Here is a 1,082,016-nt window from a genome sequence, read left to right on the forward strand (position 1 = left end):
GGCCTGCATAAATCAATATATTGAGTACAGAGTTAGGATGTTATGTTGAAATTGTGTAAGACGTCCGTGAGGCCGTCTTTGGAGTACTGTGTCCAGTTTTGATCACCTACCTACAGGAAAGACGTAAATAAGATTGAAAGAGTGCACAGAAAATTTACAAGGATGTTGCTGGGACTTGAGGACCTGAGTTATAGGGAAAGGTGGAATAAATAAGTTAAGACTTTATTACCTCGAACTTAAAAGATTGAGGGAAGACTTGATATAGATATACAAATTATGAGGGGTATAGTTAGAGTAAGTGCAGGCAAGGTTTTTCCACTTAGGTTGGTTGAGACTGCATCGAGAGGTCATGGGTTAAGGGTAAAAGGTGAAATGTTTAAGGGGAACATGAGGAGGAACTTCTTCACTCAGGAGGTGGTAAGAGTGTACCACCTCCTACCACCTACATGGGAGGTGTATGGAGGGGTATGATCCAAGTGCAGGTTGATGGGTCTGGACAGATTAATGGTGCAGCATGGTTTAGATGGGCCAAAGGGACTGGTTATGAGCTGTAATGTTCTATACTTCCATCCATTTCCACATTGCCAGAACCCAGCTTGCCACTGCAACTTCTGTCTCCCCAAACTCTATGCATGGCTCCTGATCACACCTTGGTTACCATCTCAGGCTCCAATTCACAACACTAATCAACTCCCCCAGATTCCACTGACAATCCTATCCCTTTCTCTGTCTGTTGATTTCAATTCTTCCACCTATTGATCCCAGCTTCTCACATCCTATCCCCTCTCCCACCTACCTATCTTCTCTCTCACCTGCTCTCACCTATCACCTGCCAGTTTGTACTCCAACCCCCTCCACCTTCTTTTTCTGGCTTCCACCCCCTTTCTTTCCAATTCTTTTGAAGGATCGCCATCTGAAACATTGACTTTTATCCTCCTTCATAGACGCTGCCTGACATTTTATTCCTCAAGCATCTGGTGTGTGTTGTTCAAAATCTCCATATCCACAGAATTTCTAGAGTCTGAATTTCACACTTCTGCAACCTTGCAGCTGTTAGCAGTGGTGTTTGGGTTTGTTCATTCATCTGCCTTTGGGCTGGGCTGGAAGTAAACCCTCAGCTCTGCATATTTCTACATGGGAAGATGCCTGTGGAGCTTTCTCCTGTCTTTCTCAGGCACAACTTGTCTGGTTTTGCAGCATTCTCTGCTGTTCTATTCAAATGTGGATATGATAATGAATTATCAGGGAATTTCTATTTAGCTGCAAATTTCTGAAACTGCAGTAAGTTTTTGACTCAAGTTTGTCAAACACACATCAGGAATGCTGCAATGGTTAACTTTCAGCTTTTGAATGATACTGATGATTTGATTGAATTAAGGTGTTTGGAAGTTTTGACCTTAGCTGTGAGGAGATTCACTGTTGCCCTTGCTCAATGTCTATGAGGCATCTCATGTTCAACCACTGTCCACTTGCCTCCATTGCATCTCTACAATTCACATCACAACACATTTCTGAAGAAGCTTCCCAGCAAGGAGAGCCATTCATGAGGTCTCTCTTGAAACTGCTGCCTTGACAAGATATAGGGACTGTGAGCTCTAGCATTTCTCCCTTTGGTACCCACACTCCCTCACCTCTGGAAGCAATCCTTCAGAGGTGCTGAAGTCTGCTCGAATGTGGAAGTATGGAGCAAGACTATGTGATGTTTCCTGCTCCATCTCCAGCCATCCCTTCATACCCAATGCATGCAATTATTGTATCATTCAGTCAAGTGATATACCTTACTGCAACTTCTTCATCCATAGCATTGTTGTGGGCAGGTTCGACACTGTATTCACTGGTTTCAATCTGTCTTTCTGTACTAGTGGTACACAGTGCTGTATATATCACTGCCAGGACAATAGACCATTCATATACACAGAATTCATATAGGTTTTTTGGAGGTTTGGAAGAGTTTTTGTCAAAATCACTTCTAGTTACACACATGTTCATGTTCCTCATGTGTATTAGTGGAACCTCAAACTCAGATGTCACAAAGAATAGCCCCTTTGCAAGTTGACCACAATGTCTCTCAGCAAAATCGAGAGAATTGAATTAGATCCTCGGCTTACCAACACCTATCGAGCTTGAAACCCAAGGGTTACCAGGGATTCCATTGCAGTGATGACCTCTCCCTTAAACAGTCCTTCAAACTCAACTCAGTTTCTCTGTCAGAAACTAGAAAGGGTCTTGGAACTTCATGAATTGTTTACTCTTATCCAGCTCTAAATGGTATTTTCCTACCAAGTTTCTAGCTCCTTCAAGAAATAGCGGTTGAGTGAATTTGCAGTCTGCAATCTCATCTGGTCCCTAAAATGTGGTGATCAGTTTGTACTCCATTCCTAGATGCTGCCTGGCCTGCTGAGTTCCTCCAACATTTTGTGTGTGTTACTTGGATTTCCAGCATCTGCAGATTCTCTTTTGTTTCTGATCAGTTCCATGGCTGCCAAGGGTCATCACACTACTCTACTGAAATACAACAGAGGTAACCTTTGTAATTCCTCCCATAAGGCAGATGAGCTTAAAGTATGGATCATTACTCGGAGCTATGATGTGGTAGCCATTACAGAGAATTGGATGGCTCAGGGGCAGGAATGGTTACTTCGAGTGCCATGCTTTAGATGTTTCAAAAAGGACAAGGAGGGAGGCAAAAGAGGTGGGGATGTGGCACTGCTAATCAGAGATAGTGTCACGGCTGCAGAAAAGAAGGAAGTCATGGAGGGATTGTCTATGGAGTCTCTGTGGGTGGAAGTTAGATAGAGGAAGGGGTCAATAACTCTACTGGGTGTTTTTTTTTTATAAATACCCAAGAGTAACAGGGACATCAAGGGAGCAGATAAGGAGACAGATTCTGAAAAAGTGGAATAATAACAGGGTTGTCATAATGGGAGATTTTAATTTCTCAAATATTGATTAGCATCTCCTTAGAGCAAGGGGTTTAATGGGGTGGAGTTTGTTAGGTGTGTTCAGGAAGGTTTCCTGACACAATATGTAGATAAGCCTACAAGAGGAGAGGCTGTACTTGATCTGGTATTGGGAAATGAACCTGGTTAGGTGTCAGGTCTCTCAGTGGGAGAGCATTTTGGAGATAGTGATCACAATTCTATCTCGTTTACCATAGCATTGGAGAGGGATAGGAACAGACAAATTAGGAAAGTGTTTAATTGGAGTAAGGGGAAATATGAAGCTATCAGGCAGGATCTTGGAAGCATAAATTGGGAACAGATGTTCTCAGGAAAATATGACAAATGTTCAGAGGATATTTGTGTTGAGTTCTGCATTGATACATTTCAATGAGACGGGGAAAAGATGGTAGCAGGAAGGAGCTTAAGAATGAAATTAGGAGAGCCAGACAGGGCTATGCGAAGGCCTTGGTGAGCAGAATTAAGGAAAACCCCAAGGAATTCTACAAGTATATGAAGAGCAAGAGTCTAAGGCATGAGAGAATAAGACCAACCAAGTGTGACAGTAGAAAAGTGTGTATGGATCCGGAGGAGTTAGCAGAGGTACTTAACGAATACTTTGCTTCAGTATTCACTACAGAAAAGGATCCTGCGGACTGTAGGGATGTCTTACAGCAGATTGAAAAGCTTAAGCATATAGACATTAAGAAAGAGGATGTGCTGGAGCTTTTGGAAAGCATGAAGTTGGATAAGTCTCCGGGACCAGATGAGATGTACCCCAGGCTACTGTGGGAGACAAGAGAGGAGAGTTCTGAGCCTCTGGCAATGATCTTTGCATCATCAATGAGGATTGAAGGGTTGCAGATGTTGTTCCATTATTCAAGAAATGGAGTAGAGATAGTCCAGGAAATTATATACCAGTGTGTCTTACTTCAGTTGTTTGTAAGTTGATGGGGAAGATCCTGAGAGGCAGGATTTATGAACATTTGGAGAGGTATAATATGATTAGGAATAGTCAGCATGGCTTTGTCAAAGGCAGGTCATGCCTTATGAACCTGATTGAATTTTTAAAGATGTGACTGAACACATTGATGAAGGTAGAGCAGTAGATGTAGTGTATATGGATTTCAGCAAGGCATTTGATAAGGTACCTCATGCAAGGCTTACTGAGAAAGTAAGAAGGCATGGGATCCAAGGGAACCTCTCTTTGTGGATCTAGAATTGGCTTGCTCACAGAAGGCAAAGTGTGGTTGTAGCAGGTCATATTCTGCACCGAGGTCAGTGACCAGTGGTGTGCATCAGGGATCTGTTCTGGGACCCCTTCTCCTCATGATTTTTATAAATGACCTATATGAGGAAGTGAAGGGTTGGGTTAGTAAATTTGTTGATGACACAAAGGTTGGGGGTGTTGTGGATAGTGTGGAGGGCTGTCAGAGGTTGCAGTGGGACATTGATAGGATGCAAAACTGGGCTGAGAAGTGGCAGATGGAGTTCAACCCAGATAAGTGTGAAGTTGTTCATTTTGGTAGGTCAAATATGATGGCAGAATATAGTATTAATGGTAAGACACTTGGCAGTGTGGAGGATCAGAGGGATCTTGAGGTCCGAGTCCATAGGACACTCAAAGCTGCTGCACAGGTTGACTGTGTGGTTAAGAAGGCATATGGTGTATTGGCTTTCATCAACTGTGGGACTGAGTTTAAGAGCCGAGAGGTAATGTTATAGCTATATAGGACCCTGCTCAGACCCCACTTGGAGTACTGTGCTCAGTTCTGGTCACCTCACTACAGGAAGGATGTGGAAGCCATAGAAAGGGTGCAGAGGAGATTTACAAGGATGTTGGCTGGATTGGGGAGCATGCCTTATGAGAATACATTGAATGAACTTGGCCTTTTCTCCTTGGAGTGACAGAGGATGAGAGGTAACCTGATAGAGATGTATAAGATGATGAGAGGCATTGATTGTGTGGATAGTCAAAAGATTTTACCCAGGGCTGAAATGGCTAACACGAGAGGGCACAGTTTTAACATGCTTGGAAGTAGGTACAAAGGAGATGTCAGCAACAGTGATGAAGGCAGACACAATAGGGTCTTTTAAGAGACTCCCAGATAGGTACATGGAGCTTAGAAAAATAGAGGGCTATGGGTAACCCTAGGTAATTTCTAAAGTAAGTACATGTTTGGCACAGCATTATGGGCCGAAGGGGCTGTATTGTGCTGTAGGTTTTCTATGTTTCTATTCTTTTGATTTTAATTTTCAACCACATTTCTCAGTCGAATACATGTACAGTCTCAGTACCTTCTTTGCCTCTCCAAGCTTCCTTGTAAACTTTTCAGGAATTATATTACTCCAGACATCATGGTAACATTCTTCTTTCTATTATAGAAAAGACCCGTGTTAGATATTTGGCCTCTTGACTCTAATAACTTCTTTCATTTCCTATTTGCACGGATTCAATATCATGAATTTGTCCTCTGACAGCTCATCAGCTTCTTTGAAATTGTGAACTAGTCTTCCTCCTTCAGTTACTCACTAGACTTCCACCCTCCACACTGTGTTGAAGATCAAATTATCTCCTTGTATTTGTAGCATTTCTTCCTCATTAATTGATTATTTCCCTTTCTTCCATTCACCTTGTTTGACACAATATTTGCATACTTTAAACTGTTGCTTCCTTCTGTGCTTCTGTCTGACAACGTGTGTGGAATTTTACTCTGCTATTTATCCTGAACTCTAGGTTTAGACAGCTGCAAGGCCCCAAAAGATCTCACATACCTTGCCAGCTCTAAATTTATCCCTCTTAAGAGACACTCCCTCAATCTGACATCTCAAATGTTGTGTATAATTTTGTTACTGATCAACAAATCTCTCAGAGCACAGCTACTATTTGCAACCAGCAACTTCCATTCAGTAAAGTGCATATCAAATGTTTCCTCATTTGCCTAATATCCCTTAGAAAATGTGAATTTATCCATTGTCTTATTGTGAATAACTGATGCAGACATACACTCAGTGGCCATTTTTTTTTTAACCTTCTAATACCTCCTGTACCTATTAAATTGGCCACTGTGTGCATGTTCACGGTCTGCTGCTACTGTAGCCAGTCCACTTCAACGTTCAAAGTGTCGTGTGTTCAGAGATGCTCTTCTGCACACCACTGTTGCCTTTCTGTCAGCTTGAATCAGTCTGGCCACGTTTCTCTGACATCGATCATTTACAGGATTTTTATCGCCCACAGAACTGCCGCTCGCTAGATTTTTTTTTGTTTTTCGCACCATTCTCTGTAAACTCTATAGACTGGTGGGTGTGAAAATCCCAGGAGATCAGCTGTTTATGAGATACTCAAACCATCTGTGGTTAAGAAGACATATGGTGCATTGGCCTTCATCAACCGTGGGATTGAATTTAGGAGCCGAGAGGTAATGTTGCAGCTATATAGGACCCTGGTCAGACCCCACTTGGAGTACTGTGCTCAGTTCTGGTCGCCTCACTACAGGAAGGATATGAAAACCATAGAAAGGGTGCAGAGGAGATTTACAAGGATGTTGCCTGGATTGAGGAGCATGCCTTATGAGAATAGGTTGAGTGAACTCGGCCTTTTCTCCTTGGAGCGGCAGAGGATGAGAGGTGACCTGAAAGAGGTGTACAAGATGATGAGAGGCATTGATCATGTGGATAGTCAGAGGCTTTTTCCCACAACTGAAATGGCTAATATGAGAAGGCACAGTTTTAAGGTGCTTGGAAGAAGGTACAGAGGAGATGTTGGGGGTAAGATTTATTTATTTTTTTTAAAAAACGCAGAGTGGTGAGTGTGTGTAATGGGCTGCTGGCGATGGTGGTGGAGGTGGATATGATAAGGTATTTTATGAGACTCCTGGATAGGTACATGGAGCTTAGAAAAACAGAGGGCTATGAGTAACTTACTCATTATTCAGTTCATCCGTCATTTCATTCTCCCCCATTACTATCTTTCCAGCATTGTTTTCCAGTGGTCCAAAATCCACTCTCCTCTCTCTTTTACACTTTATGCATCTGAAGAAACTCTGTATCCTCTTTAATATTATTGGCTAGCTTACTTTCGTATTCCATCTTTACCTTCTTAATTACTTTTTTAGTTGCCTTCTCTTGGTTCTTAAAAGCTTCCCAATCCTCTAACTTTCCACTAATTTTTGCTCTATTATTTGCCCTCTCTGACTTTTATGTTGGCTTTGTTTTCTTTTGTTAGTCATGGTTGTGTCATATTTCCTTTAGAATACTTCTTCCTCTTTGGGATGTATATATCCTGTGCTTTCCAAATTGCTTCCAGAAATTCCAGCCTTTGTTGCTCTGTCGTCATCCCTGCCAGTGTTCTTTTCCAATCAGCTCTGGCCAGCTCCTCTCTCGTGCCTCTGTAACTCCCTTGACTTCACTGTAATACTGATACATCTGACTTTAGCTTCTCCTTCTCAAATCTCAGGATGAACTTGATCATATTATAATCATTTTCCCCAAAAGATCCTTTTACCTTAAGATCTCTAATCAATTCTGGTTCATTGCATAACTAATCCAGAATAGTTGATCCCTTAGTAGGCTCAACCACAAGCTGTTCTAAAAAAAACCATCTCGTAGGCATTCTAGAAATTCCCCTTCTTGGAATCGAGCACCAACCTAATTTTCCCAGTCTACAGTACCTGCATATTGAAATCCCCCATGACTGTTGTAACATTGCCCTTTTGGTACGCATTTTCTATCTCCCATTGTAATTTGTAGACCACATCCTTACTACTGTTTGGAAGTCTGCATATAACTCCCATCAGGGTCTTTTTACTCTTGCAGTTCCTTAGCTCTATCCACAATGATTCAACACCATTTGACCCTATGTCACCTCTTTCTAATGATTTGATTTCATTTTTTTTAACCAACAGAACACCACCCACTCTGCTTTCCTGTCTATCCTTTCAATACAGTGGACATTAAGCTCCCAGCTATAATTTTCTTTCAGCCGTGATTCAGTGATGCCTACAACATCATACATGCCAAACTGTAACTGTGCTACAAGTTCATCTACCTTATTCCGTATACTGTCCGCATTCAAATGTAACACCTTCAGTCCTGTATTCACCCTTTTCAATTTCGTCCGCCTTTTACATTGCAACTAATCCTGCTGACTCTAATTTTGCTTCATCAGCCTCTCCTTGCTAGGAGTCTCTGTTTGTAAACCAATTACCTCATCTTCAGCACTATCACTCCGGTTCCCATCCCCTCTGTAAAAGCTATCTCAAGCCCCCAATTTGCCACTCTGATTTTCTTCTTGAGTACACTCCCACGTAGTCTATACTTTTCCAAGGATTTGCTTGATCCTATTTATACCTGACCCATGCCTCTTCTTTTACCTGCACAGGACTCCTGCTGGCTTTGCCCTTCACTCTAACAAGAAGATGTAGGCCTGGAACTCTTCCATCTCAGCTTTAAAGGTCTCGCATTTGCCTGTGATCCCTTTGGAGTTTAAGAGGCTTTTAGATAAATACATAAATATGAAAGGAATGGAGAGATAAGGATGATACCCAGAAGACATTTAGTATAAACTGACATGAAGATCAGTACAACATTGTGGCCGAGTAGCTTGTCCAATGTTGTACTGTTTGATGCTCTATATTCCCCAATAGTAGGTTGATCTTTGTTCTCTCCCTAGTAAGGCCCTATATATACTGTTTGAGGATATTTTTCTGAATACACTTCATAAATTCCACATCATCTTAGTCTCAATTGGTATAGCATTCCCAGTCTATGTTAGGGAAGTTAAAATCCCCAACTATGATGACCCCATTATTCTTGCAACTCTCCACAATTACTTTGCAGATTTGTTTCTCCAATTCCCATTGAGTGTTTGAGGGTTTATAGTACTCCCCGACAATGCGATTACCCCCATCATATCTCTCAGCTCCACTCCTAAAATTTTGCTGCTGAATCTTTCAGTAGTTTCATTTCTGTCTACTGACGTGAAGCTCCCCTAAATCAAAAATGCAAATACCTCTCTCATGTGTATCTAGTCAATCAGCTATGCATCTACCAGTTGCTATCTCATTGAGGTTTTATCAGTCTAGTTTTGGTCACGCAATTATTAGCAAATCCATTCTAGAAGATGAACCTAAACTCAAGCCTCACCACATAAACTCTTTCTCAAATAATAATGTGTTGTAATGATCTCAACGGTAAGTCAGTATTCAAAACAAAACTACAACTGAAACTTAACATCCCCAGCAGTTACTCTTTGTTGAAGTAATGTCACAGTCTTTGGGTTCACAAGTTGTACATTTATTTCAGACCATCCTACAATTCTGAATGTGGTCCCTGCATCTTAGCAACTCCCTATGATCCGGAAATGTTTGATGTCTGCAATTACAAGGATGTAGCATGTAATTGTGTGGCATTCTGGACTTACTCCATTAAGGCCATGTGTGATGCCAGGCATTTGGTGCTAATCTGTACTCTGATGTGACGTAGCGAGAGGTCTGGACCATGGGTTCAGGGACAAGTGTTCAAATCCCAGGAAACTATTCTCAGCGACAATGACAATGTGATTGCCACATATAAAGTACCCATTGTGTTCGCTACTGTCCTTTCGGGAAGCAAATCTATAGTTGGGTAGAAAAGTGACTCCAGGCCAACTACCTTGTCTGTCAGGATCTAGCAACAATAAATGCTAGCATTTTCAGTGACATCAATATCCTGTGAAGGAATAAATAGAAGAGAACATCATGCAGCCACCCCTGTCATTTCTCTTCTACTACCCTCTATTATAAAGCTCTTCAGTGGATCTCTCATATGCTGAATGGTGAACTTTTGAACTCTTAATCTACCATTCTACCTTGTTGTGATTCTTACACTTTATTTTTCTACCTGCACTGCACTTTCTCTATACCTACAACACCATATTCTGCAATACAGTACAAAAGTCTAAGGCATATGTATATAGTTGGGGTGCCCAAGACTTTTGCACAGTACTGTATTTGTCAACGTGGAGCAGACAGTGAGTTTGTAAATCTGCCGGGAGCAAAGGATGTTGGAAATGGCAAGGGTTGAGCTCATGGGAGGGGTGAGGGACAGGTGGCAGAGGAAGAGTGCCAGAAGCAGGGTTGGCAAGAATGCAGACACACCCAGCCCTGAGACGCCAGGCAAGATCATTTGATTCCAAACAATTGTTATATTGATCATTACAGAAAGTCTCTCTGGTGCTTCCCACTCCCTCCCCTCTCCCTTCCCTTTTTCCCAACCATGATTCCCCTCTCCCTGCCCTCTTCCCACTCTCAGTCCACAATAGAGACCCATATCAGAATCAGGTTTATCATCACTCTCGTATGTCATGAAATTTGTTTTTTTGCAACAGCAGTACAGTGCAATACATAAAATTACTACAGTACTGCACAAAAGTCTAAGGCTCTCGACCTATTGATATAGTTTTAGATACTGAATTCTACAGCTTAGGAGCATATGACTTTTGCACAGTTCTGTATATTCTGTTTTCTTTTTATTACCTCAATGTATGGCATATTCTCTTTGGATAGTATATGAACAAAAGCTTTTCACTCTATCTCAGTACATAATAAACCAATACCAATTCCAATGATAGGGAAATTAAGGAAAGATAGTAAATGTATGTGACCCAGTCACATTTCAAGAATGTATTTTAGACCGTGCACTCGGTGAATGAATTCCGGCCCAGAAGCTGAAACCTTCATAATGACTTGATGGTGGTAACTGTTTTGTTCTCTGATTGAAAATACTTTTAACTTACTGAATGTAACCATCTATCTGTTTTGATTTTGGGTTTGGCTTTGATGGACCAGGATTGTTTCTCATCCTTGATTCTGTGAAAAAAACCAATGTGAAGCCAACTGGCTGATACCAACTTTGTCTAACCTCATGGGATAACGCAGGACTGTCAGGCCTGCACAGATAGGCACCTCCCAGTCTCCACCCAGCAAACAGGAGTCACCTGCCACTCATTTCCAGCTCATCGCCTGCAGCCTATTTAAAACCAGCTCTCATTCAATCTTTGTTCACCCATCAAACCAGCCAGCTGCTCCAAGCCTTCAGTTACCTTGTGTAGAGTATCTGTTCTCTCTTGTTTCGTGGCTTGTTAGTTTTTGGTTTATTAGTAAAATTATCACTCACTGCTAAACCTTCTCCACTGCTCTACACTTGGGTCAAACTTCCTCTACATTTCCTGACACAACACAGCAACAGCAGCCTTCAGCCAATGCTGTCTGTACAGCCCGTAATGGCAATTTAAACTAATCTCACTTGTCTGTATGTAGTCCACATCCCTCCATCCCTGTCTATTCATGTACTGCTTTAACATTGCTTCTATCACCTTCCCCGGCAGCACATTCCACGCACCTACAACTCTCTAAATTAAAATAAAACAAACTTGCCTCGCGGTTCTGCAATAAATTTTCCCAGTCTCACATTAAAACCATGCCCTCTAGTATTTGACATTTTTTATCCTAGGGAAAATATTCTTATCTATCTACTGTATACTTCTCAATTTTCTGCATTGTTATCAGGACTCCCCTCAGTCTCTGATGCCCCTGAGAAAACAATTTCCTTATAGCTAATACTCTCTAATCCAGGTAACCTCTGCACCTATTCCAAGGCCTCCATATACTTCTGGCAACATTTTATATAGCTGCCGCATGAATTCCCAACTTTTACACTCAACATATAGAGCAATGAATATACTTTACCAGCCAGCTATGTGCTACATGCATTGCTCCTTTCAGGAAGTTTTAGACTTGCACCCAAGATTCCTTTGTATATCAATGCTCCAAAGGGTCCTATCATTTACTGTAGACTTTTCCCTTTCATTTGACTTTCTGAACTGCACCACATCACACTTGGTTCAATTAAACTCCACTTGGCTGAATTAAGCCTCACAAACATTGATTCTCCTTCTGGTAATTATTTTCTTTTTTCCCTCTCCCTTCTCTGTTCTATTCTCCACTCTGGCCTCTTATAGCTTCATATCACCTCCCTTGGCGCCCCTCCCCCTTCCCTTTCCCCTATGGTCCACTCTCCTCTCGTATCAGATTCCTCTTTCACCATCCCTTGACCTTTCCTACACACCTGACTTCACCTATCCTCTTCCAGCTAGTTCTCCTTTCCCTCCCTCCACTTTTTTATTTAGGCATCATCCCCCTTCCATCTCTGTCCTGAAGAAGGGTCTCAACCCAAGACATTTACTATTTATTCATTTCCATCGATGCTACCTGAGCTGTTGAGCTCCTCCAGCATTTGGTGTGTACTGCTTTGGATTTCCAACATTTGCAGAACCTCCTGTGTTTAAACTCCACTTGGCATTTTCACACCTATATTTCCAACAGATTTATATCCTGTTGTATCCTTGACAAACCTTTCAACAAGCAGTTAATGAAAGGTATATTACCGTTGTCTGGGTCACTAAATCTATTTGCCAGCTGTGCCAGAATGTTAAGAATTCTTTCTTTTTAAATCTTTTTATTAATTTTTTAAACAAACATAAATGAAACATGAATACAAAGTGTTTGAGAGTACATAATTAATATTTTAAGTAGACATTCAAATATATAATAATCAATATATATAGCCTCCCAAACTCATGGTATTTATGAACAAAAGAGACAAAAAAAACCCAAAAAAAGAGGAAAAAAACACTAACCAACATGGGCCATTGCATAATGTTAAATACATACAGTAGTGCCAATAACTCCAAACCTCCATCCAAATAATTAAGGATAATCAAAGTGAGGTTTAGGAAAAGACAATTTAACTCATATGAAAATGTTGAATAAATGGTCTCCAAGTTTCTTCAAATTTAACTGAAGGATCAAAAACAACACTTCTAATTTTTTCTAAGCTCAAACAAGAGATAGTTTGAGACAACCACTGAAATATAGTTGGAGGATTAATTTCTTTCCAATTCAATAAAATAGATCTTCTAGCCATTAATGTAACAAATGCAATCATTCGTCGAGATGAAGAGGATAAACGACTATTATCCACTATAGGTAAACCAAAAATTGCGTAAAAGGATGCGGTTGGAAATTGATATTCAGAACTCTTGAAATAATACTGAAAATATCTTTCCAGTAATTTTGCAAACAAGGGCAAGACCAAAACATATGGGTCAATGAAGCAACATCAGAATGACATCTGTCACAGGTTGGATTAACACATATATGTCAAACTCAAGGCCCGCGGGCCAAATCCGGCCCGCGGTGGAATTATCTTTGGCCCCCAAGATAATATCTAATTACTATTAAAGCTGGCCCCAGTAATCGAAGCGCCTATGGCGTATGATATGGCTAATGCTGAGTTTATTCAGGTACCAGGTTTTCAGGGTTTTTAGTGTTTATTCGGCAGTCTTGCTCGGCAGTCTTCTTCATAAGAAACAGAATTTGTAAAGTGAAACACTTTGTAGTTATAGCAGAGACTGAGACACATGAGAGCAGGCTGAAAAAACAGAGGCAACGAAAGCTGCGTCCGACTGATCCGGCCCGCATGAAGCTGCATTTTGCTCAATCCGGCCCGTGACCTAAAATGAGTTTGACACCCCTAAACATGAGTGTAAAAGCGAGCAAGTTTATCCTTAGACATATGAGCTCTATGTACAACCTTAAATTGTATTAGGGCATGTTTAGCACAAATAGAGGACGAATTGATTAATAGTAAAATTTTCTCCCACTGCTCAGTGGATATCAGACAATGAAGTTCTTCTTCCCATTCCTTCTTAATTTTTTCTGATACTTCTGGCTGTATTTTCATGATCATATTATAAATAACAGCTACTAAACCCTTTTGACAAGGATTCAGAGCTAAAATTCTTTCCGTAATGTCCAATGGACATAGTTTCAGAAAAGAGTAACTCATTATACGAAAAATTTCTAACTTGCAAATATCTTAAAAAATGGGTTTTAGGTAAATTATATTTATTAGATAGCTGTTCAAAGGACATAACGCTATCATCCAAAAACAAATCATGAAAACATGTTATACCTTTTGTTTTCCATAAAAGAAAAGCTTGATCCATAAGAGAGGGCGGAAAAGAATAGTTAGATCAGAATGTTAAGAATTAAACAAATAAATAGACGATTTGAATTATAGGCAAAAATCCATCTCCAATCAGTAATGTTAAACAGAATGATGCAGTCTACCTCTGAACCTTAGTTCCATTCATGTGCTTTGTGCTACTGATGAATTATTAGCTAATGTTAATCTTTCAGCATTGATTTTATACTTCTCCTGTTCACCAAATGTAATCTGCGGGGAGGGGTGTATGGGGTGTTCAGCAAGGGTGAAAGGGCTTGTAATGTTCATTCTGGGGCAGCTAACTCACCTTTGGTCCCCACCGGACAGTCAGCTCTCACCTGTAGCTCCAAGGAGCTGTTTGTATGCAACAGCAGTCATGCCTGGTACACAGCATCGACAGGTGGGCTAAACCAGGTGAAGGTAGCCAGTGGCCTCATACCCTGGTGAGATCCTAGCTTCTACTTATCCTAGCATGCAAAGTCAGCTCTGGTGGGCTGGGTGGATGAGATCAACAGTGAGATCCAACGGCTAGGAAGGTGGTTCTTCAAAGTTCTGTGGAGAATGAAAGGCGTGACAAGGCATAGAAGACTTAGAAACAGAGAAAATCTACAGCACATTACAGACCCTTTGGCCCACATTGTTGTGGCGACCATATAACCTACTCTAGAAACTGCATAGTCCTCTACTTTTCTAAGCTCCATGTACTTATCTAAGAGTCTCTTAAAAGACCCCATTGTTTCTGCCTCTACCACTGTCGCATTCCACACACCCACCAGTACAACAGGGAATGTCTCCTCACACTATCTTGACTGGTTCCATGAGGCTCTTTACAGTCCCTTTGGAGAGCAAGGAGTTCCCTTGTTTAGATGTCATTTCCAAATAGTGTGTCTGAGCGCCCAGCACTCCCTTGGCCGTGCACTGAATTGTGGGTCAGACTCACATGCTTCTGTCTCATGAGGAGGGGCTGAATTGTTTGACCCATGTGCAAGAATGTTTTGCAATAAGCAAAGGCAGCCAATGAGTATAAAGCTGCTGATACCACATTGCACAATAATCCCATGTTTATATTTTCTTGCAAATTAGACAAAATACATGAAGCACTGAGGCCAGCAACATTGAGCTGAAATGAGGGGCTCAGTGGAAAAACTCCAGCTATACCTGTGCCAAAGTTAAGTGACCTTTTACAATCATATCCAGTCAATTCATTTAGTTATGTCCAAAAAGTGTCCCTATTTATTTATAGGTCCCTAATGCTTCAGGTCTTTGACTGGACCTAGCTCCTAAATGCAGGGAAAAGAATGTTTAATTGGTTCTGTGTAACTGAATTCTAGTCCAGAGTCAATCACTCAAACAAGGTCCGGTAGCTATCAAAGTGTCTGCTTAGAGCAGGGGTTACCAATCTGGAGCCCACTGACCCCTCAGTTAATGGTAGGGGTCCATGGTATAAAAAAAGTGTGGGAATCTCTAGCTTGGAGGAAACTTCTTTCAATCTTCTTTAGATTATTGAATTAAAAACAGAAATTGTGGAGAATGTAATTTGGCTAGTTGTGGGCAGCATGGCAACATAATGGTTAGCACAACACTTTATAGTACAAGTGACCTGGGTTCTATTCCCAGCACTATCTGTAAGGAATTTGCATGTTCTCCCTGTGACCGTGTGGGTTTCCTCTGGGTGCTCCGGTTTCCTCCCAAAGTCCAAAGACGTACCAGTTAGTAGGTTAATTAGTCATTGTAAATTGTCCCATGATTAGGTCAGGGTAGGGTTAAACTGGAGGGTTGCTGGGCGGTGTGGAACAAATGGGCTGGAAGGGCCTATTCTGTGCTGTATCTCAATAAATAAATAGTCACCATCTTTAGAGCTGAATGAGGTTATGGTTGCAGGCCAGTGATAAAAGCCTTGAAAGAATGAGAGGTAAAAGAAAAGAACAAAGTGCAGGTCTGTGATTGTGGAGAAAGAAGGTGATATTAAATCTCTGAGGCAATCAGTATGCAAAGTGAATGACTCCACCTACCCAAAGTTTATGTACTTCTATCGGGTCAACCCTCAGCCTCTGACACTCCAGAGAAAACAATCCAAGTTTGTCCAATCTCTTGTCATACTGATATGCTCCATTCCAGGAAACATCCTGGTGAAGCTCTGCTGCATCTTCTCCAAAACTTTCAGATCGATAATGTAGTAACCAGACCTGCACACAATATTCCAAATGTGATTGAAGCAGCTGGAACGTGACTTGCCAACCTCTATACGCCATGCCCTCACTGATGAAGGCAAGTAGGTCATTGTTGTGATGGAAATAACTGGTTCTTTGAGTCTCAGCAGTAGAGGCATGGACACACACAGTTTTAATAATAAGGAATTTATTATTAAAGGGGAAGTCGGGTCAACACAAGCAACTACAATACACAGGAAGCGGTGTGGGGACAGGGTACGGTTACACAAACAAAGAACAAGGGAAAAGCACTACAACAGCTATCCCCCTTGACCTTGGATAGCTGAGGCTCCCTTACCAGGACAAACGATAGACCTTCCCAAACATAAATCAATGCACTTACCTTCAATGAGGTGGTCTGTAAGAGAGAGTGATCCAGGGCCAAGTCTCACCTTTTATAGCATGGGGCTGGGCACGTTAATCCAATTAAGGTGACCAATAATTTAGGTGTGCATTGATTAGTTGGGAGGCACCAAATGTTGATTGGCATGTGGTGTGTCCTCCGACCAGCCAGGTGGCAGTGCATCTGTCACGTGGCCGGTATCTCTGGATACAGTCATACACCTTCTTTACATTCCTATTTACCTGTGTTGCCACTTTTAGGGAACTGTGGACTTGTACCCCAAGATCCCACTCTGCATCAGGGTTCCTATGGGTACTATCAATTGGTGGTTGTCTATCATGTCCGACAATGACAGGAAACCTGTGTGGGAGAGTTTTTAAAGAGGAAAAGCCGTTGCACTGGGGCAGTTCCACCCTCTCCACCTCAGAAGTCTGAGTCCAGTGGTACGAACAAGCATCACAACTGGGGTCTTCCTTGTGGTGCCAATGGATGACCATGACATCTTCTGTGTTTTCTCATACCCTTCACTCTCCAAAGAACCACCTTCCTGACCATTGGATCTCACTGTGGATCTCATCCGTTCAGTCTGCTGGAAATGACTTTGCATGCTAGGATAGGCATGTCCCCATCTCACCGGGCTATATGGGCTGCTGCCTAACCTTACCTGTTTTATCCCACATGCACTGGGGTATGGCTGCTGTTGCATGTAGACAGCTACTTGGAGCCACAGGTGAGAGCTGAGTGTCTGGTGGTTGCCAAAGGTGAGAGAGCTGCCCTGGAATGGACACAACAAGCCCCTTCACCAGAGGTTCTTGGACTAACAAATGACTGGTGTTATATTACCAGTGGCTTGGTGGGAAAATCAGTAGAGAAATATAGCACTGAAACAGGCCCATTTGCCCACCAATTCCACACCAACCATCAAATGTCTTTGATACTGAGCCTACACTAACCCTGTTTTATTCTCTCCAAATTCCCTCCAGATTCCACATACCAGGGACATTTTACAGTGGTCAGTTAACCTGAAAGCGCACATGTCTTTAGCATCTTGGAAGAAACCGGATGAAACCCATGCGGTCACAAGGAGAATGTGCAAATTCAGTCAATAGCTACAATGAACTAATCTGCTGTTTGTCACCAGCATTACCAACACTTCCTTGGATATGGGGAGTGCAGAAGCAAAAATAAATTAGTGACATGGTTCTCTTGGCTGCAGCATTTTTCCTAAAAATTAATTTTCTGGAAAATTAAGTAACGATGTGGAAATAAACTCATAGAATGAATAAGGAACCCTTGTTATATTTCTAGCCAAATGCATTCTTCTAAAACCAGACATCGTAAATGGACCTTCCCTTCTTTCTGATAGAATTTGATGGAGAGGGGTCCATGAAAACTCATTGATTGCAGCTTTGAATGAGAACCATCAGTGAAATGAGGAACATTGAAAAAGAAAAAACTTTGTGGGTTCGAATGCTGAATGCAAGGTGGCGTCATGGTATCGGTGTGAATCCCAGGCTGAATTTCAATTCATTTGCAAATAATTGCATGAAAGCAACCTGGCAAATGACATGTGAACAGTTTTTATTTCTATTTAAATCTGCCCAGATGCAGAAGAAAATATGCAAAAACAGTTTCTGGGAAAGTCCATCCAGTTCCTTAATTTTGGATTCGATCTGGACTTTGCTGAAGAATGAACTTTGATTTAAAACATGACAGTTTCCTTTGGTAGAAAGAGAGTGGTATTTACATCTTCCTTGCATGTGTACATGTGGTGGGAAAGATGCAAGATTTGTAAGCTGGGAACTGATACCTGTCTACTAAATTAAAAAGCCTGAGAGACGTCATATTTTCTTAGTTGGTAGCAGATATCATTCAGCCAAGTAAAACTTACTGACATTCATTCTCTTACCCCCACCGTCAGTGTTTGATCTCCTGCTCAATCTTATGCTGGAATTATTTTGAAATAGGTTTATGCTCTGAAGCTCAGGTTCATATTTCATCATGGATCTGGTTTTACTAAACAATCATCTGCTATCATTTTGGAGCACAGTTAGGGACAAGGGGGTGTAGAGGAGACAATTATGTCTGAGGCATTTAAGAGACCCTTGGGCACATGAGTGTGCAGAAAATAGAAGGATATAGACATTGTGTAGGTAGAAGGGATTTAATTAGTTTGACACAACATCATGAGCCAAAATGCTCATACTGTTTTATCTTCTTTGTGGTATGTTCTCTGTTCTAAAAGGGACCTGAGGGGCAACTTCTTCACACTGAATGTGGTGCGTATATGGAATGAGCTGCCAGGGAAAAATATAACAGCGACATTAAAGAGATGTTTGGATATGTGTATGGATAGGAAAGGTTTGGGAGGATACAGGCCAAATGTGGGCAAGTGGGATGAGGTGGCACTTCGGTAAGCGTGGATGAGTTTGTGCAATGTGCCTGTTTCCATGTCATATCACTCCATGATGACTCTATAATGACAAGTGTGCATTTAAGTGAAGAATGTAAACAAACATGTTTTGTGTTCTGCTTATTTCCCCCATTGTTCATAAATGTCTTACAACTTTTTGAATTATTTTCTCTGTTGTAATGGTGGAGAGCTGGCTGGCAGACAAGTGACAGAAAGCCCCACCAATGACTGACTTTATAATGGTGTTGACTGAAGGGTAAATCGAGGACATGGCCAGGAGCACCCCCTGAGGAGACCTCAGTTGAATTTCTCACATGACGGCATCTTCAACAGTGTAGCATTTCTCCTTCCTGCCATAGAACCACATAAACATGTTTCTCCTCTGGTCTCTGAGGTGGGACTAATCCTGACTCAGAGATGAGCATATCACATGGAACCAAGAATGGCACTAAAAAAATCAATTAAGAATTGAAAGTGTATTGTAACATAGTATTCCTTTCTATTCATCTAATTTTATTTTATTGAAAGTAAGTTTGAATAAACAGCAAGTTGTCCTCTGATTCTGCAGGAGCTGCTGGGCAGTGAGTCCTTGTCAAGAACTGTAGGGAAGTCTTGACCCAAACACAGAGCAATAGAAATGATTTAGCAGTGATTGATAACTTTAATAATAAACTGCAAAATAAAAGCCACAAGGGGCCACAAAACAAGAGAGAACGGATACTTAACACAACAAGGTAACCGAAGACTAGGAGCAACTGGTTGAGGTTGGCTGGTTCTTTAGGTGAACAAGGACTGTGGATGAGAGCTGGGTTTAAACAGGCTGCAGGTGATGAGTTGGAAACAAGTGGCAGTTAACTCCTGTTAGCTGGGTGGAGACTGGGAGGTGCCTGTCTCTGCACGAGTTGTTCCATGTTATTTTATGCTTGGCATTATCAAAGTACTGTCGCAAGATGACCCACAGAACTTTCAACAAAAAATTGGCCATCCACTGTTGCATTTTAAAGGTTGATAGGATAAAGATTTATCTGGAACTGCTCTGGATGTCAAAATGAAGGCCCAAAGAAGCACTTTCAGCAATAAGCCAATTTAGAGAACTGTTAAAAGTCAGCAATGGGACTGGAATCACTCAGAGGCCTGAGCAGGCAAAGACCCAGAGAACACTGGTGAAGCAGTATGCTTTTTATTAAAGTTTTATGCTGGTCTTATTTTTATTAGGGAAAGCATTTTACTTCCAGATTTTTACACCTGAATTTAAAGTCCCTTTTGGCTAAAGTGAGGCCTAAGCACAAATACTTCAAGATAATCTGTTCAAAACATTGGATTAGTCATCTGGTAACTGAGCATGAAACTACTGTGTCCTTTTTGTACAACCACTTCTAAATAGAATCCACAAGAAGGAAGCAGATAAAATTGCACAGAAACTATTATGTGGAACTGAATTATTGCACACTGTGCATTCACTATAATTATTACTCCTCAACCAAATCTTATTTCATAACCAGTTACATTATGTACATCACAGAAACAAACCAATTAGCACATTGGTCCATGCCAGCATTTATGGTTATCCTTGTTATAAAAACACTTAGCAAGTCAGGCAGCATCACTGGAAAGAGAAACAGATAATAATTCAGGTTTGAAAGTCATTTTCATAATATCCTGTTATGTTTGTCAGTCCTTCCCAAAATATCTATCTGACTGGCAGACTATCCAGGTTGGGTGGACTACAACTAGAGGTCATGGGCAGAGGGTGAAAGGTGAAAAGTTTAAGGACAACATGAGGAGAAACTTCTTCACTCAGAGGGTCGTGAGAGTGTGGAACAACTCCATGACTCTATGACTTTATGACTATCTGTGACTCGCATTCTTATTTTTACCTCTCAATCCATGAAGCCTTTTGTTTGTTTCTCTATGTAAGTGTCCCCAATGCTGGATACTATATATGTAGAGGGGTGTCTCAAACTGGTTAATGAATATTTGGTAGCCTTTACTGATTCCCTTCTAAAGTTGTTCACATGAAAGGCAACAGCAGGATATGAGGTCTGGGCAATTCCCTTGCTGAAAAAACTGCATCGAGAAACCAGGCTAAGCTGGTGCATAAACAGCATCTCCATTGGCCTGAATGAAAATGAATAATTGAGGACAAGGTAAGTATTTACATGCTACATTTTTATGTATTGTTTAAAAGTCTTTCCAGCATATTTTCTTATTTTAATCATCGTTAAGGTGCTTTAACTTTTTGATTTTCACTTGATTTTAAATAGATTTGGTATGTTTCCGAATGCCAGGCACATGATATAAAACTTCTGCGAGGTTTGGCAGCCAGCTAAGTGGGCATTGGAGATGATGGGGCAGGTTTGATCATGATTGGTAACACACATGTCAGGTTTTCTCTGGAGAATCCTCACCGCTTCCAGGTTTGCCTGATGCCACTGTATATTTGCTGTCATGTCTATTAAAATATTCAGGTGACTGAGGCTTAACCTCATGATATCATTTTCCTGATAATTTTCACCTTAAATCAAGGGTTCCCAACCTAGGCTCTGCAGACCCCTCAGTTAATGGTAGGGATTCATGGCATAAAAAATGTTGGGAACCCTTGCCTGAAATAAATCTGTGACCTTTTTAAATTTATGGTAATTAAGCATTCTTGGCATGGCCAACATCCACTTCCTGCCACCTAAGCGATTCTGGGCAGGCAGTAATGTCTTCCTTAACTGCAGGTGTCCCTAGGGTGAAGATTCACTCATAATGCTGTTAGATTTAAAATTCCAGGATTCGGAGGCAGTGATAATGATGGATCAGCAATGTACTTTCAACTCAATTTGTTGTGTGACTTTTTGGGCAGTGGGGTTAAAGTCAAAAAGACAACTGCCCCATTTGGTCATGTGTTCCACATTCTTAGCATTTCACAGGTAAAGAAGTTTCCCTTGAATTTAACATTTTACTAGTCATAGGGTGACAGAGTGAAGATACGTCTCTACCAAAGGAGGTGTAAGGAGCTCCTTCACTCCGCTATCCTTCAGGTCACCCTTGGACAAGGTGTAGTACCTGCTTAGCTTCCCCCACCACACCCCCTGCCCCCCCCCCCATTCAGGGTCATGTGAAGCAATGGGAGCAGGTGGTGGATGGTCGTATGAGTAGCTGGTGCATATCACAAGTCCTGGTTATGTGACCACTGACGCCAGGCAGACAATCTCTGAAGAGTATTGATAATGGCTGGGCTCACCGTCTTGTAAAGACACTGCCCAAAAGAAGGCAATGGTAAACCACTTCTGTAGAAAAATTTGCCAAGAACAATCATGGTCAAAAGGACATTATTGCCCTCAACACAGCACATAATGATGGTAGAGAGTAGCCATCTTATATTGTATGCCTCTGTAACTAATAATGTATCTACATCTATATCAAGTAAGTCTAAATCAAAGTAAGTTTGCAGATGACACAAAAATAGGTAGTGTTGTTGACAGTAAAGATGATTATCAATGATCAACTCTTTAGTTTTGCTGACATTGAGGTAAAGGTTGTTGTCATGACACCACATCACTATCGCCTTCCTGTACTCAGACTCCTGGTCATTTGAGATATGACCCATTACAGTGGTGTCATCTACAAACTTGTAGACCAGAATTTGTCCACGCAGTTGTGACTGGACAGGGAGTAGAGTCAGGGGGTGAGGATGCAGCATCATGAGGTACCAGGGTTGAAAATCGTAGCAGAGCTGTGGCTGCCTGCCCTTACTGATTGCAGTCTGTAGGGCAGGAAGTAAAGCACCCAGTTACAAAGGGAGGTGTTGAGTCCCAGGTTACAGAATTTGGAGATGAGTTTGTTTGGAATTATCATATTGAAAGCACAGTTGTCTTTTTAAAGATTTTAAAGATCTTTCTGAATTATTATTTATTTATCTCATCCCTACTTATTATTTCCTAATTAGTTAACTTAAATTACAGGTATCAACAATATAAATTGTTTTTCACCTTCTCTGGTACCTTTTTACTTCATGTTTTTGTGACACAGAGGTCAGTACAATGTTGCTTCACACATTTACAACACTTAAGCTCCTATGAATGCAGATAGCAGTTCACTTTATATATCTCTACACAGACAGCCACCATAAACATCTGTTATAACTTTAATCATCTTCCTTTGATAACTGAATAGTGTAATAAATGGATCCAAAGAACTTTATACTGCTAAACATAAGCAAATATGATCAATATTCAGAGGAGAGGCAGTTTCGTGCCAAGCACAAATGATAATCCATGAGCTAACCAATATGCAAATATATTATCAGCAGTGTTTGAAGAATAAGGTTTAGATGCACTCCTCTTGTGTCTCCTCAGTGGCAGAAAGGAAGTGCTTTCTCATCACAAGCCAGAGCTGCACTGACTGATATTTCATCAGAAATCTTTCTCCCCATCTATATGACACACCTCCTAATCCCTCAGTCAACCATCCCTCCCAAGGCCTGATCAGCAAACCTGACATCTTCCACCCAATACCTACCAGCCAGCAATACCCCATCCCTCCCACCTTCAAGGACACCCCAGTCCCTAATCATCCTGTGGACACCCTCATACTTGCCATCTTCCCCTCTTCTCAGCTTCTCCTGCCTCCATTCTCTCTGATGTCAATACTCCTATGATCATATTGGTCCTAAGAAGGCTAGCATTCCCTGATTGCCATGGCAGATGGTGCATGTTTGGTGCTGAACATATACATAAAGCTGGTTATTGTAGGGTGAGGTTTGAGGGACTGATGAACATAAGAACATAAGAAAAAGAAGAACATAAAACATACAAAAAAGAAGTTGAATAGGCCATTCAGCTCCTCATGTCTGTTCTGTCAAGTTGCTGAAATTCCAAAGTCTTTAAAACTACAACAATGAGTCATCAGCATAAAGGTTGTAACCCTCTTGCACTATGCACAATGTTAAAATGAATTTTTCCAATATCCTGGCCAATTTGTTTTAGTTAGATCGATTCAGGTATTAAACACTGACTGTAATGAGCAAGTGACCCCTGCCCTTATTCAAATTGTGCCCAGAGTTCCTTTCACGTTGGTTAATAGATAGATTTTCACATCTCAGACAAGGGACCGACCGGTCTGCCAACAGTGCAGCATTCTCCCAAGGTACTGCACAGAAATAGCAGCATTAATCTCTAAAGCTGTTAAATCTTTGCAGTGGGGCTTGAAACCATTGACTAACTGACTACAGAGCCTTTGTCAAAACTCTGAGTACCCTCTCACTAGCTAACCTCCTCCCCATTAGGGAGTGTAAATAAAAAAACAATATATTACAGAAAAAAATGAGGTCATCCAGTTCGTGGAAAAATATAAAGCTTGAGAATTTTTGAAATGATGACAGATTGCTTGGTGTTGGTGTTGGTGTTTAGCAGGATTTGGGTGTCATTAAATCAGAAGAAAAATGTATATTACAGTAAAAGAGTAGAGACATCTTTCTCTAATTATAGAAACCACACCTGAAATTCTGTCTATAGCCCAGTATTCCCATCTATGGAAGGACGTACTTGCGATATAAGTGCAGCAAAGATTCACCAGATTGATTCCTAAGGTGCTAGATTCATTGTGTGGGAACATTAGGTAAATCAGACTTGTACTTGCTTGAATGTAGAACAGTGAAAGGCGATCTCATTAAAATGTACAAAATTATCATGGGACTTGTCAGGGTAGTTGAAGAGTTGAGGTTTTGCACCATCAAGAACCAGGTGCCACTGCCTCAGAATATCTGTTCAGCTATTCAAGGCAGAGAGGAGAAGAAATTTCTTCACACAGAGAGAAGTGAGTCTTTGGAATTCCACACCCAAAAGGTGATGGAGCTCAGTTGATGAATATATTGAAGAGAAAGAGTAATAGACATTTAAGTACAGCCTCAGAATGAAGGGGTGGCCATTTAGACCGGTGATGAGGAGGAATTTCTTTGGCCAGAGGATGGTGAATCTGTGGAATTCATTGCCACAGGCGGCTGTGGAGGCCAAGTCATTGAGTATATTTAAAACAGAGGTTGAATTGTTCTTGGTTAATCAGGGAGTCAAAGCTTACATGGGAGAAGGCAGGAAAATTTGGTTGAGAGGGATGATAAATCAGTCCATAAGACCATAAGACATAGGAGCAGAATTTGGCCATTCAACCCATCAAGTCTGTTCCCATCGTGCTGATCCCGAATTCCACACATGATGGAAATATGGCGCAGACTCAATGGGCCAAGTGACCTAATTCTGCCCCTGTGTCTTATGGTGTTATGGTCTTAGTTATTGAGTGAATCTAGCAACATGGGGTTAGTGCAGGAAATTGTGATGAGGTAAGTGATCAAACATGATGGGAAAATAGGCATGAAGGGCTCAATGGCCTATGCTTGCTTATGTTTCATATGTTTTATGTTCACCTATTTCTTGTGTTCTTCTGTTCATCTGCCTTTCAAACTCTTCCCAACATATCTGTTGTCCAATAGCTGTTGCATCATTCTGTAGGATAAGCCGCCCCATAGGGCAGGGGTTGGGGATACGGGTGGGTGGTTCAGTTGTAAGCCCCCAGATACTGCACAATCTTGCTCTCAGTTGGGCAACACACTCACAATTCTGGAGGAACTCAGCAGGTCAGGCAGCATCCATGGTGAGAAATAAACAGTCAACATTTCATCATGACCTTCCTGGAAACTTGTCTTGTGCCGCCTTCTTAAAAATAAATTATCTTTGCTTGTTCACAGTTGATATCACTGTTAGTTCGCGCAAGAAGAAAACATTTGTAACAGCTGTACTTATTCAATATTCCTGCTGGTACATTGCAGATGAGGAAGGGAGGTGGGTGATATTTTATAATTAAACACTTGGTTTACAGTACTGTGCAAAAGTCTTAGGCACATGTATATAGTAAAGGATCCTAAGACTTTTACACAGAACTGCATTTGTCAATGTGGATCAGAAAGCGAGTTTGTAAGTCTGGTGAGAGCAAAAGATGTTGGGAATGGTGAGGTGGAGCACCGTGGGAGGGGTGTGGAACAGGTGGCAGAGAAGGAGTGCCGGGGGTGGGTACAGACACACCCAACCCTGAGACACCAGGCAAGGTCACTCGATTCTAAACGATTGGTTTATTGATCATTACAGATGTCTCCCAGTTGCTTCCCACACCCTCCCCTCTCCCTCCCCCCCCCTTTCCCAACTGTAATTCCCCTCTCCCTGCCCCCTTCCCACTCTCAATCCACAATAGAGACCTACATCAGAGTCAGGTTTATCATCACTCACATAGGTCATGATATTTGCTTATTTTTGCAGCAGCAGTACAATGCAATACATAAAATTACTACAGTACTGTGCAAAAGCAGCCTAGATATACCTAAGACTTTTGCACAGTACTGTGGGTGCCTTTACTTGTTCATATTAGCAACTGTTGCCAGTGTTTATAGCCCATCCCTAACTGCCCTTGAACTTCGCGGCTTGCCGGGCCAGTCCAGAGAGCAGTTAGCATTGACCGCATTCTTGTGGATCTGGAATGCAAGCTGAGTAAGGACAGTAGGTCTCCCTGAAGGACATCAGTGAATGAGATGGGATTTAATGTCAATTCCCCACTGCTAACACCAGTTATCCTTGTTATCCCCTCTTGATTCACTGCTTTGTTGCATCCAAGACATTACCCAGTAGTATTTCTTTTATTATCCTCTTGAAAATTGGCTACTCTGTATGTACCAGCTTCTTTGGTTTTGGTGGGCTTGATCTGATTTTCAGGGAAATTACAACTGGTAAGGTATATCCCATGTTAATGTCAAGGCCCCAGCAATTGATCTGTCATATTTCATTTTGCAGTAATGTTGCACTCATTATGCAATCTGTCCAGAATCATTAGTATCTCAGTACCATTATAGAGCTGGGCATCACATTGAAGGCCCATTCAATAAATCAAGGAACTTAAAGCTATTTCCAGTTATGCGGATTGCATCCATTGATTGCAAGATCTTCAATAATATTCCAAATAATAATGAAATGAGTATAATCCATTTTGTGGCTATTACTCGATCCTTCATCAATAAAACTGTCTTCTGTGTGGTATGGGGAGGTTGTCACACTTAACCCATCCCTTGCCATGTGGCCTCTGTGGTTGGCAATTTTTTTCTTACAAAAAAGACACACGTCAACAGATTATCAGTGGTTGAATGCAGTAAGTTGCTCGGTTAGATGTGGCCGATTTTAGCTCTGTTGCCTCAAAGCACAACATCAAACTATGGTCATCAGTGACAAGTGGGCAGAAGTCATCGTACCTGTACCCAAACAATCATAACTATATAGCAAATCCATTCAGCCCATCCACATACTTGCAGCCACTACAACCTGGCATTCTTTCTGCTAATAGTTTATTCAATCATTCCAAGTACTGATAACTATTTCTGGGGGCACCCACCTCTTCAATGCAGTCTCAAAGTTACCTTCCGCTAATTTAAACCTTTTTCCCATTTTTTCCCCCAGATTTTAATTAAAAATTAATTCTGCTCATCTCTTGTACCTCTTTAAGATCGCCTCCTTGGAGCTCCATTTTCACAATGGGAGGTTGTGGCCTGGATTCTTATCATAGCTCCTTGGAAGTCCACACAAGTAGATAGAGTAATAAAGAAGGCATATAGCATGTTTGCCTTCAATGGTTGGGCCACAAATTGTAAGATTCAGGAAGTCGTTTGCAGTTGTCTAAGCTTTTGATCGGACTGCATTTAGAGTATTGTGTGCAGTTCTGGAAGGATGTGCAGTCTTTGGAGGCGGTTCAGACAAGGTTCACCAGATTAGAGGGTAATTGCTGTAAGGGGAAGTTGGACAAAATTGGATTATTTTCTCTGGAGCACCAGAAGCTGAGGGGGTGAACTGATAGAAGTATATAAAACTACAAGAGGCATAGATAGCGTGGACAAGCAGAATCTTTATCTCAGGGTAGAATTGTCAAGTACTAGAGGACAGAGCTTTAAGGTGAAAAAGGAAACATTTAAAGGAAAAGTGTGCGGCAAGTTTGTTACAGAGAGTAAACACAAAGTGCACTGCAGATGCTGTGGTTAAATCAACACGTACAAAAGCTGGATGAACTCAGCAGGTCGGGCAGCATCCATTGAAACAAGCAGTCAATGCTTTGGGCCGAGACCCTTCGTCAGGACTGAAGAGGGAGGGGGCAGGGGTCCTATAAAGAAGGTTGGGGGGAGGGTGGAAAGTGCAGGTGAAAAACCAATCAGAGGAAAGATCAAGGGGTGGGGGAGGGGAAGCAGGGAGGGGATAGGCAGGAGAGGTGAAGAAGGAATGTAAGGGGAAAGCACTTTGGGTAGTCGAAGAAGGCAGAATCATGAGAGAGGTGATAGGCAGCTAGAAGAGGAGGCAGAGTGAAAGTGGGATTGTGGAAGGGAGAGGGAGGGAATAGATGGGTCTCGCCGATGTAGAGGAGGCACCGAGAGCGCTGGATGCAATAGATTACCCAAACAGACTCACAAGTGAAGTGTTGCCTCACCTGGAAGGACTGTAATTAAGAGTAAACAGTCAATGTTTCAGGCTGAGGCCCTTCATCAGAACTGAACGTTTACTCTTTTCCATAGATGCTGCCTGGCCTGCTGAGTTCCTCCAGCATTTTGTGTGTGTTCCAGCTTTGGATTTTCCAGCATCGGCAGATTTTCTTGCGTTTGTGATTTACTGAGATTCCTGTTAAGTTGCTCCAATTCTAATGCTACATATTGCTTCTGAAAATCATTTCCAATGGAGGCAGAGTAGGATTGCGGTTTCTCTGCATCCTTGTTATTTTCTTTCAATTGTTTGATGTCGTCCTCCTTGGATAATCTCGTCACCTGGATGAGGAATTCTAAAGGAAATCCCCAAAGGAGAAATCTCACATGTCACAGGGAGAACATACAAGCTCCACACACATAGCACCTGAGATCAGGATCAAACCTGGGTCTCTGGAGTCGCGAAACAGCAGCTGTACTAGCTGTGCCTTAGGGCTGTCCTCTCAGACCTAAAGCTTGTTAACTCAGGGAGTCAATTGTCAGCTTACCAGAATGTTTTCTATCTATTTCTGTCATCAACTTTAAGCGTATTGTACAGTTTAAGTCACTGTGTTGGCTGCACTAAATATATGATAGCTAAACTATTCACAGCCCAAATTTTAAAATGGCCGCTTTGGCAACCTTAGGGAGAAATGTGATCAATAAAATAGATTGCTTCTGAGAAAAAACATTTTTAACAGATTGCTCATGTTGAGTTAGGTCATCAATTACAATGAACACAAACAAAAAAAAAACGTTACTTGCATTTAGCTCCTTTAAGGTTGTGGTTAGAGCAGTACAGCGCAGAAACAGGCCCTTTGGCCCATTTAGTTAAGCTGGCCTAGTCTTCTGCCTAGTTCCATCCACCTGCACCCAGATCATAGCCCTTAATACCCCTCTCCTCCATGTACCTATCCAATTGTCTCTTAAATTCAATCTCCTCCCCAGAGACTTGTTTGCATAATCCTGCCCCAATACTGAAGGAGAGCTGTACTGTAAGATGTTGAGCTGGAAGGACTGTGTGATTAGGTTTAGGTTAGGTTACAACAGTGACTCCACTTCAAAAAGTATCCCATTAGCTGTAACCCAGAAGAAGTGGAAGGCAGGTTCATGCAACTCATGATTATTGGAGCTTACAATTGTTGACATGATATTACCACATGGAAGCAGGCCATGTCCTCATTCTCTAGCACCAGATCCAGTATGGCCTTTCCTCTCGTTGGCCTATTTACATATTGTGTCAGGAGTTCAGACTGGACACTCCTAACAAATTCTGTCCCATCTAAGCCTTTTGCACTAAGGAGGTGCCAATCAATATTGGGGAAGTTGAATTCACGTTCTTGTATTCAGGTTGCTGTTAGCTAACCCATAAACAGAGACTGAAGATGGAACCTCCTGATTCTTTCTTATTAGTTGCGATAGTGTGGGTGCTTTTAACTCCGGAGTCATTCAAAGGGCTTCATTGGGAGAAAAGGGGTGGTTCTGTGCACCACTTCATCGCTCCCCTAATGAGGTAAATGTAGCATCGAGCTTTAGTGTATGTGCAAGGGACCATCAACATGCCAAAATCATATCTTAAGATTTATTAGCCGAGTTTCTGAGTAGTGACAATATTTTAGAGATTAAACTGACTGGCCCTCTACATCGCCATCAATATAGATAAATTCATATTATTAATAACCATTTGTACTTGCGATATAAATTTGGAGAAGGATTATTGCCATTTATCTGCATTTATGTTTAAAAATGCTTCCTTGTGCTGATTTGATTGTTGTTTTGCTGCAGTTTTGGGTTTGCTGTCAAGCTGTTGCTCTTCATACGAACTGTGGGAAAAGGTGGGCCACTGGGTTCTCACATCACTGCATTTTGTTTCTCTCATCAGCCGTCCTGAAGAAATAAAGTCAGCAGAGACACAGGTATTGCTAAGGGAAGCATTTTGAGTCTCAAAAAACCCCACCAGTTCAACAGTTGGGGCTTCAAAGAATCTTTGAAAGGAGAAAGTGAGGAGTGAAAAATCCTTTGGTTTCTTTGTTACCAATCAGATTTCCTCCTTCTCCTGACCTAAGTTGTCGGCGGTGTAGTAGCATCCACACTGGAGTTTGGGACTAGTGATCTCTAGTTCGAGTCCGGCCGGCTCCTTGCCCGCCTTCCATCCATGCTGGGTTGAGAGTTGAGCTAGCAACTTGGCCTCGTAAAACTGTCAAATGCTAAAGAAATGGCAAGGTTGCCACCCGATGCACCAGAAAGGAACTCTACCTTTACCTTTACCTGACCTAAGTTGCAGCACTCTCGTCCCAGAGTAAGAGACCCACTTCAACTCTGCTTCACATTCCCATTCAGATATGTCCATACATGGCCTCCTCTACTGCTGTGATGAGGCCAAACTCAGGTTGGAGGAGCAACACCTCATCTACCGTCTGGGTAGTCTCCAGCCCCTTGGTATGAACATCAAATTCTCCAACTTCTGGTAATTCCCTCCCTCTCCCTTCCCCCATCCCACTTTCACTCTGCCTCCTCTTCCAGCTGCCTATCACCTCTCTCATGACTCTTTCTTCGACTACCCATAGTGCTTTCCAACATTAGCTAGCATAACTGATGTGAATGGAGGCCACAAATGGGGAAGTAAAAGGTTGGAGTTTGCATGAGTCAGTCTCGCAGTCAAATCAGTAAAGACCACAAACTCAGTCCTGGGATATTCCTCTACTGCAGAGCTCAGATTCGCAGCAAAATAGTTTAGTTTGCAGCTCGACAGAAAGGGGAAATCTTTGTGGTTTATTGTTTGTTTGAGATTTCACAGTGTACCCTCAGCCTGCATTGTTTTGATTGCCCTGAAACAGATTTCTTGGGCTAATAGTCATTGATGATGAACCTCTCCTCACCCTCATTTGCAAGCAAAAATCACACCAAGTAAATGCCAGAGCACAGCTAACAATGCTAGACTGCACCTGGCACTGAGAGATTCTGTATTGGATTAAAGAGGCCTGTATTATCCATAGATAAGATAAATTTTGAATCTAATCCTGGTCCTTTCTGATATGATTTAAAACTACACACCTTGCAGGAAGAATTGATTATAAGGGGATTTTATAGCCAGTTTTACAAATCAGCTTTATTATCCATTAATACCTAATTATAGTGATAGGATTCATAGTCAACTGTTCATTGCTGTCAATTTTATTGAACTTGAACAATAGCTTCCCTTTGACAAGCGCAGAACAGATCAAAAGGTTGATCAGATATTGTTCAATCACCAGGCATTATAAAATAAAATAAAGGTGCCTAATATACTTACATCACAGTTGTCAGGGGCAATTACTAAACTGTTTTTGTAGCTGAGCAGTGTCATGGCACAGTGCCATAGAGAAGCACGTACAAAATGCTGGCAGAACTCAGCAGTTCAGGCACCATATGGAGCGACATGTTGGAATGGGAATGGGATGGGAATTTAAATGGTTGGCCACTGGGAAATCAGATTTTTTTTGCAGATGGAGCAGAGCTTGACAAAGCGGTCCCCCAATCTACGTCGGGTCTCACCATGACACAGCCTGAGAGAAGTATGAAGCAGTGAGTAAACTGGATAAACAGCCCTTGGCATGGAAACACCAATGCCCTTGAATGGAAAATCCTACAAAAAGTAGCAGATACAACCCAGTCTATCACAGGTAAAGCCCTCCCCACTACTGAGCACATCTACACAGAGTGCTGTCATAGGAAAGCAGCTTCCATCATTAAAGACTCCCACCACCCAGGACACACTTTGTTCTCACTGCTGCCATCAGGAAGAAGGGACAAGAGCCTCAGGACTCACACCACCAGATTCAGGAACAGTTATTACCCCCACCCCCACCATCAGGCTCTTTAACCAGAGGGGATAACTTCACTCAACTTCACTTGTCTCATCACTGAACTCCTCAACAATGTATGGACTCATTTTCAAGGACTCTATGACTCATCTTCCTGATATTTATTGTTTATTTATTTATTGATTTTTCCTGTTTTGTATTTGTGCAGTTTGTTACCTTTTGCTCCTTGGTTGTAAGTCTATCCTGTTGTGGGTGATCTTTCATTGATTCTATTGTGTCTCTTGTCTTTACTGTGTACGCCTACAAGAAAATATATCTCAGGGTTTTATATAGTTCCATATACGTATGTACTTTGATAATGAACATACTGTGAACTTTGAAATTTGAACAGCCGATGTCTCCTAGTGCCATTGTCAATCAAACTCATAATGAATAAACTTCTACACAGAAAGCTGATTTGGTTAATGGAAACTTCATTCAATACATTTGCTTCTCCATGACACATGAGGTTCTACAGATGCTGGAAATCCAGAGTAAAACACACAAAATGCTGGAGGAACTCAGCAGGTCAGGCAGCATCTACGGAAAGGAATAAACAGTCGACGTTTTGGATTGAGACCTTTCATCAGAGCTGGAAAGGAAGGGTGGAAGAAGTCAGAATAAAAATGTGGGTGAAGGGGAAAGAGGACAAGCTACATGGTGATAGGAGAACCCATGTGGGAGGGGGAGGGGGGCAGATGAAGTGAGAAGCTGGGAAGTGATAGGTGGAAAAGGCAAAGGGCTGCAGAAGAAAAGATCTGATAGGAGAAGAGAGTGGGCCATGGGAGAAAGGGAAGGAAGAGGGGTACCAAAGGGAGGTGATAGGCAGGTGAGGAGAAGAGAAGTAAGATGAGAGCCAGATTGGGGAACGGAAGAAGAGAGAAGGGGGGGAGGAATTACTGGAAGTTAGATAAATCAATGTTCATGTCATCAGGTTGGAGGCTACCCGGACAGAATATGAGGAGTTGCTCCTCCAACCTAAGAGTGCCCTCATTATGGCACATGAGGAGATCACAGACGTCAGAAGGAATGGGGATAGGAATAAAATGGTTGGCCACCGGGAAATCCTACTTGTTGCAGATGGAGTGAAGGTGCTTGACAAAGCAGCTCTCCAAACTAGGTCAAATTCACCTCCATTCAGGGCCCATATAGTCCTTCCAGGTGAGACAATACTTCACCTGCAAGTTTGTTGGGGTCATCTACTGTATCTAGTGTTCCCAATGGGACTTGCTCTACTTCAAAGTAATTTATTATCAAAGTACATTCTGTATATACTGCCATATACAACCCTGAGATTCATTTTCTTGCGGGCATACTCAATAAATCCATAATAATAACCATAACAGAATCAATAAAGGGCCATGCCAACTTGAGCGTTCAACCAGTCTGCAAAAGACAACAAGCTGTGCAAATACAAAAAGAAAGAAATAATAATAATAAATAAATAAGCAATAAATCTTAAGGACGTGGCAATGCTTCGTGTAGATGTGCTCCATGGTGGGGAGGACATTACCTGTGATGGACTGGGCCATACCCACTACTTTTTGTAGACTTTTCCATTCAAGTGCATTGGTGTTTCCATACTAAGCCATGATGCACTAATCATGGACTGGTATGGAACTGTGCATTCATCCACAAGGGTCAGGGAGGATAACTAATTCCGAGCTACTGATCTGAGTATTTTGTATAAGGTCAGAGTGTGAGTAATGTGAGCTGCTGAAAAGGGTAGTTTCTTGTTTCATGGAAAAGAAAGAGATGAGAAGGCCAGAAAGGGAAGAGGAATTGCTTTTGCAAAACTTGGTGACATTTTCATTGGAAGTGAAATCACAATGTGTGATACTGACATTTAATTATTGTTCTGTACCTCACACGTCAAAGCAATTACCATTAGTCCTTTGGATATTTATAATATTGACTCAGCTTTCCTCTCCCCATTAGTACAGCCTGATCTACAGGACATGTACCCCACAACCCTGCTATTGGAAAGACGTTTTTACCCTGACTAACTAACTTGGACCAGATTACATCCACAACTCATCACCACAATAACCCTAGCATCACATAGACATTGAAAGTAGAACTGTAAAGGACGGGAACAGGCCCTTCAGTCCATGATATTTGCGCCAACCATGATGCCCATCCAAACTAACCCCACCTGCCTGCACATGGCCTATATCCCTTCAGTCCCTGTCTGTTCACTGTATGTTTATGCCACTCCTATCAGGAAGGAGGCTACCTAGCATCCACACCAGGGCCATCAGACTCAAAAGCAGTTACATTCTCCAAGCAGTAGAGCTGATCAACACCTCCACCCACAACCCCACCACTGTTTTATCATTTCCTGTCAGTCACCTTATGTACAGCCTAGCATCACTTTATGGGTATACAATGATTATAAGCTATCTTATGTATTTAAATTTATTGTGGGTTTAACATTATTATATTATTATTGTTGTGTTTTTTTTTATCTTTTGTGGGGTTTTTAGTGCTGCAGTGGATCCAGAGTAACAATTATTGCATTCTCCTTGCACTTGTGTACAGGAAATGACATTAAACAGTCTTATTGAGAGTATTGTGTTAGTATGTTCCTGCTAAAATGAAAGGCAAAGCTAACAGGTTTACGGAAACTTAGTTTTCAACGGATATTGAGGCCTAGGTTAAAAAAAAGGAGATGCATAGCAGGTATCGGCAGCAAGGAACAAAATGTGGCCCTTGAGAAGTATAAGAAATGCAAGAGAACAATAAAGAGGGAAATAAGGAACCATGAGATTTCTGTAGCAAACTTGGTGAAGGAAAAGCCCAAAGACCTCCTCAGATATATGAGGGTCAAAAGGATAGCGAAGGGTAAAATTGGTCCTCTTGAACATCAGCATGGTCATCTATGCATGAGCTGAAACAGATTAGATAGATCTTAAAAGGATTTTTTGCACCTATTTACTCAGGAGACAGACACAAAATCTATAGAACTGGGGCAAAATAGTAGAGAGGTCATGGACTATATCTGGATTATAGAAGAGGAGATGTTTGCTGTCTTGAGGCAAGTTGAGGTGGATAAATCCCCAGGGTCTGAAAAGCTGTTTCCACAGACCTTGTGGGAGGCTAGTGCAGAAATTGCAAGGGCCAGAGCAAAGGTATTTAAAATATCCTTAGCCATGTGCTGGATGACAGGAGTTGGCTAATGTTCCACTGAGCAAGAAAGGCTCTAAGAATAAACCAGGAAATCATAGATCAGTGAGTCTGACATTAGTAGTGGGTAAATTATTAGAAGGTATTTACAAACAGAAGCAATGTGTAGTGAGACTCCTAGCAGGGAGAGGCTGATGAGGCAGCAGGATGAGTTGCAATGTAAACGGCGGACAAAATTGAAAAGGGTGAATACAGGACTGAAGGTGTTGCATTTGATTGTGCACAGTATACAGAATAAGGTAGATGGACTTTTAGCACAGTTACAGATTGGCATGATGTTGTATGATGTTGTAGACATCACTGAATCATGGCTGAAAGAAGTTTATAATTTAATGTCCAAGGATGCACATTATATCGAAAGTACAGACAGGAAGGCAGAGGGGGCAGCGTTTCTCTGTTGTAAAAAATGAAACTAAATCTTTAGCAAGGTGTCATGGGGTCGGAAGGTGTTGAATTGTTGTGGATGGAGCTAAGGAACTGCAAGGGTAAAAAGACCCTGATGGGAATTATATACACATCTCCAAACAGTAGCCAGGATGTGGGCTACAAATTACAATGGGAGATAGAAAATGCATGCCAATAGGGCAATGTTACAATAGTCATGGGGGATTTCAATATGCAGGTTGATTGGGAAAATTAGGTTGGTGCTGGATTCTAGGAGAGGGAAACCCATATCAAGGGGCACAACAGGTGTATCCATTTGGGTTACCCAGAAAAGTTGGCAATAGCAGAACACTGCATTTGCACTGACTATAGGATTGACTCCAACACCACAAAACTACTCAATGGCTTTTGGGACCACCTGGTAAAGGAAGCCATTGAAATAAAACCAAAGGTAAAGAATTTTATTAAAGATGAAGGTCTCGCTCTAGGTAAGAACTGAAATTTGATTGTAAACAAGGTGGGAGAGCAGAAACCTGATTCGATGAGGACTAACCAATCAAGAGGGACAGACTACGGGACTATAAATTCTACTGGACTAGACACGCCCAGGCATCATCCCTGATGAAGATAGCAGTTTGTCATCGAAACATTGGTTACAATCGATACCTGTACTCGGCTAGAAGCCCAAGAAGAGTTTATGGGGCACATGAATGTGTAGAAAATGGAAGGATGAGAACATTGTCTAGGGATTAGTTTACTTGGACATTTGATTACCAGCTTAATTAATCTGGCATAACATTTTGGGCTGATGGGCCTGTCCTTGTGCTATACTGGTCTTTGTTCTGTGTTCTAATCAATGAAGAGCTAACTGGCAGTATCAGAGCTAAAGTACATCAGTAAATGCCACAGACATGTTAATGAGGTGATAAGAACTGTTGAAACTAGCCAGTATGCTTCAGTGCCCAAAACTTCATTGTGCTCTAAAATGGATATATTCGATAGCAGTTTGTCAAGGCATTAACCTTAGGCCCTCTGTACAGTTGAACAGTCATTGCACATTTTTATGCACAAAGGTAAGGATGAGGTAGGGATAACAGTTGTATGTTGACCCAGTTGGGGTATGTGGCATGATATGTTGAATGGGGCCACAGAACAATCAGATCCTGGAATGTTATCGAGAAAGGAGGAGTACAAACCCATCAGAGTTTTGCCTCTGGGCCACAAAGTCCTTCTTCTACAGTACAAAGGAGGTTCACCAGGTTGACTCCAGAGATGAGGGGGTTAGACAATGTGGAGAGGTTGAGTCACCTGGGACTATACTCGCTAAGATTCAGAATGAGAGGAGACCTTCCAGAAACACGTAAAATTATGAATGGGCGCTAAATGCTGCTAAAAGATAAGATAGAGGCAGGAAAGTTGTTTCCACTGGTAGGTGAGACTAGAACTAGGGGACATAGCCTCAAAACTCAAAGGGAGTAGATTTAGGACGGAGAAGAGGAGGAACTGCCTTTCCCAGAGAGTGGTGAATCTGTGGAATTGTCTGCTCAACGAAGCAGTGGAGGCTACCTCAGTAAATATACTTAAGACAAAGTTGGATAGATTTTTGCACAGTAGGGGAATTAAGGGTTATGGGGAAAAGGCAGGTAGGTGGAGATGAATCCACAGCCAGATCAGCCATGATCTTATTGAATGGCGGGGCAGGCTCGATGGGCCGGATGGCCGACTCCTGCTCCTATTTCTTATGTTCTAGGTTTGCCTCTCAGCACAGTTGCAGATGACAGAAGAACTTTCAAATCCACCCTTGGATTATGGCTTGACAGTGGTCTTAGAGACAGTGGACAGTAGAACGGAGTTGAGGAAAAACTTTTTCACCCAGAGACTTGTGGATCTATGGAATACTCTGCCTCAGAAGGCAGTGGAGTTCAATTCTCTGGATACTTTCAAGAAAGAGTTAGATAGAGCTCTTATAGATAGCGGAGTCAAGGGATATGGTGAGAAGGCAGGAACAAGGTACTGATTGTGAATGATCAGCCATTATCACAGTGAATGGCGGTGCTGGCTCAAAGGGCCGAATGGCCTACTCCTGCACCTATTATCTATTGTCTATTGGAACACCACTCCCTAATGCAGTAATGGGCATGTGAGAGGGGAACAGCACCAGCTAGGAAGTGGAGAGTGACTCTGACTTTGACCTCCAAAGAAAATCAGTCCAGGAGCATGTATTTGAGATAGTGGAAATCCATAGATCTTAGATCAAAAAAATCACAGCCAGAATGTTGGCAATCTAAATAGCATAATTTAGAAAAATGAAGGGGCGTCTCTTTGAAACCTGTTGACTATTGAAAGGCATAGGCAGAGTAAACATGGGGAGTCTAGGACCAGAGGGTACAGCCTCAGAATACAGGGAGTCCCTTCAGAACAGAGGTGAGGAGTACTTTCTTCAGCAAGAGAGTGGTGAATCTGTGGGGGCCAAGTCATTGGGTATATTTAAAGTAGAGGTTGATAGGTTCCTGATTAGTAAAGGCTTTGAAGGTTATGTAGAAAAGTAGGAGAATGGGGTTCTGAGGGAAAATGAACAAACCATGATCAAATGGAGTGGGCTCGATGGGCTGAATAACCTAATTCTGTTCCTATGTCTTATGATCTTATCTCAGGAGAAAAAGAATTACTGAAATCTGGTTCTTCTGTGACTGACTTGTGGTCAACTTTTAGACTAAAGGGTTTGAAAAACCTCGCTGCAAATAATTGTTGTATATATTAATATTGCTTTCAATTGCAGGAATTTACTAACAGTAAGACAAGAGAAAATCTTGCCAAAATATCAGTGGCAAAATTTACAGATGGATATCAGGACACCCAGGAATGAATGCAATGTTGCTCTGCTTCAGGTTGAGTAGATTGTTGGAGCTGTGTAAAGGAATGTCTAGGCACTTGTGTCCATGGCATTTTTAAATGTAGTAACATTTAAATGCAGTAAATTTGCTGATGACACTGCATTGATTGGCCTAATCTCGAATAATAATGAGGCAGCCTACAGAGAAGAAGTCATCACCTTGACACAGTGGTAGCAAGAAAACAACCTCTCCATCGATGTTGCAAAAACAAAGGAGCTGGTTGTGGATTAGAGGAGGAATGGAGACGGGCTAACCCCTATTGACATCAATGGATCTGGGGTTGAAACGGTAATCAGCTTTAAGTTCCTTGGCATCCACATCACCGAGGATCTCACGTGGTCTGTACATACCGGCAGTGTGGTGAAAAAAGAACAACAGCGCCTTTTTCACCTCAGACGGTTGAGGAAGTTTGGTATGGGCCCCCGAATCCTAAGAACTTTCTACAGGGGCACAATTGAGAGCATCCTGATTGGCTGTATCACTGATCACTGCCTGGTATGGGAACTGTACCTCCCTTAGTCACAGGACTTTGCAGAGAGTGGTGTGAACAGCCCAGCGCATCTGTAGTTGTGAACTTCCCATGATTCAGGGCATTTACAAGGACAAGTGTGTTAAAAGGGCCCATTGGATCACTGGGGACCCAAGTCACCCCAACTACGAACTGTTCCAGCTGCTACCATCCGGGAAACGGTACCACAGCATCAAAGCCAGAACCAACAAGCTCCAGGACAGCTTCTTCCACCAGGCCATCAGACCAGTTAATTCATGCTGATGCAACTGTATCTCTATGTTATATTGACTATCCTGTCATACATAATATTTATTATAAATTACTATAAATTGCACATTGCACGTTTAGACGAAGACGCAACGTAAAGAGTTTTACTCATCATGCATGTGAAGGATGTAAGTCAATTCAAAGTCAATTCAATTCAATCCATGTCTCATGGTGCTTCATGTGAGCAGAAGAATATTCATATTATGCCCATAGATCACAAGCTCATTTTGTGAACCCTAAATCTTCCAAGTTCCTGAAAACAGAGACAAATTGTCACCAATGCTGGAATATTGTCACCTTCTTTTGCTTTCACAAACTGAATTCAGTGTGTGGATTATAATAACTGGATAATTCCTTTTACACTTTCTGATAAACTTGCCAGTGCATGTGTACTTTGTCTAAGATTGAGTAATATGTAATGTACCATGTTCTTGGTTCATCAAACCATTTGAAAAATAAAAATAAATTAGTCATAAGTTCAAAATCAGCAATGAGAAAAGCATCAGATCCATTTTATGTTCAAGCCTTTAATTTTTTTTCAACTTTGCACTGTTAGTTTCAATCATCTTTGGCATTTGTGTAGTAATTTCCAAGAAATCTATCATAAGCATAAACACACCCTGATCTAATCTTATTGGCATTCTAACAGGATGATCAAGTCCCTTGATATTTTGAACAGCCTGACAATGATACGGAGAATATCAGCGCCCTTGTTTTTACTGCACAGAAGATTAATTTATTTGAAATAATTGGTTTCAAGTTCCAATCAGATAATCATGTTAGACTTCAAGCAGAGAAAGCAGGGTAATTGAAATAACTGTACGCATTATGGTGGACTGACACCTACTCTCTAGACTCATGAAGTGGTTAACCTACAATGTTCGTAACAAAGACTGATAGCACCCTACTGTAAAATATTACGAGGGAAGTTAATAATTTGACCTTATACTATGGTTATAAATGCAGTTAGTTTTATTTGATTACTCAGTTAACGCACATTAGTATTAAAATAAGGCTTTGCAAAATGGAATAGATTATGTGTTAGACGTTAGAACAAAAGGTATGCAACCTCTGAGGTTGTAAATCATTTCCACAGATCTATCATTATCAGCACACATTTCATTCCTATTAGACCATAAGACCTAGGAGCAAAAGTAGGCCATTTGGCCCATCATGTCTGCACCGATATTCATTCATGGCCGATCCTCAGCCCCACTCCCTGGCCTTCTCCCTGTAACCTTTGATGTCATGGCCAATCAAGAACCTATCAATCTCTGACTTGAATACACCCAACCTCCTGGCCTCCATAGCTGCCTATGATAAGAAATTCCACAAATTTTCACACCACCATCTAGTGAAAGAAATTTCTCCTCATCTCTGTTTGAAAGGGCACCCTTCTATCCTGAGGCTGTGCCCTCTTGTCCTAGACTCTCCTAACCCGTGGGAAACATCCTTTCCACATCTACTCTGTCTAGGCCTTTCAACATTCAAAAGGTTTCAATGGGATCCCTCTCATCCTTCTGAATTCCAGTGAGTACAGACCCAGAGCCATCAAACGTTCCTCGTATGATAACCCTTTCATTCCTGGAATCATCCTTGTGAACCTCCTCTGGACCCTCTCCAATGCCAGCACATCTTTTCTAAGATGAGGGGCCCAAAACTGTTCACAATACTCAAGATGAGGCCTCACTAGTACCAAAGCATCACATCCCCGCTCTTGTATTCTAGACCTCTTGAAATGAATGCTAACACGGCATTTGCCTTCCTCACCACCAACTCAACCTGCAAGTTAACCTTCAAGGTGTTCTGCACAAGGACTCCCAAGTTCCTCTGCACCTCAGATTTTTGGATTTTCTCCTTGTTTAGAAAATAGTCTGCACATTTATTTCTACTACCAAAGTGCATGACCGTGCATTTTCCAACATTGTATTTCATTTGCCACTTTCTAGCCTATTCTCCTAATCTGTCTAAGTCCTTCTGTATCCTTCCTGTTTCCTCAACACTACCTGCCCCTCCACCAATCTTCATATCAGTTAGACTTCATCTTGCATGGACCCTCCTCAGTGCATAATCTGTCTCCAGTCATTTTGACAATAGAATGTTTCTAAAATTTTCACTGGTACTCTCAACATTTATTTCTCATATTTCCATTTTCCTTTGTGACATCAAAAGAAGCTACTTAGCCCATATAGTATATATCTGCTCACAAAGCAATCCCATTCCCTTACATAATTTCCCTATAACAAGCCAGCTCATCTTTAGAATGTGGGAAGATAATGAAGATTGTGGGAAGATAATGAAGATATCCTGAGGAAACACAATCACAGGGAGAACATGCAAACTCCACACTAACAGCATGGGAGGTTATGATTGAACCTGTGTTACTAGAGCTATGAGCCACCACTTACTGCACCAACCACATCTTCATATCTTGTAATCAATTTTTTTTGTCCCTTTGGTTTTTAAAGGCAGGCCAATAGTTCAGTGAGCGTTCACTGCATTCCCTGCTCTTCTTAACTAATTGCTTTGCATAGAGTTGTTTATTCTCTCTGCATTCAAGCTAAAGCTATGAGCATTTTAAGACAGCATCTTCTTGCATCATGTCTTTCAAAAGTTCAAAGTAAATTTATTTTCAAAGTACATACATGTCACAATGTACAACCCTGAGATTCATTCATTTTCCTGCAGGTTATACAAGAAACACAGTAGAATCAAGGAAAGACCGGAACCAACAAGATGGACAAACAACCAATGTGCAAAAGACAACAAACTGTGCAAATAGAAAAAGAATAATAATAATAATAATAATACTAAATAAGTAAGCAGTAACTATTGAGAACATGAGATGAAGAGTCTTGAAAGAGAGTCTCAGACGTGTCCCCTCCTTCATGGTAGCAACATGACATCCTTACAATAATGTTATAGCTACACTGTTAGCATGTTCTTTCATTATGCTATTTGTTGAAGTAAATCCTTCCTTAAATTTCATGCCTCACTGATACCAAAAGGTAATGAACAAAAAGTTCATGGATACTCTGTATTTTTCATACACGAAGATAAAACAACATTCCCCTGGGAAATTGCAAATCAAGAAAACCATGTTAGATCATCCGTACATTGGGAAAAGGCCTAACCACTTGTGCCCCGAGCACAGACTGATGCATCTGCTTTTGGTGACTTTCCATGAAGACTCGTCTAAAATTCACTGACACCTTCAGAGACACTTTAATCCATTTTTGCCTGCTTCAGGACAGTATTACCTGAGTTTGCCCAACAAGAGTTTGAAACAGGATTCCTCAGGAAATTGTGTCATTGTGGCTGTGTACTAAATGAAACTATGCCATCAGTGCAAGCATGGTCCACAAACACAATAGCTGATTTGAATTCCCCGGAAATTAACAGAATCCACTTCAGAAGAAAAGCAATGTTCATATCCAGGCAGCATAAGATGGAACAGCATAACACCACTCAGGCATGTCATAGTCAGTTTTTCCAAATACTGATCACTCTTAGAATAGAAACATGACTCATGGAGATTGTTAGTTTTAGACAATATTCTCACTCAAGATGGCTGGCTAACTCCTGCATTAATATTCCTATTTGAACTATCTAACATAGTGCACAGTTTAATTAAGGTTTTCTTGGTTGTTTGCTTCTGGGAAATATTTTTATCACTTCCTTTAATGTCAGGTACATAGCTGCGTGAACCATATTTTTTGCCAAAACCAAACCTACGGTTCAACCCCTGATTAAAGTTCTGAACCTTCAAAAGCACAGCATTTTGAACATGGCAATACATCGTAGAAATGTCATCACTCTCTTCATTGCCACCATCATAAGCAAACCACATGTTGTGATGGCTCAACTTACAATGGCCAGAACACATTGATGAGAGTACACCTGCTCTTCTTCAGATCATACTGGGTAATCTGCTCAGTCCACTAGATGGGAAAATGCAGTACCTCTTTGCTATTTCTGGTATGAAGAAAAGAACTCCCTTGACCTTACCGTAAGATGGAATATGGTCAATAATTCATCCATGTGAATTATTCATGCTCCCATTTCTTGTCAGCTAAGATAACAAGTCACCGAACTTGGACTCAGATCCATAACACTTTGATTCAGTGATGATGGTACAATCACAGTACCAAAACTAGCACTGTAAAATTAACTGTAAAATGGAGGTAATATTGCCCAGTTTATAGAGCTACATATTCCTGAAATGTTGAGTGTGGGTCTTCAGCCTCCTGTGCCTCCTCCCTGATGGTAATAATAAGAAGGGGTCCGCACCATGTCCTCTTCGACTCCCTCTTTCTTAACAATATTCAGTTTATAGATTAGTCTCCCTTGCGACCATCTTAGATCTACACCTTTGTCAGTATTGACTAGTTGGACTGAAGGACCTGTTTCCATGCTTTATAACTGTGTATAACTGTAAAATAAAATACAACAGAAAACAATGGACAAAGCAAGGTATTGTTATTGAATATAATTGTATGGTAGTGACTGAGAGTTCAAAAGACTTGCAAATTAATTCTTAACCTCAATAAGTGAGTAGGTGTGAAAAATGTGATTATGAGGAGGTTTACTTATTAAATTTCAGATTTGATAGTATAGGATCACTTTATTTAGTCTAAATTAGCTTTGATAGTTTTTGGAACCCTTCTTACTTCCGTGAACAAGATCCAATATACAGCTCAAATCATCTCCCCATTCACACTTTACCCACCAGGGAACTTCCCTCTGTGTTTCTATTATTCCTACTTTACATTTGCCGAAAGCAATTTCCAAGACTCCCAATCTAAATAGTAAGATCCATATCTCTTTTAAAAACTATCATGAAGTTGCTCCCAGTCCCATCAGAGACATCTAAATAGGGAGAGCTGTACCATGCATAAGTCAACCTGCAGCCTGACATTGTTGTACTTATTGAATCCCCCACTAATGCCCCCCTGTCTCCCCCTGTCTGTGTCTGTGTGTGTGTCTCTCTCTCTCACACACACACACACACACACACACACACACACACACACACACACACACACACACACACACACACACACACACCCCCCCCCCCCCCCCCCCCCCCCACTGAATTCCTCCAGCAGACTGTTGCTCGTTACCTTGATGATAGTTCTAAACTTGGTGGGTGAGGAAGTGATGAAGAGACCACAAAGGAACAAAGAATTTACGAAGGAAAAGAAACAAGATACCTGAATGACAAAGATAGCAGGAAGAGCATAATTTGGACACTAAAGCTGAAGTTTTTTACTTTGATATGACAAACGAGAAATTTTATTTCTGACATGGAAAGCAAACGTTTAATGCTGGTATTCAAAGGTATTCTAGTGGCCTTAAACATGAATATACAGGTTAAGCAAGCATTATGATGGCAAAAGAAATGTTGGCCTTAATTACAAGAGGGTTGCATTATTGGAATAATAAAATCTTGCTATGCTTGTCGAGACACAAGAAGGTGACAAGTCCATCAGTCCCAACCATTCAATATAATCATAACTAATTTATCTCTGACCTCAGTTCTCCTTCTGTACCAGTTCCCCAGAACCCCATAATCAATCTTTCAAACATTTATTCATTTCTTCCTTAAGTATCTCTAATGGTCTGATTTCCACCACTTCAGGGGCACAGAATTCTAGAAATTCACTAGCCTCTGAGAAATGACCAGTTCCTTTATCTTATAACTATGTCCCCTTGTTTGAGGTTCTGTCACTTGTGAAACATCTCAACATCTCCCCTGTCAAATCTTCTTGGATATTTTATGGTTGAATAAGGTCATCTTTCATTCTCAGATCCAAGAAATACAAATCCAGACTGTCCAGCCTCTCTTGACAGGACAACTATCTCATCCCAGGAATTAGTCTGGTGAATCTGCTTTGGCGTGCCTCCAATGTTACTATATGTTTTTTAGGTAAAGAGATCTAAACTGCAACAACACCCTGCACAAATAACAAAACCTTCCTATTCCTATTTTTAAACTCAAAACCCCTTTGCAATAATGGACAACATAGAGGGATCAGAAGTGGAGAGAGTGAGCAATTTCAAGTTCCTGGGTGTCAAGATCTCTGAGGATCTAACCTGGTCCCAGCATATCAATGCAGCTATAAAGAAGGCAAGGCAACAGCTGTATTTCATTAGGAATTCAAGGAAATTTGGTTTGTCACCTAAACACTCGAAAACTCCCACAGATGTACTGTGGAGAGCAAGCATTCCAACTGGCTGCATCATGATCTGGTATGGGGGAAGCGACTGCACAGGATCGAAAGGAGCTATAGAAAGTTGTAAAAATCAGTCAGCATCATCTTGGGTACTAGCATCCATAGTATGCTAGACATCTTCAACAAGCAGTGCCTCCAAAAGGCAGCATCCATCATTAAGGACTCCCACCACCCAGGACGTGGCCTCTTCTCATTGTTAACATCAAGAAGAAGGTACACACTCAGCGATTCAGGACCAGCTTCTTCTCCTCTGCCATTGATTTCTAAATGGACATTGAACCCATGAACACTATCTCATGACATTTTTTTTTATTTCTGTTTTTGCACTACTTATTTTAATTTAATTATTTAATATAGATAGATAGATAGATAGATAGATAGATAGATAGATAGATAGATAGATAGATAGACAGATATACTCCATTAACCCTAAAGGAAATTACAGTGTCACAGTAGTATTACAAGTATATACATATATTTACTGTAATTAATTTTTCTCTATATTATCATCTATTGCATTGTATTGCTGCCACAAAGTTAACAAATTTTACAACATATGCCAGTGATATTAAACCTGATTCTGATTCTGATTCTGAAATGCACTCAGTAGCCACTTTATTAGATACTGGAGGTACCTAATAAAGTGGACACTGAATGTATTTACCCAAACGGAGGTTGTTCAATGGTATGAAAACTTGGCAAATTGAAAACAGAGGATTATTATAAGGTATTAAGTTAAATACTTTAGATAAAAAGGGCAATTAAGTACAGGGTTTGGTTATGGGTGTCACTTAGCTTAATGATTTCCCTGCCCAATGTTGCATTAAAGAAGCCAAAAGCAAAACTGAATTTAACCATTTAATGCAGTGAATGCTGAAACTGTGAGGTATGTGCCAAGAATGGCCGATTATCATTCTGGTTTCTGGAAAGCCATGTCAGAAGATGAAATGTTATTCCTCTGGCAAAGGTTGAGCTACATCGGAACAACAAAGATGATGAAAACCAGAGAGATCTGAATGTGATTGGGTTGAGACCTGAAGCATTGTTGAAGGTATATAACTCTGTTGTTAAGCCAATATATTATTAATGTTAATTGAGAGATAGTTGTGTGCCTTTCATTTTGAAGAGCCATCTAAGAAGACTGTAAATAGTACACTACATTTACAAACCCCATTTCCAGAAAAGTTGGGATATTTTCCAAAATGCAATAAAAACAAAAATCTGTGATATGTTAATTCACGTGAACCTTTATTCAACTGACAAAAGTACAAAGAAAAGATTTTCAATAGTTTTACTGACCAACTTATTTGTATTTTGTAAATATACACAAATTTAGAATTTGATGGCTGCAACACACTCAACAAAAGTTGGGACAGAGGCATGTTTACCATTGTGTTACATCACCTTTCCTTTTAATAACACTTTTTAATCATTTTGGAACTGAGGATACTAATTGTAGTAGATTTGCAATTGGAAATTTTGTCCATTCTTGCTTGATATAAGACTTCAGCTGCTCAACAGTCCGTGGTCTCCATTGTCTGATTCTCCTCTTCATGATGTGCCATACATTTTCAATAGGAGATAGATCTGGACTGGCAGCAGGCCAGTCAAGCACATGCACTCTGTGTCTACAAAGCCACGCTGTTGTAGCCCGTGCAGAATGTGGTCTGGCATTGTCCTGCTGAAATAAGCATGGACGTCCCGGGAAGAGACGTCACCTTGATGGCAACATATGTCTCTCTAAAATCCTAATATACGCCTCAGAGTCAACGGTACCTTCACATACATGCAACTCACCCATGCCGTGGGCACTGATGCACCCCCATACCATCACAGATGCTGGCTTTTGCACCTTTCGCTGATAACAATCAGGATGGTCATTTTCATCTTTGGCACGGAGAACTTGACGCCTGTTTTTTCTGAAAACTAGCTGAAATGTGGACTCATCTGACCACAGCACACGGTTCCAGAGTCTTTTGGTCCATCTGAGATGAGCTCGGGCCCAGAGAACTCGCCGGCGTTTCTGCATAGAGTTGATGTATGGCTTCCTCCTTGCATAATACAGTTTCAAGTTGCATTTCTGGATGCAGCGACGGACTGTGTTAAGTGACAATGGTTTTCCGAAGTACTCCCAAGCCCAGGTGGCTATAATTATCACAGTAGCATGACGGTTTCTTAGGCAGTGCCGCCTGAGGGCAAGAAGATCACGCGCTTTCAACAGTGGTTTCCGACCTTGCCCTTTACACACTGAGATGTCTCTGAATTCTCTGAATCTTTTCACAATATTATGTACTGTAGATGTTGAAAGACCTAAATTCTCTGCAATCTTGCGTTGGGAAATGTTCCTTTTGAACTGACTAACAATTCTCTCACGAATTTTGGCACAATGGGGTGAGCCACGACCCATCCTTGCTTGCAAAGACTGAGCCTTTGATGGACGCTACTTTTATACCCAGTCATGATACTTCACCTGCTACCAACTAGCCTGCTTAATGTGGAGTCTTCCAAACCGGTGTTACTTGAATATTCTGTGCACTTTTCAATCTTATTTTAACTCTGTCCCAACTTTTGTTGAGTGTGTTGCAGCCATCAAATTCTAAATTTGTGTATATTTACAAAATACAATTAAGTTGGTCAGTAAAACCATTGAAAATCTTTTCTTTGTACTTTTGTCAGTTGAATAAAGGTTCACATGAATTAACATATCACAGATTTTTGTTTTTATTGCATTTTGGAAAATATCCCAACTTTTCTGGAAATGGGGTTTGTATATACAATAGTGGAAAACAGCTGAGATTTTTTTTAAAGCTAGCTCATAAAAATGGAGGCAAGTACTAAAGTACTGGAATTAAAAATGTAATTGGCAGTTTGTAAATATTGCAAAAATAACAAGAAAAGGACAACCAGCTAAAAACATAACAAGAGGAAACAATGACCCATTGTAAACTGGAAACCCCCCCAAATAAGAACCAATACCTAGTAGAATTCCCCTGATTCAAATTCGGAGACAATTGGTGGACTTCAAAGGTACCCAACAAAAGTGAAGAAGCCACAATAATATAAGAAACCACAGCACAAGTATTCTCATTAGTAATGGTGAGTCACACTGTCAGTGTGCTTGGAGAGGGCACTTCTCACCAATGGCTCCACCCTGATGAGAGTCTACCCAGATTTGGAATTTGTAGCCGCCAACTTGTTTGGATCATTTGGATGCTTCTAGGATAGAAGCATTGCCTGCTGACATAGGTTTCAAAGTACATTTAATATCAGAGGATGTATTCAGTATACAGCCTAAAATTTATCCTCTTCACAGAAGTCCACGATACAAAGAAAACCCATAGAACGATAGAAACATTGAAGCCCTCCCTTCACAGAAGCATTGACCCCCACCCATGAAGCACCAACCCCCACCCACCATACGAGTAGCAGCAGAAGCACCATAGAGTCCATCGATCGAGTCCATCGAACTACAGTTCACAACCCAGCACAGAAGCAGTGTTCTGTGATCCAAGTGCATTGTGTATTAATTTATTACTTCTTAAGACCTGGATAGACACATACCCCATTCCATTTACTCCCAGACAGCTGCTTATGCTGGCCAACTGCTGTTGAATGTTTGCTGTTACAAATGCATCAGTTACTAAATAGAGACTCTAGATACTGGAATCTGAAGCGAAAACACAATCTGCTGAAGGAACTCAGCAGATCAAGCAGCATCTGTTGGGGGCAAAGGTATTATTGATGTTTCAGGACCTGATGCAGATTCTAACCGAATCTCCTCAAACCCTTGAGTCATTAAGGAGATTCGATGTGTTTAAAGTTCAAAGTACATTTTTTATCAAAGTATGTATACATTATACAGCCTTGAGATTCGTCTCCTTACAGGCAGCCACAAAACAAGAAACCCAAAAAGGATGCATTTAAAAAAAACAATAAACACCCAATGTGCAGAGAGAGAGAGAATAAAAAACAAATCATGCAAACAATAAAAACAAGCAACTGCACTTAGAACAAAAGTGAGTCCATAGACATGAAGCCCAGAACAACCAGAGCAGACCCACACCCTCAGCCTCGGTTCATCACAAAATGTCACAGAGCCTGCAGACTTGATCCCCAGAGAAGGCCCATGGCTTCAGCCTCAGCATTGCAGAAAACAGAGCAAATGTTGTGGAGCGACATCAAAGGCTCTTACAAATTACTATACAGCTGTTTGTTGGAGAGCATTCTGACTGGTTGCATCACCTCTTGGTGAAGCTCCAGGTTAGGGTTAAATCAGGGGGTGTTGGAGGCTGTGGGGCATTGTGCCTCAAAGGGCCAGGAGATCCTATTCCTGTGGGAGGAAACCGGAGCACCTGAGGAAAACCCACACATTCCACAGGGTGGACAGACAGAGACTCCTTAAAGAACAGCATCGGAATTGAGCTCTGACACCCCAAGCTGTAATAATGTTGTGCTAACCATTATGCTACCTTGGCACCCAAACTGATAGGAGCACAGTTTGGAGGAGCAACACCTCAGATTCCATCTGGGTACCCTCCAACCTGATGGCATCAACGTTAATTTCCCTAACATCTGGTCCCCACACCCCTCTATTCCCCCCCCTCACTTTGCTGTCCTTCATTCTGGTGGTCCATTCATCCCTTCTTTTCCTCTCTCCCACCATCCACTGCCACCCCTCTCTTTATTCCATGGTCCACTGTCCTCGCCAATCAGATTACCTCTTCCACCAATCATCTCCTAGGTTCTCACATCATTCCCTTCCATTCCCCTTCCCCCACCCAGCAAACTTCACCCTCACTGAGGCAGACCTATCTACACCTCCTCCTCCCCACCTTTTAATTCTAGCTTCTACCCCCTTTCTTTCCAGTCCCAATGAAGCTTGAAATGTTTATCTGTCTACTCCCTCCATAAATGCTTCCTGACCTGCTGAGTTCCTCCAGCATATTGAGTCTGTTGCTTCAGAATTCCAGCATCTGCAGAATTTCTTGTGTCTACATCGATGCTGTCAAGATCAGAGCACATAATCTCTGCAGTGAAAGGGCTTTTGAATGCAGCCATTCCTCTACAGACAAGTAATTTTTGCAACTGGCAAAGGACAGTTTTTACTTTGGCAAGCTTGATCAAATTTATCCCAGTAATGCTGAATTACAGGGATGTACAGAGACGGATGTGATTAGCACCTCGTCCAGTATTAAAAACACACCAGCCCAGAAATGGGAAGTTCCATTTCACTCTGATCAAACCCAATTTCCACAGCATGGCACTGACAAAAGCCCTGCAATATTATGTCCAAATTGCCTCACACTGGACACAGGGCTCCAAATTCTTTTCATCAGGAGACATTCTGGTTGCTTTTAAATTCTTGAAAGATATGTATTAAAGTGGCTACATTAGAATAATTGGTATAAAATCTTACTTGGTTTAAATATTGAGCAAACCTGCAAATTACACTCAAATGTTAATGAGATGGCCTGATTCCCTATAGTGATAGCTTTTTAATTTGATTTGCTAGAACAACAGCTAAGTCAGAGGAAAAGAGAACACAGCAAGTTCTTGTAAAAATACCATTGAATCTGGACACCTACGTCAATGATAAATCCAAACATGACAGCAGCCTTTTCTTTGACAGTAGAAGTGTGCTCCTGGTTCTCATTATTGTGCTCTTAAAGAACACAAATTCCTTCCATGTCTCTCACAGTTAACAGTAGACCAATATTAAGGGCCGAAAATGGGTGCTGATTCCCGCATCTATAACTGTCAAGAGCTTCGTCTGTACCTGTGTGTGCGTGTACATGTGCGTGTGCTTGTGCCTCTAGACTAACAATGAGTGTCTCAGATCAGGATACCTCTGCTTACACTGTCCTCCAGTGTGTGGTAAGCCATTTCTGGTAGTTACTTCCACGGTCAGTTCCTGTCATTTCGAGTTCCATGGCTATGAGCACTCTCCTCACACGAGGCACGGATGGTATCCCTCTTACTCTCTCTATATCATCTGAAGGTCCACATCATGTAAAGCTGAATAAGGTGGGAATGAGGGCGCCCAGACACATACACTACCTCACATATACAACCTCATGTTCAGTCACTTCAACAGAAAACAAAACTACTTGCAACCATGCTATGGCTTGCTGGACTGTAGGCCTTTGAAAGCCCAAGCCTGAATAAGGAACCAATGAGCTGGTGTGACGTATTGTTGAGAACCATATGCAAAAAGAAGCAGTCCTCAATCAAATTACGCATGAATATTTTCACAGTGATTACAATGATACTCATCTTTCACACTGCATGAGAAACTGTGGGTTGACCCTGCAAATGGTGCAGGTATGTTGGAGGATCCAATACATCTTCAGTTATTCACCTCACTCTCCAGCAGTCTCATTTCCACATCAGATGGTCTTAGATTCATTGCTCATTTCGAAGGCTTTTTTTTTGAGGCAACTTTGAGCCATGAAATGATTCCACTCCCACATAGGTTCCATTACAGTGTACTTAGTTAAAAGTTCTTTAAGAGCAGGAAAATATTATTAAGACCAATTAGCTCAGGTGGTTATTGTCATCAAAGACTTGCAAATTTCTACAGATGTACTGTGGCAGTAGAAAGTTGCAAATTCAGCCAGATCCATCATGGGCACTAACTTCCCCAGCATCGAGGACACCTTCAAAAGGTGATGACTCGAAAAAGGCAGTATCAATCATTAAGGACTCCCATCACCCAGGACATGCCCTGTTCTCATTGCTACCATCAAGGAGGAGGTGCAGGAGTCTGAAGACACACAGTCAATGTTTTAGGAACAGCTTCTTCCCCTCTACCATCAGATTTCTGAATGAACAATGAACCTATGAACACTATTTCACATTTTTTTTGCTTTTGCACTGCTTCTTTAATTTAATTTTTAAAATATATATTTCTTAAGTAATTTATAATAGTTTATTATTATGTTTTGCAATGTACTACTGCCATCAAACAACAAATTTCATGACATATGTCGGTGATATTAAACTTTATTCTGATTTCTGGTTGGACAAATTCCTGCTTTAATCATATGACTTGTTTCCAAAAGTCCTGCTCCATCTGACATCTTCTTTATTTATGACTAGTAAACAAATGCCATCAAAGAACATGACATGGTGTTGACAATTCTCCTGTTGTTGCCTGGAGCATCACCCTGAAATTTGTGCCTTCCAGCACTAATGCATGGGCATATCCAAGCTGCTCCCCAGAGGTCGTGGTTTCTAGCAATTTAGACAGCAACAGCAGAACAGGGCAGCCCAAGATCAGAAGGCAGACAGGTACCTGGAGCACTGGAGTCTGGAGAGGTTGAATTAGACTTTGTCCAATGATGCAAAATAGTGGTAAGGTGGCAACATATCACATCTACATATCCCAATTATGCGTTGAATACAATGAATGTCTGTCTGTCTAGGTACGATATCTTCCATACAGATCTTTGTACTTGTTCTTTGTACTTTGGATGACTTCCATTTCCTTGATGTGTAGCCACCTGGCTAGGCTTTTGATATACATAAGCCAAGGTCTTCAACATTAAATTTATTGAAAAACAGCGTGGAACAGGCCCTTCTGGCTCTGCCCAGCAATCCACCTATTTAGCACTAGCCTAATCACGGGACAAATTACAATGACCGTTTAACGTACTAACCAGTATCTCTTTGGACTGTAGGAGGAAACTGGAGCACCTGGAGAAATCCCACACATTCCATGGGGAAGTCGTGCAGGCTACTTACAGATGACGTCAGAACTGAATTCTGAACGCCGTAATGCCCCAAGCTGTAAATAGCATCACGCTAACTGCTGAGTTACTGTGACAACCAAATCAAATGAAGCCAAAATTTACTCCAAAAGGTGATTAATCTGTAATTGGTCCAGTGATAATGCTATTTGCATGTTTATTAAGAATCTCAGACAAGTGAGGTTAGTGAAAACCTCCTGACACATCTGGAGGGAAAGGGCACATACATGAGGATGTTGTTTGTTGATTATAGCTCTGTTTTTAATACTGTCATCCTCAGTAAGCTCATCTCCAAACTCCACCAGCTAGGCCTCAGCTCATCACTCTGCAGCTGGGTCCTGAATTTCTTGTGAGAGCATTCACAGGCAATGAGACTGGGCCCCCAACTGTCCTCCACCACTATCCTGAACACTGGTACACCACAAGGTTGTGCATTGAGTCCCATACTCTACTCCCTCTTCACTTACAACTGTGTAACTGCATTTAACACCAATACCATCGTCAAATTTGCAGACAACACAACATTGATTGGGTTGATCTCCAACAGAGATGAATCAGCGTACAGAGCGGAGGTACAGAACTTAGTGAGCTGGTGCTCAGAGAACAACCTGTCACTTAATACAGCAAAGACTAAGGAGCTAATTATCAACTTTGGAAAGTCACAGGATGATGAGTACGCTCCAGGCTACATTAACGGAGACACAGTGGAGAGAGTGTCCAGTTTCAGGTTTCTGGGAATACACATCTCAGAAGACCTTACATGGTCCACTAACACCACAACAATAGTTAAGAAAGCACAGCAACGCTTGTTTTTCCTCAGGACGCTGAAGAAAGCTGGTCTACCTGAACAGATGCTGGTGACCTTTTACCGCTGCACCATAGAGAGCATCTAAACATACTGCATCTCTGTGTGGCATCTCAGTTGTACAGCAGCTGATAGGAAAGCACTTCAGCGGGTCGTCTCTAGCGCACAGAAGATCATCGGGACACAGCTCCCAGCCCTGGATGAAACCTACAGCTCACGCTGCCTAAGGAAAGCTACAAGCATCTGTAAGGACAATACAGATCCATGCAATCAACTGTTTGAACTTCTTCCATCTGGCAGACGTTATAAGATTTTCTATGCCCGCACTTCCAGACTGAAAAGTAGCTTTTTCCCCAGAGCTATAATTGCTCTGAACCAATTGATCAAGCATCATCCATAAATTTGTTAAATTGCTACTTTTAATACTGGTTTTATGGCTGTCATGCATCTGAGTTGTGCTTTTGTACTGCTGGGCATTGCTTGTACTGGCTGGTTATTTGATTTTATTTATTGTTTATTGATTTTATTTGTTGTTTTATAGCATTGAGTACGTGAGTTGCAAACTCATTTTCGCTGTATTGGTCCATGACAAATTGTACTATGCAATGACAATAAAGATATTTCAATTTCAATTTCAACCAGTCAAAGAAGGAATTCCACCTATCCCTTGACAACCTCAAGGTCTGGGAGAAATATAAATTGAAATTGTGCAAGATAAATAAAGACAACATTCATCAAGTTTAAGGGGAACATGAGGGGAAATTTCTTCACTCAGAGGGTCGTGACAGTGTGGAATGAGCTGCCAGCACAAGTGGTGCATGCAAGCTTGATTTCCAGTTTTAAGACAGGTTTGGATAGGTACACGGATAGTAGGGATATGGAGGACTATGGTTCCAGTGCAGGTTGATTTGAGTGAGCAGCTTAAATGGTTTTGGCACAGACTAGACTGGCCAAAGGGCCTGTTTCTATGCTGTAATTTTCTGACTTGGAATACCATGCTGAGCCATTCCTGGAGGCTCCACACTGTAATTCATCAGCAACAATATCACCCCAAATATCCCAATCCTAAGGTTGTCATAGCTGGGGTGGTTGTGGGGATGGGGATGGGGATAAGGTCCCACTACCTATAAGGTGCTCCAAATGGCGTGCGTCACTAATAGCCTCTTCTACTAGACCCAGTGGAACTGTTTCTACTGACAAGAGAAGGGGCAAAGGCGGACCATTGGCGCCTCAAAACCAGTTGCTTCAGGCAGGTGGAGCTCATCAGCCTTGGACGGCAGCCCACCTAAGAGACGGAAAACTCTGATTTTAAACGTCTGCTGCCTTGCGGCCATACCCAACCATGAACTAAAACTGCTCACAAAACTCAGCAAGACCATGTACAGCTGCAGCAACACAGCCCGGTTCCTGCACGCAAATCTTCTTGCTACAACAACCAATGTACTAATGACTAATTATTGCACCTGAACACCTCCTCTCAGTGACTGGTGTACAAGGACAGCCAAATCTCATTGTGCTTTCCCTTTTCCCATTCTGACCATAACCTGCCTTTGTACTTTTAGAACAGAAGTGAATAATCTCACATCTCTCCAAGATTCTCATTTGTCTATCCTGCTTGTTATTTCCTCGCATTAGGGTTAGGGTTCCATTAATGCCCCTCCTCCCCTTCTTACCCCATCCCTGACATATTTAGTTGTTTGTTTTTTTCTCTCTCCCTGCCCATCACTCTGCCTGTTCTCCATCTCCTTCTGGTGCTCCCCTCCCCCTTTCTTTCTCCCTAGGCCTCCCGTCCCATGATCCTTTCCCTTCTCCAGCTCTGTATCACTTTTGCCAATCACCTTTCCAGCTCTTAGCTTCATCCCACACCCTCCGGTCTTCTTCTATCATTTTGCATTTCCCCCTCACCCCACTACTTTCAAATCTCTTAGTATCTCTCCTTTCAGTTAGTCCTGACGAAGAGTCTCGGCCCGAAACATCGACAACGCTTCTCCCTATAGATGCTGCCTGGCCTGCTGTGTTCTACCAGCATTTTGTGTGTGTTGTTTGAATTTCCTCACCAGACTTTGTTCGGACATAGATTTGCAGGCCTTTAGATTTGTCATCCTTGAACTCTAGCACATTTCTTCACTAATACTATTTTCCTTTTCTACTTTCCTCTCTCTGGGCTCTTGATTCCTTGAGAAATCTGGGCAAATATTTGCAACCTCCTCTTTGAAGATGAAACCAAAGTCTATTTGACTTTCCGACATACTTTATTTTGGTCCAGTTATATTTTCACTTGTTTCTGACGATAGGAGACCCACATTGGTGTTGAACACTGAGCTGTAGTCAATAAACAGAGCCTGACATAGGTATTGCTATTGTCCAGGTGATCCAAGGTCAGGTGCAGAGACAGTGAGATAGCATTTTCTGTAGACCTATTGTGGCGATTGGCGAATTGTAGTGGGTCCAGGTCCTTATTTTGGCAGGAGTTGATTCTGGTCATGACCAACTTGTCAAAGCACTTCATCACTGTAGATGTGAGTGCCATAGAAAAATAGTCATTGAGTCAGCTCACGCTGCTCTTCTCAGGCATTGCTATGATTGTCACCCTTTTGAAACATGTGGGAACCTCCGACTGTGGCAGTGAGAGATTGAAGATGTCCTCAAACACCCCTGCCACTTGGGTGACACAGGTTTTCAGAGCCTGCCAGGAACACCATCAGGGTCTGGCACCTTGCAAGGGTTAATCCTCTTGAAAGATGCTCTTATGTCGACCTCTGAGACAGAGATCACCGGATGCTGCAAGGATTTCGCACAGGAGTAGTTATATTAAAGACCATGTAAAAGGTATTGAGCTCATCTGGGAGTGAAACATCAGAGTTCAAAGTAAATTTATTATCAAACTACATATATGTCACCATATACAACCCCAAGATTCATCTTCTTGTTGGCGTACTCAATAAATCTATAGAATAGTAACTATAACAGGACCAATGCAAAATCAACCAGAGTGCAGAAGACAACAAACTGTGCAAATGCAAATATAAATAAATAACAATAAAGTAAGATCATTAGTTGTAGGAACATTTCAACGATGGGGAAAATGAGGCTAGTTTTCCCCTTTAACTCAAGTGTTTAAAGTTCAAAGTGAAATGTATTATCAGAGTACATCCATGTCACCACATACAACCCTGAGATTCTTTTTCTGCAGGCATACATAGCAAATCTATAAAACACTAGCTGTAAACTGTAAACATCAGGAACTATTAACTGTAAACAAACTGTGCAAAGGCTGATATAAAATAAATGGCAATAAAAAACAAGCATGAAATAAGAATGTAACAAAGTCCTTAAATGAGTGTAGCTATTCCCTTTTGGTCAAGAGCCTGATGGTTGAGGGATAGTAACTGTTCTTGAACCTGGTGGTGCAAGTCCTGAGACACCTGTACCTTCTACCTGGTGGCAGCAGTGAGAAAAGAGCCTGGCCTGGGTGGTGAGGATTTTTGATGATGGATGCTGCTTTCCTATGACAACATCTCATGTTGATGCTCTCAGTGATTGGGAGGGTTTTACCCATGATTTACTGAGCCGCATCCACTACCTTTTGTAGGATTTTCTGCTCAAAGACATTGGCATTCCCATACCAGGCCATAATGCAGCCGATCAGTACACTTTCCGCCATGCATTTATAGAAATTTGCCAAGGTTTTTGATGACATGCTGAACCCCCACAATCTCCTGAGGAAGTAGAGGCGCTGTTGTACCTTTTTCACAATAATGTTTATATGATGGGTCCAGGACAGGTCCTCTGAGATAGTGACATACAGGAATTTAATGTTACTGACTCTCTCCACCTCTGATCCTCTGATTATTGGCCCATGGACCTCTGGCTTCCCTCTCCTGAAGTCTACAATCAGTTCCTTGGTCTTATTGACATTGCGTGAGAGGTTGTTGCTATTACACCACTCAGCCAAGTTTTCAATCAACCTCCTGTATGTTGATTCATCACCACCTTTGATACAGCCCACAACAATGGTGTCATCAGCAAACTTGTTTATGGTGTTGGAACTGTACTTAGCCACGTGGTCATAGGTGTAAAGCAAGTTGAGCAGGGAGCTAAGCACATGGCCTTGTGGTACTCCTGTGCTGATGAAGATTGCGATGGAGATGTTTTTGCCAATCTGAACTGACTGGTGCCTACAAGTGAAGAAATCCAGGATCCAATTGCACAAGGGGGTATTGAGGCCCAGGTCCTGGAGTTTACTGCTTAGTTTTGAGGGGATGATGGTGGTAAATGCCAAGATGTATCGATAAAGAGCATCCTGATGTATGCATCTTTGCTGTCCAGATATTCCAGGGTTGTTCATAGAGCCAAGAAGATAGCATCTGCTGTAGACCTATTGCCTTGGTAGGAAAATTGGAGCAGATCCAAGTCACCATTCAGACAGGAGCTGATATGCTTTAACACCAGCCACTCAAAACATTGTGGATGTAGGTGCCACTGGATGATAGTCATTTAGACAGGTTACCACAGTCTTCCTGGACACCTGCTTGAATCAAGTCAGTACCACACACTGCTGGGGCAAGAGGTTGAAGATATCCATGAAGACAGCAACCAGTCGGTCAGCACAGGTCTTCAGTACTTGGCCAGTTACTCCGTCCAGACTGGATGTTTTCATTAGATTCACTCTCTTGAAGGCAGCCCGCACGTCATCTTCAGATACTGAGACCAAAGGATCAGCAGAAGACATGGGGGTGTGTGATGGTTACTCCTGGAGGTCAAAGCGAGCACGGAAGGCATTGAGCTCATCTGGAAGTGAAGCTCTGCTGTCCCCTATGTCACATGATTTAGCTTTGTAGGAGATTATGGCATTCAAATCCGGCCACAGCTATCGAACATCCCTCATTGATTCCAGTCTAGTCTGGAATCTCCACTTTGCCCAAGAGATGGCTTTCCGGAGATCATACCTGCACCTCTTGTAGCTTGATGGTTGAGGGGTAGCAACTGTTCTCGAACCTGGTGGTGTGAGCCTTAAGGCTCTTGTACCTTCAATGTGATGGTAGCAGTGAGAAGAGAGCATGGCCTGGGTGGTGGGGATCTCTGATGATGGATGCTGTTCTCCTTCGACAAAGCTTCGTGTAGATGTGCTCAATGGTTGGGAAGGTTTTACCCATGATGTACTGTGACGAATCCACTACTTTTTGTAGGATTTTCCATTCAAAGGCATTGGTGCCATTCATGATGTTAGGTTTTGCTTTGTATCAAGTAATTGCATGCAAACACTGCCAGGATGACAATGAACCCATGCACATTTCCTCAGTATTTCCCCTTCTCTTTTTGCACAACTTATTTAATGTAATTATTATTTATAGATATACACATATTTATTGGAATTAATAGTTTTTCCTATGTATTTCAATATACTACTGCTGCAACATAATAAACTTCATGACATAAGCCAGTGATATTAAACCTGCTTCTGATTCTGGTTTAGTGTTCACTCACCATTTTCTTGTCACATATGTCACAAACTTTCACAATCAGTTTTTACATTCCTACAAGCTAACTCACCTACATCACACTAGACACAGTATCCTATTAATTATGCTCCTCTCTTATTCTGGCAGTCATCTGTCAAGGGCAAAGCTTTTCCAGGAATACTCACCTTGAAGAAATTCTGCTCCTCTCCCTGGCAAGATTTCTGTTAGATTCTTTTACACTGTCCTCAACACTTTCAGTTTCATTTCTTGATTTGATAAAGTGTTAACCAAAACTCTCCTGCAAAGCTTCATCTCCCTCTTCAGCAAGCTGTCTGTGTTAGTACTCTCTTTCATCACTACCCTCCCTTCATTCTCTCCACTTTCCACCTTCTCTGCAAATTCTTTGATTTCTAACTTTGCTCAGTTTCAATGGAAGGTCACTTGACTACCTTTGGAAGGTGGGAGGAAGCTAGAGCAGCTGGGGCAATCAAACTCCACACAGCACACTCTATCCCATCCAGCCTCTTACAGTATGGGAGTCCCAGTCCATATGTGGAGAGCTAAAATCACCTACTATAACAACCTTATGTTTCTTGCAACAGTCTGTGATCTCTCTACAAATTTGCTCCTCTAAATCCCATGGACTGTTGTGTTGTCTATCATATAATCCCTTAATGTGGTCATCCCTTTCTTATTCCTCAGTTCCACCCATCTCCCCTCAGTAGACAAGCTTTCCAGTCTGTACTGACTGAGCACTGCCGTGACATTATCCCCGACTAGTAATGCCACCCCTCACCTTTTAAAACAATGGAAACCTCAAATGCAGAGCTGCCAGTCCTGCCCCTCCTGCAGCCAGATCTCACTACCTCCCTGTATACTATGAACAAAGATGTGTAAAAGTGTCATTAATAAGCAGCAACCTGAACCTGGAGACATATTTTGGTGAGGCCAAAAGAGGTAAAGTGTTAAGGACAAAAAGTAAAGATAGCAATCTTAGTCGATACCTCCCAAGTAGAGCACTGTTATCATAAAATGGTGGTATTACTCAGCAAGTCAGGCAGTGCGTGTCAATGACATTTCAGTAGGCCTAATCAAACAAAGGGAAGATTTGTATTAGGCCAGAGACCAAAGAGGATAAGTGACACAGACAGCTTGTTAACGAGGGAGATGAAGCTATGGAAGTGAGATTTGTTTCACACTTTATCAAAACAAGAAAGGAAACAGAAACCATTGATGGCAAACAAGGTAAAAAATCAAACGGAAATCCTGTCAGAAAGAAGAACAGAGCATCTTCACGTTGGGTATTCCTGGAAAAGAAATGGCAATGAATTTGTTAGTAATCATTAGTCAAAAAGCTGCAGATGCTAGAAAGCCACCATTTATGTCATTTGGCCTCTCTTGATCTCCAGCCAATCATAGACTTCCCTTTCATTCTGTCCACCCCTCCCCCTTCTCTGTAACTTGAAATGCCTTTGATAACTGATGCTTTCTTGTTCTGATGAAAGATAAATGATCTGAAATTACTTTAAGTCTGTTTCTCCCTCTGCAGATGCTGCTGATGTGACATATTGCCGATCGGTCACAGCTTACTCAGATTTTATTTTGGTTGTCCTTCATTGGACTTTCTGCTGTTCCATTCTGAGGTAAAGATTAGGTCAAAGGGTTACCATAGATTGGAAGACTTTCCACAGCATAGTTCATTGATTTGATAACATGCTTTAAGGGCTGTACAGTTCCCATATACATACACATTGTCAAGTTTTAATGTTACTTCGAACAAAGCAAAACCCAACATCATGAATGGCAGTGAGGCTTCACTACCAGACAATCTCAATAACTTTTATGCCCACCTACTGGTGTCACAGCAACAACCTGGCACTCAACATCAATAAGACCAAACAGTTAACTGTGGACTTCAGGAAAGGTAAGTTGAGGGAACACAAACCAATCCTCACAGAGGGATCAGAAGTGGAGAGAGCAAGCAGTTTCAAGTTCCTGGGTGTCAAGATCTCTGAGGATCTACCAGGTCCCAACATATCAACACAGCTATGATGAAGGCAAGACAGCAGCATATTTCATTCGGAGTTTGTCAACTAAAACACTTGAAAACTTCTCCAGGTGTACCACGGAGAGTATTCTGTCAGGCTGCATCACTGTCTGGTATGGTGGGGGGTGGGAGCTACTGCACAGGATTGAAAGCTACAGAAAATTGCTAAATTAGTCAGTTCCATCAGGGGTGCTAGCCTCCATAACATCCAAGACATCTTTGAGGAACTGTGCCTCAGAAAGGTGGTGTCCATTATTAAGGACCCCCATCACCCAGGACATGCCCTCTTCCTATTGTTACCATCAGGTAGGAGGTACAGGAGCCTGAAAGCATACACTCAGTGATTCATCATCAGATTCCTAAATGGACATCGAACCTACGAACACTACTCACTTATTTTTATATTACTTCTCTTTCTTCACTATTTTAAATTTAACTATTTTATATATATGCATATACATACTGCGATTAATTGATTTTGTTTCTCTATATTTATCATGTATTACATTGTACTGCTGCCACTAAGTTACCAAATTTTACAACATATGCCAGTGATACTAAAACATGATTCTGATCCTAAGGGTAAATGGGGGTTCCTCCAGCATTTTGTGTGTTGCTCTGGATTTCTAGCACATGCTGAATTACTAGTGTTTAAGAAAATGGAGAGCAGTTTTGAATTGCACAGCTCTACCAAGCACCTGATGCCACATGACTGACACTGGCAAACACCTTGGTCAATCCTTGCCATAAGGAGCTGGCTTTTGGAAAATCAAGTTTGGATAACAGCAGGCACCAATTAATTATGTATTTCCGTTGTAAGCACTAGAAAGTCTGGAGGTGCTGGGTGTCTGGACCTGCACACACGGAGTGCTGAAGGAGCTTGGTGGGTTAGGCAACATCTGTAAAGATGGGTTGGTGGTCAGCATTTCGGGGCTGGAAGGAAGAAAGGCAGAGACAAGAGTGGGAGGGTGAGGGAGGGGAAAAAGGGTGGGGTTGTGCCCACCTGGACTCACCTATCAACTTCTAATTTGTCCTGCTTCCCCTGTCCTAGTTTTTATTCTGGCGTCTTCCCCCTTCCTTTCCAGTCCTGAAGAAGGGTTTTGGGCTGAAACATCGACTGTTCATTCATTTGCATAGATGCTGCATGTCCTAGACACTGGACACTAGAATACTACGACACAGTACAGGCCCTTCAGCTCTCAATGTTATGCCGACCCATATATTCCTTTTTTAAAAAAGTAATTAAACCCACGCTACCCTATAACCCTCTATTTTTCTTTCATCCATGTGCCTGTCCAAGAGGCTCTTAAATACCCCTAATGTTTCAGCCTCCACCACCATCCCTGGCAAGTCATTCCAGGCACTCACAACCCTCTGTGTAATAAACTTACCCCTGATGTCTCCCCTAAATTTCCCTCCCTTAACTTTCTACATATGCCCTCTGGTGTTTGCTATTGGTGCCCTGGGAAACAGGTACTGACTATCCACCCTATCTATGCCTCTCATAATCTTGTAGTCCTCTATCAAGCCCCCTCTCATCCTTCTATGCTCCAAAGAGAAAAGTCCCAGCTCTGCTAACCTTGCCTCATAAGACTTGTTTTCCATTCCAGGCAACACCCTGGTAAGTCTCTTCTGCATCCTCTCCATAGCTTCCACATCCTTCCTATAATGAGGTGACCTACTGAGTTGCTCCAGCATTTTGTGTGCAGCAGTGTTAACCCTGTTTACTGCAAGCTGTGACTGTATCCAAGCTGCACTGCAAGGAAGAAATCAAGAAAACTCAAACAATAATTTTCATTGGTCAAAATCCAGTGACTGAATGAGTGACACCTATTATTGTGGAGAAGACAAAGTGCAGCAGGAATTCTAAGGTAACCATCAAAGAAGCCACCATTAATGAACAAATCCCTCTGCTATGTCACAGGTCTGTATGTCAAATTGCCAGGGGTAAGGCATTTACTAAAGTGGAACTGTTTATTCATTATTGGTCATTTTAAGGATTTTAATGCATTTTTAGTATGTAGGATTTATTTTTTCGTCTGACACCAGGAAACAGAATAGATCTGAGGCATGAATCTATTCCTGGGCAGCAGACCACCAGCCAGGGTCTAAACAACAACTTCCAGTCTAGATACCAGGAATCATTCCAGGCCTGGACACTCTGGAATGACCCTTTCTCAAGCATTGAATGGCACGGTGGGGAAGGGGAACCATCATAGGTCTAGGCTGGAGAGACCAACTGGAGCACCAGGCATGAGCAGTAGGGACAAAGCTGAGCCGAGAACCCACATACAAGCCTGATTCTGGACACAAGAGGTCAGGGAGTATCCAAAAACCCAGGTAAGGCCCAGCAGACACAACGCTTTGACCAGAACTGCCAGAGACAGAAACTTTCCGAATACCTGAGGAATTATTCAATAAACATCACAAGCATAATGTTCATCTCCAGAAGAATAAATGAATCTCACCCCAACTAATTGTGCAGGAAGAAGTATGCCTGAGCTTGGATGTATAAACATTTTAAATTGTCAGCAAGGGAACAATTGAAGTTATTGTCAAGAGTAGATAACTCAAGAATATCATGATACTTTACTATGTGTAGGCCTCCGTTAGTCTCGATAGACCATGGACTTGCGCCCTGGAAGGTTTCCAGGGCGCAATCCTAGACAAGGATTTTTTATGGAAGACCGGCAGTTGCTCAAGCTGCAAGTCTCCCCTCTCCACGCCACCAATGTTGTCCAAGGGAAGGGCATTAGGACCCATACAGCTTGGCACCGGTGTCATCACAGAGCAATGTGTGGTTAAGTGCCTTGCTCAAGGACACAACATGCTGCCTCAGCTAAGTTTATAGCATAGCATATAGCATAGTGTATAGCATGGTATACACTATACTATACTATCACTACACTATACTATACTACACTGCTCTACATACCGTCCTTACACACCTGGAGAAGAAGGATGCTTATGTGAGAATGCTGTTCTTGGACCACAGTTCAGCATTCAACACCATAGTTCCCTCTAGGCTTGACAAGAAGCTCAGAGACCTCAGCCTTGACCCTGCCTTGTGCAGTTGGATCCTGGACTTCCTGTCAGTTCGTTGGCAGGTGGTAAAAGTGGGGTTCCTCATGACCATTCCTCTGAATACAGGAGTCCCTCAGGACTGCGTACTGAGTCGCTTCCTTTACTTCCTGTATACCCATGACTGTATCATCATCCACAGCTCCAATTTGTTAATTAAATTTGCTGGCGACACCACATTGATTGGCCTTATCTCAAACAATAATGAGGTGGTCTACAGGGAAGAAGTCATCTCTCTGACACAGTGGTGTCAAGAAAACAACCTCTCCCTCAATGTCACAAAAATAAAGAAACTGGTTGTGGATTACAGGAGGAATGGAGACAGGCTAACCCCCATTGACATCAATGGATCTGGGGTTGAGAGGGTGAACAGCTTCAAGTTCCTTGGCATCCACATCACCGAGGACCTTATGTGGTCTGTACACACCAGCTGTGTGGTGAAAAAGGCACAACAGCACCTCTTTCACCTCAGAGGGTTGAGCAAGTTTGGTATGGGCCCCCAAATCCTAAGAACTTTCTACAGGGGCACAATTGAGAGCATCCTGACTGGCTGCATCACTGCCTGGTATGGGAATTGTACCTCCCTTAATCGCAGAATTCTGCAGAGAGTGGTACGGACAGCCCAGCGCATCTGTAGTTGTGAACTTCCCATGATTCAGGACATTTACAAGGATAGGGTGTGTAAAAAGGGCCCATTGGATCATTGGGGACCCAAGTCACCCCAACCACAATCTATTCCAGCTGCTACCATCCGGGAAGCAGTACCGCAGCATAAAAGCCAGGATAACAGGCTCCAGGACAGCTTCTTCCACCAGGCCATCAGACTGATTTGAGTGTACTCTATGTTACATTGACTGTTCTGTTTATTATAAATTACTATGATTGCACGTTGCACATGTAACACGCTGTAAGGTTTCACTGCTAAGGCTAATGTAATGGCTTCTATGTAGTGTTCCACTGTTAAGGTAATGGTTTCTCTGTAGCAGCAATGTTTGGATTATGACCAGAGATAATGGGGCTTCGGAATGTATGTTATCCCATGGGAGAAATGTTGTTCTTTCTTGTGTATTTGGGGGCCGGTTTTTTCATGGTCTTTTATCAGAGAGCGATGGAGAGAGAGGACGCGAATGGAGAGAGTCGGAAGACCACCGGACGGAGTGGACTGAGGAGTGAGGGTCCGAGGGCCGGCTACGCTTGGAGGTCGACGGGAACAAATGAATGAACAGTGAGCTCCAACGATGTGCAATAGACTTTTTCCTTAAAATGGGCCCTTTTACTTTCTATTTTCTTTACTAACCTTCTATCCAGATTAAGATTTATAAAGTTCAATCATTTAATTGCATATGGTGTACTGTCGGATATTTCGCGGTACAGATTTGTAACCAGGCAACACATCACACAGCATCCACACGAACGAGATCTCTCAGTTTGGCGGGGCCAGAAGTTGTTTTCCCCTAGACAAACACGTGCTGGCCAAACCTGAGGGTTACACACATTTAGATGGAGACGTAATGTAAAGATTTTTACTCCTCGTGTATGTGAAGGATGTAAGAAATAAAGTCAATTCAATCCAATTTAATTGTTTGTTGGCATGGTCCAAATCATAATATTCTCCTGTCAGTATTGATATTACTGCACCAACCTTTGAAAAAGGATGAGCCAATCAGTGGGGAAAGGAGAAATACAAGCCATAGGACCTCTGCAGGTCAGCGTATTGCATGTCACATCTTGCTTGTGTTGCCTCCACTTGCAGAGTTGGGACGATTATAAGGTGATTTATAGGCAATGGTCAAAACTAAAGATTAGGTTTATTTGTTACATGTACATTGAAACTTCGAAACCTGCAGTTTTATTTTGGATCAATTGCCACATTCAAGGACAGCCCGCAGGTGTCAAAACGCTGCCAGAGCCAACATAGCATGTCCACAACTCACTGACCCTAACTGTACATCTTTGGAATGTGGGAGGAAACTTACACAGTCACAGGGAAAACAAAACTCCTTACAGGAGTTGGTGATTGCTGGCACTATAAAGCGATTACACTATCTGCTACCCAACAGGAAAGTCCACTGTCAATGTGTTGCATACATTAACAAACAGAAAACAGAACGATGCTCAGATATAAAAGCAGAAAATGTGGAAAATATTCAATGGGACAGGCAGCACATGCGGAGAAAGTGGCATAGTTAAAAACTTGGGTTGAAGACCCTTCATCAGAACTGAGTAGGAGAGAAAACAAGTTAGTATCAAAGTGCAGTTAATGTCAGGGGTGAAACCGATACCAGTGTAGGAGCATCTCTAATTTGGAGAGGCCAAGGTTGCCCCGGGGTAAGTTCAAAAATGAGATCATCTTCCTCAATGTATTAGTGGGGACAGTTAAGAAGATGAAACCTTGTCCCTTGTTCATACAAGCCATAAGTAAGGAGGTAGAGAGTGAGAGCAAAAAAGGATCTAAATTAGATTGGCTGAAAGTGAGATCTCGAAGAGGAGCAAGCCATGGGATAAGGCAATAACTGGTGAGAGTAAATTTAGTAATCAGGATAGCAGGTTGCACTGTAAAGGTTGAGAAAGGAATACTCAGTTAACCTGTATTTATTTCAATGCATGAGGAATATCATCAAGGTGGATGAACTTAGAGCACATATTGGCTCTGAGGACTGAAATGTTATAGCCTTAACAGTAACATGGCTGAGACAAGGGCAGGACTGGCAGCTCAGTATTCCAGGATGCAGATACAACAGATGTGACAGAGATACAGGTAAGTGAGGAGAAGGTTTTGTTTTTTTGATAAGGAAATACATAACAGCAATATTTAGAGATTTCGTTCCTGGCGAATTGTCTAATGAGGCTATATGGGTAGAACTTAGAAACATCAAGGGCAGTATTAGTCTAGAAGGGCTCCCAACAGTCAGTGGGAACTTAAGGAGCAGGTGTGTAGAGAAATTGTTCATAGTTGTAAGATTAATAGGATTTGATTACTGGGTGATTTTTAATTTTCCTGGTATTGGTAGGGCTACCCAGAGTGTTAAGGGCCTGGACAGCATGACATTTGTTAAAAGTGTCCAGGAAAGAGTCCTGTCTCATTATATAGAGGGTCCTGCTTCGGAGGGTGCAATACTGGACCTCCTCTTAGGAACAAGACAGCTAGAAACTGAAGTTGCAGTGAGGGAGCAAGTAGAGTATTCATCTCCCTTGAAAGTTTTCACGTTTTATTGTTTGACAACATTGAATCACAGAGGATTTCATTTGGCTTTTTTGACACTGATCAACAGAAAAAGATTCTTCCGTGTCAAAGTGAAAACAGATCTCTACAAAATGATCTACAAACGTTTGTAAATTAATTGCAAATATAAAACCAAAGATAATTGATTGCAGGAGTATTTACTCCCTTCAAGTCAGTATTTAGTAGATTCACCTTTGGCAGCAATTATAGCCTTGAGTCTGTGTGGAAGGTCTCTATTAGCTTTGCACACTGCAATTTTTCCCCATTCTTCTGAACAAAACTGCTCCAGCTCTGTCAGATTCCATAGGGATCATGAGGGAACAGCCATTTTCAAGTCTAGCCACAAATTCTCAATAGATAGAGGTCTGGACTCTGACTTGGCCACTCCAGGACATTAACTTTGATGTTTTTAAGCCATTCCTGTGCAGCTTTGGTATTATGCTTGGGGTCATTGTCTTGTTGGAAACAAATCTTCTCCCAAGTTGCTGTTCCACTGCAGACTACATCAGGATTTCCTTGTATTTTGCTACATTCATTTTACCCTCTCCCTTCACAAGCCTTCCAGGGCCTGCTGCAGTGAACCATCCCCACAGCATGATGCAGCCACCACCATGCTTCACGGTAGGGATGGTGTGTTTTTGATGATGTGTGGTGCGTGGCTTATACCAAACATAGCGTTTAGTTTGATGGCCAAAAAGTTCAATTTTGGTTTCATCTGACCATAGAGCCTTCTTCCAGCTGACTTCAGAGTCTCCCACATGCCTTCTGGCAAACTCTAGCTGAGATTTGGTGTGAGTTTTTTTTTCAACAGTGGCTTTCTTTTTGCCACTCTCCAATAAAGCTGTGACTGGTGAAGCACCTGAGCAACAGTTGTTGTATGCACAGTCTCTCCCATCTCAGCCACTGAAGCTTGTAACTGTGAATCAATGCTGTAGAACAATAAAACATGGAAGTGTCTGAGGGGTGTGAATACTTTTTATAGGCTCTGTAGCTTTACAGTGGATTGATCCCCAGAGCTGACACTTGGATTTGTGGAAAACTAGAGAACAAATTGCAGAGATGCTTGCTTCATCATTAGCCACTGGTGAAGTTCCCATAGATTGGACGATGCCTAATGTTGTTCCTTTGTTTAGGAAAGGTAGCAAAGACAAGTCGGTCAGCTTGGTATCAGTAGTGAGAAGTTACTGAAGGGAATTTTGGGGGATCTAACAGTATTTTGTTGACAGAGGCTGATTAGGAGCAGTCAGTATGGCCTAGTAAATGGAAAGTCATGCTTGACAAAACTTTTAGAGTCTTTTGAAGAGGTACCCAAAAAAGGTAGATGAGGGTTGGGTAGTAGATGTTGCCTATCTGGACTTCAGTAAGGCCTTCAACAAGGGCCCACATGGTAGGTTGTTCTGGAAGGTTAACTCCCATGGAGCTTGTTAAGTAGATTCAAAATTGTCTCAGAAGTAGGAAGTAGAGGGTGGTAATCAAAAGTTGTTTCTCGGAACAGAAGCCGATGACTAGTGGTGAGCCACAGGGGTCAGCGTATGGACTCTTGTGATTTATTATTTATATAAATGACTTGAATGCAAATACACAAGGCTTGATCATCAAGTTTGTGGATGACATAATTAGGATGGCTGTTGATAATGAAGAAGGTTGCAGGGGGATCTTGATCAGTTAGGGAAATGGGCTAAGGATTAGCAGATAAGTCTGAGGTGATACATTTTGGAAAGACAAACTAGCATAGGACTTACATTATGAGTGGTAGTGTACTCTTGGGATTGGAATATTATGTACAGCTTTGGTCATCCTATTACTGGAAAGAATGCAGCAAAGATTAATGAGAATGTTGCCAGAACCAGAGGGCCAGAGTTAAGGTGAGAGCTTAGCCAAGCTAGGTCTTTATCACTCATAATATAGAAATGTTTAAAATTATGAGAGACATAGCTAAGATGGATGGCAACCAGCTTTTCCCCAGGGGCAGGGGAGACCAAAACTAGGGACCATAGATTAGTCCTGACGAAGGGTCTCGGCCCGAAACGTCGACTATACTTCTTCCTATAGATGCTGCCTGGCCTGCTGCATTCCACCAGCATTTTGTGTGTGTAACATAGATTTAGGGTGAGGGGAAAGATTTAAAAGAGATCTGAGGGGTAACTTTTTCATGCACAGGGTGGCGACTATAAGGAATGAGCTGGCAGATGACATGGCTGAGGTGGATACAATTGTATCATTTAAAAAGCATTTGGATAGGTATATGAAATGATGGGGCTTAGAGAGGTATGAGCTGAATGCTGGAAATTGGGACGAGCTGAATGAGCACTGTAGTTGGCATGAACTTGTAGGGCCAAAGGACTTGCATCCAAGCTGAAATGTTCTATGACTCTATAACATAGAAGAAGGAATGTGAAAGTTGTGACGTATAGAGCTGCAGGATAAATTCAGCATAGAGGAGACAATAAGGATTAAGCACTGGGTGCAGTTCACAGGATTGGAATAAGTTTTCAGATATCCATTAGTTGCTGCTTTCTTGGTTTTCAGATTGAGAAGATGCATGTTTTCCAGAATTACATCATAAGAACAGGTGAGAGATTTAGAAAGGTTCATGTAAAGCACTTCATCTAAGTTCAAGATTACTTACTTACTCTCTGTTATGGCCATTTAGGGCAGCAAAGAAAGTCCTCCATCTCTGTCTGTGCTTGGCCAATTTTGGCCTTGGTCTTGACAGTGTTCAGGGCTTTTTTCATCATGTCAGTAGTTTCATCTCAGCCACACAACTCTCAGGTGGAGACCGAGGAATACCATCACACACAGATATAGAAGGAATCTTCATTGCTGTTTCCATAACGGTTTTGTTTGACTAGTCAAAGTTGTTAGCTCCTAGCTGAATCCATGAACCTGGATTATTCTTGTCTGGCCTCTACTCTTTGGCCTGATTGGCATGGCTGGCCCTACCCAGAGCCAAGCATAAAGCCCTGACTCCAGCCAGCATAACTCTCCGGGTCATTGAGGCATGCCAGCCTCCACAACACAGAAAAGTTATGGTCCTCTTGGAGGATACACAAGAGAAAAAAATAGAAAGGTTTTGTGACTGAATATAGTCCCAAAGGATGTCAAGTAATTGGAGTATCATTGGCAGTCATTAATCAAGAATCCAGAAGTGAATACTATATCAGTAACAGCTATTAAACTTCCAAGACCAAAATAAACAATAGGAATAAACATAGAAAAATAGTGAACCCTTGTTAAATTTATAATTGTTGTTTCACTCATGTCTTTAAAAGGGGAAAATAATATTGCATAACTCCTGTACCTAATAAATTGGCCACTGAGCTTATGTTCGTGGTCTTCTGCTGCTGCAGCCCATCCACTTCAAGGTTTGACGTGTTGTGCATTCAGAGATGCTCTTCTGCGCACCACAGTTGTAATGCCTAGTTACATGAGCTACTGTCACCTTCCTGTCAACTTGAACCAATCTGGCTATTCTCTATCCTCTTTCATTAATAAGGTGTTTTCACCTAGAAATGCCACTCACTGAGTTTTTTTTTGTTTTTCGCACCATTCTCTGTGAACTCTAGAAGCTGTTGTGCGTGAAAATCCCAAGACATCAGCAATTTCTGAGATACTCAAACCACCCTCTCTGGCACCAACAACCATTCCACAGTCAATGTCACTCAGATCACATGTCTTCCCCATTCTGATGTTTAGTCTGAACAACAACTCATCCTATTGAATGTGTCTACATGCTTTTATGCATTGAGTTGCTACCACGTGATTGGCTAATTATATATCTGTATTAATGAGCAAGTGTACAGGAGTCGCTAATAAAGTGACTTTTGAGTGTGTATTGTCAGTATGTCAGAGTCCTGATTGAAGCTGGCAGAGCTTTAGAGCTGTTTAGTTTTCCCATAAGTTACTCCACACATCCTGCATGTTACTTCACCATGGAGCTGGAACACAGGACCATGTGCTTTACAACCAAAGAAAACAATTTTTAATTAATGTTCCCTTTTGTTAAGTGAGATATTAGCTGAGCTGATGACAAACTCTGAACCTGAAAACTCTGAGTGTAAGTTCTGTAAAAGTGAATACTGTATATAATCTGGCCTGAGACTCCAGTACAGCATTAAAGGAGTCTCCAGATGAATTATAGCTTAGGTCGTGCCTTCTTTGTAACTGCATCAATATTTTGGGCACAGGATAGATCGTCAGAGATGCTGACAGCCAGAAACTTGAAACTGCTCACCCTTTCCACTACCGATTTCACGGAGGGCTAGTGTGTGTTCCCTCAACTTCCCCTTCCTGAAGCCCACAATCAATTCCATGATCTTACTGACGATGAGTGGAAGGTTATTGTTGCGACATCATTCAAGCAGCTGATCTACCTCACCCCTGTACGCCTCCACATCATCATACGAAATTCTGCCAACATTAGTTGTGTCATTGGCAAATCTAAAGATGGCATTTGAACTGTGCTTAGCCAAACAGACATGGATGTAGGGAGAATAGAACTGTGGGCTAAGCACACAATCCTGAGTACACCAGTGTTGATTGTCAGGAAGGAGATGTTATTTCTGATCCGCACAGACTCCTGGTGAGGAAGTCAAGGATCCAAGTGCAGAGGGAGGTAGAGTGGCCCAGGTTTTGATGCTGGTTGATTAGAACTGAGGGTATGATTGTGTTGAATGCTGAGCTGTAGCCAATAAACGCCAGCATGACACAGATATTAGTATTGTCCAGGTGATCCAAGGCCAAGTGGATATCCAATGAGATTGTAACCATGATAGACCTATTGTGGTTTAGGTACATTACACTGGGTCCAGATCCTTGCTTAGGCAGGAGTTGATTCTGGCCATGACCAACCTCTCAAAGCACTTCATCACAGTCGGGGAGTTCAAGAAGGCTTGGTCTGTCACCAAAGACTTCCGCGCATTTCTAAGATGTACCGTGAAGCGGATTCCAACTGGTGGCATCACCGTCTGGTATGGAGGGGTCACTGCTCAGGATCAGAAAAAGCTGCAGAGAGTTGTAAACTCTGCCAGCCCCATCATGGGCACCAGCTCCCCATCATCAAGGACACCTTCAGAAGGTGATGCCTCAGAAAGGTGGCATCCATCATCAAGGACCCTCATCACACAGGACATGTCCTCTTCTCAACCCTGCCATCAAAAATGAGGTGCAGGATCTAGAAGACACACACTCAATGTCTGAAGAACAGCTTCATCTCCCCACCCCCATACGCAGCCTTGGTATCACAGCTGCAGGTTGGATCTGGGGAAAAAGTACTTGTGCAATAAACAGTGCTTCGCTAATGAGGTATTCCTCCTGTATCCCTGATGAGGGGTCTTGACCTGAAATGTCAACTGCTAATTTCTCTCCATAGATGCTGCCTTACCTGCTGAGTTCCTCCAGCATTTTGTGTGAGTTTCTCTGGATTTCAAGTATCTGCAGAATTTCTTGTGTTTATGCCTCTTTAACGCTTAGAATGTGGGTGGCAGGATGGAGGTATGTCTCTCCCAAAGGAGGTGTAAGGTGCTCCTTCCATCCGCGAGCCTGCAGGTCATCTTTGGGCAAGGTGTAGCATCTGCTTAGCCACCCCTCCCCCCTCCCCCTGATCTGGTCATGCGAAGCCGTGGAGGCAGATGGTGGATGGTCGCATGAGTAGCTGGTACACATCACAAGTCCTGGTTATGCGACCGCTGACACCAGGCAGACAATCTCTGAAGAGTGTTGATAATGGCTGGGGTCACCGTCTTGTAAAGACACTGTCCAGAAGAAGGCAATGGTAAACCACTTCTGTAGAACAATTTGCCAAGAACAATCATGGTCATGGATAGATCGTGGTTGCCCACGTCATACAAATGAACAAGTGCTTAGACTGAGATACATTTATTGTTGGTCCAACATGTATGAGGGGCTGTGTGTGCCATACTTGGCCTAGGAATGCTTAAGGCTAATACCAGTGAAATACTCCAGAGGTAATCCGTTGTGCATTTTGTACTGCAGAGGTAACAGATGTTACCTCTACAGTACAAAATGCACAACGGAGAGAAAAAAGTGAAATCTCAGAAAACATATAACTGAGAACTCAACAAAAATAAATTGTCCAAAACACATACTGTATGTCTCTTGGGATCATCATTTCAGAGGAGTGATTCAACAACATTTCTCTGAGAAGCCGCAAGAGCATAGTGTGTGGGTGAGAGGAAATTTCAGTGATTAATCATGTTGTGCTGTTGCAGCTGTGAGTTTAAGGTTACACAGTTCCGCATTTTGCTCCACTTAGATCAAAAACTATTTCCTGAATGCTGTCCAGCTATTAAAAACAAACTCTGACCCACAATCTGTTTAGTAGTTGAAATGTAATAATCCTGTGCTGTATACAGGAAAAAAATGAAAATACCAGCTTCTGCCCAGGTGAACCTGACTCTTTGAACTGTTCTGGTGCTTCATGGGCTTTGCAGTCTCTCTGGCAGCAGGTTCCTCTTATGAACAAACTGAGTTTCACTTCCCAGCATAAATGCCAACAAAAACTGGCAACCAGTGAAGGGAAATGTGTCATTCAAAACAACTTATTGGATGCTGTAATAGCTTCTATAGTGACTTCCGCACATTGGTTAGTTTAAATGAAAAGGTATTTTTATTAAAATAAGATGGTATGATTTAATTCCAGTGCTGATTTCTTGAACTTTCTTCTCTTTCAGCAAGTCTCAGTTTATTTTCCAGCCAATAAAATACTTTTGGAAGCACAATAATTAATTAGGAAACAAGACAACATACTTATAAACACAAGAAAATCTGTAAGAACACACGCAAAATGCTGGAGGAACTCAGCAGATCAGGTAGCATCTATGGAAACAAATAAGCAGTCGATGTTTAGGGCCGAGATCTTTCTTCAGGACAACATACTTGCCTGGAGAGGCTATCATAAATAATGATGTAGCAGATAAACACTGTTTTAATGATATTGGTAGCATGTTGTCTGGGTCACTGGGAAGAACTTTCATAGTCTCTTGAGATGTTTTTCTGTCCATCTGAACAGATGTTTCACACATAAGATGGCAACTCCAGCATTGCAACATTCCTAAAATACAACATGATAGTGTAGTCACAAATCCTTAGAAGGCCCTACATATCCACAAATCTCTGATTCAGAGAGGAAGTCTATTTACACTCAAAAATAAGAGTCCTGAAAGATTTTTTTCATGGGCATTAGATATGTGATTTGTATGATATGTATTCAATTTCAATGAGAAATCAATTGTAAACAAAGATCAGGGACTTATTAAAAGAGCTATTCCGTCTGGATTCCAGGCCAAGAAGTCAACCTCTGCGAAACTGCCTTGGGTAGGTTCACCTTAAGTCAATGTCTGTATCTTCCTTGGGCTTCCAAACCCACTTCTGGGCCATGAATCCCACAGACCTCTGCTTGTCATCATTACTTAAAAACTCTCCTTCAAGATAATCTTTTTGCCCTATCTAACCTCTGAACCCAACCGTCATTATAAATCCAGTATCAGTTCCTGAGCTGACCTTTGGCCTGACCACTTTACAGAGCCTGCTACCAATACCCATGAAGCAATCTTTGCCCTAATGCTCAAACTACTAAACCCTCTAACTATCCACAGGCATCCACCTCCATGCCTTGCTCACCTACAACAACTGCCCAAACCCTAGTCGCAAACATCTCCATGACTGAACCTTGAGCAACGAGGTAAATTGATCTGCTTTTACATACAGCTGGTAGAAACTTGTTGGTCTTAATGGCTTCCCTCTGTTCTAGAATCATTTTGTGATACTTGATTAATTGTACTGTAATTCTTGAGTATTTTCATCCATAAATATGTCAATTTGTGCCTTTAGTAAATAAGGCTATATCTTTAAGTGCTTAACATCCACAGCCATAAGATTCATCAGTGAAAATAGTCAATGTGATCAGGGCACAGACACCAGCCATGTACAGTATATGCTACAATTTCAACCTCTGTGGCTCTGTGTCCAACAAAAGGTAGTGGATTCAGCCCAGCACATCACGGGTAAAACCCTCCCATTGATTGATCACATCTACATGAAACGTTGCCATAGAAAAGCAGAATCCATCATCAAAGATCCTCACCACCCAAGCCATGGTCTTTTCTCACAGCTGCCATCAGGTAGAAGGTACAGGTGTCTCAGGACTGCACCAGCAGGTTTAAGAACAGTCACTACCCCTCAACCATCAAGCCCTTGAACAAAAGAGGATAGCTACACTCATTTAAGGACTCTTTATTCTCGTTATTTCATGCTTGTTATTTATTACTATTTATTTGTATCTGCATTTACAGTTTGTTGTCCATTGATCTTGTTTACAGTTACTGTTCTATAGATTTGCTAAGTATGCCCACAGAAAAAAGCATCTCAGGGTTGTATGTGGTGACATGTATGTACTCTGATATTAAATTTTACTTTGAACTTTGGAGAGGGCTGCAGCAACTAACATGGCAGTAACCTCACACACTGAGTTATAACTTTCAACAGTGCTTTTAGCTATACGATTTCAGAGGGTACACTCCAGTGAAAGTAGCATATTGGTGTGGGTCAAAGTAGTAAAAATGCCCCAAAGTCATCAATGAATAAGATGATTCTTTTACAACAATCGAGTGATTTCATGGTGAATTTTCATAGAAATGCGGTTATGTAAATAATCAAGCTTGGGACCTAATTATGACCAATTATTTAATTTTTAGAAGAGGTGGGCAATGTGGAAAAGGAGTAATGATACAAGAGACTAGAGATGCAGGAATTCTGGAGCAACACATAAAGGAGCTGGAATGACTTAACGTGTGAAGGCCGCATCTCTGGAGGGAAATGGACAGTTGACGTTTCAGGTCAAGAACCTATATTCAGTCCAAGTGAAGGGTCTCTCCCTGAAACAGCAAATGACCATTTCCCTCTGTGGATCCTGCCCTTACCCGCTAAGTCCCCCAGCTCCTTTGTGTGTTGCTACAGAAGGAGTGGTGATCCTGATGAAAAAAAGAATAAAGGCAGTAGAGAGAAAGAATGTTATTTCAGAAAATTAGGAAGTAGGTCAATTTGGATGGAGCTGGAAAAAAAACACGGAAAAGAGCAGTGAAATTTGTGTACAAGCCCAACAGTAGCAAAAATGTAAGGCAAGGAATGAATCAGAAAATTAAAGGTGCATGTGACATGGATAACTACTGCCGCCTGTAAGGAGTTTGTACATTCTCCCTGTGACCGCGTGGGTTTCCTCCGGGTACTCCGGTTTCTTCCCACAGTCCAAAGAGGTAGCAGTTGGTAAGTTAAGTGTCCCATGATTAGGCTAATATTAAATAGGGGCATAGCTGGGTGGCGTGCTCGATGGGCTGGAAGGGCCTATTTCATACTGTATCTCAATAAATAAATAAATACTACAGTAGTCATGAGAAACTTCAATTTAAACATAGATTAGGCAAACTAAATTCACAGTAATAGTGCCAACGATGAATTCTAGGTCAGGAAACTGAGCAACTAATGAGGGAACAAGCCAGTAATGAGAAACGGTGAATTAATAAACTGATAACTAAAAGTCCAATAGGGAAAGTAATATGATAGAGTTTTACATGAAGGTTGAAAGTGGCTATTGGGCATGTGGGGCTCGTCAGCCTTCAGACAGCATGCCTCGGAGAAGGAAATCTCTGATTTCAAACCTCTGCTGCCTTGCAGCCAGATTTTCCCATGGCAAAGGCTTTGGGAGTAAACCCCGAGTAAGAAATCCAGAGCCGGGGTCCCTAAGGCAGTTTAATGTTGTTTACAACTTCACTCTGGCAACCTCTGCGCTGACAACCCCTGCGGCAAATAGAGTTCAACCCAGGTAAGTGTGAGGTGGTTCATTTTGGTAGGTCAAATATGATGGCAGAGTATAGTATTAATGGTAAGACTCTTGGCAGTGTGGAGGATCAAAGGGATCTTGGGGTCCGAATCCATAGGACGCTCAAAGCAGCTGCGCAGGTTGACTCTGTGGTTAAGAAAGCATACGGTGTATTGGCTTTCATCAATCATGGGATTGAGTTCAAGAGCCGAGAGGTAATGTTACAGCTGTATAGAACCCTGAGCAGACCCCACTTAGAGTACTGTGCTCATTTCTGGTCGCCTCACTACAGGAAGGATGTGGAAGCCATAGAAAGGGTGCAGAGGAGATTTACAAGGGTGTTTCCTGGATTGGGGAACATGCCTTACGAGAATAGGTTGAGTGAACTCGGCCTTTTCTCCTTGGAGCTACGGAAGATGAGAGCTGACCTGATAGAGGAGTATAAGATGATGAGAGGTATTGATCGTGTGGATAGTCAGACGATTTTCCCAGGGCTGAAATGGCTAACATGAGAGGACACAGTTTTAAGGTGCTTGGAAGTAGGTACAGAGGAGATGTCAGGGGTAAGTTTTTTACGCAGAGAGTGGTGAGTGCATGGAATGGGCTGCCAGTGATGGTGGTGGAGATGGATACAATAGGGTCTTTTAAAAGGCTCCCGGATAGGTACATGGAGCTTAGAAAAATAGAGGGCCATGGGTAACCCTAGGTAATTTCTAAAGTAAGTACATGTTTAGCACAGTTTTGTGGGTTGAAGGGCCTATATTGTGCTGTAAGTTTTCTATATTTCTATGTGTTTCTATGACACTGGTGCCAAGCTGTATCAGTGCTTTCCCTTCCCTTGGACTACATCAGTGATGTGGAGAGGGGGAACCCGCTGCATGGGCAACAGCAGGTTCTTCAAATCTTCCCACCCAGGCTTGCCCCTGGAGAGGACATAGTCCACCAGAGGCGCAAACCCATGATCCCCTGGGATCGACGGCTGCCAACAACTGTAAGTGGCTAGCACTTAATTAAGTAATATGTTGTTAGCAACAAATACAGAAAGAAAATTTCAACTATTAGTCCAGCCATGGCTAATAAGAGATTAAAGATAATAGAAGCTCAATGGAAAAGGTTTATAAAGTTGCCAAAAAAGGGCAGGAAATCTAAAGACTAAGAACACTTTAAAATTCAGCCAAGTGTGGGGTGGGGTGCAGGAAGAGCCATCGTGTGTTTATGAAGTTTTTGTATGCAGGTAGCAGATAAGGATGAAGCATTGGGTGTGGTATATTTTGACTTTCAGAAGGTCCACGCAATTGGTTACAGGCAACACCCACAACATGGCCATTTGGGTTATGGAAAGTTGCCCTTACAGAACTTGCTGAAGTTTGAGATATAGAATATCATTGCCTCTTACAGGGTTATATGAAAAATGTAAATAAAACAACAAAATTTTTCTTTCAACTTGCATTTCTTGATGAATGCACAGATAATGTGGCTTCATGTTGTAGAATATCACCATAACACTGGTGACAACTATATTAAATCAAATTAGATCATGTGGAATAGGAGGTAATGCTCAGGGGTGGATTAAGGAATTGTTAACTGATAGAAAACCAAAAGAAGGAAAAAAATGTGTCGTACTCTGGTTTGACTAATGTGGTACCACAGCCACCAACTGTCCATAACTGTCAACGATGTCAATAAGTGGACCAAAGGTAATGCATCCAAGTTTTCTGATAAATAATTGTGTGTCAGTGTGGTTGTGAAGAAGATGCAGAGAAACCAAGAGGATGAAGAAAAGGTAACTGAATGGGCAAGAACATGGCAGAAGGAATTTAATCTAGGACCACCCCACCAGCCTTCCTGTCCAGCACATAATTCTCTGGAACTTCTGCCATCTCCAGTGGGATCCCACCAACAAGCACAACTTCCAACCACCCCCTTCCACTTTTTGCTTTCTGAAGGGATCGCTATCTACATAACTCCCTTGTCCATTCATTCCTCCCCACTGATCTCCCTCCTGGCACTTATTCTTGCAAGTGGAACAAGTGCTACACCTGTCCCTACACCTCTTCCCTCACTACCATTCAGGGCATCAAGCAGTCCTTCCAGGTGAAGTAACACTTCACTTGTGTGTCTGTTGGGGTCATTTACTGTATTTGGTGCTCCCGATCTGGCCTCCTGTATATTGGTGAGACCCAACAAAGATTGGGAGACCATTTCACCAAGTGCCTACACTCCATCCACCAGAGGAAGTGGGATCTCCCAGTTGACACCCATTTTAATTCCACTTCCCATTCTCATTCCAACACGTCTATCCATGGCCTCCTCTACTGTCATGATGAGGCCACTTTCAGGTTGAAGGAACAACAACTTATATTCCATCTGAATGGCCTCCAACCTGATGGGATCAACATCGATTTCTCATCTCAAACTTCTGGTAATGGCTATTTCCCAACCCCTTCACCATTCCCCATCTCATTTTCTCTCTCTCACCTTATCTTGTTGCCCACCCATCACCTTCCTCTGGTGCTCCTCCACCCTTTTCTTTCTCCCACAGCCTTCATACTATCATGCTCCCCCTTCTTCAGCTGTATCTCTTTCACCAATCAACTTCCCAGCTCTTTACTTCACCCCTCACCCTTCAAGTTTCAGCTATCACCTTGTGTTTCTCTCCTCTCCCCCACTGTTTAAATATACTCCTCATCTTTTTTTCTCCAGTCCTGCCAAAGGGTTTCGGCCCAAAACGCCGACCGTAATTTTTTCCATAGATGCTGCCTGGCCTGCTGAGTTCCTCCAGCATTTTGCATGTGTTGTCAAGAGGTTCAGTTGTTGTTCAGATCAAACATCAAAATGGGGAAGAAGTGTGATCTAAGTGACTTTGACCGTAGAATGATAGTTGGCGCCAGAGAGGGTGGTTTGAGTATTCAGAAACTACTGTTGTCTTGGGATTTTCATGCACATTAACCTCACAAGTTTACAGAGAATGGTGCAAAAAACAAGAAACATCCAGTGAGCGGAAGTTCTGTGGGTGAAAACACCTTGTTAATGAGAGAGGTCAGAGGACAACAGCCAGACTGGTTCAAGCTGACAGGAAGGTGACACTAACTCAAGTAGCCACCTGTTACAACAGTGGTGTGCAGAAGAGCATCTCTGAATGCACAACACATTTAACCTTGAAGTGAACGGGTACAGCAGCAGATGACCATAAACATACACTCAGTGGCCACTTTTTTAGGACCCAATATTGTGGCTCCTGAGTATATAGACTGCTATGTTTAGTAATCTCACTACACACAAAGAAACAAGAATAAAGGATGACAGAGTCAAATATCCAATCTTCAGGTAATTAGAAAGAAGAAGGAAGTTACTTAAATTTGTAAAATTCAAAGTTGTAATGTGCTCAGGAGAAAGATGAGTTTTCTGCTTTGAGCTTGTGTTAAGCCTCTGTGTAAAAGTAGAGAAAACCACTGACAGAGAGGTCAGATTGGGAGTGTGATGGGGAATTACATTGGCAGGGAACCAGAAGCTGAGAGTCACATCTGCAGACTGAGCACAGATGCCCTACAAAACAATCATCCAATCTGAAGTTGGTTTCTCTGGTGTAAAGGAGCCCACATCGTGAACACCAAGTTTAGCACACCAGATTCGAAGAAGTGCAGGCGAATCACCTGAAAAGACTGCTTAGGCCATAGGATGGTGAGAAGGGAAGAGGTGAATGGACGAATGTTGCATCGCGTGTTATATCATGAGAAGGTTCCATGTGATGGGAAATGGTCAGTGTGATAAAATAATGGAACAGGGAGTCATGAAGGGAGCAATTCCTTAGAAATACTGGCAAGGGGAGAAGACTATGTGTCTGGAAGAAGAGAATAAAGAATCCTTGTAATTCTCTTCTCCTGAAAACAGTGATGGCTCCATCTTTGAGTATATGCAAGTCCAAGATAAATAGATTTTTGGATTCCAGGCAAATCATGGGACATAGAGTTTGTGCAGGAGAGTGTTGCTAAGGGAAAAGATCAGCCATGAACACAGTGAATGGTGGCGGAGATTTGAAGGTTCGAGTGATCTGCTACTCCTAGCTCTTATTTCCTTATCTTCTTTGGTGCTGCTTTCATCCTTAATTCAGGGTGGAAAATTCCCCTAATACAATCTCAAACCACACTTCAGCTAATATTGCAAGTTTTTGGTTGGGACCCAATTGGACAGTGGTACTGAATGTTTGGGAGCATCAAAACTGGTTGTAATCCAGTGAATAGGTAAAGATATCAAATAATAAATATTTCTACTGGTAGACCTCACATAGGGAGATTGTAGGTCTGCTTCAGGCAATTGTAAATATCTGGATTGTGAAGTGAAATGTACTCAAAAAAAGTGTTTTATTGCTCTCTACCAACACACCATCTTGAAAAGTGGTTTTAGATGTAAAAGGAAGATTAATGAGATTATAAATGACTAGAATTTCAAAATGCTTACTACTAGTTATTTAACAATGCCATTAGTTTCGGGTCCTGACAAGGTGTTCACTCCCTGTGGGAGGTAAGTGCAGAAATTACCAGGGCCCTAGCAGAGATAATTAAATTATCCTTACAAACAGGAAAGGTACCAGTGGATTGGAGGATAGCCAATGTTATTCAGCTGTTTAAAAAGAGGCTCTAAGCATAAATCAGGAAATTATAGGCTGCTGAGTCTGACATCCACTGTGAGAAAGTTATTGAAGGTATTCTAAGGGACCAGATATATAAGTATATGGATAAATATGGACTGATTAAGGATAGTCAGCATGGCTTTGTGAGTGGTATCTCATGTCTAACCTATCTTATAGAGTTTTTCAAGGAAGTTACCAGGAAAGTGAATGAAGGCAAGGCAGTGGATGTCGTCCACATGGACTTAAGCCAAGGCATGGAAGGTTGGTCAAGAAGGTTCAGTCACTTGGCATTCAAGATGAGACAGCAACATGGATTAGATATTGGCTTTGTAGGAGGAGCAAGAGAGTGGTAGGAAATGGTTGGCTCTCTGACTGGAGGCCTTTGACTCGTGGTGATCTGGTTGTAATGTGGTTAACGCTATCAGCAAATTTGCAGATGACATCAAAATTGGGGGTGTAGTGGACAGTGAGGAAGGCTATCATGGCTTGCAGAGAGATCTGCATCAGGGAGAAAAATAGATTGAAAGATGGCAGATGGAATATAATGCAGACAAGTGCGAGGTTTTGCACTTTGGTCTGACCAACCACGGTGAATAACAGGGCACTGAGGAGTGTGGTAGAACAAAGGGATTTGGGAATACAGGTACATAATTCTTTGAAACTGGCATCACATGTAGATAGGGTTGTAAAGAAATTTTTTGGCTCATTGGCCTTCATAAATCAATGTATTGAGTACAGGAGATGGGATGTTATGTTGAAGTTGTGTGAGATGTTGGTGAGGCCTAATTTGGAATACCGTGTGCAGTTTTGGTCACTTGCCTACAGGGTAGATATAAATAAGGCTGAAAGATTACAGAGAAAATATACAAAGATGTTGCTGGGTCTGGAGGACTGGGGTTATAAGGAAAGATTGAATAGGTTAGAACTGTGTCCTTAGAACATAGAAGACTGAGAGGAGATTTGATAGAGGTATACAAAATTAAGAGGGATATAGAGAGGGTAAATGCAAGCAGGCTTTTTCCCTTGATGTGGTGGGACTACAACAAGAGGTCATGTGTTAAGAGTGAAAGGTGAAAAGTTTAAGGGGAACCTGAGGGGAAGCTTTTTCACTCAGAGGGTCGTGGAAGTGTGGAATGAGTTGCCAGCACAAGTGATGTATGCGAGCTCAATTTTAACATTTGAGAAAAGTTTGGATAGGTACATGGATGGTCCCAGTGCTGGACGATGGGAATAGGCAATTTAAATGTTTTCAGCATGGACTAGCTAGGCCAAAGGGTCTGTTTCTGTGCTGTACTTCTCCATGACCCTATATATCAGCTAATGGTATGCTGATCATGAAACAAAGAAAGATCTATCATGATAAACTGAAAAATGAGGGTAATTGTGAATATTCAGCAGGAAGGTTGCAGAAATTAAAGAAAAGGCATGGCATTTAATTTTTAAATATTTGTGATGATAAGGCATCTGTAGCATGAAGCAGCAGAGAAATTTATTGATGAGTTTGCCGAGATCGTCATTCATGAAAATGTAACACACTGAAAAGCTGCATCAGTACATATGTGTGATGTAAGACAAAGACCGATTACTGGCAGCACATAAATTCCGAGTTGGAAATGATGGCAACTGATCGTCACCTAGGTGGCTGAGCTTACCTTTCTGATGGCTCAATGTACTCAATATTGTTTCATACACAAAATTAATAAAATATCATATAAAGTACCTTCAAGATGTAAATCTGAAAAATCCAAAGTCCAAAACACTTTTGACCTCAAGCATTTCAGAAAAGGGGTACCCAACCTGCAGTAAAGCTTTCAAAGAAGCAAACTACTGCAAATACAATGAAGCTTAATGAATTGAATTTTACTTCAATTTACTCAGTGAAATTTCAACTTTATCTGCGGATAAAACTGCTTGCAAAATTTTTAAAATATATTTCCATGTCTTCATATCACAGCGTGAGGTGAGGTTTTGTATTTTTAAAAACACACTTCATAGATTAGATTCAGCAGATGATTTGCTTTCTTTTTGACAAGACAGTCCTCAGCTATGATTAACAATGGGATGAGTGAGGTTCAACCAACACCATTTTAAACCATCTACTTAGAGTTGAGTGAATGACTTGTTTTTCTTCATAATGGTTAATGCTATATCTTATTCTGTTGCAGACTAAGTTTCTCTCCTTCAGCCTCTCAGATAAGGAGTATACCCAGTTCTCAGGGAAATATGAAGTATCATATGGCATTATTAAAAAAACAGCATATGAATTCTCTCTTGGCCAATTTGTATATCTGAACCAATAGCAAACACTCCAGAGATTATAATATAGATTTTTGAGAGGCATTTGTTAAGTAAAAATTGAACTTCGGAAGTACTTTATTTGTTCTTCTCAAATACCTCCTGAGTTTGTGACTAGTGCTTTATACAAGATAGGTTCTTAATTAGTCAGGGCATGAAGGGAGAAGGCAGGAGATTGAGGTTGAGAGGGAAATGGATCAGCCCTGATGAAATGGTGACACAGACTCGATGGGCTGAATAGCCTAATTCTGCTCCAATGACTTATGATCTTATACAAATTACTAATATACGTAAAGTTATTTCATTCAAGCTCTCTCCTTCTTAACTGCTATTCAGTTTTTGTTCCTGCAACTAGCAGCATAACCACTGGATGATCAAGATGCTGCTTAATTGCACTCAGGATGTAACGGTCGTATTACCTACTCTTGTGCAACAGGACAAGATAATACAAAGTCAGCATGTTTTCCTTCAGGGAAAATCCTGCCTGATGAACCTGTTGGAATTCTTTGAGGAGATTACAAGTAGGATAGATAAAGGGGATGCAGTGGATGTTGTATATTTGGACTTTCAGAAGGCCTTTGACAAGGTGCCACACACGAGGCTGCTTACCAAGTTAAGAGCCCATGGTATTACAGGAAAATTACTAACATGGTTAGAGCACTGGCTGATTGGCAGGAGGCAGCGAGTGGGAATAAAAGAATCTTTTTCTGATTGGCTGATGGTGACTAGTGTTGGTCCACAGATGTCAGTGTTGGGACCACTTCTTTTTAAGTTGTATATCAATGATTTAGATAATGGAATAGATGGCTTTGTTGCTAAGTTTGCAGGTGATACGAAGATTGGTGGAGGGGCAGGTAGTGTTGAGGAAACAGGTAGGATGCAGAAGGACTTAGATTAGGAGAATAGGCAAGGAAGTGGCAAATGAAATATAATGTTGGAAAATGCATGGTGATGCACTTTGGTAGTCGAAATGAATGTGCGGACTATTTTCTAAACAGGGAGAAAATCCAAAAATCTGAGATGCAAAGGGACTTGTGAGTCCTTGTGCAGAACAACCTAAAGGTTAACTTGCAGGTTGAGTCGGTGGTGTGGAAGGCAAATCCCATGTTAGCATTCATTTCAAGTGGTCTAGAATGCAAGAACAAGGATGTGGTGCTGAGACTTTATAAGGCACTGGTGAGACCTCACCCTGAGCATTGTGAACAGTTTTGGGCCCCTTATCTTGGAAAAGATGTGCTGGCATTGAAGATGTTCTCGAGGAGGTTCACAAGGATGATTCCAGGAATTAAAGGGTTATCATACAAGGAATGTTTGATGGCTCTGGGTCTATACTCGCTGGAATTCAGAAGGATGAGGGGGGATCTCATTGAAACCTTTCAAATATTGAAAGGCCTAGACAGAGTAGATGTGGAAAGGATGTTTCCCATGGTGGGAGAGTCTAGGACAAGAGAACACAGCCTCAGGATAGAGGGCCGACCTTTCAAAACAGAGATGCGGAGAAATTTCTTTAGCCAAAGGGTGGTGAATTTGTGGAATTTGTTGACACGTGCAGCTGTGGAGGCCCAGTCATTGGGTGTATTTAAGGCAGAGATTGATAGGTTCTTGATTGGACATGGCATCAAAGGTTATGGAGAGATGGCTGGGAACTGGGGTTGAGGAGGAGAAAATAAAAAGGATCTGCCATGATTGAGTAGCAGAGCAGACTTAATGAGCCAGATGGCCTAATTCTGCTCCTAGGTCTTATGGTCTTATATCGAGAACCTCAGGCTTATAATGTTGTAAGTGCCATTTTGTTTATCATTGTAATGGTAATGTTAAGGATGGGATTTTCATAGAGTCATTGAATTATAGAATTATAATTTCAGAGATCTGTAACTACAGTAGTAAGGGAACAGTGCACTTTGGTTGATCCAGGACCTTGGACCTATAATCCAGAGACAAGTTAAAATTCCAGTACAGTAGCTGAAGAATTTAAACACAATTAATTAAATAATCATGGAATTTTAAAATTAAAAAGTACCAATAATAACCATAAAACAAATCATACATTACTAAATAAAGTACCTCACTGATGGGCTTCAGGAAAAGAAGTCTGCCCTGCCCTTGTTGAGTTTGACTACCTCTGAACAGCCCTCTGAAATGTGCTGAGCAGAATATACCATTATATCAAAGGCAGTTCACCATCAGCTTATAAACAATAATTAGCAATGGTTAACAAAATGCTGATTTTGCTAGTGAGGCACTTCCTGAAATATAAAACAATCTGTGATAACCATTATAATTTGTCAAAATGCCATAAATTGTTGAAGTACAAAAAAGTATAATATAATGGAATCTTGCTGGTTCTAACCATATTCTGTTCACTCAAGTTTATACTTCATTAAAAAAAAGTTGTTTATTTACAGTCAGGCTTGTATCTGCAGTCTGCTCATGAGCACGTCTCCTGAAATGACAGTAGCATTGTGCACTTGTGTACACACCAGAGATCTGCTGTGATATGTGTATCATGTAATTGCTTACAATAACAATTATGTAATGCCCTAGTTAAGAATTTTACTGCTATGCTGTATGCATTTCATTTTAATAGTTAGAAACATAGAAACATAGAAAGCCTACAGCACAATACAGGCCCTTTGGCCCACAAAGTTCAACCCACGAAGGACCTTAGAAATTACTAGGCTTACCCATAGCCCTCTATTTTTCTAAGCTCCATGTACCTATCCAAAAGTCTCTTAAGCAACCCTAGCGTATCCATCTCCACCACCATTGCCGGCAGCCCGTTCCACGCACTCAACCCTCTCTGCGTAAAAAACTTATCCCTGACATCTCCTCTGTACCTACTCCCCAGCACCTTAAATCTGTGTTCTCTTGTGGCAACCATTTCAGCCCTAGGAAAAAGCCTCTGACTATCCACACGATGAATGCCTCTCATCATCTTATACACCTCTATCAGGTCACCTCTCATCCTCCTTCACTCTAAGGAGAAAAGGCCGAGTTCACTCAACCTATTCTCATAAGGCATGCTCCCCAATCCAGGCAACATCCTTGTAAATCTCCTCTGCACCCTTTCTATGGCTTCCACATCCTTCCTGTAGTGAGGTAACCAGAACTGAGCACAGTACTCCAAGTGGGGTCTGACCAGGGTCCTATATTTCTGCAACATTACCTCTCGGCTCCTAAATTCAATTCCACGATTGATGAAGGCCAATACACCATATGCCTTCTTAACCACAGAGTCAACCTGCACAGCTGCTTTGAGCGTCCTATGGACTCGGACCCCAAGATCCCTCTGATCCTCCACACTGCCAAGAGTCTTACCATTAATACTGTATTCTGCCATCATATTTGACCTACCAAAATGAACCACTTCACACTTATCTGGGTTGAACTCCATTTTCCACTTCTCAGCCCAGTTCTGTAAAAGCAGTGTGTTCTGCTTTTAGAATGTTTTGGTTTCAGCTAAAAGATAATGTTTAAAAGAACTATGCTGCTTCATAGGATGTAATGTCTTGACACTACTTTGGTGCCAAATCTTGACATTAAACCACATATTAAGGCAAATTATGCAAAGATTGCCTAAACAGGAATAACAGGAATAGCTCAACAGAAAAGAAAAGTGGCAAGGTTTAAGGAAGAAATTCCAGAGATTATAACCAAGGCTGCCGAATTTTTTGTCACCAGTTGTGGATTAGTTAGCACTGAAATGTAGAAAGGAACTTAAACAGGAGGAACACAAAGATATTGGGGTGATGGGGGAGATAAATTGATATTAGGCAGTAAGGATATTCTTCATTGATTGAGATCCATTTGACTGTTCACAGGATTGAATGAAGATGTTGAACCAGAAAGATTAGGGAGCAATCATTAGAAGCTTTGATTTTAGGATTACTTTCCCACCATTCGTTGTCCGGTACATTCTCCCCGTAACCACGTGGCCTCCCTCCTGGTGCCCTGGTTTCCTCCCACATTCTACAGATGTACGATTAGGGTAGATAAATTGTGGGCATGCTATGTTTGTGCTGGAAGCATGGTGATTCTTGAAGACTGCCCCAGCATATCCTCGGACAATGCTAAGTGTTGACACAACTCATTGTATTCTAAAAATCCTACAAATGGTAGTGGATTCGGCCCAGTACATCAGGGTAAAGCCTTCCCAACTATTGAGTGCATCTACATGAAATGTTGCTGTAGAAACGTAGCATCCATCATCAAAGATCTTCACCACCCAGGCCATGCCTTTTTCTCATTGCTGCCATCAGGTAGAAGGTACAGGTGTCTCAGGACTCACACCACCAGGTTCAAGAACAGTTACTATCTCTCAACCATTAGGCTCTTGAAAAAAAGGGGATACCTACACTAATTTACAGAGTCTTTTACTTTGTTATTTCATGCTCATTATTTATTACTATTTATTTATTATCTGCATTTGCACAGTTTGTTTACACTTTACAGTTCCTGATGATTATAGTTTACAAATCCTGTTTACAGTTACTGTTCTATAGATTTGCTATGTATGCCCACAGAAAGAAGAATCTCATGGTTGTATGTGGTGACATGTATGTACTCTGATAATAAATTTTACTTTGAAATTTGAAATTCATGTTTCGATGTGCAAGTGACAAATAAAGCTAATCTGCAGATGCTGTAAATCCAGAACAACACACACAAAATTCTGAACTCAATAGGTTAGACAACATCTATGGAAAGGAACATTTCGGGCTGAGACCTTTCATCAGGACTGGCTAATCTAATCTAATATTATACTATCTAAGGACATTGCAAATCATGAGGCTAATTTCATTTCCCCAAATGTTGAAGGTCGGAATGAGAATATCATCATACTGAAACTATTCACATTAGGGCATAAGATGTAAGAAAGTATCAACGGACTTTTAAAAAGGAGCTGCAAGAAGTTTGCTTTAACTAATCAAATGACAAACATCTGAAAATTGATATCACTTTCACTATTGCAACAAATAGACGACTCATATTACAATCCTGGAGCATCCAGTCTACACAGGCATGCCTTGGACTATTCAGGGGTTCCAAACCTGGGTCCACAGATCCGTTACTTAATTGTATTAGTCCATGGCATAAAAAAGGTTGGGAGCCCGTGGCTTAGACACATCTCAAGCTCCTCAAATAAAAGAGCAAGGAGTATACAATTATACCTCTCAAAAATATATCAGCATTTTATTTACTTAAAACTGTAAAGACAACTTGTAAAGGATCAATACTTGACTTCTGCATTCTCATTGCATTTGGAAAGTGTTACATTAGGAAGAAAGAACACCATTCTATTGTGTAAAAGAGAAACTTAATTTGTGTTTCAGGGCAAAACATTTAGGATGTTATTTTACATTTAAAATCAGTTTCACTATAAACTTATCAGCTTATAAACTTATTGATGTGTGGATGCATAATGATTCCTTATGAGAGAAATTGAGCCGTTTGTTTTGAACAATTTGATGTCTCGATTTACTCATGGAGGAATTACAAGTTTGTAGAATTAAAAATGTCAATCATTTTTGGGCCAATTCAACAGCAATTCTCGGCTCAAAGATGTCCAAATCACCAAAATTTGCATATTTTTTAAAAAAACATGAATCAACCATTTCTCAATGATTATTGGGTGGCACTGTAGCATAACGCCTTACAGTACAGGTGACCTGGGTTCAATTCCTGCTACTGTCTATAATGGGTTTGTAGGTTCTCCCCATGACCACATGGATTTCCTCTGGATGATCCGATTTCCTGCCACAGTCCAAAGACATACCAGTTGATAGGTTAATTGGTCGTTGTAAATTGTCCTGTCATTAGGCTGGTGGTGTGGCTCGAAGGGCCAGAAGGGCCTACTCCACACTGTTACTCAATAAATAAATTAATTATCGAAGATCTCATGTTCCTATTTCCTCATGTGCACCATGCTAAGGGGAAGACAAAACAGACTTGAACAGTGGGAAGTGCTTGGTAGATGGTGAAATGAAGAGAGAGTTAAACTATTGTGACACAGACCTTACTGCTGTTGTCTCACAGCTCTCAGTGCCTGAGGCAATTCTGATGTTGAGTGCTGTGTGAAATGTACATGTTCTATGTGTGACCATACGGATTTCTCCTCTACTTTCCTGTCATATCCCGAACAGTATACTGTAAGGTAATTGACTGTTGTAAATGTAGTCCCTAGTGCAGACAAGTGGCATAAGAATGAGAAGAGGGCTGAGAAGTGAGAGAGATTAAATTGCAGAGCTGCAGAGAAATGTAGAGAAATAGTGGAACTGATGAGATTGCTCTGTTGGGAGTTGACATGAATTAATGTATTCCTTTTGCATGATGGAGGGAAGGATTTAAAAATGAAGATATTGCTGTACTAGTGTCAAAATAATAACATTTTTAAGTTCAAGTTTAACTGTCATTCAACCATACATGAATACCTATGAATAAAGACAAATGAAACAGCATTACTCCAGGGCCAAGGTGCAAAACACAGTACCGACACTCACACACAGCACAAAGCACATATAGCATGTATAAGACAGCAGTAAAAATATAGTCCCACACCAAAAGCATAGTCCAAGACCCTGAGTCCATGAATGTTGCAGCAGTCTGTAGTCAAACACAATATACCTTCTCTGCTCTTGAGTGTTCTCTGGACAGTAGCTCTGACTCCAGCATGGGCACCACGACACTGCGGTGAGCGCACTGACACCAGCTCCTCTCTCCTGGGCAGCTGCAAACGGGCGACACTGGTTTGAGGCCGAGTCCTCCCTACAACTGAATCCATGCAGCTCCCTTGCCGTTCACACCCGCCATTTACCAATAGATCAGTGAAATGGACACAGCAATCCACATATCTAACAGAGTCTTACGATCACAAGAAATGCAACTAAGACAATCACCCACTGTTCGACTGCACACCACCTTTATGCACCGATGCCCTTCTGTCTCAGGTAGCATCACTGCTCACGCCAAGTCCAGCTTCTCCACCAACAAACAACTCACTGATGTGGTAGACCAGAAGTGCTTTAAGTTCTTAATGTCCAGCAGGGTCAATAGGGTTAAAAAAGTCAATAAGAGCTTTAGTTGGCCCTGTAGAAGCTGCGGTGTCCAAGCATGCCACCGTCTTACTGGAAGATTCCATATTTAGTACAGGTTGCATGAAGATAAAAACAATGAAAAATAGTCTGGGGAATTCCAGTGGTTAATGTGCTTTTGAGGCAACTTGAATGTTTAGCAAGGATTAAACTAAATAAATTGCAAGGACAGATGTAGGCAATTGATATTTTGTTCATTTTTCACTGAGTCTTTTAAAACCACAGAAAATCTTTTCTGGGGAAAGTATGACCTGTACAGAATGGAGGGGTTACACTTGAACCCGAGGAGGACCAATATTGTTGTGGGCAGATTTGCTGGAGCTGTGGGGGATGTTTTAAACTAATTTGGCAGGGGATGGGACACAGAGTGACAGGGCTGAGGATGGAGCAGTCAGTATTCAAGTAGATGTTGTGTATATTGAAGCTGTCATGAAGGACAGGCAGATAATAGGGCAAGCCGTGGAATTAATTCAAGTGTAACAAGGGGCCAAAATTTTAAAAAAAGATGATGAATACAGTTCTGAAGGTGTTATATTTGAATGCACATAGTATACGGAATAAGGTAGATGATTTTCCAGTGTAGTTAGAGGCTGCTGTAGTGTAGTCATGGCTGAAAGAAGATCATAGTTGGGAGCTTAACATCCAGGGATACACATTGTATTGAAAGTTCATGCAGGTAGACAGAGCGGATAGGGTAGCTCTGTTGGTAAGAAAAGAAATCAAAACCTTAGAAAGAGGTGACATAGGAACAGAAGATGTAGAATCCTTGTGAGTAAAGTTAATAAACTACGAGGGTGAAAAGACCCTGATGGGAGTTACATACAGGCCCCTGAACAGTCGCCAGGATGCGGGATATAAATTCCAATGGGAGACAGAATAGGCATGTAATAATGTTTGATAGTCATGGGGGATTTCAATATGCAGATAGATTGGGAAAATCAGATTGATGCTGGATCCCAAGAGAGGGAATTTGTAGAATGCCTATGAGATAGCTTTTTAGAGCAGCTTGTGGTTGAGCCCATTAGGGGAACGATGATTCTGTTATGTTATGAATCAGATTTGACTAGGGAGCTTAAGTTAAAGGACCCATTGGGAGGCAGTGATTGTAATAGAATAGAATTTACCCTGCAATTTGAGAAGAAATTTTGGGGGAAATTCAGAAGATGCAGGATAGATACATCCCAAAGACAAAGTAGTATTCTAAAGAGAGGATAAGGCAACTGTGGATGACAAAGGAAGTCAAAGACAGCCTAAAAGAAAAAACGAGGGCAGATAATAGAGCAAAAATTAGTGGGAGGTTAAGAGGGTTGTGAAGCTTTTAAAAACAAACAGAAGGCAACTAAAAAAAATCTATAAGGAGAGAAAAGGTGAAATAAAGGTAAACTAGCCAAATATATCAGAGAAGATACAAAAGGTTTTCTGAGATATACTGTATGAAGTGTAAAAGAGGCAAAAGTGGATACCAGACCATTGGAAGCAGACCCTGAAGAGGTAGACAAAGAAATGGCAAACGAACATAACAAATATTTTGTGCCAGTCTTCACTATGGAAGACACCAGCAGTGTGCAAGAAACTCAAAAGTGTCAGGAAGCAGACGTCGGTTGTATTGGTATTACTAAGGAGAGGTGAATGGGAAGCTGAAAGATCTGAAGGTAAATGAATCACCTGAAACGATGGACTATGCCACAGGGTTCTGAGGCAGATAGTTGAAGCGATTGTGGAGGCATTAGGAGTGATCCTTCAAGAATCAATAGATTCTGGCATGGAATTGACTGGAAAATTGCAAATATCACTCCAAGAAGGGAAGGAGGCAGAAGTAAAGAAACTATTGGCCAGTTATCCTGACTTCAGAGGTTGGGAAGATGTTGCAGTCCATCATTGGCGCCATGGTAGTGAAGCAGCTAGTGCGACACTATTACAGCTCAGAACGCTCCAGAGTTTGGAGTTCAATTCCATCACTGTTCCGTAAGGAGTCTCTGTATGTCCTCTGTGGAATGCGTGCATTTCCTTTGGGTGTTCCAGTTTCCTCCCACAGTCCACAGACGTACCGATTGGTAGATTAATATAGTTTTTGTAAATTGTCACATTTGATTAGGCTAGGGTTAAATTGGGGTAATTGGGGTCTGCTGAGGCGGAGTGACTTAAAGGTCTGGAAGGGCCTACCCACACTGTATTGCTAAATAAATAAATAATAAATAGACTTCTGGGTACTTCGAGGTGCATGATAAAGTAGGCCAAAGACAACATGGTTTCAAGGGAAAATCTTGCTCGACAAATCTGGTGGAGCTCTTTGAGAACTTAGCAGGCAGGAGAGATAAAGAAGAGTCGTTAGATGTTGTTTACTTGGTGCTGCAAGAGGCTGCTTAACAAGAGCCCATGGTATTACAGGAAAGATTCTACCATAGATAAAAGTTCAGCTAATTGCAGGAGGCAAAGAGTTGGAATAAAGGGAGCCCATTGTTGTTGGCTGCCAGTGACAAGTGGTGTTAAGCAAGGTTTGGTATTGTGACCACTTATTTTCATGTTGTATGTCAATGATCTGGATGATAAATGTGGCGAAACTTGCAGACAATATGAAGATAGGTTGAGGGCCAGGTAGTGCTGAGAAAGCAGGGAGTCTGCAAGACTTGGACAGATAGGAGAATGGGCAAAGACATGGGAGATGACATATAGTGCACAGGGTAGTGTCTGGTCAGGCACTTTGGTAGAAGAAATAAAGGTTTAGACTATTTTCTAAGTAAGGAACAAATTCAAAAAACAGGGGTGCAAAGGGATTCAGGAGTCCTTGTGCAGGATTTCCTGAAGGTATATTCGTAGGTTCAGTTGGTGGCAAGGAAAACAAATGCAATGTTAGCATTCATTCTGAGAGGACTAGAATATAAGAGAAAGGATGCAATGCCAAGGCTTTATAAGGCATTGGTCAGACCACACTTGGAGTATTGTGAGCAGCTTTGGGCCCATAATCTAAGAAAAGATGTGCTAACATTGGACAGGATCTAGAGGAGGCTCATGAGCACAATTGAGGAAATGAAAAGGTTAATGTATGAAGAGCATTTCATGGCTCTGGGCCTATACTCACTGGAGTTTAGAAAAATGGGGAGGCAGCAGGAAATCACATTGAAACCTATCGAATATTGAAAGGCTTAAACAGAGTGGATGTGGAGAGAATGGTTGTCGTTGTGGGGGAGTCTAAGACCAGAGGACACATCCTCCGAAGAGACATTCATTTAGAAAAGAGTTGAGAAGGAATTTCTTTAGCTAGAGGGTGGTTAAGCTGTGGAATTCATTGCCATGGACAGCTGTGGAGGCCAAGTCATTGAGTATATTTAAAACAGAGGTTGAATTGTTCTTGATTAATCAGGGAGTTAAAGTTTACACGGGAGAAGGCAGGAGAATGGGGTTGAGGGATAATAAATCAGCCATGATGGAATGGCAGAGCAAACTTGATGGGTCTAATTCTGCTCCTGAGACTTATGGTCTCACAAAAGATTTCTCAGGAAAGAAGGCAGGTTTTGCTCAATTTGAGAGGACAGAGGGAAGCATTCAATAAAATATAAAGCACAGCAAACCCCTGGAGGGGTTTCATCAACCAGTTGGTTTCTTTCTGTGCCACATTTCCCTTTGTCCAACCTTTTATCATCTTAGAAATAGCAGAGTGTAGTCCATGGTGCTGTGCAGTAATGTGGACCCCAGTCATTAACAGGCATTCAAAACACAAACTCCAAAACAGATGCACACTTAAAGAAATACTTTATTCTTTTCTTGTGTAATACAACTGCAAGGAAACAGTCCAGAAGAAAGAACAGCATGAAATTTAAAAATACATTCATGTTGCAGTATCTTATTTTTATATAAATGAAATAAATATTTCACAAATTTTCACTGGATGCAACTACATCATGCTTCAGAGCTATTGTTCACAAACAGGTACATTCACATCAACAACAATCATTTTAAGATGCATTTTGAAATAACAGCAGCAACAGTACATGTCTAGCAGATTAAATTAAAAATATAGAAAGTTATTCCAAGCAGTATTGCCATAAGTGTTTTACTGAAGACCAATAGGGGGACGATGTCAGACTTAAGTTTATTTATTTATTTTCACATTAAGACACCAGTAAAAAATTGAACTCCCAAATGCATGCCAAGAATTGTTTTCTTTAGCTGCATACAAATGCATGTTTAGTGATTAAAGGTTTGATACCAGCAGTAAGAACAATATTAGGTCATGAATTCATACATCACTTTTTAAAGTACTTAAGTTAAATGGAAGATTTTTAAAAATTAGAAATAATAGGATTTTAACCACATAGGAGGTCATTCATTCACCAGATGTGCTGCATCTCTGAAAGATCCATCCCACATTATGAAGGAAAGATCTTTTTGGGAACAGTCTCATTCAATAATCTTTTGACATATATTGAATATGCTCGCATCATCCTTTCAGGCAGTGCACACCAGATTATAATAATCAACTGAACCCCGCCAAGGATGGTCCCAAGCCTAGCTGTGAAAGGAGGGTTGGGCATGTGATTAGCAACACCATCCCATAAAACCCAGAGCTACAAAAATGCCAATAGAAGCTCCAAAAACCTCTTCCCTGGGAGAGGAAAGGTACACCAAGAAGATGGACTACACCTGGAAAGACTAGCCCAGGGCAGAGGACTCTCGTGTGCTACTGTTGGTGGCCTATGCCCCAGTAGAAGTGATGAGCTTAAGTAATTAAGTGAATTACTAATAGTTTGCATTGTTCATAACCATGTTGACTATTTAAAAAATTTGTGTTAAAGTTTGCAAGGGGTCATAAAATTAACAAAATACATAACTATGCTTTGACATAAATGACACCATCAACTTTAACCATAGATTGTACCAGATGTAGAAAATTGGAGGATTACCTGAATAAATATCCCTCTCTGTGAAAGGTCCAACAGTATGGTAGAGTTTCAAAAGACCAAACGAAGATGAAGACAAAAGAGCATTCAAGACAAGTCAGGGAAACGATAATAGAGAGGCACAAATCTAGGTAAGGGTACGGGAGTATCTCAAAGGCATTGAACATACCTCAGTGCTTAGTACCGTCCATCATGAAAAAAAGTGGAAAAAATATGAAACTATAACCACAGTGCCTAGTTCAGGCTACCCCTCTAAACTTATCCAGCAGAGAAGAATGGCACAAGTATGAGAGGCTATTGTGATGCTAACAATCACTTTGAGTGAGTTGCAGAAGTTAGTGGCTGCAACTGGAGATGACATTCATGGCTCTACGATCTCTAAGGCCTTGCACAAAAAAGATATTTAAGGAAGGGTGGCAAGGAAGAAATCCTGGTTTTAAAAAATAAAGCACATCTTTGCCTGTAAAGAATTTGTAAAGCGTCACTTAGAAGATACTGCAAAGATGTGGAAGAGGGTCTTGTGGTTAGATGAGATTAAAGTGGAACTTTGTGGCCTCAACAATAAGTAGTACATGTGGCGTAAATCTAATGCCATGCATCAGTCAAGTATCACCGTCCCTACTGTAATGTATGCTGGAGGTAGCATCATGCTGTGGGGATGCATTTCAGCAGCAGGACCTGGAAATCTGCTAAATACAGAGAGATCCTGGATAAAAACCTGCTAGCCTCTGCCAGAAAGCTTAAACAGGGGAGGAAGTTGGTCTTTCAGCAGGGTAATGACCTAAAGCACACTGCCAGAGCAACCACTGAGTGGGCCAAAGTCCTGACTTTAACCCAATCGAACATCTCTGGCAAGACCTTAAGACTGCTGTCCATCACCACTCCCTAACAAACCTGGCATAGCTTGAGCAATTTTGCAAGGTGGAATGAGCAAATCTTGCTCCATTGCATTGTGCACACCTAATAGAGGCTTATCCAAAAAAAATAGCTGTAGTAGCTATGAGAATTGGATCAACTAAGTATTGAGAAAAGGGGGATGAATACTTTTGAATGGCTGACATTTCAGGTTTTGAAATTTTAGTTATTCATGTTTAACAATTTTCCCAGTTTTTTGGGGCTCTACTGTGGAAAAAAAAAGAGTATGTGATTTACAAATCCAAATTCTCAGTTAAATTGGTCAAGATCCCTAGTTGTAATACTCATATATGTGAATGAAGGGCTGGGGCTGAGTACTTCTACAAGGCACTGCATATTAAGCAGAGAGAATATGCATGAAAAGCAAACTTGCAATTCACCATGCCCCCTCATGCTACCAAAATTCCAGTTTGATGTTACTTTTGTGCAATCCACGACCATTAGAAAAATGAAATCTTTTAGTTTCCTCTCAGATCATAAATATTAAAAATCAAATTGCCTATTATTTTGTTCCAAATATTTTTTCTTCTCCTTTGTACATGTTAGTCTGACTTCCTAAAGTTCCTAAATGATTTCAAGTTCCATCTTTGGATGGGCAGATAATCAGGACAATCCCACTACGTTGGTCTTGAATTTCTGACAACTTATAACTCAGCTAACTAAAAGGCAAGGCAACATTCTCACAAGAAAAGAGCATATCATTATGATATCACATTACTATGGGATTGAATTCTCAACCTTGCCACTTCCAACAGAATGGTAAAAATCTCGTGTGATAGCCAATAATTCTGCTCTTCAGCTTTCATGAAGACAACAGAACACTATGCATGATTTAGCTGAAGGCACATTAACAGGGTGAGGATGGGAGAGAAAACAGTCAACTACTGCCTGGACCACCAATATCAAGGTTGATGGCACCTTCAGTGGAAAATACATGAACAACTTAAAGTGCCTAAAGACCACTTATGCTCAGATTACTGCAAATGCTTAGGGTAATACCTCTTTTGGTTCTGGACACATTTTGAAATAGTTGTGGATAATCTGTTTCTCTTTGGTGCTAAATCACACACGATGAGAAAAATCATTGTTCAAATGTTACATAAAAAGCTTATTATGGTTAAACATAATCAGGATGTATTAAAAAATACATTAACTCGGTAACAGAAAGATAGTATTGGCTCAAAAATCCTTTGAAAAACTGAAGGTGAAATCATGCTCAAGAATTCATGGGCAAATTGGCTGGTCTTTGTAGCTGAACAGTGACATCTTAACTAAGTGCAGCCGATGCCATCATAAAAGCTCAAATGAACAGCTCAGTGTAAAATTCAGTTCCACAAGCATTTGCTATCTGACTTCACCTTTGTAAATTACTACCAATATATAGTACCAATTCACACTTGTAATGCTTCTGTGTCACCTACGCTTGGTTACATGTCCCCACATTTGAAGAGGCATAAAGTATCAATTTACCTTATGCTTTTTATTGTGTAAATACATTAGGAAAGATCGGGAGGGGGTTGAATTGACTTCATTTCTTTCAATAAAGCTTCTATGATATTCATCTGCATTAACAACAGATATAGAAGGATTTATAAAGGTTGGATTGGAAGCATGCTGTTAACCCCACCATGCCCCTTGCAATTCTCTGAAAGAACATTTAAATTAGTCCCACCACCCATGTTTCTTATAGTCCTGCAAGCCTCTTCAAATAGCTAGTTAATTTGCCTTTGACTGAATCTGCTTTCACCACTTGGTCAAGCAGTGCATTCTAGAACTTTCTGCATTAAATAGTTCTCCTCTTTTCTACTGCACCAACCATCAAAAATCTACATCCCCAGATTCTTGGCCTTCTAACAAAACCCAGCACTTTTCCTGCCATCAGTGCAAATCTTCTCCACATATGGACAATCAGACTCCCAAATCACATGAAGACAGTTATTTTTTAATTCAAACTTTAAGTGATTAATTGAATTTGATTATTTGCATAACAACAACTGCAATGCTACTTTCCCTTCTAATGCAAAAGACATTCCATTCATTTCAGTGAAGTCATTCAATTTGGAAGTTACCATTTCAGGCATATGCAGTTCAAAGTGGCAAGGTAAATGGGCCAATATCATTTAATAGTTTTGTCTCTTCTTTTTATCAACCATTAAGTCAAACTAAGCCATATTACAGGCACACCAAACTGGAAACAATATTTCTACAAAATAATTCAATTAAGTAACATTGAATGGACTTCGAACAGTGAAATCTTTTAATACGAGAAAATCTGCAGATGCCGAAAATCCAAGCAACACACAGAAAATACTGGAGGAGCTCAGCAGGCCAGGCACATCCTGGGTCTTGGCACAAAACTCTGATTGTGAGCCTGAAACATCAACGGTTTACTCTTTTCCATAGATGCTGCCTGGCCTACTGAGTTCCTCCAGCATTTTGTGTGTTGAGTGAAATCTTCTGGTTTTAGAGTCCTTTTTTAAAAAAAAAGTTTTGATGTCCAAATGCGTTGAAGGAAACTGAGCCTTAAGTAATTGAAATTCTAAAAGAATAAATAAATCAGCATCCAGAAAGTTTTAATAAAAAGCTTTTAAGATTTGAAGTTAAGATTTCCATCTTTAATTCTCCAGGTCCAGGAATTGCTGGAATTGGAAGCAGGAGTACATTTCAAGTCAATTCCAGAATCTGGGATTTCAAAGTCTGGAGAAATAGGATGTCCGTTTTGCTGCACCAGAGAGAAACTTGGGACCTGGATCTGCCAATAAAAACAAATCAGATATAAATGTTTTTATTTATAACCCATAGGCAGTTAAGAAATTTTCTTGCATAATGTTTAAGTGACTTTACTGAACCATCAGCACATAGGTTAAGGACAGAGGGTCAAGACTGAACCCTTTGACCCACCGGAGATTGTGCTGCCATTTAATGTGGTCATTGCTTATATGTAATCTTACTCCATATACTTGTAATTGCTCAGTTTTCCTTATTTTATTTGGAAAACAAAATTTATATCTCAAATTTAAAATTATTCACATAACCTTATATCTCTTGAGAGACCTCCCAAATTTTGCTATACTTTACCAGTACAAATGTCTGCTAATTTTCGTCTAACTCTGGATTTCCTTTGTATATTTCCCCTTTTTAACATATTCCCCAACCAGTAGAAGTAATTCACTTTTAACAGTCCTGCATAATATCCTGAAACCTTTAACCTTATCACTCTTTACCATGACAGGTAAAGCCCTCCCCATCGTTGAGCATATCAACACAAAGCATTGCTGCAAGAAAACAGCATCCATTATCAGGGACCCCCACAACATTCTCCTCTTACTCCGGCCATCAGGAAGAAGGTACAGGAACCTCAGGGCTCAGACCACTAGGTTCAGGAACAGTTAATACCCTTCAACCATCAGATTCCTGAACCAAGGGGGATAACTTCACTCAACTTCACTTGCCCATCACTGAACTGTTCCCATAACCAATAGACTCATCTTCTCAACATTTATTGCTTATTTATTTTTTTTTTGTATTTGCACATTTTGCTGTCTTTTCCACAAATTCTTGAACACCCAAGTTGGTGCAGTCTTTCATTAATTCGATTATGGTTATTATTCTATTTTGGATTTATTCAGTATGCCCACAAGAAAATTAATCTCAGGGTTGAATATGGTGACATATGTACTTTGATAGTAAACTTACTTTGAACTTTAATTTCCAAGTAAAATAACCAATAGTTTTTGAACTCTTTCTTTGTAATTCAAACTTTTAAAATTCTGTGATCCAGCATTTGGTGGTCCAAAATGCGTGGAAAGCCTTGTACTAATCCATACTAATTAACTAATTCTAACCAAGATCTAATGAAGATTAGATCCTTCAAATGCTCCTAGGGGGAGCGTTTGCTATTGCTGTTCAGGAGGATTTAAACTAATGTGGCAAGGGGATGGGAACAAGTGCAGAGAGACAGAGGGGTGTAAAATGAGGGTAGAAGCAAAAACTAGTAAGGTGAAAAGTAAAAGTGGCAGGCAGGCAAATCCAGGGCAAAAAGCAAAAAGAGCCACTTTTCAACATAATTGTATAAGGGCTAAGAGTGTTGTAAAAACAAGCCTGAAGGCTTTGTGTGTCAATGCGAGGAGCATTCGTAACAAGGTGGATGAATTGAATGTGCAGATAGTTATTAATGAATATGATATAGTTGGGATCACAGAGACATGGCTCCAGGGTGACCAAGGATGGGAGCTCAACATCCAGGGATATTCAATATTCAAGAAAAGGAGGTGGGGTAGCATTGCTGGTTAGAGAAGAGATTAACGCAATAGAAAGGAAGGACATTAGCCTGGAGGATGTGGAATCGGTATGGGTAGAGCTGCATAACACTAAGGGGCAGAAAACGCTGGTGGGAGTTGTGTTCAGGCCACCTAACAGTAGTAGTGAGGTTGGGGATGGCATTAAACAGGAAATTAGAAATGCGTGCAATAAAGGAACAGTAATTATAATGGGTGACTTCAATCTACATATAGATTGGGTGAACCAAATTGGTAAGGGTGCTGAGGAAGAGGATTTCTTGGAATGTATGCGGGATGGTTTTCTGAACCAACATGTCGAGGAACCAACTAGAGAGCAGGCCATTCTAGATTGGGTACTGAGCAATGAGGAAGGGTCAGTTAGCAATCTTGTCGTGCGAGGCCCCTTGGGAAAGAGTGACCATAATATGGTGAAATTCTTCATTAAGATGGAGAGTGACATAGTTAATTCAGAAACAAAGTTTCTGAACTTAAAGAAGGGTAACTTTGAAGGTATGAGACGTGAATTAGCTAAGATAGACTGGCAAATGATACTTAAAGGGTTGACAGTGGATATGCAATGGCAAGCATTTAAAGATTGCATGGATGAACTACAACAATTGTTCATCCCAGTTTGGCAAAAGAATAAACCAGGGAAGGTAGTGCACCCGTGGCTGACAAGGGAAATTAGGGATAGTATCAAGTCCAAAGAAGAAACATATAAAGTAGCAAAAAAAAAAGTGGTACACCTGAGGACTGGGAGAAATTCAGAGTCCAGCAGAGGAGGACAAAGGGCTTAATTAGGAAAGGGAAAAAAGATTGTGAGAGAAAGCTGGCAGGGAACATAAAAACTGACTGCAAAAGCTTTTATAGATATGTGAAAAGAAAAAGATTGGTCAAGACAAATGTAGGTCCCTTACAGTCAGAAACATGTGAATTGATCATAGGGAACAAAGACATGGCAGACCAATTGAATAACTACTTTGGTTCTGTCTTCACTAAGGAGGACATAAATAATCTTCCGAAAATTGTAAGGGACCGAGGGTCTAGTGAGATGGAGGAACTGAGGGAAATACATGTTAGTAGGGAAGTGGTGTTAGGTAAATTGAAGGGATTAAAGGCAGATAAATCCCCAGGGCCAGATGGTCTGCATCCCAGAGTGCTTAAGGAAGTAGCCCAAGAAATAGTGGATGCATGTGATAATTTTTCAAAACTCCTTAGATTCTGGATTAGTTCCTGAGGATTGGAGGGTGGCTAATGTAACCCCACTTTTTAAAAAAGGAGGGAGAGAGAAACCGGGGAATTATAGACCGGTTAGTCTGACATCTGTGGTGGGGAAAATGCTTGAGTCGGTTATCAAAGATGTGATAACAGCACATTTGGAAAGAGGTGAAATCATCGGACAAAGTCAGCATGGATTTGTGAAAGGAAAATCATGTCTGACGAACCTTATAGAATTTTTTGAAGATGTAACTAGTAGAGTGGATAGGGGAGAGCCAGTGGATGTGGTATATTTAGATTTTCAAAAGGCTTTTGACAAGGTCCTACACGGGAGATTAGTGTGCAAACTTAAAGCACACAGTATTGGGGGTATGGTATTGATGTGGATAGAGAATTGGTTGGCAGACAGGAAGCAAAGAGTGGGAGTAAATGGGACCTTTTCAGAATGGCAGGCAGTGACTACTGGGGTACCGCAAGGCTCAGTGCTGGGACCCCAGTTGTTTAGATAGATAGATAGATAGATACTTTATTCATCCCCATGGGGAAATTCAACTTTTTTCCAATGTCCCATACACTTGTTGTAGCAAAACTAATTACATACAATACTTAACTCAGTAAAAAAATATGATATGCATCTAAATCACTATCTCAAAAAGCATTAATAATAGCTTTTAAAAAGTTCTTAAGTCCTGGCGGTAGAATTGTAAAGCCTAATGGCATTGGGGAGTATTGACCTCTTCATCCTGTCTGAGGAGCATTGCATCGATAGTAACCTGTCGCTGAAACTGCTTCTCTGTCTCTGGATGGTGCTATGTAGAGGATGTTCAGAGTTATCCATAATTGACCGTAGCCTACTCAGCGCCCTTCGCTCAGCTACCGATGTTAAACTCTCCAGTACTTTGCCCACGACAGAGCCCGCCTTCCTTACCAGCTTATTAAGACGTGAGGCGTCCCTCTTCTTAATGCTTCCTCCCCAACATGCCACCACAAAGAAGAGGGCGCTCTCCACAACTGACCTATAGAACATCTTCAGCATCTCACTACAGACATTGAATGACGCCAACCTTCTTAGGAAGTACAGTCGACTCTGTGCCTTCCTGCACAAGGCATCTGTGTTGGCAGTCCAGTCTAGCTTCTCGTCTAACTGTACTCCCAGATACTTGTAGGTCTTAACCTGCTCCACACATTCTCCATTAATGATCACTGGCTCCATATGAGGCCTAGATCTCCTAAAGTCCACCACCATCTCCTTGGTCTTTACAATATATCTCTTTTACAATATATATTAATGATTTAGACGAGGGAATTAAATGCAGCATCTCCAAGTTTGCGGATAACACAAAGCTGGGCGGCGGTGTTAGCTGTGAGGAGGATGCTAAGAGGATGCAGGGTGACTTGGATAGGTTAGGTGAGTGGGCAAATTCATGGCAGATGCAATTTAATGTGGATAAATGTGAGGTTATCCACTTTGGTTGCAAGAACAGGAAAACAGATTATTATCTGAACGGTGGCCAATTAGGAAAACGGGAGATGCAACGAGACCTGGGTGTCATTGTACACCAGTCATTGAAGGTGGGCATGCAGGTACAGCAGGCGGTGAAAAAGGCAAATGGTATATTGGCATTCATAGCAAAAGGATTTGAGTACAGGAGCAGGAAGGTTCTACTGCAGTTGTACAAGGCCTTGGTGAGACCGCACCTAGAAGATTGTGTGCAGTTTTGGTCCCCTAATCTGAGGAAAGACATTCTTGCCATAGAGGGAGTACAGAGAAGGTTCACCAGATTGATTCCTGGGATTACAGGACTTTCATATGAAGAAAGACTGGATCGACTAGGCTTATACTCACTGGAATTTAGAAGATTGAGGGGGGATCTTATTGAAACATATAAAATTCTAAAGGGATTGGACAGGCTAGATGCAGGAAGATTGTTTCCGATGTTGGGGAAGTCCAGAACGAGGGGTCACAGTTTAAGGATAAAGGGGAAGCCTTTTAGGACCGAGATGAGGAAAGACTTCTTCACACAGAGAGTGGTGAATCTGTGGAATTCTCTGCCACAGGAAACAGTTGAGGCCAGTTCATTGGCAATATTTAAGAGGAAGTTAGATATGGCCCTTGTGGCTAAAGGGATCGGGGGTATGGAGAGAAAGCAGGTACAGGGTTCTGAGTTGGATGATCAGCCATGATCATACTGAATGGCGGTGCAGGCTCGAAGGGCCGAATGGCCTACTCTTGCACCTATTTTCTATGTTTCTATGATCTAAAATTAGCTAAGATCTGTACTAATCTGTAGCTAATTACCCTGCCAGTTCAACTTTTACAGTCATAGCCAACAGCAATCTTGGCCGACAGTTTACAAAAACTTTAGATTATAGATAGTTCCTGGAAACCTTATGTTACCCTCTGAGAGTTTATACTTAGAAAGTGACTGTTTTCATGCTCAGAGGAAAATGGTCACAAGCAATTTCCGTGATCCAGATTTTGTGGTCTGGCACCAGTCATATCCCATGAATGCTGGACTATTAGAGGGTTTCAAGCTGTCCAATTCTGGGAAATAATTTTAGTACAGCTTCAAAGGCAAAGTTATCTGGGCAAGGCATCAATGCATTAAATTATTAACAGAAATTTCTGGAGTGGGCCTTGATTGAGCTAGTGTTATCCTTCTTAATCTGTGTCCCTTCCTGCCAAACAGAAACAGCTGAATCTCCAAGGCCTAATCACTATTATTCTAATTTCTGCTTCAAAACCTGCAATTGTGCGTGTTCTTGAGAAAGTTGTGTCTTTCAAATAAGGTCCTATTCCCCTAACATCTAGCATGACTGGTCTTGAACTTACATTTTAACTTTTCACATGAGGAACTGTGAAGAAGTGCCCCTTCAATGAGAGTACCTCTGGTAGAAAGAAAATGGTAGGAAACCTTGTCCCCTTAGATATCTCAAAAATGTAAATATTGCAAAAACATCACCAGAAAGCAGAGTCAAGCCCAGATATTTACTCCATATTGTTACACTAACTACACAACTTGATTACCAATTTGAGGACTGGATACATCAAATATGGAACAAGGCAATACTGTACGTAGTACTGAAGAACTGCACTCCAGAACTAGCTGTGTCTCCAAACAAGCTGTTCCAGTACAGTTACAACACTAGCATTTACAATGCGGAAAACGGTCCAAGGTATAGCCCGGCCATAAAAGGGATTACTCACTGATGAACAGTGTTGATTTCTACAGGAACAGTCAGCTTCAGACTACATTACAGCTTGGTTCAAACATGGAACACAGTGTTGAATTCTATTGTTGAGGTGGGAGGGAGAGACCTCGATGTTACACCATCATTTGACCAAATATGGCATCAAGGTAAACCCAAAGCCAATGGGTATCAGAAAGAAATCACCACAATAGCTGGAATTGTAGATGAATGCAGTTACTGGAAGTCAGTCATCCCAGTCCTAGGACATCACTGCAGGAAGCACCTAAGGCCCAACCATTTTCAATGACTTTCATTCCATCAGATGGTCAAAAGTGGGGATATTCACACTGCACTATGTTCTACTCTATTCCCAATTCCTCAGCAAATGAAGCAGCCTATGCAGCGAGAAATAGACAACACTCGGCATGGGCTAATACATGGCAAATAATTCCATTGCCACAAAAGTACCAAGCAATTCCCATCTCCAACAAGAGTCTAACAAGCTATCCTTAACATTCAGTAGCATTACTGTTGATGGGTCCCCTAGTCAACATACTGGGAAAATCACCATTAACAGAAACTCAACGAGACAGACACATAAATACTCTGGCTCTGAGAGAAGTATGGAAGCAGAATATTCTGCAGTGACTGATTCACATCCAGCACACTCACCCCTTCATCTATCTGGCACAAATTTAGAGTGTGATGAAATGGTCTTCAGTAAATTGTATCAGTGCAGTACCGCCACCATCAAGGAAATGACAGCCCAGTTGTTTGGCATCCATCAATCATCCTAAAAGTTCATACCTTCCATGCTAAACACAGTGACTGCAATGTGCTCCATCTACAAAATGCACTGCAGTTACTCACTCATGTTATTCTGAAAGAACACCCCAAATCCATGATCTCTACTACCAAAAAATGCAAAGGCAATATTTGCATGGAAAAAAAAACTTCCTACAAATTCCCATCTCCCCCATCCCTAACTAAGCTGAAAACCATTTAGAGTTGGAAATAGCTTGCCAGCCCTTTATCACCACAGGATCCAAATCATGGAATTGTCTCTCCTGCAAATGGCAGCTGATGCAAGGTCAATTGCTAAATATTTTTTATATAAGACTGATAAATGTGTCAACAAATGTAAAATGGAAAATTGAGCACAAGAGAAAATCAGCAGATGCTGGAAATTCAGAGCAACACACACAAAATGCTGGAGGAACTCAGCAGGTCAGGCAGCATCTATGGAAATTAATAAACAGTTGATGTTTCAGGCTGAGACCCTTCATCAGAATTGGAAAATTGGTCAATACCCAATAAATGGAGCTGGGTCACAGGTTGCTGCATGTGTCAGTATTATTTACCTGATTACTTATCAGCACTAATATAGTCAACTAAAACAGTGAGACCTACAATAATTTAAGTGATTCTGGGCAATACGTCTACAAGATTTCCCAACCAAATTTATGTAAACAAAGCTCAAATATATGCTTTTCCTTCAACCACTGCATTAAGGAACAAAAGTATTCTGGTGTGAAACGGAAGAATGGAGTCAATTGTTAAAAGGCCACAAATTCATAATCTGCCAACTAATCAACACCTGAATAATGTGCAGTTTCAGTTATAAAATCTCCCTATTGCTGACAAGAATGTTAAGTAGCTCCAGTTGTGATAGAAACAAAGTTTAGAACTGAAGTTTAGTGCAGGTATAATCTATTATGGTTCAACAGCAAAAAAGGCAGTTTGAAAGTAGTGGGGTCCATATGAACCCTCCTTCGGGAGTGAAGAAAACTTACCAGATTACTAATTCCAGTGGCAACTTGACCAACTGTAGCTCTTCGCACATCATGGACAATCAGACACTCCCCACTGAATGTGTGAATCCTGGCCTCAATGCCTAAAATAAGAAAAATAACAGAATATAGTCATAGACTTTCAACCATCCACATGAAGAAACAGCATATGCGACAACAAAGTTTCGTTCCCAGATGAGCTCAATGCCTTATATGCTCAATTGACCAAGAGAACATAGAGGCCCTTTCACAAACTCCCAGAGCCCAGAGTCACCCTGTGATTTCAGTCTCCCTCTAACTTATTTATTTATAAAACAGCTGTGCAGACCACCCATTGCTCTGAGCAGAAAAGTTTTACACAGCCTGAAAACCGTACAGTGCTTTAAGTGTATATTTTTTGTAATATGCATATTATGAATACTTAGAATGAAAATTGAGAAGTTACATACTTTTGATTTTATTAATTGAAGCATATAATCAAATACATTTCCAGCTATGTGGCAACAAAGGCTATTTCAAAGGCAGGAGCATTTCAATGACTGCACATAAGCACACCCGTACAGTTTAGAGGGAACAGTGATAATCTGTCTCAATGACTATTGTCCAGTAGCATTTACATCCACTGTGAAGAGATGCTTTGAGATGTTGGTCATGAAGCACATCAACTCTTTACTGAGGAGTGACTTGGATCCAGTCCAATTTGCCTACCATCACAACAGCTCAATAGCAGATGCCATTTCATTGGTTCTTCACTTAGCCCTGGAACACCTAGACAAAGGCGATGCATACATCAGGATGCTCTTTAATAACTACAGCTCAATATTCAGCACTATCATCCCCACAAAATTAATCAATAAGCTCCAAGTCCTGGGCCTCAGTACCTTCCTGTGCAACTGGATCCTTGATTTACTCACTTGCTGACCCCAGTCAGTTTAGATTGGCAATGACATTTCTCCACAATCTCCATCAGCACAGATAAACCACAAGGCTGTGTGCGTAGCCCCTGCTCTATTTGTTTTACACTTATGACTGAGAGGCTAAGTACAGCTCCAATGCCATACTTTTGATTGATTCCTGATGACAACACTGTCATATACAGAATCGAAGGGTAGTATATATCATGTAGATATTAAGAAAGAGGATGTGCTGGAGCTTTTGGAAAGCATCAAGTTGGATAAGTCGCCGGGACCAGACAAAATGTACCCCAGGCTGCTGTGGGAGGTGAGGGAGAAGATTGCTGATCCTCTGGTGATGATCTTTGCATCATCAATGGGGACGGGAGAGGTTCCCAAGGATTGGAGGGTTGTGGATGTTGTTCAAGAAAGGGAGTAGAGATAGCCCAGGAAATTATAGACCAGTGAGTCTTACGTCAGTGGCTGGTAAGTTGATGGAGAAGATCCTGAGAGGCAGGATTTATGAACATTTGGAGAGGTATAATGACTAGGAGTAATCAGTATGGCTTTGTAAAGGGCAGGTTGTGCCTTACGAGCCTGATTGAATTTTTTGAGGATGTGACTAAACACCTTGATGAAGGAAGAGCAGTAGGTGTGGTGTACATGGGTTTCAGCAAGGCATTTGATAAGGTACCCCATGCAAGGCTTATTGAGAAAGTAAGGAGGCATGGGATCCAAGGGAACATTGCTTTGTGTATCCAGAACTGGCTTGCCCACAGAAGGCAAAAAGTATATAGAAGAGTTCTCCCGGTATATAGAGGAGTTCTCATGGTAACATAGAACATAGAAAATCTACAGCACAATACAGGCCCTTCGGCCCACAAGGCTGTGCCGAGCATGTCCCTACCTTAGAAATTACCTAGGGTTACCCATAGCCCTCTATTTTTCTATGCTCCATGTACCTATCCAGGAGTCTCTTAAAAGACCCTATTGTATTCACCTCCCCCATCACCATTGCTGGCAGCCTATTCCATGCCCTCACCACTCTCTGCATAAAAAGACTTACCCCTGACATCTCCTCTGTACCTACTTCCAAGCACCTTAAAGCTGTGCCCTCATGTGTTAGCCATTTCAGCCCTGGGAAAAAGCCTCTGACTATCCACACGATCAATGCCTCTCATCATCTTCTACACCTCTATCAGGTCACCTCTCATCCTCCATCGCTCCAAGGAGAAAAAGCCGAGTTCACTCAACCTATTCTCATAAGGCATGCTCCCCAATCCAGGCAACATCCTTGTAAATCTCCTCTGCACCCTTTCTTTGGCTTCCACATACTTCCTGTAGTGAGGCGACCAGAACTGAGCAAGGTACTCCAAGTGGGGTCTGTCCAGGGTCCTATATAGCTGTAACCATCTTCTATGGTTTACAGTATCAACTAAGCATTCACTCATGTTAGTGAAACTAAGAAGGCTCCATTGCTTGTGTGCCCAATTTTCAATTAACAACTCCAAATAAACATATTTGCCTCAAATATGAGAAAGTCTGCAGATGCTAGAAATCCAGAGCAACTCACACAAAATGCTGCAGGAACTCAACAGGACAGGCAGCATTTATGGAAGAGTAAACAGTATTACTTTTTTTTTGCTTACCATTGAAGAGACTTGGCATATCTTGCTGGTGATCTAGTCGATGACTGAGGCTAAAGCTGGTGCTAAGTCCATCAGTGTGACTGTTCCATGACATTGAGTGAATTCCAGAACTGTAGTTACCACTTAGACTGGGCATTCCTTTTTGGGAATCCTAATAAAAGACAGTACATTTCAAGTGAAAGGTCAGGTGTAACACAGGGACCTCTTAAACACAGGCTACTCCTTCCTCTACATAGCCATTATAAAATATTTTAGACTATTGCTGTAGATTTCCTAACAAGCAATATTAGGCTCAATAGGTTACCACTTCACTGAGATATACTTACCAATGATGAGCAAAGTGCAGTCATGGTTAGTAGGCAGGATATTCTTACATATTCTTTAATAGTAAACTTACATTCAACTTTATCTCCCAATGATTTATTAAAACAAATCTTCCCTTTGGACACACATTTCTTGTCGTCACACTTTCATTACCGTTTTTCAACATGAATTCCTCTGTCTATTAATTAAGATCACTTGCTTCACCACAGATACTCCCTGATTTGCAGTTGATTATGCTATTTGTTTGCCTTGGTGTAACTGACTACGTAATCTGATCCCATAGGTCTTCTGCTGAAAACAAAATCCTAATTTTAACACTCTCTCTGCAATTTAACACAAGATCCATCAGTATCTTTTGTTAAAGACACACACAGTACTGTCACTATTCTGGCTAGTTGTCCTTGCCAAACAACAGTGAGTGATATTGTGATAGTACCTTGTCGTAATCATCCAATATGCTATAGGCATCACTGCTTAATGCATCCAATATGTGGTCCTCCAACTTTTCTGGGAATACTTGTGAAAGGTTATAAAGTAAAAATTCTGAAACAGAATACCACATAATATAAGCAGTCAATGAATTTGTAAATTTAGCATTCAAAATATACTTAAATGCTTGTTATCATGACAAAGAGGCATTTCCTCATCATTACTGAGAGAAGCGCGGAATGTGTTACCTTTTTGCAGGTTCCCATATTCCTCTGCAAGTTTTTTCTCTGCCTCACTAGTCTGGAATGAAGGCAGTGACATCAGTGGTGAAGGAATAGATGGATCTTTCTCATCACTGAGAGGCTTTGTCACCTCTTCTGGAAAACAAATATCCTCATCTTTCAAATGTAGCTGATCAAAGTTACAGGCTAGTCTGATACAATTTTTTGGCTTCCTTCGGTAGACCTGTTGTGAATTTTTCTCATACAGAGGTGTCACTGCACCCACTGTGTTCGTGTTGAGTGGATCTCTCTTTGGGTAGCAAAGTCGGTGCCTGTTTGAGTCCAGAGCAGTTGGCACCGTTTCTGATCGAAGAGGCCGGCCTTTGGTGGTGTAGCATCTGGCATTCTGATTTACTGGTTGTGGCGTCATTACACCCTTATTGTTTCCATCATCTGATTTAGCAGCATAACTTCCTTTTTGAACATGATTACTCTGAGGAGTGCCCTTAATCCCTGCAACACAAACCAAAGAAATAAAAGAAAATCAAGCCCTGCAAAACAAACCCTAGGTATTATGATCCTGCCTTCATTAAGACAGAACACCTTTCTTTGTACCAGGGTCCACAGACCCCTTGCTGAATGGTATTGGTCCATGGCATAAAAAAGGTTGGGAACCCCTGCATTATACCAATATTAGCAAGTCACATTCTCTGAAATTCACAATGAAAAATTATTTTCCCCCTATTATCAGATGACTAGAGGATAAGCAAAATGAACATGAACTGGGTCATCCTTGGATTTCCCTCTCTTTTTACCAACAGTTTGCATCAGGCAACAGAACCTCAGAACTTGAGCATACAAACCCCGTCATGCTGTAATAATATTAGCATCCATCAAACCAAGTCTTTAGATAGACCTTGATACGATATTTCTTTATTTAGGATTATAGCACATCGGTTTGTCTTTTAAAGAATCATAGAAATGCATGTATCTCAAAAATCTCATCTGATTGACTGTGGGTTCTACATTTTGTTATGTTCTGCCTGCACTACCAAGGACCGGAAGGACACAGATCCCCAGTACTGCAGTTCCCATTTTTGTGTCATGTCAACTGCTAATACAAAATTACAGAAGCACAAAGCCTGAAAAGACATTCAAGCATTCTGGATCAAGGTATTTGAAAACATTATTTGGAGTAACTTTACCCATTTTAAAATTAAACCACTGTATGACTCCAATAATACTTCACTGCCCTGAAAGCTGCAGCATAAAACAGTAACATTGTGTCATCAGTTGCTCAAAGACAAAAAATGTCTTGAAATACCTGCAGAGTTTTTGAATGCTTACAGGGTGAAGGACATTACAACTCAGGAAAGATAAATCTCTCCATAGTTAGCGCAGTCCCTTATCCCCGGCCATAGAGCAACTTTTCCTGCTGGATTTGTGTGACATTGCCCATTATTCATAAGTGTGTTTCTTAGTTAAGCCCATCTAATGTCTTCATGAAATGAAATCACAGATGTAGACTGGGGCCAATAAAGAACAAGGCTTAGATTTTTTGATCTCATTCACTTCAGTCCTTTATAGTCAGCAGAAGGTAGAAGAATTGCAACCTGTCAGTCAGAACGCAGCTCAAGGTTATCCCTGGTAGAACTTTTGACAACTGTTGTCAATTCTACAGTTTCATCTGCCATAACAACACATTATTAGACAAAAACATTCTGCTGCAAATAAAGGAAGCACAACAGAGCCAATGGCTCTACTTACGTTGTCTTAATGACGTCAATGCTCTGTTCACTGCTGTATGAAGTTCAGATGCACTAGCTCTGTACCCTGGGTTCTTCATTAAACCAGCCTTGACCACACTAGCTGTGAGAGGACTACACGTAGGTGGTATTTCATTCACTGGAGGATCCTCTGTCATAATCTGTTAGGAAAGTGAAAAGGTATTGGTAATGTATCTTAACAGTCATGTCTGTACACTGCTAAACTAATTAGTCAAAAAAATTATAGTATATATTTACTTCTCAACAATGGGGTGGAGATACGTCTCTACTAAAGGAGGTGTACAGCACTTTTTCCCTCCACTAGCCTGCAGGTCACCCTTGGGCAAAGTGTATCACCTGTTTATCCCCCCCCCCACCCCCAAATCAGGGTGACGTGAAGCCATGGAGCAGCTGGCACATATCACAAGTCCTGGTTATGCAATCACTGATGCCAGGCAAACTATCTCTGAAGAGTGTTGATAATGGCTGGGGTCACCTACCTCGTAAAGATACTGCTCAGAAGGTGACAATAGCAAACCACTTCCATGGAACAATTTGCCAAGAACAATCATGGTCATGGAAAGACCATGATCACCTACGTCTTACGACACGGCAGATAATGAATGAATGAATATTTACACCATCAAACAAAACTTAGTTTCCTCTAAAGACTGAACGATGTTCATAGGTTCTACTGTGCCTATTTGTTGTGTTGTCATTATTGCTGTGTTGTTCTGCTAAATATAGTGGGCATGCTATGTTGGCACTGGAATGTATGGCTTGTGGGCTGCCCCAGGCACATTCTTAAACTGTGTTGGTTGCTCACACAAACAATGCATTTCCCTGTATCTTTTAATGTACATGTGATAAATAAATGAATCTGAATGAAGGCCTAATTTCAGTAACTGATAAAACTGTAAATATATTTGTAGCATTAATCCCCACTTTCTCTGCTGCATGAGGTGAATCGCACTTTATGTGTTTGATAGACTGGATTTTGAAAATTAACAGCATTATACTGTTCTTTGGCTCCTGCAATACCCAAAACACTCAGACTTTTGTCTTTCTTGTGATGAGAAATCAAACCTCCACTTAGCATTTCCCCACCAATGTTTGGTACCTCAAACCTTTTGGAAGGCCGAGCATTATACAATAGTGTGAACAAATGTTCTAATTACAACAACAGAGTGTTCTCTCAACATTAGTTCATTATGTGTCACGTCATAAGACATGAACGATCATGGTCTTTCCATGACCATGAAGGATCTTGGCAAATTTTTCTACAGAAGTGCTTTGCCATTGCCACCTTCTGCACAGTGTCTTTACAAGATGGATAACTCCAGTCATTATCAATATTCTTCAGAGTATTGGTGGGGGGGGGGGGGGGTGGTACAGGCTAAGCAGGTGCTACACCTTGATCTGTAGGCTAGCGGAGGGAGAAAGCATCTTACACCTCCTTTGGTAGAGACTCATCTCCATTCCGCCACCCACTCAATATTAGAGCTGTTACAATTCTGCAGCTCTCCTTTTGAAGATTTTTAAAGTTAGACTCACCTTTAGCAGCAATTGCTTTGTTGATATAGTCTTCCAGGGATGATGCCCATTTAACATGTGCAGCATCATACAAGCAGCACTCCAGCAGTCTACCTTGACACCAAATTCACTACCTGCAACCACCTCTGGTGCCATATGTGTCACGGTACCTAAGCAGTGACTGCCTGAAAAAGAAGTTTTTATTTTACAATTCTATTTATAACATTCTGGGAAATGAAAAGTTAGGCTGCATAAAAACAGGTTCATCCCTTAAATGGCAATATCCACCTACTATGGAAGGATTTACGGCTGCATATTGGGACAAAAAGAATACAAATGCCCCTTGTTTTGATGGTATATCAGATAGGAAACTGTACAACTAAGATATTTCCCTAGGAATGATTTGGAAAAACATGAGGTTACACACACACCCTAAAACATAAAGGGTGTACGCATTTGCCATATGAAAAGTGGCATATTTTGATTGTGCAGGCCACTGGTATTAACTAAACCTCTGTGGTAATTAACCTCTGCTGAATCAAACCTGAGAGATTTTTGGGAGGAGTTTCCGATTCCTAATCCAACACGAGCACCTATTTCAGATTCGCATTGCCTTCATAACTGCTCTCTTTTAAGACATGCAATTTGTTGCATTAGACAACTACAACCCAGTCATGGAGCCAGTTAACAAATAACCATCTGGTAATCCAGAGGCTACCTCTTAAAATAAGTGATTGCAGTTAATCACAACTCTAATCTCATCATCCTTTAGTTTCACTCCTTTCACTCCACTCAAAGTCCCTTACAAGCCTAAATCAATCAACTCAGCACTCACTTACAACCAAATCATACCTGCATATGTTGTCCTGCTTCCTGTTGGATTTAATTGTCTTGAATGTCCAAAGTCACAGAGGTAAACCTCTCGACCGTCGTGTGATATCAGTACATTATCCGCTGTAAAAAACAAGTAGTTAATGGGATAGATTTTGCTATATCAGATGTGCGGACAAATTCAAAATAAAGTTTCAGCTTTTAAATTGTACAATCATATCAACAGGATTAGAGTAAAATTACAGTTCATTAAGTGGAGAAAGATGAATGTGCACATGGGTGATAGTACAACTAATTCTGTGTCGTGATTGAAACCTGACGCAAAAGTAATAATGGAATTAAATAGTAACTTCTATCCTATTATGATTTTACCTTTAACATCTCCATGTATAATTCCAAGGGAGTGTAGATGTTCCAATGCCTCTAACACATGACTTGTATAATACAGAGCCACAGCTTCAGGAAGAGGTCCTCTATTCTCAATTAGTTGTGCCACCGAACCACCTTAAATAAGAAACCACACATTAGTACTTGATGTCTATTGTTCATCTAATCTATTTTATTAAATGCTGATTACCAGAACTTTCTGAATACTGACCTGTAATTCTATGTTCACTTTTGTCTAGAAACAGTTGGTTTTGTAAAGATTTGACTTTGATGGAACTGAATTCCGGAAGCAGAATATAACATGTTGTCACCATGATATTGCATACCTAGCATTAGCACAGAACAAATCTCTGCCACTTAAATTTTATGCCATTTAGCTATCACTTGAAAGTTTAATTTGGCCTCTTTCTGACCTTGGTTCATTATTAAGTATGGGTTCTCTACAGCAACTTTCATTTATGAAGCTTCTTTAATGAAATCATCCCAAAAAGCATTACCAAAGTTGATATAGAATGCACCCATCAAAAAAAAAACATTATGAATCGTGAGCAAAGTTGGCCAAAGAGACAAAGAGATGGTTCATGAAGTGCTTCCTTGTAGGGAGCTTGTGGGCCAGAAGCTCAAAACAGATCTCACTGATTTCCGTTTCCAGAGCAGAGTGAGATTATAACCACTTCTGGGTCAAATGCACCATCAGAGATATTAAAATTTTGCACAAATTACCCTCGTTCATTTAATATGGAATCACGCAATTTCCCTTGCATTGATTCTTTTGAGACCCCACCAATATAAGTCCTAAACTTATTTTGACCTTTCAGATTCCTCCCCAACAATATTGAATTCACAACCAAGATCCTCCCGCCCGGCCTGATCCAGGCTCTAACTGGTCCCTAGCACTCCAAAACCTGATTTTGGCCCTGAATTCCCATTCAACTGACTCAAGGTCCTAATCTTTACATTCAGTCCATGATTGCAGAATGCCTCCCACACAATGTTTGCATGATGCAGCTTTAACCATCAAGCACTCGTATTTGGCTGCACTAGAATTTCTAGGCTGAAGTATTTTCAAGTAAAACAGGTTTGGAAACAAATGGGACTGTCATGGTACCAGCTAAATTTATTATGACAAATCAAATCCAAACTCTATTCCCTCAGCCATTCAGATTAGAGTATCATTGTGGTTGATTACTTGAATGAACAATGATCCTGCTAAAATTGAATACTAAATATTCCCACAAAATGTAAAATAGGGAGCTCACCTTGAATATACTGCATAAATAGAGTGATCATCTCTCCCTCTCGTACTCCTCCATAAAGAGGAACAACTCGTGGAGAGTCCAACTTGCTCCAATTCAACAACTCCTGTGGCTGGAACTTGCTCACATGAATCTAGGAAAGGAGGTACATGCTGATAGATCCTCAGAAAGAATCATGTTTTTCTTCCAAAACATGATAAGCTTAAAGCAAAGTATGTATTATGTACAGTTTAGAAGCTGGATTAAAACCCTTGTCTTTTTCCAACAAGTGATGCAAAATTGATTTTCCTGAAGTGAAATCATCCCTAGTTGAAATTATGATTTTTACAAATTTTGTTCTGGACATCAGGGATCCATGCCAACACATCTGGATGTTTATTAATTTGAAAGTGATGCAAGTTAAGTGTTTTTCAGCGCTTAACAACTGAAAATTGTACTAACCAGTTCAGAAAATTGTTTTATGGTGAGGACAAAAATAACTTGCTCGGATCACCAGTGAAACAAGAATTAAAGCATGTCCATTCTGATGTTAATGCTTTTGTGCAGGGTTCTTCCCAGCCTTATTTTGCAATTTTCATGATATTTGCAAACTCATTGTTTGAGCCAATAATGTTTACATTAAGGGTTTAATTGCAAGGTTTAAGATTTAAACAAGCAGTCTGAGGTGGGATTAAATTGAGCACCACTGGCAAGTGCCCAGGTCACTTTCAAAATTCTTTCCAAAAGTAGAGGTCAAGTTCAATTTCCCAGACAACTGAACTATACTCAAAACTGGAGAAACTTTAGTCCAACAGCTTAGCAAATACAAATTGTACAATTGCATCAACTTCTACCTAGATACTTCACTGAATACACTTCCAGTCGAACAAACCTACCCGCTTAGCAGCGCAAGTAAAATCAGTGGAGTGATCTTTTGCCATATACACCTCTCCAAATGTTCCAACTCCCAGCCGATTGGAGCAGATTGACCACTGCAAGTTCTCTTTATACTGATGATCCACAGGCTTCAGTTTCTGGACAATGAAAGAGAAGGCTTAACCAGTAATAACATAGTTACAAAACTTAATCCCTGCAAATTAATCTCTGGTTTATAGCATTATGTTATATAGCATTTTATGTTTGTAGTATTGAGATCTAGCTCTTTTGTAGCAATGAAACCTAATTTCAGGAGGTGGGATATTATAGGCAGCCGCTTCGATTTAACTGGTTACCAATTGGGGATGAATTTCAAGGCAAATAAATGTCGACTGTGTTAAAGACCAACAACTTAGAATGCCAATCACACTTGCTGTCCTAAATGTCTGGCACTTCCATATTTCTACAAGATACTTTCATCTCAGAAACAGGAGTTTACCTACTTGGCTGAATTGGTCGGCTTTGTCTGAATCAGAAGCTTATGCGCTGAAACCCACTCCAAGAGTCAAGTGCACAAGTATGCTTATGTTTCAGTGCAGCACTGCATCATCACAAATGTTATGTTCATTATGCAAATTCAGAGCATATATTTAGGTGGGTATAAAGTAATCCTTAAAGCCTTTCTGATTACATGAAAGGTGATCACACTGGCCAAGATTAATTTCTAAATCAATGGAACCAATTTCAATGGTTTGTTGTGGGACCTTGTGCACAAATTGTCTACATATCTGCTTACAAGAAAACAGTAACGACAATGAGACAAGACTCATTATCAAGTTTGTTTGGGGCATAATAAGCACGACAGAATATATGGAATTTCTTTTTGGTCTTCCGGATATAACATTTCATTCATAACTCAAGAAATTGATTTAGGTGCCACAGTAGAGTAGCAGTTAGCACAATGATATTACAGCTCAGAGCATTCCGGAGTTCAATTCCGGTGCCATTCTGTAAGGAATCTCTATATGTCCTCCCCGTGGAATGCCTGAGTTTTCTCTGGGTGATCCAGTTTTCTCCCACAGTCCAAAGACATACTGGGTAGGTTATTTGGTCATTGTAAATTGTCCCATGATCAGGTTAGGGTTAATCAGGTTTGTTGGGGTTTGCTGGGGTGGCATGGCTCAAAGGATCGGAAGGGCCTACTGTATCAGCAAATAAAATGTGTGAAGCTTTCTCGATGTCAAGACTGAAATCACTCAACCAACCATTAAGATAAAAACAGGGACTCATGTTTGCAAATTCATTGAATGCTGCCATAAATTATACAAGTCAGGCTGGAGAATCTGATACATACTGGAGTGTAAAAATGTGCAATTTAACACCTTAAAGTAGTGTATTACACACCTCATGTTGAAGAACGCCCTCATTGGTTTCTGGAAGTCTTTCACTCTGTTTCCACCCTTCTGAGTATTTTGCCCATCGCAGGGCTGGCATTGTCAAGCACCTCAAGTTCTCAGAGATGACATAGCCCTTGCTCGCAATTGATTGGGAGGCAGAGAGCTGTGGTGGAGATGTCTCTTCTGCACTGATTGAATCAGGAATACGTATTCCAGTGTCTCCTCCCACATCATTGATATACAGCATGGCTGCATTATTGTTAAAAGAAATCCCTTGCTTTTTGTGTCCCCCATCCACGTTGACCTGCTTCACTTCAGATAGCGGTGTTAAATTCAAATTTAATTTCCGCTCGAAGTTATGCACGAGACTGTCATTTTTCATGTTCGAAGAAGGAATGGGTCTGACATTGGATTTCTTAACTCCGCCACTGAAGTGCTTGATATTAAAAAATATATTTTCAATTCTTTTATCTTCCCGCAATCGGTTCTGCAGGCCCAATCCGCACAATCCATGGGTATCTCTATGGGCAGAAGTAATGTGCATCTGTTCTGTACTGCTGCCCAAAGTGCTGCTGCAAAAATCAGAGGTGCTGTTTTCAGCATCATCTTCCTACAAATAGAAATAATGAAGTTCATTAAATCATAGGCCTCAAAGTTTATATTGTAAAAGAGGCTATATTTTAAAATAGTTCATTGGCTATATAGTTGGGAAAGGTACTGCTAAAAAGAGAATTTTTTCTCTTGGTCATTCAATCAAGTGATCAAATCTATACACACTTTTATTTTGGATGTCAGCATAGACACAGTGAAGTGCACAAAGGTGAATATATTGGAAGCTAAGTGATCATGTGATAAAATCTCTGGCAAAACATCCACAGCATGGTAATTCACATTAGGTTACATAATCTAAGATTACACATATTAAACTAATTATTGTCAGTATTATTATTTCAGAGTCTCCTGTTCTGAATGAGTGCCATTACAAAGGAAACACAGCAGTGCATCTACATTATTAGAGGTTTGCGAAGATTTAGAGTGTCATCTAGAACATTGACAAACTTCTATAGATGTGCGGTGGAGAGTAGATTGATTGGTTGCATCACAGCCTGGTATAGAAACACCAAAGCCCTTGAATGTGAAATCCTACAAAAAGTAGTGAATCCAGCCCAGTCCATCACAGGTAAAGCCCTCCCCTCCACTGAGCACATCTGCATGGAGCACTGTTGTAGGAAAGCAGCATCCACCACCCAGGTCATGGTGTCTTGTCACTGCTGCCATCAGGAAGAACGTATAAGAGCGTCAGGACTCACAACACCAGGTTCAGGGACATTTACTGCACTTCAACTATCAGGCTCTTGAACCAGAGGGGCTAACTTCACTAGCCTCATTACTGAACTGTTCCCACAACCTATGGATTCACTTTCAAGGACTCTTCATCTCATGTTCTCAATATTTATTGTTTATTTATTTTTTATTATTTCTTTATTTTTGTATTTGCACACTGGTCATCTACCCTGTTGGGTGAGGTATTTCATTGATGCTATTATGGTTATTGGATTTATTGAGTGTGCCCACAAGAAAAGGAATCTTAGGGTTGTATATGGTGACATATATGTACTTTGATATTTGAATGCTTGCACTGCCAAAATGTGGAAGAGGCTAATTTGCTCAGCATCAACTTATGGAAAGTGGCTGTGACTTGTCTGCTATATGCAGTCATCAGGTCAGGTTCGTAATAAGAGTGACGAAGGTAATCTAGTTTAGAAAGTCAGGATGATATGTTATGAGTGACCAGTTTAATAATTTTCCATTTTAACCTACTACTTAAATTTATAATTAAATTCAAACTGTTCCCCTTTCTGTAACTAATGTGGTGTATTGGTTTCTAATTGGACACTTTAATTGATTACTTTGGAATTTAACAGGTCGGGTTAACTAGTGGAAACAAATCAACAGATTCTAATGTCTTGAAGTTAAAGCAGAAAATTTCTTAGGTTCAGAGTCATTGAAAAGTACAGCACAGAAACAGGCCCATCTAGTCAATGCCGAACCATTTAAACTGCCTACTCCCATTGACCATAACCCTCCACACCCCTCCCATCCATGTACCTATCCAAACTTCTCTTAAACATTTAAATCAAGCTTGCGTGTACCACTTGTGCTGGCAGCTCATTCCATCCACACTATCCTGGTTTCTCATTCCTGTAGCTTCTAATGAAATTTGGTTGATTGTGCAATCTGGATCTTGCACAGAGATCCTTCCAATTGAATATGCCACTGACATGGAACAAAACTATTTTTATGATGCCATTAATGTACCAAAAACAACCAGAGACATATGTGATTGAATGCAAATGAGAAAGTAATTAAATGAATAAAACTTCATATGTTTTTAAAATACTTCATTATTGATCAAACAGATTATGATCCAAGTTCATGTTTGCAATCTATAATCAAAAGAAATTAGGAATATGCTTATAATATTACATAATCTAAGATTAGAGAAAATTTGCTACCTACTTGTACTGGTATTGGGGGGCAGCTCTCTTGCTCGGGGGTCTTTGATTGCTTTTGTGATGCTTTGGTCTTGTGTTTGGATTTTCTCCTCCTACGTTTCCTCCTGGGATATTTATTGAGTTGCTGGTCTTTCTGTAGCTGAGGCAGCTTTCCTTCAGCCACTTTTGCCACATTGTTTGGAACATTTTCTAAGTTTGATCTTTCTGCACGATTACTAGAAAAGAAAACTATCTGGTTAAAGAATATACCCTAAATTGTAACATACTTAATTGAATGCTGCAAATAATTTTATACAAAGTTTTTTTTAAAAATTACCCCAAGTTGCACAAGCAGCTTCTAGGCCAGGAATTTAGAAGGATGATGGACAATTCAAATATGATATGTCAGCTGATAAAATGATCCAGTGTTAGTTTTCAAGAAGGCTGTTCTTTTGGGGAAATCAGGATCAAGTGGGTAAAGTTTTACAACTATAACCAAGGAGATGGAGAGTGAAAACAGAAACACTGTTTTACACAATAGGTGTGCAGCTCTGGAACTCTCCTCTTTGCCCAAGTTGTTATAGGATGGAGACTGATGCATTTTTCCCCAAGACATTCACTTGAAGGGATATGGACCAAAAGTACGTGAATGAATAGGAGATTTGAGATTTGAGGAGTACTAGGGACTACTTCTGATGGTTCTTCCAAGCCTCTGCTACTTTCATCAGCCTTCTACACTCCCATCCCAGGCTGTTATTTATTTAATCCATTTTCACTGTCATCAGGTTAATCCCTCAACAACCATGTTTTTCTGAGCTAATGTCCCATTGCAAGATGAGCACTTCTTCCAGCCTCCTCTTCCTTCAGTTCAATTGTTACTGGGTAAGCACAAAACTACTGAAAATTTCTTACCTGTAACTGTTAGGTGTGGCTATGAATTGCGGCTTCTCACAACTGGGTATGAGCTTCTGGTTTCCAATGCCTACAAGGATAAATAGTCTATTAAGTATTGCAAGAAGGAGCCCATGTATGTCCTACAAGGCCAAATTCAAGAGCCTGTCCAAACCAAGTTACATTAATTAAACCAGGGGCAGGCAACCTATGGCCCGCGAGCAAATATTGGGATACTATGCTTATTTGGCCTGCGAGCGATTTTTCCTTATTCTGAGTGTTTCACGCGACCACACTGATGGACATGCATGGCGTCTTGTTACACTGGCCCCAGGTTCCGTTTTGTTCCAAACCAAACACTTATGTACGAATGACGGGAAGGCAGACTACCTTATTAATATGTATTAGATACTCTCCATGCATGCGCAGGTTTTCAGATGGGATCGTTCAAATTTGTAAACAGAAACAGCGTCGCTGTGTTTTAACAAGAAATCCATGTCAAATATCTAGATATTTACATATGCTACGATACTTGTTGAATAACTCGTGTTTTAAAATAAAATCAAAGAAAAAAAATTTCCAATGGCAATGAATGAAAAACGCAGGAAGGTAGACACTGACGGCCGAAATTTCCAAGACAATTGGACACTAGATTACTTCTTGTGGACATTACATCTCATTTAAATAACTTGAATTTACAACTTCAAGGGGAAAAAAAATCAGCTGATACATGAGATGTATGGTCAATATTGTGGCCTTTGAAAGAAAGCTGCAATTGTGGGAGTACCAGCTTCAAAAAGCAAATTATGCACATTTTCCCTCTTTTCAAAAAAGTAAAGCACAAGATCCAGGCATTTTTGTGAATATGGTCCAAGAATTGAGAAAAGAGTTTTCATCTGTTTTTGCTGATTTTCGCATGCATGCAAATGAGTTCAAGCTGTTTGCTACTCCATTTGATGTGGAAGTGGACACTGCATCAGTAATTTTTCAAATGCAATTGATTGAGATGCAATGTGATGATATATTGAGATCGAAATTTCATTCTGAAGATGTGTCAGTGCTTGACTTCTATAGAAAATATATTCATTCAAGTGGGAAGTATCCTAACTTAGTGGACCGTGCAAAAAAAGATGGCATCATTGTTTGGCAGCACTTATCTGTGTGAGCAATTATTTTCAAAAATGAAGCACACCAAGAACCATTTGAGAACAAGATTGACTAATGCCACCAACAAGTCTGACACCCAATATTGAGAAGCTTTCAAGCGACAAACAGTATCAAGTTTCACATTGATTTATCAACTGCTTGCATTAAAATTTTCTTTATACTTAATTTACCACCATTCAATGCATCATGTCCATACGTTTTATGTTTAAAGATCCTTTGTGTCCTTTTAATAGATTCAAAAGATGCCTTGATTGAAATAAATTGCAACTGAGTTCTTTGGTTCCTAATTGGCATCCTTGGTTAAGCACAAATGATTTTCTAGCATGTGTTATTCATTAATTTGAAGCAAAACATAACTAGTTGTATTTAAGTGGATAATCTCCATATTTCAAGTTTTTTTTAAATGGCATTTATCTGGCCCACTGTCTGCTCATTAATATGCGATCTGGCCCACAGAGGCAAAAAAGGTTGCCGACCTCTGAATTAGACTCTGCAGGCCTCGACCCAATTTTGATTTTTTAAAAAAAGCTTTTCCTGAGCTGACAGCAATTAGCAATCTCAAGGAAATTAAGTTCTTAGGCATCAAGTACCTGGTGGTCAAGGGATCTAGCAGTATGTGATCGTCTTATAACATGCTCATGTTTTCAGTTGCACTGTTAAGTTTGTTTCCATAGTCAGGAAGATTTTATTTCAGTTACCATTTTTAAAATATTAAATTGGCATTCAGTTAATTGAAAAAATACAAAAGGGGAATGAATCAAAATCTTCCTCTGCATACCACTGTCTCCGTCATAAGGGGAAACTGTGGGTGATGTTCATTAATGCCAACAACCCACTTATCAGTTGCTACTATTGACACAATGCTTACGATGGGTTGGAGTAATTTCCATTTCTGTTTCAGTGTGGCAGCTAAGCAGTGAACAACTTTTAACAATAAAAGAAAATCTCCAGCGAGAAAAGGCACACCTATTGACAAGTTTTTAATTGGTTTACGCTACTCTTAGGAATGATTACAGCAGTGAAAAAGCCACCTTGGCCTGTTAGTGATTTTAATTGACTGCTGCTAAATTTTAATTAGTGATTTACATAACTTAAGCATAATTTAATACTGCACAAGAACAGATCTTTCTGCTTACCTGTTGCCTGAGCAATATAAGAAAATTTGCTCCCGTTATTATCCATTTCTTGCTTTGCTGTTCCCTCAGTTAAAACTTTCACTGGGAGAGACATCTTCATGCAGCGTTTGTTTTCAGTGATCTCAAACCACTTGCTCTCCATTTGGCTGATCGGGAGCTCTTGCTGGTCCCGGATATCAGATTCAGCGGTGTGCCGTGATGAACACTTGACTGCCATTTTCTATAACGGACCTGGAATGCAGGCAACAAATACACCTGTAAAAGGAAAAGATGGTTCAATCAAGAGTTCACTGTAATGTCGTGGCTCAGAAACTAATTATGTTGTCTAAGAAGGTGTGGTCTGCGGACTCAAAACAATCAACCTCAGCTTGGATTGCAATTTCAATTCGACGGACTTCAGTGGAAGTGAATTTCAGAAGTAGCATGCAACAGACACCACCATCGTTACGTGTTTGGTGTGAGAAACAAAAGAGGAACTTCTATCCCTATTGAAAATTAGAGCTCATTTGACCTTTCAGGCATGTCCTAGCACTTTAATATTCCATCATCAATACACATTTCATTTTCATCATTTCTGGTCAGAAACTTTTAGTGATTTTATTTAGGCTTTTCCAACTTTCTCAGCTGACCAGGGACTAGAAAGCCTGGGGTTAGAATCCTAGTCATTAGTGAGTTTGTTATTATCAGCCAGGTTCTACATTCGCAAGAAAATATATTAGTTAAAAACCTAACCTGATGGTCAAGTTGTGTGGGGCTTTCTTTGCTTTGTGGCTGCCTATAAGGTGGCGAATCTCAATGTTATATACATACTTTGATAATAAATGTACTTTGAACATTGAATTGTGCTGTGTCACTCCATCACCTTCACCACTAACTAGGATCCTATACAGTCATTCCAAGTGAGGCAGCACCTCACATGTGAATCTATCAGTGTCATTTATTGCATTTGGTACTCCCTCCTCTACATTAGTGAGACCCAGTGCCGAATGGGGGAAATTGCTTCGTTGAATACTATCACTCCATCCGTTATATAAGCCAGGATCTCCCTGTGACCAGCCATTTTAATTCCATTTCTCATTCCCAAATGGGAATGTTTGCAGCCTCATCTATTGCCAAGTTGAGGTTAGAAACAGATTAAAGGAAAAACACCTCATATTCCATCTTGGTAGTCTCTAATCTGACAGCATCAACATCAGTTTCTCTGATTTCCAGTAACTACTTCCCCATCTCCCCACCCAAGGTTTCCTCTATCCTCTGGCCCCAGTACCCCTTCTTTCTCTTCCCCTGTATTCAAAACCAATGAATCACCTAAACTATCCACCCCGTGGTTTTCCCCATCTCCTTCCCTTTATTCCACATCCCACTGCCCTCTGCCATCAGATTCCATCTTCTTCTGCCCTTTTCCACCTATCACCTTCCAGCTTCTCACATAATTCCCAATTCCACCCCCCACCTATATATCTTCCCCGTCACCTGGATTCACCCATCACCTGCCAGCCTGTGCTCCTCTCCCTCCCTGCCAATCTTTTACTGTTCCTTTCCTCGAATGGAATTGTAAAGACCTTGATACGTTTTGTGGAAATGGGCCAAATTTAATCACACTAATCCATATAGCTGTCAAATAGCCAATGGCAGTCTCTGTTGCAGCTCACACAAATACTTGGTGCAGGACAGAATAAAACAATTAATTGTAGAATGATCATATTCCAACAAAGCACAGATTTCTCTAGAAAATAAGAGTGGAGAGAAAATGGGCAAGTCTAAATGAATGGAGTACCAATATAATATTCTTTTGTAACACTGAACTGGGTTCTATAACTGAGCAGATAATTGAAATCAGAGTCACTGCACACATAAACAGGTCCATTGGCCATCATATCTGACCATCAAGTACCCATGTAACAATCTCACTTTTCTGTTCACAACTGTGTAATTTCCCTTCCATCGCCCCATTTCTCCTGTTACCCACTGACAGGAGGAGCAATTTGGAGTGGTAAATTAATCTACCAAATAGACACGTAGAGGGCTATGGGTAACACTAGATAATTTCTAAAGTAAGTAAATGTTTGGCACAGCATTATGGGCTGAAGGGCCTGTGTTGTGCTGTAGGTTTTCTATGTAGGAGGAAACCAGAGCACCTGGGGAAAATTATGCATGGTAATTGGTAGTACATGGAAATTCCATACAGGTGGCACTCAAAGTCTGGATCAAACCCAATGTCTCTGGAACTGTGAAGTTGCAATATTAATTGTTGTGGACTATGCTGCCCATCATGCCACCATTTATGCTCCAAGTTATTAGACTATTCAATCCCCATTAACTGCTTCAACTAACACAGCCTTAGTTTCTTTTTAATTTTCATTCTTTTACAAGGAGGTAAATCTTTATGTACAGTAAGTATCATTTATGCTAAGAATGGAATATTTTGACATCCCGTGATGGCTTCAGTCATCTTCCAAGGTACTGTGGCACAGGCTTGATACTAACTGAACTTTCATTTACCTAAACCTGAGAATATAGTCCACTATAAATTATTTAATTTTCCTCATCTTTACCAATCTCTGATTTCTGCACGAAATGCAGTGCCAGTTTATTTCAGGTTATTGTAGGGGGTATGGAGGTGGGGACTGGGTGGGAGCAGTTGTGCCTGAGACTGCTTGCGCACATTCCACTTAGGAGCCTTTGTAGCTTGTCTGGGCTCAGTACAAACCTAGATCTCAGAAGTAACTTACCGGTAAGTTTTAAGGAAGACTGCCTGCAGCCTTTGAACTTAAAACTGTTTTCATTGGATTCAATTCCAAGTTCTTATGTTTTGCTAACTGTAAAGCATTAGGACAGCCACAAGTGCTAGAGCAGTCACCTCTAACAGTGGCTGCATTGAAACAGTGACCACCACTTCAAAGTTTCCCTACCATAAATCTACAATATATGGTGACATTTATGGAGAAAAATAGCTATTCGGAAAAAATGCTTAAAATTGGTATTAGGCACTTCAAGTTACACTGATACAATAGTAATCCCATCACTGTCTGCACTTCTTTGTAAATTGTCTTCTAAAATTATACCTGTCTCTTTCAGGAAAGCAGATGTACAGAGCTACAGAAGTACAACTACTGATCTGAAGCAAGCTTCCTGCCAACCAACAGCACACTTCACTGAAAATCCTCAGTTCTAATACAAATTATAGTAGCAATAGTCAGAAGATTACCAGAAAAACCTAAAGCAAAAAAAAAATTAAAGAGCATTGTGGTCAGTTCCAGCTTTGAATGGGCAATACAGATGAAGACAGAGTTTCTCTGGTCTAAGTAGCACAGACAGATTACATTGTGAAGTAGAACATGGAGGAAAGTGTTCAAGCATTCTGAAAACCTGTTACAACAGATTCATTGCCAAACAACACCCATTCAGTTTTAAAAAGAGAGTAAATAAAAAGTTTTTTAAAAAAACGCTCATGACTTGGAATAAATATTGCAGTTAACTTCAATGAATTGACAAAGATATCCTTCAGAACTATTTCCTGGTTTGTAATAATAACATTAACCATATGTTAAAATATACTAACAGGAAAATTTAAACAGAAAAAAAGTTGTACATCTTTAACGTACATACCCAATGGTTGGAACAGAGAGGATGGAACTACACTAGTCTCATCTCCTAACGCTGAGGAACAATTTCTGCAATTTCTAAGAAAGAACAGCCACAAAGCTGAAAGCTCTCGTGCTCTCTCTCTCTTTCTCTGGCTGGATCCAATAACATGGAAACCGAATGACCTCATCCTCCAAGCTTCCGTCTGTCATTGGCTGCTGTTTCTCCAGATTTACAGGAACAGAAATACCTCATTCCAGGAAGCTTTCTTAAGTGAAAACAGGCCTGGTTGGTTTGAGCATGCCTTATGTGTAAATCTGGTTGTTCTGGTTTAGAATTATACAAATAACATCCACCAGTATGTTTCTAATTTGGATGTAATAGCCTATGATTTTCAGCTGACCATAGTCATAAAGAGGAACATACTTGAAACAAAAACTTAAAAGCTTATAATTTATTGAAGTAGCAATTACCAGGAGATTATCAGAAGAAACTAAAGCAAAAAAAATTCATAGAACATTTTTGATGGTTCAAGCTCTAAATGGGCATTGGGAGAGGGGGAGAGGGCACACGCACACATATACGTGTACATACGTACTGATGTCTAATATTTGGATTCATTGGTACCCTTTTTTAAAAAAGTTTTTTTTGTCTGTGATTTACATCTGTTTCGAAGTGTTTTCCCTATTTTGCAGCTTAAGTCAGGAAATTAGGCTAGGATCTTCAAATTAGTGATCCATTTCTGCACGCGAGGACTTCAACACAAGCACAGCTCATTTTAATTACTTAATGGCAAAAATTGAATCAAGAGCTCATTAAGACCGAGGAGCAGAATTAGGCCATTCAGCCCACTGACTCTGCTAAACCATTCTATCATGGCTGATTCATTATCTCTCTCAACTCTATTTGCATACCTTCTCCCCATAAACTATGATGCCCTAATTAATCAAGAACCTATCAACTTTCCCCTTAAATAAATATAAAGATTTGGCCTACATATCCATTTGCGTCAAAGAATTCTGCAGATCCACCACCCTCTGGTGAAAGAAAGCTTTCCTCATCTGTTTTAAATGGACATTCCTCAATTCTGAGGCTGTGCCCTCTGGTCGCAGGCTTCCCCACTATAGGAAACATCGTCTCCACTCCATCCAGATCTTTCAATATTCAATAGGTTTCAATGAGATCTCACCCCTTCCCCTACCCCCCCCCCCCACCATTCTTCTAAACTCCAGTGAGTACAGGCCCAGAACAATCAAACACTTCTCATATGTTTAACCCTTTCATTCCTCGGACTATTCTCATGAAAATCCTTTAGATTTTTTCTAATGCCAGCATATTCTTTCTTAGAAAAGGGCCCCAAAACTGCTCACAGTACTCCAAGTGCAATCTGACCAATGACTTATCAAACCTCAGCATTACATCCTTGCTCTTATATTTTCAGCAACACACACACACAAAATGCTGGAGAAACTCAGCAGGTTAGGCTGCATCTATGGAAATGTATAAACAGTCAACGTTTCAGGCAAAGACCCTTTTTCAGTACTTTGGTATTCTAGTCTTCTCAAAATGAATGCTAATATTTCATTTGCCTTCCTTACCACCGACTCAACTTGCAAGTTAACCATAAAGGAATCCTGCACAAGGACTTCCAAGTCCCTCTGCACCTCTGATTTATGCATTTTCTTCCTATTTAGAAAACAGTCTATACCGTTATTCCTTCTGCCGAAGTGCACTTCCCCACATTATATTCCACCTGCCACTTCTTTAACCATTCCCCTGATCTGTCCAAGTCCTTTTACAAACACCGCTTCCTCAATACTACCTACTCTTCCATCCATCTTCATATCATTTGCAAACCTGGCCACAACACCACCAATTCCTTCATCCAGATCATTGACACACAACATGAAAAGAAGCGGTTCCAACACTAACCATTGCAGCACACCACTAGTCACTGTCAGCCAACCAGAAAAGGTCCCATTTATTCCCACTCTTTGCATCCTGCCAGTCAGCCAATCTTTGATCCATGCTTGTACCTTTCCTGTACACTATAGGCTCTTATTTTGTTCAGCAGCCTCACATTCGGGACCTTGTCAAAGATCTTCTGAAAATCCAAATAAACAACATCCACTAATTGGATGTTAAACTCCCAACTATGATCTTCTTTCAGCCATAATTTGAAGATGCCTACACCATACCTGCTAATCTCTAACTGAGCTGCAAGATCTACATTATTCCATATACTGTGTGCATTCAAATATAACACCTTCAGTCTTGTATTCATCATCCATTTCTTTTTTAGCTCCGTTACACTTTAACTTATCCCACTGACGGCAATTTTTTTGACTTTTTGTAAATAACTTACAATAAAACACAGAGTGCTAACAGTAGTGAATTAAAGTGACCTCTAGAATATTGATTTTATTTGCTAAATAAATAATGCCTGCAATGTTCTCTAAAAGACCAGGAGATCCAGCAGGAGAGCTTAAAAAATACACTTGATCTGCGACCCAATGCTAATGCTGATTGCTGGAGGTTTGCATTATCTGCATGCATTGGGCACAATTAATGCACTCCATACTGAGGGGTGGGGGTCCTTCAACAGGAAAACCATTGCCTTTGCTCTTATCAATCTTATTTCCTGTTCTCAGCATATTTTCAACAACATCCCCCCCCCGCCCTCCACTAGTTTTCACCGCAGCCTAAGATGGCCCTGGCGATAATTCTTTACATGTGCTAGCCTATGTCTCATGTATTAGCATGCAAATGATGCAGTCGTACCTAGAAAACACCACCAGTGGAAAGCTGACCTGCATGTTTCACAATGGTTTTAAAGAGAAGCAAATCACAACAATTCTTCCACGCAAGTTAACAACATTTACAAAAAGAGAGCTAAAACTGTGAAATAGTTTAATATTTGCATAATCTATACTTTGCAGGGTGGAGATGCATCTCTACCAAAGGAGGTGTAAGGTGCTCCTTCCCTCTGTTAGCCTGCAGGTCACCCTTGAACGAGGTGTAGCACCTGCTTAATCCCCCTATCAGGGTCATGTGAAGCTATGAGAGCAGGTGGTGGATGGTCGTATGAGCAACTACTGCACATCACAAGTCCTGGTAATGCGACCACTGACACCAGGCAGGTGATAATGGCTGGGTTCACCAGACGTGTAAAGACACTGTCCAGAAGGTGACAATGGCAAAGAACTTCTGTAAAAAATTTGTAAGAACGATCATGGTCATGAGACCATGATTGCCTACATCTTACAATACGGCACATAATGATGACGATATCTTGCAGACCATTTTTGGTTGTATGCTCTTTGTGCAACACAGCCTATGTATAAATCTCTAAGACATCTTGGATCCTGCCCACTGACTGCTTAAAGCTTTATTTATGCATGGCAGAAATATTCCAATGGTCTTTTGGTCACTTTTCTGTGTTTTTCACTCTCCATAATCTTAAATTATCTGAAGCTGTGATTCAGAATTTATCTATTCATGACCAAATTGACGAATAGTCAGTTTCTAGGTATAATTGCTCTCCATTGTATTTTTCCTACTGCAGTACATTACTTCCTAAAATCAGGCCAAACAAACTCTCAATTGCCAGAGACAATCACAATGTTTAAAAGGCATGTGGACTTACATAGACCAGGCGTTCCCAACCTGGGGCCCATGGACCCTTTGCTTAATGGTATGGGTCTATGGCATAAATAAGGTTGGGAACCCCTGGAACAGAGGGATACAGGTCTAATGTAGGCAAATGAAAATAGAATAGATGGACACCATGATCAGCATGGACATGATAGGCCAAATGGCCTGTTTTTGAGCTGTAAGATTCTATGAACTTTTGTTCCATCATGTTTTATTACCTCTGCAGCAGGCTCAACCCAATCTGACCACAGCCCCAAATGACGGGAGGAACCGCAGGTGAGCATTAACAATTTCAACTACTTTAAGGGGGGAAAAAAACACAGAATTTCTGCTCCTGACTTGGAATTCTGAGATTTATGGATTGGACAACAGTTGAAACTAACTGTAATTCATGTTGGCCTATTTCAGTTCTGTGCTTTTTTTGTGTTTTCTCGTCACCGATTGGCGGGTTGGGGGTTTGAGTGATCTGTTAGTTTTTGTGTGAGGAAAGGGTTAGGGGTGTCTGGGGTTTGCAAGTTTTTGTTTCTTTTCCTTTTCATACAGGTGGGGATTGATGTCTTTCTTTCAACTACTTATACGGTTTTCTGTATTTTATGGCTATCTGGAGAAGACAAATTTCAGAGATGTATTCTGCATACATACTTTGATAATAAAATGAACCCTTGAGCTGTCACCACTAAAGTTCAAAAGCCTACGAATTCTTGCTAACTAGAATGTGTGCAATGGGCTGCCATTGCAGCAAAAAGACTAGGAGGAGTGGAAGTCTCATTAGAAAATGTGTTGCCCAGACCTGAAGGATAGATTTTGGGGTAGTTGGGGACCACTGAGCTGGAGGATATAGTCCATTTGGCTTGGTATGATCGAAGCATAAGAATTGATTGTGGCCAGTGTGGTAACTGGAGGAAAATTTGGGACCCCAATCTGGTGGTAGAGGGATACCGGAACTGATTAGGGTAGTGAATAGATGTATAGTGTAGATAAGGTTTGGTGGTAGTGGAGATCAGAAGCACTGTCAGACATTTACAATGATCAGATGGAGCAGAACGTGAGGAATTGGATGTTAGGTGGATTGGCAGTGTCAAGAGAGCACTGGACAGGTCTTTGCAAGAGATTGTGTTTGGGTGATTAGAGGATTGGAGGGGCACAGTCCTTGAGATTATAAGAACTAATGAAAGAAGAGAAGAGACATTAGTGCCACACTTAGGTAGGAAAGCAGAGAGTTGGTTCAGAAAGTTAAAAGTGAGAAGGGGATTTAACTTACAGGAATCACAATGCAGAACTTGCTCTCATGGTAATTTTCAACACTGTTCACTCCAGGAGCAATATGGTGCCCCTATGATGCTCCTAAAGAATTAGTGATATCTTCAAAAGATATAAAAAATGAGCAGGCAAGTGGAAACCTTCAGAGAAAGTCAAGACAATCTACAATGCCTGTATTGAATTTCACTTTGGTAAAGGTCAGTTCTCAAATGAGTAATGTTGATAGCCAACAACATCATCCAATGGAATTTCCAAGACATATAATTTCATATCACAGGAAGAGAGTTTAAGCATTTGATTCTGTTACAGGTAGGCTCAAAAGGAATAAAAAATTAAGCTTTATTTTTCCCCACATTAAACTAATTAATAAATTGGCAATGTATTTTTCCCCATGCCTTAAATGGCCTTTACAAAAGGACATTCAAAACAGCCAAAAATAATCTAACAGTTTCATAACCATTGGCTAGTTAGATGCTTCTTATGGAGACTGCCCAAGTCAGTTTTGGAATCTGCTCCTTGACTTCTCAAAGCCTTATTCAAAGATGGCACATCCTCAGACAAACTATTCCACAGGTCTCTTAATTAACCTTCTGCATTTTTACCCTCAATATTTTTTTAATTCATCCGAAGCTATGCTGCTCATATCCTAATTAGTACCAAGTCTTGCACACTAACTTCTCTTCGTCACTTCCCTACTTCTCCATTCCTTTTATTTCTTTGACTACATTTCTGTTCACTTGAGCTAATCAAATAGGATTTAATGTAGCTTGGTGTTAACTTCTATTTAACACAGCCCTTTTGAAATTGGATGATGCTGTTGGCTATTGGCATTACTCAATTGAGCATTGACCTTGGCCAAAATGAAACTCAATACAGCCATCTGTAGATTGTCCTGAGTTTCTTTGAAAGTTTCCATTTGCCTGCTCATATTTTTTTGTATCCTTTGAAGATATCGCTAATTCTTTAGGAACATTATAGGGGAGGTTACACCATGTTGTCCCTGGAGTGTACAATGTTGAAAATTACCTTGAGAGCAAGTTATGTATTGTGATTACTCTAAGTTACTCTCTCCTTTTGCTCTTGATACTCTTCTCTACTTCCATTGGATCTTATGACACCAAGGATTGGGCCCCTCCAATCCTCTAACCCTCATGTTATCCAAATACACTCCCTTGGCTTGGTGTTAACTTCAAATTAACACAGCTCTTTTGAAATGCTAGAAAAAGTAGTTTAGAACTCCTGGATTCCAAAGGCATAGAGTCAGTGGGCCAAAACTTCCAAATGATACAAAGTGAAGCCTCACTCCTGAAAAATATTAAAAGTTTTCACAGCAGCAAAAACAAGACTTACCTCTTCTCACCTATAGCTGGCACCCCTCCTTCCCTTTGTTCTCTGATCAGATCCTATCTTTTCCAGTCCTTTACCTTTCCCATCCTCCTGACTTCACCTATCACCTCCTAGCTATTCTCCTTCTCCTTCCCCCTCCCCCCACCTTTTCATTCTGGCATCTTCCCCTTTCCCTTCCAGTCCTTATGAAGAGTCACAGCCTGAAATGACACTCTTTCTTAATTTCCATAGACGCTGCCTGACTGCTGAGTTCGTCCAGTATTTTGTATGTGCTGTTACTGAGAGGGGTCAGAGGAGGATGACCAGACTGGTTCAAGCTAAAAAGGTGATAGAAACTAGAATAACCACACGCTAGAACAGTGAATAACCACACGTTAGAACAGTGGTGTGCAGAAGAGCATCTCTAAACACACATATCAAACCTTGAAGTGGATGGGCTACAGCAGCAGAAGACAACAAACAATCACTCAGTGGCCACTTTATTAGGTACAGGGGGTTCTTAATAAAGTGGCCACTGAGTGTGTATTTAGCCCCTGGGTTGTTATTATTCTCCACCTTCTTCATCGCCTTTCTAATAATTATATATTACTGTTTCTTGTTTTTTTCTTTACGATATATCAGCCCTCACCTTTTGTCCTTAAGTTGCATAGGTCACCTGCTTGGCAATGCTTTGATGTCTATAGGTTCTCAACAGTTCTCCTACTGTAGCACCCCAAAGCATGCAATAAAGCAAGAACCGTAGAAAACATAACTTTATAGAAGTGATAACAGTTTATAAAAAGATTGCTTTACAATTATTTCATTTATAAACAGCCTGTAACTGTAGTAGTTTTTGTTTAAAAGCTGTTGCTGTATTGTGATGCCCCATTTGAGAGGGAATTACTATGTTCACAATCCACCAAATTAGTAGACAGGTAAATTAGACCAGGATCGATCACACCGATTATTTAATTTTCTCTTATACTAAGGAAGACTTCATGGCAAAGCCCAATGTATAAAAATATAATTTACAAGGGTATGATTCTGGCTGGTCTTTGTCAGGCAAAGTTTTTAAATGCCTTTAATTAACTGATGTTTTTAATTTGACTTTAGAAGATATGAAAATCTCAATGGTCAAATTACCATTTGCAAACAGCATAACATTTGTTTCATTAGAAAACTAAAATCCAACAATGAATTCATGCTTTCTTTTCAAAGAACTGACCAACTCTGATTAGTCATAAGTAACTGACTTGTACATTTTCCCACAGCAGTAAGGGCAATAGTACAGAAGAACTTATAGCTTACACCTGTTAATGCTTTTTTAAAATTGCTTGTCAATTTGAGTTGTAGTTAAAAGACTGGCTATAATATTAATACAAGTGAGTGACATCTTTGGGGATAAATAATTGAATTGAATTACAAACCTAGAAATTTAAAGTGTCATAATAGGTACAATAATGGTGGCTGCATGCTGTCTCATTTACAATTTCAGTCCTTCAACCTAGAGCTGCAAGCTTGAGCTCAACTGAACTACCTCTACACATTTACCTTCTAGCAACATTGACCGTTCAAAGGAAAATACAGCATCCAGGACCAAGGGTTGGGTAGCAGAAGGCTGAGGACAGAGGAGCAGTCACAAGCACAATTGGGACCTAGACTGAGGAAAGAGAGGTGCTGCATCTGTGGTTAGACAATGCCTGAATCTGAGCTGATGGAGAGAGTGCTCTATGCAGAGGCATGCTGCATCAGAGGCACCTGCTGGACTCTCAACTGGCCAGAGACTGGCAGCTTGTTTGAGGATGAGAAGGGGCTTCACTGTGATCTCAGTGGTTTGGGAAGACATGGATTAAGAAATAGGTGGCAAGGTGGAGATGAGTCTACCAAAGGAGATGCAAGGCACTCCTTCCTTTGCTAGCTTCCAGGTCACCTTTGGACAAGGTGTAGCACCTGCTTAGTGCCCCCCCCCCAATCATGGTCATGAGAAACTATGGGAGCAGATGGTGGATGGCTATACGAGCAGCTGATGCATAATCACAAATCACTGATGCCAGGCAGTGAATCTCTGAAGAGTATTGATAATGGCTGGGGTCACCGGTCTTGCAAAGACACTGACCAAAGAAGGCAATGGCCTTAAAGATCATGATCACCCATGTCATATGACATGGCACATAATGATGATGATGATGGATTAAGTTGAGACAAGGGCTACAGATACTGGAACCTGGGGGGGGGGGGGGGGGGGAAACAAACTGCTGGAGGAACTCAATGGGTTAGGCTGCACCTATGGAGGGAAAGGAATGGTCAACATTGTTAGTCAAGACCCTTCTTGTATTTAAGATGGTTGTAGTGGAAGGGAAGGTGTTGAATGTGGATTGGCATCAATGAGTAGAGAGAAGTAGCTTAACAACATTCCAGTCAGCACAACATTAACAAAAATGTAGTTGTACAAAGATTAACCAAAGGCGATTGCTTGCAAGGTAATGTAGACAAATTTCATCAGTTTACATGCAACAACATGCCAAATGCACCTTGTGCCAATAAGACCTAGCTTAAATTTCTGAAGTAACATGAAATCATCCCCAAGACAGTGCTTAATGTATTTCATTCCAGTAACAGTGGATTTTCAGTTGCACAGCAATAAAATAAACAATGCTATATTTCTTGGCAGATTATACGTAAAGCTCAACAGATCATTGCTACAGCAAACTCTGTTTCAGCTGAAACTTTGTTCTTCCTCACACAGTGAACTTACTTTTAAACTTATGTTTTCCATGAAATATTCATGTGATCATAGGGCATATGGTGTACAGGGCCATAGTAAAGTCAATACAGCCATGGTTGAATGAAACTCAGATATTTCAGACAGAGATTGAATCATACAGTACTAAAAAACTTCCCAAGTCTCTGGTGTGAAGCAGTGGGAGTCTGCTTTGCACGCCAGTTTATAATTTATTGCCTACAAATTATCTTGAAGTGACCAAGTTCGGGAAACAATCCTATCACTCAAAGACAGGAAATCAAAATCTAGGTGCTACATAATTTTTTCATTAAATCATCTGAAATTCAGGGTGAATGACCAGGTTTATCTAAACAGAACTAGGAATGTTTACCGGTCCAGTCTACTAATAAAATAAACTGTAAATAAAAATAGCTATTTTGAGAAAAAGAGGCAACTATCATGAATATATTTTAAGCAATTTAGATTTAATTGCAGTAAAATTTGATGTGCCATAAAACGCAACTATTCAGCATCCTCATTTATCATGAACCATTATGTGGTTGGGTGGAGGAGGGGGGAATAAGAAGCTGCGAGGGGATAGGTGGAAGAGGTAAAGGGCTGAGGAGGAAGGAATCCAACAGGAGAGGACAGTGGCCCAGGGAACAAAGGGAAAGAGGGGAACCAGAGAGAGGTAATGGATAGGTAAGAGAAGGGTTGAGAGGGTAACTGGAATGGGAATGGAAAGAGACAAGAGGGAGGGAGGAGAAATTGCCAGAAGCTGGAGAAATCGATGCTTATGCCACCCAGACGGAATACGAGGTGTTGCTCCTCCACCCAAGTTTGACCTCATCATTGTAACTGAGGAGGCCATGGGAATGGGAAGTTAAAATGAAATAGGAAGCCACCAGGAGGTCCAGCATTTTGCAGGAGCAGCAGCCTCAGGGTGACAGGAATTAGAGTGGCCAGATAACACTATGAATATAAGGCTTCAGTTTTGCAATTGAGTGCTGTAAGCAAGTTTCTGTTGCAGTTCTTAACCTAAATGGTGGTGATGCTGCCTTTCCAATGCAGCACATCAGTGGACCAAACATTCTTTACCAGAGACAAAAAGGTAGGAAGGTTGACAAAAATATTAAAATCATTGGGTACTTCACAGGAACTGGCAGAAATTGACTGTTAAACAGGTCACTAACATTTTTAATCAACCTCCTGCACACACCTTAACACCCACCCCCAAGCCCCCTGAAGAAAGCTGGAAGCTGTTTATTGTGACAACTGCTTTTGCAATCTGTAACCAATCAGTTCCACTTCACTCATTGGCACTTTCTGAGTCCACTGTAATGGGATTGGGTATGTGCCAACTACGAGAGCTGTAAATACAGTAACCAGCTGCAAACTTCTCATACAGAGACACAAATTATGGAAGTAACAGTCAGAGAGAAAAACAGTCTCAGCATTTTATACTGATATCCCTTCACCAGAAAGATTTTGCAAACTTCAAATCTCCTCTGCTAAATCCCCTGTTGCCAATTGCAGTAGATGTGTGGTATATTTTATTTCTTGACTTATTATCACTAACCTATTTTTTTCCAGCATTGAGCCTTATGCCTTCAGATATTCCTTTTATCCTTTCCTTGTCCTACTTTCTCCTTTACTTTTTTTTTTACATATTTCCTTATATAGGAGGCCATTCAGACTATCAAATCAATGCCAACTCAGTCCCAGTAACTCATTCTATTAAATGTGCACAGTAACACTTCCTTTATTAGTACACCAGTCATGGTAGCAAATCAATCTAATAACCAGCACATCTTCAGAGCATGGAGGAACCCAGAGCACTTGGTGAAATCCACATAGTCAAACAGAGAATGTACAAACTCTACATGGACAGCACTGGAGATCTGGAACAGAACGTGGGTCACTGGAGCTGTGAAACAGCTGTACTATCACTGTGCTGCCTGAAAAATTAAATCTCCAATATTTTCTAGTTCTAATGAAAGTCATTAATCTGAAATATTAATTCTACATGTCTGCAGATGCTCTCTGTTCTATTTTCTGGTTTGGTCTTGGAGATTACTGCCCACAGTTGAACATCCAGAGAGGCTGTTCATAGCATTAATGGAGAATCACATAGCTTCTGTTTACATTTAAAAATAAAGCTCTTGCTCCATTAACAACCAGTCAAAGCTGTTTCTAGCTCAGCCTACAAGGCTTCATCGCATTTTCCTATCCCACTCACCAACTAGAATCTGAACATACAGTCTTAAGAAGCAACTAAATTGTCAGTGACCTCACTCACATCGCAGGAGTATTTTTCAGTTCCCTTACTGGTAAATCCAGGCCTGTCATTTTAGTTAAATAAAGCTCCTCTGCCTTGTTATATTATGTTCAAATTTTCTACTGTATCAAAGTACAGTTTTCTCAATAAACATGGCTTATCAAACATACTGACAATTCAGCACAAAAAAAAGCCCTTGGTTTGTTAAAATGGGTCGTATTCAGCAATACTTTAGTAAAAGTCCAATGGATAAGAGTTACTAGACGAGGGGTTCCCAACCTTTTTCTGTGCCTACCATTAACCGAGGGGGTCCATGAATCACAGGTTGGAAACCCCATATCTAGATACTCTGTTATCCATTGGACTTCTACTAAAGCATTGCCAAATACAACCCATCTTAACAAACCACAGGCTTCCTAAAATCTATATTTATCAGAATGCTAAATCGTTAGAATTGTTAGTAGCCTTTATGATGGTATTTTGAAAAATACTGATGTCTGAGTTATAACATACAAAACCAGTTGTTTCCCTCATTACAAACCTGCCCATTATCATTATTGAAAAGGAGGGGGTGGGATGGGGTGGAGAAGACCTCTCATTCACCCTTTGTAGTGAACAGGTTGATGATTAGCCTGAGAGTGAACCATGTGGACAAGTTCCATTTCCAAGCAGTATGCTGGTATGCAACAAGGACAAGAAGGAAGTTGGCTCCAACAAATCGGGGAGTGTTCCAACTATACTTGGGCAGTGATAAGCACAGAGATTAAATCTACTCCACAAAAGATTTTTAATGTGCTAGCAACACAAGCTCATGGTATCGCAGGTGAGTTTTTAAAGTGTGTTCATAGTTATAATGTAGAAAATGTGACAACTAATGTTCAAAGCACACTTCCAGTGAAAGTAATGTTATAACAAGAAATAATGATTTTTGTTTATTGACTGAAGGATAAATATTGGTTTGAAAACCAGGAAGAGCTCCCATGTTCTTGTTCCAAATAACAGGATGGCTGTTTTATGGAGCAAACAGCACCTCATTGTGATCTCTCATTCAAAATTCAACACCTCTGGCAGTATCAACCTAGATTTTGTACTCAAGTCCTTAGAGTATGATTTAACCACATAACTTTCTGACTCAGCTTACAGAATGCTAATAAGAGCCGGCTGAGAAAGACTGATGAAGAAATGCCTTTGAACCCTGATTACAAGGTCAATGATACTGCTGTCGACCTGGAGGAACATAAATCAAACTAGGTGAAGGCAGCACATTTCCTTTATTAAATTGGGCCAAGACAATCTCATAGATTCATTACTGGGAGTACTTTTTAAAAAAAAAATATTCATTCCTTTAATCAACTGAATTTTCCAGCTGAGAACTAATATCTTGGCATTGTAATCCCCTAGATCTGCTTCCGTCTGAACTGTAACAGCATTCTGCATGGCCATTGCTGAGGTTTTGGTATTGATTCCAATAACTAGCAAGTTTTTGACGGATCCTTATACAGCTCCAAAATTTTTAGCTTCCTTTCTTAACGCAAGTGTGCCTAATCTGTGACTGGGACCGTAATTATTAAAGCATTCAAATAAAGGAATCATAAAGTCAGCATTGGCCACTGCCCATATATTTAATATTTCAGGGTTACCAGGTTTCAGTGGCTGTTAGCATTCAAAGTAATAAGGGTCATCCACAAGTACTTTCATTACAAAATTCTACAGTAAGTTTACTTTGCTAGGCAGCTGTAACTATCCACCACTAGATATTTGTACCAACAGCTTCACTACTATTTAGAAAGGAAAACAAAGTCACTGAATGCAAATTTTAATGCAGAGCAGGTTTATACAGATGACACTGCCATTAATTGGGTTTCCTGACTTCCAAAGACAGCAGAAAAACTCACTGCTTTTAATTGCCAGGTTTTATCTACTTACCAAGAAAGAATAGAGTTGCTGCAAGTAAAGATAGGAAGCTCATGGTTACTTAGCAACCAATCTATAGTTAGTGAGAGACCATGTTTTGAAGGATCTCAAAGGAAGATCAAGTTGAGATTGGGGAAAAGGCAGGAAAAGCTGAGATTTTCCCAAGGAGCACTGGTGGGTGTCTCTAAGCTTTCTTGGCCCCAGCATTTAAGTGAACAAAAGGGCCTTGCTTGTTTTCAAACCCACTACAGATACTAACTCCCTTGATCAAAGTCCTTTCATCAACCGATTAGTGGCAAGGCTCAACACGATACCTATTAGAGAGTTATGTAGCTTGGCTATAGGCCATTAAGCCTAGACAGTCTGTGGTGATGATTCAACACTCATTTAAGCTCATCAGTTTTTCTTACCCCAAATTCCAATCAGTAATTCTGCCCCCCTCCCCTGTGTCAACCACATGTGCTAGGGTTATTTTACATGGGCCAATACATTTCCTATCCACATGTCTTTGGAATGTGAGGATAAATGGGAGTATCCATTGGAAACTGATTCAAAGGGAGAACAGGCAAATGCCACACCAACTGCATCAGAGGTCTGGATTGAACACGGGACACTGGAGATGTGATATTCTACCAGCTGTACTACTGTGTCGTGCAGCATTCAAATGGTATTTTTATTTTCCATATTCTTCTCTCCTAGTAGGCTTGGGTCTTTTATCTGTTTATTTTGGAGTAAAGAGCACACATCTCTGCTCCTTAGTATCAGTAACACAGGTCATTGTTCCACTGCTGTTTGTGGAATCTTTCAAAGTGCAAATTATCTTGAACCCTACAATATAAAACTTAGTGCATTTCATTAAAGCACAGTTAAACCTGAGATGCCAAAAAGGCACTTTATAAATGTAAAATTTCATTCTGTTTATTAGATATTACTGTCATTGAAGGACAATGCAGAACAACTTTACAGACAGCTGTGAAAAGCAGATGCATTGTTAATTTCAGGGATAGCCAGATGCTTGCAGATGACACCATAGGACAGTTCATTCAGAAAATTAAAATGATAGGATATTTTCAGGAGGTACAGAGAAAATAAACAGTAGTGAATGTCTCAAACAGAAGGATAGTTAACCATTAAGATCTAATAATAATGCCAACACTTCTAGATTTGCAAGACTGATGTAGGGTTTCAACCTGAAACATTAACAATTCCTTTCCTCTTCACCTGCTGAGTTCCTCCAGAAAATTGTTTGTTGCTCTACATTCTAGCATCTGCAGATGCTTATGTCTCAAGAATTTCTCTGTATCAGTTTCTCCTATCTATATTTTCCAGTCACATGTGCTTATAATGCTTTGGTGGACCTTGTGGTGATCTTTTGTAGAGGTTTTAAAATTTTCCTCTTCTTTATACTACTATTTTTCCTGTTTGGGTGTAAGGTTATGTGACAACACAGCTGAGGGAACAGCTCATAACAGCCAGCAGTGGGTGTGTGACATCATAGGGTTACAAATCTACATAAGACAAGCATCAATATAGTTAGAAATTTACAGGAATACAATCTTTATAATCTGATGTGGAACATACAGATTACTGGAAGTAACTGCATTTTCAGAAAAAAACTTATTGTTTTAAAGTATTTTCATAAATTACCATTTTAAGAAGGATTTTGTTTTAAAGAGGTCAGTGAGAATATTGAAAGTATAGTTTTCAACTTGGTGAGTTGAATTTCTAACACGGTCGGATTCTGTAGCTGAAGATTTATATTAACAAAGCAATATGAAATCTCATTAATCCAATGTGGATTAATTTCTAGTACTGTTGCTGAACACAAGAAAGCACAGTATAAGACTTGATGACTGGAGACAACAAGTCCTCTTGGTCTGAAGCCCATCCAGCACACCAATTTAACTTTCCCTTCCACAAAGGGGTTTGTATGAGGAAAGCCATTTAGGCTCATGCCCAGCCTGGCCATCAGCTCACATTAAATCTTAACCAAAAGCAGTGACTGCTTCTCCTACATTTGGCAAACCCAGACAAGAATAATCTTTGACTCCACTTCTAAATGAAACTGCACAATGTCTATTAGAATAGTATGAATAACTACAGCACTGTAATCATTAAAATTGTTCGACTGAGATCTCACATGAACTTACAATTCAGGCTGAACACCTGTGTATATCAGAATAATTGCACTTGCAATAATTTCATCCTGGGCCTCAGGGGACTTTAAAACTGTAATTCAATGACATCAAGAAGTCATTTACAGAAAGGGTGCTTCTTTTTAAATATTGTCCTATATATGGTACACAAGCATACAGAAAATATGTTGTTAATACCATATAACTGTTGTCCCAATGCCCAACCAAGTCACAAAGTCAAGAATTTCAGATGGTATACTGTATACATTCTCTGATATTAAATGGAACCATTGAACCACTGAAATTTTACAGTAATGTTTCTCTAATCTTGTGAAATTAATGGATGTGTTTCTTGACAAAGCCTATTTTTCTGTTTATCTATAAATGCAGCCACCATTTTAGTAATTACTTTATTCATATTTGCCTATATTTTTATGTTTTCACTGTACTCAAACCACTAAGGAAAGCGCAAGACCACACTGTTGCTAATAGCAAGAAGAAATTTCAATATGTACTTGCTTTAATAAATGCAGACTGCCAGTATCCTGTGAAATCACAAAACTCAGATTATTCCAGTCACAGTGAAGCATGCTAAAAATACCCTATTTCTTTACTACATCTCTCTTCAGCTCAGTAGGATAATTCAGTAGATACTTGGGGCTCAGACAATAAATGGCTCAAACTTTGCTCGTGGTCTTGTAGAACACGCATGATGTACTTACTGTAATTACTCCCTATTCTCTGCTATTTTTATACTAGTTATCTTTGAACAGGTTCTGGAGGACCATCAGTCAAGTCACTGTAAGCCTAGAGTTCCAAGAAAGGGAGAATTGCTCAGTTGGTTTCATCCATGAACTAATCCCTTGCATCATATCTCTTCAATTCAACCAGTGTTCAAGACTTGTTCCCCCAAACACTTGATAGGTCACACTGCTCTAAGAGGCCTTGGGAGAGGCACTGGTGCTGTGTACACAGAATGTATCAATTTGATAACATTTCAAATGTATTGACTTGACGACACTATGAATGTATAGACCGTGTGACATTATTAATGTAAAGAAAGCCGTGTACTTTTTAAAATATATTTTTAATAAAAAGTTTATTTTTTAAATAAAATTCCTTCAATACCTTTCAATTCTAAGCTGCAAATGATAGAGTAGACGCTTGAGTATAGTCATCCTTCTGAAGTTTCTCTTGTTTACAAAGAAATGAGCTGAGCATTCAAACCTTACAATACTCAAAAGTGGAGAGCTCACAAGCTCTGCCATGCTTTTCTGATTATGGGAAAGGACCTAATAGAAGTGTTATAATAGTTGCAATCCAAATTCAAACTGTCACAATGGCAACAAAAGCAACAGGTGCTTTTGGAACAAAATGGACAGAAGGAATTCCTTGGATCCCTACAGTAAATGGGCATTTTCTCAGACTTTCTGTACAATGCACTCAAATGGCATGAAGACTTCAATGCAGTGCCAATCCAATTTTTGACTCCAGATTTACACTGCAAATGCTAGCCTTTCGGATGACACTGCAGTTGTAATATACAGCTGAAGTTGTCCAACCACTATCAGTAAATATATAGCCACATTATTTTAATGCCACTAAAATTTTCCTGTCTTCAGTGTCATGAATTTGTGATTAGAATATGATGTTAAGTTACTTCATAAGTAATGTCAAGGCTAAACTAACAAAACTGAAATCACATTCACAGTAGCTGTGAAATGTAAATTCAGATTAATAATCTGGAATTCAAAAAGATAGTCATTTCTAATTATGGCTAGCAAATTAACATATTATTGCAAAAACCCATCTGATTCAGTATTTTGGGGATGTAATCTGACATCTTTAAGTCAGGCCTAGATGTAATTCCAGACCCATCAATGCTGGTGACTTAAATATCCCATGACTTCCTGCTTACAATTGTTCTGCCCAGTTAAATGCTTGATTCATCTTCCATTTTATTAGAACTACAAAGCAAGGGTATTGAAAAAAAGATAGAAAATGCACAATGTACAGTAGCCCTTTCATGCTTCTTGTGCATGTTGGTTACAGCAGTGCCCTGGAGATTAATCTTCCATTCCAGAACAATCCATGAGAATTAGCAGCTATAAATCTCATTTGTTATCTCACTAAATTCAAAATAGAGCTTCTGGTAGGATAAAAGAACTAATTATCCACTTATTGTTCATTTTTAAGAATTTGAGCATCACTGGAAAAGCCTATGCCTTATTGTGACTAAACCATGAGGTTCCATGGGATATTTAAGTCACCAGCATTGATGGGTCTGGAGTTACATCTAGGCCTGACTTACAGATGTCAGACTACAATGGGAACACCACTAGGAATGCAAATTCATTGTGCAGACCTCTTCCTCATCCCCAGACTAACTCATTCCAAAAACTATAGCAGTTACTGTAAATGATATCAATCAGACATGGAAGATTCCTTAATTATTATCCAACATATTGTAAAATATTAGTTTTATTTAATATAATAAAATAACAATAAACTGAAGTTATAAATATTAATGGAAATCTTTTCAATGTTTATCTCTATAAATTTTAAAATGACACCTTCAAAATAGTCAAATGAATTACAGATTATTCATCTCTCTCAAAACAATGCTAAAATCTGTACTGCATACTAAATAAACATGCTAACACAATGTACAATAAAATCACCTGAACACTTGCGTCAGAATGGTTCATTGTCACTTAAAAAGTGCACACATACTTTCACCTAAGCTCTCCACGTGAAGTAGAACAAACCACAAGGATATTTTTTCCATGCAAGGCCTTCAAGACTTTGTGGGCATTAAGGTGACATCAGGTGAGCTGGTTAAGACTAATCCTGCTCACAACAGAAAACAGAACACAGAGGCATACCATCGGGCTTAATGTGAACTGCTTAAGGTTTAAACTTTGAAAAAAATTGATAAAGGCACTTAAGACTTCTTAAACAATTTTTCAAAATTTTAAATTAACAAATCAGTAGAGAGACTTTTGAAGGATGTGAAGGAAAGATTTCAAGATTTTTTTGTGTGTAATTCACCAATCTCTGGCTAAAGAAATTCCTCCTTGTCTTCATTCTAAAAGGTTGCACCTATATTCTGAGGCTGTGTCCTCTGGACCTAGACTCTCCCACTATTGGGAACATCCACTTTATCAAGGCTTTTCACTATCCGATAGGTTTCTATTAGGTCACTCCTCATTCTTCTGAATTCTAGTGAATACAGGCCCAGAGCCATTAAACGCTCTTCATATGACAAGCCGTTCAATCCTGGAACAATTTTGATAAACCACCTTTGCACCGTCTCCAGTTTTAGCACATCCTTTCCAAGATAAGGGGCACAAAACTGCTCACAATACTCCAAGTGAGACCTCACCAGTGCTTTACAAAGCCTCAACATTACATCCTTGTTCTTATATTCCAGTCCTCTTGAAATGAATATTAACGTCGCATTTGCCTTCCTCACCATAGACTCAACCTGAAAATTAACATTTCGGGAATCCTGCACAACTCCCAAGTCCTTTTGCACCACAGATTTTTGAATTTTCTATCCATTCAGAAAATAGTCTACAATTTATTTCTTCTACCAAAGTGCATGGCCATACACTTCCCGACTCTGTTTTCTATCTGCCACTTCTTTGCCCATTCTCCTAATCTGTCTAAGTCTTTCTGCAGTTTCTCTACTTCCTCAAAACTACCTGACCCTCCACCTATTTTCATATCATCCACAAACTTGGCCACAAAATCATCAACGCCACCATCCAAACCACTGACATACAACTTCTTGCACACCTTCAGCAAAATTGTTTTCCAAAATGCTGGCCAATTAGCACAGGCTCTCATTTGCCAAATTTTGATGTCAAACAGAACTGCATTAACAACTGACAGTAACATTGGGATTTCCACATTAGAGCACTGCAGTAATCCCAAATTTTGTGTCAGTTTCACAAAGTAGTGACAGTGAAATCAGATATAGTTTCACTGTTATTACTCCCACAATATCAAAGACAATATATTTTCTTCCATTAACTTAGATTTTGAGTGTGATCCAACTCTGAATTATTGATGTAAAAACATTGTGAACACTGGGTGAATAGTCAAATAGTCTAGAATTTGAACGCAAATATGAACACATATTGATGTTAGCTAAATCACAAAATAAATATACACTATTTTTTCTGATCAATAATGTTTAACTGATGTTTGAATGTTGGTTCATTAGCTGATCAAAATTAAGAAAAACAATCAACTCCAAGCTGTAGTCAATAAGTTGTTGCAAAATTCTTTTCATGCAAAATAAGCAACAAATTAATTTGGTTTGAAAATATTTTGGTTGGTTTTCTCTGGATACCGTGATGAATTTCAAATGAGAAGATCTGCAGATGCTGGAAATCCAAGCAACATACACAAAATGCTGGAGGAACTCAGCAGGCCAAACAGCATCTGTGAAGAAGAGTACAGTCGATGTTTCGGGCCAAGATCTTCATCAGGACTGGAGAAATTTTGTGTGTGTTACCATGATGAGTTTTGTATTTTCATTGTAACTATTAAACATTCTGTAAGATTTCTAATCTTTTATCCAAGTTGTATATTCCTGTCCTGATTTTATATTCCCTTAATCAAGGGATATGGAATTAGTGCATGATAATTCCATTAAGATCCATTACATTATAACTAGGGAATGCCTTCAAAGTTTTATCTAGTAAGTCACTGTGAAGTGTATCCATCAAGTTTTAAGCATTTCTTAGGAAACCATAAACTGTTGAATAGGGAAGCTTTCCGTGGCCCATAAATACCAAGCCAATTTCAAATATTTACAATACAAGGATTGGGTTGCCATACATATTTCCAATGAAAAATGAAGGGAAGTTATTTGAGTACGCAGTTATTTTGGCTATTTTTTTTAAATTTGTACAACTTATTTGCTGGAATCTTGACACAATGGACTTCAAGATAGCCAAGAAGTTAAAACTGCCTTAACTCAGGAAGAGTCCTGCACCTTAAAACATTGGTATTCTCTGGCACTTTGAGTTAGGCAACAATTTTTCAAGAATGTCCATTAAAAAAAAACTCACATTGCATCAAAGCAATAGGACCAGCAAAAAAAATTTGTGAACAATTGTAGTACTGTTCATGCAATACTAAATAAACCAGTTGCTTGTTTGTTTCCTCTCATTATTCCATAATATTAATGCACTTTATTTAACTAAGACTACATTAATGGACTAAGTTAAATAAGTCACATATATTTTGATAACATTTTGATTATTAAATAGGAGCTGAAAGTACAACTATTTATTTAAATCATCTGTTGTGAACCTCAGACAAGTAGGTGCCAGTGATAAACATAATCCAAAAACTAGACTGCAACTATTAAAAAATATACAAAATATATAGTTTGCAAATTAATTCAAGCTTCCATTGGAATTAACTTTTAAATAGTAATCTAGAGTAAATAAACCGTAGTTTAGCCATGCAAGCAATATTTCCAGGCATTTGTAACTAAACAATACAATTTAAAGCAATCGTAATAACAAGACATTTAGTAAGTTTTAATTGAAGAATAAATTCTTCATCGGACAACATACAGCATCGTTACTGTATTAATTGAAGAGTGCAGGAATGCCCCAAACAAGTGGAAGGTATTCTAAACACTGAATGAAGAAACCCCACACCGTTAGAAAATTAATTTCACAAAATGTCCTCGATGCTGCTTGACAAACTTCCGTTTTTTAACACAATTCTGCCATTTTAATCTTTACGTTTTCTTAAACTCAGTAGGAATCTAATCAAAGCCTCTCCAGTTCAATACTAAAGTAAGTATTTCACTAAAGCTTTCATCCCAACTCTCACCTGTGATTCCGGACCTAGTGAGATTCAGAAAAGCTAATAGTCTCGTTGCGAATTCCTCTCTGACCCAAATCGAATGGTGAGAATCAATGGCACTTCCCATTCGCGGGGAGTAGTTTAGAACTGATTAAGCATAAAACTGAAACTGAGCCTTTAATAGGAGCTAAAAATACACGTTACCAAATCAGCCTACAAACTCCAAGAGTGACATAGTCTTGTACCAAGTAAAGGACACTTCAAAATGTAACCCACAAAAAAACCGATTTATCTGATTTCACATTTTTTTCTATGTACTGGCAACATTTTATGACAATAACATTTTAAATTTCCTGTTTACGTTTACGTTCACGAGAGATTTCTTATTTGATCGCTCCCTCTGCTGGGGACCAACAACATTGTAACATGTTGAGTGAAGGGCGTCTCCTGCACTCAACTTCAAAAACTGTTTTTAACATGGCGTTTCTGCAACCTTGGGATATCATAAAGAACTTTGCAGCTAATTAAAAGTAGTCTACAACATGTTACAGTATAAGAAATACCATGATTTGTTCTTACATAGTAAGGTGCAAAAATATAAGTGAGATAATGGCCTGAGATTTCATTTTGGGTTTAGTTTAAGGAGAAATATTGATTAGAATATCTGGGAAAGGTGCTTGACAATCACTTCACTTAGAATCAGAATCAGGTTTAATATCACTGTCATATGTCGTGTGGGGAAAAGGCTGTTCCTAAAATGTTGAGTGTGTGTCTTCAGACTCGTACCTCCTCCTTGATGGTAGCAATGAGAAGATGGCATGTCCTGGATGATGGGGGTCCTTAATTATGGATGGCACCTTTTTGAGGCATCTTCTTTTGAAGATGTCCTTGATGCTGGGGAGGCCAGTGCCCATAATAGAACTGGTTGAGTTTACAATTTTCTGCAGCTTTTTCCAATCCTGTCCAGTAGCTCCTCTATCCCAGACGGTGATGCAACCTACTAGAATGCTCTCCACCCGCAGGACTTTGCAATTGTTTTCATTGATAGTCTCCTCAAACTTCTAATGAAATATAGTCACTGTTATGCCTGCTTTGTAATTGCATCAATATGTTGGGCCCAGGATAGATCTTCAGAGATGTTGACACTCAGGAAGTTGAAACTACTCACTCTTTCCATTGCAGATTCCTCGATGAGGACTGATGCGTGTTCCTTGGTCTAACTGATGTTGAGTGCAAGGTTACTGTTACAACACCACGCAACCAGTTGATCTATCTCACTATTGTATGCCACCTTGTCACCATTTGAAATTCTGTCAACAATAGTTGTGTCACTGGTAAATTTAAAAATGTTTGAGCTATTTCTAGCCACATAATCATGGATGTAGAGAGAGTAGAGAAGAGGGCTAAGCACAAATCCTTAAGGTGCACCAGTGTTGATTGTCGGTGTACCTTTGCTTACTGCTAACATCTTTACTATTCATCTGAGCAAAAATATAGGAGCTCAAGTAAATGCCTTTACCAAGTAATGGCATGGAAAAGCATAAGAAATAGAAACTAGATTCATCGTATCTGATCTAATACTGTAAGTGCATGTTCCTTCCAAAGTCAAAGGTGAGTTCATTGTCATTTGCACAAGTATAAGTAAGCACAGGTGCAATGAAAAACCACTTGCAGCGGTATCACAGACATATAGCATCGTATAAGCAGCATTCACAAGAAAATCATAAATTTAACAAATTAAATTCAATTTTTACAAGAAAGAATACAAAGTTCAATGTAAAATTATCAAAATACATATATGTCACTATATATACCCTGAGATACACTGTTTTCTCCAGGCTGCACGGCCATGTAGTAACTGAATTGTTCCCGAGTACATGGCCTTTATTACCACGCAGCTGGAATTTTCTTTTGTATAATGTTAATATAATTTTCAAATAATGCTAATATAATTTTGAAATCTATGTTAATATAATTAATTACAGGGCATTTCACAATTATGTGTTAATGAATACAAACCATAAATTTTCAAATAAAAAATATACCACAACCTTTACTTTGAAACATTTTAGACTTTCAATGTATTTACATTGTCAATGTTTCAAGTTACCACACTGTTACAAATTGTAACAATAAACACAGAATTGCAGTCAGTAGCTCATTGTTAATAAACTGTTGGCCTGCTAAATGCCAATACCATCTAGTCAAAACATTTTACTTTTGCCATTGTGCCTGTCAGTTGTCTTGACCGCCTGACGTTGTTTACTTATGATTTGTGATTTGTGTTTGTTTGATGTGCATATTACACAACAACAAAAAATTAAAGTGGTGCCTAGTTTTCAGGTCATGTAAAAATTTCCTGCTCAGTGCAATTTAGTCCATACAGCTATAAAACAAATTAGAGGCAATGTTGGTAGTATATACAACAAAAATATCTATTTTAGTGCAAAGTGGCCATAGTATTACACATAGTGATTAAAGTTGTGCTGGTTGGTTCAAGAACCCAAAGGTTGAAGAGAACTAAGTTCCCATTGCCCGTGATTTTCTTGGTATTCAAAATTCCATTCACCACAGTCTAAAATATGGCCAACAACTGAGGTTTCACAGACCTCTTGGTTAGATAATCACAAAGATTCATATTGTTCTGAGTAAATAAAATTCCTTAGGTCATAAAATGCCAAAACATCTCTTCCTGGGTGATTCCACCAACTTCTAAACCCTACAATGAAATGTTATTTTCCTTACTAAAATAACCAAAATAATTTCTCATTATATTCCATCTGTTATCCTTCTCCACATATACTTAATGAGTCAATACTTTTACACACACATTTTTGAAAAAAAATGTTACCCATTTCTGAAGCACCAACCTTGTACACTATAGCCAGGATGCTGAAAAGTTCCATCAACTTTACTGTGCTCTGTGTACTCAGCTGCATCTTGGTACTAAACTAGGTAAGATTGATACTGGGTGGGATTGTGAATATGGCAAAGGATGTAAAGAAGCTTCAAGGGGATATGGACCACCTGAGCATGTGAACGAAAACAAGATGTAAGGCCCTCCACCTTGGTGCAAAATATTTGTTAAATGATGATGGATTGGGTAGTGCTGATATGCAAATAGACTTAAAGGACTTTTACATAATTTATTTATTGAGATACAGTGTGGAGTAAGCCCTTCTGGCTATTCGAGCCACACTGCTCAGCAATTCCCAATTTAACCCCAGCGAAATCACTGGGTAATTTACAATGACCAATTAACTAAGTACATCCTTGGACTGTGGGAGGAGACTGTATCACCCAGAGAAAGCCCATCCATTCCATAGGGAGGATGAACAGACTCCTTACAGATGATGCCAGGATTGAACTATGATGCCTGAGCTCTAATTGTATCGTGCTAACCACAATGCTACCACGAAGCCCTAAAAGCCAACATGCAGATAGATGCAGCAAGCAATCAGAAAAGCATGTGATATAAACATGGACCAGTACAGTCAGGCATGGACCCTTCAGCCTACAATGTTGTGCAGACCTGTATAAACCTATTCCATGGTCAATCTAAACCTTCTCTACTACACAGCCCAAAACCCTCCTACTTCTTATATCCATATGCCTATCTAAGACTGTCTTAAAAGCCCCTGTTGTATCAGCCTCTAACACCACCCCAGCAGTACGGCTCAAGGATCCACCACTTTCTGTGCAAAGAACCTACCTTTGACATCTCCTATAAGCTTTCCAATACTTACCTTACACAGATGTCTCTAGAATTGGACATTATCATACTGGAAAAAAGGCACTGGTTGTCCACTCCATCTACACCTTATACACTTCTATCAAGACACCTTTCTTCCTCTTTCGCACCAAAGAGAAAATCCCTTGCTCACTTAATACTTAATCTGTTCTCTAACCAGGTAGTTAGACTTTGTTTGGCTTTATTATTCATAAGTTTTATTGGAAGGGAAAAGAAGTCTTATTGCAAAAGTTTTGGACCTTTCTGAAATTGCAACTGGAATACTGTGTACAATGTGACAAGTTCTCAGAATAATGGAATAATGTGTACAATGTGACAAGGTCCCGTATGGGAGGCTGGTCAAGGTGGTTCATTCGCTCGGCATTCAGTATGAGGTAGTAAATTGGATTAGACATTTGCTTTGTGGGAGAAGCCAGACAGTGGTAGTAGAGGGTTACCTCTCTGACTGGAGGCTTATAACTCATGGTGTGCTGCAGGGATCGGTGCTGGGTCCTTTGTTGTTTGGTATCTCTATCAATGATCTGGATGATAATGTGGTTAACTAGATCAGCAAATTTACAGGTGACACCAAGGTTGGAGGTATAGTGGAAAGTGAAAAAGGCTATCATGGCTGGCAGAGGCATCTGCATCAGCTGGGAAAATGGGCTGAAAAATGGCAGATGGAATTTAATGCAGACTAGTGCAAGGTTTTGCACTTTGGTAACACCAACCAGGTTAGGTCTCACACAGTGAACAGAAGGGCACTGAGGAGTGTGATAGAACAAAGAGATCTGGGAATACAGGTACACAATTCATTGAAAGTGGCGTCACAGGTAGATAGGATTATAAAGAAAGCTTTTGGCAATTTGGTCTTCATAAATAAATGTATTTAGTACAGAAGATGAGATGTTATGTTGAAGTTGTATAAGGCGTTGGCGAGGCCTAATTTTGAGTATTGTGTGCAGTTTTGGTAACCTACCTACAGGAAAGAAGTAAACATGGTTGAAAGAGTGCAGAGAACATTTACAAGGATGTTATCAGGTCTGGAGGATCTAAGTTATAAGGAAACATTGAATAGGTTAGGACTGTATTCCTTGGAATGTAGAAGATTGAGACGAGATTTGATAGAGGTATACAATATTATGAGGGGTATAGATAGGATAAATACAAATAGGCTTTTTCCACTGAGTTTGGATGGGACTACTGCCAGAGGTCATGGTGTAAGGGTTAAAGTGAAAAGTTTAAGGGGAACATGGGAACATGAGGAGAAACATCTTCACTCAGCGGGCTGCAAGAATGTGGCCAGCACTAGTGGTCCATGTGAGCTCGACTTCTATGTTCAAGCAAAAATTAGATGGTAGGGGTAGGAGGGCTATTGTCGATAGGATTAGGCAGTTTAACTGGTTTTGGCATGGACTCGATGGGTCAAAGGTCTTGTTTCTGTGCTGTACTTCTCTCTGACACTATGACTCTAATTTATGATCTCCTTAAGAAAGAATGCACTTGCCATAGAGGAATACAGCAAAGACTTACTAGACAAATTTCATGAATGGTAGGTTTGCCATAAGAGCCTGAATAGGCTGGCACTGTATTCTTTAGAGATTACAAAGATAAAAATATTTTTCATAGAAACTTACAAAATTTAATAGGCTGGATGCAGTGAGGAGTCAGCCTATAAGGGGACAGCCTGACAATAAAAGGTAGTTCCTTAAAGACAAAGATCAGATTTTTTTTTTAAAATTGTGGTGGTAAAACTTTGGAATTCACTAATATCTGAAAATCAAAAGAAATGCAGGTGATGGAATTCTGAAATAAAAATTGTTGAAAACTTCAAGAGGTCAGGTGGCAAATGTGAAATAAGAATTATGTTTAATGCTCCAAGCCCAGGACCCTTACTCAAAACTGGCAAAGAAAGAAAACAAGTTTGACTTCATTAGCAGAAAAGGTGGAAAATGATATGTGTTGAACAAAGGATATACGGTATATATTGACCAAATAAGACAATACAACAGTTGGATCCAGATGTTGTTTCTTTGTGTTACTCATCGAAAAACTGAACCATATATCAAATAGATGACAGGCAAGACAGAAAAGCTCAGCACTTGATGGAAAAGCATAGTTTGAGGCACTCTTTTTCTTATTCCTTTGTTGGTAACCCAGACTGAATCATCACATGTTCAATGTACAATGTTCACTGAAACATTCAGCATTTTCAAATAACACACACAAAATGCTGGTGGAACACAGCAGGCCAGGCCACCAGCATTTTATGTGTGTTGCTTGAATTTCCAGCATCTGCAGATTTCCTCGTGTTAGCATTTTCAAATTCAAGTTATTGCAACTGTGTCTGGCAGAAGACAAGGTTGTTAGCTTATTAAATAAATAATACATTCATCTAATTCATGTCCTGAGCCAGAGAAGTTTGAAATGGTTAATGGAAGTGAGCGTTGATAGCTTCAAATAGCTAAATTGGTGTCAGTATGTTTGATAACAGGATACCTCGTTGCTAGGCACTAAAGTTCCGAAAGTCATCATCATACTATATTTGGGACAGTACTATGGGTGTGGATGGTTGTATTATTATGCACTGCAGGTTAAATTTCTTCCTCCCACATTTGGGGTTATAGCTGCTGACAGCTGTTGTTACCAAGTACTTTAAAGAGAACAGCTGTGTTTATGTAGCAAAAGCTAACATTAATATAGTACACAATATGAAAAATATTTTAGAATAATGTAGAACTCAAAAAAGGTAATACCACAGAGGAATCGATGAATTTGAAAGTTTAGTGGGAAAGAAGAATGAAAAGCTGCAAGGAAAAGATATTTTTATAAGCTTAAGAAGACTAACACATACAACACTGCTAATCAGAGTGCAAAAATCCACCAACAAGCTATACACTCATTTATTTGTTAATTTATTATTTATGACATAGAGGACGGTTATATAGCTAATTAAGTCTAATGCTGGTTCCATTGCAATCCCATCATTTGTAGTTCACAATTTACATCCTTTTAACTTATCTTCTCTCATCACTTCCATATTGATTCTTCTTCCACCTAACCACGCTAGAGATACAGTACCTATCAAAAGTATTCACCCCCCTTAGAAGTTTTCATGTTTTGTTCTTTTACAACAGTGAATCACAGTGGGCCTAATTTGGCTTTTTGACACCAATCAACAGAAAAAGACTCTTCCGTGTCAAAGTGAAAGCAGATCTCTACAAAGTGATCTAAATTAATTACAAATATAAAACAAAAAATAATTGATTGCATGAATATTCACCCCGTTCAAGTCAGTATTTAGTAGTTGCAACTTTGGCAGCAATTACAGCCTTGAGTCTGTTTGGATAGGTCTCTATCAGTTTTGCATACTGCAATTTTTCCCCATTCTTCTGAACAAAACTGCTCAAGCTCTGTCAGATTGCATGGGAATTGTGAGTGAACAGCCCTTTTCAAGTCCAGCCGCAAATTCTCAATTGGATTGAGGTCTGAACTCTGACTTGGCCACTGCAAGACATTAATTTTATTGTTTTTAAGCCATCCCTGTGTAGCTTTGGCTTTATGCTTGGGGTCATGCCTTGCTGGAAAACAGATCTTCTCCCAAGTTGTTGTTCCCTTGCAGACTGCATCAGGTTTTCCTCCAGGATTTCCCTGTATTTTGCTGCATTCATTTTACCCTCTCCCTTCACAAGCTTTCCAGGGCCTGCTGCAATGAAGCATCCCCCACAGCATGGTACAGCCACGACCATGCTTCACGGTAGAGATGGTGTGTTTTTGATGATGTGTGGTATTTGACTTACACCAAACATAGCATCTGGTGAGATGGCCAAAAAGTTCAATTTTGGTTTCATCTGACCATAGAGCCTTCTTCCAGCTGACTTCAGAGTCTCCCACATGCCTTCTGGCAAACTCTAGCTGAGATTTCATGTTTTTTTTTCAACAGTTGCGTTCTATCTCAATGACAAACTGTTCTAAAAAGCCATTTTGCAGGCATTAAACAAACTAACTCTCTTGAGATCCATTTCCAACCTGATTTTCCCAATTGACATGTATGTTGAAATCTTCCAAACCTGCCCATGAGAATATTGGTTACCCTTGGGTTCAGGTGCAACCTGTCAGTTTTGTATAGGTTATATCTCCCACAGAAGAGATCCCAATGATCCAAGGACCTGAAGAGCTGCCCCCTACACCAGCTATACAGCCACACGTTAATTTGCCAAATCATCCTGTTTCTACCCTCCCTGGCATGTGGCACAGGGAGTAATCCAGGAATTACTACCCAGGAGATCCTGCTTTTCAGCTTTCTACCTAGCTCTCTAAATTCTCTTTTCAGGACCTCTTTGCATTTCCTATGTCATTGGTACCAATATGTATCAAGACATCTGACTGCTCTCCCTCCCTCTTCAAAATGTTGTGGATATGATCCAAGATGTCACTGACCCTGGCACCTGGGAGGCAAAATACCATCTGGGTGTCATGTTCACGTCCACAGAATCTCCTGTCTGTTCCTCTGACTACTGAGTCCCTATCACTACCGCTCCCCTCTTCTCCCTCTTTCGCTTCTGCACCATGGACCTATGCTCAGTGCCAGTAACCCGGTCTCTGTAGCATTCCTCTGGGAGGTCATCCCCCACAACAGTATCCATAATGGTATACTTGTCACAATGTTTGGATATGGCCCAAGTGTGGAGTGAGAAACACTGAAGCGGGTCAATAGTTCACAGACTTTAATGCGAACAGAGTTAAAGGGAAAAGAAAACAATAAATGCTTGACCAAACTGGGCTGTTAAATAAAACTCTAAAATGGAAAACAAAGCCGACACTGTGGCTGAAAGGAACAACTAAATATAAAACAAATACCGCTAATCTTCAGAGTCATTTGACTCAACAGTCCAATTTCTCAGGCAAGGCGGAATGCAAGCAGACAGTGAAGCATTACTGTGCTTTGCTCAAATCTCGACAAGCACTACGACAAAAAGAATGGAGTTAAGTACCATCACAATGAAATAATAATCAGCTGACATATGCATATTCAATAGCACAATTGCCGTATCTGCTGCGCTGCCGAATCCGTGGTTGTGGCAACACCTATTATCGAGGTGAATGGCCACAGGGGTGCTCTGCACTAATTGCCTATTCACATTTCCACTTCTCCTGACAGTCACCCAACTACTCGCTTCCTGCAACTTAGGGATGACTGCTTCCCTGTAACTCTGATTGATTATCTCTTCACTCTCCTGTACAAGCCAAAGGTCATCCAGCTGCTGCTCCAGATCCCTAACACGGTCTTCAAGGAGCTGCAGCTGGATTCTCTTCATGCAGATGTAGTTCCCTGGGAGACTCTGGGTCTCCCAGGACTCCAATATACAACATGAAGAACATACAACAGCCATTTAATACATTAGGTATAATAAGAGGGTAAAAAAGGGAATCTTAACAGAAGCTCACCCAGATCCAATGCCTCTTTCGAGCCAAAGCATCCTTTGAGCCAAAACCTGACACTTTTACCCTCACCACTGGCCTATTCCCAACAATGGCTGTCCCTGCATGTCCCTTCTGAAGAAGTATCAACTTCCTGCAAGAAACCTCATCACTGTGGCCTGCTTCTGTCACTGATTGAGCTGCCAAAATAAGCCTGAATGCCTGCAAAGCTCTCCTTTTAAACAAGCGTTGCCTCAAATGGTTCACATGCGCTGGTTGTGATCAGGAAACTAGTTGTTGTCTTGTATGGCATGACCTAGCAGGGGCAGATGCAAGTCTGTCCATTTGGGTGCTGGGGCTGGAAACTAGTGAAGTGGCATAATGCATCATAGGTGTCATGAAACAAAGTTGGAAGAATGTAGTCAAAGGAAACAAGAATATAGACACAAGAGACTGCAGATACTTGAATCTGGAGCAAAAACAAAACAAACAGGTGGAAGAACGCAGTGGATGAAGCAGCAAAGGAATAGTCAGGGCTTCAGGTGGCAACCCAAAATCAGGACCGAGAGAGTAGAGGGAAGAGAGCTGTTGACCAGAAGAAACTACAGTCTAATCAAGGACAGGTGAAACAGACACACCAGTTCTCTTTGTTTCCCCCCATTTTGTGGACTCTGAGCTGATTCTTGCTCATGGATAATCTAATCAGAGCAACTGAATGTGGACACAGGAAGCTTCAGGTAATGATCTGCTAAACCTGAGACCATTCTCAAACAAATAGTTATTTGTTATATAGAGTGTGGATTCTACCAAAGAAGCAATCTGAAATCTCGTTAGACTCTGTCTGGGTTGCCTCATTTAACTGGTTTGGACCAGTCAGGGTGTAAAGACACAAATTCACAAGGCTGGGGTGGACAGAGCCATGAAACAATGTTGGTTGTAGCCCTGTACAATGACCAGTAAGAAGGTGACCTTGAGCCAATGGGATGAAGATCCAACAGTTCAATTGATGAAGAACAGTAAGACTCAGGAGCTCCAAATACACAGGGGTGATAACTCTCTAGCAGCCAGAGACCAACCAGGGTGGATAAGGAGGACCCCATGGACACATGGAGATCAGAACAGTTCTGTGTACAGTTCTGGTCACCGAATTATAGGAAAGATATCAATAAATTAGAGAGAGTGCAGAGACGATTTACTAGGATGTTACCTGGGTTTCAGCACTTAAGTTACAGAGAAAGGTTGAACAAGTTAGGTCTCTATTCATTGGAGCGTAGAAGGTTGAGGGGGGATTTGATCGAGGTATTTAAAATGTTGAGAGGGATAGATAGAGTTGACGTGAATAGGCTGTTTCCATTGAGAGTAGGGGAGATTCAAACGAGAGGACATGATTTGAGAGTTAGGGGGCAAAAGTTTAAGGGAAACACGAGGGGGTATTTCTTTACTCAGAGAGTGATAGCTGTGTGGAATGAGCTTCCTGTAGAAGTAGTAGAGGCCAGTTCAGTTGTGTCATTTAAGGTAAAATTGGATAGGTATATGGATAGGAAAGGAGTGGAGGGTTATGGGCTGAGTGCGGGTAGGTGGGACTAGGTGAGATTAAGAGTTCGGCACGGACTAGGAGGGCCGGAATGGCCTGTTTCCGTGCTGTGATTGTTATATGGTTATATGTTATATGGTTATAGAACCACAAGGACCACCTGGCCAGTGTAGACTCCTTTCCCGGGTAGTACCTTTTCTCTTCATTGACTGTTCATGGAGTGCCAGGGGTTCTAGTAGGGTGCACATGGGTGATTTTTAGTTGAGACAATAGAAGTTACATGTCGGTAAATACAGATTCTCTGTGCCTCACTGATCATTATTACAAGGGGCGATTCTTGTAACAGACCCCTATACAGAACTAAGAGACAGAGGAGTGAGACAGAAGTTGGTACATGACAGGTGGAACCAGATAAGGAGGGGATGATGGGCAAGTGTAACCATGTGAGCCAAAGGGAATGGAGGAAGGAAGGTTTGGACAGTGGTTTAGAGGGTAGAGAGAAGGCCTCAGAACTGAGAGTATAGAGTCGAGGTGGGAACAACTGAGTTCTATAGGACAAGAACAAGCTTATGGGTCAATTATTATGGTCATGTTTATGGATCTTGGTGGGGGGGAGCAAAGAAACAAAACCAATGGAAGAGTTCAGCATTGTATTGTGCTAAGAATTCATTGAGAGGGAATGTAGGGGAATGAAAGTGCTAAGGACAAGTTGTTTCTGATCAGATCAGAAGGGATAGTGAAAGCATGACAAAGATTATTCAGTACCATTTCATTGGCTCTTCACTCAACACTGGAACATCTGAACAGCATACATCAGGATGCTCTTTATCAATTACAGCTTGATATTCAATACTATCATCCCCTCAAAACTAATCAACAGGCTTCAAGACCTTGGCCTCAATAACTCTGTGCAATTGGATCATCAATTTCCTTGCCTGCAGACCCCAGTCAGTTCGGATTAGAAGCAACATTTCCTGCATGATCTTCCTCAGCACAGGTGCACCACAAGGCTGTGTGCTTAGTCCCCTACTCTACTTGCTTTATACTTATGACTGTGGGGCTAAGCACAGCTCCAGTGCCATACTTAAGTTTGCTGATGACATGACTGTTGTAGACCGAAACAAAGGTGGTGACAAATCAGCATATAGGAGGGAGATTGCAAATCAGGCTGAGTGGTGCCATAACAACAACCTCTCACTCAATGTCAGAAAGATCAAGGAGCTGATTATTGCCTTCAGGAGGAGGAAATTGGAGTTCGTGAGCCACATCTCATCATGCAATTGGAGGTGGAGAGGGTCAGCAACTCTAAATTCTTTGGTGTTATCATTTCAGAAGATCTGTTCTGAGCCCAGTACATAAGTGCAATTACAATGAAAGCATGGCAGTGCTTCTACTTCTTCAGGAGTTTGCAGAAGATTCAGCATGACATCTAAACCATTGACAAACCCGTATGACTTGGCATTTTTGAGGTGTGTACTGAAATCTTGAAGGTACAGGACTTTTGGAGCATGGCATGTGCATGCTGGACTTAGGTGGAGAAGCCCGGGCCCAAGAGTGGGGAATGAGCAAATGTCTGGCTGTTGCTGGAGTGGACTTGGAGCCAACTTGATGCAGCAGATCCGAGTTGAGGGGGTATGGCCTGGGCCCAAGAGCAAGGAATGAGCCAATGTTTGACTGATTTAAACTCCAGGCTAGATTAGAAAGGTTGGGTATACCCTTCTAAACTCTTGCCCAGACCTATCAAATGTTCATCATACATCCTCGTAAATCTCTTCTGGACCCTCTCCAATACCGGCGCATCCTTTCCAAAATTGCTCACAATACTCCAAATGTGGTCTAGCTAATGCCTTATAAATCCTCACCATTGCATCCTTGCTTTTATATTCTAGTCCTCTGGAAGTGAATGCTAACATTGCATTTGCCTTCCTTGCCACCAACTCAACCTTTAAGGTATTCAGTTCTAGGACTCCCATGTCCCTTTACACCTCTGGGTTTTGAATTCACTCCGTGTTTAAAAAATCATCTATGCCTTTATTCCTTCTACCAAATTACATGACCATGCACTTCACTACATATTTCATTTGCCATTTCTTTGCCCATTCTCCTAATCTATCTAAGACCTTCTGCAAACTCCCTGCTTCCTCAACTCTACCTACTCCTCCACCCATCTTCGTATTATCTGTTAACTTGGCCACAAAGTCATCAATTTCATTATTCAGATTATTAACATATAACACGAAAAGTAGCAAAATATATCACGGAAACTTCATGTATTGCAATGGAAATTTGATCACTGGTGTTTAATTGTTAATGGAGTTGGTCACCTACAAGACCAACAGAGGGTGCTGTTACCATGTGTTCTCTGGGAATTGCCACATAGCATTCAGCATTCCTGTTGTGTTGAAAAGCTGCTAAAATTGCATATGTTCTGATGGAAAATATAGAGAATATATTATTTTCTTTTTATTTCTATTTTTTTCCAGATATTTATTGCATCCAAGGGTCATGTTTATTGATTGCTGGCAACCTCACATTGTAAAGTTCTTATTGGGAACCTACTTAATGACATCCATTCAATGGCAGCAAAGAAACTGGGAATTTCATGTTGGCAGCTACACACCAGTAGCCCCAAAACTCACAACATTTCACAGGCAGATATATGAAGAGTTTAGATAAATTGGGTGATCCATTGGCTCTTCACTCAACCCTGGAACAGCTGGACTGTGAAGATGCATATGGCAAGATGTTCTTTATCAATTATGGCTTGGTAATCAATATCATCATCCCCTCAAAACAAATCAGCAAGCTTCAAGACCTTGGTCTCCATACCTCCTTGTGCAACTGGATCCTTGATTTCCTCACTTGCAGATCCCAATCAGTTCATATTGGCAACATCTCCTCCACAATCTCCATCAGCACAGGTACACCACAAGACTGTGTGCTTAGCCCCCTGCTCTACATGTTTACACTTATGACTGTGAGGCTAAGCATAGCTCCAATGCCATATTTAAGTTTGCAGACAACACCACTGTCGTTGACTGAATCAAAAGTGGTGACGAATATAGGAGGGAGACTGAAAATCTGGCTGAGTGGTGCCATAACAACAAACTCTTACTCAATGTCAGCAAAACCAAGGAGCTGATTATTGACTTCAGGAAGAAGAAATCTTGAAGTTGTATATGGTGACATATACGTATGTACTTTGATAATATATTTACTTTTACTTTGAACTTTGAAAATGTTCAAAATGGTACAGATTTTATAAAGTAACTAAGAAGAAACTGATTCCACTGACATTAATTCAGTAAGCCCATGACAAATTTAGTGAAATTAGCAAAAAAACACTTAAGGTGTTTCCCATTCTGGTGTCTTCCCATTTCCCAATAGATTAGATCGATTAGCAAGTTGCTGGTTAATTGATCACTGTAAATTGTGCTTAGTATGCAGTTGAATGCTTGAATGTTGAGCAGGGGGTTGTGGTTTGGGGGGTATGAGTTCATGGGAATGTGCAAAGAATAAAGGTACTTGATGGTTATTGAGAAAAGCCTGTTTCCATGTTGTAGAGCTCTTGTTTATCCAACACTTAATACCCACAATGCACAGTGAACATTATGGAAGAACAAGACCATGAAGATGTGATATCTAACAATCAATAACTTTAGATTCCTGATATACATGTGGAATTGTTTAATGCAATGATGCCACATTACTTACTAACCTTGGCAAAGCTCTCCCTACAAAATAGGCACACAATTAGCAAGGCTTAAAATTCCTTTTAGTGTTAAATGGAACAGTTCTATCAAACACTTAGCTTCATCCTGGCTCTTTTAAATGACATAGTTGACGACAGTAACAATAAAATTGAAAGACCATCTAAATACAGGCCTGTTGGAATGTTGCTCACAGCAGGAATACTCGAGCAACACACACAAAATGCTGGAGGAACTCAGCAGGCCAGGCAGCACCTATGGAAAAGAGTACAGTTGACGTTTCAGGCCGAGACCCTCCAGCTGGAGTGGAGAGAAAAAGATGGTTAGAAGGTGGGGAGAGGGGAGAGAGAAACACAACATGATAGATGAAACTGGGAGGGGGAAGGGTGAGTAAAGAGCTGGGAAGTTGATTGGTGAAAGAAATCAACCATCAGGTTGGAGGAAGTTGTAGCCTCCAACCTGATGGCAAGAACATTGACTTCTCTAACTTCCGTTAATGACCCTCCTCCCCTTCTTACCCCATCCCTGACATATTTAGTTGTTTGTTTTTTTTCTCTCTCTCTGCCCATCACCCTGCCTGTTCTCCATCTCCCTCTGGTGCTCCCCCCTCCCCCTTTCTTTCTCCCGAGGCCTCCCGTCCCATGATCCTTTCCCTTCTCCAGCTCTGTATCACTTTTGCCAATCATCTTTCCAGCTCTTAGCTTCATCCCACCCCTCCGGTCTTCTCCTATCATTTCGCATTTCCCCCTCCCCCCACTACTTTCAAATCTCTTACTATCTTTCCTTTCAGTTAGTCCTGACGAAGGGTCTCGGCCCAAAACGTCGACAGCGCTTCTCCTTATAGATGCTGCTTGGCCTGCTGTGTTCCACCAGCCTTTTGTGTGTGTTGTTTGAATTTCCAGCATCTGCAGATTTCCTCATGTTCGTATTTTAACCATGGAATGATTGATTATTGGTGCCAGACTGGGTGGTTTGAATATCTCAGAACTGCTGATCCCCTGAGATTTTCACGCACATAGTCTCTAGAGTTTACAGAGAATAGTGTTGAAAACAAAATAATACATCCAATGAGCACCTGTTCTGTTGGTGAAGCTGACTTGTTAATCTGAGAGGTTAAAGGAGAATGGCCAGACTGGTTCAAGCTGACAGGAAGGCGACAGTAACTCAAATAACCGTGGGTTACAACAGTGGTATGTAGAATAGCATCTCTAAATACACAACACATTGAACCTAGAAGTGGATGGGCTACAGCAGCAGAAGACTCAGTGGCCACTTCACTAGGTACATGAGGCATAAGGTATTAGGAGGTACCTAATAAAGTGGCCATTGAGCGTAGATGCAATCACTTCAGCAAATATTGGAAATAGTGCGTTTCAAAATTCAAATCCACAAGTTTCTAAATATACAATTCACACTTACTGAAGATAGGAGACTGGTGTCTGCATTTGCCAAGATATAGTGCCTTAAATCAAATACCAGAAAAGCAATCTTAAGTGTTTACATATTCCATAACGCCAGAGTTCCTTCTTACCTCTCTGTCATCCTAGGCATTTACCCTCTGAAGATCATAAACTAGATAGTTTATTTTGGAATAACACTTGAGCAAACTTAAAGATATAAATCACATCATCAACATTAATGAGCTCAGCGTGGAATACCCTTCGTGCTTGATGCAGCTGCTCCATCTGGAATTCCATTTCCTTCATGCTACATCCTTCTGCCCTTCCACTCTGTTAATCCATCGTCCTTTTATGCAAAATACCATAGGATGTGGTGCTAGTGGGGCAGCTATTAAAATGAAATTATTTCCTTCCACTTTTATATGTATTTACTGGTGTTGACAAAAAACACTATTTCCACTAGTGGTGCCACTCCTTCTGCATTAGCACCGTGTAAGCATAGAGAAATTTGTGGTGTTGATTTTTAACATATTCACAGCAAGATCCCTTCCCTAATAATGGCCATGGTCTTAGGTAACCACTGAATTGAGGGAGAAAAGTTATGTGCATTATTCAGAAGCAATCCATTAAAGTTGATAGCCTGGAGAATATAATAACAAAGATATATTAAACTGAGGTAGGTGGAAGCTGAAATTCACAAATTCAGCAATTACAAGATGAACTAGGTAACACAGACTCCAGCTATTCATGGTCTATATCAATGATTTGGCTGTGGGAACCAACGATCATATTTTCAAATTTCTTGATGATACTATAGTAGATGGTATTTTGAATGGGCTGGGAATGCAAAAAAGTTTCAAGGGGTTATTGACAAGCTGAAAGAGTCTGCAAGAACCTAACAGATACAATGTAGAAAAATGAAAAGTTATTCACTTCCATCCACAAAACAGAAAAGCAGAGTATTTTTTTTAAACTTTTTTTATTGTTTTCAAATAGTTACAGAATAAATGTGTATGAAAAAAAAATGTTACCCAGCCCCCCTCCCCTTATCCCCTCCCCCCTAACATCCCTATTAAAAAAAAAAGAAAGAAAAAAAAGGAATGCCTGGATTTTTTTAATGAAGAGTGATCCGACAATGTTGATATTCAAAGGGCCTAAGTATCCTTTTACAACATATTGGATGCAGAGCTAAGTAGCACATTAAAAACCAGGATCTCTAAATTTGTAATCTTTGGATTACTTCTGGTGCCATGTGCTAGTATGGATAAGAATTGGAGGATAGGTCAGAGAAATGTGTGCCCAAAGAAATGGAGTAGGGAAGAAGGATTTGGATTTCAGGATTATTGGGGTCATTTCTGGGATGCTGGAACCTATACAACATGCATCTGAACTGGAATAGTGCAGTAACTTTGCTGGGAGATTTGTTGCTGCCTTTGGGGAGGGTTTAAACAAATTTGGTAGGGGACTGGGGCATAGATTGGAAGTGAATTTGTGAGTCGGTACATTCAAATATGGAAAGAAAACTAAGTCAAAACCAATAGGATTTACATAGATGTGATAATGTATGTGAGAAGAAATGCCAGGCCAAACTGCATCTACTGTATTTTAATAGAAACATAGAATAGTACAGCGCAGTACAGGCCCTTTGGCCCACAATGTTATGCTGACCCTTAATCCCGGTCTCCCATATAACCCCCCCCCCCACCTTAAATTCCTCCATATACCTGTCTAGTAGTCTCTTAAATTTCACTAATGTATCTGCCTCCACCACTGACTCAGGCAGTGCATTCCATGCACCAACCACTCTCTGAGTAAAAAACCTTCCTCTAATATCCCCCTTGAAATTCCCACCCCTTACCTTAAAGCCATGTCCTCTTGTATTGAGCAGTGGTGCCCTGGGGAAGAGGTGCTGGCTGTCCACTCTATCTATTCCTCTTAATATCTTGTATACCTCTATCATGTCTCCTCTCATCCTCCTTCTCTCCAAAGAGTAAAGACCTAGCTCCCTTAATCTCTGATCATAACGCATACTCTCTAAACCAGGCAGCATCCTGGTAAATCTCCTCTGTACCCTTTCCAATGCTTCCACATCTTTCCTATAGTGAGGCGACCAAAACTGGACACAGTACTCCAAGTGTGGCCTAACCAGTGTTTTATAGAGCTGCATCATTACATCGTGACTCTTAAACTCTATCCCTTGACTTATGAAAGCAAACACCCCATAGCTTTCTTAACTACACTGTAAGGCAACTTTCAGGGATCTGTGGATATGTACCCCCAGATCCCTCTGCTCCTCCACAGTACCAAGTATCTTGCCATTTACCTTGTACTCTGTCTTGGAGATTGTCCTTCCAAAGTGTACCACCTCACACTTCTCTGGGTTGAACTCCATCTGCCACTTCTCAGCCCACTTCTGCATCCTATCAATGTCTCTCTGCAATCTTCGACAATCCTCTACACTATCCACAACACCACCAACCTTTTCGTTGTCTGCAAACTTGCCAACCCACCCTTCTACCTGCACATCCAGGTCGTTAATAAAAATCACGAAAAGTAGAGGTCCCAGAACCGATCCTTGCGGGACACCACTAGTCACAACCCTCCAATCCGAATGTACTCCCTCCACCACAACCCCCTGCTTTCTGCAGGCAAGCCAATTCTGAATCCACCTGGCCAAACTTCCCTGGATCCCATGCCTTCTGACTTTCTGAATAAGCCTACCATGTGGAACCTTGTCAAAAGCTTTACTAAAATCCATGAAGGTCACATCCACTGCGCTGCCCTCATCTATATGCCCAGTCACCTCCTCAAAGAACTCTATCAGGCTTGTTAGACATGATCTGCCCTTCACAAAGCCATGTTGACTGTCCCTGATCAGACCATGATTCTCTAAATGCCCATAGATCCTATCTCTAAGAATCTTTTCCAACAGCTTTCCCACCACAGACGTAAGGCTCACTGGTCTATAATTATCTGGACTACCCCTACTACCTTTTTTGAACAAGGAGACAACATTCGCCTCCCTCCAATCCTCTGGTACCATTCCCGTGGACAACGAGGATATAAAGATCCTAGCCAGAGGCTCAGCAATCTCTTCCCTCACCTCGTGGAGCAGCCTGGGGAATATTCCGTCAGGTCCCGGGGACTTATCCATCCTAATGTATTTTAACAACTCCAACACCTCCTTTCCCTTAATATCAGCATGCTCCAGAGCATCAACCTCACTCATATTGTCCTCACTGTCATCAAGTTCCCTCTCATTGGTGAATACCGAAGTACTCATTGAGGACCTCACTCACTTCCACAGCCTTCAGGCACATCTTCCCACCTTTATCTCTAATCGGTCCTACCTTCACTCCTGTTATCCTTTTGTTCTTCACATAATTGAAGAATGCCTTGGGGTTTTCCCTTACCTTACTCACCAAGGCCTTCTCATGTCTCCTTCTTGCTCTCTTCAGCCCCTTCTTAAGATCCTTTCTTGCTGCTCTATATTCCTCAATAGACCCATCTGATCCTTGCTTCCTAAATCTCATGTATGCTGCCTTCTTCCAACTGACTAGATTTTCCACCTCACTTGTCACCCATGGTTCCTTCACCCTACCATCCTTGATCTTCCTCACCGGGACAAATTTATCCCTAACATCCTGCAAGAGATCCTTAAACATCGACCACATGTCCATAGTACATTTCCCTGCAAAAACATCATCCCAATTCACACACGCAAGTTCTAGCCTTATAGCCTCATAATTTGCCCTTCCCCAATTAAAAGTTTTCCTGTCCTCTCTGATTCTATCCTTTTCCATGATAATGCTAAAGGTCAGGGAGCAGTGGTCACTGTCCCCCAGATGCTCACCCACTGAGATATCCGTGACCTGACATGGTTCGTTACCTAATACTCGATCTAGTATTGCATTCCCCCTAGTCAGCCTGTCAACATACTGTGACAGGAATCTGTCCTGGACACACTTAACAAACCCTGCCCCGTCTAAACCATTATGGAACTGATCAGGTGCCAATCAATATTAGGGAAGTTAAAGTCACCCATGATAACAACCCTGTTATTTTTGCACCTTTCCAAAAACTGCCTCCCAATCTGCTCCTTGGTATCTCTGCTGCTATCAGGGGACCTACAGAATACTCCCAGTAGAGTAACTGCTCCCTTCCTGTTCCTGACTTCCACCCATACTGACTCAAAAGAGGATCCTGCTACATAACCCACACTTTCTGTAGTTGTAATAGTATCCCTGACCAGTAATGCCACCCCTCCTCCCCTTCCACCCCCCTCTATCCCTTTCAAAGCACAGAAATCTAGGAATATTGAGAATCCATTCCTGCCCTGGTGCCAGCCAAGTCTCTGTAATGGCCACTACATCATAATTCCATGTATGTATCCAAGCTCTCAGTGTAACACCTTCGTTCCTGATGCTTCTTGCATTGAAGTACACACACTTTAGCCCTTCTACCTTACTACCTTTACATCCTTTATGCTGCTTCTCTTTCCTCAAAGCCTCTCTATATGTTAGATCTGGCTTTACTCCATGCACTTCTTCCTATCCCCCTTGCAAATTATTTTAAACCCTCCCGAACCATGTTAGCAAACCTACCTGCAAGGATATTGCTCCCCCTCGAGTTCAAGGGGTCTGACTATTAAGAGAATTTTTGTGGTGTTGTAGCGGTGTGCTACACGCAGCGCTAAAATAACGACACGGAGTCGGTAAACTGCAGTCAAAGATAAAGTTTATTCCAACTTCACAGTCTTGCTTTAAACTCTCCCACCCCCGCCGGATGCCTCCAGAGGCACGTACTGACACCGCATCAGGCTTTCTCCCTTTGTTCCGGACCTAGCCTTTGTGCCTGCACGCTGGCTAATTGTCAGCCAGTTCGAGTGTGCTAGTAATTGGGTCGCCACAGTGTAATATATATTTGTTGTAAAAAGTTACATTGTACTAATCTTAGTTGAACATTTATTGTATTTGTCATACTGTCAAGACATAATCTTGGCCAACTTGTTTCATCAATTTTAATATTCAAATCATTTCCCATTTTTGTCTTGACTTATGAATTCCTTGTTTAATTGCCTGTTTTTGAATCAAATTATACATACAAGAAATAATTTTTTTAATTTTTCCTTTATGAATTAAAGTTTCTATTTCATTCGGTTTCGGCAATAACATTGTTTGACCCAGTTTATCTCTTAAATAAGCCCTTAATTGGAAATAACAGAAGAGTGTTATTTGATATTTTATATTTATTCTTTAATTGGTCAAATGGCATTAATATACCTCCTTCAAAACAGTCTCCTATATATCTAATCCCTTTGTGAAACCAGTTATATAAAAGTTGATTATCCATTGTAAAAGGGATAAGTTTATTTTGAATTAAAGGTCTCTTTACTAATAAAGATTTCTTTATCTCATCATCAACATTTATCTTATTCCATAAATCAATCAAATGTTTTAGTATAGGAAATTCTTTCTTTTCCCATATCCATTTAGATTCCCATTTATATATAAAATCTATATAAGAGTTGATAATGATATAAAGAATTTATATAAATTAAATTATTTGCCATTATTGAAAAAAATTCAAGAGGATCTTGATAAATGGATGATGTTACCAATAACATTAATAGGTAGAGTCAATGCTGTAAAGATGAATATATTCCTTAGTTTACAATATTTATTCCAAACATTACCAATACAATTACCGCAGAAATTTTTTCAAGAGCTAAATAAATGTGTGAGGAAATTCCTTTGGAAAGGTAAGATATCAAGAATATCGTTGGAAAAATTCACATGGAAATTTGACCTAGGAGGGTTACAATTACCAAACTTTAAGAATTATTACAAAGCAAATCAACTTAGATTTATTGCATCTTTTTTTGATGAAGATAAACCAGCATGGATTAGAATAGAATTAGACAAAATAGGAGAAAATATACCAGAAGATTTTATATATAAATGGGAATCTAAATGGATAAGGGAAAAGAAAGAATCTATTAAGAGAATTTTTAAGGAGGAGATGGTGCTGCAACATTAATTAAAGAATCCAATAATGAGGGAGGAATGTCAAATGAGGCCACATTGGCAGAATTTAGAAATAAAAAGGGGGGGGTGATCCCTTTGCGGAAGGCATACCACAGGCCTCCTGCAGTTAAAAGGAAATAGATAAACAGATTGGTAGGCAAATCGCAGGCAGCTGCAAAACAATAGGTTATAACAGTAGAAGATTTCACCTTCCCTAATATTAACTGTGAGTGCCTTAACATAAAAAGCTTAGAGAAGGTGGAAATTTTTGAAACTTTATGTTGGACAGTCTTTTATGAGCCAGTATATAGATGGTCCTTCTCCAGATGGGACACTAGGAAACCTAATCTTATGGAATATAGCTGCACAAGTGACTGGGGAATTAGTGTAATAGCATTTCGGAGATCATGACTGTAACTCTGTAAATTTCCACATAGTTATAGAAAAAGATAAGGATGGAACAGAAAACAAGGTCCTTAATTGGGACCAGCCAGTTTCAAACATCATAGTGCAGGATCTGGCAAAAACAGACTGGGAGTACTTGCTTGCAAATACATCTATATCCCATGAGTTTGGATTCAGAAATAAAATAGTGAGTTTAAAATAATGACATTAAGGATATGACTTCATCTTGAAACTCCACCTGTTTGACAATTTCCAATGAAATTTTCTGTTGGCCTGCCTGTCAATCTGAGAAAGATCTGTTTCATCTTTGCTCACTGTCTGATAACCAATGAATTTGCATTCTAAAGTAAAATAGAGCAATTTAATCCTTTCTGAATGAAAGACAAGGACAACAAACCCAAGGAACCCTGGATATCAAAGGTAGAGGGGGCTGAATAAAGAGAATTACAAATGTAGAGAATTAGAATAGGGGAGATCCCTTAGAGGTATATAAAATGAAGGGGAATGCTCAAAACTAAATTGAAAAGTAGGGTTACAAAGCCGGGCTTGAGATATCCTGAGCAGTTGCATGTTTGTGGTGAGTTAGTGTGAGATTTAAAAAGCAACTGGGGCCTTTCAGAACTTTTCAGTAAGTTTGAGATATTGCGAAAAATTGCTTGTTCGTGTTGAGTGAACACAAGATTTAACTGTTCCCACTACCACTGGTAGTGGACTGCATTAAGTGAAAATCAGGAGTACCATAAAGGGAAAATAAATTGGTAGGGTAGTGTAGGAAGGGAATTACAGAGCTTAAGGCTTTCATAACTAAAGCAATGATTTAATTCTGCCCGCTTGAGCCAATCTAAATTTAAAAAGTACACGGATCTTGCAAAATTGTGGAAGCTACAGAGAGAAGAGAATGGAAGGTTTGGAAATAAGGTGAGAATTTTCAGATTGAAGTGTTGTTTAACCAGAAGTCAGCTAACAGGGTAATGGTGGTTTTAGAATATGTGCAAAGTAGGACAAAGCAGCAGAGATTTGGTTGATCTCAAGGTCTTTAACGTTGAACAAAAGAGATTTGCCCAGATGCTTCAAGACATAGGTCTTGAAATAACAAAGACTGGATGAAGCTATCAAAAACAGATGAGCTGAGGAAAAAGTGAAACTGGGTCATATTATAAAGTTAGAAAAAGATGTTATTCCTAAAACCAAAATGTAAATTTACTAACTATTTCAGTCTTTCATGGTTGCCAAGGAGAGGGACAGAATCATAGTCTAGGATCTTAGGGTAGAGCATATGTAGTGGGAATCAAAGACAATGGCTCCTACTAAACAGTTGGAGGTCATTCAGCATTTGTTAAACATACAGCCTGACATCTTAGAAACAGAAGCCAAATAGGCTGATGGTAACTGAGCTAGTTTTAATCTGCAGACATGTGAAAACAGACATTGAATTTTCAAATGAATTTGTTAATACTTTACTTCAGTATTCACTATGGAAAAGGATCTTGGTGATTGTAGTGATGACTTGTAACAGACTGAAAAGCTTGAGCATGTAGATATTAAGAAAGAGGATGTGCTGGAGTTTTTGGAAAGCATCAAGTTGGATAAGTCACCGGGACTGGACAAGATGTACCCCAGGCTACTGTGGAAGGCAAGGGAGGAGATTGCTGAGCCTCTGGCGATGATCTTTGCATCATCAATGGGGATGGGAGAGGTTCCGGAGGATTGGAGGGTTGCAGATGTTGTTCCCTTAGTCAAGAAAGGGAGTAGAGATAGCCCAGGAAATTATAGACCAGTAAGTCTTACCTCAGTGGTTGGTAAGTTGATGGAGAAGATCCTGGAGATGCCTACTGGTTGTTGATGGAATAACAGCTTTTTGTAGCTGCTCCTATATTACCTACTTTGCTGTTTCCAACCTGTTTTTAAATTTTGCTTTAAAACTTAATATTGTTTTACTATGAGGGCTGCCAACGGTACTAAGAAAGAAGATGACCCTCTTGTAACGTTGGAATCTATTATGGAGACGCTTCAGAAACATAAACAAGAATTTTCTGAGGAATTCCAGCAGAAGTTCCAGCAACTCAGCTCTGAAATTAAACAAATTGATGTAAAATTTGATTCTATTCAAAAAAGCCTTAAGTGAACATGATAAACGATTAAAGGAGAATGAAGATACTCTGATGATTTTGGATGCGAAAACTGAAGATCTGCAAACACTGCGAAAAATAGTCAAAGTCTAATGAAAAATTAAGACAGAAGATTATCGACTTGGAAAACCGAAGTAGAAGTAGAAATATACATTTCAGTGGTTACTATTCTAACTTTTCTTTTAAATAGTATTAAAAATGGATCATACCATTAATTCACTAAATTTTAATGTTAAAGGATTAAAACACCCTGCGAAATGGAATAAGATATTTACCTATATTAAAAAACTTAAGATCCCAATTATTTTTTTAACAAGAAACTCATGTTCGTAAATGTGATAATTTACACCTCGTTAGTCGTTGGAAAGGACTGCAATTTAATTCCTCCTTTCAGGCGAAGTCTAGGAGTGTTTCGATTTTTATAGATAATACTTTATAGTTCTTTTGTTCAACGTAAAGTACTGTTTGATATCAATGAGTGTTTTGTTATAGTATCAGGAGAATTAGATAATAAATTAATGGTATTTGCTCATTTGTACACCCCAAATATAGATGATCCAGGGTTTTTGGAGCTTTTTTTTCATTTCTACCTGATCTAAGTCTTTACTCATTGGTCTTGGGTGGACATTTTAATTGTTGGCTAGACCCAGTTTTAGATCAATCATCTTCTAAGCCAGCAATACTTAGTAAATCCAGCTTTGTTTATTCAATCTTTTCTAATGAAATGTGATATTGTTGATATCTGGTGTTTGTTACATCCAATAGGTAAGGAGTATTCATTTTCTTCCCCATGTCCATCATACGTATTCCAGGATTGATTATCTTTTTATTGACAGACAATTGATTCCATTAGTTTGATCCTGTGAAGATAAAGAAATTGCTGTTTCAGATCATGCTCCTGTGTTTTTATCTTTAAATCTCCCTGGTTTCCTTCAAATAAACAGATTTTGGCATTTTAATCCAACTTTGCTATCAAATAACAATTTTTTAAAATTTGTGGAGAGACAAATTATTCTTTTTTTTAAGAGAATACACGGGAAGAGACTTCTAGTCTTAGTATATGGGATGCCTTCAAGGCTTATATTAGAGGTCAAATTATTTCTTATACTGCAAGTGTTAAGAAAAAAGTTAACAAAGAGAGAATTGAACTAGCTAATCAGTTGAAACAATTAGATCAAAAATATACCTTTACTCCAGAACCTGCTTTATATAAAAGGTGTGTTGAAATTAAAACTAAATATGATCTTCTTTTAATATATCCAATTGAAACTCAACTCCTAAAAAAAAGTCAATTTTATATTCATGGAGACAAAACAGGTAAATTATTGGCTAACCAGTTAAAAACCTTTATAGATAAATGGCAAATTAAAGAAATCAGAAGTTAGGAAGAACTCTAGTGTCCTTAGATTTACTAGAATGTTACCTGGGTTTCAGCACCTAAGTTACAGAGAAAGATTGAACAAGTTAGGTCTTTATTCTTTGGAGTGTAGAAGGTTGAGGGAGGACTTGATAGAGGTATTTAAAATTATGAGGGGTATAGATAGAGTTGACATGGATAGGCTTTTTCCATTGAGAGTAGGGGAGATTCAAACAAGAGGACATGAGTTGAGAGTTAAGGGGCAAAAGTTTAGGGGTAACACAAGGGGGAACTTCTTTACTCAGAGAGTGGTAGCTGTGTGGAACGAGCTTACAGTAGAAGTGGTAGAGGCAGGTTCAGTATTGTCATTTAAAGTAAAATTGGATAGGTATATGGACAGGAAAGGAATGGAGGGTTATGGGCTGAGTGCAGGTAGGTGGGACTAGGTGAGAGTAAGCATTTCAGCACAGACTAGAAGGGCCAAGATGGCCTGTTTCCGTGCTGTAATTGTTATATGGTTATATGTTCTGGACATGTCTGAGTCTTGAAAAATACTCGAAGGAAGTATTTCAACATTTTTCTGTACTTTTTAAAATAAATTTTAAACCAAACTCTTTGACATCCTTATTCGGTATTGTTGGAGGAAAAGATATTATCTTGGAGACATTTTGGTTTTTATCTCTCTTATAGCTAGGAGGGCATTGTTGCTTAGGTGGAAGGATGTTTCTCCACCTATTCATGCTCAACGGCTGAGCAATGTTATGTCATGCTTAAACTTAGAGAGGATTCATTGTTCAATTTTTGAATCAAGACAAGACTTTCTAACATTGTGGGGATCTTTTTTGAATTATGTTCAAAATCTTTGATTTGTTATCAAGTACAGATGTTGGCTTATAATATGTTTTACTATATGATAACGATTTTTTCCCTTTTTCCTTTCTTTACCAAACAGCTTTTCTTGGTAGTGGGTATAGATTTTTTTGTATAATAAAATTATTACTTTTCAATATTACGTTTCAATTTAATTTACATGAATATAGGGTAATGAGACTACAAGTGTGATTCACATATATTGTAAATGATATATATCCTCCTGTACTCTGTATTCTTTTTTTGTAAGTAATCAATAAAAATATTGAAAAAGAAAGGAAGAGAAGATCCTGAGAGGCAGGATTTATGAACATTTGGAGAGGTATAATATGAGTAGGAATAGTCAGCATGGCTTTGTCAAGGGCAGGTCGTGCCTTACGCACCTGATTGAATTTTTTGAAGATGTGACTAAACACATTGATGAAGGTGGAGCAGTAGATGTTATGTATATGGATTTCAGCAAGGCATTTGATAAGGTAGCCCATGCAAGGCTTATTGAGAAAGTAAGGAGGCATGGAATCCAAGGGAACCTCTCTTTGTGGATCCAGAACTGGCTTGCCCACAAAAGGCAAAGAGTTGTCGTAGACAGGTCATATTCTGCATGGAGGTCGGTGACCAGTGGGGTGCCTCAGGAATCTGTTCTGGGACCCCTACTCTTTGTGATTTTTATAAATGACCTGGATGAGGAAGTTGAGGGATGGGATAGTAAGTTTGCTGATGACATAAAGGTTGGAGGTGCTGTGGATAGTGTGGAGGGCTATCGGAGGTTACAGCGGGACATTGATAGGATGCAAAACTAGGCTGAGAAGTGGCAGATGGAGTTCAACCCAGGTAAGTGTGAGGTGGTTCATTTTGGTATGTCAAATATGATGGCAGAATATAATATTAATGTAAGACTCTTGGCAGTGTGGAGGATCAGAGGGATCATGGGGTCCGAGTCCATAGGACGCTCAAAGCAGCTGTGCAAATTGACTCTGTGGTTAAGAAGGCATACAGTGTATTGACCTTCAGCAATAGTGGAATTGAATTTAGGAGGCGAGAAGTAATGTTGCAGCTATCTAGGACCCTGGTCAGACCCGACATTGAGTACTGGGCTCAGTTCTGGTTGCCTCACTACAGGAAGGATGTGGAAGCCATAGAAAGGGTGCAGAGGAGATTTACAAGGATGTTGCTTGGATTGGGGAACATGCTTTATGAGAATATGTTGAGTGTCCTCGGACTTTTCTCCTTGGAGCGACAGAGGATGAGAGGTGACCTGATAGAGGTGTATAAGATGATGAGAGGCATTGATCAATTGGATAGTCAGAGGCTTTTCCCAGGGCTGAAATGGTTGCCATAAGAGGACACAGGTTTAAGGTGCTGGGGAGTAGGTACAGAGGAGATGTCAGGGATAAGTTTTTTATTCAGAGAGTGGTGAATGAGTGGAATGGGGTATGGGCAGCGGTGGTGGAGGCAGATACGATAGGGTCTTTTAAGAGGCTTTTAGATAGGTACATGGAGCTTAGTAAAATAGAGGGTCATAGGTAAGCCTAGTAATTTCTAAGGTAGGGACATGTTTGGCACAACTTTGTGGGCCGAAGGGCCTGTATTGTGCTGTAGGATTTCTATGTTCTATTATTAAATGTGAATAGAAGGGCTGAAAGGAAAACTCTATGGAGGATCACAGAAATACTGGGACAGTAATGAGAAGTGAAAGCCATTGCAGTTGGCTCTCTGGCTTTTTCTCACTAGAAAAGAATAGATTTACATACTCAGGTACTCATACTACTTTGCAAAACTCAGGCTGGAGGAGCAACACCTCATATACCGTCTGGGTAGTCTCCAGCTCCTTGGAATGAACATCGAATTCTCCAACTTCCAGTAATTCCCTCCCTCTCCCTTCTCCCATCCCACTTTCACTCTGCCTCCTCTTCTAGCTGCCTATCACCTCTCTCATGATTCTGCCTTCTTCTACTACCCATAGTGCTTTCCCCTTACATTCCTTCTTCACCTCTCCTGCCTATCCCTTCCCTGCTTCCCCTCCCCTACCCCTTGATCTTTCCTCTGATTGGTTTTTCACCTGGCACCTTCCACCCTCCCTCCCCACCTTCTTTATAGGGCCCCTGCCCCCTCCTTCTTCAGTCCTGATTAAGGGTCTCAGCCTGAAACATTGACTGCTCATTTGAACGGATGCTGCCCGACCTGCTGAGTTCATCTAGCTTGTTTGTACATGTTGATTTGACCACAGCATCTGCAGTGTACTTTGTGTTTACTTTTGGATTTACATAGGTGTTTGAGTTGCAAGTGACATTGGATTCATAATACAAAAACCTTAGTTGTAAACTTCTGTGCTTGGTACCAGGAATTATTTATCCTGACAGACATTCAGCCTTTACTGAGAAGGATACAACTTCATCTTGAAACTGTCTGTTTGACAACTTCCAATGAAATTTTCTGTTGGCACTGCCTGTCAATCTGAGAAAGATCTTTTTCATCTTAGTTCACTGTCTGATAACCAATTATCAATCTATGTGTGCTCTATCCTTGTTGATCAATCTTCTGTAGGGGCCTTGCTGGAAGTCTGAAAATCTATAAACGCTGTATTCATTGGTTTGCCTTATCTATTTTATTGGTCACATCTTCAATGAATAGGCTCAATCCCACCTTTTTGCTTGAGTTCTTTTATATTCCTTTTCAGTTCATTGAACTGCCTATCCTGGACAGGGACACATACATACACTGCACCTGACAATGAAGTCAAATGGCAGCAACTTCAGCATCAGAATCAGGTTTAATATCACTGGCATATGTCGTGAAATTTGTTAACTTTGCAGCAATGATACAATATGATAATAATAGAGAAAAAACTAAGTTACATTAAGTATGTATATTAAGTATTTCAATTAAAATAAGTAGTGCAAAACAGAAATGAAAAAGTATTGAGGTAGTTTACATGGGTTCAACATCCATTTAGAAATCGTATGGTAGAGGGGAAGAAGCTGTTCCTGAATCGCTGAGTGTGTGCCTTCAGGCTTCTGTAACTCCTTCCTGATGGTAACAATGAGAAAAGGACATATCCTGGGTGGTGGGGGTCCTTAATGATGGATGCCGCCTCTTTGAGGCATCGCTCCTTGAAGATATCTTGATTACTACGGAGGTTAGTACCCATGATGGAGCTGACTAATTTTATAACTCTCTGCAGCTTACTTCAATCCTGCAGTAGAAATGAAGAAATTTCAAATTAGCACAGGTGTACTTACCAAACAATGGTGGCAGTGGAGGTGATGAGGTTGGTGGGAGCAGATCTATGATGGCACTTCAAGGAATATGTCCAAGCTACATTAAGAGACAACTATTTATTTGGAAGTATGGTTCTTTTACTGTTACTGTTCCACTCTCCAAGCAATGTTAATCACTAGTCCTGTTTTACAACAGAATCTTCTTAATAGCACCAGACTGCATTAAAAAAAATCGATTTTGGACTACTGTATTTTTCACGCTACATCCTCCTGCCTGCTATGTTGAGTGCATGCCAGGAGAGGGAGGCATGATGATACCAAGTAGCAATTCAGCCTGCCTTTAAGAAAGCATTAGCTACTTCATAAAAACAAAAGTGAAACAGTTCGGTTAACATGCATCAACATCCAAGAGATACTTTGTGTCATTTCTTTCGGGTGTTTCTAACTGAGATACTTGATACAAAGATGACAAGATGTTGGAATCTGAAGTATAAAACAAACTGCTGAGGGAACTCAGCAGAGCAAGCAGCATCTATGGAGATGCAAGGATATTCAATATTTTGGGTTGAGATGCTGCCTCATGATTGAGAGTTTCGAGGGAGAATAGCCAGCGTAAAGATGGGGAGAAAGAGTGGTGAGACAGGGGTGATGGGTGGAACCAGGTAGTGAGGAATAATGGGTAAGTAGAACCAGAAGATGACAGGAATAAGAAATGGATTGGACTGCAGACTATGAAAATGGAATTTCCCAATTTCAGACAACTCACAAATGCAGCATTCATTTTTCACTCCTACTGCTCTACCTTATTTCCCTTTCCCTATCTTTACCTTTTCCATTCCCTTCCTTCCCCTCTGTCCGCCCACTTACCTAGATTTGATACCCACCCGAATCTAGTTCCATCTGCCGTTCACCCACAAACCTATGCACCTGGATTTCTTCACCCTTCACCAACTTTTCCTATCGTCTCCTCCCTCATCTGGTTCCATTTGCTAATCATCCCTCCCTTTTTTAGTTCCATTTATTACCTTCCAGCCCACTTTCTCTTCCTTCTCTCACCCATCTGGTTTGCTTTGCATTTTTTTATTTCATCTGTTTCTACCCAGCAGCCTCCACCCCAACCATCTGACTCCATCTGCCTATCATCCCCCACCTTACCTGGTTTGACCTATTATCCCAGCCCCTGCCTCAAGCCTCCTCCTCTCCTCTCTACACAGGCTACCCTCCCTTTACACTCTCAGCTCTGATGCAGGGTCCCATCCTGAAACACTGATCATCCTTTTACCACCACAGATGCTGCTTGACTCCCTGAGTTCCTCCAGCAGTTCATACAGCTCTTACGGAGCTGAAATTACTTTAGAAACATAGAAAATCTACAACACAATACAGGCACTTCGGCCCACCATGCTATGCCGAATATGTCCTTACCTTAGAACAAACGCGGCTTACCCATAGCCCTCTATTTTTCTAAGCTCCATGTACCTATGTACCTGTCATGAGTCTCTTAAAAGACCCTATCATTTTAGCCTCCACCACCGCCGCCAACAGCCCATTCCATGCACTCACTACTCTATGCGTAAAAAATGTACCCCTGACATCTACTCTGTACCTACGGCCAAGCACCTTAAAACCTCTCATGCTAGCCACTTCAGCCCTAGGGAAAAGCCTCTGACTATCCACATTATCAATGCCTCTCATTATGCTATACACCTCTATCAGGTCACCTCTCATCCTCTGTCACTCCAGGGAGAAAAGGCCGAGTTCACTCAACCTATTCTCATAAGGTATGCTCCCCAATCCAGGCAACATCCTTATAAATCTCCTCTGCACCCTTTCTATGGTTTTCATATCCTTCCTGTAGTGAGGCGACCAGAACTGAGCACAGTACTCCAAGTTGGATCTGACCAGGGTCCTATATAGCTGCGACATTACCTCTCAGTTCTTAAACTCAATTTCATGATTGACGAAGGCCAATGCACTGCATTCCTTCTTAAGCACAGAGTCAACCTGCGTAGCAGCTTTGAGTGTCCTATGGACTCGGACCCCAAGATCCCTCTGATCCTCCACACTGTCAAGAGTCTTACCACTAATACTACATTCTGCCATCAAATTTGACCTCCCAAAATGAACCACCTCACACTTATCTGGGTTGAACTCGTCTGCCACTTCTCAGCCCAGTTTTGCATCCTATCAATGTTCCGTTGTTACCTCTGACAGCCCTCCACACTATCCACAACACCCCCAACCTTTGTGGCATCAGCAAATTTACTAACCCATCCCTCCACTTCTTCATCCAGGTCATTTATAAAAATCACAAAGAGTAGGGGTTCCAGAACAGATCCCTGAGGCACACCACTGGTCATCGACCTCCATGCAGAATATGACCCGTCTACAACCACTCTTTGCTTCTGTGGGCAAGCCAGTTCTGGATACACAAAGCAATGTTCCCTTGGATCCCATGCCTCCTTACTTTCTCAATAAGCCTTGCATGGGCTACATCATCAAATGCCTTGCTGAAATCCATATACACTACATCTATGGCTCCACCTTCAACAATGTGTTTAGTTACGTCCTCAAAAAATTCAATCAGGCTCGTAAGGCACGACCTGTCTTTGACAAAGCTATGCTGACTATTCCTAATCATATTATGCATTTCCAAATGTTCATAAATCCTGCCTCTCAGGATCTTCTCCATCAACTTACAAACCACTGAAGTCTCACTGGTCTATAATTTCCTGGGCTATCCCTACTTCCTTTCTTGAATAAGGGAACAACATCCGCAACCCTCCAATACTCCGGAACCTCTCCCATCCCGATTGATGATACAAAGAACATCGCCAGGGTCTTAGAAATCTCCTCCCTCACTTCCCACAGTAACCTGGGGTATATCCTGTCCAGTCCCAGTGATTTATCCAATTTGATGCTTTCCAAAAGCTCCAGCACATCCTCTTTCTTAATATCTACAAGCTCAAGCTTTTCAGTCTACTGCAAGTCATCCCTACAATCGCCAAGGTCCTTTTCTGTAGTGAATACTGAAGCAAAATATTCATTCAGTACCTCTGCCATCTCCTCCGGTTCCATACAGACTTTTCCACTGTCACACTTGATTGGCCCTATTCTCTCACGTCTTATCTTCTTGCTTTTCACATACTTGTAGAATGCCTTGGGTTTTCCTTAATTCTGCCCGCCAAGGTCTTCTCATGGCCCCTTCCGGCTCTCCTAATTTCATTCTTAAGCTCCTTCCTGCTAACCTTATAATCTTCTAGATCTCTATCATTACCTAGCTTTTTGAACCTTTTTAGGCTCTTCTTTTCTTCTTGACTAGATTTACAACAGCCTTTGTACACCATGGTTTCTGTACCCTACCATCCTTTCCGTCTTATTGGAATGTACCTATGCAGAACCCCACGCAACATTTGCCACATTTCTTCAGTACGTTTCCCTGAGAACATCTGGTTCCAATTTATGCTTCCAAGTTCCTGCCTGATGGCCTCATATTTCCCCTCACTCCAATTAAACATTTCCCTAACTTGTCTATTCCTATCCCTCTCCAATGCTACGGTAAAGGAGATAGAATTGTGATCATTATCTCCAAGATGCTCTCCCACTGAGAGATCTGACACCTGACCAGGTTCATTTCCCAATACCAGATCAAGTACAGAAGGCTTGTAGGCTTATCTACATATTGTGTCAAGAAACCTTCCTGAACACACCTAACAAACTCCACCCCATCTGAACCCCTCACTCTAAGGAAATGCCAATCAATATTTGGGAAATTAAAATCTCCCACCACAGCAACCCTGTTTTTATTACTCCTTTCTCCTTATCTGCTCCTCGATGTCCCTGTTACTATTGGGTGGTCTATAAAAAACACCCAGTAGAGTTATTGACCCCTTCCTATTTCTAACTTCCACCCACAGAGAATCTGTAGACAAACCCTCCATGACTTCCTCCTTTTCTGTAGCCTTGACACTATCTCTGATTAACAGTGCCACATCCCCACCTCTTTTGCCTCCCTCCCTGTCCTTTCTGAAACATCTAAAGCCTGGCACTTGAAGTAGCCATTCCTGCCCCTGCACCATCCAAGTCTCTGTAACAGCCACAACATCATAACTCTAAGTGCTGATCCACGCTCTAAGCTCATCTGCTTTATTCATGATGCTTCTTGCATTAAAATAGACACATCTCAAACCATCGGTCTGAGTGCATCCCTTCTCTATCCCTGCCTATCCTCCCTTCCGCACCCTCTCCAAGCTTTTTCTATTTAGATAGATAGATAGATAGATACTTTATTCATCCCCATGGGGAAATTCCAACTTTTTTCCAATGTCCCATACACTTGTTGTAGCAAAACTAATTACATACAATACTTAACTCAGTAAAAAATATGATATGCATCTAAATCACTATCTCAAAAGCAATAATAATAGCTTTTAAAAAGTTCTTAAGTCCTGGCGGTAGAATTGTAAAGCCTAATGGCATTGGGGAATATTGACCTCTTCATCCTGTCTGAGGAGCATTGCATCGATAGTAACCTGTCGCTGAAACTGCTTCTCTGTCTCTGGATGGTGCTATGTAGAGGATGTTCAGAGTTATCCATAATTGACCGTAGCCTACTCAGCGCCCTTCGCTCAGCTACCGATGTTAAACTCTCCAGTACTTTGCCCACGACAGAGCCCGCCTTCCTTACCAGCTTATTAAGACGTGAGGCGTCCCTCTTCTTAATGCTTCCTCCCCAACACGCCACCACATGTGAGCCAACCACCTTTTCCTCCATCACTTCAGTTTGGTTCCCACACACCAGCAATTCTAGTTTAAACTCTGCCCAATAGTCTTTTCAAACCTCCCTGCCAGGATGTTGGTCTCCCTCAGATTCAAGTGCAACCCGTCCTTTTTGTACAGGTCACACCTGCCCCAGAAGAGGTCCCAATGATCCAGAAATCTGAATCCCTGTCCCCTGCTCCAATCCCTCAGCCACACATTTGTCTTCCACCTCATTCTATTCCTATACTCACTGTCAAGTGGCACAGGCAGTAACCCCGAGATTACTACCTTTGAGGTCCTGCTTCTCAACTTCCTTCCTAACTCCCTGTAGTCTGCTTTCAGGACCTCCTCCCTTTTCCGACCTATGTCGTTGGTACCAGTATGTACTACAACCTCTGGCTGTTCTCCTTCCCACTTCAAGATATTGTGGACGCGATCAGAAACATCCCTGACCCTGGCACCTGGGAAGTAAACTACCATCCGTGTTTCTTTCCTGCATCTACAGAATCACCTGTCTGACCCCCTCACTATAGAGTCCCCTATCACTACTGCCATCCTCTTCCTTTCCCTACCCTTCTGATCCACAGTGCCAGACTCTGTGCCAGAGGCGTGGCCACTGTTGCTTCCCCCAGGTAGGCCGTCTCCCCCAACAGTACTCAAACAGGAGTACATTGTTAAAAGGGACAGCTACTCGGGTATTCTCTCACACCTGCTTCTTGCCCTTCCCTCTCCTGACTGTTACCCACTTCACTGTCTCCCCAAGCCCCAGAGTGACTGCCTGCTGATAGCTCCTCTCTATCACCTCCTCAACTCTCCCTGACCAGATGAAGGTCATCGTGCTGCATCTCCAGTTCCCTAACCCGGTCCCTAAGGAGCTGCAGCTGGACACACCTGGTGCAGATGTGGCTGTTTGGGAGGCTGGGAATCAACCATGTTAGGAATGTTAGAAACCCTTTTAAATTAATTTTTAATATGATGTAGAAAGGATGATTGAGGAGAAAGCTAAAAAAGTTGATAACGCTAGTTAAACATTCAAAGGAATTGTTTAAGGAGTAAGAAAGAAAGTAACCATATTCCACAAAGAATGAATGCAGAAGAACAAAACTGAAACTTATGTTGGCAATGAAAACTAAATAGTTGAACTACAATCAAGCAGATTTGAAGACAGACATTAATAAAACAATATACTAAGAAGGACAGAGGAGTTAAAATTAAAAATGTAGTAAGATTGCATAGAATACCACACAAAATATTTATGGTTAATCTAAATAAACACCAGTAAAATTTGTATTTAAAGAAGCAGCAAGATCATTGAAGAATCCTGAGTGTCATAGTATTGAATAACTAAAAGATAGCAAAAGCCTGAATAGTTACATAAATGGAAAGTTGCCATAGTCTGTCTTCCAAAAGGAGAGATACATATTAATTTTCTGGGCTCAGCAAAGAAATATCTAGAATAACAGAAATTACAGTTGAAGAAAGATGCCAAACAACTTGGGAACTTGAAAGAAGTAAGAGTACATGAAATGCTGGAGGAACTAATTTGGTCAGACAGCAGCTATGAAAATGAATAAACAGTCAATGTTTCAGGGCAAGACCCTGCTTCAGAGTCCTGATGAAGGGTAGACTGTTTATTCATTTCCATATATGTTGCCTGACCTGCTGAGTTCCCTTCAGCATTTTGTGTGTGCTGGTCTAGATTTCCAGCATCTGCAGAATCTCTCGTTTAAGAGAAGGAAGAATGTTTTTATAACCTATCACAAATTACTTATATTTAATTAAGAACAGTGGAACGCAGTAATCAAGTTAAAGTAGTGAAATACTGTAGCCAAACCATGGACATCTCTGTCTTTGTTACCCTTACTGGCATTTAAGTCCCAATCTCAACCTTCTTTGGATAACACACATAAAATGCTGGAGGAACTCAGTAAGTCAGGCAGCATCTATGGAGGGGAATAAACAGTTGATGCTTCAGGCCGATATCCTTCATCAGGATTGGAAAGGAAGGGGACAGAAGCCATTATTCCCCTCCATAGATGCTGTCTGACCTGCTGACTTCCTCTAACATTGTGTGTGTGTTGCTCTAGACTTCCAGCAGAATCTATTGTGTTTATTGCTTCTTTGGATGAATACATTTTTCCTTAACTTCTTTTTACTGTCCTACCAGATACCATCTCATTATAGACATCTCAGCAAAGGGTAAACAATATTTCCTGTTCACTCTGCCTCAGACTTACATAATTTTATATTGCCAAATTAAATCATTCCTCAGCTTCCTCTGCTACAAAGAAAACAACCCAGAACAGACAACTTCTCCTCCTAAATTAAAATTCTAGGGCTCTGGCAAAGTTCTTGTAAATCTCCACTGAACCCACTTTAATTCCATGACATCCTTTTCGTAAACTGCTGATTAAAACATTAGTCTACTCTGGCTGGGGCCTGGTATGATTTGATTTATACACTTCTGACACAATTTTCCTGCCCCTAGATCTTACATCCTTTGGAATTCATAAGAACAAATACACTAATAATTTATAGACAAGAGATAAGCAAAACAGTAAACTACTCTACACTGTCTATAATAGGCAAAACACTTGAGGATACCCTGAAGGAAGAAGCAGGAGAATAAACATTGACTAATAAGAAGAAATCATGGGGTCAAATCTATTGCAGTTCTTTAAGAATTAAAAGACTTGGTAGAAAAAATGTACTCACATAACATTATATATTCAGATTTTAATGAAATCTCTTGACAGCAACATTAGATGGTATGGTATAACATATGAATGAAATTTCAGAAAAGGGAAGAAAAATCAGTAAATCAATGTAAATGAAAATAGTTCCATTTGTAAAGAAAGGGGTAGACAGTGGCATAAAAGTGGGTCAATGTTCGGGCCGCAAGCTGAGCAAATTTTGCTGATACCATACCGTTAACCAGAACTTTTCAAATAATAAAAATAAATGTGTCATATAGAAGGAAATGGAAAAATTAATAGATGGGATTGAAACAGTAAGAAATCAGTATAGAAAAAAGGAAGGTAATGCAGCTGGGGAAACACAATAAAATAATTGGTTGCATTGCTGAAATCATCAACAATATAGAAAACAACTAACAATAAATGCAGTCCTTCAAGTATGATTTTACTAAGATTGGAACCTCAAATTTACATTTTGATGGTGTGTTTTTGGATTAATTGACCGATCCGGTGCTTTGTTGTCTCGAAGGGAATTAAGTGAGGTTTTGAGTAGAGTGTGCAGCCTGGAGGCCTGGAGGTGGGATATGAGCCTTTGATCAACTGCATTGCTTCTTTCCGATTGAGACATCAAGGGCACAAACCCATGATCTCTCTGACTGATTGAAAGTGCACGAATCTTGGGATCCACATTACAAGGATTGATCAGAGAGGGTGTGGGCCTCAATTTGGGGGACTTTGGGGTTCCTGTTGTATGTATTCCTAGATTACAGTTGCTCTTTTTTATTGCTGTTATTGAGCATTTTGATTGGGGTAATCAATGTGGTCCAGGGTGCTTCAGCGAAGGAGGCTTTGCCCTGCAGCCTGCAGTGGGCTAGCAGCGCGATGTGAACTGAACTAAACTGAATACTTACTGCTGGACTCCTGGCTTGATGTTTGATACTCTATGTGTTGTCCATTTGCTGTTTACCGTTCGTGCAATTTGTTCCTGTTTCACACATTGGGGGTTTGATGTTTTCTTGAATGAGTTCCATGCTGCTTCTTTGTTTCTGTCTGTTGGTGGATGAATCTACAAATTGTATTCAGTATACATACTTAGAATCTGAATCTTATGATGAGTTTTGGAATAAAATAAATGATTATTTAATGCATGTCATGTTTAGAATTCCAAAAATGCAAGCTCCCAAGTGAAGCATTTTCTGTACCCAAATTAAAATGCAAACTGACATACTATTGCAATACTATGGGAATGCTGCATTATTGGACAGGTCACTTTTGAGTTACTGGAGGAGAGAAGGTTCCAAGGAAATCTGATAAAGGAGATGGAGAGAAAATGTCCTCATTGCCAGAGGGTCACGAAATAGAAGATACAGAATGAATGCAATTCTTAAAAGAACCCAAAGTAATATGAGGGGAAAAATTACATGCAAGTGGTCATGGTCAGGAGCACACTGGCTAGGGGTAGTAATGATGATAGTTTCAACTGTAGTATTCAAAAAGAAGATGGAAGGAATGACTAGCTAGACTGAGGAGAGAGACTAGCTGGACTGGTATGACATGGAGCTAGTGTAGCCAGAATGTGTCAAATGACCTCCTTCTGTGCCATAACCATTATGAGAATCTTAGTATTTCCAAAGTTATGGCTAATATTTATACAGAAATGAACTATCTTGTCATCATTACATTTCTTTGGCTGCTGTAATTTCTATATTCTGATGTTGTCACAGTTGCAAAGTACTTCATTGTCTGTAAGTTGATTTGGGATCTTCAGAAAAGGAAGTAAAAGACACTGCATAAATGCAAAGTTGTAAAATCATATGCTAACTGAAAAACAAGGCTATAGGAGCAGACAATATTTGTAGTGAAGTTTTTTTGTTTTTTAAAAAAAAATTTTAATTAGTTTTTCAAAACATTTTACAAATTAAAAAACCCCAAATCCCAATGAGGAGCATTAATACAGTGCAAAATTGAGCATACAATAACAATATGCTACAAAGGAAGAGAATTTAACAAAAAAGCACCTAAATTAAAGACAAGTAAGCTTAGTGTCCTCCCCAAGCCCCACAACACAAGAAAAAAAACAACAACTCCAGACCGACCACAACACAATATAAAGAGTATAGGTCAGGACAGTCAAACTCCCAGACTGTGAATACACTTAGCAACAGAGGATAATAATGCCTACTACCAGAAAAAAAAAGGAGCTGAAAGCAAGGGACCGAAAAGAAGAAAAAAAAAGAAAAAAAAACCCTAGTCAAGAGGAAGGTTATGAAAGTACTCGATAAAAGGTTCCCAGACCTTATGGAACTTTAGATCCGAATTAAGAACTGAATAATGAATTTTTTCGAGGTCCAAGCAGGCCATAATGTCGTTAAGCCATTGCGCATGAGTGGGCGGGGCAACATCTCTCCATCTAAGGAGGATCAAGCGTCTAGCCAGGAGAGAGGCAAAGGATAGTATTCGGCATTTGGTCGGACCCAGACGTAAATCTGTCTCGCCCCAAAAATCGAACAGAGCAATTAAGGGGTGAAGTTTTTAAATTATGCATTCAGAGACTTCAGTTACAAATCCACAACCTTATTGTTCACTCAAGCCCTCCAGTCCAGGCAACATTCCTGGAAATCTTTTCTGCTTTAGCACATCCTTCCTACTGTATGGCAAGAAAAACTGCATGCAATACTCCAAGTGCATCTTAACTAAAGATTTGTACAACTGGAACAGAATGTCCCAACCCCCAATATGCATCAATTCACACTTGTCCAGGTCATTCCCTTGTCCACTTTCCTAGTTGTAACCTTAGACAACTTCCTTCATTGTCCATTATACCATCTACTTTGAAGTTGGTACAATCTTTCTAATCATGTCATGTACATATATTCTCTTCCAAATTATTTATACAGATAACAGACAATAAAGGACCCTGCACCAGTGCCTGCAGCATATCATTGCCTCCAATCTGAAAAGCAATCCTCCATTAGCACCCTTTGCCTCTTACCACCAAGCTAATTTTGCTATCTCATTCAGGATCCCATGTAGCATAATTTTATGGGCCAGCCTACCATACAGGACCTCATTAAAGGCCTTGCTAGAGGCCACACAGATAACGTTTATTGACCTATCCTTGCTAATCCTCTTGATAACCTCCTCAAAAAACTCAATCACATTTGAGAGATATGATCTCCCACAAAACCATGTTGACTATCGCTGACCAGTCCTTGCCTTTCCAAATGCAAATAAATCCTGTCATTCAGAATCCCTTCCAATCACTTTCCCACTCCTGATGTAATGCTGACTGGTCTTTTAGTTCCCCGGCTCTTCTTAAACCACTAACCACCCTACTATCTCTCAGTACCTTGTCCATGGTTAACAAAGCTGCAAAAATCTCCTCCCTTGCTTTCCATTATATCCAAGGAAATACCCAGTCATGCCCTGGGATCTTATCCATCTTTATGAGTTTCAAGACAATCAATATCTCCTCCTTCGACATCTTTGTTCTTTTTCCTGAACCCACGAGCTTTCATGTCCTCTCAAAGGTAAATTCAAAAGTTAAGTAGTTATTTTAGACTTCACCCATCTATAGATTATGACTCTGATCCTAATGGGGATCTCCTCTCTTTCTTCTTACTCTCTTGCTCTTATATACTATTAGAATGTTTTTAGGATTATCTTTATCTAATCTCCCAAGGATTTCACATGACCATCTTTGCCCTCCTAATTTCCTTAAGTGTACTCCCACATGCCTTATACTCCTCAATGGACTCACATGATCTCAGTTGCCTTTCCCAAACATATACCTCTTTCTTTTACCTAAGCAGGGCCTTAAGATCCTTCATCCACCAGGGCTCCTGAAAACTGTCAATCTTGCCCTTCATTCTAACAGGAACACGCAGTTCTGAACTCTTTCATTTTTCAAAAGCTTCTCAAGTGTCAGGTGTACCTTTACCTGTAAACAGCCACTTTCAGTCAGTCTTTGTAAATTTCTATCTAATGGCACCAAAATTTGCCATGCCCCAATTTAGGACTTTAATCTGTGCACCAGTCCTATTCTTCTCTATCACTATTTTGAAAACCAATAGAAAATCATATCATTTGTCCCAAAGTATCCCCAGTGGGTATAGTATTAGCTACTTTCCCACCTTCATTTCCTAAGAGTGGGTGGAACACAGAACACAGCCTCATCTAATCCCTTGGCATTATGGGCATGTAAGATGTAACTCCCTCTCATTCATAACAACCAACATCATCATACTCCAAACCTCTTTTCACTTACACGAGGAGCTTTGGGCGGGCTTTCAAGGCAAGGAAAACCCACCGTATCTGCGTCTGCTGCAGTTGACAGTTCCATGGGTGTGTGCCAAGGTCCCGTTCCCCCTCCCCTTCCTGCGCGTACGCGCGCCTGCCCATCTCAGCTGCCAGGATCGTGAGGGCGCGCGCGCTCCCTTCCAACCGTGAGCGCGCGCGCTGGTCCGCCCAACCGCCAGTGTCGTGCGCGCGTGTGACGTTTCGTCTAGCTCAGGTGAGGTGCGGCTCTGGAGAGTTCGCCCGAGGAAGGAATCTGCCAGAAGAGCGGAACGGAAATCGGTGGGGACGGGATTTTTTTTTTGGCGAACGTTCTAGTTTTGTTATTTTATATTGTGAGGAGAAGGAAGGGGGAAAAAGACTACGTGGAGTTTTGGGAAACCTGTAAGGGGACTTTAAATTAGTCTAAGGAGCAGAGCGGCTGTCCAGGATAAAGAAAGTCTCTTTCACTCTCTCTCTCCTTTGCCCGTCCAGCTGTGTGCCGACAGATAGAAGAACCATGGCGGAGCAAGAGAGCTTGGAGTTCGGCAAAGCAGACTTTGTTCTGATGGATACGATCAACATGTCAGAGTTCATGGCAAACCTGAAACTGAGGTGAGAACTTAATAGAGGTATTAGGAGGTGGAGGGATGCATGTGATAAAGTCCAAGTGACTAAATGAGAATTTCTAACCATTATGAGCGATTTAAGGATGTTTGTGTTTCAAACACGCACTGATAGTAAAAGGATGGGGATGGTCTGAGGACCTGGATAAAGGAGGAAAATACAAGAAAAGATTTACAAGTAAGTGAAGTAAAACTTAATACACTGCAGGTAATTCATGTTGTTGGCGATATCCTTTGGTTAAGATAACAGGGATTAAAATGTTGCTATGTTGCTTTCGATTTCATTCCTAACAAGGGTGTTTTGTGCCCTACAATGATACAATTATCGCTGCAATAAACGTGTCATTAATTCTACGATAGATCGCGCTCTCAATTTTAACAGGAAAAGTTGATCGGTATTGCTACAATTAGCTGAATGTGTTTCAAATTTTCCCAAACTATTCTCTAAAAGATACCTGCATGTGGGATTTATGTTTTATATTCACAAGACCCAAAGCATTTGTGTGATATCTGATCACCCTAAGCTCCTTCCATATATGTTTCAAAGTTCAAAGTACATTTATTATTAAAGTACTTGTGTAATTTTCTCGTGGGCATTCACAGTAAATACAAGAAACACAGCGGAATCAATGATAGACTGCACCCAACAGGATGGGCAAACAACGAATGCACAAAAACAACAATCTGTGCAAATACAAAACGAAAGAAGAAAAAAGAATAACAAGCAATAAATATCAAGAAAATGAGATGAAGAATCCTTGGGTTTGGGAACAGTTCAGTGATGGAGTGAGTGAAGTTATACCATTTGGTTCAAGAACCTGATGGCTGAAGGTTATTAACTGTTCCTGAACCTGGTGGTGTGGGTCTTGAGGCTCCTCTATACCCCTCGTATGTTTTTTTTTTGGGGGGTGGATTGCAAGTTTTTTCTTTATAAAAAAAAAAGCTCTAAGGGTTTAACGATTTTGGAAGTGTGAGGGAGGTGGATTTAAATGGAAACTAAACTTTTTCAGGGCCATAGGGAGTGGGACTAACCAGTGGCTATTTTGGAGAACCAGGACAGTCTTCCTTGCATTGAATGGCAAGTTATATGATTTTATACAAAGTGTTTTGTGCGACAGCCTTGGTTTTTGAAACACAAGATCAAATATTAATACTTAATAATGAGGGTAATGGGGATAAATCAGAATGTATTGTAAGGCTGTGATGATTGAGAAGTGGTTCTGGTTCAAATTTGACTTAGAGTGGTGGCACATATTTTGACTTTTAATTTTCTTTGCAGACATACTGATCATCTTGTTGCCACACAAGTTTGATCATATTTATTCTGGTAGTTACGTGCTTCTGTGTGGTTTTGTGTGAAGTGGCTTGAAAGGAAGAATTTGTCTGAATTTGGTACATTGTATAACAGCTGGTTGTTTGTAAGCTTTTATTAGCATTCCAAATGCATATTTTGAAAAATGCCCCTACCTTAATGGCAGAATGAATCTCAAGTTTATAGCTAAATTGTGGCAAGATGGACAAAATTGCTAAAAGTAATATTTACCTTCCGTTTATCCACTAAAGTCTGCTGCAGAAGTAGATGGGTCTCAGATTGGGAGACGGATCATAATCCACACGGTTGGCTGAGGAGAACTCTCAAAGCATGGGTTTGAGGGGATGAGTAGTCTAGTCCAATACAGTAGAGTCTATTGCTGACATTGCAGATCCAAAACAGAATTAATCCTCCAAGACGTAAGTACAGTCAGCGCCACTACTTCCTTTGGAGTTTGCGAAGATTTGGCATGACATGTAAAACTTTGACAAATTTCTATACGTGTGTAGTGGAGAGTATATTGACTGGCTGCATCACGGCTTGGTATAGAAACACCAAATCCCTTGAACAGAAAATTCTACACAAAGTAGTGGATGGGGCCCAGTCCATCGCAGGTAAAGCCCTCCCCACCATTGAACACATCTATACAAAGTGTTGTCGTGGGAAAGCAACATTCATCATCAGGGGCCCCCACCGCACAAGACATTTTCTTTTGTTGCTGCCATCAGGAAGATGGAACAAAAGCTTCAGGTTCAGGAACAGCTATTACCTCTCGATAATCAGACTTTTGAACTAAAGGGGATAACTTCACTCCATTTCACTTGCCCCATGATTGAAATGTTCCAAGAACCGATGGACTCACTTTCAAGGCTCTTCATCTCATGTTCTTGGTTTTTATTGCTTATTTATTTATCATTATTATTATTATTTCTTTCTTTTTGTATTTGCACATTTTGATTTCTTTTGGTCTCCGGTTGAACACCCAAGTGTTCATTGATTCTGGACCAGATGCACCCCATGGTTAGAAACATAGAAAACCTACAGCACAATACAGAGGGGATGTCAGAGGTAAGATTTTTTTTTATAAACGCAGAGAGTGGTGAGTGCATGGAATGGGCTGCTGGCGACTGTGGTGGAGGCGGATACAATAGGATCTTTTAAGAGGCTCCTGGATATGGAGCTTAGAAAAATAGAAGGCTATGTGTAACCCCCAGGTAATTTCTAAAGTAAGTACAGGTTCAGCAAAGCTATTCACTCACCACTCTCTGCGTTTATAAAAACAAATCTTACCTCTGACATCCCCTCTGTACCTACTTCCAAGCACCTTAAAACTGTGCCCTCTCATGTTAGCCATTTCAGCCCTTGGAAAAAGCCTGTGACTATCCACACGATCAATGCCTCTCATCATCTTCTACACCTATATCAGGTCACCTCTAATCCTCCATCATTCCAAGGAGAAAAGGCCAAGTTCACTCAACCTATTCTCGTAAGGCATGCTCCACAATCCAGGCAACATCCTTGTAAATCTCCTCTGCACCCTTTCTATGGTTTTCATATCCTTCCTGTAGTGAGGTGACCAGAACTGAGCACAGTACTCCAAGTGGTGTCTGACCAGGGTTCCATACAGTTGTAACGTTACTTCTTGGCTCTTGAACTCAAACCCATGGTTGATGAAGGCCAATGCCCCATATGCCTTCTTAACCACAGAGTCAACCTGCCCAGCAGCTTTGAGTGTCCTATGGAGACGGACCCCAAAATCTTTCTGATCCTCCACACTGCTAAGAGCCTTACCATTAATTCTGCCATCATATTTGACCTACCAGAATGAACCACTTCACATTTGTCTGGGTTGAACTCCATCTGCCACTTCTCAGCCCAGTTTTGCATCCTATCAATGTCCCACTGTAACCTCTGACAGCCCTGCACACTATCCACAACACATCCAACCTTTGTGTCATCAGCAAATTTACTAACCAATCCCTCCACTTCCTCATCCAGGTCATTTATAAAAATCATGAAGAGAAGGGGTCCCAGAACAGCTTCCTGAGGCACACTACTGGTCACCAACCTCCATGCAGAATATGACCCATCTACAACCACTCTTTGCCTTCTGTGGGCAAGCCAGTTCTGGATCCACAAAGCAATCTTCCCTTGGTTCCCATGCCTCCTTACTTTCTCAATAAGCCTTGCATGGGGTTCCTCATCAAATGCCTTGCTGAAGTCCATATACATTACATCTACTGCTCTACCTTCATCAATGTGTTTAGTCACACCCTCAAAAAATTCAATCAGGCTCATGGCCTTTGACAAAGCCATGCTGACTATTCCTAATCATATTGTGCTTCTCCAAATGATCATATATCTTGCCTCTCAAGATCTTGTCCATCAACTTACCAACCACTGAAGTAATACTAACTGGTCTGTAAGTTCCTGAGCTATCTCTACTCCGTTACTTGAATAAGGGAACAACATCTGCAACCCTCCACTGAAAATCATCCCTACAATCGCTAAGGTCCTTTTCCATAGTGAATACTGAAGCAAAGTATTCATTAAAAATCTCTGCTATCTCCTCTGGTTCAATACATACTTTTCCACTGTCATACTTGATTGGTCCTATTCTCTCATATCTTATACTCTTGCTCTTCACATACTTGTAGAATGCCTTGGGTTTTCCTTAATCCTGCTCGCCAAGGCCTTCTCATGTCCTTTCTGGCTCTCCAAATTTCATTCTTAAGCGCCTTCCTGCTAGCCTTATAATTTTCTAGATCTCTGTCATTGCCTAGTTTTTTGAAAGTTCTGAAATTTGGAGGGGTATATTAGTAAAGATCTTTCAAAAATCACTAGATTTTGGAATGGTTCTAGAGGACTGGTAAATTGCAAATTTTACTCCACTCTTCAAGAAGTGAGAGGGGCAAAAGAAGGGAAATTATAGGCCAGTTAGCCTGACCAAGTGGTTGGAAAGATGTTGGACTCAGTGTTAAGAATGTGGTTTTGAGGTACTTGGAGGCGCATGATAAAATAGGCCAAAGTTGTCATCATTTCCTCAAGGGAAAATCTTGTCTGACAAATTTGTTGGATTTCTTTGATGAAATAGCAAGCAGGATAGACAAAACAGAATCTGTGGATGTTGTGTATCTGAATTTTCAGAAGGCCTTTGACAATACGCCACACATGAGGTTGCTTAACAAGATAAGAGCCCATGGTATTACAGGAAAGATGCTTACATGGATAGAACATTGGCTGATTGGCAAGAGGCAAAGAGTGGGAATAAAGGGAGACTTTTCTGATTGGCTGTCAGTGACTAGTGGTGTTCTTCAGGGGTCAGTGTTGGGACCGCTTCTTTCTACATTGTATGTCAAGGATTTGGATGACTGAATTGATGGTTTTATGGCCAAGTTTGCAGGCAGTACAAGGATAGGTGGTGAAGAAGCAGGGAGGCTGTAGAAGGACCTAGACAGACTAGGAGAATGGTCGAAGTGGCAGATGGAATGCAGTGTCGAGAAATGTATGGTCGTGCAGTTTGGTAGAAGTAATAAAAGCATGGGACTATTTTCTGAATGGGGGAAAAAATTCAAAAATCTGAGGTGCAAAGGGATTAGGGAATCCTCCTGCAGAATTTCCTAAAGGTTGAGTCGGTGGTAAGGAAGGCAAATTTAATGTTAGCATTCATTTCAAGAGTACAAGAATATAAGAGCAAGGATGTAATGCTGAGGCTTTATAAGGCACGGGTGAGGCCTTACTTGGAGTATTGTGAGCAGTTTCGGGCCCCTTATTTAAGAAAGGATATGCTGGAATTGAGGAGGGCTTAGGGGAGGTTCCGGGAATGAAAAGCTTATCGTGTGGAGTGATTAATGGCTCTGGGACTTATCTCACTGCAATTTAGAAGAGTGGCGGGGAGGGTGGGGAAGATCTCATTGAAACCTATCGAATGTTGAAAGGCCTAGATGGAGCGGATGTGAAGAGGATTGTTCCTGTGGTGGGGGAGTCGAAGACCACAGGGCACAGCCTCAGAATGGAGGGGCATCCATTTAGAATGGAGATGAGGGGGAATTTCTTTTGCCAGAGGGTGGTGTGTCTGTGGAATTCATTGCCACATGCGGCTGTGGAGGCCAGGTCATTGGGTGTATTTAAGATGGAGGTTGAAAGGTTTTTGATCAGTCGGTGTAAAAAGTTACGTGGAATAGGCACGAGCTTGAGGTCGAGAGGGAAATGGATCAGCCATGATGAAATGGCAGAGCAGACTTGATGGGCCGAATGGCCCAATTCTTCTCCTGTGTCTCGTGGTCTTATGTCACTGGTACTTGTTCAAAGACAAGTTATGTTTTCAGTTTTATTGGTTTCGAGAAAAAATGCTTTTGTGAATTGAGAATCGTCCTGTGCTTTTGATGGTTTGCAGACCATTTTAGTGGGGGGGGGGGGGAGAGATCCTAGCTGTGCTTAATTTCATTGCTACCTATTTTTCATATATGTTTATTTAATCAGATGGAGCCACTCGCCAGTAGTGAGTAGGAGTCCTAGTTGGTTTTTCCTCTAGTTCTGGGGCAATTGAGTAATTTTATCATATGCCTTAGATAATGTGTGAAATCAGCAACGATGTTGTATGAAACCAGGAGGCTCACGTTTTTATGGTTCATGATCGATGGGTATTATTGGTCCAGCTACTTCAAAGATTCAGACAGCATAGATACAGGCTATTTGGCTCACATTGACCAGTTGTCACTCATCTGTATTAATGCCATCTTCTAGTACTTTGTCTGTGGCCTTCTATACCTTCTAAGTAATAAAATTCTGAGCTAGAAACTTATTAAATACTAACAGTGCCTTTGCTTCCATCATTTTCTCTGACAGTGTATTCTAGGTATTTGTCATTCTCTGGGTGAGAAAGGTTCCTCTCATATCCTTGTATATCTCTAACACTTACCCTAAATCTGTGACCTGTAGTTTTATCTACTTCTGGGGAAAAGTTTGCTGCTGCCTGCCTTTTCTATTTCCCTCAGAATTTTATATAAAATATGTCCCCTCTGAATCTTCATAATTATGTCCCCTCTTAATCTTGGGTGAAATCATACCAAGAATCTTCTTGTAATTGAAATACTCTATCTCAAGTGACCTTCTGGCGAATCTGTTCTACATCCTTTTTAATGCTATCCCATTCTTCCTATGATATAGTGATCAGAACTGCACAGTACTCTAGCTCAGGTCTGACCATTGTTTCATAAAATTGGAGCACAATCTCTTTGCTCTTGTTTTAATGTCTAATTAAAGAAGGGGCAGTATGTCACCAGCCATTTTAACCATATTATTCCCCCATTGCTGGCACCTTCAATAGTTTTGAGTTTGTACACCAGAAACACTCTGTTCCTTGATATTCCCCATGTTCTTAACATTTATTCATGGTGCATATCCTAAACCCTTATTCCCAAAATGCTTCCCCTCATCTTTATCTGGATTAAACTCCATCTGCCATTCTCACCCATTTCAGCAAGAAATATTACCCCGTAGCCTAAGCCTTGCCTCTGTACTGTTAACATTACCAATCTTCATGTCATTTGTAAACCTATTGTTGATGCCTTCCACATCTACATTCGAGGTCTGATTATTTTGTTCATTTGGCATGAACTACTCTTATTTCCTTCATTGTTCTCTACGGCATCCTCATCTGACATCTGTTCCATGCTAATAGAGATTAATATTGTAGAGCCAAAGTTGTCAAGAGAAATTGACAAAGTTGAAAGAGAAGTGGTTGTGGAAAGAATTCTAGAACTTGCTTTGCATTTGCTTTTGAATTGTGTACTTTAATTTGGGTTGATTACTGTTCTGAATCTCTAAATTGCACAAATTTAGAAAAGACTACATCATCTGAATGCTTGGTCAACATCACTGGTTTGTTTTGATTTGCTTCCAGGAAGCTTGAGCCATCAGTGCTAATCCCATGTGAGAATCTAGTAGACAGTTGTTTAAACTTGAGTAATGTGGGTGAGGTTGTGATTTGTTACTGGTGATAAACTTCAAAACCTTTTGTGTAGGATGTAACATGTAACTGTCAGAAATCTTTGCGCTGTTTTGTTAAGTAACACTTTTGCTGCCTTTTGTAATAATCAAAAGTACTTAGAACTATTTATGGGGCAATAATTGAACTTTATGATAGCATTTTCAACTAGGTAAGAACATTGTGGGTTCAAGTCCCATTCCAAAGATTTGAAACTGTCTAAATAAAATGCAGATCTGAGTAAGTCTTTTACAAATAGAAATGTAAAGTTTACAAGGAACATTAAAGGTCTTTAAAGTGGTGTCTGGCTAATATTTACCCCTTTTTAAAAAAATTAAACCATATTAGTTGGTCATCACATTGCTGTTTACGAAACCTTCCATATTGCCTAATATTTCTCAAATTATTACGCATTTCAAAAATATTTCATTGGCTCAAACACACTGGTAGTCATGCGATTGTTTAAAAAAATGCCTATTCAATGGAAGTTTCTTTTCATGAATCATAAAGTGATATGGAAAATTCAAGGTCTATTCTGAGACCTCTGCTCATTATGACTTCTATAAATTACTTTCAGGAAGAAGTGAAGGGTGGTTAGTAAGTTGTAGATCACATGAAGGTAGGTGGATTTGTGGATAGTGCAGAAGTTTGTCATAGGTAATCGGTCAGGTTTTATTTCTCCATATGTCATGAAATTTGTTTTGCGGCAGCAGTACAATGCAATACATAAACATTATAAATTACAATAAGTATATGTTAAAAAAAATAAATAGTGCAAAAGGAGAGGGGGAACATACGAAGTTAGTCATCATGGGTTCATTGTCCATTCCTAGATCAGGTGGCAGAGGGGAAGAAGCGATTCCTGAAACATTGTGTGTTTTCAGCTCCTTTACCACTTCCTTGATGGTAACAATGAGAAGAGAGCATGTCCTGGGTGATGGAAGTCCTTAATGACGGATGCTGCCATTTTGAGGTACAACCTTTTGAAGGTGTCCTCAACGCTGGGAGACTAGTGCTCATGATGGAGCTGGCAGAGTTTACAATTTTCTGCAGCTTTTTCCGATCCTGTGCACCAGACAGTGATGCAACCTGTTAGAATGCTCTCTATGATACATCTAGAAATTTGTGAGTATCTTTGGTAACATACCAATTCTCCTTAAACTCCTAATGAAATATAACTGCTGTTGTGCCTTCGTTGTAATTGCATTAATATGTTGGGCCCAGGATGAATCCTCAGAGATGTTGACACCCAGGAACTTTAAACTGCTCTTTAAACTTTAACCATCTTTTACAGTTCTGGTTCCCTCGAGGAGAACTGATGTGTGTTCCTCCAACTTTCCCTTCCTGAAGTCCACAATCAATTCCTTGTTCTTACTGGTGTTGAGTGCAAGGTTATTGCTGTGACACCACTCAACCAGCTGATCTATCTCGCTCCTGTATCTGTCCTCATCAGCATCTGGAATTCAGCTAACAATAGTTGTTGGAATAGAGCTATATCAGGAGATTGACAGGGTGCAGAACTGACCTGAGAAATGGCAAATGGAGTTCAATGCAGAGAAGTGCAATTCATTTTGGAAGGTTGAATTTGAAGGCAAAACTTGGAGTTATTGATGTGATTCTTGGCAGTGTGGAAGAACAGAGATCTTGTGGTCCATGTGATCTTGTGGAAGATGTAGGGGAGAAGAAAGAAAAGGATAATAAATTTGAATGCATTGTTAGGGATGAAAAGAGAGGAGGAAGTGGAGAGTATCTTAAATGTATCTATTTTAATGCTAGGAGCATTGTAAGAAAGGTGGATGAGCTTAAAGCGTGGATTGATACCTGGAATTATGATGTTGTAGCTATTAGTGAAACATGGTTGCAGGAAGGGTGTGATTGGCAACTAAATATTCCTGGATTTAGTTGCTTCAGGTGTGATAGAGTGGGAGGGGCCAGAGGAGGAGGTGTTGCATTGCTTGTCCGAGAAAATCTTATGGCGGTGCTTTGGAAGGATAGATTAGAGAGCTCCTCTAGGGAGGCTTTTTGGGTGGAATTGAGGAATGGGAAAGGTGTAGTAACACTGATAGGAGTGTATTGTAGGACACCTAATAGGGAGCGTGAGTTGGAAGAGCAAATGTGTAAGGAGATAGCAGATATTTGTAGTAAACACAAGGTGGTGATTGTGGGAGATTTTAATTTTCCACACATAGATTGGGAAGCTCATTCTGTAAAAGGGCTGGATGGTTTAGAGTTTGTGAAATGTGTGCAGGATAGTTTTTTGCAACAATACATAGAAGTACCGACTAGAGATGGGGCAGTGTTGGATCTCCAGTTAGGGAATGCGATAGGTCAGCTGACAGATGTATGTGTTGGGGAGCACTTCGGGTCCAGTGATCACAATGGCATTAGCTTCAATATAATTATGGAGAAGGACAGGACTGGACCTAGAGTTGAGATTTTTGATTGGAGAAAGACTAACTTTGAGGAGATGCGAAGGGATTTAGAGAGAGTGGATTGGGTCAAGTTGTTTTATGGGAAGGATGTAATAGAGAAATGGAGGTCATTTAAGGGTGAAATTATGAGGGTACAGAATCTTTATGTTCCTGTTAGGTTGAAAGGAAAGGTTAAAGGTTTGAAAGCGCCATGGTTTTCAAGGGATATTAGAAACTTGGTTCGGAAAAAGAGGGATGTCTACAATAGATATAGGCAGCATGGAGTAAAGGAATTGCTCGAGGAATATAAAGAATGTAAAAGGAATCTTAAGAAAGAGATTAGAAAAGCTAAAAGAAGATACGAGTTTGGTTTGGCAAATAAGGTGGAAGTAAATCCGAAAGGTTTCTACAGTTATATTAAAAGCAAGAGGATAGTGAGGGATAAAATTGGTCCCTTAGAGAATCAGGGTGGTCAGCTATGTGTGGAGCCGAGGGAGATGGGAGAGATTTTGAACGATTTCTTCTCTTCGGTATTCACTAAGGAGAAGGATATTGAATTGTGTAAGGTGTGAGAAACAAGTAAAGAAGTTATGGAAACTATGACAATTAAAGAGGTGGAAGTACTGGCGCTTTTAAGAAATTTAAAAGTGGATAAATCTCCGGGTCCTGACAGGATATTCCCCAGGACCTTGAGGGAAGTTTGTGTTGAGATAGCAGGAGCTCTGACGGAGCTCTTTCAGCTGTCATTAGAAACGGGGATTGTGCCGGAGGATTGGCGTATTGCTCATGTGGTTCCATTGTTTAAAAAGGGTTCTAGAAGTAAGCCTAGCAATTATAGACCTGTCAGTTTGACATCAGTGGTGGGTAAATTAATGGAAAGTATTCTTAGAGATAGTATTTATAATTATCTGGATAGACAGGATCTGATTAGGAGTAGCCAGCATGGATTTGTGCGTGGAAGGTCATGTTTGACAAACCTTATTGAATTTTTTGAAGAAGTTACGAGGAATGTTGACGAGGGTAAGGCAGTGGATGTAGTCTATATGGACTTCAGCAAGGCCTTTGACAAAGTTCCACATGGAAGGTTAGTTAAGAAGGTTCAGACGTTAGGTATTAATGCTGGAGTAATAAAATGGATTGAACAGTGGCTAGATGGGAGATGCCAGAGAGTAGTGGTGGATAATTGTTTATCGGGATGGAGACCGGTGACTAGCAGGGTGCCTTGGGGATCTGTTTTGGGCCCAATGTTGTTTGTAATATACATAAATGATCTGGATGATGGGGTGGTAAATTGGATTAATAAGTATGCCGATGATACTAAGGTAGGAGGTGTTGTGGATAATGAGGTGGATTTTCAAAGCTTGCAGGGAGATTTATGCCAGTTAGAAGAATGGGCTGAACGTTGGCAGATGGAGTTTAATGCTGAGAAGTGTGAGGTTCTACATTTTGGCAGGAATAATCCAAATAGAACATACAGGGTAAATGGTAGGGCATTGAGGAATGCAGTGGAACAGAGAGATCTAGGAATAACAGTGCATAGTTCCCTGAAGGTGGAGTCTCATGTAGATAGGGTGGTGAAGAAGGCTTTTGGAACGCTGGCCTTTATAAATCAGAGCATTCAGTACAGAAGTTGGGATGTAATGTTAAAATTGTACAAGGCATTGGTAAGGCCAAATTTGGAATATTGTGTGCAGTTCTGGTCACCGAATTATAGGAAAGATATCAATAAATTAGAGAGAGTGCAGAGACGATTTACTGGGATGTTACCTAGGTTTCAGCACTTAAGTTACAGAGAAAGGTTGAACAAGTTAGGTCTCTATTCATTGGAGCGTAGAAGGTTGAGGGGGAATTTGATCGAGGTATTTAAAATTTTGAGAGGGATAGATAGAATTGACGTGAATAGGCTGTTTCCATTGAGAGTAGGGGAGATTCAAACGAGAGGACATGATTTGAGAGTTAGGGGGCAAAAGTTTAAGGGAAACACGAGGGGGTATTTCTTTACTCAGAGAGTGATAGCTGTGTGGAATGAGCTTCCTGTAGAAGTAGTAGAGGCCAGTTCAATTGTGTCATTTAAGGTAAAATTGGATAGGTATATGGACAGGAAAGGAGTGGAGGGTTATGGGCTAAGTGCGGGTAGGTGGGACTAGGTGAGATTAAGAGTTCGGCACGGACTAGGAGGGCCGAGATGGCCTGTTTCCGTGCTGTGATTGTTATATGGTTATATGTCCCTCAAAGTTTCTGTGCAAGTTGGTAGGGTGATTTAGAAAGCGTATGGTGTGTCGGCTTTCATTAGTCAAGAGATTTGAGTTCAAGAGCCAAGGTGTAATGTTGCAGCTCTATAAATCTCTGGTTAGTCCACACTTGGACTGTTGTGCTCACTCCTGGAAGTATAATCCTCAGAATAGGAAGGATATGGAAGCTTTAGAGAGGGTCCAGAGGATATTTGGTAATTGGTCAGGCAGGATCTATTTGCTGAATTCTCTGCAACTGTTCCTTTAACACACACCAGTGAAGGTGTTACTAGTGTGAAAAGAGAACATCTGTTCCACAAAGATTCTATCACTTCTACCAGCATTGACAGAGTAGTTTGAGAATGTGGGGCGCAAGGTAATGTACATTTGGCTTGCTGTAGTCTGGCAGCTGTGTTCTTTGGGCCATTGCTTGTTCAGTTAATCATGAGGCTGCTGAGCCCTGATGGTAATGGATATCAGAAATAAAGCTGAAGTATATTCAGTGGTCCATCGATGACTTAAATGTGTTTCTTTCAGGTTCCCCTCCCCCCTCTCTCCTTTCCGCAGGGATCGCTCCCTACGCGACTCCCTTGTCTATTCATCCCCCCATCCCTTCCCACCGATCTCCCTCCTGGCACTTATCCTTGTAAGCGGAACAAGTGCTACACCTGCCCTTACACTTCCTCCCTTACCACCATTCAGGGCCCCAGACAGTCCTTCCAGGTGAGGCGACACTTCACCTGTGAGTCAGCTGGTGTGGTATACTGCTTCCGGTGCTCCCAGTGTGGCCTTTTATATATTGGTGAGACCCGACACAGACTGGGAGACTGTTCTGCTGAACGCCTACGTTCTGTTCGCCAGAGAAAGCAGGATCTCCCAGTGGCCACACATTTTAATTCCGCGTCCCATTCCCATTCTAATATGTCTATCCGTGGCCTCCTCTACTGTCAAGATGAAGCCACACTCAGGTTGGAGGAACAACACCTTATATACCAGTTGGGTAGCCTCCAACCTAATGGCATGAACATTGACTTCTCTAACTTCCGTTAATGCCCCTCCTCCCCTTCTTACCCCATCCCTGATATATTTAGTTTTTTCCCCCTCCTTTTTTTTCTTCTCTTTCTGCCCATCACTCTGCCTCTTCTCCATCTCCCTCTGGTGCTCCCCCCCCTCTTTCTTTCTCCTGAGGCCTCCCGTCCCATGATCCTTTCCCTTCTCCAGCTCTGTATCCCTTTTGCCAATCACCTTTCTGGCTCTCAGCTTCACACCACCCCCTCCGGTCTTCTTCTATCATTTTGCATTTTCCCCTCCCCCTCCTACTTTCAAATCTCTTACTATCTTTCAGTTAGTCCTGACGAAGGGTCTCAGCCTCAGCTGCTGCGTTCCACCAGCATTTTGTGTGTGTTGCTTGAATTTCCAGCATCTGCAGATTTCCTTGTGTTTTCTTTCAGGTTCGTCAGGATGGTTTAGGGGAACAGTGTAGATTGTTAGGAGTCAGGTTAGGGTTTACGATGGATGAGTGAGAATAAAGAGTCAGGAGCAGGAACCTGTCTTGGAGTCTAGGTTGGTATGTTCTACAGTCCAAAGTCAGCAATCTGGAAATCGGGTCAGGTCAATAGGCGCTGAGGAGACGATTGATTCTCAGGTCGCCAAATACTGAGTTGGAGATCTGTGCAGACAGGAGTCATGAGAGCTGGTAACCCTCCTACAACCCCCTACCACCAGGATTGGGGGTCTGTGCAAGTGCAGAAGTCAAGGTCTGAGGTGCTCTGTGGTTGAAGGTTGATGATCCTGAAGGTTAGGTTGTTCAGAGTCCAAAGATCAAACCTATCATTGTTAAGTCCTGGGGTCAAGGACATAGTTGAAGTTCAGAGCTTGGCGAATCCGGAGGTAAAGGCTGAGTCCGGACCAGAGACCTGAGGAAGGTTGGAGCCCTGATGTCTGGGAGTACAGAGCTCGAGAACTGGAGGCCCGGAGGCAGCTTGTCCTGGGTTTGGGGGGGTGGGTGGGGTGTGGTGTGTGTGTGTGTGTGTGGTTAGAGAGAGAGAGGGGGTGGTGGGCGGGCAGGTAGGAAACTGGTTTGTTTTCCTGTTGCTGTCTTGTTTTGTTGTATTGGTGTTCTGTGTTGTGTTGTTATTGTGGGGCATGCTACGTTGCCGCTGGAAAGTATTGCGACACTGGAGCTGCCCTCAAGACATCTTTGGATGTGTTGATTGTTAATGCAAACAATGCATTTTACTCTATGTTTCTATGTGCATGTGATGAATTTGAATCACATTTGTTTCTTTCAGGGAGGAATGATTAGCTTTCTTAACTGTGTTTGAGAGATTTGTGATTGGTAGACAATGATTCTGGAGGGTTTTTTGCCCCAGTTTGTTTCAAATGAGACTTTTTGTGATTTGTTGTGAATATTAACAATTTGTAATGCTATCCTTAACTGAATGCTGGTGCAGCAGAAATCGGAATTCTAGAAACTAATGAACAGAGACAATTAAATCCCTTCATTGAATGTCTTCAGCTCTTGACAGCAATGTTTGCATTCTCTGCCATCAATGATATTGCCAGACTCAAGACAAACTAGTCATATAGCACAGAAATGAACCAGTTAACCTACTAAGTACATGCTATCAATCAACAATCTTTCAATGCTAATATTTTCCAGCACTTGACCTATGGATAGAGATCCTCACGCTGTTCCTGGTGTGAATAATTCATTTCCATATTGAGTTTGTTGGGTTAAAGCTTAGCAAATGAAGAGATCAGGAAGCCCAGAAGCTATTTTTAGTTCACAAATACATGTTGATATAGAAATATAAAACTACAAGATCGTATTGATTTTAAGCAAGATGTTGCAAAGCTAGCAATGTGGCATTGCTGTACACTTCCATGGTTGAGATTTTTTTCAAATCAGAGAAGTGAAAATAGAAGTCATATTAAAAAGTCAGATATTGCTTTTGATTATATTAAAGACTTTGGTGGCAGGGTGGATGAGTCCCTACTAAAGGAGGTGTAAGGTATTCCTTCCCTCTGCTAGCTTGCAGGTCACCCTTTGGCAAGGTGTGGATGGTTGTATGAGCAGCTGAGGCATATCCCAAGTCCTTGTAATGTGACCACTGACACCTGGTAAACAGTCTCTGAAGAGTGTTGATAATGGCTGGGGTCACACATCTTGTAAAGACACTGCCCAGAAGAAGGCAATGGTAAACCACTTCTGTAGAAAAATTTACCAAAAACAATCATGATCAAAGACTCTGATCACCCATGTCATATGGCATGGCACATAATGAATGAATATTAAAGACAAAAAAATTTGAATGTTGACTTCTGTTTATGAAAGCTTGAGTATGTGTAGCTTATTTTTCCTTTACACACATGGGGCATTGGAAAGATATGGCAAGCAAAAAATCAATGCACATAGTGCTAGATTAGTGGGTGGAGCAAAGCTACAAATGCAATATGCGACGTGGTTCTTGGTGGATGAGTCGAATTGTTTTATTGGACTATATGGAATTTGACCTGTAGAGTATTGTGACATTACCTTTGTAAATTGATTAGAGTCAATTTACCCATGCTAAAGCATAATGTTTGAGGAGTGCCTTGTGAACAATTTGCAAGTCGTATGGTAAAACATTTAAGAATATTCATGGTCAAACTACTGTTTGTATTAAAATTAAACTGAGGATATTACTAGAAAGAATAATTGAAATGGACATTTAGTCTTGTTTAATAATTTAAGAAACTTTTGAAGAGTGTGTCGTGAATAATGTGCTATATTAGTGGTCAGTCTGTATGGCTTGCATTGAAATCTTTCAAAGTTATTGGAAAAATAGTTGTCATAAGAATTGATCATTGTGGAAATCGTACAACAAAATACTTTTTGTGATAACTCTATTAAAAGAAACTAATTAGAGCACTATGTATCTTTAAGCTGAACTGAAGGAATATGGAAGTTATAATCATTATATACTGAACCTGAACATTTGCAAAATGTAGTTGGACTGTCTTACAATGCATTATAGACTGAGCACCTAAATTGCTCTGTTTATAGAAGTGAATACCCCAAGTTGGTACTTATGGGGACCAAGCATGTTTTGTCAATAATAAGTAACTGCTGCACATCCAGTTTGTTCAGAAAGCTGGAGATTTTACTGAAAATTGTGACAAAGTTTGAATTGTATTTCCACTGAAGTTTTGGAAATAAATCATAATGGCTCTCAGGCTTTAAAGCAAATATCGAATGCATCAGAGAGAAAAAAATATTTTTAGGTTTAAAAACACACCTGCTAGAGCTTTTAAAATAACTGAAATCTAGCATCTGAAATCATTCAACATTGTGTTTCTTGTTGATCCATCCCTCTTGGGCTTGAAGGGCTGTCATTTGTTTTTAAATGACACTTTGTTTCTGTCAATTTTCATCTCTAATTTAGACTAATTGTTATAAGTTTGTTTGAATCACTGGAAGATCGTGAAAGAGACTTGGCCTGCCTAAGAGCAACAACTTATCTCACAAATAGGAAATACTTAAAGACAATTGAAGCTAATATTTGATCTACAGATTTATAAGGTTATAAAATGTTTAAACATGGCCCCTGTTTGTGTTCACTGTTGTACACAATTGTTACTGCTTGTTTCACTAGGTTAAATAAGCATTGAATCCTACCAAGAAAACTTTCAGGTATTTTGAAGCATTTTGCAACTAGTAGGATTCAAAGTTCAAAATAAATTTATTATTAAAGTACCTATGTCACCATTTACCACCTTGAAATTCATTTTATTACAGGCTTATCAGTTGGTACGAAAAAACATATTAGAATCAATGAAAAACTATACACAAAGACAAACAGCCAATGTGTAAAATAAGGCAAACTGTACAAATACAAAAAAAAAATAATTATTGAGAACAAGAGTTATAGACTCCTTGAAAGTGAGTCCATAGGTAGCAGAATTTGTTCAATGTTGAGGTGAGTGAAGTTGTCCACACTGGTTCAGAAGCTTGATGGTTTTAAGGTAATGACTACTCTTGAACCTGGTGACGTGGGACTTGAGGCTCCTATACCCCTTTTCCCATGGCAGCAGTGAGAAGAGAGCCTGGCCTAGATGATGGATACTGCTTTCTTGTGGCAGCGCTCCTTGGAGATGTGCTCAATGGTAGGGAGGGCTTTTCTTGTGCTGGACTGCTGTATTTACTACTTTTGCAGGATTTTCTATTCAAGGGCAATGGTGTTTCCATACTAGGTCATGCTGCAACCAGTCAATATACTCTCCACTGTGTATAGAAGTTTGCCAGAGTTTCAGATGAGATGCCGAATCTTCGCAAACTACGAAGAACGATGAGGGGCTGCACTGTCATCTTTGTAATGACCCTTATGTGCTGGTCCCAGGACAGATCCTCTGAAATGATAACACCAAGGAATTTAAGGTTACTGACCCTCTCTACCTCTGATCCTTGATGAGGACTCTCTCATGAACCTTTGGTTTCCTCTGTATGTAGTCAATGAGCAGTTCATCGGTGCTGCTGGTATTGGGTGAATGGTTGTTGTTGTGGCGCCACTCAGACAGATATTAATCTCCCTCCTGTATGCTGATACATCACCACCTTTGATTTGGCTTACGTGGTGTCATTAGCAAACTTAGATATAGCATTGGAGCTGTACTTGGCCTCTATAACACACAAAATGCTGGAAAAACTCAGCAGGCCAAGCAGCATCTATGGGGAAGAAAAGTACAGTCAAAGTTTTGGGCCAAGACCCTTTGGCAGGACTGGAAAGAAAAAGATGAGTAAATTTAAAAAAGATGGGGGAGGGAAGAGGGAAACATGAGGTGATAGGTGAAACCTGAAGGGGGAGGGATGAAGTAAATAGCTGGGAAGTTGGTGAAAGAGATACAGGACTGGAGAAGGTGGAGACTAATAGGTGAAGAAAGAAGGCAGTGGAAGAAAGAAAGAGGGAGAGGAGCACCAGAGGGAGGTGACAGGCAGGCAAGGAGATGAGGTGAGTGGGAAAAGGGAATAGGGACTGATGAAGGAGAGGATGGGGGGGGGGGGCCATTACTGGAAGTTCGAGAAATCGATGCTCATGACATCAGGTTGAAGGCCACCTAGATAGAAAATAAGGAGTTGTTCCTCCAACCTGAGTATGGCCTTGTTACAACAGTAGAGGAGGCCATGGATTGACATATCAGAATGGGATTGGGAAGTGGAATTAAAATGAGTGGCCACTGGGAGATCCTGCTTCTTCTGACGGACGGAGCGTAGGTGCTCGCCAAAATAGTCTCCCAATCTATGTCAGGTGTCACACCACGAGCACTGGACACAGTACATGACCCCAGCAGACTCACAGGTGAAGTGTTGCCTCACCTGGAAGAACTGTTTGGGGCCCTGAATGGTAGTGAGGGAGGTGGTGTAGGTGCAGGTGTAGCACTTGTTCCACTTGCAAACACATCTTCCCCCCTCCCCCCCCCCACTTTCTGCTCTCTATGCGATTCCCTTGTCCATTCGTCCCTCCCCACTGATCTCCCTCCTGACACTAATCCTTGCAAGCAGAATACCATCTGGTTATCCTCCAATCTGATGGCATGAACATCAATTTCTCAAACTTCCAGTAATGTCGCCACCCCCTTCACCCCCCCCCCACTCCTTTACCATTCCCCATCCCCTTTTACCTCTCACCTTTTCTCCTTGCCTGTCATTGACTCCCTCTGGTGGTGCTCCTCCCTTTTCTTTCCTCCATGGGCTTCTATCCTCACCTATCAGACTCTACCTTCTCTAGCCCTGTACCTCTTTCACCAATCAACTTCCCAGCTACTTTCTTCATCCCACCCCCTCCAGGTTTCACCTATCACCTTGTGTTTCTCTCTTCTCCACCCCCCCCCCCCCACCTTTTTAAATCTACTCCTCAGACAGGATGAAGAGGTCAATACTCCCCAATGCCATTAGGCTTTACAATTCAACCGCCAGGACTTAAGAACCTTTTAAAAGCTATTATTAATGCTTTTTGAGATAGTGATTTAGATGCATATCATATTTTTTACTGAGTTAAGTATTGTATGTAATTAGTTTTGCTACAACAAGTGTATGGGACATTGGAAAAAAAGTTGAATTTCCCCATGGGGATGAATAAAGTATCTATCTATCTATCTTTTCTTTCCTCCATCCTGCCAAAGGGACTCGGCCCAAAATATTGACTGTACTTTTTTCCACAGATGCTGCCTGGTCTGCTGAGTTCCTCCAGCATTTTGTGTGTGTTGCTTGGATTTCCAGCATCTGCAGATTTTCTCTTGTGTGTGACTTTATAAGTATAAAGTGTGTAGAGCAGGGGCCTAAGCACACAGTCTTGTGGTATACCTGTGCTGATGGTGATTGTGGAGGAGATGTTGCAAATCCAAATTAACGGGAGTCTGTAAGTGAGGAAACCAAGGATCCAGATGCACAAGGATTCCCTTTGCAATGCATTATTGAACAGTCAGCTGCCTAACTTTAGTGAGGAGGAATTATTGAAATATCTTTTCAAAAAGAAATTTGTGAACAATTTACTATCTGCCTCAATGAGACTTCGGTTTTGATTCTCTTCCTAGAGGTTAAATAGAAAAGCAGGAACATAAATTCTTTCATTACAAAGTTATAAACTAGCAGTTCTAATTTTCTGTGGAGAATGTCATTATTAATATATAAATTACATAAAATTAATTAAGGTTGAGGAGGAGCAGTTGTTCTCATGGTGCTGACATGATTAGTGAAGATTCAAAATTGATGGGCAAACTCTAAGTTGTTGAATGATATACACAGTATTAACAATTGTCATCAAATTTGCTGTTCAAAGAAATGATGGCTATAGTTTTCATTGGAATAAAGATGTTGGAAGGCAGAGGACCAGGCTGTACATTGGTACCCAGTATCTATACACATAAATTAGGAAAATATGTTCTCTATGTTATTAGAGAGAAACTGAACATTTTGAACTGAACTGAGCATTCTCCTTTGGAAAATTTTATAATAGGAATGGGAAATGGGCAATTTGTAGAGAAACAGACTGGATTGTTTGTTGGAGTAACACTTCCTTTTGCTTAATCTCAAATTTTCTGCCCAGGGTGTGTATTTGTTGTTTAGGGTATATGAAATCTAATTCCCTTTTATAGGATATTGGGTAATGAAATATGCTTTCTGAAATTGCATTAGAGCTCTGAACTTTTCTTTAGTATTTAGTAATCTTAAGGTTCAGTTGAAAATAAAAAGATGACTGAACTCTTAGTGCAATGGTAGGAAACCTATCCCGATGGTTGAACAATGAAATAGATCTGATGTAAAGAAAATACTTAAATAATGGTATTTCAATTCTTTGTTCTTTACCTGTAATTCCCCCCCCCCCCCCAGTATGTCTAATAATGGACCTGTCCTGTCTTTTGGAACAGTAATGAGAACATTGTTTCAGATAATTTCTGCCCTTGAGCAATTGCCCTAATTATCTTCCAAAGCACTCTCAGTTTGGGAGCCATTTATTTTTATTAGGAAAAACTGTACTATTGAAGACCATAAGACATAGGAGGAGAATTAAGGCATTCGGCTCATTGAGTCTGTTCCATCATGGCTGATTTATGATCCCTTTTGACCCCATCCTCATGCCTTCTCTCCATAACCTTTGACATCCAGACTAATCAAAAATTTATCAACCTTCACTTTAAAGACTGATATCCAATGACTTAGCCTCCACAGCAGTTTGTGGAAATGAATTCTATTGATTTACCACCTTCTTGCTAAAGAACTTGCTCCTCATCTCTGTTCTAAAGGGACATCCTTCTCTTCTGAGGTTGTGCTCTATGGTCCTAGACTCTCCCACTATAGTATGAAGCATCTTCTCCATATCCACTATATCTCAGCCTTTCAATATTTGATAGGTTTAATTGAAAATCCCCTCATTCTTCTACACTTCAGTGAGTACACAAGTTAACCCTTTCATTCCCAGGATTATTCTTGTAAACCTCCCTTGGATCCTCTTCTATGCCAGTATGTCCCTCCTGAACTGATCACCATATTCCATTGTGGTCTGACCAATGCTTTATACAGGTTGAGTACTCCTTATCCTAAATTCCAAAATCCAAATTGTTTTTCAGCAGTGACATGACATTACAAATGAAAAATTCCTCAGAGTGCTGGGAAGGTTCCCAGGCAATGTGGAGATTTCTGTGCATCATAGACAGTTCTGAGAAATGCCCTCGCATATGTAATGAACAGAAGTTTAATGAAAAAAAGAAAAAGATGTATTGAAAGCGTGGATTCAGCAGCATCGGAGTGAACATATGCTGCTTAACAGTCTGCTGATCATGAAACAAGCAAAGATCTATCAAGGCAAACTGAAAATTGAAGGTAATTGTGAATATTCAGCAGACCGGTTGCAGAAATTTAAGAAAAGGCACGGAATTAAATTTTTGAAGCATCTGCTAATCACGAAAATCTAGCACCAGAACAAGTCTATGATGCTGATTGTTTTTATACCTTACATAAAACTTATAAAATGTAAAGTAAGTACAAATACAGTGTGCTGTAACCTTTTAATCAAATTACGGTATCATAGGTGGATATAGGTATGCTGTTCTGCTGACTTCTCCAGCGTGATTGTCAAATAGCAGTTATTTAAAGAGCATGTTTGAGAACAATTTTTACTGTGAAATTAGGCATTGTACACTTCAAGCATCCTGAACCATGCTTATTGCTCCACCCTCAAATAGTTAAGGAAATTTAAACAAGTTTCCTCTTACATTTTGTTTCAATACTTTGTGCAGTTTAAAAACATTTTACAACTTTAAACATTTTTATTTTTGTACAGTAAAATGTTTGAGAAGTAAAAATTCTTCTTTGATTTACAGCCTGTGAGGAGAATTTTATTCTTGCACTAGCTTTTCAAAGTCAAGGATGACCTGTTTCTACTCCGGTACTGCAAGTTTTGATTTGCTGATGAGGGCCATGGGACAAATATCCATACGTCATTCATTCCCAAAACCACATTTTGGCAAGTTGGATCATTGCCCTCAAAAGCAAGGCTCCAGAGATCAAGACAACTAAGAGGTGGTTGGGTGGTGGAGGAACAGTTACAGGATTGCCTTGAGTCAGTGGACTGGATGGTGTTCAAGAACTCATTTGAGGTCCTGAATGACTACACCAGGGTCATTACAGACTTTATTAAAACAGCTATGGATGAGTGTGCCCCACGACATTGTTCAGGGTTTGCCTCACTCAGAAGCCCTGGATGAACAATGAAATCCAGAACCTGCTGAGAGTCAGATCAGAGACATTCAGGTCTAGAGATCAGGAATTTTACAAGAGGTGCAGGTCTGATCTTTTGAAAGCCATCTCTTGAGTGGTGGAGATTCCAGACTAGATTGGAATCAATAAGGGATGCATGACAGCTGTGGCTGGGTTTGAATGCCATAACCTCCTACAAAGCTAAATCCTGCAAATAGGGGATAGCAGAGCTTTGCTTCCAGATGAGATCAATGCCTTCTACGCTCACTTTGATCTCCAGGATGGGGAGGAACCATCACACACCCTCATGTCTCCCGATGATTCTTTGGTCTCAATATCTGAAGATGATGTGTGGGCTGCCTTCAAGAGACTAAATCCAAAGAAAGCATCCAGTCCGGACAGAGTACCTGACCAAGTTTTGAAGACCTGTGCTGACCACCTGGCTGGTATATACTCGGGTGACTTCAACCTCTCACTCTGGCAGTGTATGGTACCCACCTTCTTCAAGCAGGCTTCAACTGTACCGGTAACCTGTCGAAATGATTATTGCCCAGTGGCACTTGCATCCATAGTGATGAAGTGTTTTGAGAGGCTGAATGGCAACTTGGATCAGCTCCAACTCACCTACCAGAGTAACAGGTCTACAGCAGATCCTATCTCCATGGTCTTCACACAACCCTGGAATATCTGGACAGCAAAGATGCATACATCAGGATGCTCTTTATCAATTATAGCTTGTCATTTAACACCATCATCCCCTCAAAACTAAGCAATAAACTCCAAGACGTGGGCCTCAATACCCTCTTGTGCAATTGGATCCTGGATTTCCTCACTTGTAGACCTCAGTCAGTTCGGATTTGCAAAAACATCTCCACAGTCTTCATCAGCACAGGTACACTGCAGGGACTGTACTTAACCTGCTACTCAACATGCTTTACACCTATGACTGTGTGGCTAAGTACAGCTCCAAGGCCATATGCAAGTTTGTTGATGACAGCACTGCTTTGGCTATATAAAGATGGTGATGAATCTGTGTACAGGAGGGAGATTTGGGCTGAGTGGTGTAATAACAACAGCCTCTCACTCAATATCAATAAGACCCAGGAACTATTGTAGACTTCAGGAGAGGGAAACCAGAGGTCCAGGAGCCAGTAATCATCAGAGGATCAGAAGTGGAGAGGATCAGTATCTTTAAATTTCTGGGTGTCATTATTTCAGAGGACCTGTCCTGGACACATAAATATAATTGCGAAGAAAGCACAACAGCACCTCAACTTCCTCTGGAGTCTGCAGAGCTTCAGCATGTCATCAAAAACCTTGGCAAAATTCTATAGACATGTGGTGTAAAGTGTGCTGACTGGCTGCATTACAGCCTGGTATGGGAACACCAATGCTTTGAGTGGAAAATCCTACAAAAGGTAATGGATTTGGGCCAGTACATCATGGGTAAAACCCTCCCAACCATTGAACACATCTACATGAAACACTGTCAAAGGAAAGTAGCATCTATTATCAAAGATCCTCACCACCCAAACTATGCTCTTTTCTTACTGCTGCCATCAGGTAGAAGGTACAAGTGCCTCGAGACTCACACCAGCAGGTTTAAGAACAGTTACTGTCCCTCAACCATCAGGCCCTTGAACAAAAGGGGATAGCTACACTCATTTAAGGGCTCTTTTATCTTGTTATTTCATGCTCATTATTTATTGCTATTTATATCTGCATTTGCACAGTGTGTCTGTTGATCCTGTATACAGTTACTGTTCCATAGAATTGCTAAGTATGCACACATACATGATGACATGTATGTATTCTGATAATAAATTTTACTTTGACTTGGAGTCTTGAAATGCCATGAGGTTCTTTTGATAGTCCAGATATACAGGTTGGAGGGCTGCATGCTCTTTCACAATTTACACTTGTCTTTTCTGTGCTTACAGTGAATGAAACTGAAGTTCTTAGGACCAATCCTAAATGCTTCTGACTAAGTGGGGAAGCAATATAAGCAGTCTTGGATCATTTACTCTGCCCACTTGGTTTCCTCTTGGCATGGAGTAACTTGAAGGATGTTGGTTTTGCGTATGTTACTGAGGTAGACTGCCTATGGGAACTGACTGAGTATAATTAAACTTCAAAGCTGGCAGTATCGGCTTTGGAGAGGATGTTGATGTTTGTATGCTTTGCTGCCAGTTGATCTGGAGGATTTTGCAGACACTGTCAGAGAGCTCATTGGTGTCTTAGGTGCTTGGCTCTTGTAAATTCATGACTTAAGCAGATCCCACATTAACTTAATCAGGCACCTCAACCTACAGAACTGAAGTGAAAGCATGTTATTCTCTGGAAGTAGGATCAAAAGTAAGAGTGTTTCCCACATGTAGCAAACCATGAAATTTAAAATAAATGTTTCATTAACTTGTATTCCAGTGCAATAAAAACAAGATCATAGAAGTGTTCCACATTGACTAATGGCTGTTTGCGGACCTTATTAGTGTATTATTATTTTTTTAGCTCAATTACTGAGGTTGGGGTGATTTTGACCCGAATGGAGACATCATGGGTTGAGCAGTTTCATGTTTGTTTTGTACATTGTACTGTGAGGCTTACTTGAAGCGAAGTGCAGCATTGGGGCAATGTTGTAGCTTGTTTTCACCTGTCTGTTTTGAAATTTGGTTTGTTGGCTCACATTGGACGAGATCACAGCTTGTAAGCAATCAAGCAGCGGATTCAAGATGGAGGTGAATTCCTGTGAGTAGTAAATGTGAGAAATATACTCTACATCCAACATCAATAATCATGCTTCCTGTATTTCTGTTAGAGTTGATGCATGGTATGTCCATTGTGCCTTTAGATGAATAAAATTAACAGTAGAATTTGGGAAGTTCTTTGCCCAGTATGTGGAGACAGTTTAGGAGGTCTTTGGAAATGACTTTGTTTTTTAAGGCAGCAAGGATAGCTCTCTGCAGTCAACACAATTAGATTTGTCTCCTTTCATGATGGTGGTCATGATTAAAATGCCTCTGGTGTCCCTTGACATGTGCTGCTCTTTCAAGACATGGAGATGAAGTTGTGAATTTATGACAGAAGTTGTTCTCCAGGTATTTGAACCTCAATGAGGAAAAAGCAGTGAAAGCTAATCCCAGTAGGAGCCTCCCGACAAAATGCTAGCTTGCAGGATCTTGCCATACTCTTTCTTCAGGAAGATGAGCATAGACTTCATGGCAATATCTGCATTAACATCAATGAACTTCTTATTTTAATAACTGGAGTCCTCACAATCTCTATTTCATCTATTCTATGACAGGTCTGTTGCTTGTTTTAGTATTGCATACATTTCATTATGCAAGGATGAGTGGTTCATCATGTTTGGTAGTTAAACAATTTGATTTGAATTTTCTATTATAGAAATCTGCATTTTTTTATTGTTATTTGAAACATAATCACATTGCAATATTCTTCAGTAAGATTTAAAGGTCTTTATCTGTGATCTCCATCTAGTTACAAAAAGAATCTCACAGAAATGGGCATATCTCAGATTTTTTTTCTTGTGCCTTTACATTTCTTAATTGTGGAAATCTTGCTGGAATAACTTGCTTATTTTTCATTGTTTGGAAGATGTTTGAAATGCTCCTTAATTGGCAAGACATAGCAAAATGTTTTTGAGGCTTTTTCTGGTATTATTATGATGCTATATTCTGGAATATATTACCTCATCTTGCGTGTTTACTGCATAGTTTGCCACTGAGAAATAGGTTGTTTTCCCTAGTGGTCTAACAATCCCCCAGTGTTAGTTGAAAACTGTAGTGAAATTATTCCAAATTTCCCACTCTCCTTGCAGTGCATTTTTTGGCCCCACAGTTGACAATTTTGCAGTCATCAAAATGTGTTTGTGAAATTCACTGTTGAAGTTAATTAACCAAAATAAAATATAAAATATTAAGTAGCAACAGGGTGGGTAAGTGATAGATGGAAGCAGACAAAGGGTGGGGGGGTGGTGGGGGTGGTAAAGAGAAGAGGCAGATGGAGCCAGGTGGGAAAGGATGAAAATGGAGATGGAGGCTGGAGGAGCACAAAGACAATGTGTATGAACTTGATAATAAGAGCCAATAAGGAATAGATAAAAAGGTTTAGCTAAGTATTGGAGGGGATACAGTGGGTGAAAATATGTTGGTGTTTGAGTGGATAGAAAGGAGAGGGATCTGAAAATAGGTAATGTGGTGTGGGGGTGCATATGGAAAGAGGGAAAAAATTGTGGGGGTTAATGTGGCAATACAGGAGGTTAGCATGACCTGAAAATGGAAAACTTACTGTTGATATTATTTGGTTATCGGCGACTGTCAGGTGGAATAAGAGGTGGTAGACTTCTAGTTTGTGCTTAACATCAGGGTGAATAGGTCAATTTTTGGACAGGGAGTTGAAATGTCATTCAACCAATAGCTCAGGATGGCCATTATGGGCAGAGTGCAGGTGTTCCACATGTTGCTTGCGTAATCTGCTGTAGAGGAGGCTATGTTGGGGCCACCAGGTGCAGTAGACTAAGTTAGAAGAGGTGCATGTGAATCTTAGGCTATGTCGACACTAGACCGGATAATTTTGAAAACACCGGTTTTGCGTAAAAACGATAGACGTCCACATTAAGCATTTTTTAAAAATATCTCTGTCCATAGTAAAACAGATATTTCAGCAAATTTCCTCCTACTGCGCATGCGCAGGACACATCTACCAGAAACAAGCGACATGTTTGGTGTCGAATCTCGCCGTGAAAGACTTGGTGCATGTTGGTTTAGTTACAGACTAGAAAAACTTAAAACAACGGACAGTGGTTGGGTCTCACGCAGGAGGACTTAAAACTGAAAAAAAAACAAATACTGGAGCGTATGAAGGCAACCATCAGCGAGTTCACAGACAGATTGACCCGGCTGACGACGAACATTGAAAAACTGATGAACTCTGTTGCATTAATAAAGCCCCTTGTTAAATGAATAAAACATGTCTGCATCAGTATTATCTTGTATTTCCATACAATGTTACATTAGGCTGTTACACATCTATTGTCAGGGAAGTACTTGTCTAAATAGGTAAACCACCTTCATATGAGCAAGGACAGAAAACAGGGCAAAGTGAGTATACTTATTTATTCAGTAAGTTATGGGTCAAAGTATTTGGTAAGTACATTTCTAACTCTTCTGGCTTTAGTTTTGTTGCCGTCTGTTCTGAAATTGTTGGGTTGCATTCAAGAAACCAATGAAATGGAGCGCTGCCGTCACCATCTGTTCCGGCACATCATGACAGCATTTTTAGATTTCTCCAGTTACCTCGTCCACACTGCTCCGGCCAATCCGGCGTTTTCAAAATTACACACTCTGGAGAGCGTTTCTCAAAATCTCTGTTTTTGGGGGACGAAAACGCCGTTTTAATGTGGACGGTGGGTCAAAACGAAGAGAAAACGCTTCAGTTACGGATTTATCCGGTGTAGTGTGGATGTAGCCTTAGATTCACCTGGAAGATCTATTTAGGACCCTAGATTGTGGTTGGGGGGTGGGAGGTGCAGGAACAAGTGGTGCACCTCCTATGGTGTGCTGGGAACATACATTAGTTAGTGTCAGAGAAGGATGTTTGGGGATGGATGAGTGGAACAAGGAGTCTTGCAGAGAGTGGTCCCTGTGGAAGGAGGAAAGGTGTGGAGATGGGAACATGTGGTTTGAGGTGGGATCTGTTACAGCTAGTGGAATTGTGTTTTGTTATTTACAAATTAACCTATTAAGTGTTTTGTCCAGAAATATGCAGGCAGTTACCACAAGAATCTTGAATTCTTAGCTATTCCTCAATTCATTTCTAATTTTTCCATCTCCCCAATCTTTCTTGTAACCTTCCTTTCCATTGTTACAGTGTTTCTACTTCATTGTCAATTTCTCTGCCTAACTGAAGATTTTATAATCTGGGATATTTAGCTCAATTGCAACATTTTGGTCAAATTTCTGAAATGGGCACAGCAATGTACTCTTGCTGCTGAGCTATTCTCAATAATCTAATTTTTCCTTATTCCATCCATTTATGTGTATGAAAATTTTACCTGGTAATTGATTCCACCTATCCCAAAGGTTTTTTTTTTACTTATTGTGCTGACTTCTGTAGGTGTTTTTTTTAATATATTACCATGTTTTTTAATCTAGTTTATCACTTTGCCAAATCCCTTGAGCACAATTAGGCCACTTGGCCCATCATTCCATCAATGCTACTTTATTAGCCCTCTCAATCCTATTGTCCTGCTTTCTCCCTTAACCTTCGACGCCCTGACTAAAGAATTTGTCACCCTCCAACTTCCACCCAAGCCTCCCATATATCCATTGTGTTAGGTAGTTGGTTCTCTTGGTTCAGACAGTGTGCTCCAGCAGTGCAGCCCTTTAGTCTCAGTGCTGAAATTCAGTGATAGTTAATCTCTCATTTCCCACACAATACTTCCAGCCATGCATTCAGCCTTCTGAAATAAACTATTCAGATGTTGTTCTCTAGCTTATGTGTGTTGGAGTGTCTTTTACTTGAATTTGCTGCAGTATTACTTTCTTCAGTCCCAATCATGTGGTCATCTATTCTCTATTTAATGATTTATTTTTCTGATATGTAATGCTAAGGGATGCCTTTAATGCACAATTTGTCCTATTTTTAGTTTCACATAGTTCATCCATGTCATCCCTTATTGAAATAAGAAAGTATTCCTTTGTTCAAAAAGAAACATGGGGAACAAATTGAACTATATAAACATTTACATTGAAAGTAAGTTGATAATTCAGTAAGCTGCAATAGCCTTTTAAATCAAGCTTTTGTTCTTCAGTCTCTGTACCCGTTCCATCGGCATTCGCAATGTTACTATCATGTATTTCAAACTCTCAGTGTTCAACTTCTTCTCAATCTTAAACTTGCTCTAAGATTCTTCTCCCCACCCTGGCAAATATTTATTCCTCAAGCTTGGCAGTGTTTAAACATACTCTGGGCTTCACACTTTCTTTTATATGTATTTTATTATACATCTTGCTTCTGTATATTTTATAAGTTTGTAAAATATTGGTACACAATACATTTTACTTAGTTCCCATATTTTAATGTACTGTAATTAGATTTAATTTTGCTGAAGGTAAATTGTATTTAAGAGGGGTCTTGCATGAGAAGTTTGAATCGTAGACTTGTCCAACCATCTGATATACAGTGGCACGCAAAGAGTTTGGGCACCCCGGTCAAAATTTCTGTTACTGTGAATAGCTAAGCAAATAAAAGATGACCTGATTTCCAAAGGCATAAAGTTAAAGATGACACATTTCTTTAACATTTTAAGCAAGATTACTTTTTTATTTCCATCTTTTACAGTTTCAAAATAAAAAAGGAAAAGGGCCCAAAGCAAAAGTTTGGGCACCCTGCATGGTCGGTACTTAGTAACACACCGTTTGGCAAGTATCACAGCTTGTAAATGCTTTCTGTAGCCAGCTAAGAGTCTTTCAATTCTTGTTTGGGGGATTTTTGCCCATTCTTTCTTGGAAAAGGCTTCTAGTTCTGTGAGATTCTTGGGCCATCTTGCATGCACTGCACTTTTGAGGTCTATCCACAGATCTTCGATGAAATTTAGGTCAGAGGACTGTGAGGGCCATGGCAAAAATTTCAGCTTGCGCCTCTTGAGGTAGACTATTGTGGATTTTGAAGTGTGTTTAGGATCATTATCCTGTTGTAGAAGCCATCCTCTTTTCACCTTCAGCTTTTTTACAGATGCAATGATGTTTGCTTCCAGAATTTGCTGGTATTTAATTGAATTAATTCTTCCCTCTACCATTGAAATGTTTCCCGTACCACAGGCTGCAACACAAGCCCAAAGCATGATCGATCCACCCCCGTGCTTAATAATTGGAGTGGTGTTCTTTTCATGAAATTCTGCACCCTTTTTTCTCCAAACATACCTTTGCTCGTTGCGGCCAAAAAGTTCTATTTTAACTTCATCAGTCCACAGGACTTATTTCAATGCATCAGGCTTGTTTAGATGTTCCTTTGCAAACTTCTGACGCTGAATTTTGTGGTGAGGACGCAGGAAAGGTTTTCTTCTGATGACTCTTCCATGAAGGTCATATTTGTGCAGGTGTCGCTGCACGGTAGAACAGTGCACCACCACTCCAGAGTCTGCTAAATCTTCCTGAAGGTCTTTTGCAGTAAAATGGGGGTTTTGATTTGCCTTTCTAGCAATCTTATGAGCAGTTCTCTCGGGAAGTTTTCTTGGTCTTCCAGACTCAACTGGACTTCCACCGTTCCTGTTAACTGCCATTTCTTAATTACATTACGAACTGAGGAAATGATGACCTGAAAACGCTTTGCTATCTTCTTATAGCCTTCTCCTGTGTTGTGGGCATCATTTATTTTAATTTTCAGAGTGCTAGGCAACTGCTTAGAGGAGCCCATGGCTGCTGATTGTTGGGACAAGGTTTGAGGAGTCAGGGTATTTATAAAGCTTTGAAATTTGCATCACCTGGCCTTTCCTAACGATGACTGTGAACAAGCCATAGCCCTAACAAGCTAATTAAGATCTGAGACCTTGGTAAAAGCTCAAATCTCTTGGGGTGCCCAAACTTTTGCATGGTGCTCCTTTCCTTTTTTTCACTCTAAAATTGAACAAAACAAAAAGAATACACTAATCTTGCTTAAAATGTTGAAAAGAATGTTTCATCTTTAACTTTATGACTTTTGGAGATCAGTTCATCTTCTCTTCACTTAGCTATTCACAGTAACAGAAATTTTGACCAGGGGTGCCCAAACTTTTGCATGCCACTGTAAATAAACTCGCAATTCTCCCATCACACAAAAAGCTGATGGAATACATGAATACCAGGGGGAAAAAACCTTCAAGTTCGAGAATTCTGAAATACTCAGCAGGCCAGGGACCACATATGGAAGGAGAAAAAGAATTAATACTTCAGGTCAAAGAGCCTTTTTCTGAACTGGGGAATCAGAATCACTTTTATTATCAATCTTGTGTGACATTAAATATGTTGTTTAGCAGCAGTAGTACAGTGCAAAGCTGAAACTTCTGTAAATTACATAATAGTACAAAAAAAAGAGATAGAGGTAGTATTCATGAACCATTCAGAAATCTGGAGGAGAAGAAACTGTTCCTGAATCATTGAGTACTGGTCTTCAGGCTCCTATACCATCTCATTGATGGCAACAAGAAGAAAAGGGCATGTCCCATATGGTGAGGGTCCTTACTAATGGATGTTGTCTTCATGAAGCAAGAGGAAGATGTTATTACCATTCTGTACTGATTGTAGTCTCCTGATGAGGAAGTCAGGGATCCAATTGCAGAGAGGCACAGAGGCCCAGAATTAGAAGGCTGGTGTTTAATCCCGAGCAGATGATGATACTGAATGCTAAGATGTAATGGATAAATAACAGCCTGATGTACAGTGACTTGAAAAAGTATTCAACCCCCAGCCCTTTGCTCAAATAAATGAGTATTACAACCAGTGATTTTGATTAATTTAAATGAGAATGTTGATTTGCGAATCAGGTGCTTTTATTTCCAGTAGATCCCAAAACACAGGGAAAATTGTAAAACATGGAAAACTAAAATTCAAAAACTGAAATGTCAACAGTTCAAAAGTATTCAATTCCCTTTGCTTAGTACTTAGTTGTAACACCTCTCGCAGCTTACAGCCAGTAGTCTTTTTGGATAAGTATTTATTAGCTTTGTATAATGTGATGGAGCAATATTTCCCTAATCCTCCTTTCAAAATTACTCACTTTTGCCAGGTTATTTGAGGAGCAGCAGTGGACAGCAGTCTTGAGGTCTTGCCAGAGATGTTCAGTTGTGTTAAAGTCAGTACTCTGACTGAGCCATTCAAAGACATCAATTTTCTGCTTTTAAAGCCACTCCATGGTTACTCTGGTAGTGTGCTTTGGGTCATTGTCCAACTGAAGGATGAACTTCCTCCCCAGTATAAGTTTTCTGACAGAGGATAGCTGGTTTTATTCTGGATCTCTCTGTATTTAGCAGCATTCATCTTCCCATCAATCCTGACCAGATTTCCAGCTCCTGCTGCTGAAAAACATCCCCATAACATGATGCTACCTCCACCACACTTGACAGTAGGGATGGTGTTATCTGACTGATGTGCATGTACTGCTTAGTGTTGAGGCCACAAAGTTCCACTGTAGTCCCAGCCGCCCACACGACCTTCTTCCGCATCTTTACAGCATCTTCTAAGTAACGCTTTGCAAATTCTTTACAGGCAAAGATGTGTTTTTTTTTTAAGCTAGGGCTTCTTCCTTGCCACTCTTCCATTAAAAACCCTTTTTGTGTAAGGCCTTGGAGATTGTGGAGCCACGAACTTCATCTCCAGTTATAACCACTGACTTCTGCAGCTCACTTAAAGTGACTGTTGGCGTCACAGTAGCTTCTCTTGGAAGTACAATTCTTCTCCAGCAACTCTGTTTAGAGGGACGGCCTGACCTTGGTAGTGTGGTTGTTGTTTCATATTTTGTTCCACTGTTTCATGATGGACAGTACTAAGCTCTGAGGTATGTTCAGTGCCTTTGAGATGCTCTTGTATCCTTTTCCAGAGGGGAGATAAGTTTTAAATGAGATAGAGTGGAGAAAGGAAGGATGGGTGTTAGAGGTGGAGAGAGCATAAAAAAACAAGTTCAAAGATATGAAATGAAGGCAATTAGAGAAGGAGAATAAATTGGAAAATGCAGAGCTATGGAAGTAGTCAGAAACTTGGGCTATGCTTGCAGAGGGGACTAAAGATGAGCTTGTTTTATAAATGGGTGACTACAGCGGAATTGGATGGTTCTGACACAATTTGAATTTGTTACAACAACACTAAATGCCACAGGACACAGGGAGATTGGGATGGAAAATTGCAGTGGTGTGTATCAGGAAACTCAGGTTTGCCCTTGAGACTGAATGCAGGTACTTCTCTGTGATCATTACATCTGCCTTTGATTTCACCTCTGCAGAGGACACAATATCATAAGACCATAAGATATAGGAGCCGAAGTAGGCCATTCAGCCCATCGAGCCTGCTCTGCCATTCAATCATGGGCTGATCCAATTCTTCGTTATCCCACTCCCCTGCCTTCTCCCCATACTCTTTGATGCCCTTGGCTAATCAAGAGCCGATCCATCTCTGCCTTAAATGCACCCATTGACTTGGCCTCCACAGCTGCTCGTAGTAACAAATTCTACAGATTTGCCATCCTCTGACTAAAGTAATTTCTCCGCATCTCTTTTCTAAATGGCAGTCTTTCAATCCTGAAGTCGTGCCCTCTTGTGCTGGACTCCCCTACCATGGGAAATAACTTTGCCATATCTGATCTGTTCAGGCCTTTTAACATTTGGAATATTTCTATGAGATCCCTCTCATTCTTTTGAACTCCAGGGAATACAGCCCAAGAACTGCCAGATTTTCCTTTATATGGTAACCCTTTCATTTCTGGAATCATTCTTGTGAATCATCTTTGAACCCTCTCCAATGTCAGTATATCCTTTCTAAAATAAAGAGCTCAGAACTGCACACAATACTCCAAGTGTGGTCTTGCACGTGCCTTATAGAGCCTCAACATCACATCCCTGCTCTTATATTCTGTACCTCTAGAAATGAATGCCAACATTGCATTCACCTTCTTCACTACTGACTCAACCTGGAGGTTAACCTTTAGGGTATCCTCCACAAGGACACCCAAATCCCTTTGCATCTCTGCATTTTGAATTCTCTCCCCATCTAAATAATGGTCTGCCCATTTATTTCTTCCATTAAAATGCATGACCATATACTTTCCAACACTGTATTTCATTTGCCTCTTCTTTGCCCAATCCCCTAAACTATCTAAGTCTTTCTGCGGGCTCTCTGTTTCCTCAACACTACCCGCTCCTCCACCTATCTTTGTATCATCAGCAAAGTTAGCCACAAAGCCATTAATCCCATCATCCAAATCATTGACATACATTGTAAAAAGCAACGGTCCCAACACCGACCCCTGTGGACTCCACTGGTAACCGGCAGCCAGCCAGAATAAGATCCCTTTATTCCCACTCTCTGTTTTCTGCCGATCAGCTAATGCTCCACCCATGCTAGTAACTCCCCTGTAATTCCATGGGCTTTTATCTTGCAAGCAGCCTCATGTGCAGCACCTTGTCAAAGGCCTTCTGAAAATCCAAGTACACTACTCTTCCCTTCAGGAAACCATGCTGGCTTTCGCCTATCTTGCCTGTAATCTCATCCCTAACAATCAATTCCAACAACTTCCCAACCACTGATGTCAGGCTAACAGGTCTATAGTTTCCTTTCTGCTGCCTCCCACCCTTCTTAAATAGCGGAGTAACATTTGCAGTTTTACAGTCATCTGGTACAATGCCAGAATCTATCAATTCTTGGAAGATCGTTGTTACTGCCTCTGCAATCTCTCCAGCTACTTCCTTCAGAGCCCAAGGGTGCATTCCATTAGGTCCAGGAGATTTATCCACCCTCAGACCATTAAGCTTCCTGAGCACCTTCTCAGTCATAATTTTCACTGCACATGCTTTACTTCCCTGACACTCTTGAATGTCCGGTATACCTCAGACGTCTTCCACTGTGAAGACGGATGCAAAATATGCATTCAGTTCCTCTGCCATCTCTGCGTCTCTTACAATATATCCAGCATCATTTTTTTATTGGTCCTATATCTACCCTCAGCTCTCTTTTGCCCTTTATATACTTAAAAAAGCTTTTAGTATCTTCTTTGATATTAGTTGCTAGCTTCCTTTCATAATTCAGCTTTTACTTCCTAATGACCTTCTTATTTTCCTTCTGTACGTTTTTATAAGCTTCCCAGTTCTCTATCTTCCCACTAGCTTTGGCTTCCTTATATGCCCTCTATTTTGCTTTTACTTTGGCTCTGACTTCACTTGTCAGCCATGGTAGTGTCCTTCATCCATTTGGCATTTTCTTCTTATCTGGAATATATCTGTCTTGCACTTCCCTCATTTTTCGCAGAAACTCCAGCCATTGCTGCTCTGCTGTCCTTCCTGCTGGTGTCTCTTTTCAGTCAACCTTGGCCAGATCCCCTCTCATGTCATTGTAATTTCCTTTATTCCACTGAAATACCAACACATTGGAATTTAGTTTCTCCTTCTCAAATTTCAATGTGAACTTGATCATATTGTGATCACTGTTCCCTAAGGGTTCCTGAACCTTAAGCTCTCTTATCACCTCTGGATCATTGCACAACACCCAATCCAGCACAGCCGATCCCCTAGTCGACTCAACAACAAGCTGCTCTAAAAAGCCATCCCTTAGACATTCTACAAATTCTCTTTCTTGAGGTCCAGTACAGGCCTGGTTTTCCCCAATCCACTTTCATGTTAAAATCCCCAGCAATTACCCTGACATTGCCTTTCTGACTCACTTTTTCTATCTCCTGCTGTCTTTTGTAATCCACATCCCGGCTGCTGTTTGGAGGCTTGTATATAACTGCCATTCGGTCTTTTTACCCTTGCCATTTCTTAACTCAACCCATAGAGTCTCTACACCTTCCAATCCTATGTCATCCCTTTCCAATGATTTAATATTATTTCTTATACACCACCCCCTCTGCCTACTAACCTGTCTTTCCAATACACCATATATCATTGGATGTTCAGCTCCCAATGGCAGCCATTCTTTAGCTAAGTTTCAGAGATGGCCACAGTGTTATACTTGCCAAACTGTAGCTGAATTTCAAGACCATCCAGTGTATTTCTTATGCTTCTTATTTCATTGGATGAAGTTGAAGTGAATTAATCCTTCATTAGGATGAACAATTTGTGTCTTTGGGATGAGTGGCTTAAAATAAACAGGCATTACACTTCCTGTTATACAAACGTTTGTATTTCCACTCCCATGTAATTTCATGGGAGAGTGCTGAGAGAAGGAGAATGGTAGATAAAAATGGAAGGGTGTACCTGAGAGTTAGGAAGTGAATGCTAAAGGGAGAGGAGAAGAAGATGTGCCTGGCGCTGGAATCTGTACGAAGATAGCCAATGTCCAAGAATGGAAAAGCCAACAAACAGTTGTGGATGTTGTCCAGTCCATCATAGGAAAATCTCTCCCCACCATTGAGCACATCTATGAAGATTGCTGCCACAAGAAAGCACCATTCATCATCAAGGACCCTTGCCTTCCAGGCCATGCTCTCCTTTCATAGCTGCCACTGGAATCGAAGTACAGGAGCCTTATTAGGTCCCACATCACCAAGTTCAGGAACAGCTATTCCTCTTCAATCATCAGGTTCCTAAATCAGCATGTATAACTTCACTGACTTCAACACTGAACTGATTCCACAACCTATGGACTCATTTTCAAGGACTCTACAACTCGTGGTTTAGTTTTATTTATTATTATTTTTGTTGTATTTACACAGTTTGTGTTCTTTTGCATTTTGTTTATCAGTTTTTTCTTGTATTTCAATGTAAAATCTTAAATATAATCTATTTTAAGCAATTGTGTAAGTCAGCTGTTGGAATCTTGAACCTTGGAATAACATTTAGGATAGAAATTAGTAGTTAATGAAAACAATAGAAAATCATTAGCTACTGATAAACATAGAGAAGTACAGCACAAACAGGCCCTTCGACCCATCTAGTCCATGCCAAAATCATTTAGACGGCCTATTCTGAATTACCTGGGCCTAGACCATAGCCCTCCATATCCCTACTATCCATGAACTATCCAAACTTCTCTTAAACTTTGAAATTGAGTCCTTATCGACCATTTGTGCTGGAAGGCTGTTCTACACTCACAGCCCTCTGAGTGAAGGAGTTTCCCCTCATGTTCCCCTTAAACTTTTCACCTAGCACCAATAAATGAGTTGCTATGGCTTTTCTTAAATATAAAACACTTAATGCCATTTTATTTGCAAAAACCTACGTCAGCACAAGTCCCTGAGTGGCGTGACCTGAAGATTGACAGGTTGACATAAATTGAGGTGCATGTTTATGTAAGGCAGTATACTGTTACTGGCACTATTATAATGAAGCAAGCAGTCATATAAATACGTGAAACAGCAGCAATAAAGGATGAAAAGTGACCAGTACAGGATGTGAGTGTGTATGTGAGTTGGGGGAGGCGCGGCAAGAGGGCATTCAGATGGGCTGCATGTGTGCTGGATGGCAGCAAGGTGTTAAGTCTAACAATCTGAGGGAATAAGCTGTTACCCAGCCTGACAGTTCTGGTTCTTATGCTGTGGTATCTTCTGCCTGATGGCAGGAGGTCAAAGAGATTGGGGAAAGGATAGGAGGGGTCTGTGCCAATGCTGGAAGCACTGTGTCTGCATCCCTTCTGATATATGCCCTGAATGGAGGAAGGAGAGACCACAATGTTTTCAGCAGTCCTTACTATCTATTGCAGGGTCTTGTGATCTGATGCATTGTAATTCACACACCAGGAGATGATACAGCTTGTATGGACACTCTCGATGATGCTCCGATAGAATATGGTAGGAATGGTGGTGGGGGTGGAGGTGGAAGTTGAAGAGGAACCTTGCTTGCCTCGGTCTCCTTGGGAAGTGCAGGTGCAGTTGTGCTCTCTTGGCTAAAGATATAGTTGACCAGGTGAGGTAGTCAGTAATGTGCACAGCAATAACTTGGTGCTCCTGACTCTCACCATGGAGGAGTTGTTGGCAATAGTCATGCATTAGCAGTGTGAACAACAGCAAGCTGATCATGTAGACCTGGGGGAGGTGGGGTTGGTGCTAAGCATAATGGAGCCAGATATTGCTGCCAATATAGACTGTCTGTGAACTTCATCAGGAAGTCTAGTTACAGAAGGTGGTGTTGGACAGTTTTCCCACCAGCTTCTGGGGAATGGTTGAATTGAGAGCAGAACTGAAGCCAGTGAACAGCATTCTGACACACCATTGCCCAAGTATGACAGGATTCTATAAAGGGCGGAACGATAGCATCGTTGGACTAATTTGGGTGAGATGCAAACTAATAAGGATTCAATGTGGTTGGAAGGCTGGATTTAATCCAGTTCAGGACCAGTGTTTGAAGCACTTGGTTATTACTGAAGTCAGTGCCAGAGGGCGGTAGTCACTGAGGCAGGGTACAGTTTGCTTCTTGGGCACTGGGATGATGGTGGTGGCCTCAGAGCTTGCAAGAATGATGATCTAATACAGGGAAATGTTGAAGATGTCAGTGAGAACATCTGCTGGTTGGGCTGCACAGTCTCTGAGCACATGGCCAGGTATGTTGTCAGCCAGACAGAGTGCCTGCTCCTAGGGGTAGAGAGATGGGCCTTTCTCACTGGCACATCTTTTAGTGCATCAAAATGTGCATAGAAGACATTTAGCCTGTCAGGAAGGGAGGTGTTTGGTGTATTTCAGCAGTGAGTTTGTATGCAGGGATTGGCATAAAAGATATGCGGTCAGAGTATCCAAGGTGGGGTGGAGGGGGCAGCATTGTATGCCTCATGTATTTTGGTGTAAGCTATGTTCAATGTGTTCTCTCTGGTAGCAACGTCAACATTTTGATTAAAATTTAGGTAAGACTGTACCGGACCCGTATGCAAACTTGGCACGTTTCATAAACAATATACGTCTTGGGTCAATAAGATTTGGGACTCAGCCAAACAGGGACATTGTGATGTTCCGATTAAAGAAACCTCAATTTGAGCTAATGCTGTGTAAATACTGCTCATGCACAATTGCTGGTCAGCACGAATAACAGATTGTACACAGCACAAGTTTTTAAAGAAAGTATATTTACATATTTTGGCTTTGTGGACCAGTTAGTAGGAAAAGGGCCCATCACAGTTAACCCTCTCCAAATATGCAGATAAAGTTGGAGCTCATCTTGAAGTTGTCCTTTTACTCACGCTGGGCCCACGGTCTGTATGAGAGCACACACCACATTCTGAATGATGATAAAAATCCATATCAAACCAACGGGTTCTCTCTCAGGAGTATTGGCCCTTCTTCCTTGGAACCATTCATCTCCACAAATCACTTCATACAACAGGGACGCTCCTTCCCACGGCATTCTCAGCCATCTCTCTCCTGACCTCTCCACAGCTCCTGCCCAAAAAAATACCCACAAACACACTGTCCATCACAAATCTCTCTCCACCCTGCTCTCTCGAACTTTCTCCTGATTCTGCCATCCTGATTGGCTGACACAACATTCCTAATTGGAACTGCATAACCCCTTATTTTTTAACCAAAACATCCTATGTTTTTACAGAACTGCTAAAATGAAATACCTACAGCATAGTAGTAAAAATCTTCACCAGGGCATTACAACTGTTTTTAGGTTTGCGTGGTTGAAGTCTCCAATAAAAAAAATCTTTCAGGTAGTGTGATTTAAAGGTCGCTGCTGGTGCCATGGAACTCATGTAGTGTTTCCCCAGCATTAATGGGGGAGCGGGGTGTGATAGACTGTATGTTGCCACAATTACAGTGGCAATGAGCTCTCTTGTTAAGACATAGGAACAGAATTAGGCCTTATGGCCTCCCGCCAATCCATCATGGCTGACTTATTATCCCTGTCAACCTCATTCTCCAACTTTCTCCCGTAACCTACGTGACTTAATCAAGAACCTATCAACCTCTATTTTATCCATAGTAGGTGACTTGGCTTCTACAGCTATCTGGTACAATGAATTCCACAGATTCACCACCCTCTGGCTAAAGAAATTCCTCCTCATCTCTGTTCTAAATCTATGTTCCTCTATCAGGAGACCATACCTTCTGGTCCTAAATTCCAGCACGATATGAAACATCTTCTCTACATCCACGCCATCTAGGCCTTCAATATTCAATAGGTTTCAATGATATTTCCACCACTCTTCTCCCCCCCCCCCACCATTATTCTAAACTCTAGTGAGTACAAGCTTTGAACCATCTAACATTCCTCATTCTTTAATCCTTACATTCCCAGAATTATTCTCATTATCTCCTGTGGACCCTCTTCAACGCCAGTACATCTCTTCTTGGATAAGTGTCAAAAACTGCTCACTATACTCTTAAGTGCAGTCTGACCAATGCCTGGTAAGGCCTTGGTCTTATATTGTTGACCACTTGAAATGAATGTTAACATTGCATTTGACTTCCTTGCCACCAATTCAGCCTGCAAGTTAACCTTTAGTGATTCCTGCATGAAGAGGTCCCTTTGTACCTCTGACTTTTCACCATTTAGAAAAGAGTTTGCGCCTTATTCCTTGCATTAAAGAGCATGACCGTACACTTGCCTACGGTATATTCCATCTGCCTTTTTGCCCATTGTCCCAGTCTTAAGTCCTCTGCAGGTTTCCAGCTGCCTGCCCCTCCACCTATCTTTGTAACATTCACAAAGTCATCAAGTTCATCATCCAAATCATTGATATATGAAAAGAGGCGACCACTGCTATACACCACTGTAGTTACTGACGGCCAACAAGAAATGGCCCTCTTTATTTTCATTCTTTGCCTCCTGCCAGTCAGTCACTCTTCTATCCATGTTAGTATTGTTTCTGTCATAACATGGGCTCTTACCTTGTTAAGCAACACCTTGTCAAAGGCCTTCTGAAAATCCAAATAAACACCATTCACTGACTCTCCTTTGTATATATCCTGTCTGTTATTTCTTCAAAGAACTCCAACAGATTTGTCAGGTAAGATTCCCTCTTTAAAAAAAAACCATGCTGACTTTGGCAGCTTTCACCATGTGCCTTCAAATACCCCAAAAGCTTAGCCCTAATAATAGACTCCAACATATTCCCAACCACTGAGGTCAGGCTACCTGGCCTATAATTTTCTTCCTTCTGCCTCTCTTCCTTCTTGAAGAGTGGAATGACATTTGCAATTTTCCAGTCCTCAGGAACCATTCCAGGATCTAGTGATCTTAGAATGATCCGATATCCATTTTCGTCTCATTTACCCTTTGTGTCTGAAAAAACTTTTGGTAACCTCTTATATAGAAACATAGAAAACCTACAGCACAATACAGGCCCTTCGGCCCACAAAGTTGTGCCGAACATGTCCCTACCATAGAAATTACTAGGCTTACCTATAGCCCTCTATTTTACTAAGCTCCATGTACCTAGCTAAAAGTCTCTTAAAAGACCCTATCGTATTCGCCTCCACCACCATTGCCAGCAGCCCATTCCACGCACTCACCACTGTCTGAATAAAAAATTAAAAAAACAACTTACCCCTGACATCTCCTCTGTACCTTCTCCCAAGCACCTTAAACCTGTGCCCTCTTCTGGCAGCCATTTCAGCCCTAGGAAAAAGCCTCTGACCAGCAAGACTATCTAAAGCAAATCAAGCTTTTGGCAGCCTCAATGCAGTTTGGAAATCCACACAACTCAAACTTAACACCAAAATCAGAATTTTTAAAAGCAACATCCTAAGCGTGCTACTTTATGGAAGTGAATGTTGGAAGATGATGAAAGACATCTGCAAGAAACTTGACACATGCCACCTAGGCACTAAGCGTTCAGACGTAAACGATGATGTGACATCTCCTCTGTACCTACTCACCAGCACCTTAAACTGTGTTCTCTTGTGGCAACCATTTTGGCCCTGGGAAAAGGCCTCTGACTATCCATGTGATCAATGCCTCTCATCATCTTATACACCTCTATCAAGTCACCTCTCATCCTCCGTCGCTCCAAGGAGAAAAGGCCGAGTTCACTCAACCTATTCTCATAAGGCATGCTCCCCAATCCAGGCAACATCCTTGTAAATCTCCTCTGCACCCTTTCTATGGCTTCCTGTAGTGAGGCGACCAGAACTGAGCACAGTACTCCAAGTGGTGGCTGACCAGGGTCCTATATAGATGGAAAATCACCTCTCGGCTCCTAAATTCAATTCCACGATTGATGAAGGCCAATACGCTCTACACCACCTTAACCACAGAGTCAACCTACGCAGCTGCTTTGAGTGTCCTATGGATTCGGACCCCAAGATCCCTCCGATCCTCCACACTGTCAACAGTCTTACCATTAACGCTATATTCTGCCATCATATTTGACCTACCAAAATGAACCACTTCACACTTATCTGGGTTGAACTCCATCTGCCGCTTCTCAGCCCAGTTTTGCCACCTATCAATGTCCCGCTGTAACCTCTGACAGCCCTCCACACTATCCACAACACCCACAACCTCTGTGTCATCAGAAAACATTAACCCATCCCTCCAATTCCTCATCCAGGTCATTTATAAAAATCACGAAGAGTAAGGGTCCTAGAACAGATCCCTGAGGCACCCCACTGGTCACCAACCTCCATGCAGAAAATGACCTGTCTACAACCACTCTTTGCCTTCTGTGGGCAAGCCAGTTCTAGATCCACAAAGCAAGGTCCCCGTGGATCCCATGCCTCTTTACTTTCTCAATAAGCCTTGCATGGGGTACCTTGCTGAAATCCATATACACTACATCTACTGCTTGACCTTCATCGATGTGTTTAGTCACATCCTCAAAAAATTCAATCAGGCTTGTAAGGCATGACCTGCCCTTGACAAAGCCATGCCAACTACTTCTAATAATATTATACCTCTCCAAATGTTCATAAATCCTGCCTCTCAGGATCTTCTCCATCAACTTACCAACCACTGACATAAGACTCACTGGTCTATAATTTTGTGGGCTATCTCTACTCCCTTTTGTGAATAAAGGAACAATATCCGCAACCCTCCAATCCTCCGGAACCTCTCCCATCCCCATTGATGATGCAAAGATCATCGCCAGAGGCTCAGCAATCTCCTCCCTTGCCTCCCACAGTAGCCTGAGGTACATCTCATCCGGTCTTGATGACTTATCCAACTTGATGTTTCCAAAAGCTCCAGCACCTCCTCTTTTTTAATATCTACATGCTCAAGCTTTTCAGTCTGCTGCAAGTCATCACTACAATCACCAAGATCCTTTTCCAGAGTGAATACTGAAGTAACGTATTCATTAAGTACCTCTGCTATCTCCTCCGGTTCCATACATACTTTCCCACTGTCACACTTGATAGGTCCTATTCTTTCACTTTTTATCCTCTAGCTCTTCACATACTTGTAGAATGCCTTGGGGTTTTCCTTAATTCTGCCTGCCAAGGCCTCATGGCCCCTTCTGGTTCTCCTAATTTCCTTAAGCTCCTTCCTATTAGCCTTATAATTTTCTAGATCTCTAACATTACATAGCTCTCTGAACCTTTTGTAAGCTTTTCTTCTTGACTAGATTTATTACAGTCTTTGTACACCACGGTTCCTGTACCCTACCATAACTTCACTGTCTCATTGGAACGTACCTATACAGAGCTCCACAGAAATAGCCCCTGAATATTTACCACATTTCTTCCATACTTTTCCCTGAGAACATCTATTTCCAATTTAAGTCTCCAATTTCCTGCCTGATAGCCTCATAATTCCCTTTACTCCAATTAAATGCTTTTCTAACTTGTCTGTTCCTATCTCTCTCCAATGCTATTGTAAAGGAGACAGAATTATGATCACTATCTCCAAAATGCTCTCCCACTGAGAGATCTGACACCTGACCAGGTTCATTTCCCAGTACCAAATCAAGTACAGCCTCTCCTCTTGTAGGCTTATCTACGTATTATGTCAAGAAAATTTCCTGAACACACCTAACAAACTCCACCCCATCTAAACCCCTTGCTCGAGGGAGATGCCAATCGATATTTGGGAAATTAAAATCTCCCATCATGCCAACTCTTGTTGTTATTCCACCTTTCCAGGATCTGTTTCCCTATCTGCTCCTCAATATCACTGTTACTATTGGGCAGCCTGTAAAAAACACCCAGTAAAGTTATTGACCCCTTCCTGTTCCTAACCTCCAGCCACAGAGACTCCATAGACAATCCCTTCATGGCATCCACCTTTTCTGCAGCCGTGACACTATCTCTGATCAGTGCCACGTCCCCACCTCTTTTGCCTCCCTCCCTGTCCTTTCTGAAACATCTAAAACCCAGCACTTGAAGTAACCATTCCTGTCCCTGAGCCATCAAGTCTCTGTAATGGCCACCACATCATATCTCCGAGTACTGATCCACGCTCTAAGCTCATCCGCTTTGTTTGCAAGCTCATCTGCTTGCGTTAAAGTAGACACATCTCAAACCTTCGGTCTGAGCGCGTCCCTTCTCTATCACCTGCCTATCCTCCTTCTCGCACTGTCTACAAGCTTTCTCTATTTGTGAGCCGACCTCCTCTTCCCCAGTCTCTTCAGTTTGGTTCCCACCCTCCCAACAATTCTGGTTTAAACTCTCCCCAGTAGCCTTAGCAAACCTCCCCGCCAGAATATTGGTCCTTTTTGTACAGGTCACACCTGCCCCAAAAGAGGTCCTAATGATCCAGAAATCTGAATCCCTGCCCCCTGCTCCAATCCCTCAGTCACACATTTATCCTCCACCTCATTTTATTCCTATTCTCACTGTTGCATGGCACAGGCAGTAATCCCAAGATTATTACCTTTGCGGTCCTGCTTCTTAACTTCCTTCCTAACTCCCTGTAGTCTTTTTTCAGGACCTCTTCCCTTTTCCTACCTGTGTCATTGGTACCAATATGTACCACGACCTCTAACTTTTCTCCCTCCCACCGCAGGATATCTTGGACGCGATCCGAAACATTCCGGACCCTGGCACCTGGGAGGCAAATTACCATCCAAGTTTCTTTCCTGTATCCACAGAATCGCCTGTCTGACCCCCTAACTCTAGAGGCCCCTATCACCACTGCCTTCCTCTTACTTTCCCTTCCCTTCTGAGCCACAGGGCCAGACTCTGTGCCAGAGGCACGGCCACTGCCACTTCCCCCAGGCAGGCTGTTTCTCCCCCCCCCCCCCCCCCCCCCCCCGACAGTACTCAAAGTCAAATAAGAGTACCGTAGATTCCGGACTACAGAGCGCACCTGATTAAAAGCCGCTGGCTCTAATTTTAGAAATAAAATCAATTTTTTAATTGTACAGGCTGCACCGGATTTTAGGCCGCACCGGATTTTCGGCCGCAGGTGTCCCACGTTGTAATATGAGATATTTACACAGAAAGATATTACACGTGAGGATTTTTTAACTTTTAATTAAATCCATATGGTAACAAAAACAAATACATATTGCAAATGCTTTTTTTCGAACCGTGCCCGTAACGCGGCTACTTTTAAATATACGTTGCGTATACTTCTTTACTGAACAACATTCCAATATCTCCTAACGACTGGTAAAAAATATATATACTTCAGCCTACCAGGAAAAGTTATTGATCGCCTTTAACTTAAAAGCAGCGTTCGCTCAGATCCAAAGCCGCTCGCGTAATGCGCTCCCTCCCTCCGTCCCGTTTTATCGCAAACGGCATTTTTCCCACAAGACGCGGCGAAACCGGGTGTGACGTCATAGCATCCCGCGATGTAGTACAGAAAACAAATATAGTTATAACACTTCTAACTTTAACTAGAAAATGAATTACTAAGCGAAAATATTATAAACTAAGTAACTGCCATAAAGGCAGCACAATGCTTTTCTTCGAGTGTTTTCCATGTTGATGAGGATGAGTACAAATGACTGATTTACAATAATTTAATTGTGAAAGTGCGCTTGATTTATCGTACAATTTCATTGGACCTCTGTGAACTACTCATCAATTTTATTGGTCTACTGTTATGAGGCAAAATGTTTACGAGGCGGCATGAAAAAAATCATGTATTAGCCGCTCCGTTTTAAAGGCCGCAAAGTTCAAAGCTGTTCAAAATGTGGGAAAAAAGTAGCGGCTTAAAATCCGGAATCTACGGTACTTATTGTCAAGGGGTACAGCCACAGGGGTACTCTCTAGTACCTGATTCTTCCCCTTTCCCCCTCCTGACTGTGACCCACCTGTATGTCTCCCGTGGCCCTGGTGTGGCCACCTGCCTATAACTCCTTTCTATCACCTCCTTGCTCTCCGTGACCAGGCAAAGGTCATCGAGCTGCATCTCCAGTTCCCTAACTCGGTCCCTTCGGAACTACAGCTCGATACACCTGGTGCAGATATGGCCATCCTGGAGGCTGGGAGACTCCAGGAACCCCCACATCTGACAATGAGCACAGAAAACTGGCCTCACACACATACTACCTCCTTCCCACAATTAACACAGTTAAACCTACCTTGCCTCGTCCCGATACCACCTAAGCCCTTTGAGCCAAAGCCCTACAACTCTGCTGCCTCTCACTCCACTGCCCGCTGGATATGGCGGTCTTCTTTTTAAACCTTCCGCGCTCTACTGGCTGACATCACACACCTGCACAGTCTTGCCTCTCTTTTACCCGAGTAGTAAAAAAACTCCCTTAACTCCGAAAAATCGGCCATTATTATTGGCTAGCTTGCCTTCATACTCTCCTTATGGTCTTTTTAGTTGCCTTCTGTTATTTTTAAAAGCTTCCCAAACCTCTACCTTCCCACTAATTTTTGCTCTATTTTATGCCCTTTTGTTTCCTTTTATGCTGTCCTTGACTTCCCTTGTCAGCCACAGCTCCTCCCTTTGAATGCTTCTTCATCTTTGGGACGTATCTATCCTGTGCCTTCTGAATTGTCTCCAGAAACGAGAGATTGCTCATCTGCCATCATCCCTGGCAATGTACCCTGTCAATCAACTTTGGCCAGCTCCTTACTCATGCCTCTGTAATTCCCTTTATTCCATTGTAATACTGATATATCTGACTTTATCTTCTCCCTCTCAAACTACATGGTGAATTCTATCATATTATGATCACTGTCTCCTTAAGGGTTCCTTTACCTTAAGGGTTCCTTTACCTCTTCAAATCTGGTTCAGTGCACAGCACCCAATCCAGAATTGTCTTTCCCCCAGTAGGTTCAACCACAAGTTGGTCTAAAAAGCCATCTCGTAGGTATTATAGAAATTCTTTCTCTTGGGATCCAGCATCAACCTGATTTTCCCAATCTATCTGCATATTGAAATCCTATTTGTCTTTCCTCACATTCTCAACTTGTATACCAACTGCCCCATTCGCAGTCCTATCACTCTGGTTCCCATTCCCCTGCTAAATTAGTTTAAACCCTTCCTGCTAAATTAACAAACCTATCCACAAGGATATTGGTCCCCCTTGGGTTCAGGTGTAACCCATCCTTTTTGTTCAGGTTATACTTCCTCAGAAGAGATCCAATGAACCATAAATCTGAAACTGTGCACTAGTTCCTCTGCCACTCATTCATCTGTTCTATCATCCTATTCCTGCCCTGACAAGTATGTAGTACTGTGAGTAATCTAGAGATTACTACCTTGGAGGTCCTGCTCTTCAGCCTCTTCTCTAACTTCTTATACTCACTGCGTAGGGCTTGCCTCATTCTGCCTATGTCATTGGTGCCAATGTGCACCAAGACCTCTGGCTGGTCATCCTCCCTCTTGAAAATCTTCAGCCACTCTGAGCCATCTGGACCCTAGCAAGTGGGAGGCAACATACATTCCTATCATCCCTTTTGTGGCCACGGGGTCTCCGACCGTCCCCATAACTACTGAGTCTCCTATCACTGTCGCTCGGGCTGTCTTTACCCTTCCTTGCTGAGGCTCAGAGCTGGCCACAGTGCCACTGGCCTGGCTGCTGCTGCTGTGCCCTGATAGGTCACTCTCTTCTGATATGTCAGTTACTGAGAGGAATGACCACAGGAGAACCTTACTTCTGGTGGTCACCCATCTACTGTCTGAAGGCTGCACAATGGGTGTGACTACCTCAGTAACTGTTCCATCTGTTGAGGTTTTCAGCATAATGATTGGTCCTGAGTACCCACTGCTTCAGCTCCAGTTCTTTGACCTTGTTAGTCAGAAGTTGAAGTTGGGTGTACTTCCTGCAGATGTAGTCATCAAGGAGACGTTTAGGTATGCCAAAATTCCACATCTCACAGGAGGAGCAATCCACCACCCTAACTACCATCCTGCCAACACTTCTTATACTTTTAACTTCTCAAGGTTAATTCTAGCCTGCGTCTGTCTTTGAACAAGCCTGTTGAAAACTCTAGTAGTGGTGATCAGTAGCATTAACACAACCGTTTTAACCCTCCACTGTGGGTCTTATTGGAAGTTGTGGCATTCCTTTCTGCACAAAGAGGTTAAACCCTCCAGCTGAATGGCTGTGTGTGAGATATTGTCCTGAAACCATGTTTCTGCAAGAATAAGCACACATCAGTTCCTCATCTTGTGCTGAGTCAGCTGTAGATGAAGGCAATCCAGCTTGTTTTCCAGGGAGCAAACATTGGTGAGCAGTTTAACGGGAGAGCCACATAATGCCTGTCGTGAAAGTAGCACTATGTTTGCATATCTACCAACCAGTGTTAGACTCTGGAAACTTGTGATAAGCAAGTCTATTCAGGCATCAATTTTTATGGTTTTATTTTTTAATTACTAAAAACAAAAATTGTTTGACTTAGCTCCATGATTAGCTTACATCATGGGATGCTGAATTTGCAAGTCTGAATGATTTCCTTTAAACATTTATCACCAAAATACTTGGCCAGACTATCCTTGGATACAAGTTTTTTCCTGTACTCCTCTGTTCTCTGAGTTTCCTGTATAATATTTCAATGTGCGAAGTGTCTCCTGGAAAGGAAATCAAAGTCATTGGCTTGGCTTCACTGAGCATAAAGAGGGTAGTAATTTAATTCAAATGAAAATATTACAATTAACAGAAACAAAAGCTAAAATCAAATGTCCTAGATTTTGAAATGTTTAATTAACATCAATTTGAATGAAATTACAGAATATGAGCCATTGTTGACCAAAGGAGGATGAGTGATAAGGAGGGATCAATTCAAGGTATAAAAACATACTTTTTGAAGTCCTTATCCTACTAAAGTATTTCATTACATTGGACTAGGCTGTTGCATCCATGGTCTTACTTTGAATTTTGTGAGCAAACTCTTTAATTTAGCAGAAGTTTCATTGTTTTGGTTGCAATATCTGAAAGAATTTCAATGGACATTATTTACAGTGTATTTAGCATCATTCTTTGAAGGTAAACTAAAATAATTCTACTTTGATCCACCTGCCTGATTTTTGTAAATATCCTAGTGACCTAGTCAACCAGTAGGTCCCATTTGTTGAACATTGTATTTACAGAGATGAATGGAAAGAAAAATAAATGTAAACTGATGAGTAAGTGGCAAATATTGCAAAATAATTGATTTAGTCTTGTAGAGTTCTTGTAGCAATAAAGATTTGTTTGAATCACTTAATTTTGCTCTTGTTTCAGTTTGGTGAATACTTTGCCTTATGAAGATTATAAGCTTTGCATATAGGAATAGTTTGTTCCCAGGTTTCTGAGCTAGGATACAAGACAAGTGCTGCAGTTGTGCTCAGTATATGAGCTGGAAGGGGGAGAGACTTGTGTATTCCAGTTTCTGATTGCAACTTAGTGCCAACTACAAAACATTTTGTGCGTAAAGGAAGACAGGATTAGATTTTCCTTCAGTTTGTTTTAAAGTCAAATGGCATGCTGACACCACCTATGCAAGCCAACAATAGCAGCCACGTAGGTAAGGTATTGGAGGACTGCCCCTAAGTTGGGAATCTTGAATTAGCAGAGCTTGATGGTTTCAGGGGAACAGAGAAAAGTGAGAAATAATCCAGAATCCAGTTTTTCATTTTGCTTTGAGCATTGTTTTCAGGATAAAGAAACCTTAGCCAGATTTATAGAAACAGTTCTTTGTGCTGTCTAATCTATTCTAGAGATTGCTGTTGTTGCTTAATATAGCTTTGGGTATATAGTCTAGTCATTGCATTTCTTGGCTGGGTTAGATGATGAAATGAATGAGAACATGGATGGAATTTTAAAATAAGTGATCTGAATCTACAAGATTAATCCAAGCCACATTATCAGATATATGAACACCACATACAGCAGAGATGCCATGCTTAATAACAGGATCCACTTATTTCTGAGAGTAATCTCAAATTCCATCTGCAGCAAGAATATCGCTCTTTTCTGCAAAGTAAGAATATTCCTGGAACAAGAGAAAATCTGCAGATACTGGAAATCCAAGTAACACACAAAATGCGGAACTCAGCAGGTCATGCAGCATCTATTGAAAAGAATACAGTCGACATCTCGGCCCGAAACATTGACTGTACTCTTTTCCGTCAATGCTCCCTGGCCTGCTGAGTTCCTCCAGCATTTTGTGTGTGATATTTTCAAGGAAAGTGCACTTAAGAAATATGCTCTTAATGTAATCCATTTTGTTGTGTGTAATATATCTTGCAGTGACTAAATTTGTTAACTCAATTGTTTTCATATTGTGAAGAGGTGAATAATCAACAGGTTTCTGAGCTAATCTCCAGTAGTTGAACACTTTATTCCATGATGGCAAAAAGTTTGCTCTTTGGAGCAGTATTAATTACTTGAAGATTAATGTAGTGAAAATTGCAGAAATATGTTGCAGTCAACAAATGCCAAGGTGGAATCTGCTTCCTCTATCCCCATTCCAAACTCCATTCTTTAAAGGATTGCACTAGATTTCAGATTGTCCCCTTAAACTCCAGGTAGAATTAGATTCCCTAGCTACCCAATTTATCAGTTCCCCTAAATATCTTGGAAGCAATTTATCCAATAACCCTAAATACCAGGAAATGTGCATGTGCTTAATTCCTAATGCAGGGTCTTGAACAATAATGTTGAGTATCTGTTTGCCTTCGTAGATGCTACCTGACCCATTGAGTTCCTCCGGCTGTTTGTTTTTTGTTCTATATTCTAGCATGTGAATTCTCTTGTCTCTGACGTAATAATTATCAGCTTTTACTGAGTATTTCAGTGAAAATTTTCTGTTAGCATTGTTTCTCTGTGTAACATTTTCCAATTCTGTAATATTTCATTGTGTAGACATGTTACTCATTACGTTATAATTGTGGCATAAATAAATTGATGGGGAGGTCAAAAGCAATCCTGTGAATTGGCCTGGTTCCCTCCATGAAACAGTTCTGCACTCTGGCTAGGAACCTAATTTTTTGCAATACCAATTTCACAGTGAAATTTCTGTGTTGGAAGTTAAACATAAGGATATATAGAATACCATAAGATACTGGAGCAGAATTAGGCCATTGAACCCATCATGTCTGCTCTGCCATTCCATCATGGCTGATCTCGAATCCCACTCAACCTCGTACACCTGCCTTCTCGCCATATCCTTTGATCATCTGACCAATCAGGAAACTATCAACTTCTGCCTTAAATATACCCATGGACTTGGCCTCCACTGCAGTCTGTGGCAGAGCATTCCGCAAATTCACTAATCTCTGGCTAAAAAAATTCTCCTTGCCTCTAAAAGGTTGCCCCTCAATCTTGAGGCTGTGCCCTCTAGTTCTAGATACCCCCACAATAGGAAACATCCTCTCCACATCCACTTTATCTAGTCCTATCAACATTGAATTGGTTTCAATGAGATCCCCTCGCATTCTTCTAAAAGATTGGTGAAAGAATATAAAAGTAATAAATGGGCAATTTTCAGACCGGCATATTTTTACAGATCAGCCCAAGGCCAATAGCAATTTGCAATTTATATTAATGATCTCTTTTAAAAAAATTAATGATTTAAAGGTAGATAGCAAAGTGATCTCAGGGGAAGATGTGTAATCAGTAAAGGAGTATAGCTAAGTAAATGGTTAAAAAAATTGGCAAGGGGAGTACAAATTGTGAAAAATTAAGTTGATCTACTCTTAGTAAGAGGATTAGAAAAGCATTCTGGTTAAGCAACATAGAAACATGCCCTATGGCCCTACTTGTCCATGCCAATAAAGATGCCTTTCTTAACTAATCCTATTTGCTTGCTTTTGTCTCATACCCCTCCAAATCTTTTTTTCTATTCATATACCTATTTAATTATCTTTAAGACATTCACATTTATCACATATATATCAAAACATACAGAGAAATGTGTTATGCAACCTAAAGATGTGTTGGCGGCAGCCTGCAAGTATCACCCCATGTTCTGGTGCCAACATAGCATGCCTAACACGTTCAGAACAACACAAGCAACAGCAACCAAGTCACATTCCTCCAACAACTGCAACTATTTACCTTGTGTTCTGTTATGACTATAATCACTAGGATTTTTATTTGTTCATTTATTTCCATTTTGTTAAGATGTCTTGATGTCACATTAAGTTGCATTAAATCAAATCATACTTTGATTTCAAGGGCAGTTATTCCCATCTGATCTTTAGAATTTTGCTAGACAATGCTGTGATGAGGTCTGGAACTGTGTAGTCATAGTGTAATGAAAATTGGGTATTAGTGAGTAGCTACATGTTGATGGCACTATCGATGTCAATGACCATTATTTTGATCAAGAACAGGCAGGGTGATGGTAAGCTACTTTTTGTGAGGAGGATGGTAGTTGGGTTTTCAATATTGTTGGATAAACACCAGTATTGTAAATTTGCTGAATCAGTTTGGCGAGAGGTGCAGGTCATTCCAGAGCATAGATCTTTCGTACTGCAGTGACAATGTTGCTTGGCCTCACTCTCTGACTTATCCACTGCTTTCAGCTCTTTATTGTGATGTCAGGTTGAGTTAGTCAAATTAATAGAGGTTGGCTTCTGGGATATTAAGTTTATCAGAAGGAAGCTTAAATGGATCATCTATTCATCATTTCCAGCTAAATGTGGTTGGGATTGCTTCTGGACCTGCCTCCTCCAATTAGGCATTTTAGTTCTCCACATTTTCCAATTTGAGCTGTCTGATAGTCATAGAAGACAGCACAAAAACAGACCCTTCAGCCCATCTAGTCCATGCCAAACTATTAATCTGCCTAGTCCTATTGATTTGCAACCAGACCATAGCCTGTCATATCCCTCTCATCCATGTATGTACCTATCCAACTTTCTCTTAAATGTTAAGATCAAACCCAAATCCACCACTTCTGCTAGCAGCTTCTTTCACACTCTCACCACCCTGTGAGTGAAGCAGTTCCCCCTCATTTTCCTCTAACAGTTCACCTTTCACCCTTAACCCATGACCTCTAACTCTAAGGCAACATGAGTGAATCTGCAGATGCTGGAAATAAATACAAAACACAATGCTGGCAGAACTCAGCAGGCCAGACAGCATCTATGGGAGGAGGTAGTGATGACGTTTCGGGCTGAAACCCGCTGAGTTCTGCCAGCATTTTGTGTTTTGTACCTCTAACTCTAATCTCACTCAAACTCAGTGGAAAAAGCCTACTTGTACTTGCCCTATGTATACACCACATAATCTTGTGTGCCTCTTTCAAATTTATCCTTATTCTCTGATGCTTGAAGGAATAAAGTCCTAATCTATTCAACCATTCCCTGTAACTCAGGTTCACAACTCCTGGCAAGATCCTTGTAAATTTCTCTGCACTTTCTCACTCTTATTGACGTTTTTCTGTAGGTAGGTGACCAGAACTGCACACAATACTCCAAATTAGGCCTTGCCAACATCTGACACTACTTCAACAAAACATTCCAACTGCTGCACTCAGTACTTCCATTTATGAAGGCCAGAGTGCCAAAAACTCTTTACAGTCCCATCTACTTGTGACACCACTTTCAAAGAATATGAATGTGTTTTTCCAGATTCCTCTGTTCCACCACACTCCCCTGACGCTCCCCACACACTGTGACCATGTAAGCCCTTCCTTGTATGTTCTTCAAAAGTGTGTCATGTCACTCTTGTCAGCATTAAATTCCATCTGCCAATTACAGCCCATTTTTCAGTTGCAAGCTTTGATGGCCTTCCTCACCATCCACTGTGCCCTCAATCTTGGTGTCATCTGCAAATTTGCTGATCTAGTTTACCATATTATCATCCAGATCATTGATATAGATGAGAAACAACAACAGACCTAGTCCTGATTCCTGCAGCATACCACTAGTCACAGGCCTCCAATCAGAGGCAACCCTCTGCTACCACTCTCTGGCTTCTCCCGTGGAGCTAAAGTCTAATCCAATTTATTAACTCATCCAGAATGCTGAGAGACTGAACCTTCTTGACCAACCTGCCTTGCGGGACCTTGTCACAGGCCTTCTCTCCAGTATGTCCTGTATGAACCAGATTTTCTGAGTCTGTCCAACTTGTAAAACTACTCCATATGGTGTCCTCAGTGTGAAGAACAAATTTTCCAGCTATATGCCTGAATAAGTGTAAATAATTAATGATATTAAGTGAGGAGATAATTTGGGGTGCTTTATTTTTAAAGGGTATCAGTTAAATTAAATGAGGGTGGCAAGAAGAAAAAACTTGATACTGTGGCGACCCAATTACTAGCACACTCAAACCGGCTGACAATTAACCAGAGTGCAGGCACAAAGGAAGAAAGCCTGAGGGGGTTTCAGTACGTGCCTCTCGAGGTATCCGGTGGGGGAGACAGGCTTTAAAGCAAGACTGTGAAGTTGAAATAAACTTAATCTTTGACTGCAGTTTACCGACTCCGTGTCGTTATTTTAGCGCTGCGTGTAGCACACTGCTACAATACATCATTATATCAGACCCGGATGGTCTGATCTTGCTCTTCTTATTTAGCTGGCTTTTTGGGTCTGGTCTCACTCTTTGGAAGTACTTGGATGTTGCAGCCTTCCTTGTGTCCTGCAAGTATCTTTGGTGCCATACCAAATCTCCTCAAACTTCTAATGAAATATAGTTGCTGTCACGCCTTCTGTGTAGCTGCATCAATATATTGGGCCTTGAAGATACTTCAGGAACTTGAAATTGCTCACTCTTTCCACTTCTGATCCCTCTGAGGATTGGTGTTTGTTCCCTTGTCTTATCCTTTCTGAAGTCAACAATCAGTTCTTTGGTCTTACTGACATTGAGTACAAGGATTTTGCTGCGACACCAGTCAACTACCTGATGTAGCTTACTCTTGTGCACCCTTTCGTCACCATCTGAAATTCTGTCAACAATAGTTGTATCATCCTAAAATTAATTGACTGCATTTGAGCTGTGCCTAGCCTCATAGTTATGGATGTAGAGAGTAGAGCAGTAGGCTAAGCATACATCCCTGAGGTGCGCCAGTGTTGAATGTCAGTGAGGGTAGAGGGTTTATTTCCGATCCATACAGATTGTGGTCTCCTAGTTGGGAAGTCAAGGATCCAGTTGTAGAAGGAGGTACAGAGGCCCAGGTTCCGGAGATTTTCGATCAGAACAATAGGATGCTTATTCTATGACATTATGCAAGAAATGATCCTCCAATTTTCATTTTGCTGTCAAAAGTGTAATGATGTTCTGACCTGAACTAATTTATGAATGTTTCACTACTTTTTCACGTGGTCCATTTTGAAATAAGTTCATATCAATACTGAATGCAGACATGCTCAACATTTAAGACCCTACAATAATCAAATAAATCAATGAAAACTGTAGGACAGGAGGACATTGGACTTGGAAGCCTAAGAAAGTTGGAGTTGTTCTAGGTCACTGTAAACAAAATACCAGCAGTGTCATGTTTACTGTGAAATGTTTCCAGCACAAACAGAACTGTGTACATAGAGGTTGATTTTACATGAAACAGTTTAACTGACAGTGTTAATCACAGACATTTCTTTATCTAATGTAAAAACTTGAAGTGCCTCATTTGTTCCTTGCTGCTCATACTTACTATGCACCTCTTTCTTCTTCTTAATCTGGGCCTCAATATCCCTTAAAAACCAAGATTCCCTAAACCTGTTAGTCTTGCCTTTATCCTAGCAGGAACATACAAACTTTACTCTGAGTTTCACTTTTGAAGCCCTCCCACATACCAAGCATGCCATTGCCAGAAAACAATTTATCCCAATCCACACATGCCAGATCCTTTCTGATGCCTTCAAAATTGCTCTTTCTCTGATTTAGAATTCTATCCTGAAGGCCAGACCTGTCCTTCTATTGGAATCATGGTCACTATGTCTAATGTGTTCCTCTACATCATATGTGTCAAACACAAGGCCCGCGGGCCATATCCGGCCCGGCGTACAATTATATCCGGCCCGTGAGATCATTTTAGATAGATCTATTATTTTAATTATTAATAGCCCGGTGATATGAAGCGCTGATAACACACAAACTACAGATCCCATAATGCAGCGCAACAGCTGCTGATAGGCTACCCGGGAACATTCCCGCGTCAAGCATCTGTTGCTGTATACAACGCTATTCTGAAGTCAAAGCTAACCCCTAACAATGGCGAAGAGAAAAGTTGATTCTGAAAAAAGAGTCTTTCAAAACCGATGGGTTGCTGAGTATATGTTTACTGACATTGCCGGTAAACCCGTGTGTCTTATTTGTGGAGCTAATGTGGCTGTAATTAAGGAATTTAATCTCAGACGGCACTACGAGACAAAACATCAGGATAAGCTGAAAAACCTGAACGCAGAGCAGAAGCTACAGAAAGTAGAAGAGTTAAAGAAGAATCTGACATCTCAGCAGACGTTTTAAAACGGCATAAGAGCAAAGAAAACTGTTTTGATTTGTTGTTTTAACTTTTGCTGAAAAGCACAAATTTTATTTATATTTTCAGGGTTTTTTTTGCAGCATGCTCATATTTCTAACTTGTATAATACTGACAGGAGATATTTTTATGGAGAGCAAAATATTTAATTTATTTAAAGTTTTAGTTTATTTTTTCTGGAATAATATTCCTGTCTGTTTTTATTCATATTTATGTCCAAAAAATGTTTGGTTTTAGTGTGTTCAATAAATGTTTATCCTGTTCGGCCCGCGACCTAAAGTGTGCTTTGAGTTTTGGCCCCATGTGCAATTGAGTTCGACACCTCTGCTCTACATAGACTTGAGTGTTCTGTCCTGCCTCATTCCTTAATAAGAGATCCAATATTGTGTTCTCTCTAAATGGAACCTCAATATATTGTTTAAGGAAACTTTCCTGAACACACTTGACAAACTCTATACCATCTAGTCCTTTTACTGTATCTTTGTCCCAGTCAATATACAGTATAGAATGTTAAAATCACCTTCAATCACAACTATTTTTCATGCAACCCTCTGCTAACTCTACAAATTTGCTCCTCTAAATCCTGCTATTAGGAGGTCTATAATATTACCCCATTAACATGGTCATCCCTTTCTTATTCCTCAGTTCCACACAAATAGCCCCAGTGGTTGAGTCTTCCAGTCTGTCCTGTAAACACTGCCGTGACATTTTATAAGTGGGAGGGGTATTATCTTCCTATTTCTGGCCTCATTGACACATGGCAATGTGTCAGTGAGGCAATCCTGAGATGAACATCCCAGTGTTCCTGTCTTTTAACTTGGCACCTAAATCTCTGAACTCACCTTGCAGGACCTCATCACCCTTCCTTCATATGTCTTGCTATTAACATGCACCATGACCTCTGGCTGCTCCCTCTCCCACTCATGAATGCTACGGACTCTAAGATGACCCTGACTCTGGCACCTGGGAGATGACATACCAACCGGGAACCTTCTTCTCGTCCACAGAGCCTCCTGTCTATCCCTTTATCAATAAATCACTTATCATTGCAGCTTACCTCTGATCCCCCATTCTGAGCCAGAGAGTTAGACAGTGCCAGAGACTTGACTGCAGTTGCTTTCCACTGCTAGGTCATTCCTGCCCCCCAACAGTATCAAAAGTGGTACTCCTGTTTTTGAGGGGAAGGGTCACAGAGATGCTCTGCACTGGCTGTTCCTTTCCCTCTACTGATGGTCAAAGAGATACCCATATCTTGCACCTGAGGTCAATTACCTCACTGTATCTCCTGCCAATCAACCCCTTGATCTTCTGAATGATTCGAAGGTCATCCAGCACAGCTCCATTTCCTTAATACCAGCTGTAAGAAACTGTATCTGGATGCACTTCTTACAGGTGTAGTCATCAGGGACACTGGCAATCTCCCTGTTTTCCCATACCCTGCAAGAGGAGCTAGCTCTTCACTGTCCCTGACTGTCATTCCCACTGCTCTATTTGTACAATAAGAAAAAAAGAAAGAAACTTAGATTCTGCCACTCCTCGCTGAAGTCTCAGTTCCACACTAATTTTGGCGCTGCCCACCAATGGCCACTCCCACAATTGCTGTTTCCAGGACTAAAGGAATAAAAAGTCTATCCAATTTCCTGGTCCTGATCACTTGTCAGCTGGGCCTGAATCATCAACGCTGTTTCTCTTAACACAGTTGGTACTGAGCTGCTGAGCATTTGCAGAATTTTGTTTTTTTTTCAAGCTTTCAGCATCTGCAGCTCATTTTTATTGTTGAATCAAATATCTCACAAAATCTAAAACCTGATAACTGTCTTTCAGGTTTTCTTTCCAATGTGAAGTTTAAGTTGGTGTTAATGTGGATAATTTTAAAACAATTCATAAGTTTTCCAACGTTCTTGACTAAATGTGGTATGCAGTTGTTTTCTTGATGACTGGAGGGGAAGAGAAATGAGGCAGCTGTATAGAACTAAGTGGAGGAGGAAATGTTCAAAGGATGCCAAGTCCCTTCACCATTGCTTGTTTTGAAGATGATTGTAAACATTTATTTGAAATATTTTGCTTATAATTTCCAGGAAGTTTGTATTAAATCTTCAGTTTTATGTTTAACAAAGATTTGAGGGATGACTTTTTAAAAAACTATCTGGTTTAGAGGGGAAAAAGTAAAAAAAAACAGCAAATTGTTTATCAGGATATCATTCATTTGGGAACCTTCATTCTCTTGTGCTTCCAGGTGACATGACAAAAGAAATTTACTGTCATAAGTGTGCATGTCACACTCTTCTGTCAGCAGCAACTAATTCCTATACTTAGTCCAATAATATCGAGTCTGAGAAAATTTTCATTGTACTGAATTAACACCGGCATGCTATGTTTGAAGTGCATGTAAATTTAGAAACATGTAGGTATTCTTTCTGCTGAATCCTAGTGTACCGTATATCAGTAAAGAGATTGATCATTTAATGTATCAGATGCAAGCATTTTTGCCATTGTACTGAATTTTGTTGAACCATGAGTTATATTAGTATATCACTTTGAATAGTTGTGAGATAACTTTACTGCCTCATGTAATACATTTCACAGCAATTTCAAAAGTACATTGTATAATTTTTTGCAGTGTAGGCAAAGGTGACTCTTCATTGACTTTACAAGATCGCCCAGGGGTTTCCTGTCCTTGGAAAAGCTAAATAACCACTTCAGTTTTCCAAAATTTAATATCAGATTTCCTGATTCCAATTTCTGAGAGTTCAGGGAAGCAAAGGGTTGAAGGTATGGGGTGAAGGGGGTCAGGGGCTTTAAGGGGGAGGAATAAGTTGTATGCCCAGTTGTTGCCTGGGAACCATTTTGTAAATGTTGGTTACGTCAGAAATTTAACGACTGATGATGTGGCTTTGAGTTTTAAACCATGCTGTCCAGTCCTGCACATTCAACAGAACTACAATTTTGTGTTTTTCCCTTGAAATGGCACAAAAACTGACTTTTAACTTTCTAAATCTTATAAACTATGCAAGTAACTTGAACTTAAAATCCAAGTGATCAATCAAAGGTGCACTCTCCCAAGGTAAATCTATCATTCCTAAAGTGTGGTATCTACAATTGTTCACAGTACTTGTGGTGTAATTTAATCCCTGCCAATAATCCATTTTCTGGTTCCTGCCGCACAACCAGTTTCCTATTCAGGTCAATACTTCGCCTTTTACAGTGAGCTTTGACATTTGTTCTTATGAGCCTTTTTTCCAGAAGTCCTCAATGAAAGAAAGCTGTAGATATTGTCAATCTTGTCATTTTCCCATTTGAGCTTGTTAGATAAATTCTTTTGTATTCTGACTCTCTAACAAACTTGCATTCAGGCATTCAGTCCTTAATTATGGACTTTGGTGACATACTGCAAGCAGATTTATGCTGATTGGTCTGTAATTCTCTGGTTTCTGCCTCTTGCCTTATTTTTAAAGCAAAAATGTGAAGTTCAGTAAAGGGTTGAAAGTATTGGAAATTTATAGTTTGGATGTCTGTGATGTTGGATGCAATTTCTTCAAACAAAATAGATCTGTTTTTGGTTTTGAATGAAAAATCTAGGAACATGAACAAATAGTTGAAATACAGGAAAATTCAAGGTAGCTTCTTTTGGTTGTAATGTTGAGACCTTGCCAATCTTTAGGTTGGGCACTTAAGGGTGAAAAGGCCTCTTTTCAGTAAAAATAGGTGCAATTTGAAGATAGACAGATGTAGTCATAGTTCTACAGCATGGAAACCCGCCTTTTGGTCCCACTTGTTTATGCCAATCAATATACTTAAGGTAGCTCCATTTACCTGCTTTTGGCAATCTCCCTCCAAAACTTTCGTCATCCATGTACCTGCCCAGAAACCTTTTAACTATTGTTAATGTATCTGCCTCAATTATTACTGCTGGTAGCTTGTTCCACATACCCATCACCCTCTCTGGGGGAAAAAGACTTGCCCCTCAGATCCCCTTTAAATCTTTTCCCCCTCACTTTAAACCTTTACCCATTACTTTTAGACTATACTGCCCTGGGGGAAAAAGACATTGGAATGTCCTATCTATCTTATTTATGCTCTTCATGATTTAATATGCATCAAAAATTTCACCTCTCAGCCCCTTTACTTCAGGGAAAGCAGTCCTAGCCTATCTTTTTTTCTTATAATTCAAACTCTTTAGTTCTGGCACCTTCCTTGTGAATCTTCTGCGTATCTTCATTTAATCGTGTATTTCCGACAGTGTAGCAACCAGAATTGCATACAGTATTCCAAGTGCAATCTTGTCAACAGCATGTCAAGATGGCATCGAGCTGTGGTCTCCATTGGGATTGTGCCTCAGACTTCGTTGTATTTTTAAGTTTGTAAGGATGGTTTTGCAGACAGAGGAATTTTAGGGGCCAGGATAGGGCTTAGGGACAGAGATGTGGAGGAGAGAGAGGTCAGGCCTCTACTCCAGCTTCAAAATCCAACTTCAATTCTGTCATCCAGATCACTGATAGATAACGCATAAAGGGTCAGTCTGAACACCAACCTCTACAGAACACCACTAGTCGCCTGCAGCCAATCAGAAAAGGCCTGCTTTATTCCACTCTCTATCTCCTGCCAGTCAATCAATCGTCTGCAATGCTAGTGTCATTCCTAAAATACCATCTGTGGATGTCGGGCAGTCCCAGGTCAGTGGGTCCTGAGATTGGACAGAAACATAGAAATTCTACAGCACAATACAGGCCGTTCGGCCCACAATGCTGTGCTGTACATGTACATTAGAAATTACCTAGGGTTACCCATAGCCCTCTATTTTTATAAGCTCCATGTACCTATCCAGGAGTCTCTTAAAAGACCCTGTTGTATCTGCCTCCACCATCATCGCCGGCAGCCCATTCCATGTACTCACCACTCTCTGCATATTTAAAAAAAAAACACACACCTGACATCTCCTCTGTACTTACTTCCAAGCACTATAAAGCTGTGCCCTCTCGTGTTAGCCATTACAGCCCTAGGAAAAAGCCTCTGACTATCCACATGATCAATACCTCTCATCATATTATATACCTTTATCAGGTCATCTCTGATCCTCCGTTGCTCCAAGGAGAAAAGGCCATTCACTCAACCTATTCTCGTAAGGCATGCTCCACAATCCAGGCTACATCCTCTGCACCCTTTCTATAGTTTTCACATCCTTCCTGTAGTGAGGTGACCAGTACTGAGCACAGTACTCCAAGTGGGGTCTGTCTTGGGTTCTATACAGCTGTAACATTACCTCTCAGCTCCTGAACTCAATCGCACGGTTGATGAAGGTCAATGTACCGTATGCCTTCTTAACCACAGAGTCAACCTGCGCAGCAGCTTTGAGTGTTCTATAGACTTGGACCCCAAGATCCCTCTGATCCTTCACACTTCCAGGAGTCTTACCATTAATACTACGTTCTGCAATCATATTTGACCTATCAAAATGAACCACCTCACACTTATCTGGGTTGAACTCCATCTGCTACTTCTCAGCTCAGTTTTGCATCCTATCAATGTCCCGCTGTAACCTCTGACAGCCCTCCACACTATCCACAACACCCCCAACCTTTGTCATCAGCATATTTACTAACCCATCCCTCCACTTCCTCATCCAGGTCATTTATAAAAATCACAAAGAGAAGGGGTCCTAGCACAGATCCCTGAGGCACACCACTGGTCACCGACCTCCATGCAGAGTATGACCTGTCTACAACCACTCTTTGCCTTCTGTGGGCAAACCAAATCTGGATCCACAAAGCAAGGTCCCCTTGGATCCCATGTCTTTTTACTTTCTCAATAAGCCTTGTGTGGGGTACCTTATCAAATGCCTTGCCCAAATCCATATACACTACATCTACTGCTCTACCTTAATCATTCAAAATTCAATCAGGCTAGTAAGGCACAACCTGCCTTTGACAAAGCCGTGCTAACTATTCCTAATCATGTTACACCTCTCCAAATGTTCATAAATCCTGCCTCTCAGGATCTTCTCCATCAACTTACCAATCACTGAAGTAAGACTCACTGGTCTATAATTTCCTGGGCTATCTCTTCTCCCTTTCTTGAATAAGAGAACAACATCTGCAACCCTCCAATCCTCCTGAACCTCTCCTGTCCTCATTGATGATGTAAAAATCAGTGCCAGAGGCTCGGCAATCTCCTTCCTTGCCTCCCACAGTAGCTTGGGTTATATCTTGTCCAGTCCTGGTGACTTATCCAACTTGATGCTTTCCAAAAGCTCCAGCACATCTTCTTTCTTAATATCTATATGCTCAAGCTTTTCAGTCCACTGTAAGTCATCCCTACAATCATCAAGGTCCTCTTCCGTAATGAATACTGAAGCAAAGTATTCATTAAGTAGCTCTGATGTCCGTGTGAGCAGGAGACATGAGGAGGCGGTGAGCTCGAGCATGGAGTTTGGGGTCCTGTCATCAGCTAGTGTATAGATTGATACCAAAGATGGAAGTCTGAAGGTCGATCAGAAAGTGAAAGCCCGAAGCCTGGAGACTGGGAAGCCTGTCCTGGATTTGGAGGACAGTCCGTGTGGGTGGGAGGGAGGAAAGGTGCTTGTTTTGCTGTTGTTGGTTTGTTGCTGTTGTGTTTTATGTTCTGTTCTATTCTGCTAAGCATTGTGGGCATGCTATGTTGGTATGGGAATATGTGCTAACACTTGTGGGCTCCCCCAGTGCATCCTTGGGTGTGTTGGTTGTTAACACAAATGGCACATTTCACTGTGTGTTTACATGTACATGGGATAAATCTAAATCTTAATATCTCAATTGGATAGCAGTAGAAGGATCAGTCTGAGTCAGCATGGATTTATGAAGGGAAAATCATGCTTGACTAATCTTCTGGAGTTTTTTGAGGATGTAACTATGAAAATGGACAAGGGAGAGCCAGTGGATGTAGTGTACCTGGACTTCCAGAAAGCTTTTGATAAAGTCCCACATAGGAGATTAGTGGGCAAAATTAGGGCACATGGTATTGGGGGCAGAGTACTGACATGGATTGAAAATTGGCTGGCTGACAGGAAACAAAGAGTAGTGATTAACGGGTCCCTTTCAGAATGGCAGGCTGTGACCAGTGGGGTACCACAAGGTTCGGTGCTGGGACCGTAGCTGTTTACAATATACATTAATGATTTAGATGAAGGGATTAAAAGTAACATTAGCAAATTTGCTGATGACACAAAGCTGGGTGGCAGTGTGAAATGTCAGGAGGATGTTATGAGAATGCAGGGTGACTTGGACAGGTTGGGTGAGTGGGCAAATGTATGGCAGATGCAGTTTAATGTGGATAAATGTGAGGTTACCCACTTTGGTGGCAAGAACAGGAAGGCAAATTACTATCTAAATGGAGTCAAGTTAGGAAAAGGGGAAGTACAACGAGATCTAGGTGTTCTTGTACATCAGTCAATGAAAGCAAGCATGCAGGTACAGCAGGCAGTGAAGAAAGCTAATGGCATGCTGGCTTTTATAACAAGAGGAATTGAGTATAGGAGTAAAGAGGTCCTTCTGCAGCTGTACAGGGCCCTGGTGAGACCCTACCTGGAGTATTGTGTGCAGTTTTGGTCTCCAAATTTGAGGAAGGACATTCTTGCTATTGAGGGAGTGCAGCGTAGGTTCACAAGGTTAATTCCCGGAATGGCGGGACTGTCATATGTTGAAAGATTGGAGCGACTGGGCTTGTATACACTGGAATTTAGAAAGATGAGAGGGGATCTGATTGAAACAAATAAGATTATTAAGGGATTGGACACACTGGAGGCAGGAAGCATGTTCCCGCTGATGGGTGAGTCCAGAACTAGAGGCCACAGTTTAAGAATAAGGGGTAGGCCATTTAGAACAGAGATGCGGAAAAACTTTTTCACCCAGAGAGTGATGGATATGTGGAATGCTCTGCCCCAGAAGGCAATGGAGGCCAAGTCTCTGGATGCATTCAAGAGAGAGTTAGATAGAGCTCTTATAGATAGCGGGGTCAAGGGATATGGGGAGAGGGCAGGAATGGGGTACTGATTGTGTATGATCAGCCATGATCACAGTGAATGGCGGTGCTGGCTAGAAGGGCCAAATGGCCTACTCCTGCATCTACTGTCTATTGTCTATTGATCAACCTGCATCATGCTGACCCAGCTCCTGTACTCCATGCACTGATTAAAGGCTTTGAACTCCCTTCTCCTTATCAAAAGATATCACCACTTTCAGGGAGCTATGTATCACTAGGTTTCTCTGTTCAACAACACTTCCCAAAGCTTTGCCAATCACTCTGTATGTTCTGGCCTGGGTTAACTCCCCAAGATCATTCACTTTGTACACCTGTGTTAAATTCCATCTGTTATTCCCTATGCTCACTTATCCAGTTGATGAAGATCCTGCTGTAATCTTGGACAACCTTCTTCACTGTCCAGTACATCACTAATTTTGGTGTTATCCATAAACTTGCTAATATTGCCGCCTTCATTCTGAAGCAAATAATTTATATGACAAACAATAGGGGACCCAGCACCAATCCCTGCGGTATATACCACTGGTCACAAATCTACAATGTCAAAAAAAACCACTCTTTTTAACTCCTACCATCAAGCCAGTTTTGCATCTTGTCTGAATCCTCATACAATTAACCTAGATCACGTGATCTAACCACATGAACCAGTCTATCATACTGGATCTAAAGTACACAAAGTACATCATCCACCATGGTCTTGTGGATTTTGAGCAAGAGTTTGGAAAAAGCAAGCAGGGCCAGTTGGGACATTCAGAGGGTTTGGGATCAGCTGTCTTTAATTATTGTATTATTAGAGCATTGGGAATGCCAGGCAGGTTAGTGGAATGCTCTTCTTGCAGGATGTGGAAAGACAGACCTGCAAGAGTTGCATCTAGCTGCAGCTTCATACAGACTGTGTTAGGGAAATGGAGCTGGATGAACTCCATATCATTTGGGAGGCTGAGAGATTGATTAACAGGGGATACAGGGAGGTAGTTATACCAAGTTGCAGGACACAATTAACTGGATGACCTCTAGGAGAGAGAAAAGGGACAGGCAGCCAGTGCAGAGGACCCCTGTGAATGTTCCCCTCAATAAAAAGTATACTGCTTCAGATACTATTGTGGGGGAGACAACCTGGCATAGTAAAGCCACAGTAGTCAGGTTTCTGTGGCTCAGAAGGGAAGTGGGGAAGAAGAGGCGAGCTGGAGTGATAGGGGATTCATTAGGGGGACAGAAAAGAGGTTTTGTAGACGAGAACAAGATTCCTGGATGGCAAGTTGCCTCCCAGGTGCCAGGGTCAGTGACATCTTGGATTGAGTCCATAGTATTCTTTAGTAAGTAGGTGAACAGCCAAAGATTGTGGTCCAAGCCGATACGAATGACATAGGCAGGAAGAGTGACTAGGTCTGAAATACAGGGAGTTGGTGCTAAATTAAAGGACTGGACCTCCAGGGTTGTGATCTCAGGATTGCTAGTGAGGCCAGAAGTAAGAAGATCATACAGTTTATCCCTGCAAGCGTAAGTGCTACACCTGTCCCTACACCTCCACTCTTACCACCATTCAGGGCCCCAAACAGTCCTTCCAGGTGAGGCAACACTTCACTTGTGAGTTTGTTGGGGTAGCTATTGCATCCGGTGCTCCTGGTGTGGCTTCCTTTACATCGATGACACCTGACACAGATTGGGGGACCGCTTCGTTGAGCACCTCCGCGCCGTCCGCCACAACAGACAGGATCTCCTGGTTGCCACTCAATTCATCTCTGCTTCATATTCCCAATCGGATATGTCCATTCATGGCCTCCTCTACTGCCATGATGAGGCCAAACTCAGGTTGGAGGAGCAACACCTCATATACCGTCTGGGTAGTCTCCTGCCCCTTGGTATAAACATCAAATTCTCCAACTTCCGGTAATTCCCTCCCTCTCCCTTCCCCCATCCCACTTTCATCCTGCCTCCTCTTCCAGCTGCCTGTCACCTCTCTCATGATTCTGCCGCCTTCTACTACCCATAGTGCTTTCCCCTTACATTCCTTCTTCACCTTTCCTGCCTATCCCCCCGCTTCCCCTCCCCCACCCCATGATCTTTCCTCTGATTGGTTTTTCACCTGGCACCTTCCACCCTCCCCCCACCTTCTTTAAAGGGCTTCTGCCCCCTCCTCCTTCAGTCCTGATGAAGGGTCTCAGCCCGAAACATTGACTGCTTGTTTCCACGGATGCTGCCCAACCTGCTGAGTTCCTCCAGCTTGTTTGTACGTGTTGATTTGACCACAGCATCTGCAGTGTACTTTGTGTTTACTATACAGTTTAACACCTGGCTAAGATGATGAAACATGTAGAAAGATGTTGCTTAGCCAACATACAAAGACAAGACTCAAAAGGTTGAGTGTGGTGGGAATAATATTCTGAGTTGCATCTATTTCAATGCAATGAGTATTATAGTTAAAGCAGATGGGTTTAGGGCAATGGATCAGCATAGAATTATGGCATTGTAACCATTAGTAAGACTTGGTTGCAATAGGGCACTACTGGTAGCTCAATATTTTGTGGTTCCAATGTTTCAGACATGATTGAGAGGGAGGGGTGGCATTGTCAGGATGGAACTAGGTGAATAATAGTCTGGCATGGACTAGATGGGCCAAGGAACCTGTTTCTGTGCTGTAGTGCCCTGACTCTACTGCCTGACCTTGCCAATACCCTATCAAAAAAAACCTCTATCAAATTCAGGAAACAAAATTTCCCATGCATAAATTTCCCATGCATAAATTACAATGATAGAAGCACCTCCTGAATCTTAGAATCCTCTTCTGTAACTTTCCTGATCTTTGGCTCACTGACCTGGTTCTCTAGTTTGTCCCTGCAATGCTTCTTAACTAAAAATAATCTGGTACCAGCCTGTGGCTAACAGTTTAAAAACTTCTGTTCTGCTCATAGAAATTCCTTCCCATGCTTTTCATCATCCTAGGATACACCTAGTTAGGCCCTGTATTCATTCAGCTTTGCACTTCAAGACCAGTAATACAACCTTTTTAATAACATTGATGTGTTTCAGGGCATCATTGTTGTCTTCCCTGAATTTACTAGCTTTTCCCAGAGTTAATATGGACAAGTATTTATTTTACACCTTCCTGTCTCCTGTGGACACACTAATCCTTGAGGGCCTACTCTCCTTAGCCCTTTGTTGTGTAATATACAGTACTCATGAGATCTTTTAAGATTCTTTAACTTATCTGCCTCTTATTGCCTTCCTAATTTCCTCTGATGTACTACATCTCTGTATCCTTCTACTTTCCTAGCCACTTATCCAATGCCTGGTTATGCTTTGAGGCTTTAAGTCAGCAGTTTAGCTGTAATATTTCCCAGATTGAAGAAATTAATTGACTAAAGTATCTGAGGAAGTTTGGTTGCTATGAAAGGCGTGGTTTAAATTCATTATTCCCGAGAGATTCTTTTTCTTGGCTGGTGGAAAAACTGCAGTAAAGTGATCATTGGCCATACTGTGGTGTGCAGTGCCATTACTATGGGTTATAATAGTTAGGTTTGTATAGATATAGCTTCCATGAGGATTGTTGAAAGACATGTTCTGGATGAAGGAAATCATTAATTTGCCATAATTTTTACTAATGATGTTTATAAAAGTGTTGAGTTGAGGGAGTGTATTGTGAAGGGTGGAGATGGTATGCCTTCCCCAGAGAGGAAATGGGAAGTATTTTTAACTCGTGCTCATGGGACAGAAATCATCATTTCTGGGAATGTAAATTGTAGACTTGAAGTTTTTGGACTGGGTGGAGGCCCTTTCTAACGAGTCTTTTTGGAAAGTGTGTGGATGTTGATGTTGGTATTTGTGGGCTATTTCCATAGGTTTTGTGGTGTGTACAATATCCTTTTGTACTCCCACTGCTCCACATTCATGGAATTGTTAGGATAATTGTGGGCATAATATCAACTTGAGACATAGGCAATTATGGCAAAGTCTGATCAAATTGTACTTTTAAATTTCAATGGTTAAAATAGTTGTATCTTTATGCCTACCCACTAGGTGCCCTGACAAGTTATCAGTATCTCACAGATCAGGAACCATCAGCTAATTAGAAGGCATCTGCTTCTTGGCACCTATTTCAAAACAGTCTCAAACTCTTGTGTTGCTTCCTTGAACTCCAGTTGCCTAAATAACCACAGTCCAAATATTTTGTATGCCTGCAGAAGCAAAGACAAAATAGCAACCATATGGGCTTCTTTACAGTGCAGTGTTCAACTGTCTTTAGTGCTTGACCTTGGACAGATGTAAACTAACATGTTTTAAAAAAGTGATTTCTTTGACAATGTGGGATGTTGTCTTTTTTGTTGGACTTTTCAAATATAGTCCTGATTTTGCAGCAAAATTGCCTTCTTATATTCTAATTTGTTAAGAATGAGAGGCATCCTTTGTGAAACTGAGGTTTCTCTCCTCGGAGCAGAGCAAACAAGTATTTTGATAATTATTTTATGATGTTTCCAGCAAGTATCCAAAGGTAATAGCTTTAAGAAAATTAATGAGGATCAGTTGTGAAGTTGAGAAATGTCCCACAGTGATCTATTTTGATCTGAAATGTACAGTTGCTCCATGAAGTTTTAATATTATACCTAAAGTGCAAAGGTATTGAAAGGCTATGGGAAAGGAGCAGAGAGGAAGAAACTGATGTAATTTCTTGGTATTAGACCATAAGACAAAGGAGCAGAAGTCAGCCATTCGACCCATCGAGTCTGCTCCGCCATTTTATCATGAGCTGATCCATTCTCCCATTTAGTCCCACTCCCCCACCTTCTCAACATAACCTTTGATGCCTTGGCTACTCAGATACCTATCAATCTTTGCCTTAAATACACCCAATGACTTGGCCTCCATTGCCGCCTGTGGCAACAAATTCCACAGATTCACCACCCTCTGGCTAAAAAAATGTCTTCTCATCTCTGTTCTGAATCGGCGCCCTTCAATCCTTAAGTCATGCCTTCTCGTACTAGATTCCCCCACCATGGGAAACAACTTTGCCACATCCACTCTGTCCATGCCTTTCAACATTCGAAATGTTTCTATGAGGCCCCCCTCATTCTTCTAAGCTCCAAGGGGTAGAGTCAAAGAGCGGTCAAATGTTCCTCATATGTTAACCCTCTCATTCCTGGAATCATTCTAGTGAATCTTCTCTGAACCCTCTCCAACGTCAGCACATCCCTTCTTAAATAAGGAGCTCAAAACTGCACACAGTACTCCAAGTGAGGTCTTAACAGTGCCTTATAGAGCCTCAACATCACATCCCTGCTCCTATACTTCATTTCTCTAGAAATGAATGCCAACATTGCATTCGCTTTCTTCACCACCGACTCAACCTGGAGGTTAACCTTAAGGGTATCCTGCACAAGGACTCCCAAGACCCATTGCATCTCAGAACTATGAATTCTCTCCCTATTTAAATAATACTCTGCCTGTTTATTTCTCCTACCAAAGTGCATGACCATACACTTTCCAACGTTGTATTTCATTTGCCACTTCTTTGCCCATTCTCCCAATCTATCCAAGTCTCTCTGCAGACTCTGTTTCCTCAGCACTACTGGTCCCTCCATTTATCTTTGTATCATCAGCAAACTTAGCCACAAAGCCATCTATTCCATAATCTAAATGGTTGATATACAACGTAAAAATAAGCAGCCCCAACACAGACCCCTGTGGAACACCACTGGTAACCGGCAGCCAACCAGAATGGGATCCCTTTATTCCCACTCTCTGTTTCCTACCAGTCAGCCAATGCTGTATCCACGTATGTAATTTTCCTGTAATTCCATGGACTCTTATCTTGTTTAGCAGCCTCATGTGCGGCACCTTGTCAAAGGCCTTCTGAAAATCCAAATACACAACATCCACTGCATCAGATTTTCCTTTAAGGAAACCATGCTGAGTTCTGCCTATCTTGTCATATGCCTCCAGGTACTCTGTAACCTCATCCTTGACAATCGACTCCAACAACTTCCCAACCACTGGTATCAAGCTAACAGGTCTATAATTTTCTTTTTGCTCCCTCACCCCCTTTTTAAATAGCAGAGTGATATTTGCAATCTTCCAGTCATCTGGAACCATGCCAGAATCTATTGACTTTTGAAAGATCATTGCTAATGCCTCTGCAATCTCCACAGCTACTTCCTTCAGAACACGAGGGTGCATTGCATCTGGTCCGGGAGATTTATCTACCCTTAGACTATTCAGCTTCCTGAGTGCTTTCTATGTCGTAATTGTGACTGTGCATGCTTCTCTTCCCTGACACCCTTGAGTGTCTGGTATACTGTTGATGTCTTCCTTAGTGAAGACTGATGCAAAATACACGTTGAGTTCCTCTGCCATCTCCTTATCTCCCTATCTCCCATTACAATTTCTCCAGCCTCATTTTCTATCGGTCCTATATCTACACTCACCTGTCTTTTACTCTTTATATACTTGAAAAAGCTTTTAGTATTGCTCTACCATCACTTGCCATTCAATTTCCTTAGGTGTATATCATTCTGTGTATGATCACTTTGTCCTCTCTATCCCTTCCCCATCTCTGCAATTTAAAATGTATTTGATTTCCTTTTTTATTAATGTATTTGATTTATTTCTTCCAGATTTTTTTGCTTGGTAATCGTTATAATTAATTTCAACTTTCTAGGAACTGCATGATTTGATTAGCTTGTCATGTGTGTTGTGTGGAAACTCAGTGCCATTAAATGCAGACATATTACCAGTGAAAACAATCAAAAGGAAATGATTGGTGACCTGATGTGAAATCTGCTGTTATGAGTTTCTTAAATAGGCAGAAATTCAAGATTTTTCTGTCATGGCAGACATGCCTAGGGTACTAACGTCATAAAAATAGTTTTTTGCTGTAGCAATGTAGTACATTATAAACATGATAGATGATGTTTCTGAACATATTTACAATATCCTGAAAAGGGAGGGTGAGCAGCCAGAAGCCGTGGTACATAGTGGTACCAACAACATGGGTAGAGAAAGGGAGGAAGTCGTAAAAAAAAACAGAATACAGAGAGTTGAGAAGGAAACTGAGAAGCAGAACCTCAAGGGATTGCTGGCTGAGCCACGTGACAGTAAGGATAGGAATAGAATGAGGTGACAGATAAATGCATGGCTGAAAAATTGGAGCAGGCGGCAGAGGTTCAGATTTCTGGATCATTGGGACCTCTACTGGGACAGGTGCGACCAGTACAAAAGGAACAGGTTGTACTTAAATCCAAGGGGGACCAATATCCTTGCAGACAGTTTTGCTGAAGCTCTTGGGAGTGATTTAAACTAATATGGCAGGGGTGCAGGAACCAGTATAATAGAGCTGAGGATGAGCCAGCAGGCTTACAAGTAGATGATGGATGTATCATGAATGTAAGGAGGACAAGTTAATGAATGATTGGGTACAAATGCAGACAGAGCAAAGAGTTAAATTGTGCCATAGAGGCAAAATTCAAAATGACTAAGTATACAGGACTAAAGGTGCTGTATTTAAATGTGCATAGCATTTGGAATAAGGTGGACAAACTTGTAGCCAAATTAGAGATTGGTTGGTATGACATATGACATAAATGGCCACTGAGCCATGACTGAAAGAAGGCCATAGTTAGGAGCTTAATATCAAAGGATATACTTTGTATCAAAAGGACAGGCAGGAAGGCATGAGCGGTAGTGTGGCTCTGAAGGAGGTGACGTAGGGTCAGAGAATGTTGAATCTTTGTGGGTGGAGTTAAGAAACTGCAAGAGTGGAAATAAAACATTATGGGAATCACGTATAAGCCTCCAAATAGTAGCCAAGATGTGGAGTTGAGATTCCAAAGGGAGCAATGTAATAAAAAGCATGTAATAAGGGTAATGACACAATTATAATGGAGGAACACACACAAAGGCTAGGCAGCATCTATAGGAAGTACAGTCGACATTTTGGGCCAAGACCCTTCGTCAGGACTGAATTTCCAGCATCTGCAGATTTCCTCATGTTTACGATTGTAATTGAGGACTTCAATATGAAAGGGAATTGGGAAAAGCAAGTTGGTATTGGAATGCAAGAGGGGAATTTGTTGAATGCCTACGAGAATTCTTTTTAGAGCAGCTTGTGTTTGAGCCTACTCGGGGAAAGGCTATCTTAGATTGGGTGTTGTGTAATAACCCAGATCTTACTGGGGAGAACAGTATGAATGAACTCATACTGCAGTTTGAGAGGGAGAAGCACAAGTATCACAATGGAATAAAAGGAATTATGGAAACATGAGGGAGGAGCTTAATGGCTTTGTGGCAAAATTTGCAGATGATATGAAGATGGGTGGAGGGGTAGGTAGTGCTGAGGAAGTAATGTGATTGCAGCAGTACTTAGACAAATTGGAAGAATAGGCAAAAAAGCAGCAGATGGAATAAAGTTTTTGGAAATGTATAATAATGCATCTTGGGAAAAAGGAACAATAGTGTGGACTATTATCTAAATGGGGAGAACATTGAATCATCAGAGGTGCAGAGGGACTTGGGAGTCATTCTGCAGAACTCCTAGAGGGTTAATTTACAGATTGTATCTGTGGTAAAGAAGGCAAATGCAATGTTGGCATTTATTTCAAGGGGAATAGAATATAAAAGCAAGGAGATAATGCTGAGGCTTTATAAGACACTAGTTAGGCCACACTGGAGTCTTGTCAACAGTTTTGGGGCCCCATATCTCAGGATGTGTTGGCATTGGAGACAGTCCAGAGGAGATTCACGAGGATGATTCCAGGAATGAGGGGGTTATTTATATTTATATGAGGAGCGTTTGACTGCTTTGGACCTGTACTCCCTGGAATTTAGGAGAATGTGGGGGGATCTCATTGAAACTTCAGCAAAAGCATTGTCAGTGTAGAATGCCAAGAAGCTGATCTTGTTGTCCTCGCTTTTTATTTGATATAATATTAGCTGATTGGCCCTTTGCTCAACCTGGGAACATCTGTACAGCAAAGACACACACATTAGAATGCTCATTATCAACTACAGCTTGACATTCAATACTATCATCCCCTCAAAACTAATCAATAGGCTTCAATACCTCCTTGTGCAATTGGATCCCCTATTTCCATACTTGCAGACCCCAATCAGTTCGGATTGGCAACATCTCCTGCTTAATCTCCCTCAACACAGGTGCACCACGTGGCTGTGTACTTAGTCCCCTCCTCTTCTGGCTTCATCCTTGTGACTGTGAAGCTGAGCACAGTTCCAATGCCATATTTAAGTTTGCTGATGACACCACTGTCGTTGGCTGAATCAAAGATGGTGACAAATCAGCATATTGGAGGGAGAATGAAAATCTGGTTGTCATGCCACGACACCTTTTACTCAAAGTCAGCAAGAGCAAGGAGCTGATTATTGACTTCAGAAGAGGAAACCAGAGATCCGTGAGCCAGTCCTCGGGGGATCAGAGTGCAGAGGGTCAGTAACTTTAAATCCCTTGTTATCATTTCAGAGGATTTGTCCTAGGCCCAACACTTAAGTGCAATTATGAAGGAAGCACAGCAGTGCCTCTACTTCCATCAGAGCATGACATTAATAACTTTGACTAACTTCTATAGACGTGTGGTGGAGAGTGTATTGACTGGCTGTGACACAGCTTTGTATGGAAACATCAATGCCCTTGAATGGGAAATCCTACAAAATGTAGTGGATATGGCCATCATGGGTAAAGTCCTTCCCACCAACCAGCACATCAACATGGATCGTTGTCACAGAAAAACAGCATCCATCATCAGGGGCCCCACCACCACCCAGGCCATGTTTTTTTCTTGCTTTTGCCATCAGGAAGAAGATACAGGAACCTCAGGACTCACATCACTAGGTTCAGTAATAGTTATTACTCTATCTCCCCCCCCCCCCCCCCCACAAAAACTTTACTCGCCCCATAACTCAACTGTTCCCACAACCTATGGACTCACTTTTAAAAACTCTTCAACTTAGGTTCTCAATATTCATTGCTTAATTATTTATTTTTCTCTCTTGTATTTGCACACTATGTCTTTTGTACATTGGTTGTTTGTCCGCCCTATTGGGTCCAGTCTTTTATTGTTTCTATTATGGATTTACTGTGAATGGACAGAAGAAAATGAATCTCAATGAATATGGTGACATATACATTGATAATAAATTTACATTGAACCTTGGTGACTAAACAACCCATTGGAGAGAAAAAATAAATTGCATTAAAGTTATATTTTCATAATACTTTCTCCACCAAGTTGTTATCTTCAGGTCATAAATGTTTCAGAAGTATTTTATCTTGGGAATAAGGGAAAAATTGTACTTTAATTTATGGTTAAAATAATAACTATTATTTGAGCTAAAAATTGGAAAATCAAAGATCAGAATAAAAATAAGCTTGACACTTGTACGAGATCAATTTTAAGTGATGGAGATTGCTTTGCCATTGGTTTCAAATGTGGGGGCAAGCAAAGTCTTGCATACATTTCATAATCATCAAATGCAACAATAACAAACAAATTTACCAATTTAGACCAAATAGCATTATGGACTTGGGCCTTAAAATAATACTGGCAGCTGGCCTGTAAGAATTGAATTTGTATCACTGCAGGCGTTCTTTGTGAATGCAGCTGTTAATATATCATGACAATGGTGGCAAGAAATTGACTGAGTTTTGACTACTAGTTCATCTTGTGCTTTTGTTTCACAGAAGGAGAAAACTTCAGATTTCTAGTTCTTCCTGTTAGTCTTGTACTTGTGTATAATTTGTAATGCTCAATTAAGTGAATGTATCCTGATAGGACAGCACAGTTGAAATATAAAAAGAAAACACTCTGCTGGACCTGACCTCTGTGAGAAAATTAAAGCCAGATTATGCTGTGAAAGTGCGGTAGCATTTGTCAGTGCACTAATGCAGCAGTAAAGGAAATAATGTGTAATATGAGAGCAGCTGTTAAAAAGAATGTTTCCTGAGTATTTTAAAAATAGATTGACTTCCAGTACAAGGATTTTGGTTCTAAACAATTCCATGCTTTGGTGTGAAAATAGCCTCAGTGCCACAGATTTCTCAAAATTTGTCTGGAGGCTGATCCTTGCCTGACCTTAAAAAAGGGCTGCACAACATTTTTTGTTTTTTGCCCTACTCTGTATATCATCTGGTACAAGATCCTTGTAAATAAAAAATCTTGTTTTTAGTGTAGCACAAAATTTAGGAAAGATAAAACAAGGGAACTTGTTGATATGCGGGTGCAACAGGTTATCAAGAACATAAATTGATCGTGTGGGTAGTCAGAGGCTTTTTCCCAGGGCTGAAAGGGCTACCACGAGAGGGCATATTTTGAAGGTGCTTGAAAGTAGATACAGAGGAGATGTCAGGGGTAAGTACTTTTTTAATGTAGAGAGTGGTGAGTGCGTGGAATGGGCTGCCAGTGGCAGTGGTAGAGGCGGAAACAATAGGGTCTTTTAAGAGACTCCAGGATGGATAGATGGAGTTTAGAAAGATAGAGGGCTATGGGTAAGCCTAGGTAGTTCTAAGGTAAGGATATGTTCAGCACAGCTTTGTGGGCCGAAGGGCCTGTATTGCACTGTAGATTTTCTATGTTTCCATGTTTCTAAATGGAATATTGGCTTTCATTGCTAAATTACATTGAGGAGCAGCGAATTTATGCTGAAACTGTACAGGGTACTGGTGAGGCCATACCTGGAGTACTGTGTACGTTTCTGGTCTCCTTGAGGAATGATGGGGAAGTGGTGCAGAAAAGGGTTCCCCAGGTTGATTCTGGAGATTAGGAAGTTTGTCTATGAAGAGAGAATGAGCCATTTGGGACTATATTCAATGGAATTCAGAAGAATTAGAGGGGATCTTATAGAAATATAGAATTATGAAATGGATCGATAAAACAGAAGCAAAAAAGTTATTTCCGTTGAGTGAGACTGAAACGAGGGGATATAGCTGCAAGATTTGGCCCAATAGTTTTAGGACAGATGAGAAAAAACTGCTTTTCCCAGATTACAGTGTATCTGCAGAATTCTCTACCTAGGGAAGTTCATTACATACTTCATTACATACATTTGAGACACAGACAGATTTTTGCATAGAAAATTGAATGAAGAGATTTGGCAGGGGGCGGGGGGGGGGGCAAGAAGATGGAACTGAGTCCATGGCCAAATCGTATACTTGTGGGCATACTCAGTAAATCCAAAAACCATAATAGATTCAATGAAAGACCGTACCCAACAGGGTGGACAAACAACCAATGTGCAAAAGACAACTAACTGCAAATACAAAAGAGAAGAGAATAATATATAAATAAATAAGCAATAAGTACCGAGAACATAAGATGAAGAGTCTTTGAAAGTGAGTCCATAGGTAGTGAGAACAATTCAATGATGGGACAAGTGAAATTATCCCCACTGATTCTAGAGTGTGATGGTGGGGGGGCGGGGGTTGATAATTGTTTCTGATGATTGAGGGGTAGTAACTGCTCGTGAATCTGGTAGTGCGAATCCTCAAGCTCCTGTACTGCCTTTCCTGATGACAGCTATGACAAGACCTGGGTGGTAGGGGTCCCTGATAATGGATGCTGCTATCCTGTGACAGCGCTCATTTGTACTGTGCTCAATGGAGGGCTGAGCTTTACCCGTGAAGGACTGAGTCATCTGCGCTACTTTTAGAAGGCTTTTCCATTCAAGGGCATTGGTGTTTCCATACCAGGCTGTGATACAACCAGTCAGTATACTCTCCACACATCTACAGAAGTTTGACAATGTTTCAGATGTTGTGACAAATATTTGCAAACTTATAAGAAAATAGAAGTGTTGCCATGCTTTCTTCATAATTGTGCTTAGGTGCTGGGCCCTGGGCAGGTTCCTTGAAATAATAACACTGAGGAATTTAAAGTTGCTGGCCCTCTTCACTCTGATCCCCTGATGAGGACTGGCTCATGGACCTCTGTTTCCTTCTCCTGAAGTCAATAATCAAGTCCTGGTCTTGCTGACATTGAGTGAGAGTTTTTTTGTTGTGGCACTACTGAGCAAGATTTTCCATCTCCCTCCTATATCACGATTTGTTACCACCTTTGATTCGTCTTACAACAGTGGTGTCATCATCAAACTTAATCATTAGAGTAGTGCTTAGTCACACAGTCATAAATGTAAAGCGAAAAGAATGGGGGCTAAGCACGTGGCCTTGTGGTGCGCCTGTGCTGATGGAAATAATGGAGGAGATGTTATTATCAATCTGAATTGACTGGGGTCTGCAAGTGAGGAAATGGAGGATCCAATTGCACAAGGGGTATTGAAGCCAAAGTTTTGAAGCTTATTGATTAGTTTTTATTTATTTTATTTAGAGATACAGCGTGGAATAGGCCCTTCTGGCCCTTTGAACCATGCTGCCCAACAACCCACCTGTTTAACCCTAGCTTAATTATAAGACAATTTACAATGGCCAGTTAACCTACCAATCGGTAGGTCTTTGGACTGTGGGAGGAAACTGGAGCACCCAGAGGAAACCCATGCAGTCACGGGGAAAACATACAAACTCCTTGCAGGCAGTGGCAGGAATTGAACCCAGGTCACCTGCACTGTAAAATGTTGTGCCAGCCACTACATAATATTATTGAATGCCAAGCTGTAGTTGATAAAGAGCATCCTGATGTATGCACTCCTAATGGAGTGAAGAGCCAATGAAATAAAATTTGCCGTGGAACTGTTGTGCCAGTTGACAAATTGGAACGGTTCCAAGTCACTTCTGAGGCTGGAGTTGACATGTTTTATCAACAATCTCAAAACACTTCATCACAGTGGATGTATGTGCAACTGAACAGTAGTCATGTTGTTCTTAGGCACTGGTATGGTTGAGGCCTGCTTGAAGTAGGTGGGTACCTCAGATTGCCAAAGCAAGCAGTTAAATATATTGGTGAACAATCCAGCCAGGTGATCAGCACAGGTCTTTAGTACTTAGCCAGGTACCTCATCTGGGCTGAATGCTTGCTGTGGGTTCTTGTGGAGCTAAAATTAAACACCATCTCTTGGGGCAGAATGAAAAATTGCGTGATGATACTTATTGCAGGTTGTTGATTTGCAATTCTCATAATGTCCCTATCGCAAGAGTTGCCCAAGAAACAAGCATGTGGTTAGGAGAACACTTAACCCACAAAGGAACACTTGAGAAGGAAATCAGGAGGGCAAAAAGACAAGAGAACACTTAAGAAGTGAATGAGGAGGGCTAAAAAAGGCATGAGGTTGCCTTAGCAGACCAGGTGAAGGAGGATCCCAAGGGCTTCTCTGATTTTTTAAGAGCAAAACAATGGCAAGGGACAAAATTGGTTCTCTTGAGTGGCAATCTATACATGGAGCTGAAAGAGGTGTGGGAGATTGGGAGATCTTAAATTAGTTTTTGTTTTGCATTTGTATTTACTCAGGAAACAGTCTATAGAAGTGAGGCAAAACTGTAGTGAGGTCATGTACAGATTACAGAGGAGGTGGTTGCTGTCTTGAGACAAATTAGGGTGGAAAGCTTCCCAGGGACTAACAAGGTGTTCCTATGGACCTTGTGGGAGGCTAGTGCAGAATTTGCAGGGGCTCTAGCAGAGATAATTAAAACGTCCTTAGCCACGGGTGAGGTGCTGTGGAATTGGCGGATAGCGAATGTTCTGTTGTTTAAGAACATTTCTAAAAATAAGCCAGTAAATTAAAGCCTGGTGAGTCTGGCATCCGTAGTGGGTAAGTCATTGGAAGGTATTCTAAGGTACTTGGTATGTTAGTAATTGGATAGGCAGGCTGATTGGAGATAGTCCATGTGGCTTTGTGCATGGTCAGTATACTCTCCACACATCTACAGAAGTTTGACAATGTTTCAGATGTTGTGACAAATATTTGCAAACTTATAAGAAAATAGAAGTGTTGCCATGCTTTCTTCATAATTGTGCTTAGGTGCTGGGCCCTGGGCAGGTTCCTTGAAATAATAACACTGAGGAATTTAAAGTTGCTGGCCCTCTTCACTCTGATCCCCTGATGAGGACTGGCTCATGGACCTCTGTTTCCTTCTCCTGAAGTCAATAATCAAGTCCTGGTCTTGCTGACATTGAGTGAGAGTTTTTTTGTTGTGGCACTACTGAGCAAGATTTTCCATCTCCCTCCTATATCACGATTTGTTACCACCTTTGATTCGTCTTACAACAGTGGTGTCATCATCAAACTTAATCATTAGAGTAGTGCTTAGTCACACAGTCATAAATGTAAAGCGAGAAGAATGGGGGCTAAGCACGTGGCCTTGTGGTGCGCCTGTGCTGATGGAAATAATGGAGGAGATGTTATTATCAATCTGAATTGACTGGGGTCTGCAAGTGAGGAAATGGAGGATCCAATTGCACAAGGGGTATTGAAGCCAAAGTTTTGAAGCTTATTGATTAGTTTTTATTTATTTTATTTAGAGATACAGCGTGGAATAGGCCCTTCTGGCCCTTTGAACCATGCTGCCCAACAACCCACCTGTTTAACCCTAGCTTAATTATAAGACAATTTACAATGGCCAGTTAACCTACCAATCGGTAGGTCTTTGGACTGTGGGAGGAAACTGGAGCACCCAGAGGAAACCCATGCAGTCACGGGGAAAACATACAAACTCCTTGCAGGCAGTGGCAGGAATTGAACCCAGGTCACCTGCACTGTAAAATGTTGTGCCAGCCACTACATAATATTATTGAATGCCAAGCTGTAGTTGATAAAGAGCATCCTGATGTATGCACTCCTAATGGAGTGAAGAGCCAATGAAATAAAATTTGCCGTGGAACTGTTGTGCCAGTTGACAAATTGGAACGGTTCCAAGTCACTTCTGAGGCTGGAGTTGACATGTTTTATCAACAATCTCAAAACACTTCATCACAGTGGATGTATGTGCAACTGAACAGTAGTCATGTTGTTCTTAGGCACTGGTATGGTTGAGGCCTGCTTGAAGTAGGTGGGTACCTCAGATTGCCAAAGCAAGCAGTTAAATATATTGGTGAACAATCCAGCCAGGTGATCAGCACAGGTCTTTAGTACTTAGCCAGGTACCTCATCTGGGCTGAATGCTTGCTGTGGGTTCTTGTGGAGCTAAAATTAAACACCATCTCTTGGGGCAGAATGAAAAATTGCGTGATGATACTTATTGCAGGTTGTTGATTTGCAATTCTCATAATGTCCCTATCGCAAGAGTTGCCCAAGAAACAAGCATGTGGTTAGGAGAACACTTAACCCACAAAGGAACACTTGAGAAGGAAATCAGGAGGGCAAAAAGACAAGAGAACACTTAAGAAGTGAATGAGGAGGGCTAAAAAAGGCATGAGGTTGCCTTAGCAGACCAGGTGAAGGAGGATCCCAAGGGCTTCTCTGATTTTTTAAGAGCAAAACAATGGCAAGGGACAAAATTGGTTCTCTTGAGTGGCAATCTATACATGGAGCTGAAAGAGGTGTGGGAGATTGGGAGATCTTAAATTAGTTTTTGTTTTGCATTTGTATTTACTCAGGAAACAGTCTATAGAAGTGAGGCAAAACTGTAGTGAGGTCATGTACAGATTACAGAGGAGGTGGTTGCTGTCTTGAGACAAATTAGGGTGGAAAGCTTCCCAGGGACTAACAAGGTGTTCCTATGGACCTTGTGGGAGGCTAGTGCAGAATTTGCAGGGGCTCTAGCAGAGATAATTAAAACGTCCTTAGCCACGGGTGAGGTGCTGTGGAATTGGCGGATAGCGAATGTTCTGTTGTTTAAGAACATTTCTAAAAATAAGCCAGTAAATTAAAGCCTGGTGAGTCTGGCATCCGTAGTGGGTAAGTCATTGGAAGGTATTCTAAGGTACTTGGTATGTTAGTAATTGGATAGGCAGGCTGATTGGAGATAGTCCATGTGGCTTTGTGCATGGTCGATCTTGCCTAACCAATCTTGTAGAGCATTTTGAGGAATTCACCAGAAAGTTGATGAAGGCAAGGCTGTGTATGTTGTCTACATAGACTTTAGCAAGGTCCCACATGGGAGGTTGGTTGCTTGGCATTCATAATGAGTTGGTAAAGGATTAACCAGTGGTCTGGCTGGAGGCCTGTGACTACTGATATGCTACAGGGATCGGTGTTGGGTCCATTATTGTTTATCATCTATATCAACAATTTGTGGATGACACCAAGATTGGGGTGGGGGGTGGGGTAGCTGACAGTGTGGAATACTATCAAAGCTTGCAGTGGGATCTGGACCAGATAGGATCATTGGCTGATAAATGCCAGATTAAAATTTAATACGGACAAGTGTGAGATGTTGCACTTTGGGAGGACAAACCAGGGTTGGACAGACAGTGAGCAGTAGGGTACTGAGAGGTGCAGTAGAACAGAGGGATCTGGGAATGCAAATCTATAATTCCTCGAAAGTGGCATCACAGGTAGATAGAGTTGTAAAGAGAGCATTGGCCTTTATAAATCAGCATTGAATACAGGAGTTGCGATCTTATGTTGAAGTTGTATAAGATGTTCGTGAGGCCTAATTGGAAGTATTTTGTGTCATTCTGGTCACCTACCTATAGGAAAGATGTAAATAAGATTGAAAGAGTGCAAAGAAAATTTACAAGGATGTTGCTTGTACTTGAGGACCTGAATTAATCAGAAAATTTGAATAGGTTAGGATTTTATTCTCTAGAGCAAAGGAGAGTGAGGGTATATTTAATAGAGGTGTACAAAATTGAGGGGTATCAATAGGGTAAATGCACTGAGGTTGGGTGAGATGGGAAGTAGAGGTCATGGGTTAATAGGGAAAGGTGAAATGTTTAAGGGGGATTATGACGGGAAACTTCACTCAGAGGATGATGAGAGTATGGAATGAGCTGCCAGAGGAAGTGGTGGGTTTGATTCGATTTCAGCATTTGAGAGAAATTTGGATAGGTAAATGGATAGGAGGGGTTTGTGGTGCAGGTCAATGGAATAAGGCAGAATATTCAGCATAGACTAGATGGGCTGAAGGGCCTATTTCTGTGCTGTGATGTTCTATGACTCTAGACATGATTAAGTTATGGATTTTGTTGCTTTTTAATATCTGCTTTCTTGTATATGTGGATTATGACAATGTATATCTTGTACATAATGTATAACAAGTACAATTAGTTGGCTGGGAAAATAGTCATTCCTTCACAAAAGTCAGTAACCTGTGTGTGAAGAAACCGGTTAAGAAAATGCTAGTCATAATGTTGAGTCTTTTCTATTTGTTAATAGATAGACAGTTCCTTTATTGATCCCAAAGCAAATCACAATGTCACAGTAGCATTACAAGTTCTCAGATATACATATTAGAAGAGTAGTAGAAAAAAATTAAAAAAAGTTACCACAAACAGTATAGACAGGAGGGGCTCATCATTTCACTGCCTCGAGGTTAACTCATTATAGAGTCTAATTGCCAAGGGTAAGAATGACCTCATATAGTGCTCTTTCGAGCAGGGCATTTGTCTTAGTCTATTACTTGAAGTGCTCCTCTGTTCAGCCAAGGTGGCATGCAGAGGGTGAGAAGCATTGTCCAAGCTTTTCTGTAGGGTCCTTTGTTCTATCTCAGTCTCCAGTGCATCCAGTTTAACTCCTATAATCAGTTTATTGAACCTGTTGGCATCACCCGTGTTGATGCCATTGCCCCAGCACGCCACCACATAGAAGATTGTACTGGTAACAACAGACTGGTAGAACATGTGAAGGAGAGGCCTGATACTCCAAAAGACCACAGTTTCCACAAGAAGTAGAGGTGACTCTGGCCCTTCTTGTACACAGACTTTGTGTTGGTGCTCCACTCAAGTCTGTTATTCAGATGCACCCCCAGATACTTGTAGGTCCTCACCACATCCACGTCCTCACCATCAATAGTAGCAGAAAGCAGTGCAGACTTAGTCTTCCTAAAGTCGATCACCATCTCCTTTGTCTTATTGATGTTGAGCTGCAGATGATTCAGCTTGCACCATTTGATAAGGCCCTCCACCAGGGTCCAGTATTCATCTTTCCATCCTCCCTTTGTACACTCAACTATTGCTGAGTCATCAGAGAATTTCTGTAGAAGTCATGACGCAGTGTTGCATCTAAAGTCCAAGGTATACAGGGTAAACGGGAAGGGAGTCAATACAGTCCCCTGTCAGGCCCCAGTGCTGCTTATAGCCATGTCTAACATACAGCTCTGAAGCCGCTCATACTGTGGTTTGTCAATCAGGCAGTCCATTATCCAGAATACAATGGAAGTGTCAACCTGCATTGAACGGAGCTTTCCCCTTAGCAATGAGGACCATATGGTACTCAAGGCACTTGAGAAGTCAAAACAGAAATGATCCTCACAGTGCTGCCCTGCTTATCCAAATAGGAGTAGGCTCTGTTCAGCTGGTAGATGACAGTATCATTGACTGTAATGTGCTCCTGGTAGACAAACTACAGGAGATCGAGGGCTGATCTGACCATGGATCGGAGGTGAGCCAGGACCAGGCTCTCTAGGGTCTTCATGATATGTGTGAGGTCAGGGCCACTGGACAGTAGTGATTTAAGAGTTTGGGTTGGCCCTTCTTGGGTGCTGAGACCACACATTATGTTTTCCACGCAGTCGGGACCCTTTCCAGACTGAGACTCAGATTGAGAATGCACTGGAGAACTCCACACAACTGCTCAGCACACTCCTTCAGGACCTTGGGATTCACAGCATCCAGTTCCAATGCTTTGCCATGTCTCAGTTTCCCCAAGCCCTTCTCAGTAGCCCTGTTCAGTAGTGAAGGTGAGTCCATGATGACTGTGGAGTTGATGGAAAGTGGGGGCTGGGGGAAGTGAAGACTGGGACAAGGAGGGGAGGCATTGGTGTTGAGGGAGCATTTGAAGCCTCTGCACCTGGGCTGCTGTGCTGAGGGGGGTGTGAACAGAAGGGCAATTGTCAAACCAATTGAAGAATCGGTTTAACTCAGCCCATTCACAGCTGCATTTGAAGCTCTACAGCTAAGCTGATTGAAGCCAGTGGTGTTCTTCATGCTTCTCCACATCTCTTGTGTGCTACTCTGCCCAAGCTTGTTCTCCAGCTCTCTGCTGTGTTCCTCTTTACCCACCTTGATCTTCTCCTTTAGCTCCTTCTGCACATATTTTAATTCCTCCCTGTCTCCTGATTCAAAGGCTCTCTTTTTGAGGTTGAGAAAGGCCTTTTAGATCACTGGTGACCCATAATTTGTTAGAGAATCAGAACCGGGTTTATTATCACTGGCATGTGTCGTGACATTTGTAATCTTAGCAGCAGTTCAATGCAATACATAATATAGGAGTGAAAAAATAGAATAATAAGTAAATCGATTACGGTACTGTATACATATATTGAATAGATTAAAAATCATGCAAAAAACCCAGAAATAATATATATTTAAAAAGTGAGGTAGTGTTCACAGGTTCAATGTCTATTTAGGAATCGGATGCCAGAGGAGAAGAAACTGTCCTGAAGGTGTCCTGGGTACTTTGTAGGCTAGTACCCAAGATGGAGCCGACTAAATTTACAACCCACTGTAGCTTCTTTTGATTGCCCCCCCCCATACCAGACAGTGATGCAGCCTGTCAGAATGCTCTCCACAGTGCATCTATAGAAGCAGCGAACTATCAGTTGTTAACTATCCCATGCGATTTTCTGTCACACCTGTCAAACATCACATGAGACATGGTATAAAATCAAATGTGAATGGGTTATGGGGTTCTCAGCATTTACTCTACACTCCAAGCAATTTAATCATTTCAGATCATGGATTAGCATGGAAATCTTCTGGAAATTGCTTCCTAATTTTTTCTCTTCTCTCCCCCCCCCCCCCCAAAAAAAAACTGCTGAATCCATCCTACTGTATTGAGTACACAGATTGCACTGATTGAAGATTCTGGAAATTGGAGCAATATATGATCTGCAGGAGGAACTCAGTAGGCAAAGCAGCATCTGTTGGGGGGGGGCAATATTCTTAAATTCACTTTTGTAGTATCCAGTTATTTCTTGAGTGATATTTGCTTTGCATTGAATATTCATTCCAGAAATATATTATTTAAAAAAGTGTTACTATGAAGAAAAGGTTCCTGACTCAGTTTCTTAAATCATTTGCCAATTTGAACCTGTGCAATTTTTTTTTAACTCTCAATCAATATAAGAACAGAATTTATTCTCCAGGGAACTATTTCCACTAATGGGTAAGAATACAATGTCCTGGAAAATGTTCACTATTGATGGACTGAAATGTGTATAGAAATATTGAGAAGTATTTGATCTAAGTTGAAGGACATGCTTGAATATGAAGTCCTTTATGACTTTATTGAATCTCTGGATATCCCAAAGTGGCTTACAGGCAAGTAGTTGCTGTTGTAATTAGAAAATGTGATTGCTTATTTATTTGCACAGGAAACATCTCATAAAGACCATGTATGTTCTATGCAATGTGGATTAAGCATGTCTAATTGTCAAGCACTTGCTATGTTACCTTCTAAACCAATGCACAAAAGAGTAAATAATCAATGTGTCCGGCGGAGACCCTTCATGACTGTTTATTCGTTTTCCTAGATGCTACCTGGCCTGCTGAGTTCCTCCAGCATTTAGTGTATGTTGCTTTGGATTTCCAGCATCTGCAGATTTTTTTTTGTGTTTATGGCATCTTTCCTAGATGAGACATCTCAAAATCTGCAGTAGTTTAATGTTCACACTTCTTTAAATGGAACAAATCAAGTTTGGTGTGATGCAAAAACTGGCTTTTCTTGATCCCCTGTAATACTTGAGAAAAGTTAAATATGTTGTTGAAGAATACTAATATATTTTGCACTACAATGTGATCCATAAAAGTAAAGTTCAGATGGTGAAATGATGGTGGGCAACAATTCAATGTGTGAAATATAAGCAGGTAAAGCTCTGCTGTGAGCAATTATTGCACTGAGTTTTCTCTGTTCTACCCACAGTATTGCTACACCAACTAACAACATTACCACTGTTCCCTCTAAGCTGTGTGCGTGCACAGCTCTGAGGTAACTGAAATGTTTCCACGCACGTAGCCTTTGTAGCCATGTAACTGGAATTTTCTTTTATATAATTTTTTTTATTGAGGTGCCATGAATTTTCAGGCTGTGTAAAAGTAAATAAATTTCCCGCTTAGCGCAATGGTTGGTCCGCACAGCTGTAAAACAATGTAGAGGTCACGTTGCTCATAGTATTTTGTTTTCCAGAAAAATATTTATAAAGGTCAATGCAGAACAGAAATAAAAGTACATTTTCCAATGTGTGGTGCTATGTTGTAAAATAAGCTAAATGTTGGAAGCAAAACATAACTGAATACGTTACTTTAATGTTCAAGCCTCAAAGGATGAACCCAACTTGACTCATGTTGTAGCCATCTTAAATTTCACCTTGGAGAATAATGTTTACGGTTATTTGAAGCTTTTACTGAAAATTGCTGTCTTAAGCCAAAAGGGAGTCGACATTGACTGATGATCTATTCCTTTTCTACTACTCATATTAACGTTTCTTTACATATTACTGAGATATGTAACATGGCTGTTCATAATGCAAGGGGAACGTGAGCCAGTGCTCTGATGCTTCAATAGTTTTGTCATATGCACTTGGCAGTGGGGACTTTAAACTCATGTGCAGTTCTTGTAAAGTAGCACTGCTCTTTTTCAGATATCTGGATAGTGTCTGAACTATTGACAGTTTGTTAATATTTTGACATCCGTATGCTGCTGGCAAGGTCAACATATATTGCTCATCACTAATTGCTCTTGAAAAGTTGAAATGCTGCCTTGAGCAGTTGCAATCCTGCTGAAGATTCTCTCTCAGAGTTGTTGGGAAAGAAGATCCAGGATTGGCATCCTGTGCTAATTGAGGACATTATCATTCTTCTACAGCAAATAATATATTTGCAAATGTCTTAAATTTGATTCTGTGTAAAGATAGCAAATTGTAAGAAAAGCAGCATCATGCATCTCATGTCTTTAATAAATGAAATGATTTGAGATCCCCTGTTGAAAGCTACCAGACAAAATTTGACATTCAGCACGAGGTATGTGGGTAGATGGTTAAAGGGTAGCTTTTTTTTAAAAAAAAATCTCTTTAAATAATGAGGGAAAGAATTAAAAAATGCAGGACTCAAGCTGCAAAGACAAAGGTACCAATTTTGGAACTTCTTGTTGAACAAGCTGTCAGAAGCTCATGTCTGCCAAAAGAGTTTCACATGTTTCCTATAAATGAGAACATTAATCTGCTGATTTTGTTTAATGAAGGGATTAGTTGTTAATGGCACCTTTTGGTTTTATTCCATCTCCAGAAATATTTAGGAATAGGTGGGAGGAAAAGAAAGTGAAAACTGAAGCAAATTGAACCTTAAAGCCCATAAAATAAGTGCAATTAAAACTGTAAGTTGCATGCACACATAGCTTGTTGCATTTAGTGTGAGGTACATTCAGCCACATTACTCTGTCTTTGAGCATTGTATTAAAGAATGAAGAAACAGCTTTGAAAAAAGGACTGTAGTGATATTGGTCTAATTGTCTATGTGATTTGGCAGTTTTAAGCTAATTCAACAGTTTTTAAACTAATTTTCAAGATGTAGATGCAGCATTTTGGTCATTTCCTAAATGCTCTTGTGAAGGGATGATAAGCTGCCTTTTTGAACCACTGCAATATTTCTAGTGCGGTTTAGGAGGGAGTTCCACGAATAAGATTTGATAAGTAATGTGAAACTGACAATAGATTTCCAAATCAAGACAGTGTATAGCTTGGAAGCAAACCTGCAGGTGGTCATGGTGTCAAACAATACAGAAATGGTCAGCCCACTATGTCTATGCCAACATCAAGGTCTGTCTCCGCTAAAATAAAAAGAGAAAATCCTGGTAAAACTCAGTAGGTCAAGGCAGCATTTGTGGAAAGAAACAATTCACGTTTCAAATCTGAGACTCTGGCCTCATTTTATAACTAAAGAGCTGACATTCAGAATTAAGCTGTTTATCTGGACTGAAGATGGTGAGATTGCCTGTATAGAAAGGGTGGATGCAAGTAGGGGAGAGGAGAATGGGAATAGTGCTAGAAACTAGGAGGTTATAGGTGGAAATGATAAAGGACTGATGGTGGGATCTAGATAGGAGTGGAAGATGAAGTATATGGAATCAAGGAGAGGGATTTGGGGACTTTGCAGTTGAGGTTAAGGAGGGGGAACCATTGAGAGGATAGGCACTTGGAGGAGAGGTAATGGGGCTGGATAGATCACGAGAGAAATGGGACAGAGGGGGATGGGGAGATGGAGAATTCAATGTTCATGTTGCTGGGATGTAAACTGCCCAACGGAATATGAAGTGCTTTTCCAATAGTTTGTGTTTAGCTTCCCCTTGGCAGTAGAAGAGGCTGAGAACACTTCCAAATTTCAGAGTAAATTTGTTATCAAAGTACATATATGTCACAGATGAAGAGTCCATGGGTTATGGGAACAGTTCAGTCTTGGGGTGATAGATAGATACTTTATTCATCCCCATGGGGAAATTCAACATTTTTTCCAATGTCCCATACACTTGTTGTAGCAAAACTAATTACATACAATACTTAACTCAGTAAAAATATGATATGCATCTAAATCACTCTCTCAAAAAGCATTAATAATAGCTTTTAAAAAGTTCTTAAGTAGTTTACTTAAATACATTAAATACAATCAACCCCGGCACTTTAACATATCTTACTCCTGGTGGTTGAATTGTAAAGCCTAATGGCATTGGGGAGTATTGACCTCTTCATCCTGTCTGAGGAGCATTGCATCGATAGCAACCTGTCGCTGAAACTGCTTCTCTGTCTCTGGATGGTGCTATGTAGAGGATGTTCAGGGTTTTCCATAATTGACCGTAGCCTACTCAGCTTGAGACCCTTTGGCTCAAGACCCTGATAGTTGAAGGGTAATAACTGTTCCTGAACCTGGTGGTGTAGGTCCTGAAGCTCCTATGCCACCTCCTTGATGGCAGCAACGAGAAGATTGTGTATCCTGGATTTGGGAGGGGGTTGTCCTTGATGGGTGCTGCTTTCCTGTATTCCTGTATCACCGCTCCTTGTATATAGATGTGCTCAGTGGTGAGGATGGTTTTAACCAGGATGTTCTGGACTGTTTTGAAGGCTTTTCTGTTTAAGGGCTTTGGTGTTTCCATACAAAGCTGTGATGCAATTAGTCAGTATACTCTCCACTGCACATCTGTAGCCATTTGTCAAAGTTTTAGATGATATGCCAATCTTCACAAATTTCTAAGAAGGTAGAGGCATTGCCAATGAGGACTGCCTCATGGTCCTCTGGTTTCCTCCTTCTGAAGTCAATAATCAGCTCCTTGGACTTGCTGACATTGAGTGAAAGTTTGTTGTTATGGCACCACTCAGCCATATTTTTCAGTTTCTTTCCTATATTTGTCACCACCTTTGATTCAGCCTACAACAATGGTGTTATCAGCAAACTTAAGTATGGCATCGGGGCTCTTCTTAGCCTCGCAGTCATAAGCATCAAGCGAGTAGTGCAACGGGCTAAACACAGCCCTGTGGTGAGGAGATATTTATAATCTGAACTGACTAGGGTTTGCAGGTGAGGAAATTATGGATCCGGTTGCACAAGGATGTATCTGTAAAGAACTGGAAGCTTTGATGGTGACCTGGTCACACGCACTCAGTGTTGAGCTAGCTGGAGCAGTTCAGAATAAAATGTTCTAGTGTTTACCCACCCCAAGCTTGTCTTTATTTAGAACAAGTTACAGTATTGAGACCTAGGCCCTGGAGCTTATTGATCAGTTTGACATGTTGGTATGGGAATGGGGAAGGGAGTTCAAATAGTTGAACATTTCCCAAAAGTTTATTTTTTAAAAATGGTTGACTGTTAAGAATATGAATAAAATTCACAAAGACAAAATCTGGTGAAAATGCATGGACAGATAAAATGTTCTATTAATATCGTGAAGTTGTTTAATTGGTATTAGGAGTTGCGAGAAATGATACTTCAAACTGTTTATTAAGTTAGGTTTATCTGTAGGTAATTGGGGTACAATTCGGAAAAGATGAAAGGCAAAATTGCTTGTAAAATATGTGATATCAACAGCAGATGGGTATGTCCTTTATGTTGCTGTAAGCATATTGGAAAATGTTATATATAACAGACAAGGCTTCAACCATTTGATTCAGCAAAATAATGATAATGAAGGGATCACTTATTTATAAGAATAATAGTGGAACTATTGCTGTTGGATGAGAAGTTAAAATTTGGTGATTTTTTTTTTCTTCTCTGGCTGAGGAGTGGATCAGGGAGAAATGTGTGTGTATTATCAGAGTGAAGGTTGCCTGACTTTGAAATGAGCTGAGACAGACTGTATGATTTCAGTGATTAATTGATAAGTATTTTATTTAAAAATAGAGCACATAAAGTAATGAGATTAGTTTTTGGTGTGTTACAAGTTTCAGCATCATCACAATTGTGTTGTTAATCTGGAATATCTAATCATTAAACTGAAATAAGAATGTAACAAGTTGCCAGTACACATGAAATGCAGAGCCTGAAAGACCAGAAATCCACTGCTAAATTGAAATAGAAATCTTTCAACTGAGTCATCACAATATATTGGAAGGATTTAACAATGTATATTCAGAATCTTGTCCTCCATTAGTCTCTAAGTTCCTAACAAATTTGAAATTCTCATACTGTGATTAACAATTTTGCTGTAGCAATTTTGAAATATTACTTGGTTCTATTATTGCCAGTTATACTGGTTTTCAGTATTTGTAAATTCCAAATGATGGTATAAATACCTTTTAAGCTTCTAGCCATACTGCATTATATCATATGTACATTTATGTATTTCCTCTCCCATTGCTGCCAATGGTTTTAGTTTCAATGGATGGAGGGGGAGTATTTTTAAAAAAATACTCAACACTAGTGCTAAATATCAATGCATTTGTAAAGCAATCTCGGTGCCTCTTGGCATCTTCAGAATTTTTCAAAGGATTTTTAGCATTTTTTTTCATTTACAAAAGTGCATTGGGATCTTCTCTCATATTATTGATTGCAGGATAGGCACGTACGTGTGTGTGTGTGTACGTGTACGTATGTGTGTACACACCAATGCAGCATCTGTTTTCAGATTGCCATTCCAGCATGATTGTTTCGGAAACTGGGAGGGGAAAGTATATCACTAGACATTTTTTTAAAACATTACTGTACAGCTTATTACTCATAAACTTGTTGAAGATGGGGCAAGAAAGATTATTAGACTGACAGGAATCATCTAACAATGTGACAATAATTGCTAACAATGGATGTGCTCATTTTTTGAATTGACTAATGAACTGAGTGCGCTAATAAATTAGTGTAGAGATTGGGCAGTGCAACACTGCAAAATGGTACAAAACACTGGTGATCTGGATATTGCATCAAAACCATGAAAGGAATCTTTACTGTTGAAGTCGTCTGCCTTGAATAAATGTTATGACTTTTGTGCTAGTGCAAGTTATTATACTTAAGTAACCCTATTGACATCAGGTTATTTCAATATAATGTAATTGAAAATTGAACATTACTGAAAAGAAATGTGCAGTAAAATGTGAATTGACTATCAGCACCACCTTTTCATTGCATTTTAATTGTAGTGTTAAAGGGCATTAAAACAACTGTTGCTTGTTAACAGTTACCCTCAAACTGCAAAATAGAATGATTCATTGTTTGTACTGTAACATTCCATCCACAAACATTGTGGCATTACACAATAAAACGTTGCTGGCTGAGCAAAATCCAACAGACTTGTTCATTCAGGGGATGTGAATGTTGCTGACAATAACAGCATTTATTGCCCTAAATGCCCCTGAACTGAGGCAGTTCAGAGTTATTTTCATTATCTGCAATTGCTCATAGGCTTGACTAGCAATGATAAGAATGGTCTCCTTACCTGAAGACTAGTGGATCAAGATGAACTTTTCTTGGCATCTCATTAGTTGCATTAATATTGTAACTGAGATATACTTTGTTTATATACACAAGCAACACACAAAAAGCTGGAGGAGCACACCAGGCCAGGCAGCATCAAGGAAGGGAAATGGATGATTTGGCTTGAGACCCTTTATCAAGACTCATTCACACTGAGTCTTAATGAAGGGTCTTGACCAGAAATGTTGGCTATCAATTTCTCTCCATCGATGCTGCCTAACCTGAGTTCCACCATCTTGTGGTTGCTCTAGATTTCTAGCACCTACAAGTCTTTTGGGTTTTTTTAATATATTGTCTTCTGTATGATTTATTTTCATTGGTTCAAATTCTCCAAATCAATTTTAAAAATGATTGAATCATAAACATTTGCCCCACTTCAGGGACTTAGTTACGTGATCGAGACTGCAACTTCAGTGTGACACAGGAGGTGCTTCATTGTCCAAGGTACCAACTCTGGATGAACTGTTACACTATTTTTAGCTGTCACTGCTGTGCATTCCATTTAAAATGATTTTGTACACATGATTAGCTCAAGAATTCTTATGCTGTAATGGCACAGTTTTTGAGTACTATTAGTAACCAGATAAAACTTTATTTGCACCTGATTGTGCAAGTCAAAGAGAAAATAATCTGAATTACTCTTTTTGCTTATTTATAAGAATATGTTTCTAGGCAATACCTCTAATCTTCACTAGGTTTAGTTTCCAATCCACTTCCATCCTAGCTTTCAAGTCACTTTTATGGCTATCCTTCTATTTATAAGACCTATTTTTGTGGCCCACATCCCTATATGGATGCAATAAGATTATGGATGTATGCATTTCCTGTTTTCTTCTTACAGATAGGTTACATCGACATAGGTGCTGAAGAAGTGAAAGAGTGGAATATTAATAAAACAATTATGATCATACACCTGAAGCAAAAACATTTAACCATTTTGCTTCAGTTTTTAATATTAACTTTGCAGTTGGTCAATAAAGTACAACTCAAAATTTCTTCCTGGAATTAAGGTGCTGAATGTTGAAATCTGCTTTAATCAAGATTAAACCATGTTTATATAAATTGATGTATCAAACAGAACCAGTTGAAGGCAGATGGATGTAATACTTAAGATGGCATCCTTCACAGTGTAATGCCTTCTTGGCCCTGCATGTGTCATCCAAGATAATGCATTCACATCTAGGTTGTTTCTGGTTTATGCTGAGTTTTGTAAAACTTTTTGTTTGGTTTGTGATTGAGTTTTTGTTTTTTTAAAAAAGAAGTTAGTAGTCCAATTATGAAGGCTTAAAAAATATATTCCAGATCCCTTGTCAGAACGCTGCCACATTTTAATTTGGCCAACTTCAGTTCAGAGATAAACACCAACCAGAGTTGAGCACCTCACTATCTTGGTTGTCTTGGCTCTCAAGTGGATTATTCATCAGAAATGAGGAGTCCTACAGATATGTTGTGATATATATTTTTAATATAAAAATTTTTGTATGCTTTCCAGCTGTCATCTTCACTGAAGTTTATTTCTGTCACACCATCTTGTATTACCATCTTCACTAGGTTTAGTATCCAATCCATTTCTATCCTAGTTTTCAAGTCACTTTTATGGCTATTCTTCTATTTATAAGACCTATTTTACAGCCCACATCCTTTAAAGAATCCTAGCTTCCTTCAGTTGTTTTCATTGCTACAGCCCACTGTTCCTCTCCTGTTCCATTGGTAATTATGGTTTTAAAGTTTGAAGGCAAAGTAATGCTTTAGTATTCACCTAGCTAAAGGACCTTGGCAATTGTGGGGATGATTTGCAGTGGACTGAAATGCTTGAGCATATAGACATTAGGAAAAAGGATGTGCTGGAGCTTTAAAAAGCATTAAGTTAGATAAGTCGCCGGGACCAAATGAGATATACTCCAGGCTATTGTGGGAAACGAGGGTGGGGATTGCTGATCCTTTGGCGATAATCTTTACATCATCAATAGGGTTGGGAAAATTACTGGAAGATTAGAGGGTTGCAAATGCTGTTTCCTTGTTCAAGAAAGGGAGTGGCGATAACCCAGAAAATAATAGACCAGTGAGTCTTGCTTCAATGGTGGGCAAATTGTTAGAGAAGATCCTGATAGCAGGATTTATGAGCATTTGGAGAGACATAATTTGATTAATGATGGTCAGCATAGCTTTTTCAACGGCACGTTGTACTTTATGAGCCTGATTAAATTCTTTTAAGGATGTAACAACACATTGATGAAGGTAGAGCAGTGGAGGTGTTTGATAAAGTTCCTTATGCAAGGCTCATTCCAAAAGTAAGGAGGCATGGGATCAAAGGAGACATTGCTTTGTGGATCCAGAATTGGCTTGCCCACAGGAGGCAAATGGTGATTGCGGATGGTTCATATTTTGCATGGAGGTCGGTGACCAGTGGTGTTCTGCAGGGATCTGTTCTGGGACCCCTCCTCTTCGTGATTTTTATAAATGACCTGGATGAGGAAGCAGAAAGGTGAGTTAGAAAGTTTGCTGATGACACAAAGGTTGTGGGTGTTGTGGATAGTGTGGAGGGTTGTCAGAGATTACAGCGGGACATTGATAGGATACAGAACTGGGCTGAGAAGTGGCAGATGGAGTTCAACCCAGATAAGTGTGAAGTGGTTCATTTTGGTAGGTCAAATTTGAAAGGCAGAATATAATATTAAAGGTAAGACTCTTGGCAGTGTGGAGGATCAGAGAGATCTTGGAGTCCATGTCCATAGGACACTCCAAACTACTGCACAGGTTGACCGTGTGGTTAAGAAGGCATACGGTGTGTTGCCATTCATCAACCATAGGATTGAGTTGAAGAGCAGTGAGCTAATGTTACAGCTATATAAGACTTTGGTCAGACCCTACTTGGAGTACTGTGTTCAGTTCTGGTCACCTCACTATAGGAAGAGTGTGGATACTAAAGAGAGAGTGCAGAGGAGATTTAAGAGATGTTGCCTGGATTTCAGAGCATGCCTTATGAGAATGGGTTGAGTGAACTTGGTCTGTTCTCCTCGGAGCGACAGAGGATGAGAGGTGACTGGATAGAGGTATATAAGATAATGAGAGGTATTGATCATGTGGATAGCCAATGAGGCTTTTTCCCAGAGCTGAAATAGCTAACACGAGGAGTCATAGTTCTAAGGTGCTTCGAACAAGGTACTGAGGGGATGTTAGGGGTAAGTTTTTCACAGAGTGGTGGATGCATGAAATGCAGTGCCAGTGATGTTGGTGAAAGTGGATACAATAGGGTCTTTTAAGAGACTCTTAGATAGGTACATGGAGCTGAGAAAAATAGAGGGCTATGCAGTAGGGTAATTCTAGGTATCTTCTGGAGTAGGTTACATGGCCGGCACAACATTGTGGGCCAAAGGGCCTGTAATGTACTGTAGTTTTCTATGTTCTTTGTTCAAAGCTCAGAAACTTCCTTATTAACTGCTTCCACATCTCCTTTAAGGTCTTTCTTATAACCAGCTGGGTCATCTGCCTTGTGATTTCCTTTAATTCTACTTGTTTGTATTAGGCCTCAGAATACTTTACATTAAAAATGCTATACAAGTGCACAAAATGTGAAACTGGGAAGTTCAATTGGCTGTTTGCTGAGAAATTAACTAATCCTATCTGATGATTCAATATACTTGGCTCATCATAATCCAGAATTCAAAATTCATCTCTTCCACACAACTTCAATTTGTTCTTTTGAAAAAGCATAAGAACAAGAGTAGGCCACATGGTTCTTCAACCTGCTATGTCATTCAATGATCATGTCTGAGCAAGCAAAGTCCTCCACTGTATGTCTATATTAAAAAAATTGCAAGATTCTTGGAGACATAACAAATCTTATCAAGCACCTAACTATATCAAGCTGCTGGTGTGCCATTGATTGGACATAGGATAGATTATCCAGCATCTCCTATGTTGCTACAGATTCCAGACTCTGCCATCTCTTGTATCTGTCATATTTCATCTGCCAACATTTTGTACACCTGCTGAAATTGTTTATAGATTTTAGTGTCTGTGACTGCCAAAAGAACTTAATTTGCCAGACATTTTTGCATCATGACCAAATTTAGCTACAGTATATTCAGTACCTGTATATTGATTGTTAATTCAGATCTGTAAATAATTGAGGCCCGACCACTGGTACATATGGATCAGTCAGCTTAGAAATGACCGTGACTCTTTTCAGTTCATATTATTCCTGTACCATGAGCAGTAAAACTTTCATCTGGCATCATGGCAATTTAGAACATTAGAAAGTTTTTGACAAGAACAGGCCATTTGGCCCAATAAAACTTGCCAAATTCCTATTCACATAGTGTGTTGGAATAACTATCGAGTTTCGATTTGAAGTCCCTAAGGTACTACTTTCAACTGCACTACTAGGTAGTTTATTCCATGTGGCCGTAATTTGCTGTGTAAAGAAATGCCTCCTGATGTCAGAATCAGAATCGGGTTTATTATCACCGGCATGTGACATGAAATTTATTAACTGAGCAGCAGAAGTTCAATGCAATACATAATCTAGCCAAGAGAGAGAAAAAAAACATAATAAATAATTAAACAAGTAAATCAATTACTTGTATTGAATAGATTTTTGAAAATGTGCAAAATCAGAAATACTGTATATTTATAAAAAAGTGAGGTAGTGTCCAAAGCTTCAGTGAGCATTTAGGAATCAGATGCAGAGGGGAAGAAACTGTTCCTGAATCGCTGAGTGTGTGCCTTCAGGCTTCTGTATCTCTTATCTGATGGTAACAGTGAGAAAAGGGCATGCCCTGGGTGCTGGAGGTCCTTAATAATGGGTGCTGTCTTTCTGAGACATCGCTCCCTAAAGATGTAGTCTGAAATCTCCCTTTAACCAGTCTCCACCTATGGCCTTTTGTCCTTGTTGATGGATTAATTTTGAAGTAACAGCTGGCATCCACCTAACTTATTCCCTTAATAATTTTGAATACTTCTATAATGTCTCCCCTTACTGTATGTCTAATTAGGCTAAAAATATTTAATTATTTCAATCTTCCTTCATAGCTCACACCTTGTAGACCTGAAATAAGTCTGGTCACCCTTCTCTGAAGTCTCAACAGTGCCTTCACATCCCTCACTAGACATGGAGACCAAAATTGGACACAGTACTCGAGGTGTGACCTCACAAGTGCTTTGTATTGCTTAAGGAGAATGTCTCTAGACATGAACTCCACTGAGTGTATTATATAGCCCAACATTCTATTAGCCTTCCTAATTGCTTCTATGCATTATCTAGATGTTGATACATTGCACTTTCTAACTCAAGACCCCTCATTTGTATATTTATATCTAATATTTCTACTTCCTGTAGGTAATGTTAAATTTACTGACATTAAATTTCATCTGCCATTCATTTGCCCACATCTGGAGGGGGAGGGGTGAAGTAAAGAGCTGGGAAGTTGGCTAGTGAAAGAATTAAAGGGCTGGAGAAAGGGGACTATGATAGGAGAGGGTGGAAGACCATGAAAGAAAGGGAAGGGAGAGGAGCACCAGAGGGAGATGATGGGCAGGTAAGGAGATAAGGTGAGAGGAGAAAACAGGAATGGGCAATGCTGAAGGAGAGGCGGGGACAATTACCGGAAGTTTGAGAAATTGATGTTGGAGGCTACCCATATGGAATACAAGATGTTGCTCCACCAACCTCAGTGTGGCCTCATTAGGTGTGCTAACTCCTATTGACATCAATGGATCTGGGGTTGAGAAGGTAAACAGCTTTTAAGTTCCTCGGCATCCACATCACCGAAGACCTCACTTGGTCTGTACACGTCAGCTGTGTGGTGAAAAAGGCACAAGCACACCTCTTTCACCTCAAACGGTTGAGGAAGTTTGGTATGGGCCCCCAAATCCCAAGAACTTTCTACAGGGGCACAATTGAGAGCATCCTGACTGGCTGCATCACTGATCGCTGCCTAGTATGGGAACTGTAACTCCCTTAATCGCAGGATTCCGCAGAGCCGTGCGGACAGCCCAGTGCATCTGTAGTTGTAAATTTTCCATGATTCAGGACATTTACAAAGACAGATGTGAAAAAAGGGCCCGAAGGATCATTGGGGATCCGAATCACCCCAACCACAATCTATTCCAGCTGCTACCATCCAGGAAATAGTACCGCAGCATAAAAGCCAGGACCAACAGGCTCTGGGACAGCTTCTTCCACTGGGCCATCAGACTGATTAACTCACGCTGATTTGAGTGTACTCTATATTACATTGACTGTTCTATTTATTACAAATTATTATAAATTATTACAATTGCACATTTAGCTGTAGATGTAACATAAGTTTTAGGATGTAAGAAAGTTTAGGATGAAAGAAGTTGAAGGATGTAAGAAATAAAGTCAAATCAATTCAATTCAATTAATTGTGGCAGTAGAGGAGGGAAGGAACTGACATGTCAGAATGGGAAGCAGAATTGAAACGGGTGGCCATTGGGAGATCCTGCTTTTTTCTGGTGGATGGAGCATAAGTGCTCACTGAAGCAGTCTCCCAATATACATCAGGTCTAACTGATATACTGGAGGCCATACCAGGAGGGCTGGATAAGGTAGATGACTCCAACAGACTTGCAGGTGAAGCATCACCTCACCTGAAAGGACTGTTTGGAACCCTGAATGCAGGTGAGGGAGGAGATGTAGGGGCAGGTGTGGCACTTGTTCTGTTTGCAAGGATAAGTACTAGGAGGGAGATCAGTGGGGAGGGACAAATGATAAGGGAATCATGTCGGGAGTGGTTCCTGTGAAAAGTGGGTGGGCGGGGGGAGATATATTTGGTGGGTTCGTTAAAGACATGAATGATGAAAGTCATCAAATGAGTGAATTTTAAATTGTAAGCAATTGCTCTTAGTTGTAAATGATTAAAATGTTTTTGAGAACATTACACACCAATATTATTTTTCGCAGTTTTAGTTTGGTATTTCAGTATATTTCACCTTGAAGTGAATTGTGGGCCAGCTTGATGTTAGCGAATAATGCCAATAATATTGGGGTTGGAGCTTTTGCAGGGAGCTGACATGTTTTCCTGTTTATGACTGAATCAATGTCAGATCCCACTTGGCGTACTGTGCTCAATTCTGGTCGCCTCACTACAGGAAGGATGTGGAAACCATAGAAAAGGGTGCAGTTTTAAGGTGCTTGGATGTAGGTACAGAGGGGATGACAGGGGTAAGTTTTTTTTATGCAAAGAGTGATGAGTATGTGGAATGGGCTGCCAGCAGCGGTGGTGGAGGCGGAAACGATAGGGTCTTCTAAGAGACTCCTGGCTGGCTACATGGAGCTTAGAAAAATAGAGGGCTATGGGTAAAGCCTAGGTAGTTCTAAGGTAGGGATATGTTCAGCACAGCTTTGTGGGCTGAAGGGCCTGTATTGTGCTGTATGTTTTCTATGTTCTAATGTTCACTTCACTATATTTTTCAGGTAATATCATTTAGGTAAGATCATTAGATACAGGAGTAGGCTCCTTGAGCCTGTTTTGCTATTCAATGTGATCAAAGCTGATCTGCCACAAAGCTCTTCACTCTTGTTTCTACAGTAATGAGGTAACATGTTCCAAGATGCTTTACAGAAGCATTATTTCAAACAAATAATTGGAGCACTTCAGAGAGCTTGACGGAGTTTGGCTAAAGCAATCAACTTTTAAGTGCTTTTTATGGGGAGGGAGATGTAAAATGTCTTAAGCTGAAGTTACCGATAGGAAGGAGATGCAGAAACCTGAAGGCTCATTGTCAGTGATTCAGGAACAGCTTCTTCCCCACTGCCATATGATTCCTAAATGGACATCGAACCTATGAACACTACGCCACATTTTTAAAATGTATTATTTCAGTTTTTTTGTGCAAGAAGAGAGATTTTGGGGGTTGACGTGCCTGATCTGTTTTTGCTCAGTTTTTTGTGGGGAGGTGGGATTTGGGGGAGGTCTTTCTTTCTCGGTTTCATGGCTACCAGGAGAATTGACAAATTTCAGAATTGTATACTTTGATAATAAAATGAACCTTTGAACCTTTGTTTTTGCACTAATTTTAATCTATTTAATATACATGTATAATTAACTGTAATGGATTTATTTATTTTATTTTTTCTTTTATATTTATCATGTATTACATTGTTCTACTGCTGCTGCTAAGTTAACAAATTTCACAACACATGCCAGTAATAATAAACCTGATTCTGAAGTAATGGCTTCCAGTTCTAACTAAAGTAGAGAATGTTGAAAATAACTGAAATAGACAAATCACAGGTTTGAGGAAAAGAGGATCTAAGTATTTCAATTTTCATTTTTAGAATCTTTTTATTGGTACATAATCTTCTACAGCTATAAGATGATACAAAACTTCAACAAATTAATATATATACAATTAATAAAGCTGCAGAAAATAAAAAACTGATCATAATATATAAAAATGAAAAAACATTATATGTAAAGAAAAGAAAGGAAAAAACCCCATCTAACTAAGAAAAAAAAACCAACTGACTACAAAAAAAGGAAAAAAAAACATCCTCATATATATGAGGATGGTAAGACATATTGCTCCGGGGGTTGATTCCTAATGGTTTCATTGAGTCTTTTATTTATATATATATATATAGATAAAATCATCAACCACCAATTCATATTTATATAAAATAAGATTGGAAGGAAACCATATAAAATAATTAAAATTAAATGATAATATTTGGCAAAAGAGCCCCATCTTTTCTCAAAATCGAATCAGGGATCAAAAGATCTACTTCTAATTTTTTCCAAACTGAGACATAACATTACTTGAGAGAACCATTCAATTAATGTAGGGACAGAAGTAGCTTTCCATTTTAATAAAATAGCCCTTCTTGCCAATAATGTAACAAATGCAATTACATGTTGATCCGAAGATGAAATACCCTGAATATGATGCGGAACTATTCCAAATAGAACAGTCAATCTGTTAGATTGTAAATTAATTTTCAGAGCTTTAGAAATTGTAGAAAATAAAGATTTCCAAAACGGTTTTAATAAAGAACATGACCAGAACATATGTGACAAAGTAGCTACTTCAGTTTTACACCTATCGCAGTGGTTATCTATACGTGGAAATATTTTAGATAGTCTTTCCTTTGTTAAATAATAACGGTGAACAATTTAAAACTGAAATAAACAGTGATTGGCACATATAGAAGAAGAATTTACGTTTTTCAAAACTCACAATCAATCTTCATTAACAAAGGTCATATTAAGTTCTCTCTCCCAATCTTGTTTAATCTTTAGTGAGAGGTTCTCTTTTTGTAACAAAAGTAATTTATAAATTCTGCTAATAGAACCTCTCACTAAAGGATTCAACTTTAAAATGGTATCCAACAAATCAGATTCTTGCAAATATGGAAGCTTAGATAAATATTATTGTAAAAAATGTCTAACCTGAAGATATTGTAGAAAATGTGTATGAGCGAGAAAATATTTGTTAATTAACTCTTCAAAAGTCATCAGTCGACCATCACAAAATAAATCTGTAAAAGAACAGATCCCTTTATTTCTCCATAGGAGAAAAATGGGATCGGTTATTGAAGGATTAAATAAAAAGGTTCGATATAAAAAACTAGGCAACTTAAAGTGTTTAAAATTAAAAATATTGCGAAACTGAAACCAAATCAGTAAGGACTGTTTAATAACAGGGTAAAGATTTAAATTTGGAATTTTAGAGAGTTGTAGAGGTAATGGAGCTCCTAATATTGAAGTTATATGAAATTGTTTAACAGCTTTTAGTTCCAAATCAACCCATAGTGGTTTTTGGCTCTTGTCGAGCCAATATAGCCAAAAACATAATTGTCTAATATTAACAGCCCGATAATATAGTCTTAAATTAGGAAGTGCAAGTTCACCATCTTTTTTAGAATTTTGTAATTGATACTTATTAATTCCTGGTCTCTTATTGTTCCAAATAAAGGAAGAAATAAGAGAGTCAGTTTGATCAAAAAAAATTTTTTGTTAAAAAGATAGGTAATTTTGGAAAATGTATAAAAATCTAGGTAAAATCATCACTTTCACAGCATGGATATGACCTATTAAAGAGAGAGTAAGTGGATTCCATCTAGAAAATAATTGTTTCATAGAGTCCATTAAAGGAACTATATTAGCTTTATAAAGTCTTTATATTTTTTAGTAATTATAATACCACAATATTTAAAAGTATTAATAATTCTAAAAGGAATATCATTATATATAAAAACAGGGGCATTTAATGGGAACAATTCACTTTTATTCAAGTTATATCCTGAAAATTTACCAAAGTTTTTTCGTGTTTCCAAAAGATTAGGAATTGATTCCTCAGGATTCGAAATAAACACTGAAAGATCACCTGCAAAGAGAGAAATCTTATGCATGGTTCCATTCATAGAGATACCATGAATACTTTTGGCTTCACGTAGTGTTATAGCCAAAGGCTCCAATACAAGATTAAATAATAAAGGGCTTAATGGACATCCCTGTCTAGTACCACAAGAAAGTGGAAAAAAAAGAGGACCTGAAATTATTAGTAATAACCGTTGCAGTAGGATTCTTATAAATCATTTGAATCCACCTATTAAAATTATTTCCAAAACCAAATTTTTCTAATACTTTAAACAAATATGGCCACTCAACTCTATCAAATGCCTTTTCTGCGTTGAGAGAGATAACACATTGAGGTTGCTTAGATATTGATGAATATATAATATTCATCAATCTCCGAACATTAGAGAAAGAGTAACGGCCTTTAATAAAGCCCGTTTGATCCATAGAGATGATTTTAGTTAATATATTTTCCAAGCGGTTAGCCATTATCTTAGAGAGAATTTTTGCATCCATGTATAATAGTGAAATAGGTCTATATAATGAACATTCGGTAGGATCTTTATCTTTCTTAAGAATTAAGGAAATAGATGTTTCATAGAATGAAGAAGGTAAACTACCCTTCTCAAAGGATTCATGAAATATTTCCAAAAGATACAGAGAAAGTAATCTTTCAAATTTTTTGTAAAATCCTACCGAATAACCATCAAGTCCAGGAGCTTTACCTGATTGCATTAATAAAATAGCTTTCTGAATTTCATGCTTGGTAATTGGAGCATCAAGCATCTGTATCAAAGTATTTCAAAATAAATTACTTTGTAGTATAATCGTTTGCAAGAATCCATTTTAACTTTGACATCTTATAACAATGCAGATGAAGATGAATACTTTTTCAGTGTTTTGATTATATTGAAACCTCCATTGTGGTACTTGAGGAAAACTGGATTGATGGTCATATCATCTTTTGGTTGAGGTAATAAATTGAGGCTATTGGCATTTTCAGGTGGACATAAAAATTGCCTGCCTCTGTTTCTTACAAAAGCAGTTAGATATTGCTACTTGAAAATATTTGTCCTTGCATCACTCTTGCAAATAAACCAAGGTTATTTGTTTATCATCTCACTATTGATTTTTGGGATCTGGATAAGTGTACTTTAGTGTCTGCATTCCTACTTTTTAAAAGATGGGGTCTTCTTGCAATGCAACTTTCCCTAATTCCAACACTGGAATGGTAATCATAGAACATTGTTCCAGGATGCAAATAGGTGTACAGATTTTTGCCAAGGTTTTTGGTGATCTGCAAAGTCGAAAGCAGCATACTATGCCAGCAGTTACCTTTAATATTCATGACACGTGCTGGAAGCACATTGTATTGAAGACCTTGCCAATTCTTTGTGGTTTCCAAATGCCTTTCTTCTGTAAATGTGGTATAGTAGTATATTCATATGTTTTCACTATCCAAATGATTAATATCTTATGTAAATTCACATTATTTTCATTGCTGTAGATTATAGAACAGTAGAGCACAGGAAATAGGCACTTAGGCCCATGATATCTCTGTAGGTGATTATACTGAACTGAAGTAACCCTATTTGCCTGCATATGGTCCATATCCCTATATTCCACACCTGTTTATGTGTCTGTTTAAATGTCTCTTAAATGTGCTTATTGTATCTGGCTCTACCACTTTCCATGGCAGTGTATTCCAGGCACTTACCTGTGTACTTTTTAAGAAGTATAACATAGTGATTATAGAAATATTCATCCCTACCCCCCCCCCCACTGCAAGTTTTCATGTTTTATCGTTTTACAACAGTGAACTGCAATGGATTTAATTTGAATTTTTTGACACTGATCACCAGAAAAAGACTTCCATGTCCAAGTGAAAACATCTCTACAAAGTGATCTAAATTAATTACAAATATAAAACACCAAGTAATTGATTGCATAAGTATTCACCCCCTTCCTTTTAATATGACACCACCAAATCATCACTGTTGCAGCCAATTGGTTTTAGAAGTCACATAATTAGTTAAATGCAGACCTGCTTTTTTGGAGACCTGTGTGCAGTCCAGGTGTTTCAGTTGATTGTAGTAAAAATACACCTGTATCTGGAAGGTTCACCTGCTGGTAGCCAATATCCTGGCAAAAACTACACAATGAAGATGAAGAAACACTCCAAGCAACTATGCAAAAAGGTTATTGAAAAGCACAAGTCGGGAGATTAATACAAAAAAAAATTCCAAGTCACTGAATATCCTTTGGAGTACAGTTAAGTTATTCATCAAGAAATGGAAAGAATACAGCTGTAAATCTGCCTAAAAGCAGGCTGTCCTTAAAAATTGAGTGACCGTGCAAGAAAGGGACTAGTGAGGGAGGCAACCAAGAGTCCTATGACGGCTCTGGAAGAGTTGCAAGCATCAGTGGCTGAGATGCGAGGAAATGTGCATAGAACAACTGTTGCCCGGGTGCTTCACCAGTCACAGCTTTATGGGAGAGTGGCAAAGAGAAGGCCACTGTTGGGGGGGGGGGGGGGGGGGGGAGAAACCTCACATGAAATCTTGGCTAGAGTTTGCCAGAAGGCAAGTGGGAAACTCTGAAGTCAGAAGAGGAATCTATGGTCTGATGAAACCAAATTTGAGCATTTCGGCCATCAGACTAAATGCTATGTTTGGCGTAAGCCAAACACTGCACATCATCAAAAACACAGCATCCCTACTGTGATGCATGGTGGTAGCTGCATCATGCTGTGAGGATGCTTCACGGCAGCAGGCCCTGAAAGGCTTGTGAAGGTAGAGGGTAAAATGAATGCAGCAAAATACAGGGAAATCCTGGAGGAAAACCTGATGCAGCCTGCAAGAGAACTGTGACTTGGAAGAAGATTTGTTTTCCAGCAGACAGTGACCCCAAGCATAAAGCCAAAGCTATACTGGAATGGCTTAAAAACAACAAGAATGAAGTTCATTGTTTAGGAATATATCAAAGTGAACCACTAAAAGAATACTATGTCATTATATCATTTAAAGGTTTACGTCAACCTGAAGGAGAAATGGGCGCACCAGTTTTACATTAAAGAATTACATCTCTAACAATGATGCACTCTTGAAACAGGTCGTACTTTGATGTATTAATGTAGGTTTCTGTGGCACAGTGCAATTTCAGCTAATATGTGACCAAAAGCTCTATCAAATTAATGGACAAGACTTTGTAGACCAGAAAGAAGTTGAGTGGTTTTGCTTGAGAATTGCCTGGTACTTGACAGTTGTAGACTGAACAATGAAGGTAGAGATTCTACAAGAGGCTACACCTGGAGGAATAGAGACCTCAAGAATGTCATGCTGGAAGAAGCTACAGAGATCATTCATCATCGTTATGTGCTGTGTCATCTGAAGTAGGTGGTTATGGTCTTATGACCACAATTGTTCTTGGCAAATTCTTCTACAGAAGTGGTTTACCATTGCTGCCTTCTGGGCAGTGTCTTTACAAGACGGTGACCCCCAATGATTATCAATACTCTTCAGAGATTGTCTGCCTGGTGTCAGTGGTTGCATAGCCAGGACTTGTGATAGACACCAGCTGTTCATACGACCATCCACCTGCTGCTCCTATGACTTCACATCATCCTGATTGGGTGGGTGGAACTAAGCAGGTGCTACACCTTGTCCAAGGGTAACCTGCAGGCTAGCAGAGGGAAGGAGCATCTTACACCTCCTTTGGTAGAGATGTATCTCCACCTGCCACCAAGGGATGAGAAATGGAAGGGATTTCAAAATAAAGTTAACTATCAGTGTTGCTGGATCGAGACTGAGTTAACATGAGTGAGCCGAGGGTTAAAAGGTGAACAAGACTTGTTCGGAATTCAGATTTAGGCAAAACAATTTTGGGTCCACTAAGTTTGTGTTTTGTTGATAATCAAAACTAAAGAAAGTAAGAAAATAATAAATGTCATGAAAATTAAATGGGGGTATGTTTTTTTTTTGCTTCTGGTCTGATTAAAATTTAGTGAAAAAAATGTCAAGCACTTCTGATATGAGAAAAAACTGGTCTAGCTGACATCCTGTGGAGGAAAAATAATTGGACAGCTGTGTTTTGACTGTATTTGACCACACTGATCAGTAATTTCATTCTTTTTCCCTGCATTTTTCAAATTGAATACATTGGAATTGCCATCGCAGAACTGGGCAGACTTTAGTCTCAGATCAACATCAGCCAGAATGTTACCCTAACCATAATATATGATGGCTTTCTCATACATTTGATTATGGTTATGCATTGTTATTATGTATTTCTAGGTGACTTTTGTAGGTCATGAAGGTTCAATCTGTTCTGTAAATACGCTGCAGTGGCTTGAGTCAAAGCTGACTTATTCACATTTTATTGTACTTTATTCTAATTTATACTTATTTGATAAACTAACTTTAAAAAGTATTTTTGGATGGTGGTTTTGGCACAGTTACAGTATGAGTCAGAACTGAAAAGATGCTTTATCTGGAGGAGGAACAATGTTTTAATTGCATTGCAGCTGGTGAAGATGGAGTGAAGGAAGGAAATAGCTGAGGGTGTTGGACTGAATTGTAGCTCTGCTATCATGAATAGACAGGAACCATCTTGGGGTCTGGTTTGGGAAACCAATGCCTTGAAGTAATGTTTACTCCCTTGTCATTGATTTTACTGATATAACAAAAATAACGATGCACTTATTCTTCTGGTTTAACTTTAGTGTAGATTGCTATTAAGCTCCAGATTTTAAAATGTGGATGCTATCTCTTTGTTTTCTTTGTTCCAGACTGAAGGTGATGGAATTAGATTTCAAGCTTTGGACCCCTTTAGTTTCACCCTGTATAGTCTTTTGTGGTATAAAGTGCAAGGAGCTGCAGGGGGTGGGGGGAAGGGCTCCAGCACAAAAGGGGCTGCTTGCTGCTGCAGTGGTATTAGAAAGGGCCATCTGGCATACAATGAGCCTGCCAGAACCAAAGTCGTTGGTATGGACTTTCAAGCAATAGCCGAGCAGAGTCTCAAGAATTTGCTCCTCAATTATAAATGGAAAAGTAGAATATGAGGCAGTTTGCCTCATTTTGGGAGCCCAAATGTTCAACATTTGTTTTCAACCTGCGCTATCACTTTCCTTCAGATTTGATATCATAAAATACTTAAAGCTTTAACATCCATAATAATTGCTTTGTGATGAGGTGAGCAGATTATAACTGTGGACTGTGATAGATCTTTAAGCCTAGGTTATGCCAACTTGTACTTAAGCTCTTGCATTTGAGTCATGGATAGCTGTTCCTAAGTAGAAGAAACATATTGATCAAATACCTGCATCCTCATTTGCTTTGCTAACAGCTAACCCTAACCCTAACAGCTAACAGCATGGTCTTTGTTTCTGCATCCACTAAGCTCTGCAAGCTTCAATTGTCTGTCAGGATCTATTTCAAAGAATCTTAAATGTGTCCTTAGTATAGGGCATGAGCTTACTGGAACTTTTAGGCTAAAATATTTTCTGGGATTCTGGTTTCATTTGCTTTTGTTCTGGGATTCTGGTTTCATTTGCTTTTGTTTTTACCTTTTAAAGAGCCTTTTAATATTTACCTTTTCAAACAAGCTTTTAGACACTTTGCTAGTTATGACTACAAGTTGTTTAATGATTCTTTGTACTTGTGGTATTAATGCAGATATTTACAAATTGATTACTTAGATTGTTCTAATCAAATTTGTATTTCAAACAATATAGAATTTCTCTAATCTTAATTGGTCTTGGAATTTAGATCATTGAGGTTGAGAGACAGAAGCATGACTCAACTGTTGAATTGAATTTCTAGATTTTTTTGCAGGCAATTGTTCTTCCTTCCAATATTTCTTTCTTTTTGTAAATGACATTCATCTCCAAACTCCTTTCAACTTTCTTTTGTTCTTCACCCGCATGAGTAGTCAATGGGCTTCATCATTTTGAACTGCTGTGGGGAAAACTATTACTATTTTCAGATCGTAAAGAAAATATCAAGTGTTAAGGTTTTTGGCTTCAAATATATAATATTCAAATAAAAATATCAGAAAATCTGAGAAGTGGTAACTTCAAATAAATTATTTGTGGTTACTCAGTATAATATGTTGAATGTATGCTGCAGCTCAGTTTCTGAATTGAAAACAATTCTGTGAAAAACATTTGTGGAAAATTAAATTGAACTTAATAATGGATGTCTTCACTGAAGACTGAGTCAGACTAAACATCGTTCTGATGCTCTGAACTAGACAGAATGCTACTGTTGACTGGAAACTAAGAGGTTATACTGCCCTCTAATGGATAAATGTAAGACATACATTTCTTTAGCATTTTGAATCAATCAATTACATTCAGGCTCCCAGAAGTCTATCAAGCCCATTCTCTTTGGGACTCAGATAACTGAGCCACGTTGAAGCTGTAGATGGGAGATGTATTGAAATGCAATTTCTTGTTGGCGTTAACAGGAAAATGAATACAATAGAATTTATGAAAAATTCTACATAAAAACTGACAACTAACATGGAAAAGAAAAATAATGCAAATTAGAAAAAAAATGATACTGAGAAATTGAGTTGTAGAATCTTGGAAAGTGAGGCTGTAGATTCCAGAATGAATTCAGAGTTGTGGTGAGTGAAGTTATTCATGCTGGTTCAGGAGCTTAATGATTGTAGGGTAGTTCCTGTTTCTGAACCTGGTGGTGTGGGACCTAAGGCTTCTAAACCTCCTGCACAAGGTAGTTGTGAGAAGAGAGCATGGCCTGGATTATGGAGATCCTTGATGGATGCTGCTTTCTTGTGGCAGCGGTCATGTAAGTGTGCTCAATAATGGGGATGGCTTTGCCTGTGAGGAACTGGGCTGTATCCACCTTTCTATAGGCTTTCCTATTCCTGGGCATTGGTATACCAGGCTGCGATGCAAACCGTTACAATACATTCCACTGTGTATCTGTAGAAGTTGGTCAAAGTTTTAGGTGACATGTCGAATCTATGCAAACTTATAAGAAGGTAGAGGTGCTGGTAGTTGTGCCTTCTTTTTGATGACACTTGCATGCTGGTCCAAGGACAGATTCTCTGAAATGGTAACACCAAGGAATTTAAAATTACAACTCAGATCCCCTAATGAAGACTGGCTTATGGGCCTCTGACTACTTCCTCTTTTAGTCGATAACCAGCTCTTTGGTTTTGCTGACATTGAGCAAGTGGTGGTTGCTGTGGCACCATTCAACCAGATATTCAATGCCCCTCCTATATGCAGATTCGTCACCACCTTTGATTCAGCCAACAACAGTGATATTGGCAGCAAACTTAATTACGATATCAGAGCTGTACTTAGCCACACAAGCAGAAAATTAAGAATACTGCTTTAGTTATTTTAATCAGAGATTCAGCATGGAACAGGCCCTTCCAGCCCTTTGAGTTGAGCTGCACTGCCCAGCAATCCACCGATTTAACCTGAGCCCAATCATGGGACAATTTACAATGGCCAATTAGTTTACTAACCACTACGTCTTTGGACTGTGGAAGGAACCCAGAGCACCCAGAAGAAACCCATGCGCACATGGGAAGGAGTGTGCAAACTTGCTTACAGAAGACCCTGGAATTGAACTCTGACACCCCAAAGTGTAACAGTGCCCTGTGATGCACTTGCGCTGATGGGTGATTGTGGAGGAAATGTCATTGCCAATCCGAACTGACAGGGGTCTGCAAGTGAGAAAATTAGAAGATCCAGATACACAAAGAAGTATTGAGTCCCAGATCTTGGAGCATATTGATTAATTTTGAGGGGATGATGGTGTTGAATGCTGAGTTGTAGTCGATGAAGAGCATCCTTGTGTATGCATCTTCATTGTCCTGGATTTCCAGAGCTGAGTGAAGGACCAATTAAACAGCATCTGCTGTTGACGTGTTATGATGGTAGGCAAATTAGAGCAAATCCAGGTCACTTCTCATGCAGGAGTAAGTGATTAATTACAGTTCAATGGCTTTAATCACCTACTTTACCAGTTTGGATGTAGGCTGGTAACTTTGCAGAATTGTATATTTACAATGGTAGCAATACACAAAAAGCAGAAGGAACCCAGCAAGTCTGGCAGCATCTATGGAAAAGAGTAAACAGTTGATGTTTTGGGCCGAGACCCTTCTTTGGGACTGGAAATGAAGGGGAGAAGTCAGAGTAAGCTCCAAGTCTGCACAGAGATCTACCTTATTCAGTTAGTGTTAATTGGTTACACAGGTGTAATTGGGTGTCACAGGGAAATACATGTAATATTTCCAAGTACCATGTCTCAAATAAGAATAATTCTATAGCTGAATCAGCTGTAGCTGTCCAAGAGTTTCACTGCGATCTTCTTGGCTCCCCCCTCCTAGTTAGAGTAAGAAAGTGGAGCCCTATGTGACTCCCTTGTCCACTCATCCCTCCCACTGATCTCCCTCCTGGTAGTTAACCTTGCAAGTAGAACAAGTACGGCACCTGCCTCTACACCTCCTCACTCACTACCATTCAGGGCCCCAAGCATTTCTTCCAGATGACACAATCCTTCACCTGTGGGTCTGTTGGGGTCATCTACTGTATCCGGTGCTCCTGGTGTGGCCTCCTGTATGTCATTGAGACCTGACGTAGAGTGGGAGACTGCTTCACCGAGCACCTACACTCTGTGCGCCAGGAAAAGCGGGATATCCCTGTAGCCACCTGTTTCAATTCCACTTCCCATTCCCATTCCAACCTATTATTCCATGGCCTTCTCTACTGCCGTGATAAGGCCACACTCAGGTTGGAGGAGCAACACCTTATATTCCATCTGGGTAGCCTTCAACTTGACTGCATCAATTTCTTGACCTTCTGATAATTGCTCCCCCCCACCCACCCTTTGGGGGGGGGGGGGAAGGAGGAAGTAGTACAAGGTGGTAGGTGATAGGTAAAACCAGGAGAGGGGTAGAGCTGAAGTAAAGAGCAGGGAAATTGGTGAAAGAAATAAAGATCTGGGGGAGGAGAAATTTGAGAGGAGAGGATAGAAGGCCATAGAAGAAAGGGAAGAGGGAGAGCACCAGAGGGAGGTGGTGGGCAGGTAAGGAGATGAGGTTTGAGGGGGGAATGGGGAATGGTGAGGGTGGACAATCTCCTGTTTGTGATTCCACCAATAATCATCTACACTGAAAGGGGATTTACAGTTGACAGTTAATAACCATCTTACCTTTGGGTACGGAAGGAAGCTGAAACATCCAGGGGAAACCCAGTTTATCACAGGGATTCTCACTTCTACTTTAAAGATTAAAAAAAACTTATTACTAGGAGATTAAAACTAATAGAAATGATAGTCAACAAGCTTTGTGTACATTAAGACAAGCCAAGTTTCAGAACTTTGTATTACAATTCAAGCTTATGAATACATGGGGATACAAACACCATGTAAATTAGCTTTTTGCAGCAGCACTGTACATTACAAACATGACAAACCCATAAATTAACAAATTATGCACAACTTAAAGACAAATTCAACTCTAGTAAACTCTAGATGACTCTTGTAAAAGTTAAGAGCGAGGGAAAGAGATGTAGTCTGAGGTAGTGTCTGGGTTTTTCAGGTCATTTTAAGAACCTGATGATGGGGGACAAAATGGTTTTTGAACTTCAGATGCAGCTCGTCAGACTCCTGTACCTCCTGCTTAATTACAACATTGGGATGAGGGCATGGCCTGGATGGGGATAAAAAGAGAAAACACTGGAAACACTTATTAGGCAGCATCCTTAGAAAGAGAAATACATTAATAAATTGCACACTGAATATTTAATCATTAGACTTCAATTATTGAAATAAAGGTGATGATTTTTGGCAGGAAGAATGACACTGAGTAATCATTTGAATTTAGTGTCCAAGTGGGGTAAAGGGATACGAGTAGTCCACACTGAATGCATGGAAACAAAGTAAGGTTCAAGAGTTGATTTGAAGATAAATTCTTGGCAGTGTGGAGGATCAGAGGGATCTTGGGGTCCGAGTCGATAGGACGTTCAAAGCAGCTGTGCAGGTTGACTCTGTGGTTAAGAAGGCATATGGTGTATTGGCCTTCATCAATCGTGGAATTGAACTTAGGAACCGAGAGGTAATGTTGCAGCTATTTCGGACCCTGGTCAGACCCCACTTGGAGTACTGTGCTCAGTTCTGGTCGCCTCACTACAGGAAGGATGTGGAAACTATAGAAAGGGTGCAGAGGAGATTTACAAGGATGTTGCCTGGATTGGGGAACATGCCTTATGAGAATAGGTTGAGTGATCTCAGCCTTTTCTCCTTGGAGTGACGGAGGATGAGAGGTGACCTGATAGAGGTGTATAAGATGATGAATGCATTGATTGTGTGGATCATCAGAGGCTTTTTCCCATGGCTGAAATGGTTGCCACAAGAGGACACAGGTTTAAGGTGTTTGGGACTAGGTACAGAGGGGACGTCAGGGGTAAGTTTTTTACTCAGAGTGGTGAGGGCATGGAATGGGCTACCGGCAATGGTGGTGGTGGCGGATATGATAGGGTCTTTTAAAAGGCTTTTAGATAGGTACATGGAGTTTAGTAAAATAGAGGACTATGGGTAAGCCTAGTAATTTCTAAGGTAGGGACGTGTTCGGCACAACTTTGTGGGCCAAAGGGCCTGTATTGTGCTGTAGCTTTTCTGTTTCTATGTTTTTATAAATAATACTAAAAAGTAGGGAGTTGTCTATCCAAAGTTCAAAATCAGTCCCAGCAATATTATAAACAATTCATTTTTATCTTGAGTTTTATGTAATGTGCTAACTCTTATATTTACATGATATTCTGAAGGTAAAAATAAGTGTGTCAAATCAGAATACTAATTTTAGTATTGTACCAGGTATGCATCTGATTCTATAGAACAAAAATCTTACCTATTTCCTGCACATATAACTTGGCGTTGGTGTCCTTTCAGTTGTTTATATAGCACAGTACAATATTTGTATTATTGATGTCTAGCAATTATTTAAATTTTTTTTTGGCAGGTTTGAGAAAGGCCGAATTTACACGTACATTGGTGAAGTGGTGGTTTCTGTTAATCCGTACCGTTCCATGAATATCTATGGGAAAGACACCATTGAGCAGTATAAAGGACGGGAACTGTATGAGAGACCACCTCACCTCTTTGCCATTGCTGATGCAACTTACAAAGCCATGAAGAGGAGGTCAAAAGACACCTGCATTGTCATATCAGGTAGTAATTGCTTAATTAAAGTAGAAGACTGAAAGTTTGTCTGTTGTTACTTTAAATAACTTGCCATTCATGCTTTGTGCAGCATTTTAGGTATTAATATTGTAATTTAGTCAGGCTTGCAACTTCTGCCTTTTTTTTTGCTTCAATGATCTGACCATGTATATTTCTTCAAATTATGCAAACTGTGGGACAGTGCTTCTCAACCTATTTCATTAGTGTGATCCAATTTAAACACTGGAAACATTTTATGACCCTAGAATAATGCTAATAATTCATTATCTTGCTTAAAAAAAGAAATTAGTCTTGCCATCTGTCCCTTTTCAACCTTTTTTCCATTTATGATTCCAAATCAGATTGCAAACTCAAGGTTGGAAACTGTTGTATTTACAGCCCAGAATACTTGCATTGAACTTTTTTAGATGGTTGAGAGTCCGGTTTGCTGCAAATTGAGCTTCATTGCATTGATTCTTATGATTCGGTATTTTTTGTGTGTTGCTGTGCATGAGAATGGTCCTGTAACATGAGATTGTTCTGAAATGGTTCAATGTAAACTTGCATCTACAGACTCTTAGCACTAACTTAAGATAGCACAAAGCATTTTACAGTAAATGTGCTTTGAAATTTTAATCTATGTTGTTGTGTAGAGAAAAATGTTAGGTAACTTGGAACAATATTGTGTCAAGCTGCTGGTAAAGGTTGTTATGACTATCTAATGCGTAGATAGAAGCCTCAAGGCATGTGTAACACCTGTGTTGTGCTCGTCTTATCTCGTATTACTTGTCACCACACTCTTTATGAGAAATTCAAATTATATACTGACACTAGGTGCTAGTGGGCCATCAGAAACTCTAGGTATAGCAAGGAGGCAGTGAATAGAAATCCCACACTTCTAAAGTTAAGTTTTATTTATAAAAAAAACAAAATATTTACATGAGTAAGAACAATGCAAAATTCCAACATTATATCTTAGGTTCCAAATCTCAGATATCAAAAACCAAATCTCTTTTTAGTTGGAATCAGAGAGATTCATTAGGATGACCTTTATTACTTCAATTTCTCAAGCTAATTAGATCTAGTGTTATTCCCTATTTAAAGGTTTAGAGACTAACAATTGCCTTTCTATTTATACAACAATACACACAAAATGCTGGTAGAACACAGCAGGCTAGGCAACGTCTATAGGGAGAAGCAATGTCGACGTTTCGGGCTGAGACCCTTCGCATTCTGTGTGTGTTGTTGTTTGAATTTCCAGCATCTGCAGATTTCCTCGTGTTTGCCTTTCTATTTATCCCTAGTTCATTAGAAAAGTAATTGAATTTCTATTCTTAAGTATTATGGTTAACTTCAGTTTCAGTTCATGTCAGTATGTCTACATGTTCAAATTCAATACCAAAAAATAAATAAATATACATACAGAGCTTAACTCCTTTCACAATTCTCCAACATCACAACTTTTAAACAAAGTAAAGCTCATTCAGTAACTTATCAAATTCCTTGCAATAATACAGTTCTTCCAGAAAATAAAATTTAGATCCCTTAAATGAGAAGTAAACTTGTACATCCAACTGTATTAAATCCTCTATATCTTGAAACATTTTGTTTCCACGTTGATTATTCTATCTTGAGTAGCTCACCATCTTGTTTTTTGGTTCATAGGTTGAAATAATGGGTCATCCAGAGAAAGTCAATTCACAATACTTGCACAAAAAATTTCACAAAAAATACCAATTTCCTTGGTATAATTTAACAGAACTAATTTCCGGTTACACAGTAGAAATCTTGGAATACTTTAGCAATATTGTCTCGCCATAGCTGCTGTTTGTTATAGCCATAGCTTCAATAAACCTTTTATATCGCCTCTCCTCCAGGAGTTCACCCTGAGGTTTTCAAGTAAGTAGGGTAGAGGTGCTCACTATTAATTACACTTCTAACAGTTTATATCTTTAGTTTCTAATAGTTTGCTGTGTTTCTCTCTCACCTGTCCACACCTGTGACAGCCTCACCTCATTCTCGCATAGCTATTTTCCAAGTTCTCTTTTTTAAAATCTGTAAACCTTGTCTTCATCCCTTCATGGGTGGAGCTTTCTAACATTGCATCTTTGGGTTTAATTAACCTGGGTTAAGCATGTTTGTTTCGTAAAGTCATGTCATCATTTGCTGTGACTTGCACAAAGTTCTATAGTGCAGACAATGTCTCCAAATAATATAGTAGATCTGGACAAGAGCATTGAAGCGATAATTTAAAGGGCTAACTTTGGCATAGCTGCTGAAAATTGGATATGCCTCTTTTCCTGAAATTGGGTGTCTTCAGAATCATTTCCCTTTCAGAAAACACTCCCACTTGTACTACCCCCTGTCCCCCACTCATATACTTGCTACTGGGCTTCCTATCCCCATTTAGAAGTCTTGCCATACCACCCTGCCTGATCATTTCAGCAAACCATCTGCTGAAGGAACTCTGATTGTGGTTGGAATGCACAGTTATGACATGAAGTGTTGACCATTCTTTTCTGTACCTCACAGATGTTACTCGACCCGCAGAGTTCCTCCAGCAAATTTTGTTGTTTCTCATACCAGCGTCTGCAGACTACCGCCTGGTTTTGTTTATGCACTTCCTAATCCCATCTCAGCAACCTAGTCATGACATGAGCTTAAAGCACTAACCACCCCACCAAACTTTCACCTTCCCTATTCCCTAGTGTCACCATTTAATTGCCCTCTTCATTCTTGATTTTCTATACAACAGGTTCTTCATTATCTCCATCTTTGTATTGTTACGAACCCCGTAACTGGGTCACTTACCAGCAAAGATAGAGAGGTCCGTTGAAGTCTGATGGTACTATTTTTAAACGTTTTTATTTATAAAGGGGCACAAAAGTAAGGTTAATACAAACATGCAGATAATATACATCGTCAATACTCAATCTAAAGCGCGGGTATAGCAATAATCATCAATAAGAAGTGGCTCTATCGTTTTGTCTAGGGGTAAAAATATTGTCCGATGGAAATATAAAAGTCTCTCGAGTTCATGCAGGCTTTAGCCTTTTGAGGACCGCTGGGTTTCACTTGTTGGAGAGAGAGAGAGATTTTGGTGAGAAAAGAAACTTGCCCAGTCTTTTAGGACGCAGACCGTTGAATCGGGAACGTCGGTTCCCCATTGTTAGTTCGAAGTCCTTTTCGGTGTTATCAGCCACCCGTTCCCCAGGCCAGGGGAAACGGACCACACGTGGCTTCCGAATAGCTTCCCGTTATCACGGGAGCAATGAGCGATGGTGTCTCCTTCTGGTGCGTCGCTAGGGGACTGCCCCCTACAGCCCCTCTTTTATCTTGACTTGCAGGGTTGTAGATGTCAATCAGGGTGGGGTGATGCAATCCCCAGCCCACATTGCCCGAGGGTGTACACGTAGCCCTGAGAGCTGGCACGTAGTATAGGATCGCAATCCACAAAGGTGTCTCCAAGAAACAATGGCCAAATCCGTTGCTTTGTCCGGCTGAGGATTCTCTCTCATTTCCTGGGTCCAAGACCCAAATTAATAGCGATCTTGCGATTCTCAAGAAGGAGGGGGCTGGGATCATAACAGTATTGACAGGAAATTGCAGAAAAAAATTCTAATGAACCTGATACTTAGGTGCCCCTTCTCCCTTTCCCATCACCAACTTTAATTCACTTACTGCCCTCTGTGATTTGCTAACAGACAGTACTTCATTCTTTGTATTGGTCATATGTTGCAGAGAAGATTCTCGTGTGCATGATACCCCTGGGTGTTCTGTGTAGTAGAATGTTTGAGCCAGTGTAGTCTCCTCTAGTTCAACCAGAAGGATCACAGTTTCAGTCCAACTATACTCCTTGTCAACAAGTGGAAAATTTTCTCTGTTTAACAATGTGAATGTTCAGGTCAGCACGTTTTAAATGAGAGCATTATAGAAACCGAGGAACTTGCCAATGTTGTGATACTTGAATTTTCTCATGTTAACTAATGAATTTTGAACTTCCCTAATATGGAGGATAGTATTGTTTTGGTCATCAGTTGTTGTTTGTTCTGTAAAGATGAGCAGTACAGCAGAAACACTTTTAATTACAATGATGGTCTCCATGCTGAGGAAAACAACACAAAATGCTGGAGGAATTCAGCAGGTCAGGCAACATCTTTGGAGAGAAATAGTCAACGTTTTAGGCTGAGACACTTCATCAGGACAAGAAAGGAAAAGGCAGAGCCAGAGCCAGAATAAGAATATAGGGAAGGCAGGGGGAATACAAGCTGGCAGGTGAGAGGCAGATCAAGTAAGGGGGAAGGTGGTATGCAATACCAATTCCCAGGAACTGGTAAGTCTGCACAGAGTAGTGGATACAACTCAGTCCAACACAGGCAAAGTCTTCCCCACCACTGAGCACATTTACAAAGGGCAGTGTCACAAGAGAGCAGCATCCATCATCAAGGACCCCACCATCCAAGCCAGCTGTCTTCTTGTTACTGCCATTGGGTAGGAGGCAAAGGGACATCAGGTTCAGGATCAGTTATTACCCTACAAACATCAGGCTTCTGAACTACATGGATAACTTCACTTATCACAATTCTGAGTCCATAATCAACAGACACATTTTAAAGGACTCTACAAATCATACTCTCAATATTATTTATATGCAGTATTATACAGTGTGTGTGTGTGTGTGTGTGTGTGTGTATATATATATATATATATATATATTTATTTATTATGTGTATATCTAATATTTTTGCACTATTTGTCATCTTTTGCATATGGGTTGTTTGTCATTGTGTATCATTTTTAAGTTCTATTGTATTTATTTATTTTTCTATAAATACTTGCAAGAAAATGAACTTCAAGGTAGTATATGTTGACATATACATACTTTGATAAGTTTATTTTGACTTTTGACTTTGAGATGGCTGGGTGGGAGATGGAGTATGGAAGAAATTACTGCAAGTTGAAGAAATTGATGTTTCTGCCATCAGATTGGAGGCTGCCCAGATACAATATGAGGTGTTGCTCTTCCAACCGGATTTTGGCATCATCATGGCAGTAAAGGAAGCCATGGACAGACATAAGTATGGGAAATGGAAGTCAAATTGAACTGGGCGGCCTCTGGGAGATGGTGCCTTTTTCAGCTAATGGAGCAAAAGTGGTCAACAAGGTGCTCCCCCAATATGCATCAGGTTTCACTGATGTAGAGGAGACCACACCGAGAGCACAAGATAAAAAAATGACTGACTCTAAGATTCACAGGTGAAGCATTTCCTCACCTGTAAGGACTGTTTGTGGCCATGAATGGTGATGAAGGGAGGTGGTGTGGGGCAGGTGTAGCACTTGACACAATTGTGCAAAGTGATAGTATCCTGTTGGAGGTGGTGGAAGTCACTGAGAATGATGTACTAAATGCAGAGGCTGGTGGAATGGTTTAAAGTCATTCTCTGCAACTGCCGCCATTTCCAACAGCTCCTTACTAATCGCACATCTTTTCCCCACCCCATCGCCCCTCTGCTCTCTGTAGAGATTGCTCTGTGTGTGATTCTCTTGTCCACTCATCCCAGTTCCCTTATCCACCCACCCACTGATTTCCCTCCTGGTACTTAACCCTGTCACCATTAAAAGTGCTACACCTACCCACACATCACCTCCCTCATCACTATTCATGATAGAAGAGTCCTTCCAGGTGAAGCAGTGCCTCATGTATCAGTCTGTTGGATTCATCAATTGTATTTGGTGCTCCTGCAGCCTCCTCTACATCGTTGAGACCTGATGTAGATTTTCCCTGTATGCTGCAAAAGGCAGGATTGCCCAGTGGCCACCCATTTCAATGTAACTTCCCATCCTAGTCTGACATGTCTGCCCATGGCCGCCTCTACTGCTATTGATGCCAAACTCAGGTTGGAGGAGCAACTCCTCATTCCATCTGGATAACCTACAACCATATAGATTTGATTAGCACACACAAAATGCTGAAGGAATGCAGCAAGTCTGCAGCATCTATGGAGGAAGTAAGCAGCCAGATTCATTCTGGATACCTTCTAACCTAATGGCAAGCACATTGATTTCTCCAACTTCTGGTTATCACTCCTCCCTCTCTTTTCTATTATCCATTCTGGCTACCTTTTCACCTCTAATCATCTTCTCCACTGCCTTCATGACCTGTCCATCACCTCCCTCTGGTTCTCCACCACCTCCCCCATCATTCTTTGGTTCACTGTCCACTCAGATTGAATTCCTTCTAGACCTTCTTCCACACTGCCTCCCCCCCCCCCCCCCCCCCCACCACCACCTTATTCTGGCTTCTTCCCCCTTCCTTTCTAGTCCTGATGAAGGGTCTCAGCCAGAAACATTGACTAGCTATTTCTTTGCATAGATGCTGCCTGACTTGCTGAGTCCCTCCGGTATTTTGTGTGTGTTACTCAAGATATCCAGCATCTATAGAATCTCTTGTATCTATGCTGAGGAGCTGGGTTATTCAGCTGTCTAATTAATTGTGAAATGGACAGAAATGAGCCTACCTAATGTTGAAAGAAATGGGAACTGCCAATGTGTTGTGTGTGTGGTGGGGGGGGGGGGGGGGGAGAGGGAGGGTGAGTGGGGGAATGATCTTTTTGTGATTGTGCTTTTCAAACTCCTTCATGATAGCCTTTAAAAGAGAAATGTGTTCTGACTATAAAGAGAGCATGATTTTGAAAAGTATGACTGAAGTACATAACCATTTATATATTTTAGCATCTTTGCTTATTGGCTGGTTGATAATTTTAAATTTTGATGTTTGAAATTGTTAGTTATTACTTTTTCTTTCTGAATTTCAGGGGAAAGTGGTGCTGGTAAAACAGAAGCAAGCAAATATATCATGCAGTACATTGCAGCTATTACAAATCCCAGCCAAAGGCAGGAAGTGGAAAGGTTGTAAATGCTTAATATAGAATTTGAAGAATTGTTTCCTTTCAATATTTTTTTGTTAATCCTGTATGAAGAGAAGCACTCTCAATGCTGGCTTCTGAAGATTTTCATGCATTATGCTACTTGTTGCATTTATTGTGTTGAACTTTATTACAGGCCGTCTGCAGGCAATGAACACCTAGCACCTTAAAGCTAGTTAAAGCCGGCTGGTGATGTAGTGGCATTTACACCAGACTTCAATGCGAGTGGTCTTGGGTTCAAATCTGGTTGATGCCATGCACACTTTCCATCCGTGCTGGTTGAGTATTGACCTAGCAACTTGACACCCTGAAAAAAAACAAACGCTAGAGAAATGGCAAAGGTGCCACCCAATGTACCACATGGTGTGGAGAGGAACAACGAAAATCACGTAATTAAACATGAGATTCTGATGTGTCCATGCTCATTTGCACAAATGGCAGAACAGTTTTCCCTCTCTCTCTCCACTTTTAGTAATTGTTCTTATCAGTCTTAAGTACTTTTGATACCTTTCATTACAATACTGCAGAGGTATTATAAATCTATTTCTGACATGGGATGGACTGTATAATTCCATGACAATCATGTCAAGAATACCCAAGGTTGATGTTAAAAGGTAGTTAAATACAATAAGGTCCAGAAGCTGTTCTTTCACCTTTGGAAATGTGAAACACTTGCAGGCACCACCACTCCCAAAGTTGTTCAAATTGCCATCCCATGAACAAGCAAAACTATGTAATAAATCGCAGCTATTCTGAGTTTGATGAAAAATTCCCCAGCTTCATTGGCATTCTTAACCACCCTGAGGACTCGGTGCATGAGAGTAGCTTAACAAGTCTTACAATTAATATCAAAGCTGTTCCATACAATATATTCCATACAGAACAGTTGATAATTGTAATTTTTACCTAAGCTATTCAATGTAATCCTTCCTGACGGATCTGGACTAAAGTGAATGAATTCCATTTAGATCCCATGAAATTCAGGGGTTTCCCTTGTCTAAAATTATGTATGTAAATGCTGTGAACATAATTATGAGGCATTGCTCAGAGCAGAATTGTGTAACTTTTTTTTTACATAATGCAGAGGTGCCTTTTTCTCAGTGCATTTAATTACTATTTGATAGCACTATTCAGAAAGGGTTTTCCATGGATGAAATATTTGTACCTAATGCTTGCATATTGACAATGTTAGCTGTAGATAAGGTGGTCTAGTGCCTTGACAAGATGCCTCTTAATTTGTCAACCGATTGTACTTAGAAAACATAGAAACACAGTAAATCTACAGTACATTACAGGCCCTTCGGCCCACAATGTTGTGCTGACCATGCAACCTAATCCAGAAACTGCCTAGAATTTCCCTACCACATACCCCTCTATTTTTCTAAGCTTCATGTACAGGTGTCCCCCACTTTACGAATGTTCGCTTTACGCCGCTTCGCTTTTACAAAAGACCTATATTAGTAACCTGTTTTCGCATTACAAAGAGGATTTTCACTTTAATGCAAATTTTTCCCACATAAATAAATGGTTCTTCACTTTATGCCATTTCGGCTTAAGAAAGGTTTCATAGGAACACTTTACCTTTGTAAGGTGGGGGGCACCTGTACCTATCCAAGAGTCTCTTAAAAGACCTATTGTATCCACCTCTACCACTGATGCTGGCAGTGCATTCCAGGCACCCACCACTCTGTGTGGAAAAACTTGCCTCTGACATCCCACTTGTACCTACTTACAAGCACCTTAAAAATATGCCCCCTCATGTTAGCCATTTCAGCCCTTGGAAAACACCTCTGGCTGTCCATATGATCAATGCCTCTCATCATCTTATACACTTCTATCAGGTCACCTCTCATCCTCCGTTGCTTCAAGGAGAAAAGGCCAAATTCACTCAGCCTATTCTCATAAAGTATGCTCTCCAATCCAGGCAACATCCTTGTAAATTTCCTCTGCTCTCTCTCTATAGTATCCACATCCTTCCTGTAGTGAGGTGACCAGAACTGAATACAGTACTCCAAGTGGGTCTAGCATTACCTCATGGCTCTTAAACTCAGTCCCACGGTTGATGCAGACCAACACACCATGCACAGCAGTTATGAGCGTCCTATGAACATGGACCCCATGATCTCACTGATCCTCCACACTGCCAAGAGTCTTACCATTAATATTATATTCTGTCTTCAAATTTGACCTACCAAATTGAACCACTTCACACTTATCTGGGTTGAACTCCATCTGCCATTTCTTAGCCCAGTTCTGTATCCTATCGATGTCATGCTTTAACCTATGACAACCCTCCAGACTATCCACAACACCCCGAACTTTTGTGTCATCAGCAAACTCACCCTTCTATTTCCTCATCTAGGTCATTTATAAAAATCACTAAGAGGAGGGGTCCCAGAACAGATCTCTGCAGAACACCAGTGGTCACCATCCTCCATGCAGAATGCAAATCATTCGCAACCACCCTTTGCCATCTGTAGTCAAGCCAATTCTGGATCCACAAACAAGGTTTCCTTACTTTCTGAATGAGCCTTGCATGAGGAACTTTATCAAATGTCTTACTGAAATCTATATACACTACATCCACTGCTCTACCCTCATCAATGTGTTGTGTTACATCCTCAAAGAATTCATTCAAGAGGGTATAATGTGCCCTTGACAAAGCCATGATGACTATCCCTAATCAGATTATGTCTCTCCAAATGCTTATAAATCCTGCCTCTCAGGATCTTCTCCAAGAACTTGCTCACCACTGAAGTAACACTCAGTGGTCTATAATTTCCTGGGTTATTTCCTCCCTTTCTTGAACAAGGGAACAATGTTTGCAACCTTCCAATCCTTTGGTACTTCTCCCATCCCAATTGATAATGCAAAGATCATTGCCAGAGGCTCAGCAATCTCCTCCCTCACTCCCACAGTAGTCTGGAATATATCTTGTCCAGTCCCGGTGACTTATCTAACTTAATTTCTTTCAAAAGCTCCAGCACACCCTCTTTCTTAAAGTGTATATACTGAAGTGTTTCAGTCCACTGTAAATCATCCCCACACTTGCCAAGGTTCTTTTCACTGGTTAATACTGAAGCAAAGTATTCTTGGAGCCTGTTTTCTTTGTTTTACTCTAATAACTAGAGTTTTTCAGTAGCCCCTTCCAATGCCTAATTTTTAAACTATGACTTCTATTATAAGGTAAGTGAAAAAACATTGGATCAACTTGATCAGTAGTATTAAAGGGTAATTTCTTAATTTAATCCTTAATATCTCAACACTTCAAACTGAATTTAAAAATAATGCTGAGTGTGTGCCTTCAGGCTTCTGTACCTCCTACCTGATGGTAACAGTGAGAAAAGGGCATGTCCTGGGTGCAGGAGGTCCTAATAATGGATGCTGCCTTTCTGAGACACTGCTTCCTAAAGATGTCCTGGGTACTTTGTAGGCTAGTGCCCAAGATGGAGCTGACTAGATTTACAACCCTCTGCAGCTTCTTTCAGTCCTGTGCAGTAGCCCCCACCCCCCATACCAGACAGTGATGCAGTCTGACAGAATGTTCTCCGTGGTACATCTATAGAGGTTTTTGAGTGTTTTTTTGCCATACCAAATCTCTTCAAACTCCTAATGAAGTATAGTTGCTGTTTTGCCTTCCTTGTAGCTGCATCAGGATGTTGGGGCCAGGTTAGATCCTCAGAGATCTTGATACTCAGGAACTTGAAGCTGCTCACTTTCTCTACTTCTGATCCATCTATGAGGATTGGTATGTGTTCCTTCATCTTTCCCTTCCTGAAATCCACAATCAACTCTTTCATCTTACTGACATTGAGTGCAAAGTTGTTGCTGTGACACTACTCCACTAGTTGGCATATCTCACTCCTGTACGTCCTCTCGTTTCCATCTGAAATTCTAACAACAATGGTTGCATCATCAGTAAATTTATAGATGGCATTTGAGTTGTACCTAGCCACACAGTCATGGGTATATCAAGAGTAGAGCAATGGGCCTAGCACACTCCCCCGAGTTGCACCAGTGTTGATTGTCAGTGAGGAGGAGATAGCATCACCAATCCACACAGATTGTGGTCTTTCGGTTAGGAAGTCGAGGATCCAATTGCAGAGGGAGGTACAGAGGCACAGGTTCTGTAACTTCTCAGTCAGAATTGTGGGAATGCTGGTGTTAAATGCTGAGCTAGAGTTGATGAACAGAATCCTGACATAGGTGTTTACCATACCATAACCTATTTCTTTTTCTATTCCTGTTGCAGGGTTAAGAACATGCTTTTAAAATCAAATTGTGTTTTGGAAGCCTTTGGAAATGCTAAGACGAACCGCAATGATAATTCTAGTCGATTTGGAAAGTACATGGATATTAACTTTGATTTTAAAGGTGATCCTATAGGAGGTCACATCAATAACTATCTGCTGGAAAAAGTAAGAATCATTATAAACATTTGATTATGTTTTTAACTGACCTTTAATTTGGAACAACCAGGAAAGAAGAATAAGTAAAGTGAGCCTTGTGCTCTTTGTGTTATCAGGCTGTGTCACATTTTACAAGATCATCCCATTGCTCAAATGGTATTAAGGCAAAATGCAGATATTGTGGAAAGGAAAATGGAATTAATACTTCAGGTCTAAGACCTTTGGGTTGTATTGTTCTAACCTAGTCTTCAGTCTGAAATTTTAACTCATTCCCTTTCTACAGATGTTACCCAATCTGTGTGTTTCCCACATCTTTTGTTTTTATTCCAGAGCTTCATGGCTTCACTTAATACTTAATAATTTAATAATTCTGATTCTGAAAGTCAATATGGATGCATTGGGATCCATCCAGTAAAGAAGAGCATATTGTGGCTCTTATTTTATTATAACTTGTATGAATTTGAATGTGACTTTTTGTGACTGTACAAAAAGTCAATTAAAATGCACTTGGAGTATTGTATACAGCCGTGATCAACATATTACAAGAAGAATGTAGAAGAGATTCATCGGAAGGTTGCCTGGAATGGAGGGTAGTATTTATAAATGGAGATTAGATAGGTTGGGTTTATCCTTACTTGAACATTGAAGGCTAAGTTGTTATTTTAGAGTGGTTTATAACATTTAGAGGCACAGATAGAATAGGTGGTCAAAATACTTCTCTCAAGGCAGGGGAGCCATGTATTGGAAAGCACAGGTGCGAGGGGAGAAATTTAAAGAACTGAGGGGTAAGTTTTCCCTATACAGAACATGGTGAATATTGAGTTCAAGAACCTGGATGCTATGTTTTAGCTGGTTAGGCGGCATCTGGACTATTGCATTCAATTCTGGTTGCATCTTCTCGGAAAGATGTGAGACTTTGGAGAGAGTGCAGAAATAGTTTGCTAGGATGCTGCCTGTATTGGTAGGCATATGCTGAAAGGAGAGATTGTACAAAATTGCTTATTCTGGAGTGGTGGAGGATGTGAGCAGACCTGATAGAAGTTTATAAGATTATAAGAGGCATAGATAGAGTAAGCAGTCAGTGTCTTTTACTGAGGATTGAAAAGTCTAATATTAGAAGGCATGCATTTATGATGAAAAGAGCTAAGTACAAAGGAGACGTGCATCCACAGAGTGGCGGGTGCCTGGAATATTCTGCCAGGGGTGGTTATTGAGGGAAATACAATAAATGTGTTCAAAATGCTCTTAGCTTGACACCTGAATGTGCAGGAAATGAAGGGATTATGGATATTGTGTAAGTCGATGGAATCCGTTTAGTGAGGTGTTTATCTAGTTTGGCACAACATGATGGTCCAAAGAGTCTGTTCCTGTGCTGAATCATGCTATGTTCTAACATCTGGAATGTGCCACTGGAGGAGGAGATGGAAGCAGATACATTCACAACGTTTCAAAGATATTTGTTCAAGAATTTGAATATAGGCATAGAGGGATATGGGCCTTATGTGGGTTAACAGGTTTAGCATAGGTAAGCATGTATATGGTGAGTCAAGCAGGCCTGTTTCTGTGCTATATTTCTATGATTCCAACTTTATAATTCAGCTTCAATTGTTCTCTGTTATGTGGTTGTCTGTAATTTATAAATATTTAACGCAGTTTAAAAAAAAATAAAGCTTTTGATTTTAGGTCAAATAACCTGACAATCTATCACTTGAAACACCGAAGCCTATTTTACATTGACTGTCCATGTACAGTTAGTAATTCTGTCCAAACCTCTTCACCTCCTGACCAACACTGTTTATTGTGTATATTCATTGCTTTCCTGACAGTTCATAACATCCAGTAATCTTTTACCAGTCTTAGTTTGTTTTAATATTTTTGAAGTCAAACGCCCTACTGATCACTTAGCTTTTTGTTGTATTTTATCGTTCAAGGTCATTATTATATTGAACTGTACTGATTGCTTTATAAGTAGAAAAAAATTTTAAACGTTGAATGAACACTATAGAAAGGTTTATAAATTCAATTGCCTGTCTAATATGGGGTACACAAGAAAACTAACATTTTTTACACAGATTCTGTAAGCTGAGTACTTGCATAGTTTCATTGTGAATTTTTACTTATTACTGGCAAATTGAATTAGTGCAAATTGTCATCAGGAATGACATGGCCGAAGTGTGCCATTTTATGTGCTGTTTGTTTCAATGATTCTACGTTCCAAATTCTCTGATTCAAAAGGCAAAAGAAATGGGAAATCAAGGAGATCAATGTTTTGTCTGGTCCTTGGGTACTCAAAATGAACAGGGACTGAAGAAAAAACACTTGTATCACAACTGTAAGGCAAGGCTCACAACTGTAACATTTGTATAGTATTTGTGTAGAAATGCAGGAATGCTTAAAGTGCCTTAAAAGATCACAGCATTGTTGGCATTTGTGACTTGGGACCCCTAAGTAATTCTGATCTTCCATATCTGTTCACTAACTCTACCATCTGTCATAATCTCGACCTAAGAAACTCCTCATGATCTGATTCTCTATTGTTCTCATCCACCATTTAATTGTTTGGAGGGATTATTTTAGTATTGTAATTTAATTTTCAGGCAAAGTTTTTAAATTGCATTTTATTTTTGTGGTTCTTTTTTCAAAATTATACTCAGAGACTTGACTATCGAGTCAAGTCAAGTCACTTTTATTGTCATTTTGACCATAACTGCTGGTACAGTACATAGTAAAAATGAGACGTTTTTCAGGACCATGGTGTTACGTGACCCAGTACAAAAACTAGACTGAACGATGTAAAAAAAACAACACAGAGAAGCTACACTAGACTACAGACCTACACAGGACTGCTTAAAGTGCACAAAAACAGTGCAGGCATTACAATAAATAATAAACAGGACAGTAGGGCAGTAAGGTGTCAGTCCAGGCTTCGGGTATTGAGGAGTCTGATAGCTTGGGGGAAGAAACTGTTACATAGTTTGGTCGTGAGAGCCCGAATGCTTCGGAGCCTTTTCCCAGACGGCAGGAGGGAGAAGAGATTATATGAGGTATTTAATATCAAGTTGTAGTAAATCCTGTTCAACTGCTTTATCTAAATCAGTAATAATTCTTTTTTGACAGTCTAGGGTTATTGTGCAGCAGAGAGGAGAAAGAAGCTTTCACTCATTTTACCAGGTTAGTATGAATAAATAACTTTATAAGTCAGCTGGAATATTCAATGTATTGTGCACCATTGATTTTTGAAGAAGCACTCTAGCCCTTTTGTCCAAAAATGTGTTGTTTTTTTTTCTGTCTTTCTCTCCTCCTCACCACGTACATATGCATACACTACTACAGCAACAGTATTTTATAGACCTGCCAGCCTTTTAATACCATGACAAAAAATCTGTTCCTATGCTAGTACTTGTTTCATTGTAAATGGTATCTTAGCTCAGTCCGATCATCTTTATTTTCTCTTCACATGTGCTTTTTGCACAGAAGACCGCAGCTAAAAAAAATGCAAAGCTTAATTTGCATTTCACCTTTCACAACATTGGGAAATTCCAGGCACTTTACTTTCAATGTAGTGATGGGATATCTGCAATGAAAGAACTAGCAATTGTTTGTTCACAGTGAGAACTCTGTGGCAGAGATGATGGTAACTGGTTCATTTGTTTTTGATAATAGGTGAATAATAAACATCAACCCCATATACTGGTTAAAAACTTGGGTGCTTTTCTCTACTGCCTTTGAGTCTTTCACCCAAGAAGCCAAACAAATGCTTTGTGTAAAGTGTAACTCAGTCCATAGTATCAATTGAAAACATTCAGCATGGACAAATTAATGATCATGAGAAGGAATTGATTGCCAATTATCTCAAAATCCAGACACAACTCTCCACCAATAACACACGCAGCTTATGGCAAGGTCTGCACACCATTGCAGACTTCAAAGCTAAACACAGTGGTGTTTTCAACATCGCTGCCTCTCTCCCAGATGAGCTAAGTCTTTTTTACACTTAGTACGAGATTGCCAACACTGAGCTCCTGAGGAGAGCCGCTGAAGCGACCTGCACCTTGGTCATTTTTGAGACTGAAGTATGCAGATGTTTCCAGTGAGTGGACAGGCGAAAGGCTGTGGGACTGGACAGCATCCCAGAGTAGGTACTCAGGATGTGTGCGGCACAACTGGCAGGTGTGTTTACAGACATTTTTAATCTCACCCTCTTCAAGTGTGGAGTGCCCTCCTGCTTCAAAACATCCACCATTATCCTTGTACCTAAGAAGACGAAGGTAACACATCTGAATGACTGGCATCCTGTCGCACTCACCTCAATAATAAGCAAATGCTTTGAAAGGCTGGTCAAGGATTACATCTGCAGCATGCTACCACCCACACTGGACCCCCTACAATTTGCCTACCGATACACCGATCGACAAATGATGCAATAGCCACTGCTCTACATACTATCCTTACACATCTGGAGAAGAAGGATGCTTATGTGAGAATGCTGTTCTTCGACTAAAGTTAAGCATTCAACACCATAATTCCCTCCAGTCTCAACAAGAAGCTCAGAGACCTTGGCCTTCACCCTGCCTTGTGCAGCTGGATCCTGGATTTCCTGTCAGATCTCCGGCAGGTGGTAAGAGTGGGCTCCCTCACCTCAGCCCCTCTAGCCCTCAAAACAGGCACCCATCAGGGCTGTGTCCTAAGCCCCCTCCTTTACTCTCTGTATACTCATGACTGTGTTGCCACCCACATTGGCCTAATCTCAAATAACAACGAGGCAGCCTACAGAGAAGTCATCACCCTGACACAGTGGTGTCAAGAAAACAACTGTAACGTTCTCGCTCAGGTGTAACGAACCCGAATTAAACATCGAGTTAAACCGTAGTCAATGAAAACAAGGTCGCAGTAAGATTAACCATTTACTGTTCACTCTTCACATTGACGTATGGTGAAAAAGCGTTGCTTTCACTGTGTCTTTGGTGCGTAGAGAGAAAACTGCTCACGCTGTGGCGCCACATGTGAGCGCCCCCCACCCTTGCGTTTATCCCAAACCGGTATTTTCCCACAAGACGCGGCGAAACCGGATGTGACGTCATCGCAGCCGCGATATATTACAGACAAATGAATTTACTTAAACAATCCTAACTTTAACTAGAAAATGCTAACAAACGAATTACTAAGCGAAAATATTATAAACTAAATAACTGCCATAAAGGCAGCACACTCCCCGCTTGACCTTCGTAAGGTCACAATGAACATAATACAAAACTTCAGTCTCTAAATCAGTCATTAGGTAGAAGTAGAATGACTTCTGTAACTGGCCTTTGGTAAATTTTCACATCGCCTTGGTCAGTAGTTTTCAACTCGACTTTCCTGACATGTCCATCTCGACTAGGGAATGTGGCAGTGATTCTGGCCATTGGCCAGCAGTTGCGGGTGATTTGCTTGTCCCTGAGCAGGACTAAATCTCCAACTTGAAGGTTCCTGTGGGGTTCTGTCCACTTTTGTCTGTGTTGCAACAAAGGTAGATATTCCTGTCTCCAACGAGACCAGAATCGATTTGCCAGGGCCTGGACCTGTCTCCATTGCTTTGTGTACAAATCCTTATCAGGGAAGTCCCCTGGTGGAGGGGCAGCTCCTGCCTTCTGCGTAAGGAGCATTGATGGCGAGAGTACGAAGGGGTTTTCCGGGTCGGAAGACACGGGTAGGAGTGGTCATGCATTTATAATGGCTGTGACCTCTGCCATTAGTGTGCACAGTACCTCGTGGGTCGATCGGGTGCATTGCTGCATCTCAGGTTTCCTTTTCAGGGTTTTTTGCAAGGACGTGAACCGCTTGACTGCCTGCTCTTTGTTGTTTGGCAAGCACTGGCGTGGTTCTCTGAAAGGTAGTGGGGCGATCCCACTATTTGCTTTGTCTCTGAAGACCTTGGTGTCCTCTGTTTTTAAGAAGATGGCGTCTTGAGCCGATGGAGCAAGTTTATTATCATGCTCCGTTTGAGCGAAGACTGACTGACCCAGCGTCTCGTCAGTTACTTTGCGCTTGTTAAAGCCTTGCCGTGCTTCCTTGATACGCATGAAACTTGTGCAGGGTTGAAAAATTGAATGGCGGCCACTCTCTAGCACATTGGTCTTGAGTGTGTTAACTGTTGGTTTGTGTACGTTGCCGAGACACACCTCTCCTATCACCACCCAGCCCAGATCCAGGCGTTGCGCAAAGGGGGCGTCGTGTGGTCCATTGACCTGCTGCCTAACCTTGTGTACCCGGAGAACATCTCTCCCTAATAGCAGGAGTATTTCTGCTTCTGGATCCAGCTCTGGGATGTGTTTGGCGATGTGGTGGAGATGTGGCTGGTGTAGCACCGCACTTGGCGTCGGGATCTCAGTGCGGTTGTTCAAGATTTCATTGCACTCTAAGAGTGGAGGGAGACAGATGACGACTTTACCATCCAGCGACTCGATCTGGAAGCCTTCAGCCTTCCTTCTGTAAGTTTCCATGTTGCCTGAGCAAGTTCTAAGGTAGTATGGGAACTGCTCACTCTCAATGTTGAACGAGTTAAAGAACTCTGGACTGACTAGCGAGCGATTGCTCTGATCATCCAGAATTACGTAGGCTTTGATGGCCTTGTCTTTGGCTCCCTTAGGGTACACCTTAGTGAGACAGATCTTTGAACAAGAACGGCTTGCCTGAGCTTGACCGCAAACTTCTGTACAGCTCGAGCTGACAACAGTTGTCCTGGAGTGAGCTTCTTCCTCCCCGCCGTCCTGTTGTGGGGGTGAAGGAGCGTTGTCGGTTCGCGGTAACGGGCCGGGATGCATGGCCCCGTCGTGATTAGTGCTATTACATTCCGGGCACTTCTCGGCGATCGTACACTCTCTAGCACAGTGAGAGGTCGAGGAACAGCATTTAAAACATATTCTTTTCTCCTTGAGAAGGGCCTTCCTCTCTTCAAGGGGTTTTTCCCTAAACGTTCTGCATCTTTTGAGGGGGTGGGGTTTGTTATGCAATGGACAATTCTTGCTAGGGTCGTTGTTAGTTGTAAAGACTTCAGTCTTAAGCGCTGAGACTGGTTTATTAATGTTGAAATTATTCGAAGAGGATTTATCTGGCTTGGTGTAAATTGTACTGCTTCCTGGACCTATGAGGCTAGGATCATTTCGCTTCTTCGCCTCCTTGCACACAAACCTAGTGAAATACTCAAAGGGAGGAAATCGACCTCTGTGATCTTCCTTGTACTCTGAGGCAACAGACAACCACCTGTCCTGCAGCCCAAATGGAAGTTTGTCCACGATTTGTCTAATCCCAGTTGGAGTGTCTAGGTATACTAGACCAGCTGAGTAGCCATCTTCTTTGGCGCCTTGAATCTCCATGAGTAAATCTCCGAATTCTCTTAGCTTAGTGTGGTCCTTGGCTGACACCTTAGGAAAATTTCCCAAATGTTGGCATAGCGCCACTTCAATAATTTCGGGGGCCCCATAGCCCTCCTGAAGTCTCTCCCATGCTTTCTTCAATGCTAGCTCGGGTTTGTTGATGTACACTGAACGTATGCGTCTCACCTGTTCGCATGATTCTTTTCCCAGCCATTTCGCCATAAGATCCAACTTCTGGGTTGCTCTGAGCTGGATTCCGTTGATAGCGTTGGTGAATGTGGAGTGCCATGCACGGTAATTTTCAGGTTTACCGTCGAACTGGTATAGTCCTGAAGTGACAAGATCCCGTTGTGCCAAATACCATGCTACGGGTTCGACTGCAAGTGGCATGCGGGCTGAGGAAACATGTCTGCGGGTATACGACTGGGGGCGTACATCTGTTATGGAATTTGCTGTTCTGGACTCGGTCTTTGCCTCTCTTCTCCCCAAATCTGGTAAGTTTGGTGTCGAGAAGTACTTGTCGTGAGCCCTTCCATTCCTGGATTCATTGCGGGGTTGCGAGGCTAAATTGTCTTCCTTGGATGGATGTGATGCAGTCGGGCCTCTCTGAGACTCCTCGTGAAGTGGGACGTTATCAAATAAGTATGGAGAGGAAGAACAAGTCTTCCATTCTATTTGAGATTGGACATAGTCGCTTGTGCGTTCCAATCTGATCTTTTCTGAAGTAGATTTTCCGTCAACCGGATCATGCATTTCTTCAGCATCTTCTCTTAACTCTGCTTCCACCCTGGCAGCTGCTGCTTCTCGTTCTAGCTTCAGCACTTCTAACTTTGCCTCTACCCTTTTTCTTTCCAACTCGTTTTCGGCTTCTCTGGCAGCCTTTTTCCTCTTGTTTTCGGCTTCTCTGGCAGCCTCTTCCTTCTGGTTTTCGGCTTCTCTGGCAGCCGCTTCCATTTTTATTTCTACTTGTTTGGCAAAGCGCGCTCGCACATTGGCGGCTTCTGCTTTAGCTCTTGCTTGGATGGCCTTACTTGATGCCCTACTGCCCCTGTCGCAGGATGGCAACGACTTTGGCAACGACTTGATGCTGGACCGAGTTGTCATTGCTGCACTTGAAACACCTGATAATGCTGCTTTTTCACTGTAACGTTCTCGCTCGGGTGTAACGAACCTGAATTAAACGTCGAGTTAAACCGTAGTCAGTGAAAACAAGGTCGCAGTAAGATTAACCATTTACTGTTCACTCTTCACATTAACGTATGGTGAAAAAGCGTTGCTTTCACTGTGTCTTTGGTGCGTAGAGAGAAAACTGCTCGCGCTGTGGCGCCACATGTGAGCGCCCCCCACCCTTGCGTTTATCCCAAACCGGTATTTTCCCACAAGATGCGGCAAAACCAGATGTGACGTCATCGCAGCCGCGATATATTACAGACAAATGAATTTACTTAAACAATCCTAACTTTAACTAGAAAATGCTAACAAACGAATTACTAAGCGAAAATATTATAAACTAAATAACTGCCATAAAGGCAGCACAACAACTCTTCTTCAACGTCGCAAAAACAAAGGAGCAGGTTATGGATTACTGGAGGAATGAAGACAGGCTAAACAGTATTGACATCAATGGATCTGAGGTTAAGAGGGTGAACAACTTTAAGTTCCTCAGCATACACATTACTGAGGATCTCACATGGTCTGTACATACTGGCTGTATGGTGAAAAAAACACAGTAGCACCCCTTTTACCTCAGATGGTTGAAGAAGTTTGGTATGGGCCCCCAAATACTAGAACTTCCTATAGGGGCACAATTGAGAGCATCCTGACTGACTGCATCACTGCCTGGTTTTAGAACTGTACTTCCCTCAATCACAGGATACTGAAGAGAATGGTGTGGACAGCCCAGCGTATTTGTAGATGCGAACTCCCCACTATTCAGGACATTTACAAAGACAGATGTGAAAAAAACGATCCGAAGGATCATTGGGGACCCAAGTCACCCAACCACAAACTGTTCCAGCTGTTACCATCCAGGAAACGGTACAGCAGCATAAGAGCCAGGACCAACAGGCTCTGGGACAGCTTCTTCCACCAGGCTATCAGACTGATTAATTCACGCTGATACAGTTGTATTTCTATGTTATATTGACGAACCTGCTGTACATACTATTTATTACAAATTACTATAAATTGCACATTGCACATTTGAGATGTAACATAAAGATTTTTACTCGTGCATGTGAAGGGTATAAGCAATAAGGTCAATTCAATTCAATTCCTCATCCCTCTGCTGGAAAGTGATTTTAACCATTTGGATTACAGTTGTACTGTGAATGAGATTCACCACAGACTCAAGAGCAAATCCTGAGGTCTTCAGTTTCATAGCTCCAGTTACTACTTTGATAGCTTGGTTTGCAAACTGGCCAAGTGGTAAATAGAGCTATGAAACTTAAGATCTCCAGTCAATGGTTAAGGTTCCACAGAAATTAGATCAAAGCTCTTATACTATGTGAGATCCATGCAAATGTTATTAACCTCTGATAATCTTGGTTTGTCAAAAGGCTTTAATGAATTTACCAAGCTTAATTTTGTCATTAACTTTGAGAAATAGCAGAAACCAACACCAGCTTAGTGTTTAACCCAGAATGAAACAATGAAAGCTGAAAAATACAGAAGTTTAAATGGATAGGCTGATTTCCAAATGCAGACTGGAAATTTTAGAGAGCGAATACTGTGGAAAGAGGTCCTTTGCTTCATCAAGTCTGTATTGACCATCAAGCACCAATTTACATTAATTGCATGTTAATCTCATTTTCAGTCTCCACACATTCTGACCAGCACTAATCCCTCCACTCCCTGCCCTGACCCAACCCCAAGATTTTTCTGCTCACCTACACACTGGGGAGGATACAGTGGCCAATTAATCTATCAGTGAATGTCTTTGAGATATGGGAGGAAACCTACACCAATGATGTCCAAGGAAAGGATTGAACTTGGGTCATTGTGCCAGTTGATGCCACTGTGCTACCACGGGATGGATTTTCCCCTAGTTTTAACATATGTACAGTGATTTGAAAGTGATGTATTTATATTTTAGTTACTCTTGGGAGGACCTGAAAAGTTGCTGCAATCTTTGCATATTGAGAAAAACCCTACTGCCTACAATTTCATCAAAGGTGGAGGAGTAGTCAAGGTAAGCTTCCAGCAAGAAAATAAAAATATGCAAACCATTTTGTATGTGTAAAGAAGAATGTAAAAAAGTCTCTATTTGAGTGACAATTGAGGTGAGAATCTCAGACATGGAAACAGTCTGCACTGAACATTGTGAACTTACTCAAATAAATCTCATTTTTCCTCCCAATCCCATCAATTCCCTGCAGATTCCAACACTTTGCTCACCAATTTATGATGGCCAATTAAGCCTTTGTTGTCTACTGAATAATTTACATACTAAACTAATTTTATTTGAAGAAACCAACGATAGTTTATTAATATATAGGCAAGACTATTGGAAGAATTTCCCCAACTTTATCAATATACAGACTACTGTGCCATCTATTAAATGAACTTTACTTTCTATGTAAATAAAATAATTTGTTTAATTTTTGAATTATTTTTACACAGTCTGCCATAAATGATGCTGCTGACTTTAAGGCTGTTGCAGATGCAATGAAAGTGATTGGATTCACAGCAGAAGAGATGCAGACAGTTCACAAAATCCTTGCTACTATTCTGCACCTGGTAGGTCCATTTTGGGTAATTGATATAAACTCAAAAATTTATAATCAATTAGGATAAGTAATGGAATCTCTTTTATTAAGTGCAGCTAACTGAAAAATAGATGAAATCAATATTAAATGCAAACTTTGTTTGGTTGACTGAGTATTTTGCAAAGACAATTAAGAGTAGATGTGGCTAAAAAGATGTTTCTGATCAACCAAGATTTTCTGAAACCTTTTCATGTGCCATTAGTAAATGGTTGGACCAGGATTTGTTGCAGACCAAGAAAACAATCATGGATAACAGACCATTCTAAAATAAGCCAAAAGTGTTAGAAGCACTCAACTGGTCATGTTGCTTCTGTGAGGAAGGATCAGCAGACTGAAGTGTTAACTTTGCTTTTCTGTCCTCACAGTCTGCTTGACCTAAATATTTTCAGCATTTTATTTAAGTGTTAGGGTTAGGGTATTTTGCTTTTGGATAACGGTTTTTTTTCTAAGAAGCAGAATAATTGATGCTGAGGCCATTGCTGTTCATGACTTTTAACTACTTGAGTCTGGAATAAAAAGTAAAATTTGTTGATTACACCTGATTGATGTGTTAGTTAATACTGATGAGAACTGCAACAAATTACAGGAGATTGCAGATCAATTTAGCAGATTGAGAATATCTATGGTAAATGAATTTCAACACAGTAGTGTCAGGTATTAAAAATGTCTCAGAGTAGTCTAGGAAGAGAACTTCAGAATATTGGTGCTAGAAGACTGAAAGCACTGTAACCAGTAGTGGAGCAAGAGACCAGAATTGTTGGAGCAAAGATCTCTCAGCATATTAAAGAGACGGGAGATGCAGATATAAGGATCAAGGCAATGAGGGATTTGAAAGAAAAATAAAGATTGGAGGGTGGCTAATGTAACCCCACTTTTTAAAAAAGGAGGGAGAGAGAAACCGGGGAATTATAGACCGGTTAGTCTGACATCGGTGGTGGGGAAAATGCTAGAGTCGGTTATCAAAGATGTGATAACAGCACATTTGGAAAGGGGTGAAATCATCGGATAAAGTCAGCATGGATTTGTGAAAGGAAAATCATGTCTGACAAATCTTATAGAATTTTTTGAAGATGTAACTAGTAGAGTGGATAGGGGAGAGCCAGTGGATGTGGTATATTTAGATTTTCAAAAGGCTTTTGACAAGGTCCCACACAGGAGATTAGTGTGCAAACTTAAAGCACACAGTATTGGGGGTATGGTATTGATGTGGATAGAGAATTGGTTGGCAGACAGAAAGCAAAGAGTGGGAGTAAACGGGACCTTTTCAGAATGGCAGGCAGTGACTAGTGGGGTACCGCAAGGCTCAGTGCTGGGACCCCAGTTGTTTACAATATATATTAATGATTTAGACGAGGGAATTAAATGCAGCATCTCCAAGTTTGCGGATAACACGAAGCTGGGCGGCGGTGTTAGCTGTGAGGAGGATGCAAAGAGGATGCAGGGTGACTTGGATAGGTTAGGTGAGTGGGCAAATTCATGGCAGATGCAATTTAATGTGGATAAATGTGAGGTTATCCACTTTGATTGCAAGAACAGGAAAACAGATTATTATCTGAACGGTGGCCAATTAGGAAAACGGGAGATGCAACGAGACCTGGGTGTCAATATACACCAGTCATTGAAGGTGGGCATGCAGGTACAGCAGGCGGTGAAAAAGGCAAATGGTATATTGGCATTCATAGCAAAAGGATTTGAGTACAGGAGCAGGGAGGTTCTACTGCAGTTGTACAAGGCCTTGGTGAGACTGCACCTAGAATATTGTGTGCAGTTTTGGTCCCCTAATCTGAGGAAAGACATTCTTGCCATAGAGGGAGTACAGAGAAGGTTCACCAGATTGATCCCTGGGATGGCAGGACTTTCATATGAAGAAAGACTGGATCGACTAGGCTTATACTCACTGGAATTTAGAAGATTGAGGGGGGATCTTATTGAAACGTATAAAATTCTGAAGGGATTGGACAGGTTAGATGCAGGAAGATTGTTTCCGATGTTGGGGAAGTCGAGAACGAGGGGTCACAGTTTAAGGATAAAGGGGAAGCCTTTTAGGACCGAGATGAGGAAAAACTTCTTCACACAGAGAGTGGTGAATCTGTGGAATTCTCTGCCACAGGAAACAGTTGAGGCCAGTTCATTGGCTATTATTTAAGAGGAAGTTAGATATGGCCCTTGTGGCTAAAGGGATGGGGGGTATGGAGAGAAAGCAGGTACTGGGTTCTGAGTTGGATGATCAGCCATGATCATACTGAATGGCGGTGCAGGCTCGAAGGGCCGAATGGCCTACTCCTGTACCTATTTTCTACGTTTCTATTTCAAAACTGAAGTTTTACATCTATCAAGATGACGTGATCAGCTATCATAAGGTGAATGGAGTTTCTTATGATTTAAGACTTAAGCATTAATTAAGGAGGGGAAGGGAATGGAAGAGAGTGGAATAATTGAGGCAAGAAAGTAAGAGCAGATTTGAAAGCAGAATGAACCTGGTATGGACTGATTAGATTAAAATATCTGGCTTCTGTGCTTTGTAATTCTGTGTTGGTATTCTAAAATACAAAAGTACATGCATTTTCAGGAAGAGTATCGAAGAAAAAAACGTGTGAATTTGATAAGTATTTGAATAACATGAAGCTCTAAATTTTTGGTTTTGGGTTGCATTGTTTTTGCAATTGAGGTTCAACTTGCTCATTATCTACCATACACTGCCATCTAATGGCTTTGTGTGTGAATAACCGTTATTCTGATTCCGAATAATGACTCAGAAGAATTACCCCATTCTCTCACCACCCTACCAGGGAAAGTGTTCCTCTTGTCCTCACCTACCACCCCACCAGTCTCCGCGTCCAGCACATAATTCTTCCAAACTTCCACCACCTCCAACAGGGTCCCGCCACCAAGCACATGTTCTTCCCCCCCCCCCCCACCCCACTTTCTGCTTTTCACAGGGATTGCTCCCTGCACAACTCCCTTTTCCATTTGTCCCTCCCTACTGATCTCCCTCCTGGCGCTTATCCTTGCAAGCGGAACAAGTGCTACACCTTCTCCCTCACTACCATTCACGGCCCCAAGCAGTCCTTCCAGGTGAGGCAACACCTAACCTGTGAGTCTGTTGGGGTCATTTACTGTGTTCGGTGCTCCCGGTGTGGCCTTCTGTATATTGGTGAGACCCAACATAGATTGGGGTACCACTTCACTGAGCATCTACACTTCGTCCACCAGAACAAGTGGGATTTCCCAGTGGCCACCCAATTAATTTAATTCCACTTCCCATTCCAGTTCTGATATGTCCATTCATGGCCTCCTCCACTGTCCTCATGAGGCTACACTTAGGCTGGAGGAACAAAACCTTGTATTTGGTTTGGGTAGCCTCGAAACCTGATGGCATGAACATTGATTACTCAAACTTCCCTCAGGATCAATAAAGTATGTCTGTCTGTCTTCCGGTAATGCCCTCCCCCCCCCCCCCCACCCGCCCTTCACCGTTTCCCATCCCCTTTTCCCTTCCTCACTTTATTTCCTTGCCTGCCCATCACCTCCCTCTGATGCTCCTCCCCCCCCCCCCCCACTTTTTCTTTCTTCCATGACCTTCTGTCTCTTTCAACAATCAATTTCCCAGCTCTTTACTTCATCCCTCTCCCTCAGGTTTCATCCATCACCTGGTGTTTCTTTCTCACCCAACCTTTTAAATCCACTCAACTTTTTTTTCCTCCAGTCCTGCCGAACGGTTTCGGCCTGAAACATCGACTGTATTCTTTTCCATGGATGCTGCCTGGCCTGCTGAGTTCCTCCAGCATTTTGTGTGTGCTTTTCTGATTCAGTAATAAGTCTAACAAAAAGTATTTTAGAAATTCTTTTCACTCCATAATTCTGATATTGAATATTTCTAACATTTAAAACTGAAATTTTGTAACCATCCTATATTATTGCATTGAAATGCCCAAAGCAAAACAGTGCCAACGTCAAAAAGCTAAGCACAGTACATCATTCATAAGCTCCATTTTATTATTCTGTCAGGTCCTTTAAATGCAAAGCTGTTGCTTTACTTGATCCCAGTATGTGTTTATTTCTGTGCGTTGATAGTCGACAACTTCTAGGCAGCTCACTGTTCACCTATTCACTAACTGTGCATTTCAATTTGGCACATCTTCCAGTAGCAACTTTCTTGGTGAAGCAGACTTAAAACTTTTTGCATAGTGCAATGACTTCTGGACATAAAACACATCATTTGGCAAGATCAGAACAAGCCTCAGCCACACACTTGCTGAATTAGCTTTTCTTAGGCTTATCCAGCCCAAAATTAACTTAAATTAGCAAAATTATGGTATTAATAATGTAACAAGAGTTCAATTCCATAATTTGTTTCCACTTTATATTTACTGCTTTTGATTCTACGTTTCTTAATGTTTGGTAGGATGAAAATCTATCACAGTCTGCAAGTTGAGCTCAATGATTCTGGTCACTGTGGTAAAGGGCCAGAAACAGAAAGAATGGCAACAGAAAAAGTGACTGAATCATTGCCATTCCCTCTGTTAATTGCCAATATTTGATTCTAGAATGCATTTGATGTTTAATATTTTTGTGGAACTTGAGATGAGCATTATAATACTGAACTACCAGTATTTGCAATCAAGAACGATTTAAATAAAAAAAATCCTTCCAAAAGGTTGCATCTAGACAGACACTCACATTTACTGCAAATTTGATAGAAGTAAAAAGTTGCAGTACATAGCTCAATAAGTGGCCTCAATCTAGTTTTTTCAGCTTGTATCAAGCTGCCGATCAGGTAGTTTTCAATTGCTTCCCCCCCCCGCCCCCCCGGATTTGGCACTTGTATATTGATTGGAATTGACAGAGTGTGCTGAAGAGCCTGTTTTTGTGCTGTCACAGAGATTCTACAACTTTAAGCTTGTAAGACTTGCTCGAAATTTAGTATTTAATAAACCACTACAATAAATAAAATTTTTACCACTTGGCATTTTACTGGTTAAGTTGAACTAATCTTCTACTGAATGTCTTCACTGTAGCTTTTTAAATCTGACAAACCAATTAAAATACATTATTAATTTTTCTTGTTTATGGAAAAGTTCTTCAATTTTAATCAGCTTTATAAAAGTACATAAAGGCAAAATGGAGAGGATCTCTGGGAAGTATAGTGCTGAAGAATGGAACTATGCTTGATAATGAATTGCTCTGTAGCTAAGGAATTATATTTATATATCTGCAGGAAAAGGAAGGCTTGATATAATTTTGACTAAAATTGGTTTCCACCTCTCAGAGATGAAGAATTGTAAAAATAATTATGAAGAATTCTCAGGAAACCATGAGTTACGATCTTAATCTTATCTACTTGAAATACTGGACAAACTTTTTTTTGTAAGTTTGCAAATGCATATGAATAGGCAAGAACTTTATAGAAAAGATAGAACATTTACATGAATGCTACCAGAAAAGAAAAACTAACAGCAGAAAGATAAAACAGAAGAGATTTTTCTTCCAGAAAAAATAAGAGTCTGGATAAAGGTTTGATATGTAAAGAGGTTTAGTAGTGTAAGCACAGATTATAATTCTGGTTTTGGAGGAATCAAATCCTGGGGCAATAATATTAGATAAAAGCACTTGGAAGAAGTCTTTTTATCCAGAGTATATGGACTGCCTTGATACCAAAGCAGCATTTGACCAAATGTGGCAACAAGGAGTCTTGATAAATTTTCTTAAAAAGAAAACGTTGCAATGGTTGGAATCATGCCTTGCACAAAGGAAGATGTTTCTGGGTTTTTAAAAGTTGCTCATCCTGGCCTCGTAACATTACCACAACTTTTCCTCAGGTCATTACCCTAGGCCCAATGATCTTCAGCTATTTCAATAACATGTTGCAAGGTATCTTGTACAATAAATTATATTTGAAATGTAGATTGTTTTAAAATTCTCTTAGTAATATTGATTGAAGAATAAATATTATTTGGAACACCAGTTAGAAACTGTGAATACTTCTGTGTGGTTAAGCCATGGTATCTTTTGTGTTCATCCTCAAGAGTAAACTGAGCTTCAGATTAATATATTATCCATGACAGTGTATTCAAATGTAAACAAGTGTACATTTCAAAAATGCATTTGGAATATTTCATTTCTTAAAGATGCTTTATAAATATTTTCCTTTACTTTGTCTTTCACACAGTTAGGTCCACCTGCAAAAGGTAATGAAGTAGCTGTGGGGGTTATCAGTGAAGTGTTTATATTTTCAATTTAACAGAAATCTATGCACAAGTTATTAGAGGAGGAGGAATAGCTTGTTTTACTTATGTAATTTAGAAGTTATTATACGTAGCTTTGATGTTGGTGCCTTGAAATCGAACACAGAAGCAATGCCACAATTTGGACGTGTTCATTTCTGACACATGGGCTTATTTAAATCATGTTGCACCACACCAACTAATTTTAGAAACAAACCATGGATTGTAAATATATAATGAGTATGCAAATATCAAGGCTTGCTATATAAGATTTTCAGTGAGGTTCAAAATTGAATTCTGTAAGTAAGTTGTTGCTTGTTGGTGGATTTACTTCAGAAAAAAAGCATTAAGGTATTTGGTGTTAAAGCAGTAATAATACAAGGAAGTATCAAATGAATACAATATCCAGAGTTTTGGGGAAGTTGTACTTTGATTCATTATATAGTGAAAATACTGTATGTAATTTATGCATAGTCCAACGGTTTAATGTTACTAGTGTCTTAATAAGGCATGGCATCAGGTTTAAATTTAGACGAGAAAACATACTGTACCCTTCAGCCAATCAATCGATGCCAGTCCACATAGAACGCCACTTGGAAGAAGCACTGAGAATGACCAAGATTGTTGAACATAACCTTGGTTAGGGACTTCAGTATCTCTGAGTCTCTCGGTAGCACCAGTACTGACCAAGGTAGCTGACTGTTTATGGATATTGCTGCTAGACTGGTTCCTTTGCTTCCTGTTGCAGACCCAATGATCTATGTGATGAAAATCTGCATAATCTTGTCTTTACCAGTCTCTGTCACAGATGCATCTGTCCGTGACGGTAGCAGTAGGAGTGACCACCTCACAGTCTGCATCAAATTATCAATTCATAGTTATATAGTATGGAGGCAGCCCAACCCCTCTATGATGATCAAGGTGCCTATATAAGCTAATCTCAGTTTCCTGTGTTTGGCCTATCTCCATCTCACCTCTTTCCTCTCCATGTACCTGTCCAAATGTTTTATTAAATGAAATAATCATTCCTGCCTCTACTACCTCTGGCAGCTCATTCCATGTGCCCAATGCCCCCTGTTTTGGATTTCCCGACAATGGGGATAGTAGTTGGAACTGTGACTATCTTCCCTGTCTGTGCCTCTTCTAATTTAATGAACCTCAAGATGGTTGCTTCAATCTCTTCCAATCTAGAGAAATTAGCCCTAGTCTATCCAATGTCTCCTTAGAATTCAAGCCCTCTAGTACTTTCAACAGCTTGTGAAGCTTATCTGTACCCTCTCTAGCTTATTCACATTCTTTCTGAAGCATGGCAACTCAAACTGTACCCAATGCTTCCAAGTATTGCAGTCAAGCCATGATGTTCAATTATAATATTACATACCACTTCTTGTACTCAGTACCATGGCTAATGAAGGAAAGCATGCCAAATTCTTTCAAGTATGTCAGTTGCTGAGTCAGATAATGAAGCAATTCACAAACAACTGCCGTAGTTTGATGAATATTCTCTCCTGGCGAGTAGGCCTCTTGATTATTTGCTACCCTTGCTTTCTAAACACAGCAACTACCGCTTGTAAGATTGCAAACAATTGTAAGTACAGAAACTAACAGTTGTTTGGCTTCTGGCTGTAAATACAGTTCTTAAAATGTAAATAGCAAGCAGTAATCAGCTTGAAGTTAAAATAATTATCTGTAGAACAGCTTTGCAAGCAAGCTCTAGATAGTAGATGCTCTGTGCAAAGTAAGATTTAGCTCACTGCACATGGTTTATTGCTACTTGAATGCAGCATAAGACAATGGGTTGTTTAATTTAGCTTGCTTCAAGCAAACTAGCTTGACTCTAAGTTGCTTAGATCAAGGAAGCTTGTAGAATCAGATGGATGGTATAACTTGACATCAAATATTTGATATGTTTATAGTTGAAAGAGTTGTGTACTTAAGGAAGTTAGCCTTACATTTTAATCGTGCACTGTGAACATTAAGGTGAGATCTCTTTCTCCAAAATGCTTTTGGACTATTCGTGTTAAAAGAGTATCTGAGGAAATATATACATGTGAAGTCACCCAAGTAGTAGAAAAAGGGTACAAATGTAGAGAGTAGTTCAGGTTTGTTGAGAGTAGTTGAAGAAAATTAAGAATAGTGATAAGAGCATAACAAACTTCAAAGTAAAACATATTATCAAAATACATACATCACCATGTACAACCCTGAGATTTATTTTCCTGTGGGCATACTCAGCAAATCTATAGAAGTGTAACTATAACAGGATCAGTGAAAGATCAACCAGAGTGCAGAAAGCAATAAAATGAGCAATTTCAAATATAAATAAATATTTATATATAAAAAACACCCGGCTTTGGATTCTACATTATTGGTATGTCTTTTTTTTACTTTATAAGAGTAATATTTCTGTTTTGGAAATTCATTGAGTTTTAGAAAATGGTTTGTAATTTGAAAATGTTTAAGATAGAAATCCTCTGAGTTTTAAATCTGTCTTAAGAGCATTGTTTGGATTTAAATGCATCTCACTGAAAATAAATGAATGGTGTTTAAACTACTTTGTTAGCGAGCAGTATCTTCTTGGTAGGGAGGGCAGTGACACACTGCTGAAATAGTGGTGGGAATAAACAGGGAAGTAAATTTGTCTTTGAAGATTGGGCAGCTACAGTATAATTTCCCTTTAGTGAAGGTACTCGTGGCTATTTATATCTAATAGGGCTTATGGTCTTTGTTTCAGTTTAGGATTTCAGTCAGCAAACTCAATACCATCATAGCAGGACCTGGACAACATCCAGGTCTGTACTTATAGTTGGCAAGTAACATTGATGCCACATAAATTCCAGGCAATATCCAGCAAGAGAAAATCCAGCTATTCTCCCCAGGTATTCAGTGACATTATCTCCCACTGTCAATATACTGGGGGTTACCACTGATCAGAAATTGAAATGAAATAGTCAGACAGACAGATATACTTTATTGATCCCGAGGGAAATTGGGTTTTGTTACAGCCACACCAACCAAGAATAGTGAAGAAATATAGCAACATAAAACCATAAGTAATTAAATAAAAATAAGTTAATCATGCCAAGTGGAAATAAGTCCAGGACCAGCCTATTGGCTCAGGGTGTCTGACACTCCGAGGGAGGACTTGTAAAGTTTGATGGCCACAGGTAGGAATGACTTCCTATGATTTTAAGTTCCCTGGCCCCCACCGTCTTATTTTCAGCATGGACGTCCAGTCCCTATATACCTCCATCCCCCACCGAGATGGTCTCAAAGCTCTTCACTTTTTTTTGGATTCCAGACCTAATCAATTCTCCTCTACCACCACTCTCCTCCGTCTAGCGGAATTAGTTCTTACTCTCAATAATTTCTCCTTTGGCTCCTCCCACATCCTCCAAACCAAGGGTGTAGCCATGGGCACCCGTATGGGTCCCAGTTATGCCTGCCTTTTTGTTGGCTTTGTGGAACAGTCCATGTTCCAAGTCTATACCGGTTTTTCCTTCGCTACATCGACGACTGCATTGGCGCTGCCTCTTGCACACATGCTGAGCTCGTCAACTTCATTAACTTTGCCTCCAACTTTCACCCTGCCCTCAAATTTACCTGGTCCATTTCCAACACCTCCCTCCCCTTTCTTTTTTTTTAAAACTTTTTTTTATTGTGTTTTCAAATAGTTACAGAATAAAAATGTGTGAAAAAGAAAATATGTGTTACCCATCCCCCCTCCCCTTAACCCCCCCCCCCCAACATCCCTATAGAAAAAAAGAAGAAAGAAAGAAAGAAAAAAAAAGGAATGCCTGGATATTGGAAGATCCCCACATGCTCCATGGAGTTCGTAATAACTTTAATATATATATTTATTTCCTTCCCCAAGTAACCAATTATTTCATCTTCGGAGCACCTATATATTTAATCCTATCTTTTGTAAATAAGGGCGCCAAATTTTCAAAAATGTTTCATATTTATCTCTTAAATTATAAGTAATTTTTTCAAGTGGAATACAGCCATAAATTTCTTTCTTCCAACGATCTATACTTAAATATGTATCCGATTTCCAAGTAACTGCAATAGCCTTTTTGGCTACTGCCAATGCAATTTTTTATAAATTCTTTCTGATATTTATTCAATTTGGATATCGGTTTTATCCCTTCAGTATCACCTGGTAAAAGTAATATTGGATTATGTGGAAGTTGTATTCCAATAATTTGTTCCAATAAAACTCTTAAATTTGTCCAAAAAGGTTGAATTTTAGAACAAGACCAAGTAGAATGTAAAAAAGTACCAATTTCTTGGTTACATCGGAAACACTGATGAGATAAATTTGGGTTTAATTTATTTATTTTTTGTGGTGTAATATATAATTGATATAAAAAATTGTATTGCACTAATCTTAATCGGACGTTTATTGTATTTGTCATACTCTCAAGACATAGTCTTGACCAATTTTTTCTTCAATTTTAATATTCAAGTCACTTTCCCATTTTTGTCTTGACTTATGGACTCCTTGTTTAATTGCCTGTTTTTGAATCAAATTATACATACAAGAGATAAATTTTTTAAACTTTCCTTTTTGAATTAAAGTTTCTATTTCATTGGATTTCGGTAATAACATTGTTTGACCTAATTTTTCTCTTAAATAAGCCCTTAGTTGAAAGTAACAAAAAAGAGTGTTGTTTGATACTTTATATTTATTCTTTAATTGATCGAATGACATTAATATACCTCCTTCAAAACAATCTCCTATATATCTAATCCCTTTTTGAAACCAGTTATATCAAAGTTGATTATCCATTGTAAAAGGAATAAGTCTATTTTGAATTAAAGATCTCTTTGCTAATAAGGATTTCTTAGTCTCATCGTCAACATTTATCTTATTCCATAAGTCAATCAAATGTTTTAATATAGGAGATTCTTTCTTTTCCCGTATCCATTTAGATTCCCATTTATATATAAAATCTTCTGGTACGTTTTCTCCTATTTTATCTAGTTCTATTCTAATCCATGCCGGTTTATCTTTCTCAAAAAAAGATGCAATAAATCTAAGTTGATTTGCTTTATAATAATTCTTAAAATTTGGAAGTTGTAACCCTCCTAGCTCAAATTTCCATGTCAATTTTTCCAACGATATTCTTGACATCTTACCTTTCCAAAGAAACTTCCTCACATATTTATTTAGCTCTTGAAAAAACTTCTGGGGTAATTGTATTGGTAGTGATTGAAATAAGTATTGTAATCTAGGGAATATATTCATTTTTATGGTATTTACTCTACCTACTAATGTTATTGATAATACCATCCATTTATCAAGATCTTCTTGAATTTTTTTCAATAGTGGTAAATAATTTAATTTGTATAAGTTCTTTATGTCATTATCAACTCTTATACCTAAATATTTTATACCATTTGCTGGCCATCTAAATTGGGTTATTAATCGACATTGATTATAATCTCCTTTAGTAAGAGGTAAAATTTCACTTTTATCCCAATTTATTTTATAACCTGATATTTTCCCATATTCTTCTAATCTATAGGATAATTTATGCAACAAGTGCAATGGGTTTGTTAGATAAAGCAGAACATCATCAGCAAATAAGTTAATCTTATATTCTTCCTGATTAACTCTGAAACCCTTAATATCTGGGTCCATTCTAATCAATTCAGCTAATGGCTCTATCGCCAACACAAATAAAGCAGGTGATAATGGACAACCTTGCCTAGTTGACCTTGTTAACTGAAATGATGTTGAAATTTGACCATTTGTCACTACTTTAGCTTTGGGATTAGTATTTAAGGTTTTAATCCATTTTATAAAAGATACTCCTAATCCATATTTTTCCAATACCTTAAATAAAAAATCCCATTCCAATCTATCAAATGCTTTTTCTGCATCTAAAGCAACTGCCACGCTCATTTCCTCCCTCTTCTGTACTAAATGAATTATACTAAATAACCGAGTTACATTATCTGCCGATTGTCTATTTTTAATAAATCCTGTTTGATCCATATGTACTAATTTTGGTAAGCATTTAGATAATCTATTAGATAAGATTTTTGCTATTATTTTATAATCAGTGTTTAATAAAGAAATAGGTCTATATGATGTTGGCTTTAAAAGATCTCTATCTTTTTTTGGCAATACTATTAAAATAGCTGTCGAAAAAGATTCTGGAAGTTTATGCGTTCTTTCCGCTTGGTGTATTAACTCCATAAAAGGAGGAATTAATAAATCTTTAAACTTTTTATAGAATTCAGGCGGAAAACCATCTTCTCCTGGAGATTTATTACTTTGAAATGATCCTAGGGCTTCTTCGACCTCTTTCAATGTAAAAGGCATATCTAATCCCTTCTGTTCTTCCGTATTTAATTTTGGAAGAGTTATTTGTGATTAAAAACCTTTCTATCTTGACATTGTCATTTTGTGATTCTGATTTATACAACTCAGAATAAAAATTCTTAAAAGCTTCATTAATTTCTAAAGGTTTATAAGTAATTTTATTTACTCTTGTTCGAATTGCATTTATTGTTTTAGAAGTCTGGTCTGTTTTTAACTGCCATGCAAGAACCTTATGTGATCTTTCACCTAGTTCATAATATCTTTGTTTAGTTCTCATAATTGCTTTTTCTGTTCAATATGTTTGGAGTGTATTGTATTGTAACTTCTTGTTAATAAGTTGTCTTCGTTTTTCTTCTGTCATATTTCTTTGGGATTCTTTTTCCAATTTTGTAATCTCTTTTTCCAATTGATCTATTTCTATCATATATTCCTTCTTAATTTTAGAAGTATAACTTATTATCTGACCTCTCAAATATGCCTTCATTGCTTCCCACACTATAAATTTATCATCAACTGAATGTGAATTTATATCTAAAAAGAACTGAATCTGTTTTCTCATAAAATCACAAAAATCTTGACGTTTTAATAATATTGAATTAAATCTCCACCTATAATTTGATTCCTCTTTATCTGTCATTATCATTGTCATTATTAAATGAGAATGATCTGACAATATTCTTGCTTTATATTCCACATTTTTCACTCTATCTTGAATATTCATTGATAATAGAAAAAAATCTATCCTTGAATATGTTTTATGTCTATTTGAATAAAATGAATAATCTCTTTCTTTTGGATTAATTCTTCTCCATATATCAATCAAATTTAAGTCTTTCATCAATGATAGAGTTAATTTTACTGCTTTTGATTTTGTAACAACCTTTGTTGATCTATCTAACACTGGATCTAGACAAAAGTTAAAATCTCCACCTATTAATATTTTATCATGTGCGTTAGCCAAATTCAAAAAGACCTCCTGTATGAATTTTACATCATTTTCACTTGGTGCATAAATGTTCATAAGGGTCCATAGTTCTGAAAAAATTTGACAATGTATAATTACCGTAGATTCCGGACTACAGAGCGCACCTGATTTTAAGCCGCTGGCTCTAATTTTAGAAATAAAATCATTTTTTTAAATGTAAAGGCCGCACCGGATTTTAGGCCGCACCGGATTTTTGGCCGCAGGTGTCCCACGTTGTAATATGAGATATTTACACAGAAAGATATTACACGTGAGGATTTTTTTAACTTTTAATTAAATCCATATGGTAACAAAAACAAATACATATTGCAAATGCTTTTTTTCGAACCGTGCCCGTAACGCGGCTACTTTTAAATATACGTTGCGTATACTTCTTTACTGAACAACATTCCAATATCTCCTAACGACTGGTAAAAAATATATATACTGCAGCCTACCAGGAAAAGTTATTGATACCTTTAACTTAAAAGCAGAGTTCGCTCAGATCCAAAGCCGCTCGCGTAATGCGCTCCCCCCTCCTTTCCGTTTCATCGCAAACGGCATTTAAAAGCAGAGTTCACTCGGATCCAAAGCCGCTCGCGTAATGCGCTCCCCCCTCCTTTCCGTTTTATCGCAAACCGGCATTTTCCCACAAGACACCGCGAAACCGGGTGTGTCGTCATAGCATCCCGCGATGTAGTACAGAAAACAAATATAGTTTAAACTAAGTAGGGTAGGTAGCACAATGCTTCGAGTGTTTTCCATGTTGATGAGGGTGAGTACAAATGACTGATTTACAATAATTTAATTGTGAAAGTGCGCTTGATTTATCGTACAATTTCATTGGACCTCTGTGAACTACTCATCAATTTTATTGGTCTACTGTTACGAGGCAAAATGTTTACGAGGCGGCATGAAAAAAACCTTGCATTAGCCGCTTCGGATTATTGGCCGCAAAGTTCAAAGCTGTTCAAAATGTGGGAAAAAAGTAGCGGCTTAAAATCCGGAATCTACGGTAGATATCTCCCCGCCGAATCAATTAATACGTTTTGTATTTTAATTGGTAAATTTTTGTTAACCAAAATTGCAACTCCTCTCGCCTTTGAATTAAATGAAGCTGCAATAACATTTCCAACCCAGTCTCTTTTTAATTTCTGATGTTCTATGTCTGTTAAATGAGTTTCTTGTAAAAAAGCTATATCTGTTTTCATTTTTTTAATGTATGTTAAAATTCTTTTTCTTTTTACCGGCCCATTAAGCCCATTAACATTAAAACTTTAAAAATTCAGTAGATTAGTCATTTTTTTAAAATTATATTACTCCAATCTATAATAATACCTAATCTTTCAACTTTCGTGGTATCCTGGGAAATCTTTATAAAAATCTCCATGTTGCTATGTGTCCCCACCAATCATCCAGGCAAAAAGATAGAAGAAAAATAGAATATAAAGAAAAAAACAAAATACCCCCCTACTAATGTTGTGAAAAAAAAACACAACATTACCCCCCTCTGTTGTACGGGTCATGGCAATCGCCATGATTACACACGTGAATCCTGTAGTAACCGATCCAAAGCTCCCCAGCCCCCCCCGCAACATAAAAAAGTGTATATATAAGAAGAAAAAAAATACTATTCTCAATTAGTATTTCTAAAATTTTGCTTTTCTCCTCTATAATATCCATAAATGTCCATCACTTCTGTTCGTTGACTCTATCTTCATCTTTAATCCATTATGTTTGGAAGCCTCTATGTGTAATTAGTCAATAGATGAAAGTTTTTGTACAAACTCCTCCGATTTTCGATAATCGGAAAAAAATCTTTTTCCCTCCTCCAAAAAAATTATCAGTGTTGCTGGGTGATGCATTGTAAATTTATAACCCTTTTCCCATAAGGCTTTTTTCGCTGGGTTAAATTCCTTCTTTCTCTTCAAAAGGTTGTAACTTATATCAGGATAAAAAAGAACTGGTTTCCCTTCTATCATCAATGGCCCGTTTCTATTTTTGGCACTTTGGACAGCCACCTTCAGGATCTTTTCTTTATCTTGGTATCTTAAGCATTTTATCAAAATTGATCGTGGATTTTGATCAGCTTGAGGTCTTGACCTTAAGGATCTATGAGCCCTTTCAATCTCAATTGGAATTTCTCTTTCCATTTCCAATTTTTCAGGGATCCATTTTTGAAAAAAATTTATTGGATCTTCTCCTTCTATATCTTCTTTAAATCCAACAATTTTAATATTATTTCGTCTACTAAAATTTTCAAGCTTATCAATTTTTTCCATAAATTGTTTTCTTTCTGATGTCCAAGCAGTATTTTCATTTTCCATTTTGTCCATTCTTTCAACCATGTCTTCCGTTTTAGTTTCCAAGTCCATAATTCGCTTTTCCATTTTTTCCTGTCTCTTTGTCATTTTATCAAGCATAATCTCCATATTTATCTTTTTTTTGAGTACTTTTTGATTACTTTTAATTACTTTTAATGTGTCTAATTTACGCATTATTTGCCTCAAAGTCTTTTCTATATTTCCAGAAGAACTTTTATCTCCCTCTTCGTCTGATCTTTCCGGAGAATCTGACTCTCCCTCAGATTCACTATCACTTTCAGTTGCAGTGGTAACTGGGCTTTGTAGTTCTGGTTGCTCCTGTTTGCGCATGCTCCTTCCTTCGCGTTTGCACAGTTCACGTTGGTCTTTTCCTTTAGAAATGGCCAATGTTGCTGCAGTTTCCTGTTCCGTATCGCCGGTGGTATAATGTACCTGAGATCGCGGTTCTTTGGTAGACGTGGGCCTTGCTCCCGGTATTAGTTTTCTTCATCTTCTGTTTTTGAGGCATAGCTTGAAACAATCCGGAGTAGTTTATAAGTAACTTTTAGAAAGTATTGACTAACTTTTCTTCACTTAAACATTAATTTATTAACTTTTTACGGGAGAGCTGGGTTCCAGCGTCTCGATCCTACGTCATCACGTGACGTCCCCTCCCTCCCCTTTCTTGATCTTTCTGTCTCCATCTCTGGAGACGGCCTATCTACTGATATCTACTATAAGCCTACAGACTCTCACAGCTACCTGGACTATTCCTCTTCCCACCCTGTCTCTTGCAAAAAGGCTATCCCCTTCTCACAATTCCTCCGTCTCCACCGCATCTGCTCTCAGGATGAGGCTTTTCATTCCAGGACGAAGGAGATGTCTTCCTTTTTTAAACAAAGGGGCTTCCCTTCGTCCACCATCAACTCTGCTCTCAAATGCATCTCTCCCATTTCCCGCGCATCTGCCCTCACCCCATCCACCCGCCATCCCATTCGGGATAGTGTTCCCCTTGTCCTTACCTACCACCCCACCAGCCTCCAGGTCCAACGTATAATTCTCTGTAACTTCTGCCACCTCCAACAGGATCCCACTACCAAACACATTTTTCCCTCCCCCCCCCCTTCTGCTTTTCGCAGGGATCGCTCCCTACGCGACTCCCTTGTCCAGTCGTCCCCCCCATCCCTTCCCACCGATCTCCCTCCTGGCACTTATCCTTGTAAGCGGAACAAGTGCGACACCTGCCCTAACACTTCCTCCCTCACCACCATTCAGGGCCCCAGACAGTCCTTCCAGGTGAGGCGACACTTCACCTGTGAGTCGGCTGGTGTGGTATACTGCGTCCAGTGCTCCCGATGTGGCCTTTTATATATTTGTGAGACCTGACACAGACTGGGAGACCGTTTCGCTGAACACCTATGCTTGGTCCACCAGAAAAAGCAGGATCTCCCAGTGGCCACACATTTTAATTCCACGTCCCATTCCCATTCTGATATGTCAATCCATGGCCTCCTTTCTGTTGTCAAAATGAATCCAAACTCAGGTTGGAGGAACAACACCTTATATACCGGCTGGGTAGCCTCCAACCTGATGGCATGAACATTGACTTCTCTAACTTCTGTTAATGCCCCTCCTCCCCTTCTTACCCCATCCCTGACATATTTAGTTGTTTGCCTGTTCTCCATCTCCCTCTGGTCCCCACCCCCCCCCCTTTCTTTCTCCTGAGGCCTCCCGTCCCATGATCCTTTCCCTTCTCCAGCTCTGTATCATTTTCACCAATCACCTTTCCAGCTCTTAGCTTCATCCCACCCCCTCCGGTCTTCTTCTATCATTTCGCATTTCCCCCTCCCCCCACTACTTTCAAATCTCTTACTATCTTTCCTTTCAGTTAGTCCTGACGAAGGGTCTCGCCCCGAAACGTCGACAGTGCTTCTCCCTATTGATGCTGCCTGGCCTGCTGTGTTCCACCAGCATTTTGTGTGTGTTGTTGACTTCCTATGATGCTCAGTGTTACATCTCGGTGGAATGAGTCTCTGGCTGAATGTACTCCTGTGCCTAACCAGTACATTATGGAGTGGATGGGAGACATTGTCCAAGATGGCATGCAACTTGGACAGCATCCTCTTTTCAGACACCACCGTCAGAGAGTCCAGTTCCACCCCCACAACATCACTGGCATTACGAATGAGTTTGTTGATTCTGTTGGTGTCTGCTACCCTCAGCCTGCTGCCCCAGCACACAACAGCAAACATGATAGCACTGGCCACCACAGCCTCATAGAACATCCTCAGCATCGTCCGGCAGATGTTAAAGGACCTCAGTCTCCTCAGGAAATAGAGACAGCTCTGACCCTTCTTGTAGACAGCCTCATTGTTCTTTGACCAGTCCAGTTTATTGGTCATATAAACAACATAGCTAGGAACAGGTCAGCTAGGAATCCTGCGGCAAATAACTTGCTTAACTCCACAGAGCCTGTCTATGGTCTACAGTGCTGAAGATAGGAGTGTGATGGAATGATCTCTACATGTTCTGATTAATGCAGCTTCACTGATGCTATAAAAGCTTGACACCATACAGGATTTAGCAGTCTTCTTGATAGGCACCCAACACAACTGTTTACTCACTCTTCCACTGACACACTACGGCAGCCAGCTGCTTGTCAATAGGATGCACTGCAGTGCAACTCTCCAAGACTCCTTCGATAGCATCTTCCAAGCCCAGCACCTCTAATAGAAAGATGAGGACAGCAACAACATGGGAATACCACCATCTTGAAATTGCCCTCCAAGTCACATACCATCCTGACTTGGACATATATTGTCATCCCTTCACTGTCCTGTGGTCAAAATTCTGGAACACTCTCCCTAACAATATTGTTGGTATACCCACAACTCAAGGACTGTATTGACCCAAGAAGGCTCACCACCACCTCAAGGTCAAACGGAAAGAGCAGCATGCTGGCTCAGCCCACAAAGCCCTTATCCCTTGAATAAATTAAGACAAAAATAGAAGCTAAGTGAAATGTGATGGTTTGCCAAGCACATTTCATAAGTTAAAGAGAAATTTGCAGGGCAAAGGGCACAGCAGTGCTGATGAGGGAATCAGGGAATATGGAGTTAATATACAGTAACTTGCACTATGGTTAAAGATCTCCCATTATATTTTTGAACGATGGAATAGGTATAAAGGGCCAGCTATTCTTCCATTCTTTCACAAGAATTTAACTTTGCATGTCAATGGCTGAACCATCACTAAAATCTCCCAATATCATTCAGTTACGTTGCTCGTATCCTTCCTCAGTCAGTCACAGTAGCTGATACATATTACTAGTTCCAAGTGAACAGAATATGGTTTACAACCAATATGCCCATTCCAATTGTTTGCATCATTTGTGGAAAATAAAACTTCGAGACACAACTTTTAGGCAAAGGTTGAATGTTTCTTCACATGCTGATTGCACAGCCAAAGCATTGTAATTCATTGATTTCTCTAACTTCTGGAAATCTCTTCCCCTCCCCCTTCTCTTTCTTTTCTCCATTCTGGCCTCCCTTTTACCACCTCTCCTTGCCTTACATCATCTCTCTCTAGTGCCCCTCCTCCTTTCATTTCTCCTGTGGTCTGCTGTCCTCTCCTGTTAGATTCCTTCTTCAGCCCTTTACCTCTTCCACGTATCACCTCCCAGATTCTCACTATATCACCCCCATCCCCCACCCACCACTTTCTTCCTCGCATAGCCTCACCTATCACCTTCCAACTTGTATTCCTTCCCTGCCCCCACTTTCTTTTTCTGGCTTCTCTCCCCTTCCCTTCCAGTCTTAGTAAAGGGTCTTGTAATAAAACATCAATTGTTTATTTCTCTCTATAATTGATGCCTGAACTGCTGAGTTTCTCCAGCATTTTGTGTGTGTTCCTCTGGATTTCCAACATCTGCTGAATCTCTTGTGTTTATGTTGTAATTCATCTGTGCTTCAGCTGTTTTTACTGTGTATTTATAGGGTTCATTTTAATTTCAGTTGTTCAGCAGTGTGATTTTTAACTTTTAAAAAGCTACTAATTTTAACTAGTTTAATTTATTGCTGATTCTGTTGTCCATGCAGCAGATTTTCCTCTATCTTGGTCTCTCTGGACTGGGAAAGGTGCATTAACCATGAAAATTGCTTTTTGTTTTGCCCTTCTGCTTAAAGCCAAGTTGTGTATTTTATTTTTGTTTTGTTTTCATTATTCCTTATGGTTTGACCTATTTGCTTTTAAAACTAGGGAAATTTGAAGTTTATGATGGATGGTGACTCTACTCTCATCGAAAGCAGTAAGTTGGTGTCAGTGATTGCAGAACTGCTGTCAACAAAAGCTGATGCAGTAGAAAAGGCTTTGTTGTATCGCACTGTAGCTACAGGACGTGATGTGATTGACAAGCAACACACAGATCAAGAAGCCAGCTATGGACGGGATGCATTTGCCAAGGTAATTAATTAAAAGTAAGCCTTTGTTACAATAAAGATTTGAAGATTGCTCAAAACACGCATCTGATAGACTGATTGCCAGAAGTAGTTACATGTTGCAACCTTTTATTTGTTACTCCAACATGAAGTCGGTTTACTGCAATGTCTATTTCTATATTAATATCCATAAAAGCTTGTATTCACATAACATCATGTACTTGTATGCTTGTAGGGCATTAAAGTCTACCTGAATCAGAAATTAATAAACTAAGCACCACTGTAATAGGAAGAGATTTTGATGCTTAGAATGAAGCATTGATGCCAGGCATGTTGGTTCAAGTTTGTGGTGATGAAGTTATGGAGTTGTACAATGCAGAAACAAGTCCTTTGGTCCACTTTATCAATGCTGCCCATTGTACCTAACAGCACTAATCTAACTTGCCCACATTAAGTATATGTCTTTCTTTGTCTTGGCATTTTAAGTACTTGTCTAGATGCTTCATGAAGGTTGTGAGGGTAACTGACTTCATCACCTCTTCAGACAATGCATTCCAGACTCCAGTCACCCATATGGAAAAACAGATCCCTTTTTCAGAGCCCCTCTAATCCTCATCTTAAACTTGTACATGTTTGTCATGGGTAATAAAAAACATATTGCTATCTACCCTATTTATCACACTCATAATTTTATACAACTCTGAGGGGTGGAACGATACAGAATTTTGTACTTTTGAGATCTCTTCTGGGGCAAGGGTGATCTACACAAGAGGGTCAGGTTGTACCAGGACTGGAGAGGGGTCATTATCCCAGAGGCAGATTTGCTAATGCTACTAAGGCAGGTTTTAAATTAGATTGCCAGTGGGTGTGATCCTAATTAATGGAGGCGAATGAATGGTTAGGAATTAAGAAAAAAGTCTGTGACAGCAAGTTGAATAAAGATGGGCAGGAGCACAACAGGGAGTGGAGTGTGGAAAGTCTACTGGATTAAACTGCACTTCAATGCAAGAGGCCTGACAGATAAGGTGGGTGAACTCAGGCTGTGTAAAGCTCTATGGAAATGGTACATTATAGCCAAAATGGAAACATGGCTAAGGAAGGAACAGAACAGAATGTTCCAGGTACAGACATTTTAGGTGGGATAGAGGTGGTAGAAAGGGATGAAGGGGAGTTGCATTTTTAATTAAGTGGAGCATTATGGCAGAGATGAAATTACTGAAGGATCATCCAGTGAGGTTTCATGGGTAGAACTGGGGAGCAAGAGTATGATCACATTGTTGGGGTTTTACTATCGGTCTCCAAATGTTCGACAGGAATTAGAAGAGGCTGTGGGGAATGCAAGAAAGGGTCATTGTGGTAGGAGAATTTAACTGAACTAGAATAGACTGATACTGTCATACTGCTAAGGGCTTAGGTGGGGTGGAATTTGTTAAAGTCGGGAAAACTTTGTCAGGCAATGTATAGACAGCAAAGATTGACCTGCACTTGGGTAATAGAGTAGTCAAATGACTGAGATGACACTGGGGCAGCACTTTGGAACCAATGACTGTAGTTCTATTAGCTTGAAAATAGCTTGGAAAGGGACAGAACTGGTTTGTAGTTCAGATGTGACTAAGGAGGTCAATGAGGGCAGAGTGATAGACACTGTTAAGGTGGACTTCAGCAAGGCCTTTGATAAGGTTCCACATGATAGGCTGCTCTAAAAGGTTAAATTACATGGAAATCAGGATGTGGATGTGCTGGTCAACTGCATACACGGTTGACTTGATGGTAGGAAGCAAAGTGATGATTGAGGAAGGTTGAGTTTTTTTTTGACTGGAGCCTATGACTGGTGGGTTGCCCTGTATTGGTGCCCTCCTTTGTCATCTATAACAATGATTTGAATGAGAATGTACAAGGCATGATTAGTAAGTCTACCGATGACACTGAAATGGGTGGAGAAGGTTATCAAAAATTACTGGTCCTCTTGATCAGCTGAGTAAATGGGTTAAGAAATAGCAAATGGAGTTTAATTCATTTAAGTGTGAGGTGTGGCATTTTGGAAAGTCACATCAAGGGAACCTGTAGGGTGCTGTCGTTGTTGTAAAACACTGGGATTTTGGTGTTCATAGTTCCCTGAAAGTTGAGTCACAGATTGATAGTGGTGAAGAAAGCTTATGCAATGCTGGCATTCATCAAGGTATTGAGTATAAAAGTTAGAAGGTCATGGTGCATTGTATAAAATACTAGTGAGGCCACACTTGTATTGTTTTTAGTTTTGGTCCCTTGCTATAGGAAAGGCATTATTAAACTGGAAGGAGTGCATTAAAGCATTACAAGGATTACAAAGATGAGGGTAGTGCAGTGGATGTGATCTACATGGATTTTAGTAAGGCATTTGACAAGGTTCCACACGGTAGGCTTATTCAGAAAGTCAGAAGACATGGGATCCAGGGAAGTTTGGCCAGGTGGATTCAGAATGGGCTTGCCTGCTGTTGGGCTTGAAATTCTGCCCTGTGTTCGTTTAGGAAGAGAGACAACCAACACCGGAATATTTCAAAACTTAGGTTTATTGCAGAATTCGTAACTGGTACAGCGAATCGACGGAATCGCTGGAGAAGGCGCATTCCGACCTCCCCTTACAATCTGCTCTTATTTATATCCCTTTTCCCCCCAGCACAACCCCCCGCTACATATTAGGTAATATCGGGCACTTGTGTCCATCTTATTGGCCCGCAGCCATATGCTCACGAGTTACCTGTTTCTTTTGTTTACTGAATCGCGTGACACTGTTAGTTTCGGTGTAGCGGGGTCCCCAGTTTCGCTCCCCCTCGCTCGCATTCCAGCTTCCTAACATGATGTGCGTTACGTGAGCCACTCCTGACCTGTAATGGCGGTCCCGAATTAACCCCAACACGAATTAACCCCAATACTAATTAACCCCAACACTGCAGAAGGCAGAGGGTCATGGTGGAGGGAGTACATTCAGATTGGAGGGTTGTGACTGGTGGTGTCCCACAAGGATCTGAACTGGGACCTCTACTTTTTGTGCTTTTTATTAACGACCTGGATATGGGGTTAGAAGGGTGGGTTGGCAAGTTTGCAGATGAAACAAAGGTTGGTGGTGTTGTAGGTAGTGTAGAGGATTGTCAAAGATTGCAGAGAGACATTGATAGGATGCAGAAGTGGGCTGAGAAGTGGCAGATGGAGTTCAACACGGAGAAGTGTGAGGTGGTACACTTTGGAAGGACAAACTCCAAGGCAGAGTATAAAGTAAATGGCAGGATAACTTGGTAGTGTGGAGGAGCAGAGGGATCTGGGGATACATGTCCACAGATCCCTGAAAGTTGGCTCACAGGTAGATAGGGTAGTTAAGAAAGCTTATGGGGTGTTAGCTTTCATAAGTCGAGGGATAGCGTTTAAGAGACGCGATGTAATGATGCAGCTCTATAAAACTCTAGTTAGGCCACATTTGGAGTATTGTGTCCAGTTCTGGTCGCCTCACTATAGGAAGGATGTGGAAGCATTGGAAAGGGTACAGAGGAGATTTACCAGGATGCTGCCTGCTTTAGAGAGTATGGATTATGATCAGAGATTAAGGGAGCTAGGAGAGGAGGAGGATGAGAGGAGACATGATAGAGGTGTACAAGATATTGAGAGGAACAGACAGAGTGGACAGCCAGCGCCTCTTCCCCAGGGCACCACTGCTCAGTACAAGAGGACATGGCTTTAAGGTAAGGGGAGGGAAGTTCAAGGTGGATGTTAGAGGAAGGTTTTTCACTCAGAGTGGTTGGTTTATGGAATGCACTGCCTGAGTCAGTGGTGGAGGCAGATACACTAGTGAAGTTTAAGAGACTACTAGACAGGAATATGGAGGAATTTAAGGTAGGGGGTTATATGGGAGGCAGGGTTTGAGGGTCGGCACAACATTGTGGGCCGAAGGACCTGTACTGTGCTGTACTGTTCTATGTTCTATATACCTCCAGGAAGGTCTCAAAGATCTCTGCTTCTTTTTGGATTCCAGACCTAACCAGTTCCCCTCTACCACCACTCTCCTCCATCTAGCGGAATTAGTCCTTAGTCTTAATCATTTCTCCTTTGGCTCCTCCCACTTCCTCCAAACTAAAGGTGTAGCAGTGGGCTAACCGTATGGGTCCCAGCTATGCCTGCCTTGCTGTTAGCATGTTCCAAGCCTATACTGGTATCCATCCCCCACTTTTCCTTTGCTACATCGACGACTGCATTGGTGCTGCTTCCTGCACGCATGCTGAGTTCATTGACTTCATTAACTTTGTCTCCAGCTTTCACCCTGCCCTCAAATTTACCTGGTCCATTTCCGACATCTCCCTCCCCTTTCTTGATCTTTCTGTCTCTCTCTCTGGAGACAGCTTATCTACTGATATCTACTATAAGCCTATGGACTCTCACAGCTACCTGGACTATTCCTCTTCCCACCCTGTCTCTTGCAAAAATGCCATCCCCTTCTTGAGATTCCTCCGTCTCTGCTGCATCTGCTCTCAGGGTGAGACTTTTCATTCCAAGACAAAGGAGATGTCTTCCTTTTTTAAAGAAAGGGGCTTCCCTTCCTCCACCATCAAATCTGCTCTCAAACACATCTCTCCCATTTCACGCACATCTACTCTCACTCCATCCTCCCGCCACCCTACTAGGGATAGGGTTCCCCTTGTCCTCGCCTACCCCCTACCAGCCTCTGGGTCCAACATATAATTCTCCGTAACTTCCGCTACCTCCAACGGGATCCCACCACTGAGTATATCTTTCCCTCCCACTCCCTTTCTCCTTTCCGCAGGGATTGTTCCCTACGCGACTCACTTGTCCATTCAACACCCCCCATCCCTTCCCACCAATCTCCCTCCTGGCACTTATCCTTGTAAGCAGACCAAGTGCTACACCTGCCCTTACACTTCCTCCCTCACCACCATTCAGGGCCCCAGACAGTCCTTCCAGGTGAGGCAACACTTCACCTGTGAGTCGGCTGGTGTGATATAATGTGTCTGGTGCTCCCGGTGAGGCCTTCTGTATATTGGTGAGAGCCGACGCAGACTGGGAGACCGTTTCGCTGAACATCTACGTTCTGTTCGCCAGAGAAAGCAAGATCTCCCAGTAGCCACACATTTTAATTCCACGTTCCATTCCCATTCTGATATGTCAATCCATGGCCTCCTCTACTGTCAAGATGAAGCCACACTCAGGTTGGAGGAACAACACCTTATATTCCATCTGGGTAGCCTCCAATCTGATGGTATGAACATTGATTTCTGTAACTTCTGTTAATGCCCCTCCTCCCCTTCTTACCCCATCCCTTATTTATTATTTTTCCCTTTTTTTCTCTCTCTCTCTCTTTTCTCTTTGTCCCTCTCACAATCACTCCTTGCCTGCTCTCCATCTCCCTCTGGTGCTCTCCTCCCCCTTTCTTTCTCCCTAGGCCTTCCGTCCCATGATCCTCTCCCTTCTCCAGCTCTGTATCCCCTTTGCCAATCAACTTTCTAGCTCTTAGCTTCATCCCTCCCCCTCCTGTCTTCTCCTATCATTTCGGATCTCTCCCCCCCCCCCCCCTATTTTCAAATCTCTCACTATCTCTTCTTTCAGTTAGTCCTGACGAAGTGTCTCGGCCCGAAACGTCGACTGTACTTCTTCCTATAGATGTTGCCTGCCCTGCTGTGTTCCACCAGCATTTTGTGTGTGTTACAAGGATCTTGCCAGGATTCCAGAGACTGAATTATCAGGAGAGGTTGGAAGAGCTAGGATTTTATTCTTTGAGACAGCAGCAATAACAATTTGTAAGGTTAAAACAGTTGGGCAGGTACATGGAATAGAAAGATTAGAATCAGATTTAATATCACTGCCATATGTCATGGAAGAAGTGTGTGTATGCGATATAGATTTTTTGCACTACTTATCTAGTTTAACATAAGTAGTTCAAAAAGAGAAAAAAATGTAGTGAGGTAGTGTTCATGGGTTCAATGTCCATTCAAAAATCTGGCAGAGGTCTCTGAACTTTTGGACCGGCCTACCATGTGGGACCTTGTTAAAGATTAAAGACCTCTTGTCAATGTTGGCAACATGCATTAGAGTCCTCTCATTGCTATGCTGAGGTGCAACATCAAAAAATCAATTAAATTTGAGTGTTTCCTGCAAACAAAACAGTGCTAGCTATTCCTAATCAATTCCTGCCTTTCAAAGTGGAGATAAATACTGACCCTGAGAATTTCTTCTAATAGTGTTGTCACTTATGTAAGACAGACTGAGTTGCATTTATTGTCATATGCATAAGTGACCAACCTACTTGTAGCAGTATCACTGGTACACTAGGCATGATATAAGCAGCAATCACAAGTTAGACATAATTACACATGTATAGAATTTTTCAGGAAAGAACACAAGACAAAAATCAATTTTAGTGCAAAGTAAACAAGGTGGTCATTTTGCTGGTTGGCTCAGGAACTGAACAGTTGAAAGAAAGACACACAAAATGCTGGTGGAACACAGCAGGCCAGGCAGCATCTATAAGGAGAAGCACTGTCGATGTTTCAGGCTGAGACCCTTCGTCAGGACTAACTGAAAGGAAAGATAGTAAGAGATTTGAAAGTAGTTTCTTTCTCCCGAGGCCTCCCATCCCATGATTCTTTCCCTTCTCCAGCTCTGTATCACTTTCACCAATCACCTTTCCAGCTCTTAGCTTCATCCCACCCCCTCCGGTCTTCTCCTATCATTTCGCATTTCCCCCTCCCCCCACTACTTTCACAGCTTTATGTATTTTGTTTTTTTTATATTGCGCTGTCTGTGGCTAAGCAACAATGAAAGTGGTTATGAAAATTCCCAGTGGAACTTGAAGCTAATTTTTAGTTCAACCCTGATTTTAAAAGTTAGTAAATGAATATCAGTGAATGTGATGCAATTAACATGAGATTAGCAGACGAGAATACCTAGCAAGGAAAGCCCGCGCTATTTCCATTGTTTTTTTGCATTGGAAATAGTTCCAAGAGGCAGCTGTATTGAGAGTCTAGCACCCATGCAGCTTCCTGCTTACTACCAGGTGTTTATGCAGTGGAACACATTTCACTTGATTTGGCTTGGTGGAAGGTGTGAAAATAGCAAAAACAAAAAGAGGCAAATAAATTATTTTTTCAAGCAGAGGAGATAAACATACTGTATCAACATTTTACATAGGAGAATGAAAAGGCTGCAGATAAGTGGTGAGACAATGGCTAAAACAAAGTGGCCGAAAATGTGTTGAATGGAGTGGGTTGACTCCATTTGCTATGGTCCATGTTGACACTAACAACATGAAAGGGCAGGAAGGAGGTTTTGCCAAGAACTTTGAGTAGTTTTGCAAAATTGAAAAGCAGAATCACAAAGGTGTTAATCTCTGGACTATTACTAAGGTGGAGTGGTCATGTTGTTCAGAAGAAAGACGATCATCTGCCGAAACAAATCTTCTACTCCCAGTTTAAAGAAGGCAAACGTAAGAGGCAGACAACAGAAGAGATTCAAAGATGTCTTAAAAGCCAACATGAAGAAATGTAACATCGACATCAACAATTGGGAAAATAATGCCAAGGACAGGAAACTCTGGCAAGCCATCATCCGAGAAGGAGCAGCAACTTCTGAAGCCAACAGATGTGCAGAATTAGAAGAAAAGAGAAGAAAATGGAAAGAGAGGCAGCAACAACCAAAGCCCAATCTGCCATCTGGAACTACCTGTGCTGAATGCGGAAGAACTTTCAAAGCCGAGATTGGACTCATAAGCCACTTGAGAACCCATAAATAGATCAACAGAACGAAGACCATCATCCTCGACCTCGAGGGATAGCCACGACGACGATTGGAGTTGTGTGAAAACTGGCAGAGAGCAAATCAGGTTAGAGAAGTAACCATAAGACTCAAAGTATTCTGTGAAGTAATACAGGAGTAGGTAGGTCTGCAATGGTGACTCCATCCCCCACCCCACCCCAATGGGAATCCTAACTCAAAGCACATTTTAGATCTTGGACTGAGATTTTATTTCATTTAAAGGATTTTCCAGATGTGTTGATTTTTTTTTATTTGACACTTAAGAGAAAATCAAATAATACTTGCTACTTGGTCCAGACTACACATAGAATTGGGCTTTGCAATCCCTTGTTTGATAAAAGATAGACAGCTTCTGGCAGCTCAAGGCAATTAATGAAACATGCAAAGAAATGTGGCTTTTTCTAAACTATCATTACAGAACCAATTAAATAAAAAGAAATGCCAAGAAAATACTGCTTCCTGACACCATCAGTAGATTGGACAAAGACTACTGTACTTTCTATAAACGGTGGTCTGTTGGAGTGAAATCACTGACTTCACTTATTTTGATTTTCCCCAGCATCCAGGCCAGGTAAAAATAAAGATGACAACTGGCAAGTAGTTGAATGTATTTACCATTTTTGCTTGCTTTTTCATTTCAGGCAATATATGATCGCCTTTTCTGTTGGATTGTCAACCGAATCAATGATATTATTGAAGTTAAGAATTATGATGCCAGAATCCATGGGAAAAATACTGTTATTGGCGTATTGGATATCTATGGTTTTGAGATCTTTGACAACAACAGGTATGCATTTTTGAAGATAGTTTACAAGAAAGGCAATGTACATTCTGGCCTTTGAAAATCTGGACTAGGCTGGAGAAAATTTACTGTAAAATGTAAATTTTACATTTGTATCCATCATAGACATCGGAGCACTGGGAGAATGCAAGTGCTTTTGGTACTACTAGACCATAAGACATAGGAGCAGAAGTAGGCCATTTGGCCCATCAAGTCTGCTCCACCGTTCAATCATGGTTGATGATTTCTTTCCCCTTGGGGCAAAAAAAAACTATTGACTGGATGTACTGAGAACTGCTAAGCAGGAAAACTAGTAAGGAGGCAGAAAATTGTATGAGATTCATTGGGAGAAAAGTACTCTCTGCCATAGGAGATTTGTATGAGCCTGTATTTGGGCCCTGTTCTGTTGTTCTATTGAGAAATGTATTTAAAATCAGTTCTACAGCATGATTAAAAGTTCATCTATTTGTGACTAATGTGAGATAATACGGTGTTCCCAATTGTAAAATGAGAGCCATTGTGTTGTAGATCTGTCACCAACTTGTACTTCATATGAAAAAGAAAGCAAAGGGTTTTCATTTCTGCCACAATATTTGCCGAAGGCTTTGTGTGCAAAATGTAGTAAACTGCAATAATTGCTGGTACTCATAAATATTAAGTAAAAGATTTACGAGCTAAGTGTTTCTGTAACTTGCCAAAAATTGCTTTGGTTTGAATGTTGTCCTCAGCCACGCAATTCAGACAGGTGCAGTAAGCCAAAGAAATCTAGCCATGCTCACTCAAGCATTTGTGAACACACATTGTCATTTACTTGTTGCAAGGAACTTCTGTAGAACCTTAATCCGAAAAGTTGATAAATCCCAACACCAGTATAATATTCCAACTTTGGAGGTACTAGAAGACACACTGGCCTGCAAAGTTTCTCAACCTGTAAGGCTTAATTACTTATATAATTGATACAGTTAATGGATACATCATTGATACAGTCAGGGAACCCAACTGCAAAAGAACTGGCTGCTGGACTCTAGCTATCAACCTGGCATATTTGTCTGTTACTAAGGTAAGTAATGTTTCTATTCGTAATGGATTGTGAAAACCAGGCCAGTACTAGACCTCGAGAGAGAATTTTGTAGAATGTCAAAGGGATGGCTTTTTAGGAGCAGCTTGTTGTTGAGCCCAGTAGGGGATAGCTGTGCTAGTTTGAATGTTGTGCAATGATCCAGAGGTGATAAGAGAGCATAAGGTTAAGGAACCTTTAGGGAACAGTGATCACAATATGATCGAGTTTCTGCAAAAAATGAGTGAAGTACAAGACAGATATATTCCAAATAAGAAGAAATTTTCAAAGGGAAGTAGGACACTACCGTGGCTGACAAGTGAAGTCAGAGCCAAAGTAAAAGCAAAAGAGGAAGCCAAAGCCAGTGGGAAGATAAAGGATTGGGAAGCTTATAAAAACTTGCAGAAGGAAACTAAGAAGGTTATTAGGAAGGAAACGATGAATTATGAAAGGAAGCTGGTGACCAATATCAAAGAAGATACTAAAAGCCTTTTTAAGTATATAAAGGGTAAAAGAGAGTTGAGGGTAGATATAGGACAAATAAGAAAATGACGCTGGAGATATTGTATTTGAGAGACAGAGATAGCAGAGGAACTGAATGTGTATTTTGCATCAGTTTTCACAGTGGAAGACATCTGCAGTATACCAGACGTTCTAGAGTGTCGGGGGAGTCCAGGACAAGAGGGCACGACTTCAGGATTGAAGAGCGTCCATTTAAAACAGATGCGGAGAAATTACTTTAGTCAGTGGGTGGTAAATCTGTGGAATTTGTTGCCACGAGCAGCTGTGGAGACCCAAGTCATGGGTGCATTTAAGGCAGAGATAGATAGGTTCTTGATTAGCCAGGGCATCAAAGGGTATGGGGAGAAGACAGGGGAGTGGGGATGACTGGAAGAATGGCAGAGCAGACTTGATGGGCTGAATGGCCTACTTCTGCTCCTATGTTTTATGGTCTTATAATGCTAAGTAAGAATGTATTTGCATGGTCCATTGAAATCACTGGATTAATTAGGGGATTTCTTCCCACATAAGATTTGTACATTTAGTAGGCTAATATCATAACAATGATCAAAGGCAAAATTCTCTGTATCAGAGTTAAAGTATCTCCGAATCAGGGTAAGACTAGTCAGCTCTTTTATGACTGAAACAAATGGAGTGGGTTGAACGATCACCTTTGTTCTGAGTCTTCTATGATTTAATATATTTGGCGTTCTTTCTGTACATTTTCATAAATTGTCTATATTTTTTGTGGTATTGTGGAATCTTTATCTGTGGGCTTGCTATAGATTGATTGGATAAATATTTTCCGTACTTCATCCTACCTTATAAATTTTATTGTTAAGTTCTTGTCGTCCTGAATTATTTTGTGAGTGAATATTCATAAGGATCCAAATGCAAAATATCATTCCACTCTTTAAGAAAGGAATAGAGCAAAAGATAGGAAATTATAGGCCAGTTAGCCTGACTTCAGTGGTTGCTAAGATGTTAGTGTCCATTCTTAAGGATGAGGTTCCGGGGTACTTGGAGGCATATGATAAAGTACAGTGAAGTCAGCATGGTTTCCTTAAGGGGAAATCTTGCCAAACAAATCTATTGGAGTTCTTTGAGGAAATAACAGGCAGGAAAGACAAAGGAGAGTCAGTGGATGCTGCTTACTTGGATTTTCAGAAGGCCTTTGATAAGGCACCACAGAGTATAGCAGTTAGTGTGAAGCTATTACAGCTCGGGGGTTTTCCGGAGTTGAGAGTTTAATTCCAGTGCTGTTCCTCTGCAACCTCCGGTTTACCAGTTAGGTTAATTGGTCATTGTAAATTGTCCCACGTTTAGGTTAGGGTTAATGTTGTTCCTTTATTCAAGAAAGGGAGTAGAGCTAGCCCAGGAATTTATAGACCAGTGAGTCTTACCTCAGTGGTTGGTAAGTTGATGGAGAAGATCCTGAGAGGCAGGATTTATGAACATTTGGAGAGGTATAATATTATTAGCAATAGTCAGCATGGCTTTGTCAAGGGCAGGTCATGCCTTACGAGCCTGATTGAATTTTTTGAGGATGTGACTAAACACATCGATGATAGTAGAGCAGTAGATGTAGTGTATATGGATTTCAGCAAGGCATTTGATAAGGTACCCTATGCAAGGCTTATTGAGAAAGTAAGGAGGCATGGGATCCAAGGGGACATTGCTTTGTGGATCCAGAACTGGCTTGTCCACAGAAGGCAAAGAGTGGTTGCATAAGTTGAACAAAGGGAACTATGGAGCTCTGAGGGAGGAGCTGGCCAAAGTTCAATGGAACAATACCCTAGCAGGGAAGATAGTGGAACAACAATGGCAAGTATTTCTGGGAATAATGCAGAAGGTGCAGGATTGGTTCATTCCAAAGAGGAAGAAAGATCCTAAGGGGAGTAAGGGGCGGCCGTGGCTGATGAGGGAAGTAAAGGGCAGTATAAAAATAAAAGAGAAGAAGTATAACATTGCAAAGATGAGCGGGAAACCGGAGGACTGGGAAGCTTTTAAAGAGCAACAGATAACAAAAAAGGCAATACGCCAAGAAAAAATGAGGTACGAAGGTAAACTAGCCAAGAATATAAAGGAGGATAGTAAAAGCTTCTTTAGGTATGTGAATAGCAAAAAAATAGTTAAGACCAAAATTGGGCCGTTGAAGACAGAAACGGGTGAATTTATTATGGGGAACAAGGAAATGGCAGACGAGTTGAACAGGTACTTTGGATCTGTCTTCACTACGGAAGACACAAACAATCTCCCAGATGTAATAGTGGCCAAAGGAACTAGGGTAAAGGATGAACTGAAAGAAATTTATATTAGGCAAGAAACGGTATTGGATAGACTGTTGAGTCTGAAGGCTGATAAGTCCCCGGGACCTGATGGTCTGCATCCCAGGGTACTTAAAGAAGTGGCTCTAGAAATCGTGGACACATTGGTAATCATTTTCCAATGTTCTATAGATTCAGGAACAGTTCCTGCTGATTGGAGGGTGGCTAATGTTGTCCCACTTGTCAAGAAAAGAGGGAGAGAGAAAACAGGGAATTATAGACCGGTTAGCCTGATGTCAGTGGTGGGAAAGATGCTGGAGTCAATTATAAAAGAGGAAATTACGACACGTTTGGATAGCAGTAGAAGGATCAGTCCGAGTCAGCATGGATTTATGAAGGGAAAATCATGCTTGACTAATCTTCTGGAGTTTTTTGAGGATGTAACTATGAAAATGGACAATGGAGAGCCAGTGGATGTAGTGTACCTGGACTTCCAGAAAGCTTTTGATAAAGTCCCACATAGGAGATTAGTGGGCAAAATTAGGGCACATGGTATTGGGGGCAGAGTACTGACATGGATTGAAAATTGGCTGGCTGACAGGAAACAAAGAGTAGTGATTAACGGGTCCCTTTCAGAATGGCAGGCTGTGACCAGTGGGGTAGCGCAAGGTTCGGTGCTGGGACCGCAGCTGTTTGCAATATACATTAATGATTTAGAAGAAGGGATTAAAAGTAACATTAGCAACTTTGCCGATGACACAAAGCTGGGTGGCAGTGTGAAATGTCAGGAGGATGTTATGAGAATGCAGGGTGACTTGGACAGGTTGGGTGAGTGGGCAAATATATGGCAGATGCAGTTTAATGTGGATAAATGTGAGGTTATCCACTTTGGTGGCAAGAACAGGAAGGCAGATTACTATCTAAATGGAGTCAAGTTAGGAAAAGGGGAAGTACAACGAGATCTAGGTGTTCTTGTGCATCAGTGAATGAAAGCAAGCATGCAGGTACAGCGGGCAGTGAAGAAAGCTAATAGCATGCTGGCCTTTATAACAAGAGGAATTGAGTATAGGAGTAAAGAGGTCCTTCTGCAGCTGTACAGGGCCCTGGTGAGACCCCACCTGGAGTATTGTGTGCAGTTTTGGTCTCCAAGTTTGAGGAAGGACATTGGGTGAGTCCAGAACTAGAGGCCACAGTTTTAGAATAAGGGGTAGGCCATTTAGAACAGAGATGCAGAAAAACTTTTTCACCCAGAGAGTGGTGGATATGTGGAATGCTCTGCCCCAGAAGGCCGTGGAGGCCAAGTCTCTGGATGCATTCAAAAGAGAGTTAGATAGAGCTCTTATAGATAGCGGGGTCAAGGGATATAGGGAGAGGGCAGGAACGGGGTACTGATTGTGTAGGATCAGCCATGATCACAGTGAATGGCGGTGCTGGCTAGAAGGGCCAAATGGCCTAATCCTGCACCTATTGTCTATTGTCTATAAGGGTCATATTCTACATGGAGGTCAGTCACGAGTGGAGTGCCTCAGGGATCTGTTCTGGGACCCTTACTCTTTGTGATTTTAATAAATGACCTGGATGAGGAAGTGGAGGGATGGGTTAGTAAGTTTGCTGGTAACGCAAAGGTTGGAGATGTTGTGGATATTTTGGAGGACTGTCAGAAGTTGCAGTGGGACATTGATAGGATGCAAAACTGGGCTGAGAAGTGGCAGATGGAGTTCAACCCAGATAAGTGTGAAGTGGTTCAGTTGGTAGGTCAAATATGATGGCAGAATATCGTATTAATGATAAGTCTGTTGGCAGTGTGGAGGACCAGAGAGATCTTGGGGTCCGAGTCCATAGGACACTCAGAGCAGCTGCGCAGGTTGACTCTGTGGTTAAGAAGGCATACGGTGTATTGGCATTCATCAATCGTGGAATTGAATTTAGGAGCCGAGAGGTAATGTTGCAGCTATATAGGACCCTGGTCAGACCCCACTTGGAGTACTGTGCTCAGTTATGTTCATCTCACTACAGGAAGGATGTGGAAGCCATAGAAAGGGTGCAGAGGAGATTTACAAGGATGTTGCCTGGATTGGGGAGCATGCCTTCTGAGAATAAGTTGAGTGAACTCTACCTTTTCTCCTTGGAGTGGCAGAGGATGAGAGGTGACCTGATAGAGGTGTACAAGATGAGGAGAGGCATTGATCATGTGGATAGTCAGAAGCTTTTTCTCGGGGCTGAAATGGTTGCCACAGGAGGACACAGGATTAAGGTGCTGGGGTGTAGGTACAGAGGAGATGTCAGGGGTAAGTTTTTTTTACTCAGAGGGTGGTGAGTTCGTAGAATGGGCTGCTGGCAACAGTGGTAGAGACGGATACGATAGGGTTTTTTAAGAGACTTTTGGATCGCTATGTGGAGCTTAGAAAAATAGAGGGCTATAGGTAAGCCTAGTAATTTCCAAGGTAGGGACATGTTTGGTACAACTTTGTGGGCTGAAGTGCCTGTATTGTGCTGTAGGTTTTCTATGTTTCTATCGTCACAATAGGTCAATGGCAGATGCAATCCCCATGGCTCTTCACATGGCTTTAGACCACCTGGACAAAATAAACATATCAGGATGCTGTTCATCGACTATAGCTCAGCATTTAATACCATCCTTCCCACAATCCTAATTGAGAAGTTGCTGAATCTGGGCCTCGGTACCTCCCTATGTAATTGGACCCTCAACTTCCTAACTGGAAGATCACAGTCTGTGCGGATCGGTGATAACATATCCTCTTTGCTGACGATCAAACCTGGCACAGTGTTGTGTGCTTAGCCCACTGCTCAACTCTGTGTACACATGACTGTGTGGCTGGGCATAACTCAAACACCATCTACAAATTTGCTGACGATATAGCCATTGTTGGCAGAATCTCAGGTGGTGGCAAGAGGGTGTACAGGAGTGAGATATGCCAACTGGTGGAATGGTGCTGTAGCAACAACCTGGCATTCAACGTCAGTAAGACAAAAGAGCTGATTGTGGAATTCAGGAAGGGTAAGACAAAGGAACGCATACCAATCCTTGTAGAAGAATCAGAAGTGGAGAGAGTGAGCAGCTTCAAGTTCCTGGGTGTCAAGATCTGAGGATCTAACCTGGTCCCAACATATTGATGTAGTCATAAAGAAGGCAAGACAGCAGCTATACTTTATTAGGAGTTCGAAGCGATTTGGCATGTCAACAAATATGCTTAAAAACTTACATAGTTGTACCGTGGAGAGAATTCTGAAAGGCTGCATCACTGTCTGGTATGGAGTGTCTACTGCACAGAACTGAAAGAAGCTGCAGAAGTTTGTAAATCTAGTCAGCTCCATCTTGGGTACTAGCCTACAAAGTACCCAGGGTATCTTTAGTGGGTGGTGTCTCAGAAAGGCAGCGTCCATTATTAAAGACCTCCAGCAGTCAGGGCATGCCCTTTTCTCACTGTTACCATCAGGCAGGAGATACAGAAGCCTGAAGGCGCACACTCAGTGATTCAAGAACAGCTTCTTCCCCTCTGCCATCCGATTCCTAAATGGACTTTGAAGCTTTAGACACTACCTCACTTTTTTTAATAGACAGTATTTCTGTTTTTGCACTTTTTAAATCATCTATTCAATGTATGTAATTGATTTACTTGTTTATTTATTATGTTTTATTTTATTTATTTTTTTCTCTCTCTGCTAGGTTATGTATTGCATTGAACTGCTGTTGCTAAGTTAACAAATTTCACGTCACATGCCGGTGATAATAAATCTGATTCTGAAGATCTATATGTTTATATACTCATTCTTTACTAAGCTATGAGGCACAGTAAATAATTTCAGGCACTACTAATCTTAACTGAATTTGTATATCTGCAGTTTGGAACAATTTTGCATCAACTATTGCAATGAGAAGTTACAGCAGCTCTTCATCCAGCTTGTCTTGAAACAGGAGCAGGAAGAGTACCAGCGTGAAGGTATCCCCTGGCGACATGTAAGGACATAACATGTTTGTTTCTGTTCATGCTTGTCTAATTTAATGAGGACTTGGGATAGTGTGAGGCTTTCTCTCTATATTTAACGCCTACCCTTATATGGTCTACTTATGCCAAAATCTTGCCAAGAATTTTGCTCTGTTGCTCTTCAGAAGGGCATTTATCTTAACTTTTTGCGTATCATGTACTTTATATCTATGAATTGTACAGTCTAAAACCATGGTAGTTTTTCCAAACTACTTTGATTTAGATTGAATTAGAGTTTCAATTTAACAGTTCCTTGGAAAATGAATTTAATCCTTTCAATATTGATTGTGATTCTGCAGGTAAATACAAATCCTTACATTAAAAAAATACCCATATTCCAAATCAGTGAAATAGAATCAGACTTTTGGCATTGAACTAAACTGGTGCTGAAGTGATGTTTTGTTCATTTTTCCTAACAGAACAGGATATAAATTGTGCAATGAAATGGAATACTTTGATTCAAAGTGGTGTTGTATCCTTATCTGTTAATCATACAAACAGAAGTGTTGAAAGATTACACAAAGAGCATAGAAAAAGGCTGAACTCTACATCTGCTGAGTCCTAAGTCAGCAATACAAATTTATTATTATAATTAAGGCAGTATATTTTGGACATGAGTTATTTCTCTAAGGTGCTCAAGAGCTCTCATTGAGTATAAATTGAGTGGCGAAGCTATGATGAAGAATAAAGAAAGATGTGAATTGATATTATACCTTGCCTAACATATTAAATGTTATATAACCTTTTGAAATGCTGTAGCTTTTGTGATGCCAGTCTATACACAGTAAAATACCACAAACAAAAACAGGATAACTTATGAGATCAAACACGAGGAAATCTGCAGATGCAGATAATTTGTTTTAATGCCATTAGTTCAGTGATAAATTTTAGCCAGGACATTGCTCATTTTGCTACTTACTCAAATCATTACCCTGATTCAATACTCTCTATTGCAACTCAAGACTCAGTGTGTGCCTCTGCTGATTTGAAGTTTGCAATGTTCCTTAAATTATCTGCTTCAACTTTTCTTTTTGAACACACAAATTTCTGCTAAATGATATTATTGAACAAGATTATATGAATGGAAGATCACTGTTTCCTTCTCCATCTCTACAGATTGATTACTTCAACAATCAGATCATTGTCGATTTAGTAGAGCAACAACACAAAGGGATCATTTCAATTCTTGATGATGCCTGTGTTAATGTGGGAAAAGTGACAGATAAGATGTTCTTGGAAGCCCTGAATAATAAATTGCAGAAACATGTTCATTATTCCAGCCGGAAGGTAAGTGTTCTTTGGTGACAAATCTGAGAAGGTTGGTTATTGTAGTATAGCTGATTCTGAATACATGATTTTAAAATTGTGTGTGTATGTATATGTGTGAGTATATATGTGTGTGTGTGTGTGTGTTAAATGCTTGCAATATTGTCTTGATTAAAATACCGGGAATTCAAAATCTTTAAAAATACTGAAAATCAGCTATGAGTTAATAAAGTATGCATGCAGTATTTACTCAGAGAATATGAGTCAAAATTATTGTTCCGGTTTCTTGAAATAAAGTGATTGTCATTACCAAAAAAGGATAATCATCAGGGTAATGACTTGGCCAAACATCTTAGCTAAATAGTGAGATTAGGGGACTTTTTAAGTGATGATGTTGTTCTGAGCAGAATAATGTCTGGCACTTTTGCTTCTCAGAAGTATTTATTTTCCCTTTTGCTAAACTTCAGCCCTAGGTAAATGCAACAGGATTTTAGTTCAAGTGAAACTTGTAAGATCAAAGTGACTTTTTAAGGATGTGAGTTTTTCCATTTTTAATTTTGGTTCAGCTCAGGTATTTCGTTCTTTTATCATTATTGTTCACCAATACATTCCACATGCAAATGGAATTGGTTGGTAATCTATGTGAATGCATTGAAAGATATTTTGAGTAATAATAAGATAAAATGAGTGAAAGTGTTAATTTCTAATGTGTACTTGAACCAAGATCATTTGATTTGCTTCCCGAATCACATATTTATTGTGATCTGCTTTTTGGATAGCTTACCCTCTTTCTCTTCTGTTACGGCTTTACTCCCACCCATCAAAAAGAAATTCTCTTTTGGTGAAATAGAATTATTTAATGGGAGAATTGATTCACCAGGTAGTTTGAATGGAATCAAAGCTCCAACGGAATATACCAAAACAGAATAACACTTTGGAAGCACCAAAGGGTATGTTAACATTTCAGGTTCAAGAATATTTATTTTGAAAGTTATTTTAATATTATTCTGTGTTTATGTGAAATAAATTCACATTGAGGTGCCATTGCACACGAACACATTGAGATTTTGCAAGCAGTAAATTGGATAAAGAGGGGTTCCACAGTTTTGTGTGCAGCTATTGGGTAATCAGACCAGATGTAGTCCTGTATTCATACTAACATGAACAGACAGATAGACAGACATACTTTATTGATCCCGAGGGAAATTGGGTTTCGTTACAGCCGCGCCAACCAAGAATAGTGTAGAAATATAGCAATATAAAACCATAAATAATTAAATAATAATAAGTTAATCATGCCAAGTGGAAATAAGTCCAGGACCAGCCTATTGGCTCAGGGTGTCTGACACTCCGAGGGAGGAGTTGTAAAGTTTGATGGCCACAGGCAGGAATTACTTCCTATGACGCTCAGTGTTGCATCTCGGTGGAATGAGTCTCTGGCTGAATGTACTCCTGTGCCTAACCAATACATTATGGAGTGGATGGGAGTCATTGTCCAAGATGGCATGCAACTTGGACAGCATCCTCTTTTCAGACACCACCGTCAGAGAGTCCAGTTCCAACCCACAACATCACTGGCTTTACGAATGAATTTGTTGATTCTGTTGGTGTCTGCTACCCTCAGCCTGCTGCCCCAGCACACAACAGCAAACATGATAGCACTGGCCACCACAGCCTCGTAGAACATCCTCAGCATCTTCCGGCAGTTGTTAAAGGACCTCAGTCTCCTCAGGAAATAGAGACGGCTCTGACCCTTCTTGTAGACAGCCTCAGTGTTCTTTGACCAGTCCAGTTTATTGTCCATTCGTATCCCCAGGTATTTGTAATCCTCCACCATGTCCACACTGACCCCTTGGATGGAAACTAACATTGAGCAAAATAGATAAAGCAAAACTAACAGTTGAAAATAACAGATGCAGTCATAAGCTTGTAATATTTTTAAAAATTATTTGGAACAATGTGCTTTGTAATGGCACTTTGTTTCAAATAATGGGGTGGTAAAGGCCCGTAGGTCTCTAATAGTGTGCATCCTATGAACTGACTACAGACATATTGGTTGTTTGATTGGAAAGTTGGAAATGTAACATAACTTTTCAAGAAGGGAGGGAACAGAAAGCACAAGACATCAGGTTAGTTAGCCTAGTATCTTGAGTTGAGAATATGCTGGATTTCATGATCAAAAGGTAAAAGAAGGACATTTAGAATATTGTTGGCCAATCAAGCAGGTTTTATGAAAGGGAAACTGTGTTTAACAAAATTTCTACAGTTCTTTAAGGAGGTAAAAGTGTCGGAGATTAAGGAGAACCCAGTAGATGCGGTATATGACCGTGGTGGGTTTCATCAGCAAAAATGACGAGTCAGCATACAGAGAGGAGATACAGCGGCTAACAGACTGGTGCAGAGCCAACAATCTGTCTCTGACTGTGAACAAAACAAAAGAGATAGGTATTGTCTTCAGGAGGGCATGGAGCGACCACTCTCCATTGAACATCGACAGCTCCTCACTAGAGATCGTTAAGAGCACCAAATTTCTTGGTGTTCACCTGGTGGAGAATCTCACCTGGTCCCTCAACACCAGCTCCATAGCAAAGAAAGCTCAGCAGTGTCTCTACTTTCTGCGAATGCTGAGGAAAGTCCATCTCCCACCCCCCATCCTCATCACATTCTACAGGGGTTGTACTGAGAGCATCCTGAAGCAGCTGCACCACTGCCTGGTTCAGAAATTGCACCATCTCAGATCGCAAGACCCTGCAGTGGATAATGAGGTCAGCTGAGAAGATCATCGGGGTCTCTCTTCCCACCATTACAGACATTTACACCACATGCTGCATCCGCAACGCAAACAGCATTATGAAGGACCCCACGCACCCCTCATACAAATCTTCTCCCTCCTGCCATCTGGGAAAAGGCACCAAAGCATTCGGGCTCTCATGACCAGACTATGTAACAGTTTCTTCCGCCAAGCCATCAGACTCCTCAATACCCAGAGTCTTGACTGACACCAACTTACTACCCTCCACTGTGCCTATTGTCTTGTTTATTATTTATTGTAATGCCTGCACTGTTTTTGTGCACTTTATGCAGTCCTGGGTAGGTCTGTAGTCTAGTGTAGTTTTTTGTGTTGTTTTACGTAGTTCAGTGTCGTTTTTGTACTGTTTCGTGTAGCACCATGGTCCTGAAAAATGTTGTCCCGTCTTTACTGTGTACTGTACCAGCAGTTATGGTCGAAATGACAATAAAAAGTGACGAGACTTGATGTTTGGATTTCCAGAATGCATTTGCAAAAGGTTAACATATAATTGTGATGTTGGCGGTGGGGGGGTGGTGTGGTTAAGTTCAGAATCAGGTCTAATGTCACTGGCATGTGTTGTGAAATTTGTTAACTTAGCAGCAGCATTATAATGCAATACATGATAAATACAGAAAAAATAAATCAGTTACAGTAAGGATATGTATATATAATAGTTAAATTAATAATAGTGCAAAATCAGAAATAATTTTTTTAAAGTGTGGTAGAGTTCAAGGATTCAATGTCCATTTAGTAATCAGATGGCAGAGAGGAAAAAGCTGTTCCTGAATCGGTGGGTGTATGCCCTTAAGCTTTTGTACCTCCTTCCGGACAGTAACAATGAGAAGAGGGCATGTCCTGAGTGATGGGGGTCCTTAATTATGGACACCGCCTTTCAGAGACACCGCTTTTTGAAGACGTCTTAGATACTTTGAGGAATGCAGTGGAACAGAGAGATCTAGGAATAACAGTGCATAGTTCCCTGAAGATGGAGTCTCATGTAGATAGGGTGGTGAAGAAAGCTTTTGGAACGCTGGCCTTTATAAATCAGAGCATTGAGTACAGAAGTTGGGATGTAATGTTAAAATTGTACAAGGCATTGGTAAGGCCAAATTTGGAATATTGTGTACAGTTCTGGTCACCGAATTATTGGAAAGATATCAATAAATTAGAGAGAGTGCAGAGACGATTTACTAGGATGTTACCTGGGTTTCAGCACTTAAGTTACAGTGAAAGGTTGAACAAGTTAGGTCTCCATTCATTGGAGCGTAGAAGGTTGAGGGGGGATTTGATCGAGGTATTTAAAATTTTGAGAGGGATAGATAGAGTTGACGTGAATAGGCTGTTTCCATTGAGAGTAGGGGAGATTCAAACGAGAGGACATGATTTGAGAGTTAGGGGGCAAAAGTTTAAGGGAAACACGAGGGGGTATTTCTTTACTCAGAGAGTGATAGCTGTGTGGAATGAGCTTCCTGTAGAAGTAGTAGAGGCCAGTTCAGTTGTGTCATTTAAGGTAAAATTGGATAGGTATATGGACAGGAAAGGAGTGGAGGGTTATGGGCTGAGTGCGGGTAGGTGGGACTAGGTGAGATTAAGAGTTCGGCACGGACTAGGAGGGCCGAGATGGCCTGTTTCCGTGCTGTGATTGTTATATGGTTATACTTGGTGATAATATTATTGGCAGGGCTGTGGGTAGCAGAAAACAGAGATGGAATAAATTACTCAGTTTTAGATTGGCAATGAGTAACTAGTAGGATGGCACAGGGATCAATGATAGGGTCTCTATTATTTTTACTTTATCTTTTTCTCTGCTCAAGCTGGTAAAACCTGAGTTATGAGCATAGCCAAACACTCTCATTTCTCAATTGCTCGGAACTTTCAAACTATTCTAGTGGTGTTTGATATTGTGGCTTTCTGAAGAATTATGTGTAGCCCTAATTGTTTAATGCTATTGCGTAGTGTCTTTGGAATGACACCAGTTGCTGATATTACTATTGGGACCCTGTTCATTGTCCAAAGTCTTCCAATTTAATCTTTTAATTCAGCGTATTTCTGGTGTTTCTCACTTATTGATCTCTGTATGTTGTATGTGTTTGGAATGGCTATATCTATTAATTAAGTTCCTCTTACTTGCTTATCCTGTATTATTATATCTGGACGGTTATTATGGGTTGTCCTATCTGTAATAACTGATCGGTCATAATATGATTTGTGGTATTCTGACTCTAAAACTGAATCAGGCTTGTATTTATAGTAAGGTCTGATTAGTTTTGAGTTTGTATTTTAAAGGAAGATTTTGATAAATGATGTTTGCCACTTGATTGTGCCTGTGTAAGTAATCAGATTGTGTTAACTACTAGTAGGCAGCTGTCGATCCGTGGGAATCTTGGGTTTCAGCCACTGGTGGACTGTGTCCTCTCTAGGGCACGAGCTTGGGCGGGAAGATTTGAAGAATCGACTGTTGCCCATGCACCGAATTCCCCCTCTCCACGTCACTGATATAGTCCAAGGGAAGGGCAAGTGCGGATACAGCTTGGCATCAGTGTCATCACAGTGGTTGCTAGAGTGAAGTTGTAAACAGCATCAAACTGCCTTAAGGACCCTGGCTCCGGATTTCTTCCTCAGGGTTTACTTCTGAAGCCTTTCCCATGGGTGGATATGGCTGCAAGGCAGCGGAGGTTTAAAATTTAGTGTTTTCCTTCTCCAAGGTGGGCTGCCGTCCAAGGCTGATGAGCTCCACCTGCCCGAGCAACTGTTTTTGAGGCTCATGTGGTCTGTCTTTGCCCCTTCTCTTGTCAGTGGAAACAGTTCCACCGGGTCTAGTAGGCTAAGTCACACATAAAGGCCAGAGTTAGACTTGGTTGTCGGAGGCTGTTAGTGAAACACACCATTTGGAGCACTTTATAGGTTGTGGGAGCTAATCCCCACTACCACTCCCCAGTTATGACAACCTTAGGAAATGATCGTGTTAAATTTTTACAGGATCCTGTAATATATTGGATTGTTTCTGCTTTGTCTCGGCATTTTCTACATTTATCATCTTTTATTTGTTGGTCTTTCGTTACGTATTTTTGATATTTTTTTGTGTTAACCACTTGGTCCTGTATTGCCACAAGGAACCCTTCTGTTTCCAGGAAGTGGTCTCCAACTCTGAGCCAGGTGTTCGATGCTTCCTTGTCAACATATAGTCTGCTCAGATCTTGGGGATGCCTTCCATGGAGGACCAAGTTCTTCCATTGGTTAACTTTGTTTTTCAATAATGATAACGTCTTCATTTATCTGGGTTGTGCTCTCATTTACGTTTAGTGGTGTGTACTTACCCAAATTGCATATGCTTACGTGCAGTGCTGATTCCTGTTTTTGTTGATGAAAGTATATCCTTAGAAGTTTTATCTGACTGCTGTGTAGATGTTTAATGTCTGTTATTCCTCTTTCCCTCTTCTGCCCTTAGTAATGTTAATCTCAGTGCATTTCTGTGTACATAATATTTTCTAAAATTTATCATTTCAGTTCTTGTTTTATTATTATTATTGTCATTAACCCTAAATTTCTCTCCTCTGACAACTTAGCTACTTGCACAACTTTGTTTATGAAAGAGGTCAAGTGCTAGCCCTTGTCTAGTAGTCGACACCTGGCTTGAGAAGAGTTTCCTGGACATATTGTACAAATTCAGCCACATCTAATTCTTCAGCAGTATGGCAGCCGCTCTCAGTATTAGAGAAATTAAGATTGTTTATTACAATTATTATTATTATTATTATTCCTACAGTATACTGAGATCTCACTGTACATCTACTCAGATGTATAAGCAGATAAAATGAAAAAGGAGAAACTGCCCTTATTTATGAGATCATAGAAGCAATACTGAGGAATTATCTTTGCCCAGAATAGCAAAAAGAACCAAAATGGCTGGCGATGGGGGGCTAAGAAAAATGTCTTCAAAGCCTCGTTACAGGCCATCTAACACAAAGGAGGAGAGTATTCATCAAGGGATTAAGAAAAAATAAACTTGTGGCAAAGATAATGCATGATTCATTGGTGACTCAAATACATAGTCTTGGCAATATGTAGTCCTCCCATGCAACTTACAGTTTTTAAAAATGATACATCATGAAACCAGCCAGGGAACCCTACGTGACTCCCTTGTCCATTCATCCCACCCCACTAATCTCCCACTTGGCACTTATCCTTACAAGCAGAACAAGTGCTACACCTGCCCCAACACCACCTCCCTCATTACTATTCAGAGCCCCAAGCATTCCTTCCAGGTGAGGCAACACTTCACCAGTGAATCTGTTGAGATCACATACTGTGTATGGTGCTCCCGGTATGGCCTTCTGTATATCGGTGACACCCAACATAGATTAGGAGACTGTTTCGCCGAGCACCTCCTCTCCGTCCGCCAGAAGAAGCAGGATCACCCAGTGGCCACCCATTTTAATTTCACTTCCCATTCCCATTCTAATTCCACTTTCCATTCCCATTCCAATATGTCTATCCATGGCCTCCTCCACTATTGCGATGAGGCCACATTCAGGTTGGAGGAATAACACTTTATATTCCATCTGGGTAGCCTCCAAACTAATGGTATGAATATTGATTTCTCGAACTTCTGGTAATTTCCCCCCCCCCCCTCCCACCACCACCTCTCCTTCACCAGTCCCCATCCCCTTTTCTCTCTCTCTCACCTTATCTCCTTGCCTGCCCATCACCTTCCTCTGGTGCTCCTCCCTTCTTTCTTCCATGGCCTCCTGTCCTCTCCTATTAGATTCCACTTTCTCCAGCCCTGTATCTCTTTCACCAATCAGCTCCCCAGCTCTTTACTTCACTCCTCCACCTCCCTGTTTCACCTATTACTTGTGTTTCTCCCTCTGCCCCCCAACTTGCTTACTTAGATGTTTTTACCTTTTTTTCTCCAGTCCTGATGAAGCGTCTCAGCCCAAACCGTCGACTGTTTACTCTTTTCCATTGATGCTGCCTGGTCTGCTGATTTCCTCCAGCATTTTGTATGTGTTACTTGAATTTCCAGCATCTGCAGATTTTCTCTTGTTTGTGCTTGGATATTTAATATGCCCTTGTTAATTAAGATGTCAATAGTAGAGTGCTCACTGTGCATTTTCCAGAGGTTCAAATTAGTAGGATCTGTTCTTGATACATGTAAAGCTATTTATGTACGCAAATATGAGGAAATCTGCAGATGCTGGAAAGGGAAGGGGTGGCCACTAGACAGCGTAGCAGTAGGCAGGTAGTGCAGGAGTCCCCTGAGGTCATCTCCCTCCTAAACAGATATACTGTTTTGGATGCTGTTGGGGGAGATGTCTCATCAGGGGAAGGCAGCAGCAGCCGAGTTCATTGCACCATGGGTGGCTCTGTGGCACAGGAGGGAAGGAAAAGGAGTGGGAGAGCTATAGTGATAGGGGATTCAATTGTAAGGGGAATAGATAGGAGTTTCTGCGGCCGCAAACGAGACTCCAGGATGGTATGTTGCCTCCCTGGTGCAAGGGTCAAGGATGTCTCTGAGCGGCTGCAGGACATTCTGGAATGGGAGGGTGAACAGCCAGTGGTCGTGGTGCACATAGGTACCAACGATATAGGTAAAAAACGGAATGAGGTCCTACAAGGTGAATTTAGGGAGTTAGGAGATAAACTAAAAAGTAGGACCACAAAGGTAATAATCTCTGGATTACTACCAGTGCCACGTGCTAGTTAGAGTAGAAATAGGAGGATATTTCAGATGAATACGTGGCTTGAAAAATGTTGTAAGGGGGGAGGGATTCAAATTTCTGGGGCATTGGAACCAGTTCTGGGGGAGGTGGGACCAGTATAAACAGGACGGTCTGCACCTGGGCTGGACTGGAACCAATGTCCTAGGGGGAGCGTTTGCTACTGCTGTTCAAGAGGCTTTAAACTAATGTGGCAGGGGGATGGGAACAAGTGCAGAGAGACAGCGGGGTGTAAAATGAGGGTAGAAGCAAAAAGTAGTAAGGCGAAAAGTAAAAGTGGCAGGCAGGCAAATCCAGGGCAAAAAGCAAAAAGAGCCACTTTTCAACATAATTGTATAAGGGCTAAGAGTGTTGTAAAAACAAACCTGAAGGCTTTGTGTGTCAATGCGAGGAGCATTCATAACAAGGTGGATGAATTGAATGTGCAGATAGTTATTAATGAATATGATATAGTTGGGATCACAGAGACATGGCTCCAGGGTGACCAAGGATGGGAGCTCAACATCCAGGGATGTTCAATATTCAGGAGGGATAGACAGGAAAGAAAAGGAAGTGGGGTAGCATTGCTGGTTAGAGAGGAGATTAACGCAATAGAAAGGAAGGACATTAGCCTGGAGGATGTGGAATCGATATGGGTAGAGCTGCATAACACTAAGGGGCAGAAACTATGGTGGGAGTTGTGTATAGGCCACCTAACAGTAGTAGTGTGATTGGGGATGGCATTAAACAGGAAATTAGAAATGCGTACAATAAAGGAACAGTAGTTATAATGGGTGACTTCAATCTACATATAGATTGGGTGAACCAAATTGGTAAGGGTGCTGAGGAAGAGGATTTTTTGGAATGTATGCGGGATGGTTTTCTGAACCAACATGTCGAGGAACCAACTAGAGAGCAGGCCATTCTAGATTGGGTATTGAGCAATGAGGAAGTGTTAGTTAGCAATCTTGTCATGCGAGGCCCCTTGGGTAAGAGTGACCATAATATGGTGGAATTCTCCATTAAGATGGAGAGTGACATAGTTAATTCAGAACCAAAGGTTCTGAACTTAAGGGTAACATTGAAGGTATGAGACGTGAATTAGCTAAAATAGACTGGCAAATGATACTTAAAGGGTTGACAGTGGATATGCAATGGCAAGCATTTAAAGATCGCATGGATGAACTACAGCAATTGTTCATCCCAGTTTGGCAAAAGAATAAACCAGGGAAGGTAGTGCACCCGTGGCTGACAAGGGAAATTAGGGATAGTATCAAGTCCAAAGAAGAAACATATAAAGTAGCAAAAAAAAAAGCGGCACACCTGAGGACTGGGAGAAATTCAGAGACCAGCAGAGGAGGACAAAGGGCTTAATTAGGAAAAGGAAAAAAGATTGTGAGAGAAAGCTGGCAGGGAACATAAAAACTGACTGTAAAAGCTTTTATAGATATGTGAAAAGAAAAAGATTGGTCAAGACAAATGTAGGTCCTTTACAGTCAAAAACAGGTGAATTGATCATAGGGAACAAAGACATGGCAGACCAATTGAATAACTACTTTGGTTCTGTCTTCACTAAGGAGGACATAAATAATCTTCCGGAAATAGTAAGGGACCGAGGGTCTAGTGAGATGGAGGAACTGAGGGAAATACATGTTAGTAGGGAAGTGGTGTTAGGTAAATTGAAGGGATTAAAGGCAGATAAATCCCCAGGGCCAGATGGTCTGCATCCCAGAGTGCTTAAGGAAGTAGCCCAAGAAATAGTGGATGCATTAGTGATAATTTTTCAAAACTCCTTAGATTCTGGATTAGTTCCTGAGGATTGGAGGGTGGCTAATGTAACCCCACTTTTTAAAAAAGGAGGGAGAGAGAAACTGGGGAATTATAGATCGATTAGTCTGACATCGGTGGTGGTGAAAATGCTAGAGTAGGTTATCAAAGATGTGATATCAGCACATTTGGAAAGAGGTGAAATCATCGGACAAAGTCAGCATGGATTTGTGAAAGGAAAATCATGTCTGACGAATCTTATAGAATTTTTTGAAGATGTAACTAGTAGAGTGGATAGGGGAGAGCCAGTGGATGTGGTATATTTAGATTTTCAAAAGGCTTTTGACAAGGTCCCACACAGGAGATTAGTGTGCAAACTTAAAGCACACGGTATTGGGGGTATGGTATTGATGTGGATAGAGAATTGGTTGGCAGACAGAAAGCAAAGAGTGGGAGTAAACAGGACCTTTTCAGAATGGTAGGCAGTGATTAGTGGGGTACCGCAAGACTCAGTGCTGGGACCCCAGTTGTTTACAATATATATTAATGATTTAGACGAGGGAATTAAATGCAGCATCTCCAAGTTTGCGGATGACACGAAGCTGGGCGGCGGTGTTAGCTGTGAGGAGGATGCTAAGAGGATGCAGAGTGACTTGGATAGTTTAGGTGAGTGGGCAAATTCATGGCAGATGCAATTTAATGTGGATAAATGTGACATTATGCACTTTGGTTGCAAGAACAGGAAAACAGATTATTATCTGAACGGTGGCCAATTAGGAAAAGGGGAGATGCAACGAGACCTGGGTGTCATTGTACACCAGTCATTGAAGGTGGGCATGCAGGTACAGCAGATGGTGAAAAAGGCAAATGGTATGTTGGCATTCATAGCAAAAGGATTTGAGTACAGGAGCAGGGAGGTTCTACTGCAGTTGTACAAGGCCTTGGTGAGACCGCACCTAGAATATTGTGTGCGGTTTTGGTCCCCTAATCTGAGGAAAGACATTCTTGCCATAGAGGGAGTACAGAGAAGGGTCACCAGATTGATTCCTGGGATGGCAGGACTTTCATATGAAGAAAGACTGGATCGACTAGGCTTATACTCACTGGAATTTAGAAGATTGAGGGGGGATTTTATTGAAACGTATAAAATTCTAAAGGGATTGGACAGGCTAGATGCAGGAAGATTGTTTCCGATGTTGGGGAAGTCCAGAACGAGGGGTCACAGTTTAAGGATAAAGGGGAAGCCTTTTAGGACCGAGATGAGGAAAAACTTCTTCACACAGAGAGTGGTGAATCTGTGGAATTCTCTGCCACAGGAAACAGTTGAGGCTGGTTCATTGGCTATTATTTAAGAGGAAGTTAGATATGGCCCTTGTGGCTAAAGGAATCGGGGGTATGGAGAGAAAGCAGGTACAGGGTTCTGAGTTGGATGATCAGCCATGATCATACCGAATGGTGGTGCAGGCTCGAAGGGCTGAATGGCCTACTTCTGCACCTATTTTCTATGTTTCTATGTTTCTATAGCAAACCAAATTATTTTAAACACTGCTTAAAAGACAAAAAACATGTTAATAATCCTTCAGTCTATAACCAATTATGGAAAAGTTGAACTTTGAACTTAACAGCAAAGCATTCTTTTTGATCTTTTGACCTATTGATCTGCTTTTTCACCAATTAATCACAAGTGACCTAAAAGAATCTATGCATATGTTAGTTTCACTGAAATGATTGGGCAGTGAATACAGTCTGTTTAGACACAGTTCACCGTGCACTCTGACCTTATCAACAGAAATAGAAATGTATACTGAAAGTTGATATTTGAAATTGTTGCATATTACAGCATTGCCTTAACTCCTTTGTCATTTATAAGATGGCTAACAAGCTGCTCTGAAGGAAACATTGATCTACATTGTGTCTCATGGTTTCCATCTTTATTTTTAGCTTTGTGCCACTGACAAGACCCTGGAATTTGAGCGAGATTTTCGGATTAAGCATTACGCTGGGCATGTTGTGTAAGTTTAGTGTTGGTATTCGGTACCCACACCTGGCCTCCGTTTCCTACAGCATCTTGGATATTTTGTGCAATATGTCATCTTCGTGAAGTACCTGTTACAAGTAAAGTAATTTTTCCATTTCAAGTGGAAAGGAATTTTACAAATGTGGTGCTCTTCTAATTGACCTTGGATCCTTTTGTCTCCTTACAGTGATAGCATAAGTCCTCATAGTCTTATTCACACTAAAACCTATTTAACCATTGCTTTGTACATACTGACATGCAGTAAGGTCACTTGAAAAAAGACTTCATCGTTGTGTTTAAGTTCTTCCATCTTCTGGCCTTCTCTTTCACTATTCTTTTCCAGTTATACAACTCAGAACCCAATGTTCCAACAACTGACCTCTTACCTTCAAAGCTTCACTAGTGACCGAGTTCTCATCTGGGACCCATTTGATTATTCACCATCATGAGTGGTTTGCTGCTGCCATCACCACTAATTAATCTGATTGCCCTAGAAAATACAACTGCCTGATTGAATCTGCAAATGTTAGTGAATGAACCAAAGAGTACTTAGCCCTTGCCAGCTGCCCGTGTGAACATTGGTAGTAGAGACTGCTGCATATCGCTTTGTAACAATAAGGACCTAATTTAGAGATAAACAACTTGGAGGGTGCTCTACAGTCTGCTAAATTATATAGATTTAGAACTAATCTGGCAGTCTATAATCCACTGCAGGCCATCAGCAAAAGAAACATCTATCATCATAATCTGATAGATAGATAGATAGATACTTTATTCATCCCCATGGGGAAATTCAACTTTTTTCCAATGTCCCATACACTTGTAGCAAAACTAATTACATACAATACTTAACTCAGTAAAAAATATGATATGCATCTAAATCACTATCTCAAAAAGCATTAATAATAGCTTTTAAAAAGTTCTTAAGTCCTGGCGGTAGAATTGTAAAGCCTAATGGCATTGGGGAGTATTGACCTCTTCATCCTGTCTGAGGAGCATTGCATCGACAGTAACCTGTCGCTGAAACTGCTTCTCTGTCTCTGGATGGTGCTATGTAGAGGATGTTCAGAGTTATCCATAATTGACCGTAGCCTACTCAGCACCCTTCGCTCAGCTACCGATGTTAAACTCTCCAGTACTTTGCCCACGACAGAGCCCGCCTTCCTTACCAGCTTATTAAGACGTGAGGCGTCCCTCTTCTTAATGCTTCCTCCCCAACACGCCACCACAAAGAAGAGGGCGCTCTCCACAACTGACCTATAGAACATCTTCAGCATCTCACTACAGACATTGAATGACGCCAACCTTCTAAGGAAGTACAGTCGACTCTGTGCCTTCCTGCACAAGGCATCTGTGTTGGCAGTCCAGTCTAGCTTCTCGTCTAACTGTACTCCCAGATACTTGTAGGTCTTAACCTGCTCCACACATTCTCCATTAATGATCACTGGCTCCATATGAGGCCTAGATCTCCTAAAGTCCACCACCATCTCCTTGGTCTTGGTGATATTGAGACGCAGGTAGTTTGAGTTGCACCATATCACAAAGTCCTGTATCAGTTTCCTATACTCCTCCTCCTGTCCATTCCTGACACACCCCACTATGGCCGTGTCATCAGCCATAAAATCTGCTTCATTTTATTATTCCTGTACAGCTAGGCAATCAACCTAGGTTAAATGAGGAATGTAGAAGAACATCCCAAAGGCAGTACCAAGCATACCTTACAATGAAGTGTCAAATTAGTTGAGCAAAAGCACAGAACCATTGTCATGCTAAACAGCAAAAAGAGCGAGCAATAGACAAAGCTAAGTGATCTTGCAGCTATTGGTTAGAGATCTATTGTTCTCCCATATCTAGTCATGAATGTTGGGCAATGAATCAGACAATGAGCAACAGGGAGCCAAGGTTATTCTCACCCTCATTATCAACAAAGACATGACTCAGCCAGATCTCTAGCCAGATTCAATAGGTAATGATAGAGATCTAGAAGATCTAATCAGATTATGCCTCTCCAAATGTTCATAAATCCTGCCTCTCAGGATCTTCTCCATCATCTTACCAACCACTGAAGTAAGACTCACTGGTCTATAATTTCCTGGGCTATCTCTACTCCCTTTCTTGAATAAGGGAACAACATCTGCAACCCTCCAATCCTCCGGAACCTCTCCAGTCCTGATTGATGATGCAAACATAGAACATAGAATAGTACAGCACAGTACAGGCCCTTCGGCCCACAATGTTGTGCCGACCCTCAAACCCTGCCTCCCATATAACCCCCCACCTTAAATTCCTCCATATACCTGTCAAGAAGTCTCTTAAACTTCACTAGTGCATCTGCCTCCACCACTAACTCAGACAGTGCATTCCATGCACCAACCACTCTCTGAGTGAAAAACCTTCCTCTAATGTCCCCCTTGAACTTTCCTCCCCTTGCCTTAAAGCCATGTCCTCTTGTACTGAGCAGTGGTGCCCTGGGGAAGAGGTGCTGGCTGTCCACTCTGTCTATTCCTCTTAATATCTTGTACACCTCTATCATGTCTCCTCTCATCATCCTCCTCTCCAAAGAGTAAAGCCCTAGCTCCCTTAATCTCTGATCATAATCCATACTCTCTGAAGCAGGCAGCATCCTGGTAAATCTCCTCTGTACCCTTTTCAATGCTTCCACATCCTTCCTATAGTGAGGCGACCAGAACTGGACACAGTACTCCAAGTGTGGCCTAAATAGAGTTTTATAGAGCTGCATCATTACATCACGTCTCTTAAACTCTATCCCTCGATTTATGAAAGCTAACACCCCATAAGCTTTCTTAACTACCCTATCTACCTGTGAGGCAGCTTTCAGGGATCTGTGGACATGTACCCCCAGATCCCTCTGCTCCTCCACACTACCAAGTATCCTGCCATTTACTTTGTACTCTGCCTTGGAGTTTGTCCTTCCAAAGTGTACCACCTCACACTTCTCCGGGTTGAATTCCATCTGCCACTGCTCAGCCCACTTCTGCATCCTATCAATGTCTCTCTGCAATCTTTGACAATCTTCTACACTATCTACAACACCACCAATCTTTGTGTCATCTGCAAACTTGCCAACCCACCCTTCTACCCCCCATCCAGGTCATCAATAAAAATCACGAAAAGTAGAGGTCCCAGGACAGATCCTTGTGGGACACCACTAGTCACAACCCTCCAATCCGAATGTACTCCCTCCACCACAACCCTCTGCCTTCTGCAGGCAAGCCAATTCTGAATCCACCTGGCCAAACTTCCCTGGATCTCATCCCTTCTGACTTTCTGAATAAGCCTACCGTGTAGAACCTTGTCAAATGCCTTACTAAAATCCATGTAAATCACATCCACTGCACTACCCTCATCTATATTCCTGGCCACCTCCTCAATGAACTCCTCAATCAGGCTTGTTAGGCACTATCTGCCCTTCACAAAGCCATGCTGACTGTCCCTGATCAGACCATGATTCTCTAAATGCCCATAGATCCTATCTCTAAGAATCTTTCCAACAGCTTTCCCACCACAGACGTAAGGCTTACTGGTCTATAATTACCTGGACTGTCCCTACTACCTTTTTTTGAACAAGGGGACAACATTCACCTCCCTCCAATCCTCCGGTACCATTCCCGTGGACAACGAGGACATAAAGATCCTAGCCAGAGGCTCAGCAATCTCTTCCCTCACCTCGTGGAGCAGCCTGGGGAATATTCCATCTGGCCCCGGGGACTTATCCGTCCTAATGTATTGTAACAACTCCAACACCTCCTCTCCCTTAATATCAACATGCTCCAGAACATCAACCTCACTTATATTGTCCTCACCGTCATCAAGTTCCCTCTCATTGGTGAATACCGAAGTATTCATTGAGGACCTCACTCACTTCCACAGCCTCCAGGCACATCTTCCCACCTTTATCTCTAATCGGTCCTACCTTCACTCCTGTCATCCTTTTGTTCTTCACATAATTGAAGAATGCCTTGGGGTTTTCCTTTACCCTACTCGCCAAGGCCTTCTCATGCCCCCTTCGTGCTCTTCTCAGCCCCTTCTTAAGCTCCTTTCTTGCTACCCTATATTCCTCAATAGACCCATCTGATCCTTGTTTCCTAAACCTCATGTATGCTGCCTTCTTCCACCTGACTAGATTTTCCACTTCACTTGTCACCCATGGTTCCTTCACCCTACCATTCTTTATCTTCCTCACCCGGACAAATTTATCCCTAACATCCTGCAAGAGATCCTTAAACATCAACCACATGTCCATAGTACATTTCCCTGCAAAAACATCATCCCAATTCACACCCGCAAGTTCTAGCCTTATAGCCTCATAATTTGCCCTTCCCCAATTAAAAGTTTTCTTGTCCTCGCTCATTTTATCCTTTTCCATGTTAGTGCTAAAGGCCAGGGAGCAGTGATCACTGTCCCCCAGATGCTCACCCACTGACAGATCTGTGACCTGACCTGGTTCGTTACCTAATACTAGGTCTAGTATGGCATTCCCCCTAGTCGGCCTGTCAACATACTGTGACAGGAATCCATCCTGGACACACTTAACAAACTCTGCCCCATCTAAACCCATGGAACTAATCAAGTGCCAATCAATATTAAGGAAGTTAAAGTCACCCATGATAACAACCCTGTTATTTTTGCAACTTTCCAAAATCTGCCTCCCAATCTGCTCCTTGGTATCTCTGCTGCTACCAGGGGGCCTATAGAATACCCCCAGTAGAGTAACTGCTCCCTTCCTGTTCCTGACTTCCACCCATACTGACTCAGAAGAGGATCCTGCTACATTACCCACCCTTTCTGCAGCTGTAATAGTATCCCTGACCAGTAATGCCACCCCTCCCTCCCTTCCACCCCACTCTATCCCTTTCAAAGCACCGAAATCCAGGAATATTGAGAATTCATTCCCGCCCTGGTGCCAGCCAAGTCTCCGTAATGGCCACTACATCATAATTCCATGTATGTATCCAAGCTCTCAGTTCATCACCTTTGTTCCTGATGCTTCTTGCATTGAAGTACACATACTTTAACCCTTCTACCTTACTACCTTTACACCCTTTATTCTGCTGCTCTTTCCTCAAAGCCACTCTATATGTTAGATCTGGCTTTACTCCATGCACTTCCTTCACTGCTCTATCGCTCCAGGTCCCATCCCCCTTGCAAATTAGTTTAAACCCTCCCGAACCATGCTAACAAACCTACCTGCAAGGATATTGCTCCCCCTCGAGTTCAGGTGCAACCCATCCAATCTGTACAGGTCCCACCTTCCCCAGAAGAGATCCCAATGGTCCAAAGATCTAAAACCATGCCCCCTGCACCAACTCCTCAGCCACGCATTCAACTGCCATCTCCTCCAATTCTTGCTATCACTATCACGTAGCACTGGCAGCAATCCTGAGAACGCCACCCTTGAGGACCTGTTCTTCAGCCTTCTGCCTAGTTCCCGAAACTCACACTTCAGGACCTCATCCCTCTTCCTGCCTATGTCGTTGGTACCAACATGTATCACGACTTCTGGTTGCTTTCCCTCTCATACCAGGATGTCATGCACCCGGTCAGAGACATCCCGGACCCTGGCACTTGGGAGGCAACAAACCATGCGGGTGTCCTTCTCATGTCCACAAAATCTCCTGTCTGCTCCCCTGACTATAGAGTCTCCATCTCCAATGATGACAGCTCTCCTCTTCTCCGTCCCATCCTTCTGCACCACAGGGTCAGACTCAGTGCCAGAGGCCCTGCCACCGTGGCTCACACCTGGTCGGTCGTCCTCGCCAACAGCATCCAGGACGGTAAACTTATTATTCAGGGGAATGGCTACAGGGGTGCTCTGCACTACCTGTCTACCCTCCTTTGCTTTCCCCCCTCGGACTGTCACCCAGCGACCTGCTTCCGGCAGCCTAGGTGTGACTACCTCCCTGTAGCTCTCATCTATGACTGCCTCATTCTCCATTATGAGTTGAAGGTCATCCAGCTGCTGCTCCAGATTCCTCACACGGTCTTCCAGATCGCCCAGCCGCAAGCACTTCTGGCAGATGTGACTCTGTGGGAGAGGGGAGTTCCCCCAAGACTGCCACATCTGACAGGAGAGGCACATCACTGTCTCAGGAGGCATTGTAAAGACTAACTTGGGAACAAGCTCGTCCTCCGCCTCTTCTCGTCGAAACCTCTCAAGTCAAAGCCTCAAATCTCCACTCCTTCACTGGCCCACTCACTCACTGGCCACTTTCCACTGCCACTGATCATTGCCAGAGCCTCAGCAATTTCCTCCTTTGCCTCCCATAGTAACCTGGGGTACATCTCGTCCGGTCCCGGTGACTTATCCAACTTGATGCTTTCCAAAAACTCCAACACATCCTCTTTCTTAATATCTATATGCTCAAACTTTTCAGTCCACTACCTACAATTGCCAAAATCCTTTTCTGTAGTGAATACTAAAGTGAAGTATTCATTAAGTACCTCTGCTATCTGTTCTGGTTCATTAAGTACCTCTGCTATCTCCTCCGGTTCCATGCACACTTTTCCACAGTCACACTTGATTGGTCCTATTCTCTTATGTCTTATCCTCCTGCTCTTCACATACTTGTAGAATGCCTTGGGATTTTCCTTAATCCTGCCTGCCAAGGCCTTCTCATGGTCCCTTCTGGGTCTCCTAATTTCATTCTTAAGCTCCTTCCTGCTTGCCTTATGATCTCCTAGATCTCTATCATTACCTAGTATTTTGTACCTTTCATGAGCTTTTCTTTTATTCTTGACTAGATTTTCAACAGCCTTTCTACACTATGGTTCCTGTACCCTACCATCTTTTCTGTGTTCCATTAGAACGTACCTATGCAGAACACCATGCAAGTATCCCATGAACATTTGCCACATTTCAGCCGTACATTTCCCGGAGAACATCTGTTCCCAATTTATGCTTCCAAGTTCCTGCCTGATAGCCTCATATTTCCCCTTACTTCAATTAAATGCTTTCCTAACTTGTCTATTCCTATCTCTCTCCAATACTATGGTAAAGTAGATAGAATTGTGATCACTATCTTCAAAATGCTCTCCCACTGAGAGACACAACTCCTGACCCGTTTCATTTCCTAATACCAGATCAAGTACAGCCTCTTCTCTTGTAGGCTCATCTACCTATTGTGTCAGGAAACCTTTCTGAACACACCTAACAAACTCCACCCCATCTAAACCCCTCGCTCTAGGGAGATTCCATTCAATATTGGGGAAATTAAAATCTCCCACCACGACAACCCTGTTATTATTGCATTTTCCAGAATCAGTCTCCCTATCTTCTCCTCGATGTCCCAGTTACTATTGGGTGGTCTATATAAAACAATCACCCAGTAGAATTATTGACCCCTTCCTGGTCCTAACTTCCACCCAGAGACTCAGTAGACAATTCCTCCATGACTTCCTCCTTTTCTGATCAGCAATGCCACACCCCCACCTCTTTGCCTCCCTCCCTGGCCTTTCTGAAATATCTAAAGCCTGGCACTCTAAGTAACCATTCCTGCCCCTGAGTCATCCAAGTCCCTGTAATAGCCACAACATCCTAGCTCCAAGTACTGATCCACGGTCTAAGCTCATCTGCTTTGTTCATGATACTCCTTGAATTAAAATAGAAATCTCAAACCATCAGTCTGAGCGTATTCCTTCACTATCACCTGCCTATCCTTCCTCTCACACTGTCTACGAACTTTCTGGATTTGTGAGCCAACCGCCCCTTCCTCCATCTTTTCAGCAATTCTAGTTTAAACTCTCCCCAAAAGCCTTAGCAAACCTCCCCTCCCCCCCCCCCCCGATTCAATGCAACCTATCCTTTTTTGTACGTCATTCCTGCCCCAGAAGAGGTACCAATGATCCAGAAATCTGAATCCCTGCCTCCTGCTCCAATCCCTCAGCCATGCATTTGTCCTCCACCACACTCTATTCCTATACTCACTGTCGCTTGGCACAGGCAGTGATCTGGAGATTACTGCCCTTTGAGGTCTTGCTTCTCAACTTCCTTCCTAACTCCCTGTAGTCTGTTTTCAGGGCCTCCACCCTTTTCCTATCTATATTGTTGGTACCAATATGTACCATGACCTCTGGCTGTTCACCTTCCCACTTCAGGATATTTTGGACATGATTAGAAACATCCCGGACCCTGGCACCTAGGAGGCAAACTACCATCCGTGTTTCTTTCCTGCAGCCACAGAGTCGCCTGTCTGACCCCCTATCACTGCTGCCATCCTCTTCCTATCCCTACCCTTCTGAGCCACAGGGCCAGACTGTGCCAGAGGCACGGCCACTGTTGCTTCCCCAGGTAAGTCGTTCTGTACCCCCCCCCCCCCCGCTCCAACAGTACTCAAACAAGAGTACTTATTGTTAAGGGGGACAGCCACTGGGGTACTCTTTAGTATCTGACTCTTGCCCTTCCCTCTCCTGACTGTGACCCACTTATCTGTCTCCTGAGGCCCCGGTGTGACTACTTGCCTATAGCTCCTCTGTATTACCTCCTCATTTTACCTGACCAGATGAAGGTCAGCAAGCTGCATCTCCAGTCCCTTAACTCAGTCCCTAAGGATCTGCAGCTCCACACACCTGGCACTGCCTGGGACTGTACTAGCTGGAATTCAGAAGAATGAGAGGAGATCTTATGGAAACAAAATTATGAGAGGGATAGATAAGATGGAGGCAGGAAAGTTGTTGCCACTGGTAGGCAAGAATAGAACTAGGAATCATTGCCACAAGATTCAGGGGAGTAGATCTAGGATGGAGATGAGGAGAAACTGCTTTTCCCAAAGAGTGGTGAACCTGTAGAATTCTTTGCCCATTGAAGCACTGGAGGCTACCTCAGTAGATATATTTAAGACAAGTTTGGATGGATTTTTGCATTGTAGGGAAATTAAGGGTTATGGGGGAAAAGGCTGGTCAGTGGAGACCAGATCAGCCATGATCTAAAAGAATGGCGGAGCAGGCTCGACGGACCAAATAGCCTACTCCTGCTCCTATTTCTTATGTCCTTATGAATATTAAATTTGCTCTTATTGTCTACAGAAACCATTGAATTCTCATTAGCCACTCTACTGCTCAGGACCATAGCCTACTACCACTCAAGTTTAAACTATATTATTGAAGGTCTGTGCTTTTTCAAACTAATTGTGACTTTAACAAGTTGTTCCACTACCATTTACAACTAGGATATGTAGGACACTGTGGAAAATTGTGTAAGTATGTCCCTTTATCAAAAGTGACATCTTATTGGGCCTATTCGCTGCAAATTGATGGAAGATATCATGTAGGGTTCACCTATAACCTGCTTTGTGTGGCTAGCTTGGATTTTATTATGATTACTACTCGGATCCAGACTTCTCCATATTGACCATTGAGGTGTATTTTAGATGGAAAGTAAGAGAAATTTATCCCTGATGTGAAAAGCACCTGTCTGAAAATGGCCTTAAGAAACTTTGGTAAAGATGAGAAAAATTGAAATCAAAGGAAGAAATACTCAACCGGTTGGACTTGCACTTCACACAAAGGAGAAAAACATAAACTGGTCGAGGAAATGGGTCAAGTAACATCAAGTGCGGGCAAAGCGTTAGTTTGTTTCCTGTGGAAACCACGCAATAGTCTTGATGCAGGATCTCAACCCAAAACATAAGCTTTCCCTTTGCTTCCATTGATGTGGCTTGTTCTGCTGACATCCTTTAGCAGTTTGTTTATTTGCTACATATTACAGCAATAATGGTCTTTTGTGTCTCACACAAAGGAAGATGTTTGTGATTGTGAGAGATCAGTTACCTTAGCCCGAGGATGTAACTGCAAGAGCTCCTAGGGCTACTATTCTTCAGCTGCTTCATGAATGTTCATTTTTCCCCATCATAAGGAGAGAAATGGAAATGCTTCCTGTTAATTGCACCATATTTAATTCTGATTGCAATATTTCTGAACATGCACATACAAGACATTGCTAAAATTCAGGCAATGGCTAGAAAGAAGGAAATAATGTATTTACCAGAAGTATCTGGCAGCAACCATCTCTAACAATAGACAGCTGAAGCTTTGACATTCAGTGGGAATATATTGTTGAGTTCTTCACTATCTGATTTCACCAATGAACAGAAATTCCCAAATAAATCTGTCATAAATACCATAACTGCAAGAGTCGGTCAGAAGCTGGTATCACCTGGTGAATAACTAGTTTGAGGCTCAAGTCTTTCCATTGTATATGAGGTACAGGTCATCATTGTTCTCCAATCTCCTGAACAGATAGAGCCCCAAAAACTCAAGAAGATTAGCATATGTTGGGCAAAGCACTTCGCTTGATTGATGCATGTTGATAACCCTGAGCATTCATTCTCTCACCATTGGCAGACAGTGGTTGCATTGTGCACCATCTGCAAGGTAGCATGCTATTACTTGCCTAGGTTACTCCAAGAACAATGCCCAAGCCCACAATCTTCATAACCAGAAAGGAGAAGAATTTCACTGCGTGGAAATGCCACTACCTACACATTTCAAAGGTGCACATTATCAAGTGTTGGAAATATTTTGTTATATCTGGCATCATCATTGGGTCTACATCTGGAGCTGCCTGTCCAACAGTACTGTAGGAATATATTCAAAGGAATTGTAGCATTTGAAGAAGACTTATCACCACCTTGAGAACATTAAGCACTGTCCAAGTCCTGAAAAATGAATAATTAAATATAAATAAGAGTTAAGCTCTGAAATTCTCCTCTTTATCCTGTATCACCAAACCTTTCACATCTATGATATCTCATTGGAAAAACGTGATTAAGCTTTCATCAGTTATATAGAGATATATTTGTTGGTATCTATTAAAATGTTCTACTGTGAATATATAAATTTTGCAACAATAATTAAGATTGACTATTCTAAAGAATTTCTGTTTGCTACTGTGGAAAAATGTTCTTGTTTACATAGAGTACAGAAATGCTGCCTTGTATATTTTAAATTCTTTGCTCGTACAATTATCTAGCTACCTTCCGATTTCTTCATGATTTGAGTGAAAGGTGTGGAGATTGTGGTCTCCTGCATTAATGTATCATGTTATTTTTGACTCAATGTGTGCTTATGATTGTCAATGTTCTCTGAAGTGCCTCAAAATAACTGCGGCTTCCTGCTGCTGATGGGTAAGGATACTGTGGTGCAGTTTTGATGGTCTAAGATGGTCTATTCTGTTTAAATTTTTTCATTTATGTCAAGCCTTTTTTTATTCTCTCCATAAAGATACTCAGTTGTTGGCTTTATTGACAAAAACAAGGACACTCTCTTCCAAGATTTCAAACGGCTAATGTACAACAGGTAATGCAGTGAAAATAATTTGGTGATCTTCAAATGAAATAACGTAGGTTCTGCTCAATGTTGCCTATACACAAACTGAAGTTTGAATTTGATTTGCCATCGATTGTTCAACAGCTTTCTACGTGGATCTCATACTTGTCCAGGCTAATTAATGTAATCTAACATTTACTGAATACAGAGGTTTTCATAAGAAACATTGTTTCTTTTCATCTGTAAATGTAAGCTTGGAATTGATTGTATGTAAAGGTCACATAAATACATTGCATATTACAATAATTTGAAGTTGATTGCCAAATGACCCTATTTCCTATTATAAAGGAATATGGAAATATTTAGTCCACAGAAATTAAATGTCTATTAATGAATGAATACATATATCTGGATTATAATAAGAATATGTGCATGAATTTTTCACCTGTTAACTGAGAAAACCTGAGGGGGTGGTATTGGAACTTTTTTAAAAAAACATTAAAACTGTTCCCAATTTATTGAAAAATCAACATTCAAGCACTTTGCATTAAGACAATGTCTCTCAAAATACATGCTTGAACTACTGACCAGTTGTATTTGCTAGGGCATGTGAAAATAGAATTCTCCAATCCATTTTTGGATGGTACGAGGGGGGAGGTGGGGGGATAAATTAGAGTTGTAGGGGGATGGGAACCAGTGTGCCAGAACATATCGTGGAGTGATGGTAGAGAAGGAAGTTATTAAGTCTACATACAAAGTCAGGAATCAAAAGGTCAAGCATGATGGGACTAAATTTATGAGCTACTATTTCAATGCAAGGAGCATTGTACGAAGGCCAAATGAGCTCAGGGCATTGATCAACACGTGGAATTATGATATTGTAGCTATTAGTGAGACTTGATTGCAGAAAGGGCAGGACTGGCAGCTCAATGTTCTGGGGTTCTGTTGTTTTAGGGATGATAGACCAGGAAGGATTAAATGGTGAGGGGTGGCATTACTAGTCAGGGAAAATATTACGGCAATGTTCAGTCAGTACCGACTGGAGAACTTGACTTGTGAGGTATTATGGGTGGAACTGAGGAATAAGAAAAGTGTGACCATGTTAATAGGGCTATATTACAACAGTATTTAGAGGAGCAAACTTACAGAGAGATCACAGATTGTTGTAAGAAACATAAGGTTGTGATAGGTGACTTTAAATTTCCACATATTGACTGGGACTCCCATAATGTAAGAGGACCGGTTGGCAAAGAGTTTGTCAAATGTATTCAGGAAAGTTTCCTTAATCAGTACATAGAAGCCCCAACTAGACAGAGCGATACAGTTTCTGCTATTAGGGAATGAGTTGGGGCAGGTGACAGAAGTTTGAGTAGGGGAATACTTTGCATCCAGTGATCATAATGCCATTAGTTTCAAAGTAAAAAAAGAAAAGTATAGATCTGGTTCTCGGATTGAGATTTTAAATTGGAGAAGGGGCAGTTTTAATCGTATCAGAACAGATCTGGCAAGTGTGGATTGGAACAGGTTCAGGTAACCTTGATTCTCAAGAGACATAGAGGCCTTAGTTAAGAAAAAGGAGGAGATTCATCGCAGGTATAGGCAGACAGGAGTAAATGAGATACTTGAGTGTAAGAAATGCAATAGAACACTTAAGGGAATCAGAAGGGCTAAAAGAAGACAGAGGTTGCTCTAGTAGACAAGATGAGAAGAATCCTAAGGGCTTCCACAGCAAAAAAGGATAAAATTGGTTCTCTGGGTGGTCAGACTAGAGCTGAAAGAGTTGGGGGAGATCTTAAATGGATTTTTTACATCAGTGTTTACTCAGATGGACACAGTGTCTATAGAAGTGAGGCAAAACAGCAGCGAGGTCATGGACCCTATACAGTTTGCAGAGGAGGAGATGTTTGCTGTCTTGAAGTAAATTTGAGTGGATAAATCCCCAGGGCCTGACAGTGTGTTCTCTCAGACCTTGTGGGAGACTAGTGCAGAAACTGAAGGGGCCTTAACAGATATTTAAAGCATCCTTAGTCACAGGTAAGGTGTCAGAGGATGTGAGGATAGCTAATGTTGTTCCATTGTTTAAGAAAAGCTTTTAAAAATAAGCCAGAAAATCATGGACCAGTGAGCCTGATATCAGTAGTGGGAAAAGTTATGCAAGGGATGGTTAACATGGCTTTTTGCATGTTTTTTGGGGAAAATACCAGGAAAGTGGATGAAGTCAAGACAGTGGGTGTTGTCTACATGGTCTTTAGCAAGGCCTTTGACAAGGTTCTGCATGGGAGGTTGGTCAGTAAGGTTTATTTGCTTGGTATCATGAGGTGGTAAAAAGCATAAGACATTGGTTTCGTGGAAGAAGCCAGCGAGTGATTGTAGATGGTTCCCTCTATGACTGGAGGCCTGTAACTAGTAGTGTGCTACAGCGATCGGGTCTGTTGTTGTTTGTCATCTATATCAATGTCTGGGTGATGATGTAGGAAACTGGATCAGTAAATTTGCAGGTGATATCAAGTTTGGGGGTGTAGTAGACAGTGAGGAAGACTATCAAAGCTTGCAGTGGGATTTGGACCAACTGGTGATATGGGATGAAAAATGGCAGATGGAATTTAATGCAGACAAGTGCTGGGTGTTGCACTGGGAGGACCAATCAGTATAGGTTTTACACAGTGAGCGGAAGGGCACTGAGGAGTGTAGTAGAATGGAGGATTTGGGAATACAGATCCTTAATTCCTTAAAAGTGGTGTCACGGATAGGTAAGGTTGTCAAGAAAGCTTCTGGCACATTGGCCTCCTAAATCTGTATTGAGTACATAAATTGGGATGTTATGTTGAAATTGTACAAGACATTGGTGAGGCCTAATTTTGGAGTATTGTGCCCAATTTTGGTCACCTACCTACAGGAGAAATATAAATAAAAATGAAAGAGTACAGAGAAAATTTACAAGGATGTTGCCAGGCTTTGAGGACCTGAGTTATAGGGAAAGATTGAATAGGTTAGGATTTTATTCCCTTGAATGTAGAAGATTGAGGGAAGTTGTCATGAAGTTATACAAAATTATGTGGGGTATAGATAGGGTAAATGACTATTATGTGCCCAGGTAACCAATGGATATGGAGGTTAAGCTGGGGAGACACAGTTCAGTCAATAGATGGCAATGGATGACTTTAATCATGCAGCTATTATTGTCATCATAATTCAGTTGCAATTTTTTGAAGAAACTAAAAATTGATTACTTGGTTTCTATTAATTACCAAAGTGATCTAGATTTCCAGTGCTCCCAGTGTGGCCTCCTTTATGTTGGTGAGACCTGACATAGATTGGGAGACCATGTTGCCAAGCACCTATCCCTGGCCTGTCATGATGAGGCCACACTTAGATTGGAGGAACAACACCTTGTATTCTTTCTGGGTAGCCTCCAACCTGACGGCATGAACATCGATTTCTTGAAATTACAGTAATGTCCCCCCAAACCCCTCTACTTCACCATTTCCTATCCCCTTTTTCCTCTCTCACCTTATCTCTTTGCCTGCCCATTGCCTCCCTCTGGTGCTTCGCCTCCTTTCTTTCTTCCATGGCCTTCTGTCTCTTTTTTACCAATCTACTTCCCAGCTCTTTACTTTATGCCCTCCCACTTCAGGTTTCACCTATCACTTGTATTTCTCTTCCCCTCCCCCCCCCCACCTTTTAAATATATACACCTCAGCTTTTTTCCTTCAGTCTTGCCGAAGGGTTTTGGCCCGAAACGTCAACAGTTTACTCTTTTCTCTAGATTCTGCCTGGCCTGCAGAGTTCCTCCCGCATTTAGTGTGTATTGCTTGGGTTTCCAGCATCTGCAGATTTTCTCTAGTTTGTGATTAGATTTTATCCAACGGTTTTAATAGTTGATATACACCTGCAATTAAAGCCAAATTAAAATTGAAATTCTGCTGGTACTTTGAGATCTACTTAAAATTATCTTGCCCTTGTGTCTGTCGTGTGCATTTTATTTGCTAAACTATTACTTTGCACATATGGTTTTTCATTTTGGTGCCTCTGGAGCAGGGGTATCTTTGTTTTTCAGAGCTGGATGATTGACTCATTGTTGCTCATTAAGAATGTCTTAGTTTTGTATGAATTAACCATTTTGTTTCCTCTGTATAACAGTACATATTTGTAGTTTGGTTAAAAACCTAAATCTCTCATCTTTTACTTATCTTGGTACTTTAATGGGAGCAAGTCATGGCTCATTTCTCTGTACATTGGTTTCTCTAACATATTCCATGCATGTAATGTTGCAATGAGGTTTGCTTCTACTTTACTACCATTTAAATCATGAATATGACTGCATGCATATTCAACAGAGAATATAGGAATCTGTTTCCATTATATACAGTATGTTTACCAGGAAGATGAGTGAGGGGTGATGTTGTGTGCACAGCTTATTGAAATGATCAGCCAATGCCCACTCCAGGAGAGATGAGATGAAATGATTTTCTCTGAGAGGGTCATGCGTTTTTGGCAAAAGCAGTAGAAATAATTAAATATTTTTAAGACAAAGGTAGAAAGTTTCATGTGCTGAGCTGCGACCTCCATTGAAGTCATGGCTCAGACTTGGGGTCAGGTTAGTGTTGTGGAACGGATGTGGGGGAGTGGGAGGTCAGGCTGGAGTTTAAGTATCTGCTCTGTGTTTGAAGGCCAGTGACATGGACGTGTGACAAAGGACATCTGTAGTTGAATGTTGGGCTGGCAGACCTGCAAGGATGATGGCTGGTGCCACCCCCAACGAGGTCAATGAGTCATCAGTGGGTTCTGGGATTGGAGCTCCGTGTGGACAGGAGGTGTATGGCCCAGTGACCCCCTAGGTATGCAAATTGCCAAGACTGGAGGTTGAGGTCCAGTGTTCGGGATTTTGGTCAATGGAGAGTCTGGAGTTCAGGGCCTGGAGTTTGGAGTCCTCACTAATAGTCCTTATTAGTTGTCATTGATGATTTCTGAGGTCGATTCCAAAAATTGAAACCCAAAGTTCAATCGGATGTTCGGTCATTGATGCCTGATGGCCAGAGCCATGGGTCTGTGAGTCCACGAGGGAAGTTGAAAGCCCAATGTCTGTGAGTGCTGGGGTTAGAGGACTGCCTGTGTGTGCACATGGGTGAGTGGGTGGTAGGGAGGAATGGGATTTGTTTTGCTCTTGTTATTTTGTTGTTACTTATGTGTTCTGCAAATATGGTGGGCATGGTATGTTGGTGCCAGCAAGTGTACAACACTTGCAGGTTGCCTCCAGCATATCCTTAGGTTGTGTAGGTTGCTAAGGCAATTAATGCATTTCATTGTATGCTTCAATATATGATATGATAAATAGATGAATCTGAATTGAAGGTAGAGGTTTACAGTTAACCTTGATCTGAATAAATGGCAGGGCAGATTTGAGGCACTGAGCACTCAAATCTTGCTCTTATTTCTTAAGTTTTTATTAACAATTCAGGCTTCCAAAATGTGTCCCCAAGTATTGTCAGCTTTACTGGCAAGAAATTCGGCTTAACAATTTTGACACCAAGTCACAATATTTAAAGTAAGTCTAGAGATGGGACAAATTTAGAACAAAATTTAATTTCTTTGTTTTATCTTTATTTCTAAAAACTTTCCTATAGTTTGACCATAATGGAAGTGAATTCATTTCAAGATAATGATATGCTTAACCCAAATTTTATTTCCCTCCCCCAAAGGAAATGTATCATGCACTCCAGCATCTGATATTTTAGTCTGCTAAAGGTGGATCAGAATCAAAGTCAGGTTTAATAACACTGGCGTATGTCATGAAATTTGTTATCCAGAGGCAGTACATTACAATAGATAATAAACTGAATTACAGTCAGAAGTATATATTTATTTTTTGAATTTATTTAAAATAAGTACTGCAAAGAGAGGAAAAAAGTAGTGAGTATATTAGGTATTGAAATATTTGTTCATCTGGTTGGTGAAGGGAGGTTGAGAGGTTATTGTGGATATGCAGAGTAGATTCTGATAGTGTTGGTGAAGGGCTGATATTTCGTGCATGGTTAATGTTACATTTGCATGGAGCAAGAACGTCAACTAAATAGTAGGATTAAATGCTTTTAATGAGTCACGTTAGCCACTGTACACATTGGGCAGCTTATAGTGTGGAAGTATTGAACCGGGCCTGCAAAGATGAAGAACATGCACACTTGAAAGCCTGCGCAAAAAAGAGCGTGCTTCCTACGCATAGGAGGCCCAATCAATTCACCATGCAATCAATCTGCTGCACTTGTCATATTCTTGCAAGCAATCTGATACAGTTCACCTCTGCTGGCTATAAATGGGAATTGCAGAAGAAGGAAATAAATGAGGTAAAATGAGAAAAATGATGAAATTTTATCCTGCTTGGTGGCAGTCAATTGGCCAGCACACCCTCGTGCAATGCTGCAGAGGGGCAGCTTCTCTCTCTGTGGCTTCCCAATTAGCTGATGTTGAGGACAGAGGCTTTGAATCTCCTCTTCACTTACTGATGTGTCCATTGATTCATCTGCTGGGATACTGGCTTTATCAACAGAGGACACTTCTGTTGCTTCCCAGGGTCCCCCATCAGTTCAGATTCATTCTGTAGAGATTTGCTCAGAGCATCGAAGTATTTCTGCCCAAATTCTCCCAAGTGCATGCAGAGCAGCTTGAGTTTCATTGCTTCCTCCAGCTTTGCCACTGGTGTTAAAATTGATAGAAGTTCATTCTGGTCCAGGAAGGATGCCTTCCATTGCAGCCAGGTTCCAAGGGTCAGTTTGCCAAAATGGATTGGGTGCTTGGAGTAGAACAACCATTCTTGTTTTGGCCCCACCCTTGTCGCTAACTGTTACGTACACGCAGAGCATGAAGGACAATAGAATAGTAGGATTTAACATTTTTACTAAGTCATGTTAGCCATGGTACATGATGGGCGCAACAAACCAGGCCTGCTGAGATGAGAAGCATGCTCTCTTGAAAGCCCATGCAAAATAAAAAGTGGCTGCTGCAAGTAGGAAGCCCAGTCGATTTACTGCGCAATCAATGGGCTGCTTGTGCACTTGCCATGTTCTCGCAGTTTATTCAATACAGTCCAGTTAATGGTTTAGATCCTAGAGTTTAGATTAGATAAAACGCATGTATTAGATATTCCTTGTATAGATTTTGAAATACATGAACAATTTTTATTGTGTTGTAAATTATTTTAAGTAATCTGAACATTCAAGCCTTTTAAGTGCTTGCTGCACTCTGATTGTGATTATTGTCTCACTTGTGTGTTTCTAACATCTGATTGAATAACTGTAACTATCTATGTAACCAGCTCTAATCCTGTACTGAAGATCATGTGGCCGGAGGGAAAACTCAGTATTACAGAAGTGACAAAACGTCCTTTAACTGCTGCCACCTTGTTTAAGAACTCCATGATTGCTTTAGTAGAAAACTTGGAATCAAAAGTAAGTAAATCATAAATGTCAATATTTCAATTTCATCTCAGTTTTCTGACATCATAAGAATTTAGAAAGCAACATTGAGGTGAAATTTCTTGCCATTAGTCTTTGATTTTATTACCTCTGCTTTCAAATGAATAAAATTTGCTTCCTTTGAATTAAACCTCAATTCACCATAAATGGTATTGGCACCAACTGAAGCTTGGATGATCCTGCACAATGTGAGCACCACGTGTGTTAATTTAAAATCAAATCGAAGTTATGTTGCTGTATCACTCGTGTGTTTGGTTATAATGGATGCCAGTGAATCGAGAGAAAATGTACTGTACTCTGTTCTAATCCAAGGCCTTGATGTACCTGCTTTTTCCGTTGCAGCTGGAGCTCATAACCAATGAGCCCTATCCCCAACACCCAACTGCAATAATAACCATTACCAGAATTCCCCAAAGGTATTGATATTTAACAAATAGGTAGAGAGGAAGAAATATATTCCAGTTGAGAAGGAGCAATGTTTCAAAGTACAAAATGTTCTTCGATCATGTTAGTATTGCACTACTCTGCCAAAAGCAAGGGAGACATGAATCTTTTAAAAATGGAATTGCTCTCAGTAAATAGCATTCTAAAATCTCAGTTATCTTTTAATTGGCTGTGAGATCAACTGAATGGGTTTATCAGTTATGGTATTAACCCTTACATCCAGGTATTATTTACCATGGTCAGAGGTGGAGACCTGCGCAAGGAAGATATTAAAGTGCCACAGGGGGTGCGCCATCCCCAGTAGCACTATCTTCACCACGTTGAGGTAAATCCCGGTGGCAAGGGTGAACCCAGGACAACTGGTCCCACATCTTGGCTGCAGGAGGCGGCCGGGCACCTGGTCTGTTAAGGCCCGCCTATTGCGCGCCGCCAGAGCATTGCTTTTCTGTCAGGGTGTGCTCCCTTAGCCTTGTCTCAGCAGACTTACCACAAGGCAGTGGGGCTATTTACCCATAGCTGGGACAGTGGTTGATGGGCACCAGGGCATATTCACACAATGGTGGGCCTCCACGCCACGTCTCTGGGGCCCACTGCTGCTCCAAGATCTCCTGTAGTTTAGCCTGGGACTGTAAGATACCCAGTTTCCGCATGTGGCCCCGAGGAGGCACTGCAGGAGTCTTGGTAGTGGAGAGGCACTGTACTGGCAGGAGGAGGCTTACACACTCGGCTCCTCTTTTCACTCTCTGTTGAGAAGGCTAGTCAGCAGCAATAGCTGTAAGCAGAGAGCACTATGTGGCATGCAACATGCACTAACTACAAGCACTACTGCACTCAACTCTTCACACACACCCTGTGAGCAGATACTCCACCCACACACAGATCAGACCTGAGGACCTGGAGAATGTTGCTGCTGACCGTAACACTTAGCGACAGCTGTGTAAGGACAGGGTTCGTATTCTGGAGATGGAAAGAACAACCAGAAGACAGTAGAAGAGAACCAGGAGAAATGCAGCCATGGTTGCCATCACTACTATCATTACCACCACCACTACCGCATATGCATGTCCCACCTGCAATAGAGCTTGTGGGTCCAGGATAAGACTGTATAATCATCAAAGATCTCACCGTTAAAGGAGTGGACGTCGTCATCGGATTCCGATGGACACCCGAAGATGAAGAACCCTTACATACTGTTTGGGTCAAATTTGACCCGTTTTGACATTTGACAGCAGTAAAAACACCCTAATTGCCATTTTTTTAAGCCGAAATTTGATGACTTTTCCTAACGTGACCCAAAATACACAAAAATGAAAATATTTAAAGATTTTATACTTCTGTACAGATGCCATTGAGTCTGTTCCGGGTCAAATTTGACCCGTATCTATTGAAATGGATTTTAGATCTCTGAAACATAAATGGGTGATTAATCCTTAATTAATTAATGTCAGATAGGTTATTTATACACTCTAAATAGATCTGTGGTTCAAAATTTGGTATAGACACTTGTTATGAGGGGATTCTTGGATGGGTCAAAATTGACCTGGACCATACTGTGAAGGTATAGAATATAAATAGTATATAAGGGTTAAACTGCAGTTCAATTTACACCTATTTCTCTATATTTAACAACTTTTTAAAAGAAGTCTTTTAGTGTTCACCAATTTATTCACTGGAGTTGGGTGTTTTCTCTAATTACATGATTTTTAAGTGACTTCATTTTAGACTGATTACAAACCAAGGAAAATTTATCATGTACTCCAGCATTTAATGTTTTGATCTGCTTAGATGACATGTCAGGTGCTAAAATATTTGTTATTCTGCCTGATGAAGAGCTTGAAGGGAATTTAAAAGGATCTACTGATTAGATTCCGGTGGTAAATGATTGCTGGATTTATTGTTCATTCTTAATTATCCTTTAGATTGTGGTGTTCATTTTTAAATATTGCTGTCTGTGCAGTGAAGGTAATCCCACAATGCTAGGTGGTACAGAGATACAGGTTCTCCAAGTTTAAGTATAGTGCTAGAGATAGATTGCCCTATGACTGTCTGAAAACTTTTTATGAGATGCTCCCATCTTGCAGGATGAATCTGTCTCCATCTCCGATAGCCCTCCCCCAGATCACAGGGAGATCACAATCTACCAACATCAGGATAACCAGGTGGACAGCCGAATGATCACCTGAGATCTTCTGGAATAAGCTCAGAGATTTTACATGGAACCATAAAACAATACAGCACAGAAAACAGGCCATTCGGCCCTTCCAGCCTGACAGAACTTTATTCCGCTAGTCCCATTGACCTGCACCCAGTCCATAACCCTCCAGACCTCTCCCATACATGTATCTATCCAATTTATTCTTAAAACTTAAGAGTGAGCCTGCATTTACCGTGTCAGATGGCAGATCGTTCCACACTCCTACCCCTCTCTGCATTTAGACTTTGGTGAGAGTGAGCAGTTGGCAGCTGAAATGTTGTAGAATACTTAGAGGAAAATCAGGGGAAATCTTTGGCAAAGGTCAGTGACGTGAGTAAGAGCCCACAAAGAGGTGAATTACTGAATGAAGCCGTGATGGGGCACAGAAAGTGATCCTGAGGGGTGGAGGACTGAGGCACTGAAGCAAGGATGCAATCCGGGTGTGGGTGGAACAAGGAAATATGAGTGCACACAGATCCATGTCTACATATGTGGACTAAATCAGTTCTTAAAAGTCTGAACTGCAAATTACCTTAGATTTCCTTGCTAGTGAATGAAAACCTTGATCTGTAAAGTCTGCATCTTAGCTAGTATACAAATGCCATCCAAGATTAAAATAATTTGTATTCAGTTGTCTTCCATTCCTCAAGTTAGAGTGAAGGCAGATCATCTTCAGTGTCAACAGCCTCCCAAAAAGACAACCCTTAATGATAGTTGAGGGTTTAAAAACTAGACTGGTTTTGAAAGGGTTTTCCATTGAAGTAGCAAGATAAGGTCTTTCACATCTACCTAAGACCTTAGTTAATTGTAAAATTCAATAATGTTGAATTAATAAGCTTAGATGCAGTACACAAAATTATTAATGGAACAGAATTTGTCTAAAAACTCTCCCTGAAGCATTCAAAAATTTAATTGTTGGATATTTCATTTTAACGTCAAAGAAGCGCAACCGTATTTGGTTTAAATTTAAAAAATCAAATTCTTCATTGACAAATAGAAAAGTGCCAGAGAAAATTCTTTGTTAATAATGGGCACAGTTTGGTCAAGAAGAAACATTGTATGCTTAAAATCTGAAATTAAATTGCCATCCTTTTGTTAGAGAGGAAGCTCCATATTAATGATTAATTTCCTGACTTATTGGACCTGAAGGTTCTAAGTGTATTGATTTTAAGGATTATGAATCACTCATGTCTATCGCCCAGACTGATTGAAGGGAAGTGATTGGATTATAAATGTTGGATGCAGTCTACTGTCATCTTGTTCAATTAAACAATTTCTTGGGATCAGGTTGCGATTTATTAGCTATTAAATGACCCATGCCAGTTTAGGATCCGGTGCGATTGAAATTGTTACTCAGCTGCATGAGCTAACCATGTAGTTTAGAGAAGCATAAATGTAATCAACTTCTGAAAATTGGTTCCATTGACTTTAATAGCAAATTTCCAAAATGGTAACAGACAAGCCATACCATATCAATGGTGCTCAAAAAATCTAGAACTATTTTCTACACTGGCATCTTTGAATGCAGTCATCTTTATCTTAAATCTACCATGCTTTGCCTGTTGATGCTTATTTACTACAATACTTTAGTGGCTTGCAAGGATGCAGGTAGAGGCACAGACTAGTCATCCATATATTACTTTTTGAGAAGGAATGCCTCTGACTCTGTCTGCAAGCTAGCACTTCTACAAGAGATTAGAATCTCAACAGCTCCACCCCACTATATCGAAAACAAGTTTGCATTGTTTCTGGGTTAGAACACTTTGATCTCTTGTGTACCACAAGGATTGGTGCAAAGAATTTTCTTGTTTTTTCATATATATATATATATGTTTACAATTTAGTTATGGATACAGAGAAAAATGGTTAAGTTTGCAGGTACAGGTGATTTAGTGATATCTTTGATAGAAAAGAGAGGAATCTTGGGCAGCAGGATAAAGTTGGTGAATTTTAAAATGTGCAAGGCAACAGGTAGAATTTATCTGCCTACCACCATCCCTAACGGCATGTTCCATGCATCCACCACTCTGTATTTAAAAAAACCTATATCAGACATCCTCCTGTACTTTCTGCCGGTGACCTTATGCCCTCTGATATTAGCCATCTCCACCCTACATGGATTCCATGATCTCTCTGTTCCTCTGCACAGTTAAGAAGACAAAAGCCAGGAGATTGGGGCTGAGAGGAAGATTGGATCAGTCATGATGAAATGGCAGAGCAGAGTCAATGGGCCAAATGGCCTAATTCTGCTCCTATATCTTCTAGTTTATGGTCCCAATGCAACTTGTCTACCACAGAAACAGGTCTATGGCGGTTGCCTTTTCTCTGGTTCTGGGGCATCCAGATAGTAAAGACACTGACATTAAACTATTGCTGATTGACTACAGATCTGACTTCAGTACCATAATTCTAGGCAAACTCATCACCAATCTCTGGACCCCGAGAGTCAGCACCTTCCACTGCAACTGCATCTTTGATTTCCTGGCTAACAGACCACAGTCAGTAAGGATAGGTAGCAACACCTCCTGCACAATTATTCTAAACACTGGTACTCCTAAAGGTTGCATCCTCAGTCCCCTACTCTAATCCCTGTTTACTCATGACTGTATTGCCAGATTCTGCTCTACGAGGGGTGATTGATAAGTTCATGGCCTAAGGTAAAAGGAGTCAATTTTAGAAAACCTAGCATATTTATTTTGCAACATAGTCCCCTCCTACATTTACACACTTAGTCCAGCAGTCATGGAGTATACGGATCAAGGACTTCCAGAAAGTGTCCACAGCAGGGGTGATTGATAAGTTCGTGGCCTAAGGTAGACGGAGATGAGTTATTAACTTCAAACTTTCTGCATAATCACTCAGAGTTGAACTGCATGTGCTTGCAACGAGAGCTGTATAACTCATCTCCTTCTACCTTGGGCCACGAGCTTATCAATCACCCATGTTATGGACACTTTCTGGAGGTCCAAGATCCGTATGCTCCACGACCGCTGGACTAAATGTGTAAATGTAGGAGGGACTATGTTGAAAAATAACTCCGCTAGGTTTTCTAAAATTGACTCCTTCTACCTTAGGCCACAAGCTTATCAATCACCCCTTGTAACTCTATTTACAAGTTTACAATTGATACCATTGCAATGGGCCATATCTTAAATAACAATGAGTTGGAGTACAGGATGGTGTTAAAGAGCTCAGTGACATGGTGTCGTGACAACAATCTTTCCCTCAATGTCAGCAAAACAAAAGGGCTGGTTATTGACTTTAGAAAAGAGGGTGGTGTCCATTTTTCCTGTCTACATCAGTAAGGGGTAGAGAGTCGAGGATGTGGCTTTCAAGTTGCCACATAGATGCCATGGCCAAGAAATCTCACCAAAGCCTCTACTTCCTAAGGAGGCTTAAAAAACAGTCAGCAAGCTCTGTCAATCATTGCCAATTTTTATCAATGCACGAAAGAAAGCATCCTATCTGGATGCATAATGGCTTAGTATAGCAACTGCTCTGCCTGTGACTGCAAGAAACTGCAGGGGGTTGTGGGCACAGCTCAGCACTTCACAGAAACCAGCATTCCTTCTATGGACTCTGTACTTTATGCCTCAGTAAAGCAGCCAGTATAATTAAAGACTCCAGCCACCCCGGAAATTCTCTTTTCTCACCTTTTCCATCAGGCAGAAGATGCAAAAACCTGAAAGCACATGCCACCAGGCCACACCTTCAATTCTGCCTTTATTAAATGGTTCCCTTGTACTATAAGTTAGACTCCTCACCCCACAATCTATCTTGTTTTGATCTTGTGCTTTATGTTTGCCTGCACTTCACTTTCTCTGTGACTGTTACACTTTATTAATTCCATAATTGTTTACCTTGTTCTGCCTGTAATGATCTGATATGTATGAACAGTGTGCAAGACAAGTTTTTCCACTGTATCTCAGTACATGCAAAAGTAATAATCCAATTCCGTTTTCAAATTCACTAAAGAAGGCAGGGAGCAGACTTGAGTGGACCATGAACTTGTACACTCTTACAGCTTAATTATGCTAAAAATATCTATAGTGTTTCAGTAGCATATAACAAGTGGTTTTGTAAAATTCTTTTGGTGATTCTAACTGAACTTGTGCAATGTTGTCCAGATAAACACTTATCAACCTACAAACATTTAATGTTTCTGTGGGTCAAACTGAGTGCTGTAGTGCCATGTGAAGGTATCTATTGTAGGGAGAGTGTAAGTAATTTAAGATTACAATATTACCTTTGGAGTACATATTCTTGTTTTACACTCATGTACTGATCAGTACTTAATTGCAAGGCAAACCAAATTTTTGCACAATATTAAGGTATTGCTATGATACATCAAATACAGTTTGCACAGTGCATCTGTTATCCAATGTATGCCAACAGTTGAATCATAATTACATATTAAGGATGTCAATTTATAGATTTCAATTTGTTTTCCAGGAGCCTTACTATGTTCGATGTATAAAGCCCAATGAGCTAAAATCTCCGCTGCTGTTTGATGAGCAACGTTGCCAGCACCAGGTGGAATATTTAGGTTTAATGGAAAATGTACGTGTTCGAAGGGCAGGATTTGCTTACAGACTGACTTATGAAAGATTCTTGCAGAGGTAAAGATTTTTGACTAAGTCGTTACGTTTTGATTAAGGCCAGATAACTAATTATGCATTAGTCATAACATTGCCACATTTCTGTTAAGCCAACAAGCACTGATATATGAAAAATTATGTCCTTGTTTTCTTTCCCTCTATTTTTTTATTGTGTAGTTTAGGACAGTGGACATTCTAGTTTCAAAATGTTAAGACTCAATCTTTGGATCTTGGAAAGTAGTATTTGTTGCATATGCATGATGAAAAAATGAGTGGTATAGTATGATTAAGCATATTTATTGAGTCATGTTAGCCACAGTACACACTGGGCAACTTGCAGTGCAGGGGCTACAAACCAGGCCTGTCCAGACAAAAAGACATGCAATCTCAAAAGCCTGGACCAAAAGCGAGGGCCCTCCGTGCTTAGGAGGCCCGATCAATTCACTGCACAATCAATGTACTGCATGCGCACCTGCCACATTCTCGCAATTGATGTGATGTGTTCACCCCTCCTCTCCCCACCCACCCCAATCGATGGGACCATAGAGGAAGGGAATAAATGAGGTAAACTGAGAAAAATGATTAAATGTCTATCCTGCTTGGTACTGAGCAACTGGCTGACGCATCTTTGTAGACTGCCCCAGGGTAAAGGGGGGGGGCATCTTCCTCTTACTGATTAGAGTCATAGAAGAGTACAACATAGAGACAGGACTTTTGGCCCATCTAGTCTGTACCAGCCAAACCATTTAAACTGCCTGCTCCCATCAACCTCGCCCGTAGCCCTCCATCTTCTATGTTTCAATGAATAAAGTTCAAACCCGTTCAATCTTTCCATCTAACTCAGATCCATCAGACCTGGGAACACCTTTGTATATTTCTGTGCTATTTCAACCTAATAAGGTCCAGATAAGCATCAAATAAGGTGCAAATAAGCACTTTTCCTGTAGGTAGGTGACCAAAATGGCACACAATACTTTAAATTAGGTCTCATCAATGTCTTGCACAACTTCAACATAACATCCCAACTCCTGTACTCAGTACTTTGATGTATGAAGGCCAATGTACCAAACACTTTCTTTCTGACCCTATCTATCTGTGACACCACTTTCAATGAATTAGGGACTTGTATTCCCAGATCCCTTTGTTCTACAGCACTCCTCATTGTCCTACCATTCACTGTGTAAGACCTCCCCTTGTTGGTCCTACTGAAGTGCAAGACCTTGTACTTGTCTGCATTAAATTCCATCTGCCATTTTTCAACCCATTTTTCCAGCAGGTCTAGATCCTGCTGCTAGTTCTGATAGTCTTCCTCACTGTTCACTACACCCCCAATCCTGGTGTCACCAACAAATTTGCTGATCCAGTTAACGACATTAGCATTCAGATCATTGATATAGATGACAAACAATAACAGACCCAGCACACTTCCCTGCAGTACTCCACTAGTCACAGGCCCCCAGTCAGAGCGGCAACCATCTACTACCACTCTCTGGCTTCTCCCAAAAAGCAAATGTCTAATCCAATTTACTGCCTATCTTGAATGCCGATGACTGAACCTTCTTGACCAACCTCCCATCTGGGACCTTGTCAAAGGCTTTGCTAAAGTCCATGTAGACAACATCCACTGCCTTGTCTTCATCAACTTTCTCAAAAATCTGTAAGGCTGGTTATACATGACCCCCCATGCATGAAGCCTCATCTTCTAGAGGAACAATTTTGTTCCTTGCAGTCCTTTTGCTCTTAACATATCTGTAGATTAGCTGATGTGGAGGGCAGAGGCTATAAATCCCCTCTTCTCTTGATGAAGCATCCATTGATTCATCTGCTAGGACACTGTCTTCATCAGCAGGGTAAGCTTTTGTAGCTTCCTGCGTCCCAGATTATTTTCGTCGCTGGCAAAAATAATCCAAATGTAGCCTGACAATTCCTCTGTCAGCCAGCTCATATTCTGCTACGTGACTGGAAGACAGCTGGTAACTAGGTTTCTTCCTGCAAGATGCGCCCTGTAGACTCGGGCTCTGGTAACAAACATTTGTGACCTAGTGTGTATATCGTATTACTGTGTGGCCTCTTGCCTGCTGCAAATTTGTTCCTGGATAAGATGCACTTAAACATTAACACTTTGCTGGCAGTTCTTCTTAAGTTTGAATATCACTGCCAGACCACAGTATTGTCCCAAAGCATCCACTTGGAAAACCTGCTGGTCCTTTTGTAATGGAGAAATCAATGCGGGTTTCTCCTCAATATGGTTGATGCAGGACAGCGTAATGGCATCTTTTGAATCCTATTTTTTGCCCAGCAAATTAGGCCGTTTGCTTCCATTGATCACATGCACGGGTAAGTGAAATAGGTCCCCCGCTGAACCACTTCTACCGTAAAAGCCCCCATGCATGTCCACACTACCTTCAGTGTAGCTGTGAAACACTGAGATCAGTGGTCATGGGGGTAATTTTGGAATCTGGTGTAAGGATAATTCACTTAACAAGGTGATGGCTGACCCCATATCCAGCTCAAATTTCACAGGCTGATTGTCAGCTGTAAGTGAATCCAAGTAAGGAGGCTGGATTCTGTGGCCCAAGTCATAGGTTTGGAAAGTGGTGCCCACTTCTTTGCTCCTGCTGTCTCCTTGCATGGAGTTGATGGTTGAATTCTACTGCATTCTGATGGCATGATGCTTTGTGAAGCACACCCTCTCGAGGTGCCCTACCTACTGACAGAACTGAGAGAGTGTCTTTTGATGTTTGCAATTGTGCCATTGGGTACAACTTTACGCACAGTGCTAACATCTTTGTGGAGTCTTACGTGATGTTGCCTGTGGGTTGTGGGTCGGAATTCCCTGGCAAACATTGACATCTCCAGAAGGAGTTCTTGCTCCAGTACTGCCTGACTCAGTGGAGATGGAGGTAGCTGAATCTGTATAAGGCCTCTCTTGACTGCCTCTCAGTGGCAAGCTGTGGAGTGTGCTTTGTCCCAAGACAAATCATGCTTTTTGGACAGGAGACTCTCCTGGGTGCTTCCATCTTTAGACTCTAACAATCAATGCTTGGATAAGCATCGTTTCTTCAAATTTGCTTTGGGGAATATCTTTGTACTTGCTGTCCTGTGCCACTAAGATCAGTGTTGTGATGAAATCGTCTTTTTTCTCATCGGGGTCTGCCGTAGCTGTGAGAAGCTGAAGCATGACATAAAAGCATTGTCCTGCATCCCCAAACATAGTCCAAAGCCTGAAGCATGTCTGTCAGTTCAGATTCATTCTGTAGGTGCAGAGCATAAATGTACTTCTGCCCAAGTTCTTCCAAGAGCAGCTTGAGGCACATTACTTTCTCTAGCTTTACCACTGGTCTTAATATTGCTAGGAGTTCTTTCTAGTCTAGGAAGAATGCCTTACATTACAGCCAGGTTCCAGGGGTCGATCTTGCCGTGGGTGCACCCCAAAGTGGATTCAGTGCTTGGAGTAGAGTCCCCATTCTTGTTTAATCCTTGTCGCCAACTGTTACATAAACGCAAAGCAAGACCAACAATGGAGTAGTGTGGTTAAATATTATAACTGACATGTTAGTACTGTACATGCTGCACAACTTACAGTGCGGTGGCTACAAAACAAGCCTGTTGAGACTAAAAGACATGCATACTCAAAAGCCTGCGCCAAAAGAGGGCCTTCTGCGTGTAGAAGGCTCCATCAATTCACTGCGCAACTAATCTGCTGCATGTGGACCCACAGCATTCACATAATTGATGCAATGGGGTTCAGTCTTCAAATTGAAATCTAGTTTCTCTGAGCAGTTTTTACATTTGTTAGTGCCATCAATTCTGATGAAGAGTCAGTGGGCATAGGAATACAGGTTAATTGGGACACATTGGGACAAGTACATTTTGGCCCATTTAAGTGTCTATTGTAATTAGCCGAAGTTTCATGGACATAGTTACAAAGGTGTGTGTATATAACAAATTAGAACACTACCAATGCCACTACAGTGCTATAAAACTCTGTGTTAGTTGTTAATAGTTATCGATGGAGGAATTCATCCAATGTGCGTTGGTAGGTTCTTTTGACTGTAAATGAACAAAATCAGCACAGACACCTAGTGCAGATAATAGACTGTGTTCGTACAATGCTTTCAGTGATTGTATCCTCTAAATCTTCATTGTGTGTAACGGCAACACGTGCACGCAACTGAGCTAGTTAGAAATTGTTGGGTAACAGTCTTCTGTCCCAATTAAGCGGCATCATGTCCCAAATAAATGAATGAATGGAATCCTGGCTCTTTTCTCGATATGATTTTGTTATTTAAGAATTGTCCAAAGTAAGTAGCTGCTCTAATTAACCAATGGCGCAATTAACTGGAATCCACTGGAATCCCTTATGCTTCCATTGACATTAGTGGTGATCTATTAAAAAGTCAAGCTCAGTATGCTCTCAGATGGTGAGATTTGACACTTGTAGATGCTCCTGCAATCATGGTCCTGAAATAGCTAGTGCTTCAGTAAATACACTACAGTCGGCTCTCCTTATCCGCGAGGGATTGGTTCTGGGACCCCTCAAGGATACCAAAATTCACAGATGCTCAAGTCCCTTATTCAACCTATCTCTATGCGGTGGATCTTATGACCCAGCAGTAAAGATCTGAATCCAGTGTTTCTGTTTATGAAAATAATCACGATAACGATTGAAAATAAAGTGGATATAATAAAGCGATCGGAAAGAGGTGAAACGCCATCGGTCATTGGAAAAGCTTTAGGCTACGTCGGTCAATGATCGGAACAATTTTAAAGGATAAAGTGAGAAAGGCTGTGCCCCAATGAAAGCTACAATTATTACTAAGCAATGCAGTGGTTTAATTAATGGGTTTTGGGATTTTGGGTTTTTGATCCTCCACGTCAACCCGGCATGGTGGAGTGCACGCTTGGAAGTGGTCTGTCACTGGATCGAACTCGGGAACTTCTGTTCCCGAGCTCAGTGCTGAAACATACATTCTTAAGTGTTTTATATGCATAGAAAGGTAAAAATATATGCTATATAGGAATGTAAACGTTTGACTAACTGACGCTAAATAATACCGGATGTACCTGTTCCAACTTACTTAGTAAGAGAACTTCTGATTTTTTTCGTTCCCGATCCACGATAACCCATGCACATCCTCCTGTATACTTTAAATCATCTCTAGATTACTTATAATACCTAATACAATGTAAATGCTATGTAAAATAGTTGTTATACTGTATTGTTTAGGGAATAATGACAAGGGAAGAAGTCTGTACATGCTCGAACAACAAGTGCTGGAAGAGCACTTCCGGGTTTTTGCGATTCGCGATTGGTTGAATTCGTGGATAAGGAGGGCCAACTGTATTTGAGATTTCTATGTGGGTATCTTTCCAAGTTATCACTTTAACCACAGGAGGGCGCTAGGTGATCATCTGTTCTCTGCTTCTGAGGAGATTGAAAACCAACGAAGGCTGTGTTAGAACTCAATGTTGACCAGAGATGGTAGATTATTTCTGTCTTGCTGCTTCTACTAAAGATGGAAAAATGCCTTTCATTGCCTAAAATGGCTTTGGCAAAGTTGGATTGTGTGCAGTAGCAGATACGTGCACGAAAAATACTGCAGGGTAGAAAGAAAATGTGGGTGCATTACGTGAAGTGACAGTCATTTGAGACAATGTTGTAAACAATATAAAGGAACTTGTGCACATGCTGATCTGCTTCACATTGGGGTTAAAAATAAAAGTAAAAATCTAAAGGCCAAGAATATTTCTTGATATCAATGAGGCATTGGCTTCAAACATTCTGTTACTTAAAATGTATAAAGCTATTAACTATTAGAAGTATAACTTACACCTGATGTGGACTTTTTTTGCATTCAATCTTATCTAATGTGAAGAGCTGAATTTTCAACTTGGCCATACTGCTGAGGCTTAAACTCTAGATTTTTAAAATGCAATCCTGTTCTCTTGTTTTCCTCTCTCTATCATCTCAACCCTCTCCATCTTTAAAATGCTTCTTAACCTTCACTCTTTAGCTAATTTTTTGGTCCTTCAGTGATTCATCTGGATACCTTGCTTAGTGTCAAATTTTACTACTTGCTTATTTCCTGTTAATGTCAAAATGCCATATAAATATATCATTATGAGAGCTTGGGAACTATAGAAGAATCATTCTCATGAATCTGTTCCAACGTCCTCTGTATCTCAGCTCCATTTCCTAATATGCCTCCTCATCCCACAATATGCATACTTAATGAAGGCCTTAGTTTTTCAAGGTCCAATTGTACCCAGATCCATAGCCTTAGGAGGAGAGAATTTCGAGCATCGACTACCCATAATGAGAAATGTCCTTTGTTCTTTTTTAAACCCTGAATACCTCCAGGTTCAAGCTGCTTGGCTCTCCAGTTTTCATGATAAGTCCTATGTAGGACCTTGTATAAAATTCAAACAACCTTGCCATAGTCTGGAGTGCTTCCTAGAACTTTCCTGCTCTGTGAGCCTCACATGGAGTCCTAGAACACTTTGGCACAGAAACGGGCCCTTCAGCTCATCTAGTCTATGCTGAACTATTAATCTGCCTAGTTCCATTGACCTACATTGACCAGCATCACAGCTCTCCATACACCTCCCATCCATGTACCTATCCCTATTTCTCTTAAATGTTTAAATTGAGCTCATATCTACCTCATGTGCTGGCAGCTCATTCCAGACTCGCTGCCCTCTTGAATGAAGAAGTCCCCCCCCTCATGTTCCCCCTAAATGTTTCGCCTTTTACCCTTAACTTATGCTCTCTGGTTCTAGTCTCACCCAACATCAGGAGAAAAAGCCTGCTTGCATTTACCCTGTCTATACTCCTCATAATTTTCTAAACCTCTATCAAATCTCCCCTCATTCTCCTATGCTCTAGTGTTAAAAGTCCTAACCTACTCAACCTATTCCTATAACTCAGGTCCTCAAGTCCCAGCAACATTCTTGTCAATTTTCTCTGCACTCTTAGAGTCTTACTGATATTATGGGACATAATTACTTTTAACAAGGGAGATTAAGTTCAGCATTCAGAAATGAGTGAAAGCTTATAACTATAAATAGGTATAAGATTTAAATAAAACAGCTTTGTCTACTATGGAAGGAAGAGGCAATCTTTTCTGTTGGGTTCTTCAAATTTACAAAGACTTCCATTGGGTGTCATGGTGGAGTAGCAGTTAGTGAGAGACTATTTCACCTTGGGCATTGGAAGTTCAGAGTTCAATCCTGGCATCCTCTGTAAGGAGTTTCTGTATGTCCTCCCTGTAAAATACTTGAGCTTTTTTTAGCTGCTCCAATTTCCTCCCAAAGACATGCTGGGTAGGTTAATTGGTCATTGTAAATTGTCCCCCGATTAGGTTAGGGTTAAATCAGGGTTGTTGGGGGTAGCTGGGTGACATGGCCCAAAAGGCCTATACTGTGCTGTATCTCCTTTTTAAAAAAATTAAAACATATTGAGCTTTTTGTTAAGGACATTACAATAATTTGTTGTGCATTCAGGGTAGTAGGAACTAAATCATTGTTCTAGAGAAACAGCAATCAATCTACATATAGTAACCTCACATAAACTACAATGTAACAATACAATGACTATTTTGTGTGCTTCAGTCATATTATTCAAAGAGAAGCATTTCCAAGAACATCGGAGAGAGCTCCATGTTTTTCACCATAACGATCTTTGGGAACTTTCATGTTAGCTTGTTAAAATGGGTGTCCTTCTAGACAGATCAGTTGTACAACATTTCCTCAGTCTACATTCGATTGTTCCCAACCTGATTATTTTTTCCTTTTGAAGTTTTGTTTGTCTAGATTTGTATGGTTTTAATCTGTCTGTCCAACACAGCTTTGCACATCTCCCTCCAAAGTGAGTCTTCTGTACATTCCCTAAATGTGAAATTCATGTTTTGTAGATTATTTTAAATAATGCCGAGCTCCCTTAAGATCACAAATGCGAGGAAATCTGCGGATGCTGGAAATTCAAGCAACACATACAAAATGCTAGTGGAACGCAACAGGCCAGGCAGCAACTATAGGAATAAGTACAGTCGATGTTTTGGGTTGAGACCCTTCATCAGGACTAATGGAAAAAAGAGATAGTAAGAGATTTGAGAGGGGGAGGGAGAGGCCCGAAATGATAGGAGAGGACAGCTTCATCCCTCCCCCTCCTGTCTTCTATCATTTTGGGTCTCCCCCTCCCCCTCCCACTTTCAAATCTCTTACTATCTCTTTTTTCCATTAGTCCTGATGAAGGGTCTCGACCCGAAACGTCGACTGTACTTCATCCCATAGATGCTGCCTGGCCTGCTGCGTTCCACCAGCATTTTGTCTGTGTTCCCTTAAGATCATTTTTGTTTTTCTCCCTCTTCTTTGCACCACTCTTGTTCTTGGTCAGCTTTCTCTGTAAAATTATGTTTAGCTGTTAACCAAGCTAGATCAAGTCGCTGCATATGGTTTCTCTATGTCTTCTATCTGTTTCAACTGCCATGGGATCATCCAAGTGTACTTACTCTGGTTCATCTGTTGCTGTAACTCTTTTGCCAATTTTCTTTGTAACATTCTTACTGTCCCATCTGAAGTTAACTAATTTGTCAAAAGATTAAGAGCTTGAGGTCTTTTCTGATGTACATAGGAATAAGCAGAATCAGATTTATTATCACTGACATATGTTGTGAAATTTGTTATTGCAGCAATGCAGTGCAATACATTAGAAATACTATTAAGTATCAATCAGAAGTATAAACATAAATAAAGAGAGCAAAAGAGTGAGGTAGTGTTCATAGGTTCATGACTGTTCAGAAAACTGATAGCAGTGGGGAAAAAGCTGTTCCTAAAACATTGGATGTGTGCCTTCTGGCTCCTGTACCACCTGCCCTATGGTAGTAAGAAGAAGAGGGCACGTCCTGAGTAGTGAGGGTCCATTGAGATCAATGCCACCTTTTTGAAATATCGCCTTTTGAAGATGTCCTTGATGGGGAGGATAGTGTCTATGATGGATCTGGTTGAGTTTACAACCCTCTGCAGCTTTTTCCAGTCCTGTGCATTTGTGCCTCTAAAGCAAATGGTGATTATAGACAGCCTCAAAATCAAGTAAATGTTGCACAGTATTTCTCATAACAGCAAAACAGCAAATGGGTTGTTATTTAGTGATTACAACTTATTGTTCAACACCATCATCCACGACTACTAATCACCAAGCTTCAAAACTTGGGCCTCTGTAGCTCCCTCTGCAATTGGGTCCTCAATTTCCTTATCAGAAGACCACAATCAGTGCGGATCAGTAATAACACCTCTTCACTAACAATAAACACGTGTGCACATCATGGATGCATGTTTAGCCTACTGCCCTATTCTTTGCATGTGTACATGTACATGTGACTGTGTGGCTAAGCACAACTCCAACCCCATCTATGCTTCCCCAATGATACCAGTGTGGCTAGCAGAATCTCAGATGATAATGAGAAGGCTGGTTGAGTGGTATTGCAACAACCTCATTCAAGATCAGAAAGATCAAGGAAATGATTGTGGACTTCAGGAAGGGGTCAGCGTAGAAAGGGCGAGCAGCTTCAAGTTTCTGGGTCTCAGTATCTCTGAGGATCTATCCTGGGCCCAACACATGGATGTACTCAGAGTAGTGGCTCTGTTTTAATAGGAGGTTGAGGAAATTTGGTATGTCACCAAAGACTTGGAAATTACTACAGCTGAGAGCATTTTATCTGGTTTTACGATAGACTGGTATGGAGCCTCTAATGAACAGGATTGCAACAGACTGCAGAGGGTGTTTGCTCAGCTAGTTTCATCATGGGCACATCCCTTCCCACTACTAAAAAACATCTTAGGAGGAAGTAACATCCATAATTAAAGAAGCTCTGCATCCAAGACATGCCCTTTCTGCATTACTACCATCAAGTTGAGGGGAATGGTGGTGGGAGGTATAGGTGCCTGAAAACCCATGCTCAATATTTTAAGAACAGCTTCTCCTCTGTCATCAGCTTCCTAAACAGACAATGAACTCTACCTGGTTATTAGACATTTTTCTTATTTATTCATTTTTGGAATTTATAATGATTATTATGTATTGTACTGTACTACTGAGGCAAATCAACAAATTTCACAAGATATGTCAGTGATAATAAACCTGCTTCTGATTCTAGCCATTGGCATCAATCACAATGACATGAAAAATCATTAAGCAGTAGTTGGGGAATTTAGACACATAAGTAAATGTTACAACCAGGGATTTTGATCAATTGAACTGAGATTTTTTTTATTTGTGAATCACGCGCTCCTTTTTTCACAGTGGAGCCCAAAAAACAGAAAAAAATGTAAAACATGAAAAACTAAAAGTTCAGAAACTGAAATGTCAGCAGTTCAAAAGTATTTATCCCCCTTTGCTCAGTACTTAGTTGAACCACTTCTCACAGCTATTACAGCCAATAGTCTTTTTGGATAAATCTTCATTAGCTTTGCACAACGTGATGGAGCAAAATTTGCCCATTCCTCCTTGCAAAATTGCTCAAGCTGTGCTAGATTAGTTGAGGAGCAGTGGTAGACAGCAATCTTGAGATCTTGCCAGAGATTTTGATCAGGTTAAGGTCAGGGCTTTGGGCCACTCAACAAAATTGATTTTCTTCATTTGAAGCCACTTCAGGTCATTGTACTGATTGAAAATGAACTTCCTCCACAGATTAAGCTTTCTTGCAGAGGCTAACAGGTTTTTAATCCAGGATTTGTCTGTACTTATCAGCATTGATTTTCCCATCAACCCTGACAAGATTTCAGTCCCTGCTACTGAAAAGCATCCCCATAGCATGATGGTACCTCCACCATATTTTACAGTAAGGATGGTGTTACCTGGCTGATGCATAGTATTAGATCAACGCCTTGCATGCCGCTTAGTGTCGAGGCCACAAAATTCCACAAGACCTTCTTCCATATCTTTACAGTATCTTCTAAGTGACACTTTACCAAGTTTTTACAGATAAGAAAGGATGTGCTATTTTGTTAGCTCAGATCAGATTTTGTTAGCTGAGAAGATCATCAGGGTCTCTCTTCCCGCCATCACGGACATTTACGCTACACGCTGCATCCGCAAAGGAAACAGCATTATGAAGGACCCCACGCACCCCTGCCTTCCGGGAAAAGGCTCCGAAGCATTCGGGCTCTCATGACCAGACTATGTAACAGTTTCTTCCCCCAAGCTATCAAACTCCTCAATACCTGAAGCCTGGACTGACACCTTGCCCTATTGTCCTGTTTATTTTTTTGTAATGCCTGCACTGTTTTTGTGCACTTTATGCAGTCCAGTGTAGGTCTGTAGTCTAGTATAGCTTTCTGTGTTCTTTTTTATTATTATTACGTAGTTCAATCTAGTTTTTTGTACTGTGTCATGTAAACCATGGTCCTGAAAAAGTCTCATTTTTACTATGCACTGTACCAGCAGTTATGGTCGAAATGACAATAAAAGTTGACTTGACTTGACGTGAGATTACTTCTTTGCCACTCTGTATAAATACCCTTTTTGTGGAAGGCTTTAGAGATTGTGGAACCATGAACTTCATCTCCTGTTACAGCCACTGACTTCTGTAGCTCACTCAGAGTAACTGTTGATGACGCAGTAGCCTCTCTTAAAAGTGCCATTATTCTCGAGTGACTAAGTTTAGAGGGGTGGCCTGACCTAGGCAGTGTGGCTGTGGTTTCAATTTTTTCCACTTTTTCACACTGAGTTCCGAGGTACATTCAGTGCCTTGAGATGGTCTAGTACCCTTCTCCAGACTTGTGTTTCTCTATTATCATTTCCCTGACTTGCCTTGAATGCTATTTTGTCTTCATTTTGGTTTGGTTCATTGAAAATCTACCATACTGTTGGACCTTACTGAGAGAGAGGGTTATTTACTCAGGTAATTCTCCAATTTTCTACACCAACAAATTGGGTGAGTTGGCCAGTTTATATACAGTATTGCACCTGAGGAAAGTTAGCGTAGTAATTACAAAGGAGGTGAATACTTTCTCAGCCTCACAATTTTGGTTTTTAATTTTTAGTAAATTATTGACAGGTTTTGGAATTTTTCTTTTAGTTTGATATGATACACAATGTATTGTAGATTAGCTCAAAATTCTACTTCAGTATATTTTAAATTTAAAAAATGAGACAGTAAAATGTGAAAAATAGTTGTGGGCGAGGAATACTTTTTCAAGGCACTGTACTTAATGATTAAAAACTTGTGCTTATTTTGGAGTATGTCAGATGTGGAACACCTTTAATCAGAAGTTTTATACCCTTTTTCATTTTCAACAACAGGAAACAGTAGATAATTAAAATAAAAATGCAACAAGTTGGTCAGCTGATTTGATTTTCAATTACCATGAAGCAGAAGCTGGCAGAAGTCTCGCTTCCCAACTGGCTTTGTGAGTTAGCAATGCAAATAGTTGATTAGAACTGCCTGTACTGTCAGCTGTTTACAGGGGACATTTGGAGAATGGAAATCTGGCCATTTCCGTTAGTTGTTCAGCTTATCAATAACTACAGGTGTTATTTAATTATCCCAAAACTTTTGTGGCTTTACCATGTATTGCAGGGAAATAGTTTCAGTACAGAAGCTCCTGCTGTACTGAGGTTTGATTTAATTTTTCTGTTTTGCTCGTAACAGTCAAAAGATGGAAGTACTCAGCAAGTCATGCAATGATAAGCTAACACTTAAAGTCCGTGAACATTTATGAGAACTGGAAAATAATAGAGAAGATGCAGAGAAACAGTAAAGTTAGTGAACATAAGTCCATAAGATATAGGAGCAGAAGCAGGCCATTCAGTCATCGAGTCTGCACCACCATTCAATAAGTCATAAATTATAAGTTAAGTTATAACTTATAAGTCATAAGTCTCCCCATACCCTTTGATGCCCTGGCTAATCAAGAACCGATCTATTTCCGCCTTAAGTGCACCCAATGACTTGGCCTCCGCAGCCACTCGTGGCAACAAATTCCACAGATTTACCACCCTCTGACTAAAGTAATTTCTCTGAATCTCTGTTCTAAATGGACGTCCTTCAATCCTGAAGTCATGCCCTCCTGTTCTAGACTCCCCTACCATGGGAAATAACTTCTCCATACCTAATCTATTCAGGCCTTTTAACATTTGGAATGTTTCTATGAGATCCCCCTTCAGTCTCCTGAACTCCAGGGAATACAGCCCAAGAGCTGCCAGACGTTCCTCGTACGGTAACCTTTTCATTCCTGGAATCATTCTCGTGAATCTTCTCTGAACCCTTTCCAATGTCAGTATATCCTTTCTAAAATAAGGAGCCCAAAACTGCACACAATACACCAAGTGTGGTCTCACAAGTGCCTTGTAGAGAAACAACATAACATCCCTGCTCTATATTCTATACCTCTAGAAATGAATGCCAACATTGCATTGCACTGACTCAACTTGGAGATTAACCTTTAGGGTATACTGCACAAGGACTTCCAAGTCCCTTTGCATCTCTGCGTTTTGAATTCTCTATCCATCTAAGTAATAGTCTGCCCGTTTATTTCTTCCACCAAAGTGCATGACTTTCCCACATTGTATTTCATTTGCAACTTCTTTGCCCATTCCCCTAATCTATCTAAGTCTCTCTGCAGGCTCTCTGTTTCCTCAACACTACTTGCTCCTCCACCTATCTTTGTATCATTGGCAAATTTAGCAACAAATCTATTAATACCGTAGTCCAAATCATGGATATATATCGTAGAAAGCAACAGTCCCAACACTGACCCCTGTGGAACTCCACTGGTAACCGGCAGCAGGCCAGAATAGGATCCCTTTATTCCCGCTGTCTGGTTTCTGCAGGCCAGCCAATGCTCCACCCATGTGAGTAACTCCCCTGTAATTCGATGGGCTTTTACCTTGCTAAGCAGCCTCATGTGCATCACCTTGTCAAGGCCTTCTGAAAATCCAAGTACACCACATCTACTGCATCTCCTTTGTCTACCCTGCTTGTAACTTCCTCAAAAAATTGCAGTAGGCTAGTCAGGCAGGATTCTCCTTTCAGCAAACCATGCTGGATTTGGCCTGTCTTGTCATGTGCCTCCAGGTACTCCGTAATCTCATACCTAACAATCGATTCCAACAACTTTCCAACCACTGATGTCAGGTTAACAGGTCTATAGTTTCCTTTGGCTGCTTCCCACCCTTCTTAAATAGTGGAGTAACATTTGCAATTTTCCAGTCATCCAGTACAATGCCAGAATCTATTGATTCTTGAATTAACATTGTTAATGCCTCCGCAATCTCTCCAGCTACTGAGGGTGCATTTCATCAGGTCCTGGAGATTTATCCACCCTCAGACCATTAAGCTTCCTGAGCACCTTCTCAGTCATAATTTTCGCTGTACGTACTTCACTTCTCTGACACTCTTGAATGTCGTGTATACTGCAGAGTAGATTAGATTAGATTCAACTTTATTGTCATTGTGCCGAGTACAGATACAAAGGCAATGAAATGCAATTAGCATCTAACCAGAAGTGCAAAAGAATAGTGTTATTTACAAAATAACTGCGAATAAAAAGTAAGTGCTACAGCATACAAATATAAAAGTACTGAGACAGTACAATATGGGTGTAATACTGCTTAGTGCTGTAATGTGAGGTTCAGCAGGGTCACAGCCTCGAGGAAGAAGCTCTTCCTGAGCCTGCTGGTGCGGGAGCAGAGGCTCCTGTAGCACCTACCGGATGGGAGGGGAGTAAAAAGTCCATGGTTAGGGTGAGATGCATCCTTGATAATGCTTTTCACCCTGCCCAGGCAGCGTTTATGGTAAATGTTCTCAATGGTGGGCAATTGGGTGCCGATAATCCACTGGGCAATATTCACCACACGCTGGAGTGCTTTGCGGTCCAATACGGGACAATTGCCATACCACACTGAGATGCAGTTAGTGAGTATGCTCTCAATGGTACAGCGGTAAAAGTCTGTCAGTATCCTGGGACAGAGGTGAGCTCTCTTGATGCCTTGATGCTCCGCAGGAAATAAAGGCGCTGTTGCACCTTTCTGATCAGGATGGAGGAGTTCAGCGACCAGGTGAGATCATCAGAAATGTGGACACCAAGGAATTTGAAGCTGGATGCACGCTCCACTACAGCTCCATTGATGTAGATGGGCACGTGAGTGTGGCTCCTAGCATGCCTGAAGTCCACAATGATCTCCTTGGTCTTCTGGGTGTTAAGGGCCAGGTTGTTCTCGGCACACCATGCGGCCAGGTGCTGGACCTCTTCCCTGTAGGCTGTCTTGTCATCCCCTCTTATCAGGCCAACTATTGTAGTGTCATCTGCGAACTTGATTATGGAGTTAGAACCATGTACAGGAACGCAGTCAAAGCTGAAAAGGGAGTACAGAAGAGGGCTCAGCACACAGCCTTGAGGCACGCCAGTATTCAGGGTGAGAATGGAGGAGGAGGAGAGGATGTCTTTCACTGTGAAGACTGATGCAAAATACGCATTTAGTTCCTCTGCCATCGCTGTGTCTCTTATTACATTATCTCCAGCATCATTTTCTATTGGTCCTATAGCTACCCTCAACTCTTTTACCCTTTATATACTTAAAAAAAAACTTTTAGTATCTTCTTTGATATTAGTCACCAGCTTCCTTTCATAAACCATCTTTTCCTTCCTAATGATCTTTTTAGTTTCCTTCTATAAGTTTTTAAATGCTTTCCAATCCTCTATCTTGCCACTAGCTTTGGCTTCATTAAATGCCCTCTCTTTTACTTTTACTTTGGCTCTGACTTCACTTGTCATCCATGGTAGTGTCTTTCTTTCATTCAAAAATTTCTTCTTATTTGGAATATATCTGTCTTGCACTTCCCTCATTTTTCACAGAAACTCCATCCCTTTCTGCTCTGCTGTCTATCCTGCTAGTGTCCCTTTCCCGTCAACCTTGGCCAGTTCCCTTCTCATGCCATTGTAATTTCCTTTCTTCCGCTGAAATACCAACACATTGGAATTTTGTTTCTGCTTCTCAAATTTCAAAGTGAGCACTATCATATTGCAATCACTGTTCCCTAAGGGTTCCTTAACCTTAAGCTCTCTTATCACCTCCAGATCATCGCACAGCACCCAATCCAGCACAGGCTACACCCCAGTATGCTCAACAACAAGATGCTCTAAAAAGCCATCCCTTAGACATTCTACAAATTCTTTCTCTTGAGGTCCAGTACAGGCCTGGTTTTCCCAATCCACTTTCATGTTAAAATCCCCAATGATTATCATGACATGGCCCTTCTGACACCTTTTCTATCTCCTGCTGTAATTTGTATTCCACATCCTGGCTTCTGTTTGGAGGCCTGTATACAACTGCCATTAGGGTCCTTTTATCCTTGCCATTTCTTAACTCAACCCATAGAGACTCTACACTTTCCGATCCTATGTCATCCCTTTCTAATGATTTAATATTATTTCTTATACACAGGGCTACACTACCCCCTCTGCCTACTAACCTATCTTTCCAATACACCATATATCCTTGGACATTCAGCTCCCAATGGCAGCCATCCTTTAGCCAAGTTTCAGAGATGGCCACAATTTTATACTTGCCAATCTGTAGCTGAATTTCAAGATTGTCCATTTTATTTCTTATATTGCGTGCATTCAAGTATAACACTGTCAGTCCAATATTTGTTGCTTTCTGTTTTAACTGTACCATGCTTCTCTTGCCATTAACTCATCCCACTGGCTGAGATTATGCCTCATTTTCTGCCTGTCCTTTCTATCATCTACGTTGCACACTATCTTTGATTTATTTGTTTTCCTCCTCTTCAGCCCTATCACTCCGGTTCCCACCCCCCTGCCAAATTAGCTTAAACCCTCCCTAACAGCTCTATTAAACATGCCTGCTAGGATATTGGACCCCTTTGGGTTCAGGTGTAACCCATCCTTTTTGTATAGATCATACCTCCCCCAGAAAAGGCCCCAGTGATCCAGGAACCCCAAGCCCTGCTCCCTACACCAATCTCTCAGCCATGCGTTAATATGCTTGACCATGATATTCTTGTGCTCATTAGCAGTGGCACAGGCAGCAATCCTGAGATTACTACCCTGGAGATTCTGCTTTTCAGCTTCCTACCCAACTCCCTGAATTCTCTCTTCAGGACCTCCTCCCTTTTTCTACCCATGTCATTGGTACCAATGAGTACCAAGACTTCTGGCTCCCTTCAAAATACTCTGCACCAGTTCCGAGACATCCCATACTCTGGCACCTGGGAGGCAACACACCATGCAGGTATCTCTATCAGGCTAACAGAACCTCCTGTCTGTTCCCCTCACTATGGAATCCCCTATGACTACCACATTCCTCACCTTCTTCTCTCCCTTCTGCACCACGGAACCAGGCTCAGTGCCAGAGACCGGATCACCATGGTCATCCTCTGTCAGGTCACCCCCCCCCCCCCTCAATAGCATCCAAAACGAGATAACGATTACTGAGGGGGATGGCCACAGGCATCCTCTCTACTATCTGAGCTCTTCTCTTCCCTTCCCTGACAGTCACCCACTTATCTAACTCCTACAGCCTCAGGGTGACTAACTCCCTGTAGCTCCTATCTATCTCCTGCTCACTTTCCTTAATAAGCTGTAGATCATCAAGCCGCAGCTCCAGATCCCTAACACGGTCTCTCAGAAGCTGCATCTTGGTGCACCCGGTGCAGATGTGGCCATTTGAGAGGCTGGAAGAATCCGAGGGTTCCCTCATCCGACACCCAGTGCAAAGTACTAACCCTACAGAACATGCCCTCTATTTCTCTGGGAAAAAAATGCAAGGGAAAAGACGAAGTCCACCTATCCTGCAGAAGCACGAATGAACCAAAGCCCTACCACTCTGCCTCAGACCACCCCGTCGAAGCTAGAAAAATGTTTTGATAGGGTGCAAGACAGAAGAGATCAAATAACAAAGGGGATCATAATTCAGTGTGAGAGTTGTTGACACAACTCAACACATCACAGAAACCAGCCTTCCCTCTATGGAGAAAAACACAAAATGCTGGCAGAACACAGCAGGCCAGACAGCATCTATGGGAGGAGGTAGTGACAACGTTTCGGGCCGAAACCCTTCATCAGGGTTTCTCCTGATGGTTTCAGCCGGAAACGTCGTCACTACCTCCCATAGATGCTGTCTGGCCTGCTGAGTTCTGCCAGCATTTTGTGTTTTTATTTATTTCCAGCATCTGCAGATTCACTCGTGTTGCCTTCCCTTTATGGATCCTGTTTACACTCCTGACTGCCTTGTAAAGTAGCCAACATAATCAAAGACTCCACGCACCTTAGACATTTTCTTCTACCCCTTCCATCAGCAAAAGGTGCAAAAGCTTGAAAGCACGTACCAGCAGGCTCAAGGACAGCATCTATCCTATTGCTTATAAAACGAGCTAGATTTACAAGACCAGTAACATTATAATGTCTTACATAAACATGCACCTCACACTTTATACCTGTCAATCTATAGGCCATGCCACTCAGGAGCTTGTGCTGATATAATTTTGTGACTGTACAGTATGTGCTGGATCATAACTATATGTGCTGTGTGGGACTATGTGTACTGTGTTTTACACCTTGGCACCAGAGGAACTATGTTTCATTTAGCTGTGTACATGTGTGTGGCAGAATGACAGTAAACTTGAGCTTGAATTATTGAATGATCCCACAAGAAGGATTTTGGACCTCACAATCTACCTTGTGACCTTGCAGCTTATTGTCTGCTTGCATTGCACATTCTCTGTAACACTTCATTCTGCATTCTGTTATTGTCTTGTACTATTTTTCTCTTGTATTCCCTTGTGCTACCTCAATGCACTGTTGCAATAAAATGTACTGTATGGACAGCATGCAAAGCTGAGTTTTTCCAAAGTACATCACTGCATGTGATAATATGAAGTTAGTTTACCATTTTATATTAAAAATAAAGAAACTTAGAAAAAAAATCCTTAAAGAGGTGTAAGCAAAAACAAAATCAAAATACAAAGGAATTTAGACACAAGAAATTCTGCAGATGCTGGAAATCCAAAGCAACGCATTTGAAATGTTGAAAAAACTCAGCAGGTCAGGAAAAGAAAAAACAGTCAATGTTTTGGCCTGACACACTTCATCAGGATAGGAAAGGAAGGGGGAATACACCAAAATAAAAGGGGGGGGCAGGGAAGGAGGATAGCTGAAAGGTGATAAGTGAAGCCAGGTTACTGGGAAAAGCAAAGGGCTGGAGAGGAAGGAATCTGATAGGAGAGGAGAGTGGACCATAGGTGTAAAGAAAGAAGGAGAGGACCCAGGTGATGGCAGGTGAGAAACAATAAGAGGCCAGACTGGGGAATAGAAGAAGAGGGGAAAGAATTTTTTTTTAAACTGGTGGGAGAAATCGATATTCATGCCATCAGATTGGAGGCTAAGATGGAATATAAGGGGTTGCTCCTCCACCCTGAGGGTGGCCTCAGCCTGGCACATGAGGAGGCCATGGACTGACATATGGGAATTAGAATTTAAATGTTTGGCAACCATAAGATCCACTTGGCGGATGGACTGGAGGTGCTCGATGAAGCGGTCCCCCAATTTACGACGGATTTCACTAAAATCTCCATGTTCAGGTCGTGGAGCTGGAACTGAATGAACTCCAGATCATTTGGGGAGCTGAGGGGGTGATATATAGGACATATATAGAGGCAGTTACACACAAGATGCAGGACACGGGAAACTGGGTGACAGTAAGGAAGGGGAAAAGGGTTCAGGAGCCTGGTCAGAGTATCCCTGTAGCCATCCCCCTCAACAGGTATATCACTTTGGATACTGTCGGTGGAATGACCTAACAGAGGAAAGTCATGGTGGTCGGGTCTCAGGCACTGAGTCTACCTCTGTGACTCTGAAGAGAAGGGGGAAGAAGAGCCATAAAGTGGTGATAGGGGAGTTATTAGTTAGGGGAATAGACAGGAGGTTCTGTAGGTGAGAACGAGAGTCTTGGATTGCATGTTGCCTCCTGGGTGCCAAGATCCAGGATATCTCAAATTGAGCCATCAGCATTCTTAAGTGGGAGGGTGAACAACCAGAAGTCATGGTCTGTGTAGGTACCAATGACATAGGTAGGACAGGTGACTGTTCTCCTTAGGGAGTTCAGGGAATTAGGTGCTAAGTTGTGATCTCAGGATTGCTACCTGTGTTGTATGCTGGTGAGGCCAGAGCAAAGAAGATTATATAGTTCAATGAGTATCTAAGGAGTTGGTGTAGGAGCAAGGGCATAAGATTTTGGGATCATTGGGCTCTCTTCCAGAGAAAATGGGATCTGTACAGAAGGGATGATTTGCACCTGAACTGGAAGGGGACTAATATCTTAGTGGGAAGGTTTGTTAATGTTGCACAGTGGGGTTTAAACCAAACTTGTAGGGGGATGGGAACCAGAGTGCCAGATCAGAAAGGTTGGGGAGGCAAATGTTGGTGCAAACTCAAAGTTACGAATTAAAAGATTGAGCATGGTGCGACTATGTCCTGAGTTGCCTATATTTCAATGCAAGAAGAATTGTAGGAAAGGCAGATAATAGTGCTGAAGATGAGGTGGCTTGTTTGCAAATAGAAGCAATGTGTAGTGGGGGGGGTCGATAGGGCAAAATTGTAGTCAGCAGGATGAGTTGCAATGAAAGAGGTGGACAAAGTTGAAAAGAGTGTATTACAGAACTGAAGGTGTTATATTTGAATGTGGGCAGTATACTGAATAAGGTAGATGAACTTGGAGCAAAGTTGCAGATTAGCAGGTATGATGTTGAATGTATCACTGAATCATGGCTGAAAGCAGATTATATCTGGGAGCTTAATGTCAAAGAATACATAATATATCGAAAGGACAGGCAGAAAGGCAGAGGGTGTGGCATTGCTCTGTTGGTAAAAAAAAAGAAATCAAATCATTAGAAATAGGTGACTTGGGGTCAGAAGGTGTTAGATCATTGTAGATAGAGCTGAAGAACTGTAAGGGTAAAAAGGCCCTGACGGGGTTTGCAAATAGACTCCCAAACAGTAGTAAGGATGTGGCCTACAAATTACAATGGAAAATTTTTAAAAAAGCATGCCAAAAGGACAATGTTAGATTAGTCATGGGGACTTCAATAAAGTCAGTTGTGTCAGGATGACAGTGGAGTAAAGGGAATTACAGAGGCATGAGAGAGGAGTTGGCCAGAATTGATTGGAAAAGAACACTGGCAGGGATGACAGCAGAGTAGCAATGGCTGGAATTTCTGGAAGCAATTCGGTATGTGCAGGATGTATACATCCCAAAGAGGAAGAAGTATTCTAAATGAAAGATGACATGACCATGGCTAACAAGAGAAATCAAACCCAGAGAGAAGGCATATAATAGAGTGACAATTAGTGGGAAGGTAGAGGATTGGGAAGATTTTAAAAAAACAGCAGAAAAGAACTAAAAAGTTATTAAGAAGTTAAAGATGGAATGCAAAAATGAATTGGCCAATAATATTAAAGAGGATACTAAAAGTTTCTTCAGATACATAAAGTGTGGAAGAAAGGTGAGAGTGGATATTGGACTGCTGAAAAATGATGCTGGAAAGGTAGTAATGGGGTACAACAAAATGGCGGATGAACTGAATAAATATTTTGCATCCGTCTCCACTGTGAAAGACACTAGCAGTATGGTGGAAGTTCCAGGTATCAGGGATCATGAAATGTGTGAAGTTACCATAACTAGGGAGATGTTCCTTGGGAAACTGAAAGTTCTGAAGGTAGATAAGTCCCCTGGACTGGGTAGAATACACCCCAGAGTTCTGAAAGAGGTGGCTGAAGAGATCATGGAGGCATTAGTCATGATCTTTCAAGAATCACTACAGACTGTAAGGCTGGAAAATTGCAAATGTCACTCCACATTTTAAGAAGGGAGAGAGGCTGAAGAAAGGAAGTTATTGGCCAGTTAGTCTGACCTCAGTGGTTGGGAAGATGTTGGAGTCGATTATTAAGGATGAGGTGTCAGGACACTTGGAGGCCATAGTCGGCATGGTTTCCTCAAGAGAAAATCTGGCCTGACAGATCTGTTGGAATTCTTTGAATAAATAACAAGCAGGATAGACAAAGAAGAATTGGTTGATGTGTGCTTGGATTTTCAGGAGACCTTTGACATGGTGCCACAGATGAGGCTGCTTAACAAGCTACAAGCCCAGAGTATTACAGGAAAGATTCTAGCATGGATAAAGCAGTGACTGATTAGCATGAGGCAAAGAGTGGAACTAAAGCGAGCTTTTTCTGGTTGACTGCTGGTGACAAGTGGGGTTCTACAGGAGCCTCTGTTGGGGCTGATACTTGTTATATTATATGTCCGTGGTTTGGATGATGGAATTGATGGCTTTGTTGCAAAGTTTGCAGACAATATGAAGATAGATGTAGGGGCAGATAGTTTTGAGGAAGCAGAAGGACTTAGACAGATGAGGAGAATGGGTAGAGAAATGACAGATGGAATATAGTGTCAGGTAGTGTACAGTCATGCACTTTGGTAGAAGAAATGAAAAGGTTGACTATTTTCTGAATGGAGAAAAAATACAAATAACTAAGGTGCAAGGTGACTTGGGTGTCCTTGTGCAGGATACCCTAAAGGTTAATTTGCAGGTTGAGTCTGTGGTGAAGAAGGCAAATGCAATGTTAGTGTTAATTTCAAGAGGATTAGTATATAAAAACAAGGATATAATGTCAAAATTTTATAAAGCACTTGGAGTATTGAGAGCGGTTTTTGGCCCCTTTGCTTAGAAGGGATATGCTGAAACTGGCGAGGGTTCAAAGAAGGTTCACGAAAATGATTCCAGGATTGAACGGCTTGTCATATGAAGAGCATTTGATGGCTCTGGGTCTGCATTCACTAGAATTCAGAAAAATGAGAGGTGACCTCATTGAAACCAATTGAATAGTGAAAGGCCTTGATAGAGTGGATGTGGAGAGGATGTTTGTTATGATTTCAGAGACTAAGACTAGAGAACACAGCCTCAGAATAGTGGGGCATCCTTTTAGAATGGAGATGAGGAATTTCTTTAGCCAGAGAGCAGTCAATCTAAGAAATTCTTTGTCATGGGCAGCTGTGGATGCTGAGTCTTTATGAATATTTTGAAGCAGAGGTTGATAGATTCTTGATTGGTCAGGACATGTAGGGATATGGGAAGAAGGCAGGAGATTAGGGCTGAGAGGAAAATTGAATCGGTCGTGATGAAATGGCAGAGCAGACTTGATGGGCCAAATGGCCTAATTCTGTTTCTCTGTCTTATGGTCTAACACCAAGGAGGCCGCATTGGGATCACCAGACACAATAGAGGACCCCAGCAGATTCATGGGGAAGGATGAATGGACAAGTGAATCATGGAATCACAAAGGAATTGATTTCCTTATTTTGCGATTTCTTTTTTCATTTACCCAAATGATAAAAATAATTCAAATGCATATTTTACACCAGATTCACACTGCCCATTGTCTTTACACTGAAATGTTTTTAGCCTTTGCCTTTATGCAGTTGCTTACACTATCAAAAAATAATGAGACAGATGGTGCTCTGTGTCTCCACTAAACAGGTTGCTGAGATTCATTAACAATGTATTCCAATGCAGCATGGAATAATTGTTTGTTTTGGCCAGCATGGGTAATTCTCAAATGTAAGAACTCCTACTCCAATAGTATCTTTTGCTGTGGTTTTGAATTGTACCTATTTTTTTCAATTCCCACCAATTTCAAAGTAATTTTATCTTGTAAATTTATGGTGGATTATTTTTTTCTTTGCTCTTTTTTTACTGCATCCTGAAAATATTTTCGGAGGTTGGAGTTCTTCTTTCCCTTCAATATCTTGCCAAAATTGGCCATGTGTGAGCCAAGACTAAGAGCCCTGCAGTTTATTTAACAGCTTTCACCTTCTTTGTTTCTGCCTAACATGTGATCATTTCCTTATTCATGCCTTCCGGCCCTGAATAGTTTTCAGTCGATTGAAATCTTTGCTTTTTCGTTTCATTGCCAAAAAGGCACTACAGATTTTGGAAACATTCTTTTTGGAGATCTCAGAAAAGTGAGGTTACCCTACCCTAGTATGAACCCGGGACTTGCTGAGCTAAGTGGCTTGGACAATTCAGTCACCTAATCTATACACATCAATAGTGTTATATTTTTGCACTATGAATATTTTGGCAAGGAGCACCAGATGTATGCACTGTGCTTGTAATGCGATAGAGTGCTGTTTTTTCAGAGGTTGCTTAATAAAAATGCTTTATCCAATGACATTTACAGAATAAGAATGAAGGTGACCCTTGTGTTCTGGCTAATATTTAACCATATAACCATATAACCATATAACAATCACAGCACGGAAACAGGCCATTCCGGCCCTCCTAGTCCGTGCCGAACTCTTAATCTCACCTAGTCCCACCTACCCGCACTCAGCCCATAACCCTCCACTCCTTTCCTATCCATATACCTATCCAATTTTACCTTAAATGACATTATTTATATTGTAATCAATGCCCAAAACATCTTATCGTATCATTTATCTCTGATGTTTTTGGGACCTAATGTAAAAACTTATTGCTGAATTTCCCACAGTACAACTGTGGCTCTACACCAAATGTACTTCATTGCCTGAGTGGCATACTTATCCTGTTGTGGAAGGTTATGTATAGTGTCAAGTATTTTTTTCTGTATGTTGAGCTAACATATTGAATTCTCTATCTGTTATCTACATCAGTTACAAAGTCATCAATGCTAATACATATATGCAATGTCTCTCAAAAAATATTCTGCATACTAACATAGCCAGGTTGGGTTACAGTATAGCTTCCACCATTGCATGATTCCGTGAACTTTTCACGATTAGCTCTTCATTTAGCTTTTATAAAAAGTATAATTGGGGAGGGGTAATTGAGAACGTGGACAGAATAATTAGAAGATGAATGTACAATTGGTATAAATGTATGCTTAATCTCATTTACTGCTTAATCTCATGCTTAATGCTTAATCTCATCTCCAGTAAACTGTATTTCATTTACTGGAGAAACTAGAATGTTTAGCTCACGTTTGTCACTAATTGCAAATGGCCATATTCAAATTATCTTCAGGAAAAATAAATACTGGAACCTGTCAGTGCTATTGCACCATTATAAACTGCACCAAAATTCAAATCAGTCAAAATGATTGTGCTTAATAACCTATTCCTCTCTACCAAACTGCTGCTTGACTAGTATTGACAAGGTAATTTGGGGGGGATTGCTAAAGTTTGGTTGCTGAATGTAATGATTTAAAATATAGTATATAGAACGATGCAAAAGTCTTAGGCACATGTAAAAATATTCTGTAAAGCGAGGGGGTTTTTAAAAATACTGTAATGAAATGCTAAGTTTCTAAATCTCAAAAAAATTACTATAAAGAGCAGTAAACAGTTAAAATAACACTAATTCAAATATATAGTTGGTGTGACCACCCTTTCCCTTTAAAACTCTAGGTAACCTGCCATGCAGTTTTATAAGAAAATCAGCTGGTAGGTTGTTCCAAGCATTCTTGGAGAATTTGCCACAGTTCATCTGTAGACTTTGGCTGTCTCGCATGCTTCCATCTCTCCAGGTAATCCCAGACAGCTTTGATGTTGCTATCAAGGCTCTGTAGAGGCTACATTATCTGTTGCAGAACTCCTTATTCTTTTCACTGATGGCAGTTCTTTATGACCTTGGCCATGTGTTTGGGGTCATTATCCAGCTGCAGAATGAAGTTGGGACCAATCAGACACCACCCCAATACTATTGTGTGGTGGATAAAAATTTGCTTGTCTTTCTTAGCATTGAGGATTCCATTAATTCTGACCAGATCATGAACTCCAGTTGCAGAAATGCAGCCGCAAACCTGCAGGCAACCTCCACCATCCTTCACTGTTGGCTGCAGACACTCATCCTTGTAGCATTCTCTTGCTCTTCTACAGACAAACTGAGCTAAAAAAAATTCTAATTTTGACTCATCAATCCAGTGCACTTGCTGCCAATCTTCAAAACCTTAATCCTTGTGTCTTTGTGCCTAAGTGAGTCTCTTGGTTTTGTTTCCACTCAGAGTGTTATGATACGGCAACAATGAATATAGAATTGAGACAGGTTTTTCATAAACAAATAAAACATTTATAAAACACTGCTCAATAAAAATGAAAAGTAAACAAATGACTAACTTAATCGGAAGTTAACGGCTATACGACAACTTGAACGGTTCTCTGAATGAAGCAATAAATGCGAACACAGTTCTTAAAAGTGGTAAATGCAAAAGTCCAAATGATTTACACAGTCAATTAGGAGAGACTTCCCTGAAGTAACGAATTCCTCGACGATGTGACGTTACTGCTGATCCCAGCTGAAATATGCCTTGCCCGAAGGATTTACGACAAAAGAAATAAAAACGGCTTAAAGGAACTGACCTTTCCTTGGTGAATAATGCTGCGTCCAATCCTTTCTGCTTTCACAATGCAAGGGCTATCTCGGATGCAGGTTACTACCTTCTGAATGAGGATTCAATAAGGTCGAACCTGTATTACCGCCGGCGACACCAACTTTACTCAATCCTTCGGGTTCCCGCACTTCCATAAATTCTTCACTCTCCGACTGGACTAAAACTGGCAGCATTGTGGCGAAACTGTCGGCAATAACCTTTGAGACTTAAGATAGAAAGTAAAACTCCACTTTAAAACAAAACTGCGTAATTAGACAAATACGCAACATAACAGAGTAACTGACGAATTAAACAACGAACAGATCTGCGTCACAGCAAGGCTTTCAATGCCTTCAATACCATACAGCCCTCAGTGTTGGGAGGAAAGCTCCATTAGTGCAGATTGGAATTTCCATTGTATCCTGGATAATGGACTACCTGACTGATAGACCACAGTTGTTGCAGCTTCAGAGCTGTGTGTCAGACGTGGCTATTAGCAGCACTGGGGCCCCACAGGAGACTGTATTGGCTCCTTTCCTGTTTACCCAGTATATCATGGACTTTTAGATACAACGCAGAGTCACGTCATCTGCAGAAATTCTCTGACTCAGCAATAGTTGGGTATATAAAGGGAGGACGGGAGGATGAATACAAGACCCTGGTGGAGGACTTTGTCAAATAGTGCAAGCTGAATTATCTGCAGCTCAACATCAGTAAGACAAAGGAGATGGTGATGGACCTTAGGAAGACTAAGCCTGCGCTGCTCCCTGTTACTCTTGATGGTGAGAATGTGGATGTGGTGAGGACCTGCAGGTACCTGGAGGTGCACCTGGATGACAGACTTGAGTGGTGCACCTACGCAGACGCTGTGTACAAGAAGGGCAAGGGTCATGAGACCATAAGATATAGGAGCAGAAGTAGGCCATTTGGCCCATCAAGTCTGCTCTGCCATTCAATCATGGCTAATCCAATTCTTTCAGTTACCCCACTCCCCTGCCTTCTCCCCATACCCTTTGATCCCCTGGCTAATCAAGAACTTATCTATCTCGGCCTTAAATGCACCCAATGATTTAGCCTGCACAGCCGCTCGTGGCAACAAATTCCACAGATTTACCACACTCTGACTAAAGTAATTTCTCCGCATCTCAGTTCTAAATGAGTGTACTTCAATCCTGAAGTCGTCCCTTCTTGTCCTAGAATCCCCTACCATGGGAAATAACTTTGCCATATCTAACCTGTTCAGGCCTTTTAACATTCAGAATGTTTCTATGAGATCCCCCCCTTATTTTCCTGAACTCCAGGGAATACAGCCCAAGAGCTGCCAGACGTTCCTCATACGGTAACCCTTTCATTCCTGGAAACATTCTCGTGAATCTGCTCTGAACCCTCTCCAAGGTCAGTATATCCTTTCTAAAATAAAGAGCTCAAAACTGCATGCAAAACTCCAAGTGTGGTCTCACGAGTGCCTTACAGAGCCTACAACATCATATCCCTGCTCTTATATTCTATATCTCTAGAAATGAATGCCAACATTGCATTTGCCTTCTTCACAACCTACTCAACCTGGAGGTTAACCTTCAGGGTATCCTGCACAAGGACTCCCAAATCCCTTTGCATCTCTGCATTTTGAATTCTCTGCCCATCTAAATAATAGTCTGCCCGTTTATTTCTTCCATCAAAGTGCATGACCATACACTTGCCCACATTGTATTTCATTTGCGACTTCTTTGCGCATTCCCTTAAACTATCTAAGTCTCTCTGCAGGCTCTCTGTTTCCTCAACACTACCTGCTCCTCCACCTATCTTTGCATCATCAGCAAACTTAGCCACAAATCCATTAATCTTGTAGTCCAAATCATTGACATACATCATAAAAAGCAGCAGTCCCAACACTGACCCTTGTGGAACTCCACTGGTAACTGGCAGCCAGCCAGAATAGGATTCCTTTATTCCCGCTCTCTGTTTTCTGCCGACCAGCCAGTGTTCCACCCATGCTAGTAACTTCCCTATAATTCCATGGGCGCTTATCTCGCTAAGCAGCCTCATGTGCAGCACCTTGTCAAAGGCCTTCTGAAAATCCAAGTACACCACATCTACTGCATCTCCTTTGTCTACCCTGCTTGTAATTTCCTCAAAGAATTGCAGTAGGTTTGTCGGGCAGGATTTTCCTTTCAGGAAACCAGTCGTCTCTACTTCCTCAGGAGGCTGAGGTCCTTTGGACTATGCAGGCCTCTCCTTGACATGTTCTACCAGTCTGTTGTTGCTAGTACAATCTTCTATGTGGTGGTGTGCTGGGGCAAAGATATCAACACGGGTGATGCTAACAGGCTCAGTAAACTGATTAGAAAGGTTAGCTCTGTTATAGGAGTCAAACTGGACACACTGGAAACTGTGGTAGTACAAAGGACCCTATGGAAAATCCTGGCCAATCTGGTCAATGTTTCTCACCATTTGCATGCCACATTGGCTGAACAGAGGAGTACTTATATTAATAGACTGCGACAACTGCACTGCTCCAAAGAACGCTATACGAAGGCATACTTACCCTTGACCATTAGGCTCTATAATGAGTCAAGTCTCTAGCTGGGAAGTCATGGCCCTCTCCTGTTAAACTATTTGAGTTAACTTGTTTTTTATTCTTTCTTTCCTCTTTTCTAATATGTGTATATCTGTGCACTTGTAATGCTACTGTGACACTGTAATTTCCTTTGGGATCAATAAGATATCTATCTATCTACAGTATCTATTATTTAATATGTTACTTTAAGAAAATACAAAACTTTTTCTAACATTTAATTTTTTGGAAAAATTTGCTCTTTTCTAAAGATACACCAATGGAGAAGAAAAAATAAACATCTAAAGCAAAATTTATATTAAAAATTTAGGTTGCCTAGGACTTTCGTACAGTTCTCTATCTCTGAAAATATTAGTTGAATTTTGTATCCCTTAAGATGAGCAGGAAGTTAATACAAAATGACAGGATTTTAATAATTCTATGATACATAAATAATTTTTAGATGGTAGTGGAGAACTGACACAGTGAAGTGTCTCCATGCCTTTTGAATTTGGATCTCAAAGGTGAAGAAACCTTGTACTGTTTGAGCTTACGGTCCTGATGACTACAACAGCATTGTGATCTTGTGAATGAATTTTAACTCAGAAAAACAAAATTTATCACCATGCATATGCTGACTTCCATCACACACAAAATGCTGGTGGAACACAGTAGGCCAGGCAGCATCTATAGGGAGAAGTGCTGTCGACATTTCGGGCCGAGACCCTTTGTCAGGACTAACTGAAAGGAAAGATAGTAAGAGATTTGAAAGTAGGAGGGGGAGGGGAAAATGCAAAATGATAGAAGACCAGAGGGGGTGGGGTGAAGCTGAGAGCCAGAAAGGTGATTGGTAAAAGGGATACAGAGCTAGAGAAGGGAAAGGATGCTGACTTGCATGCTTACTTATGCAGTTAAATATTTAAAATGCTCTTTTATCCTCAGTGGTGTTCACTTAAATGGCCAACTAAATCTTGTAATATGCTATGTGATCTCACTGAATCACTTTTAAGTAAAGTTATAATTGCCAACTCTCCTTAGACAGAATTTCAGTATTTCTTGATATTCATACAAATTCTCAGCCTGACCGATCCCTCTACTAACTAATGGACATAAAAATGTATCTGAGCCATAACATTTTAGAGAGTTAAACAGTGTGCCATTCATTCCAGTCATGCCAGAAATGTGTCAGTACTAAAAATACTTTTCAGTTATTCTGAGAGAAAAGTGTGGGAAGGTTCTTTCAAAATGCTAACTGGTGTTCATCTTTTTACCTAGGAAAAATGCAGTGTTCCCTGATTTGTAGAGCACTACAGCACAGAAACGAGCCCTTTGGTCCATGTAGTCTATGCCTAACTATTATTCTGCCCAATCCCATTAGACCACACTTGAATCATAGTCCTCCATACCTCTTTTATCCATGTATTTATCCAACCGTCTTTTAATGCTGCAATCGAACCTGCATCTACCACTTCCAGTGGCAGCTCATTCCACACTCTCACCAACCTCTGAATGAAGAAGGTTCCTCTCAGATTCCCCTTAAATATTTCACTTTTCACCCGTAACCCATGATCTCTAGTTGTAGTCTCAAGCAACCTCAATGGAAAAAACTTCCTTACATTTACCCAATTTATACCCCACATAATTTTGTATACCTCTGTCAAATCTCACCTCATTGTCCTACTCTCCAGGGAATAAAGTCCTAACCTGTTCAACTTGTCCCTATAACTCGGATCCTCAAATCCCAGCAATATTCTTGTAAATTTTCTCTATATTCTTCAATCTTATTGGTGTCTTTTCTCTCGGTAAGTGACAGAATTGCACACAATATACCAAATTAGGCCTCACCAGCATCTTGTACAACTTTAACATAACATCCCAACTCCTCTACTCAACTTTTGATTTGTGAAGGGCAAGTTCTGTGGCCCTATCTACCTGTGATGCCACCTTCAAGGAATTAAGGATCTGTATTCCCAGATCCCTCTATTCTACTACAATCTTTAGTGCCCTTCACTTTGTATGTCCTACTTTGGTTTGTCTTCCCAAAGTGCAACACCTCACATTTGTCTGTGTTGAATTCGATCTGCCATTTTTCAGCCCACTTTTCATGCTGGTCTAAATCCCTTTGCAAACTTTTGATAGTCTTCCTTGCTGTCTGCTACACCCCCAAACTTGCTGATCCAGTTTACCATATTATCATTCAGATTATTGATATAGATGATAAACAACAACACATCCAGCACCAATCCCTGTGACACTCCACTAGTCACAGGCCTCCAAGCAGAGAAGCAACCATCTACTACCAATCTCTGGCTTCTCGCCCTGAGGTCCAAGCAACTGAACCTTCTTGACCAGCTTCCATGCAGGACCTTGTAAAAGGGCTTTCTAAAGTCCATGTGAAAAACATCCTCTGCCTTCATCAACTTTCTCAAAAAACCATTTGAGCAGCATTAGCTATCCTCCAAGTCCTCTGGCTAAGGACATTTTGAATACCTCTGGCAAAACCCCTGCAATTTCTGCACTAGCCTGATACAAGTTCCAAGGACACACCTTGTCAGGCCCTGGGAATTTATCAACCCAAATTTGCTTCAAGACAGCAAGCACCTATTCTTCTGAAATCAGTATATGATCCATGATGTCACTGCTGCTTTGCTTAATTTCTATGGATTCTGTCCATCTCCCATCTGTCCAGATGCAAAAATCCATTTAAAATCTCCCCTATCTCTTTTGGCTGCCACATAAATGACCACGCTGATGTTCAAGGGGACCAGTTTTGTTCCTTGCTATCCTTTTATTCTAAATACATCTGTAGGAATTCCTTGTGATTCTCCTTCACCTTGTCTGCCAGAGCAACTGCATGTCCACCTTTAGCCCTTCTGATTTTGCTCTTAGATTTTTTTTGCGTTTCTTTTATTCCTCAAGTGCCTCTATTTGTTCCATGCTGCCTATACCTGCTATGCACTTCCTTCTCCTTAGCCAGGGCCTCAATATCTCTCAAAAGCTAAGTTTCCTTACACCTGTTATCCTTGTCTTTTTATTCTGACAGGAACATGCAAGCTCTACTCTCAAAATTTTCCTTTTGAAGACCTCCCATCCAATTGCCAGAAAAAAGCCTATCGCAATCCATGCTTGCCAAATCCTTTCCGATGCCATCACAACTGGCCTTTCTCCAGTTTAAAGTTCAAAGTAAAATTTATTATCAGAGTACATGCATTTCACCACATACAGCCCTTAGATTCTTTTTCCTGCAGGCACACTTAGCAAATCTATTGAACAGTAATTCTAAACAGGATCAATGAGCAACAAACTATGCAAATATAAATAAATAACGAGTATGAAATGACAAGATAGAGCAAGATAGAGTCCTCAGAGTAAGGCCATTGGTTGTGGGAACACCAGAAATAGAATGCCTGAGAATCAGTCCCATCCTTCTCAATGATTATCTTGAAACTAATGAAATTATGACACTATATCCAAAGTGTTCACACGTACACACTTTTGTCAATTCCCCTGACTTGTTCCCTCTTAGGAGATCCAGCATTACACACTCTATAGTTATTGACTAAGGGTGCTTTCTTGAATACATTTGACAAACTCTATCCTATCCAATCCTTTTACATTATGGGAGTCCAGTCAATATGTGAAGAGTTAAAATCACCTACTATCACAACCTTGTTCCTCCCCTTCTAAAGTGTTTAAAAGTACAGAACCCTGGAACATTGAGCTGCCAGTCCTGCGGCTCCTACAAACAAGACTCACTAAAGGCTACAATGTTATTATTCCATGTGCAGGTCCATGTTCTAAGCTCATCCACCTACCTACAATACTCCTTGCATTGAAGTAAATGCAACTCAGAACTTTATTCCCATCACACATAACCTTTTGATTCCTGTAGGCTTAACAACAATTTTCTCCACAACCACTCCAGCATCTGCCCTGGCATTCTGGAAACTTTAGTTTAAAACCTTGGTGCAGCATCTGCAAACCTTCCTGCAAGGATGTTGCTCCCCCTTCAGTTCATCTAACCAATTAATCCCCTATCATTATTTGCTTACTGTTTCTTCTTCTCCCTTCCCTTTTGTGTCTCAGAGACAAAATTCCTGCCAGAGATCTGACTGTTGTGGTTTTCCACTGTTAGCCTGTCCCTGTCAATATTATCTAAAATAATATTATTGTTATTGAGGGAAATGGCCACAGGGGTACTCTGCATTGGCTGCCTATCCCCTTTCCCTCTTCTGATGGCCACCCAGTTACCTATTCTTGCAACTTAGGTGTAGCTACCTCTCTGTATATCCTAACAATATCTGGTGTTCATCCAGCTTCAGCTTCAGTTCCCTAACACAGTCTGTAAAAAGCTGCAGCTGGATGCACTTCTTACAGGTGTAGTCATCAGGGATACTAGCGGTCTCTCTGTCTTTCCAACTCCCACAAGAGGAGCATTCACTACCCTACCTGGAATTTCCACCTGTACTCTAATTGTACAATAAGAAAGAAAAAACCTTTCTAGAATCTTGCCTTAACCTCAAGGTCTCCACTCTAACACTGGCCCACTCACACAATGGCTGCTCCTACATGCTGAAGTATAATTAAAGATTAAGAACTTCAATGCATTTAACTAATTTATTTTTCAAAGCCAGCCTAGGTTAACTAAGGAAATTAAAGAAGGCATCGAACCAAAAGCTCATGCATACAAAGTCACTAAGAGTAGTGGGAAACTGGAAGCTTGGGAAAACTTTAAAAAGCAACAAAGAACCACTAAGTGGGCAATAAAGAAAGGGAAGCAGGAATATGAAAATAAACTAGCACAAAATATAAAAATCGATAATAAAAGTTTTTATAATTTTATAAAGCGGAAAAGGGTGGCTAAAGTAAACATAGATCCACTGGAGGACGAGAAGGGGGAATTGATATTGAGTAATGAGGAAATGGTGGAGGTACCAGAGCATAAAAGCAAGGATCAACAGGCTCCAGGACAGCTTCTTCCACCAGGCCATCAGACTGATTAATGTATGCTGACGTAACTGTATTTCTATGTTATATTGACTATCCTGTTGTACATAATACTTATTATAAATTACTGTAAATTGCACATTGCACATTTAGACAGAGATTTTTACTCACGTATATAAAGGATGTAAGTAATAAAGTCAAAAGTCAATTCAATTAAAGGCTTTAAATGACTATTTCATGTTGGTCATCATGGTGGAGGACACGTCTATCATGCCAAAAAGAGATGATATGGATACGATGTGAGTGAGGACCTTGATACATCACTAAATAGCTATCACTAAAGAGGTAGTGCTGAGCAAACTTGTGGGCCTGAAGATAGTTAAGTCCTCTAATCCTGATGGAATGCATCCCAGGGTACTGAAAGAAATGGCAGAGGTTATTGTAAAGGCTTTGGTGATAAGTTACCAAAATTCTCTGGACTCTGGGCAGGTCCAAGTGGATTGGCAGATGGTGAATCTTACCGCAACTGTTCAAAAAAGGTTGTAGGTAAAAGGCAGCTAACTATAGGTCAGTTAGTTTAACATCTGTAGTTGAGAAAATGCTTGAAGCTATCATTAAGAAGAAATAGCGAGGCTTCTGGAAAGAAATGGATCCATCAATCAGACAGGATGGATAAAGCAAAGGTAGGTCCTATTTGATAAACCTACTGGAGTTCTTTGAGGATATAACGAGTGCAGTGGATAGAGGGGGACAGATAGACATTATTTACTTGGATTTCCAGAAGGCATTTGATGAGGTGCTGCATAAAAGACTTATCCATAAGATAAGGATCCATGGAGTTGGGGATGATGTATTAGCAGGGATAGAGGATTTGTTAACTAATAGAAAGCAGAGAGCTGGGATATATGGGTGTTACTCTGGTTGGCAATCAGTGGTGAATGATGTGCCACAACTGTTCACAATATAGGTTAACAATTTGGAAGAGAGGACTGAGTGTAGTGTATCTAAATTTGCTGATGATACTAAATTGAGTGGAAAAACAAATTGTGCAGACGATACGGAGAGTCTGCATATAGATATAGATAGGTTAAATGAATGGGCAAGGGTCTGACAGATGGAGTACAATGTTGGTAAATGCGAGGTCATCCACTTGGGAAGGAAAATAGAAGAGCTGATTATTATTTAAATGGTAAAAGATTGCAGCATGCTGCTGTGCAGAGGGATTTAGGGGTGTTTGTGCATGAATCACAAAAGTTTAGTTTGCAGGTGCAGCAGGCTATCAAGAAGGCAAATGGAATGTTTGCTTTCATTGCTAGAGGGATTGAATTTAAGAGCAGGAAGGTTATGCTGCAACTGTACAGGGTACTGGTGAGGCTGTACCTGGACTACTGCGTGCAGTTCTGGTTTCCTTACTTGTGGAAGGATATACAGTGCAAAGGAGGCTCACCAGGTTGATTCCAGAGATGTGGGGATTAGACTATGAGGAGAGATTGAGTCGCCTGGAACTATACTCGCTGGAATTCAGAAGAATAAGAGGAGATCTTATAGAAACATATAAAATTATGAAAGGGATAGATAAGATAGAGGCAGGAAAGTTGCTTCCACTGGTAGATGAGACTAGAACTTGGGGACGTAGCCTCATGATTTGGGGGAGTAAATTTAGGATGGAGCTGAGAAGGAACTGCTTGTCCCAGAGAGTAGTATATCTGTGGAATTCTCTGCCTAATGAAGCAGTGGAAGCTACCTCAGTAAATATATTTAAGATAAGTTTGGATAGATTTTTGCACAGTAGGGGAATTAAGGGTTATGGAAGAAAAGGCAGGGAGGTGGAGATGAGTCCATGGCCAGATCAGCCATGATCTTATGGATGGTGGAGCAGGTTCTACGAGCCAGATGGCCAACTCCTGCTCCTATTTACTACTAAGTTACTACTAAGTTGTAATAGACACCCTTTCTCATCACCTCCCCAGATATAAGATGATTTCAGAGTTCACATGGCCTAATCATGATATGCGGTCCGACCAAGAAGCTGTTAAGAAGCTGGTGGAGTGCTGTGAGTTTCAGCATGACGTGGCTTATGGGAAGACAAAACTCTTCATTCGGACACCAAAGACCTTGTTTACTCTAGAGGAACGGCGATCACGGATGATTGAACGGATCGTTCTTTTCCTGCAGAAGGTATGTGCTATTAAATGCTACAGTGACAAAAACAGATAAAGAATGTGTAACTCTTTGAAAAATAATAATCATATTATTTTGAAGATGGAGCATACAATCAATTTATGTTTTTATTGGAAATTATTTTGTAAAGCAAATGTTTTGTCATTGGCCTTGGGGAAATAAGTAATATAAATTTTATAATAAACTATTTGCTACCAAAGTTAAGTAATAGAATTTCAACAATTTATATTTCTACAATTTCATTATAAAACAAAAAATATATATAATTCTGTTGTATTGACACCTGTATGTGCAATCCAGAGGTTTGAGTTGGCAATGCAAAGGGAAAGGAATACAGAGGAGCACTGACTATTAAGAACATGAAATACAACTTCTGCTAGAAGGTTTTACCTGATGTAAAGGTCATTAACATAAACCCATTGCTATGAATTTCACTCTAATTCCGATCTAGAAATTTGAGATGAAATTTCCAGGTGATGCAGTTCAATAACCAAATAATTTTAGTATTTCCTTGATTAAGCTTTGTTTTGTTTTGTGTATAATGATTACTTTGTGATTTTATATTAGCTATTTATGTCAAATTTGAACATTTGTTTTGATCCTGCCAAAGGGTTTCGGCCTGAAACTTCGGCTGTACTTTTCATAATATTCCATTTGCTGTGTCCTTGCTCATTCACTTAACCGGTCCTTGTATAACCAAAGTCACACTGCATTTTCATCAAAGTCTGCTCTGCTGCTTGGCTTTGTACCAGAAGCAAACATGGATAAAATAAATTTGATCCCCTCATCCAAATTATTGATGTACTGTATATTTTGAACAGTGGGAACTGCTGGATTACTCCCTGATATACGGTACTCACTGGTCACAGCCTCCTAACCCAAAAATGGCCAGATTATTCCATTTTCTGTAAGTTACCAATCCTCAATTTGCCATAGTATATTACCCTCAAGACTGGCCACTATACTTTTGCTTAATTTTGTATGTGGCACCATATGTGGGAGGCTAGTGCAGAAAATGCAGGGGCCCTAGCAGAAATATTTAAAATATCCTTTGCCACAGGTCTGGTGCCAGAGGATTGCAGAATAGCAAATGTTATTCCGTTGTTTAAGAAAGACTCTAAGAATAAGCCAGTGAGCCTGACATCAGTAGTGGGGAAGTTATTGGAAGGTATTCTAAGGGACCTGATATATACGTACTGTATTTGGATAGACACTGACTGATTAAGGATAGCGAATCTGACTCTGTGCATGGTAAGTTGTGTTTGACCAATCTTATAGAGTTTTTCAAGAAGGTTACTGGGAAATTTGAAGAAAGCAAGGCTGTAGATGATATCTACATGGACTTCAGCAAAGCTTTTGACAAGGTCCTGGATGAAGGCTGATCAAGAAGGTTCAGTCCCTTGGAATTCATGATTGGGTAGAAAATGGGATTAGACCTTAGACAGTACGAGGATTACATGAGGAAGACTGTCAAAGATTGCAGCAGGATTTAGACAACTGGTGAAATGGGCTGAAAAATGACAGATGGAATTTAATGTAGACAAGTGTGAAGTGTTGCACTTTGGGAGGACCATCCAGGGTAGGTCTTACACAGTGAGCGGTAGGTCACTAAGGAGTGAGGTAGAACAAAGGGATCTGGGAATACAGATCTATAATTCATTGCAAGTAATGAGCTGTAGATTGAGCTGTAAAGAAAGCTTTTGACATATTGGCCTTCATAAGTCAATGTATTGAGTACAGGTGTTGGGATGTTATGTTGAAGTTTGAGAGATTTGATAGAGGTATACAAAATTATGAGGGGTATATAAAGAGTAAATGCAATCAGGCTTTCTTCACTGAGGTTGGATGGGACTACAGCTAGAGGTCATAGGTTAAGGGTGAAAGGTAAAATGTTTAAGGGAAACATAAAGGGGAAACCTCTTCACTCAGGGTGGTGAGTGTGGAATTAGCTGCCAGTACAAGTGGTGGACACAGTGTTGATTTCAACATTTGAGAAAAATTTGATTAAGTAGCCGGATTGGAGGGGTATGCAGGGCTTTGGTTGGGGCAGGTTGATGGGACTAGGCAGATTAATCGTTTGGCAAAGACTACATGGGCTGAATGGCCTGTTTCTATGCTGTAGTGTTCTCAACTTTATATGGAAGGCCACCCTGAAGACCAAATACAGTGGCTTCTGGTTAATTGGGACAGAACAGGACCAGTTAATTTTAGCCCAATTAAGCAGCTGTCCACGTCAGCTGAGGTTTCACGCAAATAGTTAAAAAGGTATTTTTTAAAAAAAGAAAAACTACCATTTAAGTGAGTACTTAAATGAAACACAGAACAAATTAGAACACTACCAATAATACTACAGTGCTATCGATGGAGGAATTCATCCAGTGTACGTTGGCGTGTCTGTGAATGAACAAAATCAGTGCAGACACCTAGTGCACATAATTGATTGCCTTCACTAGCTCAGGTTCATCTTCATCACTTTCCTCGTCTACATATTTCCTGCCTTGGTGTTTTGATACAATGCTTTCACCGATGCATTCTCACCATGTGCTTTTTTGAAATGAATGTGATGCTTACATTTCTATCGAGACAGCCAGTCTTCTTTTGCTTTAAAATCTTACTGACCCAGCTTCTTCGCTAGCACCTCTGATTTGTATTTTAAGCATTGGTCCACTGACGTGCACACCTCATCCAATTACAATGGAAAACCATTTATTGAGAGCTTTGTCAACATCTGGATCCTGAGCTTCACTTCTCATTTTTGGGATGTTCCCTGTTGTCCATGTCCATCCTGGTGTATCAAGCACGTAATTGTAGAGTTTGACACTCCAGTAATCTCTACCAGCTGATGATGACAAACTCAAACCCATTTAGACCTTTAACCGTATGGGAGTCCCAATCAATATATGGATAATTAAAATCCCGTACCATCACAACTTTATGTTTCCTGCAGTTGTCTGCTGTCTCTCTGCAGATTTCCTCCTCCAGTTCTCGCTGACTATTGGGTAATCTATAATACAACCCCATTAATGTCATACCTTTCCTGTTTCTCAGCTCCACCCATATGGCCTCAGTAGACAAGCCCTCTAATCTGTCCTGCCTGAGCACTGCTGTAACATTTTCCCTGACTTCATCCCTCTGCCTCTATCACATCTGAAACATCGGAACCCTGGAACATTGAGCTGCCAGTCCTGCCCCTTCTGCAGCCAAGTTTCACTAATGTCTACAATGTCATAATTCCACGTGTCAATCCACGCCCTCAGGTCGTCTGCCTTCCCTACAATACTCCTCGCATTGAAATAGACACACCTCAGAAGATTATTACCACAACACACAACCCTTCTATTTGTAACTTTGCATGAATCTTTAACATCATTTATTTTCACCCCCGCTCCACTATCTGCTCTGGCACTCTGGTTCCCATCCCCCTGCAAATCTAGTTTAACCCCCCCCCCCCCCCCCCCCAATAGCACTAACAAACCTCCTTGCAAGGATATTGGTCTATTGGTCCCCTGGTAGTTCAGGTGTAACCTGTCTCTCTTGGACAGGTCCCACCTGCTCCAGAGGAGGTCCCAATGATCCTGAAATCTGAAACCCTGCCCCCTACACTAGTTCCTCAGCCATGTGTTCATCCTCCAGAGCATCCTACTCTTACCCTCACTGGCACATGGCACAGGTAGCAATCCTGAGATTACCACCCTCGAGGTCCTGCTTCATACCAAGCTCTCTATACTCACTCTTCAGGACCTCCTCACTCATTCTTCCTACATCATTGGTAGCGATGTGTACCATGACATCTGGCTGCTCACCCTCCCATTTCAGAATGCTGTGCATGCAATCAGAGACATCCCTGACCCTGGCACCTGGGAGGCAACAAACCATCCGGGTGTCTCTGTCACGACCACAGAACCTCCTGTCTGTACCTCTAACTATTGAGTCGCCTATCACTACCGCTCTCCTCTTCTTACCCCCTCCCTTCTGCAGTGCAGAACCAGACTCAGTGCCACAGCTTGTCTCAGGTAAGTCATCCCCTTCAAGAGTATCCAAATTGGTATACTTGTTGTTGAGGGGAATGGCCACAGGGGAGCCCTGCTCTGCCTGCACTTTCCCCTTCCCTCGCCTGATGATAACGCAATTACCTGTGCGCTGCTCCTTTGGCATAACTACCTCCCTGAAGCTATTATCTACAAACTTCTCATTCTCCCGAATGATCCGGAGGTCATCCAGCTCCTGGTCCCTAACGTGGTTTGTTAGGAGCTGCAGCTGGATGCACTTTGTGCAGGTGTTGTTGTCAGGGACACCAGAGGTCTCCCTGACTTCCTACATCCTGCAAGAGGAGCATTCCAACATCCTGCCTGGCATTCTCGCTACTCTGAACGAACAAAACAAAACTTACCAGAACCTACCCTCGCCTCTGCCTGTTTACGCCGAAGCCTGTTGAGCCTAAGCTGTCCCACTCTGACTCAGTCTGCTACGGCGATGGCCGCTGTATATGGGGTTTTTTTTAAACCTTTGGCGCTCTACGTCACGCGCCTGCGCAGTCTAGCCTCTTTTCCCTGATCAGTAAAAAAAAAGCTTCTGTCCGAGATGCCTTTACTCCTTCACTCTCCGCCTCTTGCTTCAATTTAAAAATTCACATTTAAAAACAACTTGGGGCGCTTCTGTTTGCATTTTAAACACACTAGTTTGCTTTGATGTTGCTCAACACTGTCATGTCCTAAGCAGTGATAAAGTATGTTTCTAATACAACCCTTCTGAGAATGGTGTTATAGCCTGAATTACCTCTGTTCATCCATCTTTATCAAAGTATCTTGGTGAGAAGTAAAATAAATCAATAAGAAAATACAGCCCCACATAACAATTGAGAAAGGCAGTCACTGAATAAGGAGTTACTTATTTACTTATTAGCATTTAAGTGATCAGAATATACAGTCTTTACTATGGGGGCTATACTTACTTAAATCATTAAGACATATTGAGTATTAAAGACATGCCAAGAGCATGTTGACAAGAGTTAAAGCAGGATCAGTGATTTTTAAACTGCAAATGACCCATTATTTAAAAGGAAATTAAAATACTTTCTAACTAAGAAATTGTTTAAAAACATTCAAGTGAAATGGAATATTAAGTAAGTAACTTTCTTGTCCCTTCCTAAAGTTAAGCTAGGAAATCTCCAATGAAGTGAATGGGAACTTTGATCTTTCACCAGGCCTAGCTGGAATAGATCAGAGAGGCAGTTTCAAAATAATATTGGAGAATCCCAGCAAGACAATGATCCATCAGTACATTCCTTTGGATATGCTAGCATCTGTCAGAGGCCCTAACTCATGATAGGTCTGCATAATGTCTGAAATTAACTTGAGGGAAAGGGTGAAAGCCATTGGTTCTCTTCAGAAGTGCCAGTTAGAGCTGGTAAGATCCTGCCCTTTTAGAGATCATGAGTATTTTTTTGAAATTCTCTTTATGAAATACAGCTAGGATGTTTGTAACTGTATTGTTGCAGGAATATTTAATATTTGAAATCATTACTGTTCAACTAGCTTTACTCTGCCTTTCTTCAAAGTAAAGAAAAAAATCAATGCTGAATTATGGAAAATCAGTAAAATCCTTTCAATTCTTGCAGTCTAGCTCAAAACATTTTGCTTACAATCAATGGCAACATGAGTGAATCTGCAGGTGCTGGAAATAAATAAAAACACAAAATGCTGGCAGAACTCAGCAGGCCAGACAGCATCTATGGGAGGAGGTAGTGACGGCCCGAAACGTCGTCACTACCTCCTCCCATAGATGCTGTCTGGCCTGCTGAGTTCTGCCAGCATTTTGTGTTTTTATTTTTTGCTTACAATCAATGGTTACTTGGCTGCATAATATCAAATTGAATATAAATTAGAAAAATAAAGCCATTGTGTTTTACTGCAGTAGGGATACTATCAGCGTGTATGCGCTTAGGCTACGTCAACCAACAGAATGAGGCCTTGAGGATATTGTATTTAATGCATTATGGCCAAGATTTTACGATATTTTCTGTGGTGTGCTATACACATTACAGTGTATACTGGTAGCACTTCTCAATGCTTCTAGGTTTATGTCATGACATTAGTTTTCTTATTAAGGCTTGGTCATTGATGATTTTGTGATATAGTATGCATTTAGTGTACCAGTTAACATAATGGTTTACAAGAGCCAACTGTAAGATCAGGGCTCGATTGCCATCACTGTCTTTAAGGAGTGTGTACATTCTCCCTGTGACCATGTGGATTTCCTCTGGATGCTACAGTTTCCTCCCTCATTCCAAAGTCTTGTAGTTAGGGTTAATAAATTGTGGGCATGCTATATTGCACAGGAACAGGCGATGCTTGCTGGCTGTCTTGGTGTATGTGCATTAGAGATAAGTTAACTCTTGTTGCAACCTTACCTTGATTTATTGGGTTATATTTCAATGTTGCTCTGTTTCTTTTGTGTTTACATGTCAATCTAAAAGGAGCAGCAATAGTACTAATTTCTATGATCGCAAATGGTGAACAGAAGTGTATACTGGTATCATTTCTCAGCTGAGAGTGATGCGTGCAGTGGAGGTCTTGTGCTTTATCTAAATCACAGTTCTTCATGGGAGATATAAACAAACTATGCTGAAACAAGCAGGTTAAACAAAATCTATGAAGAGAAATAGGGTTAATATTTGAAAACCATGTCCTTTCATTTGGGATTTGGGGCTAGTTACAGATAAAACAATTTTTTTGATGCAGGAAAGGAGAAACCAGACTTGGTGCAATTCAGAATTAATTAAATGACAGAAGATGAGATTTTTCTTAAAACTTTTATGAAGAGTCCTGATGCAGGGTTTCAACCCAGAAATTGACAGTTCCTTTCCTCCCAGAGATGCTGCTTGATCTGTTCAGTTCCTCCTACAGATTGTTACTCCAGATTCCAGCATTTACAGTCTCCCTTCGAAGTGTGAAATGTAACCACTTTGTTTTAAAATTTTAGGAAAAGATTGTTAGGAACAGTAATAATTAAATTGTTTGATTGAAGACATATTTTCAGAAGGAAGTTATAAATTTCAGAAGCACTTTATTGCCTGGATGTGAGACATATTAGAATTGATTGTGGTTCAGTGCCAAGCATAAAACACAGGATAGTATCATTACAGACAACACAATACCAACCTACAATTTGCAAGGCAAACACCCATGAGCAATCAATTATTAGCCGAACAGTCACATGCACAAATTTCAAAATTCAAACTTAAGTGTGAACATATGAACAGAATAAATAATTATCAACAGAATAAGGAGAGCAAGAAAAAACATTTAACGGATGTTGTACAGTGACAGTTTGGGTATTACACCTGAGTGAGTTTTTTTGAGAAGCTGGATAGCTACAGGAAAGAAGCTTCAGATAGCCTCCAACCTGTTTGCATGAACATCACTTTTCCCGAACTTCCAGTAATGGCCCCCCCCTTCACCATTTCCCATCCCCTTTTTCCTCTCTTGCCTTATCTCTTTGCCTGCCTGTTGCCTCCCTCTGGTGCACCCCTTTTTCTTTCTCCCATGGTCTTCTGTCTTCTCCTATCAGACTCCCCCTTCTCTAGTCCTGTATCTCTTTCACCAACCAACTTCCCAGCTATGTACTTCATACCTACCCCTCCTGGTTTGAACTATCACGTTGTGTTTCTGCCTCACACCCCCAACCTTTAACTCTACTCATCATCATTTTTTCTTCAGTCCTGTCGAAGGGACTTGGTCCCAAACGTCAACTGTACTCTTTTCCATAGATGCTGCCTGGCCTGATGAGTTCCTCCAGCATTTTGTGTGTGTTGCTTGGATTTCCAGCATCTGCAGATCTTCTTTTGTTTGTCAGAGATGATGTGTAGTCCTGGTGGTCATAGAGTTGTAGCATCTCCCTGTTGCCAATTTGTGTGGTGCATGACCAAGTGGTTAAGGCGTTGGACGAGCGATCTGAAGGTCATGAGTTCGAACTCCAGCCAAGGCAGCATGTTGTGTCCTTGAGCAAGGCACTTAACCACACACTGCTCCAGTCCACCCAGCTGAAAATGGGTACTGGCAAAATGCTGGGGGTTCACCTCGTGATAGACTGGCGTCCTATCTGGGGTGGGGGGGGGGGGAGTCTCGTACTCTCAGTCGGTTCACGCCACGGAAACCAGCATAAGCACTGGGCTGATGAGCTATAAGGCTCGGGACAGACTTTAACTTTTTAACTTTGCTGTTGACAATATGGTGAATAGGTGACTGCTAGGGTGGGGGGAGTCGGAAGTAGTTTTTTCAGCTTTTTTCTTTGCTCTGGCAATGAACGGGTCTTTTAATGTTGGTAGCTGATGGCCAAAGATCTTCTCTGCTGTGTGGACCACTCACTGTAATCTGGACTTGGAAAGAGAGGAGGCATCAGGAAACCAAACAGTGATAGAGATGGTCACAACACTCTCAATGACGGCTGAGTAAAAATTCATCAGGAGCCGCCCTGAGATGTTAAGTTTCCTAAAATGGCATAGGAAGAATTGAATTGAAGTGACTTTATTTCTTACATCCTTTACATATTGAGAAGTAAAAATCTTTGTTACATCCCAGTCTAATTGTGCAATTTATAGTAATTTGTAATAATTAGTATGTACAACAGTCAATATAGCATGAAATACAATTATCAGTGTGAATTAATCAGTCTGATGGCCTTGTGGAAGAAGCTGTCACGGAGCCTGTTGGTCCTGGCTTTTATGCTGTGGTACTGTGGATCTGGGGACTCATGGTGAAAGAGGCACTGTCGTGCTTTTTCACCACACAGCTGGTATGTACAGACCACGTGAGATCTTCGGTGATGTGGATGCCAAGGAACTTAAAGCTGTTCGCCCTCTCAACCCCAGATCCATTGATGTCAATAGGGGCTAGCCTGTCTCCATTCCTTCTGTAGTCCACAACCAGCTCCTTTGTTTTTGTAACATTGGGGGAGAAGTTGTTTTCTTAACACCACTGTGTCAGGGTGATGACTTCCTCTCTGCAGGCTGCCTCACTGTTATTTGAGATAAGGCCAATCAATGTAGGGTTGCCAGCTAATTTAATTAGCATATTGAAGCTGTGGGTGGCGATACAGTCATGGGTATACAGAGAGTAAAGAAAGGGGTTTAGGACACAGCCCTGGGGGGCACCTGTGTTGAGGGGCAGATTTGAGGGAGCCCACTTTCACCACCTGCCGGCGATCTGACAGGAAGTCCAGGATTCAGCTGCACAAAGCAGGGTGAAGGCCGAGGTCTCTGAGCTTCTTGTCAAACCTAGACGGAATGATGGTGTTGAATGCTGAACTGTGGTCCAAGAACAGCATTCTCACACAAGTATCCTTCTTCTCCAGATATGTAAGGACAGTGTGTAAAGCTGTGGCTATTGCGTCATCTGTCGATCGGTGTATCGGTAGGCAAATTGTAGGGGGTCCATCGTGGGTGGTAGCAAGCTGCAGATGTAATCCTTGACCAGCCTTTCAAAGCATTTGCTTATTATTGAGGTGAGTGCAACAGGATGCCAGTCATTCAGATGTGTTACCTTCGTCTTCTTAGGTACAAGGATAATGGTGGATGTTTTGAAGCAGGAGGGCATTTCTACACTGGAAGAGGGAGAGATTAAAAATGTCTGTAAACACACCTGCCAGTTGTGCTGCGCACATCCTGAATACCCGCACGAGGATGCCATCTGGTTCAAAAGCCTTGCAACTGTCCACTTGTTGGAAAATAACTGCATACTGTTTCTCTAATACCAATCTCTGCTGTGCGTACCTAGTGCTGAGCATAATGTGCTTGTCCCACTTCAATGTCTTGGTAATGGTAGTCCCAGGAACTTCAATGATTCAACTACAGATGCATCCTCCCACTAATTTCCACGGGGGTGGGGGGGGGGGTGGAAGGGTGTTGTCAGTGGAAGTCAATCCTCATTTCCACTGTCTTGATAGCATTTAGCTCCAAGTTGTTACGAGCACATCATGCTGCAAGATAGTCTACCTCTCTTTGGGAGCAGGTTACATCATTGTTAGAGATGAGACCAACTACAGTCATGTCATCCATGAACTTTAGGATTTTAATGGATTTGTCTGAGGAGGTACAGTTATTTGTATAAAGTGAGAACAGGAGGGGTGAAAGAACACAGTCCTGGGGAAAGCCTATGCTTATAGACAATGGATCAGACTTGTAAGAGCCCAGCCTTACTTACTGCTTTCTTCCTGTCAGGAAGTTCATAATCTACTAACAGATACTGTAGGATACAGCTAGCTGGGTAGCTTACTGTGGAACAACTCCAGGACAATAGTGTGGAAGACAGAGCTAAAATCCACAAGCAAGATCCTCATATAGGTAAATGTCAGGACTCAGGGTCTCGGCCTGAAACGTTGACTGCTCCTTTCAACGGATGCTGCCCAACCTGCTGAGTTCATCCAGCTTGTTTGTACGTCCTCATATAGGTGTTGGGGAATAGAAATGTCGAAGAATATAATGAAGACAAGTATTGACTGTATCCTGAACTGAACAATTTGCTCTATAAGCAAACTGTAGTGGGTCTGAGGAGTCACAAATGATGCAGAACATTGTACAGTCATTTGCAAACATCCCCACTTCTGACCTTATGACAAAAGGAAGGTCATTGATGAAGCAGCTGAAGATGATTGGTCCTCAGACACTTCCCTGAGGAACTCCTGCAGGTTGTCCTGAGAATGAGATAATTGATCTCCAACCACCACAACCATATTCCTTTGTGTCAAGTATGATTCCAACCAGTGTAGGGTTTTCCCCCTAATTCCCATTGACTCCATTTTAGCTAGGGCACCTTGATGCCCTACTCAGTCAAATGCTGCCTTGATTTCAGGGCTATCACTCTCACCTCACCTCTGGTATTTAGCTCTTTGTTCCATGTTTGGACCAAGAAGGTGATGAGATCAAAAGCTGAGTGGCCTTGATGGTACCCAGACTTGGCATCCATGAGCAGGTTATTGCTGATTAGGTGCTACATGATAGCACTGTTATGACCCCTTCCATTGCTTTGCTGCTGATTGCAGGGAGGTGTTAAATATTTCAGTGAAGACAGGTGCTAGCTGATCTGCACAATGCCTTAGAGTACCAGGAGAGGTACTATCAGGGGCTGCAGCTTTCCTAATGTTCCGCTTTCCAAATAGTTCACGAATGTCTTCACAGAAAGTACAGGCTGGGATAGAGGGAGAAGACAAGAAGAGGGGAAGAAGTTGAACAAGGTAAATGGGGCTAGGATGAAGGGGGGTGGTCATATTGAAAGAGAGGGGGTAGAGGCTCAGCCGATTAGGATCAGATGAAGCAAGAAAGAGCTTGTACAGATCAAATCGGCAATAAAACCAATTGAGCTGATTGGTGGTGGGGGGGGGGGGGGAGGTGGAGACTTGGGAACACTTCTGTTTCAAGTTTGTAAGACTTTACAGGAAACTCCAAACTGAAACATAGAAAACCTACAGCACAATACAGGTCGCTTGGCCCACAAAGTTGTGCCAAACATGTCGCTACCTTAGAAATTACTAGGCTTACCCATAGCCCTCTATTTTACGAAACTCCATGTACCTATCTAAAACTCTCTTAAAAGACCCGATCGTATCTGTCTCCACCACTGTTGCGGCAGCCCATTCCATGCACTCTCCACTCTCTGAGTAAAAAAACTTACTCCTCTGTACCTACTCCCCAGCACATTAAACCTGTGTCCTTTTGTGGTAACCATTTCAGCCCTGGGAAAAAGCCTCTGACGATCCACACGATCAATGCCTCTCATCATCTTGTACACCTCTATCAGGTCACCTCTCATCCTCCTTCGCTCAAAGGAGAAAATGCTGAGTTCACTCAACCTGTTTTCATAAGGCATGCTCCCCAATCCAGGCAACATCCTTGTAAATCTCCTCTGCACCCTTTCTATGGCTTCCACATCCTTCCTGTAGTGAGGTGACCAGAACTGAGCACAGTACTCCAAGTGGGGTCTGACCAGGGTCCTATATAGCTGCAACATTACCTCTCGGCTCATAAATTCAATTCCACGATTGATGAAGGCCAATGCACCGTATGCCTTCTTAACCACAGAGTCAACCTGTGCAGCTGTTTTGAGCATACTATGGACTCGGACCCCAAGATCCCTCTGATCCTCCACACTGCCAAGAGTCTTACCATTAATACTATATTCTGCCATCATATTTGACCTACCAAAATGAACCACTTCACACTTACCTGGGTTGAACTCCATCTGCCACTTCTCAGCCCAGTTTTGCATCCTATCAATGTCCCGCTGTAACCTCTGACAGCCCTTCACACTATCCACAATACCCCCAACCTTTGTGTCATCAGAAAACTTACTAGCCCATCCTTCCACTTCCTCATCCAGGTCATTTACAAAAATCACACAAAAAAAGGGTCCCAGAACAGATCCCTCAGGCACACCACTGTTCTCTGACCTCCATGCAGAACATGACCTGTATACAACCACTCTTTGCCTTCTGTGGGCAAGCCAGTTCTGGATCCACAAAGCAATGTCCCCTTGGATCCCATGCCTCCTGACTTTCTTAATAAGCCTTGCATGGGGTAACTTATCAAATACCTTGCTGAAATCCATATACACTACATCTACTGCTCTTCCTTCATCAATGTGTTTAGTCACATCCTCAAAAAATTCAATCAGGCTCGTAAGGCATGACCTGCCCTTGACAAAGCCATGCTGACTATTCCTAATCATATTATTATTCAAATATTCCAAATGTTCATAAATCCTGCCTTTCAGGATCTTCTCCATCAACTTACCAACCACTGAAGTAAGACTCACTGGTCTAAAATTTCCTGGGCTATCTCTATTCCCTTTCTTGAATAAAGGAACAACATTGCAACCCTCCAATCCTCTGGAACCTCTCCCGTACTCATTGATAATGCAAAGATCATTGCCAGAAGCTCAGCAATCTCCTCCCCCACCTCCCACAGTAGCCTGGGGTACATCTCATCTGGTCCTGACAACTTATTGCTTTCCGAAAGCTCCAGCACATCCTCTTTCTTAATATCTACATGCTTAAGCTTTTCAGTCTGCTGCAAGTCATCACTACAATCACCAAGATCCTTTTCCAGAGTGAATACTGAAGTAAAATATTCATTAAGTACCTCTGCTATTTCCTCCGGTTCCATACACACTTTCCCACTGTCACACTTGATGGGTCCTATTCTTTTACATCTTATCCTCTAGCTCTTCACATACTTGTAGAATGCCTTGGGGTTTTCCTTAATCCTGCCCGCCAAGGCCTTTTCATGGCCCTTTCTGGCTCTTCTAATTTCCTTCTTCAGCTCCTTCCTGTTAGCCTTATAATCTTCTAGATCTCTAACATTACCTAGCTCTCTGAACTTTTTGTAAGCTTTTCTTTTATTCTTGACTAGGTTTATTACAGCCTTTGTACATCACGGTTCCTGTACCCTACCATAACTTCCCTGTCTCATTGGAATGTACCTATTCAGAGCTCTACGCAAATATCCCCTGAATATATTCCATATTTCTTCCGTACATTTCCCAGAGAACATCTGTTTCCAATTTAAGCTTCCAATTTCCTGCCTGATAGCCTCATATTTCCCCTTACTCCAATTAAACGCTTTTCTAACTTGTTTGTTCCTATCTCTCTCCAATGCTATTGTAAAGGAGATGGACATATGATCACTGGATGGCTATTGTTGAAGTTGAATTGCGTGCTTCATGTTTATCTTGTAATTTTCTGACCGTTTCGTCATCTTTCACACTGGCTGCTAGGTTACATAAAATTTATGAGCAGAAGTAGGCATTGGTCCCTCAAGCATGCTCACTATTCAATAAGATTACTGCTGATCTTGTTCTCAAATTACAATACCCAATAATTCTCGTCATCATTCAGTGGATTTCCTGCTGCATAGAATTACTTTCTTGTGCATAGTTGGTGATCATTAATTAGGGGCATTGAGTGAGTCCTTTGCAAATAAGAAATATTTTATATATAAGCAGAAGAAATTCTTCAGATGCTGGAAATCCAAAGGTGCAACACACAAAATAGTGGAGGAACTCAGTGGGTCAGGCAGCACCTATGGAAATGAATAAACAGTTTTAGGCTAGACCCTTGTTCAGGATTGGAAAGGAAGGGGGAGGATACCAGAATGAAAAAGTGTTGGTGGGGGAGGGGAGAAGGAGGACAGACTAGAAGGTGATAGGTGGGTAGGAAAATTAAAAAGCTGGAGAGGAAGGAATCTGATAGGAGATGAGAGTTGGCCATAGGAGAAAAGGGAAGGAGGAAGAGCATCCAGGGGAAGTGATAGGTAGGTGAGAAGAGGTAAGAGGCCAAAGTGGGGAATGGAAAAAGAGGTGGGGGGGATTTTTTCACTGGAAGGAGAAATTGATATTCATACCCATCAGTTTAGAGGCTACCCAGACAGAATACAAGGTGTTGCTCCTCCACCCTAAGGGTGGCTTCATCGTGGCACAAGAGGAGTCCAAGGACCAACATATTTGGCCACTGGAAAGTTCTGCTTTATCAAATGTTGTGGAAGCTTTCAACGAAGTGGTCCCCCAATTTATGATGGGTATCACCAATGTAGAGGAGACCGCATGGGAAGCACCAGACACAATAGATGACCCTAGCAGATTTGCAGATGAGTTGATGACTCAGCTGGATGGACTGTTTGGAGCCTTGAATGGAAGTGAGGAGGAGGTGAATGGGTGGGTGTAGCACTTTGGCTGCTTGCAGTGATAAGTCTGCACAGGGACAAATGGACAAGGGAATCATGGAGGGAGTGATCCCTGTGGAAAGCGGAAAGGGATGGGGGTGGATGGAGGTAAAGGCATGTTTGGTGGCAGGATCTCTTTGGACATGGCAAAAGTTGCAGAGAATGCTGTATTGGATGTGGAGGTTCATGGGGTAGTAGGTAAGGATAGAAAGAATTCTGTCACTGTTAAGGCAACAGGAAGATGGGTTGAGGGCAGATATTCGAAAAATGGAGGAGATGTGGATGAGGGCAGCATCAATGGTGGAGGAAGAGAAACCCTGTCCTTTAAAGGAAGAGGACATCTCTGATGTCCTAGCTAGGAAAGCCATGACCTGGGAACAGCTGTAACAGAGACAAAGGAACTGAGAAAAAGGAATAGCATTTTGTTTTATGATAAATCTCAGTGCACATAAATATTGAAATTAAAAGCGCAACAAGGCTGTCTTACCACCTCAATTATAAATTATCAATTTCTTCCCAAGGTGTCCATTCCCTCTTACAGGCATACAGCAACGCAGGCAGCATCTACAGAGGTGAATCAGCAGTCAAAGTATCATGCCAAGTCCATTCATTAGGACTCGTGCAGTCCTGATGAAGGGCCTCAGCTTAAAATGTCAACTGTTTATTCCCCTTCATAGATGCTGCCTGATTTGCTGAGTTCCTCCAGCATATTCTGTGTGTTGTGCAAGATTTCCAGCATCTGCAGGATCTCTTGTGTTTACCATTCCCTCTTAACCCCAAATGAACCAAGAAATTCTATTAATACCTTAACAACACACACTTCTTTCTCTGATTGGGATTGATTTGGTTCCTTGTGAAAGATATTGATTGACCTACCTTTTTTTTGCTAGACTATTTCCCAATCAATTGTCCACTAACAGAAGAAAATTTCTGATAATCTGATTTTTGCCTGAGGTTCGAGACTTTTGTAATTGAATCCTGTTCTCCACACAGAAGGAAAGAGCTTCCCAACTATATAAATGATATTGTGATCATTTGCCATAGAGAGCCTATCAGCAATTTTTAATGCTGTTATTTATACAAATGGTGTTTTGATGATTGTATAAGTTGTTAGTTTCAGTATGTTAGTTGAGATCTAATATTGAACCTTAATGGAGAACAGTAATGCTATTCAAAACCGTGTCATAGCAACGCACACAAAATGCTACAGGAATTTAGCAGGTCAGGCAGCATTGTTGGAAGTTAATTAATTGTTGATGTTTTAGGCCAAGACCCATCTTTGGGACAGAGAAAGAAGGAGGAAAACACCAGAGTAAAAAGGTGGAGGAAGGGGAAGAAGGCTAGCTGGAAGGTGATAGGTGAAGCCAGATGGGTGGGAGTACGTGGTTGAAGAGTTGGTGTGTAGCAGAGATCAGAGGGAGTGCTTTGCAAGATGCAGCAAATCTACAGTTTATTTGGAAAGTTACTGAACAAATGTTAAGTTATTGAGGTACGGTATTTATCTGATCTCATCTTCATTTTCTTAGGTTATTCTGTCAAATCTCACCAAAAATCTTGCAGTGATAGGTCAGAATAGTAATAGTTCTACATCAGAAAAATGTAGTGATAGGTCTTAGCTTCTGGTTTCTGCTGAGAATCAGAATCCGGTTTATTATCACCAGCATGTGTTGTGAAATTTGTTAACTTAGCAGCAGCGGTACATTATATAGAAAAAGAAAAAATAATAACAATAAATAAATAAATAGATAGCACTATACCTATATTGAATAGATTAAAAATTGTGCAAAAACAAATAATATATATAAAAATAAGTGAGGCAGTGTCCAAAGATTCAATGTCCATTTAGGAATCAGATGGCAGAAGGGAAGAAGCTCTTTCTGAATCACTGAGTGTGCACCTTCGGGCTTCTGTACCTCCTACCTGATGGTAACAGTGAAAAAAGGGCATGTCCTGGTTGCTGGAGGTCACTGCTGAGACACCTCTCCTTAAAGATGTCCTAGGTACTTTTTAAGCTAGTACCCAAAATGGAGTCAACTAGATTTACAATCTCCCGCAGCTTCTTTCAGTCCTGTGCAGTAGCCACCTCCCCCCCCCCCCCCCCCCCGCAGACCAGACAGTGATGCAGCCTGTCAGAATGCTCTCCATGGTACATCTATAGAAGTTTTTGAGTGTTTTTGTTGACATACCAAATCTCTTCAAACTCCTAATGAAGTATAGTTGCTGTCTTGCCTTCTTTATAGCTACATCAGTATGTTGGGACCAGGTTAGATCCTCAGAGATCTTGACACCCAGGAACTTGAAACTGCTCACTCTCTCCACTTCTGATCCCTTATGAGGATTGGTATGTGTTCCTTCATCTTACCCTTCCTGAAGTCCACAATCAGCTCTTTCATCTAACTGATGTTGACTGCAAGGTTGTTGCTGTGACACCATTCCACTAGTTGGCGTATCTCGCTCCTGTACACCCTCTCGTCTCCATCTGAGATTCCACAACAATGGTTGTATCATCAGCAGTTTTATAGATGATATTTGAGCTATGCCTAGCCATACAGTCATGGGCATAGCGAGAGAGTAGAGCAGTGAGCCTAGCACACACCCCTGAGGTGCACCAGTGTTGATCGTCAGTGAGGAGGAGATATTATCACCAATTCACACAGACTGTAGTCTTCCGGTTAGGAAGTTGTGGATTGGATTGCAGAGGGAGGGTACAGAGGCCCAGGTTCTGTAATTTCTCAATCAGGATTGTGGGAATGATGGTGTTAAATGCTGAGATATAGTTGAACAGCATCCTGACATCGATGTGTGTATTAGGTGGTCTAACGCTGTGTGAAGAGCCATTGAGATTGCATCTGCCGTTGACCTATTGTGGCAATAGGCAAATTGCAGTTGGTCCAGGTCCTTGCTGAGGCATGAGTTCAGTCTAGTCATGACCAACCTCTCAAAGCATTTCATCACTGTAGATGTGAGTGCTGCTGGGCGATAGCCATTATTCTTCTTAGGCACTGGAATATGTGCTCGATTGTACGATCACAGGCAGTATGAGGAATCAAAGTCAGACTAGATGTCATGGTGAGGTGGGTCACCAATGGCCTCTTCAGCATGTATGAGCACAACCAAAATAAACATTAGCTGTTGATTAGTATCTTCCTGAAGTACTTCTGTGAACTGCTCCTTCTCAAACCATGTATTAAAATATTTCATAAGGACCAGAACTGTGAAAATGTATCATACAACTGCAATACGAAGTATTAACAAAGGATGCTGCAGGAAATTAACTCTTAGCTACTCAACTGATTGCATAATATTTAGTTCAGATAAGCTTTTCTGCCATGCTCAATGCCACAGGCCTCTTTCTGAATAACTGTCAGTCTTAAGCCAATTGTAGTGGAGTGATGTTGGCCAGTCAGGATTAAAAGAATCTACTGAAATTCAAGTCATGAAGCAATGATAAGCAGAAAAAAAAACATTTAAACACTTTTAGTGATGGGCGAGCAATTCTTTGATTCAGAATGCCTGACCTCCTAAGCACACTCTAGAGAGAATGGGAATAATAATGACATTTTCACATATTGTGGATTTTTTCATAACTGAAAATGTTTTATCTATTACATTTAAAAAGTCTGGGATTTCTTTTTTTTCTACCAACAAAAAGTTAAAGCAAGGTCTGGCATCTGTTTTATTTCCATTATACAGCAATTTGCAGTCATGTAATGACTTTCACAAACAAGTGCCCCAGGAGGCATTATGGAGAAACGGTAGAAATGGATTAGGTGCTGAAAGAGGTTTGATAATCAAAAAGTACAAAGTATTTCAGAGTGTGGCCGAAATGGTTGCGGACTGCCACAATTGTTAGATTGAACAGTCTGTTATCAGTGACTTAAAATGATAAAAAGTTAAGGCAAGACTAGAGAAAGTTACTGAAGGAATTTGAAGATGAAAATTGTGATCTCGATCTGGAAATGTTGATGAGAAGAGATTCAAGTATAATGGATATGTAACAAATACTACAAATAGGAACAGGTTAAATTTTGGTTGTATTGGGGTTTATGAAGTGCTGGAGTTGGAACCCTTGATGGAAATGTATTGAGCTAGATATGAAAATGGCAAAGATGTGGATAAAGCTTTTGGCAGTGAAAGTGCAAACACAATTGTGTGATCTTGTTAACCATTCATGGAATATGATGTTGCCTGGAATAAAGTACTATATTAAGACAGTGTAGTCTGAAAAATGGCAGGAAGGTGCCATAGAGACAAGAAGTTAAGCACTGAAAATGATAGCATTGTCATGGCTCAATAAAAGGTTGTTACCTTGAAATGCTGAACTCTCTTTCTCTCTCTCTGCAGATGCTATCTTGCCTGAACTTTTCCAATAATTACTGCTTATTTCAGCTTTGCATCTTTAACAGAATTATGCTTTGGTAAGCAACACACACAAAATGCTGGAGGATCACAGCAGGCCAGGCAGCATCTATGGAAAAAAGTACTGTTGACATTTTGGGCCAAGACCTGAGTCGTCGATGTAAAAGGTGGGGCAAAGGGAGAGAGAAACACAAGGTGATAGGTGAAACTTGAAGGGGGAGAGATGAAGTAAATAACTGGGAAGTTGATTGGTGAAAGAGATACAGGGCTGGAGAAGGAGGGAATCTGATAGAAGCATGCAGAAGGCCATGGAAGAAAGAAAAGGGGGAAGGAGCACCAGAGGGAGGCGCTTTGGTAATGTGGGTTTTCCTTACCCAAGGTGGTGTTTCCTGTTTCTTTCATAATGGTTCACCACAGCCAAGAAGGACCAAAAGGCCTGTTTCTGTGCTGTAATGTTCTATGGTTCTAAATACAGAAATAATTTGAATTATCATCCAGCTGCAGCTCCTGATAAACCGTGTTAGGGAACTGGAGCTGGATGAACTTTGGATCATTCGGGAGGCAGAGGCAGACATAAACAGGAGTTACAGGGAGATAGTCACCACTAAGAGTCAGGAGACAGGTAGCTGGGTGACTGTCAGGAGAGGGAAAGGGAATAGACAGGAAGAGCAGAGCACGCCTGTGGCCGTTCCCATCAATAATAAGTATACCGTTTTGGATTCTGTTGGTGGGGATGACCTACCAGGGACAAGTTGCAGTGGTTGCATCTCTGGCACCAAGACTGGACCCTCAGCTCAGAAGGGAAGGAGGGAAAAGAGGAGAGCAGTAGTGATAGGGGATTTGACAGTCAGGGGGACAGATAGGAGTTTCTGTGGAAGAGATCGAGAATCCCGGAAGGCCTGTTGCCTCCCTGGTGCCAGGGTCCGCGATATCTCAAATCGAGTTCTCAGTATTCTCAAGAGGGAGGGTGAGCAGCCAGATATCATAGTCCATGTAGGGACCAGTGGTGTGGGTAGAAAGAGTGAGGAGGTCCTGAAAGGTGAGTTTAGGGAGATAGGCGCCAAGTTAAAGGACAGGACCTCCAGGATAGCAATCTCAGGATTGGTACCAGTGCCACGTGCAGGTGGGTTTAGAAATAGTAAGATAGCGCAGATCAACATGTGGCTGAAGACATGGGGCAGGAGGGAGGGCTTCAGATTTATAGATAATTGGGCAGTTTTCCAGGGAAGATGGGACCTGTTCCGGCGGGACGGTTTACATCTGAACTGGAGGGGGACAAATATTCTTGCAGGTAGGTTTGCTAGAGAGGCTCCAGTGGATTTAAACTACAAATGTGTAGATACAAGGGGGGAGGGGAACCAGAGTGCAGGAATAGATGTATGAGAGAAGGAAGAAAAAGAAGATAGTAAAGTTGTCTGCACCATTGGAGATAAACAGAGAGGAAGAGGTGGAGAATTTCTTAAATGCATTTATTTTAATGCTAGGAGCATTGTAAGAAAGGTGGATGAGCTTAGAGCATGGATTGATACCTGGAAATATGATGTTGCAGCTATTAGTGAAACATGGTTGCAGGAGGGGTGTGATTGGCAACTAAATATTCCTGGATTTTGTTGCTTCAGGTGTGATAGAATCGGAGGGACAAGAGGGGGAGGTGTTGCTTTGTTTGTCCGAGAAAATATTACAGCGGTGCTCTGGCAGGATAGATTAGAGGGCTCATCTAGGGAGGCTATTTGGGTGGAATTGAGGAATGGGAAAGGTGTAGTAACACTTCTCGGGGTGTATTATAGACCACCTAATGGGGAGCGAGAATTGGAGGAGCAAATTTGTAAGAAGATAGCAGATATTTGTAGTAAGCACAGGGTTGTGATTGTGGGAGATTTTAATTTTCCACACATAGACTGGGAAGCTCATACTGTAAAAGGGATGGATGGTTTGGAGTTTGTAAAATGTGTGCAGGATAGTTTTTTGCAGCAATACATAGAGGTACCAACTAGAGAAGGGGCAGTGTTGGATCTCCTGTTAGGGAATGAGATAGGTCAGGTCACGGAGGTATGTGTTGGGGAGCACTTTGGGTGCAGTGATCACAATGCCATTAGTTTCAATATAATTATGGAGAAGGATAGGACTGGACCCAGGGTTGAGATTTTTGATTGGAGAAAGGCTAATTTTGAGGAGATGCGAAAGGATTTAGAAGGAGCGGATTGGGACAATTTGTTTTATGGGAAGGATGTAATAGAGAAATGGAGGTCATTTAAAGGAGAAATTTTGAGGGTACAGAATCTTTATGTTCCTGTTAGGTTGAAAGGAAAGGTTAAAAGTTTGAGAGAGCCATGGTTTTCAAGGGATATTGGAAACTTGGTTCGGAAAAAGAGAGAGATCTACAGTAAATATAGGCAGCATGGAGTAAATGAGGTGCTCGAGGAATATAAAGAATGTAAAAAGAATCTTAAGAAAGAAATTAGAAAAGCTAAAAGAAGATATGAGGTTCCTTTGGCAAGTAAGGTAAAGTAAATCCAAAGGGTTTCCACAGCTATATTAATAGCAAAAGGATAGTGAGGGATAAAATTGGTCCCTTAGAGAATCAGAGTGGACAGCTATGTGTGGAGCCAAAAGAGATGGGGGAGATTTTGAACAATTTATTTTCTTCGGTATTCTCTAAGGAGAAGGATATTGAATTGTGTAAAGTAAGGGAAACAAGTAGGGAAGTTATGGAAACTATGACGATTAAAGAGGAAGAAGTGCTGGCACTTTTAAAGAAATATAAAAGTGGATAAATCTCTGGGTCCTGACAGGATATTCCCTAGGACCTTGAGGGAAGTTAGTGTAGAAATAGCAGGGGCTCTGACAGAAATATTTCAAATGTCATTAGAAACGGGGATGGTGCCAGAGGATTGGCGTATTGCTCATGTTGTTCCATTGTTTAAAAAGGGTTCTAAGAGTAAACCTAGCAATTATAGGCCTGTAAGTTTGACGTCAGTGGTGGGTAAATTAATGTAAAGTATTCTTAGAGATGGTATATATAATTATCTGGATAAACAGGGTCTGATTAGGAACAGTCAGCATGGATTTGTGCATGGAAGGTCATGTTTGATAAATCTTATTGAATTTTTTGAAGAGGTTACAAGGAAAGTTGACGAGGATAAAGCAATGGATGTTGTCTATATGGACTTCAGTAAGGCTTTTGACAAGGTTCCGCACGCAAGGTTAGTTAGGAAGGTTCAATTGTTAGGTATTAATATTGAAGTAGTAAAATGGATTCAACAGTGGCTGGATGGGAGATGCCAGAGAGTAGTGGTGGATAACTGTTTGTCAGGTTGGAAGCCGGTGACTAGTGGTGTGTCTCAGGGATCTGTACTGGGTCCAATGTTGTTTGTCTCACGTACCCCGTGACAGGTTAAAGAACCAGCAGAAATGGAAAACACATTGGAGTCTGGTATTGCTATTAACTAATAGTGTTTATTAGTAACTACGCAATACAGTAATATAAATGCAAATATATTAAACAGGTTAGCGATGATATATATGTACATAAGTGTGGAAATAGGAACAAAACTGGGCTCTTTCAAACCTAGGCGTGAATGGATATAGTCTTACAATGATGAAGAGAGTTCAGTTCAGTTCGAGGTAGTTAGTTGAGTAACGTTGGAGAGAGTGAGAGGAGAGCTGATGCCGTCGATCTTCCCATTGTCTTCTGAAATCCCTGCTGTAGTCGCCGACTATGACCATAATACGTGCAACGGTTCTTCTGTGGTGGAATTATCACCCAGGCAAGGGTGGACACACAAATAATTCTCCACCGGTCACACCTTTTTACACTGCGAGAGCCACCAATCAATTTCCCGGAATCGATCCTCCAAAAACCCTACCTTCCTGTGGGTGCAGCAGAGCTCGTCCAGTGTCCAAAACCATGTGTCCAGGTCCAGCAGCTGACCTGGTATTTATTTCAGCATGCTGAACACCAGCTGTCCATCAAACTGCTCTGCCCTTCTCTCTCTCTGTGTAAGAACTCACAAACAGGCAGTGTCCTTGTGGAAATGTAAACAAACTGCTGAGAAACCATAACATCAATCTTCCGAACATTCTTTGCCCCTCTCTCTCTCTCTCAATAACAAGATCTCTGCATTGGACACCTCCCCCACTCTGTAACAACTCAAACAGTGTCCAAAAGCCAGTCTCATTCTTCCAACATTTTAAAGTAATACTCCACAGAAAATATGAACCCTAGGGGTACATAACATTTGTCATATACATTAATGATCTGGATGATGGGATGGTAAATTGGATTAGTAAGTATGCAGATAATACTAAGATAGGTGGTGTTGTGGATAATGAAGTAGATTTTCAAAGGTTACAGAGAGATTTAGGCCAGTTAGAAGAGTGGGCTGAAAGATGGCAGATGGAGTTTAATGCTGATAAGTGTGAGGTGCTACATTTTGGTAGCAATAATCAAAATAAGACATACATGGTAAATGATAGGGCATTGAGGAATGCAGTAGAACAAAGTGATCTAGGAATAATGGTGCATAGTTCCCTGAAGGTGGAATCTCATGTGGATAGGGTGGTGAAGAAAGCTTTTGGTATGTTGGCCTTTATAAATCAGAGCATTGAGTATAGGAGTTGGGATATAATGTTAAAATTGTACAAGGCATTGGTAAGACCGAATTTGGAGTATTGTGTACAGTTCTGGTCACCGAATTATAGGAAAGGAACGGTGATATGTCTAGGCCTTTCAATGTTCGAAAGGTTTCAATGAGATCCCCCCCCCATCCTTCTAAGTTCCAGCAAGTACAGACCCAGAGACATCAAACGTTCCTCACATGATAATCCTTTCCTTCCCTGGAATCATCCTTGTGAGCCCAATGCCAGCAAATGTCTTCTAAGATGACCATCCTGACTTTGAAACATATCACCGTTCCTTCACTGTCACTGGGTCGAAATAATGGAATTCCCTCCCTAACAGCACTGTGGGTGTACCTACACCTCAGGGGCTGCAGTGGTTCAAGAAGGCAGCTAAAATAGAGAGAGTACATAGGAGATTTACTAGAATGTTACCTGGGTTTCAGCTGCTAAGTTACAGAGAAAGTTTGAACAAGTTAGGTCTTTATTCTTTGGAGCGTAGAAGGTTGAGGGGGGACTTGATAGATGTGTTTAAAATTATGCGGGGGATAGATAGTGTTGACGTTGATAGGCTTTTTCCATTGAGAGTAGGGGAAATTCAAACAAGAGGACATGAGTTGAGAGTTAGGGGGCAAAAGTTTAGGGGTAACACGAGGGGGAATTTCTTTACTCAGAGAGCGTTGGCTGTGTGGAACGAGCTTCCAGTAGAAGTGGTAGAGGCAGGTTCGATATTGTCATTTAAAGTAAAATTGGATAGGTATATGGACAGGAAAGGAATGGAGAGTTATGGGCTGAGTGCAGGTCGGTGGGACTAGGTGAGAGTAAGGTTCGGCACGGACTAGAAGGGCCGAGATGGCCTGTTTCCGTGCTGTAATTGTTATATGGTTATAAGGTGTGACCATATGGAAGTTAAAAAAAAATCATGAGGGGTATAGATAAGGATAGTCTTTTCCCCAGGGAAGGGGAGTTCAAAACATCCCAGGGAAGGGGGATGGGACCCAGAGTGACAGGGCTGAGGATGGAGCAGTCGGCATTCAAGTAGATGCTGTGTATATTGAAGCTGTCAGGAAGGACAGGCAGATAATAGGACAAGCCTGCAGCCAGTGGAATGAATTCAAGTGTAAAAAGGGGCCAAAATTTAAAAGATGATGAATACAGTTCTGAAGGTGTTATATTTGAATGCACATAGTATACGGAATAAGGTAGATGATTTTCTAGTGTAGTTAGAGGCTGCTGTAGTGTAGTCATGGCTGAAAGAAGATCATAGTTGGGAGCTTAACATCCAGGGATACACATTGTATTGAAAGTTCATGCAAGTAGGCAGAGGTGGTTGGGTGGCTCTGTTGGTTTAAAAAAAAAATGAGACCAAATCCTAAAAAAGAGGTGACATAGGATTGGAAGGTGTAGAATCCTCGTGGGTAGAGTTAAGAAACTACAAGGGTAAGAAGACCCTGATGGGAGTTATATACAGGCCTCTGAACAGTAGCCAAGATGCGGGCTACAAATTACAATGGGAGTCAGTAAAAGCATGTCAAAAGGGCAATGGTACGATAATCGTAGGGGATTTCAATATGCAGTTAGATTGGGAAAATCAGATTGATGCTGAATCCCAAGAGAGGGAATTTGTAGAATGCCTATGTGATCGCTTTTTAAACCAGCTTGAGCTTGAACCCACTGGGGAAAGGCAGTTCTGGATTGGATGATATGTAATGATCCAGATATGATTAGGGAGCTTAAGGCAAAGGAACCCTCAGCAGAAAGTGATCACAATATAATAAAATTTGCCCTGAAGTTTGAGAAAGAAAAGGTAAAATGAGATATATTGGTATTACAGTAGAGTAAAGGGAATTACAGAAGCACTAGTGAAGAGCTGGCCAAATTTGCTTAAATGGGAACACTATCAGGGATGAGGGGAGGGCAGCAATGGCTGGAGTTTCTGGGAGCAGTTCGGAAGGCACAGGATAGATACATCGCAAAGATGAAGTAGTATTCTAAAGTGAGGGTGCAGCAGCCATGGCTGACAAGGGAAGTAAATCAAAGACAGTATAAAAGAAAAAGAGAAGGCATTATAATATTGTAAAACTTAGTGGGAAGGTAGAGGATTGGGAAGCTTTTAAAAACCAACAAAAGTCAAATAAAAAAGCCATAAAAAGAGAAAAGGTGGAATATGAAGGTAAGCTAGCCGATAATATCAAAGAGGATACCAAAATTTTTTCAGATATATAAAGATCATGGGGAGAATGAGGAGATAATAATCAGGAGCTACAGGGAGTTAGTCACCCCAAGACTGCAGGAGACAGGTAACTGGGTGACTGTCAGGAGGAGGAGGAGGGGAAGTGCATAGCCAGTGCAGTGTACACTTGTGGCTGTTCCCCTTAGTAATAATTATATAACTTTGAACACTATTGAGGGTGACGACCTAGTGGGGGAGCCACAGTGACCAGGTCTCTGGTACTGAGGCTGGTGCTGTGGCTCAGAAGAGCAAAGAGGTGAAGAGAACTGCAGCATGCTGTGGAGTTCATGCTACTGTTCAGTATTTCCATACAATCTTCAGCATCCACTTGAGAAGACAGAGGGGGCCCTCAGATTAACATTACTTCTCCAGTATGAAACCTCTGAAAGTGCAATTATATTAGATGCCTGATATTAGATACTGAAGCATTAGTTTAGATTTGTGTGTGAGGTCTCTAGAGCAGAACATGAAAACATTATTGCTCAAAACCCTGAAGGTTATTAGTTGAGATATACTGTAGTTGATACTTAAGAATTACATAAGCAAATGCATGCCCTTGATTTTTTACAAAATGTCCATGGATAACATTTATAAGGAAATTTTCTTAGGACACTGGCAAGAAGGTTCAATGAATCAGCATTCTGATAGGAATGATGGCTTGTTGGGAATTTATTTATTTATTGAGATACCGTGCAGAATAGGCCCTTCTGGCCCTTTGAGCCTAAATCCCCCGATCTAATCACAGGACAACTTACAATGACTAACTAACCTACCAACCGGTACGTCTTTGGACTGTGGGAAGAACCCGAGCACCCAGAGGAAACCCACGCTGTCACAGGGAGAATGCACAAACTCCTTGCATGCAGTGGTGGTAATTGAATCCTGGTTGCTGGTACTGTAAAGCGTTGTGCTAACCTCTACACTACTGTGCCATAGTATCTACTATACTTTTGGCTAGCACAAAATAATTAAGAGAAGTAGGGAGAAATACATTGACATTTTAAATGTAAAGCATTGTGCTTGCCAGGTAGTTCTAAAAGCAAACAAACCTCTCATTTCTACAGTTTTTTTGTGTGTTTTAAACTTGGCTTTTGGCTATGGAGCTGAGTTTACAGACAGATCAGCCATGATCTTATTGAATGGTGGGGCAGGCTCGATGGGTCGGATGGCCTACTCCTGCTCCTATTTCTTATGTTTTTATGTTTTGGTATCCATAGCTTTTCAGTCATTGTTAATCAAGATAAAGGATCAAATTCCTTAGCATAATAAAGTTTCAAAATAATAGAGATGGGTTTACCTAACCTTTCTGTTCTGAAAGTACCTGTATACCTGTTCTCTTTTGAGAAATGCTCATGAATTATTTCTTTTTTGCTTTATCTAGTTTTTCAATTTTTTGCAAAGTAAAATTCCATAATACCTTGTTTGTACCAATGACCACTATCTTATTCTGTTTGGTTTATCTGGGTCAATAGGGCTCAATATTACATTTGCTTTTGCAATTGCTGTGTAATATGGTCATAGTGAGTAAGAAGGTTAAGATCCCTGCATCTGATTCTTGCTGTAGGAATATTTATATTTACTTCATTGTCCACTACCTTCGATACTACACCACCAATCTGAATTTGGTACATTTTTTAACTTGCCCAGTTCACAGTGAGTTTAGACTGTGTTAAATGGTGTTAGAATGTGAAGTGTTGATTCTGCATGTTCTTGTATATCAATCACTAAAAACAAAGATACAAGTGTAGAAAATAGCTAAGATAAAATGAATGTTGGCAAGGTGATTTGAATGCAGCAGCATACATGTGTTACTAAAATTATAAATCTGGAGTATTATGTGCAGTTTTGATCTCCTTATCTAAGAAAGGATATACTTGCTGTAGAGGAAATGTGGTAAAGCTTCAGTTGACTAACTTCTGGTATACTGGAACCACCATATGAGGAGAAATTAATTTAATAGCTAGATTTTGGAAGAATGAGAGAAGATCTCATTGAATCTTTTTAAAATTATGTCAGCTAGACAGGCTAAATGTGAGTAATCTCTGGCTAGTTTTCTAGAATGGAGAATCACAGTCTGGTTTTGCAGGGTAGATTCCATATCATATAAAGCAATCCAATGATGTTATGCAGCACTGTTCTTTATGGTACTAATTCACTATTTTGTGAGCTTCGTGTTAGAGACAGAAGTGTGAAGCCAAGGTCAGAGTGTGCTGATTTCTGAGAGCAATTGTACCCACGTGTATGAGGATACTTTTATGTTTTGTAGTATCTGCTGCTTGCTGAGTGTTAAGTGATGTTATGTGAGATCATTCACATGCAGGAGTGTCTATCATTTAGGTGTTTGTTATCCTGTGTAATGATTTGATGTTTCTATGCAAGGCTGCTATTTACACTCTGATAAAGTTGGGCTCTATTTCTCCAGTGACCTGTATTACAGTTCGTACAATGCCAGAATGAAACCAGTTATTTCTCAGAAGGCGAGAACGTCTATTCCTTAGGCCACATTCTTTTCTTGGAGCATGTTCAGGTGAACTTAATTTCTAGATGTTTGATTTTCTCAATTATTTTTCATACCCTTTCATGCCTAATATATTCAAATAAACAATATATTCTACTTTTTTAAATTCTACAATGAAGTGTTTACTTCTGCTGTGCACAGTCTGAGGAACCAAAAGAATATTCATGTAACAGCAAAGCATTGTACAAAGCTTGTACTTTCATAGATTGGATGACATAATGAAGTGCGAATCCAGAAATATGGAGAGGTGTAGAAACTCACTGGTGTCGGATAAAACAAATGAAGAGATGTGATGATTATAGTTTTTCATTATGGTAACTATTCCACCTAATGCCTATTCTGACATTAAAAAACATTGCATACTCAAGGCTACAGAAAAATCTTCTGTTTTCTGAAAGGAATGGCAATTGCAGACTCATCACACTCCTTACGTATCAAATATTCCCTTAGGTTGTATTCTGGCAATCTTACATGATGTTTCCATGGTAACAATTAATTATTTCCCCTATGAAACACAGCTGATGCATTATAATTTCTCATTATTTTCAGTCCTTGTATCTGACATGTTTGATAGTTTAGTTGAGATTTTTCAGTTTAATTACCATGTAAATTTTAATAAAATGTCTGCTGTCCAAATTGCGTTTACAACCTAAGGGTCATTGCATAATATCAACAATGCATTAATTTTACATAGAAAACAGTTCATTGCAAATCATAGAAACAACTCCTGCATGTCACTTATGAGAAGCATTCAAAATACGTTTGAGTATTTTTTTTAAATCTTTTCTTTCCTTATGTCACTACATCTTGTTGGAATAAGGTTCTTGAGCATAGGCATTCCTCTGATATATGTGAACACCATAAATGATAAATGTTAGAACTAAATGCTACCAGATGGGCAGTATCCAGGATTGGTGCTATCTGACAATTTGTGTGTCGTGGACCAATTAAATATATCTTGCACTTGAGGCACTTTTATGTATTTTTGTTTGTGTGGGCAATTGAGGCTTTTCCATGAATTCTCCTTGAGACTTCTCCAAAGCAAGGGAGTAGGGAGTATTGTTCTTCAGGCAGTGAATGATGGCCTATATTTCCAAGCAAGTTGAGCAATGATATGGTCCAGAACTGTGTGAAGGTCATACAATAATATCTATACTTAAAAGACAAAATAACACATTTATAGATGTGAGCAAATGTAATGTTACTTTCTGTAAAGTGCTAGCTGCTCAGAATATTTGTTTGCCCTTTATTTTGTACATGACCTTTTATTCCAGCATTAAATATAAAAGCATTGAATTAGATTTGCTTGTCCTTAATCTCGCCTCACTGAAAAAATGCCTGTACTGTAAAACTGCAGTAATTAGTACCAATGGCACTAAAAGATTTGGTCAGATTTTGTGAACAAAACAAAAAAGCCAAATTATATTCAACTTGCATGACTGAATGTGGCTGGTACAGCTGATGTCAGCATGTAGTGCCTCAGGAGATGGAAAATGGCTGATGGCTCATCACTAGTTTCTACAAGTATAGAGGTTCAGAGTTCACTGGTCTAGACGTACCCAGGCATCATCCCTGAAGAAGATGGCAGAGCTTGTCATCGAAACGTCAGTTATACTCGATACCTGTACTCAACTGGAAGCCTGAGAAAAGATTATTTATCCCCTTTGCTTTAAGAACCTGATAGTTGAGGGTAATCACTGTTCCTGAGCCTGTTGGTGGGAGTCCTGAGGCTTCTGTATCACCTTTCTGAGACAACAGCAAGTAGAGAGCATGGCCTGGCTGATGGGTGTTCTTAATGATGGATGCTACTTTTCTTCAACAGCACTCCATGTAGATGTGCTCAATAGTGGAGAGGGTTTTACCTGTGATGGACTGGGTCATATCCACTACATTTTTTTTAGGACTTTCTGTTCCAGGACATTGGTGTTTCCATACCAGGCTGTGATACAGCCGGTCAGTATACTCTCCACCTCTATAGAAACTTGTCAAAGTTTTAGATGCCATGCCAAATCTTTGCAAATCTCTAAGGAAGTAGAGGTGCTATTGTGCTTTCTTCATAATGGCATTTGCGTGCTGAGCGAGGACAGAGTGAGTTCTAATAGATCCTAGACAGGCATATACTGCCAATACTGTGATCTGCACATTTACAGTGTGCAGCCACCTGCGAGGGTCACTTTGCTTACCACATTATGAAACAATGCTCTGCTTTTTTGAGGAATAAGGAATTAAGTTGATAAAGAACTTCTGTTCAATTAAGCTTCAAACACAATATTTCTTATTAAATGATAGTTGCAATTAGTATTATTTATCTGTAGTTCGATTTGATTTAGTTTTCTGTGTTGCAATTTCAATGAAGGAATCTTGATTGCAGTTGGCCATTAATTGAATTTCTGATTGCAAATCGCATGGAGGTTATTAAACTGCTGTAACATCAAAATCAATTTATCCTCAGTGCTTCCTTTTTATGCTTCAAAGCAGTGCTCATACGGTAAATAAAATTATTAGAAATTTGCTCGGTGCCATCTGACTACCAGAGCTGCACATACAATCATTGCAAAGAAAATCATTCTATTGTTTTAAATAAAAACTAGCCCAAGGCTATCAGCTTCCAAAATTTGACTAAAATAAGATTACAGATAATGTGAACCCATCATTTTCATGATGAATTTTTCTTACCAGCTCCTCTGATCTGCCTTTGGATGTGTCATAGAAACTTATAAAACAAGGGTTCCAATGTCCCATTATTCCTGTGGTGGCTCATTAAAACAGCTCTGTGACAACACTGAACTCTCTGTTTCTACAGTTATGCGTGGTTATGGGGGAATGTGCAAACTTCGGCATCCAGCACCAGAGTCAGCAACTCTACTACCTGTGTCAATTTGTAACTTCCATGAAGTCTTCTCCCAATTAAAATCTCACGCCTAGCTTTGTTTCATCGATACATGTAGACACTCTCTTCACTTTTCCTCATCTTTTATTGAGTTGCAGAGTGGCATCTCTCTGAAAATGTGGGGATGGGAAGGTGGATGTAGTAGAATTGGCTTGGAAAATAGAATATCAAATGTCTAGAAGCTTGAGCATAATTATGGACTGAATGGATGTATTTCCCAAAGTCAGCCAGTTTTGATTTGGTCTTAGTAGGTCAGCCATCATCTATGGAAGGAATAAATAGTTGACATTTTGGGGTCTCAGCCCAAAATGTCAACTGTTTATTCCCCTCCACAGATGCTACCTGATTTGTGAGTTCCTCCAGCATTTTCATCAAAATGTCCATCATCTGAAGAATCTGTCCAGTGTTCAGATTACATTGTGACAGTGAATATTTCTTCTTGAAGGAATTTTTAGACTCTTGGACAAGGGAGGAGGTGGAAGGTGGGGGAAGTAAGACATGGATAGGTGTTGCATCACTTAAATTAGCATGGAAAGAGGTTGGGATCATGGAGGAATGGCCCATACAGTTACAGAAGAAATAAATGCTTCAGAATCCTGAAAGTGGATAGAGGATAGGTGGTGCAAAGATTTCTGTGGTAGAGATGTCATGCTGGAGACAGAGGTGATAGTGGAAAATGATATTCAGACCAATGCTTCAAAAATTAAAACCCAAACTGAGCATTGATCAGTAATTTTTGTTGGATTAATTCCATTTAATAGCATTGTTGAATGCACTAATCATTTTCCTGATAGATTTTAAGAATAGACTAGCAAAAGTGAATAAAGTTAACCAAATGATCATCTGGTTATCTTATGAATTTGGCTCTTTAATTGGTTATTTTTGGATTAGCCTTAATCTGAATTCATATTCTTGGAAATCAAAGTCAAAGTCCTGTCCCGAGCCTTTGTGGCTCATCAGGCCAGTGCTTATGCCGGTTTCTGTGGTGTGATTCTTGGAAATAGATGTAGTTAATTTTCAGAATTTTTCCCCAAGTATTTTCCAAAGATAATGCCAGTTCAAATACCATAGATTTAAATTCTCATTATCTTTCTGCCTTAAAAGAATAATATTTTAAGAAATAATATAACACTGTTTTCTAGGGAATTGCCAAAATACATTGTAACTGATGATATTTGAAGTTTAGTCACTGTTTTAACTTTTAATCAGGGCAGCCAATTTAAAATAAGGAACATTCCACAAAGTGTAATATGACATTGAGTAAACATTCTTACCAGGAAATATTAGTGCACACTTTAGCAAAAGTGGGGTTGCTGGCATTCTTTTCTGAGGTTAAGCCAGGGAGTATAAACTGAGGGTGGTGGGTTAGTTTTGGATCATTCCATATATGGAAACGTGATGGGAGTGAAAACTTTTTGCTATATGTTGGGGTGAGTGTGAGAAGATCAAATGTAAATGTGTTAATGAGAGTAATACATTAACGCACTGAATAGCATACATGCTAAATACTGCTTTATTACTACATTTGATAGTTGTGTTCATATGAAGTGTCAACAGAAGTAACAGAAACATCAAAACAGTTATAAAAACGTGAAATTATGCAGGTTGTTACTATGTGTGGAAAGGTTGAGGTTGGTTAGAGGTCAGGAAGGGGTGGATTTATTAGCAGCAGCAATTACTTGGGAGAAGGACATGTGGTATCTAGGTTATTAGGATAATGGGGTAGTTTTAATGTGGGGAAACTGAAGAAATGCAGGATATAGTTAAGCAAAAATAGAATATGCTGGAAGTAATCAGCATGTCAAAATGTAGGTGTTGAGGAAATATGGAATCTACTTTTCAGGTTGACTTACTGTGAGAAATGTTGTTTCTCTCTCCACATACTGCTGAACCGTCTAAGAATAATTGCAACATTTCTGCTTTTCCTTCAGCTTTCCAGCATCTGCAGTATCTTGCTTTTACATGTAAATAAATATTTTTAAAAGTATTCAGGCAGCCCAAGTAGCTGCTGCACTGGTAAGATCATGTTGTCAAATTATCCTGCAGTCCTCCAAAGCAAGAGAAATAGCATCACTTCTTACATCCTTGAAAGTGAAATTCTAATCAGGGCACAGGGGTAACTTGCAATAACAAATCCACATTTGAAGTTTTCGAGTGATGTGAAACAATCTGGAAACCTTTACACGTGTATAGGTTTTCGATTGCATAACAAAGAAAACACAACGGCATCATGTAATTTAGGGAATCTCAACCTGGGATCTATGGACCCCCTTCTTAATGGTATTGGTCCATGGCATAAAAAATGTTGGGAACTCATTAATGTATTTGAACTTCCAGGCAGCAGTCTCTTAATGCTGTTGATTAACAGATAAATGTCAGCCATCGTACTAGAAAGGACTCCTGAGAAAGAGTACCTAAGGACATGTCACATTTGAAAGACTGACATTGCTTCAGTTTAACATCTCACCCAACAAAACAAACTTCCAACAATAGAATCCATATCCAATATAATCCATAAATTTAGACTCCATAACAGAAATCAAGTGAACATCCAGAAAGATTATTTACCTTGCTTTTATGTGTGTTAGGTTTTTAAGAGGGTAAGATGTGCTGTTAACTTGCAATCATCCTCCCTCTCATTGTTGTGCCTCACCTGGGAATACTGTTTTTCTGGCATGCTCTAAGCATTCTTACTAAAGGGAGCAGCGGCACTTGGTTTCATATCCCAACAGGGACAAACCAGAACATAAATTCATAATTGGTTTTGGTTATTTGTGTAGTCATTCTCAAAGGCACTAAAGTGCTTACTGTAGAAACTGAAAATAATAAATCGATAAACCAAGGAAAGTGATTTAATAGTATCATTTTGCCTGAACGTCGTAGTTTGTGAATTAAAAGGTAATTGTTCAAGTTGCAAAATAATTCAGTCCAGAAATGTACATTGTTGGGAGAGTTGCCATCCGGAATTGAAGTTATTCTTTTCCAAAGGTTCAGGCAGCTGGTAAAATATCCCATTGCAATATTTACAAATATCCAGCAGGGTAAGTTTCAGAGTTAATCAATGGCCCAGTCAACCGATTGTTGAAGAAAAAGCTATGTTCTTTTCTAATGCTGTTGCATCAAAGTAATTTTTTTATAGGTGGGTGGAAAACTGTGGCTTAAAGCTATGTAAATAAATAACTTATGTTGGATTTGGGATGCCCTTTAGTTATCATACTGTTGTTAAAAGTAAACATGCTGCACTGCTTTTTTGCTAGAGAAACATATAACGCATTATTATTCCTTCTACCAGGCACTTCAGATCAAATCATATCTGAGAAAATGTGTCAGCACCCCAATGTATCCACCAAAAGACGTGTAATTTCCTTCAATTTCCTCTCAGCATTTTAAAGCAGTCTTTGTCTTTGTAGCTCCCCGGTCTGCTCTTCTGTTCTCACTTACCATTTCCTGTCATGGCATTTTCTCATGCAAACCTCAGGAGTTGTAACACTTGGCCTTTCACTTCTTCCCTTCCCACTATCCAGGGACCCAAGTAGTTTTTCAGGTGAAGCTGTAATTCACATTTTGTTCCATTCTGCTGTAGTATACTGTATTCAGTATTTACAATGTGACTTTCTCTATATTGGAGAAATCAAATGCAGATTAGATTTTAGTGGAGGACCCGGATTTAGTTTACAGATATGACTCTGAATTTCAAGTTGCGTGCCACTTTAATTCATCATCCCATTTTCACTTTGGCCATTTTTGTCTGTGGCCTCCTTTGCTAATAACATGAGGCACAATGAAAGCTCTAAAAGTAACACCTCATTTGTCTGGGCATAATGCGGTTTCCAGAGCTCAAAGTTGGAGTCTCCAACTTTAGGTAATTTGTGCTTTTTCCATTTCTGTCAGAATTGGTCTTTTCTGTTTGTTTTTATTTTGGCTCAGCTTTTACTTTTATCCATGTTCCATAGTCTTAACATTAGCACCACCTTAACAAAGAAGTATAATCTAATCTTAATCATTATATTTAGTCATCTGGTCTCAATCTTTCAGAGATTTACCTTTTGTTAGAGTCTTAGGGCACTACAGCACTGAAGCAGGCCCTTTGGCTCCATACTAAGCTGTTATTCTGCCTAGTGCCATCTGGACCCACACCTGAACCATAGCTCTCCCATTCATGTACCTACTCAAACTTCTCTGAAATGCATCCACCACATTCATTGGCAGCTGTTCCACACTCACACCACTTTCTGGGTTATTCCCACCCCTCCCTCTACCTCTTCTGCTTAAAAAAACTAATTAATTTTCTCTATTTCCTAGTTTTGATGAAGGTTCTGTCTGTACCTGAAAAGTTAACTGTTTATCTTTCAATGGATGCTGCCTGATCTGCTGGGTTTTTCCAGTGTTTTCTGTTTTTATATTGGGTGGTATGTCCTTATGGTACTCTCTTGGAATCATGAGATTCAGTTTAAACAACTGAGTCAATTAGCCATTCAAAAATGTTTAAGGGGAAACTATTGATGAGATGTCAGTAAAGGAAAAAAGTTTCTTCTTCTCACTAATCATTAGAAAATAGGAACCACAAATTTGCCTACTTGTCAATATGATCATGGTTGACCTGCCCAAGGCCTTGTGACCTTTTCTGTACCAGTTCCCTATAATCTACAATTCCCTGATCTTTCAAAGTATTTTCTACTTTCAATACTCATTAGTAGAGAATTCCAGAGATTTTCCACACTCTGTAAAAACTATAATGTATTCTCATGCTATCCAACTCAAAGATTCTCTTCCAACTAACACAATCACATTTGTTCATGAAGCTTTTAATCCCATGCATAAATTAAAGTTTAAGAAATGAGCTGTTTTGCGATTTCACCATATGACCTAGCTCATGCTTCATCTTCTGGGTGTTCCTCTTTTGAAGGAAATATTTGAGGAAGGGGAGAAAAACAAGAACTAATTAAATTTACATTGTAAACATTAATTGTACAAATTACATGGTATTAATCATATCTAATTGACACACTGCACATATTATGGTCCTTTTTATTTGAAAATTGTCCTCCATCAGTTAGCAGCAATAATGATTGACCATAAAGCAGTTACCTGAAATGCATGATATTAGCAACTTCACTAAGACAGGCCATGAGCAAGTAGGCAGCAATGTCTCCAGCTTCTGGACCTCACTGACTTTTATCTGTACACTGAAAGATATTAGAGTCCTGCCACAAGAATCTATTTAATTGTTACTTACAGTGCTACCTCTGTAGCTGCTGTTGGACAGTGCTCCCTTTTCCATCTATGTATATTCTTGAGAGCTCTTAAACTGCATGCCACCTCTTCAAAGTGGAAGTTATGGTCTCCTGGTTGTTTTCAATCTCCTGCAAAAGAATGGCTATGTATTCCCTTTCTGCATCAGACTTGTCATGAAAGTCTACCTGAAATGCAGTTGACAAGTAGGACGGGTTGCACTTGAATCCCAGGGGGACCAATATCTTGGCGGGGAGGTTTGCTAAGGCTACTGGGGAGAGTTTAAACTAGAATTGTTGGGGGGTGGGAACTGAACTGAAGAGACTGGGGAAGAGGCGGTCGGCTCACAAATAGGAAGCTTGGAGACAGTGTTAGGGAGTATAGGCAGGTGATAGACAAGGGACGCGCTCATATGGACGGTTTGAGATGTGTCTATTTTAATGCAAGGCATATTGTGAACAAAGCAGATGATCTTAGAGCGTGGATCAGTACTTGGAGCTATGATTTGGTGGCCATTACAGAGACTTGGATGGCTCAGGGACAGGAATGGTTACTTCAAGTGCCGGGTTTTAGATGTTTCAGAAAGGACAGGGAGGGAGGCAAAAATGGTGGGGGCGCGGCACTGTTGATCAGAGATAGTGTCACAGCTGCAGAAAAGGTAGACGCCATGGAGGGATTGTCTACAGAGTCTCTGTGGGTGGAGGTTAGGAACAGGAAGGAGGCGATAACTTTACTGGGTGTTTTTTATAGACCACCCAATAGTAACAGTGATATCGAGGAGCAGATAGGGAAACAGATCCTGGAAAAGTGTAGTAATAACAGTTGTCATGATAGGAGATTTTAATTTCCAAAATATCGATTGGCATCTCCCTACAGCAAGGGGATTAGATGGGGTGGAGTTTGTTAGGTGTGTTCAGGAAGGTTTCTTGACACAGTATGTAGATAACCCTACAAGAGGAGAGGCTGTACTTGATTTGGTATTGGGAAATGAACCTGGTCAGGTGTCAGATGTATGTAATTAGTTTTGCTACAACAAGTGTATGGGACATTGGAAAAAAATGTTGAATTTCCCCATGGGGATGAATAAAGTATCTATCTATCTATCTAGATCTCTCAGTGGGAGAGCATTTTGGAGATAGTGATCATAATTCTATCTCCTTTACAATAGCATTGGAGAGAGATAGGAACAGACAAGTAAGAAAAGCATTTAATTGGAGTAAGGGGAATTATGAGGCTATCAGGCAGGAAATTGGAGGCTTAAATTGGAAACAGATGTTCTCAGGGAAAAGTACGGAAGAAATGTGGCAAATGTTCGGGGGATATTTGTGTGGAGTTCTGCATAGGTACATTCCAATGAGACAGAAATATGGTAGGGTGCAGGAACTGTGATGTACAAAAGCTGTAATAAATCTAGTCAAGAAGAAAAGAAAAGCTTACAAAAGGTTCAGAGAGCTAGGTAATGTTAGGCATCCAGAAGATTATAAGGCTTATAGGAAGGAGCTTAAAAAGGAAATTAGGACAGCCAGAAGGAGCCATGAGAAAGCCTTGGCAGGCAGGATTAAGGAAACCCCAAGGCATTCTACAAGTATGTGAAGAGCAAGAGGATAAGACGTGAGAGAATAGGACTTATCAATTGTGACAGTGGAAAGTGTGTATGGAAACGGAGGAAATAGCAGGGGTACTTAATGAATACTTAAGTATTTACTATGGAAAAGGATCTTGTTGATTGTAGGGATGACTTACAGTGGATTGAAAAGCTTGAGCATGTAGATATTAAGAAAAAGGATGTGCTGGAACTTTTGGAAAGCATCAAGTTGGATACGTCACCAGGACCGGATGAGATGTACCCCAGGCTACTGTGGGAGGTGAGGGAGGAGATTGCTGAGCCTCTGGCGATGATCTTTGAATCATCATTGGGGATGGGAGAGGTTCTGGAGGATTTGAGGGTTGCGGATGTTGTTCCTTTATTCAAGAAAGGGATTAGAGGTAGCCCAGGAAATTATAGACCAGTGAGTCTTACGTCTTAAATTGATGGAGAAGATCCTGAGAGGCAGGATTTATGAACTTTTGGTGAGGTATAATATGATTAGGAATAGTCAGGATGGCTTTTTAAAGGGCAGGTCGTGCCTTACGAGCCTGATTGAATTTTTTGAGAATGTGACTAAACACATTGATGAAGGAAGAACAGTAGATGTAGCATATGTGGATTTCAGCAAGGCATTTGATAAGGTACCCATGCAAGGTTTATTGAGTAAGTAAGGAGGCATGGGATCCAAGGGGGCATTGCTTTGTGGATCCAGAACTGGCTTACCCACAGAGGGCAAAGAGTGGTTGTAGACGGGTCATATTCTGCATGGAGGTCGGTGACCAGTGGGATGCCTCAGGAATCTGTTCTGGGACCCTTTCTCTTTGTGATTTTTATAAATGACCTGGATGAGGAAGTGGAGGGATGGGTTAGTAAGTTTGCTGATGACACAAAGGTTGGAGGTGTTATCGATAGTGTGAAGGGCTGTCAGAGGTTACAGTGGGACATTGATAGGATGCAAAACTGGGCTGAGAAGGGGCAGATGGAGTTCAACCCAGATAAGTGTGAAGTGGTTCATTTGGGTAGGTCAAATATGATGGCAGAATATAGTATTAATGGTAAGACTCTTGGCAGTGTGGAGGATCAGAGGGATCTTGGGGTCCAAGTCCATAGGATGCTCAAAGCTGCTGTGCAGGTTGACTCTGTGGTTAAGAAGGCATACGGTGTATTGGCCTTCATTAATCGTGGAATTGGATTTAGGAGCCGAGAGGTAATGTTACAGCTATATAGGGCCCTGGTCAGACCCCACTGGAGTACTGTACTCAGTTCTGGTCGCCTCACTACAGGAAGGATGTGGAAGCCATAGAAAGGGTGCAGAGGAGATTTACAAGGATGTTGCCTGGATTGGGGAGCATGCTTTATGAAAACAGATTGAGTGAACTCAGCCTTTTCTCCTTGGAGATACGAAGGATGGGAGGTGACCTGATAGAGGTGTATAAGATGATGAGAGGCATTGATTGTGTGGACAGTCAGAGGCTTTTTCCCCAGGGCTGAAGTGGTTGCCACAAGAGGACAAAGGTTTAAGGTGCTGGGGAGTAGGCACAGAGGTGATGTCAGGGGGTAAGATTTTTACTCAGAGAGTGGTGAGTGCATGGGATGGGCTGCCGGCAACAGTGGTGGAGGCGGACACAATAGGGTCTTTTAAGAGACTTTTGGATAGGTACATGGAGCTTAGAAAAATAGAGGGCTATGGGGAAGTCTAGTAATTTCTAAGGTAGAGACATGTGTGGCACAACTTTGTGGGCCAAAGGGCCTGTATTGTGCTGTAGGTTTTCTATGTTTCTGTGAAAGCAGAATGGTCTCATCTGAGTCTGGAGAGATGCATGAACTCATCTCCAGTGACATTTACCCTGTCCACACTACTGCATCAGCTTCTCTCTAGTATTAGATTTAATGTCTTCACCAGTGACATTCAAAGTCAAAGTAACTTCATTATCAAATCATGTATATGTCATTATAGACTACCCTGAGATTCATTTTCTGGCAAGCATATTCAGTATCCAAAAAGCATAGTAAAACCAGTGAAAGACTGCACCCAACAGGACAGACAAACAACCAATGTACAAAAGACAAACTGTGGAAATATAAAAGAATAAATAAATAAGCAATAAATATCGGGAAAATGAGATAAACACTCCTTGAAGGCGAGTCCATAAGTTGCGGGAACAATTCAGTGATGAGGCTAATGAAGTTTTCCTCTCTGGTTCAAGAGCCTAATAATTGAGGGGTAATAACTTTCTGAACTTGGTTGTGTGGGCCCTGATGTACCACCTTCCTGCTGGCAGCAGCGAGAAGAGAGTATAGCCTGGATGGTGGTTGTAGTCCTTGATGATGGACATTTCTGTCCTGCACCAGCGCTGTGTAGATGTGCTGAAACGTGGAGAGGCCTTTGCCTGTGATGTACTGGGCCAAAACCACTAACTTTTGTAGGATTTTCCATTCAAGGGCATTGGTGTTTCCATACCAGGATTTGATGCAACCATTCAATATACTGTCCACCATACATCTATAGAAGTTTGTCAAGGTTTTAGATATCATGCAGAATCTTTGCAAACTCCAAAGGAAGTAGTAGCTTTGCCATGTTCTTTCTTCATATTTATACTTGTGGGCTGGGCCCAGGTCAGATCCTCTGAAATGATAACAGAAGAATTTAAAGTTGCTTTGTCTCTCCACCTCTGATCCCAATGTGAACTAGTTCATGAAACTCCAGTTTTCTCCTCCTGAAGAGAATAATCATCTCTTTGGTTTTACTGATGCTAAGTGAGAGGTGGTTGTTCTGGCATCCCTCAGTCAGATTTTCAATCCTATATGCTGAGTCATCACCACCTTTGATTTGGCCAACAACAGTGGTGTCATGAGCAAACTTAATAATGGCATTGGAGCTGTGCTTAGCCACACGGTCATAAGTGTAAAGCAAGTAGAGTGGGGGCTATGCACACAACCTTTAAAAATACATTGCTTAAAGAAAAATTACATGCTGTAGTTTGCAGTTAGAGTAGTTCAAAAGAGGTCTGTTTAGAAGTTTTCTAAGTAGCCTGCAGCATGTCATTGTGGTTCACCAGCACCATCTTGTAGGAATATCCCTCTAACAAAGGGGTTCCTCAGCTTTTTTTTTAATGCCATGGATCAATTCCATTAAGCAAAGGGTCTATGGACCCCAGGTTGGGAACCGCTGGTGTAACCAAACTTCCTCATTCAACAATGTCAGATATTTGAGTTTTTAGATTATCACATGAAATGACATACTGATTCATCTCCTCTAACTTTTTCATTCCTCTACTCTTACTTATTGTCCTTTTTCTCCTTATGCTTCTCCTATACAGTGACATAATGTCATGCTGAGGAGGAAACTAGCCATGTACACTCTTGCACTACACAGGCAAAACAAATTCTGTATATAAATTGTGCCCATAACATCTTCATTAATTTTATCTGATGGTTATAAGAAATCATTGTCAATAAACTTGGTGGATTTTATACAGCTTCTTCTCATCTGGTGATTAGCATATCAATATCTTTTGGACCATAGCTTTCAGCCCGGAGAGATGCTGTATTTTCACAAGATTTCCCCCACCTTTCCATGCACTTCCCTCCCATTTCTTGCTGGTTTAATCTAAGGGAAGGAGATGAAGGCTTTGAACAAGGAGAGTGAAAAATTGGCTGAGTGGTATAATAGCAACAACTTCTCACTCAATGTCAATAAGACCAAAGAACTGATTGTAGACTTCAGGAGAGGGAAACCAGAGATCAATGAGGCAGTTCCTCTTGTCCTCACCAACCACCCCACCAGCCTCTGCACCCAGCACAATTCTCCAGAACTTCCACCATCTCCAACAGGATCTCCCCCCCCCCCCCAATTCTTTTTTCTGCAGGGATCACTGCCTATGGTACTCCCTTGTCCTTGTCCATTCGGCCCTCCCCACTGATCTCCCTTCTAGCTCTTATCTTTGCAAGCGAAACAAATGCTACACCTGCCCATACACCACCTCCCTCACTACCATTCAGGGCCCCAAACAGTCCTTCCAGGTGAGACAACACTTTACCTACAAGTCTGTTGGGGGTCATCTACTGTATTTGGTGAATTGAGAATTGAGAATTTCTTGTATTAAAGGATGTGCTGACATTAGGGTTCAAAGGAGGTTCACAAAAACAACACGGGGAATGAAAGGATTATCACAGAAGGAGTGTTTGATGGCTCTGGACCTGTATTCGCTGGAACTTAGAAGCATGAGCGGGATTTTATTGAAAACTATTGAATGTTGAAAAGCCAAGATAGAGTGGATGTGGAGAGGATGTTTCCTACAAATGGGTGAGTCTAAGATCAGAGGACACAACCTCAGAATAGAGGGACATCCATTCAGAATGGAGAGAAGAAGGAATTACTTTAGCCGGAGGGTGGTGAGTCTGTGGAATTCATTGCCACAGGCAGCTGTGGAGGCCAGGTCAATGAGTGTATTTAAGGTGGAGATTGATAGGATCTTGATTAGTTAGGGCATGTAAAGTTACAGGGAGAAGGCAGGAGAGTGGGGTTGAGAGGGAAAGTGGATCAGCCATGATGAAATGACAGCAGACTCAACAGGCTAATTCTGCTCCTATGTCTTATGGTCTTATTGGCAGCGGTAAGCCATCTTGACATGTCCTGTGGTGTTTGGCTTCGCAATAACTTTATTTAGATGGATTATGTCACACAAGTGACATACCCCACCATCCAGTTCATCCCCAAGAACTCTGTCTGGAAAGTTCCTTGTTACATGCTGTGAAGAATTCCCAGTAATTGAGAAACTATTCCATAAGATGTTTCTCCTACTTTGTGCCTACAAAGACTTACTGTGCATTCTCAAACCAAAAGCCATGGATGAACCAGGAGGGAGGTACATCATCTGCTTAAGGATAGATCTGTGGCATTCAAGTCTGGTGACTCAGGCCTGTACCAGAAAGCCAGGTATGATTTGCAGAGGGCTATTTCAATGGCAAAGAGACAATTTCAAATGAGGTCGAAGATGACAACTCTAGCAGAGTTTACAAGACATTGCTTCCTGCAAAGCGAAACCCAATAGCATGAATGGCAGCAATGCTTCACTACCAGATGAACAGTTGTATATGCTATGAATGCTTTAACTCAGTAGCTGACCTCTGGTAGATCATTTTGTGTATATGTAAAGTTGCTGGATTATGTCACCATAAAGTCAAATACTGATGTCTCATCAATGGATGTGGCCTGTTTCTTTCTAAATGATGGAGGAAGAAAAACCTTCCCAGAATTATTATTGTGCACTTTTAATGTACTGTATATCTACAGTCTACCTGGGGATGAAATTCTCCATACTTAAAATCCTGTCAACAAGGAAATTCTCTCATTGTTCTATTTTAATTTACCGATAATCTACATAATGCTGAGAAATGCCCATTTGTGGCTCATAAAAGAGGATTATTGGATAACAACCAAGGGCAAACATTCCAAGTGGTAATGTCTCTTTCTCTTTATTGTGATGCAATTGTCTCCAAAGCACATGAGATTAATTATTGCTAAAGATCTGAGATTAAACGTGGGATCTTTATGACTCAGCACATCCCATATTACCAGTAGAGACTGAAATAATTTGTTTCTTATTTAACCATTCTGACAGCGATGATTTGGATGAGGGAGATGATGTGCTGGGGTGGAAGGTTTGTTAGTAGTGCATTCACCTCAGATTTAAAATTGGTTTCATTACTTAGTAACAAGAAACACTTTGTTCAAATACCTGCTATATCAAACACAAGGAAATCTGCAGATGCTGGAAATTCAAACAACACACACAAAATGCTGGTGGAACACAGCAGGCCAGGCAGCATCTATAAGGAGAAGCACTGTCGACGTTTTGGGCTGAGACCATTTGTCAGGACCCTGCTATATCAATAGGTTTCCATAGGTAGATTTAATGTCAGAGAAATGTATGCAATATACATCCTGAAATTCTTTTTCTTCGCAAACATCCACGAAACCAGAGGAGTGCCCCAAAGAATGAATGTTAGAACCCCAAAGACCTCCCAAGCTCCCCCTCCCATGCATAAGCAGCAGCAAAGCAATAACCCTCCCCCCACCAGCAAAAAAGCATCAGCACCTCCTGAGCACTCAAGCGTGCAGCAAAGCATCAATAAAGACACACACTTACAGTACCCCAAAGACTACTCGTTCACCTGCTATTTGTCATACCACAGGCGCTCTCTCTCTCTCTCCATATTAAGGGAAAAAGAGGTGTCTCTGTTTCACAGCGAGAGGAGAGACATAACAAAACAACTCATTGATTTATGGTGTTAAAGGTCTGTTGCATCGCATTTTCCGAGCTTTGTGCCCAAAGAGCTTAGGTCCTTGAGCATGCAGCCAGCTCGCTGCTTTCAATCTTCCGTGTACTCCCACGACACATCAGGTAGCAGCACTGGCCTTGAATCAATCCATCTCCAGAGCCACAAAAATCCAGCACCCTGAAGGTGCACGAATCTTTCAGACTGCATCCTTGGCATAGCGAAAAGTGAGTCATGAGGCCCTGAGAGCGGGTTCCATTTCCGCAAATAACTGAAGTCACCGTGTACCTCTAGGTCAGGGTCTTCAAAAGAACCTTGAAAGGGAAAAAAAAAGAGATATCAAAGATAGGAATAAAGCTTTTTCTGAAGACGCAAACAAAGGAGTCGCTGTTAGGCACCATGAGCACCAACATTAGTTCGTTTTAAGTCTATACACACACAACCAAATGAATATATACATTCCTCTAGACCACAGTGCACCCACACAGTACATAAAATAATATTACCATAAGTTAATAAAATTATAATTCAAAATGCATGTAGTGTGCAGCACAGGTAAACAGTACAATAAATGGCTCGCTGTCCTAATGAGAGAATCCCAGTGGTGGCAAGGTATTCTTTGGTCTCAGAGCCTGAGGGAAGAAACTGATACCCAGTCTGGCAATCCTAGTCCTGGTTTTTGTCCCTCATTCCTGACGGTAGTGGGTCAATTAGATTGTGGAATGGGTGGTAGGGATCCTCAACAATGCCTTGAGCCCTTTGTCTGCAACACTTCTGTTAAGTGTCACAAATGGGGGGGGGGGGGGGGGAGGATGACCCCAGTGAACCTCTCAGCAGTTTTTACTGTCTTCTCTAGGGTATTGCAGTCTGATGCCTTTTCTGTAAAACAGCTTAAATGAAGGTACATAAATACTGAAGCTTTCATACTTTGCTGTTGGTTTGATTCACAAGCATAAAGTTCCATGTATATAACCAGCAAGTAGAGTACAAACATGAAATTGCCAATTTCACTAATGTAAAACAGCTTTTGAGGATTAACTCAGCTAATATTTTTGTAAATTCCACCCACTCAAACTATTTACTGTTTTTTTTCCTCTCTAAGTGCAAATCTGTTGAAGTTTCTAATTTAAATTTGAGGATCATTTTTAAATGTTGTTGAATCATAGAGTAATACAGCAAAGATATGGGCCTTTTGCTTAACGAGTCCATGAGACTGTGGTGCCCACCCATCCAGTCCCACTTTCCTGCATCCGGGCTCCCACCCCCAACACACGTGCCTGCATGTACTGTGGCTCTCCAAGTAATTCCATCATACCTACCTCAACTACTTCCTCTGACAGCTCATTCCCTATACTCACCACCCTCTGCCTGTTTCCTTTCTCACCCTAAGTCTATGCCCCTAACCTGAGGAAAAGATTGTTACTATCCACATTATCTCTATTCCTCATGATTTTACAAACTTCCAAGGTCATCCCTCATTCCCCTATGCTCCAAGGAATAAAGAACTAACCTCGCCTACCTCTCCCTATGACTCAAGTCCTCTAATCATGGAAACATTCTTATAAATCTTTTCTGCACTCTTTCCAGTTTAACTACATCTTTCCAGTAACAGGAGGACCAAAATTCTACACAATGATCGAAGTGTGGCCTCATCAATGGTTTGTACAACTACAACACAAAACATAGAATCAAAATTAGGTCATTCAGCCCATCGAATCTGCTCCACCATATCATCATGGCAGATTTATTAGCCCTTCCTCCTGCCTTCTCCCCATAACCTTTGATGGCCTGACTAATCAAAAACATATCAAGCTCTGCTTTAAATATACCCAATAACTTACCCTCCACAACCATCCGTGGTAGTTAATTCTACAGATTCACCACCCTCTGGCTAAAGAAATTCCTCCTCATCTCTGTTCTAAATGGATGTCTCTCCATTTTGAGTCTACACCCTTTGGTCCTAGACTCACCCACTATAGGAACCATCCTCTCCAATCCACTCCATCTAGGCCTTTCAATATTTGATAGAATCTATTTATTTATTTGATTGATCGACTGAGATACAGTGCAGAATAAGTCTTTCCGGCCCTTTGAGCTGTGTTGCCCAGCAATCCTCCAATTTAACCCTAGCCTAATGATGACCCCTTTATTCTGACTTTCCCTCCTGCCGTGTCCATGCTAGTACCTTTCCCATAATACCATAGACTCTCATCTTGTCAAAAGCCTTCTGAAAATCCAAATAAACAACATCCATTGACTCTCCTTTGTCTATCCTGCTTGTTAATTCCTCAAAGTTCCAACAGATTTGTCAGGCAACATTGTCACTTAAGGAATCCATGCTGGCTTTGGCCTATTTTATCATGTGCCTCTAAGTACCTCAAAACCTTAATCATGATAATGGGCTCCAAAATCTTCCCAACTACTGAGGCCAAGCTAACTGGCCTATAATTTCCTTCCTTCTGCCTCCCTTCCTCCTTAAAGAGTGAAGTGATATTTGCAATTTTTCAGTCCTCAGAACCATTCCACAAACTAATGATTCTTGTAAGATCATTAACACCTCAGCTACCTCTTTTGGATATCTGCAGTATAGTTCATCTAGTACAGGTGACTCATCTACCCTTCAGACTTTTCAGCGTCCCTTGCACCTTCTCCTTAGTAATAGGAAAGACACTTCACATTTCTGGCATTTGGCTTGTGCCTTCCACAGTGAAGACTGATACAAAATATTTATTAAGTTTGTCCTTCATTTGTCTGTCCTCCATTACTACCCCTCGAATGTCATTTTCTGGTGGTCCAATATCCATTCTCGCCTCTCTTTTACTTGTTATATGTCTGAAAATCTTTTGGTATTGTTTTTTATATTATTGGCTAGCTTATCTTCATATTTGATCTTTTCTTTCCTGGTGGCTTTTTAAGTTGCCTTCTGTGGTTTTTAAAACCTTCTCAGTTCTCTAACTTATCACTAATTTTTGTTATATGCCTTCTCTTTGGCTTTTATACTGTCTCTGACTTCTTCCTTTTAGAATATTTCTTCATCTTTGGGATGCATCTGTCCTGTGCTTTATGAATTCCTCCCAGAAACTCCAGCCATTGCTGTTCTGCCATCATCACTGCAGGCATCCTCTTCCAATCAGCTTTGGCCAGCTTCTCCCTCTTGCCTCTGTAATTCCCTGTACTCCACTGAAATATTGATACATCTGACTTTAGCTTCTCCTTCTCAAACTGCAGGGTGAATTCTATCATATTATGATTACTGCCTGCTAAGGGTTCCTTTACCTTAATCTCCCTAATCAAATCTGGTTCATTACACAACACCCAGTCAAGAATTGCATTTTCCCTAGTGGGCTCAACCACAAGCTGCTCTAAAAAGCATTCTACAAATTCCCTCTCTTCTGATCCAGCGCCAACCTGATTTTGCCCATCTACCTGGATATTGAATTCCCCCATGACTATCGTAACATAACCCTTTTGACATGGCTTTTCTAACTTCCATTGTAATTTGTAGCCCACATCTTGGCTACTGTTCAGAGGCCTGTATATAACTCCCATAATGGTCTTTTTACCCTTGCAGTTTCTTAACTCTACCTACAACTTTTCTTTCCATTCTATGTCACCTCTTTCTGAGGACGTGATTTCACTTTTTTCCAATAGAGCCACCCCACCTGACTGTTTCCCTGCCTCTTCTTTTGATACATTGTGTATCCTTGGATGTTAAGCTTCCAACTATGATCTTCTTTCAGCCACAACTCAGTGATGCCCACAATGTCATACCTGCCAATCTCTAACTGTGCTGCAAGATCATCTACCTTATTCCATATGCTGTGTGCATTCAAATATAACACCTTCAGTCCTGCGCTCTTCACCCTTTGATTTTGTCCCCATGTTACACTTCAACTCATCCCACTGACAATTTTGTCCTGTCATCTGCCTGTCCTTCCTCTCAGTCGTACTACACACTGTGTCTTCTTGTATACCATCTGCTCCATCCTCATCCCTGTCACTCCAGTTCCTGTCTCTCTATCAAATTAGTTTAAACCCTCCCCAACAGCTCTGGAAAATCTGCCTGCAAGGTCATTGTTCTCCCTCGATTTCAGATGTAACCTGTCCTTTTTGAATAGGTCATACCTTCCCTGGAATAGGCCAATATGGAAAGTGCCTTTCTTATCGCCCTATTTCCCTGTGATGGAGCTTTCACAAACGATGTACTTGTATTCTCGGGTCCTGTTGTTTCATTACACTCCTTAGTGCTCTACCATTCATAGTATGCCCTATACTGGTTTGACTTTCCAAAGTATGTTACCTCAGTTACAGTATGTGTTTAAATTTATTTGCTACTGCTTGGTCCACATTCCTAACCAATCAAGGTCAACACACCTCCTAATTTCATGTCATCTGCAATCTAGCTGATCAAGCCTTGTTCATTTGCATGCAAATCATTTAAATGAGTCATGAATAACAAGGATCCAAACTTCAACCCCTGTGGCATACCACTAGTCACTGGCCTCCATTCTGATAAACAGCCTGCAGCTGCCACCCTTTGCTATCCACCTCCAAGCCAATTTTGAATCTACCTAGCTGGTTCTTCCTTGATTCAGGAACCCAGCCTTTCAGGAGCAACATCTGCTGCCCCACCACTCTACACACACAAAACAATGCTGACTCCTCATAATCAGTCTCTCTATCCAAATTCTTGTTGATCTTGTTGCTTGGAATTCCTGCCAGTAACTTCCCCACTACTGATGTCAGGCTGATTGGTCTGTAGTTCCCTGGATTGTCTTTGCTACCCTTCTTAAACAATGGAACAATGTTAGCCACCTTCCGGTCTTCAGCAATTTCACCAGTAGCTAATGCTGAAGCAAGTATCTCCACAAGGCCCTCTGCATGCTCTCCTCTTGCCTCCCACAAAATCTGAAGATGCACTTGGTCAAGACCTGGGGATTTATCCACCTTAATATGCTCTAAAGCTACAAATACTTCCTCTCTGGTAATATAATTATTCTCCAAAACATCACTTTTTTCCTGTAACTCTTGAACAATCATGAGTTTCTTCCCAGTAAACAACAAGGTGAAATATTTGTTCAAAATGCCACCCAACTCCTGCATCTCAAGATGCTAAGTAGTCCTACTATCTTCCTAGCCAACCTTAAACTCTTAATGTGTTGTAAAACCTTTTGAGATTTTCCTTAACCTGTCTGTCTCTTTGCCCACCCGATTACCCTCTTAAGCGTATTCTTAATCTTGTTATACTCCTGGCCTCAAAAACCCAATGTATGCTTCCTTTTTTCCTTGACCAGATCCTCAATATCTGTCATCAGCGAAGGTTCCCTAAACTTGCCAAGTTTATCCTTCACCTTACAGTAACATGCTGCTCCTGGACTCTTTATATTACACTCTTAAAAGATTCCCACTTACTATTTATTGCTATCCCTTCAAACAGACTCACACAATTGACTCCTGATAGATCTTGCTTTATTCCCCCAAAATTCACTCTGCTTTAGTTTAGGACTGTAACGTGAAGATCTGTCCTATTCTTTTACATCATTAATAGGAATATGATGACTAGAACCAAAGTGCTCCCAGACTGCCACTTCATTTAGCTGTTCTGCCTTATTCCCTAAGAGAAGGAGCAATATTGCACCAACAACTGCGAAATGTGAAGATAAAGCATTTCAGGATGTATATTGTATACATTTCCCTGACATTAAATTGGACCTTTGAACCACTCTCAGACAACTCCTCTTACTTGCCCCTCAAACATGACCTCACTAAGGAGCACCAGGCCATTGTCTCCCACACCATCACTGACCTTATTAGCTCTGGGGATCTCCCATCCACTGCCACCAAACTCATAGTTCCTGTTTATACCTCCTACCCAAGATCTACAAACCTGCCTGTCCAGATAGACCCATTATTTCAGCTTGTTCCTGCCCCACTGAACTCTTATCTGAATACCTCGACTCTGTTTTATCACCCCTGGTTCAGACCCTTCCCACCTACATCTGTGACACTTTATATGCTCTGGATCTTTTCAATGATTTTAAGTTCCCTGGCCCCCATCATCTTATTTTCACTATGGATATCCAGTCCTTATACACATCTATCCTCCACCAGGAAGTCCTCAAAGATCGCTGTTTCTTTCTGGACACCAGACCCAACCAGTTCCCCTTCACCACCACTCTCCACCATCTAGTGGAGTTTGTCCTCACTCTTAATAATTTCTCCTTTGGCTCCTCCCAATTCCTTCAAACAAAAGGTATAACCATTGGCACTTATACAAGTCCCAGCTATGACTGCCTTTTTGTCAGCTACGTGGAATAGTCTATGTTCCAAGGCTACACTGGTACGACACTTTGTCTATGCTACATCAATGACTCCATTGGTGCTGCTTCCTACACCCACGCGGAACTCATCAACTTCATCCACCTTGCCCTCAAATTTACCTGGTCTACTTCCGATACCTTCCTCCCTTTTCTCCATCTCTGGAGACAGCTTATTTATTGATCTCTATTACAAACCCACAGAATCTGACAGCTACCTGGACTACCTCCTCCCACCCTGTTACTTGTAAAAATGCCATCCTCTTCTCTCAATTCCTCCATCTCTGCCACATCTACTTTCAGGATGAGGCTTTTCATTCCAGAATGAAGATGTCCTCCTTCTTCAAAGAAAGGAACTTCCCTTCCTCCATCATCAACACTGCCCTCAACCACATCTCTTCCATTTCATGCACCAAGGATAGGGTTCCTCATCCTCACCAGCCTCTGCATCCATCATGTAATTCTCTAGAACTTCCACCATCTCCAACAGAATCCCACCACCAAGCACATCTTCCCCTCTCCCCCCCCCCCCCCCCTTCTGCTTTCCGCAAGGATTGCTCCCTATGCAACTCCCTTGTCCATTTGTCCTTCCTCACTGATCTCTCTCCTGGCACTTATCCTTGCAAGTGGAACAAGTGGTACAACTATCCCTACACCACCTCCCTCACTACCATTCAGGTCCCTAAACAGTCCTTACAGGTGAGGTGACACTTCATCTGTGAGTCCGTTGAGGTCATATACTGTGTCAGGTTCTCCCGGTGTGGCCTCCTGTATATCAGTGACACTGCAAAGTAGATTGGGAGACCACTTCACTGAGCACCTACACTGCATCCGCCAGAAAAAGCGGGATCTCTCAGTGACCACCCATTTTAATTCCACTTCGCATTCCCATTCCCATTCCAATTTGTCAATCCAAGGCCTCTTCTACTGTCAAGATGAGCCCATACTCAGGTTGGAGGAACAATACCTTTTATTCTATCTGGGTAGCCATCAACCTGATGGCATGAACATCAATTTCTTGAACTTCCGGTAATGCCCACCCCCTCCTTCACCATTCCCTATCCCCTTTTCCCTCTCTCATTTCATCTATCTCCTTGCCTGCCCATCACCTTCCTCTGGTGCTCCTCCCCTCTTGTCTTTCTTCCATGGCCTTCTGTCCTCTCCTATCAGACTCCCCCTTCTCAAGCCCTGTATCTCTTTCACCAATCAACTTCCCAGCTCTTTACTTCTCCCCTCCCCCTCCTGATTTCACCTATCACTTTGTATTTCTCCCTCCCCTCCCCCTATCTTTTAAATCTACTCATCATCTTTTTCTTTCCAGTCTTGCTGAAGGGTCTCAGCCCGAAACATCAAATGTACTCTTTTCCATAGATGCTGTCTGGCCTGCTGAATTTCTCCAGCATCTTGTGTGTGTTACATCCTCAAAGTAAGGCTCCCTATATATTGACTCAGGAAACATTACTGGACACATTTTACAAATTCATAAGTTGCATGATACTCTGGGTGGTGCAGTCAATACCAGTGTAATCTGCATTTCCCACTAATACAATCCTATTATTCTTTAATACTGCCCTATTTTTAGTGACTTTAACCAGATTAATACAGTAGCTTAAGTATTGCTACCAATAAGGACACTAAAGGAGTACTTTATTTGCTCTGCAAAATTTCTCCAAGAGAAAAAAAGAGTGGGACACACTTTGTCTATGATGTGCATATAATATTCAGATGCAAACTTTTACTTAGTGACAATAAATCTGACAGATATGACAACAGAAATTGTCAATATTGTCCTGGACGTTTGGCTCCATAAGACACATACTGTTCATATGGGCATTGAGATCAGTTTTTGTATCAGTTTCACATGGGAATTTTGGTAATAAGACACTGTTTTTCAAAGCAAGTAAATCTTCCAGCTCTCCAGAGTAAATGAATGTTTCTGACTCATTTGGTTTAATTGGTACCTACTCATGTTTATACCGCGCATGAGCCTACTCCCTTCTCTTCACATATTTTCAGAAATAGTTTTTATTTTTCACTTATGTTTATAGAACATAGAATAGTATAGCACATTACAGGCCCTTTGGTCCACAATGTTGTGCCGACTCTCAAACCCTGCCTCCCATATAACCCCCCACCTTAAATTCCTCCATATACCTGTCTAGTAGTCTCTTAAACTTCACTAGTGTATCTGCCTCCACCACTGACTCAGGCAGTGCATTCCACGCACCAACCACTCTCCGAGTGAAAAACCTTCCTCTAATATCTCCCTTGAACTTCCCTCCCCTTACCTTAAAGCCATGTCCTCTTGTACTGAGCAGTGGTGCCCTGGGGTAGAGGCGCTGGCTGTCCACTCTGTCTATTCCTCTTGATATCTTGTACACCTCTATCATGTCTCCTCTCATCCTCCTCCTCTCCAAAGAGTAAGGCCCTAGCTCCCTTATTCTCGGATCATAATCCATACTCTCTGAACCAGGCAGCATCCTGGTTAATCTCCTCTGTACCCTTTCCAATGCTTCCACATCCTTCTTATAGTGAGGCAACCAGAACTGGACACAGTACTCCCAGTGTAGCCTAACCAGAGTTTTATAGAGCTGCATCATTACATCGCGTCTCTTAAACTCAATCCCTCGACTTATGAAAGCTAACGCCCCATAAGCTTGTAGCTTCTCCTTCTAATTACATCTGTATTTTTCTTTGTTTCAGCTGCTTATGGTACCAGCTTCTAAATACTACCCACTTACTTTCAACTAAACCTTCCCAGCTGTTACCGAATGAGGCAGATTAATATTAATCAGCCATATTGTACAGGTGTGTGTGTGTGTGTGTGTGTGTGTGTCTCTCTCTCTCTTCCCCCCCCCCCCCCCACCCCATGTCGGCTACCCCGCAGAGTGTTACACGGCCAGCTACATCATGGTCGACGCTCAGCTGGAGGGCCGAAGAAGCGCTATAAGGATCAGGTGAAGAATGCTTTAAGGAAGTGCAAGATCAGACCCGAGGACCTGGAGGATGTTGCTGCTGACTGTATCCTTGGCAACAGCTGCGTAGGGACAGGGTTCGTATTCTGGAGATGGAAAGAGCAACTAGAAGACAGCAGAAGAGAGCCAGGAGAAATGCAGCCTTGGTTGCTATCACTACCACATATACATGTTCCACCTGCAATAGAGCTTGTGGGTCCAGGATAGGACTGTACAGTCATCAAAGATCTCACTGTTAAAGGAGTGGATGTCATCATCAGATTCTGATGGACAACCAAAGAGATAGAGAGAGAGAGAATAACTGTGTGTGTGTGTGTGTGGATTTTCAGCAGCTGCAGATTTTCTCGTTTGTGATTAGAGATAAGCACACATTTCTTAAAATTAAACTCCTCCATATTGGCAGAAATTTTCGTTCTCATTCACACTTTTATCAGCTCAAAACTCTTCAAGCTATGTCAACTGTAATGCACAACACAAATTTTACTTAGTGAAAATTTCAAAGTTTCTAGTCTGAAAAACATGTTTTATTAACTCACTTCCTCTGGAGCTCCTATTTAAAGCACAGACAAGATTCTTAGTTTTCATTGAAATCTGTAACCTCATTCAGCTTTGTGTACAATCTTGGATGTGCATTTCCTGTTTGCTCATGAGTGTTTGAGTCATGGTCACTCTCACTCTAACCTCATGATTATTGCTACTCACTTCACATTAAGGATGTTACCTAAACTATACCAAGTGGGCAATGATATTTGCCTGTATTGCAGGCTTCAATGTGCAATCATTTGGGTATCGCATTCATGACCTAACAGACATTTCTGGCAAACTACCACAAAGAACACCTGGAATATGCACAATGAACTTGGCTCGTGAGCACTATGCTTCATCAGGCTGTCCCAATCCTCCTGACTCCTTGGGAGCATTCTCCTGTTCAATGCAGCATTAATTCAATCAGTAGCAACACTCCCTATACCTGAATGAATGTTCCATTAAGAGCTGCCTGTAAGGTCACACCTACTGAGTTAATATCTGTGAGAACTTGCAACCCATCAATAGAGATGCTGTACTGAAGCCAGCAATTTCTAGCATGATGTTACATTCGGAAATAAAATGATTGTTTCCTGCTAAGACCACTTGAAGTTCTTGTGTTTATGCAGCTTTTACAAGCAACATTAGTGTGATGCATGGTGATGTTTTAATAACAAAAATTGCCATTAAGCAATAATGAATCATTGTAAATGTGGGATTTCTGCTCATGCTTGTGTGTTAGGATTCATGCTTCACATTTTCAATACCTCTGTAGCAGATTAGGTCAACACTGTGGCACAGTTGTCTGACAGTGCCGAAGATCTGGGTTTGATCGTAACCTCAGACGCTGTCTGTGTGGAGTGTACATATTCTTTTTATGACTATGTGGTTTCCTCCCACATACCCAAGATGTACAGGTGTATGATAATTGACTGCTGTAAATTGCCCTAAGTTTGTAGTTGACTGGTGGATTTAGCCAGTCAAATGGTTGAAGTGTTAGTGAGAGAGCATTTTGGAGGTATTGACTATTACTCTATGCTTCAAGATATTTATAGAAAGGAACAAAGTGTTGGAAATGAAAATTGTGAATTTGGGAAGAGTAAGATAATCTGGTAGCATGAGACTGGAAGCAATTACTTGTAAGTAGGTCTACTGCTCACGTGAAAGTAATTTAAAAATAACATAATACTTTGTGTTCCCTCAAGTGTGAAACATAAGGACATCACGTCCAAGAAATACTGGACGTTAAAGCATATTGAAAGTTGAATAAGAAATAAACATAGCATGTGGCAGATGTAGAAAACTGAAGATGGTGGGTTGGCAATATGCTTCAGAAAAAGAAGTATTGGGAGACCATTGAAAAGTAAATTAACATAGAGAGTGAGTGAAAAGTATCACAGGTGGCTAACAATAAGGAAAATCCCAAAACTTTTTATAAATATATTAAGAACAAGAGAATAATCAGGGAAGTATCTAGTGAGGTCCTAAGTGACCACTTCTCATCTGTATGCACTAAAGCAAAGGCCAATATGGTGGGACAAGTCATGAAGGAGGATGATGAAATTCTACAACATTATTATAAAAAAAGTATTAAATTTCATAGCATGCTTGAGGTGGATAAATATACAGCTGATATACCAGCTGCTAATGGCAGGATGATTGCTGAGGCCCTGACAGATCTTTTTTAATTTTCAGAGCTCACATGTAAGCTGTCAGATGACTGGAGGGCATGACATATGACATTTATGTTCAAGAAAGGTATTGGGAATAAGACAGTTAATTGTACACCAGTAAGTCACAGGCAAGTCTGTGGAAATGGCAGTGGTTAATCAAAGATGGTCAGCATGGCTTTGTTAGGAGGTATAATTGTTTGCCAATTTGTTTGAATTTTTATACAGAGGTAACAAAATGCATTGGTGAGGACAATATGTTTGATGTAGTCTACAGATGTTTTAGTAAGGCCTTTCCAAAAGCCTACATGGAAAGCTGATGCAAAAGATTAGAGCTCATCCAAGCAAGTTAGCAAATCGGATGCACAATTGGCTTAGTATTTGGAGACAGAGAACAGTGGCAGTAGCCTGTGTCTGGTGGCGTGCCACAGAGATTAGTGCTTGGATTCTTCCAATTATAAAGAAATGACTTCGATTTGAATGTGGGAGGTATGTTAGTACTTTCATAGATGACACAAAGAATTGTGGCATTATTGATGGTGAAGAGGATGGTTTTAAGATACAGGATGATATTGATCAGTCAATAAGATGGGAAGAATAATGACGCATGAAATTTAATCCTGATATATGCAAGATGATGCACTTTGGAAAGACTAATAAGAGTAGGACATATGCAATAAATGTTTGGGCCCTAGGGAGTATAAAGAAACATAGGGACCTTGTATGCCAAGTCCATGGATCTCTGAAAGTGGTAACTACTGGTTGGTAAAGTGGTACAGACAGCATGCAGAATGTATAGAATATAAAAGTATTCCATATTGTATTCTTTATAAGTATTCTATATATGATACAATATAAAAAGGTAAATTAAACCACAGCTTGAGTATTCTGTACAGGCCTGCTTGCCATTCTGTGAAATGGTTGTGATTACACTGGAGAAAATTCACTGGGTGCTGCCTAGGATGGTGCATTTCAGTTTGGAGAAGAGACAAGATGGACTGGGTTTAATTTGCTCAGAGTGGAGAAGGCTGAGGGGGAAGCTAATTAAGATATAATTATAAAGGGCATAGATAGGGTAAATGGTAGGAAACCTTTCCCCCAGAGCAAAGGAATCAAACTAGAGAATATAGGGTTAGAGCAAAGGTTTAGATGGGACCTGAGGAAGAAAATTTTCACCCAGAGGTTGTTTAAAATTCAGAGTACACTGTTTGAAGGGGTAATTGAGACAGGAACTCTAAGAGTGGTAAAAAATATCCAAATAAGTATTTGAATGATCAGGGCATAGAAGGCTATAGACCAGTACTTACTGGTAAATCAGAATAGCATACAGTCAGTGGCCACTTTATTAGATACACCTGCTTGTTATGCAAATATCTAATCATCCAATCATTTGGCAGCAACTCAATGCTCAAAAGCATGCAGACATGGTCAAGAGATTCAGTTGTTGTTCAGACCAAATATCAGAATAGTGAAGAAATATGATCTAAGTGACTTTGACCATGCCAGATGTGGTGGTTTGCGTATCGCAGAAATTGCTGATCTCCTGAGATTTTCATGCACAACCAGGCATTACAACAGTGGAGTGTAGAAGTGCATCTCTGAACATTGAACACGTTGAACCTACCTTGAAGTGGCTGAGCTACAGCAGCAAAAGACCACAAACATACACTCAGTGGCCACTTTTCATAATAAAGTGGCCGCTGAGCATAGATGAGTGCTTGATGGTCAGCATTGCCATGGTGGGCTGAATGTTTCAGTTGACTGAGCAGGACCACCTATATAAAGATGAAAATGAGCTAATGCACCATTGTGTTTTATATTTGCAGCCGGGTGTGCCTATCTTTATGCACGTGTACCTGCAAACATGTAGTTAACCGATATAGAACATCGGCTTCACAACAATTCATTATAACTTGTCCTGCTTACAATTATGCCTGCCTTGTAATACCAACTATTCTTTCCTGTTTGGACCAATTATAACTTGAAACTTTGACTTTTGTTTTAAACAGAAGTCTCAATTGCACGAATTAAGTGCTGCTTGCTGATGGTTAACTATGCTGTTCAGTACCATAATATTTTTGCACAACCAGAAAATAATAGAGAACTTGCCACTCAAGTTAAGCGTTAAACACTGCCAGTGTGTAAAAAGTGAAAGTTTGCTGATCTAAAGTCAGATAAATAAATAGGAAATGACAAAAAAGTATTAAGTCAAGACGGACGATTAAAAGAACACAAAATTGGTGAATCAACCTATTGGAGAGCAATTTTCATGATCTTCTAGAGAATGCCTTGTGCTATTTGCCTTCTCTTTCCCAGAATACAAGTGCTGGCAATGGAATAAGTCTATCCATGAATGATACACCTTCAATTAAATTAAAACCATTTTTCTACCAGCCCAGCAACACAGCAATTTTCAAATTTTCGTCCATATCTTTGACTCTTTCTGTTCTGTTCCTTTTTCCTTTCTCTGTCACCGCATCCAAAATCCTGCATTTATTCCCCTTCTCGAATTGGCTTGAATCAGTGATGATAAATCATCATCTTGAACTTCTCCAGTGTTTTTGATGAAGCTACTTCCACTCTGCTGTTGGGCTAGGAGTTTCAAGATTTAGATCAAGCAATGATAAAGGATGTATTCTAACATTTAACTTGTATGTCAGAAACTTATAAAATTAGTCAGCTCTATCATGGGTATCATCCAAGACATCTTTAAGGAGTGGTGCCTTAGGAAGACAGTGTTCATCATTAAGGATCCCCACCACCCAGGACATACCCTCTTCACACTGTTACCGTCAGGACGGAGGTACAGAAGCCTGAAGGCACACACTCAGCAATTCAGGAACAGCTTCTTCCCCTCTACCATCCGATTTCTAAATGGACATTGAACCCATGAACATGACCTCACTACTTTTTTTATTTTTGTTATTTTGCACTACTTATTTTAACTTAACTGTCTAATAGACATGTATATATTTAATGTAACTCATTTTCCTCAGTTTATTTATCATGTACTGCTGTCATTAAGTTAACAAATTTCAAGACCTATGCCAGTGATATTAAATCTGATTCTGTAACTTTCAAAGGAGCCTCAGATAGTATTCCCAAGAAACTGCTAATCTTCTCATTGGCAGGGGATGTGGATTTTCATGTTACCGTCACAGTGCAACTGGAATACATTTTGAACATACCGCAAATGTAGCCACTGTGCACGGGTGGTGCAGAAAATGAACTTTTAGGGTGGCAGATGTGATGTCAGTCAGGCAGGCTGCTTTGTTCTGAGTGGTGTTGGAGCTGCACTCAGTCAAGCAAGTGGAGATTATATTATCCTCCTGACTTGTGCCTTATAGCTGGTGGAAGAGATCTGGGGTGTTAGGAGAGTTACTTACCACAGATAGCCAACTTTGACCTAGTCTTATTGTCATAGATTTTATTTTATTGATCCAGTTGAGTTTCTAGTTAATGGTAAGCCCAAGGATAACAATGTTTATAAACTCTATAGTGGTAAAGCTCAGCAGCTAGACTCTTTCTTTTCTGTGGATGTTGCTTGCTATGACTGTTTCATGTGGACATAAAATACTTCATTTAATTATCAAGCCATGAATGAGTATCCCCACTTCTGATGTAGCAATGGAGCCGCTGAAGATGGTTGGGTAATTGCCACTTACCTGAACAACTTGTACAGCAAAGTCCCGGTGTATGAATGATAGACTCCTACAACCACAGCTGGCTTCCAAAGTGCAAGGCATGGATAGAGCCATTGGAACATCTTTCCTTTGATGTCAATTGAATTCAGTTTTACTAGGAACCCTTAGTAACACACTTGGTCAAATGCTGTTGTATTGCTAAGGAGGAGGGGCTTGGGAAGCTGAAACATCTGAAGGCAAATAAGTTATCTGAATTAGATAGACTACACCCCAAGGTTCTGAAAGGGGTGGCTGAAAAGATTGCGGACACATTAGTAGTGATCTCTCAAGAATTACTAGAAAATTGCAAATGTCACTCCAAGCAACATGCTCAAAATGCTGGAGGAACTCAGCAGGCCAGACAGCATCTATGGAAAAAAGTATAGTTGACGTTTCAGGCTCTTTTCCATAGATGCTGCCTGGTCTGCTGAGTTCCTCCAGCATTTTGTGTGTGTTAATTGTATGTTCATGTATGCTCTACTTTGTTTAATCCACTTTGCCCATCTATTTGCCAATTACTTTATCAGGTTCTGAATTATTTATCAAATGTACATCAAAACATACAGGGAAATGCGTCACTTTCATTAACATCCAACACACCCAAGTTATGCTGGGGACAGTTAGCAAGTGTTACCACATATTCCAGCACCAACATAGCACGTCCACAATGTTTTTGGCAGAACAACACAGAGCACAGCAAAGCAGAACATGCCAAGTAACAAAGGCAAAATAAGCTATTTTCCTGTCTCCCACACATAAAGTCCTCTAACCCCAGGACAGGCCTCCATCCTTCAGCGGTCTCGTGGATTCACAGACATTGGGTCAATTTCCCCTATGGACTCAGACACTGGGCCTTTGACTTCCCCAGTGGACTTATGGATTCACAGACACCAGGCCATCAATTTCCCCAGCCAGCTTGCAGAGATTTGCAGACTCGGGGCTCTGGCTGTCAGGCCTCAGCTTTTGATCGGTCTTCTGTCTTCGATATTGACTTAAGGACTCACCGATGACGACGGATGAGGACCCCGAATACTAGGCCCCAAACACTGACTTTTGCTGACTCATGCACCGTGGGCAAGTGGAGGGTTACCATCCTTATATCTCCTACCCACATGGAACTCTGATCCTGAAACTTGCTGATGACTCACTAACCTGTTGGGGATGGGGGAGCTGGTGTGCCAGCCTGTCACCTGACCATGGATGTCCTTTGTCATACATCCATGTTGATCTTCAATTGGGGCACAGAGGCCTATTCTCTGGCCCAACCCCTAACTCCTCTCTCTGTCCCTAACCTATCCCTATGAAACTAAAAACAACTAAATCTGAGCCGTGACATCGACTGAGACTGCAGTTCAATGCCATCTAGACCAGAATTTTGATCAGTCATTGTAAAAAAAAAAGTTATGCAAGGAAATATTTTCTGGGATGCCTGGCATACGTTTCTCTGCTCCTTTTTTTTTCAGCTGGTGATTGCAGATCACCAGACCTGGAATGCAAAATATACATAGCTGATCATTACAAGTGATCCATTTTTACCTTAATCCTACCCTAACCCACATCCTCTCCACATCCATTCTATCAAGGCCTTTCACCATTTGATAGGTTTCAATGAGGTCACCCCTCATTCTTCTGAATTATGACTTCCTAGTTTCTGTCATGCACCACACGTTAAGGAGAATACAACAAATAAATATATTTAAAATGCTAATATACAATACATTGATGCATGAAGGACATTACAGCCAATTAGCTTTTAAAATCACACTGGATATAAAAAGAAAGTACTATTAAATATTGATAACAATTAATATTGTTATTTGTCTGTTTCTGATCATTGAATACTGCTTGCTCTGAGAGATACAGATGGTAGACCTTCAACCATATTGTTCGTCAATTACACATGTCGAAGTCTTTTTCCATTTTCATGCAGACTTCTGTGGTAGCAAGGGTCATGACCCCATTCCACACCAATCACTCCCCCTAGTCTGTAACCAAAAGAAATTGTTGTGCTCTGGAAATTTTGAAATTTTTTTGTGTAATGTATAACTGTAATCTGACACCGATTCCTGTGGAGCACCACTTCCTACCTTAACATCTACTCTATTTTCCACGTTGTGCCCTGCTTAAAAAACTTGCAACCTCATCACTATAGCAGCTTAAATATGAAGACGCAAGATTTCCCACCTTTAGATTCATTTTGATCAATTAGTCAGAGATATAGACCAAGATTTACATGGTGCAGTAATATGCTGTTTTGCCCTTTGGTTTCTAGCCATCTTTTATCATACACACAGTAAACCATTACCATTTGGTTTTATGGAACTATTTCAATACAAGATTACTGTTCATGCATGCAGATAAATCATGTTGGAATTTACATATATTTCTGACTTTAATGTGCTGCAGCATTATTCAAACTATTAATATTCTCTTTGAAATGCTGGCACTGCTAAAAAATACTGTTATATACTTGAATTGATTTCAAAAGCAGGCTAAACTTCTATTTAGTTTCCTCGAACATATGAACTCTTTAATTCAATAGTAATTATCTGCACGATTGTTAGTTTGGTAGGTTACTTAACTGGCATAGTATAACCAGGGAAGACAGGCAGGCTTCCTTAGTGAAGACCATTAGTGAACTGGGCAAGTTATCAATAGTACAGCAGTTTCTGTGTTTAGCATTTGCACGCAAATCAGCAGTTGTAATTCACGATATTCTGGAATTTTCTATGGTGAGATTTCAACTGATGATTTCTAATTTAGTGCTAGTTACGTCTTTACTAAAAACATTAAAGAAGAAAGCTCTAGTTCAGGGGTTCCCAACCTAGGGTCCACAGACTCCTCAGTTAGTGATAAGGCTCCATGGCATAAAAAAAGATTGGGACCTCCTGCTCTAGTTAGCACCCAAGTCTGACCCTGATTCTCACCACTTTGAAACTCATTAGTTTCTCATACAGGTCTTTTATAAATGCTTTATTGAAGTCCAGTTCAATCTCCTGGATTTTTTTTGCATAATGTTCATGGCATCACATCTTCAAAAAAAAAGCAAGTGATTAATTTCTGTATTCATGTGAGAAGTTACTTACTGGTTTAATGTCACATGGGTATTCTTTAGTTTTACCCTTTTGTCTTATGTCAGAATAAAACAAATGCAATCACCTGCTTCTGCTTTGTAAAACCTTCTTTAAACATCACTAGTTTCAGCCTTAGGAAGGTGGCATCCATCATTAAGGACCCCCATCACATGCCCTCTTTGCATTGTTACCATTGGGAAGGAGGTACAGAAGCCTGAAAGCACACACTCAGTGATTCAGGAACAGCTTCTTCATCTCTGCCCTCTGATTTCTAAATGGACATCGAACCCACGAACACTACCTCATCACTTCTTAACATTTTTACACTACTTATTTTAACGCAACTATTTAATAGCCATATTTTTATGTTATATATACAGTACACACACACTTACTGTAATTGTTTTTCTCTATATTTATCACATATTGCATTGTACTGCTGCCATATAATTAACAAATTTTACAACATATGCCAGTGATATAAAACCTGATCCTGATTCTACACTTACCCATTCCTTCTTCCATCTTCACAATAATAGCCTGTCTATTGCAGTTTGAAGACAAATGCTACAATGCAGTAGAGATGCCTGGGTCATGTCCTTACCATCCAAATTGTATCAAATAGATTTTGGATTTTTATTTTTTTTTAAAAAGAGAGCATGTTTCCTCTTTGCCCCTTTGCTGAATATTTATCATTTAATGTTTTAACTGTAAAATGTATACCTTCACTTTTGGTCTGATGGGTACATTTTATAGAAACATAGAAAACCTACAGCACAATTCAGACCCTTCAGCCCACAAAGCTGTGCCGAACATGTCCTTACCTTAGAGCTACCTAGGCTTACCCATAGCCCTCTATTTCTCTAAGCTCCACGTACCTATCCAGGAGTCTCTTAAAAGACCCTATCGTATCTGCCTCCACCACTGCCGCCAGCAGCCCATTCCACGCACTCACCACTCTGCGTAAAAAAACATACCCCTGACATCTCCTCTGTACCTACTTTCGAGCACTTTAAAATTATGCCCTCTCGTTTAGCCATTTCAGCCCTGGGAAAATGCCTCTGACTATCCACATGATCAATGCCTCTCATCATCTTGTACACCTCTATCAGGTCACCTCTCATCCTCCATCGCTTCCCAATCCAGGCAACATATGTGTAAAGACGTACAAAAAAGCTGGATGAACTCAGCAGGTCAGGCAGCATCTGTTGAAAGGAGAAGTCAACAGATGCTGCCCGACCTGCTGAGTTCATCCAGCTTTTTTTACGTCTTGATTTGACCACAGCATCTGCAGTGTACTTTGTGTTAACATCCTTGTAAATCTCCTCTGAACCCTTCCTTCATTTTCCACATCCTTCCTGTATTGAGGCGGCCAGAATTGAGCGCAGTACTCCAAGTGGGGTCTGACCAAGGTCCTATATAGCTGCAACATTACCTCTCGGCTCTTAAACTCAATCCCATGATTGATGAAGGCCAATGCACCGTATGCCTTCTTAACCACAGAGTCAACCTGCACAGCAGCTTTGAGTGCCTTATGGACTCGGACCCCAAGATCCCTCTGATCTTCCACACTGTCAAGAGTCTTAACATTAATTCTATATTCTGCCATCATATTTGACCTACCAAAATGAACCACCTCATGCTTATCTGGGTTGAATTCCATCTGCCACTTCTCAGCTCAGTTTTGCATCCTATCAATGTCCCGCTGTAACCTCTGACAGCCCTCCACACTATCCACACCACCCACAACCTCTGTGTCATCAGCAAACTTACTAACCCATCCCTCCACTTCCTCATCCAGGTCATTTATAAAAATCACGAAGAGTAAGGGTCCCAGAACAGATCCCTGAGGCACACCACTGGTGACCGACCTCCATGCAGAATATGACCCATCTACAACCACTCTTTGCCTTCTGTGGGCAAGCCAGTTCTGGATCCACAAAGCAATGTCCCCTTGGATCCCATGCCTCCTGACTTTCTTAATAAGCCTTGCATGGGGTATCTTATCAAATGCCTTGCTGAAATCCATATACACTGCATCGACTACTCATCCTTCATCAACGTGTTTAGTCACATCCTCAAAAAATTCAATCAGACTCATAAGGATCGACTTGCCTTTGACAAAGCCATGCTGACTATTCCTAATCATATTATGCCCCTCCAAATGTTCATAAATCCTGCCTCTCAGGAACTTTTCCATCAACTTACCAACCACTGAAGTAAGATCACTGGTTTATAATTTCCTGGGCTATCCCTACTCCCTTTCTTGAATAAGGAAACAACATCCACAACCCTCCAATTATGATTTTTATTTTGTGACTGCCCATGAATATTTATAATACTGAAAGGATTTGTTTCTTTACATTCAGAATTTGCAGCTGTGCTTTTGTCAGGTGTCGCTTGGATGCTTGAGCTGTGCTTGTAGAATACCCTTTGAAGTTTTTGTGTTTATCCTGATTCCTTCCTACCCACCCCCCCAATGTTGTATTTCTGCTATTTTAAAACTAGTAGTTAGCTTGCTTATTCTGGTTTTAGTGCTTACTTACTATATATGCAGCTTTGTGTCTTAAGTAAGTTATTGGTCTGTTTGCAAGTCCTGGAAGTGATCTCAGTTAGCTATGAAAGTAATTAAATTATATTCAAATCAATTAGATATTTATTTCATTGTCGACTACTTGATAAGCTCTCCAGCTTTGCCAAATGCATCCTTATCTTGGGATTTTGAAGTTTTTGTCACATGCATGCCTTTCATTTTCTGATTGTTGTTCCCATATTTTATGCTACTGACTCTGTTACAGAGCCCTGCTAGTCTTTCCACAATGTGAATTATTGTACCTCTAGGTAAATTCTCCATTAGCCTATATATTTGGACAATACGACTCCCCAAACTTATAGCAAAAAAACATTGTTTCATTCATAGTATAAATTATACAGTGGAAATATAACTACTGAGGTACAGTCTTGATTAATACTAGGTTCCCAAGTTCATTAGAGGCAGTGTAGGTTTATGGTAGAATATTATGCATTGTGTTATCCAAAAGCAGCAGTTGGGTGCAAGATGACTGTTTCAGACCTCCGCATTTACACAGCAGGAAACAGCAGCTGGTCTTCCCAATTAAAATTCTATCAGGCAGAATGTTCTCCTTCACAGCATGGTTGTTTGTACTGCTATTTACTGGCAGACATTGTCATCCAATTCTAACAGCTTGCTTTTTGGATAAATAGAGCTTTAATGCATTCAATGCAGTGAACTTGGAGTGAAGACTCCATTTCCAATATATCCCATTGCCCAATTCTTCACTAACAAAAACTACTAAGAAATTCAGTTCGTAGGCAACAAAATTCTGTAGAAGGTACTACTACATATTGAGGGACTAAATCTTATTAAAGCATTGTTGATAGAAAGCCCTCCATGGAAATCACAATACTTTAATATACTTTAGGATTTTGTGAATAAAACATGCAAGAATTGTTTTATGTGCTTAACAAAAGCCTCAGCCCTTTACTGTGGGCAAACCATTGTGGACAAACCATAAGCAGTCGCCTTACACTGATGTCAATGCATCAGATATTGTCTCTTAAAGTGAACACAACAACTCACTGACTGTGTTTGTGAATTATGTAGAACACTTTCTATATCTGTCACCCATAACATTACCCTACATTGGCCCCCTACAGAATTTGCCAAAAGTGGCATCATGAGTCCAGCTGAAGCTCATACAAGCAGCCCCGCTCAGGTCACGTGCCTTGATTTGAGTAACAACAGGTGCCTCTGGCTCATTCATGGTTATGTCATGATGTAGGGGGTACGGTCGTGGAACCATGCAGGTCTTGGTGGGCCGGTGCAATGTGACCTACAGAATACATTTAGGTTTACTCTTCTTATTTACAATACAAGTCTTTTCCCCCAGTTCCAAAACACGCAACGGGCCGTCATAAGGGGGCTTAAGGGCAAATACGACGAGGTTGAACACAGGTCAACTGGAACCCAAGAGTGCTGTACACCATGATGTGAAGTAGGAAAAGGTGTAAAAGAATTGAGTTTACTGAGGAGGGTAGAACGGTGCTCAGACGCTGACTAGACAGTTGTGGCATCAGGAATAAAAATCACCCATTACCCATAGTGGCTGCCTGTACACTCACTCAGCTGTAAAGGACTGCAGGTCTTCCTTTGGAGCCATTCTGAGCCCCAGAAGGACCCACAGAAGACAATTGTGTCAATACATCTGTCAGGAAGGCTCTCAGCGCAACCTTTAAAGAATGGTGATACCGCTCACAAAGGCCATTGGACTGCCAGTGATACGTTGTGGTATGATGCAATTTAACTTCGAGGTTCTGGGTCACTGCGGCTCAGAAGTCTGACATGAATTGGGGACGTGGTCGGAAAAAATATCAGATAGGGTACTGAACCAAGCGACTCGTGGTGATGCCAGCTTGTGGTATGGTCCACCATGGTAAGGAGATGTGGGAAAACGCGGGAGGGGGTGAGACATGGTCAAACCATCACTTGAAAGATGTCGATGGTGCCTGAACATGATGGTTAATTTTCACCCACTGACACACAACACAGGCAGCAGTTCAATCCCGCGCATCCTTCCTAAGGCTGTGCCACACAAACTCTAAAGCAATCATTTTCTGTGAAGCCTTCTGCCCAAGTGCAAGAGGCTGTAAATGGAGTTAAAAAAACAGTACACCTCCAGTTTGCAGGCACTATGGGGAGGGGGCAACTGGTTGAGACATCACACAGGAGAGAAACTCCTGCGTTCCTGAACTTGATATCAGCCAACTGCTGTCCTGAAAGCCGTGACCTCTGAGTTTGGAGCTGGGTCGGCTGCCATCCCGGCATAGTCAACCCCAATGTGTTGACTATCAACAGCTGGCCATAAGAGGCAATCACTACAGTAATTTTTTTGCTTTGATGTGCTGTATTTCAGTCATGAATTCTGAAATTAGGCCAGATGGCATTGCTGCCATGCAGACCAAGGCTCTGACACTTCGGCCATCATGTGCACGAGGGGTTTGTGGTCAACAAATGCTCTGAAATACTTACCGTCCAGTAGAAAACAAGAACGGTGGTGGTGGAGGCATTGGGGTGGAGCTGCCTCCAGCCAACTGTTCATACACAGCACCCACAGCATAGTCTGAAGTGTTAGTAGTGTTGGCTATAGGTGCGTTGGGTAGAGGATGTGCCAGTAGGATCATGTTGGAAAGAGCTTTTTTGGTATCAGCAAATGCCTTGGTCATGTGCGTTGATCAGTCAAGTGTGTCATTAGGGGTATTGCCTTTAAGCGCACAATACAGGGGGAAGCATAACTTTAGCAGCTCAGAGAGAAATGGTGATAGAAATTCACTGTACCTAAAAACTCCTGCAGTGCATTGGTTAGTGTGGGGCAGTGGGAAGTCCATAATAGTGATGACTTCCGAGGACCCAATGAGCAGCAGGAGCAGGCCACAGCAAAGAGGTTTCTCACAGGTCGGTGACGCTTGTTTAAAATGAGAGATTCATGGGCATTCAGGCTCATTCCAATGGCCCAATGAGCAACACGAGCAAGCCACAGTGATGTGGTTTCTTGTGGGTCAGCAATGCATGTTTAAAAGTACAGAAGGGACAAGCAGGACAGCTATTGTTGGGAGTACACCAGTGGTGAGAGTAGGAGTGTCAAGCTTTAGCCCAAAGGAAGCTTCGGCTCGAAAGAGACGTTGGCTCTGGGTAAGCTTCTGTTAAGGTTCCTTTTTCTTCCCGTCTTGCTGTACCTAGTATAGTAAATGGCTGTTATGTGTTCTTCATGCCAGATGTTGGAGTCTCCCCGGGAACAACATCTGTGTGAAGTGCATCCAGCTGCAGCTCCTTGAAGACCATGTTAGGGATCTGGAGCAGCAGTTGAATGACCTTCAACTTGTATGGAAGAGTGAGGAGATAATTGACTGGACTTATAAGGAAGTAATCACCCCGAAGTTGCAGGAAGCAAGTAGCTGGGTGACTGTCAGGAGAAATGGAAATGTAAATACGCAGTTAGCACAGAGCACCCCTGTGGCTATTCCTCTCAAAAATAAGTATACTGTTTTGGATATTGTTGTAAGGGATGGCCTCCCAGAGGAATGCCATGGAACATGGGCTATTGGCACTGAGCATAGCTCTGTGGTGCAGAAGGGAAAGAGGGAGAAGAGGGGAATGGTAGTGATAGGGGACTCCATAGTCAGAGGAACAGACAGGAAATTCTGTGGACCTGAATGGGAAACCCTGATGATATGTTGTCTACCAGATGTCACGGTCAGGGACGTCTCGGATCACATCCACAACATTTTGGAGAGGGTGGGAGAGCAGCCAGGTGTCTTGCTACATTTTGACATAGGAAGGAAAAGCAATGAGGTCCTGAAAAGAGAATTCAGAGAGCTAGGCAGAAAGCTGAAAAGCAGGACCTCCCAGGTAGTCATTTCTGGATTGCTGCCTGTGCCACGCACCAGTGAGGGTAGAAACAGGATGATTTGGCAGATAAATGTGTGGCCGAGAAGCTGGTGCAGGGGGCAGGGCTTCAGGTTCTTGGATTACTGGGATCTCTTCTGGGAAAGGTATGACCTGTTCAAAAGTGATGTGTTGCACCTAAACCCAAGGGGGACCAATATTCTTCCAGGCAGGTTTGTTAGAGCTGTTGGGAAGGGTTTAAAATAGTTTGGCAGGAGGGTGGGAACCAGAGTCAAGGGAGTCAGAATAGGACAGATGGTAAAAAACCAAAGATAGCATGCAGTCAGATTGTCAGGAAGGGCAGGCAGGTGATGGGACAATATTGCATCCAGCAGGGCAAGTATCAGTGCATTAGGGATGCAGAATCAAAAGGGTAGCAAATATAATACTCAAAGTGTTACATCTCAATGCGTGGAGTATAAGAAATAAGGTGGATGACCTTGTTGCAATATTACAGATTGTCGGGTATGATGTTGTGGCCATCACTGAATCTTTGCTGAAGGATGGTTGTAGTTGGGACCTGAATGTCCAAGGTTACATGTTGTATTGGAGGGATAGGAAGAAAGGCAGAGGTGGTGGTGTTGCTCAGCTGGTAAAGAATGGCATCAAATCAGTAGAAGCATGTGACATGGGATTAGAAGATGTTGAATCCTTGTGGGTTGAGTTAAGAAACTTCAAGGGTAAAATGACTCTGATGACAGTTATATACAGGCCTCCCAACAGTAGCTGGGATGTGAACCACATAACGGTGGGAAATAGAGAAGGGGTATCAAAAGGACAATGTCATGATAGTCATGGGAGATTTCAACATGCAGGTCGATTGGGAAAATCAGATTGGAAATGGATCTCAAGAGTGAGTTTGTGGAATACCTCTAAGATGGCTTTTTAGAGCAGTTTATCATTGAGTCTACTGGGGATCAGCTATACTGGATTGGATGTTACGCAATGAACTGGAGGCGATTAGGGAGCTTAAGGTAAAAGAACCCTTAGGAACCAGTGGATCACAATATGATTGAGTTCAACTTGAAATTTGATAGGGAGAAAGTATTTCAGTGGAGTAAAGGAAATTACAGTGGTATGAGAGGGGAGTTGGCCAAAGTAATTAGAAGATGATGCTGGCAGGGGTGACAGCAGAGTAGCAATGGTGTGAGTTTCTGGGAAAAATGAGGAAGGTACAGGATATGCAAACACAAGAAAATCTGCAGATGCTGGAAATTCAAGCAACACACACAAAATACTGGTGGAACACAGCAGGCCAGGCAGCATCTATAGGAAGAAGTACAGTTGACATTTTGGGCTGAAACCCTTCATCAGGACTGCCAGATGTTGAAGGATGTGAGGGAAGAGAAGTGAATGCAGTTACTATTACAAGGGAGAAGGTGCAAGACCCAAGGATACACACGTCACACAGAAGAGATAAACTGTACCCTAGGGTACTGGAAGAGGTAACAGTAGAGATTATGGAGGCATTAGTCATGATCTTTCAAAAGTTATTGTATTGCAGCATAGTGCCAGAAGACTGAAAAATTGCAAATGGTTCTACACTCTAAGAAAGGAGCAAGAAAGCAGAAAGGAAATTATAGACCAATTAGCGTGACCTCAGTGGTTAGATGTTGGAGTTAATTGTTAAGGATAAGGTTATGGAGTACTTGGTGACACAGGACAAGATGGGGGAAAAGTCAGAATGGTTTCCTCAAGGGATAATCTTGCCTGATGAACCTAAATCCTTTGAAGAGGTTACAAGTAGGATAGATAAAGAGGATGCAGTGGATGCTGTATATTTGTATTTTCGGAAGGCTTTGACAAAGTGCCGCACATGAGGCTGCTTACCAAGTTAAGAACCCATGGTATTACAGGAAAGTTACTGACATCATTAGAACATTGACTGATTGATACAAGGCAGCGAGTGGGAATAAAAGTATCCTTTTCTGGTTGGCTGCCAGTGACTAGGGGTATTCCACAGGGGTCAGTGTTGGGACCGCTTCTTTTTACGCTGTATATCAATTATTTAAATGATGGAATAGATGGCTTTGTTACCAAGTTTGCAGATGATACGAAGATTTGTGGAGAGGTAGGTAGTGTTGAAGAAACAGGTGGGCTACAGTAGGACTTAGATTAGGAGAATGGGCAAGAGAGTAGCAAATGAAATACAATACAGTGTATTGGAACTGGATGGTCATGCACTTTGGTAGTAGAAATATATGTGCAGACAAATTTTCTAAAGTGGTAGAAAATCCAAAAACCTAAGATGCAAAGAGACTTGAGAGTCCTTGTGCAGAACACCTTAAAGGTTAACTTGCAGATAAAGTCAGTGGTGAAGAAGGCACATGCAGTGTTAGCATTCATTTCAAGAGGTCTTGAATACAAGAGCAGGAATGTGATCCTGAGGCTTTATAAGGCACTGGTGAGGCCTCACCTTGAGTATTGTGACCTGTTTTGGGCTGCTCATCTAACAAAAGATGTGCTGGCATTGGAGAGGGTTCAGAGGAGGTTCACAATTGTGATTCCAGGAATGAAAGGGTTATCATACAAGGAACATTTGATAGCTCTGATGTTTGTACTCAATGGAATTTTGAAGGAAGGGGAAGGGAAATCTCATTGAAACCTTTTGAATGTTGAAATGCCTAGAGAGAGTAGTTGTGGAAAGGATGTTTCCCATGGTGGGGGAGTCTAGAACAAGAGCGCATGACCTCAGGATAGAAGGGTGTCCATTTGAAACAGATGCGGAGAAATTTCTTTTGCAAGAGGGTGGTGCAATAGAATCAATGAAAGATTGCACCCAACAGGATGGACAACAATCGATATGCAAATACAAGAATGCTTTGGATGTGTAATTACAAATATTTTCACAAATGATTACAAATATTACAAATATTTTTGTCAGTAAAAGGATATTCATTGGGAGTATTCTATAAATAGCATAAATTACTTTCTGAGAGATTATTCTTGCATTAATCACCTTTAGAAACCATTAGGCCTTGGATCACTGTTACCAAACAATCTAACTAACAGTACAACACCAATAATTTTGTTTCCGACTGAGATTCATAAATCTAATCAACTTGCTTTTTATAGAATAAGTGCATCAGTAATTTACAAAATTAAGATTTATGATCAGAATTATGCACCCATCGAATACAGAACCTGGTATTTCAAAAGCATATCCTACCCACAAAAAGCTAGATAAATTAGATCCACTTAATTACCACCCCATCACATCAATCACCATCAAGCAGTACTTCTTGAGGAATAAACTGCTCAGTGATGTTTTATGGTTTTGCTAAAACCACTGGTCTCCAGACATCACATTGATCATGTGGAAAGCCAGGGGCTTTTTCCCAGGGCAGAAATGGCTAAGGCAAGAGGGCATAGTTGGAAGTAGGTACAGAGATAAGTTTTCTTTAAATACACGGAGGGTGGTGGGTACGTGGAATGCACTGCCAGTGATGGTGGGAGAGGCAGATACAATAGGGTCTTTTAAGAGACTTTTAGATAGGTACTTGGAGCTTAGAAAAATAGAGAGCAATGTGGCAGGGAAATTCTAGGCAGTTTCTAGAGTAGGTTACATGATTGGCACAACACTGTGGGACAAAGGGCCTGTAATGTGCTGTAGATTTCTGTGTTTTATGTTCTATCACAGCTTTGATCCAAAATGGCCTGAAGAACTGAATTCTAGAGGTGGGATTCAAGGTTGCATTTGATCAAATGTGGCATCAAAGTGCTCCGGTAAAACTGAAATTCGTGGGCATTAAAGCGAAAATACTCTAGTGATTGTAGTAATTGTTCATGCAAAGAAGATGGTTGTGATTGTTGGAAGTCCATCATTCCAGTTACAGGATATCACTTCAGAAATTCTTAAGCACAACCATCTTTAATTGTTTATTACCGGCCTTCCTTTCATAAGAATATTACTGAAGATATTTGCTGATTAATTAATTCCTATCACAACTCCTCAACAGATGATCCAGCTCTTGCCTGCATGCAGCAAGACTTAGACAACATTTAGACCATAAAAGTGGCAGGCAATGACCATCTCCAACAAGCATGTGCCTAACCACCTACCATTGCTAAGTTCCCCCACCATCAACATCCTGGAGGTCACCATTGACCAGAAATTCAACTGGACCAATTACATAAATACTGTGACTACAAAACCTGGGCACAGGCTGGGTACCCTACCTCAAGTGATAACTGCACGATATCCCAAGGTTTCTTCACATGAGGTGGAGGTGGTTGGAGGGGATAAAATACTTTTCAATTTTCTGGGTGAGTGCAGCACCAGCTATCAAGAAATACTGTCTTATCCAGAACAAATCAGCTTCCTTGAGTAGCATCCCATCAACCTTTCTAAAAGGTATACAGTATTTCCCGTGCCATCAACTCACAGTCGCATCAGTGTGCACTGTAGTTACATGCCCAAGCTACCTGACTGCACCTTCCAATCCTGCCACAACCTCCACCACCAAAAAGTACAAAGGCAGCAAGCATATCAAAACTGTATACCTGCTGGTTCCTCTCCAAACCATATGTCATCTTGACTTGAAAGTACACTCAGTGGCCACTTTATTAGGTACACCTGCATACCTTGTTAATGCAAATATCTAATCAGCCAATCGTGTGGTAGCAACTCAATGGTTAAAAGCATGCAGACGTGGTTAAGGGGTTCAGTAGTTGTTCAAACCTACTGTCGGAATGGGAAGGAAAAGTGATCTAAGTGACTTTGACTGTGGAATGATTCTTGGTACCAGATGGGGTGGTTTGAGTATCTCAGAAACTGACGACCTCTTGAGATTTTTTTTTATGTACAACAGTCTGTAGAACAGGGGATCACAACCTTTTTTATTGCCATGGATCCCTGCCGTTACCTGAGGGGTCCATGGATCCCAAGGTAGGAACCCCTGATCTAGAATTTACAGAGGATGCTGTGAAAAATTTTAAGAAAACACCCAGTGGTCAGCAGTTCTGTGGATGGAAATGCCTTGTTAATGAGAAAGGTCAGAGAAGAATGGCCAGGCTAGTTCAAGCTTACAGGAAGATGACATAACTCAAATAACCACACGTTACAATGGTGGTGTGCAGAAGAGCATCTCTAAATGCACAACACATTGAACCTTGAAATGGATGGACTATAACAGCAGAAAACCACGAACATATACCCAGTGGCCACTTTATTAGGTACAGGAGTGACCTAATAAAGTGACCACTGAGTGTATATTGCTGGTCTTTTATTGTGGTCATGTTTAAATCTTGATCTTACTTCTCCCTCAAAATATTTTCACCAGAAAAATTGCATTAGTTCAGTCAGCCAATTCAGCATCACAATTAGTATAAATGACAATGAAATAACTCTGATTGTGTGTTTATATGTGTGGGCATGCACACATGATACAAATGAAACCAAAACAAATGTCAGGTGTCTTTTAGTAACAATGTCATATATTCCTGGAATATACTGCATCACATCATTTATTTGTTATGTGCCATGTTGTATAATGTAACCAATCATGGTCTTTCATGATCTTGGCAAATTTTTCTACAGAAGTGGTTTGCCATTGCCTTCTGTGCCATGTCTTTACAAGATGGGTAACCTCAGCCATTATCAATACTCTTCAAGATTGTCAGCCTGGCGTCAGTGGTCACATAACCAGGACTTGTGATATGCACCAGCTGCTTATATGACCATCCACCACCTTCTCCCATGGCTTCACATGACCCTGATCCAGGGAGGGGGGCTAAGCAGGCTAATGGAGGGAAGGAGCGCCTTACACCTCCTTTGGTAGAGATGCATCTCCACCCCAGCACCCAAACTGCATCATACAAGGGCAGAATGCTCCTTAGAAACTGATAATAATCGCTTTTATGGAAGGAAAAAACAGACAAGGAATTGACATGGATTTTGGAATGATTATCCAATAAGGATGGACAAGGAGAATTGAATGTGGATAGAAAAGTGGAAGAATTTAGGGAAGATCTTTCCAGACCAAAAAGCTAATGTGTTTAGCGGCTTGGTTAGTACTGGTGAGCCAAGAGAAGGATGATTGTATTGCTAGAGGAGGCCACAGTGGTGTGAAAGGATGGATTGAATGCAAAGAATGGCCATATTAACTCTGGAGCTTTGACAATGATAGAATTAAAAGCGACCTTGAAAGGATGGAACTGTTTGTTATTAATGTACATGTGAAAACTGACTCCAGAATCAGTGGGTGATGCCATCAAAAGACAAACTGAAAGTCAAGGGAAAATATTTAGAAACTTCCCAAAGTGACCATTTACAGAAAGAAAAGCCATTCAAGGTTCCATCAAGAATTACAAAATAAAATTTGGACCTACTTATCACTGGGATGCTGGGAGAATTTTATAAATCATATCAGAGCTTGGAACAAGATAAACTAACTAACACACAAGAGGGGGAAGGTAGGTGAGTGTGGGAGGGATAATGAAAAGGAATGATGCAAGAAGCTGGGAGGCCACAGGGGGGAGAGATAGAGGGCTAAAGAAGGAGCCTGATAGGCAAGAGCACCTCTCTTGGACTCACCTATTTCCTGCACATTGTGCTCCACCCCTTTCATAGAACATAGAACTTTCCCCTTTTTTTCTGGCTCTACCCTATTTCTTTCCATTCCTGATGAAGGGTCTTAGCTCAAAATGTCAACTGTTTATTTCCCTCCTTAGGTGCTGCCTGGCCTGTCAACTTCCTCTAGCATTTTGTGTGTGTTGAACTAATTAAGAAGTTGACAGGAGTAAATTTTGGATCTTTGGAATAAAATGGTTGCTAATTTGGAAGCTGTTGGATTATTCCTCTAATTATAATACTTATGTGATGCTTTACTTATTTAAAAGGTCAGAAGTTTTTTTTATTAGAAATTACAGAATAAAAATATTATCAATATATCTGCCGCTCAGTCAAACACATCTAAAGATGACAAACTATGCAGGACTGCCTTTTGTATTAACTCATTTATCATTTGAGTCAGCATCAATCATTCACTTTCTTCTGCCAGAACATTGATTGTTTTAGTCAATTTATGTTTCATAAAGACCTCCTGGAGTCTCCCTAGCCCAGGTTTCTTGAATCCTAAAACTGACATTGGAAGGAGATGAAGTATGCCGACAACAAATACGATGCAAGCCAACAACTGCTAATTACTAAGGCAAGCCTAACCACTGACCTATTTACAAATCACCAAGTTCATAACTAAATGTATTTCACTGAGTAATTCTAAGCTGTATCTATTTACATACATTGCATTTTGAGATGTCACTGCATTTCAAAGATTATTTCACTAACTATGGATAAAAATTCACTTTTATTTCAAAGCTCTTTGCAGTATTAGTGATTCACCATAGGTTATGTCAAAATGTCTATGTACAAGAAATTGACAGCATTAGACCATTGCTGTTTAGTATGGCTCTTCATAGCTGAGTGGATATGAAAAAGTACAAAGCATGTAAAAAGTGAATGATTCAAGCTCAGCCTGTAGACACAGGTCATTCATCCACCCAATTTCTCTTCTTCACCTTTATATTCTTTGGTGATCATTTCTGCATTTTAGGTATCATCATATGCTCAACACAGTTAAGAACAACTATGGGATATTAATCAGTCTTCCTATTTTCAACTTTGGGTGCAAAAGCTTGGTATGTCTGTACTACTTCCATTAGTTTGTGGCTGCACAAACTACCTCATCCTCCCCTAAATCACTGCACACAGGCAATAGCCACTCAAGAACTCTCAATATCACAGTGCAGAACATTCACCTCCAAAGGTTCAATAGTTTATTCGTTTATTTAAGTCAATAACACTGACTGCTGTGTCCAATCCAATTCATAAACAGAGGGGAATGGGACTGATGGCTAAGTAATTAAATTAGTTGTTAAAATTTAACCAATTTCTGTAGTAATTAATTTATAAATTGGCTTATTGTTGTCATATGCACTGAGCTACAGTGAAAAGCTTGTCTTGCACACCATTTAGAAGATCAATTTATATTTAGTCCAAAGCTGTATCACTTGGGCAGTTGCCACCTGTACTATTCAAACATATCTGCAGTCTATTTTTTTTTTTAAAGTTTCTAACTTACTTCTTTTTTGCTGAGTGAATTTTACAAAGCCTTTGCAAAACAACCATCTGGACAATCCTTCATAATTGCAGAAGACTTCAATCATGTTAACCTGCTGGATATTTTACCCAAATTCCAGCAACGTGTCACTATGGCCACGAGAGGAACAAACAGGCTGGACCATGTTTATATAAATAGACACAGTACTTACAAAGCAATCTCACACTCTCATCTTGGTCTCTCTGACCACATCTCCATAATGTTAATCCCAGCATACTGACTGCTGCTGAAAATGGAGAAACCATTCAAGAGGAACATCACTGTATGGTCTAAATGAAGCCATCTCTAAGCTTCAGGGCTGTGTTGAGTGGACTAACTGGCAGATGTTTAAGGAAGCCACCACAAATGTAGTAGATACAGACCTTGAGAAATATGACTACTCTGTCACTGGCTATATCAACAAGTGTGTAAGTGATCTGACAATATTCTTGCTTTATATTCCATATTTTTCACTCTGTCTTAAATATTCGTTAATAATAGGAAAAAATCTATCCTTGAATAAGTTTTATGTCTATTTGAATAAAATGAGTAATCTCTTTCTTTTGGATTAATTCTTCTCCATATATCAATCAAATTTAAATCTTTCATCAATGATAAAGTTAATTTTGCTACTTTTGATTTTGTAACAACCTTTGTTGATCTATCTAAAACTGGGTCTAGACAAAAGTTAAAATCTCCACCTATTAATATTTTGTCATGTGCATCAGCCAAATTCAAAAAGGCCTCTTGTATAAATTTTACATCATTTTCATTTGGTGCATAAATATTCATAAGTCCATAGTTCTGAAAAAATTTGACAATGTATAATTACATATCTCCCCGCAGAATCAATTAATACATTTTGTATTTTAATTGGTAAAGTTTTATTAACCAAAATTGCAATTCCCCTTGCCTTTGAATTAAATGAAGCTGCATTGACATTTCCAACCCAATCTCTGTTTAATTTCTGATGTTCTACCTCTGTTAAGTGTGTTTCTTGTAAAAAAGCTATATCTATTTTAATTTTCTTAATTTTAGTGTTAAAATTCTTTTTCTTTTCACTGGTCCATTAAGCCCATTAACATTAAAACTTTAAAAACTCAGTAAATTAGTCATTATTTTTAACAGGGTTACTCCAATCTATAGTAATACCTAACCTTTCGACTTTCGTAGTACCTTGGGGAATCTTTTTAAAATTCTCCATGTTGCTATGTGTCTACCCCCCCAATTGTCCAGGCAAAGAAAGAAAGATAAAAGAAAAATAGATTATAAAGAAAAAAATAACAAAATACCCCCCTACTAATGTTGTGAATAAAAAAAAACACAACATTACTCCCCTCCGTTGTACGGGTCATGACAATCACCATGATTACACACGTGAGTCCCGTAGCAATTGATCGGAAGTTCTCCCAGCTCCCCCGTAACATAAAAAAGTATATATAAGAAAGGAAAAAAATATCAGTACTCTTGATTAATATTTCTCAAATTTTTACCTTTCCCCCTGTATCATATAATTAAGAATATATTTAAATATTCTTCTGTCCTTAAACATTTCTGACCCAATCTCTCTTTAATTTCTGATGTTCTATCTCTGTTAAGTGTGTTTCTTGTAAAAAAAAAGCTATATCTATTTTCATTTTCTTAATGCAAGTTAAAATTCTTTTTTTTTCCCTGAACATTTGCCACATTTCTGCCGAACATTTCCCTGAGAACATCTGTTCCCAATTTATGCTTCCGAGATCCTGCCTGATAGCCTCATATTTCCTCTTACTCCAATTAAACGCTTTCCTAACTTGTCTGTTCCTATCCCTCTTCAATGCTATGGTAAAAGAGGTAGAATTGTGATCACTATCTCCAAAATGCTCTCCCACTGAGAGACCCGACCAGGTTAATTTCCCAATACCATATCAAGTACAGCCTCTCCTCTTGTTGGCTTATCTACATATTGTGTCAGGAAATCTTCCTGAACACACCTAACAAACTCCACCCCATCTAAACCCCTCACTCTAGTGAGATGCAAATCAACATTTGAGAAATTAAAATCTCCTACCACAACAACCCTGTTATTATTACTCCTTTCCAGAATCTGTCTCCCTATCTGCTCCTCGATGTCCCTGTTACTATTGGGTGGTCTATAAAAAAAACACCCAGTAGAGTTATTGACCCCTTCCCGTTCCTAACTTCCACCCACAGAGACTCCGTAGACAATCCCTCCATGACCTCCTCTTTTTCTGCAGTCGTGACACTATCTCTGATCAACAGTGCCACACCCCCACCTCTTTTGCCTCCCTCCCTGTCCTTTCTGAAACATCTAAAGCCTGGCACTCTAAGTAACCATTCCTGCCCCTGAGCCATCCAATTCTCTGTAATGGCCACACCATCATAGCTCCAAGTACTGATCCACACTCTAAGCCTATCCGCTTTGTTCATGATGCTTCTTGCATTAAAATAGAAGCATCTCAAACTATCGGTCTGTGGACATCATTTCTGTCACATGCCTATCCTCCCTCTCACACTGTCTCCAAGCTTTCTCTATTTCTGAGCCAACAGCCCCTTCCCTCCATCTCTTCAGTTCGGTTCCCACCCCCCAGCAATTCTAGTTTAAACTCTCCCCAATAGCCTTAGTGAACCTCCCTGCCAGGACGTTGGTCCCCCTGGGATTCAAGTGCAACCCGTCCTTTTTGTACAGGTCACACCTGCCCCAAAAGAGGTCCCAATGATCCAGAAATCTGAATCCCTGCCCCCTGCTCCAATCCCTCAGTCACGTATTTACCCTCCACCTCACTCTATTCCTATCCTCACTGTTGCGTGGCACAGGCAGTAATCCCGAGATTACTACCTTTGAGGTCCTGCTTCTCAACTTCCTTCCTAACTCCCTGTAGTCTGCTTTCAGGACCTCCTCCCTTTTCCTACCTATGTTGTTGTTACCAATATGTACCACAAACTCTGGCTGTTCACCTTCCGACTTCAGGATATCGTGGATGCAATCAGAAACATCCCGGACCCTGGCACCTGGAAGACAAACTACCATCAGAGTTTCTTTCCTGCATCCACAGAATTGCCTGTCTGACCCCCTAACTGTAGAGTCCACTATCACTACTCCCATCCTCTTCCTTTCCCTACCCTTCTGAGCCACAGGACCAGACTCTGTGCCAGAGGTGCAGCCACTGTTGCTTCCCCCAGGTAGGCCGTCTCCCCCAACAGTACTGGAGCAGGAGTAGTTATTGGTAAGGGGGACAGCCACTGGGGTACTCTCCAGTATCTGTCTCTTACCCTTCCCTCTCCTGTCCTGTTACCCACTTGTCTGTCTCCCAAGGCCCCGGTGTGACTACTTGCCTATAACTCGTTTCTATCACCTCCTCACTTTCTCTGACCAGATAAAGGTCATCGAGCTGCATCTCCGGTTCCCTAACCGGGTCCCTAAGGAGCTGCAGCTCAACACACCGGGCGCAGATGTGGCCATCCGGGAGGCTGGGAGTCTCCTGGACTTCAACATCTGATACCCCCCAGTACAGAACACCGGCCTCAGTCATACTTCCTATTTCTATTCCTCACAGGTAACCTACCTCAACTCGACCCTTTATCGCTGAAGCCCCGTTGAGCCAAAGCCCTCCTACTGTCTCCCTCTACTCCAATGCCTGCTCTGTAAAGCTGAGATTTATCTAGGTGCTTTGGCAACAGCAAATGAGATTTTGTAGTGCACAATATAGTCAGGTCAATTTTGATGATGAACAACAAACTCTACACCAATTGTACTCAAAACTATACTCTTTTCACTTATGAGACATCATCAGAGTAGCAACCAGGATGTCAGAGCACAAATTTTATAAGGCATCAAAAGCTGATGAAAAATTAGGGCAATGGACTAAGAAACCAGCAATCTGTAAGTGACTTTGCAGGTGACTTGGGCTAGAATATTTTCCAGGATCGATCGAAGGAGGAGGAGGGAAGGGAAGAAAAGAAAGCAAGGGTGATAACAAACAGCCATAATGATTCGCATGCTACTTTGTTGTTGGTGGTAACTGCAAATGAGGCAGAGTTGTGTGCTACCATTGTTGGTAGAATCAAAACTCAGAAGGAGATGAGAAGGCGTGCAGGAGTGAGATATACCAGCTAGATGAGTGGTGTCACAGCAACAGCCTCGCACTCAACGTCAGTAAGACGAAAGAGCTGATTGTGGACTTCAGGAAGGGCAAGATGAAGGAACACATACTAATCCTCGTAGAGGGATCAGAAGTGGAGGGAGTGAGCAGCTTCAAGTTCCTGGGCGTCAAGATCTCTGAGGATCTAACCTGGTGCCAACATATCAACGTAGTTATAAAGAAGGCAAGACAGCAGCTATATTTCATTAGGGGTTTAAGGCAATTTGGTTTATCAACTAAAACTCTCAAAAACTTCTATAGATGTACCATGGAGAGCATTCTGACAGGCTGCATCACTGTCTGCTGCTATGGGGGGGGGGGGGGGGGGGGGCTACTGCACAGAACTGAAAGAAACTCCAGAAAGTTGCAAATTTAATCAGCTCCATCTTGGGTACTATCCTCTGTAGCATCCAAGGAGCAGTGCTCTTTGATTATCTGTGTTGTAAGAGCTTCTTAGAAACATAGAACAGCGCAATACAGGCTGTTCGGCCCACAATGCTGTGCTGAACATGTCCCTACCTGAGAAATTACCTAGAGTTACCAATAGCCCTCTATTTTTCTAAACTCCATGTACCTATCCAGGAGTCTCTTAAAAGACCCTATCGTATCCTCCTCCACCACCATCACCAGCAGCCCATTCCACGCACTCACCACTCTCTGCGTAAAAAACTTACCCCTGACATCTCCTCTTTAGCTACCTCCAAGCATCTTAAAACAGTGCCCTCTCGTGCTAGCCATTTCAGCCCTAGGAAAAAGCCTCTGACTATCCATACGATCAATGCCTCTTGAAAAAACTTCTGCGGTAATTGTATTGGTAGTGTTTGGAATAAATATTGTAATCTAGGGAATATATTCATTTTTACAGCATTTACTCTGCCTACTAATGTTATTGGTAACGTCATCCATTTATCAAGATCTTCTTGAATTTTTTTCAATAATGGTAAATAATTTAATTTATATAAATTCTTTATATCATTATCAACTCTTATACCTAAATATTTTATACCTGTTTTCGGCCATCTAAATTGAGTTATTAGTCGACATTGACTATAATCTCCTTTAGTAAGGGGTAGAATTTCACTTTTATCCCAATTTATTTTGTAGCTTGATATCTTCCCATATTCTTCCAATCTAGAAGATACCGTAGATTCCGGACTACAGAGCGCACCTGATTAAAAGCCGCTGGCTCTAATTTTAGAAATAAAATCAATTTTTTAATTGTACAGGCCGCACCGGATTTTCGGCCGCAGGTGTCCCACGTTGTAATATGAGATATTTACACAGAAAGATATTACACGTGAGGATTTTTTAACTTTTAATTAAATCCATATGGTAACAAAAACAAATACATATTGCAAATGCTTTTTTTCGAACCGTGCCCGTAACGCGGCTACTTTTAAATATACGTTGCGTGTACTTCTTTACTGAACAACATTCCAATATCTCCTAACGACTGGTAAAAAATATATATACTGCAGCCTACCAGGAAAAGTTATTGATCGCCTTTAACTTAAAAGCAGCGTTCGCTCAGATCCAAAGCCGCTCACGTAATGCGCTCCCTCCCTCCGTCCCGTTTTATCGCAAACTGGCATTTTTCCCACAAGACGCGGCGAAACCGGGTGTGACGTCATAGCATCCCGCGATGTAGTACAGAAAACAAATATAGTTAAAACTCTTCTAACTTTAACTAGAAAATGAATTACTAAGCGAAAATATTATAAACTAAGTAACTGCCATAAAGGCAGCACAATGCTTTTCTTCGAGTGTTTTCCATGTTGATGAGGGTGAGTACAAATGACTGATTTACAATAATTTAATTGTGAAAGTGCGCTTGATTTATCGTACAATTTCATTGGACCTCTGTGAACTACTCATCAATTTTATTGGTCTACTGTTATGAGGCAAAATGTTTACGAGGCGGCATGAAAAAAATCATGTATTAGCCGCTCCGTTTTAAAGGCCGCAAAGTTCAAAGCTGTTCAAAATGTGGGAAAAAAGTAGCGGCTTAAAATCCGGAATCTACGGTAATTTACACAGCAAATACAATGGGTTTGTTAAATAAAGCAAAACATCATCAGCAAATAAATTAATCTTATTTTCTTCCTGGTTAACTCTGAAACCCATAATATCTGGGTTCGTTCTAATTAATTCAGCTAATGGTTCTATCGCCAACACAAATAAAGCAGGTGATAATGGACAACCTTGTCTAGTTGACCTTGTTAACTGAAATGATGCTGAAATTTGACCATTTGTCACTACTTTAGTTTTGGGATTAGTATTTAAGGTTTTAATCCATTTTATAAAAGATACTCCTAATCCATATTTTTCCAATACCTTAAATAAAAAATCCCATTCCAATCTATCAAATGCTTTTTCTGCATCTAAGGCAACTGCCACACTCATTTCCTCCCTCTTTTGTGCCAAATGAATTATGCTAAGTAACCGAGTTACATTATCTGCCGATTGTCTATTTTTGATAAATCCTGTTTGATCCATATGTATTAATTTTGGTAAGCATTTAGATAATCTGTTAGATAAAATTTTTGCTATTATTTTATAGTCAGTATTCAACAAAGAAATAGGTCTATATGATGTTGGTTTTAAAAGATCTCTATCTTTTTTTGGCAATACTATTAAAATAGCTGTCGAAAAAGATTCTGGAAGTTTTTGCGTTCTTTCCGCTTGGTACATTAACTCCATAAAAGGAGGAATTAGTAAATCTTTAAACTTTTTATAAAATTCGGGCGGAAAACCATCTTCTCCTGGGGATTTATTACTCTGAAGTGATCCTAGAGCTTCTTCGACCTCTTTTAATGTAAAAGGCATATCTAATCCCTTCTGTTCTTCCGAATTCAATTTTGGAAGAGTTATTTGTGATAAAAACCTTTCTATCTCGACATTATCATTTTGTGATTCTGATTGATACAGTTCAGAATAAAAATTCTTAAAATTTTCATTAATTTCTAAAGGTTTATAAGTAATTTTATTTACACTTGTTCTAATTGCATTTATCGTTTTGGAAATCTGGTCTGTTTTTAACTGCCAAGCAAGAATCTTGTGTGATCTTTCACCTAGTTCGTAATATCTCTGTTTAGTTCTCATAATTGCTTTTTCTGTTCAATATGTCTGAAGTGTATTATGTTGTAACTTCTTGTTAACAAGTTGTCTTCGTTTTTCTTCTGTCATATATCTTTGAGATTCCTTTTCTAATTTTGTAATCTCTTTTTCCAATTGATCTATTTCTACCATATATTCCTTCTTAATTTTAGAAATATAACTTATTATCTGGCCTCTCAAATATGCCTTCATTGCTTCCCATACTATAAATTTATCATCAACTGAATGTAAATTTGTATCTAAAAAAACTGTATCTGCTTTTTCATGAAATCACAAAAATCTTGACGTTTTAATAATATTGAATTAAATCTCCATCTGTAAATTGATTCCTCTTTATCCATCATTATCATTGTCAAGGGGGAAAAGCTCACCAATGCCTCTACTCTCTGAGGAAGCTGGAGAGAGCTGGACAATGAACATCTATGCTTACATCATTATACAAATGCACAGTAAAGAGCATCCTAACATACTCCATCACTGCATGGTACAGAAACTGCACTGCAGTGGACAAGAAGGTTCTCCAACGTGCACCAGCCTCCCACCATCAAGGACATATATATAGAAAAGTGCTGGAGAAGGGGCAGTAACATAATGAAGGATCCCACCCACCCTGCTCATGGACTGTTTATCTCACTCCCATCAGGGAGAAGGCTGCATAGCATCCACCCCAGGGTCACCAGATACAAAAACAGAATCACGTTTATTATCACTGGCATGTGTCGTGAAATTTGTTAACTTAGCAGCAGCAGTTCAACACAATACATGATATAGAAAAAGAAAAAAAAGAAAATAATAAATAAATTAGTAAATCAATTACAGTATACATATACTGAATAGATTAAAAATCATGCAAAAGCAGAATATATATTTAAAAAGTGAGGTAACATTCACGAGTTCAATGTCCATTTAGGAATCGGATGGCAGAGGGGAAGAAGCTGTTCCTGAATCGCTGAGTGTGTGCCTTCAGGCTTCCTAATCTCCTACCTGATGGTAACAGTGAGAAAAGAGCATGCCCTGGGCGCTGGAGGTCCTTAATAATGAAGCATTACTGGTAGTGAAGCATTACTGCCACTCATGCTATTGGGTTTTGCTTTGTAGGAAGTAATGTCTTGTAAGTCCTGCCAGAGTTGTTGTGCATCCAATTTCGCCTCCAACCTCGTTCAAAATTGTCTCTTCGCCCTTGAAATAGCCTTCCTCAAATCATACCTGGTTTTCTGGTACACACCTGGGTTGCCAAACTTGAACGCCACAGATCTAGCCTTCGGCAGATGATGTACCTCCTGGTTCATCCACGGCTTTTGGTTTGGAAACGTACAGCAAGTCTTTGTAGGCACACACTTATCCACACAGGTTTTAATGAAGTCCTGTAGGCGCTCTTATGCTTCCTTTGTCCATACCTTCTTGGTCCTCACTGCAGGTGTTGCAGTCTTTAGTCTCTGCCTATACTCAGGGAGTAGAAGTACAGCCAGGTGATCAGACTTCCTGAAGTGAGGGCGTGGAATAGCACGGTAGGCATTCTTGATGGTGGTGTAACAATGGCCCAGTATGTTGTTTCTTCTAGTATTGCAAGTGATTTGTTAATGGTAGTTCCTTAGTGATATTTTTCAGACTGGCCTTGTTAAAGTCTCCCAAAACGATGGTGAAGACATTAGGGTGTGCTGTTTTGTGCATGTTGATCCCATTGCTCAGAAGATCCAAAGCCTGGTTGACATTGGCCTGAGGTGGAGTGTAAACTGCTACCAAAATAACCCCAGAGAACTCCTGTGGTAGTTAAAAAGTATGGCACTTTACTGCTAGATATTCCAGGTCTGGTGAGCAGAGTTGGGACAGAACTGATAATGTGTGCACCAAGAAGAGTTGATCATGAGGCATACTCCTCCACCTCTGCTTTTGAGAGACTCTAATGGATCTATCCTGACAGTGTATAATAAACCCATCGATCTGAATCACTGCATCCGGTACGGAAGGGGTTAACCAGGATTCCATTGGGGGGAGAAAAGGACACATGCGGTCCTAATATCCCTCTGATTCAGCACCCTAACTCTGAGATCATCAATTTTATTCACCAGAGTCTGCACATATGCCAGCAAGATAGTTGGTATTGGGGGTTTAAAACCCCGTTTCCTTAAACGCACTTGCAACCCTGACCTGCAACCACGTTTCCCGCATGGAATCCTACGAGGACGAATCTGTCCCAAATCAGCATTGTTTCCATCAGTTTTAAGCAGTGATAGTTCATTTAAACGCTTTAAGACATCTTTGTCGACTGTACTAACCTTGGAAGCAGTTGTGCTTTTTAGCTGTATCAGGCTGAAATGAGAATATTTAATGAGAGTTCTGCTGCTACATGAGTCGCCTTGAGGTGCCTCAGAAGTAGAAACAGTTACTATCCCTGAACAGCAAGGCTGATCAACACCTCCACTTACTAACCAATCCTTCCATACCCCAACCGCCACTACTTTTTCATCTGTCAATCACCTTATGTACAGATATTCCTGTGCCTAGCGTCACTTTATGGCATACCATCAATGTATATAAGAAATCTAATGCATTATATACTTTTTATTGTGTTCTTTATTTTTTGTGGGGTTTTGTACTGAATCGGACCCAGAATGAGAATTATTTTGTTTTCCTTTACACTTGTGTACTAAAAATGACTAAACAATTTTGAATCTTAAATCTAACAGAGTCTGTATACAATATACAACCTGAAATTCATACTCTTCCAGCCACCCATGAAACAAGAAACCCCATAGAATGAATGATAGAAACATTGAAGCCCTCCCCTCCTCACTTTACACAAGCAGCAGCAAAAGCAACTACCTCTGCAATGGCAGAAGTCCCAGAGTCCATCAAAACTACAATCCACAAACCAGCACTTTGTTATCTCAGACAGGCTTTCTCCCAGCGAGGGAGAGTGAGGTAATTCCAGAAACAACAAGAGGAGAGACCAGCACCTCGCTGTTCCAGTGTTACAGTCTTCTGAATTGCCTCACAAACCCCTATCTCTAGGACCGACAGGTGAGACAAGAGATAGAGAGCAGGGGCTTTCCTCTGACAACAGCCGGCAATTAGCAAACACACTACCTGCTGTCTCAGTGCTCCAGTCTTGATGTTTCAGTCTCCCACGATGTTTAAGTTGGCTAAATTGGTGAGGATACGGGTAACCACAGGGCCACTCCCCGACATCTGACCTACCAGCCCCAGTGGTGTAGATCAGTCTGAAAACACACCACTTGCAAAGAACTGTAGTTTGAACTGTAGATCACGGACTCTGACAGAACCACTTGAGTAAAGCAAAATAATTGCACAATATAATAGGGATTACATCAATAAATTAAAGTTAAAATTACATTTATTATTGAAGTTTGTATACCATATACAACCTTGAGATTCATCTCCTTATAGGCAGTCACAAAACAAAGATACCCAATAAAAACCATTCTTTAAAAAAGACCAATGTGCAGAAGAAAATCAAAACATGCAAACAATAAAAATAAGCAAATAACATTCAGAACTGAAGTTCACAAAAGTGAGTCCACAGCCAATCATCGCTACAGCCAGTCCAGGAACCCATTAGCTGCAGGCCACAGACTCAGTTCAGTGCAGAGACAAGTAAACCTCACGGAGCGTCGAACTAAACACCGACCTGCCCCTCACACCCTAATCTTTTCAAGCTGGATTGCGCTCAAATCAGCCAAACCTCTGGGAAATTAGTGAATTCTCAGAGAAATCATGGGAATCCATTCAGCTAGATCAGTGTTTTAATTTATCCCTGCAGTCACTGTCCACAGAACCCCAATATCTGCTCTTACCTTATCCAGGTGATGGCTGACCAGCTACATCTTGGCATTCTTCCATTTGATCCTAATGATGCACTGAGTAACTTTACTCCTAAGCCTCTCAACAGCCTTTGTTAAAATACTGTATCTATTTCAAAAGCCAGTTGTCATATCAATGCCAAGATAGAGAAGCAACTAGTCGTACAGATCTCTTTCACAAGTTCATTTTGTTGATAGTGTTGCATTCTCTCTTTTAGCACTGGAAATGAAACCATGAGCCAAAAATCAGGTATACATCTTTCCAATGTCACAGATGTATCATTTAGTTTATGAAATACTTATAATTAATTTTCCATTTATTTATGCCTTTTTGCATAGAAGGTAGAAAAGTAGCTTTTTTGCTTTCTGTATTTATCAGCACCAGCTCCACTTTCTGACTGATTCCAAAAAGAATAGGATGTGTCCTTCAGCCACGTTGGGTATTTTGTAATTAAAATGCTCTATCAGTGCAACCCACCTCAGCTGTCTACCCCAAAATTGTTAACTTTTCAAAGAATGTGAAACAATAAATAGTGTCAAAAATTGAAACTCAAGCTCTGAGTATATCAGATGCTTTTAGATTACTTTCAGATACCTTATAAAAGTACAAGATGTTCAGTGATCAGTTTAAATGTTAAATGTCATATAAAGCCACATACTTCCTGTTAAATTGCATAAACTCCCTATAATAATTTTGTGGTGTTCCATTTCCTTTCTGTTTGAATTATTCTGTTTATTTCAAATTGGGTGCTATTTTGTCATCCTACATGAACTTCCCATCTCTGATGATGTACTGGCAGTGTTATATTTTTCCCCTCTCTGGAAATAATCACAATTTATGTGCATTTGTAATTATGTAATGTAATTTATGCATTATGCATTTATGCATTATGTAATTTACTTGCATCTATGATAATTTTTGTATCTGTATTAATCCTTAAGGCAATTCCCCCTGTGAATCCTCACATTGATCTTTTTTTAAACCTAGTTCTATCCACATTTTATCTAAGGCCCGTTTTGTCAAACTGTATAGCTGCCTGCAGTCCAGTTTTCCCCTTTAGCTAAATTGCTGCTATTCTGATACCCAAAGTGGATATGTGACCTCGCTATCTAGATACACAAGCCAAGTTAGTACGATATGGAGAGCAAGCTGTTGCCCATGTAGCAGGCTCTCCCTCGCCACACACATAATGAACCCTCAGGAACGGCAGAGACTGATACACTTTGGCACCAGCAACGTCGCAGGAGTTTCCAGTCAGCATTGAACTCAATGTAGGACTGCCTTAGGGACTCCAGCTACGGATTTTCCCCCCTCAAGGTTTACACCTGAAGCTTTCCCCATGAATGGGTATAGCCACAAGGCAGCGGAGGTTTGAGATCAGAACTTTCCCTCCTCCTAGATGAGCTGCCAACCACAGCTGACAAGTCATATCTGCCCAAAGCAATTGGTTTTAAACCACCTTTGCCGCTTGTCAGTACAAATGGTTCCACCAGGCTGAGTAGCTAAGCCTCACGTGAAGGTTAGGAGCTGGACTTGGCTGCCAGAAAGCTATTTGAGGTGCAAGTCATTGGGAGCATTTAAGAGATAGTGACAGCTTATCCCCAATACCACCCTCAGCTATAACAATCTTAAGGAACCAACACATACAGTAACTTGAGTCAAATTAGGTCTTTAAATTCTAGTTAAATTAGGCAGAGAGCCTTGGCTACCATTTGTTTATAAGACCATAAGACGGCTCATGGAGTCTGCCCCGCCATTCAATCATGACTGATCCTTTTTTCTTCCTCCTCAGCCCTAGTTCCCGGCCTTCTCCCTGTAACCTATAAGAATATCCTTGATTCCAAGTGCATATAACTTTACCTGAGCCTACCCAACAATTTTCATCCTACAAATCTCCATTTGCCTCAATAGTCCATTGATGGAGCACATATTATGAATCTAACTGGGACTATTTCATTTGAAATGTGGAGCTGCAATTACCCAATCGCCTTAAAGACATTTTCTTGATTGGGAAAAAATATATATTTAATCTAAGACCTTGAAATATTGAAAGGAATTGCCATAGCCATTAAGGGAATGAAGCCAGCCAGCACTAACCAATTTGATTGGTGTAATCTGATTCCACTTCCATATGATGTGATACACTTCAAATGCTGATTGATATGACTACTAAGTCACTTGGTTACAAGCAGTCATCACAGAATTCAGAAATATAGGATAGACATATGGAACAATGAACTCAGCACTGAATCAGGAAAAATACTAGGCAAGCTCAGTCCACCAAATTCATCCACATTTACCATCTGATAACAAGATGTGGCAATGTGGCATTTTACTTCCTTATGGACTCCACATGCCATACATATTGTTCCTTTAGCATCAAAAAATGTCAAGCAAGCTTCTTGCTGATTGCCAACTATTACACATTTTGATCACAACGTTTTCACATTAAGTGACTCTAGTGAAGGCTCTGTAGGCAGGAACAGAAAAATCATGTGCAGTATAGAACCATAGAACATTACAGCACAGAAGCGGGCCCTTTGGTCCTTCTTAGCTATGCCAAACCATTTTTCTGCCTAGTCCCACTGACCTGCACCTGGACCATATCCCTCCATACCCCTCTCACCCATGTACCTGTCCAAGTTTTTCTTAAATGTTAAAAGTGAGACCACATTTACCACTTCATCTGGCAGCTCATTTTACACTCCCACCACTCTCTGTGTGAAGAAGCCCCCCCCCAATGTTCCCCTTAAACTTTTCCCCCTTCACCCTTAACCCATGACCTCTGTTTTTTTCCCCCTCCTCTAGCCTCAGTGGAAAAAGCCTGCTTGCATTCACTCTATCTATATCCATCATAATTTTATATACCTCTATCAAATCTCCCCTCATTCTTCTAAGCTGCAGGGAATAAAGTCCTAACTTATTCAACCTTTCTCTGTAACTCAGTTTCTAAAGTCCCGGCAACATCCTTGTAAACCTTCTCTGCACTCTTTCAACCTTATTAATATCCTTCCTGTAATGAGGTGACCAAAACTGCACACAATAGTCCAAATTCGGTCCAGCTGGTCCAAATCCCTCTGCAAGCTTTGAAAACCTTCCTCACTGTCCACTACACCTCCAATCTTTGTATCATCAGCAAATTTGCTGATCCAGTTTACCACATTATCATACAGATCATTGATATAGATGACAAATAACAATGGACCCAGCACTGAACCCTGTGGCACACCCCTAGTCACAGGCCTCCAGTCATAGAGGCAACCTTCTACTACCTCTCTCTGACTTCTCCCACAAAACCAATGTTGAATCCAATTTAGTACCTAATCCCGAATGCCAAGTGCCTGAACCTTCTTGACTAACCCCCACCCCCCCCCCCCCCCCCCATGTGGGACCTTGTCAAAGACCTTGCTGAAGTCCATGTAGACAACGTCCACTGCTTTCGTTCATCATCTTTCCTAATGTCTCCTTGAAAAACACTATAAGATTGGTTAGACATAATCTACCACGCACTGATGAGAGCAAACTAATTTGGGCAAATAAAGTCCACATGTTCCCTGTCACAAAATGATCTAGCTACTAAAGTATGTTAGGGGCCATACTAATCCTTATTGCACAACTTAAGTTTTGTTGCAGCATGAAGTATAACATGTTAACTACATGTTAAGTAGAATAGGCCAAGACAATAGCTCATAAATAGGAACCCAAAATACTCCATGAGCCACCAGTTGCAAACTGCTACAATATGTATTTGTATAGGAAATTGAAATATTTCAGTGTTCACTCTCCTTCAGCGTTCTTTCCGTAAGCAGTTGCCACAAAGAAGGCATCAGGTCATCACCGTAGAATGAAGAGAAAAAGATTAGTGTTGAATACATTTAAATGCTGGTATCTCAATTATCTAATTCAGTAAAATAATTGACAAAATGCTTTTGTCATCATTGTTGATGATGAAACCCAATGATTTATCTTCAATTAATGCATATAAAGAGTTCCTTCATGACCTTTAAGCTTGTTTAGGCCAAATGTTTTACTAGGCAGAGGTGATAGGGCATTAAATTAACTCAAAGTTTAATTTTCCTTGATTGTCTTTGAACTTTCTTTCCACCAGTTAATAGAGCTCAGCTTCCTTCAGGGAGTTCTTTAAAAAGTGTAAATGAATCGAGAGAGAAATATGGATAAGCAGATGAGAAGGGAAATGATGATTATGCTAAGAACCTTAAATCAGGAAGGGAGGGAGGAGGTTCAAGTGGAGCACAATGCTATTTGGACTAAGTAGGACAAATAGGAGGATATATTTTATATCATTCTCAGTTCTCTCCTGTGATTTTTTTTGCCTGTCATAACAATTCAATGGTTTTTACAAGGTTGAGCTTAAAAACAATTAGACCATTTGAACTGACCACCACAATAAATGACCTCAATAATATACCTTACTACAGAGGCTGAAAATTCCACATTAGTGCTCATTTTTACAACTCTCCTTTCATTTTCTTTGCTGAAAATTAGAACGTCCATAATTATTTTTAGGAAAGCAACATGAGCATGATAGAAGTCTTTTTTTGCAATGATATCTGAAAGTGGTATAGCTGTCACATAATGAAGAGTCCTCCATCTCTTCCTGTGTCCCAATAGATTTATGATGCCAAGACATACTGGTATGTAGGTTAATTTGTAACTGCAAATTGTCCTGTGATTAGGCTAGGCTAAATCATTGGGTTGCTTGGTGGCGCATCTCAGTGGTCCAGAATGGCCTGCTGCACGCTGAATGTCTAAAATAAATCAGCAAAAATACAAAATAAAGAACAGCTGGTTTGTGTAGCCTGTTCAAGTTAAGATGGCTTATATAATGTCAACTTGATGAAATACAAGTGTACTGAAACATTAGACAGCGATTTTTAAAATACATCAAATTTTTCATCTGTTCAACAAACCAATTTGGTGTATGGTAGACTCACAGGGTTGGTAAATGAGTGGAAAATCTTTTGGATATAAAAGGAATAAGCCAAGACTTAAAAGCAATAAGATGTTAACCTCTGACCTCCAGCATAGCCTCACAATTGAACACTTGCTGAGGCTGCCGTTTTATTATTAACCCAACCAGATCTTTGTTTTCAAAGTTTCATATGTGCCATAACTTGGTTTATCACAGATTTCTGCAAAAGAGCAGAATAATTGACATTTTTTAAGTTGCATTGGTGCTTTTATTCCCTCCAATTTTAGTAAGATATATAGTATAAGGAAATGCTTAAAGTTAGAATAGGCTTCCAGTCGAGCAGTGGGTGCAGATCCATGATGATTCCTTGAGCGGCTGGTAGTATTTCCCAATGTATTAAAATTCAGTTGGAATACAAGCCTATAGACATCCAAATCCAGTATGGGAAACCTCACGTCTCCATATTGTGCCCCTAGCCATCCATTTTGGGCCTTACGTGAAAGATTGCATCTGTTTGCATTTTATCTTAAGTTGCTATGCAGAATATGTTAAGAGTTTTGATAACATGCATGTTATCTCTAGATTTTTAACTGAGTTATTAGCTACTGTTCCCCCCCCCCATTCATAAAACACAAGTTAAAGCATAAAGTATTTAACCAGATTTTGTTAGCAACAAATTTTAAGTAAAAGCTTCATTGTCAAGTTTGCCAATAACATGAGAGTGGTGGGGCTCATCACTAAGACCGATGAGATAGCCTACAGAGAGGAGGTGGAAGAGTGCGAGACCTGGTTCCAAGCAAATAATCTCTTCCTCAATATCAGCAAGACAAAGGAGCTGATTATGGACTTCAGGGGAAATTGCATCACTCTCATCTCCTCTTTACATTAGCAGCACAGCAGTAGAAAGTGTGAGCAGTTTCAAACTCCTGAGAGTGCATATTGTGCACAACCTCTCTTGGTCACAGAACATACTCTACACAATCAGGAAAGCTCACTGATGCCTCTATTTTCTGAAGAGGCTGAGGAGGGCTAGACAATACAATCTATACTCATGTAATTATACAGATGCACAGTAGGGAGCATCCTAACAGCTGCAGCACTGTTTGATATGGAAACTGCACTGCAGCATACAGGAAATCTCTACAATGGGTTGTCAAAGCTTTCCAATGCATCACCAGCACCAGCCTACCCGCCATCAAGGACATACTGTATATACATGGTAGTGCCAGGAAAGAGCCAGTAACATCATGAACAGTAACATCCCACCCACCCACCCACCTTGGTCATGGACTGTTTGTCCCACTCCCCTCAGGGAGGAGGCTACATTGTATCCTTGCTAGGACCACCAGTCTCAAAAACAGTTACTTACCCTAAATAGCAAGGCTGATCAACACCTCCACCCACTAACCCACCCCTTCACACTCCTACCACCACTACTTTATCATTTCCTGTCAGTCACCTTAAGTACAGACATTCCTGTGCCTAGCGTCACTTTATGGGCATATGATCAATGTATATAAGCTATCCTCTGTACTGTATTTATAGTCATTGTATTTTTATTATCATGTTCTTCATCTTTTATGGCTCTATTTTTGTGCTGCGTTGGATCTGGAGTAACAATTATTTCGTTCTCCTCTATGCTTGAATATGGGAAATTTGATTAAACTGTCTTAAATCTTGTAAGGCAGTGCCTTTACTCTGTAAATTTTGTAAAGAATATCCTAACTGGTTGCATCATGGTCTGGTATGAGAACAAAAAGGCTACAAAGAATGGTGAATACAACCCTCCATCAAAGGCAATGCCCTCCCCATCACTGAGCATATTTACATGGAGTGCTACCACAAGAAAGCACCATCTAGGTCATGTCTTTTTGTTATTTTGTTGTTTGTGCAGTTTGACTTATTTTGCACATAGGTTTTTTTTGTAAGATTATGTATAGTGTTCCGTAAATTCTATTTCTTTTTGTTCCTGTAAGAATACCTGCAAGAAAATAACTCTCAAGGTAGTATATGCTTACATATACATCTTTCTTACTGCCTGCTAAATCGCTGGCATTTAGAGCAGCAATGAAGGTCCTCCATCTCTGGCTGTGTTCAGGGCTTCCTTCATCGTGTTAGAAACTTCTCGGTTTTCACTACTGTCCCAGTTGGAGACTCAGGAATACCATAGTACTCAGATGTAGAAGGATTCTTCATTGCTGTTTCCAGAACAATCATGTTTTACCACTCAGGGTTGTTAGCCCTGAGCTGAACCCCCAAACCTGGAGGACTTGTGGACCACCTTTAGATCTGTTTGGTATGAGTGACCCTACCAAGAGCCAAAGGTTCATTTATTATCAGAGTATAAAACTTGAAATTCTTCTTCAAAGCATAAAGCCCTGACAGCACCTTTGAACTTTTCTCTGAAGAGTATTGAAGATATTCAATTATTGCTGCTCGTCTCCACTTTCAGGATTATTATGTTCTGTCTGGTTCCACAATAAGCTTAGTACCAAAGAGCCTACTGTTTAAATACAGAAATATTGTAGATGGAAGCTTCATAAGAGGAATGTGTTTAATATGCATTTGCTTCTTTGTTCTCTGCTACAGTTGTAAATAATTCAGTCCATGAGCAAGGAGAATAGGTGAGATAATAATACATTCTCTCCTTGGTTTGAAGGCAAATAGCATCGCATCAGAAAATCATTTCATAGCAGGGTAAACAACTATTTTGATCTATTTTGTTTAAAATAAAGTTAACCATAGACAGAATATCATTGGTAAAATGTAAAAAGAATGCAACAGTGAAAATGAAGCCCTTGCGTGTATCTTATGCCAAATATCCTGTGTATGGAAAAACATCTTAAAGCAGTGTGAACTCATCCACAAGGAGCTAATCTACTGTTTCATGTCTATTATCTTAATCTATTATTTGTCAGAAAGATTCCTTAATAAATGGAATCCAGTAGTCTGAAACTAGCAGAAGGAGCTTCAATTGACCAGATAGTCAATAACTTACCACATGCCTTTTGTTTGGCTCCTGTAGGGTTCCTTTGGTAACAGTTAACTTTTGCAGTAGCAGGGATCCTCAGCTGCCTGCTGCCACAGCTTTTCCATAAAACAGGGTAGATAATGAGATTATGTTAGACCTCAGGTAGTGCAACCTGATGTCCTATCCCCAGATGATTACTCTGGACTACAGTGTAGCACGGAGGCATAACTCAGAGTTGCTTCCTCGAATGACTGACATTTAGTCTTGACTTCTGGTGCTGACTGTGTGGAGTTTAAACTTCCTCTGGGTGCTCCAGTTTCATATCACTTCCCAAAGATGTGTGGATAAATGGGCTAATTGGCCATTGTAAATTACCCCTAGTGTGTAATGAGTAGTTGAATCTAGAAGAGAGTTGATGGGAATATGAGGTGGTACAAGAGTAATACTAGATGCTTGATGGTCAGTCAGCATAGACTCAGCTTCAGAACCAGTTTTTAAAAAGTGAGGTAGTGTTCACAGGTTCAATGTCCATTTAGGAATCAAATGGCAGAGGGGAAGAAGCTGTTCCTGAATCACTGAGGGTGCCTTCAGGCTTCCGGACCTCCTTCCTGATGGTAACAATGAGAAGAGGGCATGTCCTGGGTAATGGGGGTCATTAATAATATCTGAGGCACCACACCTTGAAGATGTCTTGGATACTACGGAGGCTAGTGCCCATGATGGAGCTGACTAATTTTGCAACTTCCTGTAGCTTCATTCGATCCTGTGCAGTAGCCTCCCCACCTCCCTCACCAGACAGTGATGCAGCCTGTCAGAATGCCCTCCACAGTACATCTGTAGGTGACAAACTCCTCCTGATGAAATATAGCCGCTGTCTGCCCTCCTTTATAGTTGATCAATAAGTTGGGACCAGGTTAGATCCTCAGATCTTGACACTCTCTCCAATTTTGATCCCTGTATGAGGATTGGTTTGTGTTCCTTCATCTTACACTTTCTGAAGTCCACAATCAGCTCTTTGGTCTTACTGACGTTGAGTGCAAGATTATTGCTGTGGCACCACTTAACTAGCTAGTATATCTCACTCCTGTATACCCTCTCACCTCCTTTTGATGTTCTGCCAACAATGGTTGTATCATCAACAGATTTATAGATTGCATTTGAGCCACAAGAAATTTAATTGAACAGTCATGGGTATAGAGGGAGTAGAGCAATGGGCTAAGTACATATCCCTCAGCATGCCAAAGGGCCATGATATGTGATGCAATGATAACTCCTGCTGGTAGTGGGACTTTTGCACTGTTTCTAGGTGTCTCTGATGAGTAACAGTGGAAATACATAATTTGGATTCTGTGGACATGAACTGGACACCCAGATGACACTTTGCCTCCCAGGTGCCAGGGTCAGAGATATCTCAGATCACATCCACAACATTTTGGAGAGGGACAGGCAGCAGCCAAATGTCTTGGTACATATCGGTACCAATGATATATGAAGGAAAAGCAATGAGGTCCTGAAAAGAGAATTCAGAGAGCTAGGTAGAAAGCTAAGAAGCAGGACCTCCCAGGTAGTAATTTCTGGATTGCTACCCATGCCACACACAAGTGAGGGTAGAAACAGGATGATTTGGCAAATAAATGCGTGGCTGAGAAGCTGGTATAGGGGGCAGGGCTTCAGGTTCTTAGATAATAGGGATCGCTTCTGGGGGAGGTATGATCTGTTCAAAAGTGATGGGTTGCACCTGAATCCAAGGGGGACCAATATTCTCACAGGCAGGTTTGTTAGAGCGGTTGGAGAGGGTTTAAACTAACTTGGCGGGGGGGGGGGGGGGGAGAGAACCAGAGTGAAGGGACTCAGGGAAGGACAGATGGCAAAATAGGGGCGCTGAGTCAGAAAGGACAGCAAATACGGTACTCAAGGTGTTGTATCAAAATGCGCGTAGTATAAGAAATAAGGTGGATGATCCTGTTGCAATATTACAGATGGCCAGGTATGATGTTGTGGCCATCACTGAATCGTGGCTGAAGGATGGTTGTAGTTGGGAGCTGAATGTCCAAGGTTACACATTGTATCGGAGGGATAGGAAGGTAGGCAGAGGAGGTGGTGTGGCTCTACTGGTAAAGAGTGGCATCAAATCAGTAGAAAGATGTGACATAGGATCAGAAGATGTTGAATCCTTGTGGGCTGTGTTAAGAAACTGCAAGGGTAAAAGGGCGTTGATGGCAGTTATATACAGGCCTCCCAACAGTGGCTGGGAAGTGGACCACAGGTTACAACAGGAAATAGAAAAAGCAAGTCAAAGGGCAACGTTATGGTAGTCATGGGAGATTTTAATATGCAGGGCAATTGGGAAGATCAGGTTGGTAATGGATCTCAAGAGATTGAGTTTGTTGAATACCTAAGAGATGACTTTTTAGAGCAGTTTGTCATTAAGCCTACTAGGGAATCAGCTATACCGGATTGGGTGTTATGTAATGAACCAGAGGCGATTAGGGAGCTTAAGGTGAAAGAACCCTTAGGAACCAGTGATCACAATTTGATTGTGTTCAACTTGAAATTTGATAGGGAGAAAGTAAAGTCTGACGTAGCAGGGATGTTAGCAGAACATGCGTTTCTGGGGGGAAATGAGGAATATGCAGGACATGTGTATTCCAAAAATGAAGAAATACTCAAAATGATAAAATAGTACAACCGTGGCTGACAAGGGAAGTCAAACCTATTGTAAAAGCAAAAGAAAGGGCATACAACAGAGCAAAAATTAGTGAGAAGATAGAGGATTGGGAAGTTTTTAAAAACCTACAGGGTGCAACTAAGAAAAAAATCATTAGAAGGGAAAAGATGAAATATGGAAGCAAGCTAGCAAATGATATCAAAGTGGATAGTAAAAGCTTTTTCAAGTATGTTAAAAATAAAAGAAATGAGAGTAGGTATAGGACCGCTAGAAAATGAGGCAGAAGAAATAATAACGGGGGACAAAGAGATGGCTGATGAACTAAATGAGTATTTTGCATCAGTTTTCACTGTGGAAGACACTAGCAGTGTGCCTGATGTTGTAGTGTGTGAAGGAAGAGAAGTTGGTACTTTTATTGTAACAAGGGAGAAGGTGCTCAAAAAGCTGAAAGACCTAAAGGTACACAAGTCACCCAGACCAGAGGAACTGCAAAGAGGTTCTGAAAGAGGTAGCTACAGAGATTGTGGTGGCATGAGAAATGATCTTTCAGAAATCATTAGACTCTGGAATGGTGCCAGAGGACTGGAAATTTGCAAGCATTTCTCCACTCTTTAAGAAAGGAGGAAGGCAGCAGAAAGGAAATTATAGACCAGTTAACCTGACCTCAGTGGTTGAGAAGATGTTAGAGTCGATTGTTAAAGATGAGGTTATGGAGTACTTGGTGACACAGGACAAGATAGGACAAAGTCAGCATGGTTTCCTTCAGCGAAAATCCTGCCTGACAAACCTGTTGGAATTCTTTGAGAAGGTTACAAGTAGGATAGATAAAGGGTATGTAGTGGATGTTGTATATTTAGACTTTCAGAAGGCCTTTGACAAGGTGCCACACGAGGCTGCTTACCAAGTTAAGATCCCATAGTATTAGAGGACAGTTACGAACATGGTTAGAGCATTGACTGATTGGTAGGAGGGATGTTGAAAGACTTTGACAGAGTAGATATGGAAAGGATGTTTCCCATGGTGGGAGAGTCTAGGACAAGAGGGCACAGCCTCAGAATAGAGGGGTGCCCTTTCAAAACAGAGATGCAGAGAAATTTCTTCAGCCAAAGGGTGGTGAACTTATGGAATCTGTTGCCACATGCAGCTGTAGAGACTAGGTTGTTGGGTGTATTTAAGGCAGAGATTGACAGGTTTTTAATTGGACATGGCATCAACGATTATGGGGAGAAGGCTGCGAACTGGGGTTGAGGAGGAGATAGAAAAATAGGATCAGCCATGATTGAATTGTGGAGCAGACTCGACGGGACAGATGGCCTAAACCTGCTCCTATGTCTTATGGAAATAAAGTACATAAATATAATACTTTATAACAGTCAAACTTATTAGAAAATATATTTTTTAATGCATTTAAAAGCCTTGGTATGCCCAAGTTGGTGCAATCTTTCATTAATTCTGTTACGGTTATTATTCTTTTTTGGATTTATTGAGAATGCCCACAAGAAAATTAATTGCAGGGTTGTGTATGGTGACATCCATGTACATTGATGATAAATTTACTTTGAACTTTGTACTAATAAAAGCTTAAAAGAAATCCAAGTATTTTGATTTATCATTTTAATCAAGGGCAATAATCCCAGTCCTTGGAATAGGGTCACATTTGTCTGGTAGTTTAATAGTTAGGGCAAGGCTGAGCAGCCGGTTTATGGAATGTTTCCTTCCCTCCAATCAAAGATTAGGAATCAGCTGGAAATTCTGGGGAACCCAGGGATGAATAGTAGTTGTGATGTCCAGTGTGTTCTGCATTTGTGCGCAGAGTACAGGCATGGAATTCCAGAACGTGCTCGGCTATACATTTCAGCTCACTAGCATTTCTCAACAGAATTCCCAGTTGCCATTACCACGATCTCATTCAATAACCACCTGCAGCATACCCATTTGAAAAGTAGAATTAATTGTATTTCTCTTCCAAAGAGTCAGAATTTTAAAAAACTGTAGACAAATAGCCTGTTTATGTGCTGCACAGTTGTGGAAGATCGTTCTATGGTTACAATTTCTTTTGAGCATGCACCGGTACTTGAACCCAAAGATCTCCTGTTTTATATGGCTCAATTCCTGTCAGTCATTCCTGGTCAAATCTGACAAAAGTCAACATGGCTCAGATTTCAAACACCTGAATTTCAATGAAAAGTCAAGCTGTTTTAATTAAAACACCTTCACCTGAACATTTTTCTTGTTAAACAACTTTTTATGTGTGGCTCAGTAAATAGGTACCTACTGGTTTCCATTTACAGAATTCCCAGTATTAAAACCAATTCAAAATTGAAGCCAAGTTATTATTTTGGTTGTGTACAGGAGACACTGCATTACAGGGGGTGTGATTGTGTGCCAAGAAAACAGTCCATGTGTGGGAAAGTATATGGTATATGGTAGCAAAGGAGGTTTCAGTAAGGGCCAAAGTTGTGTTGTAACTGCAATCACCCAGCTAAAGCTTGTTAAAAGCAAGAGTTTTGTTTGCAAATGAACTGATAATCTGAAGAGCTGCAATGTTGATTAGTAATTGTGGATATGCTAGTAGAAAGAAAGCCACAGTGGCTTCTCACCCATTCTGTAGTCTTGGGGTTGTTGATATCAGCCACTGGCAAAAGGTGATAATTTTTAAATATTGAGAATCAGTAGAGCAGCCAACCAAAAAGCTTCATAAAGAATTTTTGCTTGAAGAATTTTATACAGTTTAACCAAGGATCAAATCACCATACTTTGTTAATGATAGAATGGTGCAAAATAGTCTCGTGGAAGGAATTTGGTCAGGAAGAGAAAAAGTACTTTTCCATACCTGAAATAATCTTAAAGCTGATTCAGTCTGAATCAAGAAGTTCCCAACTTCAGTAAGTACGTTAGAGGGCCAAAGTAATGATGTGGAAACGGCAAGTGATAAAAGACCCATTAAGGAACTATTGGGTCTTTGTCAACGTACCCTTATAATTCAATTCGAAACGCAAGGTTTCGGTTGACTCCATCTTGGGTACTAGCCTACAAAGTACCCAGGACATCTTTAGGGAGCGGTGTCTCAGAAAGGCAGCGTCCATTATTAAGGACCTCCAGCACCCAGGACATGCCCTTTTCTCACTGTTACCATCAGATAGGAGGTACAGAAGCCTGAAGGCACATACTCAGTGATTCAGGAACAGATTCTTCCCAACAGCCATCTGATTCCTAAATAGACATTGAAGCTTTGGACACAACCTCACTATTTTTAATATATATTAGCTTTTTTTTTTGCACAATTTTAATCTATTCAATATGTATACTGTAATTGATTTATTTTGGTTGTTTTCCTTCTGTATTATGTATTGCATTGAACTGCTGCTGCCAAGTTAACAAATTTCACGTCACATGCCGGTGATAATATACCTGATTCTGATTCAAAGATACTTAAGCTAATTTGGGCATATCTGCTTGTATTTTATGTAATCGGTAGATTTCTAGTCCATTTTCCTTAATTAAATATCCACTTTCTTTTATAGGTCTGGAGGGGAACCATAGCTCGACTTCGCTATAAACGCACAAAAGCTGTCTACATTATTATAAGCCATTACAGGAAGTACAAGGTGAAATCTTATATCCGGGAAGTAGGCAAGCGTTTTCAGAACGTTGGGACCATGAAGGATTATGGTAAACATGTGAAATGGCCAACTCCACCCAAGATCCTACATAAATTTGATGAAACATTGCAGTCTGTTTACCAAAGGTAAAATGCTGACCAGCATTGTCAATGTGATTTAGTGATTGTGTAGCATACACCCTTAGATCTCAAAAACCGCAAATATCACAGTTGCTCACCAGCTGAGTTATTTTGTGGATGGTCTTTGCAAAACTGAACAAGACTTTTATTTGCTGGGAGATTTTCCATGAATTCTGTCAAGTGATAAGTCACATAGACATGGGTAGAGATGTGAACCTTGGCTGTTAGTGGGACAGCATAAAAAGAGGTAGTGTTTGTTGCTTCTGCAAAGTACTTTACATTCTTAAAAGGTCAAAATTCCCCCCAGTGATTGAATAGAGACTGAAATTAGTTGTTGAAAGATTTTCTCATGAGCAGAAGAACTTGTAGTATGTAATCAATACTGTAGCATTGGGTTTTGACCACAAACTTGTGAAACTGAAAGTTAATGGTTTACTGTACTGACATTTGAAATTCTATTTGTTTTTGCCTTGTAACTTTTGCTGAAGATTTAACTGTGGTTTATTCCAAACTTGAAGTAGATTCCATTATCACAACTTGATCATTCGAGTTAAAATGTGCATCTTCCATTTTCATGTGTCTAATGAGCTATATTGAAATTTGAAATTCTATATTTAGTGATTTACCCCAATATGCAAAATAAATGGTGTGCAACTTCATTTTATCAGTTTAGAACATATTGTTTACCATTGCTTTGACAACTTCATCAGTTCCTGGCTATCAAACTTGACCATTTGGTCAGGCATCTTTAGGATTATATAATAGGCTAACTACAGCACAATACCCAAATTTATAGTACTTTATTGATCCCAAAGGAAATTACTGTATCACAGTAGTATTACAAATGCACAGATATACAGATACTAGAAGAGCATTGAGAATTTTTTAAAGTTACATTAAAAATAAGATGTACAAGATTTACAAGTCAAATATTACAAGATTTCCAAATTCACACTAATAAAATGATAGTGCATTTACAGTATTAGACAGCAATGAGTGCACATTCACACTGTCCAGATAAGAAGTGATGGTAGTATTGCAGTGTGTCCAGGACAGCAGGTTGTGGTAAACAGAGGTTAACAGGAGGGGGTCATCACTTCCCCGGCTATAGGTTGACTCATTATAGAGCCTAATGGCCGAGGGTAAGAGTGACCTCATAGAGCTGCTCTTTGGAGCAGCGCAGTTGTCTTAGTCTTTTACTAAAAGTGCTCCTCTGTTCAGCCAAGGTGGCATTCAGAGGGTGAGAAACATTGTCCAGAATTATCAAGATCTTCCATAGGATCCTTTGTACTACCACAGCCTCTAGTATGTCCAGTTCGACTCCTATAACAGAGCCAGTCTTTCTAATCAGTTTATTGAGCTTGTTGGCATCACCTGTGTTGATACCATTGCCCCCCAAAACACCACTGCATAGAAGAACATGTGAAAGAGAGCCTGCATACTCCAAAGGACCTCAAACCTCCTCAGGAAGTAGAGGTGACTCTGTCCCTTCTTGTACACAGCTTGAGTGAAGGACCAACACAGAAGTCCATCATCCAGGTGCACCCCCAGGTACTTGTACCACATCCGCGTCCTCACCATCAATAGTAACAGGAAGAACAGAATCAAGAATTCTTTATCAAGCTTCAGGATATACTGTACAACAGCTTTAGTTTGCAATGTGTAAACAGTTCATGTAAGAGATACAGATAAGTGCAATATCTTCTAAGTGATTTCAAAAATATTTTACTGTAGACTGAAAAAACTATTTATAAAACTGTAATATATAAACAAACCAAAACTACTCATGTTAGGAATAAGCTTTACTGAAAAATCAAAACTACCCCAAAGGATAAATGGAGAATAAATAGTTAGTAATTTTGCCAATAAAACTCCGTGCCTATAAATGACTAGCAATCATGCAGAATTTACATTTTGCTCTACTTTTATTCATTTTTGGGAACATGGTCACCTCTAATAAGGGCAGTATTCCTTGCCCAACCCCATTCCTAAATGGACTTTGAAGCTTTGGACACTACCTCACTTTTTTTTTTAAAAATCATACAGTATTTCTGTTTTTGCACATTTTTTAATAATCTATTCAATATACGTAATTGATTTACTTGTTTATTTATTATGTTTTATTTATTATTTTGCTCTCTTTGTTAGATTATGTATTACATTGAACTGCTGCTGCTAAGTTAACAAATTTCACATCACATGCCAGTGATAATAAACCTGATTCTGATTCTGATTTGCCCTAGTGAAAGTGGTGGTGAGCCATCTTCTTGAATTGCTGTAGTTATATCCACAGAACAGTTATAAAGGAGTTCTAGGATTTGGATCCAGCAACAAAGGAACATTGATATGTATCTTTATCAGGGCACTGTTGCCTTGTGGGGGAGGGGGGGATCTTTGCCATTTCAATGCACCTGCAACTTTCGACTTTGTAATAGGTTTGAGAGGTGCTGGTGCAGTAAACTTCGGCACTTGCATGTCATTGTTGAAAATGGGGATGTTCTTAGAACTACTTCCTTAAGTATAATTACATGAAAGGAAATGAAGATTTTGCCTAAGTTTTTCAGTCTGAGGATTTCATTTGCAGTTACTCTACTCAATAGCCAAGAAGTTCGGAAAAGAAAAAGATCAACTAACTCTAGTCACTGACAGGATCACTTCTGGTACTAAACCAATTTACTTGCAAATTACAGTGCAAGTTTGCTTTAACTTGTGCCCATGTTTAAAATACCAGCCTGAATGATGAAATTCACCACTCTTTCAAAAGAAAGATTTTTCAGCACCTCCGAAGTAGCAAGGGTTTCTTTTATGTATTCCTCCAAATTCAGGTTCAACATGTTACAAATTACAGAACAGCACCATGTCATTTGCAGAATGAGTACAGAGGAATATCACATCAGTCCATGACTTTGTCATTATCAGAACCATATATTGAAGAACCTTTGTGACTGAGGTTCCAAGTTAAATTAATAATCTTTTATGGAAAGTAAAATGAAATGAAAAATATAAGCCCTGCATATGGAATAATATTTTGGCCTCAATTGGTTGTGCAAAGAAGCATTTAAGGCAAATGTACCAAGATTTTTTTTTATAAAGTGAAATGCCACAATTTCTGCATATGTACATAATGTATTCATGTATCAAACACAAATCTAAGGAGCAGACACAATAAACTGTCCTCCGAAGTTACAACAGATGACAATAATGTTTCTCCTACTGTCAGGCTTCTCAGCCACACTAATAATTTATCCGTATCACTCTGTACAGCAGAATTTAGTATGCTCAAGATAACTTCATAAATACATTGATCAAAAGCAGACTTATAAATTAAAAGAAACATTTACAGGACTCAAGGGGTGTTTATACAGTTCTGAAATTGGTGAATATCAGGAAGAAAGTCAAACCTCCCCAAGTTACAACAGGATTTCATTCCTTGTCAGTTGGAAATGCAGCTTCCCAGCAGTATACTAAAATTAAAACATAGGCTAACCAAGGGTAACATGTGCCATACCAGGTTGTTTAATAAGTTACGAGCCCATGGTATTGCAGGAAAGATTCTAGCATGGATAAAGCAGTGGCTGATTGGCAGGAAGCAAAGACTGGGAATAAAGGGTGCCTTTTCTGGTTGGCTGCCAGTGACCAGTGATGTTCCACAGGGGGTCTGTGTTGGGACTGGTTCATTTTATGTTATATGTCAATGATTTGGATGATGGAATTGATGGATGATGGTTTTGTTGCAAATGATACGAAGATAGGTGGAGGGGCAGGTAGTTCTGAATAAGTAGAGAGGCTACATGACTTAAACAGATTAGGAGAATGGACAAAGAAGTGGCCGATAGAATACAGTGTCGGGAAGTGTATGGTCATGCACTTTGGTAGAAGAAATGAAAGGGTTGACTATTTTCTAAATAGAGAGAAAATACAAAAAACTGAGGTGCAAAGGAACCTGGGTGACTTTATGCAGGATTCCCCCAAAGGTTAATTTGCAGGTCAAGTCTGTGGTGAGGAAGGTAAATGTGATGTTAGCATTCATGTCAAGAGGACTGGAATATAAAAAGGATTTAATGTTTAGACTTTTTAAAAAACACTGGTGAGACCTCACTTGAAGTATTATGTGCAGTTTTCAGTCCCTTATCTTAGGAAGGATGTGCTGAAACTGGAGAGGGTTCAAAGGAGGTTCACAAAAATGATTCCAGGTTAGAATGGCTTGTCATATACAGAGTGTTTGATGGCTCTGGGCCAGTAATCACTAAAATTCAGAAGAATGAGGGGTGACCTAACTGAAACCAATGAAATGGTGAAAGGCCTTGATAGAGTGGATGTGGGGAAAATGCTTCCTATGGTGGAAGACCAAAGGGCACAGCCTCAGAATAAAAGGGTGTCCTTTTAGAATGGAGGTGAGGAGGAATTTCTATAGCCAGAGGGTGGCAAATCTGTAGAATTCATTGCCACAGGCAGCTGTGGAGTCCATATGTTTCTGTACAGTGCCTATAAAAGGCATTCTCCTCCCAAGGTGTTATTATATTTTATTGTTTTACAACATTGAATCAGTGGATTTAATTTATCATTTTTTGTCACTGATCAACAGAAATTTCTACAAGTTAGTCTAAATTTATTACAACTATTAAACAAAATAATTGATTGCATAATTACTTACCCCTTCAAGTCAGTATTTAGTAGATGCATCTTTGGCAGCAGTTACAGCCTTAAGTTTGTGTTGATAGGCCTCTATCAGCTTTTCACATCTGGATACTGTAATTTTTCCCCCATTCTTCTTTTCAAAACTTCTCAAGCTCAGTCAGATTGCATGGGGATCGTGAGTGAACAGCCCTTTTCAAGTCTAGCCACAAATTTTCAATTGGTTTGAGATCTAGACTTTGACTTGGCCACTCCAGGACATTAACTTTGTTCTTTTTAAGCCATTCCTGTGTAGCTTTATGCTTGGAGTCATTGGCTTGCTGGAAAACACATCTTCTCCCAAGTCACATTTGTCTTCAAGACTGCATCAGGCTTTCTCCAGGATTTCCCTTTATTTTGCTGCATTCATTTTACCCTCTACCTTCACAAGCCTCCCAGGGCCTGCTGCAGTGAAGCATCCCCACAACATGATGCAGCCACCACAACACTTGTGTTTTTGATGATGTGCAGTGTTTGGCTTATACCAAACATAACATTTAGTCAAAATGCTCAATTTTGGTTTCATCAGACCATAGAACCTTCATCTAGCTGACATTAGAGCCTCCCACATGCCTCCTAGCAAACTCTAGCCGAGATTTCACATGAGTTATTTTCCCAATAGTGGCTTTCTCTTTGCCACTCTTCCATAAAGCTGAAGCATCCAGGCAACAGTTGTTCCATGTGCAGTCTCTCCCATCTCAGCCACTGAAGCTTGTAACTGCTCCAGAGTTGTCATAAGTCTCTCGGTGGGCTCCCTCACTCATCCCCTTCTTGCACAGCCACTCAATTTTTGAGGACAGCCTGCTCTAGGCAGATTTACTGCTGTGCCATATTCTTTCCAATTCTTGATGATTATCTTAACTGTATTCCAAGGGATATTCAGCAACCTGAAAATGTTCTTATATCCATCTCCCAACATGCTTTTCAATAACTTTTTGCAGAGTTGCTTGGAGTGTTCTTTTTATCTTCATGGTGTAGTTTTTGCCAGGATAGTGACTCCGGTGAACCAATTGAAACACCATGACTGCTCACAAGTGGTCTCCATTTAATTAATTATAATTATGTGACTTCTAAAACCAATTGGCTGCACCAGTGGTGGGGGGGGGGGGGGGAAACTTATGCAATCAACTATTTTGTGTTTTATATTTACAATTAATTTAGATAACTTTGTAGAGATCTGTTTTCACTTTAACACAAAAGATTCTTTTTCTGTTGATCAGTGTAAAAAAAAGCCAAATTAAAATCCACTGCAATTCAATTTTGTAAAACAATAAGGCAGAGGTTGATAGATTCCTGATTGGTCAGGGTATGAAGGGATATGGGGAGAAAAGCAAGAGATTGGGGCTGAGAGACAAAATAGATCAGCCATGAGGAAATGGCAGAGCAGACTCGATGGGCCAAATGGCCTAATTCTGCTCCTTTATCTTATGGTTTTATGTATAAACCATAATTCATAACCCATGGGGATGAATAAAGTATCTATCTATCTATCTATCTATCTATAAGCCGAGGTGTATAACTAATCCATTTTGATATTTTCTGCATGATGCAATGATATTGTTGTGAACTGATTTCTAGAATGACAGAAGATCCTCACAACATTGTAGCAGCTGGAAAATCAAACTAGCCGATCTCCCCAATATCATTCACGTGTATAGGCTGTCCGTAAACCAGGCTTTCATAATCTGGGGAGGACCTGTATTATGAATGCTATTGGAGGCAGACCGAGCAATGTACTGACATTTAATTACGCAAAATTTGTGCTATTTGGTACACAGCAACCGCTTTTATTCATACATTGTGATTTGATTTTTGATATGAGACAGATTACTCAAAATACATAGACAAACATTGGGTGCAGTTGCTTAAAGATAGTTAGAGAATACAGGAATCTGCAAATGCTGGAATCTGGAGCAATAAACAATCTGCTGAAGGAACTTTGTGGGTGGAATTCATCCTGGTACAGGGTTTAGACTTGAAATGTTGACAATTCCTTCTCCCACCCTCCCCCCCCCCCCATTGTCGCTACTTGGCCACCTGACTTTCTCCAGCAGTTTGCTTGTTGCTAGGAAATACGGTGTTTAGTTAGGGCCAATTCAGAGCGGAATGAAGGGTGTAAATAACATCCAAAGAGTACAGAGAAAATTTACAAGGATGTTGCTGGGTCCGGAGGACCTGAGTTATAGGAAAAGCTTGAATAATTAGGACTGTATTCCTTAGAACATAGAAGATTGAGAGGAGGTTTGATAGAGGTATACAAAATTATGAGTGGTATAGATAGGGTAAATGCAAGCAGGCTTTTCACACTGAAGTTGGGTGGGACGAGAACCAGAGGACATGGGTTAAAGGTGAAAAGTGAAAAGTTAAAGGGGAACATGAGGGGAAACTTCTTGACTCAGAGGGTGGTGAGAGTGTGGAATGAACTGCCAGTACAAGTGGTGCATGCGAGCTCAATTTCAATGTTTGAGAGAAGTTTAGGTAGGTACATGGATAGTAGTGGTATAGAGGGCTGTGACCTGGTGCAGGTTGATGGGAACAGGCAGTTTAAATAGTTTTCATATAGACTAGAGGGGTTGAAGGGCCTATTTCTGTGCTGTGCTTTTCTATAACTCTATAATGAAAGAATTCATCTACTCAGATGTGAAATTGTGTCATTTAATGCTGTAAGGACATTTTAACAAAAAATGTTAGTACAGATATCGATCTGCTCAACAAAGATTTTCCATTGAGCAGCTTGGTTTGATTAGATCTTGGGCAAGTAATAGCACATATACCAACTATTAAAAAAAACTGACTTGAGGTGTGTAACTAAGCAAATTACTTAGAAATTTAAATTATAATAGTTTCATAAATTTGACTAAAGTGTACCTGATTCTTTAATCTCCTCTATTATTCATTCTTCCTATTTCCACTTTTGATCATTCTGGTTCCTTGTTAATATTTTGCCACTCTTCATTTGGAATATAAATGTTGAGAAGAATCTGATTCTGACTTGACTATAATGTAATATGAGGGCATTCTTAACTAGACAGAGAAACCATGACCTTCTTTAGCTGCCAATTCTGGGGGCCTGCATCTTGTACAGACTAGGTTGCTCACAAGCCCCAGTAATACTAGGAGTAGGTGCCCCTTCTTGAAGTTCTTCAAATAAGCCAGCTGCAAGCTGATTATTGAGGGCTAGCATGGCATAGGGTTACCCCATCCAAAATGTAGCCATGCTCTTAGGATAATTAGCTATCAATAGTGTGATAGTTTAAACTATTTGTGAGTGCCACTGATATTTGTAAATATTTAAAGTAATAAAATTAACATAAAAAGAAAAATAAAATAAAAATTTAAAATACTTGCACTTCTCCCTTGCAACTGTTCCTTTCCATGAAAATAATTGAACTTGCTCTTCTTCCTGCTATTGGAAAAGTGAGCAGAGTCTACTGGGAATTTGGAGAAGTTTGTATTCTAGATTCCATTCAGAGTGCATTCAGGAAATATCCATTAGTCTGTTGTGCAAACATTTTATACTTCTGCAGTTGCAGTGAACTTCTGTATAGTTATGGAGATAAGTGATGGCAGGTAGGCATGGATCAGCAAGCACCTAATGCAGAAGGTTCATGCTGTTGATTTGAGTGAAGATAAGATTTTCACTGGTATCTATGCTGGCTAGTGGTGTAGTGGCATCAGCACTGGAATTCAGGGTGAGAGGTCCTGAGTTCAAATCTGGCTGGCTCTCTTGCACGCTCTCCATCTGTGCCTGGGTTGAGTGTTGAGCTAGCAACTCGACCTCATAAAAAAAATCCTGAGCAACTTGGTGCAGCTACTCATTTTGGCATTCAGCAGAGCCAGAACAAAAACTTATAATTTATAGCTCTTCAGCAGAATACAGTTGTCATTTCTTTGAAAGCTGGTCATGGATTATAATTAGAGATTTTTTCTGAAAATATAATTGGAAATCAGAGCATTAATAACTAATGTTCCACATCATACGAAACAATAGGGAAGCTGAAAAATGCTGGACTTTTTACTATTCCTTTTACATTTTAGATATTAATAGAAACCTCTAAAACAGTCCATTTATAAGTCAAATGCTGTGATTTGAGTGTTGAATGCAGTTTATATTTTGTAATACAGATTACTATAACAAATTCCCATACAGTGATTACAGTACTGCTTTCAACTCCATGGTTCAAAGATAGTGTTCTCATCTCAAGTAGAATGTATGCTGAAGGCCCACTCCAGTGTCCACTTGCAGCAAAGCATTGAGGGTATTGTACACTGCCTGAAACATCTTTATTCAGATGAGATATTAAACCAAGATGCTATTGGCCTCTCAAAAGCTTTATATGTTTAATCTGTTAATCTTTAACACTTTGAATGGTTGCAAAACTCATTTTGTGAAAAGTGATAATTAAAAGTGAGTCTTTCTTACATGAAATTGTTTTAATTTTATTCCTTTAATTGTTTAATTTACAACTTAATAAATTGACAGCTTTATTTGGTATAATCCCTCAATATATTCATGGTATTTCTCCATCAGACCAACATGTAATTGCATTTGTTACATTATTGGCCAGAAGGGCTATTTTGTTGAAATGGAAAGATGCTTCTGCTCCTACTTTGATACAATGGTTTTCTCAGGTGATGTTATGTCTTAGTTTGGAGAAAATCAGAAGTCGAACTTTTGATCCTCGGTTTGATTTTGAGAAAAGGTGGGGTTCATTCGCCCTCTACTATCATCTGATTTGAGTTAATTAATATGGTTTCCTTCCGATTTTTCTTTAAGTGGATTTGAGTTGGTGGATTGATGTTTTTTTTATGGAAGCTTGTATGATGTATAGCTTCGAAGCTGTGCTCCCAATGTTTTTTTGGGGGTTTTTTCAGTTAGTAGGGGTTCTTTTCCTTCTTTTTCTTTCAAAAAAATATTCTTAACACTTTATTTTCTCTTATTATTGATATATTGCTTAGCTTTGTTAATCAGTTATTTGCTAATTTAATTCCCTATTGTACATAATGACATATTGATTTAATGTATCTTTTTTTGTTGATCTTCAATAATAATTAATAAAAAGGATTTTAAAATGAATTTTATTCCTACCAATAGATGGAGAGCATTTCAGCTGATTAAGAGTATCCCACCTGCCGACCTGCTGCAGGTCAGAGCAAAGGTTGCAGCTTTGGAGAACCTGAAGGGTCAGAGAGGTGACCTGGGCCTCCAGAGAAGTTGGGAGGGCAATTACCTGGCATCCGTGAGTATTAAAGATATTGCATTGTTGAGATCACATGAGATAACTTCCTTTCTTACTCTGTACTGATAGTTTTGTAGTGGTACAAAATTCTTAACTTTACTGTAAATGTTTGGAAATATGTTTTTTTTCCAGATAATTTCAGTCCCAAGGATTTCTTCCTCATGCTTTGTTCTAGATATCATTCTCAATGTCATTAAATTTCAGAAAACAAAAAGGAACAATGGACTTTGATATTGTTTTGTTTTGATTTGATTGCTGAATTTAACTACTGGCTCTTATTCACTTCACAAAATGCCCCGTAGTTTTCTGCCAATAATCTGTGGATTTCATTCAGGAGGGAAAGTAGGTTAACTCATCAAGTGATATATTTCACACTAAATATGATGACTTCTTTCAATGCCATTCAGGAATAAATTTAAAATATTTGTTATATTTTCTTTCAAAAGGTTAAATTTGCCATCATATTTTTCAGCATGTGACATTCGGTTTATATGCATGTACTGAGCAGGAGATTATTTCAAATTTTAGCTTTCAAACTTCTGCCATATGTTGATAATGTCATTGTACACCATTAGCTGCAAGCCCTATTGATCACAGAAACTGTAATTTATAAAAAAAAACACTTTAACAGCATAAAATGAATACAAAATTAGGCATGTTATAACCATGCCCATAGTTTCTCCCAAATGACATGATTAGTTGCAATTTGTATAAGACAGTCAAAATTACTCCTTCTGCATTTCACTTCTTTACATAAGAAGTCAAGTGTAAATAATTAATTCTGCACCAGTTTCAGACCATTCAAAATGGGAAATAGACTTCTTGTTTTGATCCATTTATTCCAAAAAAAATCCAGTTTTTCAGGATCAATTTGATATAACTTTGGCTAGCTCAATGGTTGAAAGAGCAGGTATAGATTACTTAACAAACTCAGTTGAAAAGTTCAAAGTAAATTTATTATATAAGTAAATATACAAAGTATATCACCATATACAACCCTGAGATTCATTTTCTTGTGGGCACTCACAATAAATGCAAGAAACACAATAGAATTAATGAAAGTCCACACCCAAAAGGGTGGACAGACACAAATGTGCAAAAAAAATCAATAAACTGCAAAAACAAAAAGAATGAGGAAAAAAATAATGGTAATAATAATAAATAAATAGCCAATAAATATCAAGAACATGAGGTGAGGGGTTCTTGAACGTGAATCTGTTTCAGTGGGAACAGTTCAGTGATAGGATGAGTGAAATTGAGTGAAGTTATCTCATCTGGTTCAATGGCCTGATAGTTGAGGGGTAGTAACTGTTCCTGCACCTGATGGTGTGGGTTCTGAGGCTCCTGTACCTTCTTCATGATGACAGCAGTGAGAAGAGAGCATATTCTAGATGGAGTGGGGGTCTTTGATAATAGATGCCACTTTCCTGCAACAGCACTTCATATAGATGTGCTCAATGGTGGGGAGGGTTTTTACTGTAATGGACTGAGCCATATACACTACTTTTTGTAGGCTTTTCCTTGCAAGGGCATTGGTGTTCCCATACCAGGCTGATATGCAACCAGTCAATATACTATCCACCACAAATCTATAGAAGTTTGTTACAGATTCAGATGACAAGCGGAATCTTCAGAAACTTCTAAGAAAGTAGAGGCACTGCCGTTCTTTCTTTGTAATGGAACTTACATGCTGGACAGATCCATGAACAGATAACACCAAAGTATTTAAAGTTGCTAATGCTCTCCACCTCTGATCCCCTGATGAAGACTGGCTCATGGACTTCCGGTTTCCTTTTCCTGAAGTCAATAATCATCTCCTTGGTCTACCTAATATTAAGTGAGAGGTTATTGTTTTGGCACCACTCAACCAGATTTTCAGTCTCCCTCTAATATGCTAATTTGTCACCACCCTTGATTCGGCCAGTGACTGTGGTGTCATTGGCAAACTTACATATAGCATTGGAGCTGTGCTTAGCCTCACAGTCATACATATAAAGCAAGTAGCACAGAGGTCTAAGCACACAGCTTTGTGGCATACCTGTGCTGAGGGAGATTGTGGAGGAGATGTTGTTGTGAATTCAAACTGACTAGGGTCTGCAAGTGAGAAAATCGAGTCAAAGAGTCTATTCCAAATGTTGGCATACCAAACACTGAGGATTGGATTAACAAATTCACGTAAGATTCTAGGGTGTACTGGAGTTTGTATAGACCAGTTCAAGAATTTGGTGAAATAAGCAAGAGAGTAGTTTGATGGTTTTGAAATTTTTGCTTAATTAATTAATTGATTTCAACTAATTAGAGGAGATTTCATTCTATCAAGTTGACTATACTTAGATTTCTGAGTGCTGTCAATTAGTAGTAGTTAGCTTGTGAAGTTAATGCTGCCCATTGTCTGCATGTTAATGTTCTTAAACATGTTTTAACTGGCCTGGAAATGTCCTGCTTTTGCTGAATGTAATAGCTACTACTACTACTACGTCGACTCAGGCTTAGGGGGCCAGCGTCAGGCACAATGACGGACTCTCCACCCCTCCCTCTCCCTCATCAGTGTGTTCAGTTCATCTACATTAGCCACGTCGCTATCTTCTAGGAGCATGTTGACCATAGTCTTGGGAGGGCACCCAGGGTTCACCCTCCCATGCTTGGGCTCCCGTGTGATGACTAGGCTGGCAGGTAGCTCAGGGTGGCGTAGACAGTGCCCCGCTAGTTGCAGTTTTCTTGCCTCAATTTTAGTAGTGAGCATCGGTAGGTCGTCATAGAGCTCGACGTTCGTCATGTGCTGTTGCCAACTCAGTCAAGAGCCATCCGGAGCATTCGTGTATAGCAACCATCTAGTGACTTTCTCATGGTATTGGTGAATGTCCACGTCTCGCATCCGTACGTGAGAATGGACTCTGTGACTGCTATGAAGATCCAGTGTAACAGCCCAGGACCATATTTGCCTTGTTTTGAACTAGGTGCCTTCTCTGGTCCCACAGATCATTAACTCCTGTCTCATTCCTTGCATCCCAACCAATTGCAAACAGTTCAGTCTTTTCACCTTAATCAATAGATGGTGCCACACACTTTCAGCTTCTTATCATTTACCATTGACATTGAATTTGGTGTAGTCTATTCTACCTAAAGTTGGTTGTTGAAGACAATCTCCAAAGTTTGCCGCTCATTTGCATCTCTCATCCACTTCTAAGCACTCCTGTTCTTATACCATTGTTGTAGTGAATTGCAACACAAGTCAAGTTTATCCTTGATCTGGCTAGGAGGAAACGAGGTGAGTGCAGAGCTAAGGAAAATAGACAAGACTGAGGTTTTCAATAAAAAAGATGGAGGTTCTAAAACTATCTTCCTGGTTTCTATTGCGCTACAAGACTAAAGTCAATACCATATTCATTTTCACAAAGGTAGAGCTACTTGAGGTAATATCAAAATTTTTGATTTAACCTCTATGATATAGAGCATCTCTGAAACATCTATGAATGAAATGGTTAAATATTTAGATAAATGAAAATAATTAGACACAGCTGTATAATTTTCTCAGAGTTGTTGGAAGTTGGTAATGGTCTCACATTGGGTTCTGTTCCTACACTGTATTTAATGATTTGGATGTATGGCTAGAGAGTGTGGTTTCCAATTTGGATGTTAGTACCAAAAAAGAAGCACAATCACTAAAATGCAAACTAAATAAAGTTAAAAGAAAAGTGATTTTTTTAATGTATCAGATGAACTTCAAATGTATTGGATAATATGACATAAATTATGAGGACCAAAGGTTTAATTCTTGAGTCAGCTGAACTCACCTGAGGTAACAATCTGATGAAAAAGATATATTTACCTGGTTTCCTAACTTTAGTCACTATTTAGTGATTGATGACAGAAAATTACCATCCATGAATGAGATAGTAGGATGGCAGTTGTGATGAACAAGGACTTCCTTGAATAATTAGGAGAAAACTATGTTCAGTAAATCCTCAGTGAGTCTAGTCATATTTTATTTTATAGAAATAGCAGAAACAGTAGCTTTTCTTCAGCAAATGTAATTAGTTCAGCACAACGTTGTGGTCCAAAGGGCCTGTTGCTGTGCAGTACTGTTCTAAGTTCTATTTTTCTTCCAGTATTTGCATTGCATTTATGTATTTGCTTTGTGAATAAAAATAATCAAAGCTGTTTTCCATTCTCTTTTTTTTGTTGGAATCTGCCTTTTACTTCTAATTCTGAAACACGGACTGTCCTCCAGATGACATCCTCAATGCTGTCAGCTGCTACACAGTCAGAAGCATTAATACCATAATTATAGGGATTACAGTCATTCTTCACTAGGCCAGAAAGTCTTCTACCAACACTCGAAACTGCCACATAATGAGTGATAAGATTATTGAAATTACCTCTGTCAGACCCTCTTGACCTGAGACTATTAGTATAATTAAACATTATTAAAACTACTACTAACCCTTTTAAAATCATCAACATCCTTAAAACTAATAATATCACAATTATCAAAATCTAAAAGGTTAGAACAATCTTTAGACTGGTTATCTAAAAAGATGAAAACATCAAATATTTTATTTAAAAGAAAGACAAACTTCTATATTTACTTAATATAAAACTCAATACCCAGAGACTGAGCACAGGAATAGGATTTTTAAAATCTTTTTATGCCTTTATAAATATTTGTAGAACATTGGGGCTTCTTGTAATATTTCAGTCCTGCTGAAATAAATTAGTCTTGTTGCCTTTCTGAGTCAGAAACACAGATTTATTTCAAAATTTGGAAGAACTCAGCAGGCTGGGCAGCATCTATGGACGGAAATGAACAATCATTGTTACAGGCTGAAGGCTCCTCAGGATTGGAAAGGAAGGGGAAAGATGCCAGAATAAAAAAGTGGGATGATGGGAAGGAGGAGGAGTAAAAGCTGAGAGTTCATAGGTGAGTCCAAGTGAGGGTGAATGCATGTGGCTAGAAAAGGGTAGGGGAATGAAAGGGATTGATGTGAGAAGCAAGCAAATGATAGGTGGAAGAGGTAAAGGGCTTAAGAAGGAGGAATTTGATAAGAAAGGACAGTAGAGGAATCAAAGTTTGATATGACTGTCCTATTAATGTCTTTTTACTCTACCTGTTTATGTTTTTTGAGGTCACCGTATGATCCACTAAGTACACTTGCCTTTCACAAGGTAGATATTCAAGTTGAGAAAATATTTTGTGGATTTCAGTTGCATTTTCAACTTGTGTTAATATGTTGTGAAATGTAAGAATGCAACATGAACATTAGAACAATTCTGATTTCATGAGTGTTGCAGAGAAGTGAGATATTCGGACTGCAGAGAACATGAAGAAGACTCCTTCAGAAAGTAAGGAGGCATGGGATCCAAGGAGACCTTGCTTTGTGGATCCAGAATTGGCTTGCAGAAGGCAAAGGGTGGTTATAGGTGGGTTGTATTCTGTATGGAGGTTGGTGACCAGTGGTGTGCCTCAGGGAACTGTTCTGGGACCCTTTCTCTTTGTGATTTTTATAAATGACCTGGATGAAGAAGAGGAGGGATGGGTTAGTGAGTTTGCTGAAGACACAAAGGTTGGGGTGTAGTGGATAGTCTGGAGGATTGTCAGATGTTACAGCAGGACATCGATAGGATGCAGAACTCGGCTGAGAAGTCGCAGAATGGACTTCAAGCCAGATAAGTGTGAAGTGGTTTATTTTGGTAGTCCAATTTGAAGACAGAATATAATACAAATGGTAAGACTCTTGGCAGTGTGGAGGATCTGAGAGATCTTGGGTTCTGTGTTGATAGGACACTCAAAGCTGCTGTGCAGGTTGATAGTGTTGTTAAGAAGGCATATAGTGTGTTAGCATTCATCAACTATGGGACTAAGTTCAAGAGCCATGAGGTAATGTTACAGCTATATAAGACCTTGGTCAGACCCCACTTGGAGTACTGTGTTCATTTCTGGTCACCTCACTACAGGAAGGATGTGGATACTATAGAGAGAGTGCAGAGGAGATTTACAAGAATGTTGCCTGAATTGGAGGGCATACCTTATGAAAATAGGCTGAAGTGGAGGGCATACCCTATGAAAATAAGCTGAATTGGAGGGCATACTTTATGAAAATAGGCTGAATTGGAGGGCATACCTTATGAAAATAGGCTGAGTGTACTTTTCTCCTTGGAGTGACGGAGGATGAGAAGTGACCTGATAGAGGTGTATAAGATGATGAGGGGCATTGATCGTGTGGATAGCCAGAGGCTTTTTTCCCAGGGCTGAAATGGTTAACACGAGGGAGCATAGTTTTAAGGTGCTTGGAAATAGGTTACTAAGGCATGTCAGGGGTAAGTTTTTCACACAGAGAGTGGTGGGTGTATGGAATGCCAGTGGCAGTGGTGGAAACGGATATAGTAGGGTCTTTTAAGAGCTTCTTAGATAGGTATATGGAACGTAGAAATATTGAGCGCTATGCGCTAGGAAAATTCTAGGCAGTTTCTAGAGTAGGTTACATAATTGGCACAGCATTGTGGGCCAAAAGGCCTGTAATGTGCTGTAAATTTCTATGTTATATGTTCATCCGTTTCCTCTAAAGTACTTCGGTCCATGATGAGATGAGAAGAGCTCATTTACCTCAACTACCGTTGTTATTGCGACAAGCACAATAACAGACAGAGTGCAATAGCTCGGTGAGAACTAACTCAGTCACATGCTGGTGGGGAAGGTGATTATTGCACACAAAGAGTAGCACACAAACACACAAGCAAGAAACTGTATAATCTGAGCTAAAATAAATGAACTTGAACACCTCACCATAATTCTACTGAACATGCACGCCATGAATGCATTTTAAAACAAGAACAATAATTAGCGTTGGCCGCGAGGAATGCTGGGGAGTGTTGTCGACCTTGCCCCCAGAGCACCACAGTATAATTCCCAGAATTAACATGGTTCCTGCTAAAGGCTAGCTAGTGATATGTCCTTGTTTTTGTATTCACTTCATAAACTTGTATTCCATTTGTTTTCTTCAATGCTTTCTGAATTAACCTGGTCACCTTCAAAGATTTACATCTTTGTTTTTATTTGTTCCTAACTGGCAGTACTTTTTTTGAAAATTGCGGATCATAAGGTCATCAATTTTGTATCAGGTTGACAACCATCTACCTACCTCATAAATCCAATTAGACCTGCTGGATATCTCCATGCTTGGATTATAGTGCATTTCCTTATTTATCATTTGTTTATCACTGATAATTTTGTATCCAGGTTGTCAGCATTCTGATGTTAACATTCATTTCTATTTCCTCAGTGCACCTATTACGTAGCATTTTGTCATTTGCCTTTTCAAAGACTATAAAGCAACAACTGTGGCATAATTTCAGTTTCTTTGTAAAAGATTAGTTAGGCACAATTTCCTTTTCGCAATTAGGTGCATCATTTATTAAAACATGCTTTTCCATGTGAAATTCAATTTTGTCCTGACATTAGACTGTAGTTGCAAGATATAATCCATACTCTTCTTTTGAAACGGTACGTGAAAATTAGTCCTGTGGTGTCTGATATAACAACACTAAAAAGGAAACTGTATGTGGTAGTACAATGAGAATATTTGTTACAGTAGATATGGAATTAATGGGTTTTTATATTTATAATGCCAGTGTCATGAAAATTTTATTGAATGATGTTTGAATGATCAGTTTTTTTTATAAGTATTGCACCATCACTAGTTAACTAGTTCACATAGGAAATTCTTAACCTTATATGCAGAATAGTTCGTTATTATTAACTTCTATCTATAGTCCTGTATCAACTTTCACAGGCATATCCTTCTGGTTGATTACTTTTACAAGTAGATTGAATGTGAGCAAGGACTGGTTTTTATTGCCTTTATCATTTTTCTAATTAACCTGCAGCAAGCTGCCCTCCGTAATGTAAAAATAATAAAAATATAGCAGGTCAGCCAGAAGTGGGGAAAAAAGCTATTCATATTTTAGGTGAGTTACATGGCATTAGAAAATTTAATAGCACGGAAACCTATTTCAATGTTTTTAAATTACTCGAGCCTCCTCCCACTTTATTTGTTCACTTTAGCCTATCTGTGCAATTTGCACCCACTTTATAGTAACCCGTCCTACCTTCTCACTGTATTTATTTATTTTATTCCAGAAATCAAGAATCATCTGTTCAGATGTAATAATATGTCTTTTAAGTGACTCCAGACCTCAAAAGGTTTAGTTTGTAAGCTGCCAGTGTTAAAAGGAGATGTAGATAGTTACAGGATATGTACTGTATATATATTCAATGCTTTCTAATTTATTTCCTAAAGGAATTTATTATTTTTGGGGGAAAAAAGCATGATTATATTGTCAGATTCTTTTTCCTCTGTAAACTTCTAAATTGTTCTCATATAAACAAGTCAGGTCATCATCATCAGCAGAAGGAGAGACCCAGCATCTACGCTAACCTTCAAATACTCACCTATTCTAATCATATTTTTCCCCTCAAATTGCCATTAAATTATAGCCACCGTTGCTCTATCAACCAGCATCTCTTTGGCACGGGGGAGGAAACCATTGCATTCAGGGAGAGAATGTACAAATTCTACAGAGAGCCCCAAAGTGCAGCATGGTCTCTTCAAAACTCTTACCTGCATTTAAAACATTTTCTTTGCATTTAGAAATTTCTGCCTTCACTTTCCCTGTGGCCAGTCATACCATGCTCCATTAACATGCTAAGAGAAAATTGCTCTTAATCTCTCACGTCTTTCTCCGCATGCTCATTTGAAACTAATGATCATTTGTCATGGGCTCACCCGCCTGAGGAAATAGTCTGTCCCTATTCACTGTATTTAAAAAAGCTCAATTTAAGCAATTCTTTCTGTTCACTCTTGCAGATTTTTGTGAACAAACATTATTTTACTGTATGCTTTTAACTTTTTGTAGCTATTAAATGAGTGGAAACCTGGTACTGTTTTATATTTCAGATTATATTTATTAAAGCTCCTTTAGAATGCCCAGAATATTACTGAAACTGACTATGCTCACTCTCTAGTTGCCTAGAAAATCTTGTACCTCATTAAGCATGCTTCCAGAGAACATGATTCATTGAAGCTGAAAGAGGCTGCCTTTCCTTTCAAACAATGAGTTCCAGACCCTCTCTAAAAACTTCCCCCATCTCCCCCTTTAATCCCTCTCCCTATTAGTTTAAACAAGTACCCTATGGATTTTGGCTTCTCTGGTAAGGGAAATAGATCCTTCCTATTTATTATATCCTGGACCTTAGAACTTTATAAATCAGAAAACTATGCTAGTTTATGCAATCTACTGCCATCTACAATTTTCCCACCCTGGAAACCTTTTACTGATTTATTTTACTGATTTTACTTGACTATAATTTTGCATGCTGTTTCTATATTTCTGCATACTCTTTTCTTATCTCTTCTACAGTTTCTACTCATTCAGGGTTTCTGTTGTACTAAATGCACCTTGCTGACAAGATTTCCTTTAATTTTGCCTCATTCTAACTTCTATGCATTTTAACTTCTAAAGGCTGTAGATTTTGCAGTCCAATCCTTTTTGTTACTGGAAACATGTATACGTTGAACATCCTTGAATGCTTCCATTGATTGGAGACTGATTTACACTTACATTTGTGGAGTTATTTCCAAACTACCCTTGTTTAATCACTTCTCAATGATGTTAGAGTACCATTACTCTAATGTAGATTTCTTATATCTACTTTAACTCTGTCCTTTTCCATAACTATTCTAAATCAAACTGAATAATAATTACCATCAGCGCTGTGCAACATAGTAATGTAGTGTTTAGTGTAATGCTATTACAACATTGGCTACTGGGTTCAATTCCACTGCTGTTTGTAAGGAGTTTGTATGTTCTCCCCTTGACCACTGGTCCAGAAGATGAGATCACATGGGGTCCAGCTAGCCAGCTGGATACAAAATTGGTTTGGTGAAACAATTCAGAGGGTGATAGTGGAGGACAGTTATTCAGATTGAGGGCCTGTGACCAGTCATGTACTACAGGAATCAGTGGGAAAAAACAAAACATCTTCAGCAATTTATTAGAATTCTTAGCCGCAGTCCACTTAGACTAGTGGAGAACCCTCCAGGAAGGCTCAGGCTACTCCAATTCTCTCCAATAATTTACCCATCCATTTCACCATGCAAACTCAACCTATCCTACATTAGGCAAAGTCTACAGGTCCTCATGAGACTCATTGGTCACCTTGGAACCCACAGGACAAGCAAGTTATCCTGTACCTCAAGTGACTGCTTAATTGAGAAAACAATGTTATACTAGAATAGTCACAGACTCATATAGCATGGAAACAGTTCTTTCAGCTCACTAAATCTATGCCAACCGTTAAGCATACATTCACACTAATTTTATTCTCCCCACATTCGTATGAACTGCTCCCCAATTTTACTAGTTACCTACATACTAGGGACAGTATACAGTGGCCAACTAATCTACCATCCACATACTGTATCTTTAGGATATGGGAGGAAACTGGAACACCCTGAGAAAACCCACTTAATCACAAGGAAAACGTGCACCAGAGATCAGCACTGCATGCAGGTCACTGGAACTGTAAGGCAGCAGCCCATACTAAGAAAGAGCATTGTGGCAGGCTCAAATCAAAATCCACACCTATTTTATCAACCATAAGATGTTCTACTTATGTGCTGGATGAGGCGATTTGAGAAAAGATAAATATACCTCCAGAAGAATATTTAAGTTTTTAAATAAATCTATTTAGTATAAGCTTTTATTAAAATCCATAGTATACTATAACTCTGACTCAGTCACAATGCATGATTATTCCAGTCCTATTGATTATTGTTTTGCTTATAGGGAAGCATCTGTGTTACCTTAACAAAGGCCATATTAGGATGTTGGCATAGTGGGATTGAAAAAATTGCAAAAGATTCTCTTATTATAGTAGCACAGTCAATTAAACTGAGTGAATATAGACAACAATGTACTATGATTTTTTTTTTACAAAAATCCACAAACTACATCACTATATAAACATATATTTGCTAGGCATATGTCATTCAGTCATTATTGTATATGGGTTGCTGAGAGATCTTGATATTTTAGATACGAACTTGATTAGTTTTCTGATGCAAGAGAGTTTAATCACTGTTACTTCAGCATTTATTACTAATGTAGTGGTGAAAAAAATGCAGGAAACTACAAAAGCTGAAAATCTAAAACAAAATATAAAATGGCTGGAATATACAGCAGGTTTACTGGCATCTGGTAGAAAGTCGGATCAAAGGTTTAAGTGAACATGAGGTTTATGTATTAAACATTGGTACTTTATTTTAATATTATCTTCTACCTTGCTCTTTGATGGGCTTGTCAAATATTTCTACCATTTTTCATTTATCATTCATAGATTTTATTTGTTTCTCTGCCTGGCCACATAATGAATTTAGCAACATGCAGTATTTGTGTATTTTTTGACTCTCAAGGCTACTTCTTTACCTGAAGACAACAGTCTGTGCATCTAGCCTTGTTTCCTCCAAGAGATATCAACCAACTGATGCACCATTAGGAATGCAATTACAATCTGTATTGTGACTAGGGGACCTTGCCAGCATCTAGTCCCACACCAGTATATCTGCCTTTTTGGCTCTTCCTTTCCTGTTGTTGATCTCAGAGACTGATTTGTTTGTACTGCTCTCATTTGCGATGCAATAGGATATGTTGCTACAGAAATTGTGTGACTGTGTGAAGGGGAAGAGGGGGAGGGAGGGGGAGATAGAAAGATATGCATTGGGGGGAGAGCAGAGAGGGCTCCTCTCAGCTGCAGTGGTTGTGCACTAATGAAATTCAGCATCCCTCTGGCTTGCAACCAACATTCAGCAGCTTTGCTGGGACTTTCATCTTTGCTGGAACCCACTGAGACCAGCAATGACCTAATATAATTGGCAACTCTTATTATTGTATTTTGGGAATTTTCTCCTTAAAAGGAATAGTTCAGCTGCTTGTTCAGTTTGTCAGCAACAAATTTTATTAATGTATTGTGTACATAACATAATTGTAATTGCTACACCTTGATATCAAAGTATACAGAAAGAGAAAATGGAGTTGGTCTTTATAATGTTTTAAAAATATTTGAATGCATTTATTTTAATATAGGTAAAAACAATTCTAATCTATCAGCTAGCTTCGCATTTGACAATGAGGATAATAGCAGTATTGCATATTCAGGAATAGGTGCTGGCCAGCACATCAGGAGAACTCTAGGTTGTTCTTTCAAAGCTCTGGCATCTTTAACAAAAAACTGTTCCTCCAATAGTGAATTAGTTCCTTTGTGTGGTGTAACAGTTAGCTCATCCAAATTCTTTTAATAACACTTGACTGCATTATTTCAGGCAAAAGGTACTGTGGGATGAACTGAGCATATCCTTCAAGCTGAGTTTAAAACATGTATACATTTGTTTTTTGACAAAGGGAATCAGTTCAAATGCAATTCTGTCTAATATTAATGCTTTCTTCTTGAAAATGACACTGTGTGGAATTTGCACATTCTCCCTGGGGATGCATGGATTACCTCTCACTTCCCAAAGACATGCAGGTTGTTAGATTAGTTAACCCCTGTAAAATGGCACTAGTTCATAGCTGAGTAATAGAGTCTAAGATAGTTGATAGAAACATGGGGAGAATAAAAATGGGATTAATGTAGCAATAGAATAAATGGGTGCTTGACGGTTGGCATGGAGTTGGTGGGCTGAAACACCTGCTTTCCTGCTGTATTTTTCTATGCCACTAGTGCACGATTCTATAACAAATACGGTATATAAACTGGTAAGAATCTATGGTGATTTCATCAAAGCGCTCATCAAATTTATCTTGCTGGGCTTGCCCATGCTCTATAGACTTTGAGGGAAAGAGAGGAAGTGATTTAAAAAAACACTCCCCGTGTCTGTCCCTCACCCTCAACCTCCCGTGACCTTGCCAGCTTCATAGTAATGGTATTGGATAGAAAGTAAAAAGAGGTTAGTTTGAAGAGGAAAAATTAGAATGCAAGAATATTATAGGGTGAGTATTTCTAAATAACATAGCTTTGGAAAAAATATGAGAAATATAATCTTGTACAGTGTTACCTCAACATGGGAAGAAATGGAGAAATGTTATTTTGGTTAAAGCTTTGTTAAATATTTTGCACTTGGATCTATTTAGTGAAAAGAATAATTTTTGGCCCCATAATATCAAACATCATTCAATAGCACTGTGAGCCCTTCACCAATGACACACTGGCACCAACATGTTCATATGCTTACCACCAGACAAAAAGACGTCATTTTAAAATAGGTGTTTAACTATATCATGTTGTACATGATAACTTTCAAATATTTCTGGATCAGGTTTGAGTTTGTTCAGATGAAAAATGTTATAAATTTTCTGAATCTGAAAGTCAAAATCTGTGCAAAAATAATAGCTATATTACCTTCTAGAATAAAGTAACTTTTAAAGACCTTTTGTCATAACTGACTTAAATAAGAGATGTTAACTTGTCTCATCTCTTCAGGTGTTGATAATTTATTTCCGCACTGTTGAGTTATTCATTTGAAGTGCAAAAATCACTCATGTTTTATTGGTCTAACAGGCCATCTAACAGTTTAATAGAATAAATAGAATCCACTGTTGTATCACACATAGATTTTTTTTAGGTACATAAAGATTATTATGCCATGGCAGGCAATTGTTGCAGAAGTCTAACGTTGAAAGTGATTAACATGAACCAAGAAAAGAGCAAGGCATCAAACAGTGAAAGGATCATAACAGGTAGACATTGATCTTTGACTGGAGTTAGAAAGCAAATAACAACAAAGTGCTAAAAATCTGGATCCTTTTCTGCTTAGCTCTGAGATCTACAGTTGCAAGAAAAAGTTTGTGAACCCTTTGCAATTACCTGGTTTTCTGCATTAATTACTCATAAAATGTGATCTGATCTTCATCTAAGTCTGATCTTCATCTAAATCACAATAACAGACAAACACAATCTGCCTAAACAAATAACACGCAAACAATTGTACTTCTTCTCATCATTACTGAGTACACTATTTAAACAATCATAGTCTAGGTTCAAAAAAGTATGTGAACCTCTGGGATAATGCCTTCTACAAAAGCTATTTGGAGTTAGGAGTTCCAATCAATGAGGTGAGATTGCATGTGTGGGTTGGAGAGTTGCCCTGCTCTATAAAAAAGAAACACAAAGTCAGGTTACTGACTGACCCTGCTCTTCTCAAGAAAGATCTATTTATGTACACCATGCCTCAATCAAAACTACTTTCAGAGGACCTTAGAAGAATTGTAGAGATGAATAAAGCTGGAAAAGGTTTCTGAGTGTTCATCAGCCCGCAGTAAGAGAAATTGTCTCCAAATGGAGGAAAATCTGTACTGTTGCTACTCTCCCTAGGAGTGGGCAATCCTGCAAAAATCACACCAAGAGCACAATGTGCAATGCTGAAGGAGGTGGAAAAAGAACCCAAGGGTAACAGCAAAAGACCTGCAGAAATCTCTAGAACTTGCTGAAGTCTCTGTTTCATGTGTCCACTATAAGAAAAACACTGAACAAGAATGGTGTTCATGGAAGGACATCACAGAGGAAACCACTGCTTTCCAAAGAAAACATTGCTGCATGTCTCAAGTTTGCAAAGAGCACCTGGGTGTTCCACAATGCTTCTGTGACAATGTTCTGTGGACAGATGAGACAAAAGTTGAACTTTTTGGCAGAAATCCACACTTCTATGTTTGGAGGGAAAAGGGCACTGAAGACCAATACCAAAACCTCATGACAACTGTGAAGCATGGTGGAAGGAGCACCATGGTTTGGGGCTGCATCGCTGCCTCATGGCCTGAACAGCTTACATTCATTGAGGGAACATTGAAATCAAAATTGTATCAAGACATGTAACAGGAGAATGTCAGGGTAGTGATCCGTCACCTGAAGCTAAATAGAAGTGGATGATGCAACAAGCCAATGATCCAAAACACAAGAGTAAATCAACAATTGAATGGTTTAAATGGTTTAAAAAGATGAAAATCTATTGTTTTGGAATGGCCAAGTCAGAGTCCAGATCATAACCCAATTGAAGCATCACACACAAAATGCTGGTGGAATGCAGCAGACCAGGCAGCATCTATAGGAAGCAGAACAGTCGACGTTTCGGGCTGAGACCTTTCGTCAGGACTAACTGAAAGAAAAGCTAGTAAGAGATTTGAAAATAGGAGGGGGAGGGGGAAATGTGAAATGATAGGAGGAGACAGGAGGGGGTGGGGTGAAGCTGAGAGTTAGAAAGGTGATTGGCAAAAGGGATACAGAGCTGGAGAAGGGAAAGGATCATGGGACGGGAGGCCTAGGGAGAAAGAAAGGAGGAGCGGAGCACCAGAAGAAGATGGAGAAGAGGCAAAGAGTGATTGTGAGAGGAGCAGAGAGAGAAAAAAAAGGGGGGAAATAAATAAATAAATAAGGGATGCGGTGAGGAGGGGCATTAACGGAAGTTAGAGAAATCAATGTCGATGCCAACAGGTTGGAGGCTACCCAGACGGAATATAAGGTGTTGTTTCTCCAACCTGAGTGTGGCTTCATCTTGACAGTAGAGGACGCCATGGATAGACATATCAGAATGGGAATGGGATGTGGAATTAAAGTGTGTGGCCACTGGGAGATCCTGCTTTCTCTGGCGGACAGAGCATAGGTGTTCAGTGAAACAGTCTCCCAGTCTGTGTCGGGTCTCACCAATATATAGAAGGCCACACTGGGAGCACCAGACGTAGTATACCACACCAGCTGACTCACAGGTGAAGTGTCGCTTCACCTGGAAGGACTGTCTAGGGCCCTGAACGGTGGTGAGGGAGGAAGTGTAAGGGCAGATGTAGCACTTGTTCTGCTTACAAGGGTAAGTACATAAGTACCAAGCACATCTTTCCCTCCCCCCCCCCTTCTATTTTTTGCAGGGATCGTTCCCTATGTGACTCCCTTGTCCATTCAACACCCCCCATCCCTTCCCACCGATCTCCCTCCTGGCACTTATCCTTATAAGCAGAACAAGTGCTACACCTGCCCTTACACTTCCTCCCTCACCACCATTCAGGGCCCCAGACAGTCCTTCCAGGTGAGGTGACACTTCACCTGTGAGTCAGCTGGTGCAATATACTGAGTCTGGTGCTCCTGGTGCACTACTCCACTAGTTGGCATATTTCGCTCCTGTACACCCTCTCTTCACCGCTTGAGATTCTACCAACAATGGTTGTATCGTCAGCAAATTTGTAGATGGTATTTGAGCTATGCCCAGCCACACAGTCATCTGTATATAGAGAGTAGAGCAGTGGGCTAAGCACACACCCCTGAGGTGCGCCCGTGTTGATCGTCAGCGAGGAGGATATCACCAATCCACACAGACTGTGGTCTTCTGGTTAGAAAGTCTAGGATCCAATTACAGAGGGAGGTACAGAGGCCCAGGTTCTGCAACTTCTCAATCAGGATTGTGGGAATGATGGTATTAAATGCTGAGCTATAGTCGATGAACAGCATCCTGATGTATGTATTTGTGTTGTCTAGGTGGTCTAAAGCCAGGTGAAGAGCCATGGAGATTGCGTCTGCCTTTGACCTATTGTGATGATAGGCAAATTGCAGTGGGTCCAGGTCCTTGCTGAGGCAGGAGTTCAGTCTAGTCATAACCAACCTCTCAAAAGCATTTCATCACTGTCAATGTGAGTGCTACTGGGTAATAGTGGTTAAGGCAGCCCTCATTATTCATCTTAGGCACTGGTATAGTTGTTGCCTTTATAAAGCAAGTGGGAACTTCTGCTACTGTACTTGATCTGGTATTGGGAAATGAACCTGCTCAGGTGTCAAGTCTCTCAGTGGAAGAGCATTTTGGAGATAGTGATCATAACTCTATCTCCTTTACCATAGCACTGGAGAGGGATAGGAACAGACAAATTAGGAAAGCATTTAATTGGAGTAAGAGGAAATATGAAGCTATCAGTCAGGAACTTGGAAGCATAAATTGGGAACGGATGTTCTCAGGGAAATGTATGGCTGAAATGTGGCAAATGTTCAGGGGATATTTGCATGGTGTTCTGCATAGATAAGTTCCAAGGAGACAGGGAAAGGATGGTAGGGTTCAGGAACCGTGGTGTACAAAGGCTGTTGTAAATCTAGTCAAGAAGAGAAGAAGAGCTTACGAAAGGTTCAAAAAAACTAGGTAATGATAGAGATCTGGAAGATTATAAGGCAAGCAGGAAGGAGCTTAAGAGTGAAATTAGGAGAGCCAGAAGGGGCCATGAGAAGGCCTTGGCAAACAGGATTAAGGAAAACCCCAAGGCATTCTACAAGTATGTGAAGAGCAAGAGGATAAGACGTGAGAGAATAGGACCAATCAAGTGTGACAGTGGAGAAGTGTGTATGGAACCAGAGGAGACAGCAGAGAAACTTAATAAATACTTTGCTTCAGTATTCACTGCTATTGTAGGGATGACTTACAGTGGATTGAAAACCTTGAGCATATAGACATTAAGAAAGAGGATGTGCTGGAGCTTTTGGAAATCAACAAGTTGGATAAGTCTCCGCGACTGGTTGAGATGTACCCCAGGCTACTGTGAGAGGTGAGGGAGGAGATTGCTGAGCCTCTGGCAATGATCTTTGCATCATCAATGGGGATGGGAGAGGTTCCGCAGGATTGAAGGGTTGCAGATGTTGTTCCCTTATTCAAGAAAGGGAGTACAGATAACCCAGGAAATTATAGACTAGTGAGTCTTACTTCAGTGGTTGATAAGTTGATGGAAAAGATCCTGAGAGGCAGGATTTATGAACATTTGGAGAGGCATAATCTGATTAGGAATAGTCAACATGGTTTTGTCAAAGGCAGGTCATGCTTTACAAGCCTGATTGAATTTTTTGAGGATGTGACTGAACACATTGATGAAGGTAGAGCAGTAGATGTAGTGTATATGGATTTCAGCAAGACATTTGATAAGGTACCCCATGCAAGGCTTATTGAGAAAGAAAGGAGGCATGGGATCCAAGGTGATTTTGCTTTGTGGATCCAGAATTGGCTTGTAGACGGGTCATATTCTGCATGGAGGTCGGTAACTAGTGGTGTGCCTCAGGGATCTGTTCTGGGACCTCTTCTCTTTGTCATTTTTATAAATGACCTGAATGAGCAAGTAGAGGAATGGGTTAGTAAATTTGCTGATGACACAAAGGTGTCATCAGGTGTTGTGAATAGTGTGAAGGGCTGTCAGAGGTTACAACAGGATATCGATAGGATGCAGAACTGGGCTGAGAATTGGCAGATGGAGTTCAAACTAGATAAGTGTGAAGTTGTTCATTTTGGTAGGTCAAATATCATGGCAGAATATAGTATTAATGGTAAGACTCTTGGCAGTGTGGAGGATCAGAGGGATCTTGAGGTCGGAGTCCATAGGACACTCAAAGCTGCTGCGCAAGTTGACTGTGTGGTTAAGAAGACATACAGTGCATTGGCCTTCATCAAATGTGGGATTGAATTTAGGAGCCGAGAGGTAATGTTACAAGTCTATAGGACCCTGGTCAGACCCCACTTGGAGTACTGCACTCAGTTCTGGTCACCTTACTACAGGAAGGATGTGGAAACCATAGAAAGGGTGTAAAGGAGATTTACAAGGATATTGCCTGGATTGGGGAGCATGCCTTATGAGAATAGGTTGAGTGAACTCGGCCTTTTCTCCTTTGAGCGGCGGACGATGAGAGGTGAACTGATAGAGGTGTATAAGATGATGAGAGGCATTGATCATGTAGATAGGCAGAGAGGCTTTTTCCCAGGGCTGAAATGGCTAACACGACAGGGCACAATTTTAAGGTGCTTGGAAGTAGGTACAGAGGAGATGTCAGGGGTAAGTTTTTTACATGGTGAGTGGTGAGTGCATTGAATGGGCTGCCAGCAATGGTGGTGGAGGCAGATACGACAGGATCTTTTAAGAGACTCCTGGATGGATGCATGGAGCTCAGAAAAATAGAGGGCTATGGGTAACCCTAGGTAATTTCTAAAGTAAGTACATGTTCGGCAAAGCATTTTTGGCTGAAGAGCCTGTACTGTGCTGTAGATTTTCTATAGTTCTATGTGTAGGACTGACCAGCAGTTACCAGAAACATTTGGTTGAAGTTATTGCTATACAAGGGGATCACACCAGTTACTAAAAGCAAGTGTTCATATTTATGCTGAAATAGAAAAAAATTCTAAAGGGTTCACGAACTTTCTAACACTACTGTACATGAGCATTTCCTTTCTCCAACATAACGGATGTAATGAAATTAATTAGTTCCTTCCCTGTGTGAATGTAGGAAGGGGCAAATCAGTCTTAATCACTATCTTACTGACTGTTTTCCCTGGTGGAAAGGTTCAGAAAGAACTATGAAAGCAATCACCTTAAGTCCTGAAAGTCTTAAGGAAATACCAGTTGTGTATGCTGAGGAAGCTTAAGAGCAAAGAAATCACTAAGTTTTTCCACCTAAATTTAGACTGAAGTAATTACAAATTCAAGATTGCCATCTTTCAAAGTTTTGGGTGTGAGTAGGATCAATGTTGAAAAATAGCAAACCCTTCATTTAAATAAGCCAAAGCGTAGCTAGTCAAGTTACAGACTTATTTGTCTTCACTTGAATGTAGAAGTGTTTAAAATTGCTGAATAGTAGCACAATGAATCATTGAAAGGATAGGATTCAACTAGAATGGTACAGTATTAGTATAGAAGGGAATAATTTATTCCGTTCCCCCAGAGAGAAATGAGGTTAATTTACCTATGTGACTTTCAACCAATAGAAGCCACAGAATGTCCACAGTGCTTGGTCTGCCCACATGTTCAGCATAATTGGCATCTACAAAGAAGCTTTTGTTCTGTCCTAAAAAGGCATATGAGAAAAAGGAAATCCAGGAGTTAATCACAAATGCCTAGACTGGAACCTCCATTCGGCCTCTGGCTAAGAAAGATCTATTGGCACCAGAAGGGTAAAGTCTAACAAAAAACTCACAACTAAAAGAAAAATCAGTTGGTCGAGTGTTGGAGATCTAGCAACTAGCTGATAACTACAAGATGCATGAAAACTTCATCACTGTCTAGGCCATCAATGGTGCAAGCGCCCAAGGACTTGCCCCACTAAGAACCAAGAAGGGAGAAAAACTTATCAAGGACAGCAAGACAGCCGGTGCCTGCTGGAGGGAAATTTTGAACGACTCCTTAAATGCAAATTTGTCTTTCATGTGGGTGTCCTTGACTCTATCCCACAAGGTGCAATCTGATCTAGACTTATCATAAATGAACAAGAAGCTGAACTGGCCCATTACCAATCATGATCAACGGTGCCTATGGAGCAGATGGTGACCCTGCTGAAATTCTAAAACTTGGCAGAGAGGGCCTTCTGGCATAAATTCACAGTCTGATCTCACTCACATGAGTTGAGGACCACAGGACCTCAGAAACTCTAATCATGACTAAGAAAGGAGGCAAATCCGATGCAATAGGGTCTCCTGCTGCTTTGCATAGAAAGAGTCCTCTGTAATTCCCTCCTTCTAGCAATCAAAGGGCTTCTAGCTGAATCACTATGTGGATTCTGTTTCTCAATGATAGGAATGGAGAAAAGGTTTAGTATCTTTATTTTGGATTTAAGCACAGAGTTGTTTGCTGTGTTCATAGGGATGTTTTTGGAGACAGCACAGGGCATTAGGGTTCACCCTATGGTTTAGGGACTGGGATGAGGAAGACTTGGAGGTCGGGGTAGTAAGTGAAGAGTGGGCACGAATTCAGGTTGAAGCATCCCCCAGTCAAACATTAACTATCTTGGAAGTTGTGTCGGTGAGGGGACCAGCACCAATCCTCGGTTGGTAGTCTGTACAGGTGGTGAGTTCTAGGTCAATAGTGGTAAGTCCCAGGTCGGAAATGGTGACCCTCCCCAGGTCGCCAGATTCGGAGGCCCATGCAGGTCTGGAAGTAGAGGCCCAAAGGTCAAACCTGTGAAGTCTGGAGGGCAACACCGAAAGTCAAAGTCAAAGGCAGAGGCCCAAAGGAGTTACGAAAGTCCAAAAGAGTCACCAGGGCCCAGTTCACTAGGATCAGAGGTCTGTGTGAGTCTGGCAGTCAAGGTCTGACAGTCAAGCCCATGATCAGCACTTTGGGGTGAAGTCTCAAATTGGAGTGAGTCTGAGGAGCTGGAGACAAAGACCGGAAGCCCAGAGGAAACCTGTCCTGGAGTTGGAGCCCTCTGTGTGTGTGTGTGTGTGTGAGTTGCTGTGAGTGAATTAGTGATGGGAAAGAGGCTTGCTTTGCTGTTATTGTCGTGTCTTTTTTATTGTTATTGTTGCTGCTTGTGTTGTTCTATGGAACATTTTGAGAGTGCCATGTTGTCACCAGAATGTCTGGCAACACTTACAAGTTGCCCCAGCACCCTTGGGTATGCTAGTTATGCTAGTTGGGCAAACAAGGTATTTCACTGTCTGTTTTGATGTACGTGTGATAAATACATCTGAATCTGAACTTGATTCTAAGGTTTAGATTATCTATGGAAAAACATATAAACCACTTAAAAGTAAAGAAATTCAGCTGGAGATGGTCCAATTTCAGTACAGATGTGACCAGAATAAATTAGAATCAAAGCTTGACAGGCAAAACTATACTTGAAAAATGGGACGCGATTAAAGTCAAACTATTTCAGCTTCAGTGTAGCAACATTCTCATGAAAGAGAAAAGTAGTGAAATTAAAACTCGAATTCCATGGATCACCAGAAACAGTGAAAATATAATATAGCAGTAAAAAGAGACCATATGACTGATTAAGGGTTGTTAAAACTGGAATGATTACAGGAAATTCAAAGAGTAAGTGAAAAGGGAAATGAGAGACAATGTAAGACCATCAAAAAAGAGTGGTAGCAAACACAAAAGGGAATCAAATATTCTGCAGGTATTAAACAGGAAGAGGCTGATAAGCAGAGGGACAGGGCAATCAAGTCAAATAAGAAGCCTATTTATGGAGGCAAGAGGCATGGCTGATGTAGTAAATGGCAACTTGACATGATGTTTTTGCATTATGTTGCACAAAGATTCTCAGCAAATGATGATCTAATTAAAATCTGGCTGATCTAATAATTCATAAACAATAGTTAATAGACTGTCAGGCTGAATATAAAATAGATAAACACCCAGGTGATACACACAAGCTGCTGGGAGGAATTCAGCTAGCTAGGCAGCATCTATGGAAAAGAGTAAACAGTAGAGTTTTTGGCCAAGGTCCTTCATCAGCACAGATACAGGCCCTTCAGCCCAACCAGTCCATGCCAACCATGAAGCTCAGCCAGCTAGTCGCAATTTCCTGTGCCTGGCCCATGTCCCTCCATGCCCCACCACTACATATACCCCTATCCAAGTGTTTCTTAAATGATACTTTTGTCCCTGCCTCAATCATTTAATCTGGCAGATCATTCCATATACTCACCACTCTCTGCGTGAGGAAAAATTAGCCCCTCAGATCCCTTCTAAATCTTTTCCCTCTCATCCTAAACCTATACCCCTTAGTTTTGGACTCCCTACTTAGGGTGGGGAGAGGGAGGGACACTGTTACTATTCGCTTTATCTAAACTCAGTGGAAACTTTATTGGGAACAGAAGTGTGCCTAACAACGTTGCCACTGAATGTATTTCTGTATGTTCATGTTCTGCTGCTGCTGTAGCCAATCCACTTCATGGTGCAACATGATACTCTTCTGCACACCACTATTGTGACACGTTGTTATTTGAGTTACTGTTGCCTTCTTGATAGCTTGAACCAGTGTGGCCATTCTCCTCTGACTTTCCTCATTAACAAGGCATTTTCACTCATGGAACTGATGGTCATTGGATGATTTTGTTTTTGTTTTTCACACCATTCTTTGTAATTTCTTGAGACAGTTGCGCATGAAAATCTCAGGAGATCAGCAGTTTCTGAGATACACAAACCACCCTGTCTGGCACCAAAAATCATTCCACGGTCAAAGTCACTTAGATCACATTTTCCCCATTCTGATTTTTGGTCTGAACAACAACTGAACCTCTTGACCATATCTGAATGCTTTTGTGCATTCATTTGCTGCCACATAATTGGCTGATTTGCTATTTGCATTAGCATGCAGATGTACAGGTGTACCTAATAAAGTGTATGCCTCTCATAATTTTAAACACTTCCAAGAGGTCACCATTTCTGTTGTATTCCAAGGAATAAAGACCTGGCCTGGCTAACCAGTCCCAATAACTCAAGCCCTCTAGTTCTTGCCACATTGTTGTAAATCTTCACTGCACTCTTTCCAGTTTAACCATGTCTTTTCTATAATAAGACAACTATAACTGTACACAGTACTCCAATGCAGCCTCACCAATGACTTGTGCATGCCTTCTACTTAGTGTACAGGATACAATTTTTAGATTTTAGATAACGCAAAACTTAGTGAGCTATGAAGAAAGTAATAATAGTACACAGGCTTACTGAATGGGTGGATAAGTGGCACATAAGATTTAATGCTGAAAAATGTGAACTGTTTAATTTTTACAGAAAGAAAGAGGAGAAGCAATGTAAACTAGTGGACTCAGCAAGAAAAGCAGTAGAAAAACTGAGAAACATTTTGACATATAGTTTGGCTGACATGCCAGTATATGTTGAGAATATGATTGAATGGGCATACTTCACTTTTCTGAGCTCTATCACAGAAAGAGGTTACCAGATGACCAGAAGAAAAGATACAAGACATTCTCAAAATCTCTGTAACTTGACTAATTTGTTTCCCAGTTCCGATCAAAGGTCTTGGTTCTGAGACATTAACAAAGTTCCTATCAGGGACTAATACACCCCTTCTACTGACACCAGTAAAAGAATAATAAATTTGATGGGCAAGCCACTTTAAAATTTTATTGAGAAAGAATCAGTAAATCCACAAGACATGCATAAAAGCAATAGAAGTAGTCATTCATTTATTCAGTGCTAGAGGTCAGGCTCGGCAGGTTCAAATGCAGAGTAACAGACAGTTCAATAACCATACTGGTGGTTAAATCAATGAATATATCTTTGTACTCCACATTGTGCCAACTACACCACTGACTCTGAGAACATATCAATGCATCACAGGCCCAATGGTCATCAAAAAAACAATCACTATCACTCTACTAAGAAATTGCTTGCTGCATTTGGTAGCCCAGTGTAAGATTTAAGTTCAATATCAAAAGGCATGGATATGATTGACACAAATATACTGTAGTGGTAGCCAAATCCTTTGGCACACACTGGGATCCAACATTGATCCAGCATCTGAAGGTTATTATCACAGCTTCAAATGGACCACAGGTAGCCTCTCTGCAACAGTGATGCTGAAACTGCTTGTAAATATCATAGTTGAAGAATGGTTGTTGGCATATTGTGTTCTCCAACATGCAGGTCCCAATACTATCTCAGAGGCTGCTTTTGAGATTGTATGAAAATGAATTATAAATTAACACACACTAAATGCTGGAGGAACTCAGCATGGCAGGCAGCATAAACAATGGACATTTCAAGCTGAGAGCCTTCATCAGGACAGGAAAGGAAGGAGGCAAAAGCCAGAATAAGAAGTGGTGGATGGGGAAGGAATACAAGCTAGCAGGTGATAAGTGAGACCATATGAGGGAGATGGTGGTTGGGTGGGGGAGGAGATGAAATAAGAAGCTGGGAGGTGATAGGTGGAAGAGGTAAAAGGCTGAAGAAGAAGGAATCTAAAAAGAGATTACAGTGAACCGTGGAACAAAGGGAAGGAGGAGGAGAACCAGAAGGAGGAGATGGACAGGTGAGGGGTGGGAACCAGAATGGAGAATGGATAAAGAGAGAAAGGGAGGTGGGGAAAAAATTACCTGAAGTTAGAGAAATTGGTTGTTGACACCATCAGATTGGAGGCTGCCCAGGCAGAAAATGAGGTGTTTCTCCTCTCACCTGAGTTTGGCCGCATCGTGGCAACAGAGAGGCCATGGACAGAACTGTTGGAATGGGAATAGGAAGTGGGTGGCTACCAGCAGTACTGCCTTTTACAATGGACAAAGGTGCTTGATGAAGTAATTCCCGATCTTCAGACTCCTCTGTGTTGTTGTTCACTGATATCGAGGAGGCTATACCAGATAACCCCGACTACTCACAGGTGAAGTGTTGTCTCACTTGGAAAGACTGTTTGGGGACCTGAATGGTGGTGAGTGAATCAAGGTGTAGTGGCAGGTGTAGCACCTGTTACACTTGCAGAGATAAGTTCCAGGAGCGAGATTAGTGGGGAGGAACAAGTGGGCAAGGGAGCAATCCTTACGGAAAGTGGAGAGTGCGGGGAGGGAAAAATGTGCTTAGTGGTAGGATCCTGTTGGAGGTGGCAGAAGTTATGGAGAATGATGTGCTGGATATGGAGGCTGGTTGGGTGGTAGATAAGGACAAGTGGAACTCTATCTGTTTTACCACAGTGGGAGGAAGGGATGAGAGCAGATGTGTGGGAAATGGAGGTGATGCAGGTGAGGGCAACGTTGATGGTGGTGGAAGGGAAAAAGTAGAACATCTCAGATGTTTTGGAATGGAAAGCTTAATCCTGAGAACAGATGCAAAGGAGACAAAGGAACTGAGAGAAGAGAATATCATTTTTACAAGAGACAGGATGGGAAGAGGTATAGTCAAGATAATTGTGAGAGCCAGTAGGTTTGTAAAAAATGTGAGTAGATAGTCTGTCTCCAGAGATGGAGGCAGAGAGATCAGGAAAGGGGAGGGAGGAGTCAGAGATGGAACAAATAAATTTGAGGGCATGGTGGAAGTCGGAGGCAAAGTCGATGAAATTGACAAGCTCATCATAGAAGCAGGAAGCAGTACCAATTCAGTCATCAATGTCAAACAAGATCCTATCCCTAAGTATCAGATGGGATACTAAGCACATCTTTTCCTCACCCTCACTCTCTGTTTTCCTTAGGGATTGCCCTCTACATGACTCCCTTATCCACTCATTCCTTCCCACTAAGCTCTTTCTAGCCACTGGTCCTTGCAAGTGTGACAAGTACTACACTTACCCCCAAACCTCCTATCCCATCTGGGTAGCCTTCAACCTTATACCATGAACATCAATTTCGCTAACTTCTAGTAAAATCTCCTAACTCACCCTTCTCTCTTTGTCCATTCCCCATTCTGGTTCCCACTCTCACCCCTTCTCTTCTCCTCACCTGCTCATCTCCTCCCTCTGATGCCACTCCTTCCCTTTCTTTCATGGTTTACTGTTCACTCTTATTAGATTCCTTCTTCTTCAGCCTTTTACCTGTTCCACGTATCACCTCCCAGTTTTGTATGTCATCCCCTTCCTACTCACTCTCATCTTTTTTTTATATAGAGTCAAAGTCATAGAAAATTACAGCACAGAAACAGGCACTTTGGCCAATCTAGTTCATGCCAAACCATTTCAACTGCCTAGTACCATTGACCTGCGCTGGTAGGTCATCCATGTACCTATCCAAATTTCTCTTAAAAGTTGAAATCAAGCTGGCATGTACTACTTGTCTTGGCAGCTCATTCCACACTCTCATAACCCTCTGAGCGTAGAAGTTTCCCCTCAGAAATGGGTCATTTGGCCCTTTCAGTCTGCTCTGCCATTTCATCATGGCTGATCCAATTTTCCTTTAAACCCAAATCTCATGTCTTCTCCCCATATCCCTTCATGCCCTGATCGATCGAGAATCAATCAATCTCTGCCTTAAATATACATAATGACTTGGCTTCCACAGCTGCCTGTGGCAAAGAATTCCACAGATTCACCACACTCTGGCTCAAGAAATTCCTCCCCATCTCCATTCGAAAAGGACGCCTCTCTACTCTGAGGCGATGTCCTCTGGCCTTAGACGCTTCACATCCACTCTATCAAGGCCTTCCACCATTCGATAGGTTTCAATGTGATCACCCCTCATTCTTCTGAATTCCAGTGAATACAGACTCAGAGCCATCAAACGCTCGCTTTCATGCTCCCCCCCCCCCCCCCCCACCAGCCTTCTATTCTGGTTCCTACCTCCTTCCTTTCCAGTCCTATTTAAAGCACTTGGCTGGAAACATCAACTGTTTATTCCCCTCAATTGATGCTGCTTGACTTGCTGAGTTCCTCTAGCATTTTGTGTGTGTTGTTCAAGATTTCCAGCATCTGCAGAATCGCTTGCGTTTATGAGCTATAAATTAAAATAGTTAATTTGCTGATTACAATATGACTAGATGTAATATTTGTACTTCAATTTCTTCTTTCAGATAACATTTAGAAGTTTTGATTAGTGTGTAATTCAGAAGCTGGTATTTTTACACTTAAAATGAAAGTTGTTACCATATATCATTTAATGATGGGAGCTATTCCTTCAGTGTTGCATTATAATTTTATATAAAGAACATATCTGCCATACAATAAGTTTTATAGTTTTGAAAAATATTGTTATAATTGAAAAAATGCAAGGTAGTTCATTTTATTGAAAATAAAAATGGTGTACAAAATTAGAATTCTGAAACAAAATCTGAAAATGCCAGAAATACTCAGTGGATCAAGCAGTGTCAATGGAAGGTAAGAGTTAACACTTCAAGTCTGACAGTTCCTGCCTGACCTGACAAGTGTTTTCTTCAGATGTTTTCTGTTTTCTTTTCAAGTCTTTTCTTGGTTGAAGCAAAATAATAGTTCATCAATAGTGCTTTTGTGGTGAGATTAAAAAGATTGCTCATCAACTCTTCATTACTCTTCAAAAACAGGATAATCCACAGATGACACCTGCCTTCTCTGCAAGAGCTAATGAATTGAAGCGAAAGGACAAATACATGAACGCACTCTTTTCCAGCCATGTACGGAAGGTAAGTATATGATTTGTTGGCACAGCAGGTTGTCATGGATTTTACCATTCAAACTAATCAGTAACTATCGAATTATTACAGCACAGAGACAGCCCACTGAGCCAATGCTGTTTCATTGTAATGCAATCGAGTCAGTCCAAATCCAGCAATTATTTCATTTCCCCCTTGATATTTGAATAAACTATTTGTTTCATTTATTCCACTAACAGTTATATAAAATCACATTTGTGTGTGATTATGGATCTAATTGATCAATGGTACAGTATCTAAAGATATTGGGGATAAGTAACTTTTTGAGAATGTAGGGTTAAAGATGTTTCAGCTTTTGTTTCTATTTCAAAGCCTTTTTATGGATTTCAAAAAACAGCACATCCTTAGCATAGCAACACTATAGTCAATGTAGCCATAGAATTTGTCACTGTTAATTCTCAAAATAGTAGAAATATTCTTTCCTGAGCACTGATATCCTTTTGAACAGAGAAACAATATTCGAAATCCTTGAAGTTACATTTGAAAATGGAAACTAGATTTTTGGATAGTCAGTTACTGTTCAATAATCCCTTGTATACCACAATTAAAAATATTCACATTGATAACAGATGGGCTGCTATGTTTTCCCTTACAAGAAGGAGCAGGGTAATTTTTAAAACCTGTGTACTGTTTAGATCTCAATATGGTATGTCAAATACTGTAGTCTTTTTAAAGATTACATTTTGATCTAACTTCAAAATAACTCAACCTACTGGAATGTCAAATTCTATATTTAAATAGTGCTAATTTGGCTATTTCATTTGGACAAAAATAGGGCATGATTATGCTAAAGAGAGCTGTCCTGAATATTTAAAGTAGCCACCCCAGCTATCCATACTCCTGGGAGTTAGAGCATCTAAACCTCGGAAGGTGGCATGGCTGGGTGCATGTCATAACAGCCTCCCCTCCCCTATGGCTAACTGATGGCCCTGGCTGCCTGGAAAGACGATAATTGTAGTCATGGATGAGAGCCAGATCCAAGATGTCTCTTTCAGGTGCCAATCACTTCTCCTCTAGTGCAAATCCTTCCCAGTCCATGAGATATTGCTGAACATCTCGAACAGTATGCAAGTCCACAATTCTTCTCATGGTGAAAACCTGCTTCCTATCAATAAAACTGGGTGGCGGCAGGGCTGATGGTGGTAGGGCTAATGGGCTGGCATTCACAGGCTTTAACTTAGAAACATGGAAAGTGGGATTGACCTTGAGGGTCTTGGGGAGCTGCAAGATGTGGGCCCCCGGGTTTACTTTCCTGAGAATTTTGAAGGGTCCAGTGAACTTGGGCACCACTTGGAGAGGCAAATCCTGAGTTGGCAGCCAGACCTGTTGCCCAGGCTGCAAAACTGATCCCTGTCTTCTCTTGCATAGAACATAGAAAACCTACAGCACAATACAGGGCTTCGGCCCACAAAGTTGTGCCGAACATGTCCCTACCTTAGATATACTAGGGTTACCCATAGCCCTCGATTTTTCTAAGCTCCATGTACCTAGCTAAAAAGACCCTATCGTATCCGCCTCTACCACCGTTGCCGGCAGCCCATTCCATGTAGTCACCACTCTCTGCATAAAAAACTTACCTCTGACATCTCCTCTGTATCTTCTTCCAAGCACCTTAAACCTGTGCCCTCTTCTGGCAGCCATTTCAGCCCTGGAAAAAAGCCTCTGACTATCCACAAGATCAATGCCTCTCGTCATCTTAAACACCTCTATCAGGTCACCTCTCATCCTCCGTTGCTCCAAGGAGAAAAGGCCAAGTTCATTCAACCTATTCTCATAAGGCACGCTCCCCAATCCAGGCAACATGCTTGTAAATCTCCTCTGCACCCTTTCATTGGTTTCTACATCCTTCCTGTAGTGAGGTGACCAGAACCGAGCACAGTACTCCAAGTGGGGTCTGACCAGGGTCCTATACAGTTGAAGTAACCCTTTACTTCAGCTTTCCTGGTAGAAGCTAACAAAATCTCCCTTGCCCTAGTCCATCTCTCCTTGCGGCATTAGACGAGATCTTCAGCCACAGAAGCCCAACCTCTGCACTATGTTCTCCTCCGCAATTGCAACAATTAAACTTTACCCCTTCACAATGTTCACACTTATGTTCCCCACCACGCTTACTACACCTTAGTTTCCCACGACATATTGCCGCAACATGCCCAGCCCTCTGACATTTGTAACATCTGAGTGGGGGTGGAATATAGGCTCATACATTATAACTAACATAGCCCTAACTAACTTTATCAGGGAGCTTCACTTCATCAAAATACATCAACACAGATAAACTATCTATCCTTTCCCCATTTCTAACTAGTTGCCATCTCTTTCCCTTCTTAAACTTGCATCCCAATAAATGAGGCTTAACCTCTCCTATTGCAATTTCCACTGGAACACCTGTTATAACACACCTAATACCCCTATTTTCATTGGGCAACATACTATCTTTTTGCCAAGTAAAGTCTTCAAAAGTAATGCCTTCTCACATTGTTTCTTATCGTTACAAACGATTTACACTTTACCTCCTCTTAAAGTATGAGCACAATCTATATTCCCTCTAGCAGATTTCAACTGTGCAGTTAATTCAATGGGATTGATAGAAAAAGGCTGTTCCAGGTCAAATTTAAACAATACTTTGATGTCTTCTTTCCTTTTTCCAAAATATCCCGCCCTTCCTCTCCATCACTTGTAATCATTCTAATATTATGTTTCTCTTTCCGTTTTCCAGATCTAGATTCAACTTCATTCCAACATCTTCCCTCCACTTTGCACTCACCCGAACCCTCCATTTGCAGCTCCTTTTCCAGATCCATCCCCCTACCTGAACCTATTCCCACATCCCCACACCATTTACAACCAGAGTCACTGACCGCCACTCCTCCAACCTCCAGCCAAGCAGAAACAGCACCCCATTCACAAGCACTGAACCCCAATTAGCAGGACTGTCTTGAATCTTTAAAGGGCCACGCCAGCTATCCATACTCTGGGAAGTTAGAGCGTCTAAACCTCAAAAGTTGGTGCGGATAGGTGCATGTCATAACAATGTTGTATAAAACAAAAAGAGATATGAGGTTGCCTTTGATTAATGGAGGATTTATACATAGCAGGCTCATACAAACAGCGATCTAAAAACATAAAAGATGAACAAGAGTTTGCCTCTCAGTGCCTCTGATTTACCCCACCATTCAGAATGATCATGGCTGATCTGCCCCAGGCCTCATCTCTTCTTCTCTTTCAGTTCAATATCGCCCTCAATATCCTTTTATTTACTTCCTCTTTAAATATGAAGAATAGTTCTGATGCTCTTCAGTTCTAACTAAATGTCCCAAATCATGAAACTGTGTCATCGAGTTCAAGATTCTCACACTAGTGGAAATATCTCAACATTTACCCTGTCATGCCTGTTGCAGACTCCTCTTTGCAATATATCCTTCCAACACTTTTCATGTCATTGACAAACTTGGGTACTTAACACTTCTCTAGGTCATAAAAATAAATTGTAAATGCTTGGAGGCCACTATCTGACCACTAGGGCACTTCCAGTCTAATTTTTAATGATAATTGAGAGATGATTATTAAATATGACATGAGCAAAAACATCCTTGCTCCTCTCAAGAGTGGTGTTGTGGTATCCTTTCCAACCTTGAGAGAAGATTAGTCAGAGTTTAATGTGCAGGAGGTGCCACTTACCACATTGCAGTATAGTCCAGCTTCAAACTGAAGACTGCTTTTCCTCTGCAATAATATCTGAGCAACAACCTTCTGACCAAAGGGATGCAAGTGCTACTGCTAAGTGGTAATTGAGCTGAAAAAGACCTAAAGTGCTCAAATAATCTTATGTTGCAGAGAAAATGTACAGAGATAAATATTAGCCAGAATGCTAGCTTGAAGTACCTTGCTGTACTTTCAATAATTAATTTAGAAATGTAGGAGAGAAAAGAAGTTAGCCTAAGGAAATTATCCTAGTGGGAGGCATTGTGCTCATGGTAGCTGTGGGAGTCCACAGCTTCTGGTGGATAATGGTTGCCAATTACACCTGAAATGGAGGTGGAAAATTGAGGAAGAGAGTCAGAGATCACATGAGGACTAGAACAGGGTAAAACAAGCAGTGATAAAACTTTTTGGTTTGGTTAAGGATTATGAAGTAGAACTATTACAGTCATTAGTATTCCAGAAGAAGAGAGGAATGGGACATGACAACATTTAAAAAAGAAATATTTCACGTAGCCAACAAAGAGATGGGCTTGGACCTTTATATGCCTTTGTGACTACAGCCCTTAACTGGAATCAAGAAATCAATGTGATAGCATTTTCAAACAAATGAAGGAATTAGACTGATGGATTTAGAATAATTGTGTTTTCTTCAAGCAAAATAGGATTCTGGATATGAGGGATATTGAGGGTTAAAGAAAAAGGGAAAAAAAGACAGGTTCCAGGTCTAGAGAACTAAAGATGTGTGAGGCCCACAAAGAGTATAAAAAAGTCCAGGTAACACTTACAAACTATAATAATAATAATAATAATAATAATAATAATGCAATACAACTGATGAATATGAAACATAAGTATCAGGAATATCAGCAAGCAAAGAAATTAGATCATAGTGCAATAAAGAGAAAATATTCAATGGAATTTACTTCAAGGCTTAAGAAAATCTGCCAAACAGAGCTCAATAGTAAAAATATAATGAAGGCAATAAACACTTTCACTATACCCATATTAACATATTCTTTTGGCATAATATCTTGGTCTGAAGCCGATCTGGAAAATTTACAAAGAAAATAACAACTGAAATAACAAATTTTGGGAAATATATCCTCAGCCATTAAAATCAGTTAGCACCTCTGCCAATCCAGAAAGCCCATAACCTTTGTCAAAGTTGGAGACCAACCACATAGAGGAGATCACCAGCAGGCTTGCTCATCATGCCATCTGACTGGCATTCATTGCATCATCATCATTGACTCCAGACCTGGTCATTCTGTCAGAAACCATGAAGCATGTGATCATGTTAAAACTGACAGTGCCTTGGGAAGACCGGATTGAGGAGCCGTTTGAGCGTAAGAAAGCCGAATACTTGGAGCTGGTACAGCAGTGCCAGAAACAGGTGAAGTGCATGATGGGAGCCTATCGAGGTGGCGTGTAGAGGTTTTGCTGGAAGCACGCTCTGTAGAACCTACTCTCTCTCCTTGGCATTACAGGGCTGTAAAGAAAAGAGCCACCAGGACCGTCACAGAGTCTACTGAGTGAGCCTCCAGATAGTATGGATTAAGAGGTGTGACCCATGAACCAATGCTGGTGGGACTAAAGCCGGGGCCTCATTAACCCTGGCTGGGTCACCTGGGTGAAAGTGGCTGTTGTTGAAAGACTCGAAACACTGATGATGTGTCCCACTGCATCCTAGTATGTATCTCAGCATGTACTCTACATTCAAACACACTTAGATTAACACTACCAAGGACAGAAAGAGGGAGAGGAATAACAGATATTTTTAAAAAATACACAACAATCGGATAAAACTTCTAAGGACATACTTTTGTCATCGAAAACAGGATTCAGCATTCCATACAAGCATAGGCAATTCTGATAAGAAGTATGCACCACTAAACTTAAACAAAAGCACAACCCAGAAAAGTGAAGAAATTATCACTACTGAAGAAAAGGTTAATGAATGGAAGAGCGTGACCCTCCATGGAAGACTCCATCTCCATGGTCTGAGCAGACTAGATGTTAGCAAGGAAGCGTGGAACACCAGGCTCAGAGTTGGAGACCTCTTCCCAAAAACAAAAGGATTTCTTGTGGCAATACAGGACCAGGTGGTTAAAACAAAAAAATATCAAAAATACAGAAAAAAAGACCAACAGATTGAAAATCATAAAAGCAGGAAATGCCAAGAGAAACCAGAAACTATCCAACACATTACGGGATCCTGCAACAGTTCAACTCAATTTGATTATTTACACAAACACAATCAAGGGACAAACATCATTCACCAAAATCTCGCTTTAAAATACAAACTCATAAAAGACACCATACCTTACTATAAATACAATCCTGATCCAGTTTTAGAATCAGAGTCCCACAAATTATATTACATCTGAAAGTCTAGCAATAGCATTCTGAATGAGTTGAAGTTTGTCAATCAATTGCTTTGGAAAATCGGTAAAAAGAGCATTGCAGAAATCTAGTCTATTCACTATAAAGGTGTGAATTAGTTCCTCAGTATTATTATGTGATAAAAATAGTGACAAGTTTATCTCCTTTGGCTTTGGGACCACCCAAAGTATTTCAGTATTATCTTCATTTAGTTTTAGAAAATTATTGTTCATCCATTTGTTTATTGCAGCCATACTGGAAGTCAAAGAAGATGGGGTGTAATCACCATCATGCTCAACTGAGATATACAGTTGTGTGTCATCTGCATAACTGTAGAAATCAGGTTTATGCTCTCTAATTATATCTCCTAAGGGAAGCATGTATGAAGAGAAGAATAGGAGACCAAGACAGCTTCCCTGAGCAATACCAAAAGATGCATCATATCTCTTAGAAAATTGGTCTCCAATACGGACAAAAAAAATTTCACTAAGATATATGAATAAAACCAATTAAAGGCACTGCCAGAAAGGCCAACCCAGTTCTCAAGGCGATCTAGCAGAATGTTATAATCAGTTGTGTCAAAGGCAGCACTTAGATCTAGAATAATTAGAACTGAGGCTCTGTTTGCTTCAGTGCTGAGCCTAAAGTTGCTGATGATTTTGGTCAGGGCTGTCTCCATGCTGTGGTTTGCTCTAAAACCTGACTGAATCTTTTCTATAATATTGTTCTCATTCAGAACAGTCTTCGCAGAGAAGGCAGGGAATAAAATTATTTTGGTTGGGTGCCCACTGAAAGATATGGACATTGTAAGCTGAATGGCCTGTTTCCCTGCTTTATTGATATGATTCTAAACTGTGAAGGACTCTCAAGCTGTTCTGGTGTCATAGAAGTGAGAGAGATCTCTGGTGAATGTGAGTAAGTTGGACCAGGACACTAGAAATTTTTGAAGCAGTGGTGGGTTACAGATATATACACCAAGGTCAATTGCTTTATGCTGAGCGAGACTTGCCTCTAGAGTAAGCAGTAGAATCCAGAAGGGACTGATGTGAGGAAAATAAAATAGGAATTGTGTGAACGAGCATTTGAGTACTAGAACAGATCTGGCAGGCCTAAGAACCTGATTCTGGTATTATACAAATTGTGCCATTTAAAGTTCATAGAGTAAGTTCGAACTACTGGTAAAAGAATGGTTAAAGAATTATAAGCTTTATGTTTCCATACCTCAAAGATTTGCAATTCATTTTTTCTAAAGCTGTTTTGAGGCATGTGACATACCATAGCAAGAGGTGTGCTAATTAACAGCCTAATTTTGTGCTGCACTGCATGTGTGGAGATAAATCACACATGTCCTCCACTGCACTATCCAGAGCTTCACAGTGACATGCAGCTCATCAGCAGAGGAAGTGCATTACTGGCCTTCAGCTAATACCTAGATTGTGGGTAGATGCTAAAGACATATACCACCAAGCTTGGTACCTCTAGCTATTTGGCACTGAGACACCACCAGCAACTGTACAGGGGCACTGCCATCTGACCATTTATGATGCTAATAGAGATGAGTTCAGAAAAAGGAACTTGTGAATAATGCATGTCATCTTTTCCCAAAATATGTATCTAAAATTGTCAAATGTTATTGTAAAAGAACTTCATCTTTTGTGAGCTAATCTAAAATATGTGAATGAATGTTTATGCAGTCTTGAAGCATAACAGCAGATGAGGAAAGGGTATATCCAGTTGTGCAATTTTAGAAACAAAGGTTGTTTAATGTAAATAGTACATCATTCAAAGTTTTAAAGTCTCCCAAGTGAATATTAACTGATATGACAATATGCAGGACTATACTGGATAACAGCTGGAATATTTGTTATATGGAATAATAGAACAAAAATTACTAAATAGATGCATTACTAAGTAAATATGTGAGTCCTCTGCAAATTTTCAAGCTAGGTTTTCACATGTGCATACAATTCAAAGATAAACCAGTTAAAATTTCAAAGTACTTTAGCACTTTATGTCATTACCTAAGAGGACATTGGTAGATTCAAGATACAGATCGATAGCTGTTTGGATACTTAAACAATTAAGGGGTACAAGGTCAGTGCAGGAAAGTGATGCTAAGGCACAATATTGATCATATTGAAAGCTGGAGCAGGCACAAAAGGCCCACATTTGCTTTTGTGTATGCTCCAAGTTTGTGATGTCACTTCTGCATTACACTATAATAATTATTATAAATAATTCATTAAAATACATTAGACCTCTACCTCTACCTGACTTTAAAGGCATAAATGATATTTGTACATATTTTCCAAAACTCCTCTTTTCTATATTTTGTAAATTTTAATTAATTTTTTTAATGGTACATTTTCCAACTGCTTATTTACAGTATAACCCCAGGTTTTAGTCTTGCAGTGTTATTTCTATCACATGAGTTCTGATACTAGACATTTCCACTTTTTAGGTCAATTTTGAACATCAGCACTAGATGCTACTGCCACCTATCATATAAATCCTAAAATATAATTTGTACTCAAAGAAAATTAATATCTAGAATGGATGTTGTGACTTGGGGAATTTCTACCTGTCATTTCTCCTCAGCTAACTGTAGTTTTCTTTTGTTCTGAGAAATCAGTAAGAGAATTGAGGACTTTAATATAGTGTCACAAGGTTCTTCATATCATATGGCATTGTCATTCATTATAGGTATTGCAGAACCTGAACTGAGATCATATCAGAATCAGCTCAGATTTTGTATCATTGACATATGACATGAAATGTTTGTGGCAGCAGTACAGTGCAAAGGCATAAAAATCTACAAATTAGAACAGTACAGGCCTTTTGGCCCTGTTGTACCAACTCTTTAACCTACTCCAAGATCAATCTAACCCTTCCCTCCCACATAGCCCTCCATTGTACTTTCATCCATGTGCCTGTCCAAGAGTTTTTTAAATTCCCCCTAATGCATCTGCCTCCACCACCAGTCCAGGCAGCGCATTCCATGCATCTTCCACTCTCTGTGTAAAAAGCATACCTCTGACATCCCCTTATACTTTCCTTCAAACACATTAAAATTATGCCCCCGATCTTATTTCTCTCCTGGGAAAAAGCCTCTGGGTGTCCACCCTATCGATGCCTCTTTTCATCATGTACACCTCTATCAGGTCACCTCTCCTCATCCTCTCCAAATAGAAAAGGCCTTGCCCACTCACCTATCCTCATAAAACATGTTTTCTAATCCAGGCAGCATCCTCGTAAACCTCCTCTGCACCCTCTCTAACTATTCCACGTTCTTACTATAATGAGAAAGCCAGCACTGAACACAATACTCCAAATCACAAGCAAGAGAAAGTCTGCAGATGCTGGAAATCCAAGCAACACACACAAAATGCAGGAGGAACTCAGCAGGCCAGGCAGTATCAATGGGAAAAATACAGTTGGCCCAAAACATTGACTGTACTTTTTTCCATAGATGCTGCCTGTCCTGCTGAGTTCCTCCAGCATTTTGTGTGTGTTGCTCATAATAATCCAAGTGTGCTCTAACCAGAGCTTTATAGAGCTGTAACTTTACCCGCAGCTCTTGCACTCAGTCCCCTGACTAATGAAGGTCAACACATCACTCGTCTTTTTAACCACTCTATCAACTTGCACTGTAACTTTGCAGTATCAGATGGATGTGAAGCCCAATATCCCTCTGTTCTTCCACACTATTAAGAATCATAGCTCTAACTCTGTATTCTGCTTTCAAGTTTGACCTTCCAAAGTGAATCACTTCACACTTTGACTGATTAAACTCTATCTGCCACTTCTCAGCCCAGCTCTGCATCCTATCAATGAGCCATTGTAACCTACAGCAACCCTCCACACTATCCACAGCACTACCAACCATAGTGTCATCTGCAAATTTACTAACCCACCCTTCCACTTCCACATCTAAATCATTTATAAAAATCACAAACAGATCCCTGAGGATCATTGATCACCAACCTCCAACCAGAATACCTTCCATCTTTAACCACCCTCTACTTTCTGTGGGCAAACCAATTCTGAATCCACGCAACTAAGTTTCATTGGATCCCAACGTTCCTAATGAGCCTACCATGAGGAACCTTGTCAAATGCCTTACTACAATCCATATATACTACATCCACTGTTCTGCTTCTTCAACAAGTTGTTTTATCACTTCCTTGAAAATACAATCAGGCTCACGAGGCATGACCTGCCCTTCATAAAACCATGCTAATTACCCCAAACCAATTATGTTTCTCCAAATGGTCATGAAGCCTGTCTCTAAGAATCCTCTCCAGTAGCTTCCTCACCACTGACGTAATAATGTCTATAATTCCCAGGGTTATCCCTATTACCTTCCTTCCCTCTAGGCATGTTACAACTCTCATAGCTCAACTCTGAATTTAAAAATTTTAGATACTCAACAATTGCAGTTTGTGTTAGAGCTGGCCAATTGTCACATAAGAGCAGGTATGTCTTTGGGGATGGGAACAGGATTGGTGTTTCCAATTGATTAAATTGGTGAATCGGTTTATTATTGTCACATGTACCAAAATACAGTGAAAGTCTTGTCTTCATAATGGTTGTACAGATCAATTCGTCACAGCAGTGCATTGAAGGTAGTACATGGTAAAACAATAATAGTGCAGAATAAAGTGTTACAGTTACAGAAAAAAATGCAGTGTAGGTAGACAGAAAGGCACAGGATCATAATGAGGTAGATTGTGAGGTCAAGAGTCACCTTATTGTACGAGGGAACCTGTCATGCTTTTTTCTCACTCACTGGGCCCCAGGAACTACGTTTCCCTTTCAACTCACCAGGGGTTCAGTTCCCATGTTTCCTTCGGACTCATTGGCCCCCAGTTCCCACACTCCTTGTTGTTCACCAAACCCTCAGTTCCCATTTCCTTTTTTCAACTCACTGAGGCCCTGGTCCCATGCTCCTTTCAGACTCACCAGGGCCCTGTTTCTCATGTTCTTCGTAAACTCAGCTTTTTCCTGCCTCGTGCTTCTTTTAAGCTTGCTTGATTTACTGCAAAATTTATTATAATTCTTTGTGAAATCAAAAATGTGCAAAGATATTAATAAGGAATATTATCCAAAAGTTTGGAAAATCTGCTAGTATAGCAACACCAAACTCCTGAGTATGTCAGATCATTGGAGTTTGACTGCATACAGTGGAGTTATTTACTGTGCCTTACTTGCATCAATAGGTGTAAGCCTGGAGGCTGGAAAATATTCCATTGTCATCAGATGACAAGCCACTGAATACTTATGAGAAGCAGTAAATCACTGTTCTCACTAAGAGGAATATGTTCTTTTTGATACTTTTTACCCAATGAAGATGGACTTGTGTGGCAAATGAAAGGAGTTAATTTGAAACTTATTTTGTTTTCCTTTTTACTGGAGATGAGTGACCCAACATGAACCTTGGTTGTTCTTGATGTTAGTCTCATGAATATATGTCACCCTAAGGTAAAATATTGTATATACCAGCAATTTTTCATTAGTCAATATTTGTTTCCTTTATTACCAGCTGACAGTTACATTATGCTTTAACCTATAGAACTCATTGGATATATCAATGCTTGTAGTCGTCACCCAAGTTGCAGGATTCCATAGAACTCTGATTGATATACATAAATGAGTAAACTGAGGCTTCCTTGTACATGTTTAGTGGGATTCTACAAAAGATCCCTTCACACTCTTTAAAATAAGTCCAGAAAACATAGAAGCAGAATCAGGCCATTTGGCCTATCGAATCTGCTCTGCCATTCAATCCTAGCTAATTTATTTTTCCTTCTCAGCCCATTTTCCTGCTTTCTCCACCTAACTTTATACATCTTTACTAATCAAGAACCTATCAACCTTTGCTTTAAATATACCCAATGACTTGGCCTCCACAGCAGCCTGTGGCAAACAATTCCACAGATTCACCACCCTCTGGCTAAATAAGTTCCTCCTCATCTCTGTTCTAAATGAATATCCTTTCATCACAAGGCTGTGCCCTCTAGTCCTAGACTCTCCCACCAATGGAATCATCCTCTCCACATCCACTCTATCCAGGTCTGTATTATTCAGTAGGGTTCAATGAGATCCTCTCTCATCCTTCTAAACTCCAGAGAGTACAAGCCCAGAACTATCAAACACTCCTCATACATTAATTCTTCCATCCCTAGTATCATTCTCATAAGCCTCCTATGGAACCTCTCCAATGCCATCACATTCTTCCCTTGATATGGAGCCCAAAACTGCTCACAATACTCTGAATGTGGTCTAGCCTCATAAAGCATTAGCATTACTTCTTTGCTTTTATAATCTAGTCCTCTTGAAATGGCAGCTAGCATTGTATTACTGTCAACTCAACTCAACTTGCAAGTTAATCTTTTGGGAATCCTGCACTAGAGCTCCCAAGTCCATTTGCACCTCCAATGTCTGAATTCTCTCCCATTTACAGATGGATTGTGCTCAGGAATATACTAATATAATAGCTATGTTAGGATCTTTTTGAAATTGTTGATCTCTGCTAGGTTGAAAGACACTTTGAGAAGATAACTATACTGTAGGTCTTGGTCCTGGAGTTTTTCAGGGAGAAATTAAACCAAAACTCCTCCTACTCTGAAGTTTGAGCCTAAAAGTTTGAACCATGAGACAATTTGAAAAAAAGCAGGGAAAATTTCTTTACTATTGTGGTGAACTACATATACCTGTCTGGACACGCCCCCTGCTGACTGCTCCTGTGGCTCCTCCCACAGACCCCTGTATAAAGGCGATTGAGGTCTGAGCCCGGCTTCTCTGTCTCCAGGATGTAGTATGGTGGTCAACCACTGCTTGTTCCTTCTTCCAGTCAATAAAAGCCGATATCTCGCCTTTACGTCTCAGAGAGAGTTATTGATGGTGCATCAACTATCCTAGCCATTACCCAACAACCAAATACCTGGTCATTAATGTCATTAGTTTTTCTGATAAATGGCTAAGTGCAATTAGCTGCCACATCCCTCTGTAAAACAAGATTCGCAATTCAAATTTACATAATTGGCTGGAAAATGCTTTTGAAAGTCATGAGACCATGAAGGATTCTATCTAAATCTATTTGTTGTGCTGAAGTCAGAAGGGTAACCCTGGGATTTTCCTGATCTCTGTAGTTCATTGTCGTATTTGGAACCTTTGGTGGTTGAAGTGGAAGTTCGGTGTCATCTTTTCTGAGATCAGTAATTGTTTACAAGCTGGTGCTTGTCTGTTTTGATGATGTCCAAGCTGTGCTGCAACAACATTTTATAAAAGATCACAGTTATTCTGTTGAATTCCCCTGGAGTGGATTGCTCACTGCTGATTTTATTGTGTAAAGCAACCTTGGAGGAAGTATTACCAATGAAACAGGGTTTTTTTTTCAAAAGAGGGAAAAATGAAATAATTACCTTTTGTAGAAAACTTCACAAGATAGGGTATGAGGCTGACACAGGATTGAAGATGTGAGATCAGCCAGGATCTAATTAAAGAGTATAGATTTCTAAAGAGCCTGAATAGCTTATTCCTATTTTATTTTAAGAAAACAAAAACTGCTTTAGTGCCATTTTCTAATGAACATTTTGAAGGAAAATCAGCATTGCCATTCACCTTGCAATGATATTCGATTAAGACTTTACTAATTTTTGCATTTTGTTAATTACCTTGTCTTGGGTTGGCTTTGTTACTCAAGCTACATTTTTTTGTGTCTCTCAACAGATAAACCGATTTAATAAATCTGAAGACCGCGCAATTTTCATCACTGACCGGCACCTATACAAATTGGATCCACTGAACCAATATAAAGTGATGAAGACAATTCCTTTGTATAATGTAGGTCATAGTCAAAAAAAGTCTGACTTGAACAACTTTATTTAAATTCCATGTTATTTTTCTCCTTCCATCATCTGTTTTCTTAGGTGTAAATGAATAGATATCCTGAGGTTGTGGAAGTGATAATGCCTGAGTGTCTTTTACAATGCTTCCATGGCTTGTGATGTCTATGACAGAGCAACCTGCTGTGATGGTTGTGTCATTTCCGTTTTATAACTGTCCACAATTAGATGACAGGAACAGCCTCTGGTGACTTGCTGGTGTATTCACCTTTAGGCCTGTGCAAAAATGGAACTGCAGTTAGTTCAGCTCATTTGCCCAGTTCCTTCTTTACCTAACAAGACAGTAGTTTATCATTGTCATTTGGATATTCAACACAAAAGATGTGATAAGCTGCAGCATGAGTGTCTCGAACTATACTTTTACTAAGCTCCCCTTCTTCAGTCTCCCCACCAAATGAAAAGCTGTCCATACAATTTAGACATAATATTTTCTACTTCACTTGTTAAGACTGACATCAATAAAACATGAGATGAGTCCACTGCCCAAAGCTTTTAAAATTATGTAGTGATGAGTCTATTCCAGATTAACAGCTACATAAACTCCATATATGAATCTTAATTAAAATCCAACAGAATTTTTTTCCAGAATGGATAGGTTTTTTCCCTACAAAAAAAAACCCTTAAACATAAATATATACTGCTCATTGTTCAAAAATCAGGGTTTCTTTTTCCCCAACCACAATTTGTGAAATGGTGCCAAATTTACCAATTGGTTGTATTCAGTTCATTTTGGAGAAGATATACAATGATATTGTACCATTATGTGCCCAGATGTTCACTGGTAAATTCATCTTACTGTTAGAATCGTTCAGTATCAGCATTTCCGTGGTAACCTAGTTTCCATAGCAATCCCCTTGGAGACTACATCAGCTGATGTCTCGCTGTATAGTGGAACATAGTTGCTGTGAACATAAAATAATCAGGTTGCTTAACTAGCAAACCTCAATGTGTCTCTCTAAATTAAAGGAGATTGTCAGGCAAGGTCAACCATTTTGCTACTGTCAAAGTCAGTCGCAATAACAGGGCAAATTCCAAATTTACTGTTTGGGGATCTCAATTGCATTTGTTTATTGAAAATTAATCCAGTTTTTGTTTATCTTAATGACCAAATGAGAATTTTTTTAAAAATTCAGCCTGTGTCTAATGACACACCAGGGAAACCTAGTGGTCAAAAATACCCAATAAATTGTAGAGTTCTTAAGGACGTTAGAAGGAAACAAGTTTTTACAATCCTGCTATCTTCACAGTATAAGTGGTTGTGCTCTGGATGAGGAGTTGAATACTAATAGATCTCTGAATGTTAAAAGTGTACTAACATGCGCTAAAGAATGACAGATTAAAATGGGCTGACTGGGCTGTTGTCTGTGCTTCTTTGTCCCATTGCCTTTTATATTTTTTCTTGAACTGAAGATGCCTGCAGTTAGGACCAAATCTGCTTTAATTAGCAATAAAAATGACATCACTTCTCCCTGTATAGAAAACTGGCAGATGTCCACTTTGCTACTATGCTCTGCAAAGCTGCTGTTAAATCTAAAGAAGAGAGGAAAATAAATAAGATGGAAGTTTGGGAAGGTGACATATGATTGAGATTGCTTCTGTTATGCATTTAATTAAGAAAAAAACTTAGCTAAAAGTATTTAGAAGGACTAATGCTCATTTAAAATGTTTAAATGGACTTTAGTTCATCAATTTCAACTGCAAATTGTGTCAAAAAGCTAATGCAGCACAGATATAAGCCCTGGTGTGTCATCTAGTACATGCCAACCACATTTACCACCTGAATAGTTCCAATTTCCTGTATTTGGCCCTTATCCCACCAAGGCCCACCCCTCCAAGTACCTATCTAAGTGCTTGTTAAATGACACTATTGTACCTTCTCAACCATTTCCTGTGACAGCTCATTCCATATGCTCAGCACCCTCTGCACAAAAAAAGTTGTCCTTCAGCTCCCTTATAAATCTTTCTCCTATCGCTCTAAATCTATGTCCCCTAATTTTGGACTCCTCTGCCCTGGGGAAAGGACTGTTACCATAAAAATGTGAGAGTATAAACAGACTGATGAATGTTCAAAGTTCAGAAGTTCAAAGTAAATTTATTATCAAAGTACATAAATGTCACCATATACAACCCTGAGATTGGTTTTCTTGCAGGCATACACAGTAAATCCATAATAGAAAATGCAAAAAGACTGAAATAATAATAATAATAAATAAATTAGCAATAAATATTGAGAACATGAGATGAAGAGTCCTTGAAAGTAAGTCCATAGGTTGTGGGAACATTTCAATGATGGGCAGGTGAAGCTGAGTGAAGTTATCCCCTTTGGTTCAAGAGCCTGATGGTTGAGGGGTAATAACTGTTCCTGAACCTGGTGATATGAGTCCTGAGGCTCCTGTACCTTCTTTCTGATGGCAGCAGCGAGAAGAGAGCATGTCCTGGATGGTGGGGGACTCCGATGATTGATGATGCTTTCTTGCAATAACACTTCATGTCGATGTGCTCAATGGTGGGGAAGGTTTTACCTGTGATGGACTGGGCTGTATCCATTATTTTTGTAGGATTTTCCATTCAATCTCCAAAGGAGGTAGAGGCACTTAGGTGCTGGGCCCAGGACAGGTCCTCCAAAATGATAACACCAAGGAATTTAATATTGCTGACCCTCTTCACTTCTGACCTTCTGATGAGGACTGGCATATGGACCTCTGGTTTCGTCCTCGTGAAAATAGTATTTAAAGTCAATAATGAATGTTTAATTATTCCAAATAATATTTCAATGTTTAAGTGAAGTTTGGATAGGTACATGGATGGTAGGAGTACAGAGGGCCATGGTCCCAATGCAGGCCAATGGGAGTAGGCAGATTAAATGGTTTTTGAGATGGACTAGATGGGCTGAAGAGCCTGTTTCTGTGCTGTACTTTTCTCTGACTCTAAAGGAAGATGCATGAGTCCTTTTGAAACCAGGGTCTACTTTTCTATTTAACCACAGTTGTAGGGAAGTAGAAGTTGGAAATTTTAAACTGGATCAATATCTGTTTAGCCTCTGATGCATTTTGTGAATTTAGTAAACCCAATATACACTGTAAATATTAACAGCATTTTGTACAATATGTGAGGTTTCAAAAATGATGTGAAGACACTTGTGGGGTACTGCTTTGAACTACAATATAGTGGTGTATGCCGTGTTACGAAGTATCAAGGTACTGCTCTCACTGAGGTGTTTACAAAACTAAAGTAAGTAACAGATTATCCAAAGAATGAGGAAAAAGATGTCAATTTTCCACATGAAATGATTATGCTGATATTATCCATCATCATAGCGTTATTGTTATCTTAATGTACATGTAAGTCATATTTTAAAAAAGGAAATTAATTCTGGAGATGTATTAGTTGTTCCAGTGAAGGGTGGTAAACCTTTTTGAAAATGTGTACAAATTGGTGATAATCTCAAAGCTTCTCTTGAATGCCATGGTAATTTTGAACAGAAGTTATCATTAATTTATGAGTTAGTAACAATAATTATGGACTTTTTTCAGGAAAAAGGATGAGTCCTGTGGCTTATTTACATGTATTCATTGCTTTACTACTAATGTAACTGCAACAGACTGTTAATAACATAAACACAAGAAAGTCTGCAGATGCTGGAAATCCAAAGCAACACACAAAAAATGCTGGAGGAGCTCAGCAGGCCAGGCAGCATCGATGGAAATGAAGAGACAATCAATGTTTCAGGCTGAGACTCTTCTTCAGGACTGGAAAGGAAGGGGAAGATGCCAAAATAAAGAGGTGGGGGAGGGGAAGGAGGCCAGCTGAAAGGAGATAGATGAAGCCAAGTGTGTAGGAAAGGTCAGTTTTACTCAAATAAAGTATGTTTATTGTAAAACAATAAATATTCATGGTGGTGCTACACTATGTTATTATCACTGAATATCCAGTGACAGAAGTTAGAGCTTTATTGTCATTGCTGAGCACAATGAGATTGCAGTGCTACTCCACTCAGTGCAAAACAGCATACTGACAATTCAATTACTAAAAACACAATGAGTACATTTAAAATAATGTCTGAGTTATTTAGAATAATACCTAAGTTACAACTGAATTAAAAACAAACAACTCTAAAACGTGTCATTGTACAGTTGCACGATCGCCCTGGGAAAAAAGCTGTTTTTCAGTCTGGATGTCTGTTCAGAGGTGTTTCTGTATCTCCTGCCGAATGGTCAGAGATTGAGCAGCTGTTTACTGGGATGGGATGAGTCCATCATGTTATTACAAGCATGTCGTAGACACTGTGAGTTGTAGATTGTTTCCTTATCTGGTAGTTGCGTCCCAGTGATGCTCTGTGCGGTCCTGATCACTCGTTGAAGTGCATTTTAGACAATTTTTTTGCAGTTAGTGCACCATACTGTCACACAGTCGGTCAGTATGCTCTCAATTACACTTTGATAAAGGGTTATCAACAGCTTTTGGAGCAGATTTGCTCTCTTTAAACTCCTAAGAAAGTATAGCCACTGCTGAGCATTCTCTCCTACCAAGGGGGTGTTGGTGGTCCAAGAGAGCTTCTCTGCGATGTTCACACCCAAGAACTTAAAGCTGGAGATCCTTTCCACTGCTTCACTATTTATGAGTAGTGGAGCTTGTTCATACTTTCTTAATTTCCTGAAATCAATAATTATTTCTTTTATTTTTTTATGTGGAGTGAAAGGTTATGGCTATTGCTCCATTCAGACAATTTCTGCACCTTTTCTGTGTGCTGTTTTGTTGTTATTGGTAATTAATCCAATCACCGTGGAGTCATCTACAAATTTGACGATGAGTTGGTGGCATGGTATTTTTATTGTTCGTGGCATTGTCTGCACCTTATCTGATATAGCACATGACCATAGTAGTATATTCTTCTAATTCAGGGGTACTTAACCTTTTTATGCCATGGGGCCTTGCCTTTAGCCCTTGGTGGACCCTAGGTCGGAAACTCCCAAATCATGTTTTGCTTGGCATTTTCCAGAAAAAATATAAGCGGAGAGAAGTCAATGCCAACTGGCCCAACCGTTGGTATCCAAATGCTGATGTGTACACCAGGTCTGTGAGGATTTCAAAATATATCATCCAATGTCACATGCTCTTGCAAATGTGCAACTGGCAGCAAGTTGATGTGAGACATATTCTGTGAAAACATCTCACCGTTCTTGAGTTGTAAAATATCATTTTCTGCTTCATTTGGTGGTAAAGATCATCATTAGGTAGCTTTTTTTATGGGTGAGGTTTAAAGAATCAAGGGACTGCACTACATGCTGTACGCCAACAAATGTTTTACACTTGGCATCTTGGGTACACATGCCATAGGTTCACCAATTCTGCCTGAGGTGAAGCTTGAACCATACAATAATTGCCCTGCAATTATGATCCCAGCATCTATCATTAAAGCATATGAATAAAGTATGACTGCAGTGCTGTGTAATGGTCTTCAAATTTTCAAAGAGAAAAAAAATAATTTTTATTATTATTTAAGTATTTTTAAATATATAAAGGATAAAGGAGAGTTGAGGGTAGATATAGAACCAATAGAAAATGATGCTGGAGATATCGTAATGAGAGACGCAGAGATGGCAGAGGAACTGATTGCATATTTTGCATCAGTCTTCACAGTGGAAGATGTCTGCAGTATACTGGACATTCAAGAGTGTCAGAGAAGTGAAGTAGGTGCAGTGAAAATTACGACTGAGAAGGTGCACAGGAAGCTTAATGGTCTGAGGGTGGATGAATCTCCTGGACCTGATGGAATGCACCCTGGGGTTCTGAAGGAAGTAGCTGGAGAGATTGCAGAGGCATTAACAATGATCTTTCACAAATCGATAGATTCTGGCATTGTACTGGATGACTGGAAAATCGCAATGTTACTCCGCTGTTTAAGAAGTGTGGGAAGCAGCAGAAAGGAAACTATAGACCTGTTAGCCTGACATCTGTGGTTGGGAAGTTGTTGGAATCGATTGTTAGGGATGAGATTATGGAGTACCTGGAGGCATATGACAAGATAGGCCAAAGCCAGCATGGCTTCCTGAAAGGAAAATCCTGCCTGACAAACCTACTGCAATACTTTGAGAAAATTACAAGCAGGGTAGACAAAGGAGATGCAGTAGATGTGGTGTACTTGGATTTTCAGAAAGCCTTTGACAAGGTGCCACACATGAGGCTGTTTAACAAGGTAAAACCCATGGAATTACAGGGGAGTTACTAGCGTGGGTGGAGCATTGGCTGATCAGCAGAAAACAGAGAGTGGGAATAAAGGGATCCTATTCTGGCTAGTTAGTGCCAGCTGGTGGCGTAGTGGCATCAGCGCTGTACTTTGAAGGGGAAGGTCCCAAGTTCAAATCAAGCCAGCTCCTGTGCATGCTTTCCATCCGTGCTGGGTTGAGTAACTTGACCTCGTAAAAAAGAAATTGCCTGCTATAGAAACGTCAACAGCAAAAAGTTGATGGCCTATGCTCTCTCGTGAGTTGAAAAGCAAATTCTTCTTCTTCTTTCTCATTCTGGCTGGCTGCCAGTTACCAGTGGAGCCCCATAGGCGTTGGTGTTGGAACCGCTGCTTTTTGCGATGTATATCAATGATTTGGACTATGGGATTAATGGATTTGTGGTTAAATTTGCCAATAATACAAAGATAGGTGGAGGAGCGGGTAGTGTTGAGGAAACAGAGAGCCTGCAGAGAGACTTAGATAGTTTAGGTGAATGGGCAAAGAAGTGGCAAATGAAATACACTGTTGGAAAGTGCATGCTCATGCACTTTGGTGGAAGAAATAAGTAGGCAGACTATTATTTAGATAGGGAGAGAATTCAAAATGCAGAGATGCAAAGGGACTTGGGAGTCCTTGTGCAGGATACCCTAAAGGTTAACCTCCGTGTTGAGGCAGTGGTGAAGAAGGTGAATGCAATGTTGGCATTCATTTCTAGTGGTATAGAATATAAGAGCAGGGATGTGATGTTGAGGCTCTATAAGGCATTCGTAAGATGACACTTGGTGTATTGTGTGCAGTTTTGGGTTCCTTATTTTAGAAAGGATATGCTGACATTGGAGAGGGTTCAGAGAAGATTCACGAGAATGTGATTCCAGGAATGAAAGGGTTACCATATGAGGAATGTCTGGCAGCTCTTGGGCTGTATTCCCTGGAGTTCAGGAGAATGGGGCGGGGGGGGGGGGGGGGGGGATCTCATAGAAACATTCAGAATGTTAAAAGGCCTGAACAGATTAGATATGGCAAAGTTATTTCCCATGGTAGGAGATTCTAGGACAAGAGGGCACGACTTCAGGATTGAAGGACTTCCATTTAGAACAGAGATGCGGAGAAATTACTTTAGTCAGAGGGTGGTAAATCTGTGGAATTTGTTGCCATGAGCTGTGGAAGCCAAGCCATTGGGTGCATTTAAGGCAGAGACAGATAGGTTCTTGATTGGTCAGGGCATCAAAGGGTATGGGGAGAAGACAGGGGAGTGGGGATGACTGGAAGAATTGGATCAGCCCATGATTGAATGCAGAGCAGACTCAATGGACTGAATGGCCTCCTTCTGCTCCTATATCTTAGGATCTTATGGTCTTATGATGTTATTATTTATGAGACAAGGGAATTGCATGATATTGATAGCTCTTTCAAAGCCTAGAGGCAGTGTTTTGTGTGATTTAATTCACATAATGAATTGTCAATTTCTGATACAATGGATCACTACATTTGGATTATGGCAGAAAGGTGAAAGCAGTGTGCAAGATGCATATTATAATTTTTTTTCACTTGTCTTTAGGTTACTGGAGTGAGCGTGTCAACAGGAAAAGATCAACTCATTGTGTTCCACACAAAGGATAACAAAGATCTCATTGTGTGCCTTCATAAAATGCAGCCAGCTAATGAGAACCGCATTGGAGAGCTTGTGGGCGTTGTGGCCAATCACTTCAGAAGGTTAGAGAAATTGCGAGTATCTCGGTACTTTAACATGAGAATGTGTACACTAAACTGTACAAGGAATCATAGGAAGAACTAATGAATCTCCTCTTTTTCATCAAGCTGTTGTAAAATTTTTAAGAGTTTGTTTTTTTTATTTATAGAATTACAAAGACTACAATTACCTACAAAATCATGTGTGTGGTACTTGCTTCTAAGTCCACTAAATATTGTTGACTTTTCTTCAGTTTAAGTAATAACATGACTATGTAAATATATTTTGGGATACTTTTCATAGATATGCTTGCAAATCAAAATTCAGGTATTAATGTTATTGCGCTGTATAATAGGATGCACTGTACAGTTCCACAATCTGCAAAGAAGGTAAGTCAATTGCATCAAAATTTAATCAATCAAATTCTCATTTATCTCATTTAACATTGTGCAACAAAATCTGCTTTGGTACTACATTTTTAACTTGTATAGTGTGCCAAGGCTGTGATAGCACAAAAAAATTGTGAAGATAGTTACCCAAGGAAAATCTACATAGGTAGTCAAAACGGTAGGTTTTAAGGAGACAGAGAACAGAATGAAGTACAAAGCCTTGTTGGCTGTGTACAAATAAATTGGGCAGAATGACAGAAACATAACAAAGAATAAATGTGTACCAAAGTACTAATTAAGAAAATAATATGAACACTCAATCCTTCTACACCTCCACACTCCACAGTATCCTGAATACCTTTCATATTTTCCTTGAACAGAGGTCTAGCAACATCCTTCTTTATCCCATGTTCACATCTTAACTTAATTCTTTTCCTACAATAAAATATATTATGAAATTTGCATTTAAAAATGGGAAATGTAGAGCATTTTCTTCTCAAACTGATTTGACCCACACATCCACACTAGGTTAATATGGGAAGAAAGAAAGAGCAGAAGTTGGGCAAATCTGGGTGTCTGGCTGAATCAAGCACAACTTAGCCAATTATGCCTGGCCTAGATAGATTTTGGCACATGATCTCACATCCTGTTTAGCTAAACATTTTAAGGTGCAAGTTCAGCATTTGAACTAAACATGTGCCAGTAATTTTTTTAATTTGTGAAAATTCCTAAAACACAATGAAAAATGATGTAATTCTCTTGGTTGGACAATCTCCAGAGATTACAAAACACTTCAACTACATATGCTGACTGAAGAATAGCAGGTAAATATCACACAATGTAGGATGTGGTTAATTGTACTCTCTCTATTGTGTGTTTATATTATATAATAAATATTGTAAATCCATTTGAGTGCTTTAGGCTGTATTATACCAAGTGGCAGGAATTAATATTCACACATGTCAACTCAGTCATTGCTAACCATGTTGTTTAGAAAACGTCCATTCATTCATCACAAAGGGTGAGAGGATTAGCTCACATATAGTTGCAAATAAAATCATTCTACTAATGCTTATGTTTGAACCACCTGTCTCTACTAATTCTGTAATGATGTGCTTCATTGCTCGCCTGATACTTTGTGTGCTTTTATAGGGTGGTGCCTGTAATGACCTAATGTTAGCAGACTTGCCATCTGTCATGGCCTTTGGTAAATTGAGTCCTGGAGAATAGTCTGGTTTCCAACGGGGCTAATGAACACTGGTGCCAGTTCTGGATGGAGGAAAGCAACCATTTGCAGTGGAAGGAGCAACAGCTTTTGAGCAGTTACAATTGAGGGGCGTTGCCTTGTCTCGGACCACATTGATTCAGACTTCATTAGAATTCAGAATCAGGTTTATTATCACCGGCATGTGGTGTGAAATTTGTTAACTTAGCAGCAGCAGGTCAATGCAATACATAATGTAGCAGAGAGAGAAAAAAATAATAAATACATCAATTACAATATACGTATATTGAATAGATTAAAAAGTGCAAAAAACAGAAATATTGTATATTTTAAAAAAGTGAGGTAGTGTCCAAGGGTTCAACGTCCATTTAGAAATCAGATGGCAGAGGGGTAGAAGCTGTTCCTGAATCGCTGAGTGTGTACCTTCAGGCTTCTGTACCTCCTACCTGATGGTAACAGTGAGAAAAGGGCATGCCCTGGGTGCTGGAGATTCTGTATAATGGACGCTGCCTTTCTGAGACTCTGCTCCCTGAAAATGTCCTGGGTACTTTGTAGGTCAGTATCCAAGATGGAGCTGACTAGATTTACAACCCTCTGCAGCTTCTTATGGTCCTGTGCAGTAGCCCCCCCCCCCATACCAGACAGTGACGCAGCCTGTCAGAATGCTCTCCACAGTACATCACAACCTAAGTCTTAAGAGACTAAAGAAATGATTTGTGAAAGCGACTGTCTTTTTCATGAAGGTAACCTTCAATGAGTGTGGTCTCAAAAATCCCAGTGAAACTGAAATTATTGAGCATCAAGGGAGAAAAAAAAATACACATTACACATATTAAGAAAGGTGGTTATAATTGTTGCAGGAGGATTATCCAAATTTCAGGACAGTATCAGTAAGGCTCCTTAATACCAATGTCTCGAATCCAGCTATTTTCAACTGCTTTGTCAATGATCTTCTCTTTCCATTGTAATATAAGAAGCAGGAGTGTTTGTTAATGATAACACAATACTCAATTTCATTCACAATTTCTAAGGAAATGAATAGTCCTTCCCTGGATTCATCAAGGCCTGGACAACAGAAGATCTGGGCTGAGAAGTGGCAAGCATCTTCGATAGAATGGTCAGTCATCTGCCCTTAGCTTACATTACAAAGATATTGCCAAGTTATCCATGTTCATTATTGACCAAAATGTTAATTGAACCAGTCACTTAAATATTGTGGCTATCAGAGCAAATCAACGGCAGTGTATCCTATGGCAGAATTCACCATCTGCCATATCAAACCTCTTCTACTCCTCGCAAGGCACAAACCATTGAAGAGAATACTCTCAACTTGCATAGGTGACTGTACTTCCAAAAACACTCAAGAAGTTCAAAATAATCTACCTGACTGGCACCTATTCTTCTTCCAGCCATTAGTGCATCATAGTTGCATTATGATCCATCTACAAAATGCGATTCTGTTTCTTGCCCAGGATAATCCAACAGCACTATTCAATTCTGCATCCTCTATCATCAAGACAAATAAGCAGAACAGGAAAATAAGAATGTTACACCAGCAGGTTCCCCTTTAAGCTGAACACAATTCCTGACTTGGAAGTACAATTTTTCTTCATATTGATTGTTCTGGAGCTCAATTGTCCACTGGCATTGCCTTCTTGAAGAGGAAATAATAATTATAGTAAGTGTGGGAGGCATTCAGCTGTAACAGCCACCTGGAGCACATTTTCCCTGTGTTTATCAAAGCAGTGATGTTCACTCACCCTCAAGTTTTATCATAGAATTGTTTTTTTTTGTTTCTAGGCATGTCATTGAAACATAGGAATTTCATTCATATTTTTACTTACACATTTATGCTTCCTAAATTTACAACTGGTATTGTTTATATGCATTTGTAATGTTAAGTGAACAAGAGTCTCACTGCATAGTATTCTTAGTTATAAAGGGCCACTCCAAAGACAGGATAAGGGTGTAGCCTTTTAATATTGAAGGGCTAGAATACAACGCATAGACTCTTTAATTCACTATTCCACTCCCATCATTACCCTTTACGTTTGACTTGTTTCATTGATGCCCAACAGAAGCTCAGGAAGTAGCATCACATCTTATAACACAACATGTTAAATGCCTTAGGACTTGATATTGAGTGAACAACTTAAGGAAAGCCCCTTCATTTCCGCACATGTAGCTGTACATTTGGTTCAATTTATCTCTATCACTTTGTTCCATCTGAAAGTAAATATAACCTTTATCTTTGCTTTCTACCATATCACAGGTCCCTCTTTTTTGCTGCCGCCCCCTTGGCAACTTGAAACATGGGAAAAAAGATAAGACGAGCAATCTAATGAGGAACCCTTCTTAAAAAATATTGACTGTCTCCTCACTGATGTTGTCTGTCCTACTGAACACTTCCAAAATTCCCTATTTTTGTTTCAGATTTTCAGCATCCTTTTTTTTTGCTGCAAATTCTTAAAGAAGAGGCTAGTCCATTTAAGAAGTAACAGGTTTGATCTGAGCTTCTGCAGATCCTTGGCAGTGTAATTTGCTGGAAGTACTTGGATATTGAAAGGGTGCCTTTTCCTAATTTTTTGTTCCAGAGTTTTCCCCGCTCTTGCACATCTTGCAGGAAATAGTACAGTTAGGTGCTGGGGCAATATTGTTGACATTATGTGATATGTTTGATATGCCTGTCCCTGGCCTTTTTGTTACAGTTGTAACCATGGAAAATTTGTTTTACTTTTGATATATTGGTCACTGGTATTTAATATTACCTCACTAGTAACTTGTTTATTTAGCTGAGTTTCACTGCATTGTCGTTAGGAAGAAGAAAGGCAAAAGTATATATAGTATTCTGTATGTGGTTGCATTATTTCTGGCTCATTTTGACTGCCAGAATCTGCAGAAATTACAGAGATACGGCAGTGGGATCCAAATCAGGTTTATTACTGGCATGCAAACAAAAGCTATTTGCTGTATCTCAGTACATGTGCCAGTAATAAAACAAATGCCAATACCAATTTCTATAGCCAATCTTAACAACCGTCCTAAACATTGCCACAAGATAACTTTGGTGATAAGCAGAGATACTGCAAAGGAATCAGAATACAGTTTATTATCACTGACATATGTCCTCAAATTACAGTGCAAGACACAAAAATTGCTAAATGTTACAAAAATAAATAATACACAGTAAAAACAATAATAATAGCAACTGATGAAGCAAAATGCATTAAAATATAATATGAAAAAATGTAAAACTGCTACTAAGAAAGGAAAATAGAAAAGTAAAGCTTTTTTAAGTTGTGAGAGACAGGAAAATATTGTTATACAAAAGATGTAGAAGCCAAAGAAAGGGTGCAGAGGAGATTTACAAGGATGTTGCCTGGATTGGGGAGCATGCCTTATGAGAATAGGTTGAGTGAACTCGGCCTTTTCTCCTTGGAGTGAAGGAAGATGAGAGGCGACCTGATAGAGGTGTAGAAGATGATGAGAGGCATTGATCGTGTGGATAGTCAGAGGCTTTTTCCCAGGGCTGAAATGGTTGCCACAAGAAGACACAGGTTTAATGTGCTGGGGAGTAGGTACAGAGGAGATGTTAGAGGTAAGTTTTTTACTCAGAGAGTGGTGAGTGCGTGAAATGGGCTGCCAGCAACGGTGGTGGAGGCGGATACGATAGAGTCTTTTAAGAGACTTTTGGATAGGTACATGGAGCTTAGAAAAATAGAGGGCTAGTAATTAGTAATAGAGCCTAGTAATTTCTACGGTAAGGACATGTTCAGCACAACCTTGTGAGCCAAAGGGCCTGTATTGTGCTGTAGGTTTCAATATTTCTGTCATTGGACATGAATTTCAGAATTTTAATACATGTGCAGTAAGTACATAGGAAAGGGAAAAAAGATTATGAGAGAAAGCTGGCAGGGAACATAAAAACTGACTGTAAAAGCTTTTATAGATATGTGAAAACAAAAAGATTGGTCAAGACAAATGTAGGTCCTTTACAGTCAGAAACAGGTGAATTGATCATAGGGAACAAAGACATGGCAGACCAATTGAATAACTACTTTGGTTCTGTCTTCACTAAGGAGGACATAAATAATCTTCCGGAAATAGTAAGGGACCAAGGGTCTAGTGAGATGGAGGAACTGAGGGAAATACATGTTAGTAGGGAAGTGGTGTTAGGTAAATTGAAGGGATTAAAGGCAGATAAATTCCCAGGGCCAGATGGTCTGCATCCCAGAGTGCTTAAGGAAGTAGCCCAAGAAATAGTGGATGCATTAGTGATAATTTTTGAAAACTCCTTAGATTCTGGATTAGTTCCTGAGGATTGGAGGGTGGCTAATGTAACCCCACTTTTTAAAAAAGGAGGGAGAGAGAAACCGGGGAATTATAGACTGGTTAGTCTGACATCGGTGGTGGGGGAAATGATAGAGTCGGTTATCAAAGATGTGATAACAGCACATTTGGAAAGAGGTGAAATCATCGGACAAAGTCAGCATGGATTTGTGAAAGGAAAATCATGTCTGACGAATCTTATAGAATTTTTTGAAGATGTAACTAGTAGAGTGGATAGGGGAGAGCCAGTGGATGTGGTATATTTAGATTTTCAAAAGGCTTTTGACAAGGTCCCACACAGGAGATTAGTGTGCAAACTTAAAGCACACGATATTGGGGTTATGGTATTGATGTGGATAGAGAATTGGTTGGCAGACAGGAAGCAAAGAATGGGAGTAAACAGGACCTTTTCAGAATGGCAGGCAGTGACTAGTGGGGTACCGCAAGGCTCAGTGCTGGGACCCCAGTTGTTTACAATATATATTAATGATTTAGACGAGGGAATTAAATGCAGCATCTCCAAGTTTGCGGATGACACGAAGCTAGGTGGCGGTGTTAGCTGTGAGGAGGATGCTAAGAGGATGCAGGGTGACTTGGATAGGTTAGGTGAGTGGGAAAATTCATGGCAGATGCAATTTAATGTGGATAAATGTGAGGTTATCCACTTTGGTTGCAAGAACAGGAAAACAGATTATTATCTGAACGGTGGCCGATTAGGAAAAGGGGAGATGCAACGAGACCTGGGTGTCATTGTACACCAGTCATTGAAGGTGGGCATGCAGGTACAGCAGGCGGTGAAAAAGGCAAATGGTATGTTGGCATTCATACCAAAAGGATTTGAGTACAGGAGTAGGGAGGTTCTACTGCAGTTGTACAAGGCGTTGGTGAGACCGCACCTAGAATATTGTGTGCAGTCTTGGTCCCCTAATCTGAGGAAAGACATTCTTGCCATAGAGGGAGTACAAAGAAGGTTCACCAGATTGATTCCTGGGATGGCAGGACTTTCATATGAAGAAAGACTGGATTGACTAGGCTTATACTCACTGGAATTTAGAAGATTGAGGGGGGATCTTATTGAAACGCATAAAATTCTAAAGGGATTGGACAGGTTAGATGCAGGAAGATTGTTTCCGATGTTGGGGAAGTCCAGAACGAGGGGTCACAGTTTAACGATAAAGGGGAAACCTTTTAGGACCGAGATGAGGAAAAACTTCTTCACACAGAGAGTGGTGAATCTGTGGAATTCTCTGCCACAGGAAACAGTTGAGGCCAGTTCATTGGCTATATTTAAGAGAAAGTTAGATATGGCCCTTGTGGCTAAAGGGACCAGGGGGTATGGAGAGAAAGCAGGTACTGGGTTCTGAGTTGGATGATCAGCCATGATCATACTGAATGGTGGTGCAGGCTCAAAGGGCTGAATGGCCTACTCTTGCACCTATTTTCTATGTTTCTATGTTTCTAAGTACAGAGCGAAGTATCAGAATGACATTACAATTATATATGACCTCCGCGATACCAGGCCAAGAGTAACATGGAAAGTTTCAGGCTCCTCACTGAGGGATTTATTTGTTGAGAAGGAATGCAACAAAGCTTCATGCTGGAGTGGTGCAGCTCCACAACCCGAGTTTGATTCTGGCCTCAGCAGGTCCGCCTTGTGAGCTCAAGGATTTCTCCCAGGTGCTCCTCTTTCTGCACACATCCAAATTCATGCAAGTCAGTAGGTCAATTGGCCACTGTAAATTCCCCTGGTGTGCAAGTGAGTTGTGCAATCTCAAAACATTGATGGGAATGTAGAGAGAATAAAACAGGATTAATACAAGATTGGCTTGATGGTTGGTATAGTCTCATTAGACCAAAGAGCTTGTTTCATAGTGTATTCTTCTATAACTCCTCCGATTAATTTCTTGGATTGGAGAGAACAGGAATTGCCCTAGGAAAAGATATTTACTTTCTTTGAATTTAGAAGGATGTGAGGTGATCTCAGTGACGCATAAAATTCTATGGATGCTTTACTGGAGGATGTTAAACCTGGCTGAGGAGTCAAGAATTAGGAGGTGTCATAGCCTCAATATAAGGCTTAATCATTTACCGCTGGATGAGGAAACATGTTTTCTAATAGAGTGTTGTGAATTTTGGGAATTCGCCCTTAAGTGTTTATAAGAATACTCCAATCTATTAAAGCAATCAAAATTGTCCAAATTGCACTTGCATATTACAAATGTCTCTAAGCGTCAGAAGACAAAGTAAAATTATATCAGTTTGCAGTTAAGAATGAGTCAAATTAGTAATAGTACAAAGCATGTGAAAAATTTAACATTTTCCCATTTTCAGGTCTCTAAACATGTTTGGCTTGATGTGCATGAATCATAGGGAGACGAATCACATGTAAAAACAAGATAAATGGTTTGACTGGGTACTTTCCTGTTATTGTTCAATCTTATTTGTGGTTATTATAAGGCTGAGCACACTACTGTGAGTTTGACAGGATGTTCTGGTGTAATCCAATCACAAGAGAAAATCTGCCGATGCTGGAAATACAAGCAACACACACAAAATGCTGGAGGAACTCAGCAGGCCAGGAAGCATCTATGGAAAAGAGTACAGTCAACGTTTCAGGCTGAGACCCTTCTGCAGGACTGGGGAAAAAAGCTGAGGAGTAGATTTAAAAGATGGGGGGGGGTCTTCTATCAGACTCCCCCCTTCTCCAGCTCTGTATTTCTTTCACTAATCAACTTCCCAACTCTTTACTTCATCCCTCCCCCTTCAGGCTTCACCTATTACCTTGTATATCTCTCTCCCCTCCCACACCTTTCAAATCTTCTCAGTTTTTTTTCTTTAGTCCTGCCGAATGGTCTCAGCCCAAAACATTGACTGTTTACTCTTTTCCATAGATCCTGCCTGGCCTGCTGAGTTCCTCCAGCATTTTGTGTGCGTTCTGGTGTAACATGTTTTTGGGATCTTGGATATAGGATTGGGAGTAGTTTAAGGTCATACACGAAGGAAATTTCAGACCAATGTAAGTGCACTTTTCCATCAAGTGTTTAGCATTTCTGATACCATATTGTATATTCAGAGAAAGAAATCCATTGCAAAATGTAGCTCAAAGTAAATCTATAGAATAATAACTGTAACAGAATCAGTGCAAAACCACCCAACTTAGGTGTTCAACCAGAGAGCAGAAGGCAACAAACTGTGCAAATACAAAAAGAAGAAATAATAATAATAAATAAGTAAACAATATCAAGAGCATGAAGTGAAGAGACCTTGAAAGTGAGTCCATTGATTGTGGGAACATTTCAATGATGGGGCAGATGAAGTTGAATGAATTTTTCCCATTTAGTTTAAGGGTCTGATGTTTGAGGGGTAATAACTGTTCCAGAACCTGGTGTGGGAGTCCTGAGGCTCCTGTACCACTTCCCTGATGGAAGTAGTGAGAAGAGAGCATGTCCTGCGTCATGGGGATTCCTAATGATGGATGCTGCTTTCCTGCGACAGTGTTTCATGTAGACTTAGGATTTTCCGTTCAAGGTCGTTCATCAGCAGCCTGATGGATACTACTATTGTTCCTACTCACAAGACACCATGGATTTTATAGGATGTAATTTTGATCTCAGTTTTAAATTACTTCAATCAGTTATCAGTTCTGTATGTAAGATAGATCAAATATATATTTTTGATTAGGTATCTTGCCCTAGTCACAGTATAAGAAACCAATATTCCTTCTAAAATCTATATTTGAATTACATTTTTGAACTGTAAATATATACTTATCTGTTCGTTTTTAACAACTAATGCAATGCTTTGTGTCATTTTTTTGTTCCAATCTGTTGAATCTTTACCGTGTGGTAAGGTTTGGCTTAACCCAAGTATAAGCAGAAAATGCTGGAAACACACTGCAGGCCAGGCCTCTGTGTACAGAGACAAACTTCACAATTCAGATCCAAGATCCTTCAAAACGAGAAACAGAGAGAACAAATTAGTTTTCAATAGCAGAGAAGGTAGGTGAGATTTGAGTGGAACATGGTGAATATCTCTGTATGGTGAAGCCAAAAGAGTAAATGTAGCAGTTAAGCAGCATGTAGGATAATATAATACTTCTTTGTCAATATAATGTTTTGCTAATAGTGAGGTGGGAGACATGCCAAGCAGACCAGACTATATAACTAGAGAAAGAAGAACTGAGCCAAAATGATGGCAGACTAGATAGCCTAATCAAATGAAAATGAAAATTAACTTTTACTTATCGTTCTGTGAACAATTGTTTCTTTCCATTGACTTCAATAGACCTGCTGGAGTTATACCAGGTCTGACCTTTTTTTTCATTAAGTGCAATCGTGATCAATAGCCAGATCAGAAATGCTGATCAAGTCAACTAGTTCCTAAAGAGAACTCTCATAGGCCAATCAGATGGTTCACTGCTGCTCAGCGATAGAACACAAAAAAAAATCATATGTACCTGAGTCAGGCCTAGTAAGCAACTTGGCCAGCCTAAGTACTCAAAATTGTGAAGATGTCTGCACTGTCCCATTAGATACCATCAGTCATCTCTGCAGTTGACTCATGAGCCCATTAGTTGTAGGCCACATCCCAGTTCAGTGCAGAGATGAGTAAACCTTGCAGAGCTGTGAGCTGAACACCAGCCCATCCTGGTGCTTAAGTCAGACAAGCAGTGGGTCGTTCCTCACTCTCAGACTTAAATAAATTTGAACATATGAACAGACTCATGAGGAGTCCACCAGGTGTTCCAGGATTGTCAGTTACCCAGATAACCACATTGAGATATCCAGATTAGTGGGGCAAAGCTCGTAAATTAAAGCAGATCTGCAGGCTTTTAACTGACTTTTTAGTTAAAATCCAGAACATCAGCGTGAATTTGACTCAGCATGCTAAGCAACCTTCACCCCAATCCTCACAAGCTCTTAACCATTTAGTAATGTTTCCACTGCCTCATCACCCCCATTTTCATTTTGAATCATTCATCAATGTAGGTACCACAAATTAATTTCTAACCCTCCTTCTGAAAATTTATTGTTTAAAAACTTTATCTCCCAATGTATCCAATTGTATTTTTGAGGATTATATCTTAACAATTTTGTTGTAAAGGCATCAACAAGTTGAAGGCCTTTCATTATCTCAGAGGACTGGAAGATTGCAAATGTCACTCCATTCTTTAAGAAGGGAGAGAGGTAAAAGAAAGGAAATTATATTCCAGTTCGCCTAACAATTCAACAGTTCGGCTTTACAATTCAACCGCCAGGAGTAAGATATGTTAAAGTGCCGGGGTTAGGACTCAATGTATTTAAGTAAACTACTTAAGAACTTTTTAAAAGCTATTATTATTGCATATCATATTTTTACTGAGTTAAGTATTGTATGTAATTAGTTTTGCTACAATAAGTGTATGGGACATTGGAAAAAAATGTTGAATTTCCCCATGGGGATGAATAAAGTATCTATCTATCTATCTATCTAACCTCAGTGGTTGTGAAAATGTTGGAGTCTATTAATAAGCATGAGGTTTCAAGGTATTTGGAGACTAATAATAATATACCGGTAAGTCAAAGTCAGCATGGTTTCTTTGAAGAGAAATCTTGCCTGACAAATCTGTTAGAGTTCTTCGAGGAAGTAACAAGCAGGGTGGACAAAGGAGAGGCAGTGGATATCATTTACTTGGTGCCACACAGGAGGCTGCTTAACAAGATAAAATCCTATGGCTTTACAGGAAAGATCCTGGCATGGATAGCAGAATGGCTGACAGGCAGGAGGCAGCAAGTGGGAATAAAAGGGGCCTTTTCTGGTTGGCTGCCAGTGACTAGTGGTGTTCCTCAGGGGTCAATATTGGGACCACTGCTTTTCACATTTCACAAATTGGAAGAATGGGCAAAGAAGTGGCAGATGGAAGACAGTGTTAGGAAGAGTATGATAGTACATTTTGGTAAAAGGAACAGTAGTGCAGACTATTATCTAAATGGAGAGAAAGTTCAAACATCAGAGGTGATTTATGAGTCCTTGTGCAAGACTCTCAGAAAGTTAATTTACAGTTGAGTCTGTGGTAAAGAAGGTAAATGCAATGTTGGTATTTATTTCAAAGGGAATAGAATATAAAAGCAAAGAGATAATGTTGAGCCTTTATAAGACATTAGTCAGGCCACACTTGGAGTATTATTAACAGTTTTGTGCCCCAGATCTCAGAAAGGATATGCTGTCATTGGAGACAGTCCAGAGGAGGTTCACAAGGATAATTCTGGGAATGAAGGGGTTAACATATGAGGAGCGTTTGGCAGCTTTAGCCCTGTACTTACTGGAATTTAAAAGAATGCATGGGGATCTCATTGAATGTTGAAAGGACTAGATAGGGTGGATGTGGAGAGGATGTTTCTTCCAGTGGGAGTACCCAGAACTAGAGGGCACAGCCTCAAAATTGAGGGGCAACCCTTTAGAACAGAGATACAGAGGATTTTTTTTAGCCAGAAAGTAATAGATCTGTAGAATTCTCTGCCACAGACTGGTGGAGGCCAAGTCCATGGGTATACTTAAGGCGGAAGTTGATAGTTTACTGATCGGTCAGTGAATCAAAGTATATGGCGAGAAGACAGGTGTATGAGGTTGAGTGGGATTCGGGATCAGCCATGATGGAATGGCGGAGCAGACTCGATGGGCTGAATGGCCTAATTCTGCTCCTATGTCTTATGGTCTTATTATCAAAACAACTAGGAACAGCCAACTATGATTTATGTAACTTATCATCATCATAAATTCCACATCCAATATCATATTAATTTTTATTTTTCTCTTGAAATATGCTGGTTTATTTAATCTTCATATGTGTGATAAGTTTGTCTTGTGTATTCATAAAGTGTACTTTAAAGATCATCACTTGCTATAGATTTCTTTTAAAGTATTCAAAAAAATTCTAACTTTTATCCATTTAGTTTGTTTAGCTCTGTAAAATTAAGGATTAGTGAAAATAGTCATTTAAACTGAAAAAAAGGCAGGATTAGAATGGAGGTCTGGTAGGTCATTTAATCAACCAGTTCTAATTTTGATATTGCCAGTTCATGATGGTTTAGACACAATCTGTGCAATATTTAACTGAATGTAAATTACTGTAATTGTAAATATACTATGTGAAGATATCATCATGTCGAATGTTTATGATTTTGAAAATTATAATGCCGTTAGAACGAAAAACATCACCAGCATAGCGATGTTTACTCTCTTAGGTCAGCAGCCAGGCATTTGTAATGTTCTCTTTCTCTCTGGTGTCTTATTCATTATCAAGATAACCTTGGACTGATATTTTCTAGAAATTAACTCTCACCCTTGGTCTGCATTGATAACTTGATTTCTTTTTGTCTCCTCTATCTGGTGGTTTCTTTATCTGGCAGATAATCTCCATTTTAACATTGGGTATATAATCCCCTCCCCTCTTTCTCTGGTCTCTCAAAGGACTTTTGGTACCAAATCACAGCTATTCACTTCTCCATCACTGGTTGATATTCCCAAAGCACTTTCCTTTGTAACTGGAGAAAGTGAAAGGGGGTTTTGCAGTACCTGTAACCTCCTCTCAACTACAACAGCAAGAACTATTTGCATAACATTTTTAACATAATAGAACTTTGAAAACCTCTTCACACAGTTTTCAAAAAATTAACTTTCGGCTATAAAAGGAGGAAGAAAGAGGTTTAAAGGAGAAGGAAAGCAGAAGGATTTTTAGACACAAGGGATTTCAAGATTCAAGATTGTTTAATGTCATTTCCAGTACACAAGTGTAAAAGAGGACAAAATAATTCTTACTCTGGATCCTATGCAGCAGATTTCCCAGATGGTAGCAGCTGGAACAGTTTGTAGTTGGGGTAACTGGGGTCCCCAATGATCCTTCAGGCCCTTTTTACACAACTATCTTTGTAAATGTCCTGAATAGTGTGAAGTTCACATCTACAGATGCGCTGGTCTGTCCGTACCACTCTCTGCAGAGTCCTGCGATTGAGGGAAGTACAGTTCCCATACCAGGCAGCCAGTCACACCTCCTCTCTTCAACCAATATCACTAAAATGCATTATTTGTTATTTTAATCGTAATTTGACGTATATAACATAGGGCAAATTGGTTGCCATATTCCCTACTGTATAATAACAACAACTTGCTTTATATATCAAGGCTATATACTAACACTGTAAAATTATCTCATATCATTACTTTTGAAGTGCAGTCATTGATGTACATAATCAGTTGACAAATGCTTTCATAAAAGCTGTGAAAATCATGATGTAAGTATAATTTAATTTCTTTAGTTATTTTCTTGATTTGCTGCTGGACTTGCCATCCAGTTTTCCTTTCCTCTCGGGAGGCTGCTTCAATGTGCCTGTTTTACATGCCTGACTGAGAGAGTCTTCCCACAGCATAAAACCGTTTATAGCTCTTTTAAGCATCTTGAAATATATTCACCAACATTTAACCCAATAGCTGTACTCATGAATCATTAATATGGATGTTTTCAAACTTTTCTTTGTGTGGGTTTGGAGGATGGGCATTCCCAAAAGCTGTTAACCAGCAGCTGAGGATCCCCTTAAGTATTAATGCCTAACTAGAAATCACAGGAAATTATTGATGATGCTCTGCCTTGTGAGAGATAATATCAGACACACCAACGAAAACTGCTATCATAGCAAAAGGTCAATTTAAAAAAAAATCAGGGAAAATAAGTGCTGTCAGTCAATAACTGCAGATAATTCTATGAACAAAATCTGATAGTTGATGGACAAACATGATTTCAGAGATCTCTTTGAAATACCTTGTGGACTTTGAACTGGGAACGATAGTTTGAAAATACTAATTTAACATAAGTATGTTTTCATCTTTTATTGTCCATTCCTTCTTCCCCTTTTTTATATAAGTGTTTTGTGTACAATCTGGTTTATCAATACAGGAAAAAAGTTATTGAATAAGTTGTTCACAAAGGTGAGAAATGATATCAACTGTGTACTATAGTAACGTTACTTCTTGTTGAAGCTTAATCATCAAGTATTCTGTCAGGCTCATATATTCAGTTCATGTCCCAGAACAATATATGCTCATTATGATGCCGTAGCAGACTGATGGTCTGTAATTTTAAACAGTGTATGACAATTGTCAGTGTATGGCTATTCTGACACTCTGCGTGGAAATGTGAATGTCAAGCATCTCCACTTATATAGAGCAAAGAAAATCGGAAGATCCAATCATTCCAGGTAGCTGTCCTGTCTATCATGACAGATGGTTCTGGAGCAAAGTTGGTGGAAAATGGGCAAATGCCCAACTCCTGAATACATGTTGAGGGAGAAAAAATGTAAATAATTTTACTTAAGCCTGCATATATTCATGACCCACTATGAGTGGCCGGCTAGATTGCTACGACAGACTCAGAGGTAATATTTGTCTCTTGATACAGTGTTAATGAAATGGATTTTTCTGCACTCCGCACAGGGGACAGAATGTTTGCAAAAGTTTGCAGATAATTCATGGAAAGGTACTAGCATTTATGTAAGATTTAATTCCCTTTTACAGATGGTTTAAAGGTAATTTCCTATTGTCTACTAGACTAGAATGGGTGTTGAAAATTATAATTGCAGATATCTTTCCTTAGGCACCACAGTTTACCATCTTTCCAAATACTCATAGAGTCATTAATGCATAGAAGGCCCTTTAGTCCATTTGTCCTAATCTGTTTCTCTCTAACAGTGATCATTTTAGTCAATTTTTCCATGAGTATCTGCTTTTCCCATTTAAGTACACATCCAGATACTTTCAGAAAGCAGGAAGTTAGGCCGATACTTCTTTTGAGATTTTGAGGAAACGTGCATACTGTACCTGGCCTTTGATAATTCTGGAAAATGCACTTAGTTTCTGGAGATGGTGACTACCAGCTTCATTTTGCAGCCGTGTATCCTGAGTCTATGCCAGATAAATTCAACTCAAAATGTTGACTGAAAAACTGATTTACATTTTAATGAAACGCAAGACCCTTTCAAAAAGTGTACATTTGCAAATAATAATTCATTCCTCACCAGCATTATGGTTGCATTCCATTTGATTGGAACATTACTAATTTTTGGAATTACTATTTTACCCATGTTCCTCTCCTTATTTTTTCGGAAGACTAATCCTGTGGACATATTCTTTACATAATTCTATTTTATGTACTTTTCATGCTGTTATCACCTTTTTGTATAGTATTTGCCTCTTTTTTATTTTCTTCCCATCTAGTATTTCCTACTCATTTAAAATTCCTATCAAATATCATTTCCTTCTATCTTTTAGCCAAGCTTTTCTTATTATTTACTGGATCATTTTTTTCGTACCTCCCTCAGGTCAAATTCTGCGGTCAGCTGCATCCTTCAATGCCAATGTATTTTTTTCTTTCATAGCATCATGGTTAGAATTTTATACTTGCACCATCTTGTGCATCATTCTATTCCTTCAGTTGTTCCCTGAGATCTGCTTTCTGTCTCAATTCAAAGCCAACTTCTGCTGACTACTGACACACAATTTCACACATAAAACTGATCCATTTCTCCACATCATTCTGCATTAACAATATTCTACACCTGCAATGGTGTTCTATTACTTCATGTTGATTAGTTCCCTTTTGACCGGACCAATGAGTATCATTACTCTATGGCACCCAAAGCAGAATTCAAATTCCTCAATGTGCAGAAACCATTTTGTCGTAATAATCTTGACACGTACTACTACTCCATTATTTGCCTTTTTAATACATATTACTCATATTTTATTTTTAAAGACTCCTAGCAATTCTTTGTGAAGAGGTCCTTTCTTAAACACAGCTTCAGGGATTCCATACTGTTTCTCAGTTTGCCTTGCCCTCCTTCTCCAACTACATTATTCTCCTGGCCACTCTCAGTCTTCATACAAGTGTTCATACTTGTTTTTTTGCACATTCTCTAATCTATCGGCCATAGAATGTCTGTATTTCCAGCCTTGCTGCAGATGAGGTTATCTCTCTCCTTCCTTGGCCCTCATTCCACCGATATCCCTGTTCACACTAATCTCACCACCTACCCAGTGAAATAAATCTTCAAATTTATGAACTGAACTTTCTCCCATACCCAAATCCTTTTTTCTATGATGGCATCTCTACTACTGATGAGTTATCAGTCACTTCTGAGGAGGGCCAAGGCACCGGTGACTCCTGTTTCCATCCAAGGGGTCAGTGTGGACATGGTGGAGGATTACAAATACCTGGGGATACGAATTGACAATAAACTGGACTGGTCAAAGAACACTGAGGCTGTCTACAAGAAGGGTCAGTGCCGACTCTATTTCCTGAGGAGACTGAGGTCCTTTAACATCTGCCGGACAATGCTGAGGATGTTCTACGAGTCTGTGGTGGCCAGTGCTATCATGTTTGCTGGTGTGTGCTGGGGCAGCAGGCTGAGGGTAGCAGACACCGACAGAATCAACAAACTCATTCGTAAGGCCAGTGATGTTGTGGGGGTGGAACTGGACTCTCTAACAGTAGTGTCTGAAAAGAGGATGCTGTCCAAGTTGCATGCCATCTTGGACAATGTCTCCCATCCACTCCATAATGTACTGGTTAGGCACAGGAGTACATTTAGCCAGAGACTTATTCCACCGAGATGTAACACTGAGCATCACAGGAAGTCATTCCTGTCTGTGGCCATCAAATTTTACAACTCCTCCCTCGGAGTGTCAGACACTCTGAACCAATAGGCTGGTCCTGGACTTATTTCCACTTGGCATAATTTACTTATTATTATTTAATTATTTATGGTTTTATATTGCTATATTTCTACACTATTCTTGGTTGGTGCGACTGTAACAAAACTCAATTTCCCTCGGGATCAATAAAGTATGTCTGTCTATCTGTTTATTAAGTTCCTGGGCACCCAACTCATCCTCTTGATCATTATACTAGTTGACATATTCCTTCACTGTTTATAACATTCAAAGTTATCATTATTACTCTCTCTTCAAATACTTCATTATCCCACTTCATCATCAATTACTCTACTTGTTCATGTCTCAACCTGTTTTCCGATGGAAGACTATTAAATTCTTTTCCAGCCTTTGACCTATACTACCCACCTAGCTTTAACTATCACCTTCTAGCTCACCTACTTCACTCCCACCACCTTTTTCTTCTGGTATCTGCCCCCTTTCTTTCCAGTCCTGATGAAGGGCCTCGGCATGAAACGTCGACTGTTTATTCATTTCCATAGATGCTGCCTGACCTGCTGAGTTCCTCCAGCATTTTGTGTGTGTTGCTATTAAATGTATTATCCAACTGTGTGCTAATCTATTCAGTAATTTCTTCCTCAATTTTTTACCACTCCAGTAGAACCAGTCCCATCCCTGATATTGGTATTGTTACCATCCAGTCCACAGTATCTTTGGAGCCCTCTATATTCTTTCTTATGAATGCATTCCCTTCCTCAACCACAAGCACAGAGTGAAATTCCATTATGTATGTTTAACATGCCCAGCCTGACCCCATGGCTGTCTCTGTGCTGTGAGAGCAAGAAATTCTGTCACAGTTGAATTATAACTTCCATCAGTTCAACAAATCATCTTTAATCTCTTTCCACTATTTGCTCAAGCTGTCTCAGTTCTCTTGAAAGCTTAGCATTCTGTTTGCCGGTGAACTGAGCCTTGTACGATCAGGACCAATTGATCATAGCAGCTGAGTACTTTCACTTCCACGATATTGCTCACCTGTCATTGATGTCCTTGTTCTGGATCCTGTATATTTCCCTCTCAGTGAAAATGCTTTCAACTGCATTGTCATTAATTTCTGGAACAGCTTCCTAAATAATTACTGCAAACCAGTAAACACTTTTCAAAAACTTTAAACAAGTGTTCTGTCAACCCTTATAATCTCCATTTATCTATTTCCCTGGCTTAATACTTGTTTCCTTTACTTAATACTGGATATTTTTAACATTAAGCTTCTTGGTGAATGCAAATTATTTTTTTCTAATGCTATCTTGATTCTTCCTTATTTGATGCCAATTTAATGTGCAACCTGCTGGGGGAGTTTTCACTTTGATTTCCTTTTCCTCATTTCATTTTAAATGTTTATTTGTAAATTAAGATAAGCTATTCAAATTCTCGAGTTGAAAATCTGCTGCAAAAGCAGTTCTGGTTTTATAAAGAAGCTCTGCATGACTTGTTTTAACTGGTTTAAAATCTTGCAATCCCAGTTCCACAGTCAGACAGAGACCAGTGAGAGCAGAGAACTGGCAGAGTCAAGTCAAGTCAAGTCACTTTTTATTGTCATTTCGACCATAGCTGCTGGTACAGTACACAGTAAAAACGAGACAATGTTTTTCAGGACCATGGTGCTACATGTAGGATGTGGTCAACTTTTGGGAGAACTGAGAATTTGAATTTTGAATAAAGAAGCATAATTGGCCAAGACTTGCAACTGTAATCTGATTTTACAAGGTATTTAGTAGATACAGGATAGATCATGGCTCTATTTTATACTTAAGGTACCAACTCTAATATGAAAATGCCTGCAACAATAAAGTGGCTAGGATGAATCCATTATTTTCATTTTGTGTGATCCTGCACTTTGTTGTTGTTCCTTTCTGCACCTTGTGGTGCATCAGGCAGCAACCTTGCCATTTCTTTAGCACTTCGTCTTTTTTCTAACAAGGCTGAGTTGCTAGCTCAATACTCAACACAGTACAAATGGAAAGCATGCAAGAAGCCGACCGGATTCAAACCTGGAACTACTCACCTTGATGCCACTACACCACCGGCTGGCTTCACTTTGGGCTTATGTAGTTGTCTAACTGGTGAATGGTGCTGCCAATCACCAAAATGGCTTCCTTCTGTTCCATTTGATTGTAATTCTCCAATCTTCAAGATACAGATGTATATTGATGGAAAGCTACTGATGATGCTGGGAATACAAACTTGGGACCATACACAGCCACAGTTCATTGCTTGATACACCATACACTGAAGCCTTTGATTTAGAGTCTGACTCAGCTTGCCTTTGCACAAAGACTAGTTCCAGAAGTGCAGTTCACCACAGCTATTTTATTGATTAAGAGGCAGCACCGTGGGTTACTCAAAGACATCCTTGTGGAATCATAGATATGCACAACAGGTAGGATGACATCTAGTTATGATTTAATTTGAAAAACCTTCATCTAAAGGGGTAGATAGAAAATTAAGTACAAATAACAATATAATTTGTTCATCACTGTCTTTGATTTGGAATTAGCTTGTAAGTCCAGATTCAAAACGAGAATTAATGTACTCAGTGAGTAGCCTACTGCACTGTTAATAGTATGATCTCCTTCTTAAAGTAGGAGTGAAAAAAGTAAAATGGTGACATATAAATATGATGGATAAGAGGCAGAAATTGAAAATAAAACGGAATGAGGAGAATGTTCTGGTCAAACATCTATTTACCACAGAGAGCTGTGGGTGCAGAGTCTACATGTGCAGTATATATGTATAATGCTGATCAGCAAGCGAATCAAAAGTTATGAAGAAGGGGCAGAAAAGTGAATGAGGAACATCAGATCACCCATAATTCCGTTGAATAGCGGAGAAGGTCCATGTGGTCTGAATGTTCTACTCCTGTTCCCACTTCTTGTGGTGTTCTGCTTTCGTCAGAACAGAATACACTGCCAAGGTGAGAGTGGCGATAAAGTGAAGAATTAAATTTAGATGGTAGCTTGTATCTTTTTTTGCAGACCAATTGAAATGTTACTGAGTGAGTTCTCTGCTGAATCTCTTCATTATGAAGGAGATGGTGCCATGAGAACCAGATTCAGCTGATTAGGCTGAAAGAAGTATTTTAAATTGCTATTATACTGGAAATTGTTTTTTTGAGACCGAGAACAGCGCAAAGTGAAAAAGTGTAAAGCATATAGGGAAGGCATGGTTTCCTTGGGGAAATATGGAGGGAGAGCAAAATGTGCTTGATGGTATGTACCATCATTCTGTAAGTGGTTGAAATCACAATGAATATTCCATTGAGTATCAAACATAATAGGATAGACGATGAGAAGGGCAATAGCCTTGAACTTCTGGAAATGAGAAGAGGCTAGAGGAAACAGATATTCACATTATGAAGAAACTGGAATCTGGACAGAAGGCACTGCTATGGAAAAATCCAGTGAAAGCTCTGGAACTGAGAAAATGGAGAGCCTGCACAGGATGTGGAGTAGGAGAAAATTGAATTGACTTTATTTCTTACATCCTTCACATACATGAGGAGTAAAAATCTTTACAATACTTTTCCATCTAAATGTGCAATCATAGTAATTCATAATAATTTATAATAAATAGAACAATCAATGTAATATAGAGTACACTCAAATCAGCATGAATTAATCAGTCTGATGGCTTGGTGGAAGAAGCTGTCCCAGAGCCTGTTGGTCCTGGCTTTTATGCTGCAGTACTGTTTCCCAGATGGTAGCAGCTGGAAGGGGTGACTAGTGTCCCCAATGATCCTACGGGCCGTTTTTACACACCTGTCCTTGTAAATGTCCTGAATCATGGGAAGTTTCCAACTACAGATGCGCTGGGCTGTCCGCACCACTCTCTGCCGAGTCCTGCGATTAAGGGAGGTACAGTTCCCATACCAGGCAGTGATGCAGCCAGTCAAGATGCTCTCAATTGTGCCCCTGTAGAAAGTTCTTAGGATTTGGGGGCTCATACCAAACTTCCTCAACTGTCTGAGGTGAAAGAGGCGCTGTCGTGCCTTTTTCTCCACACAGTTGGTGTGTACAGACCACGTGAGGTCTTCGGTGATGTGGATGCCGAGGATCTTAAAGCTATTTACCCTCTCAACCTCAGATCCTTGTTGTCAATAGGGGTTAGCCTGTCTCCATTCCTCCTGTAATCCACAACCAGCTCCTTTGTTTTCGTAGCCATGGGAGCCTGTAAGCTTAGAGTAGATACTGATCTATAGCCTATCCCCACAAAAAAGGAGTTTTAACAAAGGTCAATGAAAGAAGGCTAAGGGGAGAGTTGAAGGTGAACTATGTGAATGCAAGGGGAGGAGGGAAATTGTTCATCCAATTTGCCAGAGAGCAGACAACATTATCATCAATATACCAGAGGAAACAATGAGAAAGAGTGACTAAGACTGGAACAATGAAAAATCCAAATATCCCATTAAAAGACAGCATAATTTAGCATAATTTCCTATTTCTGGATAATTTGTTTGATCTAAGTCAGATGTAAGAAGACCGCTGGTGAACACGGACTGTTTAAGAAAGCACTCTTTGCTGACTTGGTGGGAATGGGGGTGCAGTGAGTTTAAATTATCTGTGGTGAATAGGAAACTATTAGATAGATAGATAGATAGATACTTTATTCATCCCCATGGGGAAATTCAACTTTTTTTCCAATGTCCCATACACTTGTTGTAGCAAAACTAATTACATACAATACTTAACTCAGTAAAAAATATGATATTCATCTAAATCACTATCTCAAAAAGCATTAATAATAGCTTTTAAAAAGTTCTTAAGTCCTGGCGGTAGAATTGTAAAGCCTAATGGCATTGGGGAGTAAGTAAGTCAGTAAGCCTGGAACCATGTCAGAGTGGAGAAAGACATTAGACATTTATATAAGTGGGTGGCAAGGAGGATGTTGTTTGTGTGTTGAGATGAATGTTATTTTCTTATGCTGTACATACCCTGCGAATTGTTTAATTGTTCAAATAATTTTATGTATACATCTGAGTTCATTTTAATAATGGAATCATGCACTTCACTTCAATAACAAAGACACTTGTTAATGTTGGTTTTCATTTCTTAAAGAAGCTCTTAATTTCATCAGGTATTAGTTTATGACGTGCATATTCTACATATGTTCACTTACATCAGTGCTATTCTTAGAGTTTTTGCAACAGGCACTGCCTTCCTGAAAAGGCATACTGTCATACAGCACCAAGGTTACATTTGTTTGACCTGTAATAACTAAGTGACCAGGGCAGCCATTTATGAAAGACATATTGCACTAGCAGTTCTAAGATCCATCTGTTTCAAACAGCTGCTCCAGGGTTCAAATAAGTGACACTTTCAGCCTAAAATACTTCGGTGTGATCAATTAGCAAGTGATATTTACTGTTACTGAAACAACTTAAAATTTAAGAGTCTGGAGATACTGCATACCAAACTTGATTGTAGTGTTAGACCTAATGATTTGAGTTATAATGACTCGTAATATACCCAAAAAGAATATTCATTTGATAATCTGTATTACCATTTTGTTACTCCTCTCTAAGTACGACATCCAATTTGCCCTTTCACAGCAGAACATTAAGGTAAAGACTCATTGCACTGTTGCCTCACATTATAATTCATTCTCAGTGTTGTGGTCTCTTTGCTTCCTTTTCCAACATAATCCAAAGTGTTTAATTTTATGGCCTATTTAACCACAATGTCAGGATTTATCACAGATTCTAATTTCAATTTTTGTATAAATGGTCCTTTAAGCATTGGTCTTCCTCAGTTTCTCATCAGATAAAAGCTACTAGTAACAGGTATTGTCGGCTATGTACAAAGAATGATTTTCACAATCGACCTACTTAGACACCTAACCAAGAAGCAGAAGGTTTTGGTTTTTAAACTTTTTACTTCCAAGGCAAATGCTCAGGGTCCCAATGAAGGATCTCAACTTGAAACATCAACTGTTTATGTGCTCCTCCAACACGGTGTTTTTTGTGTGTTGCACCATACAGTATATTTATAATTGGTTGTTCTGTTGGAATGCTTTCACAAATGGGAGAGTCTCCAACATTAGGTCATAAATACGAAGTCAGGGGAACGTCATTTAAGATGGTGGAACATAGAATTTTATTTTCTCAAATAAGGTGGTAAATCTCTGAAATGTTCTGCCCCAGCAGGTGATGCAAGGTGGATCATTAGAAGTATTTATAGTGGAAGTGAATAAATGTTTGTACATTGGGGAATGTAGGAGTATAGAGCAGTAGCATAGATGAGCTGTTGAAGCCAGTGTAGACCACTGTGATCAAATTAAAGATTAGTTTTATTTATCACATGTACATCCAAACATCAAAACATACAGAGAAATATGTAATTTTGCATCAACAGCCAATACAATCGGAGGATTGTATTGGGGGCAGCCTGCAAGTATCACCATGCTTCTAGTGCCAACATAGCATGCCACAACTCACTAACCCTAACCGTTTGTCTTTGAAATGTGGGAGGAAACCAGAGCACCTGGAGGAAACCCACATGGTCATAGGGAGAACATACAAACTCCTTACAGACAGCAGCTGGAATCGGTGATGATGAGTGCTGTAAAGTGATTGCACTAACCGCTACGCTACCTTGCCACTCTTGGTAGTGTATTAAATGGTGGGGCTGGCTATAAGGCCCAATTACCTGCTGCTACTCCTATTTTCCTCTGTGTGTGTTCTCATGTGACGTTGTTACACAATCCATATTCACTAACTGGCATAAGAATCACAGTCTTAAGCCTTGTCATAGCAACAAAGTAATCCTATTTATCTAGTATCTATTAGAGAATCCAGTTGGCTTCAGGTCCACCCAGAGAATTGAGTGCAGTGTTTTTCTTATTCAATCCTGACTCCAGATTTATGCCATTAATTTTGCTCCTTCCTTCAAACAGTGGGTTGAGAGGCTTATAAACATAATTGAGAGAACAGAATGTAGTGTTTACAAAACAGTGTATTACCTGCATTAATCAAATGATGGAGAAGAGTGGTTGTTTCCCTGTATAAAATAACAGTTAATATAGGCTACAAGTGTTGCAATGCCATATCTGAAATATAGCAGAAAATTTAAGCAGTAGGATCAGGTACCATTTTCAATTTAATTTACTGATTTCCATTTCAGAAAACAGATTTCTGTTCATTGGAAATACCTTCAGCCTTCTCCATATTTTCTTTATGAATGTCCTCTTACCCTACTGCTATGTTTCCAGAATTATCTGATAAAGTTCCTTGGGGTCCCTTATTTATAGGGTCATGAAATGATGTAGATTTTATTAATTTTTAGTTAGATGCAAGTTAATATATGTTTGTGAGTATTAAATGGAGTTCTTGATATTATTGACTACATGAGATGTGTTGTATGTCATGTACTTGAGAGGAACAGATGACTTCAGATCTATAGTTCCAAAATCTACCCACCACTTAGTTTTCCACTTGTAATCTCATAGATTAATTGTTAGCTATTATAAGTAACAACATCCATTATCATCAATCATTCAGCTACCAAAATTACTAGAAAGTACCCTAGATGTGTGTTAGTCTTTTCTTGAGTTTTATTAAAAGATTTGAAGTACTTTAACAACCCAGTTATTTATTTAGTGGGTGTTAGTTTCAGTTGCAGGATTCTACAGTAACAGCAATAATTTCAACACATTTCCTGCCTGTTTAATTTACTTCCAGATTTTAAAAACCCAACTGTTAGGGCATTCTTGCAGGGAAAGGATTTAGCACCTGTCTGAATGCTTTAATTAAAGCAAAACAATCCTGGTAATGTACAGCTGCCTAGTTGGCCTGTGACAAGAGTTGGGGTTTGTGTATCAAAGCATTTTCCTCCATGACAGGTGCTATGTAAGTCCAATAGATCCTTTTTTTATTTCTGGCATTTAGAGTTTCCATTTTATTTTACTTCCCTGTGTAAGCAGAGAATAGAAGAATCTGTTTGCTGGCAATGTGCTACAAGCACAAGGAAGTCTGTGCTCTGTTACCTATAGCCAAAAGCAGAAGTCATTGGACTCTCACAGAGCTAAATGTGAGATACTAAGCATTCAGCCTTCAATTAATATGTCCACCATATTTGGTTAATTTGTTAATTTGGGAAATTTGGTTAATATGTTTTTGATAAAGTAAAGAGAGAGTGAAGCACATCTTACAGAGTCATAGAAAAGTACAGCATGGAACATTACAACTCAACTTTTCTGCACTCCCTCCAGTTTATCCACATCTTTCCTATAACAGGATGACAAAAACTTCATACTGTACTCCAAGTGTGACTTCACCAACAACTTGTATAATGCAACATAATCTCCCAACTCATATACTCATGATCTGATTAATGAAAGCCAGCATGCTAAATTCCTTTTTTACCATCCTGCCTACCTAACACTGTTTTCAACAAATTATCCACTTATATTCCTAGGTCCTTCTATTCCATTACACACCTTAATTCCCTTCCATTCATAGTAAAAGTCTTACACTGGTTTGAATTTCCAAAATGTATCAACTCACTCATATCTGTATTGAAATCCACTTGCCATTCCTTAGCCTACTTCTCTAACTGATCAAGATGCCCCTGTAATCTACTAACCTTCTTTATATCAATAACACTCTTTAATTGCATGCCATCCACAAACTTACTGATCAAGCCTCATGCATTATAATTTAGACTATAAGACATTGAAGCAGAATTAAGTCATTCAGCCCATTGAGTCTGTCCCACCATTCCATCATGGCTGATTTATTATCCCTCTCAACCCCAGTCTCCTGCCTTCTCCCCATAACCTTTCATGCCCTGATTAATTAAGAACCTATCAACCTCCACTTTAAATATACTCAATGACTTGGGCTCCACAGGCATTTAATATTCCCTCATTCTTCTACACTCTAATGAGTAAAGGTCCAGGGCCATCAAACACTCTTCAGATGTTAACCCTTTCATTCCTGGAATTATTCTTACAAGCCTGCTCTGGACCCTCTCTCATGCTGGCACATCTTTTCTTAGATAACAGGCCCAAAACTCTTCACAATTCTCCAAGTGCAATCTGATCAATGCCTTATAAAGCCTCAGCAATATGTCCCTGCTTTTTATATTCTAGTCCTCTTGCAATGAATGCTAACATTTTATTTGCCTTCCTTACTACTTATTCAACCTGCAGGTAAACCTTTAGGGAATCCTACACAAGGACTCCAAAGTCCCTTTGCACCTCTGATTATTGAATTTTCTCCCCATTTAGAAAATAATCTACACCTTTATTCCTAATACCAAAGTGCATGACAATATACTTCCCTACGTGATATTGCACCTGCCCAAACCTGTCTAAGTCCTTCTGCAGTCCTTCTATAAATAACATATAACAAGGGTCCCAACACCGACCCCCTGCAGCACACCAGTCACAAGTCTCCATTTCAAGAAACAACCTTTAGTCACCACTTTCTGCTTCCTACCTCTCAGGCAGTTTAAAATCCAGCTAACATTTTCTTCCTGCTTTCCATGGAACCTAATCTTCCAGTCCAATCTACCATGCAGCAACTTGTTGAAGGCCTTTTTGAAGTCCTAAACAACAATGTCCATTGCCTACCCTCATCTAATTCTTTGGATACTGCTTCAAAAATCTCTAAAGTTGCATCAAGCATGACCTTACATGCACAAAGCCATGCTAACTCCTCCTAATCGGACCCTGTTGATCCAAATGTTGGTAGATCTTGATCTTCAGTATTCCCTGCAGTAACTTCACACTACTGATGTAAAACTGACCAGCCAGTTCCCTGGCTTGTTCTTGCTGCCCTTCTTAAACAGCATAGGCCACCGTCCAGTCTTTTTTTTCCTTATGGTTGAAGTAAATTATCATTTCATGTTTGAAATGAGTTTTTGAGATGTATTTTTGAGATTTCAGCTAGATTTCAGCTTATTTATTAACACTGGGGTTGCACACTGAGACAGCCAAAGCTACTAAATAAAACTTCTCACAACACACACAAAATGCTGAAGGAACTCAGCAGGCCAGGCAGCATCTATGGAAAAAACTACAGTTGATGTTTTGGTCCGAGACCCTTCGGCAGGACTGGAGAAAAAAAGACAAGGAACCTTCCTGCTTTTATTCTCCAGTCGGCCTGAAATCTCGACTGTACTTTTTTCCATAGATGCTGCCTGACCTGCTGAGTTCCTCCAGCATTTTGTGTATGTTGCTTGTATTTCCAGCATCTGTAGATTTTCTCTTTTGTGAAATAAAACTTGCCACCTGGCCTCTTAACTTGTCTCTCCTGCCTGTCATCTCCCTCTGGGCCCCCTCCTCCTTTCCTTTCTCCTATGATCCACTCTTCTCTCCTACCAGATTCCTTCTCCTGCTCATTATCTTTCTTACCCACCTGGCTTCACCTATCACCCTCTATCTATCCGGCTTAAACCCCCACCACATCTTTATTCTGATGTCTTCCCCTTTCCTTTCCAGTGACCTTCCTGATTAAAGGTCTCAAGATGTCGACTGTGTATTCATTTCCATAGATGCTACTTGACCTGCTTAGTTTCTCCAGTGTTTTAATGTTTGTTGCTCGGGATTTCCAGCATCTGAAAATTTTCTTATGTTTAAAATAAAACTTGTGGTGCCTTAAGAACCTACTGTAAGATTTATTGTGCATTGCCACACACCTGACAGTATCTGTCCCTAGTCACTTTTAGGGGCAACAAGGTCAGCACTGCAGCTCAGTGCAGTTCCTCATAGATGAAACCACCTTACCTACAAATATTTTCCAGATGGAATGATATTCCAGGGCTGCTGCTAGATTCATAATAGAACTTAGTCCTTATTAACATTCATTATGGATACCAGATACGGCTAGAGCCTGCAAATCAGAAGACTGATCTGACCTAGATTTCTGATGTGTCTGTTCTATTTCCATATTTAGAAATTCATTCTCTCCCCCTCTCCCTCTCTCCCCCTCTCCCTCTCTCCCCTCCTCCCACACTCTCTCCCTCTCTTCTTCCCCCCAATGACCTGTTCTCCACAGCTGTCTGTGGCAACAAATTTCACAGATTCACCACATTGTGGCTAAAGAAATTACTCCTCACTTCCATTCTAAATGGACGTCCCTCTATTCTGAGGCTGTTCCTCCAGTCCTAGACTCCCCAATCATAGGAAACATCCTCTCCACATCTACCCTATCTGGGCCTTTCAACATATGATAGGGTTCAATAAAATCCCAATTCATTTTTCTAAATTCCAGTGAGTAAAGGCCCAGAGCCATCAATCACTCCTCATTTGATAATACTTTCACTCCAGGAATCATTCTCATGAACCTCCAATGAACCCTCTCCAATATCAGCACATCTTTTCTTAAATAAAGGGCCCAAAATTGCTTACAATACTCTAGGTAAGGCCTCACCAGTGCCATATAAAGCCTCAGTATTACATCCTTGCTTATATATCCTAGTCCTCTTGAAGGGAACACTAACATTGCATTTGCCTTCCTCACCAGTGATCCAACCTGCACGAGGACTCGCAAGTCCCTTTGCACCTCAGAGGATTGAGTTTTATCTCTGTTTAGAAATAGTCTGCACTTTTATTCCTTATATCAAAATGCATGACCATACACGTCCCAAACTGTATTTCATCCACCATTTCTTTGCACATTCTCCTAACCTGTCTGAGTCCTTCTATAGCTTGTCTGCTTCTTCAACACTACCTGCCCCAACACCTATCTTCACATTGTCTGCAAGCTTGGCCACAAAGCCATCAATGCCAAGTCATTGATATATGACAACACCGATCCATGCAGAACACCACAAGGAACTGGCAGCCAATCAGAAAAGGCTCCCTTTACTCCCACTCTTTGCCTCCTACCAATCAGCCAATGCTCTATCCATGCTATTATATTTCCTGTAATACCATGGGCTCTTAGCTTGTTAAGCAGCTTCATGTGTGCCACATTGTCAAGGGCCTTCTGAATATCCAAGTACACAACATCCACCAATTCTCCTTTGTCTCTCCTGCTTGTTATTTCCTTAAATTTTGGCCAGCTCCTCTCTCATGCCTCTGTAATTCCTTTTACTCCACTGTAATATTGGTACATCTGACTTTAGGTGCTCCCTCTCAAATTGCAGGGTCAGTTCTATCATATTATGATCACTGCCTCCAAAGGGTTCCTTTACCTTAATCTTCCTAATCAAATCTGGTTCATTACACAACACCCAATCCACAACAGCTGATCCCCTAAGTGACCAAGTGGCTCTAAAAAGACACCTTATAGGCATTCTACAAATTCTCTCTCTTGGGATCCAGCACCAACCTGATTTTCCCAATCTACTGGCATATTGAAATCCCTCATGCCTATCGTAACATTGCCCTTTTTACCTGACTTTTCTATTTCCCATTGTAATTTGTAGACCAAATCTTTACTACTGTTTGGAGGTCTGTATATAACTCCCATCAGTGTCTTTTTATCCTTTCAGTTTCTTCATTGAATTGAATTGACTTTATTTCTCCACCTCCTCTGCCTACCTGCCCGCTGCGATACAATGTGTAAACCAACAGCCCTATCTTCATCCCTATCACTCCATTTCTCATCCCCTTGCCAAATTAGTTTCAATTCTAACAGCTCTAACAGATAAGCCTGCAAGGACATTGGTCCCCCTCGGTTTAAGGTGTAACTTGTTCCTTCCCCAGGAGATATCCTAATGATCCAGAAATCTGAAACCTTGCCCCCTACATTGGGTTTCTCAGCCACGCATTCAGAATCAGAATCAACCTTTGCTTACCCTCACTGGCACGTGGCACTGGCAGAAATCCAGATATTGCTACCCTGGAGGTTCTGCTTTTCAGCTTTCTGTCTAGCTCCCTAAATTCTCTCTTCAGGACCTCCTCGCTATAACAATCATTCATAACTATAACTCATGGTGGGATGAGTATTGTCACATTTGTATCTCTTCTATTGATACTAAGAATTAAAATTAAAAGCAGACAAGCAATCAACAGTAAGGAACATAGAGAATAAATATGTATTTATATAGTTCTTATGCTGGAAAAGAACTTGATATCACATTATCAAAATCATATTAATTGGGAAACTATGGCCAAGCTATTTGTTAAGTAATCTGTTAGAATCCTGATGAGTGTTCAATATATACACACTAATAAAATACAGAGGGATAACACAAAATTCAAATCTAAAGCTGTACATACCTGCACAATATGAGAAGATAAAATATTTAATTACCTTGCACATATGGCAAACACATTGCAGGATTTTCCTTCTTTAGATACCAAGTACAGTATTTAAAAATTACGGAACAGATGCAGTTAAAAATATCCTTCAACTACTGCTAAATGTGTATGTAGAGATGGAAGTAAAACAAAATTGACAAATAGGGACCATGTCAAAGGCATTTTAAATAGGCCCTTTCACCCACTTCCTCACCACCATCTAGGGACCTGAATAGACCCCTCAGGTGAGGCAGAGATACAAGTGCACCTGATATAATCTGGTATTTTACATTCAGTGTTCACAGCATCACCACCTCTACGTAAGCAAGAGCAAGTGTAACTGAGGTCACCACATTAAAGGGCCCATACTCAGTCCACAGTGAAGTTGTGTTTCTGGATGCTTGTTATTTCAATTCCTATAGTAACCTGTCTGTACTTGGCTCACTCCACTGCCAAAGTGTGACCAAAAAAATCTAGAAGAATGATGCCTCATTTTCTACTTGGGTAGCCTGTAGCCCAATTGTAATAATGTTGAATTTGTCAAATTCTGGTAGTCCACATCCCATATGTTCCTTTTCCACTCCAACCAGTCTACCCAGGTTCTCTGACCCTTTGTTCTCTTTTTCCATTCCTGCTTCCTGTCCCCACGCCCACCAACATCTTATTACCAAGACATCATCCACATACCATCTACCTTAGGTTGTTGCTTCTTTAGCTAACCTTGCATGTCCTTCCTCCATCTGCCCATCATCCCCCCTTATCTGATTCCACGTATCGCCTATCAGTTCCTATTTTTACACTCCTTGTCAATTGTATACGCTAGCTTTCTTCGTGTATGTTCTCAGTCCTAAAGCAGAGTTTCAACTTGAACCATCGGCCAACCCTGCTGAGTTCTTCTATTTTTGCTCTACATTCCAGCATCTGCTGATTCTTATATCTAGCATCGTGTATGATTCAGGGCTTCTCAGTACAATATACAGTCAATGGAATGCTTTTGAAAAGCTGTTATTGTTGTAATTTAGGAAGATTATCTATCAATTTGTGCTTAGTAAAATATACTAGATCTGGGCATTGATGAATTCCCAGATTCAGCATTTAATACCCATCCCTAATTTTTGAGTGAATGGGATGGAGAGGATGCACATTTTTCTGAGTTACATCAGTCCATCTACTGAAAATTCTTTTATAAGATCTCATATATTCACCTGAGAGTTAAGTGAAGCCTTGGCTCAATAATTAATCTGAATAGCAGTGCTACTAATGGTCCACACTTCATCTTCTGCATTGAATTCCAATTTCCACCTTGCAGATCCAGTCTCTTGAATAAGATTTGACCCTACAATGTTCTGAATCTAAAAGAAGATCACTGCTATTGAGCTGCAACTGATAAATAAAAATACAAGAAATCTGAGTAGAACTAAGTTCATTCTGCTTTGTACCCTGCCTTTCAGTGTGATTTAATCTTTGGCCTCGGTTTTCGTATTAGAAATCCATAATAAACACTACCCCTATACTCCAAAAATCTATCTAAATCATCTTTGATCATGTATAAAGACATGGTATCTATGACTCTCTGCAGTAGAGACTAACAAAGATGTAAAATTCTTTCAAAGAAGAAATACTTATCCCGAGGAGATGCCCTCCGATTCTATTCTTCCTGCAGCAAGGGAACTAATCCTAACTTTTTTTTACTGTGTCACTCCACTTCAAACCCTTTTTTGAGGTAAACCTCTCATTTTTAAACTCAACAGTCTTCTCTTCAAATGGGTTCACTGTATCAACTGAAGAAGTAGCAGCACCTCGATTCTTTTTTCTCAAATCCAACAGTCTTCAAGAGACTTGAATAGTCTTTTGTAATTTTTGTATGTACACTTTGTTAAAGCGCAGTGATGGCAGGCTACTGTATAAAGAACTCTCCTTTGCCAGCAGAACATGGGATTTCAGGTAAATGAGCCAGATCGACCAAACAGTGTTCAAAGAATGAAGGTACCACATGAAAAACCTTGAGTGTGTTTTCAGATGATAATCTAACCTTTCTAATTATCCCAAGGAAAGCTGTTCTTGTTTTAAATAGTGATTGGATGCAAAATGTTGGGTTTCTGCAACTTTATAATAATTAGTATGAAAGCAAACAAATTTCTGATTTTGCTATTTGCTGAAGGTCTGTGCACTTGACTTATTTTAACCACCAGCAAGCTGGTTTTCAACTAAACACACCGAACTACGGTGAACCTCAGGACAAAAAATCAGGTGATACTTTCCTGCTACAGCATTTATAATGGTTATTTATTCTAATGTCCTGTAATAATATAGGTGTGTTGCTCCTGGATTTTCTATATTATGAGTTTTATTCAGCAATTTGATTCCTTTTTCCAAAGGAGTCCCGCTGAAAGGTCTCGGCCTGAAACTTCGACTGTATTCGTTTCCATAGATGCTGCCTGACCTGCTGAGTTCCTCCAGTATTTTGTGCGTGTTGCTCAGACTTCTAGCATCTGCAGATTTTCTCTTGTCTCAGAGGTTTCAAAGGTATATTTAATGTCAGAGAAAGGTGTACAATATACATACTGAAATGCTTTTTCTTCACAAACATCCACAAAAACAGAGGAGTGCCCCAAAGAATGAATGACAGTTAAATGTTAGAACCTCAAGGCCCCCCCCATCTCACCCCTCCCATGCATAAACAGCAAAGCAACAATTCCCCCTCCCTCACCAGCAGAAAAAAACCATCGGAACCCTCTATCAAACACTCAAGAGTGCAGCAAAGCATCAATAAGACACAGACTTGCAGTACCCCAAAGACTACTCGTTCACCCGGTAATTCAACATACCACAGGCTCTCTCCTCTCCTTAATAAGGGAAAAAGAGGTGTCTTCGTTTCACAGTGAGAGGGGAGACATAACAAACAACTCACTGATTTATGATGTTAAAAGTCTGTTGCATCGCTTTTTCCGAACTCGGTGCCCAAAGAACTCGGGTCACCGAGTTTGCTGCTTTCGATCTTCCATCTCCCACGACACACCAATTTCCTGCGGAGGCACCAACCTCGAGTCCGCCCGCCTCCAAAGCCATGAAATCCCGGAACCCTTAAGGTACGCTAGTCTTCTAGGCTGCGTCATTGGTATATCAAATAGCGGCCAGTCCTGAGACCCTGAGAGCGGGTCCTATTCCCGCAAAGAACCGATGTCAGCGTGTAACTCCAGGTCAGGGTCTTCAAAAGAACCCTGAAAGGGAAGAAAAAGAGATATTAAAGCTGTTTCTGAAGATGCAAGCAAAAGAGTTGCCATTAGGTGCCATCGTCCTCCTGAGCTCCTATGCTCCTCTGTAAACAATATTCTGAGTTTAACCGGTATTTTGTACCACTACAACATGACGTCCCAAGTGTTATGCTCAGTACCTCAACCGACAAAGGCAAGCATACCAAATAAATTTTCACTACCCTATACAACTGTGTTGCCACTTACAGAGAGCTATGGATGTGCACCCCAATGTTTATCCGTACATCAAGTCCCTGTTATTTACTCTAAATGTTATGGCAGAATTTGACTTCCAAAAGTGAATGACTTCATCCTTGTTTAATTTAAGTTCCATAGGTCACTGTTGCACACATATCTAGAGCTGATCTATGGCCCACTGTATCCTCAGACAACCTTCTTTGCTTTTTACCACCCTACGAATTTTTTGTTATCTGCAAACTTTCTAATAGACCACCTATATTCTTATCCATGGCATATATAACCAATGACAAAGTACCCAGCACTGATTCCGACAGTACACCGTTTGCTACAGACTTCTAGTCAGCAAAACATCTCTCCACCATTATCACCAAACCAATGTTGGATCCACTTTTCCAACATATTTTGCCTTATCCTTCTGGACTAGTCTTATCAAAGCCTCACTGAGATCCATGTAAACCACATCTACCACTCTGCTTGCATCAATTTTCTTAGTTACTTCTTTAAAAATCTCATTTAGATTTATGAGACATGATCTCCCTTGGACGGGACAATGCTAACTCCTCCAAATCAGTCTTTCCAAGTGAACATAGTTTTGTCCTGAAAATATTCTACAACAATTTCCCTACCACTAATGTATGGCTCACCAGCCTTTGGTTTCCAGGCTTATCCCTTCTGTCCTTTTTGAACATTAGCTATCCACTAGTCCTCCAGTTCATTACCTATGGCTAATAAAGATGAAAACATGCCTGTGAGAGTCCCAGCAATCTCTTTCTTTGCTTTCCTTAGCATCTTGGGATTTTTCATGTTAGGCCCTGAGGATTTATACACCCTAATATGCTGCAATATTTCTAACACTTTTTTCCTGAAATAAACATGCTCTAGAATAATGGAAACACCCTCCTTTAACTCTCCAGCCTCTAATTCCTTTCCCTGGTGATTACCAATGAGATGTATTCATTCAGGACCTCACTCATACCTGGTAGCATACATAAATAACCTCTTTGGTAATCTATTACCCCTGAAGAAACAGTCAGTCCTCAGCTAAATTTTGCTACCAATATGCTTATTAATTTTTTTACAATTCTCATTAATCTTCCTTGCCAAAGTCACTTAATGGCCTCCTTTTGCATTCCAAATTTCTTTCTTTAGTTCTCTATTGCATCCCTTATAAAGAACTCCATCAATAATTTCCTGCACCTGGCATATGCTTCTTTCACCTGATCTCACATTCAATATCCTCTGTCAACCAACATTCCCAAAACTTACCATCTTTACCTCTAATCTTTACAACAATGTGCTGATTCTGAACACTTACAATCCCACTTATTAGATAGCTGGCCAGTGCGGTAGTGGCATCCACACCAGGCTTCGAGGCGAGTGGTCCCGGGTACGAATCCGGCTGGCTCCTTGCACGCTTTCAGTCTGTGCTGGGTTGAGTGTCGAGCTAACAGCTCAGCCTTGTAAAAAACAGACAAAATCTAAAAAAAAAAAGCAAGGTTGCCACCACATACTCTGCAAGGAACAGAGAGGAACAACAGCAATTTATTACAAGTTTTTTTTCCTCTCTAGCAGCTGTTACCAATCTACTTCTGCTAGGTCCTGTCTCAGACCATTGAAATTTGCTTTCCTCTAATTTGGTATGCCCGGTATGGAGGGGCTACTGTTCAGGACCGAAAGAAGCTTCAGAAGGTTGTAAATCTAGTCAGCTCCATCTTGGGCACTAGCCTACAAAGTACCCAGGACATCTTCAAGGAGCAGTGTCTCAGGAAGGCAGCGTCCATTATTAAGGACCTCCAGCACCCAGGGCATGCCCTTTTCTCACTGTTACCATCAAGCAGGAGGTACAGAAGCCTGAAGGCACACACTCAGCTTCCCCTGTGCCATCCATTTCCTAAATGGACATTGAAGCTTTGGACACTACCTCACTTTTTTTAATATTCAGTATTTCTGTTTTTAATCTATTCATTATACATAATTGATTTACTTGCTTATTTATTACTATTATTTTTTATTTTTTATTTATTAGTTTTTTTCTCTGCTAGATTAAGTATTGCATTGAACCGCTGCTGCTAAGTTAACAAATTTCATGTCACATGCCGGTGATAATAAACCTGATTCTGATTTGTTGTATCTTGAGAACCAACTTTATCTTTTTCTGTGGCTACCTTGAAGCTTATTGAACTATGTTCACTGTTCCCAAAGGATTCCTCCACAGACACTTCTATCATTTGCCCATTATTATTCCTTAAGATAAGATCAAGTATTGCCCCCTCAGTAGAATTCTGTATAATCTTTTTCAATAAACTCTCTTGGATGCATTTTATGAATTCCAGCACATCTAAGCCCTTAAACCAAGAACGTTGAAACTCTTTAACTTCAGATCTGTAACTATTTGAAGGGTAGTTGTGGAATCCCATTTGGGTTGAAACTACGTGGAATATGTAGAATTACTTTTACTTTAACTTGTCCACTCCCTCATTTGTTTTCCTTTGGTATATTGATAATTGTATCAGTACTGCCATTTGCTTTTGTGCAGGACCTGACAGTTCAAAACTGAATTCTCTTATACTGAGGGAGATTTATTGAATAGGTTATTTGTAAAACAAAAGGCCCCTTTTCTGATATTGTGGTGAAAAGTCTCCTGTAACATGCTCAACAGCAGGTATCTACTGTGAGGAAATGGCTGCACACTCACAAACAGGAAAAAAGAAGTAAGCGGTCCTAAATAAGGGAAGTGCTTACAAAATAAAAACATCCTTTTAAGGAAACCTTTCCTTTGTATTTTTCTTTCCCACAGACTACTGCATTGAACACTGAACTTCCTCTTCAACCTGCAGCTGACAACTATCCTTGCACACTGTACTGTGCAGCTCTTTACCTGTAAATAAACATCTGGTCAGCAAATATTTCAGTTAAATAAATAGAAATTAAAACTGACTCTTATATTTAATAACAGAGTTAGCCCCAGATGAGACTTTCAAGGTGCCTGATCATCCAGAACAATGCAGTTCCATTCATTTGCACCCTATGCATCTCTTCAGCCATCAGCTTCCCCTACTACCATTGCATTGTAGCTGCAGTATGCACTGTAGTACCTTGCTAAGTGTTTTCAGCAGAATGTCATTTATTTATGAACTCTACCACATAAAACAATAAAAGGAGTAGCTATAAAGCAGGGGTTCCCAATCTGGGGTCCATGGATCCCCTGATTAATGGTAAGGGGCCATGACATAAATAAAGGTTGGGAACTCCTGCTGTAAAAGAGCACCTGCATCTGCATTGCTTCAGGTTGCACACTGTCCTAATCTGCAAATACTGATTGTCCCATACTACTGAATCAAAATCCTGAAATTCCCCAACCAATGTGGAAGCACCTTCATTGAATGTGAATCAAGGTGGTGATATCACCAACTTTTTGAGCAATAGTTCGATTATAGTAGCTTACTGGTTAGCACAATGCTTTACAGTACCAGCGACCCAGGTTCAAATCCCACATGATTTCCTCGTAGTGCTCTGGATTCCTCCACAGTCCAAAGACATACTGATTGGTAGCTTAATTGGCCATTGTAAATTGTCCTGTGATTAGGCTCAGATTAAATCAGAGGATTGCTGGGTGGTGTGGCTCAAAGGACTGGAAGGGCCCGTTCCATGCTGTCTCAATCAATCAACAAATTAATAAGTAAAGTGGTTCTACAGTGCTATTCAAAATGAGAAATGTCATGCTAAAACATGTGGCAATATTGACCATTTCAGTATTCAATTTTGATGACAATTTCTGATACCTTTGGTTATCTTTCAGTAACATTCATTGAAAATATTTGATGCCACATTCTGTTGACTACTTATTGTTGTGAAGCAAATTATGTGCCTTGTTAGGAAAATTATTTCATGAGTTGGGATTTTTGAGGAGGACACATTGTATTATTCATCACAAACAAAGCAACATAAAGTTTCACTATTGTTTGAAAGTTTGCAAATGCAGAACACATTAAACTGCCCACAGGAAGATACCTCAAGTTACAGTACCTGATGTATTCCTTCCTTCCTTAAACAGCAAATGAAATTCTCCAGGACATTAATAGTGAATGCTTCCCTGCCACCTCCAGCCTACACTGTGTGATTGGTACAGTCTGACATTGTCCTTGACTTGTCTGGGCGAAGACTGATTGGTAATCGAACACAGCTGGAGCTGTTTATACGCGATAAGCCAAAGACGGCTCCAAATCCTTGATGCATAAATTACAGAGCTCAGGCACCCCAGGCAGAGGATAGATAATGACTTAATTCAAAACAGAATATGACCATAAGATCTTAAGAACTAGGAGCAGAATTGGGCCATTCAGCCCATCGAGTCTTCTCTGCCATTCTATTATGACTGAACCCCAATGAATCCCTCTCAACCCCATTCTCCTGCCTTCCCCCGTATCCTTTTCATTTGCTGACTAATCAAGAACTTGTCAACTTCCACCTTAAATATACCCAATGACTTGGCCTGCACAGTCTGTGGCAATGAATTCCACAGATTCACCACCCTCTGGCTAAAGAAAATTTTCCTCATCTCTGTTCAAAATGGATGTCCCTCAATTCTGAGTCTGTGCCCTCTGGTCCTAGACTCTCCCACAATATGAAGCATCCTCCCCACATCCACTCTATTCAGACCTTTCAATATTCGATAGGTTTCAGTTAGCTCCCCCTCATTCTTCTAAACTCCAGTGGGTACAGGCTTAGAGCCATCAAACGATTCTCATATGTTAACCCTTCCCATTTCTGGGATCATTCTCATGAACCTCCTCTGAACCCTCTCCAATGCCATCACATCCTTTCTTAGATAAGGGCCACAAAACTACTGTCAATACTCCAAGTGCAGTTCAACTAATGCCTTATAAACCCTCAGCTTTACATCCTGGCATTTGTATTTTAGTCTTCTCAAAAAGAATGCTAACATTGTATTTGCCTTCCATACCACTGACTCAACCTGCAAGTTAACCTTTAGAGAACCCTGCATGAGGACTCACAAATCCGTTTGCATTTAATTTTCTCCCCATTTACAAAATAGCCCACGCCTTTGTTGCTTCTGCCATAGTGCATGACCATGCACTTCCCTACACTGTATTCCATCTGTCACTTCTTTGCCCATTCTCCCAATTTCAGTCCTTCTGCAGGTACCCTGCTTCCCCATCACTACCTGTCCTTCTACCTATCTTCATATCATCCACAAACCTGGCCACAAAGTCATCAATTCCTTTATCCAAATCAATGGCATACAACATAAACAGCAGGAGTCCCAATACCAACTCCTGTGGCTCACCACTAGTCACCAGTAGCCTGCCAGAAAAGGACCCCTTTATTCTGATTCTGTTTCCTGCCAGTCAGCCAATGCTCTATCCATTCTAGTACCTTTCCCATAATATCATAGGCTCTTATTTTGTTAAGCAACCTCATGTGCAGCACCTTATCAAAGGCCTTCAGAAAATCCAAATAAACAACATCTACTGACTCTCTTTTGTCTTAAAAGAATTACAACAGATTTGTCAGGCAAGATTTCCTTTTAAGAAAACCATGCTAATTTTGATCTATTTTATTGTGTGTTTCCAAATACCCCGAAACCTCATCCAGAAAATCTGTATGAAGAAGAAAATGCAGTCTACAATGGATATAGAGCCAAACTTACTCTGTGAATCTCTTTGACATTATGATAGTTCTTTTAAAGCAAAGGCATACTTAAAATACATTATCCATGAGCAAGTCAATTTTTCAATTACAAAAGGGGTCTAGCCTTGAGGTCTATACCTAGACTTTTCAGACAATTACGATTAATTGCTGACAGTTTGTACATTACATTAACATGCATATATTACCACCTACCAAAATTTTACTCTCATATGCAATCTCTGTAACAGATGCTATGCTCATTGACACATTGCTGATGTGGAAGTTTGCCATCGCACAAATTAACTGTCATGCTACCTCAATTTAAACAATATTATAGTTCAAAATACTTAATTGGCTGTTTAGCTCTACAGTTCTACCTAAGGTCAAGAAAAACACAGTGTACATTTATTTTTATTAGTTCAGTTACCAGGAAAATTCAGTGAATGGGGTTCAGAGGTTTCGGTAAACCACACAACACTTAGAACATTGTATGTAGTGGCTCTGTACCAGAAAATCATTTTGTCCATATTCAGTTGGATAATCACAGTTGCGGAGAAAATGTGCTGGTTTTGCACAGCAGGTTCCTGTGTTAAATCCAGTGATGCATGTAGGGTTGTAGACAAGTGAAGGTGAACCAAAAAGAAGTGAGCACAAGGAGGATGACTGCGCTAATGAACTGTAGGAAAGGTCCGATTTTCAAACTTGAACACCTTTGAGTAGTTTGCAGTGTTTTGTGTGGAAGAAATGTGTCATTTCACCTTACTGATGGCAATGGCCTTTAAAATATTCAATCCATTGTTTGACTGCTCTTTTTCAATGAATTTATAGCTGCTGAAATAAATGAAGCTTGTACCAAGTCTATTCAAATTTGAATACATATGCTTTTTAGTCAGTAATCTGAACTTTTGTGGAAATTGGAACAGGAAAAATTATTTCAATCTATTAACATACAGTACATATATTGATAGGATCATATTTTTACAACCATTTAAATAATATTTAACACAAGCTAGCTTATCTCTCAAATATAGATTTTCTGTGTGCCCTGTTCAGTGCAATATTTAGTTTGTTATGAACATTCTGTTGAGGCTTCATTTTGACATAATATTGTTTACTCATCCCTCCCTCAGGAAGTAAATATTCAGCTTCATTTGATTGCATTGCCAGCAAGACCTGCAGTGACAAAGCATAGGATTTGTTACAATAGAAACAATGTTAGCATCTGAATGATGCATGTCAGAAAATCAAGCCAATGACATAATGTCTACTGTTTACAATATGCAATCTCTCGATAATTACATATTTTGTCTTCTCAGTTTCTTATTTTTTCCACCACTGTTCATCTAACTTCCTCCTTCATTGATGGCCTATATATCTTACAAAGATTCAGATCCATGAGTACTGAACATGATTTGGTACTTCACCCCAGTGGCCTTTTTTATAATTTATGAGACTAGGCAATAGGTGGTGTAGAGCTATTTCACCATGTGCTCACTGAAGCATGTGATTTTCAAACAGTTGGAAGATATTTGGAAATGCAATCCAATTTTAATAACTCTGGAAATAAAATGCAAATAATAACTAAAATCTACAGCTGTCATTGTTTGGGAGAACCTTGTTATCAGTGATAATTTAAGAAGTGTATGATCATCAAAAAAAGAATTGAATCTGACAGTTCTGCAAGTGAGGATGTTAAATACAAACATAAGGAGATAATACATGAACAGCATAGATTGGACCATTCTTTGAAAAATTCAACATTGGAAGTATCAACTAGGTGCAAATATAAACACGGGAAATTCTACAGATGCTGGAAATCCAAATCAACACACACGCAATGCTGGAGGAGGTCAACAAATCAGGCAACATTCATGGAAATGAATAAACAGTTAATGTTTGGGCTGAGAGCCTTCTTCAGGACTGAGAAAATACCAGAATAAAAAGGGGGAGGGGAAGGAGGCTAGCTAGAAGGTGATAGGTAAAGCCAGGTGGGTGGAAAAGGTAAAAGGCTGGAGAAGAAGGAATCCGATAGGAGAGGAGAGTGGACTATAGAATTTGAAAACCTAAACATTATCAGTGGGAGCAATGAACTCCACTAGTAGGCTAATAACAAGGGGGCATAAAAGCTAAAGTTAGTGCTGAAAATATGAATATAAAAAAAAGTCTGGAGTGTCTTTTGAATTACTTTTTGTACACTTGTACAAAACTCCACTGGTAACTGCCAGCCAGCCAACCAGAATAGGATCCCTTTATTCCCACTCTCTGTTTTCTGCCGATCAGCCAATGCTCCACCCACGCCATTAATTCCCCTGAAATTCCATGGGCTCTTATCTTGCTAAGCAGTTTCATATGCGGCACCTTGTCAAAGGCCATCTGAAAGTACACCACATCCACTGCATCTCCTTTGTCTACCCTGCTTGCAATTTCCTCAAAAATTTGCAGTAGGTTTGTCAGGCAGGATTTTCCTTTCAGGAAACCATGCTGGCTTTGGCCTATCTTGTCATGTGTCTCCAGGTACTCCATAATCTCATCTCTAACAATCGATTCCAACAACTTCCCAACCACTGATGTCAGGCTAACAGGTCTATAGTTTCCTTTCTGCTTCCTCCCACCCTTCTTAAATAGTGGAGTAACATTTCCAGTCATCCAGTACAATGCCAGAACCTGTCGACTCTTGAAAGGTCATTGTTAATGCCTCAGCAATCTCTCCAGCTACTTCCTTCAGAACCTAAGGGTGCATTCCAACAGGTCCAGGAGATTTATCCACCCTCAGACCATTAACCTTCCTGTGCGCCAGTGACCAGGGATTAACCCTGATCTCCACCACTGTCTATGTGGAGTTTGCACATTCCCCCCATAGCCACATGGATTAATTCTCGGTACTCCAGTTTCTTCCTGCATCATTCATGCAGGTTGATTGATTAAACTCGCTGCTGCAATTTGACCTTGATGTGCAGATAAGTAATGGAATATTAGGATCGGCGAATAAAATCTGTTAAAGTTGGATGGATAGAAACCTTGCTGTTTAAAATTAGATAAATTGTATAACAGTGTCATAGCAAAAGTAATAAAAGAGAACTGACAGAAGTAATAAAATAAGCACTCCCAAGATAGACCTACCGGAAAATCAGATCTAGGAACTGAGCATTACAGAGTGTAATGTTTAGGAGAGATAAAGAGGGTAACTGGGGAGATAGGGTTGAAATAACATTATGATAGGTAGAAGAAAAGATGTAGCTAACTGTAAGACAAAAACTTAGAATTGACATGGAAAGCGATGAAAGACAGTCACCATAGTGGGGATCGTCTACAGACTGCCTTTAAATGTGGGAGTAAGGTGAAAAAACGATAGAAAGAAGTGAGGCATAGTTGCCACTGACATTGAGATGATGGGGGTGGGGGGGGCGGATGATAATCCAAACAAAAAGGTGTTTGAGACATCATTGGTCAGCCTCCTGCCTGGAATGAGGCAATGATGTTGGAAATCTCCCTTTTTACCACCTCTCTAAATCAAAACACTGCATCGTACTGCTACATCTATTGCTATATATCATTTTGAGATTGTTATCGTTGAAGGTGGAAATCAATTCTTGAAGTGCAACAGCTCAAAAGCAAACTGCTTTGGTGGTGGTGCCATGTCAATGGTTGCTTTTATTACCATTGTGCTGAAGTTCTAACAGATGCTCATTCGTGAGCTATTCACTGTGCGACATCAATAACTCTTCCATTTCATTCAAATCCAGCTTCATTTGACAATGTCTTCTTTGAGATTTACAAATTCACAGAAGTCATGCACACATACTAGCCATAGACCATTTGTTGTTGTATGGGTTACCTCATCCCAAAAGGCACTGATTATAGTCAGTGTCTAATTGATTTTATGCCTGTTCCACATTCCCTGAACAATTGTCAATATCTCAACTAATAGAGGCAACCATGGCATATGCCTTAAAATATTATTCAATGAAGGAGAGAAATGACAGATGACATGATATAACCTTAGTGTGCATGGACATCATCCAGACATATTTATTAGATTGCAGCGCCCCTGGAAAAATGATCTTCAAATATCTCAATAACTTCTTTACAATTACTGTTGACACTGCTTCTAAGAAGAGTTAGACAATTTACAGCTGTCTTGAAACTTGAAGCAGCTTTCTTTTTCTTTGAGGTGAATATGCATGATAATATCCATTTCAAAAGGACCCAGTCTCATCCATCTTAAACACTTGTTAACAGGGTGACTACTTCCACAATGATTCACTTCAGTTCTTTGGGTAAATTTCCCACAACTACAATGTCTGCTCTTGCTGTGTGACCTAAAACATACAAATAATGTAGCATTGGACTTTTCCTTGAAACACCTAAGTTAGCTATAGCTAACCTTGAACATAATAGTACTTCAAAAAGATCCCATCATCACCTTGTGTTCTCTCAAGTCTTGCATAATGTTTTCCACCTGTATCTGGCAAACAAAAACAAACTACTGGATAAACTCAGCGGGTCAGTTGGCATCTGTGGATGATGAGGGCTGGTCAACATTTTGGGTCCAGCATCAGGACTGAGAGTGTAGAGAGGAGACAGCCAGTATAAAAAGATGAGAGGGAGGGTTGAGATGGGTTGACAATAATAATAAGTACATCTAGGTTAGGCGAGGGTGATGGGCAGATGGAAGCAGATGGGAAAGAGGGTGGGGTTGAATTGGGAGACTGGCTGACAGGTGATAGGTAGAGACAGATAAAGGGAAGCGAAAATAGAAGTATACAAAATTATCATGGGTATAAATAGGATAAAGGCTTGCAGGCATTTTCCCCTGAAGTTGGGTGAGACTAGAACTAGAGATCATATGTTTAGAGTGAAAGGTGAAATATTTAAGGTGAATATAAGGGGGAACCTCTTCACTCAGAGGATGAGGTAAGCGTGGAAAGAGCTGCCAGCGGAAGTGGTAGATGCGAGTTTAATCGCAACATTTAATAGAATGAGAGGGTTAGGGAGGGCTATGGTCTGGGTGCAAGTAGATGGAACTAGACAGAAAAACAGATCAGCATGGACCAAAGGGCCTGTTTCTGTGGTGTGTGACTCTGATTCTATAGATGCAGAATGATGTTTCTCCTTATTGAGGTGTACAAAACCAAGGGTTACCACCTCAAGATAAGGAGTGATTCACTCTGGACTGAGATGAGTTCAACAGCTCTTTTGTAATAAAGTGAATTGTCTATTTAGGGTCCATACTGTTTTATCAGCAAAGCTTATTTACAATGAATTGAATTATTCTCCATCAAATGAATCAATTTGATCAAAATCAACAACACTTGGAATTTCCTAAAAGGCCATTTTGGTTTGATCAAACTGAGTAGTATAATATTCTTTTGCAATAAGGAATGTATGTAGCTCTACCTCTTGGCAGATGCTCTACTTCAGTTAGGTAAGAAAGTCAACAAGACCTATGGCCACTTACATTTATTGGACGACCAAAAATAGTAAATTCATCCTACAATGGGAAGTTTTGAAATTGAATTTGTATATCCTGGTATCTCTTAGTTGGCCATGTAAATTGCTAAATTGCAAAATAATGAAGTGAAACTGTACTCATATTCAATCTCATACTCAGATGTGGCTTCTAGATTCTGAAGCATGTGATTTCTAAGTAAAAGTGTCCTGTAATAGTTTCAAGAAAAAGCCTGACTATCAGCTTTGCGTTGGACAATAAATGTGGCGTCCTGAGCATGAATATTAGAAATCTGCAATAAAACAGAAAATACTGAAAAAGTTCAGCAAGTGAAGCAAGAGAGAGAGAAAAGCAATTAACATTACCGGTTGATGACGTTTCATCAGAACTAAGAATACTTAGAAATCCAACATCTTTAAGTTGTAGAGAAGGGAGAGATAAATATAAAATGAGTGTGTGTAATGCACTGGAGAGAAAGAGATTCAGTGGCATAGGATTTCAAGGAGCCAGCTAGCAAAGGATTGGAAAGGTTTGTTAATTCCTGCTGATCTGTCTGGAGGAGATAGAGTAAACAAAAAGCTGAATAAGAACAGTGGAGAGAAAATGATACAGGAATTAAGAGGTACAAAGTAATCCTTACAGTTGGTCATCAATTCGAAAGTGAATCATTACTCTAGAATCTAGATCCTACTGTATTAGCTAGCCGCTCTGCTATCCATATCATTATATTAGAAACATAGAAAACCTACAGCACAATACAGGCCCTTCGGCCCACAATGCTGTGCTGAACATGTACTTACTTTAGAAATTGCCTAAGGTTACCCATAGCCCTCTATTTTTTTCTAAGCTCCATGTACCTATCCAGGAGTCTCTTAAAAGACCCTATCGTATCCGTCTCCACCACCATTGCCGGCAGCCCATTCCACGCACTCACCACTCTCTGCGTAAAAAAACTTACCCCTGACACCTCTGTACCTGCTTCCAAGCACCTTAAAACTATGCCCTCTCATTTCAGCCCTGGGAAAAAGCCTCTGACTATCAACACAATCAATGCCTCTCATCATCTCATGCACCTCTATCAGGTCACCTCTCATCCTCTGGCGCTCCAAAGAAAAGGCCAAGTTCACTCAACCTATTGTCATAAGGCATGCTCCCCAATCTAGGCAACATCCTTTTAAATCTCCTCTGCACCCCTTCTATAGTTTCCACATTCTTCCTGTAGTGAGATGACCAAAACTGAGCACAGTACTCCAAGTGGGGTCTGACCAGGGTCCTATATAGCTGCAACATTACCTCTCGGCTCTAAAACTCAATCCCATAGTTGATGAAGGCCAATGCACCATATGCCTCCTTAATCACAGAGTCAACCTGCACAGCAGCTTTGAGTGTCCTATGGACTCGGACCCCAAGATCCCTCTGATCCTCCACATTTCCAAGAGTCTTACCATTAATATTATATTCTGCCATCATATTTGACCTACCAAAATGAACCACCTCACACTTATCTGGGTTGAACTCCATCTCCCACTTCTCGGCCCAGTTTTGCATCCTATTGATGTCCTACTGTAACCTCTGAAAGCCCTCCACACTATCCACAACACCTGCAACCTTTGTGTCATCAGCAAATTTACTAACCCATCCCTCCATTTCCTCATCCAGGTCATTTATAAAAGTCATGAAGAGAAGGGGTCCCAGAACAGATCCCTGAGGCACACCACTGGTCACCGACCTCCATGCAGAATGTGACCTGTCTAGAACCACTCTTTGCCTTCTGTGGGCTAGCCAGTTCTGGATCCACAAAGCAGTGTCCCTTTGGATTCCATGCCTCCTTACTTTCACAATAAGTGTTGCATGGGGTACCTTATCAAATGCCTTGCTGAAATCCATATACAGTACATCTACTGCTCTACCTTCATCAACGTGTTTAGTCACATCCTCAAAAAATTCAATCAGGCTCGTAAGGCACGACCTGCCTTCGACAAAGCCATGCTGACTATTCCTAATCATATTATGCCTCTCCAAATGTTCATTAATCCTGCCCTCAGGATCTTCTCCATTTTCTAACCAACCACTGAAGTATGACTCACTGGTCTATAATTTCCTGGGCTATCATTACTCCCTTTCTTGAATAAGGGAACAACATCTGCAACCCTCCAATCCTCTGGAACCTCTCCTGTCCCCATTGATGATGTGAAGATCATCGCCAGAGGCTCAGCAATCTCCACCCTCACCTCCCACAGTAGCCTGGGGTACATCTCATTCGGTCGCGGAGTCTTATCCAACTTGATGATTTTCAAAAGCTCCAGCACATCCTCTTTTTTAATGTCTGTATGCTCAAGCTTTTCAATCTGCTGTAAGTCATCCCTACAATTGCCAAGATCTTTTTCTGTAGTGAATACTGAAGCAAAGTATTCATTAAGTACCTCTGCTGTCTCCTCCGGTTCCATACACACTTTTCTACTGTCACACTTGATTGGTCCTATTTTCTCACATCTTATCCTCTTTCTCTTCACATACTTGTAGAATGCCTTGGGGTTTTCTTTAATCCTGCTTGCCAAGACCTTCTCATGACCCCTTCTGGCTCTCCTAATTTCATTCTTTTTTTTGTAATTTATTTTTTATTGCTAATTTCATTCTTAAACTTCTTCCTGCTAGCCTTATAATCTTCTCGATCTCTATCATTACCTAGTTTTTGAATTGTCCTTAACCTTGGGCATTGTTATGCAGTATCTTTTATTCACTCCTCTCTCCACTGTGCTGAAACTGTGAGACTCCCCGGGCTGCTGTGCTTCGTGTCTACGAGACTGAGGCTTTGGGCCTACTCCAGGCTGCTCTGAGGATTCGGATCTAAGGACTCACTTTGGTTCAGAATGCTTTTGCTCGCTTCTATTGTTTGCATGATTTGTGTTTTTTCTCTTTCTCTGTATTGGGTGTTGGTCTTTATTTTTTTAATTGGGTTCTTTCAGGTTTCTTGCTTTGTGGTTGCCTGTAAGCAGACAACTCTCAAGGTTGTATAATTTATACATTCTTTGATAATAAATGAACTTTGAATCTTTGAATATCTCTCAAAATCTAAATATGCTGCATCTTTTGTTTCCCAATTATTTTGTTTGTTGAAGGATCTCAACCCAAAACGTCAACTGTATTCTTTACCATGGACGCTGCCTGGCCTGCTGAGCCCCTCCAGCATTTTGTGTGTGTTGCTTGGATTTCTAGCTTCTGCAGATTTTCTTCTGTTTGTATTCAGCTTTTAGTCCAGTTAGTTTCCCATCTTTTTTTCTATAGTAATAAATTTCCTTTAAGGTTCCTCCCTCTTTCCCTTTGGCAGCTTAATTATCCATTGATAATGGAATGTTTTAATGTTGTCTTCCATGAAATCCAATCCAAAATAGCTATTTAGAATTTATGCCATTTCTCTATTTTTCAAAGTTAATGCCCTATTCTGATCCTCTAACGTACCAGTGTTCTCTTTCGCTATGCTTTTACTTTTTATATCTTATCTTTTTTATACTATTTGTGAGACACTCTGTCTTCTTTTAAGTTTTTTTTGCTTATCCTTTGCACATAATGGCACATAATCTAATTTTAGAAATATGCCCATCAGGCCTCAACAAATCCAACACCTCTGAAAAATTCTTAAAATATTAGTTCATAGTCTACAAATTATAGCTACTGATTTTGAATCAAACATTTCATCTATAATAGCTACATAGAGAACAAGTATGTCTAATATAGTATTCTATCAAGTAAAATTGCTGATTTTAGAACCTAATTCTTAATCACCAAACTCTAATTTATTCCCTCCAATCCCTATCACCCCAGAAACATTACATATTCCAAATCAATGATCAATAAAGAGCTGCTCCTTTTAAATCCTATGTACTGCTTTACTTTAACAGAATGAGGTCAAAGTCAGCAATCCAGATTAAAATAAGCCACACCCATCCTGCCACAATTAGAACTGAAGTATCTAGATGAATGCCAGCTTCTGCCCTCATTGACCATTAGTTAAATCAGTTCTTCTGGAATTTTAGAGTATTTTCCATTTTAAGGCTCTCAGAAGACTCAATTTGTCATTAATATCATGCTCCTTGTTGAATTTGTCCTTTCATTGCACCTCTGCACTAAAACAAATTATTTGAATATTCTCTTTTCTATAGTCTGTTCTGACTATTAATCAACAAAAGATTAGACAAACTGTTTAGTTATTTTAGACTAATAATTTGATATAAGTAATCACATATTGACTAAAAGTAAATCTTAAATAATGGTTACGTTATTGTACATTGGATTGTCTTAGTTCTACAATATTTTCTTTTTGAATTAGGCAAAAATCAGCATCAACAGATACTAATCAGTTTAATGTTCATGCACTTCCTGAGTGAACAAACTTATTTATGGTATTAAAGAGAGTAAATTATTCTCAAAATTTCTGCAAGGTATGAACAGACAATTGTGCTGTGTGGCATTTGGACTCAATTCGATCAGCTAAGAAAAACAGTGAGGAATTTACCTGAGTACTTTCTACCTCAATGACTCTGATTTTTTTTCTGTATTATATTCCCTCACCTGGGAAATTATGTTGGGGGGGGGAAGGAATGAGGTATGAGTGGGTTTCACAAGTGGATGGCATCAACTTGGAAAAAGGTTGCTGTAGACGATTATGTCATGATAGGGTTTAGTTTTGAACCTCCCATATATATGCAGTAAATGATTAAATGAACAGAATTTTCCTGTTGTTTCTTAATCCTATGAAACTTATGAAATGTCTATGTAACTCAGTTATCTTAAAAATGATTCAAAATCTGTCAGAGCAATACAAAAAAGAATTGTGCCTAATTGCAATTAAGTGAAACCTTTATGAGCAAGCACATAGACTCATATCAAATGTAGAGGAATTACATGTTAACATAGTAATAATGTTACAGGATGCCTCAATCAGAGCTCTGAATTAATGATCAAGAGACTTGAGTTCAAATCCCATCATGGCAGCTGTGGAATTTGAATTTTGTTAATTAAATAATCTGACATAATGTAAGTGTATATCTCGCCCATTTAGCAATCATTCACCTAGGGAATCTTTATTATAACAAAAGATTGTGGAGAGCATTCTGACAGGCTGCATTTCTGTCCGGTATGGGAGGGCTACTGCACAGGACCGAAAGAAACTGCAGAGGATTGTAAATTTAGTCGGCTCCATCTTCAATACTAGCTTACATTTTCAGCGAGTGGTGTTTCAGAAAGGTAGCATCCATTATTAAGGACCTCCAGTACCCAGTGCATGCCCTTTTCTCACTGTTACCATCAGGTAGGAGGTACAGGACCCTGAAAGCACTCACTCAGTGACTCAGGAACAGCTTCTTCCCCTCTGCCATCCGATTTCTAAATGGACATTGAACCCGTGAATACGACCTCACTTTTTTAATATATATGTATACTGTAATTGATTTACTTATTTATTATTATTTTTTTCTTATAGTATATTATGTATTGCATTGAACTGCTGCTGCTGCTAAGTTAACAAATTTCACGACACATGCCAGTTATAAAACCTGATTCTGATTCTGATTGTATTTGATTTGTAATTAAACAAAGGTTTCATTTGCTGTAACAAAGGGTAAGAAACACATTTGGGTATTGCCCTTCAGCCTGTAAAAGCCTAGTAACATTTAATATTCATTTTGGTCAGGTTAGTATGAAAAACTGAGAAAGAAACAAGCTATTTAAAATAGAAATAAAAAATCTCCCATGCACCTGTGATTTCCCACCTGGCAACAATGGCAATCGAATGAAAGGGTTGTAAGCCTCAGCTTGTGAATACAAGCACAGTTTGCTTTTGATTTACTGCATTCTTATTGGGAGAAGATTGACAAGTACCTGACCTCTTTTCTCACAGAAGCCAATTTCTCCCATGAAAGTTAAGGGTTTAACTGTACCTCGCACATTGCAAAGTTTCACAATTTGAAGGGTTCTTTATAAACCCTTGAATGGGAGAGACTTGTATCATCAATGGTGAGTTTGATTCCAACAGATTAGGATTTGACTTTAGACTCTCAGCAGTGTGATTTACTGTTAACTGGTAATATTTCCTATCTGCCTTCTGCCATTCAGATATATATGCCACTGTATAAAAATAAAATCAAATAGATCACTTAGCATCATCCGGCAGTAGATTAAAGCTTGCCCAGACCAGTAAAAATCAGGTTACAATTATCTTCAAACATGAGCTGAAATTGAGAGAATTGCAACACAGTAGTCAAATAAATGTCTCATGTAGCCATTCTCAGACTTTTAAGCTATTATACACCATAATCCAGTGGCTCTTGTATCCTAAAGCTAAACTCAAATTTATTATTTCGCATTTATTTTCCCTTGCTCCATCCTCAGGAAAAGGGACCAAGATGCAGACCACAGTACATTTCATCACTCTGCACACAGAAAACATAAGAGGTCCCTATCAGAACCTTGCTTGTTCTTTGCTGATAAGCATTATAGAAGCTCCATTTTGGTACAGAAATCAATATGACTGTATCTCACAAATATTGCAAAATGCTAACACTGCAAAAAAAATTACAATGAGAAGTATTCTGATCAGCTCTGAGTGTTGTTGATGTAAAGCAGTAAATAATATGGTATGCAACAAACACTGAGATAACTTCAGGGTGGCCTTTATGTGCTCCTGGCTGTAAAAAAGGAGAATTGATTTATCTAAAATGGTTTAAAGCCAGAACATTGTGTTGACATGAAAGCTCAAGTGGATAAAACCTCAAGGTTAAACTTGTAAATTTTGAAGGCTAGCTGTAGAGAACACCTCTTGTTCCAGTTGCATTTATTTTCTTATACATTCCCCAAGGCACATAAAGCAGGAGAGAGTATTTGATTGAATATATATTTCTTGTTCATCTGCAACAAAAGGGCTGGAAAATAATTATTACTACAATTCCTGACCTTCTCTTTTCAGCAGAGATTGCATCAACTGGGATGCCAAATTAATGGGAAAGGAAAAACATTTTCTTGCAGTCAAAACCCACTATCACAATATGTCACCATGTTTAAAAAAGAAGTTTAATGTATAATGTATGAAGGTACATTATCTTGAACACAAAGACAGACCATATTGCTGAGATGCAGCAGTTTTTAAAAGGTTACAAATTTGAAGGCTTCACAACAGTTTATCCCAATCAAACCTTTAAGATTCACCATCAGAAGTATGGTTCATGGAATTCCACTATCATTGACAAACCAACCACATTACCAACCCCTTGAGGTCCACTCCACACCACCCACCACCAAACAACCCTGTCCAATTCGTTGAGTTGTTGGAGATAATGAATAAATGAAAGCACTGGTACCACAGAAATGAAGCTTTGATATTATTTAAGGATCCGTTTACAAGGAATTACAGCATCCCTTCAGTAAATGTCTGACTGGAACTCTGCAAGAATGGGCTGATTCTAAAATTAAATTTACCATGTCAGTGCCTTTTTTGATAATTTTCTTCCAAAGTTCTGGAATAGTCTTTCCTGTTCATTTTAATCCCTGGGATTAAGAATTTGTAATATTAAGCACTCATTTCTAAGATTTTATTTTTGTCCATTTGCACTGCATTTACTGCCACATGAATGCTTGGTAAATCTTGCATAAAATTCCTTCGACATTTTCAGTAAATGTGAACTTCTTGTCTAAATTATGGGTCTAAATGATAGGTTCCTTCAGTTTTTTTTTAAGGCCAATGGAATATACTAACAGGATTAAGTTATTCTTCTCTCAAACTTGTAGGTCATGGCTGTTCTCCATTTTGACACATAATTGGCCATCTTGGTACCATCTCAGTTAATGTTATTACCTACCAAAAATCTATCAATCTCAGCTCTGAAATTTTTAATTATCCCAATTTTATAGGACTTCTGGATTTCCAACATCTTTACATTGAAGAAGTTTCCTGAGATGGTGCTACTTAGCCTAGCTGTGTTTTTATTTATTCCCTCTTGTTCTGGATTCCTTTTTCCAAAAAAAATACAGTCTGTTTTGTCAATTATTCTAATCGTACTTAGAAATTAATTAGTCCATTTCTTAATCTTCTAAACTCAAGAGAGATACTCTAAATCTATACAAACTATCAATCTAATTTAACCCTTTTAACTCAATTTCAAACTGATATATCTGAATTGCACCTGCCAAGAGTTGTATATCCTTCCCACAATCCATTGCCATTGCATAAACACTCTAAAGAACTTCTCAGTGTTTTTTAAAAGGAAGGCAAAGTAATATCAACCCACAGAATAAATATTTGTATGTGACTACTTGCATCATATCTTAGTTTGATCAGAGAAACAATTCATTAAAGATAAATGAAAACTTGAAAAATAAATTCAGACAATAAAATTCGGACCTCAAGGTAGCTACCAGTCAGAGCCAGTAAACTGGAATATAAAGTACAATTTATGTCCACAATTACCACATTGTTTATTTTCAATATCAAATACAATATCTAGGAACAGCATTGTTCATGAAAAAGATGCTTTTCCATTTGCAACTCCGATAATCTGAAGTACAAATCTGCATTACAGACCAATGAATAAATGGTTTTCTGTCCCTTGAAGTTGAGATGAAATTATTGTCAGAGCCTGGTGGTAATGCTATGCCACAGCTTTACCCACTAATAGTTCTAGTACAAAATTGATTGTTTGCTCAATCAATCGTTTGTTTTCTTTTTGGGCTATCAGGCAAGAGCAGAAAAAGCTTGACATCAGTTTTGAAGATTTCTGATTGTCTCTGGTAATGGAGGGTAAAAGAAAAACTTTAATTTGTGTCATAGATAAAAGTATCATTAAGTGAATTATAGTCATTGATGTATTGTTGAAGTATATTAATGAACTGCAGAAGCTAATGCAAAGAATTGTGAGGTAAATGACCAGACAATGTGTTTTATTAATATAGTTGAATGTAGGAGCCATGTATCTGTTCTCTACCTGCATTGTATTCTGTGTTGTGCATTTATTATGTTTATTATGGTAACTAGTCACATGAGTCGGGGTGTGGTCAAACCAAAAGAAATAAGTTACGAATTCTTACTTATTTCATGGCAGTTTGGAGCTTGGGACCAGCCGAGGTTGTATCTTTTGTTGACCGTTGCAATAACGCTGAATAATGTTTAGGTTACACTTAGGTACAGTTAAGTTCATCGCATGTTGGCTAAATGCTAATAAAGGATCAAATCAAGGATTCCACTCTTTGCAACAATTATTTCATTGAAGCTGAGGGCATGCCATGCAAGGATAACAACTCCATAGCGGTTGCAGGCAAACGGATATTGCTTTGTCTGGATTTTGGTTTGGTTTTGCTGCTACAATGAGGCGTTGTGCTGTGGAATCTTTTGCTTCCACCTTAGAGGTGGACTGATGTTGGTTTATTACCTCGTTTAATAAAGAAGCGGAGACAAAAAAACATATTTAAACCAGAGCTTGGTTGACTGACTACTTGATTCAATAACCCAATGTGTGGGACATATAGAGCAAAGAAACAAACTGTTGGAGGAACTCAGAAAGTCAAGCAGCATCATAGAAGACTAGGGGATAGTTAACCTTTGATGTCAAAGCCATGCAAAAGGACTGGCAGTATAGAGGAGAGATAGCCTATATAAACAAGTTAGGGTAAAGGGTAAGAAAGGAAGGTAGATGATTGGTGAAAACAGGATGATGGCAGATAGATCCAGATGGGAGTAGGAAGGGGAGAGCTAAGAGACAGAATCAAGTTGGTAATGGGTGGAAATAAGGAAAAACAAAATCAAGCAGATGGGGCCAGGTGGATGGGTAGGGGAGGAGTGGAGGGAGTCAGAAGGTAGAGGCCGCTAGGACCACTGCCACAGTGAGGCCAATACAAACTAGAACAACATTTTTATCATTTATTTAAGTAGCCTAAAACCTGAACATTGAATTTTCCAACTTCAGATAACCCACTACTACTCACCTTGGTGCATATCCCATTTTCCTTATTTAGTTCCACCTCTCATCCACCAGTCTCTGTATCTGTATGCCCCCTTCGCCACTGTGCTCTTTCTGCTCATCATCCCTCTCTTATCTGGTTCCAGCCTCAGCCTCTACCTTGTCTCTCCCCTAGCCCCACTGACATGTTTTTTGCCTCCCTATCTGTTTCCACCTATCGCCCACCCTCCTCTGGTTGATGGAACGGCAGTGAGTAGTTTATGAGATAGTGCCCTTCTTCACTCACAAGAATTCTGTGTGTTTCTAATGAATGCCCTTGAGGTTCTTAATCCTATCCCAATTTTCCTTCTCCACATTAGTTGGTTGTTGACCACAGATCCTCAAGGATGTTGCATTTCTTAGTTTATTTTCTTATCAGGATTTTGTAAATGCCAATACAATAGCAACACTTCAGGGGCATTTAGACAGACACATGAACAGGCAAGGAATAGAGGGATTAGTTAGTCTGTCATCATGATCGGCACAGACGTGGGGGACCGAAGAGCCTGATCCAGTGCTATACTGTTCTATGTTTTTTAAAGAAGCTCTGAAGACATCCTTGAATCTTTTCCTCTGTCCAACTGTAATGACAACCTAGACTAAAGTGTCTGTATAGGAGCTCTGATGCTGGTCTAGCCAAACATAGGTAATGGAAAGTAACTGGAGCTTCAGCACTGGAAGTATTAGTCTGGAAGAGGATGCTGATGTTGGTTCAATTATTATTTCAGTAAATGTGGAGTGTGTTTGGAAACAGCATTGGTGAGTTTTTTTCCAAATCCTTCAGGTACCTGCTGTAGGTAGTCCAGGTCTCAGAAGCATAAATGGAGTTAAGGGCATTGATCTTGCTGTTGTTAAATATGAGTATTTTCTTCCCATATGGGTTAGTAATGAATCTAGGATGTTTCGGAACTCAGCCTATGAGCATACACAGTATAAACTCAAGCATCATCTGAGTATTGCAGGTCAGCCACTGAGATTCGGGTAGCCTCAATTCTGGAGTATCACCTTTGTAGGTTAAACAGTTTCCCGTGATCTCCAATTTCATGGGAAGTTTGCTGGAGATAAGCTTCAACATTACAACAAGACAGTTCTAGATAAATTTTAGGTGAGTGACACAGTCTTGATATCGATCTTCACTAATGGGTCTTCGCTGTAGACCCATTGGTTAATATCATCGCTTGCAGACATAAGGGGAGCTGGATTTGAAGAGGATGTTCATCGTGCCCCCCCCCCCCCACCCCCTGGAGCTGAGTTTGAAGAAAGCCATGCTTAGTAGTTATCATTGTTTTCCTGGCATTTGTCTTGCATCTGTCATGCAGTGAGGACCATGTGAACTATGACCCCATGTAGATAGAATCATGACTATGATTCAACCACTAGGAGGAAGCAGTTGAAGAGAACTCTGGAGTTACCTTTGTATTATGTAGTAAATAATGGGAAACCTTTGTTGTTGTCTTCCACTAACAATTTGGCTTTGCATAAATGAATAACTACTCATTCTCTTCTACTAATGCAAAGGAGTCAAATCCTTCAGCTACTAAGATTTCCAGGACTATGTGTCTAAGATGTCTGCATTACTAAACCCAATAGTGAATGCTAAATTTCAGGTTTGGGGCACTGAGATTTGGAGCCCAGCATGTGCAGTCCTGGAATGCAGAAACACCATTTAAGACTGTGCAGTTAGGAATTTAACAGGTACAGCAATGACTCTCTTGCATTTTCAGTATGCAGAGAGACATAATTATATGTTTGCAGGAAGTGTGAGTGTCTCTTGGCATTTCTGCCATTATGGTGATATATCTCTTCCTTTTTGTAGACACTGATCTGTGGTCCGTTATTGTCCCATGTGCAGAGACCTATTTAACAAAGTGCTTGCTGTCATTAATGAGTTATGACTACAATTGCTATCAAAACTATTCAATCATAGAAAGCACATATACAAATCAGATCCTGTCCTTACTCCTTGTTCCCCACAGATAACTTTTGCTCCTTGAACGGTTATACTATGTGAAGTATAAAATGTTCTCAGCCAATAAGCAAACCTGAACTTGAACTTGAGACATGAATCTGGATTTCTTTTTCCAAATAAAATACTTTGTCTGTTTTATGAATTAGTTTAATTGTACTAAACAACTAATTAGTCCATTCCTTAATCTTCTAAACTCAAGGGAGACCCTCTAAATCTATACAAACCATCATTCTAATTTAACTCCATCTCCAACTGTTATTTAATAGTGCACCTCAGTTTCAAGATTACCTCAGGAGAGGCAGGGAAACTATGCACTTGTCAGTATGAATTAAAATTGTTCGAACATACACTGGATTTCCCTCACCCAAGGAAATCAAGATGGACCAATTTAATTCCAGTCCACACCTCTCACAAAACGGGCAAATGATCACTGTGTAGCCACTTGTCCCTTGCCATAATCTACCAAGGCCATCTTTGTTTTCAGAGAATTCCAGATGGAATGTAAATCAATTTAAAAGCATCTGTGAGAAAGCTCAGAAAAAAATTACTGCTTGGTTGAAATGGAAAGGGAGTATGGTGTGACCTTGATTCGGGTTGCTTTGAAGCCCTGTTTGAGCTTTGAAATTTCTAACTATTTCCCATTCCCATGTGAGAAGAATTACTGCTGGTTCTATCCACTATTCTCTGCCAGAGTTCTGGTAATAAAATATCTTTCATTTTTCCAGACACACTGAAAGGGCAATAGTCTTTTTGAGCTTGGTCATGGATGCATTAAATAAAAGATCGAAGCTGCTTCTCAGTTGTTAGTCTGATAGGTGCTTGCAGTTTTCAATGATTTACCCATACCCCTGCAGAGATATGTCTATTGTGTGTGATTGATATCTGCAGATAACTTCAGTCAATTAGCCATCCTCTCAGTTGGGCAGTGCAGCTCAGTGGTGAGGTTCCAGTAAGGTGTTTTCATAAATGTAAAGGAATACAAGTGAAAAACAGCACCATATGTTGAAGTGGCACTGGGAATTTAAGTTCTATTTTCCAATGAAGATGAAGCTCCAAGAATCAGTAGTTCATATTAGGGAACCACAATTTCACTTTATGTCAGGAGTTCATACACATGGAAACAGGCCCTTCAATCCACTGGGTCTTCGCCAACCCACAAGCACATTTTACATAAATCTCTGTTTTCTCACTCCCACTCTTCCCATTCCCTCCTCTTGATTCTACAATTCACCAGGGTCATGTGACACTGACCAATTAGCCAACCAAACTGCATGTCTTTAGCATGACAAAGAAAGCCTGCATAGTCACACAAACATCACTGGAAGTTAAAACAGAGGAACTGTGAAACCGTTGGCCTATTAGCTGTACTGTGCCGCCTGTGATCACAGATTCAGAATATGATTCTGGACAAAGTGCCATCGCTGTTCTAATGGTATTATACACACCTCTAAAGTGAGCTTTAAAATTTTTTATAGAGCAACAACAAAAATCCCTTCAGTAGTAAGTTGGCTAAAAGAATGATGAAGAATGAGAATATTGTGGTTTCATTTTGCAAGATAGATCATGGGGAAGTTTCAGCAGTGCATATAGGTCATTATGACTGAGTTGTATAAACTTGCATGTGCTATTTGAAAATATGAAGCACAGTTGTTTTCCCTCAAACCATATGAAGAATATTGTATTGTGCAAAATGTAGTACTTTTACAAAAAGTACCAGGGCCACAGTAGCATAGTGGTTAGCATAACACTATTACAGCTTGGAATGTCGGAGCTCAGAGTTTAATTCCGACATCCTCTGTGTAACCCTCTCGCTGGGGCTCATATACAAACTCGGCTCGTTAGCGAACTTTGCTAACAGCCAAGTGACACAGTAGTGAGAAGGCTGCCTTTCATGTCTGGAGTGGGTATGATTTCACGTTCAACCAAACAGGAACATTGTGATGTTCCAATTAAAGGAACCTCAATTTGAGTGAATGCTGTGTAAGTACTGCCCATATACAACCATCAGTCGGCAAGCCATAACAGATCGCACACCGCATAAAATTATAAAGAAAGTATATTTACCAATTTCAGCTTTATCAAACAATTAATAGGAAAAAGAGAAGTAAAGAGCCCATGACAGTTAAACCACTCCAATATGCACATGACCATTGGAGCTCATACTGGAGTATTCAGGCAGTGTCTTTTAATCATGTGCTGGACCCACTGGCTACGTGAAAGCACCCGCCACTTTCTGAACTTCCCTCAAAGCCCATCTCGAACAAACTGGCTCTCTCTCAGCAGTATTACCCTTCCTCCTTGGAGCCATTCATCTGCACATAGCACTTCTCTCAACAAGGTATCTCCTTCCAATGGCATTCTGCAGCATCTTCCCTTGTGTCCTGCTCCACAGCTCTCTACAACCTTCTCTCATATCCCACAATCCTGATTGGCTGACACAGCATTCCTAAATTGAACAACACGGCATCTAATCTTTAGCCGAAACCAAAACATTCTATCAGCAGAACACACTGCTTTTGCAGAAAACTGCTAAAATGAGGTACCTACAGCAGAGTAGTAGAAATCGTAACCAGGGCATTACATCTGTAAGGACTCTCTGGACCCTGTGGAATGGGTGGGTTTTCTCTGGGTGCTTCAGTTTCCTCCCACAGTCCAAAGATGTACCAGGTAGGTTAATTGGTCATTGTAAATTGTCCTGTGATTATGTTAAGGTTAAATCGGGGGTTGCATGTGGTTGCTGGGCAGTGCAACTCAAAGGGTCTGTATTGTATCTCTAAATAAAAATGTTTTTTTTCATGTATGGTTAATTAAGGGCAGCACGGTAGCATAAAGGTTAGCATGATGTTTTACGTGCCAGCTGTAAAATCAATCTGGGTTTAATTTCCAACACTGCCTATAAAGAGTTGGTGTGTTCTCCCCATGGAGTTCCCTCCCACATTCTGAATATGTATAGGTTAGAGTTAGTAAATTGTGACTATGCTTTGTGATGTCAGAAACATGGCATCAAAAACAGGCTGCCCCTAGCATTTCCTTGGATATGTTGGTTGTTGACACAAACAAAAAATTTCATTGTTTGTTTCAATGTTTCGATGTGTATACGACAAATAAAGCTAATCTTTATCTTTATTGAACAAAGCTTTTAATAAATCTTATTATCAAGCTGACAATCATCTACTTATAAATTTAAAATATTATCCTAGATAATGGATCTCTATTCAGATATATATATATTCAGGTAGTTGAAAGAGTGCAGAGAAAAGTTACAAGGATGTTGCCATGACTTGAGGACCTGAGTTATAAGGAAAGGTTGAATAGGTTAGGACCTAATGAGAGATTTGATAAAGGTGTACATAATTATGAGAGGTATAAATAGGGTAAATGTAAGCAGGCTTTTGATGTTGAGTGAGACTAGAACTAAAGGTTAAGAATAAAAGGTAAAATATTTAAGGGAAACTTGAAGGGGAATTTCTTCACTCAGAGGGTGGCAAGAGTATGGAATGAGTTGCCAGCACAAGTGGTGGATGTGGGTTTGATATCAACATATAAGAGAAATTTGGACAGGTACATGGATGGGAGTGTTATGGCAGGCTATGGCCCAGGTGCAGGTCAATGGGACTAAGCAGACTAATAGTTTGGCATGGACTAGATGGCCCGAAGGGCCTGATTCTTTGCTGTAGAGTACTGAAACATAATGGTTGTGTTACAGAGTTAATTCAGAGAATCAGTTCAGATCTCAGTGTGAATTTCACTTCGCTTTTAAAAACTGATTAAATCTGACTATTAAACCATATATCAATGGTCATGAAGTTCTTGCATGTTTTTAAATGCAACTGATTCATTTATGACCTTCGGGGAAAGAATCCTTAAAGGGTCTTTCCCATCTGGCCAACGAGTCATTTTGCAATGCTAAGCAAGACATTGGAGGTGAGAAATAATACTGACCTTCCCAGTGACATCCATATCTGAGGAAAAGCAGGTCAAGTAACATCCATGTAGGAAGGAACAGAGACAAAAGTGAAAACACCAGTATTCAGCCATCTACATATCAGCTCCCCTTGGAGTTGTGTATATGTTCTGCCAAGCACAGGACAAACCATGGAGAGTAAGGTGTAAAAGGTAGAAATAGCAACCCCTAACACTGACCATCTGGGGAATGATGAGTGTAGCTTGAACGTTTTAAGTTCTTTCCCTATTTTGTTTCATATTAAACACTTGTGGGCATTTAAAAGCATTTTTCATTATGTTTATACTTAATGTTTTTTAAATAATTTTCTTCTTGATTATCTTAAATGTTTGAGAGGTCAATCAATGAATTGAATTGACTTTATTTCTACATCCTTCACATATGTGAGGAGTAAAAATCTTTATGTTATGTCTGCATCTGAATGAGCAATGTGTAATTTGTAGTAATTTGTAATAAATAGTATGTACAGTAAACTGTACAACAGAACAGTCAATATTGCTTTTAATATAGTGTCAATATATGACACTATTGTGTCAGTGCGAATTAATCAGTCTGATGACCTGGTGGAAAAAGCCATCCCAGACCCTGTTGGTCCTGGCTTTAATGCTGTGGTACCATTTCTTGACTGGTAGCAGCTGGAACAATTTGTGTTTGAGGTGACTCGGGTCCCCAATGATCCTTTGTGCCCTTTTTATGCACCTTTCTCTATAAATGTCCTGAATAGTGGGAAGTTCACATCCACAGTGGCGCAGTGCTATCCGCAGCACTCTCTGCAGAGTCCTGTGATCGAGGGAAGTGCAGTTCCCATAACAGGCAGGGATACAGCCAGTCAGGATGCTCTCAATTGGGCCCCTGTAGAAAGTCCTTAGGATTTGGGAACTCGTGCTGAACTTCTTCAACCGTCTGAGGTGAAAGAGGCATTGTTGTGCTTTTTTCACCACACTGCCGGTATGCACAGATCAAGTGAGGTCCTCAGTGATGTGTATACCGAGGATCTTGAAGCTGTTCACCCTTTCAACCCCAAGTCCATTGATGTCATTAGGGGTGAGCCTGTCTCTGTTCCTCCCATAGTCCACAACCAGCTCCTTTGTTCTTGCAACATTGAGGGAGAGGTTGTTTTCTTGACACCACTGTGTCAGGGTGATGGCTTCTTCCCTGTAGGCTGCCTCGTTATTATTTGAGATTAGGTCAATCAATGTAGTATCATCAGCAAATGTAATTAGCAGATTGGAGCTGTGGGTGGCAACACTGTCATGGGTGTACAGCAAGTAAAGGAGGGGGCTTAGGACACAGCCTTGAGGGGCTCCTGTGTTGAGGGTCAGAGGAGCAGAGGTGAGGGAGCCCACCCTTACTACCTCAGCAATCTGACAGGAAGTCCAGGATCCAGCTGCACAAGGCAGGGGGAAGGCCAAAGTGTCTGAGCTTCTTGTCAAAACCAATGTCTTTATCAGAGATATCTAAAATGAATCAAACCTATTCAATGGTGTGAAAATGTCACACTATCGTGGCATTCTGGAAGTCAACTTGCCTCAGAATCTGCTCCACCTCCTGAAACTCCTTTCAGGTGCAGAGGATCAACTCATATAGCTTCCATATTCATAAAAGATCATTTCTGGTGGCCAGCCCAGGTACCCTGGTGTTGTGTACCAAAACAGGTCATATCTAACATCATTGAGCTCAATTTAGAAAAAGTAAAGTAGGAATCCAAAAAAAATGTCCATCCTCAAGCTTCATCCTCATTCTCCTAATGGTTTTTTTGTTTCTTTCCCCAAGGAAGAAATATTGGGAGTGAGCCAACTGTGGTATCCAAATTTTTTAGCTTGTTTCTAGCTTGTTCCAGTACTAGAAGATTGACAGTTTCTCTAGTTAAGTAATTGGAAGACCAATGTTACTGTGCCAGGTCATTGCCAAAAAAATCTATTCCCTCCCTGCTGTTCAGTCCCCTCCCCCCCATTTCACACAAATCTGAGATTTTGACTCCACACATTGGTCATCACAGAGCCAATACATTTTCATCTGTGAAACATATATTTCATCTGAGGAATATTAGAGAAAGGAATTCTATTTAATCATGAATTATAAGACACCCATGATACACTGTAGAATAGTAACAGTTCAGTATTTGTGATGGTTCAAGTGACATGCTATGGAGTTAGCAAAATTTGAGGCTGCTAACTCCAGAGAACTGTCTGTCACAGAGATATAGACTTCCTTTCCCATAGGCAGTCCTGAAAATCCGCAGGAAGCAATTATTACTAATATTATGATTATGTCTCACTCCAGCTGTAAACAAATAGCTCTGGTTCCTCATCAATGACCAGTAGGGCCCTCTGATTCAGGTTTCAAGTTCAAGTATATTGTCATACCATGAAAATTAGCTTTCCACCACAGCAGCATAAATTTTGCATAACTTACATGTCAAATAAACATAATGACTAGTGCAAGTTGAGAAAGAGAAAAGGAAATACAGTCTGAGGTAGCGTTAGGGTTTTTGAAGTCAGTTCAAGAACCTGATGGTAGTAGGGAAGAAACTGTTGTTGAACCTTGAAGTGTCAGTATTCAGGCTGCTATACTTCCTGCCTGAAAAGAGGGCATTACCTGGATAATAGGGGACCCTGATGGTGGATGTTGCCTTCCTGAGACATTGTTTCTTATAGATGCCCACAATGGTGAGGAGAGCTCTACCTATGATGAAACTGGCTGAGTCCACAATTCTCCGTAGCCTTGTGTATTCCTGTGCATTGGATTTCCATACCTGTCCATAATCCAGAATACTTTCCACAGTACATCGGTAGAATCAAATTGTAGTTGTCTCAGCCAATCAAAGCCCACAATGCTGGCTGTCCTGTTTTTACCATATACATGCCCAATGTGACTTGTTGGTTGTTATATTTCACTATTACAAATGTCATTCCCACAGCAGTTATCTTTTCTCCAGTATAAGTTCTTAGTTGGATATCTGCAAGCTTCAGTTTAGTATCTTTGAAATGCTGTTTAAACTCATTTTGTGGAATAACTCAGTCAAGCTCCATTTTATTCAATTTGCCATTAACTTCTAATATTATTATACGCGCTAACCAGAAGCCATGGATGACCAGGGAGGTGTGTGCGCTGCTGAGGACCCGTGACTCCGCCTTCAGAGCAGGCGACAAGGCAGCCCTAACAACAGCGAGGGCCAAACTGTCCCGGGCCATCAGAGGGGCAAAGCGTGCACACACCCAGCGAATCCACAGCCACTTCCAGGACAGCGGCGACATGTGGCACATGTGGAAGGGCATCCGGGACATCACCAATTACAAGGCAACATCACCTGACTGTGCAGGTGGTGCCTCCCTCCCAAATGCACTGAATAACTTCTACACCCAGTTTGAGGCAGAAAATGACGTGGCGGCGAGGAAGTCCACCCCTCCTGCGAATGACCAGGTGCTATGCCTCACAGTGGCCGATGTGAGAAGAACCCTGTGAAGGGTCAACCCATGGAAGGCTGCTGGACCAGACAACATTCCTGGTAGAGTGCTCAGAGGATGTGCAGACCAGCTAGCAGATGTTCTCACTGACATCTTCAACATCTTCCTGAGCAGCGCCACCATTCCAACGTGCTTCAAGGCTGCCACCATTGGCCCCATGCCGAAGAAGTCTTCAGTGTCCTGTCTAACTGACTACCGTCCCGTTGCACTCACATCCATCATCATGAAGTGTTTCGAGAGGCTCATCATGAGGCATATCAAGACCCTGCTGCCCCCTCACTAGACCCCCTGCAGTTTGCATACGTTCCCAACCGCTCAACAGACAACGCCATTGCAATCACCCTCCACCTGGTCCTAACCCACCTGGACAAAAAAGACACATACGTTCGAATGCCATTCATAGACTTCAGTTCAGCATTCAACACAATCATCCCTAAGAAGCTGATTGGAAAGCTGAGCCTACTGGGCCTGAACACCTCCCTCTGCAACTGGATCCTAGACTTCCTGACTGGGAGACCTCAGTCAGTCCGGATCAGGAGCAACATCTCCAACACCATCACACTGAGCACAGGGGCCCCCCAGGGCTGTGTGCTCAGTCCACTGCTGTTCACTCTGCTGACCCACAACTGTGCTGCAACACACAGCTCCAACCACATCATCAAGTTCGCCTATGACACGACCGTGGTGGGTCTCATCAGCAAGAACGACGAGTCGGCTTACAGAGAGGAGGTGCAGCAGCTAACGAACTGGTGCAGAGCCAACAACCTGTCTCTGAATGTGAACAAAAGAGATGGTTGTTGACTTCAGGAGGGCACGGAGCGACCACTCCCCGCTGAACATCAATGGCTCCTCGGTAGAGATCGTTAAGAGCACCAAATGTCTTGGTGTTCACCTGGCGGAGAATCTCACCTGGTCCCTCAACGCCAGCTCCATAGCAAAGAAAGCCCAGCAGCGTCTCTACTTTCTGCAAAGGCTGAGGAAAGTCCATCTCCCACCCCCCATCCTCATCACATTCTATAGGGGTTGTATTGAGAGTATACTGAGCAGCTGCATCACTGCCTGGTTTGGAAATTGCACCATCTCGGATCGCAGGACCCTGCAGCGGATAGTGAGGTCAGCTGAGAAGATCATCGGGGTCCCTCTTCCCGCCATTATGGACATTTACACTACACGCTGCATCCACAAAGCAAACAACATTATGAAGGACCCCACGCACCCCTCATACAAACTCTTCTCCCTCCTGCCGTCTGGGAAAAGGCACTGAAGCATTCGGGCTCTCACGACCAGACTATGTAACAGTTTCTTCCCCCAAGCTATCAGACTCCTCAATACCCAGAGCTTGGACTGACACCTTACTGCCCTATTGTCTTGTTTATTATTTATTGTAATGCCTGCACTGTTTTGTGCACTCTATGCAGTACTGGGTAGGTCTGTAGTCTAGCGTAATTTTTTTTCTGTGTTTTTTACGTAGTTCAGTCTAGTTTTTGTACTGTGTCATGTAACACCATGGTCCTGAAAAAACATTGTCTCATTTTCGCTATGTACCATACCAGCAGTTATGGTCGAAATGACAATAAAAGTGACTTGACTTGACTTGACTTGTATTGTCTATTGTTAGTATAGTAAACCTTAAGGCTTCTCAGTCCTGTGTCCCTCTCAGCATTATCAGATTTTTCAGCCACAGCATCCAGATTAGTGCTCTTTTTGAAACTGTAACATAACTTTTTTTATCTTTCTCTCTTTCCTGTGCAATCTATTTATTTTTGTTTGCCTGACATGCTCTTTGTATGTGTCCTACTTTGTTACATTTTCTGTAAGTTTCACCTTAAAACTTGCATTGTTCTGGTGTGCGTGAGCTCCTGCCACAACAGTAACACAATTTGTTCAGTCAGTCCGGTTTCTGTTTAGACATTGCAATTTTGTTCATTCTCACTTTCATTCCTGACTGCAACTCAATTGCATCTCTGGCTGCTGTTTCCATTGAAACACCAATTTCAACTGTTCTTTTAACTGTGAGTTGTACTTCAGTTAAGAGCCATTTTTGAATGCTCTCTTGTAAGATTCCACAAACTAAATAATATCCATCCGCATTTCCAATCCTGATTGTATTCCTTGCTGGACAAAAGCGTGCTTACGAGATGTCAGGTAAAAACACAAATTTAATAACGTTAAAAAAAACTTTAGCTTATATGATGTGTTTTACATCCTCCAGAGTTCTTGAAGTACCTCCAAACAAATAAGTACAAATATATCCCTCTCATTCAAAATGCTGTTACTCCAAGCTATCCCCTCTGACATAAAGATTGACCATTCAAAAATAAGGGGAGGGTGATTGATTGTGGAGTTGTACATCCGCAAGAATCTAGCTGGTTCTGAGCAGTTTGATTTATGAAGCTGCCAATTCCTAACAGCACAATAGCTGTAAATGCCCATCTGTTTGGATGATCTCAATTCAACAGCCGTGAATACTCTGAAGAAATACTTTCATTTATGGTAAATTCTGCTGTTAAGGGCTAAAATCTTTGACAACAATTCCTCATTAACAGCAATGAAATATAACTCCATTCCTCGTGGAGAACTATTCCAGCAGCTGAATAATTTATGGGAATTTTGCTGCAAGCAAGGCACTGACAAACTTGATTTACTGAATAAAAATATTGAGTAAAGGCCCATCTCTTGTTCAGAGGTTAATCCTGCAAACAGCCTGGATATAACATTTAACAAAGGCGTTCTTGGATGTTCTTCACCTTGGTTACAAGGTTTTGTAAATAGCTTCAATTTTCTTGCAGCTGCGAGATTCTGGAAGCAGGTGTGTTGCTGATAGTTTAATTAAAAATGCACTTTATCCAGAGAAATAGTTTATAACGGATGCTGATTTAACAGAAACACTTATCCACAGCATTTTTAAGACTTGTATGTATAGTTGAGATTTTCATTCTTGTTTGCCAAGTGTTGAGTATCCTTGCTGATTTGCTAGGTACAGGTGGCATAGCAACCACCACTTATTACTCTTGGAGCCTTCCTATCTTAAGGCCAAGGATGGTTGCCAATGATATGAAGAACAGCAAACCTTCATTTTATGTAAGTAGGGATTCCAACAGCCTCCTCAGTATGAAGGATTCCCTTAGTTCAAAGGGAATCTTTTGAACTTTGAACTTAATACTTTGCATTTGAGATAAAAACAACTTAGCACATGACCTACAAAAGAACCATAGTGAATTCCCTACACTGTTAGTTCCCTACTGAGTGACAATCAACTACAGTAGGTAGTGAATCTCTCAGCAGGGAGACTGGAGCGCTTATGGAAACTTCAATGCTTTGCAGCACACAGTGAACTTTTATGTCAGCTGGCTGGGTCATAGTGTGGGCTGTCTGGTGGTTGTGTGTATTACTGAGGGCAGGTGAATTAGTGGGGTAGTACAAAAGAATAGAAAGATAGGGAAAAAGAGGAAGATGGGCGGAATGTCATCTGCCATTATTAACTGAATTTTGTAAAAAAATACCATTAACGTACTTTTGAATGTAAAAAGTGTTCTGACAGATATTCCATATCTACAGATAAGCACCTGCATTCAGGTTAAGAGAATTATCTGTGATAATTCACATTGAATGGAGGGCTGACCAGTCAGGTCAGTGCTGACTGGTTGATCTGCAGGTGAGTCAGGATTCTGTTGTTTAGTTGGGTCAGTAAACTTGAACTTCTAAGAAGGTCCAGCAAGATTGAAGATGAATTGCTTCCTTTTTAGTTCTGCGGGCCCTAAAGTAGTTGATGAGGCCAATATGGGACTCAAAGACTCTACCACAAATAGATAGATAGATAGATAGATAGATGCTTTATTGATCCCAAAGGAAATTACAGTGTCACAGTAGCATTACAAGTTCACAGATATAAATATTAGAAGAGAAGTATAAGGAATAACTAATAAGTCACCACAAGCAGTGTGGTGACACATTTCCTTCAGCCATTTATTTCTTCAGCGGTTTGAACGGGGCACGACGGCGCAAGCGCCTGGAGTGAGAACAGCGGGAAGACAGATTTACAGAGCAGGTGTCAGAGGAGCAGGCAACGGAGTAGTGGGAGACAGAGTAGGAAGGCTTTGACTCAACAGGGCTTCAGTGATAAATGGTTGAGGCCAGGTAGGTTATCTGTTATGTGTGTGAGACTGGTTTTCTGTGCTTGGTGTCAGATGTGGGACGTCCTGGAGACTCCCGGCCTCCCGGATGGCCATATCTGCACCAGATGTGTCAAGCTGCAGCTCCTCAGGGACAGCGTTAGGGAACTTGAACTGCAGCTCAATGACCTTCATCTGGTCAGGGAGAGTGAGGAGGTGATGGAGAGGAGCTATAGGCAAGTAGTCACACCGGGGACTCAGGAGACAGAGAAATGGGTAACAGTCAGGAGAGGGAAGAGAAAGAGTCAGATGCTAGAGAGTACCCCAGTGGCTGTCCCCCTTAACAGTAAGTATTCCTGCTTGAGTAATGTTGGGGGTAATGAACTACCTGGGGGTAGAAACAGTGGTCGCACCTCTGGCACAGAGTCTGACCCTGTGGCTCAGAAGGGTAGGGAAATGAAGAGGATACCACAGCAGTGATAGGGGACTCTATAGTTAGGGGGTCAGACAAGCGATTCAGTGGATGCAGGAAAGAAACACAGATAATAATTTGCCTCCCAGGTGCCAGGGTCCAGGATGTTTCTGATCATGTCCACGATATCCTGCGGTGGGAAGTTGAACAGCCAGAGGTTGTGGTACATATTGGTACCAACGACATAGGTAGGAAAAGGGTGGAGGTCCTGAAAACAGACTACAGGGAGTTAGGAAAGAAGTTGAGAAGCAGGACCTCAAAGGTAGTAACCTCGGGATTACTGCCTGTGCCACATGACAGTGAGTGTAGGAATAGAATGAAGTGGAGGATAAATGCGTGGCTGAGGGATTGGAGCAGGGGGCAAGGATTCAGATTTCTGGATCATTGGGACCTCTTCTGGGGCAGGTGTGACCTGTACAAAAAGGACGGGTTGCACTTGAATCCGAAGGGGACCAATATCCTGGCGGGAAGGTTTGCTAAGGCTATTGGGGAGAGTTTAAACTAGAATTGCTGAGGGGTGGGAATCCAACTGAAGTGACGGAGGAAAGGGAGGTTAGCTCACAAATAGAGAAAGCTTGGAGACAGAGCGAAAGGGAAGATAGGCAGGTGATAGACAAAGGACGTGCTCAGACCGATGGTTTGAGATGTGTCTATTTTAATGCAAGGAGTATTATGAATAAAGCGGATGAGCTTAGAACGTGGATCAGCACTTGGAGCTATGAGGTTGTGGTCATTACAGAGACTTGGATGGTGCAAGGGCAGGAATGATTACTTCAAGTGCCAGGCTTTAGATGTTTCAGAAAGGACAGGGAGGGAGACAAAAGAGGTGGGGGCAAGGTACTGTTGATCAGAGATAGTGACATGGCTGCAGAAAAGGACGAAGTCATGGAGGGGTTGTCTACGGAGTCTCTGTGGGTGGAAGTTAGGAATAGGAAGGGGTCAGTAACTCTACTGGGTGTTTTTTATAGACCACGCAATACTAATAGGGCATCAAGGAGCAGATAGGGAAACAGATTCTGGAAAGGAGTAATAATAACAGGGTTGTTGTGCTGGGACATTTTAATTTCCCAAATATTAATTGGCATCTCCCTAGAGTGGGGAGTTTAGATGGGGTAGAATTTGTTAGGTGTGTTCAGGAAGGTTCCTTGACACAATATGTAGATAAGCCTACAAGAGGAGAGGCTGTACTTGATTTGGTATTGGAAAATGAACCTGGTCAGGTGTCAGGTCTCTCAGTGGGAGAGCATTTTGGAGATAATGATCATAATTCTATCTCCTTTACACTAGCATTGGAAAGGGATAAGAACAGACAAGTTAGGGAAACGGTTAATTGGAGTAAGGGGAAACATGAGGCTATCAGGCAGGAACTTGGAAGCATAAATTGGAAACAGATGTTCTCAAGGAAACGTATGGAGGAAATGTGGCAAATGTAGAGGTGATATTTGCGTGCGGTTCTGGGTAGGTACGTTTCAATGAGACACGGAAAGGATGGTAGGGTACAAGATCCGTGGTGCACAAAGGCTGTTGTAAATCTAGTCAAGAAGAAAACAAGAGCTTACGAAAGGTTCAAAAAATTAGGTAATGATAAGAATCATGAAGATTATAAGGCTAGCAGGAAGGAGTTTAAGAATGAAATTAGAGTCAGAAGGGGCCATGAGAAGGCCTTGGCGGAAAGGATTAAGGATAACCCCATGGCATTCTACAAGTATGTGAAGTGCAAGAGGAGAAGATGTGAGAGAATAGGGCCAATCAAGTGGGACAGTGGAAAAGTGTGTATGGAACTGGAGGAGATGGCAGAGGTACTTAACGAATACTTTGCTTCAGTATTCACTACGGAAAAGGATCTTGGTGATTGTAGGGATGACTTACAGTGGACTGAAAAGCTTGAGCATGTTGATATTAATGAAGAGGATGTACTGGAGCTTTTGGAAAGCATCAAGTTGGATAAGTCACTGGGACCGGACGGGATGTACCCCAGGCTACTGTGGGAGGCGAGGGAGGACATTGCTGAGCCTCTGGCAATGATCTTTGCATCATCAGTGAGGACGGGAGAGGTTCCGGAGGATTGGAGGGTTGCAGATGTTGTTCCCTTATTCAAGAAAGGGAATAGGGATAGCCCAGGAAATTATAGACCAGTGAGTCTTACTTCAGTGGTTGGTTAGAAAATGGAGAAGATCCTGAGGGCAGGATTAATGAACATTTGGAGAGGCATAATATGATTAGGAATAGTCAGCATGGCTTTGTCGAAGGCAGGTCGTGCCTTACGAGCCTGATTGAATTTTTTGAGGATGTGACTAAACACATTGATGAAGGTAGAGCCGTAGATGTAATGTATATGGATTTTAGCAAGGCATTTGATAAGGTACCCCATGCAAGGCTTATTGAGAAAGTAAGGAGGCATGGGATCCAAGAGGACATTGCTTTGTGGATCCAGAACTGGCTTGCCCACAGAAGGCAAAGAGTGGTTGTAGATGGGTCATATTCTGCATGGAGGTCCGTGACCAGTGGTGTGCCTCAGGGATCTGTTCTGGGACCCCTTCTCTTCATGATTTTTATAAATGACCTGGAGGAAGAAGTGGAGGGATGGGTTAGTAAATTTGCTGATGACACAAAGGTTGGGGGTGTTGTGGATAGTGTGGAGGGCTGTCAGAGGCTACAACGGGACAGTGATAGGATGCAAAACTGGGCTGAGAAGTGGCAGGTGGAGTTCAACCCAGATAAGTGTGAGGTGGTTCATTTTGGTAGGTCAAATATGATGGCGGAATATAGTATTAACGGTAAGACTCTTGGCAGTGTGGAGGATCAGAGGGATCTTGGGGTCCGAGTCCATAGGACACTCAAAGCAGCTGCACAGGTTGACTCTGTGGTTAAGAAGGCATACGGTGCATTGGCCTTCATCAATCGTGGGATTTAGTTTAAGAGCCGAGAGGTAAATAAAGCTGAAGTAAAGGGTAACTGCAGCTATATAGGACCCTGGTCAGACCCCACTTGGAGTACTGTGCTCAATTCTGGTCGCCTCACTACAGGAAGGATGTGGAAACCATAGAAAGGGTGCAAAGGAGGTTTACAAGGATGTTGCCTGGATTGGGGAGCATGCCTTATGAGAATAGGTTGAGTGAACTCGGCCTTTTCTCCTTGGAGCGACAGAGGATGAGAGGTGACCTGATGGAGATGTTCAGGATATTGAGAGGCATTGATCGTGTGGATAGTCAGAGGCTTATCCCCAGGGCTGAAATGGCTAGTATGAGGGTGCTTGGAAGATGGTACAGAGGAGATGTCAGGGTAAGTTTTTTTATGCAGAGAATGGTGAGTGTGTGGAATGGACTGCCGGCAACGGTGGTGGAGTTGGAAACAATAGGGTCCTTTAAGAGACTCCTGGATGGCTACATGGAGCTTAGAAAAATAGAGGGCTATGGGTAAAGCCTAGGTAGTTCTAAGATAGGAACATGTTCGGCACAGCTTTGTGGGCCGAAGGGCCTGTATTGTGCTGTAGGGTTTCTATGTTTCTATGTTCTATTTATATTAGATCTCAGTTTGCTCTGAAGGCTCTTAGTGCCACCCTGAATGCCTTTTCACTTTGAGCAACCATGGGCCAGGATGTTGCAAGTTTTTAAGGAAGTTTTGAGATTTCCCCTGAAGCATTTCCTGGGTGGGCTTGGAAATCTCTTCCCTGGACAGAGCTCAAATTAGAGTGCGTGTTTCTGGAGTTTCATGTCAGAGTGAGAGCCATTTCACCTGCCCAACAAAATGGACTGGATGTAATCAGGACTTCAGTTTTGGGAAATTGGGCCTGGGAGAGGATGCTGATTTTAGTTTATTTATCCTGTCAGTGAATTTGTGATATCAGCATTGGTGGTTTTTCTCCAGTCCCCTGAGGTATCATGTTTAGGTATCCAAGTCTCAAAATCATAGGGAAGGGCAAGAGTCATTTATGCGTGGTATACTATGGGCTTTGTCCCACATTTCAAACCTTAATCATCAAATGCCCCCTTCCTCAGATGCCTAAAAGTTGTGCTGGCATACTGAAGGTACTGAATCTCATCATTAGTGTCCATCCTCACTCAGCAGTAGCTTCTGAGATATGGAAAGTAGTTCACTTTATGTAGAGTCTTGCCATGATCCTTTATCAGAGAATGTTGTACAGTGGATGCAGATAGAGGATCTTTATTTTTCAGATGTTGGTTGTAAGATGCTCATATGCTTCATTAAACCAGTTGACAATGAATTGAAGTGTAGCCTCTGAGCAGACGCAAATTGGCTGAGCACCAGAACTCAACAGCTGAGGATGGAATAGTTGTAGAATGAAGCAACATGGGTTGGACAATTCCCCATTAGTTCTGTAGATTAGTTCCACACAAGCAGGCAACATGTTAGAGATGAGATTAAAAGATGGAATGAGAAATATGAGGAAAAGTCTTTGCTTGACGGTGGTCTGAGCTGTGATTGCTCTGTTATTAACCTACTGGTTAAGATCTTGCCATTGTGCATCATGTAAAATAAGAATTTACAAAAGAAAGAGAACTAGTCTGTCCATTGGAAAGAAGATTTCAAGGATATCCTCATTATTGGCTCTGACATGAGTGCCCTTGATTTCATCCCTCAACAACCTATTCATTCCAGCCTGCTGCCACACTTGACTAACAAGAAATTTGAAATACCTTATGCCTGCTCAAGAAATGGACCAAGGGGTCTCCCCACTGAGGCTCTGAAGTTGATAATGAGAACATTGACTTTGACTTTTTGTCAATCAAAAAAAATCATCCACATCAGGAAAAGGGAATATTGCAGAGGATCTCAGAAGCACGACTATCATAAACAAGAGAAAATCTGCAGATGCTGGAAATCCAAGCAACACACACAAAATGTTGGAGGAACTCAGCAGGCCAGGCAGCATCTATGGAACCATATAAATCATATAACAATCACAGCACGGAAACAGGCCATTCCGGCCCTCCTAGTCCATGCAGAACTCTTAATCTCACCTAGTCCCACCTACCCGCACTCAGCCCATAACCCTCCACTCCTTTCCTATCCATATACCTATCCAATTTTACCTTAAATGACACAACTGAACTGGCCTCTACTACTTCTACAGGAAGCTCATTCCACACAGCTATCACTCTCTGAGTAAAGAAATACCCCCTCGTGTTTCCCTTAAACTTTTGCCCCCTAACTCTCAAATCATGTCCTCTCGTTTGAATCTCCCCTACTCTCAATGGAAACAGCCTATTCACGTCAACTCTATCTATCCCTCTCAACATTTTAAATACCTCGATCAAATCCCCCCTCAACCTTCTACGCTCCAATGAATAGAGACCTAACTTGTTCAACCTTTCTCTGTAACTTAAGTGCTGAAACCCAGGTAACATCCTAGTAAATCGTCTCTGCACTCTCTCTAATTTATTGATATCTTTCCTATAATTCGGTGACCAGAACTGTACACAATATTCCAAATTTGGCCTTACCAATGCCTTGTACAATTTTAACATTACATCCCAACTTCTGTACTCAATGCTCTGATTTATAAAGGCCAGCGTTCCAAAAGCCTTCTTCACCACCCTATCTACATGAGACTCCACCTTCAGGGAACTATGCACTGTTATTCCTAGATCTCTCTGTTCCACTGCATTCCTCAATGCCCTACCATTTACCCTGTATGTTCTATTTGGATTATTCCTGCCAAAATGTAGAACCTCACACTTCTCAGCATTAAACTCCATCTGCCAACGTTCAGCCCATTCTTCTAACCGGCATAAATCTCCCTGCAAGCTTTGAAAACCCACCTCATTATCCACAACACCTCCTACCTTAGTATCATCAGCATACTTACTAATCCAATTTACCACCCCATCATCCAGATCATTTATGTATATTACAAACAACATTGGGCCCAAAACAGATCCCTGAGGCACCCCGCTAGTCACCGGCCTCCATCCCGATAAACAATTATCCACCACTACTCTCTGGCATCTCCCATCTAGCCACTGTTGAATCCATTTTATTACTCCAGCATTAATACCTAACGACTGAACCTTCTTAACTAACCTTCCATGTGGAACTTTGTCAAAGGCCTTGCTGAAGTCCATATAGACTACATCCACTGCCTTACCCTCGTCAACATTCCTCGTAACTACTTCAAAAAATTCAATAAGGTTTGTCAAACATGACCTTCCACGCACAAATCCATGCTGGCTACTCCTAATCAGATCCTGTCTATCCAGATAATTATAAATACTATCTCTAAGAATACTTTCCATTAATTTACCCACCACTGATGTCAAACTGACAGGTCTATAATTGCCAGGCTTACTTCTAGAACCCTTTTTAAACAATGGAACCACATGAGCAATACGCCAATCCTCCGGCACAATCCCTGTTTCTAATGACATCTGAAAGATCTCCGTCAGAGCTCCTGCTATCTCTACACAAACTTCCCTCAAGGTCCTGGGGAATATCCGGTCAGGACCCGGAGATTTATCCACTTTTAAATTTCTTAAAAGCGCCAGTACTTCCACCTCTTTAATTGTCATAGGTTCCATAACTTCCTTACTTGTTTCCCACACCTTACACCATTCAATATCCTTCTCCTTAGTGAATACCGAAGAGAAGAAATCGTTCAAAATCTCTCCCATCTCCCTCGGCTCCACACATAGCTGACCACCCTGATTCTCTAAGGGACCAATTTTATCCCTCACTATCCTCTTGCTTTTAATATAACTGTAGAAGCCTTTCGGATTTACTTCCACCTTATTTGCCAAACCAAACTCGTAACTTCTTTTAGCTTTTCTAATCTCTTTCTTAAGTTTCCTTTTACATTCTTTATATTCCTCGAGCAATTCCTTTACTCCATGCTACCTATATCTATTGTAGACATCCCTCTTTTTTCGAACCAAGTTTCTAATATCCCTTGAAAACCATGGCGCTTTCAAACCTTTAACCTTTCCTTTCAACCGAACAGGAACATAAAGATTCTGTACCCTCATAATTTCACCCTTAAATGACCTCCATTTCTCTATTACATCCTTCCCATAAAACAACTTGACCCATTCCACTCTCTCTAAATCCCTGCGCATCTCCTCAAAGTTAGCCTTTCTCCAATCAAAAATCTCAACTCTAGGTCCAGTCCTGTCCTTCTCCATAATTATATTGAAGCTAATGCTATTGTGATCACTGGACCCGAAGTGCTCCCCAACACATACATCTGTCAGCTGACCTATCGCATTCCCTAACAGGAGATCCAACACTGCCCCATCTCTAGTCGGTACTTCTATGTATTGTTGCAAAAAGCTATCCTGCACACATTTCACAAACTCTAAACCATCCAGCCCTTTTAAGAGAGTACAGTCAACATTTCAGGTCGAGACCCTTCATCAGGACTGGAGAAAAAAAAGATGAGAACAAGAAGGTGGGGAGGGGAGGAAGAAACACAGGGTGTTAGGTGAAACTGGGGTGGGGGGGAGGGGTAAAGAACCAGGAAGTTGATTGGTGAACTAGATAAAGGGCTGGAGAAGGGGGAATTTGATAAGAGAGGACAGAAGGCCATGGAAGAATGAAAAGGAGGAGGAACACCAGATGGAGGTGATGGACAGGTAAAGAGATAAGTGAGAGAGGGAAATGGTGAAGGGGGGTCATTACCAGAAGTTCGAGAAATCTATTTACATGCCATCAGGTTGGAGGCTACCCAGATGGAATTTAAGGTGTTGCTCCTCCAACTGGAATGTGGCCTCATCACAACTGTAGAGGAGGCCATGGACTAACTTGTCAGAATGGGAATGGGAAGTTGAATCATGGCTGGATTCAGGAAAAAAGATACATTTTATGGTAAGCACAGTGAGTCTCCCCACTGACTACACAGGGAAATACATTGCAGTGTTCTCCTCAACTGTCTCCTTGCAGTGAATGATGTGCTACTCCCCATGTCACAATGTTGGCTTTGCATGTTCAGAGCTACATTGGCCATGCTGTCCAATCCAACAACTTTCAGAGAAATGCAAAGGACAGCAGCAACCACAGAGCATAGCTTTTCTAGCCTCATGAAACCCTTTTGCTCCCTCAATCATGAGAGACGATGAAACATACTTTTCAACTTCAGCTGTTTGCATTTCTCTTCCGTGTTTTATCTTTAATGAAATTTATTAAAGAATAAATGTTGTTCAGTATGATTGACTGTCATTCTTTGAGATAGTGCTTCTATTGATCATCTATTCAGAAACGCAGATCGTGTAGTGTATTTTGTTACTGCTGACTGAATTATCTCCCTAGATTTTAGTCCATGTTTCCAGGGTAGAAATTGAAGCCACAATTTCCTGACTCAGAGACAGAGGCGTGAATTACTTACAGCAGCTGATGCCTAATCAGGGCTACAATTTAAGGGAAGGTGGTATTGCCAAACCAGTAGGCAGAACAGCTGAATCTTCCCACATAAATAGGAATGGCAAGTTCTTAAAATGGATAATTGATGGGTAATTTTGGTATTCTCCTGATGTGCATTGTACTCCAGAAGATGTGGAATAGTGCCTTGCCACTAGAGTGGATAATTGGGATTCTACTAAATATAGTAAATTGTTTCTGCAGGTGGAAACAGAATGTACTGTTGTTTTATGCTGCAACGCAGGTGGTGCACTGAGGACTTGCAGTCTTAAATATTAGGATGTAGACCAAAATCTTCAGAATCAGAATGAGAATCAGGTTTGATATCAGTAGCATATGTTATGAAATTTGTTGTTTTGCAGCAGTAGTCCATTGCAATACATAATAATAAAGAAGTATAACTTACAGTAATAGGTAAATATATAATGAAAAGAGGGCATGTCTTGGGTGATAGGGGTCCTTAATGATGTATGCCGGCTTTTTGAGGTATTGGCTTTTGAAGATGTTCTGGATGTTGGGGAGGTTAGTGAGTTTAAAACTTTCTGCAGCTCTTTCTGATCCTGTGAAGTCACCCCTCCATACCAAATGGAGATGCAACCAGTTAGAATGCTCTCCACAGTACATTTGTAGAAATTTGTGAGACTCTTTGGTGAAATGTCAAATCTCCTCAAACTCCAAGTGAAATATAGCCACTATTGTGCCTTATTTGTAACTGCATCAATATAAGACCATAAGGCACAGGATAGAATTAGGCCATTTGGCCCATTGTATCTGCTCTGCCATTCAATTATGGCCCATCCTTTTTTTTCCCTCCTCAGCCCCATTCCCTGGCTTTCTCTTTGTAACCTTTGATGCCATGTCCGATCAAGAACCTATCAAGCTTTGCCTTATACACCCAATGACCTGGCTTCCTCAGCTGCCTGTGGTAATAAACTCCACAAATTCACCACCAATATGTTGGGCCCAGGGATAGGTCTCCAGAGATGTTGACACCTAAGAACTCAAAACTGCTCAGCCTTTCTGAACCCTCGATGTGGACTGTTGTGTGTTTCCTTTACTTACCCTTCCTGAAGTCCACAATTAATTCCTTGGTCTTAATGACAATGAGTGGAAGGTTGTTGCTGTGACACCACTCAACCAGCTGATCTATTTCATTCTTGTATGCCTCCTCATCACCATCTGTAATTCTGTCAACAGTAGTTGTGTTGTCGACAGGTTTATAGATGAAGTTCAAGCTGTGCCTAGTCACACTGTTATGGACGTAGAGAGAGTGGAGTAGTGAGCTAAGCATGCATTCTTGAGATGTGCCAGTATTGATTGTTAACGTGGAAGAGATGTTATTTCTGATCTGCACAGACTCCAGGTGAGAAAGTCAAGGATCTAGTTGCCGGGGGAGGTTCAGTGGCCCAAGTTTTGGAGCTTCTTGATTAGAACTGAAGGAATGATTGTGTTGAACACTGAGCTGCAGTCAATAAACAGCAGCCTGACATAGATATTAGTATTGTCCAGGTGATCCAAAGCTGAGTGGAGAGCCAGTGAGATTGCATCTGCTGTAGACCTACTGTGGTGATAGGCAAATTGTAGAGGGTCTAGGTCCTTGCTTAGGCAGGAGTTGGTTCTAGCCATGACCAACCTCTCAAAGTACTTTATCACGGTAGATGTGATTGCTACTGGACGTGCATAAAAGGCATTGAACTCATCTGGGGGATGTTAGGTTTCATTTTGTAGGAAGTGAAGCCCTACAAACCCTACCAGAACTGATGTACATCTGATTCCATCTCTAACCTCAATCAGAATTGTTTCTTGCCTCCTAAGATAGCCTTCCGTAAATCATGCCTGGACTTCTTAACTAAGATATTTATTCATAATTGTGATAATTACACTTAGACATTTTTCTAGAAGAGCCTCATTGCAGATATTGAAATTTATTAAGACATCTTCTTTTGCCTCATGCATCCAAAATGCTGCTGTCAACTTGCTTGCTCCTTTGATTACAGTGGGTGAGATATGTACTCCACAGATGACTTTAATTATGTAATTTGAATGACAAACAATGCATTATGAGAGGATTTAATACGTAATGGATCAGATGAACTGTGACTGAGCCGAAAGAGCCTGTTAACTCGCAAGTCTAAATGGTTAATTTAAATCTATGATGCACATCACCAACTGTGGCAGGCATGTCACTGTGCACACTACAATATTGCTCCCATTGGCTAATTCTGTAATCAAGGCAAGTATAAAGGTTACTAATTCTGTTACCATAGTTACAGAGCACACTTTATTCATTTGGGAGTATGGTTTTTGACAGCAAATGTTTTTTTTTGAGCGCATTATTGTGATTATCACTTACTGCTATTTTTATTCACTGTACTCATACTGAATTAATGATTTGAGGGTACCAGTTGTAGCTGTAGACACACAACCTCTTTTATCACCAGAAAAATGTGGGGTGAAATTAAACTCAAATGATTATTAATTGAGCTTCCACGTTGTCTTTTGGTTGTTATCTGATTTAACAATAGGACTACAAGAATATATTTTTAAATAAATTGTGTGCTCAAATAAATTAAAGGAACATTTTTTTGGATTCTTTTAAGATGGTTGTCAAACATTTTTTATGAAGTTTATGCTCAGCAAGATGAAGCTGTCAGTGTAGGGAATTGAATATTTTTATTTTGGATATCCCCAAACAGTGCTACATCTCACCAAATTACTATTTGTTTAATGTGAACCCAGCTGTGAAATACCACTAGGCTTCTTGTTAACAGGAATTAATAATCAAGTACAGCCTTGTCCTTGCCTTGTAATTAGGCCCTGGATCCTGTTCCTATCTACCACAACGTTCCACCATTCTACTGTGCCAGGAGCATTCAAGCTAATTGAAGTGCTTGGGTAAGACAGTATTAGATTTGGAATATTTCTCATCTATTGCCATTGCTTTCGGACATTGTGGCGCTTGATCAATATTGTTATAAGGGAAGCCAAAACTGTGGGTGGAAGAATGGTGCAGCTAGTAGAGCCATCTCCTTGCAGCAGCAGAGACCTGACCTTGGGTGATGTCTGCATTGAGCTTGCAGATTCTCCCTGTGGCTGCATAGATTTTCTGGATGCTCCAGTTTCCTCCCACTTTCCAAAGGTTTTAGGGCTGGTTGGTTGATTGGTCACTGTAAGTTGCTCCAAATGTGTACGTGAATGGTAGAATCTGAGGGAAGCTATTGAGAAAACATGGAAAATACAAACAAGGATTAACATTATAATGTAAATAAGCTTGGTGGGCTGAATAGCTTACATCCATGCTGCACCTCTTTCGGACTCAATGTAAGCTTTCAACAATTCGTGAAATGTCATTTCCATTATTTGAAATGTTCCTACAATCAATTATCTCACTTTAAGGACTCTTTATCTCAGTATCTCATGTTCTTGTTATTTATTGCTATTTATTTATATTTCCATTTGCACAGTTACTCAACATCATTATGTGCTGTGTTGTATGATGTGGGCAATCATGGTCTTTGACCATGATTGTTCTTGGCAAATTTTTCTACAGAAGTGCCTTCTTCTGGGCAACACACACAAAAGGCTGGTGGAACACAGCAGGCCAGGCAGCATCTATAGGAGAAGCACTGTCGACGTTTCAGGCCGAGACCCTTCGTCAGGACTATTTTACGGACAGGTCCATTGCAAACGGAGAAAAAGGTGTCCCGGAGGCGTGGAAGGGATTGTGGTAGGGATGCCAAGTACCTTCTCATGGCGGAGAGTGTCGCCCTCAGAGCTTGGCGGGAGAAACAACGGGAGGCAGAGTCAATTAAATGTGAGTACCTGGGATCCTCAGAAGGTCCAAATTGAGAAGCTCGAAAACAGATCCTGAAGCCAACTGGAGTCAGTTGGCGGCGGAGACACATTCCAAGGAAGGATATATGGCTGTAATGGCGGGTCTGGGTCAAAGTATGATCGAAAAGTTGAAGGACCGAAGGAATTATAGATGGGGAGCAGCGAGAGAAGGTTTCACTGAACTCCCGTCGAAGAGAAGATTTAAACTTCTTCAGTGTAGGCATCACTGGTAGAGGCTTCGCAGTAGTGAATTTAAAGAGCAAATACGAGGAAATCTGCAGATGCTGGAAATTCAAGCAACACACACAAAATGCTGGTGGAACCTGACGAAGGGTCTCGGCCTGAAACGTCGACAGTGCTTCTCCTATAGATGCTGCCTGGCCTGCTGTGTTCCACCAGCCTTTTGTGTGTGTTGCCCAGAAGAAGGCACTTTTGTAGAAAAATCTGCCAAGAACAATCATGGTCAAAGACCATGATTGCCCACATCATACAACACAGCACATAATGATGTTGAGTAATATTGACAGTGCTTTAATTTGTTCTGTATTTCATTTAAATACATAATTTGTTACTGTTAAATTATAGTTAGTCTTTTTTATACTTTTTTAAACTATTTCCATGAAACTGGCTAATTGGGACAGCTGCTCAATTGAGCCAAAATGTACTGGACCGACGTGTCCCAATTAACTGGAATCCACTGTACTTAAAAACTGGGTAATTTATATGAATCTTCAGTGACTTTGGGGAATTTTAAATGATTCGTAACATAGCAGGTTGTGGAAGAAAACCATGACCTGTCAAACAACATTCTAATTCAGAAAAGGAAGTTAGTCATAGGGTCTTAGAACACTACAACACAGAAACAGGCCCATCAGCTCCTCTAGTTATGCCTAGTCCCATCAACCTGCATCTGGACCATAGCCTTCCATACCCTTCCCATCTATGTACCTATCCAAATATTTCTTAAATGTTGAAATCAACCCCACATCCACCACTTGCACTGGCAACTTATTCCACACTCTCACCACCCTCTGAGTGAAGAAATTACCCCTCCAGTCTGTCCTGACTGAGCACTGACATAGAATTCTCCCGGACTAGTAATACTACTCTCCCCATTTAATCATTCTCATTCTATCACATCTAAAGCAATGGAACACTGGAACATAGAGCTGCGAGCCCTGCCCCTCCTGCAACTGAGTCTCATTAATGACTACAATGCCATAATTCCAGGTGCTGATCCATGCCCAAAGCTCATCTGCCTTTCCCATAATACTCTTTGCATTGAAATATATACATTAGTCCCACCATGCTCAACCTTTTTATTCCCGACTTTGCATGTAGATTTAAGAACATCTTTCCCCACAAGCACTTCACTAACTGCACTGGCACTCTGGTTCCCATCCCCAGGCAAGTCTAGTTTAAAGACCACTTCCCCCCCCCCCCCCCCCCATGCAGACCTTCCCACAAGGATATTAGTCCCCTCTCCAGTTCAGGTGCAAACCATCCCTTCTGTAAGGTCCTACCTTTCCTGGAAGAAAGCCATTAATTTAAAGATCTGAACCCTCCCTCCTGGACCATCTCCTTACCCATGTGTTAAACTGTATGTTCTTCCTACCTCTAGCCTCACTAGCAAGTCTATTACAAATATCACCATTATTAGAAGACAGTCTTCCTCCCCAAAGCCAGAAATTTACTGTGAAAATTTACTGTTTTGGCAATTTATGCCTAATACAAAACAACTGATATGGTACAAGAATTTGTTCTGGAGCTATAGTTGTCCCTTTGTTATCTGTCGTTTGTTCTTGCCGCACATCCCAGAAAATGTTTTGTTCATTGGTTTTAATATATGATTAAAAGTATTAAATTCTGCATAAAAGTCAAGTTCAGAAGTAAAATGATTTTGCTTCAGAGGAAATAAAAGGACTCAATTAGCGCTGAGTCATCTTTCCCTGGAGATTTTGTGAATAGGGGGAATGTGTCAATGATTTGCTTGCAGCTGTATGTCTGAATGGAACAGGCATGTTGGATTAGGCTGGCTTTTCCCATATATTATTGTTAAAACAACTACTAATTTTTTCGCAACAATTGTGAACAGGACAACACAACAACATCTGCACAGCATTTCACATATTCCAGGCAAATTTAAAGCGACATTTCTTTTCTGTGTTTGTACTATTGTTTGGAGGTCTTCAATCCTCGGTTGTATGTGAGCATGCACCACATGGTCATGGGTATGTCTGAGTGGAAGAGGTCTGTCTGAACAATCAGAGAGTAAATTTGTTTCAAGTAGTTGTCTAATAGGATAATGAGGTGGCTGGGCTTACTGGGCACCTTTATTTCTGTTTAGTGAATTTTTTGTGCTTCAAAACAAAGTAAAGCTATAGATAATCCATGTGCCTTGCGAGTTCAATTACTCCTACACAAAGCAGTGAACTGATTCAGATGACAAGATGTATCTGAAGAAGAGACAGCTCTGAACAATCTATGGAAGTATTTCTAGCCATGACTCACAAAGAGACAGCATTTCTGAAAATCTCTGTAACTGAAAGTTACATGGAATTGGAGTCTTCCTAATTAACTTTATTATGCCACAGCTGCTGCCAATGTCCTATGGTTTATGTTCATAAAATTGTGTAAAAAAGAACTGTGCATTCAGAAAACACCCTCTTAACCCATCATACCTACAGTGGTACTTTGAAAACAAAATCAATTAATCAATTTTTGAAATACTTTTGGATCTGCTTCCACCACCTGTTCAGTCAGTCCATCCAACAACATAATCACTTTGATCACAACAACTAAATTTTATCAGAATCCTTTCTAAAAACCAGATATGCTTCCTAGTATGCCTTGACATAAACATAGCACAACTGGGGCCTAAAAGAGATTTATAAAAGTTTATTTATCTTCCTGAAAAGATGAAACTGATTGATTGCCAAACAGTGTCATTCTATGCCATTCCTTTGGCTTCATCAGCTGCATGGAGAGGGGGAGCTTGCAGCATGACCAACAACTTGTTCTCCATATTGTACTGCCCTGGTTTGCATACTGGCTCATGTATTGACTTCGACAGTGAGGATGCAACATTCATGGTTGACCCCGTCCAAAAGAGGCCAAAAAGAAGACTGAGATATTCAGTGGGTCACACAACAATTTTAGCAAGGGGAACAGAATAAACAGAATGTAAAAATATTGCTGTTAATATTCTTCTTCATTTCTAAGAATGAAAGGCTTATCATATGAGGAGTGCTTGATGGCTCTGGGCCTGTACTCACTGGAGTTTAGAAGAATGAGGGGGGATCTCATTGAACCTATCGAATGTTGAAAGGCCTATGTAGTGTGGATGTTGAGAGGGTGTCTCCTATAGTGGGAGAGTTTAGGACCAGAGGATACAACCTCAGAAAAGGACAACCATTTAGGACAGAGATGTGGAGAAATTTCTTTAGCCAGAGGGTGGTGAATCTGTGGAATTCATTGCCCCAGATGGCTGTGGAGGCCAGGCTATCGGGTGTATTTAAGTTGGGGGTTGATAGATCCTTGATTAATCAAGGTGTGAAAGGTTATGGGGTGAAGGCAGAAGAATGGGGTTAAGAGGGAAATGCATCAACCATGATTAAATGGCAAAACAGACTCAATGAGCTGATAGCCTAGTTCTGCTCCTATGTCTTATGGTCTTATTTCCCACCTATTACCTTCAAACCAAAGTAGTCCCCTTTATCATGCAGCCCACTCATAGATGGTAATGTTTTTCTGCTCCAATACCTCAGGCTATGCAGTCATTACAGAACATAGTTTTCAGAGTCTGCTATGTAGGCCAGAAAAAGCAAAAGGCTTCGACTGTTGGAAATCTGAATTAAAAGAGAAAATTGTGAAATCTGTCAGCAAGTCACACAATATCAATTGAGAGAAACAAAGCAAACCTGCAGAGTACGTCCAGTACTTTCTGTTTGAGAATAGATATTTGACATTAGTTTATTGGGTCAGCCAATCCACAGATCAAGACTGAGAACAAAGAAAGCAGCTGATAAAATATCATTGTCACCTCAAACAATACTGTCCAACTATTTGATTTTGTCTATGAGCAAACAGACAAGTGGGATAGACCTGCATTTGTAAATGTTGCTTAGTAAATTCACAAATTTAACGATAACACTCAATTCCAATGTCAGGCAGCACCCCAGCATTCTAACTGAACATATAGGTATGTTCCTGAAGAACGTATACGTATGTAACAGGGATGGAGAACAGCATATAGAAGGGCATATACAGTATATGATATGTTTCTGGAACATTCAGTCATTAGAGTTAAAATAGTTAACTGTCTTTGTGGCTAACATTAATTGGAGTTGACAAAGTTGATTGAAATTGTCACTACAGTGTCACTTGTGAGACATGCTGTGTGCTATAATGGAGGAGAATAAAGGAGCCTTTCAAACATTGCCAGGTGGCAATTTGTATGCACAAATTACCATCAGTTCACATGCAAGAGAAACTGGATTAAAATAGTAGAATTAGGACTCATAATGCTAATATGTTTGAAAGCACAAACGAATTTGGAAACTTTCAGTAATTATTAGTAAAGATATGGATGAACATACATTTATATATTTACACATTTTAAATTTATAGAATTTGCACTTGGAACCACAGCACCGCAATGTGTTCTCATTCAAAAACTAAAAGTTATGTCAATTCCTGAGGAATGAAAGTTAACAAACAGTTTACATTGATATGTAAAAGTCGATGCATTCCTTAGAAAGGATGATTCTGATCAGAAATCACCAGTGAATTTTTGAGATTTAACAGAAAGAATTGTTTGTTGGGTCTCATGGATTTTTCGTTTTTGTAGCACGCCTTGGATTTTAAAATTATTTTGTTATTTTACAGTCCTCTTGTCTTAAAACTTTATTCAGTGCTGTGTTTGTTCATTCTAAATTTCTGTTGGATAGTGAGTTGCTTCCAAGATAGTCAGTAACTCTCGTCATTCTGCATTGCAATTTGTAAAGAGTGCTTGACCTTTAGTGACATAGAATCATAGAACACTACAGCATGCAAACAGGCCCTTTGGCCCATCTAGTCAGTGCCAAATTATTATTCTGCCTAGTCCCATCAACCTGCACCCAGACCATAGCCCTCCATACCCCTCCCATTCATGTGCCTATCCAAGTTTCCCTTAAATGATTAAATTGAACCCATATCCACCACTTCCACTGGCAGCTAGTTCCACACTCTCACCATGCTCTGAGTGAAGAAGTTCCCCCTCATGTTCTCCTTAACCATTTCACCCTTCACCCTTAAACCATGACCTCTAGTCTAGCCTCACCCAACCTCAGTGGGAAAAGCCTGCTTGAATTTACCTTATCTATACCCCTCATAATTTTGTATACCTCTATAATAATTTCCCCTAATTCTCCTGCGCTCTTGGGAATAAAGTCCAAACCTATTCAACCTTTTCCTAGAACTCAGGTCCTCAAGTCTTGGCAACATCCTTGTAAATATCTTCTGCACTCTTTCAGTCTTAATGACATCTTTCCTATAGGTAGGTGACCAAAACTGCACACAATGCTCCAAATTCAGCCCTACCAACGTCTTATACAACTTCAACATTCCAACTCCTGTACTTAATACATTGAATTATGAAGGCCAATGTTCCAAAAGCTTTCTTTACAACCCTGTCTGTCTGTGATTCCACTTTCAATGAATTATGGATCTGTATTGCCAGATCCCTCTGTTCTACTGCACTCCTCAGTGCCCGACCATTCACCGTGTAAGTCTGGTGTTGGACATAGGGATGACATGGACTGACCATAGTGGTGGTGAAGTGTGATCAGTGCCTCAGTTCTGCAGATAATGGTGTGTGAGGGTGCAGTGACCTTGTCAGGATGAGTGATCCAAGAAATTAGGAGACGATGGTTATACTGTTAATGCAGCTTCCTCACAGCTCCAGCAACCAGATTTCGATCCTGACCTTGGGTGCTGTTTGTTGGACTTGCAGGTGTTTCTGTGACCTGGCAGGGTTCCTTTCACATCCCAAAGACAAACTGGATGGTACATGCATTGACTGCCCTAGGTGTTCTCAGGTGTAGGTGGATTGCTGAGTGTTGGAGGGTAGACAATTTAATGGGGACTTGAGAGGACAAAATGGGATGAGTGCAGTGATGGGTGTTTGAGGTTGTATAGCAATGGCGGGTTGAATAGCCTGTTTCCATGCAGGATGAATCTATATAACTCTACTGGTGGCTCTGAGGTGTCCACTTTAAGCTGTCCATGTCTGCTCAGTAGGCAAAGACTGCTTGCACACTGGAGGCAATGGTGAATTACATCATTGGTGTTATGGTTTCTGATGATATGGAAATGATGCACGTTTTTCAGAGTCTTGCCATGGCTATTGAATGTCTAGGCCAGGCTCTAAGCCAGAGTTAAATTGGTAGAGGAGCTTTGACTGGGGAGAGGGGAACATGCCAAGTATTTTGGAGATGATATAGCCATGAATATCAAGAATATGAGACAGATTTGATTACAGTCATTACAGCCATCTCTCCCTACTTAATCATGTGCCTCCAAGTACCCTGAAACCACATCCTTAACAATTGACTCCAACATCTTTGGAACCATTATGGTCAGGCTAACTGGCCTATAATTTCCTTTCTTTGGTCTCTCTCCCTTTTTGAAGAGTAGAGTGACATTTACAATTTTCCAATCCTCCAGAACCATTCCAGGATCTAGTGATTCTCCACAATCATTATGCCTCCACAATCTCTTCAGTCATCATTTCAGAACCCTGAGGTGTAAACCATCTGTTCCAGGTGACCTGTCTACCTTCAGATCTTTCAGTTTCCCAAGCACCTTTTCCCTAGTAATAGCAACTGCACTCACTTCTGCCCTCTGACACTCACGAACTTCCAGTATATTGCTAGTGTAGACTGATGCAAAATACTTATTCAGTTCATCTGCCATTTGCTTGTCCCCGATTACTACTTTTCCAGAGCCATTTTCCAGCTGTCCAATGTCTACTCTTGCCTCTCTTTTACTCTTTATATACTTGAAAAAAAATTTTGGCATCCTCTTTGATATTGTTGGCTAGCTTGCCTTCATATTTTACCTTTTCTCTCCTTATGGTATTTTTAGTTGCCTTCTGTTGCTTATACTGTATTATAGTTTTTACTGTATTATATCCCCTTTTGCTTTTATGTTGGCTTTGACTTTCCTTGTCAACCACAGTTCTGTCATCCTGCCTTTAGAATATTTCTTTTTAGGACATATCTATCCTGCACCTTCTGAATTGCTCCTCTGCCATCATCCCTGCTGGTGTCTCCTTCCAATCAACTTTGGCCAGCACCTCTTTCATGCCTCTGAATTCCCTTTACTCCACTGTAATACTGATACATCGGACTTCAGCTTCTCCCTCTCATTGGTGAAACCATGCTTGGAATATTGGTTGCAGTTCTGGTTGCCTAGCAATAGGAAGGATGTGATTAGGCTAGCAGGGTGCAGAAAAAATTGACAAATTCATTGCCAGCACTGGAGGGCTTGAGTTATAGTTAGAGACAGTATAGGCTAAAACAGTTAAATAGATAGACATCTCGGTCAACATGGACAGTTAGGGCCAAAGGGCCTGCTCATGTGGTATAACTCTATGAATCCAGATGCAATGATGCACCTTGATCAACATCAGTATTATCCATATCATTGTCATTCTTTCCTCAAAGTTTGTAAAGAAAAAAACTGACAAGAGCTGCATATATAATCTCTGTCCTTACTTACCGCATGTAACACTGTTGGCATTTAGGGCAGCAATGAAGGTCCTCTATCTCTGTCCAAAACACATTTATGATTGATGAAGCACCACAAATGATAAATAATGAATAATATTGTGGATCAGGATAGATGTCTGAACAAGTCATTATGGAACATTGCTAGTGAACATGCCTAGCATGTTTCCTTTGGCTTCTATTCATGAAGATATTTATATGTTGGTGATTCACCCCTCACATCTGGATGCTCTCCCTCCTTTTCCTCATGGTGATTGGCCAAATGAAGATGGAGGAGGACTAACCATTATTTATCCTCTATCTGCAGCCTTATCTCTGTATAGGGCCTGAGGGAGTAAAAAGTGGGACTGTATATGCATATGTTGGTGTCTGTCTCTGATTTGATAAGCATATTTTTATGAAATATTTAGTGACTACCATGAAATTTCTTGCAGCTTTGCTCCATTGTTTGGTCATTTGTATTCCTGAGCTAACTCAAACTACTTCCTTCTGGGGCCATCATGTGATGTCTCTGACAGCTCTAACTCTCTACTCACCCACCTACCTCTCCTCACCAATGTGCGCTTTCTAAAATCTTGAAACTTTTCTCTCCCCTTTACAAATTTTCTCTATGGCAGCTGTTGGCGCTGGACTGTCTTTAAGGATTGACTCCCATAGTGTGGTGCTGTTGAAAATTGTGCAGGTTGTTGCATTTTTCTTTATGAGTAGTTCTGTGACTTTCGGAGATTCATTGCTAGTGCTTTACAGCACCCAAAAATGGATGCAGTCCAAATTGCTAGATATTCTAAAGAATATGCAGCCTCTTTTGGTTTTCCTATTAAAATATACCTTCTCAAATTGTCTACATCAAACTATACTTGCCATTTACACACCGTTGCTCCACATTTTCCAATACCTTCCTGTGTCTTGTCACAGCTTTTCCCAATATCTAAGTTCAATTTTATCTCTTTCAGTGTATGACTTTACTGGAATTCTCTTACGTCAAGAGTTCAAGATGAAATCCTCTTTCAATTTGATTCCTGTTCAATTTATCACAATAAAAACAGTCATATATATATTTGAATTACATACTTTCTGTTCATGATTTACATAGATTCAGTTTCAGAATCTCAAGGAAGGGAAAAGAGGAAGAAGTCCAATTCCAGTGAATTTAATGAGGTGACTAACCTATTGCAAGTATCCAGTAACTTCTGCAAATTCTCAACTTTGCCTAAAAACAAAATTATGATCCAGGCCTTCATTTAACAATTCAAGAAATACAAGCACCCACATGCTGAGGAGGAGGGTGGGGAATGAAATAGCAATGTTGCTAAAACAAAGAGAAGCACACAGCTTCATAACTGGAAATGATTAGAGAAAATTGTCCATTAATAGTAAGAACATCTGCTCTGCAAAATTACAAAGGACTAATCGAGTAAGTAACTGAGCTTTAGAGACCTACAGTAGTAGTCCACATTTTCAGACAATAGCTGTTTCAAAGTAATGAACAGTGGCAACAGGGTGGGTAAGGTTGCTGCAGCTGATCTTGGCATCTTTGATTTAGGGAGCAGAGCAGGATCATCGTCTTTCACCCCTACATATTGAACCTTCAGTAGGAATGTGCACATTTGCTGTGATCTCCCTCTCTTTGCCCATTAACAACAACCACTTGAACAGCAAAGCATAAGGATCAATTGATAAGAGAAAAAGCTCCTTAACTTCTGTAAGTTATTATACTCCAATCACAATTTCAGTATAGTAAGAGGGAAAGCGATTGGAAAGGTAGAAGTCTCAGCAAATAATGACCACTTCAGATAAAAATAAAATTGCATTTTTATTTCTTTTTATATAAACAGCTCAAAAGAAGTAAATTATTTTTCAAACATATTCTTTAGTAGAAAAACATATTCTGTTTTTGTCATACTGCATAAGCAGGATTGATATTCGTAACTATTAGTCTGAAATGCACTCAGTGGCCACTTTGTTATGTATATCTGTACATAATAAAGTTAATGCAAATGTCTAATCAGCCAATCATGCAGCAGCAACTCAGTGCATAAAAGCATGCAGACATGCTCAAGAGGTTCAGTTGTTGCCCAGACCAAGCATCGGAATGGGCAAAAAATCTGACTTAAGTGACTTTGAGCATGGGATGATTGTTGGTGCTAGACAGGGTGGTTTGAGTATCTCATCCTGAAGAAGGCCCAGCAGCGGATGTATTTCCTGTGGCTCTTGAGGAAATACAGTCTGCCTCAGGAATTGCTGCTGCAGTTCTACACTGCAGTCATTGAGTCTGTCCTGTGCACCTCCATCATTGTGTGGTTTGGAGCCGCCACCAAGCAGGATAGATCCAGACTACAGCGCACAGTGAGGACTGCCGAGCGCATTATTGGAGCCTCCCTGCCCTCTATTGTGGACCTGTACTCTTCCAGGTTGAAGAAGAGGGCGGGGAACATCATAAAGGACTCCTCCCATCCTGCGCACGGACTGTTTGATCTGCTTCCGTCTGGTAGGCGCTTCAGATCCCTCCAGACTAAGACTAATAGGCATTGGAGAAGTTTTTTCCCTACTGCGGTCACTTTGCTGAACAGTTAACTGCTGGTTAACTGTCAGCTAACTATTACTTGGATTGCACTACCTGTATGTATAATCTATATTTTCATTTATATTTATCATTATTATTGTTATGAGCAGAGAGACAACATCTGCCGGAAGTAAATTCCTTGTATGTGCATAGGTACTTGGCGATTAAAGTCTGATTCTGATTCTGATTCTGATTCATAACTGTGATCTCCTGGGACTTTCACACACAATAGTCTTTAGAGTTTACAGAGAATGGTGCGAAAAAGAAAAGCATTCAGTGAGCGGCAGTTCTGTGGGCGAAAACCGTCTTGTTAATGAGAGGTCGGAGGAAAATGGTCAGACTGGTTCAAGCTGACAAGAAAGAGACATAACGAAATAACTACATGTTACAACAGGAGTGTGCAGAAAAGCATATCTAAATTACAAAATGTCAAACCTTGAAGTGGCTGGGGTACAGCAGCAGAAGACCATACTGAGTTCCACTCCTGTGCCTAACAAACTGGCCACTGAGCGTATATTCCCCGATTTAACCCTACCCTAATTTACAACCAGCCAATTAACCTACTAACTGGTACATCTTTGGACTGTGGGAGGAAGCCAGAGCATCTGGAGAAAACCCACTCGTTCCACCGGGAGGATGTACAAACTCCTTACAGAGGATGCCGGGATTGAACACCGAACACTGATATGCCAAGCCAACTGTAATAATGACGTGCTAACTGCTACGTTACTGTAATGGGTTTAGTAAAGCAGATTATTATTAATAACTCTCTATGAGAACCTGGAACATTCTAGCATTCGGAAGAATATGGGTGACTTTTTATTCAATTCACAGAGTTAACAGGTGACCAGGGATTAGAATATAGCAGTATTAAGTAGTCACATACAAATATTTTGGACAATAAAACAAACTATTGTGTTTGCTTAAGGATAAACAGATGTATTTGCTGAGATAGAGCAAAAGAAAGGTTCACTACGTTTATTCCTGGGAGCAGATATTGTTCCCAGGATTAATAATGAGGAAATAATAAGTAGACAAGAACTATATTCTGTAAACTTAGAAGAGTTGAAAGCATCTAAAACTTCTCAGAAGCTTGACAGAGTAGATTTTAGGATGCTGCCTGCCCTCCCACACACCCCACTTTAGAACTAAATATCACAATCCCAGAATGAGAAGTCTGTCATTTACAGTAGGAGTAAGATAAGGAGAAAATCCATTGCTCAAAAGTTTGTGAATTTCTGTAATTATGTACTCTCAAGTACTGTTGATGACCATTCAATGGATGCATTTGGTGCTGAGATCAATAGATTATTGCTATTGAAGAAATATTGAGGGTAATGGAGATGATCCAAGAAAATGGAGTTGAGGTCAGAGTTCAGCAATGATTTAATTGACATATAGAGCAAGATTGAAGAGCTGAATAGGTTATTGATTTTCCTGTGTTTTGTGTTTCCAGAATAATCCCACCATCATATCTGGCTGTAGATAAACAAAGTGATCATGTATTCATTTTAACAAGCAAGGATACTACAGACCTCTGGGTGATTGTACAAATCTTTACAACACAGCCTCATTTCAATGTCTCCCTGAATGTCATTCCTGTATATCTCTAACATCAATGGGCCCATCTTTTTAACAAGTCAGATTAAGGAGTCATTCACCCACTTGTTTAGTGAACATAAATTTACTTCATTGTGATTTGGGATCTACCGGAATGTGAGAAGTACCATATCAAAACAAGTATTTTTATTTGTGTTTGAAGTAAAGCCACTTGAATGATCTATTGAGAAGATTTCAGTGACTTCAGGATGAGTTTCAGAAAATAAAGGGAACATGAGAAAGCTGGGGGAAAGTATAGATTTTGTCAGCAGGTAATACTAATTTAAATTGAGGTTTATGTAGAGATACTGTACAGCGCAGATTAGGCCCTTCCAGTCCTTTGAGCCGCACCACCCGCAACCCTCCCACAACCCTGATTAACCCTAACCAAATCACAGGACAATTTACAATGACTAATTAACCTACCCGGTACATATTTGGACTGTGGGAGGAAACCAGAGCACCTGGAGGAAACCCACGCATTCAACAGGGAAGATGTACAGAATCCTTACAGATGACACTGGAAAACTCTGAACTCCAACATCCCGAGCTGTAGGCACTAACCACTATGCTACTGTGGCAACCATTAAAACAAAATGAAGCCGTCTTCCTCAAAATATTTGGAACTTTGAACACTGCTAAGTAATCTCAAATCTTGGAGTGTTCCAATCCTCAAAAATTTACTTGAGTCGTCTAGAGGCCTGTCTAAACTGAAGAAGCTACCATATAGTTATTGTCTTCTGACAGAATACTGTGGCACAGAGATACTTATGGGTCTGTAGAGAAGTTTAGTGACGTTTCTCATTCCTAAGCCTGGCCTAGCCTCAGTTGCATCTGATCTTGTACATCTCCGAAAGATAAGGGTTAATTTTCTGCAGCAAGACAAAGGTTTATGCAAATAAGAAGTTGACAATTACTTCCTGAATAAAAATATGCAAATTAAATCAGTTAAGCCTATGCAGATGTTTATGCTACATGGACTAGTTTTTTCTCTGCACATTTGGTTTATATGCTTCCTTCAGATTTTTTTGCTGTGGTACCTATTTCACAAGAAGCCAAGTAATCTATTTGCATACCATATAGTGCCATCCTTACAACATTAAGACATTCATGAAGGTGATTTAAGTGACTCATATTCTGATTGTCTTTCTGCTGCATCTTCTTGTCAGTGCAGCTGCGCTGGAAGGTAGCCAAATATAAATCAGGCCAAAAACTGGTGTGTTGTCTGTTAAAGCAGTGCCATGTCTCTCCTTTCCTCAGCTGATTTTTCTTATCCTCTTTCTTTAATTGGCATTGCTGGCCAGAAAGTAGATTTTACAAGCAGATTTTGGTGGCCATTTAACTAAAGGAGACTTGGTAACTGAGTCCAATTCTACCTTCATCTAGCCTGATATTCGAAGATGATTACAACGGATGACAGGTGCTACTTTACCAACACACGTAAGAGTTGATTAGCATTTAAGTAGGCTCCAGCAATCTCTTAGCATATGAAACAAAATTACAAAAATCTATAGCATAGCAATAGCCAATTTGATTCCACAACTAAAAATCAGCAGATGTTGGGTGTACTCAGCAGGTCAGACAGTAATTGTGAAGAGAGGAACAGAATGACCGTCGGAACTGGGAAAAGATAGAGAACAGGCATGTTTTAATTTGTAGTGTAATTGGGGAGGGGGAGCTGAGGGAGCATTTGTCATGGGATGAAGATCATAACTTTTAGTGCCATAGAAGGAGATGAATACTTGTTAATTAAGGCTGATTTATCAGGAAGAGTGTTAATGGAGGAAGATGATTGAGAGCAGTAGAGAAAAAATATGCTGGAACTTGAGATGCTGTTGGAAAGCTTTAACAAAAACCAGTGCTAGAAATGCTTCGCAGATCAGCTAACACCAGTGGAGAGAAAAATAATTGATCTAATGGAGGAACAAGGATAAGAATTTTGAAGTAGAATAGAACTTTACTGTCATTGCTCAAGACAACAAGATTGTGGTGCTGTTCCAGTCTGTGCAAAACAGGTATTTACAATGCACGTAGTACGGCTTAATTTTTAGAATTAATAATTAATTAACAAAAATTACCATATTTACATGCAACAAGTACCTTCCATAGTCCATAATACTCAAAGGCCATTAGCAAGCTGGGGTGCAGCAATATTCAGCTGCATAACAGCCCTTGGGGAGAAGCTGTTTTTCAGTCTTGCTGTCTTGGCAAGTCTTTCTGTAGCTTCTATCATATAGCAGGAGATTGAACAGGGATGGGTCTTTAATGATATTACGAGTGTGCCGGAGACATCAAGAGTTGCAGATTGTCTTCAGGTCCGATAGTTGAGTCCCAATGATGTGCTGAGCCATCCTAATGACCCGTCGGAGTGCTTTGTAATTAGTCTTCCTGCAGCTAGAGTACCACATTCTCATTCTGTATGTCAGTATGCTCTCCATTGCAAATCGATAAAAGTTGGCCAGCAATTTTTGGGGCAGATTAGCTCTCCTTAAGCACCTCAGGTAGTATAGTCGCTGTTCTGCCTCCCCTACTATTGAGGTTGTTTTGATGGACCAAGAGAGTTCCTCGGTGATGTTCATTCCTAAAGACTTGAAACTGGAGACCCTTTCCGTTACCTCATCACTTATGAATAGTGGGTCTTGTTCGGGACCTCTTGCCTTCCTGGTCAATTATCATTCCTTTTGTCTTCTTGATGTTGCGTGATAAGTTGTGGCTCCTGCGCCAATCAAACAGTTTCAGCGCCTCAAAGGTTCAAAGGTTCATTTATTATCAAAGTACTGTATGTATCCATATACAACTCTGAGATTCTTCTTCTCTAGGTGGCAACAAAACAAAGAACATGAAAGTCATTCAGAGAAAAACATCAGACCCATCTCCCCCCACACTAAAAAGAACGGCATCCCAATGATCATCTCCCAAAACGCCTCCCCACTGCCACCACCTCCTCCTCCTCTACAGATTCTACAGACTTGTTATTGTTTGCGACCTTGAAGCATTGTTGCTCCAAGAACCTATGACTCTCAATGAGCATGGGGTAATGAGTCAATATGACCTGATGTAAATTGTGATACAGCCAACAGGATTTTAATGACATGAGATTTCTGTGGGTGCAAGATGGAAGACTGACCAGGATAGCATGAGAATTATCATACCTGGAAATGACATACAATCAGTATTCCCAAGGAAAGCAGTAGCATTTATCCTAAAGCAAGGATGGAGTTCAGCATTGAATGCAGTTGGAAGTGACAGTCTTAGAAACATAGAAACATAAAAAACTACAGCACAATAAAGGCCCTTCGGCCCACAATGCTGTGCCGAGTATGTACTTACTTGAGAAATTACCTAGGGTTACCCATAGCCCTCTTTTTTTCTAAGCTCATGTACCTATCCAGGAGTCTCTTAAAAGACCTTATTGTATCCGCTTCCACCACTGTTGCCGGCAGCCCATTCAACGCACACACCACTCTCTGCATAAAAGACTTACCCCTGATATCTCCTCTGTACCTACTCCCCAGCACCTTAAAACTGTGCCATCTTGGGCTAGCCATTTCAGCCCTGGGAAAAAGCCTCTGACTATCCACACGATCAATGCCTCTCATCATCTCATTCACCTCTATCAGGTCACCTCTCATCATCTGCTGCTCCAAAGAGAAAAGGCCGAGTTAACTCAAGCTATTCTCATAAGGCATGCTCCCCAATCCAGGCAACATCCTTGTAAATCTCCTCTGCACCCTTTCAATGGTTTCCACATCCTTCCTGTAGTGAGGCGACCAGAACTGAGCATGGTACTCCAAGTGGGGTCTGACCAGGGTCCTATATAGCTGCAACATTACCTCTCGGCTCTTAAACTCAATCCCACGATTGATGAAGGACAATGCACCGTATGTGTTGTTAACCATGCAGTCAACCTGCGCAGCAGCTTTGAGTGTCCTATAGACTCTGACCCCCAAGATCCCTCTGATCCTCAACACTGTGAAGAGTCTTACCATTAATACTATATTCTGCCATCATATTTGACCTACCAAAATGAATCACCTCACACTTACCTGGGTTGAACACCATCTGCCAATTCTCAGCCCAGTTTTGTATCCTATCAATGTCCCGCTGTAACCTCTGACAGTCCTCCACACTATCCACAACACCCCCAACCTTTGTGTCATCAGCAAATTTACTAACTCATCCCTCATCTAGGTCATTTATAAAAATCACAAAGAGAATGGGTCCCAGAACAGATCCCTGAGACACACCACTGGTCACCAACCCCCATGCAGAATATGACCCATCTACAACCACACTTTCCCTTCTGTGGGAAAGCCAGTTCTGGATCCACAAAGCAATGTCCCCTTGGATCCCATGCCTCCTTATTTTCACAATAAGCCTTGCACAGGGTACCTTATCAAATGCCTTGCTGAAATCCATATACACTTCATCTACTGTTCTACCTTCATCAATGTGTTTAGACACATCCTCAAAAAATTCTATCAGGCTCATAATGCATGACCTACCTTTGACAAAGCCATGCTGACTAATCCTAGTCATATTATGCCCCTCCAAATGTTCATAAATCCTGCCTCTCAGGATCTTTTCCATCAACTTACCAACCACTGAAGTAAGACTCATTGGTCTATAATTACCGTTGCTATCTCTACCCCCGTTCTTGAATAAGGGAACAACCCTCCAATTCTCTGGAACCTCTCCTGTCTCCATTGATGATGCAAAGATCATTGTCAGAGGCTCAGCAATCTCCTCCCTCGCCTCCCACAGTAGCTTGGGGTACATCTCGTCTGGTCCTGGAGACTTTCCACCTTGATGCTTTCCAAAACCTCCAGCACATCTTCTTTCTTAATCTCCATATGCTCAAGCTTTTCAATCCGCTGTACGTCATCCCAACAATCGCCAAGATCCTTTTCTGTAGTGAATACTGAAGCAAAGTATTCGTTAAGTACCTCTGCCATCTCCTCCGGTTCCATACACACTTTTCCACTGTCACACTTGATTGGTCCTATTCTCTCACGTCTTATCCTCTTGCTCTTCACTTATTTGTAGAATGCCTTGGGGCTTTGTTTAATCTTGCTCTCCAAGGCCTTCTTATGGCCCGTTCTGGCTCTCCTAATTTCATTCTTAAGCTCCTTCTTGCTAACATTATAATGTTCAAGATCTCTATTATTACCTATTTTTTGAACCTTCCATAAGCTTTTCTTTTCTTCTTGACTAGATTTTCAACAGCCTTTGTACACCAAGGTTCCTGTACCCTACCATCCTTTCCCTGTCTCATTGGAACGTACCTATGCAGAACACCACGCAAATATCCTCTGAACATTTGCCACATTTCTGCCCTACATTTCCCATACATCTGTTGCCAATTTATGGTTCTAATTCCTGTCTGATTGCTTCATATTTCCCCTTACTCCAATTAAACACTTTCCTAACTTGTCTGTTCCTATCTCTCTCCAATGCTGTGGTAAAGGAGATAGAATTGTGATCACCATCTCCAAAATGCTCTCCCACTGAGAGATCTGACACCTGATCAGGTTCATTTCCCAATACCAGATCAAGTACAGCCACTCCTCTTGTTGGCTTATCTACATATTGTGTCAGGAAACCTTCCTGAACACACCTAACAATCTCCACCCCATCTAAACCCCTTGAGCTTGGGAGATGCCAATCAATATATGGGAAATTAAAATCTCCCACCACAACAACCCTGTTATAATTACACCTTTCCAGAATCTGTCTCCCTATCTGCTCCTCAATGTCCCTGTTATATTAATGGGTGGTCTATAAAAAACACCCAGTAGACATATTGACCCCTTCCTGTTTCTAACTTCCACCCACAGAGACTCCATAGACAACCCCTCCATGACTTCCTCCTTTTCTGCAGCCATGTCACTATCTCTGATCAACAGTGCCATGCCCCCACCTCTTTTGCCTCCCTCCCTGTCCTTTCTGAAACATCTAAAGCCTGGCACTCTAAGTAAACATTCCTGCCAGGATATTGGTCCCCCTCAGATTCAAGTGCAACCCGTCCTTTTTGTACAGGTCACACCCACCCCAAAAGAGGTCCCAATGATCCAGAAATCTGAATCCCTGCCCCCTGCTCCAATCCCTCAGCCACACATTTACCCTCCACCTCACTCTATTCCTATACTGTTTTCAGGACCTCCTCCCTTTTCCTACCTATGTCGTTGGTACCAATATGTACCACGACTTCTGGCTGTTCACCTTCCCACTTCAGGATATTGTGGACGTGATCAGAAACATCCCAGACCCTGGCAGCTGTGAGGCAAACTACCATCAGTGTTTCTTTCCTGTGTCCACAGAATTGCCTGACAGATAATCTTAGTGACAGATAATCTTGTTCAGCCCTTCGTAAGGTTCCGATAGAACAATATAGTCTGTATATAATGATAAGGGTTTCCAGTGAGGAAGTAAAGACAATGGTTATAGCCATATTCATAATATTTAGTTTAAAGAAATTTGACTTTGTTGCTTCCACAAACACACCCTCACCCCCACCAACACCTACCTTCCTTTCCTTTCTAATGTCCTTGGATGTGAAATGGTAAATCATCCTGCCTCTTCTTCTGTGAATTTTCTATACCAGCGGTTCTCAACCTGGGGTTCATGGACCCATCAGTTAATGGTAGAGGTTCATGGCATAAAAAAGGTTGGGAACCCCTGGTCTACACTATTTGAGAAAATTGACCATACCATCCTCTTCCTTCCACATCTCTTCACTAAATCCAGCTATTTAAACTGCATTCATCTGTTTCCACTTTCATCCAGCAGTTTATATAATAGTCAACAGACAATAGACAATAGGTGCAGAAGTAGACCATTCGGCCCTTCGAGCCTGCACCGCCATTTTGAGATCATGGCTGATCATCTACTATCAATACCCTGCCTTGTCCCCATATCCCTTGATTCCCCTATCCATAAGATACCTATCTAGCTCCTTCTTGAAAGCATCCAGAGAATTGGCCTCCACTGCCTTCCGAGGCAGTGCATTCCAGACCCCCACAACTCTTTGGGAGAAGAAGTTTTTCCTTAACTCTGTCCTAAATGACCTACCCCTTATTCTCAAACCATGCCCTCTGGTACTGGACTCTCCCAGCATCTGGAACATATTTCCTGCCTCTATCTTGTCCAATCCCTTAATAATCTTATATGTTTCAATCAGATCCCCTCTCAATCTCCTTAATTCCAGCATGTACAAGCCCAGTCTCTCTAACCTCTCTGCATAAGACAGTCTGGACATCCCAGGAATTAACCTCGTGAATCTACACTGCACTTCCTCTACAGCCAGGATGTCCTTCCTTAACCCTGGAGACCAAAACTGTACACATGTTTGTAGTCATGTTTGTCCAAAATACAAGTGGTATATAAATGAAAGATATTTATTACTGTTGTAGGTCACAAGTTTGAAAAGTCATGTTGAAACTTAGCAGATGTACTACATGTGCAGACCACGGTTTCTTAACTTGAATCACAGTGTCTGAATTTACACGTGAAGGACTTATTTGCCAACTCATCATTTTCAATGAATCAGAATCACAATCAGACTCAGGTTTATTATCACTGGCATGTGATGTGAAATTTGTTAACTTAGTAGCAATAGTTCAATGCAATACATAATCTAGAAGGAAAAAAAGAAAATAATAATAAATAAATAAATCTTATTCAGTATACTTTATACAGTACACATATATTGAATAGATTAAAATTGTGCAAAAAAACCCCAGAAATACTATTTTTTTTAAAAAGTGAGGTAGTGTCCAAAGGTTCAATGTCCATTTAGGAATTGAATGGCAGAGGGGAAGAAGCTGTTCCTGAATCGCTGAGTGTGTGCCTTCAGGCTCCTGTACCTCCCACCTGATGGTAACAGTGAGAAAAGGGCATGTCCTGGGTGTTGGAGGTCCTAAATAATGGACACTGCCTTTCTGTGACACCACTCCTTGAAGATGTCCTGGGTACTTTGTAGGCTAGTAGCCAAGATGGAGCTGACTAAATTTAGCTTCTTTCAATCTTGTGCAGTTGCTCCCACACCTCCATACCAAACAGTGATGCAGCCTGTCAGAATGCTCTCCACAGTACATCTATAGAGGTTTTTGAGCCTATTTGTTGACATACCAAATCTCTTCAAACTCCTAATAAAGTATAGCTGCTGTCTTGCCTTCCTTATAACTGCATCAGAGATCTTGACACCCAGGAACTTGAAAATGCTCACTCTCTCCACTTCTGATCATTATATGAGGATTGGTATGTGTTTCTTCATCTTACCCTTCCTGAAGTCCACAATCAGCTCTTTCATCTTACTGGCGTTGAGTGCCAGGTTGTTGCTGTAGCACCATTCCACTAGTTGGCATATCTCATTCCTGTACACCCTCTCGTCACCACCTGAGATTCTACCAACAATGGTTGTATCATCAGCAAATTTATAGACGGTATTTGAGCTATGCCCAGCCACACAGTCATGTTTATATAGAGAGCAGAGCAGTGGGCTGAGCACACACCCCTGAGGTACATCAGTGTTGAACATCAGAGAGGAGGAGATCTTATCACTAATCCACACAGACTGTGGTCTTCCGGTTGGGAAGTCGAGGATTCAATTGCAGAGGGAGGTATAGAGGCCCAGGTTCTGCAACTTCTCAATCAGGATTGTGGGAATGGTGATATTAAATCCTGAGCTATAATCGATGAACAGCATCCTGACGTAGGTGTTTGTGTTGTCTACGTGGTCTAAAGCTGTGTGGAGAGCCATTGAGATTGCATCTGTCATTGACCTATTGTGACAATAGGCAAATTGCAATGGGTCAAGATCCTTGCTGAGGCAGGAGTTCGGTCTAGTCATGACCAACCTCTCAAAGCATTTCATCACTGTCGATGTGAGTGCTACTGGGCAATAGTCATTAAGGTAGCTCTTCTTAGGCACTGGTATAATTGTTGCCTTTTTGAAGCAAGTGAGAACTTGCACCTGTAGCAGTGAGGGGTTGAAAATGTCTTTGACTGCTCCCACCAGTTGGTTGGCACAGGTTTTCAGAGCCTTACCAAGAACTCTATCGGGACCTTCCACCTTGCGAGGGTCCACTCTCTTTAAAGACAGCCTAACATCGGCCTCTGAGACAGAAATCACAGGGTCACCAGGTGTAGCAGGGATCTTCACAGCTCCCTTTCAAAGCAGGCATAGAAGGTGTTGAGTTCATCTGGTAGTGAAGCATTGCTGCCATTCAATGAAAGCAACAGTTCAGGCTTCTTTTGTTCTCCTTTTCATTTGACTGCATATGTGGAGGACTCCTGATACATGTGTGACTAATTTCACCACTAAGAAATTCCTCAACTTATATTAGTTACTGGCAAAAAATCATAAACACAAGAGAGTCTGCAGAAGCTGGAAATCCAAAGCAAAACACCCAAAAAAGCAGGTCAGGCAGCATCTATGGAAAAGAGTAAACTGTTGACATTTCGAAGGCAACGCGAGAGAATCTGCAGGTGCTGGAAATAAATAAAAACACAAAATGCTGGCAGAACTCAGCAGGCCAGACAGGAGTCATGATGAAGGGTTTTGGCCCGAAACGTTGTCACTACCTCCTCCCATAGATGCTGTCTGGCCTGCTGAGTTCTGCCAGCATTTTGTGTTTTTATAAACTGTTGACATTTCTTGCCTAGACTCTTCTTCAGGATACTGGCAGCTTGATTAGTTTAATAGGCAGCTTGATATGTTGTCACTTCAAGCTCTCCACTGATAAGTGCAGAAATCCATAGTATATTAAGAGCCTCATCATGCAGTTAACTTTTGCGCAACCACTTAAAATTTACTAACACAAGAAAATCCACAGATGCTGGAAATTCAGGGAACACATACAAAATACTGGAGGAACTCAGCAGGCCAGGCAGCATCTATGGAAAAGAGTACAATCGACGTTTTGGGCCGAGACCCTTCAACAGGACTGGGGGAAAAAATGAGAAGTCAGAGTAAGAAAGTGGGGGGGAGGAGAGGGAGAACCACAAGGTGATAGGTGAAACCGGGAGGGGTGAAGTAAAGGACTGGGAAGTTGATTAGTGAAAGAACTACAGGGCTGGAGAGAGGGGTATCAGAAGGCCGTGGAAGAAAGAAAAGGGGGAGGAGCATCAGAGAGAGGTGATGGGCAGTTTAGCAGATAAGATGGGAGAGGGAAATGGGAATGGGGAGTGGTGAAAGAGGTGAGGGGCTTTACTGGAAGTTCGAGAAATCAATGTTTATGCTACCCAGACAGAATACAAAGTGTTGCACTTCCAGCCTGAGTGTGGCCTCATCGCAACAGTAGAGAAGGCCATAGACTGACATGTCAGAATGGGAAGTGGAATTTTGGAAGAAGGTGTCAGAAATAGACCAGATAAATCTGATGGCAAAGTGGGAGTTGGAGGCAAAGTTGGTGAAGTTGACGAGCTCCGCATAGGTGCAGAAAGCAGCACCAACACAGTCGTCGATGTAGCGTAGGAAAAGTTGGAGAGTGATATCAATGTTGGCTTGGAACATAGACTGTTCCACATAGCCAAGAAACAGGCAAACATAGCTAGAATCCACGCAAATGCCCATGGTTACACCTTTTGTTTGAAGGAAGAAACAGAGAGCTTTGATGCCTTCCTGGTGGGGGATGGAGGTGTATAGGGACATTCATAGTGAAAGTAAGATGATTGGGGCCAGGGAACTTGAAATTATTGAAAAGATCCAGAGTGTGTGAAGTGTCACAGATGTTCAATAGGTACGTTTAATGTCAGAGAAATGTATATAATATACATCTTGAAATTAATTTTCTTTGCAAACATCCATGAAAACAGAGTGCCCCAAAGAATAAATGACAGTTAAACATTAGAACCCCAAAGTTCCCCCCAGCTCCCCCCTTCCACGTGTAAGCAGTAGCAAGGCAACAACTACCCCCACCAGCAAAAAAGCATCAGCACCCCACCCCCCCCCACCGAGCAGCCATAATAATGACACAGACTTGCAGTACCCCAAAAACTACTCGTTCACCCGGTAATTCAACATACCACAGGTTCTCTCTCTCTCTCCCTCCCTAATAAGGGAGAAAGAGGTGTCCCCATTTCACAGCAAGAGGGGAGACATAACGAACAACTCACTGATTTATGATGTTAAAAGTCTGTTGCGTCACTTTTTCCGACTCTGCGCCCAGAGAGTTGGCTCCAGAAAGGCACAGCTCTCCGGACACACAACCCCCAGCAGCGAACCCGCTGCTCCAATGTTCCATATTCTCCCCCGACGCTTCAGTCAGGGGCACCGGCCTAGAATCAGCACGTCTCCAGAGCCTACGAAAATCCGGAACCCTGAAGGCGCACTGGTCTTCCAGGCCGCCTCCTTGTGATATTAAAAAACAGCCGGTTGTCAGGCCCTGAGAGCGGGTCCATTTCCACAAAGAACCGAAGTCAGAGTGTAATTCCAGGTCAGGGTCTTCAAACGAACCTTGAAAAGGAAAAAAAGAGATCTCAAAAATAGAAATATAGCTGTTTACGAAGATGCAAGCAAAGGAGTCACCGTTTAGCACCATCTTGACTTCACTCCACCCCTCCAATATAGGTAGGAAGGGATTGAACAAAGGAGATAAAACTGAGTCAAGGTATGCAGATATAAGTTCAGGGTGGCAGAAACAAGCTAAAACAATGGGTCTAGCTGGACAGACAGGTTTGTAGATCTTGGGTAGGAGGTAGAAATGGGAGGTGTGGGGTGAGAGAACTGTGAGGTTGGTGGCAGTGGATGGGAATTCTCTAGAGTTAATAAGGTCAGTGAGGGTGTGGGAGACTGTGGGCCTGGTGCTCCTTAGTGGGGTCCTGTTTGCGAGGTAAATAATAGGAGGTGTCTCAGAGTTGCCACTGGGCCTCAACAAGGTAGAGATCAGTCCACCAGACTACTATGGCACACCCCTTATCTGCAGGTTTGATGGTGAGGTTAGAATTAGTGTGTAGAGAGTGGAGAGCATTGCGTTCAGGAGGAGTGAGGAGCTGGAATTGGAGAGAGGAGTGGTGAAGTTGATACGGTTGATGTCCTGTCAGCAATTAGCAATGAAAAGATCCAGAGCAGGCAGAAGACCAGAGTGGGGTGTCCAGGAAGAGGAGGAGGGTTGAAGATGGGAGAAGGGGTCATCGGTGTGGGGTGGAGAGTCCTTGCCAAAGAAATAGGCCCAGAGCGGAGGTAGCAGAGAAGAGCTCAGCTTCATGGCAGATGCAGAACCTGACTGAGGTATGGGCACAGGGGGACAAAGGTGAGGGCAGAACGTTCTGCCTCAAAGAGTGGAAGGTTGGAGGCGATGGTGAAAACCTGGAATGGATGAGAGCTGGGATTGGAGGGGGGAAGGGGGTTGATAGTGTCAGACAAGAGGGGAAGTATGGAGTGTTCAGGGATGGTGCGGTGAGAGGAAGATGAAGTTTTCGAAGACCCAAGAGCTGGTGGTGGGACAAGATTACAGAGTGGTGGTGGGGGAAGCACAGTTGGGGGTTCCAATGGCCCTGCCTGGAGGTGTTGTTGGTCAAGGCTGGAGTTGGAGTTGAAGGTTGCACAATCAGCACTTTGAAGGTATGCTCTCACCTAAACAATAAACAATAGGCACTTTGGCGATATACTATAGCCATAAGACCATAAGATATAGGGGTAGAATTAGGCCATTTGGCCCATCAAATCTGCTCCACCATTTCATCATGGCTGACTCTCCTTTGCTATTCCCCATTCCTATTTCCCTCTCTCTCTCCCCTTATCTCCTTACCTGCCTATCACCTTCTGCTGCTACCCCTCCCCTTTTCTTTCTTCCCTGGACTGCTGTCCTCTCCTATCAGATTCCCTCTCCTCCAGCCCTGTATCTCTTTCACCAATCAACTTCCCAGCTATTTACTTCACCCTCCCCCTCCCGGTTTCAGCTATCACCTTGTGTTTTCCTTCCTCCTCTCCCCTTACCTTCTTACTCTGATTCCTCTTTTTTTTTCCAGTCCTGAAGGGTCTCGGCCCAAAATGTACTCTTTTCCATAGATGCTGCCTGGCCTGCTGAGTTTCTCCAGCATTTTGTATATATTACTTAGAATTTACTATTTATTTGTTTTGCAAATTCTTTGCATTATAAGTAAACACATTTGAATGAGTTATGATGCTAGCTACACAAAACCTGACATAGGAACAAGTATTTCATCCAAAGCCATCTCATTATCTATCCTCAGTCCATTTTTTCCTTCACCTTGAACTCCCTTTGACCACTTCTATCTGAAGATTCAAGCTCTTGCTGAAAGATGTTTCCATAAGTTCACCTCCCCTATTGCCAAAATGTCATTCAGGGTATTGTCCTCTTATCTAAGGAGTTTCTGAAGGGATAAACAAAGTTCTGTGTGAAGTGTTAGTGCTCTTCTCTCTGTCTCATTGTGGGTTTCTAACTTTTCTGCCTGTATATGGCCCAGCATTGCTCTCTACTGCTTTATCACCTTGCATTTCTCTTATTCCTGCACAGTTTTTGGCTGTCTTTCTGTTTCTCATTAGCAACATATGGAGTCAAGTTATCTTCTATGGCAACCAGAGCTTCTTTGCAGCTCTTCTTACAGTTCAAATCTAATTGCTCTGAAAATTCATTTTGCAAGAAGGGGCGGCACAGTTGCATAGTAGTTAACACAACACATTACTGTACCAGTGACCTGGGTTCAACTCCCACTGCTGTCTCTACGTCCTACATGGTTTCCTCCGGGTGCTCTGGTTTCCTCCCACAATCCAAAGATATATCAGTTGGTAGGTTAATTGGTCTTGGTAAATTGTCCCGTGATTATGTTACGTTTAAATCGATGGTTGCTGGCTGGCATGGCTCAAAGGCCAAAAGAACTGTATCATAATATAAAAGGAAAGTAAACATGGAGACCAAGGATTCCTATGCACTAAATATATCTTCACTAAAGATAATATTGTTCTATGTCATTTGCAGGTGTAACGTAGAATCAACATGGATATGACATTAAACTTGTACACAAATTGTACCGTTATGTAGTAACCAAGACTTATAAGCACAAACAAGATTAGAGAGCTTGATATAAAATTATCAAATCGTTAATAAGTAAGAAGGGAACATTTTGTCTCAATAGGTGGAGAAGAGTTGGTCACCATGAAATTAGAAAGTAATAATCTATTTTTCAAAACTTTAGGGAAAAAGGGTTCTGTTGACAGACATTTAACAAATTAGCATTCACGCTGTTTCTCTAAATATTGTAAGAATAATGAGCAGTTGTTAGCTTGTCTCCGCATTGTTATTCCAATCTCATCCATTTTGTGTTGAGAGATCTTCGATCAAAGATGAAAGTGGGATTGTGGGTGAAGTAGGGAGAACTATTCCTTCAGACCATATGGCTTGTTAGTTCACATTTCCATATACGGGTGACAGCAAACCCATTGTTTACTAACCTAAGTGAAACCTTTAATAAAATCTGCACATCGCAGGTTTATTGTAATAAATGCTTTCATAGATAAATTCTATTTAAGATTGTAATACTACAGAATGAAATAACTAGATTAAGAATTTCACCGATGCATTTTTGATAAATGGCAAACGTTAAAACATAATGTGTTCAAAATTCGTTAAAAGGGAAGCTTGTTCCTTCAAGCCTATTAATGGTCTTCATTGTGTTAACTTTTAAATAACAGGAGTGGAAGTATTGTCTGACAGATATTTGTTGATTACTAGAATACCATATCCAAACTAGAACAGCAACATATTTTATTGAGCGGCAAACATTGATTCTGGTGATATTGACTGCAACGTTATCCACCACTGTATATCAGTTCATTACACATTGACTGAGACTTCAGTTACATTCATATTGTTATAGATTCTTTCAACACAATTATATTTTTATTGCATGTCCTATATACATAAGAAGTTGCAAAGTTAGCCAAAGACTCTGCAGCACTCCCTTCTGGATGTAGATCATTTCAAGGTTCTGCACAGGAGTGTTACCAAGTGAAAAAGTTATGCCACGTCGTAAGGGATATTAGGAAAAGTGACAAAAAGCTTGATGAAAGAGCTAAGTTTAAAGGATATGTGGAGATTATGTAGAGGTTGACAAGACTTCCAATGATAGGGTGAAGAAAGATGGATGCACAAGAAGTCTGAAATGAAGGAATGCAGATTTCTCAGAAGGTCGTAAGTACAGGGATAAGGAAAAGCATCGAGAAATTTGAACACAAGGATAAGAATTTAAAGTTTTTGGGATTAGTGGACTGGGTATCAGTGTTGTTCAAAGAGCACAGGCAGATAAGTAAAGATTTCAAAGACCTTCAACAGTAACTTAAGACCTAGTTGTAATTCACTTGCAACAAAGAGTACACGTAGCTCTTCAAAAATTATGGGAGCTAGCTTGTAGAGCAGGGTGGATCACTCCCATACCAATCCAATGTATTTAATTGCAGAAAGCAGTGTTGAAAGAGCCAAACTCAAGTGATGAGTCTCAGATTACGGATGTGCATGAGAACAGTATCAATCAGTAATTGTGGACAGCACCAGTAGTCCACCAACCAATGGGGGTGGGAAGAAAAAACTCAGGATCTGGTCTCACAAACTTGCCTTTTGCCTTATTAATTCTTCAAACACAAACTTGCCTTTTGCCTTATTAAGTCTTCAAACACAAACTCCCTACCATGGGCAGCAGCAACAGGAAGAAAGTGAATGAACAAAATGCTCAAATCAATTGTCCATTCAAAAACATCTGGAAATAGATTATAGAATGTATCTGTCCTCTAGAATATTGAATGTACATTCTGTCAATATAATTGAAACAGGCTGAGGTTATTTACTTTAGGGGAGATAAGACTAATGTGTGGCATGAGTCAACTTTTTCACATTATAGAAAGATTAGATCGAATAGCAAAAAAAGTATGTTTCTACTTTTGGGTGAGAGCAGATTTTGACATTTATTCATAAATCCAGCCAAAATTTTGTGAACATAATGTTTAGATTATGAAACTCTTACCTCAGCAAAGAATAATTAAAATGGAGGACTGAGATTATTTAAGGAAAAAGCATAATGCATAAGAAGGAGAGAGATTACACATGAAAGGGCAAAAACAAAAGGGGTGGGGGGTTGAGTAGCATCGATGGGCGATGGACAGAAGGTGCCAGATGATGGAAGGATGGTGGAGCTGGAGGACAGAAAAGGTAGTTGGTACCATCCTTCACCTTCCATGGTTCACATATCACCTGCCAGCCTCTTTCTTAGCCTTTCCCCTTTCCTCTTTATATCAGCTACCTTTGCAGGATCTCAACTCAAAACATTGACAATCCCCCCCACCCATCTCCCACAGATGTAGCTAGACCTAATGCATTCCTCTAGCACAGGAGTTCTTAACTTGGGGTCCATGGTCCCTGTGGTTAAGGGTACGGGTGCATGGTATAAAAAAGGTTGGGAACCCTTTCTCCAGCTGTTTATTCTTTGCTCCAGATTCCAGCATCTGCAGTCTCTTGTGTCAATATTTGGGTGGGTTCAATAGAGGAGACTCATGTGGAGTATGAATACTTTAATATACCTTTTCAGACCTAAAAACTTTTATCTATGCTGTAAGTACAGTATTTTGCAGAACAGGACTTCTAATATTCTAATTCATTAACAAATCACAGGTTTATATACGCTCCATGGAACACCAACTCAAAGAAACTCTCTTTCACAGAGTTAAACCCTTTTTTTTTTCTCTGCAAAATATTATAGAATGAATGTTTTGCCAAATAAGTTTACATTAAACAAGATAAATATTCATACATGTACTTTAGTTTTTCATGAATTAATCATACAATGTTAATTCATGCATATAGCAATAAACTTGATTTTGACCACAATGGTTGTTAATCTTGGAATATATTATACTTGGGATCCTAATTAACAGAGAATTCACTGTCACATCGTGCTCAAAGGGACTGGTTGCTTAGGACCTGTTATTCAACCATTCTTTTCTTTATACTTTTTATTTCACTATGGCTGTGTGAGAATGGACATGTTTCAAAGAATGATCTCATCCAGTTAGCTAAGCTTCCATTTTTAAGGAAAGATCCACGTGACTTGACATACTGCCTAATTTTCCAATCTGTGACAGGTGTTTTGGCAGGCTCCAGCTAACAAAGTCTGTTGCTTTGCTGAATATCTTGCTAGTAAAGATCCTTATGTCTTTGCAATAATGTGTTATCAACTAAATTGCTGTGACTGGTCTTAATTTAAATTTAAGCTGTTCTTGCTGAAACTTATTGAGCAGGTGAAGGCAAGAGCTGAGACAAGAGATGTTGAAACTGACTATTGATAGCATTTAGATTCCATGCTGTTTTTACGTTGCAAAGCTGGAATCTTGTCATCATTATTGCATGGGTTACATCCATCAAATCTGTGTAAATGAGACTTAAAGATTCAACTTGAAACAAGTATGTCTGTGAGATGAATTCCTACCCAACTTAATCTCATCTGTGATTCACATCCAGAATTCATACTGTCTGGTGGCATTTCAGTGCATTTTTTAAATTTCTAATAACTTTTATTTTGTTAAGTATTGAAATATATTTGAATAGCTGTACCCAAGAGGCACTGAAAAATAGTCAGAATGCCTTTCCCAGACAACAAGCTGTCATCAGGACATTGTTGTTGTGAGGTCTCAGGATATGATGCCAGAGACTAACTCACCATTCAGATCCCACTTCACCTCAGCAGCTGTCTATCCAAGGTGGAAGGTCAGCTTGCTTAACCCTCTGAATCCGACAGAAATCGCAGGCAATGGGTAGGCAGCAGGCTGGATCTGAGTTAATCACTCAGTAAGTTTCTGAAATGTTGTTGGAGGACTTTGAGGAAGTAAGATGAAGTTACATTGTGTGGAACTTATATGAGGACTAGAATCTTGAATTTAGTTCATTAAGCAAATGAAAGACATTGATTCGATTCGAGAAGATGGTAAGCTGGCTTTGTGGGACTTTTCATTGGAACATCGTCTGCAATATCCTGATAGTATAATGACTTGTAAGATTTAGTAATGGCAACTTAACATTCACTACTATATTTCATAACCTCAGAACATCCCAGATCATGTTACAGCTGATAAAATACTTCCCACAGTGCTAATGCAAAAAAAGGTCACGTCCTTTTATTCAAATTTCCACATAATTTGTTTTAGTGGGCTTTATTGAGGGATACTCACCTGCTCCTTTTTGAAACAGTGCCATAGTATAATTTACATCCATCTGAGAGTGGGCTCTCAGTTTCTTAAATGCATTTATTGTAATGCGAGGAGCATTGTAAGAAAGGTGGATGAGCTTAGAGCATGGATTGATACCTGGAAATATGATGTTGTAGCTAATAGTGAAACATGGTTGCAGGAGGGGTGTGACTGGCAACTAAATATTCCTGGATTTTGTTGCTTCAGGTGTGATAGAATCGGAGGGACAAGAGGGGGAGGTGTTGCGTTGCTTGTCAGGGAAAATATTACAGCGGTGCCCTGGCAGGATAGATTAGAGGGCTCATCTAGGGAGACTATTTGGGTGGAATTGAGGAATGGGAAAGGTGTAGTAACACTTCTCAGGGTGTATTATAGACCACCTAATGGGGAGCGAGAATTGGAGGAGCAAATTTGTAAGGAGATAGCAGATATTTGTAGTAAGCACAGGGTTGTGATTGTGGGAGATTTTAATTTTCCACACATAGACTGGGAAGCCCATACTGTAAAAGGGACAGATGGTTTGGAGTTTGTAAAATGTGTGCAGGATAGTTTTTTGCAGCAATACATAGAGGTACCAACTAGAGAAGGGGCAGTGTTGGATCTTCTGTTAGGGAATGAAATAGGTTAGGTGACGGAGGTATGTGTTGGGGAGCACTTCGGGTCCAGTGATCACAATGCCATTAGTTTCAATATAATTATGGAGAAGGATAGGACTGGACCCAGGGTTGAGATTTTTGATTGGAGAAAGGCTAACTTTGAGGAGATGCGAAAGGATTTAGAAGGAGTGGATTGGGACAATTTGTTTTATGGGAAGGATGTAATAGCGAAATGGAGGTCATTTAGAGGTGAAATTTTGAGGGTACAGAATCTTTATGTTCCTGTTAGGTTGAAAGGAAAGGTTAAAAGTTTGAGAGAACCATGGTTTTCAAGGGATATTGGAAACTTGGTTAGGAAAAAGAGAGATATCTACAATAAATATAGGCAGCATGGAGTAAATGAGGTGCTCAAGGAATATAAAGAATGTAAGAAGAATCTTAAGAAAGAAATTAGAAAAGCTAAAAGAAGATATGAGGTTGCTTTGGCAAGTAAGGTGAAAATAAATACGAAGGGTTTCTACAGTTATATTAATAGCAAAAGGATAGTGTGGGATAAAATTGGTCCCTTAGAGAATTAGAGTGGACAGCTATGTGTGGAGCCGAAAGAGATGGGGGAGATTTTGAACAATTACTTTTCTTCGGTATTCACTAAGGAGAAGGATATTGAATTGTGTAAGGTAAGGGAAACAAGTAGGGAAGTTATGGAAACTATGACGATTAAAGAGAAGGAAGTACTGGCGCCTTTAAGGAATATAAAAGTGGATAAATCTCCAGGTCCTGACAGGATATTCCCTAGAACCTTGCGGGAAGTTAGTGTAGAAATAGCAGGGGCTCTGACAGAAATATTTCAAATGTCATTAGAAACAGAGATTGTGCCGGAGGATTGGTGTATTGCTCATGTGGTTCCATTGTTTAAAAAGGGTTCTAAGCGTAAACCTAGCAATTATAGGCCTACACGAGGAAATCTGCAGATGCTGGAAATTCAAACAACACACACAAAATGCTGGTGGAACACAGCAGGTCAGGCAGCATCTATAAGGAGAAGCACTGTCGACGTTTCGGGCCGAGAACCTTCGTCAGAATTATAGGCCTGTCAGTTTGACGTCAGTGGTGGGTAAATTAATGGAAAGTATTCTTAGAGATGGTATATATAATTATCTGGATAGACAGGGTCTGATTAGGAACAGTCAGCATGGATTTGTGCATGGAAGGTCATGTTTGATAAATCTTATTGAATTTTTTGAAGAGGTTACAAGGAAAGTTGACAAGGGTAAAGCAGTGGATGTTGTCTATATGGACTTCAGTAAGGCTTTTGACAAGGTTCTGCAAGGATGGTTAGTTAGGAAGGTTCAATCGTTAGGTATTAATATTGAAGTAGTAAAATGGATTCAACAGTGGCTGGATGGGAGATGCCAGACAGTAGTGGTGAATAACTGCTTGTCAGGTTGGAGGCCGGTGACTAGTGGTGTGCCTCAGGGATCTGTACTGGGTCCAATGTTGGTTGTCATATACATTAATGATCTGGATGATGGGGTGGTAAATTGGATTAGTAAGTATGCAGATGATACTAAGGTAGGTGGCGTTGTGGATAATGAAGTAGATTTTCAAAGCTTGCAGAGAGATTTAGGCCAATTAGGGCTGAATGATGGCAGATGGAGTTTAATGCTGATAAGTGTGAGGTGCTACATTTTGGTAGGAATAATCCAAATAGGACATTCTGGTAAATGGTAGGACATTGAAGAATGCAGTAGAACAGAGTGATCTAGGAATAATGGTGCATAAAAGGTGGAATCTCATGTGGATAGGGTGGTAAAGAAAGCTTTTGGTATGCTGGCCTTTATAAATCAGAGCATTGAGTATAGGAGTTGGGATGTAATGTTAAAATTGTACAAGGCATTGGTAAGGCTGAATTTGGAGAATTGTGTACAGTTCTGGTCACCGAATTATAGGAAAGATGTCAACAAAATAGAGAGTACAGCGAAGATTTACTAGAATGTTACCTGGGTTTCAGCACCTAAGTTACAGGGAAAGATTGAACAAGTTAGGTCTTTATTCGTTGGAGCGTAGAAGGTTGAGGGGGGACTTGATAGAGGTATTTAAAATTATGAGGGGGATAGATAGAGTTGACGTTGATAGGCTTTTTCCATTGAGAGTGGGGAAGATTCAAACGAGAGGACATGAGTTGAGAGTTAGGGGGCAAAAGTTTAAGGGTAACACGAGGGGGAATTTCTTTACTCGGAGAGTGGTAGCTGTGTGGAACTAGCTTCCAGTAGAAGTGGTAGAGGCTGGTTCAGTATTGTCATTTAAAGTAAAGTTGGATAGGTATATGGACAGGAAAGGAATGGAGGGTTATGGACTGAGTGCGGGTCAGTGGGACTAGGTGAAAGTAAGCGTTTGGCATGGACTAGAAGGGCCGAGATGGCCTGTTTCCATGCTGTAATTGTTATATGGTTACATGGTTATATAGTTTAACATTTTAGTTGAAGGAAAGCACCTTTGACAATTAGACAATCTCCAAGTATCACACTTGAATGTCAACTCAGATTATGAAGTAGGAAACTACATCTAAACTGTGAAGTAAGAGTTATATACTCAACATCTGATTGAGAGACAAGTGTGCTACTGATTGGGCTGCAGCTAATCCAATCTTAAGAGTACAAAACCAGTGCTGGAGCATGCTTTAGGATAGTGGCGGTAATGAGGAGAACGTTTACTGCATTGCTAACAAAGAAAAAGAGAATGTGAGAAATGTAGAACTAAAAGTAGAAAATAATGCAGCAGCATAGTACAGCTATTAGCAGTGAAAGACAATTCATCAGGATATTTCCAATTCCAGCTGAGTTAGGGAATTTAATCCGACACATGATTCCACATATGATATCAGTAACAGATATTATCCCGCAACCAGCAGGCTTTTGAACCAGTGGGGATAACTTCACTGAACTGTTCCCACAACCTATGGACTCATTTTCCAGGACTCTTGAACTTATGTTCTCAATATTTATTGTTTGTTTGTTTATTTATTTAATATTATTTCATGTTTTTCTTTTATGTTTGCACAGTTTGGTGTCTTTTGCACAACGGTTGTCTGCTCTGTTGTGTGATTCTATTATGGTTATTGGATTTACTGAGTGTACCCACAAGAAAACAAATCTCAGGGTTGTATATGGTGTATACATGCTTACTTTGATAATAAATTTACTTTGAACTTTGAAGCTAATATATAAGTTTTGTGTAATACATGTAAATTGCCTTAAGTTTTGAATATTTACCTATTTCTGTAAAGTCAACTCTTCTGCATAATTTGAAGAATTATTTCAAATAATGTTGAAGTTTTACTCATGTCTAGGATGAGGTGTCACTGACTAGTTATGGTCTCTTGTTGAAGCTGTTTCCAAATTGTTGTCAGGTACAATTTTGATCTCGTGCAGAAGAATGAGTAGCAATATATTTACATAAAGATGATGTACCTGCTGAACTTGTCACCCCTGCTGATAAGCAGAGAAACTTTGGCAAGTTGTTACAAGATATCCCTTTACAAATATTGCAGCCAACTATTCACTAGAAATGGAGCAGGGTGATTTTTTTTTGACCACTGAATGAAATGCTGAGCAGTGGCTTAATTTATTTTGAATGGTTGACTGTTGTTCCATGTCTATGCCTACAGGCAAGTGGAGAGTAACTTCTCACACTTTTGACTTGTCCCCACAGGTGACTTTGAACAAATGCAGAATGAGCTACATAAAGCAAATACCCTAGCTTTGATCTTGGCTAGAACTTGGACATCTATATAGCTCATCTAATCATGTTTACAGACAGAAATGCATTCAGTATATTAAGAGGGAAGTCAAAAGTGATCAGCTCATGAATGTCAAGAGCAGATAACTAGATGTTTTCTTGCTGCAAATGGTTATTACCTGTCACTTGTGAGGTCCAAAATTTACTTGCCACTTGTCAGGTCAAGCCTGAATGTTTTAAGTTATTTCTGCATTTAAACACAAATATTAGTGAGCTGCCCCATTTCTAAGATCTCCTTCAGCGATGTCCTGAAATTGTCACTGGTGTCCAATCACAACAACCATCTTAGAAAAGTAAACATAGGTGCCTTACCAATAGCACAGCTGAAGTTACAACGGGAAGTGTGGAAACTAGAGACGCATTACACAAGTAGTTTCATTTCTGTAGAAGACATAAAAAAATTTGAAAAGTAACAAGGAACCAGCAGACCAATGAGAGAGTGGAACCCAAGATCAGTATTAATAAAAGCATGTACCAGAAAATTACCAACAATTATCATTCCCAGAACCAAATAATGAACTCCTTAGATTTTGATGTGAAGCCCACAAGGAGAGCAGTTGCATTGGTTTGAAGCTCTTGAAATTTACACAATTTTAGAATGATCTGCGGCAAATGTAACAGAGCACATCTTTTACAATATAAAACAAACACGTGATACAATAAACCATAGAACTATAGAACATTACAGCACAGAAACAGGCCTTTAGGCCCTACTTGGCTGTGCCGAACCATTTTTTTGCCTAGTCCCACTGACCTACACCTGGGCCATATCCCTCCAAACCACTCTCATCCATATACCTGTCCAAGTTTTTCTTAAATGTCAAAAGTGAACCCGCATTCATCACTTCATCTGGCAGCTCATTCCACACTCCCACCACTCTCTGCGTGAAGAAGCCCCCCCCTAATGTTCCCTTTAAACTTTTCCCCCTTCACCCTTAACCCATGACCTCTGTTTTTTTTCTCCCCTGACCTCGGTGGAAAACCTTATATTTAAGAATAGAGGGACAGAACAAAGAATGATGGGAAACTGATGTTACATAGTACATAAAAGAGTACAGCACAGGACAGGTCCTTTGGCCATGATGTCTGCGCCAAACATAATACCAAGCTGAACCAATCCCATCTGCCTCCACATGGTCCATATTCCTCTATTCCATGTACGTTCCTGTGTCTGTCTAAATGCTTTTTAAACATTGCTACTGTATCTGCTTTACCACCTCCCCAGGCACCAGTCACACTCTGTGTTTAAAAAGGTACTTCCCTCATAAATCTCCTTTAACTTTCCTGTGAACATATGAAGTTTTAATGAGACAAAGGAAGATTCTCGAGGTGTAATGATGGTTCATCCAGAGTGATTCTTGGGGTGAAGAGTTTGTTCTCTGAGGTGAAACTGAGTACCCTAACACAATCTTTACTGGAATTCAGGAGAATGAAGTGTAATCTAATAAGCATAAAGGTATTAATGAAATTGGAAAGATTATTGAGGAATTGAGAGAATGTTTCGCCTGGCTAGAGGCTGTAGAATATGGGACCAGAATCTCAGAATGTAGGTCAGCAATTTAGGATTCAGAGACTGCAATATTTCCACCTGAAGCACTAGAGATACTGTTATTGAATGTATTGAGGACAAATGTCAATAGCTTTTTGAATACCAGAGGAGTCAGAGGACACAGGAGTAATGCTACAGCAATAGTAAAAGATGAGCCATGATCTAACTGAATTTCAAACTGAACTCTCAAGAGGCCAAATAGCATACTGTGGCTTTTATGTTATGCCTTTCTTACTGAAACATTAACCCTATTTCCCCCATGATATCTGCTATCAGCATATATATCCAGTAGATATTTTTCAAGATCAAGGACTCAGGGAAAAAAAAACTCATACTTAATTTTTATCTTTGTGTCATAGTTACAGTTAGTGACAGGATGAACTGCAGTATATGTGGTAGTGGGGGTGGAGCCTTGTGGATAGCAAAGAGTTACAGAGAATGCTATGTACAATGAATGATTCACTAGCAGTCTAATGCATGACCTAGAGCATTGGCTTCTAACCACTGACCACTTCACGGAATGAACTCGTGTGAAATGCTGTATTTCTTTCCCTCCATCTGAAAAACAAATGTGAAATAGCCAACTTTGTCACCAGTGTTCTGGCTGAAAATGGAACCACTTATAGAATTGCTTCACATTTGTGAGCTCTTGACATTGTGCTCGGAAGTGGTTCCTTGGTTACAGTGCATCATTGAAAGCCTGCCAACAGGAGACAGCATGATGTGCAGATAACATCCGCAGGAGCAGACGTTTTGCAATGACCGTAGTCACAATTGTGTCAGATGTATCAGTAACCACAACTCCCACGAGAAGCATGTTAACAACAACATTGAGGAAGTCAGCATTAAAACAGAGGAGCATTAAACCTGCTCATGCAAAAATGCTATGAACATCTGAATATAATTTTGTTAAGATTAGATCAGGCTTGAACAAATTCTTATTCAGTGCAGCAGCTTCAGCAGACAGATACAAGAGCACTTTTTTATTCAGGCACATAAATTCCTATCTCAAATCCATGGCTTAGCAACTCTGAATATTTCTACTTCGAGCCATTCCTGGTACAATGATGGTGCAGCAGTTAAGTTACTGAACTAGTAAACCCAGATATCTTGATCAATAATCCAGAAACTAGAGTTCAAATCTCACTCTGCAGCTGTATTAAAATCAGCTAATAATCAGGAAATTAAAATTGAAGAAACTAGTCACTAATTCTGATTGACAGGTGCACCGGCCATAAGCAGATCACTGAGAGTGTTCAGTTCATTGGGGTTGATGTAAAATTGCACCTGATTCACTAATGTTTTGCATGGTAAGATGTTTGCCCTCCTTTACCAACCTGACCTACATATGAGGCCAAACAAATGTAGTTGAAGATAAAGACTAGCTTTATTTGTCACATGTGTATTGAAACAACCAGTGAAGTGCATTGTTTGCATCAACAACTAACACAGTCTGAGGGTGTGCTAGGGACAACCCTCAAGCATTGCCATGCTTCTGGCATGAACATAGCATGCCAACAACTTACTGACTGTTTCCAACCTGCATGCCTTTGGAAAGGAAACACAGAGGAAACTCATGCCGTCATCGTTGTCTTTTATTTGTCCTCTGAAATCGTTTAGCAAACTATACAGTTGTGCCGCAACTGTTATGTGAAACTGGAGGTAGAATATAATGAAGTGATAGGTTTTAAAAGTAGGCATTGAATTTGTATCTGGTAATGTTGTGTTTCCTGAATTCACACACGCATCTGCCTAAATTAGGAGAACACTGACTCAAGACCCTGTGAAGTCTCCTGACAGCAAGCTAAACGTGGACACAAAAGCTTCTTCTGATTACCGCTTTATTTTCTCCCTCAGCTGGTGGATCAGAGCTGTACCATGTTGAACATTACTTGAACAATGAAAATGAATACCAGTCTTGCTGGCTAAATTCTGAAAATTGAGTAACTGAACTTAAAGTGCTTTCTGTACTTTTAGAGATCTGTATATAGAGTATGGAGTTTTAAAATTTTAAGACTTGAACAATGACAAAGCACAACAAATTTCTTATCTTTGTATATTCTAGGAAGGAGAGTACTTGATATTTATATATAACTGAAAAACAACTCTCAAGGGCACTAATGGCCTACACCTGTGGCACTTCCTTTATATAAGTGAACTGAAACTACAGGATATGGTGCAAGACCAGATCTTATGAATAAACTCTTCTTGGGCTACCAGCTGGGTACAAGTATCAATTTTAACTGACATCTCGATGACAAACTCTGCCATCTTCAGCAGGGCTGTTGCCTGGGGCATGCATTTATACCCCCGTTGTCCATCCCTCCTGATTGGTTAGTCGGGAAAGCACTAGATCCTTTCTCAAGACCAGACATTTATTATCAATATAATAATATCCTATTTGTAAAGCAGTCAAACATAAACTTTATCCACACAGATAATAGAACTACCTTTGAAATGAATTGCAGCAGTCCAGAAAGGGTAGTCTTGTTGCTGCTGTCAATGAAACTTCAGTCCTAAAATAACAAACTATTAAGAACCTTTCTGAAAAGAATTAAGATATTTGTTGCTTCAGTTGTTTATTTTAAAGGTTATTAGCTGATTTTCCTGTTTTCCTTGGGTTTAAAATGTGATTGAATGCCAGAAGCTGCATATTCAGGACAGTGGCATGGCTTATCACCAATAACAATGAAACGGCCTACAAAGAGGAGGCCGAAGAGCTCAAGGACTGGTGCCAGGGAAAATAATCTCTTCCTCAATGTCAATCAGACAAGGAGATGGTTATCAACTTCAGAAGAACTCATAACATTCACACCTCTTTACATTAGCAGCACAACAGTGAAAACTGTGAGCAGTTTCAAACTCCTGTGAGTGCACATCTGACTCAACCACTCATGGTCCCAGAATAGATTATACAGAATCAGGAAAACTCACCAACGCCTTTGCTTTCTGAGGAGGCTGAAGAAAGTTGGACTATACTCATCTATACCTCATAGTAGATAGCATCCTAACATGCTGCATCACTGCATAGTATGGAAACTGCAATGTGGCAGACAGGAAGGCTCTACGACGGGTAGGCAAAACTCCCCAATGCATCACTGGCACCAGCCTACCTGCCATCAAGAACACGTTACAGGAAGGTGCTGGAAAAGGGCCAGTAACATTATGAGCAATCCTACCAACCTTGCTCATGAACAGTTTGTTCCACTCCCATCAGGGAGGAGGCTACATAGCATCCACGCCAGGACTACCAGATTTAAAAGCAGTTACTTGCCCCAAGCAGTAAGGCTGATCAAAACCTGCACCCACTAACACACCCCTCCAGACCCCCAACCACCACTACTTTATCATTTCCTGTCAGACACCTTATGTACAGACACTCCTGTGCCTGGCATCACTTCATGGACATACAATCAATCTATGTAATAAACAATCTTATGTATTTATATCTATTGTGTTTTCCTTGGTGCTGCATTACAGCCAGAGGAACAATTATTTCATTTTCTTTTATGCTTGTGTACTGGAAATGACATTAAACAATCTTGAATTTTGAATTTTGTATTAATGGGGTTCTGGCTCCGTATAGTTCAGTTGTATTCAGCAAGCCTCATCAGTATATCATAAACCCATTTGTGAATGAGAATGTTGTCCCAGCGTTCCTAATCTTGACCTTCTGCTTCTGCAGATTCATGTCTCAAAATGTAAATCCATTCTTCTTCTCTCAAATATTTTCTTTCGCTTTCTACATGCTATAACATGCAGAGCAATATAAATGGTTCAACACTGATGCTTGTCGACTCCTCATCATGGATTGCCCTGTACAAGTAGCACCTAGTCACTCATTTTTGGTCCATCAGTAAACTCATTGGGTGTCCTTTGAACTAATCTTGCAATTATGTAGTATTATACCACCTTGATCCAGAGTGAGTCCCATTTCATTCAGTCTATAAGTTGAAGGAAGTTTGTATCCATGTAGTAGGGTGCTGGGGATACTGAATTTCTTATTTGAAGTGCTTGAGATTAGAACTTGTCTTCCCTGCTATGTAATTTTGTTAAGTTCCTGTAGTGGGCAACCAGTACTTACGGCTCATGAGTTCTACACATGTTGGGTCTCTAGTTTATTATCTAGGAAAGGGTTCCTTATTACACATTGTTTTAAACTTCTAGCACTAGGACCTTCACTTTTTCTCAGCTGTTGTGAGCAATTATTCTCCATATTCTTAACTAGCTTAGCAGAAAGTGACAGTTCAAGCTACTCCACACCAGCAGAGTATAACCAGATTACAGTACAACAGCCTGGCCTGTATATATTTTGTCTCTTCCCTGTAGTACGATGTCCTGAGCTGCTTGTGACACTGAATTATAAATATTAGGACTGATGACAAAAACCTTGGTCAGAGTTGTCGTAAAGAAGGAGAGTGAGACGAATCAGAGAAGCTTATGGAAGGAATTTCAGAGCTTAGTGCCGAGACAGCTGAGAGCTCAGTTGCCACTGATGGAGTGATGAAAATTGAGAATGTACATGAGGACTGGAAAATGCATCCTTGAGAGGCAGGCAGACTGCTAACTTGAGCCTATGAACAATATTACTTTAACAGCATACAGTGAGTAGTTGATGGAAGCCAATCATTTCAGCCCCAAGGACACAGTGGTTGAATTTGTAATCCTGAGGAATGGCCTGTCAATTTACATATACCAGTTCAAATTCCACTGTGTCACTTTGAAATTTAAATTCAGTTACCAATCTGCTTTTTAATCTAAAAAGTAGTCTTAGTAATGATGATCATGAGGTTGCTGGATTATTTTAACAATCCATCTGGATCACACATGACTTTTTGGTTCACACATGACTTACCCCATCTGGCCTATTTACAATAGTAATGTGCCTGACTTATAACTTCCTTCCAAAACTGGAGCCCACTCAGTTGTATTATGACCACATTGTGAAAACAAAATATGAATTGAACTAAGATTCGTATTTTAAAGGCACTGACCTAGCTGTCAAATTTGGGTTCAGCTAAGTCAAATTTATAAAATGTCCCCACAAACATCTGCCTCATTTGGGAGAACATACCATAGTCAAGTCAAGCCTAACACAGCCTGACAGGATCACCAGATACAGTAGATGACCCCAACAGACTCACAGGTGAAGTGTCACCTCACCTGGAAGGACTGCTTAGTGCCCTGAATGGTAGTGAGGGAGGAGGTGTAGGAGCAGGTGTAGCACTTGTTCTGCTTGCAAGGATAAGTGCCAGGAGGGAGATCATCGGGGAGGGACCAATGGACAAGGGAGTTGCATAAGGAGTGATCCCTGCGGAAAGTGGGAAGTAGGGGGGGAAGAAAGATGTGCTTGGTGGTGAGATCCCATTGGAGATGGCAGTTCTCCGTAACTTCTGCCATCTCCAACAGGATCCCACCACCAAGCAGTTCCTTCACCCACCTCACCCCACCTTCTTACTCTGACTTCTCATCTTTTTTCTCCAGTCCTGATAAAGTGTCTCAGCCCGAAACATCAACTGTTTACTCTCCTCCATAGACACTGCCTGGCCTGCTGAGTTCCTCCAGTATTTTGTGTGTGCTGCTTGGATTCCCAGCACCTGCAGATTTTTTCTTGTCAGGAATGTGGTGATGATGTATTAGGATGGATCTTCGACCCCTTTGGCTCCTCCATGATGGACGTCATCTGGAAGAAGCACTGAAGTTAGCAAGGGGACAGCACATACTCTGGATAGGAGATCTCATTGTCTCTTGCTGAGGGTGCCTGGAAGCACCAGTACTAACTGAGCTAGATAAACAGTGAAGGTCATGGCTATCAGATTGAGTTTGTGAATAAACATAAAGGATAAACCTACTTAGTCACATCCTCATCAACCTTTCTATAACACTAGTGAGACCTCATTTGGAATACTGTGTGCAGTTTTGGGGCCCCTATCTTAGAAGGGATGTACCGATGTTGAAGAGAGTTCAGAGAGGATTTACAAGGATGATTCCTGGAATGCAGGGGCTAACATATGAGGAGTGTTTGTTGGCTCTTGGACTGTATTCATTAGAGTATAGAAGAATGAGAGGGGATCTCATAGAAAAATTTTGAATGTTGAAAGGGTTGGACAGAGTAGATGTGGAAAGGCTGTTTCCCTTGGTGGGTGAGTCCAGGACAAGAGGCCACAGTCTTAGAATTAGAGGGTACCCATTTAAAACAGAGATGAGGAGAAATTTTTTTAGCCGGAAGGTCCTGGATTTATAGAATTTGTTGCTACATACAGCTGTGGAGCTCAATCATTGAGGGTGTTTAAGGAGGAGATCAATAGGTATCTAATTAGTCAGGGTAACAAGGGATATGGGGAAAAAGCCGAAAATTGGGACTAGGTGGGAGAATAGTTTAGCTCATGGTGGAGTGGTGGAGCAGACTCGATGGGCCAAATGGCCTACTTCTGCTCCTTTGTCTTGTGATCTTGTGAAATACATTTATACATGGCAACATAGGCAGAGGTGATTACTGTACGGTGTTTATGGAAGCAGACTCCAGGCAAGCTGTTCGAGTATAATTATAAATCTACCTGATAAATGTGGAAAACTGTACCGGCAGGTCCCAAAATCAAAGTAGTATCAATATGCTAGTTACCACCATAACTGGTATCCTACTAGTTAACAGCAGAGTAATGGAAGGTGATAATGAAAGTAATTTAAAGTGGTACATACAATATCCTAAAACATAAGAGATTCTACAGATGCTGGAAATCCAGAGCAACATACACAAAATGCTGAAGGAACTCAGCAGGTCAGGCAGCATCTATAGAAATGAATAAACAGTTGACGTTTTGGGCCTGATGTTTCATCAGGACTGGAAAGGAAAGGGAAAGACGCCAGAATGAAAAGGTGGGGGGCTGTGGGAAGAGGATAGCTAAAAGGCGATAGGTGAAGCCAGATGAGTAGGAAAGATAAAGGGCTGGAGAAGAAGGATTCTGAGGGGAGAGGAGAGTGGACCATGGAAGCAAAGGAAGAAGGAGGGGCACCAGGGGGAGGTGATAGGCAGGTGAGGAGAAGAGGCAAGAGGTCAGAATTCCCCAAGAATGGGGAATAGAAGAAGTGGGAAGGGGAGAGGAAAATAAGTTACCTAAAGGAGTAATGCCATCGGGTTGGAGGCTACCAAGATGGAATATTGGGTACTATTCTTCCACCCTGAGAGTGGCCTCATCGTGGCAAAAGAGGAAGCCATGGACCAACATGTTGGAATAGGAATGAAGATAGGAATTAAAATGGTTGGCCACCAGTAAATCCCACTTTTGGCGGATGGAGCAGAGGTGCTTGACAAGATAGTCCCCTGGTTTATGTCGGGTCTCACCAATGTATAGGAGGCTGCAGTAGGGAGCTCCAAATACAATAGATAACCCCAACAGATTTGCAGTTGAAGTGTTGCCTCACCTGGAAGGACTGTTTGGGGCCCTGAATGGAAGTGAGGGAGAAGGTAAATGGGCAGGTGTAGCATTTCTGTTGCTTGCAAGGGATAAGTGTCAGGAGCGAGACTAATGGGGAGAGATGAATGGACAAGGGAATCATCATAACCTGCTTACTGATGTTTTGCCAGGACCATTTAGCTTGAAAACACAGTACAGATTTGCAATAAAAAACTGAATTCTAGAATTGAGGTGAGAATAACTGCCCTTGACATAAAGGCAGCATTTGGCAGAATGTGGCTTTGAAAAGTTCCAGTAGAACTGAAATCAATTATCATCAATGGGGAGGTATTCCGATGGCTGGAGTCATAACTCAGATAAAACAAAATATTTGTGCTGTGGTTATTAAAGACCAATCATCCCAGCCCCAGGACATTAGTGCAGGAGTTCCACACAACCATGTTCTTAGCCCAATTCATGTCATCAGCTCTATCAATTCAATGATCTTCCAACTATCAGAAAAGCGGGTATTTGTTGCTGCACAACATTCAGAATTGGACTGATTAGTGGCAAATAGCATTTTTTCCAGGCAGTAACGTCTCCAACTACCTACCGTTGATATTCAACAACATTGCCATAACTAAATAACCCAAGACTTATCTTTGACAAGGAACTCAGCTAGACCAGCCACATAAACACTATGATTAAAAGACTAAATCCTATTGGACATGTTGCAACAAGTAACACATTTCCTGATGCCCCAAAACATTTCAACCATCTGCAAACCCAAGACAAAAGTGTTTTATGAGCATTTTTCTGTCCCTTGCCAGCTCGAACACATAAAAAGATTGGCACTCTTCAAGCACCCAAGCATTGATTCCCACAGTATCGACACACCATTGTTACAGTGTGTACCATCTATAATGTTTACAGTTGCCCTTGGCTTGCCATATCAGAACCACTTCCTAAGCCCACAATCTCTACCACCTAGGAGGACAAGGACACAGGTAGGACCAGTCAATATCATGCTTGTTGCATCAACAAATAAATTGTGTTGAGAAGAATGTAGGGAAATGCTAATACAAGGAGGGAATTGGCAGAGAAGGTGATTTAAAAAGAGAGCTTGAGAATGGACTGCATTTAGAAAAATATATTTGTTCCTAGTTAACATCAGGAAGTTGTTTCACAATCTATGCACACTGCTGTCAGATTAGCATTTTATATCGTACTGCTGTAAACGTAGTGCAGAATTTGTGGTGTGGGCTTTCTAAATCCCATTTTCGTTCAGTTGCCAAGCTTCAGTAAGATGCCCCTATGACAAAAGCAGATTGCTTGTGGCTGGAATGGTTTTGGACACGCTTCAGTTCAGCAGCTAATGTCCAAAGAATGGTTCTGCAAATAAAGCATTTCATTGCAACTGCCTTGATGCTTTATACTTTGTGTCTGATCACTTGCTTCCACCCAGCCCAATAAGATGCAAATAAAAAATCAAATGAGATTCAGTGATAGATACTTTATTGATCCCAAAGGAAATTACAGTGACAGTGGTTATACACTCCCATACATATAGTAGTGCTTTATTGTTTGAAAAAAGCATAATACCATGCCGTACAAAATACTACCCAATGAAGTGTATAAACCACTTCCCTCCAGTCCTCAGAACTGCAGCAAGGAGTAAGCATCCTGTTGATCACAGTACACTAAAAGGTCCCAGTTCTCATTGTGTCTGATGTTGTTTACCATATGGTGCAGAATCCTTGGGGTTGAGTGTGTAATAAATCCACCTAAGGCAGCTGCTTTGAGATCCTGTGGAATTTTTTTCAGATTCAGAAGCCTGGGCTGATACAATGTAGAATACAGATAGTCACAGCAGCTGAGGAACAGATTCCCTGCAACACAGTGACAGCAGCTAAATGCATTGCCAATCTTGTGCGAAGCACCCGCTGCTTAAACTGACATAGATCTAAGATGAGTTTTAGGATATCACACAGAATGGAAAAAAAACTCCCACTTACTTGAATATGCACCTCAACTGTGTAGGAGCCGTTATATCAATAATATCTAGCTACAGCTTCCGCAGAAAAGATTTTTTTTACTTAAACCAGCTACATTCTAAGGCTTCTATTCCTGCAGAGTAATTGTACTGTGTATAGAAATACTGAAACTAAGAGCAGGCCATTCAGCCCTTCAAACTTGCCTTACCATTCAATATGATCATAGCTAATTCTCCATGTTCAATACACTTTTTCTGTTGGTGCCCCAGATCACCAGATCTCTTCAGCCATTAAGCCATATTTAACAACTTGAGAAATATAGTGAATGATTTGGTCTCAATTTCAATCTCTAGTAGAGAATTCCACTGGTTCACCAGTCTCTGGGTGAAAAGACTTCTCCTCATCTGAGTCATAAATGGCTTACCCCATATCATGTAATAAGTCTATGACCTCTGGTTTTGGTTTTTTACACTGTTGGGAACATCTTTCCTGCATCTAGTCTGCCCAGTCACATCAGAGATTTATAAGCTACAATGAGGGCTCTGGCAAGTTTAACCCTAGTCACCCCAAACTGTTTTCATGTATAATACCTGCCACCCCATTGAATCAATCAATTGAACCTTCACTGAACTTCCTTCTCAGGCAAGAACACCAAAACTGCACATGTACTTACATGGCACTGTACAATTGTATTACAACATCTGTACACACATGTCTGTGTGGCTAGGCATAGCTCAAATACCATCTACAAATTTGCTGACAAGAGGGCACAGTTTTAAGGTGCCTGGGAGTAGGTACAGAGGAGATGTCAAGGGTAAGTTTTTATACGCAGAGAGTGGTGAGTGCGTGGAATGGGCTGCCGGCGACGGTGATGGAGTCAGATACGATAGGGTCTTTTAAGATACTCCTGGATAGGTACATTGGTTTCCACACCCTTCCTGTAGTGAGGTGACCAGAACTGAGCACAGTACTCCAAGTGGGGTCTGACCAGGGTCCTATATAGCTGCAACATTACCTTTTGGCTCTTAAACTCAATCCCACGGTTGATGAAGGCCAATGCACCTATATCTTATGGTTTTATGGTCTTATGGTCTAAGAATCAGAATCAGGTTTATTATCACCGGCATGTGACGTGAAATTTGTTAACTTAGCAGCAGCAGTTTATGCAATACATAATCTAGTTGACAAACTGAAATAATGAACCATCTGAGATTCTACCAACAATGGTTGTATCATCAGCAAGATGTCATAGAGGGATCAGAAGTGGAGAGAGTGAGCAGTTTCAAGTTCCTGGGTGTCAAGGTCTCTGAGGACCTAACCTAGTCCCAACATATCGATGCAGTTATAAAGAAGGCAAGACAGCGACTATACTTCATTAGGTGTTTGAAGAGATTTGGTGTGTCAACAAGTACACTCAAAACCTTCTATGGATCTACCGTGGAGAGCATTCTGACAGACTGCTTCACTGTCTGGTATGGGATGGGGAGGGGGCTACTGCACAGGACCGAAAGAAGCTGCAGATGTTGTAAATTTAGTCGGCTCCATCTTGGATACTAGCCTACAAAGTACCCAGGACATCTTTAAGGAACCGTGTCTCATTAGGGACCTCCAGCACCCAGGGTATGCCCTTTTCTCACTGTTACCATCAGGTAGAAGGTACAGAAGCCTGAAGGCACACACTCAGCGATTCAGGAACAGCTTCTTCCCCTCTTCCATCTGATTCCTAAATGAACATTGAACCCTTGAACACTACCTCACTTTTTAAAATATATATTATTTCTGTTTTTTGCACGATTTTTAATCTATTCAATATACATGTTCTGTAATTCATTTACTTATTTATTACTTTTTTTTACTTTCTTATATATTATGTATTGCATTGAACTGCTGCTGCTAAGTTAACAAATTTCACAACATGCCAGTGATAATAAACCTGATTCTGATCTGCTACTTCTCTGAACCTACTTAGTCATGTCCTCAAAATTCCAGTAAATTTGCCAAGTATAATATAAATCATAATTTCATGATGATTTTGATTGATCCCTGTCACTGCTTTCCAATATTCTGCCATTGGTTTTAGGATCACTTGCTGATGTATTCTGAGATGCAAACCATTGGGCTGTGGGGGTTTATTAACCTGAAATTTTGTTAATTTAACAAACTCCATTTCGTTACTAATATTGACTTCCTTCATTACCTCTCTCTTACTAGACTCTAGATTCCCTAAAATTTATGAGTTTATTTATTTGAGTTCCTCCTTTGTGAAGTTAGACCCAGAGTATGCATTCAACTAGTTTGCAAATTTTGTTCCCTATTATAAATTCTATTTCTGCCTGTAAGAGATCTCAATTTGTCTTTGTCAATCTTTTTCTCCTTGCACATCTAAAGAATTGTATATAATTATTATTGATTACATGATTACTGTAATAGTCTATTTTCCTCTTAATCCCTTGGTCCTCTTTTTTTGCATTCTGAACTGATCACAGAGTCACTTGTTTATTTAGTTTCAGGACTGTAGTTTCAGAATATATCATGACACTCTCCAATTTTATGAAGAATGTTCAAAGTTCAAAGTAAATTTATTTTCCAAGTACATATGTGTCACCATATACACTCCTGAGATTCTCGGCCCAAAATTTTGCCTGGCCTGCTGAGTTCCTCTAGCACTTTGTGTGTGTTGCTTTGGACTTTCAGCATCTGTAGATTTTCTCTTGTCTGAGATTCATTTTGATCGATGCTGTTTTCTTGCAACAGCATGTCATATAGATGTGCTCAGTGGTTGTGAGGGTTTTACCCATGACGGACTGGGCTGTTTTATTTTCCAAGTACATATGTGTCACCATATACACTCCTGAGATTCTCGGCCGAAAATTTTGCCTGGCCTGCTGAGTTCCTCTAGCACTTTGTGTGTGTTGCTTTGGACTTTCAGCATCTGCAGATTTTCTCTTGTCTGAGATTCATTTTGATCGATGCTGTTTTCTTGCAACAGCATTTCATATAGATGTGCTCAGTGGTTGTGAGGGTTTTACCCATGACGGACTGGGCTGTATCCTCTATTTTTTGTAGGATTTTCCATTCAAAGGCATCGGTGTTTCCATAACAGGCTGTGATGCAGCCAGTCAGTATGCTCTCCACTACATATCCATAGAATGTTTGTTTGTTATGGTTGATCATCCTAAAGCGGCCTTGCACAACATTGCTAATTACACAGTTCAGTCTACAGATCTGTTCTGTATTTAGATTCTCAATGTTCCAATTCTCAGGTTGGAGGAGCAACACCTCATATTCTGTCTAGGTGCCCTCCAACCTAATGCCATGAATATCAATTTCTCCAATTTATGGTAATTTTCCCCTTCCCCCTTCCCTCTTCTTCAATTCCCCACCCTGGCCTCATACCTCTTCTCCTCATCTGCCTATCACCTCCCTCCATGTCCCTCCTGCTTCCCTTTCTCCCATGGCCCACAAGCCCTTTGCCTTTTCCACCTCTCACTTCCCAGCTATCTGGCTTCACCAATCACGTTCTAGATTGTCCTCCTTCCCCTCCCCACCTTCTTATTCTGGCATCTTCCCACTTCCTTTCCAGTGCTGATGAAGGTCTTGGCTCAAAAAGTTGACAGTTTATTCATTTCCATAGATGCTGACTGACCTGCTGAGATCCTCCAGCATTTTATGTGTGTTGCACTGCACCCCCAGTGTACTGAGTCAGAAAACCAACTCATAAATGCCCCAGTAATTCCTCCTCTACCTTATTGATATTAATTTGATTAGCCTGATTTATCTGTAGATTTAAGTCACTCAGTTATACTCTTATTTCATTATTCTAATATCTTGTATAAAGCCATCCCTAACAGCACCAATACTTTTTCAGGAGTATACTGTTCATCAGGTGGTGGGTGGAGATATGTCTCTACCAAAGGAAGTGTAAGACGCTCTTTCCCTCTGCTAACCTGCAGGTCACCCTTGGGCAAGGTGTAACACCTACTTAGCCACACCCCTCCCGATCAGGGTATCGTGAAGCCATGGGGGCAGGTGGTGGATGGTCGTATGAGCAGCTGGTGCATATTACAAGTCCTGCTTATGTGATCACTGACACCAGGCAGATAATCTCTGAAACGTATTGATAACGGCTGGGGTCACCCGTCTTGTAAAGGCACTGCCCAGAAGAAGGCAATGGCAATCCACTTCTGCAGAAAAATTTGACAAGAACAATCATGGTCATGGAAAGGGAAAGGAATAAGAACAACAACTTGAATGAAGAAGGTCTTCCACAAATGCAATGATCAGATTAAAGACAGATGGAAGATCAATGATGATGATGACTACTCTTACTCATGTTTTCTGACCCTTGGTATTTCTTATCTGTACCCATTCAGAAGTTGCATCACCTGAGGTAATAACGTTGCTGACCATTTGTTAATCTCCAATTTGACAAGCAACAGTAGCCACCTGTTCCTTTTTGTCTATATGGAATATCCCTAAATGTTCATTTCCCATCCGTATTCTCCCTGTAGCCATGACTCCATAATCCCAATCATATCAAACCCATTTCTATCTATTTGCACAATTAATTCACTTATTGAAAATGCTAGAGTAATACACGCAAAATGCTGGAGGAACTCAGCAGGTCAGGTAGCATCTGTGGAAAGGAATAAAGAGTTGATGTTTTTGACCAAGAGCCCTCATCAGGACTCAAAAGGAAGGGGGAAGAAGCCAGAATAACAAGGTCAGGAAAGAGAAGTACAAGCTGGAAGGTGATAGGTGAAGCCAAATAAGAGGAAAGATAGGTGGGTGGGAGAACGAGGGGGGGATGAATTAAGAAGGTGAGAAATGATAGCTGGAAAAGGAAAAGGGCTGAAGAAGGAGGAATCTGATAGAAGAGAGTGAACCATGGGAGAAAGGGAAGGAGAAGCGGCACTAGGAGAAGGTGATAGGCAGGTGAGGAGAAGAGAACGGGTAAGAGGGGTTGGATTAGGGAAGGGAAAAATGAGAGAAGTGGGAGGGGGAACACACACAAAATACTGGTGGAACTCAACATTGCAAATGCTCCATGCTAGAGATACTTGGCTGATACTCCATGTCAGCCTTGAGGCTTGACTTGTTAATTAATTATACCCGCTTCAAATAATTACTGTAAATTAATTGTACAGGCTTCACTCATACCGGTGCCTAAGATGAAGGTGGTAATCTATCTCAATGACTATCATCCACTGTGATGAAGTGCTTTGAGACACTGGTAATAAAACATATCAACTCCTGCCTCATAAGCGACTTGGATCTATTTCAATTCGCCTACTGTCACAGCAGGTCAACAGCAGATGCCATTTCATTCAAACCTAAAGCACCTGGACAGGGAAGATGCAGACATTATGATAATCTTCATTGCCTACAGCTCAGTATTCAACACTATTATCCCCTCAAAATTAACTAATAAGCTTCAAATCTTAGGCCTCAATACCTCCTTGTGCAAGTGGATCCTCGATTTCCACACTTGACAACCCTAGTCAGTTCGGATTGGCAACAACATCTCCTCCAAAATCTTCCTCAGCACAGGAGTACCACAAGACTGTGTGCTTAGCTCCCTTGTCTACTGGCTTTATACTTATGACTGTGAGGCTAAGCACGGCTCCAATGCCATATTTAAGTTTGCTGATGACACCACTATCATAGGCCGAATCAAAGGTGGTTACAAATCAGCAAATAGCAGAGAGATCGAAAATCTGGCTGAGTAAGGTCACAATAATGTCAGCAAAACCAAGGAGCTGATTATTGACTTCAGGAGGAGGAATCATAAGTTCCACAAACTAGTCCTCACTTGGGGGGGGGGGGGGCGGTGTCAGAGGTGGAGTGGGTCAGCAATTTTAAATTCCTTGGTGTTATCACTTCAAGGGATCTGTCCTGGGTCCAGCATGTAGATGCCATTATGAAGGAAGCACTGTACCGGATCTACTTTCTTAGAAGTTTTCAAAGAAAGCTTTGACAAACTTCTATAGATCTGTGGTAGAGTGTATATTAACTGGTTCCGTCACAGCCTGGTATGAAACGTCAATGGCCTTGTACAGAAAAGCCTACAAAAAATACATAAAGCGTAAGACATAGAAATCTACAGCATATTACAGGCCCTTGGGCCCACAATGTTGTGCCAACCATGTAACCTGCCTAGAAACTGCCTAGAATTTCACAACAGCAGTGGATATGGCCCAGTCCATCACGGGTGAAGCCCTCCCCACCACTGAGCACATCTACACAGAGCACTGTCACAGCAAAGCAGCATCCATCATCAAGGATCATCACCACCCGGGTCAGGCTCTCTTCTGTCTACTGCTATCAGGAAGAAGGTACAAGAACCTCAGGACCTACAACGCCAGGTTCAGGAACAGTTATTACCCCTCAACCATCAGGTTCTTGAACCAGAGGTGATAACCTCACTCAGCTTCACTTGCCCCATCACTGAACAGTTCCCACAACCTATGGACTCACATTCAAGGACTCTTCATCTCATGTTCTCAATATTTATTGCTTATTTATTATTATTATTATTATTATTATTATTATTATTATTATTATTATTATTATTATTATTATTGGGCCAATGGGAATAATATGGCCATAGCAAAACAATGGCCATAGTGTTCAACAGCTCCACATCAGAGTCCTTTAACATCCTCAGCGGAGTAAAACAGGGGCATGTCCTTGCTCCAACGCTGTTCAGCATCTTCTTTGCATTCCTGCTCAAGTCTGTTTTTGGGGAGGCCACTGAGGGCATTTATCTTTGTTCAAGATCAGACAGAAACCTCTTCAGACTGTTAAAACTCAGAGCGAGGACCGAACTGCAGATAAGGTTCCTCAGAGACTTCCTGTTTGCCGATGACGCAGCTGCTGCAACTCACTCACAGCAGGAACTACAAGATCCCATGACGTCCTCTGCGGAAGCCTGCAGAGAGTTCATCCTGACTATCAGCCTGAAGAAGACACAGGTGATGGGGCAAGATGTTGACGACAAGCCATCCATTAACATTGTCAACTATGAGCTGGAAGTCATCAGCGAATTCACATACTTAGGCTCCACAATCTCGAATAACCAGTCACTCGAAAGCAAGATGAAAAGCATATCGGAAAAGCAGCTACAACCTTCTCAAGGTTGACTAAGAGATTCTGAGCCAACAACAGACTCACCAGGAAAACCAAAGTCCAGGTGTACACAGCCTATGTTCTGCACACTTTGGTCTTCACCAGCGAAACTTGGACCCTGCACACAAAACAAGAGCAGCGACTCAATGCTTTCCATATGCTGTGCCTCAGACGCATACTTGGTATCACCTGGGAAGATAAGGTTACCAACAACACAGTGCTCAAGAGAGCAGGCAGCACCTCCATGTTCACCTTCCTCAAACAGAGGCGTATGCACTGGCTAGGCCAAGTCTTGCACATGGCAGATGGGTGCATATCAAAAGACCTTCTCTTTGGGCGCTGGAGTCTGGAAAGAGGCCAACAGGAAGATCCCAGCTGCACTACAAGGACACCTGCAAGCACATCCTCAAGGTCCTTGTTATTAGCACCAACACGTGGCAGTCACTCGCCTCAGACAGGTGTGCCTGGAAGCAGGAGGTGAAGAAGGGTCTCTTGAGGTCCAAGACCACTTTGATGCAGCAAGCAGAGGAAAAGAGAGCCTGCTGAAAGCTCAGTGCTCAAGCTGCCCAAGATGTCAGAGCTGTCTCAGCGTTCTGTTGTACACAGTGTGGGAAGGACTGTCACTCCTACATTGGACTCCACAGTCACAGCAGACACTGCTTAACCCAGTCCACCAGAGGCGCAAACCCGCGATCCCCTGGGGTCAACGGCTGCCTACTATATTATTATTATTATTCCTTTCTTTTTCTCTTTTGTTTTGTACAGTTTGTAATTTTTTGCACATTGGTTGGTTGTCAGTCCTGTTCGGTGCGACCTTTCATTGATTCATGTTTCTTGTATTTACTGTGATTACCTGCAAGAAAATGAATCTCAAGGTTGTATATGCTGTACAACATATATGTACTCTGATAACAAATTTACTTTGAATGTTGAACTTTGAACTTTAATCTCCTGAGTAATGCTATGTTTTTTCCACCCCTGGGTGTCCCTTTCTTCCAATTTTTCATTTCTCCTTCCTGACCCCTGTTTCTATCCTAATTTCCACTTTCACTGTCCCCTGAAATGATAGTGTTCAATCCCAACAACCCCAGCAAACACTTCCACCCTCAGACGCAGTCCTGCATGTACTTGTTCCACCTTCCTCGGAACTGGTTCAGAAGTCCTACTGCTTTACATCCCTTAATGCATTAAATTAATCTTGTAGGACCTCATCCCTTTTCTTACCACAACAGTTCCCCCCCAAGATGATCTGCAGCTGCTCTTAAGCGCAGAACCAGACATCCCACTTGGAGTTAGATTTGAGGCAGCAATAACATCTACATATTCTCCTTACAGTTGAATTCTTGATCATCATAGCTCTGATACTTTTTTTGCAATCTGATCCTCACTAAACATAATATCCACATACATCTCAACATGTAGATGCTCCACAGTGAATCCACTGAGCCCTCCCACTCCAAAATGCAGTTAGCCAGTAGCTGAAGCTGGACATACATCACACATGTGTGATCACCAGGGACATTAGAAGTGAACCTATTGCAGTTTCCCACATTGTGTCGGATAAACATTCCACAGATCTTGAACTGCTCTGCCATGAATTAAGTGCCCTAATTAAGTTCCTCTCTGTATTCTGTCCCAGAGCTTGGCAAAATTATAATACTGCTAAACCAAAGGCCAGTGTTAGCCCCTCCACAGACTCCCATTAATTCTACTGACTGTCACTTCTCTTTCGGTGAAGACAGGTCACTTACTAAAGCTCACACTCTGAAAACCACTGCATTTCATATCGAGTACTGTTCTATATGAAATAAATAATCATGTTTTAACAACATCTATGGAAATGAATAAGTATTCGACAGTTCAGGCCAAAACCCTTCATCAGGATAGGAAAGGAAGGGGAATGATCCTATTGATCATTCAAAGTCACATAGGAGGAAAGCTGGCTGAGAAGTTGGTCTTTAACTAGCCTAACCAAGCTTTGAAGTTAGTCTACACTGACATGCTGAAAAGCTCATCTTTCTGATGTATATAATGAAAAAAATTGAAGTGAACTTGAGTTGTCATGATCCAGGCTTTAGTGAGCATGAATATGTATCATAGAATCTCCATTCTCCACTAATTGCAAATGAATTGCTAATTTCACTTTCTGCATCCTCCCACTACAAATCGTCCTCTCCTGAAATCTCCAATCTTGGGATATTTTTTTCAGTGCTTAAAGCATCTAAAGCACGTTGGGACTTCCTGAGATTGTAAAAGTTGCCAAAGAAAATGAAAATTCTTTGTTTCTTTTAAACCTAAATGTATCATCTAACCCTAGATTCCTAATTTGCAAAATTGTTAGTCTTACAGTCCTCTGACTTGGTCTGACAGGTTGAAGGAAAATTTGTTGCTTTAACTTCATCAAGTATGCGCTTCCAAGAGGGTTTGAAACATAAATTTCAGTAAAAATATACTTTCTAAAACAGCTGGAGTAACTTTCTGAAACATAGGTTGTATTTAAAACTTCGAAGTTAAGAAATTAGTATTATCAACAATTCACATGTTACTCTTTTTTAATCAAACTATGATTCATAGTCATACGGCACAGAAGAAGGCCCTTCAGGCCAAATCATCCATGACAATCAGGATGTCTACTTGAAGTAGCCTCATTTGACCCATATCTCTCTGAACCTTTTCTTTCCGTGTATAGTATAGTGTCTTTCAAGCACCTTAATTGTAGGACATAGAGAACACTATATAATCGCCATTTTCATCATCTTGAAATTTAGTGTTGGAGTGGTGGAAAGAATATTGAATCATACAAAGCAAAATTCTTCAAATGAGTATCAATTTTCATTTTATAGTGCTATGGTAACAAAAGAAAGATTTTTAAGACAGCAAAAACAGAGATAAGAGATAGACTAAAGTGAATAAGGGAGGTGAAAGAGATGGAAAGAAAATGTCACCTAACTGAAAGATCAAAGTATGTAAAGTCCCTTACACAGAACAGTTTTCGATTCAGAGCACAACTATTGCCCATGCTCAAAACTTCACATTCAAAGAAAAATAGATCATTTCTCTTTCAGTTTCATATTGGCAGTTATTAGAAACTCTAAATTTCTTCATAGACAGGGTCATGGGATAAGTCTGGGAATACTGTATATACCAAGTCTGAAATGGTGTAATGGAAACTTCCCAATTCAACTTGCATTGTGTAAGAAAAGAAAGACTTAATGTCTGAGCTAGTGCACCCAACTACTGTATATCAACGTTACTTCAATAAAATACCCAAGATGCTTGATGGAAGCATTAGCAGATAAAATTTCAACATGTAAAAATAGCCAACTGACTGTATTTATTTGCTGTTTCATTAATGTTCTAATTAAATATTGATAGACCCTGACGGGAGGGAACTCTGTGGTCTAGAGTAAGATGACTGAATTAAAATCATTGGGGAATATTAATACCAGAGGCAAAGAAAGCAGGCATGTCATTGTGATTGTTCATTTAGTTTGGACATATTAATTGCTACAGCCAATTCTCCACAATGTTGTCAGCAGGCATTATTTATTTCTGTAACATTATGCAGAAGAAATTATAACTGTTCTAATATTAATGAATGAATTTGCGTTGGTGTCTTTACAGAACAAAGAAAGATAATTTATTGCTTTCATTCCATCCCTGTCCCAGGATCACTGAAATCTCTTCTATTTCTGATACTAGCTCAATAAACTAGTACTTCTTTTGAATGCAATTGCATAACAAAGAAGAAGAAATTAAAAGTGAGTGAGTTAAGAGACAATATTTCATTTGGAAAATTGAAGATCATGATGGAAATTGTAGCAATTTCCAATGCCTACATGCCAATTTTTCATCAACTGTTCCAAAAAAAATGCTGCTTTTAGTATTTTTTTAAAACCTTGAACCAATTGTCCTTTTATGCTGAATATAAAAAAGGCCTTGAACCAGGGCCAATTTTTGAAGCTGAAACAATGACAATGTAATTAGCCAATGTAAGATGTTGTTTATCATTTGAGCCAGGTTGATTTGTACACAGATGTACAAAATACACAAAACAGTTTAGTTCTGGATATATGGAGGGGAAAGGATTGTGAGGTAACTTGATAATTTTGTGGGTTTATTTCTAAGTTGTTGTAACCTTTTAAAGTGATTTCAATAGTTCTTTCTAAACAGAGGAAATGCGTATATAGCTTGAGTATTACATCATTAGGGCAGCACAGCAGCACAACGCCTTACAGTACCAGTGAGCCAGGTTCATTTCCTGCCACTGTCTGTAACGAGTTTATACATTCTCCCCGTGACCGTGTGGGTTTCCTCCAGGTGCTCTGATTTCCTCCCACAGCCCAAAGATGTACCAGTTGGTAGGTTAATTGGTCATTGTGAATTGCCCCATGATTAGGTTAGGGTTAAATTGGGGGTTGCTGGGCATCATGGCTCAAAGGGCCTATTCCATGCGATATCTCAATAAATAAATAAACTTTGTGTCATCGTTGTTGCAATTTGCATATAGAAAGGATATATCAACATGTTGTGCTCATGGCCTGCTGATAATACATATTTAATGGTGAAACAAGCTGGCAATTGCTTTGGACCAAAAAGAAGAAAGCCACTTTGCATAACTTATTGGTTTGATGACTTGAGGCCAGTGGATTCTTTATCACCTGAAATAGAATCAGAATCAGGTTTAATATCACCGGCATATATTGTGAAACTTGTTGTTTTGCAGCAGCAGTAAATTACATTGCAATGCATAGTAATAAAAACTATCAATTGCAATAAGAATATACAGTAACAATTTTAAATTAAATAAGCAGTGCAAAAAAGAGGAAAAAAATTACTGAGGAAGTGTTCATGAGTCCTTTCAGAAATCTGATGGAGCAGGTTCCTGAATCCTGAATTCCTGAATTGTTGAGTGTGTGTCTTCAGGCTCCTGTACCTCCTCCCTAATGGTAGCAATGAGAAGAGGGCATGTCCTGGGTGATGAAGGTCCTTAATGATGGATGCCATCCATAATGAAGTTGGCTGAGTTTCGACTTCATGCAGCTTTTTACAATTTTTGCAATCCTGTGCAGTGGCCCCTCCATACCAGATGGTGATGCAACCAGTTAGAATGCTCTGCACGGTACATCTGTAGAAACTTGCGAGTGTCTTTGGTGACATACCGATTCTCCTCAAACGCCTAATGAAATATAGCCTCTGTCATGCCTTCTTTGTAATTGCATCAATATGTTGGGCTCAGGACACATTATCAGAGATCTTGACACCCAGGAACTTGAAACTGCTTATGCTTTCCAGTTCTGATTCTTGATGAGGACTGGTGTAGGTTCCCTCGATTTACCCTTCCTAAACTCCACAATCAATTCTTTGGTCTTACCAATGTTGTGTGCAAGGTTGTTGTTGCAACACCACTCAACCAGCTGATCTATCTCACCCCTGTACGCCTCCTTGTCACCATCTGAAATTCTGTCAACAATAGCTGTGTCATTGGCAAATCTATAGATGTTGTGTTCAAGGCACCTGAGTGATCATTTGGATTTTTGAAGTTGGTGGGACGAATTATGCAAGTTGGAAAACTTTGAACTTGCCACAGAAAGTAAGCCCTGTTTGACAGCAGTCTTAGTGTAGCACCAATAAGAATCAATCATTCAACACCTGGATGTTACGAAGAGCCAGTAAAATTTGACCTATTAGTCAGCAGTTAGAAGTTTTCTGAATTTTGTGAGTACTTCTGCTTTTGATACCAAACCACATTTAAAAATTCACAAAGGCTCAGAAAATACACGATATTCAAATGAAGTTAATAATTTTTATCTTGTTGGTGCTTTTTTTGTATGTACCCTCACTCTGCTCCAGGATAAATATTAAATGGTATCAGCTTAATAATAGCAAGCGTGTCCTACAAATATCTGATATACCCAAGCATGCTGTCTTAATCCAGTCGCAAACCAGCAGTAGAAATCAATCTTTCTTTTGCTTTGAGATGTTCAAACTCCCACAGTGCCATTGTCAGATACCATTTTATAACAGGATTTCAACCTTTTTAACTTGAAGATGTGCCTAATTAATTAATCCCTGTGGGGCTATCATGTGTTGCTTTGCAAGAATGCAATAATGCAAGCCAATTTCCATTTATTCACTGCTAATTGTAATTTTAAATTAAAATGTGCTTATCTGTTTATCCTAATGCCATTGCAATTAAAATAAAACTGAAAAAGACAATATATTAAAGCTTCACCATCCTTGCAGCTGTTTGTTTTAGAAATGTTGCTGGAAATTTTTCCAATGTTGCTATCCCTTTTAATAAAACCAGAGCAACAGTGATAGGAGACTCAATCACTATCGCTAACAATAGTGATCAATAGTAAGGAGGACAGACGGGAGATTCTGTGGTCACTGAAGAGACATTATGATGGTGTGTTGCCTCCCAAGTGCCAGGGTCACGATGTGTCGGAACGGCTGCAAAAGATTCTCAAGGGGGAGTATGATCAGATAAAGGTTGTTGTACATGTTGATACAAGTGACATAGGTGGAACAAGGGATGATATCATGCAAAATGAGTATAGTGAGTTACAAAAGAACCTTGAGGGTAGTGATCTCAAGATCAGAATCAGAATCAGACTCAGGTTTAATATCACTGGTATATGTTGTGAAATTTGTTGTTTTTTTGCAGTAGTACAGTGCAATGCATAATAAAATCATTAATTGTAATAAATATATATAAATGTTAAATTAAATAAGTAATGCAAAACTGGACAACAAAAAAATTGTGAGGTAGTATACATGTGTTCATTGTCCATTCAGAAATCTAATGGTAGAGGTGAAGAAGCTTTCCAAAAAAGTTGAGTGTATGCCTGTACCTCCTCTTTGATGGTAGCAATGTGAAGGGTGATGGTGTCCTTAATGATGGATGCTGCCTTTGGAAGATGTCCTCAATGCTGGGGAGGTTTGTGCTAATGATGGAGCTGACTGAGTTTACAACGTTCTGCAGCTTTTTCCAATCCTGTGCAGTGGCCCCTCCGTACCAGAGGATGATGCAACCAGTCAGAATGCTTTCCACAGTACATCTGTAGAAATTTGCTGGAGTCTTTGGTGACATACCAATTCTCCTCTAACTCCCCTCCATGTACTCATAGGTACATGGAGGTGAGGGGCTTGGAGGGTTATGAGCTCAAAGCTGAAAACTGTGACCAGCAGAGAGGATGCTATGGTCAGAATGGACCACTTGATCCAAAGGGTCTGTTTCTGTGCTCTGTCCCTCTATGACAAAACTACAGACTTTAAGTAATTGCCAAATTGTTTAGCTGGTTTTGAGAGTGAATACCTGTTCCTATTTTGTTATTATTAAGAACTTATTGCTAAAAAATATCACAGCCAAGAGGATTGAAGAAGTGTTGTTTCTGTCACAGTTTTGGTAATGGTGCTAGTTTTTCTTTTGCATACTCATTATATGTTAAGATAAAATAAATGTTCTATTAATGATAATGTTTATTCAATATCCAAACATATCTTAGAAACATCTAAATCAGGAATTTTGATAAAATATTTTTCTCTCCCATTTCTAGTGAGAAAAGGAACTTTCAGGTGAAGGCATGTGATCCTGTTCAGTGTTTCATGCATGGCAAGAAGTACACCATCATTGTGGAGACCAAAATCAGCCAGTCGCAGCCTGACTTCACCAAGACTCGCTCAGGATTCGTCCTTTCCTGGCCTGGAAATTAAATGCCTTTTTTTTGATTCAGTGCATAATACCCTTCAAATTCACCTGGAGGAATCCAGCATGAATGATGGGAAAAGGGGCGTGTCTGGTTCACATTTAGTAATATAAACATTCATGCTGCAGAAATACTTTCCAGATGATATGCCTCTTCTAACTGATCTGCATTAACGTCTTTGTATTTAATATTCCTTGACCTGCTTCCAGCTGAAATCGGCTTTGTCTCTTTCGTCTATCATGAATTTTGCCTTGATCTCTTTAATTATGATGCAGGCTCTGGTTTAGTTTTTCAGGGTTATAAACTTTTGCACTCGCTATTTATTTTTTTATTTAAACATTTTAATGCAATTTTAATAATGGAAAATGAGAGGGAGCAAATTCTTCCTTATGAAAATGCTTAATTATTTTAAGTCTGTAAACTCACAGACCATTATAAAGTTAACTGTTCTTAGGGTAACTCTTATGCTTCAGATGTTCATCTAATATTCCACATTTAGGTTCAAATTTCTGCTAATCATAACTTCTTTCTTGTGTCAGGCCAAAATTCTGATAAGATCTCTGCAAATCTGTGGGCCACAATACAGTTTGATTACATGCCAAGCAACCTACCTTTTCTTGTGTATTATGTTAAATGAGCAAAAACCTTGAACTTGCAAGGTCCTTTCTTTCCCGTTTTTTAATCTCATTTTAAAGAGGTTTTTGTCATGTCAGTCACACTGTATAACTTTCAATCAGACTTAGAACCAATCTTGGTTTTATGGAATGTCAGGTTTGTGTTTTACCACCCCATGCCAACATTGCAATAGACACAAATATATTCACACATTTTTGAAGTGATGTGCTGACTTACTCAATTCAGATGCTGGCGAATGTGCTGTTTTCACCACAGCATCTGCTAACAATAGCATATCCTGATGAAGTGAGACTTTCAACTACTCATAAATTAACCTATATTCTTAGCCAGAATTCATTTTATCACAAGATTTGACATAATCTTATTTAAATCTTCTTTTGGGGATAGCTTGTTTCTCTGTTTTAATTCCCCTTACATTTAATTCTGATTTTTAAATTTAATTCTAGACTCCATCTAGAGTCCCAACCTGGGATCCACAGACCCCTTGGTTAATGGTAAGGTTCCATGGTATAAAGAGGTTGGGAACCCCTGGATAGACCAATGCCTCTGCTGTTGAAGGGGTGAACACAGAGTTCGGTCTGAGGGTAAATTCAATGCTACCTGTAGCAGGCTGCTAGGTAGTAGTAGGCACTGCCCCCCCCTTTGCCCTTCCCACTTCCCACTAATATACCCGGGTCCCATTATCTTAAGTGCCACTCTAGTTGTTAAAACTGCAATCATATGAATACAGAAGGACTGATATTTCCAGTCATTTATGCCATCGTAATTCAGCGCAGCTACTTAAAATGCAAAGCCAATATGCCTTGTCCAGTAGATGTCCATTTTTTAGAGCTATTTGCTTAGTGACAGAGATAATGCATGACCAGTTTCGATGCTTACCAAATTCTAGTCCTACATATATAAGGGGAGATTTTACATTCTGTAATTTATTTCTTCATTTGACTCCTGCAAAGTGAACAATCTATCTCAAACTTGTCCTCACATGTCAAAAGCCCCCAGTGAAGTAGTGGTGTGTCCCGATTATGGAATAGTGCCTACTACACAGTAAGTAAACATAGATGCTGTACTAGTTATAGAATACAGTCCATGCAGAGCAGATAAAGAGCCAGTGGGTCAAATTTCTGCAGGGTTTCCCTTTCTCTGCCCAGAAGATTAGCAGAAATCTTCAAAAAAGAAATAATTTCTGCTCTTTCGTGATGGCTCGCTGTAAAAGTTGTAAGGGGAGATCAGAAGAAAATCAAAGGACACTTCAGGTGAAAATGTTAAAAGTGTCAGTCAAGGATTGAAAGTAAAGCAAAAGTCTTCTAATTCCAGATCATGTCTGTGGAAGAGTTCCCTTCCATCCCTTCCAAGATTATTTAACTTGACCAGCATTATGGTTGACTGTAAAATTTGCTCATTAATTCCTGTGGTGCCAACTTCATCAGATCAAGTGGCTAATTATGATGATTTTGAATCTTGCTGTGTAAAAATTGGGGTTTGCATTTCCTTGAAAAAGGCTGTATTTCATTAGCTATTAACAGCTTAGGGTTCTCCTGGAATGTGCAGTAATGCAAAGTATACATTCATTCCTTCAGGAATCTTGCAGTCCACAAAACACACAGTCCTTAAAAATCATGGCAGCTGGTGCATAAAGAACCTTCTGCACAGCTGAAGTTCAATCTTACCTGGAAATGCAACCATTGAAATTTCACAAGTGCATTTAAACCACTTCCCTCCTGTGAGTCAAAGGCTTCAGTGATATAATTTCCTCTCATTATTGGTTTATGCTATATTTTTCAATTTATTGTAAAACTGGATAGGTTTAATCTGTGACTGTCCATCTGCAGATCCTTGACCATGCAGTCAATCAACAAATGCTAAATCATGCAATAGGCTCATTGTCCAATCATCCGATTCAAGTTAATGACTGCAACTGACTGGACAGTGTTTCTTATTTTTTAAAAGTAAAGGAAAACTTCACTGTAGTTCGGCTGATTATTAAGAGAACTATATTCCTTTGAGTAAAAAATGTCACTTAAATAGACTCAGCTGGACTAATTTTTTTAATAATAGGTAGCTGAATATGAATTAGACTTCTAGAACTCTGGCCTTTTATTATGTAGTTTATGCATAGCTGACACCAGAGAGTCATAGAAAAGTACAGCACAGAAACAGGCCCTTTGGCCCATCTGGTCAGTGCCGAACCAGATTTAATAAGCCACATTTTGCACATGCTGAAGTAATATCAGAGAACTATTACATCTTTTGAAAAGTGGATTGTCTAGAAGGTTCACTCTGATCAATTGCCTTTTATAAATGTACCATTTTTGGAAAGTTTGGCTCAAATGAAAAGAGATGATGGATTTTATTATTTGTTTCTCCCCAGAACAATCATGACAAATCTCTAAACATTGTTACTAATTAATATTGAGCTATATATCCCAATGAAAAAAATAATAACCAAAGATATGGGTGTATATTGTACACACTGATTGCTTGTCACCAGGCAATCCTTGATGATTATTTATTTAGCTGCACTAAAAATGCTTGATCCATCTTCAATAACCTGCGATGTTGTGTGGAATAGCCAAGGCTTTAATAACCTGTGAAGGATTCTTTTTTTTTGCTTTTCAGAGCTCATGCTTGATGTGTTCTGCTGGATGTTAAGGTGGTGATTCTTTTTTGATTTGATTTACACCAATGAACTGCTGTTTTCTTCTGATAGATTTTATGCTTGCTGGTATCTCCAATAATTGACTTGAGTCAAACTACTATTCCCACTCTGCAACCTGGTTACAAAGCTTGGGAACATTGTTTTTTGAAAATGTTCACCACCCAAAGGACTGTAAAGGTATCAAACACTGACAAAGCAAATGACATTCTTATTTTGTGTTATAGTTCAAGAGCTGAAGAGCTTGCAAGGGACCTCTCATGACACATACTGTGATGGAGGGGAGTTGCAGTGTCACTGGCAACAAGGAAAAAATTAGCTCAACATTTGGTACTTTCCCACCCCGCTAATGTGCTGACATATCAGCTTTAGTGATGGGCAGGTATCCAAAACAAGTTTATTTTATATTTAACATCTGATTTTACAAGAACAGGTGGGTTAGCTGAAAGAACATCAAATATGCAATAAATTGTGCCAGCAACACATGCAGTTGTTCAAGTGCCTTTATAGTTGAGAATTCTAGTGATTGGAACATGCACCTGAGATCTTTTGTATCGGCATCTTAGATATTACCAATTGTAATAAAATGATGTATTTAATCACTGATGTATCATGTATAAATCAACTTTACAGAATTCAGATTAAACCAAATATGGATAATTATGATATCAGAAGCATAATTTTGATGATGTTTTGATTAAATCAAAGTTTATGGTGCAATTTTATTTGATATACTTTTTGATTTGTAAATTAGTGTTTCTGAAATGCTTTGTAGCCTTTATGAGCTATTCAATAATTTACTTAATTTTCATAAATGCTTAAAATGTTCCACACAAGAAAAAATAATTAGTGCTTTCATTAAATAAAAACATTCCTTAAAGTTCTGTCAAGTGGTGATTCTTTCATGATTAATGCAGTGTAGGCACATTTGTAAAACAAGGTATAACGATTCATGCAGACTAAAACACAGAGCAGACAAACTCTTCCCTCTATTCTTTATATGGTGAAGTCCCAAGATGTGGTGGGTAAATAGCCAATTGTGTTTGGGATTAAAGAGCTTTTTTAAGAGAGAAACCAACATAAGGACACCATAAACATCAGGGAAAGATTTTAAAAAGATGTACATTGAACGGTAAAATGGAAAAAAGTAAGTTTTACAATTCAATGAAAGAAACAGGATAAGACTAACGAGTAAATTTGCATTGGTTGAGAGCAGGAAGATGGAACTGAGAAGAAAGAGTATGTAGGATGTCTAATTTCTACCACAAAATACTGACTAAGAAGGCAACTCCAAATGGGGCTGACTGTAGGCGTAACAGTAAAGTCATGAGACAAATGAAGGGCAAGAACGCAGCTGTTGGTCTTGGTTAACAAAGGCCCCAGGAGCATTTTATGAATTATTAAATCAGGAACTCTTTGAAATTTGGTCTGTTTGTTTCCAATATTAAGCCAAAATCTCTTTTTAAATTGAAGTGAGCTAAACATAACACACATCCTGTGATGTGGGTTCACCCGAGCACTTGACTTGCTGTAGTTCCACTTGGCCACTCACCTCACTAACTTCCCTTGCCAACAATCGTGTATCTAAAAGAGAAACATAAACAGAAATTGCTGGAAACATGCAGCAGATCATGAAGCATCTCTGGAGAGAGAAATGGAGATAATGTTTCAGCTCTGATGAAGGGTCCTCACCTTGAGAATTGGTTGTTAATGCACACAACACATTTCACTAGATGTTTTGATATTCACATGATAAATGGATGCATGGTACCAGAAAAGGTATAATGGCTGCACACCTTAGGTAGGACTCCATTCTGCTGTCTGCCTGGTCCCTGAGAACTTCTCACCACCAATGTCAAGTCTTCTCACAGAACAGACTGGGCAAGCAAAGAGAATAAAATACCTCAGGAGTAATTGTGGCCCAGTCAGATCTTCTAGCTCCCAATCTGGTTAGGGCCATATTTAACTCTACACCCTCAAGCTACTCAGAGATTTATATTTGGAACAGTGGGGTACAGGATTATTGGAGACAGATTTGCCATTGGATAGCACTGTGATCCAATAATATGCCCTAACTATGACCAACCCAGATGATGTCAAGGACAAGTTCTATGAAGAACTGCACGCAATTATTGCCACTGTTCCAAAGCGGTCATTATCGGTGACTTCAATGCAAGAGTAGGGTCTATCAATACGTCCTGGTATGGGGTCATTGGGAAATACGGCACTGCAACAGCAATGCTCTTCTACTACTCCAGACATGTGCTGTACATGAATTGCTGTTCACCAACACTATCTTCTGCCTCCCACCCATAACAGAACTTTGTGGATTCATCCCCACTTTAAGCACTGGCATCTAACTGTCTGCATCATCGTCAGGAAAAGAGACAGGCAGGATGCATTAGGGTGACAAAATCTATGTGCAGTGCTGAATGCTGGACAGGCCATCATCTCATTGGTTCTAAGCTGAACATCTATATCCAGCCCAAGAGCCACCCACAACAAAAGAAAGCCCGTAGATGGCTGAAAAGCAGCAAGATAAAGCAAACTTTTGTTCACACTCTTGAAGACCACTTAATCTTTGCCAACTGGACAATAAGAATACGGAAATTGCTTGGTCAACCTTTTGAGAGCTGATGTACAACACTGCTACAGAGATTCTGGGGCTTGCTACTAGAAAGCACATGGATTGGTTTGATGAAAGCTGTGTTGACATCAACAGCTGGATGAGAAACATCATTTCCACAAAGCTTTCCTCAGTGACCTGAAGTTCACATCAAAGAAGAATGCCTTCAATAACATACAAAGGACCATATGCCAGATGCAGGATTCCTCGCTGAGCAATAAAGCTGATGAGATTGAAGCATTGCAGATAGGTATGATTTAAAGAACTTCTACATTGCACTAAAAGAAGTCTGTGGTCCCCACGAGGGGACACGCTGAACATGGACAAAGAGAAAATTCTTCATAGGTGGGCTGAGCACTTAAATAGTGTCCTGAATCATCCTTCAACTATAAATGACAAAGCCATTGACCACCTGCCTAAAGTAGCTGTCAATGAAGCACTGGATGTTCCACCAACCTAAGCTGAGACCCAGAACGTGATACATCAGCTCTCCAGTGGCAAAGTGCCTGGATCAGCTGAGGCCTATGAAGAAGGTAGTGCAGTGCTAACAGAAAAGCTCCATCAGCTCTTCCAACTCACATGGCGGCAAGAGATGATTTCACAGCAATTTAAAGACACATCCATCATCCACTTGTATAAGCCAAGAGAAAACTGACAGTCCTGCAACTATTGGAAATATCCTTGCTGTCTATTGCAAGCAAGATATTTGCTAGGATTCTTCTCAACTGTCTCACATCACACCTTGACTCCTACTGGAGAGCCAGCATGGATTCTGGAAAGAATGTGCTGTTTGCTGTCACTAAAAGCCTTTGGCATCAACCCAGTCACATGGGAACATATCGCCCAGCATCAGGTTTAGTGGCGCTCCTCCCTTGCAGTGACACATGAGGGAGAAAGACAATTGCAGCAAAGAGATGTAGACTGGCCAGGAAAGCCCTTGCCAGTGACCCCTAAGCCAGTGTAGCTGTCATCTTTTGTCCACACTGCCAAAGAAGCTTTCGAGTATGGACTGGCCTCTCCAGCCATCTGCGTACCCATAGAGCAGTCTAACCCATACTAATTGCAGATGACTAGACTGGTTCTCATTGTTGCACGATGGACAAAGGAACCGATACAGTCCAGGTTTGTCAGTACTAAGTGGGGCCAAGCAAGGGTGCAATAGCACCCCAACACTTTCCTGGATTTTTTTTTGCTTCAGTAGAGGCGTGGGATTCATGCCATGGACAGCCAACATCATCTTTCCAGGACGGCAATGGTCAATACCAGGATACATCTGTTTCAGGTGAAGTGGAAGAAAGTTTCAAGGGGATAACATGTTTTCTACACAGGTTGTGGTGGGTGCATGGAATGCACTGCCAGTGGTAGTGGTAGAGCCTGATATATTAGGGACATTGAAAGGATTCTTAGATAGGTACATGAATGTAAGAAAAATAGAGAATTATGTGCAGTGTAGAAGGGAAGAGTTAGATTGATTGTGGAGTCAGTTTATATAGATCAACACAACATCGTGGACTTAAGGGTCCATACTGTGCTGTATATTCTATACTCAGAGGGCACTTTATTAGCCTAAATCAGCCAATCATGTGGCAGCAACTCAATGCATAAAAGCATGCACACATGGTCAAGAGGTTCAGTTGTTGTTCAGATCAAACATCAGAGTGAGGAAGAAATATGATCTAAGTGAGTTTGACCATGGAATGATTATTGGTGACAGACGGGGTGGTTTGAGTATTTTGGAAACTGCTGATCTCCTGGAACTTTCACACACAACAGTCTCTAGAGTTTACAGAGAATGGTATGAAAAACAAAAACCATCAGGTGAGCAGCAGTTCTGTGGGCGAAAACACCTTGTAAATGAGGGAGGTCAGAGGAGAATGACCAGACTGGTTCAAGCTGACAGGAAGGTGACAGTAACAGTGGTGTGCAGAAGAGCATCACTGAACATACAACATGCCGTGAATGATCTAGAGATGCAGAAGACCAGAAACATACATTCAGTGGCTATTTATTAGGTACAGGAGGCATCTAATAAAGTGGCCACTGAGTGTATGTTCTATGTTCATCTCCAACAAACTTTCCACTGGAATGGAAATAATCTACAGGACCACAGTTAAATTGGTCAACCTGCATTCCCTCAGAAGTCCATTCAAAAATCTGATGAACCTTCAGGCTCCTGTACCTCCTCCCTGATGGAAGTAATGAGAAGAGGGCATGTCCTGGGTGGTAACGGTCTTTAGTGATGGATGCTATCTTTTTGAGGCATCTCCTTTTGAAGATGTCATCAATGGTGGGGAGACTAGTGCCATGATAGAGCTGGCTGAGTTCACAGCTCCCTGCAGCATTTTCTAATCATGTGCCAGATGGTGATGCAGCCAGTCAGAATGCTTCCAACAGTGCATCTGTAGAAATTTGATTGTCTTCAGTGATATACAAAATCTCCTAAAACTCCTAATTAAATATAGCTGCTAGTGTGCCTTCTTTGTGAGGTGAGGTGTGGGCCTCCATTGGTCAGAGTTGGCCATGGATATTGTGTCCTAGCTGTCTAGACACAAGCCTGGGCAGTACAACATGGAGAGCAAGTGGTTGCTCATGTAGCAAGCTCCCTCTCTCCATGCAGCTCATGATCCCAAAGGAACAGCAGAGACCGATAAAATTTGGTACCAGTAGTTTCGCAGGAATTGGCAGTCAGCATTGAACATAGGATTGCCTCAGGGACTCCAGCTCCAGATTTTCCCCTGGGGGTTTAATCCCGAAGCCTTCCCCATGAGTGGGTATAGCTGCAAGGCAGCGGAGGTTTAAGATCAGAGTTTTCCTGGGCTGCCAACCACAGCAAATGAGCCCCATCTGCCCGAAGCGACTGGTTTTAAATTGTCAATAACCGCCTTTGCCCCTTCAGTAGAAACAGTTCCGCTGGGCTTAGTAGCTAAGCCACACATGAAGGCCAGGAGCTGGATTTGATTGTCTGAGGCTATTTGAGGTGCCATTGGGAGCATTTAATAGGTAGTGGGAACTTGTCCCCATTACACACCCCTCCACCCCTACCCCTGGCTATAACGACCTTAAGGAACCTTAAGCCTTCTTTGTAATTGCATCAGTATATTGGGCCAGGGATAGATCTTAAGGGATGCTGATGCCCAGAAGCTGCTCACCCCTTCCACTACTGACCCCTCAATGAGGACTAATGTGTGTTCCCTCGACAGCTACTTCCTAAAGTCTACAGTCAATATGCAGGGCCAACTGAGTGAGGTAATCAGTAGAAGTTGGCTAACACAGCCACAGTTTGCCAAATAAAAGGATAAAGGAAAGACAGGAAACTACAGAACAGAGAGTTAAATGTGTGGCTGTGGATAAAGCTTTAAACAAAATCATATGGTGATACAGGAGAGGTTACAGAAATTTCCAGAGTAAAGAAGATGACAAAAAGTTTAGAAAGGGATAAGAAATTGACTTCAGGTAAAATGGAGATACAATTGAAGAATGCAGGACTGAAGGTGTTATACTTGAGTGCACATAGTAAACTTAATTAAGTAGATAATCTTGTAGCACAGTCAGAAATTGGTCAGTATGACATTGTGGGCTTCACTGAGTTGTGGCTGAATGAAGATCAAAGGATACACTTCATATTGAAAGGACGGGCAGGTTGGCAGAGGCGATGGGATGGATCTGTTGGTAAAAAAAAATTAAATCAAATCATTAGAAAGAGACAGGTTCAGAAGATGTAGAATCCTTGTGGGTAGTATTAACAAACTGTAAGGGTAAAAAGTCCCTGAAGGGAGTTACATACAGGCCTCCTAACAGTAGCCAAGATGTGGCCTACAAGTTACAATATGGGAGATAGAAAAGGCATGTCAAAAGGACAATATTATAATGGCAATTGGGGATTTCAATATCCAAGTAGATTGGGCAAATGAGGTTGGTGCTGGATCCCAAGAGAAGGAATTTGTAGAATGCCTATGAGATGGCTTCTTAGAGCAGCTTGTGGAAAAATCCCCATTAAGGAAAAATCATTTCTGGATTGGGTGTTGTGTAATGAACCAGATTTGATCAGGAAACTTAAGGTAAAGGAACCCTTTGGAGGCAGTGATCATAATATGATAGAACTGACCCTGCAATTGGAGAGGGAGAAACTAAAGTCAGATGTACCAATATTACAGTGGAGTAAAAGGAATTACAGAGGCATGAGAGAGAGAGAGAGAGAGAGAGAGAGAGGAGTTGGAAGGGGATACTAACAGGAATGACTGTACAGCAGCAAAGGTTGGAGTGTCTGTGAGGAATTCAGAAGGCCCAGGATAGATACTTCCAAAGAAGAAATATTCTAAAGGAAGGATGAGGCAACCATGGCAGTCAAAGACAGCATAAAACCAAAAGTGAGTATATATAATATAGCAAAAATTATTTGGAGGTTAGATTTAAAAACCAACAGAAGCGACTGAAAAAGTAATAAGGAGAGAAAAGATTAAATTTGAAGGTAAGCTAGCCAATGATATAAAAAAAGGATACGTTTTTTCCAGATATATAAAGAGTAAAAGAAGTCAAAGTCAAAAAAGTCCAAGTACCTGGAGATTTGCCTCCCTTCAGACAGCCACAAAACAACGAAAACCAATAGAACCCGTTAGAAAAAAGACCAGTAAACACCCAAAGTGCAGAAAATTGTGCAAACAACATATGCTAGCAAACAACTGAAGTTCACAAAAGTGTGTCCATAGCCATGAAGTCAGACATCACTGTGCAGAGCTCAGTGCAGAGACGAGGAGCAGCAAGCTGACACCCTGAACTTTTCAATCTGGCTCAGCATTAAATCATCCAATCCTCAGTCTGTTCCTGGTTCTCAGCCCATACCCAACCTTTCCATTTTGGCCCAGCACTTAAATTAATCAAGCCTCAGTTCTTTCTTCACTGTTGAGCCCCACCGCCTTGACTTGCCTTGCCTTAGTTTTGCCTAATCAAATCGCCTCCATGTCCACTCCAGCTATGGCTAAACATAGAGAGGCAAGAGTGGACATTGAACTACTGGAAAGTTATTAATAAGGAACAAAGAAATGGCAGACAAACTCATTAAATATTTTGCATCATTCTTCACTGAGGAAGACACCAGCAGTATGCCAGTCATTATTACTAAGGAGAAGGTGCTTCGGAAGCTGAAAGGTCTGAAGGTAAATAATTCAACTGGACCAGATGGACTACACCCCAGGGTTCTAAAAGAGGTTGCTGGTGACTCATGGTGTTCCACAGAGGTCAGTGGTGGGTCAGCTGCTTTTCCATTAATTTGTTGACAGAATTATAGAGTCATAGCGTGCTATAGCACAGAAGCATGCCCTTTAGTTCATCTCGTCCATACAAAGCTGTTTTTTTACTTAGTCTCATTGATTTGCATGTGGACCATAACCCTCCATACCTTTCCTATATCATGTACTTGTCCAAACTTCTATTAAATATTGCAATTAAACCCACTATACCACTTCTGCTGGCAGCTTGTTCCACACGCTCACCATCCTCTGAGTGAGGAGGTTCCCCCTCAGATTCCAGCTAAATATTTCACCTTTCACCTTTAACCCGTAACCTCTAGTTCTAGTCTCACCCAAGGCCAGTGGAAAAACTTTGCTTACGTTACCGTATCTATACCCCTCATAATCTTGTATACCTCTATTAAATTTCCACTCATTCTTCTACGTTCCAGGGAATAAAGACCTAACTTATTCATCCTTTCCCTATAACTCAGAATCTCAGTCCTGGCAACATTCTTGTAAATTTTCTCTGCACTCTTTCAATATTACTTACATCTTTCCTGTAGGTAGCTGACCAGAACTGCACACAATACTCCAAGTCTTATACAATGTCAGCATAACATCCCATCTCCTGTAATCAATACTGTGATCTGTGAAGGCCAATGTGCCAAAAACCTTCTTTACAAACCTATCTACCTGTGACAGCTCTTTCAAGGAAGTGTGGATCTGTATTCCCAGATCCCTTTGTTCTACCATACCCCTCAATGCCTGACAGTTCTGATTTTGTAAGTCCCACCCTGGTTTGTCCTGCCAAAGTGCAACACCTCACACTTGTCTGCATTAAATTCCATCTGCCATTTTTCAACATGTACAAAATGGTGCACTTAGAGCTAAGAGTATAATTTCTAAGTCAATCTTCCGGTAATAAAACACTTGTTGTGCTCGGATACCTCCATGATCCAGCCCCTGCCTAAGTAATCTTCTTCATTTGTCTGAGAACTCTGATTTCCAGTTCTGCCCATTTTTTTTTCTATCCATGACATATTGCATTCAACTATGTTATGTTATATCATGTCAACTATGCAGGCCCCAACCTCTCAACCCCTTTCTCTTTCTCTAAGACCAAACTTAGTGATCACACTTTAATCCTTATTTTTTCCTTTATTGGCTCTCTGTTACTTTTTACTCTCTCTGAAACACCTTGGGACATCTTACTGTCAAAATTGTTAAGAGATTTGTAAGAAGCAGCTGCGTTAGGAAAAATGGAGGAAAAAAACTACTTTAATCTGTCTGAAAACATCGCTGGGCACCTGGTTCGGTAATATCTGATGGTGCTCAAATTTACTTCTGTTGTGATCTTTTCCATTTCTGAACCTTATGATGAGTTTATTGAGGAGCATTCTTTAAATTAAATCACCTTGTCTGTGGGAGTAGATCAAAGTATGAAAATAAAAGCATATCCTGAAACCAAATCATTTCTCAACCTGAGCTGTATGGAAATATGTGGTGGGCTTGGAGTTGGCATCAAGCCAAGACTGCCTCTTGATCCCCCTTGCACAATGAGAAAAGACCATGCTTACACTGCCAAGCAACATGAACAAAAAAACAGAGGATGTAAAATACAAAAAAGAACTTATTAGCATATCTCCATAGCAACAATGAAGCAAATACATTGGTTCTTCTATCATAATATTTCTTTCATTATCCCACATCCACAGCTCACAGAGGAGTTTAAACGGTTGCTAGAATGGCCAGGGGCATCCTGTTAGAAAACAGCACCACTATATTAACAGCTGCAAGTAGACACTAACGCTGTGAGTCACCGCACGCATCAGGGCACCTTCCTCTTTTTACGTGTGACGAGAGCATTTGGCAACATTTATCTTCTAGCTAATCTGTTTCTGAGGAGCCTCGGGGGACAACCAATCCTGGCGAGGATTTTGGGCAGGCCGTCTCTGCTCACAAAGTCGAAGGCCTTCGTGAGGTCAATGAAAGCGATGTAGAGTGTTTGTCTTTGCTCTCTGCATTTCTCTTGTAGCTGTCGAAGGGAGAAGATCATGTCGATTGTCCAGCGTTCTGGCCTGAAACCGCATTGAGACTCAGGATATACCCTTTCGGCTATTTTCTGCCGTCTGTTCAGGACCACACGGGCGAAAACCTTCCCAACATGCTCAGCAAGGAGATTCCCCTGTAGTTGTTACAGTCACTTCTGTCCCCTTTGTTCTTATACAGGGTGACAATGTTGCATTGTCTCATGTCTTGCGGCACTGCTCCCTCTATCCAGCACTGGCACAGTAGTTTGTGCAGGTGCTTTAGCAGGACACCCTCTGCGCTCTGGAAGGCCTCCGGTGGAATGCCATCCAATCCCGGTGCCTTCCCAGTGGGCAGGCCGTCGATGGCTTCACTCAGCTCTTCGGCAGTCGGCAAAGCATCCAGTTCCGCCATGACAGCAGGCATTCCACGGCGTCCAGCTGCTGAACCAGATTTAGCACTTCCTAATGGAATTGTTGGGGGAAGAAGTACCCTGCACCACACATCTCACAGCTGTTTGTTCAAATGCCGTCAGTACTAAGTCCCCTGGCCTCCATGGTTTTATGCACAGGTTGTGAGTGGAGGATGAGTGGATGGATAGTTGGGGGAGGGAGGATCTCTGATGGTCAGTGTCAGTATGCAAGAGCAACAAGACATCAGCCACTTCTTTTCTGTACTGAAGGGGCCAACCAACGTTCCCTCTCATTTTTTTATATAGCCGTGCAGACCAACCATTCAGCTTACATGGCTTGAAAACACTGCGGCACTTTAATTTTCTTTGTAATATGCACTCTATGAATATTTAGAATGAAAATTTAAAAATCACATCCTTTTGATTTTATTAAGTGAAGGATATAATGAAATACAGTATAGCAAAGAAAGTATTTCATGTTGCATTCAGCGGGCTGGCAATGAGCAACCGGCTTGCATTCGGTGTTTATTGTTAGAATTTGTAACAGTGTTGTAACTTGAAGCACTGACAATGTAAATACATTGAAGCACTGAAATGTTTCAAAGTAAACCTGTGGTACATTCTTTATTTAGAAATGTATGGATTATTTTCATTAACACATTACAGGGCATTTCACAATTATATTAACATAGATTTCAAAATTATATTAATGTAATTTCAAAATTATATTAACATAATGGTTCCTTAAGGGTTGTTATAGACGGGGGTGGTACTGGGGACAAGCTCCCACTACCTATTAAATGCTCCCAATGACGTGTGTCTCAAATGGCCTCTGACAACCAAGTCCAGCTCCTGGCCTTCACGGGTGGCTTAGCTCCCATCTACTGACAGGAGAAGGGGCAAAAGTGAGTTACTGACGCCTTAGAACCAGTCACTTCAGACAGAGGGGGCTCGTCTGCCGTGGTTGGCAGCTTATCTAGGGGAAGGAAAATTCTGATCTCAAACCTCCGCTGCCTTGCAGCTAAACCCGCTCATGGGGAAGGCTTTAGGAGTAAACCCCCAAGGGAAAAATCCAGAGCTGGAGCCCCTACGACAGACCTACATTGAGTTCAAGACTGACTGGCAACTCCTGCGATGCTGCTGGTACCAAACTGTACCAGTCTCCGCTGTTCCTTTGGGTTCATCAGATGCGTGGAGAGGGGTTGCCTGCTACACGGGCAATAGCTTGCTCTCCGTATCGTACCGCCCAGGCTTGTGTATCTAGACAGCTAAGACACAATATTCATGGTCAACTCTGACAGGCATAAGCCTTCACCTCGTTAACATAATATAAGAGACAATTCCAGCTGTATGGCAACAAAGGCTATGTGAATGGGAGATTGGGGCTGAGAGTGAAATGGATCAGCCATGATGAAATGGTAATACTGTGTGGTGGTTGGTCTGGAGTTGATGTTGTTTTTTTTCTTGTGTTGTGGGGCTTGGGGAGGACACTAAGCTCACTTGTCTTTAATTTAGGTGCTTTTTTTTGTTAAATTCTCTTCCTTTGTAGCACATTGTTATTGTATGCTTAATCTTGCACTGTATTAATGCTCCTCATTGGGATTTGGGGTTTTTAATTTTGTAAAATGTTTTGAAATGGTGGAGCAGACTTGATGGGCTAAATGGCCTAATTCTGTTCCTATATCTTATGATCTTATAGAAACATAAAAGAACTACAGCACAATACAGGCTCTTTGGCCCACAATGCTGTGTCAAACATGTCCTTAGAAATTACTAGGGTTACCCATAGCCCTCTATTTTTCTAAGCTCCATGTACCTATCCAGGAGTCTCTTAAAAGACCCTATCGTATCCGCCTCCACCACTGTCGCTGCCAGCCCATTCCACGTACTCACCACTCTCTGGGTAAAAAACTTACCCCTGACATCTCCTACATACCTACTTCCAAGCACTTTAAAACTGTGCCCTCTTGCGTTAGCCATTTCAGCCCTGGGAAAAAGCTTCTGACTATCCACACGATCGATGTTTTATGGATCCCTAGGAATGTGACAATCATTACAGATCTCCCCATAGTGAGTGAATATTTACTCCCCGGGCCATGCTCTCTTCCTGCTGCTGCTGCCATCAGGAAGGAGGTACAGGAGTCTCAGGACCATCACTGAACTGTTTCCGGGAAGGGCAGGCAAGTGATGGGACTTAGTTGCAATCAACAGGCTGAGTATCAGATCATTAGGGATGCAGAGTCAGAAAGGATAGTAAATACCATACTCAAGGTGGTATATCTAAATGTGTGTAGCACAAGAAATAAGGTGGATGATCTCGTTGCAATATTACAGATTACCAGGTATGATGTTGTGGCCATCACTGAATCGTGGCTGAAGGATGGTTGTAGTTGGGAGCTGAATGTCCAAGGTTACACGTTATATCGGAGGGATAGGAAGGTAGGCAGTGGGGGTAGTGTGGTTCAGCTGGTAAAGAATGGCATCAAATCAGTAGAAAGATGTGACATAGGATCAGAAGATGTTGAATCCTTGTGGGTTGAGTTAAGAAACTGCAAGGGTAAAAGGATGTTTGCGGCAGTTATATACAGGCCTCCCAACAGTGGCTGGGAAGTGGACCACAGGTTACAACAGGGAGTAGAAAAGATGTGTCAATAGGGCAACATTATGGTAGTCATGGGAGATTTTAACATGCAGGTCGATTGGGAAAATCAGGTTGGTAATGGATCTCAAGAGAGTGAGTTTGTTGAATGCCTAAGAGATGGCTTTTTAGAGCAGTTTGTCATTGAGCCTACTAGGGGATCAGCTAGATTGGGTGTTATGTAATGAAAATGGATATAGGACCACTAGAAAATGAGGCAGGAGAAATAATAACGGGGGACAAGGAGATGGCTGATGAACTAAATGAGTATTTTGCATCAGTCTTCACTGTGGAAGACACTGGCAGTGTGCCAGATGTTGTAGTGTGTGAAGGAAGAGAAGTGGGTGCAGTTACTATTGCAAGAGAGAAGGTGCTCAAAAAGCTGAAGATGCAGAGAAATTTCTTTAGCCAAAGGGTGGTGAATTTGTGGAATTTGTTGCCACGTGCAGCTGTGCAGGCCAGGTCGTTGTGTGTATTTAAGACAGAGATTGATACGTTCTTGATTGGACATGACATCAAAGGTTACAGGGAGAAGGCTGGGAACTGGGGTTGAGGAGGAGATAGAAAAAAAGGATCAGCAATGATTGAATGGCGAAGCAGACTCAATGGGCCAGATGGCCTAATTCTGCTCCTATGTCTTATGGTCTGTGGTCTAATCATTTCTCCTCCAATTGTTACCAAAAAACCCCAACTTCCCACTTTCAAGCAATGTCACTTGATGCCCATCCCTGCCCCACTCACCCCACAACATACAAACTTCTCAATCATCTCTTTCCCAATCCTCTATTACCTGTGGTGAACTACATATACCTGTCTGGGCTGCTCCTGTGGCTCCTCCCACAGACCCCTGCTGACTGCTCCTGTGGCTCCTCCCACAGACCGTGGCTCCTCCCACAGACCCCCTGCTCCTGTGGCTCCTCCCACAGACCCCCGCTGACTGCTCCTGTGGCTCCTCCCACAGACCCCTGCTGACTGCTCCTGTGGCCCCTCCCACAGACCCCTGCTGACTGCTCCTGTGGCTCCTCCCACAGACCGTGGCTCCTCCCACAGACCCCCTGCTCCTGTGGCTCCTCCCACAGACCCCCGCTGACTGCTCCTGTGGCTCCTCCCACAGACCCCTGTATAAAGGCGATTGAGGCCTGATGCCCAGCCTCATTCCCCAGGATGTAGTATTGTTCATTCTTCCAGTCAATAAAAGCCGATATCTCGCTTCTTACGTCTCAGAGTGAGTTATTGATGGTGCATCATTACCTAATCTGCTTTCCCAGACACCTCCATCTTGTACATTTCTCCTTCTTACTTGCCTCCACTTCCCATTTACCCACTTTTTCAATCACACCCTTTTCCTACCCCCATTCATAATTGCCCTTTTCCCAATCAATCCATCTTCCTCACTTCCTTGTCTCACCTTATCCCTCTTGTCCCTATTGCCTTGTTGTCCCTCGCTATCCCTTGCCAGAAGTCTTATACAAGCATTAAATGCCCGTATCCAGAGAATAATTTGCCCACAGCTCACCAGCTCCATATCAGTAAAGCCTAATTTTAGAAGCACCTCCTGGTCCTCCATTCAGGCTCTGCCACAGCATCACATTCTTCCTCACACCCTGAATAAAACAACTGTTGATTTTGTTTACCTGAATCGCTCTTTCTAAACAACGCTCCTACCTAAAGCTCTCAGTATTTTGGTTATGGAACTTGATTGAAAGGGAACTGATTAACACTTATCCTAACAAGGCTTCCGACAACCTCAGCAGAGTTCTTAAAATCAATTTAACTGTCTTTTTCTCACATTAGTGGCACCAGCTGTAGCTAAAGACAGCTGTAAGTGATTTCAAACAAAAGCTCTAATGATCCACACTCTGAAACTATCCCTTTGAAAATGGTGCAGAATAGAACATTATAATTGCATGTTGAGTAATATTACACTGTAAGTATAGCCATATAGAGCTGGATCTTTTACCGTGCATAATCTAAACAGTAATGCTTCCATTATAAACAATTCAAATAGCATTTCTAATGCTACATTCTATACATACATCAAGAGCAAGAGGTTAACTAGTGGTACCACTCAGGGATAAAGTGGGGAACATTTGCTTGGCTGCAGAGAATGTGAGTGAGGTACTTAATGAGTACTTTGCTTCAGTATTTACCAAGAAAAACGATATGGAGGACCAGGATCAGTGCTGAGTGTATAAGTATGTTAGAGTGTTTAGAGGTCAAGGAGGAGGAAGTGTTAGGCCTCCTAATGAGTATTAAGTTGGATAAGTCCACAGGGCCTGATGGGATTTACCCCAAGTTATTGAAGGAGGCAAGTAACAAGGTTGCCTTTTCATGTCCTCTCCAGCCACGAGCAAGGTCTCGGAGGACTGGCGAGTGGCTAATGCTGTTTAAAATGTTATTTAAAAAGGAAACAAGAGAAAATCCTGAGAACTGTAGACTGGTGAGTCTCACATCAATTATAGGGAAATTGCTGGAGAAAATTCTTAGGGATCGGATATATGAGCATTTGGAAACCCATGGCCTAGTTAGGGAGAGCCAGCATGGCTTTGTGCATGGCAGGTCGTGCCACACCAACTTGATTGAGATTTTCACAAGGTAACAAGAGAGATTGATGAGTGACTCCCTACCATCTACTGGGGACATTTATCAGGAGCACTGTGTACATAAGGCCCTTAGTATTATTAAGGATCCCACTTATCCATCCAACATCTTCTTTGACTTTCTACCATTAGGCAGGAGACTCTGATGCATAATTACATAATTGTGGGAAACAGTTTCTTACCGCAGGTTTCTGAACCCCCTGCACATTACATTCAAACTGTCACTAGCTAATCTGTTCTGTACCTTACAATATTTAATTTATGCACTTCACTTTGTTTACTTATGCATAATTAATCTGTAGATTTTAACCTTACTTTCCTATGTTATTGTGTGCTATTTGTGTTTTATGTGTACTGCTGTGCTCTACACCCTGGTCTGGAGGTGGTATACTTTGTACATGTATATAGTTAAATGACAATAACCTTGACTTGATTTGACTTCTTGGCCATAAAATATGGAGGATCTTTTGGAGGCTCATGGTATGGAATGATAACAGCTTGGCAAGGTCGTTCTCTGTCATGCACCAGCATTCTGACCTGTACAACAGTGTGGACGGAACGCAGCTCTGGTACAGCTTCTTCCAACTTACCAAGTTTACAGTCATTTCTCACTCAAAGTTGTGATCAATCATCTCAGCCAAGGCAACTGTGTGTCCCGAAAATTGTAATATCGCACTAAATCAAACAGCAATTTGAAGTTAAAGACATCCTGCCCCTGGAATTCAGCTCTTAGGGCCATATTTGGACCAAAGTTGTGAAGAACTCTGGTGTTGGCAAGTCCTGACTGACTGCCAGTGAGCAGCTTATTAGTGAATTATTGCCTCCTGATCACTTTGCTAATGATTGAGAGTGGACTGACGGGATGTGAATGAGCTAATTGAATTTTCCAATTTTTTCTTGAAAGTACATCCCTGAACAACTTTCCAAACTTGTATTTAGCTGTGTAAGCACAACTGGGTGCCTTGGTTATGTAGTGGTTAGCACAACACTATTACAGCTCAGGGCATTGGAGCTCAGAGTTCAATCCTGGCACATTGCTGTAAGGAGTCTCTGTACATCCTTCTCATGGAATGTGTGGGTTTTCTCTAAGTCCTCCAGTTTCCTCCCACAGTCCAAAGCCGTACCGGTTATAAGACCATAAGATCATCAGACATTGGAGCAGAATTAGGCCATCCGGCCAATCGAGTCTGCTCCACCATTCAATCATGGCTGGTCCTTTTTTTCTATCTCCTCCTTAACCTTCTCCCTGTAACCTTTGATGCCATGTCCAATTGGTCATTGTAAATTATCCCGTGATTAGATTAGGGTTAAATCAGGCTTGTCAGGGGTTGCTGGGTGGTGCATTCTGAAGGGCTGGAAGGACCTACTTCACGCTGTATCTCTAAATAGAATTAAATAAAAACTTGACAAAATGTGCATTAGCTCCAGTCACACTGAGCTACAATATTGTCAGGTCAATTGCATTTGCTAAAACAAGTTCTTTTTTTACATTTCTTGAGATATCATGAGGAGTAAATCAAATTTGAACATAAAAACAAAAAAAAAATAGGAGCAGAAGCAGCTCCTCAATCCCTGAAATCCACAGAGAGCTTTGTGACACCAGGGACGTGAGGCAAGGTATACAAACCATACCCAATTACAAGTTCGCCCTGCACGTCAATGACAGTGACACCACCCTTCCTGATGGGCTGAATGCTTTCTATGCACAATTTGTCCAGTTGAATGACGTGACATCAAGGAAAGAACCCTCTCTTCCTGAGATACAGGCACCCTGTCTGACCACAGCCAAGCTGAAGAGGACCCTAGCCAGAGTAAACCCATGCAAAGCTGCTGTGCTAGACAACATACCAAGTCAGGTGGTGAGGGATGGTGTGGCCCAGCTAACAGAGGTCTTAACAGACATCTTTAATATCTCTCTGAAACAGTCCACTCTCCCAGCAGGCTTCAAGGCAGCCACCATCATTCCAGTGCCCAATGATTACTGCCCAGTGTTGACTTCAACAATCATGAAGTGCTTGGCGTGGCTGGCAATGGATCACATTGGACCGGTTCTCCTACCGCTCAAACCGGCCACTGATGATGCCTTAGCCTCGGCCCTCCTCTCTGTCCTGTCCCACCTAGAAAATGATGCCTCGTGTGCCAGAATGCTGTTCATCGAATTCGTCTCAGTGTTTACCACCATCTTCCCTGAGAGGCTGTGGGTAAATTGTCCTCGTTGGGACTCAACACCCCTCTCTGTAACTGGATCCTGGACTCCTTGATGGAAAGACCCAAGTCAGTCTGAGTTGGCAACAACATATCAACCTCCATCACGCTGAGCGCTGGTGCCCCCCCCCCCCAAGACTGTATGCCCAGCCCACGGCTGTTCACCCTGCTGACTTACGACTGTACTGCCAGCTCCAGCTGAAACCACATCATCGTTTGCTGATGATACCACAGTGGCTGGCCTCATCAGCAACAGTGATGAGTCGGCATACAGAGAGAGGGAGAGAGGGTTGTCAAATGGTGTGAGAACAACAACCTCAGTCTCAACGTGGACAGGATAAAAGAGATCACAAACAAGAGAAAATCTGCAGATGCTGGAAATCTGAGCAACACACACAAAATGGTGGAGGAACTCAGCAGACCAGGCAGCATTTTATGGTAAAGAGTAAACAGTCAATGTTTTGGGCCGAGACCCCTCAGCAGGACTGGTTTGGAATTGGCCTGAAATGTCGACAATACTCTTTTCCGTAGATGCTGCTGGCCTGCTGAGTTCCTCCATCATTTTGTGTGCTTTTTTTTGGGATTTCCAGCATCTGCAGATTTTCTTTTGTTTGTCCACTGTGAGACTCAGGTTTTGTTTTCACACCATCTGACAAACATCTCTCTCCCTCTCTCTGTATGCCGACTCATCATTGTTGCTAATGAGGCCAGCCACTGTGGTATCATCAGCAAACGATGATCGGGGACTCAGCAAGGCTCAGGTCACCCACTCTCCAATGGCTCTGCTGTGGTGAGAGTGACAAGCACGAAGTTCCTTGGTGTGCGCGTGACAGATGATCTAATCTGGACCCACAGCATTTCCTCGCGAGTCAAGAAGGCACAGCAGTGTCTACACTTTCTGAGGAGACTGGGGCGTGCAAGGCTCCCTGCCCCCATTCTAACAACTTTCTACAGGAGCACCATCAAGAGAGTCCTATCTGGCTGCATCGTTCTGTGATGCAAGGCATCGGACTGCAAGACCCTACAGAGGATGGTAAAATCCACTGAGTCGATCACCAGGATCTCCCTGCCTCCATGTTTGTGAACACTTACCAGGAGTATTGTAGACAAAGGGCTCAAATCATTGTTGACCATTCCTACCCACCCATCCCACAATCTCTTTGATCTAATATCATTAGGAAGGAGGTACAGGAGCATCAGGACTGGGATTGTCAGACTGGGTAACAGATTCTTCCCTCAGGCTCTGAGATTAATGAACACCCTGCCACCTCCAAGGTCTTGTCAGTAGGACAGTGAGCTGTTTACTGTGCTGTGCTTTACTACATGTATTTTGAATTATATTTTATTAACTTATTTATTGTAATACTTTGTTTTCTGTGTTGTTTATGTTTTGGTTTATGTGTTGTATGGGTGAACTGTGATCCGGTTGTTTCATCTGGTTGTATATATGTCCACTCAGATGACACTAAACTTGAACCTGCTACACCTTCCTGCTAACATCTTGTGATTGGTGCACAAGAAAGCACAGATCCCTCTCTACCCTGCTCATCAGAAATCTTTCTCCATCTAGATCAGAGGTTCCCAATGTTTTTTATGCCATGGACCCCTACCATTAACTGAGCAGTCCATGGGCACCAGGTTGGGAACCCCTGGTCTAGAGACACTGATGTCTATGATGCCATGAACCTCAGAACAAGTCTGAGATGAATCATCTGCTTGGAATTTCTGTTTGAAGGGATTGTTAGAAATGTTTCAGTCATACCAAGTTCTGGGCTCTGTCAGTGTTGAGAATTGAGATGTTCCTGGAGCCTTCTCTTTCTACTAGAGCTTCGATCTGATCCATTAGTTAGAGAATCAGTAAGGACTGTGTACAGCAAACTCAGCAGGTGCCAATACAGTGCTGGTGTTGACAATTATACCCAGTGGTGGCCTCTGTAACTCAGGCTTGTGCACTCACTGTATTTCCATGCCTCCAGGGTTACATGACACTATCCTGATTTGAACTTGTCTTCACTCAGAAATTCAACTCTTTTTGAGCTCAGGCTTTGGTGAGGTCTGGAGCTAAATGGTTCTTACAAAATCAAATTATCACCCAGAGTGCCAAAAAATGTACTAAAGATGAAATTTGTCACTAACCACATCCTATGATTCTCACATCATTATAGGTACTTTGTATTTCCCAAAAGAAGGTACAACTTGTGTTCAAAACAGTATTCTGTGTTGGTACAGCTCCTCACCTCAGGACGATGGATTTGTGCAAATTCCAGTGAAAATCTCACTGTGCTCTAGCGTCACAAAATATGTCTAAACTCTCCATTCACCTGGACTGAATGGAGTCTTAACATTACATTTAGATATGGATTTATTGTTGAAAGACTAAACACTTCTCCAAACCACGCCATATGATGTAGACCGGACTGTGGCCGGCACACTGCCCCTTTAAGAAGCCGCCGGCGAAAGAGAGGTCGACGTGCTAATCGGATAGTGCATTTTTAAAATCGAGGTTTTCGACTCCCAATACCAACTAACTTGCTGGCAAACGTACAGTCTCTAGTAAATAAAATCTAAGATCTCAGAGCTAGGGTATTGTATCAGCGGGACATCAGGACCGCGGTACCGCTTGCGATCTTTGTTTCACGGAATCCCGGTTAACCCCTTCCGTACCGGACGCTGCGATTCAGATTAACGGGTTCACTATACCCCGTCAGGTTAGGGCTGTCGAGTCTCTGAAAAGCAGAAGTGGAGGAGTATGCCTCATGATCAACTCCTCTTGGTGCACAAATATATCAGTGCTGTCGCAATTCTGCTCACCAGACCTGGAATACCTCGCAATTAAGTGCCGGCCATTTTACCTGCCACCAGAGATTTCTATGATCATTTTGGTAGCGGTGTACATTCCACCCCAGGCCAATGTCAAACAGGATCTAGATGATCTGAGCAATGGGGTTAACATACATGAAACAGCACACCCATCATTTTGGGGAATTTTAACCAGGCCAGCTTGAAAAAGTCACTAAATAATTACCATCAACAAATCACTTGTAATACCAGAGGAAACAACACACTGTTACTCCACCATCAAAAGTGCCAACTCTGCTTTTCCACGCCTTCACTTCGGAAAGTCTGATCACGTGGCTGTACTTCTACTCCCTGAGTATAGGCAGAGACTGAAGACTGCAGCACAAGAAGGTATGGACAAGGGAAGCACAGGAGCACTTACAGGACAGCTTTGAATAGGTGGAGTGGACTGTATTCAGGGAGTCATCTTCAAGTCTGAATGAGTACACCGCAGTTGTAACCGACTTCATTAAAACCTGTGTGGATGAGTGTGTCCCTATAAAGACTTCCTGTTCATTCCCAAACCAAAAGCCGTGGATGAACCAGGAAGTTTGTAGTCTGCTGTGGGCTAGATCTGTGGCATTTAAGTCTGGTGATCCAGGTCTATACAAGAAAACCAGGTATGACTTGTGAAGGGCTATTTGAAGAGCCAAGAAACAATTCCAGGAGAGATTAGAGGCGACAGCGGATGTACGACAACTTCGGCAGGGTTTGCAGGCCATTACTTCCTACAAAGCAAAACCCACCATCATGAATGGCAAAGATACTTCACTACCAGATGAGCTCAACGCCTTCTATGCCCGCTTTAAAAGGGAGAATATAACCACGACTATGAGGATGCTTGCAGCATCCAGTGACCCTGTGATCTCTGTCTCAGAGGCTGATGTCAGGCTGTCTTTCAGGAGGGTGAACCCTCGCAAGATGGCAGGGCCCGATGGAGTACCAGATAAGGCTCTGAAAACTGGTGCCAACCAACTGGCAGGGGTATTCAAAGACATATTCAATCTCACTGCTACAGTCGGAAGTTCCCACCTGCTTCAAAAGGACAACAATTATACCAGTGCCCAAGAAGAGCAATGTGAACTACCTTAACGACTGTCATCCAGTAGCACTCACATCTACAGTGATGAAGTGCTTTGAGAGGTTGGTCAGGACTAGACTGAACTCCTGCCTCAGCACAGACTTGGATCCACTGCGACTTGCCTGTCTATGGTTCTCCAGCCTTGGGTAAGCTGGACAATATAAATACTGTTTATTGACTATAGCTCGGCACTTATCACTTTCATTCCTACAGTCCTGATTGAAAAGCTATCTATAAGCCTCTATACCTCCCTCTGCAACTGGATCCTCAAATTCCTAACCAGAAGACCACAATCTGTACAGATTGGTAATAACATCTTGACCTTGCTGACAATCAGCACTAGCGCTCCACAAGGATGTGTGCTTAGCCCACTGCTCTACTCTCTCTATACCCATGACTGTGTGGATAGACATAGCTCAAATTCCATGTATAAATTTGCTGATGATACAACCGTTGTTGGTAGAATCTCAGATGGTAATGAGAGGGCGTACAGGAGTGAGATACACCAGTCAGCTGAGTGGTGTCACAGCAACAACCTGGCACTCAACGTCAGTAAGATGAAAGAGCTGATTGAAGACTTCAGGAAGGGTAAGATAAGGAACACATACCAATCCTCATTGAGGGATCAGAAGTGGAGAGAGTGAGCAGCTTCAAGATCTCTGAGGATCTAACCTGGTCCCAACATATAATGCAGGTATAAAGAAGGCAAGACAGCGACTATGTTTCATTAGGAGTTTAAGGTGATTTGGTTTGTCAACTAAAACACTGGAAAACTTCTACAACTGTACTGTAGAAAGCATTCTGACTAGCTGCATCGCCATCTGGTATGGGGTGCGTGGCGGTGGGGGAGGTTACTGCGCAAGATCGAAATAAGTTGCAGAAACCTGTAAAATTAGTCAGATCCATCATGGATACCAGCCTCCATAGTATACAAGACATCTTCAAGGAGTAGTGCCTTAGGAAGGCAGCGCCCATCATTAAGGACCCACATCACCCAGGACATGTCCTTTTCTCACTGTTACATCAGGGAGGAGGTACAGAAGCCTGAAGGCACACACTCAGCAATTCAGGAACAGCTTCATCTCCTCTGCCATCTGATTTCTAAATGGACATTGAACCCTACCTCACTACTTTTTTTACTTCTGTTATTTTTCACTACTTATTTTAACTTAACTGTTTAATAGACATATATATACTTAATGTAACTCAGCTTTTTCTCTATATTTCTTCATCATGTATTGCATTGTACTGCTGTCATAAAGTTAACAAATTTCACATATATAACAAAAATATGCTGGTGATATTAAATCTGATTCTGACGATATATAAGTCACATCACACATTGGGGGTTTAACACAAATTTACATAATTAGGCAACATTGCATAATGATGGGATTGCTTTCATTCCTAATTTGGGTATTTAAGGACAGAGACAGGTACAAATCCAACCATTAAAAGACATTTAGTATGGTACATGGATAGGAACGGTTTAGAAAGGAAATGGACCCCTTGGTTGATGGAAGGAAACCACGGTATGAAAAAGGTTGGGAACCCCTGGATTAGAGGGATCTGGACCAAATGCAGGCAGATAGGCAACTTGGCTGGCATGAGTGTGTTGGTCTGAAGGGCCAGCTTCCGTGACATTTATCAGAGTTAGAGGGGATGGGGTTGAGTTGAGTGGTGGTGAAAAGAACAAAAACAAATTAAGAAAATAGCCGGATTCCCTTGACTTATTTGGGACTCTTTGCTGTGTAATTGGAGGCAGGAGACTGTTGCCAAACAGTTTCTACCTAAGATCAGTTGCATGCACATCATATGGTCGTTAGCCACTACACCATGCTTAGAGTGAGCAGTTTTTAAATAACATCAGTTGCGTGTGTTTGTTCTCAAAAAGCAGTGATTTTTGTCACTGATAGTTGGCAAGAAATAAGCAGTAAGACAATTCAAAACTGTTTTGCTCTCTAAGGTTTCAAGCATTCAGACTTTGACATGCTAGAAACGACCAGGAGTGAAAATGAAACGATTTCACTACTTCAACAAATAAGGAGCTATGAAGAATTTTAAGGTATCAACAATCATCTTGAATGTTAGAATGAAGATGAGGATTTGAAGGATGCAATCATAGATATCACTGTATGAAGGTAGTCCATTATGTGTACTCGGTGTCTACAATGGTTTTGTTCATTTACAGTCAATCAAAAGAACGTTCCTGCATACTCTGGATTAATTCCTCCGTCAATTACTATCAGGAGCTAACACACAGTTTTATACTGCTATAGTAGTATCAGTAGTGTTCTAATTTGTTTTTAATAAACAAGATCCACTGTATTTCAATATGATCACATCTCATTCTTCCAAACTGCACTGAGTATGGGCTAATCTTATTCAATGTATCACAATGTAGGACAACTTCATTATTCCGAGAATCAATCTAGTGAATTTATACTCACTGCCTTTATCATTGATATATCCTCCTCTGGATACTGTTACCAAACCTGCACACAGTACTCCAGTCTCTATAAAATAGTGGTAAAATTCCCTTACAATACCATTGCAATATTCCTAATTTATAATGAAGAACATTAAGATTTGTCTGACTAAATGCATGCTCAGCTTGTGTGTGGTGTCACTAGTTTTACAACAATAAGAGCATGAGTTGACCATGTAGCCTGATTTGCCTGCTCCACCATTCTAGATTAGAGCTGATTTGACTTGGCCTCACACATGTTCCATTGCATTCCCCTATAGAGCAAAACCCTATCAGCCTCAGCTCAATGAGTCAGCCTCCACAGCTCTCAGGGTGAGACGTCCTCAACGATCTCTCACTCTCCAAGTTAAGAAATTCCACTGTCTTGAAAGGACAACCCTTTGTCCTGAAACTACACTCCCTAGTTTCAGATTTTCCCAGATGGGAAACACGCTCTCAACATCTTTTATGAATTAACAAACCTGTTTCTGTCAACTAGTTTAAAAAGAAAATACTTTTATGTTCTCACCAAAATGATTAACCTCAAGTTGTCATGTTTTGTGCTTCATCCGACCCATTTGCCCAACCTAGTCTTTCACAAGCTTGTATTCTCTTCACAACTGACTTCTCCTGCCTTGGTATCATCAGGAAACATAGATACGTTACACCTCATCCTGTCACAGAAATCGTTAGTATTCATTGCCAAAAGCTGGGGGCCCAGTACTGCTCATTTGCATATCTATCTACCTAAAATGACCTGTTTATTCCAACTCTGTTTTCTGTCATTTCCTGTGCACCCCCAAGATATTAAGTTTTTATATTGTCTTAAGAAAATCTTTCAATTGCTACTTTGCCAAATGTCTCGAAAATCCATATGTACTGTACTATATGCACTGAACTTTCTTATTCCCCGCCCCCCCCCCCCCCCATGCTGGTTGCACTCCCAACAACCTCTAATATAAACAAGAGAAGATCTGCAGATGCTGGAAATCCAAGCAACACACATAAAATCCTGGAGGAACTCAGCAGGCCAGGCAGCATCTATGGAAAAGCATATTGTCTACGTTTTGGGCCAAGACCCTTCATCAGGACAAGAGAATTAAAGATGAGGAGTCAGAGCTAGAAGGTGGGGAGAGGGGAGAGAGAAACACAAGGTGATAGATGACAGGAATGAGAAATCGATGTTCATGCCATCAAGTTGGAGGCTACCCAGATGGAACCTAAAGTGTTGCTCCTCCAACCTGAGTGTGACCTCATCGTGGCAGTAGAGGACACTATGGACTGACATGTTGGAATGGGAATGGTAAGTGGAATTAAAATGGGTGGCCACTGGGAGATCCCGCTTTTTCTCTGGCAGACGGAGCGTAGGTGCTGGGTGAAGCCACCTCCCAATCTACATCAGGTCTCACTGGTATACAGGATGCCACACAGGGAGCTCAGGATGAGTTTATTTTTAATTTATTAATTTACGGGATGTGGGTGTCGCCAGCTAAGCCAGCATTTATTGCCCATCCCTAATTGCCCTTGGGAAGGTGGTGATAAACTGACTTCTTGAGCCACTGCAGTCCCTGAGGTGTAGGTACACCCCCAGTGCTGTTAGGGAGGGAACTTCATGATTTTGACCCAGCAACAATGAAGGAACAGCGATATGATTCCAAGTCATGATGGTAAGTGACTTGGAGGGGGACTTCCAAGCGGTGGTGTTCCCAAGTTCCCAGGCCTGAATAGTTTGGGGCCCTGAATAGTAGTGAGGGAGGAGATGTAGGGGCAGAAGTAGCACTTGTTCCACTTGCAATGATAAGTGCCAGGAGAGAGAGATCAGTGAGGAGGGACGAATGGACAAGTGAGCTGCATAGGGAGCAATCCCTGCGGAAAGCAGAAAGTGGGGGAGGGGGAGGGAAAGACGTTCTTGGTGGGATCCCATTGGAGACGGCGGAAGTTCTGGAGAATTATGTGCAGGATGCAGAAGCTGGTGGGGTGGTAGCTGAGGACAAGAGGAATCCTATCCCTGGTGGGGTGGCTGGAGGATGGGGTGAGGGCAGACATGTGTGAAATGGCAGAGATGCGGTTGAGGGCAATATTGATGGTGGAGGAAGGGAAACCCCCTTGTTTGAAGAAGTAGGGCATCTCCTTAGTTCTGGAATGAAAAGCCTCATTCTGAGAGCAGATGCAGTAGAATTGGAGGGATTGAGAGAAGGGGATGGCATACATTTCTCAAATGTGACTTTTCTTTCATAAAACCAGTTAGATTATTTTGTCATTTTCCTAGTACCTCCTTAATTATAGATTCCAGCAACTGAGCCTCAACTCATATCCAGCTAACTGTTTCATAGTTTCTGTTTTTCTTGTTTCTTTCTTGGACAGCTGTGTTGTATTCGCTAAATTCCAACCTGCAGTGATGTAATATTCTAACATGAAAGGTTCTGAAGCAATTCAGTGCAGTACTATTCCCCTTGAAATATCATGCTTAGATACATTATTTTACTTTCCATATCTTTTGCTGAATGTGAAAACATTTTTATTCCTGCACTGGACACAGACTGCAGAATGCCCACAGCACAGAAGCAAAGTCTTTGGTCCATCAAGTCCATTCCAACCATTAAGCACCCAATTACACCAATACCACATTCCTCTCAATTCCTCCCAGATTATACTACTCACCTACGCTCTGATGGAGATTGATAGTGGCCAATTAAGCTACCAACATGTATGTCTTTGAGATGTGAGAGGAAAGCAGCGTACCCAGAGTAAACCTGTGGACATAGGGAGAACATGCAAATTCCACACGGACAGCAACAGTGGGAGTCACAGGAGCTGTGAGACTGTGGTCCTACCAGCTGTACCACTGTGCCTCCCAATGTGCTCTGTGATCTGTCAAAACTATGCAAAATTTACCTTTGATCTTGATGCACCATCAATAACTCTCTCTGAGACGTAAAGGCGAGATATCGGCTTTTATTGACTGGAAGAAGGAACAAGCAGTGGTTGACCACCAAACTAGATCCTGGAGATAGAGAGGCCGGGCTCAGGCCTCAATCGCCTTTATACCGGGGTCTGTGGGAGGAGCCACAGGAGCAGTCAGCAGGGGGCGTGTCCAGACAGGTATATGTAGTTCACCACAGATCTGTCTAGGAATGTCAGCTCTTCTGTCCTGATTGAAGGGTCTGTTATCCAGGGTCCTTCACTCTCCATCTGAGAGAGGATTAGGGATTGAAATAATGTCTAAATTACAAAAATATAGCAGCCAACATATTTCCTGCTACTTGACCAGTGCACAATTGAATGTCATGAGGACCTGTGGGTCTGTAATATTTAAAGTTCGAAGTAAATTTTTTATCTAAAAACATTGCTGTCACCATATACAACCCTCAAATTCATTTTCTTGTGGGCATACTCAATAAGTATCTAGAATAATAACAATAACAGCATCAATGAAAGTCTGTCCAACTGGGGCATTCAACCAGTGTGCAAAAAGACAAGAAAATTTGCAAATACAGAAAGGAGAAATAATAAATAAATAAACAAACAAACAAACAAGCAATTAATATTGAGAACATAAAATGAACAGTCCTTGAAAGTGAGTCCATTGGTTGTGGGAACATTTCAATGATGGGGCAATGAAATTATCCCCTTTGGTTCAAGAGCCTTAACATTACTGAGAGTTAATCAGGCTGTTTGGGAAGGTGACTCCCCACTGTCTTCTCATTGGGAATTCGGGGTGTGAAATGAATGCAAACATTGCTACAGATGCACAGATCCTGAAAAATTAATCACTCAGAATGGGCCAATTCATCATTGAAGTGATTCCAGCACATGGCATTAAATATCACATTTCAAAATAAGCAATTAAAAATTTTAAATTGATATCATTTTTAAATTAAAATGCCTGTGCCAGACAGCTATTGTCCAGCACTTTACCGCAACATCTTACAAAAGAACCCTCAAGAGGAAACTGGGAACGCAATCCAAGCTATATAAATAACTCAAACACATCACTGGAGCTGATGGAAGTTACACACTGGTTAAATTGTGCCCTAGGCACTCAGAAGTTCAAAATCTATAATATCATATGTATTACATAACATATTTGATTGAAAGAGTGATTTGGTTATGATAAGTGCTGTTAACAAAGTGAGAGACAGCTCCTCCAGCATTTAGTGTGTGTTGCTCGGATTTCCAGCATCTGCAGATAGAAGTTCAAAATCTATAATATCATATGTATTACATAACATATTTGATTGAAAGAGTGATTTGGTTATGATAAGTGCTGTTAACAAAGTGAGAGACAGCTCCTCCAGCATTTAGTGTGTGTTGCTCGGATTTCCAGCATCTGCAGATTTTCTCTTGTTTGTTAACAAAGTGAGTTTGCTCTACTCAGCATTAAGTTCTCAACCATGCTTAGAAATATCTGCCACACTTTGGATTTCTCCCACTGTTATTATACCTACAGAGGCTCACTTGCAAAAAAATCACAAATTGGCTAAAAAGCTATTTAAAACAGTATTGGGAGTTAATGTCTGAAATAAAATGGAACCCAGCAGAAGCTGCTTGAAAAACTGCCATTTGTCATGTTGTTTCTACACTGATCGCTGGGGGAAGCTTTGGACTTTAAAAAACCTTTCTCCCTTTGAGCCACAGAACAGCAGTATAGGGGCTGCCCAGTAATCAAAGGCAAACTCAGCAGCAATCTTCTCTCTGTGTGTGAGCATCCCTCCAGGGCTAATCTGTCCTGATTGAGACTTGCCTTGACTGGCAGTGAGTGCAGATGATCAATGAGGCAGGGTGTGTAGTTCTTTGTGTACCTAAATAAAAGGCTGCAATCAGTTATGAAACAACCAGTGATGAGGTTTCAAATATCCAGACATGACATGGACAGATGCCGACTGAAAGACATTAATGTTAGAATGGAGTCCCTTTAACTGACATCTCATTGATCATCACAGTTAATGTGCTCTTAATTTTTTTAGAGATGGCTTAGCTAAGGTCGTAGGTTGGCCCCCAGAAGCTCCAGTTAATGTCACTAAGGGAGGAAATGTGCAGTGCATGATGTGACTTCATTTGGTGTGTGACTGATGTTGAAGAAACATCAGGTCAAAGATGAAATTCCCAATGGGTAGGTTTCACCCCAGAAATGATTACTACTACTATCTAACTAGGTTAGATTGCTTTTTATCTAATTTATATTAATGACATCATTTCAGTGTATTAAAAAAAACTGCCACCAACGTGCCAAATAAAAGGATAACTGCGCACCACGGTAGCATAGCAGTTAGCACGATGCTCAGCGTGTTCCAGAGTTCGGAGGTCAATTCCGGTGCTGTCTGTAAGGAGTTTGTACATTCTTTCCTGTGAAACGCGTGACGTTCCTCCAGGTGCTTCAGTTTCCTCCCATGGTCAAAACAAGTACCAGTTATGAGATTAATTGGTCATTGTAAACTGTCCTGTGATTAGGCTAATGTTGAATTGGTGAGTTGCTGGGTGGTGCGGCTTGTTGGGTCAGAAGGGCCAGTTCAGCACTGTACCTCTAAATAAAATAAAACTCCCAAATAGTTTTTATTTTTCTTACAAGGTTTTGACAATAAGTACTCCTGTTTGACTACTGTTGGGGGGTACGGGCTATCTGGGGGAAGCAACAGTGGCCGTGCCTCTGGCACAGAGTCTGGCCCTGTGGCTCAGAAGGGTAGGGAAAGGAAGAGGATGGCAGTAGTGATAGGGGACTCTATAGTTAGGGGGTCAGACAGATAATTCTGTGGATGCAGGAAAGAAACATGGATGGTAGTTTGTCTCCCAGGTGCCAGGGTGTGGGATGTTTCTAATCATGTCCACAGTATCCTGAAGTGGGAAGAAGAACAGCCAGAGGTCGTGGTACATATTGGAACCAACGACATAGGTAGGAATAGGGAGGAAGTCCTGAAAACAGACTACAGGGAGTTAGAAAGGAAGTTGAGAAGCAGGACCACAAAGGTAGTAATCTCGGGATTACTGCCTGTGCCACATGACAGTGAATATAGGAATAGAGTGAGGTGGAGGGTAAACGCAAGGCTGAGGGATTGGAGCAGGGGGCAGGGTTTCAGATTTCTGGATCATTGGGACCTCTTTTGGGGCAGGTGTGACCTGTACAAAAAGGACGGGTTGCACTTGAATCCAAGGGGGACCAATCTCCTGGTGGGGAGATTGCTCAGGCTACGGGAGAGAGTTTAAACTAGAATTGCTGGGGGGTGAGAACCGAACCGAAGAGACGGAGGAAGGGACAGTTAGCACACAAATAGAGAAAGCTTGGAGACAGTGTGAGAGGGAGGATAGGCAGGTGATAGAGAAGGGACGTGATCAGACCGGTTTGAGATGTGTCTATTTTAGTGCAAGAAGCATCATGAACAAAACGGATGAGCTTAGAGCGTGGATCAATACTTGGAGCTATGATGTTGTGGCCATTACAGAGACTTGGATGGCTCAGGGACAGGAATGGTTACTTAGAGTGCCGGGCTTTAGATGTTTCAGAAAGGACAGGGAGGGAGGCAAAAGAGGTAGGGGTGTGACACTGCTGATCAGACATAGTGTCACGACTGCAGAAAAGGAGGAAGTCATGGAGGGATTGTCTACTGAGTCTCTGTGGGTGAAGTTAGAAAAAGGAAGGAGTCAATAACTCTACTGGGTGTTTTTTTATAGACCACCCAATAATAACAGGGACATCAAGTAGCAGATAGGGAGACAGATTCTGGAAAGGTGTAATAATAACAGGGTTGTTGTGGTGAGAGATTTTAATTGCCCAAATATTGATTGGCATCTCCCTAGAGCGAGGTGTTTAAATGGGGTGGAGTTTGTTAGGTGTGTTTAAGAAGGTTTCCTGATATAATGTGTAGATAAGCCTACAAGAGGAGAGGCTGTACTTGATCTGGTATTGGGAAATGAACCTGGTCAGGTGTCAGATCTCTCAGTGGGAGAGAATTTTGGAGATAGTGATCACAATTCTATCTCCTTTACCATAGCATTGGAGAGTGATAGGAGCAGACAAGTTAGGAAAGCATTTAATTGGATTAAGGGGAAATATGAAGCTATCAGGCAGGAACTTGGAAGCATAAATTGGGAACATTCTCAGGGAAATGTATGGCAGAAATGTGGCAAATGTTCAGGGGATATTTGTGTGGCGTTCTGCATAGGTACGTTCCAATAAGACAGGGAAAGGATGGTAGGGTACAGGAACCATGGTGTACAAAGGCTGTTGAAAATCTAGTCAAGAAGAAGAAAAAAGCTTACAAAAGGATAAAAAAATTAGGTAATGATAGAGATCTGGAAGATTATAAGGCTAGCAGGAAAGAGCTTAAGAATGAAATTAGGAGAGCCAGAAGGGGCCATGAGAAGGCCTTGGCGGACAGGATTAAGAAAAAACCTAAAGCATTCTACAAGTATGTGAAGAGCAAGAGGATAAGATGTGAGAGAATAGGACCAATCAAGTGTGACAGTGAAAAAGTGTGTATGGAACTGAAGGAGATAGCAGAGCTACTTAATGAATACTTTGCTTCAGTATTCACTACGGAAAAGGATCTTGGCGATTGTAGAGATGACTTACAGCAGATTGAACGCTTGAGCATATAGACAAGAGGACGTGCTGAAGTTTTTGGAAAGCATCAAGTTGGACCAGATGAGATGTACCCCTGGCTACTGTGGGAGGCGAGGGAGGAGATTGCTGAGACTCTGGCAATGATCTTTACATCATCAGTGGGGATTGGAGGGTTGCAGGTGTTGTTGCCTTATTCAAGAAAGGGAGTAGGGATAGCCCAGAAAATTATAGACCAGTGAGTCTTACTTCAGTGGTTGGTAAGTTGATGGAGAAGATCCTGAGAGGCAGGATTTATGAACATTTGGAGAGGCATGACATGATTAGGAATAGTCAGAATGGCTTTGTCAAAGGCAGGTCGTGCCTTATGAGCCTGATTGAATTTTTTGAGGATGTGACTAAACTCGTTGATGAAGGTAGAGCAGTAGATGTAATGTATATGGATTTCAGCAAGGCATTTGATAAGGTACCCCATGGAAGACGTATTAAGAAAGTAAGGAGGCATGGGATCCAAGGGGGTCTTGCTTTGTGGATCCAGAATTGACTTGCCCACAGAAGGCAAGGAGTGGTTGTAGATGGGTCATATTCTGCATGGAGGTCGGTGACCTGTGGTGTGCCTCAGGGATCTGTTCTGGGACCCCTTCTCTTCATGATTTTATAAATGACGTAGATGTGGAAGTGGAGGGATGGGTTAGTAAATTTGCTGATGACACAAAGGTTGGGGGTGTTGTGGATAGTGTGGAGGGCTGTCAGAGGTTACAGCGGGACATTGATAGGATGCAAAACTGGGCTGAGAAGTGGCAGATGGAGTTCAACCCAGATAAGTGTGAAGTTGTTCATTTTGGTAGGTCAAATATGATGGCAGAATATAGTATTAATGGTAAGACACTTGGCAGTGTGGAGGATCAGAGGGATCTTGAGGTCCGAGTCCATAGGACACTCAAAACTGCTGCACAGGTTGACTGTGTGGTTAAGAAGGCATATGGTGTATTGGCTTTCATCAACTGTGGGATTGAGTTTAAGAGCCGAGAGGTAATGTTATAGCTATATAGGACCCTGCTCAGACCCCACTTGGAGTACTGTGCTCAGTTCTGGCCACCTCACTACAGGAAGGATGTGGAAGCCATAGAAAGGGTGCAGAGGAGATTTACAAGGATGTTGGCTGGATTGGGGAGCATGCCTTATGAGAATAGATTGAATGAACTTGGCCTTTTCTCCTTGGAGCGACAGAGGATGAGAGGTGACCTGATAGAGGTGTATAAGATGATGAGAGGCATTGATAGTGTGGATAGTCAGAGGCTTTTTCCAGGGCTGAAATGGCTGACAGGAGAGGGCACAGTTTTGAGGTGCTTGGAAGTAGGTACAGAGAAGATGTCAGGGGTAAGTTTTTTTACACAGAGAGTGGTGAGGGCATGGAATGGGCTGCCGGCAACGGTGGTGGAGGTGGATACGATAGGGTCTTTTAAGAGATTCCTGGATAGGTACATGGAGTTTAGAAAAATAGAGGGCTACGGGTAACCCTGGGTAATTTCTAAAGTAAGTACATATTCAGCACAGGATTGTGGGCTGAAGGGCCTGTATTGTACTGTAGGTTTTCTATGTTTCTATTTTTCTAAATGTGTTGTTTTGTGGCAGCAGTACAGTGCAAGGCAAAAAAATTACTGTAAGTTACAATAAGAATATATATATATATAAAATAAATACCTAGTTCAATAAGAGAGCCAAATAGTGAGGTAGTGTTCATGAGTTCATGCACCATTCTGAGACCTGATGAGGGGAAGATGCTGTTCCTGAATCTTTGAGTGTGTATCTTAAGGCTCTTGTACTTCCTCCCTGATGGTAGCAATGAGACATGGGCATGTCCTGGATGGTGGGGGTCTTTAATGATGAATATTGCCTCTTTGAGGCATCACCTTTTGAAGATTTCATCAATGGTGAGGAGTCTAGTTTGAAAATGCAATTTAAAAATTATACAAAAATAATGTTTTTTTTAAATGCTCCAGATGATAGTGAGGAGTCTTCAACCAGGATTCTTATTTAGATGACATGAGTCACCTACAGATTGTATCTGAATGAAAATCATTGGAAAAAAATGGAAATGTCATAATAGAACTTACATAACTTTCGTGAGCAGTTTACTTCAAGGCCTAGGGATGAGAAATAACTCTTTACCAATGACTGGAAAATTCAACTGAATCCCTTGTCTTATAAGATAAAACCAGAAACACAGAAAGTTATCAATGCATCAGGCAGGATTTGTGGAGATGGAATCAGCTACAACCTTTCATTAGGAATGAACTTACTTTAACCTGACATTCACACATACATATGTTGGTCACAAAAAGAACAGGAACTCTTATTGATTATGTTCCGCCTCCTCTTCGCCTCTGAGAAATAATAAGAATTTGCTTTACAAAATCACCTGCTCATACTCACATTATGTTCCAAAACAGTTAACAAGCAATGAATTGCATATGAAGTACTGAAATGCCCAATGGGTGATCCCCACAATATGTTAACTCTCTCTCTCCACAGAGGCTGCTTCACTTGCCAAAGTGTACACAAAATTTGGTTTACAGTTTTTAATCTCATGTTCAGTATTTACCTTACACTTAATCAATTATTTTGTATTTAGATTTTCCCAAGAACAGAATTGATTTTGTTGGATGTTCATATGAAGGATAGTGAGGTCAGTACATTTTATCTGTTCCAACCACAATTCAGTGACAATGGCCCAAGGGCTTATTTTAATTCTCATATCAGAACAAACACCATAAATAAATTTTAGAATATTTTCCATTTCTGTTTCTCAACCAATCTCACGATCGTGCATTTAGTGACAAGATAGAGCCAATTATTAATGCTGCGCTATCTGCAAGGAAGAAGGTATCATAGATAATCCGTAATGTCAACAAAGAAATGTTGTCCTGTCAATTCTGACTGGATATGAAGTCAATATAGATCCAATGTTATTAAAAATCACATATAAATTATACCTTATTTTGTGTTGCATGTTTTTGCACCTTTTGTGTAAAGTTCTATATCAATTTAACAACATTTTTGTTTTCTTTCTATCAACTGCCATGGTTCTATCAACTCCCCTGGCCAGTTCTGTGGCGCCAACCATCTTAGCTGCTGGTAAATCAAAAACCTGCAAATGCTGGAAATCTGAAATAAAAACAGAAAATATTTGAAACACTTGGCAGGCCAGCATCATCTGTGGTAGCCATACTGACAAAGTCTTTTACCTGAAATCTTAACTCTGTTTATCTCTCCAGAGACGTCAACTGACCAGATGTGAATTTCCAGCAGTTTCTGGTTTTACGTGTTTCCTCTCCAGCTCTTCTAAAAGCCAACCTTTATGCACAGAAGATCCCCTGTCAGTCATTAATGGAACCTAAGTATTGGCATTAAATATGATTTTATAAAAGTTGTAAGTTTCTGAGGAGATTACTCATAATTCCTTTTTTTTAATCTATCCTTTTCTGGTCTCACAAGCAAAGAAAATGAACCCATGGGTTGAAAAAGTAATATTTTTGTTCAATAACATTATAATCAGAACAAAATAAATACATTTTTCATATGTGCAGAATTGAAAATATGCTGGATAACTGTCTTTTCAACATTATTTTCTCTTAATAATAAAATTTTCACATTCCCAAACTCTGTTTCTGTCCCCACAAACACCTCTCAACTTGTTAAATACTTTTATTTCACATTCAACTTATTTCAGACTCCCAGCATCTGCAGTAACTTATTTTTACAATTTCCATTTAAGCAGAGAGAGGGAGGGAGGGAGATGGAGGGAGAGAGGGGAGGGAGAGGGAAAGAGGAAGGAGAGAGGGGGAGGAAGAGGATGAGGATCTCCTTGTTATTGGTGATGTCTATTTCATGTTGTACAGATTATAGAAAAAGGGGAAGGTGTGAATGAAGATGATGCCAATCCATAAAATTATAAACACAGAGTAAAGTATCCAGCCCCCCATGATTCAGAATTTTCACATCACCTTGCTTTGGTAGGTTGTTATTACTTTGTATTCTCAACCAAATATAAACCTGCAAGAACCAAAACTTCAGGAAATTCATCGATTGTCATGTAACAACATGTCAACACTTCCTTCCAATTCTGGATTTCTGTGGTGCATAATAGAATACAGTGGTAACTTAGTACAGAATATAACTTGAAACTTCTGCTACAAGTGGATTATACTAACAACGAAATCATAATTATTTTCCCAAAGAGCCTTTGGCTCATTGCAATCTAGTCATTAGTGAGTTTACATAAAAGCACAAGAGGTTTGATGATGCACAGATTGATGATGAGACATATGGGCTGACAATCCTGTAGTGAAATGACAATAAATCTGACTAGTTTCATTGTTTGATTTTTTCCTAAGGGCAGGGGCGATGATTCTGCCCATCATATATATCCTGGCTCTGTAATTAATCCAATTCTTTCCCTTATTTCGATGTAATCCATTCTTTAACACTTTCTTTATCCATCTCCTCAGATTATTGTGCCAGCCAGAGACACTGGGGTAATTTACAATGATCAATTAATCTACCATCCAATGCAGCCCTAGGGGATCGAAATGGTCACAGAGGAGACATGCAAACTGTGTACAAAGTGCAGTGGAGCTCAGCATTGAACCTGCATCACCGGGGTAGTGAGGCAGCGGGACAACCTGCTGAACCACTGTGACGGTTGTTATTTATCGACTTGAACGTTGATCGAGACCGAGGAGTCAAGAGTCACGGAAACCACATTGGTTAATGTTGACAGATTTCATTTCTGGATAGATGACCTTTCAGTAGATTCATTGTTAAAATTAATGAGACTAACCTTCTACAAAACAAAAATCAAGATGTATGAAATTCACCAGCTGCCATGCTGGGACTTGAACTCGGGTCTCGATCAATAGTGCAAATATTTTGCCTCAATAATCTGAACATCACGCAGATCAGCAATGAAAGGCGAAGGTTCAATAGTGTTTTAAAATCTCATTCTGTTGCCTTAAAAAATACTCGCAGGCTCAAACGGTCATGAATGATCAGTGCAGTTTATTCATCACAGTACAAAAATAAATAAAAATTAAAAAAATTTCAACGTAAAATACAGCTGTCGCTGTTTACAGCATTGTGACACCAATATCCTTAAATTCACACACACACACACACACACACACACACACACACACACACACACACACACACACACACACACACACACACACACACACACACACACACACACACACACACACACACACACACCAAATAACACCGTTTGGTCAACAGAGATTTTCACTTGTTTTTAAATAACAAATTGCACTGGAAACATCTTCATATATCAGCACTTCCAGAATGTACAACTGAAGCCCATATCTGACAGACTTCCTGTGAAAATGGCACATCTTTTGCAGACTTCGCAATCCCCTGATTCAGAGAAAAACAGACACGTGCATCCGAAAACGGCAAAAAAACCTCCCTAACCCTAGACTCCATATTGATAAATACTTATTTGAAATGTTTAACCCCCTCCTCCCCCCCAAAAAAAAAGTCCAAATACTTGACATTTTCCTTAGGGTTTTTGTTTCCATGACAAGTGGCGTTCTTGTTGTGAGAGTCAGTTGTACTAAAATGATGTCAGGGACACCGATAGATTGCATGCACAATACCACTGGAGCGAGAGAGAGAGCGAGAGAGAGAGAGAGAGAGAGAGAGAGAGAGAGAGAGAGAGTGAGAGAGAGAGAGAGAGAGAGAGAGAGAGAGAGAGAGAGAGAGAGAGAGAGAGAGAGAGAGGCAGAGAGCGAGAGAGAGAGAGAGAGAAACATGCCGTTTTTTGCAGGACCGATTTTATATTTGTTCTAAACAGTTTTAGCAGCATGGAATAAATATCTTTTGTACTAGACCCCAATGGAACAAAAGAACAAAAAGGGTACACACTCAAGTAAATCGAGCTGTCTCGGCAGATGTATCGGTGAGTCTTGGAAGCGCCGGCAGACCATCACCGGTCCAACCCTATCAGTATCCTGCTTCGCTCGTCTTGGCCGCTCTCGTTCTTTAGGTCAGCGAAGACCTGAGTAAAGAAGTGAGGATCCGCATTAATTTGCAACATTTTCGCACTCATGGCGTTGATTATACTGAGACAGCGGTCCCAGAAAGCCTCTTTACAGCTCTCCACTAGAAAAGGTTTGAGCGGGTAGGAGATCTCGTTGCCCATGTAGGAGTAGGACAGGTAGAGGCAGGTCAGGAGGGTGGCTTGCAGTTCGTGCTCGGTGGCTACCTCCGAGGAAATCACGTCCCGGCACAGCATGTAAACAAAGACCACGTTAGCCGGCGTGATGAAGCCCTGATCCTGCCAACCCTGGAGCAGCAGCGAGCGGTCCACACTGCGCAGCCACAGCACCGGGTCGGTGGGCGACAGGTGCTTGAGGCGGTAGCATCTGCGGCAGAGGAACTCGCTCAGGCACTTCAGCAGCTCACTGGTGGAAGCCTGGACAATGACCCTCTTGGGAGAGCTGGAGCTACCGGACGTCCCGTGGGGCGTTTTCTTTACCGAGGAGACGGTGTTCTTGCTGCTGGGCAGTTGGTTAATACGCTGGGCCGGGGCTTGGGTCTGGGCGAAGGTGGAGAGGTTGGCGCAGGAGAGTGACTTTTTCAAGTTCTCGTTGTTGAGGTGGGTGACGTTGTTCTGGTAGTTGTTCGGGTTGACCTTCTTGGAGTTCTTCTTCTTTGTGGAGACGGCCACGATGCGCTTCCAGGGCAGCACGGAGATGATGGAGTGGCGCTTGAGGTTCTTGTCCTTGGAATTCTTGCTGTTCTGCACGGCTGTGTACTGACCCACCGTGCCCGAACCATCATCGAAGAGAGCCGCCTTCCTGTAGCTGGGCGACAGAGAGAGAACGGTGCCCATGGCTGCCCGGAGATGTGGCTGGCGGGGCTGAGGACGAGAGGAGCTGGGAGGATGGCCGTGTTCCTTTGTATGGCGTCGCCGCTGGATGAAGCTGCAAGTGCTTTGGCGGAGTTCACTCTGTCTGGGCAGAGGATGGAGATCCTCCTCTCCGGACCTTGCAGATGGGCACCGCAGCGCGTTCGATTTCGGTGCCAAAAGCAAACATCAGGCTTCTCCAGACCCTCTGCAGCTTCTGGGAAGAGCAGGTCTCCTGTGGGTTGGAGGCGCCGCGCCTGATGTACTGTGTTTATTGGCGATGTATCTTCGTGATAGAGGAGGCGTGCCCTGCTGCAATTAACCGGCAGGACCTCTGGATGTGTCCCGGAGTCAGGCGAACATCAGCTTTCTGCCTCCTTTTCGGTATTTTTTGAAGGAGGGCGGGCAAGATGTGACACAGCCCGGCCCAGTGTTTACGGCTTCTGCTCTCCCTGCTGGACCAGTATCTGCCCTCGAGGGATGGAGAGTGTGCCCGTGTTTCCTCTAGGCGAGCGGCTGCATGTTGAAGTTCTTCCTCTGGAATTGGGTGAGAAGGTGAGCTCGGGACCCAGCGGCCTTTCTCCTCGTTTCCCCCTCCCTCTCCCGCCCTGAAACTGCTGCTTCCTCACTGACAAATGGTTTTTTTTTCGCACTCTCTTCGCTTTGATTCTCCGCCTCCTTTCTACCGCGCCAGTCACAACACCCTACCCAACATACAACGAGGAGGAGCGTTTGCAATTTAACCCTTTCGCTACCATTCCAGCCGTGCCCATTAACTCGGCTGAGGTTGTAAATTCTGATGTGGGCGCCCAGTAGATGACCAAAGGAGTAAATCCTCCCGGAAAGAGGTACTTCGGGAGTAACTGAGGACGCCGAGAGCGCACGATGCTCCGGTCGGCTCCCGCCTGGTGATTACCCATCACCCGGAACCTGAAGACTGTGCTTGATGTTTATGGGTCGGGCGTGAACTGACTGACATTCTTCCTACGTTGCGACAGGTGCTTGCAGATCGAGATCGGAAGCATTTTGGGGCCACGTTGACATTGTCAAAGGCACCATATGAAAATACAAACCCTTCCTTTGCCGGACTGATTTGCTTTTCCCATTTTTGTATGCGTTCATTGAAAACACTCAAGTGAGAAAATGGTCTTCAAATAATACCAATCTATCATGGAGCTTCCTCATTCAGGGGTGGGGGAGAAGGAAGGGGGAATAAAATGCAGACAAGAGCTGCATCTACAGTGCAAAATGATAAGTTTACGATCTCTACTTTCTCACGTCTATCCAGCTCCAGAGATTGCCCAATAATTTAGGCAAATGAAGCTGTAAGTGGGTTCTGATGCGTGAGACAATTGTTTCGCAATTAGTGGATTCCAGGTTGGTATTACTGACACCGGATCTTGAAAAGATATTCGGCCCCCACAACTATTTTCACATTTTACTGTCTCATTTTCAAATTTTTAAATATACTGAAGTAGGAGTTTGAGCTTATCTACAAAACGTTGTGCATCATGTCAAATCAAATGAAGTATTCTAAAACTTGCCAACAATTTACTGAAAATTAAAAAACCAAAATTCTGAGGCTGAAAAAATATTCATCCCCTTTGTAATCACTACCCTTTCCTCAGGTGCAATACTGTATATTGCCTTACCAACTCATCCAATTTGTTGATGTAGAAAATTGGAGGATCACCTGAATAAATAGCTCCTCTCTCTGTAAGGTAAACAGTAAGGTAGATTTTCAACAGACCAAACCAAAATGAAGACAAAAGAGCATTCAAGACAAGTCAGGGAAATGATAATAGAGAAGCACAAATCTGAGGGAACGGTATAAGAGCATCTCAAAGGCACTGAACATACCTCAGAGCTCATGAAAAAGTGGAAAAAATATGAAACCACAACCACACTGCCAAGGTCAGGCTGTTCCTCTAAACCTAGTTGCTGGAGAAGAATTGCACTTAAGACCATAGGACCATAAGATATAGGAGCATTTGGCCCATCGAGTCTGCTCTGCCATTCAATCATGGCTGATCCAATTCTTCTAGTCATCCCCACTCCCCTGCCTTCTCCCCATACCCTTTGATGCCCTGGCTAATCAAGAACTTATCTATCTCTGCCGTTTTTTGCACCTATTTACTTGGTCTCCACAGCTGCTCGTGGCAACAAATTCCACAGATTTACCACCCTCTGACTAAAGTAATTTCTCTGCATCTCTGTGCTAAATGGAAGTCCTTCAATCCTGAAGTCGTGCCCTCTTGTCCTGGACTCCCCTACCATGGGAAATAACTTGGCAATATCTGATCTGTTCAGGCCTTTTAACATTTGGAGTATTTCTATGAGATCCCCCTCATTCTTCTGAACTCCAGGGAATACAGCCCAAGAGCTGCCAGATGTTCCTCATACGGTAACCCTTCATTCTTGGAATCATTCTCATGAATCTTCTCTGAACCCTCTCCAATGTCAGTATATCCTTTCTAAAATAAGGAGCTCAGAACTGCACACAATATTCCAAGTGTAGTCTCACGCGTACCTTATAGAGCCTCAACATCACATCCCTGCTCTTGTATTCTATACCTCCAGAAATGAATGCCAACATTGCATTTACCTTCTTCACTACTGACTGAACCTGGAGGTTAACCTTTAGGGTATCCTGTACAAGGACTCCCAAGTCCCTTTGCATCTCTGCATTTTGAATTCTCTCCCCATCTAAATAATAGTCTGCCGGTTTATTTATTCCATTAAAATGCATGACCATACACTTTCCAACATTGTATTTCATTTGCCTCTTCTTTGCCTATTCCCCTAAACTATCTAAGTCTTTCTGTAGGTGCTCTGTTTCCTCAACACTACCCGTTCCTCCACCTATCTTGGTACCATCAGCAAATTTAGCCGCAAATCCATTAATCCCATAGTCCAAATCATTGACGTACATCGTAAAAAGCAGTAGTCCCAACACTGACCCCTGTGGAACTCCATTGGTACCAGCAGCCAGCCAGAATAGGATCCCTTTATTCCCACTTTCTATTTTCTTCCGATCAACCAATGCTCCACCCATGCTAGTAACTCCCCTGTAATTCCATGGGCTCTTATCTTGCTAAGCAGCCTTGTCAAAGGCCTTCTGAAAATCCAAGTACACCACATCTACTGCATCTCCTTTTGTCTACCCTGCTTGTAATCTCCTCAAAAAATTGCAGTAGGTTATTCAGACAGGATTTTCCTTTCAGAAAACCATGCTGGATTTGGCCTATCTTGTCATGTGCCTCCAGGTACTCCATAATCTCATCCCTAACAGTCGATTCCAGTAACTTCCCAACCACTGATGTCAGTTTAATAGATCTATAGTTTCCTTTCTGCTGCCTCCCACCATTCTTAAATAGTGGAGTAACATTTACAATTTTCCAGTCATCTGGTACAATGCCAGAATCTACCGATTCTTGAAAGATCATTGCTAATGCCTCCACAATCTCTCCAGGTACTTCCTTCAGAACCCCAGGGTGCATTCCATCAGGTCCAGGAGATTTATCCACCCTCAGACCATTAAGCTTCCTGAGCACCTTCTCAGTCATAATTTTCACTGCACATGCTTTACTTCCCTGACATTCCTGAATGTCCAGTATACTGCAGATGTCTTCCACTGTGAAGACTGATGCAAATTACGTATTCAGTTCCTCTGCCATCTCTATGTCTCTCATTACAATATCTCCAGCATCATTATCTATTGGTCCTATATCTACCCTCAACTCTCTTTTATCCTTTATATACTTAAAAAAGCTTTTAGTGTCTTCTTTGATATTAGTGGCCAGCTTCCTTTCATAATTCATCTTTTCCTTCCTCATGAAATTCTTAGTTTCCTTCTGCAGGTTTTTAAAAGCTTCCCAATCCTCTATCTTCCCACTAGCTTTGGCTTCCTTATATGCCCTCTCTTTTGCTTTTACTTTGGCTCTGACTTCACTTGTCAGCCACAGTAGTGTCCTTCTAAGAGAAGCTACACTGACACCAACAGTCACTCTGAGTGAGCTGCAGAAGCCAGTGGTTGTAACTGGAGATGAAGTTCGTGGCTTCACAATCTCCGAGGTCTTGCACAAAAAGGGTATTTAAGAAAGAGTGGCAAGGAAAAAGCTCTGTCTTTAAAAAAGCATTTCCTTGCCCGTAAAGACTTTGCAAAGTGTCACTTAGAAGATACTGTAAAGATGTTGAAGAAGGTCTTGTGGTCAGATGAGACTAAAGTGGAACTTTGTGGCCTCAACAATAAGCAGCATATGTGGTGTAAATCTAATAGTGCACATCAGCCAGGTAGCACCATCCCTACTGCTAAGAGTAGTGGAGGTAGAGTCATGCTATGGGGATGCTTTACAACAGCAGGGACTGGAAATCTGGTTGGGATTGATGGGAAGATGAATGCTGCTAAATACAGAGATATCCAGGAATAAAACCTGCTAGCCTCCATCTTAAACTAGGGAGGAAGTTCATCTTTCAGCAGGGCAATGACCAAAAGCCCACTGACAGAGCAACCATGCAGTGGCTTCAAATGCAGAAAATTGATATCCTTGAGTGGCCCAGTCAGAGTCCTGAACTTAACCTGACTGAAAATCTCTGGCAAGACCTCAAGATTGCTGTTCACCACCACTCCTCAAATAACCTGGCACAGCTTGAACAATTTTGCAAGGAAGAATGGGCAAATTTTGCTCCATCACATTGTGCAAAGCTAATAGAGACTTATCCAAAAAGACTACTAGCTGCAAGAGGGGGTTCAACTAAGTACAGAGTTAAAGGGGATGAATACTTTTGAACTGCTGAGCTTTACAATTTTCTCTGTGTATGGGGGCGCTACTGTGAAAAAAGAGCATGTGATTCACAAACAAAAATTTTCAGTTAAATTGATCCAAATCCTAGTTATAATACTCATTTACATGAACAAAGTGTTGGGGGCTGAATACTTTTGCAAGGCACTGTAGAAAATGAACTGAAGATCTACTGGTTTGCAGGTCAGGTCCCAATCCTGAGTTCCCCTCTTAGGGTTCATTTATCTGGAACTGCACCCAGTTACCTTTCCCCCAATCTGTGTGTACTTTGCAGCCTTTCGGCCACACAGCTATTCACTCCACTCTCAATTTGGTTCCCAATATCAGACCCAATCCCACAGAGTATATTTTGGCATTACATTAGCGTTCATTAAATCAAAACAGATAAATGTAGTGTAACGTACCACAGATGATAGAAATCTGAAATCAAACAGAAAATACTGGAAATAAAATCAATAAGACCATGAGACATGGAAGCAGAATTAGGCCATTCAGCTCATCAAGTCTGTTCCACCATTTCATCATGGCTGATCCATTTTCCCTCTCAACCCCATTCTCCTGCCTTTTCCCCATAAGCTTTCATGCCCTGACTAATCAAGAATGTATTGACCTCTGTCTTAAATACACCCAATGACCTGGCCCCCACAGATGCCCGTGGCAACAAATTCCACAGATTCACCACCCTCTGACTAAAGAAAGTTCTCCTCTTCTCCATTCTAAATGGTTGTCCCTCTATTCTGAGGCTGTGCCCTCTGGTCCTAGACTCCACCACTATGGGCCTTTCAACATTCAATAGCTTTCAGTCAGATCCACCCTCATTCTTCTAAGTTCCAGCAAGTACGGGCTCAGAGCCATCAAACGCTCCTCATATGATAACCCTTTCAGTCCTGGAATCAGTCTATTGACCCTCTTCTGAACCCTCTCCAACATCAGCACATCCTTTCTTAGATAAGGGGCCCAAAACTGCTCACAATCCTCAACAGTACCTTATATAGCTTCAGCATTACATCATTGCTTTTATATTCTAGTACTCTCGAAATGAATGTTAACATTGCATTTGTCTTCCTCACCACCGACTCAAACTGCAAATTAACCTAAAACTGCTTGAGGACTCCCAGTTCCTCAGATTTTTGAACTTTTTCTTCATTTAGAAAATAGTCTATGGCTTTATTCCTTCTACCAAAGTGCACAACAATATACTTCCTGACACTGTATTCCATCTGCTGCTTCTCTGCCCATTCTCCTCATCTGTCTGTCCTTCTGCAGACTCACTGCTTCCTCAACACTACCTGCCCTTTCACCTATCTTCGTATCTTTTTCAAACTTGGCCACAAAGCTACCAATTCCATCATCAAAATTATTGACATGTACCATAAAAAGAATAGGTCCCAACACCAACCCCTGCAAATAATCTCTAGTCACCAGGAGCCAATCAGAAAAAGACTTGTTATTCCTACACTTTGCCTCCTGCCAATCAACCAATGCTCTATCCATGCTGGCATCTTTCCTGTAATGCCGTTGGTTCTTATCTTGTTAAGTGGCCACAAGTGCAACACCTGTAAGGGTGGAAGAGAATGAATGGTTCAGGTAGGGGACCTCTCAGAACTGGGAGAGTTTAAAAATAAAAAAAATTGTTTGCTAAAAGGGATGGAGCCAAGAGAGTAATAGGAAAGGTCCTGATCAGGTGGAGACTAGTAGAGACTGATGACTGTGGTGCTGGCTGAGAGGTCAACGTAAGTCTGGTGGACATGCATGCAGGATGAGATGAATGCAACTGAAATACCAGAATAAAAGGGAGAAGGAAAACAAAATGAATGATGCAATGATGATATAGAAAATTTGAATGGCTGATTATCTGAAACTTCTGAATTACTGTGAGGACAGTTTGTCACTGGATAACAGCTGGGGGGGGGAACAAATGTCATTGTATAGCACAGGTTATGGTACTGGTAGGAAGAGGTCTGTCATTGTATAATACTGGGGTACAGTACTGGGACCAGGTCTGTCACTGTACGGTAAAGTACAGGACCAGAGGGGATGGGTCTGTCACTGTACACTGCGGTACAGTACCAGTGGGGATGAGTCCGTCATTGTGTAACACTGGTGCTGTACTGGTGGGGTCGGGTCTGAAACTGTACATTTTTCTGAATAGTTTAAACAAAATTAAATGCATTTCTCATGAGTGGCCCATAGATGTAGTTTGGATTGTTGATCTGTCCATCCCTGCGAAGGTCTTCTGCAGTACTGCATTGTAGCAAAGGCACTCTCTCTTCCCTGTGACTGGATGCTCTCTTCTGTCAGAATAGGACTTATTATTGTCACATGTACCAAGATACAGTGAAAAGCTTGTCTTGCATAGGGTTTATAGAGATCAGATCATTGCACAGTGCATTGAGGTAGAACAAGGTAAAACAATAACAATGTCAAATAAAGTGTAATGGCTACAGAGGAAGTACCATGCAGGTAAACAATAAAATGCTAGATCATGACGAGGTAGATTGTGAGGCCAAGAATTCATCTTATTGTGTATGATGTCTGTTCAAGAGTCTGATAATGGGATAGAAGCTGACTTTGCTTTGCTGCTTTTGTACCTTCTAGCCCATTGGGAGAGAGAAGAAGAGAAGCCTTGTGGATGGCTGCTCTCTTTTGTTTGGTGTGAGTTGTACCTCAGAAGATGAACAAATGCTCGAGCCTAAACTACCATGTGTTGAGTGGTGTTGTTGAGGAAGAGTGCAATAATTCATCTTTGCCACTTGCTTAACGCTGTAAATTGTGTCAATGTAATCTTTGACCTCAGCCAACCTCAGTCCTTGTGCTCATCAAGAGGTGAAAATAATAACAGTAGCACCAATCAAATGCCATCTGATTGTGAAATTTCAAGGGTAGATTAAAAAAAAAAGAAATAACTGGGATCACGCCAGGAAAAGCAACTAAAAGGAAAATGAACCTATTCACACATTAACATAAAATAACTGAGTAGCTGGACTTTAGTGACATCCTCTCCTTAGGAAGTGTTCAGCAGCTTCAAAGAGTGTGAGATTTGGTTAAAAATTTTAATTATTATTCTGCACAAAGCTGTATGTTTCAGAAGCAGAAGATAGTCTAAGACAAAGGGCAGTGCCTTATCCTAACCCTCACAAGCACAATATTTTGGAATATCTTAAGCTTCTGAAAATTATGATATAAATACATGCCCGTTTTGTACACTTGCATATAGAATTCAGCACATTTAACTTAAGTTCTAATATCTCTACACCATCAAGATAATACTGCAGGTATATGCAAGCTTCAACACACATATCCTAATGTTGGCATTAGACAGTGGTGATATGGTGAATCTCTTCTCTTGAAACTCATTAAACCATAGCAAGAGTAGGCCATTCAAAACCTGCTCACTCAATCAATTGATCAAGGATGGTTATCTACATTCAGGACTTTTTTTTCTGCTTTCTCATCATAATTCCTGGATCTTCTTAGCCTCAAGAAAAACATCTGGTCGTTTGTGAATATGTTTATTGTTTTGATGTCATCTCATTCCTGCATAGCTTTTCCTTTTAGTTTGCTCCTGGACTCCTTGGCCATCAGGAACATTCTTCCTGCATCTAGCCAGTGCAGTCCTGTCAGAATATTGAAGGCCTTTATTAGATTTCCTCTCATCTCAACTCTCCTGAATCAATCGAATCTTTCTTTACAGTTCAATCTCGCAATCCCAGAAGTAATTCTGGCAAGTCAAGTTACCTAAATGATTGACCATATTGTAATTACTCCTAATGAGTCCTGTGCAACTGCACCAACTACAGAATTCAGTATTTATTGAAATAGCAGAGATATCTTCACTTATCTTTTGACTTGAATGTCATCAATGATGTACATTAAACTGACTAAAACCTTGCTTTGATTTAACATGCATTTAAACATCCGCCCTTTTCCATCCAAAGCAATTTCAGGACGACGATCCGATCACATTATAAACTGTAACACACCACACACTCTGTTCAGAGTGTTTATTCTGAATCGTGAAATCTGCAGTTCGTAGTAAAGACAGTTATTGATTATATTCCCTGAATGTTAGTTATTGCGTTTGCGGGGCAGTTACCTTCCAAATGCTGGAGATACATTCTGCTACAGATGATTGTTTCATTCTTGCTTTTCAGGTTGAATTAAAAGAGATCACGTTTGCCTTTGAGATCAATGCAAAAGATACCATAACATCATTTAAGAGGACCACTCCGCCACTGTATTCTGATCAATATTTATTTCTCAGCAAATATCATTAAAATAGCATTCCAGGTGATGAACGATCTAACTTTACAGCATATAAAACTCATGCCTCGTTTTCTGTAATCATGGGTTCAGAGAGGGATTATATAAATGCAAAGTTTTTTTGCCTATTAATTTGCGTGCATATTAGATTTACTCTCAAAGTTCAAGCCACATACCTTGGCAGCAGTGAAGTCTACCTGTCTCCAGGAAAGAACTCACAAAATGAAAGTTTTCCAGATGTTATATTTATAATCATTTAACATGGTCATGTGTGCAAGAATATTGCACGTTCTAGGTTAAACTGACAGTGATTAGATAAAAGGGTTTCATGTTTTGCTCTTTTAATTTGGCGTTTTGATCTGGTGCTTTATTGGAACATGTCCCCGTCAATTTCTAGCCTAGTGTATAATTATTTCAAAATATTATAATATTTTGATTGGAGAATCACTTTGCACCATTCTCCAAATATTTGTAATCCCACAAGATTACAAGTGAAAATAATGTGCAAAATGTCTTAATTCTTGGTTGATTTATTATGATTATTTTTGATTAATTATAAACAAGACACGATTAGATGTTTAAAGATGCCCACATCAGATACTGATTTTAAATAGCATTTAGGTCAATTGAGGAAGTTGGTTTTGAACCTATCTTTACAAGAATAACCGAAAATAAATAATTATGGAAATTATCAGCAGTTAATTGGCCATTTTAAGTCTGCGCGGCTTCAGAGCTTCGAACACGCTTCTAAAGTGGAACTTCAGACTAGGACTTTTCACGTGGTTTTCTGCCCACTGCTAACTTCAGCAACATGAGATAACATCTTGAAGAGGAATGTCCTGAGGTTAATTCAGACACATCATGGGTTAATAATTGGCTCCGCCCCACGCCCACTCAGCACATTTTCGTTCAGTATGGAGATGAGCCAGCGAATATAATCAAGCAAAATTATAATTCTCTCTGCAGCCTCTCTGACAGCTTGGGGAACAATGCACTCACTGGCAATCGGCTCATTTAGTCACAGGAAAACAAAGGAATCAGAAAAAAATAACGTAATTTGCATTTTTAAATAAATAAACGAAGATCGCCGCTCCCGTTTTACAAAACCCCGAGAGCCGCTTGTCCTCTCCCGATTTTAGGGGATAATAGGGACATTTTTCCCATCAGCTGCTTTATTAAAACAGGTTTACTGATTCTCCAAACTTTTTTAAACAATGCATTAGCTGGCAACTGAGAGAACTTCGTGTTTTTAGCCTTTTAATCGATTTCGTGCATGATTTTTTATAATTGATATTGGTACTATTCACTTCCGTAGATGGTGCACAGACCCGTTGAGTTCTTCCAGAATTTTGTGTGTGTTGCTTTAGTGTTACAGCATCTGCAGAATTTATCGTGTCTATTACTTATATTAGACCCGCTTCATCCCGATTTTAATATAGATAGTGGTTTAGATTGTCAGATCGAGCTTGGATCCCATTTTGCTGGGTAAAAGCACTTTGTGTGGATTTCATGCAAAGAGGCCATCCGCTGGCTACCGCAGGAATAACAACTCAATCCCTCATCTCGAAACCACGAACAAACTTCTAGAGGAACTGGGGCGCGCAGCATCCCTAGGAGGAAAGGAATCGTGGACGTTTCGGATCGATACCCTGCAAAGGCTCCTAATTTAAATGATCACCTTGGGCACGGTGCTTGCTGGTGGTGTATGTGAGGCAGACTTTCCCATAAAAGTTTGCCGCAATATGTCTATTGATACTTAAAATGTAGTGTATGCTTGATAATAAGACACAGGAGGACATGCCCTGTTCTCATTGTTAGCATCAGGAAGGAGGTACAGAAGCCCAAAGACACACAATCAGAACGATTCAGGAACAGCTTCTTCCCTTCTGCCATCAGAGAGCGAGAGATAGTGAGTGAATTATACTGTACATATATACATACACACATTTACACACACACTGTAATATTCTCTGCGTTTATCATGTAGTTCATTGTACTGCTACCGTAAAGTCAAATTTCACGACATATGCCGGGGATATTAAACCTGATTCTGATTGAGTCATTCAGCCCACCGAGTCTGCTCCGCTATTCCATGTGGCTGATTAATTATCCCTCTCAACCCCATTCTCCTGCCTTCTCCCCGTAACCGTTGACACTCTTACGAATCAGGAATCCATCAACCTCTGCTTTAAATATACTCAATGACTTGGCCTCCACAACCGCCTATGGCAACGAATTTCACAGATTTACCGACCTCAGTCTAAAAAAATTCCTCGTCTCTGTTCGAAATGGACGTCCCTCTGGTCCTTGACTCTCCCATTTAAGAAATATCCTACCAATGTCCACTCTATTTAGGCCTTTCAATATTCGATAGTTTCAATAAGATCCCTCCTTATTCTTCTGAATTCCAGCGAGTACAGGCCCAGAGCCGTTAAACGCCCCTCATACCCTTTCAATCACAAAATCATTCTCGTAAATATAAAATAAACTGTCTTAATAACAGTGAAACGAGATTATTGGTGATGATTTTTACAACATCCTTCCCGTAAGGAAATCCACTCCTACCCAGCCAACCCATAAGTGACGCCGGAACCTCAGCGAGGGCTGCGTTAGGGCAGGGTTCCCAAACATTTTTTTAATACCATAAATCCTTACCATTAACCGAGGGGACGCCTTGCCACGACTGCAGGGGCGCCAACATATTACCAACCCTTTCCTGGGGGTGCTCAAATTTGGACTTTATCCTATTTTCTACCCAAACACTTTTTAAACGTTGTGACTGTATACACCTCCAAATCCTCCAGCAGCTCAAGTTGGATATTCACCGCCTTGCCCAAACTCCTCTTCCAATATTTCTCTTCACTTTAAATAGGCATTTTCTAGTTCCAGACTCTGGAAAAGCATTTAATACCTGATCAATCACCTCAATTTTATAAACCTAACGTTGCCCATAAGATACTACATTCCAGTGAGAATGTACCCTGAATTTCTAATCTCCCCTTAAAATACAACAGCTACAAATACATAGAAACATAGAAAACCTACAGTACAATGCAGGCCCTTCGGCCCACAAAGCTGTGTCAAACATGTCCTTACCTTAGAAATTACCTAGGGTTACCCATAGCCCTCTATTTTTTTGAGCTCCGTATACCTATCCAGGAGTCTCTTAAAAGGCCCTATCATATCCGCCTCCACCACCATTACCGGCAGCCCATTCCACACACTCACCATTCTCTGCCTAAAAAACTTACCCATGACATCTCTTCTGTACCTACTTCCAAGCATCTTAAAATTGTGCCCTCTCATTCTAGCCATTTCAGCCCTGGGAAAAAGCCTCTATCTATATGATCAGTGTTTCTCATCATCTTATACACCTCTCATCCTCTGTCACTCCAAGGAAAAAAGGTCAAGTTCACTCAACCTGTTCTCATAAGCCATGCTCCCCAATCCAGGCAACATCCTTGTAAATCTCTGCTGCACCCTTTCTATGGTTTCCACATCCTTCCTAAAGTGCCGCAACCAGACCTGAGCACAGGACACGAAGTGGGGTCTGACCAGGGTCCTATATAGCTGCAACATTACCTTTAGGCTCCTAAAATCTATCCTACGCTTGATGAAGGCCAATACACCATATGCTTTCTTAACCAGAAAGTCAACCTGCGCAGCAGCTTTGAGTGTCCTATGGACTCAGGCCCCAAGATCCCTCTGATCCTACACACTGCCAAGAGTCTTACCATTAATACATTATTCTGCCATCATACTTGACCTACCAAACTGAACCACCTCACACTTATCTGGGTTGAACTCCATCTGCCACTTCTTAGTCCAGTTTTGCATCCTATCAATGTCCTGCTTTAACCTCTGACAGCCCTGCAAACTACCCACAACACATCCAACCTTTGTGTCATCAGCAAATTTACTAACCCATCCATCCACTTCTTCATCCAGGTCATTTATATAAATCACAAAGAGCAGGGGACCCAGAGCATATCCCTGAGGCACACCACTGGTCCCCGGCCTCCATGCAGAATATGACCCATCTACAACCACTCTTTGCCTTCTGTGGGCAAGCCAGTTCAGGATCCACAAAGCAATGTCCCCTTGGATCCCATGCCTCCTTACTTTCTCAATAAGCCTTGCATGGGGTACCTTGTCAAATGCCTTGCTGAAATCCATATACACTTCATCTACTGCTCTACCTTCATCAATATGTTTAGTCACATCCTCAAAAAATTCAATCAGGCTTGTAAGGACCGACCTGCCTTTGACAAAGCCATTCTGACTATTCCTAATCATATTATGCCTCTCCAAATGTTCATAAATCCTGCCTCCAAGGATCTTCTCCATCAACTTACCAACCACTGAAGTAAGATTCATTGGTCTATAATTTCCTGGGCTATCTCTACTCCCTTTCTTGAATAATGGAACAACATCTGCAACCCTTCAATCCTCTGGAACCTCTCCCATCCCCATTGATGATGCAAAGATCATCGCCAGAGGCTCAGCAGTCTCTCCCTCACCTCCCACAGTAGCTTGGGGTATGTCTCATCTGGTCCCGGTGACTTATCCAACTTGATGCTTTCCAAAAACTGCAGCACACCCTCTTTCTTAATATCTATATGCTCAATCTTTTCAGTTCGCTGTAAGTCATCCCTACAATCGCCAAGATCCTTTTCCATAGTGAATACTGAAGCAAGGTATCCATTAAGTATCTCCACTATCTCCTCTGGTTTGATACACATTTTTCCATTGCCACACTTGATTGGTCCTATTCGCTCACATCTTATCCTCTTGCTCTTCACATACTTGTAGAATGCCTTGGAGTTTTCCTCAATCCTGTTTGCCAAGGCCTTCTCATGGCCCCTTCTGGCTCTGCTAGTTTCTTTCTTAAGCTCCTTCCTGCTAGCCTTATAATCTTCTAGATCGCCATCATTACCTAGTTTTTTGAACCTTTTGTAAGCTCTTCTTTTCTTCTTGACTAGATTTACAACAGCCTTTGTACACCATGGTTCCTGTACCCTACCATCCTTTCCCTGTCTCATTGGAATGTACCTATGCAGAATTCCATGCAAAATCCCCTAAACATTTGCCACATTTTTTCCATACATTTCCCTGAGAACATCTGTTCCCAATTTATGCTTCCAAGTTCCTGCCTGATAGCCTCATACTTCCCCTTACTCCAATTAAACGCTTTCCTAACTTGGCTGTTCCTCTCCCTCTCCAATGTTGTGGTAAAGGGGATACAACAGACAGACATACTTTATTGATCCCGAAGGATCACTATCTCCAAAATGCTCTCTCACAGAGATCTGACACCTGACCAGGTACCAGGTTCATTTCCCAATACCAGATCAAATACAGCCTCTCCTCTTGTAGGCTTATCTGTTTGTACATATTGTGTCAAGAAATCTTCCTGAACACACCTAACAAACTCCACTCCATCTAAATCCCTTGTTCTAGGGGCATGCCAATCAATATTGGGGAAATTAAAATCTCCCACCATGACAACACTGTTGTTACACTTTTGCAGAATTTGCCTCCCTATCTGCTCCTTGATGTCCGTTACTATTGGGTGATCTATAAAAAAATACCCAGTAGAGTTATTGACCCCTTCCTGTTCCTAACTTCCACCCAGAGACTCAGTAGACAATCCCTCCATGTCTTCCTCCCCCCATGCCACTCTCTTATCAACAGTGCCACGCCCCCACCTCTTTTGCCCTCCCCTCCCTGTCCTTTCTGAAACATCTAAAGCCTGGCACTCAAAGTAACCATTCCTACCCCTGAGCCATCCAAATCTCTGTAATGGCTACAACATCATAGCTCCAAGTACTGATCCACACTTTAAGCTCATCTGCTTTATTCATAATACTCTTGCATTAATATCAACACATCTCAAACCATCAGTCTGTGCGGATTGGTTATAACATCTCCTCCTCGTTGACAATCAACACTGGCACACCTCAGGGGTGTGTGCTTAGCCCACTGGTCTACTGTCTTTATACACGACTGTCTGGCTAGGCATAGCTCAAATACCATCTACGAATTTGTTATTGATACTACCATTGTTGGTAGAATCTCAGGTGGTGATGAGAGGGCATATGCCAGCTACTGGAATGGTGCCACAGCAACAGCTTGGCACACATTAGTAAGACGAAAGAGCTGATTGTGGACTTCAGGAAGGGTAAGGTGAAGGAACACATACTAATCCTCACAGGGATCAGAAGTGGAGAGAGTGAGCAGCTTCAAGTTTCTGGGTGTCAAGATCTCTGAGAATCTAACCTGGTCCCAAAATACTGATGAAGGCAAGATAATGGCTGCACTTTATTAGGAGTTTGAAGCGATTTGACATGCTAACAAATACTCAAAAACTTCTACAGTTGTACCGTGGAGAGCATTCTGACAGGCTGCATCATTGCCTAGTATGGAGGGGTAAAGGACCCAAAGAAGCTGCAGAAGGCTGTAAATCTAGTCAGCTCCATCTTGGGCACTAGCCTACAAAATACCCAGGACATCTTTAGGGAGTGGTGTCTCAGAAAAGCAGCATCCATTATTAAGGACCTCCAGCACCCAGGGCATGTCCTTTTCTCACTGTTACCATCAGGCAGGAGATACAGAAGCCTGAAGGCACACACTCAGCGATTCAGGAACAGCTTCTTCCCCTCTGCCACCCGATTCCTAAATGGACTTCGAAGTTTTGGACACTACTCACCTTTTTTAATATACAGTATTTCTGTTTTTGCACATTTTAAAATAATCTATTCAATATACACAATTGATTTGTTTGTTTTATTTTATTTATTATTATTATTTTCTCTCTGTATTGCATTAAACTGAAGTTAACCAATTTCACCTCACATGCCGGTGGTAATAAACATTATTCTGATTCGATCACCTGCCTATTCTCCCTCTAGCACTGTCTCCAAACTTTCTCTATTTGTGAGACAATTACCCCTTCCTCCGTCTCTTCAGTTTGGTTCCAACTCCCTCCCCAGCAATCCTAGTTTAAACTCTCAATAGCTTTAGCAAACCTCCCTGCCAGGATATTGGTCCCTCTGGGATTCAAGTCTAACCCATCCGTTTTGTACAGGTCATTCCTGCACCAAAAGAGATCTCAATGATCCAGAAATCTGAATCTCTGCCCCCTACTCCAATCTTTCAGCCACGCATTTATCCTCCACTGCACTCTATTCCTATCCCGAGATTACTACCTTTGAGGTCCTGCCTATGTCATTGATACCAATATGTTCTACAACCTCTGGCTGTTCTCCTTCCCACTTCAGGATATTGTGAACGCGATCAGAAACATCCCACACCCTGGCATCTGGGTGGCAAACTACCATCCGTGTTTCTTTCCAGCATCCACAGAATTGCCTGTCTGCCCCCCTAACTATAGTTATAATAAAATGAATATGTTTAATTATTTTGAACTGTGGGGAATCTAGAGTACTTGTGATGCCATAGAAAGACAAGATTAAGCTTTCCTTCCATTTGAGGAGTGTGGGTGGCAGAATACATCACAAAAATATTACTGCTGGTTACACACAACCATAAAATCACAAGTGTAGCCAAATCCTCTTTTATGATGTTGGCACTGGTGCTGGCTAAAGAATAGATCTGGTGAACTTAATTATTTTGCAGTATGGTAATATTGCAACTTAAAGCAATCTTATCAGCCCCTTTGTTCTAATGTTCAGTTACCTACTCCCACCAACCCCAATTCATTTATTACCAACCTACAGTAATGGTAATTCACAATAACCAATTAACCCATTAGCCAGCAAGTCTATGTGGAAGGAAAATGGAACACCTGAGGGAAATCCACACTTCCAGAAGGAATGTAAAAATTGCATTCAAGCACAAGATTGAACATGGGTCCCTGCTGTACTATTATGCCTTCCATCTGTGCATCAGATAGAACTCTACCAACTTTCCTCACTTTAGTTAAAATTAAAGCTTCCATGAGATTCATCAGTTCAAGAATTTACGTCCCCACATGAAGGATATGAATTTAGGAAACGAGAGAGAAAGCTTAATGTACAAGTGTTTGATGTCTCTAGGCCTGTATCTGGAGTTCAGAAAGATGAGGGAAGATCTCATTGTAATCTACTAGCTACTGAGAGGCTTGGAGTGGACATGGAGAGGATGTTTCCATTGGTAGGAAAATCTAGGATCCAAGGGCGCAGCCTCAAAATAAAGTAACATTCTCTTTAAAACTGTGATGAGAAGAAATCTCTTTAACCAGAGGCCATGTCATTTTTAAGGTAGAGAATGCTAAGTTCTTGATTTGTAAGAAAGTTAAGGATTATGGGGAGGAGGCAGGAGAAACAAAAACTGAATGGGGGAGACACATGATGGGCCAAATGGCCTGATCCTTCCCCTATATCTTATGGTCAATTGCAGTTGTACCTGCTAAACAAATCCAAAAGGAGGTCCATTGACATACATCTGCCTCAAACTCGCAAATCTCTCTCTCCATTTCAGATGAATACTTAAATATAATGTGTAATTTATTCAAAAGCTGAGTTGAAAATTGCTTAACATTAGATGTTGAGGTTTTCTAATGCTAGCAGCAATCTGAAAGGACATTCACCAGGATCTTGCCTGGACTGCAGCAGTTCAGTTACAAGGAGAAGCTGGAGAAGTTACAATGCATCTGGTCTCAAACCTCTGCTGCTTTGCAGCTATACCCACTCACAGGAAAGGCTTTGGGAGTAAACTCCGAGAGAAGAATCCAGGATTGGAGTCCCTAAAGCAGCCCTATGTTGAGTTCAAACCTGACGGGCAACTCTTGCAATGCTGCTGGTGCCAAACTGCACCTACGTCTGCCGTTCCTTTGGGTTCTTCAGATGCGTGGAAAGGGGTAGCCTGCTACATGGTCAACAAGTTACCCTCCATATTGTACTGCCTAGGCTTGTGTATCTAGACAACAAGGACACAACATCCATGGTCGGGCCTGGCCAAAGGAGGCCTCAATCAATCAACGTAGGGTAGACTAACGGAGACCAAACATACCACATCTGAAGTAGATAAAAGGCACATTTTATCAAGGTAAAGATTTAGACCAGACATGGTCATATTCTTCATCCAGAGTGGCACTTACCTGGAATAGACTGGATGAAGCTGAGTCACTGACAAAATTTAAATGGGCAGATAAGCACTTAAATTGTTTTAAGCATAGAAGGCTTGAGCCAAGTGCTGGGAGATGGGATTAATCTGAAAGGGTGCTCAGTGGTCGGTAAGAATAAGTTAGACTGAACAGCACATTTTCCCACTGCACAATTCTAGGATTAAATTTACATTAGATAATGGTATATCATGTGACCAAGACTGATAAATTTCATAGATATTTTAAAACCAGGCGCTGAAAACATGGGGAATGAAGGCTAGGATTTATAAAAACATCATAAAATCTATTAAAGGGCTTTTTCAAAATAATACTAGTTTCAAATCACCAACATAAAACATAAAAACATAAACATGCACATGACAACTTCAAACAATCTTCACCCAACTCAACTCATTTAAAACAAGCTTTTTAAAAAATAGAATTGAAAACACTGCAAAGGATATATTAAAACAAATTTGCATCATGGTGGAGTAAAGATAACCGTCATTCGGAAACAGAAAAATAAACCTCTGTAGAACAGCAACAAAAGAACTGTGTATAAGATAGCACATTCCTCTAGATCAGGGGCTCATGATCTTTTTATATGCCATGAAGCCTGGTTGGACCCCAGGTTGGGAACCCTGCCTTAGATCAATTAAAACAAATTACCACTGCATAATAAGTAAACTCCCAACTCAACAGGAATGCCATACAAGTTGACAGGCTTTCACATAATTAAAAACTCTTAAAATGCACCAGATCAAAGATGAAATTTATTTTCTTAAATTGTGGAAGTGTCAACATAATGCAATATTTCACATGATAAATAAATTGAAGAGGTGCAGAAAGTGGAAGAGATCATGCATAAAATCCACACATTTTAAGTCAGATTGATCAAATGTAGCACCAGAGAAACTGCATTCAGGCTTAAAAACCTTTTAAAAATATAAATTACTTAACATGATCATGCTACAAAAAGCAATTCATTAAAGCAGTTTTAGCAAACAGGAGTCTTCAGAAATCTACTTGATCTTGATTTGTTAAATAACAAAATATTAATCAACTGGATTGGATCTTCAAATACTTCAGTACAAAGTTAACTGTGCTAAATAGCAACTATTTAGTTTCTGTATCGGATCATGAAGTTTCTCAACACATATGCTTGTACCTCTACCAAAATTACTATTTTATGCAACTCCCAGTTATTGTGAGCAAGTCTGAAAGCAAGTAGAGCATTGTGCTTGAGGCACTGACTTTAATGTACTTGCTTCTGATAGTTTTTGTTAATTATCCAACTATTCCATTGCACTTTGAGGCGTGGGCCCCAAAATAAGAACACCATCACATGTTACAAGTGAAAATGTATCACACCTGACAATGCACTCTTGGAAATGTGGGGAAAAGCTCTTTTCTTCACATCTCCGCATCCAGTCCTGAAAGCTGTGAAGAATGGGAATCAGTAAGAGTTATTGCTGATTTTGCAGAGATTCATTTTTGAAGGCCTGCCGCAATCACAGTTACACAAGAGTGGTCTAAAAAGTGAAATGATGATCCTGCCAGCAGTTTGTAAGAATTACATCAGGTTTGCATCAAAGCGTCATAACTACTTAGGTCACAATGGGCACCAAGTCATTCACCACAATAAAATTTGCTATAACAAAAAAAAAAGAGAAATCAGGACTTTGTAGGTGCAACATTTAGTTATTCAGTTTAACTAGCTGGAAAAATTCTCTTTTGCTCTGACTTTACAGAAGCAACAAACTCTGTAATTTTAACGCAGTCCTTTGCATTTCACATCTGCATTCGGGAGCAGGTAGACCATTTTATCCAAATTCAATCTGCTCATTGGTGAAGCTAAGATTACCAATTTCCAGAAATCTTTTGTAACCCAATACATTTTGTGCCACCATATGGAAAGAAGATCCAGAGCAACTGAGTAACATGCAGATTCAACCCAATCAAATTCCAAACGGATACTGACGGCTCTGCACGAGGCCAGTAAGTGCGTTTTACTCCAGCGTGCTTGAAAACTAGGTTCAAAACTTCAAATTACAAGCCCTTTAAAAAAAAACTTTTAGGAATATTACTGGCTGAAAATGATAGCAAATTTGAAAAGGCCACTCATGTAGCTTTTTGTGCAAATCACCTCCTTTATTAAGATATTGATTTAATATTAGTGACTCAGTTTTACCACACTCCACACACATTTCAAAGAAATTTACAGTGCCAAATACTGATGTTCCAAAGAGATTTTCTTCCTCCCTCCCAAGAAATTCAGATGCAGAAAATATGTACACCAATTCATCAGTAATACTTCTATTTAAAATATTCAAACATCAGTGGAAAAGTCAAGGCAATATTCTTCAGTATCCAGGGATTCCAGTGACCAATTTACAATGCTTGCACGTTGCCTCCTTGCTAAGTTAGAAATCTTTAAAAAAAGCACACAGACATTGAAAAAAAATGTTTTCTTCTTTATTTATGAACTCATCTGAACATCAGATATACCTGATAATTGTTGGTTATTGAAAACCTTTTGTACATTTGAAATTGATGGCAAGAATCAAAACAGTGATGACAAGAATCAAAACAGCGATGGCATATTTAGGAAACTGTTGAAAAACAAGTCAGGTCTAAAGCAGTGTGATGTCAGCCAGGTCCATACAGACAGCATGGGTCAACGGTTAACCAAAAAACTCTGCACATAAAGCAAGAGTTTGGTTAACCTCTCAAAAGAATGAAGAGCAGGACAATATTTGACAAAAGGATTTTTTTTTAAATGTCACACCACCCCTGATAACCTGGGTAAAGGCTACATCAAACTGGAACAAACTTGTTCTGAACAGAATGCATTTGACGAGGATTTAAAAACTTTCAGACTGAAAGTAGGACATACTGAAAAAAATCCTAACATTTCTCCAAGCTCCATTCTCTTCTGTCACACACTCCAACTCTCTGGATCAAAGTCGTTCTCTGTTGAAGGAAAACAGATAACTAAACATATGTTGGTAGAAATGAATTACCAGTCTGACAATGAAAGTGAAAATGGTTATAAGATTGCAGTTTTTAAAAAATCTACTTGAGCATATAGCACCGGCTTTAAAGGGGAAAATAATTAACACAGGGAACAGGTAGTGTTAATGCCTACATTGAAATATGCAGGTGGCTCAGATGGCCCTTTCAGTGATATAATTATGTATGTGTCTATGCAAACCAAATAACTATTAAAATTTAGAGTTTGTTTGTTACGTACTGTGTCGTATGACGTGGGTGATCATGGTTTCTCCATGACCATGATTGCTCTTCGCAAATTTTTCTACAGTAGTTTACCATTGCCTTCTACTGGGCAATGTCTTTACAAGATGGGTGACCCCAGCCATTATCAACCTCTTCAGAGATTGTCTGCCTGGTGTCAGTGACTGCACAACTAGAACTTGTGATACGCACAAACTGCTCATATGACCATCCACCACCTGCTCATGACCCTGATCGGGGGCTAAGCAGGTACTACCCCTTGCTAGCAGAGGGAAGGAGCACCTTACACCTCCTTTGGTTGAGACTTTTCTCCACCCCACCATCCTAAAATTTAGGGTGGCATTTTTTAAAATGTAAAGACACCAGATGTCTGGCACCACAGATGTGTGTTGCAGACTAGGCTAAAACATAAATGTGTGGATTGGTTTCAAGTAAAGTAATCAGAATTAAAGCAGTGATATTCTTATTTAATGTGTGCACAATCGGTATTCCAACTAATGACTTCCTGCTCACAGATTCTTCTCAAGATTTGATGATACACGTGTTCAAGTTCACTTTGAAATCTAAGCTTTGTTGCAGAAGCTGTGTCCCTTGTACCATGGGCAAATTAAATTGCGTATGAAGTTGCAAGGCTAGATAGGGTGAACAGGTGAGCGGTGACTAAGAATGGGAAGTACTGTAGATTTGTTGATAGAAAGGATCAAAGTGGAAATGACGACATTTATTTTCAAACATAAGAATAAAAGTGGTCTAATTCATTTCTTGCTGGGTGACAAAGATGTAATTAAAACGTAAGTGGATGAACACCTGAATAGCCAAAAAGCACAGGGCTACAGAAAAAGCCACGAAGTAGGATTACAGAAATAACACGTTTGGCTAGTTTGGACATCAGTCTTCTATGCTGTAAATGCCAAAGATGACAGTGGTCAAGAACCTTTCTGCCTATGAAGTTACAATGAAAATGCCAAAGCAGAAATTTAATCAGTTGTTACAGAATAACTTTTGCTTTCAAGGGTTAAAACTATGGATGGGAATTGATGAGTTTTAAAGACAATTAAGAGTAATAATGTTGAAAGTAGCCTGTCCAGAATATACCTTTCAGCTGCTATGTAAAGACTATCCAATCTTACTATTTAAGTCATTTTTGAAGTAAAACATTTCTTTGCCAGCCAACCCATACTACAACACCGCTGTGGAAAACTTGCACTAAAAAGTAACAGTTGTGTAAGAAGCCTTACCCCCGTTTTCACACTTTTTCAAAGTTGAAAACTGTCCCAATTTTAGTCTCAGTGTGTAACAGGGCAATTTTAGCATGACATTGGAGAATACACAATATTTTCAATATTCTGCCGAGTTCCACTATAATGCAGTTCGAATGACCACCTGAGTGCTTCAAAAGCTATTCCAAGTCATCTTACAGAAATCAACACTTCCACACACAAACAAGAATCTGAGCTCAAAAATAAGTTGGGTCAGAGAACTTTGGAGCAAAAACTAGTCAACATTAATAGTTTCCACTTTCTGCTACATGTGAGAGAGTAGCACAAGTATGACAATAGCTAGTAGAACTACAGTCTCACAGTGCCAGAGACCCAAATTCAATCTTGACTAGTGCGTGGAATTTGCATGTTTTCCCTAAAAGTGATCTAGTTTCCTCCCACATCCCGAAGACTTGTATTGTTAGGCCAATTGGCCACTGTAAATTGTCGCTAGTGTATAGATGAGGGGTAGAATCTGAGGCGGTTAGGGAGGGGGTTGATGAGAATGTGGGAGGAATACAAAATGAAATTAATGTAGGATTATTTTAAGTGGACAGCTGATAGGTGGCAATAATGGTTAATTTTCCACAGACAGGATCTGAGCAGTCAGTCAGAAAGCAGACACTAAAAAAGCAAGTTATAATATGGAGGACAGCTAGGATGTAGAGTTTGGTTGCTTCGGACAGCAAAGACGTTGTCTGCACTAGTAAGAAAAAGATTGAAAGAACTCTTTTCAATGGCAGTGAAGATATAAGTTGGTGAAAATGGTCATATTATGTTTATTTTTGAAAATGCTAGAAATCGGCCAGCCAGCATTTGTGAAGAGAAACAGAGTTTCAGATAAGCTTCTTCATTAGAATACCCGCAAGTTTTCTGATTTTCATTTTGGAATTTTTTTGATTTGCTATAGTTGCGTGACTGGTCCACACTAACAAATAACATCAGAAACATTTTACAAAAGAGAAAAAAAATTCTAAATAAACTGAAACCTGAAGAGGGGAGAAACTCATTCCACTTAACAAGTAAATTCTGTTCTATTTCCATCAAAATAGGAAAACAAGATTCTGAATGTGTCCAATCAGCAAGATTTCTTCCGCATTCACTGATGGAGCATTTTTTGGAAAAAAAGACAGCTATCTAGAAAAAAAAGAGCAGTGAAACCTAATTACTTTAATGAACGGTGCATCAACAACAGTCTCTATTAAAATCCTAATGCAAGCCACCATTAATGTATGGCTTAAAAATTATATTGAAATGATTATAAATCACCCACTCTGCTCCATGATGGGAACTTTTTTTGCATTTGAAAAATATTGCAACATTAACAGGCCAGGTGACGCAAAGTAGCCCACAATTTAACAAAAGGAAGTTGTCGGATTAGTGGTGTTTCTGCAATTCCTGGTGAGTCTAGAAGTGATTCTAGTTACAAGGTGATATCTTGATTGAGTATTCTAGAAACCCAAACAGAAAAGTGATCTTTACGACTTAAATGTTCAGAACTAAAAATTGTTTATTTAGTGATATAGTGTTGAGTCGGCCCTTCCAGCCACGCTGCCCCAGCAAACCCCAACCTAATTACAGGACAATTTACAATGACCAATTAACACACCCAGTACATTTTTGGACTCTGGGAGGAAACCAGAGGATCCGAAGAAAACCCACCCATTCTGTGGGGAGGATGAATTTATGAAACAGCACCGAAATTGAACTCCAAAACACCTGAGTTGTAATAGCTTTGCACTAACCCACTACCTACCATGGCGTCCAAAATGAATGACCTTATTAATGAAGGACTTAATCCTGCAACGTGCAAATGCACCACTGATTTTTTTTATTTAAAAGAGGTAGCTTGGATTTTGGTGCTTAACGACTAACCCTTCTGCTGAATATATAGAAAACTGAAGGGAGACTGAGAAGCTGATGTCATCCTGTGATGTCAGTGATGCTGCTGCAAGTTTCTAACTGTACCATGTATTATGCACATAACAATATACTTGACCTGACTTGACCTTTGAATTGTAGCTGTATTACTGAGTGCCTTTTGAGAATAAATCAACTGATGATTTGCATTTATTAATAAACAGTAATAAAAGAAAGCTGCAGAAATTCAAAGAAGGCACTGTAGCCTGCATGAACTTTATGCAGTAGGCAAATGATTAAGATTTTGCTTTCAGATGAACATTCTGATTCTCATATTCAGGCATTTAATGCTTATTGCATTGGATGCAAAAGTCAGAATTCATTTCAATCTCAAAGCAGAGGCATTATTATTGTGATATCTGTGAGAAATTCTACAGCACATATTCAAAATTACATAACTCCTTTTCAGTATTTTTCTGGATTCTTCTCACTTTGACTGTCTTTGTAGTTTGCCATAAACATGAGAATGCACCTAATGTGAATGGTGCTGAGGGCACTGTAAATGCCAGATGATTCCCTTGCATTTGATTTAATAGATATTATTTCCAACTTCACATGATATTATGTTGGTTAATTATCCAAAGCAGGTGCTCATGGAGTGAAAATTGTGCAACTTTTAAATGCCATGAGCTGAAAGGTCAAACTTTGAGTGATCAAAAGGTAAGAACATTGGTTTAAGTTGATTAAAGCATACAGACATAAATACTCTATTTTAAAGAAGTATGCCCCAATGAACTATTAAATGAAAAGAAATACCAAATGTGGAGAAATATTGGAAGTAAAGGTGACAAGATGTGTTTGGTTAGATTACTTATGTAGCACAAGGTCACAGAGCCTGAGATACTAGGCTAAGCCACCACTAATTCTTAGCAAAAATCTGCAACTAGATCAGGATTTGCAAATGGATTCCAAAATAAATGGAGGCGTGTAAGTTTATAGCGTCCACACAAATTGCCTTGAGTACAAAAGCCCACAGGTATTGTCTTATGAATACAGCAATATCAACTGCATCTGAAAAAGATTGAAAACACTTCAGTTCCTGGCATTATATTACACCTACCTATGTCAGTTTTTTTGCCTTGTTGTAGAGAGAGTCCACTACTTTACCCATATTCTGGATTGTTTCAAGCGCTGTTTCATATGTTTTGTCTACTGGAGGCTCGTCAAACACAATGAGGACTCCCTCTCCTTGGTCTAGAATACCTGAAATAAATAAAACAGAAAGATACAAGCATAACACCATAACTGGTTAGACAGTATACTTAAACTCTACTTGATAAATAGATATTTTTGTAATGTTAAGCAAACCAAAGTTATCCATACAAATCATTTAGTGAAGCACAAAAACACCGATCCACCAAAAACTATTAATTTGCATGATTAACTTTTTAATTGGTATTATCTTATTATTGTGATGTGCATCAAGATAGTGAAGCTTGCCATCCAGGCAAATCATGCCATACATAGGCAAAAAGAAAACAGAATGCAGGATATAGTTTTGTGGCTGACAGTCTTAGAATTGAGATTTAAAGCAATGGAACGATTGTAATAAATACATTGAAAGGATCTGCTGGGGCTAGTCACAGAGCTACCATGTCCTTATGCCATCTGAATTAGGCATGTCTATTTTACCAACCATATACAATACTGTGCAAAAGTCTTAGGCACATGTAAAAAGATTCTGTAAAGTGAAGATGCTTTCAAAAATAATGAGGGGACAGCAATTTGATGTATCTTTCATCTGCTGCACTCAGTTTCCATAGCTGACCACTGCGTTTCTGGTCCTCAATCTTGCCCATTTTTTTTTGTGCTTCTTCAGAAGAGCTTGGACAGCATATTGTGAAACTCCTGCCTGCCGCAAAATTTCTGCTTGGGAGAGGCCTTGCTGATGCAGGGTGCCCACCTTGTGTCTTGTAGCTATGCTCACTCTTGCCATGGTGGAACAATTGATTTGAAGGTTAAACTGTCATATCTGCCACATCTTCACCTTTTAGTTAGGTTGTCCTTCACTCATTTTGATTCCTTCTACACTTTGTTTCAGTTAGTCAGTTTAGTTCATTCAATTCATTATGTCATTGATCATTAGCATCCTGTTTGTTATCTTTGTTTAATCACGTACTGGGCTATATACCTACAAAGTAATCAAGTTTTTTAAAATTTAAAATGTGGTCTAATTATTTAATGTTACTTTCTTTAACAAAATACAAGTATTTCTCTAACATTTACATTTTTGGAAAATTAATATTTGGAAATATAAAAATTTGCTCTTCTACTGACACACTAATACAGAAGACAAAAAAATAACAAAATGTGTATAAAAAAATCTAAGGTGGCTAAGGCTTTTACACAGTACTGTACCTCACAGGCTACATACAATCTGCTACATTGTGCATATGTTCAGCATTTGAGACAATGTCCAATCTTGAGACAGCTGAGTCACAACCTGGCTCCCCTCCAGCTGATTTTGCCACACCAAGTTGCTATGGATTATGGGCTCAACTCAATTGCCTTGGACCTCTGGAATGCCAATGAAAATATAACTGCTTGTTCCTTTAATTTTTTTCTCAATCTTTACAGCAAAGATGTTCATCTTCCCAAAATCCAATCCTTCAAGAGGGGAAGGGAAGAGGAAGAAGATAAAATAAAACACATCTTGATGTTTGCTACTTTTGACTAAGATGTTTTCTCCACAAATAAAGATACTGCTCGGTCAAAATAGCTCTTTGCAAATGGAAACAGGGGTTAGATTAGGTTATATTAATTGCATGAAAAATGTTTGGTTATTGCTTAATTGAATGTGATGTGCAGAAAAAAATTCTTAAAAAATACTTAGTTTTAGCTTCTCATTTGTTCAACATTGACAGTCTACACTTACCATGAAATTTCTTGTCCAAGATCATTTGGGAAAGTTTTCTTTCCACATCACCCTAAATTAACAATATAGTGTTAAAGCAAAGTTCTAAAATACACATCCCCTGCCACAAATGTTATTTTAGCACAATCTTATGGGGTTAAACTAAAAACAAGATTCCACTCCTCAGTTCTGCTCTGTCATTCAATAAGATCATAACTGATCTACTACACTTTCTTGTACTAACTTCACACCCTTCAAAACCTTTAATAGGCAAGAAATATATCAATCTGCTCTTAAACGTATTCAGCAACCAAGTCTCCAGTTTTTTTTGGGTACACAATTCTAAAAATTTAGTCAAGAAACCATGAGGACACATAGCAGATTAGGAAACTCAGTAGTTTCTAGATAACTTTTTGTTAACTTCAGGTGCTATTAAGTTTTGCAGATAGGACAGTTACTTTTGACCATCAATCCCAAGAATGGATATAGTTTTTAAATACAGTGGATTCTGGTTAATTGGGACACATCAGGACCAGTACATTTTAGCCCAATTAAGCACAGCACCAATTAGCCAAAGTTTCATGAAAATAGTTAAAAATGTATAAAAATGACAAACTACCATTTAACTGAGTAACAAATAATGTATTTAAGTGAAATACAGAACAAACTGGAACACTACCAACATAACGATAGTACTATGAAACTGTGTATTACAGGTGTCCCCCGTTTTTCGGACGTTCACTTTACGACACCTCACTGTTACGAAAGACCTACATTAGTTACCTGTTTTCGCTAACAGAAGGTGTTTTCACTGTTATGAAAAAAGGCAGCGCGCAAAAAAGGCAGCACCCGAAAAAAGGCAGCGCGCGCCCCGAGCAGCCAAGCTCCTCCCCCTAGAACTGCATTCTAGCCGCCATTGCCTAAACACGTGCCAGTGAGGATCTGTACTTTATGTAGATTTATTTTGTGCATCCGTTAGCAAGATGAGTTCTAAGGTATCGGAAAAGCCTAAAAGAGCTAGTAAGGGTGTCACACAGCGTAAAACTAGACATAATTAAGCATTTCGATCATGGTCAACGAAGTAAGGACAAAGTGAGTTTGCTTTGTGGAAGTTGACGAAGATGATGTTGAAGAGGTTTTGACATCCCATGACCAAGAACTGATAGATGAAGAGCTGATGCAATTGGAAGAGGAAAGGATAACAATCGAAACCGAACACAGTAGCGAATGGCCCGAAAGTGAAGTCGTCCAGGAACTGAATGTCAAGTAACTGCGTGAGATTTTAGCTGCGATTGACAATGCTACAATGATTGCAGAAAAGTACGACTTTAATTTTGAAAGGGTGCGTAGGTTTAGGGCATATTTGCAGGATGGTTTGAGTGCTTACAAAGAACTGTATGATAGAAAAATGCACGAGGCTAAGCAGTCAAGCATACTGTCGTTTTTCAAGCCTTCCACATCAGCCACAGCAGACGACGAACCTCGACCTTCAACATCGAGGCAGGAAGACATAGAAGGTGACCTGCCTGCCCTGATGGAAACAGGCAACGATGAGATGACACCCCAGTCTCCTCTATCTCCCACCACCCCAACAACTCAGCTTAACACACCATCATCAGTGTGCTCGCTGTCTTCCCAATTCCAGTAAATGAAACTACACTGTACATACATTATTTCTACTTTATATAGGCTGTGTATTTTTATGTGTTATTTGGTATGATTTGGCAGCTTCATAGCTTAAAGGTTACTGGAGAGAGTGCTTCTGCCGAGAGCGCTTGCGCCATGTTTTTACCGAGAGCACTTGCGCCAAGTGTTTCTGCCGAGTGCTTGCGCCAAGTGTTTCTGCCAAGAGCGCTTGCATGAGATTTTCGCTACGGTGGACAGCGCTGCAATGATTGCAGTAAAGTATTTCTACTTTATATAGGCTGTATATTTATCAGAGCATTCTTGCTTTTACTATATGTTACTGTTATTTTAGGTTTTATGTGTTATTTGGCATGATTTGGTAGGTTATCTTTTGGGTCTGCAAACGCTCAGAAATTTTTCCCATATAAATAAATGGTAATTGCTTCTTCACTTTACGACATTCCGGCTTACGAACCGTTTCATAGGAATGCTCTACCTACGGATGGCGGGGGAAACCTGTAGTCCCTAAATTATTGACAGAGGAGTTCATCCAGTGTATGCTGACGTGTCCTTTTGTAAATGAACAAAATCAGCTCAGACACCTAGTGCAGATAACGCACTGCCTTCCTGCATGAAGTACTGTCGTAATGTCATTAGGCAGATGGTTTTTAATTTGGTCCAGTAAGAGTAATATTTTTCCAGCTAGTATCAAATCTATTCATGACGTCTTGGCAAAGGTCTGAAATTCAAAATAAAAAGCAAAAATCACTGCTTTTTGAATTGGTGTCTGTTGACCCAAAAGGGAGAACCTAATACTAGCACATGCAACTGATGTTATTTAAAATCTGTTTGCTCTAACCACAGTGTAGGGTCTAACAGCCACAAGTGCAACGACTGATGCTAGTTGGAAACTAATCAGCAAGTCTCCTGTCTCAATTACGTGGCATAGTGTCCCAAATAAATAGAGGGAATCCTGGCTATTTTCTCAATCAGTTTTTGTTCTTTATGAGTTGTCCCAAATAAGCAGTGGTCCAATTAACTGGAATCCACTGTATTTCAAAACATTTCTCCATTACTGATTTCTAAATTTCAAATAAGCTGCTGGTTTCCTCATATAAACATCCAACACCTAATGTACCTGGATGAAAAATGGAAAACTGACCCGCAAGTGCATCTGGCTATCAAACTACAGGAGATTTAAACTTCACGGCAGTAACTGGCCCACTAGATATAAAAGAGCATAGGCACTCTTATGAACTTTAAATTAGTGAAGTTAATTGAAAAGTGTCTTCCCTTTCATTCCTGACTCAGAGCACGTTCATTCCTTTAGTTGGAGTATAACTTTAGGAGGCAAAGGATTATTTCATTTGATTTGTGAAATCTAATTATGAGATAATCTGGCTTATTACAAAAAGTACTTGGATCAGTTTTGCCAAGATTAATTGCTTTTCCTATAGAAATCAATAACAAGACCTTCAGTCCAAAAGCTAAATATCACCTTGTTTTATTTTTAAAAGTTGTGCTCACAGAGCAATTGATGCCCATTAAAGTTGATACTTTATTAGTCTTATTGTGTCCATTCCGAAAACAGAAGATAGATTAAAAACAGAGGCAAAGATACTGCAAATTTTCTTGATTTGTTCAGTTTTGTTACAAGTTCAAATTGTTACATACCCCATGGGTATCTTGTGACTGTCTGATGACCATGATGTAATTAAGTATCTTGTGAGCATGATGTAATTGTCTTGTGATGGTGGGGTGATGTAATTTTCCCGCCAGTGAGCGGTCACATGATGGCATGTTCCAACAGGTATTTAAGGGAAAACCCCTGTTGTGACGTAGGTAGTTTGTTAGCTAGTTTTGCTGCGTATTTGTCTCACAACACAGTTTCGCTTTAAAGTGGAGTTTTACTTGCTATTTTAAAGTGGAGACGTTATCGCCAGCAGTTTCGCCAATCACTGCCAGTTTTTGTTTGAGCACCTTTATTTTACCTCTACAGTCTAATATTGGAGAGTGAAGACTTTACTAAAGTACAGGAACCCGAAGGATTGAGTAAAGTTATTGCCATTCAGTGATTTTTATAAAGGATCGACCTTATTGAATCTTCGTTCAGGAATAGTGGCCTGCATCTGAGATAACCCCTGCAAAATCAGGAAGGTTTGTGCAGTGTTCACCCACCAGCAAAAAGGTCAGTTCCTTAAAGCCGTTTTATTTCCTTCATCGTGAATCCTTTGGACAAGACATCTCTCATCTGGGATCAGCAGTAACGTCACGTCTTCGAAGAAATCAGTTTTCAGGGAAGTCTCTCCTTACTGACTGTATAAATCACTTGGACTTTCGAATTTACCACTTTAAGACTGTGTTCGAATTTACCACTTTAAGACTGTTCGAATTTACCACTTTAAGAACTATTCCAGAGTTTGGCTGTTTGTTAAATTGCTGTATAGCAGTTAACTTTCGGTTAAGTTAGTCGTTTGTTTACTTTTCACTTTTGTTGAGCAGAGTTTAATAAATGTTTGTTTGTTTATAAAACCTGACTCAATTCTATATTCATTGTTGCCGACCACGTAACAAAATAAATTGTGTAAAGGAAGAGTTCTATTATTTGAATCGTTAAATGCAATGAAAGATAATAACTAACAGTAGCTGTTTTGCACATAATTTCCTCATAGCAATGATTCCTTAAAAGGCTCAGTCCTACTGGTGTTGATTGCTCGTTAGGCTCCGGTTCAAGGATCCATATTAATGAAAGATGAACCCCAGCTTTACTTAACAAGCACTTTCAGTGTAATTTTGAATAAAGACTAAGAATGCTACCCAAAAATTTCCCTCTTTTTCCTTCAGTAATAAGGTTAACTGCATGTGCACTCGCCGAAATCAACTGCCGAAACAAAATTACGTGGAGCCTTCCTCTTCAAAGGTGCAGCCATTTATTTTTCAAATTTAGCTATCCATGGAGATGCTCAATAAAAATGTCCGTTTTGTTTCAGTTATTTTTTGGTGAAAACTCTCAATAAATTTCTGTTATGAGAGAACCCCAAGGAAATTTGCATTTGAACACATCTCAAATACAATTACTACACATGACACTTTTTAAAATACAGGCACCAACACAAACAATACTGTTCATGACCAGTTAATCTACCATGTGTAGGGAAAGAATTTCAGAAAGAACCTAAGCACAGTGTGGCCTTCTTTGAAGAACAGAAATGGATCTGCATGATTATGTGGTCCTCCCATCAAAATGAACAAGTTTCTCCATTTTAAACTAGCCTGCACCTGCACTCAGCTTCTCCTGTACTCATCTACCGCTACTATGAAATTAATCAAACTGTTGCTTTGTGAAGTGACCTGCTAAGCTTCTGGTGCCAAATCCTGAGGTCCTGCTCCTGATTGACCAAACTGCCTTTTGAGATTGTGTCTGCCAAAGAACCTTATTAAACTATTCATGATTGTCTCTAGCAAAGAAACTTTTGAAAACATTTCAAGTAAATTAAATTTTAAAACGCACCCATGTTAAACTACTCTAAATTAAAACCATAGTTAAAATAAATAAAAATTCAGTAACCCAGCTACTATGGGTAGTCTAAAGCTGTTCAAATCAGCACATCGGTGCTTCTCTTTCTTTGCTGGATTCACTGGAGATTCCACAGTTGGAGCAGGAGACAGATGAACCAGCATTTTATCTCCATCTTGTTTCTAACTTCTGTTTCAGAAATTAGAGGTGGTTCTTCACTCACTGAAGATTAGTAAAATCCAGCTCAAAATCTCTCATAGCAGTGCACTTGAATTTTTGCCTTGGAGCAAGAGTGCTGATTGGATGAATGACACCATAAGGAAAAGTGACTTTTCAAATTAGTTTCAGATGAATAATAAATTGCACAGCTTTCTACTTCATGCTGAAGTGCTGGTTATCACTTACCTTGGATAGTTTTATAATGCTTGCTATGTGCTCTATCTGTAAGAATAAGAACAACCATCTTAACATAAGGTTGCCATTAGAAAAAGCATTACTAGATAAAGAGCCAGAAACCATCTCCCTGAACAAATGGTATTATTTTATCATCACAATATAATGAAGTGCACAAGTAAGGTGTGATTTTTCACTGATTGTTGAAAATACCACTATATAATTTAATGGTAAAAAAATAACAATTCAAAATCAGGAAGAGGCAGAGCGGAGTAATGATGGCGCTAAACGGCGACTCCTTTGCTTGCATCTTCGGAAACAGCTCTATTTCCATCTTTAATATCTCTATTGTTCCCTTTCAGGGTTCCTTTGAAGACTCTGACCTGGAGTTACACACTGACTACAGTTCTTTGCGGGAATGAAACCAGCTCTTGGGGTTTCATAACCGGTCATTGTACGGCATGTCAAGGACTCAGCCTAAGAGTCCGGCTCTGATTTGGAAGCCTAGGATCTTGGGGCTCTGGAGACGGGTGGATCAAGGGTCGGTGTCACGGCAGGAGACTCGTGTGTCGTCAGGGGAGTCGGAATATCTACAGCTGTGTGCCCGGAGACCCAAGATCTTTGAGATCTTCGGGTATGGAGCTCAGAAAAAACAATGTAACGGACGTAAACCAGCGAGTTGCTTATTATGTCTCCCCGCTCGCTGGGAAAATGGAGACACCTCCTTCTCCCTTATTGGGGGGGGGGGGGGGGAGGGGGAGAGGGAGAGGGAGTGGGAGAGGGAGAGGGTGCACGCGCATGCCTGGGGCTTGTCGTATACCAGGTGAAACACAAAGTCTTTGGGGTAACTGCAAGTCTGTGTCTTTGCTATTGCTTTGCTCACGCTCGAGTGCTCGGTGGCCAGTGCTGATGCTTTTTTTTTGCCAGTGGGGGGAGGGGGGGAGAGAGGGATTGTTGCTTGCTGCTGTTTTACGCGCGGGGGGGATAGCAGGAGGGGACTTTGGGGTCATTCATTCTTTGGGGCACTCTTCTGTTTTCATGGATGGCTGCAAAGAAAAAGCATTTCAGGATGTATATTGTATACATTTCTCTGACATTAAATTGGACCTTTGATTTTCATTAAAACAGCCATTGTACTTGGGTCAATCGTGAGAATTAATGGCATGCTGATAATATTAAATTCAGGTACGGAGTAATCAATTTATACACTAGATGGGAGATCTTATCCTTGTTTCTACATGAACAGAAAATAGTGCATTTGTGGTTTAAGTTAGAATTAATTAAATTGATCTGCTTAGAGTGAAGCGACATTTCCTTACAACATAGGAGATTGTCATTTGGTTCATCAAGTCTATACCAGCTCACAGCAATTATTTCTGTGTAGTCTATTGTTTATTGATGATCACCAAAGTTCATCGATATCTTCACAATTTGGCCAAAATTAATAACTTTTATATAAAAGGAAGCTCAGGCCTTGGGAAAACACAAACAATGGAAAACTCATTTTTCCATTGGTGATCTACCTTCTTTGTTCTTCTTCTGAATGGCCTTGAGGGATAACTAGTTGCACACTTGGCATAGCCAAACCCAGTTGAAAGGTCTGATGCAAGGCTATGCTGTGTTGATACCAGTGGGGAACTTCTGCCACCTACCCTGCCACCACCCCCCCCCCCCCCCCACCAAGAGTCATTCTTCTTTAGTCTTCACAAGAGTGGCTCTCAGCTGATTACTTGAATACAGCGAGAAAACTTGCATCCAACCCTGCACTCATACAATGCCCATCCTTCTAACAATTACTGGATAATGAACAGGAAAAAGATTCTTCCCTTTTCCCAACCCCTCCTTACGATAGTGCCCTGACCTTAGATGAGGTAAGATGAGTGGATTTAGGCTGTAGATGATCCTGGGAGAGCTTCCATTTAACCAATGCAAGATTAATTATTCCATGGCTACAGTAAGACATAACCACCCAAGAAGCTATCAGTGAAAACCAGCTTAAGTAAAACAGATTCCACATAGTTCAATTGTGCACTTCAGAAAATAGTTTTACATTGCCAGTTACATTCATGCATGTTATCATACTTATAATTTGATAATAAAGAAAGAAATTTAAATAAAATCAATTTCTCTCTTCAAACAGTCAAATATAAAATATTAAAAGATTTTTGTTATTACACAGTATAAATCATTGGCCACTGACTGATATTTGGGCCACAGCTGTGGTTTCAAGGAATTTAACTCTAAGGTGCTTTGGGCACTATGTAGGTGCCATTATCAGAATTTAATGCAGAAGTTAAATGGTGGAAATAGACTAGGTGCCAATGACTAAACGTTCAACCAGAGCATTCATTTTTGTTTTACATATATTTATTCCACAATGCAGAAAATGTAGTATGTTCAATTTTAAAAGAGCATACACATTGCTTAAGAGGGTGGGTGGCCTTTACCAAAAGAAGGTTAAAACCGTAATACATAGAGCAGAATTAAGACCACGTGGCCCATCGAATCTACTCTGGCATTCATCACAATTGATTTTTTCTCTCTCTCAACCCCATTCTCCTGCCTTCTCCCTGTAACCTTTGGCACCCTTACTAATCAAGAACTTATCAACTTCCACTTCAAATATACTTAATGACATAGCCTCCACAACTGTCAGTGGCAATGAATTCAACAGATTCACCACCCTTTGGCTAAAGAAATTCCTCCTCAACCCCATTCTGAGACTGTACCCTCTGGTCCTACACTTCCCACTACAGGAAACATCCTGCCCACATCCACTTTATCTAGGCCTTTCAATAATCAATAGATTTCAATAAGATCCTTCCTTATTCTTCTAAACTCCAAGCCTAAAGCCATGAAGCCTCATATGTTAACCCTTTCACTCCAGAGATAATTCGCATGGGCTAGCAGTGCTGAACTGAACTAACTGAATACTACTGGGCTCCTGGTTTGATGTTGAGTGTTCTATGGTGTATCTTTGTTTCATGGCTGATTGTGAGAGTATGAATCTCAGGGTTGTATTCTGTATAGTATAGGATACAGATTTCCCTCTCTCTACCCCTTCCCACTCAGTCCATATAGAGATCTATATCAGAATCAGGTTTATCATCGTTCACATGTCATGAAATTTGTGCTTTTTTTTGCAGTAGTGAAATAGATGAAATTACTACAGCACTGCACAAAAGCCTTAGCCAACTATGTGCCTTAGATTTTGCACAGTACTGTACATAACAGACTGATGGAAAACAAAATACAAAATGTTCTTATAATGGAAAAGTGGTAGCAAAAATTTAAGTTATTGGTAGAAAAGGAGTCATCTTGAAGATGTTACCTTTGATAATATACTTACACACCACATGCATTTTCAACAGTTAGTGATGGATCACAAAAATAGGCCCTTAATGGTCCACCACATATCCATGCTAATCACTGTATTCATCTACACTAATCCCATTAACCTAAGTTTGTTATGAATTGACTTTGACTGAGAAAATATATTAATCTAACTGTAAAAGCAGACACTAGTGATCTCTATTCTCTCTACCCTCCCCTTACAAAACAAAACCCTGCATATTCCATTTTTAAAATCAGCTCACAACAAAATAGGCCATGTGTAGGCCTCCGTTAGTCTCGATAGACCATTGATTTGCACCTTGGAAAGTTTCCAGGGCGCAAGCCTGGGCGAGATTTTTTTTAAATGGAAGACCGGCAGTTGCCCAAGCTGCAAGTCTCCCCTCTCCACGCCACCGATGTTGTCCAAGGGCAGGGCATTAGGACCCATACAGCTTGGCACCAGTGTCGTCGCAGAGCAATGTGTGGTTAAGTGCCTTGCTCAAGGACACACACGCAGCCTCAGCCAAGGCTCGAACTAGTGACCTTCAGATCACTAGACGAACGCCTTAACCATTAGGCCACACGCCAACACAAGGCCATAAATATTTAAGTAATATTGAAAAATTCAACACAACATACTGCTACAAAAGCAAAATTAAAATTAATGTAGAACTGCTGCGCAAATAATATTATGGAGTTCTTATTTCATTCATGCTTCTTGCAACTTTTACCTGAACTCTGGAAAAAGGTTCAATCACTCGGATAAGATTCTGCTCCAGAAGGTTGTCATATAGCTTTGCCAGATGTGTGGTTATGATTGGGTCATCCCGCAGTTCTGCTTGGAAATCTGTTAAAGCCTGCAAACCAATATTTTCAGACTCATAGTAGCCAGCACATCAAGAAATGAAAAAAATAACATAAACAAATTTGAAGCTTGTCATTATTGCTTTTCTTTTACAAAAGTGTGTTTAATGAAGCTAAATTTGCTGTTTCTGGCAGGGTGACAAAAGTCCTTGAATTTAGAATACTTACCTTCTAAGCTATTGTTTTAAAATATGTTTGTAATAGATCGGGTAGAATCATAATAGTGCAATAGAAATAGAAACTTTGTGTCACGTGTATATCCAAACGTACAGGAAAATGTGTCATTTGTGTTAACGGCCAACACATTCCAATGTGCTGGGTGGGGGCAGCCGACAATGGTCGCCATGCTTCCCGTGCCAACATAGCATAGAAACATAGAAAATAGGTGCAGGAGTAGGCCATTCGGCCCTTTGAGCCTGCACCACCATTGAGTATGATCATGGCTGATCATCCAACTCAAAACCCTGTACCTGCTTTCTCTCCATACCCCCTGATCCCTTTAGCCACAAGGGCCATATCTAACTTCCTCTTAAATATTGCCAATGAACCGGCCTCAACTGTTTCCTGTGGCAGAGAATTCCACAGATTCACCACTCTCTGTGTGAAGAAGTTTTTCCTCATCTCGGTCCTAAAAGGCTTCCCCTTTATCCTTAAACTGTGACCCCTCGTTCTGGACTTCCCCAACATCAGAAACAATCTTCCTGCATCTAGCCTGTCCAATCCCTTTAGAATTTTATATGTTTCAATAAGATCCCCCCTCAATCTTCTAAATTCCAGTGAGTATAAGCCTAGTCGATCCAGTCTTTCTTCATATGAAAGTCCTGCCATCCCAGGAATCAATCTGGTGAACATTCTTTGTACTCCCTCTATGGCAAGAATGTCTTTCCTCAGATTAGGGGACCAAAACTGCACACACACACATGCTCACAACTTACTAATCCGTACATCTTTGGAAGACCTGGAGGAAACCCGCACATTCACAGGGTACCCACATGGTACAAACTCCTTAGACGGCGGTAGGAATTGAACACCAATCAGTGCGTTAAACTTTGCACTAATGGCTACATTACCTGAGCTGTAGTCCCAGGTGCTGGTAGATGGGACTATGCAGAAAACCACATTGGCATGGACTAGATGGGTCAAAGGCCCTGTTTGTGTAGTGCTATGACTCTATTCACCCATTTCCATTTGAAAGATAACTAGGTTTGTATCCGCAGCATGTACACTCCAAGTCCAACCCTCAACCTACCAGGTCAGATGATTGGCCACTGAACTTTGATTGCTGAAAACAATAATAAGTTTTTGAAAAGTCTTCAGAATTCGTCAAGTATCCTTGCAATACTTATCTATCATGATTTCTTGGATATGAAAATTTAATCTAGCCTGGAGATGCTAGGATTGTTCTCCTTGGAACAGATAAGACCGATAGATGTGACAGTGACATTTAAAGTCAAAGGATATAGACAGTGTGGATAAAGAGAAGCTGTCTCCACTCAGAGTCAAGGATAACAGGATAGAGAATTAAAGTGATTGGCAAAAGAACTAAAGGTGACACAAGATGTTTTACTCTAAAAAGCATGCCAATGCACTGCCAGGAGTAGTTCTCAAGTCATTCAAATGTAACATTGAAGAAGAGAGCTCAATTATCTGAAAAGAAAGAACATGCAGAGCTCTGGTCATGGATGAGGGAGCAGGGACTGGCATGGATAATGATCATAGAGTGGTTTTCCTTGACCTTCTCCGGAAGCACTCATTTGAGCCCTTTCTGCACTCCAAAAATTTCTACATCCTTCCTAAAGCACAATTTCAAGAAATGCAACAATACTATTTTCAAACTATTTTCTAATATATTCAATGAATTTGGGCATCACAGGTTGAGCTGGCACTTACTTATTCAGTCCATCCCTAGTGCCCTTGAGATAGTGGTGGTCTTCACGGTGCCTTCTTGGAAGTCACTGGTGTGGGACACTATCCTGAGGAACTCTTGCAGTTCCTGAGATGAACAGCTGAGATGATAGACCTCCAACTACCACAACCACCTTCCTTTTGCTAGGTATAATTCCAACCAGCAGAGGGCTTTCTCCACTGATTCCAGTTTAGCCAGAGCTCTGATGTCAAGGGCAATTACTCTCACTTCACCCAAGTTTGTATTTTGTATGTCCGATATAACTTTGCCCTTTGTAATCCATATCACCATGTAAAATCATCAGAATCACATATGCATTTATTAACTGCATTGTTAACCAGTCCTAACTCCTTCAAAGGAGTGTACATAAGTACTCTCTGGTCTCTCTGCTTGCACTCCCTTTCAAACTTTGCTATTCAGCAAGTGTTTTTATTCTTCTGATCCAAGTTACCCCAGTCTCTTCTGCACTAAAATTTCCCCGGCCATGTAATCAACCATTTCACTCACATTCTTTTGAAGTATGTTACCATCTTTTTTCTTCTTACTACACTTACAAACTTCTGGTGTATTGATGTGCATTTTGGTACCAGGTCTGGCCTAAAAATGTACTTTCCATCAGTGGCACCCCAAGAATCAAGAATAAACCTGTTGCAGTAGAAAGTGTACTTTTTCCCCATTTATGTATTCTCCTGGAAACATACTAATGGAGAAAATTCACTAAAGCTCACTTGAGTTAATTTAAAATTTTAAAACAAATTGAAGATACTTATCACAACTGCAAAACATTAAAAACTAAAACATCATGAGTATTTGCAGTTTGTCAATAAGCACAATGAACAAAATAAGTGTTGGAGAAATATTTTGCCACAATTTGTATGGTTATAGTAACCAAGTTAGCAGTACCAGTTTGCTTGCAGTCACTTTTTAGAACATCTACAGCACATTACAGGTCCTTTGGCCCACAATGTTGTGCCGACTATGTAACCTACTTTAGAAGATGCCTAGAATTTCCCTACCACATAGCCCTCTATTTCTCTAAGCTCCAAGTACCTATCTAAGAGTCTCTTAAAAGACCCTATCGTATCCATTCATGGGCATACACTATGGTATGATAGCACACTATTTTACTACAAAGGTTTCAAGATTTATCTTGAATCATTTTCACCCCAAATAGACTCATCTTCCTTTTTTCCTACATAGAGGCATCATTAGCTAACAGCACATTTTTCTTATTACTATCACTATGAGGCACTGAATACTGTTACACAGAGAAATACCTCATCACCAACGTTCATCATTTATTCAACTTACCTTTTCAAAGTCAGCCAATGACCGATTCTTGCTTGCCCGAGCCACACATTTTAGTGAATCGGTCTAAAGGTAAATCAATAGTTAAATATTTAAAATTAATAAAACATGGAAATTTAAAAGAACCAGTAACACTCATTTATGATTATCCATGTGCATCTTTATGCAAACTGTAACTATTTCAAGCAAGCTCTGGAGCTATACTGTACTTGCATTTTTAGAACAAAGATCAGTAAAATCTTAACTCGCTATCTCCCCCGTTCAACATCATGTTCAATTTACTCAATGGCATAATTTTGCTAACTTTTTCATTGTTAATTTGTAAACCATTTACATTTATTTTCTTTTTACCAAGTTGTACAATTCTTCTTATTCTCTAATAATGTCTGCAGAGTTAAAAATACTGTGCTGAAACAAGCTAAGTGAAGAAACCCCAGGAAACATCCATCAACAAGCCTAAACTTTTTTTTCACAGTGCATTTTTCAAAAAGATGTTACAAATTCTTTCAAAAATTGTTGCAGATGCTCAGTGGTATAACACTAATGGCAATGTGATGCCATGGAGATGAGAAATGTCACTCATTTCTGATGGAACACTGAGAATGTTACAACAATAACACAGCCATAATTCAAAATCCAGGGCTTTTGGACCTTCATTTGAGGTATCCAGCTATCAGATAACGAATAAAGTCCTCTGCAACTGCTGAAGCTCTCATTAAGATATTTGGCCAAAACATCAAAGATTGCTCAGGAATAATGAAGCAGCTTCATAGGGTGCAACAATTAAGTGGAATGTGATAGACCATTTTCTAGCTAATCAGACCTAGAAGAGGAAATAGCTAGAAAAAACAATTTAAATAGTTCATTTAAACTCAGCCAAATTACCAATTATTTTACTTCATATTCCCCCCCCCCCCCCAACACTGCTGATACACATACAAATTAGCCAAATGGAAAAGATGTCTAGTAAATGTTTGCTGAGAATTGTTCCTTGGATTCACCATTAAAGCTGGTCCAAATACTTAAGTAAATAATTTAATTCCTCACTCCTATGGAAACCAAGGCAGCAGAGAACATCAATGTATCTATAAGAAACAGAAAAACAATATTTCCTCTCATTCTCTGCCTTAACAGAAAGCAAATAATGATCACTACCTGTCGTCCAGCATATCGGAGAGCAAGCTTCCCACTCACTAACGTCTGAACATCCTCTGGCCTGAAAGGAAAACAAATATACTGAACTACCATGTAAATCATTTCATTATTACACTCGAAGAAAAGTATGGGAAAGACAATCACCGAAGTTCCCCTTCTAGATATAATCTGAGATGCACTGTGTTCCTGCAACAGCTTGGATAGATCCTTATGGCCTTTGTTCCACAGATATTTCAAAAATCACAAAGAAAATGTGCATCTGATCAGCTTTAATTACACTAAATTGCATACTGTATATCTCTAAATCACCAACATCTGGAAATATTACAAAATATAAATCAGTAACCTAAGCCAATGAATCACATAATTAGTAATATTCTGAAATTCTCCCCAAAGTTCCAGATTTTTAAATATGTCATTGAAGTGTTCTATTTCTACCTAACTGTAATGTAGGGCACAACTGAAAGGGGTTATATTTAAAAACCAATGTAGGCCATTAATTACCTGTTTAATCACCTGTCCTCTCAGAATAGTTTAATATACAGGTAAGTGTCATGGTACAGCTTTGGCTATGTTGACTAAAGGCATTTACTGTAAATGGACATGAACTTTACCTCTGACAATAAAACCTGCAGGACCTTCGGCCACTTCAAACAAGAATGCAGTAGAATGAACTTACATAAATTGTATTTTTTAATAAATTGTAAATTATAATTACTAATTATACATTGTAAATTACACAAACATGTCAGTCCACAGCCTCCTCTACTGCCACGATGAGGCCACTCACACATTGGAGGAGCAACACCTCGTATTTTCTCTAGGTAACCTCCAACGTGAATTGATTTCTCCAACTTCTGGTAATTTTTTTTTACTCCCTCCCTTCCCTCTTCTTCAACTTCCCTACTCCCACCCCCCTTACATCTTCCCACTTAACTGTCACCTCTTCTCCTTCTCTTACTCCCATAGTCCAACTTTCCTCTGCTTCTTCAGTCCTTTACCTTTTCCAGCTATTACCTCCCAGCTTCTTACTTCATTCGCCCTCCCCACCTACCCATCTGGCTTCATCTATCTGCTTCCAGCTTGTACTCCTTTTTGTTCTCCCCCCCCCCCCCCCCACACCATTTATTCTGGCACCTTCCCACTTCCTTTGCAGACCCGATAAAGGATCTCGGCTTCACGTTTATTCCTCTTCCAGCATTTTGTGTGCTGCTCTGTATTTCCAGCATCTGTAGAATCTTGTGTCTACCTATATTGACTCTATTTTATCACAAGAGATCAGGTTTCATATTTACAACTCAAGACATGAGCCTATCTGGATTTGAGCCTCAAAAGTATTGTTTATACACACAGCTACTCTCTTTCTCCTATAAATCAAACAACTAAAATCCAATTAAAAGGTTTTGCTCTCCTAGGTACTATACAACCTCTACACAAACAACTTTGATTAGAATGCTTCACTTACGTATTTAACATAATTTTGCAGAGCAGCATATACTTCAATGCAGTATTAGCTTTAGGGCTATCAATAGAGTCATAGCCTTCAAATGCCTCATAAAAGTAAGAGTATGCAGTCTTCCAATCTTTCTCTTCAGCAGCATGGATAATACCTATATGCAGAAACAACAAACTCTTTAATTTACAAAGCTAATCTGAAAATCATACATACTTTCTTTACTGAATCATCTCATTTCCTGTAATGCACATAAGGAAGAGATAGAATTCAGGAACCCCAGTTAACATTATTTCTATTAGAAATACATTTAACCAGATTCTAAATCAATTTGGAGAGTTTTTAAAATGGCCTTATGACCCAAACCTTTTACTTCAAAAGTTAATGCAATTAGCAAGCCTCAGCTGGGACCGCAGTTATAAATAGTGAACATGGTGAAGAAGAACTCTGCCATCAACACTCCCAAGCCCAGCTTCAAAAGGAGGAGGGTTGGGTGTAGGGTGAGCACCACCATCCTTTAAAAATCCAGTGTTACAAAAACACCAAGAGAAGCTCCAAAGGCCTCATCTCCTGGAGAGAAAGGATACACCAACAAGAACTAAACCTGAAGACAACGTGAAAGACTGGCCCAGGACAGCAGACTCTGGCGAGCTGCTGTTGGCGGCATATGCCCCAGTAGGGGTAGATGGGCTGGAGACGACATTGGAGAAAAAACAATGGATGCAGTTGACAGTCCTTCGTACTATTTGGTGACCCGTGACTAAAACTGCCCACAAAGGGGTCAGTAGATAAGCCTTAAATGTCAAGGACAAGGCATTTGGTGAGATAAAAGCAATTCTACTTTGCAAGGAACTGCATTCCAAAAATGAGTTACTATCTTCAGAGGGGACAAGGAAAGAAAACATTCAGACAAAAAGAGGGGGGCAACAAAAATTCATGCCGCACTCTAAAATTTCCTTTCAACATCAGACTTAAATTCATAGACATGTGAAATATACAATTCCCTGATTTTCAGGTAAGATAGAGAAGGTCAGAGTCTTGCACTTATATGTTATCTTTTACAATGACAGAGCATCCCAGTAGCAAATAAGGCACTTCTGAAACAGGATCAGTGAAAAGTATTGAAATATGGCAGTCATTTTTTCCTCTGCAAAGTCCTAAAGCAGTAACGGGATTACCTCCAGCTAATTAGCTTAATCTTGAGTTGAGAGCTAAATGGGAACCAGGATCAAAATAAGAACTTTCAGGCTCTTGGTAGTTCAGAAATTATTTGCATCTAACCAAGGAGGAAGACATGAGCTAGGTTTAGGGTGTCCTAAACAGCATCTGACAGTTCAGCCAGTACTGCTCACCATTAAACTGCATCCTCTAATCTCTAGTCATTTAAATTTGTGGCCTGTTTCAAGGTAAATATTTGGACGCAATGCATAAAAATTGACTGTAACTTAGTTTAGCCTTGTCAGCCGCATAGTTACTAAAATCTGTTTCCTTTAGAAACATTATCCAGTTTAAATACTTGTAGTTTATTATTAATGTATAATCTTAACCACAAGATCTTATCTCTCTTATTTTACCCAAAATGCCTAAAACACAGGCAACCCTTTTAAAAAGGAAAAACCTAAATTTTCCATCGTTCCATACCTGACTGCATATCAAGGGCAGCTTGTAGTTTTGGTGGACAATAGATGGCATTAGCAGTTGTTCGTGCTGAGGTCAGGGCAGCTCGTGCCTTTGGCAAGTTACTCAATGCATGATATGTCTTGCTCTCCAAGAGCTGAACTTCCACCAAAAGTGCCTTGTCATCCATCTTTTTCAGTTCACGAAGCAATTGTGATCCTGAAAAACATTTTAAAAAATTTTTTCAAAAAATACTTTAAGCGAAGGTCAGTTAGAATCATTAACGCTGATTTCCAATTTACGGAACATTCTCAGGAAATATAGTTTCAATCCCAGGGATGAATAATTCACATGGAGTTTGCAAATAAATAAATACATACATACTCAGGCAAAAAAGTTAAGCATATTACTGGATATGGAAGTTTGCTGTAAACAGGTTTCCACATGTGCTATATTAACTACAAAAATGCTTGAATGGCTGTAAGGCCATATGACATCCCAAAACCATGAAAACCAATACACAGATACAGTAAATTTATTTTGATTTTTTCAAAACTTGGTAAGCTGACAGCTTGAAATAAATGACACTAACTTTGATGAGCTGAGAGGTTTTCCAACAATGACTGATTAGCTTTTCTTAAGTATTGGGTAGATAGAAAGGAATCAAAGAAAAACAACTAAAGTGAGCGAAGTAAAAAGAATAATGCAGTCAAGACAGCAAAGAACAGCTACCAAGATAACGCACACTTTTGCAAGGAGCTATAGTGGGGCAAGGAACAACTTTGGAATCCAAAGGATTGATGTTCTGGGTGCCATGTAATTAGGAAGATGATAGAAGTACGCAGATACGTTATCTAACAAATAATTTTTAAAAACACAAATTTAATAAGCATTGGTAACAACAAAAACAGATTTCAATAGTAGTAAGTAAAATCAGCTGTGAATCCCATTACCAAATCGCAGGCAGGATTACTGAATTTATAGGTAATACACTAGACAGTAGGCTACATGGTTTACTGAAGATAATAATCAAGTTCAATTCCTGCACTAACATACTTTGTGAAGTTAAATTAAATAACTGGCACTAACTTAAGACCGATTTAGTCTTGTAAATTTGCAGATTTTCAAACTCATTAATGATTCAAACAGTTAAGTGAGGAAAGTTAATCAAAGGAGTTCAAATATAGCATAATATTTGTCAAGAGAAGATAAAATAGACCATTGAGTATTTGAAGCTGTTTTCCCCTAATTATGAATCAAGGGCAAGTCCAACTCTAAATTTAATTTATTCCACTTTACTGCAAAATGTCATTACCCAACATTAAATTTAGTAACAACATTCTTAAACAAGCATGTTTAAGGTTTATGTTTAAAGGTTTCCAAGAAATTCACGGCATTCATGAGACTGCTTAACTGAAAAGATAGCTTTCAAAAATGGTTTTTAATAAATCAACACTAAACACCATGTTTCTCACCCTTTGCATACCACCTTGGCTGAACAGAGGAGCACTTTTAGCAATAGACTAAAATAACCGTGCTGCTCCAAAGAGCGCTATATGAGGTCATTCTTACCCTCGGCCATTAGGCTCTATAATGAGACAACCTATAGCTGGGGAAGTACTGACCCTTTCCTGTCAGACTGTTTGTGGTAACTTTATGTTTTATTTGTTCTACTTCTCTTAATATTTATAGCTGTGCACTTGTAATGCTACTGTGACACTGTAATTTCCATTGGGATCAATAAAGTATCTCTCTAAACTGTTCCAGGTCCAGAGATGTACAAAAAAATCAATGACCAAAGATGCATCAAGTTCTAGTCTCAGTTTTCACAGTTTCCTAACCTATAATCCTCTCCAGTCATTATGTGGGACATGTGAGGAAGTGGAAAAAAAAGAGTAATTCTTTCAGTAAACCCAGTTTAATGAGATAGACAGTTTAGAAAGTATCAAAAATGTTACCCACTATACAACTCCAGCAAAAGCCACAATTTAGTAGTCACAAGGTCTATCCAATTTCTCTTTTGGAATATTAGGGAAACAAAGGAAAAGACCTTCAAAAGGACCACAGCCTTGTTGTGGTTTGGAGGCTTGCGCGCCTCAATGAGCTATGTTGACAGGGCTTTATGCTTTGGCTCTTGGTAGGGTCACCCATGCCAAACAGGTCAAAGGGTAGAGACCAGACAAAGAGCAGTCCACCGGTCCTCCAGGTTCCAGCTCAGGGCAAACAACTCTGAGTGGTCAAACAAAACTGTTACAGAAACAGCAATGAAGATTCCTTCTACATCTGAGTGCAACGGTATTCCTGTGTCTCCACCTGGGACTTGTGTGACTGACAGTAGTGAAAAAAAGAAGAAGAGAGGAAGCTACTGGCACGATGCAGGAAGCCCTGAACATCACCAGAGATGGACAGCCTTCATTGCTGCCCTAAGCGCCAACAGCATAAGTAAGAACAAAAAGGGTATTTTGACCAAATATGATAACTTCAGAACTGAGAGATTAATTCTGACAATCTTCTAGACTGTATATCCACACAACAGCTGATTAAACCTACTGAGAGGAACTTAGGAAAATATATTTCAATAAATTCATTCTTTGTTCCAAAGGCATACATATTAGACTTCACTTTTGATACACTTGAAATTGCTGCTAGAATGTGAAGAATCACACCTGAGCAGTACTCAGCCAGCTTTCTATTGAGATGAAGACTGCAGCAGGACTTCATACCTCCAACACAGCACTTGCATTTTAAATACATGTGGCTATAAAAAGTATTCACCCCCACTGGAAATTTTAATGTTTTGTTGTTTTACAGCACTGAATCACAGTGGATTTAATTTGGCTATTTTTGACACTGTTCAACACAAAAAGACCCTTCTATGTCGAAGAGATCTCTACAAAGTGATCTAAATTAATTGAAAATATAAAACACAATAATTGATTGTATAAGTATTCATGCCATCAAGTCCGTATTTAGTAGATGCACCCTTGGCAGCAATTATAGCCTTGAGTCTGTGTGGATAGGTCTCTATCAGCTTTGCACATCTGGACACTGCAATTTTTCCCCATTCTTCTTTACAAAACTGATCAAGCTCTGTCAGATTGCATGTGGATCGTGAGTGAACAGTCCTTTTCAAGTCCAGCCACAAATTCTCAATTGGATTGAGGTCTGGACTCTCACTTGACCACTCCAGGACATTAACTTTGTTTTTTTTTTTAAAAAGTCATTCTTGTGTAGCTTTGGCTTTAGGCTGGAGTCATTGCCTTGCTGGAAAACAAATCTCCCAAGTTGCTGTTCCATTGCAGACTGCATTAGGATTTCCCTGTATTTTGCTGCATTCATTTTACCCTCTCCCTTCACAAGCCTCCCAGGGCCTGCTGCAGTGAAGCATCCCCACAGCATGATGCAGTCACCACCATGCTTCATGGTAGAGATGGTGTGTTTTTGATGATGTGCAGTGTTCGGCTTACGCCAAACATAGCATATAGTCTGATGGCCAAAAAGCTTAATTTTAGTTTTATCAGACCATAGGACCTTCTTCCAGCTGACTTCAGAGTCTCCCACATGCCTTCTGGCAAAATCTAGCCAAGATTTTATGTGAGTTTTATTCAACAGTGACTTTCTCTTTGCCACTCTCCCATAAAACTGTGACAGGTGAAGCACCTGGGCAGTAGTTGTTGTATGCATAGTCTCTCCCATCTCAACCACTGAAGCTTGGAACTCCTCCAGAGTTGTCATAGGTCTCCATGACCTCTCTCACTAGTCTCCTTCTTGCACAGTCAGTTTTTGAGGACGGCCTGCTCAAGGCAGATTTACAGCTGTGCCATGTCCTTTACTTCTTGATGACTGTACTGCAAGGGATATTCAGTGACCTAGAAATGTTCTTATATCCATCTCTTGACTTGTCCTTTTCAATAACTTTTTCACGGAGTTACTTGGAGTGCTCTTTTGTCTTCATGATGTAGTTTTTGTCAGGATACTATCTCACCAGCAGTTGGACCTTCCAGGTACAGATGAATTTTTACCACAATCAATTGAAACACCTTGACTGCACAGAGTGATCTCTTTTTAACTAATTATGTGACTTCTAAAACCAATTGGCTGCACCAGTGATGATTTGATGTGTCATATCAAAGGGGGTGAACACATATACAATCAATTACTTTGTTTTTTTAATTTTTTAATTTTAATTTTTAATTATATTTATAATTAATTTAGATCACTCTATAGAGATTTGTTTTCACTTTGACACAAAAGCATTTTTTTCTGTTAAACAGTGTCAAAAAAAAAGCCAAATTAAATCCACTGTGATTCAATGTTGTAAAACAATAAAGCATGAAAATTTCCGGGGGGGAGTGAATACTTTTTAGAGCTATAGAAAATCAAACCACATTTATGCTGTACAAATTACACCGCAAGATGCAAGTTTCAACATTCTTAATTTTGTCATTAAATCCAAAAATTGTAGAAAAAATTAATTGTACAGAATCATTCAACAAGTGGCAATTGGTTGCAAAACACATTTTAGTTGAAAATAATTGCTTCAGGAAAGATGGACAAAACTGGGAAATCAAGGCAACCTCAAGATTTACAGTCAATTTGAACTTCTGTGGATCTTTTGATGGAGCAAATTTATCCAAGCATCACTGGACAGAATTGAAAGTCTCTTAAAGGGTCAAGAAAATGATTAAAAAGTGTGTTCAAAGTAAAAGGTTTCAAGCAACAGTTCAAAAGAAAAGTGGAGACGTCTGAGCGATTTCAGAGCCTAGCATCTGAGCAATAATAGGTACGATTATGAGCTTGGAAACAATCAAAATAAGCAATGATTAGAAACAGAACTAGGAGGAAACAGAATTGTAGTTGTCTAATCAGGATAGAGATTATAAATCCAAGGAACAAAAAATGGCATGAAGGTTAGAAATTTTTAAATTGGAACCAAGGAGGCCACTGATCCCAGACAAAGAGACTCGGCCCGAAACATCAACTGTCCATTTCCCTCCATAAGTGCTGCCTGACCTGCTGAGTTCCTCCATCATTTTGTGCGGGTTACCCTAAACTTCCAGCATCTGCAGAATTTTTCATGTCTGTGGATGAGTGGTAGAGTTTTGGATAAAATAAATATAAACTAAGGTTAGAATGGGGGTTGGGGGAGAAATCCAGAATACTTGGAATACTTGTATCTAAAAAGTCACAATTGCTTAGAAGTGGAAATAGTCAGTAACAACGGTGGTTTGTGGGCTGAAATTTAATTTGGAGTTAAATACACACCAGTATGTTGTTTCAATTGAAGGGCCTTAGTTACAATGAGCGATTGAATAGAGGAGGTTTATTTTTCCTGGAGTGAAGGAGGCCAAGGTTGACCTAATAGATGTACATATAACACAAAATACTCTGCAGATGCTGGGGTCAAAGCAACACACACAAGACGCTGGAGGAAATGAACAGTCAACGTTTCGAGCCGGAGGTCGAAATACTCCTAAATACTCAGGAGGTTAGGAAGTGCATGTGGGAATGACCTGCTCAGTATGTTCAACATTTTCTGGTGTTACTTCTAGCCTATTTCACCAATTCTCAGGCTAGATGTTATGATTTTCCAGTCCACAAAACTATCCAATTCTTTACAAACTCAGGTTGCATTTTTCGGTACACAAAGATAGCCAATACTATATGCCTTTTAGAAGTTCTCAAACTGTCAAATATGAAATATTATTTTAAAAAGATGAAAATTCAGCTGTTCTGCACCAAAAGAAATCCGGCTGCTTTAACGGTCTGACCCCAACTGAATTGCTGTAGATAAAGAAGCCATGGAATTGAACAATATTAGAGTTTGAAAGTTTATAGAGCTCTGCCCCCTAGTGGATCATGTATATATTAGATTAAAAACTACAATAATGCTTCATCCACTGTGAAAAATCAACATGGGTAAGAATAATGCAAACACGAGGAAACCTGCAGATGCTGGAAATTGAAGCAACACACAAAAAATGCTGGTGGAATGCAGCAGGCCAGGCAGAATCTATAGGAAGAAGCACTGTTGATGTTTCGGGCCGAGACCTTTCGTCAGGACTGTCAAAGGGTCTCGGCCCGAAACGTCGACAGTGCTTCTTCCTATAGATGCTGCCTGGCCTTCTGTGTTCCACCAGCATTGTGTGTGTGTTGCGTGGGTAAGAATAAATCATTTTTGTGATGGACCTCACTAAAGCTATTACAAAAACTAGAGGGAAAAGTTGAAATTGTTCCCATTTACAATTGAGTCTTATCCAATTTGGTTCAACTTCAAAGTAACCCATTTGTGCTTGTCTGAATTCATCTCAAAACATGTCATTCAAAATCAATACATAATTTCACCTTTCTAAATCTTTCAAAGCACAAAATATGAAAATTCAGTTTACTTATCCTGAAATCAGTATCAGAAACAAAAACATTTCTCAAGATATTCAAATGTAAAACCAATATTTGGCACACATACAAATTAAAAGTAGAGATTGTCAGTTTAACTATACATTTCCGGTATGAATACTTCAGGAGCAAAATCAATCACCATATAGCTTCCCCAGATTATCTGAATTTAAGCACAAGTTATCGCACTCTATTTATCAACTCCACTCCAATATTCTTCCCAAAATAGCTTAAAAAACTACTTCCCAACAATACACACAGCTTAAAAGATTCATTAAGATCTCTGCATAATATTATTGGAGACAAACAAGCAATGCTTGAGGTGTTGAGGGTTTGGGAAATTCTTACTTTCTAAATTTACCCAAAAATATGTTTGAATTGATGCTATGTCTCTTCCACGTACACTGTCAGCCCCCCACCCCTGTTGCAGTAATGAGTGCAGCTCCCATTGTTAGCTACCCAATAGATGAAAGGCAGTATCAATAGTTACCTAATTGCAATGCCTCCTGGTACCTCTTAGTGTCAAAGTACAGAGAAACCAAGCGAGCCTGTATAGGAAATAGTAAAATGGTTAAAATGTGTTTACTTTCAGCTGAAGTCTGAATGCAAGTCATTAACATTTTTGGAGGTTTAGTCAAAGATGCAAAAAGTCCTTTTAATTCTACTGACAAATCTGTTACAATGCACGGTCAGCATGCTTTGGATAGCAATGACTGTAGCTTACAGCCATTCTAAAATGGCCAAGATGTCAGAACTGCAGAAGTAAAAATTATTATTTGGATATGGTCACATTGTAAAAAGTACATTAACAAATTTTAATTAGACTCTTGAGAAAAATATGGTCAATGGAACTATTAAGACAATTTTTTTGGAGAGAAGTGAATGAATTACTTGCCAAAACTCAAGCTGGAATTGCAAACAATTCTTTTGTATCTACTGTGAAGGCTAAGTTCTAACAAAGATATTTCACCACAAAATGGTAACATCATCCCCCCCCCCCCCCCCCCCCGAGATAGTGCCTGTCCTGCTGTTTCCGGCATTCCCCGTCTCCCCCAGTACAGAGTGATGGATTATTGAATTTTTAATTTTCTGATAACCCAGTGAATTCATTACATGCAAACTCATCCTAAATTTTAAGAAATTGTTGAATGCAAATGAAATAAAATTCATAAAATGATTTCTGCTCAAAAGCACCTAACAGCCAACAAATAGAAAAGTTTTTAAAATGTTTGCAAATTTATACCTTCAATGTATTTAAATAGCTGGAAATATTTAGCTGAAAGGCAGAAGTATTGTTGTGTCTGAAAAAGCCATCCATACTGAAGCTGGTGTTCTTACCGGAAGTTGTGCAGCAGACAGGTTAAAAAAATCTTAAAAATTAATTCAAGGATTCTAATGGAGTTGAACTATACAGCATAAAATATAATACTGGAAAGATTTCAACTGCTTTCCCACTAAATCTATTTTAACATTACTGTATTATACAATAAAGTGCAAGGATGATGTGATTGACTGTCCTCGTGTTTCAATAAGTTAACCCACAATCCTCTACTATGCTCAACTACTATGCAATGATGCAACTCGACAGATTATCTGTTTCAACGCATAAAAGTGCCTCTATCATCACAATATTTGACATGTGCCACTATATTCACCACTACAGCTGTCCAAATCTATCAATGGATAAATGCTATTATGCCAGCTTCAATTGGAGCCAAGTCAACAGCACGCCAGAAAACAGAAAGCACAAGTTTGGTATTATAGCAAGATGAATTATCTCACACAGAGATGAGCAAAAATGCAGGTCAGGCTTGCAAGTATGCTCAGGAAATTTTCTAATGGTCTTTGACCTTGGAGGATTAACAGCACATTCTGGATAAAATCTGAAACTCAACAATGGAACCCAAAATTCTGCATGAAGGCAATAAAGGCAGTTAGCCAAAAACATTAAATGTCTGACAAATGGGTTCACTGAGCCAACTTCACTGAAAGCTACATCTATTTCAAATATCAAATAGCAATTATATTCTAGTCAGTTTTCATTTCATCCCAGCTTTCCAATACACTGCTACACACTTGAGAAGACAATAAGAAATTGATGAATCTATATTACTATCAGTGACATTCCTCAGTAATTTAGAACATTTTGAAAAGAAAACAATTACAAAAGGTAGAATATACTTCATAATGCATCCAATACAGCCTCAAGTTGACTTCGAGATCAATTTAGAGATGTTTGTAGACTATACAGTATTATTCATCATTAAGGAAAACCAAGTTCATTCCTTAAGATTAGCTAATCAAGTTCTACCCTACTAATTCAACAGAGCACTTGGCAAACACTGGAGAGGGGGATGTGTGGGGGAGAAACCAGGATAGAATGGTGGGGAGAGGTGAAGGAGTACAAACCAGAAGGTGATTAGTGAGAACAGGTGAGGCAGAAGGTTGTTGGGTGGGGGAGGAGGGATAAAGAAAGAAGCTGGGAAGTGATAGGTGGAAGACATGAAGTGATCGGATAGGAGAGGACAGTGGACCATGGAAGAAAGGGAAGGAGGAGGGGCACCAGATGGAGGTGATGGGCAGGTGAGGAGAAGAGAAAGGGGTGAAAGGGAAACCAGAATGGGGAATGGAAAAAAGGGGGAAGGTGTAGAAATTACCGGAAGTTTGAGAAACCATTGTTTTTGCTGTCAAGTTGGAGGCTACCCAGACGGCATATGAGGTGTTGCTCCTCCAGCTTGAGTGTGGCCTCCTCGTGGCAGCAGAGCATGCCATAGACCAACATGTCAGAACGGAAAGCAGAGTTGAAATGGGTGGCTATCGGAAAATCTTGCCTTTTGTGACAGAGAGAAGGTGCTCAACAAAGTCACCCTCCAATCTAATATGACAGATCTCATTGATGTAGAGGAGGCCGCATTGTGATTGCCGGATATAGTAGATGACCCCTACAGATTTGCAGGTGAATTATCAACTCACCTGGAAGGACCGTTTGGGTCCTGAATGGTGGAGAGGAAGGAGGTGTAGGGCTGGGTGTAGTACTTGTCCAGTTTGAAGGGATAAGTACCAGGAGGGAGATCAGTGGACAAGGGAATCACGTAGAGAGCATTCTCCACGGAAAGCGGAGAACAGCGGAGGGTGGGGGAAGATGTGCTCAGTGTTAGGATCCCATTGTAGATGGTGGAGGTTACAGAGAATGATGTTTCTCAATTTTATTTCCTTTATAAAGAGCAATGATTATGTGGAATTCCTACCTCCAAAGCCTGGCGTAGAAACGTCCTTTTCTCAGATTTCGCCCATTCAATGCATTCTAAACACAATTCAACCTGCAAAATCCACAATAAGCAAGTATAAAGCAAAGGAGTTAAATCATTGCTGACAAGTGGATAATCTGCAAAATCCACAACTGCCAAATACAAATAACTTCTAATTATTCTCTGATACATGGGGACAGTACTTTACAAAGACCAAGCATAAAGAACATCTGTCCATATCATAATTTAATATACAGACACACCTTCTGCAGGACGATGCCTCATGACACTTCAGAACCAAATTTTTGGAAGGTTGACAGCTAATTTGCTCACAGCAAGGTCCCATAAACAGCAATGAAAGTGATGATCTGTTTCACTGATGTTAAGTGAGGGATTATTACCAGCTGGAATGACAGATGGTTCCTGCCACCAACTTCACTCCCATCTACGCAGTTCATGACGCAATAAGACTCATTAATTAGGGCTTATGTATGAGATGCCAATATCCAACAATTTTTGATCATATTAATCCTGCACTAATTAGGACCCTAGGGAAGTCAATTTTACCAAATCAAAATTGTGCTTTAGTAAGTTGATCAAAACATCAGTTATGCTAATATTAGTTAGCCATATCCCAGGTTATTTAGCTCTTACCTCCTGACCAGTTGCTGCCTCCATATCCAGAAACATGTCAAGCAGCGACCGAACCAACCGAGCAGCCTTCGCTTTACTGATGGAATTCAGGAATGGTCTCACATATTTCAGCAGTCCCCCCAGTTCTTTGGAGAGGAAACAAATTTCAAACAATCAGAAGTACAAATGTACAAAATGAAACACCTGAATAAATTTGGCCGTAAGAATGGCATTTTAGCTATACAGTGTTACTAAGCCTTCAAAAACCGCCAGATTTATTCAGAATAAATTTACCCCCCACACACACACATATATCCCCACTGTAATTACAACTTGGTGATCACTTTCGCAGGTGCAATTTCCAAGATAGTGAAGCTCCTTAGCTTAGATCACCTAATTAACTACTGATAACAGTTTTAATTACTGGTGTCAAAGCAAAAGAATGAAGCAAAACTTTGATTTTCTTGATGCATAACTAGCTCCAGGGCTAGATCCAGTCATTAATAATGACTAATTGGTCATTAATAAGTACGTAATTTACTGGTTTGGATAGTAGCTTTTAGATCACGGAGAGATTTGGAGATAGTTTCATGTGGACTTTATGTGCCAATTTTAAAAAGTAAGCAGAGCCTGTGGGGACTTGCCTGCAGAGTAGGAGATTGCTTGAGTTATTAGGTCTCACCAATATTGAGGAGGCCACATCGGGAGAACCAAATACAATAGACAACCCCAACGTATTCGCTAAAGTGTTGCCTCATCTGGAAGCACTGTTTGGGGTCCTGAATGGAGGCGAGGTAGAAGATGAATGGGCAGGTGTAGCATCTCTCCTGCTTCCAGGAATAAGTGCCAGGACGGTGGTTAGTGGGGAGGGTTGAATGGAGAAGGGAATCACAGAGTGATCCCTGCGGAAACCAGAGAGTGGGAGAGAAAGTAAAGATGTGTTTAGTTGTAGGATCCCATTGATGATGGCGGAAGTTGCAGAGAATGTGCTGGATGTGGAGGTCAGATGTGGACTCAACCTAGTTCCTGACTAATACTCTTATAATTTGCCCTACTGCAATTTAATACTCCATAAGGTCAATACTTATCCTTATATTCAAACTTAAGGAGTTGTGATCACTGTTTCCTAACTGAAAGGTCAGTCATCTAGCCAGGTTCATTACCCAACACCAGGTCCAGTATGGCCACCCCTCTTGATGGATATCTACATATTGATTTAAGGAAGCCATCTGGATACACCTAACAAATTCTGCCCCATCTAAACCTCTTGCTCTAAGTCTATATTCGGGATATTGAAGTCACTCACCACACTCTAAAGAAAAATATAGCTATTACAGAAAAAAATATCAAACCCTAAACTTATTGACTTAATAAGGCTGCCAGAAACAAGTTGAAACTTGATATTCAGATCAAAACAGAGTAACATACAATCACTGCTAAATTTACCTGCTGCCTGTCCTGTCTTGGCAAGAAGCCCACCAAGCTCCAGAATGCTTTGCTCTTTAACACGTACAGCCTCTTCATCATCTTGCTGGATATCACGTTTCACTGACAAGTTTAAAAAAGACATCAGGTTTAGTACCATTGGACAATGAACTGGCACGTGTATTCATCACTTCCATGGGTGCAGATTTTTCTGCATTAGACACAACTACTTAAAAGGATGAACATATTTTCCATAAGTTTCTTTGATGATTTTGTTAACAATAGAACAAGAAAGCCTCTATATATTCCCTTCGACTATCCCCTATTATGCTGAGTATCAGATTTTAAAGGAGCATAGACATAAACAAAGTAATAAGTAAGCTTTCTGGTCCAGTCTCAAATTTACTCAATGAGCAACTTTACAGTTGTTAAACATCTAACAGAAATCGATTCCTTAAGGTTGTTTTAGCTGGGGTGGGAGTATGGGGATAAGCTCCCACTACCTAGTAAATGCTCCCAATAGCATGTGTCTCAATAAGCCTCTGATAACCAAGTCTAGCTGCTGTCCTTCACATGTGACTTAGCTACAAAACACAACAAAAATGTTTCTACTGACAGAAAGGGCAAAGGCACCTCAATACCAGTTGCTTCAAGCAGATTGGGTTCAGCAGCCGCATTGGCAGCTCTTTTAGGAGAAGGAAAACTTTGATCTCAAGCCTCTGCTGCCTTGTGGCTATACCCAATAACGGGGGAAGGCTTTGGGAGTAGACCCAGAGGTAAAATCCTGACCTGGAGTCCATAAGGCAGACCTATGTTGAGTTCAACACTGACTGGCATCTCCTGTGACACTGTAGGTGCCAAACTGCAACAGTTGCTGCTGTTCCTTTGGATTCATCGGCAGCATGGAGAGCAGGAACCTACTACATGGGCAACAGCTTGCTCTCCGTATCGTACTCCGCTGGCTTGCATATTTAGACAGCTAGGACACAATATCCATGGTCAACTTTGACCAACAGAGGGCCTCACTCCTCACTCACACATTATTTTAGACTTAGTATTTTGTATATTTCTATGCACTTTTCTAATACTTATACTCTAATAAATCTACTCATCAGCAACCTTGAAGTGTTCCTTCTCCCTCTTTGATCCAAATCCTCAAGACCTATTTACATTTCCTTACAGCAATGTCATGCTGGCCCAGCCCAACCCAGTATCAGCAGACCAGTACTGCGAATCCATGAAGCTGTCAAGTCAGGCTATGCAGCCTTAAACTAATCACACCATCTCCTAATTGATCCTTTTGTCAGGCCAACCTCCGGGTGGATGACAGCTAGGACCATGCAAAGCCAGCATAATGGGCCAGATGGAAACACTGCATGAGCTACTTTGGCAAAAGGAGCACAGCTTGTGCATCACTCACTTGGGTCCTTGGCAACTGTATGCATTGCTGCATATAATAGGGGACGCTGGCCAGAAATATGCAGAGATCACAGGAGACTATAGAAATGGGAAGTGTGAGGTCATGAAGAAACCTGAAAATGAGAATATAAGAATTTTTAAGATAAGATCTATGTTTAAATGGAACCCAATGTGTCCAAAGGTTTAATAAAAGGCTTGGTGTAATTTGGGGCAGTGGTGTTTTGATTACTTTTGTAAATTGAAGGTAGAATGAAGGAGAACCAGCTAAGAATACTTTTGCATAGTTAAACCCAAAGGCAGTAACTGATATGGATGGGGATCTTCCTGCTTAATTTCTGAACTCCTTGTAATAAGGGCTAATGTATAAATTGCCTTTCTAATTTGCAGCTATAACTAACTAACTGACATTTTTATAGAAAGTCTCTCCAATTATACAAATCCCAAAATTTACAAGTATTTCATCTCTTTTAAAAAGGAAATCTACTTTTCTATCCTTCCTACCAAAGTTGATCATTTCCACAGTTCTGCATGTTCTCTATTTGAGCTAGTTTCTTGCTCAAATCACTTAATTGATATAAAAACAAAGAGCTGAAAATACCAGAGAGGTTAGGGAGTGTCTATGGAGAGAGAAGTAGAGTTACTATTTCAGGTCAATAATACTTCTTTAGAATGATGAAACATTTAACTGTTTCGCACTTCAGGATGCATGGAGTTTGAGAATTGGGTTTTATTTCACATTTCCAGGGACTGCAAGTTTTGCTTTTCGCTTTACTGACCTACATGACTTTGCAGCTTCATTGAACAAAGCTAAATTATGAGGAAGTTACAAAGCAGGACAGTAGCATATTTATATTCATTTACACACACTTTCAAAAGGACTATAAAAAACCTTATAAAAGACTGTTTCCTGAAGCTTGAAAATTGTAAGGACTGCATGCAAAGACTACTTGATTTGGTAGGTTTCATTTAGATGCTCCAGTTTCCTCCCATAGTCCAAAGACATACAGGTTAGTTGATTAATTTATCACTGTACACTATCCTGTGATTAGAGTTAGGGTTAAAGCAGGGGTTGCTGGGTGGCACAGCTCACTGATTGTATGTTGACTGTAGTGCACATTGGACGTGAGTGTTTACTTGTGCACTTGGTATTATAGATATGTTTATGCAGTTAACTACAGTTGCAAGAAAAAAATTGTGAACTCTTTGCAACTACTAGATGATTGCAAAGGGTTCACAAATTTTTTCTTGCAACTGTAAGACAGTGCCAATTAAATACAATGGAATGGAATGCAGTGCCTCTGTTCTGTAAATGCACTGTGTCTTCGCAAGAGGGGTTTGGCAGTATCATGCTATACATTTATTTGCAGAGGCATTGGCTGTAATTCTTCTGAAAAAAATTATGCGAAAGATAGCATTTCAATCAAAGTAAGCTTGAGCTTCTGATAATACTGTAGAGAATCAAAAAAGGAAATTAACATATTCTGATTGGACCAAACAGCGAACAATTCTCCAGAAACTGTGATTTTAATAACAATTGTACACTGTGCAGAATAATCTGAATCATATTCACCACCAATTTTCCCTATGGTGCTATCTAGTGACTGGAGCTTACAACTACATTTAATAGGTGGCAGAAAAAAAACTGAATTGGAAACTTTAATATACTGACAGGTAATCGGAAAAATCATTTACAATCTTTTGAGCTGAAATTACAGCTTTCAAAAAGATTCATTTGTTGATCTAATTTTAACAAATCAGCATGGACAACATGCTCACTTTAATCAAAAAGACATTGGTTAATATTATCAGATTCACATTTATACCATATTTTAAGATCTATAATAATGTCTATAGACTCCGTGATTATTTTTGATATTGCTTAGCTGGAAGTATTAAAATCAAATAATTTTATTAGAAAGCTAAAAGACTATAAATGAATTTATAATTCAGTAAAAAGCTGTATGACACAACAGTTCCTTGCTGATGTTCCTCGTGAGTCCCCCACTCCCCAATCTTCCTCCATCCTAGGTTTACAGCTCTGGTTTTGGACTCTCAATCTGTCAATGTCCCTTCCAGTTAAGTATAAATATGTTCTCCACATCCAGCTAATCAGGAATAATAACTTGCACTAAAAGAATCAAATATCCCAAGGTGCATGTTTCATAGAGTACTTGAAGTTAAAAACTGATAGGGAGTCATAAGGAAATAGAAGGTCCTAAAGAAGAGGGAAGGGCTTAACAAACACCTTTAAACAGGAGATGCAGAGTGCACAAGTAGTTTACAGACACTTTGACATCTTAGATCATACAAATGAAGGTCAAATAATAACAAATTACTTTTATTGCATCTATTAGATAAACAGCTTAGGATAAACCAAATCAAGAGTGTGGAAGTGAATCATGGAAGATGACTAAAGACAAAGACGTAAAGTACAGCCTGGAGAGACTGCTGACAGGAGGGAACAGACCCCATCAGGGCTGGCATGGGCTAGCTACTCGTGCCAGCAGGATCCATCGCTAGACAGTGTATCAGATCCACCCATTTATTGCTACGAAAACTTCAAGACGAGGAATATCCCTTGAGTCTGCGAGAGCGGGGTGCAAGATGACTCATTGACAGATTACACGGTAACAAACCTAGGAATGGAAGCGATGACTAAACAGACAACTAGCACAGCATTTGACAAAGCAGCAGCGCCGGCAGGACACAAACTACAATGCTGCATCTGTGGCTGGACAAAGATAACATCAGAGAAGTGGCTCAAGATCCACCAGGGCAGGAAAAAGTGCCTGAGTGAGCTCAACCATTACCTTCTAAGAGGCAGATCAGATCTGTCGAGTGAAGCCCAGTGGCAGGATAAACACCACAGTCCACAGGGTATCAGCACCCCAGGCGAAGCTCAACCAAGCACAGATCCACCAACGGACACGAGTCCAGAGCCCAACCAGCCACGGCCAGCAACAGAAAGGAAGATGGAAGGACGGAAGCCCCAAATCTTGTGGCCTAAATCCTGCCAGAAGAATGAGTAGAAGATCATCAACACAAACCTAGTCCAGCTTCTAGAAGGAATGAAGGGAAATGTGGAAAGAAAACTGGAGAAGTGGGGAGACACCATATACAGCTATGGGGTAGAGAGATTTGAAGTGAAAAAACAGAGGACACAGAGGGAACCTTCAGTCCAGCCTAAGTCTTGGAGACAGCAGAAAATTGAAAGACTGGTGAAGGAAAGGAGACAGCTGAGGAAACAGTGGAGGAAGTCCGTAGAAGGGGAAAGGAAAGAACTCGAGGTATTACAAGCAGAAATAAAGCAGCGCTTGACAAAGCTGCAAAGAGCAAAATGCTTGAGAAAACAACATAAAAGGAAAGAATGGGCGAGGGCAAGCTTTTACAGAGACCTTTACAAGTTTGTCAAAAGACTCTTTGGCAAGGAGAAGAGCGGGGTCCTTAGAGTACCTGTGAGGGAACTGGAGGAGCACCTGAGGAAGACCCACTCTGACAACCAGAGGCACGAGCCAGTCACCATTCCGAATAACATGCCACCAATCCACCCAACTGAGTACCAGATTGACGCAAGGCCCCCTACATGGAGGGAGGTGGAATGTAAAGTTAAACAAGCAAGATCAGCATCAGCTCCAGGGCCCAATGGCATCCCTTACAGGCTCTATAAGCACACTCACGGCGTCCTGAAATACCTCTGGAATCTAATGAAGGTGGCATGGAGAAAAGGAATTATACCTAAGGCATGGCGAAGGGCAGGAGGGATACTAATTCCCAAAGAGAAGAATTCCTCAACAGTCACTCAGTTCTGTCAGATCAGTCCCTGAATGTGGAAGGAAAGATCTTCTTTGGTGTCATGGTTCAAAAACTCTCAGCCTTTTTACAGAGCAACAACTTTGTCAACACATCAGTGCAGAAAGCAGGAATACGTGGTTTCCCAGGATGTCTGGGACATGCAAATGTTATCTGGCACCAGATACAAACTGTCAAGAAAGAAAAGACCTGCATTTGGCCTCCACCTGTCAGAGTTGACCATGGATATTGTGTCCTAGCTGTCTAGATACGTAAGCCTAGAGCTCATGTAGCAAGCTCCCCCTCTCCACTCAACTGATTAACCCAAGGGAATGGCAGACTGATACAGTTTGGTACCAGCAGTGTCACAGGAGTTGCCAGTCAGCATTGAACTCAAAGTAGGACTGCCTTAGGGACTCCAGCTCTGGATTTGACCCCCCCCCCCCCCCCCTTGGGGTTTACTCCTGAAGCCATCCCTATGAGTGGGTGTAGCTGCAAAGCAGCGGAGGTTTGAGATCAGGGTATTCCTTCTCCTAGATAAGCTGCCAACCATGGCTGACAAGCTCTTTCAGCCAGAAGCTACTGGTTTTAAGGCACCTTTGCCCCTTCTCCTCTCAGTAGAAATGGCTCTGCCGAGCTTAGTAGCTAAGCCACACGTGAAGGCTGGACTTGGTTTTCAGAGACTATTTGAGGCTCATGTCATTGCAAATGGAATTGAACATCAGCGAAATCAATGTGCTGTGGTCATTAAGGAATCAAGTAAAGATTGCCAGGCTGTAGAAAATCCTGGAATTGTGACAGGTACTTAAGATGCCTTGTCTTCAGCAGACATAACCAATAATATCTGTTGTTTTGCTACTTGTAAGATTACTTAAGAAATTTTTCTTTTAGTTAAGGTTTGTACGAATGTAACCAATTCTGATTACTATTTTTGGAAACTGGCCTTTTTAATCAGGAGGAACATCCAACTCACAATGACAGCTTTTACTGCCCACCACCAATTGCATTTGAGAAATTGACTGAAGGTATCATAACTAAGGAGAGGTGAGGATATCGTAAGGTTTAAAGGGAATGATATACAGGAAGGTGGTGGAGACATATGAAAAGTTTATGCCATAGGAAACTCAAGGATTGTCTTCCTTACATCTTCTACAAGGAACATCTCCACTCAAGGTGTAGCTGTGTCACTAGCCCCCAGGAAGAAGGAGTCAGTGCTTTCAAGAGTGTAGTAAAATAGAATGATTATCTTCCAGTTCTTCATTTGCACTCTCAAATGAAATGCAAAAGTGATTATTAATGAAATTTTAGGAGACTGGTAGAGCAATACATTAAAAATTACAAGGTACAATAAAAATTATAATAAAAACAATAAGTAGTGCAAAAAGAGAGGAAGTGTTTCTGGACCATTCAGAAATCTGATAGTAGAAGGAAAGAAGTTGTTCCTCAAATGTTGAATATGTATCTTCAGGCTCTTGCACCCCCTTCCTGATAGCAGTAATGAGAAGAGGGCATATTCTGGATGCTGAGGGTTCTTAATGATGGGTGTTGTCTTCTTGAGGCATTGCCTTTTGAACACATCCTCAATGCTGGGAAGGCCAGTGCTGATACTGGAACTGACTGAATCTACAACCCTCCGCAGATTTTTCCAATTCTGTGCAGTAGCCCCTCCGTACCAAGACAGTGATGCCACCACTCAGAATGCTCTCCAATTGTAGAAATTTTCCAGGGTCTTTGGAGAAAAAAAATTTAGGAGGGTGTACCGAAGCCACAGAAAGGTTTAAGTACCAATATATAAATTCTTTAAAAATTCACCTGCAACACTGAAAAACAACACAGAAAGGATGAACCAAAGGGATGAGTTGCAAGTTGGGATTTAGCAGCAGAATTTTAGGGTCATAAAAGAAATAACCTGCAGGATTGTTTGCTTTAATTTAATAAGATTGCTTTAATTTCCCCAAAAAACTTAGAATGGGAATTGGTTCCATTTGATTAGAAAATAATAAATGTATCTTCTTTATTCCAAAATGGAGGGAGACAAAAGTAGGAAACTACAAGCTAGTTAGCTTAACACCTGTCACTGGAGGAAAAAGATGTTAGAGCGTGGCACTCAAAAATTCAAGGAAATCGGGTGAAATGAACATGGTTTATGAAAGGGAAATCATGTCTGACTTAATTTATTAGCATCCTCTGAAGTATCATCTACTCGAGACAATAAAAACTCGTGGATATACTACTTAGATTTTCAAAAGGCATTTAATAAAGTTACTGAAGAAATTAAGGGCTCATGATGGTGGAGTTAACATACTACATTTATTATCAAAGCATGTACACAACCTTGAGATTTGTCTTCTTGCAGGCAGCCACAAAACACACACACAATTGTGAAACTGACCATCAAACACCCAATGTGCGAAAAAAAGAACAAATCACACAAACAAAAAAAAACACACACAACAAGACTGTGAGTCCACAGTCATGGAGCCAGTTCAGTGCTGAGGTGAGTGCCTCAGGCTACAGCTGAGTGAGGATAAAAGACTGGCATGCTAATAAGGAACATCAAGTATGCATGAGTCTTTTTCTGCTTGTTAACAAATCTATACGCATTCCTTATGCACAGATTTGAAAGGGAATTTGCACACATTAAATACAATAAAATTCAAATAACTTGTTGTTCAACTATTCAGTAATCCAAATGGTTCAACATGTACATAGAGCTTAGAAAAATAGAGGGCTATAGGTAACCATAGGTAATTTCTAAAGTACGTACATGCTCGGCACAGCTTTGTGGGCCAAAGGGCCTGTATTGTGCTGTAAGTTTTCTATGTTTCTATGTAGCTCTTTGCAACAAGTAAAATTCCAATAATCTAAGATTTTGGCAGCATCAGACTAGCAAATTTTGTTTTTGTTAATACCCAGCACTTTAAATTAGTGTTTTTAGAAATTGCTTGTTTCTCTAAAATAAGGGCGTCACCCTTAAAATAGAGACAAGGCAATAGACAGTGACGTTTTGCGGAAAGCTCACAAAGCTTTAGGTATACTTCTTCCGAACTACTATTGCTACAAACTGCAGCCTATAATTTCCCTTTAAAAAATGTATTTTTCAACCATCTGAACGAACTAGTAATTTTACAATCTCCTGAAGGACATGGCGAAATTGACTCTCAGGAATGCAGGTACAGTACCTTTAAACAAAGCTCAGCCACTGCCATCACCTCCAGAAAAGAGGGAGGACTTCCTGCTGGACTGAGGCTTCGGGTTGCAAAACTTCTCTACCCAGCATTTTGTTATCAAATGTACATTCACTGGAGAACATGATGGAGGACCCAAGGGCAAGAATGCTGTATGGGAGGAAAATGAGGAATTGCTGCGTTTTCTGTTTCATTGAGATATGGCTCACCCAAGACATGCTCAACATGGTGCTGCAGCTCAAGGGGTTCTCGATCCACCAGATGGATCAAACTGCAGAAATTTCAGGGATGGCAAGAGGTGTTTTATGATAAACTCTGTGGTGCCTGGATGTAGTGGTCTTGTCACACTTCTGTTCTCCTGATCTAGAAACTCTAATGATTAAATGCCATCCCTTCTACTTACTGAGAGTTTTCCATGATTCTAACTGCAGTTTACATCCCGCCAAAGTATGTATTAGATACTGCAATTAGCGAACAAGAAACAGCTGCTAGAACCTCAAACAGGCTTGTCTGAAGAAATCTCTGCCCAATTCTCATCAACATATCACCTGCAGCACCTGGGGATTCGACCACTGTTACACAATATTCAGGAATGATTACTGTTCCACCCCAAATTGTATTTTGGGAAATTTGATCATCTGGCTGTTCTCTTACCTACATACAGGTAGAGAGTAAAGGCACCAACAATAAGAGCAACAAAGAAGTAGGTGCAAGAGACAGAGAAGCGGCTACGAGATTGCTTTGAGTAGGGGGACTGGGCCACATTCAAGAACTCAAGAGGATCTCAACGAATACACTATGGTTGTCATGGACTTTATAAAGACACTCATGGACAAAATCATTCAGAGTCTGAACCAACTAGAAGCCCTGGATGAACCAAGAGATCCATAACTTGCGGGGCTAAATCAGTGGCAATTCTGGAATGAACTTGAATCACTGAAGAATGCTTGGTAGCTGTAGAAAGGCTTAAATGTCATCACCTCCTACAAAATAAAACCAAGAGACATTTATGACAACAAATTTTCACTCCCAGATTAGCTCAATGCCTTTTAAGCTTATTTCGACCAACAGAACATGCAGACAACTTCATGAACTCCCACAGTCCCCCGATGACCCTGTGATTTCAGTCTCTGAGGTCAACTTAAGAACATGCTTCAGGAGCGGGAACTCACGGAAAGCATTCGGCCCAGACAGTGCACTGAAGACCTCTTCTAGTAAACAGGCTGGATCATTTACTGAAATCTTTAAATTCTCAATTCGGCAGTGATATTCACACCTGCATTAAGCAGACCTCAATTGTACCCGTGAAGAACATGATAACCTGCCTCAATGACTATTGTCCAGAAGCCCTTATATCCACTGTGACGAAGTGCTCCACGGTTGGTGGAAGCATATATACTCCTGCCTGAGGAGCAACTTGAATCTGCTCCAATTTGCCTACCATCACAACAGGTAAACAGCACATGCCATTTCATTGGCTCTTCACCCTGCCACCACCCAGATCTCATCACACATGAAGCATCAGTAGCATTATACTGTACTTTTTAATTTGTGTCCAAGAGAATATCCAAGTGACAAGGCCTGGGTCAGATAGTGAGGAACAAGTCAAGGTTTGGCCGATTTAAGAGGTGGGCCAGATAGAAAAGATTGGGATGTTGGGGCTATAGGTGAGATCTGGGCAGTGTTCAGCTCACTGCTTTCTGAACTTTACTTATCTCTGCGCTGACCGAAGCGGTGGCCTGCAACTAACAGGCTCCTGGACCAGCTGTAGTGACGACTGGCTTTGCTTTCACTTTCATGAACTTCAGTTCCGAACGTTATTTGCTTATTTTTTATTGTTTGCACTTATTTTTTGCACATTGGGTGTTTGATGGTCTTTTTTTTAAATGGGTTCTATTGGGTATCTTTGTTTGCGGCTGCCTTTAAGGAGATGAATCACAAGGTTGTATATAGTATACATACTTTGATAATAAATGTACTTTGACTTTGAAATACCACAACATTTGTTCATTTATTTTTGGTAATATTACTTTATGTGCTATACGCGAGAGTTACATGTGCTGTGTTGTGCTGCTGTCATTGGGAAGGTGGAGCAGGAGCCTTGGGTCCCACACCACCAGGTTCAGGAACAGTTTTTACCTCTCAACCATCAGGCCCCTGAACCAGAGTGGATAACTTCACTCTTGCCAACAGTGAACTGATTCCACAACATATAAACTCACTCATTAGGATTCCCAATCAGTTAGATAGACTCACAAACATTCTTATAACTTTCATTCTTAAAATCCATGCTTCTTTAAATAAAGGCAGTGCCCCATAGGCTTTTTTAAGCCACTTTCTCAATCTGTTCTGCCATTTTCAAGTACTTGTATACATATGCACAAAGACTTCTTTTCCTCTAGCTCGTTTAGAATTGCACCATCTGATTTATATTTTCTCCTTACATTCCTCCAAAGTATAACACTTCACTTTTCTCAGCATTAAATTTTAGCTGCCACCTATCTACCTAATGCACCAGTCTGCCCACATCTCCCTGAAGTCTATTACCATCCTCTTCGTGGTTCACTACAACTCCAGCTTGAGTCATGTGCAAATTTGAAAAATCACTACCATAATCATTAATGCCTAACAGTGGCCCTCATTCCAATCCCAAAGCAACTACAGTGTACACTTCCCACCCACTCCGAAGAACCTCCTATCCTTAACAAAGTGGCCACTGAGTGTGTAGTCTTAAATCTTGAAGATAACCCTATAACATGGCACTTTATCAAATATCCCTTGGCAGTTCATGTGCAGGAAATTGTGTACATATATGCTCTTAGATTCCTGTTCTTGCACCTTCTCCAAAATAGTGCCTTCTAGTTTGTATTGATATTACATTAGTCCATATGGCTGCATTTCCCTCAGTTTCCCAGCTGCTTCAAAGAAAACTCTTAATTTGCTTTTAACAAAGCCTTTTCCACAATTGTCCAAGTAGCTTAATTTTGTACATGATTATTGTTCCAAGAACTCTTCCCATCACCAATATTAAACTTAATAAAAGATCTACAATTTTCCTGCCCTTAGGTACCGCCTCATAGCTACATTATGGCCAAGGCAATTTTGTTAATTTTGACTTGCAATGCATCTCTTCTGAACCAGGTGATTGATTCACAAGTGCAGCTAATTTCATAGTAACTCCTTGTTATCAACATTTAAGTCATTCAGAACCTTGACTGTAAGCACATTTCCCTTGTCATTATAATCCACTAATTAGAACCTATGACTTTGTATTTCTGGTAATTAATATGAATAAATGAACCAAGAAGTCACCATTACAAAACAATTTTAATCTACAAGTTCTTGCAAGTCAGTTTTGCTATTTTAGGAAGATGATTCTGACAGAACATATTCAACCAGTATCACATACAAAAAGATGTTGCTTTCCAAACTCTGTACAATCAGCTCATCATTTCAAACTACATCCTGGAGAACTGTCAGTTTCATTGATGACAAGAATAGCCATGTTTGTTCAGGCACCAGTGACATGCTTTATTTGCTTTAACCCAAACTTTGAGAGTACCTTGCATTATTGATTTTTAAAAATCCTATATGTGCTATCACAGTAGAGCAATAAAAAAAAACAAGTTTTAACAAGAAAACCATAAAGCTACACTTTATCTGGAGGGTGGAGCTTAGTCATGATGGCACTAAACAGTGACTCCTTTGCTTGCATCTTCAGAAACAACTCTATTTCCATCTTTAATATCTCTATTTCTCCCTTTCAGGGTTCTTTTGAAGACCCTGACCTGGAGTTACATGCTGACTTCGGTTCTTTGTGGGAATGGAGCCCGCTCTTGGGATTTCATGACTGGCCATTATTTGACATGCCAAAGACGCGGCCTAAGAGCGTAGCTCGCCTTCGGAGGTTCAGGATCTCGTGGCTCTGGAGACAGGCAGATTGAAGGCCGGTGTCCTGGCAAGAGATCAATGTGTCATGGGAGTCGGAAGATCTATGGCTGTGTGCCCAGAAACCTGAGATCTTTGGGCACAGAGCTCGGAAAAAGCGACACAACAGACTTTTACCATCATAAATCAGTGAGTTGTTTGTTATGTCTCCCCTCGCGCTGTGAAATGGAGACACCTCTTTTTCCTTTATGAGGGAGTGAGAGAGCCTGTGGTGTGTCGAATACCGGGTGAACGAGTAGTCTTTGGGGGACTGCAAGTCTGTGTCTTTGCTCACGCTTGAGTGCTCGGTGGTGGGTGCCATTGCTTTTTTTTTGCTGGTGGGGGAGGGGGATCATTGCTTGCTGCCACTTATGCACAGGAGAGAGGGGAGTTGGGGGGACTTTAGGGTTCTAACATTTAATGTCAGTCATTCTTTGGGGGCACTCCTGTTTTTGTAAATGGTTGTGAAGAAAAAGCATTTCAGGATGTATATTGTATACATTTCTTTGACATTAAATGTACCTTTGAAACCTGTGATATAAAAAAGTAGAACAAATTGGTTGTTAAATATCCAAACATGAGAAACTGAAATGTTTAACTTGTATTAGAGATTTATTCACCTAATTGATTTTGGATCCTGGTCCCAGCACACAAGTGCAATTATGAAGGAAGCATGGCAGTGCCTCTACTTCCTTAGAAGTTTATGAAGATTCAGCACGACATCTAAAACTTTGACAAACTTATTTAGATGTGTGGTGGAGAGTACATTTACTGGCTGCATCACACCCTGGTATGGAAACACCAATACCTTTGAATGGAATATACTACAAAAAATAGCAGATACATCTCAGTCCATCACAGGTAAAGCACATCCACACGGAGTGTTGTAGGAAAGCAGCATCCATCATAAGACACCCCCACCATTGGGAAGAAGGTACAGGAGCCTCAGGACTCACACCGGCAGGTTCAGGAACAATTATTACCCCTCTACCATCAGACTCTTGAACCAAAAGGGATAACTTCTCTTGCCCCATCACTGAACTGTTCCCAAAACCTATGGACTCACTTTCAAGGACTCTTTATATCATGCTCTTGATATTTATTGCTTTTTTTCTCTCTCTCTCTTTTTGAATTTGTACAGTCTGTTGTCTTTTGCACACTCATTGAATACCCAAGCTGGTGTAGCACACATCATAAATAGCCTCTGACAACCATACATGTGTGGATTAGCTACTAAATCCAGCAGAATCCATTTCTTTCTACTGACAGGAGAAGTGGCTAAGGCAGGTTACTGGTGCCTTAAAACCAGTCACTTCAGGCAGATGGGGCTCAGCAGCTGTGGTTGGCAGCTCATCTATGAGAAGGAAAACTCTGATGTCAAACCTCCACTGCCTTGCGGCTGCATGAAACCATAAGGAGTAAACCCCAAGGGAAAAAAATCAGAGCAGGAGGCCCTAAGGCAGTCCTACGTTAAGTTCAACATTGACTGGCAACTCCTGCGACATCATTGGTGCCAAATGTATCAGTCTCTGCCGTTCGTTTGGATTCATCAACTGTGGGGCGGGGGTTTGGGGGAGAGTTGGCTACACAAACAACAGCGTGCTCTCCATATCGTACTGCCCTGGCTTGTGTAGATATCTAGGATGCATCCATGGTCAATCCTGATCAATGGAGGCCCTCATTATGGGATAAATGATGAAGTACTTCAATAATTTATGAATCCCTCACTTACAAAATGCAGTTCATTACACTATTTATACCACAAGATTTTGTATGGGCATCTCTCAAAGATAATTAAATTTAAAATAATGAAGTTTCAAAACATCAAAACTATAACATTTTACTGTGATCAAGAGAAGTTAGCATACTGCAGAAAACTCAGTTGTTAATTTCCATATGCACTGGGTAAAGACTTAAATTCAAATGTTTAAGTTAATTGAGCCATAGGACAGTTGTAGTCAGTAAATTCTAACCCCATTCTAATTTTTGTATCACACGAAAATAACTAATTTAAATAAGATTCTCCTTCAACAAATCAACTATCCAAAACTCTCAGACAGGACATATTCTGAAATGACAAACTTGAATCATTCACTTTGCACATTGTTTCAAATGTTTCCTCAGACAATGGGCCTCTCCTGCATTTACAGTATAGGTGCTTCACTCGGAAGATACGTTTCTGATCGATCGGAAAACCAAATACAGGTTGTAAAGAATTCCTTTTGCATCCCCACAATGTGCTTTCTTTCACTCCTCCTATTCCCCTCCTTGGCCTCCTCTGCTCTGAGGAAACAAGCCCAGCCTGTACAGTCTCTTCTCATGACTGACGTACTTAATCTCTAGCGAGATCTTTTACATTGTATCAGTTACTTTGTTGCAACATAGTTGATCCCATCTCCAAAAACACAAACTGCATTTGCTTTACGTTATTTCATTTGCAATAATCCAGATAATTATAACAACCTAGAATTTTGTAATAAAGGTTCCACTTCAGTCATAATTATCACTTTTCAGATGTTAACTTATTACAGATCAGGAAATTCTACTGCATGGATATTAGCTTACATCAGTTAAGAGTATTCAATTACTGAAGAGTTACACTTTAACCCTCACAATATCTTTTCATATCCCTTCCAATGTTACTTTCTCAGTCGTCGCAGACTGATTAGAGATGACACATCCGTCCATCCTTACTATGACTCAGTACATTATCAATGCAGTGTCTCGGCAACTGGTCTCCCATATTCTTCAACCACTTCTCCCGCTTTTAATCACTGTACCTTGATTAATTGATTTCCTCCTCTTTGTCTAAAGAGAATCTGGGTATGATTTCCGACTATAGATGACCTTCTCTCCCAGCTGCCAATCAACCTATGTTTAGGTATTTTTAATTACAGTAATAGCAAAAGAATCATGTGGGAAAACATGATTTCAAACCTCTCCCAAACAGACTTTCCATTCATTCGGCTGCTGTTGCTGCTCCTATACTCACTTCCACCTATGGCGCTCCGCACTTTATAAGAAGCCCGGCTGCTGTGTCTGAGCTGTGTACGGGTCGGTGTACCTGTCAGCCCCGTATTCAGGCAGTGACAGAAGGACGGTAAATGCCGACTAGGCCCAGCCTGAACTCACAGTGAGTCAGCAGCGTTAGCCGCGGGGGCCGCCACCTCCCGCCTCACCTCACGACGTATCTGCCCCGCATCCCTCCGCTGACTATGGCCGCCGCCGTTATCACTTACCGATACTATGCAGGATGTCTATAGAAGCGTTCCGATCGGTGCTGACTAAGGACTGAGCGCGTTGGAACTCCACTAATGCCGCCGCCGCCATCTTTTTCCTCGCCTACAATCACATCAACTCCCGCCCCTTCACCGCGCAACCTAACATGCTCATCCTACTCTTCGTAACATCATATGAATGACAATCCTACAGCCTATCATAGTTCTCACTAGTGATGTCATTTTATTATTAAGTCCAATGAACAACCGCAATGGGCGGGCCTACGTACAACTAAATGTGGTTGTACAGGAGGCAGGGTGCGTGACATCATTCTTTCCGAGCTTGCGCAGTTTTGTTTGTTGAAGTATGGGTTCTGTAGTTTTCTTACATTCAATTCGGAGCGGGGCATCCAGATGGAGAAACGTGATATTATTATTTCTTCTTATTATTATTTATTATTGCTTATTATTTCTGTGTCCGTTAAGGACACAGAATAAAAGAGTAAAAGGTCTTCTACCTTATACAGAGCCTCGTTCTATTGTATTTTAAAGGAATAGTAGACTTCTTTTACTTTTTGAAGGTTTGAAGAAGAACGAAAAGAAAATATAAAATATTTTCTCTAGTCATTGGTATTTTGGAACCAGCGAAACCGCAGATATCTAATAGAATCCATTGAGAGTACGGAAAAATTTCCAGATTCAGCTCTGATCAGTACTGTAAGAAAATTCATTAAAGTGATTGTTTATATTTACTTTGAATGCTTTTGATTTAAAGATATTGCAAACAAAATGCAGTATCTCTTGAATAGCACATCAGGCTGTGCACCCTTGACTGAAACGGTCATCGACGTGTGATACAACAACCCCGGAGACATCTTTAACCACTTGGCACCTCCAATTTAATGTGATCACATTTCATGATTAAAGTTATGACCAAATTAGGATATGCAAGGCTGTAAAATATCACTATGTAATATAATTTGTTGGTCTCTGTAATAATAACCCTAAAGGTTCCTGCATCCTTCACTAATGACCTGTTATGGGTGTCAACTGTTATTGCAGTAGTTGGAGACAAAAGATAGGAGAGGGAGGAGGAGGAGGAAGTCAAAGACAGTTCAAGTTCAAGTTTAATAATTAATCGTCCCTCAGGGCCTAAGGTACAAACATATTACCAACAGCACACTAAGCACAAATAACACATAATGTGATAATTTCTGGAAAAAATATCCAGTCACAAAGAGAAAAACAAAATATTGCTCAGGTCCCTGTGTGACATGACCAAATTGATGGTAAATTATCCTGTTCCAGCTTGTTCCTCCGTGGAGTGAACACTGGAGGGCAGCACTGAGTGAACACTGCTCATTCCACCACAAAAGAGAAAAACCTGCAGATGCTGGAAATCCAAGCAACACACACAAAATGCTGGAGGAGCTCAGCAGGTTAAGCAGCATCTATGGAAAAGAGTACAGTCGACGTTTTGAGCTGACTGCTCGTTTCAGACAGAGCAAACCTTAACAAAATTTGGAGTTGGGATGATAAATTACAAACGTACATTTGCACCACACAAGTGCCAAAGGATGATCTCCAACAAAAATGTTCTAATCATTTCCCTCTGACAAACAGTGGCACTACCATCGTCCAGTCCTTGTGATGTTCTTCAGCCAGTAACTGTCCTGGAAAGCACACTTAATTTCTGTGGCAATACATTTTAGGTACTGCAGTGAAAGACTCGGCTGTGAATCTTTGCAAGTTGGCAGAACTTACAGGGCAAAAATCTGGAATAGAAAGCTTTCCTTGAAGAATACAATTCAAGCCACAATAGAGAAGCTCATTGACATTTTGTCCAGGCTTTCATGCCTTCATTTGTTATCATCACTGTCAATATGTGCCATGTCATATGACATCAGCGATCATGGTCTTTCCATGACCATGATTGCTCTTGGCAAATTTTTCTATAGAAGTGGTCCCATAGCTTCATGTGACCCTGAATGGGGGGCTAAGCAGGTGCTACACCTTGCCCAACGGTGACCTGCAGGCTAATGGAGGGAAGGAGCACCTTACACCTACCTCCTTTGGTAGAGATGTATCCCCATCCTGCCACCCACTCCATTAGTAGACCACCCAATTAGACTCCATTATGGCAGACATTTTATGAGGTCTTTACCCCACACATTTCTAGTGACTCAATACATGAAGATTCTCTTCTAGAGTGCCTTTTGTCCCCAGAGTGTCAATATCTAAACTGGTGAATGAAAGTGTCTAATGGATCAATGTTCCTTTGCTCTTTCTTTAAACTCTGCAACCAAAAATTAGGCATTTAGATGATTTGGAGTTTCTGGAACAAGAAAAACAGAAGGGTATAGCTTTGTTGAGCACCTCCACTCCATCCCTTTACCTTTTCCACTTATCACCTCCTAGCGTCTTACTTTGTCCCACTTCCCTCACCCACCTGGCTTCACCTATTTCATCCTCCCCTTCCCACCACCTCCCTACTCTGGCTTCCCCCCATCCTTTGAAATCCTGATGAAGAGTCTCAGCCTGAAATGTTGACTAGTTATTTGTTTCCCTCCATTGATGCTGCCTGACCTGCTGAGTTCCTCCAGCGTTTTGTGTGTGTTGCACAAGGGTATAGCTACCATGGATAGACTAGGCAAGTAAAGAGGAGCCTTTAGGATGGGGAGGGGGAGAGATGTGAAAAGAAGGAATATGTATAAGCAAAATGTCATCTAGAATAACCTCTGCACTACCACAGCCCTGGACTTTGTGGGACCGTCTCATGAATGACAAGTTCTCACACCTCCAAACCACTATATATCAATAGCGCTGCTTTTTTTTGTTGCTGGAGGCAGTTATATTTCTCTTCCCTGAAAGAGGGAGAGTATTAGTGAATGTGTTACAATTCTCCATCCCATCGTCTAAATGGTGTTTCAATATGTGCCTTGAAAAATTGTTTCCCCCCCAGAGGGTGCTGGTGATCTGAAACTCGCAACCTGAAAATGATCAAGGCAGAAAACTTCATCATATTGAAATAGTACTTGGATAATTGCTGATATCATTTCAGAGGACCAGTCTTGGGTCCAACATATAAGTGCCATTACAAAGAAAGCACGGCAGCACCTCTACTTTCTTAGAAGTTTGAAAAGTTCGGAATGTCATATAAAATGTTGACACACTTCTATAAACGAGTGGTGGAGACTAATATTGACTGGTTGCATCATGGCCTTGTATGGAAACACCAATGCCCTTGAACGGAATATCATGCAAAAAGTAGTGGATACAGCCCAGTCCATCATAGGTAAAGCCCTCCCCACCATTGAGCACATCTACATGAAACGTTGTTGCAGGAAAGTAGCATCCATCATCAGGGACCCTCACCACCCAGGACATGCTCTCTTCTCACTGCTGCCATCAGGAAGAAGGCACACGAGCCTCAGGACTCCTGCAACCAGCCTCAGGAACAGTTATTACCCCTCAGCCATCAGGCTCTTGAATCAAACTTCACTCACCCCATCACTGATCTGTTCCCATAACCTATGGACTCACTTTCAAGGGTTCTTCATCTTATGTTCTCAATATTTATTACTTATTAATTGATTATTATTATTATTTCTTTTTGTATTTACACAGTTTGTTGTCTTTTGCATGAGGGTTGTTAATCCATCTTGTTGGGTGTGGCCTTCTTTGATTCTATTGTGTTTCTTGTATTCACTGTGAATGCCCATGAGAAAATGAATCTCAGGGTTGTATATGGTAGCATATATGTACTTTGATAATAAATTTACTTTGGACTTAGAAATATATTTGAGGAACCTAAACTTGCTGGGCTGTAGATTTACTTCTGGATGTTAGGATTAAACAGCATAGTTTCTGTCATCATGTTTTGAAGTATTAAATTCTGCTTTCACTGTGCTGAGCTTGCTCCCAGCCTCTGCACTGGCAGACAATCTGTGCTCCTGGAAATCCTAGGGTGCTGACAAATCACTAGACCTGCACTGCTGAATGACCAGAGGTTTCTTGCTGAGTGTAACCATAGGAATCAATGGGGTTTATAGAGCAGAGATCCCCAACCTTTTTTATGACATGAAACAATACCATTAAGCAAGGGGTCCATGGACCCCAGATTGGGACTCCCACTCTAAAGCGTCGTGTTAACTTAAATCCAGGCACACATAGAATCAGAATCAGATTTATTATCACTGACTTAGATGATGTGTCCCCCAACCTTTAATTTGTGAAGTCTTCCCCTTCCTTCTCTGTCCTGGAGAAGGGTCTCTTCCCGAAACATTGACTGTTTATTCATTTCCATAGATGCTGCCTGACCTGCTGAGTTCCTCCAGTATTTTATGTGTGTTGCTCTGGATTTCCAGCATCTGCAGATTTTTTTGGTGTTTAAGATGTGACATTTGTTGTTTTGCAACAGCAGTACAGTGCAAAAATACAAAATTATGATAGGTTTCAAAAATAAATGAATATCATAAAAAAAGGAATAATGAAGCAGTATCGAGGGGTTCATGCACCATTCAGAAATCTGATGGTTGAGAGGAAGTTGTTTTTGAATTGTTGAGGATGTGTCTTCAGGCTCCTGTACCTTCTCCCCAATGATAGTAATGAGAAGAGGGCATATATAGATATATAAATGATAATAATGTTATTCAAATGTACAGTAGTCATGTTATTAGTATGCTAAAATCAGCAGGCAGGCTCCTTACTTTTCCCAGTTATGGAACATACTTGGTCAGATCTCTATTACCCCCGTTACTGCACTGACTGCAACACTTTAAATCACCTTTTTATACTTTTTTCACATTTTAAATACATATTGATATTTATGCACTTAGGCACAATTTATTCCATATCTGTTCTTTAACCTCGAACTTTATTCTTATATCATTGTTTATAATTGTTGAATGTTGTTTTTGTTGTATGTCACGCACTGACCAACACAACAGCAAATTCCTAATACGTAGTTTACAGCAAATAAAGGTGATCTGTGATCTTTCTGCTAAGGACAGCTACTCTTACCCTGACACTGTAATACACTTCCTTGGTCGATGTTTGAACCAAGGCTGCAATGTGGTCTGAAACAGAGGGTCCTGCTGAATCATAAATTGGGTACTGGTGAACTGTCATGGTTCCGGTTGGCCGTTCCCCTTTAACACTTCTTTCTCCCTGATCATGCCCCAATTTCGGTCAATTGCTGCTAGTTACCCAATAATTGTACACCCTGCTTTCATCAGAGACTGGGAAATAAATACGAGGATGACTCTATCAGAGGTTGCAAGTTTGTTGGTCAATTCTTGTGTGATACTTTGTTCCCTATTCTGATTAGAACTATTAGTTCTAAGATCTGCTCTAGTTTCTAGAGAGTCCCTGTGAATCCTGTCTTCTTGTCAAGATTCCTCTGGTTTCCTGCTCTACGTTCAGGTCTACGCCAGCCTCCCCAACTGAGTTGATGTGCCAGTGTCTTGCACTTGGGTTCTCCTCCGTCACCCCCGTGTAACATGAATAGGTGATTGGTGAGAAAGTACTACTTCAAACATTATGAACAATGCCTTTCATTAAGTGGCTGATCATTGGGAATAGTTTTATCAGGTGGACTGGATCTGCCCTTCCTGTTAAAGATTTAAGAAGTGGGTTGAGGGCTACAGAAACTGGGAAATCTAAAAGTGTTCAGAATTGAAGTGGAGATATCTGGGAGGGTTTCTGTAGAGTAGGCATATGTTTCCCACTGTATTTACAATGTGTGAATGAAGTCTACCTCAGATTCCATGGATAGTTGTATGGAACATTTTTGGTATTTGAGAATTATTGACTTTTTATTCACTTGTTCTGTTTCATTTTGAGAGTTACTTTTAAATGTTGTCTTTTTGATGAACCAAGACAAAATATTAAATTAAATTCCTGATGATGATGGCTGGTTCTTTGCTTGTGAAGATCAGGAGGGAAGAAGAGTCCTCAGGTGTGATTGTTGATGACTGTAGAGGTCAATTCTGGATCTGCAGACTCTAGATCAGTAGGGACATGGGAACAGCTGAGATGTGAGTGCTTGGGTAGTAGGATCCTTCCTGTGTCTTGTCTTCTCTTCAGCATTCACTCTACTGGATTCCTCAAAATTCTTGGCTGCTCCATGGATCTGTGTTCTCCTGCAGTCTCTTTCAGAAGCCAGCTGCTGCCACTCATTGACCTTGATATTTGCCTGAGAGAGCTGCTGCTTGAATTGGTCTTTGTACCTCTTGTGTGGTGAACCATGATCTCTCTTGTCCTGAGAGAGTTCTCTGTAGAGTACTGCTTCTGGTAACTTGGTGTTGTCTATGCAAGACACGTGGCCTGGCCAGCAGAGTGGCCGGAGTAGCAAAGTGGCTTTAATGCTTGGAAGTTGAGCCTTCTCCAGAATCTCATTGTTGGAGATGTAATCCTGCTAGGTGATACCCATGATGGAGCGGAGGCAGTGCTGATGGAAGTGCTCGAGTAAACTGATTTGCTTGCAGTACAAAACCCAGACATCCGAGCAGTGCTGTGATGATGGCAGCCCTGTACACCAGGATTAAATTCCTATGCTTACTTAAAATGAACAATTCTGCCAGTTTTTAGATTATCCTCCAACATCATCTTAATGTATCAAAATGGCCACTGTTTATTCCCCTCCATAGATGCTGTCTGACTTGCTGAATTCCTCCAACATTTTGTGTCTTCTGCCCCCTCCCTTTCCAATCCTGATAAAGGGTCTTGGCTTGAAATGTCAACTGTTTATTCTCCTCCACAGAGGCTGCCTGGCTTGATGTATTGCTACAGAATTGTGTGTGTGTGTTGCTATAAAAGTTTTTGGTGACGTGCCAGATCTATGCAATCATCTAAGGAAGTAGAGGTGCTGTTATGCCTTCTTTGTGATGTCACTTATGTGCTGGTCCCAGAACAGACCTTCTGGTATATTAATGCCGAGGAATTTAAAGCTACTGACCCTCTCATTGCCTTAATTTTTCATCAGCTTTTTAACTCATAAAATTAGTGCACCCTGCCATCCCGGTCCCCTAATGAGGGCTGGCTCACGGACCTGCAGCTTCTTCCTCCTGCTGACATTGTGAGAGGCACCACTCAGCCAGATTTACAATTTCCCTCCTATATGCCGACTCTCCACGACCTTCTGTTTGACGAACTACAGCAGTGTCATCAGCAAAGTTAAATACGATGCTGGAGTTGCTCTTAGCCACTTAGCTTTTGGTGGGGACTATATTGTGGGTTGATTGGGCTTCTCATGTGGACAATAACATTTCTATTGTGTGAAGTAACAATCTTGTTCCAGCCAAATTAATTTGCTGGTCTTATGAAGCTTCCTGAGCTGTGTTCCATGAGAGTTGCTTTTCCAGTAAATCCAGGCTCTGTTTCCATAGGTGTCTATGGATCATCTAGTTACAAGATCATCTAGAATCAGGTTTATTATCACCAGCATGTGTTGTGAAATTTGTTAACTTAGCAGCCGTAGTTCAATTCAATACAATATGTTAATATAGAAAGAAAAATATGATAAATTACAAGAAGAATATGTGTGTATTAAATAGATTAAAATAGTTCAAAAACAGAAATAATGTATATTCTTAAAAAGTGAGGTGGTGTCCATTTGGGAATCGGATGGAAGAGGGGAAGAAGCTGTTCCTGAATCGCTGAGTGTGTGCCTTCAGGCTTCTGTATCTCCTACCTGATGTAACAGTGAGAAAAGGGCATGCCCTGGGTGCTGGGGGTCCTTAATAACGGATGCTGCCTTTCTGAGGCACTGTTCCTTGGATGCTACAGAGGACAGTACCCAAGATGGAGCTGATTAAATTTACAACTTTCTGGAGTTTCGTTCAGTTCTGTGCAGTAGCCCCACCCGCTCTCTCTCTCTCTCTCCCTCTTCCCCCCCCCCAATAGCAGCAGACACTGATGCAGCCTGTCAGAATGCTCTCCATGGTACATCTATAGAAGTTTTTGAGAGTTTTAGTTGATAAACCAAATTGCCTTAAACCCCTAATGAAATATAGCTGCTGTCTTGCCTTCTTTATAACTACGTTGATATGTTGGCACCAGGTTAGATCCTCAGAGATCTTGACGCCCAGGAACTTGAAGCTGCTCACTCCCTCCACTTCTGATCCCTCTACGAGGATTAGTATGTGTTCCTTCATCTTGCCCTTCCTGAAGTCCACAATCAGCTCTTTTGTCTTACTGACGTTGAGTGCGAAGCTGTTGCTGTGACACCACTCATCTAGCTGGTATATCTCACTCCTGCACGCCTTCTCATCTCCTTCTGAGTTTTGATTCTACCAACAATGGTAGCACACAACTCTGCCTCATTTGCAGTTACCACCAACAACAAAGTAGCATGCGAATCATTATGGCTGTTTGTTATCACCCTTGCTTTCTTTTCTTCCCTTCCCTCCTCCTCCTTCGATCGATCCTGGAAAATATTCTAGCCCAAGTCACCTGCAAAGTCACTTACAGATTGCTGGTTTCTTAGTCCATTGCCCTAATTTTTCATCAGCTTTTGATGCCTTATAAAATTTGTGCTCTGACATCCTGGTTGCTACTCTGATGATGTCTCATAAGTCAAAAGAGTATAGTTTTGAGTACAATTGGTGTAGAGTTTGTTGTTCATCATCAAAATTGACCTGACTATATTGTGCACTACAAAATCTCATTTGCTGTTGCCAAAGCACCTAGATAAATCTCAGCTTTACAGAGCAGGCATTGGAGTAGAGGGAGACAGTAGGAGGGCTTTGGCTCAACGGGGCTTCAGCGATAAAGGGTCGAGTTGAGGTAGGTTACCTGTGAGGAATAGAAATAGGAAGTATGACTGAGGCTGGTGTTCTGTGCTCAGTGTCAGATGTGGGAAGTCCAGGAGACTCCCAGCCTCCCGGATGTCCACATCTGCACCAGGTGTGTTGAGCTGCAGCTCCTTAGGGACCCGGTTAGGGAACCGGAGATGCAGCTCGATGACCTTTATCTGGTCAGAGAAAGTGAGGAGGTGATAGAGACGAGTTATAGGCAAGTAGTCACACTGGGGCCTCAGGAGACAGACAAGTGGGTAACAGGACAGGAGAGGGAAGGGTAAGAGACAGATACTGGAGAGTACCCCAGTGGCTGTCCCCCTTACCAATAACTACTCCTGCTCCAGTACTGTTGGGGGAGACGGCCTCCCCGGGGGAAGCAACAGTGGCCGCACTTCTGGCAGAGTCGGGCCCTGTGGCTCAGAAGGGTAGGGGAAGGAAGAGGAAGGCAGCAGTGATGGGGACTCAATAGTCAGGGGGTCAGACAGGCGATTCTGTGGATGCAGGAAAGAAACACAGATGGTAGTTTGTCTTCCAGGTGCCAGGGTCCGGGATGTTTCTGATTGCGTCCACGATATCCTGAAGTCGGAAGGTGAACAGCCAGAGGTTGTGGTACATATTGGTACCAACAACATAGGTAGGAAAAGGGAGGAGGTCCTGAAAGAAGACTACAGGGAGTTAGAAAGGAAGTTGAGGAGCAGGACCTCAAAGGTAGTAATCTCGGGATTACTGCCTGTGCCACGCAACAGTGAGGATAGGAATAGAGTGAGATGGAGGGTAAACGCAAGGCTGAGGGATTGGAGCAGGGGGCAGGGATTCAGATTTCTGGATCATTGGGACCTCTTTTGGGGCAGGTGTGACCTGTACAAAAAGGACGGGTTGCACTTGAATCCCAGGGGGACCAACATCCTGGCGGGGAGGTTCACTAAGGCTATTGGGGAGAGTTTAAACTAGAATTGCTGGGGGGTGGGAACCGAACTGAAAAGATGGAGGGAAGGGGCTGTTGGCTCAGAAATAGAGAAAGCTTGGAGACAGTGTGAGAGGGAGGATAGGCAGGTGACAGAAGTGATGTCCACAGACCGATAGTTTGAGATGCTTTCATTTTAATGCAAGAAGCATCATGAACAAAGCGGATAGGCTTAGAGTGTGGATCAGCACTTGGAGCTATGATGGTGTGGCCATTACAGAGAATTGGATGGCTCAGGGGCAGGAATGGTTACTTAGAGTGCCAGGCTTTAGATATTTCAGAAAGGACAGGGAGGGAGGCAAAAGAGTTGGAGGTGTGACACTGTTGATCAGAGACAGTGTCACGACTGTAGAAAAGGTGGACACCATGGAGGGATTGTCTACGGAGTCTCTGTGGGTGGAAGTTAGAAACAGGAAGGGGTCAATAACTCTACTGGGTGTTTTTTTATAGACCGCCCAATAGTAACAGGGTCATTGAGGAGCAGATAGGGAGACAGATTCTGGAAAGGAGTAATAATAACAGGGTTGTTGTGGTAGGAGAATTTAATTTCTCAAATATTGATTTGCATCTCCCTAGAGTGAGGGGTTTAGATGGGGTGGAGTTTGTTAGGTGTGTTTAGGAAGGTTTCCTGACACAATATGTAGATAAGCCTACAAGAGGAGAGGTTGTACTTGATATGGTATTGGGAAATGAACCTGGTCAGGTCTCTCAGTGGGAGAGCATTTTGGAGATAGTGATCATAATTCTATCTCCTTTACACTAGCATTGGAGAGGGATAGGAACAGACAAGTTAGGAAAGCGTTTAATTGGAGTAAGAGGAAATATGAGGCTATCAGGCAGGATCTCGGAAGCATAAATTGGGAACAGATGTTCTCAGGGAAATGTTCGGCAGAAATGTGGCAAATGTTCAGCGGGAAAAAAAAGAATTTTAACTTGCATTAAGAAAATGAAAATAGATATAGCTTTTTTACAAGAAACACACTTAACAGAGATAGAACATCAGAAATTAAAGAGAGATTGGGTCAGAAATGTTTAAGGACAGAAGAATATTTAAATATATTCTTAATTATATGATACAGGGGAGAAAGGTAAAAATTTGAGAAATATTAATTGAGAGTAGTGATATTATTTTTTCCTTTCTTATATATACTTTTTTATGTTACGGGGAACTGGGGGAACTTCAGATCGATTGCTACGGGACTCACGTGTGTAATCAGGGGATATTTGTGTGGTGTTCTGCATAGGTATGTTCCAATGAGACAGGGAAAGGATGGTAGGGTACAGGAACCATGGTGTACAAAGGCTGTTGAAAATCTAGTCAAGAAGAGCTTACGAAAGGTTCAAAAAAACTGGGTAATGATAGCGATCTGGAAGATTATAATGCTAGCAGGAAGGAGCTTAAGAATGAAACTAGGAGAGCCAGAAGGGGCCATGAGAAGGCCTTTGCAGACAGGATTAAAGAAAACCCCAAGGCATTCTACAAGTATGTGAAGAGCAAGAGGATAAGATGTGAGAGAATAGGACCAATCAAGTGTGACAGTTGGAAAGTGTGTATGGAACTGGCAGAGATACTTAATACTTCAGTATTTACTATGGAAAAGGACCTTGGTGAATGTAGTGATGACTTGCAGCAGACTGAAAAGCTTGAGCATATAGACATTAAGAAAGAGGATGTGCTGGAGCTTTTGGAAAGCATCAAGTTGGATAAGTCTCTGGGACCAGATGAGATGTACCCCAGGCTACTGTGGGAGGCGAGGGAGGAGATTGCTGAGCCTCTGGCAATGATCTTTGCATCGTCAATGGGGTCGGGAGAAGTTCCAGAGGATTGGAGGGTTGCAGATGTTGTTCCCTTATTCAAGAAAGCGAGTAGAGATAGCCCAGGAAATTATAGATCAGTGAATCTTACTTCAGTGGTTGGTAAGTTGATGGAGAAGATCCTGAGGCAGGATTTATGAACATTTGGAGAGGCATAATGATTAGGAATAGTCAGCATAGCTTCGTCAAAGGCAAGTCATGACCTACAAGCCTGATTGAATTTTTTGAGGATGTGACTAAGCACATTGATGAAGGTAGAGCAGTAGATGTAGTGTATATGGATTTCAGCAAGGCATTTGATAAGGTACCCCATGCAAGGCTTATTCAGAAAGTAAGGAGGCATGGGATCCAAGGGGACATTGCTTTGTGGATCCTGAATTGGCTTGCCCACAGAAGAGTTGTTGTAGACAGGTTATATTCTGCATGGAGGTTGGTGACCAGTGGTGTGCCTCAGGGTTCTGTTCTGGGACCCCTTCTCTTTGTGATTTTTATAAATGACCTGGATGAAGAAGTGAAGGGATGAGTTAGTACATTTGCTAATGACACAAAGGTTGGGGGTGTTGTGGATCATGTGGAGGGCTGTCAGAGGCTACAGTGGGACATCGATAGGATGCAAAACTGGGCTGAGAAGTGGCAAATGGAGTTCAACCCAGATAAGTGTGGGGTGGGTCAAATATGATGGCAGAATATAGTATTATGGTAAGACTCTTGGCAGTGTGGAGGATCAGAGGGATTTTTGGGGGTTCGAGTCCATAGGACACAAAGCTGCTGCGCAGGTTGATTCTGTGGTTAAGAAGGTATATGGTGCATTGGCCTTCATCAATCGTGGGATTGAGTTTAAGAGCCGAGAGGTAATGTTACAGCTATATAGGGCCCTGATCAGACCCCACTTGGAGTACTGTGTCCAGTTCTGCTCACCTCACTACAGGAAGGATGTGGAAGCCATAGAAAGGGTGCAGAGGAGATTTACAAGGATGTTTCCTGGATTGGGGAGCATGCCTTATGGGAATAGGTTGCGTGAACTTGGCCTTTTCTCCTTGGAAAGATGGAGGATGAGAGGTGAACTGATAGAGGTGTATAAGATGATGAGAGGCATTGATCGTATGGATAGTCAAGGGCTTTTTCCCAGGGCTGAAATGGCTAGCACGAGAGGGCACAGTTTTAAGATGCTTGGAGGTAGGTACAGAAGAGATGACAGGGGTAAGTTTTTTACACAGAGAGTGGTGAGTACGTGGAATGGGCTGCTGGTGACGGTAGTGGAGGTGGATATCATAGGGTCTTTTAAGAGACTCCTGGATAGGTACATGGAGTTTAGAAAAATAGAGGGCTATTGGTAACTCTAGGTAATTTCTCAGGTAGGGACATGTTCAGCACAGCATTGTGGGCAGAACAGCTGTATTGTGCTGTTCTATGTTTCTAAGAAGCTCTTACAACACAGATAATCAAAAATACAAATACAGACTTGTAGTAATCTATTGATTTTTGTAGGAAATTGATTACAAAATAGACTCAAAGTACATTTATTATCAAAGTATATATGTAGTATACAACTCTGAATTTGCTTACCCACAGACAGCCACAAAACAAAGAACACCATGGAACCCATTCAAAAAAACATCAAACCGCCAACACACAAAAAAAGGAATAAATCAACCAAACAGCAATAAGATGAGGAAAAAAGAGACTCAGAATATAAAATGTCAAACGACAAAGTCATTGTAACAGGAATGTTCAGTTTAGTTCAATTTTATGCTGTGTCATACGTTGACTGCAGGGCCCAGAGCCAGTCCACCCGATCAGAATCATACAAAATAGCAATTTAAAAAAAGAAGCCAGAAACACATGTAACATGAACTACAGAGTCCAATCTGAAAACTATGTTAATTAAACCTTGCTCAAGACCCAAGACTCCAGTGCCACCCTCCAGCGGCATTGAGCAAGAGGGAGAGAAAGAGACCAGTCAAACGTAGACACCTTCCTCTAGCAGCAGGGAGAGAGAGAGCCCCATTAAACATAGGCAGGTGGTGTTGAACACAACAGACAGAAATTAGAGATATTAGAATGGCCTAACCAATGATGAGCACCAGGGATATTTATCGCTGCATCAGCTTTTCGCTATATTGATAAAGGAATCATAACTTTAATATTAACTTTACAGAACAAAAGGCCATTCAACATTTCATGTCTATGCCATTCATTGAAGGCTTACCCAGTCTAATCCCACCTTTCAGCCTTAGGTCTATAACCTGTGGGTCACAGCACTTCAAGTATTTTTTAAACACTTTGAAGGTTTCTGACATTAGAACTATTCTAAGTTGAGCTCTCCAGATCATTAGCAGTGTTCATCCTCATCTCTTCTCAGGCTTGAGTTACAGCTTTGTGTTAGGGAACAGAAAGCAATGAGGGAACATTGCTAAATCAAGAAGTGATGAGATCACTGGTGTGGCCTCTTATCTAATGATAAGTTTAAGTTCAAGTATCATTCAACCATACATGAATATAGCCACATGAGACATCATTCCTCCAGGGCCAAGGTGCAACACAAATCACCAACAGCACACAGAACACTGAATATAGCACCTATGGTTACAATTTCAGAAAAAAATGTAAACAGCCAGAATAATATAGCCCAAGTCCCTGACTATCTAAGAGTATCAAATGAAGCTCAGTTTGAGTCAGAATGATCTCAGGTAGTCAATGGCTACATTTCTACTTTCCTTTCTACACTTTTGTATATATCCAGAATTATCTATTGCCATATATTTTCTCAGACCTCAGCCTCCTTCATTCTCATTTCCAAAAGTGTGAGAAATTCCAGGATTGCTTACCCTGAGGTGAAAAATTTTACTTATCCCTTCCACCTACTTACTAAATTTAATGACTTTCTCAGATCCCCAATCCTAAACCTGGACTCCCTTCTCTCTTCAAGGCATCTCTGATGTTAGCTTAGCTCCCCTAAGTGACTATTACAAATGAGACAATGAAACTACTCACCAACTAAACCTCTGATCATTCAGACTTCCTTCATGGCTGATGTGCACATGACACTGCAAATAGTTTTTTCTCCACAGGGATGCCATCCTCTCTTTCAAAGCTGTTTTCATCACCAGTTTTGGAAAAGCATTTTCATATTTGCTGTCCATGTTCATTGGTGTCCACGCCCTATGTCATTCTAAGTTCTCAGAAGTGTTGACTTGTCCTAGATGCATATATAGTTTTTCCATCACACTCTCTATAAATTTCTCCAAGCAAGTATTTAAGCCTGGTGCAATGCCACTATGTCTTTAACAGAGGACACAATAAACATCTACTGAGTCCTTTTGATCTATCATCTTCATCCACATTATTTTCTCTGACATCACTTAAGTATTCCTTCCTTGCCCAGGTGCTCTACCAGAGATGTGGGAATCTCTCCCTCTCCCAGTGTAGAGTGCCCTCCTGCTTTAAAACATCCACCATTGTCCCTGTACCTAAAAAGACCAAGGTAACATGTCTGAACAACTGGTGTCCTGTTGCACTCACCTCAATAATAAGCAAATGCTTTGAGAGGCTGGTTGTAAAGGCAACGTAATGATTTTTACTCCTCATGTATGTGAAGGATGTAAGAAATAAAGTCAATTCAATTCAATTCAGATAACGCAATAGCCACAGCTCTACACACCATCCTTATACACCTGGAGAGGAGGGATACTTATGTGAGAATGCTGTTCTTGGACTACAGTTCAGCATTCAACACCATCATTCCCTCCAGGCTCGACAAGAAGCTTAGAGACCTCGGCCTTCATCCTGTGCAGCTGGATCCTGGACTTCCTGTCAGATTGCCAGCAGGTGGTAAGACTGGGCTCCCTCACCTCCAACCCTCTGAATGTCAATACAGGAGCCCCTCAGAGATGTGTACAAAGCCCCCTCCTTTAATCTCTGTATACCCATGATTGTGCCACCCACAGCTCCAACCTGCTAATCATCTGCAGCTTAATGTGAAAGAGGCTAAGGAGTTGGTGGTGGACCTGAGGAGGGCTAAGGCACCGGTGACCCCTGTTTCCATCCAAGGGGTCAGTGTGGACATGGTGGAGGATTACAAATACCTGGGGATACGAATGGACAATAAACTGGACTGGTCAAAGAACACTGAGGCTGTCTACAAGAAGGGTCAGAGCCGTCTCTATTTCCTGAGGAGACTGAGGTCCTTTAACATCTGCCGGACGATGCTGAGGATGTTCTACGAGTCTGTGGTGGCCAGTGCTATCATGTTTGCTGTTGTGCGCTGGGGCAGCAGGCTGAGGGTAGCAGACACCAACAGAATCAACAAACTCATTCAATAGACAATAGGTGCAGAAGTAGACCATTCGGCCCTTCGAGCCTGCACCACCAATCTGAGATCATGGCTGATCATCTACTATCAATACCCAGTTCCTGCCTTGTCCCCATATCCCTTGATTCCCCTATCCATAAGTACCTATCTAGCAACTTCTTGAAAGCATCCAGTGAATTGGCCTCCACTGCCTTCCGAGGCAGTGCATTCCAGACCCCCACAACTCTCTGGGAGAAGAAGTTTTTCCTTAACTCTGTCCTAAATGACCTACCCCTTATTCTCAAACCATGCCCTCTGGTACTGGACTCTCCCAGCATCTGGAACATATTTCCTGCCTCTATCTTGTCCAATCCCTTAATAATCTTATATGTTTCAATCAGATCCCCTCTCAATCTCCTTAATTCCAGCATGTACAAGCCCAGTCTCTCTAACCTCTCTGCATAAGACAGTCCGGACATCCCAGGAATTAACCTCGTGAATCTACGCTGCACTTCCTCTACAGCCAGGATGTCCTTCCTTAACCCTGAAGACCAAAACTGTACACAATACTCCAGGTGTAGTCTCACCAGGGCCCTGTATAAATGCAAAAGGATTTCCTTGCTCTTGTACTCAATTCCCTTTGTAATAAAGGCCAACATTCCATTATCCTTCTTCACTGCCTGCTGCACTTGCTCATTCACCTTCAGTGACTGATGAACAAGGACTCCTAGGTCCCTTTGTATTTCGCCCTTACCTAACTCTACACCGTTCAGATAATAATCTGCCTTCCTGTTCTTACTCCCAAAGTGGATAACCTCACACTTATTCACATTAAACGTCATCTGCCAAGTATCTGCCCACTCACTCAGCCTATCCAAGTCACCCTGAATTCTCCTAACATCCTCATCACATGTCACACTGCCACCCAGCTTAGTATCATCAGCAAACTTGCTGATGTTATTCTCAATGCCTTCATCTAAATTGTTGATGTAAATCGTAAACAGCTATGGTCCCAATACTGAGCCCTGTGGCACCCCACTAGTCACCACCTGCCATTCCGAGAAACACCCATTCACCGCTACCCTTTGCTTTCTATCTGCCAACCAGTTTTCTATCCATGTCAATATCTTCCCCCCAATGCCATGAGCTTTGATTTTACCCACTAATCTCCTATGTGGGACCTTATCAAATGCCTTCTGAAAATCGAGGTACACTACATCCACTGGATCTCCCTTGTCTAACTTCCTGGTTACATCCTCGAAAAACTCCAATAGATTAGTCAAGCATGATTTGCCATTGGTAAATCCATGCTGGCTCGGCCCAATCCTATCACTGCTATCTAAATATGCCACTATTTCATCTTTAATAATGGACTCTAGCATCTTCCCCACTACTGATGTTAGGCTGACAGGACGATAGTTCTCTGTTTTCTCCCTCTCTTAAAAAGTGGGATAACATTAGCCATTCTCCAATCCTCACGAACTGATCCTGAATCTAAGGAACGTTGGAAAATGATTACCAATGCATCCGCAATTTCCAGAGCCACCTCCTTTAGTACCCTAGGGTGCAGACCATCTGGACCTGGGGATTTGTTAGCCTTTAGTCCCATCAGTCTATTCATCACCGTTTCCTTCCTAATATCAATCTGTTTCATTTCCTCTGTTACCCTATGTCCTTGGCCCATCCATACATCTGGGAGATTGCTTGTGTCTTCCCTAGTGAAGAGAGATCTAAAGTACTTATTACATTCTTCTGCCATTTCTCCGTTTCCCATAACAATTTCACCCAATTCATTCTTCAAGGGCCCAACATTGTTCTTAACTATCTTCTTTCTCTTCACATACTTAAAAAAGCTTTTGCTATCCTCCTTTATATTCCTGGCTAGCTTGCATTCGTACCTCATTTTTTTCTCCCCGTATTGCCTTTTTAGTTAAGTTCTGTTGTTCCTTAAAAATTTCCCAATCATCTGTCCTCCCACTCACCTTAGCTCTGTCATATTTCCTTTTTTTTAATGCTATGCAATCTCTGACTTCCTTTGTCAACCACTGTGGCCCCTTTCCCCCCTTTGAATCCTTCCTTCTCCGGGGGATGAACTGATTTTGCACCTTGTGCATTATTCCCAAGAATACCTGCTATTGCTGTTCCACTGTCTTTTCTGCTAGGATATCCGTCCAGTTAACTTTGGCCAGCTTCTCCCTTATGGCTCCATAGTTTCCCCTGTTCAACTGCAACACTGACACCTCCGATCCACCCTTATCCTTCTCTAATTGCAGATAAAAACTTATCATATTATGGTCAATACCTCCTAATGGCTTCTTTACTTCAAGATCGCTTATCAAATCCTGTTCATTACACAAGACTAAATCCAGAATAGCCTTGTCCCTGGTCGGCTCTCGTACAACCTGTTCCAAGAATGCATCCCGTAGGCACTCTACAAACTCCCTACCCTGGGGTCCAGCACCAACCTGATTCTTCCAGTTCACCTGCATGTTGAAATCCCCCATAACTACTGCGACATTACCTTTGCCACATGCCAATGTTAACTCCCTATTCAACTTGCACCCAATATCCATGCTACTGTTTGGGGGCCTGTAGACAACACCCATTAGGGTCTTTTTGCCCTTACTGTTCCTCAGTTCTATCCACACAGACTCTACTTCTCCTGATCCTATGTCCCCCCTTGCAAAGGACTGAATCTCATTCCTCACCAACAGGGCCACCCCACCCCCTCTGCCCACATTTCTGTCCCTACGATAGCATGTATACCCTTGTACATTCATTTCCCAGGTCTGATCTCCCTGCAGCCATGTCTCCATTATCCCAACAACATCATAGTTACCCATTCGCACCTGAGCTTCAAGCTCATCTGCCTTATTTCTGACACTTCGTGCATTCAGATATAGAATTTTTAGCCCATTTCTCCTCTCTCTGTTTAAATCGCTGCCTATTGTGCTTAACCCAGCTCCCCGAACTCCCATCGGGCTATACGCCCCTTGAATTTTGTTGTCCTTCCTAAATTTACTTATTCTTTCTGCACATTTAACTCCATGTTCTGTCAGACCATCCCTCTGTACATGTGTCCTCCTTATCACTTGTTCCACCTCACCTTTCTCTACTACACACTTAATATTCCAGAACCGTGTAGTCCCCACCTGTCCTTTATTCTTCATCTCGCTATCCTCTCTCGCATTCTGGATCCCTGCCCCCTGCAAATTTAGTTTAAACCCCCCCGAGAAGCACTAGCAAACTTTCCTGCAAGAATGTTAGTACCGCTCCAGTTCAGGTGTAAACCGTCCCGTCGGAACAGATCCCACCTTCCCTGGAACAAAGCCCAATTATCTAAAAACCTGAAGCCCTCCCTCCTGCACCATCCTCTCAGCCATGTATTAATCTTTATAATCCTCCTGTTCCTTGCCTCACTTGCACGTGGCACAGGTAGCAATCCTGAGATTGTTACCCTGGAGGTCCTGCCCTTCAGCTTTGCACCTAACTCCCTGAACTCACTACGCTGGACCCCCTCACTCATCCTACCCACGTCGTTGGTCCCTACATGGACCACAACATCTGGGTTCTTGCCCTCCCTCTCAAGAATAACCTGCACCCGATCTGAGATGTCCCGGACCCCGGCACCAGGGAGGCAACATACCATCCGAGGCTCCCGATCTTCCCCACAAAATCTCCTATCCGCCCCCCTGACTATAGAATCCCCTATCAATACCGCTCTCTTCTCTTCCCTCCTCCCCTTCCTAGTCGAGGGTCCAACCTCAGTGCCAGAGACAGGACCACTGCAACTTGTTCCTGGTAGGTCATCCCCACCAACAATATCCAAAACGGTATACTTATTTTTGATGGGAACGGCCACAGGGGTGCTCTTCTCTCTCTGTCTGCTCCCCCGCCTCTCTTGACTGTCACCCATTTGCCTACCTCCTGTCTTTTCGGTGTGACTGCCTCCCGATAACTCTTATCTATCTCTGCCTCTGCCTCCCGAATGATCTGTAGTTCATCCAGCTCCTGCTCCAATTCCCTAACTCGGTCTGATAGGAGCTGCAGCTAGATGCACCTATTGCAGGTGTGGTCATCAGGAACAACTGTGTTGACCCTGACCTCCCACATACTGCATATGGAGCACACCACTGCTCTAACTGTCTCCCCCATTACCTTATCCTAGATTAGTCAGAATAAATGAAAAAAGTACCTACCGACCTTACCTTTTTTACCTCAGCAAGCACGTAAGGCCAGTGATGTTGTGGGGGTGGAACTGGACTCTCTGACGGTGGTGTCTGAAAAGAGGATGCTGTCCAAGTTGCATGCCATCTTGGACAATGACTCCCATTCACTCCATAATGTACTGGTTAGGCACAGGAGTACATTCAGCCAGAGACTCATTCCACCGAGATGCAACACCGAGCGTCATAGGAAGTCATTCCTGCCTGTGGCCATCAAACTTTACAACTCCTCCCTCGGAGTGTCAGACACCCTGAGCCAATAGGCTGGTCCTGGACTTATTTCCACTTGGCATGATTAACTTATTATTATTTAATTATTTATGGTTTTATATTGCTATATTTCTTCACTATACTTGGTTGGTGCAGCTGTAACGAAACCCAATTTCCCTCGGGATCAATAAAGTATGTCTGTCTGCTTTTGGACTGTCTAATTAAAATTGCTGATGACACTACACTGATTGGCCTAATCTCAAATAATAATGAGGCAGCCTACAGAGAAGGAGTCATCCCTCTGACACAGTGGTGTCAAGAAAACAACCTCTCCCTCAATGTCACAAAAACAAAGGAGCTGGTTGTGGATTACAGGAGGAATGGAGATGGGCTAGCCCCTATTGATATCAATGGATCTGGGGTTGGGAGGGTGAACAGCTTTGAGTTCCTCAGCATCCACATCCCCAAGGACCTCACTTGGTCTGTACATATCAGCTGTGTGGTGAAAAAGGCTCAACAGCACCTCTTTCACCTCAGACAGTTGAGGAAGTTTGGTATGGGCCCCCAAATCCTAAGTACTTTCTACAGGGACACAATTGAGAGCATCCTGACTGGCTGCATCACTGCCTGGAATGGGAACTGTACCTCCCTCAATCACAGGACTCTGCAGAGTGGTGCAGACAAGCCCAGCGCATCTGTAGTTGTGACAGCACATTTACAAGGACAGGTGTGTAAAAAGGGTCTGAAGGATCTCTGGCGGCCCAAGTCACCCCAACCACAATCTGTTCCAGCTGCTACCAACCGGGAAGCGGTACCGCAGCATAAAAGCCAGGACCAACAGGCTCCGGGATGGCTTCTTCCACCAGGCCATCAGACTGATTAACTCATGCTGATACAATTGTATTTCTACGTTATATTGACTGTCCTGTTGTACATACTATTTATTACAAATTACTATAAATTGCACATTGCACATTTAGACAGAGACGTAACGTAAAGATTTTTACTCCTCATGCATATGAAGGATGTAAGTAATAAAATCAATTAATTCAAGTCAATTCCAATCCTATCTTCTTCTTATCTACATACATGCAAACCCTTAATATCAGAATCAGGTTTAATATCACCAGTGTGAAATTTGTTAACTTTGCAGCAGCAGTACAATGCAAGACATGATAAAGAAACAAAAGAACTGAATTTCAGTAAGTATAGATACGTATATTAAATAGTTAAATTAAGATAAGTAGTGCAAAAAGCCAGAAATTTTTAAAAATTAATAAGGTAGTGTTCAAGGGTTCAATGTCCATTTAGTGACTGGATGGCAGAGAGGAAGAAGCTGTTCCTGAATCACAGAGTGTGTGCCTTCAGGCTTCTGTACCTCCTCCCTGATGGTAACAATGAGAAGAGGGCATGCCCTGGGTGATGGAGGTCTTTAATGATGGAAGCTGCTTTTCTGAGGCACCGCTCCTTCAAGATGTCTTGGCTACTACGGAGGCTAGTACCTATGACGGAGTTAACTAAGTTTACAATTCTCTGCAGCTTGCTATGATCCTGTGCAGTAGCTTCCTCCCCCTCCCCCCCAACACCAGTTGGTGATGCAAACAGTCAGAAAGCTCTCCCGCAATACATCTGTAGAAGTTAAGAGTGTTTTAGGGGATAAACCAAACTCAGAATCAGGTATAACATCACTGGCATACTGTATGTCATGAAATTTGTTAACTTAGATGCAACAGTATAATGCAATACATGATAAAAATAGAAAAAATAAATAGGGAAATGAATTACAGTAAATATATGTGTGTGTTACATAGTTAAAATAAGGATAGTAGTGCAAAGAACAGAAATGAAAAGAAGTGAGTTAGTGTTCATGTAGGGTTCAATGCCCATTCAGAAATTGGATGGCAGAGGGGAAGAAGCTGTTCCTGAATTGCTGAGTGTGCAATGAAATAAACTCCTGATGAGATATAGCCGTTGTCTTGCTTTTATAGCAGCATCAATATATTGCATCCAGGTTAGGTCCTCAGAGATATTGACACCCAGGAACTTGAAATTGCTCACTCTCTCCACATCTGATCCCTCTCTGAGGACTGGTGTGCGTTTTCCCCTATCTTGCCCTTTCTGAAGTCCACAATCAGATTCTTTGGTCTTACTGACATTGAGTGCAAGGTTGTTGCTACGACACCACTCCACTAGTAGGTTTAGTTTCCACTGACAATATAGACATATTTATCTACCATCTCCCTTGATCCATCCTCTATTTCTCTATTATGATAGGAGATATCTCTTACATCCAAATTTGAATGGATCATATTTCCTTCCGGCAAACATTGGGAATATCAAAGGCCTTGACTCTAGCTTTTCTGCAGTCTCTGCACCAGAATTAGCTTCTTTACATTCATTGTCTTAAATTGAGGCAAAGTGATAACTAATATGTCCTCCTATCTGATGTGAAGCATCTAAATCCATAATCCCTCTTTCAAACCAACAAGTTTTACCTCCATAATCTCACTTGCCTTACACATACCAATATATCTGCTGTATTGAGTGTCTTTGAGATCTCCCAGATACATGTTCTGTGTAGCTGATTTCAGTCAGTCACAACCATATGCAACTACAAAAGACAAACCACCAGCTACATATTTCCTTCCAGTTCACGTTCCATTCGGACTTGGAAATACAACACTGTTCATCTGTCACTGCTGAATCTAAACATTGGTACTCCATCCTCAACAGCGTTGTGGGAACACCAAACCAGAACTGCAGTGGTTTAAGAAAATGGTTCATCATTACCAACTCAAGGACAATTGGGGCTGGGCAATAAATATTGGCCTTGGCAACATCTACATTCCAGAGAATGAACAAAAAAATAAAAACCTCATTTAAAACATAAATATGCAGACCCTTACATCATTTAGTTAGACAACAATAACCCTTGTGATTGTTCCAGTTTTCCATCGATTTCTATATCCTTAACATCTACCAGTCTTAGTCTTGAAAATACTCAATGGCAGAGCATTTGCAATCTTCTATTCATGAATTTGAAACACTTGTAATCCTTGAGTAAGTAAATTTCTCCGTATCTCATTTATAAACAGCTAACTCCTTATCCTACAATAATACACCCCCACTCCCCAAGTTCTTGACACCGCCCCCACCCCAAATGGAGGACACAGTTGAATCTGACAAGTACCATAGAAAATTCCATTCAACAATCGATACCCTGTCCCTCCTGCATCCTCTGAACTTGGGGTGAACTTATTTGACAATTTGTTGTGAAACTTCACCTGTTGATGCATCTTTTACACAACTTAAGGTTGTAATATTCGTGTGCACTTTGGGGTTACTGCTTAAGGAGGAAAATAATAAACATCCATTATTCTAGGCAGTCGACCCCTAACTAACACCAGTGACTGGTATAATATACCAAAAGTCAGATCACAAGGTAGACTCACCTTTATACGGATATACTACTCTGCTTTCACTTAAAAGAATAACACACACACAAACTATGAAGTATGTCCATGCATGCAATATATAATCAGATAATTATTTAAATACATTAAATTATAAATTCTATGAATTATTTACGAAGATAGAAATCTAACTAAACAAGTATTATAGAAACATAGACGTTATCTATTTGATACCCTTCTTAAATGCAAATTCTTCATGCATGAGCCTCATCTAATTTTTTCACATTATCAATTGCAGGCACTAATGCTTTCAATGGATCATATCTTTAGACAAGTCTCCTTGCTGTTCTAATCTTGATATAATATTAATTGTGATAACTACATTGAATTTTACATTTTCTGAATATCAATTGTGAGCTTTAAGCTGAATGCAGGCCAATAACACCAATAACACCTATTACCTCTTGCAGAGGATACAACTGTACATTGTGTTTGGTGTGGTCTGAGATACCATGCACTTCGTTTGGTTGTTTTTTTTAAGACTATGTATGCTTGTGCATCCTTCCACTCTATGTCACTTCCTAACTTCCACTCTGACTTTCGGTGAGCATTGCACCAGTCAACCTTCCTAAGGACCCTTTTGAAGTTATGAAGTAATTTCCTCTCATTTTTTCCTTTCTAGTCTATTCCAACAATTACACCATATTGTTGTGCTCTCTCTTTGCTGCTTGTGTTGACATTCTGAAGTCTATGTTTACTGTGAAATCTCTGAGGATCTTTGGAGCTGCCTCCAAATCACAACACAGTCCTCTCTTAAATAACCCACTTGACACAGGCTATTCAGTAACTCCATGACAATATAAAGGTTGGTAGCTATTTCAAACAAGCTGGCAGAGGAGATGATGGAGGTGGATATTATTACAATTTAAAAAAAACTTTTGGACAGGTACACGGAGAAGAAAGGTTTAGAGGGCTATAGACCAAATGCAGGCAAATGGGATTCACTTAGATCAGGGGTTCCCAACCATTTTTATGCCATGGACCCCTACCATTAACCGAGGGGTCTGAGGACACCAGGTTGGGAACCCCTTATTTAGATGGACATCTTAGTCACTGGGGACATGTTGCTCTATGAAGACATATGTACTTTGATATTAAATTTTATTTGAACTTTGAACGTAGAGATTGAGCCTTTCACCAGAACATGCACAGTCTCACCTTTAGCAGCACAATATTTATGCCAGACATAATTGAAATAACCTCAGTGTAACACCTTCTTCCACTTTCCATGTCGACTCTCATAATGATAAAGCTGTCATCTAGAAATTCATGTGAATTTGTTCCGTCATACTATCCAAACAGATAATAGACTTTTCCTCTAAACCGCCTGCTATTATGTATTGCAGATATTCACATTGAATGTATAATGCTAAAATTACTACTGTAAAATACTCTGCTCTCATAATGGACTGTCTTCTGAGACATCCCATCCTGCTCAAATTCTTTGATCTTATTATTATTATTATTATCTTTCTCTGCTGGTCTGTTTCATAATATCATTGTTGCCCCACGAATATTTTAGCAATGGATGCTTTATGTCCAAGTGTCCCACTGCTTCCAAGAAAAATAACTAGATCATTGCAACAGTCAATACTTCACATCTTGGCTTTTGAAGAATATTGTTTTCTTTATATCACAGGAGTTGTACTCTGTGTTACATTATGAACTTGCATTACCACTTCTGGAAATAGCATGTTTTCATTCTCTGCCATGGGGTTCACCACAGCCCTTGACTTCATATCTTTCTCAACTTTTTCTCACTCTTATCAGAGACAACTTTAACATGAATTATGCCAAATTCTGGCTTACCTCCTCCCTCATACATCTTGAGTTTAGCTGCTCAATTTCTATTTTAGTCCAAGCTTCAGATTCCTCATTAGATAGACTATCACTGAATTCACCTGTAACAGTGTTAGTGAGTCATCATCTGTGCCTTAATTGTCATTATTGCCTCTTGGAGCGAGATGCCCACCTTTACCATATTTTCACCCTAGATCATCCTTACGATTATTGATATCTAGAATGTGGCATGAAAAAATTCCATTAAAAGAAAGACCCCTACTGTTGATGAGGAGAACTTAACTATTCTTTCCTTTCATATTCAACATTACTATCAAAACACTGACTAATACCAATTAGTTCAGCCACAAACTTCATGGGTCAGAGAGTGCATATCCTGTGGTGAGTGACTCACCTCCTGATACCAAAAAGTCTTTCCAGGACACTAAAAGGTAGCATTATGATGGAACATTCTCCACTTGCCTGGATGGGTGCAGCTCCAACAACACTCAGGAAACTCAACACAAACCAGATCACTCGACTCACAATCTGAAACTTCATCCCGCTAACTTCAGCACACTGTGACTGACTATGGTGTGTACCAACTATGAAATGCACTCTCTAGGCTTCTTTACTAGCACCTTCTAAACTTTTGACCCCTCATACGGTGAGAGAGGCAAAACTGGAAAAGAGCCAGTAACATCATGAAGAATCTCACCCACCCTGCTCATGGACTGCTTGTCCCACTCTCATCAGCGAGGAGGCCACATCACATCCACGCCAGAACCACCAGACTCAAAACAGTTACTTTCCCCAAGCAGTGAGGCTGATCAACACCTCCACCACTAACCCCACCCACTATTTTTTTATTATTTTTCATCATTCACTTTATGTGGAGCCTGGTGTCACTTTATGAACATACAATCAATTTGTGTATATAAGCTATCTTGTGTATTTATACTTATTGTATTTATTATTATTATTATTATTATTGTTATTATCATTATTGTGTTCTTTATCTTTTGTGTATTTTTGTGCTGCAGAGTTAATATTTCAGGAAAAAGACCCTTCTTTAGAACAAGAAAACAGGTATAAGCCTAGATTATTCAGCCTTATAAGATAACACATTCCGTCTTCAGTCTAGTAAGACTTCTCTGAAATGCTTCATATGCATTAATGTCTTTCTTAAGTACTATAACCAAGAGATTGTTGAACTCTGGCACAGGTAATTTCCATTGCCAGATGAATTGAATGCAAAACTTCTGATTCAATGCGTCTGGCAATGGAATATTACATTGTATAGGTTTGTGTAATTAATTATTGTACCTGTGCACTAGCCTTTCCATTTCATGCACTGGGTTACCCAGAACCCCCTGTATCCCAGAGTTCAACAATCTCTCACCATTTAGAGAATATGCTTTTTTTTTCTCTCTCTGCCAAAATGGTCAATTAACAATTTCCTATATCATGCATAATTTGCCATATCCATGTCTAACTATTCATATTCTTTTCTAGCCTCCCTAAGCTCTTCATAGTTTATTTTTGAAGCTATCTTTGTACATCAGCAAATTTAGTTACTGTACTACCAGTGCTGAGATCTAAACCATTTAAGTCAAATGATAATGTAGATTGAATGAGAATGGAATGTTGGTTTGATAGTAACTTCTAAATAATGTTAATATATTAAAATAAGATGTTACTTCATTGTAAGTAATTTCACAACAGGGAATACTTTATAGTATTTTGAAAGATAAAAGCTCAAAAAACACACTGACTAAGCTAGCTGCTTAATAAGAATTCTTGCTACAGATACTTATAATCTGTTTGGAACACGTGCAGTATAATTATAGATTCTAACTGGCCTTCTGCAAGTTCCAATGCTTTACTTAATAATTTACATTTTATTTCTACTTTTCCACAAATACTGTGGAGTGCCTGAGTTCTGTTGTTGAAAGGGTTAAATGTCATGGCTGTTCTTGTGCCTGGTGATTAGATCTGACTTGCTCAGACACGGGGATGAGGGGAGCAGGCAGGGGGTAGGAGCTCAGCTGGATTCCAATAAACCTCTCCTTTTCTCCTAATGACACTGACGGATGTACCACCCTCAGTGTTCTTCACACTGGACCTGGTATTGGCAAGATCTTCATAAAAGCAAGATTAATGGTTAAAATGGGTCTTCGGGAGACTAATCCCAGCAGATTGCATGTCTGGGACTATTCACGTCAAACTGCTGGGCAGATATCAGTTATTCTGCCCATGAAAGGGGGAATGGAATAGACTGACAGCTACTGACAGAAGGGTCAGAGTTTCAAACCTCCGTGACTGTTGAAGGATGTTAGACAGAAAATAAAAGTGGGATGAGAGTCTAGTTTGATTACAGATACCCTGTTGTCAGGGTCCATTTTAGTATAAGAAAGCAGCTTGAAGACGATGAATCCGATTCGATTTGGCTTGCGAGCTTGAATGACACTCTGTTTCCTGGTTATTGTCTGTGACTTTGTGTCGTATCTACAGACACTGGGGAAAACACTGATGGTTTTATAACAGCCTTGCCTCTGTCGAGTGCTTCTTTAAACCAATCGGACTGAATAACTGTCTAAATTATTCTCCACTGTCCGACTCTTTGATCTATCAGACTATCAGAAAGGGCTCGGGGTCTGCGGGTGACCTGACAAGCAGTGAGGATGAGATAGGAGAAGGTAATAACCAATGTATTCAGCTCTAAAGGTGGTGAGAACTCTGTAAAATGTCTAGCTCTGAAAAGCACCTATTTATTATTGACCCTGACTTAACCCAATTAATAGCTTTAACCTATACCTAATATTGGAGCCAAATTTTTAGAACAGCCATTTGTGTCATTGTAAAGTGTTTTATTTAGTATTTAACAACAAAAGCTCCCTTCAATACCAAAGCTACTTTTTTGCCAAATAAAGTAGTTTTTAACATGTTTACATTCTTACCATCATGTGTTCCTCACTGGTATCAACCTCTGTCATCTTGGACGCTACCTTCCCAGGATACCACCTGAGGTCACCACCAGTCATGGTCCCACCACATCTCCAAACCAGGAACTACAGCTGCCCAGGATATGGCAGGTTCCAATACTTGTCCTTTTTTCCCCTATAATTGGAGTTTTATATCTGTTGCCAACTCCTGGTTAAGACCTACAGAAGGTCATCATTCAATGGCATGCTGAGAGTCACAATGAGAAAGGAGACAGTGATAAACAGTGCAGATAGTGGGAACGTGCAGACCAGTGGACTGGATAATGTTGGCCGACGCCATGCCAAGGTAATCCATTAAGCACTGAAGAGATGTGGCTGCTTGTCCTGTCCACTGTGACTGGCACAGGAAGAGTTGTTCGCAATTCCCTCATGTGTAGAGTATAAAATCTGCTACGGTTGTAGCTTGAACAAAAGTTATACTTTTATACTCTTTATATACTTTATACTCTATATATACCTTTATAACAAAAGTATATATTTTATACTCTTGAAAATTGTTCAAAAGTGCCAGTACAGATAATTCAGAATTTATGCAAAATTACACAGGAATATCAAACATGTCAATAGACTATGGAGCTCAACTGCTCCATGCTCATCCTTTATTCAACTTGAGTTTGCTCTCGTCCCACTTCATATAACATTATCAACTTATCCTCTTGCCTATTAATCAACATTTGACCTCTAGGCTGTCACACTATTTGTTGTTATCTAGGCTCAAACTGAATTTTATGAAGGCCACACTGCAGACATAAAAGTCACTTAAGATGATGGAGAATAACCCTGTGCTTGAAGAGAGAAGGTATAGTGAATTAGAATCTTCACATCATCTTCTCTGAGAAACTATTTCTCATTAACCCCCTTTTAGTCCCTCAATGCTAACTTCATACGAATGCCCTTTGGTTACTAACCTTTCTGCCAAGGTCCTTTCTTCAAACAAATTACAGTTCTTCATAAGTTTAAATACCTTAGTTATGCCTCCCCTTAATGTGTCAGGAAACTTAGAGGAGGCTTGAACCAAAAGCAGAGCAGCGGAGATGATTCAGTGACGAGTAATAATTTTACTAATAAACTGCAAAATAACAAACCATGAGGGGCCACAAAATAAGCGAGAATGGATACTTGACTTGACAAGGCAACAAGGTAACTGAAGGCTAGGAGCAACTGGTTGAGGTTGGCTGGTTCAATGAGTGAACAGGTATTGTGGATGAGAGCTGGGTTTAAATAGGCTGCAGGTGATGAGTTGGAAATGAATGGCAGGTGACTCCTGTCAGTTGGATAGAGACTGGGAAGTGTCTGCCTGTGCAGGCCTAACAGGACCACCCTCCCTGCCCCATGGCTGGCACCTGATGGCTCAGGACGATCCAGATGCATCTGGTGGAATTCCTCAATGAACAATGGATTCAAGATGAAACTGGACAGCACCCAAGTCCTCTCCTGCAAGCCATACCCTTCTCAGTTGAGCAGGTTGCTGATTGGAGAGAGCAATCTAGTGGGCCGCCTTGCAGAACTGATCCACCACTGTCATCATTACCATGGCCCCAATGGAAGGTGGCATATCCATGATGAAATCCATGGTGATGTGGGACCATGGGCATTGAGGGACTGGCAGGGGATGCAGGAGCCCAGATGGCAGCTGGTTGGAGGAATTGCACTTGGCACATTGAGGGGAGGCAGCGACAAACTGATGTAGATCTGCAATCATGGTGAGCCACCAGAACTAGTGACGCAGAAAATCCAGGATCCTGGATGGTTGGAAAGGGGTATGGAGTGGGCCCACTTGAGTGCCTCAGAGTGTACGGACGCTGGCACATACATATGGATGTCAGGTGTGTTGACCGAAATAGGCGTGTGCAGTAAGGCCTGGTGGAAATGGCTCTCAAGATCCTAGACCATCGGGGTGAGGTTCTGCAAGGTTGGTCTGATGGGCTGAGGTTCAATCTTCATTTCAGCAGGGTCAAACTGTCATGACTGTATTGGTAGGAGATATGAAGTTGAGTTGCTCAATGAAGAGGGACCAGCAAGCCTGACATGAGTTGAATGGATATAAACTACTGGTGGTTAGTCCAGATCAGGAAGGGCTTGGTGTTTCCCATCAACCAATGTCTCCATTTCTCCAAGTCTCATTCATGGCTAGTAGCTCCCTGTCTCCTCTTCCATAACGACACAGTGTAGAGTTGGCACAAGGCTTCCTATCTGGTCCTCGCCGGGAGAGGATGGCTCCGGCACCCATGTTAGCTGTGACCACCTCTACCACAAAAGGTCTGGAGTAATCTGAATAGCAGAGAATGGGAACGGTGATGAAGCGAATCTCAGCTCCTCAAAACTGTGGTCCGTGGCAGGAGAGCAGGTTCTCCTTGGTAGGTGACGGTGAGGGAGGTGAGATGAGTGGTGATTTGGCTGTAGTTTCTGATGAAATGGTAGTAGAAGTTGGAGAAGCCCAGGAGGTGCTGCAGCTGTTTGAAGGAGCGCGGTCGGGGCCATTCAGTGATGGAGCATACTTTCTCTGGTTAAGCCTTGGGGTGAAAGGACGCAACCCTGGAAGGAAGCAACTGGGATGTGGAACTGGCATTTCTCTAACTTGCAGTACAGTTGGTTTTCGAGGAGTTGAAGAAGGACTGATCAGACATGACAGGAATGGTCTTGGGGGTTCTTGGAGAAGATGAAAATGTTGTTGATGATGAAGAATCCTGCACTGGCTGAGGACTGGGATGGTTGAATGAAGCCATACTGTAGTGATTCAGTGATGGAGTCATTCATGGCTTGGTCTCAGGAGGAGAAAGAGAGAAAAGACAACCTTGGGGAGGGGTGGTGCCCGGGATGATGTTAATAGCGCAGTTGTGCGGTCTGTGAGGCATCACCCTTTTACTGAAGGCGATGGCTAAGTTGTGGTTTCCTGTGGGAATTTGGTGAGGTTGAGGGCTTCACGGATTGACGGGGTGAGGTCAACTGAGATTGCAGGCAGGTGATCTGGCAGGTAGGTCCCAACTCAGCAGTGGACCAAATGACTAGGTGAAGTGAGAGTCTGAGTGGAGAGCCAGGGGTAACCCAAGATGACAGGAGTGTTTGGTGAGTCAATCAGAAGGAATCAGGTGGACTCATGGTGCTCTCCGATGCTCATGTGCACAGGCCCTGTGTGTGTGTGCTCTGACCATCCCAGACCGCAAGGGATGTCTGTCGATGGTTGTGATGCAGAAGGGGTGAGAGATAGGCTGGGTAGGCAGTCCAAGCTGCACACACAGAGTGGCATGGCACCAGCATTGAAAAACACAGTGGTGAAAAGCTCTCAGTGGCTGATGGTTCAAATACTAGTTATTCACATTGACATTAGTAGCTGTTATGAGGATATTTTGCTGTCTCGCAATTAATGGGTTTTGATGTTTAGCAGGACTTTGGGGGAAAAAATAATAAGAAGATACTTACATTGGCATCAGAGTCAGTAACCAGGTGACAGATTTAAGGCAATTGGAGAAAGAACTGAAAGTGAAATGAGGATTTATTTACTCAGTGGGTTGATATGATCTCAAATGCACAGCCTGGTTATTTGTTTCCTGCAATGGACCATCAAAGGCCAATGGCCGTGGTTATAACTCTAAAACAACAGTTATTATAATAGGGTTTATGTAATGGAGGTGTGGCTGTTCGAATAGAGCTGCTGCCACTAATTCTAAAAGAGTCTCCTTTTATTATTGATGCTGCATTTGTAGGTTTCCAATATTTAATTATTGATAGGGGAAGATTACAATTTGTTTTCACTCTGGTGTCATGCATTTTTTAAGTATTAAACATAAGAGATTCTGCAGATGCTGGAAATCCAGAGCAACACACAAAAAATGCTGGAGGAACTCAGCATGTCAGGCAACATCTATGGAAATGAGTAAATAGTCAATGTTCCAGGCAAGGCTCTTCATCAGGAATATTTTTAAAATATCGTCAAGCCCACAAACCATAGCACCTTCAGAAGTAAAATGGATAAATGACAAAATTTGCAGCTCAGAATAGTCTGCATTTCAGAATGACAATATTCATAGTTCATCATCCTGCCATCCATGGTTGCTTATTGTGATAAACTGAAAATAGATCTCAACATGTCACAATGCAAGGGAAGGTGGAAAAATCTGTTCAGTTACAAACTTGTGAAAACCAAAATCTTAATTCTCCACATCAAGCCATTCAATTAGACTTTAAACACAACAGCTGTATACCAATGGAATAGGAGCCCAATGCCCATGACAAAAGCATGACAGCAGCCACGAAAGCTCACCCATCCCACGTGAGCAGCCACTGTCTGTCACAGCACCTGGTGTGAGAAGGACTCTGCAGAGAGTTAATCGCTCTGTGGTGGTGGGCCAGTCAACATCCCAGGACGAGTACTCAGGGAGTGTGCACACCAGCTCACTGACATCTTCATGGACATCTTCGACATTTCACTCATCCAGGCTGCTGTCCCCATATGCTTCAAATCAGCCACCATCATCCTTGTACAAAGTATTCTACACCTTCAGAACTGAATAGCTACTGCCTGGTAGCACTGACACCAGTATCAGGAATCGCTTTGAACTGCTGTTAATGGCACATATAAAAAAACTTCATTCCTGCCACATTGGATACTCACCAATATCAAGTTTAGTTTATTGTCATTCAACTGTACACATGTATGCAGCCAAACAAAACCTTCTTCCGGACCAAGGTGCACATCACAATAGATATAACTCACACACAGAACACATAAATTAATATTACCACAAATAGATTAAGGTGCATATCCAATACAAGTTGAAAAGTAAACAGTATAACACTACTGGTGCTTCATACATGAAGAACTGACAGAACCGCTCTACCACAGATACCAGAGTATTTGTCATGCACCTGAACCTGACACACCCGGAAGAACAAGGACACGCATCAGAATGCTGTTTCTGGATTTCATTCTGGCATACAAAAACTATTGTCCCACAGATGTTAGTAAACAAACTCCTACTTCACGGTCTAAACACATCACTGTGCAACTAGGTGTTCCTAACCGACAGACCTCAGAGAGTCAGGATACACAACTGTTCCGCTCTCCCCATCACTTTCAATATGGGTGCACCCCCAGGGCTGTGTGCTGAGCCCACTGCTCACACTCTGATCACACGTGACTGCGCGGCCAAACACACAAATAATCACATTGTCGAGTTTACCGATGACACAGCAGAGGTGGGGCTCACCACGGACAACAATGAAATGGCCTACAAAGAGGAGGTGGAAGAGCTTGAGGCCTAGTGCCAGGCAAACAGCCGCTTCCTCAATGCCAACAAGACTAAGGAGATACCGGTTATCAACTTCAGGAGAACTCACGCCACTCAAACCCATCTTTACATCGGCGGCAAAGCAGTGGAAACTGTGAGCAGTTACAGACTCAAGGGAACGCGCGTCTCGCACAACCTCTCATGGCCCCAGACCTTCTACACAGTCAAGAAAGCTCACCAATGCCTCTACTTTCTGAAGAGTTTAAAGAGAGCTGGACTTCTGCACATCTGTACTCACGTCCTTCTACAGATGTGCAGTAGAGAGCATCCTAACCTGCTCCATCACTGCACGGTACGGAAACTGCACTGCAGTGGACAGGAAAGGTCTCCAACGGGTAGTCAAAACTGCTCAATGCATCACCGGCACCAGCCTGCCCAACATCAGGGATACATATACAGAAAGGAGATGGGAAAGGGCCAGTAACACCATGAAGGATCCCACCCACCCACCCTGGTCATGAACTGTTTGTCCCACTCCCATCAGGGAGGAGGTTGCATAGCATCCACACCAGGACCACCAGACTCAAAACAGTTACTTTACCCAAGCAGTAAGGCTGATCAAAACCTCCACCCACTAACCCACCCCATCACATCCCCAACCACCACTACTTTATCACTCCCTGTCAGTCATCTTACTTACAGACACTCCTGTACCTAGCGTCACATTATGGAGATACTATCAATCTATGTTTATAAGCTATCTTATGTATTTATATTTATTGTGTTTTTTTATTACTGTGTTCTTTATCTTATTGTGCTCTTTTGTGCTACATCAGATCCAGGATACCAGTTACTTCATTCTCCTTTACACCTGAGTACAAGAAATGACACTAAACACTCTTGAACCGTGAATCTTGAACAATATTTAATTGTTCTCAGTCATAAATGATCTCAGTCTTTTGGGCTACTATGCTTGTAATATAGTTTGACATTTTTTTTGTAAGGAACTAATAGCTCTTTGGATCTTGACAGTCCTACAGGTTTTAGATATTAAAGGAAGTTTTTGAGCTTTGTGGGGAAGCCTGCCATTACGGTGGATTATTTCTGGGATTTAAGAGCTAGGATTATGAAGAAATGAATTAGAGCTGATTGGCAGGGTTTAAATGGCATGATATGTTTTAATATTGTGCTTGACTGGCGTGATGTTATTTAATATTATCTTCCTCTTGTGCTTCTTTAATGCTGTATTAAAATTGAGTCTGAGTGAAAAGCAGATAAAGACCAAGAAACGATAGTTTCCCAAAAGGTGCAATAGATGGCTTTTACAGCAGGACACCAACAAATGCTTCCCTGCTCCAAGCTTTGTATCTGCATAAAGTCTCTTCAGGATATGCCCACTTTGAAAAGTTTTCTTTCTCCCTTCGACAAGACTTCTGTGAGACACTCTCTCTCACTGCTTCCCCCACTGTGTAATCCAGATGAAGGGTTTTGAACTAAAAGGTCAACTGTTCACTTCCCTCCATCGATGCTACCTGACCTGATTAGTTCCTGTCGTGTTATGTGTGTTGCTCCAGATTCCAGTATCTGTAGTCTCCTGCGTCCACACTTCATTTATCCCTTCATCTCTTATGGCCAGATAGCACAAATGACCAGGATTTGCACACATCCTGTCTTCTTCTTCTTCTTCTTCTTGAGCCCATCATGCCTATTGTGCACAGGTTGTTGACCGCGGCTCATCAGAGTCTTCTGTGCTGGGCCAGTCTTTCAAGTTGTCCCCAGGTGTACTCCATCTTCAAAGGTCCTTCTTCTCCCAGGGATGAGGACTTTGGAGTTTCTGTTGGCTTTTCTGCAGCTCTGGGCTTTTATGGGATGGGGTTGCTAGCCCCATGTCCAACTCTCCTCTTTTTGCAGCTGGGCTTGGGACTGTCCATAGTGGAGCTTCATGTATCCTGTGCTGCCTATTATTTTATTCCCAGGCCAAGATTCATGGTGTTGGTGTGGGAGATCTAATTGGACCTGCACTGTGGCCAAGGGAAGTATCAGAGCCTGCTGGGTTGGGGCATCAGAACCCAGCACGGATGGATGATGGGAAGAGACTGGGGGCATCAGAGCCTGGCACTGGTAGGGAGCAGCACTGGAGCTCAACACAGATGGATGGATGTGAGAAGGACATCAAGCCCCAACACATGCATTGGAGTGGGAGCATCAGGGATCTCCACTGATGGGTAGTTTTTTGCAGATAGAGTGGACATTGGAGGTTAAAACATTAGCATTCAGTGTGATGTTTCAGAGATTAGGATATTAGGGCCTGGGACGAGATCAGGGGAATGGAACTGAGATGGTGCGGGCAAGGGTGCAGTAACAGATAACAGGGGGTCAGAGACCCTAAAGGAGAAGGAATGTACTGTAATTAACTTATGTGGTAGGTGTAAAAGTGAGTGCTGCCCAGGGCAGATCAGTAGTGTCTGATGACAGACATTCCCAGGAGAAAGGATTGCAAGTTCCTCTCGTGCTTTCATTGAGAATGATGTCACCAGGTGAAAATCTTGTCAGGGTCGCCAGAGTGACTCACTTCAAAACAACCTGAAAAGATCAACTTCATTCTGGAACTGAAAAATACATCACATTTCTGTTGCATAACATTAGGGGGAACAAATAAAGTCTTGCAAGTGAATTTCAAACCAACAATTTCTTACAGCTTAGAAGATTGGTCTTGAAGATATAAGAGTCATAGAGTCATAGCAAACTACAGCACAGAAACATGCCCTTTGGCCCATCCAGTCTGTGCCGAACTATTCAAACTGCCTACTCCCATTGACCAGCATCCAGAGCATAGGCCTCCTTATCCCTTCCATCCAAACTTCTCTTGAACGTTGAAATTGAGCCTGCATGCACCACTTGCACTGGCAGCTCATTCCACACTCACACCTCCATCTAAGTGAAAAACTTTTCTCTCATGTTCCCCTTGAACATTTCACCCTTAATCCTCAACCCATGACCTCTAGTTGTAGTTTCATCCACCCTCTGTGGAAAAAAGTATGCTTGCATTTACCCTATCTATACTTTGTCTACCTCATTCAAATTTCCCCTCTATCTTCTATGTTCTAAGGAATAAAGTTCAAACCTATTCAATCTTTCTTTATAACTCCAGACCTGGCAACATCATTGTAAATTTTCTCTGTACTCTTTCAATCATTTTTACATCTTTGGTAAGGTACCAAAACTGCAAGACAAACTTAAAGAAGCAGGTGCTTCAAAATTCAATTTCCTTCTGGAGAGAAAAAGTTCTTTCTGCACTTTTGATTGAAATTTAGAAGAGCCTCTACTTTCCCTCACTGCAATAAATAACCATGATTGGAGTCTGGTTCCACCAAAAAAACAATAAACATCCTCACTATTTGGGAATAATACACTCAGGGTACAAGTTAGAGAAGACAATTGCCATTTAGCTGAAACCATAACCCATTCAATTCTCAGTTCTTTCAAGATGCAGCAAACAGAATGAGTAAAGGAGCACCAACAAATAGGGTATATTTGGATTTTTAGAAGGCATTTGATAAGGGGCCATATGAAAAGTTGAAGCACAAGGTTGACGGTGATATGATAGGATAGATTGGGGATTGGCTAAATGACAGAAAACAGATGGATAAATGTGTCATTTCAGACTCGTAATTAGTAACTAGCAAGATGCCGTATCAACTGTTAACCTTATTGACTTGGATGAAGGGATTAAATACACTGTAGATAAATTTCTTGATGATGCAACAAGACATCAATTGTCAAGTTGTGAGAAGGACACTAAGCAACTCAGTGGCACAGCTAGGAGGGCTGCTATCTTGCAATGCCAGAGACCAGGGTTCTATCCTGGCTTTAGGTTCAGAATGTGTGAAGCTTGCACCTTCTCCATGTGAGTTTCTTCTGGGTGCTCTGCTTTCCTCCTATGTCAAAAGATATGCAAGTTGGCAGGTTAACTGGCCACTGTAAATCTCCTTTCATGTGTTGTTGAGTGGTAGTACCTGGAGGGAGCTGATGAGAATGTGGGGAGAATAGTGAAAATTGGATTAGTGTAGGATTATTGTAATTGCATGCCTGACTCAGTGATCCAAAGGCTCTGATTCCATACTGTGTGGCTCTGTGACAAAGACCCAACAAAGGAACATAGATAAGTGAGTGAATAAGGTTGGTAGACTGCATATAATGTAGGAAATAGAAACATCTTATACACCTTCCTTAGCTCCAAAGTGAAAATCCCAAGCTCACTGAACATTTCCTCATGAGACATGCTCTCTAATTCAAGCAGCATCCAGGTAAATCTCCTCTGCACCTCTCTAAATCTTCCACTTCGTTCCTATAATGAGACAACCAGAACTGAACACAATATTCCAAGTGTGGTCTAACCAGGGTTTTATAAGATTGGAAAATTACCTTGCAACTCTTGAAGTCAGTCCCCTTGACTAATGAAGGCCAACATACCATATGCTTCCTTATGCATATCCTATCAGCTTATGCAGCAACCTGGAGGAACCTGTGGATGTGGATCCCAAAATCCTTCTATTCCTCCACACTGCTAAGGTTACTGCCACTAACCCTGAAGTTTGCCTTCAAGGTTGACCTTCCAAAGTGTATCACTTCACACTTTTCGAGATTGAACTCCACCTGCCACTTCTCAACTTGGTTCTACTTCTTATCAATGTCCCGTCTCAACCTACGGCAATCTTCCATACTATCCACAACACCACCAACCTTCATGTCATCTGCATGCTTACTAACCCACCCTCCCACTTCCTCATATAAGTCAATTATAAGAATTACAAAGAGCAGGGGTCCCAGAGCAGCTACCTGCAGAACACCACTAGTCACAAACCTCCAGGCAGAATACACTCCATCTACTGCCACCCTCGTCCTTCTGTGGGCAAGTGAATTCTTACATTTGGCATTTATTTCTTATTCTAGATTTCTACCCTTCTTTCAAAAGGTAAATTTTTCAGGATTTCCCAACCACCACATTGTAGAGCTTATCCTATGGAGGATCAAAGTGATTCTTAAAGCTGGATCCTCCATAGGATAACTTCCAAAGCCTCAGTATGTTGCTTAAGAGCCTTTAAGAAAAGAGTTATTGTGTTCAGCCTGGTGACATGAATATACTGTATTCACCAAAGATTCAAACTGCTTTGGCAACTGCACGCCATTTAATTAGATTACATTCCAAAAGCCCATCTTGTCACACTCCATCTGGGTGCTACTGCACTGCAGAGCTTCACAAACAATTTGAATGGACTGAAGAAGTGAAATACTCTCTTTAATTATGTACTGGTCAATGAGTATACAGAAGGACTAACACTAGTCAACCTTTACTGATGTGTCCACTGTCCTCTGCATCAAGAACTCCATTCCCAGGTCTCCAACTCATTATCACCCTGGCAACCATCTGAGTCTAAGTGAAACAGATTGCAACTTTGTCACATCTCACCGTGATTTGGGTGGTGGTCCACCTTTCTATGCCACCAATAAAGTGGCACCTGGAATATCACTCTCTTCCCTCCTGCTTCAGCTCAACTGCTACTGAACACTCCACTCCCCATAGTCAGTTTCATTTTTATTTTTGAATTACTCTATGGTATTGACATCCTTCTATCCATATTCCCCAGACTTATAACCTTTTCATTTATCTGGGCTCCTCTCACTCTACTCTCCTGAGTATTCCCAATTGTAGTTATTCCACCATAGAAATGCTACCAAGGAAATCCTTTCTAAACCATTCCATCTGTCCACCCTTCCTTCCTCTTTCACAATACTCCTTTGACTCAGATTTCGGTCACCTCCCCTATGAAATTTTATTTGATAATGCTGTAGGGAGGCAGTTCAGGCCATTTAACAACATGACAGATCAGAATCAGAATCGGAATCAGGTTTATTATCACTGACATTTGTCGTGAAGTGTGTTGCTTTGTGGCAGCAGTACAGTGCAACACATAAAAATAATATAAGTTATAATAAGAAATATGCAAAGTAAGTAAGTAGCACAAAAAGTGAGTAAAATGTTGATATAGTGTTCATGAGTTCATGGACCATTCAGAAATCTGATGACAGAAAGGAAGAAGCTGTTCCTAAGACATTGGGTGTGTGTCTTCAGGCTCCTGTACTTCCTCCCTGATGGCAGTAGTGAGAAGTGAGCGTATCCAGAATGGTCAGAGTACTTAATGATGGATGCCAACTTCTTGAGGCATCACCTTTTGAAGATTTTCTCAACGGTGGGGAGGCTCGTGCACATGAGAGAGCTGGCTGAGCTTATCCCTTTGCAGCTTTTCCAATCTTGTGCATTGGTGCCTCCATACCAGATTGCAATGTGACCAGTCAAAATGTTCCCCACAGTTGTTGGTAAAATATCCAAGATAAAGTGTTACTCAACAATGACCAGTGGAGGATCCTGATATCAAGTGTGCAGCTCATTCTGCATGGATTAAAATCAGGAATCTTGGATCCCATTTTGGAAGTGGTTAAGTTTTGCTTATGCTTATTTAGGCATACTGTTGGGTAATCTCACTCTCCATCAACGTGGTAAGTGGTTTTGTAGAGAACTGTTAAGTACTGAGTTTTTAAGTGGAAACACAGAAGTATGGAGGATGTGAATGATTTTTCCAAAAGCATCGATTTGGAACGAAACCAATTTGCCTTAAGTGCATAAGGTGATTGCAGACAGTAAACATCAACAATATGATTTACAAGAATGCACTATAATATTTTGGAATAATTAATATTAATTAATATAATTAATATACATGCATCTGATATCATTCCTTGCTCTGAATTCCTAAAAAAAAACTGCAAGCTCCAAAAAGCTTCAAGAAGCTCTGAGCTTCACTCTATCATTGTGGGAGTGCTGCACTGTCTGGGGTGTTTCCTTTCAAATCAAACCACCTGGTTACCCCAATAGTGACTGAAATACTCAGCAGGTCAAGCAGCATCCATCATCTGAAGCACGATTATCCTTTTGTACAACTGTGTTCTCCCCAGGGTCCTGCCAACCCTTAACCTACATCTGCTACTTGCAGCAAAATTGTCAACTTGTTTTTTGAAATATAGTTTTGCTACAAATGCTCTTACAAAAGAATTTCTTGCGCACTCACAACATTGCTACACAGAGAAACCATTTGGCAGTGTAACGAGAATCCTATTCTCTATCTAGCTCAAGCCTGGGAGTTCTTGATGGGACAGTGTAGAAAGAGCTTTGTCTGCATCAAATGAACATTTTACCTGATCTGCTTAATAGAACAGTGGAGAAGTCTGAGTTTTGCAGTTAACAATTATGTTAGCTTGTCTGGAGGTGTACAAAAGGCATTTTGTGGGAACTCTAGTCTATATTTTATAAGAACCCACCTAAAACACCGGAGGAACAAAACAGGTCAGGCAACAACTACAGAGGGAAATGAACAGTTGATGTTTTGATGTAAATTGTCCCTTTGAGCCATACCGCCCACCAAATCCACTGATTTAACCCTAGCCTAATCACTGGCCAATTTTCAATGACCATTCAACCAACCAACCGGTAGGTCTTTGGACTGTGGGAAGAAGCCGGAGCACCCGGAGGAAACTCATGCGGCCAATGGGAAGAACGTACAAACTCCTTACGGGCAGCGGTGGGAGTTAAACCCAGATTGTCTGTACCGTAAAGTTTTGGGCAAAACCACTACCATACATAGCTGAGGAGATACTCCAGTGTAAATGAGGTCAGCAAATCCCAATCATTTGACTGGGCACTGTCATTTGTCTTTTAGGGTCCATGGTCCATAGAAACAGCTTTCTGTTGATTACTATCCAGCAGCTATTACTAAACAGATACAAGTACTGATGTCCAATGGGGGCAGGTCACATCATAATGGGTTATAATGCTCTTATATTCAGATCAGAACTACACACTGGGAAAGAATGTCCCTCCTTCTGCAACTGGACCATCGACTTCCTAACTGGAAGATCACAATCTGTGCGGATCACAAGTAACATCTCCACCTTGCTGATAATTAACACTGGCACACCTCAGGGATGTGTGCTTAGCCCACTGCTCTACTCTCTCTACACCCATGACCATGTGGCAAGACACAGCTCAAATACCATCTGTAAATTTGCTGATGATACAACCATAGTTGGCAGCATTTCAGATGGAGACAAGAGGGTGTACTGGAGCAAGATGTATCAGCTGGTTGAGTGGTGTCACAGCAACAACCTTGCACTCGATGTGAGTAAGACCAAAGAACTGATTGTGGACTTCAGAAAGGGTAAGATGAGGGAACACACACCAGTCCTCAGAGAGGGATCAGATGTGGAAAAAGTGAGCAATTTCAAGTTCCTGAGAGTTAATATCTCTGAGGATCTATCCTGGGCCCAGCATATCGATCCAGCTACAAAAAAAGCTCGACAATGGCTGCATTTCCTTAAGAGTCTAAGGAGATTTTGTATGCCACCAAAGATGCAAATTTCCACAGATGTACTGGTAGAGCATTCTATTTGGCTGCATCACTGTCTGGTATGTGGCGGGGGGAGGGGGTGCGGGGAGGTTACTGCACAGGATGAAAATAAGCTGCAGAGAGTTGCAAACCTAGTCAGCTCCATAATGGGCACCAGCCTTTCCAGCATCCAGGACATCTTCAAGCAGTGATGCCTCAGGAAGGCAGCATCCATCATTAAGGACCCCCATCACCCAGGACATGCCTTGTTCTCTTTGCTACCATCGAGAAGGAGGTACAGAAGTCTGAAGACACACACTAAATGATTCAGGAATAGCTTCTTCCTCTCTGCCATCCAATTCAATGGACATTGACCCGTGAACACTGTCTCATGACTTTTTATTTCTATTTTTGCACCACTTATTTAATTTAACTATTATATATATATAATGCAACTCATGTTTTTTCTATTATTATGTATTGCATTGTACTGCTGGCATAAAGACAACACATTTCACAACATATGCTGGTGATGTTAAACCTGATTCTGATATTTTACTGGCTTTGCTAATCTAATCCTTTGATTAGTTGTCAAGCTAACCTGTTACCTGTGAATCAACTGGAATATTTCACTGTCGCCAAAGCTGCTTCCTCATTGTAGATTTTTGTAGTTGTAAGAATCAATGCAGAAAAGAAAGAGGAATCATCTGCTCAGGACATCCCAAAGTCTCTTAGGTAAGAGCTTTTGAAATTACGTCTTTCTTGAGATGTAGGAAATGCTGAAGGCAACTAGCCCACAGCAACCTGCAAGCAGTATTACAAATAATAAACATACGAAATTCTGCAGATTCTAGAAATTCAGAGCAACAGACACAAAATGCTGGAGGAACTTAGCAGGTCAGGCAGCATCTGTGGAGTTGAATAAACTGTCTACATTTCAGGCCAAGACCCTTCCTCAGGCCTGGAAAGGAAGGGGGAAGGCACCCAAATACATGCTGGCTAACTTGTCTTTGACATGGGATTTTTACACTCATGTAAAGCCTGGGAGGACTGATGTAAATAAATGTATTATTTACTTGAAGTCAAGTTAAAGTGACAGCTTTTCATGAATACAAGGACAGGCACAAGTATACTTCACCATAATGGACACCATACAGGAGAGGTGCAATATTTGAACACCCTGGCGATTCAGCCACATCTAAAATTTATTTGAAGCCAATATTGAAAAACGTCAGGACATTAGACGCACATTGATTAGAAAACTTTTGAGATTTCAAGTGCTTTTTGGAAATCAAAAAGAACATTTACATTAACTATATTTCAACAAAGACTTGAAAAGTGGGGTGCGGGCAAAAATGTGGAGTTGAGGTGATAATTAGTCTCTCTCAATGGCAGAGCAGGCTTAGCAGCCAAGTGACCTTGGCGTGAAGAAGAGTAGAGGATACTTGACCCAAGTGCAGAGCAGTGGAGATGAGTCAGTGGTAACTTTAATAATAAACAAGCCACAAAACAAGAGAGAGTGGATACTTAACACACCAAGGCAACAAAGTAATTGGAGGCTAGGATCAACTGGTTGAAGCTGGCTGGTTGATAGGTGAACAAGGATTGTGGATGAGAGCTGGGTTTAAATAGGCTGCAGGTGATGAGTTGAAAATGAGTGGCAGGTGACTCCTGTCAGCTGGGTGGAGACTGGGAGATGCCTGTCTGTGCTAGCCTGACTTGGTGCTGTCAGGGGGTAGGTGTGTGCAGGTTTTGTGTGAGGGCCCTGGCACCAGTATTCCTTTACACACTTGATCCAAGATGTCTTTTGCTATGTAGTATGCCTTGCACACTGAACCTCATATGACAACCTTTCTCCCACAATTTACTTCCATTGCAGAGAGTGAATCTGTGGCAGCAGATTATGGGTGGGGGACTGGAGTAGGTGGGGGGATTGGGAAGTAGCCGGAGGGCTGAAGGAGTAGGGAGAGAGAGAGTGTGGGTCAGGTGGGCAGTGGTCATGTGATGACAGAATGATTGAGGAGGTGCAGCATTTAGAACTGTTGGTTCACAGTGCCAGTGGCTCAGCTTTGATCCTGACCTCAGCTGCTGTCTCGGGGGAGTTTGCATGTTTTCCCTTTTCCCATATGGATTTCTGACTGATGCTTCAGTCTTTCACATCCCAATACATACTGGAAGATTAGATCCATTGGACACTATAAATTGCCATTAGTGTAGATGGGTGGCAGGACAGGAGAACAAGGAGTGGATGGGTTTGAGAAAGGGAATAGGTAATGGGGGAAATGTAGGAGAGGGTAGGACTGATAGGAATACTCTGAGTAACAGCTTAGACTTAATGGGCTGAATGATGACATTATAAGGTAGTTTGAATGGTCAGGTTGGGATGCTAGGCTGCTTGATGGGACATTGGAAGAGGAGGTATCAGACAGGGAGACAATTAGGAAAGTTGGGTCTTTTAACAGTGAAGGGGTGGTGTGTGTGTATGGTGTATGTATGTTGTGCGTGTAGGTGTGCATATGTGTGGTGTGTGTGTGTATGTGTATGGTATATGTGAATGATGTGTGTGTATGTGTATGGTGGGGATATATGGTGCATGTGCGTGTGTGTGTTGTCTGACGGCTAAGGACAGAATCCCTTTAATAAAGCTAAAACAGGTTTTGATCCTACTTCAGTGTGTTAGGTCAAAATTGTTAACATTAGCTCCTATACTCAGTTGAACTGTGGATGTCATGACAAACTTGGCACGTTTTTTGAAGTTACTATGATGCTTTTATTCTAAAGTAATTTAGCTGTTGGGGTTTTGATAAAATTCTGTTTTGCCATGCACAAGATATACACCTATGTGATCAGATTCCTAGACCTCAGTGTTCTCTGTCCACAAGACACTATTTGAGCAGCTGAGAATATCCCATTACTTTCTGTGTCACTACAAAATAATCGAGTGCAGACCTATGCAGTTAGAAGAATAGACAGGAGATGGCGCCAGAGATCTACTCAACCATTGCCAACTCCTTTCTTAATGGAAGTTTGCTTGAATTTGTAAACCAAAGAAAGTTGAATCACATTTTCTTTTGTTCATTGTTTTGAGAAATGTTTTCAAATGACATTGAGACTGTGATTTAGTCATCCTTCAATTCATTAGATTTGATTGTTTGTATGCCATTTCAGTATTTTAAATGGAACTTTTCCTGGGACAAATTTTCATTGTTTTACAATTGGGCGGTTCAAAGATTGTTGCAGTCATTCAGTGGTTATTCCATGAACACTGTCTCCAGCTCTGCTCTGGTGGGTCACTGTGGCACAAAAACTGAAATTGCTGAAAATACACAAAAGGCTTTCAAAAAGAGGAAAAGCTTTTTTCTGTTAGGGGAGAGGTTGCTTTTTTGGCAGCTTGTTTAGTGGCCTGGAACATATGCGTGTACAGGTTGCTCATTCTCCCTGTGACCCTGTGGGTTTCCTCCCATGTCCCAAAAAATGTACCAACTGCTCTAAATTGCCCGTTTGTGTAGGTTTATGGAAAATTAAAATCAAAAACAGAGTCGGTAGCAGGTGTGAGGAGAATAAGTTACAAGGGTAGAGAGAGAGGAGATGGGACAAATGTGATTGCTTGGCTGGGATCTGGCAGGGACACCCTGGACTAAATGGGCTCCTATATTGCTAGAAGTATAAGAAAATAAAAGAAATATGAATTTCGTTGGTGAATAGTGATATTGGAATCAGGAATCATAAATACCTCCTGCATTCTGACATTTACCTTTCTATTTCATATAGAAAATAATGTCTCATACGTTGTAGAAAACAAACACTGATTGGTTTACTACTTGTGGGTCGTGAATACAGTGGATTCTGTCTAATTGGAACACATTGGGACAAGTACATTTTGGCCTAATTAAGCAGTTTCCCCAATTAGTTAAAGTTCCATGGAAATAGTTAAAAAGGTATAAAAAAGACAAACTGAGTAACAAATTATGTATTTAAATGAAATATAGAACAAATTAGAACACAAACAATAGTACCACAGTACTATAAAACTGTGTATTAGTTCCTAGTAGTTATCAATGGAAGAATTCATCCAGTGTACACAGTGAACAAAATCAGCACAATGCAGATAATGGATGCCTTCATACAATGGCTCTGACGACTATATCCTCCAAATCTTCATTTTCATTGTAACATTCAAGATGATTGTCGATTCCTTCAAATTTTTCATAGTTCCTAACTTGTTGAAGTAGTGGGCACAAATGCACCCGACTGACATTAGCTAGAAACTGTTTGGCAACAGTCTCCTGTTCCAATTAAGCAGCATAGTGTCCCAAATATTCAAAGGGAATCTTGGCTATTTCCTCAATTAGTTTTTGTTCCTTAAAAGTTGTCCCAAATATGTGACTGACCCAAATAACCAGAATCCAATGTACTTCTGTTTGGTCTACAGTTTATCATTTCATTTCTATATCCTGCTTTCACTCTGATTTCACTATCCTTGGATTCCAACACAGTTATCAAGAAGATCAGTGTAAACTTAAGGAACAGCACCCTAACTTCAACTTGTCACATTACAGCCTTTCACACTCAGCATTGTCTTTCAGGGAGTCACATATAGAGCAACCCCAATAGAAAGTGTATATTAGAGATGGCAGAAGTGACAAAGAATGACCTGCTGGATATGAGGACTGATAAGATAAAGACATGTTGGTTTGTATCTGTGCTATAGATCCCATTTAGTTCCCTGGAAGAGAAATAAGAAAATAAGAATGAGGAATTAGGAGAACAAATAATCCACACGATGAAGTGGGACATAAGTTCATCCATTATTCAACACTATTTCTGCTCTCATCAAAACCCGGTAATGTGCAATTGGGAAACTCCCCATAGCCAGCTAGGGCTTTTCTCTTTGGACCAAAGGAGGATGAGAGGTGCTTTGATAGAGGTGTCCAAGATGCTGAGAGGATAAGAGGTATAGACAGAGTGGACAGATAGAGACGTTTTTCCAGGCAGAAATAGCTGATACAAGGAGGCATAATTTAAAAGCAATCGGAGGAAAGTATCGGGGGAATGTCAGAGGTATGTATTTTACACAGAGGGTGATGGGTGCGTGGAGTGCTCTGCCAGGGGTGGTAATAGAGGTAGGTGTATTAGCAACATTTAGACAGGCACATAGATAATAGAAAAGTTGAGGGCTATGTGGGAGGGAAGGGCCAGATTGATCTTACAGGGTCAGCATGACATTTTGGGCTGAAGGCCCGTGCTGATCTGTAGTGTTCTATGTTCTGTGATTTAAGCTTCTGTCCTGATTTCTTCCAGAACCTCAGTGTAAAGAAAGAAAGCTCTTTGAGGAGGGAATTGGGGTGTGTGATATTTCTCCTTTCATCCTGCCAGATAATCTCCAGAGCAGGGCTGAAGTGTAGTCATTTCCACAGAATGCATGAGCTTTGATCTGGGACCCACACTCGAGCGCCAGGATAAGAGAAGGAGCGTGGTAGAGCAGGACCCAGTCAGCAGGGAATTAATTATATATTGGAGGTGCTCGATTCGATTACTAGAAATTCCAGGATTTTTGCACCCTTCTGAACTTTTCAAAGATTAGTAGATTATAAAACTGTAATAAATATTGAACCAAACCTTTGCTATTAACAACAGCCAGAGGAAGAGTCCATAACCCCAAGGGTCTCTAAGACAGCCGTTTGCACTTTAATTTGATCAGAAACTGTAGGAAATCACTGGGAATGGACAAATAGGCGCTTTCTTACAGAGGAGAATTGCATCTTTTTTCCAGTCTTTCACGTGGGAAAAGCTGCAGGTAGAGGCAGAGCCCACCTCATCCATCAGGCAGACTGCCAGAATAACGCACTGCTTGAGTCAGTTCATCAGTGACTCACAATGCCCTCGAACATTCATATGGGCAGCCACAAGACCCAGCTACTCCAAGGCAGCAGAAGGGGGCTGGAGCCTGACTACCACTTCTGTCAACGTAGCAGAGCAATGACCTTAAAGCATTGTTAGACCAGGAACTCTTGGCAGCAGCTCATTAACGAATCACCCGGCCTGTGCTGACCATATGGAGTCAGTGCTCATTGTACAGGGCAAAAGCAAAGGGGTCAGAGGTGGTCTGAGAGGGTGTAGTTTTGACTTTGGGTGGCATAACACTATGTTTTAGTGTATAACTTTTTTGGCAGGGGGGAGCTTTCTTCATACTGGCTCTACTTTCGGGGTTCAGTACTGTTTGGGGGTTCAGCTCAGAGTTCTCAGTTTGGGGAGTACGACCCTGATATTAGAGGGAAACGAAGTATTAGCTGCTTATCTACTTGGTTCAGCTTTGGAAGAACGGCTCACCTTTTGATGCCGTCTTGTGGCTCTTGTTTTAGCACACTTCCTCTGTGATGTGGTGTGGAAGATGTTTTGAGGGATGCTGTTCTGTTTTTCTGGGAGGGGTGATACTGTTATGGTTTTGTAGGACAGAAGCTTTCAAGTCCCTGTTGTTGGTGGAGTGAAGGCAGGACAGTGGAGTTTCTGTTCTTCAGATAGGATCACCCAGGACATGCCCTCTTCTCATTGCTGCCATCAGGAGGAGGTACAGGAGCCTGAAGACACATACTCAATGTTTCAGGAACAGCTTCTTCCCCTCTGCCACCAGATTTAATTATTTTTTATGGGGCGAAGGCTGAGAAATCAGGTTGAAGAGGAGAAATAAAGGACCGGCCATGATTGAATGGTGGAGCAGACTCGAGGAGCCAAATGGCGTAATTCTGCTCCTATGTCTTATGGTCTTATTGTCTACATATACTCCTTAGTGTAAATTATATTTTTGTTATTACATGGTACATTGTACTGCTGCCACAAAACAACAAATTTCACAACATGCGCCAGTGATATGAAACCTGATTCTGATTCTGAGAATATCATACACCTAAATCACTGCTCAAAGTCTGCCATAGTCTTCCACAGGTCAAGCACAACCCGAATCCTACCTCAGCAACGGAATGCTGTAGACTACCTCTTGTGCAATCATTGCCTTGTCTCGGTTTTCTTTGCTATAATGTCTTGTTTCTCAGGGTTTGTTTTTTCTTTACTGTCTGGTACAAATTATGTATATTTCCAACGTATTCTGTGTTTTGTCTGAACCCACAAGTCTGTGATGTTGCTGCAAACAAGTTTTTCATTACACCTGTACGCTGCCATACCTGTGCAAAGGACAAGAAATTTGAGTTGACTTGAGGAGAAACATCACCACTGTACACAAGATGAACACATGTAAAGACACTTTCTAGAGGTTTGTTGTTCATTCTTGATGCACTTTATGAAAGCGACTGTGGACATGATTAGTCATGTTGCCTCACCCTCACCAATATGTCGCAGTGCAACCCAAAATCTGCCCCCAAGATCTGTCTGTTAGAAAACACTGGACACCTTCAGATGGATCCAATTGCAAATATTCAGTAATTCTTTCCCCAAAGTGAATGCTTCAGCCTGTGGCAACTGTACTTACAAAAGAAACTATGAAGGGAAAATGAAAGGCAATAAAGAAATAACTTGGAGTGTTTGATAACTGTGCAAATATATTGTTGCTTCACACACACAAAATGCTGGAGGAACTCAGCAGGCAAGGCATCATCTATGGAGTATTACCCCGCCCCCCCACTCTCCTTTACCATTCCCATTCCTGTTTCCCTCTCATACCTTATCTCCTTACTTGCTCACCATCTCCCTCTGGTGCTCCTCCGCCTTTCCTTTTGTCCATGGCCTTCTACCCTCTCCTATCAGATTTCCCCTTCTCCAGTCCTTTATCTTTTTCGCTAATCAGCTTCCCAGCTCTTCACTTCACCCCTCTCCCCTCCCTGTTTCACACATCACCTACCACCCTGTACTTCCCCCCTCCCCAACCTTCTTGCTCTGACTTCTCAACTTTTTTCCAGTCCTTATGAATGGTCTTGGCCCAAAACATCAATTATCTACTTTTTTCCATAGATGCTGCCTAGCCTGCTGAGCTCCTCCATCATTTTGTGTGCGTTGTTTTGGATTTCCAGCATCTGCAGATTTTCTCTTGTTTGTGTATCATTGCATCATTGCACTAATAGGAAGGAGGATGATGTGGAAGTCACTGATGGGATAGCTTAGCAAATTTGAAAGTAAAGTTTCCTGCACAGATACTTTGTGCACTTGTGATGCATCACTACATGTGTGTAGATTTTTAGACTGTGTTAACGTATTTGCTTTCCCTGGGCAGCTTCGATGGAAGGGCCCGAAGCTCCAGGTTGGATTTTTTCCCAGGATGTGCTCCAGGTCACTAACCTTTGTGGTAAAGGACAGAGCTTCTCAGCCTGTAACGTCGACTGTTTATTCCTTCTGTAGAAGCTGCCTGACGTGCTGAGTTCCTCTGCCATTTTGTGTGTGTTACTCTGGATTTCCAGCATTTGCAAAATCTCTTGGGTTCATTATTCAAGGTGCTTCTGATTGTACTCATAGAGTTTTGAAGTGTGGTTTAACTTATCATTGAATTTATGTTCAATAACATGCCAGAAATATGTAAGTCAGGGGATTTGTTCTTTAAGTGGTTGGTACAAGTAGCAACGTTGCCCAGGATAACTGAGAAATCTCCTTTGCCCCACCTTGACTTCTGCCATGGAACTTTTCACACCCATCAGATAGGGCACCTGGTGCTTTGCTCTGGATTCCATTACAGAGACAGCCCTTCTAACAGCAATGAGAGAATCTGCTAATTCTCAGCAAAGCAATGGAACCACTGCATCAACACCGTGAAGCTAGATGCTCAAACATCTGACCCATGGGGGGAAATGTAAGAGGCCAAAATTGGAGGGTTATAAGACAGGACTAAAGGATGAAACAAGCAGTAGCATGAAAACAGCGGTGAAGATTATAAATTGTGTGACCGCCCTTCCAACACCGAGGTGCACTTTGTTAATTCCGGGTGTCAGTCAGAGCATCGAGTTTAGGATTAGGGTCATTATATTACAGTTATGTAATTTGTTAGTGAGGCCTCATTTGCAATATTATGTACAGTTTTGGTCACCATTTTATAGAAAAGACATGGTCAAGTTGGAGAGGATGCAGAAGAGATTTATAAGAATGTTGCCTGGGTTAGACAGCCTGAGTTACAGGCAGAGGATGGCCACACTGGATCTTTATTCTCTGAAGCACAAGAGAATGAAGGGTGGCCTCAAACAAGTTTATAAAATTATGAAGGGTATGGACAAGGTGGACAGTCATTGTCTTTTCCCAGGGTTGAGGAATCCCAAACTAGAAAGCTCAGCTACAAGAGGAGAGAGATTTAAAAGAGACTTGCCAACTACTGAAAGATAAATAAATAAATATAAATAAAATATTGATGATAGATTAAGGCTGAATCATCTGATGGTGAATGTCCTACACTGATATTACAACGTGTGCAAAGGATTTCCCGGTTTTCGCCATTGAGATTGCTTATGCCCAAAAGTGTGAGGACAGGTGACGGATAAACACCATATCCATGGGTCTCCTCTGGATGCTCAGTTTCCTCCCACTTTCTAAAGATGTATGGGTTAGTAGGTTAATTGGTGACATGGGTGTAATTGGGCGGTGTGGGTTCCTTGGTCTTGAAGAACCAATTACCATGTTGTATGTCTAAATAAAATAAAGGCTTAGGTTCAAGGCAGCTAGGCAGCAGTCACCATAAGTGGAGAAATCATTGAGATATCAGGGGCAAGTCTGAGAGCTAATAGAACTCTAGCATCTCACTGATAGAGGTTTTAGATCTTGCCCACCTCTTGCCTGCATTTGCAGAGATTATTGTTGAAGTTTTACCTTCAGGGTACAATCAACTAGTAATTTATGCTTCTCCCTTTAAGATCAATGCACAGTAGTCCAATGACCATTTCAACTGTGGACTCGCTAAGACAATTCTTAGGTGTCCTCAAAGCCCTAGGCATTGTTACATGCTTTCCTTCCCATTCTCTGCTTGCAGCTAGTCAGTATGTGACAGAAAAATATGTTATCCGGGATTATCTTTGGGATGAGAGGGAGGGTTTCTGGACCAAGAGAGGATTTGCAGCTAGGATCCAACTGGGGCCTGGTGAGTGTATTTGTGGATGGCAGACCAAGCAGGCCTTGATTAGGTTTTGGGTCTTGAGGATGATGTTGGTGCTTGTTGAACTTTGGTTCTGATTGAACTGGGGAGTCTGGGGAATTGGATGTTGTAATGTATCTTAGGTGCTGATAAACTCTAGCCACACTAATATCTGCAAAGCAATATGAACTTTAAATAAAGGTTTGCCTTTACTTAGAATTTGAAGGCACTGTATGTTCTGTAGACCAAGAGACAGCTTCTTTCCACAAGCCATTAGACTTTTAAATTCACATGTCTGTACATTGCAACAGAGTCATAATGCAATTGGTTTTTACTCCCTCACGTTGTGGGATGGATGTAAGATTTAAATAAATTCTGATTTATATATTATGTATAAATACAACACACTGCTTTGCATCTTTTAAAACAAGTGTGCAAATTAATTATTTTATAGTCATTAAAGATTTAGTCTGTTGATTAACTTCCTTGGTCCATTTGACATTCTCAGCTATTTACTTGTCTCCATTTGAACTGACAACACTTGAGAACAATGGGTGGATCTTCAACTGTAGATGATCCCATGTCAACATCATGAGTAGGTTCTTCATCTCACACCACTTCAGGATCTCACTGTGATCACATGGACATTCACAATGTGATTTCTGTCATTTACTTCATATCTCCTTGGGTTACAAATTTGGCCTGCCTCAACAAGGTCCCTTAGATGAGTCTCATTTTTGCTCACAGGTCTGACAACTCTTCCACTTATTCAAAACTGTTTTATTTTTGTTTCATTTAATTGACTTTTGCTTCATTTTCTGCCTCTATTTTTCTCCTTTCAGTTAGGTTGTACTAACGCAGCTAAGAGCTCTACCAGGGTAAAACCAATAGCCGTGTGAGGTCATACAGCTTTAAACAGGAAGTTAGCCAATAGATGATTCACCGTGAGGTCAAAGGGATCTTGGCACTGTCACAGGAAAGCAGCATCCATCATCAGGGACCCCCACCATCCGGGCCAAGCTCTCTTCTCACTGCTGCCATCAGGAAAGAAGGTACAGAAGCCTCAAAACCCGCACCACCAGGTTCAGGAGCAGTTATTACTCCCATCCCCACCATCAGGATCTCGAACCAGAGGGGATAACTTCACTCAACTTCACTCACCCCCATCACTGAACTATCTGTCCACAACATATGGACTCATTTTCAAGGACTCTGCAACTCATTTTCTTGATATTTATTGTTTATTTATTATTATTGTTTTGGGGTTTTTTCTCTTGTTTTGTACTTGCAGTTGTTTGTCTTTTGCACACTGGCAGTTTGTCTGTGCTGCTGGGTGCGGTCTTTCATTGATTCCATTGTGTTTCTTGTATTTACTGTGAATGTCCACAAGAAAATGAATCTCAGGGTTGTATTTGCTGACACTTCAATAATAAATTTATTTTGAACTATCTTGGGACACTTCTTTTAGCACATACTTAAATCCCTTTTCTACGCGCTGTTGAAAGCAGGATAATATGGAAGCATATAAAAATATTTGATGTTATTCCATTGTTTAAAATTGGTAAATTAGTTTATTATTGTCACATGTAATGTGAAACAGTAAAAAAACTTTGTTTTGCATGCCATCCATACAGATCTTTTCATCACATCAGTACATAGAGGCAGTACAAGGGAAAAGGACAGGCCAAAGTGTTGCAATGACAGAGAAAGTGCAATGCAGGCAGGCAATAAGGTGAAAGGCCATGACAAAGTAGATTGTGAGCCCAGCAGCGTCTCTACTTTCTGCGAAGGCTGAGGAAAGTCCATCTCCCACCCCCCATCCTCATCACATTCTACAGGGGTTGTATTGAGAGTATACTGAGCAGCTGCATCACTGCCTGGTTCGGAAATTGCACCATCTTGGATCACAAGACCCTGCAGCGGATAGTGAGGTCAGCTGAGAAGATCATCGGGGTGTCTCTTCCCGCCATTACGGACATTTACACTACACGCTGCATCCACAAAGTAAACAGCATTATGAAGGATCCCACGCACCCCTCATACAAACTCTTCTCCCTCCTGCTGTCTGGGAAAAGGCACCGAAGCATTCGGGCTCTCACGACCAGACTATGTAACAGTTTCTTCCCCCAAACTATCAGACTCCTCAATACCCGAAGCCTGGACTGACACCTTGCCCTATTGTCCTGTTTATTATTTATTGTAATGCCTGCACTGTTTTTGTGCACTTTATGCAGTCCTGTGTAGGTCTGTAGTCTAGTGTAGCTTTCTCCGTGTTGTTTTTTTCACGTAGTTCAGTGTAGTTTTTGTACTGTGTCATGTAACACCATGGTCCTGAAAAACATTGTCTCATTTTTACTATGCACTGTACCAGCAGTTATGGTCAAAATGACAATAAAAGTGACTTGACTTGACTTGAAGTGTCCATTTTACCATAATTGGAGACCATTTAACTGTCTTATAACAGCGGGAAAGAAGATGGCATGGTGGCATATCTTTTAGTCTTCTGCCGGATAGGTGGAGGGAGAGAGAGAATGTCTGGGATGGGTGGAGTCTTTAATTATGTGGGCAGCGATACTGAAGCAGCAAGAAGTACAGACAGAGTCCATAGATGGAAGGCTGGTTTTGTGTGATGTGCTTAGCTGTGTCCATCTCTCTCTGCAGTCTCTTGTATTCTAGGCAGAGCACTTGCCATACCAAGCTATAAATCTGTCAGATAAATGTGCAGTTAACTGTGATCCATTCTCAGACACCAATTCGGCAAGATTTCATGCTTACCAAACATTCACTTCTAATCTTCAGTGGGACATTGTGATGTTATACAAGTGCCTACAATCTATTCTGGTCACACACCAATGAGAACAAGTAATTACTGTCACTTTGTAAAGCCAAGGTGGACTCACAGCAATGGCTGATTTGGCATAGTGATGTGTTAGGTAGAATTGCTCTGTGTTGCTAGCAATTTGTACACATGAACACATCTTTTTCTAAATTTTCAATCTTTGGCCAGTTTACAAAGCTCCTAGTTATAGCTTTCATGTTAGCGATTCCAGCATAGTCTGCGAGTATTTTGGCTATGATGTGCTCTCTGAGAGCACTTGATATGGTGACTGATGCTACCACAGTAAATGCCCTTGATTCTCATGAAGGCCTTTGACCAAAACCGCCAACCCTGTTCCTCTTTCTGCAGATGCTGTCTGACCTGTTGAGTGTTTTCCAGCATCATCAGTTTTTATTTCATGAGAGGAGATTTGACAGAGGTATACAAAATTATGAGGGATATAGATAGCGTAAATGCAAGCAGCATTTTTCCATTGAAGTTGGGTGGGACTACAACTGGAGGTCACAGGCTAAGGCTGAAAGGTGAGAAGTTTAAGGGGAACATGAGAGGAAAACTCTTCACTCAGAGTTTGGTGAAAGCAGCTTATAGAATAGATTGACTAAATTGTCTGAGCAGCAATACATATACACTAGGTGGCCGCTTGTACACCAGCTCAGCATTCAATACCATCATCCCCTCAAAATTAATCGTTAAGCACCAAGACCTTGGCCTTAGCACCCCCTTATGCAATTGGATCCTGTATCTCCTCACTTGTAGACCTTAATCAGTTCAGATCGGCAAAAACAACTCCTCCATGATCTCCATCAGCACAGGTGCACCACAGGGCCGTGTGCTTAGCCCCCTGCTCTACTCACTTTACACCTGTGACTGTGTGGCTAAGTACAGCTCCAGTCCTATATACAAGTTTGCTGATGACACCACTGTTATGGGCTGAATCAAAGATGGTGATGAATCAGAGTATAGGAGAGAGATTGAAAATTTGGCTGAGTGGTGCCACAGCAATAACCTCTCACTCAATGTCAGCAAGACCAAGGAACTGATTGTAGACTTTAGAAGAGGGAAACAGAGGTCCATGAGCCAGTCCATGGGGGGGGGGGGGGATCAGAGGTGGAGAGGGTTAGCAACTTTAAATTCCTGGGTGTTACTGATGCACCATCAATAACTCACTCTGAGACGTAAGAAGCGAGATATCGGCTTTTATTGACTGGAAGAATGAACAACACTACATCCTGGAGAATGAGGCTGGGCTCAGGCCTCAATCGCCTTTATACAGGGGTCTGTGGGAGGAGCCACAGGAGCAGTCAGCAGGGGTCTGTGGGAGGAGCCACAGGAGCTGTCAGACAGGTATATGTAGTTCACCACAGTTACTATTTCAGAGGACTTGTCTTGGATCCAGCATGTAAAAGCAATTGCGAAAAAAGCACAACAGCACCTCTACTTCCTTAGGAGTCTGCAAAGATTTAGGATGAGATCAAAAACTTTGACAAACTTCTATAGATGTGTAGTGGAGAGTGTATTGACTGACAACATCATGGCCTGGTATTGAAACACTAATGCCTTTGAGCAGAAAATCCTACAAAAGATAGTGAATTCAGCCCAGTACATCACGGGTAAAGTCCTCCCCGCCATTTAGCACATCTACATGAAACACTGTCATAAGAAAGCAGCATCTGTCATCAGAGATCTTCACCACCAGGACATATTCCTTTCTCACTCCTGCCATCAGAGGAAGGAAAAAGAGCTCAGGGCTCACACCACCAGGTTCAAGAACAGTCAATGCTTCTCATCCATCAGGCTCTTGAACCAAAGGGAATAACTACACTCATCTATTTAGATGCTCCCACAACCTATTACTCATTTCAAGGACTCTTTATCTTGTTTTCTCATGGTCTTGTTATTTATTGCTATCTGTTTGCACGGTTTGTTGTCTTCTGCACTCCGACTGATCTTTCATTGATCCTGTTATAGTTACTATTCTGTAGATTTGCTGAGTATGCCCACAGGAAAATGAATCTCAGGGTTGTATGTGGTGACATATGTAGTCTGATAGTAAAGTTTACTTTGAACTTTGACTTGCTGGCTTTACGATAACATGGTATAATGTAGTATATAAAACTCAGAAGCAGAGTACCTGAGCACATCAAACATGTAGCTTTATGCTCCTCTTGAGCTTCTTACTGTCTTTGATCATCTAAATCCATCAGCACAACCTTCTCCTCTCCTTTGTGTAATTGTCCATTCTCCCTTATATAGCCATCTTACTTGCTTCAACCATTTCCTGTTCTTGGTTGTATAATTGTGAACCAGTAAGATTCACTACTCAATTAATCAGATGTTTTCTATTGCAGATCAATCCAGTTCCTTGTTCATCTGAAGAAGTTGCTTCCCAGGTGCAAGCACCTTCAATAGATAAGTTTAGAATCTGGAGTAATACTCAATGATTCCCAGAAAGGACAGAAGCTCAGTAACACGCTTCAGATTCATTATTGAATCAACTTTCTTTTTAACATTTTTTAACAGTTGTTGGCACTGGAAGCACAGAGACACTTGCAGGCTGCTGCCAGCACATAGAAACATAGAAAACCTACAGCACAATACAGGCCCTTCGGTCCACAAAGCTGTGCCGAACACGTACTTACTTTAGAAATTACCTAGGGATACCCATCTAAGCTCCATGTACCTATCCAGGATTCTCTTAAAAGACCCTGTCGTATCCACCTCCACCACCATTGATGGCAGCCCATTCCACGCACTCACCACTCTCTGCGTAAAAAACTTACCCCTGACATCTTGGACTGTGTTGGCCATTGAACTATACAATGCATTTCACTGAATGTTTTGATGTACATGTGGCAAATAAAGCTAACTTTATCTTTAACAATCCAAAAGCATCTACCTTCAGACTGAGGTGCACAAAAACTCTGATTGTAGGAGGATGACTATTTCACTTTCATGTTATGGTGATGAACTTGCTTCAGTGTGCCATTGAAAATGTGTAGATTATCAACTGCACTAATGTAGCAGTAAGAACATCATTATTACAACCCGCCAGTTGTGCAAACTGGTCCTGGGAAAGTTGGTAAAAGCTAATGTCTGTGGTGAACTGCCTGATGTAAAATAGTCATCAGACAGTTTGTCAGTTCTATCTGCCTGGGAAGAACTGCTTTTGGAATTGCCAAATTACTTCAGTATATATCTAATCAAAAACCAAATCAAAATCAAAGCAAGTTTTATTATCATTCAAACCAGACATAGATACAGCTGAATGAGACAGCATTCCTCTGGTGCCAAGGTGCAAAACATTCAAAAATAGTGAGTAACATAATTCAAAATATTGAGCAAAGAAGGACGTTCACTCAAAAAAGCATATAACTAGTCCAAGACCCTGAGCGACAATGTCCAGCAATCGATGGTACAGTCTCCCGGCCGAGCACAGATGGACACAATCCAGTCTGTCATTCCACTGCTCGAACACGGGAGCAGCATTGATGGAGAGGCCAGGCCCCAGCCGAGCTCAACCATGCTGTAGCACTTCAGTGCCTCTCAAACTACCTGCGTCTCAATATCACCAAGACCAAGGAGATGGTGGTGGACTTTAGGAGATCTAGGCCTCATATGGAGCCAGTGATCATTAATGGAGAATGTGTGGAGCAGGTTAAGACCTACAAGTATCTGGGAGTACAGTTAGACAAGAAGCTAGACTGGACTGCCAACACAGATGCCTTGTGCAGGAAGGCACAGAGTCAACTGTACTTCCTTAGAAGGTTGGCGTCATTCAATGTCTGTAGTGAGATGCTGAAGATGTTCTATAGGTCAGTTGTGGAGAGCGCCCTCTTCTTTGTGGTGGCGTGTTGGGGAGGCAGCATTAAGAAGAGGGACGCCTCACGTCTTAATAAGCTGGTAAGGAAGGCGGGCTCTGTCGTGGGCAAAGTACTGGAGAGTTTAACATCGGTAGCTGAGCGAAGGGCGCTGAGTAGGCTACGGTCAATTATGGAAAACTCTGAACATCCTCTACATAGCACCATCCAGAGACAGAGAAGCAGTTTCAGCAACAGGTTACTATCGATGCAATGCTCCTCAGACAGGATGAAGAGGTCAATACTCCCCAATGCCATTAGGCTTTACAATTCAACTGCCAGGACTTAAGAACTTTTTAAAAGCTATTATTAATGCTTTTTGAGATAGTGATTTAGATGCATATCATATTTTTTTTTACTGAGTTAAGTATTGTATGTTATTAGTTTTGCTACAACAAGTGTATGGGACAATTGGAAAAAAAAGTTGAATTTCCCCATGGGGATGAATAAAGTATCTATCTATCTATCTATCTATCTACAACTGAGGCTACACAGCTCCCGTGTTGACTGTCCATCCATCAGACAGGGGTAACAGGCCTGCGGAAACTGACATCATCACTCTCCAACAGAGTCTTGAGATCACAAGTGAAATGTCCGAGATAACCTCCCATGGTTACACTGCATCAACTCCATTGTGGACAGCAGCACGGTCCACAGCCAGGTCAGCTCCTCCGATATCCCGACTGGCTCCTCTGATATCTCGATGGGCTCCTCCAACACCAAACAAGAGAAAATCTGCAGATGCTGGAAATCCAAGCGACACCCAAAAAATGCTGGAGGAACTCAAGAGGCCAAGCAGCAACTATGGAGAAAAGCACAGTCAACATTTTGGGCTGAGACCCTTCGGTAGGAAGATCACTGAAAATATGCAAGTTAACTGAAACATAACTGAAATAATAACTACACAACAGCATATGCCAACACATTTGCACACATAGTGATGATACGAAGTTCCATAACCATGTGATATTCACACATTGTATGTAAATCTGCTAATGTGAGGGAGCAAATAAGAGTAGTTGGGGGTGATTAGGATTGGCAACAGGGAATGGGAAGAGTTAACTTAAAGTGGGAGACTGATATTTGTTTCTGATATGGGTCTCTATTGTGGTCTGAGAGTGGGAAGGGGCAGGGAGAGGGGAATCATGGTTGGGAAAACTGATAGGGAGAGGGGACAGAGTGGGAAGCACCATAGAGACATTCTGTAATGATCAATAAACCAATTGCTTGGAATCAAATGACTTTGCCTGGTATCTCAGTGCTGGGTGTGTGCCACCCCCCACTCCTGGCACTCCTCCTCTGCCACCTGTCTCACACTGGTCCCATGGCACTCCACCCTCACCATTCCCAACATCCTTTGCTCCTGCCAGATTTACAGACTCGCTCTCTGCTCCACGTTGACAAATACAGTACCGTGCAAAAGTCTTAGGTAACCTAGCTATATTTATGTGTCTACATACTGCAGGCATATCCAAGAACTGAGATTAGGTACTGGGATTGCTCTCAATTCAACAGTGCAAATTTTTTTTAGATAATTCTTTCTGCAAAGTTAGGAACCTTGGACCTTCCAAGTGTTTGAATGTAATTTTCATAGTTACCTTCATGTTATTATTTATCTATGAGAGCACTTATTTATTACCATGTATCTGACTGTCGTCATGTCTTTCTCTGGCCTCTTCTGTTCTCTCATGTTAAGGTATAGTGTCATCTCAGATACAAAGGTCATTTCATTCATCCATTGCTTCAGTGATGTTCAGGTTCCTCTTCGTATGCTTAGGAAGGTCTTGCTTGCTGTTTCTGCAATGGGCCTCGTGGAGTGCTGGCCTCTCATGCAAGTGACTGCTTATTCAATGTTTTGGCAGTCATTCTTTAGCAATTTTAGCCCCTTGAAACTGAATGACTTAATACCCTATATCCTACAATTTGTATTAAGGTTAAGCTGAAGAATTTCACTCATTGTATGTGCTATTACAATGGGGCCATTATATGCCTTAACTGTTAAAGAACCACAGATCCAAAATTGAGCTATTTCTGTTAAGTAACTGAATTCATAATAAAACCCAGTGACTACACCTATTTTTATAAGAAAGAAAGTGACCTCATTAGCAAATGCATGTAATTAAGGTCAAATGGGAGCCAAGACATAGGGTTAGGTCACTGGCCAAATTCCCCGGGAAATTAATGCACTAAATGCTCATACAGCTGAAGAAATATTCATTTAAATCATTTTCTCAGAACTGTATTCCCCTCTCCATGCATTAACCATATAATCTTTATTAATACCCTATGCCAAGGTGTGGTAATAGCTGACAATAGCTGGACTTGACTTAAAACAATTTCTTTAAGTCATATCTTAGTTTCATACAATTACACTCACTTAGGTACAGTTTAGGTATTTTGTCATTTAAAGGTACTCAATCGTACTATAAAGATAGCTGGGGCCCCATTTTGGGATCCACAGACCTCTCGGTTAATGGGAAGGGTCCATGACATAAAAAAGGTTGGGAACCCCTGATATAGAGCCACACAAAATAGAGACAGGCCCTTTGGTCTACCAAACACCCACTTACATAATAATTCTTCTCTAACCACATTTTATTCTTCCCCCCTCCCACCATATCCATCATGTCCCCCAGATTCTACCACTCTCTTTTTCACTAGGAGCTGCCAACTAACAGGGATCACCTGCCACTCATTACCAACTCAACACCTGCAGCCTATTTAAACCCGCACTCAGCCACGGTCCTTCTTCACCCATTGAACCAGGCAGCCTCCACCAGATGCTTCTAACCTTCAATTCCCTTATTCCCTTGTTGTGTTTAGTATCAGCCCTCTCTTGTTTTGTGGCCCTTTGTGGCTTATTATTTTGCAGTTTATTATTAGTTATCGTCACTGTTGAATCATCTCCACTGCTCGGTGTTTGGGTCAAGCCTCCTCTACATTCCCTGACAGGGATTACTTAAAGTAGACAACTAACTCACCAACTCACACATCATTTGAGTCATGGGAGGAAGCTGAAGAACCCAAAGAAATTCCACACAGCCACAGGAAGAACATGCAAACTCCACACAAGCAGATCCAGTCGTCAGAATTGATCCTGTGTCACTAGAGCTCTGTAACTACACTATCATGCCAAGTAGGAGAAGCAGCATCCAATTTGTGACTAGCAAGACCCACAAAGAGCAATATAGTAATGATCAGGCTACCTTCTGTATCATATGGTGGTTGAAGGCTAAATATTGACCAAGGGAAAAATCCTCTGCCTTTCCTTATGTAATAATGTGGGGTCATTCATCACAAACTCTGTCTCATTCGAAAGACAACATTTCTGTTTGTGGGCATTTCCTCAGCATTGGATGTAGGAGATCCTATAGAAGAGCAGAGGAACGTTCCTGCTGCCTTGGCTAATTTATCCCCCATTCAACATATTAAAATAGATTATCTAATCATTGTACTTTGTCATTTATATGTGCTTTCTGTACACAAAGTGGTCAGCATGTTTCTTAATAGAAACATTTCAGAGGTACTTCATTAACTGAAAGGTACATTGGGATATCCTGAGAAGAAAAGGAAATGCACTATAGAACTGTGGTCCTTTCTTTAACTGATTTTGTCTTCAAGTCACTGGTGTGGGACTTGAACCCACAAACCCTGACTGTGACAGGAGCTGATCCACTGAGTCACAGCTGAAAAAAAATCTCTGAAAGTGGGCCCACAATTAAGATGACCCCACCCCAGTGAACCATGCCTACGGTGTGAAACACCAATACAAATATACTATTTGACTATTGATCTAACCAAGTCAATACAATGAGAGACTTGCAATTGGCTGAAGTATTTGCTAATCTAGCCTGTTCCTCCTTTACAATTTCCAGTGGCGAGTTCCTTCCTCCAGTGTTCATTCCTTCCTCACCACTACTAAGTATCCTGGTTATTGGATCCAGCATTTTGATATCGCTGCTCAGATTAGTTCCTTCTGTCCTGAACTTGTTCTAATTTAACTGTATGTCACACCAATGTCCCAACTAACTCAGGCCCAGGAGCATTTGCAGCATTTGAGGCACCCTCTGGCCTCCAGTTACTTCCTATCACTTTGATTGTACTTGTCGACATTATCACACTCATGAAATGTGAAGTTTAATTTTTGCCAAGAATGTCAATGTCCCTGAGATTGTATTGCCACTAATTATATAAAACTGACTCTGACGATAAAGGAAAGGACAAAATGTTCACTGAAAAGTAAATTCAATACAAATTGCTCAAAGTTAAGATTATTCCAAATCATTTTAGTCTGCAATTCTAATGCTTAATGTTCACAAATAAATGGACCCTGGTTATTTTGTGTGCTCTGAGTCTTTATGTTTTAAGGATGGGCAAATTGCTTTGTAATTTCATTGCCATCCAAATAGACTATATTTATTGAGAAATTAAAGGGAAACACAAAGGTCCGGCACACATAAAAGCAGCATTTGATGTTGGCAAGCATGAATTTCACCTCTGGTAGTTTGTTTTAAGGGAGGAAGACATTCTACAGGTTTAATGGTTGTGCCAAGTACTCAAAATAAGGACAAATCCACACTTTTACACATTTTACTGAGTGTTTTTGAGTAGCAAACATTAGTGAAAGAACCCGTAGGTGACAGCCTCAGTTTGAAATCTGGGGGTGGTTTCCCGACTCGGTAAGGAGACTCCCTCACCAACACAACCCAGAGAAGTGCCAGCCATGTGTAATCATCTAATATGATTAGCGATTGGAAAATGGTGGGAAACAGGAAATGTTTGATTTACGCCGATGGCAGGCATGTCCCACTCTCCCCACAACAGGGGCACAAACTGGGAAAATGATTCCCAAATCTGCTGAAAGGGCTCAGAACCACCAAACCTAATCCCATTAACATTTTACTTATTGTGTTAAACAACGTCAGGTGGTGCAGACCCTTTAAGATTCTGAATTAAAGGAGATGATGTTAAGTTCTGCAGCACCATGGCTGGTCCAGGGTGGCTGGAGCCTGAGCTGTTTTTGTGTGTAGCTGCGATTTTCTCCGCTATCAATCAGCCCTGTGCCAGAATTCTGACCTATTGCCAATTACACATTCTTACCCCATTGTAGTCTCTTCTTTATTTGTCTTGTTTCTCAATCAGTAATCGGCCTGAAAGTGTTTTCCCAGCCCTAGTGGCGCATGCCTTAGCCAGTTGCTATGCATCTGTAAGAGTTTAATTGTTTTTCTTTTATTCTTTGATTAAAAGTGAGGAGGGTGAGGTCAGGGAGTGGAACAGCGAGAGAGAGGAGACATGACTGAACAATAAGTGAGAGAATGGCAGGGAGGAGTTGGTGACTGATGGTGACAGATATTAGAGAGGGGTTAAATGTGCCCTATCACCCATCCATTGAAGCCTATTTAACAGCCTCCTCCCAACAGACTACAGTCTTGGTCCTAAACTGTCTTTCTGAGATATAAGGAAACGTTAGTGGGATTTTGCAAACACAAACGTGAAATTAGCTGGAATAGTTTGAATTTTTCCTTCTGCCACTATTCAAACCTATTTTTAAAATTGATTTTCCCCCTTTTTCCTACGCATCTCGTTCTACAAGAAGCCCCAGGATAAAGCTGCAAGCCATCCTTTGGAAATGAGCAGGCTACGTGACCGAGGGAATCCTGTTTCAGAGCTGACGTTCGGAAATTTGTGGTTGCAATCAGAACAGCGAACTCCTGTCACTGTGTCTCTGTGTTTACTTACCTCCCTTTGTTTGTAAGCAGGTGCAACTTACTGAGATTAAAGATGTGATAGTTTATTTATTGAAATACTGTGTAGAATTGGCCCTTCGAGCCATGGCACCCAGCAATCCCCCAATTTAATCCTAGCCTAATCTCAGGACAATTTACAATGACCAATTAACCTACCAACTGGTACATCTTTGGATAGTGGGAGGAAACCAGAGCACCCGGAGGAATCTATGCATTCAGGAGGAGAACTGCCTTACAGGAAATGGTAACATCACAGAGAATTTCTGAAACTTACAACATCAGAACCAATATTCTGATGAAAGTTCATGTTAACCCTGTTCCTCTTCCTACAATTCCTATCTGAACTTATTGAGATTTGTACCATTTCCTGTTTTTATTACAGAGGCTGGACATTCAGCTCAATCATATATATCTGCCTCAGGAATCTCTACACATGCATCTTCATTTAACTCGCCATCTTTTTCATTGCAGTTCATGCACTATAACATCTCTTTGATGCATTTGTGTTACTTTCCTTGCTACCTCATTTGGTTATAGATTTTGCAATTAACATCAAAGCTGAGCATCAGAAACACGAGAAACTCAGCAGGCCAGGCAGCATCTATAGAAAAGAGTAAACAGTCGATGCTTTGAGCTGAGACCCTTCGGCAGGGCAGAAGAGGGAACATAAAGTGTTGCTCGTCCACCCTAAGGATGCCCTCATCATGGCACAAGAAGAGGCTGACACCAACATGTCAGTCTGGAATGGGAACTGGAATTAAAATGTTTGGTTACTGGGAAATTCCACTTTTGATGGATGGAGCAGAGATGTTGACAAAACAGTACATGACTTTATTTACATTCATTATGTCATCATGTTAATACATTCTCTTTGCAAATTAGCAATGTCTCTCATGGTCTCTTTGAACAATACACCCCTCCAATATATGGGGGGTGTTATAAAGGTCTTCTATATCTATTAACAGCAGGACCTTTGACTTCAGTCTTCCCCAGAAACCTTTTGCATTGGCTGCTCCAAGGTTCAATACATCCCTCAGCAGGTACTCCTACAACCTGGAATGTGCCAAATGCTTATGGACATCTCATTGTGCTGAAAGATGAACAAGTATGAGGCAGACCAAAGTCCACCTTTTGCCAACATAAGAAATAGGAGCAGGAGTAGGCCATCCGGCCCATCGAGCCTGCCCCACCATTCAATAAGATCATGGCTGATCTGTCTGTAAACTCAGCTCCATCTACCTGCCTTTTCCCCATAACCCTTAATTCCTCCGCTATATAAAAAGTTAATGATCTTCCAGCTGTTATCGATGTTTGCCTTGGAGTGGATTTGTGGGAGCCATCTGTAGATCGGAAAGTGCTCAACTATGCAGCTGCTTAAGGTAAACCTTGAGCTTTCTTGCAAATACACAGCCCACAAAGATGTGAGCAGTTTTGACCCCCTTAGAAAGAATGTACTGAAACTGGAAAGGGTTCAAAGGAGCTTGTCATATGAATAGCATTTGATGGTTCTGGGCCAGTATTCACTAGAGTTCAGAAGAATGAGGGGTGATCTCATTGAAACCTATCGAGTGGTGAAAGGCCTTGATAGAGTGGATGTGGAGAGGGTGTTTCCTATGGTGTGAAAGTCTAAGACCAGAGGACACAGCCTCAGGATAGAGGGACATCCTTTTGGAATGGAGATGAGGAGGTATTTCTTTAGCCAGGGAGTGATGAATCTGTGGAATTCTTTGCCACAGGCAGCTGTGGAGGCCAAATCTTCATGTATACTTAAGGCAGAGGTTGATAGACACTTGATTGGTCGGGGCATGGAGGATATGGGGAGAAGGCAGGAGATTGGGGCTGAGAGGAAAATGGAATCAGCCATGATGAATGGTGGAGAAGGCTCGATGGGCCAAAAGGCCTCATTCTGCTCCTGTGTCTTTTGGTCTTGTCTTGTCCTCATTGCTGCAGTCCCAAAGGCAGTGTATATGGAAGTGCAGGAAGAACCTGATGGGGTGGGCCCTTCTCACTGCAACCCAAGTGAGGTCTTGATATTTTTTGGTGAGTTCTGGTGATAAGGAGTCTACCAAATGGTTTTGACAGTCTGCTTGGGATTGCACAGGCTCCGTTATGTTCTTCTCCCTCGGGCCTGAGGATGTTCCATGGCAGAACTGGGGCAAAGAAGGTTTTCTGTAGCATAGTCCAACTGAATGGAATCAGATTCAGAACCAGAATCAAAATCAGGTTTACTGTCACTGACATACTGTATGTCATGAAATTTGCTGCTTCACGGCAGCAGCACAGTGCAAAACATAAAAATTACTAGAAGTCACATAAATAAATAATGCAGAATAAATGTTCTGCACAGTGAGAGTGTTTAGTGAAGGATGCTGTCCTCTTGAGGCCCCGCCTCTTCCATTAGAACACTGGGACAGATATTTGCATACGTGGTTCTAAGCACAACTTTGTGCAGCCACATAAAAAGGTGCACTCGGGACAAGGATGATGTTGGCCACATTTCCCCCCTATTCTATGGAGACTTCTGCATCATGACCTTCTCAGATTGCTAGATGAAATAGAAGATTACTCTGGCGATTGCTACCACACTGTCTATGTATGGAATCCAGGGTCTGGAAAATCTCCAGTAGCTTAGCCAGATGCTGTGCCATGCTTGCATCCTTTTTATAGAGTCACAGAGCACCATAGCGCAAAAGCTGGCCTTTGGTCTATCTAGTCTGTGCCAGCCTCGTACTCTGCCTAGTCTCATCGACTGCCCTCAATACCCCTCTCATTCATATATCTATCCAATCCTCTCTTAAATGTTACAATTGAACCCTCATCTACCACTTGCTCTTGACAGCTCATTCCACATTCACATGAGCCTCTGAGTGAAGAAGTTCCCCCTCAGGGTCCCCTTAAATATTTCACCTTTCACACTTAACCTATGACCTCTAGTTCTAGCCTCACCCAAGACGATGGGAAAGACCTATTTACATTCACCTCTCTAAACCCTCATAATTTTGTATACCTCTATAAGATCTCTCCTCATTCTCCTGTGCTCCAGGGAATAAAGTGCTAACCTACTCCAACTTCCTCTATAACTCAGGTCCTCAAATCCCGGCACAATCTACGTTTGTATATAAATTTCTTCTGCATTCTTTCCAGCTTATTGATTTCGTTCCTGTAGATATGTGACCAGAACTGCACACAATTCTGACGGTCTCACTTCCGAAGAACACAATCTTGGAGACGACTGCAAGGAGGATGTCTGATGCATCCGTAGGTGAAAGTAACACCTCTGGTTTTAATGAATTGTCAGTCTGCTGAGTCTGAACTGAGTCAAGGCACCAGTTTAATGTGCCATACTTAATCTCGGCTATCACAAAGTTCAGAGTTCAAATTACATTTTATTATCAAAGTAGGTATATCATATACAAGCTTGAGATTCGTCTCCTTGCAGTCAGCTACAAAACAAAGATGTACAATAGAATCCATGAAATACCCCACACCACAAAGAACAGCTTACTATGAAAAAATAACTATAAGTTTCAATAAGAAATATAAACATATATAATTAAATCATGCAAAAAGAGTGCAAAATATTATAGATAGTATTCCTGGGTTGATGAACTGTTCAGAAAGCTGTTCCTAGTGTGTGTGTCTTCAGGCTCCTATACTGCTGGTATTAATGAGAAGAGGGCATGTCCTGGGTGATTTTGAGGTGCCACCTTTAGGAGATGGTGGCGAGGCCAGTGCCAGTGATGGAACTGGCTGAGTCCACAGCCCTCTGCTGCTTTTTTAAATTTAGTGCAGTAGCCAAGCCCCATACCAGATGGTGATGCGACCAGTCAGAATGGTCTCCATGCTGCATCTACAGAAATATGCTAGATCCTTTGGTGACATACTAATTAATTATAATCCTAATTAATTATAGCCATTAGCATGCCCTCTTCATAGTTGCATCAATATGTTGGACCCAGGATCAAACTTCTGAGATGTTGTTGCCAAGAAAATTAGAACTGTTCACCCTTTGCACTGTTGACCCCTCAATGAGGAGTGGTGTGTGTTCCCTCAACTTTCCCTTCCTGAAGTCCACAATTAACTCCTTGATATTACTGACATTGAGTGCACGGTTGTTCTTGCAACATCACTCAACCAACTGATCTATCTCACTTCTGTACACCTCCTCGTCACCATGTAAGAATCTGCCAGCAGTTGTGTTATCGGTGAATTTATAGATGGCATTTGAGCTGTGCCCAGCCACACAGTCAGGAGTGTAGAGAGAGTAGAGCAGTGGGCTAAGCATTCATCCTTGAGGTCCGCCTGTGTTGATAGTCAGCAAAGAGGAGATGTTATTTCCGATCCACACTGACTGTGGTCTCCAAATAAGGAAGTCGAGGATCCAGTTGCAGAGTTAAGTGCAGAGGCCTTGGTTTTGAAACTTGTTGATTAGTACTGAGGGTATGATTATGTTGAACGCTAAGCTGTAATCAACAAACAGCAGCCTGACAGAGATATTGCTGTTGTCCAGTTGTTCAGGAGCTTGAAGATTCATACAGCCAGATTTGGGAACAGCTTCTTTCCAACTGTGATAAGACTGCTGAACGGATCCTGACCCGGATCTGGGCCGTACCTTCCAAATATCCGGACCTGACTTGCACTACCTTACTTTCCCTTTTCTATTTTCTAATTATGATTTATAATTTAAATTTTTATTATATTTACTTCGATTTGTACTCCAGGGAGCGCGAAGCGCAGAAACAAATATCACTGTGATGATTGTAGGCTCTAGTATCAATTGTTTGGTGACAATAAAGTAAAGTAAAAGTTCCAAGACCGAGTGGAGAGCCAGTGAGATTGAATTCACTGTAGACCTGCTGTGGCAGTATGCAAATTGCAATGGGTCTGGGGCCTTGCTCAGGCAGGAGTTAATTCTGACCATGACCAACCTCTCAACACACTTCATCACAGTAGATGTGAGTGCGACTGGGCAATAGTTGTTAAGGCAGTTCACCCTGCTCTTCTTGGGCACTGGTATAATCGATGCCATCTTGTAGCAGATGGGAACCTCCAATTACAGCAATGAGATTGAAGATGTCCTGCCATTTGGTTGGCATAGATTTTCAGTGACCTGCCAGGTTTATCATCGGACCTGATGCCTTGTGAGGGTTCACCTTCATGAAAGATATTCTAATGCTGAACTCTGGGACAGAGATCATAGGGTCACCAGATGCTGCAGGGACCACATAGATGTAGTTTTATTCTCTCTTTCAAAGTATGCATAAAAGGCATTGAGCTGATTTGGGAGTGAAGCATCACAGCCATTCACTATGTTAAGTTTTGCCTTGTAGGAAGTAACGGCCTGTAAACCCTGCCAGAACTAACGTGCATCTGATTCTGACTCTAACTTCACTTGGTTGTTTTCCTTAGGTTATACCTGGACTTCTGGTATAGTTCTGGATCACCGGTCTTGAACACCACAGATCTAGCCCTCAACAGACCACAAATCTCCTGGTTCATCCATAGTTTCTGGTTTGGTTATGTCCAGTATGTTCTTAAAGGCACACACTCATCCACACAGATCTTGATGAAATTGATGACAACTGTGGCATATTCATTCAGATTCAAAGATGAATCTCTAAATATTGTCCAGTTCACCAATTACGAGTAAAGTCAGTTCTCTAAGCACTCCTCTGCCTCACTTGACCAATACCACTGATGCTGTGGTCCTCAGTCTCTGTCTGTGCCAGGTGATTGGACTTGTCAATTTGTGGGCATGTGATGGCACGGTAAGTGTAACAGTGGTCAAGTGTGTTGGTTCCTCTGATTCCTCAGGTGAAATGTTGGTGGTAGTTGGTCATAGACTTCTTCAAGCTGGCCTGGTTGAAATCTCCCACAGTGATGGGGAAGTCATCAAGGTGCACAGTTTCATAACTGCTGATTACACTGCTCAGCTCCTCCAGTGCCTGCCTGACGTTGGCCAGAGGCAGAGTGTATACCACTACCAGGATAATAGCAGAAAACTCCCTTGGCAGATAAAATGGATCACATTTGATTGCTATATGTTCCAGGTCGAGGGAGAATGACTGAGACAGAATTGTCATGTCTGTGAACCACAATGATTTAATTATGAAGTTCAAGTTCAGGTTTAATTGTCATTCAGCCATACATGAATACACATGAATACAGACAAACAAAACAGCATTACTCTGAGACCAAGGTGCAAAACACAGTACCAACAGTCACACACAGAGCTAGCAAGCATATATATCGGTAAAATACAGTCACTCAAAAAAAATAGTCCAAGACCCTGAATCCATGAACATTTTACAATCTGCAAACACAATGCCACTTGCCTTCTGCCGAGCAAATACTGGGGCAGCACCAACTCCAGTTTGGACGCCACGCCACATGGCCTCTGGTGAAGTACACAGACTCTGACACCACTCTTCTGGGTGGCTGTAAACTGGCAACACCACAGTTTCAGGCCTAGTCCATGTTACAAACATGGCCACGCAGCTCCACCACCGCCTGTCAATAAATCAGTGAATCAGACTTGCAGCATTCCATATTAACAACCTCCAACAGCGACTTGCGATCACAAGAAAAGCAACTAAGACGATCACTTGCTGCACCTACTTCTCCAATACCTCTCTGATGCAGACAGCAGCACGATCCCCTCCAAGTCCAGCTCCTTCAGTTTCTCAGCCAACGAGCAACTCGCTGATGGGGTAGACCTGCAGTATTTTAAGTTCTTAATGTCCAGCATGGTCTTGTGATTGTAATAAAAACATTTTAAAAAGACAATAACACCTTTGGTTGGCCCCATAGAAGCTGCTGCAATTGAGCACACCGCCATCTTACCGGAAGTCCCTCCAAGGGGCAAATGCTGCCGCCTCTACATCAACTTAACTCCACTGTCTGGACCATGTGCTTTCTTAATGGGAAATGACATTTGCTATCTGGGTGGTCTGCAATCAATAGTTTGCTGATCTGGAAGATTGATAGATTTTTATAAATGTCTTGAAACAATTTGCTTGAAGTACCTATGATGGTGACTATAGGTTGCAGCTGTAGTAGTCCTAAATGGGAATATCTGATGATTCCCTTTGCAGCTGCACACGGAGGACTTTATCAATAGTGCTACTCTCCAGTACCATTCTGAATGTGGACATCTCATGATGTGGCCTAGCCACCGGATCTGGTTGAGCATAATCAGAGTATTTGTTCTGATGACACTGGCCAAAGACAGAGAATGACATTGCTTCATTTATGGACTTGCAAATTTTTACTGAGACACATTTGTGGTCTTTTTCCACTGCTTTGAGATTCTGTTGCAGGTAATCTGTGAATCTGAAGCACTCATAAAAGTAGGGATCACTGTTGGTGGATAAAGCCGTATGTCCTGATCTTAAAACACTCAATTACTCTGTTGGTCGAAGGCTGCACTCGTGCATTGGAGGTGGTGATGTGCTCTGTTATAGATGATAATATTTATTAAGAGGTGGCTCCCAAGAAATGGAAAATGATCCATGTTTTTCTAGGTCTCATGGACCTTGATTATCAAGAGAATGGGTTGCATGGTGGGGCTGTTTGCTGGAGGATCTTGAATTTCCAGATATTTTGTTTGAAGCCCAACCTTTTGGAAGTTTCATTGAAGGAGACAACAGAGACTTGGATCTCCATCACTGAGAGTGCATCGTTTTTGTGTGGTTAATCGGTGAGTCTGGCTGGGGTGAGGTGAACTAAGGTTTAATTGTTTCTTCTTGTCCACTTCAGCAAGAAGCTGGTTGATGTTGAGAAGCTGTATTGCAACAAGAAAGATTGAGAAGAGGATTGGTGGGATGCCACAGATCTGGTTGCCCACACATTGGAATTGGCTCTGTGGGGTGCCTGTTGGAGAAGATTGCAGTTTTCATGTTGCTGTCTAGCAATGTGAGAAGGTAAAACCTTTTAAGAACAATTTGGGAAGAATTCTGCATAATGCTTCATATTTGATTGGAGTGCAGGGTACTTCATGAGATTGGAAAAGGCCGTACATTGCATTTGTTATTCTCACTTGAATTGTCCCGACTAATGGAATATCTATCAAACATGTTTTAGGATGGAATCCACATTGCCAATCTGCAAAGAGCACTTGCACATGAGTAGGAAGTGCTCGGATGTTGCCACAGACAGCTGGGAGATTCTCCTCCTGAAGGAGGTCTCAGTTATGGTATATCCTAGATCTTTGCTCCCAGATGAAGGAAAGATAATCGTGAAAGTAGGTTAGGTTTTTCCTCCTTTTGAAAATTGGCATTACAGTGACCAAACTCTAATCCTCCAGAATACTTCCAATGTTATTAAAACCCTTGTATATACTGTAAATTTTTTTGCTTTACAGTTCTTTTCATATTTCCCTTGAGAATATACTGTGAGAGCCAAGATATTTGTTCTCCTTTAGTTTAAAAATATTCCCTGACCCCTTTTATCGTTTGTAATATCTTTCTAACAATAAGAGAAAAGAATAAGGAAATAGATTGCATTCTTACAGCATAAGACACTAACTAGAGCAGGGGTTCCAAACCCACGGTGCACAGACCCCTCGGTCTATGGCATAAAGAAGGTTGGGAACTGCTGATGGAGAGCATACCTTCATTGTGGAGCTTGATGAAAATAAATGTTGGGAGAATCATAACTAAGCAATTTGCCCTCATCAAGGATTCAAAAAATACCTATACACAAATAACGTACTTTTGTGATGTTGGTACTTGATAAATATTGGACAGTGCATCAGGAGACTTTTAATACTGCTTCTAGCTGAAAGGATAACATGATGGAATAGGTATTACCATGTCTGTCTCTTATGCTTCTGTCAGAGTTGATTGTGTAATAAATGTCTCCTAATATGTGCTCCCAAATCTCCATAGTCACATCGTCCAGCAGATGGGATTGTCGGTAATTACTCCTTCCCTGATATGAGTGAATATTTGTCCTTTTTTTTCCCTACAATATGTTTGCACTGTTGGCTTGTTAAACACAAATTCATGTAGCATCGTTGGTGTAAGTAAAATTCCACAGTGCCTCCCAGAAGAAGGGTTGAGTCTGAACTGAGAAAAGAAACACTGAGGCAAATGACAAAAAGATTAGCCAAAGGGTTAAATCTTAAATAGCATTCTTTTGGACTGTGTTTTCGTTTCCATCTACAGACCAAAGGCATAGCAGTTAGTTGGTCAATTGGTGATTGTAAATTGTCCTATGACTAGGCTAGGTAATCACACTTAATGCTTAAATTGGGGTTTGGAAGGGCCTATTCCACGCTGTATCTCTAAATAAATTAATAAAATAAAAATAGAATCAGAATCAGGTTTAACATCACTGATATTGTGCTGTGAAATTTGTTGTTTTGCAGCAGCAGTACATTACAAGACATTAAGACATTACTATAAGTTACAACAATAAATAACTAAAGAGTACAAAAAAGGAAAAGTGAGGTAGTGTTCCTGGACGGTCCAGAAATGTGATGGTAGAGAGGAAGTTGTTCTTAAAATGTTGAGTGTGGTTCTTCAGATTCCTGTACATCCTCCCTGATGGGAGTACCATGAAGAGGGCATGTTCCACATGGTGAAGGTCTTTAGCCATGGATGCCACCTTCATGAGGCATTGCCTCTTGAAAATGTCCTTGATGGTGGGGAGGTAGTGTCCGTGATGGAACTGGCTGAGTTTACAACCCTCTGGAGTCTCTTGCGATCCTGTGCATTGGAGCTTCCATACCAGACGGCAATGCAACCAGTTAGAATGCTCTCCACGGTATATCAGTAGAAAGTTGCCAGCATCTTCGATGACATAACAAATCTCCTAAAATCCCTAATGAAGTATAGCTGCTGTCGTGCCTTCTTCCTAATTGCATCAATATGTTAGGCCCAGGATAGATGCACAGAGATCTTGACTCCCAGGAGCTTAAAATTGCTTGTCCTTTCCACTTCTGATCCCTTGATGAGGACTGATGTGTGTTCTCCCGACTTTAACTGATACTTCTGGATCCTATATAAATGCAAAACTGTATTGTTATTATTGATAGATGCCCCACAAAGCTACATTGAAGCACATTTGTTATGATGGAGACATGGGGCATTTTACCAGATGTAGATAGGTAAACAGATAGATTAATGGAAAGATACACAGACAGACAGATTGACAGGTAGACAGAAAGATCTGGAATGATATATCAATAGTTGGTAAGCAGATGCATCACCGTCTGGTCTTCAGGGACCGTTGCATAGAATTAGAAAAGGATGCAGAAAATTGTACACTCAGCCAGTTCCATCATGGGCACTAGCCTCCCCAGTATCCAGGACACCTTCAAAGGGTGATGCCTCAAAAAAGGCAGCATCTATCATTAAGGACCCCCCCCCCCACACCCATCACCCAAGATGCGCCCTCTTCTCATTGCTACAATCAAGGAGGAGGTAGAGGAATTTGAAGACACACACTGCCTTCTGCTCCGATATCTTATTGGCTTATGATCTCAATGTTTCAGCAACAGCTTCTTCATCAGATCTCTGAATGGACAATTAACCCATGAACACTACCTCACTATTTTTCCTCTCTTTTTGCACTACTTATTTAATTTAATGTTTATATATATTGTAGTTGATAGTTTATTATTATTATTATGATGTATTGCACTGTACTGCTACAGCAAAAACAGCAAATTACACAAAATATGCCAGTGATATTTCACGAGATTCTGATCCTGGTTCTGAATAGATGTACAAACAGACTGACAGAAGAAGAATATAAGTTCATAAATAGACAAAGGTAACAGGCAAACAGACATAGACACCGATTGATGGATGGATAATAGACTGACGACATACAGGAAGTTATGGTTACACGTTACATTGAAGAATAGTCGAGTGGACAGACAGTGACAGGTACTGACAAACACAGGTAGGTATCAGTAACCATGTTCCTTGCTGAGGTGTTAGCATGTGATAAATATTATTTGTTCAAGGTATCATGAGAAGGAAGCCCTTTCTCCTTCAATCTATCTCCCCACCCCAACACCATCTCTGGCCCCCACCCCCTCCCTCACCTCCTATATTGCCCCCTGCTGAGGTAATAAAGGTGCCCGTCCTGACAGCTCCTTTCCTCACATCAATGTGAGAGTTATCAGCACTGGCTGCGACTGGCATTACTCAGAGTGGAAGGGGAGGAGATCAGTGACACAGCCATTGTTAGTACTATTAATCCTTTTATCAGGCTCACAGTCATTAGAAGCAGGGAAGAAAAGGCCCCTAAACCCAGGAGATGAAACCTGACAACATGAAAGAGAAACTTTTCAAACAGTGTCAGGCAGGAATTAACAGTTCAGCAAATTAGCTGAGAAAATAGGGAGGAGGTGAAACTCAGCAAAGCCATTGGGATGGGATCCCGGCTAGAGTTTGGTGTTACAAGGGAACTAATAAACAGTTTCTTATGCGGAATTTGCAGTTTATTAACCTTTTCTGTGACTGGAGAGGATTTCCTAAAGTAATATTTCTACATTATCTGGAGTAGCCATGTAGAGAAAAAATCCCAGGCACTATTTAACATCAACCCCAGAACATGATTATTGTTTTCCATGCTATTTCCTTTCATTATGATGGTTTGGATTTTGTGGGAGAAGTGACAATAATGGGGCTTACTGTATAGAAGAGCAGAGAATTCAGGTGACTGCAAGCAACCCTGCTGCTCCAGAAGCTGTTCTGTTCCCAGATTACACAGAGCCCATGTCACTGAGACACATGGAGGATGTTCAGTTTCAGCACCTGTACAGTAAGTAAATATTAAAATTGTCAGAAGGTCTCTGCGAACAACATCTCTGGCACTTCATGAAGGATTACAAAGTATTTACAGGACAGAAACACGTCATTCCACATAGTTCCTGTTGGTGCTTATATTCCACATTCCCTTCTACAAGCTGGAAAAGTTACCCTCCTGTTACTTTTTTGTCCACCTAACTTCCCTTCAATGGATATATGCCAGTTGGCCTGCCAACTCCTTTGTACTGTTGAGCTCCTAGTTCTTTAAAATGTATTTCCTGTGCCTGTCTAAATCATATCTGCTGACATTCAACGTTTCAGAAACACCATCTTCTCCTCTGCCATCAGATTTCTAAATGGACAATGAGCTCATGAGCACTGCCTCAATATTGTTCCATCTCTTTTTTCCTACTTACTTAATTTAATTTTCTTTTTTATATATACTTACTATAATTGATAGTTTTTATTATGTGTTGCAATGGATGGCCAGGTAGCAATACATCTCTAGCAAAGGAGGTGTACGGCATTAGACAGCAGGTCACCCTTGGGCGAGGTGTAGCACCTGCTTAGCCCCCCCCCCCCGCCCCCAATCAGGGTCACGTGAAGCCGTGGGAGCAGGTGGTGGATGGTCGTATGAGCAACTGGTGTGTATCACAAATCCTAGTTATGCAACCACTGACGCCAAGCGGACAATCTCTGAAGAGTATTGATAATGGCTAGGGTCACCTGTCTTGTAAAGACACTGCCCAGAAGGCAGCAATGGCGAACCACTTCCGTAGAAAACTTTGACAAGGACAATCATGGTCATGGGACCATAATCATGTACATCATACATTATGCACACCACATAATGATAAAGATTGCACTGTGCTGCTGCAAATTTCATGACATATGCCAGTGATATTAACCCTGATCCCGATTCTGAACATTGAGCTTTGCTCCATTCCCTTTGGATGGACAGAAACATTTCAAGATAACTTCAGGAAGGAGTTGAGTTTAGGCCTGCAAAGTAAGCAAAACATCAGGAGGATGAAGCTGGAGACAATGTACTGGTGTCCACTAGATTCCTGATCTATCCTTATTTGCCAGCTAGAACTGTAGTAAGTTCAGCTAATACTGATATAAGATCTGAGGAGGGAGAGCATTTTTGTCGGAAGTGTATTGAGCCATTTATTTTGTTGCGAAATGCATCTGCCACAGCAAATAATTATAAGTAGCAAATTTTACCATTCATAGTATCCAGTGCCTGTTTTTCTCCATTGTACTTGCAGTTTATTGTCTTTTGGACTCTGGTTGTCCATCTTGTTGGGTGCAATCTTCCACTGATTCTATTATGGTTATTGGATATACTGTGTATGCCCACAAGAAAATGAATCTCAGGGTTGCATATGGTGACATATATGTACTTTAATAATATATTTACTTTGAACTTTGATTCTGATTCTGAAACAAAATCAAAGGGTTGATGAACAGGTAAAAGACAACAACTTACAGAATTACAGGGAATATATAAAAGGTAATTCAACCAATTGTTTTGCTCTGCTGGGAGCCAACATGGAGTCCATGGACAGAGAAACCTGCTTCTGTCTCAATGAAACAACAAGCAAGTACAAGATTAGAAAATTCCAATATAACACCTCAAGCACATCTGGAACAACTTTGACTGAAAGGTTATGCCCAGAAACTGATAACTCTAAAGTTAAGCCCGAAAGAATCAGAAGCACCAGGACCAAATTCTTCCCCATTTTCCTTTATATTTCTTCATTATGAAGCACAACTAGACTCAGCCTCGGACCTTGTCTAGCAACATGTTTACGACATTGGGTTCATCATTTTGTGCATCACGTCAACAGTTTCCAACACTTTCTAACATTATACTTCAATGTGTCAGCCTTCTGGTCATTTTCCAAAGTTGTTTTTTTTTGGGTCTTTGAAATCTGAAAGATAGTAAGTGCCCTTGATAAACTCCGTGGAATAAATTCAGTGAAACATTGTGAAACATAGTGGTGACTCCTACTCCTGTCCTCGTTTTGTAATTTAGTTTCGAGAAGCTGTTGCAACAAGCACAATGTGGAGGAACTCAACAGGTCAAATAGTATCCATGGAGGGAAATAGACAATTGATGCTTCAGGCTGAAACCCATTACCTGGACCCTTTGTGCTCTGGAAGACTGGGGGAAGATGGTCAGGCCCGTGTTGAGACCATTACAAGAGTGAAAGTGACCTCTGCCTAAATGAGTAACTGAAGCTCGTTGGTCTGCTGTTAGTTCAGTAGTTCCCTGCTTAGCACTTCATGTTTTTAAAAATGGTTGCTAGCATTATTTTATTTCAATAATATATTTTAATCATAATGTGAGGAAAATGGAAGGATATTGGCCTTGTATAGGCAGCAGGGATTAGTTTAGTTGGTCATTTGATCACGAATGTTATTGGTTCGGCTGTAGGACTTATTCCTGTGCTGTACTGTTTTATGTTCCATGTTCTATAACATATATGTCAAACTCACGGCCCGCGGTGGAATTATCTTTGGCCCGCGAGATAATATCTAATTACTATTAAAGCTGGCCCCAGTAATCGAAGCGCCTATGGCGTATGATATGGCTAATGCTGAGTTTATTCAGGTACCAGGTTTTCAGGGTTTTTAGTGTTTATTCGGCAGTCTTGCTCAGCAGTCTTCTTCATAAGAAACGGAATTTGTAAAGTGAAACACTTTGTAGTTATAGCAGAGACTGAGACACATGAGAGCAGGCTGAAAAAACGGAGGCAACGAAAGCTGCGTTCCACGCGTCCGACTGATCCGGCCCGCATGAAGCTGCCTTTTGCTCAATCCGGCCCGTGACCTAAAATGAGTTTGACACCCCTGTTCTATAACATATACAGTATATATGTTCAGTACACATTTTTCTTTACAATCATTATACCATCAGTTCAAAACATTTTCTCACAATCCATCATCACCACTCCTGTTTTCTCTAAACAATGCACCCATACATAAACTGTTTGAGAGGTTGTTACAGAGAACCCAGGTCCCTAGTGTCCAGTAGAGAATCCGAAACTGTGCCCTTTCCCCATATGCAGTCACAGTTAGAACTGTAGATGTAATTCAATTCATTGTAAGCTGCATCAAATATGAGCAGGTTAATAGTTACAGTGGCACAAATTAAAGTTCTAAAGTTCAAAAGTAAATTTATTATCAAAGTACAAATTCATTTTTTGTAGGCATTCACAGTGAATACAAGAAACACAATAGAATCAATGAAAGACCACACCCACCAGGGCAGAGAGACAACCAATGTGCAAAAGAAGCAAACTGCAAATACAAAAAAAGAGACGAAAAATAAATAAGCAATAGATATCGAGAACATGAGATGAAGAGTCCTTTGAAAGTGAGTCCGCTAGTTGTGGAGCGAGTGAAATTGAGTGAAGTTATCCCCTCTAGTTCAAGAGCCTGATGGTTGAGGGGTAATAACTGTTCCTGTACCTGGTGGTGTGAGTCCTGAGGCTCCTGTCCTGTACCTTCTTCCTGATGGCAGCAGTGACAGAGAGAATGACCTGAGTGGTGGGGGTCCCTGATAATGGATGCTGCTTTCCTGCAACAGCACTCTGGAAAGATGGGCTCAATGGTGGGGAGGGCTTTAGCTGTCTTCCCTCCTATAATGGGATTGTAATCCTGCCATATATTCAAAAAACTGAGTCAATATGCAAAGTTTTGCTGCAGGAAGCTATGATTTCATTTAATTCAATTTATATAGTTATTTATTTTGAGAAACAGAATGAAATAGGCCCTTTACAGCCCTTCAAGTTGCACCACCAGCATTCCCCTGATTTAATCCCATCCTAATCACAGGACAATTTACAATGACCAATTAACCTACTAACCAGTATGTCTTTGATCTGTGGCAGGAAACTGGAGCACCCAGAGAAATCTCACACGTTTCATGGGGAGGACGTATAAACTCCTCACAGAGGATTCTGGAATTGAAATCAAAACTCCAACACACTCAACTGCAATAGCGTTGCGCTAACTGCTATGTTTTTGTGGCATCCCAATCTCTTTATTTCTAGTGATGATTTCTTTATCACTGATTGGCAAGTCAGGAGTTTAGATAAGATCATAAGACATTGGAGCAGAATTAGGCCATTCGGCCCATTGAGTCTGCTCCACCATTTCATCATGGCTGATCCAATATTCCTCTCAACCCCAGTCTCCTGCCTTCTCCCCATATTTCTCCATGCCCTGACCAACCAGGAATCTATCAACCTCTGCCTTAAATATACATAAAGACTTGGCCTCCACAGCTGCCCGTGGCATCAAGTTCCACAGATTCACCTCATCTCCATTCTAAATGGACATCTCTCTATTCTGAGGCTGTGTCTTCTGGTCTTAGACTCTCCCACCATAAGAAACATCCTCTCCATATCCGCTTTGTCAAAGTCTTTCAATGAGGTCACCCCTCATTCTTCTGAATTTCTGTTAACCCTTGGACATAGGTACAATATGTCTCAAACTTCACTACTGTGAAGACAAGACCTCATTTTACAACTATACACCATACTTTTAAACTATTCAACAGGAAGAATATTTACTCTCTACCTACCTTATTAATTCCACTCAATAACCTGGTATACTTGGTCAAGGCTCTTTAATTTTTGTAATACAGTGGAACAAAACCCTTTGTGTATATTCTCCCTATAATTTAACCCATGGGATTCAGCTAGTAATCCATTCCCATCAATATATCCTTTTGAAGACGTGCCCAGAATTGCCCACAGTGCTTCAAACGTAATCTAGCTAAGGTTTTGTATAAATAGCAAACAAGAGCATCAGAATTCTTGGTGTTAAAGCCAGCTTTTCATTAACCTTTTTGATCATTTTCTGTATCTGTCCATAACACTTAACCTATATCTAATAAATCTCCAACTCTTTTTAGTCCTTCTCTGTAGTATCCAGGACATCTTCAAGGAGCAATGCCTCAAAAAGGTGGCGTCCATCATGAAAGACCCCCTTCACCCAGGACATGCCCTGTTCTCATTGTTACCATCGGGAAGGAGGTACAAGAGCCTGAAGACACATACCCAATAAATCAGGAACAGCTCCTTCCCCCTCTGCCTTCCAATTTCTGAATGGACACTGAACCCATAAACACTAGCTCACTACTTTTTTATTTCTATTTTTATTTTTGCGCTACTTATTTAACTATTTCATATATATACTTACTGTAATTCACAGTTTTTGTTTCTCTATTATTAGGTATTGCATTGCATTGTCAATTAATGCTTCTACCCCACGGCATACAGCGACAGTCATCTTTTTCTTTGGATCACCTGACTGCTGGGTAGCACAGTGGTGCAGTGAGTAGAGACACAACTTTATACTGCCAGAGAACCAGGACCCATCCTCTCTGTTGATGTTCTCCCTCTGATTGTGTGAAATTCTTCAAGTTGCTCTGATTTCCTCCCGTTTTTCAAATTTATGCGGGTTGGTAAATTAACTGGCCATGGTAAATGATCCCGGTTGTACTGGTGAGTGATAGAGTCTTAGAGGGGAGTTGATGGGATATCGGGAGGATAAAATTAGATTAGTGTAGGTGAGTGTGGACTCAGAAGGCCAAAGGGTCAGTATCTTTCAGCTCTTAGCTTCTACTCTTACACTATTAATGCCACTCCATTAAGTATTTAACTCTATGATTTGGTATCACGTGAGGACCTTTGGATAAATGAGTGACCTTGGAAGCACTGGAAGTCACAGTTCTTCAGCTTCCACTGAAATGCTGGCACTTGAAAGAGCAATTGTGCCTGGCCCCACAGACCAATCTTTTGAATGTAACACTGTAAATTTATTTTCCTCAAAAGTTCTTTATGTTATCAACTTTTAGATGGAGCATTCCAATTCTGACATTTCTTCTCATCTCCCACTAGATACTTCTCTAACTATTTTAAATCATGGTAGTTACCTACTTCACAAACAGAATAATTTTATCTCCTTTATTCAAGTCTCTTTTTATCTTCAAAACCTCAAATGGATTACTTCTCAATTTTTTTGGGCCCAGAGAGAAATTACCGAGAACTCTGTGTCAATGACTGTTCCCTATATATCAATGTGACTGGACTATTAGTCACCTTCATGCTGTGATAGGTTGCAAAGCACTTCACACAGCATTGAGAGACAAAATTTGACACTGAGCAACAAAGGAACACATCAGGTGGCCATGACAAAAAGTTGGTTGGCAAGGAGCATCCTAAAGGGTTATAGAGATCGAAAGGTTTAGAGAGAAATTTTGGACCAGGATCTTGCTAGTTAAAGGCACAGCCCACAGTGATAGATTGGATCTATAGAGGTCGCAGCACCCGCCCTATATTTATTTATTTAGAGATACAGCTTGGAGTAGGCCCTTCTGGTCCTTCGAGCCACACTGCCCAGCAATATCTGACAAACCCGATTAACCCTAACCTAATCACAGGACAATTCACAATGACCTATTAACCTACCAACCAGTACGTCTTTGGTTGAGGAAGGAAACCAAAAGACCTGGAGGAAACTCATGCATTCTGTGGGGAGGACGTTACAGTACGGTGCCAGAATTAAACTGCAAGCCCCGAGCTGTAATAGTGTCACACTAACCATTATGCCACAGTGGCACACAGAGGAGCTGCTTAAAGTACATCTGCATAATAGGAAGATTGGAATTAAACAAGGTGATTCAACCCCCTTGAGTTCTTCCATCTCTCATTAAGAACATGAATTCTCCATGTCTTGTCTTTTTTTAACCTGTTTTTGATCCATATTCCTTGATGTATTTACGGAAGATCTATCTGTTCATCTCAGCATTGAAAATTTCAGCTGACTCACCACTCTCCTCCACCACCAGTCTGCGAGAAAATACTTACTTGATTTCACTTTAATTTTAAGATTATTCAGGTTTCCCCTTGCTGGTATTCCTTGACAGAAGAAATTAGTTTCCTCTTGTTTTGCCACATTCATCAAACCCTGCAGTCAGTTAAGTAGTCGCTCTTCAATGGTCTAAATTCAAGTATACATAATATGGAATTTTCTTTGCAACTTTTACCTTGGGTATCATTTTTGTAAATTTGCACAACAACGCTACAAACTCAAATATATCTATTCCCAAGTCATAGAATCATACAGTAGGGAACAAGCCATTCAGCCATAGAGTTGTCACCACACATCAGACTCCGATGTAAACTAATTCTATTTTTTGACCTCTCATTCCATAGAAACATAGAAAACCTACAACACAATACAGGCCTTTCGGCCCACAATGCTGTGCTGAATATGTACTTACCTTAGATATTACCTAGGGTTACCCATGGCCCTCTATTTTTCTGAGCTGCAAGTACCTATCCAGGAGTCTCTTAAAAGACCCTATCATATCCGCCTCCACCACCATCGCCGGCAGCCCATTCCACGCACTCACCACTCTCTGCGTAAAAAACTTACCCCTGATAACTCCTCTGTACCTGCTTCCAAGCACCTTAAAAATGTGCCCTCTCATGCTAGCCATTTCAGCCCTGGGAAAAAGTCTCTGACTATCCTCATCAATGCCTCTCATCATCTTGTACACCTCTATCAGGTCACCTCTCATCCTCCGTCGCTCCAAGGAGAAAAGGCCAAGTTCACTCAACCTATTCTCATAAGGCATGCTCCCCAAACCAGGCAACGTCCTTGTAAATCTCTTCTGCACCCTTTCTATGGCTTCCACATCCTTCCTGTAGTGAGGTGACCAGAAATGAGCACAGCACTTCAAGTGGGGTCTGATCAGGGTCCTATATAGCTGCAACATTACCTCTCGGCTCTTAATGCCACGATTGATGAAGGCCAATGCACCGTATGCCTTCTTAACCACAGAATCAACCTGCGCAGCAGCTTTGAGCGTCCTATGGACTCGGACCCCAAGATCCCTCTGATCCTCCACACTACCAGGAGTCTTACCATTAATACTATATTCTGTCATCATATTTGACCTACCAAAATGAACAACCTCACACTTATCTGGGTTGAAATCCATCTGCCACTTCTCAGCCCAGTTTTGCATCCTATCAATGTCCTGTTGTAACCTCTGACAGCCCTCCACACTATCCACAACACCCCCAACCTTTCTGTCATCAGCAAATTTGCTAACCCATCCCTCCACTTCCTCATCCAGGTCATATATAAAAATCACGAAGAGTAGAGGTCTCAGAAGAGATCCCTGAGGCACACCACTAGTCAACAACCTCCATGCAGAATATGACCTGTCTACAACCACACTTTGCCTTCTGTGGGCAAGCCAGTTCTGGATCCACAAAGCAATGTCCTCTTGGATCTCATGCCTCCTTTCTCAATAAGCCTTGCATGGGGTACCTTATCAAATGCCTTGCTGAAATCCATATACACTACATCTACTGCTCTACCTTCATCAATGTGTTCAGTCACATCCTCAAATAATTCAACCAGGCTCGTAAGGCACAACCTGCCTTCGACAAAGCCATGCTGACTATTCCTAATCATATTATACCTCTCCAAATGTTCACAAATCCTGCCTCTCAGGATCTTTTCCATCAACTTACCAACCACTGAAATAAGACTTACTGGTCTATAATTTCCTGGGCTATCTCTACTCCCTTTCTTGAATAAGGGAACAACATCTGCAACCCTCCAATCCTCCAGAACCTCTCCCGTCCCCATTGATGATGCAAAGATCATTGCCAGAGGCTCAGCAATCCCCTCCCTCACGTCCCACAGTAGCCTGGAGTACATATCGTCCGGTCCTGGTGACTTATCCAACTTGATGCTTTCCAAAAGCTCCAGCACATCCTCTTTCTTAATATCTACATGCTTAAGCTTTTCAGTCCACTGTAAGTCATCCCTAAAATTACCAAGATCTTTTTCCGTAGTGAATACTGAAGCAAGGTACTCATTAACTACCTCCATCAGTCCTCTTCCACATTCAAAGTCAAAGTCAAGTTTATTGTCATATCTACAAGGACATGAATGCACAGATGGAATGAAAAGATTTCTTGCAGCAGCATCACAGGTACATACAAGCAGCATTCACAAGAAGCAGTTTCCACATTTCATTTGCACACTATGAACAATCTATAGTGGTCATTTAACCTACCAACCTGCATGTGGAGAGAAACCCATGTGATCACCGGGAGAATGTGCAAACTCTGTACAGACTGAGCTGGAATTCAGTATCGAACCTGGGCTGTGGTGCATGGAACTGAAGAACAACGTAAACATATACACACTCTGAGAGAGCAAAATATTGAGTCCATTCAAAATTGATGAAGTTCAGAGCGTGAAAGGTTATGGGGAGATGGCAGGAGATTGGGGTTAAGGGGGAAATTGGATCAGCCGAGATGAAATGGCAGAACAGATTCAATGGGCCAAATGGCCTAATTCTGCTCCTATGCCTTATGGTCTAAGTTCCTCAGAATTGACAGTAACAGTAGTATGAAAATAAAATTTGTGAGACACACTTCCATTGAAGGAGATATTATGTGACTGCCCAGCACTCTTATTAATCCAAGCAGGCCACACAGAATACCTGAGGCTAACCAGTGCACAGTGATCGTTCTCCCTGTGGGACATTTTCCCAGACGGTGTCCTCACCTGCCCTTTGTGAGCCCAAGTTCAAACACAGGGTATGTCATTGCTTGAACCAGGAGTCACTGAGAATCTATCAGGCTGTGAGAAATCTATTACCTGCCTCTTTTAAAACACTATAATTTCCCTGGGTCCTTCTGAATCTCCTTGCAACTCTCAGGGTCAAACCTAGAGACACCTGCCCTTGTTCCAGCTGTTGCTGGCTGCCCCCTATTGTTATGCCAGCTAATACACCCAACAAAAATTGAGCTGGTAAAGCTGCAATCTCTGGTGTTTTACTGACACTCATAAAGAACTGAAGCTTCGCTCTCACAGTTTATGAAGTCTTTTAAACTCTTTGACTGAAAGGCAGCCTTGTAATCACTGCCAACTGCCTATTATCTGAGAAGATATATACTTTAGGGCTAGTTTAACTTCTTTGGAGAGATTAGACATTTGACTTTACTAAGCAGCTCAGCTACTGCTTAGCTTGTAATTTTAGAGTCTGTCATTGTTTTTGTGTGTGATAATTTAAAATGGCTGTCCCTTACAGCATTGCACCAATTTAAATGGACACCATTAGGTGTTAAGTGGAAAAGAAAATGAGATTCTCTGATAGTGACTGGGTAACTGCTCCATCCTGTTGGGGTGATGTAGCGAAAATCGACTGTTGACTTTCTTGGTTACAAAATAGAATAGCCCCAAAGAATTGAAGATAACGTAAAGGGTGTCTCATTACTTTAATTGGGGTGTTAGAGGAAAGGAAAAAATGAGCTTCTCTGATAGTGGCTGTGTAATTGCCCCATCTGATTGGGTGAATTTACGATGGTTAATTAACCTACTAACCGGTTCGTCTTTGGACTATGAGAGGAAACCAGAGCACCTGGAGGAAACCCACGTCTACATGGGAAGAACATACAAACTTTCTTACAGAGAACGCTGGAATTGAACTCAGAATTCAGATGCCCCAAGTTGTAATAGTGTCATGCTACCATGTAGCTATGTTGGTTGTTCATGCAAATATTGCATTTCACTGTAGGTTTCGATGTACTGTACATGTAATAAGTGAAATGGAATCTGAATGTAAGAAGCTTTAACCTCTTACATAGAGTTATAGAGTCATAGAATAACGCAGTATGGAAACAGGCCCTTCGGCCCAACCTGTCCATGCTGACTAAAGTGCCCAACTAAGCCAGTCCATTTTCATAATGAGTAGCTGTCAGCTTCTCTATGTCTTGTCCAGTCAAGGTCGCCAGTCCTGCACACAGTGAGTTATACAGTTAAGTGAAGCATTAAAAGGAGGCATTTGACACATGTATGGTCAATAGCACTTAAGAAAAAAGTAAGTTATTTATAGGTCAGGAGGGAAGTATTAAAATAAAGAGGAATAAAATAAAGAAAATATGAGAAATAAATACAGGCAAATATAAAAGGAAATCCTAAAACCTTCTACACTGTAAATATGTGAACAGAAAGCAGGTAGTGAAGCAAATCAGAGACCACAAGGAAATCTACTCATAGAGGCAGAGGATATCTCTCTTTACCAAAGAGAACTGTGGTTGGCGTCGCTAACTGGATGAGGTTAGAGAGCAGATGAGAAAGAGGTAGTGTAGTAGATAGCTCCAGGGACCAGGGCATTTCATAACCTCAGCCTCTGCATTCTCCCTAGGAATGTATGGTTTATCTCTTGGTGCTCCAGTTACTCCCGCATCCCAAAACCACGCAGATAGGTTATATGAAAATTCTTCCTAGGTCAGTGATGCAAAAAGCGACACAGTGCCAATGACGCAGGTTCAATTCCCACCACTGTCCATCAGAAGTTTGTACATTCTCTCCTTGACCACGTGGGTTTCCACCAGGTGCTCTGGTTTCCTCCCACACTCCAATGTTGTACTGGTTGGCAGGTTAATGGGTCATTGTAAATTGTCCTGTGATTAAGTTAGGATTAGATCGGGGTATTGCTGGACGGCATGGCTCGAAGGGCCAGAAGGGTCTGTTCCACGCAGTATCTCAATAAATAAATAAATAGATAGATAAAACAAACAAACAAACAAACAAATAAATAAATAAGCAGAGGAGAGTTGATGGGCATGTGTCAGGAGGGACACGTTGCAGGGCAGAAGGAAATAAAGGAGAGGGAATGGAAATACTGGGACTGCTCTCCTAGGAATTGGAAGGGATCAGTGAGCACCATCTTAATGTGGATAAATCATCTGGTCAGAAGGTTGCTGAGGGAACTAAGATTCGATATGGCAGAGGTATTAGTTACAAATATTCCAGACATCGGCAGACATGGGTTGATCCCTCAGGACAGGCGAACGTAAAGTATTACACCTCAGTTCAAACAGAAGTATAAGTAGAATCTGAGCATCTACTGCTTGCTCAGTTCTACTCGATTATGTTGACATCTTAGGACTGGTAATCAGGGAGAGAATTATATTACTTGAACTGATTAGGCCTTACCAGCTGAGATTTATTAAAGAAAATTGTGCTTGATCAATTTGAGGGCTTTTTGTTGAAGGAGTAGAGAAGGACAAGGGAGAAATAATATTGATGTTATATACGTGGACTTTCAAAAATGTACCTGAATGGCAGGAAGCAGGGTCTTAGAGTGGTGCATCAGGGACTGTTCTTCACAGCTTCAGCAACCTAGGTTTGGTCCTGACCTCTAGTACTGTCTATGTGGTGTTTGTATGTTCTCCCTGTGACCATGCCTGTTTCTCCAGGGTACTCTGGTTTCCTCGTACATACCCAAATTGTGCTGATTAGGAGAATAGCCACTTACTGGTCATCAACATCTCTGAGGATCTATCATAGGCACAACATGGATGTACTCAAGAAGAAGGCACGCCATTGGCTCTAGTTTATTAGGAGTTTGAGGAAATTTGCTATCTCACCAAAGACTCTAGCATACTGTACTTCTACTGAACACTCTAACTGGTTCCACCATAGACTGGTACAGAGGCTCCAATGCACAGGATTTCACGAGGCTACGGAGAGTAGTAGACTCAGCCAATTCCATCACATTCACAACTCTCCCCACCATTGGTGACATCTTCAAGAGGCAGTACCTCATCCATCATTAAGGACCCTCATCATCCGGGACATGACTGCTTCATGTTACTCCCATCTGGGGTAGGTACCTGAAGACCCACACTCATCATTTTAATAACAGCTGCGTCCTCTCTGCCATCAGATTTCTGAACAGTCCACGAACGTATGGACGCTACCTCATTATTCCTCTTTTACATTATATATTTTTGTAACTTATAGTAATCTTTATGTTTTGCACTGTCTTGGTGGTACAAAACAACAAATATCAAGACAATAAACCTGATTCTGAGTAGTGCTTAGCCCACTGTTCTACTCTCTATATACCCATGACCGTGTAGCTAGGCATAGCTCAAATATCATCTGTAAATTTGCTGGTGATACAACCATTGTTGGTAGAATCTCAGGTGGTGACGAGAGGGCGTACAGGAGTGAGACATGCCAACTAGTGGAGTGGTGCCACAGCAACAACCTGGCACTCAACGTCAGTAAGACAAAAGAGCTGATTGTGGTCTTCAGGAAGGGTAAGACAAAGGAGCACATACCAATCCTCATAGAGGGGTCAGAAGTGGAGAGAGTGAGCAGTTTCAAGTTCCTGGGTGTCAAGATCTCTGTGAATCTAACCTGGTCCCAACATATAGATGCAGTTATAAAGAAAGCAAGACAGCGGCTATACTTTATTAGGAGTCTGAAGAGATTTGGTATGTCAACAAATATACTCAAAAACTTCTATAGATGTAGCATGGAGAGCATTCTGACAGGCTGCATCACTGTCTGGTATGGAGGGGTTACTGCACAGGACCGAAAGAAGCTGCAGAGAGTTGTAAATTTAGTCAGTTCCAACTTGGGTATTAGCCTACAAAGTACTCAGGACATCTTCAAAGAATGGTGTCTCAGAAAGGCAGCATCCATTATTAAAGACATCCAGAGCCCAGGGCATGCCCTTTTCTCACTGCTACCATCAGGTAGGAGGTACAGAAGCCTGAATGCACACACTCAGCGATTCAGGAACAGCTTCTTCCCCTCTGCCATCCGATTCCTAAATGGACATTGAACCCTTGGACACTAGCTCATTTTTTTTAAATATGTAATATTTCTGTTTTTTGCATGATTTTTAACACTCCCAAATATTCTTTGAATACTCTCACTAATTGTTGGCACAGGTTTTCAGAGCCTTACCAGGTACTCCATTTGGACCTTCCGCCTTGCGAGGGTTCACTCTCTTTAAAGACAGACTAACATCGGTCTCTGAGACAGAGATCACAGGAACAAGTTGGTGATTAAAGGTAACAGATTAGTTTTCTGGAGGTAGCACTGTTTCCCCATCAAAACAAAATTTGCACCCTTGAGATGGAAGTACTACTGGACACAAGAAATCCTGCTCCATTCTGCCAACAAACAGCATTATTATCTGAGCAGTTGCAACATTGATCAGGACACAGCGATAAATCATGGCAGGAGAGAAAACCTTTTCATCAACATTCTGGTGATAGAATACAGAGATTCAGATAGCAGAAAAAACAATAAAATATATATAAAAACTAATTATGGAAAACCCCTGTGTTTTCTGAGGCTAGGCCTAAGACCATACAGCACCCCTATACCTGAGCAGCAACAAATAGCTTACTGTTACTTACACTTGACTCAGTCAAACCATAACTCTTGTCACAAGTTCAAGTTTAAGTTTAATTATCATTCAACCGTACATGGATATGGCCAAATGAAACAACGTTCCTCCAAGGCCAAGGTGAAAAACACAGTACCGACAGCAACAGCACAAGGCACATATAGCACATAGCAAGTAAACATACAGTCACACACAAAAATATATATAGTCCAAGTGCCCAAGTAACATGTCCCCTAGACTGATGGAGTAGGAATGTTGTCAGCAAGAAAAATCCCTCAGCAGTCTGCAGATGAACACATGCACACAATCCAGCTTGCCTTCCACCGAGCGAATACTGGAGGGCAGCACCGACAGGAGGGTCTAGCCCCCAACCCAGCATGGACGCCATATTCTTGATGTCCAACATTCTCTTGAAATCATAAACAAGAAGTTTTAAAAAAACGATAATTCCTTTGGTTGGCCCTGAAGAGGACATTGTGTCCAAGTGTGCCGCCATCTTACTGGAATCAGAATCTTATCAGAATCACCAGTAGCTAAACCAACAATCTCCCTGCTAACTTAGTAAATGGATAATTTTCAGTGACGTGTGACTCATTGGCCCTGGAAATAAGTGGCCAATCGATAGAGCGTATTGGTAGGCTCCTTTCAATTGTTATTAGTAAACTAGATGTCGCTGCTCACCAAGGTCTGGCAGCCCTGTAATCTTCCACCAGTGTCAAATATCCACCAGTGAAAGGCAGGAACTCTAAGACACTAGCTCCCGGTCCCACTTCAGATCCAAGCGGTCTATGAATGCAATGATGCAAAACAGTTGGAAGAAGCCACACTACCAATCAGAGTCAGAATCAGGTTTAATACCACTGGCATATGTCATGAAACTTGTTGTCTTCACAGCAGCAGTACATTGCAATACATAATAATAGAGGAAAAAACACACATATTAAATAGTTAAGTAAGTAGTGCAGAAGTAGACATTTTAAAAAAGTGAGATAGTGTTCATGGGTTCAATGTCGATTCATAAATTGAATAGCAGAGGGGAAGAAGCTGTTCCTGAATCACTGAGTGTGTGCCTTCAGGCTTCCTAATCTCCTACCTGATGGTAACAGTGAGAAAAGGGCATGCTCTGGGGGGCTGGAGGTCCTTAATAATGGACGCTGCCTTTTTGAGACACCAGTCCCTAAAGATGTCCTGGGTACTTTGTAGGCTAGTGCCCAAGATGGAGCTGACTAGATTTACAACCATCTGCAGCTTCTTTCGGTCCTGTGCAGTAGCTCCTCCATACTAGCCAGTGATACAGCCTGCCAGAATGCTCTCCACGGTACAACTACAGAAGTTCTTGAGTGTATTTGTTGACATGCTAAATCTCTTCAAACTCCTATTGAAGTATAGTCACTGTCTTGCCTTCTTTGTAACTACATCAATATGTTGGGACCAGGTTAGATCCTCAGAGATCTTGACACCCAGGAACTTGAAACTGCTCACTCTCTCCACTTCTGATCCCTCTATGAGGATTGGTATGTGTTCCTTCATCTTACCCTTCCTGAAGTCCACAGTCAGCTCTTTCGTCTTACTGACATTGAGTGCCAGGTTGTTGCTGCAACACCACTCCACTAGTGAACATATATCACTCCTGTACGCCCTCTCGTCACCATCTCAGATTCTACCAACAATGGTTGTATCATCAGCAAATTTATAGATAGTATTTGAGCTATGCCTAGCCACACAGTCATGTGTATATTGACAGTAGAGCAGTGGGCTAAGCACACACCCCTGAGGTGCGCCAGTGTTGAACGTCAGCGAGGAGGATATGTTATCACTGATCCGCACAGATTCTGCAACTTCTCAATCAGGATTGTGGGAATGATGGTATCAAATTCTGAACTATAGTCGATGAACAGCATCCTGACATAGGTGTTTGTGTTGTCCAGGTGGTCTAAAGCCGTGTGGAGAGCCATTGAGATTGCATCTGCCATTGACCTATTGTAGCGATAGGCAAATTGCAATGGGTCCAGGTCCTTTGCTGAGACAGGAGCTCAGTCTAGTCATGACCGACCTCTCACAGTATTTCATCACTGTCGATGTGAGTGCTACTGGGCAATGATCATTACGGCCGCTCACATTATTCTTCTTAGGCTCTGGTATAATTGTTGCCCTTTTGAAGCAAGTGGAAACTTCAGCCTATAGCAGTGAGAGGTTGAAAATGTGCCTCCGAAGTATCCAGGACATCTTCAAAGAGTGATTGTGGGTGAAAACTTTACCCTAGCATTTTAACAGCAGACTTTTGATTAGTTTCATATTAGTGCATTGAAGACAATCCTTGTGGAAACTATCAGACATGGCAGTGGAGATCGTGGGGTTCATTTTGGACTCATGAGCTAAGAGATGTCTTATTGATCATGTTGTTCAGTGCCTGTGTTTTCTCTGAAAATGCTTCCCTGATATTCCCCAGGCCGCTGCGCAGGATTGGAAAAAGCTGCAGAAAATTATGTAAGCTCCACCAGCAATTTATGTTTTTTATTATTATGTATTGAAATGTACCGCTGCCACAAAACAACAAGTTTCACAACATATGCCGGTGATATTAAACTGGATTCTGAATTTGTATCCAGAGCTCTTCCTGACATGCTAAATAATTTCTTCCAACAGATGGCACCATCGACCTGCTTATTCCACATCTGAGGAATTTTATCCCAGATAAGAGATTCAACAAACAGTGAATTGTTCATTGATATGAAAGCAAAATGCTACAGATCCGAAATAAAGATGGGAAAGGCTGGGTTTTATCAACAGGCTAGGAGACAATCTGTGGACTAAAACTGTACTTTTCAGAACTATTTAAATAATTTGAAATTATAGTGAATAAAACTGCTTGGTGATAATTAGAGCTAGAAAAATCTGGTCATATGTTCGATGGTTATTGTGGTGAAATTAGCAAAGGAGATGTGTGAAGACATCCACAAGGTGCTGGAGGAATTCGGGCAGCATCTATGGAGGGAAATGAAGCTCAAAGCTAAAACCCAGCCCTGATGAAAGGTTCCAGCCCAAAACAATGGTCGTCCTTGACCTGCTGAGTTCATCCAGCATGTGTAACAAGAGAGCTATGGATGGTAGTGAACCTAAGTGCAGAGTAAGGTCAATAATTAACTCAGACTCGAAACAAACAGGACAACACACACAAAATTCAAAGGTAAAATCACAAACAGTAGCACTAGAAATTGAACTCTTGTGATTGAGCACTGAGTGCTCAGCACGAGGCCATTAAGTACTGACTTGGAAATGGCAAATGGAATGTAGTATCAGGAAGTGTATGGTCATGCACTTTGGTAGAAGAAATGAAAGGCTTGACTATTTTCTAAATGGAGAGAAAATACAAAAAATAACTGAGGTGCAAAGGGCCTTGGGGGTCCTTGTACAGGATTCCCTAAAGGTTAATTTGCAGGGTGAGTCTGTGTTGAGGAAGGCAAATGCAATGTTAGCATTCAGTTCAAGAGGACTAGAATATAAAAGCAAGAATGTAATGCTGAGACTTTATAAAGCACTGGTTAAGGCCTCACTTGGAGTATTGTTAGTAGTTTTGGGTCCCTTATCTCAGGAAAGATGTGCTGATATTGGAGAGGGTTCAGAGGAGGTTCAGAAGAATGATTCTGGGAATGGAAGGGTTTCCATATGAAGACCAATTGATGGCTCTGGGCCTGTGCTCACTGGAATTCAGAAGAATGATGGGGGATCTCATTGAAACTTTTCGAATCTTGAAAGGCCTAGATAGAGGGGATGAGGAGAGGATGTTTCCTGTGGTGGGGGAGTCTAAGATTCAGAATAGAGGGATGTCCTTTTAGGAGATGAGGAGGAATTTCTTTAGACAAAGTGTGGTGAATCTGTGGAATTTGTTGCCACAGGCAGCTGTGAAGACCAAGTCTTTATGTATATTTAAGGCGGAGGTTGATAGATTCTTGATTGGTCGAACTTGAGGGGATTTAGGGAGAAGGCAGGAGATTGGGGCTGAGAGGGAAATAGATCAGACTCGATGAAATGGTGGAGCAGACTCGATTGGCCAAATGCTCCCATATCTTATGGTCCTATAGGAGCCAGATGCTGCTAGGATCAAGGGGATCCCTGGAATGTTCATAGATCCATGAGGATCACAATGAGCTCTGGAGATTTTGTCATCATGTGGTTTTAGAAGTAATTGGTTATCTAGAAACTAATGGTGCAGAATGGATACTGGAGAAATGTGCAACCAGGAGCTGGAGATTGTGTCCAGGAAACATAAAGGCAGCAATTGAGAGTTAGAGGTAATCATGGACTAGGCCTGGGAATGATTCTTTTAATGTGGGTTCAGGAAGAGAATGGATGTTTCTTCCTGCCTAATATTCAGGGAGGTTCTTTAGGTTTTTTTCCTGCGATAAATTCCTCAGCTTGGTTACTTCTGGGTGCCACTGTCTCAGGCTGAGCCAATCATTCAGATGAACATCTCTGACAGGCAGAGATTACTTGTCTAACTAGACAGTCAAATGCTGTCTTTGGACGTCATAGTATACAATTTACTGTCAATACCCTCTGTGACAGGGAGTTCACCTCTATCTGCTTTGGGAGTCTGAGTGATCACTGACCCAGGCCCCAGTGTTCACCTCAGGTCTGGATACATTTGCCTCATGGCAGCAGGGGTATTAGTTGCCTCTTACAATTGACCTTAGTAGTCCTGAACCCAGGGATAGGGCGCCACGGCAACATAGTGGTTACACAACGTTATTACCATTCGGGGCGTCGGAATTCTGAGTTCAATCCTGCTGTCATCTATATGGAGTTTGTACTTCCTCCCCATGGAATATGCGGGCTTTTTCAGGGTGCTCCGGTTTCCTCCCACTGTCCAAAAACCTAACAGTTAGTGGGACAATTGGTCATTGTAAATTATCCTGTGATTAAACTAGGGTTCAATCGGGGGATTGCTGGTTGGTGTGGCTCAAGGGGCCAGAGGGCCTGTTCCATTCTATTCTCAATAAATAAATAAGATGACAACTTTAACCGGTATCCATTAACCTTTACTGGAAAGCAAGTACAGCACTTACAGTATGTTTGTGGACACTGAATGAGATTGGAATTGGAATAACAGACATAGATATCAGTCAGTTGGATGGGAGTTCAGATGACCTGCTGTTTTCCTCAAGTACTCTCTTGCAATACCATGAAGATAAGTTGCATAATTTGAATTTTAGATCTCCCCAAACATTACAGTTCATTGCAATCTCCCTCCCAATCCTTCCCATCCCATTAACAGCCGAGGTCCATGACCCCTCACTAACCAATCCCACAATGCTGACTTTCCTCCATCACCACCAATCCATATTCTCACCTCCAACCACTTAAAAATTCAAAGTAAATTTATTATCAAAGTACATAAAAGTTACCATGTACGACCTTGAGATTCTGTTTCTTGTGGGCATTTACAGGAAGAAAAGAAATACAATAGAACTTTACATAAACAGAAAAACACCAACATGCAAAAAAATTACCAAATGTTGGAGGTTTAAAATGGTGCTACCGAAGACATGCGACAGCTTACTTGTGGCTCAAAAGCAAAGGAATTTGATTATAAACATTACTGAAAACACTTTTTTTGAAGTAAATTGTGGTAACACATCACACAAACAATGAGAAGGTGAGTGAGAGAAAAGCAAACTCGAGAGATGTGCCCTGCTGATGCACTGCAAAATCGACGCTCTTGGAGTTAGAGCTCTGCTGGTTGGAGTGGAGAACGATTCGGAGAGAAGATGTCGGAACAGAAGAGTTTTGGTAACTGTCCAACTAACCCGGCTGCGAGGCTGTATCGCTCAAAGCACCAAGCTGATTTGGAGAGGTCAAGAATGGCTTCTTCAGCAGAGAAATCCAGGTCAGAAGTGAATCACTGGATGGTGTATTTTAGGCCTGGAGTGGTTTGCTGCTGTGAGGCCTGGGTCCTAATGCGAGGTACAATCTGCTGTTTGGACAAACTATATGCAGGCCCATATAGACTGGAAAGGCCGGGTGTGAGGATGGATTGCTCTAAGCGCCATGCCGATTTGGAGAGGTTGACAATGGCTTCTCTCGCAGCGAAATCTAGGCCTGGAACGATTGGCCGGGGAAGGGCCAAATGCGAAATTTGGACCTATTTAAGTGCCGGCCCAGATAGTCTGGAGGTTCCTCTCTCTGCAATGCTAAGGCTGTGAGACTGACCCTGGTTGCTATACTTCTTATCTGTGAACTTTGCGGCAACAATACAATTAACTGATTTCTAAGGCCGAGCTGCTCCGGAGATTTGGATCTAAGGACTCAAATTGATTCGGAATGCTGTTGTTGTTGCTGCTTCTATAGTTTGCATGATTTGTATTCTTTCCTCTTTCTCTGTGGGCACTTGGGTTCTTTCGGGTTCCTTGCTTTGTGATTGTCTGTAAGCAAACAAATCTCAAGGTTGTATAATTTATACATCCTTTGAATCTTTGAAGACAAACTGTGCAAATAAAAAATAAAAACAAAAAATAATACTGAGAACATGAGTTGTAAAGAGTCCTTGAAAGCGATTGTAGGTTATAGAATCAGTTCAGAGTTGAGGTGAGTGAAATTATCCATGCTGGTTCAGGAACCTGATGGTTGAGGGGTAATAACTGTTCCTGAACCTGGTGGTGTGGGACCTAAGGCTTCTGTACCTCCTGCCTGATGGTAATAGCAAGAAGAGGGCATGGTCTAGGTAGTGGGTGGGGGGGGGGAGGTTGATGATGAATGCTGCTTTCTTGTGGCAGTGCTCCATGTTAATGGATTTAGTTATCAGGTGGGTGTATTGTGGTGAACTACATATACCTGTCTGGACACGCCCCCCCCCCCTGCTGACTGCTCCTGTGGCTCCTCCCACAGACTCCTGTATAAAGGCGATTGGAAGCACGGCTCCTCCCTCAGTCTCCAGGATGTTGTGTGGTGATCTCTTGCTGCTGACTGCTCTCTTCCAGCGAATAAAAGCCTATATTTCGCCTCACATCTCAGAGAATTATTGATGGTGCATCATGTATAAAATCATGAGGTGTACAGATGGGGTGAATGCACTTGGTGTTGGGGAATCAAGAACTAGAGGACATAGGCTTAACTAAGAAAGATTTAATAAGAACTTAAGGGCACTTTTTTACATGCAGGGTGATATGTACATGGAATAAGCTGCCAGAGAAAGTGGTTGAGGTGGGCACAATCACAACATTGGAAAGACAGTTGGACAAGTGCATAGATTGGAAAGCTTTAGAGGGTTATGGGCCAAACAAGAAACGCTTGGATGGAGCATCTCAGTCAGCATGTACTAAATGGGCTGAAGGGCCAGTTTCCATGCTGGATAACTCTTAACACTTGATGTAGGCACAGTTAATTTCTCTCCTGATGGCCATGATGTCTGGCTCACTCTCTCTATGTATCAGCCTGGATTATTGACTCCGGATTTTGCAGATGGAGGCACAATATATCGACTCGGAGCTTAACTTGCCACTTCCACTGCTGACCTCACTAAACAGGGCAGGAGCTGAAACCTTCCTGGGTGCACAGGTCACTACTAGAGAACATACCCATTGAGTTCTCTTTGTAATTGATCCCGTCTGCCTCTGGCATAGAAGGGAGACTGATATGTTAATCCACAGCTCATGACTCTTGTGTCAGATCCTTGCATCTGTATGCTCCAGACGTACAGATAGAGTTCACATAGGTGTGAGAGAGTTCACAATGGCACTTCAAAAAGGAGACAAAAATGTTTAAATTTCAGTGACAGCACGACTCTTTCACTCCTCACACTGTTTGCATGGAGGGGAAGGTAGGGGGTAAAGCTAAGTGCAGAGTGAAGGGAGGTAACAGATGACACAGGAAACAGCAAAGCAGAAAATATTAGGGTAGAAAATGAGTTAGATCAGGAAAAACTCACAATTATTTTTAACATTACTCTCCCTGCTGTAGAAATCAACTGAAAGAACTGACCAGTCTTACTGCAGCAGTCTCGCTGTGGGTGAGCTTGCTCCATTGGTGACCTCAAACACCACAAAGGAAGGAATACATACATAAAAGGTTTCACGGCTGCAAAGACATAGAAGAAAATGAATCATTACATCACACCTTGATCTAAACCAGGGGTTCCCAGCTTGGGGTCTACAGACCCCTTGCTTAATGGTATTGATCCATGGCATAAAAACGGTTCAGAACCTCTGATCCAGACAGTGAAAATACAACAGAGATGCAAGAATGAGTAAATTGCAAGAGCAATGTAACGTAACGAGATGGAGGACATTGTGAATGTCCACACATTGTTATGAAATAATATCAACAATCTGTCCTTGTACTTACATCACCGACTTTTCCCACTGTATTCCAAAGATCCATATCTTGAAACTCCTCATTAAAATGCAGAAATAAACTTTATTCACAAAAAATTAACAGGATATATGACACCAATCAGTACACTCAACTTCATGTCCCATCGCTGAAATATTCCCACAACCTATAGACTCGCTTTCAAGGATTCTACAACTCATTTTCTCAATATTTCTTGCTTATTTATTTTTTTTTTCTCTCATTTTGTATTTGCACATTGGTGTTTGTCCATCTTGTTGGGTTCAGCCTTTCATTGATTCTATTGTGCTTCTTGTATTTACTGTGATTGCCTAACAGGAAAATGAATCTCAGGATTGTATATGATGACATATATGTACTTTGATAATAAATTTACTTTCACCTTTGAAGTTTGAACATTGACAATAGACAATAGATGCAGGAGTAGACCATTCGGCCCTTTGAGCCAGCACCAACATTCACTGTGATCATGGCTGATCATCCACAATCAGTACCCTGTTCCAGCCTTCTCCCCATATCCCTTGACTCCACTATCTTTAAGAGCTCTATCTAACTCTTTCTTGAAAGCATCTAGAGAATTGGCCTCCACTGCCTTCTGAGGCAGAGCATTCCACAGATCCACAACTCCCTGGGTGAAAAAGTTTTTCCTCAACTCCGTTTTAAATGGCCTACCCCTTATTCTTAAACTGTGTCCTCTGGTTCTGGACTCCCCCAACATCGGGAACATGTTTCTTGCCTCTAGCATGTCTAATCCCTTAATAATCTTATATGTTTCAATCAGATCCCCTCTCATCCTTCTAAATTCCAGTGTATACAAGCCCAGTCGCTCCAATCTTTCAACATATGACAGTCCTGCCATCGTGAACCTACGCTGTGCTCCCTCAATAGCAAGAATGTCCTTCCTCAAATTTGGAGACCAAAACTGCACACAATACTCCAGGTGTCGTCTCACCAGGGCCCTGTACAACTGCAGAAGGACCTCTTTGCTCCTGTACTCAACTACCCTTGTTATGAAGGCCAACATGCCATTAGCTTTCTTCACTGCCTGCTGTACCTGCATGCTTACTTTCAGTGATTGATGAACAAGGACATCTAGATCTCATTGTACTTCCCCTTTTCCTAACTTGACACCATTCAGATAGTAATCTGCCTTCCTGTTCTTGACACCATTCAGATAGTAATCTGCCTTCTTGTTCTTGCCACCAAAGTGGATAACCTCACAGTTATCCACATTAAACTGCAGCTGCCATGCATCTGCCCACTCACCCAACCTGTCCAAGTCACCCTGCATTCTCATAACATCCTCCTCACATTTCACACTGCCACCCAGCTTTGGGTCATCTGCAAATTTGCTAATGTTACTTTTAATCCCTTCATCTAAATCATTAATGTATACTGTAGATAGCTGCGGTCCCAGTACCGAGCCTTGCGGTACCCCACTAGTCACTGCCTGCCATTCTGAAAGGGACCTGTTAATCCCTACTCTTTGTTTCCTGTCTGCCAACCAACTTTCTATCCCTATCAGTACCCTACCCCCAATAACATGTGCTCTAATTTTGCCCACTAATCTCTTTTGTGGGACCTTATCAAAGGCTTTCTGAAAGTCCAGGTACACTACATTCACTAGCTCTCCCTTGTCCATTTTCATAGTTACATCCTCAAAAAATTCCAGAAGATTAGTCAAGCATGATTTCCCCTTCGTAAATCCATGCTGACTCGGACCGATCCTGTTACTGCTATCCAAATGTGCCGCTAGTTCATTTTTTATAATTGACTCCAGCATCTTCCCTACCACTGATGTCGGGCTAACTGGTCTATAATTCCCTGTTTTCTCTCTCCCTCCTTTCTTAAAAAGTGGGATAACATTAGCTACCCTCCAATCCACAGGAACTGATCCTGAACCTATAGAACATTGGAAAATGATTACCAAAGTGTCCACAATTTCTAGAGCCACCGCCTTAAGTACCCTGGGATGCAGACCATCAGGCCCTGGGGGTTTATCAGTCTTCAGTCCCATCAGTCTACCCAACACCATTTTTTGCCTAATGTGAATTTCCTTCAGTTCCTCTGTTACCCTAGATCCTTTGGCCACTATTACATCTGGGAGATTGTTTGTGTCTTCCCTAGTGAAGACAGATCCAAAGTACCTGTTCAACTCGCCTGCCGTTTCCTTGTTCCCCATAATAAATTCACCCGTTTCTGTCTTCAAGGGCCCAACTTTGGTCTTAACTAATCTTTTCCTCTTCACATGCCCAAAGAAGCTTTTACTATCCTCCTTTATATACTTGGCTAGCTTACCTTCGTACCTCAGCTTTTCTCCCCGTATTGCCTTTTTAGTTATCTTGTGTTGCTCTTTAAAAGTTTTCCAATCCTCTGGCTTCCCGCTCATCTTTGCTATGTTATACTTCTCTTTTATTTTTATACTGTCCTTGACTTCCCTTGTCAGCCATGGTCGCCCCTTACTCCCCTTAGTATCTTTCTTCCTCTTTGGAATGAATTGATCCTGCACCTTCTGTATTATTCCCAGAAATACCTGCCATTGTTGTTCCACTGTCATCCCTGCTAGGGTATCTTTCCAGTCAACTTTGGCCAGCTCCTTCCTCATGGCTCCATAGTCCCCTTTGTTCAATTGTAATACTGACACTTCCGATTTTCCCTTCTCCCTCTCAAATTGTAGATTAAAACTTATACATATTATGGTCACTACTTCCTAATGGCTCCTTTACCTCGAGTTCCCTTATCAAATCCGGTTCATTGCACAACACTAAATCCAGAATTGCCTTCTCCCTGGTAGGCTCCAGTACAAGCTGCTCTAAGAATCTGTCTTGGAGGCACTCCACAAACTCCCTTTCTTGGGGTCCAGTACCAACCTAAGTTTCTCAGTCTACCTGCATGTTGAAATCCCCCATAACAACCATAGCATTACCTTTGCAACATGCCAATTTTAACTCTTGATTCAACTTGCACCCTATTTCCAGGCTACTGTTCGGAGCCTGGATATAGGGCTACTGCACTCACAGAATCATCAAATCAATACATTCCTTCTGCCAATAAACAAATGCCTCCTGTTTACAATGCACCAACGCCACTCATGCTTCCTTTTTTCCAGCAAAATGCCTCTCTCTCAATATAACCTCTTACTCAATGTCAGCAAGACCGAAGAGATGATTATTGACTTCAGAAGGAGGAACCCAGAGGTCCATGAGCCAGTCCTCATTGGGGGATCAGAGGTGGAAAGGATTAGCAACTTTAAATTTCTCGGTGTTGTCATTTCAGATGACCTGTCCTGGGCCCAGCACGTAAGTACAATCACAAAGAAAGCCCGGTAGCACCTCCACTTCCTTAGAAGTTTGCGTACTGCTGATTTGGCATGACCTCTAAAATTTTGATAAACTTTCATAGATATATAGTGGAGAGTATATTGACTGACTGCCTCACAGCCTATTACGGAAACACCAATGCCCTTGAATGGAAATCCTACAAAAAATAGTGGATACAGCCCAGTCCATCACAGGTAAAGCCCTCCCCACCATTGAGCACATCTACAAGGAAAGCGACATCCATCATCAGGGACCCCTACCACCCAGGACATACTCTCTTCTTGCTGCTGCCATCAGGAAGAAGGTACACAAGCCTTAGGATTCACACCACCAGTTTCAGGAACAGTTATTACCTCTCGACCATCAAGCTTTTGAACCAGAGGGGATGACTTTACTTGCCCCATCACTGAACTATTTCCACAACCTATGGACTCACTTTCATGTTCTCGATATTTATTGCTTATCTATTTATTATTTTTATTTTTTTTCTTAGATCTAGCTGGTGAATTCTAAGGTACGGATATAGCCAAGCACGCTCATTTATCAATTGCTAGGAACTTTTGGATTGTTCTAGTAGTGTTTAGTATTGTGACTTCCTGAAGTTTTACACAGATATTGCTGTGTAGCCCTAACTATTGCAGAGACTTTAGGATGATACCACTTATAGATATGTCTATTATGTCTATTGGGACAATGTATACCTTGTTCATGTTCCAAAGTATTGCTATTTTTAATTATTATTATCAATAGTATTATTACTTCATTTTTCCCTCTTTTTTGTATTTGCAGAGTTTTTTTTTGCTTATTGGTTTTTGTCCACCCTGTTGGGTGTGGTCTTTCATTGATTCTGTTGTGATTGTCCCAGGAAAACGAATCTCAGGGTTGAATATGATGACATATATGGACTTTGATAATAAACTTACTTTGAACTTTGAACGATACACATGAATTGTTTGAAGGGTGCTATACGGGGCCCAACTTCTCGGTATCCAGTAGCAGCAGAACCCTTGGCTGTGGTCCTTCCTCATATCTGCACAGTGGCTGGGCATTATGGATTGAGCACGGAATGAGTAGTAGCACTTGAGCTGACTCAGATATACCCTGTTTGAAATTCAATCCTGTTCCAGTCAAAACTCAGCCAGGCATTGCAATTTCCATGTGTGGAGAGTGTTAGAACGGGCAATGATCATGCAACCATTGATCTGGGAATGTTTTCCCTAGAAATCACAGAATGAAAGTTCCAAAAGTTCAAAGAGATTAATTTTCTGTGAATGTTCACAGAAACACAATAGACTGCCCCCAACAGGATCTGTCCTGGGCCCAGCACCTAAGTGCAATGACGAAGAAAGCACGGCAGTACCTCTACTTTCTTAGAAATTTGCGAAGATTAGGCATGTCATCTAAAACTTTGGCAAACTTCTATAGATGTGTGGTGAAGAGTGTACTGACTGGCTGCATCATGGACTGGTATGGAAACACCAATGCCCTTGAACGGAAAAGCCTACAAAAAGTAGTGGATGCAGCCCAGGTAGACCCTCCCCACCACTGAGCACATCTACATGGAGAGTAGTCGCAGGAAAGCAGCATCCATCATCGGGGACCCCAACACCCAGGTCAAGTTTTCCTCTCATCAGGAAGAAGGTACAGGAGCCTCAGGATTAGGATGGGGCATCCTGGTTCACCCAGGGCACTGACAGCATTTTGCAGCTTGCAAACTACTTTTTACAAAGTATAACTAGCGACAGTGGGCTCAGTTTTGCCTGCAGCAGCAGCCGCAGATTGTAAATGCTGTATCTAAGAAGGTCTGTTTATGTAAAGTAAAACCTGTGAAAAGTAGAAAGCAAAATAGTTCACGACCTCCTGTGAAATGTTTCATCATGTATATAACTTTACTTAGTAACTTGTCATTCCCTAAGGCAGCAAAGCATTTTACTGTGTGTTTAATCTGAATGAGGGGCACTTGGACACCACCATTCTCTACTTTGTGGGCTTGTGTTAATGTTAGTGTGAAATGTAAACACAACTCACTTTAAACACAAAGTCTTGCTGAAGTAGGCCCAATTGTTTTCAGATTAAGTGTGTCATCCTCTTGCGAGTGGTACCAGGCAGATACCAGGAAGCACTCTGGGTAACTGTGAGGTCGGGGTTGTCGACATTTGTGTTCACATTTTCTCCTTTCATTTTTTGTCTGTCACTGAGCTAGTTAATAGCATGTACTGATGTGACCGTACAAAGGATGAGGAGAAAGAGTGCTGATTTACTAAGAGGGTGTGGAGAAGGTGTCTTAGTTCACCCCCAGCAGCTGTGTAAGGGCTGTTCCCAGGGTCACACACCCAGACAGACAGCAGGTCCTACTGGAAGATCATCATGGTGAAAGACCTCTTTAGTCTGCCAGAAACACGCTAGTCTTCCAGCACAGTGAGATGTCTGTAAGGGAATGCTGTAGAATGGATGTAGGAATATCTGCCGAATTTTGGTAAAATTTGGTGCAGCCAATGCATAAACTCAGTGAGGAAGGTCCACAGTCTAGATCAAGGGGCTGAGTTGAGTAGGGAAGCCCCTCAAGTATTAAAATGGTGTATCAACTCACCAAGCCACATGAGTATCAATGGCATTAAGACGACTGAATGTATTGACCTATTGACATAAAAATGTGAAAATGTAAAAATGAGAAATGCCTGTTTCTCTTCATTCAGCCTTGAAACAACCAGCACAACATTAATCACTACCTCACCAGAGCAACGCTATAGCAAATTTGATCACTTTGCACTACAATGTACTTAGATTTTTTTTGTTCTAATTGTATTCTTTCTTGTAAAATGCGGGGAAAAAATGTGTCTGGTCAGGGAGAGTGAGGGAGTGATAGAGAGCAGTTTAAGCAAGTAGTCACACCGGCGCCTCGGGAGATAGATAAGTGGGTAACAGTCAGGAGAGGGAAGGGCAGGAGTCAGATACTAAAGAGTACCCCAGTGGCTGTTCCCCTTAACAATAAGTACTCCTGCTCGAGTACTGTTGGGGGGGGGACAGCCTACCTGGGGGAAGCAACAGTGGCCGTGCCTCTGGCACAGAGTCTGGCCCTGTGGCTCAGAAGGGTAGGGAAAGGAAGAGGAAGGCAGTAGTGATAGGGGATTCTATAGTTAGGGGGGCAGACAGGCGATTCTGTGGACACGGGAAAGAAACATGGATGGTAGTTTGTCTCCCAGATACCAGGGTCCGGGATGTTTCTGATTGCGTACACGATATCCTGAAGTGGGAAGGAGAACAGCCAGAGGTTGTGGTACATATTGGTAACAACAACATAGGTAGGAAAAGGGAGGAGGCCCTGAAAACAGACTACAGGGAGTTAGGAAGGAAGTTGAGAAGCAGGACCGCGAAGGTAGTAATCTCGGGATTACTGCCTGTGCCACACAACAGTGAGTATAGGAATAGAGTGAAGTGGAGGATGAATGCAAGGCTGAGGGATTGGAGCAGGGGATGGGGATTCAGATTTCTGGATCACTGGGACCTCTTTTGAGGCAGGTGTGACTTGTACAAAAAGGACGGGTTGCACTTGAATCCGAGGGGGACCAATATCCTGGCAGGGAGATTTGCTAAGGCTATTGGGGAGATTTTAAACTAGAATTGCTGGAGGGGTGGGAACTGATCTGAAGTGATGGAGGAAGGGGCTGTTGGCTCACAAATAGAGAAAGCTTGAAGGCAGTGTGAGAGGGAGGATAGACAGGTGATAGAGAAGGGATAGGCTCAGACCGATGGTTTGAGTTGTGTCTATTTTAACGCAAGGAGTATCCTGAACAAAGCGGATAAGCTTAGAGCATGGATCAGTACTTGGAGCTATGATGTTGTGGCCATTACAGAGACTTGGATGGCTCAGGGGCAGGAATGGTTACTTAGAGTGCCAGGCTTTAGATGTTTCAGAAAGGACAGGGAGGGAGGCAAAAGAGGTGTGGGTGTGGCACTGTTGATCAGAGATAGTGTCACAGCTGCAGAAAAGGAGGAAGTCATGGAGGGATTGTCTACGGGGTCTCTGTGGGTGGAAGTTAGGAACAGGAAGGGGGTCAATAACTCTACTGGGTGTTTTTTATAGACCACCCAATAGAAACAGGGACATCGAGGAGCAGATAGGGAAACAGATTCTGGAAAAATGTAATAATTACAGGGTTGTCATGGTGGGAGATGTTAATTTCCCAAATATTGATTGGCATCTCCCACAAGCAAGGGGTTTAGATGGGGTGGAGTTTGTTAGGTGTGTTCAGGAAGGTTTCCTGACACAATATGTAAATAAGCCTACAAGGGGAGAGGCTGTACTTGATCTGGTATTGAGAAATGAACCTGGTCAGGTGTCAGGTCTCTCAGTGAGAGAGCATTTTGGAGATAGTGATCACAATTCTATCTCCTTTACCATAGTGTTGGAGAGGGATAGGAACCGACAAGTTAGGAAAGTGTTTAATTGGAGTAAGGGGAAATATGAAGCTATCAGGCAGGAACTTGGAAGCATAAATTGGAAACAGATGTTCTCAGGGAAATGTACGGCAGAAATGTAGCAAATGATCAGGGGATATTTGCGTGGTGTTCTGCATAGGTACGTTCCAATGAGACAGGGAAAGGATGGTAGGGTACAGGAACGATGGTGTACAAAGGCTGTTGAAAATCTAGTCAAGAAAAGTTTACGAAAGGTTCAAAAAACTAGGTAATGATAGAGATCTAGAAGATTATAAGGCTAGCATGAAGGAGCGTAAGAATGAAATTAGGAGAGCCAAAAGGGACCATGAGAAAGCCTTGGCAAGCAGGATTAAGGAAAATCCTAAGGCATTCTACAAGTATGTGAAGAGCAAGAGGATAAGATGTGAGAGAATAGGGCCAATCAAGTGTGACAGTGGAAAAGTGTGTATGGAACCGAAGGAGATAGCAGATGTACTTAATGAATACTTTGCTTCAGTATTCACTATGGAAAAGGATCTTGGTGATTGTAGGGATGACTTACAGTGGACTGAAAAGCTTGAGCATGTAGATATTAAGAAAGAGGATGTGCTGGAGATTTTGGAAACCATCAAGTTGGACATGTCACTGGGACCAGATGAGATATGCCCCAGGCTACTGTGGGAGGCAAGGGAGGAGATTGCTGAGCCTCTGGCAATGATCTTTGCATCATCAATGGGAATGGGAGAGGTTCCAGAGGATTGGAAGGTTGCAGATGTTGTTCCCTTATTCAAGAAAGGGAGTAGAGATAGCCCAGGAAATTATAGACCAGTGAGTCTTACTTCAGTGATTGGTAAGTTGATGGAAAAGATCCTGAGAGGCAGGACCTATGAACATTTGGAGAGGCATAATATGATTAGGAATAGTCAGCATGGCTTTGTCAAAGGCAGGTCAATCCTTACGAGCCTGATTGAATTATTTGAGGTGTGACTAAACACATTGATGAAGGTAGAGCAGTAGGTGTAGTATATATGGATTTCAGTAAGGCATTTGATAAGGTACCCCATGCAAGGCTTATTGAGAAAGTAAGGAGGCATGGGATCCAAGGGGACATTGCTTTGTGGATCTAGAACTGGCTTGCCCACAGAAGGCAAAGAGTGGTTGTAGATGGGTCATATTCTGCACAGAGCTTGTTGACTAGTGGTGTGCCTCAGGGATCTCTTCTGAGACCCCTACTCTTCGTGATTTTTATATATGACCTGGATGAGGAAGTGGAGGGATGAGTTAGTAAATTTGCTGATGACACAAAGGTTGGGGGTGTTGTAGATAGTGTGGAGGGCTGTCAGAGGTTCCAGCGGGACATTGATAGGATGCAAAACTGAGCTGAGAAGTGGCAGATGGAGTTCAACCCAGATAAGTGTGAGGTGGTTCATTTTAGTAGGTCAAATATGATGGCAGAATATAGTATTAATGGTAAGACTCTTGGCAGTGTGGAGGATCAGAGGGATCTTGGGGTCCGAGTCCATAGGACGCTCAAAGCAGCTGCACAGGTTCACTGTGTGGTTAAGAAGGTATATGGGTCATTGGCCTTCATCAACCATGAGATTGAATTTAGGAGCGGAGAGGTAATGTAACAGCTATATAGAAACCTGGTCAGACCCCACTTGGAGTACTGTGCTCAGTTCTGGTCGCCTCATTACAGGAAGGATGTGGAAACCATAGAAATGGTGCAGAGGAGATTTACAAAGACATTGCCTGGATTGGGGAGCATGCCTTACGAGAAAAGGTTGAGTGAACTTGCCTTTTCTCCTTGGAGCGACGGAGGATGAGAGGTGACCTGATAGAGGTGTATAAGATTATGAGAGGCATTGATCGTGTGGATAGTCAGAGGCTTTTTCCAAGGGCTGAAATAGCTAACATGAGAGGGCACAGTTTTATGGTGCTTGGCAGTAGGTACAGAGGGGATGTCAGTTATAAGTTTTTAATGCAGAGAGTGGTGAGTGCGTGGAATGGGTTACCGGTGACGGTGGTGGAGGTGGATACGATAGGGTCTTTTAAGAGACTCCTGGATAGGTACATGGAGCTCAGAAAAATAGAGGGCTATGGGTAACCCTAGGTAATTTCTAAAGTAAGTACGTAGACTGTGGCCCTTCTGCACAATGCCTTTGTGGTGGTTGTACAAAGCAAGAGTGTATAATTTATGCTGTTGGATATGAATTCCAAGATATAAATAACAAACTGATGTATTGCTAACGTTATGCAAGGCAATCCTTGCATTCAGTTGCTGAGAAATGTCCATAAGCCAGTCCCTTTGTAAGTCAGAAACACCCATGTCAGACCACATCACCAACCACTCAGGCCATACTCTCTGTTCGCTGTTGCCATCCAGAAGTAGGTACAGGAGCCTCAGGACTCACACCACCAGGTTCAGGAACAGTCATCAGGATCTTGAACCAGAGGGGATAACTTCACTCAACTTCACTTGCCCCATCATTGAACTGTTTCCACAATCAATGGACCCACTTTCAATGACTCTTCATTTCAAGTTCTATTTATTGATTATTTGTTATTATTAATACTACTTATTTATTTTTGCATTTGCAGAATCTGTTGTCTTTTGCACACAGGTTGTCCGTCCATCTGGTGTGGTCTTTCATTAATTCTATCATTGATTCTATGATTTATTGAGTATGCCCACAATAATTGAATCTCAATATATATAATGGCATATGTACACTCTGATTTGAAGAATACATCTCACAATGCTCTGAACACATCATCAGTGATGAACATCAATTTCACAAACTTTCAGTAATGCCCCCATCCCTTCACCACTCCCAATTCCCGTTTCCATCTCTCACCTTATCACCTTACCATCCAATCAACTCCCTCTAGTATTCCCCCCTTTCTCTTTCTTCCATGGCCTACTGTCCTCTCCTATCAGACTCCCCATTCTCCAGCCCTTTATCTCTTTCACCAATCAATTTCCCAGCTCTTTACTTCACCCCTCCACCTCCCTGGTTCAGCCATCACCTTGTATTTCTCTCTCCCCTCCCCTCACCTTCTAACTCTGACTCGTCAGCATTTTTTCTCCAGTCCTGCTGATGGGTCTGGGCTGAAAACATTGACTGTACTCTGTTCCATAGATGCCGCCAGGCCTGCTGAGTTCCTCCAGCATTTTGTATGTGTTCATTAGTGATAATAGATTTACTTTGAACTTTGTATCCATCAGCATGTACTCCTGCATCTTCAAATGGGCCAGAGCAGTTGAACTCAGCTAAGCGAAGGTTGTGGAGGCACCTGTAATAATTACAGTTATGAGTGGATTTGGTAGGGTAGAACTAGAAAGGTGACATACTGGGACAACATATTGATGCTGACCAACTCTAGGAATTCACACTGATGGAGTTTTCCATGCGTTTTCAGCAAGGGTTCCCCCAAACTTTATTACGCTGTGGACCAATACAATTAAGTAAGTGGTCAGTGGATCCCAGGTTGAAAACCCCTAGTCTACAGGAAGTTCCAAACTCAGGCAGATGCTGAAATGTAACTAAGAGGACTGATGAAGAGAATGCATTGATTTACACCTTGACAAATTTTCAGAAGGCATGTGACAAGTCTCAGATTTGAAGCTCATGCTAGGATTCACTGATGACTCTTAACAATTTTTACAGTTGCACCATAGAAAACATCATCTCCTGAAGCACTGCAACTTGCTATGGCAAATACCCTGCCCAAAACTGCAAGAAATTGAAAAAAATTGTAAGCGCAGCCCAGTTCCTTAAGGAAAGCAGTCTCCCCTCCACTGACTCTATCTACACTTCCTGCTGTCTCAGCAACATAATCCAGGATCCTTCCTGCCCTGGTCATTCTCCCTACTCCCATCACCCATTGGACAGAAGTTCCAAAAGTTTGAAAGTACGCCACCGTACTTTCTGCAGGTCACCAGGCCAAAGGACAAGTTCTATTGCACTTTTATCAGATTCTCATGTGCCAAAGATGAACCCTTGGTCTCCCAGTCTGCTTTGTCGTGGACCTTGCATAATACCTGTCTACAGCTCTGCACTTTCTCTGCAGCTGTAACACTCTATTCTGCATTCTGTTTTCTTTTTACTACCTCAATGTATGGCATGATCTGTTGGGATAGCAGGCAAACAAAAGCTTTTTGCAGTATGTGACAATAATAAACCAATACCAATAGCAGCTAGAATAGAAAATGTAGCTTAAGAATAGGAGGCCAAGTGTCATGGGGACTGGTTGTTTTTCTGACTGTAAATGGGGGCTGAAGGAGCATTGATGCATATCAATGGATTGAGAGTATCGGAGAACTGCACTGTGTGAGCTGGCTCATTGGCAATGCCTATGCCCACACATTGAAAGGCAAAAGTTGGGGGAAGAGCTAAGGAGCAGGTGCATTTTGCACCCAGCCCATCAATATAATGACTGCCATATCTGACTTTCATAAAATAACCCCATTCATTTTCATGAGGTCACCAATCTATACTGAAGAGCTAAGAGTGGACAATGGATGGCAGGATGGAGATACGTCTCTACCAAAGGAGGTGTACGGCACTCCTTCCCTCCGCTAGCCTGCAGGTCACCCTTAGGCAAGGTGTAGCACCTGCTTAGCCCCCTGATCAGGGTTACGTGAATCCATGGGAGCAGGTGGTGGATGGTCGTATGAGCAGCCGGTGCATATCACAAGTCCTGGTTATGCGACCACTGACGCCAGGCAGACAATCTCTGAAGAGTATTGATAATAGCTGGGGGCACACTCCCCAGAAAGAAAAGAAAGACAGCATGATTATCAACTCCCAAATCCCACCTCCCCACAAAAAAAAACAAAACAGATCAGGCACATCGACCCCCAAAATCCCTCCTCCCGCACAAAAAAAATGAACAGACAAAATGGATCAGGCACATTGACCTCCAAATCTCCCAGCATGCACAAAAAAACACTAAGAAGATTGGGTGAGAAAAAAGAATATAAAAACCATAAGACTGGAAAAAAAAGAGTCTATACTCCAAGTCCACATCCAAAACATAGAAAAAACCTGGGCAACATTCTTTGGGCGCAGCATCAAGCTCTCACCTCTCTGGTACAGAGCAACTGATCAAAGGCTAGCAGTCGGTTCTCGCCCTCTGCACTTGCTTCGACACTTCAATCTCCCTCATCACTTTAATCGGTGAACAATGGAAGCTATAATCCGCGAAGTGGAGACAAACATCAGCTTGCACCCTGTCCTGTAAACTGCCTGCCAGGAGGTTCATGCACTGCCTCTGCTTCCCAGAGTTAGAATCGTCTCAGTGCTGGAACACCCAAACGGTCTCCATCCTTCTGCACTCACTTTGATGTTTCAAACAATGGAAACTATTATCAGCGAAACGGAGCTGAACATCGGCTTGCATGCCATCCTGCAGCCTGCTCACCATGAGATTCGCTCATACTGCCTCTGCCTCCCAGAATCCTCTCAGAGACTGCAGAACGCTGAAGCACCCAAACGATCTCCAAACAGCAAAATGATCCAGAATCAGAATCAGTTTTATTACCATCAGCATGTGTCACGGAATTTGTGAACTTAGCAGCAGCAGTTCAATGCAACCAGCAAAATAAAAACAATATGCCCACAAGAAAATTAATTTCAGTGTTGTATATGGTGACATATATGTACTTTGATAATAAATTTACCTTGAACTTTGAACTTTGAAACTTCATGGCAACACATTCCTATTTGCTGTTGTGCCATCCGCCACCAGGTGGCAGTATTGGATGCAATATGATCAGGAGATGAACACTCTAAATATACAATCCAAATCCATTTGAGTCCAAGAACAAGTTATTGCTAGCCCCATCGGAGTTCACATGTCTGACTCAGAAATGTTGGCACTGAGCCAATCTTCCAATGTCAAGATAAACAGTCAGAGGCAGAAATCAACTGTTATTTGTCAAGCAAGTCCATCTGTACAAGCTTGCAATGTATTTTTTGCTCTGCTGCCTGAATGAATCTTGGCCATGGTGATTCTTGTTACACCTCTCCACACTGGTGATTCACTCCCAGTGAAAGCTTTGCCCCTGAGCTCTGGGTTGCATACCTGGGCAGAAGAAAACCCCCAGCTAAAAAGGAATGAGAGGAACTGATAACAACTTCCAACAGAATGGCACATCCAAACAACAAGGAAGGAGTGTCCAACTGACTTTCAAGTTGGCCTATGGAAGAGTGGAAAACCAGCTTGTTTACAAGTCTGATGCTCACAATGTGCTCTCCTCTACATTGGGGAAACCAACTACAGATTAAGTGATCACTTTCTGGAGCACCTGTGTCCTTTTTGCCTGTTAAATTAATTCTCCATCCCACTCCCACTCTGACTATTAGACTCTGGCCTTTCACACTGTCACAATGAGCCCAACACAGGCTTGAAGTCTTTCTCTATATTGAATTCTACAAGAATTCTACAACTTTAGATAACTTGGTTTCTCTCGGAGTGTTAATCTTCCATCTGCAATGTTAGCTTCGCTTGGTCCTTTTCTTCTTTTGTTTTTTTTCTCGCCTTGTCAGCAGTAACTTCCTCCTCTGTCTTTTGCTATTCGTGCCTTCTTCATTCTCTAACCCAGGGGTTCCCAACCTTGGGTCCATGGACCCCTCGGTTAATGGTAGCAGTCCATGGCATCAAAAAAGGTTGGGAACCCCTGCTCCAACTGCTCCCATTCACCCATTGACCAGTTTACAGTTTATGGCCATCATCACCCTGGTTTTGCCCCATCAGGGACATCGTCCCAGCAGCTTCATGAACTTCGTTTGTCTCCTTCCCAATTCTGGGTGTTCGATCTGAAACACTAACTCTGTGTCCCTTCCTACAGCTGTGCCCCAACCTACTGACTGTTTTCAATGTATTCCATTTTTTTATTATAATGATTCTGTTGTGGTCTGTGACAAAAGCGGAAAAGGGAACAAGAAAACCAGTCTACACCACACCAAAAACTCCCCTGTAGCTTGTTCACTCCATTCCATGCTTCTGATGAACTGACATGTAATCCATTGCCCATGTTCTTGTTACCTCCTCTGGTCAGTTCTCCCATCTTCCCTCCTCTGTACATTTATTGATTGATTGAGAAACAGTGTGTAACAGGCCCTTCCAACCATCGAGCTGCGCTGCCCAGCAACTCCTGATTTACCCCTAACCTAATCATGGGACAATTTACAATGACCAATTAACCTACTAACTGGTACGTCTTTGAACTGCAGGAGGAAACAGAGCACCCGGAGGAAACCTACGTGGTCACAGGGAGAATGTACAAACACCTTACAAGCAGCGGTGGGAATTGAACCCAGGTCAAAGCGTTGTACCCTATCTCATGCACAGCTCAATTGTTCATGGCTTCACATGCTAATCCCATTCTCTTCTGTGCAGATACATCTCTCCAGTTTCAACTCCTTTAACCTTACATTCCGATCTATCCATACCTTGGGCCCTCCCCATCGAGATATCTGCATTCCACCTATTAAGGCCTCCAGGGTATTAACTATTTGAATCACCTTTTGTTGTCTAAGCCTCAATTTCAACCTTAAATCCCTCTGCCTCTCTAGTTCTTTCTCTGCCTTGCTAGTTTAAACCTTCTTCTTTGTCCAAGTTTTTGGTCACTTCATCTGCTTACACACCTCAGTGTCAAGTTCTGTTCATTAATGCAACTTCAGTCTGTTACTGTTGCTCGGAATCTGCTACAGGCCTGTACAGGCCTGCACCCAGCGTGGCAGAGTTTACACAAATCAGAAGGAAGGAACTTACTGACTGACTTCAAACACAAAGGTAACTAACCATTGATAGCTTGAATTATAACTTTTGCTTCCTTGCCTAAAATGGACAAGGTCGATGCTGTACTGCAAGAGTTCACAATTTGGCCACCAACGTGTCAGCTGAAGTCTGTGGCAGGTTTGCACTCAGTACATGAAGAGGCAAATAACACTCTTCCATTCAGATTTACAGTAAATTATTGTCATATACACTCGAGCACGATGAAATTACTTGTTCACTTGAAGTTCACAGAATAAACAGAAGGCATTGCAAAACTTGATGGGCTGGAAGGCCTAATTCTGTTCCAATGTCTTATGGTCTTACAGTTTTAAATAAATACAACAACAAACACAGTGACAAGCATAATACAACAGAATGGTGTAAAGATTCAAGATAGTTTATTGTCATTCTTCAGTACACAAGGGTAAAGGAGAACAAAATGATTGTTACTCTGCATCTGATGCAACATTAAAAAAACACAACACAATGAACATAAAAACACAATAAATGTATGGGGCGCCAAGGTAGCATAGTGGCTAGTGCAATGGTATTACAGCTCGGGATGTCTGAATTTAGAGTTCAATCACAATGTCAGCTGTAAGGAGTTTATACATTCTCCTCATGGAATGTGTGGGGTTTCCTCCAGGTGCTCTGGTTTCCTCCCACTGTCCAAAGATGTACCAGGCAGTAGGTTAAAGGATTCAAAAATCAAAAGGTTCGAAGTACATTTATTATCAAAGAATATATGAATTATACAACCTTGAGATTTATCTGCTTATGTGGAGCCACAAGCCAAGAAACCTGAAAGAACCCAATTTTTAAAAAAAGACCAACACACAATGAGCAGAGAAAGAGAGAAAAAACACAAATCACACAAACAATAAAAGCAAGCAACAGCATTCTGAACCAATTTGAGTCCATAGCCCTGGAGCTAGAGCAGGCCCATAGCCTCAGTCTCCGTTCATCACACAATGGGGCAAATTGTTGTGAAGCTTGCAGACATGAAGCACATATGAAGTTACTTTGTCTCTAAATTGTCCCATAGTTAGGCTAGGGTTAAATCAGGGGTTGCTGGCGCCGCAGCTTGTAAAGCTAGAAAAACCTATTCTGAGCTGTACCTCAATAAATAAATACAAATAAAAGCAATCCTATAAAACAAGTAACTATTGATTACAGTACGTAAGATTTGCTTCTATACAGAACATAGACTGATAACATGATGCTGGGTGTAGGACTATCTCAACATAAGGTGACTCTGACAATGGGAATTGTCCAGTGAAGAGGATGTTAGAGATGTCTGGAAGCAGTGGGGGAGAAAGTATTGTTGAGTCTAGTCGCCTGGGTTTTTAAGTGCTTGTGTCTTTTTCCAGAAGACAGAAGAGTGATAAGGGAATGGTCAGTGTGGCAGGCATCCACTTTGGTAATCTAGAACAATGTGGGAGATGCATTGGAATTGGAAACGATTAGTTTCTTGTTGGAAACTGAATGTCAAGGCTGGTTCGAGAATGGAATGGGACAATTAGATACCCCCTCCTATGGAAGCAGTAATGAATGCCTTAATGGTCCCTTTAGGACATGTCAGGAGGTACACCAAGGGACATATTTTATGACATTTAGTTATAAATGGTAAGCCTTTTCATAAAAGCATGTTTTACATACATTCACAGGATGAGGGCAAGGGTGGCATTTATTGTGCAATGCTTGTGAAGGTAGCACTGAACTGCTGCACTCCTTCAAATTTCAAAGTAAATTTATTATCAAAGTACATTTATGTCACCACCTACTACCCTGGGATTCATTTCCATGAGGGCATTCACAGTAAATACAAAGAAATACAATACAATCAGTGAAAAACACCACACACGACAGAGACAAACAACCAATGTGCAAAAGACAACCAATTGTGCAAATACATAAAGAAAAAGATAAGTAATTAATAAATGAATAGATAGATAGATAGATAAATAAGCCAAAAGTCATGCTGTCTCATTGCTTCTACTTCAGGAGGCCTGAAGATTCACACTCAATGTTTTACAGAGCGCTTCTTCACCTCTGCCATCAGATTTCTGAACAGATTCTGAATCTGTGAACACTACTCCACTATTCCTCTTTTGAACCATTTATTCATTTTTTGCAACTGACAGTAATGTTACAAACCACAAAACAACAGATTTCACAACATGTCCATGATAATAAAGATGATTCCAATTCCGATTCCCTGAGCAAGAATGGCACGTGATTCAGGTAGAAACCTACAGATGGCGACATGCCCATACCTCTGTGGCCCTCAGGTATTAGAGGGTGTGGTTTGGAGACTATAAACACAAGAGATTCTACAGATACTGGAAATCCAGAGTAACCCACACAAAATGCTGGAGAAATTCAGCTTGTCAGGCAGCACCCATGGAAAAGAGTACATTCAACTTTTTGGGCTGAGACCCTTCAACAGGACTGGAGAAATCTTAGGGTTGTATGTGGTGACATGTATGTATTCTGATAATAAATGTTACTTTCAACTTTTAATTTACTTTGAACTTTGAAAGGAAGGGGGAAGACACCAGAATAAGAAGATGAGGGAAAGGAAGGAGGATAACTGGAAGGTGATAGGTGAAGCCAGATGGGTAAGAAAGGTAAAGGGCTGGAGAGGAAGGAATCTGATAGGAGATGAGAGTGGACCAGGGGAGAAAGTGAAGGAGGAGGGAACCAAGGGAGAGGTGATAGGCAGAGTGGGGAATAGAAGAGGGAAACGGGAGGGATTTTTTTACTGGAAGGAGAAATCGATGTTCATGTCATCAGGTTGGAGGCTACTCAGACTGAATGTAAAGTGCTGCTCCTCCACACTGTGTGATTGTTGTCAGAGAAGATTATCAGTTACTACGGTCAGTGGTGGAGAGAGCAAACACTTCGGGTGCTGGGCGGTGCAAATTAAGCAAAGAATAAAACAAAGTTTCTAATGTTTAAAAAATAAACGACTGGAGGAACTTACCAGTCCAGATGAAGTGTCTCAGCCCAAAATGTTCAATCCCCATTTCCATCTACAGAAGCTACCTGACCCAGAGTTCTTCTAGCAATTTTTTTTAGCTCCTGACTCCAGCATCTGCAACCTCTTGTGTCTCTGATGTTGCAGTGAGTTAGAGCTGTACCTGGTCAGAACGGGGAAAAGCTGCATCACACAAGCATCTCAGATACTGGACAGATGCAGCAGAGTTGAAGCAACAGCCTTTATGTAACAGCATGCTTAGTTGTCCTCCTATTTTCCTGAGAATTTAATGCAAAGATATATTAGGTCTGTCCACATTTGGCTTTAGAACAGGAAGTCAAAACTGCCTGATGCATCACCAGCATCAGCCTACCCGCCATCAAGGACATACTGTATATACATGGTAGTGCCAGGAAAGAGCCAGTAACATCATGAAGGATCCCACCCACCCTGCTCAGGGACTGTTTGTCCCACTCCCATCAGGGAGGAGGCTACGTAGCATCCACACCAGGACCACCAGACTCAAAACAGTTACTTTCCCCAAGCAGTGAGGCTGATCAACACCTCCACCACTAACTCCACCACTATTTTACTATTTCCCGTCAATCACCTTATGTGCAGACCAGTTCCACTTTATGAACATACTGTACAATGAATTTGTGTATATAAACTATCTTATGTATTTATATTTATTGTGTTTATCATTATTATTAGTGTGTTCTTTATCTTGTGCTTTTTCGGTGCTGTATTGAATCCGGACTAACAATGATTTAGTTCTCCTTTACACTTGTGTATAGGAAATTGCATTAAACAGTCTTGAATCTTGAAAAACTTTATTTTTGACTTAGATTTATCTATGCTTTTGCAGTTCATCTGGGCTGTTAAAAGCTTTATTCAAGTGAAAATTATTGTTCCTGCATAGGTCCCTCTGATAAATACCTCTGCAGTGATCATAACTATCTTTTCGATCAGTCGAGGCTGTTAGTGCTTTATGGAAGGTGAGTTTTATAATGAGGAAGGGCAGGGATAATGTTCATCTACCAACTATGTCACTGGGCACAGAATTCAGGGAGAGCTTTGGCCTCCGTTCTATGTAGGGCAGGGCTTGAACCATGTACTTTCTAGCTCAAAAACTAAAGGTTTTCCCACAACAAATAAATGTTAAATAACATAAACAAGAAAGAAAATGAGTCAGAGGGCCATCCAATTTTCCCGTGGGATTGAGACAATAGAAGGTTACCTGTTATCATTACTGGAGAGATGCCAACAACCTCTCGGCTTGTGAATGGCTATTATCATGTAGGTGAAAACCACTACCTTTGAAACCTTCTTTCAAGTTCCAGATGAAACAATAAAAATTAACTGTGCTCAAAGCATGAGTTTGACAGGACCAGCATGGAGATAAATATGCATTATGCTGTGGCGAGGAATTTCTCTGTCAGAATAAAAGATCAAACAAGGAAGACTGAGGTTCCGCTGATGGACTGAAAGATAAACAAATGCTCATCGTGTAATGATGGCGATCTACACCAGCAGTCCCAGGTACAATTCCCAGAATTAATTAACCTCATTACCATTAGACCCAGCAAGCCTGGCTGATGAAAAACAAGCAAACAGCCACTTTTCCCACTCCTGACTGCTTTCAGGTAAGCCTGTCTCAACCTCCACTTTCAGAAATACCTACTGCAGTTCACCTCAGATTGAAGACACCCAACTGGAGACTTGAGTACAGCATCTGGCCTTGAGGCCCTCCATTGGTCGGGGTCGACCATGGATGTTGCATCCCAGCTGTCCGCGTGATATGCCAACCAGGGCTGTTGCCCATGTAACAGGCTTCCCCTCTCCATACAGCTGATGAATCCAAAGAAACGGCCGAGACTGATACAGTTTGCGTCAGCTGAGTCGCAGGAGTTGCCAATTGGTGTTGAACTCAACATTGGACTGCCTCAGGGACTCCAGCTCCAGATTTTTCCTTGGGGTTTTCTCCAAAGCCTTCACCATGAGTGGGTTTTGCCACAAGATAGCAGAGGTTTGAGAGCAAATCTTTATTTCCCCTAGATGAGCTGCCAACCATGGCTGACAAGCCTTATCTGCCCAAAGCAACTGGTTTTAAGCCACCAGTAACCCACCTTTGCCCCTTCTCCTGTCAGTAGAAATGGTTCCACCAGGTTTAGTAACTAAGCCACATTTGAAGGCCAAGAGCTGGACTTAGTTGGCAGAGACTATTTGAGGCACACACCATTCGGAGCATTTAATAGGTAGAGGGACCTTATCTCCGCTATCACCCCTGACTATAACAACCTTAAGGAACCAAATCTGGTCTTGCACTACCTATATCCTCCGAGGCATGTTCTGTCAGATGGAGTGTGAGCGGCCCTCTGAAACCAATACAAAAATAAAAGATTCTATTAATATCCAATATGTATCTCAAACATTTCTATTGAAATGGGTTATTATGTTATTGTTTACCTGTTAATGTATGCAGTTGTGTTTCAAACAAGATCATAAGTCATGGGGGCAAATTGGGCCATTCTGTCCATCGAGTCAACTCCAGCATTCAATCATGTCTGATTTATTTCCCTCTCAACCCTGTTCTGATTTCTTCCTGAAACCTTTGAGACATAGTAATCAAGACACAATCAACCTCTGCTTTAAATGTACCCAATTACTTGGCTTCCACATCCGCTTGTGGCATCATTATAATATTGGGTGGCTCGGTAGCGTTGTGGTTAGCACAACCAATTTTCACTCTGAGGTTTGCGTGCGTACAAGCACACATTTTTTGCTACTAGCACACAAAGGAATTTAAATGGCACACGAAAGGTTGTCACCCTCAACCTCGTTGGTACGTTAAGTATATTTCACGATCATAAACAATCGCATCTCCTTTCCTGGTTTCTGATGCGGACAGTGTTAACAACTTAGAGTTTGCAATGATTTGTCTGCAGATTTTAGAACGGGCTTATTTATGCTGTTTTTATTGAAGACATTATTGATTCACTATATTGAATTCCAAAGAAGTAAAGGGTGTGAAGCACAAAAGAACTGCTCGTTCATTTAAAGCGGAATGGCTTAATGAAACAGTAGAAACTGTTACACTGAAAGCTCATGAGGTCAGGAACATGCAACTACAAGAAATATTTATGTACAATACAGAAACTGGTGTTACCTATGTGTATTGTCGCGATGCAAACGTTGTTGGAGAATTTGCAAGTGGAAAGAAGTGCAGTGATATTTGGAAACTTGACTTTTTAAAGTGTCATTTAGCAAGCAAGTCACATACAGACAGTGTGCAAAAGCTCCGGTGAGAAAATCCTTCATTGCCCACTACAGTATGTTTTGTGAGAGCGCAGATGAATGAGAGTGAAAATGATCAAACCCAGAGGAGATCAAAGTTCTTATTGGCAGTTACTTTATTTCTTTTAAACAATGAAAAACAAACTGGCCTTGGTAGTTTATTATCCTTAGAATAGCTTCAGCTTTGCTTCCACTTAAAAATTCAGTGCGTATGTGAGGTCACTGGACAAAAATTTGCACAGCAAAAGATTTTTGTGCACACTGGTCATTACAAATTAGAGGAAACATCGAGCACAACGCATTACAGTTCTAGTAACCTGGGTTCAATTCCTGCCACTGCTAGTAAGTGTTTCTACATCCTCCCTGGAACTGCATAGCTTTCCTCAGGGTGCTCTGGTTTCCTCCCACAGTCCAAAGATGTACCAATTGGTAATTGTAAATTGTCCCGTGATTAAGCTAGGGTTAAATTGCTGGGGGGGTTGCTGGGTGGTGTGGCTTGAAGGGCTAGAAAGATCAATAAACAAATAATGATCACAAGTCAGGAGCACTTGGGATAGTCGAAGACACAGTCCAGTCCAAGTCTTCATTTCTTGGGTGCCATGTCAGGAATGGTGTGGCTAAGCAAAATGAGGGCATGAATACAGAGACCTTGGCAAGGATTTGAATAAGATTTATCAGTTTCAAGATGCACAATGCATTCAAGAAGGGAGAAACAGAAATCAAGAATGAATAGAATAAAGAACTGTGTTTGCCCATTAAATAAAAGAAGTTCTGAGGTGGCAGTGTGAACCTGTGCTTTATTAGCTGAACTGTGACGATTAAATTTGCACCATCGTGGCACAGCAGAAAAGCCTCTTCCTCACAGCTCTAATAACCCAGATCCAATGATGGCCTCAGGTGCTCCCTGTAAGGAATTTTCAACTCTCCCATGACGATGTGAGTTAGTTCTAGGGGCACATTAATTGGCCACATTAACTGGTTCTAGAATGGTTGAGGGGTGACAGGTCTGGGGCAGTTAATGGCAATGTAAGAAAGAATAGGTTGCTGGGAAATTACTGTGGTGTTGGACTGATGGGATTACTCTGAGACAGACATAGACTTGATGGGCTGAATGGCCTCCTTCTATGTCATAAGAAAATATGAGACCGAAACAATAAAGATGCATTAGATTTACCCTTTTGTAATTGATTTTGTGGGAGAGGTGGATGGCAGTAAGGATCAACCAAGTACTTTTGATGAGTATCTGGTGATCCCTGTAACAAATGCAGGTGGTAGGTGAGAGCAGGATTTGATTCAACTATGCTTGAAATTACCCAGCACATAAACGGACACAGCTAATCAAGAAAAGTCCAAAGGATCCATTGTCATTAATGGGAACTGTATTCAGCAAGGGCCAATGTACAGCAAAGAAAAGCCATGCTGAATCATCAAGTTTTCAAAGGATTCCTCACTCTATATATACAGATAAATAGCAGTAAAGAAGAGGACATTTCCATCATGATGGCGGTATCCATCATTAAGAACGCCCGTCGCCCAGGACATGCCCTCTTCTCATTGCTACCATCAAGGAGGAGGTTCAGAAGCCTGAAGACACACACTCAATGACTCAGGAACAATTTCTTCCCCTCTGCCATCCAATTTCTGAATGGACATTAAACCCATAAACACTACCTCACTACTCTTTTTTCTCTTTTTGCACGACTTAGTTAATTTAACTCTTCTTAATATATATATATACTTACTGTAATTAACAGTTAAATTAATTATGTGTTGCAATGTACTGCTGCTGCACAACATATTCCAGTGACATTAAACATGATTCTGATTCTAATTCCCTGCAACTTGGGTAGGTTTAGATTTTTGTCCAGATTTTGGTGATTTTTCAGACCAGGGTATTACTCCAATTAGTAGTCCAAAGCATTATTAATTCATTTCTTAGATGCTGCAGACCATTCTAAGACATTTTGCAGTGAACCCGTAATTTAAAGAGAATGTGAGAAACAGAGCCTTGCTCAGTTTAAAGCCAATTCCGGAAACAGGGTCTGGTGAGTCAGAAGGGAGCACACTGCAAAGATAATACTATGAGCCAGATGCCAATCAATCAGGGTTTATAAAACAGCAAATTGCAGAATATTGGAATTTCACAGTAATCAATATGGATTCTCTTCATTGTAGGAGTTTTAGACTGGATCAAAGAAAATCTCTGTGCACACTTCCTTTTGAAATATTATACCAGATCACAGATATTGCTTTAAATAACAGCATGTCGAAATGAAAATGAGCAAACTTGACTTACGGTTAAGGGCGGGGGGGGGGTGAATAAAAGAGGTATACACACCTTCCAATTTTGATGGAACACAATATCAGCAAATGTGTCGGGCTCACCTCAAAAGCAGCACTTTGATTGCTTTAAGTCAGAAGGTTGTGGGTTCCAGCCCATTCTAGAGATGTGAGTTTAAGTATGGGCTGATACTTCATTGCAAAAATATTTTGGAACATTTTCTGAAAAAGAACAAGGAGTTACATTTATCTCTCAACATCAGTAAAGTAAATTATCAGGCCATTTATCTTGTTGTGTTTGGGGGACAATTAAGTGTGCAAATTGGCTGCTGTTTTTCCTTTCTTTGTTTACAGTATTTCATAAATGCTTCATTGATTGTGAAGTGCTTTGGAATGTCATAAGGTCATGAAAGGCCCAGTTTAAATATCCATTCTCTTTCTCTTACTGGCACACAAGACAAACAAAGGTAAATAAACTTACCCTAGCAGATACCCACACCGCCTCCTGCTTATACAGTGGCCAGTGGGAGGAGTTAAGTACTCCACTCCTGACCCAAGTCACTGTTTCCCTGAAGGCTTTTCATAAGATAGGAAATAAGCTTTCATCCAGGACCTCCCACTGCAGTCTGAGCACCGTACCTGAACCAAATACTCTTTCATCTGTAGATTGTTTGCCCTACACTTCATTGACAAAGGTTGTCTTATCATTCACATATCAAGAGCACTGGCTGGAGGGCAAAGGGTCTCTGGAAGCTTGTTGCAAATTCAAATAACTTTCTCATTTTTTCCTCTTCACTCATATTTTTCATTATTTCCTTCCCTTCTCTCGAGGGGGTTAACTCCTTGCTGGCAGCAGTCAATACCCTTCTTCTGCAACACATGAAGGAGGTGGAGGAATTTAGCGGGTCAGGCAACGTGTACAGAGGGGAATGGACAGTTAACATTTCTGGTCAATGCTCATCATGCCCTTCTGGACTCAACAATTCTAATGCTGGCCTAGCCAGCCTCATATCTCCCACCTCCTGTAAACATGAGCTCATCCAACCCTTGCTGCCTGCAACCTTCTTGACCTGATTCCTGCACACTGTAGCTACTGGACCTTTTTGGGCCCTGGTCCACCAATGCCCAATTTTAAAATACAAAAAAAAATTGTTACTTCTCTTTGTATCTGAAGCAGCCAGTTCTGCCAAAATTCATCCAACTGTGGTCTCACCTTGGTTTTCCTCTGTCCAATACTGTAGTCCGACGTGCTCAGCTGTCCCAGCACTTTTACTGCCTTTTGTATTTACTTTCCCTCATGTGTTTCTTTGTTCACATTCAAAGTTCAAGACTAGTTGTCATTCTACCATGAATACAACCAATGAAACAGCCTTACTTCAGGGCCAACAATCATACACGGCACAAGGCACATATAGGTAGCAGTATATATAGACCTATGACAACTCTGGAGAAGTTACAAGCTTCAGTGGCTGAGATGGGAGAGTCTGTGCATACAACAACTGTTGCCCGGGTGCTTCACCAGCCACAGCTTTATGGGAGAGTGGCAAAGAGAAAGCCACTGTTGAAAAAAACTCACATGAAATCTCAGCTAGATTTTGCCAGCAGCATGTGGGAAACTCTGAAGTCAGCTAGAAGAAGGCTCTTTGGTCTGATGAAACCAAAATTGAGCTTTTTGGTCGTCAGACTAAACACTATGTAAGCCGAACATTGCACATCATCAAAAAAAACACCATCCCTACCGTGAAGCATGGTGGTGGCTGCATCATGCTGTGGGGATGCTTCACTGTAGCAGGCCCTGGAAGGCTTGTGAAGGTAGAGGGTGAAATGAATGCAGCAAAATACTGGGAAATCCTGGAGGAAAACCTGATGCAGTCTGCAAGAGAACTGTGACTTGGGAGAAGATTTGTTTCCCAGCAAGACAATAACCCCAAGCATAAAGCCAAAGCTACGCAGGAATGGCTTAAAAACAATGAAATTAATGTCCTGGAGTGGCCAAGTCAGAGTCCAGACCTCAATCCAACTGATTGTCTGTGGCTGGACTTGGAAAGGACTGTTCACTCATGATCCCCATGCAATCTGACAGAGCTTGAGCAGTTTTATAAAGAAAAACGGGGAAAAATTGCAGTATCCAAATGTGCAAAGCTGATCGAGACCTATCCACACAGACTCAAGGCTGTAATTGCTGCTAAAGGTGCATCTACTAGATGCTGACTTGAAGGGTGTGAATTCTTATACAATCAGTTATTTTGTGTTTTATATTTGTAACTAATTTTGATCACTTTCTCGAGATCTGCTTTCTCTTTGCTGCCTGACCTGTAGAGTGTATATTAAATAAAAGGAGACCATTAAACTCATCAATTTCATGCTGACTCACAGAACAATTCCATTTCACATTAATTTTCTCTATAATTTGTTCTCCTCACCTTCCCATCAAGACCCCTGTCAGATTCTCCTATTCCATAAGACCATAAGACACAGGAGCAGAATTAGGCCATTTGGCCCATCGAGTCTGTTCCACCATTTCATCATGGTTAATCCGTTTTCCCTCTCAGCCCCAGACTCCTGCCTTCTCCTTGTATCCCTTCATGCTCTGACCAATCAACAATCTATCAACCTCTGCCTTAAATACACATAAAGACTTGGTCTCCACACCTGCCTGTTCCACAGATTCACCACACTCTGGCTAAAGAAATTCCTCTTTATCTCCATACTAAAAGGACACCCCTCTATTCTGAGTCTGTGTCCTCTGGTCTTAGACTCTCCCACCATAAGAAACATCCTCTCCACATCCACTCTAACAAGGCCTTTCACCATTCAATAGGTTTCAATGAGGTCACCCCTCATTCTTATGAATTCTAGTGAATACAGGGTCAGAACCATCAGACGCTCTCCATATGGCAAGCCGTTCAATCCTGGAATCATTTTTGGGAACCTCCTTTGAAGCCTCTACAGTCTCAGCACATCCTTTCTAAGATAAGGGGCCCAAAACTGCTCACAGTACTCCAAGTGAGGCCACACCAGTTCTTTATAAAGTCTCAACATTACATCCTTGCTTTTATACTCTAGTCCTCTTGAAATGAATGCTAACATTGCATTTGCCTTCCTCACCAGAGACTCAACCTGCAAATGAATCTTTAAGGAATCCTGTACAAGAACTCTCAAGTCCCTTTGCACCTCAGTTTTTTGTATCTTCTCTATGTTTTGAAAACAGTCAATCCTTTCAATTCTTCTACCAAAACGCACTTCCCGAGACAGTATTCCATCTGCCATTTCTTTGCCCAATTTCCTAATCTGTCTAAATCCATCTGTAGACTCTCTACTTCCTCAAAACTACCTGCCCTTCCACCTACCTTCATATCATCTGCAAACTTTTCAACAAAGCCATCAATTCCAAAATCCAACTCATTTACATATATTGCAAAAAGAATTGGTCCCAACATAGACCCCTGTGGAACACTACTAATCACCGGCAGCCAGCCATTAAAGGCTCCCTTTGTTCCCACTCTTTGACTTCTGCTGATCAGCCAAGACTTTATCTATGCTAGAATCTTTCCTATAATACCATGGGCCTGTAGATTGTTAAGCAGCCTCATGTGTGGCATTTTGTCAAAGGCCTTCTGAAAATCCAAGTACACAACATTAACCAATTACCCTTTGTCTATCCTACTTGTTATTTCTTCAAATAATCCCAACAGATTTGTCAGGTAAATTTTCCCTTCAGGAAACCATTCTGAATATAGCTAATTTTATCACCTGCCTCCAAGTACCCTGAGACCTCATCCTTGATAATTGACTTCAACATCTTCCCAACCACTGAGGCCAGACTAACTGGCCTATAGTTTCCTCCTTTCTTGAAGAGTGGAGTGACATTTGCAATATTCCAGTCTTCTGGAACCATTCTAGAATCTAGTGATTTTTGAAAGATCATTACTAATGCCTTCACGATCTCTTCAGCCACCTCTTTCAGAACCCTGGGATGTACACCATCTCATCCTGGTGACTTACCTACATGCAGACCTTTTAATTTCCCAAGAAATTTCTCTCTAGTTATGGTAACTTCACACTCTTCATGACCTCTGACACCTGGAACCTGACATCTGGACCTTCCACCATTCTGCTAGTGTCATTCACAGTGAAGACTAATGTAAAATACTTATTCATTTATTCCACCATTTCCTTTCCCCCCATTACAGCTCTCCAGCATCACTTTCCAGCAGTCTGATAACCACTCTCAAATCTCTTTCACACTTTATGCATCTGAAGAATCTTTTGATATCCTCTTTACTATTATTGGCTAGCTTACTTTCATATTTCATCTTTACTTTAATGACTTTTCAGTTGTTGGTTTTTAAAAGCTTCCCAATCCTCTAACTTCCCTCTAATCTTTGCTCTATTATATGGCCTCTCTTTGTCTTTTATGTTGGCTTTGACTTCTTTTGTTAGCCATGGTTGTGTCATCTTACCTTTAGAACACTTCTTCCTCTGTTGGATGTATATATCCTGTGCCTTCCAAATTGCTTCCAGAAATTCCAGCCATTGCTGCTTTGCCATCATTCTTGCCAGTGTTCTTTTCCAATCAATCTTGGCCAGCTCCTCTCTCGTGCCTCTGTAATTCTCTTTACTCCACTGTAATACTGATACTTTAGCTTCTTCTTCTCAATTTTCAGGATGAATTTGATCATATTATGATCACTCTCCCTTAAGGATTCTTTTTACCTTAAAATCTCTAATCAATTTCAGTTCATTGTACAACACCCAATCCAGAATAGCTGATCCCTTAGTGGGCTCAACCATGAGCTGCTCTAACTCTCCCTCTTGGAATCCAGCACCAACCTAATTTTCCCAATCTACCTGCATACTGAAGTCCCCCATGACTATTGTAATATTGCCCTTTTGGCATGCATTTTCTGTCTTCCGTTGTAATGTGTAGGTCACATTCACTACTGTTTGCGGGTCTGTATACAACTCCTATCAAGGTCTTTTTACCTTTGAAGTTCCTTAGCTCTATCCACAATGATTCAACACCTTCTGATCCTTTGTCACCACTTTCTAATGATTTGATTTCATTTTTTACCAACAGAGAAACATTGCCCCCTCTTCCTTCCTGCTTACCCTTTCGATACAATGGGTATTGTTGGACATTAAGCTCCCAGCTATAATCTTTTAACCATGATTCAGTGATGCCTACAATATCATACCTGCCAATCTGTAACTGTGCTACAAGTTCATCTACCTTATTCCGTATACTGCACACATTCGGATACAACACCTTCAGTTCTGTATTCACCCTTTTCAATTTTGTCCACCTTTTACGTTCCAACTCATCCTATTGACTGCAATTTTGCCCCATCAACATCCTCACCTCACTACACATTGATCTGTTTGTAAACTGGCTACCTCGTCTTCAGCACTATTATTTGCCTTTCCTACGATACTTCTTGCATTGAAAGATAGGCAACTCAGGACGCTAGTCACACCATGCTCAATCTTTTAATTCCTAACTTTGTCTGAAGTCTTACGTATATCGACCTCCACAATCTCTCCATTAAATGTTCTGGTACTCTGGTTGCCATTCCCTTACAGCTCCAGTTTAAACCCCACAGTGCAGCATTAACAAACATTCCCGCTAGCATATTAGTCCCCTCCAGTTCAGGTGTAACCGTCCCTTCTGTACAGCCCCCACCTTCCCTGGAAGAGAGCCCAATGATCCAAAAATCTTATGCCCTCCCTCCTACACCAACTCCTTAACTATGTGTTAAACTGTATGATCTTCCTAATTCTGGCCTCACTAGCACATGGCATGGGTAGCAATCCTGAGATCAGAACCCTGAAATAACAAAGCCTAACATTACCTCAGCCTCTATTTAATTTTCTCTCTCTCAACTTGCACTAATATCATTATGTTCATTTTGTCATCAAAATTATAGTATACACTCTGTTAATTTATCAAAGTTCAAAGTAGATTTGCTATCACCATACACAACTCTGACATTCATTTTTATGGGCATTTGTAATAAATCTATGATGGAATATTAACCATAATAGAATCAATGATAGTTGAGGAGTATCTCTAAATAAAAATAAAATTAAAATCTTAATGATTTGGCCTATGAACAAAGCTGATTGAGTGCACTTAAAACCTCAATGTACTGCCATTGGTGTGTATGGGGTGTCTAGGGAGGGGTAGTGCCTCTGGTGAAAGGGCTTGTCATGTTCCCCTTGGGAGAGCTTATCCACCTTTGGTTCTCATGGGACGCTGAGCGTTCACCTGTAGCTCCAAGTAGCTGTTTGCATGCAACACTGGCCACACCACCTCGACAGGCAAGCTGAACCAGATGAGGGCAGCCAGGTTGCCTCAACCACCAGTGAGATAGGGATATGCCTGTTCGAGCATGAGAAGTCAGCTCCAGTGGCCTGGGTGGATGTGATCACTAGTGAGATCCAAATGGCCGTTGGTTATCCTGCAGCACTCTGTGCAGAGCAAGGGCATGACAAGGCACAGAAGATGTCATAGCCATCCACTGCAACCAAGGAGGTCTCCAGTTGTGATGATCTCTAGTACCACTGGAATAGGATTTCTGAGGTTGAGAGAGAGGAATTGCCCCAGTACAATGGCTTTTCCTCTTTAAAAACTCTCACACACAGGTTCATATCATCATTGTTTTAATCAAGAGACAACCAAGACATTCTGCCATATTTTAGCCATTTAGCAATGTAAGCCCATTTACAAAGAGACCTAAAACATGGCCTCAAGCTTCAGAACTGTGTATTGTAAACTCTTAAAGAGACCACCCACTGAATTTCTTGCTCCATATTACACAGCCAATTATATTTTTATAAAGGTCATTATAATGCAACTGCAACTTGAATAAAATGAAACAGAAAGATTACTTCAGTATAATTGGACAGTGGTTAAGATTTTTAAAAATTTTAATGCATGACCCTATCTCAACTTTCTGGGTGGGCACTAAGTAGAAAGTTTTGACAAGTAAATAGTTTTCTCTGACCATAACTGTCAGCAGCATGTTTCAAACATATTTCAAAATAAAATACAAACCTTGACAGTGCCCAGAGGAATTGTTTGTATTACAAATAAAATACCTAAGCCACAGAAAATGAGAACACATTAGTTTAGAAAGTGGGTTAGAGACCTAATTGCTTGTATTGGTCTGGCCACTGCTAAAGAGTCTTTTTAGTTCAATTCAATCCCCATGTATTTTGTTAAAGCGTGAATATCCAGCAAAAAGCACTGACCTTATGTCAGTAGTAGGACTCTCAACTGACTAGACAATGTTGGGATCAACTCCTGACACTTGTGAACAACATTTATGTTGCCAACAAATTTACAATGGTCACCCTCTTGCATGGGATCCAGGGAGAGATTGCTTATTGGATTCATAATTGGCTCATTGGTAGGAAGCAGAGTGGCATTTGAGGATTCGTTCTCAGCCAGGAGGCTTGTACCACAGGGTTAGTGTTGAGACCTTTCTTGTTATTTATATGTACATTTGGGATGTGAGTGTACAATGCATGGTTAGCAAGTTTGCAGATAATACTAAAATAGCTGGCATCAAAGATTATCAAAAGCATTAGGAGGATCTTGGTCAGCTATATAAGTGGGCCAAGGAGTGACAACAATTAGCTATGAAGTGCTCCATTTTCAAAGTCAAACAGGGTATGTAGTTCAAATTCAAGTTTAATTGTCATTCAACCATACATAAATATCCATGAATACAGCCAAATGAAATAGCATTACTCCAGGACCAAGGTGCAAAACACAGTGCCAACAGCCATACACAGCACAAGGTACATATAGTACATACTGTATAAGAAAGCACATATAAGGTCACAAACACAGATAGCAGTAAAGTACAGTCACACAAAAATATATAGTCCAAGACCCTGAGTCCATGAATGTTGCAGCAGTCTGTAGTCGAATGCAATATAGCTTGTCTTCTGCTAAGAGAACACTGCGGGCAGCACTGACTCCAGCTTGGCTGCTGTAGCACGCTGTCTCTGGCACTCCGGTGGAGTGTACCAACTCCAACGCCTCTCTTCTAGGCAGCTGTAAATAGGCAACATTGTGGCTTGAGGCGTAGTCCTCACTATGACTGAGGCCATGTAACTCATCTGCTGTCTGCCCCCGCTGCCCACCAGTAAATCAGTGAATCGGATGCAGCATTCCATATTAACGATGTCCAACAGGGTCTTGTGATCACAAGAAAAACAACTGAGAAAATCACTTGCTGTTAGGCTGCACACTGCCTTTGTGCACTGAAAGCTCTCTGATGCAGGCAGCAGCACGTTCCAAACCAAGCCCAGATCCTTCAGATTCTCTGCCAACAAGCAACTTGCTGATGGGATAGACCTGCAGTACTTTAATTTCATAAAGTCCAGCAGGGTCTTGCAGTTGTAAAAAATACATTTACACAAGACAATAACATCTTTAGTTGGCCCCTTGGAAGCTGCTGTGGCCGAGCATAGCATCAGCTTACCAGAAGTAGGACTTCTTCATTGAATGTTAGGGACCTCTGAGAACTATTATGGCAAAGAGAGAGATGGGAAGCACAAGCAGAAAGTAGACAGGATGGTGAAGATGGCACTTGGCACACTGTCCCTCATAAATAGGGCATTGAGTATAATAGTTGGGATGTTATGGCGCAGTTCTGCAAGGTGCTAGGATTATCACACTTGGATTAGCATGTACAGATTTGGTCAGCCTGTCATAGAAAAGATTTATTAAACAGGAAAGGGTATAGAGAAGATTTACAAGGATGCTGCTAGGACTTGAGGGTCTGAGTCATAGAGAGATTTTAGAACTTTATTCAATGGAACAGAGGAGATTGAGGGGTGACATCATAGAGGTATAAAATCATGATGGTGAATGCACAGTCTTATACCCAGAGAGAGGGAACAAAAAACTAGATGGCAAAAGTTTAAGGTCAGAGGTGAAAAATTTATTAGGAAGTTGAGGGGCAACTTCTTCACACAGAAGGTGGTGTATATATGAAATGGGCTGCCAGAGAAAGTGGTTGAGGCAAGTAGAGTAACATTCAAAAGGCTTTTGTTTAAGGACATGGATTGGAAGGGTTTAGAGGGTTCTGGCCAAATGCAGGCAAATAGGAATAGCTTGGTGAAGACTGTTATCAGTGGGAATGAGTTGAGACAAAAGGCCTACTTTCATACAGTACTACTCTATCACTCAGTGAGCACGTTAGTTGCTAAGTTTCCTCACAATGAATTAAACACATTTCGAGGAAGTTAAATTGCTTAAGAACCATTGATGCCTTTCATAAATTCAGGATAAGTTCTTTCTTTCTTGCATACGTAAATAGGAATCCTGAGGTTTTCTGACCAAACTCCACCTGGTGTTATTTTGCAATAATAAAGTCATTGCCAAAACTATTCTATCTCCCAAAAATGCTCACAAATAGGAATAACCTTGCAAATTGAAGCTATTACTTTAAAACACTGGGTAAATTTGCAGGGGGCAGGGATCCAGAATGTGAGAGAGGATAGCGAGAGGAAGAATAAAGGACAGGTGGGGACTACACGGTTCTGGAATATTAAGTGTGTAGTAGAGAAAGGTGAGGCGGAACAAGTGATAAGGAGGACACATGTACAGAGGGATGGTCTGACGGAACATGGAGTTAAATGTGCAGAAAGAATAAGTAAATTTAGGAAGGACAACAAAATTCAAGGGGCGTATAGCCCGATGGGAGTTCGGGGAGCTGAGTTAAGCACAATAGGCAGCGATTTAAACAGAGAGAGGAGAAATGGGCTAAAAATTCTATATCTGAATGCACGAAGTGTCAGGAATAAGGCGGATGAGCTTGAAGCTCAGGTGCGAATGGGTAACTATGATGTTGTTGGGATAACGGAGACATGGCTGCAGGGAGATCAGACCTGGGAAATGAATGTACAAGGGTATATGTGCTATTGTAGGGACAGAAATGTGGGCAGAGGGGGTGGGGTGACCCTGGTGGTGAGGAATGAGATTCAGTCCTTTGCAAGGGGGGACATAGGATCAGGAGAAGTAGAGTCTGTGTGGATAGAACTGAGGAACAGTAAGGGCAAAAAGACCCTAATGGGTGTTGTCTACAGCCCTCAAACAGTAGCATGGATATTGGGTGCAAGTTGAATAGGGAGTTAACATTGGCATGTGGCAAAGATAATGTTGCAGTAGTTATGGGGGATTTCAACATGCAGGTGAACTGGGAGAATCAGGTTGGTGCTGGACCCCAGGATAGGGAGTTTGTAGAGTGCCTACGGGATGCATTCTTGGAACAGCTTGTACGAGAGCCGACCAGGGACAAGGCTATTCTGGATTTAGTCTTGTGTAATGAACAGGATTTGATAAGCGATCTTGAAGTAAAGGAGCCATTAGGAGGTAGTGACCATAATATGGTAAGTTTTTATCTGCAATTTGAGAAGGATAAGGGCAGATCGGAGGTGTCAGTGTTGCAGTTGAACAAAGGAGACTATGGAGCCATGAGGGAGGAGCTGGCCAAAGTTAAATGGACGGATATCCTAGCAGAAAAGACAGTGGAACAGCAATGGCAGATATTCTTGGGAATAATGCACAAGGTGCAAAATCAGTTCATCCCCCAGAGAAGGAAGGATTCAAAGGGGGGAAAGGGGCCACAGTGGTTGACAAAGGAAGTCAGAGATTGCATAGCATTAAAAAAAAGTATGACAGAGCTAAGGTGAGTGGGAAGGCAGATGATTGGGAAATTTTTAAGGAACAACAGAACTTAACTAAAAAGGCAATACGGGGAGAAAAAATGAGGTACGAACGCAAGCTAGCCAGGAATATAAAGGAGGATAGCAAAAGCTTTTTTAAGTATGTGAAGAGTAAGAAGATAGTTAAGAACAATGTTGGGCCCTTGAAGAATGAATTGGGTGAAATTGTTATGGGAAACAGAGAAATGGCAGAAGAATGTAATAAGTACTTTAGATCTCTCTTCACTAGGGAAGACACAAGCAATCTCCCAGATGTATGGATGGGCCAAGGACATAGGGTAACAGAGAAAATGAAACAGATTGACATTAGGAAGGAAACGGTGATGAATAGACTGATGGGACTAAAGGCTAACAAATCCCCAGCTCCAGATGGTCTGCATCCTAGGGTACTAAAGGAGGTGGCTCTGGAAATTGCGGATGCATTGGTAATCATTTTCCAACGTTCCTTAGATTCAGGATCAGTTCGTGAGGATTGGAGAATGGCTAATGTTATCCCACTTTTTAAGAAAGGAGGGAGAAAACAGAGAACTATCGTCCTGTCAGCCTAACATCAGTAGTGGGGAAGATGCTAGAGTCCATTATTAAAGATGAAATAGTGGCATATTTAGATAGCAGTGATAGGATTGGGCCGAGCCAGCATGGATTTACCAAGGGCAAATCATGCTTGACTAATCTATTGGAGTTTTTCGAGGATGTAACCAGGAAGTTAGACAAGGGAGATCCAGTGGATGTAGTGTACCTCGATTTTCAGAAGGCATTTGATAAGGTCCCACATAGGAGATTGGTGGGTAAAATCAGAGCTCATGGCATTGAGGGGAAGATATTGACATGGATAGAAAACTGGTTGGCAGATAGAAAGCAAAGGGTAGCGGTGAATGGGTGTTTCTCGGAATGGCAGGTGGTGACTAGTGGGGTGCCACAGGGCTCAGTATTGGGACCACAGCTGTTTACGATTTACATCAACGATTTAGATGAAGGCATTGAGAATAACATCAGCAAGTTTGCTGATGATACTACGCTGGGTGGCAGTGTGACATGTGATGAGTATGTTAGGAGAATTCAGGGTGACTTGGATAGGCTGGGTGAGTGGGCAGATACTTGGCAGATGATGTTTAATGTGAATAAGTGTGAGGTTATCCACTTTGGGAGTAAGAACAGGAAGGCAGATTATTATCTGAACGGTGTAGAGTTAGGTAAGGAAGAAATACAAAGAGATCTGGGAGTCCTTCTTCATCAGTCACTGAAGGTGAATGAGCAAGTGCAGCAGGCAGTGAAGAAGGCTAATGGAATGTTGGCCTTTATTACAAAGGGAATTGAGTACAAGAGCAAGGAAATCCTCTTGCATTTGTACAGAGCCCTGGTGAGACCACACCTGGAGTATTGTGTACAGTTTTGGTCTCCAGGGTTAAGGAAGGACATCCTGGCTGTAGAGGAAGTGCAGCGTAGATCCACGAGGTTAATTCCTGGGATGTCCGAACTGTCTTACGCAGAGAGGTTAGAGAGACTAGGCTTGTACACGCTGGAATTAAGGAGATTGAGAGGGGATCTGATTGCAACATATAAGATTATTAAGGGATTGGACAATATGTTCCAGATGCTGGGAGAGTCCAGTACCAGAGGGCATGGTTTAAGAATAAGGGGTAGGTCATTTAGGACAGAGTTAAGGAAAAACTTCTCCCAGAGAGTTGTGGGGGTGTGGAATGCACTGCCTCAGAAGGCAGTGGAGGCAAATTCTCTGGATGCTTTCAAGAAGGAGCTAGATAGGTATCTTATGGTTAGGGGAATCAAGGGATACGGGGACAAGACAGGAACCGGGTATTGATAGTAGATGATCAGCCATGATCTCAGAATGGCGGTGCAGGCTCGAAGGGCCGAATGGTCTACTTCTGCACCTATTGTCTATAACTTGTACAGTAGGTGACAGCAGACTAGTCCCATCATAGTAATGGAGTAATGCAGCGCAGATACAGGCCTTTCAGCCCAACCAGTCCATGCTGATCACCCAGCTGTTCCCAATGTCCTGTGTTTGGCTCATATGCCTCGAGCAGCATCCCTCCATGTACCTATCCAAGTGTTTCTCAAATGGTACCACCTCATTCCACATACTTACTATCCTCTGTGATAAGGTTACCTCTCAGATCCCTCTTAAATCTTTCCCCTCACTCTAAACCTTACTCCCCCTAGTTTTGGACCTCATTTTCCCATGTTCCAAGGAATAAAGGTCTAGCGTGGCCAACCTATAACTCAGGCCACTTGCCCTGCTGACATCCTCATACCTTTTCTGCACACCTTCCAGTTTAATGACATCTTTGCTATAAAAGTTCTTATGTCATCTGGAAATTCAGCAGCATTTTCTTCCAAATCATTTAACTGTACCACAGACGGAGGTATCAATACTGATCCTTGTGGAACACCACTGTAATGGGCTGCTAGAAATGTTGGTGTGTCTGGTGTCACGCACAGGGAACATGCAGGGAAATATGTAAAACACAAGGATTATTATGGCATTCTATGTATCTTGCCAGTTATCACTTAGAAATATTAGTTCCAAGAGAGAATGCATTTGCTCAATAATACCCTTTAAGTTATTGTTATCATTAAGAGACCCTCACCTTGCACCTACTAGATTTACCCTTCCTTTTATAAATAAGGGTGAAACATTTGCAACCCTGCTGTTGTCACAGTTCAACTGTTCAAGGAAGATTGGAAGATTGAGATGTGCCATCCTAATTAGCTTCCATCTTGCAGGGATAACATGTAACCTTTTTAAAGATTTAGAACACAAGCTCTACTTATTATTTAATCTACTTATCCTTCCTCAACTAAAACATTATTATTTTGCCTCTGGTTCCTTAAGGATGTTATAGCTGGGAGTGGTAATGAGGGTAAGCTCCCACTACCTTTTAAATGTTCTGAGTGGCATGAATCTCAAATAGCCTCTGAAAACCAAGTCCAGCTCCTGGCCTTCACGTGTGGCTTAGCTACTAAGCCTGGCAGAACCGTTTCTGACAGAAGTGGCAAAGGTGGGTTACTGGCACTTTGAAACTAGTCGCTTTGGGCAGATGGAGCTTGTCAGGCCCGGTTGGCAGCTCACTTAAGAGAAGGGAAACTCTGATCTCAAACCTCCACTGCCTTGCGGCTATATCCACACATCGGGAAGGCTTTAGGAGTAAACCCCAAGGGAAAAATCCAGAGCTAGAGCCCCTAAGGCAGACCTATATTGAGTCCAACACTGACTGCCAACTCCTGTGATGCACTAAGTTGTAATTTGTTTGAGGAAATTCTGCAAGTTTTTAACAAATAATTCACTCAAAAACTCATGTTATTTTCTGAAATAAATAACAATTTCAGACATGACATTAGCGAGTGCAATAGATTGACAATTCCGAACTGTTGGGCATTGATCGTGTGGATAGCCAGAGGCTTCTTCCTAGGGCTTAAATGGTTAACACGAGGGGTAAGAGATTTAAGGTGCTTGGAAGTGGATACCGAGAGGATATCAGGGGTAAGTTTTTCCACGCAGAGGGTGGTGGGTGCGTGGAATGCACTGCCAGTAGCGGTGGTGGAAGCGGATACGATAGGGTCTTTAAGAGACTCTTAGCTACATGGAGCTTAAAAAATAGAGGGCTATGCACTAGGGAAATTCTAGGCGAGTCTTTAGAATAATTACATGGTCGGCACACCATTGTGGGCCAAAGGGCTTGTAATGTGCTGTAGATTTCTATGTTCTATGTTTATCAGAGACCAGCTTTGTATTTTGCCTGGATCAACTACAAACAATTGAGACAAAAACAGGCATAATCAGTCAGGTGCTCCTGAACTTTATCATATTAATGACATGGCTAAAGTTGAAGCAGAACTATCTTTGACTTTTCCTATAACTTCTGTATAATTTAAATGAAGCCTTCTGAAAGTGGTACAAGTATAACAATTGTACGTATTACAGAACCAGATGCTAAGTGAGTTGATACACAATTCAGACAACCCTGCCACAACTTCAATGAATTTATTATTGATGTAAACACCCATGTGCTAATGCTTATATTTGAAAGCAAATAAACAAATTTCAATTAAAAAAATAATTACGTTCAAAGAATTATTTTGGTTTGTAGCTCTTGGGTTGAAACTATTATTATTCAGATAGATTTGTGCAGATTAAAGAATGTAGCTATTTTATAAAGTCTATTTTTCCATCGTTGCTGTTGCACTGAATTCAATTTTAGACAGTCCCTCCAAAGACCTACAAAATGTCATACACTACAGGAAACATGGTTAAATATTGTTTGCAGTGTTGTTCACTGAACCTGGAGGTTAGGTCACAACTGTTCCGTCACCAGTTGAGGTGACATAATCAGTGTTCTTTTTGCAGAGTGCTTGCAATTATATTGGTCTGCACTGATTATGTCATCTCAACTACAAACAAGCCACCAACCTGAGCTATCAAATTGTTATGGGTTTTATAATCACGTTTTCAGTTGGCATTGCAGTTCCATTATGTGCTCCATTTCCAAACCCAATGCAAGCTGAGCAGAGCTTTAATTCTGCTTGGTTGAAGATTTCAAAATTTAGTTCGCTGTAGAATCTGTTCAAATATACATCCAAATATTGGTCTTCTCTGTACCCAATCTGGGATCTTTAAACTATACAAAAATGTAAGAGAACTTAGCTTGAAAACATTAAGTGCAAAATATGAATGGCAGAATGGAACAAAATACACTCAATGTTGAACTTTTCAGAATAGATCTAAGGTTCTCTATCCTCAAACACAGCTCCAGTGACCCAGTTTTAATCGTGATTTCTTATTGTTTACACATTCTCCCTCTGTAGGCATTGGCTTGCTAGGGTCCTCTGGTTTCCTTTCACACACAGGGTGGTAGTTGAATTGCCCTGTGTAAATTGGCTCTGATGTTGAGGGGATAGAAGCGGGAGTGGACAGGGCAGAAGAGTTACAGAATGTGGGAATGGGTGCTTGATGAGGACTCTGTGGGATGGTGTCTGAGAGACCCATTTCCAGACTGTGTGAAATTTCAGAATGCTGCAGAATTCTGCATCCAAATGAAAATTGTTTTGGGATCAGTATTTAAAACCCTTCTGTAAGAGCTGGGAACCACTGTTGTCATTTCCATGATTTCTGTTGAATGAAAATTGTTCTTCAAATCTGCTACATTATCTGACTTCTAGCCAGACTACCATCACCAGCTGCTCTAATCAAGAGCAGAAAATGGAAACTCAGCATGGTGGCAGAATAGCTGGAAAAAGAAACTGTCAATAACTTGAATCCATGACCTTTCATCACAAATGTTCTGATCATTTGTCGAGGACAAAGCTTTTTGGGAAATGAGAAATGTTTCTTGTATAATTTGGACTGCAACAGCATATTTGATGAAAAATAATCCAGAGAATTAGTTTATAAGAACATTTTCATTCATATTACAATCTTGCATTAATCCCATGAGGAACTTAGGCACAAATAGAAATCTGAAGAATCCAATTGTTTACCTACCTTTATTATACTGAATGCATATTACTATGGCTGCATTTTTCATACTTGTTCTTTCCCCAGTATTATCACAGCATGGTGGTGTAGTGGCTAGCTCAACACTTTACAGTACAGGTGACCTGGGTTCAATTCCTGCCACCGCCTGTGAGTTTGTATGTTCTTCCCGTGACTACGTGGGTTTCCACCCGGTGCTGTGGCTTCCTCCCACAGTCCAAAGATTTACTGGTTGGTAGGTTAATTGGTCATTGCAGATTGTCCCATGATTAGGCTAGGGTTAAATTGGGGGATTGCTGGGCAGCACAGCTCGAAGGGCTGGAAGAGCCACTTCTGCACTGTATAAATAATAAATATCTGGACAACTATAAAACATTTTTACTAATCTCCATATTCAGAGCTTTAAATTTTGCTCGTTTTAAATTATGCATCTTCCACAGCACAAGTTCAAACTTAATTTGTTTCTAATGAATCAGATATCTCAGTATGTGCAAGGATGTTTTCTATGAATAGAAATAATTTTTACTGGAGTGCGGAAAGTGTCTATAAGCACAGGAATGAAGAATGAGAATTATTCTGTGCCCAGCATACCATGGATGTTCTGGTAATTCATTCTGCAAATACTTGGCACACGAAACAGAAGAATAAAAGAGTCCATTTCTCAGTACACGTGTGCATATGTATGTGTAAATATACAAATAAAACTATTTTCCCTGTTCTTACCTTAAAATAATATCAAACAGAAGCCCAACGAAAAGAAAGCTAGACAATAACTTTGTCAGGCAATTACATAATCAACATACTAGTAAAAACAGTAGTACTAGTAAAAAACACCAATTCCAAATCTTGCACTTAAATCTATTTTGGAATAAATCAATCAATACACAAACATTAAGGGGAACAAATTTTTATTGGCAGCAAAAATATTTGCAAACAAGTTCCCTTCTCCACACCTTCCTCAAACACATCCACAAACGTCTGGAATTTGGTTGTAGACAGGCACCCAAACACGCTGGTATGTAATGCTAACATTTATTCTAATAAAGAAATCTTCAATATATAATGCATCCCAAGACAAGTTTACAGATTTAGTTAAAAATAAGCCGATCTTCTTCAGATCAAATTTGAAGTTACATTTGCACACCTTTTGCAACAGAAAAAACCTCATTCTGCAACTAAGCTTCAGATTTCCACTATTGGATTGAAAGTTAATATGTCCCGGCAAAATATAAATTTACATTTTCTTAAATCTAATCAGTGTAAATTGAAATCAATAATTCTCCACAGCTTTCTTTTCATATTTTTACAATTTACAGGTTGCACTCTACAGCTAACACATGCCTACAAGAAGCATAAAGTATATTTTTGTCTATGAAGATAGATCAGTATTCAACTCGTTATTAATATACAATGAACAAGTCAATTTGGAATGCATGCTACTGATCTGTACAGGATAAATACTCCACCCAAACATAGAAATTATCAATAAAGTTTTCAATTTTATTTTTGAAACATGTCAGAATGCTGGGAAAGATAACTGGAAAATAGGTGTGCAAATTCCACTTGTGCTTGCAGTGTCATTGCACAGACAGAGATGCCAAGCATTATATTTGGGGGGCAGGGTCTTGTCTTGGTGTTCCCAAAGAAAAGAAAAGGGGGGAGGGGTAGATAATTATATGCATTTCACCCTTTGCCCATCTCATAGCAAATACATACAAGTGTCATTCAATTATCTTTACAAAACAAGGAATGGGAGCAGCTCCCTCGGTGACCTATAAACATTAAATTGTAGAATGCTAGTTTCTAAAAATCCATAAAATTGAACTATTCAGAGCAGACTCACTCATACGTGGGTAATTTTGATAGATCCTTTGCAGAAATTCTGATTCTGAGAGCCACAAAGCACCAACCAGCACCACATATTTCCTTCCGAGATGCATTTTCAGCTTTTCACATCACCAAATTGCTTGGCTCATGCAGTCCAATATTTATGATTTCAAACCCAGCTGCACCACTCAGACTAAGAAGACAATTAGGCAAGATTGCAAACCAAGGTCTACAAGCTTGTTCAATTGCCATAAAATCTGTTGATGTCTCCCTCTATCCCTCGATCAATTTAAAAAGGGGCCATAAATAGCATTTATGTTCTTAATTTTTGGTCAGCTAGCAGTTACATATTGTAAATTTACTTTTAGCCTGCAAGTGTTACTCAGCAACTATTTTTAAAAATAGAGCCATTAATTTCCATTAGTAAAATACTTTCAACTACTGGCCATAAAACCAGTTCTTCCAAGTAGTGTCCTGAACCCTTCTGTATAACATATAAAAAGGCACATGGTGAGGAAACTGCTCCCACTCAAACTCTCTCTCACAAACACACACACACACACGGCTGGTCATGCAGAGACTTTCAGAAGTGGAACTGATTATTTATGCCCTGACAGTTGATTGGTCAGCCACTCAAGTCCATCACAAAGACCATCGCCACTAGTAGCACATGTTGCTTGGATGTACCAAGATCTGGTGTGCATCTGGTGTAATCCTAATTTATCTGTGATTTCTGAAGCAGTCATTGCATTGGGTAAATCCTGAAAGGGAAAGAAAGTTGAATGAAATAAAACCAGAAGAATAATGATAGGAGGCTGACTAACAGAATAATAGTTCAGTTTTCTACATTGTTCCAAAACTGCAAAGCAGCCTCTCCTCAAACTCGAGGATGTGGTAACTCTATCATAAAAAAACAAGCACTTTTACAACTTTCAAAAGTATCTAACCATTCTCTGAACCTCACTTGTAACCGCCAGCTCACATACATCACACAGGACATACTAGGACAAAAGTACCAGTTGGATCTTGAATTACCTGTTTATTTGCAAGGACCAATAGCACAGCACCGTTCAGCTCTTCCTCCGCAAGCATTCGAGTCAACTCCTCCCTTGCCTCACTGACACGCTCTCGGTCATTGCTGTCAACCACGAATATTAGACCTTTAAACAGAAAGCATGGTGAGTTCACAAATGGACTGCTTAGTTGATGAATTATATTCACTACACAAGAGTAGCTAAAAAACAAAATGGTGAAATCGGCATTTGGGGGCAAAACAAAATCACTTGACACTCCACTTTCTTAATTACTGTGGGGAAATGAAAATCAAGGCAATCAACGTGCTTGAAAATAAATTTATCACCATTACCCATTCCCCAGCAGTATTAATAACTATAACTTTAATAAGACATCAGGAAAATACACTCCCTTCAGAGTAACACAGATTTTACGGCCAAATGCCCCTTTGTGATTCTATTTCTAAAGTTTTAATGCTACATCTACAATTGAAGTACCATCTCGTGATGTGCAACTCTCATTGCCAGCAAAAAATACAATTAGTGTCACAGAGTCCTGCTGTTGTCCTTATTGGTGTAATGGCATTTAGGACAGTTTTGGACAACGCTTGTTTTCAGAACGTGTAAAGTTGAAAGATGCAAATCTATACCATTCTTGCTAGGTGGAGTTGCTCGGAGGTTGCCTAATCTAAAACCATAAGACTAAAAGACATTGGCCTAATTCTGCACCTTCTACACATCAAATTTACTCTGCCATTACAACATGGTTGATTTGTAGGCCTCCGCTAATCTCGATAGACCATGGATTTACTCCTTGGAAAGTTTCCAGGGCGCAAGCCTGGGCAAGGATTTTTTTTAAATGGAAGACCGGCAGTTGCCCAAGCTGCAAGTCTCCCCTCTCCATGCCACCAATGTTGTCCAAGGGAAGGGCATTACCTTGACACTGTTTTGTCCCCCTTTGTTAAATCCTTTCCCACCTATGTTCGTGACACTTCTCACGATTTTAATTTTTTCAATGATTTTAAGTTCCCTAGCCCCCACCGCCTTATTTTCACCGTGAACGTCCAGTCCCTATATACCTCCATCCCCCACCAGGAAGGTCTCAAAGCTGTCCGCTTCTTTTTGGATTCCAGACCTAACCAGTTCCTGTCTACCACCACTCTCCTCTGTCTAACGGAATTAGTCCTTACTCTCAATAATTTCTCCTTTAGCTCCTCCCACTTCCTCCAAACCAAAGGTGTAGCCATGAGCACCCGTATGGGTCCCAGTTATGCCTGCCTTTTTGTTGGCTTTGTGGAACAGTCCATGTTCCAAGTCTATACAGGTATCCGCCCCCCTCTTTTCCTTCGCTACATCGACGACTGCATTGGCGCTGCCTCCTGCACGCATGCTGAGCTCGTTGACTTCATTAACTTTGCCTCCAGCTTTCACCCTGCCCTCAAATTTACCTGGTCCATTTCCAACATCTCCCTCCCCTTTCTTGATCTTTCTGTCTCCACCTCTGGAGACAGCTTATCTACTGATATCTACCATAAGCCTACTGACTCTCACAGCTACCTGGACCATTCCTCTTCCCACCCTGTCTCTTGCAAAAATGCCATCCCCTTCTCACAATTTCTCCGTCTCCGCCGCATCTGCTCTCAGGATGAGGCTTTTCATTCCAGGACGAAGTAGTTGTCTTCCTTTTTTAAACAAAGGGGCTTCCCTTCCTCCACCATCAACTCTGCTCTCAAACACATCTCTCCCACTTCATGCACATCTGCTCTCACCCCATCCTCCCGCCACCCCACTCGGGATAGGGTTCCCCTTGTCCTCACCTACCACCCCACCAGCCTCCGGATCCAACATATAATTCTCCGTCACTTTCGCCATCTCCAACGGGATCCCACTACCAAGCACATCTTTCCATCCACCCCCCCCCCATCTCTGCTTTCCGCAGGGATCACTCCCTATGCAACTCCCTTGTCCATTCGTTCCCCCCCCCAAATCCCTTCCCACCGATCTCCCTCCTGGCATCTATCCTTGTTAAGCAGAACAAGTACTACACCTGCCCTTACACTTCCTCCCTCACCACCATTCAGGGCCCCAGACAGTCCTTCCAGGTGAGGCGACACTTCACCCGTGAGTCGGCTGGTGTGGTATACTGCGTCCGATGCTCCCGGTGTGGCCTTTTATATATTGGTGAGACCCGACGCAGACTGGGAGACCGTTTCACTCAACACCTACGCTCTGATGCCAGAGAAAGCAGGATCTCCCAGTGGCCACACATTTTAATTCCACGTCCAATTCCTATTCTGATATGTCTATCCATGGCCTCCTCTACTGTCAAGATGAAGCCACACTCAGGTTGGAGGAACGCACGTTGTATTCCGTCTGGGTAGCCTCCAACCTGATGGCATGAACATTGATTTCTCTAACTTCCGTTAATGCCTCTCCTCCCCTTCTTACCCCATCCCTTATTTATTTCCCTCCTTTTTTTTCCTCTCTCTGCCCATCACTCTTTACCTGTTCTCCATCTCCCTCTGGTGCTCCCCTCCTCCTTGCTTTCTCCCTAGGCCTCCCGTCCCATGATCCTTTCCCTTCTCCAGCTCTGTATCACTTTTGCCAATCACCTTTCCAGCTCTTAGCTTCATCCCACCCCCTCCGGTCTTCTCCTATCATTTCGCATTTCCCCCTCCCCCTCTCAAATCTCTTACTATCTTTTCTTTCAGTTAGTCCTGACGAAGGGTCTCGGCCCGAAATGTCGACAGTGCTTCTTCCTATAGATGCTGCCTGACCTGCTGTGTTCCAGCATCATTTTGTGTGTGTTGCTTGAATTTCCAGCATCTGCAGATTTCCTCGAGTTTGCAGCATTAGGACCCATACAGCTTGGCACCAGTGTCGTCGCAGAGCAATGTGTGGTTAAGTGCCTTGCTCAAAGACAGACACGCAGCCTCAGCCAAGGCTCGAACTAGCAACCTTCAGGTCACTAGACAAACTCCTTAACCACTTGGCCACGCGCCAACACGTGGTTGATTTATTATCCCTCTCAATGCCATTTTCCTGCCTTTTCCCCATAACGTTTGACATCTTTACTAATAAAAAACCTAAAGAACCTATCACCTCTGCTGTTTATATACCCAATGACCTGGTATCCAGTTGTCCATGGCCATGAATTCCACAGGTTCACCACCTACTGGTTCAAGAAATTCCCTCTCATCTCAACTTTAAAGGGATGTCCCTCTATTCTGAGGCTGTGCTGTCTGGTCCAAGACTCCCCCTCTGTTGGAAACATTCCACTCCACATCCACTATCTTGGCTTTTAAATATTCAATAGATTTCAATGAGATACCCCATCATTCATCTAAACACTGGCGAGTACAGGCTGAGCTATCAAACACTCATGTTAACTCTTTCATTCCTGGAATTATTCTCCTCTGGACCCTCTCCAATGCCAGCACATCCTTTCTTAGATAAAGGGCCCAAGACTGCTCACAACACTCTGTGAGGCTTCACCAGTGCCTTATAAATCCTCAGCATTACATCCTTGTTTTTATATTCTAGCCCAATTGAAATGAATGTGAACATCATATTTGCCTTCCTTACTGCTGACTCAACCTGCAAGTTAACCTTTAGGGAATCTGGCATGAGGACTCAGGTCCCTTTACACCTTATTTTTAAATTTCCTCCCCATTTACAAAATAATCTATGCCTTTATTCCTTCTACCAAAAGTGCATGCCCATACACTTCCCTACACTATATTCCATCTGCTGCTTTTTTGCCCATTCTCCTAATCTGTCCAAGTCCTTCCACAGTCTCTCTGCTTCCACATTACTCGCCCCTACACCTATCTTCACATCATCTACAAATTTGGCCATAAAGCCATCACTTCTGTCATTCAAATCATTAACATTTAACGTGAAAAGAAGTAGTCCCAACACTGACCCTTGCGGACACTGGCAGCTAACCAGCCAATCTTTGTTCCCACTCTTTGCCTCCTGCCAATCAGGCAATGCTCTATCCATGCTAGTACCATGGGTTCTTACCTTGTTAACAAGCCTCATGTGCAGCGCCTTCTCAAAGGACTTCTACAAATCCAAGTACACAACACCCACTGACTCCTTTGTCTTTCCGGTTTGTTATTTTGACAAAGAAATCTAATAGATTCGTCAGGCAAGAAAACCATGCTGACATTGGCCTATTTTATCACGTGCCTTCGAGTACCACAAAACCTCATCCTTAACATCTTCCCAACCACTGAAGTCAGGTGAACTAAATAAAATTAGGTGTTAAATAACAGATTTATGCACATAAAAGATGCCTAATCTCAAAAGTAATTGAACTAGATTTGTTTATTTTGCACTGAAGCACTGACTGATCCTCAATGATAACACATTTGCAGGCTCAGACCCCAATGCACAGATCGTACACCAAAAATGCATGAACAGGAAATGGAAGTCAAAATGGCAACTTTAATGTAAATTTGCCATTGGGAATTTTATGTTCTGCAGAGACTGACTTTCTCAGTGAAGTTTGAACATTATTCCTACTTGATAGCAAATAATTCATACCTTGTGTATTCTGGAAATAATGACGCCAAAGTGGTCGAATTTTGTCTTGACCACCCACATCCCATACGGTGAAGCTTACATTTTTGTATTCAACTGTTTCCACATTAAAACCTGCAAAAAAATTAGATGTGGAGAAGGATGCAATAGAATACATACTAAATTTAAATCAAAGCATATACAATTCAGGGGGAAAAGGTAGTAATAACTATTTGTTCTGTAGCTAATCTTTTCCCACCATATGTTTCAGTTGTTACAACTTCAGCTTTGAAAGTGGCTAAAATAGGATAGCCTCTTCACCAAGGTGATGGAAAGTTAGCAAAGATCATAACATGCTGATCAACAAGACACAAATTAGTATTTCTTTTGCAAAGTAGTTAAGATTCCATCAAAAGACAGGCAGCCCCGGGTTAGGAACGTCCAACTTACGGACAACTCATACTTACGAATGGAGGGAGGAGAACGCCACCCGCCATTTTAAGTCGGATCATGACGTCGTCCGCCATTTTAAGTCGTTGCCGTTAACACTGTGTTGAGTGTGTAACTTTCTATTTGGCTTAAATATTTCTCAGCAAGATTCACCCTGACCCTCCCCCCTTTCCAGTCAGCACCGCCCCCACTTGTTCCATTTAACCAGTCTCAGTGCGGGTGGATTTTAGGACCCGGGGGAGCAGAGGACTGCTGCTCGCGGCTGCTGCTGTATTTTGTTTTATTAAGTATGATCATGAACAATAGCCAGATCAGAAATGCTGATCAAGTCAACTAGTTCCTACAGAGAACTCTGATAGGCCAATCAAATGGTTCACTGATCAGCGATAGAGCATAAAACCCGCAGTTTTCTGTTCTGTTGATGGAAAACGAATGCAATTGAAAATAAAGTGGAAATAATAAAGCGATTGGAAAGAGGTGAAATGCCATCAGTCCTTGGAAAAGCTTTAGGCTACAGTCAGTCAATGATCGGAACAACTTTAAAGGACACAGGTAAAGGATAAAGTGAGAATAATGGAGCATGTGAAAGGCCCTGCCCCGATGAAAGCTACAATTATCACTAAGCAACGTAGTGGTTTAATTAGTGAAGTACATACGTTTCTTAAGTGTTTTATATGCATAGAAAGGTAAAATATATACTATATACTAAGACAAACGTTTGACTGACGCTAAATAATACCGGATGTACCTGCTCCGACTTACATACAAATCCGACTTAAAGACAGACTCAGGAATGGAACTCGTTCATAACCCGGGGACTGCCTGTAATAGATTCCTAGAGCACTGTGGTCACTAACAATGGGAAGCACTCATTTCATATAATTTACCAAATCTTGAACACTGATTTGACTGTACAAGCACAGCAAACTGCCAGAACTGTTAATCATTTGGTTCAACAATAGCTTCCAAACAAAACCACAGTGCTAAGTTTAAAGTGCAATTCAACTTTTACTGTATACGCTAAGATTTTACAAGAACAACGAAGCAGGAGCCTAAATTTTAATTTGCACTTTAAAAAAAATCCCAACGCATTAACTGGTTTAAACTGCACTAGAAATTGGTCTGAGATAAACCCTGCAATTTAGTGCAAGCTTAAATTTTAGCAGCTCACAAGGCATTGGTAGATTAGATGATTGTCATATGCACAAGGGTGCTATGAAATTCCTTGTCTGCACAAAGCTTACTGAACAAACAGTATTCTAAGGTAGTAATAAATATAGCGATAAGTGGAGAACAGCAAAATACTGCTGCTTCGATATGCTCTCAGGCCCGGGGTCTGCCACCTTAACTCAGCCACATCGAATTGCTTCCAAGTACGCCACAGTAATGGCCAAACATTGGCTCACCACCCCCCGCCCCCCCACACTCTCAGGCCTGGGGCCTGCCACATCTGTCCTACACCTTCAAGACTTCAGTGCACACTGCAAAAATGCCAGGTCATACAGGCAGTTCAAAAGTGATTGTATCCGAGAAAAAGTGTGATTAATGCAGTAATTTATAGTTTCGTTTGCTACCAGAAAATTATTGCTGTTCGTTCAGAAGCTCCATCTTAAACCCGAACCTCAGAGGGTGAATTTATATCCAATGTTTCTCTCCACGGAATTTCATAAACTGAGGGTAAACCATGTGCTCCAAGAGGTGTCACTTTTTAGTTGAACAATGGGTTTTTCAACCTGTTGCCCACCTGGGGCTTCAGCAAGACTGGGAATGAAGGATATTTGGATAATGGCAGTGTAGTTGAGGAGATCTTCAAAGGTCTTTTACGAGGGGACAATATTCTGGTTTTCCTTTCCGTTTGCTGGGAGATGGACCTTTGGATGCTTGTACCAGCACTTGGATTTTGTGGTTCAGCTGGAAGGTAGATCAACTATACTCCTTCCGTTAACCATCAATGACTATATTACATTTTTTGCTGGACTCACCATTTAAGTGCCCATAATGTTGTTCTGTATCATTTGAAGTGTGATAAAGTTTTTAGTTTGCCTTGTATTTAATTAACTAACTCCTGGTCACTCACACCAAACCAGTTTTTTAGTAGAAAAGAATCCTTTCATGGGCTGTGCATGTCCCAACTGGCTTTGCAACATTTTTCCCCCCCAAAAATGCAGTAAAATGCACAATGTCTAGGGTTATTTGAAAAAGCGCACCAAAGTGGATCAAAATTATCAAAGTTTGACCAGTTTGCAAGAATGCTTATGCCTAGAACTGGTACACATTGTGCCCATTAACACTCAAAAGCCAGGACAGCAGGCTGGTCCAGCAAAAAGCATTACTCCAGGGATCTCAAGATTTGAGATAGTTGAACATCATTTCCTACATACAAGTGTAAAAGAGATTGAAATAATTGCTACTGCAGATGTGATGCAGATTTTAAAAAAATGAAAACACAATAAATATAAATACGCAAGATGTTGGAGTCGATGACTTGGAGGCAAATGATAAAATAGGCATGGTTTCCTCAAGGTAAAATCTTACCTGACAAATCTGGTGAAATTCTTTGAAGAAATAACAAGCAGAATAGACAAAGGACAATTGGTTGATGGTTACAAACCCACAGTATTACAGGAAGGATTCTAGCATAGCATGGATAAAGCAGTGGCTGATTGGCAGGAGGCAAAGAGGAGGAATGAAGGGAGCCTTTTCTGACTGGCTGCCAGTGAATAGTGGAGTTCCACAGGGGTCTGTGTTGGAACCGATTCTTTTTGTTATATGTCAATGATTTGGATGATGGAATTGATGGCTTTGTGGAAGTAGAAACTCTACAGAAGGACTTACACAGATTAGGTGAATGGGCAAAGAAATGACAGATGGAAATACAGTGTCAGAAGTATATGGTCATGCACTCTGGTAAAATAAATGAAAGGGTTGACTATTTTCTAAATTGAGAAAAAATACAAAAAGCTGAGGTGCAAGGGGACTTGGGGGTCCTTGTGCAGGATTCCCTAAAGTTTAATTTGCAGGGTGAGTCTGTGGTGAGGAAGGCAAATGCAATGTTAGCATTCATTTCAAAAGGACTAGAATATGAAAGGAAGGATGTATTGTTGAGATTTTATAAAGCACTGGAAGGCCTCACTTGGGAGTACTGAGAGTTGGTTTGGGCCCCTTAGAAAGGATGTGCTGAAACTGGAGAGGGTTCAAAGGAGGTTCACAGAAATGATTCCAGGGTTAAACGGCTTGTCGTATGAAGCGCACTTGATAGCTTTGGAGATGTATTCACTAGAATTCAGAAGATTGAGGGGTGACCTCATTGAAACCTATCAAATGGTGAAAGGCCTTGATAGAGTGGAAGTGGTGAGCATGTTTCCTATGGTGGGAAAGTCTAAGACCAGAGGACTCAGCTTCAGAATAGAGGGGCATCCATGGAGGCCAAGTCCTTATGTATATTTAAGGCAGAAGATAATAGATTCTTGATTGGTCAAAGCATGAAGGGACACGGTAGGGTGGGGGCGGGGGAGAGACAGAAGATCGGAGCTGAGAGGAAAATTGGATCAGCTATGATGAAATGGCAGAGCAGACTTGACAGGGCAAATGGCCTATTTCTGCTCTTGTATCTTATGGCAAGATAGCTTATATAGATTGATTTTATGTCTATAAATTAACACTTGGCACAGGAGTGTCTGTACATAAGGTGACAGGAAATGATAAAGGAGTGGTGGCGTAGGTTAGTGGGTGGAGGTGTTGATCAGTCTTGCTGCTTGGGGAAGTAACTGCTTTTGAGTCTGATGGTCCTGGCGTGGATGCTTCATAGCCTGCTCCCTAATAGGAGTGGGACAAACAATCCATGAGCAGGGTGGGATCCTTCATGTTCCTTTTCCAGCACCTTTCTGCATCTATGTCCTTGACATTGGGCAGGCCTGTGCCGGTGATGCATTGGGCAATTTTGACTACCCCGTTGTAGAGCCTTCCTGTCCACTGTAGTGCAGTTCTGTACCAAGCAGTAATGGAGCATGTTAGGATGCTCTCTACAGCATATCTTTAGAAGGATACGAGTATAAATGTCCAAAACCAACTCTCTTTCTCAGAAAGTAGAGGCGTCAGTGAGCTTTCCTGATTGATGTGTTCTGGGACCATAAGGTCATGCAAGATGTGAACAGTTTCAAACTCCTGGGAGTGCACAGTTTCTACTGCTGTGCTGCCAATGTAAAGAGGGGTATAAGTGGTGCGAGTTCTCCTGAAATCAATAACCATCTCCTCTGTCTTGTTGACATTTAGAAAGAGGTTATTTGCCTGGCACCGTGTCTTGAGCTCTTCCACCTCCTTTATGTAGACTGTTTCATCAATGCTGGTGATGAGTCCCACTACTGTTGTGTGATTGGCCAACCTGACAATGTGATTATTTGTGTGTTTGGCCGTGCAATCATGTGTGAGAAGAGTGTACAGCAGTGGGCTCAGCACACAGTCCTGGGGGGCATCTGTGTGGAGGATGATGGGGAAGGAGCAGTAGTTGTGCATCCTGAGTATCTGAGGTCTGTTGGTTAGGAAGTCCAATGCCCAGTTGAACGTTAGTGTGTTTAGATCAAGGAATAGGACTTTGTTCACTAATGTCTGTGGGACAACAGTGTTGAATGCCAAACTGAAATCCAGAAACAGCCTGAAACGTTGACTGCTTATTCTTTTCCATAGATGCTGCCTGAGCTGCTGAGTTTCTCTAGTATTTTGTGTGGTGTTGCTCTGGATTTCCAGCAACAGTCTCTTGTGTTTAAGAATCAAAAGAGATTTGATGAGCATGACTGTGTAAGTTGTAGGGATACAAAAATAACAGGGAGAATGAGATTGATGGGATTGCTCTGGAGAGTTGGTATGGAATAGATGGGCCAAATAGCTATCTCTGATACAATACATTAATAGGCAAACCATACTAATTCTTACTAGCTGAATGTGGCTAAAAGCAAATCGTACAATGCTAGATTAGGTACATCATACAAATCGAGTTTCAATTTTTTGCATACCAAAAACTTTTCCCCATTTCTAAGCCTCCTTAGCATTAGAGAACATGCATTCACTGGACAACTTTTGAATGTATCTTATGGATTTTGGGCCGCTGATCATGAAAATTACTATGAAATTCCCCTATTGTGCACCATTTTAAAAAAATAGACTGTTTGTTATTTTAATTCATAATTCAAGTCAATTAAAATGTTCTCTGCAGTGCAAGCTGAAATGTTTTCTACCTTGTCCAGGCATGGCTGCACATGCTTAAGCAGGGCAAGACAAATTTTAGAAAGGCTATATAAGCATCACACACACATCATTTTATGTATTGTGTTTACTTGCGTATTGGTTTGCGATCATGTTTATGCGCACGCTGTACACACATAGCATGTGTGTACTCAAAGTAATAGCATTTTCATGGGCATTTGTGATAGCAAAATGTTTCGCCAGTCTTACATCAGCTGTGATACTTGGCCTTATTTGTGGAGAGTATAGACTTGAATCTCAAAGACTGAGCATGACTCCTCTTATTAAGAAAGCCAATGAGCTCTATTTTCTGTGTAAAATTGGTGACCAAGACAAAGCCAGGGCTCTCACATTTGTTGTGCAACTTGTGTTGTCAATCATACAGCTTAGCTTCAAGATCACAGTGCATGTTGCACTGCTTTTACAGCTGTTTATACGTTTGCGCTGAGGTATTCACAAGTCAATGCCCTTTGCTGGCCCGATGACACGGCAAGAAAGATCATGCTACAGGCTGCTACTTCTATCTGACCAGTGTGTCTGGTTTCTCTGTTAAATCAAGAAATCCATTGAATACCCCAATCTTCCTTCAGCCATGAGACCTGTGCCGCATGACAATAGTCTTCCAGTACTGAAGCCACCAGAGACATGGAGTCTAGAAGAAGCAGATGAAGACGCCGTGATGCACAAGCCAGGAATGGAAATAGACACTGATACAGACTGTGACCACATTATGTTGAGTGAGCCTCATCTGATAACTCAATCAGAGTTAAATGACCAGGTCAGAAATCTGGGTTTGTCAAAGGCAAAAGCAGAATTACTGGGTTCAAAACTGCAAGGATGGAATCTGGTGTCACCAGGCACAAAAAAATTCCGTGAAGGATTTCGATATTTGAGACAGATGTTTCCAAGAATAACTGATGCCAAGATTAAGGCAGGCATTTTTTTGTTGGTCCACTAATCAAACAAGTCATCAATGACAGACAATTTGAAAAACTTCTAGTGGGACTGGAGAAAATCACATGGAAGGCATTCAAAGTTGTTGAAAATTTTCTTGGCAACTACAGAGCATCAGACTATGTGCAGCTGGTTGACAACATGCTTCATGCATACAAAACTATAAATTACAACATGTCACTAAAGATTCATTTTCTGCATTCCCATTTAGACTTCTTCCTTGCAAATCTTGGCGCTGTCAGTGACGAGCATGATGAAAGGTTTCACCAGGACATTGCAGTCATGGAGAAACTGTATCAGGGCAACTGGAATCAATCAATGCTGGCTGATTATTGTTGGACACTTATACTAGAAGCCTCAGACACTGAGTACAAATAAAAATCATTAACAAAATATTTTTAGCTTAGTTGAACTATTGCAAAGTGTCAGCACCGTTATGCAATTAAATGCATTATATTCAATAAAAGTTAATTTGTTTCTCCAAATTCCTGTGATAGATGTAGTCTGAAATTATCTTTGTGTTCAGCTTTGTAACCACAAAATATTTCTGAGAAAGCAACACTTTCGGCAAAATTTGCTGTCCAGTGCTATCATTCAAAGAACACCTTTTGCCTCAGAAGTTATAGTTTGGTTCAATATTAAGAAAATTCTAGCTTACCAATAGTAGGGATTGTTGTCACAATTTCCCCAAGTTTGAGTTTATATAGTATTGTGGTTTTGCCTGCAGCATCCAGTCCCACCATGAGAATGCGCATCTCCTTCTTGCTAAACAGCCCTCTGATTATTGAAGCGATGTTTCCCATGGTGCTTTTGGTCCAATTAATTAATCCTTAAAAGAAAAAAGTACCTCAAGTTTACACCATAGTAAATGAGGATATTTCATTCCCTCTTGTTACATGGCCTGTGTGATCAAGATGCATGTAATGCTTCATTCAATATTCCTCAAAATCATAGTTAGACAACATGGAAATAGCACCTTTTGCAGACCAAGTACCTTTTATACTAACCCCATTTTATTCTGCTCTGCTCATGCTCCTGAGTCTCTTCAGATTATACTCCACATTATTACACTCCGGGCAGGCCCTGCTCAGCACTAAGCCACTAACACCAATATTTTAAAACAAATGGCTGCACATCTCCAGCTCTTTAATAACTTCCAGCTTTCTCACCCCCAACTAGTTCACTTCCCGAAGAGATTGAGGCAAGTGAGTCTCCCCCCACCCACACTAACCTATATTTAAAAGAGCACATACGAGAGAGTCCTGACCAGCTGCATCACCATCTGATACAGGACCTGACTGTAAAAGATTGTGAGGACTGCTGAGATGATCCCTCTTCCACCCGTCCAAGATAATTATATCAGGAGTGCTGTGTATGCAGGGCTTTTAGCATTGCCAACGATCCCTATCATCAGACAGGAAGTACCTAGCATTAGACAAGAACTGTTAGGATGGGAAACAGCTTCTTCCCCCCTCCTACTGAACTAATAAGCCTACTGAACTCCTTGCCACCACCCAAGTAGTACTCATCCAGCACCCCATCTCCAATCCAGTTCTCACATTAACACTCAAGGAAGCATGCAAAGGTCCCGTCCTTACCAATCTTCATTGCATACATGGAACGTTTTTCATCTCAATGCAATTCATGATGCACTCACTACTTTTACTGGAGAACTGATGTGTGTAACAGCGCTACAAAATCTCATCACACTCCCCACCTTTTGCATCTACCATGGTATACTTCCTCCCACTCTGCCAGCTAAGAATCATTTTGTTTTCCGTTTGTTGAATCAACCCTCCATAGATGCTTCCCAGTGTTCTTTTCCCTGAACCTTGGATTTCCCTTCTCCTGCTCAGATCCTTTAACTAACCTCCACATTCATTTAATGTAATCAATTATAAATCTGTTCCTTTCAATGTGATGCCACCAATACATATTTCTCCCTTTTCAACACCCAAAGGGATCTTTCTTTCCAAGATACTCTGGTTCACTCTGACATCTCAATTTCCCAGTACCTTTCTGTAAGGCTTACATGGAGTTGCCATAGCTATCCTTGCACCTTCTTGCCTTCGCACCATTCAAGATGCCAAACACTCCAAGATGAAGCACCGATTCACTTGAATTTCTTGCATTTGGTGTGGTCTCCTTCACAATATCAAAAATAACTCAGATGGATTACCACCTTAAAACTTCTCTACTCTGCTTGCAAGCTTTACCCCAAATTACAAACATCCATTGCTTCACATCTCTATAGTACTCCCAACTTGACACTTGCCTTTAGTCTAGTGGTCACCAACTATTTAAGCCCAAGATCCCCTACCTCAGCATGAGTGAAAGGAGAGTTCGACCCCAGATCGATTAGTTACACGCATGCGCACTGGGGGCAGAAAAGACCGGAAGTAAAACCCCGCAACCCGGAAGTAGAAATAATGCATAAATACCAGGGGTACCCACCCGTTTTTGCACCACGGACCAGTTTAATATTGACAATATCCTTGTGGACCAGCCGACGGGGGTGGGGGGGTTAAACACGACGGGAATACAGCGATACTCAAAGCAGGTTCCTTATGTCCAGTCTATTCCACAACTTAGTTTTCGCGGCTCTCGGCACTTAGCTTCTGTCCCGCTTGCTCACGTTTTTTCCGCTGAAAAAACTCAGCGGGTTCGTCTTTAAGTGCAGGGTGCTTGGACTCAAGGTACCGAAGCAGTTTTGAGGGCTTCATTGCCTCATTAGACAGCCTCCCAGCCTGAAATCCAAACTCTGCCCGCCCGCCGCCAGACCTCCTGGCCAGGTGTGGCTGGTCATGGGACAAGGGACAAGATCATGGGACAAGGTCAGGGCCGGAGGTCCCCGTACTGGGGCCGCGGCTGTCGCAGTCTGGAGAGAGCAACCGACCGAGCGAAGAGAGCGACAGGCCCGTGCCCACCACCTTTGTAGGATCTATCGGCCGACAAAAGATTTGTTTCAGTAGATCGCAGTGAGGTAGCTGCTCTGATACTTACGAAACGCTGAGCCTGAATTAGGTCGTCTGCGATTATTTTAGCACCGGGTTCCCCACGAACATTCGGTGTGGTGAACAGGTTCAGAGGTGGCACCCATCTGTCCGCGCTCCAGGCCAGTAGCATCGGCGCTTCTCGCTGGCCGCACGAGGCGAACACTGGCGCGAGCGTGTCACTGCATTTAGGCGACTGATGACCTCACGTGGGTTCAAGTACAACAGTGGCCGTGACAGGGAATGAGGAAAGGTGCAAATAACTCATTGTTTTCTTGCGGCCCAGTGGTTAGGGACCACTGAAGTACACTGTGTAGTGCGGGGGAGCTATGCGCATGCGCACTGGGCAGAAAGAACGGAACTAAAACCCCGCAACCCGGAAAAAGTCTCTCAACAGTATTTGTGTATTTATTTTTCATTTCTTTTTCGGGATATACTGGGAAAGTCTCAAAGATCGCGATCGACGGGTTGGCGACCACTACTTTAGTCTTATACATTGTACTGTACATCTCTTTGGTCTTTGTTGGAACACATACACTGACTACCCAGATTAGCGCTCCAGAGTTATATCAAGTAAATTATTTCAGATGCTCCCTCACACAATTCAACATATATTCCATCAATCTTTGATGCTTAATCATCTTCTATTTACACCTCCTTTAGCGATATTATTAATGCCTTTGTCATTCCCTTTTCTCTCAGCTTCATTAGCCCATATCATTTCAATCTTAGCTTTCTCTGCGTCTTAACATTGGAATTTTTATATCAAAAGGACAAATGAACTGTTAAAATCTGTTTCTCCATTTAGGGCACGACCTGACCTTTGAACATCCAGCATTTTCATTAAAAAATTCAGAAGCCATATCACAAGCAAATTTCCAGATCACACTCTTGAATTTATTCCTCACATTTCACTTCATAAAATAAAATGTTTCTAAATCTGGAAGAAATTGTAATTGGTTTATACTTGAAACATTAGCCTTTGACATATCATTCAATTGTATGGCATAGATGATCATGGATTCTTCATGACCACGATTGTTTTTGGCAAGTTTTTCTACAGAAATAGTTTGCCATTACCTTCTGCTGGGCAGTGTCTTTACAAGACAGGTAACCCCAGACATTATCAATACTCTTCAGAGGTTGTCTGCCTGACATCAGTGGTTACAAAATCATTTAATCATAAAGTATAGCACAGAAACAAGCAATTTGGCCCACCTGGTCCATGCTAAAACCATTTAAACTGCCTATTGCCAATGACCTGCACTGCAACCACAGTGGTATCCCTACCATCCATGTACCCTCCAAACTTTGCTTAAATGTTGAAATCCAGCTTGCATGGACCACACAGAATTTGTGATATGCACCAGCTACTCAAACACCCATATACCACCTGATCACATGGCTTCACATGACATTAATCAGGGGTGGGGGGGGGGGGGGGGGCCAAAGCAGGTGCTACATTTTGCCCAAGGGTGACCTGCAGGCTAGTGGAGGGAAAGTGGAAGTAGCACCTGACACTTCCTTTGGTAGAGAAATATTTGCACCCCTGCAACCAACATAGGATAAATTTCTGCTCTTTTTTTTCTGGATCCATGATTATATACCTTGAGATAGACAATTTCTGCAAGGGTGATCAGCAAGAAATGTGAAAAGTGGATTTTTACTAAAACTGTGCTGCATCTCTTATAGGATTTCAGCATCTGCATAATCTCTTGTACAGGTGGCCCCCGCTTTTCGAACGTTCGCTTTACGACAACTCGCTGTTACGAAAGAGTTACATTAGTACCTGTTTTCGCTAACCAAAAAAGATTTTGACTTTTACGAAAAAAAGACGCCCGCTTTATACGTGTGTTTACCCCGAGAAAGACTACAATGACCGTGAAGCCTTGTGCGGGCAGTTGGTCGTGCATGTGTGTACATGCATAGGCGCCGATTTTTTTTCTCCAAATCGATTTTGGCTCGCTGTCTTCTCGAGTTTGGTAAGTGAAACTACAATGTACCTACAACATTTCTACTTTATATAGGGTGTATATTTATCATATCATTCCTGTTTTTACTATGTTAGTGTTATTTTAGGTTTTATGTGTTATTTGCTTTGATTTGGTAGGTTTTTTTTTGGGTCTGGGTACACTCAAAAATGTTTCCCCATATAAATTAATGGTAATTGCTTCTTCGATTTACAACATTTCAGATTACTAACTGTTTCATAGGAACGCTTTACCTTCGGATTGCGGGGGAAACCTGTATCTCACATGGAACATCATCTTTAGAGCTACCACTGGAGCCAAAATCAAAGCAGATAAGGAGGATGACAGGAGGCCCGTGGTGGTGAATGCTAAGCTATCTGACATACGTTATAAAATCATTGTTTTACAGCAACAGTGGCTCAGGGTAGGTAGAATGTTGAGACTAAAGAGGATTACAAAAACAGTGTTTTAAATTTCTATGTTGGCTGTCTGGGCCCACACGTGAACATACTCAACAAGATCTCAGGGTTAACTGGTAAGCCACACAATATTGAATAGAAAACAAGCAGAATTTTGAACAAATCTAATTTGAGCGCATTTCAAAAGCATGGGAGGGGATTCAAAACCTGAGGCAGAAGCAGGCAAATCTACAGATGCGGAAAGTGACCTTGAAAAGAGATTATATAACTCGTCATTTGTTTCAACTGCAAAGGATATTAAGCTTGCTAACACTTTGAATCAGCCTAAGGCAGTGGCCAAATAAGGGTGGAATGCAATGAAGTTGAACCACATTCCTAATGTTATGTTCCTATGTGAAATGCTGGCACTATGACTCACCTGATATTTCACTCAAGCAGCCATTTTCCAATTGTAAATTGTAGATGCCTGTTACAGGCCATCCAACTGGTAAATGCCTCATCAAGTTACAGGATACCATTATAAGACTGCTTCAGAAATACAAAATTTGGAATATACTACTTGCTTACAATGTTATACTAAATTAGACAATTATTTTAAATCAACTACAATTAATTGTAATCTGAGTACCATGCAATCATTTGTTAATTGATTTGTTAATGAAGATGAGTGTTCAGCGCCATCTATCAGCCTCTCACTCGCTGCTCCTGAGGGAAGGTCCTCACCTTTGAATGGTCTCTCTCTCTCTTTCCCTCGATTCTGTCAGAGGATGGTGCCGAAGTACTGCATCTGCGGTTTATGGACTGAACTGAAGTTCACTTGGACTCTCCTAGTGTTTGGTTTTTATATTCTAAGTTTTTGCTTTTCCTTTCTTGTTGCCATTTGTGCGATTTGTTTTTTTTGCACATGGGGGGGGGGTGCTTGATGGTCTTGTTGCCATTTGCGCGTGGAAGAGTGATATTTGTGTTGCTGTTTGCGCAATTTGGGTTTTTTTGCGCATCAGTAATGTTCCTGTTGCTGTTTTCGCTGTTTGTTTTTTTTGTGCATGGGGGTGATGTTCTAGCCTTATGCGCGAATTTTTTGCACATGGTGATGTTCTCATTGCCTTTTCTTGAGGGGAAGTTTGATATTTTTCTTTGAATGGCTTCCATGGTTTTCTTTGCTTTGTGGCTGTCTGGAGAAGATGAATCTCAAGAGTTGTATACTGCATACATACAAAGTACTTTGATAAAAAATGTACTTTGGATCTTCAAAGTAAATTTATTATGAAATTGAATATATTTCACCATATACCTTGAGATTCATTTTCTTGCAGGCATTCACAGTAAATACAGGCAGTACAATAGAATCAATGAAAGACTGCACACAACAGGGCAAACAACCAATGACAACAAAAGAAATAACTTAATAAGCAATCAGTATCAAGGACACAAGATGAAGGGTCCTTGAAAGTAAGTCCTTAGATTGTGGGAACAGTTCAATGTCGTCACTATTTTGTATTTACAAGGTTACAAAGATCTGACATATGGACATCACTATGTACAAACAACCTAACAACCTTTCATATTATTAAATCTAAAAGCCTGATGCATGCATATATTTGTTCCTACAAACATAAATTAGAATGGATTCTTTCTTATCAGCCTTACGTGCTTTTGATGTCATTGATTACAATACACCATACAAAGTGTACTTTCCAATTTACAGATATTTTAAATTTAAAACAGAACCCATTCAATATCCAGGGAGAGCCTGGACACTTGATGTTCGGAGGACATACTGAAATTTATACCCCAAATTCATGAAATTTGAACACAATTTGACGGTGAGAAACTTAACAATTTCCCCACATGCCTTGACAGATTAGTTTCTTTCCATCCTCCACCTCCAAAGAAAAACTGTAGGGAAACAAATACTTTATCCTATTAAATGCAACCTCAAGAATGATGGCACACTCAGGGTACAAGAATATGGGCAAACATTTCTTACCTAGAATTCAAATTATCTGCCAAGTCCAGCTAAATATAGGCCAGGGAGCCTCACGTAATTGGTAAGGAAGCTATTGGAGAGGACATTGAGAGACAGGAGTTATGTGCTTTTGGAAAGGCATTACCTGCTTAGGGACAAGTCAGCTGGCTTTATGGATGGTAGATCATCCCTTACAAACTTGATCAGATGTTTGAGGAAGTGACAAAAGATCTTGATGAAGGTAAGGCAGTTGATGTTATGTGAACGAATTTCAAGAAGGTTTTTTGTAAGTTCTCTCATGATAGATTGATTCAGAAGATTAAAATGCGTGCACGTTTGGATTCAGAACTTGTTTATCCAGAGGAGGCACAGAGTAGGTCTAAAAGGCTGTCATTTTTTGGGCCTGTGTCCACGAGGATAGGTGCTCGGTCCTCTGAGTTATATGAATGATTTCGATGAAACAGCAGAGTACTTGCAAATAGGTTACTGTAATACCAGTGGAATCAGGCAGTCGGGTGGAGTTTGAGGCTTTTAAATAAACACACGAATATGAAGGGAATGGACGGGTAGAAATGATACACAGGAGGGCGCTTGGTATAAATTTGCATCAAGTCAAACAACGTCGTGAGCTTGACCAGTACCGTGTTCTATGTGAGAAAGGGATGAAGGGCACGGTGACAATCGCCTCTGTGCTTCTATCAATTCTATATTTCCAAAAAACATACTTTATTCATAAAAGGTGGGCAATATAACACTATCTCCTTGTATTCAAACCCAATACATTAACCACTTTAAACAATAGACCAACCGGTCAGTCCATCACTGTCTGGCTGGTTGTGGGAGGTGCCCAGGGAACCGATCGCATCCCCATCCTTCACCCCGGCTCTGAACCCTCGCCACTGACGGTGGGCTGAGTGGTAACCGCAGAAACAACCACAACCCCACCCTACCGGGCATTGAGGCCGGCGGATATCCGGGCGGCGCCCTGGACCTAGGCCTTCCGCTTCCACTTCCCTTCCTCTGGCGTATATGCTCTCTGTCTTTGGGAAGAAAACAACCCCCCCCCCCCCCCCCACCCCTCCTCCGCTCCAACACCCCCACCCTCCGACGGTCCTCGCTACCTCAGCTCACCCCACCCGACACGAGGACCGCAACGAATGCCGGCAGGGGACTCACCGCCAGCGCGTTCCTCACTTCACGCTCTGCCGATGCCGTCCGGGAATCCGCCTACCACAGCACTCCACTTCCCGACTGCGGCTACTCTGCCGACGCGCTGACGTTACACGCACGCACCCCCGTCAGCGGCCCAAATCACCAATCAGCGGCCGTGTTGCCAACGGTTTGTGGACAACGTGTAGTGTTTTGTGCCAACCCTTCCGTTAATGTTACGTGTTGGTGCACAGTCGTCCGATCCACCCAGCTAAAGGAAGGCTTTATAATAATTAATAATTATATAATAATATAATAATTTAGCCAAAATGCCATTTTAATCTAAGGTATTAAAACGTTCGCAATTCATTTGATATTACTTTAAGGATGTGTGGAAATTTTATAACAAACTTGCTCAAGTTCCTTCCCCAAAAGACAAGGCAAAACATACATATGTTTTATACAATTAACAAGAAAAAATAACTATGGGTCATCTGGCAGAATGCCTTATCGCCAGATCTCACCAACAAACACCAAGACCTTGCCTGGCTGTCGGGTGAGGGAGGCCATCCCAGTCAGATCCTTCCTGCACACCCAGTGCATCATTCCCACCGCGGGGTGACTGCAGTGGAGCAGAGACGGTCGCTCACCTCTGCGGGCTGTAGGTTTGCGACGAGGGTGTGAACAAAGATGAAAAGGCTTATGTCATGGTTCATCCCGAGCCGCTGCGTGACGGATGATTCTGATCTACAGACTGTTCCCAGGGAGTCACAGAAAAGCGGGCATCAAGTCCTGCTAGCAGATCTTCGGCTCGGTAAAAGACTCCCGACGGTCTGCCCGGGTCTTGTTGGTCTGCCAGCACAGCGAGATATCCGACTGGTACATTGCAGGTTGCAGGAGGACATGGTGAAGGTCGCGCACTGAAGCTTGGTGCAGCCACCGCAAGGGCTTAGTAGGGGAGGACCAGAATTTCGGGTTCTGCTGGGCTACTGGATAGGGAAAGCCCAAAGTTGAATCGTAGTAATGTACCACCCCAGGGCCACATGTGTGACAACAGTGCTGTTGCTTTTAAGAAACGTAATTGAACACTACGTAACGCCTTGTACGCGAATGAACGAATGAAAAGGTTTATTCTTAAAAATATTTTATAATGAATAAAGTTTATTAAAAACAAATCTGCGTACATACTGTAGAGTGGTTCCCTGAGCAAACTGTGCTGTCATCTGGGATGATATCTCATTGCCAGAACATTGAACATAGAACGGTACAATACATGAAAAGGCTCTTCAGCTCACGAAGTTGTGCTGAACGAATTAAACTAGTAATTAATCCCTTTTGACTACACAATGTCCAAATCCCTCCATTTTCTGCCTATCTAAGAGCCTCTTAATTATCTCTCTTGAATCTGCCTCCACCACTGCTCTCTGTAAAAAAACACATCTCCTTTCAGCAATACTCCATCTCACCTTCAATACATGCTCTCTAATATTAGGCATTTTGACTCGGGGAAAAAGGTACTGTCTGTCCATGCTATCTATACCTCTCATAATTTTATAAGTCTCTATCAGGACTTCTCTCAGTCTCTGCTGCTCTAGAGAAAACTTGTCCAACCTCTCAGGCATGCCATCTAATCCAAACAGCATCCTGGTAAATCTTTTTTGAACCCTCACCAAAGCCTACGTTCTTCCTAAAATGGTTGACCAGAATTGAAGACATTATTCCAGACCTCCTCACCAGAGTTTTATAAAGCTGCAACTTAACTTCCTGACTTTTGAACTCGATGCCTTGACTAATAACTGCAAGCATGCCGTCTTAAACACCCTATCAACCTGTGTAGCCACTTTCAGGGAGCTATGAACTCAGACCCCAAGATCCCTCTGCATATCAACACTGTTCCTGGTCTTGCCATTAACAGTGTACTGTCTATTACATTAGATCTCCAAGTGCAACACTTCACATTTGGCTGGTGAAATCTGCCATTTCTCTGCCCATTTCTGCTGTATCCTTAAACAGTGTTCTATGCTACCCACAACACCATAAATCTTCTGTCCCCAGGATGTCCTCTTTCTTCAAAGTACAAAGTTTCTCTTCCTCCACCATTGACGCTGCCCTCACCCACATCTCCTCCATCTCCTGAACATCCACGCTCACTCCATCTTCCCACTACCTTAACATGGATAGAGTTCCTCTTATCCTTTTTTTCCCCTCTTGGCATGATTAACTTATTATTTAATTATTTATGGTTTTATATTGCTATATTTCTTCACTATTCTTGGTTGATGCGGCTGTAACGAAACCCAATTTCCCTCGGGATTAATAAAGTATGTCTGTCTGTCTTACCTACCACCCCATGAGCCTTCATATCCAATATATCATTCTCTGCAACTTCCACCATATCCAAAGGGATCCACCACTAAATGTATCTTTACCTCTCCCACCTCCACTTTCAACAGGGATCACTCCCTCCGGGATTCCCTTGTCTATTCATCCCTGTCCACTAATCTTCCTCTAGAACTTATCCCCGCAGGCAGCCAAAGTGCTTCACCTGCCCATTCACCACCTTCCTCAACTCCATTCAGGACCTCAAACAGTCCTTCCAGGTGAAGCAACACCTCACCTATGAAACTACTGGGATTGTCTATTGTGTCTGATGTGGTCTCTTCTACATTGGTGAGACCCATCGTAAATTGGGGAACTGCTTTGATGAGCACTTCCACTCAAGCTACCAAAAGCGGAAATTCCCAGTGGCCAAACATTTTAATTCTGATTCCCATTCCGATATATTTGTCCATGGCCTCCTCTTGTGTGAAGATGAGGCCACCTTCAGGGTGGAGGACCAACAGCTTACAGTATATTCCATCTCGGTAGCCTCCAACCTGATGGCATGAACACCACTATCTCCTTCCGATAAAAAAAATCCGTACCACTCCCCTCTTCTTCTATTCCCCAATCTGGTCTCATACCTCTTCTCACCTGCCTGTCACCTCAGCCATTGTCCCTCCTCCTTCCCTTTTTCATATGGTCCACTCTCCTCTCCTATCAGATTCTTTCTTCTCCAGCTCTTTACTTTTCCCACCCACTTGGCTTCAGGTATCATCTTCTATTCCTACCCCTCCCCCCACCTTTTTATTCTGGCATCTTCCCCCTTTCTTTCCAGTTCTGAAGAAGAATCTCAGCCCAAAACATCAACTGTTTGTTCATTTTTATGGATGCTGCTTGACCTGCTGATCTGATCCAGCATTTTGTGTGAGTTGCTCTGGATTTCCAGCATCTGCAGAATCTCTTGTGTTTACCATAAATCCTCGTAGCATCTACAAAGTACTGACCCAATCATCTACATTTTCACCAGATCATTTATATAACAGAGGTCCCAGCATAGATCCCTTTGGAATGCTATCAGTCAAAGACCTCCAACCGGAGTAAGTCCCACCAACTACTATCATGTCTTTTATAGGCAAGCCAATTCTGCATCCAAATAGCCAAGTCATTGTGAATGCCATGCTTCTTAACTTTTAGATGATCCTACCATGAGGGACCTTATCAAATGCCTTACTAAAATCCATGTTATAAAGATCCACAGCTCCACTTTCATCAATCACCTTCATCACCTCCTTGAAAAACTGAATGGCGTTAGTAAGACAAGACCTGCCCAGCGCAAAGCAATGCTGACTTTATCTAATTAGACCATAGTTTTCCAAATGCTATCCCTAAGAATCCACTCTAATAGCTTCCCAATCATCTACGTGAGAGCCACTGGTCTGTAGTTTCCAGATTATCCCTATTTCCTTTCTTGAATAACCGAATATTAGCTACTCAACAGTTCTCTAGGCCCTCACTTGTGGCTAAAAAGATCTTGGTCAGGGCTCCGGCAATGTCATCCTTGTCTCTCTCAATAACCTGGTGTATATCCCATGAGGTCTAGACTTATCCACCTGTCCAGGGCATGAAGGGATATGAGGAGAAGTCAGAAGATTGGGGCTGAGAGGAAAATTGGATCAGCTGTGATGAAATGGTAGAGCAGACTCGATGGGCCAAATGGCCTAATTCTGCTCCAATGTCTTATGGTCTTAATATTCTTTAAAAGACACAAAAATACCTCTTTCTTTATCTCAAAATGTCCTTGTGTATTAGCACACTCCACAATGATCTCACATCCTTCTAGGTAAACTCTGATGCAAGGTACTCAGTTAGGACATTTGCCACATCCTCCTCCTTCAACCATGTGTTCCTTCCTTTATCCCTCAGTGGCCTTGCTCTTGATATACAGTACTGTTCAAAAGTCTTAGGCACATATATATATATATATGTATATAGCTTGGGTGCCAGAGACTTTTGCACAGTACTATATATGTCAATATGAAGGGGAGGGGACTATTTTGAAAAATAAATGTGCTAAGTCTTCTAAAATTGACTCCTTCTACCTTAGGCTATGAACATATCAATCACCCCTGGTATACAGTATATTATATATATATATATATATATATATATATATATATATATATATGAATAAAGTTTATTTTTTTGAAAAAAAACTTGGAGGAAGAGAACATGTTTGAGTATGTCCCACTTGGTTTATTAGTCACATTCTTGCTTCTCAATCAAAAGCTTTCAACCCCAGTATAAACTTTTTGTATTTTGTCCCAGCGAGGTTTCTGCTTCAAGAATGTGTGGGATAAAGTTATTCCCTGTAAAATTTTCCTTCGGAGCACTACAGGGAAAGTGGGAGATAGGAACCACCATTTCTGGGCACCTATGAGGCAATTAAATCTTTCAAGTGTTACATACCAGCAGCAATAGATCACGAATTGAGTCAGGTTTTAATGTTAAAACCACTATCTTTATTAGAGTCTACTTAAAATATAGAAAATTAAACAAAATAAACTGATGTTAACAGTGTTAAGTGTGTGTGTGGCTCCCAAACTGTCAAGCTTAGGAACAGTTCTTAAAGTCTTAAAATGGCAAAGTAGAAAGGTCCAGTAATCCATGGAAATAAATGATGGGAGAGGTTTGTAAATCCATGTTAAAATGTAGAGAGAAAGAGATCACATAGAATTCCACAAGCTCCACGCTGGGTAAACAAAGTAACAGTCACCAAGAGTGAGTATAGAGAACTTGGTAGGAAGTTAAAAAGCAGGATCTCAAGGGTAGTAATCTCAGGATTGCTACCTGTGCCACGTGCCGGTGAGGGTAAGTGTAGGATGCTCTGGAGGATGAACACATGGCTGAGGAACTGGTGTAGGGGGCAGGGTTTCAGATTTTAGGATCATTGGGACCTCTTCTGGGGCAGGTGGGACCTGTCCAAGAGAGACAGGTTACACCTGAACTACAGGGGGACCAATATCCTTGCAGGGAGTTTTGTTAGTGCTATTGGGGGGGTTTAAACTAGATTTGCAGGGGGATGGGAACCAGAGTGCCAGAGTAGATAGTGGAGCGGGGGTGAAAATAAATGATGTTAAAGATTCATGCAAAGTTACAAATTGAAGGGTTATGTGTTGTGGTAATAATCTTCTGAGGTGTGTCTATTTCAATATGAGGAGTATTGTTGGTAAGGCTGACGAGCTGAGGGCGTGGATTGACACGTGGAATTATGACATTGTAGCCATTAGTGAAACTTGGCTACAGGAGGGGCAGGACTGGCAGCTTAATGTTCCAGGGTTCTGATGTTTCAGATGTGATAGAGGCAGAGGGATGAAGGGTGTGGGGGGGGGGGGGGGTGTGGTGGTGGCATTGCTAGTCAGGGGAAATGTTACAGCAGTGCTCAGGCAGGACAGATTAGAGGGCTTGTCTACCGAGGCCATATGGGTGGAGCTGAGAAACAGGAAAGGTATGACCACATTAATGGGGTTGTATTATAGAGCACCCAATAGTCAGTGAGAATTGGAGGAGGAAATCTGCAGAGAGAGAGCAGACAACTGCAGGAAACATAAAGTTGTGATTGTAGGGGATTTTAATTTTCCACATATTGATTGCGACTCCCATACTGTTAAAAGTCTAGATAGGTTAGAGTTGGTAAAATGTGTTCAGGAAAGTTTTCTAAATCAATATATAGATGGACCAACTAGGGAGGATGCAATATTAGATCTCCTATTAGGAAACAAGTTAGGACAGGCGATGGAAGTGTGTGTAGGGGAACACTTTGGCTCCAGTGATCATAACAACATTAGTTTCAACTTGATCATGGATAAAGATAGATCTGGTCCTCGGGCTGAGGTTCTAAACTGGAAAAAGGCCAAATTTGAAGAAATGAGAAAGGACCTAAAAAGCGTGGATTGGGACAGGTTGTTCTCTGGCAAGGATGTTGTTAGTAAGTGAGAGGCCTTCAAAGGAGAAATTTTGAGAGTGCAGAGTTTGTATGTTCCTGTCAGGATTAAAAGCAAAGTGAATAAGAATAAGGAACCTTGGTTCTCTAGGGATATTGGAACTCTGATAAAGAAGAAGAGAGAGATTTATGACATGTATAGGAAACAGGTAGCAAATAAAGTGCTTGAGGAGTATAAAAAGTGCAAAAAAATACTTAAGAAAGAAATCAGGAGGGCTAAAAGAAGACATGAGGTAGCTTTGACAGTCAAGGTGAAGGATAAACTAAAGAGCTTCTACAGGTATATTAATAGCATAAGGAAAGTAAGGGATTAAATTGGTCCTCTTGAAGATCAGAGTGGTCGGATATGTATGGAACCAAAAGAAATGGGGGAGATTTTAAATGGTTTTTTTTGTGTCTGTATTTACTAAGGAAACTGGCATGGAGTCAATGGAAATAAGGCAAACAAGTAGTGAGGTCATGGAACCTATACAGATTGAAGAGGAGGAGGTGCTTGCTATATTGAGGCGATTCAGGATTGGAGGATAGCTCATGTTGTTCCTTTGTTTAAAAAAGGCTCTAAAAGTAATCCGGGAAATTATAGGCTGGTACGTTTGACGTCGGTTTTATGTAAATTATTGGAAGGAGTACTAAGAGATAGGATCTACAAGTATCTAGATAAACAAGGACTTATTAGGGAGAGTCAACATGGCTTCGAGTTTAACAAATCTATTAGAGCTTTTCGAGGAGGTTACAAGGAAAGTGGATGAAGGGAAGGCAGTGGATGTTGTCTTCAATAAGGCCTTTGACAAGGTCTCACATGGGAGGTTAGTTAGGAAGATTCAGTCGCTAGGTATACATGGAGAGGTAGTAAACTGGAGTAGACATTGGCTCAATGGGAGAAGTCAGAGAGTAGTAGTGGAGGATTGCTTCTCTGAGTGGAGGCCTGTGACTAGTGGTGTGCCACAGGGATCAGTGCTGGGTCCATTGTTATTTGTCATCTATATCAATGATCTGGATGATAATGTGGTAAATTGGATCAGCAGATTTGCTGATGATACAAAGATTGGAGGTGTAGTGGACAGTGAGGAAGGTTTTCAAAGCTTGCAGAGGGATTTGGACCAACTGGAAAAATGGACTGAAAAATGGCAGATGAAGTTTAATACAGACAAGTGTGAGGTATTGCACTTAGGAAGGTGAAACCAAGGTAGAACATACAAGGTAAATGGTAGGGCACTGAGGAGTGCAGTAGAACAGAGGAAACTGGGAGTACAGATACATAATTCCCTAAAAGTGGCATCACAGGTAGATAGGGTAGTAAAGAGAGCTTTTGGTACGTTGGCCTTTATAAATCAAAGTATTGAGTATAAGAATTGGAATGTTATGGTGAGGTTGTATAAGGCATTGGTGAGGCTGAATTTGGAGTATTGTGTGCAGTTTTGGTCACCAAATTACAGGAATGATATTAATAAGGTTGAAAGAGTGCAGAGAAGGTTTACAAGGATGTTGCTGGGACTTAAGAAACTGAGTTACAGAGAAAGGTTGAATAGGTTAGGACTTTATTCCCTGGAGTGTAGGAGAATGAGGGGTGATTTGATAGAGGTGTATAAAATTATGATGGGTATAGATAGAGTGAATGCAAGCAGGCTTTTTCCACTGAGGCCAGGGGAGAAAAAAACCAGAGGACATGGGTTAAGGGTGAAGGGAGAAAAGTTTAAAGGGAACATTAGGGGAGGATTCTTCAAACAGAGAGTGGTGGGAGTGTGGAATGAGCTGCCAGATGAAGTTGTAAATGCAGGCTCACTTTTAACATTTAAGAAAAACTTGGACAGGTGCATGGGTGAGAGGTGTATGTAGGGATATGGTCCAGGTGCAGGTCAGTGGGACTAGGCAGAAAAATGGTTCGGCACAGCCAAGAAGGGCCAAAAGGCCTGTTTCTGTGCTGTAATGTTCTATGGTTCTATGGTAAAGATTTTTACTCCTCGTGTGTGTGAAATATATAAGAAATAAAGTCAATTCAATTCATGAGGTGTCTGTGTTAATCTTGTTCATTTACAGTCAAAGGACATGGTATTTACATACACCAGATGAATTTCTCCCTCAAAAACAATTCGGAACTCTAAAACCATAAGTACTATAAAACTGTAGTAGTATTGATAGTATTCTAACTTATTCTGCATCTCATTTAAATAGACAATTTTTTACTCAGTTTAATAGTAGTTTATCTTTTTATACCTTCTTAACTATTTTCACAAAAATTCAACTATTTGGGGCAGCCACCTAATTGGGCCAAAAATGTTCTGGTCCCAATGCTCCACTGTATATGAGCTATGTCTTCATGCATTTGTTGTGTACTTGACAATCTAATGGCAATTTTAACACCTGTGTATTGAGATTGCATAGGGGGTTATTGAAATATCATTGAATTAATGTAGATTTACAATGCAACTAATATATTTTTTAAGTTGTAGAGTTATAGAGAATGAAACAGGACCTTTGGCCCACTGGCCAACCATTGACCACCCATTTATACTAACCCTATGCTACTCCCATTTTAATGCTCTCTACAATCATATCAACTTTATTATCACTGATACAATGCATGACATTTGTCCTTTTATGACAGAAGTACAGTGCAATATATACATTATAATTAAAATATTTTAATTAAAAAATATTTTGTATTTATATGTACACATGCAGTGGATTCCAGTTAATTGGGTCACATCGGGACCTCCAGTTTCCTCCCACAGTCCAAAGACATACTGGGTAGGTTAATTGGTCATTGTAAATTGTCCTGTGAATAGATGAGGATTAAATTGGGGGTTAAATCGGAGGGGGGAGGGGTTGCTGGATGGTGTGGCTTGAAAGGTGGAAGGCCTATTTCGCACTGTATCTCCAAATAAATAAATATTAACCTGTAAATTGTTACAGTTGTATTCTATCCTTGTGGAAAAAACTTTCTGGCATGTAATAAAGAAAATATCAGTGGCATAGTATCAAAATATTTGAATGGAATTAGAATGCAAATAAGACACAAAAAACTCTCTTTAATTGGCAAAAAGACCTAAATGGTCTACTTTTGTTCCCATGTAATACAGTCTAACACTATTACTGTCGCATTGTTTCCTGTCTTTTTCCTCCTCATCATCATCATCATCATTGTGTGCCATGTCATATGGCGTAGGCAATCATGGTCTATCCAGGACCGAGATTGTTCTTGGTAAATTTTTCTATTGAAGTGGATTGCCATTGCCTTCTTCTTGGAAATGTCTTTACAAGACGGGTGACCTCAGCCATTATCAATACTCTTCAGGCAGACAATCTCTGATATCAGTGATCACATAACCAGGACTTGTGATCTGCACCAGCTGCTCATACAACCATCCACCACCTGCTCCTATGGCTTTACGGGACCCTGATCGGGAGGCTAAGCAGGCCCAAGGGTGACCTGTAGGCTAGAGGAGGGAAGGAGAGCCTTACACCTCCTCTGGTAGAGGCATATCTCCACCCTGCCACCCCTCCTATTCCTGCCAAATGCATTATAGCCAAGAATATTTATGTCAAATGGCTGTCATAGCCAATGAATCAGATTCCCCATGCAGTAGTTTCTGGTATAGCTCATCCTTAACTTTGCATGTAACTGTTCTTTGCATTAAAGCATACCCATTCCATTTTCTACTCTACTTAGTCATTGATCTTTCCATTTTTTACTTTGTTCCCCTTTGCGCCCCTTTTTCAGACTCTTCTGTCTGCTCTCCTCAGTCAGGAAGGTGACACTGAATAGCCAAATACATACATAAGCAGGTACAGAAATTGACAAGTTCAGAAGTGTGGCAGAGCCATGGGGAAACTCGTAATCATGGTAGTAGCCATGCCCAAATTAATTCAACCATTTCAGAAACACAGCAAAACAGTATCAGAATAGTTTTTGATCTCCCTCTCTCCTGCATTGAATGAGGTAAAAAGAACTTGCATTTGCACTGAAGGCTGCAAACCCTGCTAAAGAACTTTACAGCATGGAACTTGCAGTTATAATGATGGCAAACTGCCTGCATTTGCAATCATTGCTCTGCAAAATTAAGCCATTTCAAATTTTAGTTCACATGTATTTAACACAGAATTCCCATGTTACTTAAAACAACCAGAACTTCCTTTCACCATTATCTCCATATCTGCTATGGTAGCTAATTTCAGGTTGAGAAGAGTAAAAATGTGTCACTATCTGTATGAACAGATAGGAACATTCCAGGAAGCCACATGAGTCAGCATTATAACAATCTCAACCCATTACAGACACAGCAGGCATAAAATATAAAGTGATGCAGAGACTGGCTGGTGGAGATGGGTGGGGTGTGAAAGTGAAGCAGTTTTAAATAATACACGGGGAAGAGTTCGCGACCACAGAAACATGATGGCTGTGAGGTTTGTCATCAATGATGTAAGGGGGCAACTGCAGATGTACAGAAAGGCACAGCTTGCAAAACAGAGGCCTCTTGCTCTGATGTAATGTTTGGCAAGATTGTACAGGCTGAGTGAAACATGGTGATGGTGGGATTTTGAAACTGATGCACTGGAGATGCCGGGTATCATTCTCCGATGTTCTGCATTATAAATGAAACAGTTTTAACAGTCAAGAAAAATAAGAAATCATTCAAATTCCCATTCTGAATTGACTGTTCATTAAAGGATATGAGTTTGACCAGCAGGAGCAAGTTAATTGCACTGTAATAGAGGGCAGCACCATACTGAGTGTTTGGAACAGCTTTCCAGCCTAACTAGGATTCCCCAATGCAGCAGTCATGGCTTTTAAATATTTAATAAACTGCAGGCAAAGAGTAGCATGCAACCAAATCACTGAGAACCTATATGCAACATTCAAAGGATTAGATCTCGCTTCTGGATATAGCTTTGATTGCTTCTTGAATATGGTCATAAGTGGGCAGCTGAGCCATACATCAGTGAAAACGTTCCCTGTCTGACCCATCCTGAAAGGACCTTGTTATGTAACTTAACCGTGTTATGTCTTGTAACTTTAAAACGTTAAACTAATTCAAAGGAAGACACAGGAGTCCAAAATACAGATCCTTGTGTATCACATGGTAGTGTGATGGTGTATGCCATTCACGCATTTATACATATAACACATAATGAATTATTTAAACGACCAAGAATGTTTAATCAACCAATATATATACAAGTTCACTCAAACACTACTGAAACCTTAAATAAACAACACTCCTCCCTGCTTAGCTATAAACTCCAACTCAATAGAGACGCATCTCAACTACATACACAGTATACTAGATAGTACAACTAACATATACAGACATTCACAGCATCGTAAATTTGAAAATGTCCCATTTGGGCTGAAAGATTAAAGAGATGGCAGCGCGATGACAGCACACACGGCCACTCCAGGAATGAATATCTGTTATCTGTAAGTAGGGGCCGTGCACAATCCTAATTTGATGGGGACGGACGTGAGAAGCACGGAGGAATATCTGGTGAAACTTCTGACATGCCTGTTTCGCTGCCGCTGCTACTGTGCGATCGAAAAATCTCCGGAGAGGAAGGCCCCGAATCCTCGGCTTTGCCTGTTGCTTGGCGGCCGGGGTCGAAGCGCTCGGCAGAGATGGTGCTCGGTACTCGGTATCGGAGGGCTGGTCGGAGGCTCTAAGTGTTCGGACCGACTCAGAGTTGGCTGTGGTCGGATGCTTCCAGAGGCTGCATCGGGAAGTTTTGCAGCGCTGGAGGTTCAAGGCAGGAAGAGTTTTTCTTCCTTCTACCGTCTACGTGAGATGGTGGGCTATCGAGGACTTTGAGACTTTTTTTTTACCGTGTCCATGGTCTGCTCGTTATCAAATTATGTTATTGCTTTACACTGTTGTAACTATATGTTATAATTATGTGGCTTTTATCAGTTAGTCTTGATCTGTCTTGTGTTTCTGTGATATACTGGAGGAACATTGTATCATTTCTTAATTCATGCATTACTAAATGACAATAAACGAGGACTGAGTGTCCTCACAATCTAAAATTGTAAAGATTTCATTGCTATGGAGACTTTCTTACTTGTGTGGGATAATATGTTTGCTGACAAGGGGAATCCCTCTGCTTGGCAGGGAAAACAGTCCCAGGTTCTGGGGCCTCCTCCATGGTGCTTGTAGGAGTTGATTCTGAGACTACAGGAAATGGTTTTGAAAGATTGGGACACCTTTCTTCTACTTTCATTTTTCTTATTCTAGTTTGTGCATCTTGATCTTGGAAAGGTACATTTAGTTCACTGGAGTATACTCTTAATAATCTTTCTATTGCTCCCTTTACGATCTGATCTCTCCTCTTGGTTTCGGCATCCACAACGTCATCTGATAAATCCTCTGTGCTCGAATCTCCATTGACTCCTTTCTTGTTGGCCTTCCATTCATCCAGCTGGGTTTTGGTCTTTGCATCTACTTTTACAAGCAGCTTTTTGTCTCCCATTTGAAGTTTATGCAATAACCTTAATGCACGCAGAGTAGATTCTGGTTCTTTATACTCAAAAGTTGAATACTTGCAACTTTCCTGAAGCTTCTTGAACTCTTTTCCAGCTTAAAACTAAGACACAGTTTACAAATAACTGCCTGATTAATATATCAGAAACTTTCTCAGATGTGTTGCCTACAAAAACTGTTGTAGTCTGACCAGTGTTTTTGTCACTTTCACAATTCCTCTGAGCAGTACGGGCCTTCCTTGGTCCAATTTGCTTTCCAATCAGAGGCATAGAAGTTGGCACCAACACCTGTTTGTCCTCTTTTGGGGACTGGTTCATTGTGTACGGCATGGAGACATCATCCAGTACCTTTCTTAATTCACTTCCAGTTGGCTTCATTACAGGGAATGTGGCATGCAGTCAAATTGTAGTTGTCTCAGCCACTCATGCCACTACAATGCTGGTCCTCCTGTTTTTACCACAAATAAGCTCAATGTGGCTTGTTGGGTACTGTATTTCTCTGTCACGAATGTCATTCCCACAGGAATTATGTTTTCTCTAGTATAAGTTTAGTTGGATATCTGTAGGCTTCAGTATGTATCTTTGAACTGCTGTTCAAACTCATTTTGTGAAATGACTGAAACAGCCGAACCAGTGTCCAATTCCATCTTCAAAAACAAGAGAAAATCTGCAGATGCTGGAAATCCTGCCAAAGGGTCTCAGCCTGATACATCGACTGTACTTTTTTCCATAGATGCTGACTGGCCTGCCGATTTCCTCCAGTATTTTGTGTGTTGCTCCAATTCCTTCTTAATTAATTTGCCATTCACTTCTGCTGTAAGCCATATTGCTCGTCTATTATTGATTTTCACACAATAAATCTCAAGATTACACAGTTCTGTGGCACTCGCATCATTATCAGATTTTTCATCAACAGCATACAGATTAGTGCTCTTTTTGAAACTGCAACTTGACTTTTTATCTTTCTCTCTTCTCTGTGCAGTCCATTTATTTTTGTCTGTCTGACATACTCTTTGTATGTGACCAATGTTTTCTCCATGTTTCACTTTTAATTTGTTGTGCTGTATGTGAGCCCCTGCCACAACGGTAACACAATTTGTTTGGCCAGGCCGGTTTCTGTTTAGACACTGTAATTTTATTCACGTTCACTTTCATTCCTGACTGCAACTCAATTGCGTCTCTGGCTGCAGTTTCTATTGAAAACTGTTCTTTCAAATGCTTCAGTTAGTAGCCGTCTTTGAATGCTTTCTTGTAAGATTCAACAAACTAAACGATCTCTCAGTGCATCAATAAACCCATTACTGAACTGACAATGCTCAGACAATATCTTCAATTCAGCCACGGACACTGAAATGAACTCCCCTTCTTTTTGATTCCACTTATGAAACCTGAGCGTTCTGCATTCAACAATGGCTTTGATTCTAAGTATTCCTACATCACTTTGACATTATCAACAAGGCTCATTTCATATGGTTTGGTTGGAGCCGTTAAACTTTGAAACAAACTGTATGCATTTAAACCCAGTGTACTTAGCAAAATTGGCATTGTTTCTAATTGGCTCTTTCATTTGCTGCAAAATATTGTTCCAATAGCTCAGTATAGATGATCCAATGACCTGTTGTGTAATCAAATGTGTCTATATTTCTGATATAGCCAGTCATTTCTGCTATTTTTATGATTATTATCACCCGGTACGCACTCTTTATAAACCTGCGAATTCTTCTGTTTTATGACTTTTTTAAAAACTAATTTGTGTCTTACTTTCTGAAAAACACGTGCTGTGCTGCTTTTTTTTTGAGACTCAACCAATCGCTACATGTGCTGGGCTGCTTTTCATTTAATTCAACTGTTCCTCACTATTTTTTTAGTTCAAACGTCTCACTGCATTTCAACAGTTCAGTAGCCATCCCAGGTTCATTTTAAATATACATCATCACCAATGTTATGTTTTCTAACATCAAAACATTGAACTAATCCAAAGGAAGACATGGGAGTCTCAAATGTGGGTCTAACTTTGAATTTACTTTTACGGAAGGTGGGCACGTATTACATGGTAGCATGATTACATACGCAATTCATGTATTTTATACATATAAGCTGTAATATACAAGGTTACTCAAATATTATTGAAATCTTAAATACGCTACAGACATGTCTGTGTGTGAGTGCCATTTAGATATTATTGGGCTTGCCTAGAACATAGACCAGAACAGCACAAGAACAAGCCTTTCAGGCCATGGCCTCTGTGCCAAGAACAATGCCAAATTCAACTTTGGCTTGATTCCACCTGAACAAGTTGGTGTCTTTGACTGCATTTAACCATAAACAGAAAGCTGGGATACAAAAAATTTTAACCTACTCCAAGATTATTCAAATGCTTCCCTCCCACTTAACCCTCCATTTTTCTTTCATCCAAGTGCCTATCTAAATGTTCCTAATGTACCTGCCTCTACCACTACCACTTGCAGTGTGTCCCATGCACCTACCACACTCTGCGTAAAACATTCAACTCTGACATCTTACCTACACTTTCCTCTACTCACCTTAAAATGATGTTCCCTCATATTATATTTTCCACCCAGTGAAAAAAGCACTGGCTCTCCACTTACAATCTTACAAATATCAAAAGTAACAAAACTACAATTTAAAAGTTAGATTTTCTAGATTTAGCATGAGCAAATTTGTTGATACTGGAAATGTCTATTTCACGCAGAAGTTCATGTTCAATGCTCATTCGAGTGAGATAGTTTAATCTGTTTTGACCCATGGTGCTCCTTAGTTCATTTTTAATCCTTTTCAGTTTTGAAAATGAGCGTTCTCCACTGCATTTGGTAACCATGAGTGACAAATAAATGCGCAACTAGACCCCGGATGGTGTCGCAGCCTTTACCCGAAGCACAGCTCCCTACCTCCGGCCTCTCCCCAGACCGCTCCGAGCGCACACCGTCCCGTCCACTGACGCTCCTCTCCCAGAGGTACTCGATGATTGGCTGTGAGTGTGCCTGAGGACGGGCTGTTACCGGGAGCTGGAGCTGTCAGTCTCAGTTTGTTCTCAGAATCAAAGGAAGTTCCCCGAAACTCAAAGCAACACGTACAAGTTGGAGGAATTCAGCAGGTCGGGCAGCATCAAAGTGCAAAGTAAATTTTATTATCAGAATGAAACTGGGCTCACAGCTTTTAGGAAATGCATTGTTATGAACTCAATCCACAGTACTTTGTCAAAGAACAGAAGACTGATGGCTGAAGTCATTTATTTAAGTGTAAATGAATCGTCTGCCCAAAACTGTCGTGAGAATATGGTGAGAATGCCGATTTCATCAGAATGCAGCTTGCAAGCATTTAATGCGGGCGGGGCCCGTTTAATCCGGCCCTGGGCGTTCACTTATATCAATCATAACCTGTGACATGACTGCACCTACTATATACCATAAGGTGAGGTGTCACAAGCGAACTTCACTGGACGACGTAGATCATAATATGTGACTACAGTGTCTGACGTCACCATTTCCTTTACCTTTTGTAATGCCAACTCTCACTGCTTTGTCTATTGCCATTTCTTCCTGATCTGTAGTAATGAGTTCATGGGGTGGAGCAAGAACCTGTTATAGTAATTTACCAATCCTAAAAAGGACCACAACTGTGACATGTCCTTGGCCTTGGGGCATCCACCACTGCTTGAATTCTCTCAGAACACTTGTGTAATCCTTGTGTGTCATTAGTGCAATGCTTGGTTTAAATAATTCACACGTTGCATTGTGCTCCGAGCCCATAATCTTCTAATCTTTTAAACGTTGTCTTGAGATTTTGGAGATGTTCATTGTCATCCTTACTAGTATCAAGGATACACTGAGTACCTGGGCAGCTTTGCAGCACCTGGTCCATTTTTTCTGCTGGAGTGCAGGTGCAGTTACTACTCCAAACATAAGCCTATTATACCGATAGAGCCCTTTGTGAGTGTTTGTGGTGAGAAACACTTTGAACTCTTCCTCCATCTCCATCTGTATGTAGGCCTCAGCTAAGTCCACTTTGCTGAAGTGTTTTCCTCCAGAAAGGTTTGCAAAAATATCCTCTATCCTGGGCAGAGGGTATTGATCTACTTTCAGTACTGGGTTGATAGTGACCTTAAAATCACCACAGATCCTGACAGACCCTTTTTTCCTAATTATTGGGACCACTGGCATTGCCCATTGGAAAGAATTCCTTCAGCCTCTATGTGTTCTAGCTCTCTGGCTACTTATCACAGATGTTATAAGGAACCGGATGGGCTTTGCAAAACTTGGGTGTGGCATTTTCATTTAGCACAATTTTACCCTTGATATGTTTGAGTTTTCCAAGGTCATCCTGGAACACTGCTGTGGCATCATCCAGTAACTTTTTAAATTCACTTTCAGTTGACTCTATTGCAGGGGGTGTGGCATGCAAAAGGTGGATGGATCTCTTTTTTTTGAATAAAATTTTTAAATTTTGGTCAGCACAAACATAATAAGAAACATCATTCTCAACGATGATTTCATAAAACAACAAAAACATAGATATTCTTTAAAACAGACCAAAAGGGTGTAGGCTGAAGCTACAGCTTATTACGCCTGCCCCTCTTACTTATACAACAACATATTTGGCGTCAATCTTCACATCAAAAGAAAAATTTTCATAATCTTTTAACACAAAAATCCAATTCCAAGTATCATTTATTTACATTACTCCCATTCATTTTAAATCATATATTTTATATTTGTTCATTAAATAATTTTTAAATAATTTTTAAAACTTGTTAAGTGTGGTGCATGTTTTTAAATTCTCACTACAACTGTTCCATAGATCCACCCCTCTGACTGAAATACAATGATTTTTTACATTTGTTCTTATCCTTTGTTTTTGAAATATACATGTTCCTCTCAAATCATGTTGACTTTCTCTCATTTTAAACAACCTCCAACTTGATCTCCAATCAAGTTGTTGTATTCTCAGCCAATCACGACCCCTCAGTGTTGGTCCTCCACATATAAGCTCAATGTGGCTTGTTAGTTGTTGTATTTCAGTGTTACAAATGTCATTCCCACGGGAGTTATCTTTTCTCCAGTATAAGTTCTTAGTTGAATATCTGCTGGCTTCAGTTCAGTATCTTTGAAATGCCATTCAGACTCATTTTGTGGAATGACTGGAACAGCTGAGCCAGTGTCTAATTCCATTTTAATTAATTTGCTGTTCACTTCTGGTGTAGGCCACGTTGCTTGACACGTGTTAGTTTTCACATTGTAAATCTCAAGGCTACTCAGTCCTGTATCACGTTCATCATTATAGATTTCTCATCAACAGCATGTGATCATTATTCCTTTTGAAACTGCAACTTGATTCTAGCTTTTTCTCTTCCTTGTGCTGTCCATTGACTGTTGCTTGCCTAACATGCTCTTTGTATGTGTCCTACTTTTGCATTTTCTGCAAGTTTCACCTTTAAACCTTCATTTGTCTGGTGTACGTGAGCCCCTGCCACAACGGTAACACAATTTGTTCGACCAGGCAGGTTTTTGTTTTGACATTGCAATTTTGTTCATGCTCACTTTCATTCCTGACTGCAACTCAATTTTGTCTCTGGCTGCTGTTTCCATTGATACAGCGATTTCAGCTGCTCTTTTAAATAGAAATTGTGCTTCAATTAGGAGATGCTTTTGTAAGTTTTCTTGTAAGATTCCACAAAACTAAGCAATCTCTCAGTACATCATTAAACCATAAGACCATAAGATATAGGAGCAGAAGTAGGCCATTTGGCCTATCGAGTCAGAATCAGAATCACTAGCATGTGACATAAAGAGAGAGAAAAAAAGTAACAAGAAATAAAATAAAACATAATAATAAATAAACAAGTAAATCAAATATGTTTGCTCCGCCATTCAATCATGGGCTGATCCACTTCATCCAGTCATCCCCATTCCCCTGCTTTCACCCCATGCCCTTTGATGCCCTGGCTAATCAAGAACCTATCTATCTCTGCCTTAAATACACCCAGTGACTTGGCCTCCACAGCCGCTTGTGGCAACAAATTCCACAGATTTACCATCCTCTGACTAAAGTAATTTCTCTGTATCTCTGTTCTGAAAGGACGTCCTTCAATCCTGAAGTTGTGCCCTCTTGTCCTAGAAACCCTGCTGTTTTTCAGGCCCTGGTCAATGACGTGCTCTGGGACACATTGAATCAGTTTGTTTTTATGTATTTGGACGGCATTCTTATCTATTTCTGCTCTCAACAGGAATATGTACAGCATGTCAGAAAGTCTCAGTCGGCTCCTCGAGAATAACCTTTCTGCCAAACCAGAGAAGTGTGAGTTCCACAAGGGGCAGGTGTCGTTCTTGGGCTACATCCTCACCCCTTCCGGTGTTCAAATGGACCCAAGGGAAGTTCAGGCAGACAGAGAGTGGCCCAATCCATCTGCAGTCAAACAGGTGAGGTGTTTCATGAGGTTTGCACATTTTTATCACGGCTTCATCAGAAACTTCAGTTCCATGTGGCTTCTATAAATACACTCACCAAGAAGACCTCTGCAGGATTCCTATGGACTGGAAAAGAGGACCTAGCATTCTCAGAACTAAAGTGATGCTTCTCTACTGCCCCGGTGCTGCAACATCCAGACCCATCTTGACCATTCATTGTTGAGGTTGAAGTCAGCATCAAGTGCCTGAAAAACAACAGGGGCTTTGGGCAGTCCAAAAGGCATCATGAAGTACCCATAGTGGCCAGTGGAGTTGTTGAATGCTTTCTTCCACTCATCCCCCTCTCGGATGCGAACCAGGTTGTAAACATCAGATTGGAGCTGTACTCTCCCAATGCTCTTCTATGGATAATCAGCTCCAAACCTGTGCATTACCTTCCCATCACTTGTCCCCTACAGATTGCAACTGTGATGCTGGTAGCTGAGAGCTTCTGGCTGTCAAGGAAGCATCTGATATTGACTGGAGGGGGTAGAGCACCCCCTTTCTGGTATGGACAGATCACAAAAACTCTCGTACATTCATGATGCCAAGAGACTCAACTCCCATCAAGCCTGTTGAGCTCTCTTCTTCACCCTCACGTACCAATGCTCTCTCTGCCAATTTGACATCAATCAGTGCCAATCCAGAGCCCATTCTTCCCCACGTATGCATTGCTGCTCTGGTGATTTGGGAATAGAGGCAGTGATGAGGGCTGTCCAATAGATGGATCCAGGTCCGGGGGGGGGGGGGGGTCTCCTGACTATTTGTCCCTGCCACTGTGCATCTCAGAGTGTTGGTGTAGGGGTTACTCTTCCCATCTGGTTGGCCACTTGAGGATTCAGTGGACCCTGGAATTTATAAAGAGTTGATTTTGATGGCCCAAGATGTCCACACTTGTCCGTACCTCTCCCACCTGTGCTCAGAACATGACGTCACGATAGCGCCCTGCTGGTTTGCTCTGCCCGCGGGCTGTACCTCACTGCTCCTGGTCCCACCTGGCAATAGGTTTCATCACTGGTCAGATGGAAACACCACCATTCTGGTCATTGTGGACCAGCTCCCCAAGGCTGCCCACTTCATTGCTCTCCCTGAGCTCCTGTCAGCTCGTGAGGCGGCCACACTCAAGGTTCAACACATGTTCAGGCTGCATGGCTCTCCTCAGGACATCATGTCTGATTGAGGACTGCAGTTCACCTCCCATGTTTGGAAGGCTTTCTGTTCTTTTGTGGGAGCCACTTCCAGCCTCTCATCAGGTTTCCACCCCCAATCTAACATCCCGACTGAGAGAGTGAATCAGGAGCTGGAGACAACCTTGTGCTGCCTTGTCTCTTCCAACACCACGTCCTGGAGTTTCCAACTGCTTTGGACAGAGATGGCCCACAGTAACCTCCATGGCCCCCTTTGAATTCCAGAAGGGATTCTAGCCACCGCTCTTCCTTGACCAAAGATTCAAGTGGGAATTCCTCCTGCTTAACAGTTGGTTCAATGCTACAAACACATGTTGGAATAAACCAGGGCTTCTCTGCTGCATACCCAGAAACAATATGCCCGGCAGGCTAATCAGTTCAGCCAGCAGGTGAGGCCTGGCATATTAGTCTGTGCCTTTAGAAGCTCTTACTTAGAAAAGTGTTAAGTTAAACTAACACATTCAATAAAAATAAAGGCCTTAATTCCACTATTTCAATGAGATTAGCTCAGAGATGTGATTACACAATAAAGTTTGACACCAAACCACACAAAGCAGTTTCAATGTAGATGACCAGAAACAGGGTCAATGTTTGCTGCCTTAAAACACGCACAATATGTATCATCACACAGTTAGACAAATGAGACGTTGATACAAGGCTACTTAGCCAAATTTGGATGACCATGAGCTACAGATTTTTTTTGCTCGGGCACTATCATCTTGAAACTGCCCTGTTGCCTTGTTGGTTCTTTGGATAAGATTAGTCTGCTGCTAAAATGTCATGTACAATTGCAACAAACTCATTTTCACTTTCCAGCTGTTGATTTTCGTCATTGTTAAGTCTCAGGGTGGAGAAGCAATACCTTATGTTCTGAATGAGTAGCCACCAACCTAATGGCATGAATATCAATTTCTCCTTCCGGTAAAAAACTCCCCTCCACCTTCCTTCTTCTTCTGTTCCCCACTCTAGGCTCTTACCTTTTCTCACCTGCCTATCACCTCCTCCTTCACTTTTTCATATGATCCACTCACCTCTCCTATCAGATTCCTTCATCTCCAGCCCTTAATCTTTCCTACCCACCTGACTTCACCAATCACCTTCCAGCTAGTCCTCGTTATTCTCTCTTCACCTTTCATTTCTAGCTGCTACCATCCGGGAATTTATAATAATTTATAATAAATAGTATGTACAATAGGACAGTCAATATAACATAGAAATATAGTTGTGTCAGTATGAATTAATCAATCTAATGGCCTGGTGGAAGAAGCTGTCCTGGAACCTGTTGCTCCTGGCTTTTATGCTGCAGTACCATTTCCCAGATGATAGTAGCTGGAACAGTTTATGGTTGAGGTGACGCAGGTCCCAAATGATCTTTATACACCTGTCTTTGTAAGTGTCCTGAACAGTGGGAAGTTTACATCTACAGATGCGCTGGGCTGTCTACACCACTCTCTGCAGAATCCTGTGATTGAGAGGTGCAGTTCCCATATCTTTAATGCCCTATGGTATTCTGAATGATTGCTGATAGAGCAATAGAAGCAAGTTCTATCATTACATTCAAAAGGGAATTAGATAAATACTTGAAAAGGAAGCCTTTCCAGAACTTCCGTTGAAAGATCAGGAGAGTGGAATCAATAGTACTTCCCAAGTTCAAAGTCCAAAGTGCATTTATTATTAAAGTATGTATACCATACTGAATACAATCTTGATATTCATCTTCTTGCAGGTGCCATAAAATAAAGAATTTATGAAAAACCCCAAAACATAAAGACTATTCAATGGATGAAAAAGAATAAATCGTGCAAACAATAAAAAAGTAAACAAATAATACATTGAACATGAACTGAAAGTGAGACCACAGCCAGTTCAGCACTCAGGCAAGTGGAGCTGATCCAGGACCCCAATAGCTGCAGAGTCAGTTCAGTGCTGCAGCCAGTCCAGGCCACAACCACAGAGCCAAAGTATATTTAATAGAATAATTAGTGGTTTTGTTTGCAAAACATCGCCTTGTCTCGTCAGCACCATCTCAATGTCACCATCCTCCTTCAAAGAACTGACATTTCCATGAAATGTTAAATTGTCTCCTGAGACTTATAATTCCTTGAACAGTGAGGAGGATTCCAGCAGTTAATATGCAAGGAATTGGGAGTTTCCTACCAAATAAACTAGCCTTTATCTGCTTAAATTTGCAGAATTTCTCATGGCCTCAGGAAATTGGCTGTTACTTCTGCTCTTTGCTTTTCTATTTGTTGACAGGTTGTGTCACTGGTGAAGTGAGTGTTCATGACACAGAGTTTTTACAAACAAATCATGAGCACATTCCGTTTCTTACAAGAAACTGTAATTCTTTCTGCTTCTCTTTTGTTCTGTAGCAATGAGACATTAACAAGCATTCACAGTATGCAAATAAATAACAGTGATTTATCCTAAATTATTGCATGTTTTGCATCTCTGAGGATCATCACCTTGTGGTGGAGAAGCTTGTGAGTTCCTGAGATCCCGACTGCGATGCTGTCTGGAGTTTAGCTCCTGGTAGGGTCACCCATGGTGGTAAGGTCAAGCAGGAGGTTCCAGACAAGGAGTGATCCCACCAAGACCTCAGCGGTGGAGCCGACAGAAGATGATGACACAGCACAATGGCAGTGAAGACGAAGGAAAGCTGCAGCAGTGGAGGGTCCCCAGTTGTTTTGCATTCCATGCCACTGGACCCTGACCATGATTCGTTAAGCACCACATGGTGGCTGCCTGTCCATCAGCCTCTCCACATTAAGCCAAGTAATTCAGAGTGTTCTCCATTAAGGGAATAATCCCGTGGAAGAACAGACAGACAGACATACTTTATTGATCCCGAGGGAAAATGGGTTTCATTACAGCCGCACCGACCAAGAATAGTGAAGAAATATAGCAATATAAAACCATAAATAATTAAATAATAATAAGTTAATCATGCCAAGTGGAAATAAGTCCAGGACCAGGCTATTGGCTCAGGGTGTCTGACACTCCGAGGGAGGAGTTGTAAAGTTTGATGGCCACAGGCTGGAATGACTTCCTATAATGCTCAGTGTTGCATCTCGGTGGAATGAGTCTCTGGCTGAATGTACTCCTGTGCCTAACCAGTACATTATGGAGTGAATGGGAGACATTGTCCAAGATGGCATGCAACTTGGACAGCATCCTCTTTTCAGACACCACCGTTAGAGAGTCCAGTTCCACCCCCACAACATCACTGGCCTTCTGAATGAGTTTGTTGATTCTGTTGGTGTCTGCTACCCTCAGCCTGCTGCCCCAGCACACAACAGCAAACATGATAGCACTGCCCACCACAGCCTCATAGAACATCCTCAGCATCATCCGGCAGATGTTAAAGGACCTCAGTCTCCTCAGGAAATAGAGACGGCTCTGACCCTTCTTGTAGACAGCCTCAGTGTTCTTTGACCAGTCCAGTTTATTGTCCATTCGTGTCCCCAGGTATTTGTAATCCTCCACCATGTCCACACTGACTCTTTGGATGGAAACAGGGGTCACTGGTGCCTTAGCCCTCCTCAGGTCCACCACCAGCTCCTTAGTCTTTTCCACATTAAGCTGCAGATGATTCTGCTCGCACCATGTGACAAAGTTTCCCACTGTAGCCCTGTACTCCGCCTCACCTCCCTTGCTGATGTATCCAACTATGGCAGATTCATCAGAAAACTTCTGAAGATGGCAAGACTCTGTGCAGTAGTTGAAGTCCGAGGTGTAGATGGTGAAGAGAAAGGGAGGCAGGACAGTCCCCTGTGCAGCCCCAGTGCAGCTGACCACTCTGTCTGACACACAGTGTTGCAACCGCACGTACTGTGGTCTGCCAGTCAGGTAATCAATAATCCATGACACCAGGGAAGCATCCACCTGCAACACTGTCAGCTTCTCACCCAGCAGAGCAGGGCGGATGGTGTTGAACACTCGACTCAAGTGATCACACTATTGTATTGCATGTTTTTATTTGAGGCTGGGATTCTTTGTGTGCCCTTCACCATTGTTCTGTTTTGCATCGCTGATTATTGGTGCACTTTATATTCCCAGTTACCAGCTTCTTCAAAACAGGACACTGGCAATTGCCACATCATCTTGAAGGAATCTCTTTTCATCATTTCAAAAGACAGATATAGACCCAATTATGTCCAGTTAAAATTCCAGCTCTTCTGTTTGAACAATGTGCTTTAATTATAACCTCCTGTAAGCATTACCTGGTGCAAAATTACAATTCCATTTCTCAAATCTCCTTGGCTTTGTAATGCCTGAAAATGGTAATCTATAATTAGTAGTAAATTATAGTCAGAACTGGGGGCTCACTTCACTGAAACTGAGGGTGGATTCCTCTTTGAACTTATTTTTCTCAAGACTGTTAACAGCTGGTACAGCTTCTTTTGCTGTACTCTCATACATTCAAATCCACCCTGCAGAAACGAGGCAATGTCCCCTCCACAGAGTGCTGTTGCAGGAAAGCAGCATCCATTATCAGGGACCCCCACAACCCAGGTCATGCTCTCTTCTCACTGCTGCCATCAGGAAGAAGGTGCAGGAGCCTCAGGACCCACATCACCAGGTACAGGGACAGTTATTACCCCTCAACCATCAGATTCTTAAACCAGAGGGGATAACTTCACTGAGCTCATCACTGAACTATGAACTCATTTTCTAGGACTCTTCATTTCATGTTCTCCATATTTAATACTTATTTATTATTGTTATAATTTTTTTTCTTTTTGTATTTGCACAGTTTGTTGTCTTTTACACATTGATTGTTTGTCCATCCTGTTGGAGTGGTTTTTCGTTGATTCTATTGTGTCCTTGTATTTACTGAGTATGCCCACACGAAAATGAATATGCTGACATATATGTACTCTGATAATTAATTTGAACTCTGATCTATTGTTTGCTTGTGATGCTATCTGCAGTATGTAAAGTGTAATTGCTTGCATGCCCAGAAGGTGGCACCTAATCAAGGAGGCCTTTTTTATTTAGCTCCTGGCACAATAATAATTCATGTCAGTCCATGGCCTCCTGTGATGAGGTCACACTAAGGTAAGATGAACAACACCTTATTTTGAATCTAGGTAGCCTACGACCTGATTGCATGAATATCGATTTCTCGAACTTCCGGCAATGCCCCCCCTTCACCATTCCCATTTCCCTCTCTCACCCTATGTCCTTAACAGCCCATCACCTCTCTCTGATGATCCTACCCCTTCCCTTTCTTCCATGGCCTTCTATCCTGTCCTACCAGATTCCTCCTTCTCCAGCCCTTTATCTCTTTCACCAATCAACTTCCCAACTCTTTACTTCACCCATTCCTCTCTCCTGGTTTCACCTATCACTTACCACCTTGTACTTCTTCCTCTCCTCCCCCACCTTCTTACTCCGACCTCATCTTTTTTCTCCAGTCCTGATGAAGGGTCTCAGCCCAAAACGTCAACTGTGTACTTTTTTCCATAGATTCTGCCTGGCCTGCTGAGTTCCTCAGGCATTCATGAGCGTTGCTCTGGATTTCCAGCATCTACAGATTTTCTCTTGTTTGTGACAATAATAATTTAACACTTTCTCTGTTAGATACGTAGGTTACGTCCAAAGGCGAAAAAAATGGTTGGAGTTGCACAGCACTTCAGTGTTTATTAGGTGCATCAAAAATCAATCTTACAAAAATAGTTAAAATAGCTAAGAGAAAGCTGCCATTATTTACACAAAGTTATCTACCAGGAAACACAATAATAGCTCCATACTAATTTTGTCCAGTGTGAACTCCTGTCAGCCCCTCCTATCGCACTCTCCTGAGAGTGATGAGCCCCATTTATTAGACACCAGGACCATCGTTAGTTACCCACAAAGTTAGGACAAGACTGCACATGAATTAGAATATGGTTCACCCCACAATGTAGACAGACAGACAGATAGACAGATAGACATACTTTATTGATCCCGAGGGAAATTGGGTTTCGTTACAGACGCACTGACCAAGAATAGTGAAGAAATATAGCAATATAAAACCATAAATAATTAAATAATAATGTTAATCATGCCTAGTGGAATTAAGTCCAGGACCAGCTTATTGGCTCAGGGTGTCTGACACTCCAAGGGAGGAGTTGTAAAGTTTGATGGCCATAGGTAGGAATGACTTCCTATGACGCTCAGTGTTGCATCTCGGTGGAATGAGTCTCTGGCTGAATGTACTCCTGTGCCTAACCAGTACATTATGGAGTGAATGGGAGACATTGTCCAAGATGGCATGCAACTTGGACAGCATCCTCTTTTCAGACACCACCGTCAGAGAGTCCAGTTCCACCCCCACAACATCACTGGCCTTCTGAATGAGTTTGTTGATTCTGTTGGTGTCTGCTACCAACAGTTTTGATCATATTACAGAATAAACGGAAGTATCTACCTTAAATACCTTAACTAATATGATCATATAATAGTTATGATCATATCACAAAATAAATGGAAGTATCTACCTTAAATACAAGTATATATACAAAATATACACATTTACACATCCCAATTACTAAAGAAATGGAATATTCTGCCGTGTATGGCAGGAAAGGCATCATAAAGCCAACCCTTTTTTTACAATATACCAGGAAAGACTTTGAAGTGTGCACACTCAGCACAACGACAACAGAATGACAAGGCAATGTTTGTGAGTGTGTAAATGCTCGTTTGTAAGGAGTGCGTTTACCAAGCGCTCTCTGTCACACTCTTCAATGCTGTAATACCTATATTGACACACTCCGCAAACATGAAATATAAGTTGGAAGTGTAAGAAAAACTCAGCAACTCAGACAGCATGTGTGGAAATGGAAACAGTCAACCTTTCAGATCTGGGTCCCTACATCAAAACTGAGAGGGGAACAAGATGGCAAAGGAGATGGGAGTGGGCAATAGATGGAAAGAAAAGGGAATCTCTCTGATGGAGTGAGTAATGGGACAGTTAAAATAAGATTATGATTTACTTTTAAAGCACTAAAATAGTTTGAGATAACTTGACAGCAATGACCCATAGCTTGACAGCATAGCTACAAAAGTGCCAAAATGGTCAGAAGATATGGTGAACATATCTCCCATGGTAAAATGCAACAGAGTATGTTTTTTTGAAGGTGGGTTCAGCTGCAGAGCTAGGTTTGTGTGCTTGATGTGTTGAAGAGGTCTGAGTGAATTCATGGATGCAACAGACATGATTGTCTCAGGAACTCAGGACACGTGTAATTTGCATGTAATGAATCATACTTGATATTATAATCCTGGGTGGCTTGAATGCTACCCTGCTCACTTGAAGCCGTTCAGATGCAAGTTCCCTCTGCAACTGGACCACAATCTGTGGATTGAAAATAACATCTCTGGTTTAAAATGGCGCTGGTGAAGCTCAGCGACTGCTTCTTGGTGGCTAATAAAACAAAGAAAACGACTAAATACTTCATTAATTTGACTTTTTCTTTAAATGGCCACTTCAAACAATAGACTGTAACTTCTCTGTTGGAGCTGAGCACCTGTACGACCTGGCATTTTTGCAGTGGGAATTGACGTCTCGAAGGTGCAGGCCGGCTGTGGCATGGTGTGTATGGGCTGAATCAAGGCAATGAGGTCCGGGCCGGAGAGTAGGGAATGAGCCAATGTTTGTCCATTCATGGAATGAACTTGGAAGCAATTCAATTCTGCAGAACTGAGGCGAGGTGCGTAGATAAGATGCAGAGTCGAGGCGGTGGGGCCCAGACTCGGGCCTAAAAGTGAGGAAAGACCCAAGCTTTGATTGATATAAGCACCGAGCCGAATTGGAAAATTTGGGTGTGGGCTGAATTAAGGTGGCGGAGCCTCAGCCCAAAAGTGTATCGAAGTGGAAAGGTCTGGACGATTGAAGCGGTGGGCCAGTTTGAAAAGGATAAGGTGTTGGGGCTGGAGGTGAGACATGGGACGTTTCAAATCACTGGTCCATGAGATCTACTTGTCTCCGCGCTGAACTTCAACTCATTACTCCATGAGGTTTACTCATCTCTGCACTGAACTGTGGCAGTGGCCTGCAACTATCACAGTGTGGACTCACGTCTGTGACTTCCGTTCTAAATGCTATTTGCTTAATTTTATTGTCTGCACAATTTTTTTCTTTCTTTTTTTTCTCTTTACATTGGGTGTTTGATGGTCTTCTTTTGTTTTATTGGGTTCGATTGGGTTTCTTTGTTTTGTAGCTGTGTGTAGAATGATGTGAGTATAGATGTGCATTGTCCAGCTCTCTTCAGATTCCTCAGAAAGTAGAGGCCTTGGTGAGATTCCCTGATTGTGTGTAATGTGTTCTGGGAGCATGAGAGGTAGTGTAAGATGTACACACCCAGGAGTTTGAAACTGTTCACATTTTCCACTGCTGTGCCGCCAATGTAAAGAGGGGTGTGGGTGGTGTGAACTCTCCTGAAGTTGATAAGTCTTGTTGATATTGAGGAAGAGGTTATTTTCCTGGCAACAGGTCTTGAGCTCTTCCACCTCCTCTCTGTAGACCAAATCATCGTTGTTGGTGATGAGCCCCACCACTGTCGTGTCAATTTCATTTGTCATTTTATTAACTCTTGTGCATTGACCTATCTTGGTTATATATCAGGCTGGTGGTTGGAGATGCTGTAATTCCTTACAACAGAGAATCATACTGAGGAGAGTTTGATTCTGATCATCTTTCTGTTTCAGTTGCCAGTACAGGATCATCTTCAAATTCATTGTGTGATCCTGAAAGTGCACTAAATGGAGGTGCAGATACTGCAATTTGGAATGAAAGAAACTACTGGAAGATCTCAGCAGAACAATCAGCATCTAGGCCAAATATAAACTAAAGGAATTGGAGAATTTGGTGTTTCTGCCATCAGGTAATCGACCTGATTACCTCCTATATAAGTATAAGGAGCTTACCAGCTTTTGCTCCACGCCTCCAGCTCACGCTTATTCTGGCTATCTCACTTCTATTTTTTCAGTTTAGATCAGGGGTTCCCAACCTGGGGTCCACGGTCCAATCTATGTAGTTCCACCATGGACTACCAGGTGAAATTAAAGATGAATTGGCAGGCAGAGACCCATCTGAGGAGAGTCAAGATTCTCATCGATAGTTCTATCCAGGTTGGCAATCGTCTCCAGGAGAGGAGAAGAGAGCGCTGCTGTGACTCCTCTAGGGTTGTCAGTGTTCGAGCCCCTCCAGCCTCATTGTCCTCAGTGAGGTCGTGCCCACCCCAGTTCCCCTCAACCTGCCCCAGAGGAGCCAATGCCATGGGGCAGAACTTGACTTTCTCCAGTTGCCATTGGGACCTTGGTGGATTCAGGCGCAGTAGGCCATTTCATGGATATCAGGTTAGCAAGACATCTCCAAGTTCCCCCAGCCTGTTTTGATCAACCAGTTATGGCCACCTCACTGGACGGAAGATCTCAGGCCCAGGGAGGATCTGCCACCTCACTGTTTCCATCTGTCTGAATCGAGACTATCCAGTTTCACCTTAATTCATTTTCCTGGGTACTCATTAATCTTAGGACATCCCTGGTTGGGCCTCTACAAGTCAGGGTTCCCAACCTTGTTTAATGGCAGGAGTCCATCGTATTAATAAAGTTTGGGACCCCCTGCTATAAGTTGACTGGTTGACTGGTGCACTCCTTGGATGGTCTTTTCGCTGCCCACCTGGCGGTCTTCCAGCCCCTCATCAAAGATGTTCTCCAAGAGATGTTAAATCAGTTGTCTTCGTGTGCCTGGATGATATACTCATCTTCTCAGGACCTACCACAAACATGTCCAAAATGTTTGACAGATCCTTCAGTGTTCACTCCAGAACCAAACTGGAGAGGGGTGAGTTCTATGTCTCCACAGTCTCCTTCTGCGGGTTTACTGTCGCTAAGGGGAATCTGCAGATGGAGCTTAGCAAGACCTGGGCCATCAGGGATTAACCACAACCCACCATGATTAAGCAGCTCCAGCAGTCTGGGCTTCGCAAATTTTTACCAGAGCTTCATCTACAATTCTGTTTCATCACAGCATAGCTTACTGCTCTGACTAAAGGAACCTCCAGCCCATTTTGCTGGATCCCAGAAGCCAAAGTGGCATTTCAGGAATTGACGTGTCACCTAACAATGAACAGTTCTTGTTCACCCTGACGCAGAGTTGCCATTCAATGCAGAAATAGATAAGAAGATGCTTCAGAAATTGCTGTTCAGGTTGTTCTTTTCATAATGACCCCAATCTGACCTAAAACTCCATCCTTGTGCTTTCTTTCCCCGGCAGTTCTCTCCTGTGGAGAAGAATTATGACACAGGGAATAGAGTGCTGTTAGTGGTCAAATTATCCCTGGAAGAGCGGAGACATTGGCTGGAGGGGGCCAACCATTCATTTGTGGTCTGGGCCGACTTCAAGAACCTGGCCTGGAGTCTCAAGATGGCGCTCATGGAGTAAACCGCTTCTAGGCGTTGCTCCAAACCTTTTACGTCTTTTTAACCTACAAACACCCCTTAAAGGATCTTCTTATACTTATTCTAAAGGGGTCTAAACATACAGAATTTTTCTTTTTAACTATTTGAATTATTCTCAACTTGCTGAAATGTCTAGAGCAAAAGAATCGAAACAGACGAAAGAACCGATAACTTTAGAAACAATTGTGAAGCTTATAGAAGACAAATTTGAAGAACTGGAGAGAAAAATAACCGTAAAGCTTTTTCGGTTTGATGAGCGTTTGAAACTGGTTGAAGAAAAGCTCCAGACACTTTCACTGGAATCACAAAAACAACAAGCAAGTATTTTGGCTCTTGAAGAAGCCGCTCGCAAGAAAGATCGTATAATTGAAAAAATACAAGAAGAGCAAACTTCGACTTCTCAACAGATGGATCGTTATAAAGTTAAAATTACTGATTTGGAAAGTCACTCTCGAAGACAAAATCTTCGATTAATTGGGATTCCGGAAAAATTTGAGAGCGGTGATCTTACCGTTTTCTTCTCTAAATTTCTAATGGATGTCTTGGGTCCAGAGGTACTGGACTCTCCCCCGGTAATCGATCGGGCACACCGTGTCTCCCGTTTTCGGTCTGATTCAAGTTTGAAACCACGACATGTAATTCTCTGGATCCATTACCCTCATACCAAAGAACGTTTGATTCGGGCAGCTCGGAAAAAGGGTATGATCAGCTATCAAGAGTTTAAATTTCGCATTCTGGAAGATTATAGCCCTGAAGTCTTAAGGGCAAGAATGGCTTTTAGATCGGTTATGTCGAAATTTCACCAGAAAGGCTGCAAGCAAGCGCTGTTATTTCCAGCACACTTGAGAGTCACTCTTGAAGACGGAACTTTTCGGCTGTTTAAATCTCCAGCGGATGCTCAAAGTTTTCTGGAACAATGACATTCTATCGGGCTGACTAATGTAATTTAGCCTATAGATTTGGATCTGTTACAGAATGATGTTTGGTTTTTTTTTGGGTATGGCTTACATGTATTTCTTATATACGGTTAAAGCTCTTTTTGCTGGGTTTATTTTGACTTTATTATTTTTTCATATTATTAATCTATTAGCATTGAAAATAACTTATTAGGGTTTTTTTCCTTTTTGCTTTTCTTTTTAAGCTGATATACGCTTTTTTATAGTCTTAACATTTAAATATTAAGATTTAAAAAAAAATAAATAAAATGTCGTTTCTTCTTCCCGACAGACTTTAGTGCTTGGAACGTCATATCTGTTTTGATGTGTTTGAAAGTTTTAAACTTTCATTTAAAATACCAATCCAGTATTAGTCATTTATGGGTTTTATCGTTTTAATTCTTTTTTAACCCTTTTGGTTATATACATTTATAATACTAATTTTATATTTTAACTTTTGTTACACCAACCCTCTCTTATAATGTGGGTTGTTTGTATTTTTTTTAACTTTGTTGTGTCTGAGTTGCCGTCTTGAGACACGGGGGTAATTTTAGTATTAGATTGCTTGCTTGCCTCTTTTTGGCTTTTTTCCTGGGGTTTTGAGGGTGGAGGGAGGGGGATTTTTCTTTTTTCTTTTCTTTTTGCTTGCTTTCTGCTTAGTTTTATTTCATGGGCTTATATGAAACTACAAAAATGGTTGCAGTGCCGTGACTTCCGGTTTCTCCTTGAACTTACTTCCTTCTTCTGGGTTCATGAGTTCACTTTTTTTTCAAACTTATGTGTTAATTGTAATAAATATTGTCAATATGGATAGGACTATTAACTTTGTTTCTTGGAATACTAATGGTTTAAATCATCTGATCAAATGGAAAAAAACATTCAAAGTATTCCATAGAATGAATGCTAATGTTATTTTTGTACAAGAGACTCAGGTAAAGAAGGTGGATAGTCAACGGTTGTTTAGGTTTTGGAAGGGCCAACAATATCACTCAAATTCACAAGCCAAAGTAAGAGGTGTTTCCATTTTTATAGATTCATCAACTTCTTTTATACATCATGAAACAATTTCAGATCCGCAAGGTAGATTTTTGCTTATTACTGGTCTACTTTTTAATCAAAAAGTTGTTTTAGTTCATGTTTATGCTCCAAATACTGATTGTCCTGAATTTTTTAAATGTTTATTTACATCCTTTCCTAATTTGAATCAATACAGATTGATAATGGGTGGGGATTTTAACTGTTGTTTAAACCCTTTGATGGATAGATCCAAGCCCACCCAAACTCTTCCGAATAAATCGGCTTCTCTCATTAACTCTTTTATGATTGATTCAGCTATTTGTGAAATTTGGCGTTTTTTACACCCTAATGACAAAGAATTTTCATACTTTTCCCATGTTTACCATAATTACTCAAGAATTGATTACTTTTTCATTGATCGCCATTTACTTACAGATGTTATGGATTGTAAATATGACTCTATTACCATATCTGATCATGCACCTTTGAAGTTATCTATTAAGATGACGGATTCATATATTAATACTAAAGGTTGGAGGTTTAATCCTGTTTTATTGCAGGATTCTGACTTTGTCAACTTTATTAAACAGCAAATTGATTTGTTTTTCTCAACAAATTTTACAGCAGAGATCTCTAGTGGAACTTTGTCGGATACTTTTAAGGCATATATTCGTGGACAGATTATTTCATATTCTGCTGGAGTTAGGAAACGAACTAATTCTAAAATATTAACACTAGTTGATAAAATCAAAGCAATTGACAAGATTTATTCAATGACCCCTAGCAAAGAACTTTATAAAGAAAGAGTGGAACTTCAAATGGAGCATAGCTTACTATTATCCTCCTTGATTGAAAGTCAGTTAATTAAATCAAAAGCCCAATTCTATATATATGGAGATAAGTCTGGTAAATTACTAGGTAACCAATTGAAAATTGCTTTGGATAAACGACAGATTACTAGGATTCGTAAACAAGATGGTACTTTGACGATCGATCACAAAGAGATAAATAAAGCCTTTCAAGATTTTTATAATTCCTTATATCAATCAGAATGTACTAAGGACTCTTCTATAATAAATGAATTTTTAAGGAAATTGAATATTCCAAAAGTAACTGTTGAGGATAGTGTATTTTTGGATACACCTATTACGGAGTCTGAAATAGAAAAGGCTATTTTTTCAATGAATTCGGGTAAAGCTTCTGGTCCAGATGGTTTTTGTACAGAATTTTTAAAATCTTTTTCTTCCATACTTTCTCCTTGGCTTTGTAAAATTTTTAAAGATGCATTAAGTATAGGTAAACTACCACAATCTTTTTATGAAGCTTCTATTTCTTTAATTCTTAAAAAAGATAAAGACCCTACTGAATGCGCATCCTATCGGCCTATATCCTTGTTGAATACGGATTTTAAGATTTTTAGTAAAATTTTGGCTATTAGATTAGAAAATATATTACCTCGAATTATTTCTGAAGATCAGACTGGATTTATTAAAAATCGCTATTCATCTTTTAACATTAGAAAATTAATTAATATTATTTATACCTCTTCATCTAAAATACCAGAATGTGTCATTTCTTTAGATGCCAAAAAAGCATTTGATAGAGTCGAATGGCCATATTTATTTAATACAATGCAACATTTTAATTTTAGTTCAAAATTTATATCATGGATTAAATTAATATACCATAAACCCTTAGCTTCGGTTTTTACCAATAATCAAAGATCCCCTTTTTTTCAGCTATTTCGTGGTACAAGGCAAGGTTTTCCTTTAAGTCCTTTATTATTTGACATTGCTTTAGAACCCTTGGCTATAGCTATTTGTGAATCACCCAATATTTTCGGTATTACCCGTGGGGAGACGACGTATAAGGTATCATTATATGCGGATGACTTGTTATTATATATATCTGACCCTGAAAGATCTATTCCTGCTATTTCTTCTTTGCTCGCTCAATTTAGTAACTTTTCTGGTTATAAATTGAATTTTTATAAGAGTGAACTATTTCCATTAAATATGCATGTTCCAATTTATAATCATGTACCATATAGAATTGTTACAGATTATTTTACTTATTTAGGTATTAAAATTACTAAAAAACATAAAGATTTATTTAAAATTAATTTTCTACCTTTAATCGATCAAATTAAGCAACTTGCTAATAGGTGGTCTCCACTATCTTTGTCTTTGGTAGGCAGAGTTAATGCCATTAAGATGATGATACTACCTAAATTTTTATATTTATTTCAAGCATTACCAATTTTTATTCCTAAATCTTTTTTTGATATGGTTGACTCTAAAATATCTTCTTATTTGTGGCAGAACAAAAATCCTAGACTAGGCAAAAAATATTTACAGAAGCCTAAGAAGGAGGGCGGCTTGGCTCTACCAAACTTAAGATTTTACTATTGGGCAGTTAATATACGGTATTTAATATTCTGGACACAAGAATCGACTACAGCTGCTTGCCCACAATGGGTAAATTTGGAATGTAAATCTGTGCAAGATTTTTCACTGATCTCAATCTTAGGATCTTCACTTCCTTTTTCGTTATTCAAAATGAATAAACAGATAACTAATCCCATAGTCAAGTATACATTACGAATTTGGTTTCAATTTTGCAAATTTTTTGGCTTGAATAAGTTTATGCTGTCATGTCCTATAATATCTAACTACTTCTTTCGGCCTTCATCTATAGATCAAGCTTTTCTTTTATGGAAAACAAAAGGTATAACATGTTTTCGTGATCTGTTTTTGGATGATAACATTATGTCCTTTGAACAGCTATCTAATAAATATAATTTACCTAAAACCCATTTTTTTAGATATTTGCAAGTCAGAAATTTTCTGTATAATGAATTAAAGTCTTTTTCGAAAGAATGTCCATTGGACATTACAGAAAGAATTTTAGCCCTCAATCCTTGTCAAAAGGGTTTAGTAGCTATCATTTATAATATGATTATGAGTGTACAGCCAGATGTATCAGAAAAAATTAAGAAGGAATGGCAAGAAGAATTGCATTGTCCTATATCTACTGAGCAATGGGAAAAATTTTTATCATTGGTAAATTCGTCCTCTATTTGTGCTAAACATGCCCTAATACAATTTAAGGTTGTACATAGAGCTCACATGTCTAAAGATAAACTTGCTCGATTTTATTCTTATGTTAATTCAACCTGTGACGGATGTCATTCTGATGTTGCTTCATTGACTCATATGTTTTGGTCTTGTCCTTGTTTACAAAATTATTGGAAAGATATCTTTAATATTATTTCAAGAGTTTTAAATATCAATTTCCAACCGATCCTTTTACTGCAATTTTTGGTTTACCAATGACAGATAATAATTGTCTATCCGCTTCATCTCAACGAATGATTGCATTTGTTACATTAATGGCTAGAAGATCTATTTTACTGAATTGGAAAGAAATTAACCCTCCAACTGTATTTCAGTGGTTTTCTCAAACTATTTCTTGTTTGAGTTTAGAAAAAATTAGAAGCGTGGTTTTTGATTCTTCAGTTAAATTTGAGGAAACTTGGAGACCATTTATTCAACATTTTCATATGAGTTAAATGGTCTGATCCTAAACCTTACTGTTATTATCCTTAATTATTTGGATGGAGGTTCGGAGTTATCGGCACTACTGTATGTATTTAACATTATGCAATTGCCCATGTTGGTTAGTTTTTTTAAAGTTTTCTTTTAGTTTTTTTTTCTCTTTTTCGATTCTTCTACATTAATACTATGAGTTTGGGAGGCCTTATATATTGATTATTACATATCTGATTGTCTATTTAAACTATTAATTATGTACTCTCAAACGTTTTGTATTCATATTTCACTTATGTTTTTCTTAAAATTAATAAAAAGATTTAAAAAGAAAGAGAAGAACCTGGCCTATATTCAAGAGGTGAAGCAGTTAAATTCATGTCAGGGTCGGTGGTCGTTCCTTTTTATCCATTTTGATTTTGTCATCATCTACTTTCCAGGTTCAAAGAATCAGAAGGCAGATGCTCTCTCCAGACAGTCTGAACAACCAGACCTGGTTGCCATTCCAGAACCCATCCTCCTGAGGTCCATGCTGGTGGCACCGCTCTGATGTGAGTTTGATACCATTGTCAGGAGAGCACTACAGCAGGAAGCAGATTCAGGTAACAGCTCACCAGGTTATCTTTTCATTCCTAACCCTGTCCATTCAGATGTGTTACAGTGGGGGCACCTATCGCATATCACAGGACATCGGGGGACTGCTCGAATGGTGGAGTTCATCAAAAGGCCATTCTGGTGGCCGGGCATGGATGGAGATGTCTGCCATGTTTGGTCTGATCACCGAGGGCGCCAGAGTCCTCCATGCTCTGACACTTCTCCTCCCTTGTATTAGTTAATTATTTTCATCTTTGTCTTATTTTAGTTATCAGTGCACCTGCACCTTGTTTTGTTTCTCTATTTAAGTTCCCTCTGGTTTGTCTTTGCTCTGTCTTTAGTTTACCTCCCCTGTGTTTAGTGACTTGAATCCTAGCCTATGTTCTCGACAAACCAATCCACAAGTAAAGATTCTTTGTTCAACACCATCCTCATCTCTGGTCTCTCTGCACTTGGGTCAACCTGCTCTTAGCCTCTCCTGGTAGTCCATTGGGCAAAGAAATGGAACTTCACCATAACAACCCCAGTTCAAACCCAGCCTGGCAACCACCTTGTGTAACAAAATCAGCTATGATCTTATTAAATAACGGGCAGGCTTGAGTGAACAACTGCTATTCCTGATTTGTGTGTGAATGTATTGTACGTTTATGACCCCAAACAATGAAGTAGGAATCATTTTCAATACTCAAAATAGCTGATCTTTCCTGAGGCTGTGCCTCCTAATTCTGGAGTTAATGATGAGAAAAGTACCTCTCAGCATTAACCCTGTGATCCTGGATGTCTCAATGAGGTCACCCCTCATTCTTCATTCTTCAAAACACAAATCTTCCATTAGCATGTCTCATAAGAAAACTGCCTCATCCTATCTATCAAAGCTCGGCCACCTGAACAACTTAAAAAACCATCTTTGGTTATGGATACCAAAACTATGCTTGGACTTCCAAGTATGATGTCATCAAACACAAGTAAAATTTCCTTCATAATTCTGTCCCCTCCAAATTCCATACTGATCCTGCTATTCATTTTGGTATATCATGAAAAGTACACATGAAAAGATTCTCTTACCTTAAAAAAAATCGATCCTTCTATTCAACACAGGCCGGAGGAACTCAGCAGGTCAGGCAGCATCTATGGAAAGGAATAAACAGTCAATGTTTCAGGCCAAGACCTTCATAAGCGCTGGAAGGGAAGGAGGAAGAAGCCAGAATAAGAAGGCGGGGGAGGAAAGAAGAGGTACAGTACAAGCTGACGTGATGAGGCCGCTCTCAGGTTGGAGGAACAACCTAAGGTAGCGTCCAACCTGATGGCATGAACATTGATTTCTCCAACTTCCAGTAATTCTTCCCTCTTCTTCATTTCTCCACTCTGGCCTCTTGCCTCTTCTCCTCACCTGTCTATCACCTCCTACAGGTGCCCATCTCCTTCCCTTTTTGGATTCCTTCTTCTCCAGCTTTTTACCTCTACCACCTATTATCTCCCAGTTTTTTACTTCATCCCCCTCACCTGCTTTAAGCAATCACTTAAATACAAGAGATTCTGCAAATGCTGGAAATCCAGTGCAACATTTACAAAATGCTGGAGCAACTCATCAGGTCAGGCAGCATCTATGAATAAACAGTTGACGTTTTGGACCGAGACCCTTCTTCAGGACTGGAAATGATGGTGGAAGATGCTAAAACAAAAAGGTGGAGGGAGGGGAAGGAGGACAAGCTGGAAGGTGTTAGGTGAAGCCAGGTGGGTGGGAATCTGGTAGGAGAGGAGAGTGGACCATGGGACAAAGGGGAAGGAGGAGGGGCCCAAGTCCTGATGAAGAGTCTCTGTCTGAAAGGTCAAACGTAGTAATAGGGAGAACATACAAATTCCTCACAAACAGCACCATAGGACAGGATCAAATTCAGTTCTTTGGAGCTGTAAGGCAACAGCACTAACTGTCAATCCAGGCAGGTTTTTAAAAATCTACAAATCACAAAGTTTATGCAGGCTGTGGTGACGAGTATTTACTAAACAACCATTTTAAATGGCATTTAGTAAAGCTTTTGAAAAACATTGACATTTCATATCGTTTCTGGTGATGAAGAATTTGAAATAGCTGTCACTGGACCACTTATGTAGAGAAATTGGGAAAATTCAAGATTGTTTAATTTTATTTCCTGTACACGAGTGTAAGGGGAACGAAATAATTGTTACTCCGGATCTGATGCAGCTCAAAAAAATGTGAAACTGTTACATACCAGATGATAGTGAAAACCCTTGTTACAAATTTCTAATCTGTTTTAGATAGATTTTAGGTTGCAAATTGCTGAGATGCCCTGGTTATGGCTATCTTCTATTCAGAACTCTTTCTGCACCACCTGATGTTTTATGTAGAGGTTGTCAAAAGAAGAAAGACTGAATGAAATGGAGTTCAGAAGTTCTCCATCAAATTTTAATGGCAAAAATGGACCTCCTGCACCTCAAGTTCCATTCCAGGCCTCAAGCATATACCTCATAGCTTCTTGCCCAAACCCTGGTGAACTGCCTAGTGTCTTTTCCTCTTACACACTATGAGGCAAGACAGTTCTAATGATCCTGAGCAGATTCAGAACCCGGACTCCACCACCATCAATGCGGGTTCCAGCGATCTTGGACGCCTTCAAAAATTGTGCAACCTTCAACTCCTCTTGGATTTCCAGCATCTACAAAATTTCTCTTACCTGTTATTCCTTCTCCATTCAGGAATTTTCCCATAGGTGTGTGAACTGAAATCATCTGCCCTTTCTCTCCAAAGTTTAGATTCTCATGAGCCATCTCACAATGGGAAACACAAGCAGGGTTATCAGCACAATGGTAGGTTTTTCATCAGCTATCAGAGAAAAGGCAATGGATTTGTCAGCATTCCACTCTTTGCAGATGACAATTAGGATAATTGGCTCACTAATACTTTAAATTATGAGTGCTAATTGGAAAAAATATCAACAGTCCGAAATGTTAAATTTGTTTTGCTCACCACACGTGCTACTTGACCTGCTGTTTCAGAATTCTAATAAATGCATTTTATTATTTTTGTATTAGAATTCTAATTGCTTTTGTTTTTTTCTTTCCCATTTGTTTTCTCCTTCCTTTTCATTGCATCCAGCTGATTTCCCCCTCAATCAACCCTGGTACATTCCCTATTTCAGGTCATAGCTCTTCTATTTGAATGGAAGATCTATCCTCAGCCCAACATATTGATCAATTACAAAGAAAGCACGACAGCACCATCTGGGCCATGTCATGTTCTCACAACTATCATCAGGCAACAGCTACAGAAGCCTGAAGCACCACACCACCACTTTCAAGAACAGCTACTTCAGGATTTCCAGCATCTGCAGAATCTCATACTAATGATTTCCTTTCATCCATTCAGTTCTTGAACCCAACCTTGGCGTGGTTAAGGCATCAGTCTAGTGATCTGAAGGTTGCTAGTTCGAGCCTTAGCTGAGGCTGCGTGTGTGTCCTTGAGCAAGGCACTTAACCACACGTTGCTCTGCGACGACACCGATGCCAAGCTGTATGGGTCTTAATGCCCTTCCCTTGGACAACATCGGTGGCGTGGAGAGGGGAGGCTTGTAGCATGGGCAACTGCCAGTCTCCCATACAACCCTGCCCAGGCCTCAGTCATCATTGAAAATCGATGGACAGCCGAAGAAGAAGAACCCAACCTGCACAAACCTAATAACTATTTCACCATAGCAACACTATGATCACTGTTTTTGTGTGGCACAGTTCAAACAACATCTATAAATTTGTCGATGACACAATTATTGTTGACAGAGTTTCAGATGGTGATGAGGAGGCGTACAGGAGTGAGATAGATCAGCTGGTTGAGTGGTGTCACAAAAACTTGACACTCAGTGTCAGTAAGACCATGGAATTGATTCTGGACTTCAGGAAGGGGAAGTCAAGGGAACACTCACCGGTTCTCATCAATTTAGTATCATCAGCAAACCTAGATACACTACACTCGGCCCCTCTTCCAGATCATTAATGCATATTGTGAACAGCTGCGGGCCCAGCACCAACACCTGTGGCACACCGCTCACCACTGATTGCCAACCAGAGAAACACTCATGTATCCCAACTCTCTGCTTTCTATTAGTTAACCAATCCTCTATCCATGCTGATATATCAATCCCAACTCTATGTATAAGTCTTTAATGTGGCACCTTATCGAATGCCTTCTGGAAATCCAAGTAAATAATGTCCATCGGTTCCCCTCTATCCACTGCACTTGTTACATCCTCAAAGAACTCCAGTAAGTTTGTCAAACAGGACCTGCCTTTGCTGAGTCCATGCTGTGTCTGCCTGATGGATCCATTTCTTTCCAGATGATTTGCTATTTCTTCTTTAATGGGAGATTCCATTATGATGTGAACTAGCCTTGAACTAGTCCAGGGATAAAACTGATTTTCTTGAATTATTGTTTCACACTGGAAGAAAAAAGGGAAGTTACAACTCTTTTCAATGAGGAAAATGCATTTGGGATGGTACACTATGAACAGGAAAGAATGGGCAATTTGAAAAATTGTACTTAATTGAGCAGAAGATTGTGTTGGGGAGTGTAGGCTATTTTCTAAATGGGAAGCAAGTTCAGATATTAGAGATGCAAAGGGACTTGGGAGCCCTAGTGCAGGATTCCCTCCAGGCTGAGACAGTAGTAAGGAAGCCAAATGCAATGTTAATATTCATTTTGAGAGGACTAGACTATAAAAACAAGAATGTAATGTTGATCAGACCACATTTGGAGAGTTGTGAGCAGGTTTGAGCCCTATATCTAAGAAAGGATGTGCTGGCATTGAAGAGGGTCCAGAGGAGGTTTATGAGAATGATTCTGGGAATGAAATGGTTAATGTATAAGAACATTTGATGGCTCTGGGCCTGTACTCTCTGGAGTTTAGAAAAATGAGGGGAGATCTCATTGAAACCTGTCTGGGTAGAGTGGATGTAAAGAGGATGTTTCCTATGGTGAAGGAATCTAGGACCAGAGGACAGAGCCTCAGAATTGAGGGACATCCATTTAGAACAGAGATGAGGAGGATTTTCTTTGGCCAGGGGGTGGTGAATTTGTGAAATTCATTGCCATGGATAGCTGTAGAGGCCAGGTCATTGAGTATATTTAAAGTGGAGATCGATAGTTTCTTCTAGGGGCATTAAAGGTATGGGGAGAAGGCTGGAGAATGGGTTGAGAGAGATAATAAATCAGCCATGATTAACAGGTGGAACAGAAACAATGGGCTGAATAGCCTAATTCTGCTTGTATGTCTTCTGGCCTGATGGTAAGATTTGTATCTGTTATTTTTACACAGCATTTCCAAGACTAACAGATTTCAAACAATAGCATTTTATTACCTAAAATTGGTTAAAAAATATGGAGTGGGGGGGGGGGAATTTCCAAATTAACTCATTGATTTATTCCCTATAAATCCTTCTTGACCTTTTTCTTTGTGTTATCAGCAACAAGGACAACCTCATAGTTATAAAAGGAAGCCAGAGAAAAGAGTTTTGTAAACCTTATGTAGCAAGATCGGTATGGCGATCAGACCAAGCCCCCATATCTGAGAACTGTTCTGCAGTACAGGGAACAGTTTATTGTGTTCACAAGACTCAGCAACCAATGCACTGTAAATCCATTTCGACATGACCACAGTCAACTGAGAGACCAAAGAGCTCAAATCGTGGGTATCATGTTGTGATTGATCAGTGTGCCAGCTTCCACTCTTGGCACCAAACCACAATCAATTCTGTTATGTTTCACGTACTGGCAATAAAGTGATTCCGATTCTGATGATTGAAAAATGGGATCATCCATTCTACATGCCTGGAATGCAGTGTGACCGGGTATGGAAACACCAATGCCCTTGCACAGACAAACCTGCAAAACACCACTGAGAACATCTACATGGAGCACTGTCACAGGAAAGCAGCATCCATAATCAAGGATACCCACATGCTCTCTTCTCGCTGCTGCCCTCAGGAAGGTATAGATGCCCCAGGTCTATGTAGATATGTTCAATAGTGGGGGGAGGGCTTTACCCATGATGTACTGGGCTGTATCCATTACTTTTCTGATCAATGACATTGGTGTTTCCATAAAAGGCCATGATGCAACCAGTCAATATACTCTCCACCACACATTTATAGAAGTTCGTCAAAGTTTTAGATGATATGCTGATTTTGCAAACCTCTAAGAAAGTAGAGGTGCTGCTGTGTTTTCTTTGTAATGTCCTTCCTCACATCTCCACAATTTTCAGTGTTCAACAATACTGCTATCTCTGAACTCCAGTGTGGAAACAGAAAGAGAAGCCTAATTCCATGACAAATCATCACTGCCGAAACAACCTAAAAAAATGAATAAAATCTTCTCCATATGTGCAGCTAATGCTGCAATGGTATGAAACATTAACAGTTTTAAAGGTGGAGTAATCTATTATACATTTGCATGATCTACCAGGGAATGCAGTCCCAATGACGCAGCTGTCATGATGGAAAGGTAACTAAAAATACTTTCCCACTATGTTAATGTTTTCTGCACAACTGTAGGTGTTGGAACATTTTAAAACCAACTGAAACAAACTCTCCTCCGCAACATCACCAAGGTCAAATTAAACACCAAATAATAGGAGAAAAGTGATGCGCACAGTGACTGTTTCACTGCGGCTGTGCATCAATTAACAGCTGCAATGCGGCTGTGTCAAAATCTGCTGCCGTCAAGGTACACATTATTTCCAGATTGGCAAATGGGCTCCAGCTTCTGTTCCAAGCTTGATATGAGTTTGGGAAAGGACTTTCCTTCAGTGTCCAATGCTTCTCACAGGCTTCCTGGGAGGTTGCATCATCCATTAGGTATATCTACAGATAAGCACCTCTAGTCTTCTTAAATAGGCAGCCCGCATAACGGTTCAGAAAGTTGGTGCACCAGACACCCTGAACATGGCTCTGTACTGCTTGCCATCTGCTAGTGTCAAAGTTCAAAGTTCAATGTACCTATATGTCATCATATACAACCCGCAGATTCATTTTCTTGCAGGCATACTCAATAAATCTATAGAACAATAACCATAACAGAATCAATGAAAGACCACACCAACTTGGTCATTCAACCAGTGTGCAGAAGACAACAAACTAAGCAAATACAAAAATAAAAATAAGATATAAATAAATAAATAAATATTGAAACCAGGAGATGAAGAGTCCTTGAGTCAGATCTTTGTGGGAACATTTTAATAATGGGGCAAGTGAAGTTATCCCCTTTGGTTCAAGAGCCTGATGGTTGAGGGTAATAACTGTTCCTGAACCTGGTGGTGTGAATCCAAAGGCTCTTGTACCTTCTTCCAGATGGCAGCAGTGAGAAAAGAGCATTTCCTGGGTGGTGGGGGTCCCTGATGATGGATGCTGTTTTTCTGCGACAGCATTTCATGTAGATGGGCTCAATGGAGGGGAGGGTTTTACTCATGATGGACTGGGTCGTATCCACTACTTTTTGTAGGATTACCCATTCAAGGGTATTGATGTTTCCAGACCACTAGAGGAAATGTGTGCTTCTAAATTTATGTGTCACTATATTTATTGTGATATCAGAAACTGAGCTGCTACTTAAGAGATCTCAAACAGTGACATAGTTCCTTCTTTCTACCTGTGGAAGCGCAAATCAAGCAAGATCTCTTACAATCATGCACTGATATAGGTAAATGAATGTGACAACAATGGGGATAGCTGTTGGTAAGAAAAGTGTTGACAAATTATATACATGGAGAGAGACAGAGCATATTGTACATTGAGGAAAGAAAGCACCTGAAAGGGAAAATTTGTACATCTTACATATCTTCACTAACTTCAGAACATGTGAGGATAATGGGCCCCATGATATCCAAGCCCACCAACTGCAACACTTGTTCTTCCAATTGGTCCTTCTTTTCTGTTACTCCATACTGAAATACAGGAAGATAAGTGGTGTGTGGACATGAGGTGGTTGCTGTGATGAAGTATTGTTTAAATGTATTTGCTTCAGTAGTCGTGATTGTGAGTTGTGTGCTCACTGAATGTGTGGGTGGTTCAATGCCAAGCCAGGCAAAAATGCTCTGAGTAATCAAAACCATGAATATTAGAATTAGGTAATGCTGACCTACAGGATGTAACAGTGCTACCGTTGTAGAACATGCGGTTCAAGGTTGTATTTGTGAGCAAAGGGTAAGAGCACTAATCCTGACAAAATGACTGAGGTCGTGGAAGATGGACATGCATTATTTCATTACCTACCTTTCTTGTCTGATGTCGAAACATAGCTTGCCTTTGTCCAGAACAATATGAATGTATCTGTTGGTAAAGCAGATGAGCTGGAAAAACACACCCTCTCATCTTTATTAAATTAATAACAGAATATGTTATTAAATTTGTTGTTTTGAGGCAGCAGAACATTGCAATACATAATAAAACCTATAAATTGCAATAAGCTTTATGCATAAAATTTAAAAATTAGTGCAAAAAAAAGGAAAAAAAGAAAAGAAAATCATGGGGTAGTGTACATGGGTTCAATGTCCATTCAGAAATCATATGGCAGAGGGGAAGAAGCTGTTCCTGAATCATTGAGTGTGTGTCTTCAGGCTCCTGTACCTCCTTCCTGGTGGTAGGAATGAGAAAAGGACACATCCTGGGCGATAGGGGTCCCTAATGATGGACGCTGCCTTTTTGAGGCATTGATATATCATTGATATACAGCATAAAAAGAAGTGGTCCCAACACTGACCTCTGCGGAACACCACTAGTCATTGGTAGCCAACCAGAAAAGGATCCTTTTATTCCCACTTGCTGCTTCCTACCAATCAGCCAATGTTCTAACCATGCCAGTAACTTTCCTGTAATACCATGGGCTCTTAACTTGGTAAGCAGCCTCATGTGTGGCACCTTGTCAAAGGCCTTCTGAAAGTCCAAATATACAACATCCACTACACCCCCTTTATCTATCCTACATGTAATCCCTGAAGAAAACCATGCTGACACTGTCCTATCCTGTCCTCTGTCACCACAGGAAATATGCTAGATTCTTTGGAGACGTACCGAATTTCCTCAAAAACTCCTAATGAAATACAGTCGCTATTATGACTTCTTTGCAATCGCATCAATATGTTAGTCCCAGTATACTTGTAAATCTTCAGAGATGGTGACATCCGGTATCTTGAAATTGCTCACTCTTTCCACTCTGATCCCTCTACGAGGAGTGGTGTACTTCCCTTATCCTACCCTTTCTAAAATTCACAATCAATTCCTTGGTCTTACTGCCGTTGAATGGAAGGTTGTTGCTGTGACACCACTCAACCAGCTGATCTATCTCACTCCTGTACGCCTCCTCATCACCATCTGAAATTCTGCCAACAATTATTGTGTCATCAGCAAATTTAAAGATGGTGTTTGAGCTCAAACTTCCAGTAATGCCTCCTCCCTCTCCCATCCCTTCTCCCGTCTCATGTTATCTCCTTGCCCGTCCATTGCCTCCCTTTGGTGCTTCTCCACAACCCCCCAACCATTTTTTCTTTCTTCCATGGCCTTCTGTCTCTTTCACCAATCAACTTCCTAGCTCTTTGCTTCATCCCTCTCCTTCCAAGTTTCACCTGTCACCTGGTGTTTCTCTCTCCCCTCTCCCCACCTTTCAAATCTACTCCTCAGCTTTTTTCTCCAGTCCTGTCGAAGGTTTCAGCCTGAAATATCGACTGTGCTTTTCTCCATAGATGCTGCCTGGCCTGTTGAGTTCCTCCAGCATTTTGTGTGTGTTGTTTTGAGTGCGGTGCTAGTGGGGTGAAAGGTAAGAGCAAGTGAAAGCCTATCATGGTTTTTGGAGGGTGCAGGAAATGGAACAAACTTGGTTGAGGACCATGTCCTTGATAAGTGTAGAGAATGGGGTATTGGTCAAAACAGATAGAGTAAGCAGGTGAAGTACAAAAATAATGTGAATGTTAGGTTGACAGTTTATTTCATTAGGTAAAATGTGGACAGTGGGAATGAAAGTGGGAAGAGGGCAGTCATTGCACCTCCCATACGTTCATGGATAGGTCACTTGGGAAAGGGAATGTAGATTGGTGGTGATACAGGATTGAAGCAGAATGATGTTGGAGGCCAGAAGCATCATTAATATAGTCAGTGAATTATACATTGCAGTGTTATACTGTATATCTCTATTGCATCATTAAGTACTGAAGTTAATGGAATCTGCACAAGGATTTGGAAAGCAAATCAAGGGATATTGGCTTAGTGCTGGAAGTTGGCACTACACTAAAAGATCAGTCCTGATCTGATTAAATGCTGTAGCAGGCATAACGGACTGAATGGCAATTCCTGCTTTTACGTTTTGATGCTTGAAGACACGTTTGTACCAATCACTGACAGGAACCATATAATCCATTAAGCTTTCCAACAGCATTGCTCGAGTTGAGCTCCCAACATGGTGCATATTAGCTTGACAGTAGAAATACACAGAAGGTAAGTGATTGGATGTCAAAGATGGTGCACATCCAAACTCATGAATTAACACAAGTCACAAATGGAAATCAGCTCCTTGGAGACACAAGAGACTGCAGATACTGGAATCTGGAGCAACACACAATCTGATGGGGAAACTCAATGGGTTGAGTAGCATCTGTGAGAGGAAAGGAATTGTTGATATTTTGGGTCAAAAACCTGCATCAGGACTTAGAGTGGTGAAGCAAGATGACCATTTATACCCTCCCTTTCTCCTTTTTTTTTTTAGCAACAATCTTTGTTCAAGATAAGTGTTAATCTACCTAAAATTATGATTTCACATAATCCAATTGTACCAGTTTCATTCAAACAGACTCTTTACAATGTTTAATTATTGATCACTGCATTATAATAATTGTAAATGCAGTGGATTTCAATTAATCAGGCCATCAGTTAATTGGACAGATGCCTATTTGGGATAACTTAAAGAGCAAAAACAAATTGAGAAAATAGCCGGGAATCACTTTGTTTATTTGGGACACTGTGCTGCTTAATTGGGACAGGAAACTGTTGTGAGACAGTTTCTAGCTAGCGTCAGTCACGTGCACATGTGTGTGGCTCTTAGACACTACACCGTGCTTTGAGCGGACAGTGTGTGTGTGTGTGTGTTCGTTCAAAAATCAATGATTTTTTGTCACTAATAGTTGGCAAGAAATAAGCAGTAAGACAGCTCAGAACTGCTTTGCTCACTGCAGTTCCAGTATTCATGTTTGGACATGCCAGAAACGGCTGGGAGTGAAAATGTAACAATTTCACTAATTCAACAAGTTAGAATCTACGAAAAATTTGAAGATATTGACAATCATCTTGAATGTTATAATGAAAATGAAGATTCGGAGGACGCAGCCGTCAATAGCATTGTACGAAGGCAGTCCACTATCTGCACCAGCTGTCTGTGCTGATTTTGTTCATTTACTGTCAATCAAAAGAACATGGCAGAACACACCAGATGAATTCCTCCACCAGTGACTATTCGGAACTAATGCAGTACAGTTTATAGTACTGTAGTAGTTTTGGTAGTGTTCCAATTTATTCCTTACTTCATTTCAATATATGATTTGTTACTCAGTTAAATGGTAGTTTGTCTTTTTTATACATTTTTAACTTACTTCCATGAAACTTAGTCTAATTGGGGCAGCTGCTTAACTTTGCCAAACTGTTCCAATGTGTCTCAATTAACGGGAATCTTTGTTAAATGTGTCCCTTTTCTGACAACTGGAATTAGCTGGTGTAATGATTTAACTGCAAACAAAACTGAATGAATTAGTTGACTAAAATGTCAAGATAAGCTCATTTTCCAGACTGTCATACTTCCAAGTCGCCAATCCTTTTAACACAACACATTTCTCAGAGCCAAGTCTTGCTATTTTGTGCAACATGATCTAATGAGACAGATGGGGAAGGAAAACGCCTCCTGGAAGAAGAACGATACTGTACAGGAGTAAAATCCAAATGCAAGATGCATTTCTGTTGATTTGCAAATGATGCATTTCACCACTGAGAAGCAGCACAATCATTGCTGCATTGAGGTCTGGCTGCTGTATGAGTGCAGGCAGATTCAGATACAGATTTATTTATCATATGTACATCAAAACATACAGTGAAATGTGTCACTTGTGTTAACAACCAACACACCCAAAGGTGTACTGGGGCAGATAGCATGTGTCACCACACATTTTGATACCAACATAGCATGGCCACAATGCTCAGTGGAACAGTAAAGAACACAACCGGTAACAAAACAGTGACAGAACGAGCCCAGTTCACCCTCCTACCCACACACCCATGCACACAAACAGTACTCCAACCCCAGGACAGGCTGTCTTCTTGGGCTTCACGTCTCCAGCAGACTCACTGATTCACAGACATTGGGCCTTTGACGTCCGCAGTGGACTTGCAGAGATTCACAGACTCGAAATTCTGGTCATTGGGCCTTAACTGGACTTCCGATTGACCTCCAGGCAGTGAATCAACCAGGTCAAATCATTCCCAGCTATAGCACTCATCTTTCATCTACACCTTTTCCTCCCTTCTTTCCTCATGACCACTCTGAACAAACACATTTTGTTGATAACATGTACTTCTGGCTCCTTTGATCCTACGCTCATGAGCAACTACCTTTTCCCTTTGTTTGACCCACACCTTAGCTGAGCTGAGCACCTCTGCTCCATCTGCTAAAAGTGGAATTTCCCAGTGGCCAACCATTTTAATTCCTATCCCCATTCCTGTTCTGACATGTCAGTCCATGGTATCCTCTTTTCCACGATGAGGTCACCCTCAGGGTGGAAGAGCAACACCTGATATTCTGTCTGTGTGGCCTCCAACCTCATGGCATAAACATCAATTTCTACTTCCGGTATTTTTTTCCCTCTTTTATCCCCTATTCCCCTCCCCCTTTCCTCTTTGTTCATTCCCAACTTAGTCTCTTACTTCTTCTCATCTGCCTATCACCTTCTCCGTTCCCTTTCCTTCTTCCCTTTCTCCTGTGGTTCACTCTACTCTCCTATCAGATTCCTTCCTCTCAAGTCCTGTACTTTTCCTAACCACCTAGCTTCACCTACCACCTTCTAGCTATCCTCCTTCCCCTTCCTCCACCTTCTGATTCAGGATTTTGCTCCCTTCCTTTCCAGTCCTGATGAAGGGTCTCAGCCAGAAATGTTAACTGTTTATTCATTTCCATAGATGCTGCCTGACCTGCTGAGTTCCTCCAGCATTTTGTGTGTGTGGCTGAGGTTAGATTTCTTTCCTTCATGTTTCACTGTGTAAAAATAACATGACAAATGAAGGCTTTCATAATGGTTTAATTGTGCAACTATCGATTGTGCCAATTGCATTTGACCCCCAATATCAAAGCAAAAGGTAGATTCTGGGTAGCAAAGGCTATCAGTTGACCATGAGGTTCACAAATAAACACATAAAATGTGTGGAACATTGAAATTCGACTACTCTGGAGGCATCTTGTAGTCTTTAGCAGAGACGATCGAGATACATGGTGTCCTGCTGCATAGTATGCAATCTGGCCATCATGAGGCCATAGATTTTGGCACACATGGGAAAAAAAGCTGCAAATCATCAGAATGAGAGACAAGTGGCTTAGGAGGAAGAGGAGAAGGCAGCTGATACTGCTTCATTTAACTATGACAGGAGGAAATGCAATCGCTATCCCCAACACATTCAGAAGCAACTTCCCTTTGATACTAATGATCGCAATGCTAGCACAAAAACAAAATAGGATAATCATCCCAAATCAATAAAATTATGGCATAGACCTCATAAATTTCAGTTAATTATTAATCTCTGTCTGCCACTAAAAGCGGGATTTACCAGTGGCCACCCCTTTTAAAACAACTTCCCATTCCCACTTTGACATGTCGGTCCATGGCCTCCTCTACTGCCTCAATTATGCCTCACATCGGTTGGAGGAGCATCACCTTATATTCTATCTGGATATCTACCAAACTGACGGAAGAAACATTAGTTTCTCTAACTTCCGGTAATTTCTCCTCCAACTGCTTCTTTCTTTTTCCATTCCCCTTTCTGGGTCACCTGTTACACCTTCTCTTCTCCTCGCCTGCCTATCACTTCCCTTTGGGTCCCCTCCTCCTTCTCTTTCTCCAATTACCCACTCTCCTATCAAATTCCTTTTTATTGGCCCTTTACCTGTTCTACACATCACCTCCTGGCTTTTTTCATCCCTCTCGCCCACCCACCTATCTTCCTATCACCTGGCTTTACCTGTCACCTGCCAGCTTGTACTCCTTCCATTTAACCCTCCTATTTACCTGGCTTCTTCCTTTCCAGTTTTGATGAAGGACCTCGGCCCCAAAATGTTAACTGTTTATTCTTCTCCATAGCTGCTGCCTGACCTGCTGAGTTCTTCCAGCATTTTGTGTGCGTTGCTCTGGATTTCCACCATCTGCAGAATCTCAGTTCAGAGGTCACAGTTGGACAGACAGGCGATTCTGTGGACCCAAAAAAGAAACATGGATGGTATCTTGCCTCCCAGGTGCCTGATTCCGTGATGTTTCTGACCGCATCCACAATATCCTGAAAAGGGAGAGTGAGCAGCATGAAATTGTGGTACATATTGGTACCAGTGACATAGTTAGAAAAAGGGAGGAGGTTCTGAAAACAGAATTCAGGGAATTAGGAAGGAAGGAAGCTGAGAAACAGGACCTGAAGGGTAGTAATCTCAGGATTGCTGACTGTGTCATGTGACAGTGAGGATAGGCGATAAATACGTAGCTGAAGTATTGGAGCAGGGTGCAGGGGTTCAGGTTTCTGGATCATTGGGGCCTCTTCTGGGGCAGGTGTGACCTGTACAAAAGGGATGGGTTGTACTTGAATCCAAGGAGGACAAATATCTTTGCGGGCAGGTTTACTAGAGCTGTTGGGAGTGGTTTAAACCAATATGACAGGGGGATGGGATCCAGTATGATGGAGCTGAGGATGAGCCAGCAGGTTTACAAGTAGATGATGTAATCTGTAATATAAATGTAATGAAGGACAAGCCAATGATTGGGTACAACTGCAGACAGTGCAAGGAGTTAAATTGTACCACAGAGGCAAAATTCAAAAGGGCGAAGAATGCAGGATTGAAGGTGCTGTATTTAAATGCACGTAGTGTTCGGAATAAGGTGGATGAATTTGTGGCGCAATTAGAGGTTAGTTGGTATGACGTGGGCATCACTGAGTCGTGGCTGAAAGGAGGAAAGATACTGGCATAGATAGAGGGATGGCTGACAAGGAGGAGGCAGCAAGTGGGAATAAAGGGGGTCTTTTCTGGGTGGCAGCCAGTGACTAGTGGTGTGTCTCAGAAGTCAGTATTGGGACTACTACTTTTCACATTGTTTGCCAATGATTTAAATAATGGAATTGATGGCTTTGTAGCAAAGTTTGCACATGATACAAAGATAGTGGGAGGGGTAGGTAGTGCTGAGGAAGCAATGTGATTGCAGGAGGACTTAGACAAATTGGAAGAATGGGCAAAAAAGTAGCAGATGGAGTATAGTGACGGGAAATGTATGATTCTGATAATGCATTTTAGTAAAAGGATCTAAAGTGCAGATTATTATCTAAATGGGGAGAAAATTCAAACATCAGACGTGCAAAGGTACTTAGGAGCCCTCATGCAAGACTCCCAGAAGGTTAATTTACAGGTTGAGTCTGTGATAAAGAAGGCAAATGCAATGTTCGAATTTATTTCAAGGGGAATAGAATATAAAAACATAGAGGTATTGCTGAGACTTTATAAGACCACACTTGCAGTATTGTCAACTGTTTCAGGCCCTATATCTGAGAAAGGATGTGCTGTCATTGGAAATAGTCTGGAGGAAGTTCATGAGGGTGAATTTGGGAATGAAGGGGTTGACATTTGAGGAGTGTTTGGTATTTTGATCCTGTACTCACTGGAATTTAGAAGAATGTGGGGTGATCTCATTGAAACCTACTGAATATTAAGTTGCATGTGGAGAGGATAGTGGGGGTATCCAGAACTAGAGGGCTAACCTTTTAGAACAGAGTAAAGGAGGAATTTTTTTAGCCAAAGAGTAGTAAATCTGTGGAATGCTCTGCCACAGACCGTGGTGGAGGCCACGCCCGTGGTAAATTTAAGGTGAAGTTGATAGCAAACAAAGAAATGTAGATGTTAGAATTCAAAATCAGGACATGCTGAAAATTATTAGATGGTAGGCTAGCATCTGTGGAGACAGAAAAAGAGCAAATGATACAGATTGACGGTCCTTCATCAGAACTGGGAAAAATTAGAAATTAAATGTTTTCCATGATTAGATGAACGCTCTGCCGAATGCTGTTGTTTACTCTGCAATGGCGACACGACGTTTCAGTTCTTTGTCACCATAAATTTCTTCTGGTTGATGCAGAATTGCGCCGATGGAATCCAAAGCTAGGAATTTTAAAATTTAGTGATAATTGATATGAGGTAGTTATTTTTACAGGATTAACATATTAGGTGATAAGAATATCTATAAGTCACACAAGGAAGTGATGAAAGATGACCAATTTTCTCTTTGATAATGAAAGTAGTCTTGCTGCTTGAAGGGGCGTTAGTAGTGGTAAGGTTGGAACACCTATATTCAAAATAGATAGGGATTAAACAAAGAACAAAAAATGGTGGAAACATTCGACAGGTCAGATAGCAGTTCTGACGATAGGTCCTGACTTGAATTGGTAAGTGTTTCCCTCTCCAGAGATTCTACCTGACTTGCTGAGTGTTTCCAGCAGTTTTTTTTTTCAGATTTCCAGCATTTGAAGTTTTTTGATTTAAGTTCAAGGTTGAATGAAGCACAATTTAGTTTATTTGGAGAGGACAGGAATATAAATGCAAGTATATAACGCTGAGGCATTATAAGGTCTGTGGTCAGACCACATTTGGAGTTTTGTGAGCAGTTTTGGGCCCCATATGCCAGAAAGGTAATGCTGGCATTGGAGAGGGTCCAGAGGAGGTTTACTACAGAAGAGAGGGAAGTGGAAATATAAATTAACTGATACATTTTAAAAATGATTGAATAGCAGAGGCATAGGGCTTGGTAATAAATATTTTTTTGTCTCCACTAACAACTTGTTTCTTCACTCAGGTGAATGTGGACACCCTGAAGCACTGTTTCTGACAAAAGAAACACAAATTCTAAAAAAAGATCAGTAAGATTAATTGCAATAATAATTTTTCAATGTTATAAATCTTAGCAAAACATTTCACCAAAATATGTTTCTATTTTTGCTTTTGGTCTCAAAGTAAATTTATTATCGAAGTACAAATATGTCACCATATACAACCCTGAGATTCATTTTCTTGTAGACATGCCCAGTAAATCCAATAACCATAACAGAATCAATGAAAGACAATATCCAACAGGGTGGACAACCAGCAGAAACACAGAAAACCTACAGCACACTACAGGCCCCTCGGCCCACAATGCTGTGCCGAACATGTCCTTACCTGAGAAATTACCTAGGATTACACATAACCCTCTATTTTTCTAAGCTCCAGGAGCTACCTATCCGGGAGCCTCTAAAAAGACCCTATCGTATCTGCCCCCACCACAGTCGCCAGCAGCCCATTCCACACACTTTCCACTCTCTCTGTAAAAAACTTACCCATGACATCTCCTCTGTACCTGCTTCCAAGCACCTTAAAACTGTGCCCTCTCATGCTAGCCATTTCAGCCCTGGGAAAAAGCCTCTGACTAGGGACGCCTCACGTCTTAATAAGCTGGTAAGGAAGGCGGGCTCTGTCGTGGGCAAAGTACTGGAGAGTTTAACATCGGTAGCTGAGCGAAGGGCGCTGAGTAGGCTACGGTCAATTATGGAAAACCCTGAACATCCTCTACATAGCACCATCCAGAGACAGAGAAGCAGTTTCAGCGACAGGTTACTATCGATGCAATGCTCCTCAGACAGGATGAAGAGGTCAATACTCCCCAATGCCATTAGGCTTTACAATTCTACCGCCAGGACTTAAGAACTTTTTAAAAGCTATTATTAATGCTTTTTGAGATAGTGATTTAGATGCATATCATATTTTCTTACTGAGTTAAGTATTGTATGTAATTAGTTTTGCTACAACAAGTGTATGGGACATTTTTCCCCATGGGGATGAATAAAGTATCTATCTATCTATCTATCTATCTATCTATCCTCATCAATGCCTCTCATCATCTTATACATCTTAATCAGGTCACCTCTCATCCCATTGCTCCAAGGAATCAAGGTCGAATTCACTCAACCCGTTTTCATAAGGCATTCTCCCCAATCCAGGCAACATCCTTGTAAATCTCCTCTGCACCCTTTCTATAGTTTCCACATCCTTCCTGTAGTGAGGCGACCAGAACTGAGCACAGTACTCCAAGTGGGGGTCTGACCAGGGTCCTATATAGCTGCAACATTACCTCTCGGCTCTTAAACTCAATCCCACGATTGATGAAGGCCAATGCACCATATGCCTTCTTAACCACAGAGTCAACCTGTGCAGGAGCTTTGAGTGTCCTATGGACTCGGACCCCAAGATCCCTCTGATCCTCCACACTGTCAAGAGTCTTACCATTAGTACTATATTCTGCCATCATATTTGACCTACCAAAATGGTCCACCTCACACTTAACTGGGTTGAACTCCATCTGCTACTTCTCAGCCCATTTTTGCATCCCATCAATGTCTCGCTGTAGCCTCTGACAGCCCTCCACACTATCCACAACACCCCCAACCTTCGGGTCATAAGCAAACTTACTAACCCATCCCTCCACTTCCTCATCCAGGTCATTTATAAAAATCACGAAGAGAATGGGTCCCAGAACAGATCCCTGAGGCACAGGTCACTGATCTCCATGCAAAATATGACCCATTTACAACCACTCTTTGCCTTCTGTGTGCAAGCCAATTCTTGATTTACAAAGGAATGTCCCCTTGGATCCCATGCCTCCTTACTTTCTCAATAAGCTTTGCATGGGGTATCTTATCAAATGCCTTGCTGAAGTCCATATACATTACATCTACTGCTCTACCTTCATCAATGTGTTTAGTCACATCCTCAAAAAATTCAATCAGGCTCGTATGGCACGACCTGCCTTTGACAAAGCCATGCTGACTATTCCTAATCATATTATGCCTCTCCAAATGTTCATAGGTCCTGCCTCTCAGGATCTTCTCCATCAACTTACCAACCACTGAAGTAAGACTCACTGGTCTATAATTTCCTGGGCTATCTCTACTCCCTTTCTTGAATAAAGGAACAACATCCTCAACCCTCCAATCCTCCGGAACCTCTCCCATCTGCATTGATGATGCAAAGATCATCGCCAGAGATTCAGCACTCTCCTCTCACAGTAGCCTAGGGTACATCTCGTCCGGTCCCGGTGACCTATCCAACTTGATGCTTTCCAAAAGCTCCAGCACATCCTCTTTCTTAATATCTACATGCTCAAGCTTTTCAGTTTGCTGTAAGTTATCCCTACAATCGCCAAGGTCCTTTTCTGTAGTGAATACTGGAGCAAAGTATTCATTAAGTACCTCTGCTACCTCCTCTGGTTCCATACACACTTTTCTACTGACACACTTGATAGGTCCTATTCTCTCATGTTTTATCCTCTTGCTCTTCACATACTTGTAGAATGCTTTAGGTTTTTCTGTCTGCCAAGGCCTTCTCATGGCCCCTTCTGGCTCTCCTCATTTCATTCTTACGCTCCTTCCTGCTCGCCTTATAATCTTCTAGACCTCTCTATCATCATCTTGTTTTTTGAACCTTTTGTAAGCTTTTCTTTTCTTCTCAGATTTTCCACAGCCTTTTGTTATGTACCCCATAACTGGGTTACCAAACCAACAGAACTGGAATACACGTTGGAGTCTGTAATTACTAGTAACTAATAAAGTTTATTGGCAAACTAAGTAATACAGTACAAAATAAAATGCAAATATGTATACATTACAGGTCAGCAATTATATATTTATATATATACAGAAGTGTGGTAAAAGGAATCAAAAACCAAGCTCTTCCAAAGTTTAGGGGTAAATGAATAGTTTTAGGAGATGATGAAAGTTCAGTTCAGTTTAGCTAAGGTTGAAATAGTTGCTGTTGTGATGTTGAAGAGAGCGAGAGAACGAGCGAGATGTGAGCAGCTGCAGCAGGCAAACCTTCCGTTGTCTTCTTGTTCCGTTGTACTGATGTGGTCATTCAGTTATGTCCCCTCCGTTCTCGGCTAGACCATTCTTCTGTGGTGGACTCGTCACTCTGGCATGAGTGGACACACACACAAGCCCCCACCAGTCCTGCCGTCACACTGTGAGCTTTGTGACCGATCTCCCGATTCGGTCCTCCAAGCCCCCACCTTCCTGTGGGTGCACAACACTCTTGCAGTGTCTCATAGTGTGTCTGCCGGTGTCTCAGCAGACCCGTCTTTTATCTCCCCCTGACGGGGTATCAGCCATCAATCACCTGTCCATGTCCATCAAACTGACCACTCCCTCCTGTCTCAGCAGGCCCCTGGCATCACTCTGCTGTGTCAGCAGGGATCCACACAAACAGGCCAAATGTCCTTGGTGTTAAAGTCAACAATTAGCGAAGAAGCCATAATACTAAATCATCCATTTTAATCCTTGTCTCTCCCTCCCCCTCTGTTCTTCATCTCTCTCTCGTTAGCAGCACCAGTTCACGGGGGGGAGGGGGGGGGAAGGGTCACTGTCCAAAAGCCAGCCTCATTCTACTGACATTTTAAAGTGATTGTCCACAGAAAATATTAACCCTAGGGGTACATAACACTTTGTACACCATGGTTCCTGTACTCTACCAACCTTTCCCGTCTCGTTGGAACATACCTATACAGAACTCCACACAAATATCCCCTGAACATTTGCCACCTTTCTTCCATATATTTCCCCAAGAACATCTGTTCCCAATTTATGCTTCCAAGTTCCTGCCTGATGGCTTCATATTTCCCCTTACTCTAATCAAACGTTTTCCTAACTTGTCTGTTCCTATCCCTCTCCAATGCTATGGGAAAGGAGATAGTGATCACTATCTCCAAGATGCTCTCCCACTGAGAGACCTGACACCTGACCAGGGTCATTGCCCAATACCAGATCAAGTACAGCCTCTCCTCTTGAAGGCTTATCTACATATTGTGTCAGGAAACCTTCCTGAACACACCTAACAAACTCCACCCCATCTAAACCTCTCCCTCTCGGGAGAAGCAAATCAATATTTGAGAAATTCAAATCTCTACCACAACAACCCTGTTATTATTACTCCTTTCCAGAATCTGTCTCCCTATCTGCTCCTCGATGCCCGTTACTATTGGGAGGTCTATATAAAAAACACCCAGTAGAGTTATTGACCCCTTCCTGTTCCTAACTTTCACCCACAGAGACTCCGTAGACAATCCCTCCATGACTTCCTCCTTTTCTGCAGCCATGACACTATCACTGTTCAGCAATGTCACACCCCTACCTCTTTTGCCTCCCTCCCTGTCCTTTCTGAAACATCTAAAGCCCGGCACTCTAAGTAACCATTCCTGCCACTGAGCTATCCAAATCTCTGTAATGGCCACAACATCATAGCTCCAAGTATTGATCCACGCTTTAAGCTCATCCACTTTGTTCATAATACTCTTTGCATTAAAATAGACACATCTCAAACCATTGGTCTCAGCACGTCTCTTCTCTATCACCTGCCTATCCTCCCTCTCACACTGTCTCCAAGCTTTCTCTATTTGTGAGACCATTGCCTCTTCCTGTCTCTTCAGTTCAGTACCCACCCCCCAACAATTCTAGTTTCAACTCTCCCCAATAGCCTTAGCAAACCTCTCCACCAGGATATTGGTCCCCCTGCGATTCAAGTGGAACCCGTCCTTTTTGTACAGGTCACACCTATCCCAAAAGAGGTCCCAATGATCAAGAAATCTAGATCCCTGCCCCCTGCTCCAATCCCTCAGCCACGCATTTATCCTCCACCTCATCCTATTCCTTTACTCACTGTTGTGTGGCACAGGCAGTAATCCCGAGATTACTACCTTTGTGGTCCGGCTTCTCAACTTCCTTCCTAACTCCCTGTAGTCTGTTTTCAGGACCTCCTCCCTTTTCCTACCTATGTCATTGGTACCAATATGTACCACGACCTCTGGCTGTTCACCTTCAAACTTCAGGATATTATGGACGTGACCAGAAACATCCCGGACCCTGGCACCTGGGAGGCAAACTACTATTCGTGTTTCTTTCCTGCGTCCACAGAATCACCTGTCTGACCCCCTAACTATAGTGACTCCTATCATTGCTGCCGTCCTCTTCCTTTCTCTACCCTTCTGAGCCACAGGGCCAGACTCTGTGTCAGAGTCACGACCACTGTTGCTTCCCCCAGGAAGGCTGCCCCCCCAACAACACTACTAAAACAGGAGTACTTAATGTTAAGGGGGAATAGTCACAGGGGTACTCTCTAGCATCTGACCCTTGCCCTTCCCTCTCTTGACTGTTCCCCATTTATCTATCTCCTGAGGCCCTGATGTGACTACCTGCTGAGAGCTCTACTCACCTCCTCACTCTCCCTGACTAGACAAAGGTCATCGAGCTGCATCTCCAGTTCCCTAACACGATCCCCAAGTAGCTGCAGCTCGACGTACCTAATGCAGTACGCAAATACAACAAAAAAAATAAACAAGCAATGAATATCAAGAACATGAGATGAAGAGTCCTTGAAAGTGAGCTCATAGGTTGTGGGAACATTTCAGTGATGGGGCAAGTGAAGTTATCCTCTTTGGTTCTAGAGCCTGATGATTGAGGGGTAATAACTGCTCTAAACCTGGTGGTGTGAGTCCTATAGTTTCTTCCTGTTGACGGCAGCAAGAAGAGAACCTTCTCCTTGTTTACGTATATATGGCGAGAAGACACAGGATTGGAATTAGGATAAAGATTCTGCCCATTGAGTATGCTCTGCCATTCAATCATGGCTGATTTATTTCCCTTCTCAGTCCTATTCTCTTGCCTTCTCCATGTAAATTTTGATGCTTTACTAATCAAGAACATTAACAGCCTCCACTTCAAATATACACAATGGCACAGCCTCCACAGCCATCTGTGGCAATGAATTCCAGACTCACTACTCTCTGACTAAATAAATTCTTTCTCATCTCTGTCCTTTATGGATGTCTTTCTATTCTGAGGCTGTCCCCTCTGGTCCTAAACTCTCTCACAATCATAATTGGAAGCATCCTCTCCAAGTCCAGTCCATCTAAGCCTTTCAATATTCAATAGGTTTCAATGAGATCCCCCTTCACTGTTCTAAACTCCAATGAGTGCAGGCCCCGAACCATCAAATGCTTCTCATATTCCCTGCACATTCTCATAAACCTCCTCTGGAACCTCTCCAATGTCAGCACACTCTTTCTTAGATATGGGTTCTAAGATTGCTGACAATACTCCAAGAGAGGCCTCACCAGTGCCTTATAAAGCTTCACCCTTGCTTTTATGTTCAAGTCCTCTTAAAATGAATGCTAACACTGTACTTGCCTTCCTTAACACCAATTCAACCTGCAAATTAACCTTCAGGGAATCCTGCACCAGGGTTCTCTGTAATTTATATTTCTTGTGTCTCGTGTTGCCACTGCAAAAAAATCATGGCATTTATACCCTAGGTGTGTAGCCTATGACAATAAACTTGAACTCCAAATAGTTGAGTTTATTGTCACGTGCACAAGGTAAAGTGGAATGTAATGAAAACGTGCTTACAGCAGTATCGCAAGAGACAGAATACAAAGTATACACCGAATCAAACCATACAGTATACAAAAATAGTGCAAAAGCAAGACCTCAGTACAAGACAAAAATTAAT

At 40.9% G+C, this 1,082,016-nt stretch overlaps 5 protein-coding genes and 1 long non-coding RNA gene across 10 annotated transcripts; 1 reads left to right on the forward strand and 5 right to left on the reverse strand.

Moving 5' to 3' along the window:
- Positions 1-95,744: 95,744 nt before the first annotated feature.
- Positions 95,745-150,380, reverse strand: map3k14a (mitogen-activated protein kinase kinase kinase 14a). 2 transcript variants are annotated; one of them, XM_073070700.1, is made up of 16 exons: positions 150,268-150,380; positions 125,532-125,786; positions 123,250-123,319; positions 122,363-122,573; positions 119,850-120,452; positions 118,466-118,603; positions 117,594-117,723; positions 116,320-116,451; positions 115,969-116,070; positions 115,138-115,301; positions 113,585-113,744; positions 111,845-112,330; positions 111,604-111,710; positions 110,844-110,994; positions 108,305-108,405; positions 95,745-100,573 (listed from the first exon to the last, which is right to left on the reverse strand). In XM_073070700.1, the coding sequence occupies exons 2-16, from the start codon at positions 125,746-125,748 to the stop codon at positions 100,409-100,411; spliced, it is 2,937 nt and encodes a 978-aa protein (XP_072926801.1). In that variant the 5' UTR covers positions 125,749-125,786; positions 150,268-150,380; the 3' UTR covers positions 95,745-100,408. The 2 variants fall into 2 exon arrangements, with proteins under 2 accessions (XP_072926801.1, XP_072926802.1); XM_073070701.1 differs by lacking the exon at positions 150,268-150,380 and adding an exon at positions 129,141-129,266.
- Positions 150,381-175,294: 24,914 nt separating this feature from the next.
- LOC140741554 (uncharacterized) lies at positions 175,295-191,903 on the reverse strand. Its single transcript, XR_012102080.1, has 3 exons — positions 191,765-191,903; positions 188,409-188,563; positions 175,295-175,455 (listed from the first exon to the last, which is right to left on the reverse strand). It is a non-coding gene; the product is annotated as an uncharacterized lncRNA (long non-coding RNA).
- Positions 191,904-192,000: 97 nt separating this feature from the next.
- myo1d (myosin 1D) lies at positions 192,001-749,628 on the forward strand. 2 transcript variants are annotated; one of them, XM_073070702.1, is made up of 23 exons: positions 192,001-192,075; positions 192,268-192,387; positions 306,227-306,435; positions 313,242-313,335; positions 317,605-317,770; positions 320,879-320,932; positions 328,211-328,306; positions 328,738-328,854; positions 348,966-349,169; positions 357,580-357,725; positions 365,409-365,523; positions 366,668-366,838; positions 379,016-379,086; positions 390,330-390,404; positions 397,684-397,816; positions 404,934-405,100; positions 440,981-441,188; positions 543,604-543,827; positions 553,591-553,735; positions 581,504-581,602; positions 595,448-595,561; positions 603,409-603,563; positions 745,310-749,628. In XM_073070702.1, the coding sequence occupies exons 2-23, from the start codon at positions 192,293-192,295 to the stop codon at positions 745,464-745,466; spliced, it is 3,015 nt and encodes a 1,004-aa protein (XP_072926803.1). In that variant the 5' UTR covers positions 192,001-192,075; positions 192,268-192,292; the 3' UTR covers positions 745,467-749,628. The 2 variants fall into 2 exon arrangements, with proteins under 2 accessions (XP_072926803.1, XP_072926804.1); XM_073070703.1 differs by lacking the exons at positions 397,684-397,816; positions 404,934-405,100.
- A 35,842-nt stretch (positions 749,629-785,470) lies between these two features.
- LOC140741045 (cyclin-dependent kinase 5 activator 1-like) lies at positions 785,471-788,274 on the reverse strand. Its single transcript, XM_073070704.1, has one exon. The coding sequence runs from the start codon at positions 787,340-787,342 to the stop codon at positions 786,434-786,436; it is 909 nt and encodes a 302-aa protein (XP_072926805.1). The 5' UTR covers positions 787,343-788,274; the 3' UTR covers positions 785,471-786,433.
- A 19,707-nt stretch (positions 788,275-807,981) lies between these two features.
- On the reverse strand, positions 807,982-859,409 carry LOC140741046 (26S proteasome non-ATPase regulatory subunit 11). 2 transcript variants are annotated; one of them, XM_073070705.1, is made up of 14 exons: positions 859,253-859,409; positions 843,712-843,813; positions 842,287-842,411; positions 841,633-841,704; positions 838,875-838,932; positions 832,013-832,207; positions 830,384-830,528; positions 828,919-828,979; positions 827,767-827,829; positions 824,417-824,542; positions 820,365-820,400; positions 814,838-814,889; positions 813,023-813,165; positions 807,982-808,501 (listed from the first exon to the last, which is right to left on the reverse strand). In XM_073070705.1, the coding sequence occupies exons 1-13, from the start codon at positions 859,341-859,343 to the stop codon at positions 813,023-813,025; spliced, it is 1,269 nt and encodes a 422-aa protein (XP_072926806.1). In that variant the 5' UTR covers positions 859,344-859,409; the 3' UTR covers positions 807,982-808,501. The 2 variants fall into 2 exon arrangements, with proteins under 2 accessions (XP_072926806.1, XP_072926807.1); XM_073070706.1 differs by lacking the exon at positions 820,365-820,400.
- A 140,144-nt stretch (positions 859,410-999,553) lies between these two features.
- Positions 999,554-1,036,973, reverse strand: LOC140741047 (ADP-ribosylation factor 1-like). 2 transcript variants are annotated; one of them, XM_073070709.1, is made up of 5 exons: positions 1,036,872-1,036,973; positions 1,013,330-1,013,500; positions 1,006,054-1,006,164; positions 1,001,525-1,001,649; positions 999,554-1,001,250 (listed from the first exon to the last, which is right to left on the reverse strand). In XM_073070709.1, exons 2-5 carry the CDS (start codon positions 1,013,472-1,013,474, stop codon positions 1,001,089-1,001,091), a joined length of 543 nt encoding a protein of 180 aa, XP_072926810.1. In that variant the 5' UTR covers positions 1,013,475-1,013,500; positions 1,036,872-1,036,973; the 3' UTR covers positions 999,554-1,001,088. The 2 variants fall into 2 exon arrangements, with proteins under 2 accessions (XP_072926810.1, XP_072926808.1); XM_073070707.1 differs by lacking the exon at positions 1,036,872-1,036,973 and adding an exon at positions 1,021,196-1,021,416.
- Positions 1,036,974-1,082,016: the final 45,043 nt, after the last annotated feature.

Source organism: Hemitrygon akajei, chromosome 18 (genome assembly GCF_048418815.1).
Source record: "Hemitrygon akajei chromosome 18, sHemAka1.3, whole genome shotgun sequence".
NCBI lineage: Eukaryota > Metazoa > Chordata > Chondrichthyes > Myliobatiformes > Dasyatidae > Hemitrygon > Hemitrygon akajei.

Excerpts from the sequence above, each read along its gene's own strand:
- map3k14a (XM_073070700.1), bottom strand. The coding sequence starts at position 125,748 with ATGGCAGTCAAGTGTTCATCACGGCACACCGCTGAATCTGATATCCGG. Across the intron at positions 123,320-125,531 it reads TTATATTGCTCAGGCAACAG|GCATTGGAAACCAGAAGCTC; the intron begins GTAAGCAGAAAG and ends TTATCCTTGTAG. Across the intron at positions 110,995-111,603 it reads TATTGGATGATTACGACAAG|GATTCCCAAAAAGGAATGCC; the intron begins GTACTATCACAA and ends GTCTTTTATTAG.
- myo1d (XM_073070702.1), top strand. The coding sequence starts at position 192,293 with ATGGCGGAGCAAGAGAGCTTGGAGTTCGGCAAAGCAGACTTTGTTCTG. Across the intron at positions 595,562-603,408 it reads AGACAATTCCTTTGTATAAT|GTTACTGGAGTGAGCGTGTC; the intron begins GTAGGTCATAGT and ends ACTTGTCTTTAG. Across the intron at positions 603,564-745,309 it reads GTGGCCAATCACTTCAGAAG|TGAGAAAAGGAACTTTCAGG; the intron begins GTTAGAGAAATT and ends TCCCATTTCTAG.
- LOC140741045 (XM_073070704.1), bottom strand. The coding sequence starts at position 787,342 with ATGGGCACCGTTCTCTCTCTGTCGCCCAGCTACAGGAAGGCGGCTCTC.
- LOC140741046 (XM_073070705.1), bottom strand. The coding sequence starts at position 859,343 with ATGGCGGCGGCGGCATTAGTGGAGTTCCAACGCGCTCAGTCCTTAGTC. Across the intron at positions 828,980-830,383 it reads TGCAAAATTATGTTAAATAC|GCCAGAGGATGTTCAGACGT; the intron begins GTAAGTGAAGCA and ends TTTTCCTTTCAG. Across the intron at positions 820,401-824,416 it reads AACCTTTTTCCAGAGTTCAG|ATAGAGCACATAGCAAGCAT; the intron begins GTAAAAGTTGCA and ends TTATTCTTACAG.
- LOC140741047 (XM_073070709.1), bottom strand. The coding sequence starts at position 1,013,474 with ATGGGAAACATCGCTTCAATAATCAGAGGGCTGTTTAGCAAGAAGGAG. Across the intron at positions 1,001,650-1,006,053 it reads TTATTTCCAGAATACACAAG|GTCTAATATTCGTGGTTGAC; the intron begins GTATGAATTATT and ends TTCTGTTTAAAG. Across the intron at positions 1,001,251-1,001,524 it reads TGGTCCTTGCAAATAAACAG|GATTTACCCAATGCAATGAC; the intron begins GTAATTCAAGAT and ends TTTCCCTTTCAG.